The following is a 965,759-nucleotide window of genomic DNA, read 5'->3' as shown; positions in this document are numbered from 1 at the left end:
TCGAGGCTTGAAAAATATGGTCAGGGTGGAGGGCTTCCCCAAGCCCCCAGAGGTGGATCGGGCCCACAGGACGCTCCAACAGAGACCCAAGTCAGGAGAACCACCACAAACAATGATAGTGAGGCTCCACAGATTCCATGATAAAGAACAGTCCGAGGTGGGCAAAGAGCACGCGGTTGTACTTGTGGGAAGGCATACCATTCGCTTGTATGAGGACATTTGAGCAGACCTGGCCGAGCAGAATTTAATGGGGCCAAATCAGCAATTTAAAAGCACGGTGCGGTTCGGCATGCTGTGCCCCGCCAGACTATGGGTCACATATCTGAGTTCGTAAAGAAGCGGCAGAAATCACCGATCAAGTCTTACTAAGTCATCATTGGGTGGGGGGGGGGGGGGGGGGGGAGGGAAAGAGACTCCAACTGTGTGTGCAGGACCCAAAAAGACATATGCAGCCCTAGAACAGGAGCCAAATCAAGAATGGTGAGAGGTAGCTACTTTCATGGAGCAGAAATGGGGGGGGGGGGGGGGGCGGGCGTTCAACCACTCAATGGAGAAGGAGTTCTCCCACAGACGCCTATTCCCGCATAGACTTCGTACTGGGGAAATGGGAGGAGTTAAATACTGTGATCGTAACTCTGGCCACACTCTGTGCTAATTGGACGACAAAGGGTACTCTGCCGGTTGTGTCCTGTGTTTGTCTTCTCAGGAGGTTGGTGCGGTTTTTTGCTGTGGCGCATTAAATACTGTCAATCGATGAGTTGAGCGCCATATCCCGTTCGTACGAGGGCATCTTTCAGCGTCTGAAGATGTCTGTTACGCTCCTCCTCGTCTGATCTGAGAAGATCCTGTATATACGGAGGGCTTGTCCATAGGAGATGGCTTCTTTAATGTTTCTGGGGTGGAAGTTGGAGAAGTGGAGCATCGCGAGGTTATCTGTGGGCTGCGGTAAAGCGAAGTGCTGAGGTGACCGTCCTTGATGGAGATGAGTATGTCCAAGAATGCAACCGATTCTGGAGAGTAGTCCATGGTGAGTCTGATGGTGGGATGGAACCTATTGACGTTATTGTGTAGTCATTTCAGTGATTCTTCACCCTGGGTCCAAAGGGAAAAAATGCCATCGATGTATCTGGTGTTTAACGTTGATTCAAGGTCCTGTGCGGTGGACTTGTTCAAACTTTTTAAAAATATATATTTTATTAAACTTTTCAAACACAATTTTTCCACCTTACAAATCAACAAAAAAGATAACACAATAACTAATAGATAACATTATTTAAATAAAATAGTTAACTAACAAAGTAACAAAAAATAGTGCGCCCCTCCCCCCCCTCCTCTGGGCTGCTGCTGCTGATGATCTAGTTTCCCTTAACGTTGCGTGAGATAGTCAAGGAATGGTTGCCACCGCCTGGAAAACCCCTGAACCGATCCTCTCAACGCAAACTTCATCCGTTCCAGTTTTATGAACCCTGCCATATCGTTTATCCAGGCCTCCACGCCGGGGGGTTTCGCTTCCTTCCACATGAGTAAGATCCTTCGCCGGGCTACCAGGGACGCAAAGGCCAGAATATCGGCCTCTTTTGCCTCCTGCACTCCCGGCTCATCCGCTACCCCCAAATATAGCTAACCCCCAACCTGGCTTGACCCGGACCGTCACCACCTTTGAAATCACTCTTGCCACTCCCCTCCAGCACTCATCCAGTGCCGGACACAACCAAAACATGTGTGTGGTTCGCCGGGCTTCCCAAGCACCTCCTGCACCTGCCCTCCACCCCGAAGAACCTGCTCAGCCTCGCTCCCGTCATGTGTGCTCTGTGTAGAACCTTGAATTGTATCAGGCTAAGCCTGGCACACGAGGAAGAGGAATTTACCCTACTTAGGGCATCAGCCCACAGACCCTCCTCAATCTCCTCCCCCAGCTCTTCTTCCCATTTTCCCTTCAGCTCCTCTACCAGCGCCTCCCCCTCGTCTCTCATCTCCTGATATATTTCGGACACTTTGCCCTCCCCAACCCATACCCCCGAAATCACTCTATCCTGGATCCCCTGTGTCGGGAGCAGCGGAAATTCCCTCACCTGTTGCCTCGTAAACGCCCTCACTTGCACGTATCTAAAGATATTCCCCGGGGGCAACTCATACTTTTCCTCCAGTGCTCCCAGGCTCGCAAACGTCCCGTCAATAAACAAATCTCTCAATCTTAATTCCTGCCCGATGCCAGCTCTGGAACCCTCCGTCCATCCTTCCTGGGACAAACCTATGGTTGTTCCTGATCGGGGACCACACCGAGGCACCTGTCACACCCCTGTCGCCTCCATTGCCCCCAGATCCTTAAGATTGCCGCCACCACTGGGTTTGTGGTATACCTTTTCAGGGAGAGCGGTAGCGGCGCCGTCACCAGCGCCTTTAGGCTCGTTCCTTTACAGGATGCCATCTCCAGCCTCTTCCACGCCGCCCCCTCTCCCTCCCTCATCCACTTGCGAACCATCGCCACATTGGCAGCCCAGTAATAATCGTCCAGATTCGGCAACGCCAGTCCCCCTCTGTCCCTGCTGCGCTGCAGGAACCCCATCCTTACCCTCGGGGTCTTCCCTGAGCACACAAAACTAATAACACTCCTATCTATTTTCTTAAAAAAGGCCTTAGTGATCAAAATGGGGAGACATTGAAACACAAAAAGAAACCTTGGGAGGACCATCATCTTGACCGCCTGCACTCTGCCCGCCAGTGAGAGCGGTAGCATATCCCACCTCTTGAAATCCTCCTCCATCTGCTCCACCAGCCACTTCAGATTGAGTTTGTGTAAAGTTCCCCAGCTCCTGGCCACCTGAATCCCCAAATATCGGAAGCTCCTTTCCGCTCTCCTTAACGGCAGGCCGTCTATCCCTCTTCCATGATCCCCGGGGTGTACTACGAAAAGCTCACTCTTCCCCATATTAAGCCTATATCCCGAAAAATCTCCAAACTCCCTCAATATCTGCATAACCTCTGTCATCCCCTCCACAGGATCCGCCACATACAGCAGTAGGTCATCTGTGTAGAGTGACACTCGGTGTTCCTCTCCCCCTCTAATCACCCCCCCTCCATTTCCTAGAGTCTCTCAACGCTATGGCCAGTGGTTCAATTGCCAGCGTGAACAGTAATGGGGACAGAGGGCACCCCTGCCTCGTTCCCCTATGTAACCGAAAATACTCCGATCTCTGCCGATTTGGGACTACACTTGCCACTGGGGCCCCATGGAGGAGTTTAACCCAGCTGACAAACACCTCCCCGAACCCAAACCTCCTCAGCACCTCCCATAAATACGCCCACTCTACCCTATCAAATGCCTTCTCTGCATCCATCGCTGCCACGATCTCTGCCTCCCACCCACTGGGGGCATCATTATCACCCCCAACAGCCATCGCACGTTAACATTCAGGTGTCTCCCCTTTACAAACCCTGTCTGGTCTTCATGCACCACCCCCGGGACACAATCCTCGATCCTCATCGCCAGCACTTTTGCCAGCAACTTGGCGTCTACATTCAGGAGCGAGATAGGCCTATATGACCCGCATTGCAGCGGATCTTTATCTCGCTTCAGGATTAATGATATCATCGCCTCCGACATTGTCGGGGGTAGAGTCCCCCCTTCTCTGGCCTCGTTAAAGGTTCTTGCCAACAGCGGGGCCAACAGGTCCACATACTTCCGATAAAATTCCACCGGCAACCCATCTGGTCCCGGGGCCTTCCCTGCCTGCATGTTCCCCAGCCCTTTAGTCACCTCGTCCACCCTGATTAGCACCCCCAGACCTGCCACCTCCTGCTCCTCCACCTTCGGGAACCTTAGTTGGTCCAAAAACTGTTGCATCCCCTCTTTTCCCTCCGGGGGTTGGGACCTATATAGCCTCTCATAAAAGGTCTTAAACACCTCATTTACCTTCCCTGCACTCTGCACCGTATTTCCTGTTTCATCCCTAACTCCCCCTATTTCCCTTGCCGCTATCCTCTTACGAAGCTGGTGGGCCAGCAGCCGACTCGCCTTTTCCCCATATTCGTATCTCATCCCGTGCCTTCCTCCACTGTGCCTCTGCCTTCCCTGTGGTCAGCAGGTCAAACTCCGTCTGAAGTCTTTGCCTCTCCCTATATAGTCCTTCGTCCGGGGCCTCCGCTTATCTTTTATCCACACTCAAAATCTCCCCCAGTAATCTCTTCCTTTCTTTGCCCTCTTTTTTCTCCTTGTAAGCCCTAATGGAGATCAACTCTCCCCTAACCACCGCCTTCAACGCTTCCCATACTACCCCCACCTGGACCTCACCATCATCATTGGCCTCCAGGTACCTTTCAATACATCCCCGCACCCTTTCACAGACTCCCTCATCCGCCAATAGTCCCATATTCAGTCGCCAGAGTGGGCGCTGTTCCCTCTCCTCTCCTAGTTCCAGATCCACCCAGTGCGGGACATGGTCTGAAACAGCTATGGCCGAGTACTCAGTTCCTTCCACCCTCTAAATCAGTGCCCTACTCAAAACAAAGAAATCTATCCGGGAGTATACCTTATGAACATAGGAGAAAAAGGAAAACTCTTTGGCCAACGGCCTAGCAAATCTCCACGGATCCACTCCCCCCATTTTCTCCATAAACCCCTGAGCACCTTGGCAGCTGCCGGCCTTCTTCCAGCCCTGGATCTAGACAGGTCTAACCTTGGATCCAGCACAGTATTGAAATCCCCCCCCGCCCCCCCCCATTACCAGGCTTCCTACCTCCAGGTCCGGGATACATTCCAGCATCCGCTTCATCCCAGTTCGGGGCATATACATTCACCAGCACAACCTCCATTCCCTGAAATCAACCACTCACCATCACATATCTGCCACCGTTGTCCACTACTATATTCCTAGCCTCGAACGACACCCGTTTCCCCACCAATATAGCCACCCCTCTATTTTCTGCGTCCAACCCCGAGTGGAACACCTGTCCCACCCATCCTTTCCTTAACCTAACTCTCCACCTTCAGATGCGTCTCCTGAAGCATGACCATGTCTGCCTTCAGTACTTTTAAGTGCGCAAACACTCGGGCCCGCTTAATCGGCCCATTTAGGCCTCTCACATTCCACGTGATCAGCCGGATTGGGGGCTGCCCGCCCCCCCCCCCCCCCCCCGACTAGCCATCACCTACTCTAGGCCAGTCCCACGTCCAGGACCCGCGCACCCACCAGTCCCCCAGGCGGCACATACCTGTTCCAACCACCTCTTCCCTTGCCAGCTCCCTCTCGATCCCAGCAGCAGCAACCCAGTTATTCCCCCCCCCCACCTCCGCTAGATCCCCATCTAGCATGGTTACTCCCCCCATAATGCTTCCGAAAGTCAGCTGACTCCAACTGACCCCCCCCCCCCCCCCGGTGTGGAACGCTCATCCTCCTGGCGCCTATCTTCCCACCATAATCTACCTAGCGTGGGAAAAAACCTGCGCTTTCCTAGATCAGCCCCGCCCCCTATGGCACAGCTCCCCCTACAGCCCCGTTCCCATTCCCCATCCCCCACCTATGTCCCTTTTTCCACCGGCGCCCACATTTCTCAGTGTCCCCCCGTCAAAGAAAAAAGGGATTCTTCTCTTCCCTTTCCCCTCCCCATCTATCGTCCTGATACGGTGAACCTCCCATTCCCCAATTTACATTTCTGTACATCAACATCGTCATCTCCCCCACAGCATCAGTCCCTCAGTTCTGGTCCAATTTCTCTTTTTGGATGAAGGTCCATGCCTCTTCCGACGTTTCAAAATAGTAGTGTCTATCTTGGTACGTGACCCACAATCGCGCCGGCTGCAGCATCCCAATATTTACTTGCTTCTTGCGAAGCGCCACCTTGGCCCGATTAAATCTCGCTCTCCTTCTCGCCACCTCCGCGCTCCAGTCCTGATACACTTGTATCACCGCATTCTCCCACCTGCTACTCCGTACCTTCTTGACCCAGCTCAAAACAGCCTCTCTATCGGTGAAATCTCACCACTATCACCCTTGGTGGTTCTCCAGCCTTTGGCCACCTTGCAAGGACCCGGTGAGTCCCTTCCACCTCCAGGGGGCCCGAGGGGGCCTCAGCTCCCATTAGCGAATGGAGCATCGTGCTCACATAAGCCCCAACGTCAGCTCCCTCCACTCCCTCGGGGAGACCCAGAATCTGGAGGTTCTTTCTCCTCGATCTGTTCTCCAGGACTTTGAGTCTTTCGATACACCTCTTGTGTAGCGCCTCGTGCGTAGCGCCTCGTGCGTCTCCATTTTTACCGCTAGGCACAGAATCTCATCCTCGTTCTCAGCTGCCTTCTCCTTCACCCCACGGAGCTCTATCGCCTGGGCCTTTTGCGCTTCTTTTAGCCCTTCGATTGCCAACATCGGCGCCAGCACCTCCTCCACACACCGTCTAAGGAATTCCTGCTGATCCGGCCCCCATGTCGTCTGGTCTCCATCCTTCGCCATCTTGCTTCTTCCTTCTCTGCCGCTGCTCCAGAGGAACCTCCGCAATCTGGCCACTACCACCGATCTTTTCCATACACACTAGCGCGGGGGGGGGGGGGGGGGGGGGGGGGGGCTCCTTACTTCGTCACCCCACACTGGGTTTGGTCCGAAAAAATTTCCGTTTGGGCTCCCAAAAAGAGCCCAAAAGTCCGTTAGAGTGGGAGCTGCCGAAACGTGCGGCTTAGCAGTGCATCGCTGCAACCGGAAGTTGCGGTCTTGTTCAAACTTGTGCATGAAGGTGTTGGCATATTGAGATACAAATTTGGTCCCCATGGCAGTTCCGTGTGTCTGGATGAAGAACTTGTTGTCGAAGGTGAAGACATTGTGATCCAGAATGAAGCAGATGAGTTGCAGAATTGCGTCTGGAGATTGGCAGTTGTCGGTGTTGAGTACTGAGGCAGTTGCAGCAATGCTGTCGTCATGGGGGATGCTGGTGTAGAGTGCCGAGACGTCCATTGTGACAAGGAATGTTCCTGGTTCAACTGGTCCATGGGTGCCGAGTTTCTGTAAAAGGTCTGTCGTATCGCAACAGAAGCTGGGTGTTCCTTGTACGATGGGTTTCAAGATGCCCTCAATGTAGCGAGAGGATCTGCTCAGACGAGGAGCGTAACAGACATTTAGATGGTGAAAGATGCCCTCGTAGGAACGGGATATGGCGCTCGACTCATCGATCGACAGTTCCAACGCGCCACAGCAAAAAAAACGCACCACCTCCTCAGAAGACAAACGGGACACAACTGACAGAGTACCCTTCGTCATCCAGTACTTCCCCGGAACGAAGAAACTACAATATCTTTTTTGCAGCCTTCAACACGTCATCGATGAAGACAAACATCTTGCCAAGGTCATCCCCACCCCCCCACTACTTGCCTTCAAACAACCGCGCAACCTCAAACTATTGTTTGCAGCAAACTACACAGCCTTCAGAAAAGCGACCACGACACCACACAACCCTGCCATGGCAATCTCTGCAAGACGTGCCAGATCATCGACATGGGTACCACCATTACATGTGAGAACACCACCCACCAGGTACGTGGTACATACCTCGTGCGACTCGGCCAACGTCGTCTGCCTCATACGCTGCAGGAAAGGATGTCCCGAAGCGTGGTACATTGGCGAGCCCATGCAGACGCTGCGACAACTGATGAACGGACATCGTGCAACAATCACCAGGCAGGAATGTTCCTTTCCAGTCGGGGAACAGCTCAGCAGTCAAGGGCATTCAGCCTCTGATCTTCGGATGGGCGTTCTCCAAGGCAGTCTTCAGGATGTGTGACAACGCAGAATCACCGACAAGAGATGTATAGCCAAGTTGCGCACACAAGTAGGGCCTCAACCGTGACCTTGGATTCATGGCGCATTACATTCACCGCCCCCCCCCCCCGCCCCCCCCCCCCCCCCCCCACCACCATCTGGCCTGGGCTTCCGAAATCCTACCAACTGTCCTGGCTTGAGACAATTCACACCTCTTTAACCTGTGATTATCCCTCTCTCCAGTTGCTCCGTCTGGACCTGTAGACTTAATTACCTGCAAAGACTCGCATTCAAAGTATCGTATTACATCTTTGACTTTGTCTATATAAATGTTTCTGGAACCCACCTCTTCATTCACCTAAGGAGCAGTGCTCCGAAACCTAGTGATTCGAAACAAACCTGTTGGACTTTAACCTGGTGTTGTAAGACTTCTTACAGTTTACAGGTAAGCATGTAGCAAGGGAGAAAAACACACCAAACCTTTGTGGCTCACAGCAGTGCTGCAAATGGATTCAGCCCTGTTCACCACCGTTGCCAGGTTTCAAGAGCAGGGAAACCCAATTCAAATTTAAAACAAAAAGATTAAAATGGAGGCCCACAGCCTCCCAAAATGTTTGACCAATGAACTCACCTCAGAACAGATCGGTCACCTGCTGGATCTGTTAAAACTGGAAGTGAATGGTTCGAGATGGATTTGAACTTCTTACACAATATAAGCACACCCATTTTGGGGTTATAAATGCACAATTAACTAAAAGTCGGTGTTTGAAAAGCAAAGAAAATGGAAGAGGATGCAGTTCCTGTTGAAGAGCTCGTACCAGACCATAAATGCTTCAAATTTTATTTCAACTTTTTCAAATATATTTCTGACTCAATATATTTAAAGACGGCAAATTTAGTAATATGCTCAAGCATTCTGAAGTAGTCAAAGTACAAAATATTTAAGTTCATGTATCTGCATAATTTGTTCATGGAATCTCTTAAACAACCAGCAACAGGAAATTTAAAACATTTTTTTTTTAAAAAACAAAGCACAATTAACTTCTAGGCAACAAGTAGCTGTAATTTTCAATTTTCAAAAATAGAACTGATAAAAATACACAAATGAAGTCAGTAATATTTATTACATTATAAACTGTATAAACTTCCTTAGCCATATGTACAAGAAATCCTCACTTCTCCAAAATTAAATTTTCTAGAGATTTTGGATAAGGCACCTGTAAACATAAAACAAATTGTTAAAGAGTATTATAAAAATGGAGAAGGAAAAGTCAGGAGTTTAATGCAATACTCTTCACTTGACTGGAAGAGAGCACCTCCAACAGAAGAAGCTCGACACCAAAGCAGCGACTTGATTGATACCCCTTCCACAAACATTCACTCCCGCCACCACTGACATAAGTGGTAGCCGTGTGTACCCACACCTCAGTGACTGCAGCGATGCAAGTAGGCAGCTCACCGCCCCCTAAGTAACTAGGGATGGGCAATAAATGAAGGCCTAGCCAGCAAATCCCAAAGCTCTAAATTGTTTTTATTTTTTAAACTGGGACTGTGGCAGACTGCAGAACCTACATAGGCCAGCAGGCAGATGTCATATTTAAAACAATGCAAACAAAGAATGGGGAAAGGAAGCACACCATAAATGTAAGATTTTAAATGGAGCATTGGTGTGCAGATACACTGGACGTTAAAATTTGGTAGCACAATTGGATATGGCCATTTGGATAGTTACTGAAAAAGATAAAAGCGAATACTTTGCATTCAGAAATCAACTTAAAATAGATTTAAATTTTTCATTCTCCATTATTTTTAGTTTTAATCACCTAATTGCTGCAGCCACCTTTCAAGTTTGTTTTAGTATCGCTGTTATAACGATTCCCATACCTGTCGTTAGCATACCAAGGGAAACTTACATGTCCTTATTTCTCATGGTTAATGCCACAGGAGTTCCACTAGTTACTATTAACTAGCCCAGATTTGGTGTTTGCAGCGTCAGCTGATCTCACTGGCAGTATATTGGTGGTGTTGCTGTACCATTTCATGTCTCAATAAAAGCAAGTGATTTTAGTACGAGATGCAAGGTCTTTTGGGGTTGTGCCTTTTCACTATTTGATGAAATCAGCAGTAATATAGTGTAGTCCTGTACTCTTTTCAGTGTACATATTGTAAAAATGTTCAAATGTACAGCCCACTGGCATAAACAGGGTCCAGAGGCGGTAGTACTTGCCTGTGCAGGCTCATTTTTACAGATTGTATGTCCCCAAGACATGAAAGGAAAATAAACAGTTTACACTTTTTTTTAAAGTTATTTAAAAATTGACTTTGAACGAAAAGATGGTTCCTAGATATCACATGATACACTAGATTAGCCACAGTTTCTGGAAATTTCTAACTGCAGTTCCAAAGATTTCCACCCACACCTTTATAAAAACACATTAGAATCCACAAACCCCGCCTAGACGCAGTGACCACTTTTGTCAGGGGTGGCGGAAGTGTTTGTGGAAGGGGTATCAATCAAGTGGGCTGCTTTGGTGTCGAGCTTCTTGTGTTGTTGGAGGTGCACTCTCCAAGGCAAGTGGAGTGTATTGCATTACAATCCTGACCATCTTGCTCCCACGGGGAAGACTGGATTTCAGCCAGAAGCCCAGAAACTAGTTGTTAAGCTGCAGTAAACTAATTAATGAGCAACATCACCTGACCAAACCTTACATTTCCAGCATCATAAAACAGTCTGTTGATTTAATTCCAACCTGCAAACTTCAAACAGCAAGACTCCAGGCTGACAAAGCAGCTTGCTACAAAGTCTGAACCTCTTTGAAGCCTATTTATTTGGCTGCCACTGTTCACTACCTGTCTCGCAGACAAGTCTCTGAATAGTAACCTCATCTCACTGCGCCACCATTATTGTTAAAGGAATTCTGCACCTGCGTGAATTGGAACTTCCTCGGAAGGGAACCGTCCATGGATTTAGACTTCGGCAATCACGTGAACTGACATCCATTTTTATGGTTCTTTTTCCAGTTAAGTTATTCATAGTTGTAAAACCCATCTTTCCTATTCTCTTACTATACAAGTGTGCGTATTTATGTGAAGTTGTGATCATCACCCATCGCTCCGTGAGCCGTCTCTCTTGCCCCTGGTTTGAATATGCAAATAAACTAAACTGCCAATTTAATCTAAAGGGGGTGTGCTGCAAGTCACTTTGAACAAAACGTTTTTGGAGTGCCACAATCTATTTTTAAAAACACTTCTGCTTAGGAATAGACAGAGAGAGAATAAAGGAGTTCAGTTTTGCCTCCTTCTCCTGTCTGTAACAATAAAGACGATCAACATTATTAAGTAGTCTGAATTGTACATTTTATAAAAATGAGGATGTTAAACGGCTACGCACATTAAATATATGAAATAATTTAATCATTCTCCTTGACTGGATGGTGGTATCATTGCATCTGCTATTTCAAATGTATCAATTATTTCCTATAAAATAAAAAGTTTGTATTAGTACAACACTTCCAAAATCATATTTCAACTAAATACAGGCACCTAAATTAATCATGAAAATGACAAGTTTATACAAATAGTTTATACAAAATTTCTGATTTCCAGGTCTAACGTGGTCTACTATAATGGCTAACATTCACTTAACATGCTTAAGAATCCTGCCCTCATTCCACTACCACTTTCCCAACACGAGTAACTTTTTTTCTGCTGCTCCCAAGCAGCATACCAGAACAAAAGAGGTCTGGCGTGGTATTTTACAGATTCACAGTCGCATCAGTTAATGGAAGCAGTAATAGAATCAGAATAAGTGGATATGTTATCTGAAAACTTATGGCATTCATGTCATCCTACACTGGCGTATGCACCGCTTCAAAAAAACTGAGTAAAAACCATTACATTACAACAGGATAATTTAGAATAAAAGCTCCCTGAATATGATTTGGTTAAAAGATTTTCTCGCTTTTCAGTGACTGGACCTACCTTCCATTCCTGGTGACTCAAAGAAATAACTGTCTGCTGCCTTTGTTGTTGCGGCCTTTCATTATCCACACCTTCATTTACTGGCTCTTAAAAATAAGATCAAAATTAAAAATCCTTTGATAATACAGGGATACCCAAGATTTCTTTGGGGATTGTTATTGCATTCACAAACACCAAATGATAGAGATGAATAATAACTATGCCTGTAACTTAAGTTTGAATCTGTTCATGCTGACTGGTTTAAAGACTACACAATGTGAACCTTAGGTACTTATGCAGCAGACTCAGTTTACAGAAATAATCCATGAGATCGCAATGGTGTGGCACAGTGGTTAGTACTGCTGCTTCACAACGCCAGGGACCCAGGTTCAATTCCGACTTTAGTTGACTGTCTATGTTGAGTTTGCACTTTCTCCCCATGCCTGTGTGGGTTTGTTTCCTCCAGGTGCTCTGGTTTCATTCCGCAGTCCAAAGATGTGCAGGTTAGGTGGGGTTACGGGACTAGGGTGGGGTAACTGTCCGTGAAACTTAAAAAATAATAATTTAGAGTTCTTTTTTTCCAATTAAGGGGCAATTTAGCATGGCCAATTCACCTATATCTTTTTGGGTTGTGGTGGTGAGACCCACGCAGACACTGGGAGAATGTGCAAACTCCACACGGACAGTGACCTGAGGCCGGGATTGAACCCGGTCCTCGGCGTCGTGAGACAGCAGTGATAACCACTGCTCCACCGTGCCGCCCCTCGCGGGTCGGTGAAACTTGATGGGCCAAATGGTTTTCTTCTGCACTGTAGGAATTCTATGGTTCCAAGGCTGCAGGCCCACATAAATAGCTTGTATAGTTCACCAAGTAACATCGCAATAGTCCTAGAGGGCCATAGGCTGCTTTCCCCTTTGAGGGGGAAGAGCTGACGGGTGGTGATTTAACCAGAGGATCACCACATCTAAGGCGAGGGGCAAGGTTGAGAAGGTGGGCCTTCATGAATAAACTCCACCAGTATGGGAACTGAACCCATGCTCTTGGCCTAGCTCTGCATCACAAACCAGTTGTCCAGTTGAGCTAAATTTTACATTCTCATCCTCCCATGGACACGCCGCTCCATATTTCTAACTCCCTCCACAAATCTCTCCAGATACTGCATTCCACCAATTCTGATCTCTTGTGCATTCCAATTTTAATTGCAGCCAGGCCTTTAGCTGCCAACTCTGGAATTTCCTTCATCACCCTCTTTGTCTCTGAGACAGTCCTTTAAATCTGCCTCTTTGTTCAAGCTTTTGGTCACATGGCTCCTTATGTGGTGCAGTGTCAAATTTTGTATACTTCACCCGATACCGGTGTCTATGTATTTAGATTGTGGACCTTGTGTTGCCCTATTATGTATTTTCAGTGTTATTTTCTTTTATTTTCATGTACTAAATGATCTGTTTGAGCTGCTCGCAGAAAAAATACTTTTCACTGTACCTCGGTACACGTGACAATAAACAAATCCAATCCAACCCAAATGTCTTGGGATGTTTTCCTTTGTTAAAAAGGATATTATAAATGCAAGTTGTTGAAGCCATTGTCTTGCCAGGATATGATTCTAGAAAGTGTGAGAATTCGTCAGCACCTTGCTTCGTGGGCCTAGGTAGATATCAGTAGGCTATTTTGCAAGAGCATATCAGAGCTAAACCGGAAAATAAGGACATCAGGATTACTGACCATTAGGAGAAAGAATATTCATTAATTAACCTCTCTACTACGCAGGGACAATGGGGGCCAAATGGAGGACCCCATTGATGGCTTCCAGAGATCACCTAACTTAGTATAGACAGAAACAAACCAGGTGCCTCCATGGCTATAAAGCTTCATGATACACTTGGTGGTACCTTTACTCAACAAATTATAAAGGAATCTATAATTCTAGTCCTGTTCAAGTAGAAGATCGTACACATGGAGCAGAATAAATAGGTTCGGCAGAATGTGTTATCCGCAAGCTGAACCACTGAACACCGATCGCAACGGTTGGCTCCATAGAAGATATATAATGAAGACTGCAACTATACTCTAAAATATACACAACATATAAACCTAATCATTAAAAAATATATATCCAATAAATTGGTCCACTGTGTTTGCAAATAGGACGACTTGGACATTTATTGATATTCCAGCTCATTCTTATTACAAATTACATTTCATGTTAGAAGCTGTCTCAAGACTCCTGATAAGCATTAAAGAATATTTTTTATTCTTTCACAGGGTGCAGAAGTCACTTGCGAGGCCTGCATTTATTGCCCATCCCCAATTGCCAAAGGTGGTGGTGGGGCAGTAGTGGTGCAGTGATTAACACTGCTGCCTCACGGCGCTGAGGAACCAGGTTCGATCCTGGGTCACTGTCCGTGTGGAGTTTGCACGTTCTCCCCGTGTCTCCGTGGGTCTGACCCCCATAACCCAAAAGATGTACAGGATAGGAGGATTGGCCACGCTAAATTGCCCCTTAATTGAAAAAAAGATGTAGTCAGTGACCCCTTTGCCATGAAATGGTTATCACGGTCCAAATTGTAAGAGAAGGTGATGGTGAGCTGCCTCTTTGAACCACTGCAGTCCATGTAGGAACATCTACAGTGCTCTTAGGGAGGGATTCCAGGATTTTGCCCCAGTGACAGTGAAGGAACTGCGATACAGTTCCAAGTCAGGATAGTGTGTGGGCTGGAGAAAAACATAGGTGGTGGTGTTTCCATGCACCTGCTGCCCTTGTCCTTCTAGCTGTTAGATATAGGAGGTTTGGAAGGTGCTGTCAAAGGAGCCTTGGTGAGTTGCTACAGTGCATCTTGTAGATTGTACACACTAGGCTGTTCAAGTAAGTTAATGAATGATATTGAAACCAGAGTAATTGTTTTCAAATACAAGGGAAAGGGCTTGCATTTAAATAGTGCATTTCATAACTCCAGGGTACCCAAAACAGTCCTAGCTGACCATTTGTGCACAGCTGGGTTACAAAATCAGAAAACGGATACATGACCAAATAATATGTTTCAGTGACATCAGTCAATGGATAAATATTGGCCAGAACATCAAGAGAATGCACATGCTCCTCTTCAAATAATGTCATGGGATTTAATTACCTTTGCAATAAAAGTCAGAAGTCCTTATATGTATGAAATATGCATTCTCAGCAATTATTATGGTGTATGCTGAGACCAGCTATAAAATAAATTTGACAAATTGCTAGAGTAACTTACCTATGATTGGTAATTTGTCTTGGTCAAGTCCAATGGCTGCAAAACCATCCTGAAAAGACAGTATACCATAATTTCAAATAGTAGCTAATAATTTAAGAGTTGGGACTGGATTGGATTCCAAACTAAGAGGAAATATGACTCCTTGATAGGGAGAGTTTCACACCACAGAGTGCAACACCAGTGGGTCAACATACCAGGTTTAAATGTAGACAAAATGGCTTGAATCCACAAGACATTTACAATCCCAATGATCCCTCCCATACTCACTAAACATTTATCCAAGGTGGAAGAAAGCTTTTCAGTAACCACATCCAAAAGCAAGTACAAAGCAGTGTCACAGCCAGAGACAATACTGCTCTGAGCAAAAGCTGCAATATAAATGCAGCATTCTGTGCAGTTGGGAAGCCTCTTTTTTTCACAAACATGAATCCTTAGGAAGTACAGCACAGGAAATAATTATTTTAAAAATATTTTCCTGAGATAATTTCCCAATCTGCACGGCATAGCTGGTCTCAGCTGGGCCTGCAGCCATGACACTAAAATCAATTTCAACTGGGTTAGAGGAGGGACAGTAATCAGAAGCGAAACCAATGAACTTGCCTAGGTATGGTTATCAAATGAAGATTGCTCCAAACTCAACCATGACACTGCTACAACAGACTAGCCTAAATTCTCAAACAAAGCATTACAAGGATAACCATGAGACTACAAGGTTACAGACATGTTGCAAGGTAGATTCTTCCCTCCTACACACAAGGATTTGACATATTTGTGGAAAAGGCATTTTTGTGCAAGCAGTTGTCCTTCAAGTCAATTATGTATATAACACTTACCCTCACAATGAAGGAGACATGGAATATGTTCTCCACAGTCCGCGCATAAGAATGTGGATCAATTACGAAGTCAAAAAAATTGATCGGTGTAGCAGCTGTAGAAGATAATATGTTTAAGAAATTAATGTCTTCCAGAGAGTGACATTATCTCAAAATCCAAATCCTTTGAGCAAATGCCTAATTTCAGTGGAAATCAGCTTAAAAACCTACAAAGTGTCACGAAAGCCATTGAACATGACATATACTACCTGACAACAATGCTTGCAAGTGTTGTTGACCACAAACTGTTAGTGAAGTAGAGGTGAATAAATTATACATGATTAAAGTTAAAAGTTTTGTTTGATTATGCGGAGATATTTGAACTGTGATACAAGAATATGTTGAAATACAGCAGTGGTGTTCATGTGCTTGCTACAAGTCAGGTATGTTGTTCTTTTTGAAAGTGGGTCAGAGACCAGACTGCTCAAAGTAGATGAGAGAAATGTGAAGAATGATGGGATAAAGATATGTGCAGCAACTGAGGAAGGTGTGATAAAAGATATCTGCAGCAAATAGTTCCCACCATAAAATACTGAATGCAAAAGGTTACTTTATGAGCAAAGTAACCTCTAACCAATTCAGCTTTTCATTGTTGCATTATTAAATCATGGGTACTCTATTGATGATGGAGGCAGGAGGGTAAATGCAGCTATGTGCAAGATCAAGGGAATCAGACTGCTGACAGCAAGCTGAGATTGGGAGTCGCTCTTTTAAGTAAATCAAAATAATCATACAGGAAGAGCAAGGTTATGCAACAAAGAATAGTACAATTAAAATAAATGACTGTTAAGGAGTGGCTAAAAAAGTGAATGGAAAAACAAATGACAGAAAGAATGGCAACACTTTTAGAGAGTTCTTTATGCATAGTGATATTGTGAACACTGAAATTCTGAGTAATAGTAAAGACCTTTCAGTAAAGCTTCAATTACATTTATTACTACAGTTGACAGAAAAATACAGTTCTAATTTGCATCACTCAATAACTTTAAACTCTGCCTTGAACAGCAATGACAAAGATTGCTTTAGAGGTATATCTACAGTTTTAAAGAGTAGCATCACGGATTCAGCAGTTAGCATGCTGTGTACACCATACTCACGGTCAGATTTGAAGTACTCCTGCAATAGTCCCAAGATCCTCTCGACTTCTTTTTCAGTGGCTTCTTGGTGAGATTCATCCATTTTCTTCAACTTTTTTTTGTAAATAAAATAATGATTCAAAAATCAAATCATTTCTTAAATTTAAAAAAAATCTCAATAATTACATTTGCCCAAAACCAAACATCCCCAAGCTCCACAGCTCAAATTTTCTACTACCATTTTAAATTCCAGTTATTTATTTTTTCTTTTTACACTCTGTACTCCTGTTTTCATTGGCAGACATGGCAGTTCTCAGCATTGTGCTCATTGGCAGAGGACACGGAGTGAATTTACCAACTTTATCAAACTTTGGACAGCTCCAAAATCAACCTGCCCCAACTCATTTTACATGAGTCAAAGAACACGCTCTGATGTCATCACTCTGGCCTGGATTTAAACCCGGTCTTAGAAATTCTCTAAGTCAATCAATAGTTAATTCATACAACAAAATCTAATGCTTTATGTAGAAGTCGTCAAAAATATTGTCTCCCAAGAATGAAAGAACTTGCATTTATGCAAGACCAAACCAGTAGTTTAATTCTGTCCAGATTAGTGACAAGAAAGTTTCCTTACTTCTCAAATAAGAAAAAGAGCTGGCTGGCAAAGCACATTAACCTGAAGATGTCCTAAATCCCTTCCCAGACAATAATTTTTTTTGACGCGTAATGACTTGTTAACCATAAGAACTGTAATAAATGCAAGGAAATATGATATCCAGTTTGCATACAAGATCCTAGAAACAACAATAAATTAATGAATGGATAATCTATTCAAAGGATGTCAATTGAGGGTTATATGTTGATTAGGTCACTGGGAAAAATTACCTGCTCTTCTTCAAATGGTGCCTCAATACTTTAACATAACATTGAGGGAACAGACAAGACCACTTTTTAACATTTCATCTGAAACGTGGCACCTCATGCAACAACCCCATATTAATGTACTAAGAGCGAGTCTGGAATATGTGAAGTCTTTGGAATAGGGCTTGAAAGCACAGCCTTCAAGTCTGAGGGCACTGGTGATGGCTCCGCATCCGTTCTTGCCGGCCAAATACTCTACGAGTCCAGTGGTGGTTGCCTCGTTAAGAGTTTGGAATCAGTTTAGGTAACATTTTAAGCTGGAGGGTATGTCGCTGGGGTGCCAATTGTGGAAATCATAAATTTATTCCAGCGAGGTTGTATTCGACATACAGGGTGAAGGAATGAGAGGGGATAGAGAGGTTTAGGGACCATTTTGTGAAGGGTAGATTTGCAGAGTTAGAGAGCTGGTGGAGAAATTTCAGCTCCTGAGAGGGAGTGGATTCCGGTACTTGCAGGTGAAGAATTTCATGAGGAAGGAGCTGGGCTCGTTTCCACGATTACCGCCCCCTGTGTTGCTAGAAAAGAGTGTCTGAGGATGAGATAGGGGAGGGCAAGATCTCCGATACTGGAGGGTGAGAGGATAAAGAGGAAGTGGAAGGAGAAATTGGGTGGTGCATTTGAGAGGGGGGGGGGGGGGGGGGGGGGGGCAGATTTGGAGTGAGGCCTTGCGTAGGATAAACTCGACCACCTCATGTGCGAGATGGAGTTTAATTCAATTTAAAGTGGTGCACAGAGCACATATGACAAAAACACATATGAATGGGTTCTTTCCAGAGGTGGAGGACAGACGCGAGAGGTATTTAAGGGGACCGGCGAACCACACAAACATGTTCTGGTCCTGTACAAAATTGGCGGGATTTTGGGAAGAGCACAACCACTGAGCCAGACTGATGTATTTTAAAGTCGAACTCCAATTGCACTGAGGTGATAGTTGTGGGCTTTCTTTTTCAGTGTTTTTATTTATAACAGAGTGCCTCATTATCCAGTGCTGGCTGCTAACATATGTTGACCCTACAGGTGATCATCACTCAAGAATATCAGTCACAATCCGGAAGCCTCACAATACGGTCTTGCCAGCATCACGTACATTCCGAGTACAAATCAAAGCACTGACTGTAGAAGTCTGAATATAATCCATTGCAACAATTAAAAATAGGTTGCTTTCTGTAAATTAATACTCCAACATACTGCCACAGCACCCAATGTTGCAAATATATTCGTCAAATGAACACGAATAGGCTGCTTGTGAGACTCTGTGGAGTTTGCACGTTCTCCCCATCTCCGGATTCCTCCCACAGTCCAAAGAGGTGCAGGTTAGGTGGATTGGGTATGTCAAAATTTCCCCTTAGTGCCAAAAGATGTCACGGTTAGGCAGGTTGCAGGACTAGGGCTAGGGCTAGGTCGGGTGCTTTTTCAAAGGGTTGGTGCAGACTTGACGGACCAACTAGCCTCCTTCTGCACTGTAAGGATTCTATGGTTCTATGACATTGGTGTAAAGTGGGCCAGACCAGGAGGGCATACTTCCCTAAAGGAAATCACAGAAATGTAAGTGAACAGAAGGAACCTTCAGTCCACCCTGTCTGCACCAACTCGCCAAATAAGCAGTTCCATATTGGTGAACCAATTTGGATTTTAGAAGTGAAAAATCCAGCAGTTTTCAGAGTCAATGTTTCCCCGTCCCCTCTGCTGCTCCCAGCCCACAACTTACGAAATTTAATGAAATTCAATTTATGAAGCTATATAAACTCAACACCTTTCAGTTGCTCATCTAACAGTTTAATCACTGCACTACCATAATCTAGATGGTTTCTACATAAGACTTGCGGTTCCAGAATCACAGTATAGAAAATGATGGGAGATTTTGAAGTGTGAACTCAATGGATCAATGTTGGTCCCCGGTCCAAAACATTACCATGTTATCACACATTACCATGTTATCAGGCCACAGAGAACTTCAGTGAATAATTTTGATTGCTCTACAACAGGCAGTCAAACACGGGGGTGCGACCTGTGAGTGGGTCGCGGGCGGGTGTCGGGAGGGTCGTCCGTCGCGGCGCTCCCGATTGCGCAAATCTGCGCGCAACAGCCGCAGCAACCGGCTGTTAATAACGACGGCTGCAAGGGGCCTTCAAAATGGCCATGAACATGTAAACAAATGCGGCCGCACTGCGCATGCGTGCCCAATCATCGGCGCGCATGCGCAGTGCGGCCACTTTTTTTTTTTAAAAACGGCCGCAGCTTTTTGTTTTACAAGTTCGGGGTGGTTTTATTCATTTATTTTATTTTTATTTTTTACAATTTCAGGTCGGGGGTTTATTTGATAAAATTTTAGAGGAAAAAATGCAGAACTTTGGACAGATGGCGACTCCATACTTTCCGACACCGGAAGGCTTTACCTTCATCCAACAGGTTTCATTGGAGGAGCGCATACGAGGGTCAAAGGGACCCAAAACCATTTCCTCCATTTTTGTCAGCAGCAAACAAGGTCAGAGAAAATGGTGGGTCGCGCAGGTCAGCCCGCGAGGGTTGCGAATGTCGACCGGGGTGGGTCCTGAAGGTTGGTAAAAATGGGTCCCCGGAAAAAAGTTTGAAGAACACTGCTCTACACAACATTCTTTGCATTTGTGGTCAGCACAGAATCCAAGATTTTCAGGTGTAAAAAACAGCCCAGGCTTGAAGTCATGAAATGCAAATCTTCTGCAAGTTGGCAGAAAATGAACAAACCTGTGTAGGCATTATTCTATGTTCTTCCTTCGTCGGGACCCTCTTCTGCCTCTCAGTTCTCTGTCGTGGAACTGGAGGTTCACTTTTGAAAGACCCCAGCCTACACCAGAAGATAGATATGGTCAAGTCATGGTCAAGTATTTTTTTTAAAAGGCAGACTTGTACGTAAATAGCACCTTTCACAACCTCAATTTGCTAAAGCAGCACAGCCAATGAAGCACTTCTGAAATATAGTCAGGCTTGTATTGTATTTGGACTGCAGCCAAGTTAAAAATTACTACAGGTAACAGGAGGGAAATGTGCTCAACTTACATAAAATGAAAGGCCGGAGCTCTTTTAAAATATTTTTCCGTTTCATTTCCCAGTTTGGTCCAAGCATCTTTAGGAAGCCACCCTGCAGCTTCGTCATCATCATCGCTCCCTTCAGTTTCCAGTCGATTCAAGCCCATGAATGTTAACTGCACAGAAATAATTTATACCCAACGTTATTATAATTGCCATTTGATTTTGGTGTCTAAGTGAAAAAATATAAACTAATTTATTTTGGTATTAAATTGTAAAATAACTTGTGGTATTGTGATTCATGTACTAATTCTAACAAACATTTGATGGAAAAATGCTAGATTCTGGATTGTGTTCTCCAGCTGTGTATTTCTCCTCCATAGTCTAGAGATGGAAAGCATATTAAATCAGGTGATAACATTACTCTTCAATTTAACACAAGATGTTGCGATAATCTTAAATATGATCTAGCATAAAACCAGCAAAGGCTCCTTCTAGGCTGTGAATATCTAGGATATGAATGCTATTGCCTATAATTTAAATCTTTGTGAAACAATATGTTAAGTCAACACTTGTGTTTAAGAAAACAATACTGGAAATTAGAAACTAATATTTCTATAACACATTCAATCAATCCAACAATTGCTCTCAAAAGCCAAAACCATCAAGATAATTATCAAATTGTGTTAAAGATGTTGGGTGGGTACAGTAATCACAGCTACAATCAGGACTGGCTCTAATCATGGTAATTACACAAGTTGCTAAGCAGTTGTACGAAATGAAATAAAGCAGAATGAAACAATTCCACCTTGGACGTTCAGGAAGAATTTGGAAACGCTTCAAATTTATTTTTCCAGTACTTTTGTGTGCAATGAAAACTTACCAGTTCTTCTGCAAAGACAGATGGGTCAAAAACCATCATATCTGTGTGTAACTGATTAGCTTTCTCTTGACCCAGATTTGTTGCAAGCACTAAAAACTGTGCATCCAGGGCTGCTTCACGTGTCTGTCGGACTGAAAGGTGCATAATAAGGCATAATTAGTAGTTTTTAGTGTTCAAACTCATGAAGTCCCTGTGCCATATAATTCAGCTCCTGAACAGTCACCATAAATCTATGGGGTTGCAAAACAAATACAAAATGTCCAACCACGAAGGATATTAAGGGGGGGGAAAAAAGTGTACATTGCAACAGGAGTTTTAGCCAAGTTAAAGATCACACATTCATCAGTTACAGTCTATATTTTTAATTATTGTCCAAACAGAATATTAGCTAGTGTGAGGGTGCACAGTGGTTAGCACTGCTGTCTCAGTACCACAAACCTCAATTCCGGCCTTGGGTGACTGTCTGTGGGGAGTTTGCACTTTCTGCCCGTGTCTGTGAGAGTTTCCTCCGGGTGCTCCGGTTTCCTCCCACAGTCCAATTAAGTGCAGATAAGGCGGATTGGCCATGTAAAATTATTAATAATAATAATAATAATAATAATAATAATAATAATAATCGCTTCTTGTCACATGTAGGCTTCAATGAAGTTTCATAGAATGTACAGTGCAGAAGGAGGCCATTCGGCCCATCGAGTCTGCACCGGCTCTTGGAAAGAGCACCCTACCCAACCCCACACCTCCACCCTATTCCCGTAACCCAGTAACCCCACCCAACACTAAAGGCAATTTTTGGACACCAAGGGCAATTTAGCATGGCCAATCCACCTAACCTGCACATCTTTGGACTGTGGGAGGAAACCGGAGCACCCAGAGGAAACCCACACACGCACAGGGAGGATGTGCAGACTCCGCACAGACAGTGACCCAAGCCGGGAATCGAACCTGGGACCCTGGAGCTGTGAGGCAATTGTGCTAACCACTCTGCTACCATGCTGCCCTACTGTGAAAAGCCCCTAGTCGCCACATTCCAGTGTCTGTTAGTGGAGGCCAGTACGGGAATTGCCCCCTAGTGTCCAGGGATATGCAGGTTAGATGGGGTTATTGGGTTGCAGGGATAGGGTGGGGATGTGGGCCTAGGTAGGGTGTTCTTTCAGAGGGTCGATACAGACTTGATGGACCGAATGGCCTCCTTCTGCACTGTACAGATTCTATGATTCCATATTAGTAAGTTTATTTGGTTTGGCACACATCAAAAATGTATTTCTCGTCATTATTTTGGATTTCATTGTACTGACAGCTTTTCTTTGTAATATTGAATATTAATAAAGTGTACTCACCATTCAAAAACAGTTTGTTAGCTTCTTCAAGTGCTTCTGTTAATTTGTTACTGTTGGGTCTAATCATATCCTCTCGATTCTCTGAAACATTGAGGTGGGAAAATGTAAATCCGAGAACAACATTAAAAAAGAATGCTGCATGTGAATCCATGGACAAATCTATGGGGATAGAGAGATGAGGCCATGGCAGGATACAAATGTGCAAATAGGAATTTCAGATGTAATTTAAGAGATTGGGAACCCTCCAGGTTTGGACTTATCCAAAAGGTATCCAATTCATGACCCCTAGATACACAGAGATGCAAGCAACAAATTGACAACATAAAGCAACGAGAAAAGAACCACAGGTTTAGGTGGATTAGAATGCTAAATTGCCCCTTAGGGCGAGGTTCCAGAGTGGGGGATTGGGTCGAGGTAGGGTGATCTTTCAAAGGGTCGGTGCAGACTCGATGGGCCGGATGGCCTCTTCTGTACTGTAGGGATTTTATGATGTTTCTGTTAATAGTGCCACAATGAAAACCTAATTTAGCTGTGGTAGAGTTCTGATCATGCACCCCTGGATAAGAGGCATAACAGGGGACAAAAAGGCATGAAGTCAACCAGGAATCTTCGTTCATGCACAAACTAATGTTTTAGGGGGGAAAAACGAATGAACATCTTGCAGTGGGTAGAAGCTTGCGGAACTGCAGCTCTACATTGAATATCTTAAAGGCAGTAATCACAGGATTACTCCCAATGACATACATTGTGGTCCACATAAAAACAGATTAAATCTATTCCTGTAACACTGGACCAAGTTCTTAAGCTGGGAAACTGTTCAGACACCAGGCTTCACACAAGTCAGATTGGTGTCCACATCCCAGTTACAAGGCAGTGGGAAAATTTGAACTAGTACGGTAGGGAAATTTTACAGGCTCTCAGGATCACATTTGTCCATTTTTCACTGAAAGTTATAAGCCAGCTGCCCTGTCCATTATTAATCTTCCTGCTAGAGCATCATGATATGGGTAAGCCAGCTTCACTGCCACAGGAGCAGATAACCCACAACAAAAAACAGAAACTGGGCAGTCACAGCGTCTGTGAAGACAGAATGGGGCTAACGTTTTCAGTCTGGATGACACTTTGTCAAAGCTTTATCCAGACACGCTGAGATTGTCCAGTAGTAGCTGTTTTTTGGTTCGGATTTCGAGCATCCACACAGTCATTTGCTTTCAGACAATTGCCTAAACCGTGATGCAGATGTGGGCGACTGAAGAGCCAGGAAATTGGCCTGAGATACTGGAGCTTCCATAGATAAGATATATTTCTGATTTTTTAAAAACGTGTTAAAGTAAGATGGGAAACAGGTGGGGAGGTGGCGTTGAAACTAGGAAGAGATCAGCCATGATCTGATTGCATGGTGGAGCAAGCTCGAGGGGAATTGCCGACTTCTGCTTCTAATTCCAATGTTCCCATTCTCGCTGAGCGCAGTGGTCATGGATTTATGTTCCTATTGATCTTTTTACATTGGTCGGTTTGTTTTTTGCTTCGTGGTTAAGTTCGCGTTTGTTTGATCACCGGGGAGTGGTGGGGGTCGACCCAAGGGTCTCCTTGTGAGAATGGGGGGAGCGGAGGGCAAGGAGTCAGTTTAGCCGCTCCAGAGTCGAATGGCCGGCCGGGCTCTCGCTCACTCACGCTGGACACTGTTGATGAGTTCCCGGTACTGGTGCCTCAGCATCCTCCGGCGGTTCGGGTCGTCGTCCCGCTCCCCGTACGGGATGCCGCCGTCGGCCAGCTCGTCCTCCTCGGTCATGGTGCAGTCCGAGACGGCCGAGTTCCGCCTGCCACGCTGCGACTCTCCCCCGCCGCCCGCCGTCCCGTTCGAGGTGCCGGGCAGCGAGCGCTGTGCCCCGCGCACTCGGCTTCTACCCTCGGCCATTTTCCCCTGGCGGAGGCGGCGCCCGCTGATGGCGTCACCCTCGTATAACGTCACCAGCTCCCGTCAACCCCCGGAACGACGGGGGACGCGCTGACGTCACCAAGTTGCGCCGGAAGATAACGTCTAAACTTCTAGCCCCAAAGAAATAAAGAAGGGCTGGAAATACTCCGACCGGGCGATGGACAACACTTCATCAGAGCTGGGGGTGGATGGAAACGGAATGACTTTCATGGAGGAGGGTGGGAAAAAAAGAGTGGGAAAAGAACACAAAGGGCAAAGAATGGGAGATATTAAAATGACAACATGGTTGGTAGGCGCAGAGCCACAGGGGGGAGTTATGGGACAGGTTAAGGTGGATCCAGAGGAGCTGGAAATGGTGTGATAATGAACAATTAGGGAAGTAATGTTTAGGCTGACGCAATGCGAAAAAAAGGAAACAATATGGGGGGATTGGGAATTACAGGTGGTAATCCAGTGTTGAGTTCAGAAGGCTATAAAGTGCCTAATCAAGAGATGAGTTGCTACTTCTTCAGCTTCGGTTGAACTTCAATGGATTTTTCCTGAGGTGGAGCATTTCAATTATGAAGAGAGGCTGGCTAAGACTGGAATTGTTTTCCTTAGAGCAGAGTATGGCGATACGCCTGTAAGCAATGTCATAGATAGCTGGTGGTGCAACCTCCAACCAGCAGGTGGTGGTACGGACACACTGCGATCTGACGGTGGTCATGTGACAAGGCACTCCAATATAAGTGGGGCACACCCGCTTATCGGAAGTAGGTTTTAAGACATACAAGTGGACAGTCATGCCTAAGGTAGTTTCAGAGGAGTACAAAGAAACTCCATGATAACTTGCTCTGTATAAGATCACTATCTTACCACGTGATTCAATAAAGGTCCTGGTTTGGACAAGTCTCAAGTCATTTGGTAGATTCCTTGCTAGACTTTGAACACCGAACGCAACATGGTACCAAGAGTGCTGAAGATTTGAAGATAATGACGGCAGCGGAGATCCTCGAGGACGCCAAGGATGAATGGGAAGACATTGATGCTGAATAGAATCATAGAATTTACAATGCAGAAGGAGGCCATTTGAGTCTGCACCGGCCCTTGGAAAGAGCACCCTACTTAAGTCCATGCCTCCACCCTATTCCCGTAACCCCACCTAACCTTTTTTGGACACTAAGGGCAATTTATCATGGCCAATCCACCTAACCCCATCTTTGGAAAGTGCGAGGAAACCGGAGCACCTGGAGGAAACCCACGCAGACGCGGGAGAACGTGCAGACTCCACACGCATTGACCCAAGCCGAGAATTGAACCTGGGGCCCTGGAGCTGTGAAGCAACTGTGCTAACCACTGTGCTACCATGCTACGATGATAGCAACTCTGATGTGAAAGAGATTGACAACTCCGAGACTGAAACAGCTGAGGAGCTGATGACAATCTCGCTATGCAGCTCAACAGATCACTCATACATTCTTGAACTCTTAACAAGGTGATCCAACGCCTGGATCATCACGACCAGAGAGCATCGTAATCTCTAGTGAAAAAGAGCAATTGAGCGATGCTCCAGTGAGCCAAGAAGGAGTGGCACCTATTGCTGCAGTTCTAACCACCCAGGCACCAGAAAGCACGGCGTTCGAACATTCCGTTGAAGCCGCAGAACTGAGTGTGGTCACAACCCAGTGATGAAGAGTCTTCGCCTCAGGATCCATCTGAAACTCCACAGACCTCTGAGCACAGGGTGAAGACCAGCACCCAACCAGAGGCTACCAAGCCTAAACACAAACAGTCAATCCATGGTCAGAATAAGAATAAGAAAGAGAAGATTGGGAGACTCATCCCACTGACAAAAGTAAGCAAGGAGAAGATGAGGTCATGACTGACCAACCAGAAACAAAGGGAAACAGCAAACAGAGGAAAAGGAAGAAGCTGCTGATGCAAGCGTGGCAATCACAGATGCATGCCTTCCAAAGGCACAGAGTAAAGAGGAGACAAAATAAGAGGCAGGCACATAAACCAGTTTTTGAACAGGCTGGCACAAGCCCAAATGATCACAGAGATGATCCCGTGAGGGAGGCACAATGACTGGTGCGAAAGAGACAGACACTGGCCAGGCATATCATGTTTAGGGACACCCTAGTTAAACCTATTCACACTTAGACAGAGCACAAATTTATAAAGTTGCAAACAAATGTTAATGTTTTCTGAGGAAGTGGGTTGTGGTGATATGCCTGCAAGCAATATCATAGATGGCTGGTTTGTAACCTCCAACCAGCAGGTGGCAGAACAGACAAAATATGTGGTCTCAAGACTGGTCATGTGACAAGGCACTCCAATGTAAGTGGGGGCACATCTGCTCATCGGCAGATGGTTATAAGACGTACAAGTGGACAGTAGTGCCGAGGGTACTTCCAGAGGAGTACAAATAAACTCCATGATAGCTCAAGTATTTTGGTACATTCCTTGCTAGACATCGAACACAAAACAGAGAAGGCTGTGTGGAGGGGGTGGTACCCGATTGAGGTGTACCAAATTTTTGAGGGTCCTAAATAGGAAGAACCTTTTCTGTTTAGTAGGAGGCATAGATTTAAGGTAAGAGGCAGGTATTTCGAGGGAATTTGAGGAAAACACTTTTCACCCAGAGGGTGAAGGGAATCTGGCACTCACTGCCTGAAACCCTCAAAACGGGTTGGATTCTCTGCCCAGCGACGGCAGCAATGTGGATTGCTATTGGGCATCCGGCCGAAATCGAGGTTCGCATCGGGTTCTGAACTAATCGCCATCACTGACCCTCTGCTGCCACTGTGATTGGGGTTCACGTCCAGGCGTGAGGGGGAGGATGCTAATGCATGCAAATTGGTCTACATCCACTTAGCGGGCCCGGCACCAGATTCTCCTGACCCTGACGATCCTCCAGGCCGGAAATCACTTGGGTGCAGATCACGACTGGTGTCCACCAATGTGTACCTGGCATGGTGGTCCCCGCTGTCAGCCAAGGTGGTAGCTTCCTAAAAGAGTTGCTCTCAAAGTCCATTCTAGGGCCACCCACCCCGACGATGCAATAACTGCCCATCCCTCCCCAACAGACTCCCTCCCTGCAGAGATTCCCTAAAGTGGGGGACCGTCTAACTAGAGGGACCCCCTTAATAGGGAGACCCCCCAGGACTCCCTTAATAGGGAAACCCCCTCCCAGGGACCCCTTTAATAGAGAGACTCACCCCCCCCCCCCCCCCCCCCAGGACCTTCTAACTAAAGGAACCCTACCCCCCACAGAGATCTCCTAACTAGAAGAACAGCTCTACAGACCTTCCAGAAAAAAGACTCCTCTCTGGAAGCTAGAGAGTAGTCGAGGCTGGGGCAGTGACAGAAATTACAGTTGTAACACTTACCTGAAAGCATCACGTGCCCATTCCTGGAAAGAGAACAGCTGTGACCTGTGTTTAAACCCCTCAGATTCTTCATTCAAGCCATTCATTCATTTCTAGCAGTGTGCTGTTATTGACAGCTTCCAATAAACAGCTGCAACCTTGATTTATTCATCCCCCTTCATGGTGATTGACGCTAATTGCTGAAACCCCGGCCGGCTACACTATTCAGCATGGTGATTGACGCTAAGTGCTGAAACCCCGGCCGGCTACACTATTCAGCATGGTGATTGACGCTAAGTGCTGAAACCCCGGCCGGCTACACTATTCAGCATGGTGATTGACGCTAAGTGCTGAAACCCCGGCCGGCTACACTATTCAGCATGGTGATTGACGCTAAGTGCTGAAACCCCGGCCGGCTACACTATTCAGCATGGTGATTGACGCTAAGTGCTGAAACCCCATCCGGCTACACTATTCAGCATGGTGGTTGACGCTAAGTGCTGAAACCCCGGCCGGCTACACTATTCAGCATGGTGATTGACGCTAAGTGCTGAAACCCCGGCCGGCTACACTATTCAGCATGGTGATTGACGCTAAGTGCTGAAACCCCGTCCGGCTACACTATTCGGCATGGTGATTGACGCTAAGTGCTGAAACCCCGGCCGGCTACACTATTCAACGTTAATGGTCCATTTAACGAGGCCTCACGTGCTCATCGCATTTGTAAATGAAGGCTCGCCAGCTAATTCGGTTGGATCACACTCGCCAACCCCCTGCTCACAAGGTTGAGCAGCACTTGCTCAGCCAGCTCGCAACAATGGCGCCAGGAAACCAGTCCCAAGATTCGGAGATGCAGACCTGGGGAGGCCAGGAGGGATGCCCAGAGGTCCAGAAGGGTCAGCCATAGGGCAGCCAGTGCTCCTGGGAAGAGGTGGCGGCGGCTGTGAGCGCTACCACCTTGTGACCAGGAAGACTGGCCTCCAGTGCAGGAAATTAATGCAGGAAATTAGTCAATGACCTACACTGGGCAGCACGAGTGAAAATGCCTCCCCTGCTCCCCAACAGCTTTTTGCCCCCACAGGAGCATCCACCCCACAACTCTCCATGCAATCCCCCAACTCCCCATTCAACCTACCCCCCTCCCCACTCCCCTCCCCCCCAGCCCTTCCTTCACACACCCCTCCCTCCCACTACTGTGAACCACGTGTGTGGCTAACAATGCCCCCTCTGTGTCTCCCCAGGAAAAGCTCTCCCACAATCGCCAGGAGAGGGCCCAGACTGACATTGTTGTGCCGGACATCAGAATTCTAGACCACCTACAAGGAGCGGGCCCTGGAGGCTGAGGACAGGGCGGTCAACAATGCCAGGGCTGTTGGACGCTGAAGAGGTGAGGAACCACTGGGTTCCACCTGGGCGACCTATCAAACGTGAGCAGTGATTGCCTTACAGACTGACCCATCCCTCCCACTGACCACTTGTCCATTCTCCTGCAGCCCGGATGCGAACCCCAATCATATCCTCCAGCCAACACGACAACCCATCCCGGGTGACCCCTTCTCCAGGAGAGCTCCGAGGATGCCACGATCAATGTGTCACAGCTGCCATCCCCACCCTCCGCCAGCATAGATACATGCACCTTGGTGGGAAATGTTAGTGGACAGGCTTCTGCTGCACAATCTGGTGAGCACCACAATGCTGCTGATGTACATCAGATGGAGCAGGAACCTCCAGGCGAGACAGCAGTCAGAGGTCTGCTGGATTCCAGGACCCAGCTGGGTACCAGCCTGATGCTGAGCCTGTGGAAGAGGTCATCCCGGAGCTGATGGAGACATTAGGGTGCGGCTGGGACATTCAGAGGGAGATGTCAGCATCATACCAGCAGATCCATAGCCACTTGGAGGAGCTCCAGAGGCTACAGGCGTGGAGCTGATGCCAGCAATGCATGGCACCGAGGCCAACACTGCCAGGGTAGTGACCACAGTGGAGAGCCTGGTGCACGACACGGCACTATTAGTGAAGGTGTACAAGGTGTTGCGCAGTCAGTGACGACCATGGCCGAGGGTCTCGGCAGAATTTCCGACTCGCTGGGAGATGTGACCCAGTACCAGGCTGATCTTGATGAGGTTCTGCGGGACATGTCTTGCTCTCAGATGGACATGGCCGAGGCCCTGCGGAGCTTGCCCAGTCGCAGGTGGGCATCATCGAGGCGCTGTAGTGCATGGCCCAATCACCGAGGAGCATCGATGGTGCAGACCATGGGGAGAAACCAGGGCTGGCAGAGCCAGATGATGCAGGGGCAGGCGGAGCTCGAACCAGCTGCCCCACCGTCCCAAGGTGAACCCTGCCACCTATGGGCACCGAGCGGGAGAACACGCTGAGTGCCAATCCGGACCCATCCCATGTAGTGGGGATGGTGGCCACCAGCTCCCGCTGAGTTCTACCCCTCTGATGAGGCTTCGTCTCACAGCCAGCACACCGGAGAGAGTGGCAAGGCTGTGCATGTGCGCCTACAAGTAAGCTGGGGTCCTCCGGCCTCAGAGCCCCCACAGGACGCCCACCCACATCGAAGGCCGTGGGACGAGGGAACAGCTGGCTGCCTCCACCTCAGATGTGCATCCTGGGGACACACCTAGATGTAGCAGGAGAGCTAGGCGGGCCAAGCACATCGAGGATCACTAATGGCACCGGGGGAGGAGGTGGGTAGTGGGAGAGGGGGGTGAGCGAGGGAGCAGAACCATCGGGAGGGTGGGGAATTGTAAAACACAATAAACACCTTTGTGCACAACCAGTATGAGGCCTCACTTTCTTCCACAATGCAACCTCCGAACCTTGGCCCATCTCTCCTGGCATTCCCCCCCCCCCCCCCCCCCCCCCAGCACTCACCCACCCTCTGGCCCTGGACATGTCCCCGGAACTGTGTCCCATCCCCTGGGTGTTCAGATGTTGGCTGTTGTGTGTGTGTTGTTGGTTACCGCAGTGTTCACGTACAGTGTCCAGGCATCAAGGTCTGATTGGGATGCGAGGCAATGAGTCCCACATCCCGCCCACCCACGGGAATCCACTTGGGTTGTGGGAACTGCTCACGAAACCACGATTGCCAATTCCCTGTTAATAACCTTTATTATTGTCACAAGTAGGCTGAGATTAACTGTGAAAATCCCCTAATCGCCACACTCAGGCACCTTTTCGGGTACACTGAGGGGGAATTCAGAATGTCCAATTCACTGGTGCACAATCAATTGCACAAAGACTAAAGTTGTGTACAACTGTGGCTTTATTACAGTCAGATGCGTGGCCTCCTGCTGCAGCTGGCGAAATGGCAGGGCACTGGAGGTCATGCGTATTTATACAGTACTCCATGGGCGGAGCCAGCTGGCAGGAGCTACCGGCAAACCTGTAGTGCAGGTCCTACCTTGCAGCTCCTATTACAGTGGATCACCACATTCACCTAACAAGCACGCCTTTTCGGGACTTGTGGGAGGAAACTGGAGCATGCGGAAACCTATGCAGACACAGGGAGAACGTGCAGACACCGCGCAGACAGTGACCCAAGCAGAACTCGAACCTGGGACCCGGGAGCTGTGACGCAACAGTGCTAACCACTGAGCTATCGTGCTACCCATATTATAAATAGCCTTCAGCCGCGCGGTCAGAGGCTTCAGCAGTCGGTGGAAATTATGGGTGGTCGGTGGGGCAGACGGTCAGGGACAGGAGTTGACCCCAGAACCGGTACATACGATCCAGGGATTGGCATGGTGATACCGTGGTGGTTGCCCCCCTCACCATTGCCCCCCCCCCCAGAGCCTCCTCCCCCCCAATCCTCCATGGAGGAGGGGTCCCACCCCCAGCTGAGGGTGCCCCACCCCGTCAATGAGCACTGTGGTGGCAAGTCCAGCACCCCAGGGCTCTTTGCCTGTGAGCAAAGATGGCTACTCACTTCCTCGGCTCCCTGGAGTACTAATCAGCACCAACGTGACCACTTGCTGGGGTGGATGATAAATGACAGGGGGCCGTTGGATCATGGGGTCGCTCCCGCTAATTATATGGAAATGGGGCTTAAGTGGTGATAATTGGTTTCTTGCCAAGCTACAGTGAGATCCCGATTTTGCCTATGGGAGCGGCCGGTTGCATCGCAAATTATATGGCGCCTGGCGCAGTTCTCGTTTTTGCCTCTCCCACTATTCATTGGCCTAATTATGCTTGTAAGAGAGTGCAACGAGGCCGGAGAATCGCGCCCAGAATTTTAGGTGTATGACTTGCTTTCAGCCCTCATGCTTTCTCTCTGTTTCTCTCCACAGATGCTGACAGACCGGCTAAATATTTCAGCATTTTCTGTTTATTTCAAGCATGCGTACTATTTTTCTTTTTTTGCATCGTGAGGGGGGCAATTGATTGAGGGGTTCTGCCAGAGATCGCAGCTGTTTATTCTGTACTTTAAAGAGCTTGTCACCGTTAAGGGGGGATGGGAACTTGGAGAAGGGGAGTTCTGTTGGGGGTAGTGCTGCACTGTGGGGGAGGGGGGTGGGAGTGTTTCGGGGATTGTTTATTGTTTTATTGTGCTGTTAATGTAGAAAATTTGAAAAATGTGAATAAAAATCATAAAGGGACACTATTTCCCAATGTCATCCAATGGAAACCAAATAAAAGCAATCCCCATGATGGGGACAAAAAATAAAAAGCCTCAGAGAATAAAGAAAACTTGGGAACTGATATTATTCGTGCAATCCACTACACCCTCCAGTCCTGTGGTGTCCAGCAGCCAAGTAAAAACTGATGGGTACTATTGAACACTATGTGCTCCTTATCCAGAGCCACGCAAGTGCAGAAAAGGTAGTGGAAGAATGAGACAAGCTCTCTGCACATGCTGATTGACCACTGGAGTGTTTTCAGCAATTTTAGTTTTTGATTCGGAACTCCAACATATGCTTTTTTTTATTGTACTTTGAAGACATGCTGGGTCCAAGAGTAATTTAGCTTTAGGCATGCAACCCATTCTGATATATCTCACACTTTAATGTAAATTGGGTGCAAAATTGTCAGATCGCATCAGCACCACAGAAGCCTGTCTTACTGGCTGCTCCTTGTGCAGCCCAGCATTGCAACAGCAGAATGGAGCATGTAAGTACACCCTGCCAGGATGCAGAGTGGCAGGGATCTTGGATTCAGCACTATTCTGATGCACACAACATAGCAGGCTGATGCAATGCCAGGATTCTAAATTTAGGCAATGCTACATTCCCTGTAACAAATTCACACATCACTCTTTGAAAAACATGAAGCACAGAGAGGCAGGATGGGCCCTCACTTAAGCTTACTTAAAAGGCCAAGTTTCAGCAGAGGGGTTTTTGATTTTGCCAATGGTGGTGGAAGCACTGTAGTGAGATCCTGAAGCAATCAGGTAAGATAGTATGGCCCAGCTCTGGACGCAGATGCTGCAATGCTTCTTATTCTGGAACATGTCCAAGAGATGGCATGAAGGACTGATGCACTATCAATTATGATGAGACGAGAGTAGAATGTAATCGAGGCTTTATTACACAGAGATGTGGGGCCTCCTACAGCAGCTGACAAAATGGCTGCTGTTCGGAGAGCACACACATTTATACTCCACCTACTGGGCGGAGCAAGCAGACAGGGATCTACCCCCGTACCTTTAGTACAGGGGCCTTACCGTAATACCCATATATACAATATAATACAACAGTGGTGACTAGCACAAGGACACAGCAGGGATCACTGCTGGGAGAAAGCAGGAGTGCTCTTTATCCAAGGACTGCTCACTATGGTTTTTCTGGGAGAAATACTACATCGAGTGAATCAGGAGCAATGCTTGTTGAAGCGGCTGTAATTTGCCAAGGAGGCAGTCGCAAATCTGTACAACCTCTTTCAGCTGATCTGAAGCTTCACAGCAGGTGGAGAACAGCCCGCCCAGTAGCTGTGAAGGTCCCAGTCAACCTCAACCTTTATGCCTCTGGATCTTCAGCAGAAGACATCCCCACGGTAGGCTATTGCAGAAAATACGGAGGCTGGGGATTGAGGGTGATTTAGAGATGTGGATCAGAAATTGGCTAGCTGAAAGAAGACAGAGGGTGGTGGTTGATGGGAAATGTTCAGAATGGAGTTCTGTCACAAGTGGAGTACCACAAGGATCTGTTCTGGGGCCGTTGCTGTTTGTCATTTTTATCAATGACCTAGAGGAAGGCGCAGAAGGGTGGGTGAGTAAATTTGCAGACGATACTAAAGTCGGTGGTGTTTACGATAGTGTGGAAGGAAGTAGCAGGTTACAGAGGGATATAGATAAGCTGCAGTGCTGGGCTGAGAGGTGGCAAATGGAGTTTAATGTAGAGAAGTGTGAGGTGATTCACTTTGGAAGGAAAAACAGGAATGTGGAATATTTGGCTAATGGAAAAGTTCTTGAAAGTGTGGATGAGCAGAGGGATCTAGGTGTCCATGTACATAGATCCCTGAAAGTTGCCACCCAGGTTGATAGGGTGGTGAAGAAGGCCTATGGAGTGTTGGCCTTTATTGGTAGAGGGATTGAGTTCCGGAGTCAGGAGGTCATGTTGCAGCTGTACAGAACTCTGGTACGGCCGCATTTGGAGTATTGCGTACAGTTCTGGTCACCACATTATAGGAAGGACGTGGAGGCTTTGGAACGGGTGCAGAGGAGATTTACCAGGATGTTGCCTGGTATGGAGGGAAAATCTTATGAGGAAAGGCTGATGGACTTGAGGTTGTTTTTGTTAGAGAGAAGAAGGTTAAGAGGAGACTTAATAGAGGCATACAAAATGATCAGAGGGATAGATAGGGTGGACAGTGAGAGCCTTCTCCCGCGGATGGAAATGGCTAGCACGAGGGGACATAGCCTTAAACTGAGGGGTAATAGATATAGGACAGAGGTCAGGGGTAGGTTCTTTACGCAAAGAGTAGTGAGGCCGTGGAATGCCCTACCTGCTACAGTAGTGAACTCGCCAACATTGAGGGCATTTAAAAGTTTATTGGATAAACATATGGATGATAATGGTATAGTGTAGGTTAGATGGCTTTTGTTTCGGTGCAACATCGTGGGCCGAAGGGCCTGTACTGCGCTGTATTGTTCTATGTTCTATGTTCTATTGCAGTTTGAAGTACATTAAAGTATTCCGGGATCTGACAGATGTATATACTCCAAGTGAGGGAACCTTTTCTCCCTCAAGAGGCAAGAATAGGATGAGAGGGTGAGTCCTTTGCTAGAATAGCAGAATTTCTGATGGTTGTAGGGCACCATCAAATGCATCCACTCGACTGTGGAGAGATGCAGTAACCATAAGGGGTATCACTCTTTAATCATCTACTTGGTATGCGACCACATCAAGAAGTTCATCTCAGTGAAAGCCCAATAATTTGGCAGCAACCATGATTCCCTCATCCTGTACTCATCTGCCCTACTCACTACCTTCAGGCCTCAAGAGCAGAACTAGAGTTTGCCTTTTTAAAAATTAATTTACAAGCTGTGGACTTCACTGGCTAGCCCAGCATTTATTGTCCATCCCTAGTTGCCCTTGCAGGTGGTGGTGAATTGCCTCCTTGAACCGCTCAGGGACAATGGTGATCCCCGCAACGCGTGGCTTATGAAATCACTTTGCAATCCCACCACATGAGCATAGCAGACCTACAATGAGGGACATGGCTATATAGTAGGTACATTGATTTTAATATTCCAAAATTCCCTAGATTCTGGAACGGTCGCATCAGTTTGGAAAATAGTGAATGTCACCAAGCTATTCAAGAAAGGAGGGGGCCAGAAAGCAGGAAACTACAGGGCAGTTAGCTTCATGTCCTGGGGCTGGTTTAGCACACTGGGCTAAATAACAGGCTTTTAAAGCAGACCAAGGCAGGCCAGCAGCACGGTTCAATTCCCGTACCAGCCTCCCTGAACAGACGCTGGAATGTGGCGACTAGGGGCTTTTCACAGTAACTTCATTTGAAGCCTACTTGTGACAAGCGATTTTCATTTTCATGTCTGTCATGGGGAAATAGTTATTGGAATGCGTTATTGAGGAGGCTGTAGCAGTGCACTTAGAAAATCTCAATGCAAATATCTCAGGGCAAAAATGGTTTTGTGAAAGTGGAATCATGTTTGACTTATTTCTACGATGAAGTAACGTGCAGTGTAGACAAAGGGGAACTTGTGGATGAGCAGTACTTAGATTTCCACAAGCAAAATAAGAGCTCACAGTGTTGGGGATAACATATTTGCATGGATAGAGGATTAATTAACTAACAGGAAACAGAATGGTGATAAATGGGCCGTTTTTGGGTTGGCACGATGAGTCAAGTGCAGTGCTACCGGGATCAGTGCTGGGCTTTAACTATTTACAATTTATATTAATGAAGGGGTTGAATGTATGGTTGCTAAATTTGTTGATGACACAAGGTAGGAGGGAAATAAGTAGTGAAGAGGACATAATGGGTGTGATTTACCCGCTGTTCAGACCAGCGGGTAATTCCGGTCCCATGTTGGCGCAAAGATTTCCCGGTGACGAAGGATGCACTCAATGGGAAATCCCGTTGACAATGATGGAACCGGTATATCCCGCTGGTGGGCCTCCGCTGTCGCGGTGGTCGGTAAATCCCGCCCAAAGAGTCTGCAAAGGGACATAGATAGGTTAAGTGAGTGGGCAAAAATCTGGCCGAAAGAGTGTAATGTGGGAAAATGTGAACTTGTCCACTTTGAAGAACAGAAAAGGAGTATATTACTGAAATGGAGAGAGATTGCAGAACTGAGGTATAGAGATATCTGTGTGTTCTGGTACATGAATCAGGAAATGTTAGTTTGTAGGTACAGCAAGTGATTAGGAAGGCAAATGTAACGTTGCCACTTATTGCAAGGGGAACAAAATATATAAGTGTGGATGTTTTGCTACAGCTGTACAGTGTGTTGGTGAGACCACATATGGAGGACTGTGTGTAGTTTTCGCTCCTTATTTAAGAAAGAATATAAATGCATTACAAGCAGTTCAGAAAAGGTTCACTCGATTCATACCTGGGATGGGAGGGTTTTTTATGAGGAAAGTTTGGACAGACTGGGACTTTAACCATTGGAGTTTCAAACATTGAGGAGCAATCTTCTTGAAGCATACAAGGCCCTGGGGTTGATACTGAAAGCATGTTTTCCCTCAATGAGTGATGAAAATGAGGGACCACAATAGAATTTAAAAATAAATTGTCTTCCATTTAAGGCCGAGATGAGGAGAAATTTCTTTCTCTCAAAGGATCGTGAATCTTTGGAACTCTCTTCCCCAGAGAGCAGTGGGGGTACAGTCAATGGATATTTTTACGGCAGAGATCACTAGATTCTTGACTAAAAAGGGAGTCAAAGATTATTAGGGGTAGATGGAATGTGAAGTTGAAGTTACAGTCAGGTCAGCCATGATCTTATTGAATGGCGGAGCAGGCTTGAGGGGCTGAATGACCTATTCCTGCTCCCAATGAGTATGTTTGTATATAGATGTTCGTATGTTGAAAGTCAGGGAGCCATGCATAATTCATGGAGCAGGCAATCATCTTGTGCTGCAGTACTTACACAGTGTAGACCATTCAGGGGGATCTTTGCAGTATTCATCAGAGAGGGACTATCAGCTTGTGTTGGGCTGCAACCTTCGCTGGTCATTATGAGGGTACAGCCATTACCTCCTGCAATTTGACAATTACCTAAGGAGGAGAAGGAGGAGTACTCGAGGAAGATGAGGTAGGGAGGAGGCAACATGCCCCCCTTGTAGCAGGGCACAGTGAGAGAGCACAGATTGTGAGGCTCAGTTTTAATTGACCTACCATTCTCCACTGTCACATGCCTTTCAGATTCCACATCACAAAGTTGTGTACTGTACACAGTACCCCAGATGTGGTTCCACCAGTGCCTTGTACAACTGAACTATAACATCCTTACTTTTGTATTCAATTTCCCACACAATAAACAATTCCATTCTATTAGATTTCATAATTACTTGCTGTACTATATAGCCTTTTGACATCCAGATCCCTCTGAATCTCAGAACTCTGCAATTTCTCACTGTTTAGATAATATGCTTCTTTTTTATCCTTGCTGTCAAAATGGACAATTTCACATCCTTCCACGTAATTCTCCATTTGCCAGGTCTTTGCCCACTCACTTAACCTATCTATGTCCCTTTGTATCCCCCTTATGTCCTTTTTACAACTTACTTTCCTACTTATCTTTGTGAAATCAGCAAATTTAACAATTATACCTTGTGTCCCTCCATCCAAGTCAATTATATAAATTGTAAAATGTTGAGGCCCCAGCACTGATCCCTATGGCACATCATTCGTTACACCCTGCCAACGATAAAAAAATAATAATTCATGCCAACACTGTTCCCTGTTAGCTAGCCAATCTTCATTCCATGCCAATATGTTACCCCCCCTACACCATGAGCTTTTATGTTTTGCAATCGCCTTTGATGTGGCACCTGATCAAATGCCTTTTGGAAATCAAAGTGCAGTATATGCACCAGTTCCCTTTTATCCACAGTACATGTGACATCTTCAAATAACTCCAATAAATCGGTGCAATGTGATTTCCCTTTCACAAAACCACGTTGACTGTGCCCGATAGCTTTGAATTTTTCGAAGTACCCTGCTGCAACACCTTTAACAAAAAGTCTAAAATTTTCTCTGACAGACATTAAGCTAACTATAGGGGGGGGGGGGGGGGTCATCTTAACTATGAGGTTATCAATTAATCTTATCTCATTGCATAATACCAAATCTAGTATAGCCTGCTCTCCAGTTGGCTCCAGCCTGTTCTTAGAAACTATCCCGAAAACATTCTATGAACTCCTCAACTATGCTACCTTTGCCCATCTGATTTTTCCAGTCTATACATACAGGGTGTGATTTAACTAAATGGGAACAAAGTCCCATAGCAACCGGGTTTAGCTGCGTGTTTCCTGACACTCGCAGTGCCGAGAAACACAAAACTATAAAATGCGACTCGCATTTGATAAGGGGCCTCAACAGGGAACGCGAGGCCGAGACCGGACATAGCCCCGTTTTGTACACTGAAGAGTTCAGGTCATCCCTCTTCAATGTGATAATACCATCATTAATTAACAGAGCCACCCCTCCAACTTTTCCTAACTTCCTGTCCTACCCCTCAATATTCAAGTCATGGTGGCTCATCGCGCCGAAGACTAGGGTTCGATCCCGGCCCCGGGTCACTGTCCGTGTGGAATTTGCACATTCTCCCCATGTTTGCATGGGTCTCACCCCCACAACCCAAAAGAGAATGGGCATGATGCACGATCAATCACTACTGAAGTGAGATTGTAGTCCAATTGAAGGCTTTAATGAACAAGTAGTTACCCCAGCAGCTCCAGTACAGAATGACTGCTGTGAGTGAAACACAGACTCTTATGCTCTGCCTGCTGGGCGGAACCAGCAGGCAGGTTCCACCACTCATACGACAGTATAAGGTACATCCCACCTAGGTACCGCGATACCCCTAATATAGCCTACCACATTCACCCCTTGTTTAAAAAAGAGTCCGTTGGGGGGGGGGTGGCCTTGTTTTACAGTGGTAGAGGTTATAGCGGTACCCTTCGGTGCCTTTACATGCAATACACATATTTACAGATAATTTTACAATGAAACTATCAGCTGGTCGGGGGTCCTGGTCGTCCTCTGCGATCGTCGCAGTCCCGGCGGTGATGCTGGCGTCGGCTCGGGCATCCATGGCTCTGGGAGCGTGTCGTCTTCAGCTTCATCGCATCCGGATGGGGCCAGTGGGAGGACGGATATTCCTGGGAAGGGGGCTGCGGTGGTGTGCGCCGGTGAAAAAATGGTTGGGGTTGGTGGGGGGGGGGGTTGAGGGTGGGGATCCAGAGGGGGCCAGATCCCGGAGGGAGACCGTGTCTTGTCGGCCGTCGGGGTGCACCACATAGGCGTACTGGGGGTTAGCATGGAGGAGATGTACCCTCTCAACCAGTGGGTCCGACTTGTGGGCCCGTACATGTTTGCGGAGTTGGACGGGTCCGGGGGCTGCCAGCCAGGTTGGGAGCGAGGTCCCCGAGGAGGACTTCCTAGGGAAGGCAAGGAGACGTTCATGAACAAGTAGTTACCCCAGCAGCTCCGGTACAGAATGACTGGTCGTAGTGCACAGTAGTGATCGGATGGAGTGAAATGCATCGGGGAGGACCACCTGCCATCGGGACACTGAGAGATTCTTGGACCGTAGGGCCAGTAGGACGGTCTGGAAGACCGTCCCCGTTCTCCCTCTCTACCTGCCCGTTTCCCCGGGGGTTGTAACTGGTCGTCCTGCTGGAGGCAATGCCCTTGCTGAGCAGGAATTGACGCAGCTCGTCACTCATGAAGGAGGACCCCCTATCGCTATGGATGTAGGCGGGGAAACCGAACAGGGTAAAGATGCTGTGGAGGGCTTTAATGACAGTGGTAGCTGTCATGGCGGAACAGGGGATGGCGAAAGGGAACCGGGAGTACTCATCAATCACATTTAAGAAATACGTGTTGCGGTCGGTGGAGGGAAGGGGCCCTTTGAAATCTACGCTGAGGCGTTCAAAGGGGCGGGAAGCCTTCACCAGGTACGCTTTCTCTGGCCTGTAGAAGTGCGGCTTGCACTCCGCGCAGATTTGGCACTTTCTGGTTATGGCCCTGACCTCCTCGATGGAGTAGAGCAGATTGTGGGTTTTAACAAAGTGGAAGAACCGGGTGACCCCCGGGTGGCAGAGGTTGTCGTGGAGGGTCCGGTGTCGTTCTACTTGTACACTGGCACAAGTGCCACGGGACAGGGCATCAGGAGGCTCGTTGAGCTTCCCGGGACGATACAAGATCTCGTAATTATAGGTGGAGAGCTCGATCCTCCACCGTAAGATCTTATCATTCTTAATTTTGCCCCGCTGTGCATTGTCAAACATGAAGGCTACTAACCATTGGTCAGTGAGGAGAGTGAATCTTCTGCTGGCCAGGTAATGCCTCCAATGCCGCACAGCTTCGACAATGAGAAGGAGGCCCAAGCCAATGGAGGAATGGTGGATTTCTGAGGTGTGGAGGGTGCGTGAAAAGAATACCACGGGTCTGCCCGCCTGATTGAGGGTGGCAGCCAGAGCTACTTTTGATGTGTCGTTCTCGACCTGGAAGGGGAGGGACTCATCGATTGCGTGCATCGCCGCTCTGGCGATGTCTGCTTTGATGCGACTGAAAGCCTGGCGGGCTCTGCCGATAGGGGAAAAACTGTGGACTGTTAGTGGGAGAGCCTTGTCCGCATAATTGGGGACCCACTGGGCGTAATAAGAAAAGAAGCCCAGGCAACGTTTCAGGGCCTTGGGGCAGTGGGGGAGGGGAAACTCCATGAGGGGGCGCATGCGTTCGGGATCTGGGCCTATGACTCTATCATGCACTACGCAGCCGAGGATGGCTAGGCGATCAGTGCTAAACACGCATTTGTCCTTGTTATAGGTTAAGTTAAGGATTTTTGCGGTATGGGGGAATTTGCAGAGGTTGGTGTCGTGGTCCTGTTGGTCGTGGCCGCAGATGGTGACATTGTCGAGGTAGGGAACGTGGCCCGCAGACCCTACTGATCAACCATTCGGTCCATCTCCCGTTGGAAGACCGAGACCCCATTTGTGACACCAAAGGGAACCCTTAGAAAGTGGTAGAGCCGCCCATCTGCTTTGAATGCAGTGTACTTGCGGTCGTCCGGGTGAATGGGGAGCTGGTGGTAGGCTGATTTAAGGTCTACTGTGGAGAAAACCTTGTATTGCGCTATCTGGTTGACCATTTCAGATATGCGGGGAGAGGGTACGCGTCAAGCTGCGTATACTTGTTGATGGTCTGACTGTAGTCTATGACCGTCCTATGTTTCTCCCCGGTCTTTACAACTGACAATATTGAATTCTTTACCCGTCAGTCTGGCCTCAATAAAACTCGAGATGGATTTGTAGTTATAGTATTATTTATTTTTAATCAACTTGCAAGGCTGACTCGCTCCACAGAGATTCAGAACACACAAGGGGTCTCCTGGAGCTCCAGAACTGAGTGCTATCGGAGACAAAGAAATTCAAATGGCATCAAGTTTCACATACAAGATGGGACTTCCGGTGACGGCGGGCGGGAGGCGGCCGCACAATGGAGGGCTCCCGTTCGGGAATGGCATTTTCGGGGCTTTAAGCCCGGTCCCAGGGTCACGGAGGCGGCAAAAGCAGGGAGAAGGCACAGAGGCGGCAGAGTGAAGGCACAGTGAAGAAAAATGTCGATGGTGAGCAAAAGAACGTCCGTAAGGAAAACAGCTGAAGGTCCGTCAGGGAGTGGAAAGGTCACCGCGGGGTCACCAAGTAAAATGGAGGCTGGAGCACCAGAGGAGGCTGCATTGCTTACGGCTGAAGAAATAACTAAGGTGATGGCTGCGGAATTCGAAAGGCAGTTTACAAAATACATGGAGACAATGAGGAAGGAGATGAGAGAGGTTTTGAGTGTGCTGGTGGAGGAGGCGATTTCCCCGGTGACGAAGGCGGTTACGAGCGCAGTGGCAGAGGTGCGAGAGCAAGGGGAAGCGCTGAAGGAAGTGGAGGAGACGGTATTGCAGCACGGTGATCAACTTGCCTCGATGGGGAAGGAGATGCGGAAGGTGATGGACATTAACAAGGATCTGCGAGGAAAAATGGAAGACCTGGAAAACAGATGCAGGCGACAGAATTTGAGGATTGTGGGGCTGCCCGAAGGAGTTGAAGGACCGAGGCCGACTGAGCATTTTGCCGCGATGCTGGCGAAACTATTGGGGGAGGGGGAGGATCCCTCCCGATATGAACTGGATCGGGCTCATCGGTGATGGAGGCCTGTACCAAAGGCGAGTGAGCCGCCAAGGGTAGTGACTCTGTGCTTCCGTAGGTACAGTGTGAAGGAGAAGGTCCTGAGCTGGGCCAAGCAGAAGCGGGTGGTGCAGTGGGCTGGAGCTGGTATACGTGTATACCAGGACTTTACGGTGGAGCTGGCGAGGAGGCGGGCTGCCTTCAACCGGGTGAAGATGACACTGTACATTAGCAAGGTGCAGTGCGGCACTGTATATCCAGCGAAGCTGAGGGTGACTTACAAGCTCAGTGACTTTTATTTTGGAACGGCGGAAGCAGCGGAGGAGTTCGCGAAGGCAGAAGGACTGTGGCAGAACTGACAAATTGAGAAATGGCCATGTGCCGATGTAACCTCATGACTGTATTTTCTTCTTTTTTGTTTCACTGCGTGTGGGTGTATGGGCTAAAGGAGCCAATGTTGTATATATTTGGACAAGGGAAGTGATGGGACTTTCACTCGAAATGAGGGCTCTTTGGGGTGTAGGTGGATATGCGGGGTTTGTGTGCTAAAAGAGGATTTCTGGGCTTTCCTAGGGTCGGGGAAGGGGGAAAGGGACCCGGGCGGGGGCCTCCACGCTGGCCGGTTTAAGCCGGCCAGTGAACGGGAGTGAGGTCGGGGGAGGGGCTGCGGCCATCGGAGCCTGGCAGAACAAGGTCCAAGTGGTCTAGCCGGGGTGGAAAGTTGGGGGGAAGGAACCGAGGTTGGGAGGAGGAGTTTTACAAGAGGCAGTGGACGGGAGGAGCTGGAGACATCATGGAGGCATCATGTACGGTACTCTTTCAGAGGCTGGATGGCGTTGAGTGTAGGGGGGGAGGGGGAGGGGGAGTGGACTCTATAGGTCAATGGTGACCATGGGCAGTCCCGGACTCCTTTCTCTTTTTCGCCATTGTTTTTTTTGTTACCACCGTGGGAGGGTTTGTTTTATTGGATGCATATATTGACAGGCCGCTGTTTGGGGTGGTTGTACGATGGGATCGTTGGTATTGTTAAGGGGATTGATTTTGTATTCGTTACCGTTTACTGTTTGTGGGTGGGGTGTAAATTATGGAGGAAAATGTGAAAATGGAGAATAAAAACATTTTTAAAAAAAAGTTTCTGGGCTCACCCTCGAGTGGAGAACTTGCATTTTCTGTTCCTCCGTGGGGGTAGTCGGGGCCATCCTGATGGACCCGTTGAAACATGCCAGCCAGTGTTTGAAAGTTGCTGCTGCATTTGCCGTGTGGGGTTGATTTGTAGACACTCTGGCTTGATGTGGAGAGCAGCCATTCTTCAATTTTGTTCATTAAATTGACGCCGATCAATCACTACTGAAGTGAGATTGTAGTCCAATTGCAGGCTTTAATGAACAAGTAGTTACCCCAACAGCTCCGGTACAGAATGACTGCTGTGAGTGAAACACAGACTCTTATGCTATGCCTGCTGGGCGGAACCAGCAAGCAGGTTCCACCACTCGTATTACAGTATAAGGTACATCCCACCTAGGTACCGCGATACCCCTAATATAGCATACCACAGGGCGTTTACGCCGAAATCCGGTCCGACGCCGCTCCCGTCATTCTCCAGGGACCGGAGAATCGCTCAGGAGCCTCTTGCGAGTGAACGGTTAGGGGGCCATTGAGAGAGGCTCCAGTGGCGATTCTCCGAGGAAAACAGGCCAAGCTCCAGAAGGCGTGGTTCTAATCACCTATCAGCCATCGGGCATGGCCGGTGGCTGCAGCGGACTCAGTCCGTGGCTGTCAAGGTGGGGGGAGGCGGGGGGATCCTTCACCGGGGGGGGGGGGGGCGCCGTACAGATGGCCAGGCAAGCGATCGGGCGGCGCCGATCCGCGGGCGCACACGAATGCAGGGGACCTACTGTGTTCGCCATGGTCCACGGTGTGGGTCCGCCATGTCGCACGGGGCCGCCACCACAGGCCGTCGCCATGCGCACGCGTAGACTCCCGACCGGAATTGCAGGGCCCCGTATCCACAGCCAGAGCTGCGAGAAGCACTCTGGGGTCCTGCTGGGCCCCTGCAGGTAGCAGAATCAATCTGGACTTTCTCAAGTAAAGTCCAGAGTGAAATGCCCGCGTTTCGACACTGGCGTGGGGACATAGCCCCATTTTTGGAGAATCGAGCCCCATGTCTCTGTAATGGCTTTCAGACCGTACTTATTGATTTCTATTGCACTTTGTGCACTCAGATATCGAGGTCGGGATTCTCCGACCCCCCCCCCCCCCTCCCCCCCCGCCGGGTCGGAGTATCCCTGGGGGGGGCAGTGTGAATCCTGCCCCGCCACTCCGACGCCGGCTGCTGTATTCTCCGGCGCCAGTTTTCGGGCGGGTGCGGGGATCACGCCGCACCGGTCGGGGGCCTTGGCAGTGGCACCCCCGGCAATTCTCCGGGCCCCGATGGGTCGAGCGGCCATCGGTTACTGGCCAGTCCCGCCGACGTGAATTGGACATGGTCCTACATAGCGAGACCTGGCTGGTAGGCCGGCTGGTGCAGTCCTCGTGGGGGCGCGGCGGGATCCGGCCCTGGGAGGACCCCCACAGTGGCCTGGCCTGCGGTCAGGGCCCACCGATCTACAGGCAGGCCTGTGCCGTGGGGGCACTCATTCATTCTGCTCCGGCCTCTGTAGGGCTCCGCCATGGCCAGCGTGGAGAAGACACCTCCCCTGCGCATGCGCGGGACCACGCCACCGGTTCTGCGCATGCGCGGGACCACGCCACCGGTTCTGCGTGTGCGCGGGACCACGCCACCGGTTCTGCGCGTGCGCGGGACCACGCCATCGGTTCTGTGCGTGCGCGGGAACATGCCGGCCCTTCGGCGCCAGTTGGCACGATGCCAACCCCTCCGGGATTCCGCAACTTCTGGTCGGCCCGATGCTGGAGTGGTTCGCGCTGCTTTTTTCTCCGGCATCCGGCCATTGCAGGGATTCGGGAGAATCCCGCTTAGAGCCTTTACTTTTGTCCTTCTATTCTTCTTCCATAGTGGGGACATTGGAAAATGATGTTTGGCGCCATTTCAAGACCTTTCCTTGGTTGCTGCCTTGCTATAATTTTGGTTTTACAACCCACAAATTGAACAGCTTCATCGCTGTTCTGGGGAAATTTTCCTTGCGTCTCTCGCCTTATAGTACTCCTGCTCTTTGGCCTGTCTGGTCACTTGTACAGCTTTGCTGAAACTTAAATCTTCCCAAGATTATAAGAAGCCAGAGGAATGCTCATCGAAAATACCAACAATTATTCTATCTCTGATCAGGTCATCTTTCATTTAAGTTTAAAGTACTAGTCTCGTAATGCGGTAGGCGGTACAATTCGTTGACAAACGAGTTAATCCCGTCATCCTAGTTTTGACTGCACCGATTCAGGTTTTAAAAAAATTATTTAGAGAACATATCGGCCAGACCAGGATGAGCATTGGTGAACTAGATGGGGTTTTATGACAATCAATTCATGGTCATCATTAGGCTTTTAATTGCGGATTTTTGTTGAATTCAAATTCCACCATTTGGTGCGGTCAGATTCGATCCAGAGCATTACCCTGGGTCTCTGGAGTACTGGTCCAATGACAATGCCACTACACTACTACTTCCCATATGTTTTTTCACCTGAAATATGAGTCAAAGGTTCTAATGACATTCTCATAAGAGGCTGTCTGGCCAGCACATCATCTGCTGTGCTCCCAGCACCACATAACAAAATGTTAACTTGAGCTTTGTTCTCTTATTTGCAAGACCTGAGGCGCTGTGGTACCAGGCAAAATGTCTTTGTCAATTTTGTCATTGCTCAGCATGTCTGAGGCCTTCCAGATTATGAAAAGTTTATGTTAGGGGTAAAGTCGTAGCTATTTCTCACCTGCTTCAAGGTTGTCTTTTCCTGTGCTGATCCTCTTGCCAGTCGCTGGGCTGCCCTCCTTTGTGCATCTCCTTTGTGGTTACTGGGTTGGCCTTGAAGTCTTTCATCTGTTGCTCTGTTCAACTGGGTTCCTTTTCGCGTTTCTCCTGCCATTCTCCACTGTTCCTCTGTGGGCGTATTCACTGCTGCCAACATTTGTTATTGTAGGTTTATCTCGGGATTCAGGGGCTTCTTACTTCGGAAGAGATCTTGCTGGAGGCATTGGTCTTTTGTTCAAAAACATTTGTTTACATGCTAACTACAAAGGTCAAATAAGGCCAAGACATAGCTGCAGAGATGCTTCACGCTCATCTTCTCTCACTGAATGTCATCACCGTGCTACCTTCTCAAGGGCATTTAGCGATGGGCAATAAATGTTGGCTCTGCCAGCGACACCGAGTTCCACGAACGTGGACAAATGAGAAAAAATGGAACGGTCACGTTTGAAGAATCAAATTATCCTTCTCTTCTTCTTAAACCTACACAGAAATTACAACATGAGTAAAAAGACATCTGCCCAACTAATCCATGCTGGCATTTACACAACAAGTGAACAGGTAGTTCTAATCACCCACCCTGTTTCCCATATCCCATCATCCCCTTTTTCTTCATCCACCTGACCAATTTAATCTTGAATGTTGACATATGTCTGCCTCAGTCATAAACCTGGAAATCAATTCCACAGACTCACAACATTTTGTGTGAAAAGGTCTCCCTGACTCTCTATGTTCATACACCACACTTCATCTCGTATGTATGTCCCTCACCCTTGTCCCCCTTAGTTTTGGAAGCAGCCTGCTGCTATCTACCTTTGTCTCATCCTTTCATGATTTAAAACACTTTTATCTGATGGCTAATAATCTGCGTTGATCTAATGAGAAACCTGGTCAGACAACAGCGGTGGAGAAATGTTTCAGGTGCATGGGCCTTCCGTTGCTCCGACTCATAATTACTGAACACGGAAAATCTTTCATGTGTCGTACCATCTGACTTCTTTTTATAAATCAGTCAGCCAATCATGATCAAAAGACCAATCATATAGCATCAGGTCACATACTGGGAACCCATGGAATGACAATGAGAATTATGTGCATTATTATAAAAGTGCTAACTTACATGGGTAAGATAAGATTCATTAATACTATACATATACAATTTGCACATGATAATGGCCAGAATCAAACAAAATTCCAAAGTGCTGGCAAAAATCCCAGAACATAATGAAAGAAAAGCAGATAGTTATTAATTCAGCCGCTGTAAATCAGTGGTCCTGCTTGACAGCTCATCTTCATGATCACTTTGAACAATGCCAAGGAGCCATGTTGGTTTATATTAAAAACAATGAATTTTGGATAAGTAGGAGGGGGGCTGGTTTAGCTCAGCTGGCTGGACAGCTGGTTCACGCAGGTTCAATTCCCATACTAGCTGAGGTTATTCATGAAGGCTCCGACTTCTCAACCTTGCTCCTCACCTGAGGTGTGGTGATCCTCAGGTTAAATAACTACCAGACAGTTCTCCCCCTCAAAGGGGAACGCAGCCTATGGTCACCTGGGACCAAGGCTACCGTACTTTGATAGCGCGGTAGCACAGCTCCAGGGTCCCAGGTTCGAGTCCCGGCTTGGGTCATTGTCTGTGCGGAGTGTGCAGGTTCTCCCATGACTGCGTGGGTTTCCTCTGATTTCCTCCCACAGTCTAAAGATGTGCAGGCTAGGTGGATTGGCCATGCTAAATTGCCCATTGTGTCCAAAAGAAAGGTTAGATGGGGTTACTGGGTTATAGGGATAGGATGGAGGTGTGGGCTTAAGTAGGATATTCTTTCCAAGGGCCAGTGCTGACTCGATGGGCCAAGTGGCCTTCTTCTGCACTGCAAATTCTATGACTATGACTCTATGTAAGACAGTAACATATGTTTTCTTTTCTGTTCCCTGTATCTTGCAGGTGGATTTATGCGTTTTTTCACATCTGCTCATTGGCTGCTGAAAACCTCCTCTCGGCCTTTTGTCACTTCTAAACAATGGCGCCCTGGCCAGCCTCCCACTGTGCACCCTCAATAAACTTGAGCTCATACCCTAACTCACACCAAGCCCGGTTCACTCATTCCCTACTATGTATGTTGGCCCACTTTGGACTGTGGTGTACATATGACAAGGCCATAACCTTAACATTTCCACCCTGGTTTTCAAATCTCTCTGTGGGCTGTGATCCTCATTGTATAAAATTCTGGTCGCCACACTACCAGAAGGATGTGGATGCTTTGGAGAGGGTACAGAAGCGGTTTACTAGGATGTTGCTTGGTATGGAGTGTATTAGCTATGAGGAGAGAGCTAAATTTGGTCTGTTCTCACTGGAACGACGGAGGTTGAGAGGTGACCTGATAGAGGTTTACAAGATTATGAGTGGCATGGACAGAGTGGATAGTCAGATGCTTTTTTCTAGTGTAGGAGAGTCAAATACTAGGGGATGTAGGTTTAATATGCATGGGGAAAAGTTTAGAACAGATGTGCGAGGCAAGGGTTTTTTACACAGAGGGTGGTAAATATATGGAACGCGCTGTCGGGGGAGCTGGTGGGAGCAGGTACGATAAGGGGCATCTAAACAAATATATGAATAGGGTGGCAATGGAAGGATATGGACTCCGTAAGTGCATACGGTTTTAGTTTAGGCAGGTACCGTGGTCGGCGCAGGCTTGGAGGACCGAAGGGCCCGTTCCTGTGCTGTATTGTTCTTTGCTCTTTGTTCTATCTTCTCTATCTCTGGGAGGAAAATGAATGTTCAATCCTTAGTTTTAGTTTACGTACAATTGAAGTATGTCAACCCATCATGGTTTTAAGCTGAATTCTGGAACGCAGGTTCATCACATGACTTGGTCAGAGCATCACACTCAAACTTTTTTAAAAATATATTTTTATTCTCCTTTTTTCAAATTTTCTCCCAAATCTGCATCCACCAACAATAAACAATAAGCAGTAACAAATACAATGTCAATCCCCATATCAAAAACAACACTCTCATCCTCCCACCAGACCCCAAACAACTGCCCACATGTTAACAGAAACAAATAACAAAAAGGAATCAGAATCACCCATAGTCACCATTAACACATACGCCCCCCCACACCCCCGCAACCCTACCTCCCTAATGTTTGATGCTATCCAATTCTTGAAAGAGCATAATGAATAACGCCCATGAATTGTAGAACCCCTCCATCTTTCCCCTCAGTTCAAACTTAATCTTCTCAAGAGTTAAGAATTCCAGCAGGTTCCCCCCGCTATGCCAGGGCACAGGGTGTAGAGGTTGATTTCCATCCCAATAGGATCCGCCTTCGGGCGATCAACGAGGCAAAGGCTACAACATCTGCCTCCACACCCTTTTCCAACCCCGGCTGGTCCCACACCTGGAATATGGCCTCCCGAGGACCCGGGTCCAGTTTCACGTGCACCACTTTAGAAATTACCCTAAAAACCTCCTTCCAGTAATCCTCCAGCTTTGGTCAGGACCAAAACATATGAACGTGATTTGCTGGGCACCCCCACAATGTTCACACACATCTTCTACCCCCTCAAAGAGCTCATCCTCGCCCTTATGAGGTGCGCTCTCATACCATCTTCAGCTGTATCAGCCCCAACCTCTCGCACGAGGTGAAGGTGTTCACTCTCCAGAGCACCTCATACCAGAACCTCCTCCATACCCTCTCCCAACTCTTCCTCCCATTTTGCCTTCCTCCTTCCAGCGGTCTTCTCCTCTTCCAAAATAGCCCCGTAAACCACTGACACTACCCCCTTCTCCAGTCTCCCTGTTGTCAGCACCTCTTCCAACAATGTGGAGGCCGGCTCCACCGGGAAGCTCTGTATCTCCTTCCTGGCAAAATCTCGAACCTGCATGTATCTTCACATTTCCCCCTGCTCCAGCCCATACACTCAAACTTTTTAACAATAAATTTAAAGTACCCAGTTCATTTTTTTCCCCATTAAGGGGCAATTTGGTGTGGCCAATCCACCTACCCTGCATGTCTTTGGGTTATGGGGATGAGACCCACGCAGACATGGGGAGAATGTGCAAACTTCACAAAGACAGTGACCTAGGATCGAACCTGGGTCCTCGGTGCTGTGAGGCAGCAGTGCGAACCACTACGCCCCCATGCCGCCCTGCATCACACTCAAACTTGACAAGGGACAAAGAACATATGGCCTGAAGGCGGTGATGTAAGATGTCAAGGTCGAACAATTACTGGTACAGAACCATCCATTTCTCTCACAATTAAAATTATCAGCTCTGTTCTCTAAATTCAAAGTCCTATTGTGGAAAGAAAAACAAATATTAAAACATTCAACATTGTGCATTAAATTGGTGCAGTTTGACTTGTGATGTTTAAGGGAAGTCACTTATTTCTTACTGTGTAACCATCTTTGATTTTGTAAGTTTAGAATTAAGTTCTGTAATTAGCTTTTGTAACTCTGTAGTTCTTTAAAATTATAATATCCGTTAGTTTAATGCACTGTGTAATGTTTAGCAGACCAATCACTTTCAAACATTGATATCTATTTTATATAGACGTCATGTAACTTTGTAAGTTTACAAAACTATTCTGTAAGTTTAATTGACTTGTACCAACACAGATAAAACATATTATAGCAAAGCAACTGTCTCAGCAAAAGCACATTGATAAGCATTGTTTTAATGATCAATTAGACATCCAATGAACCCATGTTCTTCGACATCACATGCTGTCTTATCTCAAGTAAAAGCAGAGAAGAAAACTATTCTCACTTATTTTCTAGGCATAATATTACATACACTATATTAGTACTTTGTAAAATTCTTTATTAGTTTGAAGGTTATAAGCAACTTTACCATTCCATTCTTTGTTTTAAATAATCTCATTCCAAATAATCACAGAAGAAGTAACAGCAACGCTCAAATAACCTGTCCAAAACATAGTCATTGATAGGTGTCTAATTTTATACCAATTAAACTCGGTTTTGAGACGATGAGCTCAAGCTATCAATTATGGGGGCATGACAGCATATTGCCCCCATCCTGAACAAATGGCTAATTAAACCATTCTTTTATCTGAGCTCGAAGTAACAGAAACAAACTTTAAATGAGAAGGATGGTCCCGCAAGTAATTGACACCTCAGAGGGCCAGTCAAGGGACAATGGGAAATGGTGTGAATAGGTAACCATCACCCTCGAGAAACTAATTTGAAACTGACCATGCCATGCCCATCTAGACAAATCACAGATTGATCACTCACTTCTTAAACTGATAAAGAATTGGCCTCACCTCATTTAGGCCAATTAGAATGCTACAACATCATTGATCATGCTGTGGGTTGTGGCTTGGAACGAGTTAATAAGCGGAAGCTTTCTCTGAGAAAGCTGTGCAGCAAGTGACTGCTGTCCAGAGGGAAGCAAAGTTACAGAGAGAGAGAGAGAGAGAGAGAGAGAGAGAGAGAGAGAACAGAGAACAGAGAACAGAGATCGAGTGTCAACCTGCACCCAACACGGAACCAGAAAACAAGAGCCATCATATTCCAGTCAAGTCCTGCCCTGTCTTTACTCGGCACAACTTATTGAAGTAGAACTTATTAAAGATTTCCTGAGTTACTTCACCAAATTGCCTTCTGTGCCTAAATGTTTAAAGTCTCGAATCATTGAATCCCTACAGTACAGAAAGTGACCATTCAGCCCATCATGTCTGTACCGACCCTTTGAAAGACCACCCTACTTAGGCCCAATTCCCCACCCTGGAGCCTCACCCTAAGGGTCAATTTAGCTTGTCCAATCCACTGAACCTGCACATCTTTGGATTTTGGGAGGAAACCGGAGCACCCGGAGGAAACTCACACAGACATGGGGAGAAAGTGTAAACTCCACACAAATAAGGACCCGAGGTGGGAATGAACCCAGGTCCCTGAGGTAGTGCTAACCACTGTGCCACCGTGTCGCCATGAATAAGATTAGAATTTAAGTTCAAATAATAACTCGAACATACACTCTGTAATGTTTTGGTTTGCCTGGGAAACCCCTCAAGTGCTGTTACGCCTGGTCTACGGTTCTGGAAACCAGTGCTAAATGCCACCACAGCGGGGTCTCCGAGGCGAGGCCGTTCTATCTCATGCGTTGGGTAACTCTGGCGTAGATATATTCAAGTGAGACTAACTACTCACTAGAATCTGAAAATCTGGATCCCACCCATGGAGGGCGAGATCCAGACAACGCCTCACAAGATCTCGAGAGGCGTAACTAGCGTGGTAAATTTCACGAGAGGCCTCTTGCGAGATTTAGTGGCATCGGTGATTCTGCTTATTAAATCATTCCAAGCCGGGCACGACGTGGCTGGTAGATCATGCCCTCTATCTCAACGTCTCCCTTTCCTCTTTTAAGACACTCCTTACATCCTCCCATGAAGATTTCCGAGATGTTTTATTATGTCAACAGTGCTATATAAATTCAACCTTCTGTTATTGGAACAATAAAAATGCGACAAAATGTTTGCATTGGTTTTCTGGATTTTAAATTTCTCCTGCTCTACTTGCCAAAAGCAGAGGTGGAACCTGAGCGATGTTTAGCCTGCATTAAAGATGGTCATTTGTAATATCCACAGTGGCTTCTCTTAATGTACTGCTGTAAACCTGTCTGATATTTGGCAGAAATGCTGGAGAAACAGTGGAAATTGCTAAAAGTGAAACCAACAGAATGGAAATCTGGTGAATTCCATAATGGGGAGTTGATCCACTCCCCTACTGCCCAGAAAATAAAGACTAAGATCGAACTGATCAATTGCTGTTGTGGGCTCCTCTGGTGGGACCTTCCTGGCCTAGAACACCAAATATTCACACTGATATCTTTTTATTTCCAGTTGTATATCCACCTCTTTGCATGGACCTTTAGCGCAGCTGAAGATTTCCTCTGTGGAGAATTGACACTTCACCTCTACTTCCCTACTCTGGGAGATGCTTTGGCTGCTATTCATGGGAGCAGGAATGACCACGCATTTCCCATCCAGCCTGATGAAGGAATGCAAATAGTCAGACCTTCTCCTGAGCCTGCAAACTTTGGCAGGATCAGCGGCACAGATCAAGAGTGTACACCTCTTTGTACTTTTACCAATATGTGTCAATGCATGTATTTTCGGATATATATACACGTTCAGGTAAATAGTTATTTGGTTTCCCTGGAACTGGCTTCACTCAATTCTTTTTTAAGACACTTGTTTAAATAGAGTTTTAAAATAAAATTGTCGCACTACAATTCAACATACCATAAATTCCTTTCCAGTTTCCCTTTCACGAACACAATCATACTTTGTGCAGTGTTGAATGTTTACAAAAGAAAGTCATCTGTGTGTTGAAAATAAAATCCAGGATTAGAGTCTGTTCATTTTATCCAGATGACACATGATGCCAGCCAAGGCTAGCCTCACTTTAATCTACATTATAATAATATTGTCCAGTGAGGTTTCTGTGCACAAGATTCTTGTCCACCCACAGCTTGAATTAGCTGCAACAGCTCGATATTAAACAGTGATCAAAGACTTAAAGAGAGGAGAAATATACCAAGGCTCAGCTGCTTACAAAAGAGGATGTGAAAATAGAGGTAAGTAGTTCCATAAAGATGTGAAAATATACTGTTGTTTTTAGACATAAAGGGTTTGTATCAAAGCCGAACTGGTTTGTAGGTGACTCCGTCAGTTTTGATTGCGATGGCATTCAATAGAGAGCTGACTTTGGCTCAGTACAAATGTACTGTTTTCTAAGCAGTCTCAAGTTTAATAGCTTCCTTTATTATTAGTCGTGTATGTCATGAAAGTGCAGTTTAAGTTGCACTTTAATCCAGTTTTGTTCGTTCATGGTGTTCAATTCTTTAAAGAATGCCACAGCTACTTTTTGTACACATTAATGAAAATTGTAGTTAATAATATTTGATTGGAACATTTACTTGGAGTAATTAGGGTTTTACTTATTTGAAATATATTTCATTCATTCTTTGATCCATCAGCTTGAAAATACAATGGCTGCATTTTTGTATTTTGCTCTGAACTTCTATTAGATGAGAATTGAGGTCAAAAAGGGCAAATATTTTAAATTGTAGAATTTTGAATTGCCAGTGCATTATTCAAGTTTTACTTCAAGGTTTAATGATTAAAATGCTAGAACGTTTCAGGTGTTCATCATTTTATTGAAGTAATCAGTTACACAACAAAGTCATCTTTTCTGAAAGTGATTTTTAAAACGACCAGACCATCAGTTTATTTTGCCCCTCAGTTTTGTTTAAGGCTCTTAACTTCATAAAAAGTTGCTTCTAACAACCTAAGAATGTGAAAGTGCTGCTGCCTGCTTACTTACAGGTATACATATTATTCATTCATTTTCAAAAGTTTTAATTTACTGCTACATTTTCTTCCTTCATTCGTTTATCTGGTACATTTCTTGTTGGAGGCAGTGTTCTTGTATTTTGATCATGATAGACTGCAGTCTTGTCAAAATGTCAGTTCTCATTAAAATAAAATTATCATACGGAGGTGTCAGGTGTGCATGGGGGGAAGGGGGCTGGTGTCGTGACCTTCGCTTCTCTGACTGCCAGGCGACGGACTCTTTTCAATTGGAGGTCAGCAGCTCCACCAGGGGAGGGACATGGGTGGGGACCCTATATGAGTTCCTCAGGTTGGAGAAAATTAAGTTTCCCTCAGGGGTTCAGATGAGGCATTTGTGGTATGGTGGAGGCTGTTTCTGTCCAGGTTAGAGGACTTGTTTATCAAAGGGGAGGAGGAGGGTGGAGAGGGGGCGGGGGGGGGGGGGGGGGGGGGGGGGGCGGTGAGGGATTAAAAAGGGGAAAATTGAACAAACTGTATGTACTATGTTTTGATGGTACTACGTGATATTTTGTTCAGGATGCTTAGAATAAAATATATTGAAAAAAAATAATCATATTGGTAAGTCAAGACATTAACAGGTTGGTTTAACTGATAGTGAACTTATCTTTTGACGTTAATGATTGAACCGAGGAATCTGCAAGATGTACGCAAAAGTAATCACAACGGGAATGGCGAAGATGCGAGTGAGTCATACATGTATCCTTGGGAGAGGGATAAATATCATTTAACAATCTCCATTTCTGTATTCTATTTATATAATGTGTAAATTCCAGTTGCACGTCAGTGTATCTTTTCAGTCAAGTTCCCTTTCAGTGTTAAATTTTTGCAGAGTCAACATGAAATTAATGATTGTTAGGTTCAGTTAGTAGCATTCTACTAGTGTGCTTTCTTTGTGACATTGACGCAATAGAAAGTTGAGCAGTCATTGGCATTGTTACAGCTGGACCGAACAGCACTGAAATACATTTTTAGTTCAGTAAGAAGTCTTACAACACCAGGTTAAAGTCCAACAGGTTTGTTTCGATGTCACTAGCTTTCGGAGCGCTGCTCCTTCCTCAGGTGAATGAAGAGGTATGTTCCAGAAACATATATATAGACAGATTCAAAGGTGCAAGACAATGCTTGGAATGCGAGCATTAGCAGGTGATTAAATCTTTACAGATCTTTGACAAAAACATAGCCAAGTTTGATTTTTCCTCCTGCAGTAAGTTAATCCAAAGTATGAGAGATAACAACTGTTGCTGAAAAATAGACACGCCGAAGGACAGAATCACAAGAATACCAAATTTCAAAGGCAAAAACAGATTTATTCTGCATGAGAAAAGGGTGCTGATTGGTCTAGGTGTTGCCGTGTAGAATACAGTAGGTAACAATTAGTTCTCAAGAAGAGTCACACCGAATCAAAAATATGGGCAAGATTCTCTGGCTTCCCCGCGGCGTGTCTCTCGGCGACAGGTGGGGGTCTGCCATTGGCTGGTGGCGGGGCCTTCCGGTCCTGCCATTGTCAATGAGATTTCCCATTGAATCCACCCCATGCAGCTGGGAAACCCACAGCAGGGGTGCGGGGGGTGGGGGTGGGGGGGTGGGGGTGCTGGGGGCTGGTTGGGGTGCGCCATTGGGGGGACTGGAAGACAGTCTGGATAAATCCTGAGTTTATCCAGGATTTTCTGTTTTTGTTTCAGATTTCTAGTCTCCGAAGTGCCTTGCTTTTATATGTTACCCCTCAAGCTTTTGTTTAAATTCAAACCAGGCAAGTCCAGTCTGATTGGTGGTGGTGTTACCGTAGGGAATGCAACAGTGAACAGTTGTCCCCCAATTTTTTGTTTAGTTGGGAAAAGTGCAATGTCTGCACAAGTTCTCTTTCTTTGCGTATGAACCTATTGTGGTATTATCAGGTACTGCAGTACCCGAGAGGCTGAAGACCATTGGTTAAACCTAGGAGTTTACCATTGGCTGTTTTGTAAGTAGCTCCGCCCTGACAGGCGGGGTATAAGAACCGGTGCCATCCCAGCAGCCCTCATTCTGTACCGAAGCTGCTGGGGAACTGTTCTAGTCTATTAAAGCCTTCAGTTATGTTACAACCTCGTTTTAATAGTTATTGATCGTGCATCAATTTAATAGACTATAACTTAAGCTGAAAGGATGGATCTCCGAATCAAGCCGGGGTGTCTACAACTCAGCCCACACGCAGAGAGCGCGGCGGCAATTTTCAAGCACTGGCTGGCATGTTTTAAAGGCTACCTTGAGACGGCCGGAGGCACACCTTCGGGGGAGCAGAAACTGCATCTCCTGCACTCAAGGGTAAGCCCTGAGATCTACACCCTCATCGAGGAGGCGGAAGATTTTGATGCAGCAATCGAACTTTTAAAAGGACATTATATCCGCCCTGTAAATCAGGTCTACGCACGTCACCTGCTTGCAACAAGACGGCAAAGCCCCGGGGTATCGTTGAAGGAGTTCTCCCACGAGCTACTGGTGCTGGGCAGAAACTGTGGCTGCCCACAAGTTTTGGGGTGCGAGCACACGGAACTCCTAATCCGGGCTGCCTTCGGAGCAGGTATGAGCTCCTCAGAGATCCACCAGCGGCTCTTAGAAAAAGACACCCTGGGACTTAGAGAGGCACGGGCCCTGGCAGGGTCCATGGACGTTGCCTCCAGAAACACGCAATCCTATGTGCCCGACCCCGCGGCGGCCCCCTGGGCAGCGTGGCATCCCGCAGCGGCAGCCCCGCAGACTTTCCCCGTGTCCCCGCAGGCCTGTGCTGTAAGACGGCCCGTTAACTCCGTCGGGCCCCACTGTTTCTTCTGCGGGCAGGCGAAGCACCCCCGCCAGCGCTGCCCGGCCCGCACCTCCACCTGCAAAGGGTGCGGCAAGAAGGGCCATTTTGTGGGGGTCTGCAAGGCATGAGCGGTGGCCGCGGTCTCCAGCGGCGACTCCGGGGTGCCGCAGCAATCTTCTCTTCGGGCCCCAGGCGGCCAGCATTCACCGCCACTCCCCTATCCTAGGGCCACGTGCGGCCCACAGACGTGGCCATCTTGTTCCTCGGACACCACGCTGGATGGATGGGCGCCGCCATTTTGTCCACCCCCAACCACCATGTGCGACCTATGGTGCGACTTGGATGGGGCCCCAGGACCCCAGCACGGCCGACTACACGCTGCCCGATCAAAACCCGCAACTACTTCATCTAGCCTCGGTGACTCTGGACCAAAATCGACCTCAGACACTCTCAACGGCAATGACGACGGTCTTCTTCAACGGCCACGAGACGTCCTGCCTGATCGACTCTGGGAGCATGGAGAGCTTTATACATCCCGACAAGGTAAGGCGCTGTTCACTTGTTACCCACCCTGTAAACCAAAGAATCTCCCTGCCCTCCGGGTCACACTCAGTGGAGATAAAGGGGTTCTGCCTAGCAAACCTCACGGTCCATGGCAGGAAATTCAACAATTTCCGCCTTTATGTCCTGCCGCACCTCTGCGCGGCTGCACTCCTGGGGTTGGATTTTCAATGTAACTTGCAAAGCCTGACCGTCAAATTTGGCAGCCCTATACCGCCCCTTACTGTCTGCGGCCTCGCGACCCTTAAGGTCCACCCACCTTCCCTGTTTGCAAACCTCGCCCCGGATTGCAAACCCGTCGCCACCAGCAGCAGACGGTACAGTGTCCAGGACTGGACCTTCATTAGGTCAGAGGTCCAAAGGCTACTGAGGGAAGGGGTCATTGAAGCTAGCAACAGTCCCTGGAGAGCTCACGTAGTGGTGGTAAAGACCGGGGAGAAACATAGGATGGTCATTGACTACAGTCAGACCATCAACAGGTTTACGCAGCTGGACGCGTACCCTCTCCCCCGCATATCCGACCTGGTAAACAGGATCGCCACGGTGGACCTCAAGTCCGCCTACCATCAACTACCCCTCCGTACTAGTGACCGCAAATACACTGCCTTCGAAGCAGATGGGCGGCTCTACCATTTTTTAAGGGTTCCCTTTGGTGTCCCTAACGGGGTCTCGATCTTCCAACGCGAGATGGACCAAATGGTTGACCGGTACGGCTTGCGCACAACGTTTCCGTATCTTGATAACGTCACCATTTGCGGCCATGACTAGCAGGTCCATGACACTAACCTCCGAAAATTTCTTCAGACCGCTAAAATCCTTAACTTAACGTATAATAAGGATAAATGCGTATTTAGCACCGACCGTCTAGCCATTCTCGGCTACGTAGTGCGAAATGGAGTTATAGGCCCCGACCCTGAACGCATGCGCCCCCTCATGGAGTTCCCCCTCCCTCACTGCCCCAAGGCCCTGAAGGGCTGCCTCGGCTTTTTCAGTTATTACGCCCAGTGGGTCCCCAACTACGCAGACAAAGCCCGACCCCTAATCCAGTCCACAACCTTTCTCCTGTCGATGGAGGCCCGCCAGGCCTTCAGCCGCATCAAAGCAGACATTGCAAAGGCCACGATACGCGCTATCGACGAGTCCCTCCACTTCAAGATCGAGAGCGATGCGTCCGACGTAGCTCTGGCCGCCACCCTGAACCAAGCGGGCAGACCCGTGGCCTTCTTCTCCCGTACCCTCCATGCTTCCGAAGTTCGCCATTCCTTGGTCGAAAAATAGGCACAAGCCATAGTAGAAGCTGTGCGACATTGGAGGCATTACCTGGCCGGCAGGAGATTCACTCTCCTCACTGACCAACGGTCGGTGGCGTTCATGTTTGATAATGCACAGCGGGGCAAGATAAAAAACGACAAGATCTTGCGGTGGAGGATAGAACTCTCCACCTACAACTACGAGATCTTGTATCGCCCCAGGAAGCTAAACGAGCCTCCTGATGCCCTGTCCCGCGGCACATGTGCCACCGCACAAGTGGACTGCCTCCGAGCCCTCCACGAGGACCTCTGCCACCCGGGGGTCACTCGCTTTTTCCATTTCATTAAGACCCGCAACCTGTCCTACTCCATCGAGGAGGTCAGGACAGCCACCAGGGACTGCCAAATCTGCGCGGAGTGCAAACCGCACTTCTACCGGCCAGAGAGGGCGCACCTGATAAAGGCTTCCCGTCCCTTTGAACGCCTCAGCATGGACTTCAAAGGCCCCCCCCCCCTCCACCGACCGCAACACGTATTTCCTGAACGTGATTGACGAGTACCCCCAGTTACCATTCGCCATCCCCTGCCCCGACATGACCGCAACCACCGTCATCAAGGCCCTCCATGTATCTTTACACAGTTCGGTTTCCCCGCGTACATACACAGTGATAAGGGGTCCTCCTTTATGAGCGATGAACTGCGTCAATTCCTGCTCAAGCAGGACGATCAGTTACAACCCCCGGTGAAATGGGCAGGTAGAGAGGGAGACCGTCCTACTGGCCTACGGTCCAGGGTTCTCCCAGTCTCCCGCTGGCAAGACGTTCTCCCGGAGGCCCTCCACGCCATCCGGTCGTTGCTCTGTACAACTACCAACCAGACACCTCGCGAACGTCTCCTTGTTTTCCTCAGGAAGTCCTCCTCCGGGACCTTGCTCCCGACTTGGCTAGCAACATCCGGACCCATCCTGCTCCGAAAACACGTGCGGGCGCACAAGTCGGACCCGTTGGTCGAGAGGGTCCACCTGCTGCACGCTAACCCCCAGCACGCCTACGTGGCATTCCCTGACGGCCGGCAAGATACGGTCTCCCTACAGGACCTGGCGCCCGCCGGAATCCCTCGCGCACCCGAACCACCACCCCCCCCCCCTTCCACAGCACCTCACAGGAGGGTCAGTCCTCTCACCGCTCCTGCCTAGGCCCTCCCACCCACCGACGCCCCCTACAGGCGCCCCCCTCTCTTGTCAACCTTTTGCCCCACCAGCGCCGTCTAGCGGTGCCGAAGCTGCCATGGAGGCCGAAGCCACGCTCCCGGAGTCGCAGAGGCCCGGACCCCCACCGGAATCACCACCGAGGCTCAGAAGATCCAGGAGGACGACCAGGCCACCCGACCGACTGATTGCCTCAGTATAACTGATCTGTAACTGTAAATAAACACTGAATGTATATATCTTCCACGATTGTAAATATTCTCTACAACCCTGTAAGGAGGTATCACGGTACCTCCATATCTGATCATACCATGTTAAATGCAATTGTAACCATTGGGCCACCACCCCCGCCGGACTCTTTTTTTAACAGAGGGTGAATGTGGTATTATCAGGTATTGCAGTACCCGAGAGGCTGAAGACCATTGGTTAAACCTAGGAGTTTACCATTGGCTGTTTTGTATGTAGCTCCACCCTGACAGGCGGGGTATAAGAACCGGTGCCGTCCCAGCAGCCCTCATTCTGTACCGAAGCTGCTGGGGAACTGTTCTAGTCTATTAAATTCTTCAGTTATTTTACAACCTCGTTTTAATAGTTCTTGATCGTGCATCACCTATGTAGCTTCTAGCAAATGGAAGTGAGCCCAACTAATAATCTTAAATTGGTTGTCAGTGTTTAACACACTTGTGATTGCTCAGTAAGTCTTCGATCCATCAACCTCTGGGTTATGGGCCCAGCACGCTTCCTCTGCACCACGCTGCTCCCTATTGCTCAGTAAGTCTTGTCTAAGTGAGGAATCATATCTAATGTAGGACACCAATGGTGTTATTTTCCGGCTCTTCCCGCTGGTCTTGTTGAAGTTGACCCCCAAGTGAGTTTTCCAGCAGTTGGTTTGGGGAGACATGCAAATTGCCATTGATTTATGGCAGGACAGGAAGATCTCACCGGCAGACAGTGGCAAGTCTGCTCTGCGGGGGCGGGGGGAATTCTGACTTACGTTCTGAGTTTTGCAAGCACGAGCTGGTTGAATCTGGTCTATATTGGATTGGATGCACTGGACAAGCTTCCCCCGCTTCCTCCCCTGCTGGCTTTCCAATCAGCTCCAGTTGCCTTGTCCTGCATGAGACGGGGATGTGTGTCAGTGAGCGTTGTGCCATCTATTTGGCTGCCATGTTAAAACTTTTGACAGTGTGTTCAGGCTGTGAAATAGGTGTGAGACTTGCAGCTAAGTTAACTGTGTATAAGGATGTAGTGAAGAATATATATTTTAGGTACGGATCCTGATTGATAAAGGTTAGTGCTTGGTGGGTGACAGTGCATCGGATATTGTCTCAGGCTTGTGGTGCGGGAAGTATCATATTGCATTTTAAGATGCATTCATTGACCGCTCCCATTTGTGTGAGGCCTCCAGTGCATTGTCTTCAAGCCTTGCAGCTTGCTCTCTCCCACGTTGTGGTGGTCTTAAACTTTTTGCCTGGTCAGAATATTTTTGCAGGACTGCAAGTATCTGCTCTAACCACAATGCACCTTCTTTGTAAGAGGTGCTGGTCAGCTTTAAACAGTGCAGGCCAGATTTAAGTGGTACTATCCACTCACCACATTAACCCTTGCTGATGCATCCAGCCAATTAATAGAGTGGTTAATGCTGGCAGGAAGATTAAATAATTGACATGAGGAAGCGGCACAAAGTTGGCGAGCTGCCTGCATTGCAATCAACAGGTTTGGATGAATTGCCCGTTTTCAGGGACTATTGAATTTAGCCTGTATTATTCCTGTTGAAGCAAGGGAACCAAATGATATCCCACATGTGACCCGCATATATCTATAGAAATTTAAAAACACCCTTTCGGATTAAATTTTGTACCTTTTGCTCTCAGTCCAACATTTTATTTGCTTTCTTTACTCTCAGGAACCCTGGGCTGATGGTTTTAGCAGCTGTCCAACAATATTCAACAGGAATATATTTTGCTCTGATACTCCTATGTGATCATATCGAGTAATATTCCTTTTCCTCTGCCAAATCCCTTCACTGTATATTTACCTACGTTTAGGTTGTATCTCTACTTTTCAGGCCAAGAAGTAAGCATTACAATTCCTTCAGACTTTACACACACTGATTGCCATAATTTACCACTGCTCCAATGTTGGCACCATCCACAAATAAAAACATTTGAACTAACTTCAATTTGATTTGTGAAAGCCATTTGTAACAATTCTAAATAGCAGCGCTGTTGCACACCACTAACCTCCAACCAGATATCTTTCCATTTAATCATTGGCTTTCTTTCAGTAGGCATTCTTCTTATCCAATTCAATATATTTCTGTCCCGTGGCTTTAACCTTGTACAATAGCTTTATTAACCTGTCTGGTAAAGTAATTTGCATTACAATTATTACGGGTAATAGTATCAAGTATCTTTTAAAATCCTGCCAAATAAAATTCACTGTCACTCTTACATCACAAGATCAACATCCTCATCAGAGAAAATCCAGTAGATTTATCAAAATTACCTTCCATTCCGAAAGCCACCCTGGTTATCTTGCATTAATCTACATCTCTCAAATATGATCCAGTAGGCTATCTGTTATGTAACCGGCAATTTTACCGCGACCAACATGTGGTTTGTAGGTTTATAGTTGGAAGGCACTTATTTTCCAATACTGTGGAACTGCCCTGCAAATTATGCAAATATTATTCATTCCAATTCTTTTTAAATCCCGGGGTAAAGATTAAAAGTGTCAGGTACCTCAGCCACCTTCAGTATCTACAATCTTCTTAATAATAATAATAATAATAATAATCTTTATTATTGTTGCAAGTGATGTGTTGGGTACTCTGCTACACAAACGAACCAACACGGTTGCGAATGGTACAACTCAGTTTTATTCCTAACATTTATTTACAGTGGTAAACTGGTTGCTGAGGTTCGATCATAACCCTAGAATCTGTGGACCTATTCCTAATACTATCTTGTAGTGGCACTCAGCACATGGTGGATGTCTGAGTGGCTTGCTATGAGCTCTGTGCCCTGAGCTGTCTCCTGCTGGAATGCTCAGGAAGTGTTGTGTTCCCTGTTTTGTACTGTGTATGCTCTTGCCTGTGATTGGCTGTGGTGTTGTGTGTGTGTTGATTGGTCCGTTGATCTGTCCATCAGTATGAATGTATGTTTGTGCTATGATGTTTACCTGAATATCATGACAACAAGTAGGCTTACATTAACACTGCAATGAAGTTACTGCGAAAATCCTCTAGTCGCCACACTCCGGCACCTGTTCAGGCACAAAGAGGGAGAATTCAGAATGTATAATTCACCTAAAAAGCATGTCTTTTGTGACTTGTGGAAGGAAATCGGAGGACCCAGAAGAAACCCACGCAGACACAGGGGAGAACGTGCAGACTCCGCACAGCCAGTGACCCAAGTGGGAATCGAACCTGGGGACTGGAGCTGTGAAGCAACAATGCTAACCACTGTACTCCATGCCCCCCAAATGTGTGTGCTTTCATAATTATAAAGCTATCACATATAAAGCACCTGAAGCCTCCTACTCCTGGCATTTTACATCTTACTTCATTTGTAAATGATTTGCAAAAATATCCTGAATACTTGTTATACCACTTTTTACTGGGGTTAATTTCTAGAAGGGTAGAATTGAAAAGCAGAGAAGTTATAGAGTCGAACCATGGAAGCCTTAAATTGCAGAAGGAGGCCATTCGGCCCATCTAGTCTGCATCGACCCTCTGAAAGAGCACCCTATCTAGGCCCCACTCCCTCGCAACCCCGTAACCCCACCTAACCTTTGGACAATATGGGGCAATTTATCATGGCCAATCCAGCTAACCTGCACATCTTTGTACTGTGGGAGGAAACTGGAGCACCCGGGGGAAACCCACGCAGACACGGGGAGAACGTGGAGACTCAACACAGACAACCACCTGAGGTGGAAATTGACCCCGGGACCCTGGCACTGTGCCACCGTGCTGCCCTATGTTAAACTAGTATACAGCCTTGGTTAGACCACACTTAATATCAAAATGATTTCAACACAGAAGTAGGCTTTTAGGTGATTATCTAAATTCTTTTTGGGAACCACCTTTGAATTTACTCCCACCGTTCTATTTAAAAAATATATTTTTTATTCTCCTTTTTCACATTTTCTTCAAAATTTACACCCACCAACAATGAAATGAATGAAAATCGCTTATTGTCACAAGTAGGCTTCAAATGAAGTTACTGTGAAAAGACCCTAGTCGCCACATTCCGGCGCCTGTTCGGGGAGGCTGGTACGGGAACAGTAAATGGTAACGAATACAATGTCAATCTCCTTATTAACAACAACAATCCCATCCTCCCACCAACCCCCAAACAACAGCCCGCATGACAACATAAACATCAAATAAAAACCTCAAAAGGAATCAGAAATCGCCCATAGCCACCATTAATATATATAGTCCACCCATCCAGCACCCCCCCCCCCCCGCTAATATTCAAGGCCATCCAATCCCCGAAAGTGTATAATGAATGACACCCATGAATTGTAGAACACCCCCACCCACCTCCCAGACTCCTCCCCTCCACTTCCTCTCGAAAACACCTCACCCAGTATCAGTCCCCTCCCCCAGCTTTTCACCCTTCCTCGGCTCATCGAAACCTGTTCTACCAGGCTCTGATGGCCGCAGCCCCTCCCCTCTCCACACTCCTGGTCACTGGCCAGCCTAAACCAGCCAGTGTGGAGGCCCCTGCCCAGGCCACGCCCCCCTCCAATCACCTTCTCCCTGCCCGGTCCCAGGGAAACAAAGAAATCCCCTTCAACACACAACCCCAGTATAAACACACAAACCCCAAAGAACCATCAATACAAAGGAAAATCCCAACTCTTCCCTTGTCCAAATAGACAACGAAGACTCATTTAGCACATATACCAAGATGCAGTGAAAAAATAAAGATACATACACTCCTACAAACCCCCTACCCTCAGTACAAGACCAATCCTCAGTCCCATTACTCAATTCTGCCCCAGTCCTTCTGCCTTCACAAACCCCACCGCCGCTTCCACCGTCCCAAAATAAAAGTCTTTGGATTTGTTGGTCACCCTCAACTTAGCTGGGTACACTATGCCACACCGCACCCTGCTGTTATACAGTGCCTTCATCACTCGGCTGAAGGCCGCTCGTCTCCTCGCCAACTCCACAATAAAGTCCTGGTATATACATATACCAGCTCCAGCCCATTGCACCTCCCGCTTCTGCTTTGCCCAACACAGGACCTTCTCCTTCATGCGGTACTTACGGAAACTAATAGTCACTGTTTTTGGCGGCTCTCTCGCCTTTGGTATAGGCCTCCACGTCCTATGAGCCCGATCCAGTTCGTACCAAGAGGGATCTTCCCCTTCCCCCAACAGCTCCGCCAACATCTTGGCAAAATACCCGTCGGCCTCGGGCCCTCCACCCCTTCGGGCAGACCCATGATCCTCAAATTTTGCCACCTAGATCTGTTTTCCAAGTCCTGCATTTTGGCTCGCAGATCCTTGTTGGCCTCCACCACTCTCTGCAGCTCTTTACCCATCGAGGTGACTTGATCACTGTGTTGCGTCAATGCCCCTTCCACTTCCTTCACTGTCTCCCTCACCTCAGCCGATGCTCTCGATACCGCCGCCCTCACCGGGACAATCGCCTCCTCCACCAGCACCTTCAATACCGGCAACATGTCCTTCCTTATCACCTCCATGTGTGTTGTGAACTGTTTTTCAAGTTCCATGACCATCACTTCGGTCATCCTTTCTGCCGTGAACAGTGCAGCCTCACCCGGCGACCCAGCCTCCGCCTTCCTTCCAGTTCCTGAGCTGACCCTTCCACTCGACGGCGAACTCTCATTAGCCCCCTTCTTCTTGGCCATTTTCCTTTGGGTTTTGGACATCTTTCTTCCTTTTGTCTTCCTGCATTCATTTAACCAAAAATTGCCCCTGGGACCGGGCATTAAATTCTAAAAAATCAAGGCTTGAGCAAGAGCCCTCCAATGTGCGACCTCCTCCTACATGCTGCCACCATACCTGCTGTATTTTCTTTGACTTTATGGAAGTCCTTATTGCATTCATTCCTTAAGCCCTTGGCTATTTTTTCCATTTCCTCAATGGCTTTCTAGACATTGCCAGCCAGCAACACCAGGGAGAACACAGAGAAACATTATGGAGTTCACTTGATTCCTATGCAGTTAACAATAAATAACGAGATTCAATAAGTGGGGAAAAAGTCACAAGGGATTGATTATATGGCGTACCGGCACAGGGCCCAGGTTTGATTCTGACCTCGGGCGATTGTCTGTGTGGAGTTTGCACATTCTTCCTGTGTCTGCGTGGGTTTCCTCCGGGTGCTCCGGTGTCCTCCCACAGTCCAAAGATGTGCAGGTTAGGTGGATTGGTCATGCTAAATTGCCCCTCAATGTCCAAAGGTTGGGTTGTGTTACATGGATAGGGCAGGGGAGTGGGCCTAGGCAGGGTGGTCTTTTGAAGAGTTGGTGCAGTCCCGATGGGCTGAATGGCCTTCTTCTGCACTGTAGGGATTCTATGATTCTATAGGTGGTCTGTAGCATTTAATGAGTTTTGCACGTTACTGCACACCATCCACCAGTGCAGACATACAACCTGTGGGGACTGCAGTAGAGATAGCACGGATGTAGGTTGTGACTCACTTATTGTCATGGCATCTTCTTTGTTGGAAACCATATTATACATGGTCAGTTAAAGGCCACTGATTGTCCTGAGCTGCATTGATGAGAAGGCAAGTGTGATGGGTGGATGTATGTCTGAAGGATGAGGCTTCCTGGTTGTGGGGAGGGGGGGGGGGGACTCGGAGATTTGAATAAGGTCCATGATCGGCCAATTTCAATGTGGCAAACGTAGTTCTCAAGTGAAGCTTGCCTGGATGAGATGATTGTGGGCTGGGCTTCTCAAGTAGGCAGATCTGTGGCCGAAGCATTAATGGTATTAAGGATGCTGCTCCTCCTCAAAGGATATCAGGTATTCTCCATCTTCCTCTGCTGCCACTTACAGTCCTCTCTCTAGTGCCATGTTATGAAGGGCTCAGTACTCCACTATTAGCAGGCTCAAGGGGCCGAATGTCCTACTTCTTCTCCTGTTTCGTAGCTTGTATGTTATCCTTGCCGGGAAATAATTAAGGGTGTCTCCAGATCAGTCAATGCAATGGACTCTCATTTTGAGCAAGCCACTGAACACACCATGGCAGCTCCCTGGATATTTACCACCCACTCACATTATCCTTTTGTGGTTGGTACATACCAACTGCACATTGAAGGAGTTCCGATTGACAAAAACACCTGGCTATTCTGACGGTGCCTTCATTGCCACTTGGGGGCATTCGACAATCGCCTAGCACTGTGGAAATCTTGTGAGGAAAATCAAACCAGCCAACCCATCGCAATTGACTGGCCTCATCCATCACAAATTTAATGTACTTGGAAGCCTTGGCAAGCAAGGCATTGGCGACTGAGCTGAGTTGCAAGTTGCAGATTGCAAAATGTCACCAACTGAGCCTTGGAAGAAACTGGACAAGAAGAAATTGAGGGCTGTGGTTACCTTGACACCAATGGGCAAAGGGTAGCCGCCTGGTCCTCATGGGTAAAAGTCTTCTTCCAAGAAGCTGCAAAGGCCTGTGGCCGGCTGCCATGAGAGCCAAAGCCAACTGCTGAAATTGCTGCTCCTGGTGCTATGGTGGCTGGCTGGAGGATGATTCACCTCCTGCTCAGAAATCCAACCAGCTAGACATCATGTCACAGGAAGGTTTCACAGGCAGTAAAGTGAGATAACGTTCAGGGGCATCCAAGGCACGAGATAAGTTTCACAAATTTCCTGTCCCCAACAAAATCAGTGAATTTATGGGAAAGCACAAACCTTTCACTGTGGCTGACCACAGGATTTTCAATTTAACCCTTCACACTGTGCTCGCACCCTGCCCTGGGAAAGGAGAATGGGATCACATTTGCTCCTGAACTCATTTCACTTGACTGGGAGGATTCTGTCCTTAATATCACTGAACTCTATGCTGCAATATAGACTACATTGGTGGAAGATGCCAAAGAGCCACTCAAAGACAACTTGAAATGACAGGACATAGTGTACTTCAACACGATATGAGTTAAATAGGATATTTGGCCACTGTGCTAAAATTAACATGTAGCTCATTTAGTTTATCTTTATACAGGGCAGCACGGTGGTGCAGTGGCAGCACTGCAGTCTCACGGCGCCGAGGTCCCAGGTTTGATCCCGGCTCTGGGTCACTGTCCGTGTGGAGTTTGCACATTCTCCCCGTGTTTGCATGGGTTTCGCCCCCACAACCCAAAGATGTGCAGGGTAGGTGGATTGAACATGCTAAAGTGCCCCTTAATTGAAAAAAAATGAATCTTAAGTTTATTTAAGAAAATTTTAAAAAATCTTTACACAGAAAAAATCATTTTCTGAATGTGAAATACAGTCTGTTTACTGTGTTACCTATTTCAGTGATACATATATACATATCAGCTGACTTTCTGCTGTTCTAATCTGTCAGCATCAAATTGCCATAGAAAGCTGACATGCTGTAGCTCTGAAGCTTCAGGGTCAGATTCTTTACACATCAATTGGACCAGCTAGAGTGTTCTCAAGCATGAGCATGAGCCAATGCACATTAATAGCACACTTTCATGTGATACTACTGTATGCTAGGTCACAAAACTGGGATTTTGTAAAGTAAAGCACAGGTTTTGAACAGCAAGAGTGGAATCCTAAGAATATGTAATATTTATTGAAGAACCTTGATATATCTGGTAAGTCAAAAACTGGTGCATTTTCATTCAGAGGTGTTTTGCCGTGGTACGATATTCAACATAACCTAATATTTAGGGTGATAATCATTGTGGTTCTAACGATACAGAAGCAATATAGTTCAATACTATCAGCCTGGGATTGCAAAACAACTCTACTGACTTTACAGCTATCACAATTTTAGAGTGAAATAATTATTAATATTATTTTTGCACAGTTATCAATGATAAATAATGACTATATACGATTATATCTCTTTTGTCTTTTTACTGTCAATGACAGGTAAGCATATAGAAGAACATTGAATGAGTCATCTATTACTTTAGAGAATATTGTAACTTTTGGGATTTTTACTCCAGATAGCTTTCTTTAGCTTGATATGTCTTACCATTTCTTCTTGTAGATGACCCCCTCATGTTTTCTAGATCGCTGTAGTTTTGTATGTACCTTTTCCTGCCTAATATCTTGGTAATGTAACTATACGTAAAAGTATTCTGCACTCCACTTGGAGTGCTGTGCACAGTGGTTTCCACATTACAAAACAATACAGTGGTGCTGGAGAAGGGGCAACCAGGTTTTACAAGGGTGATATCAGAATTGAGGTTATAGCTCTGAGGAAGGACTAGCAGGCTGGAGCTGCTTCCTCGATGAAAGAGAAGGTTGAGGGGTGACCCAGTGGACATTATGAAGTAGTTTGACAGGGTAGACATCAAGAAGGTATTTTTATTGTGGGGAGCCCAAAACTACAGATTATTAAATATAAGATTGTCACCACTAAACTCAATAAAGAATTCAGAAGGAACCTTTGTCACCAGAGAGTAGTTAGAAATGGAACCCAATACCACAAGGTGTATTTGAGGTGAATAGCATAGATGCAGTGCAGCTCCGTGAAAGCTAGATAAATACATAAAGGAGAAAAGATTAGCAGGACAGATGTATAGGATAGGATTAGATGGAGCATAAACACTTTCATGGACCAATTGAGCTAAATGATTGTTTCTGAGATTCTATGTAGTGAGCTCAGGGATCAAACAGAAAACACTTGTTCTTGTACTTCAACTTACTGGTAACATCACACCCTCATATGACCTTTGAAAAACAGTATAAAATACTTTACACTAGACATTGGCTCAGACTATAAAACTGATTTTACCTCATGACTTGAAACAAGTGGGCCGGGGGTGGGGGTGGGGTGTTGATGAGAAGAAAGTTCCTGTGACGTTACCAGGGTGAGGCGATTTTTAACTCCCAGGCCTAACTATTGCTGTTCACTCAATTATGTTGGGCAGCCTGCCCAGTAGATGCACATAGTTTATCTGCTCTATAAACATTATCTGTTTATAGAGCAGATAAACACGTGGCTAAACAGCTGGTGTAGGAGGGAGGGTTTCCATTATCTGGACCACTGGGAGCTCTTCCGGGGCAGATGTGACCTGTATAAGAAGGACGGGTTGCATCTAAACCGGAGAGGCATAAATATCCTGGCCGCGAGGTTTGCTAGCGTCACACGGGAGGGTTTAAACTAGTATGGCAGGGGGGTGGGCACGGGAGCAATAGGTCAGAAGGTGAGAGCATTGAGGGAGAACTAGGGAATAGGGACAGTGTGGCTCTGAGGCAGAGCAGACGGGGAGAAGTTGCTGAACACAGCGGGTCTGGTGGCCTGAAGTGCATATGTTTTAATGCAAGGAGCATTACGGGTAAGGCAGATGAACTTAGAGCTTGGATTAGTACTTGGAACTATGATGTTGTGGCCATTACAGAGACCTGGTTGAGGGAAGGGCAGGATTGGCAGCTAAACGTTCCAGGATTTAGATGTTTCAGGCGGGATAGAGGGGGATGTAAAAGGGGAGGTGGAGTTGCGCTACTTGTTCGGGAGAATATCACAGCTGTACTGCGAGAGGACACCTCAGAGGGCAGTGAGGCTATATGGGTAGAGATCAGGAATAAGAAGGGTGCAGTCACAATGTTGGGGGTATACTACAGGCCTCCCAACAGCCAGCGGGAGATAGAGGAGCAGATAGGTAGACAGATTTTGGAAAAGAGTAAAAACAACAGGGTTGTGGTGATGGGAGACTTCAACTTCCCCAATATTGACTGGGACTCACTTAGTGCCAGGGGCTTAGACGGGGCGGAGTTTGTAAGGAGCATCCAGGAGGGCTTCTTAAAACAATATGTAGACAGTCCAACTAGGGAAGGGGCGGTACCGGACCTGGTATTGGGGAATGAGCCCGGCCAGGTGGTAGATGTTTCAGTAGGGGAGCATTTCGGTAACAGTGACCACAATTCAGTAAGTTTTAAAGTACTGGTGGACAAGGATAAGAGTGGTCCGAGGATGAATGTGCTAAATTGGGGGAAAGCTAATTATAACAATATTAGGCGGGAACTGAAGAGCATAGATTGGGGGCGGATGTTTGAGGGCAAATCAACATCTGACATGTGGGAGGCTTTCAAGTGGCAGTTGAAAGGAATACAGGACCGGCATGTTCCTGTGAAGAAGAAAGATAAATACGGCAATTTTCGGGAACCTTGGATGACGAGTGATATTGTAGGCCTTGTCAAAAAGAAAAAGGAGGCATTTATCAGGGCTAAAAGGCTGGGAACAGACGAAGCCTGCGTGGAATATAAGGAAAGTAGGAAGGAACTTAAGCAAGGAGTCAGGAGGGCTAGAAGGGGTCACGAAAAGTCATTGGCAAATAGGGTTAAGGAAAATCCCAAGGCTTTTTACACGTACATAAAAAGCAAGAGGGTAGCCAGGGAAAGGGTTGGCCCACTGAAGGATAGGCAATGGAATCTATGTGTGGAGCCAGAGGAAATGGGCGAGGTACTAAATGAATACTTTGCATCAGTATTCACCAAAGAGAAGGAATTGGTAGATGTTGAGTCTGGAGAAGGGGGTGTAGATAGCCTGGGTCACATTGTGATCCAAAAAGACGAGGTGTTGGGTGTCTTAAAAAATATTAAGGTAGATAAGTCCCCAGGGCCTGATGGGATCTACCCCAGAATACTGAAGGAGGCTGGAGAGGAAATTGCTGAGGCCTTGACAGAAATCTTTGGATCCTCGCTGTCTTCAGGGGATGTCCCGGAGGACTGGAGAATAGCCAATGTTGTTCCTCTGTTTAAGAAGGGTAGCAAGGATAATCCCGGGAACTACAGGCCGGTGAGCCTTACTTCAGTGGTAGGGAAATTACTGGAGAGAATTCTTCGAGACAGGATCTACTCCCATTTGGAAGCAAATGGACGTATTAGTGAGAGGCAGCACGGTTTTGTGAAGGGGAGGTCGTGTCTCACTAACTTGATAGAGTTTTTCGAGGAGGTCACTAAGATGATTGATGCAGGTAGGGCAGTAGATGTTGTCTATATGGACTTCAGTAAGGCCTTTGACAAGGTCCCTCATGGTAGACTAGTACAAAAGGTGAAGTCACACGGGATCAGGGGTGAGCTGGCAAGGTGGATACAGAACTGGCTAGGCCATAGAAGGCAGAGAGCAGCAATGGAGGGATGCTTTTCTAATTGGAGGGCTGTGACCAGTGGTGTTCCACAGGGATCAGTGCTGGGACCTTTGCTCTTTGTAGTATATATAAATGATTTGGAGGAAAATGTAACTGGTCTGATTAGTAAGTTTGCAGACGACACAAAGGTTGGTGGAATTGCGGATAGCGATGAGGACTGTCGGAGGATACAGCAGGATTTAGATTGTCTGGAAACTTGGGCGGAGAGATGGCAGATGGAGTTTAATCCGGACAAATGTGAGGTAATGCATTTTGGAAGGTCTAATGCAGGTAGGGAATATACAGTGAATGGTAGAACCCTCAAGAGTATTGAAAGTCAAAGAGATCTAGGAGTACAGGTCCACAGGTCATTGAAAGGGGCAACACAGGTGGAGAAGGTAGTCAAGAAGGCGTATGGCATGCTTGCTTTTATTGGCCGGGGCATTGAGTATAAGAATTGGCAAGTCATGTTGCAGCTGTATAGAACCTTAGTTAGGCCACACTTGGAGTATAGTGTTCAATTCTGGTCGCCACACTACCAGAAGGATGTGGAGGCTTTAGAGAGGGTGCAGAAGAGATTTACCAGAATGTTGCCTGGTATGGAGGGCATTAGCTATGAGGAGCGATTGAATAAACTCGGTTTGTTCTCACTGGAACGAAGGAGGTTGAGGGGAGACCTGATAGAGGTATATAAAATTATGAGGGGCATAGACAGAGTGGATAGTCAGAGGATTTTCCCCAGGGTAGAGGGGTCAATTACTAGGGGGCATAGGTTTAAGGTGAGAGGGGCAAGGTTTAGAGTAGATGTACGAGGCAAGTTTTTTTACGCAGAGGGTAGTGGGTGCCTGGAACTCGCTACCGGAGGAGGTAGTGGAAGCAGGGACGATAGGGACATTTAAGGGGCATCTTGACAAATATATGAATAGGATGGGAATAGAAGGATACGGACCCAGGAAGTGTAGAAGATTGTAGTTTAGTCGGGCAGCATGGTCGGCACGGGCTTGGAGGGCCAAAGGGCCTGTTCCTGTGCTGTACATTTCTTTGTTCTTTGTTCTTTGTATAGTTTAGGTGAGCTCCCGAGGTCTATTTAAAGTGTGAAAGCAACTCTTTTTTCTTCTTCTTTTTCTTACTTTTTCTAAGTTACAAAGCTCAGAGTGTGGTCACGGGCAAACCCCTAATCCAGCTCCTTTCCTGCTCCAAAAAACAATTCAAATTCAAATTGAATCCAATTCATGGTCCCCACAAGAGGGAGATACCAGATCTGAGCCAACAGGCTACTACACCTGACCTTAGCCAAAAGGACGAGAAGCGATGTGAAAGCAGCTCTTAAAGGAAGGTTGTATGCCCAGGTTTGAATTTAATTGCAGCTGTGTTGGACCGAATTGTAGCATCAGAAATGTATTGGAGGACTACCTCCAATTTTTCTGCTACCTCCCTGGAGACCCCGTGAAGAATGGGGAATGCCCCAGAGCACATTGGAGCATTTCCTGGGCCACACACATGTGCATGAATTGACAAAGCCGACTGACTGACTGAGTGCAAACAGCATCACCCACCAACTGATTTCCGTGCAGGGAGAGGTTCATCAGTCTCGGCAACATCTGACAATTCTACTTTTGCATCCCCCCACCCCCTCTCACATACTCCCACATCAATCTCAACAATGACCTCCTCCCACCATACCCTACTGCCATACTAGTTTAAACCCTCCCGTGTGACACTAGCAAACCTCGCGGCCAGGATATTTATGCCTCTCCGGTTTAGATGCAACCCGTCCTTCTTATACAGGTCACAGCTGCCCCGGAAGAGCTCCCAGTGGTCCAGATAATGGAAACCCTCCCTCCTACTGTATATCGGCACTGTGTCACCTCCCATTCCAACAAATTCACTTTTGGTCTTTTGCTCTCGTCACACCAACGACATTAGAACATAGAACATAGAATATACAGTGCAGAAGGAGGCCATTCGGCCCATCAAGACATTCTCTTTTCACCGCCTAATGCTTGAACAACTAGCTACTCTTCCCAACATTCCTTCTTTACTTCTTATAGCACACATTTGGCTTGACATTAATCACAGTGGGCTGGATTCTCCCACCACCGGTAGCGGAGGTCCAGATGCGGTGGAGAATCCAGCGTCGGGGAAAAAACAGGATCGGCGCGCGGATCCAATCTGTTTCCGATGCTTCGGACACCACGAGCATCTGGATCGAGGTTCGCGACCCGCACCGGTGGGAGGATGCAAATGGATCATTAAGACAAAGGTCAAGAATTGGTGCTGGTCCTGCCGAGCGTGTACCTGATGTGATGGACCTCACGGTGTGCCATAAGGGTAACTTTTTAAAAGAGTTGCCCCCAAAGTCCATCAGAGGGCCATGCTGCCCCCCACAATGCAAGATCTGCCTACTCCACCCAAACAGACCCCCCCAGAGCCCCCCTAATTAAAGAGACCCCAACCAGTGATCCCCTAAATGGAGACTCCTAAATAAAGAGACCCCCAGAGACCCCTAAATAAATATAATCCCACATGGACCCCGAAATAAAGAGACCCCCAGAGACCCCCTAAATAAATATAACCCCACAGAGATCCCCAAATTAAAGAGACCCTCCAGGGACCCCCTAAATGAAGAGATGCCCAACAGAGACCCCCAGATTAAAGAGACCCCCCCCCCCGAGACCCCACAGCAGAGAGAGACCCCTGTCAGGAAGCCATCCAGAATAGAGACCTCTGTCAGGAAGCACCCAGAAGAAGGCCCCTGCCTGGAAGCTACCGAGCAGTCCAGACAGAGACAGTGAAAACAAACACTACATTAAAACCCACCTGGTCAATACCTGCTGGCTCAGGCAGAGGAAACAGCATCTGACAATTCCTGGAAAGAGAAAACCAGTCAGTTGGGTTTAAACCCCCTCAGATCTTTGATCTGCAAGCTATTCCTTAATTTCTCTTTGATATTAGTTTTACTAGGCTGTGATTGACAGCTTTCACACTGTCATGTGAGAGTACCTTTAAGAAATGGGTGTTTTTTATAGAATAGCTGTAGTGGGTGTACCTTTAAAAAAAATTAGGGGAGCACACGGTCTTACCTTACAGGTGTGATGCACTAGAGATCCACAGTACTTTTAAATTAAAACAATATTTATTTATGAAACCAGTTTATTACTGCAGTGATGTCAGAGTGTGGGTGGAGCTGGGCTGTCTGTCAGCGTTTACTTTCGCTTTGGGCTTGCAGCTACAGGGTATGTTTAGTTTCATTTTAATTTTGGAGACGCTGCAGTCACCATAAGATGTGTATGAACCTCTGCAACCTTATGAATGTCCATTTGGTGATTTCAATGTGTAACTGTTCTCAGTAGTGACGTTAAACCTGATGTCTTTCTGTACAAAGGGTTATTTTTGTCTTATGGATGTTGCAAGGAAAGATTAAGAGTTACTTATAGCATAGTGTATTCTTTAGGGGACTTATTGATGTTGCTAGTTGTTAAGATGTTTACTGTGGCTGGTTTCATAAATAAATATTGTTTTAATTTAAAAGTACTGTGGATCTCTAGTGCATCACACCTGTAAGGTAAGACCGTGTGCTCCCCTAATCTATTAAATCTATTAAAAGTTATGGGTCAGGTGAACTCCATGATACACTTTGGGGTTCTCTAAACCCTGGCCCATAATAACACACACCCAGCTGTCAGTAATGTTCCATTCATCTCCCTTCATGGTTGAATAACTTTTAAGTAGTCAGCTGTGAAATGAATACAAACATTAAGCTTTGATTGACAGCTCCTGGGACACTTCAACTAGGGTTTTTTTAAATTTAAGTACCCAATTCACTGTTGTAATGTGGGAAATGCAAGATGAGCTGAGCACGCTCCCACAAAGAGCAACATGATTTTAAAAAAAATTTAGAGTACCAGTTATTTTCTTTCCAATTAAGGGCAATTTAGCGAGGCCAATCCACCTACCCTGTACATCTTGGAGTTGTGGGGGTGAGACCAATGCAGACACAGGGAGAATGTGCAAACTCCACACGGACAGTGGCCAGGGCCAGGATTGAACCCGAGTCCTTGGCGCCATGAGGCAGCAGTGCTATCCACTGTATCACCATGCTGCCCATACTTCAAATAGAGTTAAGTGATTTCTGTTACTTTCACCGCTGACTACTTCAAAGTCACCCAACCGTGAAGGGGGATGAATGGAAAGCAGGACATACCTGGGCAATTTTCCACACTGACGGGTAGATGCCAGTATTATAGCTGTACTGGAACAGCTTGGCTAGGGATGCAACAAATTCTGGAGCACACGTTTTCAGGAGTACTGCCGGAATATTGGCAGGGCCCATAGGCTTTGCAGTATTCAGTGCCTTCAGCCGTTTCTTGTTATTGGGTGAATCAAATTACCTGAAGGCAAGCATTGTGATGTCAGGGACCTCTGGAGGAGACCAAGATGGATCATCCACTCGGCGCTTCTGGCTGAAGATCGTTGCGAATGCATCAGCCTTATCTCTGGCACTGATGTGCTGGACTCCTGCATCATTGAAGATGGGGATATTTGAGAAGCCTCATCATCCAGTGAGTTGTTTAATTGTCCACCACCATTCACGGCTGGATGTGGTAGAACTGCAGAGATTAGGGGCACGGTTGAGCCATCATGTTGCGCCCGGTGCAGAGACAGGTACGATGCATGAATCCGCGAGAAGCCCATATTGGGCTTTGCAGCAACCGGCGAGCCGATCGTGAGTCACCCAACTCGCGGAGCCTGGGGCAATCTGGATCTCGCCCTCGCTGGTGTCATCCAGATAATGATATTTAAATGAGCTATTAGGCTCAAATAAATATGCTGCGCCACATTCACCCAGTTCCCGGGAGTCACCGGCCACACTGGCAAGGCCTCAACCGGGTGCTAGGCTGGCAGTGCCAGGATGCCTGGGTGTCAGGTTGGTACTGCCAAGGGTCAGGGCCTGAGGGGGGGTCATGCCCATGAAAAGGGGGCGAGGAGGGTATGCAGGATGGGGGTGGGCTAAGTGGGTATGGCGGGACCTCATAAAGGAGGGAAGAAGGAGGTGCGCAGAAAGTGGAGTGTCATCACTTGGGGGTGTAATGGCCATGTCTGTGAGGGGTGGCATTGCCCATGGGTGGCGGTTTTGGGGCCCCTTCAAGCTCACTTAGAGATCAAGGCACTCTTTCAAAATGGCACCCTGATCTCTGAGGAACTGGTCCCCCGGCGATTCAGGTCCCCACTGCAGAAAACATTTCAAAGTGTGGGCTAGACCAGGGGGGAAGCTATTCAAGGTCCCCCAAAAAATGATTAAATGTGGATGAATTCAAGTTGGGATATCACTCAAAAGGCCAGCGGGAAACGCCCCACCAAAATGATACTTAGGGCACGATTCTCCAGAAAGATTTCAAAGTGTTGTAGCGAACGGGAACTGCCGTGAGCTTCCCAGACCTCGGCTCAGTGAAGCTGGCAACACTATTCAACGTTAATTAGTCCACTCAACGAGGCCCCCTGGGCTTCTCGTCGCAAATGAAGGCTCGCCAGCTGATTCAGCGGCATCGCACGTGCCAGCCCCCCGCCATCAAGGTCGAGCAGCATTTAAGTAGCATTTGCTCAGTCAAACCCAGCCAGCTCACAACAATGGCGCCTAGGAGACCGGCCCCAAGATTCAGGGATGCAGTCTGGGGAGGCTCCTGGACATAGTGGAGGCCAGGAGGGATCAGCCATAGGGCAGCAAGTGCTGCCTAGGACAAGGTGCTGTGAGTGCCGGGAATGTGACCAGGAGGACTGGCCTCCAGTGCTGGAAAAAGGTCAACGATCTACACTGGGCAGCATGAGTGAGTAGACACCAACACCCCTTGCACCTTTCCACAGCTCATGCGAGCATCCTTCCTCCAACTCTCCATGCGACCCCCAACACTCCCTTCACCCCCTCTCCCTTCAACCCTCCCTTCACTCCCCTTCCCTTCAAACCCCCCAACCCTTCCTTCACACACCTCCCCCCACGCCACTGTGAACCACACGTGTGGTTAATTATGCCCTCTCTGTGTCTCCTCAGGAAAAGCTCCCCCACAAATGTCAGGAGAGGGCCCAGACTGGCGGTGGTGTGACGGACATAAGAATCCTCACTACCTTTGAGGAGCGAGCCCTGGAGGTGACTGGGGTGACTGAAGACAGAGCGGTCACCAACGCGGAGGCTGGCGGACGCTGCAGAGGTGAGGAACCACCCGGCTCCACCCAGAGGACCTGTCAAAAGTGAGTTGTTGTTGCCTTACAGACTGACCCAGTCCTCCCACTGACCACATGATCATTCTCCTGCAGGTTGCCTCTGGAACTGGTTCACACGATCCATGGGTTGGCATGTTGGTGCCATGCACGGTTGTCCCACCCAGCGCCTCTCCCCATCCTCTCATTGCAGACCACCCATGAGGCGTGTCCCCCATCACCCGTCGATGGTCCACAACCCCCGCCTAACACTGGGGTAGCAAACCCAGCGCCCCGGGCTCTTTGCCTGTGAGCCAAGATGGTTACTCACCTCCCCAGCTCCCCACAGAAGACCTTCCGCCAGGTTCACGTTTTTCAAAAAGGATAATAATCGGTGCCAGTGTGACCACTTGCTGGGGAGGCCGATGAATCATGGGAGGTCACTGGATATGGGGTCGTGCTCATTCGTTGTATGGAAATAGGGCTTAAGTGGTGATAATTGGTTTCTCGCAAAGCTATGGCGAGTTCCCAATTTCGGCGACAGGAGCAATGCCGGTTGCATCGCACATTGTTTGGCGCTTGGGGCGCTTCTCATTTTTGGCTTCTACCGCTATTCACTGGCCTCGTTTCACTTGAGCGAGAGATGGAGAATCGCGCCCTGAGAAATGTTTTGGATAGGGCGGAATGTGGCGCAGTGGATAGCACTGGGACTGCGGCGCTGAGGACCCGGGTTCGAATCCCGGCCCTGGGTCACTGTCCGTGTGGAGTTTGCACATTCTCCCCATCTCTACGTGGGTTTCACCCCCACAACCCAAAGATGTGCAGGTTAGGTGGATTGGCCACGCTAAATTGCCCCTTAATTGGAAAAAAAAATAATTGGGTACTCTAAATTTAAAAAAAAAAATGTTTTGGCTGAATAGAGCCCTAGGTCTGTGATGGGCAATAAATGCTGGCATTGCCAGTGATGCCCACATCCCCTAAAATTAATTTTTAAGAATGTTAATACTCACTGTGATGGTAGCAAGTAAGGTAGATTCTCCTGGCAAGCTACCTGTAGGCAATTCCTAACATGTCGCAGGACCCAGGAATCACCGGCCATGTGTATTTCAATGCCCCAACGTAAACAATAGCAGCCGCTGAGACCGCTCTGTGGTGATATGCATATGCATGGCAATGCATATAATTGGATGTACGGCCTCCAACCAGCAGATGGCGACAGTGGTCCACCAGGTGATTCCACTGATCAGCAGTTGGCAGTAAGTCGGACTGGAGGACAGTCGCATTTGAAGTAGTTGCAGGAGAGTTTACTGAATTCACTATTCGTTACCATTTGTATTATCGTTCATGAGTTATCTTTCCACGTGTTCATTTTGTTAATAAACTATCTTACTAGTCAAAGAACTAGATGTTCTGTGTGCATCTTTACCACAGCCACAACACAGAATGTAACACACTCAACATGCACTCGGTGTAGTCAAGGTAGGAAACGTTACAAAAATGCATTATGGATTGTTGCTTAGGTGAGTAAATAAAGGGAGGCAATTATTATGGTTGCCACTAATTTAATCACCATCTTAGCATTTTGGCCTGTACTCCTGTTTTCATTGCAGCTTTGATTCTGCATTGTCAGCATGTCATTCGTACAAAGGCTAGTTGAATGGGTTCAATGTTATTTAATGCAGGATTAAGGGAGTGGTGAAGGATGTAACAAGGACTATTAATTCAAAGGAGCTCTGTGTACTTAGGGCAGGGAATGAGCAGGTCAACAGAACAGCTGAGCAGTTAACTCATTCCTCACACCTCTTACTGCAAAGCATAGAAGTGGCTGTCCTTCTCCTGCTGCTTCTGAACATTATCCTTGGTTCTTTCTCCTTGTTCAGTGTCTGAACAACGTTATAGTTATAACAACGTTATAGTTGTCTCTGCAATGCCTCTTTGGATGGTGAGGTCATGCGGCATGCAACACATGATTCCAATGCAGAATACTCAATGTGGGACATATTGCAGTGTTGCTGAAAAAGTGGTTTAATTGCGTAGATTGCCATCGGAAAAATGTATTGTGACAGCTGTCTTTGTAAAACTTGATCTTGTTTCTCGGATTAGTGGCAACATGAAGATTAATGGTATAACTCTTTCTATAAATGAACGTTTCTGACTGATGTTCAGGTGCATGGATGGCCACATGTGGGTAATCATATCTCTTTGGACATGAGGGAAGGCAGACACTGCTGGGAATCACTTGCTATTCCCTTTTTGTCTGTTGATGGAATACTTCCCACTTAACTAGTTGAGTGCAGCTCCAACAACACTCAAGAAACTCAACACCATCCAGGAGAAAGCAGCCCGCTTGATTGACACCCCATTCACAACCATTCACTCCTTCCACCACCGATGCACAGTAGCAGCAGTGTGTACCATCTACAAGATGCACTGTAGGAACTCACCAAGGCTCCTCAGCCAGCACCTTCCAAAGCATAACCTCTACCATCCCGAAGGAGAAGGGCATCAGATAGCTGGGCCAGAACTTTATGCTCCGCATCCTGGTGGGTTCTGAGGTGATGGGGGAGTGAAAAAAAGCATGGGCAGGATTCCCTCCAGAATCCTGCCTGCTGCAACCCAGGCACAATTTTCAGATGGCACGGGCAGGGCCTCAGGCAGGAAGCCTGCCCATGGCTTGGCCACTTAAGGATCTTTTCCTGCTCAGGCCCAATTTTTAGGCTAGCGGGCGCTGAATGATTGAAGGTGGGAAACTGAAGAAGTTTTCTCCCACGATCTCGGGCGGGGAGGCCGGTGGGGGTGGGGGAGGGGGAGGGGTGGGGGAGGGCGGAGGGGGAGGGGTGGGGGAGGGGGGTAGGGGGAGGGGTGGGGGAGGGGGGTAGGGGGAGGGGTGGGGGAGGGGGGTAGGGGGAGGGGTGGGGGAGGGGGGAGGGGGAGGGGGAGGGGTGGGGTAGGGGGAGGGGTGGGGGAGGGGGGTAGGGGGAGGGGTGGGGGAGGGGTGGGGGTGGGGGAGGGGGGTGGGGGGAGGGGTGGGGGTGGGGGAGGGGGAGGGGTGGGGGTGGGGGAGGGGGAGGGAAGGGGAAGGGGAGGGGGGAGGGGGAGGGGGGGAGGGGGAGGGGGGGGAGGGGGGAGGGGGAGGGGGGGAGGGGGAGGGGGAGGGGGGGGAGGGGGAGGGGGAGGGGGGGTGGGGAGGTAGGGGGGGGTGGGGGGGTGGGGGGGGGGTGGGGGGGGTGGGGAGGTGGGGGGGTGGGGGGGGGGTGGGGGGGGTGGGGGGGGGGTGGGGGGGGTGGGGAGGTGGGGGGGTGGGGGGGGGGGTGGGGGGGGTGGGGGGGGGGGTGGGGGGGGGTGGGGGAGGGGGGTGGGTGGGGGGGGTGGGGGAGGGGGGTGGGGGGGGGTGGGGAGGGGGGGGTGGGGGGGGGGTGGGGGGGGTGGGGGAGGGGGGTGGGGGGGGGTGGGGGAGGGGGAGGGGGTGGGGGCCCCCTCAATCGCAAGGCCATTCCAGACTGGGGCCATCTGCCCCTTAGGAACTGGGAAGCTCAGTCCCTCTTTTAGCATCTGCCACCCACCCACCCCACCCCTGGCCTACCCCCCCTCCCCCAACACTGGGATCACCCCCTCCCAACCTCCCAGAGCCTCCAGGTCACACCCTCCCCTGTGCTCCCCAACCACCACGCTCTCCAGGAATTCTGGTATTACCTGATAGGCAGCAATAGGACTTGGTCTTCCAGCCTCTGCAATGCTGTGTCTGGAGGAGCCGACAGCTGACTGACCGACAGCTCTCCTAGGTGGGACATCTGTCCACGAGAAAATGGGAGTTCCACCTGCTGCCAATCAAAGCGGAATTGAGCATGAAATGGCAGCGGACGTGTTGGAGTTTTGATTTTGATTTATTTATTGTCATGTGTACCAAGATTCAGTGAAAGATGATGTTCTATTTACAGTCCTGGCCGATCGCTCCATACCTGAATACATGCAACATACTATAATAATTATAACGGTTAAAAAAGATGAAGCAAGAGAATCTGTAGGGGAGAGCTCGCAGAGAATTGCCACGCTCCAGCGCCACCTCGGCCACCGGAGCGAGAGGTGAGCAGAGTAGCAGTCAGGAGATACGATGATGGCCAGGCAAACACCGTTTTTGTGTCTTGGGGAATCAGGGTGCAACGACAAGCAGAAACAGTCACCGGGGACGGGGCTGGACATCATTGGGGACGGGGCTCAACACCATTGGGGGTGGGGCTTGGCATCACTGGGGCTGAGGCTCACACCATTGGGGCGGGCCACCATGTCACTATGGGATAGGACGTGATGTGGGGCCCCTGCAAAGAGGGCGAATGCGGGGCCCCCAAAAGGATATGTGCACCTCTGCTAATGCCCCATTGTGCCATTACCTGCTTTATGCCACTGATGGTGCTAGACTATTAAATTAAATCACTTATTTTGAACATATTCCACTCAGTGAGTAGAATGTCTATAATGTAATGAAACAGGAATGTGTCGATTTCTTTGACTCTTTCATCCTCTTACCACCATCCACCATGTGTGGTTTGACAGCAGAGATTTACCTAATGACACACTGTTTGGTAATATACCATGTTAAGATATTGGTTCTGTGATGACTGTTGAAGAGCTCGTGATGTTTGCTTAATTCCCAGGTGGCAAATAGATTTATGATTCCAGTACAAACCTCCAACAAAAACCCAGTACAGCCATGTTTACCATATAGGAATCAAACACGCAGTTAACGGTCTCATTGTGCTTACTGTGAGATTTCATGGGCAGAAATAACCATAAACTCGAAACAATTTACTATTTAATTGTTGCCTGGATTTTGTAGATGTCTTTGGGTTCTGCGTAAATACCTATAGGATAATGTTGGATACTTATAGAGCAAAAATTATATGAGAACAGATTGCTACCAAAAGATGATTCAAAATCATAGAATCCATGGCATCTTCACAGTGCAGAAGGAGATTAATAGCCCTATCGTGTCTGCAACGATCGTCCGAAAGAATACTCTGCCTCGGCCCATCCCCCACTCCATCCCCGTAACCCTCCACATTGATCATGGCCAATCCACCCAACCTGCACATCTTTGGAGCGTGGGAGGAAACTGGCATACCCGGAGGAAACCCACCAGACATGGGGAGAACCTGCAAACTTCACAGTCACCCAAAGCCAGAATCGAAACCGGGTCCCTGATGCTGTGGTCATCTGTTATAATCAGGTCAATATGAATATATTGTCCACTGTAACTGCCAGGTGTTAGTCATATGGAATGAAGGAATTAAAATTAACTTTAGTAATAATTTTGTTGGGGATTTCGATTACTCTCCTCAAGTCTCTTGAGTGCAGGGGTTTCATATATTTGCCAAGTTTCCCCCAATTTCCTCATTGAAAGCCCATAAGGACCTTTAAACAGTCTGTTTTTGTCCTGTATTTAGATCTTTTGATCACTACTTCACTGAGTATTGATACTTGACATGAATTTTGAATGACTTGAATGTTACACATAATTAGCAAGCAGTCTTTCACACCATCTCAAGTAATAGCCTTTATAATAGGCAATATATAGGCAATAGAATCAGCTGATCTCCAATATTAGACGAAAGAACTTTGAGGAATAACTTGATAAACAAAGACCTTTAGCCTTGACAAAAAATGCCTTAGAAGGAATTTTAGAGAGGTATATGGGTAGAATATAAAAAGTAAATTCAGAATAATACTTTCCAGAGCAGTCAAAAATGATGGCAACAATCTAATTAGACGGGCGGCATGGCGGCACAGTGGTTAGCACTGCTGCCTATGGCGCTGAGGACCCAGGTTCGATCCCGGCCCCAGGTCACTCTCTGTGTGGAGTTTGCACATTCTCCCCGTGTCTGCGTGGGTTTCACCCCCACAACCCAAAGATGTGCAGGTTAGGTGGATTGGCCACGCTAAATTGCCCCTTAATTGGAAAAAAATAATTGGGTACTCTAAATTTTATAAAAAACAATGTGATTAGACATTCTTCGCCTCTGAGTCTGAATGGATTCACATGAGTCACACACAAAAAATGGTCAGTTGAACAAAACACCTGGGAGCTAGTTACAAACGTCAGAATTGACTAGAGCATGGCTTACAGCTACCTATTTATACCCAAACTAGCATAATTTTAATTGCACTATTATAAATTTACTGTGTCGTATGAATGAGGGGCAGCACGGTAGCACATTGGTTAGCACAATTGCTTCAAAGCTCCAGGGTCCCAGGTTCGATTCCCGGCTTGGGTCACTGTCTGTGTGGAGTCTGCACGTTCTCTCCGAGTCTGCGTGGGTTTCCTCCGGGTGCTCTGGTTTCCTCCCACAGTCCAAATATGTGCAGGTTAGGTGGAGTGGCCATGCTAAATTTCCCATAGTGTCCAAAAGATTGAGTGGGGTTACTGGGTTACGGGAATAGGATGGTGGTAGGGGTTGGGTAGGGTGCTCTTTCCAAGAGCCGGTGCAGACTCGATGGGCCGAATGGCCTTCTTCTGCACTGTAAATTCTATGATATTACAGATTTGTAGTTTTCTGGATTCTCTTGAAGGTCTTTCTCCCCATTCCCCACTTTTAACTAAAAAGTAGCTGTTAGTATTAAATGGCTATAGTAATATTCCTATTACGGCTTCTGTGTTCCATTCTTTAGACAATAAGAATGCTTCAGCAGTGGCAGAATATGTGGGCCTTAAATCATTGTTCATCATCAAGAAATCACAGCCATCCCCATGGATACCATCTTAATTAGCATTATAATATATTCTTTAATAACCCAAGAAACTGATTAAATCAAACATCTCTAGCTAAAATGGCCTGGCCTGACTAAATCTATGTTATCACTAGTTGGCTTAATTTTACATTTCAAAGAGAAAGAAAAGTTGATTAAAATTACAGGAATGACTCGACAGGAAAAATATTTGTCCACTGACGAGATCTAAAATGAACAAATGACAGAATGCTCACAGAGATATTCTTCAATCCAAGACTACGGGGCTCAAGGGTGATGTCAGTTTCTTTTATTACAGTGTTCATTTGCTATTCATTTTTTCATTGTCTGTTTTCTTGGCTCTTTCTTTATTTCTCTGACATTGGCATTCTAACCAGCAATGGAAAAGATAGAATGACCCCCTGTCACCCCCACCTTCTATTAGCTAGTCATGGAACAGCAATGTTGGCAGCTATGGAAACTCCATGTAGGTTTTATGTTTTGACGTAAGTGTAATGCACCACCACTAATAAGGTGAATTTTCACCTCAGCTTATTTTCGAGCATGTTAGATATCTTTTTTAGACAGCCAAGTTTATATTGGAATCCACCCAGCGTTTACAGCCGTTACAGGCTCTGCAGTGTAAATCTTTCCAAAATGGCCAATCTAAACACACAAAAGCAATGAAAGAATCACTTCAAAATATTACCCAAAAAAGGTTTCCTCACTCCTAATTACATCTCCTATGTGGGCATTTCTTTCTCCTCGAGATACTTTCCCCTTCAGATCTGATTCTTCCAAAGACACAAGGCCATCTCTCACCCAAGCATTCTTGCAACACCTTCCTTGACTAAGCTTTATCATACAAGAAAGTCTTGGACAGCTATTCGGCATGGGTTCTTTTGACAGATTGCCACTATCTTGCTGGTGCTAACTCTGCTAACTTTGCTGGTGCTGGTGCCTTTGATTGCCATACACATAGTTCCTCTCATCCTGTTCGAGCTGCTGCATTCAGAATCGAGTTGGGTTAGATAGGGAGTTGGTCAATTCAAGGTTGTGTTCAGAGGAACATTAATGTAAATCTTAATTCATGCAATGACCTCAGTAAGAATAAAGATATGGTTTTATATTTTGTTTCCATACAGAATGAAATGCCAATTTAGAAATAGTGGTTAAACCACATAAGTAAATATGTGGGGCTGGTTTAGCACAGTGGGCTAAACAGCTGGCTTGTAATGCAGAACAAGGCAGCAGCGCAGGTTCAATTCCTGTACTGGCCTCCCCGAACAGGCGCTGGAATGTGGCGACTAGGGGTTTTTCATTATTATTATTAAATCAGAATTGATTTTAGCTGTATGCTGGCAGATTTATTGTTTGATCACATTGACACTTCAAGACAAAAGCCATTGTTCAGGAACAGCACAGATAGAGAGTAAAAAGAGTGAAATAACTTTGGAGAAGGATGAAACTTTAGACAATGGAACAGCATATTGAATAAGATATGATCCTATGACTTCCGGGTGCGGCGATGACCAGCTAAGTCGCACGTTTCGGCAGCTCCCGGCGGAACGGACTTTTGGGCTCTCAATTAGAGCCCCAACGGCAATTTTAACGGCTAAAAGCACTGTGCGGTAAACCAGAAGGGAATCCCCCCTGGATACGGATGGAAAAAGGAGAGGAAAGTGGCCGGATTGCGGTGGATCCTTTAGAGCAGCGGCAAGGAAGGCAAGCAAAAACCAAGATGGCGTCGGAAGGTGGCAGTTTAATATGGGGCCCTAAACAACACGAGTTTTTGAAACGCTGCGTGGAAGAGCTTAAAAAGGAGATGAAGAAGGAGCTGTTGGCCCCGATATTACAGGCGATTGAAGGGCTAAAAGATGAGCAAAAGACCCAGAAGCGGGAGCTTCGGGTCGTAAAGGCAAATGCTGCCGAGAACGAGGACGATATATAGGGCCTGGTGGTGAAGACGGAGATGCACGAGGCACACCATAAACGATGTGTGGAAAGGCTGAAGGTGCTGGAGAATAATGCGAGGAGGAAGAATTTAAGGATTCTTGGTCTTCCTGAAGGTGCAGAAGGGGCGGACGTCGGGGCATATGTGAGCACGATGCTGCACTCGTTGATGGGATCGGAGGCCCCGACGGGTCCGCTGGAGGTGGAGGGAGCCTATCGAGTTATGGCGCGAAGACCGAGGGCTGGAGAAATTCCTCGAGCCATAGTGGTGAGATTCCTCCATTTTAAGGACAGAGAGATGGTCTTAAGATGGGCAAAGAAAACTCGGAGCAGTAGATGGGAGAACGCGGTGATCCGCGTATATCAAGGCTGGAGTGCGGAGGTGGCGAGAAGGAGGGCGAGCTTTAATCGGGCCAAAGCGGTGCTTCATAAAAAGAAGATCAAATTTGGAATGCTGCAGCCGGCAAGACTGTGGGTCACATATCAAGGGAAGCACCACTACTTTGAAACGGCGGATGAGGCGTGGACATTTATTGTTGAAGAGAAATTGGAATGAGTGGGTTATTAAAAAAGAACGTTCGACACAAAGTGGTGGGGCAAATATGGGGGGCGAAGAGGCGGGGAAAAAGGGGGGAGAGAGGATTTTTATGTTGTTAATCCTGCGACCCGGTAACTTTTCTCTCTTCCACAGGTTGTGGGGGAGGGAGGAAGGGAGGTGGAGGAGTTGGGGGCGTTGGCCATTGGGGGCGGGGCCAAAAGGGAAGCACGGGCTTTGTTCCCGCGCTATGATAATTATGGCGGGAATAGGGAAGCAGGAAGGAGGGGGCGTCGCACGGTGCGAGCCGAGGTCACGGGGGGAAGCCGAGGTCGGCCAGAGTATGCTGACTGCTGGGAGCAACATGGGGGGTGTAACTACGCTAGTGGGGGATCTAGCGGGGGGGGGTTGGGAGGGGGGGATTTACTGGGTTGCTGCTGCTGGGGAGAAGGGGGAGCTGGTATGGGGTGGGGTGGGTGGGGCGGGGGGGCACCGCCTGGGAGGGACACAGCTGCGTGGGAACTGGGTGAGGAGCTGGGTAAAAGGGGATGGCTAATCGACAAGGCGGGGGTAAAGAGCCCCCCAACCCGGCTGATCACGTGGAATGTGACAGGGCCGAACGGGCCGATAAAGAGGGCACGGGTACTCGCACACCTAAAGAAACTTAAGGCAGATGTGGTTATGTTACAGGAGACGCATTTGAAACTGATAGACCAGGTTAGACTACGCAAAGGATGGGTGGGGCAGGTGTTTCATTCGGGGCTGGATGCGAAAAACAGGGGGTTGGCTATATTAGTGGGGAAGCGGGTAATGTTTGAGGCAAAGACCATAGTGGCGGATAGTGGGGGCAGATACGTGATGGTGAGTGGCAAAATACAGGGGGAGGCGGTGGTCTTAGTGAACGTATATGCCCCGAACTGGGATGATGCCAACTTTATGAGGCGCATGTTAGGACGTATCCCGGACCTAGAGGTGGGGATGTTGGTAATGGGTGGAGATTTTAACACGGTGCTGGAACCAGGGCTGGACAGATCGAGGTCCAGGACTGGAAGGAGGCCGGCAGCAGCCAAGGTACTTAAAGACTTTATGGAGCAGATGGGAGGAGTAGACCCATGGAGATTTAGTAGACTTAGGAGTAAGGAGTTTTCGTTTTTCTCCTATGTCCACAAAGTTTATTCGCGAATAGACTTTTTTGTTTTGGGAAGGGCGCTGATCCCGAAGGTAAGGGGGACGGAGTATACGGCCATAGCTATTTCGGATCACGCTCCACATTGGGTGGACTTGGAGATAGGGGAGGAAAAAGAACGGCGTCCACCCTGGAGAATGGACATGGGACTAATGTCGGATGAGGGGGGGTGTCTAAGGGTGAGGGGGTGTATTGAAAAGTACTTGGAACTCAATGATAATGGGGAGGTCCAGGTGGGAGTGGTCTGGGAGGCGCTGAAGGCAGTGGTTAGAGGGGAGCTGATATCAATCAGGGCACATAAAAGAAAGCAGGAGAGTAGGGAACGGGAGCGGTTGCTGCAAGAACTTCTGAGGGTGGACAGGCAATATGCGGAGGCACCGGAGGAGGGACTGTACAGGGAAAGGCAAAGGCTACACGTAGAATTTGATTTGCTGACTACGGGTACTGCAGAGGCACAGTGGAGGAAGGCACAGGGTGTACAATACGAATATGGGGAGAAGGCGAGTAGGTTGCTGGCCCACCAATTGAGGAAAAGGGGAGCAGCGAGGGAAATAGGGGGAGTAGGGGGAGTGAGGGATGAGGAGGGAGAGATGGAGCGGGGAGCGGAGAGAGTGAATGGAGTGTTCAAGGCATTCTATGAAAGATTATATGAAGCTAAGCCCCCGGATGGGAAGGAGAGAATGGTGTGTTTTCTGGACCAGCTGGAATTTCCTAAGGTGGAGGAGCAGGAGAGGGTGGGACTGGGAGCACAGATTGAAATGGAGGAAGTAGTGAAAGGAATTAGGAGCATGCAGGCGGGGAAGGCTCCGGGACCAGATGGATTCCCAGTTGAGTTTTACAGGAAATACGTGGACTTGCTCGCCCCGCTACTGATGAGAACCTTTAATGAGGCGAGGGAAAGGGGACAGCTGCCCCCGACTATGTCAGAGGCAACGATATCGCTTCTCCTAAAGAAAGAAAAAGACCCGCTGCAATGCGGGTCCTATAGGCCTATTTCCCTCCTGAATGTAGACGCTAAGATTCTGGCCAAGGTAATGGCAATGAGGATAGAGGATTGTGTCCCGGGGGTGGTCCATGAGGACCAAACTGGGTTTGTGAAGGGGAGACAGCTGAATACGAATATACGGAGGCTGCTAGGGTTAATGATGATGCCCCCACCAGAGGGGGAAGCGGAGATAGTGGTGGCGATGGATGCCGAGAAAGCATTTGATAGAGTGGAGTGGGATTATTTGTGGGAGGTGTTGAGGAGATTTGGCTTTGGAGATGAGTATATTAGATGGGTACAGCTGCTGTATAGGGCCCCGATGGCGAGCGTGGTCATGAATGGACGGGGTCTGCATATTTTCGGCTCCATAGAGGGACGAGGCAGGGATGTCCTCTGTCCCCATTATTGTTTGCACTGGCGATTGAGCCCCTGGCAATAACACTGAGGGGTTCCAGGAAGTGGAGGGGAGTACTCAGGGGAGGAGAAGAACACCGGGTATCTCTGTATGCGGACGATTTGTTGTTGTATGTGGCGGACCCGGCGGAGGGGATGCCAGAGATAATGCGGATACTTGGGGAGTTTGGAGAATTTTCAGGATATAAACTGAATATGGGGAAAAGTGAGTTATTTGTGGTGCATCCAGGGGGGTAGAGCAGAGAAATAGAGGACCTACCGCTGAGGAAGGTAACAAGGGACTTTCGCTACTTGGGGATCCAGATAGCCAAGAATTTGGGTACATTACATAGGTTAAATTTAACGCGGTTGGTGGAACAGATGGAGGAGGACTTCAAGAGATGGGACATGGTATCCCTGTCACTGGCAGGGAGGGTGCAGGCGGTTAAAATGGTGGTCTTCCCGAGATTCCTTTTTGTGTTTCAGTGCCTCCCGGTGGTGATCACGAAGGCTTTTTTCAAAAGGATTGAGAAGAATATCATGAGTTTTGTGTGGGCCGGGAAGACCCCGAGAGTGAGGAGGGGATTTTTGCAGTGTAGTAGGGATAGGGGGGGGGCTGGCACTACCGAGCCTAAGTGAGTACTACTGGGCCGCCAATATCTCAATGGTATGCAAGTGGATGGGAGAAGAGGAGGGAGCGGCGTGGAAGAGATTGGAGAGGGCGTCCTGTAGGGGGACTAGCCTACAAGCTATGGTGACGGCGCCGTTGCCGTTCTCACCGAAGAAATACACCACAAGCCCGGTGGTGGTGGCTACTCTGAAAATCTGGGGGCAGTGGAGACGGCATAGGGGTAAGACGGGAGCCTCGGTGTGGTCCCCGATAAGAAATAACCATAGGTTTGCTCCGGGGAGTATGGATGGGGGATTTGGAACATGGCAAAGAGCAGGAGTAACACAATTGAGAGATCTGTTTGTAGATGGGACGTTTGCAAGTCTGGGAGCGCTGACCGAAAAATACGGGTTGCCCCAAGGGAATGCATTCCGATATATGCAACTGAGGGCTTTTGCGAGGCAACAGGTGAGGGAATTCCCGCAGCTCCCGACGCAGGAGGTGCAGGACAGAGTGATCTCAAAGACATGGGTGGGGGACGGTAAGGTATCAGACATATATAGGGAAATGAGGGACGAGGGGGAGATCATGGTAGATGAGCTGAAAGGGAAATGGGAAGAGGAGCTGGGGGAGGAGATTGAGGAGGGGCTGTGGGCTGATGCCCTAAGAAGGGTAAACGCATCGTCCTCGTGTGCCAGGCTAAGCCTGATACAATTTAAGGTGTTACACAGGGCGCATATGACTGGAGCACGGCTCAGTAAATTTTTTGGAGTAGAGGATAGGTGTGCGAGATGCTCGAGAAGCCCAGCGAATCACACCCACATGTTCTGGTCATGTCCGGCACTACAGAGGTTTTGGGTGGGGGTGACAAAGGTGCTTTCGAAGGTGGTGGGGGTCCAGGTCGAACCAAGCTGGGGGTTGGCTATATTCGGGGTTGCAGAAGAGCCGGGAGTGCAGGAGGCGAAAGAGGCTGATGTTTTGGCCTTTGCGTCCCTAGTAGCCCGGCGCAGGATACTGTTGATGTGGAAGGAAGCCAAGCCCCCGGGTGTGGAGACTTGGATTAATGACATGGCAGGGTTTATAAAGTTGGAACGGATTAAGTTCGTCCTAAGGGGATCGGCTCAAGGGTTCACCAGGCGGTGGCAACCGTTCGTCGAATACCTCACAGAAAGATAGAGGGAATGGAAAAGAAGAAGACAGTAGCAGCAACCTGGGGGGGGGGGGGGGGGGGGGGGGGGGGGGAGGGGGGGAGGAACCAGAAGGACTCTCAGGGATGTTAGTGTATATGTAAAATATGTATAGGCTGTTGTTATAGGTAATTGTATATTGGACTGCTAAATTTTATTTTTGGAGAGTATTTATTTGGGACAAGGCAGTTGCCACTTAGTTTTGTTTTTTTAATTTCGATGTTGTTTATATATTATTTATTTATTGCTTAAAACTGGCCATTGTTATTTATATTGTTATATTACTGTGTAAAGGATACACAATGTACTGTTATGGTTGGCCAAAAATTTTGAATAAAATATATTTTTTAAAAAAAAGATACGTTCCTATGGCTGGGTATGCCCAACAATCTGTTTGATTACTTAAGGGAATTAAAATATCCACAAAGTCAAATTCAGCAAGTATTGGACAACGAAAGATTGATTTTAACATAGCGTAAAGATTTTTTTTAACTTCAGTCAATTAAGAAGTTTAGCAACCTTCAAGAAGAGGCGTGGGGAACGGCCTGGGCAGACAATTCACCATGACACCCAGCAACTCTTTAACATAAAGGAGGCATTTGATCTCAAATATTGAACTTCAATTTCATCTGCTGGTCTCACATTTTGAACTTTAAAAAAAAGGCAGTTTCATCTGTTATAAAGAAAGACTAATTGAGGTGGCTGCCACAGGTCACCTGATGTTTGGGACTGAAAGTTGGCCAAGCTTCTGGAAGCTTCTAAAAGATGAATTACAATGAACATGCTTAGACCACATCTTTGTGGACAGCAAGGTCTTTGACCATCTATCTCCAGGACTACAGGATAGTAAAGGAGATCTCAGAAAAAAATCCACAATGGTTTCACTTTTTACCCTGGGTCTCTGGATTACTAGTTCAGTGACAATACCACTACACCACTGCCTCCCCTATGTCCCATGCATACATTGATCTGGGGATTTAAAATAGTTACACTTGAAGTTAGAAGTGCTTTTATTTCTTCTAACTCTTCCAGAGTAACTATCAGCATAACAATGGCAGAACCATCCAAAGTTAATGATTTAAATTGTTTTGATGGATGGTTCCCAGCGTAAGACAATTGCCAGATAAAGTCTTACTGGGAAGCTCTGAGAGGGAATCCTCTGCGCATCTTTGGGGTACCCACCGAAACCCAATGCTAGGAAGATAGGAGGTTATGGGCCATTAATTATCTTAATACCTCCACCAGTCAAAAATGCAGAGGAAAACAACAAAAGTCAGAACTTCAATATAGAATGTTGACATTTCTGAAGTTAAGATCAGTTCAGCTTGTGTTAAATTAAGCGGATATGCGCTTTTAATATGTTTTTAAAAAGTCAATAGGAAGGAAAATTAAGCAGGATGTAAGGCATCATTGCTGATTCAATATTTCAGCACAAGAACCAATGTTGCACTTCCATCCATCTCCTCTACCTTATTGTTTCGCATGTGCATGCAGCGATCATGATGAACAAAAACAAAGGGTGGCACAGTGGTTAGCACTGCTGCCTCATGGCACCGAAGACCTGGGCTTGATTCCCGCCCCGGATCACTGTCAGTGTGGAGTTTGCACGTTCTCCCCGTGTCTGCGTGGTTCTCACCCCCACAACCCAAAGATGTGCACGGTAGGTGGTTTGGCCACGCTAAATTGCCCCTTAATTGGAATTTTTTTTAAAAAAGATCATAATCAACATATTTTAATCATTGCTGTCCAACATGAACAAAATACCTTTGCAACTCTTTCACGATAAGTAGCATTCAACATCTTTGGCACAAGATATGAATTATTCAAAGTATGGAGGCTCAGTACTTCGAGATTTGAAATTTTCAGGGCAAATACAAAAATGCAAAATTCTATATATTTTCTTACTTTTTGATTTTATTGTTTCTGTTCTCTCTCTTAATTTAATCCTTTTCACCACTCTGTATTTCTCATTCTGTGCCTGATTTGACATTGAGTTCCTTCCCTCTAATTAGCCCTTTATTTTCTATTTCTTCAATTGGATTGATTATGCAAATATCTTGTTGGGTGTTCTGTTCACTGAGGTCCCAGATTCCCTGTTTCACTGGCTGCACTAATGGCCAATGCCATTAGATGTCCTGCAATAGTAAATTATGGCCCAACAATAATTAAACACAAATCAGAATTGACAATCAAATTATATTGGACTAGAAGGGATTTAGCTACCTCTCATTACAAAACTTTATTTCCATCTTATGAAAAAGATTTTATTCTTGTTTACTTTCGACTTCATGTCAACATTGGTGTCAGCGAGTTATATGAAAATGAATACACAGGGAATAAAGTGAGCACCCCGCTTCAACTGTAACCATTTGTTTAATTGTCCAATAGTTGGGCAGTAAAAACAACTCACATTTATATAATGCCTGTAATAGAGGAAAATGTGACTCCAGACCTAACGGGCTGGATTCTCCAATCGGTGAGCCAAAATCGCGTTTCGGTGATCGGCCAGAGAATGCGTTTTTATGCTTGAATCGGGCGGGGGGGATTGCCAGGGGATCTGCCATTTTTCCGATGCTCTGCCCCCTCAAAAACAGCATACTCGAGGAGTACACCGCACACCGTCGGGACGGCCGCAGGACGTCACCTGAGACTCTCCCCCGATGGGCCGAGTCCCCGATGACGTGGGGCACGTGTCCTCAAAACTTTCGGGGACCTCGCATGGCGGCTGCAGACTGTGCCGTCACAGTTGGGGGAGGGAGCCGTTCCGCTGATAGTTGGGGGCTTCAGGGGGTGCTGGGGGGACTGGTGGGGGGTGGTCCGGGTTTGGCGCGGACCTAGTGCCATGCAGTACAGCACGACCGCCGCTGTGCGCATGCGCGGCCACGGACCCAGCCATTCTGCGGTCGTATCCGGGGGCTTTATGCGGCACAGCTGCTAGCCCTCCACAGGGCTGAGGATCGGTGTGGGGGCGCCGCTGACTTTTTGGTCGAAAGACTAGATGGATCCTGCGGACATAGTCGCAGAATCGGAGAACCCAGCCTAATGTGTTTGACACTTAACTTCCCCCTCAAGGGCAATTAGGTATGGGCAACAAATGCTGGCACAGCCAACGAATCCCACGTCCCATGAACGATTAATAAAAAAACTTTTGATGTTCGATTCTCCAGCTGATGCTCCATATCTAACCGGATGGGCGTTAGATAGCAGGGTGTGTCTCGGTGCTGCGAATGATGAAAAAGTAGAATATTGCTTAAGGATTGCTAAAAAATAAATCTGAGGTTTAAAGAGAGAAACATGCAACATTTTGTAAAAAGTGTAAACTAGTACCCTCCTCCAGTATCTTTAATTCCGGGTTTGTGAAATTAATGATTCCTCTGCTTGTAATGCAATTGAGTGATCTGCATATTCACAAATAATGGCCGGAATTCTCTGGCCGTTCAGGCTGGTGAGATTCTCTGGTCCCACTGGAGGTGCACCCCATGCCGTGGGTTTCCCGGAGGTGTGGGGTGGCTTCAATGGGAATTCCCATTGACGGTGGTGGGAACACAGAATCCCGTCGCCATTGAACGGCGCACCGCCACCCGCCCCTGAGAAACATGCGGCTGGGAGGCCAAAGAATCTCGTCCAATGAATCTCGTTTGTCAGAGGAAGTTCTCATCAAGTTGGGAGGGTACACTTAATAGCCTCACTTGTGGTAGTCAAATCGCGTTTCACGTTAACATAAAAGTGTGACATGATTGACCCTGCACCCCCTCCGCCCCACCAAGTGACGTAAGTCAACATCAGGAACATCACTAAAATCACTTATTTATGTTTCAAAGTTCTGCTTAACCCAGAAAAGGAACTGCCTTAACAAACTGAGAACTGTTGAGAACCTTTACCTTTAACCCTTGTAGGGTTAAAGGTAAAGTTGGGGAGGTATAATGACGACAGCTCCTTTAGTACTCCAATAGAATTGCACCTCAGAGGCCATACAAGGCTGCTGAGAACCTTTACCGTTAACCCTTGTGTTAAAGGTTAAGTTGGGAAGGTATAATGACGAGAGCTCCTTTTGTATTCCAATAGAATGGCACCTCAGAGGCCATACAAGCATCCTGTTATGATGTAATTAAAATGCTAATATTATTCTGTTTTAGAATTCGAACACATCACCATTTTGCATTGTCGCTTTCTCCTAATAATAGCATTCCATCTGTAGAATCCTTTTTATTTCATAAGTAATCTCTTTCAAACTGTCTTTGTTCACCTTCTCCCCTGCCACTTGGTGTAGACTTAAAAAAATGTTCACAGTCTTCATGTGCTGTTTGCTGTTTTGTTCCTTTCCTTCGTAGTCCCAATGTTTGGTTAGCACTTCCAAATTGTACAACACCCACTCATTTACATACAGTTGTCATATGAGTTGTTCGTGTTTTTTTTTCAGTTTCCTTTCTTCCCCCTTTCCCGTTTCCTCTGTGGCACTGAAGTTGAATCACAATGGGAAATGAGAGCAGTTCACTGGGTGATCAGGTGGGTCCGTGTTGACATTTATTCTGAACACAGGACATATGTCTGGAAGTACAATGTGTAGTAATCAGTAAGTTATGTGAAAAGACTGAGCGCTCATTGTTAATGCATTCTAAGCGTGTAAATATGTTTAGCAATCAACAATCAGAGACAGCCTCAAATGTTTCACTTAATATTCAGTCAGTTGTCGCATGTGATTTTTCCGATTCCTAATATTTTTTCACGGGCCTTCTAACTTTAGTCTGACGAGCTCTTCAATTATAAAACCCTACTCACAGTGACAATTCTACTAAGGCCTAGGGCTCCAGCACTACTTTCAGGAGTTGACCATAGTAAAATGCTTTATATGCATGGAAATAAATTGTATGGGTAAAGTGCAAACGTTCTGTCTTGGCAAATTTTACTGAGCCTTCACCCCAGCGAAAATAATTTATGCTTTTATTCGGAGACACAATTGGCAGGTAAATAGAGTTTAAGACAATTTAAGGGGCACAGTGTCTTTACATAGAAATGTACATAGCAAATAGAAGTATACATAGCAAATGATCATCAAGTTCAATACCTGATCCTGCCTTCCCCCCAAATCCCTTGAACCCTTTAACCCCAAGAGCTATATCTAACTCCTTCTTGAAATTAAAAAATACATTTAGAGTATCAAATTCTTTTTTTCCCAATGAAGGGGCAAATAAGTGCGACCAATCCGCCTACCTGTACATCTTTTTGGGTTGTGGGGAGAGACCCACGTAGACACAGGGAGAATGTGCAAACTGCACACGGACAGTGACCCGGGGCAGGGATCGAACCCAGGTCCTCAGAGCCATGAGTGGCCTCAACTGCTTTTTGTGATAGTGAGTTCCACAGATTCACCATTCTCTGGGTGAAGAAATTTCTCCTCACCTCAGGCCTAAAAGTTTATTCGTTGTCCTCAAACTATGACTCCTAGTTCTGGACTCCACCACCATCGGGAACATTCTTTCTGAATCTACTCTGTCTAATGCTGTTGGAATTTTATAAGTTTCTATGAGATCTCCCGCCCCCCCCCCCCCCCATTCTTTTAAACTCCAATGAACAAAATCCTAACCGACTTCGTCTCTCCCCAAACAACAGTCCCGCCATTCCAGGAATCAGCCTGGTAAACCTTTGCTGCATCATGTACCCAGGACATCATAGAATTTACAGTGCAGAAGGAGGCCATTCGGCCCATCGAGTCTGTACCGGCTCTTGGAAAGAGCACCCTACCCAAGGTCAACACCTCCACCCTATCCCCATAACCCAGTTACCCCACCTAACACTAAGGGCAATTTTGGACACAAAGGGCAATTTAGCATGGCCAATCCACCTAACCTGCACAGCTTTGGACTGTGGGAGGAAACCGGAGCACCCGGAGGAAACCCACGCACACACGGGGAGGATGTGCAGACTCCGCACAGACAGTGACCCAAGCCGGAATTGAACCTGGGACCTCGGAGCTGTGAAGCAATTGTGCTAACCACTATGCTACTGTGCTGGTAGGACACATAGGACAACATAAGTTATATTGTGGTTATTAGTTTATGGCACAATACTTTTACTACTGTTTTGTAATGCTTGCATCCGGAATGCTAACATAGAATTGGCCACAATTATGAATTGTTAAAGGATTCTAATCTTATTCCATTTTGCAGTTTTGATGGTAGTTATCGGTTTAAAGTCAGAGAAATTGCATGATGGATCTAATTTGAGAACATAGGATGTTTTATTATAATGAATATTACAATGTGTTTTCTGTTAAAATAAGAGGCGGAGGGGTAATTTTCCAAATGGACATTAATGCTGTGCAATTCACCTCCTCATGGTACATAATGGTGATCTTCCCAGGTATGCAAATTTCCCCACTGCTGGTAGGTACCCCATTGGAAAATTACCTCATCCCGCCCATCAGGATGTGGTGAAGCTGACTGGTTTAATCAATTCTAGGCCCTTATTCAAGGAGCTAATCATCAAAGGCATTATCAGACAAACTGGCCCTCTACATTTTAAATTAATTTGAAATAAGGCAGATGTTAGATGGGTCCATTCGCTCCACACATTGGATGAATTATTGGTATTCATGCATTTGCTGATTGTTAATGATTTTAAATTAACCATCATGAAACTTAGAAGTAAACTGAAAGGGATATTGGTCACTTCTTTTGACTTTATTTTTTTTCTCAGTTATTTCCTACTATCACTATCCCCTTTGCTGCACCAACACCATCAATGGATAGAATGATAAAAGGGTTACAGCACAGAAGGAGACCATTTGGCCCTCTGCATCTGTGCTGGCCCTCTGAAGGAGCAACACACCCATTGCCACTCTGCTTTTTCCCATAGCCCTGCAAGTAGTTCCCTTTCGGAAAATGATCCAATTTCTTCTTGAATTCCACAATTCATCCTGTCTCCACCACACTCTCAGGTAGTGCATTCCAGATCCTCACCACTCACTGCGGAAAAGGTTCTCATGTCTCCATTGCTTTTTTTGGCAATTAAATCTGTGCCCTTCTGGTTCTTGATTCTTTCACCAACAGGAACAGTTTCTCCCCATCTACTCTGTACCGACCTCTCATGGTTTTGAATACCCCAATCAAATCTTCTTTCAACTTTCTTTTACAAGAAGAACTTCTCCAATTTTCCAATGTAATTGAAGTCTTTCATCTTTGGAACCAACCGCATAAATATTATCAGTACCCACTCTAATGCCTTTACATATAGTGTGTGGCACCCAAAATTGGATACAGTATTCCAGCTCAGGCTGAACAAATGTGTTCTATGGGTTTAGTATCATTTCCTAGTTTTTGTACCATATGCCCTGTTGATAAATCCCAGGATGCTGTATGCTTTATTAACGGCGCTCTCAATCTGTCCTGCTACCTTCAAAGATTTCTGCAAATATTCACACATCTCTACTCCTGCACCCCTTTAGAATTGTACGCTTTATTTTATATTGTCTCCCTACATTCTTCCAGCCAAAATGAAACGCCTTACAATTCTCGACATTAAATTTAATCTGCCACTTTTTCACCCGTTTCGTCAAAATGTTCATGTCCTGCCGAAGTTCCACACCATCCTCCTTATTACGGTAGCACAGTGGTTAGCACTGTCACTTCACAGCACCAGGGATCCGGGTTCGATTCCCGGCTTGGTTCACTGCCTGTGCGGGGTCTGCACGTTCTCTCTGTGTCTGCGTGGGTTTCCTCCGGGTGCTCTGGTTTCCTATCACAAGTCCCGAAAGACTTGCTTGTTGGGTGAATTGGACATTCTGAATTCTCCCTCAGTGTACCCGAACAGGTGCCAGAGTATGGCGACGAGGGGATTTTCACAGTGGCTTCATTGCAGTGTTAATGTTAGCCTACTTGTGATACTAATAAAGATTATTATTATTAATACCTGCAAGTTTTGTATCATCCACAAATGTTTTAATTATTCCCCATATACCAAAATACCATCTGCCCTCCGCACCAGAGACCTCATCAGGGAGCCCACCATATCAGAGACCCCTTCCATAACAGAGAACCCCCCACCAGAGAAGCCCCCCACAGCAGAGAACATCCCAATAAAGAGAACCACCCCCTTGACAGTGCCCCCCATGATAACAACCCCCACCCCCCCTCATAACAGACCCCCGCTATCAGTCACCCCTGCTGGAAGCTAAAGAGCAGTCCAGGCAGAAACAGTGGAACAGTCAATGCTTTTTTACTCACCTCTGCTTTACACCTGCTGCTTCAGACAGATGTCTAGAAAGAGCAGATGCGACTTCATAGAAAGACATCTAGCTATGATTGACAGGTCAGCACCACACCAAAAGCAGTTAAATGCTATCTGCTGAGAAAAAGAGGAAGTGAAAGCAGTTAACTCGTTTCCTAAAAATATTTTATTCCAAACATGATTGTGACATACACATACAACCAAAAATAAACATGATTCAAACAGTTTGTCAATTTTCTCTTTTTTCTCCCCTAAGCTCGTTCCAACACCCCCTTCCCCCAAGCCCCAACCCTCCCCCACCCACTGGTGAGAATTAGCGCCTCAAATAAGGACAGAAAGAGCCTCCATATTTACCCTCTTCTGACCCACTGAGAGTGAACTTGATCTTCTCCAATTTTAAACATTTGTACAAATCCTCCAGCCACGCCAAGACCCTTGGCGGCAATGACGACCTCCAACACAGTAAAATTCACTGCTGGGCATTCAGAGAGGTGAAGGCCACAACATCGGCCCCCCTCCCCTCCAGCAGCTCCAGCAAATCTGAAACAAAAATCGCCACCAAGGGGCACTGCGACGTACTCACCCCCATTATTTCTGACAGAGTTTTGAAAAACGCTGCACAGAAACCCCCAACTTTGTGCACCCCCAAAACAGATGAGCGTGGTTCACCTGTCCCCTCCCACATCCCTCGCATACATCCTCCACTTCCAGGAAAAAACATCTCATATGGGCCCGAGTCATGTGAGCCCTATGCACCACCTTGAACTTTATAAGGCTCATCCGAGCGCAGGACGAGGTCAAATTTATCCGGTGTATAATTTCACTCCAGGCCCCGCACTCAACTCAATCCGCAGTTCCTCCTCCCATTTCCACCTATACCCTCAACTGGTTCATTCTCTATCTCCACAAACCATCCGTAAATGTCCCCAACCCCCCCCCCCCCCCTCCCCCCACGCCCCCTCCCACCCCATCCCAGCTGATCCTGAGTTAACAACTTAACTAACAGTGTATGCTTTGGCAGCTGAGGGAACAAGGGCAGCTTTTTACGTGCAAAGTCCCACACCTGAAAGTATCGGAATTGGCTCCCCCTTGGCAACTTGAACTTCTGCTGCAATTCCTGTAGTCTCGCGAACCTGCCCTCTATAAACAGGTCCCAAACCCACTGTATCCCTTCCCTATATCAACTCTTATACATTGCATCCAACCCTCCTGGAATAAACCTGTGGTTCCCACATATTGGGGCCAACTTACTTCCCTATGCCAAAGTGCTGCCTCAACTGATTACATATTCTGAGAGATGAAATAACGATGGGACTGCACGTGTGCCTAGCTTGGGAGAACGGGAGCAGGGCCATCACCAGGATGCTCAAGCTCATCCTCACACATGAGGCCTCCTCTACTTGCACCCCATTCTGACACTTCCCCCTCCCCCCACCGCCCCAGCATCTCACCTTCTCCATGTTTGCCATGTGAAGTGGTGCGATGACAAGAATCTTTCCCTCAATGTCAACAAAAACAAAGGGGAGTGTCATCGACTTCAGGAAGCGTAGTGGAGAACATGCCCCTGTCCACATCCATGGGAACGAAATAGAAAGAGTCGAGAGCTTCAAGTTTTTAGGTGTATAGATCACCAACAACGTGTCCTGGTCCCCCCATGCCGACACTATAGTTAAGAAAGCCCACCAACGACTCTACTTTCTCAGAACACTAAGGAAATTTGGCATGTCAGCTACGACTCTCACCAACTTCTACAGATGCACCATAGAAAGCATTCTTTCTGGTTGTATCACAGCTTGCTCTGCCCAAGACTGCAGGAAACTACAAAAGATCGTGAATGTAGTTGAATCCATCACGCAAACCAGCCTCCCATCCATTGACTCTATCTATAATTCCCGCTTCCTCGGAAAGGCAGCCAGCATAATTAAGGACCCCACGCACCCCGGACATACTCTCTTCCACCTTCTTCCGTCAGGAAAAAGATACCAAAGTTTGAGGTCACGTACCAACCGACTCAAGAACAGTTTCTTCCCTGCTGCCATCAGACATTTGAATGGACCTACCTTGTATTAAGTTGATCTTTTCTCTACACCTTGCTATAACTGTAACATTATATTCTGCAGTCTCTCCTTCCTTCCCTATGTACGGTATGCATTGTTTGTACAGCATGCAGGAAACAATACTTTTCACTGTATACTAATACATGTGACAATAATAAATCATATCAAATCAAATCAATAATAGTACAACAGGTTTGGGATCGCCAACTCCCCCACCCGCCTTCCTCTCTGCAAAAGGTGCTCAGAGTCCTGGGTATCTTGCCTGCCCAAACAAATTCTGAATTTAATTTAGCCACCCTCCAGAAAAACGCCTCAGGAAGCTATATTGGAAGGGACTGAAAACAAATACAAACCTCGGCCAAATGTTCATCTTCATGGCCTATACCCTCCCTGCCAGAGACAGTGGCAGGGCACCCCACCTCATCAAATCCCCTTTGACCCCCCTCTACCAGACCGGCCAGGTTCCATTTGTGAATTATGGCCCAGTCATAAGCCATTTGAATACCCAGATACCGAAATCTTACCCTGGCCAGCTTGAATGGCAGGGCTCCCAAATTCACACTCCTCCCCTGGCCATTCACCGGAAACACGTCACTTTTTGCCACATTCAATTTATATTCAGAAAATGCACCAAACTTCCCCAGTCGATTATTTTCCTCATGCACTCCAGCGGGTTAGAAATGTATAACGATAAATCATCCACACACAGCGACACCTATGCTCCTTCCACTCTCTCGAAGCCTGCAGCGTAATAGCCAATGCAAACAGCAATGGGGACAGCGGGCATCCTTGTCTTGTTCCCTTATGCAACCAAAAATAACCCAAATTCATCGCGTTCATCCCCACACCTGCCGTGGGGGATGCATACAGTGACTACACCCATGAAATAAACATTGGTCCAAACCCAAATCTCCTCAGGATCTCAAACAGGTATCTCCATTCTACCCTGTCAAAAGCCTTCTCCGCATCCATTGAGATGCTAACCTCCGGCGCTCTACCACGTTACCACATTCAAAAACCTCCTGATGTTACTTGACAACTGCAGCCCCTTTACAAACCCTGTCTGATCCTCTGAGGCCACATCCGGCACACACCCTTCCAACCACCTCACCAATACATTTACATCTGTAATCAGCAGGAGATGGGCCTGTAAGACCCACACTCTATTGGGTCCTTATCCTTCTTAGGGATCAAAGAAATAGAAGATTGCGCAAGTGTGGCCAATAATTTCCTCCGCGCCAACGACTTATTGTACATATCCAGTAGATGGGGCACCTTCTCTGCCAAAAACTTTATAAAATTCTACCGGCCCCGGTGCCTTCCCCGATTGCATCAACCCTACACACACCATTATCTCCTGCAACCCCAATGGCGCCTTCATCCCTGTCTCTTCCCATTCTCCACCTCCAGAAACACCAACCCACCAAAAAATGCCCCATATCCACATCCTCCCCCAGGGCTCAGATATATACAGCCCCCGATAGAAGGCCTTAAATTCATCATTGATTCTTTCCGGCATCATCACCAACTCTCTTTCCGTCTCCTTCATCTGTGCAATCTCCCATGCCGCCGCCTGCCGTCTTAACTAAATGGGCTTTCAGCCAACTAGCCATTTCCCCATACTCATACTGAACCTCCCTTGAGCGGCAAAGCTGACCCACCATCTTACCTGTCATCAATAGTTCAAACTGCCCCTGCAGTTTTTTCCTTGCCAACAGCTCCCTAGTCGAGGCTACTGAGTTCCGCCGATCCACATCTACAATAGCATCCACCAACCTCTGCCTCTCCTCCCTCTCAACTTTATCCATGTTGGCCTCAGAAGACATAGCCTCCCCCCGGACCACTGCCTTCAATGCCTCCCCATTCTGATTAAGCTCCACAGAGTTTTTTTTATCACCAATGCTACCTTCTCGCAGAATTTCTCATCTGGCAGGAGTGCTGAATCAAGTTTCCACCCTGGTCTCTGTGCCCGCCCCACTTTGAACCTCACACCCACATAATCTGGTGCATTATTCCTCCCCCACGACCTCCGACAGCACCGACTTCCCCACCACAAAAAAATAAATGTTGGAGTATACCCAATGTACATGGGAGAAGAAGGAATACTCACTCCCTCCCTTCCGCGTGCATAAGCCTCCATGGGTCCTCCCCCTCCATCTGATCCATAAATACCCCCAGCTTTTGCCATCCCAGACCTGACCATTGATTTGAGGCTGAACCTATCTAGCCGAGGGTCCAAAACACAATTAAAATTGCCCCGCAATATCAACTAATGTGAATCAGGATGGACACTAACAGCTTCTTCACAAAGTTCCAATTGGGTGAAGTACATTAACTAAAACCCCTCGACTTAGAGTCAAACCCTAGTGGACTGTCTGCCCCACACATCCCTTGTTTAATTGCATCTGGTCTTTTACCCGCAGATGTGTCTCCTGAAGGAACACCACATCTGCCCTTAAACGTTTTAGGTGCGTGAACATTGGAGATCGTTTAACCGGATCTTTCAGACCTCGCACGTTCCTCATTACTATCCTCACAGGGGGCTTCTGACCTCCCGTCTTTGCTAAGGTCTGCCAATCCCAACTAGCACAGATCCCACCCAACCATCCGGCTCCCCGCTAACCTGGGGCCTCCCAAAATTCATTCTCTCCTAAACCCAACCAGAAAGTCATCTGCGTCACCAGACCCTCTGCCCTACCCCCTAAACCCCTCCCCCATTCTCCCAACCGCCAACCCATCCATCCCCTCACCCCCTCACCTTCTAACACCCCCTTTGGCTACCCGCCACAGCCCAGTCCCAACACTGCTTCCGTTTACTAGCATGCCCGGCCAGCATAACGACTCCCACCTGGAGATCAACACAACGGACCCCTCCCAAACCGCCCAAACTATCCCTCCCCCACTCTGCTTCGACTGCCATATCCTTTCAAAATGTTTCCTCCCCCGCTTCCAGAGCCACCTCTCCCCCTCGCTCCAGCAGGAGTACACAACCCAAAACTTCGTACCATGTGCTCATCGGCCGAGAGTAATGCAAACCAACAAAAAGACACCCGAACTCTTACAAATTTTGCTCATGCATGTTCCTTAATAACAAAAAAAGGGTCAGGAAAGTTCCCACCAAAAAGAGATCCAAAACTGACGCAAAACCCGGAACCATCCTCCCATCAACCCACCCAATACAAAACCAACATGTGCGAAAGAGAAAAGAAAACATATCAATTATGAAACTAGTATAAACATAAAAAGCCACGAAACAGAATAAATTCTCAACTCTAGCCCTCCCAATCTATGCTCCATGCCCTCGAAAGTCACTCAAAGTTTGGCCGGGTACAACACCCTAAACCAGACCTTGCTGAGAAATACCATTCTTGGCCTTATTAAACACTGCCCTCCGTTTGACTGGGTCTGTCCCAATGTCTTGGTAAATCCGGATCTGATTCCCCTCCCAGCTGCACTCTCGAGTTGCCTTCGCCCACCTCAGAATCTTCTCCTTTGCCTGGAACTTGTGCATGCGTACAAACACCGTCCACGGCGGCTCCCCAACCCTCGGCCTCTGTCGTAGTGACCGATGGGCATGATCCAGCTCTGGGGTCTTCGTGAAGATCCCACGTCAATCTGCTGCTCGACCATCTTGGAAATGTGGCCCGTGGCACTTGCTCCCTCCACACCTTCCGGCAGACCTACAATTCACAAATTCTACCGCCTGGACTGATTCTCCTGGTCATCCACCTTCCCCCTCAGCACCTTGCAGATTTCCCCCCAGCATCGCCATATCTGCCTCCAATGACATGATCCAGTCATAATGGCCTGACACCGCCTTTTCCATCTCTTGGATCATTGCACCTTGCGACTCCAGGTGTTCCTCCACCTGATCCAATGTCCTGCGAAGGGGGGCTACTGCACCCTCAATAACTTTGGACCAGTCCTCCTGCATCTCCTTTCTCTGTTGCCGAAACCCCCCCTTGATAAAGTTCATCAACTGCTCCACAATCTGCCATTTTTCCCCCTCTGCCATCTTTTTCATTGGTGCGGCACCACACCCATCCTCCAACTCTTGAGCTAGGTTTTTCTCAACATTTACTGGGTGTGATAACCCACCGACATTCCACACTGGAGGAGAAACCTCCACTCACCACTCACTTTATACGTTTTGCACAAAAAACACCCATTAACTGGATAGAAAGGGCCGAAACCAGATCCTCCAAGTAGGAGCCACCTTGTGTGCGACTGATTACCTCATGGCTACCACCGGAAGTCACACTTAACAGACTATTTGAGATGAATTTAAGCGTGAAGAGAGACAAAAATAAACAACCCAGACATATGGCTGTCTGGAAGCTGTCAATTACAGGCTACCAAAAGCTATTTATCTTTGAAATGAATGGGGAAGCCTTGCAGATCAAAGGATCTGTGGAGTTTAAAGCCTTCTGATATGCTTTTGGCATTCTATTAATTTACAGCTGGTGCTTTCTAGGCATCTGTCTGAGGCAGTAGGTGGAAGGCACAGATGAGTGAAAAAGCCATGATTTGTTTCACTGTTTCTGCCTGGACTGTTCATTAGCCTCTTGGCAGGAGTGACTGATGGGGGATTCTCTGCTATGTGGGGGGAGGGGATACTCTGCTATGGTGGGGGGGGTTTCTCTACTATGGGGGTTCCCTGTTATGGGGGTTCTCTGATATGGCGGGGTCTCTGCTATGGGGGGTTTCTGATATGGGAAGGGTGTTCTCTGATATGGGGGATATCTGGTGGGGAGGGTCACGAATTGGGGTCTCTGATGGGGGTCGTTGGTATGGATCGCTGATGAGGGCTTCTGGTGGAGGTCTCTGGTGATGACACCTACCTAAAATACATATCCCCTTGGCCCACCGCGAGGGCAACCATGCCAGGGCCATGCTGGCAAATGCTAGCACCGATCCATACCTGTGTGAATCCCGATGCAGAGGGATGGAAAGTCACGGAGGAGTGGGAATCTGGTGTCCAGCCCATGAATAGGATGCAAATGGGTAATTATGACCCCTTTGCATTCTCCCGCTGGCGCGGGGCATGAACCTTGATGCCACTGCCATCTGCAGACCGGAACATTGCAGGTTTCCACCCCCCCCCCCCCCACGCCCCTCCCACCCCCACCCCACCCCACCCCCACTCCACTGGATTCTCTGCCGGATCAGCGACCCCTCTATCAGCGGGCAGGGGGGGGGGGGGGTAGAAACCCACCGTGATTTCACCTGAACATCTCCATGTTGTCTTTCCTGTACATTTGCCTAAATGCCTCATTTGCTCCTGAATGACCATTTCAAAAGCTTCCCCAAAACTGAGCTTAAACTGACTTGCATTTGCCAAGCTTATCTTTACACCCATTTTTGAACAAGGGTGTGTAACATTTGCAATCCTCCAGTCTTCTGGCACCACTCTGTGACTTGTGCATTAGTCACTGAAAGCTAACACCCTGGTGCAACAAAACGTTAGGAAGACAAATGGTATGTTAGCCTTTATTGCAAGAGGATTTGAGTACAGGAGTAAGGAAGTCTTGCTGCATTAGTTGGAGTATTGCGTGCAGTTTTCGTCTCCTTACCTAAGGAAAGATATACTGGCCAGGGACGGGGTGCAATGAAGGTTCACCAGACTGATCCCTAGGATGGCGGAAATGTGCAGGAAGAGAGCACCGAGGAAAAAGATCAGCCATGACCCAATTAAATGCTGGAGCAGGCTCACAGGGCCAAATGGCCTACTCCTGCACCTATGTTCCGATGTTCCGATAACTGAATCTAAAAAAGATTGGAAAATTATGGCCAGTGACTCCACAATTTGCCACTTCCCTCAGTAGCCATCTCATCCAGTCAAGGTGCCTTATCAAATTTAAGCATAGACAGCCTATCCCATCTCTCTTCTTCATCAATTTTAAACCCTTCAGGTGTCTGAACTACCGTCTCTTTCACCATGGCCTGGGCAGCATCTTCTGCCTTGGTAAAACAATATTCAAAGTACTCATTTAGTACCTCAGCCATGCCCCCTGCCTCCATCGCATGGCCCCTTTTTGATCCATGATTTGCCCCACCTCCCTTACCACTCTTTTATATGCCTATAGAAGAATGTTGAACTCTCTTTTATGTTAGTTACCAGGGTTTTCTCATACTCTCTCTTCTTTTATTTGTTTTCCCAATTCTCCTCTGAACAGTCTATATTCGGCCTGGTTCTCAATTGTATTGTCCAACCTGATGCCTGCTATAAGCATACTTGTTCTGCTTCAGTGGAATGGCTATTTCTTCCATTGTCAAGGGAGCTCTGGATTTGTTTGCCCTACCTTTCACCTTTATGGAAATATATCTTGGTTGTTCTCAAAGTCTGTCTTCTTTAAAGGCAGCCAGCCCATTGCCCGGTGAGAGTTTTGCGGGCTAATCTTTCATTCTTATTTATTTGGATCAGAGCCATTCTCATCCCATTGAACTTAGCTTTCCCCCAGTTAATTAATCTCATTCTTGATTGGTCCTTGTCCTTTTCTATAGCCAATCTAAACCAATGAACACTGCTCCCCTACTTACACATGACCCATTGGCCCACCACATTCCCAAGGACCAGGTCCAGCAGTGCCTCCTTTCTCATTAACCTGGAAACATACAGCTGTAGAAAACTCTCCTGAACACACTTGAGGAATTGTTTCCCCTCTCTGCCCATTATACTACTATCCCAGTTTATAGTCAGATCATTGGGGAATATACCGTTATAACTACGATATAACTCTTGTACTTCTTTTTAATTTCCTTTCAAATTTGTTCCTCTGGATATTTCCTACTCGTTGCTGGTTTATAGACTACACTAAGCTACACAACTGCACCTTTTTTATTCCTTTGCTTTAACCAGATAGATTCTGCCCTTGACTCCTCTGTGACATTCTCTCGCTCTCTCTATAGTGCTGCAATATTCTCCTTCATCAGAACTGCCATCCCGCTTCCACTCCTAACTTTCCTGAACATCTTGTAATATTGTATCCAGGAATATTTAACACCCAGTACCATGCACTGTGCATTCACATACATGCTCTGTAACCCTAACTTATTACTTTCCCTCTTATGCTCAACCCACCTATTACCTTACTATTTCCTACTCTAGCTCCTCTCTCTCCCAATATTCAGTACATCTTGAATCCCTCTCTAGTTTTACCTCCTGGTTCCTGATTTGTTATGTTGTAGGTTATGTTGTTATGTTGTAGCTTTCTTGTGGTGCACATGACAAAGGAAGGTTCAGACGTGGAGATAACTTCAACACGTTTATTAAACTATTTACACTTCTATTACTCGGGTTCGACACTACTGCTAATCTTACTATAGCTACCCAGACTGACTAACCAGTTTCTGCAATCCACGTGGTGGGTGTAACATTGAATCAACCCTGTGTCGCTACTCACTGACTGTCTCCACTGGAAAGAGGCAGATCATGTGTGTGGTGTCCTTTATATATGGGTTGGTGTAATGCCTGTGGTCGTGTCACCTCCTTGTGTATCGTGAATGTCTATTGGTCGTGTCCTATCTATTGTTTGAGTGTGTGTGTGTGATGTCTCTTGTGCTCCCTCTAGTGTCTAGCTAGCCTACATGTATTTACATTGATGCACATCACCACAGTTCCCACACTCACTCTCGCCAATAGCATTAGCATTGACGCAGCAAGGAAATTGGTCCTGGTTCTGTTTAAGTGCAACATATCAGCCATGTACAAATTCCATGTTCCCTAGAACAGCTCCCAATGTCCCAAGAACCTAAAGCCTGCACGATCTCTCCAGCCATGTGTTCATCTACTCTATCCTCCCATTTGTGTACTCACCTGCTGGCGGCATCGAAAGTAATCCAGAGGTGACCACTTTTGAGGCCCTGATTGTTCATTTCCTACATAGCTCCGTAAATTCTGACCGTCGGACCAAAACCCTTTTTTAAAATGTGATTGGTACTGGTGCGGAGCATGGGCACTGGCTGTTCATCCCTGCTGTGCCCCCCTTCACCCTCGCCCCCCCCACCACACAACCACGCGCTCCCCCCGCTCCTCCTCTCTCTCTCTCTCTCCCCCCCTCCCCCAAACTGTTGCTGTTCAGAGACATCCTTGATTCTGGCACGACTGAGGCAACAAACCATCATGGATTCACATCTGAGGCCGCAGAAAAGTCTCTCTGTTCCCTAAACTATCAAATGTCCAATCACTGCTGCACTTTTAGACTTCTTTGTGCCCCCTCCCCTCCCGACCTTGTACAACTAAAACAACATCAGTGCCATGGACCTGGCTCTGGCTGCCTTTCTCAGATGAACCATCCCTCTCATCAATATTCGGAACTGAATACTGACTGGACAGGGAGATGTATTCAGGGACTCCTGCATCACCAAATTTCATGTTCCTTCTTGGTGCTGCAGATGATAGGGACATGGGCATCTGTCAGGGTAGCTTTAAGTTATTTGGTGGGTGTCTTGTGAAAACAGACTGAGATGAGCTGCTCACCATTTTCCCTAAACCCAAATCTGCCGATCCTCCTCACTTCTACACAGCACCTTCAAACTGAAACTGTGATGCAGCCTGGGCCCACCCACTGCACAACGCAGAATACTAATGTACAAATGCACTTTGCACAGGGCTGCACACATTTCTCCCTTTTTCTGATGAATCATGTTTTTCAGATCTTTGTTCGCTTGGGAAATGTGAAGAGCGGGAAAAACATTTTGTCACTTGTTTCAATGACGCCAGGGGCAAGTACTGTGTCATGTACATCAATGAGGTTTATCTGATCAGATTGTATTTAGAAACAATAAAAAAACTTGTCAGTCACCTCGTCATATCTTTTCAATTTGTTTGTGCGTCTACTGATTAAAAATTATGATTCCAACGCTTGAAATTCCGTCGTTAATAAATTAAATTTGTGTGGTACCGATGCTACATTACATTTGGCTGGTCAAGCTTGTTCATCCATTTACATTTTGATTCAATTTTTTAGCCAAAGGCTACTGATGCAGACACATTCACCCCATTACCAGCAAATCAGGAGATCATACAGGTATTGTAATATGGCATGTTGCTGTAACCTCCTGCGTTTGACTGGAACTTTGCATGGCTTGCTGTTTCTCACCTGCAATTCTATTTTGCAACAGTTTCTATTATCGAGAGTTCTCGTATTTCAGGAGCTTATTAAGTGCATGGAACCGAGCATAAAGCAACTGTGAAGGAACAGTTGTTGGATGGAGCTGAGTGTAATATTTTTCTGATCCACTCACTCAGATTCACACTGATGCAAAATGGCAAACGTCAGCTTATAGCAAAGAGACATCAGTAACACTGGCAAAAAACAAGCAAATACTGCACATGACTCCTGCGGAGGTTGCGTGCAGATGCAATGCATGGGCCAAATGCACAACTGCACTTTAAAATGGCTTTCCGTTGCAACTTGTGAGCTGCCAATGTTGCGTATCGGATTCACATGTCGCTTTCATTACAAGTGTGGAGATGTTAGGATACCAATGCTAGGAGTGTCTGGGACAGGTAGTTGGAAGTGTGGGTCATGTGATGATACTTCCAGGAATACGGCTTGGACTAAGCTGTACAGATCAAAGATTCCTGATTTGATCTGTACTCTTGTGCTGAGTTGGCTGATTTCAGCCAGTGGATAAGGTATACAGTTATTGGCCTCCATGCTCTCTGCTTTGAAGCAGAAGAAGTTCAGTCAGGGGCCTAGAAGTTAGGCCAAACCTTTTTGGGCATGGACGGGGTGGCATTGCGGCCCCTGTACCTCCCCTCCCCTGTGCCTGAATGCTGAGCCCGGGCACTATCCAGACACTGGGCCTCAGCTCTCTCGTCAGTATTGCTGGAAAAACATGAAGAATCATCTGGTGAAGAGGAATCCATGCTTCGGCTGCTGTTGGAATTGCAATGGTTCTCATGCAATTGCTGAGGATTGGTGCCAATAGATCAAGTGTCGAGGCTTGTACCATGCTTTGTACTGGTTGTGGCATCTGGGAGATGGTGTCAGGAAAGGAAGCAGAGGCATCGTTCGGTTGGGGGCCTGGGACCCGGGATGATCTGAAGGTGGGGATTAAATGTGGGGTCAGTCAGAGAAGGAGTGCTTTTATTGAGGTTGCTTACCTTCTTTATTGAAGTCAATCCCTAGGGCTAGTTTCCCAAAGTGCAACCTTCAATGCCTCAAGACAAACCAGTCAAGGACAGACGTCAAGCAGGTGTTAGGCTACTTATTTGTACTTGAGAAAGAACTAATGTCTGCTTCAGGCATGGACAAAGGATGCTTCCTGTTTAAGCTGACCCAATATGCGGCTGAATTTTATTATCCCCCACTGCCATATTTGAAAGTGGGAGAGCTCATAAAATAAAACAGGTGGCCTGCCTGCCATGTTCCTGCCCACACCCGACCTGTCAGGTTGAGAAGCCGTCAGGTAGCTTGCCTGTCCTTGGGCATATTGAGGCTCTTAAGCAGCCAGTTAGTGACCACTTAAGAGCCTCATTCCACCTCCACTGCTATATAATGCAGGCTACTGTCATATAGGAAGGGAATTACCTCCTTTGGAGGTTCTCTTGTTCCCATCAGAGCACCACCACTCCACCCCCCCCCCCTCTCTCTCACGCCCACCCACCCCAGCCAGGCCTCGAAAACACGGCCACCAACCCCTGCCCCTTCCTCACTGGGATCTGACAAGCAGACCTGTACACAATGCCTGAAGTCTGGCACCCATAACACTTCTTCTCCGGGGACTCACCAGCAGTGGCCACTATTCAATTCTGGGACTACAGATAGGGTGGCAGTTCTCTAGAGTGGAACTTCCTCCCAGATAGAGTGGGCGGGCTGACCTTGAACTTTTCAGTCAGGGGCAAGGGGAATAGCCCCTCTGTGAATTTTAGTCCATGAAGTTATTGCCGTTCCAATTGGAAATATGCCAGGGCGGCACGGTGGCGCAGTGGTTAGCACTGCTGCCTTATGGCATCGAGGACCCAGGTTCGATGCCGGCTCTGGGTGACTCTCCGTGTGGAGTTTGCACATTCTCCCCATGTCTACTTGGGTCTCATCCCCCATAACCCCAAAAGATGTGCTGGGTAGGTGGATTGGCCATGCTAAATCCCAAAGATGTGCAGGTTAGGTGGATTGGCCATGATAAATTGCCTGTTAGGGTTGAGTTGCAAGAGTAGGGTGGAGACTTGGGATTAGGTAGGGTGGCCTTTCAAAGGGTCGGTGCAGACTCGATGGGCCGAATGGCCTCCTTCTATACTGTAGGGGTTCTAAAAAATAAAAATTGCCCCTTCATTGGAAAAGGAAATATGCCAACTAATTGGGTCCTTACTGTCGTCTGAATAATGCCTGAAAAATGGTCACTGTGCAGACCAATTTCTGGGCTAATGTTCTTGATTTTTAACATTGTTCATAACTCTGTGTGGACATTCATGGAGACAAGATCAGGCCAGCTGAGAGCTACTCGCCAGTGTTAAAGCTTGTTGCTAATTACTGCCGAGACTCACACAGGAAAAATGATCACTCAGACATGGTATTAAAAGGCGGTTAGCATTTAGTAAGGCATGCTCAGTCAGTATCCGTAATTACCTTCAGCGCAAGATGGAATGAACATCTGGAAAGCATAATGAAAAGAGTTCGGAATCAAACTGTCATGAACAACTGAATAAAGACTAATGGCACATGAGGTTTATGTGTTGACAGCTAAAATGGAATTCACTGGGCTTATGTCCAAATTTTAAAAAAGGCTGACAACCTGTGTATGAACTTTATCTGCGTAGAGCATCCAAATAATTATAGCTTCATGCTTGTGAGCTGAACAGAGCAATTCAAGGCACAAAACTGGATTCGCCACTAGAAGGCACCCCAATACAGAATGTTTCCTTTATATGAGCTCTTCCTGAACCATAATACTTGTTAAATCTGCACTTTGTGCATTGTCATTGGCAGTAATGGATTCTAATTGGCTTGCTGATGTTTTAATGATGAGAGCTAATCCGCAAAGTGTGAATTGGCTTGAAATAAGGATTTGTGGGAAAATGCAGTTCTATCCAGGTTTGGGACATTTTGTATTTCGGTGAGTTTGTATCCTCAAATAAAATGTTCATGCAGAGGCTCAGAAGGATAAGGGTGTAATGGAGAAGTGGGGTGGGTAGGTGCCTACATCAGATACTGGGAAGATTATCTGCCAAGAGTACTTAATTGATGAGGTTAGGCTATTCCACTTGGCATGCCCACCACATCAATAACTTAATTTAGAATTAAATAGTTTGCAGATCATACACAGCTCACGCCCAAATTTCCAACATGAGCTGCTGGTAAATAAGGTGAAAAATGATCCCTTTACTGACAGTTGTCAGGAGCTGAGGTAAGTATCTGTAAAGTTAATCTTTATGTGCAGCAAACACGTAAGCAAATGTCATTAGATTTTCTCCATTTAGTATTTTGAGTGAAATCATAAATGTATTTAAGCAGGAGGCCAGTGCAAAATATCGTCTCCACAGGATAAGGAATTGGGTGTTGTCAGGACACGATAATCAGAAGGCAGCTATCTGAAGTTCCTGTGAAATGCCGAGACACAAAGAGGTCAATTATCAGGGGGCATAGGTTTAAGGTGACTGGTAGAGGGATTAGAGGGAACATGAGGAAAACATTTTTCACCCAGATGGGCGCCAGGAATTCAAATTGGGGGTTGAGGCTGAAATGCTCAACTCATATAAAAGGCATCTGGATCTGCACCTGACGTGCTGTGACCTGCAAGATTAGGGACCGGGTGCTGGAACGTTTGATTAAAATGAGCGGCAATAATCTTTTATTTACTCTTTTTTTGGCCGGTACAGACACGATGGGCTGAATGGCCTCCTTCTATGCCGTAACTTTTGTGTGGTCCCATGATTCTATAGGAGCATTTTAGTACATTAAAGGTGTTATGCAAATACAGATTGTTGTTGTGGAGTTAGGAATTCTTCCAATGAAAAATTGGAAAACGACAATCTCTTCCATAATATTAATGAACCTTATGTGAATGTGCCACTTTGACGCATAGGATTCTTGAGGTTGCAATTAGGTGAGTAAGTTTTTAATTACAGAGATAACCAGGCAATCTATTTTTTTAAATTTAGAGTATCCAATTCTTTTGTTTTCCAGTTAAGGGGCAATTTAGCGTGGCCAATCCAACTACCCGGCACATCTTTTTGGGTTGTAGGGGGTGAGACCTATGCCGACACGGGGAGAATATGCAAACTCCACACAGACAGTGACCTGGGGCCGGGATCAAATCCAGGACAACAGCGGCATGAGGCAGCAGTGCTAACCACTGTGCCGCCGTCCCGTCCTGAAAACCAGGCAATCTCAAGTCTTTGTTTTGTTCAAAAAGGAATTTCACCCCCGGGAGTTAGGGAATCAGGAGTACTGACCCAAAGCATTGTGCATGTTGCTGATGTTCTTGTGGCAGAAATTCTGCTGGGAGTGCAGCTTTCATCTATTAACAGCCATGTTAAACTGGGTTGAGGTATTTTGAAAATGTCACTTTAGAAAATTGTGCGCACGAAGGACAAATTTATTTTCATCATAAATTATCCATTTATTCAAGAACACTGAAGAATAATCTCTTCAAATCGTTGAAAATAGGCAGTGTGGAAATCAGCATCTGATCCCTACTTTTAAAAAATAAATTTAGAGTACCCAATTAATTTTTTCCAATTAAGAGGCAATTTAGCGTGGCCAATTCACCTACCTTGCACATCTTTGGATTGTGGGTTCGAAGCCCATGCAAACACGGGGAGAATGTGCAAACTCCACACGGACAGTGACCCAGAGCCGCGATCGAACCTCGACGCCGTGAGGCAGCAATGTTAACCACTGTGCCACCGTGCTGCCCCTTCTGATCCATACTTGGCTTCCCCACAATTATGATGTGGACACGAGGGTCTTTAAAAATAGGAAATGCTGGAAACACACAGCGGGTCAGGCTATATCTGTGGAGGGAGAAACATGAGGTTACTATTTCAGGCCGTAGGCGTTTCAGCAGAACTGGTCTTTAAGCAAACAATGTGGAATATAAACTAGATTTTAAAAAATAATTTTATTTATAGAAAGAATGTTTCCTCGCTTCTGTGGGATTACCACTTGTGCTGCCCTGTCGCTGTCAGGCCGTAACTTAATCTAGGAGATAATGAAGGAAAGCCCTGTCTTCCAAAGCCCAATGGACGTCGGTCTGCAATCGACTATTGCAGATTTGAAAGTCACAGATTTGCTGCATTTTATGTCACCTTGATGGTCACTTTGAAGTTTACATTTAAAGTGTTGCAGGGATGGTGGAAATGTTCAATTTTGGATTTTGTTGAGAGGTATGCCTAATCGTGAACCATTGTTAGTTGGCCATTTTATCTGGTTCATTGATGCTTGCCAACAATTGGTCAAATGATGAAAGTTATGTCCTTATTTTTGGAAATTTGTTGAAAAGCAGGGTACGGACTCTGTACATAAAGGTTATAATGTTCTTCACTATAAAATAAACATTTAGCGCATGTACCTTTGAAAGAGAAAATTGATAGATGTGTCAAATTCATTAAGGGGGGGGGAGAAATTAATAAAAGAGAAAGCAAAACAAATGATAACTGATCCTTAAGGCAGGATTGTTTTTTTGCTTATCCGAAGACACTGCTGTATGTGCTGGCAGAGTTGCTCAGTCTGTAATTTGATCCCTGACGCTGAAGAGATGACCTTTGGCCTGCTTCCCAGCATTCACCTGCCACGGATTGTTCTAAATCTGGTGCTTCAGGAAGTTCTATTAAAGCACATGGAAAGTAGGTGACAAACCACGAGAGTCTGTTTTAGAAGAAGAAAAGGTGAGTGAACTCAAACCGAGCATTAAAAATATGGGGCACGTGCGGGTGGGGTTGGTCAGACTCTGAAGCATTCTCTGAGATCAGAAAGTGTCAGTATTTACTGAAGACAGAGTGGAAGCTTTCTGTGTGTGTTCAATCTGACTGAACAACGTGACATGTTGTAACAACCACCACTCAGGAATGTGTGTGTGCCTAACCAAGGAGTGGTGCCTGTGATTAACCTGAACTTTACCAAGCAGGAACAAATGACGGCAACATGTTATAAAATGCTTTCTGTCTACATTCTATGTGTAGAATCCTGACAGAGTTCTTCGTGTATAATCAGTGATCAGCTATTGTTCAAAAGTAACATCGTTCCCATGTGGGCCGTGTCATTATGTAAGCAGTCTTGGAATTTGTAAAGTGCTGGGACATTGTGTTGCTAAGGGCTGACGCCGTTTGTTACTGTGGACAGCAAGCATTTGTTTGTTCAACTAACCTTATGTCTTCACAGTAGAAAAGATTTTTGTTCGGAATGAATTGTCACTATTTACAGTTGAGGAAAAAAAAAACAGGCTGAGGCAGAGGGGTTATATTTCATATCTGTGGAACCACACCCTACTGAGGTTAATATCACTTGAAGCCTGGTAATAGTTTTTCATGAAATCTATGCCTTTTATTTTTAAAATTCATTTATGGGATGTGGGCGTCGCTGATTAGGTAAGTATTTATTGCACAGCCCTAGATGCCCTTCAGAACGTGGGGGTGAGCAGGTGCAAGTACACCCATAGTGCTATGAAATGAAAATCGCTTATTGTCACAAGTAGGCTTCAATGAAGTTACTGTGAAAAGCCCCTAGTCGCCACATTCCGGCGCCTGTTCGGGGAGGCTGGTATGGAAATTGAACCGTGCTGCTGGCCTGCTTGGTCTGCTTTAAAAGTCAGCGTTTTAGCCCAGTGTGCTAAACCAGCCCCTATTAGGGAGGGAGTTCCAGGACAGTGAAAGACCGGCAATATATTTCCAAGTTGGGGTGGTGAATGACTTGGAGGGAACCCCCAGGTGATAGTGTTCCCAGGTATTTGTTGCTCTTGTACTTCTAGATGGTAGTGGTCGTGGGTTTAGAAGGTGCTGAGGGTTACTGCAGTGCATGTTGTCGGTGGTTGAGGGATTGAACATTTCTGGGAGAGGAAGGAATCAAGCGGGCTGCTTTGTCCTGGATAGTGTTGAGCTTCTTGAGTTTAGTTGGAGCTGCACTCATCCAGTCAAGTGGAGAGTATTCCATTACACTCCTGACTTGTGCATTGTAGATGATGGACAGGCTAACATTAGGTTAGTCAAACAAACAAATGTTTGCTGCCCACATAACAAACGGCATCAGGAGGTGAGTTACTCATTAGTTTAGTCAAACAAACAAATGTTTGCTGTCCACAGTTACGGCATCAGGTGGTGAGTTACTCATTGCAGAATTCCTAGCCTTTTATCTGCTCTGGTAGCCACAGTATGAATGTTCACTTTTTGATCAATGGTAACCCCCAGGATGTTGGTGGTTCAGCGATGGTAATGCCATTGAATGTCAAGGGCGATGGCTAGATCCTCTCTTTTGGGAGATGGTCATCGCATGGTCCTTGTTTGGCACAAATGTTACTTGCCACTTGTCTACCCAAGCCTGGGTATTGTCCAGGTCTTGCTGCATTTAGACATGGACTGCTTTATTATTTGAGGAGTCGCAAATGGTGCTGAACATTGTGCAGTAATCTGCGAACATCCCCACTTCTGCCCTTATGACGGAAGGGAGATCATTGATAAAGCAGCTGAAGATGGTTGGGCCTTGGACACTGAGGAAATCTTGCAGTGATGTTCCCGAGCTGAGATGATTGGCCTTAAACCACCACAACCATCTTCCTTCGTGCCCGGTATGACTGCAACCAGTGAAGAGTTTTCTCCCTGATTCCCATTGACTCCAGTTTTGCTCGGGCTCCTTGATGCCATACTCGGTCAAATGCTGCATTGATGTCAAGAGCAGTCACTATCACCTCACCCCTGGCATTCAGCTCTTTTGGCCATGTTTGAACTAAGGCTGTAATGAGGTCAGGAGCTGGGTGACCTGGGCAGAATCCAAACTGAGTGTCCATGAGCAGGTTATTGCTGAGTAAGTGCTACTTGACAGCACTGTTGATGACTCCTTCCATCACTTTGCTGATGATGGAGAGTATACTGATAGGGCAGCAATTGGTTGGGTTGGATTTGTTCTTTTTCTTCTGTACAGGACATAGCTGGGCAATTTTCCACATTGCCGGGTAGATACCAGTGTTGTAGCTGTACTGGAACAGCTTGGCTAGGGATGCGGCAAACTCTGGAGCACTATTGCCGGAATATTGTCAGGGCCCATAGCCTTTGCTGTATCTAGTGCCTTCAACCATTTCTTGATATCACGTATTGTTGAAGACTGACATCTGTGATACTGGGTATCTCTGGAGGAGACAGAGATGGATCATTCACTCGGCATATCTGGCTGAAGATTGTTGTGAATGCCTCAGCCTTGTCTTTTGCACAGTAGTGTTGGGTTCCTCCATCATTGATGATGGGGATATTTGTGGAGCCAACTCCTCCAGTGAGTTGTTTAATTGTCCACCACCATTCATGGCTGGATGTGGCAGGACAACAGAGCTTATATCTGATGCGTTTATCTTGCAATCGCTTAGCTCTGTCTATTACTTGCAGCTTATGCTGTTTGGCACACAAGTAGTCCTTTGTTGTAGTTTCATCAGGTTGACACCTCATTTTTAGGTATGCTGGTGTTGTTCTTGGTATACCGGCCTTCACTCTTCATTGAATCAAGGTTGATCCCCTGGCTTGGTGGTAATGGTAGAGTTTGGGATGTGCTGGGCCATGAGGTTGCAGATTTTGGTTGAGTGCAATTCTGCTGCTGCTGATGGCCCACAGCCACTCACGGATGCCCAGTCCTGGGTTGCTAGCTCTGTTTGACTTCCAACCCATTTAGCAGGGAGGTTGTGCCACACAACACTATTGAGGGTATCCCACAATGTGGTGATGGGAATCCCACAATGTGGTGATGGGACCTTTTTTGGTCATTTCCAGCGATAATGTCATGGACAGATGCATCGGCAGCAGGCAGATTGGTGAGGATGAGGTCAAGTATATTTTTCCCTCTTGTTGGCTCCCTCACCAACTGCTGCAGTCCCAGTCTAGCAGCTATGTCCATTAGGACCCGACCAGCTTGGTCTGTGGTGGTACTACCGAGCCACTCTTGGTGTTGGACATTGAAGTCCCCCACCCAGAGTATTATGCGTCCTTCCCACCCTCAGTACTTCCTCCAAGAGGTGTTCAGCAAGAAGAAGTACTGATTCATCAGCTGATGGTGGACGGTACGTGGTAATCATAGATAATCATAGAATTTACTGCGCAGAAGGAGGCCATTCAACCCATGGAGTCTGCACCGGTCCTTGGAAAGAGCACCCTACTTAAGCCCACGCCTCCACCCTATCCCCGTAACCCAGTAACCCCACCTAAACTTTTTTTTTAATAAACAATTTTATTGAGGTATTTTTGGCATATAAAACAGCAACATTCTACCGCAGTGTACAAAAAGCAAATAAACCATAATGCAAGCATCGTCTCCCCTCTCGCAAGAACCTGCCTAAGCAACCCCCTACTCTACGCTACCCTAACCCCCCCTCCCCCCCCTGCTGACGATTAATTCTCCGCGAAGAAGTCAACGAATGGCTGCCACCTCCGGGCGAACCCTGACAGCGATCGTCTCAAGGCAAATTTAATTTTCTCCAGCCCGAGAAAGCTCGCCAGGTCCGAAAGCCATACTTCAACCTTCGGGGGCTTTGAGTCCCTCCATGCCAGCAGTATTCGGTGCCGGGCTACCAGGGATGCAAAGGCCAAGATGTTGGCCTCTTTCTCCTCCTGGACTCCCGGGTCCTCCGAAACCTCAAAATTGCCACCTCAGGACTCATTGCTACCCTAGTTTTCAATACCCAGGATATGACGTCTGCGAATCCCTGCCAGTACTCCCTTAGTTTAGGACACGCCCAGAACATGTGTATATGGCTCGCTGGTCCTCCGGCACATCTAGCACATTGTCCTCCAACCCAAAGAATTTGCTCATCCGGGCCACCGTCATGTGGGCCCAATGTACGACCTTGAACTGGATCAGACTGAGCCTGCACATGTTGCGGTCGTGTTTACTCTACTCAAAGTGTCTGCCCATATGCAGTCCTCTATCCCCCCCCCCCCGTCCCAAGCTCCTCCTCCCACTAAAACTTCAGTTCTTCGGTCTGTGCCTCCTCTGCTCCCAATTCTTTATAAATGTCGGAGACTCTCCCCTCACCCACCTCTCCTCTGGAAACTACCCTGGATCCCCTTTGGTGGGAGGCGTGAGAAGGATGGTACCAAACTGTGTACGAAATCCCGGACCTGCAAGTACCTGAAATCATTCCCTCTCGCCAGCCCGAACTTCTCCTCCAACACCCTCATGCTCGGGAAGCTCCCTTCCAGGAACAGATCGCCCATCCTCGCAATCCCCACCCTCCGCCACAATTGGAACCCACCGTCCATATTCCCCAGGGCAAATCGGTGGTTACCGCAGATTGGGGACTAAACCGATGCTCTTACCTCCCCTATATGCCTCCTCCACTGGCCCCGGATCCGTAGAGCCGCCACCACTATAGGGCTGGTGGAGTATCGTGCCGGCGGAAGCGGCAGAGGCACCGTAACCAAGGCTGCCAAACTGGTGCCCCTGCACGAAGCAGCCTCCATCCACTCCCACACCGCCCCTGTACCCACCATCCATTTCCTTACCATGGCTATGTTAGCTGCCCAGTAGTAGTTGCTAAAGTTCGGCTACACCAGCCCCCCATCCCCTCGGTTCCTCTCGAGATCGCCTTCCTCACCCGTGGGAACTTTCCTGCCCAACCAAATCCCAGGATAATTTTATCTAGACTCTTAAAGAAGGATCGTGGAATGAAAATGTGGAGACACTGAAATATGAAGAAGAATCTCGGGAGAATCGACATCTTCACCGTCTGCACTCTCCCCGCCAATGACAGCGGGAGCACATCCCATCTCCGGAACGCGTCCCTCACTTGCTCCACCAACCGGGACAGGGTTAGCTTATGCAACTTAACCCAGTCTCACGCTACTTGTATCCCTAAATATCTGAAGCTTTCTCCTACCAGCCTGAACGGCAGCCCCCTCAGCCTACTCTCCTGACCTCTCGCCTGCACTACCCACATCTCGCTCTTTGCTATGTTCAATTTATATCCTGAGAACCGACCAAATTCCCTCAGGGTTTCCATGATTACGTCCATCTCCGCCATTGGGTCTGACACGTATAACAGCAGGTCATCCGCGTATAACGAGACTTTATGTTCCACTCCCCCCCCCCCCCCCCCCCCGGACCAGCCCTTTCCAGTCCCTTGAAGCTCTCAGGGCAATTGCCAGCGGCTCTATAGCCAGCACAAACTGCAGTGGGGAGAGGGGACCCCCATCCCTGTCTAGTCCGGCAGTACAGTCTGAAGTAGTCAGATGTCGTCCTTTTCATCCTCACACTAGCCTCTGGGGCCTGATCTAGCAGCCTAACCCAGCCAATGAATCCCAACCCGAACCCAAAACGTCCCAGTACCTCCCATATATAGTCCCACTCAACCCGGTCGAAAGCCTTTTCGGCATCCATTGCTACCACTACCCCTGCCTCCCTACTCTCCGGGGCATCATAATCACATTGACCAGCCTCCTTAGATTGGCCACCAGTTGCCTGCCCTTTACAAACCCGGTTTGGTCCTCCGCAATCACGTCTGGTACACAGTCCTCAATGCTAGATGCCAAGATCTTGGCCAGTAACTTAGCGTCTGCGTTAATCAAAGAGATCAGCCTATAGGACCCACATGCCTCCGGGTCTTTATCCCATTTCAGTATAAGCGAGATAGTGGCCTGCGACATTGTCGGGGGTAAGATCCCTCTGTCTCTTGCCTCGTTGAACACCCTGACCAGCATCGGCCCCACTATCTCGGAGAACTTTTTATAAAACTCCACCGGGTCCGGCCCCGGACTACCCAACTATCCAACTACATGACCTTCAGGCCCCCCAGTACCTCTTCGGTCCTGATCGGGGCCCCCAGCCCGTCTACCAACCCCCTACCTACTCTTGGGAAGGTCAGTCCGTCCAAAAAGCGCCTCATCCCCTCCGCTCATGTGGGGGGTTCCGAGGAGTACAGCTTGCTATAGAAGTCCCTAAACACCTTGTTCAGACCTACCGGGTCCCCCACCAGGTTTCCCTCCCCGTCGACTACCTTTCCTGTTTCCCTAGCCACTTCTCTCTTTCTTAGTTGGTGTGCAAGCATTCTGCTGGCCCATTGAAGAACCCGCTCCGTATCCAGGAACCTGTGGAACTGGACCACCATCACTCGTGAGGGACCTCCTCGCCGCGGCTGCTCTATGTGCCCTGTCCACCACCGGCGGGTGAGGGAACACCTCGTTCCCCAGCAGCTTCTGGAACATATCTGCCACATACGCGGCAGCATCCAGCCCCTCGGCCCCCTCCGGGAGGCCAACGAGTCTTAAATTCTGCCGGTGAGACCTGTTCTCCAGGTCCTCCAGCTTTTATAGGACCATTTTTTGTTGGTCTCTCAACCTTCGAATCTCCATGTCCGCCACCATTTGAAAGTCCGCCTGCTCCTCCACCGTCTTCTCCAGCTCTTGGACCTTCTCAGCCTGGGCATCCAGCCTTTTCTCCATTCGGTCAAACGATTTCTGGAGCGGTTCCAAATGATCACTTTTCAGTGCTAGAAAGTTCTCCTGCATAACCTGCAACAGGTGCTCCATTGTCGGCTGAGCTGGTGGTGCCCGGGTCTGGACATCGGCCATATTGGTTTCCCTCACAGCCTCCCCATTGCCCTTGCTTGTCCACTTCTTCAGCTGTTTGTGATCCTTCCTACTTCTTAGTTCCATACACCTCTGTATGGATTGAGTGCCTGAGTGCTATTAGTTTCCAATCCAGCGCTTAAAAGCGTAAAAAAGTCAGGGGAAAAGGGTCCAAAAGTCCGACCGGAGCGGGAGCCACCAAGTGTGTGACTTACTCCCTCATAGACGCCACCGGAAGTGTCCCCACCTAACCTTTTTGGACACTAACGGCAATTTATCATGGCCAATCCACCTAACCTGCACATCTTTGGACTGTGGGAGGAAACCAGAGCACCCGGAGGAAACCCACGCACACACGGGGAGAACTTGCAGACTCTGCACAGACAGTGACCCAAGCCGGGAATCGAACCTGGGACCCTGGAGCAACTGTGCTAACCACTATGCTACCGTGCTGCCCAGAGCAGAAGGTTTCCTTGCCTATGTTTAATCTGAAGACATGAGTCTTCATGGGGTCCAGAGTCGATGTTGAGGGCTCCCAGGGAAACTCCCTCCTGACTGTATACCACTGTGCAGCCACCTCTGCGCCGCCACCTCTGCTGGGTCTGTCCTGCCGGTGAGACAGGACATACCCAGGAATGGTAGCTGGGACATTCTCTGTAAGGTATGATTCTGTGAGTATGACTATGTCAGGCTGTTGCTTGAGTAGTCTGTGAGACAGCTCTCCCAACTTTGGCACAAGCCCCCAGATGCTAGTAAGGAGGACTTTGCAGGGTCGGCAGGGCTGGGTTTGTTGTTTTTGTTTCTGGAGCTGGGTCGAGGTTAGGTGAGTCCATCCGGTTTCATTCCTCTTTTGTATTTTTGTAGCGGTTTGATACAACTGAGTGGCTCGCTAGGCCATGTCAGAGGGCATTTAAGAGTCAACCACATTTCTGTGGATCTGGAGTCACATGTAGGCCAGATCAGGTGAGGATGGCAGATTTCCTTCCCTAAAGGACATTAGTCAACTTTACGACACTCAACAATGCTTTCATGGCCATCATTAGGTTTTTAATTCCAGATTTTTATAAATTGAGTTTAATATCCACCACCTGCCATGGCGAGATTCGAACATCACCCTGGGTCTCTGGATACTAGTCCAGCGACAATTTCAGACCTTTACATTAAAATACATTTGGGACTTAAATGCAGTGAAATTGTTGGATACACTTTTGAAAACATGACCCAGTTTCAATCATCACTTTGTTGAATGTAGCTATATTGAGACCTTTAAAGCAGGGTAGAAATTGGTATGTGATGCACCAGCTCTTTCGGCCTAATATGGTGTTGAGGATGTTAATTTGGCAGCGAAATGGTCTGCATCCAAACTCCACTGCCATTGGTCACACTGCCAAGCTTGTTGGGATGCCCAACACATTTGTAGATTAGTTTACTAATTAAAGGACCTGTTATAGGACCTCTTTTTACAAATTCATTACCTAGTAGGTGGGTCAGATGCAAGGCCACCCTCACCTAGGCTTTTGTAGTGGTCTCTCCCTGTGGCTGCCAAGTAAAGAAAAGTATTATAATATATATCTTGAGCTTCTTACAGAACCATATGGAGCAGGAATACTTCCCAAATTCCGCAGGAGTTGTGATAGGCACCTCCCCATCCATCCATCCCCTCAAGTGGATTGTTCCAAATTCCCCTTCTGGACCTTTCACGGTATGATAACTGGTGAGGCATGCGGTCCATCACCCATCAGGAAAACCGCTTGGTGAGGTGTGACTGACAAGCTTGTCCCAATTGTTGCAAGAAGGCTTAAGAACCCTAGGGCACCATCCAATGGCCACGCTGAGCCAGAAACGCAGCTCACCGCAGCACAGAGTGGCTGATAAAAGCTGAGAGACCCTGCTTCCGGGACCTACAGAACTCGCAACACCTCGCGAGGTCCAAGGCGATCTCACGAGACGAGGCGATGTAAATCCTGCCCACAATGGGATCATGTTTTGGCAAATCTGCATATTAAAGTGAGGCAGTTAGTCTCTGTGCAGTTTCCTGAGGTACCTCAGGCTTTGAGATTCATCCCCTTCGCCTCGGAGATCTTGGGCGAGCACAGTTCAGTACTGGTCCCCACAAACAGAGGCCAGACCTTTGGACAGGGTGGTGCCTTGGCACTGCTGGTGCCACCAGGGCATCTTGGCAGTGCACGCCCGGCACCTTGGCAGTGCCATCTGGGTGCCAGCCTTGTACTGCCAAGGTGCTCTGATGGCACTGCCAGCTGGCATGGGCACTACCAGGCTGCCAGATTGGCTCTGCCAAGGTGCCACACTTGCATTTTTTGTGTGCGTGCCATTGAGCTGAGGGTGCCCTGCGTGGGTGTTCAGGGGGATCCGTGGGGGGGGGCTCCAATGACCCTCCCAGAGTGTGTTTAGGCTGGAGGTGATCAGAGGTTGCTTCGGGGGTCTCAGAGATCGGGGTCACAATCTCTTGCTACACTGGGGAGTTCCAGCGAGCGGAGTTCCACAGTGGACAAAACGGGGCTATGTAGGTTGAATAGCCAGGTACTTCTCGGCGCTGCGAGCGCCAGGAAACATGTGGCTAAACAAGTTTGCTTTGGGACGTTGTTCCCATTTGGCTGAATCGAGCCCCATTTCTATTGATTCTCGGGCCTTTTACTTTGGCACAGGCTGCCTCCTTAGAACAAAACCTGGGTCAACCGCCATTTCTGCGATGGGCACTTTACTGATCAATTCATGACTTCTGTGAGGATGTTCTGTTAAAAATTACCATCAGGATCTCTTTGATTAATGAATTAATTAGACCTAAAAAACAAGCAAGATTGTTAAAAGTTAACAGTCAGAAACAATCCAGCACTATGCTGTTGATATTGGAGAAAAAGCACCAGACAACTGCAGCCAAAATCCAATGACTCTTGATGTATTAATATTACAAAAGCCCAGCATTAATGCCAGGGGCAGCACAGTAGCACAGTGATTAGCACTGTTGCATCCCGGCTTGGGTCACTGTCTGTGTGGAGTCTGCACGTTCTTCCCATGTCTGCGTGGGTTTCCTCCGGGTGCTCCGGCTTCCTCCCACAGTCCAAAGATGTGCGGGTTAGGTGGATTGGTCACACTAAATTGCCCCGTAGTGTCCAAAGGTTAGGTGGGGTTGCTGGGTTCCGGGATAGGGTGGAGGCGTGGGCTCTTTCAGGGGCCGGTGTTGCCTCGATGGGCTGAATGGCCACCTTTTGCACCGTATATGCTATGACAAATCCTGAAATCTCAATGTGCACGATCTTGCAGGTAAAGGACTGCTGATAGAACATGTTTATTTTTAAAGCCAGGATACCTTTTATCGGTTTTGAACATTTTGATATGTGTAGTGAAGAGAATGATGCACCTGGACAGAAAAAAGAAGCAGCAGCAAAACAGACAGGGAGTTTTCAATAAGCAGAGTACAGAATGAATTCTTCTAAAGCAAAGTGGGACAGGAAAGGGTTGTATAAAGACAACAATTACATCTGAATTCCCCACGGAAGCATGTTTGTAATTCATGGATTTTCTTTGTAACATTAACATAAACATATTTTGAAGGATGCCATGCATACTTTATGTAGTTTACACAATGCGACACACCTAGATCCCTGTAATTAATGTTTATTAACTTGGTACAACTCATGGCTGCTCTGTCTCCTCCAGTCCTTGCAATTCAGAACCAAAGTAAGACCTTATGCCTAAATAACAATTAAAAAGTCTTACCAAAACAAAATTTGACAAACAAACTTCACAAAAATAACTCACACATAATTTCTTCAACATAGTTCCTCATCTGCTGTGAAGCGTGGCCAAAATGGAGAAACTCATGAGACAGGGTAAAGTGCCAGTCCAGCCACTGCTCTTTCTTAATGTCTCACATGGCAACCATCAACACTCCTCCTTCTTTGATTCATGCTACAACATCAGTAGCTTGTATTTATATATCAGCTTCGATATTATAAAATTCCCCAAGACGGTTCACAGAAGTGTTTGATGCCAAGCCCCAGAAGAAGGTTTTAGAACAGAGACCCAAAATCTCGGGCCCAGGTACTCCTCCTAGCTGATGGGGCGATGAGATGATGCTAATTATCTTTGACCTCACAGGCTATTCTACATGTTTGCTATTCTTTCTTTTTTTTCTCTCTGTTATCTGTTTTAAATTTACATTTTGTTTGTTTTGGACTGACTCTTCTGTTCCTACTCTTTTGATTACATTCAAGTACCTTTCTGGGTTTTCCTTATTGATTGCATTCAATATTTTATTAAGTTCAGACAAAGTAACCTACATCTAATTCTGCAGCTACAAATGCTACCTCACTCACAGTGCACTGTCATGGCCGACGCAGTATATATAATATATAATAATCTTTATTGTCACAAGTAGGCTTACATTAACACTGCAATGAAGTTACTGTGAAAAGCCCCTAGTCGTCACATTTTGGCGCCAGTTCAGGTACACAGAGGGAGAATTCAGAATGTCCAATTCACCCAACAGCACGTCTTTCGGGTCTTCCGGAGGAAACCGGAGCACCTGGAGGAAACCATACAGAATGTGTGTAAGCTGCCCAATCTTCATGTGTCATGGTGCTCTGAGTTTTTGGATTAATCTGAAGCATACGTTGCATTGATGTACATTTCTTTGTTTAGTTACTGGAGTGGGAAGGCAGGCGATAGCACCCTGAGCTGGGTGACTGCCATTTTGCATTTTGGGCGCCAAGGTCACCTGCCCTAAACTGTTGGGGCCCTCCTTAAATCAGGCATTGATAATTTTGTCCAGGTGTGCTTTGCCACACTTACTTCAAGCTGAAGTATGATCAGAGTCAGAGTACTACTCACCAGGCCAAACCAGTTCTGACATGAACCAGGGGCAAAAGAGAAACATAGATTATCATAGAATTTAATCAGCAGGGTAAGTTCTTTATTTTCCTTTTGTTTCTTTGTGGGCTTGGAGGAGCGGAAGTGTTCCTCTGGGCTCCACAAGGAAATTCTGGACCTTCCTGACCCAGGCACCCCCGATCCCTCGGCCAAAGTTCAGAGCAGTGCCTTGTGCCAGGGCTATTCTCCTGGGTCTCTGGGTGAGGTTTCTTGTGCACCCATTGTCAACTAACTTCAGTTTCCTTCTGTTTGATATGAGATAGTTTTACAACGTGAAAAATTCATGTTTTAAAATTTAATTAATTTTGTATTAAATTACTTATATTGAACTTTCCTCTTTTCTAGTTAACACAAGATCCCAATTTGTATATTTTAGATCAGTATATTTCCAGTAACCCTGTGCAGGAGGTTCCATGAGTCATCATCTTGCAAAGCGCTTGCGAAGCCTTTCTAATTTATTTATGAGCACGTCATAATGTCAAAATGTAACATTGCATCACCAACACATGGCAACGCAAGGCTAAAAAAGGCTCTTATTTGTGTTAAATCAATTGAAGAGACAGATTATCCAAACTAGCAAATATCTGCACACAAAACATAATAGAAAAACTGTGCTGAAAATCTGCAACAAAAACCTTTAATATGAGAAACACGGGTCAAGGAAAATCTGTGAAAGCATTGTGTAGTATATGTATATACTACACTGTATATGTATATACATGAAGGGTGAATGTGTAGTCAGTACAGTCAGAAGATCACTAGAGGCAACACTAACAAGGAGTATAAATACAAGCCCAATCTGTTTTCCCGCTCTCTTCGGGTGTGTTGTGGCTAGAGAACAGAATTGCTCAGATTGCAAAGTATTATATTTATAGTTAATCTAATTCTATCTTGCTTAATTTGACTACTAGTAAAAGTATTGAAGAATCAAACTCACAAGTTAATTAATTAGTTACTCAATAAATTATTTGTTATCACTGGACGACCTTGAGTATTCAAAGAACAAAGAACAAAGAAAAGTACAGCACAGGAACAGGTCCTTCGGTCCTCCAAGCCCGTGCCGACCATGCTGCCCGACTAAACTACAATCTTCTACACTTCCTGGGTCCGTATCCCTCTATTCCCATCCTGATCATGTATTTGTCAAGATGCCCCTTAAATGTCACTATCGTCCCTGCTTCCACCACCTCCTCCGGCAGCGAGTTCCAGGCACCAACTACCCTCTGTGTAAATAACTTGCCTTGAACATCTACTGTAAACCTTGCCCCTCGCACCTTAAACCTATGCCCCCTAGTAATTGACCCCTCTACCCTGGGGAAAAGCCTCTGACTATCCACTCTGTCTATGCCCCACATAATTTTGTAGACCTCTATCAGGTCGCCCCTCAACCTCCGTCGTTCCAGTGAGAACAAACCGAGTTTATTCAACCGCTCCTCATAGCTAATGCACTCCATACAAGGCAACATTCTGGTAAATCTCTTCTGCACCCTCTCAAAAGCCTCCACATCCTTCTGGTTTTGTGGCAACCAGAGTTGAACACCATACTCCAAGTGTGGCCTAAATAAGGTTCTATACAGCTGCAACATGATTTGCCAATTCTTATACTCAATGCCCGACCAATAAAGGCAAGCATGCCGTATGCCTTCTTGACTACCTTCTCCACCTGTGTTGTCCCTTTCAGCGGCCTGTGGACCTGTACACCTAGATCTCTCTGACTTTCAATACTCTTGAGGGTTCTACCATTCACTGTATATTCCCTACCTGTATTAGACCTTCCAAAATGCATTGCCTCACATTTGTCCGGATTAAACTCCATCTGCCATCTCTCCGTCCAAGTCTCCAAACAACCTAAATCCTGCTGTATTCTCTGACAGTCCTCATCGCTAACCGCAATTCCACCAACCTTTGTGTCGTTTGCAAACTTACTAATCAGACCAGTTACATTTTCCTCCAAATCATTTATATATACTGTGAACAGCAAAGGTCCCAGCACTGATCCCTGCGGAACACCACTAGTCACAGCCCTCCAATTAGAAAAGCACCCTTCCATTGCTACTCTCTGCCTTCTATGACCTAGCCAGTTCTGTATCCACCTTGCCAGCTCACCCCTGATCCCGTGTGACTTCACCTTTTGTACCAGTCTACCATGAGGGACCTTGTCAAAGGCCTTACTGAAGTCCATATAGACAACATCCACTGCCCTACCTGCATCAATCATCTTTGTGACCTCTTTGAAAAACTCTATCAAGTTAGTGAGACACGACTTCCCCTTCACAAAACCATGCTGCCTCCAACTAATACGCCCATTTGCTTCCAAATGGGAGTAGATCCTGTCTTGAAGAATTCTCTCCAGTAACTTCCCTACCACTGACGTAAGGCTCCCCGGCCTGTAGTTCCCTGGATTATCCTTGCTACCCTTCTCAAACAAAGGAACAACATTGGCTATTCTCCAGTCCTCTGGGACATCACATGAAGACAGTGAGGATTCAAAGATTTCTGAGAAGACATCAGCAATTTCCTCTCTAGCCTCCTTCAATATTCTGGGGTAGATCACATCAGGCCCTGGGGACTTATCTACCTTAACATTTTTCAAGACGCCCAACACCTCGTCTTTTTGGATCTCAATGTGACCCAGGCTATCTACACACCCTTCTCCAGACTCAACATCCACCAATTCCTTCTCTTTGGTGAATACCGATGCAAAGTATTCATTCAGTACCTCACCCGTTTCCTCTGGCTCCACACATAGATTCCCTTGCCTATCCCTCAGTGGGCCTACCCTTTCCCTGGCTACTCTCTTGCTTTTTATGTATGTGTAAAAAGCCTTGGGAGTTTCCTTAAGCCTATTTGCCAATGACTTTTCGTGACCCCTTCTAGCCCTCCTGACTCCTTGCTTAAGTTCCTTCCTACTTTCCTTATATTCCACACAGGATTCATCTATTCCCAGCCTTCTAGCCCTGACAAATGCCTCCTTTTTCTTTTTGACGAGGCCTACAATATCTCTCGTTATCCAAGGTTCCTGAAACTTGCTGTATTTATTCTTCTTCCTCACAGAAACATGCCGGTCCTGAATTCCTTTCAACTGACACTTGATAGCCTCCCACATGTCAGATGTTGATTTACCCTCAAACATCCGCCCCCAATCTAGGTTCTTCAGTTCCCGCCTAATATTGTTATAATTAGCCTTCCCCCAATTTAGCACATTCACCCTAGGACCACTCTTATCCTTGTCCACCAGCACTTTAAAACTTACTGAATTGTGGTCACTGTTCCCGAAATGCTCCCCTACTGAAACTTCTACCACCTGGCCGTGCTCATTCCCCAATACCAGGTCCAGTACAGCCCCTTCCCGAGTTGGACTGTCTACATATTGTTTTAAGAAGCCCTCCTGGATGCTCCTTACAAACTCTGCCCCGTCTAAGCCCCTGGCACTAAGTGAGTCCCAGTCAATACTGGGGAAGTTGAAGTCTCCCATCACAACAACCCTGTTGTTTTTACTCTTTTCCAAAATCTGTCTACCTATCTGCTCCTCTATCTCCCGCTGGCTGTTGGGAGGCCTGTAGTAAACCCCCAACATTGTGACTGCACCCTTCTTATTCCTGATCTCTACCCATATAGCCTCACTACCCTCTGAGGTGTCCTCCCGTAGCACAGCTGTGATATTCTCCCAAACCAGTAGAGCAACTCCGCCACCCATTTTACATCCCCTTCTATCCCGCCTGAAACATCTAAATCCTGGAAAGTTTAGCTGCCAATCCTGTCCTTCCCTCAACCAGGTCTCTATAATGGCAACAACATCATAGTTCCAAGTACTAATCCAAGCTCTAAGTTCATCTGCCTTACCCGTAATACTTCTTGCATTAAAACATATGCACTTCAGGCCACCAGACCCGCTGTGTTCAGCAACTTCTCCCTGTCTGCTCTGCCTCAGAGCCATACTGGCCCTATTCCCTAGTTCTCCCTCAATGCTTTCACCTTCTGACCTATTGCTCCCGTGCCCACCCCCCGCCATACTAGTTTAAACCCTCCTGTGTGACACTAGCAAACCTCGCGGCCAGGATATTTATGCCTCTCCAGTTTAGATGCAACCCGTCCGTATACAGGTCACACCTGCCCCGGAAGAGCTCCCAGTGGTCCAGATAACGGAAACCCTCCTTTCTACACCAGCTGTTTAGCCACGTGTTTAACTGCTCTATCTTCCTATATCTAGCCTCACTGGCACGTGGCACAGGGAGTAATCCCGAGATTACAACCCTAGATTTCCTGTCTTTTAACTTTCTGCCTAGCTCCCTGAATTCCTGCTGCAGGACCTCATGCCCCTTCCTGTCTATGTCGTTAGTACCAATATGTACAATGACCTCTGCCTGTTTGCCCTACCCTTCAGGATGGCCGCTACCCGTTCGGAGACATCCTGGACCCTGGCACCAGGGAGGCAACATACCATCCTGGAGTCTCTTTCACATCTACAGAAGCGCCTATCTGTGCCCCTGACTATAGAGTCCCCTATGACTATTGCTCTTCTGCGCTTTGACCCTCCCTTCTGAACATCAGAGCTAGCCGTGGTGCCACTGCTCTGGCTGCTGCTGTTTTCCCCTGATTGACTATCCCTCCCGACAGTATCCAAAGGGGTATACCTGTCCGAGAGGGGGACAACCACAGAGAATTCCTGCACTGACTGCCTGCCCTTTCTGGTTGTCACCCATTTCTCTGCCTGTACCTTGGGTGTGACCACATTTATATAACTGCTATCTATGACACTTTCCGCCACCTGCTTGCTCCAAAGTGCATCCAACTGCTGGTCCAACCGAACCATGCGGTCTGTGAGGCGCTCCAGTTGGATGCACTTTCTGCAGATGAAGCCATCCAGGACGCTGGAAGCCTCCTGGACCTGCCACATCTCACAGTCAGAGCACTGCACCCCTCTAATTGACATTGTGTCAATTAATTAGTAAATTAAATTTAAAAGTTTAAAAAAAAGTTACTGTTAACTATATGTTTCCTAGCACTAGATTTCTACTATAAATGTGAAAGCTAAATACAGTACTCTCCGATCTCCGGCTTAGATACCCCTCTAAATTATAATTAAGTAATAGGTAATTATGTTTAATTAGTTTAACAATGCTTAATTTTTTAATTTAGTGTAGATTCCCAACCAGCCAATCAGGTCACAGCTTTTCTGTGATGTCACTTCAGATGATATTCATCATCATCAAAGTTAAGTACATCTCGGCATAAATAAATGAGTAACAAATAATACTCCAAGTAATATAACACATTGGTCTGGATTTTTTGGATGGGGAAGTTTCCCACCCATCCCACTGATACTGGCTGCCCCATTTCCTTGGATGTCTAATTGGCTGGAGATGGGATTTCTGTCCCTCAGTTGGCCAATCTGATGGCTGGTTGTTCCGTAGTCCCAGCAGTGCGAGGAGCACAGTGGCTAGCTCTGGGACTACAAATGGTCCCACAATTCTCGTCCTGGGGTGGAATTCTCCCATCTGGGACCAAGTCGCAAGACGGGGTCAGGAACGGGGAGCATTTTCCATTCTGGATGCTGGTGGGAAACTACGCCATGTCCACTGGCCCCCACCTCATTAACTATGCTTCCAGCGGCTTAGCCCTGTATTCTGTATCGGGTATGCATGATGGCATATTGGGGTGTCGTATTGAAAAGGTGCCCAACATCACTGACCACAGTTGAAGAAAGAAGGTGGATCACCAAGAACACTGTGAGACTGCAGAAGATGGACCTCCTTGATGACACTGAATTTAGAAGGTCCATCTGCAGATGTTTCACTCACACTGCTGTAGTGTTCTCGGGTCCAGGGTTTCTGGCAGTCTCCATCCCGAACTCGAGAGGCAGCCCCAGATATTGTTCAGGTGAATCCCAAAATCTGCATGCCACGTTGTTCTAGACTGGCATGTTTTCCTGCTAGTGTTGTGGAGAATCGTCAGTGGGGGGACCTCATCGGCATCCCATGATCGGCCATTCATCTGCGTGCCATTAGCGGAATGCATCTCAGTTCCACGGTCGCACCAGCGGGTTTTCCAATCTGCCACAGGGTTCACCAGCGGAAAACCCCAGGAAAACCAGTTTTGGACTGCTATTGACTCCTGCCAGTGCGGGAATGTAAAATTCTGCCCAACGTTTTGGGTCCTTTTGTCAAAATAATAACTGTGTGCTGCAACGTTCTTGAAGTCCACCAGTGTTTTCATTTGCTACAGATTATGCTTTGTATTGTTTGGATAGGGCCAACTAGGCGCAAGAAACTAATACTGGGGGTATGTGGGAGGATCTGATTTCTAAATTCGTGGGGTGGGCCAACTCACTGGTTGCTGTTTAATGGTAGGGTTAGTTGTCTCCATGGAGTCTTGTGAGCAAGAGTGTGAGCAAGAGGCATTCGAAGGAGTCGTTGGGGCTCTGTTGGTATTGAATCAGATTGGAGACCATCTGCTGAACACTCTGTTCCTCAGTGTGATCACTGGGGCATCCCCAATGTCCCATCATCAGTGTTTTACCGTAGGAATTCCATTCCCTGACACTTCTGCCTAAGCACCCGCATCTCCTCCACCTTTTCCTCAATACCAACATTGTGGCCAATTGTTCTACTATCTTTCTTGGCTCAGTATTCATTTTACTGATGTCTCTTTTGAATCTTTTTGGGATGCTTTTCCATGTTAAAGACACAGGTGCAGGAATCTGAAACAAAAACAGACAATCTCAGCAGATCTGGCAGCATCTGTCAAAGCTTTGACAAAGAGTCATCCAGACTCGAAATGTTAGCTCTGCACAGATGTTGCCTGACCTGCTGAGGTTGTCCAGCATTTTATCTTTTTATTGCACTGTATAATGCAAGTTGTTGCTCCTGTTGAAGTGTTGGGTACTCTGAGACACAGACGAACCAACACGGTTGCGATTGGTACAACTCAGTTTTATTTCTTTTAACTATTTATATAACAAACTCTAGTACTCAGCACATGGTGACTGTCTGAGTGTCTGGCATGGAGGTCCTTGCCCTGAGCCGTCTCCTGCTGGACTGCCCAGAAAGTGTTGTGTTCCTTGTTTAGTACTGTGTATGCTCTTGTCTGTGATTGGCTGTCGTGTTGTGTGTGCTAATTGGTCCGTTGATCTGTCCATCATTATGTATGTGTGTATGTGCTGTGATGTTCACTTGAATATCATGACATCCCCCCTTTTTACCCGATTATGTGCCTACGTGGTTATAAATAGAGATGTGCACTGAGTGCAGCTAAATGTGTGTGTGTGTAATATTTACAGCATGTACATGGGGCTTAACTATATACAAGGGGCGATGTCGGGTGTGACATAATAAGGAGGTTGTACCATAACAAAGAACGTGGAAATGTGGAACGATAAAACGAATTCCTGTAACAATAAGAACATAAACATATTAAAACAGTGGTTGCATGAGTTCCACGTGTAAACAGTCTCATAAGTCCAGTCTAGTAGGTGTGCGACGAATTTGGGTTGACCGCCTCAAGGGTGGGTCTGGAACCACCGGCTGAGGTGCGGGCCTGGCCACGGGCGCCAACTGAAGGGGCATGGTAGCAGGCAGCTCCACAAAGTCACTATCAGGAACCACAGGAGGACACGGTGTCAGTGTAAGGTCTCGTTGCGAGCGTGGAAGTAGGCGAAGAGCCCAGCGATTGTGCCTACGCACGGATCCATCAGTAATGCGAACCAGGAACGAGCGGGGAGCCACACGTCGGAGAACTTTGGCAGGTGCTGACCAGCCACCTTCTGGTAGGTGGATGCGGACTTCGTCTCCAGGGGCCAGGGCGGGAAGATCAGTTGCCCGTGTGTCATATGACCTCTTCTGGCGACCGCGCTGCAGTTGCATCCTGTGCAGTAACGGAGCATGATCTATTGTGGGTGCCAGGATGGAAGATTTGTGGGTAGGTTTTAATTCACTTCTGGTACCATGAAGTGTTGGGTACTCTGAGACACAGACAGACCAACATGGTTGTGATTGGTACAACGCAGTTTTATTTCTTTTAACTATTTATATAACAAACTCTGGTACTCAGCACATGGTGACTGTCTGGCATGGAGGTCCTTGCCCTGAGCCGTCTCCTGCTGGACTGCCCAGGAAGTGTCATGTTCCTTGTTTTATACTGTGTATGCTCTTGTCTGTGATTGGCTGTCGTGTTGTGTGTGCTAATTGGTCCGTTGATCTGTCCATCATTATGTATGTGTGTATGTGCTGTGATGTTCACTTGAATATCATGTCACCTGTCACTTCACTATTTGGACTCTACTGACTGGGCTGGAGAGATTTTCCAATTTTCAGTGAAGATACATGAATAGGTCTGTAGCTTGTGGACTGACTTTGAAATTAGTAGAGCAATCTTACTCATGGAATCATTGAGTTAAGGGAATGGAAAGATCCCCAGAACAAAGTTTCCCCTAGTGGACTGCACTTTATTTGCACTAAAGACACACTGGCTGTGTGGATTGTCCATGTTAGTAAATTAGTGGTATGTATCTCAATCCACTGACAGTTTAATGCCCATTTATAGAGATTAACTGAAGTGATTGTTTGTTATAAGGAAAGGAATGTACAAATTCGTTTTCACTCCAGTAACATCATTATAGCTGTGAAAGGTTCATTCGAATGGCTGTTCCGCTGCTAGCTTCCAAAGTGGTGCAATGGTGTTTTTAATACTGAGAGTATGATTTTTAAGTTTAGGAAAATGTGTAATTTTGTTCTAGTGATATAACTGCATATTGGCTTTCTTCCTGTTCAACTGTAGGATACTGCAAAGCCGCATAAAAAGAGGAAGGGCCCTCTAAGTGGATCTCGTTCAAGTAAATATGGTAAAAATGATCAGAATGTGAATGAGGAGCTGCCAGGTTTGAAGAGTACAGGAGCTGCCAGTAACCAGGCCCATACATCCCACAAACATTCTGCTCCCAGCCTTCAAGGAGCTGCTGCTGCACCGGCTACACAGAGTATCAGGTAGGAAATGGAAGTGAGGAAATCTTTTTAATAGGACAATGCATGAACTGATACTTTTTCAGAGCACACGGTGAATGGTGCACACCCTTTGCACTGCTGATTCAATGGACAAAAGTGCTGTTTGTTCATTTTGTTTTTGTTGCCTATTTTCATCCTGTTGCTGAGTGATCAGGTTTCTCGTCAACAATTTTGTCTAATGTAAGCTATTAAAATTTATCCCGTTTTTTTCCCCACAAATGCTGGGACTCATTGTCAGTGCTTATGATATATCAGTGGCTTTTGGCTGAACCAATAGCAGCTAATGAACTGGGCTATAGGGTACCTGGACACTGCAACTGCTTTTGCACCAAGCCTTCAGATATGTGGTAGAAATGGGACCTTGTGCCGTTTTAAGGATGGGAATCTTATGATCGTGTTTAGGGGACCAACGACTGCTTCCCAACGACTCCTGAAAAGCCTCTGACCTATAATTATATGGAGCCACTTCTGGGGGTCTGTGACAGCAGCTAAAAGAAGCTTTTCGTGCCTCAAGTATGCAAATGAGGAGTTTGACGCCTGTTTTAGGTTCCTTCACATAACCTTCCTGTCCAGCCAGAAGGACTGTTACCTTCAGTTCCACAGTCACCATCACTGCCTCCCTTCCCCTTCATTGCCCACTGCAACACCTCTCCTGGGCCCTATCTTTGAGGCGATGGGCCCAATACCTAAACTTTAACCATTCTTTCAGAGTGTGTGCTTTGAAAAGTGTTGATGAATTTCCAACCCATAGTGTAAATGAAACCCTGTCTACACCGAGCAGTTACATTTTGAGTGTTTCCATAATGAATGCAGCAACGCCAACATTATGTTAATTGCAAGTCCATTGACTCTTTGACACCCAGTTTGACATTGCACAGAACACATGCAGGAAAATGCCAAATGTAAAAGGGTGCTCCCTTCACTGAACCTCACACTGCCTCACTCTGGAGTCGGGTTGTTTGGTTGCTCCAGATTTTCATTCCAGTTGTAGTATCAATTTGAAAGCTAATAATTTCTGCCTCGGTGATTTGTGAGACAGGGATTTCAAAAGGTTAAATCGTTCAGCTGGAAGGGCATTTTAAATGAGCAAGACAGTGGATAAAATTGTTACATTGCTTGCTGTCTGAGATTGTCATTTCCCTCTTGATCAGACTCGCTTTGGTCTTCAAATGTTAGGGTTACTGTTGAGACATGGGGATAATTTTCAACTTCACTGCCAGGTAAGAATGGATCATTCACCTGTTACAGAACACAATTGCAATCAATGGCTGGGCTATTCAATTCGTCAGGTGACTGTCCAGATGTTGAAGTTATAAATTACCCCGACAGTCTCTCAAAAACCCTCACATAAATAATAGGAAGATAGCAGCAAGTTTCTTCAACATGTTATTAAATTATGAATAATGTGATCTGTTACACCTCAGCTACCTGAACCCTACCCAATATTCTCCTTTGAACAGCCAAGAACAATGGCAGTCATAATGTGATTGAATTCAATGTAGAGTTTGGAAAGAAGAAACACAAAACAGTTACTGGGAAGGTTGATTTTAATGAAACGAGAGAGAGATTATCCACAATAATCTGTTAATGGGAGGTGGTCCAAAATAAATTGAAGCAATTTATACCCTTTGAGAAATAAGAGCTCTATTTACAAAAAAAAGAACAGCATCTGGACAAGGCTGCTATGAGATTCATGCAACCACGACAACAAAGGTTCAAAGTTCAACTGGGGGGGTGGAGTTTGAAGGGAGGCCAGGGGGCTGACAAAGACAAGAGGGCAATGCATGAGGAGGGCTGTGCAAGAAGTGGGGGAAGGGTGAGGGCTCATGATGGCAGGCAGAAGGGCAAGGAGGTGGATGAAGAAGACAAACAATGGAAGACCGAGGGGAGGGAAGCCGTACACCGACAAGGCTGCACGAAAAGCTCACAAACAAGGAGGTCAAAGGGATACCACATCATTTACTGGAAGGGGATACACAAAGACTCCAGGCCCACGGTGGGGCATGGGCGCCTGGCAGGTAATGGGCTTGGGGGGAGGGTGGTTGAATTGAGGAACAGACTTCTCCTTCATGCTGCTAGTCTTTTGCCTCTGAATTACTGATATCCTGCACAGCCTGGAGAAGACAGGTGGGCTGGAGAGAGTGACTGGACAGGTATTTAAATATACCAGTAGGACCTTCAAACCCGCCAGCTGATAGCAGGCTGATGGGTCACCTGCCGACCCACCAGGAGATTCGGAGGGGAACTCGCCTGTGCATAATTAATGAGATTCCAAGTGCAGAATCTGGCGCAGGATCCTGCTGCTCTGGCCAGCGGGAAAGGCACCGTCGGAGCCCTCATCATGGCACATATTCTCCAAAAGGGAGAATTCCGCCACATGCCCAGGACCAGATAGTTTTCACCCTATGGTTTTAAAGAAGCCAGGTGAGAACATTATAGATGCCCGAACTATAATCGATCACAGGTTCTCTCGATTTGGGAACTGTTCTTATAGATTGGAAAATGATTCTGCTATTTAAGAAAGGTGAGTAAGTGAAACCTGGGAATATTAAACCAGTTAGTTAATCTTAAACCATATCTGTTGTGAAATTACTAGAGTTGGTAATGAAGGATAAAGTGACTGAACACCCTTAAAGATTTTACCTGATCAGTGTGATCCAGCACGAATTCCGATTCATTTTCTTTTGAAGACAGTAATGGACATGGGAATGTCTATGGCTGTCCACCTGCTAAGCTTACCCCAGTAACACAGTAGGAGAGTAGACCCTGAAACTGGCTGCCTGTCCGCCCTATGGAAATAAATGAAGAAGGGTCAGTTGAGTGTCATGATATCCATATTAACATATCATGGTGCAATCACACGCACACACTGATGGACAGGTAGACGGACTAATCAACACACACGCAACATCACAGCTAATCACCAGTGAGAGCACACGCACTATAAAACAGGGAACACCACAGTTCCTGCTCATTCCACCAGGAGATAGCTCAGAGCACAGAGCTCACAGCGTGTCACTCAGACATACACCATGTGCTGAGTGTCTCTCTAAGATAGTGCCAGGGCTGGGTCCACAGGTTCACTGGTGAAGTACGAACCACAGCCAGAAGTTAACAGTAGTTATTGTACAGAATAATAAAACAGAGTTGTACCATCGACAACCGTGTTGGTTCATTTGTATATCGGAACATCCAACACGACATGATACCAGGTTTGGAAACTCGGCAGCAACTGTGAGACCTACCTGCACCTCTTCAGAGATCCGCCAACCTGCGCCATGGACACCATCAGCCCGCCGCAGCCGCTCCAAATCGCTGGAAATCTCGGCGTCAACTGGAAGCTGTTTAAACAGCGCTTCCAGCTCCTCCTAGAAGCCACAGACAGGGAGAATGCATCGGACACCAGGAAGATCGCCCGCCTCCTCTCCATGGCGGGGCAACACGCCATCCACATCTACAACTCCCTGGAATTCGCGGAAGGCGAGGACAAGACGAAGTACAAGACGGTCCTTCTAAAATTTGAGCAACACTTCAGCGGCGAAGTGAGTGAGAACTTCGAGAGGTACCTCTTCCAGCAGCACCTGCAGGGTAAGGATGAGCTTTTTCAATCTTTTTTGACACACCTCTGTATCCTCGCGCAGTCCTGCGGCTATGAGGCCACCTCCGATTCCATGATTCGGGACCAGATCGTTTTTGGGGTCACCTCGGACACCCTACGCCAGCAGCTCCTCAAAATAAAGAGCCTCACCCTAGCCACCGCCATCGAAACCTGCGTCCTCCATGAAAACGCGACCAGCCGGTACTCCCAATTCCAAGCGGCAGAATCGGCACGGCAGGGGTCCTACGAGGCCGAGCGGGTCCAGTCGATCGAGTTCCTCCTGGCCTGGACGAGGGCGGCCATTTTGCGCGCTTTCCGATGCCTCCCACGCTTGTATGTGCCAAAAGAGGGGGCATCGACGCAGAGCGACGTGACGCGCAGGCGCACTCTACGCAGGACCGAACCGCGCATGCGCATCGAACGCCATGACGTCACGACGTGCAGCAACTGTGGATCCGCACACTTAAAGCAGCAATGTCCAGCCAAAACTCGACAATGCTTCCGCTGTGGCAAGATGGGCCACTACGCTGCCTGCTGACGAGCAGCTCAACCTGTCAATGCTCCGCAATTCCGCCAGCCTCGCAGGGACTTGCGGGCCATTCAGCCTCCATACACCGAGTCATACCCTGACGACGTACAGACCGGTGATACCGACGACCGGGAACCCTTCCGTGTTGCGGTAATCGACAGAAATCGGATGTCCCCAAATAGGACCCACCAGCCGATGCCAGTGCACAGCGTTAATCCGGGCGATGAATCGTGTGCCACCCTAACGGTCAACCTGAATTCATCGCCCACCTACTAGACTGGACTTATGAGCATGTTTGCACATTGGACTCACTGAATTGTTGTGCAACAATGTTAACGTGTTTCTTTTTTTGTCGTTCCAGGAGTTCTCTTTCGATATTTGATGATTGCACTTGTTTTGTTTGTGGTACAACCTCGTTGCTCTGTTGCACTGACACCTTCCTATGTATATAGTTTAGCCTCATGTACATGTTGTAAATATTGCACACACATACTCAGCCGCACTCAGTACACTCAAATATTTATTACCATGTAGGCACATATTCTTGTGAAAAGGGGGGATGTCATGATATCCATATTAACATATCATAGTGCAATCACACACACACACTGATGGACAGGTCGACGGACCAATCAACACACACACGCAACATCACAGCCAATCACCAGTGAGAGCACACGCACTATAAAACAGGGAACACCACAGTTCCCGCTCATTCCACCAGGAGATAGCTCAGAGCACAGAGCTCACAGCGTGCCACTCAGACATACACCATGTGCTGAGTGCCTCACCAAGATAGGGATAGGGCTGGGTCCACAGTTTAACTGGTGAAGTACGAACCACAGCCAGAAGTTAACAGTAGTTATTGTACAGAATAATAAAACAGAGTTGTACCATCTACAACCGTGTTGGTTCGTTTGTATAGCTGAACACCCAATACGACATTGAGCTTGCTAAAAAGCCAGTTGCCCTCGATAATAACCTGTCTGCGTCATAACACGTTTGGAGTGGGTTGACGGGCGAGAGGAGGCAGAATGTTTTTGTAAAAATGTTTTTTAAATAGCGGGAAGGAAGGTGGGGTCGTATTTTTGGGGGCTGCCTTTTTGCACATCTGAGAGCAGCCCCCCCACCCCTAAGGTAGTACTTCCCTTTCTTCCTTCCTGCCTGCTCTCTAAATCCCATTAAACCCCCCTCTCTGTCCAATACCCCAGACGTGCCTCACTCTGGGATCCATTGGGCCTTTGTCACCTGACTGGCAGTTCCCACTACTGAGCTCTTGGTCCCGTTGAGAGTGCTGGAGCTGCTGGCCATCTAATTGGCCAGCAGCTTCTTAGGGTGGGACATCCCATCCAGTGGGGGGCAGAAGTCCTACTCTCCACATATTTAGCCTGCCTGTCCCCATGCCCACATGTCTGTCCTTGGCCTGCTGCAATGTTCCAGTGAAGCTCAACGCAAACTGGAGGAACAACATTTCATCTTCCGGTTAGGCAATCTACAGCCTTCCGGTCTCAACATTGAATTCAACAACTTCAGATGATTAGCTCCACCCCACCTCGACCCATTTGTTTTCATCCCATTTTAACTGTCTTTTACCATTTCTTTCTTTCTTAATATATATTACCCCCCCACCCCCCACATCTTATCCACCTTTCCTTACCCTTTCTCCACTTTGCTTCCCTCTTCCTCTCGCCCCACATCTACATCTGTCAGAGTTTACCCTCTGGTGTCAGTTTCTCTGCTGTTTGGCCTTTCATACCTTTTGTTCTCTCTGGGGACTGCCATTAGCACTCTTTCCCCTTGGTTTCTGTGGCCATTAGCACCCGGTTCCCCTGGGTTTCTGTGGCTATGACCCATCTTTCATTCCCACTCCACAGTATAAATATTTCCCGCTTTCTCTGACTGTTAGCTTTGACAAAGGGTCATCGGACTCGAAACGTTAGCTCTTTCCTCTCCCTACAGATGCTGCCAGACCTGCTGAGATTTTCCAGCATTTTCTCTTTCGTTTCAGATTCCAGCATCCGCAGTAATTTGCTTTTATGAGGCATGTTATGGTTGCAGGGCAGGCTGGCATGGAGCGAGTAACGTTGAGTCGGCTTTCCTTCCTGCGGATGTTGAGAAGGGGGAATGGGGCTATGGTAGGGGGTAATCATTGCCCGACCACCCATAAAAAGCAGCCCTTTGTTTCCAATGGGGCATAGATTGCATTGTCTTTATTTGTAATGATTGCATTGATCAGGGGAAAGGCTGCTGATTTGTACATTTACACACACATTACAATTGTTACTTATTCAAAGAATTGTTTCTTTGTCAATTTTATCTTACTGATAGTCTTGATAGTGAAAACATCCCAGCAGACCTTCAGGTAAAACAAAGTGATAGCATCCAGACCGCAGTTGGACCAGCTGTTCCTGGGTACGTAACGAGTTGTCTGGGTGTGTGGTTTAACAAAATAATTAATGCATGAGTCTTCTGTGGAATTTACTTTGTTTTTCAATTGATAAATGAAGTGAATGAGTGGAGCATCTAAAACCGCGATTGATCGACGTTGTCAGAATGTCACTTCAGTTGCATTACAGCACACTGTTTCACTCTGTGCATGAGCGTTCTGGAGCGCAGTATTGTGTGCATGTTACAAATATAAAATATAAAGATTGAAGATAATTTCCCCCAAAAGACTTCAAAAATAACTTAATTTTGGAAGTGAAAATTTGGAGTTTCACTGAAGTTGAGTGGTGTTGATGGCATTTGTTGGGACTGCAGACGCATGTTCGCTTTCAAACTTTTGTTCGATATATCAGGGATGGTGCGGTGTGAGTGAACAGCGATAGTAACCAAGATCATGTACTGTGTACTGGAATAGAGGGTAGGCTGATGAATTACAGTACAGTGCATATCCATGGTTATTACTGCTGCAAGATAGGGAGTGGTATCTGTCGTATTTGTGAGTGACGGATAGCTCTTTACACAGTCCCCTTTGTTCCCATTTGCATGCAGGAACCCCTGGGGTCAGTAACATTGTCATGTTTGACATTTGCATGACATCACTTTGTTTTCAGCTAACTCTATGTTCTGTATATAGTCCGGTTTATGTCGGCATTTAACGTATGCAGACTGTGTGTGTGACAGATTGTAATTGAACATCAACAATGCAGCTTTTATTAATTCAGTTACTTGGAGTAGAGAGACACGAGAGAGGGCACAGAGAGGATTTACAAGGGTAGTGTCAGGAATGAAGAATTTTAGCTCTGAAGGCAGATTGGATAGGTTGGGGTGGTTTTCTTTGGAAGAGAGGAGGCGGAGGGGAGAATAAATTGAGGGGACTGGACAGAGTGGATAAGAGGGTCTTAGTTTCATTCGCAGAGACGTCAATTACGAGGGGGTGCCGATTTAAAATAATTGGTCGAAGGATTAGATGGGAGTTGAAGAGTAAGGGGAAATGAAGAGCATTTTCTTCTCTTAGAGAATGTTGGGGCTTAGATCTCACTGCCTGAATGGCTAGTAAAGGCAACAACCCTCATCAAGTACTTGAATATGCACCTGAAGTGCTGTGATCTACAAGGCGATGGGCCAAGAGCTGAGAAGTAGGATTAGGATGGACTATTCTTTTTCAGTTGAACACAATGGATTGAAAGGCCTCCTTCTAGGCCAAACAGCCTATGGACGAATGTGCATGTGTTCTAGTCTATCATCAACATCTCTTCAGATTTCTTATTTTGCAAGTGACTTAATGGACCAGGCAATGTGTGATTCAACCAACTGAGCTGGAACAATCTGAATAAATTTGAAGTCAAACTGAATTGTGCAAGGTTCACACTTTGGTGCCATTTGCAGCACTATTCTCACTTCATATAAAAGAAGCAAAAAAGTTGAGAGGGAGTAGCTGAAAGTTATGACCCTTCCATTTCTATTAGCTTAGTGTTTTAAAGGCCACCTTTATTTTTAATTGCTTTTCACTTTGCTCATGGAGCCATAGTGGGGCCAATTTCCGAACTCATTGCGATGCTATGGTCGCCTGTGGACTTGCCTGATTGCAGCAGCAGGAGGCCAGAAACATTTTCAAGCTCAGGCCTCACCTCCATCATTTTGACAAGTTTCCATGCGGCTCCCTGGCTCCTAGAAATCATGTGGAAAAATCTACCGCTCCTGTTTCCAGAGTTGCCTCCAGAAGCCATTTTAAGGACCATTAGTTAAGCTGCTCCACATCCACTGCAAATGGATGACTGCACTGCCCATTGGTAACTGAAGCTTGTGCGATAGGGGTCCTGCAACTGGCATTGGACCCTGATTTAATTAGCTGCACATTTCGAGGCCTGAGCATGAATTGAGTGATGAAAGCCTCGGGCATCCAGCTGGTTGGGGTGATGGGGGTGGGGTGGATGAGGTGGGGAGGGGTGGGGCCACTGGTGTGAGATGTGGGGTGGGGGGTGAAGGAGATACTCTTTTACAATCAACTTCTGCCTAATGACCCATTTTCAACAGGCAGATGCAATAATGCACCCAATAGGGTAACACGCACTAAAATTAGAATTTTCTGTTTCAGGAATCAATTTTTTTGTTGTTTAAAAAGTGAGTTTTTTGTTGGGTAGTTTAAACAGCTGGAGCTTAGTACAGACCATTGCATTTAAGTGCAGGAACACGTTGAGGCAGGCATTTGAAGCCCATGTGGATTAATTTGTATTTGGCACATCAGGGGCGAGATTCTCAGACCCCCCGCCGGGTCGGAGAATTGGCGGGGACTGCCGTGAATCCCGCCCCCGCCGGTTGCCGAATTCTCCGGCACCGGAGATTCGGCGGGGGCGGGAATCGCGGCGCACCAGTTGGCGGCCCCCCCCCCCCCCGCGATTCTCCGGCCCGGATGGGCCAAAGTCCCGCTGCTAGGATGCCTGTCCTGCTGGCGTGGATTAAACCACCTCTCTTACTGGCGGGACACGGCGGCGCGGGCAGGCTCTGGGGTCCTTGGGGGGGGGGCGCGGGCCGATCTGGCCCCGGGGGGTGCCCCCCCCGGTGACCTGGCACGCGATCGGGGCCCACCGATCCGTGGGCGGGCCTGTGCCGTGGGGGCACTCGTTTCCTTCTGCCTTCGCCATGGTCTCTACCATGGCGGAGGCGGAAGAGACCCCCTCCACTGCGCATGCGCGGGGATGCCGTGAGCGGCCGCTGACGCTCCCGCGCATGCGCCGCCCGGAGATGTCATTTCCGCGCCAGCTGGCGGGGCACCAAAGGCCTTTCCCGCCAGCTGGCGGGGCGGAAATCAGTCCGGCGCGGGCCTAGCCCCTCAAGGTTAGCGCTCGGCCCCCCAAGATGCAGAGGATTCCGCACCTTTGGGGCGGTGCGATGCCCGACTGATTTGCGCCGTTTTTGGCGCCGGTCGGCGGACATCGCGCCGATACCGGAGAATTTCGCCCCTGAAGTCAAATGATGTCAGCAAATACCTGGGGCCTACAACCTAATCACACACTTAAAACCAAGGTACTTGTGACACATGCTGGCTAATTTGTTCTTCACAGCAGTAGCTTCTCGTACTTGCTCTTGCCAGGGGAACGGTTTAGGTTTTAATTAAATTTGAAAGCATCTTTAGTAAATATTAACTTATGCCAAAAGAGTAAATTCAAATACTGTCAAATTGCTACACAGTAACATACTGTACTGTGGTCATCAAGGCATTCCAGCTTCTTCTTTCAAGTAACGGTGGAAGCAAGTTTCTTTGGAGAGTGTGCTGTGCTGCTGTGATAGGCCAGTGGCAAATAAACGGTGCCAGCCAGCTGTTCAGAGAAATAGTTGCACCAGAAATTCCTGGGTCAGTTCATTTGCACATACATTGTCATCAGTAGTGTAAACCCTGGATAAAATGGGCATGATTAGTTGGAATGCATGGAAGAGGGAGTTTAACTGCAAACGTGAGCATCGGACTTGGTGAACAAGGTGAGGAAGAAATAGTGCTGGCCGCGCCCAACTCAAACTGCGCAGTTTTTGTTAACCATTCTTTTCAAGAGTTGTATCTTCTGCGAGTGTACTTGTATCAAACAGCAGCCAGACAAGACAATTGTGGATGATAACAGACCCGTTACTCCTTCCGGTCTCCAAGTCCTGCTGGAGAAAACTGAAGTTTGGAGGTGCAAACTCTTTTAAACAATGGAATTGAACATTCTTCAGCAGTTCAGGAAGGCAGCTCACCACCACCTTCTCAGGTTTCTCCTCTGGGTACAATTTACCGGTTGCGTCCCACCGTAATCGGAGCGGGATACGGCTGGTAGATCCCGGGAGAGGCCTCCCCCGGGATTGTTGACGGCAATTGCAGGAGGTGTCACGATCTGGATCCCAACCACAATGGGCGGCACCAGTCTTGCATGGTTAAGAACCCACTTAGCCGTGCTGACGCCGGATCGAATGGCCACCCGGCATCTACCGGCCTCGCCGAGGAGACTCCAGCCGAGCGCTGATTAGTACCTGGTCCTCACATCCGGGGATCAGGAGTACCGGCACTTGGTAGGAGGAGGGGGCAGGGGTTCTCCCAGGCCATCGGAGGCGCCAAGGTGGTTGGCCTCTGAGCAGGGTGGCACCCTGGCACTATCAACCTAGCACCCTGGCAGGGTCACTGTCGGGGTGCCAGGCTGGAATGCCAAGGTGCCCGGCTGGCATTTTACCTGCCAGTTTTGGCATGCCAGTGCTAAAGGAGAACCAGGCATCGTGCCTCAATGACTACTGTCCGGTGGCCCTGACTTCAGTCGTAATGAAGTGCTTCGAGAGGTTGATCATGAAGCGCATCACCTCCATACTCCCAGAACACCTTGATCTGCTGCAATTCACATGCCGTCGCAACCGGTCCACAGCAGGCGCCATTTCCCTGGCCCTACACTGATCCATCGAGCATCTCAACAACAAAGACCCCAACATCAGACTCCTATTTATTGACTACAGTTCCGCCTTCAATACCATAATTCCAGCCAAGCTCAAATCAAAGCACCAAAACCTAGGACTTGGCTCCTCACTCTGCAACTGGATCCTCGATTTTCTGATCAACAGACCACAGTCAGTAAGAATGAACAACAACACCTCCTCCACAATAGTCCTCAATGCCGGTGCCCCGCAAGGCTGCGTACTTAGCCCCCTATTCTATTCCCTGTACACACACGACTGCGTGGCAAAATTTGGTTCCAACTCCATCTACAAGTTTGCTGACGATACGACCATAGTGGGCCGGATCTTGAATAACGACGAGTCAGAATACAGGAGGGAGATAGAGAACCTAGTGGAGTGGTGCAGCGACAACAATCTCTCCCTCAATGCCAGCAAAACTAAAGAGCTGATCATTGACTTCAGGAAGCACTGTACACACCCCTGTCAGCATCAATGGGGCCGAGGTGGAGATGGTTAGCAGTTTCAAATTCCTAGGGGTGCACATCTCCAAAAATCTGTCCTGGTCCACCCACATCGATGCTACCACCAAGAAAGCACAACAGCGCCTAAACTTCCTCAGGAAACTAAGGAAATTCGGCATGTCCACATTGACTCTTACCAACTTTTACAGATGCAGCATAGAAAGCATCCTATCAGGCTGCATCACAGCCTGGTATGGCAACTGCTCGGCCCAGGACCGCAAGAAACTTCAGAGAGTCGTGAACACCGCCCAGTCCATCACACAAACCTGCCTCCCATCCATTGACTCCATTTACACCTCCCGCTGCCTGGGGAAAGCAGGCAGCATAATCAAAGACCCCTCTCACCCGGCTTACTCACTCTTCCAACTTCTTCCATCGGGCAGGAGATACAGAAGTCTGAGAGCACACATGAACAGACTCAAAAACAGCTTCTTCCCCGCTGTTACCAGACTCCTAAATGACCCTCTTATGGACTGACCTCATTAACACTACACCCTGTATGCTTCATCCGATGCCGGTGCTTATGTAGTTAGATTGTACACCTTGTGTTGCCCTATTATGTATTTTCTTTTATTCCCTTTTCTTCCCATGTACTTAATGATCTGTTGAGCTGCTCGCAGAAAAATACTTTTCACTGTACCTCGGTACACGTGACAATAAACAAATCCAATCCTGTGCCGGGGATCAGGCCCGGGAGTGCCCTGCCCATCGGGTGGGGTGTGGGGGGCCCCTGACAACCACCTTATAGGTGAGTTGGGGCATTGTGGGGGTTCAGAGTTACATAGGGAGGGTTGGGAGATCAGAGCATCATTTAAAAATGGCGCCCTGATCTCTTCCTGCACTGAGGAGTTCCACTCGCACTGTTAGGTAGCGCCGGGAAAGATCCCGCTAAGCCTGCCCAGAACAGACTCTGATTTTCTTTGGTTAGATCGCACCCTCAATATCTAACTCTGGTTTACATCTTGTTCTCCTCCCACTGTTCCTCTATACCCTGCTACTCCACTACGTACAGAGTTCGTCAAAGTACGTAATCATTCGGGTTCTGGTTAGGTGCGCTCAGTGTGCATGTGGAGTTCGCCCTGTGCTGTGCTTCGATTCAGAGTCCTCCCCCCTCCATCTATACCTACTTCCTCCTCCCATTTTTCCCTTATCTCGTCCAGCGGTGAGCTCCTCTAACAGTTGCCTGCACAGGTCCCCACAGTTCCATCTCCCTAGGTCGCCCGCATTCAACAGTTCCTCAACTAGCGACTGTCCTGGTATCTGGGGATATATTGTCAAAGAACAAGGAACAAAGAAAAATTACAGCAGAGGAACAGGCCCTTCGGCCCTCCAAGCCTGCGCCGATCCAGATCCTCTATCTAAAACTGTTGCCTATTTTCTAAGGATCTGTATCCCTCTGCTCCCTGCCCATTCATGTATCTTTCTAGATACATCTTAAATGACGCTATCGTGCCCGCCTCTACCACGTCCGTCGGCAATGCGTTCCAGGCACCCACCACCCTCTGCGTAAAGAGCTTTCCACGCATATCTCCCTTGAACTTTTCCCCTCTCACCTTGAACTCGTGACCCATAGTAATTGAGTCCCCCACTCTGGGAAAAAGCTTCTTGCTATCCACCCTGTCTATACCTCTCATGATTTTGTAAACCTCAATGAGGTCCCCCCTCAACCTCCATCTTTCTAATGAAAATAATCCTAATCTACTCAGCCTCTCTTCATAGCTAGCGCCCTCCATACCAGGCAACATCCTGGTGAACCTCCTCTGCACCTTCTCCAAAGCATCCACATCCTTTTGGTAATGTGCGACCAGAACTGTATGCAGTATTCCAAATGTGGCCGATCCAAAGTCTTATACAACTGTAACATGACCTGCCAACTCTTGTACTCAATACCCCTTCCGATGAAGGAAAGCATGCTGTATGCCTTCTTGCCCACTCTATCGACCTGCGCAGCCACCTTCAGGGTACCCAGATCTCTCTGCACATCAATTTTCCCCAGGGCTTTTTCATTTACCATATAGTTCGCACTTGAATTGGATTTTCCAAAATGCATCACCTCGCATTTGGCCGGATTGAACTCAATCTGCCATTTCTCCGCCCAACTCTCCAATCTATCTATATTCTGCTGTATTCTCTGACAGTCCCCTTCACTATCTGCTACTCCACCAATCTTAGTGTCATCTGCAAACTTGCTAATCAGACCACCTATACCTTCCTCCAGATCATTTATGTATATCACAAACAACAGTGGGCCCAGCATGGATCCCTGTGGAACACCACTGTTCACAGTTCTCCATTTTGAGAAACTCCCTTCCACTATTACCCTCTGTCTCCTGTTGCCCAGCTAGTTCTTTTCCATCTCGCTAGTACACCCTGGATCCCATGAGACTTCACTTTCTCCATCAGCCTACCATGGGGAACCTTATCAAATGCCTTACTGAAGTCCATGTATATGACATCTACAGCCCTTCCCTCATCAATCAACTTTGTCACTTCCTCAAAGAATTCTATTAAGTTGGCAAGACATGAACTTCCCTGCACAAAACCATGTTGCCTATCACTGATAAGCCCATTTTCTTCCAAATGGGAATAGATCCTATCCCTCAGTATCTTCTCCAGCAGCTTCCCTACCCCTGTCATCAGGCTCACTGGTCTATAATTACCTGGATTATTCCTGCTACCCTTCTTAATAAGGGGACAAAATTAGCAATTCTCCAGTCCTCCGCTACCTTACCCGTGTTCAAGGATGCTGCAAAGATATCTGTTAAGGCCCCAGCTATTTCCTCTCTCACTTCCCTCAGTAACCTGGGATAGATCCCATCCGGACCTGGGGACTTGTCCACCTTAATGCCTTTTAGAATACCCAACATATCCTCCCTCCTTATGCCGACTTGACCTAGAGTAATCAAACACCTATCCCTCACCTCAACATCCGTCATGTCCCTCTCCTTGGTGAATACCGATGCAAAGTACTCGTTAAGAATTCCACCCATTTTCTCTGTCTCCACGCATAACTTTCCTCCTTTGTCCTTGAGTGGGCCAACCCTTTCTCTAGTTACCCTCTTGCTCCTTATATATGAATAAAAGGCTTTGGGATTTTCCTCAACCCTATTTGCTAAAGATATTTCATGACCCCTTTTAGCCCTCTTGATTCCTCATTTCAGATTGGTCCTACATTCCCGATATTCTTCCAAACCTTTGTCTGTCTTCAGTCGCCTAGACCTTATGTATGTTTCCTTTTTCCTCTTAGCTAGTCTCACAATTTCGCCTGCCATCCATGGTTCCCTAATCTTGCCATTTCTATCCCTCATTTTCACAGGGACATGTCTATCCTGCATTCTAATCAACCTCTCTTTAAAAGCCTCCCACATATCAAATGTGGATTTACCTTCAAACAGCTGCTCCCAATCCACATTTCCCAGCTCCTGCTGAATTTTGAATCCCCCAATTTAGCACTCTTCCTTTAGGACTACTCTCGTCTTTGTCCATGAGTATTCTAAAATTTACAGAATTGTGATCACGATTCCCAAAGTAATCCCCGACTGAAACTTCAACCACCTGGCCGGGCTCATTCCCCAACACCAGGTCCAGTATGGCCCCTTCCCGAGTTGGACTATTTACATACTGCTCTAGAAAACCCTCCTGGATGCTCCTTACAAATTCTGCTCCATTTAGACCTCTGACACTAAGTGTATCCCAGTCAATGTTGGAAAAATTAAAATCTCCTATCACCACCACCCTGTTGCTCCTACATCTTTCCATAATCTGTTTACATATTTGTACCTCTATCTCACGCTCGCTGTTGGGAGGTCTGTAGTACAGCCCCAACATTGTTACCGCACCCTTCCTATTTCTGAGCTCTGCTCATGCCGCCTCATTGCTCGAGTCCTCCATAGTGCCCTCCTTCAGCACAGCTGTGATATCCTCTCTGACCAGTAATGCAACTCCTCCATCCCTTTTACCTCCCTCTCTATCCCACCTGAAGCATCGATATCCTGGGATATTTAGTTGCCAATCATGCCCTTCCCTCAATCAAGTCTCAGTAATAGCAATAACATCATACTTCCAGGTACTAATCCAAGCTCTAAGTTCATCTGCCTTACCTATTACACTTCTTGCATTAAAGCAAATGCACCTCAGACCACCAGTCCCTTTGCATTCATCATCTGCTCCCTGCCTACTCTTCCCCTTAGTCACGCTGACTTCATGATCTAGTTCCTTATAGGCTTTAGTTACTACCTCCTTACTGTCCACTAACCTCCTCATTTGGTTCCCACCCCCCTGCCACATTAGTTTAAACCCTCCCCAACAGTGTTAGCAAAAGCACCCCCAAGGACATTGGTTCCAGTCCAGCCCAGGTGTAGACCGTCCAATTTGTAGTAGTCCCACCTCCCCCAGAACCGGTCCCAATGTCCCAAAAATCTGAACCCCTCCCTCCTGCACCATCTCTCAAGCCACGCATTCATCCTGCCTATTTTTTCATTTCTACTCTGACTACCACGTGGCACTGGAGCAATGCTGAGATTACGACCTCTGAGGTCCGACTTTTTAACTTGGCTCCTAACTCCCTAATTCTGCTTGTAGGACCTCATTCTGTTTTTTATCTATATCATTGGTGCCTATATGCACCACGACAACTGGCTTTTCACCCTCCCCCTTCAGAATGTTCTACAGCTGATCTGAGACATCCTTGACCCGTGCACTTGGGAGGCAACATACCATTCGGGTGTGTCGTTTTCAACCACAGAACCGCCTATCTACTCCCCTTACAATTGAATCCCCTATGACTATCGCCCTTCCACTCTTTTTCCCGCCCTTCTGTACAGCAGAGCCAGCCACGGTGCCATGAACCTGGCTACTACTGCCTTCCCCAGGTGAGCCATCGCCCCCAACAGTATCTAAAACGGTATACCTGTTTTGGAGGGAGATGACCGCAGGCGACACCTGCACTGCCTTCCTGCTTTTTCTCTGCCTTTTGGTCACCCATTCCCTTTCTCCCTCAGCAATTCTAATCTGTGGTGTGACCAATTTGCTAAACGTGCTATCCACGGCCTCCTCAGCATCGCTGAGTCCATCCATAGCTCCACAGACGTCATGCGGTCTGACAAGAGCTGCAACTGGACACACTTCCCGCACGTGAAGGAGCCAGGGACATCAGCCACATCCCTGAGCTCCTACATTGCGCAAGAGGAGCATAACACGGGTCTGAGATCCCCTGCCATTTTTGTCACTTGACAACAGCTCATCCACAAACCACCTTCTGGATGCAGTGACTGCAATGCACTGATGCAAATTTTCCATGCAACAGCCAATCAGCGGCTCCGCTCTGCTGCCCTCTGTTGGATGCTTGCCTTCACTTGAACACGGAGAGTGTCTTGCTCAGGTACACCTTCTGGATACGGCGACTGCAAAGCACTGATGCAAATTTCCCCTGCAACAGCCAATCAGCGGCTCCGCTCTGTTGCCCTCTGCTGGATGCTTGCCTTCACTTGAACATGGAGGGTGTCTTGCTCGGGTACACCTTCTGGATACAGTGACCGCAATGCACTGATGCAAACTTTCCCCGCAACAGCCAATCAGCAGCTCCGCTCTGCTGCCCTCTGCTGGATGTCGTTTCCTTTTGGAGGAAAGTTTTGGCCTGTATGTGTCTTAGTTTGTTTCTTTTTGATAGCTGGAACCTCCGTAATTTCTTCCAAGGTCGCTATTCTGTCTGTGTGCATGTCCCTAACCATCAATTTCCCCTCATCATGTCTCCACCTTTTGAAGGTGGCATCTATTATTACGGGAGTAAACCTGTGGTTAGTGCAGACATGGGGCCATAGGGGACACCTCATCTGATACCACGTTCGGAGCGTGGCTACCATCACTGGGCTTCCTGAGTACTTGGTCGGGGGAGGAATTGGGGTGTGGTTGTGACAAGGACTTGGAGGGATGTTCCTATGCAGGAGTTTTAAACCACCTTCACCCACCCCCTCACTCTTTCTTTTGTGGCTGCCCACTGGTAAAACTCTAGGTTTGGGAAGGCCAGGCCTCCGTGTTTTTCCTCCTTTGTAGGTCCTTTTTTTATCCTCAGGTTCTCTCCCCCCCGCTCGCACCCACTCCCCGCGCAAACACACAAACGCCATGATTAGTTTGTCTACCGCTTTAAAGAATGCCTTGGGGATGTAGATCGAGGGGGGCCTGAACAGCAAGAGGAGCCTGGATAGTACATTCACTTTGATCCTGTGCACTGTCCCTGGCTGGGCTCAATATCACATTCAGCAGGCGCCTTATATTCAATGTTAGCTGCTTGTCCTTGACAAAGCCTAACTGGTCCTCCTCGATTACCTCTGGCACGCAACTCTCCAGCTGCTTAGCCAGGGTTTTTGCCAGGATTATTGGGTCCACATTGAGTAGCGAGATGGGCCTGTAGGACCAGCACTCAGTCGGGTCTTTGTTCTTTTTGGGTATCAGCGATGTTGGTTCGTCTGTACCTCAGAGCACCCAACACCACAACCGCCGGTGCGGTGAAATAGTATTCCCTGCCCTGGAACGTCACCCAGAGCTTGGTGGGGAACAGCATTCCAAACCGGACATTGTTTTTATAGAGGGCCACCTTGTCTTTGTCAAATTCTGCCTGCCACTTGGCCAGGTCTGCTCCAATGTCTTGGTACACCCGGATTGAGTGACCCTCAGCATTGCTGAACCCTGTGTGTTTTGCCCAGTTTAAGATCTTTTCCCAGTCTTGGTACCGGTGCAGCTTCGCAATGATGGCCCACGGCTGTTCCCCGGCCTTGGGCTTTGGCTGGAGTCATTTGTGGGCTCTGTCCACTTCTGGAGGCTTGGGGAAGCTTCCCTTCCAACCAGTTTGCCAGTGTCTGGGCTATGTACTCTGTACGGTTCCTGCCCCACAATGCTAAGGTTCTGGCGGCGTGACCAATTTTCTTGGTCCTCGCTTGCAGGGTGACCAGCGTCTCCGCTACCGGCACTTTCACCGTTGCTGGCATCTCCATTTTGATGGCTTTCTTGAGCTCTTGGAGTTCCTGCAATAGGGAATCCCTCCATTTGTTCATCAGGGGGAAGTCCTGAGTACGATCCGGCGATCCTTCCTGCTCAGGTGTGGCCGGGACCTCGTCACCCCGCATGTTTACCATTGCCTCGGTCTTCCTCTCACAGCTCTTACTGCCTTTGTTGTCTCTTCAGCCCCTAGGGTTGATGCTGCTTGCATGACTTGATGGTGTTGGAGAAGGGTGATGGTGTTTACTCTCAAATGTAGCAGGCTATTTTGGGTTGAATGTGCTTAAATCCGAGTTTCAAGGGGGAGAGCCACATTTTGTGTACCCTGTCAGCACATCCCTGTCACTGGAAGTCCTGACTGCAATCTTAATCAAAGGCCTCACAAGGAACCCATTGGCCCTTCCCTGCTAATCCAACCCAATGGGATCCAATGGTGATGGTAAAGTCAGTGCATCAGATTGCAGTACAGAGAAAAAAATGCAAGTTAGGGGTCAACTGTATATTTCCAAGGAAGCCACTGCACTGCCATTTCAGTCTGCTGAATCTTGGCAGTGTGGTAGGAGTCGCTGTCCATTCCCATGAGTCCCAGAGGAATGCCCACACTTTGCAGTCCCGGCGCACTTGATCATAAGATCCTCTAACTCCCCTCACACCCATTTACTTGAATGCCCTTTAGGTCACTTATCAATCGCCCTTGCCCCTTGACAGGCTGCCATTACACAGCGGGCTCAGGTGGCACATCCATGCAGGTGAGCCCTGGGAATTTCATTCTCCCGGGATCTATGCTGAGGAGTTCCAGCACACTTGTGACTACCTTGGCTTTATCAAACAAGCGCTGCCTTCAGTTAAAATTGTCCCTTTGTCAAAATTGCCTCAACTGCGTTACTTTCATCGAGTAATTGAATTATATCCTGAAATGTTCCAATAAATCTGTATTTCACTCACCCATGAGTTGGATTTATTGTCCATAATCTCACTATATGGCCTTTAACTGCTTTCTTTATAATGGACTCTTGAGATATTTATCAAAAGAAATGCCAAGCTTCCAGGCAAATAATTCCCTGGCTCATGCCTCTACTTTTAAAAAAAAGATTGCAATCATAATTCTATTTTCTAAGCTTCAAGCCTTTTTTCAGAGTTAGGACTAAGGCTGTCTGAAGGTTTTATGCTACACACATGTATCAACACAGCAACTTATTCTTATATAGCATCTTTAACATACTGAAGATCCCATGGTGCAATTCAGAGCAGCATTAAAGAACAAAGTGTGACACAAAGCCACATAAGGAGTCATTCGGTCAGAAGACCAAAAGCTTTTTCATTGAGGTAAGTTTTAAGGAACATGTTTAAAGAGGAATGAGAGGTGGAGGGAGGGAATTCCAAAACTTAGGGTAGAGGCTACTGAAGGCCAGTTCACGACTAATTGGGAATGCACAAGAGGCCTGAATTCGAGGAGGGTTGTGGACTGGAGGAGGTTATAGAGATGGGGAAGGCCGTAGACAGGTTTGAAAACAAGATGGAGAATTTTTAAGTCAAGTCTTTGCTTGACCTGAAACCAATGTAGGGTTAGCCGAGCACAGGGGTGATAGGGGAATGGCACTTGCTGCAAGTTAAGACACAACCAGCTGAGCTTTGGATGGCCTCGCATTTATATAGGGTAGAATATCAGAGACCAGCCAGCAGTGTTTTGGAACAGTTGAGTCTAGAGGTGACAAATGCGTGAACGAGGGTTTCAGAACAGATGAGCTGAGACAGGAGTGAAGCCAATCGATGTTATGCAGGCGGAATTAGCCGTCTTAGTGAGAGCACAAATATGAGGTTTGAAACTCGTCTCTGAGTGAAGTGTGACACCAAAGCTGTAAAGAAACTGGTGAATGAATGTTGCCAGGGAGAGGGACAGAGTCAGTAGGGGGGAGGCAGAGTTTGGAATGAGGACCGAAAACAACGGCTTCAGTCTTGCCAGTGTTTAATTAAAGGAAATTTCTGCTCATTCAGTATTGGAAGTTAAGAGAAGCAGTCTGATAAATTAGCAACAGTGGAGGAGTTGAGAGACGGGGTGGAGAGGTAGAGATGGGTGTCGTCAGCATAAGTGTTTATACTAACCTTTGAACCATGTCACCAAGAGCCAGCATAGAGATGAGAAATAGGAGGGAGCCAAGGATAGAACTTGGGGGCCACCAGAGGCAAAGGTGTGGGAGCAGGAAGAGAAGCCATTGTGATTGACACACTGGCTATCATTAGATAGACAAGAATGGAACAAGGTGAGAGCAGTCCCACCCAGCAGGATAACAGAGGATGCTTTGGTTGAGGATGTTGTGATCAATTGTGTCAAAGACTGCAGACAGGTCAAGAAGGACGAGGAGAGAAAATTTACATTTGTCACTGTCACAAAGGGTGCCATTTGTGATTTTGAAAGGAATTGTTTTGGTACTGTGGCAGGGTCAGAAACCTGGTTGGAGCGATGCAAATATGGAGTTCAGGGAGAGATGGCAACAATATGGAGTTTTGAGAGGAAAGGGAGGCTGAAGATGGGATGATAATTTGCACGGACAGTGGGACCAAAGTTTGTTTGTAATGAGAAAAGTGATGATGGCAGATTTAAAGGAGACTGAACAGACCAAACAATTATCTCCAAATAAGGTCATAAGCATTGAGTCAGACAAAGGAGTAGTGACATTGGAGGGGAACACTTTGTCGACCGTGGATGCAGAGAGATTGAGGAGGGATCATGTCCCACAGTCAGAGTCACGGAAAACCAATCACATTTTTTGTTTAGGGCTATTTCCATGCCAAGGATGAGTGAAAAGCCAGATTGAGAGATTCAAATCATGAATAACAGGATCAACGAGGAGATTTGCTCATCCTCTCATCCATGTCTTTGTCATCTCCAGGTTCAATTATCCCAGTACTTTCCTGGCTCGCCTCCTGTCCTTCACCCTCTGTTAACTTCAATGCATCCAAAATTCAGCTCCCTGTCCTCACTTGGCTCTATTCACTCATCTCCCTTTTTCCTCCATGGCATTCTTTGAGCTGTGATTTCCCAACACTTCAAAATTCTCAGCCTTGTGTTAATTCTCTTCATGAACTTGCCTATCCGTTTCTCTTTATGTTGCAACCCCACTCCCTCTTTCCAAATCTGTTGCCTTCTGGCTGGTCTCTTGTCCATTTCTTACTTTCACCCCATCACTGCGGGTCATGCTTTTAGCTGTCAGGCCCATATTTGTAAAGTTTCACCCAGGAAAGCCCTCTATCTTTCCACCTCCATCACTCACTTTAAGACTGTCCATAAAACCCAAACCACCATTCAAAATTCTCCTTTGACTTACTGCCCATTTGTCCACAATAGAGGTGCAAGTTGTCCCCTCAAAACTGTCATTCAAAGGCTGCATTTATATTGCTGTCATTAGTTTGAGAGTAGTGGCTATCAAATTGATTCTAGCTCATTCAGTGTCTTCTTTAAACTGTCTGGCTCAGAAATGAGCTCTCGGGAGTCAACTCCACAGCTACCTTTTCAAAAATTCATTTTTACGGGATGTAGGCTGATGTGTTGGGTGTTCTGGATCACAAACAGGTCACCAACACTGGAAGTGGTGCAACTCTATTTTATTATAAGGTTAACTATATTAACATACTTGAATTGTGGGTAAATGCAATACCAGCTTTAACTGTTGACTCTTGCCTAGTCCTAACCAGGTGATGCACTCAGCACATGGTGAATGCCTGTGTTGCAGGCTGTGAGCTCTGTGCTCCGAGCTGGCTGCTACTAGAATGAGCGGGAACTCTCCTGTCCCCTGTCTTTAAAGTGCATGTGCTCTCACTGGTGATTGGCTGCAGTGTTGTGTATGCTGATTGGTCCCACTGCATGTCCATCAGTGTGTGTGTGTCTGCACCATGATATACTGGTGTATATTATGACAGTAGGCCTCGCTGGCTAGGCCAGCATTTGTTGTCCATCCCCAATTGCCTTTGAGAAGCTGGTGGGGAGCTGCTTTCTTGAACTGCTACAGACTATGTGGTGTAGGTACATCCACAGTGTTGAAGGGGAAGGGATTCCAGAATTTTAACCCAGCGACAGTGAAGGAACGGCGATATATTTCCAAGTCAGGATGGCGAGTGACTCGGAGGGGAACTTCCAGTAGTGGTTTTCCCATCTATCTGTCGTCCTTGTGCTTCTAGATGGTGGTGGTCGTGGGTTTGGAAGCTGTTGCTGAGGAAGCCTTAGTGAGTTCATGCAGTGTATCTTGTAGGTGGCACACACTGCCGCTACTGTGCATCAGTGGTGGAGGGAGTGAATGTTGGTGGAAGGGATGCCAATCTAGTGGGCTGCTTTGTCCTGATGGTGTTAAAATTCTTGAGTGTTAAATGTTAAATATTTTGAAAGATGTGCGGGACGATTCCCAATTTCCAAACATTTAGAAAGTGTCCAACATAGCCAAGCCACCCTCCTGAGCACTTTTCAAACCCAACTTGTCACCGCGGACACGAATCACCGGAAAGATTTCTAAGTGTCGTAGTGAACGGGAACTGCCGCGAGTTTCTTTGCGGTCGGCCCAATGATTCCGGCAACGCTATTCAACATTAATTGATCCACTTAACGAGGCCCCACGGACTTCATGCCACAAAGAAGGCTCACCAGCCGATTCTCTGGGACCGCGCTCGCCCTCCCCCTCTAACAAGGTAGAGCAGCACTTAAACAGCACTTGCACAATCAACCCCACTCAGCTCGCGGTCATGGAACCAAGATGATCGGCCCCAATGTTTGGAGACACGGACTTGGGGAGGCTACTAGATGAGGTGGAGGCCAGGAGGGATGTCCTGTTCCCCGAAGGTCCCGGAGTATGAGTCACAGGGAAGCCAGTGCCGCCTGGGAAAAAGTGGCAGCAGCCGTCAACCCGGGCAATGTGACCAGGAGGACTGGCCTCCAACGATGTATGAGGAACGGGCCCTGGAGGTTACAGGGGTGGCCGAGGACAGAGTGGTCACCATTGTGGAGCTTGGCGCATGCTGCAGAGGTGAGGATCCTCCGGGCCCCGCCCGGATGGACTGTCACACGTGAGTGTTATTGCTATACAGACTGACCCATCCCTCCCACTGACCACGTGTTCAGTCCCCCTCAGGTCCTCCAGTCGAAGGCGCCAGCTCATCCGGGGTGGTCCCCTTCCTTGCCTCCCAAGAGATCACCTTGGATGAGAGCTCCTAGGATGCCAAAGTCGATGCATCACAGCTGTCATCCCCACACTCTACCAGTGCAGATACACACACCTCGGTGGGCAACGTTAGTGGACAGACTTCTGGGGAACAATCTGGTGAGCACCACACAGTCCGTGATGCACATCAGGTGACGGCAGTAATGCCCAGGGGAGACAGCAATCGAAGGGCAGCTGGATCCTAGAGACCTTGCTGAGTCCCAGCCAGAAGCTCAGTCTCTGGAAGAGATTTACCCAGAGCTGATGGAGATGTTAGGGAATGGCTGGGACATCCAGAGGGAGATGTCAGCGATACTCCAGCAGGCCCATAGCCAATTAGAGGAGTCCCAGAGGCTACGGGCGGGGAAATGTCGTCAGCAATGTGTGGCACCAAGTTGAACACTGCTAGTGTGGTGACCCCTGGGGAGGCAGTGGCATAGTGGCATTGACACTGGACTAGTAAACCAGAGACCCAGAGTAATGCTCTGGGGATCCAGGTTCAAATCCTGCCACTGCAGATGGCGGAATTTGAATGCAATAAAAATCTAATTGAAAGTCTAATGATGGCCATGAAATCATTGTCGAGTGTTGTAAAAACCCATCTGGTTCACTAATGTCCTTTAGGGAAGGAAATTCGGCCATCCTTACTTTGTCTGGCCTATATGTGACTCCAGACCCACAGAAATGTTGTTGACTCTTACCTGCCCCCTCAAGGTCAATTAGGGATGGACAATAAATGCTGGCACAGCCAGAGACGCCCACGTACCACAAATGAAAAAAACACCGTCCCGCAGGCCCCCCCCCCCCCATACCGGCCCACCCCCAACTGGGTCTGCACCCCTGATTGCCCCCCCTACCCCCACGAGCACAGGGGCAGCAAATCCAGTGCCCCTGAGCTCACCACCTGTGAGTGAAAATGCCTGCTGACGTCCTCAGCTCCCCGCAGCAGCCCATCCGCCAGGTTCACGTTTTTCACAAGGAGTACTAATCGGCTCCAGCGTGACCACTTGCTGGGGAGCCCGCTAAATCACGGGAGGCCGTCAGATGTCTCTCGTTCATTGTATGGAAATAGGACTTGCAGCGGGATCCCAGTTTTGCCTATGGGAATGGGCCGGTTGGCGCCTGGCGCGGTTCTTGTTTTCATCCTCTCCGGTATTCACTGGCCGTGTTTTGCTTGAGCGAGAGCACAACAAGATCGGAGAATCGCACCACATATGTTCTCAAATCCATATATGAGGCGACTTAACATCATTCCATTCTGGACTCCAGAGTTATAATACCAGTTTCATTATTGCGTAGCAGCTTCAAAGCGATGATGTGACTGCATCTTAAAGCTGTTCAGTGTTGCTCTTTCAATTGTTCAATATATTCTAGAAAACCTTAATTTCGTTAAATTTAATTGCACCTTCTCATTTCCACCCTGTAGGGCGATATTCTCCCAAAAGGAAACGCCCAGAATGTGCGTATTTAGCCGCGTGTTTCTCGGTGTTCGCAGTGCTGAGCAAACGCATGGCTATTCTACGACTCCTGCTAATACTATTGCTATTCAAAGCAACTCGCGTTGAATAAGGGGCCTGAATGGGGCACGCGCGGCCGAGGCCACACCGTTTTGTACAGTGGGGGGCTCCGTTTGCCAGAACACCCCATTAAAAATGTTGCCCCGATCCCCGAGGCCGCCGAAACGATCCCTGACCTCCCCACAGCCCAAACGCACTATGGGAGGGTCCCTGATCCACCCCCACTCACACCAGGAAACCCCGGCCTGTTGCGCATGCAACAAATGCCAGCACCAACCCAGACAGTGCCCATGCCAGCTTGGGCACCTTGGCATTTCCAGGCTAGCACCCAGGCTGACACTGCCAGGATGCTAAGCTGGCATTGCCAGGGTACTCAGGTGGCACCAGCAGTGCCAGGGCATCACCCTGCTCAAAGGGCATGCAACTGGGGCCTCAGATCCCCTTGGGAGACCCCCCCCCCTGAATCCCCCCCCCCCGAATCCCCCCCCGACCCCCATGAGTGTTCTTCTGCTCCCCCGACCCCCACGAGTGCTCTTCTGTCTGGTCCCCATTTGTGGGGCCCCGTGCTGAATGGCGCTCACCTGAGGTCTCTGAGGTAAAGGGGTTGAATCCCAAAGCCTCATGTACCTCGGGAATCTGCACATTCAAGTGGGGCTTACTGCCTTGCTCTCATTTGCAGATGTGCCAAATAATGCTTCCGCCCATTGTGGGAGGGAATCACATCGCAATCTCACGAGATTGCGTTGCATTTTGCGAGGCGTGGCAAGACGGGTAGATCCCAGGAACAGGGACTCCGACTTTCACCGGCCAAACTGCGCCATGATGTGCTGCATTTATAATAAGTTTTACAATCTTTATTGTCACAAGTCGGCTTACATTAGCACTGCAGTGAAATTACTATGAAAATCCCCTAGTCGCCAAACTCTGGCGCCGGTTCGAGTAAGTACACTGAGGGAGAATTCAGAATGTCCAATTCACCTAACAAGCACGTCTTTAGGGACTTGAGGGAGGAAACCGGAGCGCCCGGAGGAAACCCACGCAGAGAGGGAGAGAATGAGCAAACTCCGCACAGACAGTGATCCAAGACGGAAATTGAACCCGGGACCCTGGCGCTGTGAAGCAACAGTGCTAACCACTGCACTACCGTGCCGTCATTTTCTGGCGCAGCGTGGTCATTGGAACGCGCCCGAAGTATTGTAAAGTCCTGACTATGTGAAAGTAACATATTAAAATACCTTCTTTCCCTTCCCTTTTTCTTGTTTCCTAATACCTATTTAAATACAATATAATCATATACAGTGATCTTAAATAGGTTGTGCTCTACATATTATTTGGATTCGTAGTCTTTAGGTTGATTTAATTTTGTTAATTTGTTAGTTGTTTTCATATACAAACTAAGTTAGATCAATTCAGTACATTGTAACTGCTGCGTTGATAAAATCATGCAGTGTGCTAATGTGGTGCTTAGTGTTTGGAATCTAATTTTGCAACCAAGGCTTTGAATTTCCCAAAGCAGCAACACTCACATCTGTTGAATGGAAGACAGCATTCATCACTGCCCCACAAAAACTAACATCATCAGTGTCTACTGATCACTGAATATTGATTGATGAACACAATCACAAGCAGCATTTCAGTTCTTTAGTGTAACGACACAAGTAACCTCCACTTTAGAGTACCCCTGAGGCTGGACTTATTAGTTTCTTAGCTTTGTGGAGCATATGCACTGGACTATCTGACTGACCTATTTAGTATGAGCAGCCTTAAAATAGTTTCCTCGAACCACTTGGGAATTGAAAGGTAACGCCATCCTTCAAAGCAATGTACACCACATAAGACCAGAATCTTTGACACTTAAGTGTTGTTTTATTGGGTGCGGTAAGTTTAATAAGGATGCACACTGAGTCCACACTGAGTAAAATGAAGAAACAGAGTTTTATTTACAACATGATATGTACATTAACTGGTAGATTCCAGTTAATGCTCTGGTCAGTGTCTCACTGGCCAACTTTTTATACATCGTTTAATAGGGATCCCTGCCCCTAGTGGGGGAGCCCGTACTTCACAAGGACAGTGGGGATGATAATCATTCGCACCTCATGCAGGCCGTTACAGTAAGAATAAAATAAAAGTTTGTATTTATAGCGTCGTTCTCACATTTTATTGGAGCCGTCACAAAATGTCACTTACCCTCAGATCTTTTGGAAATGCAGTCACAGTTGTGTGGGCAAACACGACAGCTCATTTGCACACAATGCGGACTCGCAAACAGCAATGTGGCAAATAATTGATGAAACTGCTTTTAGTGGCTGCAGCCAATGGGACAATGTTGGCTGGAAACTTCAAACAGTGCCATGGGTTCACTAATAAATAACAACTTAACTGTTGAACTGAAGGATGGCACCTCTGACAGTGCAACACTCCCTCAGAGCCACATTGTATTGCTAGTTTAGATTACAGGCGAGAATTCTGGAATGCTGCAGTCTTTTTAGAATATAATTGACTAATTCTGAAGCTGGGAGGACATGTGGTCATACTAACTTGTTATGATTGCAGCAGAAGGTGATTATGTTTTGTGTCTGTCTCTTAAATTCAAGGTAAAATGGGATTATGAAGTCATGTGATCCATTCCAAATTCTGCTTGACAACAAGCCTTGATATTTCAGTGTTCATGGGGACAGAGGGGGTGCCTTGGTTAAGAGAGAAAGGTGTGAACACCTAAAAACAAAGGCAAACATAGCTAACTCTGTCTTTGAACAGAAAAGAGAGAGTAAGTTCCCACCACAGGACCAAGAGGTTGCAACTGGTGTGGTCAGCAGAGAGTGAGTTCTCTGTGAACTGCCAGCTAGAGTTAGAGAGGGAGGACGATCTCTGGTTGAAGATTCGCATCCCGTGACAATCTAAATACTCTGGAAGATTTAGCTTGGCGAGGCCGGGAGGGGCAATTGCTGGAATAAACCTTACTGCTGGTAGCCAGTTCGGAAGTTCCCTGAAAACTGAGGAAAGCGTCTTTTGATGATTACTCGATCAACAGAAAGACTCAGTGAAATGGAAGACATGAACCCATTGAATACTGAGACTGGTTGTGGGCAGTTTCAAAAACCGACTGTAATCCTGTGAAGAGCATGTTGTAATGTATATGAATATGGCATAGGGTCGTCAGTGATGGTGGAACATTTTTAAGGGTTATATTTTCTGCAGTTTTAGGTTTCGTTGCTTACTAGGTAATGTTTTGTTGCTTTTAGTTTGTTTGTTACAGTAAAAGTTTTTTGGGAATCATAACAGGATGTTTATGTTTGGCGAGTGATTGTCATGAAAATCAAATTTTCTGAACATAGCATTGAAAACACTTTAGTAAAGAAGAGTGAGGTCTCCACTTGAGTTTTGAACATGAGAGAACAAAGAATTAAATGCTCACACAAAAACAAAATACTGTAGATGCTGGAATAGATTCATGGAATCATAGAACATAGAGTGCAGAAGGAATTTGACATGAAACCAGAAAATGATGGAAATACTCAGCAGGTAAGATTTTATCTGCAGAGTTACTGAGCTGGATTTTCTCGCAAGGGTTGGGAACTCAAACTTGGGACCTTTCTCAGGTCCAACTCCCCTTGTGGCTTCTGTGGATAATCTGACTGAATTTTGGCAGGGGGTGATCAATTAGTCATCATAGCGATCATGGCCAATCCACCTAACCCGCAGATCTTTGGACTGTGGGAGGCAACCAGAGCACCCGGAGGGAGCCCACGCAGACACGTGTAGAACGTACAAACTCCACACAGAGAGTCGGCTGGAATCAAACCTGAATCCCTGGCGCTGTGAGGCAGCTGTGCCAACCACTGTGCCAAATTGCCCTATGCCGTTTAAAGTGTTGAATCAAAAGATGAGGGGCGTCATTCTCCGACCCCCCGCCGGGTCGGAGAATGGCCGTTGGCCGCCGTGAATCCCGCCCCCGCCCCCGCCGAAGTCTCCGAAGGGAGAAAAGTCGGCGGGGCGTTAATGGCGCCGCTGCCGCGGAGAATGTCACGGGTCTGCGCAAGGCAGCCGATTTTCGGCCTGCCGATATTCTCCCTTCCGGATGGGCCGAAGTCCCGTCGACGTGATGACCGTTCACGTCGACGTCAATCAAACCTCCTTTTCATCGGCGTGACCCGGTGCTCCAGGCTCACGCCGACCAGCGAGGAGGTGAGTGACGGCCTGGGGGGTTGGCTCTGGGCAGGAAATGGCGTGGCCGCAGACTGATTGCGTGAGGAGAGGTGTGTCTCGGCTTGTGTGTGTGTGTGTGCGGTGGGGGGGGGGGGGGGGGGGGGGGGGGAGGGGGGGGGTGGTTAGAGTAGGCTGGGCTCCGGGGGAGTGCCGGGAGGGGGTCCGTGCCGGGGTGGAGGTTGGGGGGGGTGTCCGTGCCGGGGTGGAGGTTGGGGGGGGGGTCCGTGCCGGGGTGGAGGTTGGGGGGGGGGGTCCGTGCCGGGGTGGAGGTTGGGGGGGGGGTCCGTGCCGGGGTGGAGGTTGGGGGGGGGGGTCCGTGCCGGGGTGGAGGTTGGGGGGGGGGTCCGTGCCGGGGTGGAGGTTGGGGGGGGGTCCGTGCCGGGGTGGAGGTTGGGGGGGGGGGTCCGTGCCGGGGTGGAGGTTGGGGGTTGGGGGGGTGTCCGTGCCGGGGTGGAGGTTGGGGGGGGGGTCCGTGCCGGGGTGGAGGTTGGGGGTTGGGGTCCGTGCCGGGGTGGGTGATGGGAGGGCAAATGAGTTGGTCCACCTGGCCAGGTGCCAGCCTCCAACAGTTGGACCCATGCGGTCCATGCCACCTGGCTGGGGGGAGGAGGGGATATGGGCAATGATGACATGTCGTCGTTCCCCTCCCCACCACCAGGCCGTCATGTTTTCAGACCATCCAGCGATGTTGGCCGCCGTGGTGGCAGCCGCTCATGTCTATGTTGCCCTGGATGAGGAGGAGGAGGAGGAGGAGGAGCGTGCCAGAGAGGCAGCGCATGCTGCCGCAGAGGGGCAGGCGGCAGCCGCCCAGGCTGGAGGGACACCTGACCGACAGGACGAGGAGGGGGAGGAGGACGTTGTGGCCCCACGGCAACGGAGGCACCCGAGGGCGCCCCGTGTGTACCGGCCCCGGCAGTCATACCAGGACCTCACGGACCGGGAATGCAGGAGGAGACTCCGGATGAGCCGGGAAACCGTGGCACACATCTGCCACCTGCTGGCACACCTGTCACCGCGTGGCACTGGCGGGGGACACCCTCTCCCCGTGTCCGTCAAGGTTACGGTGGCCCTGAACTTTTATGCAACGGGGTCATTCCAGGCACCGAGTGGGGACCTGTCCGGCATATCGCAGACATCGGTGCATCGGTGCATCCGGGCAGTGACAGATGCCCTTTATGCCATGGCGCACCGCTACATCCGCTTCCCCGTGGACCGGGCCAGCCAAGATGCCCGGGCCGTGGGCTTCTCTGCCGTTGCCGGGTTCCCCATGGTCCAGGGCGCGATCGATGGGATGCACGTCGCCGTGCGGCCACCTGCAGAGAACAGGGCCGTGTTCACTAATAGGAAGGGGACCTATTCAATGAACGTACAGGTGGTCTGCGACCACCGCATGATGATCCTGCACGTCTGCGCCCGTCACCCAGGCAGTGTACACGACTCATTCGTGTTGTCGCGGTCATCCATCCCCGGCATGTACGAGGGACGCCATCCCCGGCTGAGGGGCTGGTTGCTGGGCGACAGGGGCTACCCATTGCGATCGTGGCTGATGACGCCTATACGGAGGCCACGCAATGAGGCGGAGAACCGCTACAATGATGCCCATGTAGCGACAAGGGGAGTGATCGAGAGGTGCTTTGGCGTGCTGAAGATGCGTTTCAGGTGCCTGGACCTCTCTGGGGGCGCCCTCCAGTATCGGTCAGATAGGGTCGGCCGCATCATTGTGGTGTGCTGCGTCCTGCACAACATAGCCCAGCAGAGGGGCGATGTGCCGCAGGCAGAGGAGGGCGGAGTGGAGGAGCAGCAGGAAGAGGCCCAGTCCTCCCCAGATGAGGGGGATGGGGGCAATGGTCAGGGCAGACGGGGTAGACACAGGCGGGTGGCTGTCCACCGTTACCGGCTGGCCCAGCGGGCACGGGACAGACTGATAGACGCCCGCTTCACTGACTAGATGGGCGTGGGAATCGGGTAGTATGGCCACAGACCGCACACCATGACAACAGCCGACCACCCACACCCCCCACCCATCCACCCACCCAGCACCCTCACCCCCCTCCCCAACCCCACACACCCCACCCGCATGCACACCACCCCCCCACCCCCAATTGCCGATCCACCGGCGGCACAACGGGCCGGGCTCACCCAGTTGCGGGTGGACGCGTGTCTATCGCAGGCCATGGAGAATGATGACAACCCGCCTCCGATGAGCTCCTGGCTCTACATCGTTGGACTATGTCTGACCCATGGCCACAGTACCACCATCCACCCGGACCATCCCTGCATGCGGCTGTGACACTGCAGCGCACGGTCCCGTCCTCTGCCCGGGGGATGTTGATGGCGGCCCAGGGGGAAGGGGGCAGACTCACCTGGGGCTGAGGTAAGACCACCCCTCACACACACACTTGCGCTCAACGTACATGACACCCCCGCACACTTTGGACAGAGCACAAAGGCAGCTTCGGTAGGTGTAACATTGACTTTAATAACCAAAGGAGTTCATGCACGTGCCCTAGCCCCTAAAACTCATCTGTGCCCTGCACCCGTGCCAACTTACTCAGTGTCTAATTGTTTGGCCTTACGGGCCCTTTGACTACGTCTACGTGGTTCCCCAGACGGTACAGCAGAACTGGAGGTGGACTCCTGTGATTCCTGCCCTCTGACACTGGATCCCTTTGGCGGCCGTTTCCTGGGGCGTCCTGGCCTAGATGGGCCAGGCTGCGGCCCGGGCGACTGGGATGGCGAGCTGCCAGCCTGTCCTGCCCGTTGCCCACCCGATGCACCTGGGACGGAAGGGGGGGAGTCCGAGGTGTCGCGGTGTACCGGGACCTCCCCTACAGAGGGAGCCGGGATGGACCACACCACCTCCTCCTCCCTCGGGGTGCCCGATGGCCCCCAGGCCTCTACATGGGTGGGGGATGCGAACGGACTGGCCATCCGACGCGCCCCCGACATCTGGCGCGGCCAGTCCTGGAGGCCCGTGCTGGTATCGACAGGGGTCTGCAGGTTTGCAGCCATGGAGCCCAGGGGGTTGTCGAACCCTGTCTGCGACAGTGCGACGCCAGCTCGCACATGGCCACTGGCGCCGATGCCCTCAGCGATGGCCTGCTGAGACTGGGCCATGGCCTGCAGAGACTGGGCCATGGCCTGCAGAGACTGGGCTATGGCCTGCTGAGACTGGGCCATGGCCTGCTGAGACTGGGCCATGGCCTGCTGAGACTGGGCTATGGCGTTGAGCGCCTCTGCCATCTGGCGCTGGCACTGGCTCATGGCCTCCTGTGAGAGGGCAGCCATTTCCTGGGCCACAGACGCCGCCTGCACGGAAGGCCCCAGGCCTCGCAAACCGTTCCCCATGTCTGACACCGTCGCACCCATTGCCTCCACCGCAGACGCCACCCGTGCGGTGTCAGCCTGGGTGGCACGCATGACCGGGACCACTCCCAGCTCCTGGACGCGGGTGGACTCCTCCACCTGCGACCGCAGCCGCCGCAAGCCACCCGTCACCCTCTTCGCTCGTCTCCGTGTCGGTGGTTGCATCGGATCTATGTGTGGGTGTGGTAACTGCAGGAACCCGGGATCCATCTGGGCGGCAGATGTTCGCTTGGCCTGGGCTGCCCTCCGACCGCCCGGTCCCTCTGCTGCTCCTACCTCCACCTGCTGTACCGGGACGGCTGTGTTGTGCGAACCAGTGAGTGTACCAGACGCCTCATCACTAAAGTGCCCAACCGTGGTGAGTGTTTCTGCGATGGTGGAGGGTGTTGGTGACAGCAGTGGCGTTGTGTCGTGCTCTTCGTCCCACTCTGAGTCCATGGCACTTTGGGGTGGGGGTTCGTCTCCACCCATCCACTCTGAGTCACTGTCCGGTATTTCGTCTTCCCGGGTAGGGGTGTCCTGGGTAGTGCTGTCCCGGGTAGTGCTGTCCCGGGTAGTGCTGTCCCGGGTAGTGCTGTCCCGGGTAGTGGTGTCCCGGGTAGTGGTGTCCCGGGTAGGGGTGTCCTGGGTAGTGGTGTCCCGGGTAGGGGTGTCCTGGGTAGTGGTGTCCCGGGTAGGGGTGTCCTGGATAGTGGTGTCCTGGGTAGTGGTGTCCTGGCTCGGATGTGACGGGGGCCTGTGGCTGCCCCCCTCATCGCTGGGTGGTCGCTCCCGCACGTGACGGGGGTGTCGTCTCCCTGTTGCTCCAGGTCTCTCCGTCTCCCGTGGTGTGCGAGGGGCATCCTGCGGGCGTCGCATGCTGGAGGGTTCGGGTCTCTCCGTCTCCCGCGGTCTCCGAGGGGCATCCTGCGGGCGTCGCATGCTGGAGGGTGCGGGTCTCTCCGTCTCCTGTGGTCTCCGAGGGGCATCCTGCGGGCGGTCTGCATCTGCGGGGATGGGTGCCTGGACGTTTGGTCCTGCGATACACAATGAAGCATGCATGGTTAGACATCAGGCAGTGATCAGGTGATACGGGGGAGGGGGATATGGGGACGGGCTGTTGGTGGCTCACTTGCTCGTGGGGCCCCAACCTCTGCATCAGCAACCTCCCGGTCCTCAGGTCCGCCAGCCAGTTCCAGGGCCCTTTCCTCGTGTACGGTCAGTGGCCTCTCATCAGCGGGCCCTCCTCCAGTCCTCACATGCTCCCTATTGTTGTGTGCGCGCTTCTCCTGGGGGGGGGGGGGGGGGGTGGTGGCAGGGGTAAAAGGCAACAGTGTTAGGCAGGTATATGAATGCACGCCATCGGTTGCGCGTGCATTGCAGAGGTTAAGGTTAGGGCTGGATTCACTTGGGGATATGGGGGAGGGGGGGATATGGGGGATATGGGGGAGGGGGGGGATATGGGGGAGGGGGGATATGGGGGAGGGGGATATGGGGGAGGGGGGATATGGGGGATATGGGGGAGGGGGGAATTTGGGGGATATGGGGGATATGGGGGAGGGGGGGATATGGGGGAGGGGGGATATGGGGAGGGGGGATATGGGGGAGGGGGGATATGGGGGATATGGGGGAGGGGGGATATGGGGGATATGGGGATATGGGAGAGGGGGGATATGGGGGATATGGGGGAGGGGGGATATGGGGGAGGGGGGATATGGGGGAGGAGGGATATGGGGGATATGGGGGAGGGGGGATATGGGGGATATGGGGGATATGGGGGATATGGGGCAGGGGGGATATGGGGGAGGGGGGATATGGGGGATATGGGGGAGGGGGGAATATGGGGGATATGGGGGAGGGGGGGATATGGGGGAGGGGGGATATGGGGGAGGGGGGATATGGGGGAGGGGGGATATGGGGGAGGGGGGTTATGGGGGAGGGGGGATTTGGGGGAGGGGGGATATGGGGGAGGGGGGAATATGGGGGATATGGGGGAGGGGGGGATATGGGGGAGGGGGGATATGGGGGAGGGGGGATATGGGGGAGGGGGGATATGGGGGAGGGGGGATATGGGGGAGGGGGGGATTTGGGGGAGGGGGGATATGGGGGATATGGGGGAGGCTCACCCTGCCTGCTCTGACGAGGTCGTTCACCTTCTTGTGGCACTGGGTGCCTGTCCATGGTGTTAGGGCCACAGCGGTGACGGCCTCTGCCACCTCCCTCCACAGACGCCGGCTGTGGCGTGGGGCAACTCTGCGGCCGTGCCCGGGATACAGGGCGTCCCTCCTCTGCTCCACCGCGTCCAGGAGCGCCTCCACATCGCGTGACTCGAACCTCGGGGCTGAGCGACGGCCAGCCATCAAGTCGGGTGTTGCGGTCGGCTGTTCCGGTCGGGTGGGGGGGAGCTGCGCGGCCTTATGAGCCGTCACGCCGTGCAGCGCGTATGACGCTGCACGGCGTGAACCACTGCGCAAGCGCGGATCCCGTTACGTCGCTGCTAGCCCATTTCGGGCCGCAGACTATCGGCCCATTTTTATGACGTGACGCAAGTGGGATTTGCGCCGTTTTTTGCGCCGATCGGCGGACTTTCCGCCGATAATGGAGAATTTCGCCCGAGGTTCTGCTCCTTGAGCTTATGTTGAATTTAATTGGAGAAATGTTGATGGTCGAGACTGGATGTGGGGCAAAGAATGAAAATTACAGGTGACCAGAAACTCGGATCACACTTTTAGGTCAAATAAAGCTGTTTGTAAAACAATCATCCAATCTGCATTTGCCACTTCACTGTATAGGGGACTTCACAGTGAAAACCGAATACAGCATGCAATATTGAAAGAAGTAAAAGAAAGTCATGGTTTTACCGGGAAGGAAAGTCTGGGGTTTTGGACTGTGGGAAGAGAGGAGGTAAAGGACAGGTGTGTTTGCACAGCAATGTGCCTTGGCAAGGGGAGGGTTACTAGGGCAATGAAAGACAGGAACAGGATGTTATCGAGTCCTACAGCGGGATGCTCCATGCCCTGCCACTAAGGTCGGAAAACCCGATTGGGGTGAGAATCCCACGTTGGACCAAAAATGGGATTGGCGCCGGACGGCAGACCCATCCCCAGTCTCTAGCTCCACCCTGCCAGCCGTAGTGGGCTTCCTGCCCTGCGGCAGCAGGAACGTACAAACAGTTGATATGCATTCATTTGAATATGATTAATGGGCTGGGAGCCCAAATCTCCCCGCCCCCACTGTTATGCTCCATCCCTCCCAGCCAGGAGACATGCGGGCGTGATTTGGTGTAAGCATTTACAAACGGGGTCATGGCGGAGGAGCAAGGAAGTGAGTGCCTTTTTCAATGTATTCAGGCTTGCTGGAGGTGTATACCTGGAACTCTGGGACTAGTGGGGACTGACTTGATGGTAAGGGTGTGGATTCGGGATTGGGGTGCCGTTGCTGAATAGGCTCCTGACTTTTTAAACTGTTGTATCCTTGAAGTATCATTGAAATTCTACCCTGCCAATCTGGAAACCGTCGTGTATCAATTGTCTAATCAAGGAGATGGCATGGCCTTACTCAATTGCTTGACTACCAGATGTTGGATATCCTCATTACACTCCTTAGATGCACAACTCCACAGCAGAGGAAGCAGGGGATTAACAGAGCTAACCTCACAAAAGGGACACATGCACCAGTAGCCACTGGAAGTCTCCCTGGCACACAGCCCTCTCAGAGTAACGGCCTCACTCACTCCTGAGGATCAAGTTGGCGTTGCCAAGGTACCTGGGTTGCAGTCCCAAGGTGTCAGGCTGGCAGTGCCTAGGTTCCCAGGTGCCAGAGTGAGTGCCAGCATACTACCCTGCCCTGTCCTTGACCACCAGGGGTTGCCAATGGCCAAACACATATTTGTGTGGACCAGTACTAAACCTCACTCTAGCAAGGTCTCCCAAGTGCAGCCGGTGGATCCCAGGCCCTGCGCGAATCTGGTGAATGCATAGTTAAGTGAGCCTAATGGCTTGGAGGCCATTTGGAGGCCATTGTAGCCTCGGGTGTGGTTCATGCCGCTGAACTCAGTTCTGGAGGAATATACCATCAATGAGGGGAAGTATCTGATGTCCGTGGTGGGGGGGTCTTTAATTTCACGTTGAGTTAAAGGGCGCCCCGATCTCTGTGAAGCTGGATTCGCTGGCGTGTTTAGACCCTGCCCCCTCACAATGATGGTGCAAAACACGCTCCCATTCGAAAAAATGGCAAAGTGTGATGAGATCACTTCGGGGAAACCTGCCTGTTTCTCTGGGGTTTTCTTTTTTTAATTTAAATATTTCTTTATTCTCCTCCTTTTTCGCATTTTTCCCCCCAATTTATACCCACCATCAATAAATAATAATCAGTAACAAATATGTCAATCCACATATCAATAACAACGATCCCATCCTCCCACCAAACCCAAAACATTCACCCACATGTTCACATAAACAACTGACCAAAAAGGAATCAGGAATCCCCCATAGCCCCCATTAACACCCATTGCCCCCCTCCCCCCCCCCAGCCCTCCCACCCACCCCCCCAACTAATGTTCGATGTTATCCAGTTCTTGAAAGTGCATAATGAATAATGCCCATGAATTATAGAACCCCTCTGTCCTTCCCCTCAGTTCAAACTTAACCTTCTCAAGAGTCAAGAATTTCAACAGGTCCCCCCGCCACACCAGGGCACAGGGTGGAGAGGCTGCTCTCCAACCCATCAGGATCCGCCTTTGGACGATCAACGAGGCGAAGTCTGCAACATCTGCCGCAGCACCCGTTTCCAACCCTGGCTGGTCCGACACCCCGAATATGGCCTCCCGGGGGCCCGGGTCCAGTTTCACATGCACCACTTTAGAAATTATCCTAAATACCTCCTTCCAGTAATCCCTCTAGCTTGGGACAGGATCAAAACATATGAATGCGGTTAGCTGCCCCCCCCCCCGCAACATTCACACACATCTTCTACTCCTTCGAAGAATCGGCTCATCCTCGCCCTCGTAAGGTGCGCTCTGTATACCACCTTCAGCTGTATCAGCCCCAACCTCGCGCACGAGGTGGAGGCATTCACCCTCCGGAGCACCTCACACCAGAAGGTGCTTTCTCTGCTTTCACTGCTTTCTCTTATACTGGAAGAAGAGAGAGAGAGAGATAGAGTGGCAGCGAGCATGTGGCATAAAATATCATTTTGAGATTATCTTAATGTTGAGCCAATGTTTGTGTGATACTTGGTGAGAATTTTCTGCTTGGAATAAGACTTTCATTGTCTGCAACTGATTGCTGTGAAGGAGGGTGACTAACCTTTGATGTTGATTATGGTATAAAGAGGAGTTGTTAGCGGGTCACTGTCTTACTGCATGCAGTGCTTGGCTTCAGCACGTTAATTCTGCTGCATGTGGACTGAACAAAATGCTGCCTGTTTGTGTGTCAGTATTAATATTGGTATTTTAATGTGTACTTTTCAAACTTTTCCGCTATCAACAGCCCCAAAGCAGGAGAAAATGGTGTCCAGTCTCTTGAAAGTAACACCGGAAACAATCTGGATTATATGTCTCAAGGAATCCTGGTAGAACAAAAAGGTGCATCACCAGAATGCAAAGAAAAAGCAAATCTTCAAATCCTGACTGATCCAAAGGCCCCTTTAATAACCGACAAGAAAAACAGCTTGTGGTCTTTACTGGATGACGCCGTGTTTGAAGGAAATGCCTTGGAAGTTAATAGCGTGTTCAATAAGACAGAAACCTCTGGGGCAGCAGGCACTGGTCACTCCATGGAAGTCAGCTCCTCACCAGTACAGGCAAACACTGCAGCAAGTGTAGCCGAGGAAGGGTTCTCCAGTCTATTGCATCGCAGTGAGCAGCTGGACAAAACAGATGAGCAGGGCTCATATCCCTCACCTCAGGGCCCAGTTGAGAGAGCTCAGTTACCTGCCCCGGAGACTAAGTGCAGCCTCGCGTTGTCAGAACCAGGACGTAAGGAATCGATCAGAGAGGAAAATCCTGCAGCAAGCACAGATGGCCAAAGCCATCTGTTCGTGGTAGAAATCCAAGACCCAATGTATCTGACACCAGTGAGTTTCGACAAACGTGCTGAGTGTGCGGGAACTGCCGGCCACAATGCTGTCAGTCATCCTCAGCTCAAAGTTGAAAATGAGCAGCTCATCGAAGCGGTGGTTAGTGACCAAAGAGAAAAGTGTATTTTACCGAAAGTCAGTCTAAACGGAACAGAGGGTTCTACTTCAGTGTGTGACTGTGCACTCAATGTGTTTGAAGGAGCTGCTTCAGATGGGAATGAGCTGAGTTTGAGTTACCATATTGACCACCACCAAACAATCAACAGCAAAGAAAATCAGTGCGGTTTTCTGACAGGCACAGAAAACCAAAGAAGCTCTGAAAACATGGAGTTACTGTCCACCTGTGATTCAGATCTCCATCCTGCTGAGCTGAATGCGGTGCCCTTGGCAGCCACTGATGAGCAACAGAAAACGTGTGCAAAAGAGCAGGAAGATATCTCCACAGATAGTGTCTGCAACCTTGTAAATAAGACGGAGAGTATTCCAGAAACTGTCACCCAGTCCTCAATCCAGCAGAGCTCCAGTCCCGGGAGAGCAGAAGAAAAACTGATGGGCCTCAGCTGTGACTGTGAAAAGGGTCAAATTTACAATCAGGAAGCAACAACTAATGCTTGTGAAGGAGATTTGGGCTGTCATCAATTGCACATGCAAAATATTGTATTTCCAATCAATCCTCAAAAGATGGATGGATTGGAGCCAAAAGAGACAGGATTTGTTTTCAGTGACGAACAGCAGATAAGTACCAGTGACTCAAAAGAAAAGGTTTGTGAAGACAATGTGTGGAATCTTCAAGAAAGCACTAACTTAGCGCCGAATTATCAGAATACTTATTCAGATAATGTACCAAATGAGCCACAGGGTTGCTGCAATGATAGTAAGCAGCAAACACGGGGCAGTGAGAAGCGAGCAAATGCTTCAGAAGAAACGTTATCCACTGTGCAGATTGGTGCAGAAATCTGGCCTCTTCCAGAACCTTCTGAACTGCCACTTGGTCCGGGCTTGGACTTGGGGCAGGTGAAAGAAATGTTACTCTGTTTCCAAAGTGACCAGCAAGTCTGCGAGGCTGAGAAACAAGACGGCAGACCTGAGAAAGTTGACCATGACCTTCAAACTGGTCAGGAAAGTAGGCTGTTGGCAGAGAGAGTGGGACTGGCATTGAGTTCCCAGGATCCCGAATCAATGGATGTGAAAGGAGAACTGAATTTAAATTCTGCTAGCGAACAGCACGAAGACAGCAATGAGATAGGAGCCGGGGTTTGTGAGGAGGGGGAACCTGAGGAAGGGCAGTCTTGTTTGCGGGAGGACATGGGCACAGGAAACATGGTGTTGCGAGACAAGTTTGAGTTGACCCCAAGTTCCGAGCATCCTCACACAATGAGTGTCAATGAGATATTGGTTCTCAGTCCTGAGCAACATCAGGAAAGTAACAGCGAAGTGAAAGGAAACATTTGCGAAGGAAATGTGTATAGTCTGCACACATTGCACCCGGAATTACCACTGAACTCACAGGTTCCTAATACAGTTATACCAGGAGAGACATTGCTTCCTGTCACTAATAAACAGCAGGCGCATAACAGCAAAAATAAAGAGAAAACCCCTGAAGAAAATCAGTGTGACTTGCAGACTAGGTTAGAAAATTCCACATTCCCAGGAAGCAGGGAGTTGGTGCTTAATCGTCAAAACTGTGAATCAAGAGAAGCAACAGAAGAGAAACTATCAGATTTCAGCTATTTCACTGGGCAATCCTCGGCATGTACTGCAGAAATGCTCTGTCAAGAAGATCTGAGCAATAATCAGATGATAAAAAACATTATAACCCCAGCAGCCATGCAGCTGCCAGATGGCTCAAACTGTCTTGGTGCAGCTGAAGTGAAAGAATCATTTATGTCCGTAAGTAGTGAACAGGCATGCAGCAGTGAAAAGCAAGGGAAAGTGCCTGAAGACAGTATGTGCAGCCCTCCAACTATGATGGGATGCACTTTGCTCTCTGAAACGGTGGACTTGCCACTCGCTCCTCAGAATGTCGAATCGACCGGCACAGCAAATGGACAGGAACGTTTGAACCAAGGCAGTGAACACCAAGCCGCACAGGGAGAAATCGAAGACAAAGCCATTAGAGAAGTGTGCAGCTTTCCGACTGATCGGCAAGATACAATTTCAGCAAGTGTGGACTCATTACTGGTCCCTCAGCGCACTGCTGGCACTGAAATGAAAGAGGCATTGCTGGCCTTCAGTGACGAACAATCCCGAACATTCATCAGTGAAGAACAGCAAAAGGGTAATGAGGGGGACGTAGGCAGTCTTCAGCAAGGTCTTGACGATACTGTACTGTCAACAAGCACAGCATTAGCACTGAACCCTCAGTACGTGACAACCAGAGAACCAATATCCAAGGATTTTGCTCACGAGCATGGGCAATTGTGCGATAGTGGGTACAAGGAGGGCCTCTATGAAAAGGATTCAGACGGCCCTCATATGCGTGCAAGAAATATGAGAATTCCAGAGACCTCTAGATTACCACTTAACGTGCAGAATCCTGACACAGAGGAACACGGAGAGTTATTATTCATGGGATTTAGCAATGAACAACAGCAAGCAGGCAGTGAGCGAGCCAAAGGAAAAGACATTGAAGAAAAGGTCCAGAACCTTCAGATAGACACTCTGAAGGTTATTGCCACAAGCACAGATTTGCCACCCAGCTCAGTGATTCCTAGTATTGATCGACAAGCAGAAGAATTATTTGGCCACCGAGAGAGGCAAACCGGTGACAGAGAACAGCAAGAAACGGTGTCGGAAGACAATATTTACAACTTCACAATTGACACAGAAACTGGTCTGCTCCAATTATCTCCTGCGACTCAGAATATCGGTCCAATAGCTACAGGAAATGACCAGCTGCCATTGGGTTGTGATAGCGAACAGGCAGCGGCAGTTTGGGAACTGGCAGAGGTTCTCTCCAAAGAAAAAGTGAACAGCTTTCAGGATGATCAAGAAGAGCCGGTCTCAGAAAGAGTGCAATTATTACCAGTCTCTCAGTTTACAGCTGGCATCGGAATGGAAGATGCTTCGCTGACCGTCAGTGGTGAACAACAACAAACATCTATCTGCGAAGAACAGCAAAAGAATTATGAGGCGGGGGTGTGTAGTCTCCAGGAAGGCCTTGAAGATGCTGTACAGTCAACAAGCACAGATCCAGCACTGAATCCTCAGGATTCCACAACAAAAGAAAATACACCAGAGGATTTTGGTGAGCAGCTGCAAATATGTGACACTGAATTCGAGCACGGATTCCTTGAGCTGAATTTAGAAATGCCTTCGATAGCTGTGGAAAACATTTTGCCTCCAGAAGCAGTCAAGTTGTCAATCGGCGTAGAGAGTCCTGAGGTGGAGAAACAAAACGATGTGATGCTGGCGTTCAGCAGACAGCAGGAGCACTGCGAGATAAAAGAACAAGTGTTTGAAGCAGATGAGCAAAACCTTTGGACTGGAAACGTTTCAACACCAGATGTACTGAAACCGGCAGAGAGCTGTCAGAATTCTGATGCCACAAAGCTGCAGGGGGCAATAATAGGATTCAGCAGTGAACATCAGCAAGTAGATGACAAGGAGCAACAAGGAGCGACTGGAGAAAATTTGCACTGCTTTCTTACCGCAGTGGAAAGTATGGAAAATATTTTGACTCCTGAAACCCCTCAGGATCCCTGTACAAGTGGAATAAATGAGAAACCTTTGGGCTTTATTGATGGAAAACAGCAACAAATACCGACAGGAGGAGTAGAAGACAACTACTTTGAAGAAAATGCAGGTTGTCTTCAGCGAGATGAAGAAAATATTTCACATCCCACAACCCCAGAATATACTGCACAGTATCCTGATCCTGAGGCACTGAGGCAGACAAATGGGAATGCAACAAACGTAGATATTTCTGCTGAATGTATGAGCAACCTTCAGGTAGGTATGAAAACCATCCTTCCAGAATCCATCACATTGACGCAGAATCCTTCCATTCCTCAGCTGCTTGAAGATAATGATATGCCACTGGCTTTTAGTGAGGAACAACATATCTACACAAGTCCAAAGGAAGAAAAAATCTCTGATGCGTACAGTCTTAAGACAGTTGTTGAAAATGTAACCACACTGAATAACTGCATGGAATTACCAGCTGGCTTGGAGAATCACCACATTGAAGGGGCAAAGGAAAACCCGCTATGGTTCAGCTTTGAAAATGCTGATGGACTGAAACAGGATATTTGTGTTGAATGTGTGCACAGCTTTCAACTGGATATGGCAAATGTCCTCCCAGAAGAACTGATTCCCACTGCAGTGGCCCATAGTCAGTCAGAAGTACGAGAAGCATTATCCCGTTTTATTCACGAAAAACAACAAATAGATATCAATGAGGCAAAAGAAAATGTTTGCGAAGAAAACATTAGCAACATTTCAACACCAGATGTACTGAAACCGGCAGAGAGCTGTCAAAATTCTGATGCCACAAAGCTGCAGGGGGCAATAATAGGATTCGGCAGTGAACATCAGCAAGTAGATGACAAGACGCAACAAGGAGCGACTGGAGAAAATTTGTGCTTGACCCCTGAAACCCTTCAGGATCCCTGTACAAGTGGGATGAACGAAAAACCTTTGGGCTTTATTGATGGACAACAGCAACAAATACCGGCAGGAGGAGGAGAAGACAACTACTTTGAAGAAAATGCAGGTTGTCTTCAAATGATCGCAGAAGCTATTGGGCCGACACCTGGCTCGCAGAGTCCTGACGCATCAAACAAAACTTCATTGGCAGTTGTTAGTGAACATCCACAAACAGGTATCAATATAATGAAAGACAACAACGTTTCTAAAGGGAACGTGTGGAGCCTTCAGACAGGATCAGAGCCAGTCCTTGCAGGAACCATGGAATTGACAGCTAGCCTTCAGAATTGTGATGAAAACAAAGGAAAAGAGACACCACAAAGTTTTTGTGGGGATCTAAAACAAGAAATCATAGGCAACAATGAACCAAAAGCGAACCTCCCTGAAGGAAATCTACAGGTAGCAATAGCTAGTACAGAAGACACTAAGCTGTTAGTAGGAAAGGAATTGACAGCTTGCGCAGGGTACCTTGATGCCACCGTTCTGTCAGAGAAAGTAATGGGTTTCGGTGGTGATCAACAAATGGAGAGGGTGGGCAGTCTCCAAGATGACAGTGCAAATAATTTGTTTCCAGAAACCACAAAATTGATACCTGGTACCTGTATTCCGATTGCCGATGCGAAGGATGCGGAGAAGATATCGATTTTGAGTAATAACCAGCAGCAAATGTGCGGCAGTCTAGTTAAAGAGGAAGAGGAAGCTCTATCTTTCTTGCAGAATGCTGTGGAAAGTATCATTGACCCTGACAGTATGAAATTGGCACTGACGCCTCAGGATTCTGTCACCTCAGAACTGATGGCTTTCAGTAATGAGCAACAGCAGATATGTAGCAGTGGGATGAAAACAGAAGATTTTACGGAAAATCACTTATGTACAGATTCTACCATATTAACATTTAGCCCTTCGGAAAATGATACCATGGAATTTAGGGAGGAGCTTTCTGATGTTAGTTGGAACATTGAACACCAAAATTGGAACACTGAAGCACAAGACGATATCTCAGAAAAGGATATGTTTAAATCAACGACAGAAGCAGAAATCAGTAGGCCCTTGCAACCCGACTGGCAGATTCCTGAACTGGAGAATGGAAAAGATTGTTTATTGGCTTTTAGTTCTGATGGTGACAAGAGTCAAAGCTGCAATGGAGAACCAGAAGAAAAAGTCTTTGAGGACAATGTGAACAGCCTTATGATAGGTGCAGAAGGTATAATCCCAGAAGCCACTATACTGACACCCATGTCTAAGGACGCTGAAGGGGTAGAGCTGAAAGAGTCTTTGGACTTTGAGAATGAACAGCAGCAAACCTGTAACACTGAAAACAAAGAGGTGAACAACATCCGGACTGACAGTGAGAATATTTCAGCCCAGGAGCCTATGGATCCATTATCCAGCTCCCAGAAATGTGATACTGAGAAAGAGGAAGATAAATTATTGAATTTCAGCCTTGACACTGAACAACAGACATGCAGCAGGGAAACAAAAATAAGCATCTTCAAAGAAAAAGCATGCATTGATAAGATGGGTGTAGAAAACTCTGTTCTTCCAGAATGTGTGAAATTGTTATCTAGTTCTGATATTGCTACTGAACTGCAGGAGACGACAAACAGTACTCTCCGCAAACATCAGCAAATATCCTTTAACGAAACAAAAGAAAACTCCTCTGCTGAAAATGTGCATAGCCTTGAAAATTTAATTGTAGAATACAATGAGCTATCTTGTAGTCCCTTGCATTCTGATGCAATAATAAAGGAGGATATATTAAAGCAGAGATATGACAGTGAGAAACAACAGACCCCGGACCAGAATGGAAAAGAAAGTGTTGATGTGAATAGTGTTGTGAACATGGAAAAAGGCATGACTTTTGGAATTGATCCCGAGACAAAGTTACCTCTTTGCACTCTGTCTGTTTCTGAAGCTGTGGAAATAAATCAGATATTGGCTACAACCTCCGAGAGTGAGCAACAGCAGACATATGACAATCTACTTTCACATCGTACCTGCGGGGAGAAATTAGGCCAGGAGATGGATTTCGCTTTAGGAAATGGCAAATTCCCAGAGGAAATGGAGAAAGACGTCTTCTCAGCAGGAGGCGTGGACTATAAAAACCACGCTGCATCTCAGGAAACGCAGCTAGGCAAATCCATGACCACTGAGAGCAAGGAACACAGCAGTACATCTGACCATCTGTTCTTGCTTCACATTGGAGATGCAACAGAAAGCTGCTTAAGAACTGGTGCCAAAGAACAGGAAAACGTTATGGGTGTTCTATCAACAGGGAATTGCGCTGGAATATATCAAAATTCCATAACAAAACAGTCCTTTGTGTCTGATATTGAATATGGACATGAGTCCTTGGTTGCAATTGAACCAACGATGCAGATCAAACCAGGATGCAGTTCCCCCATCACATTAACAGATGTAATGGACGAGGAAGCTCTGCCTGCTACATCTGAAAACACTGAAGTCAGAATAGCTGAAAGAGAACTTAACAAAGGATTAAAGACTGAAAGGTACTTCCTTGTATACTTTCACATAAATATATTTCTATTGTTATTAAATAGTTGTAGCAAGAGCACAGCCATTTAGTTTTCTAACTCTTTTTCCTGCTCTCTCTTGACTATAGTCCTTCTCCTGAATCTGCCTTATCTTCACCTTCTGCACATGGAGAAGATGCTATGGGTGTAATTTCCACAGTATCAACAGCTGTACTGGATAAAGCCAGCATGACCGCAAGGTAGAAAAAGACAGTAACTGTTGGAAAGGCTGGAATTGCACCTAAATTACTGAAACTCATTATATAGTTAGAGCCATTAGTGTTTGCAGCGCAGAAAGAGGTCCTTCTGGCCTATTGCGTCTCTACCTGCTCTTGGCTGGAGCATTCCAATCCTCATCCCACTGCCTTGCTCCCTCCCTGTATCGTTCTTTCTTTCAAATGTATTAGTTTTTCTCATAAATGATGCTTTATGACAGCTTCAACTATAATCTATGGCAAAATGTCCCATATTCAAACAAGTATAAAGCAATTTCCCTTAACCCCTCTCCTCACTCAATTAGTGACAATTGGTGATTCCTCTTCATTGAATCACTGCCACTTTTAATGAATGAAATGAAAATCGCTTATTGTCACAAGTAGGCATCAAATGAAGTTACTGTGAAAAGCCCCTAGTCGCCACATTCTGGCGCCTGTTCGGGGAGGCTGGTACGGGAATTGAACCGTGCTGCTGGCCTGCCTTGGTCTGCTTTCAAAGCCAGCGATTTAGCCCTGTGCTAAACCAGCCAATTTTAACTAGAGGAAGTCGAAGTATCTGATTAATTTTTATCAAAATCTTCATTAATTTTATTGCATACAGGAAATATAGACTGTGCAATTGTTTTTGTTTTCTTTTTTAAAATAAATTTAGAGTACCCAATTATTTTTTTCCCAACTAAAGACAATTTAGCATGGCCAATCCACCTGACCTGCACATCTTTGGGTTGTGGGGATGAAACCCACGCAGACACAAGGGGAATGTGCGAACTCCACTCGGACAGTGACCCGGGCCGGGATTCAAACCCGGGTCCTCAGCACCATAGGCAGCAGTGCTAACCACTGTGCTATGTGCCGCGCTAAAGAGTGTCCAACTGTTAACTATGCGCACACATTCAGTGGATAAAGGGGCAACCTCGTAAGAGTTAAAGAGGTTTCTTACCTACCGGGCGGCACAGTGGTTAGCACTGGTGCCTCACAGCTCCAAGGTCCCGGGTTCAATTCCGGCCTCGGGTGACTGTCTGTGTGGAGTTTGCACTTTCTCCCGTGTCTGCGTGGGTTTCCTCCGGGTGCTCTGTTTCCTCTCAGTCCAAAGATGTGCAGGTTAGGTGGCTTGGCAGTGCTAAATTGCCCCTTCGTGTCCAAAAGGTTGGGTAGGTTATAGGGGTAGGGTGAAGGCGTGGGTTTAAATAGGGTGCCTTTTACCAAGGGCCGGTTCACACTCGATAGGCCGAATGTCCTCCTTCTGCACTGTTGATTCTATGATTCTACTGTATTGAAAATGATAATCTTTCATCATTTTATATATAACTGTCATTTGTCAATCATTTAAAATCAAAACCTTCAAGCAATTTTATTAAAATATCAACATTTTTATTTTCTTTCGAGGGATGTGAGATTGGCGCTGATGGTTTTTGCACATACAAACACCTCAATTACTTGTTTCTGCATTCATTCAAAATTTGGTATTTTATCATATGTAGCAAGTTCTCTTTGGTGTTTTTATCTTGTTAAAAACTTTTTGCATCAGTCACTTTTATTTATTGGCTTGTGCTATTGATTGTGGACTTATAGATGGGCCGTGAACCAATTTCTACCCCATTATTTCTTTATTCTGCCCTCCTTTTTTCTTTGAGTAATTCACATGATTTCCAAAGTATTTCTTCCTCTACATCTTATGGTGCAACTGTCGTGTTTTCTGAACCTATAACTGGTGTCATGACGATGTGTGTCTTGTGGATCTCGTGACCAGGGCCTGACCAGGTGATTATTTAGGGCAGGCAGAGTAAGTGACTCCTACCTCGCTGCCCAGTATCAAAATGCCTCCCAAAGGTCAGTCTGCCTGAGCATCTCAAAAAAAGTTGCATGATTTTCTGGCCTGGGATGGGGCAGCCCATCCACTCTGACTATTTAAATTATCCATGATTTGAGACGGGGTCCACTTGTTGGTTACAGGTAGGCAGGGGTCCGATATCTGTCCTTGTTCTATTGGCAAAGTAGAGACATATTTGTGCTGTGAAATCCTTAGCTTAATTGGAAAGCAAAATGCCAAATGTAAAGGTTTACAATAAATATTTTATTTGATCCTGGTTAGCATGGAAACAGGCCCTTCAGCCCAACTTGTCCATGCTGCCCAGTTTCTATCACTAAGCTAGTCCGAATTGCCAGCATTTGGCCCATATCCCTCTATACCCATCCTTCCCATTTAACTGTCTAAATGCTTTTTAAAAGACAAATTTGCACCCGCCTATACCACTGCCTCTGGCAGCTCGTTCCAGACAATCACCACCCTCTGTGTGAAAAAATTGCCCTTCTGGGCAATTTCTCCCCTCTCACCTTAAACCTATGCCCTCTAGTTTTAGACTCCCCTACCTTTGGGAAAAGATGTTGATTATCTACCTTATCTATGCTCCTCATTATTTAATAGACCTCTGTAAGAGCACCCCTAAGCCTCCTATGCTCCAGGGAAAAAAGTCCCAATCTATCCAGCCTCTCCTTGAAACTCAAACCATCAAGTCCCTGTAGCATCCTAGTAAATCTTTTCTGCCCTCTTTCTCATTCAATAATATCCTTTCTATAATAGGGTGGCCAGAACTGAACACAGTATTCAAAGTGTGGCCTTACTAATGTCTTGTACAACTTCAGCAAGACGTCCCAACTCCTGTATTCAATATTCTGATCAATGAAACCAAGCATGCCAAATGCTCCAGAAAGTCCAGTGAGAATTGTATTTTAATTCTGAATTTCAAAAAGAACCTTGTTTATTGTTCAAAATAGCTTGAAAGCAAATGTCTTTGTCAGAATATGGGTGATAGTTTAAAGTCTCCAGCAGTGGTGAGCTTAAAGTTAACTTAAAAGTTTGCTTAGCAGAGAATGGGGAAATTGGATTAATGGTAATACCTCGAATTGGATTGAATAGTGAGTTAAGATTACAATATTCTCACAGATGTTGACTGGAAATGTTCATTGTACAGATCAGCCTGTGCAGTTATGCATGATGTAACCTCAGACAGATGTGGTCTGACAGCATTTTCGAGGTGAGCTCATTATTCTGTTGTGCTAACAGCCACAGATGAAAGGGATGTATCCCTCACTCACTTGAAGAGGCAGTTCACACATGAATTTGACTCTGGGTTCAGAGTCTTCATAAGAGAAAACGTAATCCTTTTCTGTTCTGAGAAAACTTCATAGATCTTCTGAGAATAAATTGGCTTTGAAAAAACTGACAGCATGTCTGCTTTATGAATACAGCAAAATGTACTTCCCACCTTGCATTTTTAATGTTACTGTGAACGTAAGTGCCAGAATCTGTGGTGGTTTCGATCTTTCTGCAGTAATGAAACGTCCCAGCTTCACTTTGTTCACTTCTATTGTAAACCTGGAATTTAATTAAGTCTTTCAATGTCAGTGTATTTTTCTAGCACAGCACATCTGCAGTGTTCTTTAATCTAATGAGAGAGATGGAAGAGAACAAGTGCAAAGAAAAATTCCTCAAAATCAAGCTGTTCTTGGAATAAACAAATCAGTTGACATCTTGAGAGGGGTTCAATAAAAACTTGTCCTCCGGCTTTCTCACCCCCTCTCTTCTAGCAGGGTGTCCGCTTGGCACCCAGCCAATAAAACACAGCTGAAAACAGACCTCAGTACCATGAAGACTAAACCTGCACCTCATCATCACTGAAGCACGATGCATTGCTAATCCAACATCTTTGTTTATTACACGACTGTGCTTTGTTCATTTTAATCAGTCAATTTTTTTTTAATCTTAGGGTATTAAGATTGAAAAACGAAAACCATTTACCAATTGTCATCATCACATCACGGAATTAAATCAAGTAGATTGGGCACATTTAGACCACAGCAAAATAGTTGCACTAAGAGGGTGAAAGGTGTAAACATGTTGAACAGCAAATGCTGTGGCTGTAATTTGAGAGCCTTACATCATACAGTAAAATGCAAGCTTTTCATTTGAATATTCAGCTGTGAATCGCAAACTGAAATGGGTGGGCTGACTCTTTAGTGCTAGATGGAGTTGTATCCAACTGACCACCCCCCACCCAGCAGTCTCGGATGTCTGAAGTGCACTTGTTGGTTGTCAGTCAGATGCTGACCTTTCATGACAATGCAACAGGGAGGAGCCTCTGAAGGAAGGCTACAGTTTTATAACCAGTGGTCTTTTGTGTGAGTCACTCTTCAATGCACTTCATTCAAGAAGTGTGGCTTCTGATGTGGACTCCACAAACTGTTAACTGGCTGGCTATAAGTGTTCCGCTCTGTCGTTTATAGCAGTATTCGCAGATTGTCACAGTATTAACTGTTGAAAATCATTACAGTTTGTGGGCAACACACTGTGGGACCCACTGCATCCTAACTATTGTGAAAACACTTTTTTTTACCTTCAAGTACAACATATCTGGCTTACTTGTGTCTAGGTAAGTAGATTGAAATTTTTTTCCATGTCTATGTTTGATGTTTAAACTGGTAAATCAGAATTGCAGCATGACAGTATGTATAATAAGGATTTGTGTACTTCAGGCCATTTCAGTAAGTTAGTCTCAGAGGTGCAATGTGGCAGATAAGTCCTGCTGTTTCAGTTAAACATGAAATAGTAACTGCAGGCAGAATTAGGTCTTGCATACATTTCGTGGAAACTCAAAGATTGGTGACTTCAAGTTACCTGGGTCATTAAACCTGCAATGAAGATATACAGAACGGATAACTCCTTAGAGACACAGCACAATGTGCTTTTCTTTTACTCTGTGAGGAGTTCAGCCTTTATTGCAGATAATAACATGTGCATTAGACTTGTAAATTCTATAGCCCTTACGTCAACCTGAAAGTTGGAGACATATCTGATTGTACACGAGGGAAAAGCAGAGTACTTGTGCAAACATTCCTAAAGGGAGGCAGACTCAGTGTTGGTGGCACAGTGGGATGTTTGGAAAAGAACAACAGAACCTGCAAAGATTCATTTTGTTTAGATTTTGTGTTTTCTGAATGAACAGGAAACGACCACAGAGTTTAATTGAAAGATCAGTGTGAATTTTGGACGTCTAACCCCCTCTTGCCTGAACAGCAAAAGTGGCAGTCATTACATGACTGAAAGATTTTAGGAGTGAGGCTCCTTGTTACCTATATATAGAAGGAATCGAGCAAATGAATGAACGTTGCTTTAGTATATTTCCGTTGCAGTGTGATTCCTTGGTAATAATAATAATCACCTTATTGTCACAAGTAGGCTTCAATGAAGTTACTGTGAAAATGTTGTTTACTGGAAAATAGAATTTAAGGATAATGGTTTATCAATATTTATATATTACATAACAAAGAGAGTGTTTAATGCTGAAAATATTAACCGTATGAGTAAAGCATTTATATCGCATCTTGAGACATCTGAAAATGCTTCGGTCAGTGAAGCAGTTTTGAGGTGTAGTCTCCCTTGTTGTTTAGGGAAATGAAGGATTCAATTTGCATCCAACACAGTTCTACATTCAGCAATCAGGAAAATGACCAGATAATCTGTTTCAGTGATGTTGGTTAAAAGTATACTGTATACCCACTTAAACTAAAAACATTGGTCAGTTGAGTTGGACAAGATATTTTTTTCTTCCAAACCACTGTCTGCAGAGAGCATTTTGAGCTTGTTGAGGTAATTTTATTTTCATTGTTGGTTAACACAGTTTTCCTGCCATTGATGCCACATAGTGAACATAAACAGCCTGACCGCTTTCTGTCTGACACCACCATAGGCACAAGGGCTAATGTTATGAATGTACACTCCCAGCAAGTTGTCCATCTGCAGGGTGTGTAAAATAGAAATTGCAGGCCGATGTGCCATCATTTTCTATTCTTGATTGTGTACTGGTATTGGAATAGCTGATGGCCCCCATGGCCTGATAAATACATTGTATTTCTTCATGGATCAGTAAGTTTGGGTCAGTATAGTGTCATTGCACAAGCCTGGTGTGAAGGTTTAATGTCCATCTTCGGGGTGGCACAGGAGTACAGTGGTCAGTACTGCTGTCTCACAGCGCCAGGGACTCCCAGGTTCAATTCATGCCTTGGGTGACTGTGTGGAGTTTACACGTTCTCCCCCTGTCTGCGTGGGTTTCCTCCGGGTGCTCCAGTTTCATCCCACAGTCCAAATATGTGCAGGTTCGGTGGACTGGCCATGCTAAAATTGCCCCATATTGCCCAAAGATGTGCAGGTTAGGCGGTGAAGTGGGCTTAGGTAGGGTGCTTTTTTAGAGGCCTGGTGCACTCGAAGGGCCTAATAGCCTCCTTCTGCACTGTAGGAATTCTATGTTGTACTCTATGTTCTATTCTAGGACAGCCTCAAATGGCTCGTAAAGGATATCCTTCGATTTGAAGATGACGTCTACTCAAGGTTGTGAGTTTCTGCCTTGGTACATGTGTTTTTATGTGACTAAATAGACAGATTCTCAACCTAGAGGCACATGGGGGAGGAGGCCCCGTGAGGTAGTAGGATCCAGAATGCAGGATCTGCTTCCTGTATTTTCCTTCTCTGCTGCTGCTCATCATTAAGACGTGAATCAAAGTGTGATGCAACTTGATGGACAAGTTGTCACCATTTTGAATAATTGGTAGCAAGCTCCTCCCAGTCAATACTTTCTGTGCTGTTGTGCTTCAAGGAGAGTTTCAGAGTCTTTGAAGCATTTTCTTTGTCCTTCCCTGGAAAGCTGGCCATTTGAGTTGAGAAAACTGCACTTGGCAGGGGAAAAGCTTTTTGGTTATCTGGACAAAGTGTCCAGTCCATCTGAAATGATTTTGCAGGAGTTTTGCCTGAATGCTTGTGGAGCTGGCTTCAAGGAAGGGCACTATCATTTGTTCGACAGTGCTCCCATTGAACCTGGAGGATGTGGCAGAGGCATTGTTGATGGAATTTCTCCAGCAGTCTTATGTGTTGCTGATGCACACTCCAGGCTTCACTGCAGTACAAGAGTGTGGTGACGCCAGCTGCTTTGTATGGCCAGACCTTTGCTGACTTGCAGAGATCTTTGTTGTCAAACGCTCGTTGCTGTAGCTTGTAAAAGTCTTTAGTTTGGTGCAGCTGATCTGGTGTTGAATCTCCTCGTCAATAGTGGCCTTTTGAGAGAGGTGTCTGCCAAGGTATGGGAAACACACCAACATATTCTGGAATCTCACCTTCAACAAACACATGAGGTAGAACATGGCTGACTATTGTTGGTTGATATATGGGTTTTGTTTTCTCAACATTGAAGGACTGAGTTTCTTGTCTGCAGAATTGAAGAGCTCAGAAGTAGCTTCCAAATCTAGTGCAGAGAGGGCAATGACACTGCCGTCATCTGCAAACTGTAGGTCATGTATACATGTGGTGGCCGGCTTGGCTTTGGCACAGAGAGGACTGAGGTTACAGAGGGTGGTATTTAATCCAAAACCAGAGGGCAGTTTATCTTTAATGAGGTGAATGCTCTGTGGGCTATCACACAGTCTTGCTCGACCCTGGTTTGGATTTTGAAGGCGTCTGTTTCAGATTTCCCACTCAAGATTGTTGCAGTTATATCATCATGAAGCAGTTGCAGTACAATTGATGAGGTTTATTGGACAAACAGATTTTTGGAGCACAATTCACAGAGCCTCGTAATTTACTGAGTCAAATGCTTTGGTCATGCCGATGAATGCTGTTGTTCTCAACATTTTTCCTGAATTTGTCTGGCAACAAAGACCATTTGCCAGAGGGTCGTCTGGAAGATTTAAAGTCACATGGTATCTCTGGGAAGATTTCCTCAGCTTCAGGAAGTAGGCAATTCAGGACAATGTGTGTCAGGATTTTCCCTCCAACGGACAAGAGAGAAATGCCACGATAATTTCCACAGCGTGGTTAATCACTTGAAGATAGTTTCAGTTGTCACATTCCTGAAGTAGGTGGGTAGGTTCTTTTTCCACACAAAACTGTGGGGTGAGTGCACAGATCAAAGGCCCATAAGCTTTGAAGACCTCAGCTGGAATACCATCAGGGATGCAAGCTTTGGTGATTTTCTTGCATTTCATTGCTTGTTGCAGTTCTCCTGTTGATGGTGATTCACCCATGGATTCTACCACTGGGTACTGGGGGATAACCTGGAGAGTATCAGCTGCTGCTGTAATTCACGGTTGAAGAGTTGTTGAAATTGCTCATTCCAATGTTGATGCATGACAAACAGCATCCTGTGAGCTGAAGGGATTGTGTCTATTTGACCTTGGTCTATAGATAGTCCTGGTAGCTTCAAAAAGACCTTGCATGTCATAATGATCAACATATTGTTGGATCTCTCAGACGTCTCACCACACGTCCATTATCTTCCAGATTGATCTTAGGATGTCAGCTATGAGCTGTTGGAATGCTGCCACCTTGAGTTGCACTGTGAATTGTTCTACGAGGCAATGAGGTCGCTCGTTTTTGCTCTAGAAAGTCACATACTTCAGTATCGTTTTTGTGAACCAGCCCTAGTAACGGCGATGCTCGAACCCATTGGTCAGGGTACAAGGAGTCGAGTATAGCTGGCCAGGAGAAAGGTGGCAGCCTAGTTTTAGGGCGCCTATTCTCATCCCTCCCATTTGGGATGAGCAGAGGGCATCCTGAAGAGGACTGCTCAGTCACAGAAGCTGCTGTCCAAAGACACCTCTGTCACCACTCAGCTGTCCAACAACCTTCATGTATCTGTCACCTGTTTTCATTGCCATAGGACTTGGCAAATAGACCCTGGTAGAAGCCTGTGTCTGATTTTGTTTCACCTTGGAGATTTGGGGCGCCATCATTGTTCACATGATCTTGACTGTTTGGTGGTCAGACTTTGGTGCCATGTCGAATCATGATGACCGGAGCAACTTTGCCGCTGCAGCTTTCATCTAACTTCGCAACCAGTGAGATGCACAGTCTTCTTTCCCCTGTTCTGCTGGTGAGAACTTTTTGGATGGTACTTTGCATGACACCATTCCCTGACCTTGCCGCCATGGGTGGCCCTATCACCAGCAAGGAGCTTCTGACAACACCGCTCAAGGTGTCATTGAAGCACACAAAGCTCAATGGCAGTCATTTTCCAATTAATTACAGATCCATAGTTATAGAATAATATCGATGCCAAAGAAGCTCTAAATAAAGTTGGCTGCAGCTTCAGCGTTAGCTGGCTGTTTAGATCATTACAGCGCATGGTTGAAACATTCCAAAAACAGGAATTTCTGGATTGAATAAGACTTGCTGTTTCTCGTTGTGACAGTGTTAGCTATCTTGCTGTGCATGTTGGATGACAAACATTATTTGTTACCGCTTCAGAACCAATTCCACGGCCCCCCCCCCCCCCTTTCTTGCCTTCCTGATGGCTCTAATGAAACTTCTGAGTGAAAATAATGGGGGTTGCTGAGATTCTAAAGACTAATTTGGCTGATACTCTCGAGGTTAATAATGTGTTTTGTGTGACAAAAATGCCCCAGGAGATCGGCTTAGGAGCTGGGTTGAAAAAATTGAATGGCTTATTTTTCCCGACAATGAACTGACTCGCACTCCACACTTATAACAGACTCTCATTGACAGAGGAATCTGAACGGCTTGTGGCCTGGAATCTTTGTTCTTTCACTCAGAGAACAGCATGGCTTTCAAGTTAATTGTCCAGAAGTATTTTTGCCCTTGAAGTGGGTGAAATGAGTTTCAATTCCTTCTTCACCAAGATCAGACAGGAATTACATGTACAGGGCATTCACCTACAAATCTTTGAGATGTATTCAGCACATTTACTTCATTACTTAGTGTCCTGTTCTAACTTAGTTTACTGTTCTAGTTTGTAATAGAGGCATTGAGTCATTACAGCACAGATGGCGATCATTTGACCCAACCATCTATGCCGGCTCTCTATCGAACAACCCAGTCAAATAAGCAGAATAACTGGAATGCTTGTGATGATCTTCAGTTCCTTTACTACTGGTGCAGCTGAGTATAATTTTTTTAAATAAATTTCCAATTAAGGGGCTATTTAGTGTGGCCAATCCACCTAACCTGCACACCTTTGGGTTGTGGGGGTGAAACCCATGCAGACAGGGGGAGAATGTGCAAACTCCACATGGACAGTGACCCAGGGCCGGGATCGAACCCAGGTCCTCTCGCTGTGAGGCAGCAGTGCTAACCACTGCATCACTCTGCCGCCAGATGAGAGTATAATTGATGAGCCACTCCTGATTGTACACCGTGCATAGATCTCTCTTTATCAGTCAACGAAGGGCAAGCTCCGATGAGATTGTAGAAGGGACCTTTCACTAACCTACCTAGCTCAGGGGTACAGAGAAGTTTGATTCGCCAATCTGCATTTGAGGAAGGTGATGGGTGATGTGACGAAGTTGGTTACTAATGGAAGTTTTTGAGTGCAGAAAAGAAAAGATTCATTTTTGATCTTGTGATGAACGGTTACTGCCTTATCATCATGTAAGGTGATGTCCCCTTTAAGACGAGGCTTGGAACCCTGGGGACTCCGCCTCTGGCTCCGCCCATCTGCGAGCCATACATAAAGGCCTGCCTCATGGTCTGTATAGCAGTCAGCTCTCATCCAAATCTGTAGCATAGTTATTAGCCTAATAAAGCCTTCTTTACAGTTTAATCTCTAAGCATCATTATTGAGGGTACCTCAATTTATTAGGCTAAACTAGATTCAGGATGGACGCAGACCTAAAACCAGAGAAGCTCAATCCGGGAGCACGAACGCCGGAGGCAAAGGAAATTTTTAAATACTGGCTGCGGTGCTTCGAGGCCTACCTGGACTCCGCAGAGACTCCCACCCTGGGGCCACGCAAGCTGCGTCTACTCCACGCCCGGGTGAGTCACAGAATCTCCGCCACGCTCGAAAAGGCGACGACTTATGAGGAAGCGATTGAGTTGCTCCGCAAGCGGTTTGTCAAACCCGTCAATGAGGTGCATGCCCGGCATCTGCGCTCTACCTGCCGGCAGCGCTCGGGGGAATCGCTCGATGAGTTTGTTGAGAAACTCACCGCACTGGCCAGGGACTGTGACCATCAGGATGTGACAGGGGAAGTCCATATGAACCTGCACATCAGAGATTCTTTCGTGTCCGGCATCCGCTCGACCTACATCCGGCAGCGACTGCTCGAAAATGGGGCAAAAGACCTCCAGGAGACGCTAACGCTCGCCTCCTCGCTGGAGGTGGCCCGACGTAACTTGGGTACGTACCCCACGGACTCTGCCAGCCCCCCCAGACTTCCTCAGAATCGCCCGTATTACAGGCCTGCGCCACGCGGCGACCCGCTCACCATGGGGGCACACCTTGCTACTTCTGTGGGCAGGGCCAGCACCCACGCCCACGCTGCCCAGCCCGCTCCGCGATCTGCAGCGACTGCGGGAAGAAAGGGCACTTTGCGAGGGTCTGCCTGGCCAGACCCAGGGGCCAGCAAAACAAAGAACAGCCGGCCCGAAAATTAGGCTCTCAGGCCCGCAGGCCTCGCAATGCTGCTGCGCACCGACCTGACACGTCTTCTGACGCGTCATCAGCCTCGTGCGAATCATGGGAGCGGCCATCTGGTCGGCGGCCATCTTCTCGACCCGACACGTGCGACCAACGGCAGCGGCCATTTTACGACTCCGACTACCCGCGACTGGGTGCGATCACCCTCGATCAAACTCGGCCAAAACACCTGCAGAACTCCATGATGCAGGTCCAGGTCAACGGGCATGACACTGCATGCCTCTTCGACTCCGGGAGCACGGAGAGCTTTATCCACCCTGAAACGGTAAGGCGCTGCTCCCTACGCACCCAGCCCACATCCCAAACCATAGCCCTCGCATCTGGGTCCCACTCGGTACAAATCACGGGGTACTGTATTGCGGATCTCTCGATCCAGGGTGCCAAATACACCCGTTTCAAATTTTATATCTTCCCTCACCTCTGTGCCCCCCTGTTGCTCGGACTGGATTTCCAGTGCAGCCACCGAAGCCTGACACTGAAGTTCGGCGGACCCTTGCCCCCCCTCACGGTGTGCTGCCTTGCGACACTGAAAGTCGCACCCCCCTCGCTATTCGCTAACCTCACTCCCGACTGTAAGCCCGTCGCCACCAGGAGCCGGCGCTACAGTGCCCAAGATATGGCTTTTATCAAGTCAGAGGTCCAGCGTTTACTGGGAGAGGGGGTCATCGAGGCTAGCAACAGCCCTTGGAGAGCGCAAGTGGTGGTAGTCCGGTCCGGGGAGAAGAAACGGATGGTCGTGGATTATAGCCAGACCATAAACCGATTCACGCAGCATCGCGGAAATGGTAAATCGGATCGCCCAATACCGAGTCTTTTCCACGGTCGACCTCAAATCTGCCTACCACCAGCTCCCCATCCGACCAAAAGACCGCCCCTATACTGCCTTCGAAGCAGCTGGCCGGCTCTTCCACTTCCTCAGGGTCCCCTTTGGTGTCACAAATGGGGTCTCCGTCTTTCAAAGGGCGATGGACCAAATGGTGGACCAGTATGGTTTGCGGGCTACATACCCGTACTTGGACAATGTCACCATCTGCGGCCATGATCAGCAGGACCATGACGCTAACCTCAAAAAGTTCCTCCAGACCGCCCGAGCCCTTAACCTGACCTATAACGAGGGCAAATGCGTTTTCCACACCACCCGGCTGGCCATCCTCGGCTATATCGTGGAAGACGGGGTCCTAGGTCCCGACCCCGACCGCATGCACCCCCTTAAGGAAGTCCCTCTCCCCCGCAGCCTCAAGGCCCTCAAACGGTGCTTGGGGCTTTTCTCCTATTACGCCCAGTGGGTCCCCAAGTATGCGGACAAAGCCCGCCCACTCCTAAAGACCACCACTTTTCCCCTCTCGGCTGAGGCTCAATTGGCCTTCAACCGCATCAAGGCCGACATCATCAAGGCCGCCATGCACGCGGTGGATGAAACCATCCCTTTCCAGGTAGAGAGCGATGCATCAGACATCGCCCTGGCTGCTACCCTCAATCAAGGAGGCAGACCAGTAGCGTTCTTCTCCCGAACCCTCACCGCCTCCGAGATTCGACACTCTGCAGTCGAAAAGGAGGCACAAGCCATTGTGGAGGCTTTGCGGTGCTGGAGACACTACCTCGCCGGTCGGAGGTTTACCCTCGTCACCGACCAACGGTCGGTCGCCTATATGTTCGATAACACGCAACGGGGCAAAATAAAAAACGATAAAATTTTGAGGTGGAGGATCGAACTCTCCACCTACTCGTACGATATCAAGTATCGTCCAGGGGAGCTCAACGAGCCCCCAGATGCCCTGTCCCGCGGCACATGCGCCAACGCGCAGGAGGACCGCCTGCAAGCCATCCACAATGACCTCTGCCACCCGGGGGTTACCCGGCTCGTCCATTTCATCAAGTCCCGCAACCTACCTTACTCAACCAAGGAGGTCAAGGCCATGGTCAGTGCCTGCCAGGTCTGTGCGGAGTGCAAACCGCACTTCTATCGGCCAGACAAGGTTCGGCTCGTGAAGGCCTCGGGCCCCTTTGAGCGACTGAGCGTGGACTTCAAGGGGCCCCTCCTGTCCACCAATCATTATGCCTATTTCCTCACCGTCATCGATGAGTTCTCCCGTTTCCCATTCGCCATTCCCTGCACCGACATGACCTCAGCCACGGTGATTAAGGCACTGCACAGCATCTTCACCCTGTTTGGTTTCCCCGCTTATATCCACAGCGACCGGGGTACATCGTTCATGAGCGATGAACTGCGTCAGTATCTGCTCAGCAAAGGCATCGCCTCGAGCAGAACGACCAGCTATAACCCACAGGGAAACGGGCAGGTGGAGAGGGAGAACGCGACCGTGTGGAAGGCTGTCCTTCTGGCCCTGCGGTCGAGAAATCTCCCAACCACCCGCTGGCAGGAGGTCCTACCTGATGCCCTACACTCCATTAGGTCACTCCTCTGCACGGCCACAAATGAGACCCCTCATGACCGATTGTTTCTCTTCCCCAGGAAGTCTACCTCCGGGGTCTCGCTTCCACCTTGGCTGATGGCTCCGGGACCTGTTCTTCTCCGGAGGCACGCGAGGAGCCATAAAACGACCCCCTAGTTGAAAAGGTCCGACTGCTCCACGCCAACCCCAGTTACGCCTACGTGGAGTACTCCGACGGCAGGCAAGATACGGTTTCCCTCCGGGATCTGGCGCCCGCTGGATCCTCCACCACAGACGCCCCTTCCCGCGCCGCTCCCCTGCAGGACCCGTCGCCCCCTACAACACACCCCCTTCCGGCCCTACCACCCGTTGGTGAGCTCCTACCGTGCGCCCCCCCTTTACACACCCCGCCGGCGCCGGCTCTGCTACCCCCGGCCCTGCCTAGTTCCTCTGCCCCGACCCGGACCGAAGCTCCGACCGCTGTTCCCGGATGTGCCCTCAACCGGGACGTCCGTGCCCGCCGCACCACCGCCCGAATTGAGGAGATCGAGGAGGACGATCCGGCCGCCGAGACGGATGGACCTATGATGGCACTTCACCCCCGCCGGACTCCTTTTTAAACAGGGGGTGAATGTGATGAACGGTTACTGCCTTATCATCATGTAAGGTGATGTCCCCTTTAAGACCAGGCTTGGAACCCTGGGGACTCCGCCTCTGGCTCCGCCCATCTGGGAGCCATACGTAAAGGCCTGCCTCATGGTCTGTATAGCAGTCAGCTCTCGTCCATATCTGTAGCACAGTTATTAGCCTAATAAAGCCTTCTTTACAGTTTAATCTCTAAGCATCATTATTGAGGGTACCTCAGATCTATTTCATTCCAGCTCTCAGAAATGATTCAAAGTGCCTCAAAATAATGAATTGCCTTTGACGTGGTGTGACGTGTTATGCAAACAAGCGCAGTACCCATTGAGCAACAGCACAATCCCAAATCAGGAATGAGATGAATGGCCAATTGGCTTGTTTGTGACAGTATTGTTTGAGGTGTGTTGCCTAGGACTTCTCGTGGGATCTTCAGCATCTACCCAAACCACTTGATTATGCAAATGGAATCTCAGTTTAATATCTCAACATAAAGATGTCGACTCCGACTATGCAGTACTTCCTCGGAGTGTTAGCCTGTATTCAAAGACACAACCTAAAACTTCGAAGTAAAGAGGTGAAGGGAAAAGGTGAAAGAAAGAATTTGATTGATACCACAATCCCAGTGATTCCTGAAGCATTTTCTAGTCTCTGAATTGCTCTTGTACATAGAACATAGAACATACAGTGCAGAAGGAGGCAATTCGGCCCATCGAGTATGCACCGACCCACTTAAGCCCTCACTTCCACCCTATCCATGTAACCCAATAGCCCCTCCTAACCTTTTTTGTCACTAAGGGCAATTTAGCATGGCCAATCCACCTAACCTGCACGTCTTTGGACTGTGGGTGGAAACCGGAGCACCCGCAGGAAACCCGTGCAGACACAGGGAGAACGTGCAGACTCCGCACAGACAGTGACCCAGTGGGGAATCGAACCTGGGACCCTGGCGCTGTAAAGCCACAGTGCTATTGTGCTGTCCAAATTCAGGGAAACCCAACAGCTAATTTACACAAGCAGCAATGGCTAAAGTGACCACATAATCTGATTTAGTGGCATTGTTAAGGGACAAATATTGGCCAAAACACTGAAAGAAATCCCTTGCCCGTCAGGGAACGGTGCCTGGCAGAGCAAGCAGTGCCTTTGGTTAACAGCCCATCTAAAGGACAATGGAAAATTTAAAACTGCATCTGAGGCTGGCACAATGTTAGTGGGGTGGTTTTTTGCCCACGCATTGCGCCAGTGTGAGACCTAGGCATTATTAACATGCCAACTGCAAACTCCAAAAAGTATTGCACTTAAAGAGCATTTTAACACCACCACCAGACATCTCAAAGCACTTTACAGCCAATGAAGTGCTTTTGAATAGTCACTGTTGTAATTTCAGCACCAACTAGTCATCCTGCTGCAAGAACAGCAGAGTCGGAGTCAACGTCTTTATGTTGCGATATTAAACTGAGATTCTATTTGCATAATGAGTTATGCGAGGGCAGGAAATCGGCCCAGCGCCCATAGCCTACAAGGCTACGGACCAAGGGCTGCAAAATGGGATTAGAATAGGCAAGGAGAAGGATTCTCTGGTCGCCGACACCAAAATCGTGTTCAGTGATCGGCTGGAGAATCACCATTTGCACCAAAATCGGGGGCAGTGTCGCTTCTGCGATGCTCCGCCCCCTCAAAAACGCATGCCCTATGGACAGCTTCAGGACATCACCTGAGGCCCTTCCCCGATGGCGAGGGTCACTGATGCTATTTTTGTTCATGGACCCGGCGTGGCGGCTGCGGACTGAGTCCAGTGCTGCCACAGTCGGGTGGGAGCCATTCTGCTGGCGGGGGGGGGGGGGGGGCTTTGGTGGGGGCTGGGGGCACTGGTGGGGGGGTGGGGGGTGGTTACAGGGGGGACGTTTTTGGCAGGCCGGGTCTGCATGCGGCTGGCGCCATGTTGCAGGCCGCTGCCGTGCGCATGCGCGGCCATTGACTCGGCCATTCTCCAGCTGTATCCGCAGGTAAAGCCGGGGGCTTTACACTGCGCTGCTGCTAGCCCCCCACCAGACAGAGGATTGGTGCCGTTTTCTCTGGTGTAAAATGCCACTGTTGTCACGCCAGCGCATGATGGCCGCCGGGAACACGATGGGCCAAAGAGCCTCCTTTCCGCGCTGTAAAGCGCCATGGACAGAATTTTGAGCCTGCGTAGCCGTCAGCGAGAACGACAACGTGGGCAGAAAGTACGGCAAGAATCGTGAAACATAATTCTCGGCAGCAAGATCGAACTTTCTGATTTTTCAAGCCCCTCGCTGGTGGCGTAACGAGAATCGTGCCACGGAAGGGCTGGGAACCTCATTTAAATACATTATAATATCATTAGTGAGCCTTCCCATCAAGACTCCCCCCTTGCCCTTCATAAATATTCACAAATCGCCAGCTTGATGTCACCACCATATAAAAGCGGGAACATGGCGACCTCACCTCTGAAGGGGATATTGGAGGTGAGCACTCAGGTCGCTATTGCCATCCAGGGTGCCAGTTGCAGAAGGGGCAGAGGAGAGGACACAATGGTCCCAGATATGTTCCACTGAGGGGGTGAGGGGGTTGGGGTGGGGGAGGGGGGGGGGCGGTGTGGTGCGTTCAGTATCGGCATCTTAGGGGATGGGGTTGCTCGCAGGCCTTTGAGGCCTTCATGGCTGGAAGCCTCTCGGTTTAAAAGGGACTGACGGCTGGTGCGCAGGCGGCGCTTTCAGTGTCCTCCTTGTGGTGGTATCACCGCTGAGGGATTGACCTTCCAGAGTGGCAGCTGGAAAGAGGGTGGGGAGGAGGTGAATCCATATGGTCAGTACTGGGGGTGACTGTGAGGCTCTTGGGTGGGGTCCCATGAGAGGCCAGGCTGCATGGGCAGAGTGGGGGACTCTGAGGATGGATGTTTTCCAGCCTTGTGAGGCCTGAAGACCCTCACAGAGGGAGGAGGACAACTTCAGTGAGAATGAACCCCCGCACTGAGGCAGCAGTGTAAAGACAGAGGGCGTGATGTGCCTGGAAATTTAAGGCCACTGGTTATGGAGGGATTAGTGTCTGGATGGATGGTTGTTCAAGATGGAAGGCTCGTATAATCATTAGCCTTTGAAATGGCTCATTTCGGGGATGCACGGGTGACATGTGCGGCATCTCCCAGTCAGCCGCGCACAAGTGCAGAAGGGGGGGTCACAGGTACGCTATTTGTGAGGACTCACATATACATGAACTTGGACCAGGACCACACAAGCCAGGAGGCCAGAGCCATGGGGTTCGTCTGCATAATAGGCATGCCCCAGGTGCAGGGTGTCATCAACTGTCCCCACATGGCTCTGCATTCCCCATGGTGGCATGGGGTACATTTTTGAACTGCAAAGGATTACCACTCCCCCAGTGTCCAACTCGCCTGTGACCACATGCAGGTGTGTGCCTGTTTCCTGGGTAGCGCCCATGATAGATACATCTTGGGGTCCCGGCTGTTTTTAAGGGAAGGCTAGAGGGATGGCTCCTCAGGGACAAAGGGTACCCACTCAGGAGGTAGCTGATGATACCAGTGCAGAGACCACAAACATCTGCTGAGGCTCGGTACCATGATGCTCATGCGTCAAAGCATGCTCTGGTTGAGCAGGTGCTTGGACTACTCAAGATGCCGTTCCAGTGCCTGGACTCGTTGGGGGGATCCCTCCAATACAGCCCCCAGTAAGTGTCCCGCATGACTGTGGTCTGCCACGCTCTGCACAACCTGGCACTGCAGCGGGGAGAACAGCTGGAGCGGGAGGAGATGGAGGAGCACCACATCTCCTCGGATGAGGAGGATGTCATGGAGAGTGGTGACGAACAACCTGCAGAGGAGGTGGAGGAAGGACCTTGGATGATTGCCTGAGCAAGCATGGGGTGCAGGGCTAGGAATCCCTCATTGACTCTCGGTTTGGTGACGATCAGGACTAGAATGTGAAGACATCTCCCAACATGGGGTCTTGCTTCTTCTTGTGGGGCCTGCGGGAGGTAATCAACATGGTCGCTCTATTCATGGGCAGGGCGCTAAAGAGACTGACCGGACACTGCTGGAGTGAGGACAGAACAATGCTCATTTTTAAAATATATATATTTTTATTCTCCTTTTTCACATTTTCTCCCACATTTACACCCATCAACAATGAACAATAATCAGCAACAGATATTTCAATCACCATAACAGTAACAACGCTCCCATCCTCCCACCAACCCCCGCATGTTTACATAAACAAATGACAAAAAGGAATCAGGGATTACCCATAGTCACCCTTAATACACACAGCCCCCCTCCCCCCCCAACCCTCCCACCCATTCCCCCCCCCCCCCCCCAACTAATGTTCGATGTTATCCAGTTCTTGAAAGTGCATAATAAATAGTGCCCATGACTTGAAGAACCCCTCCGAGCTTTCCCTCAGTTCGAACTTAACCTTCGCAAGGGTCAAGTATTCCAACAGGTCCCCCCGCCACGCCAGGGCACAGGGTGGAGAGGCTGCTCTCCATCCCAGCAGGATCCGCCTTCGGGTGATCAACGAGACAAAGGCTATGATATCCAACTCCGCACCCATTTCCAACCCTGGCTGGTCCGATACCCCGAATATGGCCTCCCGGGGACCCGGGTCCAGTTTCACACGGATCACCTTGGAAATTACCCTAATCACCTCCTTCCAGTACTCCCCTAGCTTTGGACCGGATCAAAACATATGAACGTGATTAGCGGGGCCCCCCTGCAACGCTCACACACATCCTCTACTCCTTCAAAAAATCGGCTCATCCTCGCCATCGTGAGGTGCGCTCTATATACCACCTTCAGCTGTATCAGCCCCAACCTCGCACATGAGGTGGAGGCATTCACTCTCCGGAGCACCTCCACCAGACCCCCTCCTCTGTAACCTCTCCCAGCTCTTCCTCCCACTTTGCTTTGATCCCTTCCAGTGGTGCCTTATCCTCTTCCAAAATAGCTCCGTTCACCGCTGACACTGCCCCTTCTCCAGTCCCCTTGTCGTCAGCACCTCCTCCAGCAATGTGGAGGCCGGTTCCTCTGGGAAGCTCTGTATTCCCTTCCTGGCAAAATCCCAAACCTGCATGTACCTAAACAGTTCTCCCTGCTCCAGCCCATACTTCGCTTCCAGCTCCTTCAATCCAGCAAACCGACCACGAAGAAACAAATCTTTTAGCGTCTTAATCCCCCTCTCTTCCCATTTCCGAAAACTTCCATCCCACCTCCCTGGCTCAAATCTGTGGTTCCCCGAATCGGCATTTCCCTTGACCCTAAACCCAATCCGAAGTGTTGGCAAAACTGCCTCCAGATTTTCAATGAAGCTATTATTACTGGACTCCCTGAGTACTTTCCCAGAGCTATCGGGAGCGGCGCTGTTGCTAGTGCTTTCAGCCTCGACCCCCTGCACAAACTCTCCTCCGTTCTGACCCACTGGGAATCAACCCCTCTGACCCAGCTCCACACCTTCTCCACATTCGCCGCCCAGTAGTAGTACAACAGGTTCAGGAGACCCAAGCCCCCCGCCTGCCTTCCCCTCTGTAACAGCACCTTTCTCACTCTGGCCACCTTCCCTCCCCATATGAACGAGGTAATCCTTCCCTCAATCTCCGTGAAAAAAGACTTTGGCAGGAAAATCGGTAGGCATTGAAAAATAAACAGATATCGCGGCAACACATTCATTTTAACCGCCTGTACCCGACCCGCCAGTGACAGAGGAAGGCCATCCCACCTTGCCAGATTGGCTTTCGCTCTCCCCACCAAACTAGTGATGTTGTACCTGCGAAGCCTCCCCCACTCCCGGGCAACCTGCACCCCTAGACACCTAAAGTGAGTCCCTGCCCTATGGAATGGCAGCCCCCCCACCCCTGCGAACAATGCTCATTTTAACCTCCTTGAAACGTCTGTCACCTTCCCGACAGAGAGTTGAATGTAAGCTGCCACTGAACAGGGTGATCTGGGGAACCATCGAGGCAAAATAACACATCTCACCTGCTTTTCAGCTGCTACTGCCACCTCGATGGCTAGAGATCCTGCTAAGCTTTGTCACCTCTTGATGCAGTGGACAGATTCTTACACATGTTCAGCCAATGGCATCCTCATAACTAGAGAATGCTACACACATGAGAGGCTTGAGAGTTGGTGTGCCTTCCATGGATAGGGGGATTGGGGTGTGTTGGGGCTGGGGGACCTGGAGGTGTATCGATCACAGCGGGCGTCAGATGGGCAGCTCACCCCAGGGTCTCTTGGGTGGAAGGTCCCAGGCTACGCTCCTGCCGATCCTCTTCCCTTCAGGTGCCTGGGGGAGCCCTGGTCATCTCCATGGGAGTGAAATCCAGAAGCTCCATTACCCTCTGGGGCTGACACTTGTGGATTCCCACTGCCGCCTGAACCAGCCAGTTGAAGCCCTGTACCATGGAGCTCATACCCTCAGCCATGGAGGTCATGAGCAGAAGCATGGAGCAGACATTCCCCACCATGGAGTGCAGGTCCAGTGCCAAGGTCTCCACTGCGGATGCTGTCCTCACAGCGTTGGCCTCGTTGCGTTAGATTGATGGCACCATTTCCCCGGTCAGACAGATGGGTCTCCTCCAGTCGGTCTTGGCAGTCTGAGAAGGGATCCTGTCACCCCTTCCTAAGGTTCGTGACTCTGCTTTTGCACCTCCAGCAGCCCTGGGATGACCGGACCCAGGAGCATGTCATTGGCCTGGGGCTTGGCAGAGCTCTGGCTCCGGGCATCCCTCTGAGTGCCGGGTCCCTAGGACATTCCTGCCTTTGTCTGCTGTGGCTCATCAGATGTGAGGTGTTCACCAGGAGCCTGTCTATTACTTAAACCCACTGAGAATCACTGCTGGGTGCGAGTGACAGGTGTGATGCCTCTTCAGTGCTTTTCTCCGAGATATCTGCTTCGCTACTGTTCGGCTCCGTGGTGTCCAGAAGCCATGAGGCTGGTCTGCTGACAATAACAATAATAATAATCTTTATTAGTGTCACAAGTAGGCTTACATTATCACAGCAATGAAGTTACTGTGAAAATCCCCTAGTCGCCACACTCCGGCGCCTGTTCGGGTACACTGAGGGAGAATTCAGATTGTCCAATTCACCTAACATCTTTCGGGACTTGTGGGAAGAAACCGGAGCACCCGGAGGAAACTCACGCAGATACGGGGAGAACGTGCAGACTCCCCACAGACAGTGACCCAAGCCCGGAATCGAACCCGGGTCCCTGGTGCTGTGAAGCAACTTGACCTGTAATGGAAGGGCAAAGGCGTTTAAAAAGAGTGCAGAGATTAGGTTTTCCCATGGGGAGCGTATCAGAAGCAAGCTGTCATGAGTGCGGCTTATTCATGCGGAGAAAATTTTTTTGTGCACGAAGCTGAATAAATGGCGGGTTTTCCCGCTGTCGGCACCGATGCGATTCTTCCCGGTTTGCTCACCGGAGCTGACTCATTGGAAAAATATGGTAAGATACCACCTTATGACTATAAACTGAAGGACCAGAGTAGATTACATAATAAGCAGGTGTCATGAGGGGAACTTGATATAACTCAGTGAGCTGAATGCTACCACGGAGCCAACTCTGATATTTTAGGTGGGTAAGATCTCCGGTATTCGTCGGAGTTCACCCAGACCCCAGCATTCACAGGGCTTGAGAGAAACCGGGTTCCCCAGTCTGTTTAGCCCTGCAGCTGGATCACTTTACATTGAATGTTTCCTCAAATTGGAAGGTCTACAAAATACTGGATGGATTAAAGAGTATGTGACAGAAATGGTGAAATATGCTATGGTCAAGGCTTTAATATATAGAGAGTTTGAAAACAATGCAAATGCAAAATTAAAAGAAATATTAGAAATGATCAAAATTTGAAGAAGAATGAGGTTAATATTTTGGACGAGATCCAACCAGCAGAAGCATCGATCTGTGTTTGTCTTTTAGATGCTCTTCACTCTGCTGTTACATTACCAGCTCTTTTGTGCTTGAATTATAAGATGTGCATTTGTTCATTGTGGAAATTGATTTGAAAATAATTGTGAAAATAACCATTTCTTGTGAGCTGAAGTTTTGGTGATACGGTAATGTTGTTTTCAAAGCTAAGTTACAGGAGTGTTGATTCTGACACATCTCTGTCTTTGTGTGTTTACCAGTGTTTCCTTGGCCTCTGAGAAGAAAGGTTCAGTTCCACCTCTGCTAATTAAACGCGTTGCTCCTGTTCCTCCACAACACTCAGAGCATGTTAAGCCACTGGATGCTGTTGAAGTTCTCCAGAATCATCTTGAGCAGACTCCATTAAGGTATCATTGTACAATATGTAGAATTTTTTAACTTGAAGCTGAGAAAATTGTTGAGTCACTCTGACTCTTGAATGTCTAGTCCTTAATTCCCTTTGTTTGAGGAGCTGACATGTTTGAGGGGCTGACAAGCTACCATAGAATTGGGCTTAGCTGCCTTATTTATCCTATATTTGTTTTAATTCTCCTTTCTTCGATCACACTCATGCACAAATCCCAACTCTCCATACTTTTGAGAGAATTCATCCTTGCCTTGAGATCTAGGCTTTTGATAACATGCATAGGAAACAAAGAGCTAACACTATACATGCCTCGCGTAAAACCTTATTCCTTCTTAAGATCTAACTCCAATCATTGAAAATGATAGAACATCCACTCAAATTTTGTTTGAAAATAAATATATTGTGCACATGTAATAACGAAAAGTCCTGCTCCTGATTTCAGTATGTGTTAAGGGGTGCTCAGGGAGACATGAGGAGGAGGGCTGACCCTGAATACACAAGGGAATTTATCTCCTGATGATGCTGCAGCCCCGTCCTCTTATGGAAGGAGCTGGCACTGACAATTGCTGCCACAGCCTCCCAGTCACTTTTCTGGATTCATGTCTGCCTGATCCTGGCAGAGGGTATCCCTTCTCTGCCCGACCCCATCAAGAAATGTGCTGCGGGCTCCCTCCGTAAAACATTGTGCAGTCTGTGGTATTATCATAAATGTATGAACTGCAAGGGTTAAAGAAATGTATAACTCAACCACTAAAGGGAGCTAGATGTACAAGCATACAAGACATTGATGCTAAGTTTTATGGGTGAGAGGTTGAGGAGAAGGCGAGAGCAGACTGAAGGAAAGATAGTGTGAGTGAGAGCAGATCATAGTTAATGTTATAGTGTAGAGATTAGTAGAAGGTGAGTGTAGATTATATGTTTATTATCAAATGTATTATCTAGGAGTAAGTATCAAATTCAAATTAGTAGTGTTTATAAATTGATAGCTTTGTTCAAGTTAAAGCCATTTTGTGGCCTTTGTGAACACTACGCCAACTATCCTGAATTTAGCAATAAAAAGAAGTCTTTCTTGCGGTCATTCCCCAATTATACTTGGAACAAGTGGCGGGGAGGCGTTTAAAAGGAGAGTCTCACTGATTGCAGAGATTAGGGCCGGGATTCTCCGAGCCTCCGCACCGAAATCATGCTCGGCGGAGGATGATTGGGGGCGGAGAATGGGGCGTCAGACCTGCGATCAAGTCCAACGTCTTCCTATGATTCTTCGTAGACTGGAGAATTGCCGTCAGTCCCGCGAGCACGGTCGACGCACCGCCGGTCGGCGTCCATTGAAAGAGGCCTGTTGACGCCGGCGTGAAATGCTCCGGTGTTTCCGCTCGCATCAACACTTAGCCGCCGTTTAGTAGAATCCCGGTCTAGGGTTTCCCAAGGCGAGCATATCAGAATCAAGCTGCCATGAGTGCGTTTGATTCACGTGGAGAAAAATCATTTTTATTCACGAAGCTGAATATATGGTGAGTTTTCCAGCCGTCGAGGACGATGGGATTTTCTCCGGTTTTCTCACCGGAGCTGACACTGAAAAAATATGGCAAATATGACTCTATAAACTGAGGTACCAGAGTAGATTAAATAATAAGCAGGTGTCATGAGGGAACCTGATCTAACTCAGTGAGCCGAATGTTACCACTGAACCAAGTCTGATATTTTGGGTGGGTGAGATCTCCGGTATTCATTGGATCATGTTATACTTCACCCAGGCCTCAGCATTCCCAGGGCTTGAAGCATACCGGGTTCCCGAGTCTGTGTAAATTTGCTGCTTGAGAACTTGGCATTGAATGTTTCTTCAAGTTGGAAGGTCTACAAAATACTGGATGGGTTAAAGTGTATGTGACAGAAATGGTGAAATGTGCTGTGGTCAAGACTCTAATGTATAGAGAGTTGAAAAAAAATCCCACAAATAATGCAAATGCAAAATTAAAAGATATGTTAGAAATTAACAGATTTAAAGAAGAATGAGGTTAATAGGCTGGATTCTTCGTAAACCGGCGGGGTGGGCAACTCCAGTGTGAAGGAGTGGCGTGAACCACTCCGGCGTCGGGCCGCCCCGAAGGTGCGGAAGGGGCTTGGCGTCACGCCAACTGGTGCCAAAGGGCCTCCGCCAGCCGGCGCGAGTTGGTGCATGCGATGGAGCATCATCCCAGTGCATACGCAGGGGGAGTTCATCTCCGCGCCAGCCATGGCGGATCGTTACACCGGCCGGCGCGGAAGAATAGAGTGCCCCCATGGCACAGGCCCGCCCGCGGATCGGTGGGCCCCGATCGCGGGCCAGGCCACCGCGGGTGCGCCCCCCGGGGCCAGGCCACCGCGGGTGCGCACCCCGGGGCCAGATCCTCCTGTGCCCCCCCCCGAGGACCCCGGAGGCCGTCCGCAGATCCAGGTCCCACCAGTATGTACCAGCTCTAATTTACGCCGGCGGGACCGGCCTAAAACGGGCGGCCGCTCGGCTCATCGCGGGCCGGGGAATTCGGGCGGCCCCAGGGCCCATAGCGTCGCGCCGGTCCTCGCCATTCTCCGAGGTGGGCGGCGCGATTCACGTCAGCGGGATTTTTGGGGGCTGGAGAATTCGGCAGCCGTCGGGGGCGGGATTCACACCTACTCCCGGCGATTCTCCGACCCGGCGGGGGGGGTTGAAGAATCCTGCCCAATATTTTGGAAGAGATCCATCCAGCAGAAACATTGTTTGTCTTTTCGATGCCCTTCACCCTGCTATTATATTGACAGCTCTTTTGAGCCTTATTCATAAGACGTAGATTTGTTCATTATGGAAGGTGATTTGAAAATAATTGAAAATAACCATTTCTCTTGAGTTAAAGTTTTGGTGATACAGTAATGTTGTTTTCAAAGCTAAGCTGTAGGGGTGTTCATTCTGACACATCTCTGTCTTTGTGTGTTTACCAGTGTTTCCTTGGGGTCTGAGAAGAAAGGTTCAGTTCCACCTCTGCTAATTAAATGCATTGCTCCTGATCCTCCACAACACTCAGAGCATGTTAAGCCACTGGATGATGTTGAGGTTCTCCAGAATCATCATGAGCAGACTCCATTGAGGTATCAATGTACAATATGTAGAATTTTTAAACTTGAAGCTGAGTAAATTGTTGAGTCAACTCTGACTTTTGAATGTCTAGTCCCTAATTCCCTTTGTTTGAGGGGCTGACAAGTGACCATAGAATTGGGCATAGTGCCTTAATTATCCTTTATTTCTTTCAAAGTTCTTTCTTAGGTCATGCTCATGTGCAAGTCCCAACTCTCCATACTTTTGAGAGAATTCACCATTGCCTTGAGATCTAGGCTATTGATAACATGCATAGGAAACAAAGAGCTAACACTATGCATGTCTCGTGTAAAACCTGATTCATTCTTAAGATCTAACTCCAATCATTGAAAATGATAGAACATCACCTCAAATTTTGTTTTGAATTAAAAATATTATGCAAATGTAGTAATGAAAAGAGGCAGAAGAGTCGCATGATCTGATCGAGTTGCCTATTTACAGCAGGCAAATAACATGACAATCCCAGGTGTAGAACAAAACTAGTTCTTTCTAAATAATTTTGGAATCATATACAGAGCTTTTTATTCCTTGATTTTCTTAGCTCACTGGAAGAGATGATGTTTATTGGAATTTCAAGCTAATTTTTACTTTCCAGAGCGCAAATCAGGTTATTTTTCAAACTTTGATTTGATTAGAAAATCGCATTTGATGTACTGGAAAAGAGAGACCAGCACGCAAGATGTTCAACATCTTCATTCAAATTGACTAAAGGATTTGAGCATCATGTAGGAGTTGAATCAATCACAATGTTTGAGTTGATTTTCCACAGCATCATTGAATGAAATTGCCAGACATGTGCAGGGTAGGAATATGGAGAAAAATCGCAATGGGTGTGGATCGTTTCCAATTTTCATTGATTGGAATCTGAGTCCTGTTCCTGACTTCAATATGTGTTAAGTGGGGCTGAGGGAGACATGAGGAGGAGGACCTACCATGAACGCACAACGAAGGCCATTCATCTCCTTTGACTGCAGCCCCTTCCACTTATGGAGTGAGCTGGCGCTGACAATTATGGCCACAGCCTGCCAGGCGGGCTCGGTCACTTTTCTGGATTTACGTCTGCCTGATCCTGGGAAGAGGGTTTCCCACCTCTGCTCGACCCCCATCGAGACGTTAGCTGTGGGCTCCCTCTGTAAAACATGGTGCAGTCTTTCTTGCACCCATCCCCGCGCATGGACTTTGAACAGGTGCTGGGGAGACATTTAAAAGGAGCGCCCCACTGATTGCAGAGATTAGGTTTTCCTGGGGCGAGTGTATCAAAGGCAAGCCGCCATGAGTGCGGTTGATTCATGTGGAGAAAAAAAATTTGTTCACGAAGCTGAATATATGGTGAGTTTTCCAGCCGTCGGCAACGGTGGGATTCTGCCCGGTTTTCTCACCGGAACTGACACTTTGAAAAAATATGGTAAGATTCCCCCCATTACTCTATAAACTGAGTAGATTACATAATAAGCAGGTGTCATGAGGGAACTTGATATAACTCAATGAGGTGAATGCTACCACTGAGTCAAGTCTGATATTTTGTGTGGGTGAGATCTCCGGTATTCATTGGATCATGTTGTACTTCACCCAGGCCTCAGCATTCCCCGGGGCTTGAAAGAAACCGGATTCCCCAGTCTGTTTAGCTTTGCGGCTTGAGCACTTTACGTTGAATGTTTCCTCAAGTTAGAAGGTCTACAAAATACTGGATGGATTAAAGAGTGTGTGACAGAAATGGTGAAATGTGTTATGGTCAAGACTCCCATTTCCTATATCACAAATAATGCAAAGGCAAAATTAAAAGAAATGCTGTAATTTTTCAGAATTTGAAGAAGAATGAGGTTAACATTTTTGACGAGATTCATCCAGCAGACACATTGATCTGTGTTTGTCTTTTAGATGCTGTTCAACCTATTATATTGACAGCTCTTTTCTGCTTTATTTATAAGATGTGCATTTGTTCATTGTGTAAGCTGATTTGAAAATAATTGTGAAAATAACCATTACTTGTGAGCTGAAGTTTTGGTGATACGGTCATGTTGTTTTCAAAGCTAAGTTACAGGAGTGTTGGTCCTGACACATCTCTGTCTCTGTGTGTTTACCAGTGTTTCCTTGGCCTCTGAGAAGACAGGTTCTGTCCCACCTCTGCTACTTAACCCTGTTGTTCCTGTTCCTCCACAACACTCAGTGCATGTTAAGCCACTGGATGCTGTTGAAGTTCTCCAGAATCATCCTGAACAGACTCCATTAAGGTATCAATGTACAATATATAGAAAGTTTAAACTTGAAGGGGACTAAACTGTTAAGTCACTCTGGCTCTTGAAAGTCTCGTCCCTAATTCCCTTTGTTTGAGGGGCTGAAACGCGAGCATCGAATTGGGCTTAGCTGCTTTACTTATCCTTTATTTGTTTTTAATTCCTCTTTCTTAGATCACACTAATGCGTAAGTCCCAACTCTCCATACTTTTGAGAGAATTCATCCTTGCCTTGAGATCTAGGCTTTTGACAACATGCACAGGAAACAAAGAGCAAACCCTGTACATCCCTCGTGTAAAACCTTATTCCTTCTTCACATCTAACTCCAATCATTGAAAATGATATAACATCACCTCAAATTTTGTTTTGAAATAAATATATTATCCACATGTAATAATGAAAAGAGGCACAAAAATAATATGATCAGATCTAGCTGCCTAATTACAGCAGACAAAATAACAAGGCAATCAAAGCTCTAGAACAAAATTAGTTCTTTTTAAATAACTTTGGAATAATATACAATGCTTTTATTTCTTGATTTTCATAACTCACTGAAAGATATGGAGTTGGATTCTCCGCACCCCGACGCCAAAACCACGGCCGTGCTGGGGCGGAGAATCCATTTCCCTTCACGGAATCGGGACCGGCGCTGATTCCCTGATTCTCCGGGCCCCAAAAAGCGGAGTACTCTCCGGGTACGCCACGCTGCATATCACCTACCTGTGCCAATTGCTGGATGCCCGCCCCTCCATTCGTCTCCCCCCCCGACCGGCCGAAGTCCTGACGGCGTGAATTTTACATGGTCCTGCCGGTCGGGATAGTAGCGTGGTGGCTGCGGACTCAGTCCACGGCTGCCCTGGTCGAAGGCGGGCCGATCCGAGGGCAGGGGGTGTCTTATACGTGGCCGAGCAGTTTTTGGGCGGGCGGTCAGGGTCGGGTGCACGGCCAATCGGGCGCACTATGTTCAGGGTCCAGCTCAGCGGTCTGAATCCACCATGTAGCACGGCGTGGCCACTGGAGGCCACCTCCATGCGCATGCGCGACCTCCGACCCGGAAATGCGGGGACCCGTATCTGCAGCAAAAGCTGCTTGTTTTACACTGGTTCACTGCTAGCCCCGTGCAGGACTTGGAATATGTGGCCCTTTCACGCCAGTTTTTCTGGCGTAAATGTCCACAGTTTTTACGACAGCATGGGGACATAGTCCCGAAAACAGAGATTCCAGCCCATGTTGTTTATTGGAATTTCGATCCAAGTTTTCACTGTCACAGATTTCAAATCAGTCTATTTTCCAAACTTTGATTGATTAGAAATTCTCATTTGATGTACTGGAAAAGAATGACCAGTACCCCAAGATGTTCAACATCTCCATTCAAATTGACTACAGGAATTGAGCATCATGTATGAGTTGAACCAATCACAAGGTTTGAGTTGCTTTTTCACAGCATTAATGATCGGAATTGCCAGACATGTGCAGGGTAGGAAAATGGAGGAAAACGGTATTGGGTGTGGATCGTTTCCAATTTTCATTGAAAGGAATCTGAGTCCTGCTCCTGATTTCAGCATGTGTTCAGGGGGGGCTGAGGGATACATGAAGAGGAGGACTTACCATGAATGCACAAGGAAGACCATTCATCTCCTGATGACACTGCAGCCCCATTCTCTTATGGAGTGAGTTGGCGCTGATAATTTCAGCCACAGCCTCCCAGGCGGGCTTGGTCACTCTTCCGGATTCAGGTCTGCATGATCCTGGGAGAGGGTTTCCTGTCTCTGTCCAACCCCATCCACACGTTTGTCGAGGGCTCCCCCTGTAAAACATGGTACAGTCTTTCTTGCAGTCATCCCCCCAGCTGGAGTTGTAACCAGTGCTGGGGAGGCGTTTAAAAGGCAAGCCACCATGAGAGCGGTTGATTCACATGGGGAATAAAATTTATGTTCACAAAGCTGTATAGACGGCGAGTTTTCCCATCGGCACCAATGGGATTCGTCCCGGTTTTCTCACCGGAACAGACACTTTGAAAAAATATGGTAAGGTTCCACCCTCTGACTCTATAAACTATTCACCTGAGGAAGGAGCAGCGCTCCGAAAGCTAGTGACATCGAAACAAACCTGTTGGACTCTAACCTGGTGTTGTAAGACTTCTTACTGTTCTATAAACTGAGGCACCAGAATAGATTACATAATAAGCAGGTGTCATGAGGAGAACTTGATCTAACTCAGCGAGCTGAATGTTACCACTGAGCCAAGTCTGATATTTTGGGTGGGTGAGATCTCCGGTATTCATTGGATCATGTTGTACTTCACCCAGACCTCAGCATTCCCAGGGCTTGAAAGAAACCGGATTCCCCAGCCTGTTTAGCTTTGCGGCTTGAGCACTTTACGTTGAATGTTTCCTCAAGTTAGAAGGTCTACAAAATACTGGATGGATTAAAGAGTATGTGACAGAAATGGTGAAATGTGTTATGGTCAAGACTCCCATTTCCTATATCACAAATAATGCAAAGGCAAAATTAAAAGAAATGCTGTAATTTGTCAGAATTTGAAGAAGAATGAGGTTAACATTTTTGACGAGATTCATCCAACAGACACATTGATCTGTGTTTGTCTTTTAGATGCTGTTCAACCTATTATATTGACAGCTCTTTTCTGCTTTATTTATAAGATGTGCATTTGTTCATTGTGTAAGCTGATTTGAAAATAATTGTGAAAATAACCATTACTTGTGAGCTGAAGTTTTGGTGATACAGTAATGTTGTTTTCAAAGCTAAGTTACAGGAGTGTTGGTCCTGACACATCTCTGTCTTTGTGTGTTTACCAGTGTTTCCTTGGCCTCTGAGAAGACAGGTTCAGTTCCACCTCTGCTACTTAACCCCGTTGTTCCTGTTCCTCCACAACACTCAGAGCATGTTAAGCCACTGGATGCTGTTGAGGTTCTCCAGAATCATCCTGAGCAGACTCCATTAAGGTATCAATGTACAATATGTAGAATTTTTAAACTTGAAGCTGACTAAACTGTTAAGTCACTCTGGCTCTTGAAAGTCTCGTCCCTAATTCCCTTTGTTTAAGGGACTGATAAGTGACCATAGAATTGGGCATAGTGCCTTATTTATCCTTTATTTGTTTCAATTCTTTTTTCTTTGATAATGTTCATGTGCAAGTCCCAACTCTCCATACTTTTGAGAGAATTCATCCTTTTCTTGAGATCGAGGCTTTTGATAACATGCCACGCGTAAAACATTCTTAAGATCTAACACCAATCATTAAAAATGATAGAACATCGCCTCAAATTTTGTTTTGAATTAAAATATTATGCACATGTAGTAACGAAAAGAGGCACAAGAGTAACATGATGGGATCTAATTGCCTATTTACAGCAGACAAAATAACAGGACAATCACAGCTCTAGAACAAAACTAGTTCTTTTTAAATAATTTTGTAATCATATATAGTGCTTTTATTCCTTGCTTTTAGTAACTCACTGGAAGAGATGTTGTTCATTGGAATTTCAAGCCAATTTTTCACTTTCACAGATTTCAAATCAGGTTATTTTTCAAACTTTGATTGATTAGTAAATCTCATTTGCTGTACTGGAAAAGAATGACCAGTATACCAAAATGTTCAACATCTCCATTCAAATTGACTAAAGGAATTGAGCATTATGTACGAGTTGAACCAGTCACAAGGTTTGAGTTGATTTTCCCAGCATCAATGAACAGAATTGTCAGACGTGTGCAGAGTAGGAAAATGGCAATGGGTGAGGATCGTTTCCAATTTTCATTGAATGGAATCTGAGTCTTGCTCCTGATTTCATTTTGTGTTCAGGGGGGGCTGAGGGATACATGAGGAGGACTTGCCTTGACTGCTCAATTAAGGCCATTCATCTCCTTATGATACTGCACCTCCGTCCGCTTATGGAGTGAGTTGGCGCTGACAATTGCTGCTCCAGCCTCCCAGGCGGGCTTGGTCACTTTTCTGGAATTGTCTGCTTGATCCTGAAAACAGGGTTTCCCGCCTCTGCCCAACCCCATTGAGAAGTTTGCTGAGGGCTCCCTCTGCTTAACGTGGTGCAGTCTTTCTTACAGTCATCCCTCAACTGAACTTGCAACAAGTGCTGAGGAGGCATTTAAAAGGATCGCCCGACTGTTTGCAGAGATTAGGTTTTCCCGGGGCGAGCGTATCAGGAGCAAGCTGCTATGAGTGCATTTGATTCACGTGTAGGAAAGAAATTTTGTTCAAGAAGCTGAATATATGGCGAGATTGTATGCCGCCGACACCGATGGGATTCTCCCCAGTTTTCTCACCGGAACTGACACATTTAAAAAATATGGTAAATAAGACTCTATAAACTGAGGGACCAGAGTAGATTGCATAATAAGCAGGTCTCATGAGGGGAACTTGATCTAACTCAGTGAGATGAATACTATCACAGAGCCAAATCTGATATTTTGGGTTGGTGGGATTTCCCGTATTCGTCGGACCATGTTGTACTTCACCCAGACCCCAGCAATCCCAGGGGTTGAAAGTTAGCTTTGCAACTTGAGCACTTTACATTGAATGTTTCCTCAAGTTGGAAGATCTACAAAATACTGGATGCATTAAAGTGTATGTGACAGAAATGGTGAAATGTGCTGTGGTCAAGAATCATATATATAGAGAATTGAAAAAAATCCCACAAATAATGCAAAAGCAAAATTTAAAGAAATGTTCGAAATTATCAGAATTTGAAGCAGAATAAGGTTAATATTTTGGGCGCGACCCATCCAGTGTTTGTGTTTTGGATGCTCTTCAGCCTGCTGTTACATTGCCAACAATTTTGGGCCTTATGTATAAGAGGTGCATTTGTTCATTGTGGAAGTTGATTTGAAAATAATTTTGAAAATAAGCATTTCTTGTGAGCTGAGGTTTTGGTGATACAGTCATTTTATTTTCAAATCTAAGGTATAAGAGTGTTGACCCTGACACGTCTCTGTCTTTATGTGTTTACCAGTGTTTCCTTAGCGTCAGAGCAGAAAGGTTCAGTTCCACCACTGCTACTTAAACCCATTGCTACTGATCCTCCACCACACTCAGAGTATGTTAAGCCACTGAATGATGTTGAAGATCTTCAGAATTATCTTGAGCAGACTCCATTAAGGTATCAATGTACAATCTGTAAACAATTTAAACCCGAAGCTGAGAAAACTGTTAGGTCACTCCGACTTTAGAATTTAGAATTTACAATGCAGAAGGAGGCCATTCGGCTCATCGAGTCTGCACCAGCCCCTGGAAAGAGCACCCCGCCCAAGCCTACTCTATTCCCGTAACGCAACCTAATCTTTTGGACACTAATAGGCAATTTAGCCTGGCCTATCCACCTAACCTGCACATCTTTGGACTGTGGGAGGAAACCGGAGCACCCAGAGGAAACCCACACAGACATGGGGAGAACGTGCAGACTCCGCACAGACAAGTGACCCAAGCCGGGAATCAAACCTGTGACCCTGGAGCTGTGAAGCAACAGTGCTAACCAGTGTGCTACCGTGCCACCCTTCTTAAGATCTAACTCCAATCATTGAAAATGATAGAACATCATATCAAATTTTGTTTTGAATGAAAAATATTATACGCATGTAGTAACAAAAAGATGCAGACGGGTAACATGATCTGATCTAGTTGCCTAATTAAAGCAGACAAAATAACAAGACAATCATAGCTCCAGAACAAAACTAGTTCTTTTTAAATAACTTTGGAATAATATACAGGGCTTTTATTTCTTGATTTTCTTAACTCGCTGGAAGAGATGTTGTTTATTGGAATTTCAAGCCAATTTTCACTTTCCAAATCTCAAATTAGGATATTTTTCAAACTTTGGTTGATTAGAAAATTTCATTTGATGTAGTGGAAAAGAATGACCAGTACCCCAAGATGTTCAATATCTCCATTCAGATTAACGAAAGGATTTGAGCATCATGTATGAGTTGAACCAATCTTGAAAGGTTTGAGTTGTTTTTCCACAGCATCAATGAACGGAATTGCCAGATGGGTGTAGGTTTAGGAAAATGAAGGAAAATGGCATCGGGTGTGGATAATTCTATGCTTTAATTAAATGGAACCTGAGTCCTGCTCACACGGTAAAATACAAGTAGAAAATAGTTGTGATGGCTTGTCATGTTTCCCTTATTGGGATTTGGTTCACATGCCACTTACCACCTGCTGGATCATAACATTGTCAGTTTCAGGGAAGGCACTTCATCTGCCGAGAACCTCGCTTTCCTTTCAGCTGCTTCCCCGTTGCTGGCTCCCACCAGTGCATGGCAGCACCTTGTGCATTTCCACTTTCCACCTCTACTGAGGGACAAGGGCAGAGGCCACATCACCACTAACCGCTTCAGCAACAACAAGAGCAACATCAGCAGTAGCCTTCTCTTCAACATCTCAAAAATACAGATGAGATGGTCAAGGAATAAGGTGTGGCCCCTTCAAACACAGTCTGCAGGTAGAGGATCAGCTCTCTTGACATTTCTGACCAGGAGACTTAGGCTCTCATGGCAAGTTGCTGCTATCACCTGCAACCACTACGAACAAGAACCCCGGGCGAGATTCTCCAACCCCCCGCCGGGTCGGAGAATCGCCGGGGGCTGGCGTGAATCCCGCCCCCGCCGGTTGCCGAATTCTCCAGCACCGGATATTCGGGGGGGGGGGCGGGAATCACGCCGCGCCGGTTGGCGGGTTCCCCCCGGCGATTCTTCGGCCCGGATGGGCCAAAGTCCCGCTGCTAGAATGCCTGTCCCGCCGGCGTGGATTAAAACACCTCTCTTACCGGCGGGACAATGTGGCGCGGGTGGGCTCCGGGGTCCTGGGGGGGGGTGCGGGGCGATCTGGCCCCGGGGGTTGCCCCCACGGTGGCCTGGCCCGCGATCGGGGCCCACCGATCCGCGGGCAGGACTGTGCCGTGGGGGCACTCTTTTCCTTCCGCCTTCGCCACGGTCTCCACCATGGCGGTGGCGGAAGAGACCCCCTCCGCTGCGCATGCGCGGGGATGCCGTGAGCGGCCGCTGACGCTCCCGCGCATGCGCCGCCCGGCAATGTCATTTCCGTGCCAGATGGCAGGGCACCAAAGGCCTTTCCCGCCAGCTGGCGGGGCGGAAATCAGTCCGGCGCGGGCCTAGCCCCTCAAGGTTAGGGCTGGGCCACTCAAGATGCGGAGACTTCCGCACCTTTGGGGCGGCGTGGTGCCGGACTGATTTGCGCCGTTTTTGGCGCCGGTCGGCGGACATCGCGCCAATTGCGGAGAATTTCGCCCCCCTTTCTAGTGGAGCAGGAGCATATTGATGGTCATCAGGGTAAATGTCACTGGAGGACCTCTACACCTCCCATGCCTCTGCCTCTTGCCAAACTGTGCGAGGAGTGAAAGGAGTGAAAGTAGAGAGGTGCGTATGTACTGAGTAGCTTCTGTGAGAGGGGGGAGGACACCTTTTGTTGAAAGTAATTGTAAGGCATGGGATGAGGGTAAGTGTGGGTGTTGGCTGTTCAGGTGGGAATTTTTATTTATTCAAGGGATGTGGGCTTTGCTGGCTAGGCCAGCGTGTATTGGTCATTCCTAATTGCCTTTGCGAGGGTGGTGGTGGCAAGCTGCCTACTTGAACCGTTACAGTCTACAATGTGAGGAGATGCTTGGAGAGATAGGAATGAATGGATCTCTCAGGTGAGGCATGTTGTGGAGGAGAATGCTGGGAAAGTAGGAGAATGCTACACCAGTTTGACACCAGTAAGTATGAGCTCATTCCCCTGCCATGTCCTCCTGAGGTTTCGGATCTCCTTGGTGCACTGTCTCAATGTTGGAGGGAGCACATTCCTACTGGGATTTTCTCGGTCACTTTCATCCACGCCTGCTTGTTGGCAATCTTGTCCTCTTCATCCCACCCATGGTGAGAATACCTCACAGCAGCCCCTCAGATTCCACAACAGGACCGCTGGGAAAAGTGAGAGACTTGGAGAATTGTCTTCCCAGATATCCTCTTAATTCCTATGCAGCCTCAAAAATCCCAAGTGCAGGCAGGTCAGGGTAACCCATGCTGTGGTCCCTTTAATTTTAAATCCATCCTTTCACAGAATAGTTGCACAATCTCACTAATTGGCTGGGAAACCCAGAGGCGGGATGATCACAAGGTGCACAAATCAGTTAGCTGGGGAGTTAGCCAAGTTCCCAATCCAAAAATGATCCTGCTGTCTTGGCAGGTATTAAGTGCACAGGATTTGATACACACAGGTTTCAGTGACTAAGGGTTTTTATTAAAACTGCCTTTTATTGTAACTGGAATTAACAGGGTCAGAGCCAAACTAAAATGAGACACACATACCTGATATTCGCTGCAGAAGCTTTAAAAAGAAAGTCCAGAGTGTCAGATGATTGCCGGATGGACACTGAGTGTTCTCAGAGTGAACCGGGGTCAAAAGAGCAGAGGACATATGCCGTGAAATAAGGCTGTGAAAATTGCCCATGTAGGGAGGAGCAAAACCGTGGAGGAATCTTAAAATTAGGATCTTAAAATCGATATGGTGGGAGATGGGGTACCAGTGGGTGGTCTGCAAGATGAAGTGCTCGAAGTGTGGATTTAATATGTGAAAGGTACACTCCTGTGTCAGGAGAGGGCCTTGGACCAATGGCCCATCTGACTCAGCGGCAGAATGGTTCTGCCTAGCCATGTCTGATACATGGGCAGCATGGTAGCACAGTGGCTAGCACAGTTGCTTCACAGCTCCGGGGTCCCAGGTTCGATTCCCGGCTGGGCCACTGTCTATGCGGAGTCTGCAGGTTCTCCCCGTGTCTGCATGGCTTTCCTCCGGGTGCACCGGTTTCCTCCCACAGTCCAAAGATGTGCAGGTTAGGTGGATTGGCCATGCTAAATTGCCCTCAGTGTCCAAAAAAAAAAGATTGAGTGGAGTTACTGGGTTACGGGGATAGGGTAGAGGTGTGGGCTTAGATAGGGTGCTCTTTCCAAGGGCTGGTGCAGATTCAATGGGCCGAATAGCCTCCTGCTGCACTGTAGATTCTATGATTCTATAGGAACGATGAGATCTCAGAGTCTCCCGTGTTCCTTCATTCTTTATTCAGCTCATCTGAATGCCAACATTTCTGGCAACTCAAATCCCTATGCTGTTTAGTTGGGAATATGGATCGCCTTGCAGTTTGAGCAATTGCCGTTACATTTTTCTTCAGGTTGGCAAGTATCCATAATGCTGGATGGATTACAGGGTGCGGGATGGAAGTGCTTCAATATGTTGTGGTCAAAATACAGGGAGATGAAAAACAAACAAATAACATAAACACAAAATTTAAAGGAATATTAGAAATTGCAACAGGTCAATCAGAATTTGAAGGGCAATAAGTTTAATTTCTTTAGATCCCGTGCAATCGGCTGTACAGGGCCAACTTTTTTCTGACTTATTTATAAGACGTGCATTTGTTCATTGCAGAAGTTGATTTGAAAATAATTGTTGAAGTCAACATTTATTTTGAGCTGAAGTTTTGATGATACAGTAAATTTGTTTTCAAAGTTGAGCTACAGAAGTGTTGAGTCTGTAGTCATCTGTACATACATCTGCACATACACCAGGGACTGCAGACAGATGTAACAGCCACAGCATCACTAGAGGGCATCAGAGACGGGTGTAAAAGGTCCAGCCAAAGGTAGGATCCGCCTCTTTCAGAAACACAGGGCTAGTGAGCAGCAGCACACAGCGACAGCTCAGCATAGGCAGCTTACCTTAGCTTCACTGGTCATACCTCTTGACTGTATTATATCTAGTTAAGTTCCGGAAACAGAACGAACCCACTGAATAACATATTTGAGTTAACTGGAAGTCTACAATCTTTATTCAGACTTAGAGAATAACACAGACTCTGACACATCTCTGTCTCTATGTTTCCCAGTGTTTCCTTGGAATCTGAGCAGAAAGGTTCAGTCCCACCTCTTCTACTTAAACCCGTTGCTCCTGATCCTCCACAACACTCAAAGCATGTTAAGCCACTGGATGATGCAGATATTCTTCAGAATCATCTTGAGCAGACTCCATTAAGGTATCAATGTACAATATGTAAATGAAAATGTAATGAAGCTGAGAAAATTGTTGAGTCACTCTGACTCTTGAATGTCTAGTCCCTAATCCCCTTTGTTTGAGGGGCTGACATGTTTGAGGGGATCACCTGTTGGCAAATCTGCAGATTAGAGTGAGGCACTAAGCCTTACTCTAATGTGCAGATTCCCGAGGTACCTGAGGGTTTGGGATTCAATCCCTTTACCTCGGGGAACTCAGACGATCACTGTTTGTTACTGGTCCTCACCTGGATTCTCCGGCCATGCTCGCCCGGCGACTGGAAATTCCTACCCGAGCTTTACATGGCCCACATCCCACCGGTGGCGATCTTGCAGTGTGTGTGGCCAAAGAATCCAGCCCTTACTTTCATTTTATAACATTCAAATCAGTATTACAAACTGCATGAACCAAATGTATACTCAACATCCTTTTACAGAATTTTGTTTGAAAAGTTTGAGTGTGTGTGTGTGGTGTACACCACGCCATTGGAAGATGTTGAAATTGTCCAGAATCACTTTGAGCAGATTCCATTAAGGTATCAATCTACAAGAGTTAGAATATTTAAACTTGGAAGAAATCTGTCAGGACATAGTGGAAGATAAGAACATTTATTAAAGAAAAGATAAACAAGCACAAGAGAAACATGACATAATGCAGTTATGTATTTACAGCAGACAAAATAATAAACAACACATTTGATATAAATAATTTGTTTTACATTACTTTTAAATAACATGCATTTTCCTCGATTTTAAGACTACAATGAAGTCTAGTTAACTAGGTTGTTTCTTGGAATTTCAAATCAATGCTTTGATCTTTGGTCAAATTTCAAATCAGATTATTTTCAAACTGATACCTTTGATCTGAACAGTAAAGCTCCTTTAATATCCCAGAAAAGCAATATGATCACTCCTGAATTTTCATTTTACTTACACCAAACTTATTTTAATACTCCCATTTGGTCAACGTTCACCCCCTGGACATGGAAATAGACACAGGGGGCGGGATTCTGTGATCCTGAGGCTAAGTGTTGACGCCGTCGGAAAAGCCAGGAAGGCCTTGAAAAATCCGAGGTGCTAGGGTGAACATTTATGTAGACGCGGAGGTCCTACTACCCAAGGCACTTCAGGGCAAGGCCAGTCCCCTACGCACTACTCACTAAAGTAGAGGCTGAATTGAAGCGACTGGAGAACCTTGGCATTATATGCCCGCACAGTTCGCAGAGTGGACTGTGCCAGTGGTCCCAGTATTGAAATCTGACAATTTGGGCTGCCTTTGCGGTGACTATATGATCATAGAGTCATAGAACCCTGCAGTGCATCGACCATTGAGTCTGCACCAACATCCCAAAAGAACACCCTACTGAGGCTCACTCGCCCGCCCTATCCCTGCATTCTCAGAACCTAACTTACACATCTTTTTTACACTATGGGGCAATTTAGCGTGGCCAATCCACCTTCAGAAATTTGGACTGTGGGAGGAAACCGGAGCACCCGGAGGAAACCCACGTAGACACGGGAAGAATGTATAAACTCCACACGAACAGGCCACGGTGCCGCCCATAAGATGCCTGTCAACAGTGTTTTCCGCCTTGATTGGTAACCCAAGCATTGACGACCAATACGCGAAACTGGCTGGGGGCAGCATATTTACAAAATTAGGTATGAGCCAAGGATACCTCCAGCTAAAGCTCAATGCGACATCTCGAAAAGACATCACCATTAAGAGGTCATCTATAAAGAGTTAAATGAATACCCCCACCCCTTCAGAGTATCATGAGCTACTTTCCAGAGGATGATGGAAATCTTCATTCAAGGATTGTCCAGAGTGGTGGTTTATCTGGACGACATATTAATCTCAGAAATCACTGAGAAGAAACGTCTGGAAAATGTGGAGGTAGTCTTACAATGATTCTCTGAAGTAGGTGTCCACCTTAAAAGAGAGAAATGTGTTTTTCAAGCAAGCGAGTTAACATACAATGACAGCCTACACTTGTAGAAGTCAAGGTAAAAGCCATAAATGGAGTCCCGACACCAAGAAACACAATGGAGCTAAAGTCGTTCTTGGGCCTCATCAATTATTACGGAGAAATGAAACATAATTTAGTCACCTTACTGGCATCCCTGCACACACTGTTAAAAAAAGGATCAGAAATGATTGGGGTAAAACACCACAAGACAAAACCTTCGTGAGGGTGAAGAAAAAACTGCTTTCATCAAACATATTGGCACTTTATGACCCCCTCAAGATCACTCACTGTAATATGCAATGCCTCTCCTTATGGAGTAGGAATGGTACTGTTGGGGCAATGACACTGAGTGGCCAATCGCGTTTGCATCCAGGACCCTGGCAAATGCACAAATGGTCAAGGATGGATTAGCCGTGATATTTGCAATAAAGAATTTTTACCAATGCATCTACGGACGACATTTTGTTACCATAATGGACCATAAACCACTATTGGACCTCTTTAAGGAGGACAAAGGGAGGACAAAGGCGATTCCTCCTATCGCCTCAGCCCAGGTCCAATGCTGGGCACTATTATTGGTGGCATACGAGCACACCTTTGAGCATCACCCAAGGACGCAAAGAGCAAATGCAGATGCCCTGAGTCGCTCACCGCTGCTCATGAGCTCCCCCTTCCCTACCACCCCCCTCCCACTGCCCCGCCAAGGGTGGAGAAAGTCATTATGACTCTGAACTTTATGGATACCCTGACTGTATCCACCAAACATATCCTGACATGTACCCAAAGGGACTCCACGCAGTCAAAGCTAAGCCACGCTGTGCTAAGTGGCAGAGTACAAGGGCATCCCACAGTTGACTTAAAGAGGACTTAAAATCCTTCCTCGCAAAACACCAGGAATTAAGTGTGGAAGGCGGTCCTGTGGGGACCCTGAGTGATTGTCCCATGTCCAGATCAGCATCTGATATTACAGGAGCTACACAGTGGCTACCCAGAAGTTTCAGAATGCTCGCAAGGAGCCACGTCTTGACTGGACCCAACGTAAACGTTCAGAATATGGTAAGACAGTGCCCGTCCTGCCAAGAGAAACAAAAGATCCTGCCATGGAAGTGGCCAGGGAGACACTGGTATGGTTACATGCAGACTTCACCGGATTAGCCATGGGTTCTGTGTTTCTAATCTTAATTGATGCCCATTCCAAGTGGATGAACATGCATCGGGATGGCCTCCACTACTTCCAGCGCCACTGTAGAGCGACTTCAACAGCCATGTAGGATCCACGGTATACCGGAGCTTCTCATAATGGATGATGGGACCCTGTTCAGCGGTGGGGAATTCCAGGTGTTTATGAAGATTAATGAAGTGAAGCACATCCCCGTACGGCACCATTTCACCCATCCTCAAACAGCCTAGTTGAACGGGCAGTCCAAACATTCAAGAGTGGCTTTAAAAAATAAACCACAAGCTCACTTGAGACAAAACTAGCACAGTTCCTCTTTATTTATAGGATCCAGTCACATGCAATGGCAGGAATGGTGGCAGCAGAACTATTAATGCGTCGGCTACTACGATCCCAGACCAGACCTCAACATTTGTTAGGATGCCGTCCAGAATGCACAATATGTTTTAATTTGTAAAGCTGTGAGGAAAGGATACTTTGCTCCAGGCGTGACTCAATGCACAAATCAGGATACGGTATATTAAAACAAACTTTATTACTCACAGCATTAAAGTAGCTTTAACAGCACAGAAATACAGCTTACAATTACCAGTTAAATAATGCTTAACAATAAAATGAAACACTTGAACTCTGAACTATTGCCTTCTTTATCTCCGATCAATCAAAACCCATCACAGGTCAAAATCCACTTTTAAATGCAGTCAGCAAACACAGGAGTACTTGCCAGCCTCTGAATAAAGAATTCCTTTCAAAGATTGCTTGGAGAGTGGGAGATCCTTCTGTCAGGAAATAGCCTGCAGAGTCTTGTCTGTGTCAGAATACTACTCAACCTGATAGCCTTGTGCAGAAGCTGCTGTTCTGTTCACAGCCAAATCTAAACTGACTAAACTCAAAACCTGACTACTTCAGCCCTGTCTCCTCCCAATAATTACATCATCTCTATCCCACTAAGTGGTTATGACCAACTTACTAAGGCTAACCACAACCCCTCAATTCTAAACTCCAGGAAATCTTCTTTCTATAAGCAAAATTCCATTTGCCCTATTTAGGTAAACACTATACATGGTTAGAATGAATGATGATCTTACTTTGACAACATCTTAATTACCATCTGCAGCCACAGTGTCCGCCTTTCTTTGAAACCAGAATTTAAAAAAAAAGATTACTGCACCAGATACATATAATGCAAATTTATACCAATTTCTTACATTCATCACATGGTGTCTCTGGACTAGACTCAGCTTACTGTTCCCCAACTTAAGCAGCAAAGTACATTCAAAGTAAGAGGCCAGAAGAAAAACCATAACAGCAGGAGCTCAGATGGTGCATTTAGGCCGGGAGACATTGTTCACATCTATAACTTCAGAGACGGCCCCATTTGGATTCTGGCTGTCGTAGTAGAGAAAACGGGGCCTGTATAATATTAGGTCAAACCAGAGAGGTGAGCTTAAGGAAGTGGGTAGACCACCTCAGAAGCAGGGAACCCTAAGGAAACTACTCCTGGAGAAACAGTACCCTCAAAGTCCTTCATTCCAGCTTACAGACATAGGATGCAACCCATCCTTGACCCGAGAGCCAGTCAGCAAGACGGCGAAGACTCAGGCTTCGAAATGGAAATAGAGGTGACAGAATCCTGGGCGGAAGTCACCGTCGAGGAAAGGCTCCCAGCAGTGGCACTTCAACCTGGATTATTACAAAGATGATGTCCAGCTAGTTGTATCAGAAAGCAGGTAGGCAGCCTATCACAGTGAAGTTTTTGTACACAGCAAAGCACTTAACATCTTTCACTTTCCAATTTTGGGATAGCAAAATAAATGATTAGAATTGAATTAAGATACAAGCTTAAAAAATGAAAAACGAAACAAAAGTGTATTTCCTTAACTATTATGGCAAATGTTGACATTCCTCAATCATAAAATTAGCATTTCAGAATCATTAAAAGTGTTTATAAGGTTCATACTCTGTTCAAAACTCAGTTACGCCTCATTCAACAAGTTGTACCCTTTGAAAGGGTTTTTGTTACAATGAGAATAACAGTGTACAAGAAGGCTCTTGTCAATTCCGTTGATCTTCACCGTTGCAGCCTAGGGGGTGGGGTCCCTGTGCACCCTGTGGGGAATCGCCAAATCACTGTTGGATTTCCATGTTATTCTGTGCATGTGTGGACTCCAGAAGTTACTGTCAGTTTCTTGAATAATTCCGGGGACCCTCACAGTTTTGATGTTATCACTATCATGAAATCTGGGTCATTGTGTGAAAACAGAAACAATACACTTGTTCCACAAGGTAAACCATAGCGGAAAATAAGAGAACTACAAACATTGGCCAATGGGATAAGGTTTGATTAGAGATTTTGGAAACAGATGAATGTTTGTTGGGTTGATTAGGTAGATACTTTCTCAGTTCAGATCATTTTTAATTCCGCTGAACTCATCACTCTCGAGGGAGTGCAACGAAGGTTTACCAGACTGATTCCAGGGATGGCGGGACTGTCATATGAGGAGAGATTGACTAGGTTGGGATTGTTCTCGCTGGAGTTTAGAAGAATGAGGGGGGATCTCACAGAGACTTATAAAATTCTAACAGGACTAGACAGGGTAGATGCAGGGAAGATGTTACCAAAGCTGGGTGTGTCCAGAACCAGGGGTCACAGCCTGAGGATTCAGGGTAAACCATTTCGGATAGAGATAAGGAGACATTTCTTCACACAAAGATTGGTGAGGCTGTGGAATTCATTACCACAGGAAGTAGTTGATGCTAAAACTTTGAATATATTCAAGAGGCGGTTTGATATAGCACTTGGGGAGAATGGGATCAAAGGCTATGGGGAGAAAGCAGGATTAGGCTATTGAGTTGGATGATCAGCCATGATTGTGATGAATGGCGGAGCAGGCTCGAAGGGCCAAAAGGCCTCCTCCTGCTCCTGTCTTCTATGTATCTATTTATCACATTGCCTGTACACTGATCAAGAAGAGTTGGTTAGGGATTGGTTTCCAAATCACCAGGACTGCTGACTATCCATATATAATAAAAGCAAAATACGGCAGATGCTGGAAATCTGAACAGTAAATGTTGATGATGCAGCTAATTAACAGATCGTACACATAACCAAGGGTTACTTCTTCCAAATATGCCCACATTTTGGGACTATATTGGCACCTTTGATGCCCAGTAACATTAGCACCTTCTCATAACATACTATTTCATTACTGATGGGTCAGGGCAACAGTATCCAATTGGAAACTTGCAACTATAGAATGCTTCTCTCCCGCTTTAACTTCCATTATTGGTGTAGGCCTCCTGATGAATGACTGCTTGTTTTTTCTGTCTATGAGTTAGATGTTCACAACCTATGAAACGTTGGACATGGTGTATGCACATTTTGCCTCGCAGCAGTAGTGAGCGCACTGCTCAATTGTTACCAACACCGCTCTGTTAATGGGGACGTGCATATAGAACTGCAATTGGCATTGATATCCTTATAATGTTGAATTATGGGTGACAACCACTGTGTGTGTTGGCAGCTGTTGGCATTGTGCACAATAAAAGCAGCTGAAGCCACCAGACATGTGAGGGACTGGGTAAGCCATAACTGCAACTGCTACGTCCACCATTTCTCATTCCCAACAAGCCAGACTATGAGGGTATGCAAGACAGAACTCCCTGTTTAGCACAGGAACACCCAAAAAAGGCCACTTGATGTAGGGAGAGTAGGACTGAGACTGACCTCTCTTCTCTTGCCAAGGGACAGGCTGCTTCACAGGCATTCCTACACGCCTGACATTTTTGGTATTCACTGTGACTAGACCCAGGAGTCTTGTTCGTACAGACTTACAATTCTTTTGACATTCAGTTTCATGAAGAAATACAATCTATTGGGCACTACTAACACATATGCACAGAGATTCTGGTTGTTTAAATCGATGACAGGCTTTCAGGTCACATGTTAAATATTTTTAATAGACCGAAAGTTCCTAATAGGGGAAAAAAGTCTCACATCTGTAAATGTGTCCATGCAATTAAGGAAGTTTGTTGTTGAAATGTTTATGTACATTTGTGCTGGTGAATGGTTGGTAGATGAGTCAAAGATTCCATCTGTGCTTTATTATGTAGCTTTTAAAAAAAATAAACTGGCGAGTATTTTCCACCTCGTGCATGGTCACAGAATCTGTACCCTCCAGTTTTTTTTGTTTGTTACATAATTCAAAAGGTTAAAATACGCTCAGAGAAATGAAACTTATGATTGGCATAATTTCAGTGTTTTCCATTTATTTGCATGCTCCAATTTAGTTCATAAGTCGCAAGTGCCAGGAAACATTGTTCGTAAAATATGTTTCCATTTTTCTACTGCACTGAAACTCATTAATAAATGCTTCAGTAATGATGTGGGAATACGGAATTTCTGTATGTCTCAGACTCTTTCTGGAGCTGTGGATCGCACCAGTGGTTAACGTGTCCCACCCCTGGTTCAAATATAGCTGCAATTAATTTAAATGTTCACCCTCTTGTGAAAACCTTAACTTTACGGATTACTCATGCGAGGATCCTAATAACCAACTTTTGGGGCTTGAAATTAACATTCCAGCCCATGTATCAGCATTTCACCCTTGTTTTTATTGAACGAACATGATATGACCCTAATTGGAATGTCCCAAATAGCTTCCTGTCTCCACAGCTGTCCTTCTAAGGACTCTATACAAGATGGTGGTGGTCAGATTGCTCCTGTAAACAGGAAGATAAGTCATCTGATGCCATTTTCAGGCCATGACTGCCTGCTGAAGGGAATAGGAATTGGCTACTTCTGTTTACTTACAGGCCAGAACTGTTTTACTTCTCCAGAAGGAGTAGCTGTGTTATTCAAGTATCAATTCCTTTTGATTGTATTCCAAATTCTTTACTTCAGCTCACTGTAAGAGAGTTATATTTGAACAGGATCTTCAATGACTCATCAACCTCTAGGTGCTTGTGCCACGTTAGCTTGATGCAAATGAGCCCCAAGGCCCAATATTGGAGCAGCCTTGTGTTGTACCACTTCGGTGCAGGCTCCAAACGACATTCCAGAATTTCTACCCCTTATTATGGCAACGGGGCAATGGTTTAAACATTGCTGATTGAGCATTAAAACTTTATTGCAAAAAAGTTACTTGATAGAAATGCAATAATTTCTACTTTGATAAAACTGATACCACATTAAAACACATCGCATTCTGCCTCCTGAGTTTAATGAGGTTATTTCGCACATTGTATGATCTGTACTCATTGTAATGTCCTCAAGCAGTGCTGTTTAACATTCAAGAGACCACAACTCTTCCATGTATATGGACTGCAGCCTATTTATTTTTCATCACTCGCATCACCTTTCTAAAGTCCCCATATGCGCGGCTCTCTAAATGAGAGGTTAGGCACATAATCACCAATTCACAAACCCTTCTAAATGTCACTGAAAACCATTTCAGATTGTTTGGAAGCATGTGTTTGTGTATTTGAGCAATGTGGGCAGAATTGTAATCTGATTTTCCCTCAGTGGGTAAGGAGAGGGGAACAGAGGATGCCAACCAATGATGAAGACCTGGCAGTGTGGCTAACTTTCCCCTCCTTAACAAAACAAGGCCGAGGCTAGTTGTGGTATCACACTGCCAGACCAGTTGAGAGCGTATATATTCTCATTTGCTAATTTGGCAACGTGAGTGTGATGGTCTTTTTGAAAACATTAGTTGAACAGAAGAAAATGTACCTCAGTACAGAACAAAGTATTGAGACTTGGACCATACTTATATTGCATTTCTAAATGGTTCACCACCTGGTGCATAAGTTGAGTTTTTCAATTACATAAGAAGTAATATGGAGAATAATGCTGGATAACGTAGTGAAGCAGTTTGTATCATTGTTAGTTCTGTAAAATCACAAGATATTTCTGTTTTTCTTTCTGTAAAAGTGTACCATCACCTTGTGAAAAACAGGATTTACACCCTCTTTTTGTCGTTACTCCTCATATTGTTCCAGTTGAGGCCACATACTCATCCTCTGAGCAAATTACGAAAAGGTACTGATCTCATAACTATCGTCTTTCATCTACTTTATTACCTGTGTAATCAAAAAGATGTATCAATGATTTAGTGAAAAAAAGAAATACTTCCATTTTTATCTTACCTTTTATGACCTCAGCACATTTCAAAGTACATCTGTAGTGTAGTCACTTGTCTTTTGCAGTTAGAGATATGCAGAGATGACTCTCATCAAATTCTGTGTGAACAGGGTTGAATTACTTTTTTAAAATATCTGCAGCTATAAGCTTACTTTCAGTTTCTTGTTTTCTGTAACCACACCCACAGGCTTGACTAACACATACATACAGAGGAACAGTCAACAGACTCATGCACTCAGACCCAGAACAATTGAATACAGCAGTTATTGTTGTAATGTAAGAAATACAGCATTACACTTGCGCACTGGTAACCTGTTTTTAGAATTTGAGGGTAATATTGTTCAGGACTATGGAGGTAATTCCCCTGTACCTCTTCACAAGGTTCCGTGGCATCTTGTACGTTCACCTGAGAAGGCAGACGTTAGCCTTGGTTCGTCATCTCAGTCAAGTGATATCATCCCCAACAGTGCAGTACTCCCTCAGTGCCAGCCTAGAGTGGGACTTAAACCCACAAGCTTCTGACTCAGAAACAAGGGGGTGAATTCTCCGCTGGCGGAATTCTCCGTTCCGCTGGCAGTGCACCCCTGTCTGCAGGTTTCTCGGTAGTGTGGGGGTGGCCACAATGGGAAATCCGAATGGGTGGCGGCGGGAATGGAGGATCCCGCTTCTGGCGCCGGTGCGCCGGTGACGGTGCAACACCGAGGAACACGCAGCTGGGGAAGTTGAGAATTTACCTTCAGATTGCTACCTACTAAGCCATAGCTGACACCTTGTGAATTTACTCGAGCATTGAGCATTGGATTGGGACAATCCAAACTGCGATTATATCCCCAGGGCCGGATCCTCTGTGGTAGTGAGCAGGAACTGCTGGGAGCTTTCCGGCGTTCGACCCAGTGAGGCCGGCAATGCGATTATATCCCCAGGGCGGGATCCTCTGTGGTAGCGAGCAGGAACTGCTGGGAGCTTTCCGGCATTCGACCCAGTGAGGTCGGCAATGCGATTCAACGTTAATTGGTCACTTAACAAGGCCCGATGGGCTTTTCGCTGCAAATCAAGGTTGGGGGGAAGGGTGGGGGGGGGGGGGGGGGGGCAGAACCATCGAGAGGGTGGGGAATTGTAACACACAAAAACACACTTATGCACAACCAATATGATGCTTCTGTCACTTTTGTTTGCAATGCGGGCCGACCTCTGAACCCTTGGCCCATCTCTCCAGGCATTCCCACCCCCTCCCTCTGGCCGTGGACATGGCGCTGGACCTATGACCCATGCCCTGCATTCGGATGTTGGCTGTTGCATGTGTGGTGTTGCCTCCCGCAGTGTTCAAGCACGGTCTCCAGGCATCAAGGTATGTTTGGGATGCTAGGCAATGACTCCCACATGCCCGCCCACCCACGGGAATCCACTTGGGTTGTGTAAACTGCTCACGTAACCACAAGCCAATTCCCGAATAGCAATAAATAGCCTTCAACCGCCTGGCCAGAGACCTCGGCAGTCGATGGGGGTTATGGACGGTTGGTGGGGCAGACAGGCAAGGACAAGGGGTATCGTGGAATGGGTACACACAATCCAGGCTTTGGCATGGTGGTGCCACATGCAGTTGCCCCCTGGTTGCCCCCCCAGCACCTTCCCCCCCCTCCCATGGTGGCCCACCCCTGTGGAGGGTCCCCCAATCCCAGACGAGGGTCTCCCAACCCCGCCGAGCACTGGGTACTCACCTACTAGGGTCCCCGCAGCAATCCTTCCGTCAGGTTCACGTTTTTCAAAAGGAGTACTAATTGGCACCAGCATGACCACTTGCTGGGGACTCCAATGAATGACAGGGGTCCATTGGATCTGGGGTGGCTCCCGTTAATTGGGCTTAAGTGGTGATAATTGGATTCTCGTCTATGGGGGTGGGCCGGTTGTATTGCAAACTGTTTGGCGCCTGGTGCGATTCCCGTTTTCGGTATCTGCTGCTATTCACCCGTCTCGTTTCGCTCGAGCGAGAGTGCAACGAGGCTGGAGAATCGCGCCCCCAATCTTCAGTTTAGATACCAACACCAGTTTGTAGCCTCCAGTTTTGGACTTTTGTTTTCACCAGCCCCAATCTGGACCTTTTCATTGTTGTTCTTCTCAATTGTCTCTATAGTTTCCTTTGCAGTTTAACCCACTTTAATGCCTTGAAAGGACTGCCTTCCATGTAAAACTTTTCACCTTTTTTTTCATCTTCTGACAGACACATGCAATGCATTATCTGTTATGCTCATGAATCCACTGACCATCGAAATTGCAATGAAGCGACTGAAGTCCAGCTGGAGCACCACTGGCCTTCTGCTTGAGTTACTCAAACTCCCCTCCCCTGACAGAATTGCTGCCTAAAAGCTTTAACAAAATGTCTTGAGAGTGGGACTTTATATCCCACTGTAAAAGCATTCTGTCAAATGACCTCGTTGTGCTCTGATGTTGCCCCATTGAGTTCTATACTTCACCACTTCCTGCCAGCTGTTCTGAGTAAGAAGTCTTACAACACCAGGTTAAAGTCCAACAGGTTTGTTTTGATGTCACTAGCTTTCGGAGCGCTGCTCCTTCCTCAGGTGAATGAAGAGGTATGGTATGCTGTTCTGAAGGCAACTATGTGAAAAAGCTCAACAGCTGGAATGGATTTCTGAGCGTACTTCGTCTCAAACAAGAAGTCCACAACCCCAATTGAGCTTTGTATTTTCTCAGGCTGTGTGCTTTGGTCCCAACAGGTCATGTAACTCTCAGTGTCTACTGTTGTCTCTCACAGCCTCGAGGTCTACTTTTCCCTTTGACCCCTGTGGAAATACTTGTAGTTTCCCTGCATTCTACAACTCAGATTGAGCATTGATTCGAGCTTTTATTTGAGCTATTTCACACAATGCGCAAAATTTAATGGCCTCCCTGGAGGCGAGTTCCGATAACTCACCATCCAATAATTTGTGTGTGGATGTGTGTGTGTGGGGAGGGCGGGGGGGGGGGGGGGTTGATTGGGAGGGAAGGTGTGGGATGGGGTTTTTGCTGCCTTCTATTCTCCCTCAGATTAAGTCCAGCTGTCCCACAAATTGTGAATGACATCTATTCAGGGTTATGAGTTTTTGCCATTGGTCTCAATATGGCTGAACAGGCTGATTCTTGATCCGCAGATCTTTGGACACAAGGGCCAGGACCATGAGGTAATGGGATCTGCAGTGCAGGATGTGCTTCCTTTTCTTACCTTCACTACTGCCACTCTGCCTCATCATTAAGACATTGTGATTCAAATCGTGATGCAGCTTAATGGACAGGTTGTCACCATTTTGAATGATTGGTCGCAAGCTACTCCCAGTCATTAATTTCAATGTTGTCGTGCTTCAAGGAGATGTCTTTGAAATGTTTTCTTTGTCCTCCCCGGAACGGTGATGTTTTGAGAGCTGGGCAAACAGGACCTGGTGGGGGAGATGTTTTTGGCCACCCAGACAGTGTCCAGTCCATTGAAGTTGATTCTGCAGGAGTTTTGCCTGAATGATGGTGGAGCTGGCTTCAGGAAGGACACTAGCCTTTCGTGTGATAGTCCTCCCTTTGAGTCTGGAGGCATTGCTGATGGAATTTCTCCAGCACTGTGTTTTGCTCGTACACAGTCGAGGTGTCATTGCAGGTGACGATAAATGCTTTGTGCATTCGGACTTCTGTTGACTTGCTGAGGTCTTTGTTGTGAATCACTAGTTGTTTCAAGAAGGCTGAGTTTGTGCAGCTGATCCGGTGCTCAATCTCCTTGTCGATCGTGGCCTCTTGAGAGAGGTGGTTACCTAAAGCGTGCAGAGGAGATTTACCAGGATGTTGCCTGGTATGGAGGGAAGATCTTATGAGGAAAGGCTGAAGGACTTAAGGCTGTTTTCGTTAGAGAGAAGGTTAAGAGGTGACTTAATTGATGCATACAAGATGATCAGAGGATTAGATAGGGTGGACAGTGAGAGCCTTTTTCCTCAGATGGTGATGGCTAGCACGAGGGGACATAGCTTTAAATTGAGGGGAGATAGATATAGGACAGTTGTCAGAGGTAGGTTCTTTACTCAGAGAGTAGTAGGGGCGTGGAATGCCCTGCCTGCAACAGTAGTGAACTCGCCAACATTAAGGGCATTTAAATGATCATTGGATAAACATATGGATGATAAGGGAATAGTGTAGATAGGCTTTAGATTGGTTTCACAGGTCGGCGCAACATCGAGGGCCGAAGGGCCTGTACTGCGCTGTAATGTTCTATGTTCTATATGGGAAGTGCTTAACATTTTCCACCAACGGCAGGCAGGGGACCTTCAATACGGGCAGCCCAGCAAGCTTACCCTGTCAAGTTTGCTTGCGGCCTTTTTGGGGGGAAGGTTCTTCCTTCAATGGCACTCAGTACTTGATTGAGGGGCTGACAGGGAAGTGGCTGCCCACAAAAATCCACCCCCTGCCCTTTCCACCGATCATTCGCCACCCCATCACCTCACCGATAATCCTTCCTTGTGACTCTCATCCTGCCCTCGCTTACCTTTTTTCCAGGATCTAATGATAATTCATGGTGAAAGTCCACGTGTATTACTGGCAGCACCTAACCATCTCTCCTTGTTGTTCAATGGCATTACCATGGCTGAATCCACTTTGGCAAAATCCTGGGAGGGTTAGAATTGATCAGAAACTGAACTGGACCAGCCGTATAAATACTACTCCAATAACACTTAAGAAGTCGACTCCATCCAGGACAACGCAGCCTGCTTGATTGGCATCCAATACACCAACATAAACATTCACTCACTTCATCACCATCGTGGCAGCAGTGTGTACCATCTACAAGATACATTGCATCAACTCACCGTGGCTCCTCTGACAGCACATTCCAAACCCATAACTGTTACCACTTAGAAGGACAAGGGAACACCACCACACAGCTTCCTGACTTGGAACGATATTGCCATTCCTTCTCTGTCACTTGGTCAAACTGAAACTCCCTTCCCAGCAACACTGTGGTTATGTCTACAGCATACGGACTTGCGGTGGTTCAACAAGGCAGCTCACCTCCAACTTCCCAAGGGCATTTAAGGATGGGCAACGAGTGCTAACTTTGTCAGGGATGCCCACAAGCCATGAAAGAATAAAATAAAGCAGCCACCACTCCCAGTGGCACTGCCAGTAATGGAGAGTTGCTGGCATGTAATCGCCTGGCAGCTGTTGGGGGTGGGACATGTAGGAATTGAATGTTCCTCGTGGACCCGGCGGCAGGGATCCTGCTGCCAATTAAGGATATAATTCCCTCAGGGCTTCCAGAGATCGGATTGCTAAGTGTGTCGCCAATTTTGGTTGTGGATGACACTCCCCTTAACTGACGCCCTACATTGATCCAATGGGCAATGGAGGCAATTTGGTCTTACCCTCTGGCTAGAGAGCTAGTGAGAGCCTTGTGTCACCTCTTTTCAGGATGCCTGTCGCATTAAGTGCCACTCAGATACTTAACGGGGCAGCAGTGGGCCTTCCCCGCGATCTAAGATCCTGCTGACCAATCAGGAGCCAGCAGCACTTCATTGATTGACGTGCCAGGGAGCAGTCGGTGGCTGGTGCCAGTAGTGACTGCTGCCCACCAGAGGCTTAAGATCGAGGAGGGACCTGGGCACAGATGAGTAAAGGCAGGAGGGGACATGGGCATTGTCGTTGTGGAGGGAGAGGAGGTGCACACGTGGCAAGGTAATAGGGATGGCTCTCATTGGGCTCCTCCCTTAGCAATGCTGGGTCCGTCTATCAGGCACTGAGTAACTTTGAATGAGTGACCCACTCCACCCCACCCAGAGAATGCTGGCAGCCCTGAGAGGATTTCCTGTTCGGGCTCCCCACATGACGTGTTGCCCCACTTGTTGCTGGGTGAATATCGTGGTGTGAGGCCCTTATGTAGACAATAATTGCCACTTAAGACCCTCAGTTGGTGGTGGGATGGGAAGGCTGTCTACAAGCCTGCCTGCCAGGGATTTAATCAGGGCAGTGACGGAGTCCCCACCTACCCATCCACCTGATTAAATGACCGCTGCCACCAACACGCCTATGGGGAGGATATTAAATACAGCTGGATAGTGACAGAGTAACAATGAAGCACAAATTCAAGCTCGAACTTTAATCAGACATTTTATGATGTTCTAGATTGCTCAGTTAACAATGTTCTTTTGAAGGATTGTCCCACAAATAGAAATGAGATAAATGATCAGCCAATCTGTTTTAGTGATGCTTGTTGAAGAATGCCAGACACACCCTTTTGACCTTCTTCATTTGACAGTGTTAGCGGATCTTCTACATCCACCTGAAAAGCCAGTCAGCGTTCTCTCAGTTTAACATCATATCTGAAAGAGTTTACGGCTAACAGTGTTGAACTGAGAATATGGAAAACTCTGCTGAAAACTTCTGTTGAAGCAGAATCCATTTTTCTTATAAAAGGGAATTAGATAGTTGTCTCTGAAAAGAATTTGGGAGCAAGGGAGATTAAATGTGGCCCGCGTGGAGAAGTATTGATGCAGTTTGGATGGATTGAATTATCTGTTTCTGCGCTGAAACAATTTATGATTTTATCTCTCGTACACAAGGTTAAAAAAAAATGTATTTTCAAAATTTAAAAAAAGAAATATATTTATGACTATAACACACAAGAGAAATTCAATATTTGATTACCATGCAAGCATTGAAATTTATAGCATAGATAGAGGCCATGAGGTTCATTATATCTGTTCTGTCTCTTTGCTGCAGCAATCCTAAACTAATGACATTGCCTGCATTTTCCAGGTTGAAAGGGCACCATTATACTTTTAAGTAATTGTAACAAGTGCCTATAGAGTATAATGAGCAGACAGCAGACCCCAGATTTGCTATAAGCTGTTCATTGTACTCAGCCACATGTAGCTCCTTGGAGATCATTTAATATTAATATTTAATATGAGAGACTGAATAAGAGCAATAACTCTTCTGATGCTTAGACAAGTCCATATGCTTTGAAAAGTTGCATATTAAATCATTTATGTCAATACCTCCCATTATTATCCTCAGTTTAGTTTGGAAACACATATGGATGTGTTGTGTTCGTGGTATTACCTTAGGGAGGATCTCTGATGGGAGGATCTCTGATAGGGAGATCTCTGATGGGGGAGTCGCTGGTATGTGGTCTCTGTATGGGGGTCTCTGATATGGGAGTCCCTGATGAGGGTTCCTGGAGGTCTGATGGGGATTCTCTTTTGGGGAACTCTGATGGGGGAGTCTGATGGGGTCTCTGATTTGGAGGTCTTTGTTGGGGCGTCTGATGGGGCCAGAGAGGCAGGATTTGCAGGGGAGGGGAGCCTGCCATCAGACCTCGGTATCAGGCCATCCACTCAAAATGGCGGCCTGATACTGGGATTCTGAAGGAATCAAACACTTCCCCACCATGCATAAATTTGCATGTCAAGGGAAAGGGAATGGCTCCTGGGTGCCACTCCTAGTGCCATCGCAGACCAGGAGCAAGTCTATCCCGGCAGGAGAAATTAGACTCCCGGATGGAGAATCCAGCCCAAGATGACAAATGAAATAAAAATTTGCAAATGGGAAAGAAACAAACTAATAATTGGCAACAAAGGGTTAAGTGCTAAAGGCCTAAAGGAAGAAATTTTAATTGCAACGCCTAATGTAATGTAACAACTGTTCTAAAATCCTTTCATTCTTTATAGTTCCAGCTGTGCTATCATATCTGCCTGTGTCTGCTGTGAGATTCGAATGTGGTGACTATATTGTTCACAGGAATCCCGAGAAGGCTTAAACATACAGATTTATTCTGTCAAAGAAAAACAAGGCTGCAACGCGGCGTGCTGCTCATCAGTCCCAGCTGGGACCATCCACAGTTCCAGTTCCAATCCTGACCGGATTTTAACTGCCCGGTTCAACGAGCCCCAGCTGTTAGGCCTCCGCCCCTCAGCAGGGGAGCTCATAGTCCACGGGTCCCATGAGGAGATCAATTGGGTCGTTCCCGTGGGCCTCGTGAGGGTCGTTACAGTGGCAGAAATGTTTGAGACTGCTGAGCACATGGAAAACACTGATACATGGGCCGGAATTCTCCGGCTGTTGGGATTCTCTGTTCCCGCCGGCAGCACAATCCTGCCCACGGGTTCTCCGAGGGCGTGGGGTGGTTTCAATAGGAAATCCCGATGACTAGCGGCCGGAGTAGAGTATCCTGTCACCAGTAAATGGCGTGCCGTTGAGAAACACGCATCTGAGGGACAGGAAAATCCAACCCTATATATTTACCACTGTTACCTATTGGAGCACGCCTATTCTAACATAATGATTGAACACCAGCCAGTATTTATACCGCTATAATGATTAAAGCTGCAATGATGAACATTCCAAATTGTTATTCATACTTTTGAACTTTTCTGTTTGCTGCTACACCGTGTTGGCCAAGGGGTTTCAATGAAGGTCAAACGCTCACTCATTGAACCTAATTAGCTATTTCCATAATGTACCACTTCGAGTGTTTGCTCATCATTGGAGTTCTGTCCGGAGGTTTATGACCTAAGTCATGATGACGAACAACCACAACTATCATATGACATTATCTCTCATTTTTAATCATGACTTGTTATCAGATCATTGTTCAGTTTCTTTTTAGAATTCAATTAAATACAAGGACAACGGGCAGCACGATGGTGCAGTGGTTAGCACAGCTGCCTCACGGCGTCGAGGTCCCAGGTTCAATCCCGGCTCTGGGTCACACTCCGTGTGGAATTTGCACATTCTTCCCGTGTTTGCGTGGGTCATACCCTCACAACCCAAAGATGTGCAGGGAAGGTGGATTGGCCATGCTAAATTGCCCCTTAATTGGTTAAAAATGAATTGGGTACTCTAAATTTAAAAAAAATACTTTCAGAAAAAAAAAAAGGACAAGGACAAAGCAGCCCACTTGGATTGCTACCCCGTCCACAAACATTCCCCCCCCCCCTCCACCACCAGCAAACATTCACTCCCTCAACCACACACAAATAGTGGCAGAAGTGTGTACCATTTATAAGATGCACTGAAGGAACTCATCAAGGCTCCTTACGTAACTTATTCCAAACCCATGACCACTATCAACTAGAAGTACAAGAGCAGTAGATACCTAGGGACCCCACCACCTGGAGGTTCCCCTCTAAGTAATTCACCATCCTGTTTGGAAATATATCACTGTTCCTTCACTGTCTTTGGGCAATATCCTAGAACTCCCTCCCTACCAGCACTATGGGTGTACCTCAGGGACTGCAACGATTCAAGAAGGCAGCTCACCACCACCTTCTGAAGGTCAACTAGGAGTGGGAAATAAATGCTTACCTAACCATCGATGCCCACACCCTGTAAATGAATAAATAAAAACTTAATTGTGCGCTATCAAGTCATTTACTTTGTTGTAATGTTTTGCGCAGTCAGAAACAGAGAGGAGGATTCCCCAATGCCAGCTGCTGGTAGCGTAGTTCCTGGTGTGGCAGAGAATTACCCAGCGGGCAAAAATCGGGATTGGTGCTCAGGTCCCCTACCAGCGGTGCAGCGAGTTACATGCCCCACACCGGCAGGAGGATGAAAATGGGTCATTAGGATCCATTTACATTGGATTAACGGGCTGGAAGCCCAATTCTTCACACTTCCTTGATGCTCTGGCCTTCTCGACTGGGATTCACGAGAGTATGAATTGGTGCAAATACTTGTAAGCGTGGCCCTGATGAGGTGGACCCCATGGTGGGTCAAGGGGCTAAGCATATAATGTAGGTGCCCCCAAAATCCAAAAATCTATCAGAGGACTCCCTCACCCCGCAATACAAATCCTGCCCACCCACCTCTTAGCCCCCTTTCGGAACCCCCATATCAGAGATTCCCATATTAGAGACCCTCATATTAGAGGCCCCCATATCAGAGATCCCGCACTTATCAGAGACCCCCCCTTATCAGAGACCCCCCCCCCCCCCCCATCAGCTACCTCTACATGGAAGCTAAAGAGTAGTCCAGGCAAAAACAGTGAAAAATCACTGCTTTTTGACTTACCGGTCCCTTACACCTGCTGCCTCAGACAGAAGTGTAGAAAACAGCAACTGTTGCTTCAGAGAAAGTCAAAACACATCACAAGGCTTTAAACCCTCTCAGATCCTTTGATCTGGAAAGCTTCTATTTCACTTTCAAAGAGAAATAGCTTTTAGTAGGCTGTTAATGACAGGGAAATAATTTCTTGACAGCCAGGTGGCTGGATTGTTTACTGTCATTTCCCTTTTCTCTTGAATGCATCTCAAGTACCATGCTGTGAAGCTAATCACAATGTTTATGAATATCTAACTATGATGGACAGGTCCTAACCACATCAAAAGCAGTTGTGCTTTCTGCTGAGAAAAACAGGAAGTGAAATCACCTATCACCTAGCTGTTTATGGGGGTCTCTAATGGGGGCGTCTGAAATGGCGTGGGTGTCTGATATGGGGGTTTCTCTGATGGGGTCTGGTGGGGGTCGGCATTGGGGGGGGGGGGGTCGGGTCACCCTCATGCATGTATACTGTGGGGGGAGGGGTGCAAAGGCGACCCAGCAATTCTGTGCTGCATCACCAAAGGATTTTCTTATCTGTCAGGTTCCGCTGTGCAGTTGGGACCCTCCCTGCTTATGTAATGGACTGCAGTCCAGCAAAATGGCAGTGTCAATCTGGTGGTGCAGGAGCTTCCCTGACCTACATCTGGAGACGATCTCACCCCGGAAGTAAATCAAATAGTCTCCAGATCAGTCATTTACATCTGTTGTTTTTTTTTACCTTCTCAATGTGTTGTTTAAATCTGAACAGCCTTTTGGTTCCTCAGTCACCGCTTGCAATTAACTCCACCATCAAATTCTTTGTTTCAATTTTCTTAGTTAGCTGCTTGTGTGTCTCAGATACGTTTATTGTTCTGGGTGTGGTCTACTGGGGCTGCTGATTATCCGCAGCTTCTTCCTGTACACACATTTCTTTACACATAGATATGACATGACAAAACAGCAGCGTGGACTTTCAGTTGCTGAGCAGAAATCCCTCAGTCATTTTTCTGGCAGTGAAAACGTATTCTTTTCCAAATTATTCCACTTAATGCTGATCAGCGAGAGCATGAAGGAAACAGGAGTCGGGTAAGTAAAGGGTTCAACCATTTCAAAAGGCACAGAAAAGATAGGTCTGGAAGAAAACAATATCTTTGAGAGAATGGCAGTGTATAACTGGGAAAACAAGTAGAAGTGTTAACTTTATTTATTTATTTTTTTAAATTTGGACTACCCAACTCATTATTTCCAATTAAGGGGCAATTTAGCGTGGCCAATCCACCTAGCCTGCACATCTTTGGGTTGTGGGGGCGAAACCCATGCAAAAACAGGGAGAATGTGCAAACTCCACACGGACAGTGACCCAAAACCGGGATCGAACCTGGGACCTCGGTGCTGTGAGGCAGCTGTGCTAACCACTGCACTACCATGCTGCCCTAAATTTATTTTTTAATTAAACATTGTGTCTCGCTTTTGATTTTATTGCACAACGATAGTCTTACAGTTCAAAGCTGTTCACCACAGTACCCACAATTTATGCATTTGAACTAATTTGAAATGAAATGAAATGAAATGAAAATCGTTTATTGTCACAAGTAGGCTTCAAATGAAGTTACTGTGAAAAGCCCCTAGTCGCCACATTCCGGCACCTGTTCGGGGAGGCTGGTACGGGAATTGAACTGTGCTGCTGGCCTGCCTTAGTCTGCTTTAAAAGCCAGCGATTTAGCCCAGTGTGCTAAACCAGCCCCTTCAGAAGACTTTTTTTCCGAAGACTTCATCCTCGTAGCAGTTGAAATAGACAGATTTTTAATCAGTAAGGGAATCAAGGGCTATGGGGATTAGGCGGAAAAATGGAGTTGAGGTTTATCACATCAGTTGTGATCTCATTAAATGGCGGAGCAGACTTGATGGGCCAAATAGTCCATTTCTGCTCCTATGTCTTATGATAAGTGTTAATACAGTCAAAATGCAAGCTCCAAACACCCATGGACCATCCAGTGTACTACTATGGTACACTGGACAGGAACATGGCAGGAGGCAAATGGGTTAGGCTAAAACCAGGATACTCTGTGTCAAGTCCTGTGTTTATTAATGCCCATGGGGCCATGTTGGGGAATCACCAACTCTATCTCAAATATCGTTCCCAAGATCCGAGGGTCAAGACTAGACAGAAGAGACTTTCAGGCTAGGCAGTCCTTTGGAACCAGCCTGGGACCAATGGACAGTTGTATGAAAGCTGGTGTACCAATTCCTCAGTCAGTGGAAGATGGATCTAACTGACAGTCCAGGCTTTTTGGCCTGTCCCCACCCCTCCCAAAGTAACTGAAGACTCGAGGGCGATTGAAACTTTCACTGTGTTAGAGCTGCTGAGGATGCCACTTGTGCTGATCTGGGCTACCCCTCCCATGCCTGCTGCTGTTGTGGGCAACCAAAATACATGCACATTGACACAGGAATATTTAAAAATAGGTGACGCGATTCTCCGACCATCCGCACCGGAATCGTGCCCAGCATGGGGGCGGAGAATAGCCGTTCATGCCGGAAATCCAGCGAGTTGGCGCTTCCGCGAACCCACCAGTCACGCGTGCGCGATCAGTCCGGTGCCAGTCGAGTGCCCGCCGGCGTGGTTCACATATAGTCCCACCCGGCTGGACCTCGCCGTTCTGGCTGCGGGGCCATCCTGTTTGGGGGCGGGGAGATCCGACCCCGGGGGAGACCTCCATGGTGGCCAGGCCGGCGATCGGGGGCTACCGATCGGCGGGCGTGCTCATTCCAGGGGGCCTATGTTCCTCTGCGTCGGGCCCCTGGGGCCCCGCCATGTTGCACGGGGGCCGGCGCGGAGACGGCAACCACACGCATGCACGGACCCGTGCCGGCCGCCGCGCGCATGCCGCGCCGGCCCGCTTTTCGGCACCGGAGCAGCGTGCAGCTCTCCAGCGCCATGTTAGCCCCCTGCTAGCGGTGGATTGCTGGGCCAGGAGACCCGTGGACGCCGGCGTACACCATGCCGGTGCTTACGCCGGCGTCAACACTTGATCGGGATTTTGGAGAATCCCAGCCCAGATCTAGTAGGGATGTTATACCTAAGGTGTCAAGTGCTCTATTCCATAACATTTTAGGTACGACACCAGCCATGACTGCAGTAATGTGCAGTAGTTTGCATCTGAATGGTATATCATATCACTTTGCTGCAAACGTTTTAATAAAATTCTAATTTCTTGTGGCTCAATAAAGTATCAGTGGGTGGGATCTGATCAATGGATTTGTCATTTTTCTTCTTTGTTTACAACAGCCATGTTTCCTTGAACTCGGGATAAACTTCCTCCATATTTTAATGCACCACAGTTCTTGACATTAAAACCAAATTCTGGCATTTTGATACAAAAGCTCTGCAAAAACTAATCTGTACAAGCTTATCCCATCTGAGATTTGTGCTGTGGAATAGAATCATGCTTTGATGATATTATTGCAGTAATAGTGAGTCAGGCTAGTTTAATGTAATAAAATGGATTTAAAAATATATTAATCTCTGTTGCTAGCATTTAAAGGGGTTTCAAGATTGGGCCGACACTAGGTTGATCTGTACCTGCAGTTGCCTGAGGTGAACAAAGTCAGCATTTCCTTTCCAGTGTGAAATGTTACTGTGTCTGGCTAACTGTCTGGTTACTTCCTCCAGTTGGAAGTCAGGCGACAGCTGAAGAAGTTGAGGTCATTCATTTTGAGTATTTGGTTACTGCAATAAGTTGAACCTTAGCGCTGGAACACTTTATTCTGAAAGTGACATTCTTACTACCATTATGCACCAATTTTTCTTTCTGGTTTTTGTTTTTCAATTGAAACACCAATTTTTGAGATAATTATAACACAATAATAGACTTTGAATTGCTGCTCTTACAACAGAGACTCAACCAGTAGGTTTTTTTTTTCTACTTTCATTCAGTTTGCCTATTGGAGTTTCCCCAGCTGAATTGATTGGAATAAGCAGGAATGATTTGTAAAAATCTTTGTGGCATCACATTAAAAGACGCTCATTAAAAAAATTACTTCTGTGTTACCAGTACTGCTGTGCCTTGTGATTTCAAAGATACGGACAGCTCTGCTCTGCTTGTGGACTTTCCTTCTCCTCCAAAGGGTGATGCACCTCTCCAGGATGAACAGTCTGCTTTAAGGTACTGCACATTTATATATATATATATAAGGGTACAATCCTATTATTTCTGAAAAAATAACTAATTTGTCTGTATTTAGTGGCTTAGCCTAACATGTGCTATATTTTTCAAAGCTCTCAGCTGGGTGGCTACTTGTCGTAAAACAAATTAGTGTCAGGTGAATAATTATTTCCTGTCAGTTAGATGACAGATTAGTTTCCATTTACTACCACCCAAAAGGCTGTGATTTTTGAATAATTCATTCAAGGGATACTGACTAGGCCGGCATTTATTGCTCAACTCTAATTGTTCTTGAGAAGGTGGTGGTGAGCTTCCTTCTTGAACTGCTGCAGTCCACGTTGTGTGGGAACACCCACTGTGCTGCTCGGGAGGGACTTCCAGGATTTAGACCCAGTGAGAGTGAAGGAACGGCGATGTATTTCCATGTCAGGATAGTGAATGACTTGGAGGGGAACTTATGGGTGGTGGTGTTCCCATGTAACTATTGTCCTGATGGTAGTGGTCATACCTTTGGAAGATGCTGTTGAAGGAGCCTTGGTGAGTTCCTGTAGATCTTGTAGATGGTACACACTGCCTCTACTGTGTTATCAGTGGCGGAGGGAGTGAATGTTTGTGGATGGGGTGCCAATCAAGTGGGCTGCTTTGTCCTGGATGGTGTTGAGCTTTCTGAGGGGAGTCAGAAGGTGAGTTACCCTCCTCAGGATTCCTAACCTTTGAACTGCTCTTGTAACAATGGTATTTTATGGCGAGTCCAGTTCAGCTTCTGGTCAATGCCCTGGAATGTTGAAAGTGGGGAGTTCAAGAATGGTAATTCCATTGAATGCTATGGCATGGTGGTTAGATCCTCTATTGTTGGAGATTTAATCATTGCCTGGCACTTGCGTGGCGCAAATTTTCACTGCAAAGCAAGTTTGAACCCTTCTAGCCCAATTGAGACATAGACATGCCGATATCTTCAGCTTCCAGCTGCAATTTGAAAGGGGCACTGTTACGAATTAAGTGTTGAGTCCAGACCAAATTGAAAACACCATGGACGAGATTATCTGGCCTCCCCACCGTGTGTTTCTCAGCAGCAGGAGGCAGCCTACCGTTCGCTGCATCCCATTGAATCCACCCCACACCACCTGGAAACCCGCGGTGGGGGTGCACTGTCGGTGGGACCGGAGATCCTGCAGGTATGAACAAGCTGGAAGATCTCGCCCATGCATGTCATCAGAATTTGGCCACTTTGGATGAACTGATGGACAATCTACTTTGGCTCACATTGATTTTATATTGGTTTGTCAATTCAAGGTCATTTTCCTTTTCTTAGTAATTGAGCCAGTATAATTGGTCATTGGAGAACTCAAGAAAAAAGGTTTTTCCTGAACATGTATACTTAAAATCATTTTGCTTGTAATTTAGTGTGTATATGATGATCTTTGGCAGTGAAAAATAGTATTTGATTCCCAAAACACTTGGAAAATGTGTCTGCATTTTCCCTTTAATTTAGTTAATTCTTCCCGTGTCTGCGTGGGTCTCACCCCCACAACCCAAAAAGATGGGCAGGGTAGGTCAATTGACCATGTTAAATTGCCCTTAATTGGAAAAAAAGAATTGGGTACGCTAAAAAAAAATTTTTTTAAATTAGCTAAAGTGGACTGGAGGGCTTCTGACACCGACATTAATTCCAAAGAAATCCAAACTTTTGGTTCTAATCTAAATGCCTGGATGTTGGTAAAGATCACATCAAGCCTACGAGGGTAGCTATGATAATCGCCTTTCAGCATGAGGAACACAAATACAAGAGAGATGAGTCATGCCTGAGCTGTGCAGGGTTTACCCTGTTCTGTATTTTTAGGACGGAGGGATTGATAATACAAATAAGGTTATCAGTCCAGATGCCGTTGACTACAGATGCCATCAAACCAAGGGAACGCCTTGTTTCTAAATGTCGTTATTCGGTGCTCTGTTCTAAAATTAACTTTATTGGAACAGCTGCCGTAAGGTTTATTGGGAACTTTCATTATAACTTAAATAACTGCTTCCAGTCTGTCTGAAGCTATAGCTCTTCTCAAACTCCTTCAACCAGATAAAGGGTACACTGCATCCTGATAGGTTACCAAAAGAATCACCCTCTTTGCATTCCAATTGTTTTTTGGCTACCATTTACCTAAAAAGGCAAATGCTGTGTGCAATCTAGCAACATAGTGTACTGCAGGCACCTCAGAATAAGTCAAAAGAAGCCAGAAATGTCATGTATTTTTCAGTGAGCTTTCCAAGCCAATACAGTGCTGTGCACCACTAGCAGCAAAAACAAAAAATGCATTCTAACATGAAACACAAAGAAAGCCTTCATTCACAGAGTAAGAACTGGATCATATTTGGATGGAGGGATGTGCGGCTCGAGGAACATAGACTCAGGAGGGCAAACAGCCCTTTGAGTCTGTTCCGCCATTCAGTCAGATCATAGCTGATCTGGCTGTGGTCTCAATTCCACTTTGCCGCCTCCCCCCATAACCCTTGACCCCTTTGTCTGTAAAAAGTCGATCTAACTCTGCTGTGAATAAATTCAATGACCCAGCCTCCGCTGCTCTCTGGGGAAGCGAATCCCACAGACCAATGATCCTCTGAGGGAACAGATTTCTCCTCATCTCTGTCTTAGATGGTAGACCTCTTATTCTTAAGCTGTGTCCCTTAGGTCCAATCCCTCTTGCAAGGGGAACCATCCTCCCAGTATCTACCCTATCAAATCCCCTCAGGAACTTGTATGTTTCAAGAAGATTGACCAGGATTCTCTTGAGCCCGCGCCGGGTTGGAGATGCCGGAAATTCCCGCCGCGCCGCTCTGACTGACGGCGGGACACAATTCTCCGGCGACTGGAGAATCGGTGCCAGTTGCGCGTGCGTGAGGTTGACACGGCGCCAGTCGAGGGTCGTTGAAAGCCGATTCTCCGCGATTCACCATCCGAGTTCCCGCCGAGTTCCGCCGGCATGGTTCCAACCTGGTTCCACCCGGCGGGAGTGCGGACCCACGGCCGCGCTGGCCGTCCTGGTGGGGGGGGGGATCAGACTCCGGGGTCCCCTCCACAATGGCCAGGCCCGCGATCAGGGGCTACCGATCGGCGGGCAGACGCGATCTGGGAGGGGGGGCGCTGTGTCGCTACGCCATGTTGCGCAGCACCGGTGCAGAAACTGCCACCACGTGCATGCGCCAGCGTGCAGCCTTCCGGCGCCGTGCTGGCCCCCTGTGGGCCACTGAATCACTGGGCCAAGGGGCCCATTGACGCCGGCGTGAAACACTCCAGTGTTTACGCTGGCGTCAACACTTAGCTGGGATTTGGGAGAATCCTGGCCATCATCTCTCATTCTTCTAAACCTCTCATGGGTTGGGCCTAACCCCCAACCCCCAACCCGTTCAACCTTTCTTCATAAAATAAGCCCCTCATCCCAGAAATGAGTTGAGTAAACTGCCTCTGAACTGTTCCTAAGGCAATTATGAGCACAATCTAACAGATTGTTTGTGCTGGGTTTTGCTTCTGGCTCTGTCGGCTATCTAACCACACTTAGTCACATTTTTGGGCCCTGGAGAGTTTTTCACGGTCAAGCCCCCACTTAAAATTATTTTCATAACTGGTAGTTAAACTTACTGGCCAGACTGGCTCCTCAGAGATCGGGCCACCATTTTGAAATAGTGCCCTGATCTCTAAGAGGGTGTGTACTCCCCACCCATGGGCAATGTCTCCCCCACACCTGGGCATTACTGCACACGCCCCCAAGTGATGACACCTTGTTATGGGGTGGCTAAAGGCCCCCCTTTCAGGCCTTCCAATGACCCCTTCCAAGCCCCCTACCCTTCAACCCCCAAGCTTCCAGAGGCCCCTTCATACCTGTCCTGGATCCCTCCACCCCCAGCCTTCAAACCCCCCTCCATCCTCCCTTCATGTGCATGGCGCCCCAGGCACCATGGGACCTGGGCACCCTGGCACTGCCATTCTGGCACCCTGGTTGGCAGTGCCAAAGTTCCAGCCTGGCAGTGCCAAAGTGCCCACATTCCAGGGGAGAACCAGGTGGCTACCCTGCTCTGTCCCTGACGATCCAGGGACCTTCAGTGACCCGGGAGACCCCCCCCCGCAGGTGCCATTCCACCTGGTCCATGTTTGAGTGGACCAGTACTGAATGGCACTCGGTTGGGGACTCGCTGGGGAGCCCATTAGATGTCGGGAGGCCGGTGGATCCCGGGTGACCATGCTTAAGTGGGTTTTAAACCTACTTAGGTGCATGAAACTTGGTCATGCAAATTGTGGGCAGGATTCTGATCACGATGCCTCACGAGATCTGGGTAGATCTCACAAGGCATACTGGCTGCCGGGAAGCCCACAGGAGGCTTCTCCTGGCACCTCCGACTATATTGCGCTCCTGTTCGGGCGCAATGCGGCTGGTAGATCGCGCTCTCTCTATTTTTTCAAATATGGAGACCAAACTGTACATAGTATTTTAGATGTGACCTCACCAGTGCCCTGTACAGCTGCAGTAAAATGCCCCTTTTATATTCCATTCCTTTTGCAATAAATGGAACGTTTCATTTGCCTTTCTATTCACTTACTGTAAATAACAATCCCTCTAACTGATGGCATGAAAATAAATTAAAGTCACCATAATCCCAGATGACCATAGACTGCTTTCCCCTTTGAGGGGAGCGCTGACTGGTGGTGGTGAGGATCACCACACCTCAGGCGAGTGGCAAGGTTGAGAAGGCGGGGCCTTCATGAATAACCTCAGCCGGTACGGGGATTGAATCCACACTGTTGGCCTCGCTTTGCATCACAAACCAGCTGCCCAGCCAACTGAGCTAACCTGGTTTGTGATGTGGAGCGACATTATCAGCGCAGGTTCAATTCCTGCGCCGGCTGAGGTTATTCATGAAGGCTCCGCCTTCTAACTTCTCAAACTTGCTCCTCGCCTGAGGTGTGGTGACCCTCAGGTTAAATCACCACCGGTCAGCTCTCAAAAGGGGAGAGCACCCTATGGGACTGTGGCGACATTTACATTATGTTTATTTTAGAAAGGCACCCTCTTCATATTGGATCACTGCGGGGAAATGTCAGTAATCTTAAAAGCATCTTTTAAGATTTTAACTGTTTTTGTGTGATAGTACTGTTGCAAATTGTTACTAGCAGTTTTTCTAGGAAGTTGAAGCATGCTTTGAGATGTGTTATTGACAGTTCTTTCTTATTGTCCAGTAGTCCTGTGCCTTGTGACTGTGGAGGGCAAGTCGACCCTTTTCTTCCACCTGCAAATTTTTCCTCACCCCTGCAATCAAATGGTACAGAGGAGCCATCATTTGATACAGCACATCTCCTAAAAGAGCTATAGTATGTGGTGAAAAATTCTTATTAACAGCTTTATTATTCCGAGTGAGGATTACCATGTGCTACGGTGCTTTAGACAGCGAAAGAGTAACCTGCTAGAATAGGAATCATTTGCAGATATATGACACATAATTCTATGACATAGCGAAATCTTTTTATTTTTACGTTTCGAGAATTTTAAAAAACCTGACCAGAACACGATCATGTTCAGACATGTATTCACAATTTACTGCACAGGGAGCAACAAGACGTAAATCCTCGAACGATTCAGCGATACTGTTCTTTTCAGCCTTCAACAGTAAAAGCTTTCATTGCGTGTATCTGTGACGAAAGCAGATGGAGGCAAATGTTATCATGGGTCCGAAGATTTTGATGGAGTCACAGAGTGCAATTTGTTGTGTTCTCTTTTCTTTCTGCGAGAGCTAACAGTCCGATCAAATGGAACATCTTCCTTTGTCTATCTGGTACCAGGTCCCCTCAGGCAACGCAGTCAGAGCAGTGCTTTTGGGGAACCTAAAGATTCACCTCAGCTGCAGCTTAAAGTACAACCTATGCAAGCCGGTTATTCTTTAAGCTCTCCACTCCCACAGTCCAATAAGTGGCCCTGAAAATTGAACCCTTGATGATGAAACTCATTTCACTGATGACCCTCAGCAGATCAAAGATACATGGATTCCATCTATCTAGCTGGAGAAAAATGACAGCACAATAGCTTCTATCAGCTTCTCAGTGTACCAGTGGGACAGTTTAATAAGTCTCTTCAGCCGGTAACATATATTAGACAATTGACACACCACACAGAATTTTCCATCTATTATAGATTTTGTAACTTAAAACAATTCAGATCATTGGAAGAACATTGTTTTGCTTTTGTTTATTGATGGCAGTATGAGCTAGTTCAAATCAATGAGTATTGGATCTGCGTGTGTGTCTGTACCATGGTAGATGCGGTTCCACTCATGTTTACCCATTTTTTCCCAGCAATTCTGTGTATGGTGATGATGCAGAGTCAATTCCTCCTTCCCCACCTCTGTGCAATGATACAGACATTGCTGATGTGGAACATGTTTCAATAAGGTATTGCAAACTTATACAAAGTTTTATTCTGCGGCATTTAGCCTTTTACGAAATTGATTTTTAAATTAATTTATAGCTGCCTTTTTTGGTACATTGTTATTATATCATTGTTTACCATGTTTTGGTACGTGTTTTATTCGGTCAGAAGTACGAGCAGTACTGGCTCGTGACGCCTCTGACCTCATCGACCTATTTTAAGCAATGATGCACATTCTGTTGAGGTAATTCTCAGGTGAATTTGATAAAAGTATTGCAATGACTTATTTTAATTGTGTGGAATCCTCAACTTTGTTCTTGATTTCGCTATGTGAGGATCCCCTCATAGTTGAGTTGGGGCTTGGGAGGGTTCAGGGGTCGCATCGAGGGGTGGAAAGATGGGGACACCATTTAAAAATGGTGTCCCGATCTCTCCCTTCACTGAGTAGTTCCAGAAAGCGGAGCTCCTCAGTGCAGAAAACAGGACCAAGTGCCATCTCGTCCGCGCATTCCCCGCTGAGGCCCTCTATCTGCCCTCTCAATAGAGTGGTGTTTCTCAGCGCTTCGAGCACCAGGAAACTCCCGGCTAATCGCGCTATGGTACTCTGTTCCCATTCAGGTTTAAAAAAATTAATTGAATTAATTTACAGGAAGTGAGTGTCTCTGGTAAGGCCAGCTTTATTGCCCATCCTTAGTTTCCCTTCAGAAGGTGGTGGTGAGTTGCCTTCATGAACCGTTGCAGTCCTTGAGTTGTAGGTACACCCAGTGTGCTGTGAGGGAGGGATTTCCAGAATGTTGCCCCAACGACAGTGAAGGAACGGCGATGTATTTCCACGTCACGGTGGTGAGTGACTTGGAGGGGAACCTCCAGGTGGTGGGATTCCCAGGTATCTGCTGCTCTTGTCCTTCTAGGTGGTAGTGGTCGTGGGTTTGGAAGGCGCTGTTTAAGGAACCCTGGTGAGCTACTGCAGTACATCTTGTAGATGGTACACACAGCTGCCCCTGTTCGTCGGTGGTGGAGGGTTTGAATGTTTGTGGAAGAGGGAGCAATCAAGGAGGCTCCTTTGTCCTCGATAGTGTCAAGCTTCTTGAGTGTTGTTGGAGCTGCACTCATCCAGGCAAGGGGAGAGTATTCCATTACAGTCCTGACTTGTGCCTTGTAGATTGTGGACAGACTTGGGGGGGTTCAGAAGGCGAGTTACTTGCCGTAGGATTCCTAGCCTTTAACCTGCACTGGTAGCCCCTGTATTAATATGGCTAGTCCAGTTCAGTTTCTGATCAATGGTAACCCCCCAGGATGTTGATAGTGGGTGATTCAGCGATGGTAATCAGGTAAATTGCGCCCAATGTCTTTGGGTCTATAATGCAGAACTGTCAGGACCACTCACTGTCCCTTAGAAAATGGTCTGACATTGCTCAATGCTGCAAGGTTAATATATTAACACACCTGGTGTATAGTAAACACTGGGGGTAAATTTTCCAACCCTGCCTGCCGCGGGAATAGTTGCAGGCAGGACGGAAGCTTTGACTGACCATTAGAGGGTCTGTTGATCCCGGGCAGGGATTTCTGGCCTTGGGGTGAGCAGAACGGGAAAATCCCGGCCTGGGAATGTATCAAAGACCAGTATGTCAGGTGCTGGCAGCCAGTGAAGGGCTGCTATCTGCTGAAAAGATTTTTGTCCAGCTATGCGACAATATGAACCTTTGAAGCATGAACGGTTGAAGGTGTGCTTAGAGGTGGCAAAGTAAATGTGGTCCTTTAGCAAGAGACTGAATTTAAAGTGTTTCAATTGAGTCCTACAGCAACTGTTCCTCAGGCAGTCCAGCCATGCTATGGGATGACACCATAACTCCATCATTTTTAGGGTGTTGTGCAGACTTGATGCCAACTATAGTCCCAGGTGCAAATATTCCCAGTGCAGGGAATATTGACACCTGGGGCTATACTGAGAAGCCCACAGGCTTCTGCTTCTGATAATGGGAGGCCCAAGCAGAATGAGCAGCCCCATGTTTCTCACAAAGCTTTTGACAAATAAATCTGATGTGATTCATTATTACTATACGGTCATCAACCATGAATGCATACACTCTGGTAAAACCATAGCAACCAAGCGAAATCAGTCTTCAGCAATCCAGTTCTGATGGTGGATGGAAGGTAGAGAAACTTTACACACACTTTACTCCAGTTAATGAACCATTTGTTAAATTCAACTATTGTTAATCTGAAGCACAGGTGAATGGCTTTGCACTAACATACCTTTCAGCAACTCTGTCACCATGGAAACAAAGTGCTTTTAAAAAAAATGTTTTTGTTAGGGGTTTTCTTACAAAACAAAGATGAAAGTGAACATACACAGAAACTATATACATCGGTTACAATTCATATTTCTCTGGAAGTGCCTAGTTTTGATTTGGCCTGATCCCAACTCCCCTCTTTTCTTCCCAATCCCTCTCCCCTTCTTGCTATCTGTCTTCTTTGTTCGTTGGATCTTCTGACCCGGTCCTGCGAGGGTAGTGTGGTGCGACGTATGCTGTTACATGTTATGTATGGTTGGGTTCTATGCCTCATTATTTCTTCCATCCATCCTTCCTCCCGCCCAGCCTAATGCTCTTACCATCCTTATCCCCGCCCCCCCTCCTACCCCGCCTTGTTACTGTCCCCCCCTCCTTACTCCCCGACCCCCATTTACTCCCCTGGTTGTCCCACTATTTGTATTGTGTATCCCCCCCCGTTGCCAGGCACTCTCCCCTGCAGGAGACGCTCCATGGCCCCCCTCTCGCTCGTACCTCCTGGTGCTAGCTTTCCCGCTAGTGTGATGAGCCCCCTCTTGGGGTTGGCTATGTGTCTACCGTTCGCTCACTGTCAGGTGTCCCCTCCTGCCATCCTCTGTACCCTTTCCTACGTTCCGCTGCCCTCACCCCTTCTTTCCTCCGCTTTAGTTACAGTATTCAAAGTGAGGCAGTGCAGTCCTGCACAAAGTGTCTCTCATGTTGATTAAAGTCCCTTCTGGCGATCTTCTCACCGCTGTCTTTGCTGCTGCTTTCCCAGCCTGTTTTCCAGGAGTCCGGAGGGGTCAAGGAGAAAATCTCCCTGCCCTGGAATGTGACTCAGAGTTTAGCCGGGTACAGCATCCCAAATGTTACTTGGCTTGTGTATCACCCTGTTGAACTCTGCCCGGTGCTTGACCAGGTCTGCCTCAATGACTTGGTAAATCGTGATCTGCTGCCCTTCCTAATTGCAGGTCCTTGTCTGCCTGGCCCAGCCTAGGATTCTTTCCCGGCCCTGGTATCTTGGTGATAATCGCCGTCGGCTGCTCTCCGGCCTTGGGTCTCGGCTGGAGCGGCCAGTGGACTCTGTCTATTTCTGGCGGGTTGGGGAAGCTGTCCCTTCCCACCAGGTTTCCCAGCATCTGGGCCACATAGTCCGTGGAGTCTCTACCTTCGATCCTTTCGGCCAGGCCCACTATTCTGAAGCTTTGGTGCTGTAACTGGTTCTCTTGATCCTCCATTTTCCCCACACAGACTTCACTGCGTCACGACCATCCCCACTATTTCCATCTCCAGGGCGCGATCCTTTACTCTGGTCTGTTGAGGCTCTTTCTAGTTCCTTGATTGTGTTCCTCTGGGCCTCCGGTCACCTCTCTACCTTGTCCAGGGCCACCTGCATGGTTGCCAGAGCCTCGGCGACTACCACCTTAACCTCAGCTTGGATATCGGTCTTTATCTCTTCCCTATACTCTTAGTTCCCTGGAGAGGAACTCCCTCCATCCGTCCTCTGATGAGGGGGAACTCAGTGTGTGGTTTGTCTCGTTCTGTTGTGGCCGGCGCTTCGTCGCCTCTTGCGTCTGCCTTGTCGGCCGTTTGTTTCTCCTGGTTTCTTCCATTTCTTGCCTCCCGAAGGCCTCTGGAATTACTGTTGTTTGACATCCTCTCTTGTATTATTGTTGGATAGGATGAGGGGATACTTTTTTTCCTGTTTTAGCAGGCTATTTTGGGTAAAAGAGCCTATTTTTGGGTTCGTAGGAGGAGCCTGATGTGCGACGACTCAGCACATCCCCATCACCGGAAGTTGGAACAAAGCACTTCTTGGGCTGGATACCACCTGTAACTTTTTTTACAAAGAACAAAGAACAAAGAAAATTACAGCACAGGAACAGGCCCTTCGGCCCTCCTAGCCTGCGCCGATTCAGATCCTTTATCTAAACCTCCGTTTTTCCAATGAAACAATCCTAATCTACTCAACCTTTCTCCATAGCTAGCACCCTCCATACTAGGCAACACCCTGGTGAACCTCCTCTGCTCCCTCTCTAAAGCATCCACATCCTTCTGGTAATGTGGCAACCAGAACTGCACGCAGTATTCCAAATGTGGCCTAACCAAAGTCCTGTACAACTATAACATGATCTGCCGACTCTTGTACTCAATACACTGTCCGATGAAGGCAAGCATGCTGTATGCCTTCTTGACCACTCTATCGACCTGCGTTGCCACCTTCAGGGTACAATGGACCTGAACTCCCAGATCTCACTGTACATCAATTTTCCCCAGGACTCTTCAATTGACCGTATAGTCCGCTCTTGAATTAGATCTTCCAAAATGCATCACCTCGCATTTGCCTGGATTGAACTCCATCTGCCATTTCTCTGCCCAATTCTCCAATCTGTCTATATTTTGCTGTATTCTCTGACAGTCCCCCTCGCTATCTGCAACTCCACCAATCTTAGTATCATCTGCAAACTTGCAAATCAAACCACCTATACCTTCGTCCAGATCATTTATGTATATCACAAACAACAGTGGTCCGAGCACGGATCCCTGTGGAACACCACTAGTTACCTTTCTCCATTTTGAGACACTCCCTTCCACCACTACTCTCTGTCTCCTGTTGCCCAGCCAGTTCTTTATCCATCTAGCTAGTACACCCTGAACCCCATACGACTTCACTTTTTCCATCAACCTGCCATGGGAAACTTTATCAAACGCCTTACTGAAGTCCATGTATATGACATCTATAGCCCATCCCTCATCAATTAACTTTGTCACTTCCTCAAAGAATTCTATTAGGTTTGTAAGACATGACCTTCCCTGCACAAATCTGTAATCTTTTCTGCAACGATGAAGTGTTGACAGAATATTATCACAATGGAGTAACGTTAATATAAGAAGGGATTTCACCAATGTTGGAAACTTTGACTATCAGCAAAATCTGGAAAGTTATCTTGCCAGCAATCCTTTCAGTGATGAATATTTGACGTTTTCCCCATGAGTGGCTGGCTGTAAGATGATGGGAAGCAAGTTTCCACTTGGTGGAGGCAGGAAGGAAAGGTGAGTGGTGACTACATAGTCAGGGGTTGAGGTAGATCCATTTGCAGATGTGAAATTGTATGTTACTACTTAGGTGCCTGGTCTCAAAATACTACAGAGTGAATACAATAGGTTCTGAGGGCAGGCAGCCAGCTGTTTTTGTGTGGGAGCCAATGACGTAGAGATGAATAGGTTCAAGGGTCTGCAAAAGGATTGGAATTGGTTACATTGTAGGTTAAGGGCAGAATCTCCAGCATAGTTCTCTGGATAACTCCCGAGTGCAATGTACCAGGCCAGCAAGTGCAAGATTAGGATCGTCAACAAGTGGTTGATGGATGGTGTGGGTGGAGGAACATCAGATTTATGGGCGCTACAACCCCTTTTGACGCCAGACAAGATTGGGTTGGTCGATTGGGTTGGTCTTTACACAAATCAGACAGGCACCATGGCTTTGCAGAGGGAGTAAAGAGATCGCTGGCAAAAGATTGAAACTAGTTTGGGTGTTTGTAAGTCATATGAATGTGAGGAAAAGACCAGCCGAACACATGGTGAAGGTGGGGAATAGTTGTCCCAAGCAAGAGTATTGTATAAATACATGTACCACAGTAAATAAAACAAGTGAATTAGGAGCACAAATTCAGCATAAATAATTCAACATAGCAGCTATTACCAAGATCTGCTTACAAGTTGATCATGGCTGGAAGCTACACATTCTAACTTATGCGATCTTTAGAAAAGACTATACAATTGTGCAGCAATTTGATTTTAAAAACTCCACAATTACAGCAGTCAGGGGATCCAAGCAGTGGATACACAACAGGTAGAATTAAGGAACAGTAAAGATTCATGGAGATATATGGAATTTTTGATGTAGTGGGGTGCTGGAACAGGTTAAAACTGTGGTTGCTGGCTTAGTGGTGCATGATATTTAATGTGATTAAAAGCTTGTAAGTGTATATGACAGCTCCAGTTCTATCCTTCACTGCCCTCCTATCGTGAGTTTTAACTTAGCAACAGAGAATGGTTGGCGAAAGGCGAAGGCTGGAAACTTTGGATCGCTTTTGGACTCGGGCAGTTGTTGTGGAAACCGGCAGGAAGTAGGATTTATATTCATGGAATCTAAACCATGTGACTGGTGGAAGAATGGGATTGTTGAGTAGACATGGCTAATCACAGTCCAATCAAAGAAAAGACATGGTCCCGCTGTTGTTCCTTCCTGCAAGAAGTAAGACTTTCTGAGATGGACTCCAGTCACCTGGATAGTGATGAAAGTTTGGATTTTCTAATAGAATTCTTGAATGAAATCTACAAAGCGTTAAATGCGTATGAACAATGAGCACCTGTTTAATGCGTATGAGGTATCGTCACTATATCATAGAATTGAACAAATTGGATAAAGGGTCAGCCAAGTTCACTTTGGGGATCTCATAGCTGCTAGTGTTTAATGGATTGTGCTAAGGTATCTCATCTGTTCAGACAATTAGTTCTTTGAGAAAGAAACTCCATTGGGTCAGATCCCTGCTGCCTTAAACAAAATATGGTTGAGAAATGACCTTCCCCTTCAGTCTTCATGGAAAAATGGAGCTATTCTGCAGGGACAAAGCATAGAAGACTTGATGGTTACCAGATTTCCAAATAGGCCACATACCGGACACAAGTAACAATACAACTGAATGTTTAAAGATAGACCGAATGGCGATGAAAGCATGTACAGCAAATCCATTTGTACCAGCAGAAGTTGAAATTGGAACAGTAATAATGGGTGAATGAATCTCAGGAATGCCCGAGTTAAAGTTATTAGGTGTGGCTGTCAGAGCTGGTGGGCATTAATAGTTCTGAGGTGGGACATCTGCCCCATTAAAAACAGAAAGTTCCACCTCAGAGAGCTGCTGGCCAATCAGAGGCCAGCAGCTCTGCAGTACTGTGGTGCTACTGGGCGTGGTGGGAATTATCAGCATTGCAGTGAAGCCAGTACTGGATCCACAATGCCAGGCGAGTCTGGGGTTAAGCTAGCAGGCCCCTATGGATGGGGGTGCAGGGTCAGGGAGGAAGGACAGTTTGAAAGGGGGGGCTTTGGGGATGGTTACACTCTGGGGGAAGTGACTTTTGATGGCAAGATACAAATACCTTGGGAAGGGCCTCTGATGGCCCAGGGAACGCGCACTGCCTCCCTCTGCCATTTAAATCCTGACAGTGATTGGATGAGGCCCTTAAGTGGGCATTAATTGTCCGCTTAAGGACTCTTTTTGGTCTACGGGTAGGCAGGCTGCTTTCTCATTCACCCTGCCGCTGGTACAAAATGCAGTGGGGCAGGGGTGGCAGGTAGTTACTGGGCATGGCACCCACTGGATTCAACATACTTCCCTGCTTTCAAACCCACTGGAAAGGAAGCACTAAATCTGGCCATGAGTATCATTTTGCAGTGAATTTACCGGAGTGAAGAGGCAAGGTCTTTGAAATGCTACATGAAGAAGGTAGTTCTGAGGAAAAGAATGAAGATATGGATGGATTGGAATAGTTTACACTGGCGATGAATGTAAAAGTTGCAGATTCATTTAATTGTGCTGTATTAGATAGTGCATGTACTTCAACGCTCTATGGGATAAATTGGTTGAAGTGTTCCTTCGAATCCCTGATTGACGCAAGAAATGTACCATTTGCTTTAGGTTTGACAATGACAACATTTTGAGGTCACTTGAGCGTGATAGTTCCACATAAAACAGCTAGAGCAAGTGATTTTATAAGTATTGATGTAATATCTGGCCTAAGTTATTTTTAGAAATCATTGGCTCTGCAGATTACCCAGTCAGAATATTATTTTATTCCCTTAACTAAACCTGATGTTTCACATCAGAGTGTCCGAACAATATTAATGGCATCAGCCGATAAAGATAAGAGTTCTGAAGCCACCTGAAGCGGTGGGAGATGCAGAAGGTAAAACTGTGGAAACTACGCAAAAGCATCTATGGTCTAAATGATGCTTCCAGGATATAGAATTCCTTGGTGAAAATAGGTAGTGTTCAACTAAAAACAGACCCACCCTCAGTGTTTTGTTGGTTCTATAAAGGAACATTTTCAAGAACCCTCATGATGCATGTTGATAAGTTCTTATGTGGTGGTAACTGTGGAATTTGAGAAAATTATTTATGATTAAGGTTGGAGACAAATTTCAGGTTGGGGGGTTTGTGGGGATTAAAAATAAATTGATTTAGAAATTAAGCAAAGTGGGGCTAGAATAAATTTAAATCAACAATCCTATCTAAAAAGTGTTTTTCCCATCCCAGTTAATTTGACTAGCTCATTACAGAAAGATTATGTTAAATTTAAAGAAGAAACATAGATTGTTGCCAAGCCTGTTTGGACAGTTGAGCTGGCTGTGCAGTCAAACCAGGCCAGATGTTTTGTTGCAGTTAAATACTCCAGTGAAACACCCCCAAATAGAAGACATTCTGAGAATGAATAAAACATTGCAAAAATAATATCTGGAAAAATATGTACTTGAGTTTCTATCCTCAGCTTTGTCCCTTAAATAATACTTCCTGAAGTTCTTCATTTACTTCCCTATAATTTGTATCAATTACACTGATGGGACATTTGTATGTTACTTTCCTGATTATTGCAGAATCATCTGACCTATGATGCTGATCTGTATAGTTATTAATGGACTGTAGCCAGGGAGCTAGATAAATTCATATTAATTGTGTGTGTTAAATGAAATCACAATCCTGTCAAGTGTAGTCCCTTTACACACTTTCCCTTACTGAGATGCAGGGAGGCGCCACAGAGATTGTATTGAGTCCCGTGGCTCTAGCAGCCTACTGCAGAATACTTATTACAAATTACGATCACTCCAGCTCCTATCATACATATTGGGTGCATCCATGCTAACTCAATTTGCCCACCATACATTCTGGATGATTGATATGAATGAAGTTATTTCCAATATCTTTGTTTGCTCAACCGGTTAAATGTAATGAGATTCCTGTAAATATAATAGAAATTGACCATTTCACATTTGAAACCAAACTTAGTTGTTTCAATAAATCCTGCTGCATTTCGAAGGGATTAAATATACCAAGTAATTGCACCTTAACAAGGTGCAAACCACTTACCTAACATGTTTCCTACAGCGCAAGCTGTTACTTGACTCCTTTCGAAGACATTTAAGTATAATAAAGTAATTGTGCTTGAATGATGTGGGAAGTCCTCATTGAGGACGTGTTTCTGCCTGAACACACTGTTAAGCTGCGACTCTGTAATTGAAAGTAATGGGAATGGAAAATGGTTTGCGCTCTTTGTTCAATCTTAAATGTGGGCGGTTTCTGTAATGGGGTCTGTACTTCCTTTTTCACTAAAGAATAACCAACGGTTTAGGCATTAGACCGATTGCGAAGAACCACACGATTTTAGTCTGCCAGGGTCATTTGCTTGTTACTGGTAAGGTCCGGACAACAGCCAGGGCCTCAGAGGTAGTTTGTTGGTCTGAGGAAATACAAAGACCAGCTTACTGGATGAGACTGTAAGTATAGTCCTAACGCGGAATACACGGAGGGAGAGGTTTGAGACCTCTTACTGAACTTACTGTGGAGCAGGAGGAGCACGCCTGTCCCTCTTGGCTCCACAATATGATGATAGAATAAAAACTGTCCTGATATTTTTGTAGGCAGCCTCCATGCACGAGAGAATACTGAGCGTAGAATGCACGATCAGATATAATCATCCTGTTTTAATTCACAAAAGCTTTGAATTATACAAAAGTAATAACGAAGGATTGGTGCAAAACTATCATTCAAATTTCCAAATTGTATACTGATATTTTAGCTGCTAGTCGCTGATGTTTTGTTAAGTGGAAACATTTCTATAAATTAAACCTATGACATAATCGGTTGATTGTTACGGAATATGTTCTGGGACATGTCACTGATGATGTTTCTTATTTTCCAGTGTTTCTGTGCCTTCTGATTGTGAAGAGCCAGTCCCGGCTCTTCCTCCAGCTCTTCCACTTCCGATTCTTCAATCTGATGACACAGATAAGCCAACTACTGATATAACAGATCGACAAAAAGAACTTGCAAGGTATTTTTTTAAAAACTGGCATTTTCATAGATATTCAACGGCCGCTGAACATCTCAATAGTGTTTTGCAGACAAAAGTGTTTTTGAAGAGTTCAGTCACTGTTCCAATGTAACATGGTGCAGTTGTGTTTTATTTTAACAAGGCCATGGGGTAAATCATAGCCTTTATTGCCTGTGTGTTATGCATCACCTGAACACAGAGAGTTTAAAGGGAGGATTGTGCATCTGTCATGGAGCTCGCCTGATTACAGATGTGTGATACTCGTCACCTGATTTTCTTTGTACATGTGCACTGCTGGCGCAATGGAGGATCCCGCTGACGGAGAATTCAGCCCAAAATGTTTAGTAGAATTCAAGCACTTTCCCTGGTAACAGTGGGTCTATGGAATGCGTGATGGTCAGGCAACTGGTTGAAGAGGTTTCTTGACAATTAATCGGGCAGACAGAAATTAAGCAGAATTTTTGATGGAATGAATTCTAGATTAATCTACGAGGCATCCGCGGCAATAAGAATTCCAAACTGAAAAGTTTCCTCTTTACAACCGTTTAATAATAATATTCTTTATTAGTGTCACAAGTCGGCTTACCTTAATACTGCAATGAAGTTACTGTGAAAACCCCCTAGTCGCCACACTCAGGCACCTGTCCGGGTACACAGAGGGAGAATTCAGAATGTCCAATTCACCTAACAAGCACGCCTTTTCGGGACTTGTGGGAGAAAACCGGAGCACCCGGAGGAAACCCATGCAGACACAAGGAGAAAGTGCAGACACCACACAGACAGCGGGAATCGAACCCAGGACCCTGTCGCTGTGAAGAAACAGCCATAACCACTGTGCTACTGTGCTCACACCCGACACTGCTCACACTCAACACTGCTCACTCCTCTCCTCCTGCACCCCTGCTCCCCTTCTTCCCCGACACTGCGCACACCCCCCCAGCACCATTCAATCCTCTCCCCCACACCCCGACACTGCTCACCCCAACACCGATCACGTCTCCCCTGCACTATTCACTCCTCTCCCCCACACCCCAACTCTGCCCTGTTGCTTGCATTCTCAACAATGCTCAGCCTTCTCCTGACACTGCTCAACCATCCCCCCCTCCCCCGATAATGCTTCCAGATGGACCCTGTCTTTGTTTTTCGGTTTGCCCCCTTAAATCTACACTCCCAACCCGACTCAGAATCTCTCCCAGCACATCACAACTCCCTCACCTCCCCACTGCACTTCCCAACGGTGCTTAGCCTCCTCAATCAGATTGTTACCCCGTCTCCCTGCACTGCTCACTCCCCCCCTCCCCCAACCATACCACTGAAAATGCTCACCCTGTCCTGCACCTTTGACAATGCTCAGCCTCTTCCTTCACGCTGCTAATTCCCTAACCTAGCCCAGTCTCCCAGCTCCGCCCTGACCTTGGTCAGACCAAGGAGCCAGGGATTCCGGATGGTGAGCCAATGGGTGACTTAATGCTGGCTAGGAACAGCTCTAGGGCCCGATCTACCGAATTGCAATAGAGTCCCTTGTCGAGCGTGTTTAACCAAGTGTTTCCTGACGCTCGCAGCACTGAGAAAGACCACACTATCTAACGGGACTTTGTTATATTCCGGGGCCTCAGCAGGGAATGCCCATCTAAGGCCGCACTTAGTCTTGTTCCTGTACTGAGGAACTCCGCTCGCTGGAACACCATTTTTAAATGGCGTCCTGATCTCTCGATCCCACCCCCCACTCCGGTGCGACCCCCCCCCCCCCCCCCCCCCCCGCCCCCCCCAAGCCCAAACTCACAGGGGCAGGGCACCCCTGGGCCCCATCACAAGCACTAGCTCTCATTCTAATATGTAAATTTGTCAAATACTGATCCCGCCTACAATGGCTGGGATTCAGGTCACGACATCTCGCGAGATCTCATTAGATCTTGCGAGACGTGGTGAGCTAGGTAGATCCAGGAAGAGGAGCACAGTGCAGCCGGTAGATCGCACCCCTGAAGATATCTGTGTAAAAAGCAGTGCAAACATTGGCCAAACAGCCCATGTTTATGTATTTAGGGGTGCCACAGAATCAATTCTGGCGTACTAAGCTTTCTGCGTTCAGGTGTAAACTGGCTCCTTGGAACTTCCAATATAACTGCGACCCTCATCTCAGCATGTACTGCTGCTGAGATTGGATGAAATGGGCCAGTATTTTGATTCTGCTCTCCTTGTGTCTAGTGAGGCAGCAACTAAGCGACATCAGTTTCGATTGAAAACGACACACCAGCTCTGTTGTTCTCATCTGCTCATTGAGTCTCCTCTCACTGACCCCACAATTCATAGAATTTACAGCGCAGAAGGAGGCCATTCGGCCCATCGAGTCTACACCGGCCCCTAAAAGAGCACCCTACCTAAGCCCACACCTCCACCCTATCCCCGTAACCCAGCAACCTCAACTAACGTTTGGACACCACGGGGCAATTTAGTGTGACCAATCCACCTAACCTGCACATCTTTGGACTGTGGTAGGAAACCAGAGCACCCGGAGGGGATCCACGTGGACATGGGGAGAACATGCAGACTCTGCACAGTCAGTGATCCAAGCCGACAATCGAACCCAGGCCCCTGGCGCTGTAAAGCAACCATTGGGCTACCGTGCCACCCTCAAACAATGGTGGGTCTTCGTTCAAGGGTACCGATGGATATGATCCCAACACAGATCGCATCCCATGAGTTTCAGACCCATATTCTTTACAAGTAGTCACTTTTCACCCGAATACCTCATATGCAATCTCAGAAAACATTTTTCATGTGTTGCGTCATTTAAAAATCTAATGTTCAATAGAAAGTTACTTATTGGCTGTATTTAAGAAAGGCACTAATTTTAAGGATTATTTTTTAAGTTCCAGTGTCCTTTTTACCAGTTTCTGCCATTCAAAAAATCTATTTAGATTAGAATAAATTGAGAATATAAGCAAACTGCTTCAAGAGGCGTAACACAGGTGGGGCTATCCCACTGTGCATTGGGTAAGTAAGGCAGTGAAAAAAGCAATTTCTTCACTTTTGCATTATGCAAATACTTTGATGTGAAAATATGCGCCGAAATCTTCTGAAATTGTAGTTATTTGTACTTACGGAGGTGATTTTGGCTGTTCGTCCATAAATTACTATGTTGCTGCGTAGTTCAACAGCTATTGCCGATAAAACCTGCCATGTCATTTTATTTTATTTTATGGAACAAAGTCGCTTTGAGATACCTTGTCATGTTTTGCATTTTTCAATGTTTCTTTATCAAGTGATTCTGAGGAGCCAATCGTTCTCCCTCTTCCATCTGTGCCACCTCCTCTTTTACTTGAAGGGAGTAGCGAACCTAAGGTTGATACGACAGAGCTCCAGGGACGGGAGAGGTATGTGGAGTAAAAATCTGAAACCTGTTTTCTGTGATACTTTGTTTTCTATTTGAGAACGAATCAATTAACGGAAGATGAGAAAGGGTTTGCAATTGTCTGACTTTTGAGCTTGTTGTCACTGAGAGGTGTGTTTTGAGTTTGATGGTGAGTTGAGGAGACTCTTTCTTGAGTTAGAAGCACACCCTGGTGGACAAAGTCTGTCATCACAAGAAATTGCCCAGATCGGAGGACAGTGGCATTTCTTGTCTGGTTCTGGCTGTTTCAGCTCCTTGTGTTTGAGGAATGAGGACTGAAAAACTTGGGCTGGGTTCTCCGATTTTGAGGCTATGTCCCCACGCCGGCTGGGGGCTAGCATCAAGGCAACGTAGAGCACCCGGCTTTAGTTGCCGATACGGCCTGGAGAATTGCCGGGTCCGTGGCCGCGCGTGCGTCCGGGACCCTCCCCCATAGTTCCCCCAGCCCCTGGCAAAGTCTCCCCTGCCCGCGGATCGTCCCTCCCCTGACTGTGGCATATCTTTGGAGGGGGCGGAACATCGCGAAAGCGGCGCCACCCTGGATTCCGGCCGACCGTTGAACGCAATTTCGGCGGCGGCGACCGGAGAATCTCACCCCTTGAATTTCTTTGCTTTCTTTAGCATTTAAGCCATTGTTGTCATTGAAAGAAAATTTCTGTTTAATGGACTCCGACACTTGGCAAATGTGCTGGACACAACTTTTCTCAATCTTTTTGACGTCTTTGGCAATTTGCCTGTCTAAGCCTGACAGTGCTTGTTTGTAAGGATCATCATATACCTGGTGGTACAGTGGCCAGAGGTTTCCTGGTCATGACAGCACCCGGAAAATGTTCTGCCCATGAAACAGACACAGCTGATCCCCAGTTACATAATTCAGCTGGAAATTAGGACTTTGAGGGAACTAAAGTGTGCAAAATGTTGTTTTCTGATTTCTGGCACCACAAACATTGCTGTTTGTCACAGCTTTTCTCAGGGAGACTTGCACCTCTGCCCCTACATTTTGGGCACCCAACGAGCTCCTTCCCCCACCCCACCCCTAGTTCCCTAACATAATTAAAGTGATTCTGGAGAAGGTATGGCATTTCTCATGGGTATGGTTTCTGTGGATTAGGAAGGGATGATAGCAGTTCTTGGAGGTGAGAAGGTTAAATCAGTCTGGAAGTAGACACACCCATTAAATAATCCTTTCCAAAAGCAGCACAGGTTCTTTGAGGGGATCTCAGAGGAGCTCTGTATTTGATCAGTGTGATTGACCAAGGCTACTGATGCACAATTATGTAACCTTCTTCGAGAAGATCTTCATACCTGGTCCACTGCCTGTCACTATCAAAGTTATCACTAACCCCAAAATACTTTAGCGCTAATACTTTCAAAATGCCAAAGTGCCAACCACCCAGGTGTCAGATATGGGGGGAGGTAAACAAAATCTCCATTTCTAGTTCAGATTTCTCCAAAGCTACACACTTGCAAAATGATTTTTTTCAGGATCACAGTGGTTGCTCAGAAGTAATTACTCAGAAGAACCTGGTGGGCGATTCAGCAGGATGTTGCCTGGGATGGAACATTTAAGCTATGAAGAGAGGTTGGAAAGGCTTGGGTTGTTCTGCTGGAGCAGGGAAGACTGAAGGGCGACCTGATCGAGGTGTACAGGATTATGAGGGGCATGGACAGGGTGAATAGGGAGCAGCTGTTCCCTTAGTTGAAGGGTCAGTTATGAGGGGACACAAATTCAAGATGAGGGGCAAGAGGTTCAGGGGGGATTTGAGGAAAAGCTTTTTTACCCAGAGGGTGGTGACGGTCTGAAATGCACTCGCTGGGAGGGTGGTAGAGGTGGGTTGCCTCACATCCTTTAAAAAGTACCTGGATAAGCACTTTACACATTCAGGATTATGGGCCAAGTGCTGGCAAATGGGATTAGGTAGGCAGGTCAGGTGTTTTTCATGGATCGGTGCAGACCCGATAGGCAAAGGGCCTCTTCTGCCCTTTGTGATTCTATGATTCTGAGATCATCTCTCATTTGCCCAAATTCACAGGATTCTTCAAGCTGTGTTACTGCAGTCACAGACTCTTTTTTCACCTTGAACCCTAGTGTTGAATATATAGCATTCATAAGTTCTGTTCATTTGGGATTCAAAGCTTTCCTTCAGGGCTTTTCAGATATCCACTGTTTTTATTTCTGTTCTTCAGAGAGATTTAGGGTGCAACACAATTTGTAGCAGTCTCTCCCCAGCAGTGTTGAAAGTGATGTTACTCGTAATGGCTCCAGCTTGTTGATTAAATATGTTGCAAAAGAAATCTCATACTTTGGCAAGTGGAAAAACTGTCAGTCCTACCACATATTGCATTTAATTTCGATAGAATCAGGGAGAGGAAAATTAACAGCCATTTTAACTTAGCCAATTTGTTTGCTTTCCTTTAAAATGGCTGTCAGTGGCTTTTAGCAGCTCTGAACATTTCTGTGTTCTTCTTTCAGTCGAGCTTCTCTCCAGCTCTTTAGTACATGACTGCATTTCAATCCCAAACATGCACCATTCAGTATGGCACAGAGCAATACGGATTAGACAAGTCCCACATTTGGGGCGTGATTTTACAGCCACGATAAGCCCAAAAAGCAGCTCGCCGCAGCGCAGCGTATCGATAGAAGCTGGGAGACCCCACTCCCGGGATCTACCCGGCTCACCATGCCTCGAGAGATCTAACGTGATCTCATGCGATATTGCGATGCAAATCCTGCCTGTTATGGGCAGGATCACTTTTTAGAAAATCTACATATTAAAGCGAGACAGCTTGTACTGAGGCGTGGGATCTATCTCCTTCACCCCAGAGACCTCGGGTGAGTGCTGTTCAGTACTGGTCTCCACAGATAGGGACCAGACGGGACGGCACTCATGGGGGTCTCCCAGGGGATCTCCCAACTTTGGGCAGGGTGGTACCCTGGCACTGTTCGTGCCACCCAGGCACATTGGTACTATCAGCCTGGCACTGCCAAGTTGCTTAGTTGGCACTGCCATGGTGCAAATCTGGCATTTTTAACACGGTGGTGATCCAGCCAGGGGTGTTGTTTGCTGGTGTTGGGGGGGGGGGGCTGGTGGACCCTCCCATAAGATGTTGGGGCTGGGGGGGGTGCGGGGTCACTTTGGGGGCTCCAGAGATCAGGACGCCGTTTAGAAATGGTGTCTCGATCACTCGCTATACTGAGGGGTTCCGGCGAGCGGAGTTCCTCGGTGCACAAAACGGGACTATGTGTGGCCTTGGCTGCGTATTCCCCATTGAGATCCCCTATCTAACGTGGGTGCCAGTTTATAGCATTGTGTTTCTCAGCACTTTGGGACTTTTGTTCCCATTTAGTTAAATACCGCCCTTGATGTCTTTAGCACTATTATAGGTATTACGGTACCTGATAGGCTAAAGCACCATTGGTGGTAACTGTATGCTCTCTATTGGTTAGAACGTATGATAGCTCCGCCCTGCTAGGTGGGGTATAAGAACCCGTGCCGCCCCAGCAGCCTTCATTCTGTACCTGAGCTGCTGGGGGAAACATCTAGCTTATTAAAGCCTTCAGTTAGACTACAACTCGCTTTAGTGGTCATTGATCGTGCATCAATTTAATAAGCTAGTTTTTTAAGAAGAAAGGATGGAGCTCCGAATCAAGCCGGAGTGTCTGCAACTTAGCCCCCACGCGGCGAACTCAGCGGCGATCTTTAAGCACTGGCTGGCGTGCTTTAAAGGGTATCTCGGGCGGGCCGAAAACGCACCCACGGGAGAGCAGAAACTGCACGTCCTGCACTCAAGGGAGATTTACACCCTCATCGAGGAAGCGGAAGACTTCGATGCAGCAATAGAGCTGCTAAAAGTACACTATATTCGCCCGTTAAACCAGGTCTACGCCCGGCATCTGCTTGCAACAAGGCGACAAACCCCTGGGGAAATCGCTGGAGGAATTCTACCGTGCACTCCTGGTGCTGGGAAGAAGCTGCAGCTGCCTGCAAGTTTCGGTGAGCGAACACACGGAACTCTTAGTCCGGGACGCTTTCGTGGCAGGTATGCTATCTTCACAAATCCGCCAGGGTCTGTTAGAAAAGGACACCCTGGGTCTCAGGGAGGCACAGGCCCTTGCAGGCTCCCTGGACGTGGCCTCCAGGAACGCCCGCGCTTACGTTCCAGACCGCGCGGCAGCCCCCTGGGCAGCGTGGAAATCCCTCCGCTGCCGACCCCGAGACTTCCCCCATTCCCCCACAGGTCTGCGCTGCAAGGTGGCCTGGTAACCCCGGGGGGCCCTGCTGCTACTTTTGCGGGCAGGCCAAGCACCCCCGCCAGCGCTGCCCGGCCCGTGCATCCACCTGCAAGGGATGCGGCAAAAAGGGCCATTTTGTGGGGGTATGTCAGGCTACCGTGGTCTCTGGCGGCGAATCCGGACCGCAACCACAAACGTCTCCACAGGCCACGTGCGGCCAGCGGTCGCTGCCATCTTCATATTCCAGGGCCACGTGCGGACCCCGGGTGCCACCATCTTGTTCCACGGACGCCACATTGGAGGGATGGGTGCCGCCATTTTGTGCACCCCCAACCATGTGCGACCAATGGGAGCCGCCATCTTGGATGAACCCCCAGGACCCCAGCTCGACTGACCACGCACTGCCCGAAGAGAACTCTCAACTGCTGAGATTAGCCTCAGTGACTCTGGATCAGTCTCGGCCTCGAACACTCTCAACTGCTACGACGACCGTATTCATCAACGGGCCCGAGACGTCCTGCCTAATCGACTCTGGGAGCACGGAGAGCTTCATAAACCCTGACATGGTAAGGCGCTGTTCTCTCCTCATCCACCCCATTAATCAAAAAATCTCTCTGGCTTCCGGTTCACACTCAGTGGAGATAAAGGGGTTTTATGTAGCAAACCTCACAGTCCAGGTTAGGGTGTTCAAACATTTCCGTCTCTATGTCCTTCCCCACCTCTGCGCGGCTACACTCCTGGGTTCAGACTTCCAGTGTAACCTTCAAAGTCTGACCTTCAGAATCGGCAGCCCTATACCCCCCCTTACTGTCTGTGGCCTCGCGACCCTTAAGGTCGACCCGCCTTCCCTGTTTGCGAACCTTACCCCGGATTGCAAACCCGTCGCCACCAGGAGCAGACGTTACAGTGCCCAGGACCGGATCTTTATTAGGTCAGAGGTCCAAAGGCTACTGAGGGCAGGGGTCATTGAAGCCAGTAAAAGCCCCTGGAAAGCTCAAGTAGTGGTGGTAAAGACCAGGGAGAAGCATAGGATGGTCATCGACTACAGTCAGACCATCAACAGGTTTACGCAGCTGGACGCGTACCCTCTCCCCCACATTGTCTAATGACTCACCGGGGAGTTGCTGCCTCGTGGGCAGGTGGTGCCTGGTGTAGAGTTTGTTGATTGGCTGGATATAATGTCCTTTTAGAAGCTCCATAGCTTCAGGGTAAGTGGGAGCATCCCGGATAAGGGAAAAAATCTCGGAGCTCACCCGTGACTACAGGATCTGGAGCTCCTGTGCAACCGAGGGTTGTTCAGTCGCTGAGCCGAGGTAGCTTTCGAAGTAAGCTAGCCAGTGGTTGAAGGCCGATGTGGCGTTGACTGCTTGCAGGTGCAGCTGTAGGCGATCTGGCTTGATGCGTAGTTCCATCGCTGTAATATCTCTGCTTAATAAATTGATGCACAATCAATTACGACAAGACGAGAGTGGAGAGTAATCAAGGCTTTATTAAGCAGAGATGTGTTGCCTCCTGCAGCTGCAACAGAATGGGAGCAACTCGGTGTGCACACACATTTATACTCCACCTACTGGGTGGAGCCAGCAGGCAGGGATCTATCCCCGTACCTGTAGTACAGGAGCCTTACCGTATTACCTCTGATAACAACTATTATACAATCAGTGATGACTACCACACTTGGTACCCAAAATAGTTGACTGTATCAAAAGACAATACAATGAGGACACCAATTACTTGGCACCCAGAATACATTCACTCCCCCCTTCCCCGACCTATATCAGTAGAAAGGCACACCAGACCTGCCCACTGGAAAAGGTCACTCCATCATGGAGCATGGTGGAGGAGAGAAAGAAAAATATTCCACCCCATCCACAGTTCAGCCCAGAACAGGTCCGGCACATTTTATATCAAACCAAATACAGAACAACCACGGAAGGAGAACACAAAGCAGGCAGGAAGACAATAAAGACACCAGCCGTATACCAGGGACAGAAACCACAGGAAACAAACAAAGGAACAGCACTATGAGCTGCCAAGGCAGCACAAGCCCCTCCCGTAGCAAACCTATGTCAGTGGAAGGGCACCCAATGGGTATACGGGAAAGTATGTGTGTGAACATTAGTGTGTGCCCTTAGTGTTGGGTGGGGTTACTGGGTTATGGGGTTATGGGGATAGGGTGGCGGTGTTGACCTTGGGTAGGGTGCTCTTTCCAAGAGCCGGTGCAGACTCGATGGGCCGAATGGCCTCCTTCTGCACTGTAAATTCTATGATAATCTATGATAATCGATGATATCCGATCTTGTAAACAGGATCGCGCATTATAAGGTATTCTCCATGGTGGCTCTCAAATCCGCCTACCATCAACTACCCCTCTGTACTAGTGACCGCAAATACACTGCCTTCGAAGCAGATGGGCGGCTCTATCATTTTTTAAGGGTTCCCTTTGGTGTCACTAACGGGGTCTCGGTCTTCCAACGCGAGATGGACCGAATGGTTGACTGGTACGGCTTGCGCGCAACGTTTCCGTATCTTGATAACGTCACCATTTGCGGCCATGACCAGCAGGACCACGACACCAACCTCCGAAAATTCTTCCAGACCCGAAAAATCCTTAACCTTACATACAACAAGGATAAATGCGTGTTTAGCACCGACTGCCTAGCCATCCTCGGCTACGTAGTGCGAAATGGAGTTTTAGGCCCTGACCCTGTACGCATGCGCCCCCTTATAGAGTTCCCCCTCCTTCACTGCTCCAAGGCCCTGAAGCGCTGCCTAGGGTTTTTTAGCTACTATGCCCAGTGGGTCCCCAACTATGTGGACAAGGCCCATCCCCTGATCAAATCCACAGCTTTTCCCCTGTCGATAGAAGCCCGCCAGGCCTTCAGCCGCATCAAAGCAGACATTGCAAAGGCCATCTGCACGCCATCGACGAGTCCCTCCCCTTCCAGGTCGAGAGCGATGCGTCCGACGTAGCTCTGGTGGCCACCCTCAACCAAGCGGGCAGACCCATGGCCTTCTTCTCTCGTACCCTCCATGCTTCCAAAGTCCGCCATTCCTCAGTCGAAAAGGAGGCCCAGGCCATAGTAGAAGCTGTGCGACATTGGAAGCATTACCTGGCCGGCAGGAGATTCACTCTCTTCACAGACCAATGGTCGGTGCTTTCATGTTTGATAATGCACAGCGGGGCAAGATAAAAAACGACAAGATCTTGCGGTGGAGGATCGAACTCTCCACCTACAACTACGAGATCTTGTATCGTCCCGGGAAGCTAAACGAGCCTCCTGACGCCCTGTCCCGCGGCACATGTGCCACTGCACAAGTGGACCGCCTCCGAGCCCTCCACGAGGACCTCTGCCACCCGGGGGGGTCACTCGCTTTTTCCATTTTGTCAAGACCCGCAACCTGCCCTACTCCATCGAGGAGGTCAGGACAGCCACCAGGGACTGCCAAATCTGCACGGAGTGCAAATCGCACTTCTACCAACCAGAGAAAGCGCACCTGATAAAGGCTTCCCGTCCCTTTGAACACCTCAGCATGGACTTCAAAGGCCCCCTCCCTTCCACCGACCGCAACACGTACTTCCTGAACGTGATTGACGTGTACTCCCGGTTCATTTGCCATCCCCTGCCCCGACATGACCGCAACCACGAACCACCGTCATCAAGGCCCTCCATAGCATCTTTGCATTGTTCGGGTTCCCCACTTACATACACAGTGATAGGGTGTCCTCCTTTATGAGCGCCGAGCTGCGTCAATTCCTGCTCAGCAAGGCACCGCCTCGAGCAGGACGACCAGTTACAACCCCAGGGGTAACGGACAGGTAGAGAGGGAGAACGGAACGGTCTGGAAGACCGTCCTACTGGCCCTACGGTCCAGGAACCTCTCAGTCTCCCGCTCGCAAGACGTCCTCCACTCCATCCAGTCACTGCTTTGTATAACCACCAATCAGACACCACACGAACGTCTCCTTGTCTTCCCTAGGAAGTCCTCCTCTGGGACCTCGCTCCCGACCTGGCTGGCTGCACCCGGACCCATCCTGCTCCGCAAACATGTGCGGGCACACAAGTCTGACCCGTTGGTCGAGAGGGTCCATCTGCTCCATGCTAATCCCCAGTACGCCTACGTGGCGTACCTCAACGGCCGACAAGATACGGTCTCCCTACGGGACCTGACGCCCGCCGGAACCCCACGCACATCCCAGCCACCAGTCCCACCCTTCCCTCCACCGCAGCACCTTACAGGAGGATCGGTCCTTCCGCCAGCCCCGTCTAGGCCCCCCCCCCCCCACCCCCGATGCCCCCCACAGGCGCTCCCTTCCCAGGTCAACCGTTTTCCCCACCAACGCCGTCTTGGGGTGCCGAAGCTGCCATGGAGATCGAAGCCACGCTCCCGGAGTCACAGACGTCCGAGCCGCCACCAGAGTAACCACCGAAGCTCCGACGATCACAGAGGACGACCAGGGCCCGCGATCGACTGATTGCTTCATTTTAATTGTAAACTATAAATATAAACCATCAAATGTACATGGCTATCAGAATTGTAAATAGATACTAAACACTGTACGGAGGTATAACGGTACCTCCATAACTAATTATACCATGTTGCCATGTTTTGTAGTTTCAGGCCACCACCCCCGCCGGACTCTTTTTTAACAGAGGGTGAATGTGGTATTATAGGTATTACGGTACCTGATAGGCTAAAGCATCATTGGTGGAAACTGTATGCTTTCTATTGGTTACAATGTATGATAGCTCCGCCCTGCTAGGTGGGGTATAAGAACCCGTGCCGCCCAGCAGCCTTCATTCTGTACCTGAGCTGCTGGGGAAAACATCTAGCTTATTAAAGACTTCAGTTGGACTACAACCTCGCTTTTGTGGTTACTGATTGTGCATCAAGCACCCCACCCAACTAATTGCATTCAGGATGCTAAAACTAGTCAGTCTTAGTGTTCCTGAGTAATGCTAAGATTATTGCCCCCGAGTATAGTCTTGTGACTCAGTGCAGGAGGTGTGTGTGCCAGGACAACTTTGCTGGAATGATTTGTACAATCAATAACTTTGTCAATGATCATTGTTCAAGTTTACTTTTTAAAAATGGTCACCTGGACAAGATACTGAATGACTGCCTGTGGAACTGGCTCTGTCTGTTGAATTATAGTTTGCTGAGTCACTTCCTTCAGAAGTAGTGAAGTAAGAAAGAAAAAGAAAATCTGAGGGAATGCTGTAAGTTGAGTTCCATTAATCAATTAAGTGAAAAATTACTGTCTTGTTAACATTTTAATTTAACCCAAGATAAGTTTTCCACATATACATACATTATATATATGTGTGCGCAATAGGTCAAATATACATTATTTATATATTATGCATTATATATGTATGTACAGTCTCAATCTGGTTAATTCTATTTATGTGAAAATCGGAGAGGAATGAGAACAACCATATTGCTTTATCATATACAAACACCAGTCAGCTTTGAAGAAACTAAGGGAAGGAGTTTCCAATTGACTTTTGGCTGGCAGCCAAAGTGTGTGGCTGAAAAATCCCAGCCTAAGAGTTTGCCTGACGACCCAACTTGCTCTCTCCCCCAGGCCTGCTGAGGTCGGGGACTGAGGCAGGTGGGCCTGAAATTACAAGTGCCAACCGGCATGTCACTTTCCCGACAATGGCCAATTTTACTGAGGCTGCCATGGTTAGTAGCCCCCATGAGGGTGAGCAGCCAGTTAGGCTCATTAAGAGCCTTGTTAACCAGAATTAAAGGAGGCTGATAGGGATTTTCCAGTCAACTTTCAGTTTCCCAATGCGAGTGGAGATAGTTCAACTGCCGGAGACATGTACACGGCAGCAAGGTGGGATGGATTGGGTTTGCGGTGGGGACAGCGTCCAAGGAAGGCCTTCAGGCCCTGTCTGCCTAGTTGTGGGTATAACCTAAAACTGCCCTTTGTAGGGAATTCCTCTATCCCCTTCTTTCTTACTTCATATGCATGCTCCCATGCGCGCACGCACACACACCACCAGAAGAGCACCTGCGACCCAGATTAGTAATTGTAGTAGCTATGTTGTCTGTGAAGATCAGTGTAATCAGTGCCAAACTGAACAATTACACAAAGCACTGGGTAACAGTATGGCTTTATTTTAACTATGCCCAGAATACAGTTTCACAGATTTTAAAATTCAGTGTTTTGGCTGTAACAGATCAAGTAGGCTTCCCCATAAGTGTGTAAAACAGCTTGCAAAATAGAAGAATAAGATGTGAATAAAAGTGCAGATCAAACTGGCCTTTTAGGTGAATAAAATGACGAAAGCTGCAGCCCAGAAATCTAGCTGAAGTCGTGAAAGGGTTAAAAATGCATTAAAGCGAGACCTCCTTTGTACAGTCTGGCAGACCCCTGAGGTGAGGCAGCAGAAGCAAAACAGTCTGTCTGCAGAATAACCTCCACATACCTACTTTTCTTGGTTTGGGAATATCACGTTGGCAATACGTGATTTATCTACTTCTCTTATGCACGTGCTTTCTTTGCAAACATTTTTATTCCTGTTAAATCCACTAACTGTGTATTAAGTCTGAAGTGATTTTAAAGGAGCCAATATATGAAAAATGTTATCCAGATCTGAATGTGGAATGAATCCAAATTAACTTTTTGCCTTGCCCCTCGGCTCCATTGATTTAAAAAAAAATTTGGGCATGTCAGACAGCTGGAGAATGCTTGGTTCACAAGCCTGATCAATAAATACATATTTTCAGTGCAAAATCAGCAGGATTACCAATGAAATGTTAAAAGAGGCAATAATAATTACCATACTCACTGACTTCATGGTAAATCCGGCCTATATTGTTGCTTCTCGTTTTCACCAAATATGCGGGGCTTCATCTTTGATGTACACAGTGTGCAGAAAAGAAAATCAACAACAAAGGGTTTTATTTCCATGAATTTGTTTCAAAGAACCACGCTTTTTTTTCAAATTCATCTTGATCAGCCTCCACAACCTCCACAACATTGTCAAATATTAATAATTGAAACATATCAGTTTGAGGGAACCGCTTTCTTTACTTGAAATTGCTTTATGGTCTCGCTATTCTAATGACAGTCTGCTTAATCAATGAATGGGTGTGATCACAAATGTGGCTTAAAATTTTTATACCCGTGGCAATATTTTGTTGTGTGGAGGAATATCAGCTCGATATAATTAAGCACTTCTGCAACCGCATTTGGTTTTATTTCCTACACGCAGTATATGTCTGGTGCCCATGGAAACCAACATTATTTTTTAACCCTGACTGGATTATGCTGACTGTAGGTTACAAAAACGTTGTTGCTTGCTGTCTCTCCAGCTCTGCACAAGAACAAAGACTACATCACACTATAGGGGACAAGTACACTGAGAAGCAGGTAGTTACGAGTTAATTGGACAACAATTCAGTTCCTCGAGGGGCCAATCTTCTGGTTCGCTGATTTACGTGCTGGGACTGGAGCAGAGCAAACTGTAGTTGCGTCGACTTGAACTCGCCAGATTTCCCATGGGTAGCCTCCTCCGTTGTGTATTATGCATTCGGCCTGAATCAGACGCTTTCTTTCAGCGCTGAGCAGAAATGATCACTTCACAGGTTTTTCCCAGTTCTTTTTGGTGCAAACTCTGGTAGGACTGAGCAATGAAAACAAAACACCAGGGATGCTGGAAATCTGAAACAAAGATGCTGAGAAATCTCAGCAGGTACAGCAGCAGCCGTGGGAAGGTAAACAAAGAACAAAGAACAAAGAACAAAGAACAAAGAAATGTACAGCACAGGAACAGGCCCTTCGGCCCTCCAAGCCCGTGCCGACCATACTGCCCGACTAAACTACAATCTTCTACACTTCCTGGGTCCGTATCCTTCTATTCCCATCCTATTCATATATTTGTCAAGATGCCCCTTAAATGTCCCTATCGTCCCTGCCTCCACTACCTCCTCCGGTAGTGAGTTCCAGGCACCCACTACCCTCTGCGTAAAAAACTTGCCTCGTACATCTACTCTAAACTTTGCCCCTCTCACCTTAAACCTATGCCCCCTAGTAATTGACCCCTCTACCCTGGGGAAAAGCCTCTGACTATCCACTCTGTCTATGCCCCTCATAATTTTGTATACCTCTATCAGGTCGCCCCTCAACCTCCTTCGTTCCAGTGAGAACAAACCGAGTTTATTCAATCGCTCCTCATAGCTTATGCCCTCCATACCAGGCAACATTCTGGTAAATCTCTTCTGCACCCTCTCTAAAGCCTCCACATCCTTCTGGTAGTGTGGCGACCAGAATTGAACACTATACTCCAAGTGTGGCCTAACTAAGGTTCTATACAGCTGCAACATGACTTGCCAATTCTTATACTCAATGCCCCGGCCAATGAAGGCAAGCATGCCGTATGCCTTCTTGACTACCTTCTCCACCTGTGTAGCCCCTTTCAGTGATCTGTGGACCTGTACTCCTAGATCTCTTTGACTTTCAATACTCTTGAGGGTTCTACCATTCACTGTATATTCCCTACCTGCATTAGCCCTTCCAAAATGCATTACCTCACATTTGTCCAGGTTAAACTCCATCTGCCATCTCTCCGCCCAAGTCTCCAGACAATCTAAATCCTGCTGTATCCTCAGACAGTCCTCATCGCTATCCGCAATTCCACCAACCTTTGTGTCGTCTGCAAACTTACTAATCAGACCAGTTACATTTTCCTCCAAATCATTTATATATACTACAAAGAGCAAAGGTCCCAGCACTGATCCCTGTGGAACACCACTGGTCACAGCCCTCCAATTAGAAAAGCATCCCTCCATTGCTACCCTCTGCCTTCTATGGCCTAGCCAGTTCTGTATCCACCTTGCCAGTTCACCCCTGATCCCGTGTGACTTCACCTTTTGTACTAGTCTACCATGAGGGACCTTGTCAAAGGCCTTACTGAAGTCCATATAGACAACATCTACTGCCCTACCTGCATCAATCATCTTAGTGACCTCCTCGAAAAACTCGATCAAGTTAGTGAGACACGACCTCCCCTTCACAAAACCGTGCTGCCTCTCACTAATACGTCCATTTGCTTCCAAATGGGAGTAGATCCTGTCTCGAAGAATTCTCTCCAGTAATTTCCCTACCACTGAAGTAAGGCTCACCGGCCTGTAGTTCCCGGGATTATCCCTGCCACCCTTCTTAAACAGAGGAACAACATTGGCTATTCTCCAGTCCTCCGGGACATCCCCTGAAGACAGCGAGGATCCAAAGATTTCTGTCAAGGCCTCAGCAATTTCCTCTCCAGCCTCCTTCAGTATTCTGGGGTAGATCCCATCCGGCCCTGGGGACTTATCTACCTTAATATTTTTTAAGACACCCAACACCTCGTCTTTTTGGATCACAATGTGACCCAGGCTATCTACACCCCCTTCTCCAGACTCAACATCTACCAATTCCTTCTCTTTGGTGAATACTGATGCAAAGTATTCATTTAGTACCTCGCCCATTTCCTCTGGCTCCACACATAGATTCCCTTGCCTATCCTTCAGTGGGCCAACCCTTTCCCTGGCTACCCTCTTGCTTTTTATGTAAGTGTAAAAAGCCTTGGGATTTTCCTTAACCCTATTTGCCAATGACTTTTCATGACCCCTTCTAGCCCTCCTGACTCCCTGCTTAAGTTCCTTCCTACTTTCCTTATATGCCACACAGGCTTCGTCTGTTCCCAGCCTTTTAGCCCTGACAAATGCCTCCTTTTTCTTTTTGACGAGGCCTACAATATCATTCGTCATCCAAGGTTCCCGAAAATTGCCGTATTTGTCTTTCTTCCTCACAGGAACATGCCTGTCCGGTCAACGTTTCGAGACTTTAGAGCATCCATTTAGGGCTGATTTAAAGTTGTGGAGCATATCCATTTTCTGGTGCTGGTATTGGAGGTAATCATGCAAGAGGTGCAGCAAAGAAGTTACCTCGTTTGTGATCCCCAGGCACACTCCCAACAGGGGTTCTATTCCCTCAGTTTGAGGTGACAGATGGGCGGAAAATGTTGTGTCTGACAAGCCAAAGAACACGTGATGAGCGAGTTTAGCAGCCAGAGGAAACCTGCCAAAGGTAAAGCTATCCAGCATTCCCCTATCCTAATTGCTAGGACAAACTACATATTCCATGTAAAGCTTCCTCTCACCCTGCTTAAACCATGACTGGAGCTGAATGCTCAGCTCTTCCTGATCTTCAAATACTTCAGTAAAGCGCACATTCAATTGTAAGTTCTGTCACCTTCTGTTTTGAACGTCACTTACCTGCAAAAGACTTGACCACTCACACACAAGCTGGGATGCTGGTTGGACAGATTTCACTCTTTATCTGCTCTTTGAAATTGCAGCATTTCCCTATTCCACGTGAAGAATGAGGTGGAACATAACGGGAGTACACAAACCTGAATGTGAGGCGAGATCCCGGATTTAGACCCTTTTGAGGTTTGAACAAGCCAGGCTCCCCCATTTTAAGACCCTGAAAACATAACTTCTTTTACTCCTATTCATAATTATCTGCATGTTGGAAGAACAATCCAGGATAGCCCTGGGTTCTGAGAAGCCACGTTTCATTCCGCCTTTTTCAAATACAAGAGGCACAAAGGATTGTTTGAAGATTACAGCTACTTGGGGAACTGCATTGGCTTACGTGATTCTAAGTTGCCGATCACTAACAACCTGGATATTCACGAATCCCCTACTAGGATTCATAAGACAAACACAGTTGTATGCAGGAGTTTGACTGGCCACTATGCATCTTTCAATACTACCCTGGACTTTGGGGAATCCTTCAAAGTGGACAAAATTGTAAGGTTTCTGACATTACAACAGTGAGCAGAATCTTTTGTCTTCCCCCGCCCACCACAATGATTTTTTTTGTGATGGGGCATTTAATTAGGAGAATTAAATCCATAAGACCATAAGACATAGGAGCAGAATTAGGCCACTCGGCCCATCGAGTCTGCTCCGCCATTCAATCATGGCTGATATTTTCTCATCCCCATTCTCCTGCCTTCTCCCCATAACCCCTGATCCCCTTATTAATCAAGAACCTATCTATCTCTATCTTAAAGACACTCAGTGAATTAGCCTCCACAGCCTTCTGCGGCAAAGATTTCCACAGATTCATCACCCTCTGGCTGAAGAAATTCCTCCTCATCTGTTTTAAAGGGTCGTCCCTTTAGTCGGAGATGGTGTCCTCTGGTTCTAGTTTTTCCTACAAGTGGAAACATCCTCTGCACATCCACTCTATCCAGGCCTCGCAGTATCTTGTAAGTTTCAATAAGATCATCTCTCTGTTTAGCACAGGGCTAATTCGCTGGCTTTGAAAGTAGACCAAGGCAGGCCAGCAGCACGGTTCAATTCCCGTACCAGCTTCCCCGAAGAGGCGCCGGAATGTGGCGACTAGGGGCTTTTCACAGTAACTTCATTTGAAGCCTACTTGTGACAATAAGCGATTTTCATTTAATTTCATTTCATCCTTCTAAACTCCACCGAGTACAGACCCAGAGTCCTCAACCGTTCCTCGTACAACAAGTTCTTCATTCCAGGGATCATTCTTGTGAACCTCCTCTGGACCCTTTCCAAGGCCAGCACATCCTTCCTTAGAAAAGGGGCCCAAAACTGCTCACAATAGTCCAAATGCGGTCTGACCAGAGCCTTATACAGCCTCAGAAGTACATCCCTGGTCTTGTATTCTAGCCCTCTTGGCATAAATGCTACCATTGCATTTGCCATCTTAACTGCAGACTGAACCTGCACATTAACCTTAAGAGAATTGTGAACAAGGACTCCCAAATCAACTTTGTGTTTCTGCCTTCTGAAGCAGTTCCCCATTTAGAAAATAGTCTATGCCTCAATTCCTCCTTCCAAGTGCATAACCTCACACTTTTCCACATTTGTATTTCATCTACCACTTCATTGCCCACTCTCCTAGCTTGTCCAAGTCCTTCTGCAGCCTCCTTGCTTCCTCAATACTATCTGTCCCTCGATAGATCTTTGTATCATCTGCAAACTTGGCAACAGTGCCTTCAGTACCTTCTTCCAGATCATTAATGTATATTGTAAAAAGTTGTGGGCCCAGTACAGCCCCCTGAGGCACACCACTAATCACCGGCTGACATCCTAAAAAAGACCCCTTTATCCCCACTCTCTGCCTTCTGCCACTTAGCCAATCCTCTATCCATGCCAGGATCTTACCCTTAACACAATGGGCTTTTAACTTATTTAATAGTCTCCTATGTGGCACCTTGTCAAAGGTCTTCTGGAAATCTAAATAAATCACGTCCACTGGTTCTCCTTTGTCTAACTTCCTTGTTACCTCCTCAAAGAACTCTTAACAGATTTGTCAGACACGACCTCCCTTTGACAAAGCCGTGCTGACTCAGTCATATTTTACCATGCACTTCCAAGTGCTTCGCGATCTTATTTTAATAACAGACTCTGAAATCTTACCAATGACCAAAGTCAGGCTAACTGGCCTATAATTTCCCGTCTTCTGCCTCCCTCCCTTCTTAAACAGTGGTGTTATATTAGCCACCTTCCAGTCCTCTGGGACCCTTCCTGCCTCCAGTGATTCCTGAAAGATCATCACTAATGCCTCCACAAGTACCTCAGTTATCTCTTTTTGGACCCTGGGGTGTAGTCCATCAGGTCCATGTGACTTATCCACCTTCAGACCTTTCAGTTTCCCCAGAACCTTCTCCTTTGTAATGGTCACTGCACTCACCTCTGTCCCCTGGTTCTCCTGGAGCTCTGGCATCCCACTGGTGTCTTCCACCATGAAGACTAATGCAAAGTAACTATTCAGTTCATCTGCCATTTCTTTGTTTCCTATTATTACTTCTCCAGCCACATTTTCTAGTGGTCCAATGTCTATTTTTGCTTCTCTCTTACCTTTAATATATTGAAAAAATTATCTTCCTACCTTCCTTTATACTACTAGCTAGTTTGCACTCATACTTCATCTCCCCCCTTATTGCATTTTTAGTTGTCCTCTGCTTGCTTTTAAAGGCTTCCCAATCCTCTGGATTCCCACTAATTATTGCCACTTTGTATGCTTTTTCCTTAGCCTTTATGTTGTCCTTGACATCCCTCGTCAGCCATGGATGCTTTGTCCTCCCCTTAGCATGTTTCCTCCTCCTTGGGATGAATTTCTGTTGTGCCTCCCTAATAAACACAAAAACCCCTGCCGTTGCTGTTCCACTGTCTTCCCTGCTCGGCTCCTTCTCCAATCAACTCGAGCCAGCTCCTCCCTCATGTCTTTGTAGTTACCCTTATTTAATTGTAATAACGTAACATCTGATTGTAGCTTCTCCCTCTCAAACTGCAGGGTAAATTCGATCATATTGTGGTCACTGCTCCCTAAGGGTTCCTTCACCTTAAGTTCCCTAATCAAGTCTGCCTCATTACACATCACCAAATCCAGAATTGCCTGTTCCCTAGTAGGCTCTGTCACAAGCTGCTCCAAAAAACCATCTCTTAGACATTCTACAAATTCCATTTCTTGGGATCCACTACCAACCTGATTTTCCCAGTCCACCTGCATATTGAAGTCCCCCATGATTATTGTAATATTGCCTTTTTTACATGCCTTTTCTATCTCCTGATTTATTTTCTGCCCCACATCCTGACTACTGTTAGGGGCCTGTACATAATACCCATCAGGGTCTTTTTACCTTTGCGATTCCTCAACTCTACACCCACAGAGATTCTATGCCTTCTGATCCTATATCGCTCCTTGCTATTGACTTAACTTCATTCCTTACTAACAATGCAACCCCTTTGCCCATCTGCCTGTCCTTTCGAAAGGGCATATATCCTTGGATATTTAGATCCCAGCCCTGATTCCCTTGCAGCCACGTCTGTGATGCCCACAACATCCTACCGGCCAATTTCAGTGTGCGTAACAAGCTCATTTACCTTGTTCCGTATACTGCGCACGTTTAGGTACAACACCCTCAATCCTGCCTTGGCCACCTCCCTTTTCACACTCTCCTCAGTCACTGTACCCTGTACTGTGGCCCTTTTGATTTTTGACTGTGGCTTCTCTGCCTTACACTTTCCCCCTTACTGCTTTTCGTTTCTGACCCCATTTTACTTCCCTCCGACTTCCCCCATCGGTTCCAATCCCCCTGCCACATTAGTTTAAACCCTTCCCAACAGCTCTAGCAAACATCCCCCTCGGACATCGGTTCCAGTCCTGCCCAGGTGTAGGCTGTCCGGTTTGTACTGGTCCCACCCCCCCCAGAACCAGTTCCAATGCCCCAAGAATTTGAATCATTTTCTCTTGCATCATCTCTCGAGCCACGCATTCATCCTATCTATCCTGACATTCCTACTCTGACTAGCTCGTGGCACTGGTAGCAATCCTGAGATTACTACCTTTTGAGGTCCTACGTTTTAGTTTAACTCCTAACTCCCCGAATTCAGCTTGTAGGACCTCATCCCTTTTTTTTTTTACCTATATCATTGGTGCCTATGTGCACCACGACAGCCGGATGTTCACCCCCCCCCCCCCCCTAGAATGTCCTGCAGCTGCTCCGAGACATCCTTGACCCTTGCACCAGGGAGGCAACATACCATCCTGGAGTCTCGATTGCATCCGCAGAACCGCCTGTCTATTCTCCTTATGATTGAGTCCCCTATCACGATAGCCCTGCCATTCTTCCTCCTGCCCTGCTGCGCAGCAGAGCCAGCCATGAACCTGGCTGCTGCTGCCTTCCCCTGGTGAGCCATCTCCCTCAACAGTATCGAAAGCGGTATATCTGTTTTGCAGGGAGATGACCGCAGAGGACACCTGCACTGCTGTCCTACTCTTGCTCTGTCTTTTGGTCACCCATTTTCTACCTCCCTCAGTAACTTTCACTTGCGGTGTGACCAACTCGCTAAATGTGCTATCCACGACATTAAAAGCACCTCCTCCCCACCCAGCTTAATTTTAGATCAAAGTAGCTTTCGGTGACTGACACTTAACTGCCAACCAGTTATGTGAGTGGGTGGGGCAGCCCCTTGTTAACCTTCACTGCACAATTCTAGATTAATTTAAATTCCTGAAATTTAAAAAGGAACAGTCTTATCGATTCAATTCCCACCTAGCTTCAAATCACTTTTCGCTTTGCCTCACCAACTGTGTCCTCTCTGGCTCATTGGGAGAACTCCCACCTTGAACTTATATCCACGGTGGTTATATCTGTGGCAGGAACACCTGTGGATGGCCATCCCACATCACCACTAAGAGAAGCCCTTAGTTATGCGATTAATACCCACTTAGAGTCCAGCCCATACAAAGAGCTTGACAACCAAGCACTGGCACGTTTACTATGGGCCCCCTGGGAGACCCCCTCGCTCAGAGCCATTCAGTGCCTGATTGAGGGACCCGACAGCAAGAAGTGAGGGCCCACTGAGAGCCCCACCCTTACTGGCAACCCCTCCGTGACCCCAAACTTGCAACCCACTTCTGACCATCAATCATCTGTGCCTGGTTCCTTCCTCAATCCAAGGCCTTGGGTGGATGTAGTATCTGCAGCAGCCATTGACCGCACCCCCCCCCCCCCCCCCCCCCCAGGCCTATTGTACCCAGTGATTATATTTCAAAGGTATTATTAACTGCAAATCACTGTTTCAGATCATTAAAAGATGCTACTTTCTTGTTTTTTCTTTCCTTGCTGCTTGCTTTTTTAGGGAACAATTATGAAGTGGTTTACCAGCTGCAGTGACTTGATTGATGCATTATTGTACTATGAGGAGGTGTTGTAATGTCCCCAAAGCACCTTTTATAATGGGCCTGAGGCACAAATGGGTCAGGGCTGTAGTGACTTTGTTTGCCGTGAGCAACGCAGCCCTTGTGGTGAAACGTGGCTGCATGTCAGCTCAAAGCAGGTGAAAAACCTAATCGCTGCTTTCCTGGTGAAACAAATAAAGGCCGCAAACGATGTTTTTCAGAGATATTCCCCCACAAAGTACGCTTGGATCTATAAACACTGCTAGCTGGCCAAAGGCACTCTGTCCCTGGCTCAGACAAACCAATCTCATCCACGTTTTCTTCCAAATAACACCCTCCGTAATTCCCGTATCCAGAATTTGCACCGCAGCGATGCTGAATATTCCTCGCAGATATATGTTCCATCCCGCCCACATAATTCCCGCGGGAGGTGGGAGAGGAAAATGTACACCACAAACTTCCTGCTCCCAGCTGACACCTTTCACACACCAGCTATGCGGAACGGAGTGTCCATCTGATAGCAATCAGTGTTGGCGTACCTTCACTACGTAGCTCCTAACCTGGAATTTCCTGATATTTCAGCAAAAATAATTAGTGATTATATTCATCCCTGTGAGGATTAGTGTGCATCATTTAAAGCTAAACATAAAGTATTTTATATTCCATAAAATATTCCATTAGCTACTTTTATTTTTCTTTCCTTCATAGCTGACCACTAACCTTTGTGTCGGGAGCTGATATTGACATGAATAGAGTTATTCCGTAATGGCAGGATTGCACACCGGGGCATCGGGAGTGCGCTTCTTAAACAGGAAGTGATTAGGCTCCCTGAATGTTGAACTCATGTGCGACCACCACTTCCGATCATGCACATGGGTGCACGCTTCCCAGGGAGTCTGAATGACAGCTACATCCTGGGACATTCGGAGAACCCCAGCATCTTCAAGGACCACCACAGAATGACGGGTTTTCTCTTGAGGGATAAGGGGTACCGCTGAGGTCCTCGCTGATGGCGCCAGTGTGGAGGCCAGATACCGAAGCGGAGACCCGTTATAACGAGGGCCATGTTGCTACACATGCTGTCACTAAGCGGTGCATCGGACTGCTCGAGATGCGGTTCCGATGCCTGGACTGCTCTGTTGGTGCACTGCAGTAAAAACCCCCAGAGGGTCTCCCGCTTGTGATGGTCTGCTGTGCCCTCTATAACCTGTCACAGCAGCGGGGGATGTCATGCTAGAGGAGGAGGAGGGACTAAGAGGGGCTGGTGGATGAGCCTGGGGAGGGCCCGCAGGAGGAGCCAGGGTTGGAGGACAGGCGGCGGTAAAGGTCAGGCCCGGAGGACCAGGGAGGCCCTCACCCTCGCCTGCATCTTATCAGATGCAGTTTTATCCGTCACCCCCCCTCTCCCGTCAATTGCCCTCCTTCCCCTCCATTCCCCGATTCTCCCACACCTCCCACGCCAACTCCCATGTTCCACCCCCCCTCCTCCACCTCCCAAAGGGTCTGTGTTAACATCACTCCAGGATAAACTCTGGTGCTCCTCAGTTTAGATCTCTGTGTCACCTAGCTCTGCTGGTCCCAGCAGCTCACATTGTCTGCACAATGGTGTTGACGCCCTCAGCGATGCTCCTTCGCAACTGGGCCATGCTCTGCAGTGCCTCGGCAATGTCCACCTCCATCTGGGACATGTCTCTCATCGACTGTGACATGATGTCGAGGCCCTCAGCAATGGTCGTCACAGACTGCGCCATGTCTTGGACACCACCCCTCAAGACGCTGACCTTGTGCTGCAGACTTTCCATTACGGTCACCACCCTGGCAGTTTCGGCCTTGGTGCCACGCATTGTCGGCATCATCTCCTGCTCCAGAGCCTTTGGAACGCCACCAATTAGTTATTCAATCGCTCAAGTATCAAAGACATCCCCTCATAAATCTTGTGGCCGTATTGTAGCATCTGCATCATCTCTGGGATATCCTTGTCTAGAGGTTTGGTATCTGACCTCTGGACTCCCATGGATGTTCCTGCCTCCCACCTGATGTGCATCAACAATTGTGTGATGTTTACTAGATTGTGCCCCAGAAGCCTGACCGCTAGTGTCTCTGCGCTGTTGAAAGGTGGGGGTGATAGCTACGATGCCTTGATGGTGCTCTCCTCGGAGCTCTCCTCTGAGGTGGTCTCTTGGGTGGTGGGGGGACTCCGGATGGCTCAGCCCCATCAGATGGAGACCTTACGAGACAATGGACATGTCTCAGTGAGAGGGAAGGATCATTTTGTCTGACTCGAACAACTCACTTGAGACAGAGCATCTGGGTGAAGGGGCAGTGGATCCTCACCTTTGTGGGGCAGGGCAACCACTGTGTTGGTGACTGCTTTCTCCTCAGTCAACCCTGCGATCTCCAGGGCCCATTCCTCATAGAGGGTGAGGACTCGGATCTCTGGTACTCCACCCATGTCTTCGTCCTTTCCCATCTTTTTTGGGTTATCTTCTCCTGCGGCGACAAAGAGAGGGCATTGTGAGCCGCACGCTTGACGGATCAAGAGGGTCTATAGCAGGTGATATATGTGGGCACTGCACAGCTATACATGAAGGGGTTGTGCTGGTGGCTGCCAGGACGTGCTGAGGAACAAGCACGAAGATCAGATGTGGGGAGGGTGACGCGGCGTCAGCCAGTGATTTGTGGGGTGGCAGGCGGAACAGATGCCAGGAGAGTGGCTGGAACTTACCTTGCAGCTCTGTGGAGATCATTGGTCTTCTTCCGACATTGGTCATGCTGCCCGCACTGACAGCCACGGACCTGCCTCCCAGGTGACATTGGTGGCCCTGCTGCTGGGCTTCCGATCGGGAAAGCGGGATGTCCCGTCCTGCCACCACTTCCAAAAGCCTGGCCAGGTTGACATCCCGAAAGCGAGGAGCTGGTCTGGGCACTGCCATGCTTGTGTGTTGACGGGGAGTGAGTTGTGAGGGAGCATTTAAAAGCAGCTCCCCTTGTTAGTGGCGAGCTGCTGAGACGCAAGTCTGGCAAATCAGATGGCGAAACAGCAGTAATGGCGAGAAGCTTGCGGGGACTCATTTCCGCACTGCTATTAAATACGGGTTGTGATCTCGTCAACGCAGCCGTCGAGAAAAACACCCCGCAAACGCACCCAAAATAACACTTGGAAACGTTTCCATTACATCGCTCCCTTCATGTTTGTGTGGCCTAAAGATAGTTTGATAAAACTGCTGCTTGTGAGGCTCACATGCAAAACTAAATGTATAATGTAGCCTACTGGAGCGCCATTCGCTGCTGTGGCAATGTAAAATATTTACCATTTTATCATTACTTGTAAGCCATCAGAGGAGTTTTGCTGTTTTAGTTTTTTTAATAATGGCAAGTAAAATTTGGTTTGTAGCTGATGTGTTAGGCAGGTTGGTTCGATGTGGACTGCACTCGATGCAGGGAAGCTAGAAACAGACGTCTAACACAGGAGAAGATCCAACACTGTTTTATTCAACTAGATGAACTGCTGTACATATTCAGCTGTGGGTCGACACTACACTGATCTGACTAGTGACCTTGTAGTAGCCTGACCAGACTTACTAGCTACCGCATGGTGTTTGTGCTTGCTAGCTCGTGGACTCTGACTGTCTCAGTAGCTGGGTCCCGAAAGAGCGGGGAACCTAGTGCCCTCTGACTTTATAGTGATAGTGTCCTGTCTGGTGATTGGCTGTGCTGTGTTGTATGCTTACTGGTCATCCTATGTGTCAATCACTGCTTGTCTGCATCTCATTATATACATGAGTGGATATTATGACAGTAGCATTTTGAGTTTCTTGATGTGTATTAAAAAGCAATTTCTTCTCCAAAGCAAGAATCTAAATTCATAGAATCGCTACAGTGCAGCCCTCACTGCCTTACTTAGTGTGAAGCCATTGTAGTAGAATTGCTGAGCAGTTTCTTTCTCTCCCCACTGGGGAAGGAAACATTTGCCAACTGCATTTTCAAACAAATGGCCCTTTAAAACTCAACAATGATCTGGGATTCTTCATGCAGGACCTTGTTAATCATGTTTCCTTGGCAACAGTAGTCAATGAGTTAAATACAGCAGATGAAATACCTCCAATTCTCTCAGTATGAATGCTGGCTCCTGTTGAAGGGCTGTCTACTTCCCTTGTTGGAATATTCCATTGTGAAAAGGGATGCACGGCTGTGGGAAATATTTCTCCACTTTTCTATGCTTGTGAGAACAAATATTGAATATAAAATTCATAGTTCCAGGAAAAAAGAATGAAATGTTGCAGTGGCCCTGAATTGAGTCAGTTTAATATACAAATGGGTAGTCAATGAACAATGTACCTGACCTGCTTTCTGCAGCTCTTCAGGGACCTGGCTGTGTGCTTATAGGGAGGAGTCATCTTATTCTGTGTTGTGTCATCTTCTCAATTGTTTTTTTTTATGTGCGGGTTTGTTGCAGTGTCAGCTTTTGTCAATGACTGAGCAGGATCATTATTGTGTACCCCACGATAGTCAGGAAAGCCTCTAGTAATATTGGTGCCAGGAGCTGGCAGCAGTTCAGAAATCAGAAGCAGCCACTACAGTATTACTGTCACTAATGCAAGCAGCTGTTCCCATCTGCAGTGCAGCATCGCAGCCCGACAGTCAGACCTCTCCGGGCTTTTCGCTGGTGGAGCTAACAAGGAGGCTGGCCCTGCTTGGAGCTTCTGCACAGGGGCAAGCCAAGGATGGGAGGCTCCCAGTCTGTGCAGCAGAGGCAGGCGAGCAGCCTGAATCGGGAACCTTCAGAGGCTATGTGAGTGCTGCATCGTTTTTTTGTTTTGTTCTTAACACCATCACTCCCCACCTCATTGCCAAGGCCAGCAGCATCATCAGCCATCCCAGTGTAGCTAGTACGAGCAGCCACCCAGGGGCCCTGGCTTTGCACCATAGCCTGTGCGATATCCCTAAATGACAGTGCTATCCCTGAAGGACAATGTTTTGTATCTTCAATGGCATTATTGTAATATCTGAACTGGAACTAAAATAAAAATAAGATTGCCGCAACCTTTGAACGATATTGATTATTTGTCTGTAAGGAATGCTCAATGATCTGAGTGTGACTTAATGGTGCTTTGGTGTTAAATGTAAAATGACTAGGGTAGTATTTCTGAGTGATCTGTCCTTTTCCTTTGTGGAGCTGCACAATGATACCATAGGTTTCTCTTGTTGGTTTTAAACGATGAAAAGGGGAGACTGCCCTTTTGGTGCTTTTTGAACAGTAGTATTTAGAATCAGGTACACAGCTATATAGATCAAAAGGCCTTGAAAAACATCTTTAAAATTTTCTTTTCTCAGTACATTCACATGTTTGTAAGTTTCAATCTATACAAAGTTGACTGAAAATCAACGAGCTGCCTGTTTAAGACCCTGATGCTGCTGCACTGACAGCAGAAACACAGCTAGAAGCGGCTGCTAGTTCTGTGGGTGACCTGAAATCTGAAATAAATATGGAAACATCATTGTCTTCTTCTGAGCTTTATGTTGAGCAGGTGATGACTGACCTCCAATCCTGGTGAGTATGACTACATGAACGACTATTTGTGTGGTGTTTTTGCCTTTTTGAAGCCAAATGCCTTCTTTATTGCAGCAGTAAGTGAAGAAACTAGTTCACAGAACCAGCCCTTGAGGCTGGGTGTAACTAATGTGAGAATACACTACCTAGCAGAGCTGTCTGAGGCACAATATGCTGATTCCAGCCCATGAACACTCTTACAATTACTGACTCTAACCCTTATCAGCACTATTTTTCTTCTCTATTGTCCTACCCTGGACATTTGTATTATCTCATTTAATAGAGTACACAACTGATTGCCAGCCTACAGAACTAGGACTTGCATATCGATCCTGTCCCTTTGACCATATGTTCTATTGGCAGATTTGCTCGAACACATACAAAACCAGTTTTTAAAAAAAGCATTTAGAGAGATCACAAGTGATTAACTCAAAGCAGGATCATATCGCTTTTGAAATAAATGCCATTCTCTGGAAGGATAAAGACCATTCCCTGAATTATTCAGGGTTCTTTGTACTGCATAGAGCTACAATAAACCACTTCCAAACACTCTGACTTCCGTGACCTATGATGTAATGGCTGCATTTATGTGGACATGGACCAATGATATTCCCTGTTCAATTTAATCAAGTACACATGACTTTTGCACTTTCTAATGTGGCGAGCTAATGGGAACTATGGGGAGTATTTGAATATTTCATTGCCTGATGTAAGGATTCAATGTGAAGATTGTAGCGGTGAATTGATTTATATTCAGAAGAGAACTGGTCATATGTAATGGGTTGTTTCTCAGAAGATGCATTGTGCCTTTGTACCTTGAAAATACTTTGCGTGTTTCCAATATGCTCAGTGATATCGGAATACTTCGGCTGTTGGGATTCTCTTTTCCCGCAGCCCCATCCGTGGGAATCCCAGTGGCCTGGGGTGGCTTCGATGGGAAATCCCATTGACAAGTGGCGGGAAGAGATAATCCCACCGCCAGTGAATGGCACGCCACTGAGAAACACGCGGCTGGGGGACCAGAGAATCCAGCCCATCTTGTGTAATGGAAAACTACTGTTTAACAAAAAATACTAAATTGTTTGAAAGCAAGATATAAATGGGAAAAAAATCTGTCAGCCAATCATTTTAGCATCATGGTTGAAATACAAGTCAAGCATGACTTCAAACACAAAGATCTGATAACTTTTAGCTTTATTATCCACGTCGCCATAGAAAAGCTGATTTGATTTTACATTTGGGATAATAATATTCCTTATCCCCAACTTCTCACCTGTGTCTAATTTTAGTTTTCAAACCAGAGTGTGGCTTTGTACATCGCTCTTTATACTATATCCCACTCTGAAATTGTAGGTTATTTGCTCCAGGCCCTTGACATTGAAATATAATTAGAATAAAACATAGTTTAGAAGTTGGCTCAACAAATTATTGAAATCAAGGAGTAGTTACAAGGAACGTAGCAAAAGGATTTGTTAATGACTTAGATATAAAAAAACAATGTCAGTTTGTCAAATGTGATGATTGCACCAATGTACGGAGTGCAGTTTGTTAATAGGTTTCAAACCCGTTGGTGAAACAGAAACTAAGGCACAGAACGTTTCTTCATTGAGAGGGTTTATTGGCTTGTGCAGTCTCACAGCTGTCCGCCGACTCAACCCAGTGTCCAAGCTGTACTATTTATATGTGCTCAGTTAATACCCATCACCTTCATCAACTCCAATGCGCCAGTGCAGTCTTCGGACACCTGAGGAACAGAATGTTTGAAGTCCAAGACCTCAAACCAAGCACCAATCTCATGGTCTACAGAGCAGCCATGGTCCCCGCCCTCCTGTATGTATCTCAAACATAGACATCTCAAACATAGACAATGTACAGCAGGCACCTCAAATCCCTGGAGAGATATCACCAACATTCCCTCACAAAATCCTGCAAATCCAGTGGCAGAATAGGCATAGCAACCTGAGCGTCCTCTCAGGCTAATATCCCCAGTATTGAGGCACTGGTCACGCTCAACCAGCTGCGATGGGCGGACCACATTGCCCGCATGCTTGACACAAGACTCCTGAAACAAGTGCTGTACTCTGAGCTCCGTAATGACAAACAATCACTGGGAGGGCAGAGGAAACGCTACATGGACACTCTGAAAACCTCTCTAAGTAAATGCAACATCTCCATTGACATGCGGGAATTGCTTACGTTAGTTCGCACAAACTGGAGAAAAAGCATCCACGAGAGTACCAATCACCTCGAGAGTCATAGCGTGGAGCACGCGGAGGCCAAGCGTAAACAGCGCAGAATGCAGAGCGTCCCAGCAATCCACCTCATCAAACACCACCTACCAAACCTGTGGCAAAGTCTGCGGATCCAGGATTGGTTGCAGAACCCACTTCCCCGGCTTGGAAGCAAGTCATCCTCGATGCTGAGGGTCTACCCCCAAGAACCAATTTCTTTTAACCGTAACAATGTAATTTGACAAGATATTAACACAGGCGAGCTGTAAATACCGGTTTGTACAGGGATTCAGATCAGTCAGGAATGAAGCAGATTAGTAACAAATGAAACTTACAATTGATAAATGCACATTGTTCAAAATCTGCAATGAATCTCAGGATTAAAAATAAAATTTCATTTATCCAGTTCCTATCTTAGCCGTTGAGCAGCCGCTGTGCATTTCAGCCATCTTTGTATTGCAGTTAGAATGGAACGGGAATGGAATGTAAGGGAATGTGGGTTTTTTGGACTTTCAGAAGGCTTTCGACATAGTCCCACATAAGAGATTAGTGTGTAAATTAAAAGCGCATGGGATTGGGGAAGTATATTGAGATAGATAGAAAACTGGTTGGCAGACAGGAAACGAAGAGTTGGAATAACTGGACCTTTTTCCGAATCGCAGGCGCTGATTAGTGGGGTACTGCAGGGATTGGTGCTGGGACCCCAGCTATTCACAATGTATATTAATGATTTAGATGAGGGAACTAAATATAATAGGCAGGATTCTCTGTACCTGAGGCTTTCCAATGGCGTCACGTTTCTCAACGGCGTCAACACGGCCCCAGGATCAGCAATTCTGGCCCCTATAGGGGGCCAGCAGAGCGCTGGAGCGGTTCACGGCGCTCCAGCTGCTGATCCGGCCGTGGAATGGGCGCCGGGGGATGCGCACATGCGTAGTGGGTCCGGTGCGAACCCGCGCATGCGCAGTCCCACCGGCGCGATTCCACGCATGTGCGGTGTCTCCCTTGTAACATGGCACAGGAGTACAGGGGCCGGCGCGGAATAAAGGAGGCTGGGACACAGAGGCTGGCCCGCTGATCGGTGGGGCCCGGTCGCGGGCCAGGCCACATGAAAAAAAAAGAAAATCGCTTATTGTCACAAGTAGGCTTCAAATGAAGTTACTGCGAAAAGCCCTTAGTTGCCACATTCCCGCGCCTGTTCGTGGAGGCTTGTATGGGAATCGAACCGTGCTGCTGGCCTGCCTTGGTCTGCTTTAAAAGCCAGCGATTTAGCCCAGTGTGCTAAACCAGCCCCATCGGATCCCCCCCTCCGCCCCCCCCCCCCCCCACGCCCCCACATACCACCACCCAACCCTTCAACTCCGAGGTCCCACCGGCTCAGAGCAGGTTAGAACGGCGCCGGCGGTACTCGTTTTTGTTTTTTTAACGGCCGCTCGGCCCATCCGAGCCGGAGAATTGCGAGGGGGGGGGGCGCATAGTGCGGCCCGCGACCAGCACCGCACCGACCACGCCAGCCCCAATGATGCCGATTCTCCGTTCGTGTCATGGCGGCGTGGCGCAATTCGCACGGCCCCCCCCCCCCCGGCGATTCTCCGACCCGGCACGGGGTCGGAGAATCCTGCCTTATATCTCCAAATTTGCAGATGGCACAAAGCTGGGTGGGAGGGTGAGCTGTGAGCAGGATGCAGAGATCCTTCAGAGTGTGATTTGGACAAGTTGAGTGAGTCAGCAAATGAATTGGAGATGCAGGATCATTTGGATAAATGTCAGGTTATCCACTTTGGAAGCAAAAACAGGAAGGTTGATTATTATCAGAATGGCCATACATTAGGAGAGGGGAATGTGCAATGACACCTGGGTGTCCTTGTACACCAGTCACGATGGTAAACTTGCAGGTGCAGCAGGCGGTAAAGAAGGAAAATGGTATGTTGCCCTTCTTACTGGAGGATTCAAGTACATGAGCAGGGAAGTCTTGCCGGGCGCGAATCAGCTTGCCGTCTAACCGGCCCGCTGCCGATTGCGAGTCCTGGATCACCCCAAAATTTGGTGAACAGATATTCAATCCTAATTTGCATTAATTTCCATCACATTAGCGAGATTGAAGTTGAATGTGGAATTTCCGACCTCCCGGGAATTAGCCTGCTCCCCAGCAAGAAATCACATGGGCATTGTTTAGTATTCCTTTCTGAAAAAATGAAGCTGGCGCAATGGCTGCTGAGGGGAACTAAGGAGGTGAGCAGCCATTTCCATTTTCAAGGGCACCAGAGCTGCTGCCCCAGGGCTTGGGGGAGAGCGGGGGGGGGGGGGTGGTTTTCGTCTTTGAGGCCATCTTTAAATATTGTGGTGACCCATAACAGGGGCAACTACAGCTGCTGCCTGTCTGTCCTACCAGACACTTCCAGGACAAAGGCCTGATCTAGGTTCTATGTTACAGATCACTTTAACTCCCTTTGACTGTGAACAGCCTGTAGCTTCACAGCTGGTGAGGAATTGGCTGTGTTAGTTGTGAGAGCACTTAACAGCTGCAGATTGTGTTTACAGCTTGCTCCTGCTGGAGGGTGCAGATGCGTGGAAGCTACTGTTCCTGTTTCTTTCCTTTTCTACAGCTGGAAAGAAGGACATTTTTTTCTAAGATACCTGGGTCCCAAAACATCGGGCTCAGGGGGATGTATGAGTCCAGAAGGCAATCCGGTTTGAAGCAAGAAGATGCTGCGGGATCTGGTGGTGTTCCAAATGGGCCACCTGCTAACGCCGTTGAAGAAATGCTTTGGCAGATTGCTGATGCTTTTGTTGCTGGTGTGAGTGCTGCATGTAACTGGCCCGTCATTGTGGGTGAAACTTGCTGGATGTCCAGGATGTTGAACTGCACCTTGAGCACCAGTGGACTATGTGGATGGCAGGATTTGGTTCCGGTGAGATTGGGGTATGTGGGTGGGCCTGCACAGCTGCGGTTTCTGGATGGAGAATGGCACTGATAAGTGGAACGAGTAACACATTGATGGACAGATCATTTCTACGACAAAGTTCTGGACATGATATCACATTCTCAGGCTTATCCTCCAATTTTGTTGTGGAACCTCCGAGGGGTAATACTGTCTGTTTGTCTTTTGGGGGGAAAATGAGCTGATATAGTTTTGTATTGGTACCAATATGGAACGGTGAAGTTTCCTTATTGATAATGTGATATGTGGAATGTTACACAGTTCATTTTTAAATCTTTGTTACTGTTGACCGTTTAATAAAGAAAATATTCTCAAGTGGCTTCTCGTGGGTGAACACTTTGCCTGAACTCTAGAGCGTCAGCACCATAGAGGCAGCAGCCAACAATCAAACACTCGAGAGCTGGGCTTCAGCACTGGGATTTCCTCATGACCATAGCACAAGTGTGTGGATCACAGGAGGACCCATCAACACGGTCTCCCTAATGTTTCTGGCAGGGGTCTGGGGTCTAGGGGCTCCTGCTGTAGCTGGGGGGTGAGAGTACAGAGCAAGGTTTTCCAGCACAACTGGCTTGCCGGATGGCACTCTAAGAGAAAGTGGGACACATAAGGGGGATTTGAGAGTCCTGGGGTGGAAGCCCTGACTGATTGTCAGTCTCTCTCTCCTTCTCCAAATGTTTGCATATATAACAATATGGCTGGTGTTGCCAATCCCGCAGAGGCTGCTCTCACAGTACTGATGGCAGACAAGACGGCCAGGCGTCGGAGAAGGCAGCAGCATCGATGCAGACTAGAGGCGGCACCCCATGTGCAGGGAGCCGCCGCACACCCCGAAGACCTGGCCACCCATCAGGCTGAGGAGGAACTCCAGAGCGGGCGCCAGCGACAACCCAAGGTGTACAGGCGTCGTTAGTATTTTGAGGCGATGACGGGTAGCATGTGCCGTAGGAGACTCCATCTCAACAAAGAGACAGTGCAGCACCTGTGTGACGTCCTTGTGGACCTGGCATCCACTGAAGAGGAGGTCACCCTCTCCCAGCAGCTGTGACTTAGGGGGCAGATCTATCGGCATTGTTGTGCTCGATTTGGGACACAGCAAGGCCAGTGAATCTTACGAGAGGCCTCTCGCAAGACTTACATTATGCCTTGCGAGAGCTAACAAGAACATATTTACATATTCAAGCGAGCAGTTTAAAACTGGGGCTCCGATCTCTTGGTTCAAATGAGGCCTTGGCGGGCGTTCCTCGCCAAGGCCCGGAACAGAAGCAGAGTCCCATTTGAAAGCAGGGTTTTTCTCGGTGCTGCAAGCTAAGTACACCCAAAACGGGACTCGGGTTTCTTTTCCATCAAATCGCACCTCGGATCATTCCAGGGCACGACCGAGGGCGTGTGGCATTGCACAAGCTACAGCCCACAAGTGCATCCGTGAGGTCACATATGCCCTGGAAGCTGTCTATCTTAACTCTGAACTGGACCAAGCCCACCAAGATGCCCGGGCTGCAGGATTCTCCAACATCACTAGGCTGCCCCAGGTCCAGGGGTAATTGAAGGCACGCAAGTCGCATTGCACACACCGGGGCAACAGGGAGTGCCCTACATTAACTGGAAGGGCTGCCACTCCCTGAATGTTCAACTCGTGGGCGACCACTGCCTCTGGATCATGCATGTGTGTGCACGCTTCCCAGGGAGCTTGCATGACAGCTACACCCTGGAGATCCCCTTTGAGGACCACCCCAGGATGACGGGTTGGCTCCTGGAGGATAAGGGTGTTCCCAACTGTGATCCTGGCTGATGACGCTTGTGCAGAGGCTGGAGACCAAGGCGGAAACCCAATATAACGAGGCCCATGTTTCCACCCATTAAGCGGTGCATCTAACTGCTCAAAATGCAGTTCCAATTCCTGGGCTACTCTGGTGGGTGCACTGCAGTACACCCCCTAGATGGTCTGCTGTGCCCACGACTCCCTGGCACAGCAGCGGGGCAACATGGAGGGACATGTGATACCACCACTCAAGACCCAGACGTCGTGCTCCAGGCCTTCCACTGCGGTCACCCCCCTAGCAGTGTTCGCCTCTGCCACTCTTTGGTAGTATGCATTAGGGGTCATGTGGGACTGTGAAGCCATGATGTCATTGGCTGACAGATCCCGGGTCCTGGTTGGACGTTGACCTCTAGCTCCGCCCTGAAGGCGGAGTATAAGTACCTGGAGTCCTCCCCCGCAGGCAGTCTACTACTGAACTGCGGGGGAAACAGTCACGCTTAATAAAGCCTCATCGACTTCACTCTATTCGTCTCTCGGAGTCTTTGTGCGCTACAATTTATTAAGCGTGACTAAAGGACTATGGAGCTCAGGATCATCCCGGAATGCCTGAGGATCAGCCCCCACGCAGTGAACGCGGCAGCAGCTTTCAAGCACTGGCAGACTTGTTTTGAGGCCTACCTCAGAACGGCCACCGGCCGGGTTATAGAAGACCAAAAACTACAGGTCCTGCACTCGAGGTTAAGCACGGAGATATTCTCTCTCATCGAAGACGCAGAGGATTTCCAGATGGCGTTCGCAGCACTAAAAAGTCTCTATGTCCGCCCAGTAAACCAGATCTACGCTCGCTATCAACTCGCAATGAGACGGCAAAGTCCCGGAGAATCGATAGATGAATTCTGCGCCGCGCTACTAATTTTGGGACGAGCCTGCAGCTGCCCGTCAGTGAACGCAAATGAACACACGGACATGTTAATGCGCGATGCTTTTGTGGCAGGTATGAACTCCTCCCAAATCCGCCAAAGACTTCTAGAAAAAGAGTCGCTAGGACTCTCAGAGGCACGGGCCCTAGCAGCCTCCCTAGACGTGGCCGCGCGAAATACCCGCGCCTACGGCTCCGACCGCGCGGCAGCCCATTGGGCTCCGTACGTACCCGTCGCGACAAACCAACCCCCCCCCCCCCCCCCCGGACACCCCACAGGCTTGCGCGGTCCAAACGCCAAGTCGCACCGGGGGCGCCCGCTGCTATTTCTGCGGCCAGGCGAAACACCCCCGGCAGCGCTGCCCGGCCCGCGCAACGGTCTGCAAGAGCTGCGGGAAAAAGGGCCATTTCGCGGCTGTGTGCCGGTCCCGCGAGATCGCCGCTGTCCCGGGAGAACAGGGAGCCCTGCACGCCGTTTACGCTCCCCAACCCCCCCAGCGCCCCATGTACGACCCGCAGGCGCAGCCACTCTGGGTCCCGACCACCGCGGTCCCGGGAGAACAGGGATCCCTGCACGCCGATTACGCTCCCCAACCCCCTCCCCCGCGCCCCATGTATGACCCGCCGGCGCTACCACTTTGGGTCCCGACCACCGCTGTCCCCAGAGATGAGGGAGCCCTGCGCGTTCCTAACGCTCCCCAACCCCCCCCAGCACCCCATGTGCGACCCGCAGACGCCGCCATTTTGGCACCCGGCCACCATGAGGGGAGGAAGGGCGCCGCCATCTTGGACCACCCCAGACCTGTACGACGCATGGGGGTGGCCATTTTGTCCACCCCCGCCGCCATCTTGTGACCCCCCAGCCATGTACGATGCATAGGGGCAGCCATTTTGTTCTCCCCGACGCCACCTTGGACGGCAACAACGGACCCCAGTATCGATGGCTCCATGGGGTTCGAAGAAGACACTCAACTACTACAACCACGTCTCGCTTCAATGACGCTGGACCAAGCTCGGCCCCGGACACGCCAGACGACGACGACAACGGTGCTGATAAACGGGCACGAGACACCATGCCTAGTCGACTCCGGGAGCACGGAGAGCTTTATCCACCCCGACACGGTAAGACGCTGTTCTTTGACCACCCATCCCAGCGCACAAAAGATTTCCCTAGCTGCAGGATCCCACTCCGTACAGATCAAAGGCTTCTGCATAGTTACCCTAACGGTACAGGGGAGGGAGTTCAAAAACTACAGGCTCTACGTCCTTCCCCAACTCTGCGCCCCCACATTACTGGGATTAGACTTCCAGTGCAATCTACAGAGCCTAACCTTCAAATTCGGCGGCCCAATACCCCCACTCACTATCTGCGGCCTCGCAACCCTCAAGGTGCAACCCCCGTCCTTGTTTGCAAACCTCACCCCGGATTGCAAACCCGTCGCCACTAGGAGCAGACGGTACAGCGCCCAGGACCGGACCTTCATTCGGTCCGAAGTCCAGCGGCTACTAAAGGAAGGCATAATCCAGGCCAGCAATAGTCCCTGGAGAGCACAGGTGGTAGTAGTGAAGACAGGGGAGAAACAAAGGATGGTCATAGACTATAGCCAGACCATCAACAGGTACACACAACTAGACGCGTACCCTCTCCCCCGCATATCCGACATGGTCAATCGGATTGCCCAATATAAAGTCTTCTCCACCGTGGACCTCAAGTCCGCCTACCATCAGCTCCCCATCCGCCCAAGTGACCGCAAGTACACAGCCTTCGAGGCAGACGGGCGATTATACCATTTCCTAAGGGTCCCATTTGGCGTCACAAACGGGGTCTCGGTCTTCCAACGAGAGATGGACCGAATGGTTGATCAACACGGGTTGCGGGCCACATTCCCGTATCTCGACAATGTAACCATCTGCGGCCACGATCAGCAGGACCACGACGCCAACCTCCAAAAATTCCTCCAGACCGCTAAAGCCTAGAACCTCACGTACAACGAGGACAAGTGCGTTTTCAGCACAAACCGGCTGGCCATCCTGGGCTACGTAGTGCGCAATGGGATAATAGGCCCCGACCCCGAACGTATGCGCGCCCTCATGGAATTTCCCCTCCCGCACTGCTCAAAAGCCCTGAAACGCTGCCTGGGGTTCTTTTCATACTACGCCCAGTGGGTCCCCCAGTACGCAGACAAGGCCCGCCCCCTAATACAGACCACGACCTTCCCTCTGTCGACAGAGGCTTGCCAGGCCTTCAGCCGCATCAAAGCGGATATCGCAAAGGCCACGATGCGCGCCATCGACGAGTCCCTCCCCTCCCAGGTCGAGAGCGACGCCTCCGACGTAGCTCTAGCGGCCACCCTTAACCAAGCGGGCAGACCCGTGGCCTTTTTCTCCCGAACCCTCCACGCTTCAGAAATCCGCCACTCCTCAGTGGAAAAGGAAGCCCAAGCCACAGTGGAAGCTGTGCGACATTAGAGGCATTACCTGGCCGGCAGGAGATTCACTCTCCTCACGGACCAACGGTCGGTAGCCTTCATGTTCGATAATGCACAGCGGGGCAAAATCAACAACGACAAGATCTTAAGGTGGAGGATCGAGCTCTCCACCTTCAACTACGAGATCTTGTATCGTCCCGGAAAGCTGAACAAGCCGTCCGATGCCCTATCCCGCGGCACATGTGCCAACGCACAAATTAACCGCCTCCAAACCCTCCACGAGGACCTCTGCCACCCGGGGGTCACTCGGTTTTACCACTTTATCAAGTCCCGCAACCTCCCATACTCCTTAGAGGAGGTCCGTACAGTCACAAGGAACTGCCACATCTGCGCAGAGTGCAAACCGCATTTTCAGGCCGGATGGTGCGCACCTGATTAAGGCTTCCCGCCCCTTTGAACGCCTTAGTCTGGATTTCAAAGGACCCCTCCCCTCCACCGACCGCAACATATACTTCCTTAATGTGGTGGACGAGTACTCCCGCTTCCCATTCGCCATCCCCTGTTCTGACATGACCGCGGCCACAGTCATTAAAGCCCTGAACACCATATTCACACTGTTCGGTTGCCCCGCATACGTCCACAGCGACAGTGGGTCCTCCTTCATGAGTGACGAGCTGCGCCAGTTCCTGCTCAGCAACGGGATAGCCTCGAGCAGGACGACCAGCTACAACCCCCGGGGGAACGGGCAAGTAGAGAGGGAGAACGGCACGGTCTGGAAGACCGTCCTACTGGCCCTACGGTCCAGGGACCTCCCAGTTTCACGGTGGCAGGAGGTCCTTCCGGACGCCCTCCACTCCATCCGGTCACTACTGTGTACTAGCACTAACCAAACGCCTCATGAGCGCCTCCTTGCCTTCCCCAGGAAGTCCTCCTCTGGAACGTCGCTGTCGACCTGGCTGGCGGCCCCAGGACCCATCTTGCTCCGAAAGCGGGCGCACAAGTCGGACCCGTTGGTCGAAAGGGTTCACCTCCTTCACGCGAACCCGCAGTACGCTTACGTGGAGTACCCCGACGGCCGACAGGATATGGTCTCTCTGCGAGATCTGGCGCCCGCCGGCAACACACACACCCCCCCGACACCAATCACCCAACCCTCCCCCCTTCCTGCCACCGCCGCACCCCGCGACCGTCCCCTTCCCAGGAGGATCAGTCCTCCTCCCAGGCCCAACCAGGAATGAAGCCCAAGCTGAAACCGTAAGGCTCCCGGAGACGACAACACCGGAACAAGCACCACCACCACCACCGGGGCCGAGGCGATCGACACGGACGACCAGACCGCCCGACCGACTCGTGGCGTCGATCTAACAGTACAATATGTGGACTTTTAACAAGAACATTTTGTCTTTTCCTGACGATTACTGTAAATAGTTTGAAAAAAAAAAAACCTTTGTACATACTGTAATAACATGCAAAAGTTTTCATCCCAGGACCAGCCTTGTAAACCCTTACCACCATGCGAAGCATCACCCCGCCGGGTTCATTTTTAACAAGGGGTGAATGTGGTAGTATGCATTAGGGGTTATGTGGGACTGTGAAGCCATGATGTCATTGGCTGACAGATCCCGGGTCCTGGTTGGACGTTGACCTCTAGCTCCGCCCTGAAGGCGGAGTATAAGTACCTGGAGTCCTCCCCCGCAGGCAGTCTACTACTGAACTGCGGGGGAAACAGTCACGCTTAATAAAGCCTCATCGACTTCACTCTATTCGTCTCTCGGAGTCTTTGTGCGCTACAATTTATTAAGCGTGACTAAAGGACTATGGAGCTCACGTTTTGTGTTAAACTGCGCACTATGCTTTCATGAAGCAGTTTGATATAGCACTTGGGGCGAAGGGGATCAAAGGATTTGGGGCAGGGGGCAGGTTCAGGCTATTCCGGTGGATGGTCAGGCATGATCATATGAATGGCGGAACAGGATTGAAGGGCCGAATGTTTCTATGTAAAATAGCTCATTTGTATACAGCAAGGCCCCGTAATCGGTGAGACCGATGTTGGGTGTTGTTAATTGCTGAATGAATATGATGCAGGACATTGAGAGACTTCCCTGTGTTTGTTTGAATAGTCCCATTGTATCTACACATACACCTAAGAGCAGATGAGTCCATCCATTTAACACCTGATCCGGAGAGGGTACCTCTCAGTGTCCTGTGGTTCCGTGGTATTGTATTGAAGTCTCAGCCTAGATCATGGCTCGATTCTCTGGAGTGGGCTTGAACCTATGACCTTCTTTGGATGTGAATTTAACTCCAAGCTTGGAATGAGTGAGCAGCAAGTAGAACACTCATTGGAGACCAACCTAGCTGGCAGGAAGATAGTTTTCCGAGTGCAGGGGTGGGGCAGAAAAGATGGAGCGGTGTCAGTTGAAGTAAGGAGCGTCCGGGGGAGCAAGAGCTCACATCCTGTGGATCCCAACATTGATCTCTTGTTCTTTCTGGTTTGACAAAATAATGATTGCGTGAAGTGTTTGGAGCCTTTTCCTTTACACCCTCAAGTTGGAGTGTGCACAGTGTCCAACTTGTGACTTAAAATAGTAGCATGGACATCATAGGAACTGAATACACATAGGATTAAAGTTCCTGCCCAATGGATAACCTCAGTAAATATCGCAGGAAAGAGTGATAAAAGGTGCACCGTGACTTTAACTCCATTACCACCTTATTCTGGCTGAGTAGGTCAAGTTAAAATCAGCCCTACTCACTCAAAGGCAAAATTACTATCAGTGAGTCAGAGCTAAGATCACATTGAATGGAATTAGATTTTTGGGACAAATAGTAAAAAGGAGTTTGGGATTGTAATAAACTCCGTCTTTTAATGCATTGGAAGCAAAACAATGTGAAAAACATATTTAGTTATTTTAATTTTTTTTTAAAGAGTGCTCAATTCTTTCCTCCATTTAAGGCAATCGAGCTTGGCCAATCCACACACCCCGCACATCCTCCTGGGCCGTGCGGGTGAGATAGAGGAAGAACTCCACACACACACACAGTGGGCCGGGACCGAACCCGGGTCCTCGGCACCACGATACCATAGCAGTGGTATCGCGGTGCCGAACAATATGTTTATTATTGGGATGTCTGGTCAAAATACTAGCAGATAGGGTTCCTTAGCTGTGCTAAGGGTTTTCAGACCTTATTTAGAGGTCTTAGCTCTGCATACTCCTGGTGACCTCATCGTAAAAGATATATATTGGAGAAGGTGCAGAAAAGACCAGTGAAGCTGATTCGTGCTGTGAATGAGATGCACTATGAAGAAAGTGCAGAGAAACCCAAGCTGCAGTCTGGAAAGATGTGATTCACGAAGGTTTAATTGAAGTATATAAAATATTAATGGTATTGATACAGTTGAACTCCTTAAACTACCATATAGTAGCCTTTATAAAACCACAGGCGGAATTTTCCCAAAACATGGCAAAGTGTCAGGTTCTGACGGAAAATGAGCGTATTTCTCCCCAGAAACAGAGGCAGGTTTCCACTCCAGACATTCTGACGCTTTGTCAAAATAACGCAGAGGGGCAGGTTTTGCACCGTCACTGTGGCGGGGCGGGACCTGATAGAGCCGGCAAGCGCCTGGCACTACAGAGATCGGGGTGCCTCCCCCCACCACCACCGTCACTGGTAATGGGGCCTCCCCACCAACATTGCCAGCATCGGGGCTTCAGTGCCCACCAGCCTTGCCGGAAACACATTTGGCAAATCTTTGTTGAGAAAGGGAATCCTGTTCAACATTCTTGTCATAAGTGTCATGTATGCCTGCCCATGTCAGTATTAGTAGTTTATATTTAAACAAATCAGGAAATAAATTAGACAAGTCCCTTCATGATCCACTAGCTGGGGTGCTTTAGACAAATAAATATTTTGGGGTGTCCGATGAAGTTTGATGCTCTAATAGAATCGATAAGCTATTAATGAGCTTCAGAAGGTTTATTTCCTTGATCGTTCACTCAACAATACTCGTGCTTTGAAAACCTCTCTTAACCATCCTGTTCATGTGAAAAATTTGTGCACATGTCCAAATATTTACAGAAATAGAAAATGTGGGCCACGCCTTTTCGGGCTTGGATGGGAACATTGCCCCCAGGTGGTGAGGAACATGGCCAGGTAGTGCCACGGGGGCGAGGCCTGCAGGGAACCCCATTATGCGGGAGGCGCCCACTGTGTGGGGATGCCAGCGATTGTATATATTAAAATTTCAGTCATGGTAACACAATTTCGAAAACTGTGTGAGGATGATGTAAGAATTCTACCAAAATGGGGAAGAATCATGAATGGATACGATTCAATTCGTAGCAACCTCAGGGTATCATAGAGGCATGACCCCATAGAACAAAATGCCGTTGTTGTCATGGCTACAATTGTGGGGGCAATTCAGTTGCTTGTTCAGGTCTCTGGTCTTGAGCACATTCTTGGCTGTGTGGTTTCCAAGGAAATGTTTTGTTACTGAGTATTGGATTTTGTGCTGTGTGCGGATTGAAGGAACCAGCTGCTTTTACTCCAAAAACGGAGTTTGTTTTGGGATGCTCATGTACAGAATCGAATAGTTCAGCATTACTTTATAGACCGTTAAAGAGCAGACTGTATTCTAACAATTCTTCGCAACATTATCATCTAAAATAATAAAAGTGGGTGATAGATTTGGCAAATGGCCATTGAAGCGTTTGCTGCCATCTGCTGCTATTGTGCAAATTGGAACCTTTATGTTGATTCAAACGAAATATTGGTTTATTGAAAAAAATGAGTTAATATGTGATTTTAGCACATCGCTCTGATTAGAATGAAAACTGGAATGTTTATGAACCACATTGTTGGAGAAACATGTATCTGTCTATATACTTACGTAGTATAGGCGAATGACTTTAATTTGCATTACTGCATGGGGTATTCTCTCACAGTGCCTTTGGGTTAGGTAATGTATTTTAATCGTCGGTTGGTAGAGAACTCAATAGTAGACAGTAACCAGGGCCATGAGCACCATTCCAGCATGTTGTATTTGTGTTCGTTTTTCTCCTCTCCGCCTCCTGCTGTGATGGTCCTGATGCTGTTGTTGGCGACCTATCCATGGGTTTCTGTTAAGCTCTGATACCCCTAGCAAGCAGCCTTTATTCACAGAGTGAGCCTTAATGTGTGCTTAGAATCATAGAATCTCTACAGTGCTGACGGAGGCCATTCGGCCCATCGAGTCTGCACGAACCCTCTGAAAAAGCACCCTACCTAAGCCCAGTCCTCTGCCCTAACCCCGTAACCCATATAACCTGTACATCCCTGGAAACTAAGAGGAAATTTTATAATGGTCAATCCACCTATCATGCACATCTTTGGACTGTGGGAGAAACCGGAGCACCCGGAGGAAACCCACGCAGACAAGGGAGAAAGTGCAAACTCCACACAGACAGTCACCCAAGGTCCGGATTGAACCTGGGTCCATGGTGCTGTGAGGCAGCAGTGCTAACCATAGTGGTAACCAATGCTCATGTGACAGTATCATGGCTGTTATCATAGGGATAGGTTAATTAACTATGGGGGATGTCACAAACTAGGCTGATCCTGTTCTTGACTTGCAACCACGCACACACACACCTTCAGTAGAGTTCAATGGATAGTGATTGAAAACAGGAATCCTGCATGAATTTGCCTTTCTCTAACCTGGGAATTCTGATGCATATTGTAGCACCCCTCTTGCTACTCCAACTGTGATCAACTGAATTACTGAGACTAGAGAGATTGGATCAAGGGGTTTCCTGGTTTTTAAGGCTAACTGTGCCATTGAATCACTATGAAAACATTAGTGCAGGCTTTATTTGCGGATATATTCCTGAACTTTAAAGTTATTTCGAATCATTTTCTAATTTTCAGTCAAAACTTAACTGATCTGCTAACCTCTGATTTCCAGAAATCATATTGAAACCTATCCAGGAAAATGTATTTAAGGATAATGGGCAAAAAAACAAACCAAAGAGATTAAGTGGATGGATTTCTGTTGATTTCTTTATAATGTTGCATTTCATGCATCCCCAACTTTCATAAGGATAATGGGGCAGGATTCTGCGAAAACCGGCGGGGCGGGTAACTCCAGCGGGAAGGAGTGGCGTGAACCACTCCGGCATCGGGCCGCCCCGAAGGTGCGGAATCCTCTGCACCTTCAGGGACTAGGTTGGCGGCGGAGTGGATTGCGCCACGCCGGCCGGCGCGGAAGGGGCTTGGCGCCACGCTAACCGGCGCCGAAGGGCCTCCGTCGGCCGGTGCGAGTTGGCGCATGCACGGGAGCGCCAGCGTGTGCTGGTGTCATCCCAGGGCATGCGCGGGGGGGTTCATCTCCGCGTCAGCCATCGCGCTGGCCGACAGCAGCCCACGCGGAGGAATAGAGTGCCCCCACGGCACAGGCCCGCCGGTGGGTCGGTGGGCCCCGATCGCAGGCCAGGCCACCGTGGGGGCACCTCCCGGGGCCAGATCCCCCCGCGCCCCCCCCCCCCCCCCCCCGAGGACCCCGGAGGCCGCCCGCGGAGCCAGGTCCCACCGGTAAGTACCTGTTGTAATTTACGCTGGCCTAAAACAGGCGCCCACTTGGTCCATCGCGAGCCGGAGAATCGCCGGGGGGCTGCTGCCAACAGCATCCAACCAGCGCGGCGGGATTCCCGCCCCTGCCAAATCCCCAGCGCCGGAGAATTCGGCAGCTGGCGGGGGCAGGATTGACGCTCCCCCCCCCCCCCCCCCGGCGATTCTCCGACCCGGCGGGGAGTCGGAGAATCCTGCCCAATATGTTTGAAAGTTAGGATAGTTAAAACTAAAATTGAAGGACTTTGTGATAATCATTAGCAGTTTCATTGAAGGGACACCTCAAACTGTAAGAAGGAGGCTGCAGAACTAAGGCCCTCAGTATTTTCCTCCATGCGTTAAATTTAATTAATCTTCATATACTATTAGAAACACTCATCCTGAACTTTAAGGGCATTTTCAAAATCCAAGTTGGGATTTGGAGTGGGACCTGGGCCTGTAGGTTCAGGTAAACCTCTGATGGATTGGGTATGGGTATTCTCTGCATTTGATGCTGCGATTTGGGGCAGTGTCCCGGCATACCTGAGCCTTCATATTGTGTGCCCAGTGTATTGAGGGAGAGAGAAAGTTGCAAAGAACAAGCCTGTAGGACAGATTTATCAGTTCCTTTTGTACAAGTAGGTTTTAGCTACAATCAGTTTCTTGATTATTTCTGAAGCAGTAAGCTCTCCAACATACTCTCGTTTTATTTTGCTTTTTAAAAATAAATTGCTGTGTGAGAATCTTCATTGGTGCCGAGCCAGAGGATGATCTGTTTCATTGTGATGCTTGCTTTCCGTGTCCCAGGCTTTGTCCATATTATGATGCCTTACTCATCTGATTTAAAGTAATTTAATGCAAATAGATAGTTACAAATACTAGGGTCATGAGTGTCTAATCATCTCGTTTCGCTTTGTGTTTCTTTAACGCTGCAGATTAGAGGTAGCTGGGGAACAGACGTGTCCTGTAATTTACTATCCCCTGCGGTGATGTGAATGGAAACAGTGGAATTTTCCTATTCATTCTGTCCACTGGGAAAGTGGGGGTTGGGCAAAATAATGTTTGTTCCCAGGCTACCCCTGACCTAATGCTTACCATGCCTTAAACAAGAGATCACTCTGAAGACTATGTTTATAGACTTCTAGTCTAATAGACTTCTAGTGACTGTTATTTGTTGTGGATTTGCAAAATTGTAGATATATTATTATTCAGCCATTGGGATAATTGAGCTGTTTTCATCAACATCGACACAGAAACCAGTGCACAGATATTGCTCTCCGGTTTCCCTAACTATGGAAATGCCAATCGTAAAGAGCCTGCAGAGTCCCTGAGAAGACGAAAATGCTGAATTCTAGCGATAAAACAACATGGGTAACAAAAGCATTTTCCACACTCGCCATCATATAAACATTCTTTATTCCTGTTCAGCAATTTTGAGCTATTTTAAAATGAGACTGGATTATTGCTCTGGCCCATGGCTAGTGCTGCAATCATGCATTAAGATAAATTCTGTGATAAAGCCAAAACATATTTTTATTTTACAAAGCTGTTTTTGTACTTAAGGAGATGCATGAGCATGCACCCACCCATTCTCTATTCAACCGGCTGATCTATAGCTAGTTGCAAATTGTCATTAATTAATAACTTATGTTTGGACATTTTATTACAACAATTATTGACTCATTGGAATTGATTGTTTATACAGAATAAGGACCTAGGTTTAGCTAGTGATCTTTTACATCGGGAGATCTAAGCTCAGGTTAAAGGGTTGAAACCTATCTACATTGTCCTGAGGATTATGGTTTAACTTGGCCTGAGAAGCCCTCAATCCAATCAAACGAGTATTGTTTAAAGTGACCCTAATGTTGCACACATCAGGGGTCATCTCTATTCCAAAAGCTTTAACATGATGAATGAGGAGCGAGTGCAAAGGCCCTTAATTTATGTATCAGGAGACAGGGAGGATGAGGGAGAGGAGAGGTTAACAATCTTTTATGGATGGTACAGTCGCATAGAAGCCAGGATCAGGAGTTAGAAAGAGTTTTGCGTTCCATCAGATTTTACCTTCCTCGGTTCTCAAAAATAAATGATCTCTCATAGCAATTGGTCCAACACCGTCCACTGATTGTCCAACAGTGTTGTGGCACTATGGTGACTTCAGTACAAGTTGATTGGTAATGTTTGATTGTACCCAGAGGAGGAAATTGATTTAACATAAATACTGAATATTCACTATGCCGCTCCTTTGTTAATGCTCTGTGACAGCATCATCACTGAGCAGAACCCAGTATTTGATGCCGTTGAAAAGAAAGTGTCCTCTTTAATATGTATATACTTCAAAACTCACTGAAGACCATTTTCATACTTTTATTTGATTCACTTTTTTGATGAGGCAGTGTCACTTTGCATCTCACAGGATTGATTTGACATACTTTAATGGTTTCCCAGCACATTTTTATTCCATCTCATAAGCTTCTGTGTAAAGCCTGCTGACCATTTTTATTCCTTTGTCTCCTTCACGTGAACCTTGTAATTTGGAGGTTTTGGAGCTGTTGAAAGTGACAGGAATCTTGGACCACAACTTCAAAATGTGTGATCTTTTTTACCTTAATGAGAATTGGAAATGCTGGGATATTGGTGTGACATGCTGATTTTTTTTTTAATGCTGAGATGATCTTTTGCATCTGTGAAGGTGGGAGCTGTGGTTGATACTTTTAAGTCTTTGTAATCCCCAGATCATGCTGTTAATTTACTATTAACGCGCAGCAGTTAAAACAGCAGATAGAGACAGCATTGGAAGTGAGGCTCGAGTAGCTGATAGTATTGCTGCAGTAAAAAGGTCAGCATTGAGCATGTCAGAACAGGCAGCTTGTCAAAATTGTAAATTACATGCAAATAAATTCCATCCAATTTAACATGTCTCAAAATTTTGCTTTCTACCGATATGGAAATCCATCAACTTCATCACTTCAGTTTTATGTAAAAGTGCATTTTTAATTTAAAAAATGGAATTAAAGATGTCCTCTTGAATTTTGACGCAGACTCATCTTTCCAAATTTAAAAATAAATGAACACATCATCTCCAAACCCAGCCAGTCTCGCATCTCTTTGTACTGTGTTTGGATAAGGACAATCAAGAGGGAGGGAGGCTAAGGAGCTTGCAGGATTTGCCCCTAGGCTATTTACTGCCTAGTAAATGGGTCAGCCCACAGGTTGATCAGCTCAGTTACATCCAGTCTGCTGTATCTCCTCAGATCTAAAGATGGAAGAATTGGCAGAGATCCAGCAGTAGCTTTAGTAATCTATCTTTTTAAAATTATGCTTGTCACCGTCAGGAGTAGATTTAAATTGCGAATGATCCTACCATCAAATCGCTAAAATAGAGCTCAATAAAGAAAGGCTGACCAACACATTTTGAATTGCCTTTATTCTTCTTGCTGATTGTGGTCATGCTGTTTGGTTTCAGGAGAAATCATACGTTTTGTAATTTTTTTTTCTTCTTCTGAGGGGACATTGTGCATGAACAGGGTTCATATTTTAGGTGAAATATTAAAGCACACCCTAAACGTCCTGGTCGGTCCTCTCAGGGAAGTGTGAAGGATCCTGTGGTATTATCATAACTGCAAGGTTCTAGAGTAGTCACTAGCGGGAGCAACAACTATGTAAGGCAGTGTTGCTAAGCCTTGTGGGAAGAGTGAGTGAAGGAGTTAGCGAGAGAGAGTCAGATGTACAAATAGTGTGAGTACAGATCATAGTTTATATCAGTATTCAGATTAGCTGTAGATGAGTGTAGTTGAATGTTATTAATCAACTGTATATTCTTTAGGAGTATGTGACAAATCCAAATTAGTAGTGTTAATAAATTTAAGTTCAAGCCATTTTGTGGTCTTTGTGAACACTACGCCAACCATCCTGAAATAAGCAACACAGATCCCATGGCATTAATCGAAGAACAAGGCCATTTCCCAGTGCCCTGGCCAAAATTGGCTACTGTGTTTATTCCAATAATGGGGACTACACAACATAAAGTACTTCATGTCATGTGTGTTATAATGATATAAAGGCACCAATCTCGCTGAAGGGATTGAGTAAACACATGCGCTGGATTCTCCCAAAATGGGGCTATGTAAAAACGTTGGCGTTTCACTCCGAAGATTCCTGAAGAAATTTTGAACCGATTCAATGACCTGCAGGGGGCTAGCAGGGACCCGGAGTGATTCACGCAGCTTTAGCTGCGGATACGGGGCCCAGCACGTCCGGTTTCGAGTCCGCGCATGCTCACGACGGCAGCCTCCAGCGGCCGCGGCGAGCGCCATGGCGGACTCGGACCGCGGAGGCAACTAAAAGATGTAGGTCCCCCAGATTGGCCGCGCTCCCGAAGATCCGACCGGCCCGATCTGTTCCCCGGCCGCCAATAAGGCACCCCCCCCCCCCCCAGCCCGCCCGATTCCCCCCCGCCCCCCGCCAGGGCGGCCGCGAACTGAGTCTGCAGCCGCACGCGAAGTTCCCAAATGGCTATAGGTGGTTAGAACCACAGTGTTGGGAACTCGGCCGGCGCGGAGGATCGCTGGGCGGGCCTCTGGCAATGGCGCCCCAGCCATGCAGAGTACTCCGCGAACATTCCGATTCTCGGGTCCAGAGAATTGCCAGACCGACAGCGGGCCCGATATTTGCGCGAAAGTTTATTCTCCGTCCCCGCGCCAAACGTGGTTTTGGCACGGGGCTGTGGAGAATCCAGCCCATTGTATGTTCATTTATTAAACACAGACACATGGGAACATTGTATAAATGGATAGAAAGCTCGAGGACATCAGTGCTGCAGTACTATGTGGGCGCAAACCATTGGCTACGCTGCACCAGAAAAGCAGCTCGCCGCGAGGCTGGTGAAAGCTGGGAGACCCTGCTCCCGGGATTTACCCGGCTCACACCTTGCGAGATTCAACGCAATCTCGCGAGATGTTGCAAGGGGAATCCTGCTCACAATGGCGGGATCACCTTTTAACAAATCTGCTTATTAGAGTGAGGCACGTAGCCTTGCTCTAATGTGCAGATTCCCGAGGTACCGGAGGCTTTGGAATTCAATCCCTTCACTTCGGACGAGTGCTGCTTGGTACCGGTCCCTACAAACTGGGAGCAGATGGAATGGCACTCGTGGGGATCTCTAAGGGGATCGGAGGCCGCCTGCTGCATGCCCTTTGGGCAGTGTGGTGCCCTGGCACTGCTGGTGCCACCTGGATACCCTGGCAGTGCCACCTGAGTGCCAGCCTGACACTGGCAGGAGCACTGCCAGGTTGGCACTGCCAAGGTGCCAAGCTGGTATTTCGCGCACACAATCGGGTCGGGGTTGCATGGTGTGGGATCTTTGGGGGGGGGGGCGGGCTGGGTGACCCTCCCATCTTGCGTTCGGGCTGAGGGGAGGGGGGGGGGGGAGGTCAGGGATTCTTTTCGGATTTTTAGGAAATTGAGAAGCTATTTAAAAATGGCGTCCCGATCTCTCCGGCGAGCGGAGTTCTGTAGCCACCTGGGTTGGCCACTTCCCGACTTAAAATGGAGGTCCGCAAAGAATGCAGGGAAATTCAGCCAACACAAGCAAAACTAGCAAGTGCAGAAATCCTGTGTATTAGAACTTGCAAAAGCCCAGACAGCACTGAAACTCAGCCATCTGAATACTAATGAGCGATCCCCGGGAACAATCGAAACATTTAAGGTGAATAAGGCCAAGCCAGACTCCTCGGCACCAGCAGGCGCCAAGACAAAGGAAGGCCAACGGACACTTAGGGAACAGCTCCAGTATTGGAGAAATCGATCCAAGTGTTCGGAACGTAGTCCAATCACTTGGAACCAGATACGGGGTCCGCCCCGAACAGTGCAAAGCCCCTGGGGACTATAAAGTAGAGCCCCCAAGTTCAAATCGGTCTTCTTGGCAGGGTCACTCACCAACTCGAATCAATCCTTGAGAGTGAACTGTCTAAGCTGCCGCATCAACCAAGTAAGTCTCCAGTCAACGCACGCTACGAGATAGGCGCTCCTAGCTACCAGTCCATACCAGCTTTTGAATACTGCACTCAGATCGAACAAAAGGCTATTTGTTCGCCTGACCTGGTGGGCCAGTTCCGAAGCTAAGTATAGGCCTTTTAGTGATAGAGAATAGTCTAGAAAGTAGAGTTTATGCATGAGTAGTGATTTACTATGAATAATAAATGTGTTTTGATTTGAATCTTACTAATTGGTGTGTTGAGTTATTGATCAGTACTTGAACTTGAACCTCATGGCGGTAGCATAAAGATACCTGGTGACTCTAGAGCAAAGGGGTTATAGAAACAGAGCAAATTCAGTAAAGACCCAATGGGCAACATTTAAGAGCCAACCAAAAGTTAGCAACAGTTCCCATTGTAAAAAACGAGGCTATGTGCAGCCTCAGATGCGCGATACCCATTTAGGCCCCTTATTCAAAGCGAGTCGCATTGAATAACCATGTGTTTCTCAGCACTGCGAATGCTGGGAAACATGCAGCTCAACCCGCTCGCTCGTGGACGTGGATGAGAAGATCGTACCCTGTATGCCTGTGTTCTGCTCCAGGTGAAGTGAAACGGAGGCTGAGTCACGTGTCACATTTCCCTTAAAGTAATGGCACGTGCTATCCCTTAAAGCATAGTACAACAGCCCCCTTTTTAAAGATACTTTTCCCCCCTCCAACAAGTATAACTATTTACAATATATGTTCATGTTTAGTTACCCTTACATAAGTGGTGAATCTATGAGACTCTAAAGCATAGAGACAATCTACTGGTATGCCCAGGTCTTGTGATGGTAACCTTATCTGCCAGTTCCATTGATTGCTCACAGTGTTCTGTGGGATTGTCATTCTTGGATGTCTTCGGTTACACCTCACCATTGCGTCTTTGTGTGTCATGACTTCATAGGCCCCTGGTTCCAAACTAATCCTTGTCACCTTGGCTAGTTGCGAACTTGTCCCAATTTCAAACTTGGCAATTCTGTACCACTTTTTATTGTGCACATTGGTCATCTTCTCTTGCAGTTTTAAATATTGCGCTCAGGTTTCTGAGGGAGTAGAGTGGGTTCGAGTGGATACATTTGTACATACTAGTCTGCCAAACATAGGTTCCACCAATGATAGAATAGTTGCACTTAAAGGTGTCACTCTCGGGTATAACATTTCAATGTGTAGAACTTGCTTGCTCTGCCTAAATTTGATAGTTACGGATTTCACCCTGTGAACCATTTGTTCAGTTAGGCTGTTAAATCTAGGATAATGAGAACTAATATGATCAATGTTCTACGTACGGTGGATAGCACTGTTGCTTCACAGCGCCAGGGTCCCGGGTTCGATTCCCGGCTTGGGCCACTGTCTGTGCAGAGTCTGCACGTTCTCCCTGTGTCTGCGTGGGTTTCCTCCGGATGCTCCGGTTTCCTCCCACGGTCCAAAGATGTGCAGGTTAGGTGGATAGGCCAGGCTAAATTGCCTCTTAGCATCCAAAAGATTAGGTTGCGTTATGGGAATAGAGGGGCTTGGGTAGGGTGCTCTTTCCAGGTGCTGGTGCAGACTCGATGAGCCGAATGGCCTCCTTCTGCATTGTAAATTTCCTCCCACAAGTCCCAAAAGATGTGCTGTTAGGTGAATTCTGAATTCTCCCTCTGTGTACCCAAACAGGCGCCGGAATGTGGCGACTAGGGGCCTTTCACAGTAACTTCATCGCAGTGTTAATGTGAGCCTACTTGTGACAAAGATTATTATTATACTTTTTACACATACCCTGAAATGGATTAGCAATATACTATGGATGTTACCTGTAATGATCTCTCTAGGCATGATGCAGCGGTTGTGCTTGCCATATTGCACAATTGTTGAAAAATGGGTGCTTGGTAAAGTAGTCAATGATGACGATGAAGAGATTGTCTTGGACATGAATGTTGGACCAAGGATGGGCAGGAACTTCATGTGGAATCAGTGATTCTTTGTGCTGACTTACCATATGCTCTTGACATGCCTCACACTTCTTGATGATGACTTCAGTGCCGAAAGATTGTCTCCCTTGCAAATCTTCTCGTCTGATCTATGCCCTTGTGAGTGTGAGAAGTTGTTGAAGAATATCAGGTCACAAATATTCTGGTATGATGACTTGCCTGCCTTGAAAAATGACTCCCCGGAACATACCTAGCTCATCTGGTAAAGCCAGAAGTTGCAGTATGAGAGGGTTTTGAAACCGTAGTGTGGTGACTGCACAGAAAGGCTTTGAAGGCGCAGTGCCAAGATAGGGCTCAAATAAAGAGCCGTTCAGCAGTCAAATCCCTTAAATTGAGTGGGGCAGCATATCGCAAAGACCAGCACCAGGTTAGCTAAGTTGGGGAAGGCAAGTGACTGGAGTCATAGCGAGCGAGGGAAAGTCAAACAAACAATATCGCACCAGAGAAGGTTGTGATTGAAACGGGCAGAGCTTCAGAAAAACATGTGAAAGCAGCAACAGTGACACTCATCCCAGGTACTGCAGGAGAAGAAAGGTCAAAGGAATTTTGTCAAAATGTCCACAAAATTCCCCACTTTGAAATTGGATGATTCTGAACTAATAAGCAAATTAAAACATTTTAAGCAACAGGCAGGATCGGATGCCTCCTGTCAACACAAGGGTAGGTGGTTGCCCGCCTCTCCTCCACCACATCCAACAGTCCCCTCCGAGAATCCTGGCGCAGGTCTGCAAAAGACAATCCTCCTGGTTTGACAGAGTGAGTGCAGAGGATTTGTTTAAATGCAGCGCTCCCTTGATTTCAGTGCTCAGCTGGCCCTCTGAATGTCTACTAAGTGTCTGATCCAGAAAAGCAAACCATAACAATTTGCCTAGGTGAAGGTCTACACAGGCAGACCATGTCAGGATCAACAGAAGGAGAGCTAACGAATTCCCAAAAGATATGGACACCTGTTTCACAGCGTCAATCTCATGGAAAACACAGATGCTGTCACAGTCATTGTGGTTTGACCAAAACGCCAATTGTCATCTCATGCCATGGAGTGTTGTATGTTATCATGATATAATCACTCCTAAAGGACTGTGGAAACATGGGGCTAGATTCTCCGACCCCCCGCCGGGTCAGAGAATCGCTGGGGGGCGGCGTAAATCCTGCCCCCGCCGAATTCTCCGAAGGGTGAAAAGTAGGCGGGGTGTCAATTGCGCCGCCCGCCTCGGAGAATGGCAGGGACGGGCGCGAGACATGGACTCCGGGGCTGCCCATATTCTGCTGGCCGGATGGGCCGAAGGTCACGTCGGCGTAAATCAAAACACCTTTTTAACGACATCAACCAGTGCTGATGGTTGATGGGCCCCTTTCATCAGCTGGGCCCCCTCCAATCTCTCATGCTCCCTATTGTTGTGTGCGCCCTTCTCCTGTGGGGGGCGGGTGGGTGGCAGAGGTAAAAGGCAACAGTGTTAGACAGGTATATGAATGCACGCCATCAGTTGCGCGTATAGCGCAGAGGTTAGGGTTAGGGTTGGTTTCACCTGGGGGTGTGCCGCACATCGGGCAGGGAGTGGGAGGGGGGACTCACCCTCGCTGCCCTGATGAGGTCGTTCACCGTCTTGTGGCACTGGCTGCCTGACCGTGGTGTCAGAGCCACAGCGCTGACGGCCTCTGCCACCTCCCTCCACAGACGCCAGCTGAGGCGTGGGGCGACCCTGTGGCCGTGTCTGGGGTACAGGGACTCCCTCTTCTCCTCCACTGCGTCCAGGAGCGCCTCGATCCTGGAACCTCGGGGCTGCGCAGCGGGCGGCTATCTTGTCTGGTCTTCCGGGGTGGGGGGGGGTGCGTCTTTTGAGTTGTAACGCCATGCGGCGTCAATGAATGGCCATCGTGAATGGCCTCACGCCACTGCTAGACCATTCGGGGCTGGAGAATTTGCGTAGTTTGGGGGGGGGCCCGACGCCGGAGTGATCCGTGCCGTTTTTGGCGCCGGGTCCCGGACATCGTGCCAGGTTTCGGAGAATCCCGCCCATGTTGTGGGTTCACTTATCAAGAACAGGCACATGTGAATGTATATACATGGATAGAAAGCTGGAGGATATCAGAACTGCACAGCTGTGTCTGTGTTCCGCTCCAGGCTAAAGTGAAACTGAGGCTGGATCACATGACACACTTCAATTAAAATGATGCTGCTATCCCTTAAAGGCATATTACAACATTTCACTGGCTGTGGCGCATTTTGGGATGTCCTGAGGTGTGAAAGGTGGTACATAAAGTTATTTCTTTCCCTCCCTTCTTCTTTCTGTTGTACTTTTTCTCCCAGGCTGGAATGTTCTTTGATTCCCTCTTGATTCAGGAGAGTGGTTCTAATCCACCAAATAAGTCAGGCGACCTTGGTGGCCATACTTTCCAGCCCTTTTTCCAGTTTTTAAAAATACAAGATTGACCGGAAGTTCCCAAAATGCGATACATGGAACAAAGGGACCAAGAACATTTTTTATTGCCACTAGTAACTGCAAAATTGGGTATTGCCACACAATGGACGGGATTTTCCAGCTGTTCCCGACAGCGGGATCTTCCGGTCCTGCCAACGGCAACCAAACCCGTGGCAATGGAGGGTACAAACAGCAGGAAACCCCATTGATAGCAGCGGGACTGGAAGATCTCGCCTCCGGCCAATGGCGGGCCAACTCCTCCACGGGAAAGGGGAAGGGGGGGGTGGAAAATCCTGCAACCATGTGTGAGTGACCCTTTTTGTGCCTGACCTCATTACAATAGGCCCAGGAAGCTGTGGCAACCAGTTGCTGCCCCAGAGACATTTGATGGCCTTGAGTGAGTTTGAGGCTTGAGTGTGGGAAGAGTTTGTGGGGGAAACGGCAGTGATATGGACACTGTCACTTTATTTACATTATTACATTGCTGCTGACGATGGGTTGGGGGTATTGCCATCAAGCAGAGCTGTAACATAAAAGGGCCATTAGTGTCCATGGCCCCCGGTTTCCTCACTGAACCTGCTTTTTCTTTAAAACGTGAAAATGGAAATGTTATTTTAGTTTTATGCTTGAAAAAGATATTTGTATTAAGGCTCCTTGTCAGACATTGTTACTCTAGAGTTACTTCAATTAAAATGTAGAGGGGCAGCCATCAGATCCTGAGGAAGGTCAATTGCATTTTAAATGACTGCGCAGAGACAGCTCGGACCTGAATCGGTCCCTGTGTGTGCACAGAAAACGTGAATGAAGGTCACCTGACCTGCCTGGAGTCCATCTTGTCAGCGTAGGTTGTCCATAATCCCATGTTGCCCCCCTCCATTTCAACTGAAATGACAATATCTGACAGATTTGCCAGCCTCGTGGAGACGCAAGTAAAGATATTTGGAGGCTCTTCATGACTGGAATGTTGATGGGGAATCTTGATTTGTGTGATCAATGGGAACGCCGACACTGTGGTCACATGACAGCTTATGGCAAGAGGTACCCTGCTTACTGAGATCATGGCAGGGCAGTGTGCCAGGCACACCACAGAGCATAGAAATCCCAAGAATGAACTGTGCCCAAATATTCACCACAGGCATACAAGTAGAACATTACTTTTACCTGCAGATTATTCACTCCAGGAATTCATTGGCAGAAACTTTCAACCTTCACGGTCTTCACTGATCTTATAATTAAAAATGTCCATCATCTTCTTAGGTTCCCAGGCATATTACATGGATAGGCCTGTCTAGCTGGTTGACAGAGGAGAGTTGTAGATAGATTTCATGGTGAACCGCACCGGACACCATTGGGGAAACAAAGAAAACGAGGAGCGATAATGCATCACTGGCATAATCATGACTTTAGCCTCACTGAATTCAGAGTTTTGTGCAGAGTGAAAGCTGGACTGAAGGGATAGGGACTTCCGGGAATTGAGCTGGGAGCAGATGATGAATATCAGGAACTTGAACAGGAAAGGCAGGTTAGAGGTGGGATGGTTGTTGCAGAAGATAGGTGGGATATTTGAAGAGAGGGTAATGACCAGTTTTTAAAGGGAGAGGACTGTGCCTGAAGGGAGGGAGCCCTGAGCAATGTTAGCAAGCATGGAGGCTAGGCATTGTGGTTGCTTAATCAATAATTGAGTGAGGATGTGGATCAAGGGAACAAAAGGTAGGTGGGTCATCGGATGGGAAAAATAAGAGCAACAGTTCAGAGTGGCAGGAGTCGCAGGATTGGAGGTAGGGTGAGTTGGTAGAAGATCAGAAGGAAGAGAAGATAGTCGCAGAAACAGATGTGGTTCCCAGACTTAAAAATGGAGAAATGCATGCAAACTTTGCACTTGGTGTTGGAGGTGAATGGGGAGGGACTGGGTAAAGGGATTTAAGAAGCTGGTTTATCATGTGGACAAAAAGATTTCAAATGTTCTTGCCTTCCAGAATAATGGTGATAAATGGAATGAAGAATTAATCTGCACACCCTTCCTGAAATCCTAACACATAACATTCAGCTTTAAAATTGCCTCATGCAAAAGACCTATCCATACCACCTAATACAGAAGCAGATAATTTGGCCGTGCAAGTCTGTGCTGGGGGTTATGCTCCATATAAGCCTCCTCCTGCCGTACTTCATTCCACCCTGCCAACATATCTTATTATTTGTTTCTTCCTCAAGTACTTAGAATCCTAGAATCACTATAGTGCAGAAATGGCCATTCCGCCAGTCAAGTCTGCACCGACCCTCTGAAAGAGCACCTACCTAGGCCCAATCCCCATAATCCAGTAACCTCACCAAACCTTTGGACGCTAACGGACAATTTATCATGGCCTATCTTTGGACTTTGGGAGGAAACCTGGAGGAAACCCACACAGACAGTCACCCAAAGTTGGAATCGAACCCGAGTCCGTGGCCTTGTGAGGCAGCAGTGCTAACCACTGTGTCACCGTGCCACCACTAATCTATCTTTCCCTTAAATATGCTATTCATCTCAGCCAGTCCATGCAACAGCAAGTTCAACATTCTTACCACTCACTGAGTAAAGAAGTTTCTTCTGAATTCCTCACTGGGTTTATTCGCGATTATCCTCCAAGGCCCCTGGCTCTGGACTCCTCCATAAATGGAAGCAATTTCTCTACGTCTATCTTATTCTACAGACTTCGATCAGGTAGCCTCCCAGTCTTCTCTTTTTAAGAGAAAGGTGCCCAGCCTGTTCTGTCTTTGAGGAAAATAGGAACAGGAGTATGCCATTCAGCCCCTTGAGCCTGTCCCACCATTTAAAAGATCATGGCTGACCTGTGACCTAACTCCATATACCTGCCTTTGGCCCATATCCCTTAATAACTTTGCTTAACAAAAATCCAGTTATCTCAGATTTCAAATTAACAACTGATCTATCCTCAACTGTTGTTTGTGAGTGAAATTTCCAAATCTCTGATAGACAGCAATTCAGATGAGACGCTGAGAAGCAGTGAACCGATGCTTTAATAAGCTAAATATGTGCCGACCTGTAGCTCCTCCCGCACTGCAGGGCTGACCCAGGTCAACAGGCTTTATACCTCCACAGCTAGGCGGAGCCACAGGCGGAGCCAACAGCAGCACCAATAATAACATTCCAACAGTACAACAGCAACAACCAATAACAACAGCAATAACAATAGGTATATACAACAGTGGAGATAACAATACTAATAGAACAGTAGAACATGTATACAACAGCCTTACGTAGCCATACGTGGCTCACCACAATCTCTACCACCCTTTGTGTGAAGAGGTGCTTCCTAAAATCTCTCCTGAATGGTCTGGCCCTAATTGTTAGACTACTCCCCCCTAGTTATAGAATCTTCAACCAGTGGAAATAGTTTATATTTATCTACCCTGTCTTTTCCTGTTAATATCTTGAAGATTTCAATCAGATCACCCTTTAACCTCCTAAATTCTAGCAAAAACAGACCTAATTTGTGTAATCTCTCCCCATAACTCTACCCCTGTAATCCAGGTATAAGTTTTGTAAACCTACATTGCACTCCCTCCAAGGCCAAAATATCCTTCCTAAGGTGTGGGCCCAGAAGTGCTCACAGTACTCCAAGTGGGGTCTAACCAGGGCTTTGTATAGATACAGCATACCTTCTGTATCTTTATATTCCAATTCTCTAGATAAAAAGGCTATCATTCCATTAGCTCTTTTGATTATTTCCTGAACTTGTTTGTGGCAATTTAAAGATTATGCACCTGTCCCCAATTGGGCGCCTCCGCTATCAAACGGGTCTCGGCAAGGAACGCCCCACCGAGGCCGTACTTACCTCAGCTCATCAGTTCATGAACAAATCAGGATGCCATTTTTAAATAACCCTCCCCGCCGCAGTGTCCGGATCCCCCCAAAGCCCCGACATACCAGTTAGGGGGATCTCGAGCCCTACATCATCAGGGCAGGGCACCCAGAGCCCGATCCCTGGTTGTGCCAACCTGGCACCTAGGCACCTTGGCATTGTCAGCCTGGCACCCAGGAAGTGCTAGTGCCCAGCTGGCAGTGCCACCCAGGCACTCTGGAAGTGCCAAGGTGCCCAGCTGGCACCCTGCTTCCCTTCCCCTCCCCCCACATCTACATCTGTCACCGTTTACCTCTGATGTTAGTTTCTCTGCTGTTTGGCCTTTCTGTGGCTATTAGCACTCTGTTCCCTTGGTTTCTGTGGCTATGACTCATCTTTCATTCTCTCGTCCCACAGAATAAATATTTCCCACTTTCTAAGTCTTTTAACTTTGACAAAGTCTCATCTCGACTTGAAATGTTAGCTCTTTTCTCTCCTTACAGATGCTGCCAGGCCTGCTGAGATTTTCCAGCATTGCCTCTTTGGTACCAGGATAACAACCTGCCCAGAGCCCAACCACCCAGGGGCCTCCGATAGCCTGAGAGACCCTGCCCAGGAAGCATTAGGCCTGGTGCACATTTGTGTGGACCAGTGCTAAATGGTGCCATGCGGAAGTCTCCCAGGCGTGAGTGTTCGATCCTGGTCCTTGGGAGAATCTGATGCAGCCATACTTATTTAAATATGCAAATTTGGATCCTGCCCAGTGAAGGAGAGATCCAGATTGTGGCATAGAATCATAGAATCATAGAAGTTTACAGCATGGAAACAGGCCCTTCGGCCCAACCAGTCCATGCCGCCCAGTTTTTACCATTAAGCTAGTCCCAGTTGCTCGCACTTGGCCCATCTTGCGAGATCTCCTTAGATCTTGTGAGGCATCCCAAATCCTCTCGCGAGATTTAATGGTCTCGACACGCATGAAGTCAGGCGTGAAGAAGCCCTTTGATTGGGCCCCTAGTATTTTTTTTACTTTTTCCACTACCTGTGTAGCCCAGAACTGTGTACATTACTCCAAGTGTGGTTTAATCAAGGTCTCTGCAAGTTCAACATAACTTCAATGCTTTTGGACTCTATTCCTCTAATAATGAACCCCAATGCCCTGTTTACATATTTTAGGCCTTTGATAACCTGTACTGCTTACTTTTTAAACTTTTCCAATTAAGGAGCAATTTAACGTGGCCAATCGACCTACCTTGGGAAAATGGTCTCACCCACACGGACAGTGACCTGGGGCCTTGGATTAAACCCGAGTCCTCCTCGCCATGAGGCAGCAGTGCTAACCACTGTGCTACCGTGCCACACCCTGCACTGCTTACTTTTAGTGATAGCTGAATCTGTAGCCCTATATCCCTTTGTACCTCCCCCATTTAGACTTATTTTCCAAGGGATTCCTCCTTCTAAAATGCATATCCTCACACTTATCTACATTGTAATTAATTTGACACCTTTACATTCCTACTCTGCAAACTTATTAACGTCCTCTTGTATTTTGTCACAGTCTTCCCCAGTATTAAGCGTAACGCACAATTTATTACCATCTGTAAACTTTGTGTCTGTACTTCCAACTCAGCAAGTCCAAATCCTTTTTTAAGAGGTGTAAAATCATGGTTCAGCACCAATTCCTGTGGAACACCATTTCTCCCACTCAAGTATTTACCTTTCATCCCCAATCTCACTGTTTTGTAGCCACTTTGCCATCCATTGTGCTACTTGTCCCCTGATACCACACTCTCTGACCTTAATCATGAGTCCACTACGCCGTACCTTATTGAAGGCCTTTTGTAAGTCTATGTATATTAATGGCGCATTACATTAGATGACAGGCGCTTCAAAGTTAGAGCAGCAAAATTTCCATTAGTTCTCCAGTGCAATGTGGTAAAAACTTTGCCCTTATTCTGTTTCTGTTCAGTGAATGGTAATTGATAATTCAGCATAATTTGCTTGTGCACAATTATTCCAAGCATAGGTCAAATGATAATGCAAGTCTAAGATTGCAGTGAAACCTTTTTCAGCTGTGGCAGGGGTCGATATAATTACATTGCTTCCACTTTGTCAACATGTAAAAAGAAAATTGAAAATCTACAGGGGAAAACTGAACATTATACAAGAATGTCTGATCACAAATGTGGAAGCACAAACTCTCTGGCCACTCAGATTTGGTTTGACTTGAGTATTTAAATATTGGGCCACTAAGCCATGCACAGAAGATTAGGAAAGTAGAATTTTTACCTCCACAATTGGCCAAATTGTAATAGAGACCATGCCTGCATTGTAGAGAGCTGCTATTGTATTTGAGTATTTAAGAAATGTTGTAGATCAAAAGTCTCATTGTTGAGAGGAAGGAAACTGTTTGCTTTAATTAGATGACTGCTTTGTTATCCAGATTGTGGTGTTCTTTGTGATGCTATTTTCAGGATGGATGTCATAGTGTTCACAAAGACCACAGACGCTAAGTTCATTAATGAAGCTAACATTTATTTACGCTACTTAAATTAAGCTTGACCAGGGCAGCACAGTGGCACAGTGGGTTAGCCCTACTGCCTCACTGCGCTGAGGTCCCAGGTTCGATCCCGGCTCTGGGTCGCTGTCCGTGTGGAGTTTGCACGTTCTCCCCATGTTTGCGTGGGTTTCGCCCCCACAAGCCAAAAGATGTGCAGGCTAGGTGGATTGGCCACGATAAATTGTCCCTTAATTGGAAAAAATTAATTGGGTACTCTAATTTTTAAAAATTATTAAACTTGACCACTTACTCCTGTAGTAAAAAATAATTACAGTAATCTACGCTCAACTAACACTAGTCTCTACACTCTAACTCTAACTGTACTCTATCCTCTCTAGATCTCTCCTATGCACTCTACTCAAGCCTTCACTCTATCTCCAGATGTCTGAGAGTCAGCTTTATATAGTACTGCATCTAGCTCCATCTAGTGGTTAATTGTAACATGGCATTAACTCTTTGTATACTGAACATTTCCATAATGTCACACAGATTACCAGTTTACCATATTTCTTGCTGCAACATTTTCAACTGTGTGCAACTATTACAGTTTTGACCCAGTACTGAAACCAGCCCCACATATTTGATGTTAGCATGACGCAACCTTATGCAGCATACCAATTGGTATAACATTGGTGGTCGTGATGTGATAGTGAGCTTAACTGACCAGAGTGGTCTTGCAGAGTAGAGTAGTATGCCACAAGTTTTTTTAAGAAAGCCGGCAGCTCATTGTACAATCAGCGATGTGACGTGGGACTCTGTGCTCTCCAGTCTGTTCCCAGGGACACATACCAAGACAAATATCAATTGCAGCTGGAGGATCGTCAACTCAGTCAAAGACGCTCTTTTCCCCTGTATTCTGCTTGAAACTTGTTGGTCTTCCAGTGCAAAGAATTGTCCAGGACCGAGTGTTGTAGACTGGCACATTCCAAGGTCCAAGACCGCGTGCTGAGGGGTGCAGTAAAGATTGGGCAGCCGCTGCAAAGGCAATGAGGGGAAAGGCCTCCGTCTACAGCTTTTCAATCATTGTACACTGACGGGATGGAAGCTGTGTAGCACCACTTTGGTCTGTATCCAGGACAGTGTAAATAGTAGTATAATAATTGTATTGGGGCACCTCAGAGTGTAACATGTTCTATGCAGAATAGTCGAATGTGATTGCATTTTCCGTAATGACCATTTTGAAATGTTTTGGAATGTTCTTTTAGACATTTTATGCAAAAAGAATATTTTGGGAAGGGAAAAATTTGACCATACGAAGGAGTGTCTTGTCAGCTCTTTTCCCAGTACTACAAATTTCCACATAGTGAAATGCTGACATCACTACTTTCCAGTGAATGAAATTAGCGAACGGATGTTTTGCCCTCCCCGAATTGGCAGTGATGCACCCATGCAGTGGATGGAATTTCAATTCCTGGGTCAGAACTCTGATGTAGTGATTATTTCTAGGTCGCAAACCCCGTTGAAATGCTCACGTGCCACTATTGTGATATGCAAAGCACTTGATTAGCCAAGTGTCACGTTTGCCATCCAATTAGCAATGGTGTATGTGGGAAGGGGATGGGACCAAGCCAGAAGAGAGCCTGGTTTAATGGACGAGTCATCACTGAGGCAGCTGTTTCTTCATCCACAAAATGAAGCAGAAACTGGGCAGTGGGCAGGGAGGGTCCCTGTGCTACAACTAGGCAGTAGGTCCATAAGCATCCCCAAAGGGAAAAAATACCTCAGGTGTGGGTCTAGTCAGTTTTAACAGTAACTAAAACTTGTATTTCTGTAACACCTTTAATGTAGAGAAATCGCCCAAACAGAAACATGAGGATAGATAAATATGAAGCCAAAGGAGAGACAAGGAACGATGGCCATAAGAAGGGTCCGCACTTTAAATGTTAGCCTGTTCATTATTTTTACAGATGCTAATAGAGTTGTTGTTTGTTTTCATTTTTCTCTGTACTGAATCTCTCTCCAGTGCACCTTGAAAATTTGCTATTGTTAACAATTCTGCATCATTTCTGCTGCCAACACGGTGAGGACCATCTCACAGTCTTTTCTCCTCATTGGTACCTTATGACTCTCTCCCGATGTTGGGAATTTCTCCTCGTAATGTCACTCCCTCCTCTTCCATGCCGTGGTTCAGACGACACGTCGAACCCCACCCATAAATAGACTAAAACCCAAATCTCCCTTCTGAACAAGCTGACAATGAGCTCATTAATGACTTTTAAGTGGCTCTTTAAGACGTCCAGGTGCGTTGTGTCTTCCGCTTCCCACTGGCATCTTGCATCTGGAAACAGACATGCCAACCCAGTGGGAGGGTGGCCCAAACCTTCCATCTCAAATATCCATAACTCCGCCCTGTCTATTCACAAAAATATTGTAGTACTTGGTGCAACAATGACCCAAGTTTGGTCATTCAGGCTTTGTTTTCAGATGCATTAACTTTACTCAATGAACATCACTGAATTTGGGCGAGTCTTTCTGTTTGAATAAATAGTACACATGCACAGAATCATCTCACTGTTGCATCAGTTGGTGATCATTAATGTTTTAAAGTTGGTGTTTTTTGCTGTAGAAACATGTGTTGCTATTTGTCTGAACAGCGTGGCAACAATAGAAATGCATATTTATTTCTTGTGAATCGTGGAACGCCATTTCTCAAACCTGTAGTGTTTTCCCACATCCACAGGATTCCTGCATTTTCGAGGAAAATTAATAGAATTCCTCAAGGAAGGAGGAGTGGGTAATAAGCCAAAACCACATGATTTTGGGCTCCTCCTGTTGTTTCCCTTGATCCCAAATGGCTTTCCAAAATCAAAAATGACACTGCACGCACTGAACACAAACTAAGTGATAGCAGATTTTCGATGCAGTTAAAAGGTTGCTGTGAAAGGTGATTAAACAACAGCTAATGAACAGACTAATGTAAACACAACTGCTTCCATTTCAGCATCAAATGGAAGAAAATCATAGACTTATAGGGGTGCACATTATACTGGAAACATCATGGGCGTCATTCTCCGACCCCCCGCCGGGTCAGAGAATCGCCGGGGGCTGCCGTGAATCCCGCCCCTGCCGGTTGCTGAAGTCTCCGGCACCGGAGATTTGGCGGGGGCGGGAATCGCGCCGCGCCGGTTGGCGGGCCCCCCCCCCGCTCGATTCTCCGGCCCGCATGGGCCGAAGTCCCACCGATAAATTGCCTGTCCCGCCGACGTAAATTAAAGCACCTATTTACCGGCGGGACAAGGCGGCGCGGGCGGGCTCCGGGGTCCTGGGGGGGGGCGCGGGGCGATCTGACCCCGGGGGGTGCCCCCACGGTGGCCTGGCCCGCGATCGGGGCCCACTGATCCGCGGGCGGGCCTGTGCCGTGGGGGCACTCTTTCCCTTCCGCCTCCGCCACGGTCTCCACCATGGCGGAGGCGGAAGAGACTCCCTCCACTGCGCATGCGCGGGAAACTGTCAGCGGCCGCTGACGCTCCCGCGCATGCGCCGCCCGGGGATGTCATTTCCGCGCCAGCTGGCGGGGCAACAAAGGCCGTTTCCGCCAGCTGGCGGGGCGGAAATTCCTCCGGCGCCGGCCTAGCCCCTCAATGTTGGGGCTCGGCCCCCAAAGATGCGGAGCATTCCGCACCTTTGGGGCGGCGTGATGCGCGTCTGATTGGCGCCGTTTTGGGCGCCAGTCGGCGGACATCACGCCGTTTCGGGAGAATTTCGCCCCAGACCACTAATTGTGGGATCAGAGAACCTCTAATTTGATCTTCACCCTAACCCCTCCACACGATCATCCCCCACTCCACTACCCCACCAAACCATGCAGTGACAAAGAAGAACATATAATTCTCTCACAATTAACTAAACTGTGACAAGCTTCAAAAACCATAGCCACCACGTTAAGGAGTTTAAATTTTTGGAGAGCTGCCAATATGACTGAGTATTGAAGAAGTGATGAGGCTCCAACATCTCAAAATACATACATTTATCCCTGGAAGGAAGAAAACTGGAGATGGATGTTTTCCCAGATTTATGCGAGGACTTTTTACAATGGAGGAGCAAAGATTTAGAATAGGCTTGCTCCCTGGAGATAAGAAAGGATTATTCCTGGCCTGGCTTTCTACTGAGCCTGTTGTGGATACAGGGGCAACATTTCAAACGTATAGAAGTGTATAGGAAATTCTTAATTTGTTAGGGAAGGGCTAGTGTATGGAGTTAAGGTGCTGTTCAATCATGATCTAACTCAGTGCTGTCTAATAGGATTTTGATGTTCGCCACACTTGCAGCAACCAGGTCACCATGTTCATCACATGATACAAAATATATGCAACATTAATAAAACAAATGCACATTCTTTTAAAAATAAGTTTGAGGTTTTATGTCATCAGCATTCAAGACCATGTGCACTTAATGTCAGAGCCAGAAGAACAGATTCAAATTCAGTTATTCTGCAAATCAGGCCTGCTGTATACATTCTCAAAGGGTGGTGACAATCTGTTAACTAAAGTGTTGTTTCTGACAGCGTCTTCCAGTTTACTTTTTGAACATTCTTCAATAATAGCCTGTCTCTGTTCATCAGAATTGGTTGTTAGGAGACTAACAGAAGGAAAAGAATTGACAAATCTCTTCTGCTTTCTGACTCTTACCTTGCTTATACTCCGACACCTGCAATTTCTAAGCACCTCGTCTGGACATTTAATAGACTTCTGGCTCATGCCCAATGTCCTTCGCACTCTCCGTCTCTACCAATAATGCCTTATTTCTCTCAATTGTTTGTTTGAACAGATTAATATCAAGGTTGAACACGTCATATGTTGCTGCAATGCCACAGCTTGCCACAGTTGCACTTTTCAATCCTCACTGGAGCCATGAATCACTGTCCGTCATTCTTACACCTCAACTGTTTTTGTAGAAACTGCCAACTACTAACGAAACAAAACCCAGTTCATCAGTTAGCATTTACTGTAGCACTAGGCTTTCCAAGAAAATTATGAGAGCAATCATTTTGAAGGCTGCTCCTGCTGACACAAGAGTGGCCGCACAGATGTAAACATATTGTCATTTTGAATACCTAGAGGGAACAGAGAAGGCAGACTATTTTTCTTGCTACATTAAGCAGGTGATCCTTCAGCTGCCAGGTCGTCGGAAACCGGACAACTGACTAGTTTTTGATAAGCATAGTTGCAATCTTGACCGATATGTGACTCCCGTCCAACAGCAACATTGTCGATCCTTCCTTGCTCATTTAACGATCAATGACAAATGGTGTTTGGTTGAATGATGTGCATACTCATACCCAAAGCTGTAACTTTAACACAACTCAGTATTGTGTGGCTCTAACAATGAACAGAGTGATTTGCCACATGTGCCGAGTGGTCAGCCTATCAAAGAACATTGATCGAATTGAATTCCAGGATAGAGGGGCTGAATGGCCTAAACCTGTTCCTATCCAATTTTGTATTTTACTGTGAAACCCTGGTGTTCTAAAATCTTGAGGAAAACTGGTAGTCACTGATGAAAATTTGTATGCCCTGTGTCTGGGGGAATACTTGATTGACATTCTGGTGCCCCTACCTTGCCAATCACCTTCAGTTATTATTTAACAGCTGCCACAAATAATGACTTATTGCCAACAACTAAAGCATTTACATCACTTTCTCCATCACAATTTCCAGCTGTTTTGATCAAACATAACATAATCTGCCCCAAAGAAAAGCTTATTGAGAATGAATAGTTAATTTATCATATCGTCCTTACCCTGGAAACAGAACCACTGAGACACTCACTAACACAGAGGCTTAGTATAACAGAATGAAGGGGGTTGTGCTGGTGCAGTGATAGAGGGATCTCTTTGCATGCGTACGTGGTTCTGATCATAGAATACCTCCACACTCGTGGTAGGCTCCAGGCAGTGGTGCTGCGAAAACGAGAACAGGTTTTGACACCTGATTGACATTCAGTGAAAATAACAGAAGAGATCCCGGTCATTCAAATAGATGGTGCCGTCAGATACAACACTGAGGTCCTTCTGCACCAGCCTATGCACTGTCAGCAGTGAGTTTACTCTGTGAATGAAGAACGATTGATGGAATTGAGTGTAAAGGCAGCTACTTTATGCCATACAAGGAGCTTGTGAAAGAACGTCAGCTCATGGGAGCATAAAGGATACCCTGCCTTCAGTGACTTATATTCACTCAACTGAACAGGAATTCTTCATTGTTTCCTTCTGCTTTGAACCTGACTGTGGCACATCTTGTAGGTAGAATTGGGAAAGAAATGGCTTTTAGCCCGTGGCATATTCTTTCTCCAGTACAATGGGTTCGATGGACATGGTCTGCTGTGTGTGGTGGAGGAGATTATAGTCTCCAGTTCATGCAGAAAATAACTGGCGCGAGGCAAGTTCTTTTGGTGTTGTTGGTAGCATAAGAGGATCAGAATTAATGGGGTTGGAAACTCGGTAGAATTGAATTGACTTTTCACAGAATGTGTTCATTTTGTTTTAGGAGCTCAGACTCGGAGGGAGCGTTCGAGACACCTGAGGAGACGACACCTGTCAAAGTCCCTCCGCAGATCTCCCCGGCTGCTGCTGAGAAGGAAAGCCAGGAACAGCCGCCTTCTGAACAGTCAGGTACAGAAAGTTAAAAATGATTAATGAGGGCCGGCTGAAGGTCGAATTGATAAAGTGGAGACACAAAAGCAAAGAGCAGTCAGTGCATGCGGAAAGTGGAAATTTTAAAGTGTTGTGCTCCCTACTGCTACTGTGACTTGCTGTATAATTACTGTGCCAAACCATTCTCAGATGAAAAACATATTTGAAGATATATTGAACCAAATGAAAATATACGATGACATCAGAGTCTTCTAAAGAGTTTGAAAGAAATAAACAATACAGTAATTTATTTTTTATAATTACTAAGTTTCCTCCCAAAATACAAACCAAACAATTCCTTGCTCATAAATGCTTGTTGCTATGCTAATCTAAACCTTACAATGGTGTTTCATGGAGGGGACCACCAGCTGGAGTGCCAGCGAGAGCCCTGCATCGCCTCTTTTAGGGATGGCCGGCCAAATTAAGTGCCCCTCAAGCACTTGACAGGCCAGTGGCCTTCCCTGGAGGTCCTGCCCACTGAGAGCTGCTAGTCAATCAGAGGCCTGCGGCTCTTTTAAATGGCAGGGCCATGGAGTAGTGGGTGCCTCCTGCCGGTACTGCATATATCCACTCACACAAGACCTAGGATTATCGATAGACCCAGGGCACAGGTGAGTGATGATAGGAGAGTTCTTGGGATGGGGGTTGTGGAGGAGTGAGTTTCGCACAGAGGGTGGTGGTGGCCTGGAATGCCAAGCGAGGTGGTAGTTGTCAATGATAGTTGTCATGGCTGCCATTACTGAGAGGAGCTTTCAATTCCAAATTTGTCAATTGAATTTAAGTTCCACCAGCTTCCAAGGCAGGATTTGAACCCATGTCCCCTAGAGCATGAGTCTGGACCGCTAGATTGCTAGCCCAGTGACATTAATATGGCACCACCTTACCTTTTCTGGCCTTCTTCAGCTCCAGCAAAGATTCAACTAAATGGAATGTGCAAGGTGCAGGCTTCGACTAATTTGAACCTACCAAGTAGTAAATGGGGTCTTATTTATGTCATGTGATGTGCTTGCATATTAAAAGAGGCTGATCACCTGAAGCAGGCAGGCTGTTTGGACACCTGGGGCGGGATTCTCCAATCCCGCGGCAGAGTGTTCACGCCGTCGTTAAACGGCGTCGCGTTTTACGACGGCGTGAATGGGCCGCTCCCAGGACTAATTCTGGCCCCTACAGGGGGCCAGCACGGCGCTGGACGTGGATCGCGCCTCTCCAGCTGCCGATCCTGGCACGAACTGTGCGCTGCGGGATCCGCGCATGTGCAGTTGCACCAGCGCCAACAAGGACATGCGCAGTGGCACCGGCGCCAACGCGCGCATGCGCAGTGGCCTCCTTCAACGCGCCGGCCCCGATGCAACATGGCGCAGGATGACAGGGGCCAGCGTGTAGGAAAGGACGCCCCCAGCCACAGAGGCCGGCCCGCCGATCGGTAGGTCCCAATCATGGGCCAGGCCACACCGGAGGCCTCCCTGGTGTCGGACCCCCCCCCCCGCCCCCCCAGGCCGCCACCCAACCCTTCCACGCCGAGGTCCAGCCAGCCCAGAGCAGGTTAGAACGGCACCGGCGGGACTCGGCTCTTTTCTTACGGCCGCTCGGCCCATCTGGGCCGGAGAATTGGTGGGCCAGCCGCTTAGAGCCAACCACGCCGGCGCGAAAGGCGCTCTGCGGAGAATCGCGTGCCAGCGTCGGGGTGGCGTGGCACGTTCGCGGAGATTCTCTGGCCCGGCCCAGGGCTGGGAGAATCCCGCCCCAGGTGTAAGGCCCCTTTCGTATGGAAGGCTGTTTGGACCTTCATCATCAGCTACCGACCCCATTTTGAAACTGTCACCATCCTGTTGACACCAGGCAAACCAAGTGAAAATCATCCCCAGTAAGCACTGAAAACCCTGTTTCAATAGGTTAAGATGGTAGCTGCATGTTTACATCCTGGAAAGTGAATTCAGTGTTGCAGCTCAAGATGCTGAATCAGGCCTTGTTGCCACACTCCTGTCCTGAAATGAACAGCTCTAATAACTGCACACAGTGTTTTCACAGTTTGCAATGATAGCTTTGCTCTGCAGCTGAGATTTTGTGAGACTTTGAATTTTTAAAAATTGACTGCACTTACATATTTGGTTGTGTGGCAGGCAGTGAGTGATGCAATAATATCATTGCGCGGTTTTTGAGCAGATTACTGTCAATCTTTAAATCAGTACTCATTTTTAAAGGTCGCCTGAACACACATTTCTCATTTTGGTTTCTTTAAGTGGCTATCTGCAGTGCAATGTGAATCCTTACATAGGTACTAAAAATAAATCACTGAGGCTGCATTCGTCCTAATTGGACATATGCAGTAGCGAGCTCCAAAATGGACCTCGGTTTGTTTAAGAAAAAAAATAACTGTTTGTGTACTTGCCAGACATATTAAAATGATATGGAACCGCTTCCAGTTACTAACTTTTGCCAAGCTTATGAATTTATTGCAAGGAGCACAAATGTTCACCGTGACGAAGTGAAGTGTCATTTTGTGTTGGATAGATTTATGGCATTGAACTATTTCAAGTGGGAAGGGGGTTTATGGATAAATTCTGCTGTACAAACCCATTGTAGCTCCTTAAAACTAGAATCAAGATAGGAAGATCTTTCTTGAGCAGTTTCTCCTTTAACCATCCATCCAGTTAATATTTTATTATTGGGGAGGCTAAGGGCATAGTATTTCGTTCAGAAAATCTCAACGGCACATTTCTGCTTGAAATGTGCTATTTCTTCTGGAGTTTGGCAATGTCCTGAAAAGCTTATATATTTTTTTCCAACTACAACCATAGAATCATAGAATCCCTGCCCATCGAGTCTGCACTGATTCTCTGAAAGAGCACTCTAACATGGTCCACATCCCCGCCCACCCACCCTCATCCCCATAACCTAACCTCCACATTCCTGCAACTGAGGGGCAATTTTGCACAACCAATCAACCTAACCTGCACATCCTTGGACTGTGGGAGAAAACTAGAGCATCCAGGGGAAGCCCTCACAGACAGAGGAGAACGTGCACCAAGCCAGCAGTGCTAACTACTGTAATACAACAATATTACCTCATTACATAAATGACTGGATAGCAAATTATCAATGGAAACAAGAGACTTCATTGACCTGTGAACCAGCTTGTTTCAAATTCATAGATTACCATAGTCTAAATTTGGAGTCCTTTTGATATGTTGAAAAAAAAGCATTGAATTTAAACCAGACAATCCTACAGAAAAAAGTCCCGTTGTGGCTGGGCTTAGAAACTGGAATCTGTGAATGGGAATCTGTTATTTTTTCGGGCCTCATCAGGGAAGACCCCACCGAGGCCGCATATACCTTCATTTCCTGCACTGCTGAGCAGAGCTCCAAATGGCACCCCAATCTCTCGATCCCCCAACATGACTCCCCAACCGAGTTGGGGGATCCTTGAGCCACCCACACCCCACCTCATAAGGGCAGGGCACCACCAGACCCGGCACCTGCTGGGCACGCTGGCAGTGCCAGGCTCACACCTGGGTGGCGGTGCCAAGGTTTCTGGCCAAGGTGCCCAGGTGGCATCAGCAGTGTATGGGTGGCACCCTGCCAGAGGTCAACCACCCAGGGGCTTTTGATCACTTGGGAGACCAGACCCCCCCCCCTCCCTCCCCAGTGGGACCTGTAAGGAAGGGAGTCGGCTTTTGCACTCTATTTATAGTTTCATGTACAATGTTTATTTTGTTGTTGTTACAATCCCAAAAATTCCTCAATAAAATGTTTTTTTTTTAAAAAGAAAGTAGGGTAATTAATTCCTACCAAGGTGGTCCGAGGCTTCTCTTTGTCAGAGTTGCTACTGGTTATCCTGACTGGAAAAGTTCAAAAAGTAGTTCCCTGAAAAATTATTTTTCGGGAAACAGAGTTTTGCTTGTTTTTGTTTGGACTGTCTGCCAAACGCAATACAGATGCAGGCTTTCAAAAGATCTCCATTGTACACCAAACATTGAACATTAGTTTATAATTCATTTATTAGAGTTTTCCATGGTTGGTGACCAATAGTGTTGGGCTCCAAAACACCTTTTAAATGTTTACCAGATGTGGAATAACTATGTAAAACTTTGCATCCACGAAGAATGAAAATGAAAATCGCTTATTGTCACAAGTAGGCTTCAAATGAAGTTACTGTGAAAAGCCCCTAGTCGCCACATTCCGGCGCCTGTTCGGGAGGCTGGTACGGGAATTGAACCGTGCTGCTGGTCTGCCTTGGTCTGCTTTCAAAGCCAACGATTTAGCCCTGTGACTGTTTACGTTTGGACATTGTACTATTCGATCAAATGGAATCCAACCATTAGATTCTGTTCAGCAATTAGATTCTAAATAGTAGGAAATGGGCACGATACAATGGCCGTGACGTGCCCAACTCAGCCAGAAAATCTCGCGAGATTTACCTGGTTCACCACGTTTCGCGGGATCTAACGGGATCTTGTGAGACATCGCGATTGGGATCCCATGCACAATGTCCCGCCCACAGTATGCAGTCAGACACACTGAAATATGTCTCCGCCAGAGCTAACCAGCACCCAGGATCAAACCTCATCACCGAGGAGACCCCAGCAGGTCCCGCTTATCACAAACGGGGACCAGCCTCCACGATAGAAGCAACGCAAGACTCCGACGCGCTGTCCTTGCAGGACAGCAGGAACAAGACCATGAGGGTCTAGCAACCTCCTCTGACCAACTAGCGGCAGACGATGCAAGTCTGCCATGCTCAAGTAAACAGCAAGAAGACTATGACAGTCTACCACACTCCAGTGCCCAACAGGACGACCATGATGGTCTATCATGCTACAGTGAAGAACAAAGCGACAATGACAGTCCAAGCCCAAATGAAGGACAACAGCAAGACAATGACAGTCCACCCACATTGCTTGCGCCACCAGATGAAGACTCTGACAATTTATCCAACCCAAGTGAACAACAAGCAGCTACTGAGGTTCTACCCACGGTATGTGAGATGAGTGACGGCAGCATCCCACTTCCCATGCAAGATGTGCAAAGTGACAGACCTCAGCTAGTGTGTACAGAGGCACTCGACGATCACTGTGAGACCACTGGTGATTCCGGTGACACCACGATACTTCCACCCCCATTCGCCGAACCTCTCCACAAGTCAATGCATTCCTGCATGTTCCGACTCCAGACGTGCAGCTTCAAGAAATCTCAGCTGACTCCAGTGAACCTGCTAAGACTCCGAACGGGGAGCATCAACAAACCAACACTGACTCAGTTAAAACAGACCAGACTCCAGATGGGGAGCAACCAAACGCCAACACGGATTCACGTAAGCCGGACTTTACTCCAGACAGGGAGTGCTGCAACCTCAGTGATGGCACACTCAGGGTGACAGCAGATGCCACAACGGAGATGGATCACTTAACAATTACACTGGGTCAGTAATAACAAGCAGCGGCTACATTCCAAGAGGAATACACCAATATTCACCCCAGCTATATCCACACACTTTTTCCACACCAGCAGTGCAGCCAATGACAGACAAACCCATTCAGGCATTCAGGCATGCAGCAGCCAGCAGTCTATGCAGCATATTCTCAAACAGGCCAGCACTACGGATTGCCCACTAATGGAATCAAGACCGAAGGAGGACTACCGCAAGCGCAATCTGCACTACAGACTGGATTTCTTAGTTACAGCCCAGGATTTGCTACACCCCAGCCTGGCCAGACGGCATATTCCTATCAGATGCAAGGTTCTAGTTTCACACCATCACCAGGTATTTATGCGAGCAGCAATTCTGTTTCCAATTAGACAAGCTTCAACGGTTCTCAGCAGGATCACCCTTCCTGCACAGCACGTGGCCAGAACCAGTATGTACAGTCTTATCCAACTTCAACAAATGGCACAACCATGACCTAGAATGATACTGTTGATGGTATCTCTTCAACGTCAACACCTTATCAGCTACAAGATGCCATCCGACAGCACCATCACAAACATCGAAAAAAATGACTCCAAATCAGACAGCGAAGTGATTTGACCACTACGTGGTTCCTGTGGCACAGGGATGTTGATGGCGTTCATAACCAAGAGAGACATTTGACCATGATGATCGATGGTTTATGGACTCACACAAATGATTTGGACTTATTGTTTAATCACTGTTCCCATGACTATATACCTTACCTTATCTACCAGTTCTTTGTTCAATTTTCTCAAAGTACGCAGAAAATATGTAACATATAAAAAGGGGGGGGGAAGTTGTGGTGATGTGCTTCAATGTAAATACGTGTAGGCTAGTTGGACACTAGAGGGAGCACAAGAGACATCACACACACACACACACTCAACCAATAGATCAAGTAGACAGGACACGACCAATAGACATTCACGATACACAAGGAGGTGACACGACCACAGGGGGGGCATTACACTAAACCATATATAAAGGACACCACACACATGATCTGCCTCTTTCCAGTGGAGACAATCAGTGAGTAGAGACACAGGGTTGATTCAATATTACACCCACCACGTGGATTGCAGCAGCTGGTTAGTCAGTCTGGGTAGCTATAGGAGGATTAGCAGTAGTGTCGAACCCGAGTAATAGAAGTGTAAATAGTTTAACAAACGTGTTGAAGTTATCTCCACGTCTGAACCTTCCTTTGTCAAGTGCATCACAAGGAAGCCGCTTATGTTACACCTACAACATAACAAATCAGTTCCCATCTCCGTCATTTACTTTCCCTGTCTCCCTGGCTGCCTCCCTCATTCTAAGATGCTGTGCAAGTATTCTGCTGGCCTTCTCTCCATGCTCATCGATCGCCCCCCTCGTCTTTCTCAGCTGCTCCACTGCCCTCCCTATGGTTAACAAGCCCAACTCCGCCTGTAGCCTCCGCAGTTCCCTTAAAAGCCCTGCCTCTGGGGTCTCCGCATACCTCCTATCGATCTGTAGTATCTCCTTTACCAGTTGGTCCGTCTCTGCCCTGTCCACCTTCTCCCTATGGGCCCGTATTGAGATCAGCTCCCCTCTAACCACCGCCTTCAGTGCTTCCCAGACCATCGCTGCTGAAATTTGTCCCATGTCATTGACTTGCAGGTAGTTCTGATACATTTCCTCAGCCGCTCGCACACCCCTTCGTCAGCCAAAAGTCCCACATCTAACCTCCATTGCGGGCGCTGGTTACTGTCTTTACTAACCTGCAGGTCAACCCATTGCGGAGCATGGTCTGAGATTGTGATTGCCGAGTATCCCTGCCAGTAAGGCCAGTTGATGCTCAAAATAAAGAACTCAATCTGGGAGTACATTTTATGCACGTGTGAGTAGAAGGAGAACTCCTTCACCCTCGACTGCCCAAATCTCCATGGATCCATCCCCCCATCTGCTCCATGAACCCTTTTAGTTCCTTTGCCATTGCTGGCACCCTGCCCATTTTCGAGCTTGACCGGTCCAAGCCAGGGTCAATAACTGTGTTGACGTCCCCTCCCATGACCAACCTGTGCGAGTCCAGGTCCGGTATCGTCCCCAGCATCCTCTTTATAAACTCCACATCATCCCAATTTGGTGCATATACATTTACTAATACCACCTGCACCCCCTCCAGTTTCCCATAGACCATAATGTACTGACCTCCCGCATCCGAGACTATTCTACCCGCCTCAAACACCACCCGCTTATTGATCAAGATCGCGACCCCTCTAGTCTTTGAGTCTAGTCCCGAGTGAAAGACCTGACTGACCCAGCCTTTCCTCAATCTAATCTGGTCAGTTACTCTAAGGTGGTCTCCTGCAACATTACCACATCCGCCTTAAGATGCACGAACACACGTGCCCTCTTGACCGGCCCATTTAACCCTCGAACATTGCAGGTGATCAGCCTAGTTGGGGGTTTAGCACACTGGGCTAAATCGCTGGCTTTTATAGCAGACCATGCAGGCCAGCAGCATGGTTCAATTCCCGTACCAGCCTCTCCGAACAGGCGCCGGAATGTGGCGACTAGGGGCTTTTCACAGTAACTTCATTGAAGCCTACTTGTGACAATAAGCGATTTTCATTCATTTCATTTCATTCAACAGTGCAAATGAAAACCTTAACTCACTCAGCTCTACCGCTGGTCCCAAATCAATGCAAAAGGCATTACAAACAGCTTCCACAAAACAAAAAATGAGAAACTTTTTTTTTTAAAAGAACAGAAAAAAAAACCAAGAACGTTCCAGCAAAGTTCAAAATTTTTCAGTCCACCACCAGTCCTTTCCTTTCGCGAAGTCCAGCGCGTCCTCAGGCGACTCGAAATAAAAGTGCTGTTCCTCATGCGTGACCCAGAGATGGGCCGGATACAACAGTCCGAACTTCACCTTTTTCTCAAACCAGAGAAACTGGGTTTTTCAACCAGACCTAGTCTGGTTGAAGCCTGCTCCTCTTCTCCTCGCCACCTCCACACTCGGGTCTTGGTAAACCCGCAGACACTGTTATCCCACTTGCAGCTCCGTGTCTGCTTGGCCCACTGTGGAATGCGCTCCTTGTCCAAGTACCTGTGGAATCTCACCACCATTGCCCTCGGGGGGTCTCCCATTTGAGGTCTCGCGAGTGCTCTGTGAGCCCTGTCCACCTCCCAGGGTTGGGAGAATGCCCCATCCCCCAGCAGCTTCTCAAACATATCTACGATGTATGCCCCAGGGTCCGCTCCTTCGGACCCCTCCGGGAGCCCAACGAATATCAGGTTCTGCCGGCTGACCTATTCTCTAGGTCCTCCACCTTCTCCAAGAGCTTCTTCTGCTGGTCTCTCAGCATCCCCACCTCCAACTCCACTGCAGTTTGATGTTCCTCCTGCTCAGCCAGCGTCTTCTCCACCTTCTGGATCGCCCGATCTTGGGCGTCCAATCTAAGCTCCAGCCGCTCAATCGACTCTTTTATCAGGTCCAAGCAGTCCCGTTTCTGCTTAGCAAAGCCTTCCTGAATAACGTGCATCAGCTGCTCCGTTAACCGCTGGGTTGACAAACCAGAGGTCCGGTCCTCTGCCATGCTGTCTCCCGCTACAGCTTCAGCCCAATCCTTCTCTGTCTTTCTGTTTCTGCCTTTACGAGCACTTCTAGTCCTCCTCTCCATGCACCGATGTGGGAATTCAGTACACAATTGCCTCTGTCATCAGTTTTACAATTCAAGTCCGGTAGAAAATCGGGGGAAAAGGTCCAAAAGTCCGACCCGAGCGGGAGCCACCAAATGTGCGACTTACTCCTTCATAGCCGCCACCGGAAGTTAATTACCCTACTTTCTAATGAAGGTGTTTGATTTCAGTGAGGGAATATCTGACTCATAATACTATATGGCTAATGGGAACTTGGTCTGATTTTTTAAAACTAAAATTCAGCATTAATATATAAAATTGCTTTCTAATCTATATGTGAAGATAGTATCAAAAGTAGAACTGTTGCAAACAAGACTTGCAATTAAATCTAATTTCAGACATAATTGAAATTAACAGTTCCTTTTTAACAGTGAAGCAAATCGAGGAAATGCAGAGAAAAAAACAAGCTTGAATTTGTAGGATACTGTTGATGTCGCTGTCACATCGTAAAATACTTCACAAACCAATGAATTACCATTGAAGTGTAACTGCTGTTTGCTAGGCGAAGAAAGCAGCCAATTTGCAGCAAGGCCCCGCAAACAGCAATGAAACAATTAGAATTGCTGAAGTGCGAAAGGAGGCCATTCGGCCCATTGAGTCCGGACCAATCCTCTGAAAGACCATTCGACCGAGGCTCACTCCTCCGCCCTATCCCTGTAACCCCGAGCCCAACTGCATATCTCTTGACACTAAGGGCAATTTTATCATGGCCAGTCCATCTAACCTGCACATCTTTGTGACACTAAGGGGTAATTTAGCATGGCTAATCCACCTAACCTGCACATCTTTGGAGCATCCGGAGGAAACCCACACAGACACGGGGAGAAAGTGCAAACTCTACACAGAGCCGGAATTGAACCCAGGTCCCTGTTGCCGTGAGGTAACAGTGCAAACCAATGTGCCATCGTGCTGCCCCTAACCACTGTACCCTTCATTTCTGGGGACATTTGTTGAGGGGCAAATGCTGGACGGTCTACGAAAAATCTCCCCTGCACTTTTTTGAATTGTACCATGTGACCTTTCGAGCAGGCAGACGTCTCAAATGAAAGAAGGCTGCTCTGAAATTATAGTGCTCCCTCAGTACTGCCGTATTGGTCTCAATGTGCTCAAGTCATGCAGTGGGGCTTTAAACCAGACAGATCAATTCCTTTTTGTTTTTGTTCAGTGCTACTCTTTACTAACGGGGCTGAAGTTGGGCAAAGTGTGACCGGATCACACTGCCAGAACTGGCATGAAAAGGCAATGTTGCACAGCACAAAACTGAACGAATCATTTACTCTGGCTCTCGATGTGTATTTAATTTATTTAGAAAGAGCAGCCAGGAGAAGAAACATGCAGGCAGTCCTTGCACAATTACTGAGTGCATGCCCCGAGAACATTCACTACAAGAATACTGGGCGGGACTCTGTGATCCTGAGGCTAAGTGTTGACGCCGTCAGAAATGCCGTCGCGTTTCTCAACGGTGTCAACACGGCCTCAGGATCAGCAATTCTGGCCCCTACAGAGGGCCAGCACGGCACCAGACCCGGTTCACACTGCTCCAGCTGCTGATACCGGCGTCAACTGGGTGCCGCGGTGTCCACGCAGTGGCAGCGGCGCCAACGCGCGCATGCGCAGTGGCTCCTTTCAACGCGCCGGCCCCGACGCAACATGGCGCAGAGCAACAGGGGCCGGCGTGGATGAAAGGAAGCCCCCAGCCAGAGAGGCTGGCCTGCCGATCGGTGGGCCCCGATCGCAGGCCAGGCCACATCGGAGGCCCGCCCGGGTTCCACGCCCAGTTCTCGCCGACTGAGAGCAGGTGTGGATGGCGCCAGCGGGACTCGGATCTTTTACGATGGCCGCTTGGCCCATCCCGGGCCAAGAATCGGCAGGGGTAGAGCGGCCCCCGACCAGCGCTGCGTCGGGGCGGCGTGGCGCGATTCGCGCCGGTCTCGGGGATCCTGCGGCCTGGCCCCGGTCTCAGAGAATCCTGTCCACTGTTTGCTGAGGGGATTGTATCATGGAAGATTTGAAATGCTATTATCAATGAATGCACCAAATGTCCCAACGCTCCATGTACTGACCCAGTTAGACCTGTGCATCACTTACTCTGGCAACTGGGACTCCAAAACGCACGTTATCTCTCCAATTATCTACTTGTTTTAAAACTGTATGTACATTATAGTGCTTCCAGTAGTATTTCTCACTAGGGAATTTGAACATCACTACCTGTCACACAAGGTAGGAAATAAGAAGAGAAATGGCAGCTCTGCACAGATAATAGTAACAGCCTTCCCTGAATTTAAAACACTTGAGTATGCTGAGCAGTGCATATTTGATGAGGAAAGAAAAATTGGGAGCTGCTAATTAGTTCGCTGAGGGCAGCTACCAGTATTATCTAGGTTAACAGCTGTTATGGCTGAGAGTATGTTAGAAGATCTGGAGATTCAGCTTTACAACTCTCTTTATTCCCAGTAGAGTCGAACTTGGTTCTTGAAATGGTTAATTCAACCACATGAACAAGCTACAAACTTATTACTGTTATTAAGATAACAGCCATGGTTATGATCATTGAATTTGTTACTTTTTTACGAGACACGAACGTGTGTCAAAATGTTAATTAATTGCCGATCAACTGAATTCACGAGATAAAAGCTTTCAGGAGTTAGCCTCTTGAAAACGATAGTTACAACAAGGAGGCATTTCTTAATTGGATATTATGTTGAGAATACTGCAGTGAAATGGTTGAGTTTCCTCCATTGCCTTTGCTATCTGGGATGGCACTGTACGGGCGTTCTATTTATATCTGCAGTAGAAACTATCATGGATATTGTAAATGAAGTAGTTGTATAAATCTGCTGTTACAGCAGATCTTGCTGGAAGGCAACCATTTATGGAGGGCATCTGGTACTCCAGCTGGTGTGCAAAGGTCTAATTGTTCTTTTGTGAAAGGGTCTGTCAAGATAACTATCGTTTTATCCTGCGCATTAAGAAATTATTGTGCATTCTTTTTTTGTCACATTTTACTTTAAGCTGTGGAACTCAGCGCAGAGATGATTAATGGTGAATGACGCAGTTTGGTGGAATTAATGGTTGCTTTGCCAATTCAAGTGGGTTGTGGGTGGTTTTCATAATATTTTGTGAGATGATGTCAAATAGCCAAATAAATTATTTTATTGGTGTGGTAAACAGTGAGGATGATGCCATTGGTTGTGAAAGTGCACGGATAGATAAGCAATTGGTGCATAAGAGGTGGCAGGGTATATTGAGAGAGTAGTTAGCAAAGCATATGGGATCTTGAGCTTAATAAATGGAGGCATTGAGTACAATAGCATGGAAGCTACGCTGCACCTTTATAAAGCTCGGATTAGAATGTAACTATTTCGTCCAGTCCTGCTCACCATATTTTAGGAAGGATATGACGGTTGTTGAGAGGGGACAGAGGAGACCTATCCGGGGATGAGGAATTTTAGCTACAAGATTAAGTTGGAGAAACATGAGCCGGGGCAGGGGGTTCCGGTGTAATGGAGTGGCGGGAACCACTCCGGCGTCGGGCCGCCCCAAAGGTGCGGAAGTCTCCGCACCTTTAGGGACCAAGCCATCACATTGAGGGGCTAGGCCTGCGCCGTAGTGGCGGGAAAGGCCTTTGGCGCCACGCCAGCCGGGGCCGAAAGGTCTTCGCCGGGCGACGCATGCGCGGGAGCGTCAGCTTCTGCTGATGTCATCCCCGCGCATGCGCAGGGGAGGGGGTCTCTTCCGCCACAGCCATAGTGAAGACCATGGCGAAGGCAGAAGAAAAAGAGTGCCCCCACGGCACAGGCCCGCCCGTGGATCAGTGAGCCCCGATCGTGGGCTAGGCCACCGTGGGGGCACCCCCCCGGGGCCAGATCACCCCGCGCCCCCCCCCCCCCCCCCAGGACCCCGGAGCCTACCCGCACCGCCTTGTCCCGCCGTTCAAAAGGTGGTTTAATCCACGCTGGCAGGACAGCATTCCAGCAGCGGGACTTCGGCCCATCGCGGGCCGGAGAATCGGCGGGGGTGGGCCCGCTGACCGGCGCGGCGCGATTCCCGCCCCCGCCGACCGGCGCGGCGCGATTCCCGCCCCCGCCGAATCTCTGGTGGCGGAGACTTCGGGACACGGCGAGGGGCGGGATTCACGCCAGCTCCCGGCGATTCTCCGACCCGGCGTGGGGTCGGAGAATCCCGCCGCTGGTGTTGTTCCCCCTGGAGCGAGATTGAGGAGAAATTTGATAGAGTTGTACGAGGATGATAGGTTTGGAAAAGGTTGATCAAGAAATGCTGTTTCGATTACTTCATAGTACGAGGAGCAGAGGAAACTGATTCAGGGTTTTGGATGAGATGCAAGGGTGATGTGAGGAAGGACTATTTTGGCATTGAGTAGTAATGACCAGGTACTCCCTGTCTATGACGGCCATAGAAGCAGAGCCGATAAATGATGTCAAAAAGAAATTGGATGCGCAGTTGAGGGAAATACATTTTCAGCGCTGTGGGGATACGGTGGGGAAATGGGATTCTCTTCAGAGAGCCAGCATAAAGTCAACGGGCCAAATGTCCTCCTCCTGTGCATTGTGATTCTGTATGACTCTATTTCCCTTTGAATTATTGATTCCCAATCCAATGGTGACAGTATTTGTATTTAAATACTGGAGTAGCTGCTGTAAACATGTAGTGTCCCCGTTGATCTGAAGTGTCTTTGCTGAATTTTGGTTAAGATCTTCTGATTTCTGGATGGTTGAAGACCGGGTGTATCCTGGAAGATGTACTATGGGACCTCATGGACGTCCCAGCACAAGGACTCTGTGGGAATTGACTGGGAAGTTTGAACTTCTGATGGGCAATTCCCCAGCTTCCTGAGACTCTCTGTAAAGTCTCCGGCTGTGAGTTAGAGTTGGAGATTTTGAACAGTTGCCTGACTAGTTACCCAGGAAATGTTAGGCACAAAAGAAAACCTAGACTGACACCTGGGTAACCATACAACTGCCCTCCTAATTATTTACACCCTGACTCGCCATTTAATTCCCTGACTCTCCCTCCGACCTAACCCTGACCTGAAGAGCCCCCACCACCCAACTCTCACACCTGACCTGACTGAGCCCACTACATGACTTTAATGAGCCCCTGGCCTGACCACCCCTCCCAGCCTGGTCTAACTACTCCCGGCCCACTCACAAACCTAACCTTTCCAGCTGCCACCTAACTCTCTTATCCACTTACCTCATTACCTATCCTACCCCCTTACACACTTAACTTCTCTCCGTAGCTTTTCAAAGAGCTTTGGGATATTACCAGAAGCTAATAAAAGGGGGGGGGGGCAGCGGGGTGTATAAGTACCTTAAATGGGAGGCAGAGTTTCTGCATGGATCTTCTCCCCTGCTCCCGTTGAGGTTTCCTGCGCTGTCTTGAGTTCTGCAGGAACTCAGTGTATATTTTTGTCTGATCAGGGTTGGAGATAGGGGTTCTGATCATGAATGGAAGATTTGGACCACTGGTTTTACTCTGTCAACATCAGCACATGCTGAGTGTACGATCAAGTGAGGAGAGGACAGGGCGGCACGGTGGCACAGTGGTTAGCCGCACAGATAATAGGAGGTTATAATTCCACAGCTGGTTTCATCTCAGCATGTCCATTCAAAGGAGGGCACCCCACCTTGGGTCATTTAATTAAGAGACTTGGGATAATTCTGAGCCTGTGCTGAAATTACAAGTCATCCGATTCTCAGTCGCCACCTGAACAGATTGCAGTTTTCGTTCCTTAAAACTTAGTCCGTGATTTTCAGTCAGTGAATACATAGCTTTTTTTTATGAAATGTGGCTTTGTAACAAGTACCTGTTACATTTTTTGAATTCCTCTACCCTTAAGAATGTGCAGATAGGACTCTTAAGTTTACCTGAATTGAACTGAGCTTGCTCAGGTAATTTACATCTCTGGATATGAATAACATATTGCATTTAGTTAATGCACTTAATGTAGAAAAGCAACATTTCAGAGTTGTCAGGAAGAGGCTACTGAGCCAAATAGGAGAAATTAGGAAGGATAACAAAGATCTTAATCAAAGAGATCGGTTCTAAGGAGGATCTTAAAGTAGAGGAGGGAGGAGAGTTACAGGGGTTTAGAGAGAAATCTCCAGGAATAGGACTTAGGCAGTTGAAGGGATCATCACCATTGGTGATAGGATGGGGTGATTTTATGGGATGTGAGCACTGTTGGCTGGCATCCATTTATCGCTCATCCCCAACTGCCCTCCTTTTCAGAGGGCATTTGAGTGTGGATCTGGAGTCACATGAAGGCCAGACTAGGTAAGGACAGCAGATTTCCTTCCCTAAAGGACATTAGTGAATGACAATTGACAACGGTTTCATGGTCAAACTTGAGACTTTTAAAATTCTGGATTTCTATTGAATTCAAATTTTACCATCTGCCGTGTGGGATTTGAAGCCAAGTCCCCAGATCTTGCTCCAGGATTCTGGATTATTCATCAGTGACAATACCACAATGCCACTGCCTCCCCAACAGATGTATATATATTTTTAGAATTTACAGTGCAGAAGGAGGCCATTCGGCCCATCGAGTCTGCACCGGCTCTTGGAAAGAGCTCCCTACCCAATGTCAACACCTCCACCCTATCCCCATAACCCAGTAACCTCACCCAACACTAGGGGCAATTTTGGACACTAAGGGCAAATTTATCATGGCCAATCCACCTAACCTGCACATCTTTGAACTGTGGGAGGAAACCGGAGCACCCAGAGGAAACCCACGCAGACACGGGGAGGATGTGCAGACTCCACACAGACAGTGACCCAAGCCGGAATCGAACCTGGGACCCCGGAGCTGTGAAGCAATTGTGCTATCCACAATGCTACCGTGCTGCCCTAAATGCCCTATATGAGGATAGATTGAGAAGAACAAGAGCTTAGGATGCAGGTGGGAGATGATTTAAAAATGGAAATAAACATTTAAAATTGAGATCGTGAGGAACCAAAACTAACGGAGATCAGTGAGGAAAAGGGTCACCGACAGGCAGGACACGGGCTATGTAATAGTCACCAAAGTTTGGATAAGTTGGAATTCTTGGAGTTGGAGGATGGGGGATGGGAGGAAGAATGTGAGATGTCAAGAAACACATTGATGGTATCTGCGAAGGTATCCCAACTTGGAAAACCATTTCATGGAAATGTATAGTTTTGTTTTGGTGTGAGGAAACAAGTGAAACCCCAGTAAGAATAAACAATCATTATGTAACAATTATTAAAGACTATTTATCAAAGTAAAGAAAGGAAGCTTGTCTGCTTCTGCCTGCTAGATGTTAACTGACCCCTTTTGCATCCAGCCAATTATACCTTCATTGTACTTTGACAGGCTTGGTGGCTGGAAACTGGCTTGTCTCCTTCTGCCTGGTAGATGTTATCTGACCCCTTTTGCGTCCCGCCAAATATACCTTTGTTTTACTTTGATTATGCCGTCTGTCTGCCCGTAACAATTTCCTTGACTCAAGCCATTACTTGACTCAAGCCATTACCATATATATATCTTCTTGACCTTCCCAATTGCCGATAAGCTGTTTCTCCTCATAAGCTATTTGCATCTGATTCTTGTCTAAACAGCCTTCTAAACTCGTTACTGGGAGAGATGCATCTCATTGGGGCTTTTTGAATACTGACTACTGCTGTTTCAAGGCAGATTTCTACTGGTTGCTGGACATCTCTCATATTATTAATGGGGGGGGGGGATTTACTGACCAATCTGCCATGTGTTTTTCGGAGATGGAGACGGCTCACCAGCAGGAATTACTGACCCCACCGTTATCAACGGGATTTCCCTGGGACTGCACCCCTCGTCGCTGGAAATCCTATGCGCTGGCGTAGGACTGGAATATCCTGCTGGCGGGAACAGTACCCTATGCTTTTAAAAATTTAATTTACTGCTGTTGATAGATTCATGACAGAGAATAATACAAGTACTAGATATGTGGCTGATTCTTCCTGTCCTCAGTCCCAGCAGCAACCTAAATGAAAATCAGTAAAAGTCCAGGAAAAATGAAAGCAAATGATTTTTAATTCAGGGATTCTGCTGATCTCCCACTGAAAAATTGACCAAATTTCCGTAAATTTAGGGCTAAGCAGTCTGACAGTGCAGAAGTAATGGAGGGATTATGATTCGTGGTGGCCAGGTATACCTGGCTTGCCATCAGCATACATCTGGATGCTGTCTGAAGATGGGACCCTCGCAGATTTTGGTTTCATACTTGATACTCTTCTCCGGTTCTGCTTCACTCATTTCTCCCAGAAGTAGATGCTGATCCATGTTATCAGGAAGTTATTCTTACGATCTATATAAATTCATCTGATAGCATGACTTTTGGGGGCTGTGACATTGTCCTTGTTGCGTGAACTTGTCACTAATCATGCACATCCTGCCGTGTGCACCTCTCTAATCCTCCAAAAGGTGAACTGATTACCACTTGAATGAGAAAAGGCTAGATTCAGATACTGAGCTACTTCATGCCATTCCACATAAGTGCGCAAACAAGAACATTTATTGTAAACATCAACTTTCCTCAAGTTAATTCGTCATCACCTCTTTAAGATATGCCAATCATACCTTGCCATCAGGCTAAGTATAACTTTTCTGACCAATTCTGGCTCTGTTGGGGGTGAGGGGAATGGTGGTGAGGCAGTGGTGATTCAAGTTTGCCCTTGTTGGGCTCCAATGACGAGACCCTAATTACAGAACAAATTTGGATCGTCTACAAAGGTCTAACTTCTCATTGTCTGAAACATAAATGGTACTCGAAGCACATTTTTTATTGTTTCTTTTGGTTCTAGTATCTATAAAAGGTGTTTTGAATTTAATCCCCCAGGAGTTTATTTTAATTGAAAATTGGGAGTTGGAAGTATCAATTCGAATTCCAACTCCAGGAGTTTTCTCCCGAACACCTCCGATGTGGGTTAACTATAGGAGATCGTGACTGGGTTGACCTGCAGGTCAGTAAACAGTGCCCATAATGGAGGTTAGATGTGGGACTTTTGGCTGACGAAGGGGTGTGCGAGCGGCTGAGGAAATATATTCAGAACTACCTGCAGGTCAAAACACGGGGAAAATTTCAGCAGCAATGGTCTGCGAAGCACTGAAGACGGTGGTAGGGGGGAGCTGATCTCTATATGGGTCCATAGGGAGAAGGTGGACAGGGCAGAGACGGACCGACTGGTAAAGGAGATACTACAGATCGATAGGAGGTATGCGGAGACCCCAGAGGCAGGGCTTTTAAGGGAACGGCGGAGGCTACAGGCAGAGTTTGGCTTGTTAACCACAGGGAGGGCGGTGGAGCAGCTGAGAAAGGTGAGGGGGGCGATCTATGAGCATGGAGAGAAGGCCAGCAGAATGCATGCACTGCAGCTTAGAAAGAGGGAGGCAGCCAGGGAGATAGGGAAAGTAAATGACGGAGATGGGAACCTGGTTGGAGATTCAGCAGGGGTGAATAAGGCATTTAGGGATTTCTACAGTAGGCTGTCCAGGTCGGAACCCCCTACGGGGCCGGAGGGGATGAGGCACTTCTTGGGGGGGGGCTGAATTTCCCAAAGGTGGACATGGAACTGGTAGAAGGGCTGGGGGCCCCGATCGGGTTGTAAGAGATAGTGGAGGGTCTGAAGGCCATGCAGGTGGGTAAAGCCCCGGGGCCGGACGGGTACCCAGTGGAGTTTTATAAAACGTTCTCTGGGATATTGGGGCCGGTGTTGATGAGGATATTCAATAGGGCAAGGGAAAGAGGGGTGCGGCCCCCAACGATGTCACAGGCCACGATTTTGCTGATTCTGAAGTGGGACAAGACCCCGGAGCTGTGTGGGTCCTACAGGCCGATATCTCTGTTGAATGTGGACGCCAAATTGCTGGCGAAAACTTTGTCTTCCAGGATTGAGGATTGTGTTCCGGACGTTATTGGGGAGGACCAGACGAGGTTTGTTAAGGGTAGGCAGTTGGTGGCCAATGTAAGAAGGTTGTTAAACGTGATCATGATGCCCCCGGAAGGCAGGGAGGTGGAGGTAGTGATCGCAATGGATGAAGATAGGGGGCGTCATTCTCCGACCCCCCAGAGGGTCGGAGAATGGCCGTTGGCCGCCGTGAATCCCGCCCCCGCCGGTTGCCGAAGTCTCCGAAGGGAGAAAAGTCGGCGGGGCGTTAATGTCGCCGCTGCCGCGGAGAATGTCATGGGTCTGCGCAAGGCAGCCGATTTTCGGCCTGCCGATATTCTCCCTTCCGGATGGGCCGAAGTCCCGTCGACGTGATGACCTTTCACGTCGACGTAAATTAAACCTCCTTTTCATCGGCGTGACCCTGTGCTCCAGGTTCACGCCGACCAGCGTGGAGGTGAGTGACGGCCTGGGGGGTTGGCTCTGGGCAGGCGATGGAGTGGCCGCAGTCGGAATGCGTGAGGAGAGGTGTGTCTCGGGTTGTGTGTGTGTGTGTGCGGCGGGGGGGGGGGGGGGGGGTGGTTAGAGTAGGCTGGGCTCCGGGGGAGTGCCGGGAGGGGGTCCGTGCCGGGGAGGGGGAATGGGGGGGGGTCCGTGCCGGGGAGGGTGATGGGGGGGGTCCGTGCCGGGGAGGGGGATGGGGGGGTCCGTGCCGGGGTGGAGGTTGGGAGGTGTCCGTGCTGGGGTGGGGGATGGGGGTGTCAGTGCCGGGGTGGAGGTTGGGGGGGGGTCCGTGCCGGGAAGGGGGATGGGGGGGGTCCGTGCCGGGGTGGAGGTTGGGGGGGGGGTCCGTGCCGGGGTGGAGGTTGGGGGGGGGGTCCGTGCCGGGGAGGGGGATGGGGGTGTCCGTGCCAGGGTGGAGGGTGGGGGGGGGGGTCCTTGCTGGGGAGGGGGATGGGAGGGCAAGTGAGTTGGTCCACCTGGCCAGGTGCCAGCCTCCAACAGTTGGACCCATGCGGTCCATGCCACCTGGCTGGGGGAGGAGGGGATATGGGCAATGATGACATGTCGTCGTTCCCCTCCCCCCACCAGGCCGTCATGTTTTCAGATCATCCAGCGATGTTGGCCGCCGTGGCGGCAGCCGCTCATGTCTATGTTGCCCTGGATGAGGAGGAGGAGGAGCGTGCCAGAGAGGCGGCGCAGGCTGCTGCAGAGGGGCAGGCGGCAGCCGCCCAGGCTGGAGGGACACCCGACCGACAGGACGAGGAGGGGGAGGAGGACGTCGCGGCCCCACGGCAACGGAGGCACCCGAGGGCGCCCCGTGTGTACCGGCCCAGGCAGTCATACCAGGACCTCACGAACCGGGAATACAGGAGGAGACTCCGGATGAGCCGGGAAACCGTGGCACACATCTGCCACCTGCTGGCACACCTGTCACTGGCACTGGCGGGGGACACCCTCTCCCCGTGTCCGTCAAGGTTACGGTGGCCCTGAACTTTTATGCAACGGGGTCATTCCAGGCACCGAGTGGGGACCTGTCCGGCATATCGCAGACATCGGTGCACCGGTGCATCCGGGCAGTGACAGATGCCCTATATGCCATGGCGCACCGCTACATCTGCTTCCCCGTGGACCAGGCCAGCCAAGATGCCCGGGCCGTGGGCTTCTCTGCCGTGGCCGGGTTCCCCATGGTCCAGGGCGCGATCGATGGGATGCACGTCGCCGTGCGGCCACCTGCAGATAACAGGGCCGTGTTCACTAATAGGAAGGGGACCTATTCGATGAACGTACAGGTGGTCTGCGACCACCGCATGATGATCCTGCACGTCTGCGCCCGTCACCCAGGCAGTGTACACGACTCATTCGTGTTGTCGCGGTCATCCATCCCCGGCATGTACGAGGGACGCCATCCCCGGCTGAGGGGCTGGTTGCTGGGCGACAGGGGCTACCCATTGCGATCGTGGCTGATGACGCCTATACGGAGGCCACGCAATGAGGTGGAGAACCGCTACAATGATGCCCATGTAGCGACAAGGGGAGTGATAGAGAGGTGCTTTGGCGTGCTGAAGATGCGTTTCAGGTGCCTGGACCTCTCTGGGGGCGCCCTCCAGTATCGGTCAGATAGGGTCGGCCGCATCATTGTGGTGTGCTGCGTCCTGCACAACATAGCTCAACAGAGGGGCGATGTGCCGCAGGCAGAGGAGGGCGGAGTGGAGGAGCAGCAGGAAGAGGCGCAGTCCTCCCCAGATGAGGGGGATGGGGGTAATGGTCAGGGCAGACGGGGTAGACACAGGCGGGTGGCTGTCCACCGTTACCGGCTGGCCCACCGGGCACGGGACAGACTGATAGACGCCCGCTTCACTGACTAGATGGGCGTGGGAATCGGGTAGTACAGCCACAGACCGCACACCATGGCAACACCCGACCACCCTCACCCCCCCCACCCATCCACCCATCCAGCACCCTCACCCCCCTCCCCAACCCCACCCACCCCACCCGCATGCACACCAATGGAGGATGATGACAACCCACCCTGTGGTGAGCTCCTGGCTCTACATCGTTGGACTATGTCTGACCCATGGCCACAGTACCACCATCCACCCGGACCATCCCTGCATGCGGCTGTGACACTGCAGCGCACGGTCCCGTCCTCTGCCCGGGGATGTTGATGGCGGCCCAGGGGGAAGGGGGCAGACTCACTTGGGGCTGAAGTAAGACCACCCCTCACACACACACTTGCGCTCAACGTACATGACACCCCCGCACACTTTGGACAGAGCACAAAGGCAGCTTCTGTAGGTGTAACATTGACTTTAATAACCAAAGGAGTTCATGCACGTGCCCTAGCTCCTAAAACTCATCTGTGCCCTGCAACCGTGCCAACTTACTCAGTGTCTAATTGTTTGGCCTTACGGGCCCTTTGACTACGTCTACGTGGTTCCCCAGACGGTACAGCAGAACTGGAGGTGGACTCCTGTGATTCCTGCACTCTGACACTGGATCCCTTTGGCGGCCGTTTCCTGGGGCGTCCTGGCCTAGATGGGCCAGGCTGCGGCCCGGGCGACTGGGATGGCGAGCTGCCAGCCTGTCCTGCCCGTTGCCCACCCGATGCACCTGGGACGGAAGGGGGGGGAGTCCGAGGAGTCGCGGTGTACCGGGACCTCCCCTACAGAGGGAGCCGGGACGGACCACACCACCTCCTCCTCCCTCTGGGTGCCCGATGGCCCCCAGGCCTCTACATGGGTGGGGGATGCGAACGGACTGGCCATCCGACGCCCCCCCGACATCTGGCGCTGCCAGTCCTGGAGGCCCGTGCTTAATCGACAGGGGTCTGTAGGTTTGCAGCCATGGAGCACAGGGGGTTGGCAAACCCTGTCTGTGACAGTGCGACGCCGGCTCGCACATGGCCACTGGCGCCGATGCCCTCAGCGATGGCCTGCAAAGACTGGGCCATGGCCTGCTGAGACTGGGCCATGGCCTGCAAAGACTGGGCCATGGCCTGCTGAGACTGGGCCATGGCCTGCAGAGACTGGGCCATGGCCTGCTGAGACTGGGCTATGGCGTTGAGCACCTCTGCCATCTGGCGCTGGCACTGGCTCATGGCCTCCTGTGAGAGGGCAGCCATTTCCTGGGCCACAGACGCCGCCTGCACGGAAAGCCCCAGGCCTCGCAAACCGTTCCCCATGTCTGACACCGTCGCACCCATTGCCTCCACCGCGGACGCCACCCGTGCGGTGTCGGCCTGGGTGGCATGCATGACCGGCACCACTCCCAGCTCCTGGACGTGGGTGGACTCCTCCACCTGCGACCGCAGCCGCCGCAAGCCGCCCGTCATCCACTTCGCTTGTCTCCGGGTCGGTGGTTGCATCGGATTTTTATGTGGTTGTGGTAACTCCAGGAACCCGGGATCCATCTGGGCGGCAGATGTTCGCTTGGGCTGGGCTGCCCTCCGACCGCCCGGCCCCTCTGCTGTTCCTACCTCCACCTGCTGTACCGGGACGGCTGTGTTGTGCGCACCAGTGAGTGTACCAGACGCCTCATCACTAAAGTGCCCAACCGAGGCGAGTGTTTCTGCGATGGTGGAGGGTGTTGGTGACAGCAGTGGCGTTGTGTCGTGCTCTTCGTCCCACTCTGAGTCCATGGCACTTTGGGGTGGGGGTTCGTCTCCACCCATCCACTCTGAGTCACTGTCCGGTATTTCGTCTTCCTGGGTACTGCTGTCCCGGGTACTGCTGTCCCGGGTAGTGGTGTCCCGGGTAGTGGTGTCCTGGGTAGTGGTGTCCAGGGTAGTGGTGTCCTGGGTAGTGGTGTCCTGGCTCGGATGTGACAGGGGCATGTGGCTGCCCCCCTCATCGCTGGGTGGTCGCTCCCGCACGTGACGGGGGTGTCGTCTCCCTGTTGCTCCAGGTCTCTCCGTCTCCCGTGGTGTGCGAGGGGCATCCTGCGGGCGTCGCATGCTGGAGGGTGCGGGTCTCTCCGTCTCCCGTGGTCTCCGAGGGGCATCCTGCGGGCGTCGCATGCCGGAGGGTCCGGGTCTCTCCGTCTCCCGTGGCCTCCGAGGGGCATCCTGCGGGCGTCGCATGCCGGAGGGTCCGGGTCTCTCCGTCTCCCGTGGCCTCCGAGGGGCATCCTGCGGGCGGTCTGCATCTGCGGGGATTGGTGCCTGGACGTTTGGTCCTGCGATACACAATGAAGCATGCATGGTTAGACATCAGGCAGTGATCAGGTGATACGGGGGAGGGGGATATAGGGGAGGGGGGATATGGGGACGGGCTGTCGGTGGCTCACTTGCTACTACGCCCCCGACCTCTGCATCAGCAACCTCCCGGTCCTCAGGTCCACCAGCCAGTTCCAGGGCCCTTTCCTGATGTTCGGTCAGTGGCCTCTCATCAGCGGGGCCTCCTCCAGTCCTCACATGCTCCCTATTATTGTGCGCGCGCTTCTCCTGTGGGGGGGGGGGTGGCAGGGGTAAAAGGCAACAGTGTTAGGCAGGTATATGAATGCACGCCATCGGTTGCGCGTGCATTGCAGAGGTTAAGGTTAGGGCTGGATTCACTTGGGGATATGGGGGAGGGGGGGATATGGGGGAGGGGGGATATGGGGGAGGGGGGATATGGGGAAGGGGGATATGGGGGAGGGGGGATATGGGGAGGGGGGGATATGGGGAGGGGGGATATGGGGGAGGGGGGATATGGGGGAGGGGGGATATGGGGGAGGGGGGATATGGGGAGGGGGGATATGGGGGAGGAGGGGATATGGGGGAGGCTCACCCTGCCTGCTCTGACGAGGTCGTTCACCTTCTTGTGGCACTGGGTGCCTGTCCGTGGTGTCAGGGCCACAGCGGTGACAGCCTCTGCCACTTCCCTCCACAGACGCCGGCTGTGGCGTGGGGCAACTCTGCGGCCGTGCCCGGGATACAGGGCGTCCCTCCTCTGCTTCACCGCGTCCAGGAGCGCCTCCACATCGCGTGACTCGAACCTCAGGGCTGAGCGGCGGCCAGCCATCCAGTCGGGTGTTGCGGTCGGGTGTTCCGGTCGGGTGGGGGGGAGCAGCGCGGCCTTATGAGCCGTCACGCCGTGCGGCGCGTATGACGCTGCACGGCGTGAACTACTGCGCAAGCGCGGATCCCGTTACGTCGCTGCTAGCCCATTTCGGGCCGGAGACTATCGACCCATTTTTCCAACGTGACGCAAGTCGGATTTGCGCCGTTTTTTGCGCCGATCGGCGGACTTTCCGCCGATAACGGAGAATTTCGCCCAAGGCTTCTTTTTAAAAAAAATTATTTTTATTCAAATTTTTGTCAAAAACAAACTTTTTGCAGAACCATACGCAACAATTAACAGAACAAAATAAATGTTAACCGTATATACAAAGAAAAGAACAATACAACGTAACGATTCCCCCCGCCCTCCCCCGGGATGCTGCTGCTGCTGTCCTTTACTGCTCTCCTAGAAAGTCGAGGAACGGCTGCCACCTCCGAGAGAATCCCACCATGGACCCTCTCAAGGCAAACTTTATTTTCTCGAGACTGAGAAACCCAGCCATGTCACTAACCCAGGTCTCTACACTCGGAGACTTCGAGTCCCTCCACATTAAAAGGCTCCATCTCCGGGCTACCAGGGAGGCAAAGGCCAATACGTCAGCCTCTTTCGCTCCTGAACTCCCGGATCGTCTGACACACCAAAGATCGCTATCTCTGGACTCGGCACCACCCGCGTGTCTAAGATCTTGAACATTGCCTTAGCAAAACCCGCCAGAATCCCTTCAGAGCCGGGCATGCCCAGAACATATGGACATGATCTGCAGGGCTTCCCGCACACCTCGCACATTTATCCTCAACCCCAAAGAGCTTACTCATTCTGGTTGCTGTCATGTGCGCCCGGTGGACCACCTTAAACTGGATTAAGCTAAGCCTGGCACATGACGAGGAGGAATTGACCCTATTTAGGGCGTCCGCCCACAGGCCCGTATCCAGCTTCCCACCTAGCTCCTCCTCCCATTTGCCCTTAAGCTCCTCTACTGGGGCTTCCTCCACCTCCTGAAGTTCCCGGTAGATGTCCGAAACCTTCCCCTCCCCTACCCAGGTGCCAGAGACCACGCTATCCTGTATCTTGCGTGGGCGTAGCAGTGGGAATCATACCACCTGTTTTTTCAGAAAGGCGTGTACCTGAAAGTATCTGAAAGCGTTTCCAGGGGGCAAACTGAATTTCTCCTCCAGCGTTTTCAGGCTGGGAAAGGTCCCGTCTATGAATAGGTCCCCCATCCTTTTAATGCCTGCCCGATGCCAGCTTTGAAACCCTCCGTCTATCTTGCCCAGGACAAATCTGTGATTATTTACGCATCAGGGTCCAGACTGAGGCTCCCTCCACCTCCCTGTGCCTTCCCCACTGTCCCCAGATCTTTAATGCCGCCACCACCACCAGACTAGAGGAGTAGCGGGCTGGCGAGAACGGCAGAGGTGCCGTTACAAGTGCCCCTAGGCTGGTACCTTTACATGAGGTCGCCTCTAACCGCTCCCACGTCGACCCCTCCCCCAATACCCATTTCCTAATCATGGCTATATTAGCCACCCAATAGCAGCGCACCCCCCCCCCCCCCCCTCCCCCCTCCCCCGACTGCGCTCCAGGTACAGTCTCTTTACTTGCGGGGACTTATTTGCCCATACGAATCCCGAGATGATCTTGTTCACCCGCTTAAAGAAGGACTTAGGGATGAAGATGCACAGGAAGACGAACAAAAATCTGGGGAGGACCGACATCTTAACGGCCTGCACCCTCCTGCTAGAGACAGCGGGAGCATGTCCCACCTTTTGAAGTCCCCCTCCATCTGCTCTACCAGCCGAGATAGATTAAGCTTGTGGAGAGCATCCCACTTTCGAGCCACCTGTATCCCTAGGTACCCAAAACTCTTCTCGACCATCTTCAGCGGAAGCTCTCCCAGTCCCTTTTCCTGACCCTTAGCTTGGATCACAAACTTTTTCTTTTCATTTAGCTTGTACCCGAGAAATTGCCAAAGTCCTTCAGCATCTGTATGACCTCCCCCATCCCCTCTAGTGGGTCCGAAATTTCCAGGAGCAGATCATCCGCATAAAGCGAGACCCGATGCTCCTCCCCCCCTTCCCTGAACCAACCCCTGCCAGTTCTTTGAAGTCCGCAGCGCTATAGCCAGTGGCTCTATTGCAAGGGCGAATAATAACGGAGAGAGGGGGCACCCCTGCCTTGTCCCCCGTTGGAGCCTGAAGTATTCCGACCTCACCCTGTTCGTGCACACACTTGCCACTGGGGCCTGGTAGAGAAGCTGGACCCAACCTATAAACCCTTCACCGAACCCGAACCTTCTTAGCGCCTCCCACAGATACTCCCATTCCACCCGGTCAAAGGCTTTCTCCGCGTCCATCGCCGCACCACTTCTGCCTCCCCTCCCTCTGAGGGCATCATGATGATGTTTAGGAGCCTCCGTACATTGGAGTTCAATTGCCTGCCCTTGACGAAGCCTGTCTGATCCTCCCCTATCACCCCAGGGACACAGTCCTCAATCCTAGCAGCTAAGATCTTGGCCAGCAGTTTGGCGTCTACGTTCAGGGGCGATATTGGTCTATAAGATCCACACTGTAGCGGATCTTTCTCTCGCTTAAGGATGAGTGAAATCGAAACCTGACATTGTTGGTGGGAGGGTCCCTCTCTCTTTGGCCTCATTAAAGGTCCTTAGCAGGAGTGGGCACAGCAGTTCCGAAAATTTATTGTCGAATTCTACAGGGTAGCCATCCGGCATCGGGGCCTTGCCCGACTGCATGTTCCCTAAACCTGTTAATATCTCCTCCAGCTCTAAGCCCGCAGTCCCTCCCACCCGATCCTCTTCCACCTTTAGGAACCTTGGTTGGTCCATGAATTGCTTCATTCACCCCCCCCCCCCGGTCCATGAATTTCTTCAACCCCCCCCCCACAGCGGGGGCTCTGACTCATACAATTTACCATAAAACGCCCTAAAGACTTTGTTCACCCCCTCTGGGTCTATGACCGTGTTGCCCTCCTTATCATGTACTTCCCCAATTTCCCTGGCCGCCCCCCTCTTGCGAAGTTGGTGTGCCAGCATTCTACTCGCTTTCTCCCCGTATTCGTAGACAGCCCCTTTGGCCTTCCTCAGCTATGCTACCGCCTTCCCAGTGGTCAGCAGGTTGAATTCCGCCTGCAACCTCCGGCGCTCTTTCAGTAGCCCTCTCGGGGGTCTCGGTGTAGCATCTGTCTACTCTGAGTATCTACCCGACTAGCCTTTCTCCCACCGCTCTTTCCTTCTTCTCTCTATGAGACCTGATAGAGATCAACTCCCCTCTGATAACTGCCTTCAGGGCCTCCTCCGTATCGTTAGTTTCCAGGTAATTCTTGATGTTCCTACTTAACGGCCCACAAACCTCGTCGTCTGGCAGCAGCCCCACATCTAGCCTCCATAGTGGAGGCTGACGTCTCTCCTCCTCAAGACGCAAATCCACCCAGTGTGGAGCATGATCGGAGACTGCAATGGCCGAGTATACCATCCCCCTCCACCCTAGGGATGAACGCCCTGCTCATCACAACAAAATCTATACGGGAGTAGACTTTGTGGACATGGGAAAAGAAAGAGAACTCTTTCACCCTCAGTCGGGCGTATCTCCACGCGTTTACGCCCCCCCACCTGTTCCATGAATCCCCTCAGTTCTTTAGCCGCCGCTGTTCGCTTTCCCGACCTGGGGTTTGACCGGTCCAGTACAGGGTCTATAACTGTGTTAAAGTCACCCCCCATAATCAGATTGTGTGAGTCTAAGTCTGGAATTTTATCCAGCGTGCGTCTCATAAATTCCACGTCGTCCCAGTTCGGGGCGTAAACGTTCACTAGCACCTGAGTCCCCTGCAGCTTCCCGCTAACCATTATGTATCAGCCCCCCTTGTCAGCCACAATATGCCCTGCCTCAAAAGCCACCCGGTTGCTGACCAGGATTGCTACTCCTCTGGTATTTGAATTCAGCCCCGAATGGAACACCTGGCCCACCCACACTTTTCTCAATCTTGTTTGGTCCGCACGTTTTAGTTGCGTCTCCTGTAGCATGGCTACGTCTGCCTTTAACCCCTTTAGGTGCGAGAACACGCAAGCCCTCTTGACCGGCCCATTCAGGCCCCGCACATTCCACGTGATCAGCCTGGATGGGGGGGCTGACCCCCACCCCCTCCCCTGCCGACTAGCCATCTCCCTTTTTCGGCCAGCCACGAGCCCGCGTCCCCCGCTTATTCAAATCCTCCCATTGGAGGCCACCCCCTCCGACTCTCCCTCTGTTCTCCCATGTTGCCACCTTTTCTGTCAGCCAAGCAGCATCCCATCTCCCTCCCGCCCAGCGCAGAAAAGGCTTTTGATCGGGTAGAATGGGACTATCTGTGGGAGGTACTGGGACGGTTTGGATTTGGGCGGGGCTTTATTGACTGGGTCAGGTTGCTGTATCAGGCTCCTGTGGCAAGCGTATGGACGAATAGGACAACATCAAACTATTTTAGACTGCACCGGGGGACAAGACAGGGATGCCCCCTCTCCCCACTGTTGTTCGCGCTAGCTATAGAGCCGATGGCAATTCCTCTGAATTGCGGGGCGGGGGGGGGGGGGGGGGCGGGGTGGTGGGAGCAGAGAGTCTCGCTCTATGCAGACGACCTGCTTCTGTATGTATCTGACCCAATAGAGAGGATGGAAGAAATCATGATGATACTAGAAGAATTTGGCCGGTTTTCGGGGTAGAAGCTAAATATGGGGAAAAGTGAGATGTTTGCGGTCCAGGCAAGGGGACAGGAGAGGCGATTGGGGGAGCTGTCGTTTAGATTAATAGGGGGAAGCTTTAGGTGCCTAGGCATTCAAGTGGCGCAGGAATGGGACCGGCTGCATAAATTGAATCTGGCCCGGCTGGTGGACCAAATGACGGCTGGTGGGACGTTGTCACTGGCTGGGAGGGTGCAGACGGTGAAGATGACGGTCCTCCCGAGGTTCCTGTTTGTATTTCAGAGTCTCCCCATCTTTATTCTACGGTCCTTTTTTAAACAGGTCAACAAAGTGATCACTGGCTTTGTTTGGGCGGGCAAGATCCCGTGGGTAAGGAAGGTAATGCTTGAGCGGAGTCGGGGAGATGGTGGGCTGGCGCTGCCAAATTTTAGTAACTATTACTGGGCGGCGAATATAGCCATGATCAGGAAGTGGGTGGTGGGGGAGGGGTCGGCATGGGAGCATACGGAGGCGGCTTCATGCAAGGGCACCAGTCTGGGGGCATTGGTAACTGCGCCTCTGCCGTTCACGCCGGCACGGTACTCCACCAGCCCCGTGGTGGTGGCAGCCCTGAGAGTCTGGGGGCAATGGAGGAGACATGTGGGAGCAGAGGGAGCATCGGTCTGGTCCCCAATCTGTAATAATCACCGGTTTGCCCTGGGAAGTATGGATGGGGGGTTCCAGATATGGCGGAGAGCAGGGATTGAGAAGCTGGGGGACATGTTTACAGACGGGAGCTTTCCGAGTATGAGGACACTGGAGGAGAAGTTTGGGTTGGCGAGGGGAAACAAATTCAGGTACCTGCAGGTGCGGGACTTCCTACGTAAACAGGTGTCAACCTTCCCGCTCCTACCGCTAAGGGGGATTCAGGACAGGGTAGTTTCCAGAGGGTGGGTAGGAGAAGGGAGCGTCTCGGACATTTACAAGGAACTTATGGGGTCAGAGGAGACGCAGACCGAGGAGCTGAAGCGTAAATGGGAGGAGGAGCTGGGAGGAGAGATACAGGATGGTCTATGGGCGGACGCAACGCGTCCGCAACATATGCCATGCTCAGCCTGATACAATTCAAGGTCGTTCATCAGGCTCACGTGACAGTGGCCAGGATGAGCAGATTCTTTGGGGTGTAAGGCAGATGTGCAAAATGTGCGGGAGGACCAGTGAACCCTGTCCACATGTTCTGGACATGTCCGAAGCTTAGGTGATTTTGGCATGGGTTTGCAGATGTCATGTCCATGGTGTTAAAAACAAGGGTGGTGCAGAGGTGGCAATATTCAGGGTGTCGGAAGTCCCGGGAATCCAGGAGGAGAAAGAGGCAGACGTTCTAGCCTTTGCTCGCCCTGGCAGCCCGGAGACGGATACTATTAGCATGGAGGGACACAAAGCCCCCGAAGTCGGAGACCTGACTATCGGACATGGCTAGCTTTCTCTGCTTGGAAGTTCGCCTTGAGAGGGTCACTGTTAGGGTTCGTCCAGAGGTGGCAACCGTTCGTCGACTTCTTCGCGGAAAATTAATCGTCGGCAGAAGGGCGGGGGGGGGGGGGGGGGGGTTAGTTTAGCTTAGAGTAGACGGTTAATAAAGGTGTTACCTGTAAGGGAGGGAGGTGGCTTTTGCAGTATGTTTATAGTTTCATAGGCCCCAATAGGTGGAATCCCGGCCTATATCTTTGTTTATTTTGTTGTTGTTACAATACCAAAAATACTTCAATAAAATGTTGATTTAAAAAAAACTATAGGAGATTGTATTGCAAAACCAAAAATGTTTTTGAGTCAATTTGTATTCAAAAGATATAGGCCAGGATTCCACCCCGACGCCGCTGCACCATTCTCCGGCGCCATTTTCAGGGCCCCCCCCCCCCCCCCCCCCCCCCGGCGATTCTCCGGGCCCCGATGGACCGCGTGGCCGACGAGTTTGGCTGAATCCCGCCGGTGTGGATTACTCACCTCCCAATTGGCGGGACCTGGAAGGTAAGTGTGCGGGGGCCGTCCTGGATGGGGGAGCGGGAGGGGATCCGACCCCAGGAGGGGGGGCACGGTGGCCTGGCCCGTGATTGGGGCCTATCGATCGGCAGGCGAGCTGGTTCCGTGGGGGCCTACTTTACTCCGCGCTGGGACCCTGTAGGGCTCCGCCATATTGCCTGGGGACCGGTGCAGAGAAGGGTAACCCAGTGCATGCGTGGAAATACGCCGGCCATTCCGCGCAGAATACACCAGCCGTTCCGCGCATGTGCGGACTCGCGTGGGCTGTTTCCTGCCGGCTGGAGCTGCCGGGACGACTCCAGCGGCAAACTAGCCCCCTAGAAATGTGAGAATTCCTCACTTTTGGGGGCTGTTGACGGCAGAGTGGTTGGCGCCGGTTTTCACGCCGGCGTGGGGACATAGCCCCATTTTTAGAGAATCCCGCCCATAAACCGGGATTCTCCAATCCTGCAGCCAAGTTCTGGCGCCGGCGCGGAAAGTGGTGTGAGCCACTCCGGCGTCAATGGGCCTCACCAGGCAGCTATCCACCCCTTCCCAGGGGGCTAGTACGGCGCTGGAGTGGTCTCTGCAGCTCCGGCGCCCGAAAGCCGGTGCGAGTTTGCGCATGTGCGTGCGTTCCCGTCTCCACGCCGGTCCCCAGCGCGGAGGAACATAGGCCCCCACGGAACCAGCCCGCCCACCGATCGGCAGGCCCCAATCGCGGGCCAGGCCACTGTGGAGGCCCCACCCCCGGGGTCAGATCCCCCCCACCCCCCCACCAGGACGGCCCCCGCAGGCTGAACTCCCAGGTCCCGCCAGGTGGGACTGTACATAATCCATGCCGGTGGGACTCGGCCAAAATCGGCGCCGGAGAATCGGCGAGCCATTGTCGGGGCAGCGTGGCGTGATTCTCGCCCCCCCCCCCCCCCGGGGATTTTCCAAACCGCCGCAGGGTCGGAGAATCCCGGCAATAGTTCCAGTATCTAACAGTAAGATTTTTGATATTTTACGATTACTTCAATTCAACCAAGTAATAAAAGTCATAATTCAACAGGGGCTGCTTCGATGCTCTCATTGAATTCATGTATAAAGGTGGCAACACAATTAAAACTGAACATCTGTCCGTATCCAAACTATTTTCCACAAAGATGTTTGCGGAAAGTTTAAAAAGGGTGGCTAAATAAAGTCAGTATTAAAGCTGCCTGTGTTTTTATATCAATATTACAACCTCAAAAATCCTCAGGGAAAGAAATAGTGTGAGATAGAGGGCAGCACGATTGCATTGTGGATAGCACAATTGCTTCACAGCTCCAGGGTCCCAGGTTCTATTCCAGCTTGGGTCACTGTCTGTGCGGAGTCTGCACATCCTCCCCGTGTGTGCGTGGGTTTCCACCGGGTGCTCCGGTTTCCTCCCACAGTCCAAAGATGTGCAGGTTAGGTGGATTGGCCATGATAAATTGCCCTTAGTGTCCAAAATTGCCCTTAGTGTTGGGTGGGGTTACTGGGTTATGGGGATAGGGTGGAGGTGTTGATCTTGGGTAGGGTGCTCTTTCCAAGAGGCGGTGCAGACTCGATGGGCCGAATGGCCTCCTTCTGCACTGTAAATTCTATGAATCTATGAATAAAGAAGCCATCATCAGACATTCACTTCCCAGACTCTATCTCCTGCTTTTTGAAGTTCCACGGGGGCCTGTGGTGATATCTCCTCGTGGCTGATATACATTGAGTCCCATTTTCATCACATTGGGAAGTTGCCCGATTCGGTTAACCTCATTTGGTTTACTTTGAGCTTAAGAACCAGAAGGAGAACACGATTTTAGACAATGAGGTCATGGCGGGATGTGGTTAGAATGTCGAGGCCAGGGGTATTGTGGAGGTTTGGGGAAAGATTGGGGGCATGATGGTGGAGATGGGTGGGAGTCAGACGATCATGGAGTCTGTAATAATGTTTGCTCTCTGCGCCAGGAGGAAACATTCCCATTGAGCAGGTCAGGCGGTCTGTAACCACACTTTGCCTATGTATCCTGCTGATGTTACCTCCTTATACCTGCTCAGTTCCCCAACATATAATGCCTATCATCTCTCCTTGGGTAGTGGGTAGCACTGTTGCTTCACAGCTCCAGGGTCGCAGGTTTGATTCCCAGCTTGGGTCACTGCCTGTGTGGAGTCTGCGTGGGTTTCCTCCGGGTGCTCCGTTTCCTCCCACAAGTCCCGAAAGACATGCTGTTAGGTAATTTGGACATTTTGAATTCTCTCTGTGTACCCAAAACAGGCGCCGGAATGCGGCGACTAGGGGCTTTTCACAGTAACTTCATTGCAGTGTTAATGAAGCCTACTTGTGACAATAATGATTATTATTATTATTTCACGTTTAGTCATGGGAACTAGAGGACTCAGTTTGAGATATTCTAAGTACTGAATGATCTTGATAGAAATAGAATCAGGGTCATTATGAATTTCTCCTCCAAGTTGGGATCATCTTGCCCATTTATAATTGTAAATGAGTGCGTGTATCACATAAATCCGATAATATCAAGGGATAGAAGAGAAAGGACAGACCAGCTCTTTCTCCATTCATGGTGAGGTGTCACATGCAGTTTGAGATAACATTTCCTGCGAGTTGTAATTCATAACCTAGACTTACTTGGTATGAATTGCAGTTTAATTCTGAATAAGTTCTTCAGTAACTTGCTTCTTGCAATCATCATTCCATCATTGAAATAATCGGCTTGTCTCACGTTGCCGAGGACCCGGGTTCGATCCCGGGTCACAGTCCGTGTGGAGTTTGCACATTCTTCCCGAGGCTGCGGGGCCTGACCTCCACAACCCAAAGATGTGCAGGGTAGGTGGATTGGCCACGCTAAAATTGCCCCTTAACTGGGAAAAAAATATTTGGGTACTCTAAATTAATAAAATTTAAAAAAGGAAATATTTGGCTTGTTTTTGGATCAGAGAATAGAAACCTTAATTTAGATCAAAACTTATGCCTCAGCATATTATCACACTGTAGCAAGTGTGACTGGCCTAGTTGGCTGCATTTCAAATTCCATGAAAAGAAATGTCCTGGATGATTTCAGCAAGCTGCCATTGGTATGACTTGAGATTTTACACTTTGGGGAAAGGAAGAATACACTTTTTTAAAAAAAGGTATCTGCTATTTCTAACAATATTTAATTTCTCTTTGGTGGCAACATTGTTAAGTTCAGTGGAATGCATTTCCACACCTAACTAATAATATTAATAATAATTTTTATTCGTGTCACAAGTAGGCTTGTGCAATTAAGTTACTGTGAAAATCCCCTAGTTGCCACACTCTGGCACCTGTTCGGGTACACTGAGGAAGAATTCAGAATGTCCAATTCACCTAACAAGCACGTCTTTCAGGACTAGTGGGAGGAAACCGGAGCACCCGGAGGAAACCCACGCAGACACGGGGAGAGCAAACAGACTCCGCACAGACAGTGACCCAAGCCGGGAATCGAACCTGGATCCCTGGCACTATATTGACCTTGGGGTTAGGTATTAGTTGGATTTGCTGCATCATTCAGTGTGGAGTCCGCCTGCCTTATTGCTGGAGTGGGGCTGTGCAAAATGTCAATTGCAGCCATGGGATCCTGCTGAACAGGACCAGCCTGCAGGGCAAAATATAATCTTGGGTGGAAGGAATTAATCAATCACCCCATGATGGACTCCTTAAGAGAAAAATGAGTAACGGATGCCAGTAAAATGGACATTGCCAGTGTCTGGTGTTCTTATGGAGCTAATGGCACAAAATTGGGCTCATGTCACTGGTAATTCTGGCTAACTTTGAATAGGTCCCCTCTGCCCTACACTCGGGTTTACCCATGTTCCCCCAACCGACTCCTGGTAGGCGATCCTGAAAGCAATAGACATTGATAGGCAACCAGCCCGATTAACAAAACCAAAGTGGCACAATTAAAGCAGAAAATCTTGCTCTGTCCATCCAGCTATTCAGATGGGTTGGACAACACAATCATGCAATAACATCAAAGGTTAATGCGATAATTGAATTCCATCCCATGGTGTCTTTTGTATCCTTCACTGACTATTTATTAAACTCAATATTGGCAATATCCTCTCTGATTTGGGTCATGCTGATTACACCTTGGATTCAATGCGATCTTTAGATATACATTAACTCCATTTCAACACTTTGACATAAGTTTTCCATTTGTAACACTATTTAAATAAATTGGTTATAGTTGGCATGGGGGATATTAAACTTAGGGCTTTAAATCCAATTATTACTTTTGTCCAAATGTAAGCAGAATACTGCTGTGCATTTGATATGATTGATCTGGATTGCTTGCTGTTAAGCAATTTGTTTCTGTATCCAGTCATTGGTTGCTCTCTTTGCCATCAGCTCTTGATTCTTGCTTTTCACACCATTCTTGGAACTATCAATATTGCTACAGTTTCTGCAGCCAAGATTATTTTATATCTTTCTTTATCTCATTATGTTGTTAGCCTTTTGAGTATTTGGTAGCAGAAAGCTTTGTGTGCAGTTATAAGACCATAAAGCGTAGGAGCAGAAGGTAGATCATTGGGCCCATCGGGTCTGCTCCACCATTCAATGAGATCACGACTGATCAGAAATTATAATCCTCAACTCCACTTTCCCGCCTTATCCCCATAAATTTGGATTAAAAATCTGTCTATCTCAGCCTTGAACACACTTAACGACCCAACCTCACAACTCTATGATAAAGAATTCCACAGATTCACTACCCTCTGAGAGAAGAAATTCCTCCTCATCTGTCTTACTCTGAGATTGTGCCCTCTGGTCCTCGACTCTCCCACAAGGGGAAACATCCTCTCAGCATCTCCCCTGTCAGGCCCCCCGAGAATCCTATCTGTTTTATTTATCCAGATTTCTTAGTTTCAGCAGAACCATAGAGATGGCAAATTTGCATCAGGGTCTCACTTTCAGCTTCAGAGATAATGTTGTTCCCATTGTCGAATCATTTGAGGTTTCCAGAAGCCGTTATTTTTGTGACAAGTTTCATGATGAATCTTACATTTTGTGATTGTGTGATTGCAGTTTGAGTTTTGAAGTATATTGTGGTTGTGACTTAGTTTTCCAATTAGAATTTCAGCAACATGTCAGGAGAAAGATACTTAACACCAGCATTTATCACCTAAGCTTTATCAATGAATAGTCAAAGATAAAAGTTAGTCTGGATCTTTCATATACAGACAAAGATTTTATCTGAGTCCAAGAATTCCATTGTGCCAAAACAAACTGGAACAAGACAAGGAACCTCTTTGGATGGTAAATAAACAGCAATATGAAATAATCCTGGCCCAACTACATAATGGAATACAACTTAAATTGAAGGAGGGTGAATTATTCAGTGGTATGTGGGAACATAACAGAGAGTTAGACATTGGAACATGGAATGTTCTAAGCCTAGAAATAGGAACATTGTAATTACTGGAACAAGTTGGAACAACATTGCAAGAATGCTGTTTGAATCACTGAAGATATTTGGATGGTGCAAAATGAATCCATACACAAAATGGGACCAGGCCACAAAGGTCACATAAGGAAGCAATGTACATGCTTGTTGAAAAGGCTGCTTGTAAAGAATCAAAACCTTTAACTCACTGCATGTAATGGATAATAGTTTCAAACTGGTGAGAACTGAAAAGTATCAAAATGATCAATGGTTTGATATTCATGTGGGTGAACACACTAAGGGAGGGGGTGCCGGTAGTAATGGGCTGAATTTGTGATGACTCAGGAGATCTTTAAGAATGGCGGGTGGGTCCTGATTCTGCGATTCCTGATTCCAACCCCGAGGTTTTATGATTTTCAAGGGTGCCTTTCAAGGGTGTTGGCTGGTTCGGCCCACGAGTCAACACCCTGCACTCGCGACCTGGCGGATGGCATTACGGGAGATAGGCATGTCATAACCATCCAAAAGTTTCATGGAGCAAGGGCAGATTTTCAAAACGTTGTGGTTCACAGCGCCTCAGTGGTCTCATCAGCCATAGTTTGGATGAATGAAAGGCAGTTTGCAAAGGACTTCCTCATGCCAGGGTAGGCAGCCTACCCACTCCCTATGCCCCAGATCTCGCTTCCCCCATGCCAAGTAATGTCCTTTGTTCACCTCCCGATATCACCTCATGCCTCCTATGAGATATGGCACTTCCATGCCCATTTAGCCACTAAATGCAGCATGAAAGCTTTGACTGTTATACTGACAACAGGACTTTTAAAGAAAAGCTGAAAAAAGTAATTAATTGATAACTTCCCACTTCTTTAAAAAATCTTCTTTTACTACAGCCCAGTAAAAGTCTCAATCATCCAGATAATTGAAACATCAATAGCAGAAACTGCAAGCACCTGGAACCTCTTTGTCTTGGGTAAATAATCATTGTGAAGTTCACACCATAAATCAGAGAGCCAGAGGTGTCAATCAGGCAATGATTTTTCTTGAGGCCAAGCATTTCAATAGATTATTGGATTTCTGGAGTCTCAGCCAAGCCTTGTTGTGTATTCCTGACTGAGAACTCAGAGATCAATTAATATGGCAAGCTGTGCACTCACCCTCCACCCCCCCCCCCCCCCCCCCCCGCCCCCCGACACCACCACCACCCACCTCCAGAGAATATCTTTGGCCCTTCATGCTCCCCTATGCCTCCACCCCCCATTCATGGCCCCTCATGTAAGTTGACCAATCTGGGGATTTTCTCAATTTCTCCTACCCGCCACAAGGATGACAATCCAGTCCATTGTTTCACCTAATTTTCCCCTGCTTGCCTATTAATTCTACCCTGACCTGTCACCACCAGAGTACAGAACAACTTGAATGAATTTTGGCTGAGTTGGTGTTTAGTGGGTGGAAGATCGGAGGTCAGCAAAGGTGAAAGTAGGGCAGCACGGTGTCACAATGGGTTAGCCCTGCCTCATGCCGCTGAGGTCCCAGGTTCGATCCCGGCTCTGGGTCACTGTCCGTGTGGAGTTTGCACATTCTCCCCGTGTTTGCGTGGGTTTCGCCCCCACAACCCAAAGGTGTGCAGGCTAGGTGGATTGGCCATACTAAATTGCCCCTTAATTGGAAAGAAAAATGAATTGGGTACTCTAAATTTAAAAAAAAAGCAATGGTGAAAGTAAGCAGGCTTATTGACTGAGAAAATGTGGACTCTGCAGGATTGAACAGAACTGCTGCAATAAGTAAAATTCAGCATGAGATGGTTGCTCAGATGGGTGGGGTTTTGGGGGGGGGGGCGTTGTGTGGGGTGGAGAGTGGATTTTGTGCTAGATGACAAAATGACACCTTCAGTTGTAATAATGTTTAGCTGGAGGGAAGTGCAGACTTATTGAAGAGAGCATGTTGTACATCACAGAGTCAGAGAGGGGATTGTTCTTAGAGTGAATTTGTGAGATAGACTCAGGCGGAACTGAATGTTGCAGTTGAGCTCGTTTCTGCAAATGGCTATTGCATTTATATTTGGTGATTTTTTTTTTTAAGGTGAGAAAATCATCTTGCATCAAAGCCAGAATGGGGCAGCATGGTGGCATAGTGGTTAGCACTGCGGCCTCACAACGCCAGGGATACGGGTTTAATTCCAGCCTTGGGTGACTGTGTGGAATTCACACTTTCTCCCCGTGTCTGCGTGGGTTTCCTCCCGGTGTTCCGGTTTCCTCCCATAATCCAACGATGTGCAGGTTAGGTGGGGCTATCAGGATACGGTGATAGGGCGGGGAGTGGGCCTAGCTTAGGGTGCTCTTTCAGAAGGTTGGTGCAGACTCATTGGGCCGAATGTCCTCCTTCTACATTGTAGAAATTCTATGCTTCCTTTTTTAAAAACTATAGTTTCATTGTAAACCTCTACATGTTTCCATGACCTTTGGATTACTTAAAGTTGGGATAGAACTAATCTGCATTTAAAGAATAAGGCGAATGCAAATTTTCTTTCTCCACTAATAATGTATAGTAATCACTTTATTTCTATTTCAGAGTTTTTTCCTGATGATAATCAGATCACTGTTGCCCCTGAAAACGAACTGCAAGAAACTGATTCCTTCAGACCCCTCACTGAGTCAGCGTCAATTGTCTTTGATGAAGATAAACCAATAGCCAGCAGTGGAGCTTATAAAATTGATTTTGATAATCTTGATGTTTTAGACTCTTTCCAATCTCACTCTGCTTTGGATCCAAGCTCACCTGTGAAGTCGGAAGGCTCCAAACTTTGTGGACAAGCCGGTGAGAACTCTCTGCACACGGCAAGCAGTAGCAGCCCGGCACCACCTCAATCTCCTCCACTCGTGCGAAAGTCTGATGGACCTACAGATGTTGGTCGCACAGAGGAGGCGGCGAAACCTTTGCAGGCAGAGGCTTTTAGCATAGCCTCGGATAATACTCACAGTCTCAAGAAAAAGAAACCTAGACCACTGTCTTTAAAAAGGAAGAATAAGTCAGAGAAACCAGCAGAGACAACCCCAGCAGATAAGCCAACAGAGACCCCAACTGTGACAGAAACTCAAGCAAGGCTTACAGTCCCCGAGACTAATAACGAAGTGACTATATCGCAATCGTCCTACGACAGTTTACAAGGTGCAATAGGTCAACAGGACTCTCCCATTCCTCATCAGGCTTCCTGCAGCTTTGATCTAGATAACCTGACTGAGCGTAATCCATTTGCTGCTGGAGATAAACAACAAACCTTACCAGTAGCACAGAGCGAATGCGAGACTCACACAGCTGTGTTGAAAGAGTCCGATAAAGCAGTACCCGAGTCTGCAACGCGTTCGGACACTCCAGCCGTGGGTCAGGCTGTAAGGCTGGAATTTGATTATTCCGAGGATAAAGACAGTTTTGAAGCTGAACAAGATAGAAAGCCTGTTCCGAAGAAATTTGGCAAAAGATCTGGTGGAAAGATGCCTCTCAGAAAGCCAAAGATAGGAATCAAGAAAGTTCCAACAGTTAAAAAGGTAGACAATGCTCTCGCTGCACCATCTCATTCGACTGTGGATCCTGATGATATCCCTATTCCAAAGACCACATATTCATTTGACCCTTCCAAATGGGATGATCCTAACTTCGACCCGTTTAACACGAACATACAAGTTCCAAATTCTCCCACGTCGACTCACGCTTCATTCAGTTTTGACACGGACAACTGTGATAACTCTGTGGACCCATTTAAATCTTCCACAAAAATCTCAGGATCCCCATCCCATTCCCCAGCTTCATTTGAGGTGAATGATGACACTGGTACTAGTGAGGGGGATGCTAATAATAAATCATCAAAGAAGAAGAGGCTACCTTTAAAAACGTAAGTACTAAATTTGTTAATTTTAGATTAATGTGCAAGAATGGACTGAGTCTTAGTGATCGCTATTGTGCTTTGCAGCTTTCCAATGACATGAATTGTTTGATTGTAGGCTGTCGTATTCACAAAAACAAAGCTTTCAGTCTTTTAGAAAATACCAGCTTATTTGTTATGGCTGATGTTGTTCGTAGGAAGTACTTTGTATTAAAAAAATCTGAAGATGGGTTGTTGGTAAATAACAATATAAGAAATAAGAGCAAGAGTAGACCAAGTGGCCTTGTGATCCTACCCCACCATTCAGTATGATTATGGCTAAATTCCGACTTCAGTTCCAATTTTGCATCAATTTTGTTTCCCTGAGAGACTAAAAATTTATCTCCACCATACATATGTACAACGATGGAGCATCCACAACATTCTGGTGCAGAGAAATTCAAAGATTTAATCCCTTTGAATGAAATACTAAGACTGATTTTTAAAAATAGTGCAAAACATAGAAAATAGGGGTGTGAGTCGGCCATTTGAGCCTGCTCCACCATTCAATATGATCATTGGTTGATTCTCTATCTCAATTCTATACAGCCGTGCTCTCCCCATACTCCTTGACAATTTAAAAGTTAGAAATCTATTAGAATTTCCCTTTTAAAAAGAGTAGGGCCCATCAGGGGCCAATGGGGAAATCTGTGTGTGTGTGGGGGGGGGGGGGGGGGGGGCGGAGTCAGAGGACATTGGTAGTGTTATAACCTGCCTGCATACCATTGGCTGGGGACTAACGACAATCCCACAATCCTGTGGGAGTATGAGCTTCCCCAATGAGGGGGTGGGGGGGGGGGGGTGGGGGGGTGGGGGGGGAGGCGGGGGGAAACCATTAGTAAACTCCAAGTATAAATAAAGCTGGCCAGTTTAGGAACCAGCAGGAAGGAGTGTGCAGCAAGGGAAGTTGCTGCTGCTGTTATATATATAGATATATATATATGTTATTGTAAATAAATGTTATTACTTTGTATCCTTAAAACTCGTGCTGGAATCTTCGTGGCCCTCACAAAACTGGTGACGAGGGTTAAAGTGAACAGCTGTCTACACTGCTGAAGCCACCTCCCTGGATTTTTGTTGGATACAGGTTGGAAGTTGTTTTCTATTATACCATGCCTCTGTACGGACGTTTGGATGTTTTTGATGCTGCGCTGGAAAGCTGGAACCAGTACGCACAACGGATGCGTTACTATTTCCGGGCAAACAATATCACCGAAAACGAGTGCCAGGTGGTCATATTGCTCACCGCCTGTGGCCCGCATACGTTTGGGGTGATTAGGAGCCTTACGTACCCAGCTGCACCGGACACCAAAACGTTTGATGAACTTGTGAATATAGTGGGGCAACATTTTAACCCAACCCCGTCCACGATAGTCCAGCGTTACCGGTTTAATACCGCTGAGAGGACCCCTGGAGAATCCCTTGCCAATTTTCTATCCAGGCTACACAGGATTGCGGAGTACTGTGACTATGTTGAGACCTTGTGAGAAATGTTACGCGACCGTTTGGTTTGCGGTATTAACAATGCGGCCACCCAGAGAAAGTTGTTAGCTGAGCCAACATTGACTTTTCAACAGGCCATTCAAATAGTATTGTCCCGAGAGAGCGCAGACCGAGGAGTGCAGGAGCTACAGGGAATGGAAGTGCATGCCTTGGAGCGCAACTCCTTCTGTCCAAAAACGCCCCCCGCACTCCTGCGGTACCTTGGGCGAGGCGACGTCCGGACCGACGCCAGTGGCCGTTGGACATTCCTCCCCGAAGGGAGCCTTCTCCAGAACCAATGGATGAGGAGCCATGTCCGTGTCAGACTTGTAGGCGCCGACCCCGTCGCGGACGCCGGTCCTGGGGGCGCCAGAGGTGCCGTCGTTCTGACCGAAACTGGGACCAGCCCAGGGGCCGTACCTTCCATGTGGATGAACCTGCGGCGACTACTCCTGAGGACGTGGAGACAGAGGACGACTGCCTGCAGCTGCATTGTGTGGCAGCTCCCCGTGTGGCCCCCATTAAGGTGACAGTACGGGTCAATGGTCACCCGCTTGAGATGGAGTTGGACACTGGCGCAGCGGTCTCTGTGATCCCCCAGAGGACATTCGACCGCATCAAGCAGGGTATACAGACCCTTACATTAACCGACTCACAGGCCAGGTTGGCCACCTACATGGGGGAACCAATGGACATTGCAGGAACTACAATGACCCCTGTTGTTTATGGACGCCAGGAGGGGCGTTTCCCACTTATCGTGGTGCGCGGCCATGGGCCCAGCCTGTTGGGTCGGGACTGGTTGCGCCATTTGCGGTTGCAATGGCAGCACATCCTCCAAACAGTTTCTGAAGGGTTGACTGAGGTGCTCGGACGATACCCAGATGTATTCCAGCCTGGTTTGGGGAAAATAAAAGGGGCCGTAGCCCGTATCCAAGTCGAACCAGGAGCCACGCCGCGCTATTTCCGGCGCGCCCGGTGCCTTACGCCTTGCTCGAGAAGGTAGAAGGGGAGCTCACTCGTTTGGAGAGTTTGGGTATTATCAGGCCCGTCCGTTTTGCTGACTGGGCAGCACCAATTGTACCTGTAATGAAGCCAGATGCCACAGTTCGCTTGTGTGGCGACTATAAACTTACAATGAATAAGGCTTCCCGACTCGACCGATATCCAATGCCTCGCATAGAGGATCTCTACGCGAAGCTTGCAGGCGGACACTTGTTCACAAAATTAGATATGAGTCACTCCTACCTACAGTTGGAGCTGGACCTTGCCTCCTGACCATATGTAACAATTAATACACACCGGGGCCTGTATGAATATACACGGTTGCCCTTTGGAGTATCCTCTGCCTGCACTATTTTTCAACGTGTTATGGAGGGCATTTTGAGAGGTTTACCACGTGTTGCTGTCTACTTAGATGATGTTTTGATTACAGGGACGTCGGAGCAGGAACATTTGGAAAATCTGGAGGCTGTCCTTAGACGCTTTTCGGAGGTTGGAGTCCGTTTAAGTCGCAGAAAGTGCGTATTTCAGGCAAAGGAAGTAGTCTACCTAGGTTATCGGTGGACCGTGAAGGTTTGCACCCCGTCGCAGAGAAGGTGCGTGCAATTCAACAGGCCCCCGCCCCGACTGACAGTTCGCATCTTCGTTCTTTTCTCGGTCTCGTAAACTATTACGGGAAGTTCCTCCCAATCTGACAACTATGCTGGCCCCATTGCACCTTCTGCTAAAGAAAAATCACACCTGGGTTTGGGGTCAGCCGCAAGAAACCGCTTTCCGGCGGGTAAAGCAACAATTGTCGTTGTCTGGGTTACTAACCCACTATGATCCTGGAAAGCCTTTGCTCGTCACATGTGATGCATCCCCGTATGGTATTGGGGCCGTCCTGTCCCACAAGATGGAGAACAGTGCCGAGCGACCGATAGCTTTCGCCTCCCGCATATTGACTGCAGCGGAGAAAAAGTACGCGCAGATCGAGAAGGAGGGCCTGGCAGTGGTTTTTGCGGCGAAACGCTTCCACCAGTACGTGTATGGCTGCCATTTCACTATCGTGACTGATCATAAGCCTCTGCTGGGACTTTTAAGAGAGGATAAGCCAATACCGCCCATTGCTTCCGCACGGATCCAGCGCTGGGCTTTGTTGCTTGCTGCATACGAGTATTCTCTGGAGCACAAACCAGGAACGCAGATAGCAAATGCCGACGCACTGAGCCGATTGCCTTTATCGACCGGCTCCATGTCGACCCCCACGACCGGTGAGGTGGTTGCAACCCTAAATTTTATGGACACCTTGCCTGTCACGGAATCGTAGATCCGTGAGTGGACCCAGACGGAGCCAGTTCTGTCAAAGGTTCAGCACATAGTCCTGTATGGTGGGCAGCATAGACAGCTCCCAGGCGAGTTGCGGGCATTTTCCTCCAAGCTGTCAGAATTCAGCGTGGAAGATGGCATCCTCTTGTGGGGGACGCGTGTGATTGTCCCGGAAAGGCCAGGAGCTGATACTAAGAGACTTGCACAATGGGCATCCAGGTGTGACCAAAATGAAAATGTTGGCCCGGAGTTATGTCTGGTGGCCAGGCCTCGACACCGACATTGAGAAGGTGGCCCAAAACTGCTCCATTTGCCAGGAGCATCAGAAGCTTCCGCCGGCCGTGCCCCTACGTCACTGGGAATGGCCACTTGGGCACGCTTGCATGCAGATTTCGCAGGCCCTTTTCAAGGATCCATGTTCCTTCTATTAATCGACGCCCAGTCTAAATGGCTAGAGGTGGATAAGATGCAGGGGACAACGTCCTGCGCAACAAGTGAAAAGATGCATTTGTCTTTTAGTATGCATGGCCTCCCCGAGGTGCTGGTCACGGATAACGGCACTCCATTCACGAGTAAGGAGTTTGCGAGGTTCATGAAGATGAACGGCATACGCCATGTCCGCACTGCCCCTTACCACCCGGCTTCAAATGGGTTGGCAGAGCGCGCAGTGCAAACATTTAAAAGAGGCCTAAAGAAGCAGTCTTCCGGATCAATGGACACGAGACTGGCTCGCTTTTGTTTACGTATAGGACCACCCCCCATGCAGTGACTGGGGTAGCTCCCGTAGAACTCCTAATGGGCCAGAGACTTCGCACCCGCCTTAGTATGGTTTTCCCGGACATTGGCGCAAAAGTACGCCGCACACAAGAACGGCAGGGACAGGGATTTTCTCACCATCGGCCGATTCGGCAGTTTGCGCCGGTGACCCAGTATTCGTTCGGAATTTTGCTGGTGGTGCCCAGTGGGTTCCTGGTGTAATCTTTCGCCAAACGGGCCCTATATCTTACCAGGTGCAAGCCCAGGGCCGTCTCCAGCGCAAACATGTAGACCATGTTCGGTCCAGAAGACGATCCCCTCCAAAGATTCCCCGCCCCCGGAGCTCATTTCTACAGCCGCAGAGACCAGAGACAAGGGAAGGTAGTCCTCACAATCTTCCACTGGTGCCTCACTCAAAGCCTGCGCAGGTCATTACAGAACCAAATGGAGATAGAGACGCTGACATGACGGAGGCAGCAGACTCTGACTCCGAGATGGGGACACAGGACGCATCAGAGGGGGAATCCTCGGGTCCACGGGCCGTGGATGCACAACCGTTACGCCGTTCATCACGGAAGCGCCTGTCTCCGTCTCGTTACACGCCGCCTGATCCAGCGCCGCGTGCAAATGGTGACCGGCCTGCGGCAAAACGAGTCCGACGCCCTCCTTCGCCAAGGTCTTTGGTGGATTCCTTGGACTTTGAGGGGGGAGGGATGTGATAACCTGCCTGCTTACCATTGGCTGGGGACTAATGACAATCCCACAATCCTGTGGGAGTATGAGCTTCCCCAATGAGGGGGGCGGAGAAACCATTAGTAAACTCCAAGTATAAATAAAGCTGGCCAGTTTGGAACCAGCAGGAAGGAGTGTGCAGCAAGGGAAGTTGCTGCTGCTGTTATATATATATATATGTTATTGTAAATTAATGTTATTACTTTGTATCCTTAAAACTCGTGCTGGATTCTTCGTGGCCCTCACAAAAGGTATGAACAAATACTTCATAGGTTATAGAATCATTAAATCGTGGAATTTACAGTGCAGAAGGAGGCCATTCAGCCCATCGAGTCTCCCAAGAGGATGAGGAGGTAGATATAGAACTCGGAGAGAGAGACTGAGGTTGCTGAGAAAATTGTCACAGGGAGTGACAAGGTATTGGAGGTGTTGGCAGGCTTAAAGGTAGACAAATCTCAAGGTCTGGATGAATTGTGTCCCAGGATGCTGTGGGCGGATGGTGATGGTCTGGAATACACTGTCAGAGAGGGTGATAGAGGTGGGTTACCCCACATCCTTTGAAATGTACCTGGATGAGCTCTTGGCACATCAGAATTCAAGGCTATGGGCCAAGTGCTGGCAAATGGGATTTGGTAGGAAGGTCAGGTGTTTTTCATGTGTCGGTACAGACTCGATGGGCCAAAGGGCCTCTTCTCTATATTCTGTGACTCTGTGATTAAATACATTCAGTGATTTGGCCTTCACATCCTTCTGTGGTTGAGAATTCCACAGATTCACAATCCTTTGAGTGAAGAAATTTCTCCTCATTTCAGTCCTAGATGGCCTATCCTACATCCTAAGACTGTGATCGCTTTTTCTAGACACCCCAACCAGAGGAAACAACATCCCTGCATTCAGTCTGACCAACCCTGTCAGAATTTTACGTGTTTCAATTAGATCCCCTCTCATTCCTCTGAATTCCAGTGAAGCCAGGCCCAGTCGACTCAAATCTCCCCTTGTACAACAATCCTGCCATCCCAGGAATTAGTCTGGTGAACGTTTGTTGCACTCCCTCTTTCTTGGATAAGACCAAACCTGCACACAATAAACCAACTGTGGTATGACCGAGGCCCTGTATGACATCCTTACTCCTGTTTTCAATGAAGGCCGACAATGAAGTGAAGATATACATATTCATGCTTTACTTCTGCTCAGTACTTGTGCTCTTCCTGCCAGCTCTGAAAATATTTCTAGCAGAGTCCTGGGAGCAGATTCCCTTCCCAATGTGTGGTAAGGGTGGTTAAATAATAAGAAAATAGATGCTGCTTTCTGTAAATTTGAGGGATACTTACTTTGCGCAGTCAGTGTTTGTCGACCAATATCCTTTGCTGTGACCTGGACAATATTCCAGCATTGACTGATAAGTGGCAAGTAACATTTGTGCCATACAAATGCTTGGCAATGACCATCTCCAACAAGAGGGAATCTAAATCTCCCCTTGACATTCAACGATGCTGCCATCATTGAATCCACCATCATCAGCATTCCTAGTGTTTACCATTCATCAGAATGCTAATTGGAACAGACTCATACTGTGGCTACAAGAGAATGTCAGAAGCTGGGAATGTTGTGATGCATAACTCACCTCCTGATTTCCCAAAGACTGTGCCTTAGAGACAAGGCACGTCAGGGTGTAATGGAATATTCCCCACTTTCCTGATTGAAAGTGGCTCCAACAACACTTGAGAAGCACAACTCCATCCAGTTTAAAGCGCGCCACTTGATTGGCACCTAATCCAATATCTTAAACAGAAACTCACTCCACTGCCAACACATCAGGACAGCAGTCTAGACATCTACAAGATGCACTGCACCAACTCACCAAGGCTTCTTCAACAGCATCTTCCAAACTCACAACCTCTACCACCCAGAAGGACAATGGCTGAAAGAGCTGGAAAATACCGCCACCTGCATGCTCGCCTCCAAGTCACATACAATTTTGACTTGGAAATGTATTAGCATTCCTTCATTTTTACCACATCAAAATCCTGGATCTCCCTCAACAGCATTGTAGATTCAAGAAGGTTGCTCACTACCACTTTCCAAGTGCAATGCGGTTTGATAATAAATGCTGGCATTGCCAATGATGTTCACGTCCCATGAACAAATAACAGGTTGACAATCAACCTACATAGTCTTTTACATCAAGGCAATAACCATTCATCTTCCTTTTTGATTTTGAGCTACCAGACCATTTCAACGTCAGTTATGATAATGTGAATATTTTCTTCCCTTAGAATATTTGTAGTAATACCTCTGAAAGGATTGGTATGTTGACCATCAACCTGTTTGGCCTGCGTCATGTACAGTTTTCCCATGCCGAATGAGTTCTGGAGTGGGGCCTGAACCCACCGCTTCTGGCTCAGAGGCAATGGCACTATTTACTGAGCCTCAAGATCTCCCAAAGTTTTGTATAAACCTGTGTTAATATGAACAAATAAAGCTAGTTGATCTCTGACAGGCAGTAGTTGCGAGTACTACAATTCATGTCAACATCGCTAAGTTAGATTAGAGAGGGGGCTATTAATTTTGGCTCCTATTTCTGGGTACAGTCCATGTCTTGAGTGAGAGATATTTTGGCACAAAAGAGGAAATTTAACTTCCTTATTGAAACTGTACCCGGTTTCTAAAGTCTTAGAAAAGAGAACATTTACCTGGACTATTTTTAATTCTACGCAAGAATCTAGGAGTAAAGTGTTGAAGCTTTGAACCATCCTAGAAATTGGTTTCAAAGTATGATGGAAAGCAAGTGAATTCTGAATAGGACCAGGTGGTCTCTTGTATCGCTCATGGGATGGGGAGGTGGGGTGTGGTGGAGATGTTTTTTTAAGCATATCTTTAAGTAACTGCTTCTCTGCTTATGCCCTAATCTTTCTCTTGTCGACTTGGCTATCCCTTTCCCTCTCCCATTTTCACCAAGAAATTTCCAATTTTACTTCAAAATATTCTAAACTATTTTGAATAACTGCAAACCTTAGCATGGTCTCTGTTCCTCTCAGTACACCACCTATTACTGTATCCAAATGTCTGATGCACTGTGCTGCTATGTCAGAATGGGCATTGAACAGCCAGGGGGGTAATGGCCGGTAAAGTTTTGGTGCAGGTTTTACAAGTCTAGAATATCTGACAACTATAACGATATTCTAATTCTTCAATTTTAAAAAAAACATATCTGTAAAAGGCCACACTTGCTTAAAGCTCCTGTAAGCGGAATTGGTGAAACTAGTTCTGATTCTTGGCTTCATTATTGATCTCCTATCCTGTGTGTTTCTGCTCGTTCAGCGATATAGAACATTTGGCTTGTTTAAATTAGATTATGGAATAACCTGGAATTATTAAAATTAAGGTCTAAAGTAAATTAAACTTTTGACATTAATCATCTTTAATTTAGGCTAGCACAATAGAAAGCAGACTGGGAAGGAGAATGTTATCATTTAATAAATAACTTAATAAACACGGATTTGGATTATTTTGTGACAATCCATGGTTTGAGAAAATTACTTTTCAACCAATTGCTGAGTGTTAAGGTCCTTGGGAAAGTATTTATGAGTGGCAGATTGTGATGAGCTTTAATTTTAATACAGTAAGAATATAAGAAGGAGAAAGACTGTCTTCAGAACAGTTTATAGAATCAATTATCTCAATTACAATATCATAGCAGATTAAGACTGCTTTCCTTATCAAGTTGTGGTCATTACGTTCTCTTCAATTACAGAATGTAAACTGTGATCTCGAAGTAATATGTAAATTGTAGTTAGAACTAACTGAGGTGATTTTTTATAGAACAATTTGTCTGTTCTGAGAGCATCAGAGAAAGATCCGGAAAGAAAGAAATGTTTAAGTGTGAGGGATTCTGAGAGATTTGAACAATTTAAATGTTGCCTTCCTGCCAATCTCCCACTCAATTTCTGCAGTTTTCCAGGCCCGGTAAAGAAAGTTTAGAATCACAGAATCCCTACAGTGCAGATGGTGGCCATTCAGCCCATTGGGTCTGCATCGACCCTCCAAAAGAGCACCCCACCGAGGACCACTTCCCCCTCCTATCCCTGCAACCCTATAACCCCACCCAACCTTTGGGATAATTTAGCATGGCCAATCCACCTGACCTGCACATCTTTGGACTGTGGGAACAAACCAGAGCACCCGGAGGAAACCCACGCAGACAAGGGTAGAATGTGCAAACTCCACACAGACAGTCACCCAAAGCCGGAATTGAACCCAGGTCCCTGTGAGGCAGCAGTGCTAACCACTGTCACCGTGCCACCCACTCCCCTGGGATTCCACCATCTCTTAAACACAACGCCTCTTCTTTGTGGCTTTCCTGACACTTCCTAAGGCAATTGATTTAATAGTATTGATATAAAAGTTCATTCACAAAGATTTCTAGCAACAGTAGCAAAAATTATGGTCCACTTTATTGGGAACACATAACTAACAGGAATAAGCTAAGGGTTTTCCTTTTGCGTATAATCCTCCGTGGCATACTACCATTTTGATTAATTTGAATGAGAGTTCATATATCCTCATTTTTATTCATGGCACAGCTGATTTGTGCAATAGACCAGACCATTTACTAATTCTTTGTTAACAATTCTTGTCACAGATTGGTCAGTTAGGATCCTGAACAAGAACCCAACTATTTACAATTAGTAAAGCCGTGAGGAAATGTTACTGCATTAGGAGTGATAACACTGACCCATAGGTATCTTTTATGTCAAAACAAACTTTAATGTAACCACAAAATTAACCACAAAGAAAAAGCTTTACGGTTAGCAGTTACAACAGTTATTAAGTAAAAGAGAAAACCTCAACATACTTCCTAAACCTGCCACTATATTCCAATTAAGAAAACTGATATATTTCAAATACCACTCATGGATTAAACTTAACAACCAAGTTTCGACTTGCTTTTTTCTGTGCAGAATCTTTGGAGAGAGAATCTTTCAGGACCAAACTGAATCAGATGAGAGTTCCAGCACCAACTGACTTTTCAGACAGACCTGGCTTCTTCAATTAACTACATCATCTGTACCCATAGCATAAGGAATTACTTTGTCTCTTCTTACAAGATGGCCCTTGACTTGTTTAGCCAGGACCAAACACAATGGGCGGGATTCTCCGTTGACGCCGTCGTAAATGCCGGAGTGTTTTATGACGGCATCATGTGGCCCCTAGGATCAGCGATCCTGCGCCGCACAGGGGGCCAGCTTCACGCAGCTCCAGCTGCCGATACGGGCGTCAGCTGAAGCTTGTCAGACCTGCGCATGTCCAGCACGGACCCGGTGATTCTCCCACACATTTTTCATGTGTTCTGCAGATGATTCATGCGGCGCCGGTGCGAGCCCCTCACCGGTAGCGGAATCGGTGCAGAAGTGGCGCCGATTTTTCCATCGTGAAACACCACGGATCCTCCGTCGCTGTCAGCTTTTAGATGCAGGAATGGAGAATCCAGCCCCATAACTTTTACTTTTCTTTACAAAACGGGGAGGGACAGAGTCACAGGATCGCAAATTAGTTTTAACAAAATAAGAAAAAAACATTTATTAAACATTGGAAAAATTGTATCATAATACAATACTCATTTACTCCCCCTTTAGCTTAACAATACACACAGGTTTTAGGATTAACATGGATTAAAACTACGGTCCACTGGTCACAACGCACAAAGCCCCTTTGAAGCACACAAAATGACTGTGGTAAGACTCTCTGAACCCAAGGGAATGTCTGTCGATTTCTCCTCAAAATCCCCCCAGATGATTCTTATAATAAATGGTATAAACCATGAGCCACCTTGTCTCACTGATCTCCGGCTTCCACACAAATGATTTCAAATTCCCCCTTCAAAAGTCACACTTTCAAATCTTCTTTTAAATTATGCTTTCCTCCTGTTGCTTCCATCAAGGTTTTGCCTCTACCTCAGATTTTGTTTGTCTTAAAGGCTTTTACACAAACTCCAAGGTCCAGCCACCGATTTCCACCAATTATTTCAAATAATGTCTCCCAAACTGTAGTAATTTCTCACAAACATTCGCACTACTGCAGATATATTTGACCTCTTACGATCCAATGCCTTTTCAACTCCCCGTGACATAACTGAAAAGTAATTTGTTCGAGTTCCCAGAGTTGTCTGTTCCAATAACTCCAGATTTATTGGAAACTTCCCTTCATTTCTCTAGGACGCTATTCAATGGAAAAGAAACCAAGCCCCATTTTGGGCGTGTTTCCTGGTGTTTGCAGTGCCGAGAATGACCCTGCTATGAAATAGGACTGAACTTCTTTTTCAGGCCTTGACGAGGATATCCCCGCCGAGGCTGCACTTCACCCCATTTCCTGCATTAATGTGCTCAGCTCGCCAGTGCAGGAAGAGATAAATGGTTCCCCGATCTCCTGACCCCCAATCACGGCCTCCGGCAGCCCCCCCCCCCCCAACTTGTTGGGGAGTCCTTGAGCCCACTGCACCGCACCTCATAAGGGCAAGGCACCCCTGGGCCCGATCCCTGGCATGGGCAAGGTGCCACCCAGGCACCTTGACACTGCCAGCCTGGCACCCTGGCAGTGTACCTGCCAGCCTGTCAATGCCACCTGGGCAGCTGGCACTGCCAGGATGCCTGGGTGGTACTGCCAGGATGCCAGTGCCATACTGCCAGTGCCAGGATGCACGGGTGGCATCGTGCATGCCAGAGTACCACCCTGCCCAGAGCCCTGCCATTCGGGGACCAGTGATCACATGAGAGATCCCCCAAGATCTCTGCAAGAAACTGCAGTGTGGTAAACTCAGCCCAGCGCATCCACCCCCACATTGATTCTGTATACACCTCCCGCTGCCTCAGGAAGGCAGACAGCATTATTAGAGACCCCTCCCACCCAGGCATTGCCTTCTTCCAGACCCTTCCATCAGGCAGAATGTACAGAAGTCTGAAGACCCGCACATCCAGACATAGGAGCAGCTTCTTCCCCACAGCTACAAGACTCCTCAACGACTCCCCCTCCGACTGATCTGTTCCCTGTAAGAACACTATTCACGACGCCCAATGCTGCTCTTGCTCATGTATTTGCTTTGTTTGGCTCCTTGTTCCACACTGTAACCAATCACTGTTTGTCGATGCACCATTTAGCAATGTACTCTGTCGACTATTCTCTTTCTCTACTGTGTACGTTCACTCGGTCGCAGAAAAATATTTTTCACTGTACTTCGTTACATGTGACAATAAATCAAATCAATCAATCAATCAAAGTGCCATCACTGGTCCATGTTTGTGGGAACCAGTGCTAAATGGCACCATATAGAGGTCTCTGAGGCGAGATCTCCAATTCTGCACCTTGGGTATCTCCGGCGGTAACCAAACCTAACCGCTCACTTGAATATGCAAATCTGGATCACGCCCAGTGAGGGTGACATCCAGATCATGATGCCCTGTGGGATCTTGGTGGATCTCGCGAAGCACAACAAGTGTCGTAAATCTCACTAGAGGCCTGTCTCGCCGCTCCCAAGTGAGGTGTGACAAGGCCGTTAGATCATGCCCCTAGTTTCCTTAACTAGCTGGACTTTAGATTTCCAGCATGTGTTCTCTTAATTATTACGCCATAGTAAGATGAGAGAGATGTTCCCTCTTCAGCCTTTTAAAACAAACTGCTTTGAGCAGAGCTATGAAAGCTGTCTTCTCACTCACCACTTGTCTCCAACTGCAATCAAATTAGCTAAACTAAAACTTAAAAGCTTCTCTACCTTGCAAGACCCCAGTTGCTAAGCAACCACTATTGGTTTATTTACTCTTCAAGCAGCGAAGAGCTCTCTCTAAGCACAACAGAATCACAGTTGGAATGGAAACTAACCAGTACATGCACAAACACCTTTGTCCAGAATGAATCTAACGATATGCCTTATCCTTCCAGGCACAGAAACATAAATTAAGTACTCTTAAAACTATACTTTATTACTAATGTTTACCAATACAAGTATAAATCCCTTAAAGCTACCTTGTTTTCCTAACAATGAGCATACGTTTGTGTGGGTGTGTATGTGTGGAAATGTGGGGCGGGATTCTCCCCTACCCGGCAGGGCGGGCCGTACCGGTGCCGAGGAGTGGCGTGAACCACTCCTGCGTCGGGCCACCCCGAAGGTGCGAAACCCTATGCACCTTCAGGGGCTAGGCCAGTGCCGGCGGGGTTAGCGCCATGCCAACAGGTGCCAAAGGGCCTCCACCAGCTGGGGCGCAAGTTGGTGCATGCGCGGGAGCACCAGCGTGTGCTGGCATCATCCCAGTGCATGCGCAGGGGGGTTCTTCTCCGCGCCGGCCATGGCGGAGGTTGACAGCAGCCGGCGCGGAGGGAAAGAATGTCCCCACGACACAGGCCCGCCCGCAGATCGGTGGGCCACAATTGCGGGCCAGGCCACTGTGTGCCCCCCCCCCCCCCACCCCCAGGGCCAGATCCCCCCGAGGTCTCTGCAAACCGCCCGTAGAGCCAGGTCCCGCCAGTAAGGACCTGGTTTGATTTACACCGGCGGGACTGGCCGAAAACGGGCGGCCGCTCGGCCCATCGTGGGCCGGAGAATCGCCGGGAGGGGGTTGCTGCCAGCGGCCGCCGACCGGCGCGGCGTGATTCCCGCCCCCGGCGCCGGAGAATTCGGCAGCCGGCGGGGGGGTCGGAGAATCCCGCCCGTGGCATAAATTTGTATAAAATGGCAAGTTTGAATTTTACTTCAGGTGCAGAATTTGTGAATCTGGGTCGATCTGCTCATTTTGTTGGATGCTGATTTCAGGACACTGTATAGTTAGAATTTGATTTGTGCTTCTAAACTGCTCCTTTATATGAATAGATTCATTCATTGTGCAAAATATTTGAGGTTTGCTTTTATACTACTCGGTGGTACAGTCAATGGGAATACAAATAATGCCCAGGGGTTTAAATTGCCTGAGACTTGTGCTTTGATGTCAATGTGGTTTGTTGTTCCTCTCGGTTCCTACCTTGACGATCCCTTCCTAAATGAAAACATGCCTCTTTTATTTAACATATTTTATTCCTGTTCAGCAAAATGTAAAGAGAGATTTCTAATAAAAGGAAGTTGAGTGAAGAGTGTAACTTCATGAACTTTTTAAAATTGTCATTACGTCGTTTTTGAGTTGGAAATATTGACCGCCATTTACCTTGAAGCACCTCCAATGAAGTTCCAAGTCGGAGAATGTTTTGGTCACTTCACTGCAGAGTGTTGATATCAGATTAATAGCAAGAAGTGTGAGCCTGAGATTTTTATTGAAATTTTACAGCAGAACTAAAAGATATTGAAGAATATTGTTGACTCTTATAGACATCTGTAGACCTGCTACTTTATTTCTGCTAACACTTTTTAACATATCAGACTATTCTCGAGGAAGTCTAGAGGCAGACAGATGTTTTATACTGTCTGTTATATGACGATATCGAGCCCAACTTGACAGACCTAAATGGAGAGAATTGCGCACAACCAGTTACTGTTCTGAAAATTTTCATGAATTGGAGGGCTTCACAAATGATCTATTCTTTCGATGTTTCTAATTAACCTGTATTATCAAAGGTCAACTGACAGACACCAGTCAGTATGGATGTATAAAAGCACAGGATCATCGTCTAGTTAGTAACATTTATTCCCCCTTTAAGTAATAATGATGATGATGTTAGTTTATTGGTAACCTAAGCTACCATTATCGTATTGGCCTGGCAGTGTGAAGATTCCAAATTAATGATCCAGCACATAGCATTGGGTTTTACATTGCTGCGATATTCATTACAATTGCTGCTGTTATTTCATCAATAATATATTGCCCTATCCTTCCATTGTTGTGCCATGTTTACACTTTGTATTACCCAACCTGTGATAGTATTCATTAAGTATAAATTTTGCAGAACTACTTTTGTTTCACATTCTATACCTCAGTAGATTTTTCACATTTCGGCTGGGATTTTCCAGTCCCCACTGTGGCCGGCGGCCGCGCCGTGCAACATGGTGCCGGCCACACGCAGACCCAGCCTGCCAAATAATGACCCCCTGTAAGCCCCCTCGCCACCCCGGACCACCCCCACCAGTCCCACAAGCCCTCACCAAAGATCCCCTGGCCAACGGCACGTTCACCCCCTCCAGGATGTGACGCCGCTGGACACAGTCCGCAGCCGCCACGCGGGGTCCATGAAAAAAATACCATAGGTGCTCCGGGCCGTCAAGAATCCAGCCCGTCGGGGGCAGAGCATCATGGGAGGGCCTCAGGTGACGTCCTGAGGCTGTCCCAACGGCGTATGTGTGCCGTTTTTGAGGGCACGGAACATCGCACAAGAGGCACCATCCCCGATTTCAGCACAAACAGAGATTCTCAGATCCACCGGCGAAAGCGATTTTGGTGTCAGCAATTGGAGAATCCCGCCCCACAGGCGGGAAGGGCTGGAAATTCCCAAACATTAGCTGTTGGTACATATTACGAATGACATCCTAAAAAAATAAGAAACCTTCAACATTTTAATTACCAATAAATGTTTTAAAAACTAAGCATACACCTTTATGATTTCCAAAACAATATAAATACAAAAGTTATGCAAAACAGGATCTCATTTGAAGTAAGCCTGGTACTCTTTATTTTGAATGATATTTTACTTTAATAAAAAGCATTAAAAGGAAATAAAAGTTATTGATTTTTAAAATGACCTATCAATTAATTACCGACCAAAAGCCACTGCCACCCTTGAAGTTCTTGGACTCATGTTGCCTTACAGGACAACTTTGCCTAGGGGGCCATTATTCCATGAATGTTAACAGGCTTGTGTTTCACGGTAGGCCTCACAATTAGATTTTTCTGAACTCATCATGGACAGACATCTTCCAGACATTATTCTACAGCAGCAAAAAGTAGAAGTCCTGGCTGACTCCCCCTTTCCATCTCTCCCTAACCCAGGGAAGTCAAAGTCAACTGCAATGCCCCTACTACTACTAATAATAATAATCGCTTATTGTCACAAGTAAGCTTCAATGAAGTTACTGTGAAAAGCCCCTAGTCGCCTGTTCGGGGCGGCAGGTATGGGAATTGACCCGCGCTGCTGGCTTTGTTCTGCATTACAAGCCAGTTGTTTAGCCCACTCTGGTTGCCAACTGTGATCAGTTGTATTCCTGGAGGTTTCATCACATGACATTTTCCTACGCTCCAGCCATTAATAAGCCAACACATCCATCGTTGCAGTGCATTGCCTTCCTATGCCAATTGGAAAGCAAAAAGACACATTACCCAATTGAATAATGCTTTACTGTTAGCTGTACAGTTTTTCCCCCCCATTTTCAATATTTTTAATTAGAATTTCTTTTTAAAATGCCCTTAGTATTTCTCTGCAGGGTGGCGCACTGCAGTGTCCTGGCGACTGATCTTCAGTTCCTGTAGATTCCAGGCCAGTCCTGGAGGATTGTCAACCCTCGCTCCTACTATCAACTTAGATGTAGGAAGGCTGGAAACATGATGTGGTTTGGCATTGGGTGACATGCCCAATATCTCTCCACTACCAGGACATCTTACTAGCCATTTGGTCCTTGAGGGTTCCTAATTTCAGTCTTTCGCCATTAGTAGTGATGTCTTAAGATGCCTGGGCCCTAAACTCCACAATTCCTTCCCTAACCTGCTCTCCTCTCCATGGTACATTCCTCCTTACACTGCTTTTTAGGCCAAACCTTTAGCTCATTCAGTTTCAGATTTTGTTGATGAGACTCCTGTGAAGTGCTTTGGAATGTTTTACAATGTAAAAGCTCTATGAAGATACACAATACATATTTCTGTTGAGGGCATCTGTAATCCCAGGAAATTTATTAATCCGTTATGCTGTACAATATTTGAGCAATTCAATAATACTCTTTGAAGAAGAGATGACAAATTTGATTTCCACAGGCTCTCGATAGCCTGTCACTTTAAGATTGGGTGCAATTTGCCGGCCTCCTCACACCTGACTAGGTGACACAACGAGACTGTTGAATCCCATGCGAGTACTCGCGCAACATTTGCAATGCTTGAGACATCTTGCAAGATTCATCCGAACCTCTCGAGACTTCTCAATCTGGATCTGGATCTCGCCCTCACTGGGCAAGATCCACATATACATATTTAAAATGAACCATTAAGCTCATTTAAATATGTCTGCGCTGGATTCTGCCGGCTCCCAGGACTTGACGGCTGTGCCTGGGTGACTTTGCCAGGGCGCCATTTGGCACTGGTCCACACAAACGTGGACCAGACGTAAAAAGCACATGGGGGGTTTCCCAGACCATGAGGGACCACTGGGTGGTCAGGGACAGGGCAAGGCTGCTCCTGCTTGCTCTTGGCCACCTTGGGTGTCAGGCTGGCATCCTGACACTGCCACCCAGATTGCCAGGGGGCCTGGGTGGCAGTGTCAGGATGCCAGGGTGGCACTGCCAAAGATCTGAGCCTGAGGGGGGCAATGTAATCCATTGTGTTCACTAAACTGTCAACCTGGTTCCAATATAGATTCAGAATTCAATGGAAGATATTCTAATTGTTGTGCGAAAATATCATTCTCACAGGAGACATATTAAACCACAATATTTGTGTTGAGAATAATGCTAGAAGGAATAAACTGCATGAAGAATGTAAATCTGGCATGGTTTCCAATTCATAGTGAAGATATGTTCTGACATTGACAATGATTGTAACAGTATGGTGCTAATATAAATTCTCCTGTCTGCAAAGTGATTTCTCTTATTTAGCCCTCCTGTGAACACTGAAGCAATTACCAGACTGTCACAAAGACATCACAATAGGCTCAGCCTCTAATCAGTGACTTTTAATGTCCTTTTGACTTGCATTTGAATTGCTGTATTACCAACCAGAATGAAGGTTTTATTAAAGTCTTCAATTGTATTTCTGGGTTCATTGAATATCTATAAAGAATCCCAAATTCACTTTCATGGTTTACGATCGTTGAAGCTCTCAATAAAATCTTAGTTTTATTGCACGATGCTGGCCACTGACTTAGTCTAAATAACTTAATCAGCATTGACAATTTTTGTTTCATTGCTGCCCAGTTGCACTGAAACAGTAAGGGCACAACCAAAATCAAACAGCAGATAGTCATGACAGTAAATAAAAGCAAATTACTGCGGATGCTGGAATCTGAAACGAAAGAGAAAATGCTGGAAAATCTCAGCAAGTCTGGCAGCATCTGTAGGGAGAGAAAAGAGCTAACGTTTCTAGTCCGATGACTCTTTGTCAAAGCTGTAACCCTCTCTGCCAACTACTTCTAGCTTTTACTCCTGTGATACAAATCCGAAGCTGACCATTTTCCAGTGATGAGGAATCCTCGGCTGCTGTTGGGTGATGTTTTTGGAGGCAGTTGCTGTGGGTTTTGCACCTTAGTGTGCTGTAGGTTCTGCAGTCATCGCTGGCTGCTCCACAGAGCTGATGCCTTTTGATTCTAATACTGCAGAGAGCATCTTTCAAGTGGGCTTCTCGCCTGATTTTGTACATACGTGTGGTGGAGATGCCTTTCGGGGAGTATGTTCACCAATCACATTTTAAGGAGGGTCCACCAAAAATACCGATTGGGCCACACACGGATTCCTTGTTGCTTTATATCCCCCACCCACCTCCAGTCCAATTAGTGAAAAATATTTAAAGATTCCTCTGTAAACATGTGACTGTTGTTGATTCCTTCACCAACAGCAAACGTTTGAGCTTGTGTACTCATCTTTAACACTGCAAACGATCGAACAGAACTTTGCAGTGGAACCGTTCAAAGTGCCAGCATCAAAAGGTAATCACGGGCGCCTTGAGGATTGAAGGAAATTTGTGTGCAATATCATTCCTCAGAATGCCTGGTCTCATTCATTCACAAATACAGTCCAGATACATGTCTATCATTAGGGTAATTTGTCCAACTTCCCAACAAACCTTTCCTATGCTTGTCCGCATTCTCCTTGTCAGTTCTTTCTGGTCTTTTCTATGTATCTAGCTTTGTAACAGGACTGGAGATTGAGTGAAGCTCTTACGTTCTCTGTAGGCACAGACTCCCTGGGCATGGCATATTTGCAGCTGCCCCATGTATGCCCTGCCCTTGCGGCTGCTATTTCAAAGCTGTTGATGCATTTGTCTGTTTTTATCTATTACCTAATACTTTCATTGTCTTTTAAACAAAATTAGCATATGGTAGTAATTTTTATTTCCCCCACCCCACCCCACCCCCTCCCCACCCTGTGCTATGCCTTGGCTAGAAATGGTCTTTCAAGTTACCTAATGGCACCTGCCAAAAAAAGTTCTAAGTGTACTTGCATTGTGTGGACCAGGCAAGATGCTATTTGGATCCAATGGTCATTGTGATTTCTATTTATGCTGTGATTCTGTCCAGCAGTTCCCACTAATTTCTTAATCTTCAAAGCAGCAATAACAATACTGCTGCAGGTTTATTAAAGAAAATAAAAATGTGGCTGACTTTGCTGACAATTTCACTTGATTTCAAGCAGAACTCCTTGACAGACTCAATACACAGAATAGCTTATGATTTTATGGTAGCTGGACTCCTTGCTAAACGTCTGGGATAGATTGAGATATGCTCGTCAGTAGCTGCGAACTTTGATCTGCAAAGCAGAGAACAATTTCCTTCAGCAATCCTAGCTTCTTTATTATGTTCTGAAATGGCCAATTATGAAAAGGAGCAGTTTATAATGAAATAAATATTCACCGTGTTTCAGTAGTGGTGGGGCTTGAAGCTGCTAAGTGGCACTTTGCATTAATTGTCAGTCCAGAATTCTGCTCATCGGGGCTTAAGCATTTTTTTTGGGCTGCTCTTTGTGAAGTAATAGCTGGTGCAGTTGAAGATTTAAAATGCATTGCTTCTATCTGCAGAAATACTTTTAGGGTGAAGAGATCCCCGAAGCGCACCTCAGTATCTGAAGCATCCTCACAGGTCAGTAAACATGGATTCAAATTCATTTCAGAACCTCCTAAACTGCAGCATTACATTGACGTTGTGGTCAAAATGGAAGGGGACAGGAGGGGCAGCTGAGGGGAGTTGGAGTAGGACTGTACGAAAGGTTAACTCAAGTATAATAAAACAGTCTGTGTACTCACATGTTTGCCTTTTATTTGATACTTTTGTTACATCGTGTTTGTTGGCCTTGATATCCTAGTTTGGAAGCCAAACATTCAAAAGCTTCCTATAAGCATTTTTCAAAAGGAGCACAAGTATTTGGGAAATTAATGGTTGCGTTTATAATTTCTAATGCTTTGGTTGTACCACAAGTTCCTGCCTCCTAGATATTCTGTTGGCTGGTATTACTGCTTGAGAGTTTGATTTTGGCATTAATGTTTTTGGTGCTTACATTTTAGGAATCCACCCCACTTACTACCCCTGAGACCCCAAAGGTAATTGGCACAGTGGAACATGCCACTGATGAGGAAAAGCTGGCATCCTCAGTGACAAATCAGAAATGGTCCTACTCTGGAATACAAAGCGAATTGGACGAAGATAACCCTGATTATCCTCAGCCTTCGGATCTTTCCGCATTTGTGAATGAGAATTCTGAATTTGTAAACGAGAACTATTCTTCAGCAGGTAAGTTTTAAAAGCATTGGCATTCTTTTGATGTGACTGCTGTACAAATTTATAATTTAAATTGGCAAAAAAAATACATGACCAGATATAATCACGCTGTTATGTTATTTCTCATTGGATACATTATATAAAAGGAGAATTGCACAGCACTCCCCATTCTGTGATTTAATTGTATAACTTCTGCTCTATCACAAATCTATGCTTGTGGGCTACTGTGGAATGTGTATTAATTATTTCCTCTTTGCATTTTTGAAATCATGATAGGTTACTGCTCTGTTGAATGTAATTGAAGGTAAACAACGTGTGCCAGCTTTTCATTTTTGAAAGCTAATAGAAATGAAGATTTTAGCCCTCATCAACATTCTTCCACAAGCACAGTACACTTTAATTCTGATCCAGGTCAGCAGATCACTAATGATGGCCACGAAAATGGGACAGGACCCAGTTGCACATAGTTTCCATCTGTTTGCGCTATTATGCAAGATTTCAGTGGAAGGAGATGTGGGTGAATCTTCGGTCCATTAGTGTTGGGGAAGCTTCAGAGCCCCTAGGTTCATCAAGAATTGGATCTCTGGCATCATCTCCAGCTGTGGATGCCAGCTGAGCATCTAGAGGCAGCAGATTGCTGGTTTTTGCCACGCCATTTTGGATCAGCCGAGACGCTAATTGTGACCGTGAGGTAGCTCCTGAGCGGAGGAGGGGTGATTCTTGTGGAACACACGAATGAGAGAAGGTGGTCAAGCTTGGGTTTGCATAGCCTTCGCCTCGCCAATTGCTTGCAGGTGGGTCCAGTTGGGGTGGAGGTCAGCTTCTCCGCCCTGTGCCTCAGTGTGGCTGGGGGACTTCATGGATTTCCTATACCTTGAAAAAGTTATGTTCACCTTGAGAGGTGCGATCGAGGGTTTCACTCTGAATTTCAAGGAGTTGGTCACCGTCAGCTTCTGAAGGGAGAGGCGGAGTAGAGTCGGGTGGGGGGGGGGGGGGATTGTTTGTTTTCTGTACAACTTATTTTGGGGGTGGGGTGTGTTTCTTTTAATGCACAAAGTGTTAAAATAATAAAAATATTTAAAAGCTTGGGTTGCTACAGCCCATTGTATTTCTGTAGAACCAGCTTCTCTTTGTTCCACATGAAGTGTGTTTAAGAAGAATTGCCCTTACGGTTATGTTGGTAGCAAGAGAACAACCCCCAAAACTGGCCAATTTTGTGGCAGGGTCATAAGAACTGGAATTACAGCCCTGCTTGAATCACTTCAACCAATAGGCACATAATTGCAGCATAATTTGTGAAATAAAGGGTTAACAAATGATAAGCTACTCTGCGAGGCACATGATGATGTGACACTGACACCAGCCAGTCATGTGTTAGACTCTCTCAGGTTGAAGGGCTGGAGGAGGTTACCGAGATAGGGAGGGGTGAGATCATGGAAGGACTTGAAACAATTGAGGCATTGCATAACCAGGAGTCAATGTGGGTCAGTGGGTGTGTTTTTTTTTTTCATTTTTCTGTATCCTTGTAGCACCGTTAATATGACGCGAGGCAGGTTGTGGTAATGTCAATTGAAGGCTTTATTAAACAGAACTTTATCCCCAGCAGCGTGGTTACAGAATGCAACTGCTGAGGGAAATGGAGGGAAAAACTGGGTTCTTATACCGGCATTTCTGGGTGGAGTCCAGTAGGTGGCAGATCCTATCAGGACCTGGCATCCCTCCACCAATACCCTGTCGATACGTGGTGTACCGTATTACCCCTAATACATACCACCACAATCCTCCCCCTGGAGGAGATAGGAGGAGATAGTTTCTCTCTATTGTAACACATTCTTCAGCCATAAACACCTCAATTCGCTCACTCTTTAATCTTTTATAATAAAGGGAATACAAACCTAGGCCGCGTATCGCGTCCTCAAAATTTAACTCTTTGAGCCCATTATAATTCTGATGAATTTGCGCATCCTTCAAGGAATATAACCTTCCTGAAGTTTGGTGCTCAGAATGGAACGTTGTATTCTTAATGGAGTCCACCAGTGCTTTATACAGCTGTAACGCAGCTTGCACACTTTGTTTTCCAGCCATCTTAAAAAAGCAACATTGCAATTCCCTTTTGGCTTCTTTTTTGAACCTGTCCATTTATTTTTATTGATTTCTGTACAGGACCTCTAAATTTCTCTGTGCATCTACAGTTCCTAGCTGCTTGCCGTTTATTCCTGACAGGAGCATAGGATTTATGAGCAGGAGTAGGACATTCAGCCCTTCGAAACAGCTCTGCCATTCAATAAGATCACGATTGATCCCGTTGTTTCAACTCGAACTTACCAATTGCCCACCCCGCAAATATTTTCAATGACGCAGCCTCTACTGCTTTCTGGGGAAGAGAATCCGACAGACTAATGACCCTTTGAGAGGGAGAAGTTCTCCTCATCTCGATCTTAAATGGTAGACCTCTTATTCTTAAACATTGTTCCCTGGTTCTAGTCTCTTCCACAAGTGGAAACATCCTGCCAGTGTCTACTCTATCAAGGGCATGGTGGCACAGTGGTTAGCACTGTTGCCTCACAGCTCCAGGGACCCGGGTTCAATTCTGGCCTTGGGTCACTGTCTATGTGGAGTTTGCACTACCCCCCATTCCGGCGTGGATTTCCACCGGGTGCTCCGGTTTCCTCCAAAGATGAGCAGTTTAGGTGGATTGTCCATGCTAAATTTTCCCTTAGTGTCCAAAAGATTGGATGGGGTGGCTGGATTATGGGGCTAGGTTGGAGGCATGAGCTTAAGTAGGCTGCTCTTTCCAAGGGCCAGTGCAGACTCGATGGACCGAATGGCCCCCTTCTGCATTGCAAATTCTATGATTCTATGAAATCCCCTCAGGAGAATTGCCGGGTCCGTGGCCATGCATGCGTACGGCGGAGGCCTGCAGCAGCCGTCGGGAACACGGTCCCTCGGGGGCGGCGCATCGTTGGGAGGGCCTCCTAGAGTTCGCCGTTTTGGATGGGGTGGAGCATCGCAAAAACGGCAGCGGCCCCGATTTCGGCACCAACGTTGATTCTCCGGCCAACCGTCGAACCCGAATTCAGCGTCGGAGACCGGAGAATCCCGCTCCCTATGTTTCAGTAACATAACCTCTCATTCTTCACACACTAATGGATATAGATCCAACCTGCTCAAGCTTTTTTATTAGATAAATCCCTCAGCCCAGGAATGAGTCGAGTGAATCTTCAATCAACTGCTTCTAATGCAATTATAGGCGCGATTCAAAGGACTTGAGTTAAAGTCCGCGGACTGACACATTTTGCAGTGCCTTTCTCGGCGCCTGTATCTCTGAGAAAAGTCCAGCTGTTCAACAACATTTTACCATTTTTTGGACTTGGAGAGGAACTTTAAAATGAGAAAAGCACCCACACCCACATTGACTCCTGGTTAAGAAATGCCTCAATTTTAGAATTTTCTTCCTTGTTTCAAATTCCTCCATGATCTCACCACTCCCTATCTCGGTAACCTCCTCCAGCCCTACAACCCCAGAGAGTCTAACACATGACTGGCTGGTGTCAGTGCTGCATCATGGGTGCAATTCTCCCATCGGGAGTCTAAGTGCACTACAGTTTTCACTCCGGCGTCGGAGCCCGCTCCCAGCCCCCTATTCTCCTGCCCCCGGGGGGCTAGGAGCGGCGTCGCGTCATTTATGCGCGCCGGGCATTGCCGCCGCGTAAATGATGCGGCCGGCGCCGTGTAACTGGCATCACCCGCAAATGCGCGGTTGCCGTCCTCCCCGAGGCCGCCCCGCAAGAAGATGTCGGATGGATCTTGCAGGGCGGTGGAGGAAAGGAGGTCCTCCTTCAGAGAGGCTGGCCCGCCGATCGGTGGGCACCGATCGTGGACCAGACCCCATTTGAGACCCCCGCCAGTGCAGGAACCCCCTCTCCCCCCCGCCCCCCAGGCCGCCCCCAGCGTTCCTGGGCTGTTCCCGCCGGCAGTGACCAGGTGTGGACGGCGCCAGTGGGAACCCGTCGTATTCGGCAGGCCGCTCGGCCCATCTGGACCGGAGAATCGCCGCTTGCCCGTTACAAACGGCGAGCGGCGATTCTCCCAGCGGCCAGCCGTGATTCTCGCTGCACCGGTTTGGTGGGAGTGGGAGAATTTCGTGCGAGAGCCGGGCCGGCGAGGTGGGACACGCGCGGCGCCCCGGCGATTCTCCCACCCGGCGTGGGAGGGGAGAATTCCGCCCCATGTACCTCATAGATTAGCATATCCTTTGTTAACCCTTTATTTCACAAATTGTGCTGCAATTATATGCATATTCAAGCAAGGGCCACAATTCCAGTTCTTACGACCTGCCACAAAATTGTCAAGGTCGCACTTTAAGTCGTTTCCTGCACTGATGAGCTCAGCTCGCCAGTGCAGGAAGAATACTCTCACGGATCGTGCACCATTTTTAAAGGCAGCCCCAATATATCGACCCCCCTCAGTGCCCCAACCTCAGCCTCAGGATCCCCCCCCCCCAACTTCACCCAACGTACTTCGTCCGGCGTCCTCGAGGCCCACTGGGCCCATCCCCCGGCACGGGAAACCTGGCACCTGGGTCTTTTGGCACTGCCAACCTGGCGCTCCAGCAGTGTCCCTGCCAGCCTAGCAGTGCCATCCAGTCACCCTGGAAATGCCAGGATGGCACTGCCAGGGTGTCCAGATGGCACTGCCAGAGTGCCAGGCTGGCAGTGCCAAGCCACCCAGGTCACAAGCGGAGTGCAAGGGTACCATCCTGCCCTGTCCCTGACCAGAAGGGGTGTCCAATGTCCTGGAAGACCCAATCCTCCCCCAGGTGCCTAATGTCTCATTTAAATATGCTGATCGGGATCTCACCCAGCAAGAACGAGATCCAGATTGTGACAGGAATCTTGCAAGATGTTTCGTGCGTGCAAATCTCACAAGAGGCCTCTTGTGAGCTTCAACGGTCTCGTCCCGACACCTAGGCTAGTGCCACGAGGCCATTGAATTGCATCCTGTATCTTTTTTCAAATGAGGAGACCAAAACTGTACACAGTACTCCTGATGTGAGCTGGAATTTTCTGGCCATTCCTTGGTGGCGGGATTCTCTGGTTCCACTGACAGCCCAATCCCACCCAGGGGTTTCCTGGTGGCGTGAGGTAACTTCAATGGGAAAACATTCTGACCGCGGCGGGAGCAGCAAATCCCCGCACCTGCGAAGGGCCGGCCGCCTCCCACTGCCAAGAAACACGTGGTTGGGAGGCTGGAGAATCCCTCCCAGAATGTCTACTGTGATCGAAGGAAATGAAGGCACAACACTACCGGCCTATCTTCTGCATGTTTCTCGGTGGCGTGCCGTTCACTGGTGGCAGGATTCTCTAGTGCCGTTGGCAGCACACTTCGGCATGTGGGTTTCCCAGAGGCATGGAGTGGTTTGAATGACAATTCCCATTGGCAGTCGCGGAAGCGGAGAATCCCACCACCAGCAAATGGTGCGCCGCCACCTGCCACGAAGAAACACATGGCTGGAAAGCTGGAAAATCCCAGCCATGGTCACAGCTATGCCTTGGACAGCTGCAGTAAAACATCCCTATCTTCATATTCCATTTCCCTTGCAATAAATGACAACATTCCATTTGCCTTCTGCATCACGTGCATACTATACTAACGTTTTGTGATTCTTCTGTACCACCATGTTCTGCAATCCCTCTCCACTTAGATCCTGCCAAAGTGGACAAGTACATATTTTCCCACATTATATTATATATGCCTAATTTTTGTCCATTTAACCTGCCTATAGCCTTTTTCAGACACTGTATCTTCTCTTGACAACTTACTTTACATCTTACACCTTGGTGTTATCAGCGAATTTAGCTTGTATACATTCAGTCCCCTCATCCAAATCATTGATGTAGATTGTAAATAGTTAAGATCCATTTCTGAGGTCTAAAGTGGACCACCTCACACCTTTGCATATTGAACTCCATCTTGTCTACTCACTTAATCTAGCAATGCCGCTTTGCAATTTTCTGCTCCCATCTGCAGCGCCAGCTAACTGAATGTTGTTGCCAAATGGCTCTCTATTCCTTCACCCTAGCCGTTTATAAATTCATTGAAAACCTGCAACCTCAGTACAGATACCAAGAAATACAACTAGTCACATGCTGCCAATTTGAGCACAAACCCATTATACTTATACTTTGGGTTGGATTTTCATCAAGGAGAGGGGTTTCATGAGTTGGGATATTTCCCAACTCTGTGGTCCTGCCTCCATCCTGGAGGAGCCCAGCTGCTCTATCTTCCTGTCGAGGAGGTGGGCATGGGCTGGAGATGGGCTTGCTGCCTTCAGAGGCTGGCCCGAAGTAGTAGTGGGTGGTGAGGCTGTCAGGCTAGAAGGCTCGCCTCCATTTCGGGACATTGGTCAAGTTGTTTTCTTGATTAGGCCCTCTATCCTTCAGACACACTCACTCTCATGCCCCTTCATGCCCTCTCATATCTCCCTTGCCCACTCACCAATTATACACTAGATGTGCAACCAGTGAGCCATATATTAACACTGACAAGTCTTTGGCAGGGATTTTACAGCCCTGCCCACTGCTGTGATCGTCCAGCTCATCAAACATCAATATCCTTTTGGCTTGCCACCGAATCATCTGTAGTGGGTCCGGCAATGATAGGGCCAAAAAATCCAGACATTGAAATGCTAATGGAAAAGAAAACAGCCAATCAAAAGTACCTTTGAAAAACATTGCCCCTGTAACCTTCTCAGAAACTGTCAGTCAAAGACAGGCAAAGGAAATCTTTAATCCTGTGCAAATAAACACACAGGCATTAAAAAAAAATCCAAAGAAAGATCAAATAATTACTAGGTGATAAAGATGTCAGTTAGACAAAGCAAATGGAACTGTGTAAACAAACCCCTGCCAGACTGAGTCCATTAGTCATTCTTGGTGCTCAGCCAAGCATTTGCAATGAGGCCATTGGGCAACGGTGTCAACATAAGCAGGCTGAACAGATGGCTAGACTTCTGTTTTGGCCAGATGGCCTCATTATGAATGAATAGGTCTAATTAGGGACAAGAACAGTAATCTGTATGGAGGCAGAGGGCTTGGGCATAATTCTTCATGAATACTTTGTATCTGTTTTCACAAAGAGAAGGATGATAGAGGCATTGAAATCTAGGAGGAGGTGTGTCAAGTACTGGATTAAGTTAAAATAGCTAGAGAGGTCATTTAAGCAGTTCAAAGCCTTTGCAAGTGGACAAATTCCCAGATCTGGCTGAAATATAATCTAGGCTGTTCAGAAAAGCAAGAGGGAAAATTAGCTACAGACACTGTGCCAAAAGGCAGGAGGACTAGTTAATGCTCTCTTATTGTTTAAAAAGGGAGAGAGGGATAGGCTGAGTTATAACAGAACAATCAACCTAATCTCAGAGGTGGAAAAATCATGGGGAAAAATTCTGAGAGATGGATTAAATGTTCATACAGAAAGACAAGGATTAATCAAAGACAGCCAGCCTGAATCTGTTAAGGGAAGTTCGCGTCTGACTAATATAGGCGGGATTCTCCGAACCCCGCCGGGTCGAAGAATCGCCGGGGGTTGGCGTGAATCCCGCCCCCGCCGGCCGCCGAATTCTCCGGCACCGGAGATTCAGCGGGGGCGGGAATCGTGCCGCGCCGGTCGGCGGGCCCCCCCGGCAATTCTCCGGCCCGCGATGGGCCGAAGTCCCGCTGCTGCTACGCTGGCGTGAATTGAACCAGGTCCCTTACCGGCGGCACCTGGCAGCGTGAGTGGGCTCTGGGGTCCTGGGGGGGGCGCGGGGTGATCTGGCCCCGGGGGGTGCCCCCACGGTGGCCTGGCCCGCGATTGGGGCCCACCGATCCGCGGGCGGGCCTGTGCCGTGGGAGCACTGTTTTACTACGCGTCGGCCGTGTAGGTTTTTGCGATGGCCGACGCGTAGGTGACCCCCACTACGCATGCGCGGGGATGACGTCAGCAGCCGCTGACGCTCCCGCGCATGCGCGGACTCCCGCCGGCCGGCGGAGTCCCTTCGGCCCTGGCTGGCGTGGCGCCAAAGGCCTTCCACGCCAGCTAGCAGGGCGCCAACCACTCCGGGGCGGGCCTAGCCCCTAAAGGTGCAGCTTGGCCCCTAAAGGTGTGGAGGAATCCGCACCTTTGGGGCGGCCCGACACCGGAGTGGTTCACGCCCTGCTGGGTGGGGAGAATCCCGCCCTAGATAACACTTCTTGAAGCACTAACAAGGAGGATTGATGAAGGTATGCATTTGGTGTAGTTATATTAATTTTAACAGTGTTTTTAATAAGGTCCCACATTGCAAACTTGTCACAAAGGTGAAGTCCCATGGGATCCAAGGTAAAATGATAAATTGGATCCAGAATTGAGTCCGAAAGCAAAGGACAATAGTCAATGGGAGATTTTGTGACTGGAAGGCTGTGATTCTCCACAGGGCTTAGTGCTTGGTCTCTTGCCTTTTGTGGTACATATCCATGACTTGGACTTGAATGTTTGGGGAATGATGAAGAACGCAAAGAAAGCTGTAGACTGCAGGAAGATATCAATGGACAAGTCAGGTGGACCGGTAAATGGTGTTCAATCCGGAGGAGGGTGAGGTCATGCATTTAGGGGTGGCCATGAAAGCAAGGAATACACAAAAATGGTAGGTTGCAGAGAAGTGTAGGAAAGAGAGTGACCTTGGAGTGCATGTCTACCGATCCCTGAAGGTGGTTAAGCAGGTAGGTAGGGTGATCAAGAAGGCATTTGGGATATTGGCCTTTATTAGCTGCAGCATAGAAGCTAAAATTAAAGTTATATTGGACCAGATAAAATATTTGTTCGGTCATAGCTGGAGTATTACCTGTAGTTCTGGACACAGCACTATCGGTAAGATATGGGGCGGGATTTTCCGTTGCCCAACCCCGATATCGTAATCGGGCGGAGAATCTCTTCCTACGTCAAATTGGGGACGGCGGCGGTTTAATGTCAGTTTTCGATTCTCCGGTCCCTCTGAAATGCCATCATCGCGTCACGCTCCGCACGCCTTTTGAACGGCAATGCCGCATCACCTGAAGGCACTCCCTCAATGCTCCTCCCCCGATGGGCTGAGTTCCGTGCAGTTGACGTGTGTTCTGAGTGATCGGGAACCCGGCGTGGCGGGTGATGACTGAGTCCAATGCTGCCACAGTCGGCCGGATACCGTGCTGCTGGCCAGGGGGGCTTCAACGTGGGCTGGGGGAACTCGTGGGGGGTGGCCAGGGGTTGTCCTGTGCGGCTGTATTTGGCATGCCGGGTCCGTGCACGGCCGGTACCATGTTGTACGGCGCGACTGCTCTAGGTCCTCGTGTGCATATGTGTGGCCACGAACCCGGCCATTCTCCAGCCAGGAGTTTTACCCACCGCCGCTGCTAGCCTCTCACTGGTCCCGGAATCCATGAGAGTTCAGCGCCAATTTTGGCGTCGTAAAACGGCACAGTTCCCATGCCGGCGTCAGCACTTAGCCGCAGAAATGGAGAATCCAGCCCATGATTGCGATGGAGATGGTACTGTGGAGATTTATAAGGATGTTGCCTGTACTGGGGAATTTTAGTTATGAGGAAAGACTGGAGAGGCTAGAGATATTTTCACTGGAACAAGGGAAGCTGAGGGGAGACCTATTTGAAGCATAAAAAACTGAGGGGCCTGGATAGAGAGTTTAGGAAGGCTCTGTTCCCTATAATTCACGAGTCCATAAGCAATGGGCTTAGATTTAAGAAAGGAGGTAGGCAAATTCAAGGGGAATTACTTTTCTCCCAGCGGGTGGTGGGGAGTTGGTACTCACTGTCTGAAAGGGCGGTAGAGGTAGAAAGCCTCATACCATTAATAAATTATTTGGAGACGCACTAGAAGTGTCGAAGCTGACAAGGCTCTGAACCAAGAGCTGGAGAGTGGTATTAGGCCGGATGGTTATTTGTCAGCTGGCGTGGGCATGGTGAGCTGATTGGTGCGCGTTTGTGTGGTCAATTTCTATGATTTCTATCCTCATACATCAAATCTTAACAGTGATTTTGAAGACAGTTGAAGCACTCTCGACATACACTAGAAAACAAGATTTTAACAATGATTTGTCACTGAAGCATTGTATGCAGAGTTAGAAGTAAAAAGATGAATAAAATAATGGTCTGGTTATGCATGGAGGAAAGTAAATACAATCTTAACAACTTAATAGGTAGTTGAAATGAGGCAGAAAATTTTAACTAGCTTGAAATTGAGAGCAATAAACTTGACAAGTGCAAACAAATCATAGATGTAAAAGATTAGCATAACTTTGTTGCTCAACTTGATTCCAAGTCAGTACAATTTCCAGATTATGGGTGCGCATAATCAATCTGCCTCGTCACACCTCTAATGAGATCTCGCAAGGCAGCGTGATTTGTATTTTCCAATGAGTAATTAGGCTTATTTGAATATGTCTGCATTGGAGTTACCCAAGGTGCAGGGTCTAACGATCTAACCTCAGAGACCCCGATCGGGCGCCGTTTAGCACTGGTTTCCACAAACTGGGGGGAGGTGGGGAGGGAGGGAGGGAGGGAGGGAGGGTGTGGGAGGGGGGAGGGAGGGAGGGTGTGGGAGGGGGGAGGGAGGGAGGGTGTGGGAGGGGGGAGGGAGGGTGAGGGAGGGGGGAGGGAGGGAGGGGGGGGTTTAATAGCGGGGTTGGTTTTGGCGCTACAAGCGCCCGGAAACACCCGCTTTACATGCCCAAAACGAGACTCTGTTTCTTTTCCATTAAATCACGGCCAATATGTTTGCTCAGAGCAAAACATTGTTGGAAGTCAAAAATACAATAACAAAATGTTAGTAAGGATCCTGACTATCTACAAGTTGGGCCAGATATGATTAACTCTGGTCTCAAATTAGGAAACAAATGAGTCCTTAGTGATTAAGGGCGACACGGTGGCACAGTGGTTAACACTGCTGCCTCACAGCGCCAGGGACCAAGTTTGATCTGACCTCGGGTGACTGTCTGTGTGGAGTTTGCACATTCTCCCCATGTCAGCGTGGGTTTCTTCCGGGTGCTCGGTTTCCTCCCACAGTCCAAAGATGCGTAGGTTAGGTGAATTGGCCATACTAATATTGCCCAAAGGTTAGGTGGGGTTATGGGGATAGGGACGGAGGTTTGAGCCTAGGTGGAGTGCTCTATTGAAGCAAAGGTCAGTGGCTACTCAATGGGCTGAATGGCCATCTTCTGCATTGTAGGGATTCTATGATCATCTGAAAAGAGTCTGAGAATTTACATTAAAAATCTTACCAAAACTATTTCAACAATCCCTACTTATTAATTATAGTATAACTGGATTGATTATGTAAAAGTTTTTTAGGGCTGAAAATAATCAGTCATATTTAGTGGCAGCCATGGCCCAGCTGATAGCACTCTTTGTCTGGGTTATAAGGTTCCAGGTTCAAATCCCAATTGAGTACACAAATCCAAGTTGACTTTCCCGCGCAGTACTGAGTGAACACTGGCTGCACTTTCAGAAACGCAACCTTTCACTAAACCAAGGCCTCATCTGCCACCCTCAGGTGGATGAAAAAGATCCCATAACATTATTGCAAAGAATAGTAGGGGAGTTATCCCTGTTGACCTGGCTAAGATTTATCTCCCAATCAATGTTACAAAAACAGACTATCTAGTCATTATCACATCGGCGTATGTGAATGTTTGCTCTCTGTATATTAGCTGCCATGTTTCCTACGTTACTGCAGTAACTACACTTCAAAATGCATTTTACTGCCTGTAAAGCACATTGAGATGTCAAGTGTTTGGGAAAAGTACTGCATAAATGCAGGATTTTCCTTTTCAACCCTCCTTTAATTGAACCATGTCTGTACTTAGGCATGGACACTTTGTAAAGACCGTAATTTACAATATTTCTTATAACTAATTTAATTCTCAACTTGCCTTTCATGGCCATGTTTTATTTCCCTTATTCAGCTTACTGCCATCTATTTGCTTTCAATGTGATCTTGGGCAATATGACAAGTAGACACATGCGGTATTCTTGCAGTTTGCCAAAATACTACTGTGACTATGTGGATGTTTACGGGGGGGGAAAGTATGCTGTAGCCACAATGATTTAGAATATAGTGCTTTCCATTAACTCAGCAATGTGCCAATCTCACATTGAACCCATTATTCAGAATCTACTTAAGCAGCCTGCGCCATTCTATTTTCTAAATTTGCTTTTTTAATGCCTTATTTTACAGTGCTGGGATATGAACACTCTTTAGAAATTGAGTACATGGAAAAAATTGGTTCATCATCACCTGTAAGTATCAACTTCATGTTAAATCCTAATGTCAAACAGTTGTATAGTTGAATCTATTCAAATTTTATTGCATTTGGTTCAGGAAAAGTGCTGCCATTTCACTGATTGAGCTATTTACAAAGTGCATACTAAGATCATATTGTACGTCCGGGTCCGGCGATGACCAGCTGAGTCGCACGTTTCGGCAGCTCCCGGTGTAACGGACTTTTGGGCTCTTAATAAGAGCCCCAACGGCAATTTTAACGGCTAAAAGTACTGTGCGGTGAACCAGAAGGGAATCCCCCCTGGATACGGATGGAAAAAGGAGAGGAAGGTGGCCGGATTGCGGTGGATCCTTTAGAGCAGCGGCAAGGAAGGCAAGCAAAAACCAAGATGGCGTCGGAAGGTGGCAGTTTAATATGGGGCCCTGAACAACACGAGTTTTTGAAACGCTGCGTGGAAGAACTCAAAAAGGAAATGAAGAAGGAGCTGTTGGCCCCGATATTACAGGCGATCGAAGGGCTAAAGGAGGAGCAAAAGACCCAGGAGCGGGAGCTTCGGGTCGTGAAGGCAAAGGCTGCCGAGAATGAGGACGACATACAGGGCCTGGTGGTGAAGACGGAGATGCACGAGGCACACCATAAACAATGTGTGGAAAGGCTGGAGGCGCTGGAGAACAACGCGAGGAGGAACAACCTAAGGATTCTTGGCCTTCCTGAAGGTGCGGAGGGAGCGGACGTCGGTGCATATGTGAGCACGATGCTGCACTCGTTAATGGGAGCGGAGGCCCCGGCGGGTCCGCTGGAGGTGGAGGGAGCATACCGAGTGATGGCGCGAGGACCGAGAGCAGGAGAAATTCCTAGAGCCTTAGTGGTGAGATTCCTCCGTTTTAAGGACAGAGAGATGGTCCTTAGATGGGCAAAGAAAACTCGGAGCAGTAAGTGGGAGAACGCGGTGATCCACGTATACCAAGACTGGAGTGCGGAGGTGGCGAGAAGGAGGGCGAGCTTTAATCGGGCCAAGGCGGTGCTTCACAAAAAGAAGATAAAATTCGGAATGCTGCAACCGGCAAGACTGTGGGTCACATATCAAGGGAGGCACCACTACTTTGAGACGGCGGATGAGGCGTGGACTTTTATCGTGAAAGTAAAATTGGAATGAGCGGGTTATTAAAAAAAAGAACGTTTGAAACAAAGTGGTGGGGCGAGTATGGGGGGCGAAGAAGGGGGGAAAGAGGAGTTTTATGTTATTAATCCTGCGATGTGGTAACTTTTCTCTCTTCCACAGGAGGTGGTGGGGGGAGGAAAGGAGGTAGAAGAGATGGGGCGTTGGCCATTGGGGGCGGGGCCAAGGGGGAAGCGCGGGCTCGGTTCCCGCGCTATGATAATCATGGCGGGAATAGGGAAGCAGGAAGGAGGGGGCATCGCACGGTGCGAGCCGAAGTCACGGGGGGAAGCCGAGGTCGGCCAGAGTTTGCTGACTTCTGGGAGCAACATGGGGGGTGTAACTACCCTAGTGGGGGATCTAGCGGGGGGGGTGGGAGGGGGGAATTATTGGGCTGCTGCTGCTGGGGAGAGGGGGGAGCTGGTATGGGGTGGGATGGGCGGGGGGGCACCACCTGGGGGGGGACACAGCTGCGTGGGAACCGGGTGAGGAGCTGGAAAAAGGGGATGGCTAATCGACAAGGGGGGGGGTAAAAAGCCCCCCAACCCGGCTGATCACGTGGAACGTGAGAGGGCTGAACGGGCCGATAAAGAGGGCACGGGCACTCGCACACCTTAAGAAACTTAAGGCAGACGTGGTTATGTTACAGGAAACGCACGTGAAACTGATAGACCAGGTGAGACTACGCAAAGGTTAGGTGGGGCAGGTGTTCCATTCGGGGTTAGATGCGAAAAACAGGGGGGTGGCTATATTAGTGGGGAAGCGGGTAATGTTTGAGGCAAAGACTATAGTGGCGGATAGCGGGGGCAGATACGTGATGGTGAGTGGCAAACTACAGGGGGAGACGGTGGTTTTGGTAAACGTATATGCCCCGAACTGGGATGATGCCAATTTTTTGAGGCGTATGCTAGGACGCATCCCGGACCGAGAGGTGGGAAAGTTGGTAATGGGGGGAGATTTCAATACGGTGTTGGAACCAGGGCTGGACAGGTCGAGGTCCAGGACTGGAAGGAGGCCGTCAGCAGCCTGGGTGCTTAAAGATTTTATGGAGCAGATGGGAGGAGTAGACCCGTGGAGATTTAGCAGACCTAGGAGTAAGGAGTTTTCGTTTTTCTCCTATGTCCACAAAGTCTATTCGCGAATAGACTTTTTTGTTTTGGGAAGGGCGTTGATCCCGAAGGTGAGGGGAACAGAGTATACGGCTATCGCCATTTCGGATCACGCTCCACAATGGGTGGACTTAGAGATAGGGGAGGAAACAGAAGGGCGCCCACCCTGGAGAATGGACATGGGACTAATGGCAGATGAGGGGGTGTGTCTAAGGGTGAGGGGGTGCATTGAAAAGTACTTGGAACTCGATGACAATGGGGAGGTCCAGGTGGGAGTGGTCTGGGAGGCGTTGAAGGCAGTGGTTAGAGGGGAGCTGATATCAATAAGGGCACATAAAGGAAAGCAGGAGAGTAGGGAACGGGAGCGGTTGCTGCAAGAACTTCTGAGGGTGGACAGGCAATATGCGGAGGCACCGGAGGAGGGACTGTACAGGGAAAGGCAAAGGCTACATGTAGAATTTGACTTGCTGACAACGGGTACTGCAGAGGCACAGTGGAAGAAGGCACAGGGTGTACAGTACGAATATGGGGAGAAGGCGAGCAGGTTGCTGGCCCACCAATTGAGGAAAAGGGGAGCAGCGAGGGAAATAGGGGGAGTGACAGATGAGGAAGGAGAGATGGAGCGGGGAGCGGAGAGAGTGAATGGAGTGTTCAAGGCATTTTATAAAAAATTATACGAAGCTCAACCCCCGGATGGGAGGGAGAGAATGATGGGCTTTCTGGACCGGCTGGAATTTCCCAAGGTGGAGAAGCAGGAAAGGGTGGGACTGGGAGCACAGATTGAAATAGAGGAAGTAGTGAAAGGAATTAGGAGCATGCAGGCGGGGAAGGCTCCAGGACCGGATGGATTCCCAGTTGAATTTTACAGGAAATATGTGGACTTGCTCGCCCCGCTACTGATGAGGACCTTTAATGAGGCAAAGGAAAGGGGACAGCTGCCCCCGACTATGTCTGAGGCAACGATATCGCTTCTCCTAAAGAAGGAAAAGGACCCGCTGCAATGCGGGTCCTATAGACCTATTTACCTCCTAAATGTAGACGCTAAGATTCTGGCCAAGGTAATGGCAATGAGGATAGAGGATTGTGTCCCGAGGGTGGTCCATGAGGACCAAACTGGGTTTGTGAAGGGGAGACAGCTGAATACGAATATACGGAGGCTGCTAGGGGTAATGATGATGCCCCCACCAGAGGGGGAAGCGGAGATAGTGGTGGCGATGGTTGCCGAGAAAGCATTTGATAGAGTGGAGTGGCATTATTTGTGGGAGGTGCTGAGGAGATTTGGTTTTGGAGATGAGTATGTTGGATGGGTGCAGCTGTTGTATAGGGCCCCAGTGGCGAGTGTGGTCACGAATGGACGGGGATCTGCATACTTTCGGCTCCATAGAGGGACAAGGCAGGGATGCCCTCTGTCCCCATTACTGTTTGCACTGGCGATTGAGCCCCTGGCAATAGCATTGAGGGGTTCCAAGAAGTGGAGGGGAGTACTTAGAGGAGGAGAAGAACACCGGGTATCTCTGTATGCGGATGATTTGTTGTTATATGTCGCGGACCCGGCGGAGGGGATGCCAGAGATAATGCGGACACTTCGGGAGTTTGGAGAATTCTCAGGATATAAACTGAACATGGGGAAAAGTGAGTTGTTTGTGGTGCATCCAGGGGAGCAGAGCAGAGAAATAGAGGACTTTCCGCTGAGGAAGGTAACAAGGGACTTTCGTTACTTGGGGATCCAGATAGCCAAGAATTGGGGTACATTGCATCGGTTAAATTTAACGCGATTGGTGGAACAAATGGAGGAGGACTTCAAGAGATGGGACATGGTATCCCTGTCACTGGCAGGGAGGGTGCAGGCAGTTAAAATGGTAGTCCTCCCGAGATTCCTCTTTGTGTTTCAGTGCCTCCCGGTGGTGATCACGAAGGCTTTTTTCAAAAGGATCGAAAAGAGTATCATGAGTTTTGTGTGGGCCGGGAAGACCCCGAGAGTGAGGAAGGGATTCTTACAGCGTAGTAGGGATAGGGGGGGGCTGGCACTACCGAGCCTAAGTGAGTACTACTGGGCCGCCAATATCTCAATGGTGAGTAAGTGGATGGGGGAAGAGGAGGGAGCGGCGTGGAAGAGATTGGAGAGGGCGTCCTGTAGGGGGACTAGCCTACAAGCTATGGTGACGGCCCCATTGCCGTTCTCACCGAAGAAATACACCACAAGCCCGGTGGTGGTGGCGACTTTGAAAATTTGGGGACAGTGGAGACGGCATAGGGGAAAGACGGGAGCCTTGGTGGGGTCCCCGATAAGAAACAACCATAGGTTTGCCCCGGGGAGAATGGATGGGGGATTTGGAATATGGCAAAGAGCAGGAGTAACGCAACTGTAAGATCTGTTTGTGGATGGGAAGTTCGCAAGTCTGGGAGCGCTGACCGAGAAATATGGGTTGCCCCAAGGGAATGCATTCCGGTATATGCAACTGAGGGCTTTTGCGAGGCAGCAGTTGAGGGAATTCCCGCAGCTCCCGACGCATGAGGTGCAGGACAGAGTAATCTCAAAGACATGGGTGGGGGACGGTAAGGTGTCAGATATATATAGGGAAATGAGGGACGAGGGGGAGATTATGGTAGATGAGCTGAAAGGGAAATGGGAAGAAGAGCTGGGGAGGAGATTGAGGAGGGGCTGTGGGCGGATGCCCTAAGTAGGGTAAACTCATCGTCCTCGTGTGCCAGGCTAAGCCTGATTCAATTTAAGGTGTTACACAGGGCGCATATGACTGGAGCACGGCTCAGTAAATTTTTTGGGGTAGAGGATGGGTGTGCGAGATGCTCGAGAAGCCCAGCGAATCACACCCACATGTTCTGGTCATGTCCGGCACTACAGGGGTTCTGGGTGGGGGTGACAAAGGTGCTTTCGAAAGTAGTGGGGGTCCAGGTCGAACCAAGCTGGGGGTTGGCTATATTTGGGGTTGCACAAGAGCCGGGAGTGCAGGAGGCGAGAGAGGCCGATGTTTTGGCCTTTGCGTCCCTAGTAGCCCGGCGCAGGATACTGTTGATGTGGAAGGAAGCCAAGCCCCCGGGGGTGGAGACCTGGATAAATGACATGGCAGGGTTTATAAAGCTGGAACGGATTAAGTTCGTCCTAAGGGGATCGGCTCAAGGGTTCACCAGGCGGTGGCAACTGTTCATCGAATACCTCACAGAAATATAGAGGGAATGGAAAAGAAGAAGGCAGCAGCAGCAGCCCAGGGGGGGAGGGGGGGGGGGAGGAACCAGAAGGAGTCTCAGGGTTATTAATATATATGTATAATATGTATAGGTCGTTGCTATAAATAATTGTATATTGGATTGTTAAACCATATTTTTGGAGCGTGTTTATCTGAGACAAGGCAGTTGCCATTTAGTTTTAGTTTTCGTTATATATTATTTATTCTTTGTTTATAAAACAGGTCATTGTTATTTATACTGTTAGATTATTGTGTAAAGGATACACAATGTACTGTGATGGTTGACCAAAAATTTTCAATAAAATATTCTTAAAAAAAAAAATCATATTGTACTTGAGACACTCTCTGCCTGCACCCATTATTTAAGAAGGAGTGAGTGTGCTTGGAGCATTCTTCCATTTATCTGCTGTAACTTTGGCATTACCACTTCCGGGGAAATTATTATACCCAGTTCTGAAAGTAGTGTTATTCTGCTTTTCTTTTCTTCTAGCACCATGACACAAATGCAAAAAAACAATCCATGTACTTGAAGATTGATTCTCTGAAAGACAGTCCAATAAAATGTCCTCCCATCAGGCTCTCCGATTCAACTACTCCTTGTTCAGGGTATGTATTCAGAGTCTTTGAATAACCTGATGTGCTTTGAGAGGAGAGAGAAAAGTAACACTGAGATTGATTCACTTTCTAAATACATGGATCTTCACAATTGCTTACTCATATTTTACTTTTGACGAAAGTCCGAAGTGACCTTTTTAAAAAAAGGATTAGATTTTTAAAATCCTGGTGACTCTTTTTGTTGAAGATATCATTCAAGTAAGATGGTGAGAGAGATTCGAACAAATGGTGTTAATTTTCAACTGCCCATTGCCCCATTCACACTCAAGAATTCTGTGGTAGTCAGATGGTTTAAAAAAAATGTGTTCATGCGATGTGGACAGCAAGGCTGGCATTTGATGCCATCCCCAATTTTCCCCTTGAACTAAGCGTTTTGCCACTTCAGAGGGCACATGCCCTAGGCCCATCAGAGGGCTGGCCCCATCCCCTCACCCTCCTGCTAGTCCAGATGTATCTGCTCCTCAGTATGGTGGGACTGCTTCGCCTTCCAGCATTTTCTAGTGCTCCCAATGCTGCTGCCGGCACAGTGTTGGTGGGGAGGAAATTCCAGGATTTTGTCTCTGAGACAGCTAAGGATCAGCGATACAGTTCCAAGTCCGGATGGTGCATGGGCATGGAGGGGAAATTGCAGCTGTTGATGTTTTCATGCTGCTATTAGAACATAGAACACAGAATAGTACAGCCCAGTACAGGCCCTTCGGCCCACGATGTTGTGCCGACCACTTATCTTAATCTAAGATCACTTAACCTACACCCCTTCAATTTACTGCTCTCCATGTGCCTGTCCAAGAGTCGCTTAAATGTCCCTAATGACTCTGACTCCACCACCCCAGCTGGCAGTGCATTCCATGCACCCACCACTCTCTGGTAAAGAACCGACCTCTGACATCTCCCTGTACCTTCCTCCAATAACCTTAAAATTATGTCCCCTCATGACAGCCATTTCCGCCCTGGGTAAAAGTCTCTGGCGATCCACTTTATCCATGCCTCTCATCACCAAGTCATTTCTCTTCCTTCTTCGCTCCAGTGAGAAAAACCCTAGCTCACTCAACATTTCTTCATAAGACATGCCCTCCAGTCCAGGCAGCATCCTGGTATGTCTCCTCTGCATCCTCTCCAAAGCATCCACATCCTTCCTATAATGAGGCAATCAGAACTGGATACAATATTGCAAGTGTGGTCTAACCACGGTTTTATAAAGCTGCAGCAGAACATCATGGCTCTTAAACTCAATCCCCCTCTTAATGAAAGCCAACTCAACATACGTCTTCTTAACAACCCTATCAGCCTGGGTGGCAACTTGAGGGACATATGTACGTGGACTCCAAGATCCTTCTGTTCCTCCACACTCCCAAGAATCCTGCCTTTAACCCTGTATTCAGCATTTAAATTTGATTTTCCAAAATGAATCACTTCACATTTATCTAGCTTGAACTCCATCTGCCACTTCTCAGCCCAACTCTGCATCCTGTCAATGTCCTGTTGTAACCTGCAACAACCCTCAACTCTATCTACAACTGCACCAACCTTCGTGTCATCGGTAAATTTACTAACCCACTCTTCCACATCCTCATCCAAGTCATTTATAAAAACCACAAAGAGCAGAGGTCCCAGAACAGATCCCTGCGGGACACCACTGGTCACCGACCTCCAGGCGAAATACTTTCCATCCACTACGACTCACTGTCTTCTTTCGGCCAGCCAACCAGACAGCCAAATTTCCTGTATCCCATGCCCCCTGACTTTCTGAATGAGCCTACCATGGGGGACCTTATCAAATGCCTTACGGAAATCAATATACACCACATTCACTGTCTGACCTTCATCAATGTGTCTCGTCACATCCTCAAAGAATTCAGTGAGGCTTGTGAGGCATGACCTGCCCCTCACAAAGCCATGCTGACAATCTTTAATCAAACTATGTTTTTCTAAATAATCGTAAATCTCTCAGAATCCTTTCCAGTATTTTGCTCACCACAGACGTAAGACTGACGGGTCTGTAATTCCCAGGGATTTCCCTATTCCCTTTCTTGAACAGGGGGACAACATTCGCCTCCCTCCAATCTTCCAGTACTACTTCAGTGGAGAGTGAGGATGCAAAGATCATTGCCAACGGCGCATCAATCTCCTGTCCTCGCTTCCCGTAGTAACCTTGGGTATATCCCGTCAGGCCCAGGGGACTTAACTATCCTGATGCTTTTCAATTTCCAGCACATCCTCCTTCTTAATAGCAACCTGTTCGAGTCTATTAACCTGGTTCACACTGTTCTCATGGGCAACAAGGTCCCTCTCTTTAGTGAATACTGAAGCAAAATATCCATTTAGGGCCTCGCCTACGTCCTCAAACTCTCGGCACAATCCCTCCACTATCCCTGATCAGCCCTTCTCTCACTCTGATCATCCTCTTATTTCTCACACAAGTGTAGTATGCCTTGGGGTTTTCCCTAATCCTTCCCACCAGGGCTTTTTCATGCCCCTTCTAGCTCTCCTAAGTCCATTTTTGAGTTCCTTCCTAGATCCCTTGTAACCGTGCCAAATACTTGCTTCTTCAACCTTACGTAAGCTTCCTTCCTCTTGACTAGAAGCTCCACTTCTCTTATCATCCAAGGCTCCTTCACCTTGCCATTCCTTCCTTGTCTCAGTGGGACAAAACTATCCAGCACTCGCGGCAAGTGCTCCTTAAACAACCCCCACGTGATTGTTGTGCATTTCCCTGAGAACATCTGTTCCCAATTTATGCTCCTCAGCTCCTGTCTAATAGCAGTATAAATTCCCCTCCCCCAATTAAATACCTTCCCATACTGTCTGTTCCTATCCCTCTCAAGGAGTTGTGGTCACTGTCACTGAAATGCTCTCCCACCGAGACATCTAACACTGGCCTGGTTTGTTGCCAAGCACCAAATTCAATTTGACCTCCCCCCGAGTCAGCCTATCTACATATTGAGTCAGGAATCCTTCCTGGGAACACCTGACAAAATCTGCTCCATCTAAACCATTTGCACTAAGGAGATTCCAGTCAATATTAGGGAAGTTGAAGTCACCGATGACAACAACTCTGTTACTTCTGCACCTTTCTAAGATCTGCCACCAAATCTGTTCCTCCAACTCTCTGCTCCTATTGGGGGGTCTATAGAAAACTCCCAATAAAGTATTGTCCTTCTAGGTGGTAAATGCTGTGGATTTGTGAGGTGGTGTTAAAGAATTCTTGGTAAACTGCTGCAATGCATCTTGATTATACACACTGCTGCCACTGCTCCAGTGGTGGAGGGAATGAATGTTTAAGGTGGTGGATGGCCTGCCAGTCAAACAGACTGCATTATCCTGGATGCTGTCAAGCTTTTTAAATGTTGCTGGAGCTGCACTTAACCAGACAAGACTGTAAGACCACAAATAGAGTATTTAATCACATTCCTGGCTCAGAACGATAGAACCCCTGCCGTGCAGAAGCCATTGCCCATCGAGTCTTAATCAGCCCTCTGAAAGAGCACCCTACCCTACCTGCCCTATCCCTGTAATCCTACCTAACCTACATATCCATGGACACTAAGGGGCAATTTAGCATGACCAATCCACCTAACCTGCACATCTTTGGTCTGTGGGATGAAACGGGAGCACCCGGAGGAAACCCATGCAGACATGGGGAGAACGTGCAAACTCCACACAGTCATTCAAGGCCGGAATCAAATCCGTGTCCCTGGCGCTGTGATGCAGCAGTGCTAGCCACTCTGCCACCATGTCGCTCTTGTGTCTTGTAGATGGGTCAGGAGGTGAGCCACTTGCCATAGAAAACCTACCACTCTTGTCGACATTGTACTTTTGTGGCCATTTAATTTTCTGGTAACCCCAGGATGTTGATCGTGGACGATTCAGCAACCGTAATATCATTGAGTATCAAGTGGAGATTGTTAGATTCTTGTTGGAGATGGTCATTGCATGACATTTGTATGCTGGGGATGTTACTTACCAACCGTGAGCCCAAGCTTGAATATTATCCAGTTCTTGCCGCATGCAGCCACGAGACTGCTTTATGAGCAGAGGAGTTACAAATGAAAGTGAATGGTTTCATCATCAGTGAACATTCCACTTCGTACCTTATAATGGAGGGATGGTTATTAATGAGGCAGCTTAAGATGGTTGGGCCTAGGACACCACCATAAGGAACTCTTGCAGTGATGTCCTGGAGCTGAGATAATCGGCCTCCAATAACCACAACCATCTTTCTTTGTGTTAGGTATTACTCCAACCACTGGAAAGATTTCCCACACTGGAAAGATTTCTCACCCTGCCCCTGCCCAACTCCCGTTGACTTCAACTTTACTAGAACTCCTTGATGCCACCCTTAGTCAATTGCTCCTTGATGTCAAGGACAATGACTCGAAGCTCAGCTCTGGAATTCAACTCTTGTCCATGTTTGGACCAAAGATGTAATGGCATCTGGAGCCAAGAGATCCTGATGGAAGCCAGACTGAACATTGATGAGCCAGTTATTGATAATTGAGTGCCGCTGAATAGCACTGTCGGCAACACCTCACATCACGTTTCTGCTGATTGAGAGTAGACTGATGTGGTATTAATTAACTGGATTAGCTTTGTCCTGCTTTTTGCTTGCAGGACACAGCTGGACAGCTTTTCACTTTGTTGGGTAGATGGAAGTTATATGGCTCGAGGGATGGCTAGTTCTGAGCACTACTCTTCAGCACTGCATTCAATGGCCAAAATTTTCTGTCCGTTCCTGTTGGCGGGATCTTCCAGTCCTGTTGGCGGCAAAACCCTGTCACAGCTTTCCCGGCGCGTGGGGTCTATACAAGGGGAAACCCCTTGACATTGGTGGAATCAGAAGATCGTGCTATCAGCCAATGGTGGGCCACCTTCACAGCCATTGGGGGGCTGGAATATCCCACCCATTATTGTTGGGGGCAATAGTCTCTTCTGTGTACATTTCTTGCTATCACATGGAGTACACTGAATTGACTAAAGACAGACTTCTGAGGTGCCAAGGACCTCAGGAGGAAGTCAAATACATCACCCACTCAACAATCCTGGCTGAAGATGGTTGCAAATGCTTCAGCATTGTCTTTTGCACTTTCACACTGGGCTGCCCCAGCATCGAGGACTCCAAGAGCCTATTGGCTGTGAAGTCGCTTCACCCTAACTATGGAATGCTGCTTCTGGTGTTCAGCATACACAGTCCTGGAATTTCCCCAGGTCAGTACCTCAGTAAATTACTATGATGCATATTGATTGTCCAGTGCAGATACTGATCCAATTAAAATCTGTGATTTAAAATGTATTCTGTTGCATAATTAATGATGTTTCTACGAATGAATACAAATTATTTTTCAGATCAAGTTTGGATGATGCAGATGATGGTGTGTTTTCCACTGCAAATAAACTTTCTGTCACACGGTCTTTGGTTCCCAGCCAAGAGGCACATTTACAGTCACCCGACAAATTGAAAGACACAGATTCCCTGACCTCATCTCCAACAAAGTCAGACCTGGTGAGTAATCCTCTCAGTGCACCAAGCCATGGATGACTTAATCTTGCTCCTGCTTCTAAATTGAGTCATGTTTTGGTATCCCTGATACGGGACATATCAAAATTCAATATAACCATTGAATAAAGTTCAACATTTTGTGACTAATTGGATAGTGAGTTGACAAGCAGGACATGGGCCTGCAATTCACAATGGTTAATAAGCAAGGCGTTAACGTATCTCATTTTTGACTTTGATTTTGAGGGTCCAGCTTAATGCTGAGAAACAAAAACTTCACTCAAAAACTTTTGAAAAAATTGTCCCTCATCTTCTCTTCTTCATCCTTGTTGAGTTTTGGTTACCACTGAGAGGGTGTGTTTGAAATATTTGTTCAGCATAAAGTACAAGACTTAAAAGGAGACAGTGACTGACATTGATGCTTTGAGATTTAGTGGAGCTTGGAGAATGATTGTGAACTTATGTCAATTCGGATCCAGAAATATATTATTTTAAATAAATTTAGAGTACCCAATCATTTTTCCAATTAAGGGCCGATTTAGCGTGGCCAATCCACCTACTCTGCACATCTTTGGGTTGTGGGGGCGAAACCCACGCAAACACGTGGAGAATGTGTAAACTCCACACGGACAGTGTCCCAGGGCTGGGATCGAAGCTGGGACCTTGGCTCCTTGAGCCAGCAGTGCTAACCACTACGCCGCCGTGCTGCCCCATCCAGAGATTAAACTTTAACCATCCGCGAATTATGTACCCCTGACAGCCGAAAAATTAACCATTCAATCCAACTGTCTATGCTGATATTTATGTTCTGCATAAACCTCCTCTCACTTACTTCACGTACACATCGCAATAACCACATCTATTCTCTTTGCTTCAATTGCATCATGTTAAAGCAAGTTTCACATTCCAGCTACTTCAATTAAAAGAGGTTCATAAACTGTGTGAAGTAAGTTTCCGTATTGTTGAGATATTGTATAAACTAGTTTCAATTAGCCAAAGTACAGGATAAAATACATTTACAGCCCTAGGAATGGCATCAAAGCAATGGCATGTTATTGGTAAATTGCTTTACAATAGTCTTTAATCTGGTTGACCTGTCGTAATATCCTTCACATCTCAAATATAAAGGTTTAGCAGATGGAAAGAACCAAGCAGATGGATTACAGACCCCAAGATTTATTGCTGTTCATCTTACTTGTACTATTATTATTAACTTATTTAATATGTTATAATACTGATATTTGAAGGTCTCGGGGATGATTCAGCGACCCTGTAGTGCCGGTGCAAATCCAGGCACAACGGGTGAATCGTGCACAAGCCCCAAATCAGGCGCGAAACCTCACGCGGGTCACCCAACTTACTCCGCCCGGTGTGATCTGGATCTCGCTTACGATTCATTTAAATACTCGGACACCGGATTCACCCGGCGCCCAGGACTCTCCGGCTATCTCTGGGACACATCGCCAGGGCTCCGTTTAGTACTGGGCCAGACAAATGTGTACAAGGCATAACTGCAGCTGGAGGGGTCTGCCAGGTCATTGGAGACCCCCGGTTGGTTGGGGACAAGGCAGAGTGACACCCTAGTACTCCCCCTGGCACCTGGAAGCCTTGGCACAGCCAGCCTGGCACCCTGGCAGTGCGACAATGGCATTGTGAGGATGCAGTTGGATAACGGGATGTTTCTCGGCACTTCAGCCTCCGAGAAACACCCCACTAAATGTGCCGTTCAGCGGACTTTTACTCGAGTCTGCTGAATTGCACCCCTCATTTCAGTATGCTTGCTGACATAAAAAGCAATAAGCATGCTGGATATAATGGCCTGAAGTTTTGTAGTAACAATGGCAGAACTGTCAGTGTTATAACCTGCCTACTTACGATTGGCTGGGGACTAATGACTATCCCACAATTCTATGGGAGTATGAACTTCCCCAATGAGGGGGGCGGAGAAACTCCTAGTATAAATAAGCTGGCCAGTTCAGGAACCAGCAGGAAGGAGAAGGTAGCAAGGGAAGTTACTGCTACTGTTATGTATATATTGTTATAGTAAATAAACGTTATTATTTTGTATCCTTAAAACTCGTGCTGGATTCTTCGTGGCCCTTACAAAACTGGCGACGAAGGTAAAAGTGAATAGCTGTCTACACTGCTGAAGCCACCTCCCTGGATTTTTGTTGGATACAGGTTGGAAGTTGTTTTCTATTATACCATGCCTCTGTACGGACGTTTGGATGTTTTTGATGCTGCGCTGGAAAGCTGGAACCAGTACACACAACGGATGCGTTACTATTTCCGGGCAAACAATATCACTGAAAACGAGCGCCAGGTGGTCATATTGCTCACCGCCTGCGGGCCGCATACGTTTGGGGTGATTAGGAGCCTTACGTACCCAGCTGCGCCGGACACCAAAACGTTTGACGAACTTGTGAATATAGTGGGGCAACACTTTAACCCAACCCCGTCCACGATAGTCCAGCGTTACCGGTTTAATACCGCTGAGAGGACCCCTGGAGAATCCCTTGCCGATTTTTTATCCAGGCTACGCGGGATTGCGGAATACTGTGATTATGGTGAGACCTTGTCAGAAATGTTATGCGACCATTTGGTTTGCGGTATTAACAATGCAGCAACCCAGAGAAAGTTGTTAGCGGAGCCAACATTGACTTTTCAACAGGCAATACAAATAGTCTTGTCCCGAAAGAGCGCAGAGCGAGGAGTACAGGAGCTACAGGGAATGGAAGTGCATGCCTTGGGGCGCAACCCTTTCCGCCCAAAAATGTCCCCCCCGCCCTCCTGCGGTACCTTGGGCGAGGCAACGACCGGACCGACGCCAGTGGCCATCAGACATTCCTCCCCGAAGGGAGCCTTCTCCAGAGCCAATGGATGAGGAGCCATGTCCGTGTCAGACTTGTAGGCGCCGACCCCGTCGCGGACGGCGGTCCTGGGGACGCCAGAGGCGCCGTCGTTCCGACCGAAACTGGGACCAGCCCAGGGGCCATAACTGGGACCAGCCCAGAGGCCGTACCTTCCATGTGGATGAACCTGCGGCGACCACTCCTGAGGACGTGGAGACGGAGGACGACTGCCTGCAGCTGCATTGTGTGGCAGCTCCCCGTGTGGCCCCCATTAAGGTGACAGTACGGGTCAATGGCCACCCGCTGGAGATGGAGTTGGATACTGGCGCAGCGGTCTCCGTGATCGCCCAGAGGACATTCGACCGCATCAAGCAGGGTATACAGACCCTTACATTAACTGACTCACAGGCCAGGTTGGCCACCTACACTGGGGAACCACTGGACATTGCAGGAACTACAATGACCCCTGTTGTCTATGGACGCCAGGAGGGGCATTTCCCACTTATCGTAGTGCGTGGCCATGGGCCCAGCCTGTTGGGTCGGGACTGGTTGCGCCATTTGCGGTTGCAATGGCAGCACATCCTCCAAACAGTTTCTGGAGGGTTGACTGAGGTGCTAGGACGATACCCAGAGGTATTCCAGCCTGGTTTGGGGAAAATAAAAGGGGCCGTAGCCCGTATCCAAGTTGAACCAGGAGCCACGCCGCGCTATTTCTGGGCGCGCCCAGTTCCTTACGCTTTGCTCGAGAAGGTAGAAGGGGAGCTCACTCGTTTGGAGAGTTTGGGTATTATCAGGCCCGTCCGTTTTGCTGACTGGGCAGCACCAATTGTACCAGTAATGAAGCCAGATGCCACAGTTCGCTTGTGTGGCGACTATAAACTTACAGTGAATACAGTTTCCCGACTCGACCGATACCCAATGCCTCGCATAGAGGATCTCTACGCGAAACTTGCAGGTGGACTCTCATTCACAAAATTAGATATGAGTCACGCCTACCTGCAGTTGGAGCTGGACCCTGCCTCCCGACCATATGTAACAATTAACACACACGGGGGCCTGTATGAATATACACAGTTGCCCTTTGGAGTATCCTCTGCCTGCGCAATTTTTCAACGTGTTATGGACGGCATTTTGAGAGGTTTACCACGTGTGGCTGTCTACCTAGATGACGTGTTGATTACAGGGACGTCGGAGCAAGAGCATTTAGAAAATCTGGAGGCTGTCCTTAGACGCCTTTCGGAGGCTGGAGTCCGTTTACATCACACAAAGTGCGTATTTCAGGCAAAATAAGTAGTCTACCTAGGTTATCGGGTGGACCGCGAGGGTCTGCACCCCGTCGCAGAGAAGGTGCGTGCAATTCAACATGCCCCCACCCCGACTGACACTTCGCATCTTCGTTCTTTTCTCGGTCTCGTAAACTATTACGGGAAGTTCCTCCCCAATCTGGCAACTACGCTGGCCCCCTTGCACCTGTTCCATTTGAAAAATGACACCTGGGTTTGGGGTCAGCCGCAAGAAACCGCTTTCCGGCGGGTAAAGCAACAATTGTTGTTGTCTGGGTTACTAACCCACTATGATCCGGGAAAGCCTTTGCTCGTCACATGTGATGCATCCCCGTATGGTATTGGGGCTGTCCTGTCCCACAAGATGGAGAACGGGGCCGAGCGACCGATAGCTTTCGCCTCCCGCATATTGACTGCAGCGGAGAAAAAGTACGCGCAGATCGAGAAGGAGGGCCTGGCAGTGGTTTTTGCGGTGAAACGCTTCCACCAGTATGTGTACGGCCGCCATTTCACTATCGTGACTGATCATAAGCCCCTGCTGGGACTCTTCAGAGAGGATAAGCCAATACCGCCCATTGCTTCTGCACGGATCCAGCGCTGGGCTTTGTTGCTTGCTGCATATGAGTAGTCTCTGGAGCACAAACCAGGTACACAGATAGCAAATGCCGACGCACTGAGCCGATTGCCTTTATCGACCGGCCCCATGTCGACCCCCCACGACCAGTGAGGTGGTTGCAACCCTAAATTTTATGGACACCTTGCCTGTCACGGCATCACAGATCCGTGAGTGGACCCAGACGGAGCCAGTCTTGTCAAAGGTTCGGCACATAGTCCTGTATGGTGGGCAGCATAGACAGCTCCCAGGCGAGTTGCGGGCATTTTCCTCCAAGCTGTCAGAGTTCAGCGTGGAAGACGGCACCCTCTTGTGGGGGACGCGTGTGATTGTCCCGGAAAAAGGCCAGGTGCTGATATTATCAGACTTGCACAATGGGCATCCGGGCGTGACTAAGATGAAAATGTTGGCCCGGAGTTATGTCTGGTGGCCAGGCCTCGACACCGACATTGAGAAGGTGGCCCAAAACTGCTCCATTTGCCAGGAGCATCAGAAGCTTCCGCCGGCCGCACCCCTACATCACTGGGAATGGCCAGGGCGGCCTTGGGCACGCTTACATGCAGATTTCGCAGGCCCTTTTCAGGGATCCATGTTCCTTCTACTAATTGACGCCCAGTCCAAATGGCTGGAGGTGCTTAAGATGCAGGGGACAACGTCCTGCGCAACAATTGAAAAGATGCGTTTATCATTTAGTACGCATGGCCTCCCCGAGGTGCTGGTCACGGATAATGGCACTCCATTCACGAGTGAGGAGTTTGCTAGGTTTACAAAGATGAACGGCATCCGCCATATCCACACTGCCCCTTACCACCCGGCTTCAAATGGGTTGGCAGAGCGTGCAGTGCAGACATTCAAAAGAGGCCTAAAGAAGCAGTCTTCCGGATCAATGGACACGAGACTGGCTCGCTTTCTGTTTACATACAGGACCACCCCCCATGCAGTGACTGGGGTAGCTCCCGCAGAACTCCTAATGGGCCGAAGACTTCGCACCCGCCTTAGTATGGTCTTCCCGGACATTGGCGCAAAAGTACGCCGCACACAAGAACGGCAGGGACAGGGATTGTCTCGGCATCGTCCGATTCGGCAGTTTGCGCCCGGTGACCCAGTATTCGTGCAGAATTTTGCTGGTGGTGCCCAATGGTGTAATCTTTCGCCAAACGGGCCCTATATCTTACCAAGTGCAAGCCCAGGGTCGTCTCCAGCGAAAACATGTAGACCACGTCCGGTCCAGAAGATCATCCCCTCAAAAGATTCCCCGCCCCCGGAGCTCATTTCAACAGCCGCAAAGACCAGAGACAAGGGAAGGTAGTCCTCAAAATCTTCCACTGGTGCCTCACTCGAAGCCTGCGCAAGTCGTTACGGGACCGAATGGAGATAGAGACGCTGACATGACGGAGGCAGCAGACTCTGACTCCGAGATGGAGACACAGGATACATCAGAGGGGGCATCCTCGGGTCCACAGGCCGTGGATGTACAACCGCGCCGTTCATCACGGAAGCGCCGGTCTCCGTCTCGTTACACGCCGCCTGATCCAGCGCCGCGTGCAAATGGCGTCCGGCCTGCGGCCAAACGAGTTTGACGCCTTCCTTCGCCAGGGTCTTCGGTGGATTCCTTGGACTTTGGGGGGGAGGGATGTTATAACCTGCCTACTTACGATTGGCTGGGGACTAATGACTATCCCACCATCCTATGGGAGTATGAACTTCCCCAATGAGGGGGGCGGAGAAACTCCTAGTATAAATAAGCTGGCCAGTTCAGGAACCAGCAGGAAGGAGAAGGTAGCAAGGGAAGTTACTGCTACTGTTATGTATACATTATTATAGTAAATAAACGTTCTTATTTTGTAGCCTTAAAACTCGTGCTGGATTCTTCGTGGCCCTTACAAAAGTCAGCATGAACAGTTACTCCATTATGATAAAAAATATGTTTTTTTCAAATTGCATGTGTTGATATTTTAGGTTCTATCTAAATCCAAACATAATCATGGGCGGGATTCTCCGCTGACGGGATGCTCCATTTTGCCGGCAGCCCCGGGGTTTTCCTGACGACGTGAGGCTGCCCCATTGACGGGCCGGCGTAATGGAGCATCCCGCCGGCGGGGTGAGGCAGAAATGTGGAGCGGGGCGCATGTATTTTACTATCTGAAAATTTTAATTAAATATGACGGGTAAAGTGCTTTTAACTTCCTGATTTTCTTTCTGTGCGAGCACTTCAAAGTGATTGGCTGTCTGCTGGCATTTTTGCTGCTGCACTCTTGGAGATCCCCTTGACTTTGCACCAAAGGGGAAATACACTTCCCAGAGTTCTCTAGATTTTCGAGGGCAGCTATCTTTGGGAGCAGTGCAGAGTGCCATTGCGTTGCCCCTGACTACAAAATCTAACACATCCTGCACTCCAATATGAATTCTGACAATAATGACCGAAGTACCATTTCTGCTATACCGTACAATAAGGAGGAATGGTTGGGAATTGTGCCAGTGATGTCGGGGAATCCGTTCCTTATTTTTTAAATTCAAATAAATGAATAAATGGTTTTCCATGAGCCCGGGTAAATTCAAAACAGATATAAAGTAACATCATGATTTATTTTCCAAGGGAAAAACTATTCCTCACAGCTGTTAGTACAATACAAATAATTCAGGGTAAAGCAGCCGTAAAATATTAAATGCTGTTTTCTTTAAGATTAAAAACATGGTGCTGGCACAAAAATGCTCAAATCACATGATTCTTTGGTATAAATTATGCAGAAAATTAAGATGCAATTTGTGCAAATAGGTATAGTGAGCCACTTTCATTGTAACATGTTACTAACACTTAATTTGTCCCTCATGTTACAGCGGTGATAAATCCATGGTGATAAATCCGTGGGGTTTGTTGTTGACTGTTGCAAAAGCAGACTTCTTGTGAATGTAAAAATAATCTTGTGCAATTGATTCATTAAATGTGCTACAAATTCCTAATCTGTGATTTTCTTTAAAATGTCTGTTTTACTTAGTATCACACTATTTTGGGGAATCAAATACATTTTTTCTCAACTCGATTCCTGTAGAGCAGGCCTAGCAGTTCCAACAAATTATTTTTCCCAAGTGAAAATGATTCTGTCTCACTCTCTTGTTAAAATCACAGATACCTGTCAGACGTTGTTTGGAGAATGAGCTTTTGGAAAAGCAGAGCTGGACTTTTCTGTTCATTCACGCTGGGGAAGGGGGGAAATCTTCCAGTCCCATCGGCGGTGCACCCTCGTGGTTTTCCGGTGGTGAGCGGCGCATTCAATGGGAAGCCCCATTGAAAACGGCAGGACCAGAAGATCCCACCACTGGCCAATGGCAGGCTGCCTCAGCTGCCGCGAAATATGTGGCAGGTTGCACTGAAAACCCCATCCCTGATATCTTTAAGCCTTGTGAGCTTTACAGTCATCTTGCCTCGAAGGATCACCAGTAATATATTTTCTGACTGTACTTCAGGGTGTGTTACAAAGTGGTCCCTGGTATGGCAACCAGTGCAATGTGCAAAAGAGCTATGCTGCACTCGTGTGGGAAATGGTATGTCATTGTTCATTGTAAGTTGCCCTCAACCCAGTTATATTAAATTTATTGGATTAGAGCTTTCTGGAGTGCAATATCTCATGGGATACCCATTTCGCTGGATTTCTTACTACCCTTGCGAACTCAAGAGTATTTTATGGGGTCTTGCTGGAAGTGCAAACTGATCATGGTGTGGCATCGGCAAAAGGGGTATCTGGGACCTCAGTGAATGGTGGGACCAACGAGACCCAAGGTTTGAGATTGAAACTGCGGGAAGGAGGGTGAATTATAGTGGGTAAGTGAGAGTCAAATCAGGTACATAAAGAGATATGATGGGGCTAAAAGAAAAACTGGATTAAAAAGGAAAGAAAAGAGACAAAGCAAAATGACGGAAAAATATTAACATGTAACATTTTAAAAATCTAAAAACAATTTACCACCTGAAGGAAAGATACATCACAGTTAAGTTATTGAATATCTGGACCAGAGAAGTTCATTTGGCACTACCTGAATAATTATCACCTCATTAAACAGGTTCTGGAACTGTTAATACCAGGGTTGACTTTCTCTAGAGAGTTTAATGAATCACTGATTAATGTATAAATCCAGCAAGTTCTTAAAAATAAGAGGGAGAGCGAAGGAGAAATACCATTTTTGTGAAACAAATGGTGGAGTGACATAAATTAACCAGCAGGTTCTGAAGATTCGCAACTCACATTGTATTTCTTAATCCCCTGAATTTGCTGGCTGATTTGCACATTAATAATGGCAGGCTCATTCACATCATTGTATTTCCAGCATGGCTTGCCCCATTAATCTTGACAGTGGAAGCATCAGTTACATATTTTACTTCTTATGGTGGGTAAATTTACATTTAAAGCTGAAAAATGGGCTGTAAATTTAAAAAGCAATATTGGATTAATGATTCTATTGAAATTTCCTCAAAACATTACCTGTAGCTGAATCAAACCAGTGAAAAGATAATTTGGAGTAACGAGTAGACGGTTCATGAATGGACACTTACATTTTTGCAGCTTAGTTGTCTGTTTTTCACTGGGCTTGTTTTTCTGTTTCTCTGCATTGGTAACTGCTAATAAGTACGGTGACTTTTAGAAAAGCTCTCTTAGTCATGGGATTTAAGAAAATATCACATATTAACTTAACCACAATTCACCAATGTCAAAATTTGTTTACTAGATTGGGTTACCAAACTACCTTAATCCTGAAACATTGCACCTTCCCTACCCTTCTGCGCAGGCAACTCCTGAGGAACCAGTTGCCTCTGCAGATGTCTTGTTAAGTAGGATTATAGGACACATTGATGATGAGCTTGACTATCTGCAGCCTGACACAGCTGAAAAGGACCCTTCGGCATTTGCGTACAAGTTACAGGTTTGTACCGAAAGCAATTTCCTGCTCCATGGCCACTATTTGCGTTCGCTTTCATTTGCATGTCTATTTCTGTGTGTTCTCCAACATTTGATCACAGTCAAAGTCTTATGCATATTTTTTTCCAATCCTCCTTTTCTACGGATTATTCCCTGCCAATTCAATGCCAGGAAGAGCTAGTGTATGCAGCCATGAGGATAGAAGCACTGAAAGTAGCCAAACAGCTCTCCAACTCTCCCAGAAACTCCTCAGATAATGAGGTATCCCATACTGCCTGGAGTGTTGTGTTTGTAGTGCACTGACTAGTATGTATACTAATTTGGTTAAAAGCTTTATATTGTTTAAAGCATGTCAAAATTATTTTTCTTTTAAATCACTTAAGATTAGAAGTTCTGAATTTCACCTTGTTGACTGCATGTTTGAAATAATTCTTACCTTTTGTTCCCCTGACGGATTGTAGTCTATTTTTTCTTGCGCTTCATGCCACAGGGTTGGCAATGTGGCTTTGCATGCACAATTATAATAACAACAAGCCTCGGGGGTGAAATGAAAACCTTCATTACTTTATTTACTTTGCTCAATTCCCTAACTCCCTCCTAAACTTTGGGAAGTGGCAGAATAAACAATTCGCAAAAATAATGGCTTGCAGAATTTGGTAATAACATCAGAGGATGTTGAAAATATTCAGCAGGCAAGGCAGCATCTGTGGACAGGAAACAAGTTAACATTGGATCCCTGACCTTTCGTTTCAAACTGGAAAGAGTTTAGGAATGCAACAGGTTTTAAGCAAGTGTGGAGAGGCAGGTAAAGGTGGGAGGTGGAGAAAGGACAAAAAGGAAAGGTTTGTGATAGCTTGGGAGGCAGGAGAGCCCAGTTGACAAAACAGACAAATGTTCAAGGCCAAACAGGATGGTAATGGCACACGTCGAGAGGAGATCTACATAGAAACATTATCAACAGCTGCTGTCCAAAACAGTGTTTTTGAAACTTTTGTTCCCGAGACCCACTTCTGCCAACTGGCCAACCTCCGGGACCCACGCTGGCCAACCTTCGCGACACACGCCATGTTCGTTTACCTTTTAATGCGGAAGGGGAACCTGCTTTGTCCTCACAATCTCTCTTTAATCTTGTTCAAAGGTGCAGAGGGCAATATGAATTTTAACCAGTTCCTCTGCACCATCTTCATCTTGATGAAAGCGGAAAATCCAACCTCGCACATGTAGATTGTTCTGAAGTGCAATAGCAACAAAATGTGTGTTTTACTCAGCACTGGATACTCCTGGGAGATGCTATTCCAGAATGCTGACAGCCTAATGAGCTTTTGTCGTGTTTTTAATGTGGTATTGCAGGTAAGCTGCAGACGCGTAGTATTTAATTTGGAGTCAGCTCTAAGTTAATAACTGACTCTGGGTCTCAACCTCAAACGGAATTTTTCACACAACTGCTCTTTCAAATTCTGAAACTTCTCCCCTGCATATAACACACAGGGTCTTTGCCTCTTATTTGCATTGTTACAGTTGACAAAACCATACCTCAAGAAGTCACCTTTATACTTCTTTGTACTGAGTTAATTTTATTTTTTCGGGGCTGTTTACTAGATAGAGGCCCTGGAGCTCTAACACTACCGCTGCTCTGTCCTGCCCTAGACTCTCCCGAGCAACTCTCTCCAGCAGATTCTGTTGTGAGAGCCTGTCCAATAGGTAATCTGCCTGTTTGAATCTCTGCCCGTCTCATACTTTTAGGATCTTCACAGTTCACTTGCATTCCTTGCCAGCAGCTGCAAATCGAAGCAACTCTGCTCCTTGCTTTTGTGCCAAAAACAAGCACCTGGACACCTCTTCATGTCAATTCTATGTGCAGGGTGCATGACCTGCTCTCTGCTGCCTCTTCTGGCCGGAAGACTCCAGATAGCCTAACGTATCTCCATTTAAAAGGTGGCAGCGGCCACAGTTCTCGATGTAAAAGTCAGCAGCAGCTCTTGGGTGCTTCCTCCACAATCGGGACCACTGAGGGAATGGCAGGGCCTATCGCTCTGCGACCATCCTGACACCCGCCCGTGACCTGCCCACGGGTCACAAGTCAGACTTTGAAAAACCATGGTCTAGTAGCTGTGGAGTACCTCAAGTAGAGAGGAGATGATATTTCTTGAGTTAACATTGATCTTCATCAGAAAACTGTAGGAGGCCAAAGACAGAACGGTTAGAGTTGGACTGGGATGGAGAATTAAAATGAAAGCTCAGGGTCATGCATACAAACTAAACAGGAGTTAGTTTGATTTTGCAAAATAGCAATAAGAGGTATCATAGACAATACTGCAATATACAGGACATCATCTGTAATCTTGTCAAACCGAGAGCATCTTGTATCTTAATGGGCTCAGAACAGTGGATGAGCTGGGAACAATGCTCCCTGAGATATATTCCTGGCATCCTTTGAAGTTCAAAATTGGAATGCAAAGATCATCAAGGTATCTCTCATCATACAGCTACAACTCACTGGAAACTTGGATGATCCCTATCTCATTCAATGGGCGGTGTTTTGAGCCCGCATTAGCCATCAGCGAGAACGGCGACATGGGCGCAATATCTCGTGAGAGTCGGGAAATGCAATTCTTGCTGGCAAAATCACGTTTCCCGATTTTCCACGCTCTTCACCAATGGCGTAATGACGTTCCCCAGGAAGGGGGGACTTTTACAACAGCTGCATAAAAGCGAGAACCTGGTGACCTCGCCTCCAAAGGGGATATCGGAGGTCAGCGTTCAGGTTGCCATCACCCGCCAGGGTGCAAAATGGAGAGGGAGCACTGGTGAGGATGCAGGGGTGACCCAGGCAAGAGGAATTAGGGTCTTGGGAGTGGGGGGGGGGGGGAATGAGTGCGGAGTATGCACGTTCTCCCCATGTCTGCGTGGGCTTCCTTCAGGTGCTCCGGTTTCCTCCCACAGTCCAAAGGTGTGCAGGTAAGGTGAATTGGTCATGCTAAATTGCCCTTAGTGTTCAAAAAGGTTGGGTGGGGTTACTGTGTTATTGGGAGGGTGGAGTTGGGCTTGGCTAGGGTGCTCTTTCCAAGGGCCGGTGCAGACTCGATGGGTTGTATTGCCTCCTCCTGCACTGTAAATTCTATGATTTTATGAGTTGTGTCTCAGCATTTTAACGATGGGGGTTTCTCACAGGACTGAGTGGCCCTTCACTGCTGTGGTACTGCAGGACTGGCGGCCGGTATGTATGGTCCCCCTTGCTGAGCTTGTGGCCATTTCCATGCTGAGGGATTACCCTTCTAGAGTGGCAGCTGGAGGTGGGTGGGATTGGGTGAATTCACAGGATCAGCACAGGGGATGACTGTGAGGCCCCTGGGTAGGATCAGGTGAAATGTCAGGATGCATGGGCAGTGTGGGGTAGTCTGACAAGGGATGTTTAGTAGCTACATGAGGGCAGAATACCCTCACACGGGGAAGGACGAGTGCAGTTAGAATGAACTCCCAACCCTCAGCCTGCAATGTATAACCTCAGAGCATGAGGTGTCTGGAAGGGAAATGGAGGCCAGGCTATCAGGGAGTAAAGTCTGGGTGGTAGGCTGTTCAAGGTGAGGAGGCTTGTTTAATTCAGAGCCTGGGGGAATGGGGGTGCCCTCCAAGAATGAAGGTGACTGCAAACGAACTGAATCATGTGTTCCTTGCCTGCCACAGGGGGAAGTTGCCTAATCAACTCCCTGACCCTTCCTTGATGAATCAGTTGTGCTAATTTGGTCAGTCTTGCCATGCTTGAGTGTGCCACTGATTGGTGCCCAGTGATGATGTTTTAAGTCTCATCTGTGAATTGCTTTTTGTTTAAGGCAGTTTTTGTTTAAGGCACTGTCCCTTTAATTTGTCCCTCAGTTTATTTGATTCAGTTTACTTAGTTATTTATGTTGATCAAAATAGTTGGGAACCGAACCCCCAAGCATTGAACACCCACTTCTCTATAGAAAGATGACACATATGTTGCCCCTAATTCAAGGCGGGAGGGCAGCAGAGTTCATCAGTCACCCCGCTCAGGAAATAATGGGTATCAGCGTCTCATTCCCCTGTGAGTTTGGAACGCAGGTTGATTGAACGTCCCCAATCCACACCCTAGGGGCGAAGGGGAGGTGGGCTCTCAAGGGTGGAGGTGCTTCTGCGAGGGGGGATTGTGGGTGATTTGCCATGTGTGACAGAGGAGAGAGTGAGGCTCCTTGGAAAGGCGCTTGCATAGGGGCTGGTGCATGGATGAGAGATCTCTGTGGAGGTGTGAGGGGTGTGTTAGGTGATGGTGTGAGAGATGTTACACTTACCTGGCTCCAGAAGGAAGGTCATTCATTTCCTTATGACAGCAACCTTGTCCTCTTTTGGAGTGAGCTGGCGCTGCCAATGGTGGCCACAGCCTCCCAGGTGGGGGTTGGTCACTTTGCTCCCAGGATGCCCGATGGATAGAAGGTCTCCTGATTTTGTTGGACCCCATCCAGAAGTTTGCTGAAGGCTCTCTCGGTGAAGCATGTTGCAGTCTTTATGGCAGTAACCACCTCCCCCGCTCCCCCCCCCCCCCCCCCCCCCCCTCCAAACCCCCCGGGCCCAAATTGGAACAAGTGCTGGTGGGGGCACTTAAATGGTGAGCCCCACTGATTACAGCCATTAAGTGGTGGAGGGGTGAACGAATCAGAGGCAGGCCATCACCAGTGTGCTGTGAAACCCTGATAAAAAGTTTTTGTGAAAGATGCTGAATATAGGGCGACAGTTCCCGCCGAGGACACCAGGAGGGTTCCCTCCGGTTTTCTCACCGGCAGCAACACTTTGGAAAAACTATTGCAAAATTCCACCCAACATACTAATAATTATGTAGGCAGCTAACAGAGAATATTTCTAAAAGCGCCTATTTAATCACCCAAAACTGCCCACTGCCTAACTAAAAGCAACATTTAATACTCAAGTTATGAGGAGTCACTGGAAGCTCCAGGTAGTGAAGTCAGTAGATTAACAAAGTTATAATGAAAATATTGGTGTTTTATTAATAAATCCCTAAACTCCTGCCTTAGTTTATCTGGGGGTCCTGGTGTGAATCAAAATATAAAGCAACATGCCAGTTTCCAGAATGAGGCAATTTGCTTTTGATCTGAAATGTGGGGCGAAATTCTCCCGAAACGGCGCGATGTCCGCCGACTGGCGCCCAAAACGGCGCCAATCAAACGGGCATCGCGCCGCCCCAAAGGTGCGGAATGCTCCGCATCTTTGGATGCCGAGCCCCAACATTGAGGGGCTAGGCCGACGCCGGAGGAATTTCCGCCCCGCCAGCTGGCGGAAACGGCCTTTGTTGCCCCGCCAGCTGGCGCGGAAATGACATGTCGGGGCGGCGCATGCGCGGGAGTGTCAGCAGCCGCTGAAAGTTTCCCGCGCATGCGCAGTGGAGGGAGTCTCTTCCGCCTCCGCCATGGTGGAGACCGTGGCGGAGGCGGAAGGGAAAGAGTGCCCCCACGGCACAGGCCCGCCCACGGATCGGTGGGCCCCGATCGCAGGCCAGGCCACCGTGGGGGCACCCCCCGGGGTCAGATCGCCCCGCGCCCCCCCCCAGGACCCCGGAGCCCGCCCACGCCGCCTTGTCCCGCCGGTAAATAGGTGCTTTAATTTACGCCGGCGGGACAGGCAATTTATCGGCGGGACTGCCGGAGAATCGAGCGGGGGGGCCCGCCAACCGGCTCGGCACGATTCCCGCCCCCGCCGAATCTCCGGTGCCGGAGACTTCGGCAACCGGCGGGGGCGGGATTCACGGCAGCCCCCGGCGATTCTCCGACCCGGCGGGGGGTGTCAGAGAATGACTCCCCCGATATAACGTCCTACTCACCGCACATTTGTAAGGGACAATGGACAGAAAATTAGTCCACTTTGGGCGTGAGGCCGTTTGATCCTTGACCAGAACACATCTGTTACCTTGGAAGTAGGCAGCATGCAAACTTGTGTCCTTGCCTCACCTATCTGATAGTGCTGTTGATCCAAGTGGAGTACATGGTGTTGGCTGCCTAAGAGCTCAGCAGGGAGTCGAGCAGTTTTGCAGAGAGCAATGTACTTCCCTTAAAGCTGGTTGAGCACAAGGGAGATGCAGCCAGCTACCTGTACTGACACTGGCTACATGGAATGGTAGCACACATGGAGCGCTCAGGAAAAGTGAGGACTCCAAGGGTCAGAGATGCAGTGATGGAGACATTAGTTATGGAATCTGAAAAGGAAGAGATTTCCGTGAAGGGCCAGGAAGCCCTGAGGAATCTGAAAAAGGAAAGGGGAGCCAGTGGCCAGGGAGGTCAATTCTAAGAGCCTGGTGACACGAGATTGAACGGCTTCACATGGGTGACCAAGTTCAGTGGATGTGGCTTCACATGACATATCCTACCCTCTGCTTCACCAACCTCTCACACTGCTCAATTGCCCATAATTGTTTGGAGCAGAGTAGACTGGTGGGGGATAAGAATGCCTAGAAACTGGTGAGGGACAAGGATGCATACGCCTCCTGAGCTTCACTGAGATTCTCTGTATCGTGTAGCAGGCTGCAGCATAGTCTTTGGTATTCAGTCTCACTAAGAACATTAAGGATGACAGAATTTTACTGCCTTATCTCCCATCTCAATTCCCAGCTCACCCTATCCTGGCATACGGCATGATGAGCAAGTTGCTGATGGTGTAACCATGGACCTCTTGCTTTCCAATCAACCTCTCTCCCTTCATATCAACTTTCTCCTTTCTGATTTCCTGCTTTTGGAAACCCAAGAGACCCAGACATCGTGCACCATGAGAGCAACAGGACAGCACTGATTAATGATTTTACCTGATCTAACTATCACAGGCACAAGCTCAGATGTGAGCACTACACCTAAGAGGCTGGTGTAGAGTTGGGATTAGCATTTGTTGAGTCACTGGCCATGAGTGAGTTACAGCCAGGTGATGGAAAAAGTTTACCATGTCACTGCAGGGTGAGGTTGCAGATGGGTCCTGGGGGGGTTCGGTAAGGATCTCAATGAGGTGGGGTGCAGGATAATGCTGATGATGCATACCAAGACACAGAATGCACTGGCTAGGCTGCCAGATAGCCTCCTGCCACTGTCAAGGAGCATGGACGATTTTTACCCCAACTTAGTAGAAGGTATTACACTGAACCTGCCCTCTCTGCACCTTCTGCTCCATCTCCATGTCATGTTGCAGACCCAGAGGTACTGTGACCATAGCCCACATTGAAGACTTACTGCGGGCAGGTCAGAAAACATCCTGCTATCCTTGTGAGGATGCAACAATGCTCCTTGCCAAATCCAGGAACTGGCCACAATTCCTCCAATTAGTGCAGTAACTTCCAGAGATGTTGCAAGAGCAGAATGTATCCTAAATTACCTATTTGTGCACAGTGGCACAATGGTTAGCACAGTGGTCACAGCTCCAGGACCCAGGTTCGATTCCGACCTTGGGTGACTGACCAAAAAAGGTTAGGAGGGGTTATTGGGTTATGGGGATAGGGTGGAAGTGAGGGCTTAAGTGAGTCGGTGCAGACTCAATGGGCCGAATAGCCTCCACTGCACTGTATGTTCTATGTTATCGATGTCTATGTCTAGTCCAAAGATTAGGTGGACTTGCCATGCTAAATTGCCCCTGAGTGCCAAAGGTTAGGTGGGGGATAGGGTGAGGGAGTGGGCCTGGGTAGGGTGCTCTTTCAGAGGGTCCGTGCAGGCTCAATGGGCTGAATAGCCTCCTTCTGCACCGTAGGGTTTCTGTGATTCTACCCTGCAGGTTGCCTGCGTGACCCTTTGAAAAATTCTCTTGATGGGTGCCTCTTGCAGCTGAACACAGGGGGCGGGATTCTCCACGAACCGGCGGGGTGGGCCACTCCTGCGCCGAGGAGTGGCGTGAACCATTCTGGCGTCGGGCCGCCCCAAAGGTACGGAATCCTCCGCATCTTCAGAGGCGAGGCTGGCGCCGGAGTGGTCTGCGCCATGCCAACCGGCGCGGAAGGGGCTTGGCGCCATGCCAACCGGCGCCGAAGGGCCTCCGCCAGCCAGCGCGTGTTGGCGCATACGCGGGAACTCCAGCGTGTGCTGGCATCATCGCTGTGCATGTGCAGGGGGGTTCATCTCCGCGCCAGCTATCATGGACTGTTACAGCGGCTGGCGCAGAGGAATAGAGTGCCCCCACGGCACAGGCCCGCCCGCGGACCGGAGGGCCCCGAACGCCGACCAGATCACCATGGGGGCACCCCCCAGGGCCAGACCCCCCTGCGCCCCCCCCCCCCCCCCCCCCCCGAGGACACCGGAGGTTGCTCTCAGAACCAGGTCCCGCCGGTAAGTATCCGTTGTAATTTACGCTGGCGGGACCGGCCGAAAACGGGCCACTCGGCCCATTGTGAGCCGGAGAATCGCCGGGGAGGCCGCTGCTAACGGCCGCCGACCGGTGCGGCACGATTCCTGCCTCCGCCAAATCCCCGGTGCCGGAGAATTCGGCAGCCGGCGGGGGCGGGATTCACGCCGCCCCCCTGGCGATTCTCCGACCCGGCGGGGGGCCTGAGGATCCCTCCCAGGTTGTTTGGATAGTGACAAGTGAATATGTTAAATGCATTTACATGGCTCAAGTTTGTAAATGGTCCATCTAATAAGCTGGTGCGTCTGTTTGCTGTCGTGACAAGATGTGGGGAACAGGGGACACCCATGTGAACACCCTTCACCGCATCGGGTACCACTTGGGTCGCACTGAATGCAGCTGGAGATGAAAAGCATCACACTTGAGTGGCTCCAGCTTCTGTTGTGCCGCCTCCAACTAGGCTATGGATCAAATTTGAGTCTATCGGCTCAAGCAGGTGACAAAAATCGTTCATGGACTCAAAAGATTGGTGTATTAATGTTCCCAACATTTAAGAAGAAATATATTTGATGCCTTTTTCTGTGATGCAACATAATTACTGCAGAATGTTCCAATATTCTGGAGTACTCTTAACACCTTTTCCTCAGGGCAAGGCATTGTAACGTTACGAGAAGCTACTTGATGAAATGGAGCAGTGCTTATTATCTTGTGGTTAAGAAGTCCATTTGTCACACCAAACTCTGGCAATTTGTCACGAATGAACAATGGAAACATAGGGATGGATTTACCAACTGGTGACGCCGGCGGGATATTCCGGTCCCACACCGACGCACGGGTTTCCCGGGAAATCCGTTGACAATGGCGAGGATGGTAAATCTCGCTGGTGGGCCACCTCCGCTGCTGAAAAACACGTGGCTGGTTGGTCAGTAAGTCCTGTCTAGGATTGTCAAGCATGGTAAATTTATAACTGAATTTGCGCTGCCATGTTTCATAGGAACATACGAGCATGTGACGTTAGAGCAGAAATAAGCCATTTGGCCCCTCAAGCCTGCTCCGCTATTCAATAAGATCATAGCTCGTGTGTTTATGTTGAGTTCCACATTCCCATCTACCCCTGATAACATTGGATTCCCCTGCTTAGCAAGAATCTATCTACCTCTGCCTCAAGAATAATCAGTGGGCGAGATTCTTCGGCCGAGCCGGCTACAAGGTCACCACGAACGAGACGGGGCCGTGTAAAGGTGCTTTGACCTCGGGCGGGAATTTCTGGTTGCCGGGCCGGTGCGGCCACAAAATCCCGCCCAGTGTCCCCAATTCCTTTTTTGAAATAAATTTAGAGTACCCAATTTTTTTCGTAATTAAGGGGCAATCTGGCGTGGCCAATCCACCTATGCTGCACATCTTTGGGTTGTGGAGTTGAGTCCCACGCAGACACGGGGAGAATGTGCAAACTCCACACGGACAGTGACCCGGGTCCTTGCCACTGTAAGGCAGCAGTGCTAACCACTGAGCCACCGTGCCCTTAGTGTCACCAATTCTACCACCTTCTGAGGTGAAGAGTTCCAAAGTCACACAACTCATTGGGAGAGAAAAATTCTCTTCATCTCTGTCCTATAAGGGCCACCCCTAATTTTAAAACAGTGCCCCTAGTTCTGGACTCACATAGAAGAGGAAACATCCTTTCTATGTCCACCTTGTCAATATCATTCAGGATCTTATATATTTCAATGAAGTCACCCCTCACTCTTCTAAAGCCTAGCTTTTCCAAACTATGCTCAGATGAAAACCCGCTCATTCCATATATCTATCAAGTAAACCTCCACTGAACAGCCTCCAACGCATTTACATTCTTCCTTAAATAAGGAGACCAAAACTGCACACAGAACAGAATTGAGATGCGGTCTCACCAATGCCTTGTGTAACTGAATTATAACATCCATATTTTTGTGTTGCCTTTTTATTCCTCTGGAGAAAGTTACTATGTAGTATGCAGGTGCAGCAGGTAATAAGGAAGGTAAATGGAATTTTGGCTTTCATTGCTAATGGAATCGAGTATGAAAGTAGGGAGGTGTTGTTGCTACCCTAGAGGGCATTGGTGAGTCCGCACCTGGGGTACTGCACACAATTTTGATCTCCTTACTTGAGGCAGTTCAGAGAAGGCTCACTAGATTGATTCCAGGGATGAAGGACTTGTTTTATGAAGAATGATTGAGCAAATTAGGCCTATACTCACTGGAGTTTAGAAGAATGAGAAGATATCTAATTGAGGTTTAGAAAATACTAAAGGGGATTGACAGCTTAGACATAGAGCAGATGTTTCCCCTCATTGGGCATTGTAGAATGAGAGGCATAGTTTTAGGCTAAGGGGTGGCAGATTTAAAACAGAAATACAGAAATGAGGAGGAATTACTTCACTTAAAGGGTTGTGAATCTATGGAACTCTCTAACCCAGAGTGCAGTGGATGCTGGAACACTAAATACATTTAAGGAAGAGATAGATAGGTTTTTAATTAGAGGAGGGACGAAGGGTTATGGGGAGTGGACAGGGAGGTGGAGATGAGATCAGCCATGATCGTATTGAATGGCACAGCAGGCTTGAGGGGTCGAATGGCCTACTCCTGCTCCTCCTAGTTCTTATGTTCAAGTCCTCTTGTAATAAAGGATAGCATTGCATTAGCCTTCTTGATTACTTGCTGTACCTTCATAGTTTTTTGTGACTCATGCATGAGAACACCTAGATCTCTCTGCTGAAGACAGAATCACAATAATTGTTCATTTCACCTTTAACATCTACCATTAATAGAAATTTACCTGTCATTAAAAAATGTCTGTTGCTTTCAGGAACACTTAAATACGTCAAGTGAAAAAGACTTGAAACCTGAAATTGCTTTTCTTGCCATTTGGTGTCATATTTGAATATTTTTCATAATTTTAGGTTTTCAAAGATTAAAATTTTATAACAATTGAAGCCGCGATGCTGCATTAATTAATTGCGTTATGGTTAGTCTCAGAGGTTTATATTATGGAGTTGGAACCAAGTAATTGCAGGACCTGGTATGGGATGTTTAATTAACAATGGGTTGGATTCTCCGACCGTGCCCACTGCAAGATTGCCACGGACGGGCAATGTAAAGGACCGTTGACCTCGGGCGGGAATTTTCGGTCGGCGGGCGGGCGCACTTGAAGAATCCCACCCATAGAACCAGATCATTAAATCTGTGATCGACATATGCCAATATCGTGTATAAGAAATCTAATGATCAATTGTTCCTTTTCATGCCAAATTAAGAACTCACTATTGGAGGTAATTGGGCCTCTTGTGTTGTCAGTTTTAGTGTCACTTATCCTTTTTTAAATGATATGGTAACGGGTTAAAATTCAAAATTCTCTAGATGAATTTACGTTTGCGGTAGTCATAGCATTTTGTTTTAAAAAATCACCTCATCGTGCAGCAGAAATTGATGCTTTCCTTCTCCGACTGGCTAACACATGATTTAGGATAAAATGTAGATGAATGGCTGAGTTACGGTTATTATCCGGGTTTGTTGAAGGTTTAAGTTATCATGTCACCTTCTTCAGTTTCTTTCACTTGTCTGCATGCTCACAGATCAGAGGGAGGAGTACAGCCCGAAGACAACGGGCCAATTTTGGTTCATACTTACAAGTAAGAGTTAGATTAGGACCTTTCCCCAATATTAATAATCTGTTTTATACATTGTACAATAATATCACCATCAATACTTACAGCATTTGGAAGTAACAATATCTGTTTTGTTATACAAACTGAATGTAGTAAAATTGTTTGAATTTTAATAATGGCTACTTCATCTGGAAGTCCAGAACAGATTAAAGCTAAATATTTCTCAAGAAGCACTTTAGGTCCAAAGTATTAACTAGCTGAACTTTTTCTCGAACAAAGTAGCTTGTAGCAGTTCTACTAAGATGCAGACATTATTTTTAGTTGTGATGCCATTGTCATTTGGCTCAATTTGCAACTAGAACTGTCAATATGGCGTCTTCTGATAGTTTGAATTAACTTGCTGAACATGTCCAAAATTGGATACCTTTGAGAGTTTGGCCTGGATGTTAATCATTGCGTAAACAATCGAAAAAGCTAAAATTCGGAAATCCCACCCCTGAATATGGCACGTTCCATTTTTATGGGGCCGGCAATGGTCCCTGGCTGGGATTTGTGCTCGCGTGTTTCACGGAGACAGTTGCCTATTCATGTCTTACGTTTAGTGACCCAGGTGTCTAAACCCAATTTGTGCAGATTAGACCTGATAGAAGCAGGTCTGAACTTTGTGGAATCCTTTGGAGAGGAGGGTTCCTCTTCGGATATAATCCCAGGATATCCTTAGGGCAGGCCAGGTGCCCTTTGTGGGAGGTCAAGTGCCCTTTGGGAATGCTAATGTACCCCTTGAGATTGTTAAAGTAGACATCAATGTGTGTTATAAAGTGCATAAACTCAATGATTATCAAGTTCATTGGAACGTCAAAATGAACCGTCTGAATTAACTGTCAAGAGTCTCAAAATTAATTGTCAAGCTGTTAAGACATTTAAAACACCCATCCTTTAAATACTTGAAAAACATGTTTTAAAAAAAAATGCTTGCCATTTTACTCTTTTGATATACGTCTCAGGACTACCATTACTAGATTAGTGCTGCATAACTGATTTCACAAGCTTTCATTATCACATTTGGGTAACTTCCATTTTACAGTTTAATGAACAGCTCCAAGTAGTTATCGACTCTTTGAAGTGGGACTATGAATTCCGATGTCTGTTTTTATAAGGCAGTAAGCACCTGAAATGAATTATACGGATGTAGCTGAAGGAATGTAAATGCAGCAAATGGGTTTTAATGAAGGAGAGTTTAGAAAAAATAAAGTCTGCGGGGGGGGGGGGAGGGGGGGGGGGGGGGGATCCAAGCCTTTAATTTTAATTTTCAAAGGACAGTGCCTAATGCAGAAATAAAGCTCTACTTGGAAAAATAAATCACAGACCACTTTTATTGGTACAAAGGATTCATTGGGTGTTATACTTTGTGTATTTTAAATAATTACACACCTTAACATTTATAGATTCTTAAAAATTGGCAGGCCCTACAACTCAAAAATACATCATTCACTGTCATAGTACTCAAGATGGTAATAATGGAAGACATTCTTTTTATTATTTAGTTTGACTTGTTTTATTTCTTTTTATTCTTACCGTAAAAGTCAAAACCAAAGAAATGTAAAGGTACTTGACTTCAGAATGACACCTTTAACTTGTTCTTGCATTGAATTTCCAAACTATTTTAATTAATTATAGGAAGAGTACTTGATGAAATTGTGACTGAGTTCATATTCCTCTTTCTTTTTCTGTTGTGGAGTGATACGTATTTGAGTCTATTAATTTCTTCCTCCTCACCCTTCATGCCGACTTCTCATGTTGTTACAATAATGTTCCATCCAGGAAACAAAAACAACTTTGCATTACATAAGCATTTCTAATCATGGCATCACTTTTGTATCCCTACTTGTAATCCTTGTCAGAAAACAGGGGCACAATTTTCTAACCGTGTTGCTTCACACCAATCCCAATATTCCTGGTGAATAGTGGGAGAGTCCAAAACGGGATTCGCGCTGGGCGCCAAACCGTTCGCGATTCTCCCGACCCATGGCATCCAACGTGATCTGGATCATGTCCTCGCTGGGCCTGATCCAGAACAGCATATTTAAATGAGTCTTTAAACTGAACCTAGCACCCTGTCATTGCCAACCTGGCAGTGGAGTGGTGCCATGTTGGCACTGCCCATGTGCCAGGTTGTCACTGCCCAGGCACCAGGGGAAGTTCCAAGGTTCCAGGCAGCTTGCCAAGGCGTGGGGTCTGAAGGAGCCATGGCCATGAATGGAGAGGGGGATGTTGAAGGGAGCGCACAAAGTGGGGTCCTGAAGGGGAGAGGCTTGAAGGGGTGTATCAAGTTGGGGACGTGAAGGGGGCGGGGGGGGGTATGAAGAGTGGGGGGTATGAAGGATTGGTGTGAAGGGGGTGATGGGGAGGCTATGAAGGGTGGGGATGAAGGGGGCTAAAAGAGGGTGGTCTCATAGATGGGGGCCATCAGTGACCCAATGTGGAGTATACTCATTTGGGAGGTGCAGAGGGCGATACCCTGATGTCAATGAGAACGGATGGGGGTGGGGTTGAGTCCCCCTCATGCCTGGATGGAGTTGGGGAGGGGTCACGCGGACATTTAGCGATCGGGGAGGTTGCCCTCCGAGGGTGAGGGTTGGAGGTGTTGCCCATGTCTGCGGGGGGCGGGGGGGGGGGAGGAGGGTCGTGATGGGTGGGGGATGTGGCTTTACTTTAGACCTGGAACCCTTGAAAAAGGGCACCCCGATCTCTGAGGAGCTTGTCTCGTCGGTGTCCTTAGTTCCCCCACTCCCGAAAAAAGTGTGGGGTTTTCAGTGAGAATGTCCGAGCTCCAAAAAATGACAATGGGTGGGATTTACCATGCAACCCGCCGTGAGTTTTCTGACGGAGGAGGCGGCCCGCAAGCGGGATTTTGTGGTCCCGCCATTGTCAATGGGATTTCCCGTTGACTGCACCCCTCGTCACAGGGAGACCCATGCGCCATCGGGACTGGAATATCCCGCTGCCGTGAACAGCCGGTAAATCCCACCCTACGTGTGGGTGCATTGTGATCTGGATCGTGCCCTTATTCTTGGCGGAAATCAACCTGCAATTCCCGCCCAAAATGACACAGTCCTTTTTAGGGATAATTTCACCATCGATTTAGTACACAATATGTAGCAGAGATGGATAGAGAATCCATTTTCTTCCACAATTTTTACCATTTTCCATTTCATTTCTAATTCAGTTATTGCATGTAGCTACTGTTTCTTGGCTTTCTAAACCAATGTTGAAGTAAAATATAAAGCACTGTTTTAAAATGAAACTGTTTTCTTTTGTTGTTCTGTGTCTGACTTTGTAAAACTAGAAATTGTCTTTTGGTATTGTCTCGTGCCTGTACTAACTTGGATTTATTATTTATCTTGTTTGCAATCCTTTTATTTCTTCAAAATTGTGAATGACATGCTTGGCTTCAAAAACATATCAGCTTTGTTTTATTTCACAGATCTTCAGTTCAGAAAAAATAACTTAAAGACCAATGGCATGTTTACATGCTATCCAAAATTGCACTTACACTAAGTTACAAAGAGTCATTTATGGCACAATGTGTGGCCATTCGGGCCAACAAGTATAGGCTGGTTCGCTGTAGACCAATCCAGACAGTCTCATTCCCTTGCTCTATCCAGCTGGTTTATTTCCTTCAACGGTGGCACGGCGACACTGCTGCTTCACAGCGCCAGGAACCCAGGTTTGATTCCGGCCTTGGGTACATGTCTGCGTTGAGTTTGCACATTCTCTCCGTGTCTACATGGGTTTCCTCTGGGTGCTCCGGTTTCCTCCCACAGTCCAAAGATGTGCAGGTTAGGTGGATTGGCCACACTAAATTGCCCCTTGGTGTCCAAAGATTAGGTGGGGTCACAGGGATAAGGTGGGGGAGTGAGCCTAGGTAGGGTGCTCTTTCAGAGGGTCAGTGCAGACTCAATTGGCCAAATGGCTTCCTTCTGCAGGGATTTAATGATTCTTACTGTCCACTTATTTTTTAAATCATTGGTCGCCTCTGCTTCCGCCACTCATGGCACGAGTACCAGGTCATTACCATTCCATGCATAAAAAGATTTTTCCTCACAAACTCCTCTCCCGCACCCCACCAACCCCACTGTATCACTTGCTCAAAATCTTAAATCTGTGCCCCTTCGCCCTGGTACTATCAGATAATGGGACCAGTTTTACTTAGCCTATCTTATCCAAATCTGTCATATCCTTATACTCCTCTATCAAATCCTCTCGATCTCCTTTTCTCCAAGAAAGCAACACCAGCTTCTTCAACCTATCAGTTGTAGCTAAAATCTCCCATCCCTCTAACCATGCTGGTAAGTCTCCTCTGCACCCTCTCCAGCATTCACCGAACCGGATGCAATAAGAACATAAGAACTAGGAGCAGGAGTAGGCCACCTGGCCCCTCGAGCCTGCTCCACCATTCAATGAGATCATGGCTGATCTTTTGTGGACTCAGCTCCACTTTCCAGCCCGAACACCATAACCCTTAATCCCTTTATTCTTCAAAAACTATCTATCTTTATCTTAAAAACATTTAATGAAGGAGCCTCTACTGCTTCACTGGGCAAGGAATTCCATAGATTCACAACCCTTTGGGTGAAGAAGTTCCTCCTAAACTCAGTCCTAAATCTACTTCCCCTTATTTTGAGGCTATGCCCCCTAGTTCTGCTTTCACCCGCCAGTGGAAACAACCTGCCCGCATCTATACCCTTCATAATCTTATATGTTTCTATAAGATCCCCCCTCATCCTTCTAAATTCCAACGAGTACAGTCCCAGTCTACTCAACCTCTCCTCGTAATCCAACCCCTTCAGCTCTGGGATTTAGCAGTGCCCTAACTAGAGCTCTATACAGCATTCGTATAACTTCATAAATGTTACATAAATGTAATTTATAACAGCAAAACATTTATGTTTCTGTGCAGTTCTCAAGATTCGCAGCCAAAGTAGAAAGCAGAAATTCCCATCTTCCCAGCCGTTGTATAAGAGAGGTTTAGCAATATATGTTTGGTACTGAAAGAGTCTAACACTTTGCAGCTGACTCTCAGTTAATGAGTAACGTGATTACTAAGCTAAATTCCATCACAATTGCAAAATGGTTATGTGCCACACTGCTTTCAGTCACTCCTGCTCAATAGAATAAACAACATCCTGTCAATACTTATCAGTAACTATTGCTCTACCGCTGTCAATTCAGCAGCAATCATTTGACATCTCAACATCTGCCTAAACTGTTGCATTTTAGAGGAATGAAAAGTGAACTATTCTATATTTAGAGTTGGGAAATAGGATCCAAGGTTATTTTGGATTAAATTGAAATTTACCCTCTTCCGACTACTTAACTTTTGACAGGCCATTATGCATTGCCCATCATGCTTTATACCACTAATGTCATGCAAAAGAGTATAGCAACAAAATCAGATTGGCACTTTGACCCAAGGTTAACTTAAACCTGGTGATTAACTTAAGTTTAACAGTGTGTTCTGGAAATTTGACCTTGCCAGACAGTCTTGTTTCTCCATAGTTTCTAAGCCAGAGGTGCTAGATGCTTGTCAAGTAAATTGATTTTAGCTTTTGTGTTTGCATTTTTCCAGCACAGAGACAGTACACCATCAATGGACACACCCATCACAAAGAGTGCACTGTATTCTAGAACTGGTGACAGTGAAATTGATGACACTCAGGTAGATGGACATCACTACAACCAAAGAGACTTGGATTCTGATCTCAGAACAGCTAGGGAGGAGGTAGCTCATTCACCTTGAGGCAATCTGCTGTGAGAGTGTGTGTGTGTCTCTCTGTGTCTCTCTCTCTATATATATATATGCCAGATTGGTTTAGTTTTAAATAACTTTTTAACGAATTAACAAAAGAAAATCTGAATCATTTCCAAACAGTTTTGTCTTGGCTTTGCTTGAAGTATTATTATTTCTTTGTTTGTTTCTTGTCCCTCTTTACCTTGTTTCAATGCAGTTCTGCTAAAATCTCAACTTTCATTTTAACCTAAGCATGGGTTCTGAACCTTCTCTCATGCGGCTCCTCACTGGTGGATGCTTCCTCTCATTGTTTCAGATTGTTACTCAGGAAAGAGAAGCAGCAGACTGGAAGAGGAAATATGATGAAAGTAGACAAGAGGTTGGAGAAATGAGGTAGGTTGACATATGTCTGTGAATCCGATGCTCTGGAAAGTTGACTATAGAAAGGAATGTGTAGGGAATTAAATCGAGCATCTTCTGTAGACAAAGACGGTTAGGCATGTTAACCAGGTTATAATATACTTGAGGGCTTCAAATTATTGTATAAATTTCAGGTACACAGCTAGAGCAAGTTACTGATTGTTTTTTATTAACTGCCATCGTAGCCACCAGATTTCACCTGTGTGTCTATGCTGATGGCAGGACGAGGTATTGTAACTTTACTGAACTAGGATTATAATACAATCTGTTACCAACAGTTAAGTTTTACTGAGAGTAGAACACTATCTTTGGAAGTAATGGGCGTCATTCTCCGACCCCCCCGCTGGGTCGGAGAATCGCTCGGGGCTGGCGTGAATCCCGCCCCTGCCGGTTGCCGAAGTCTCCGGCACCGGAGATTCGGCGGGGGTGGGAATCGCACCGCCCCAGTTGGCGGGCCCCCCCCGCTTGATTCTCCGGCCCGGATGGGCCGAAGTCCCGCCGATAAATTGCCTGTCCAGCCGGCGTGGATTAAACCACCTTTTGAACGGCGGGACAAGGCGGCGTGGGCGGGCTCCGGGGTCCTGGGGGGGGGGGGCGCAGGGCAATCTGGCCCCGGGGGGTGCCCCCACAGTGGCCTGGCCCGCGATCGGGGCCCACCGATCCGCGGGCGGGCCTGTGCCGTGGGGGCACTCTTTCCCTTCCGCCTCCGCCACGGTCTCCACCATGGTGGAGGCGGAAGAGACTCCCTCCACTGCGCATGCGTGGGAAACTGTCAGCGGCCGCTGACGCTCCCGCGCATGCGCCGCCCGGGGATGTCATTTCCGTGCCAGCTGGCGGGGCAACAAAGGCCGTTTCCGCCAGCTGGTGGGGCGGAAATTCCTCCGGTGCCGGCCTAGCCCCTCAATGTTGGGGCTCGGCCCCCAAAGATGCGGAGCATTCCGCACCTTTGGGGCGGCGTGATGCCCGTCTGATTAGCGCCGTTTTGGGCGCCAGTCGGCGGACATCGCGCCGTTTCGGGAGAATTTCGCCCCCGGTCCCTGTATTAAAACAGGGACACAAAATGTCCCTGTCCCTCTATGTCAACATAGTTGAGCTGATACTGTTATGTGCATGAGTAACGTGACCTAGTAGACCCTTATAATCATGTGAAGCTTAAAGAGTTTTTAGGTTTTGTTGCACTGTCATGCCATTCCTGTTACCTTTCAGGAAGATTGACTGGAAAAGCTGGTAAAAGCAAAACCATTATTTACTTCAGTTTACCAATGTTTTGGTCAATTACCGTCCCGATTTCTAATAGTTCAGGTTATTAGTTGAGGGGGACGGATGGCGGGGGCGGGGCGGTTTGGTGGGGGTGGACAGGATTTGCAATGTGGGGGGAGACTACCCTCTGATGGACTTTGGGGGAAAGTTCCTAAAAGTGTTACCCCCTTGGTCCACCGCGATGTCCCCTGTGACAGGGTCACACACCTGGAAATACCTACACCAATTTTCGCCCACGTGAAATGGGGCAATTTGACCAATTTGCATCCTCCTGCTGATGCAGGCTGTGAACCTCGACGCTATGGGGGACCAGAGCTTCGGATATGGTGCCGATGCTGTTTTTTTTGGCTGCATCGGGTCTGCTACTAGCGGCGGAGAATCCAGCCCCTGAAGTGAAGATACATTTCAAAACTTTTTTAAAAATTCATTTATGGGATGTGAGCATCGCTGGCTAGATCAACATTTATTGCCCATCCCTAGTTGCCCTTGAGAAGGTGGTGGTGAGCTGCCTTCTTGAACTGCTGCCGTCCCTGAGGTATAGATGCACCCACAGTGCTTTTAGGGAGGGAATTCCAGGATTGTGAACCAGTGACAGTGAAGGAACGACTATATATTTCCAAGTCAGGATGGTGAGTGACTTGGAGGGGAATCAGGTATCTGCTGCTCTTGTCCTTCTAGATGATAGTGGTTGTGGATTTGGAAGGTGCTGCTTCAAGAACCTTGGAGAATCCCTGCAGTGCAACTTGTAGATGGGACACATTGCTGCTAATGTGCGTTGGGGGTGGAGGGATTGAATCTTTGTGGAAGGGGTAGCAATCAAATGGGATGTTTTGTCCTGGATGGTGTTACCTGAGATCAAAAGCATTGTGCATCCCTCTGCCTTGGGGAAAAAAAATCAATCTCATGGTATTGAACTCCATGAGGCCATCTTTTAGCATGTTAATGTGGCACATTATGGAACTCATCAGAACCTTCCTGTTGCCAATCCTGAATAAACTGATCTTTTGTAAGGGCCCCGAAGAATCCAGCACGAGTTTTAAGGATACAAAATAATAAAGTTTATTTACTATAACAATATATACATAGCAGTAACTTCCCTTGCTACCTTCTCCTTCCTCCTGGTTCCTGGACTGGCCAGCTTATTTATAGTAGGAGTTTCTCCGCCCCCCTCATTGGGGAAGTTCATACTCCCATAGGATTGTGGGATAATCATTAGTCCCCAGCCAATCGTCAGTAGGCAGGTTATAACATGATCATTCACTATTTTCAGCCTGGAGTTATGACCAACTCTTGTGTGGTTAAGAACATTAAGTTAGATCTTTTTTCTGGCAATTTTTTTAAGAGTACTTTCGCTTCCAAATCTAAAGCATAATTTTCCAGTGACTATTTTTGTGCATATTGACAAATCTGTGACTGGCAAATTAGTGGGAAACTGGGATAATTTTAAAATATAGGGCAAGATCTTTCAGTCCTACCAATGGTGCACCCCTGCTCTGGGGTTCCCAGCGATGTGGGGCGGAGTCAATGGGAAATCCCATTGACAGCGGTGCGACCAGAAGATCCCGCCACTTAAAAGCACACTGCTGGGAGGCCAGAGAATCTTGCCCACTATCTTTTCCTAAACTGCCTTCAGTCAATATTTTCTTTCTAAGTGCCTTAACTGAACTCTTGATCCCTAATTATCTTCGAAATGATGTATCCCAGTGGCAATACTGCCAAGCACAATGTGGGAACAGTAGGTGGTGTAGGCTTCCTTTGTACACCATCTGCAAAGGTTCGATCTGTGCTATAATTGTAGTGGACTCTTGCTATTGGCTAGTGACAATTGTGTTTAAAATAGTTAAATTGACATAAAACATACCATAGTACACATTCCTTAGATTAATGTGAGGAATGCACTCTCAACATAGACGCACTTAAAATGGGAGCTTTAAAAAGATTGTTTTTGGTGTTGGCAGTAAGTTTCTAAAATGTAGCTGGGTGTGGACCCTCTGTGCAGTTTTCAACTACGGTTCATTTTTTCTGCATTTTGTGGTATGTATTTATTTTATCTTTGGCACTTCTTTGCACTTTCAATTGAAGAGGTTTAGTTTGTTTTCACGTCCGCATTTTCAGAGAGTTAAAACACCTCTAAAGCACCCTTCAGTGTGAGGATGTGAATTCCTCTTCCACTGGAAGCTTGAAGAGGAGGAAGAGCAGCAGAAAAATGAACAGAGGCAGGGCAATTTACCCAAGGTGGTCTACATGGGACCGCCATTTCCCAACTATGCAGCCTGGTATAGGTTGCAACAGAAAAAATGGATATGATAAGGATTTGATTTGTGGTGGCACGTAAGAGTTCTTCTCTGTTCTGATTATTATCCATGAACCATTAACTCCATATATTTGTCATGAAATTACTTTTCAGGCAGCATATGTATCGTTCAAACTTGTCAAATAGCCAAATAATGGAGTTTATTAAAATTTTGAATCTGCTCATTCCTAAACATCAAATAATTGCCACGGGATCTCAATTTCCCCTTAATCCTTTGTAAAATTCCATTAAGAACAATTTTGTTGCTCAATATTTAATAGTATCAAGGCAAAGATTCTTTCAGAATGATCTTACCACATTGCTTGATTTGGAAACTTTTAATATGGTGCTAAAACATATTAAAAGGTGTATATGTACGTCAATCATTGTAAAATTGGCATGTCAGTGCACACACCCATCTCACTGTAGCTTTTCTTGTCTACAGGCGGATTGTTGCAGAGTATGAGAAGACCATTGCTCAAATGATAGGTAAAACTTGTTTCTTATGCTCTTGGACATGTGAACAGATTAAATCAGTATCTAAAATGAGAAATTGTAACCTTGCATCTGGGTACATTTCCAGAAGGATGTAAGAAAGCTTTCAACTTTTGTAGTTCCTACTGTGAAATGTTAATCTCCAAGCATGAAAACTCGCTTCCTTTGCATTAATCTACTTTGTATTCTATTCCGATCCAGGGCATGTTCAAATACACACATATATGTATATATATATAGCATCATTCCTGTGACATAGCCAATATTTTGCAAAGAGTTTGTAACAGATGTACAGGTGGAAGTTATTGGGTAACTATGTTGTTAAAGCCTTCTCATAGAGATGATAAAGCTATTGTCATAATTTTCTGAACTAGATCATGATCTGATGAGGTTTTTATAATTTGGCTCCAACTTAATGTGAGTTGAAGATCTTTTTTTTAAATTGATCTTGGCTGTCAGTGCTAACCACTATTGATGTTCTTCGTCATTTATTGGTAATGTTTACACTGAAGTATTAGTGAAAAGAGTATCATTGCTCCAAATTTATCCAGAGGTCAGTTGCATTTAGTTACAAGGACTAGAATATTCTCCTTTCTGTGCCATGGATGCCAGATTTGAGGTCTCGCTCTTCAACTTGCTCATTTTGTTTTAGTGGTTCTAATACGGCATTCCTCACAGCGGGTTGGTAGAAGCTTTCTTTTGCCAGTCTCTATCATCCTTTTTTGTTCATTTCTTTGTTTCTCTTCCTTTCTTTCTCACCCCTGTTACTTTTTTCTCCCCTAATTATTTTCTCTCTCATTTTTCTTTTTCCTTTATTATTCCATCATTCTTCATTCCATCTCCTCTCTCTGACTTTCTCTCTTGCTGTCTCTCTCCTTTGTGACCTGTTGTGCCATCCTGTGTCTCAATTTGTAATTCTCTTCCTACTCATGCTTCTGTTTCTCACACTTTTATTGCCCCCTTCTCTTTCATCTGCTTTTCTCTCAGCACTTCTCTCTCCTTTTTCCACTCTTTGAACTCTCAACTCTTTTTTGTCATCAATTTTCTCTTTTCCATTTGAGATGAGAGTTCAGTGTGGAAGAGGATGAGGCATCTGTGACATGATGTGCTGGGGAGCGAAAGGCAGCTACTGCCTAAAGGTTTCAGATTGCAAGGATGGAGAGGCATCTTAGCCAGGGCTACAGACACACATTGTAGAATCTCAGTAAAGACACATTGAAAGGCTGACATGGAGCGCCTGGAGGACTAAAAGGTAACTAGAAGCAAATATACTTTTGCTGCTTAGAACAGTTTAAAAGAACAATTAGGCAGTGATATAGGAGGGCTCAGAGTATCAAAAAGAGGAAGCATTGAAACTTTTAGCATATTGTAGGTATAGGAATGAGAAACCCTTCAATGAGCAACTAGCTTTTTGTAGAATCGTGGAATCCCTACAGTGCAGAATTAGGCCATTCGGCCCATCGAGTCTGCACCGACCTTCCGAAAGAGCACTCCATATCGGTCCCCTCCCCCGCCCTATCCCCGTATCCGTGATTGAGTTTCTACGTTTAGGAGACAGGAGAAAGAGGGACCAGCAAAAGGAGGAGAAAGTTGTATTAACTGTGCCTTTTGTGGATTGGCATAGCTCCCAAAAGCTGCTGTCAGAGAGCATAAATTTTCCCAAGCTATTCGCAGTATAAAATTCGAATAAACGATAAGTTGGCAAACATGCTGTTTAATCATCACAATTTTCTTGACATTGTGACTTGCATTCAGTACAATCTACTGAATTCTTCAAATGACAAATTGAAACTTACATAATTTCTTGAGGTTTTCAACCTTCCTCCACTGCGATGTAATGCTACTAGTTTCTTATTTGCTTTTTCCAAACTTTGCTTTGGTTTCTCTACCTCTCCTCCCACTTTTGCAATTGTTGCTTTGTCAAAATTTTAAGTTAAAGAAAGATCGGGCTTGTCAGAGAGTGATTGTTGTGATCCTTTCTAACGGGTTTTGAGTGTTGCTTTATTCTGCTTGGCTAACTAGTTGCCTTTTTCCATTATGCTATCACTTTGCTTCTGGTCATTTGCTCACAATGCGAATAAGGCAAACCTGGTAAGTAACGCTTTTCGACACTTTCATCACCCACTCCATGCAGATTTGAGGGGCTTCATTTTCCTTCTGCAACCGTTGTTTCCTTTTGTGAGAATGTACTGAACACGTGGGCCATGTTTCCCTCAGTGATGAATGCCTGTTTAAGACATAATTGCAGCCAGTGCTGCTGGAAAAGCAGCTGCATGTTTCTCATTCAATTGACCGCTCTCCCAAGTGCAAATTGTTAGGTTCATTATAATTCATTGTATCAAAACATCTGCTCTTGTGTTTTAGCGAATCACTGTGTCACTGTTCATCTTTTTAACATCTTTTTTTTAGTATTTTATGAATCTTAAATAAAATGTACTTGACAAAAGGAGGCCATTCAGTCCATTGTGTCTGTGCTGTTTTGAAAGAATAGACATCCCAAATCCCACTTCCTGTTTTCCATCCATTACTCTGTAGGTCATACAAGGAAATGTCCAGCTCCCTATTAAAATTATGTATGCAAGCAGCTTTCACCACATTTTCACATAGACTGTTCCACATCCTGAAAACTCCATGAGCGAAAAGATGCTTCTCGCCTTCCTTCTGACTTTTCCCCCAATAATTTTGTATCTGCGAGCTGCAGTTATTGACTCATTTGCTCGAGGGAATCATTTTCTCTGTCTCCTTTATCAAATCCTCGTATTGTCTGGAAAATCTCTGTTAGATCACCTCTTAACCTTTCCAGTTCCAAAGGGAAACATCCAAACTTTTCCAACCTCCCTTCATAACTGAAGTTCTTCATCGCTGGAAACAATGTGGTAAATTTCCTGTGTACTGTTTCTAAGGCATTTGCACCTTGATTGAAGTGTGGTGCCCAGAACTTTCCACATTACTCCAGCTGAGGTAATACCAGCCATTATGTTTTGCTGTTATGTTCTATTCCTCTTTGTATAAACTCAAATAACCCACTGCCACCTCCAAGGAATTGTAAATTTGACTCCAAGGTCTCTCTGCTCACCTGTACTTTTCAAAATCATGCTGCTAATAGAATACTGTTTCCAAATCCCATATTATAGCACAGTTAATATTCGTATGGAGGTCTATTTATGTGAAGCAACAAATAAGCCAACAATTGGTATTGTCCAAAGTCATTTCTGAGGCGTGTACTTTACATTTACATGTAACGTTTGGCTAAAATTAGCAAATGGAAAAAGATACTATCGACTCTGGAACAGTTTCTATGGAGTGGAGGGTAGCTAATGTAACCCCACTATTCAAAAAGGGAGGTAGAGTTAAAACAGAGAATTATAGATCAGTCAGCCTGACGTTGGTAGTGGGGAAATGCTAGCATTTAGAACACAGTGGGAGAGTCGGAACATAGTCCACAGGGATTAAGAAAGGGAAATCATGCTTGATAAATCTAATGGGATTCTTTGAGGATGCAACTAGTGGAGTTGATGAAGGGGAGCCAGTGGATGTGGTTTATTTTGTCTTTCAGGAGACATTCGACAAGGTCACACATAAGAGCATAGCATGTAAAATTGGGTTTGGGATTAGTGTACAGAGATGGATAGAAAACTGGTTGACAGACATGAAACAAAAGGTAGGACTAAATGGGTCTTTTTCCAAGTGACAGGCAGTGGCTAGTGGAGTACCACAGGGATCAGTGCTAGAACCCCAGCTATTTACAATATATATTAATGATTTAGACATGGGCACTAAGTGTAGTATTTCCAAACTTGCAGATGATACAAAACTGGGTGGGAGGGTGAGCAGTGAGAAGAATGCAGAGATGCTTCAGTGTGTCTTTGATAAGTTGAGTGATTGGTCAAATGCATGGCAGATGTAATATAATGTGAGGTTATCCACTTTTGTAGCAAAAATAGGAAGGCAGATTATTATCTGAATGGCTTTAGATTGAGAGAGGGAAACGTGTAACAAGACCTGGGTGTCTTGTACACCAGTCACTGAAAGCAAGCACGCAGGTGGAATGAAATGAAAATCGCTTATTGTCACAAGTAGGCTTCAAATGAAGTTACTGTGAAAAGCCCCTAGTCGCCACATTCCGGCGCCTGTTCAGTGAGGCTGGTACAGGAATTGAACCCGCGCTGCAGGCCTTCTTCTGCTTTACAAGCCAGCTGTCTAGCCCACTGTGCTAAACCAGCAGGCGTTGAAGAAGGCAAATGGTATGTTGGCCTCCATAACAAGAGGATTTGAGTACAGGAGCAAGGATGTCTTGCTGCAGTTATACAGGGCCTTGGTGAGACCACACCTGGAGTATTGTGTGTAGTTTTGGTCTCCTTATCAGAGGAAGGATGTTATTGGTATGGAGGGAATGCACCAAAGCTTTACCAAACTGATTCCTGGGATGTCAGGGCTGACTTATGAGGAGAGATTGAGTCAGTTAGGATTATATTTACTGGAGTTTAGAAGAATGAAGGGGAATCTCACAGAAGCCTATAAAATTCTAACAGGACTGCACAGGGTAGATGCAGGAAGGATGTTCCTGATGGTGGGGGAGTCCAGAACCAGGAGTCATATTCTTAGGATATGGGTAGAGCATTGATAACTGAGATGAGGAGAAATATCTTCACCCAGAGAGTGGCGAGCCTGTGGAATTCTCTACCACAAAGTAGTTGAGACTAAAGCATTGTATGTTTTCAAGAAGGAGTTAGATATGGCACTTGGGCTGAAGGTATCAAAGGATATGGGAGGAAAGCGGAAACAGGTTACTGAGTTGAATGATCGGCCATGATCACAATGAATGGCTCAAAGGGTTGAATGGCCTACTTCTGCTCCTAATGTCTATGTTTCTATATCTTAAATTCTTTACTCCATATGATTCTTCTCAAATAAATCTTTTGAAAAATAACACCGGGCTTGATAAAGTTATTGGCATGTGCCTTGCAAACTTAAAACATGAAAAATGTCAGTAAGGAAGCAAATGGTATTGGGAGGTGAAGTAACTTGCCAATGGAATGATTAACTTGGATTGTTATTTAGTTAAGTGAGAAACAGATACCCTTCCCGCAAATTTACTGGTGCTGAAATTGTGTATTGGTGCATGAATGCGTAATTGTGCCAATGAATTTTCATATTAATTTGGTTGAATAATTTTCTGGAGTTTTTTTGTTTTGCTTTGGTGATGTACCATACTGAGGCACAATTCTGTTCTACCTCTATTACTGCAAATGTCTGTTGCATTTCACAATGCCACTTACCACCATCTGTCCCTTAACACCATTAACCAACTCTGTGACCATAGTGACCTTGCAAAAAGCAGGTTGAATTTTTTCGTACTTTATTTTTTTTACTTTCCTGGTTTATTCCGTCAATGGATTTCTCACACCAAGATGGTGAACAGTTAAGTTTCTCCTCAATAACTGGTTATGAGTAGGTTTGTGAGACTAGCGCTGATTTTTCCCTCCACTTGTGGCAAATGCCTGACTCCGTGATGCTTCCCTGTTGCAGCATAGTTGAGGCCATAAATCAGGCTGTGAGGAGCCTGCAGACTATCATTGGTACAGTACATTGGAGCCAGTATTTAACCATTCCATTCCTTTAATTCTGCATATAATACTTCATACTATTTTACTGTAAACCTAACGTTCCCTAAATAAAGAATTCTGGCAAATTTATAGATGAATTTTTGAAGCCAAAATTCCATCAGATTTCCCTCAACAAAGCTGAAGGCCCTGAAACTGAATGTTGCCACCAAATTCTACAGAGAGCAACTTACAAAATACACAACAGTTTCACTTCCAAACCTAATTTTCTTTGTAATATGTAGCCCCCTGTGTTAAATATTTCGAGGCCGGAATTCTCTGGCAGTTGCGATTCACTTTTTTCCACCGGCAATGCAACCCTGTCCATAGGTTTTCCGGGACGTGGGGTAGCTTCAATGGGAAATCCCATCGACAAGTGGCGGAAAGACAGAATGCCGCAACCAGCGGATGACGAGAAACACACGGCTGAGGGGCCGGAGAATCCAGCCCCTAATTGCTTACTGTAGAGCAATGGGTTCATGATTATGTTAATGAGACCATGGTGCTATTAATGATGTAACTGTGACATTAGTAGTCAAATGACCGAGCTGCTCCAAGAGAGCTCGGTGAAGCACAGTCTGTGTCCCAACGGGTGCTTACCCTGAGGTCTTTGTAAATAGTTTGTATATAAAGGTTTAAAGTTAAACCGTTCTAACTATCACAAGTCTGTCCAAAGGGAAGCACAGCTTTATCAAGGTTAGGTAAGCCAGGACAGCGTGGTATTTGTGAAAAGGCACTAAAGTGGTTACAACACCGAAAGCCTGCAAAGCTTTGTAGCAGAAACATTGGTAAATCCATACTAAAGCATTTACCATTCCAAAACGAAGAAGAGTGACACACAATCTGTCCAGATACCTGGAGGTGAATGAGAACAACTTTGCGTCATTTCTTTGTCATTTTTTCCCTTTCGTCTTGTACCTCTATTCAGTGACCACCTTGGCAGGCCATTTTAATTTGATAGGGCTTAGGGCAGCACGGTGACACAATGGTTTGCACTGCTGCCTCACGGTACTGAGGACCCGGGTTCGATCCCGGCCTCGGGTCACTGTCCATGTGGAGTTTGCACATTCTCCCCGTGTTTGCGCGGGTCTCACCCCCACAACCCAAAGATGTGAAAGGTCGGCAGATTGGCCACGCTAAATTGTCCCTTAATTAGTAAAAAAATAATTGGGTCCTCTAAATTTATTTAAAAAAAGAAAACAAATTAATTTGATAGGACTTGCGTATCAATCTGCTTTGTGGATTTAAATGCTGCAAAATCCAGAACATTTGATTTACCTCAGACATAAATTCTGCAGCACTAAACAACCCAAAGCCCAAGACATTAAACAAAATCTGGAATTCTCTGCCTACATCCATTGTCATGATTGGAGAGGAATTAGAACTATGCTCGTACAGTTTTCTTTATGCAGGATGTAACTTTTTACTTCCTGTGCAACATTGTTTGGAGCAATTAATAGGGTATGACAAATATAACCTCTGTCGAATACACGATGGTGACTGAAACCAAACATGATAGTTGAAATTAATGTCAAGGGGGGCGGTGAACTTGTCACATTGTTGGCCATTGTTTGTGTAGATTTACTGTCCAGATTGCAAGCTACGAATAGTGAAGGTTTATTCATTGACTGAGCCTTCTCTTTTTTTGTTTGAAATGGAGGAAACAAGTTTGCCTATCTATTCAAGGCACTACTTCCTTTCTTAAGGTCTATTTTTAAAAGATATCCTTTTCTTGTCAAAAATGTTCTTGGAAGCCCCTGGTATTTTTTCCTTTGCTGTTTCCTTAATTTGGTTCTTCAGTTGACTGCTGATAACCAGTTCGGGTCAAGGCACTATCCTCATCCAAATTTTTCTCCTTTTGTTCTTTCTCTCTTTTCTCTCCTTTTACCAGTACTGATATTTTCCTGCTCTTCCATTTCCATAGTTAACTTGCTTCTAATTATATACCTACATTTTTATTCCTACTTCGCTACTTTTAATTCTACCTCTCCTGGAGACATCGGGCTTCATTTTACTTTGTTGATTCATTGAGAATGGGGCGGGGAGGTTGTGCCCGGTAGTGTGCAGGAAACCTGGAAGAGAGTGCGACTCATCAGGCAGTGACATTTTCAGCCAGCCCCTTAATTATTGTTCTTATTCTGGGTTACGTGCCTAATTATGGCAAAGGAGATGAGATGACAACTCGCAGGAGCTGATTTTAACTTCACTATTTGAACGGACATTTGTAAGTTGATCGATTTTGGAGCTGGGAGCAGAACATAAGGGAGTGATAGAATGGAGTGCACAAGTTGAAAGGTTGCGCCTCACGTTTGTGATGCCCCCTGGGGAGGGTGGGGGGGCTGATGTTTGGGGGCTATTGGGGCCCACAGGAAGATCAAGTTCCCTCTTGATGGGAGAAAGTCAGTGAAATCAAGAACACATGGCTGGAGATAATGGCAGAGGCAGTCAGGATCCTCAATGTCGAAAGTGGTTTAATTAACTCAGCAAGAAAAGTTAGAAAAATGGCACATTCGACAACTTCTTGATGCGTGTATCACTCCAACCACTCACTCTGCTTTCTCAAGCCTCCTCCAGCGCAGCATTCCTCACACCAATATTCCCCCTTGCCCCCCACCTCTATTGACCCCGCACAACTCTGTCTCCTGCCAGTCACACATCTCAGCACCCAACTCCTCCCCTCACCAGTTTGTATCCGTATTCTAAGTTCCCTGATGTTTCTTTTCAGCGATTGGTCATGCCGGTTTTCACCTGTGACTCGCACATCACAGGTGAGCAGGTGGGGTTGCTGGAGTCAGGCCCAGCAGTGGAGAGTCCATGTCAGAGGCTGCTAGAAGTTCCAAGCCCTTCAACAGAACATAGATCTTGAAACCTTGGACACCTTCAATAATGAGGTTACACCTTGAGCAACATCAAAGAATGTACCAGCCAGGGTTCCAGCCACTCCATGCACACTTGCAGTGCAATTGGAAAAGTCCATCTCAAGCATGGGTGACACATGTTGCTGGTCTTTGTGATGATGGCTTCTTCCATTGAAAGACTAACCACCTGCAAGGAACATCAGAGGCAGCAATCAAATATGTGCACAAAGGCCCTCATCAATGGTTAGCAAATTCCGAACGGCATCTTAAATAAGATTCATGAAACCCTGCTTTTCCCATTCATCACTGCATTGATCTGCAACAAAATGCTCCGCAGCTTATTGCTAATGGGATGTGAGCTGGATGGTGGTGAATGGGAACATAGAAACGAAGACTTAGCTCAGAATGTTTCCACTTTTACCCAATGAGTCCTCAAGCCTCTGTCAATATCCCCCAAGCTGTCTTGTGGCTTGTTGGCAGACTCTGCCCCTGAACAGGTGCTGATGGCGCAGTCTTTGGTGGGGTCCACAAGGGCTGCAAATCCCAAAGAATTTAGTCAAGAATATCTCAGGAGTCAGAGGAGGGATCTGGGCAGCCTGCCCCTGACTCTGCTGAAAGCATAGGTGTTGCACCACATGGAAGTGCTAGGGAGAGTGACAGTGGTGTTGCAAGGGGAAGAGATGTGACTTCTGTATGTGGCTGCCAGATGTGTGGGCTTGTAAAGCCTATGTAAACTTTGCAATAATGAGTGCATTCTGTGCAGAAGTGTGCATCACTTTCCTCCTCCTCCTCAGAATTGTCTAAAGAAGATCAGCTTTGAACCTTGTTCCTCCTGCAGAAATTAACCTCACTACTGTGCATTGTTGTGAGATGTATGATGTTAATGGTGGCTGCATGGCTCTCATCAAAGCTGTGTTGTCCTCGTATGGCCAATTGGCAAGGGGAATCATGAGTCAGACATAGAGTGACTGCCCCACGTCATCAAGCAGCCAGCCTCTTAGTTTGTTTTTGTCAACATTTTACAATTTATATAAATGAGTTGGATGAAGGGAGTGAAGGTATGGTTGCCTAGTTTGCTGATGATACAAAGATAGGTAGGAAAGTAAATTGTGAAGAGGACATAAGGAGACAACAAGGGGACATAAATAGGTTAAGCGAGTGGGCAGAGATCTGGGAAATGGAGAATAATGTGGGAAAATGTGAAATTTTCCAATTTGGCAGGAAGAATAAAAAAAAGCATATTATCTAAATAGTGAGAGATTGCAGAGCTCTGAGATATCAAGGGATCCAAGTGTTCTAGTGCATGAATCATAAAAGGCTCGCTTAGGCAAGCTAATAGAATGTTATAATTTATTGCGAGGGGAATTAAATGTAAATGTCGGGAAGTTATGCATCAGTTGTACTGGCCTGCTCAACACGGGAACTCATATTCAATCAAGCCCAGGGGAAGGTGAATCAGCGATTCTCCCATGGTCCTCGTGAGGGAATAACACTCTCATTTACATTTGGGGCCCAGAGCGCCACATATATGTATTCCTTGGCTCCTTGCACCATTGGGATTACCGCATCTTGGCAGAGCCATGCTTCCATGTCTTCTGCTTCTCTCTTGCAATCAAAATGCCGTCTCCTTCTGTAATAGGCCTCTGTCACCTCCCTGTCTCAGTGATGGATGGCAATATGTGTAATTTTGCTTATTTCACCTGCTCCAGCCTGGAAAGATTTGCATGTGTAGAAATTGAGGGTGACAGTCTCCTTGGCAACCACTTGGCAGTGCTGCCCTTGTCCTGCTGCACAGCTCTAGTTTCTGTTGAACGAGGTGGCACTGTTCAGTGACCACCTCCTGAGTGAATCGTAGATGCCTCAAACGTTGCTACTGGCTGTTAGCAGAGGCATTCCTAGAAGGCCCTGGGAGGTTATGAGGCCTTCTGTTGAGAGTCTTTCTTCCTCCCTCTCTTTCTTCCTCCCTCTCCCTCTGCACACAACATTCCCTCTCTAATGCCTGTACTCCTTATTCCTGCTATACTGCAGCCTAAGTGAGTCTGAAACTATATGCCCCAGAACGCTAACATCTGTTGATGGGCAGAAAACCCCATGACCTCCCAGTCAAGGTGCAGCAACACTCCTTTCAAAATCCAACAAATACAAAAATTACTCCAAGAAGACAAAATAGCGCTTCCACCAACTAGGCAACAGCACTCATCAGTCAAAAATACCTGATCTTCAAATTGAGTGGTCCCCTGAATAACAGTAGTAGGGCACTTCTGCAGTTGAAAGCATGTTCAGCTGGGAGTGATTATGAAAGGCAGTTCACTGGACCCGTATGGTCCTAAATGGCAGAACATACGTCAAATCAGCCTGAAAGGCTGTTTGGTATCTTGAGCTGTTCATTCTGCATGTTTCTGGTGCAATCATAGCATGCCTGCATTCACGATTCAACACATGCCTGTGTTGCCATGTGAGCTGGAAGCAGTGCTCCTGCCATTTTCAGTTGCTCTGGGTTTCGTAGCTCCGATTCTAGCAGATCCAAATTTTGCAGCCATTTTGTCCTAACCCAAAATAAACACATGAACAATTTAAAAATATTCACTGGAGAAAAATCAAGAATGGGAATCCAGACCGTTGAACGTTGAAACAAAAATGTCTGATTTGTTACCTTATTTTTTTGTTATTATATTGTCCCTATTTCTCCTTGTCATCCCTGTTTTATTTTCAGGCCTTGTGGTCAGGATCCCGCAAGAACAAAATTCAAAAGTCCAGATATTAAAAATGATGGGCACGATTTAACGGGGGAAAAACAGTCCTGTTTTGGGCACGTACAATGGGGTGTTTCTCGGCACATGCAATGACGAGAACGACCCCGCTATCTAACGGGACTCTGCCGGGTTTTTTTGCCTCTGCACTCTCGTAGATCTGGGTGCCACATTTAAATGCAGCACCAATCTTTTTTTTCAATCTAGAGTACCCAATTATTTTTTTCCAATTAAGGGGCAATTTAGAGTGGCCAATTCACCTAGCCTGCACATCATTTGGTTTGTGGGGGTGAGACCCACGCAAATACGGTCGGAATGTGCAAACTCCACATGGACAGTGACCCGGGCTAAGATCAAACCCAGGTTCTCAGCACTGTAAGGCAGCAGTGCTAACCACTGCGCCACTGTGCTGTCACTCCACGCCAATCTTTCAACCCCCCCTCGGCATCCCCACAACTCTTAGAGGGTCCATGAGCCCCCTCACCCCAGCTCTTACGGGAAGGGCACCCCTGGGACCCCTGGCAAGGGCAACCTGGCACCCAGGCAACCTGGCACCCTGGAAGTGCCACTGCTAGCCTGGCAGTGCCAAGGTACCAGGCCGGCAGTGCCAAGGTGACCGCGTACTAGTGGGATTGCCAGGGTACCACGCTGCCCAGAGTCCGACAGCCTGGGGGGCCCCCCAAGGTGCCGATTTGCCTGGTCCACATTTGTGCAGATCAGTGCTGAAAGGTCTCCCACGTGAGGCCATGAGTTCCCGGGCTGTGGGAGAATCCGGCGTAGACATAGTTAAATGAACCATTAACATGTTCATCTGGATCTCACCCAGCGAGGCTGCGATCCAGATCACGACTTTGTACGCGATCATGTTGGATCTCACAAGGTGTTATAAGTGTCGCGAATCTCGTGAAAGGCAAATGGCCTCATTGCGTCACCAAGTTAGGCGCGACAAGGGCATTAAATCGCGCCATTTGTGTTGCTGCCTTCGAACCGTTTTACTTTGAATGTACAATGCAACATGCTAATGATGGGAATCTAAAAGGGCATGAATTTAGTTGGACTACCCAGTAAGAATATTGATTATACACCAGAGGAGTAACACACAACAGCATATATTTTGAGTTGTGTTATTTAAAAATTTTTTTTTAGAGTACCCAGTTATTATTTTTTTCCAATTAAGGGGCAATTTAGCCTGGTCAATCCACCTAACCTGCACATCTTTGGGTTGTGGGGGTGAAACCCACGCAGGCACGGGGAGAATGTGCAAACTCCACATGGACAGTGACCCGGGGCCGGTATTGGAACCCGGGTCCTCACCGTCGTAGTCCCAGTGCTAACCACTGCGCCACGTGTCATCCTGAGTTGTGTAATTTTACACGGGTCTGAGAACATAATTTGTGAAATCATGTACAAATCACTAATACTGAAGTGAAGTTCCATTTCATTCTTACTTTTCTTAATAAATTTGGGAAGCAGACACAAAAATATTATCCAAAGTTTGAAGATTTGATTTAGGGGTTGAAATACTTGCTATTGGCCAGCCACCAGGTGGCTTCATGCTGTGTTAAGAGACTTCAAGCTGCATGTTGCGATTGTGTCTTTCGTCGGTAGGTTAGATGGAATATGGACAATTTGCAGCTCCGTGTATCTCTGATAAGAATGGTTATTTCAAAATTTTGACCTTGGTGATTGCTGAAAGTGCAAAGATTTGGATGAATTTAGTGCTCTTGGGAAATTCACTGGTTTCCCATAATCAAATAGAGCATTCCGGAAACACAACGGGGGCGATTCTCCGATATGGAGGCCAAGTGTTCGCGCCATTGTGAACGCGACGGCGCAAACAGGGCTCAGGCATGACCTATTCTCCAGCACGGCACTGGAGCGGTCCAACCTGCGCATGCGCAGTTGGGGCAGCCCAATCCTGCGCATGCGCAGTTGGGCCGCACCATCCTGCGCATGCGTGGGGAACGTCTTACCCACGCCAGCCCCTCACCAACATGGGGCCGGCGTTCTGGGGCCACGCGCGGAAAGAAGTAGGCCCGGGGGGAGAGAGGCCGGCCCGCCGATCGGTGGGCCCCGATCGCGGGCCATACCCCATCGGAGGCCACCCCAGTGAAGGAGCCCCCCTCCCTCCCCCACAGGCCCCCCCCCCAGCGTTCCTGCAGAGTTCCCGCCAGCAGCGACCAGTGGTGGACGGCACCGGCGGGAACCTGTCATATCGTAGTGGCTGCTCGGCCCATCCAGCCGGAGAATTGCCGCTCGCCGGTTCTCCGAGCGGCCCGGTGCGAATCGCGCGCCGCTGGTTTCCGGGGAGTGGGAGAATTGCGTGTGGGGGTCGGGGAGGCGTGGCGTGATTCGCGCGGCGCCCCGGCGATTCTCCCACCCGGCGTCAGGGGGGAGAATAGCACCCAACAGCTGTGAAATCCAAAGCAGAATACTGCAGATGTTGTTAATCTGAAATATGAGGGTAAAATCTGAAATAAAAACAAAAAGGTGCTGGAGCAACTCGGCAGGTCAGGCAGCATCTGTGTGAGGGAAACAGGGATGTTCGGAAATCTAAGGCGATGTTCTCTGGCCCTCCCCCATGGCGTGTTTCCTGGCAGCCCACCCGTCGGCCAGCGACGGGATCCTCTGGTCCCGCTGCTGTCAATGGGATTTCCCACTGAATCCAACCCACGGCACCGGTAAACCCGTGACGGGTGTGCCGTCAGCGGGACCAAAAGATACTGTCGGTGTGAACAGCCGTTATTTAAAATGTGCAACTTTGTGGCAAGATGCTTAAATTAAACTGCAAGTTATATTGCAATGAGTGGGAAAGAAGTGGTGGAGGATGTGTCTGTCATCCAATGCGGTCAGAGTACTGTTTCTCCCTTTGCATTTGCCAATGTGGCTTTACTCAGTGGGCTAGACAGCTGGTTTGTGATGTAGAACAAGGCCAGCAGTCGGGGTTCAATTCCCGTACTAGTTTACCCGAACAGGCGCCGGAATGTGGCGACGAGGGGATTTTCACACTAGCTTCATACGTGTGACAATAAAAGGTTATTATTACTATTATTATTACTGCAAGGTTAACTGAAATGATGTTTTAGAGCCAGAAAAGCCATTAGAAGCTTTTTGTACAAATGGAAGGATTTGCTTTTAAATATATTATGATTTCCTCCAATGGGTCAACAGATTAAGGCATTGAGTTGTTGAACCATACAGGCAAGGATAGCCCTGCATTTGATCCCATCTGTGTTGAATCTCAGCTGGGGATCCAACAGTTGGCTTGGTGCCTCTGGATTAAGGCGGAAAAGTCACTAAAGATGCCCAGTACTCATTTATTTTCACCAACCATTTTTACACCAGCAAAAAATAACAGCAGCATTCTGCTTTAAATCTTCTGACAATCAGATACCACAGGAGTGATTAAGTGAGGGCTATAAATTACCATTTATACACTGGGGAGCAGGAGTCATCCGAATGGGTCATTTGGCTCTTAGCTGCTGTAATAAAAGGATAATTCCTGTTTCCAAAATTCCAGTTCAGCACATTTGCATTAACTCTATACTTCCTCTTCCATGCAGAAAGGGAAGACCTCCAGGCACGGACATTGTTCAAGAGTTTTCTTCAGCAAATTCAGTCACACTTTTTTGTTTTGGCAGCAATGATTACTACGAAAGTGTTACAATGTTGCTGCTGTTCTCTTGTTGCGAGCCATTGGCCCAGCCACATCTTTCTTTGCAGAAGATGGCCTCCGTCATGCAGTCTGGCCTGCTCCTCACTTGCCTATTCCTACTCCGAAGTCCTAGTCCGATCTTCCTATATGCCCCAATGTTCCCATGTCAAGCTCATCACTGGGCTGTATGACTTTGGTTTGTACTGGTTTCAAGAGGAGAGGCTTCTGTCTGCGGCTTGATGAACAGGCTTTTCAAATTCTGTCACTCGGCAGACGTAGGAGTTTGTTTTTGGAACACTGAAGTTAGAATAAGATGCATTTAGGATTCCCACTTTACTGTCAGTCTTCTGGCTATTTTTGACTATTATCTACGGAAATATAGCTTGCCATCAGTGACCAAGAGACAATTGTATGTGCAATTGAAAACTGCATGTTGCCTTGTCAATTAGAAATGATGGATGCCAAATTTGGATCAGTCATGCTGCTGGAACTAACTCGACAAAATCCCTATGCTATTTTCCTGGTGCGCACTGATCTTTCACCCACATGTGGGGCGAAATTCTCCTACCCGCCCCGCCACATTTCTGCGCCGACCGGCCGGCGGGAGTCTCCGTAACACCGGCCGGTCAATAGGGTTTCCCATTGTGGGGCAGCCCCACGCCGTCGGGAAACCCCCGGGCGCCGGCAAAACGGAGACTCCCGCCGGCGGAGAATGACGCCCGTGATGTGGCCTGACCACTGATGTAACTATCAATTTCAAAATGTGGACCATGCTTGTCCGTTCAAAGAATTTACATGTCACTTGTCAAAGAACAGTGGGCCGGGATTCTCCGACCCCATGCCAGGTCGGAGAATCTGCGAGGGGACGCGACAATCGCGCCCCGACGCCGGCTTCCCTATTCTCCCCGCCGATTCTCGGGCGCCCGCTGGATTTCCGCCTCTCCGGGTCAGGGGCCGTTGAACGCGCCCCGACCCCCCCCCCCCCACCCCCACCCCCCCAAACCCGGCGATTCTTCGAGCCCCAATGGGCCGAGTGGCTGCCGAGTTCGGCCGAGTCCCGCCCGTGTGGGTTACTCGGGTCCTACAGGGTGGGACCTGGTAGGTATGTCTGCGGGAGCCGTCCTGGAGGGGGGGGGGGGCGGTGGGATCCGACCCCGGGGGGCCCCCACGGTAGCCTGACCCGCGATCGGGGCCTACCGATCGGCGGGCGGGCTGGTTCCATGGGGCCTATGTTCCTCCGCGCCGGGCCCCTGTAGGGCTCCGCCATATTGCCCGGGGGCCGGCGCGGAGAAGGGAATCCCCGCGCAGGCGCGGAATCACGCCAGCCGTTCCGCGCCGGCTGGTGTTGCGGGGACCACTCGCCACCGACCTAGCCCCCAGGAAGGGGAGCATTCCCCATTATCGGGGACCGTTGACGCCGGAGTGTTTGGCGGCGCTTTTCACGCTGGCGTGAGGACACAGCCCCATTATTGGAGAGTCACACCCTGAAGGACCCAGCACAAGTACTACTTAATGGGCCCTGCAACAAAATTATTGATCAAGTCATTTTAATCAACTTCTCTGGTTGCATGGTCTATGAAAGCACTTTGGAGGATTTTTGGAGGGATTGTGGTGAGTCTGTTGACTTAGCAAGGAATGTTGTGGCACCTTTACAAGTAGTGAAGAGGACTGACTGACGTGTCCACACTCAGGCTGCACTTGGAGCTGCAGTTGCAGTGCCTTTGGCTCTGCTGAATGACGGGCATGAAGCAGAGGCTGCAGAGAGAGAGTAAACTCTGCCTGATGCCCTCTGCCAATTTGGAGCCTGACTCTTCCATGACTCTTGAGAGTGACAGAAATCTTACTATCAGGACAGTAAACCTATTCAGCATCTCCATGTGCATCCTCATCAGTAGTCTCCTGTTTGCTGCTCCACTAAGCTCTTCATCTGCAGCGGAGGAGAGGTGGCACATACAGCTCTTCACCCGGTGTGGCTGCAGTCAATTCTTGCCCAGTGACTCACCATGTGGTGGTTCCAAATTTGTACCACCATCTAAGGTACATGCAATGTCAGTATCTCATCTAGTGACAATGAGTGTTGTGGGCCTCGTCATTGGTATCGTGCTGTCGCTTCCTCTCTTCCTCTGGTTGGGCAGGTGGCAATTCCCCGGTGTCTGAAAGCAGAATGTCAGAAGGGTACATGGGAAGGGGAGTGGGGTGGAAAGTAAGAGGTCCATGGTTACACAAACAGCAGCTTGTTCAAGTCGGATGAGAGTGAGCTGAGAATTGACAAGACACATAAGGCAGGAAATGACATCATCTTTAATGTCAGCAAAACCTGAAGTCGTGGGGCTGGATTCTCATTCGGCGATCGGCCGGCGAATCAAAGTTCCCGACCAAATCGGGGGGCGGCGCCGCTTTCACAATGCTCCGCCCCCTCCAAAGTGCACCGCGCTACGTATTGAGAGCCTCAGGTCATTGCCTGAGGCCCGCCCCCCCCCCGATGCTCTGTCTCCGACCAGCCGGATTCCTGACGACGCGGGACACATGAGGTCTCATCCGTCGGGAAGTCGGCGTGGTGGCTGCAGACTCAGTCCAGTGCCGCCACAGTTGGGGCAGGTGGGAACTTCGTCACGGGCTGGGGGCATTGTGAGGGGGTGGTCCGGGGCGTGCCAGCCGGCCGAAGGGGGGGACTATTTCATGGGCTGGGTCTGCGACCGGCCACCGCCATGTTGCATGTCGCGGCCACAGACCCGGCAATTCTTTGGGCCGCATCGGCAGCTGGAGCCGGATGCACTGCACTGCCTTCCTGCCCCAGCAAAACGGGGAATCAGTGGCCCTTTTACGCCAGTTGTTCTGGCCTAAAATGTCACCTTTCCCACGCCGGCGTGGGGACATAGCCCCAGAATCGGAGAATCCAGCCCATGGCCTCTAATTCAGCCAACCCCATAATGCTGAGGGCCAAATTCTCTTTTGTGTTTCGGAGATGCAGGAGTCCTTGTCCCCTGTCAGTTTCACTGATCTCTTCAGTTGTATGCCACCTTGTCCTGCAAGAAAGAGGAGAGAATGTTAGTGATTGTGTAGCAGTGTGTTTTGGTGATTTGCCTGCCAAAACTGAATAGCTGGAGATGTATGAAAGCATCAAGAAATGGCTGTGAAGCTGGCAGCATTAATAGATGTGAGATAGTGGAGTATTTGCATGTTATGAAAAATGAAATGAAAATCACTTATTGTCACAAGTAGGCTTCAAATGAAGTCACTGTGAAAAGCCCCTAGTCGCCACATTCCGGCGCCTGTTCGGGGAGGCTGGTACGGGAATTGAACTGTGCTGCTGGCCTGCCTTGGTCTGCTTTCAAAGCCAGTGATTTAGCCTTGTGCTAAACCAGCCCCTTAGATGTTAGATGGAAATACTGAGTGTCAGGGGCTGTTGATGGCTGAGTGATGGTGATGATGGTGCAGTCTGAGAGGTTGGTATTGCAGAGGACAGGAAGCAGCCGGTAGCATAGTGGTAATGTCACTGAACTAGTAGTCCAGAGGTCTGGGCTAGTGCGCCGGGGGGCAGGAGTTCAAACCCCACCATGGCGGCTGATGAAATTGAAATTCAATTAATAAATCTGGAATGTAACACCAGTCTCAGTAATGGTGAGCATGAAACTATCATCGATCATTGTACAAACGCATCTGCTTCACTAATATCCTTTTGGGAGGAAATTGCCATCCTTACTTGATTTGGTCTACATTTCCTCCCAAAAGGACATTAGTGAAGCACATGGCGCCAGTGCTACATGTGACCAGACCCACGGCATATCTTGACTGGCCTGTGAAATGGCCTCACAAGCCACTGAGTTCAAGGAATGGGCAACAAATGCTGGCCTTGCCAAATGCAGTGATGCCCACATCTCATGAAAGAATACAGAGTAGGAGATGTTGTGAAGACCTTGGTCATCTGAGTAAGATTATTGAAAAATACTTTTTGTGCCACTGTTGCCAGTTTCGCATGAGCAAACGTTCGGAATTAACCTCCCTGTCTACCTTCTCCCAATCCCTTACGAGGCCGATCGTGGAGGGCTCCGAACATCCACCTCCACCTGCACTCTTACCACCTGTGAAACCAGGGCATCTCTCCTCCTGTCCAATGGTAGCTGAGGGCCTCCTGCAACCCCTGCCCACCTCTGTCTTTACAGCCCTGCTTGTGGAATTATGGTGTCTGTCCTCCTGTCCATCTTTACCACCAGGACCCCCAGGACTGTCTCTGAGACCCTGGAACTCTCTCTCTAACCTTTTTCTTGGTTAAAATTGTAGCAGTGGCCCTCTGAAATGCAGTAGAGCTTCCCTTTAAGAGGGCCAGACTGCCTTTAAGAACAAAAGCCTAGCTGCACACCAAGCTATTAGCACATGATGCTTGCTTCCCTGCTGAGCACTGAGGCAGTTCAGTAAATAAGGTGATGGCACCAAATTTGCATGCTGTCCACCTCTCCCTTCACAGGAACATGGGCTGGGATTCTCCGAGCCTGCGTCAGGTAAAAAATTCCTGCCACGCCGCTCCGACACCGGGACGTGATTCTCCAGTGACCGGAGTATCGGCGGCAGTCGTGCGCATGCAGTCGACCCGGCGCCGGTCGGGGGCTGTTGAAAGAGGCACCCGCAGCGATTCTCCGCGATCGACCGGTCAAGTTCCCACCGAGTTCCGCCAAGTCCCGTTGGCGTGGTTCACATATGCTACCACCCGGTGGGAACTCGTACCCGCGGCCGCGTGGCCATCCTGGTGGGGGAGATCAGACTCCGGGGGGGGCCTCCACGACGGCCAGACCCACGATTGGGGGCTACCGATTGGCGGGCGCACGCGATCTGGAGGGGCCTACCTTCTTCCACGCGGGCCCGCTGTGTCGCTACATCATGTTGCGCGACATCAACGCAGAAACGGCATCAACGCGCATGCGCCGGCGCGCAAATGGCCACCACGCGCATGCACGGACCCGCAGTGCACTCTGGTGCCGTGCTGGCCCCCTGTGGGCCACTGAAGCGCTGGGCCAAGAGGCCCATTGACGCCGGCGTGAAACACTCCGGTGTTTACGCCGACGTCTACACTTGTTTCTCCGAAATCCCGGCCAGGAAGTTTTCAAATTATGACTCTGCATGCAAGATATGGCTAAGACCAGTTTTTAGCCAGATATTTTTTAATAAGAGCTGTTGACTTGGTCTCCTTCATGCTGAAGATGATATATGATTTGTCTCCTTACTGTGTAATTCCCTGTCCATTTGCGTTCTGTCGTTTAGTTGACATTACATTTTCAGCATTTGTCTTTTTCCTTGTGCTTTAATGCTGTTTCATCCCTTTGTTCAACCTCCTTGTGATTGTATCATTACCAGATTAAAGATTATAATTTTGCGTTGCCTGGCATTCAATTAAAAAACTGAGTATCTGAAGAATATTTTTGGAAATGATGCTGAGAAGAACAGTTATATTCATTTGTAGTTTTGTCTATAATGTCTAGCGTTCCAGTTTGAACCACTGGAATTGTAAAATTAATGTCTTTTGGAACAAGGGGCAAATAAAATTCTGCACATTTGTCACTCACTGTTTATGTTACTAAAAATTTATGGAGATGGACTTTAGAATTAGCATAACTTCTAACCTGGATTTTCTTATCTACAGAGGATGATCACAAAGAGAAGTCCATGTCCCATCACACAGTACAACAGCTAATAATGGAAAAGGAACAGGCTTTGTCTGATCTGAACTCTGTAGAGAAATCCCTAGCAGATCTCTTCAGGAGATACGAGAAGATGAAGGAGGTGTTGGAAGGGTTCCGAAAGGTAGGTTCATTGAAGGATGGATTTTTCCCATCCAGTCCCAGGAAAGAAACATGTATTTCCAGTTAAGCATCAAGGTGGCAATTGTTGCTGCAACAGGATATTTCAAAAAAGAATGAAGGGTTCTTCAAACAGCAGAACCCTACAACCTACAAACAAAACATTTTAAGATGGAACTTTTTATTTATCGTCTCTTCCCACTGCACTGTTCCAGGTACATACAATATTGGTGGTATTTATCTTCAGGCCAATGTCTGTGATGTGGATTGATGCTGCAATGGCAGCATATGATGCTATCCACAATCACATTGTTGACTATTGCAAGTGGAAGAAATACAGTACAGCAGACTGAGTACATTGTATCTTAAAATAAAAATTCAAGATTAGATTGTCATGCTGATGGTTCCACTTTACCTAGAATTGCAGGTAATATAGAAGGCTGTTTGTATACATTACAGAAACCTGGAGAAAAACGTCTTAGTTTGTAGAAGTCAGAGGAAATCACTTCAAACACAATTGCGGAATTCTCCGTTAGCTGACACCAAAATCGTGAAAAACGATTAAACGGAGAATAGGTTCCGACGCCAAAATTGTGGCGGGCGTCGATTTGACGCCAAATCGCAATTCTCTGTCACCTCGACAGCTGCGTCAATGCGATCCAGAACGGACATACAGTAAACACACTTTGCATATCATTAGCGGGTCGGACCCGGTATTCTCCAGGGCCTCCGTGATTCTCCGCCTCCAATGGGCCGAGTTCCCGATAGCGGGGTTCACTTGTGCTTTTAAAAATCGTGAAACCATCATCGTGGCTGCTGAGGGAGAGAGAGGTTACAGAAAGTGTCCAACATCGCCATAGACAATTGTGCTGCTGGCCGGGGGGCTTCTGCCAGGGCAGGGAGGGGGAAGTAGCAGCTGGTGGCCAGGAGATGGACTGTGGGGTCAGGGTGGACGGGCAAGGAACACCATTGCCTCAGCCGGAAAGGCAGCCATTCAGCTGTGCACACCGCTGACAGCCCACTGCGAACTTCGGGCCATGGGTTGTATAGGTTTCCACCAGGCCAACCCTCTAGGTGGTGCCCTCTGGCTCTAGCCGACCCATCAGCTGTATGGGCGCGTGCCAGCATAACCAGTGCCATCCTGTTGACTGGGATGAGTGGGGGGACTGCAATTTGTATGTGTCGCTGCAGCTTGTCAGCCTCCCAAGTGTCAATCACGGACCCAGCGAATCCGGCATTGTTTTCCACGTGGCGCCTGTGCTAGCCCCTCGACAGCCGCCGAGTCAGTCCAGGTTCGGCGGCAGTTTTGCTGTCGTGAAAGTCCACGAATTCTGCGTCGGTGTCAACACTTGGGGTGGGATTCTCCGACCCCCCCGCTGGGCCAGAAAGTCGCCGGGGGGGCGGCATGAATCCCGCCCCGCCGCCCCGACGTCGGCTCCAGGATTCTCTGGCACCGGTTTTACGGCGGGTGCAGGAATCGCATAGCGCCAGTCGGGGGCCGTTGGTAGAGGCCCCACCCCTCCTCGGTGATTATCCGCTCCGCGATGGGCCAAGTGGCCGCCAGTATTCGGCCAGTCCCGCCGACTTAAATCAAACAAGGTCCTTACCGGCGGGACCTGGCTCTGCGGGCGGCCTCTGGAGTCCTCTGGGGGGCCGGGGGGGGGGGGGGGGGGGGCCGGGGGGATCTAGACCTGGGGGGGGGCCCAGGGTGGCCTGGCCCGTGATCGGGGCCCACCGATCCGCGGGCGGGCCTGTGTTGTGGGGGCTCTCTTTCCCTCCAAGCCAGCCGCTGTAAACGTCCGCCATGGCCGTGCAGAGAAGAACGCCCCTGCGCATGCGCTGGGATCACGCCAGCACACGCTGCGCCTGCGCCAACTCGTCTGGTGCTGGTTGGCGTGGCGCCAAAACCTTCAGCGGCGGTTGTCGTGGCGCCAACCCCGCTGGCGCCGGCCTAGCCCCTGAAGGTGCGAAGGATTCCGCGCCTTTCGGGCGGACTGGCATTGGAGTGGTTCACGCCACTCCTCTGCGTCGGTACGGCCCGCCCTGCCGGTTAGGGGAGAATCCCGGCCATTGGTCTCAGAAACGGAGAACCCCGCCCAACATATTTCATCCAAATATCTGGGCCGGGATTCTCCCCTACCCGGCGGGGCGAGGGGTCCAGGCGGAATGGAGTGGCGGGAACCACTCCGGCGTCAGGCCGCCCCAAAGGTGCGGATTTCTCCGAACCTTTAGTGGCCATGCCCTCACCTTAAGGAGCTAGGCCCACGCCGGAATGGTTGGAGCGCCACCGGCCGGCGGGAAAGGCCTTTGGTGCCACGCCAGCCGGGGCCGAAGGGACTGCGCATGCGCGGGAGCATCAGCGGCTGCTGACGTCGTCCCCGCGCATGCGCGGGGGGTGTCACTTCCGCATCGGCCATCGCGGAGGCTATGGCCGAGGCGGAAGGAAAAGAGTGCCCCCATGGCACAGACCCGCCCGCGGATCAGTGGGAACTGATTGCGGGCCAGGCCACCGTGGAGGTGGCCACCGTGGAGGTACCCCCGGGGCCAGATCGCCCCGCGCCCCCCCAGGACCCCTGAGCCCGCCCGCGCCACCAGTCCCGCCGGTAAGGTAGGTGGTTTGATTCACGCCGGCAAGACTGGCATGACAGCAGCGGGACTTCGGCCCATCGCGGGCCGGAGAATCGCCGGGGGGGCGGGGGGCCGCCGACTGGTGGCGATTCCTGCCCCCGCCGAATTTTCGGTGCCGGAGAATTCGGCGGCCGGCGGGGGCGGGATTCATGCCGCCCCCTGGCAATTCTCCGACCCGGCGGGGGGTCGGAGAATCCCGCCCATGATATTAGTAGCCTGGATTTGCAGGCTATCAATGCTTATCATATTGTGGCTATCAATGCTTATCATATTGAGGCACTTTGCAGCTTATGAAGTACTCTGATCGTGTTGTCACTGTTATAATGCTGAAAACAGGGCAGCTGATTCGCAAGATTCTGCAAACAGCAATGTGATGTGACTATATAACCTGTTATTTTAGTGATGTTCGTCGAGGAGGGATAAATATTGGCCAGGCCACTCTGGATAACCCCCCTGTTCTTCAAAATCGTGCATTAGAACCTTTTTACCCCCACCTGGGAGAGGAGACTTTGCCTTGATTCAACACCTCAACAATGAGATGGCACCTCCAATACTGCAGCATCCCCTTAGCACCGCAGTGGAGTGCCAGTCTAATTTCTGGAGTGGATGTTAATAGGATCCAAGCCAGTAGGTGAAGCCAAAACCAAGACACAGTGCTTTTCTTTGCTGAGAGAATCTGTTAGTTACCTGCCCGTCGCCCTCTCTCTCTTTCCACTGCTGGCAGTGAGGGTGTACTAGGCAGTGACGTGGGGGTGCCTCCAGGCTCTTGGCCCCAGGTTAAGCTAGAGGCCTTCCGATGGAAATAATTGAAGCCTGGACCTGCCAATGAAAATTAAGAGCAAAATAAGAAATAAAAAGGAAAAGAAGAAATCTGCTCCTCTGCAGTGAAGTCTTGATAGTAAAAACAGAGATACTGTAAGGCGACTCTCTTTCTCTCTCCCTCGCTCTTGCTCTCTCTTTAGAACAAACAATCTCATAGCAATTTCCAATGTTTGCACATGCATATATGAAATCAGAAATTGTTATTGGCTCCCAGAAGATTCAGTACAACACTATTCTGCTGAGAGACTCCGCATTCAAATACATGGCGGGCCTGCAGTTGTAATACTTATCCACTAGTTAACCACTAAATGCAATAGACTATGTTGGGGCTTGTCCATTCAAGTGCAAGTGAGTTTTTTTAATGATGAGCAAATTGCAACAAAACACCCTTTCTGGCACTGAAACTTTACTTTTAGAAGAGCAAACTCCACCAGAGTTTACAAAATTGAAGTTATAAAAAAGTCTGTTTATCATGGGCCGGGATTCTCCCCTACCCGGCGGGATGGAGTGACGGGAACCACTCCGGGGTCGGGCAGCCCCAAAGATGCGGATTTCTCCGCACCTTTAGGGGCCAAGCCCTCACCGTGAGGGGCTAGGCCCGCGCCGGAGTGGTTTCAGCTCCACTGGCTGGCATGGAAGGCCTTTCGTGCCACGCCAGCCGGGGCCGAAAGGACTTCGCTGGCCGGTGGAAGTCCGCGCATGCGCGGGAGCGTCAGCGGCTGCTGACGCATCCCCGCGCATGTGCAGGGGGTGGGGGGTCTCTTCTTCATCGGCCATGGTGAAGGTGATGGCCGAGGCGGAGGGAAAAGAATGCCCCCACGGCACAGGCTCGCCCGCGGATCGGTGGGCCCCGATCGCAGGCCAGGCCACTCTGGGGGCACCCCCTGGGGCCAGATCGCCCCCAATCCCCCAGGACCCTGGAGCCCAACCCACGCGGCCAGTCCTACCGGGAAGGTAGGTGGTTTGATTCATGCCGGTAGGACTGGCATGACAGCAGCGGGATTTCAGCCCATCCCTGGCCGGAGAATCACCGGTGGGGGGGGGGGGCCGCCGACCGGCGCGGCGCGATTCCCGCCTCCGCCGAATATCCGGTGCCAGAGATTTCAGTGGCCGGCGGGGGTGGGATTCAATCCTGCCCAACTATCTCTCTCTTAACCCGGTTTTCTTTCCCTCTCTTTATTTTGTTTTCTGTAGATGATTTGACTTTGAATTAAATATTCCAGTACTTCCTGGTTTCACCAGCACAGGACTGATTTTATCTACAAAAAGCCAGATGGCTGGCTTTTGAATGAGTTAAAATCTCATCCAGTGCATCTCTGTAAGGATTATTTAATCTGATTGGCTGGAAGGACATGCTGTAGCTTTCCCTGTTCCTACAGGTCCCAGATTCCCTCTGAAGGATGCCACGCTATTTTGTCTGTCCAATAACCATAAGTTACATTGTAAAAGTCAGCAGAAATTCTTTGGGCAAGTGTTGGAGTAATGAATGACAAGTGCCATTTGGATTTGGATTTATTGTCACGTTACCGAGGTGAAAAATATTGTTCTGCGTACCGTCCAGACAGATCGTTCCATACATAGGACATACGATAAATATACAATGTAAATACATAGACAGAGACATTGGGTGAAGCATATGGAGTGTAGTACTACTCAGTAGAGAAGATGCATGGAGAGAACAGTTCAGTCCATAAGAGGGTAATTCAGGAATCTGGTAACAGTGGGGAAGAAGTTGTTTTTGAATCTGTTAGTGCGTGTTCTCAGAGTTTTGTATCTCCTGCCTGATGGAAGAGGTCGGAAGAGTGAATAACCAGGGTGGGAGGTTCTTTGATTATGCTACCCGCTTTCCCAAGACAGGGGGAGGTGTAGACCAAGTCAATGGATGGGAGGCAGGTGATGAATTGGGCTGCGTTCACGACTCTCTGTAGTTTCTTAGGGTCTTGGGCTGAGCAGTTACCATACCTGGCTGTGAATCAGCCAGATAGGATGGTGTGTTTGTAAAAATTGGTAAGAGTCAATCTGGACATGTCTAATTTCCTTGTTTTTCTGAGGAAGTATAGATGCTGTTGTGCTTTCTTTGTCATAGCATTGACATGGGTGGACCAGGAAAGATTGTTGGTGATGTACACACCTAGTAATTTGAAGCTGTCAACCATCTCTACCTTGGCACCATTGATGCAGACAGGGGTGTGTACGATACTTCACTTCCTGAAGTCAATGACCAGAACCTTAGTTTTGCTGTAGGATTGTTTCACTGCTGTAGGAAAAATCCAGGCCATTATGAATGCCTAAGTTTGTATTTGCTTGAAATCTTTACTTTGGCGGTTGCAAACCATCAGATCTGATACCAAAGTTGAGATGTTTTGCTTTCCTGCAGGCGAATTACATTGCTTGCGATTTCTGACCAAAGGATATATTTCCTCTGAACGACCATGTCACTCAGCAACATCCAAAATATGGATTCTGGAGTGGTTCTGAAAGGAGTTAATTTTCAAGGTCTGCCTAAAAGTCTACTTTTAGGAAATGTATTTTCTTGTATCTATTCTGATCTTCAAGGCAGTTACCTTCTTTTTGGCAGAATGAGGAAGTGTTGAAGAAATGTGCCCAAGAGTATCTTGCCCGAGTAAAGAAAGAAGAACAACGGTACCACGCTCTCAAAATCCATGCAGAGGAGAAGCTTGACAAGTAAATGCTCACCTTCTGAAATAAAATCACAAAAGTGCTGGAAATACGCAGGTTAGGCAGTGTCTGTGGAGATAGAAACAGGGTTACTGGGCTGAAAGCAGATCAAGGAGTGGGAGGGAAATAAACACGTCAATTATCTTGACATCCCCCCCTCCACCCCTACCCCCACCGCAGTGGTCACTGAAGAGTCAGAGCTGCGGCCAAGGCTGCCCCTGAGAAATGGCAGCTGGTGCCATTTTTTATTTGTCACCTTTGAAGAATTCTTCAGAGGCCATCTCCACCTTGAGGCGGCCTCTCATTCTCGGTATGTCACTGAAAACAAGTGTGATGGGTATTTTGTATAAAAAAATGCAAATATAAATGTCGCCACAGCCCCAGAGGCCGCTGGTGATGATTTAACCTGAGGGTCACCACACCTTAGGTGAGGGGCAAGGTTGACAAGGCGGGGCCTTCATGAGTAACTTCAGCCGGTACGGGAATTGAACCCATGCTGTTGGCCTCGCTCCACATCACAAACCAGCCGTCCCGCTAACTGACCCCCTATTTTGTAAAATGAGACTAATTGTGGGGCTACAATTGGATCTCTTGTATTCAGACCACTTAGTGCATAGATACCACAGTGCACAGAAATAGTGACGTGCAACTCGTAGCCTCGTCGCCCACTGCAAACTACAATGTTTATAATTTCACAAATTGCAATAAATTCTTATCCCTGCTGCATAAGCTTTAAATTAATAATGGGAATCAACTTGCATTAAAAGCTGGAGAAGATGAGCACATGCTTTTGCTTTTATACTCCCATTTAACCCTTTATTTTCCTGAGTTATCTCTACAAGTGTAGAGATAACTCAGGAAATACTTACGTATTGTCTGTATAGAAATGACTTGGAGTTGGCATTTGATGAACACATATTGTTTTCTTTAACACATTGACATTGACACATACATTCAATGAAAAAACATTTGAATTTCAGGGCTAATTCCGAGATTGCTCAAGTTCGAGGCAAGTCCAAATCCGAGCAGGTAGCCTTTCAGGCCAGTTTACGGAAAGAACAGATGAAAGTCGAGTCACTGGAGACAACCTTAGAACAGAAGGTAATTCAATATGTATTAGGAGTGACATATTCTGACATATAGGCAGCCCCATTTGCATTGCCACATTACATTTCTATTCTTGGTTTACTCTGTAATCTATAGGTAATGTTATAGGGTGGAAAGGGATCTGAGAAGTGTTCAATGTTACTTAAAAATGAATATAGTGAGCTGATATGTATAGTTACCCTGACTAACAGCCCATCAATCTATAGTCAGTTTTCAGCTCCACTTGTTCCTGCATTCCTGGCATGGAATCATAGATCCCTACAGTGCAGAAGGAGGCCATTTGGCCCGTCGGATCTGCTCCGACCCTCCGAAAGAGCACCCGACCTAGGCCCACTTCCCCACCCTATCCCTGCAGCCCCATGCATTGATCATGGCCAACCCACCAAACCTGCACATCTTTGGACTGTGGGAGGAAACTGGAACCCCCAGGAGGAAACTCACGCAGACACGGGGGAGAACGTGCAAACTCCACACACGCATACCCACGGCCAGAACTGAACCTGGGTCTCTGGCGCTGTGAGGTAGCAGCGTTAACCACGCAATGGTGTGCGTTCACAAAGTTGCGTGTGAAAGGAAATGTCAGCATTGGTCCTTTTTTTCAAAAACTGCATTTTCAGAGCTCCTCAGTTTCACTTTGGGAAGCTGAGTACACGGGGCAGGGATCCAATTACTGATCTAATGACATAGGTGTAATTGTTCTTGTAGCATGCAGCTCAAAAGGACGTTATTTTATAAAATCTGTGACGTTAACTTTAATCATCAAACTTAGAGAGTAAGTAGGGTTGAAGTGCATCTTATTTTATTGCAATGTTCCGGTTAAAGCAAAATTGAAAAATCCTCTCCTCCATTATGCCCTAATCGTCTACACTTGTGCAAACTTATGATTGGAAGGAAATAACATTGTAACTGAAAAAGCAAGTAAGCCCAACCTAAACAAAACCCAATTATAGAACCTCATCTAAGTGAACCTAAGTGAATCTCGGGTGCCCCCCCCCCCCCCCCCCCCCCCCCGACCCTCCCCGGCTTGTTTTGTGGCAGTGGAGGACCACCATTGTCGGCGGTGGGATCTCCTGGTCCAGTCCCACTGCTGCCAATGGGGTTTCCCATTGTTCGCGCCCTCCACCACCGGGGAACCCCGCAGCAGGGAGATCTGCAGGACCAGAAGATCACGCTCGTGACAATGGCTGGAAAATCTCACCCTCGTGTGGGTCTAGAGCCTACTGCAGTACTGTCTGGGGTGAAAGTCTCTACTAAAATATGGCTAATATAGAACAGTCAGAAATCCTAGAGGAACTGGCTTAATAGGGAGATGTTTTCAAGGAGTCTCCAACTATTTTAATGGAAAACAATTAAACTAAATTAAATAAACTGAAGGACAAAGCAAAAGGGGCAACCCCTTAAAGGGATACTGGCTTAAACAAAAACAAATTGCAAATGAAATTTAAAACATCAAACATCACCGGACACAGAAGGCCTCGATGGTACCCGAGAAAAAGCATGCTCCCTCTCCAGAGACACCCAGCCGCGAATTTGGCCGCAGTAAAGGGGCAGACAGTCTTGCTGGGCCATCGCCTCAGTTGTGCGCTGCCTGGGCCTGTTTATGGCAAGTTGGCCAGGCTCAGCAGCAGGTTCACAAGGAGGCCCTCCTCCCTTCCTGCCCCTCTCCACACCGGGTGCCCGTAGATCAGGAGTCTCCATTTTGTTTTGTTTCTTTAAATTAATCATTCACCTGACTTATTCATGGAACCCTGTGAATCTCTACTTCAAGCAGAAACCATGGAACAGATATAACACATTCCAAGAGCTGTGGGACCCCTATTTTTGGGTGCTCTGGGGACGCTGGACGCAATTCTCCCATTGGGAGTCTAAGTGCCGACGCCGGAGTGAAAACGGGAGTGTTTCACTCCGGCGTCAGAGCCCGCTCCCAGCCCCCTATTCTCCCGCCCCCGTGAAAGCGGCGCCGCGTAAATGACGTCACCTGCGCATGCGTGGCTGCTGTCCTCCCCGAGGCCGCCCCGCAAGAAGATGTCGGACGGATCTTGCGGGGCGGCGGAGGAAAGGAGGTCCTCCTTCAGAGAGGCCAGCCCGCCAATCGGTGGGCACCGATCGCAGGCCAGACCCCATTTGAGGCCCCCCCCAGTGCAGGAACCCCCCTACCACCCCCACAGGCCGCCCCCCCCAGCGTTCCTGCGTTGTTCCCACCGGCAGCGACCAGGTGTGGACAGCGCCCGCGGGAACCCGTCGTATTGGGCAGGCCGCTCGGCGCATCTGGGCCGGAGAATCGCCACTCGCCAGTTGCAAATGGGGAGCGGCGATTCTCCCAGCGGCCAGCCGTGATGCTCGCCGCGCCGGTTTGGGAGGGGTGGGAGAATCGCGTGCGGGCGTCGGGGTGGTGTGGCGGGACACGCGCGGCACCCCGGCGATTCTCCCACCCGGCGTGGGGTGGGGGGGGGGTTGGGGGAGAATTCCGTCCGCTATTTTTGGATGCTCTGGGAAATAGGGCACTCAAGTGCAAAGATATTTTGGGGTGAAATTCTCCCGAAACGGCGCGATGTCCGCCGACTGGCGCCCGAAACGGTGCCAATCAGACGGGCATCTCGCCGCCCCAAAGGTGCGGAATGCTCCGCATCTTTGGGGGCCGAGCCCCAACATTGAGGGGCTAGGCCGACCCCGGAGGAATTTCCGCCCCGCCAGCTGGCGGAAACGGCCTTTGTTGCCCCGCCAGCTGGCGCGGAAATGACATCTCCGGGCGGCGCATGCGCGGGAGCGTCAGCGGCCGCTGACAGTTTCCTGCGCATGCGCAGTGGAGGGAGTCTCTTCCGCCTCCGCCATGGTGGAGACCGTGGCGGAGGCGGAAGGGAAAGAGTGCCCCACGGCACAGGCCCGCCCGCGGATCGGTGGGACCCGATCGCGGGCCAGGCCACCGTGGGGGCACCCCCTGGGGCCAGATCTCCCCGCGCCCCCCCCCCAGGACCCCCGGAGCCCGCCCACGCCGCCTTGTCCCGCCGTTCAAAAGGTGGTTTAATCCACGCCGGCGGGACAGGCAATTTATTGGCGGGACTTCGGCCCATCCGGGCCGGAGAATCCAGCGGGGGGGCCTGCCAACCGGCGCGGCCCGATTCCCGCCCCCGCCGAATATCCGGTGCCAGAGACTTCGGCAACCGGCGGGGGCGGGATTCACGGCGGCCAACGGCCATTCACCGACCCGCTCGGGGGTCGGAGAATGACGCCCCTGATCTTTTTTTTCTCTCTCTCTGTAATGAAAACGACATAGATTTTCTAAGAATAGCTGTGAAGAGGGTAGATTATTTTTTATTGTGCTTGCATGTGCCTTCATCTGTGTGGTAATTTAAAAGTAGCAGAACCTGCTACTTAAGCACCAAAAAGTGTGTATTCATTATGTTTCTCATTTCTTTTCAGAATAAGGAAGTAGAAGAACTGACAAAAATCTGTGATGAACTGATTGCCAAAATGGGGAAGAGTTAATGTTGCCTTTTTTTTTTAAGTAGGGGAAAGAAATTCTGAGTGCAATAAAGCCAGTGGTGCAGTAATATTGGCTGACCTATGTGGGCATTGGGGATTTCACCACATTTTCAATGCACTACTTTGCTTTCCACTGAGGACTGTTTAATGTGCGTAGCATTCAAATGGCCCTTGGACATTTTTCTTTACTGTCTGCTATATTGTAGTATGGCACACAACAAGTGACATGAGTTCCTGTATCAGGGAGATTGGTTCTTTAATAATTAGATGAGCTGCTTTAGATATTGAGATTGATTTTCTTTTGTGTTTCTTTGTTCTTTTTATGGGTCCCCATGTATTGTGTCTTCAAAGTTTCAATTTACTGTACATTACATTACTGGAAAAGAAGTCTTGCCAATTTTCAGTGAAGCCTTAAGAGTCTAGACTTGATCTGCATTATGGATTTGTAAAAAATGCATGTGTGTCAATGAAGTTCTCTATTGTAAATAAAATTTAGTTGAAAATCACAATTGTTGTGCTTTTTTAAATCGGTGGTTGAGATCACTACAACTTTTCAGATACAAAGCTTTTTTTTGTGTTTGAGTAGGGGTCCTCAGAAACTGATAGATGTTCATGCTGACATTGGTCCTATTTTCTTTTCCACCTACACCCATCTCATAGGTAGTTCATCCTTTGGCAAAACACAATTGCAACAGCACATGACTTGCACAAGGATATAGGTATTGAACACAGTCTGGCTCATGGAAAACTATTTCATGTGCAGTCAATTAAGAAGTGTTAGAAAGCCAAATCAGAGGCAGTGTGTGTTTACTCAAAAGTATGCATAAAATAAAGAGAAAATGAACACAGAGTACTCAATGGCAGAGGCATTGGGAAGTGGTAAAGGTTGGGAATGAGGGTGGTTGTAGTTAAAAAATAATACTTTTACCATCCAACTTGGAGACTGCCAAAATGGGTGAGTTTTTAATCTGAAGAGATTTTTTTATCTGAAGAATTAGTAAAACCGGCAGCCTCTGGTGGCAACCCTACAGTTATCATTGAATTTGATCTCACTCTGTACTAAGTTCACTGACTTAAATTAATTAACCTATCCTATCTGAACCTGTATGTAAGGCCCTAACTGGGACTTGAACCCAGCACCTTTCAGGTCTTATCCAATCTGTCTAACCACAGAGCCACCCTACATATGACTGGGTGAGCTTTTAACTACTCAAAATCCATTCACTGGAACAGAGTTCAATTTAGGGACATTGGGCGGGATTCTCCGGCCGTGTTCGCCCAGCGACCAGAGAATCCCGCCCGATGTCAATGGATTTTTCCATTATCGGCATCTCGCCTTTGGCATTCTTGCGGCGGGCGGGGCAAAAGAATCCAGTCCATTGTCTCAGAAATGTGTTGTGGACCTAGATAACACAGGGATCAGGCATTGCATTGTCTTGTATTTATGGCTGTGGATTGTGGTGCAGGAGTAACCTGTATTAATAAATGTTCACGTTTGACTGTGGAGAGAGTGACAATGTTAATATTATATGTCAGTATATGATGGAGAAATAAGACAGCAGCTTGACCTTTACCTTTAGCAAGTTTATTCTTCATTCAACTTGGCAGAGATACAAACTCCATATAATTACTGCACAGCAACTGTTCCAGTTGTGTCCATTTATACTCTTTTGGAAGTTGAGCCAATTACCATTACCTACCTTTAATAAAGCGCTTAACAATGTAATTATCACACAGCATGCACTTGCTGATACACTGACAGACAATTCTAGATAACATAGAGTTGTTGCTTCATAACCAATAATTGCTTATGCCCTGGAAAATATGGTACATAAAGGAAGCAATGTGTTTTTTGCAGCTGCTTCTGTAAACTAAGCTCAACTGATATGTCTGAAAGCGTGCTTTTTCCAAAACCTTGGAGGGCATTTTTCATCACATTGTCGTTTACTGTGCTTCCTAGCCATCAACCTTCAGATCAGCTACCTTGGACCTCCAATGAGGAATGAGAAGCAGTGACTGCAACACCAGCAGCAGCAGCAGACTTCGCCTCAGCCACCTGCCATTTCCCAGGACAAAGGAGATAAGCATAGAGCTCCAGCTCGGAGGAGATGATACCCTCCAATACAGACTGCACAGGCAGAGGATAAGCTGACTGAGCACTAGTGACTTTCCTGTCAGGCGCCAACTGACAATTGTTGAATCTCACAATTTGTTGCCCAAAGGTGCACCTCACAGGTGATCGCTGCATGTTTGCCAGGGCTGGCACTTGGCTGCACTTTGCGATGAATGAGGCCAGTCCAAATGAGCAGGTGCTCTCAGTGACTACTCAGACTGGATTTCCACAGGTCCAGGGTAGATTGCACTCTTGTCACAATCAAGACTCCCCAGATCATCCAGCAACAATGTTCCCTGAAGGCCGCACTGTTGTGTCTGTCGTGCACAAATCAGCCCTTCAGGTTATTGAGCATGCACAGTGCTAAAATAAAAACTTAAAGAGGCTGCGCACTCAGTACATTTACTGTACAAACCCCAAAAATTAAAGAGCATTAAAATTAAAAATATGGGTAGAATATAGATAGACAATATTGAGTTTGGAATAAGGTAAAGGATTACACTGATACTGTTGTTTCACTAAAAACAAGTAGAATAAATATTTTGATTTCTGACAATTGCAGATGTAGGGAAATCAGTAACCTGGGAATTGTGGGTGGAATCTGCTACACTCACTGGTGGTGAACTTGGAGGAGGAAAGAGCATGTACTTGGGCAGGAAGGTGGCATTACCAAACCCTGCTGCTTTTCTGTCTCTGCCGAAATTGAGTCGACAAAAATGTCAACTGGCAATGTGTTCCCACCTGATCCAATTGGAGGGAGATCTTTTTTTCAATAAATTTAGAGTACCCCCAATTAATTTTTTCCAATTAAGGGGCAATTTACTGTGGCCAATTCCACTAGCCTGCACATCTTTGGGTTGTGGGGGCAAAACCCACGCAAACACGGGGAGAACGTGAAAACTCCACACGGACAGTGACCCAGAGCCGGGATCGAACCTGGGACCTCGGCGCCGCGAGGCAGCAATGCTAACCACTGCGCCACCGTGCTGCCTGGGGAAATCTTCTTCTGAAAGGCCGCAATTGCCAGTGAACACCTGACAGGAAAGTCACCAGTGCTCAGTCAACTTATCCTCTGCCTGTCCAGTCTGTATTGGAAGGTATCATCTCCTCCGAGCTGGAGCTCTGTGGGAAGACCCTTCTTGTCCTGCCACCACTGAGGCCCCTAAGAGGCCAACTAATGATTACTGATGGGTCTCATTGCACTGCCACTGTTATTAATCCAGCTGCAAACTGGCCTTTCACAATGTGGCGTTCATGGCAGGTAAATCTGTGCAAGCTGCTTGTCGCCTTGGTGGGGGTGAGTCCCTAAATCAAATCTCTCAATCAAATGCTTGATCGAGGGGCTGGACATCATTAAGGGGATAGCCCGCTGAGAGTCACCCCTCTGCCCTTGCTTCTGACCCCTGCCTCTTTCTCCCTATGACCCCCTCGCCCATATTACATTGTGAAAGTCATCCAAGTCCCAGAGGACCATAGGCTGTTTTACCACCCCCCCCTCCTTTTGAGAGAGAGCTGACTGATGGTGATTTAATCTCAGGGTCACTACTCCTCAGGGGAGGGGCAAGTTTGAGAAGGTGGGGCCTTCATGAATAACCTCATATTACATACATAGCCTGAGTCACTCCAGGATCCTGGGACTCTGAGGGTGTCCTTCCGGCAGCAGCCAAGGTCTCCTCGGTGGCACTGCTGAGGCCTCTGATTGGCTAGCAGCTCTCGTTAGGCAGGACATGCGCCAGTGGAGTCTTGACTCCAGGGGAATGCTTGCCGGTGGCCTCACCACTGCCTGGTTGCCATCACTCATGTCAGGCCTTCCCAAAAAGAGCATGGGTCTCTTGGCGACTCTGCAGTTGACAAGTGAGACCCCAACACCACAACAAGATGGTGCTCAATATCTCTTCAATAGCGAAAGAGTAACTGAGGAGATATATAACTAAACAGCCATTTTATAAAGTTATGTTACAATTATCAGTAATTATTATTGATAATAAGTAGACTAGAACGAGACGACAATTTAACCATGAAACTCTTTTAAGATGAAGATGAGGAGAGCATTTTTCTCTCAAAGGGCCATTAACCTTTGGAATTTGTTTCATCAGACAGCAGAAGAGGCTTTGTGTTTGAACACATTTAAGGTTGAGTTAGATAGCATCTTTATTGACTAGAGAGTCAAGGTTGAAGGGGGCAGACAGGAAAGTGGAATTGAGGCCACACTCAGATCAGCCATGTTCTTATCAAATGGACGAGCAAGCTTGAGGGGCCGAATGGCCTACCCCTGCTCCTAATTCATATGCTGGTAAGTATGTTCATATAATTGTCTTTTAACTTTCTTTCGCTCACTTCCGGGTGCGGCTATGCAGAGCTAGGTCGCATATTCGGTAGCTCCCACTTGGAACGGACTTTTGGGCTCTTTTGCAGGGCCCCCACGGCATTTGTTTGACATTTCCCGGTGTGGCAAGAGGACTGCAACACTCCCCTGACGGTGTCCCCCAGGAGTGTTGTGTCTTTTGGCTGCCAGGACCGGCAGAAGCAGTGGAAGTTTTGGCTGCAAACAGGATAAACAGGGCTCCTTCCAGCATGCAAGCGGGGGAAGGGCAAACTTAAAGCTGCAAACTTACCTGAGGACCTTTATCAAAAGTGAATTCTAACAGCAGAGGGCACAACTGTGAAAAGATCTCACCAGGCCCACTGAAGAAGCAGGGACGAGGCTTCCGGTGGCGGCCATGGAGGAGTAGGTTATGCATTCGGCAGCTCCCGTCTGGAACGGACACTTAGACCTTTTTCAGGAGTTTCCACGGACATTTTGGTGCAGATTGGTGAAGCAAACACTGCCAAAAGTATTCTCTCTCGAGACTTTTGGGCTCTTTTCAGAGCCCCCAAGGGCACCTTTTTGACGTTTCCCGGTGTGGGAAGGAGTTAATAATAGTTCCCCGTCAGTATATGGCTTTAACTAGGAGCGGGGTGAGAAAAAAGGTGGTGGTGGACCAGAAGAAGGGAGGGAAGAAGGACAAAATGGCGGCGGGCGGAGACCAGGCAGCGTGGAGGCAGTGGGCGGAGGAGCAACAGGAGGGTATCCAGCGCTCCCTCAGAGAGATTAAAAAGGACCTGCTAGAGCCGATGAAGGTTTCTATTGATAAGCTGCTGGAGACACAGACAGCCCAGGGGGTGGTGATCCGAGAGGCTCAACAAAAGATCTCTGACAATGAGGACGAGATCTCAGCCCTGGAGGTAAAGGTGGAGGCGCACGAGGCGCTCCACAAGAAATGGCAGGAGCGGTTCGAGGAGATGGAGAATCGGTCGAGGCGGAAGAATCTGCGGATTCTGGGCCTCCCGGAGGGGCTGGAGGGGCCTGACGTGGGGGCCTATGTGGTCACCATGTTAAACTCGCTGATGGGAGCGGGGTCCTTCCAGGGGCCCCTGGAGCTGGAAGGGGCCCATAGAGTGTTGGCGAGGAGGCCCAAGGCTAACGAGCCTCCGCGGGCGGTGCTGGTGCGGTTCCATCGGTTCGTCGATCGGGAGTGTGTGCTCAGGTGGGCCAAGAAGGAGAGGAGCAGCAGGTGGGAGAACGCGGAGGTTCGGATATATCAGGACTGGAGTGCGGAGGTGGCGCAGAGGAGGGCCGGGTACAATCGAGCGAAGGCGGTGCTGCACAGGAAGGGGGTGAAGTTTGGCATGTTGCAGCCGGCACAATTGTGGGTTACCTACAAGGACCGGCACCATTATTTTGAGTCTCCGGAGGAGGTGTGGGCCTTTGTTCAGGCCGAGAAGCTGGACACAGACTGAGGGTCGGGATGGGCGATTGGGGACTGCGGTGGATATGTTATGCCTATTTTTGGTTCGGGGAGGGGGCCTTTGCATTGTTTTGGGTTTCTTTTTCTCTGTGTTTTTCTCTTTCGGGTTGGGGATGGTGGATGGGGCGGGTTGGGCACTGTTTTGGTTGGTGGCGTGGCCTGGTAGGTGGAGAGCGCGGGATTTTTTTCCCGCGCCGAAGACTGGGGGTGGCGGGACCGGGGCGGGGAAGCGAGGATTGTTTCCCGCGCTTAGAACGGAGGGGGAGAGCCTGTGAATGGGGAGCGGGAGAGGAGGGTGTGCCACACAATGGGAGGAGTCGAAGGGGAGGCGGGAGTGGCCGGGGTCAGCAGGAGTCAGCTGACTTGCGGAAGTGCAATGGGGGGAGTAAACCAGCTAGGATGGGTCCTAGCCGGGGAGGTAGGTGGGGGTTGGGGGGGTGGGTGGGGGGGAATCGAGTTGCTGCTGCTAAGATCAAGGAGGAGCTGGAGCGAGTGGGGTGGGTCAAGACGGGGGTATGCCGCTGTGGGGAACGGGCCGGGTGTGGGGTGCGGCCGCATGGCTGGCCGAGGAGGGGTCATGGCTAGTCGGTGGGGGAGGGGGGTGGGTAGCCCCCTAATCCGGCTGATAACCTGGAATGTAAGGGGACTGAATGGGCCGGTTAAGCGGGCCTGCCTGTTCGCGCACCTGAAGGGGCTCAAGGCGGATGTGGTTATGCTCCAGGAGACACACCTGAAGGTGGCAGACCAGGTAAGACTGAGGAAAGGGTGGGTAGGTCAGGTGTTTCACTCGGGGCTAGATGCCAAAAATCGAGGGGTGGCGATCTTGGTGGGAAAGAAGGTGTTATTCGAGGCGTCGAGCATTGTGGTAGATAATGGCGGTAGGTACATAATGGTAAGTGGTAAGTTGCAGGGAGAGAGGGTGGTACTGGTCAATGTGTATGCTCCGAACTGGGACGATGCGGGTTTTATGCGGCGTATGTTGGATCGGATCCCAGACTTGGAAGTGGGGGGCCTGATAATGGGGGGAGACTTTAACACGGTGTTGGATCCTGTACTGGATCGCTCCAGGTCTAGGACGGGTAGGAAGCCGGCGGCGGCTAGAGTGTTGAGGGGATTTATGGACCAAATGGGAGGGGTGGACCCTTGGAGATTTGCAAGGCCGGGGGCTAGGGAATTTTCATTCTTCTCATATGTCCATAAGGCTTATTCTCGAATCGACTTTTTCATTTTGAGTAGGGCACTGATAGCGAGAGTAGAGGATACCGAGTATTCGGCAATAGCCATTTCGGACCACGCCCCGCATTGGGTGGTCTTGGAGATGGGGGAGGAGAGGGACCAGCGCCCGCTGTGGCGCTTGGAGGTGGGGCTGTTGGCGGACGAGGAGGTGAGCGAGCGGGTCCGAGGAAGTATAGAGAGGTACTTGGAGACCAACGTCAACGGGTAGGTCCGAGTGGGGATGGTATGGGAGCCACTGAAGGCGGTGGTGAGGGGAGAGCTGATCTCCATCAGGGCCCACAAGGAGCGGAGGGAGTGGGGGGAGAGGGAGAGGCTGGTGGGGGAGATGGTGAGGGTAGACAGGAGGTATGCGGAAGAACCTGAGGAAGGATTGTTGAGGAAGAGGCGCAGCCTCCAGGCCTAATTCGACCTGGTGACCACCAGGAAGGCGGAGGTGCAGTGGAGGAAGGCCCAGGGGGCGCTCTACGAGTATGGGGAAAAGGCAAGCCGGATGCTGGTGCATCAGCTTCGGAAGCGGGACGCAGCTAGGGAGATCGGGAGAGTTAAGGACAGGGGAGGGAGCGTGGTGCGGAGTGGGGTTGGCATCAATGGGGTCTTCAGGGACTTCTACGAGGAATTGTACTGATCCGAGCCCCCACGGGAGGAGGTAGGGATGAGCTGTTTCCTGGACCAATTGAGGTTTCCAAAGGTGGAAGAGGGACTGGTGGCGGGACTGGGGGCCCCGATTGGGCTGGAGGAGCTGATCAAAGGGATAGGAAGCATGCAGGCGGGGAAGGCACCGGGGCCGGACGGTTTCCCGGTCGAGTTCTATAAAAAATATATGGACCCGCTGTTAGTTAGGACCTTTAATGAGGCAAGGGAGGGGGGGGCTTTACCCCCGACGATGTCTCGGGCACTGATCTCCTTGATCCTGAAGCGGGACAAGGATCCCCTGCAATGTGGGTCTTACAGACCGATTTCCTTGCTAAATGTAGATGCCAAGGTGCTGGCGAAGGTCTTAGCCACGAGGATTGAGGATTGTGTGTCGCAGATCATCCATGAAGACCAGACAGGGTTTGTGAAGGGGAGACAGTTGAACGCGAATGTGCGGAGGCTTTTGAACGTTATCATGATGCCGGCGAGGGAGGGGGAGGCGGAGATAGTGGTGGCGATGGACGCTGAGAAAGCCTTCGATAGGGTAGAGTGGGGGTACCTGTGGGAGGTGCTGAAGAGGTTCGGGTTTGGGGAGGAGTTTGTCAGGTTGGTTAGGCTGTTGTATGAGGTCCCGATGGCGAGTGTGGCCACAAATAGGAGGAGGTCCGAGTACTTTCGGTTGCACCGAGGGACGAGACAGGGGTGTCCCCTGTTCCCCCTGCTCTTCGCACTGGCGATTGAGCCCCTGGCTATGGCACTGAGTGAGTCGAGGAACTGGAGGGGGTTGGTGCGGGGTGGGGAGGAGCATAGGGTGTCGCTTTATGTGGATGACCTGCTGCTGTATGTGGCGGACCCGGTGGGAGGAATGCCAGAGGTAATGAGGATGCTTAGGGAATTCGGGGACTTTTCGGGGTACAAGCTCAATATGGGGAAGAGCGAGCTGTTCGTTGTTCAGCTAGGGGACCAGGAGAGGGGGATTGGCGAGCTCCCAATAAAAAGGGCGGAGAGGAGTTTCAGATATTTGGGGATCCAGGTGGCCAGGAGCTGGGGGGCCCTGCATAGACTTAACTTTACAAGGCTGGTGGAGCAAATGGAGGAGGAGTTCAAGAGGTGGGACGCGTTGCCGCTGTCCCTGGCGGGTAGGGTGCAGTCAATCAAAATGACAGTGCTCCCAAGGTTTTTGTTCCTGTTCCAGTGCCTCCCCGTGTTTATCCCGAAGGCTTTTTTCAGACGGGTTAACAGGAGTATAATGGGGTTTGTGTGGGCGCGAGGGACTCCGAGGGTGAGAAGGGTGTTCCTGGAGCGGAGTAGAGATAGGGGGGGGCTGGCGCTGCCCAACCTCTGTGGGTACTACTGGGCCGCCAATGCGACAATGGTGCGCAAGTGGGTGATGGAGGGGGAGGGGGCTGCATGGAAGAGGCTGGAGACGGCGTCCTGTGTGGGTACGAGTCTGGGGGCGCTGGCAACAGCACCGCTGCCACTCCCTCCAAGGAGGTATACCACGAGCCCGGTGGTGGTGGCGGACCTCAAATTTTGGGGCAGTGGAGGCGGCATAGGGGGGAAGTTAGGGCCTCGGCGTGGACCCCATTACGGGGGAACCACCGGTTCGCCCCAGGAAGAACAGGTGGAGGGTTTCGGGGTGGCACAGGGCAGGCATACGAAAGTTGGGGGACCTGTTTGTGGACGGGAAGTTCGCGAGCTTGGGTGAGCTGGAGGAGAAGTACGGGCTCCCCCCCGGGGAACACCTTCAGGTACTTACAGGTAAGGGCGTTTGCCAGACGGCAGGTGGTGGAATTCCCGCGGCTACTGCCACACACAGTACAGGACAGGGTGCTCTCGGGGGGGTGGGTGGGAGTGGGGAAGATCTCGGAAACTTACCAGGTGATGCAGGAGGAGGAGGAGGACTCGGTGGTGGAGTTGAAAGGTGAGTGGGTGGAGGAGTTGGGAGAGGGGACGTGGGCAGATGCCCTAGGGAGGGTGAACTCTTCCTCTTCATGCGCGAGGTTAAGCCTCATACAGTTTAAGGTGCTGCACAGGGCACACATGCCCGGGACAAGGATGAGCAGGTTCTTTGGGGGTGAGGACAGGTGTGTTAGGTGCTCAGGGAGCCCAGCAAATCACACCCATATGTTCTGGGCATGCCCAGCGCTGGAGGAATTTTGGAAGGGCGTAGTGAGGACGGTGTCGAGGGTGGTAGGATCCAGGGTCAAACCGGGCTGGGGGCTCACAATATTTGGGGTGGCAGAGGAGCCGGGAGTGCAGGAGGCGAAAGAGGCCGGAATTCTGGCCTTTGCATCCCTGGTAGCCCGGCGAAGGATTCTCCTTCAGTGGAAAGATACGAGGCCCCGAAGCGTAGAATCCTGGATCAGCGATATGGCAGGGTTCATTAAATTGGAGAGGGTGAAATTCGCCTTGAGAGGGTCGGTACAAGGGTTCTTTAGGCGGTGGCAACCGTTCTTAGACTTTCTGGCAGAACGCTAGACATTGGTCAATGGCAGCAGCAGCTCGGGGGGTGGGGGGGGGGGGTGGGGTTTACTTTATTTGTGTTTATGTTATTTACACTGGAAGGGTCTGAGGGGGTGTATACACCTGTTGTCTTAAGTCGGGGTGTTAATGTTAATTAATTATTCAGGTACGGGGGGAGGGGTTTGGGGGGGTTGCTTTTTTAGATTGTGTTTTGTACTTAACCCTGTTGGGTTCTTTTTTCTTTCTCATTTTGTTATTGATATTTTATGAAAACCTTTAATAAAATTTTTTTTTTTTTTAAACTTTCTTTCGCTGAAACGTGTATGTTTTGTAGGCACAGTGAATTCTTCTGTGGTGAAATAATTTGATAAGGAAGTAGAAGTCTGATTGGATGACTGGCATATGAACAGCTCTTAGAAAAAGTTATTGATTTAACAAAAGAAACAATGTTGACCGAATGAGTTTGAAGGCTATTGTGTCCCTAATAAATTAGAAAACTGATTGGTGAAATTGCTCAAAGGGAAACAATCCTTAACGTGCTTTAAGGGTATAATAAAGGTGGGCTTCTCTCCATTGTTTAAACAAAGAAATTGATTTACTATTGGCACATTGTATTGAAGAGAAACTGCCATAATATACACCAGTATATTATGGTGCAGACACACGCGCACACACACTGATGGACATGCAGTGGGACCAATCAGCATACACAACACCGCAGCCAATCACCAGTGAGAGCTCACGTACTATAAAGACAGGGGACAGGAGAGTTCCCGCTCATTCTAGTAGCAGCCAGCTCGGAGCACAGAGCTCACAGCCTGCAACACAGACATTCACCATGTGCTGAGTGCATCACCTGGTTAGGACTAGGCAAGGGTCAACAGTTAAAGCTGGTATTGCATTTACCCACAGTTCAGTGTTAACCTTATAATAAAACAGAGTTGCACCACTTCAAGTGTTGGTGACCTGTTTGTGATCCAGAACACCCAACACATCATGATGCCAGGAGTGAACTGGTTCAGTCCAGATAGCCATTCCTCAGCGTACAGTGACAACCAGCAACGATACCCAGGCAAGGTGTTCAAGATCCGGGTTCCGCAGCAGCTCCAGTGCCACGGCGATCTTCGTGAAAACTGGCGGGCATTCCGGCAAAAGTTTGAAATCTTCCTGCTGGCAGCCGAACTAGAAGACCTGGCCGATCCTGAAAAAACAGAGCTTCTCCTCACCATCGCCAGTGCCAGAGCAGAAGAAATCTTTTTAAAATTCAAGTTCTCCAAGGGGCAAAACAGGAGCGACTTCCAGGCAGTCCTGGACAAATTCTGCAAATACTGTGAGGAAAACACACTCCAACCAGCAAGAAAAGGTAAAAGAAGCAACAGTACTCACCTCAAAGCTGAAATCCCAGAGCAGAGAACGATTTTGGTCGGCGGCCATCTTTCTAAAGGGACTGCACTTGAGCAGTTGCGCGACGCCACGCATGCGCAATCACGAAAACGGCCATCAGTAAAGGAACCGTGATCTGCGCATGTGCAAACGCCTCCTACGTGCTACGTCACGCGCGTCATGACATCAGAGGCCCCGGACCACGCCCATTTAAAGGGGAAACGTCCCAAATCAAAGAAAAAATCTTTTAAAGCTGCAAAACAACCTTCCTTCACCTGGAATGACAGCACAATGCCTCAAATTGAACCAGGAAATGAAATAAACCTCCAAAGAACCCTGCAACAAGCAGTTTCCTACACCCAAAACGAGTCCGATTCTGACTTCCCGCAGACCAGTGACACCGAGGACCCGAGGGAGCCTTTTTGAGTCGCTGTTATAACAAAGAACAGGCTGTCCCCAAATCAAAACCACCAGTTGGTGCACAGCATTAATCCAGACGCGAGTGGTGTGCCACCCTGACTGTCAATCGATCCTAGATACGATTCCGCCTGGACACTGGTGCTTCCGCTAATCTCCTAGCGTGGTCAGCCTTTCAGACCCTTGGGGTTAAAGAAACCATTCTTCCGTCGACCTGCTAACTAGTGGACTACTATGGCAACGTCATTCCTGCTACCGGTTCATGCCAACTCGAAGTGACGCACAACTCACAAAAAGCCATCCTTCCCTTCGAGATCGTGGGCTCCTCGAAGTACTCTCTGCTAGACGCACAGGCGTGCAAACTCCTAAACCTCGTTCAACGAGTACACTATCTCTCTCCAGAGGAAACGTCTGCCTTCCAGGATGCGGACTTCAGGGCGCAACTCAATGCCATCATCGACCAGCACTGAAACGTTTTTGAAGGCATGGGCATGCTTCCATACACTTACAAAATCCTGCTCACACCTGTGGTTCATGCCCCTCGCAGAGTCCCAGCACCCCTCAAGGACCGCCTCAAGCAGCAGCTGCAGGACCTCCAGGACCAAGGAGTGCTCTCCAGAGTGACGGAACCAACCGACTGGGTCAGTTCCATGGTGTGCGTAAAGAAGCCTTCCGGCGAGCTCCAGATCTGCATTGACCCAAAGGATCTGAATCGCAACATAATGAGGGAGCATTACCCTATCCCCAAGCGCGAGGAGATCACATGCGAGATGGCTCGGGCCAACATCTTCACTAAATTTGACGCCTCGAAAGGATTCTGGCAAATTCAACTGGACAGGTCCAACAGAAAGCTGTGTACCTTTAATACCCCGTTTGGCAGATACTGCTACAACAGAATGCTGTTTGGGATTATATCGGCATCAGAAGTATTCCACCGGATCATGGATCAAATGATGGAGGTCATTGAGGGTGTGCGCGTCTATGTTGACGACATCATCATCTGGTCCATATGCAGGAGCATATCAGTCGCCTCCAGCGCGTTTTCAAATGAATACGGGACCAAGGCCTTCGCCTCAACAGAGCCAAATGTTCCTTCGGTCAAACGGAACTCAAGTTCCTAGGTGACCACATCTCCCGGTTGGGTGTGCGGCCGGATGCGGACAAGGTGACAGCCATCACGGCCATGCAGAAGCCAGCGGATAAGAAGGCGGTCCTCCGATTTTTGGGCATGGTCAACTTCCTGGGAAGTTCATCCCCACCCTCGCCTCCCATACCACAGCTCTCCGGAACCTGGTCAGGAAGACGACAGACTTCCAATGGCTTCCCGCCCACGAGCGTGAATCGGAGGAGCTTAAGACCAAGCTTACCACAGCCCCGGTATTGGCATTTTTTGATCCCACGAAGGAAACAAAAATTTCAACGGATGCCAGCCAATCCGGCATTGGGGCAGTGCTACTGCAATGCGATGAGGCCTCATCATGGGCCCCCCTTGCATATGTGTCACATGCCATGACCCCCACGGACAGCGCTACGCGCAGATCGAAAAGGAGTGCCTGGGCCTGTTGACTGGGGTCGACAAATTTCATGATTACGTGTACGGCCTCCCCCAATTCACTGTCGAGACCGACCATCGCCCGCTGGTCAACATTATACAAAAAGACCTGAATGTCCCCTCGCCTCCAGCGCATTCTGCTTAAACTCCGGCGGTACGATTTCCAGCTCCTATACACCCCGGGCAAGGACCTGATCATAGCCGGCGCTCTGTCCAGGGCAGTCAACACCCCGTGTGACCCAGAGGGGTTTGTCTGCCAGGTTGACGCCCATGTGGCCTTCACGGCCTCCAATCTGCCGGACACGGATGAACGCCTTATCCACATTCGCTGCGAGACTACGGCTGACCCCCTACTACAGCATGTCATGCGCCACATGACGGACGGGTGGCTCAAGGGCCAATGCCCGCAGTTCTACAATGTCAGAGACGATCTGGCAGTAGTCGATGGTGTCCTCCTGAAGCTGGACCGCATCGTGATCCCGCACAGCATGCGCCAGCTCGTTTTTGAACAGCTACATGAGGGCCATTTTGGCGTGGAGGAGTGCCGACGGAGGGCCCGAGAGGCTGTGTACTGTCCACAGGCAACACTCAGAGAGAAGGACAGGGTCAGATCAGAAGCATCGCACCCACCTAAGCATGGCTTAGAGCAGACTGGCTAGTTAGACTGAGTTACAATAGCAAGATTAGCAGGAGAGTTGAACTCAAGTAGGAGAATTGTTAACTGTTCAATAAATGTGTTAAACCTATCTCCAAGTCTGAACCTTCCTTTGTCAGAGCATACATCAAGGAAGCAGCTTATGCCACATGAAGAAGCATAACACAACAGGCACCTTTCCACTGATGTGCGGCTACAGTGGGGAGGGTTGGGGGGAAGAGGTGACTGTATGCTGGCTTTGCAGCTGGTGGTTTGTTTAAAGGAACTGTTCTGGGTTGAATTGTGGCCCCTTCTTGGGAGGGGAGTGGGTGCTCTCACTCTCTCACACACCATGCCCTGCACCGTTGTGTCTTTTCCGGTGGGTCTGTGCTGCTCATTTGGGTATCTTTCCGTCAATGTGGAGCTACCATTGGGGCTGGTGCAGGGGGGTGGGTGGGGGATGTCTGGTGGGTTTTTTTTCTTGGTGTCTTGCTTTTAGCATATTACTGATTTTCGTGCCTGTTTTTAGCATGTTGCTGATTCTTTTGTATTCTTGAGTTGTTAATAAACATTTTAGGATGGGAAGCGGATGCTATACAGCTCTGTCCCTGCAGAGTGTCATTACACAAGTTGTGTAAGATTCCAGAGAGCTGTAATTATGCACTGGTGAAGTCTCCCACATATATTCTTACCTCAAAGCAGAATTAATGGATGGCTCCTCGGAGAAGCGTGCAACTCTTTGAAAGCCTGACTGATGATGAGGTACCCAGACACTGACATTCAGTAAAGGTATAAGTGAGAAGTTACTCCTCATCTCCCCTCGAATTCTTTCACCAATTGTCTTAAATCTGGGTCTCAAAAACTGAACTTGGAAGTGCCCAGTGGGATTTGAACTCAGATTTTCTGAATTATTAGTCGCAGTTTCTGGGATACCAGCCCAGTTACAGAAAAACTGTACTCTTTTGTACTGTACTCTTTTAAATCTGAAGTAAATAGTTGACTATCAGGGCAAAGGATAAGGTGGTTAAACAGGTACCTGCCTCCTTGGCTTTGGAAATAGGGGCACTCGTTACCAACAACTGGGAAGTCAGAATTCTGCATACAAATTTAATGGTAGTCTTCAAACGGGAATTGGATGAGTGTTTCAAGGAGCAAAAGTTTCAGTGATATCGGTAAAGATTGGAGGAGTGAGACTAACTGCTTTGCTCTTTGAAAGCATTTTAACTTGCATGTCAAACGGTCCAATTTTGTGCACTGTTTTCATTTCATCTGTGCTAAACCTTTAGAAATTACTTGCTTGGGATGTATTGTGTACAATTTAGCAAGGCTGTCATGACTTTAGAGAGGGTGCAGAAGGAGGCTTACTATGATGATACCAGGGTGGAGGAACATCATAAGATTCACTTGAGCAATGAAAGGGATGGAAAACTCTTGTTACAAGGGTTGAGATATTAAAACAATTTGTACTGTGCAGAAAAGGCAAAGAGAGGTTTTGATATTGATGTTTTGAACTGAGTAAAAAGGAAAAACTTTAATTACAGCTGAAGTGTGAATGAGGAGAGACCATTAATTTAAAATGATCACCTTAAGAGTGAAGAGAGATTATAGGGAAATATTTGTACGCAGAATGCTTTGCTGAGGGAGTGGAAGGGACAGAGCACAGTGGATTATTTTTTAAAAGCTAGACAGGATAAATATTTGCAGCAGACCTGAGGCACATCCTCTGGGCATTGTCCCTGGTGCACATATCCTGGTGTTTGCACATGGTGCCCATACCCTGATGTTTGTACCTAGTGCCCATATCCTGGTGTTTGTACCTGGTGCCCATACCCTGGTGTTTGTACCTGGTGCCCATTCCCTGGTGTTTGATCCCGGTGCCCATATCCTGGTGTTTGTACCTGGTGCCCATACCTTGGTGTTTGTACCTGGTGCCCACACCCTGGGGTTTGTACCTGGTGCCCATACACTGGTGTTTGCACCTGGTGCCCATACCCTGGTGTTTGTACCTGGTGCCCACACCCTGGTGTTTGTATCTAGTGCCCATTCCCTGGTGTTTGTACCTGGTGCCCATATCCTGGGGTTTGTACCTGGTGCCCACAGCATGGGGTTTGTACCTGGTGCCCATATCCTGGGGTTTGTACCTGGTGCCCACACCCTGGGGTTTGTACCTGGTGCCCATACCCTGGTGTTTATACCTGGTGCCCATATCCTGGGGTTTGTACCTGGTGCAACTGTCCTGCGGTTTTTACATGGTGCCCATACCCTGCGGTTTGTACCTAGTGCCCAGATCCTGGTGTTTGATCCTAGTGCCCATACCCTGGTGTTTGTACCTGGTGCCCATACCCTGGTGTTTGTACCTGGTGCCCATACCTTGTGTTTGTACCTAGTGCACATACCCTGGTGTTTGTACCTGGTGCCATTATCCTGGTGTTTGTACCTAGTGCCCATACCCTGGTGTTTGTACCTAGTGCACATATCCTGGTGTTTGTACCTGGTGCCCATACCCTAGGGTTTGTACTGGTGCCCATACCCTAGGGTTTGTACCTGATGCACCTGTCCTGGTGTTTGTACCTGGTGCCCATACTCTGGTGTTTGTACCTAGTGCCCATACCCTGGTGTTTGTACCTGGTGCCCATACCCTGGTGTTTGTACCTAGTGCCCATACCCTGGTGTTTGTACCTGGTGCCCATACCCTGGGGTTTGTACCTGGTGCACCGGTCCTGGGGTTTTTACATGGTGCTCATACCCTGGTGTTTGGGCCTGGTGCCCAGATCCTGGGGTTTGCACCTGGTGCCCATACCCTGGTGCCCATACCCTGGTGTTTGTACCTAGTGCACATACCCTGGGGTTTGTACCTGGTGCCCATATCCTGGTGTTTGTACCTGGTGCCCATATCCTGGTGTTTGTACCTGGTGCCCATACCCTGGTGTTTGTACCTAGTGCACATACCCTGGGGTTTGTACCTGGTGCCCATATCCTGGTGTTTGTACCAGGTGCCCATATCCTGGTGTTTGTACCTGGTGCCCATACCCTGGTGTTTGTACCTAGTGCACATACCCTGGGGTTTGTTCATGGTGCCCATATCCTGGTGTTTGTACCTGGTGCCCATATCCTGGGGTTTGTACCTGGTGCACCTGACCTGGGGTTTTTACATGGTGCCCATATCCTGGTGTTTGTACCTGGTGCCCATACCCTGGGGTTTGTACCTGGTGTCCATACCCTGGTGTTTGTATCTAGTGCCCATTCCCTGGTGTTTGTTCCCGGTGCCCATATCCTGGTGTTTGTACCTGGTGCCCATACCCTGGTGTTTGTACCTGATGCCCACACCCTGGGGTTTGTACCTGGTGCCCATACCCTGGTGTTTGCACCTGGTGCCCATACCCTGGTGTTTGTACCTGGTGCCCATACCCTGGTGTTTGTATCTAGTGCCCATTCCCTGGTATTTGTACCTGGTGCCCATATCCTGAGGTTTGTACCTGGTGCCCACACCCTGGGGTTTGTACCTGGTGCCAATACCCTGGTGTTTATACCTGGTGCCCATATCCTGGGGTTTGTACCTGGTGCAACTGTCCTGGGGTTTTTACATGGTTCCCATACCCTGCGGTTTGTACCTAGTGCCCAGATCCTGGTGTTTGATCCTAGTGCCCATACCCTGGTGTTTGTACCTGGTGCACATACCCTGGTGTTTGTACCTGGTGCCCATATCCTGGTGTTTGTACCTAGTGCCCATACCCTGGTGTTTGTACCTAGTGCCCATACCCTGGTGTTTGTACCTAGTGCACATATCCTGGTGTTTGTACCTGATGCCCATACCCTAGGGTTTGTACCTGGTGCCCATACCCTAGGGTTTGTACCTGGTGCACATGTCCTGGTGTTTGTACCTGGTGCCCATACTCTGGTGTTTGTACCTAGTGCCCATACCCTGGTGTTTGTACCTGGTGCCCATACCCTGGTGTTTGTATCTAGTGCCCATACCCTGGTGTTTGTACCTAGTGCACATATCCTGGTGTTTGTACCTGGTGCCCATACCCTGGGGGTTTGTACCTGGTGCACCGGTCCTGGGGTTTTTACATGGTGCTCATACCCTGGTGTTTGGGCCTGGTGCCCAGATCCTGGGGTTTGCACCTAGTGCCCATACCCTGGTGCCCATACCCTGGTGTTTGTACCTAGTGCACATACCCTGGTGTTTGTACCTGGTGCCCATATCCTGGTGTTTGTACCTGGTGCCCATATCCTGGTGTTTGTATCTGGTGCCCATATCCTGGTGTTTGTACCTGGTGCCCATACCCTGGTGTTTGTACCTAGTGCACATACCCTGGGGTTTGTACCTGGTGCCCATATCCTGGTGTTTGTACCTGGTGCCCATATCCTGGTGTTTGTACCTGGTGCCCATACCCTGGTGTTTGTACCTAGTGCACATACCCTGGGGTTTGTACATGGTGCCCATATCCTGGTGTTTGTACCTGGTGCCCATATCCTGGGGTTTGTACCTGGTGCACCTGACCTGGGGTTTTTACATGGTGCCCATATCCTGGGGTTTGTACCTGGTGCCCATACCCTGGGGTTTTTACATGGTGCCCATATCCTGGAGTTTGTACCTGGTGCCCATACCCTGGGGTTTGTACCTGGTGCCTATACCCTTGGGTTTGTACCTGGTGCCCATACCCTGGGGTTTGTACCTAGTGCCCATATCCTGGGGTTTGTACCTGGTGCCCATACTCTGGGGTTTGTACCTGGTGCCTGTACCATGGGGTTTGTACCTGGTGCCCATACCCTGGGGTCTGTACCTGGTGCCCATACCCTAGTGTTTGTACCTAGCGCACATACCCTGGGGTTTGTACTTGTTGCCCATATCCTGGTGTTTGTACCTGGTGCCCATACCCTGGTGTTTGTACCTGGTGCCCATACCCTGGTGTTTGTACCTAGCGCACATACCCTGGTGTTTGTACCTAGCGCACATACCCTGGGGTTTGTACCTGGTGCCCATATCCTGGTGTTTGAACCTGGTGCCCATACCCTGGGGTTTGTACCTGGTGCACATACCTTGGGTTTGTGTCTGGTGCACATTCCTTGGGGTTTGTATCTGGTGCACGCACCCTCTGAGCTGCCTCGAGGTCTGTCGGTATCCTTCAGTTACCATGGTGACCGCGTCTCTTGTCTCCATGGGAACCAGAAAGCACGAGCCGACGGGAGGAGGGTCCGGTTTCAGATTGGCTCAGCAAACGGAACCGAGTTGACGTGCTCCGCTGCTGGTGATGGTCCTGGCCTTACATTTACCAGCAGTCAGAGGGTGAAGGGAGCTTTATCCCGCGGCAGCGCCGGCAGCATGGGCTCAAGGCTGGGAGACTCCAATGAAACATGTACCGAACTCGAGCGCTACTTTTCGGATCCCCAGTTGAGTTATCACCCTCTGCTGCCACCTAGATTTCGCAATAATGGGATCCAGCGCTCAGCGTAAGTCAAGTAAATCTCTTAGAGCAATCTAGTGAGAGTTGGTTCTGTTCCAGCAGCTGTCTCAAGCTTTCAGTCAGGGGGACGGGTAGAAGGCCAAATTATGTTCAAATTCATCGACGTGCACTGTATATTTTATGGCCAATAGTTTGCAGCAACAGCATTGGGTTACTTTCCGTCAGAATATTGTCATGGAATCATAGAATTTACAGTGCAGAAGGAGGCCATTCGGCCCATCGAGTCTGCACCTTGGAAAGAGAACCCAGTTAAACCCACAACTCCACCCTATCGCCGTAAACCAGTAACCCCACCTAACTTTTTTTTGGACACGAAGGGCTATTTAACATAGCCAATCTACCTAACCTGCGCATCTTTGGACTGTGGGAGGAAACCCGAATCCTGGAGGAAACCCACGCCGACATGGAGAGAACTCCGTGTTCAGCCTCCGCACAGACAGTGACCCAGCGGGGAATCAAAACTGGGACTCTGGAGCTGTGAAGGAGCAGTGCTAGCCACTGTGCTACCGTGCCGCTATTTCTACACATGAACATTCTGCCCTTTTATAATTTTAAATTTGTAAACTCTGGAAGTGTTAAACTGTGTAGTTGGAGATGGCATTATTCCAAAGTGATAAAAGTTACATGGCAATCAATTAAGAACTTCAAAGTGCGTCAGTCAAGATTTTTATTCATGCCACTGGCAGTTTTATGCTGTTTTGTTTCCTGCACAGACATCAGTTGCACACTTGCTCACAAATAGGTGTGAATAGACCATAAGAGGTAGGAGCAGAAGTTGGCCATTCAGCCCATCCAGGCTGCTCTGTCATTCAAAGAGATCATGACTGATCTAATATAATCCTCAACTCAATTCTCCTGCCTTATCCCCCCCCTACCCTCCCATAACCCTTGATTTCCTTATCGATTAAAAATGTGCCCAGCCCCTACAGTTCTCTGCAGTTAGGAAGTCCCCAGATTCACTAAAAGCAAATCACTGCGGATGCTGGAATCTGAACCCAAAGAGAAAATCTCAGCAGGTCTGGCAGCATCTGTAGGGAAAGAAAAGAGCTAACGTTTTGAGTCCAGATGAACCTTTGTCAAAGATTCTAACTTCGGCCTAACTACCGACGCCAGCCCCCGGATCGCCTTGCCCCGTCCCCGGAGCTCCTGACCCGGCTCCCAACGGCAAGACCCGGCCCAACGCGACCCCCAGCGACCCGCCCAGCGACCCGATCCGGAGAGGCCCGCCCAACAACCCGACCTACCTGGTGATGGAAGAAAGAAAAATCCACGTGGGGGCCCGACCGGGTCTACTTCAAGATCCGACCCCAGGAGCGGCCAGGGAGGGAACAGACCACGGGACCCAGCCCAACCTGCCTCAGGAAGCCCCTGCCCACGACCCAGGACCCCCGAAATGGTGGAGACCCCGCGCGAGGACCCAAACGCGCTGCAAGGTATTCCCGCACCCGCAGAACGCCAGGACCCATCCGGATCGCAAACATGCCCCCCTAGCAACCCCTCTACCTCAACCAGTGCCTGGGACCCTGCCAGACGTGACCCCCAGATACGTAAACAGCGCCCTGGTCCCCGCCAGTGCCCTGGACCCCGCCAGATGCAACCACCTACCTTCCACAGGATCTGACATCTGACATCGGATCCCAGGATCATCCAGCAGCAGCCGCTGACCGAGGAAGCAAGGGAAATGCAGCGGTCTGCAGGTTGGACTGAAGTAACGCGGTTTCAAGACCCCTCTCCCCAGCATACTCCTGGCAAACGTCCAAGCGATCGAAAACAAGCTGGATGAACTTAACGCTAGACTTACCTCTCAGAGGGAAGTAAGAGACTGCTGTGTGCTCTGTTTTACAGAGACATGGCTCACCCCCGCCTCACCAGACTGTGCCATACAACCTGAAGGCTTCTCAATTCACCGGGCGGACCGCACGGCATCATCTGGCAAAGCGAAGGGTGGAGGGGTGTGCATCCTCATCAACTCCTCCTGCTGCTTGGATGTAGCGACCCTGGCGACCTACTGCTCCCCAGACCTGGAATACCTGACCGTGAAGTGCCGCCCATACTATCTTCCACGTGAGTTCACTCAGCCATTATCACAGCGGTCTACATCCCACCCCAGGCAGAAGTGAGGAAGGCGCTGGACGAACTATACACAGTTATAAACAACTACGAAACAGAACACCCGGAGGCCTTGTTCATCGTGGCCGGAGACTTCAATAAGGCCAACCTCAAGAGTGGACTGCCAAAATTCCACCAGCACCTGTCCCACCAGGGGCGACAACACTCTTGACCACTGCTACTCAAAAATCAAGGGCGCCTACCGTTCCATCCCCCGACCGAACTTTGGGAAATCAGACCATAAGACGGTGCTCCTTCTCCCGGCATATAAACAGAAACTCAAGCGGGTGAATCCAGCTAAGAAGGTTGTGCAGTGCTGGTCCAAGGAGACAGAAGAGCTCTTATGTGACTGCTTAGAGACAGTGGATCCATATTTAAGAACTCAGCGACCAACTTAAATGAGTATGCCCCCACCGTCACAGACTTCATCAGCAAATGTGTGGACGACTGCGTGCCAAAGAAAGCAGTACGTACGTTCCCCAACCGGAAACCATGGCTCAAATCGCGAGATTGACTCCCTACTGAAGGACAGATCTGAGGCGTTCAAGACAGACGATCCTGACCTATACAAGAAATCCAGGTACAATCTCCGCAAAGCCATCCGAGATGCCAAGAGAGAATATCAAACCAAGCTAGAGTCACAGACAGACTCTCGGCAGTTGTGGCAAGGACTAAACAACATAACGGGCTACAAAGCGAAGTCGAACAGTATCTCTGGCAGCAGCGCACCCCTCCCCGATGAACTCAATGCATTCTAGACTCGGTTCGAGGTAACCAACAATCCGCTGTCGAGTGCCCCAGTAGCCCATAATTCACCCATACCCACCATCACAGCTTCCGAAGTCAGATTGGCCTTCCTGAAAGTAAACCCTCGGAAAGCGATGGGCCCGGACGGGATCCCTGGTCGTGCACTCAGAACCTGCGCGGACCAGCTGGCAGAGGTATTCGCGGACATCTTTAACCTGTCCCTACTCCACTCCGAGGTCCCCACCTGCTTCAAGAAGACCACCATCATACGGGTACCAAAGAAGAACCAGGCAATGTACCTCAATGACTACCGTCCAGTGGCCCTGACTTCAGTCGTAATGAAGTGCTTCGAGAGGCTGATCATGAAGCGCATCACCTCCATACTCCCAGAAAGCCTTGATCCACTGCAATTCGCATACCGCTGCGACCGGTCCACATCAGACACCATTTCCCTGGCCCCACTCTCATCCCTAGAACATCTCGAAAACAAGGACTCCTACATCAGACTCCTATTTATTGACTACAGCTCCGCCTTCAACACCATAATCCCAGCCAAGCTCATATCAAAGCTCCAAAACCTAGGACTTGGCTCCCCATTCTGCAACTGGATCCTCGATTTTCTGACCAACAGACCACAATCAGTAAGAATGAACACTAACATCTCCTCCACAATAGACCTCAACACCGGGGCCCCGCAAGGCTGCGTACTTCGCCCCCTACTCTACTCCCTGTACACACACGACTGCATGGCAAAACTTGGTTCCAACTCCATCTACAGGTTTGCTGATGACACGACCATAGTGGGTCGGATCTCGAATAACGACGAGTCAGAATACAGGAGGGAGATAGAGAACCTAGTGGAGTGGTGTAGCGACAACAATCTCTCCCTCAATGCAAAACTAAAGAGCTGGTCATTGACTTCAGGAAGCAAAGTACTGTACACACCCCTGTCAGCATCAACGGGGCCGAGATGGAGATGGTTAGCAGTTTCAAATTCCTAGGGGTGCACATCTCCAAAAATCTGTCCTGGTACACCCACGTCGACGCTACCACCAAGAAAGCACAACAGCGCCTATACTGCCTCAGGAAACTAAGGAAATTCGGCATGTCCACATTAACCCTTACCAACTTTTACAGATGCACCATAGAAAGCATCCTATCGGACTGCATCACAGCCTGGTATGGCAACTGCTCGGCCCAGGACCGCAAAAAACTTCAGAGAGTCGTGAACATCGCCCAGTCCATCACACGTACCTGCCTCCCATCCATTGACTCCATCTACACCTCCCGCTGCCTGGGGAAAGCGGGCAGCAAAATCAAAGATCCCTCCCACCTGGCTTACTCACTCTTCCAACTTCTTCCATTGGGCAGGAGATACAGAAGTCTGAGAACACGCACGAACAGACTCAAAACCAGCTTCTTCCCCACTGTCACCATACTCCTAAATGACCCTCTTATGGACTGACCTCATTCACACTACACCCTGTATGCTTCATCCGATGCCAGTGCTTATGTAGTTACATTGTATGTGGTGTGTTGCCCTATTATGTATTTTCTTTTATTTCCTTTTCATGTATTTAATGATCTGTTGAGCTGCTCGCAGAAAAATACTTTTCACTGTACCTCGGTACACGTGACAATAAACAAATCCAGATTCACTGCCCTCTGAGAGAAGAAATTCTAATTAATGTGCTCTTTGTTTAGATAAATATAATGTGGAATTGGAGAATATTATTTTGCTCAATTTAAAAAGTTGAACCCCAACTTTCATCACATATGATACAATTGCTGTGAAAATATTGAGCAACCCATTGTGATCCTGAGCAATTTACAATTAATGAATTAAATTTAAGTAACTGACTTCCAGCATATAAAATCCCATTTAAACCAAGACCAGTCATCGTTCCTCTTTGAGATGTAATCCGAAACACTTCAACGATTAATAAATTAAGGCAGTACAGTATGGTCATAGCTTTGTGAAAACTATTTACCTTCCAGGCCCTCCGGCAGACCTACGATCTGGAGCGGTTCTCCAGATTACTGACTTTGGGCTTTAGGATCTTTCGCTCCCCCGTCAACAATGCCATCTCTGTCTCCAATGGGACAATCTGATCACTGAGCATCTCCTCCACCCTCTTAATCGTCGTCCCTTGTACCTCCACCCATTGGTCCAATCTGTCCAGGGTCGTATGGATAGGTGCCATGGCCGCCTTGATTGCCTTCCTCAAATCATCAGCAACCACTTTTCGCTGTTTCTTGAATTCCCCCGACAAGAATTTCACCAACTTCTCGTTTGTCCACTGAGGGGCAATGGCCACCTCCACCATTTTCTCCCTTTCTGAGGCTAGAGGGACTTCCGAATCGGATATAGATCCCTTGCCTGATTTATTTCTAGTATTACATCCCCTAGACATCACTCGACAGAGGGGATCTAATTCTGTCACTCTGCACCAATTTCTTCTTAAAAAAACACTCGATAAACGGGTCAAAAGGGCCCCAAAGAAATCCCAGGCAGGAGCCACCTCGTGTGCAGCTGCTCACCTCATAGCTGTCACCGAGGCACCTTAAGTACTTCAATGATCAACTGTGTTCAACTAATTAGACATTGCAGTTGTGTTTTTGAATTTTCTGGTATGATGAAATAATGAAAATACAAGGAGTTTTGGAAATACTATTAAATTTTAAATGCTGTATCTGATCTCGCCAAGTAACTATGTACTATAATTTTAAAATAATAATTTGATCTGTATGGTTTTCTGCATTTCTTGTATAATTTCTGCTGTAAATTTCAATTGGTGTATGCAATGGAGAATCTTTTATTCCATGGAGGAAAAGAGGACCTTATCCATTCAGTGACATTGACACAACTCCTCCAAAGCTTTTATCCCCTCTGGTGTATTTGTTTATTCTGTACTTTTTTTTAAAAAGAAGCACACAGCTTCAATTTAGTCAAGTTGTTTAAAATTATCTTAACACTTTTCGAAATAATCAACTGAATTAATGTAATAATATTTGTGAAAGCTGAAATGCTGTTTGCAATTCTAGAAAAGCTGTGTTGATATTCAACTACAGCCGAATAATATCGCAATAAATATTGTTGTAAAGGGAGTTGTAAAGCTGTTATCCAGTACACTGTTGGGACACAACTTGTGGCCTGAACAGAAAACTTTGAAAGGAAAGCCGTATGTCTCCCAGGTCTTTTGACAGTGAAACAGTAGGAAGGACCCCACATCATTCTACAAAGCTGCAATTCAAGTTTCTGTGAGCACATAGCCATGAGGGACTGGAAAACAAATAGATGTTACGATTCTTTACACCCGCATACAATGGAAGAGTTGTGATGCATCATTGAGAAAATCAAGAATGTCTGTTCCTTTACAAGAATTGAGGCCTGATATCATGCAACTTTAATTTATCCAGGACTGTTCCTTGGCTATGTTCTTTGCATTCTTTTATTCCACCTGCCAGATCAGATACATTGTGAAATGTTGTAATGAAAATTCCAAAAACAGAGCACTGTTTCATCTTTTTGTAATTAAGTTTTAGGAAAGCTTTTGAAGTAAAGTTTAATTTATCATCTTCAGAGTTTATGACATTACCTGCCTTTTAAATCTTGCACAGGCCATGGAAAGCTTTTCCATGCAACTCCAACATGTTCTTGTATATAATTTTATCAGCTGCCAAATATGCGAAATGTCCTCAAGGATTAGAAAAATTATTAGGCTTAAAATGCCAGACCTTGCCTCCAGAAGCAAGAATTGTGCAGGCATGGAGGAAAAAGAACCCCGAGATTCTTCCTATGAAGGAAATTAATCCTGACATGGAGCCATAACTGTCCAGAGAATCAAGTAATGATCATGATCATTCACAAAAAAACCAATTGCTGATGGAGCAACCGCTGGAAAATTTACTGATAAGTACTAATCTGAAGGAAGGCACCAATTGCCTCTGTCACCTGAAGGTTGTTTACAAGGAAATGGTACACATCATTGATCTATAGTAAAAATGCTCAATTTTGCCGAGCGGATAACCAAAAGGAAGCTGGAAAACATTAACAAATAGCTCTCGATTGTGCACTCATTTTGGAGGCTACTCATGAGCTTAACATCTGTTGGAGCTATTATTAAATAAATTTAAGCAGGGCACTTGAGTAAATTCAAGGTAATCTGGCAGTCAACAGCTTTGTGTGAGGGAAATCCTGTTTAACCAACTTACTGGAGTTCTTTGAAGAAGTAACATGTGCTATGGATAAAGGGGAACGTGTGGAGGTATTGTACTTAGATTCCAGCAAGCATTTGATCAGGTGCCGTATCAAAGATTATTGTAGAAAATAAAAGCTTGTAGTGTAGGGGTTAGCATATTGACATGGATAGCTAACAGAAAATAGAGTGGACATAAATGGGGCATTTTCTGGTTGATAAGTGGTGTGCCCCAGGGATCAGTTGCAGGGCCTCAACTATTTACAGTTTATATAAATGACTTGGATGAAAGGACTGAAGTATGGTTGCTAATTTGCGGGTGGCACAAAATTACGCAGGAACGTAAATTGTGTAGAGGACAGAAGGAGGCTACAAAGGGATGTAGATAGGTTAAGCGAGTGGGCAAAGATCTGACAAATGGAGTATAATGAGAGAAAATATGAAATTATCCATTTTGGCAGGAAGAATAAAAAATAAGCATATTATCTAAGATAGTTAGATAGCACCCCCTGTGCTAATCTTGTGTATTTCAATTACATCACCTATTTTTCTCAACTCTGGACAAAATGGACCCAATTTACTCGGCCTCTTATCATAAGACAACTCTCTCATCCCAGGTAACAATCTAGTGAACTTTCCCTGCATTTACCTCCAATACAAGTATTCATTCATAAATCTGGAGACCTGAAATAATCACTTTCCTAAAAATGTGGCATACAAAATTCCAGGTATGGTCTCACCAAAGCCCTGTGAAACTGATTCTTGTACTCCTACCCCTGCTTTTTGTTTGCTTACATGTTTATAAGTGCCTTAGTTTTACATTTTCCAACTTTAATTTATGGGATCCGATACCTCGAACACCAAGTTTTGTTCCTGTTTGGTAGCAAAGAGAATCTTCCAGCTGTTGATTCAAGATTTGCAAAATCAATTCATTATACGTTTGTGGCCACCACAAAATCCTGTTTGTGATCAGATTGAATTCCAGAAAACTTACTGAAGACGAGAAATTGAAAAACGTGAAGACCTTTGATTGGTTTTGTTTTTCTGTAAAATGTTTGTTGACATACCAACAATTTATTTGTACTGAAGCCCATTATGGATGATTAATTATCTGGATTTTGTATATTTTATATTTAGATAATATAAAATGAAGGGAGTCCAGGAGCAGAGGAACCCATGTGAAAATGTGCAAAAGTAATTAAAGGTGTCAGGACAGATTGAGAGAGCAGTAAATAAAGCATACATTAAGAGGGGCATGGAATACAAGAGCAAGAAGCTTTTGTTGAACTTGTACAAGACACAAGTTCTGTCTTGGTTGGAGTATTGCAACCAGTTCTGGGCATTTCACTTTAAGAAGAATGTGGAGGTATTAAAGAGAGTGCAGAGAAGATTCACAAGAATGGTCCCTGGGATGAGCAACATCAGTTATGAAGTCAGATTGGAGAAGAAACAGCTGAGAAGAGATCTGATAGATATATTCAAAATCATGAGGGGTCTGGACAGAGTAGATAGGGAGAAATTGTTCTCAATCGTGAAAGGGTTGAGAATGAGAGGACACAGATTAAAAGTAATTGGAGAAACAGATTTTGTATGCAACAAGAGCTGTTAAGGTATGAAATACGCTGCCTGAGAGTTAGCTGGTGGCAGGTTCAAACAAAGCAGTCAGAAAGGAATTAGACTGTTATCTGAAGTGGAAACTTCTGCAGGGCTATGGAGAGAAGGCAGGGGAATGGCACTCAGTGAAATGCTCATTCTGAGAGTCGGTGCAGACAAAATGGGCTGAATGACGTCTGCGCTGTTACAATTCTGATTAGATTGAGCCTTGATAATTCACTAAGTAAATAGGCTTCAATATACATTGTTTATCATCTTAAAAATTACATGTCATTATTTTTGTTATTACAGAGCATTATTGAAAGTCCCTTTTATAGCACTATCAGATTACATGCCGAAGAATCCATACCAAATTTTGAATAAGGTATGTAATTTAAAGGTTACAGAAAAGTTTCAGCGAACAGTTACATTTAAGTTATTTAATTTAATTGGATAAAAGTTTTAGAGCTCGGGCGGCAAGCTGGCGTATTGGTTAGCACTGCTGCCTCACAATGCTGAGGACACGGGTTTGATCCCAGCCCCGGGCCACTGTCTGTGTGGAGTTTGGGAATCGTCCCCGTGTCTGCGTGGGCCTCACCCCCACAACCCAAAGATGTGCAGGTAGGCCTCACTAAATTGCCCCTTAATTGGAAAAAGAAATTGGGTATTCTAAATTTATTTTGAAAGAAAGTTTCAGAGCTCATGCTCCAAACTGAACAAATTACATACAGTTAATTCCAGTAGATGTCAAACTATTATACACATATTTCTGAAATGCGTAAATCTTTAATGTAGTTTATTATTTAGGCATTTTCCTAAAACCAGCGGTTTAGACAATTTCCTTGGGCACACTCCCATGAATTAATACTTATAACCTAATTAATCGAATGAATTGGAATTGTGAAGAGTTTAGGGCGGAGAAAGGACACAGAGAGGGTAGTGTGTGGGTGGTTTTGAAAGGGAGTAGAGCATTACTTGGAGGGAGTCACTTACAGTGTCAGCTTTAAGGATGGGCTTTTAAGGAGAGGGGTGATAATGGTGGTTTTCAAAAGAAATGGGACAATGGGACAGCACGGTAGCACAGTGGTTATCACTGTTGCATCACAGCGCCAGGGTCCCAGGTTCGATGCCCGGCTTGAGTCACTGTCTCTGCGGAGTCTGCACGTTCTCCTCGTGTCTGCGTGGGTTTCCCCCGGGTGCTCCGGTTTTTTCCCACAGTCCAAAAATGTGCAGGTTTGGTGGATTGGCCATGCTAAATTGTCTTAATGTCCAAAATGGTTAGGTGGGGTTGCGAGGATATGGTGGAGATGTGGACTTGGCAGCAAGACAGAAGGAAAATAATGGAGGAATGAGTGGTTTGTGGAGGGGTGTGTATGGGTTTGGTTCCAAATTCCTTAAAGTACAGAAATGAGTCATGACTTGGCAATAGAAAAGGGAGGAAACAGGAGAGAAATGGTCTGAGAGGGGCCAAAAAAATGAAATGGAAAAATGGATTTGGGTCAAGTGTGGCAGCTGAAGTGCTCATTCAAACGGACAGGGGAAATTCAGCTTACATAGGCACAGCAGAAATTTAGGAAAGAAATTTCCTGGTAATAAATATAGGTCAGGGAGGAGATAATGGGGGTGATTCTCCAATATGGAGCCCAAGTGTTCGCGCCGTCGTGAATGCCATTGCGTTTCATGACGGCGCGAACCGGGCCCGCGTATGACCGGTTCTGGCCCCCCACAGGGGGCTAGCACGGCGCTGGAGCGGTTCACGCCGCTCCAGCCTCCTTTCGCGGCGCCAAATGGGTGCCGAGCCAACTTGCGCATGGGCGGGGGACTTCTTCAGCGCGCCGGCTCCGACTCAACATGGCGTCGGTGTTCAGGGGCCGGCCACGCCAGAAAGCAGGCCCGGGGGTGTGGTGGGGGGGGAGAGGCCGGCCCGCCGATTGGTGGGCCCCCATCGCAGGCCAGACCCCATCAGAGGCCCCCCTCTGGTGAAGGAGCCCCCCCCACACTCCCCCACAGGCCGCCCCCGATCATTCGCGCAAAGTTCCCGCCGGCAGCGACCAGGGGTGAATGGCGCCGACGGGACTCTGTCGTATCGGCGCGGCTGCTCGGCCCATCCGGGCCGGAGAATCAGCGGCCCCGCCGATTCCAGCAGCCCGTGGCCGGCGGGGCGCCAAACCTGCCGGCTCAAATGGCGCTGATTCTCCGCACCTCGGAGAATCGCGCGCCAGTGTTGGGGCGTCGTGGGGCGGTTGCGCCGATTCTCGGGGCTCGGAGAATCGCCCCAATATAAGAGTGCCCAAATTACAAGATGAAGGTCTTTTGATGGGATAGAACTAATTTATTATCGTGGAGTCAGCACAGAGCATTCACAAATTTGTCCAGGTTTAGAGGGAGTTGTGGACCCGGAGTGAATTCTGGAGTTACAGGGGTTAGAGCAATAATAGGTGCACTGCACGTTATCCAGTGGAGCACTGTACTGCTCATCAGAAGATAAAAGAAGAGTAGGGTTTCAAAAATGAAGCAGCCAGGGTTGTTGGTCTACTGGATGTTCAGAATGTTGAACTTGATGTTGCCAGTGTACACCAGCAGAGGAACAAGGAGCAGTGGATGTGTGCAGTTAAGTTCAGGGATCGAAGGCTGGATGAAGGTTAAATGCATATTAGTGCTGACAAGGAACCTAGCCAAAGGAACAGCTGAACAGATGCGAGAAGCACACAGAACTAGGTACACAAAACTAGGGGATGGTACAGTCCACAACTGCAGCCACTTGAAGAAACTAGACCATATTAACGCAGATGAAACAAGCAGAAGCCATTCAACAGAATTTAAGTATAATCCGGATCAATATGGGAACAAGTTAAAATGGATCAAAGTGAAAGTACAAAATTCCAAAGGAGGAAGGAAAGACTTGGGGAGTGATCAAACCTAATGGGAACTATGTCTCATAGAGAGCGCTCGCAGTGCTGAGAAACGCAATGCTATCTAATGTGACTCTGGTTAGATATGGGGCCTCAGTGGGGTTCGTGCGGCCAAGGCCACACTTATTCCTGTTTCCTGCACTGAGGAGCCCCGCTCGCCGAAACTCCTCAGTGCATGGAGAGATCGCGATGTGATTTTTAAATGGCATCCCGATCTCCTAACCCCCAGATGCGACCCCCGAATCCCCCCTAACTCGCCTATAATGGGGTCCTCCGCCTCTCCCCCCCCCCCCCACCCCCCTCCCACACCCCATCTCGCGTGTACAGGGTGCCCCCGCCGATCAAAAAAATGAGCAAACAAATGCCAACCTGACAGTGCCCATTCCAGCTGGCAGTGCCACCTAGGGATCTTGACAGTGCTAGGCTGGCACCCAAGTAGCGGTGCCAGGCTGGCAGTACCAAGCTGCCAGATTGGCATCAGCAGTGCACAAGGTAGTGAATTTGGCACAGAAGGCAAGTACCTCGAGGCCTCCGATCCCCTGAGAGACCCCGTGAGTGCCATTCCATCTGGTTCCTGTTTGAGGGGACTAGTACTGAACGGCACTCACCCGTGGTCTCCAAGGCAAAGGGGATAGATTCTAATGCCTTGGTTACCTCAGGGAACTGCATATTAGAGTGAGACTAGCTGTCTCGCCCTAATTTGCAGATTTGCCAAAAAGTGATCCCGTCCATAATGGGCAGGCTTCGGATCGTGATGTCTCGCGAGATTGCATTAGATCTTGCGAGGCATGGCGAGCTGGGAAGATCCCAGGAGTGGGGCCTCCTGTCAATTACCTGCCATGTTATGCCACGGACGCTGCATTTCAGGTGCAGCATGGCCGTTGCTTTTCCCGACCATCGGACATCTCAAAGCACTTTAAAGCTAATTAAGTTATTTTTGTAAAATCGTGGACCTTCACTGATGCAGAAATCACTGCAAGCAATTTGGAGACAGTAAACTCCCACAAACAGAACTGTGATAATGACCAGGTAATCACCCCTTTTCATGTTAATTGTGGGATGAATATTGGCCAGGACACTAGGGTTAGCTACCCTACTCATCTTCAAGATAACACCATTGAGTCTTGTACACCTCATCTGAAATGCAGCACCTCCTATAATGCATCATTTCCTCAGTATAGCACTGGAGTATCAGCCTTGATTATTATGCTCAAATCCAGAGCTAGAGTACTACCAACTGAGTCACAGTTAATATTCAAACAAAAAAACTGAATGTGGTTATAGCTAGGGATAGGATTAGGGACAGTCCAGTAGAGAACATAGTTTTAGGGGAAAGCAATGATGAAGAATGAGATCCCAATTTAAAATCCATATATTCGGAGAACAAAGAGTCTACAGAGGAATATATACAGGTTAAGCGAGTGGGCAAATTCATTTTTTCCAATTAAGGGGCAATTTAGCATGGCCAATTCACCTACCCTGCACATCTTTGGGTTGTGGGGATGAAACCCACGCAAACACGGGGAGAATGAGCAAAATCCAGACGGATAGTGACCCAGAGCCAGGATCGAACCTGGGATCTCGTCACCGTGAGGCAGCAGGGCTAACCCACTGCACCACCATGCTGCCCAAGTGGGCAAAAACTTGACAGTTGGAACACAATGTAGGAAAATGTGAAATGATGCATTTTAGTAGGAAGAATAAAGAACAGAGGGATTTGGGGATCCTCGAGCATAAATCACAGAAAGCGAGCATGCAAGTTCAGCAGGTAATTGGGAAGACAAATTGAATGTTGGCCTTTATTTCAAAGGGAATGGAATATAAAAATAGAGAAGTCTTCCTAAAACTATACATGACACCAGTTAGACCACACCTGGAATACTGTGAACAGTTTGGTCCCCTTATCAAAGGAAAGGTACGCTGACGTTGGAAGCAGACCAGAGAAGGTTCACTAGGTTGATCCCCAGGTATAGATGGATTTTCTTATGAGGGGTGATTGAATAGGTTGGGCCTGTACTCATTGGATTTTAAAAGAATGAGAGGCAACCTTATTGAGACATACAGGTGTTGTGTATTAATGATATTTCTACTCTTTCCTCACTAGCAGCCTTTCAGTTGAACTTGGGGGACTTTAAGAGGCCAATCACGTGATGCCGTTATTCTCCAAAACCTTTACTAATTGCAGAAAGATGTTCATTTTCATAAGTTCAAACAAGAAGAAGATGAATCGATTGCATAGTTTGTAGCTAACCTGAAACAACAGGCTGAACACTGCAAACTTGGGGAAGTGCTAAATGATACCATCAGAGATAGATTAGTCTGTGGTTTAAGGAGCAAAGCGATGTAAAAGTAGTTATTAACCAAAAGCAACTTTACCTTAAAGAAAGCTTTAGAAGTCGTTGTATCCATGGAATTAGCAGCCGAAGAAGCTCAATAGTTGAGTTCTAGTACAAGCTACAGGGATGGTGCAGGCGGGAGGGATTCAGATTTCTGGATAACTGGGGCTCTTTCTGGGGAAGGTGGGACCTCTACAGACAGGATGGTCTACATCTGAACCTGCGGGGCACAAATATCCTGGGGGGAGATTTGTTAGTGCTCTTTGGGGGGGTTTAAACAAATGCAGCAGGGGCATGGGAACCTGGATTGTAGTTTTAGGGTAAGGGAGAATGAGAGTATAGAGGTCAGGAGCTCAGATTTGACGTCGCAGGAGGGGGCCAGTGTTCAGGTAGGTGGTTTGAAGTGTGTCTACTTCAATGCCAGGAGTATACGAAATAAGGTAGGGGAACTGGCAGCATGGGTTGGTACCTGGGACTTCGATGTTGTGGCCATTTCGGAGACGTGGATAGAGCAGGGACAGGAATGGATGTTGCAGGTTCCGGGGTTTAGGTGTTTTAGTAAGCTCAGAGAAGGAGGCAAAAGAGGGGGAGGTGTGGCGCTGCTAGTCAAGAGCAGTATTACGATGGCGGAGAGGATGCTAGATGGGGACTCATCTTCCGAGGTAGTATGGGCTGAGGTTAGAAACAGGAAAGGAGAGGTCACCCTGTTGGGAGTTTTCTATAGGCCTCCAAATAGTTCTAGGGATGTAGAGGAAAGGATGGCGAGGATGATCCTGGATAAGAGCGAAAGTAATAGGGTAGTTATTATGGGAGACTTTAACTTTCCAAATATTGACTGGAAAAGATATAGTTCAAGTACATTAGATGGGTCGTTTTTTGTTCAGTGTGTGCAGGAGGGTTTCCTGACACAGTTTGTTGACAGGCCAACAAGAGGCGAGGCCACATTGGATTTGGTTTTGGCTAATGAACCAGGCCAGGTGTTGGATTTGGAGGTAGGTGAGCACTTTGGGGACAGTGACCACAATTCGGTGACGTTTACGTTAAGGATGGAAAGGGATAAGTATACACCGCAGGGCAAGAGTTATAGCTGGGGCAAGGGAAATTATGATGCCATTAGACGTGACTTGGGGGGATAAGGTGGAGAAGTAGGCTGCAAGTTTTGGACACACTGGATAAGTGGAGCTTGTTCAAGGATCAGCTACTGCGTGTTCTTGATAAGTATGTACCGGTCAGGCAGGGAGGAAGGTGCCGAGCGAGGGAACCGTGGTTTACCAAAGAAGTGGAATCTCTTGTTAAGAGGAAGAAGGAGGCCTATGTGAAGATGAGGTGTGAAGTTTCAATTGGGGCGATGGATAGTTACAAGGTAGCGAGGAAGGATCTAAAGAGAGAGCTAAGACGAGCAAGGAGGGGACATGAGAAGTATTTGGCAGGAAGGATCAAGGAAAACCCAAAAGCTTTCTATAGGTATGTCAGGAATAAGCGAATGACTAGGGTCAGAGTAGGACCAGTCAAGGACAGGGATGGGAAGTTGTGTGTAGAGTCTGAAGAGATAGGCGAGATACTAAATGAATATTTTTCGTCAGTATTCACTCAGGAAAAAGATAATGTTGTGGAGGAGAATGCTGAGCTCCAGGTAAATAGATTAGATGGCATTGAGGTACGTAGGGAAGAGGTGTTGGCATTTCTGGACAGGCTGAAAATAGATAAGTCCCCGGGACCTGATGGGATTTATCCTAGGATTCTCTGGGAGGCCAGGGAAGAGATTGCTGGACCATTGGCTTTGATTTTTATGTCATCATTGGATACAGGAATAGTGCCAGAGGACTGGAGGATAGCAAATGTGGTCCCTTTGTTCAAAAAGGGGAGCAGAGACAACCCCGGCAACTATAGACCGGTGAGCCTCACGTCTGTAGTGGGTAAAGTCTTGGAGGGGATTATAAGAGACAAGATTTATAATCATCTAGATAGGAATAATATGATCAGGGATAGTCAGCATGGCTTTGTGAAGGTAAGGTCATGCCTCACAAACCTTATCGAGTTCTTTGAGAAGGTGACTGAACAGGTAGACGAGGGTAGAGCAGTTGATGTGGTGTATATGGATTTCAGCAAAGCGTTTGATAAGGTTCCCCACAGTAGGCTATTGCAGAAAATACGGAGGCTGGGGATTGAGGGTGATTTAGAGATGTGGATCAGAAATTGGCTAGCTGAAAGAAGACAGAGGGTGGTGGTTGATGGGAAATGTTCAGAATGGAGTTCTGTCACAAGTGGAGTACCACAAGGATCTGTTCTGGGGCCGTTGCTGTTTGTCATTTTTATCAATGACCTAGAGGAAGGCGCAGAAGGGTGGGTGAGTAAATTTGCAGACGATACTAAAGTCGGTGGTGTTGTCGATAGTGTGGAAGGAAGTAGCAGGTTACAGAGGGATATAGATAAGCTGCAGTGCTGGGCTGAGAGGTGGCAAATGGAGTTTAATGTAGAGAAGTGTGAGGTGATTCACTTTGGAAGGAAAAACAGGAATGTGGAATATTTGGCTAATGGAAAAGTTCTTGAAAGTGTGGATGAGCAGAGGGATCTAGGTGTCCATGTACATAGATCCCTGAAAGTTGCCACCCAGGTTGATAGGGTGGTGAAGAAGGCCTATGGAGTGTTGGCCTTTATTGGTAGAGGGATTGAGTTCCGGAGTCAGGAGGTCATGTTGCAGCTGTACAGAACTCTGGTACGGCCGCATTTGGAGTATTGCGTACAGTTCTGGTCACCGCATTATAGGAAGGACGTGGAGGCTTTGGAACGGGTGCAGAGGAGATTTACCAGGATGTTGCCTGGTATGGAGGGAAAATCTTATGAGGAAAGGCTGATGGACTTGAGGTTGTTTTCGTTAGAGAGAAGAAGGTTAAGAGGAGACTTAATAGAGGCATACAAAATGAGCAGAGGTTAGATAGGGTGGACAGTGAGAGCCTTCTCCCGCGGATGGAAATGGCTAGCACGAGGGGACATAGCCTTAAACTGAGGGGTAATAGATATAGGACAGAGGTCAGGGGTAGGTTCTTTACGCAAAGAGTAGTGAGGCCGTGGAATGCCCTACCTGCTACAGTAGTGAACTCACCAACATTGAGGGCATTTAAAAGTTTATTGGATAAACATATGGATGATAATGGTATAGTGTAGGTTAGATGGCTTTTGTTTCGGTGCAACATCGTGGGCCGAAGGGCCTGTACTGCGCTGTATTGTTCTATGTTCTATGTTCTATGTAAGCATTTAACAAGATGTCGGCAGAAACTTGAACACAAACATAGACTCGCACTTGCTGTAAGTATAAAAAAATTGGGCACTTAGCAGCAGATTGTTGGTGCAAAGACATTGGGCGGGATTCTCCGTCCCGCCGGACCCGTTTTCTGGTGTGGCTTGTCCCCACAGGCATGAGTGCGCTAGGCACGCCCATGCCATCAGGAAATCCGCGGGCTTGAGTGCACTGCTGAGGAAATGGAAGATCCTGCCGGCAGAGAATCCAGCCCATTGTGTGCAGAAATTGTGGCAGGGCCACATTGCATGGGCTTGTTGGAAAAAGATACAAGTTTCAGGCAAAAGTTACAAAAATTAAAGCTGAATAAATCAAATGGAAAACTGAATAAAGGAAAAAGTGTCCACATGATTTTAAAAAAGGACGGGAGAAGAAACTCTATTCACAGTCTGACGACAAACTGTCATTAAATATACTAGCTATTGCTGGTGCAACAAACCAATATTGGATGATTCAATTACTGAACTGTCAACCAGTGAAGATGAACCATCTCATTGGTACCAGAGACTGTTTATCAAGAAAAGTTCCGACATATTGCTCTGCAACCCTCGAAGATAGTATACTGGAGAATGGTTCTGTTGAGGGGGCAAATTGATGTAACAGTACAATTAAATGGACAGATGGCAGATTTGGTCCTTCCACATAGACAAAGAAAATTATCCGGCATTTATGGGAAGAACTTGGATGGAAAAGATCAGATTAAATTAGGCCGAGGTAAATCTCACGACCGATTCTGAATCAGGTCTACCCAAACGCTTGAAGGAACATGGCATTGTCTTCAACGGTGAGCTTGGTGGGTATCTCAGGAAAGCTGAAGATCAAGGGAGAAAATCAGGCAAGATGTTGAAAGACTAGGTCAGTGCTGTATGCAAACAGATCTAAGCTGGAGGCAGAATTAGCACCGCTGGTCAGAATGGGTGTCCTTGGATCCATTAACGTGAGTGATTGGGCCACAACCATCATACCCATGATGAAAAGACGGATCTGTACACCGTTGTGGTGATTTTAAAGTCACTATTAATCTTGTACTGTGTGCAGAACAGTACACACTGTCCTTGACTGATGACTTATTTGCTGGGTTGGCTGGAGGCCAACATGTCAGTAAAATTGACCTCAGTCAAACATACCTTCAAATGAACGTGGATCCAGACTCACAACAGTTTCTGACGATTGTGACACACAAAATGTTACTTCGATATAAAATTTTGGAATCACTTCCGCACCAGTGTTGTTCCAACGAGCTATGGACCAAATGTTCAGTGGATTAGGCAGAGCCCAGTGTTACTTAGATTACACCTTGGTTACTGGAAAGAATGAGGGAGAATATCTCCTCAATCTAGATGTCCCACTTCAGAGATTAGAAGATTATCGGTTGAGAGTCCGAAAAGATAACTATCAATTTCTCCAGTCTTCAACTGAATATCTGGATCATGTCATCGATGCCAAGGAGCTGCAGAAGTCGCCTTCGAAAGCCAAAGCCATGGCCGAGGCACCCACACCTCAAAATGTCAACCAACTTCGATCTTTCTTAGGTTTACTAAATTATTATGGAAGGTTTGTCCTTAATCTGGATACCATTCTAAAACCCTTACACAATTTACTGTGTCAAAATATAAAGAGGACGTAGGTGGATCAATGTGAGAGAGCATTCATGCAAGCGAAAGAGACGCCACTCCAGTCAGAAGTCCTGACACATTTTGATCCAAATTTACCCCTACAGCTGGCATGTGATGCATTACTTTATGGGGTTGGGGCAGTGGTGTCCCACATAATGCCCACCGATGAAGCGAAACTGATAGGTTTTGCGTTCAGGACCTTAAATAAGGTCAAAAACAATTACACGCAGATAGAGAAGGAAGCCCTGGGAATGATTTTGCAAAAGACTGTTCTACCAATTCCTTTTCGGGAAGGAATTCACTTTATTGCTAGACCAATGACCACTAACAATGATTCTTGGATGTCATATCTGAATTCCATCGATGGTAGCGAGCAAGATGTAGAGGTGGGCATTGCTTTTGTAAGCACACACATACACAATCTGCTTTTTCAGCCAATCCTTCAAAAAAATGGCAGCACAGTGGTTGGCACTGCTGCCTCATAGCACCAGGGACCCAGCTTTGATTCCTACCACTGGTGACTGTCTGTGTGGACTTTGCACATTCTCCCTGTATCTGCATGGATTTTCCCCCGGGTGCACCAGTTTCCCCCAAAGATGTGCAGGTTAGGTGGATTTGCCATGCTAAATTGCCCCTTAATGTCCAAAGGTTAGGCTGGATTACTGGGATAGGGCAAGGGATTGGGCCTAGGTGGGGTGGTCTTTTAAAGGGTCGGTGCTGACTTGGTGGGCCGAATGACCGCCTCCTGCACTGTAGGGATCAAGGGTTCTATGATTCATGGGAATGCAGATGGACTCTCCCAACTACCCTGAACATTGTCTCCTCTGGGGAATGAGCGTATATTTCCACCATCATTAGGAAAATGTGTCTTAAATTAATTAAATGAAGTCCACTGTGGTATTGTAAGGATGAAGGAGATGGCCAGGAGCTATTTTTGGTGGCCGGGCCTAGATGCCGAAATTGAGGAGAATGTATGAATGTGTTCATCTTGCGCAGAAGTGCAGAACCTGCCGTCATTAGCCTGACTGCACCTGTGTGAATGGCCAAAAGATGTCTGGCAATGGGTGCATGTTGATTATGCCGGACTGTTTGAAGGGTGAATGTACCTCATTCTAGTTGATGCTCACTCAAAATATGAAGGTAAGACGTAGATCAACATTTGGTGACTAGAAACAATCTGCCAGAGGCAGACCCAACAGCGAGTCTAAATCAAGCTATGCCAAGTGACGACCTGGACCTTCCCGAAAACCTGACACTAATCGAACTAACTGGGGAAAGCAGTACCTCAGTTGAGAATCATACACCAAGTCTGTCGACTCCGATTAAGATGACCCTAGACGATGTCCAAACTAAGTCAAAGACACCAGAGTAATAATAATTTTTATTATTGTCACAAGTAGACTTACATTAACACTGCAATGAAGTTACTATGAAAATCCCCTAGTTGCCACACTATGATGCCTGTTCGGGTGCACAGAGGGAGAATTCAGAATGTCTAATTCACCTAACAAGCAAGTCTTTCAGAACTTGTGGGAGGAAACAGGAGCACCTGGAGGAAGTCCACGCAGACACGGGCAGAATGTGCAGACTCGACAGTGATCCAAGCCAGGAATTGAACCCTGGTCCCTGGCGCTGTGAAGCAATAGTGCCAACAACTGTGCTACCGTGCCGCCTTTGCAACAAGCACAAAAAGGCTGAAGTTCTCCTCAAACCACAGAAAAAGAATGATGGCTTCCGACTTGTCTGACGTTTGACTGTCGTTGATTGATCTTTAATGTTATACTGTTTAATGTACCACGGACCTTTGATTTAAAGGAGTGGAAAATGTATATTTATGGTATTTCTCGTGTTTCCTCACTAGCAGCCTGACAGTGGAACAGGTCCATTTTAAGAGACCGATGATGAAAATGAAAATCACTTATTGTCACGAGTAGGCTTCAATGAAGTCACTGTGAAAAGCCCCTAGTCACCACATTCCGGTGCCTGTTTGGGGAGGCTGGTACGGGAATTGAACCGTGCTGCTGGCCTGCCTTGGTCTACTTTAAGATGATGATGTCACTGGTCTTTTGGGTGGCAAACGGGCAGCGTGACATTGCAACATAGTGTTAATATCTTCTAGTAAAGCTCTTTGTTTGAACATCTCTTCCTGCAGGCTCCATCTTGAATCCACCATAATAGGATCCTTAGGAGGCTTGCTGAGAGGTTATTTTGCTTTGTGGGAGAGACTAGGACCAGAGAGCATAATCTCAGAGTAAGGGGTTGCCCAGAGATGAGGAGGAATTGCATCCCTCAGAGGGTAGTGAATCTGTGGAATTCTTCACCACAAGAATGCTGTGGAGCAGTGATGGGCATCCTAGGCTAGTGAGGGGGCCACATGAGTGGCCCGCCCTCATCTCAGTGGGCCGCAAGATTGAAATTGGCCATTTGCAGTAACCATGACCCCATGAATAAGATTGAATGCATATGTCATAACCAGTTGCAGAAGATGCTTAAATAATCATTCATATATTAATAGAACCTGTCATCAACTTCAAATTCCGAAACAAACAAAATATTTCTGCTTACCTTATCTACATTAATGCGGCTTCTGGTTGGATTTGTCCTGTGTTTTTATGGCTTCTTTCGGATTTGAAAACTGTCGAGCACGTTTGGCAGAACCTATCGGAAAGTTAGTCATGTGAGAGGAATGTGTTTCATAATGTTCTTAATATTTTTTTTGGAATTGCTATCACCTCATTGCAAATTAAGCATAATGGTCTCCCTTTCTGATCAGTAACAAAATTATTCAGCTCCCAACTCATTCTGTGCTCATCACTGAATTTTCTCTTTTTTGGCTACTTCTTCTTCCTCTGCACTTTTGATTTTGCACTTGATTCTCTTTTTTCACCAAGCCACTTCAACACAAAGTGATCCATTAGGCAAGGGAAAAGATATAACCACCAAAAAAGTAATATCAAAAAGGAACACAACCTCCAACACGTGCTCTGTACGCAGAATTCACTGGGAATGCTGTTTGAACTGTGTCGACTCTAGCAGCGTGATCCCGCCATGAGCGAGCAGTGCAATCCCACCATTGGGTATCAGCACAATCCCACCTTGAGCTAGCAGCGCAATCCCGCCATTGGGTCGCAGCGCAATGCCTGGGCATGGGCAATAGTCAACATGTCGAACTCAGAACCATGATGGACTGCATGCAGCCCAGGGCCGCAGGTTGCCCACCATTGCTTAAGTATGTTCAAGGCTGAGATGGACAGATTTTTAATCAGTAAGAGACTCGAGGGTTATGGGGATAAGGCGGGAAAGTGGAGTTGAGGGTTATCATATCAGATCCGTCATGATCTTGTTGATAGGTGGAGCGGATGCCATAAGCTGAACGGCTTACTTATGTCCCTATTTCTTATGGTATTATGGTCTAAATGACATATGGTATATTTACATCAATCCCTTTTTTCTAAACCTTGGGAACCTTGTTTAATAGATGCTGGCAACCTTCTTGTAATAGGTTACTGGCCATTCCTAAGATATAAGCTGTCCAGGAAGTGCCAGCAGTTTGTTCAATCATGAGGAGCTTCACAGTCCACCTGTACTCACTGGAAATCTACAGAAGTGGCTTTCCAGGAATGGTCACTTGATTGTCATGAGTAACAAGAACCCAGGATCTTTCTCTTTTCTTTCCAATACCAAATATATTATTCCAATTGCAATCACAGCTGAGGTCAGTCATTTCAACATTGACCAAGAAACAAGAAATATTCCTGGTCCATATGGCTCTGTGCCACTCAAGGTATTGCTTTTATCCTTGATGCACTATGGGATCCAGTTCCTTTCGCACGTGCTGAGTGTCATGATATTCAAACACACACATCATGATAGACACACCAACAGACAAATCAGAACACACAACACCACAACCAATGACAGAAAGATATAAAAGCACAGACACGACCCCCGGTGGTCAGTATTAGCTGCAGAGGAGGACCAGGACAGATCTACTACACGACACACTCAGGGAGACAGCACGTGCAGAGTATCCAGAACGAACTGTATTATAAGAGTTAAAATAAAATAGAGTTGTACCACATACAACTGTGTTGGCTCATCTGTGCACCAGAGCACCCAACACCACATGGTACAGGAGTGGATCGATACCTGCCGGCATACCTCAGTGTACACAGACAACCAGCAGTGCCCAGGCAAAATGATAGAGCTCCCGGTTCCGCAGCCGCTCCAGTGCCACGGCGACCTCCGCGAAAACTGGCGGCGATTCCGGCAAGTGTTCGAATTGTTCCTGGTGGCAGCTGAACTCCAAGACCTGGATGATAGCGAAAAAATTGAATTTCTCCTCACCATCGCCGGTGCAAGGGCAAGAGAAATATTCACAAGGTTCAGGTTCTTCAGGAGGCAGCAAAGGTACGATTACCAGGCAGTCCTGGACAAATTCTCCAAGTACTGTGAAGAAAACGCAATCCAATCGGCAAGTAAAGGTAAGAAAAGCTGCAGTACTCACCTCGTGGCTGGGATCCCGGAGCCCGAATTCCCAGAGGCCGAAATCCCGGGCCTGAGAGAGGGCTGGGTCGAGGTCGGCGGCCATCTTGCTAAAGGTATCACGCTAGCACAGTTGCGCGAGCAGTGCGCAGAACCGGAAGTTTCGTTTGCGCATGCGCGAGATGCTGCGCATGCGCAGTCAAGAAAACGGCCATCGGTAAAGGAACAGCGATCTGAGCATGCGCAGTCGCTTCCTACGTGCTACATACCGAGCGTCAGGATGTCAGAGGCCCCAGACTGCACCAATTTAAAGGGGAAACGTCCCAAATCCAATTTAAAAGGGAAACGTCCCAAATCAAAAAAACAAAAATCTGTTAAAGCTGTAAAACAACCTTCCCTCACCTGGAATGACAGCACATTGCCGCAAATTGACCCAGGAGATGAATTTGACCTCCGAAGAACCCTCCGACAAGCAGTTACCTACGCACAAGCCGATGATTCCGACCTCAAATACTTCGATGATGATCTTTACAGTGTTTCCGGACCTCGCGAGCCCAATGATAGCTCCGTGGTCCTATACGACTATGACTCGGACGAACCTTTTGTGTTGCACATTGGCGGCCCCCACATTGAATCCGACGCAGATGCGGATTCATTTTTCGGATTTGAGGATCTTCAATCCAGCAGATATGACGTTCCAACTTATCAGTACCGGATGATGCTGCAGCCTGACATTAACAGACAGGGAGCGCTGCAAGCACACGGAGAGCGCCCTGCTGCCACACAGAGCGTGGTCCACGTCCCGCTCAACGTTCCCGACTCTATGAAAGAAGACATGCAAGACTCCAGAGCGCAGTCCTCGCATGAACCAGAAGTGACTCCAGCGTCACAAGCCTCCACAGCAAGCTCGTGGACAGACTCCACAATTGCAGAAACGCAAGACTCCAGAGCGCAGTCCTTGCACGAACAAGAAGTGACTCCAGTGTCACAAGCCTCCACAGAGAGCTCGTGGACAGCCTCCACGATAGAAGCAACGCAAGACTCCAATGTGCAGTCCTTGCAGGAACAAGACCATAAGGGTCTAGCAACCTCTCCTGACCAACCAGCGGCAGATGATGCAAGTCTGCCATGCTCACGTGAACAGCAAGAAGGCTATAACAGCCTACCATGCTCCACTACACAGCAGCATGACCATGACGGTCTCTCATGCTACAATGAAGGGCACAGCGCTGAAGACTGTTCAAGCCCAACTGAAGACAAGCCAAAGGAATCGCCTCGTCCAAGCCCGAAGAAAAAAGGTTTATGCGCTGACCTTCAGGATCATTATAGCCGAACAGAGATTAATAATGCTGCACGGCCACAGAAGGATGCTGAGGATTTGCTAAAGAAATTAATTGAATGTTTAACTTGCAAGGAGCAGACTGAGAATTGCCAGTGTTTTAGTACGGATCGAGAAAATGGACAAGACATTGATCCTCAGGTAATGGAAATAACACAACCTGAATCATATCTACAGCAGGGACAAATGTCTCCCTTCAACACAACGCCGCATATTCCCAACTTCGGAGACCAGCAGTTAGTCAGTAATGACTCTTCAAACCTTGAGGGGAACATTAATTGCATTGAACCTATACACACTCCACTGATAAATGAGCAGAACATTGGAGCAAGAATCCTGAGGACACCGACATCGAGTAGCCAGATAACAAATTTAAAACCCACAGCAGTTTCACGTGAACCAAGTGTGCTTTCCACTAATGGTGAAGATGCAGATAAGGTCGACCCGATTATCCATTGTACCACACTAACCCCAGTGATTAAGCAGTTATGTATGGGGAGTATAATGTGGGCAATTGAGAACAGTAAAAGAGAGACTGTGACCATGCCAGTCCCAGCAAAATCAGACCCAGAGACCATGAAGGCATGTACATTAGACAAAGATACATATGAGGTACCTGAGAAGAAAAGTGAAACGGAATGTTCTTTGGAAAATAGTACAATGTCGATAGAAACATTGGATCCTATATTAGAGACCATACATATGGGAGAATTTGGGGGTAAGAAACAAGGTTCTGCAATGTCTGGGGGAAGATTTAAAATTCCAAAGAAGAAAAGCCCAAATGAAGGACAACGGCAAGACAATGACAGTCCACCGACATGGTGTGCACCACCAGATGAAAACTCTGACAATTTACCCAACCCTAGTGAACAGCAAGCTGCTAATGAGGATCTATCCACGGGATGTGAGACGAGTGACGACAGCATCCCACTTCCCATGCAAAAGGTGCAAGGTGACAGACCTCGCCTAGTGCGTACCGAGGCACTCGACGATCACGGTGGGACCACTGACGACTGCGGTGGCGGCTCACCGCTTCCACCCTCGATGGCTCGAGCCTCTCCACTGGTTGGTGCATTCCTGCATGCTCCGACTCCAGAAGTGCAGCTTCAGGGAATCTCGGCTGCCTCCAGTGAACCTGTTGGGACTCCGGACGGGGGGCATCGACGGAAGGCAGACCGGACTCCAGATGGGGAGCAGCCAAGCGCCGACTCTGATTTGCGCACGCCAGACCTTGCTCCGGACGGGCGGTGTCGCGGCCTCGGTGATGGCACGCTCAGGGTGACGGCGGATGCCACGGCGACAGGGAATGGATCGCGTGGCAGTCCCACTGGGTCGGCAGTGGCAACCAGCACCGGCGGTCCAAGATGGACACACCAATTCGCGCCATCGCCAGACGTTGATGCGAGCAACAATTCTCTCTCCAAGGCGACATGCTTCGACGTTTCTCTGCGGAGTCGCCCTTCTGGCACAGCAGGTGGCCGGAACCAGCGTGCACGGTCTCGGCCAACTTCCACATCTGGCACCGTCATCGCCTTGCATGATATTAGTGATGGTGCTACTTCGATGGCAACGACCCATCGGCTACAAGATGCCGTCCACCACAAACATAAAAAGAAAACAGACTCCACCTTGTTCCTGGCATGCAGGGCGGATGGATTGGTGCGTAGGCGCAATCAGCGAGCTTTGCGCCGCCTTCCACGCTCGCAACTGAACCGTACGCACACGCCGGATCCTCCACTGGTTCCCAAGGATGACTTCGTGGAGATGCCACGGATCATGCCCCTTCCATCGCCACCAGAACCAAACCACAGCCAAGGCAACAATAACAAAGATGTTGAATGTTATATTTGCACGAATGAAAAACCAAGCACTGCACGAAGTACAACAAATGGTAAAGTAGAGACTTCGGCAACAGCATCACCTCCAACAGTCCAAGGTGAACCAGTGTGACCACAAATCTCCACAGCTGAACCGGCTTGAGGACCAGCCCATTCTTGAGGCGGTCACCCATTAGACGGGACTTATAACGCTGTTCATACGTTCAAAAAGTCAAACACTTCTGTATTATAACCTGTTGTTGTTTATTGTTCCAGATATCGTCTGACCGGACCACTGTTCAAGTTTTTTTTCTCTCGCATCCATGTTTTGTTATGGTACAACCTTGTTAGTGTGACGCACCCGACATCGCCCCATGTAAATAGTTACGTCATATACACATGCTGTACACAACACACACACACACTCTTAGATGCACTCACGACACAATTATATTTATAACCACGTAGGCACATATCTTTGTAAAAAGGGGGGATGTCATGATATTCAAACACACACATCATGATAGACACACCAACAGACAAATCAGAACACACAACACCACAACCAATGACAGAAAGATATAAAAGCACAGACACGACCCCCGGTGGTCAGTATTAACTGCAGAGGAGGGCCAGGACAGATCTACTACACGACACACTCAGGGAGACAGCACGTGCAGAGTATCCAGAACGAACTGTATTATAAGAGTTAAAATAAAATAGAGTTGTACCACATACAACTGTGTTGGCTCATCTGTGCACCAGAGCACCCAACACCACACTGAGAACTTACTTATTGTTCAGCAAAACATGAGAATTGTTGGCACAAAATATAAATCGACAAAACAAAAACCCAAGTTTTGTTATCTTTCCTAACCAAGTGGAATTTGTTAGTTCTTATTATGTATTGATGCCAGGATGATTATTTTGCAATTTTGTATTCAGATAACATCCTGCTGAATATTTTCTCCTTGCTATCCAGATTTCGCTACCTGAAAAAGTACGAACACAAGCTGGCATCACTAATCGTTTTCAGATAACAAAGCATTTGGGCTCTGATTTGTTGGGTAGAGCACAGGCTTCAAGAGCAATTCAAGTCTGCTTCAATGAGACATTGCAAAAAATATTGACAGGTGAGATAGCGCTGGAATGGGAGACTTCTGTTTACTTTTAACTGAGAGATAGGGGTATTGAGCTTGAGTACTCAATGCAGGTTCAGAACATGGTTGCACGCCTATGGCTTGTTCTGCCCAACATGAATTGATCAAATAGCTAAGCAATGCAGGTTCAGAACATGGCACCACACCTATGACTGGTTCTGAACAACATGAATTGATCAAATGGTTAAGCGAGTTGCTACAGTCAAATCTGAGTGATTATTCCACATATACGGTAAAGGAGTTTTTTAGCAAAGGCGAAACACAACCTGCATGTTGACAGCAATATCATGTATATATGCTCATTCAACATTATGAGCCTATTCACTAATGTATTACTCGGGGCAGCACAGTAGCACAGTGGTTAGCACTGTTGCTTCACAGCACCAGGGTCCCAGGTTCGATTCCTGCTTGGGTCACTGTCTGTGCGGGATCAGCACGTTCTCCCCGTGTCTGTGTGGGTTTCCTCCGGGTGCCCCGGTTTCCTCCCACAAGTCCCGAAAGACGTGCTGTTAGGTGGATTGGACATTCTGAGTTCTCCCTCTATGAACCTGAACATGCAGCGGGATGTGGCGACTCAGGGATTTTTACAGTAACTTCATTGCAGTGTTAATGACAATAATAACGATCATCGATTTATCAGGGAAGCGACAGAGCTTTTCTCTGTCTCACTATATCATGGCAATCTAGATTTGGCACCATTTTCTGAATCTATTATTTGAACTTATGAAAGTAGCAATTTGCATGGTTGAATTCATCTTCAATGGCATGTATGCCCAAATAAATGGTGTTGCCACAAGTTCCTCTCTGGGGCCAACATTCCTTAACATTTTCATTGGCTTTCATGAGAAACATGTTTTCAATGCAATGGCCCCCTTCCCTTTGGATATTTCCGATATGTGGATGACACATTTGCTATATATGAATCTACAGCAGTACGTAAGAATTTCCTTACATACCTTAATGCGCTCCATCCCACGCTCAAATTCACCCTCATATTGGAGCTGTGTGACAAACTCCCTCGACATGCTAGTTGAGAAATCCACCAATGAATTCTCTACCACAATCTGCCACAAGCCCATCCTCACTGATCACGTTGGGATTCCTACAGCTCCACGCGCTACAAGATTGGCCTGATCGGCAATCCTATAAAAATAGGGCCTGAGATGTTTTCTCATTGTGCAGATTTGATACAGAAATAGGGCACATCAAAGATACCGTTTGAAATAATGGCTACCCCTATCAGATCGCTGTATATCGTATATACTCATGAATGGGCCGAAGGTCACCACTTTTGGACTTGAAAAGTGCCCAGTCTACCTCAAAATACCCTGTAAGTAACAAATGAGCATCAGGTTGCAGTTTCACACTGCTATTATGCAGTTGCAACATGAGTGGTGTTTTCCAGTACCTCTGCCTACCTGGTAATGTGGTATATTAATTTTAGTGTGTTGCCATGCCAGCCACATGGGCTGTACTTCTCAATGACTGGAAGATAATATCTAACAGCACGTCCCTTTCACAGTTCATAATAGTCTGAGTGCAAACCGTAATCAACCCATGCTTGCAAAATTCTGATTATAATGGATTGACCTGATCCTGCGATTGGACAGTGTTTGCTCAACAATTGTGATGTGCTAACAATTACACCAACAAACAGTTGGTCTCACAGTGTAGCTCACTTACACTTGCTAGAAGCTATATAGATTCCAATGCAGGAACAGTGCTCTGCAGGCAAAACGAATACATCCAGACATTGCACCATTTTTGATTAAACAAAAGCATGATGGACAATAGTCCATGTGTGTTCACCATTTGACCAATCAGGGCCAATTTTCCAACCAATCACCACCCCTTTTTCATGCAGTATAACTTGTTCTCTTTGAAATTAGGTATTATTTGTCCTGATGAATGTAAGTATGAAAGCTTTGACAGCATCTCTCTTTTCAGCAATAATCTGAGAGATCATAATGTGTATTAGCAATGATTTTTTTTCTGAATATTGATAAACCTTTTGATCATAGATAAAAACATAGAAATAAGCCATTTGGTCATTGTGCCTGTGTTGGTTCTTTAAAGAGCTTTCCAATTAGTCTTACTCGCCTGTTCTTTATTTTTTAAATTCATTTTGTATGTGATGTGAGCTTCGCTGGCTCAGCCAGCACTTGTTGCCCATCCATAATTACTCCTGAGAAGGTGGTGGTGAGCTGCCTTCTTGAACTGCTGCAGTGTAGGTACATCCACAGCACTGTTAGGGAGGGAGTTCCAGGATTTTGACCCAGCGACATTGAAGGAACCGCGATATATTTCCAAGTCAGGATGGTGAGTGACATGGAGGAGAACCTCCAGGTGTTGGTATTTCCAGGTATCTGCTAACTTATCCTTCTAGATGGTAGTGGTCGGGGTTTGGAAGGTGTTGCCTAAGGAGCCTTGGTGTGTTCCTGCATCTGGTAGATGGTACACACTGCTGCCACTGTGCATCAGTGCTGGATAGAGTGAATGTTTGTGGAAGGGGTACCAATCAAACAGGCTGTTTTGTCCTGGCTGGTGTTGAGCCTCTTGAGTGTTGTTGGAGCTGCTCTTATCCAGGCAAGTAGGGAGTATTCCATCAATCTCCTGATTTGTGCCTTGTAGGTGATGGACAGGCTTTGGGCAGTCAGGAGGTGAGTTACTTGCCTCCAGATTCCTAGCCTTTGACCTGCTCTTGTAACCTCAGTATTTATATGGCTAGTTCAGTTCAGTTTGTGGTCAATGACGACCCTCAGAATGTTGATAGTAGGGAATTCAGCGATGGTAAGGCCATTGAATGTCAAAGGGCAATCGTTTGATTCTCTCTTAAAGAAGATGGTAATTGCCTGGCATTTATGTGGCGCAAATGTTACTTGTCACTTGTCAGCCCAAGCCTGGATATTGTCCAGGTCTTGCTGCATTTGCAAGTGTCTGAGGAGTTGCAAATGGTGCTGAACATTGTGCAGTCATCATTGAACATCCCCACATCTGACCTTATGTTGGAAGGAAGGTCATTGATGAACCAGCTGAAGATGGTTGGGTCCAGGACCCTACCCTGAGGAACTCCTGCAGTGATGTCCTGGGATTGAGATGACTGACCTCCAAAAACCACAACCTTCTTCCTTTGTGCTAGGTATGACTTCAACCAGTGGAGATTTTTTCTCCTATTCCCACTGACTCCAGTTTTGCTAGGGCTCTTTGACGCCACACTTGATCAAATGGTGCCTTGATACCAAGGGCAGTCACTCTTACCTCACTGCTGGAGTTCAGCTCCTATGTCCATATTTGAGCCAAGTCTATAATGGGGTCAGGAACTGAGTGACCCTGATAGAACCCAAGCCGAGTGTCAGGGAGCAGGTTATTGCTAAGTAAGTGCTGCTTGATAGCAATGTGGATGATCCCTACCATCACTTTACTGATGATTGAGAGTAGACTGATAGGATGTAATCGTGCTGCTTTTTGTGTACAGGACATAAGCTGGGCAATTTTACTCATTTTTGGGGAGATGCCAGTGTTGTAGCTGTACTGGAACAGCTTGGCTAGGGGCACCGCATATTCTGGAGCACAAGTTTTCAGTACTATTGCCGGAATATTGTCAGGGCCCATAGCGTTTGCAGTTTCTTGATATCACATGGGGTGAATCGAATTGGCTGAAGGCTGGCTTCTGTGATTCTGAGGACTTCTGGAGGAGACACAGTTGGATAACCCACTCGGCACTTCTGGCTGAAGATTATTACAATTTCTTCAGCCTTGCCTTTTACATTGATTGCTGGGCTCCTCCATCATTGAGGATGGGGATATTTGAGGAGCCTCCCCTTCCTCCAATGAGTTGTTTAATTGTCCACCACCATTCACGGCTGGATGTGGCAGGGCTGCAGAGCTTAGATATAATTTGTTGGTTGTGGAATCGCTTAGCTCTGTCTTATCACTTGCTGCTTATGTTGTTTAGCATGCAAGTAGTTCTGTGTTGTAGCTTCACCAGGTTGACACCTCAATTTTTGATATGCCTGATGATGCTCCTGGCATGCCCTCCTGCACTCTTCATTGAACCAGGGTTGATCCCTGACTTGGTGGATATTGGTAGAGTGGGGGACATGCCTGGCCATGAGGGTTCAGATGGTGGGTGAGTACAATTCTGCTGCTGCCCACAGCGCCTCATGGAAACTCACTCTTAAGTTGTTAGGTAGGTTCTGAATCTATCCCATGTGGGTATTCTCAATGTGAAGATGGGATACTGTGACAATCAGGTTTCTTTAAAGGCAATTGGGACATGGAAATTACTTTCAAAGTGAAGTGATGTGCTTAATGAGTTGAATCTCCTAATGCACTGACATACCTGAAGTACATTTATGAAAAATTGGAAATTTAAGACGACAATAAAATAGAATTGAATGTTCACATAGCCATGAATCTTTGTGAAAAATATGTCATCCCACTTTTTATAAAATGCTCCAGTCTGTCTGAAAATTGTAATAGAAATGATTATTTTGCATCTTCAGCTGATGTTCCTGCTGCCATTTGGAAAATTGAAGAAAATGATCTCTGTTCTTCTCCAACTCAAGTTTCCAGCTGTATGCCCTATCTTCCAAAGTGCTCTTCTATTTCTAAAACTGGAAGTCCAATAAAGCCAGTCTACTATAAAAGGAGGTAAGAATATTGTACTGGAGCTACGTTTTGAAAAAAATAAATAAATAATGGCCTACAAATTAGGACACAACCATTTCTAGACATGCTCCCCTGTGTCTGAATGGCTTAGCATTCTTCAGATTTTGGGTGTTGGGCCTCATTTCAATGGAACAAACGAAGTATGAAAAACTCACTGACGGGGAGGTCTCCACATTTGGGTCACTCTTGCAGCTGCTAACTTTGAATAATTTTGCCCTCTGTCTTCAGCCTTTTCCAGACCACCAACTCACGGCCCTGCAATAGTGACTAAACTTCAATAATTGTTCATTGGCTGTGAAGTGCTTTGTGAAGTTGTGGAAGATGGGCAAGGCATTCTCTCGTATATTTAAACAGTTCAGTTTCTTCTCACTAATTTCCTCTGAGTATCTTATGCAAGTGGCCAATATTCCTTGATAGCTACAACATATATGATATATAGTGGAAGTGGGAATATATGGAGATTGGAAGTGGGAATATTCATAGTGACTCAACCAATAAATATTGTTATGGGCCAGGGCTTAGAAATTCCAGAGTGTATTATGGAGTTCACCTGACCTACAAACCTTATGTTGAATTTGGCTAGGATGAGCACAAAAGACTTCACTGCAGGTGTGATTCATCAGACTTCTTACAAACTTTAATCAAAATAAGGTTTATTCTAAGAATGTAGTTAACATATATATATATATATATACATATATATAAACACAGCAAGAATTTTTTATCAATTACAAAGACACCACACAGCTACAGTAATCTGTGTGCAACACTTAATGAATTCTCCCTTAGCTGTTCCAATTCAATAACAAAATATAATTCAACCAAAACCCCTTTTCAAGGGCGTGGATTAGCACACTGCATTCTCACTTGGATGGGACTGGTCCTTTCCTTGAAATTCTCATCCAGGTCCAACCAGCAGATTCAAACTCCTTCCGGAAAGCAACTTTATATGTAAAGTTACCAAGGCAGTTAGCCATACCCAATGTGCTCTTTACTGGAACAGCTTTTAAAATGAAAACAGAGAAAACTAGAGAAAAACACGTCTTTCGCCTTCTGCAGTCCAAAGCAGTCAAACTGAAACTGAAACCCCCTCTCACCTCACAGCCACAGCCCAATGTGCTACAAGTCAAATCATAAGAGACCAAACCTTTCTTCAAGGGGCACTCACATAACAATATTGCTAGATTATTTGACTGTGGGGGAACAAAGTAGTTCAACCCCATCCTGTTCCACCCAATGTCCATATATTCCCACTTCCAATGTCCATATATTCTCACTTCCAATGTCCATATTTTTCCACTTCCAGTATATATCATATCTGTCATTGTAATCAAAGACTTTAGCTGATCTTTACTCTTGCTAATGCAGAAACACTATCTTTAGGTGGATCAGGCTCAGTCTCGCAGAACATGATCAGGGACGAAATTCTCCAGAAACGGCGCGATGTCCGCCGACTGGCGCCCAAAACAGGGCAAATCAGTCGGGCATCGCGCCGCCCCAAAGGTGCGGAATGCTCGGCATCTTTGGGGGCCGAGCCCCAACCTTAAGTGGCTAGGTCGGCGCCGGACGAATTTCCGCCCCGCCAGCTGGCGCGGAAATGACATCTCCAGGCGGCGCATGCGCGGGAGCGTTAGCGGCCGCTGACGGCATTCCCGTGCATGCGCATTGGAGGGAGTCTCTTCTGCCTCCGCCATGGTGGAGACCGTGGCGGAGGCGGAAGGGAAAGAGTGCCCCCAGGGCACAGGCCCGCCCGCGGATCAGTGGGCCCCGATCGCGGGCCAGGCCACCGTGGGGGCACCCCCCGGGGCCAGATCGCCCCGCATCCCCCCCAGGACCCCGGAGCCCGCCCGCGCCGCCTTGTCCCGCCGGTAAGGTAGGTGGTTTAATCTACGCCAGCGGGACAGGCATTTTAGCGGCGGGACTTCGGCCCATCCGGGCCGGAGAATAGCGCGGGGGGGCCCGCCAACCGGCGCGGCGCGATTCCCGCCCCCACCGAATATCCGGTGCCGGAGACTTCGGCAACCGGCGGGGGCGGGATTCACGGCAGCCCCCGGCGATTCTCCGACCCCGCGGGGGGTCGGAGAATCTCGCCCATGGTGTTCACCCTCCGTAGCGCCTCAGTCCATACCTCCTCCTCCAGTATTGGCTCCAATTCCTCCAACCATTTAGTCGTTACCCCTTTCAACGAACTCAACACTTCCTCTGCGATCTGCTCATCCATACCGAACGTACAGACCTCCTCTTACCCCAACAATGGTTTTCAATAAGGATGATGGCGGCACCACCAGGAACTCCGGAGGCATCCTCCCAACAAACCAAGTATCTGGAGATACCTAAACATGTCGATTTTTTCCATCAATTCCTCCAGGCTGGCGAACCGCCCTTCCAGGAATAAATCACTCACTCTCTCCACCCCTTTCTCTTTCCATGCATCAAAAGTAGCATCCAGCCTTTCTGGCTCAAACAGGTGTGTAGCACAAATGGGAGCCAGTCTTGAGACTGCCCCGAACTTACAATGCTGGCAGAGTTGCCTCCATACTTTTAACATGGATAGCACCACTGAGCTCGCAGAGTACTTTGCTGGTATCAACAAAGGTGGCGCAGTTCCCAATTCCCCCAAGCATGTCCCTCTACATGACCCAGAGCATGGCTTGACTGACTAGGGGCTGTTTAGCACAGGGCTAAATCGCTGGCTTTGAAAGCAGACCAAGGCAGGTCAGCCGCACGGCTCAATTCCCGTACCGGCCTCCCCGAACAGGTGCCGCAATGTGGCGACTAGGGGCTTTTCACAGTAACTTCATTTGAAGCCTACTTGTGACAATAAGCGATTTTCATTCATTTTCATTTCATTCAAACTGGTGCCAGCCCCGGCCCCGGTTTGGGCATCGAAGTGAATTCTCCGCCCGATCGCCGATTACGATATCTGTGACAGGCAACAGAGAATCCAGTTTGAATTGCTATGGCAACATGGTAGCCTTAGCTGCAAAGTGGTCATCAAATCATAGAATGGCACAGAAGGGGTCAATTCAGCCCATTGTGCGTGTGCCAGTTCTCCGCAAGAGCAACTCACTTGATCCCACTCCCCTACTCTGTCCTTGTCGACTTGCAAATTCCTTTCTCCTCAGATATTGTAAGGGTAGCACAGTGATTAGCACTATTGCTTCACAGCGCCAGGGTTTCGGGTTCGATTCCCGGCTTGGGTCACTGTCTGTGTGGAGTCTACACGTTCTCCCCGTGTCTGCGGGGTTTCCTCCGGGTGTTCCGGTTTCCTCCCACAAGTCCCGAAAGACGTGCTGTTAGGTCATTTGGACATCTGTGTACCCGAACAGGCGCCGGAATGTGGCGACTAGGGGCTTTTCACAGTAACTTCATTGCAGTGTTAATGTAAGCCTACTTGTGACCAAAAAGATCATAATGACCCAATTCTCTTTTGAAAGTCACAATTGAATCTGTCTCCATAAAACTCACAGGCAGTGCAATTTAGACCCCAGCAACTTGCTGCATCAAAAAGCTTTTCCTCATGTCACCATTGTTGCTTTTAGCAATCACCTTAAACCCATGTCCTCTGGTGCTTAGAATTGCTTTAAACCTATAGGATTGGCCTAGAGCCTCCAGGAACTGAAGATCATTCTCCAGGGAACTGCTATGTGCAACCGGGAGAAAAATCATCACGGCGTTAAAAAAGACTGGGTTTTCTTTTGTCTTTTTTTTTACATTTCTCTTTACCAAATATAAAAATATTGATATGAGAATAAAAGGCTGTTTGGCTGACAGTCAAATATTATCCAGTTGGGCCTTTTTACTTTCCAGGTGGCACAAAGGTAAAGTCTCCATAGTCCCAGTTGACCATAGGCTGCTTACCCCTGATGCACTATCAATTACCACAAAGACGAGAGTAGTGGAATAATCAAGGCTTTATTGAGCAAAGATGTTGTGCCTCCTGTAGCTGCTACGAGAATGGCTCCACCACCGGTGAACACACACATTTGTACGCCGCCTACTGGGCGCAGCCAGCAGGCAGGGATTTACCCATGTACCTCTAGTATATGTGTCTTACCGTAGTACATATAATACAGCTAGTGGTGACTACCACAACCCCTTTGAGGGGAGAGCTGACTGGTGGTGATTTAATCTGAGGATCAGCACACCTCCGATGAGGGACAAGGTTGAGAAGATGGGGCCTTCATGAATAACCTCAGCGGTTTGGGAATTGAACCCGCGCTGCTGGCCTTGTGAGATAAACCTGCCCCCATCCAATTGGCAGAGAAGGCAATGTGCCACAAGGGTGGATGTGTTGGCCGAGCATGGTAGCACAGTGGTTAGCCCTATAGCTTCACAGTGCCAGGCTCCCAGGTTCAATTCATGGTTTGGGTCACTGTCTGTGCGGAGTCTGCATGGGTTTCCTCTGGGTGCTCCCGTTTCCTCCCACATGTCCCGAAAGATGTGCTGTTAGGTCATTTGGATATTCTGAATTTTCCCTCCGTGTACCTGAACAGGTGCTGGAATGTGGCGATTAGGGGCTTTTTAGTAACTTCATTGCAGTGTTAATATTCGCCTACTTGTGACAATAAGGATTATTTTTTTAAAAATTAATAGTAAGAGCATGGAGAGCAAGCCATGGTGATGACACCTGCGGGCATACATTTAAATGAGTTGACAACCCTACTGGTTCTCAGCACTTCAACAAATGGGTACAGTTTCTCCCTAACTATTCTGTCAAATCTTCCCTCAATCTTCTGTTCTGCAAAGAGAACAGCTGAAGTTCCTCATCTCTGGAACCATTCTTGTGACTCTTTTATGCACTCTCTCTAATGCCTTCACACCCTTCCTAAAGTGTACATAGTACATGGACTTTACAGTACAGAAGGAGGCCATTCGGCCCATTGAGAACCACAACGGCCCTTGGAAAGAGCACCCTACTTAAGCCCACACATCCACCCCATCCCCGTAACCCAGTAACCCCACCCAACCTTTTTTTTTGGACACTTAAGGGCAATTTGGCATGGCCAATCCACCTAACCTGCACATTTTTGGACTGTGGGAGGAAACCGGAGCACCCGAAGAAAACCAACGCAGACACGGGGAGAATATGCTGACTCCGTACAGACAGTGACCCAAGCCGGGAATCAAACCTGGGTCATGGAGCTGTGAAGCAACAGGGCTAACCACTATGCTACCGTGTCGCCCTGTGGTACCCATAATTGGACACTATACCTCAGTTTAGGTCAAATTCATGTTTTATACACGCTTATGAAAAAAAATGAAATGAAAAATGCTGATCATAACTTTTGCTTTTGTATTCTATGCCTATATTCATAAAGGCCAGGATCTCTTATGCTTTATTAACCACTCTCCTCAAACTGTTCTGGCACCTTCAATGACCTTTTCCACACATACTTCAGGTCCCTCTGCTCCTTCATTTCTTTTGGAATTGTATCCTTTGTTTTATAATCCCTTTCCTCATTTTCCTCCCAAAATGAATTGCTTCACATCTCTCCACACTAAATTTCATCTGCTTCACCACCAGCCTGTCTATATCCGCTTGATGTTTATCACTAGCCTTCTCATTGTTGACAATTATGAGGCGGCTACAAAGAATCTGCAAAGATATAGATAGGTTAAATGGGTGGGCAAAAATTTGGAGTTTAGAAGAATAAGAAGTAACCTTATTGAAATATTTAAGATATTGAGGGGACATGTCAGGGTAGATGCTGAGAGGATGTTTCACCTCATGAAAATATAGAACTAGAGGACATAGTTCCAAAATAAAAGGGCTGGATTCTCCGTCCCGCCGTGCCAGGTTTCTGGTTCAACACGCCGGCGGGATGCTCATTTTCGCCGGCTCGTCAATGCGGTTTCCCATTGTGAGGCAGCCCCACGCTGTCGGGAAATCCCCGGGCTGCCGGCAAAACAGAGCATCACGACGGCAGAGAATCCAGCCCAAGGTCTTCCATTTAAGACAGAGGTGAGGAGAAACGATCTCTCAAAGAGTCATTAGTGTTTAGAAGTCTCTTCCTCGCTGAGCAGTGGAGGCTGGGCCATTGAATATATTCAAGGCTGAGTTATACATATTTCTAATTGACAAATGTTTGATTGACATGTCAAGAGTTATGCAGGGAAGGTAGGTAAGTACAGTTGAGTCTACAATCAGATTAGCCATGATTTTATTGAATGGTGGAGAAGTGCTGAGGGGCCAAATGGCTTATCCTGATCCTGTTTCTTACATTTTTATGTTCTAAGTTTTGTGTAATCTGCAAATTTGAGATTGTGCCGTGAACACATGGGCCTTGGGACATTAATATATGTCAAGAAAAGCAAGGGTCTTAACTCTGACCCACTGCAGTTATGGCTATCATTACTATATTCTAAATTTATATAAAGCATCCTTCATAGAAGAACAACCATTCACCACAATTTTCTTTTTTCTGTCAGTCACTCAATTTCATTTGATGCTGCAACTGTCCTTTTTATTCCACAAGTTCAAAAATTGCTCATGTTATGTGGCGCTGTTATGTGGCGCTTTATTAAATTCCTTTTGGATGTCCACATGCACCACATTAGCTGCATTACCCTCGTCCATCCACAGGGTTACCTCATCAAAGAACTCAATCAAACTAATTAAACGTGATTGTCCCTCAACAAATCCATGCCGGCTTTCCTTAATTAATCCAGATTTGCCCGAGTTAATTTGGGAACTTTGCTACCTCTGTGCCAAATTATTGTTTCTAAAAGCACAATCGAGATTTAGCTGAAAGATCTGTAGCTTTGGGTTCATCCTTCGACTCTTTCTTGAACAAGGGTGTAACATTTGCGATTCTCCGATCCTCTGGCACCACCCCCTGTATCTGAGGAGAATTGCACAATTATGGCCAGTGCCTTTGCAATTTTGACACTCACTTCTCTTGGTATGCATGGATGCATTTATCCATCTCATCCTGTCCTGGTGACAGCCTATCTAATACCTCTTATTTAACAATAATAAGCCCATTGAGTGTTCCAACCACATCTTTCATTATGACATTTATTTTAAGAATATACAAAAACTTCACAAATATTACTTGAGATGATTCTTATTCCCAGTTATTTTCTCTACCAGCCACACTGGAGAGTTTACGACTGCCAGAGATATTGGACAAGCTAATGTTTTCTTAAAGTAAGCTTCCTTGAGGGAAAATGTTCTGAAGCATGTTTGTGTTGCTGTTATCCCATCTTTGCCTCATGTCCGAAGTGCTTGAGATTGGTTTTCTGGGATATTTTCCAGTAACAACAATCTTCATTATTGTCACAAGTAGGCTTACATTGACACTGCAATGAAGTTACTGTGAAAAGCCCCTAGTCGCCACACGAAGGGAGAATTCAGATTGTCCAATTCACCTAACAGCACGCCTTTTGGGACTTGTGAGAGGAAACTGGACCACCCGAAGGAAACCCACGCAGACACAGGGAGAACGTGCAGACTCCGTACAGACTGTGACCCAAGCGAGAATCGAACCCGGGACACTGGCACTGTGAAGCAACAGTGCTATCCACTGTGCTACCGTGCCAATATAGCTGTGATACACATGCTCTGGAATTCTCTGTTTGGGAGACTATGGGCAGGATTCTCCATTGCCCGACGCCCATATCGTAATCGGCGATTGGGCAGAGAATCCCTGTTTATAACCAAATCGGGGGCGGTGCCTGTTTTGGCATGCTCCACCCCCTCCAAAACAGCGTAATCGTGGAGTACGCCGCACGCTGTTGGGACCACCTCGGGACGTTACCTAAAGGACGTCCCCCGATGCTCCGCTCCCCATGGGCCGAGTTCCCAACTGCGCTGGAACTCATTCAGATTCCGAATTGTACGGCGTGGGGGGGATGTCGTGATGCTGCCCGGGGCGGCTTCAGCGAGAGCTGGGGGGGACTGGTGGGGGGTGGTCAGGAGTTGTCGAGGGGTTATCCAGGGGGGCAGTATCGAGCAGGCTGGGTGTGTGCGCGACCGACACCATGTTGTACAACGCAACCGCTGCAGGTCGTCTCTGTGCACATGCACGGCCACGGACCCGGCAATTCTCCAGGCGTTTAAATCAGGAAGGCCATGCAATTTACATGGTGTGGCTGCCAACCCCTCATTGGTCGGAGCATCAGTTCAGGGTGGCGCGAACTTTTTTGTCTTAAAACCAGACACTTCCTCCGGACATAGCCTCAAAATCGGAGAATCCAGCCCTGTGCTCTCCCGCCGGAGGTGAATCTCCTCAGTTTTGCATTCCCAATGAGAGCGTAAATCCAGAGGTGATTCAGTATCCATTGCCATTTATGCATAGCGGGGATTGCGATTCCATTGCAAATCCAGCTATCATTGTGAGTGGGGAGCCTGATTGAAAGTTCCAGCAGCTGGCCCCCTTATCCTCCCGTCACCCCCTCCCCCGCAATGCAATTCACAGTATGAGGGTGACCCTACACCCCTACCAAAGACCCCATTACAGAGGGGCCCATTGAGAGACCCCCACCAGAGACCCGCCCACCATCCCTATGGACGGCACGGTGGCCACAGTGCTTAGCACTGCTACCTCACAGCGCCTGGGACCTGGGTTCAATTCTAGCCTTGGGTGACTGTATGTGTGGAGTTTGCATGTCCACCTTGTGTCTTCATGGGCTTCCTCTGTGTGCTCCGGTTTCCTCCCACAGTCCAAAGATGGCAGGTTAGGTGGATACGCCATGCTAAATTGCCCCTTAGTGTCCAAAAGGTTACTGGGTCACAGGGATAGGTTGGGGGCATGGGCCTAGGTAGGATGCTCTTTCAGAGGGTCAGTGCAGACTCAATGGGATGAATGGTTTCCTTCTGTATTGTACGGCTTCAATAAGAGACACCGGCACCAGAGACCCCCCCCCCCCACATAATGTAGATGCCCACCAGAGTTCCCCCCGCATAAGAGAGACACCTGAGTACCCCCCCCCCCCCCCCCCCCCCCCCGTCCCCCGTCCCTCTGCCTGGAAGCTCCCATTACAGAGACTCCAGCCTGGACGCTAAGAGAGCCCAGCAGTCCAGACAGAGACAGCGTAAACAATCACTGCTTTGAAACTCACCTGTGCAATACATCTGCTGGCTCAGGCAGAGAAAGCACCACCTATAAATGCCCAGAAAGAGAAAACCACATCAACTGGATTCAATGTTCCTCAGATCTTTGATCTGCAATGTTTTCATTCATATCAATGTGAAATTGATTTTACTAGGTTGTGATTGACAGTTTGCACACATAGCCAGCTGTCTGGATTGTTTACTCTCGTTTCCTTTCACATTCGAGTGGATTTCAAGTAGTCAACTATGAAACTAACCACATGTTGTGTATATAAACATCTAGCTATGATTAACAGCTCTTGGATCGCATCAAAGATAGTTCAGTGCTTTCTGCTGGATTCTCTGCCGCATCGGAAACTCCACTACCGGCGATGGACGGCAGAGAATCCAGCCCACTGTCCATAACATTTATCTTAATATGATGACTACAGTATCTAGTATATTTTAATGGCACATTTTTACAGTAATTCCTTCTCTTGATAACTCCTGTTTCTTGCTTATCTATAGGGTGCCTGAAGCAATTAAACCCAAGGAATTCTCATGTTGTTATTCAAGGAGGCTGAGAGATAGCATACCCACAGGTTGATTTTATTCAATTACCATGCAGTTATATCTATCATTAGCATATATTAAGTTTACATTTAAAACGTTAGAATGGAAATGGTTAACTTACTTGTGGTTTTTATCATAGTGGTTAGTAGACTAATCCTGACAATTTTAAGAGTAATTGATGTGGAAATTCAGAGTGTTAGTTTCCCAATCAGGAATAACAAGGTATATTGAGAAAAGTTATTGAAAAAATAGATGGGTGGTTTATGCTTGATTATTACCCGTCCAATTTTTGGGCCAAGTTTTGTACTGGTGCCACAAACACCAGCTGGTCTGAATTTAATTGTATCAAAAGTACAGTAAAAAGTCTTACAACACCAGGTTAAAGTCCAACAGGTTTGTTTCAAATCACTAGCTTTCAGAGCTAGTGATTTGAAACAAACCTGTTGGACTTTACCCTAGTGTTGTAAGACTTCTTACTGTGCTCACCCCAGTCCAACATCTCCCCATCGTATCAAAAGTATGTTGATTTGGTTTAGATATGGAGAAAGTTATGGTGCCACTTTATTCGATTTTTCTATTTGTAATTTGTGACTGACATCTTCAAGAATGTCAGTGATTATTATAGCATAGCTTTCTAACATAATTTAGGACATCAATTCTTCGCCTCTTCTTTGTGGTGAGTTCTTTTTTCATATGGATGATGACCTTATTTTTTCAGATGTGATCCTGGAGAGCATGAATACTTTGTGGGAGTTACACAGTCATTTTCTACCCAAATCAGAAGTGTTGTATGAACTATTAATTACATCAGATCAGTCAGAGTATTTCAGGAACAAGCTCAAAGAAGCACCAGATACCTGTCCAACAGGTGAGAACACAAATAAATATAGTTTAATTTTCTTTACCGCAATGTTATTTCTGGTATAAGCAAAAGTAACAAACAACTGCAAATGTTGCAAACCTGCCTGAAAAAGTAGAATTTTACATTCCCCAGCTGGCAGGTTTATCAGTGGTGGGGGGTGAGTGGGGGTTGAGGTCATAAAATTCTTTGGATGGTTTTCTCACTGGGCTTTGGCCCACCCCACCTCTGCACTGTTATATGGTGGGATAGGGGAGGCCTAAGGTGTTCCCCCACCCAGCCCTTGACCCAATTTATGACCTTAAGTGGCCAACGAAAGAATACTTAAGGGTTGTTTCCCACTCAGTCTCGATTTTCAAGCTGGTGAGAAGAGCCCAGGAGCAGAGGAAAGCTTGAAAAGTGATCCTGGCTTCACAGTGCCAGGGTCCCAGGTTCGATTCCCCTCTGGGTAACTGTCTGTGCGGAGTCTGCACGTTCTCCTCGTGTTTGCGTGGGTTTCCTCTGAGAGCTCCGGTTTCCTCCCACAGTCCGAAGACGTGCAAGTTAGGTGGATTGGACATGCTATATTGCCCCTTAGTGTCCAAAGAGGTTGGGTGGGGTTGCTGGGTTACGGGTATGGGGCGGAGTTGTGGGCTTAAGTGGGGTGCTCTTTCCAAGGGCCGGTGCAAGCTCGATGGGCCAGATGGCCTCCTTCTGCACTGTAAATTCTATGTTTAGAGTAAATGAGAACAATGCAGCCTTTCATAAGACAGGTCAGAAAGAAAGATTTGCACACACATCGTGCTTTTCACAACCGTAACATAGTCAAACCCATTTTACAGCCAATGAAGTGCTTTTGGAATGTAGCCACTGTTGCAGTGTAAGATGACAGGCAACAAATCAATTATTGTTCGATCGAAAATATTCCCAGTTCTTTGTTTACAGAGCCTGCTTTATTCTTGCCTATTGGAAGATTTGTAATACATTTAATATTAATATTTTTCATTAAATTTAGGAAATTTTATTTTGCTTGCTGGTAATGTTTCATGTAATGTAGTAATTTATTTCTAGGTAGCCTATATTATTGTGGGCCTGAGGGTGAATGTTGTGAATCCCAACTTCAAAAGTTAAAAAGCTGCAACTTGTGCAACGTGCATGATAGGGAGAACCACTGGGTCCCACTGAACACTAGAAATCTGAAGAGAATAATCAGTTTGAAGCTTGATGTGAAAGACCCATTTGTTACTCAAGAAGGTAATTATAAGTGTTATCAACCCTTGGGACATTGTGTTTAATTTATTTTGGGCTTTGTAGTGTATGAGGAGAGATTGGGCCGACTCCGCCTGTATTCACTGGAGTTTTGAAGAAAGAGAGGGGATCTCAGTGAAATGTACAGCATTCCGACAGGGCTGGACAGACTGGATGCAGGGATGATGGCTGGTGATCAGAGTTTCAAGATATGGGGTAGGCCATTTAGGACAGAGATGAGGAGGAATTTCTTCATTCCAGAGGGTGGTGAACATGTGAAATTCTCCACCATAGAAAGCTGTGGAGACCACGTCACTGAATTATTAAATAAATAAATAGATAGACTGCTGGATTCTAAAGGTGTCAAATGCTATGGGGAGAGAGTAGGAGTATGCCATTGAGATAGAGAATCAGCCATGATTGAATGGTGGAGCATACTCGATGGGCCGAATGGCCTAATTCTGCTCCTCTGTCTTTTGGCCTTACGATCACATTGAACAACAGAGCAGGATTAATGGGTCGAACATCTGCTCCCATTTTCTATGCTTTTATGAACGTCTAATCGATAGTTAGAAATAAATGCAGTAAAATTCTGACGCTCTCTTTGAATTTATACTCTCAATGGTAAATTGTGCACTCCTCCTCTGTCTGATGGGGTGATACTTGATCAATTTGATCTGTCCTACTTTTCGTGGACAAGACATGCAACGGAAATCTTCCACTTTGTTGGGTAGATGCCAGTGCTGAAGCCATACTGGAATAGCTTGGCTAGAAGTGCAGTTAGTTCTGGAGCCCAAGTCTTCAGCACTTTTGCCACGATTTTGTTTGGGCTGTTGAATAAAGTTAGCTGAGAACAGGCTTCTGTGACAGTCAGGAAGAGGTTGAGTTGGATCATCCACTCAGCACATTTTGGCTGAAAGTGGTTTCAAATGCTTCAGTGTTGACTTCTGCACTCAGGTGCTGGGCTCCATCATCATTCAGGCTGGGAACATTACTGCTCTGGTTAATTGTTTAGTTGTGCACTAGCATCCACAACTGGATGTGGTAGGACACCAGAGATCATAGATCATAGAATTTATAGTGCAGAAGACCATTCGGCACATCGAGTCTGCACCGGCTCTTGTAAAGAGCACTCTACTTAAGCCCGCGCCTCCATCCTATCCCTGTTACCCAGTAACCCCACCTAACTTTTTTGGACACTAATGGAAATTTATCATGGCCAATCCACCTAACCTGCACATCTTTGGGGTTACAACCCCCGGGGAAATGGGCAGGTAGAGAGGGAAGACCGTTCCACTGGCCCTATGATCCAGGAATCTCCTAGTCTCCCGCTGGCAAGAAGTCCTCCCGGAGGCCCTCCACACCATCCGGTCTCTGCTCTGTACAACTACCAACCAGACACCTCATGAACGTCTCCTTGTCTTCCCCAGGAAGTCCACCTCCGGGACCTCGCTCCCAACCTGGCTAGCAACACCTGGACCCATCCTGCTTCGGAAGCACGTGCGGGCGCACAAGTCGGACCCGTTGGTCGAGAGGGTCCACCTGCTGCATGCTAACCCCCAGTATGCCTACGTGGTGTTCCCTGACAGCCGGCAAGATATAGTCTCCCTTCGGGACCTGGCGCCCGCCGGAACCCCACGCGCACCCGAACCATTACCCCCACCCCCCCTCCCCCTCCACAGCACCTCACAGGATGGTCTGTCCTCCCGCTGCTCCTGCCTAGGCCCTCCCACCCACCGATGCCCCCTACAGGCGCCCTCCTCTCATGTCAACCGTTTGCCCCACCAGCGTCGTCTAGGGATGACAAAGCTGCCATGGAGGCCGAAGCCACGCTCCCGGAGTCGCAGACGCCCGGACACCCACCAGAATCACCACCGAAGCCCGGACGATCCAGGAGGCCGACCAGGCCACCCGACCGACTGATTGCTTCAATGTAACTGTAGCTGTAAATTAGCACACTGTCTATATCTTCCACGCTTGTAAATATTCTCGACAACCCTGTAAGGAGGTATCACGGTACCTCCATATCTGATCATACCATGTTAGATGCAATTGTAACCACTGGCCACCACCCCCACCGGACTCTTTTTTAAACAGGGGGTGAATGTGGTATTATCAGGTATTGCAGTACCCGAGAGGCTGTAGACCATTGGGTAAACCTAGGAGTTTACCATTGGCTGTTTGGTATGTAGCTCCGCCCTGACAGGCGGGGTATAAGAACCGGTGCTGTCCCAGCAGCCCTCATTCTGTACCGAAGCTGCTGGGGAACAGTTCTAGTCTATTAACGCCTTCAGTTATGTTACTACCTCGTCTTTAATTGTAATTGATCATGCATCACTGCTGTCAGTCGATTCTGCAGTCATGTCAGGCAACATGATGTAAGGTATCCTCAGTGTGAAGATGTACCTTTGGGCAGGATTTTCTCACCAGCCCACTGCGTGTTTCTTGGCGGCGGAGGTGGCCCACCAGCGGGATCTACCATTGTCACAGGAATTCCCGTTGACAGTTCCCCTCATCGCCGGGAAACCCGTGCGCCGGCTTGGGACCGGAATTTCCTGCCAGCGTATTAACAGCCGGTAAATCCCACACATCTTGAAAGCACCTGTGCAGTGGTCACACTTACTAATACCATTATGAATAGACATATTTGTGACAGATAGATTGGTGAAGCCGAGGTGATGTAGGTTACTCACCTCATGCTAGATCTTTCACCGAATGCGCAAGAGCTGTGACAGCACGGTAGCACAGTGGGTAGCACTGTTGCTTCACAGCTCCAAGGTCCCAGGTTCAATTCCCAGCTTGGGTCACTGTGGAGCCTGCACGTCCTCCCCGTGTCCTCCAGGCGCTCCGGTTTCCTCCCACAAGTCCCGAAAGATGTGCTGTTAGGTAATTTGGACATTCTGAATTCTCCCTCTGTGTACCCGAGCAGGTGCAGGAATGTGGCAACTAGGGGCTTTTCACAGTAACTTAATTGCAGTGTTAATGTAAGCCTACTTGTGACAATAAAGATGACTTTACTTTACATGTCTGACAGTTATGTTCTTTCAGACTCAGCTAACTTGGCACACAGTGGGGAGACTGCAAGCCACAGTTGGCAATGAAGTCTCCCACCTACAGTACATTCTGTGCACATCCTACCTTCATTGCTTCTTACAAAAATGCAATGTGGGAGAATACGGATTAACCAGTTGAGGGAGAGTAGTAGGTGTTAATAGCAGGAGGTATCTTTGGCTATGTTGGACTTGATGCAATGAGACTCATGGGGCCTGAAGTCAATGTTTAAGACTCCCAGGCCACTCCCTCCAGATTGCATACCACTGTACCACCGCCATTATTGTTTCTATCTCTAGATTTTTCTTAATTCTTTCGCAGGATGTGAGCATAGCTGGCTAGGCTTCCATTTGTTGCCCATCTCCAATTGCCCTTCAGAAGTTGGTGTTGTGCCACTATCTTGAACTGCTGTGGTCCATGTCACGTAGGTTCCAGGATTTTGACTGCGACAGTGAAGGAATGGCAATATAGTTCCCAGTAAGGCTGGTGTGTGGCCTAGAGAGGAACTTGCAGGTGATGGTGTTCCCATGAGCAGCGCTCTGAAAGCTAGTGACATCGAAACAAACCTGTTGGACTTTAACCTGGTGTTGTAAAACTTCTTACTGTGCTCACCCCAGTCCAACGCCGGCATCTCCACATTCTATGGGATGGTAAGAGTTGCGGGTTTGAAACATGCTGTTAAAGGAGCCTTTGTGACTTGGTGCATTGCAACTTGCACATGGTACACAATAGCAGTGGCGGGGGGAGTGAATCTTGAAGTGGTGGATGAGATGCCAATCAAGCAGGAGGATGCTTTGTCCTGGATAGTGTTGAACTTCTTGAGTGTTGTTGCTGCAATCAATGGAGGCTATTCGATTACAAATGGAGGCTATCCAATCAAATGGAGGCTATTCCATTACACTCCTGAATGATGCCTTGTAGATGTTGGGAAGGCTTTGGGAGGTGAGTTACTCTCTGCAGAATTCCCAGTCTCTGCTCGGCCCTTACAGCCACAGTATTTATATGGCTGGTCCAGTTTTTTACCTGGTCAATGATAATCACCAGGATGTTAATCATGGGGGGATTCAGTGATCGTTATGCCATTGCCTGTTAATGGAAGGTGGTCACTGCTTTTGTGTGGCATGAATATTATTTGCCACTTATCATCCCAGTTATCCAGATCTTGTTGCATTTGAATATGGACTGCTTCAGTATCTGAGGAGTTACAAATGGTGCTGGACATTGTGCAATCATTTACAAACCTCCCCACTTCTAACCTTTTGATGGAGGAAAGGCCATTGATGAAGCAGCTGCTGACGAGTGTTGGTTGTAGGACACTGCCCTGAAGAACTCCTGCAGCAACGTCCTGGAACTGGGATGATTGACCACCACCAGCTCTGTTGTGCTATGTATGCCCCCTGAATCCCACTGACTTCAGTTTTGCCAGGGGTCCTTGATGCCACACTTGGCCAAATGGTGCCTTGATGTCAAGTGTAGTCACCCTCATCTCATCTATTGAGTTCTTCGTGGCCAGGAATGCAGTTAGTACTGGAGCACAAGTCTTCAGTACTATTACTAGAATGTTGTCAGGATCTATAGCTTTTTTTTCATTCTTCCATGGGATGTGGGCATCACTGGCAAAGCCAGCATTTGTTCCCCATGCCTAATTGCCCTTAAGCTGGGTGGTTTGCTTGGCCATTTCAGAAGGAAGAGTCAATCACATTGTTGTGGGTTTGGAGTCACATGTAGACCAGGTAAGGATGGCAGATTTCCTTCCCTAAAGGACATTCGTGAACCAGCTGGATATTTACAACAATCAATGATATTTTCATGGTCACCATTACTGAGACTAGCTTTTCTATTCCAGATTATTAATTGAATTTAAGTTCCACCAGCTGCTGTGGTGGGATTTGAACCCGTGTCACAAGAACATTAACCTGGGCTCCGAGATTACTAGTCCAGTGACATTACCACTAAACCTCTATCTCCACTTCCCCACGCCCCCTCCCATCCCGCACTGTCCAGTGCCTCCAGCTGTTTCTTGACATCAAGGGGAGTGAATCGGATTGCCTGAAGATGGGCCTTTGTGATGCTGGGGACCTCTAGAGGAGACTGAGATGGATCATCCACTCGGCATTTCTGGCTGAAGATTGTTGCAAATGCATTCTCTGCAGTCTTGTCTTTTGATTTGATGTGCTGGGTTCCTCCATCATTGAGGATGGGGATATTTGAGGAGCCTCCTCCTCCAATGAGTTGTTTAATTGTCCACCACCATTCACGGCTGGATATGGCAGGACTGCAGAGCTTAGATCTGGACTTTGACTCCACAAGGACTGTACGACTCTCAGTCCTACCAATAACATCATGGGCAAAACAACATTCCATACTCATTTATAATAGAGGTTTTGGGAACCCAGCCTACATGACAAAATAATACAACAAACTGAGGGGTTTCCGTTGAAGGTAGGATGTACAATGACTTATTCTTGGTTGAACTAATCTACTTGAAACCATAAGATAGAGTACAAAATCAATTATTATTCTTGGCAAGCCTGATAGGCAAGCTTGAGCAGAAAAGTACATTCCAAGCATGTAACTGAAATACTGTATAATATAATGAATCTTTTTTCTGTTTTGGTACTTTATATTTTGTCCGGATAGGTTTTGCAACTGCACTGGGAAATCTGTATTATGATGAACCATATGTGGAACCAGAATATATTCTGAGTGTCTTTGCTGCTGCTTCAGTTCTGAAATTCATGACCTTGTTTCACAAGTATGTATAATTGTATTACAGGTAGAATTTTGAGAACAGGCTATAGTTCTTGTCGTGACAAATGCAATGCTTGCCTAAAATTGTGGTGCATTTGTGGTTGTAGCTAAAAGTCATTCTGACTTCTGAAAATAAATCCAAGCCTAGTTGAACATCCACTTATCTGATATAGAATCCTACTAGACTTGGGCAGAATTCTCCCATCCTGCCCCCGGAATGTTTGGTGACGGGCGGGAGAGGAGAATCTAATGGGAGCCAAAAAAATTGGAAATTGGTAATATCACGATGCAATTCTCCCAGTGGTGAGTCAATCTTCCCACTGGCTGGTGGTGTGAATCCTATTTACATTAATTTGCATTTCCAGAGTGCTCATTAAATCAGCTGCCTGCCGGTGTCCCGTCAGGCCTTCCAATCTTGCGTCATGTTAGTGCGAAATTACGTTGGTCTGAAAGCTGCGCTGGAATTCTCTGGCCGTTGGGATTCTCTGTGCCTGCCGGAAGTGCATCCCGCCCAATGATTTCCCGGGACATGGGGTGGATTCAATGGAAAGTCCCATTGACAAGCGGCGGGAGTAGAGAATCCCACCACGAGCAAACGGTGCACTGCCGGGAAATGCGCGGCTGAAGGATTGACGAATCCAGTCCCCGGTTGATAAAGAGTGGCGTGGTGTGCACAAGGTGGTCCTCAGTTCACCAGAGACTTCATGATGAGTGACCAAAACATTTCTGTCATAGTGCTGCACCGCTACTTATGTACTATTGACCACTCTGTGGGGGCAGACTGGTTCCTGCCTCCATCTCCATGCTGAGATGGTCTTCATGGACAGCACCGTGCTGCATGGACCCTCTTGTGTCACTGGGTCAGATCAGTATAGTGGTTGGGGAGTACAAGGGTCTCCTTCCTCCCAGTGCCACACACCAGTTTCTATCAGGACAGCACTGTGCTGCGGGACTCATGTAGCCACCACAACAAAGGTCCAACGTTTGACTGGGGTGGAGTGTGAGGTGAGGCCAAAGGAGGTGTGGCCTGATGAAGACAAGAGGGGCAATGTGGAACGAGGGCTGTGCAAGGAGAGTGGGGAAAGGGCGAGGGCTCAGGTTGGCAGGCAGAGGGGCAAGGAGGTGGATGAATGGAAGGAAGAGGGAAGACCTAGAGGAGGAATCTGGACCCCGATGAGGCTGCATTAAAAGATCACAAACAAGGGAGTTAAAAAAGATACTGGAAGGGGATGCACAGAGACCAGATGCATTGGGTAGAGGTCCAAGTGCGGCATGGGCACCTCGCTGGTCATTGGCTCGGGGGGGGGGGGGGGGCAGTTGAATCGAGGAACATACTTCTTCTTGAGGCTGATAGCCTTTTTCCTCAGGGTTGTTGACATCCTGCATGGTCTGGTGAAGAAAGGTGGACTGGCAAAATTGATATGAGTGTGGCAGTTGAATCACCTTTCAGCCTGCAACTCGCTTGTGGATAATTAATGAGGTTCCAGAGTTTGGCGCAGGATCCTGTTGTTTTGGCTAACCGGAAAGGTACCACCAAAGCTGCCCATCACCTCACATTTCAAACTGAGAATACCACTCTTCATTACAATATTGGCCATTTTGAAAAGGGGACTAAACTTTTAAACTGGTGGTGCGACCTGTGGCGTACTGGAGCTAGGTGAACTGCATACTCCTCCCATCCAGGTAGTAACAGTGAGGAAATTTGCAATAACAGATTTATTCTTGCAATAACTTCAAAAATTGGCTCCACCAGTTAACTTATAAGAAACACCAATTTATTCCAATATAAACAAATATTTAAAATGGACTTCCCATGCTTGGCTTAAGGGTCCAATGGCTGGGACAAGTCCCAACATGTCCAAATTAATTTCCAATGCCCATCCCTGATTGGACTAGTGGGTGACATGACCCTTCCTTCAGAGTCGTCCCTCACATGGGCTAGCACGGCAGCATAATGGTTAGCACTGTGGCTTCACAGCTCCAGGGACCCAGGTTCGATTCCCCGCTGGGTCACTGTCTGTGCAGAGTCTGCATGTTCTCCCCGTGTCTGCGTGGGTTTCCTCCGGATGCTCCGGTTTCCTCCCACAGTCCAAAGGCATGCAGGTTAGGTGGAATGGCCATGCTAAATTGTCCTTAGTGTCCAAAATGGTTAGGAGGGGTTATTTGGTTTGGGGGATAGGGTGGAGGACTTAAGTGGGTTGATGCAGACTCAATGGGCTGAATGGCCTCCTTGTGCACTGAATGTCCTATATTCCAAACGACCTGGACTAGATTGGGCAGAGGTTTTTTTTCCTCAACTTCTCCTCTCGGTGCCTCAGTCTTTTAGTCTTCCAGAACTCCTCAGGAGTGTTTGACCAAAGTTTCCCTGAGAATTCCTTTCCACTGCCTACTGCACTGTACTTTCCTAAAGTCTCCTACTTTAATCTATTTTTCAGGGGTGGTTACCTGGTTGGATTATTGACCAGGCCTTTTGTTCCTTTAAATATTTACTTTATTTCAAAATACCCTATTCAGCATCAAGTTCTCTGTCCAAACTTTGGATTGAAAGTCCCGTCTTCAATATAGTTTACTTGGTATTAGCTTCTCGAACCTTTGCATGCTCCTTCAGCTTCCAAAAGCCGACTTCACTTATCAACATAGCTCCACCCTCATTTAGAGTGACTTTCCTACAGTATCACTAGTCCAAAACAGCATAAATGTATGCAAAAGATTTTGCATTCCCCAATACGCAATCACTGCATTTTATCTTTTTTTTTCAAAATTAAAAAAAAAGATTTCTCCTGACTGAGAACAATACACTGCTTTCTGTGAGCGGGATGTTCTACGCAATCCGTCGCCGCGTGTTACAGGATGGCAGAGGAGGCCTATCATTGGCCAGTGGTGGGATCTTCTGGTCCCGCCATTGTCAATGGGTTTCTGTTGAATGCACCCCTTACCGCTGAGAAACCTGCAGCAGGTGTGCTCCATGAGCGGGATTGGAGGTTCCGGCTGGTGTGAATGCTTGGAAAATTCAGGACTATATTTTCTTTTAATGGCATCGGAGTCTGATTCAGTAAAAAGAGAAAATCTGCAATTACATTTTCCAACATATACTGTGCTCAATGTCTATAGATAATGGCTTAATAGCGGCTAACTTTAATTTTCATTAACTTTAATATGATGATGTTAGCTCTCATGTTATTTTTTATTTATTTATTTATTTATTTAGTTTTTCCAATTAAAGGGCAACTTAGCATGGCCAATCCACCTATTCTGCACATCTTTGGGTTGTGGGGGTGAGACCCACGCAGACACGGGGAGAATGTGCAAACTCCACACGGACAGTGACCTGGGGCCAGGATCTAAGCCGGATCCTTGGTGCCATGAGGCAGCAGTGCTAACCACTGCGCCACCGTGCTGCCCTTGTTTTGTTTTTTACATTGCTGGAATTTTATTGTTCCTTCCCTCAGCCCCAATTGTGCACATCAGTTTCTACTTGTTTACGCCACATTTTACATCCCTGGATATTTTTAAGACATTCTCAAGAAATGATGACTTACATTGTATAGGCAATATCGACATGGAAACCAGCATAAATTTTAGCTTAAATAAGATTGAGAAAATTCAGTCCTGTGGCCCATTTTGACCGACACAAGGCTGAATATTAAAACCTAATATTTTGGCTTGAATCATTCTGACATTGCATGGCAATAGTTCTTAATCACAAAGGCTTTTTTTGCAACACTATTTGAAGGGGAAAAAATGTTCATTGATGCAATGATGATGGACTTTGGAACTCTTTGTCTGGAGGCAGGGTCATTGAATTTTTTTAAGGCAGCGGTAGATAGATTGTTAAGCTGCGTTTCACTTGCACTTCCTTCAACTTGTTCGACTGTATTCACTGCTCCCAATGCGGTCTCCTATACATTAGGGAAGACTAAACATAGACTGGGTGACTGCTTTGTGGGACACCTTTGCTCAATCTGCAAGCATGACTCCAACCTTTCACTTGCTTACCATTTTAACTCAGCACCTTGTTCTCAGCCCACATGTCTGCCCCTGGCCTGCTGCAATGCTCCAGTGAAGCTCAACACAAACTGGAGGAGCGGCATCTCAACTTCCGATTAGGCACATTACAGTCCTCAGGACTCAACACTGAGTTCAGCACCTCTAGACTGTGACCTTTCTCCTCCTACTTAAACCCTTTTAAAAAAGTATCTCATGCATTTATTGTCTCAATGCAAAAACTCCCTCTCTCCCCCACATCCCGCACCGTCCCCCGTCCCTCCCCCCATAGTTGCATATGCCAAATAAAATTCTTGCCATTGTAAATGTTTGCAAACTTTCTCCTCCTCCTGTCTATACTTGTATAATTATCGTCCACATCCTCATAATCTTACTAAAGCTCGGCTACATTCTGGATATAAGTAACATCTCTGTGTGAACATGTCAAAAAGAAATGGCACAGAGAGTTCTGTTTCCATTATGTTGTTGGGCATATGCAGCTGCAACTGATAAGTTGTAATACAAAGATATTTATAATTTCTTTAAACGCTATGATGTAAAAGGATCCGTTATCTTGCTAGTAGTGGTAATTTAATTTGAACAATATGTTTTTATTGTAGGTGTGTATCTGTTATGCTGGATAACATAAATGTTACCACAGTATGTTTTTTCCATAGAGCTGCATCAAAGGTAAGTAACTATAATGGTCTCCTATTATACTGCAGAATTATATTGTGCTGGCAGTTTTGGATATCTCATTACTGCACCTCACCAGTTGCCAGTATATGGGGAAAATCACAGGTACAGTAACACAAATTCCTGATGTGTCCCGGTGGTAGATGAGAACTTGGAAAATCTACCCATGAATGTTTTCTTTAGATTGTGCTTCTTGCACAGTCTACTGATGTGTAAAATTGTGTCCCTAAAATTCACGATGTGTTATAACATGTAAGCACTGTGATTTATACTGTGTTCTCAAGGAGTTCAACTTTGTAAGTATAATGAAGCCAAGATACTGAGTGGAAAAATCAGACACATCCAAATGAAGAGCAATCCAATCAATCAAGTTCAAATTCACAAAAACTGTGTGGACAACTGCTGAACAAATATATATTACCACGTGTCCAGATTGCTCAGATATGCTTTAATCATATATAATTTGATGCGCAACAAAGCAAAAATGTATCTTATTTAATTTGGAGCTTGAACAACTTCAGACAAACAAAAGGGCTTCATTTTGAAGTTTGGTAGCTAAAGATGAATTTCACTGCAAAACTGCATGACATAAAATACAGACATTTTCTACATTTGATGCAGGAAAAAAAACTTTCTGCAGTCATTCAGGTTAGCACAGCATGGTCACAAACTGTTGTTAAGTAATGGGTTAAGAGACATTGCAATTAGTTGTCTCATTTATGTTAAATATCCATTAATTGACACTGATATGTAAACGGGCTTCAGGTAGCCTCTGCCAGGTGATGTATAGTTAGAGTTTTGTGCTAAGGCTGTTGGAATGAAATAAATGTGTGTTTGTGAAAAAGGAACAGAACTTTAGACTCTTCATATCACAGCAACTAAAATGTCTAACAATTGGTAGCAGAGGATGGTTGCTGTGTAAATGTGAAGGGTTGAAAGATATAACTTTTCCAGATCAAACCAAGGAGTGAGTGAGAAAAGAAAAAAAAAGATACATGGCTGAACCGAGGATAAAGATGGCTGGATATGACTATCCTCCCTTATTTTCTGAAAGGGAATCGTACGACCAATGGAGAAGTGCAGTAGTTATGTGGACTAAGGTAACTGCTTTGGGAAAGAGAAAACAAGGTATGGCATTGGCTCTTTCTCTACCATATGGCAGTAAAATCCGAAACAAAGTGCTTTCTGAGCTGGAATTGGAAGAGTTAGACTCAGAAGAAGGTCTGGAGACTTTATTACATTATATGGATAAAATTTAAAAGAAAGACGACTTGTTAAGTGCGTATGAAGCATGGTCGGATTTTGATAATTTCCAGAAAATGGAGGATATCTCCATGGAAGACTAAGTAATGGAATTTGGCAGACTATATAAAAGGCTGCAGAAACGCAACCTGGAATTTCCACAGTCTGTGTTGGCCTTTAAATTACTTGACTATGCTAGAGCGAGCAACATGGATAGGCTCCTGGTTTTGACAGGAGTTAAGTTTACTGATAAGGATACCTTATTCGAACAGATGACAAAAGCAGCACGGTAGCATTGTGGATAGCACAATTGCTTCACAGCTCCAGGGTCCCAGGTTCGATTCCGGCTTGGGTCACTGTCTGTGTGGAGTCTGCACATTCTCCCCATGTGTGCGTGGGTTTCCTCCGGGTGCTCCGGTTTCCTCCCACAGTCCAAAAATGTGCAGGTTAGGTGGATTGGCCATGATAAATTGCCCTTAGTGTCCAAAATTGCCCTTAGTGTTGGGTGGGGTTACTGGGTTATGGGGATCGGGTGGAGGTGTTGACCTTGGGTAGGGTGCTCTTTCCAAGAGCCGGTGCAGTCTCGATGGGCCGAATGGCCTCCTTCTGCACTGTAAATTCTATGTTAATCTATGTTAAAAAAGTTTCTGGGGAAACATTCGATTCCAATGGCTCTGATGACCCAAATAGGTCAGACTGCAATAAGGCAGAATATGGAAGATACACTACTAACAGGATGGCGAAATCGTATGGCTACGAACAGGGCTCAAGACTATAGAAGGAGACCGAGACAAGGAAATTATGAATACAGAAACCCAGTTAGAACCTACAATAGGAAGATAAATCCCAGAAATGCACGGGGCATGATAAATCGATGTTTTCCATGTGACTCTCAATACCATTTGCTTTCAACTGTCCAACTCGTTATGATAGAGTGTTTGAAGCGACACATGACACGGAAGAGTCAGAAGAGGAAAAAGATAGTGCTATTGACAAGCAGTTTTACACCGGTAATGAGGGTGTTGGTTGCGGAATCCTTCAACTGTGCTGTATTGGACAGTGGCTGCACATCTACTGTGTGGGGAATTGACTGGTTAAAATGTTACCTGGACTAGTGGGCTGGAGCTGGTATACGTATATACCAGGACTTTACGGTGGAGCTGGCGAGGAGACGGGCTTCCTTCAACCGGGTGAAGAGGGCACTGTACATTAGCAAGGTGCAGTGCGGCATTGTATATCCAGCGAGGCTGAGGGTGACTTACAAGCTCAGGGACTTTTATTTTGGAACGGCAAAAGCAGCGGAGGAGTTTGCGAAGGCAGAAGGACCGTGGCAGAACTGAGAAATTGAGAAATGGCCCTGTGCCGATGTAACCTCATGACTGTATTTTCTTCTTTTTTGTTTCACTGCGTGTGGGTGTACGGGCTAAAGGAGCCAATGTTGTATATATTTGGACAAGGGAAGTGATGGGACTTTCACTCGAAATGAGGGCTCTTTGGGGGTGTAGGTGGATACGCGGGGTTTGTGTGCTAAAAGGGGATTTCTGGGCTTTCCTAGGGCCGGGCAAGGGGAAAAGGGACACGGGCAGGGGCCTCCACGCTGGCAGGTTTAAGCCGGCCAGTGAACGGGAGTGAGGTGGGGGGGGACGGGCTGCGGCCATCGGAGCCTGGCAGAACTGGGTCCGAGTGGTCTATCCGGGGTGGAAAGTTGGGGGGAAGGAACCGAGCTTAGGAGGAGGAGTTTTACAAGAGGCAGTGGACGGGAGGAGTTGGAGACTGGGGGGAGGCGGAGGGGGGTACAACTCTTGGGTATCATGTACGGTATTCTTTCAGAGGTTGGAGGGCGTTGAGTGTAGGGGGGGGGGCGGAGGGAGTGGACTCTATAGGTCAATGGTGACCATGGGCGGTCCCGGACTCCTTTTTCTTTTTCTCCTTTGTTTTTTTTGTTGCCACCGTGGGAGGGTTTGTTTTATTGGATGCATATATTGACAGGTGGGCCGTTGTTTGGGGTGGTGGGAGGATGGGATCGTTGGTATTGTTAAGGGGATTGATTTTGTATTTGTCACCATTTACTGTTTGTGGGTGGGGTATAAATTTTGAAGGAAAATGTGAAAATGGAGAATAAAAACATTAAAAAAAATGTTTTTAAATGTTACCTGGACTCTTTGAATGCTGAAAATCGTAACAAGGTTAAGGAATTTGAAAGTTCCACAAGTTTCAGGTTTGGGGATGATAATACTCTGAAGTCGTTGAAAAGAATGGTGATCCTTGCAATATTGCCGGAGTGAATCATTTCATTAGCACGGATGTTGTATCAAGTACCAGCCTCCCCGAACAGGCACCGGAATGTGGCGACTAGGGGCTTTTCACAGTAACTTCATTTGAAGCCTACTTGTGACAATAAGCGATTTTCAGTTTTTCATTTCATTTCAAGTGAGATACCTTTGCTTCTGAGCAGACCGTCGATGAAGAAAGCACACATGAAACTGGATATGGAACAGGATAAGGCAACAGTTTTTGGAAAGAAGGTGGCCTTACAATTTACACAGTCGGGACACAATTGTATTCCATTACTGACAAATAATATTTCAAGTAGAGGGGTTAAGGATGTGATAATGGCAGTTGAAAATGGGACTTCAGCTGATAAAAAGCTTGTGGTATCAAAACTGCATAGGCAATTTGCACATCTGTCTCCTCGGAAGCTGAAAAATTTATTAAAGGGTGCAGGGGTAAGGGATGACGACTATACTAAACTGATAGAACAGGTTAGTGACCACTGTGACATTTGTAGGAAGTACAGAAGGACACCAGCACGACCGATAGTAACCCTACCTTTGGCCGGGGATTTTAACAATATTGTTGCCATGGACCTTAAGATCTGGGATAAAGCAAATAATATATTTATTTTGCATTTTGTAGATTTAGCAACCAGATTTAGTCAATCAACAATTGTACGAAGTAAAGAATAGAGAGTAATTCTGGATCAAATCGTGGAAAAATGGATAGGGGCAGGAATGAGTCCACCGGCAAAATTCCTTACGGACAATGGGGGAGAATTTGCTAATGATGAGTTTAGGGATATGTGTGAAAACATGAATATCAGAGTTATGAATATGGCTGCAGAAAGCCCATTTGGTAATGGTGTCTGTGAAAGAAATCATGCTGTCATTGATGACATGCTTTGGATAATTTTGCCAGATGGACCAAATTGCAGGCTAAATTCAGCTTTAGCATGGGCAGTACATGCAAAGAATTCATTGATGGTTGGGGGCTATAGTCCTTATCAATTAGTGTTTGGTAGAAATCCTAAAATTCCTTCCATTTTGGATGACCAGCCTCCAGCTTGGGAGGGGACTACAATTAGCTCTGGTTTTCCTGAACATTTAAATGCATTACAGAGCAGTAGAAAAGCTTTTTTGGAAGCAGAAGTCTCTGAAAGAATTCGCAGAGCTTTCGACATAATGTACGGCCATCAGATGCCGTTTTTCAGCAAGGAGGCATGGTATACTATAAGAGAGACAATTATAATGAATGGAAAGGCCCAGGGAAGATCAAAGGCAAAACAATTATTTTGCAACATGGTAATCAAACTGTTAGGGTACATTCATCAAGGATAATGGGTACAGATTACAAATTTTCAAATTTAGACCGAGTAGACAGACATGACGAGGAACTAGAGTCATCTGGTATGCATGTGTTACAGAACTATGAGGACCAATTAACTGATATAGACAGGGTTTCTGTGGAGGAACACAACTCTTCTGATGTATTAGAACAGGCCATTTTTCCAAAAGGGCAACTGCCAAAAGTTGGTACAAAAGTGACATACTTGCCTGAAGGGTCTAGTCAATGGAAGGATGCAACTGTTGTTAGTAGAGCAGGGAAAGCCACTGGAAAGTATAAACATTGGTTGAATGTACAGCATTCAGGGGAAGGAGTCAAGACAATGGATTGGGAAAACAAAGTTTAAAAATGGAGGGCACAGAAACGCAGTGCCAGTTCTGATAGTACATCGGATAGTGAACAGGTCCGCAGGAAAAGGTCGAGAACTATTGAAAGGACATCCCACAGCAGAAGGGAAAGATCAAGCAGTAGCAGTACAGAACGAGATACCAGGCGGGAGAGGGGACGTAGTTTATCAAGATCTCGGAACATGAGTAAGACTACGAATACTAATAGGAGTAGAAGCCCACACGCATGTGAGATTTTGGTGGCTTCAAATAAATTAGATGAAAAAGTTATCAAAGAAGCTAAACAGCAAGAATTGCATAGTTGGAGTGAATTTGGGGTATACACGGAAGTACCGGATAGGGGACAAAGAGCTCTATCCCACAGATGGATTTGCATGGAAAAGGTTCTTCCGGATGGAACTTATAAGGCAAAGGCCAGGTTTGTGGCAAGGGGATTTGAAGAAAACTTAGAAGATCAGGATTTAAGGGTAGATTCACCTACAGCAGGAAAGGTTATTTTAAAGATCTTCTTGGCTCGATTAGCCACAAAGGCATGGGAATGCAAATCTATAGAATAAAAGCTGCCTTTTTGCAGGGGCATCAGCTCCAGAGAGACATTTTTCTCCGTCCTCCTAAAGAAGCAGCTAACACAGAAGGGGTACTCTGGAAGTTGAACAAATGTGTATATGGATTAAATGATGCATCTAGAGTCTGGTATTTTTCGGTAAGATCAGTTTTGTTAAAGTTAGGCTGTTGCCAGTTGAAAGCAGATCCTGCAATGTTTTACTGGCACTATAAAGGAAATCTTTCTGGCATTTTTATGATGCATGTCGATGATTTTTTGTGGAGTGGGACTAGTGATTTTGAAGCTATTGTAATCTCTGGTTTGAGGAAAGAATTCAGGGTTGGAAGTCAGGCTTCCGGTGCATTTAAATATATTGGACTGGAAATTGGACAGACTAAGTTATGGGCAACTTTACGTCAGCAATCTTATTTGGAAAGCATCAGCCCAATAGCAATTAGTCGTGGCCGAGTTTCACAAAAAGATGCAATGGTTTCAAAGATGGAAAAAGAGCAACTGCGAAGTTTAATTGGGCAACTGACCTGGTTAGGTAGACAGACTAGACCGGACGTGAGTTTTGATGTCTTAGAGTTGAGTACAAAAATGAATGATCCCAAAGTGGAAGACATAATAAGAGCAAATAAAGCGTTGGCCAAACTAAAAATGCAGGAGTGTGTTTTGAAGTTCCCGGTTTTAGGTGACCTTAGGCACTTGAAACTCATAGTTTATAGTGATGTGTCCTACACAAATTTATGTGATGGGGTTTCAAGCGCAGGAGGTTTTATAATTTTCCTTTTGGGGAACATTGGTAAATGTTGCCTGCTTGTGTGGGAAACAAAGAAAATAAGGAGAGTGGGAAAAAGCACTTTGGCTGCTGAGACGTTAAGCCTTGTAGAGGCGGTGGATATGGCCTTTTATATGAGTATGATATTGACAGAAATTTTGGGATTAGGGGATTTGGGTAATATACCTATTGACTGTCACATTGACAATAAATCCCTGTGGGAAAATGTGCACTCTACAAAAAGTGTCAATGAAAAGAGGTTACGGATAGACATCGCAAGTTTGAAGCAGATGTTGGATAGAGGGGAAATAACAAAAATTAAATGGGTCGACAGGAGCTATCAACTGTCAGACTGTTTTACGAAACGAGGCGCGAGTTCACAAAAACGTTTGGATATTGTTAATGAAGGGCGCTTGTTTCTGTGACTGTTTTTTTTCTTTGATAAAATCAGTGTTATCAATCACATAACACAATTATCCACGCACCTCCATATAGAGGAGGTTGCGGCGGCTACACACCTTCTGAGGAATGACTATATATCATCCCCTATTGCCAGAAATGTCCAGAGGCAGAGAGTTCTCAATTCAATAGGATTGCTGAGATCCCCATGGTCCGGGGAGCCAATGAGTGCCCACATGTGACCACCACTTATTGAAGGCTGCTTTGGGGGGACGCCCTTCACCATCGGACTTCAGAGCTCTGTTGCCAAGTGCCTTACCTTCCTGAACTGAGGATCCATCAAGAGGTCCATCATCCACACTCAATCCTTTCAAATTCTTCCCAATGAAAAACACTTCTAATTAGCATAACCTCTCTTTTTCTAAACCAAAGACAATGAAACCATGGCAACCAACAACACTTACAAATATCAAACTATTCATGCTCATGCTTATCCACTGTGATTATCCTGTAAGTGTTTTTGCCTTCTCTGGCGCTTCCAAGAAGTCCAACCTAAAAGGCATGTGAGGCAGATGGTTGTTGAGAATCTAAGGGCAGTTTGGATGTCCTCCTCGGGTGACCACTGCCTGGAGAGGGGCAGTAGTTATTGATCCTTGATTCCTTTTCAACCGAGTAGCCCAGAGCAACCGTAGCAGCAGCCTGAGATTTGACTAGCGCCTCGCTGTTCCATGAAATATGCCAGTAATGCAATGTAAGTAATTTGGGCTATGGAGCCACAGTGATTGACAATGGAATCAGTTTGAGTTTCTAATGCAGCATTTTCACATTCCATGGAAGCTGCTGTAACTGCCGGTGGAAGATGTGACACAAGTCATCAAATGCTGCATGATGTTAGACTCCACACGTCACTGGACAGAGTTAGCCTGCCTCTCCACACTAGAGCCAGGCTTTGCATCAAACCATTAAACAAGCTGGAGGCACAGTACCCCCATATCCTTCGTCATGGTCCATAAGCTTTAACACAGGCTATTGCATCAAACAGTTTTTTAAAAAACCCATCAGTCTTCTTCTTCCAAGAGCCTCCACAGCAGAACTAATATGCAATCTCGACACATGTGTCCCATTGTTCTAATGTCTAAGTTATATCGGGTGCCTGTCTCTGAGGTGCTTCAAGTTTTTAAAAACTCTATGTGCTACGTGCAATACAAATGTAGATATGTTTACATGGAACTAATCGCATTTGAATTTCTGTTTTTTACATATGACTGTGTATGGCCCTCAGAGCTCTAGATGGGGCTGTTGTTTACTGGGCTTTTTTGGGTGAACTGTCAATTTGCTGTTTCTGATGCAGTATAACCAAGAGAAGCTGGTACAGGCTTGTGAGAGATGGATGGAGTTAAATCTCATTGTGCATCTCAGATATGACGCCAGTTTACGACATCTGCAAGAGGAGGTGCTGCAAAAGGTTTTATTGTCGCCGAGGTAAGTAACCCATGTGACAGTGCAAGATTTGTTCAGGGGCCTGTCAAGTAAGAACCGAGCTTTAATAAATTACTCCTGAATTAGCTTTGTTATAAAATCATTGTTATACTACTGTCTGTATAATTACAAGATATAATTACCATTGTGAATAATTCTCTGTTGAAACCTGGGTACTGTGAATAGTAGATGTAAGAGGGGGGATTCTCCAAGCCCGCGCCGGCTCGGAGAATACGTGTTTACGCCGGAATGGCCCGTGCGAACCTCCAACCTCCCGAAAACCGCGCGATCGTGGCGTGTGCCACACGACCCAGAGAATCGCGAGAGATGGCCTGACGAGCGATTCTCCAGGCCCCCAACGATACCGTGCCCCGGATGGGCCGGAGTCCCGATGGCGAGACCTGAGGTCACGCCAGCGTGGTTCTAATGTGGTATGAACAATCGTCAGCCAGTCATGGAGGAGGGAGGGGCTGGCGAAACAGGCACTGCCGTGGCTGAGGGACGAGGAGGGGGGTGGGGTGGGGGAGAGGCCCTCCAGGGTCGGGGAGGGCTCGTGGGGCTGGGGGAGACAGCACGGCGGGCGGCCATCTTCCCAGCGTCAGCTGGAATGTACGTCTGTTTGTGAGAGAGCACCCAAAGACCAAGAACCATTTCACAACTGTACCAAAGCACCAGAATCGTTTTTAAAGTAGTTGGAAATGAAGATTAAACAATTCATTGCACTTCTCCTACCCAATACTCTGAAAAAGCCGCACTCATTTAAAAATAGTTGGTATCTATTGCAAAGTAACAACAGTCTGAACTACAAGCCAAACAGCACGTGGTGTAGCAACTATTAAACCAGCTGTCGTATATGGTTTTCTCAATAGCATCTTAAGTATGACTTTAACACAGATTCTAAGCAGATCTAAGGGTCTACAGTGTGCATGCACTGTAGAACAAGGTACACTGTTCTGAAGCAAATATTCACTGTTGTCAGTGATTTTATTAACCCATTCACAAATTTTGTCAATCAAGAGGTTTGGAACTCTCCTTAATAAGTACTCTTATCATTCTGGCAGCTTGTAGTGTGTCTACAGAGTGTGTAGTATATTAAGACCAACAATGCTTTGAGAATTCATGATTCCATGTACCAATTTTATTTATATAGAAATTCTTAAAAAAACATGAAGTAGCACCATTACTTAAGTTTTACCCTTATTATGTAGAACTTTAGATGTTAGAACAATAAAATTCTTGATACACTTTCAATTCTTGTCTCAGCAAATATAATATTAATATTTGACCATGGGGTTAAAGCTTTATCACAAAATAAAATATATTTTGTTATTACTAAAGTACATTTACGATCAAGTAACTTCACCCACATATACATAAACAAGTGGTAAACAAATGTATTACAATAGAGACACTGAAAACTGTGTGAGGGGGGGTCGCGTTATTTTAATGCGTCGTGGCGCCACGTCAATGACGCGATTCGCGTATCGGCTGCCGATCTCAGGCCGCTCCCCCGTGCTTCTTGTGGCACCTGTGCTGGCCCCTTGTGGGCCGCAGAATCGGTGCGCTATGGGGCTTGTTGACGCCGTCGTAAAACACTCCGGGATTTACGACGGCATCAACACTTAGCCCCATTATCAGAGAATCCCGCCCAAGGTTTTTTGGGCTTAACCTTGGATGTTCCATTCAGGTTTGGGTATTATAGGCTATTCCTGTAAATGAACCTCAAGTGCCCTATCAATTGGAGTCTGTCTTGACCTGCTCAATATTAATTGTGAATCCAGGGATCAAATTGTAAACTCTTGCCACTGCATGCCAGGTTGCTGGAGTATAATCACATACCGCACATAATTCCCCTTGAATACAACTGCTGTCAATACCTAGCATTGTTTCTGGCCACGTGGGTATGAGAAATGCACCCTTATTGGCTCTCTTGTGATAATCAGGCTCCTTCCCCCGGCCCTCCCAAACGTTTAAGGACCAGCATTCCTATGGTCAGCATTCAAGGGCTGTGGTAACTGTGATTCCAGTGGAATCACAGTGATTGCAACTGTCATAATATACACCAGTACATCATGGTGCAGGCACACACATTAATGGACACACAGCAAGACCAATCAACACACACAACACCGCAGCCAATCACCAGTTAGAGCACACTCACTAGAAAGACAGAGGGCATCAGAGGTCCCGCTCATTCGGGATGCAGCCTCTCTGAAGGACAGTGCTTACAGCACAGATCTTCACCATGTGCTGAGTGCATAGACTGGTTAGGACAGGCATAGGTCTTTAGTTTAATCTAACATCGTGTTAACCCACAGTGAAAGTATGTTCAACAGCTTCTAGTTTAATAAAATAGTGTTGTACTATTTTAAGTGTTGGTGGCCTGTATGTGTTCCACGGATCCAGAGCACCCAACACATCATGGTACCAGTAGATGTTAGAATTTCTTAGACTTACCTGCAAGTGATCTTGACGAATGTGATATAAAATAGTTACTTTAGAGATACTAGTTAATGTAATGTAGAAATAAGCCACTTTGATTCTGGCAGATAGAGACAAAGGGATTTGAGACCGCATGGAAAAAGCAGGAAGAGGTGTGTCTATGAGAGTGATGCTGCATTGATAGGGGCCAGAGAAAGGGATTGGAAGTGAGCCAATCAGAATAGATCAAACAGGTCAGGAGGGATATAGGCTGACCTATGGGCGTCGAGTATGTGAAACTTGATACCATTTGAATTGATTTGCAGAGATCCCTTTGTCTCTTTGTTCATTCGCTTTCTGGAGTGTAGGAGACTGGATGTCTCTTATGTTTCTGTGAGATGAATTAAGCTTACAAGCTAAATAAAATAACTTCTTTTTACGTGCGAATCCATCTCGACTTTTATTGAGGCCAGACTGACGGAGAAAGAAATTTGGGAATCAACATTTGGTGCCGAAAACCGCGATTTCTCAGGGCGATCCTGATCCAACTGCGAAATCAGAATTAGACTGATTATGAACAGGAGGATGGGGAACAAAGGGCCCTCAATGTAGAACTGGAAAACGACCGCGCATTGATTGTTCCCCTCTTCTTATCGTCTGATTAGTCTGGTCACTCGCGGTTGGCACAGAAAGTCTGCCTCGACGAAATCACAGGTCAGTCTGGGGATTAGCATTTTAATTGATGGGATTTCATAGAGTTAATTCGGCTGGGGTAGGCTATGTTGTTGATGGGGACATTTAAAATATAAATGGTTCAACTTCATTTGTGAGTTAATTCGGCTGGGGTAGGCTGTATTGTTGATGTAACATTTAAAATATAAATGGTTCAACTTTATTTGTGAGTTAATTCGGTTGGGTTACGTTATGAGAGGTAGATGTAACATTTGAAATTGAAAATGGTTCACCTCTATATGTCTGTGTGTTAAAAATATAGTTGATTAAGCTAAAACTTTCTCTTTTGACTGTAGTGGCGAAAAAACGCAGTTCCGAGGACTAGTTGAGATTATGGGAAATTCCTTAAATAGCACAAATGATCCAGGCATGCCACTGCAAATATTATGTGATAAGTATCCGGACAAAGCGAAGGATTTTAGAAAATTGTCAGCACAGTTAAGAACTAAAATGGGAGATGAATGGCCACTAGGGGGAACCAAAGACCTAGAAATGGTTAAGAAAATCCAGGGACAAATATGGAGAAAAAATCAAGGTATGAAAACTAAAGAATTAATTGGATTATGGAGGCAATATTGTCAAGAGGAAAAAGATAAGATTATGTTGTCCAGCTGGCAGGATAATGCCCTTAAAATGGGGATTCCAATTAGTGAACAGGGTAACCTAAAAACATTACAGATCTTGAAAAAGGAATGTGCATTTAAAAAAAGAGCAAATAGAGACAGGAAGGACCCGGGTCACACAAGAGACGAGCTACGTAGTTCAATGGCTGGCCTTGAATTGACAGAAGAAGAAAAATTCAATAATTTGGAAAAGTCAGTAAAAGTTCCGTCTGCACCCATAGTATGGTCTGCGCTCATTCCAGAACCACCAGAGTACAATAATATATACCCAGCCATTGCTCCCCAGATTTCAAATATGCCAGAAACTCAAGCCCTTTTGGGTGATAGTGTGGGTCCTGATTTACCAACTTCACAACCGAAAGAGCAAAAGGAACTCTGTCCCACAAGCCCAGTTAGCTCTAGGACAAGATCTCGGACAGCGAGAGAGGGGCTTGACGCTCACCAGAAACAATTAAGCATATCACCTAAGTCTCCCCAAACTAAGGAGAAATCACAAGATTTGGGAACAAAGAAAGCTGAAACAACTTTGTTTGAAGAGAAAGAACTCCCCCTAGTGACAGGGAGAGATGTTGAAGTCTTGGAACAACCAGGGGAAATAGCTAGAGTGCCCCCTGGTGACATTCGGAGACAGTTACCGATTAGGAAGATGCGAAACCCCGACCCAGGGACTGCGGGAGCGAACCCCACGATAGACGTTTACTTCCCATGGACACCCAGTGAGATGATGGCTATTATGGCTACAATCCCAGATAGAAAAAAATCTCCTGCTGCCTTCGTGGATTCCTTGAGAACTACCATCTCAATTTATCAAGCTGATTCAAGGGACCTCTGGGCCCTAGTCCAGCAGATTTTAACCCCAGCAGAGTACCGCAATTATCTTAACCACCTGAATTATGCTAGTCATGCCGCACTCCAGCAGGCCTATGCGTTAGACGATGATAGAAGGACACAGATCTTGAATGCGTTGAATAGCACATTTCAAAGGCCCATAAGTCTTTCTGTTATCTTAGACCTAAAACCTAAGAAGACTGAAGAGCCAGAGGAATTTCTGGAGCGTTTTAATGAAATCTACCGGGGGCAGTCAGGTGATTTGCTGTATCAAAATGGTCAGAATTCCCCTCAATACTGTGCTATGTTAATGCATTGCCTACCACCTTCTGTGGTTACTGCTGTGAAATGTAATAACATGAATTGGACAGAGAATGACCCTTCCCAGATGGCAAGGGCAGTCAGATTTTACTGGAAGGAGGGTGTAGGCCAAGGAGGAGGCTCAGTTACAAAGGTTAAGACTGAGTATGTAATGAAAAAGGATGATCTGCGACCCCAACAAGCGGCAGAAATGGTAGTTTACCAGCAGGAGCCCCAATATAGTGACTTTGGGTGGGTGGATCAGCGAAGAGGAGGATACCAAACCCACCCAAAGGGACTCTCACCCCATTTTTATGGCCCACCGAACGAATCAACAGCTCTACAACCGCAGCCCCCTCTGAGGGGCCATTGGTCTACTGGAAGAAGAGGACGGGGCAGAAATAGAGGGAGCAATGCATGTTTTAATTGCGGCCGTGTAGATCACTGGCAACAGGAATGCCCCTTTAAAAGACAGGCAGTAGAAGGAGATTATTCGACCCAAAGGAGAGGGTACCCACCAAGGGGAGGACAGATGAGATACACTGACTTCTCCCAGGAAAACCCTTTCCCAACACAGGATTGACTAGCTAATTTAGCCATAAGGACTCTCCAATCGGACAGGGAACCTATTATCTCTCTGCAGATAGGAGATCAACATCACTCATTTGTAATCGACACAGGGGCAGCTATGTCTTCTGTGCAATCAACACTTAAATTACCAATATCCGACCACACGCAGCAATTGTCAGGGTTCCAAGGACAGGTGTGTGAGTATCCTATTTCTGAACCTGTGACAGTCACTTACGAGAATAAGTCTGCAGAGCATCAGTTTGTAGTGACTACTGGATTGGAGTGTAACTTGTTGGCCCGAGATTTACTGTGTATCTTCCAGCTACAGCTAGAATGCAGAGATGAGGGGGTAACGGTTACATCATGGAGGATGAGACAACAGTGCTATATTTCTATCACCCCCCAGTGGTGGACGTTAGACGTTGAACAGTCACTGCATCACGTTACCCTGGCCTATGACAGAACTGGACGAAACAGGGAGTTGGAGGACAAATACCGGCCATTACTTGAGACCGAATGGCCAGTCAAGGTTTCAGCCACAGTCACGGGAAAAGAAGGTACAGCCGATTTTGTTACAATATCACCACATTTATGGCCACAGTCAGCTTCGGTAAGCCCTCATATTACACGTCAGGCCCATGACCAGTACCATGCCAGGGATATGGGGCGAATGGTCAGGAGGGCAGTGGATCATTCAGATCCAACAGACTACGCACTTCAAGTCATGCCGGATGGCACTACCATAAAATATTTTGAGGTCCCTGAAACGATTAACACTCGACTGCAGCATCACAGGGGACATGATGTGTTGGAATATGTCAATCCACAGGTCTGGGCGGAATACCCATCACAAGTGGGAAAGACAAATGTTACACCTATCAAGGTAATGATTAAGGATCATGTAAAGCTACCTTCCATTCGGCAATACCCCCTGAAATCTCAAGCTGCTCCATCAATAGATAAATTAATTCAAGAACTGTTGAAACAGGGTATTTTGGTCCCTTGCCAATCAGAATGTAATACCCCAATACTTGCTGTGCCTAAACCAGCCAAACCAGACCAGTACCGATTAGTACAGGATTTACGTTCAATTAATGCCATCGCACAGCCGTTACATGCTCTCGTCCCTAACCCTGCCCACATACTGGCTCAAATTCCAGCTCAAGCCCGGGTCTTCGCCGTAATTGACCTTCAGCACGCCTTCTTTGCCCTCCCACTTGCGACTGAAAGTCAATATTTGTTTGCCTTCACTTACAATGGACAGCAGTATACCTGGACCCGACTGCCACAGGGGTTCGTCAATTCACCTACACTCTTCTCCAGATGTCTGCAGACCCAACTCCAGGCCTTGACATTGGAGCATGGTTCCACTCTGGTGCAGTATGTAGATGACATATTGGTGGCAAGTCCTGACGAGCCCAGTAATAGGGATGATGTGATCCAATTATTGAACCACCTATCCTCGTTGGGTTATGTTGTTTCACAAGCAAAGGTCTTGGTGGCTCAGAGAAAAGTTAAGTTCTTAGGAGTTTTACTTACAGCCACAGAAAGAAGTCTCGAACCCAGTAGGATTGAACCAATATGCCAATTCCCCGCCCCTACAATAGCCAAGGAGGTTCGTCATTGGCTGGGTATGGTGAATTATCGTCGGCAGTGGATACCAAACATCGCTGTCTATACAAAGCTGCTGACACCTTACACGAGTAAAGAGGGAAACTTTATTCTCACCACCGAGGCACTCGAGGCCTTCCGTTGCCTGAAGCAGGCCTTGCTACAAGCACCGGCCCTTGGTAGGCCCCTATACGACCGACCATTCCAGATATACTGTACTGTTCTGGAGGGATGTTCAACAGCGGTACTCACCCAGCAACATGGGGACAAGCACCGGCCCGTAGCATATTACTCTTCCAAACTCGACCCAGTGGCGTTGGGCCACCCTGTTTGCACCCAGATCTTGGCAGCGATATACAATAGTTTGCAGGCTGCTGCCAACATCACTCTCCAACAGGATATTACGGTGTATAGCTCCCACTCGGTAATCGCACTATTGGGGCAACTGCAGACTCAGCATCTTACCGCAGCTCGTCAGAATAGGTATGAGATATACCTTTTGAACAATCCACGTCTGACATTTAAATATTGTACCACTATCAATCCAGCCTGTTTTCTTAGCGGTCCCCCTGTCCATGAGGACGCGCCTGGTCACGACTGTTTAGCCTTGATTCAGGAAACTACAACAATAAGGGACGATCTGAGTGATATTCCGTTAGAACAACCTGACATGATTATGTATGTTGATGGCAGTGCATTAGTAAGCCCCACTGGCCGGAGACTGTCGGATTATGCAATCATAGATCAGGATGGTCTGATTTTAGAAGCGGCAGCTTTCCAGACCCCTTACTCAGCACAACAAGCCAAACTTTTTGCCCTCACCCGTGCATGTATACTTGGGGGAAATCGCCGGGTAAATATCTACACTGACTCCCGATATGCTTTCGGGGTAGTTCATGACTTCGGACAACTCTGGAAGAATAGGGGATTCCTTACTTCGGCAGGCACAGAAATATCCAACCGGGGTTTAGTTAATGACCTACTGCAGGCCCTCCTTATGCCAGCGCAGATTTCCATTATTAAATGCGCTGCCCACACGAATGGTACAACCCCAGTTGACGTTGGTAATGAACGAGCAGATCGTGCAGCGCGAACAGCCGCACAAATTCAGCAAGTGATGGTGCCTAAAATGTTAAGTCAGACTAAACGATCTACTATAAATATGTCTGCTTCTGACAAGTCAATGCCAACCATCCAAGACGTCATAAGGTTACAGGAGGACGCTCCTGAGAGTGATAAACAAATGTGGAAACGGTTAGGTTGTACATATGATTCTGTTTCCTCTTTATGGACCACGCCTGCACATCAGACTTGTATGTCTGATGTGCTGGCTTTATGGGTCATTGAATGTGTACACTTTGCAACTCATTGTGGGGCTCGAGGGACTAGTGATTTGTTGCTGGACACTTGGTGGCACCCTAAAATGCAGGGGTTGGCCCAAAGTATCAGTAATCGGTGTTTGATTTGTCAGCAATATAACACCGGAAAAGGTATCCCTTGTGGGAAGGGGCAAACCCCGTTGCCCAGTGGTCCCTTTGAGACGCTCCAAATGGATTACATTGAGTTGGAAAGGTGTCAATGTTACAAATATGTTTTGGTCATTGTGGATGTGTTCAGCAGATGGGTCGAGGCGTATCCGACTATCGATAATAAAGCTGCTACTGTGGTTAAAGTCTTGATGAGGGAAATCATTCCCCGGTACGGTATACCAGCTCATTTAAGTTCTGATAATGGCCATCATTTTATTGGACAAATTAACAAGGAGTTTTGCTCCCAGTTGGGCATACGCCAGCAGTTACACTGTGCTTACAGACCGCAGGCGGCCGGGTTGGTTGAGAGACACAATCAGACCCTCAAAACTAAATTGGCTAAATTAAGAGCAGACACGGGACTGACATGGCTTAAGTTGCTCCCCGTTGCCCTCTTCCAGCTGCGGGTTACACCTGCGGGACCGGCCCGGCTCTCTCCCGCCGAGATTCTTTATGGCAGGCCTCTTAGAACTCCTTGGAGCCTGCAGGTTCCCAGACGGGTTCAGTTTCATCAGATGACTGAAGAAATGACCACCTATGTTCTAGCCCTTACGCAAGTGCTCAAGGAACTCCATGGCCAAGTCCGCGCGGCTCACCAGCCATTGCCCCCAGTACCTAGCTCACTTTCAGTCCAGCCCGGTAGTTATGTCATAGTCAAAAATTGGACTAGGAAGGGGTCGGAGCCGCGATGGGACGGGCCCTTCCAAGTTCTCCTTACCACCCCCACAGCAGTTAAAGTGGAGGGGCGAAGTGCTTCGGTCCACCTACATCACTGTAAATTGAGTCCATCTCCACTACTGTAAAAGGTCGGATACTAACCTGCCTCCCTTCTCCAGTGCTATTTTACAGGTGTGGAGCATGATGGAGTGGCTACACATCGTCTGTCTGATATTTGGCCTCACTTCGCTTGGCGTGTTATTGGCGATGGACATGGAAAAGGGGAATATTATGTATCTGTGTAGCCCCAACCAATCTACAAGGATACATCACCTATGCAAAGGTGATGTTCTTCGCTGCCCCCATATACGAGGACATGGTATCGATTCATGGAAGGTCATCAAAGTTAAGGAGAATGCAGGAGTCATGAAGCAGTTGCACCGGTCCCGGCGATGGGAAGGGAACATTATATGGACATTGCCTTGTTTTTGGAATACATGTAAATTTGATTTTGGATGTGTTAAGAGTGGTACAATAAAGGTAAAATCAGGCTGTCAGAAGAGTGTAGGAAGAGGCTATGAGAAAGAGAAAGGGACTAGAGAGAGGACGGGGCGTATGAGAAGGGAAGTACAGCTAGAACGTAGGATACCGGGAGATACACTTAAGTTAATTAAAGGCCAAACTGAGGAAAACCCGGGTAGTATGAATCTCTTCTACCAGATTTACCACCGTCTGTATGGCCAGGGACGGGTTGTCTGCTACCCAAACCCCGCAGCGGTGTCTAGGTTATTTTCTGTTTCACCGCTTTGGGGCACTCCCCAAACGGTGGTTCATTGTCAGCATTCCGAATCACTGCCCGATCAGGTCACTCTTCCTTACGATCCGGGTTCAGCACCACCGGCTATTTGCATTCCCCTTCCTCGGGATAATTCCCATTCACAGTACGATAGGCTGCGACGGTGGAGGGCGTACATACCTAGCCACTTCACTCCCAATAGGGATTCCCGGTCGTACGAGAATTGCTTCAGCAGTGAAGGATATGGCTGTTTGCTGGTAGAGGTGGACACAAATATAACATGTCTGTTTCCCACCTGTACGGACAGGAGGTGCCATATCACCCAGGCGTCTGGCCAATGCGTTTGTTACAACACCACTTGCGTTCCATTGAACGCCGGCCTCCAGCTCCTCTGTGGCTGGGCGAATGTCTCTCATATCACTGTTGGGACTAGGGCTTTCCGCATTGCTGGGCGGCCCGAATGGGCATTTCAAAGTTGGATAAACTGGGCTACTGGGAGGTCCTTACGCAACCGATATGCTGATTGTGATGCTAGCCTCCACACGGAACAAGGATACTACTTTTTATTTAATGGTACAGCGACCAACGTTTTGTCACCCCCATTTCCCCGCCGAATTGCTATAGGGACTCTAGTCCCTACCACAGTCCCCTGCCCTTCGGCGTGGAACCTGCATAATCAGTTAGCACGCCGTGCTGTCTCTGCTGAATTTTGCGAGAACTGGAAAAAACCTCAGGTTCTTGCACCCAACCGGGGCCACTCAGCCGGGTGGGGCATTCTGAGCATATTGACACTGGGAGGTGTGGGGGGTTCCTTGGCTGTCAGTGATCGGAATTATTTTATTTGCGGCCTTACCATCTTGGGAAATGAAACCTTGGGAGCCCTCGGGGTAATAACTAAGGAGTTGTCTCAGCTACGGTTGTTTGCAATGCAGAACCGGTATGCTCTTGACTATCTTCTGGCCCGTGAGGGTGGGGTATGCGCCATAGTACAGGGCAAGTGTATCATGGGAGTTCAGGACTTGACCGCTAACATCACTAAATTTATGGATCGCATACGGGATCACTTGGACGGGATGCAGGATCCTGGCTCTTGGGGTAACTGGGGATTTGGATGATGGAAGGACTGGTTGATAAATATGGCCATGTATCTAGTGGTAGCTATCGGCTGCATCTTTGTGGGCCTGGCCATCCTTAAATGTGTGATGGGTAGAATGCGGGGTGCAATGGATCAGATCACCGCCCCAATCACCGAAAAAAAAAATTTTACTGTTAAAATCCATGAGGGTGAGGCAGATGAAGGGGGGCTAAGACAGGAATTGGAAATGCAGCGACGGATCTTTTTAGATGAGGAACCGTAGCTATGGATTGGATAGTTCGGTTATCATGGAATGATAAAAGGAGGGAATGACGAATGTGATATAAAATAGTTACTTTAGAGATACTAGTTAATGTAATGTAGAAATAAGCCACTTTGATTCTGGCAGATAGAGACAAAGGGATTTGAGACCGCATGGAAAAAGCAGGAAGAGGTGTGTCTATGAGAGTGATGCTGCATTGATAGGGGCCAGAGAAAGGGATTGGAAGTGAGCCAATCAGAATAGATCAAACAGGTCAGGAGGGATATAGGCTGACCTATGGGCGTCGAGTATGTGAAACCTGATACCATTTGAATTGATTTGCAGAGATCCCTTTGTCTCTTTGTTCATTCGCTTTCTGGAGTGTAGGAGACTGGATGTCTCTTATGTTTCTGTGAGATGAATTAAGCTTGCAAGCTAAATAAAATAACTTCTTTTTACGTGCAAATCCATCTCGACTTTTATTGAGGCCAGACTGACGGAGAAAGAAATTTGGGAATCAACAATCTGCCTTCCACCAGCATACAGCAATCCTGCAAAATGGACAGCGTCCGCCCGCCTCCGCCGCTCCGCATCACCGGTAACCTAGGGGCCAACTGGAAGATATTCAAACAACGCTTCCAGCTCTACCTTGAAGCCACAGACCGGGAAGCTGCCTCAGACACCAGGAAGATCGCTCTCTTTCTATCCACGGCCGGGGAACATGCCATCCACATTTTCAATTCTCTCACCTTTGCTGATGGTGAAGATAAATCAAAATTCAAGATGGTCCTCCTTAAATTTGACAGTCACTGTGACATCGAGGTGAATGAAAGTTTCGAGCACTATGTATTTCAACAGCGTTCGCAGGGTAAGGATGTACCTTTCCAGTCCTTTCTCACCCACCTCTGCATCCTTGCGCAGTCCTGTAATTACGAGCCCACCTCCAACTCCATGATACGCGACCAGATTGTTTTCGGTGTTCAGTCAGACCCCCTACACCAGCAGCTCCTCAAGATAAAGCAGCTCACCCTAGCGATTGCCATCGAGACCTGCGTGCTACATGAACACGCCACAAGTCGGTATTCCCACATTCAAGCGGCTGAAACGGAGCAGCAAGGTCCCCACGAGGCAGAACGAGTCCAAGCAATCGAGCAACTCCAGGGCCTCAGCCTGGATGAGGGCGGCCATTTTGCATGCTTTTCGCGGACTCCCGCGCTTGTGTGCACCGAACGAAGGGACGGCGACGTCGACGAACGTACTGCGCAGGCGCGCACCACGTACGACCGCACCGCGCATGCGCGGTGGCGCAGTGAACATACTGACGCTACAACGTGCGGCAACTGTGGCTCCGCCCACTTAAAGCGGCAATGTCCTGCCAAATACCTGCGATGTGGCAAACGTGGCCACTATGCTGCTTTATGCAGATCAGATCAGCCTGCCAACTCTCGTCGCTCCAGCCAGCCCCGCAGGAATGTCCGGGCCATTCAACCCATGGTCACCGAGCCCGATTCGGACCTGCTACCCGATATTGACACCGAGGACCCGAAGGCGCCTTTTTGAGTCGGTATCATTACAAAAAACATGGTGTCCCCGAAACAAAGAATCCAGCCTCTATCGGTATACAGCATCGATCGAACGATGAGTGGGTGCCACTCTTACGGTCAACCGGTCCCAAATACGATTCCGCCTGGACACCGGTGCCTCCGCCAATCTCATTGCGTGGTCTGACCTCCAAAGCCTTTGTGTCAAACCAGCCATCCTGCCATCAGCCTGCCAGCTATTAGATTATAATGGCAATGCCATTGCTAACAGTGGCTCATGCCAACTTGAAATGACGCACAGGTCACGCAAAGCCATCCTTCCCTTTGAAATCGTGGGCTCCTTGAAAACCTCCCTGCTTGGCACGCAGGCATGCAAGCTGCTGAACCTAGTTCAGAGAGTTCACTCTCTCTCTCCTGCTGACATCTGCCTTTCAGGACACTGACTTCAGGGCGCAGCTCGACACCATTATGAACCAGTACCACGACGTCTTCGAGGGCATTGGCACGCTCCCGTACACCTACAAGATTTTATTAAAACCGGATGACACGCCTATGGTGCACGCACCTCGCAGGGTCCCAGCACCCCTTAAGGACCGCCTCAAGCAGCAGCTGCAGGACCTCCAGAACCAAGGAGTGATTTCCAAAGTCACGGAATCGACCGACTGGGTCAGTTCCATGGTATGTGTAAAAAAGCCTTCCGGCGAATTGAGAATTTGCATTGATCCCAAGGATCTAAATCGCAATATTATGAGAGAGCACTATCCAATTCCCAAGTGCGAAGAGCTCACATGTGAGAGGGCTCGCGCCAAGCTCTTTACCAAACTCGACGCCTCAAAAGGATTCTGGCAAATCCAGCTCGACAAATCCAGCAGGAATCTCTGCACATTTAACACCCCCTTTGGAAGATATTGTTACAACAGGATGCCGTTTGGGATCATCTCTGCATCAGAAGTGTTCCATAGGATTATGGAACAAATGATGGAAGGTATTGAGGGTGTTCGCGTCTATGTCGATGACATAATCATTTGGTCCACCACCCCGCAGGAGCATGTTAGTCGCCTCCAGCGTGTATTCAGATGTATACATGAGCATGGCCTCTGCCTCAACAGGGCCAAATGCTCTTTTGGTCAGACAGAACTTAAGACCCTCGGGGACCACATCTCCCAATTGGGTATGCAGCCGGATGCGGACAAGGTAGCTGCCATCACAGCTATGAAAATACCAGAGGACAAGAAGGTGGTCCTCCGATTTCTGGGCATGGTCAATTTTTAAGGGAAATTCATCCCTAACCTCGCCTCTCATACCACGGCTCTCAGGAACCTGGTCAGGAAGACAACAGACTTCCAATGGCTCCCTGCCCACGAGCGCGAATGGAGGGAACTCAAGGCAAAACTGACCACGGCTCCGGTCTTTGTCTTCTTTGATCCAGCAAAGGAGACCAAAATTTCGACCGATGCCAGTCAATCCGGCATTGGGGCAGTGCTCCCTCAACATGATGAGGCCTCATCATGGGCCCCCGTTGCATATGCGTCATGTGCGATGACCCCCACGGAGCAGTGTTACGCGCAGATAGAACAGGACCTGGGCTTTCTGACCGGTGTTGTTAAGTTTCACGATTATGTCTATGGACTTCCTCAATTCACCATCGAGACTGACCATCGCCCGCTGGTCAATATAATACAGAAAGACTTGAACGACATGACGCCTCGCCTCCAGCGTATTCTTCTCAAGCTCCGGCGATACGACTTCCAGCTGGTATACACCCCAGTCAAGGACCACATCATTGCTGATGCTCTCTCCAGGGCAGTCAACACTCCATGTGACCCAACGGGATTTGTCTGCCAGGTTGACACCCATGTGGCATTCGCGGCCTCCAATCTACCTGCCTCGGATGAACGCGTCGTCCAAACTCGCCGCGAGACGGCGGCTGACCCCTTGCTACAGCGTATCATGCGCCACCTAATGGACGGGTGGCTCAAGGGCCAATGCCCTCAATTCTATAATGTCAGAGATGATCTGGCGGTAGTAGACGGGGTTCTTCTAAAACTGGACCGCATTGTCATCCCGCATAGCATGCGCCAGCTTGTCCTGGAACAACTACACGGGGGCCACTTTGGCGTGGAAAAGTACCGCCGACGGGACCGAGAGGCAGTGTACTGGCCCGGCATTAATGAGGACATAGCCAACACAGTGCTCAACTGCCCCACTTGTCAGCGCTTCCAGCCGGCCCAACCACGTGAGACCCTGCAGCCCCATGAGTTGGTCACGTCACCAAGGACCAAGGTGGGCATCGACCTGTTCCACGTGCTGGGTAGAGACTATGTCCTGATCGTGGACTACTTTTTGAATTACCCGGAGGTGATACGGTTGCACGACCTCACCTCGTCTGCAGTCATTCGTGCATGTAAATAAACCTTTGCTCGACACGGCATCCCGCTCACGGTTATGTCGGACAATGGCCCCTGCTTCGCCAGCCAAGAATGGTCCAACTTTGCCAGGCGGTACAGTTTTGCCCATGTGACGTCCAGTCCCCTGTACCCCCAATCCAATGGCACAGCAGAGAAGGGAGTACATATCGTCAAATGGCTCCTATGCAAGGCTGCCGATGCTGAGTCTGATTTCTACCTTTCCTTGCTGGCCTATTGCTCCGCCCCACTGTCCACTGGCCTGTCGGCAGCCCAATTACTCATGAGTCGCACCCTGAGGACGACGGTGCCGTCCATCCATGTCCCAGACCTCGGCCACGTTCCGGTCCTTCGTCGGATGCAGCTGTCTCGTGCACAGCACAAAGCGGCTCATGACTCCCGTGCAGCTGATCACCCTGCTCTGGCTCCAGATGACAATGTCCGCGTCCATCTTCCGGATGGTGGCTGGTCTGCAACCGCTGTTTTCCTTCGGCAAGTGGCCCCCCGCTCGTTCCTGGTTTGTCTACCAGATGGCTCTATTTTGCGCCGCAATCAACGCACCTTTCATCTCGTTCCACGCTCGCCATGTGCTCCTCCAGTGTCGCCTCGCCCTCCTGCTGACCCTGCCATGGATTATGCAGAGCTCCCTGTCACTCTGCCCCCCCCTGACTTTGACGCAGTCCAGCCCGCTCCTGAACCGGCGGCTCTCGGCCCACCCTTGAGGCGGTCAACCAGAACACGTCGCCCACCTCAGAGACTAGGGGCGTCATTCTCCGACCCCCCGCCAGGTCGGAGAATGGCCGTTGGCCGCCGTGAATCCCGCCCCCGCCGAAGTCTCCGGTACCGGAGATTGGGCGGGGGCGGGAATCGGGCCGCGCCGGTTGGCGGGACCCCCCACTCAATTCTCCGGCCCGGATGGGCCGAAGTCCCGCCCAGAAATTGCCTGTCCCACCGGCGTAAATCAAAGCTGTTATTTACCGGCGGGACCAAGCGGCATGGGCGGAATCCGGGGTCCTGGGGGGGGGCGCGGGGCGATGTGACCCCGGGGGGTGCTTTGTTTGGTCGTTTCCCTGGTTTATATATAGTGTTGATCTCGTTACTCTTGTTGCATACTGCTTCTCTGCACCAGGCACCTTCCCATGTAAATAGCTTAGTTCTCATGTACGTAGTCCTGTAAATATGTCTTTGCACCCCACACGTAGTTAGGGACATTCTCACCACACATTTTCTATTGCCACACACATACATTTTCTTATAAAAGGGGGGATGTCATAATATACACCAGTATATCATGGTGCAGACACACACACTGATGGACACACAACAAGACCAATCAACACACACAACACCGCAGCCAATCACCAGTTAGAGCACACTCACTATAATGACATCAGAGTTCCCGCTCATTCGGGATGCAGCCTCGCAGAAGGACAGAGCTTACAGCGTACAGCACAGATCTTCACCATGTGCTGAGTGCATAGACTGGTTAGGACAGGCATAGGTCTTTAGTTTAATCTAACATTGTGTTAACCCACAGTTATGTTCAACAGTTTCTAACTTAATAAAATAGTGTTGTACTATTTTAAGTGTTGGTGGCCTGTATGTGTTCCACGGATCCAGAGCAACAATATTGCATCCTTAAAAAATGTCAAGGCCTGTATATTTCAGTTTGTAAATTTCAGCTGGTGATGGTGACCAGTTTAAAGGCCTGGGGCTGGAATCGCGTTCGGCGATGGGGCGGAGAATCCAGTTTCCTGGGGCATGAAATCAGGACCGGCGGCAGTTCAGTGATTCTCCACCCCCAAAAAGCGGCGTACTCGAGGAGTATGCCGCGCTGATTATCCACCAATGGAGGCCATTGCCTGAGGCCCGCTCCGCTATTCTCCGGCCCCGCCCAGCCGAATTTCCGACGGAGTGGACCATTCATGGTCCTGCCGTTCGGGAAACTCACGAGGCGGCTGCGGACTCGATCCGCGGCCGCTACAGTTGAGGGCAGGCTGATCGGAGGGCGGGGGGGGGGACCTCATTCGGACGGGGGGATTTTTGAGCAGACGGACCGGGTCGGGCGCGCGGCTGATTGGGGGCACTATTTCCGCGGTCCAGGTCCGTGGTCTGAGTCTGCCATGGAGCACGGCGCGGCCGCTGGAATGCGCCACCTTGCACATACGCCGCCTCTGACCTGGAAGTGCTGGGGGCCGTATCGGTAGCTGGAGCTGTGAGCTCCACGACAGCTGCCTGCTAGCCTCCTGCATAGTCCCTGAAACGGAGAATCATGCCCCTGGTCTTTTCTGCCTGTTACAGGCTGAAAGCTGCATGGAGTAGCCTTTCCACCTGACAACATAACCCTTCGTAAATTCAACCCATCTTCCCGGGTCAGGTCCAACTCTCCTTATAGTTCTCCCAGCAATATTACTACTTTTCAGAGGGTACTCTTCCCTGCAGCAAAATGCAATGCCCGGCTGCTGCAAAGGGGCTCACATTGCAGCACACCAAATGGGTGGGACAGGTGACCCAAGGACGATAAAACTGTTCAAGGTTCTTTCTGATTCATGTCCACTGACCCATACTGTGTAATGCATGTGTTTCTGCATGCATATCAGGATTGAGCTCCATTGTGAAGTTCTCCATGGTCAAATAGCTTGCCAGGAAATAAATGCCAGTTAGATTCACACACATAGAGTGAACTCAATAATGGCTTCTGATGATTGCGGAACTGCACCCCAGCATGAAACATTGTCATTAAAGTATGGGAGAAAAATGTATTGGTTTTGCTATATAATCCATATCCTACATATCAATAATTGTAGACATATAGGTATTGGCAGTTTGCAAGGTACTTGTTCTTTGTACATTGAGGATTTTTTTCCAGTAAATATTTAGTCAATATTGTTCACTGGAAAATGGATATAAAAGGAAAAAGCTTAAACGTTGAATCACATTTAAAGATAGAATTATGATTATGATCATATTTCAAGGCTGGAAGGAGTCATTAACAGCGTGATCTGGAAGAAATTAAGCCTATGCTTGGTTGGCAATCTGGTTTATAATTACTGCTGACAGATGTGTTATAAATGTAAAGGGAATGCGTTCAATAATTGTATGAAATTATTTCCGTATGATTGATTAGAAATAGAATACAATTTCAAATTGGTATTTGTTTCTGAAATAGGTCCTGGATTCACTTGAGTCACTTCTTAATCTTCAGCAGCTGAGATAGATATATACTTTATATCTTCCTTGGCTTTTCTATTTATTGCAGCATGTCAGAGCTACCCCTGGGAAACACCATTTTATGTAGAATTCCACATACATGCCGACATGGAAAACTAATAACACCTGACCAACCGTTTCCAAAAGGCTGGCAATCCATAAACAATTTAGAATATTGGCTTTAGATAGTGAACATGCAGAAGGGCCTGTGCTTGTTATAACAAGCATGGGGGGGTGGTTCAACATTCCATCATTTGTCTTGCAGATCACGATAACAATTGCAGGGCTTTCTCTTCACATTTTTATGGAGAGGTTATGGGTTATTTTGATACCATCTGGTGCTAAGCTGCATTGTTAAATTGTTTCTGCAGTTGTCTGTGTGACAAGAGAGGCACTTTTATCCCCTCAACCTTTCAGTCACACTGCCACTCCTCCAGCTCATTCCGGCCGTCTTGTTTCCCTTCTTCATCTCTCCCCTCAAATGACGCTGGCCCCTTTTCACTTACCCCAATTCCACACTAGGAACGGATTTTCTCCTTCCTTCAGATCATGCGAGGATACCTCTTCCCTAAGTACATGCTTGTCCCCTTCTCTTCCTGCACTGCCCTTCACGGCTCCTAAACGACCTTGAGAAATGTTGCCCACAAATCACAATGTTTCACCCCTGCTGCAACTGCATCAACAGGTCTGAACCAAGGGCAGCATTTATTTTTGTTTATGGTTAAGCAGACACGCCAAATCACTGAACGTAAAATGCACACATGTATGGCATGTATGCATTTCCTCCTTCGTTCAGTGACACCACTAAGTTTAATTTAATGACGTTTTTTTTTACAAGTAAATGGGAGCAACAGGAGGTCTTGTAGTGCAGTGGTAGCGTACCTTCCTCTGCACCAGAAGCTCTGGGTGCATGGCCCACTTCGGGACTTGATCGCCAAGGAAGGTAGGTTCATAATGTGGCAAATCGGGTTGATTATCAACCTGCAAGTCCTTCCAATGTGCCTGGCAGACAGTAAGAGTCTGGTCAGCCAGCACTATAGCCAGAACTATGTGGTAACTGCAGCAGAGCAGGCACCCCGCGTCGGTTCTTGCATACGGGATGTATTCTACGGCATAATTCTTCCCAATTCAAGGGACTGCTAGAGAGAGAGAGAAATGGAGCCAACAGGCTGATAATCTCCATTTGTGCGTCATTGAAGATGTGATTGAGTAATGGTCTGATCTAAGGTTAAAGCAGCAACAGGGGATGCCTGAGTAATGTAATTGTGTTTATTTTTGAGGATGATGTTGCAATTCATCATGATGACAGTTCCCCTTTACGCTGATCTTACATTTTGACATTTACATTGTGATGTTGTGCGATTGCAGATTGTTTACTTTTACTGAATATCACGTACTGCAAACCATCCTCTGCTGGATATTCCTTCAGGTGAATGTCGAGGCACGGCTATTGCCTCCGTACAGCACAGTCATAGCCTATTTCATCAGGTGACGACCTTACTATGCTTGTCATTACTCATTGTAATTTAGTTCAAATGAATAAGCTGCAAAGTGAATACTTGAGTTCAATTTACCCAGTCACACAAAGGAGATGTTCAGCATTCCCACACTCACCTCCCACCTAACACTGTGAAGTTCATATTTTGCCAGTGAAATAGGATATATGTAATTATCATATGGTAATATATTTTCCAGTCTGCCCATTCGGCCCTTCTGTAATTTCCTGGATAGTTAAATAAATGTTACTGCCCCTTTCTGAAAGCTTAGATCTTTCGCAAATTTTAGCATGTGGTTCTGAATCCATGTAACTCCTATGAATAGTAAAAGCACCTGGAGTGTCTCCCCCAAATTTAACATCATTCCCTGCGCTAGCATCCACTGCTGCTGCTCTATCAGCTGGTTTCTTCTCCTAGTGCAGGTGCTATCTGCCATATCCATGTGTGTAGCACAATTTGATGTGGAACTTGCTTCCTGGATTCTGGGAGGCTAGCTATATGAGGCTTTAAATTTGAAAATGCCTGAAACTGTCGTACACCAGTGAACAGGGAAGCCCCAGAACCATTCTAAATTTGTCCTTGGGACTCGATGAAATATGTCAGGCAAACAACAGATGCCCATTAGATAGCCCAATGCAGTGAGTTTGACTGAGCCCCTTGAGCTTTGGCTGACCTAGATCCTAAACAGAGCCACAAGGAGGCCCAGAGAGGGAGAGGGGGCACACACCACCTGCAAATGTTCGTCTTTATCAATGACGTGTTGAAGGCTGCGAAGAAGATGTCGTAGTTTCTCCGCTCCGGGGAACTACTAGACGACGAAGACGAACATCTTGCCCAGGTCATACCCCCACTACCTGCCTTCAAACAACCGCACAACCTCAAACAGACCATTGTTTGCAGCAAACTACCCAGCCTTCAGAACAGCGACCATGACACCACACAACCCTGCCATGGCAATCTCTGCAAGACGTGCCAGATCATCGACATGGGTACCACCATTACACGTGAGAACAACACCCACCAGATACATGGTACATACTCGTGTGACTCGGCCAACATTGTCTACCTCATACGTTGCAGGAAAGGATGTCCCGAAGCATGGTACATTGGCGAGACCATGCAGACACTGCAATAACGGATGAAAGGACATCGCGCGACAATCTCCAGGTAGGAATGTTCCCTTCCATTTGGGGAACACTTCAGTAGTCAAGGGCATTCAGAATCTGATCTTCGGGTAAGTCTTCTCCAAGGGGGCCTTCAGGACACGCGACAATGCAGAATCACCGTGCAACAAGTTATAGCCAAGTTCCGCACATATGAGTACGGCCTCAACCGGGACCTTGGATTCATGTCGCATTACATTCAACCCCCACCATCTGGCCTGGGCTAGCGAAATCTTACCAATTGTCCTGGCTTGAGACAATTCACACCTCTTTAACCTGTGATTATCAACTCGCTCCATTTGCTCCGCGTGGACCTGTAAAGACTTGATAACCACTTCTGGTTGCGGCTATGCGGAGCTAAGCCGCACATTCGGCGGCTCCTGCTAAAACGGACTTTTGGGCTCTCTTGAGGAGCCCCAAAGGCAATTTGTTTGACAACTTCCAGTGTGGGAAGATGAGCAAGGTCCCCCCTCCATAGTATATGGATTGGACCAGGAGTGGAGCGGTCAAAAAAGCGTTTTTGGAGCAGTGAAAAGTGCGAGGGAGAAAAAACAAGATGGCGGCGGGCGTAGATCAAGCGGCATGGGTGCAGGAGCAGCAGGAGTTTCTCAGGCGCTGCTTTGAGGAGCTGAAGAAAGAGGTGCTGGCGCCAATGCTGACAGCGTTCGAGGGGTTAGTGGACACCCAGAAGGACCAAGGGGCGGCGATCCAGGAGGTGCAGGAAAAAAACACGGAGAACTAGGATGAGATCTTGGGCCTGGCGGTGAAGGTGGAGGCGCACGAGGCGTTACACAAGAGGTGGGCGGAAAGATTCAAGGACCTGGAGAACAGGTCGAGGAGGAAGAATCTTCGGATTCTGGGTCTCCCTGAAGGAGTGGAGGGGGCCGATGCTGGAGCATATGTGAGCACAATGCTCAATTCGCTGATGGGAGCGGGGCCTCTCCGAGTCCCCTGGAGCTAGATGGGGCTCATCGGGTCCTGGCGAGGAGACCCAAGGCCAACGGGCCGCCAAGGGCACTAGTGGTGAGGTTTCACCGTCTCGTGGATAGAGAGTGTGTTTTGAGATGGGCCAAAAAAGAGCGGAGCAGCAGGTGGGAGAATACGGAGATCCGAATCTATCAGGACTGGAGTGTCGAGGTGGCAAAGAAGAGAGCTGGTTTTAATCGGGCCAAGGCGGTGCTCCATCGGAAGGGGGTGAGGTTCGGAATGCTGCAGCCAGCGCGATTGTGGGTCACATTTCAGGATCGACACCACTACTTTGAAACGCCTGAGGAGGCTTGGACCTTTATACAAACTGAAAAGTTGGACTCAAACTGAGGGTCTGTGGTTGTGGGGGGGATGTCGGTTGTATACAGGGTTTTAACTATGTGCCACAGGTTGGGTGATGGATGGGGATGGGGGAAGAGATCTGATGGGGAGACTGTGAGAGAATGTGGGCGTCGGTGCTGGAGGGAGGTGAGGTGGTGGGAAGCCCCCCAATCCGGCTGATAACTTGGAATGTGAGGGGCCTGAATGGGCCGGTTAAGAGGGCCCGAGTGTTCGTGCACTTAAATGGACTGAAGGCAGACGTGGTCATGCTTCAGGAGACACATTTGAAGGTGGTAGACCAGGTCAGGTTACGAAAGGGATGGGTAGGACAGGTATTCCACTCGGGGCTGGATGCAATGAACAGAGGGGTGGCAATACTGGTGGGGAAGCGGGTGTTATTTGAGGCCAAGAATATTGTAGTGGACAATGGAGGTCGATACTTGATCGTGAGCGGTAGGCTGCAGGGGGTGTGGGTGGTACTGGTAAACGTATACGCCCCAAACTGGGATGATGCTGGATTTATGAAGCGCATGTTGGGGCGGATTCCGGATCTGGAGGCAGGAAGCTTGATAATGGGGGGGGGGGATTTCAACACGGTGTTGGACCCAGCATTAGATCGCTCCAGATCTAGGACGGGGAAGAGGCCGGCTGCGGCCAAGGTGCTGAGGGGGTTTATGGACCAGATGGGGGGAGTAGATCCGTGGAGATTTGCTAGGCCCCTGGCCAGGGAATTTTCTTTTTTTTCTCACGTACACAAAGCCTACTCCTGGATAGATTTTTTTGTTTTGAGTAGGGCGCTGATCCCGAAAATGGAGGGAACGGAGTACTCGGCCATAGCCATCTCAGACCACGCCCCGCACTGGGTGGAGCTGGAGTTAGGAGAGGAGAGGGACCAACGCCCGCTGTGGCGTCTGGATGTGGGATTACTGGCGGATGAGGAGGTGTGCGGGAGGGTGCGGGGGTGCATTGAAAGGTATTTGGAGGCCAACGACAATGGGGAGCTGCAGGTGGGGGTAGTATGGGAGGTGCTGAAGGCGGTGGTCAGGGGAGAGTTAATCTCGATCAGGGCTCACAGGGAGAAGAGAGAGGGCAGGGAAAGGGAGAGGTTAGTGGGAGAGATCCTAAGGGTAGACAGGAGATATGCAGAGGCCCCCGAGGAGGGACTACTTAGGGAGCGGCGAAGTCTCCAGACGGAATTCGACCTGTTGACCACAGGGAAGGCAGAGGCACAGTGAAGGAAAGCACAGGGGGCGACGTACGAGTATGGGGAGAAGGGAGCCGAATGCTGGCACATCAGCTCCGTAAGAGGATGGCAGCAAGGGAAGATTGGTGGAGTCAAGGATAGCAGGGGAACTACGGTGCGGAGTGCGGTGAAAGTAAATGAGGCATTTAAGGACTTTTATGAGGAGCTGTACAGATCTCAGCCCCCAGCGGGGGAAGAGGGGATGCGACGATTTCTAGATCAACTGAGGTTCCCGAGGGTGGAGGAGCAGGAGGTGGCTGGTTTGGGGGCGCCAATTGGGTGGAGGAGCTGGTTAAAGGACTGGGGAGCATGCAGGCGGGGAAGGCCCCGGGACCGGATGGGTTCCCGGTTGAGTTCTACAGGAAGTATGTAGACCTGTTAGCCCCATTGCTAGTGAGGACTTTCAATGAGGCACTCTGCCCCCGACAATGTCCGGGGCGCTGATTTCTCTGATCCTGAAGCGGGTCAAGGACCCACTGCAATGTGGGTCGTATAGACCGATCTCACTCCTCAATGTGGATGCTAAGCTGCTGGCAAAAGTGCTGGCTACGAGAATTGAGGACTGTGTCCCGGGTCATGAAGACCAGACGGGATTTGTAATGGGCAGGCAGCTAAACACCTATGTGCGGAGGCTCCTAAACGTGATTATGATGCCATCGGTGGAGGGAGAGGCGGAGATAGTGGCAGCTGTGGACGTGGAGAAGGCCTTTGACCGGGTGGAGTGGGAGTATCTCTGGGAAGTGTTGTGGAGGTTTGGGTTTGGGGAGGGGTTTATTAGTTGGGTTAAGCTCCTATATAGAGCCCCGGTGGCGAGTGTGGCTACGAATCGGCGGAGGTCGGAGTATTTTCGGCTGTATCGAGGGACGAGGCAGGGGTGCCCCTTGTCCCCCCTGTTGTTTGCATTAGCAATTGAGCCTTTGGCCATGGCATTAAGGGATTCCAGGAACTGGAGGGGGGTGGTCCGAGGGGGAGAGGAGCATCGAGTGTCGCTGTATGCGGACGACCTGTTGCTGTATGTGGCAGATCCAGTGGAGGGGATGGTGGAGGTCATGCGGATCCTAAGGGAGTTTGGGGACTTCTCGGACGATAAGCTCAATGTAGGGAAAAGTGAGCTCTTTGTGGTGCATCCAGGGGACCAGGGAAGAGGGATAGACGACCTACCGTTGAGGAGGGCGGAAAGGCGCTTTCGGTACTTGGGGATCCAGGTGGCTAGGAGCTGGGGGGCGCTGCACAAACTTAATTTGACGCGGCTGGTGGAGCAGATGGAGGAGGACTTCAAAAGATGGGATGTGTTGCCACTTTCGCTAGCGGGCAGGGTACAGTCGATGAAAATGATGGTCCTCCCGAGGTTTCTTTTCGTGTTCCAGTGCCTTCCTATTATGATTACCAAGGCCTTTTTTAAGCAGGTAGGTAGGAGCATCATAGGTTTTGTGTGGGCAAACAAGACCCCGAGGGTAAGGAGGGGGTTTCTGGAGCGTAGTAGGGACAGAGGAGGGCTGGCGTTGCCGAATCTGGGTGGCTATTATTGGGCAGCCAACGTAGCGATGATCCGTAAGTGGGTAATAGAGGGAGAGGGGGCAGCATGGAAGAGGTTGGAGATGGCGTCCTGCAAAGGAACGAGCCTGAGGGCGCTGGTGACAGCACCGCTGCCGCTCTCGCCGACAAGGTACACCACAAGTCCGGTGGTGGCGGCAACGCTAAACATCTGGGGGCAGTGGAGACGACATAGGGGTGAGATGGGAGCCTCGGTGCGGTCCCCGATCCGGGAGAACCATCGGTTCGTCACAGGGAGGATGGATGGGGGGTTTCGGAGCTGGCATCGGGCAGGGATCAGAAGGATGGGGGACCTGTTTTTGACGGGACGTTTGCGAGCCTAGGGGCGCTGGAGGAGAAGTTCAGGTTACCCCCGGGAAATGCGTTCAAGTATATGCAAGTGAGGGCTTTTGTGAGACGGCAGGTGAGGGAATTCCCGTCGCTCCCGGCACAGCGGATTCAGGATAGGGTGATTTCGGGTGTATGGGTCGGAGAAGGCAAGGTTTCAGCGATATATCAGGAGGTGAAAGAAGAGGGGGAGGCTTTGGTAGAGGAGCTGAAGGGCAAGTGGGAGGAGGAGTTGGGGGAGGAGATTGAAGAGGGTCTGTGGGCGGATGCCCTGAGTAGGGTTAATTCTTCCTCTTGCGCCAGGCTCAGCCTAATACAATTCAAGGTTGTTCACAGAGCGCATATGACAGGGGCGAGGCTGAGTAGGTTCTTTGGGGTGGAGGACAGATGTGGGAGGTGCTCGGGAAGCCCGGCGAATCACATCCACATGTTTTGGTCGTGCCCGGTACTGGATGGGTTCTGGAGGGGTTTCGCGAGGACTATGTCCAAGGTGGTGAAAGTCCAGGTCAAACCAAGTAGGGGGCTGGCATTATTTGGGGTGGCGGACGAGCCGGGAGTGCAGGAGGCGAAAGAGGCCGGTATTCTGGCCTTTGCGTCCCTGGTAGCCCGGCGGAGGATCTTGCTATTATGGAAGGAAGCCCCCCAGTGTGGAAGCCTGGATAAATGACATGGCAGGGTTCATTAAGCTGGAGAGGATAAAGTTTGCCTCGAGAGGGTCCGCGCAGGGGTTCTTCAGGCGGTGGCAACAGTTCCTAGACTATCTCGCGGAGCGCTAGAAGGAGGTCGGTTAGCAGCAGCAGCAACCCAGGGAGGGAGGAGGCGGGTGGGGGAGGGGAGGGGAGGGGAGGGAGGTGTTTCCTTCGGGGGGGGGGATATTTGGGCGGGTGGGGGAGTTTTTTTCCCCAGGGGTATTTGTAAAAAGCATACGAGAGGGTTAATATGTGGGGGAGAAACCCATTGTATAAGTTCTGTATTAATGTTTGATTGATATGTTTATGTTTCGCTTTGTTCTTTTCTATTTTTCTTTTCTGTTACGGGGGGGGGGGTTTAATTGGTTGAACATTTTCTGTTGGAAAAACTTTGAATAAACATATTTTTTAAAAAAAGACTTGATAACCTGCAAAGACTCTCATTCAAAGTATCATCTTGCATCTTTGACTTTGTCTATATATATGTTTCTGGAACCCACCTCTTCATTCACCTGAGGAAGGAGCTGTGCTTCGAAAGCTCGTGATTCGAAACAAACCTGTTGGACTTTAACCTGGTGTTGTAAGACTTCTTACTGTGCTCACCCCAGTCCAACACCGGCATCTCCACATCGATAGATGCTGTCAGCCCTGCTGAGATTTTTCAGCATTTTCCACTTTTGTTTAAAATTCCAGCATCCGTGGTAATTTGCTAATATCAAAGTTAGGTTTAGTTGTATAATCTCCCATGAAGAATGTAACGAGTGTTCATTATTTTACAATTGCGTGTTGTAATTTTGCACATTTTGCTAGCTGTTGCTATACACAAAAACTGGAATATCTTTGTCCTTCGATACAGAAATGAAGGTGGGTTATCTATAATTGCGAAAATGTACTTTAAAAAGTCACGTCTCCCCTCCCCCCCCCATGAGGCTTACTAAGGGAATGGGATAACATTTTCCATAAAGTACTGTTTTGAAGCTTAACAACATTACAATTTTGACATTCTTTGATGATGCAATATTCTTGTTAACATCATATTCCCATGTAATTGTTAAATAATAAATAGAAAGTTATTTTACACTTCAGAATAGCAAAGTAGCAATGACACACAACTTCATCATATCCTTTTTTTAAATAGTCAAAGGCCAAGAATTTTATCTGCAGGAGCTCTTAAGGAAGTTCTCAGTTCCTGTGAAACATATAATTCTGATGTAGAAATTCTATGGTATTTCCTGATAACCCTAAACAGATTAAGGGCTGAGCTGATGGTACGAGCTTTTCAATTATCTTAATGAATGCACATTATGTCAGATGTTCTGAGCGGAAGATCCGAGAGATTTGAAGGGTAGTTTTACCTTGTTTCTCGTGATCCGACTATTTAATTCCCTCTAGCACTATTGCCAGATTTCAGCAAGGGTATTGCTGGCATTAATGTGTTGTGCCACTCTCACAGAGTCCATTCACCAATTGTCATTGTATTAACAATCTGTCATCCATATAGAAGACCATTTCCTTTAGTTTGTTCATATGCATCACCAGAGTCTCCATGGTTGCACCTGTGAAATCCTTCTGGCCCTGCTGGAATTCACGTTCCCAATTGACATAGTTCTGCATAATCAGCCATTCCTTTGGATTACTGTTCCACTCAAAGCTATCAACTACAACAGTTGTAGAATTAAGATCCCTAACCAGTGGGCTCCAATCTACCTTTGCTCCATCCTCGGAAGAATACTTTTCCTCCAACAGTATGATTTTTTTTTTTCTATTTCTTGCATCAAAGGATGGCAGGCTGACACAGTGGTTAGCACCGCTGCCTCACCGCACCAGGGACCTGGGTTCAATTCTCGCCTAGGGTAACTGTCTGTGTGGAGTTTGCACATTCTCCCCAGGTCTGTGTGGAATTCCTCTGGGTGCTCTGGTTTCCTCCCACAGTTCAAAGATATGCAAGTTAGGTTGATTGGCCATGCTAAATTCCCTCTAGTGTCCAAAGATGTGCAGGTTAGGTGTAATGACTTGCAACTTGCTTCCTAAGAGGATGGCGGAAGCAAAGATGAAGTATGATTTCAGAACGAAATTGGATGGTCCCTTGGAGGAAATAAACTTTCAGGGCTACAGAGACGAGTAGGTGGATTTCCTCTGGGTGCTCTGGTTTCCTCTCACAAATTCCGAAAGACGTGCTGTTAGGTAATTTGGACATTCTGAATTCTCCTGTGTAACCGAACAGGTGCCAGAATGTGGCGACTGGGGGCTTTTTACAGTAACTTCATTGCAGTGTTTTATGTAAGCCTACTTGTGACAATAATGATTATTATTATTATGATACTACCATTCCTTCATTCAAAATCCTGCCTCCCTAACAACATTGTATGGGTGATGATATGACAAGGACTAAAATGGTCCAGGAAGGTCGTTCACCATCACCCTCTCAAGGATAATTGAGGATGGGCAATGAATGCTGGCCTTCCCAGCGATGGTCACATCCCAAACATGGATCAGGAAACAATGATCTCTTCCCCACGCACACCCACCTCCTCCCATATTAATTGCTTGTGAGTTTTTGAAGATTGGCATATAATAAAGACTTCGAAACATAACATTTGCTATTAAACCTTTTGTTGTTTTTCCTCAGTTCATTTTTGGATTGGGGTAATCTGCATAACTACTGAATTATCACTTTCTCCTTGTGTTGTTCCACTGTTTATCTGTAACTTGCTAAGGCTAGAAACCAGAAGAAACTAGCAATAGAATTTTTGTTTTGATCTTGCAATATTCTTCTGGTTAAGCCAATATTAAACCATGAAATAAAGCGCCCTTGGGCCATGAATAGAAAATCTAGCCATGTTGTTTTAAGTGACTCTTTTACTCCACAGTTTACAAAAGATGATCGTCTACCTTGAAAAAGAGATTCGACAGAAGTACTTTGGACTATTTCAAGCTGTCCGACTTCACGGAATAACTGAAAGTAAGCAAGTTCTTGAAATTGCTATGTTTTAAATGTCAAACTGTGCTGTTATGTTCTCTACTGTGGAATGTCATACACTTCAAACCAAAACCAGACTATGGAAATACTGACAGCAACACCCAGCAAGAGTATTTCAGTATTTCGATTATTCAAACATGCTGATCTTATTATTCTACATCATAGTTCCATACACCACTGTGAATTGGCTTGTTCCACTGTTCTCTTTGACAACCGTTTTAGTGGTTTTATTATGTTTTGGAGAATAACTGCAAAGTAACTTGTGGAACCAAAAGAGAAAATGCTGGAAAGACTCAGCAGGTCTGACAGCATATGTAGGGAGAGAAAGGAGCTCACGTTTCAAGTCCAGATGACCCTTTGTCAAAGTAACTTGTGGATCTACCCATATGTGGAGCAGGCTCGAAGGGCCGAATGGTCTCCTCCTGCTCCTATCTTCTATGTTTTCATCACCCAGCATGCCACTGGAAGCTTGTCCTTTAGGATTAAACTGAATCCTTATGGTATTAACTCAACTGATCTTGAATAGAAAGATAATGTTTATTCAGGAATGCTACATAATAGTAATACACAGAATGATATATAAAGCACTATTTTTACAATGCTCATTGTAAGTGATGCTGTTTAGAATAAGACAAAAAAGCACTTCCACTTACAGTTACTTATTAGTGCACCCTCACCTTCAGCACAGGCGCTGGGCCACTTTCTTTCTTCCTTAATTCGAGTCTTCATCCCTCACTTCACCTTTCCTTTGGGAAGAGATTTTCCAGCTCCCTCTATGGCGGGTTTTCCAGCGGTAATGGTTGCTTGCCATTGGCTTCCAGTGGGATCTTCAAGCCCTGCCTAAATTAGTGGTGGGGGACCTGCTGCATGGGGGTTACCTTTGGCTGGATCGGAAGATCTCGCCAAGAGAAGGAGCAGAACATTCCACCCTTGCTCTTCATTTATGTTCCTTTCATTTTTCTGTCTTTGTGCCTCCTACACTTGTGCTTCATTGATTGTAAAGTGCTTATGGAGGTGCCCTGGAGTTGTGACATCCTAGTTCTTTCTTTTTGTTCATTTTTCTTCTGTTTCCACTTACTTGTGACCATGTCACCTGCAGCTAGAAAGGGCAACCAGTTTGCCTCGGGTGTCTTGCCACTTACCCTGTACACCTGTTTCTAGTCTTTTGTAAGGGTCATTCCTGCTGATTCCCTTATTTTGCCTTTCTTTATTTTTGCCATTATCATTTTTGGTCCATGGATGCTAAATGGACATGTATCTTTAAGCCAGGCAGCAGAGAGAAATAGGAATTCAAGAAATTGCAACAAGGTCTTTGATGCTGCTAGCTTTGTACAGCAAGACCCAGACTTCCCGACACCCGAGGGTAGGGGTGGGACTCGGTTCCATTGATTGATTGGTGGCCAATTAATTTGCCAAAAGGCCTTATTCTTCCCGGTAACAGGTGGTGATTGGATTCAGCCTTAGTGTAATGATTTTCAGAGACCCAAGGAAAGCAGAGTTTGAACCCTGGACACCCAAACAAAGGGAGCTCTCTCTCGCTCATGTTTTCAACAGAAATGTTGTAAGCTGTTGTATTTCTGAAACTGCAGAGGCCTGAATGAACCTATAGTGAAAACCATTACAGATGGGAAAGTAGTCCTGAAATCCTGGTTTGAAGGACTGTGTGCTACAGCCAACCACCTGAAACAAAGACTCTGTTTGTTTACTTCTATTTATTACTATTCACTCCTCTCTTCCTGTGTGTGTGTAAGGTGGGGAGGAAGCAAGTTCAAGTGGGGGATTAGGAATTAGATAATAGTTAACCAGTTGTGTTTGCTGCATATTTCCTGATAGTTCTTGTTATAAATACAAGGTAATTGTGTTTAAATTTACAAACCTGGTGACTGTAATTATTGGCAGCCAAGGGCCAAAGACTTTGGGTATTTTTCTAAGAACTATTAGTTAATTCAATTGGTTGCAGTGGCGGCATGGTGGTGCAGTGGGTTAGCTCTGCTGCCTCACGGAACTAAGGTCCCGGGTTCGATCTAGGGCCCGGGTCACTGTCCGTGTGGAGTTTGCACATTCTCCCCGTGTCTCCGTGGGTCTCACCCTCACAACCCAAAGATGTGTAGGGTAGGTGGATTGGCCTCACTATATTGCTCCTTAATTGGAAAAAAAAAGAATTGGGTACTCTAAATTTATATATTTTTTAATGCAATTGTGTTGCAACTCCGGGCCAAATGGGACTGGAATTAACTGTGCACTAGCCCAGGGGACCGTAAAATCCTGTTTACTTTACTGGTACCCTTTAAATCCTATGCAAAGTCTCTTTTTTATGTTAAAAAAATTGTTAAATTAAAATGATTTTGCTGAAGACTCGAGGTCTGAATCAGGATCAAGGGGCATTGAGTAGATGTGTGCAGGAACAAGGAGGCAGCAGATGAAAATAGCAGGGTCTGGGGGCGCCTTGGATTGGAGTAGGAAGGTTCAAGCTGAGCGAACAGAATTGAACAATGGAGCAGAGCAGCACACCGTGGGTAGCACAGTGGGTAGCACTGTTGCTTCACAGCTCTAAGGTCCCAGGTTCGATTCCCTGCTTGGGACACTGTTTGTGTGCGTCTGCACGTTTTCCCTGTGTCTGCGTGGGTTTCTTCCGGGTGCTCTGGTTTCCTCCCACAAGTCCCAAAAGACGTGCTGTTAGGTAATTTGGACATTCTGATTTCTTCTCAGTGTACCCAATCAGGCGATGGAATGTGGCGACAGAATGTGGCGACTAGGGGCTTTTTACAGTAACTTCATTGCAGTGTTAATGTATGCCTACTTGTGACAATAAAGATTATTATATTATTATGTGAACATAATTGTGGGCTATAGATGCACACATCGATACTGTTTGTTACCCTGCTAAGTGTACTAATCGAAAAATGTACCAATGACAATCGGTGCTCAGATTTCATTTTATTCAACATTTTTGGCCAACCATAACAGTACATTGTGTATCTTTTACACAGTAATATAACAATATAAATAACAATGGCCAGTTTTTTAAACAAGAAATAAATAATATATAAACAACATCAAAATTAAAAAAACAAAACTAAATGGCAACTGCCTTGTCCCAAATAAATACCCTCCAAAAAATACAATTCAGCCGTCCAGTATACAATTACCTATAACAACAACCTATACATATTATACTTATACACTAACATCCCTGAGAGTCCTTCTGGTTCCTCCCCCCTGCCCCCCCCCCCCCCCCCCCCCCGGGTTGCTGCTGCTGTCATCTTTTCCATTCCCTCTATCTTTCTGTGAGGTATTCGACGAACGGTTGCCATCGCCTGGTGAACCCTTGAGCCGATCCCCTTAGGACGAACTTAATCCGTTCCAGCTTTATAAACCCTGCCATGTCATTTATCCAGGTCTCCACACCCGGGGGCTTGGCTTCCTTCCACATCAACAGTATCCTGCGCCGGGCTACTAGGGACGCAAAGGCCAAAACATCAGCCTCTTTTGCCTCCTGCACTCCCGGCTCTTCTGCAACCCCGAATATAGCCAACCCCCAGCTTGGTTCGACCTGGACCCCCACCACCTTCGAAAGCACCTTTGTCACCCCCACCCAAAACCCCTGTAGTGCCGGACATGACCAGAACATGTGGGTGTGATTCGCTGGGCTTCTCGAGCATCTCGCACACCTATCCTCTACTCCAAAAAATGTACTGAGCCGTGCTCCAGTCAGATGCGCCCTGTGTAACACCTTAAATTGTATCAGGCTTAGCCTGGCACACGAGGACGATGAGTTTACCCTACTTAGGGCATCAGCCCACAGCCCCTCCTCAATCTCCTCCCCCAGCTCTTCTTCCCATTTCCCTTTCAGCTCATCTACCATAATCTCCCCCTCGTCCCTCATTTCCCTATATATGTCTGATACCTTACCATCCCCCACCCATGTCTTTGAGATCACACTGTCCTGCACCTCCTGCGTCGGGAGCTGCGGGAATTCCCTCACCTGTTGCCTCGCAAAAGCCCTCAGTTGCATATACCGGAATGCATTCCCCTGGGGCAACCCATATTTTTCAGTCAGCGCTCCCAGACTTGCAAACGTCCCATCTACAAACAGATCTCTCAATTGTGTTACTCCTGCTCTTTGCCATGTTCCAAATCCCCCATCCATTCTCCCCGGAGCAAACCTATGGTTATTTCTTATCGGGGACCACACCGAGGCTCCCGTCTTTCCCCTATGCCGTCTCCACTGCCCCCAAACTTTCAGAGTAGCCACCACCACCGGGCTTGTGGTGTATTTCTTCGGTGAGAATGGCAACGGCGCCATCACCATAGCTTGTAGGCTAGTCCCCCTGCAGGACGCCCTCTCCAATCTCTTCCACGCCGCTCCCTCCTCTTCTCCCATCCACTTACATACCATTGAGATATTGGCGGCCCAGTAGTACTCACTTAGGCTCGGTAGTGCCAGCCCCCCCCCTATCCCTACTATGCTGCAAAAATCCCTTCCTCACTCTCGGGGTCTTCCCGGCCCACACAAAACTCATGATACTCTTCTCAATCTTTTTGAAAAAAGCCTTCGTGATCACCACCGGGAGGCACTGAAACACAAAGAGGAATCTCGGGAGGACCACCATTTTAACCGCCTGCACCCTCCCTGCCAGTGACAGGGATACCATGTCCCATCTCTTGAAGTCCTCCTCCATCTGTTCCACCAACCGCGTTAAATTTAACCTATGCAATGTACCCCAATTCTTGGCTATCTGGATCCCCAAGTAGCGAAAGTCCCTTGTTACCTTCCTCAGCGGTAAGTCCTCTATTTCTCTGCTCTGCTCCCCTGGATGCACCACAAATAACTCACTTTTCCCCATGTTCAGTTTATATCCTGAAAATTCTCCAAACTCCCCGAGTATCCGCATTATCTCTGGCATCCCCTCCGCCGGGTCCACCACATACAACAACAAATCGTCCGCATACAGAGATACCCGGTGTTCTTCTCCTCCCCTCAGTACTCCCCTCCACTTCCTGGAACCCCTCAATGCTATTGCCAGGGGCTCTATCGCCAGTGCAAACAATAATGGGGACAGAGGACATCCCTGCCTCGTCCCTCTATGGAGCCGAAAATACGCAGACCCCCGTCCATTCGTGACCACGCTCGCCATCGGGGCCCTATACAGCAGCTGTATCCATCTAATATACTCATCTCCAAAGCCAAATCTCCTCAACACCTCCCACAAATAATCCCACTCCACTCTATCAAATGCTTTCTCGGCATCCATTGCCACCACTATCTCCGCTTCCCCCTCTGGTGGGGGCATCATCATTACCCCTAGCAGCCTCCGTATATTCGTATTCAGCTGTCTCCCCTTCACAAACCCAGTTTGGTCCTCATGGACCACCCCCGGGACACAATCCTCTATCCTCATTGCCATTACCTTGGCCAGAATCTTAGCGTCTACGTTCAGGAGGGAAATAGGCCTATAGGACCCGCATTGCAGCGGGTCTTTTTCCTTCTTTAGGAGAAGCGATATCGTTGCCTCTGACATAGTCGGGGGCAGCTGTCCCCTTTCCCTCGCCTCATTAAAAGTTCTCATCAGTAGCGGGGCGAGCAAGTCCACATATTTCCTGTAAAATTCAACTGGGAATCCATCCGGTCCCGGGGCCTTCCCCGCCTGCATGCTCCTAATTCCTTTCACTACTTCCTCCATTTCGATCTGTGCTCCCAGTCCCACCCTCTCCTGCTCCTCCACCTTAGGAAATTCCAGCTGGTCCAGAAAACACATCATTCTCTCCTTCCCATCCGGGGCTGAGCTTCATATAGTCTTTCATAGAATGCCTTGAACACTCTATTCACTCTCTCCGCTCCCCGCTCCATCTCTCCCTCCTCATCCCTCACTCCGCCTATTTCCCTCGCTGCTCCCCTTTTCCTCAATTGGTGGGCCAGCAACCTGCTCGCCTTCTCCCCATATTCGTACTGTACACCCTGTGCCTTCCTCCACTGTGCCTCTGCAATACCCGTTGTCAGCAAATCAAATTCTACGTGTAGCCTTTGCCTTTCCCTGTACAGTCCCTCCTCCGGTGCCTCCGCATATTGCCTGCCCACCCTCAGAAGTTCTTGCAGCAACCGCTCCCGTTCCCTACTCTCCTGCTTTCCTTTATGTGCCCTGATTGATATCAGCTCCCCTCTAACCACTGCCTTCAGCGCCTCCCAGACCACTCCCACCTGGACCTCCCCATTATCATTGAGTTCCAAGTACTTTTCAATACACCCCCTCACCCTTAGACACACACCCTCATCCGCCATTAGTCCCATGTCCATTCTCCAGGGTGGACGCCGTTCTTTTTCCTCCCCTATCTCCAAGTCCACCCAGTGTGGAGCGTGATCCGAAATAGCTATCGCCGTATACACCGTCCCCCTCACCTTCGGGATCAACACCCTTCCCAAAACAAAAAAGTCTATTCGCGAATAAACTTGTGGACATAGGAGAAAAACGAAAACTCCTTGCTCCTAGGTCTGCTAAATCTCCAAGGGTCAACTCCTTCCATCTGCTCCATAAAGCCTTTAAGCACCTTGGCTGCTGCCGGCCTCCTTCCAGTCCTGGACCTCGACCTGTCCAGCCCTGGTTCCAGCACCGTGTTAAAATCTCCACCCATTACCAACTTCCCCACCTCTAGGTCCGGGATACGTCCTAACATGCGCCTCATAAAGTTGGCATCATCCCAGTTCGGGGCATATACGTTCACCAAGACCACCGCCTCCCCCTGTAATTTGCCACTCACCATCACGTATCTGCCCCCACTATCCGCCACTATGGTCTTTGCCTCAAACATTACCCGCTTCCCCACTAGTATAGCCACCCCCCTGTTTTTCGCATCTAGCCCCGAATGAAACACCTGCCCCACCCATCCTTTGTGTAGTCTAACCTGGTCTATCAGTTTCAAATGCGTCTCCTGTAACATAACCACATCTGCCTTAAGTTTCTTAAGGTGTGCGAGTACCCGTGCCCTCTTTATCGGCCCGTTCAGCCCTCTCACATTCCACGTGATCAGCCGGGTTGGGGGGCTCTTTACACCCCCCCCTTGTCGATTAGCCATCCCCTTTTATCCAGCTCCTCACCCGGTTCCCACGCAGCTGTGTCCCCCCCAGGCGGTGCCCTCCATACCCGCCCACCCCACCCCATACCAGCTCCCCCTTCTCCCCAGCAACCCAGTAAATCCCCCCTCCCAGCCCCCCCCTCCGCTAGATCCCCCACTAGCGTAGTTACACCCCCCATGTTGCTCCCAGAAGTCAGCAAACTCTGGCCGACCTCGGCTTCCCCCCGTGACCTCCTCGGCTCGCACCGTGCGAGGCCCCCTCCTTCCTGCTTCCCTATTCCCGCCATAATTATCATAGCGCGGGAACAAAGCCCGCGCTTCCCTTTTGGCCCCGCCCCCAATGGCCTACGCCCCCAGCATCTCCACCTCCCTTCCTCCCTCCCCCACAACCTGTGGAAGAGAGAAAAGTTACCGGGTCGCAGGATTAACAACATAAAAATCATCTCTCCCCCCTTTTTCCCCCCTCTTCGCCCCCCACATTCGCCCCACCACTTTGTCTCAAACGTTCTTTTTTAATAACCCGCTTATTCCAATTTCTCTTCAACAATAAATGTCCACGCCTCATCCGCCGTTTCAAAGTAGTGGTGCTTCCCTTAATATGTGACCCACAGTCTTGCCGGCTGCAGCATTCCAAATTTAATCTTCTTTTTATGAAGCACCGCCTTGGCCTGATTAAAGCTCGCCCTCCTTCTCGCCACCTCCGCACTCCAGTCTTGATATACGCGGATCACCGCGTTCTCCCACCTACTGCTCCGAGTTTTCTTTGCCCATCTGAGGACCATCTCTCTGTCCTTAAAACAGAGGAATCTCAGCACTATGGCTCTGGGAATTTCTCCTGCTCTCGGTCCTCGCACCATCACTCGGTATGCTCCCTCCACCTCCAACGGACCCGTCGGGGCCTCCGCTCCCATTAACGAGTGCAGCATCGTGCTCACATATGCCCCGACGTCCGTGTGGTGTTGGGTGTTCTGACACACAGATGAGCCAACACAGTTGCATATGGTACAACGCTTCTTTATGTGTGTTTGAATATCATGACATCCCCCCTTTTTACAAAGATATGTGCCTACGTGGTAATAAATATGATCGTGTCGTGAGTGCATCTAAGAGTGTGTGTGTGTGCCGTGTGCAGCATGTGCATATGACGGAACTATGTACATGGGGCGATGTCGGGTGCGTCACATGAATCAAGTTGTACCATAACATAACATAAATGCGAACGAGAGAAGAAGAAAAAAAAACTTGAACAGTTGTCCAGTCAGACGACATCTGGAACGATAAACAACAACAGGTTATCATGTAAAATTGTGCAACTTGTTAAACATATGAACTGTATTATAAGTCCAGTCTAATGGGCTTGCGACGAATTCGGGTTGACCGTCAGGGTGGCACACCACTCATCGGCTGGATTGATGGCATTGACCTTGTTGACATCAATGACGGAAACTCGGAAGGCATCCTGGTCATCTGCATCACTTAACTGGAAGTCTTGATGCGTGGGCTGGACGGTCCTGACTCGTCTGCGAGGTTGTCGAGGATGCGCCGGATCCATGGGTTGAGCCGCACGACAGTGGGCTGCGTAGTGGCCCATCGTGCCACATCTGTGGCACTGTCGGTTTTTTGCAGGACATTGCCCTTTTAAGTGTAGACCTCCACAATTGCCGCACGTCATGACGTCACGGCGTTCGTTGCGCCACTGCGCATGCGCAGTGCGATCTTGCGGTGGGCGCGCCTGCGCAGTGCGTCCCTCGTTGTGGCCGTTATTTTTGGCGCGCACCTGCGCGGGAGACCGCGAAAAGCGCGGGAAGCGGCCGCTGTCATCCGGGCCGTGGGTCGGGAAGTAATCGACGGCCTGGATGCGTTCGACGTCGTGGGCGGCCTGGCTTGCCGATTCGACGGCTGGGGACCCCCTCCGTGCCAACTCGGACGCCTGAAATCGGGCAAAACGGCAGGTAGCATTTTCATGGAGGACACAGGCTTCCACAGCAGACACTAAGGTGAGGCTTTTCATTTTAAGAAGCTGCTGGCGTAGGCCACTAGAGGCAACGCCAAAAACAATCTGGTCCCTGATCATGGACTCTGTAGTGGTGCCGTAACCGCAGGACTGCGCTAGAATCCGGAGGTGCGTCAAAAAGGGTTGAAAAAGCTCCTCCTTACCTTGCAGGCGTTGCTGAAAGATGTATCTTTCAAAACTTTCATTTACTTCAACTTGAAAGTGCTGGTCCAGTTTGAGGATGACCGTGTCATATTTGGCTTGGTTTTCGCCTTCTTCGAACACCAGTGAGTTAAAGACATCGGTTGCGTGCGGACCTGCGTAGAAGAGGAGCATTGCAATCTTCGAGTCATCCGAGACATTCTGTTTTTCGGTGGCACGGATGTACAGGTCAAATCGCTGCCTGTAGAGCTTCCAGTTGGTACCTAGGTTCCCCGTGACTTGCATCGGCTGCGGTTTGCCGGTGTGGTCCATGTCCAGAATGGCAGGTTAGTAGGCAGGTATCGATCCACTCCTGTACCATGTGGTGTTGGGTGTTCTGACACACAGATGAGCCAACACAGTTGCATATGGTACAACGCTTCTTTATTTAAACTTACTATTTACAGTTTGGTCTTTGCACTCTGCACGTGGGGGGTTCCCTGCTTGTGGTGTTTTAACAGCTCTTTCTTGTTCCCTTCTCCCCAGACCTACTGACCACCAGGTGTCGTGCTCGTGCTTTTTATGTGGTTGGTGTTCTTGTCTGTGATTGGTTGTGGTGTTGTGTACTCTGATTTGCCTGTTAGTGTGTCCATCATGATGTGTGTGTTTGAATATCATGACAGTCCGTCCCTTCTGCACCTTCAGGAAGACCAAGAATCCTTAAATTCTTCCTCCTCGCATTATTCTCCAGCACCTCCAGCCTTTCCACACATCGTTTATGGTGTGCCTCGTGCATCTCCGTCTTCACCACCAGGCCCTGTATATCGTCCTCGTTCTCGGCAGCCTTTGCCTTCATGACCCGAAGCTCCCGCTCCTGGGTCTTTTGCTCATCTTTTAGCCCTTCAATCGCCTGTAATATCGGGGCCAACAGATCCTTCTTCATCTCCTTTTTAAGCTCTTCCACGCAGCGTTTCAAAAACTCGTGTTGTTCAGGGCCCCATATTAAACTGCCACCTTCCGACGCCATCTTGGTTTTTGCTTGCCTTCCTTGCCGCTGCTCTAGAGGATCCACCGCAATCCGGCCACTTTCCTCTCCTTTTTCCATCCGTATCCAGGGGGGATTCCCTTCTGGTTTACCGCACAGTACTTTTAGCCGTTAAAATTGCCGTTGGGGCTCTTATTAAGAGCCCAAAAGTCCGCTCCACCGGGAGCTGCCGAAACGTGCAACTTAGCTGGTCATCGCCGCACCCGGAAGTCGGTGCTCAGATTTAATGACCAACAACTTGCCCAGTCACATGGAATCTTTACTCAAACCAATGTTTCTAAAAACAATATACAGACCCACGTGAAGTACTTTATATTGCTCTTTAAAATAGTTTATAATCCACTGCAAGGTGCAGTTGTTGTAAATAGTTTATTTTTTCATAACACGGCAACATAGATGAAGTGAGACATTTTGACCAAAATATGAAATTGTTTCTATTTATGGAAAATGGTACAATTTTTGGTAACTTTAAAAACACTGCAACATTACACATCACTTAGGATATATCCACGATGAAAGACAATGTTCTACTTGTGTACTTTTAATAGTTACTCTGTTAAAACAAGTTTCACTTGCTACTCCTTCGAACGCTGTATTTTGTGTTCACCCTTTGCCGTGTGGCTTGTCTGTGGGTGGGATTGCAATACCACTTGGAGTCCAGTATGTCTTTTCCCAGTCATGTTAGTTGTGGGTCTCTAGGTAACGCTCTCATTTCTGGCTCACAGGGTTTTGGCTCTGAGCTCTGAGCTCCACCCTTAGGCAGCACCTTCTAAACCCACGACCGCTATCATCTAGAAGGCCTTAGCACGAAAATCAAGGTGGACACTCCAGTCCATCACTGAGAGAGTACCTTTTACTTTCAGATGTGATGTGAAACCAAGGCCCCATATGCCTGCTTAAGTGGATGTAAAATATCCGATTGCACTATTTTGAGAACGAGTGGGGTTAGCCCTGGTGGCCTGGCCAATATCTCTCCCCCAATCAGTGTCTGAAAAAAACAGATTACCTGGTCACCATTACACTTCTGTTTGTAGAAGTTTGCTATGTGCAAGTTGGGCGCCGTATTGGGTTCCTACATTGCAACACTGACTGCGCTGCAAAAAGTACTACATTGGCTGTAAAGGGCTTTGCGGCATTTGGTGGTTGTGGAAAGTGCTATAAAGATGCAAAACCTTTTTCTGACGACGCATCAGATTTATTTGATGTGAATGTATTTTGACATATCTGTGGTTGTTTACTCATTGCTTCTTTTTGTTCTATTATTTTCGGTGCATTTCAGATGACGCTTCAAAATTATACATTTACTGTAGTCAAAAACTTTGAATCAGCATCAACCTGGTTTTTATAAATTCTGAAGTAGCCTCTTGATATTCAATGGTAGTACCATCGCTGAATCCCCACTATCAACATCCTGTTACCTTTGACAAGGAGGAGAGTAATGAAATATTCCCCACTTGTCTGGATGAGTGCTGCTCCAACAACACTCAAGAAGCTCAAAACCACCCAGGACAAAACAGCCTGCTTGATTGCTCCCCCTTCCACAAACAAATATTTCCTCCACCACAACCACTGTGAACAGTGCAGGAACTCACTAAGGTTCCTTAGATAGCACCTTCTAAACCCACGACTGCTACCATCTAGAAGGACAAGAACAGCAGATACCTGGAAACACCACCATCTGGAGGTTCCCCTCCAAGCCACTCACCATCCTGACTTGGAAATATATGTCCGTCCCTTCATTTCACAGTCACTGAGTCAAAATCTTGGAATTCCATCACTAACTGAGTCCGCAGCCGCCACGCGAACATCCCAACTGGCAATAGCAGGTTAGTTCCACGTCGTTGGGAACTCAGCTGGTCGGGAGCGGAGGATCGTTGGGCTGGCCTCTGGCAATGGGCCCCCAGCCACGCAGAGTATTCTGCAATCACGATGATTCTCGGGTCCCGGAGAATCGCCAGACACCTGGTGCGGGGCCTGATTTTGGCGTGAAATTGGATTTCGGCACAGGGCTGTGGAGAATCCAGCCCTTAGCCACTTTTTGTGGCCCTTGGGAGATTCTCACCAGTTTAGTCTGCACTAATTTTCTTTAGCACTGGGGAGCTGAACTCAGAGATCGGGCCGCCATTTTGAAAGGGTGCCCCTATTTCTAAGTGAGCTTGTCCCCCCACACCTCCCACACATGGACAATGTCACCCCCCCCCCCCACACACACACACATGATCACTACCCCATGCCCCCCCAAGCCCCCTTACAGCACCCCCTCCCTTCTAGGACCCCCACCCATCACCCCCAACCAGAGGCCCCTACTTACCTGCTCTGCACTCCCCCACCCTTCAACCCCCCCACCCTCATTTCATGGGCATGGCCCCGTCGGCCCCTGACCTTCGCAGTGCCACCCTGGCACTCTGGCACCCTTGCACTGCCACCCTAGCATTCAGGCAGTGCTCCTGCCAGTTTGGCAGTGTCACCTGAGTACCTTGACAATGCCAGGGTGGCAGTGCCAAGGTGCTAGCTGGGCAATACCAAGGTGCCCATGTTCCACGGGGAGGGCCAGGAAGCCACCCTGCACTTAACTTGAGCACCCAGGTGTCTCCGATGGCCTGGGAGACCCCCTTGGGTGCCATTCTGCCTGATCCACGTTTGTGTAGACCAGCATTGATCGACGCCCATCTGCAGCCTCCCTGGGGAGGCCGGAGCATCGAGGGAGGCAAGTAGACCCCAGTCAGGTAAGTCGTAAGTAGATTTATGACCTACTTCCATGAGCATCATTTGGCCCTGTTCATTTTGGGCTGAGTTCCGATTCCGACATCTCGTAGGACTTCGGTGAATCTCACGAAGCGCGGAGCCTGTCGAGATGTCCGCTGGAGGCCTCTCCCAGGATTCTCCGGCCACGTTGTGCCCCAGCTTGAGCAGCAAGAGAATTGCGCCCCATGTCTCCTTTCGGAGTCTCCCAACTTTGGGATGGAGTGTTGCATTTTTGGGCCCACAAATGCCAAGGCTTGGCTGGATGGGGAGTTGGGAGTCTCCAAACAGAAACGTGCCCATAGTTGCTTGACAGATGTGAAACTTTGCTACGTCTGAGGATTCATGGTCCCCTGAAAGGTGAGCTGCCATGTCTGCGTGGGTTTCCTCTGGGTGATCCGGTTTCCTCCCACAGTCCAAAGATGTGCAGGTTAGGTGGATTGGCCATGCCAAATTGCCCTTGGTATCCAAATGGTTAGGTGGAATTACTGGGTTACGAGGATAGGGTGGAGGCATGGACTCAAGTAGGGTGCTCTTTCCAAGGGGCGGTGCAGACTCGATGGGCCGAATATAGACAATGTAAATTTAAGAGGCTGCACCATCATAACTCCGCTGACAAAATTAGCTTTTGCAGCTATTATCCGATAACAGAAAGACTACATGCCCCAAGAGGCTGCTCACATTCGAAGAATGACGCGATCATGACACAACAGTGTAACTACTCATTCAGAGATTGATTTGCTATGTTGAGATGATAATAATAAGGTACTAAGGTGGACCTAGCACAGGGGACACTATTGAAAGAGGCTCATATGAACTAGTCATCATTATCCTCCTCGAACCTGATGCCTATAAGCATCTCCTGAGCATGCCTGCCTTTCCTGGCCAATGCTAGGCCTCTTTCTCTGGAGCTTCAGCTTGTTTGTCCTCATCGATCTCAGCCCTCTCGACATCCTCTGCATCGGAAAAGATGTGCAGGTACTCCGCCTCGCGTTCTTGCAAGACAACCCCCTTTGGAGAGCCAGGTTGTGTTGAGTACAGCAAATCGCGACAATATGGGAGTTCCTCTGGAAAGAGTAATAGAGAGCAAGCCTTCCCTTTCCAGACATCAAAAATGCATCTTCAAGATTCCAAGAGGCCTCACTATTAATGAGCACGTGGCGGCATGAGCAGCATTGTACCTCTCCTCTGAGGCACTTTGTGGGGTCACAATGGGCAACATCAGCGACGTCTTTTGCATGTCACTGAGGAGTTAACCCTGGATGTGCTGAGGGCCCTCGAAGATCCATGACATCTGTGAATGACTCAAGATGTACGATTCATGAGACCTTCCAGGGTATCTTGCACAGATCTGCATAATCTGCTTCTTGTAGTTACAGATCCGCTGGCCATTGGGAGAGTGGAACCCTTACCTGCTGATGCATTGTAGCTGCTGCTAGGGAGCTCTTAAAGCTATATGAGTGCAGTCGATGACACCTTGTACCTTTTGGGAACTTGGAGATCGCTGCAAATCCAACTACTCTGACAGCCAGGTTGGTGTCGTCTTGCTATAAATAGGGTGTCCATAATGTCCATAACCTGTTGGACGCATTTGTGAGCAGATGCTTGAAAAATCCTGCAGAGATCCCCAGTGGAGCCCTGGAACGATCCACTCACAAAAATGTTCTGTGTGGTGGTCACTTTTAAAGCCACCACTAATAGGTAGCATCCCAGTCTCTGTGGCATCAACTCCTGGAGAATATGACAGGGGTGAGTCACCGCATCTCTAGGCATGTGAAGGCATCTATGGCACTATCTCGTGTTCATCTGCAGATATGAGAGGCCATTTCTGTACAACCTTCATCCTGCAAAATGCCTCTGCACAATGGCTCTGCAGCTTCAGATTCTGGGCCTTGAGATAGTCCCTCTGGCATGTTCACCAGGCTGAGGCTGTTCACTTCACCCAGCCAGCCATAATGGGCCCGTCTTCTTCTCCTCCTCAGATGCCTGATTGCCAGGATTAAGGAAACATTGCCTGCTCCATCCATGAGGCACTCTTGCTGAAGGTGCATCATGTGCAGGTTTTTCTCTCTCCAATCACTCTTCTATCTCCTCCCCTAATCCTTGATCCCATCGTGACACTAGTTGATATCCCTGTCCTCTCCCAAATCATTTGATATTGATTCCCTGATGCCTCATGAGGACCTGTACCTTCCCAATCTTGAGGTCCAATGTACTGTGATTTACTGAGCCCCCCCCCAACCCCAACCCCCATGAGACCTTTGAGAGCCTCAACCACCCACATTACGTGTTTCCCATCTGCAGACTGCAGATTCCTCACCTGAGTGTGGCTAATCAATCTATGGCACAGCATCAAGTCACCAACCCCCAGGACCAAAGTGTGCAAGGGACTGGCTATTCCCTGAGCATCATGCTAGCATTACTGACACAGGACTAACAGGCCCTCGACATGCCAAGCACAGCCCTCAAAATTGTGATGCAGATCCACAGAACATGTGGGTGGCATGGTAGCATAGTGGGCGGCAAGATGGCAAAGTGGTCAGCAGTACTGCCTCACAGCACAGGGATCCGGGTTCAATTCCAATCTTGGGTGACTGTCTGTGTAGAGTTTGCACGTTCTCCCTATGTCTGCATGGGTTTCCTCTGGGTGCTTCAGTTTCCTTCCACAGTCCAAAGATGTGCCCTCTGGCCCAGGCTAATTGCCCACCACCTCAATCATGTGTCTCTGTGTACCCAATGTCCCAGGCTTAATTTTCAACCACTCCACCTTCCACTGCTTCAAGGTCACGAGTGAAGTGGTGCTCCCCAGGCGCATGTCATTCATGAATCATGCTAGTCTTAATTAGCCACCGCTGTGGCCTTTTGATCTGGAGTGGGGCATTATTTTGGCCAGTTGGGTTTTGAATGAGTCTTCATGGTATTGAAATGTGGTTCTCGACATAGCCGTGCGGGCTGCCTGACCCATCGTGAAAGTCAAGAGAAGAAAATGGTTAATTATTTTTATGCCAGTGGGAAAATTATGTCTGCATTTTCCTGTCCCGCCACCTAAAATCCCACCCTAATTCAGAGAAAGAAGGCCATTTTGCAACACAAATTCACCAGTTTCAACACCTTCATCTTACTTTATTTCATTGGTTGAGCTGATTTTTCTTCAGCACCTGTTTTGTCCCCCTGAATAAAAGATTGACATAAATCAATACCTGATAAATATCAGTCTGAATATCAGAATATTCCATTTGTTTTTTCCTGTTTCTTTCAACTGTGAATTAATCCTATTCTTCCCACTTCATCTGTGTCGGTTGACAGTGGTGGGTGCTATTCAATGATTAACCAATATAAGCTGCCCTTGGAGTCATGAAAAAAGATTTCATCTTGTTTTTCTTTTGATTTCACACTTCTCAAGCTGAAATTAAGAGCTATGGTAAGATTCTGTACCATCTGAAGCGTCTCTACTCTTGTCAAATGTAACAGGAACCCAGCATTGTAATCATAATCATCTGGCTATCTGAATTATCAGCATTCCAACATTCAGATTATTTTTTGTTTGTAATTGCAATTGAGTTATTGTTGTATTTTTAATACCAATCCTACCTTTAAATGGTTTTATGCTGACTCCTTTACTGTTTTCTGCTTGTATAATTACGGTATCTGAAAATCGGCACCCTCGGGGCCAAGGCTGTGTCAGATTTCAGACCTTGCCAGATATTGGGTCAGCCAGGGTGGGCCATGGGGCAGATTGGGTCGGTGCCGAGCCGAAATGTCCATGTTAGTCATTTTTTAAAATGTTACTCCATTAAAATTGATACATGGCACATTCCAAAATTGTGCCGTTTTTGAAAAATTCCAGCTTTGGAATAGCCAGATGTAAGACCCTCACCTGCAATTATTTATTTCCTGGTAATCTATTGTTGAGAAAGCAAAGATTTACAGTTGGTTAGTGCTCTACACTGAAGTGCCCTTTGACCTGCACTGTCGTATCTGAATCTTTAAACTTCTGCAGTGTGCTACGAAGAATGACAAAACACTGACAGTGTTGAATGAAACAGCAAATCCTGGATCATGTCGTGTACTCATCAGAAAGACTATGTTGCTGTCAAATTGCTTACACTTGGAATCCTTTCCAGTCACAGTTTCATACTTAGGGTTGTTTCAGATCATAATACTTCAAAATTGCAGAGTTACGAATGTTTCATGCCCTACTGTTTAATCATTTCAAAGTGTTTGTCCTATTCATTCACGGGTTGTGGGTGTCGCAGTCCATCCTGAATTGCCCTTGAACTGAATGGCTTGTGAGGCCATTTGAGAGGGCAGTTATGAGGTCAGCCATATTGCTGTGAATCTGGAGTTACATGCAGGCCAGACCAGGTAAGGATGGCAGATTTCCTTCCCGAAAGGACATTAGTGAACCAGGTGGGTTTTTAAAACAATCAACGATGGTCATCATTTGATTTTTAACTGCAGATTTTTATTGAATTCAAATTTCAACATCTGGCGTGTTGGAGTTCGAACCCGGGTCTCCAGATCATTATCCTGGATCTCTGGATTACTAGCCCAGTGACAATATCACTATATCATTGCCTCCCCTCGCTCCCTCCCCTGCTAATCAGACCACCCACATTTTACTCCAGTATACCACAAAACAACAGAGGTCCCAGCACTGATACCTGGGGAACACCACTAGCTACATTAGCCCACCATTAGCTACCACTAGCCCACGAGAGTGGGCAGCACAGTAGCACAAGTGGGTAGCACTGTGGCTTCGCAGCGCCAGAGTCCCCGCTGGGTCATTGTCTGTGCGGAGTCTGCACGTTCTCCCCGTGTCTGCGTGGGTTTCCTCCAGGTGCTCTAGTTTCCTCCCACAGTCCAAAGATGTGCAGGTTAGGTGGATTGGCCATGATAAATTACCCTTAGTGATCAAAAAGGTTAGGAAGGGTTATTGGGCTATGAGGATAGGGTGGAAGTGAGGGCTTAAGTGGGCCGAATGGCCTCCTTCTGCACTGTATGTTCTATGTCTATGTCTGCAGATCTCCATTCAGAAAAACACCCTTCCACCACTACCCTGTCTTCTATAACCAAGCCAGTTCTGTATCCATCTAGGCAGCCCACCCCAAATCCCATGTGATTTTAGTTTTTCTACCAGTCTGTGATGTGGGACCATGTCAAATGCCTTACTAATGTCCATGGCCAGGATTCTCCAATCCCGCGGCCAAATTCTGACGCCGGCATGAAAAGCGGAGCCAACCACTCCAGTGTCAACGGTCCCTGATATTGAGGAATGCTCCCCTTCCTAGGGGCTAGGTCAGCGGTGGAGTGGTTCCCGCAGCTCCCACCGGCGCGGAACAGCCAGCGGCAGTTCGCGCTGTGCACTACAGCCAGCATGATTCCGCGCTTGCGTGGAACGGCTAGTGTGATTCTGTGAATGCGAGTGGGTTCCCTTCTCCGTACCGGCCCCCGGGGAATATGGTGGAGCCCTACAGGGGCCCAGCGTGGAGGAACATAGGCCCCCACGGAACCAGCCTGCCTGCCGATCGGTAGGCCCCGATCGCGGGCCAGGCCACCGTGGGGGGTATCGGATTCCCCCGCCCGCTCCCCCCCTTCCAGGACGGCCCCTGCAGACACACCTTCCAGGTCCCGCCGTGTGGGACCTGAGTAACCCAAACTTGGCGGCCACTCGGTGAATCGCCGGGGGGGGGGGGGGGCGCTTTCAACTACCTCCGAAACTGACGCGGCGCCGATCCGACGGGAGCCCGAGAATCGGCTCCGAAGAATAGGTAAGCCGGCGTCGAGGCGGGGGGGCGTGATTCTCACGGCCCCCCGGGGATTCTCCGACCCGGCGCGGGGTTGGAGAATCCCGGCTCATATAAGTTACATCCATAGCCTTCCCTCATCAATTTGTTACCTCTTCAAAAAACCCATTCAAGCTGGTGAGACATGACCTTCCCCATAAAAAACCATATTGCGTGACACTAACTAGTCCATTTTCCTCCAAATGTGCAAATATTCTGTCCCTCAGTATCTTTTCCAAAGGCTTCCCCACCACTGATATCAGACTCACCGCCCTATAATTTGCTGGATTATCCCTGCTGCCTTCCTTAAACAAGGGAATAACATTGGCTATTCTCCAGTCCTCTAGAACCTCACCTGTGGTTAAAGAAGACATGAAGATAGCTGTTAAGGCCCCAGCTATTTCTCCTCTTGCCTCCTGCAGTAACTTGGGATTATCCCATTCGGCTCCTGGGACTGGTCTACCTTAATAGAATTTACGATACTCAACACTTCCTCCTTCGATACATTGACGTTCTCAAGAGCGTTCACGCATCTATCCCTGACCTCAACATCTGGCATGTCGTTCTCCCTGGTGAATACTGATACAAAGTACTCATTAAAGATTTCACCCACTTCCTATTCCACACATAACTTCCCTCCATTGTACTTGAGTGGGCCTACTCTTTCTCTTGCTCTAATATATGCATAAAAAGCCTTGGGATTCTCCTTGACCACGTTTGCTAATGACATTTCATGGCCCCTTTTAGCCCTCCTAATTCCACATTTAAGTTCCTTCCTACTTTCACTGGACTACTTTCAAGGCCTTTGTCAGTTTTTAGATGCCTAGACCTTCCTTTTGACTAAGCTTACAATTTCCCTTGTCATCCATGGTTCCCGAATCCTGCCATTTCTATTCTTCATTTTTGCGGGGACATGCCTGCCCTGGCCTTTAAAAGTCTCCCACATGTCAGACGTGGATTTGCCCTCAAATAGCCGCTCCCAGTCCACATTCCCCAGTTGCTATCTAATTTGAATGTAATTGGTCTTCGCCCAATTAAGCAACCTCACCCGCCGGCCACTCTTGTCCTTATTCATGACTACCCAAAATCTTATGGGCACGATCTTCCCAAAAGGGAACAAAGTCCCTGAGCGAGCGTGTTTAGCCACGTGTTTGCTGACATTCTTGCTGAGAAACACATGGCTATTCAACACGACTCGCGTTGAATAAGGGGCCTAAACAAGGAACACGTGGCTGAGGCCGCAGATAGCCTCGTTTTTTTACAACTGTGCTGTTTGTAGTATATATAAATAATCTGGAAGAAAATGTGGGGTGGGCCTGGTGAATTCCTCCCTGTATTTTGTGTCCGGATGCACAGAGCCATTGAATATGCAGGCAGGCAGTCTCCTTTCCAAGCTTCTGATAATGTTGATGTAAAACTGGCAGCAAGGAATTTGTGAGAGCAATGACTCGACCTGTGAGTTTTCCTCTCCTCTGCGTTAATGTTCACGGGCTCCATTTACCATAATCCCATGATGGGAAAATGGAGATTGAGAATTCAGAATGTGAAGGATTGTGGATATGATACCTTGACCTTGCACTTCCTTGCACATTGCATTGGTAATATAGTGTGACTCATCTAGCTGCCTCAATCTAATCATTTGCAATTATATCATATTTTTAGAATCTAAATGCCAAATTAGTGTAAGCTTTTGTTCATTGATGAAGAAATGTTGAGCAATTTTCAACCTTGTTATTTGTAAAATGCAGACCACAATAGCTTGTTCATTAAAAAAGCATGAACCATAAAACTCATGTTGAAATGACTGTGGAGTAGGAAAAGTGATTGAGCTCTGACTCATCGGCCAAAAGAATGAGACATTTCTCGCATATGATTAGCATTTCATTTTTGATACAGAGAATGATATTTAAATCTTGCCTGTCTGCATTTAATGCTATTGTTTTTTTATTAAATATCGCCCATCTTTGGCAAGATGATTACCAGTGCTTATAGATCCGGTAAGTGTTCTCAACGTTCTGTGTTCATTCTTCTGTTTTGAACGTGGGGCATAATCTCATTTGCCTTGACTTTCAGAAAGTTAAGTTAAACATGAAGTGCTCCAACACAAGTTAAGCCCCCAAAAATACTTGCATGTGAGTTGAATTGGCTATAAAAGATTTTTTAAAAAAGCAAGTTGCAAGTTAGCAGAATTATGTTGTCCTGTGAAAACATATTGATTTGATCAACGATGGGGTAATTACTGTTTCTGAGTTTCTGATTTATGTAAAAATAACCTGAGTTCAGAAACCCCTATGAAGTTGTCAAATTCTCAGTGATAGCAAGCTAGACAGGGCAGCACAGTTTGATGAAGCAGCCAAGCAAGCACAGAACAACTTAGATAGGTTATGCATGTGAGCAGAATTGTAACAGATGAAACACATTTCAGAAAAGTGCAAAATCCTGCACATTTGAATAAAAATGTGGAGCCAACTTAATGAATGGTGTCGAAGGGACAGGTAATAAAAATCTAATAACGGCAGTAGACTTAATTCTGACCACTGTGGAACATCAATTAACAAGATGAACAAATTGCTAGGTTTATATTGGTATTTCCCTCTGAAACTGGGCAGGTCAAACCTTCTGCATTCAGTTTTAACTTTAATTTTGGATTTCAAATTTAAACTTAAAATGTTAACTTTTGCAATAGTACATAAGGGCAATGCATAAGCCTCATCCAATTTCCTTTTCTATTGAAGTCAGATGATTGCGTTATGAGAATGTTAGAGAAATTGGGACGCTCAGTCTTAAAAGTAAGCAAATGAGACTGAACCTCAGAGGCATACAACATACCAGACTGAAAAGAAAGGTTAATCTAATTCATTATTACAAGTTAAGCCTGGCTGGCAGTGCCAAAGAACGTGGGTGCCAGGGGGAGTGCCAGGGTACCACCCTGCCCTGTCCCCGACCACCCAGAGGTCTCTAATGGCAAGGGAGACCCCGAGGTTCAGTCATACCTGGTCCATGCTTGTGGAAACTGCGTTGCAGTTTAATGTAAGCCTACTTGTGACAATAAAGATTATTGTTATTAAACGGTGCCTGGTTGAGGACTCGCAGGCGCAGCCATTGACCACCGGGCACCGGGTGAAAGTGGCATTCAGGTATACAAATGAGCCAATGGCTCATTTAAATAGGCTGATCTAGATCACACCGTGCACCGGTTTGGGGTTCTTGTGGGATTCATTATTACAAGTTAAGCCTGGCCGGCAGTGCCAAAGAACGTGGGTACCACCCTGCCCTGTCCCCGACCACCCAGGGGTCTCTAATGGCCTGCGAGACCTCAAGGTTCAGTCATGCCTGGTCCATGCTTGTGGAAACTCCATTGCAGTTTTAATGTAAGCCTACTTGTGACAATAAAGATTATTGTTAATCACCAGACGGTGCCTGGTCGTGGACTCGCAGGGCAGCTGTTGACCACCTTTATTTGGAAAGATCATAGATCATAGAATTTACAGTGCAGAAGGAGGCCATTCGGCCCATCGAGTCTGCACCGGCTCTTGGAAAGAGCACCCTACCCAAGGTCAACACCGCCACCCTATCCCCATAACCCCATAACCCAGTAACCCCACCCAACACTAAGGGCAATTTTGGACACTAAGGGCAATTTATCATGGCCAATCCACCTAACCCGCACATCTTTGGACTGTGGGAGGAAACCGGAGCACCCGGAGGAAACCCACGCACACACGGGGAGGATGTGCAGACTCCGCACAGACAGTGACCCAAGCCGGAATCAAACCTGGGACCCTGGAGCTGTGAGGCAATTGTGCTATCCACAAGGCTACCGTGCTGCCCTGATCATCTGGTGCTCCAGATGAATTGTGAGAACCTGCATGGTAAGGCAGCCATGTTGGTCTCCCTATTTAAATCTTTAAGTGCTGTCTGCTCGCTTCCAGTGACGGCCATGGAGTGAGTGTTGCACATTTGGTGGCTCCACCTCGAGGTGGAATTGCTTGGCCCATTTTCACCCAATTTAAGGGGTGTTTGCTAACGTGAGGTGCATGAGCACTGAGAAATAGTCATCCTCCATCGGTGGGGCTGGTTTATGACATACCAGACGAGGAGTGTAACAAGTAAGAGAAGCAGCCTGGCCGACTGGTTATTTGAGGTGTAACAGAGGAACAGGTGGCGGACGGCTGCCCATCCAGAGGTCTACTGAGCAACTGGTGGACTTTTTGAATGCTAAGTACCAGCAGCAGAGGCAGGAGGTTTCGGATACCTGGCGAAGGTGGTGGAGCAGCTTAGGGCAACTATCGAGGATCAGGGTCTGGTGCTCCAGACGGTGGGGGAGGCAGAGAAGATCTGGTGCTCGTAGCGGTGAGCCAGAAGAGGTGGAGGGAGAAGGTGGAGGACCTGGAGAATCATCCCAGGAGGGGGAATCTCCGGATAGTGGGGCTGCGTGAAGAGATTAAGGGACCGCAGACCATAGAGTATGTGGCGAATATGTTCAAGAAGTTGGTGGGGTAGGGGGGTCTTTATTCATGAGGGCGATGGGAGTGGGGGGGGCGGCGCTGACATGAGTGGAGTTGGTGTGGCGCAGTTGGTTAATGGGAGATGGCAGTGGATATCTTGGGGCAGGTGAGCAAGGCGTAGACCTGGGGGAGCTGGTTAAAGGAGAGCTATGGCTGATCGGCGAGGGGAGGGTGAAGCGCCCCCCGACCCTGTTGGTTATGTGGAAATTTGGAGTTTGAATGGCCCGGTTAAAAGGTCTCGCGTTTTTGTGCATTTAATGGATTTGAAGGCGGATGTTGCACTTCTTCAGGAGACGCAACTGAAGCTGGGGGACCAGACGAGGCTGAGGAAAGGTTGGGTGGGGCAGTTGTTCTACTCGGAGTTGGATACAAAGACGAGGGGAGTGGCGGTGCTGATCAATAAGAGGTTGGCTTTTGAGGTGGGAAGTATTTTAAATGACCCTGGAGTAGGTTTGTGATGGTGAGTGGGAAGCTGGAAGAGATGCCGGTGGTGCTCGTGAATGTATATTCCCCGGGGGCAGCATGGTGGTGCTGCGGGTTAGCACTGCGGCCTCACGGCGCCGAGGTCCAAGGTTCGATCCCGGCTCTGGGTCACTGTCTGTGTGAAGTTTGCACATTCTCCCTGTGTTTGCGGGGGTCTCGCCCCCACAACCCAAAAGATGTGCAAGCTAGGTAGATTGGCCACACTAACTTGCCTCGTAATTGGAAAAAAATGAATTGGGTACTCTAAATTTATTTTTTAAAAGTGAATGTACATGCCCCAAATTGGGACAATGTGGATTTTCTGAGGTTTGCTTTGGCAAAGGTTTCGGACCTGGACACCCACCAGCTGAATATGAGGGGAGATTTTAATATAGTGCTGGATCCTAGGTTGGACCAGTCATGCCCTAGGCCCCTGAAGGTTTCAGCTATGGCAAAGGAGCTGTTGGGGTTTATGGAACAAATGGTAGTGAGGGGGAGGCATAGCAGCTTGAGAGGCCACGGGTGAAGGAGTTTTCATATTTCTCGCATGTGCAGGTGGTGTACCCCGGATTGATTTCTTTATCTTCGATAAGGCACTGTTGGCATTGGTGGTTGGATCGGAGTATCCGGCGATTGTGGCCTCTGACTACATGTTGCTTTGTATGGACTTGCCTGTGTCGAAGGGTGAGCCTCAGCGGCCACAGTGCAGGTTGGATGTGGGATTGTTGGTGGATAAGGGTTTCTTTTGAAAGCGTAAAGGTGGCCATCCAGAATTATGTGGAGCATAATAAGACGGGGGAGGTTTCTGCCTCCACGTTGTGGGATACGTTGAAGGCGGTGGTAAGGGGAGGAATTTATATTGATTTGGGCGCACAGAGAGAAGATGGAATGGACTGAGAGATTGAGATTGGTGGAGGACATTCTGAGGGTGGATTGGAGATATTCGGTGGCACCTGAGGAGGCGTTGCCAAAGGAGAGACAGGGGCTCCAGAAGGAGTTTGGGTTAATGTTCACGGAAATGGCTGTGTGGCAATTGCTTAGAGCAAGGGGCAGTATTGAGTATGGGGAGAAAGCCAGCAGGATGCTTGTGCACCAGTTGAGGAGGCAGGCGATGGTGAGGGAAATTGGGAGGGTGAGATGCGATAGGGGCTGGTGGTATCGTGGCCTAAGGGAGTGAGGCTTTTTACTGGAGATTGTATAATTCTGGTGAGGGATGAAGCAGTTTTTAGACGGTTTGAGTTTCCGAGGGTTGAGGAGGCAGAAGTGCAGGGGCAGGAGACCCCGATCAGGCTGAAAGAGATGATGGATTGCCTGGGGTTGATGCAAGCGGGCAAGGCCCTGGGTCGGATGGGTTCCCAGTCAAGTTCTATAAGAAGTTTCGGTTGGAACTGGGGCCCCTGCTAGTGGAGATGTATAATGAGTCAATGGTAGAGGGAAACTTTGCCCCACGCTGTCTGAGGCTTCAATATCGCTCATTTTAAAGAAGTACAAGCCCAATCTCGCTACTGAATGTAGATGTTACCGAAGGTGCTGGCGACTTGGATAGAGGATTGTGTGCCGGGGGTGGCGGGTGAGGGCCAGATGGAGTTTGTGAAAGGGCAACAGTTTTCAGCGAATGAAAATGAAAATGCACGGAGGTTGCTTAATGTTATAATGATGCCCTCAGAGGGCCGAAAAGAGAAGATGGTTGTGGCGATGACGCAGAGAAGGTGTTCGACTGGGTCAATTGGGCATATTTGTTTGAGGTGTTGGGTGGTTCGGATTTGGGCAGGGGTATGTGGATTGGGTTCAATTGCTGTATAAGGCACCTTAGGTGAGTGTTCGGCCGAACAAGGTTAGTTGGGATTATTTTGGGTTGCAGGGCTGTCCGCTCTCTTTGCCCTGGTGACTGAGCCACTGGCAATGGTGTTGAGAGGTTTGAGGAAGTGGAGAGGTATTGAGCGGGTGGGATTTTCATGGACAATGTGTGAATAAATAGTCCTCTTTATTTAACACATATAAAGCATGCTGCTGGTTATTCAAATTGTTCACACACTTGGGGGTTAAGAAACACACACTTCTTCTTCCTTATCAAAACACATTGATTACATACCCCCGCTCAAATCGTGAATTGAAATTGGCTCAAAATTGGGATTATTGCCGGATGGCAGACTTGCCGCATGTCTCCAGTCCCGCCCCGCCAGCCCAAACAGTCTTCCCATTCAGAGCAGGCACAAAGCCTATAATAATGCAAAACCCTTTGTTGTAATATCATTTGCAGGCTTGACCCCAATGCTAAGCCCTCCTGCTATGCTCCTGGTGCAGATCTTAACAAGCACAGTTTTGGTGCGATGGACCTCGAGGGCAGTTGCGGTGGTAAATCCATTGTCCATGTGCTCCTCTGCCACTGTGTCGCAGAGGAAATGTCCTCCAAGGGTTCTGGGAGTTGGGTGAGCTCATGCTGGGGGTAAAGGGATGGACTGCCCTGGCAAACCTGAAGATCACTCATGGTGATTCCAAACACGTCTCTGATCAAAATTTTCATCCTGTCTGTGTACTGTGAAAACTTTGAAATGGCCTGCTCACTTTGAACGGCTTTGCTTGACAGCTGATGAGTAAATCAAACAGTTCATTGCAGATAGCAAATCAGGAAACCTCAAGTTCATTTTCTCCACATCTGCTCACTCAGTCCCATGTTTCTAACACTATAGTTTTTTTCAAGTCTGAGTCTTCCTAGAATGCTCACAACTGTTGAAAAGCTTTGAAATCCCCTGAGAGCCTTTGAATGCTTTGTTTTCCTTCAATTGCATGGTCTAGTATCTTTTAAGTGGCCTTTGATTGACAGCTTAATGTTTTTTACATAGCAAGCTGGAGCTTTATTGTTTATCTTTCCCTTCACCATTGAGTGCATCTGAAGAACCCCTCATTGATCCTAATCTCAATGCTTATAAACACCCAAACACAACACTGTGATAGGAAAAGGGGAACTGGAAGCAGAACTGGTTAGCATTTTGAAGTTGCCTGCAGCTGTCAATCAGAACAAGAATGTTTATAAACATCACAATTACGATCAATGGGGAGGGGGGTACTTCAGGTACATTCAAGCGTGAAGGAAAAGATAAATAAACAAACCGTCAGGCCAGGGTGTCAGTGCCAAGGTGCTGAGGGCTGTACACCTTTAATAATGCCAACAGGGAAGGGGGAGGAGCCTGAAGGAGTGGGGCTGAGGAGTGTGGCTGCTGGAGGAGTCAGGTCACCCTCATCTCTGCGTGATGTAGAGAGTGGAGGATTTCCCTCTTTTCTTAAGGGTAGAGGTACTCCTCTTGTCAGCTGGTGTGGAGGATGGGGGGGGGGGTGGTTTGGGCTGTCTCTGGACACTGGGATCAGGACGCCTTTTAAAAAGGGCGAGCCAAAATCGGTAAGTGCAGACTGGCTGGTGTGCTACTCGATATGAATACATTAACATAATATAGGTAAGGGAATCCCAACCACGTGAACTCCTAGTGCCAGCGGAAACCATTGCAATTTTCCCGCTGGCGGGAGCACTTCGTTTTGAAATGGGTTTCAGTTCTCCCGCATCCCTGTCCATAACAATGTTCTATGTCAGAAAAAACTTGACATGATCCTTGTGAAACAAGGAAGAGGTCGGAAGGAAAGGAATGAAAACATAAACAAATAAATGATGATACAGCAGCAGAACATCAATTGTGACTGACAGCTAAGTTTTCAAATACAAAGTAAAGAGTTGAGGAAAGTTTTTTTTCTATCCTAACTTTTTCTGATAAGAATAGTAACAGCTGGATAACAGCATGGGAAATAATGTTATTTTACATAAATTCTGATGTGTTATAATATAAGAAATTGAGAGAGAATGATATACATAAATATACACACTTACTGGTTGGTGTGTGTTGATCAGAAAATTTTTATATTTTAGCTCATGGTACATCAGAAGTACATGATTTCTGTTAGGTATGATTATGAACGGTTAATGAGATAACAGATGCAATCACTTTGAGTATACACTTTTGGTTCTGAAAGCTGATTTTACAAACAAAACTTCAGGCATTTGTATTTTGTAAAATTAAGTGGGGAAAGAAAGAGGAGCCAGTTTGAAATAGTCGGAGATCAAATGGTGTGGCCAAAGTTATTTGTTATCAAAAAGCACAGCTGCCCTTGAATACAAATGTTCTTCTGGCAAAAAAGCACAATATTAAAGTGAGAGGCTATTTCTGTGGTTGCACATTTTTGACAAAGTTTTGGCTAGCAATGTAAAAATGATATCAGAACTGAATCCTCTGGAGTTGGTCATTTTGTCAACTGTTTTCAGAATAAAAGTTGAAACGATTGTCCTTGAATTGTAATGTTCAGTACCTGCCCAGCTCAGGTGTTTTATTTACTGTAAAATAATAAATTACAGTGTCCATATTATTGTAGCAGTAATTTGTTTCCCACAATTGTCAAGTTAATTCTGAAATTGCTAAACTTCTAGTTGTCTATGGTTTTATAGGTGCCTTTTGTGGCACCTTGAGATAAAGGCCATCATTCCATTAGCCTTTTTGATTCCATTTTTCACCTGTGCCCCTTTGTGAATGAGCAAGCTCTGTTCTTCAGACCTCTTGTTGATTATGTCAGGGATACCTCTCCGGACACTTAGCAGGCCGGCATGCATGGACATCTGTTACACCAGAAAGCCCTAGCATCAATTAGCATATTTAAGAAAGCACAATGCTCAGTACATTGCAACAATAAATCAGTGAATAGTTCCTTGATTGCAGCATGCTAGCCTGCAGCAAGAACAAAGGAAAAGAGCTGAGGCCACAAAAGAACATAAATGGAAATGCAAACCTCTTTCCACAACAGTTGAACAAAGATCAGTCGAGTCTTGTTCAACTTCCAACACAAGTTGTCCTTTGTATTTGTTGTTCTAAATATGCCGACATCATCGCAGAATGATTTTGCTGACTCATTATTCCTAACCAAAGTATTAAATTAGACAACATCCCCGGTAGTGATGGTTGCATCTTGGAGAGCAAAGATAATTCAACTGTACAGAATCAGGGGCGTCATTCTCCGACCCCCCCGCCGGGTCGGAGAATGGCCGTTGGCCGCCGTGAATCCCGCCCCCGCCCCTGCCGAAGTCTCCGCTCCCGGAGATTGGGCGGGGGCGGGAATCCGGCCGCGCCGGTTGGCGGGACCCCCCGCTGGATTCTCCGGCCCGGATGGGCCGAAGTCCCGCCCAGGAATTGCCTGTCCCGCCGACGTAAATCAAACCTGGTATTTACCGGCGGGACCAGGCGGAGTGGGCGGGCTCCGGGGTCCTGGGGGGGGGGGCGCGGGACGATCTGACCCCGGGGGGTGCCCCCACGGTGGCCTGGCCCGCGATCGGGGCCCACCGATCCGCGGTCGGGCCTGTGCCGTGGGGGCACTCTTTCCCTTCCGCCTCCGCCACGGTCTCCACCATGGCGGAGGCGGAAGTGACTCTCCCCACTGCGCATGCGCGGGAAACTGACAGCGGCCGCTGACGCTCCCGCGCATGCGCTGGGAAACTGACAGCGGCCGCTGACGCTCCCGCGCATGCGCCGCATTTCCGCACCAGCTGGCGGGGCAACAAACGCCATTTCCGCCAGCTGGCGGGGCGGAAATCCCTCCGGCGTCGGCCTAGCCCCTCAATGTTGGGGCTAGGCCGCCAAAGATGCGGAGACTTACGCACCTTTTTGCCGGCGCGATGCCCGTCTGATTTGCGCCGGCTTTGGCGCCAGTCGGCGGGCATCCCGCCGTTGGGGGAGAATTTCGCCCCAGATACGCAGGTGCCTGGGGCCAAGTTAAACTAATTATACCCGTAGAATGATTCACAGCATGATTACTTTGTAAATATTGTTTAAGTGTTCTTACTTAGAGTGAAGTGATGCTTTATTAAGTTTGGCTTCTTGCTTTAGCTTTTTCAAGGGCTGCTCTCATGGATGTTTCAATGTTGAAGCACTGTTCTCTTTCATTTTAAGTCAGCCATCGTGCCATGGCAATATTATGGGTGAGACTATATTTGTCATAGCAATGTAGTAAATCTCCCAAAAGGAATGCTTGCGTTCGACATTTGACTTGCCTCAGCAGATAAAGTACATTTTCAAAAGTTTAAATATTCTCTTCACAAGAATGACATTCAATGTTTTTATTTAAAAATATTTTTATTTAAGTTTTGCATTCTTACACTATGCATAAAGATAGATGCAACAGTTACAGTTTACTTGTTGTTCCTTTTCAACACCCCCCCCCCCCCCCAAACCCTATACGTTGTTGGCTTCGAACAGGTCTTGGAACAGGTTGGTGAATGGCCCCCCACTTTGTGGAAGCCACCTTTAGACCCTCGGATGGTGTTCTTGATCTCCTCCAGATGGAGAAATTCCAATAGATCTGCCAGCCAGCCTGCAGCTGTGGATGGTGCTGCTGATTACTAGCTGAGCAGGATTCTCCGGCGTGCCATTAGGGAAGCAAAAGCAAGGGCACAGCCCTCTTCCCCATATGTAGGTCTGGCTAGTCCGATACCCCAAAGACTGCCACGCTCGGGCACGCCTCCACCTTCACCCCCACAACCTTGAACATTGCCTCGAAGAAAGCAGTCCAGAACCCGACATGTCTGGGGAATACCCAGACCATGCGGACGTGGTTGGCCGGGCCTCCCTGGAATCATTCACATTTTTCCTCCAACTCCGGGAAGAACCTGCTCATTCGGGTTCTTGTCAGGTGTGCTCTGTGCAGTGCACCACTTTTTACTTTTAGCTGCATGAGGCTTAGCCTTGCGCAGGAGGCGGTGGCCCTGTTCAGTGCTTCGCTCCAGAGTCCCCACCTACTTCCGCCCATTTCCCCTTGTTTTGTCCACATTGAGCGAGTCCTTTCTAACAGTCGTCCGTATATGTCCCCGCAGATCCTCTTTCCCAGACTGTCCATGTCAAGTAACTCCTCCAACATTGTGTCTCCTGGGGCCCTTAGCTACTTTGTCGTCTCATTACGGAGAACATTTTTGACTTGCAGATGTCAGAGTTCCTGTCCGTTTGGTAGTTCCAGTCTCTCCGTCAGCTCTTCTAGGGTCGCTAGTCTGTCCCCCGTGTAAAAGTCCCTAACCATCAGTATCCCCCTGACCTGTCAACGCTTCTTAAAGGTGGCGTCTAGCATGGCTGGTGGAAACCTGTGGTTCCCACAGACCATGGTGGACACTTCGGCCAGATCAAAGTGCTGCCTCATTTGGTTCTCAGTCGAATGTCGAATGCAAGCATTCCTTTCTCAGTGTTGCTACTACCACTGGGCTGGTTGAGTGTTTTGCTGGCGGGGATGGGAGTGCTGTTGCGGTGAGGGCCCGGAGGGTCATTCCAGTATAGGAGCACTCCTCCATCCTCACCCATTCCATGTTTGGTTCCTTCGCCCATCCCCTTACTCTCTCGGCCGTGGCTGCCCAGTGGTATTGTTGGAAGTTCGGAAGGTTGGCTACACACGGGTACGAGGCAGGGATGCCTGCTGTTGCCGTTGCGATTTGCGCTGGCCATAGAGCCATTGGCGATGGCTCTTAGGGGGTTGGCGGAGTGATGGGGGATTACGAGGGGACAGAGGGAGTATCGGGCGCCGCTTTATGCCAATGACCTCTTGCTGTATGTTTCAGATTCGTTGGAGAATATGGGAAGGATTGTGGGTCTGCTGGGGAGGTTTGGAGGGTTCTCAGGGTTCAAACTGAATGTAGGGAAAAGCAAGGTTTTCCCGGCGAATGAGCTGGGACAGCGAGCTAATTTAGGGAGATGCCGTTTCCGGTAGCGAGGGATAGGTTTAGGTATTTGGGGATTCAGGTAGCGAAGGAATGATGGGGCTCCATAAGTGGAACTTAACGAAGCTGGTGGAGGAGGCCAGGGAGGATCCTAAGAGGTGGGATACCCTTAACGTTGGCCGGGATGGTCCAGGTGGTGAAAATGAATATTCTGCCGAGGTTCTGGTTTATTTTTCAGGCTCTCCCGATCTTCATACCAAAGGCCTTATTTCGGAAATTGGACACGATCATTTTGGACTTTGTATGGACAGGGAACGTGCCGAGGGTTGGGAGGACCCTGCTACAGAGGCAGAAGGGGTGGGGGGGGGGGGTTGGCATTGCCAAACATGCTTCATTATTATTGGGTGGAGAATGTGGACAAGGTGCGGCAGTGGTGGGAAGGAGAAGGGGTAGAGTGGGTTATCTTGTAGAGTGGAATCTTGTAAGGGATCTAGTTTGAGGGCTATAGTGACGGCAGCTTTGCCAGTGGCTCTGAGTAGGTATTCAGGGAGCCCGGTGGTGCAGTCCACAGTGAAGATATGGAATCAGTTGAGGAGGCATTTCTCCCCTAATCACAACTTTCAGTGCCTCCCAGAACGTAGAAGGTGAGACCTCCCCGATCCGGTTGTTCGTAGCATACTCAAAAATGGCCTGTGATGTTTTCGGTCAGAAGATCTGTCAGCCAAGAGGGTCATAACCAACCTCCATATGGGTTTTAGGCACAGTCTGTAATCTATGTAATCTGGAGCGTGGTCAGAGATTACGATCGTGGAGTATTCCGCTCTGGCTATTTCTGGAAGCCCCAATTTCTCCCCTACAAAGACGTCGATCCTTGTGGACTGGTGAGAAGAACGAGAATTACTTCTCACCTGGGTGCAGGAACCACAATTGGTCCAATACCCCGATCTGCTCCATGTTCCAAGTTCCCTCGCCATGCCTGCTGTTTTCCCCTTTCTGGGGTTTGATCTGTCTGTCAGTGGGTCCTATGCACAGTTAAAATCCCCTCCCCCATGATCAATTGGTGCCTATCTATGTCAGGGATTTCTGGCATAGTGTTCTTTATAAATTCCGTGTCGTCCCAGTTGGGCGCATAGACATTAACCAGGACTATTGGTGCCCCATCTAAGACACCACTGACCATGACGTACTGTCCCCTTTGGTCTGTAACCGTCTTTGTCACCGTGAACACCATCCTCTTGCTTATCAGGATTGCTACCCCCAGCTCTAGTCCCATAGCAGGAATGGTGGGCCTGTCCCACCCAGCCCTTCTTTACCCACAGTCAGTCCTTCTCCCTCAGGTGCATCACTTGGAACAAAGAACAAAGAACAAAGAACAAAGAAAAGTACAGCACAGGAACAGGCCCTTCAGCCCTCCAGGCCCGTGCCGACCATGCTGCCCAACGAAACTACAATCGTCTACACTTCCTGGGTCCGTATCCCTCTATTCCCATCCTATTCATGTATTTGTCAAGATGCCCCTTAAATGTCACTATCATCCCTGCTTCCACCACCTCCTCCGGCAGCGGGTTCCAGGCACCCATTACGCTTGTGTAAAAAACTTGCCTCGTACATCTACTCTAAACCTTGCCCCTCGCACCTTAATCCTATGCCCCCTAGTAATTGACCCCTCTACCCCGGGGAAAAGCCTCTGACTATCCACTCTGTCTATGCCCCTCATAATTTTGTAGACCTCTATCAGGTCGCCCCTCAACCTCCGTCGTTCCAGTGAGAACAAACCGAGTTTATTCAACCGCTCCTCATAGCTAATGCCCTCCATACCAGGCAGCATCCTGGTAAATCTAAAGACTATGTCGGCTTTCATACTTTTCAGGTGGGCGAAGACTCTGGATCTTTTCACTGGGCCGTTAAATCCCCTAACGTTCCAGGTGATAATCCTGGTGGAGGGTTTATGATTCCCCCCCAACCCCCACACACACACTTCCTGCCGGATCAACCATACTTGCCCGCTGGATGCGCACCTGCACTCTGGGGTTTCCCTTTGTTGGGGGTCCATCGAAAATGCCCGCGGTCACCATTCTCACCATGAGGCTGTGCCCCTGCGCTCCGGGATTTCCCTTTGTCCAGGGGCCACCCAACATGGCCACCAACTGTGTGTACACCATGTGGGTGAGCCCCTGCATTCCAGAGTTTCCCTTTGTTCAGGGACCCTCCAAAGTAGTTGCTTACGTTGCCATCATGTTCCATCTTCCCGACCTGACCTGCTGAAGCCAGTCTAGAACCCTTCCCTTCCTTATCGTTATATTTCCCCCCGTGGTCCTGATTCCCCCTCTATCCCCTTCTCTGCCTTCCCCCCCTTCCTATTTGCCCTCCTACTTCTGTCCCCCATCCCTGTGTTCGCCCCCCCCCCCCCACGTGCCAGGCGCTCCCTCACCGCGGCTCCCCTCTCATGCTTCTTAGCACAAGCTTTCCCCGCTTGTGTGGTGGTCCCCCATTCCGGGGTTGCTCTGACCCCCTCCTACGCCGGTACGTTGCTGTCCTCTCTGTCACCTCCTCAGCCTCCCCTGCGCTTTGCTGCCCTTGCCTCTGCCTTCCTATGAGCACGTTCTCTTACTCATAGCGAGGCAGTGCAGTCCCGGGTCCATCACTGATCTCCCTGCGTCTTCCTCACCGCTGCCTTGTTTGCCTTTTGTCCAGTCCATTCGTATGAACAACTCGTCAGCCTCTGCCGGGGTGGTAAAATCATCTTCCTTATTCTGGTATGTCACCCAGAGCCTGGCTGGGAATAATATCCCAAATTTAACATTCTTTTTGTACAGGGCCGACTTCGTGTGGTTGAATTCGGCCCTGTGCTTTGCCAGGTCTGCCCCAATGTCCTGGTATACCCTTACCCTGTGTACCTCCCAACTGCTTGCTTTTGTCTGCTGAGTCCAGTGCAGGATTCTCTCCTGGTCCTGGTAACTGTGCAGTTTGGCTATTAACGCCTTCGCCTGCTCCCCGGCCTTGTGCTTTGGTCGGAGAGACCTGTGGCCCTGTTGATCTCCGGCTGCTTGGGGGAGCTGTTCCTTCCAACCACGTTGCCCAGCATCTGGACCACATAGCCAGTTGGGTCACTGCCCTCAATCCTCTCTGACAGGTCCACTATTTGAATATTCCGCAGCCTGGATCGGTTCTTTTGGTCCTCGACCTTCCCTTTCAGGCTCCTTTGGGTCTCCATTGTTGTTTTGTTCCTGGGCTGTGAGTGTCGCTTGCTCTATCAGCATTTATTGCCCATCCCTAATTGCCCTTGAGGGGCAGTTAAGAGTCAACCACATTGCTGTGGATCTGGAGTTACATGTAGGCCAGACTAGGTAAGTACAGCAGATTTCCTTCCCTAAAGGGCATTTGTGAACCAGATTGGTTTTTACGACAATCCACAATGGTTTCATGGTCATTACAACAATCCAGAATGGTTTCATGGTCCTCACTAAACTTTGAATTCCAGATTTCTATTGAATTTAAATTTCACCAGCTGCCGTGGCAGGATTTGAACCTGGGACCCCAGAGCAGTATTCTGGGTTGCTGAATGACTAATCCAGTGACAATACCACCATGCCACCGCCTCGAGCTGCTGCTACCTCGTATACTTTTCTTCTTCTTTGTCTTTGTAGGTGAGGAGATGAATGAGTCTGATTTTCTGAGCTAAATTTGGCCAAAATTGCCTATTTTGCTGTGTCCTGGAGGAGAGCCACCTGATGTGCGACTACTCAGCACATCCCCGTCACCGGAAATCCGACATTCATTGTTGAGCATATGGTGTTCTGATACTTTTTTTACAGGTACCTGAAGTTTTACATTGAAGCTGGTAGCTATGTCCTCAGCCGAAAAATGCTGTTACTTCTGCAAACAACAGGATTGAACATCCACTTTCATGCCTCATGATTTGGCTCTTTATACATTTTTAATAAAGTGAAAATCATCTTGAAGTTATATTGTAGGCAACTTCCAACTTGTAATATTAAGGTGCTGGATCTATCTCTTCATGGAAAATTTTTGGTTGGCATATCCCCACCATTTATAGCATCAACAGAAAAAATGCGATGTAGGAAATACTGAATAGATGAAGAATGATCACCTGTGCAAGATAGCAGAGGAATTAAGCACTCATTAACAATAAGCAGATGAGAAGAAAACTGCAGAAAAAGATAAGAAAAGAAGGCTGTAACTTGCTCGGAGTGATAATTAGCATTGGATTGCACTCTATACCCACTTATCTTCACCAAATATCTTCCGTTGCCTGTCTCACCTGACCCTCCTTAATCGGGTCGGGTGAGATCCAGCCAGCACAGTGCCGAAAGCCGATAGAATCAGAGTGAAGGAGGACACGCCCCATTTTTGACACCACTGGGCACCATAAAACAGGTGAGTTTAAAGGTCCCATTGAAAATAGCAGGCCAGGGAGAAGGTAAGTATCTAAGGCAAGTGGATAGGACTTTTGGGGGTGGGGGGTCAGACATCTGGGGCGAAATTCTCCGGTATCGGCGCGATGTCCGCCGACTGGCGACCAAAACGGCGCAAATCAGTCGGGCATCGTGCCGCCCCAAAGGTGCGGAATGCTCCGCATCTTGGGGGGCCGAGCCCCAACCTTAAGGGGCTAGGCCTGCGCCGGACGAATTTCCGCTGGGCCAGCTGGCGGAAAAGGCCTTTGGTGCCCCGCCAGCTGGCGCGGAAATGACATCTCCGGGCGGTGCATGCACGGGAGCGTTAGCGGCCGCTGATGGCATTCCCGCGCATGCGCAGTGGAGGGAGTCTCTTCCGCCTCCGCCATGGTGGAGACCGTGGCGAAGGCGGAAGGGAAAGAGTGCCCCCACGGCACAGGCCCACCCGCGGATCGGTGGGCCCCAATCACGGGCCAGGCCACCTTGGGGGCACCCCCCCGGGGCCAGATCGCCCACGCCCCCCCCACAGGATCCCGGAGTCCGCCCGCGCTGCTTTGTCCCGCTGGTAAGGTAGGTGGTTTAATCTACGCCGGCGGGACAGGCATTTTAGCGGCGGGACTTCGGCCCATCCGGGCCGGAGAATCGCGGGGAGGGCCCGCCAACCGGCGCGGCATGATTCCCGCCCCCGCCGGTTGCCGAATTCTCCGGCACCAGATATTCGGCGGGGGGTCGGAGAATCTCGCCCCAGGGTTGTGGAGGGGTTGGAATCGGGTGGGGAGGGTCGTTCATCAGAGGGATAGGGCATCAGGTGGGGCATGAACCCGGGTCGCTGGATTACTAGTTCACTGACATTACCACCACATGTATAATTACAAATTTTTTTCCCCTCAAGATCTCCTGATTTTGGTTTACCATACTTAGTAACTTAGATTCGAGGATGTGTGACAGTGTTATTATTCCAATTTTGATTTTCTTTAATCCCCATGGGAAAGCATCTGATCTCCGTTTGCCATTCCCACTTAGAATCCTGGTTGAGAACTCGCCATGCACCATCAGCTCGTCCAGTAAATAATTTTCTTCAAAATGACGTTGAAAAAATAATCAAAAATTTGAACAATGATTGAAATTTTAGTGTATCAAAGGAAAAAAAGATAATGTGGTTCTGGCAATAGAAAGCATACATACTCTTCAGTATTTTAGACAAATACGTCCTGTTTATAAACGCATGCATCTGCTTCCTCGTTGACTCCTTTGGTTCCTTTTAATGCTTGCAGCAATTATTTTTTCAACTTAATTTTAATTCTGTTTTAGCTTCTAGACTTTTTGGGGGATTTTAGATATTTTCTAAAAGTGTTATCATTTAGTTCAAAGCTGACAGCTCGTTCACCGTCTAATTGCCTCACTGTCCGACAACTAAGAACATGCTGCAGGATTAGGATGGAGATCAGTGAAGCACCTCCTTTCAGGGTGTTCCACTTTCACCTTGGGAATATAATGTTTTGTGAACAAGTATACACAGTATATTTCTCTATGTGTATAAATTCAACTGAAAAAATATTGTTGTGCTATCTTTTAGTTGAGGTATCTTTTAGTGGCAAGAATTTGGTGTAGCTCATGCAGCCAGTGCAGCCAGAAAATCTGGTAGCTAGCAGGGGTTTGCACAAGATAGCTAAGTATCTGTAATGCCTCTTGAAGGAATCCCCGTTCACATGTGCACGAAAAGCTTGTCCAAGTGAAGTGATTTGCAAAAGAAGCAAATGTGATGTTAAAAAAAACTTATTCACACAGCAAGTGGTTTGGGTCTGGAATGCACTGCCTGGGCGTATGGTGGAGGCAGGTTCAAATGAGGCATTCAAGATGATTACTTGAATAGAAACAATGGGAACGGGGAAAAGGCAGGGAAATGGCACTAAGTCATGATGCTGGTTTGGAGAGTCGGTGCAGACACAATGGGCCAAATGGCCTCCTTCTGCGCCGGAACAATTCTGTGAAAATCTTCAGCAACAGGATATGCTTCTACAACAAGCCTGTCCCTTGCAGTGCTGCTACCCTATCCTGCACAATCAGAAACAAGGGGCAGAATTCTTTGGTCACCTGGATTCACTTTTCCCACTGGCAGCCACCCACTCACGGGTTTCCGGCAGCGTGCGGTGATTTCAATGGAGAAATCCCATTGACGAGGCGGAAAGATAAAATATTGCTACCAGTGAATGCTGCTCTGCTGAGAAACACGCAGCTCAGGGATCGGAGAATGAATATGTTCCAATACAGTGAGACCAATTTATTCTCCTCGTGTGTGTCATGCGTGATAGATAGGGCGTTCTCCTAAAGTGAGGCTGACGAAACATACACATTAACTAATTCCTAACTTTTGCATTGCCTCGGAAGGGACAATCACCACACTATTGCTTCATGTGACTGCTTCCCTGTGGAATGAGTAAGGTTGCTGGTGCCTGCAGCACAAGCGGCAGATTCCTAGATTTATACCTTTTCTGATGCGGCCCCGGTTAAGAAATAGCCTATTGATTGCTCTTCATTAGCTCTCAGGTTCTCACTTTCGCTGCATCGTTTTCAGCTTGCACTCTCAACAACTTAATGGGCAAGAGTTTTTTTGAGCTAAAAGGAGCAGGGGCAAGTCTACCTGATGCCAGTTGCCATTGGATTTCCTGTTAAAGCAAAAACTTTGGCTCCTTTGAGAATCAACTGTGCAACTCTGCATCGTAATGGAGTGGAGGAGATCAGATTATGCTGGACGGGGTCACCTCATGCCATGCCCTGTTTGCCCACAAATGTTTGCCTAAAAAGTTGTTGGCCGTATGAGTTGATAATGATCAGTTTTTGAAACGGGGCATCTGGGATCTTGACGAACAATGGGGAAAACCCCAATGAGATGAACTGATTAAGAAATAAACTGAGTAGTAAGCTGAATTGGAATGAGTGAATTCAATGGCAAATCAGTTACAGAAAGCGAAATAAAGCGAAGTTACAAAAGATTGGATTAAGAAAAAAAAGACATACTTGCCTTGCTAATTATGAGCCTTTGCTTATTGTGCCTCGTTTTAAGGGCAATTAATTTACAAATGCACCAACCTCATGAAAATCACCAGGGAGTAACGCACAAGGAGCCATTTTCATGCAGCCAATTGCAGAGTGGAGCAAATTGGCCACAAAATTATGGTGATTCATAATTCACAGGCCATCTCTTTTTCACAAGAAGCTGCTACCTGTTTTGTTCATTAATAACGATGAGCATTATTCAGACGCCTTATTTTTCATTAAAATCTGGGCCCTTTGTTTCAGGTTATCTCTATTTGCATTTCAGTGTAATATAAGAGAAAACACAATAGTAAGTCTCACACTAGTCAGAGTGCAAATATGATAATTGCATATTTCCTGTCTGATCTTTTGCCTGGTAAACTATTAATATAGCCACAAAATATCCTTAATTGACCTATTAACATGTATTGCAACACACAAAATTACCTGGAAATTTCATTCCGGAAATGATTCATACTCAGGACTGTTCAAACTTAGCATTAAGTACATATTTGATTATTGATGATGTTCTAAAGACTGACTTCTTTTTCATCCTTTTATTAGCTCGACAGATTGAGGAGCTGCAGCAGATTGATTTGTTACCACGAGACTGGCAATTGTATGTTGTCACCCGCAACTACTACGCTGTGAGTCTTGGTCCTCAAACTGAAACTCTAATTACAGTCAGAAAACTTGAAAAGATCTAGACGACTGATCCATTTGTAATTATTAGAGGTGGCAAGTTCATTTCAGAAATCAATCATTGAGCGTTATCTACTTTGGATTGGCGAAAGACATATTGGAATATTGTCTGAGGTTTCAAAGAGCAAAAGGATTTAGGTGTTCATGTACACAAATGACTAAAAACTAATGCAAAGGTACAAAAAGTATTCTAAAAGATTAATGAAATGTCAGTTTTTGTCGCTAGCCGATTGGAGTTCAAAAGTGTGGAACTAACAATGTGGTTGTGTTAGTATACCGGACCAGACCCCAACATTTGTTAGGACACCAAACAATTTTTTTAAATTTGTAAGACTGTGAGGAAAGGATATTTCACCCCAGGAGGGATGATCCTGACCAATAGGTATCTTTTATATTAAACTTTAATTGGAATACAGAATTAACCACATTAACATCAAAGAAAATAGCTTTGCCATTATCAGTTAAACAGTTCTTAAATATAAGGCAAAACTTAAACTTACTATCTGTACCTGCTACTGACTCCAATTAAGCAACCCAATACAGATCAAATCCCACAAACAAACAGGTTACTTGCTTAGCTGTATAGAGACTTTTGGAGAGAGCGACTCTTTCAAGAACGGAACCAGTACACTTCTGCTCAACCTAGCAACAATTGACAAAACTGCTGTTCAACTTGAAATCCTTCTATCTTGTCAGACTCAAATCCTATTGCAAACTGCAAAACTACAGACAGACCTGGCCCCTCTCATTAATAACATTATCTCTATCCCACTAAGATGTCACATGACCTGCTTAGTAGGACTAAATACAATCCCTCATAAATTGTCTACTCTGCAGGAAATCTCCAGCAATCATAACAATATCCCATTAGCCCTTTCTCTGTAACCAAGTAAGAATTCATCATGACCTCAGCATTTACAACTCCTTAATTACAGCTTTAGCAGATACACAGTCAGGATACCTTAACCTATATTCTTTAATAATATTACTATAAATATATACCTTGACCCAGGCTTTTAGTAACATTACTGCCACAAATATGAAAAATAATATATAACAATTTCTACATTCATCACAGCTCACCCTTAAATGCCCCCTGAAATGGCTTAGCAAATTCAAGGGCAATTAGGGATGGGCACTAAATGCTGGCCCAGAAGTGATGTCCACATCCCCTGAACAAATAAAACAAACTAATGCTGCAGTTATACAAAGTCTTGGTCAGACTCCATTTGAGTATTATGTTCAGTTTAAGTGTCTGAACCTCAGGATAGATAAATTGGCAATGGAAAAGATACAATGCAGATTCACCATTAAAGAGTTACATTTCAGACAGAGGTTGCATAAACTTGGATTCTATTGAGTTGAAAAGTTGAGGGCTGTTCAAAGAGAGGTATTTAAATTAGTAGAAGAGTTCAGTAGGATAGTTGCAGAGAAGCTATTTCCTCCAGTGAGGGAATCCAGAATAAGGGGATTGAAATTGCGAACATAAATTCTCTTGCAAAAGGTCAGGTGAAATAATCTATGGAGTAGCTGTAACATAGCAAAGCTATAGGGCAGGATTCTCCATTCCTGAGACTAAGTGTTGATGCCAGGGCAGGATTCATGGACATCCACGGCAGCAAAACTGATGCCGCACCTGGACCAATTCAGCGACTGTCAAGGGGCTAGCACTGCCGCCATGTGGAACATAATCGATTCCAAAAACGATGCGGGATTCGCCGGATTTGCGATTGTCACTCAGGAGGCTGACAAGGCGCAGCCGCATATATACACCTCACTCCCCACACACACCATCCCAGCCAACAAAACGGCAGCAAGGAGAGCAACCCCGAGATTTACCGATGCCGAGCTCAAGACCTCCTGGACGCCGTGGAGATGCAGTCGCAGAGCCAAGGACTACATGAGGGGTTGTCGATGAGCATCCAGCACCTGCAGGCGCATGTGGAGGAGTCCAACTGCATGCAGGAGTAGGAGGTGGTGCCGACCATGCCAACACCTCATGGGCAGCATCCACGGTGCAGACATCTGGAGCGAGGGTTTGACCAAGAACAAGGCATTACTAACGGGGGTAGTGGACACTGAATACTCAGTGATCACGGTCTCGGATCATGCCCCGCACTGGGTGGACTTAGAGGTGAGCAAGGTGTGTGGCCAGCACCTGCATTGGAGATTGGATGTCGGACTGTTAGCGGATGAGGAGGTGTGCGGGCGGGTGAGGAAATGCATCCAGAACTATCTGGAAGTTAATGACACAGGGGCAGTCTCAGCAGCAATGGCCTGGGAGGCGCTGAAGGCAGTGGTCAGAGGGGAGCTGATTTCGATACGGACCCACAGGGAGAAGGTAGATAGAGCAGAGACGGATTGACTGATAAAGGAAATACTTCAGGTCGACAGGAGATATGCGGAGAGCCCAGAGGCAGGGCCTTTAAGGGAATGACGGACGCTACAGGCGGAGCTTGGCTTGCTAACTACAGGGAAGGTGGTGGAGCAGCTGAGGAAGGCGAGGGGGGGGCGATATATGAGTATGGAGAGAAGGCCAGCAGAATGCTTGCGCAGCAGCTCAGAAAGAGGGAGGCAGCCTGGGAGATTAGGAAAGTGAAGGACAGAGACGGGAAATTGGTCGGAGATTCAGCAAGGATTAACAGGACATTCAAGGAGTTTTATAGCCGGCTGTATGAGTCGGAACCCCCAGCTGGGCCGGATGGGATGAGGCAATTCTTAGGGGGGCTGAGGTTTCCGAAGGTGGAGGGAGGGCTGGTAGAAGTGCTGGGGGCCCCGATTGGGATTGAAGAAATAGCAGAGGGGCTGAAGGCCATGCAGTCGGGTAAAGCCCTGGGGCCGGATGGGTACCCATTGGAGATTTATAAAAAGTTCTCTGGGATACTGGGGTTGCTGTTGATGAGGCCATTTAATGAGGCAAGGGAGAGAGGGGTGCTTCCCCCGACGATGTCACAGGCCACGATCTCATTGATCCTGAAGCGGGAGAAGGACCAGGAGCTATGCTGGTCCTACAGACCGATCTCCTTACTAAATGTTGGCCAAATTCATGTCCTCGAGGATCGAAGACTGCGTTCCGGACATGATTAGGGAGGACCAGACGGGATTTGTTAAGGGCAGGCAGTTGGCGGCCAACGTTAGAAGACTGTTGAATGTGATCATGATGCCCCCAGAGGGTAGGGACGTAAATGTTCGCGATCCAGGCAAGGGGGCAGGAGAGGTGACAGGGGGAGCTGCCGTTTAGAGTGGTAGGGGGAAGCTTTCGTTATCTAGGCACCCAGGTGACTTGGGAATGGGAACGGCTACATCAACTACATTTGACCCGACTGGTGGACCAAATGAAGGAAGCCTTCCGAAGGTGGGACATGCTCCAGCTATCACTGGCTGGGGGGGTACAGACAGTGAAAATGACGGTCCTCCCGAGATTCCTGTTTGTTTTTCAGTGTCTCCACATCTTTATTCCTCGGGCCTTTTTTAAACAGGTAAACAAGGTGATCCTTGGCTTCGTCTGGGCGGGCAAGACCCCGCGAGTAAAAATGGGGATGCTGGAGCGTAGCCGGGAGGGAAGGTGGGTTGGCCCTGACGAACTTTAGCAATTACCGTTGGGCGGAAAATATAGCCATGATTAGGAAGTGGGTGTTGGGGGGGGTGGTGTGTCGGTGTGGGAGAGAGTAAAGGCGGCATCATGTAAGGGCACTAGTTTGGGAGCATTGGTCATTCCCGCCGGCACGGTACTCCACTAGCCCCGTGGTGGTGGCAGCCCTGGGAGTCTGGGGCAATGGAGGAAACATGTGGGAGCAAAAGGAGCATCGGTTTTGTCTCCAATCTGCAGTAATCACCAGTTTGCCCCGGGGAAGCTGGATGGAGGGTTCCGGAGATGGCAGAGAGCAGGGATCGAGAGAATGGGCAATCTTTTCATAGAGTGGAGCTTTCCCAGCCTGAGGGAGTTGGAGGAGAAATTTGAATTGACGGGAGGGAACGAGCTTAGGTACCTGCAGGCAGGTCTCAACCTTCCCGCTCCTACCACCAAGGGGGATACAGAACAGGGTAGTTTCCAGAATATGGGTGGGAGAGGGGAGGGGTTCGGACATCTATAAAGAACTCATGGGGCAGAGGAAACACAGACCGAGGAGCTGAAATACAAATGGGAAGAGGAGTTAGGAGGAGAGATAGAGGATGGTCTCTGGGCGGATGTGTTGAGTAGAGTCCACATCATGCGCCAAACTCAGCCTGATACAATTTAAGGTCGTTCACCGGGCACACATGACAGTGGCCTGGATGAGCAGGTTCTTTGGGATAGAAGACAGGTGTGCAACGTGTGCGAGAGGACCAGCGAACCATGTTCATATGTTCTGGGCATGCCCGAAACTTAGGGGATTCTGGCAGGGGTTTGCGGGTGTCATGTCCAAGGTGTTAAAAACAAGGGTGGCACCGAGTCCAGAGGTGACGATTTTCAGGGTGTCGGAGGATCCGGGAGTCCAGGAGGAGAAAGAGGCAGATGTTCTGGCCTTTGCCTACCTGGTAGCCCAGAGACAGATACTATTAGCTTGGAGGGACTCAAAGCCCCCGAACTCAGAGACCTGGCTCACTGATATGGCTAGCTTTCTCTGTCTGGAGAAAATCAAGTTTGCCCTGAGAGAGTCAATGTCAGGGTTCGCCCGGAGGTGGCAGCCGTTCGTCGATTTCTTTAGAGAAAATTAACTGTCAGCAGAGAGGGGGTGGGTTTAGCTTAGATTAGTGTGTAAGAAAGGTGGGACCTGTAAGGGAGGAAGACGGCCTTTGCACTATGTTTATATTTGTATGTACACTGTTTCTTCTGTTATTGTTACAAAATCACAAATACCTCAATAAAATGTTTTATTTTAAAAAAGGAGGTAGACCAAAGGTGGGTAACTAGGCCGGTTAGCTTAATTTCTGTAGTGGGGAAAATGCTTTAATCTGTCATTAAGGAAGAAATAGCGAGACATCTGGATAGAAATTGTCTCATTGGGCAGACGCAGCATGTGCTCATGAAAGGCAGGTCATGTTTAACTAATTTATTGAAATTCTTTGAGGACGTTATGAGCTCGGTGGACAACGAGGAACCGGTGGTTGTGGTATATCTGGTGCATTCGACAAGGTGCCGCAAAAAAGGCTGCTGCATAAGATAAAGGCGCATGGCTTTACGGGTAATTCATTATCATGGATAGAGGATTGGTTAACTGACAGAAAACAAAGAGTGGGGATAAATGGGTGTTTTTCTGGTTGGCGATCAGTGGCTAGTGGTGTGCCTCAGGGATCAGTGTTGGGTCACAGTTGTTTACAATTTACATAGATGATTTGGAGTTGGGGACCAATTGAAATGTGTCAAAGTTAGCAGATGACACTAAGATGAGTGGTAGAGCCAAGTATGCAGAGCTTACTGAAAGTCTGCAGAGGGATATTGATAGTTTAAGTGAGTGGGCAAGGGTTTAGCAGATGGAGTTCAATGTTGATAAATGTGAGGTCATCCATTTTGGTAAGAATAACAGCAAAATGGACTATTATTTAAATGGTAAAAAATTGCAGCATGCTGCTGTGCAGAGCGACCTGGGTGTCCTTGTGCAGGAATCACAAAAAGTTAGTTTGCAGGTGCAGCAGGTAATTAAAAAGGCAAATGGAATTTTGTCCTTCATTGCTAGAGGGGTGGAGTTTGAAAGCAGGGAGGTTATGTTGCAGCTGTATAGGGTGCTGGTGAGGCCACACCTGGAGTACTTTGTACAGTTTTAGTCTCCTAACTTGAGAAAGGATGTACTGGCACTGGAGGGGACGCAGAGGAGATTCACGGTTGATTCCGGAGTTGAGAGGAGTAACTGATGAGGAGAGACTAAGTAGACTGGGATTATACTCATTGGAATTTAGAAGAATGAAGGGGGATCTTACAGAAACATATAAAATTATGAAGAGAATAGATAGGATAGTTGCAGGGAGGTTGTTTCCACTGGCGGGTGAAACTAGAACTAGGGGGCATAGCCTCAAAATAAGAGGGAGCATTTAGGACTGAGTTGAGGAGGAACTTCTTACCCAAATGGTCATGAATCTGTGGAATTCCCTGCCCAGTGAAGCAGTTGAGGCTACTTCGTTAAATGTTTTTAAGGCAAATTTAGATAGATTTTTAAACAGTAAAGGAATAAAAGGTTACGGTGAGCGGACAGGTAAGTAAGTTGAGTCCACAAAAAGATCAGCCATGATCTTATTCAATGGCGGAGCAGGCTCGAGGGGCCAGATGGCCTACTCATGCTCCTAGTTCTTATGTTCTTATTTATGTTCTTTCAGTTTGTGTAGAACGGCCTATCATCTACAGGTGCTCGCAGGGCGACATGCATCCTGTCGATCACCACCTGGACCCAGGGCATCCCGTCGATGGTGGCGAATCCCATTGCCCTTGCGTGTACCGGCAGCGCCTGTCAGAAGGGCATCCTGGTGGGCTCGGTCCACATTGAAATGGATGTATTGTGCCAACTGGGCATATAGGGCCTCCTTGACAGCACGGATGCACCTGTGCACCGACCTTTGTGAGATCTCAGACAGGTCCCCACTCGGCACCTGAAAGGACAATGTGACATAAAAGTCCCCTTGACAGCCACCAGGAGTAGATGTCCTTCCCCATTCCCCCACGGTGCGAGGTGCACCATGATCTGGCAGATATGTTGCACTGTCCCCCTTCTCAGCGGGAGTCTTCAACGGCATGCCCGGTCTGGCAGGTCCTTGAATGACAGGCGCTGCCGGTACACGCGAGGCCTCATGCAGCACCTCCCTTGCACCTCCTCCTCCTTGGCCTGTTGGGCGGCCAGCTCTCCATCCTGGGTGGCTGCCTCCTGTTCTCCCCCCCCCCCCCCCCCACCCCGCTGCTGCATGCTCCGCTGCTGCAACTTCCTCCTCCTCAAGCAACTCCAGCTCGTTCAGCTGCACTGCATCCCCCAGGGCTACGGCAAGTAGGAGGAAGGCCACGATTGCTGGCTGTATTCCAATATCTAAGTTGAACAAGGTGTGTGAAATGCTGCTTCACCTGCAAAGAGTGTTTGTGGTCTTAGACAGTGATGAGGCAGAAGGTAAAGGGGCAGGAGTTGCACCTTCTGGGATTGCATGAGATGATGCCATGGGAAGGGGTATGACTGGTTGTCAATGATGGAGGAGGGGATGAGTGTGCCACAGAGGTAATGGTCCCTTAGGAATGCTGACTGGGAGGGGGAGGGTTAGGGGCAAGGGGAAAATGTGCTTTGTGGTAGCATCATGCTGGAGTTGGTGTAACTGACGGAGGATAATCCTTTAAGTGCAAAGGCTGGTGGGATGAAAAGTGAGGACAACTATTGGCAACATAGTGAACGGTTGTTTTATAGACAGGAGAGAGGTATGTTGTGGATGCCCCAGAAATTGTACCAGGACCACTGCTTTTCTTGATCTTTATTCATGACCTAGACATGGGTGTACAGGGCACAATTTCTCATCACAGTAGTATCAAGCAGCACTTACTCAGGAAAAACCTGCTCATGGATGCTCAGTTTGGGCCCTGCCAGGGTCACTCCGCTCCTGATCTCATTACAGTCTTGGTTCAAACATGGGCAAATGAGCTGAATGCCAGAGATGAAGTGAGAGTGACTGCCCTTGACATCAAGGCAGCATTTAACCGAGTATGGCATCAAGGAGTCCTATCTAAACTGGAGTCAATGAGAATTGGGAGGAAAACTCTCCACTGGTTGAAGTCATGCCTGGCACAAAGGAAGATGGTTGTGGTGGTTGGAGGTCAATCATCTCAGCTCCAGGACATCACTGCAGGAGTTCCTCAGGGTAGTTTCCTCGGCCCAACCATCTTCAGCTGCTTCATCAATGACCTCCCTTCCATCATAAGGTCAGAAGTGCGGATGTTTGCAGATGACTACACAATGTTCAGCACCATTCGCGACTCCTCAGATAATGAAGCAGTCCATGTCCAAATGCAGCAAGACCTGGACAATATCCAGGCTTGGGCTGACAAGTGGCAAGTTACATTCACGCCACACAAGTGCCAGGCAATGACCATCTGCTACAAGAGAGGATCTGACCATCGTCCCTTGACATTCAATGGCATTACCATTGCTGAATCCCCCACTATCACATCCAGTGGGTTACCACTGATCAGAAATTGAGCAGGACTAGCCATATTAATACTGTGACTACCAGAGCCGGTCAAAGGCTAGGAATCCTATGGCGTGTAACTGACCTCCTGGCCCCCAACGCCTGTCCACCATCTACAAAGCACAAGTCAGGTGTTTGATGGAAAACTCTCCACTTTCCTGAATGAGTACAGCTCCAACAACACTCAAAAAGCTCGACACCATCCAGGACAAAACAGCCCGCTTGATTGCTACCCCTTCCACAAACATTTAATCCCTCAGGCAGCACGGTGGTGCAGTAGGTTAGCCCTGCTGCCTCACGGCGCCGAGGTCCCAGGTTCGATCCCGGCTCTGGGTCACTGTCTGTGTGGAGTTTGCACATTCTCCTCGTATTTGCGTGGGTTTCGCCCCCACAACCCAGGCTAGGTGGATTGAACATGTTAAATTGCCCCTTAATTGGAAAAAAAATAATTGGATACTTTAAATTTTAAAAATTGTTTTTAAAAAAAACAAACATTTAATCCCTCCACCGACGAACAGTGGCAGCCGTGTGTACCATCTACAAGATGCACTGCTAGAACTCGCCAAAGTTCCTTAGGCAGCACCTTCAAAGCCCACGAGCACTACCATCTGGAGGGCAGCAGATACCCGGGAACCCCACCACCTGAAGGTTCCCCTCCAAGTCACTCACCACCACGACTTGGATATATATCACCATTCCTTCACTGTCACTGGGTCAAAATCCTGGAGCTCCCTCACTAAGAGCAGGTTGGGTGCACCTACACCTCAGATACTGCAATGGTTCAAGAAGGCAACTCGCCATCACCACCTTCTGAAGGGTAACTAGGGATGGGCAATAAATGTTGGCCTAACCAGCGATGCCCGCATCCCATAAATGCATTTTACAAATTCAACATTTGCAGCTGAGACATAACCTGGAAGCATTGTGAACTGATATGAGAATAATGATAGACTTAAAGAGTCCGCAAGCAGGCTGTCAGAATGGGTGGGCAGACAGCAGACAAAGTTTCATATGGAAAAGTGTGAAATGATACATTTTGTAGAAAGAACAGAGAAAGGCAATATAAAATAAAGTGGGTATAGGATCAGGGGGACATGATGGTACATGGGCAGAAATGATTGAGAGTGGCAGGGTAGTTGAGGAAGCGTTTATAACAGCTTAAGGAATCCCGCACTTTATAAATAGTAGCATAGAGTACAAAAGCAAGGAAACTATGATGATTTTTTGTAAAAACTCTGGCTTGGCCTGGAGTATTGTGTTGATTTCTAGGCACTGCACTGTAGTCAAGAAGTGAAGGCTTTCAAGAAGGCACGAGAAACCTTAACAAAAATGGTTCCAGGGATGAGGGATTTCAATTCCATGGAGAGATCAGAGAAACTGGGATTAATCCGACTGGAACAGAGAAGGTTGAGATGGGATATAATGGAGCTATTAAAAATCATGAGGGATCTTGTTGAACGCAAGTAGAGAGGAGGGTGGAAGAGTTGAGAACTAGTGGACTCCAGTACAAGGTGATTGGCAAAAAACCATTGGCAACATGAGAAAAAGCTTTCTTGTGGAGCAAATGGTTACAATCTGAAAATCACTGACAGAAAGTGTGGTGGAGGCAGTTTCACTCGGGGCTTTGTTACGAACGGGACGGAAACAAATAACTTTTAAAAAGAGGTATGAATTACCAGTGACATTTAAAAAGAGTTACACAACACAATTCCACATTTAGATTTTTACTGTAACAAACAAAATAAAATCAACATTGATTTAACATTATTTTGTAAACAACAAATACACTAAAGTACAGAAAATGTATTCCCTATTACCTTCGTAACTCAACCGGAAAACCCACTTATGTTATAGCACACCCTCAGCAGCTTTTGTCTGCTCCAAGAGGGTGAATTTTTCATTGCCCTTCGCTGCATCTGCAGAGCATATGTGAGGGAACCTCCTGCAGCAAGGCAGGAGGGTGAATCCTTGATCTTCAATTCTGTACAACAAGCTTTGTTCCTATCCATACCAGTACCCCACTTGGTGATTAACCAAAAAGCAGTCATTTCCTACTGCTTGGCATAGCAGCACCTGCTTATGGTCTGACTGCCTCTGAGAGTCTAAATCTGCATGTAGCCAGGCCAGCTGTTTCTCCTTTTGTATAGAGGTGCGCAAGTTGGTACTTGACTTCCAATAGGGTTTGAACTGTGCCTCTATACCAGTGGCAACCAGATCACGTGGGCCTGTCACTAGGCAGAATTCAGTCCAACTCACACCATCCCACATTCTAGTATGGAGAGTTGACGGCCCGACAGGCTTGTATTGTAACCATTTTATGATTCTATGATGCTCTAAAGATATGAAAGACCATATTGTAAAGACTGAATGTTTTCATTCATGTTGCAGCTACAACATGGTGGCGATGTGCCATGTCTGAAATACTTTCCCTCTGAAGCTGTCAGGTTTGGTTTCATCATTTCAGAGGTATAAAGAATAGTTTCAACAGACAAGGTTATCTAAGATTATGTATTTTCTGAAAACTAATATTTTTTGTCCTGTAATTTAGTTTCTTGAATTTTACAATACAAATACCACCTTGGGCTCAGATAACATAAAACGCTTACGCCTTGTTCCTATAGTTTCCTAAGGGTTTTCATATTATCCACTTCTTCTTTCGTGTGGCTTGAGGAGCAGAAGCTCTAGTCATAGTTTTAATGTCGTCCCGAACGTTTTCGGCGTTACAATCAAAGTCTGATTACCACACCACTCCTAGTTTTTTATCCAGATTCTTTTTTCATCATGTCTTGCCTGACCTTCCAACTCAGGACGGGTGAGATCCAGGCAGTGCAGCATGCCCCTGTCACCTGGCATCAAAGGCCAACTCTGTCAGATATAGGGAGGTCACACCTCTTTTTTACAACACTAGCTGCGGTAAACCAGGCAAGTTAAAGGACTGCCAAGGTCTTTTACAGGCCAGGGAGAAGAATGTAGGTAAAATTTGATGGTGGTGGAAAGGGTTGGGTGGGGGATCAGCGGGATGGTGTCGTTGGAGGTGGGGTGGGGCCAGTGTTGGGTTGAGCCTTGGGTCGGTCTGGTTGGGCCTCAGGTAAGTGTATAAGTTAAGTGGGCAGGAATTAGGGGCCATGGGGTGTCAGGGAGTGTAGAATTGGGGGGGGGGGGGAGTCGGACCCCTGACGTGTCAGGCCTCGGGCCAGGTTGGGAAATGGCATTGAGTCAGGTCAGGCTTCAGGAGTAGAGGTGTTCGGTTGTGTGAGGCTTTGGGAGGAGAATTGTTGGGTTGGGTTGAGTCTCAGGTGGGGGTTGGGTTTCAGGGGATGGATTGAATTGGGTCTTGGGGGGATTGAGGAGGCAACGGTTTTGGGTTGAGCCTTGTGGGGGGAGGGGGCTGGGTATGGGGGTGAGTGCTGACCTGATGGTCTCGGGGCTGGTGGTGGTGGAGAGTCCCTGGGGGTGGGGGAATCCCTTGGTTAGGGAGTTTATGTCAGGGGAGATCTCAGCAGGTCGGTGGGTAGGGGAGTCCTGTGTGGGGAAATAGTTGAGGGGGGGGGGGGATGGGGGTGGGGGATTGGTGTGGGTCTGTACCATTGTTATCCAGAAGTTCAAAGAGTTTTAGATTATTCTACCGTATCCTGGGTAACATGTTGGAACCATCTGAAATTGGCACTTTTAATCAGATTTTTGGACGGTTCCCAATGCAAGGCCATTGCCCAGGGGAGGTTTGCACTTCTGGGCAATTGCTGTGCAAACTTTACAACCAATTTCCAAAGACAGGAGGAGTCCTGAGTGGATCATAAAAGCTTGTGTGGACTGGTTGGGCCAAATGGCCTGTTTGTGTGCTGTTATTGGGCAGCACGGTAGCATTGTGGACAGCACAATTGCTTCACAGCTCCAGGGTCCCAGGTTCAATTCCCCGCTGGGTCACTGTCTGTGCGGAGTCTGCACACCCTCCCCGTGTGTGTGTGGGTTTCCTCCGGGTGCTCCGGTTTCCTCCCACAGTCCAAAGATGTGCAGGTTAGGTGGATTGGCCATGATAAATTGCCCTTAGTGTCCAAAATTGCCCTTAGTGTTGGGTGGGGTTACTGGGTTATGGGGATAGGGTGGAGGTGTTGACCTTGGGTAGGGTGCTCTTTTCAAGAGCTGGTGCAGACCCGATGGGCCAAATGGCCTCCTTCTGCACTGTAAATTCTATGATAATCTATCCTATGTCATTATGAATTACAAATTGAGTCGGTGGGATTATCATCAGATTAAGCATAAAAAAAAGATAAAATTTAATTTGTAGAGTTATGTGACAAATTGGGGGATCTTGTAGGTCTCTAATGATGGTAAAGGTTGCTGCTGATACGAGTTATTTCTTTGGGGGTTGTTGGGTTCTGTTGAATGGAGAGTGGGGTGACATCTAACAGGTAATCACTGAACTGGAGTTGATCGCAGAGTTCCAGCGATAATCCTCGTTGCTGAGTGAAGTTGTGTGCCAATATCTTGGGTGTGATGACTGAGGTCCATGCGAGTGTACAGTACTCAGCTGTCAAAAAGAGAAGAGCTGTGACAGACGTGTGAAGGACAGTGGTTTGTGCACCCTAGCTTGTGCTGGGGAGCTTGTGGATGGTGTTCAGTCATGTCTTGGTTTTTTAGGCAGTCTTTCAGAGGTGGCAATGATAAGTTAGTGAGTAGTCAAGGGTCACTCCAAGACAAGTGGGAGTTGGGTTATTCTGCACTTCTTCTCCACAAAAGGTGACCTTTGGGGTGAAGGATGAAGAGCCAATGGATTGGGCTGCAGTCGCCACTTGTAGAAATATTCAGTCATTTTTGACAGGTCAGAGCTCAGCGCAGCTTTCATATATGGAAAAATTTTGGGTAAGTTGAAAAGGCAGTATCATTAGTGTAAATAAAAAAATTATGATGTGGTGGGCATATCGCTTATGTAGATATTAAAAACTGCTCTGTGGGAGAATGTTGTGTGTTCTTGGAGTGTTGATCTTGTCTCATAGGTAGATCTTCATCCTTCTGTTTCTCAGAAATGTCTACAGCAGCCAGAGTAGTTTGATATGAAGCAGCAGCTGGGACAGTTTGAGTATCAGTCCATGTTTCCACACAGTGTTGTAGGTTGAGGAAAGATCCATGAAAGTGGTTCCAGTCTTGAGGTTATGATGAAAACCACCCTCAAGGACTTGTTCACAGAAACTGTGTTGGGGCCAAAAGCCAGTCTGCTCTTGGAGAAGGGGCAAGTTGGTGATTGAGCTAATTCTTACAAAAATGAGCTGCTTCAAGATCTTATCGGTTGTACAGAGCAGTGAAATGGGCCTGCAGCTCCCAGGGTCATCTGCTGGCTTTTCTTGTTTTGGCAGTCTAATACCATTACCTCATGCTAGATTTGGGGAATGTGACCATTTTCCATAAGAGTTGAGAAGTGTGCCAGTTGCCATTGTTTTCCACTGCACCAATATGGTATACGAGGTTTGGTGGAATACCATCTTTTGTGAGGGCCACAAAGAGCCCAGCACAAGTGTGTAGAGTCAAACAGAAAGTAACCTTTATTTGCAACAACATTTACACAGCACCGCACAGCACAGCACCTGGTTCTCTCTCTCTCTCCACCTGGTACCACACTGGCCAGCTCTATTTATACAGCTGAAAGGTTAACGATTGCCCACTTCCTCATTGGGGATCTCATATTCCCAAAACTAAATCATGGAGTAACCAATTGTTCCCAGCCAATAGGATCTGGACAGGCTATAACACCATCTTTCCTGGGAGCTTTTGCCCTTTTTTGTGGTTGCTGGGCCAGCATCTAGTTTTATGAGGCTAAAGTTGTTTGACCATGTGGAACACTCTGAACAACTCACCGTTGCTCCTCTGAATTTTTCCTTGACCTTCTATTTTTGTTGTTTATCGAGGGATCCCTTTGAGTTGCTTCAGGAGTTTGGCCGGAACAGCGTTTGCACTGACTTGTGGGTTAGAGGCCTCTGCTGCATTTGATGCACCAAGTTTCCTCGGGAGGTTCCAGACCCAATGACTTGACTGCGTAAGTCCATGGATTCCACACGGTCCAGCCAGCTTTGCTGTCCACGGTTGTCCAAAGATTCAAGCATTGCTGTGGCTGCTGCTAGATCGGCAGTTTGTCGGCATTATGGAAAGAGGGCTTCGCACTCAGGGTTCCAAGAGAGATAAGCAGCGCTCCAAAACCTCAAGGGATGTTCTTATTTGCTGCAGCGATAGGCAGGGTCAAAATAAAAATGATATTATTTGAAACTTTCAGACAGCTATCTCGCAATTGTCCCCATTCACCTATCATTATTAACATCATTATTGTGGAAAATTATTAAAGTTGATGATGTGTGCTATTTGCAGTTTGGATTTTCTATTTCAAGTCTATAGATTATAATAGCAGATTTATATTGCAGCTTTGCTTTCATATTGATACCAAGCATAAATTAGAATGCTGACATTTTGTACATATCAAGCACATAACATTAGTACTGAGTCAACCTGGGAGACACATTTTGTTATTGTTATAGAATGGCTGTGGTATTACTGTAACCTGTGTATAATGGGTGAAAGGAGTGCGAATGTTACTGTGCTATTAATCCAGAGACCTAGATGACGTTGGTTTAAATCCCACAAGAGAGGATTTTATATTCAGTTAGAATCATAGAATCCCTACAGATTCGGCCCATCGATCCTCTGAAGGAATGACCCACTCCCCAACCCCAATCCCATCTCACCCTTTAACCTAACCCACACATCTCTGGACACTATGGTCAATCACCCTAATCTGCACACCTTTGGACTGTGGGAGGAAACCGGAGCACCCAAAGAAAACCCACCCAGACACGGAGAGAATAAATCTGGAATGAAAGGCTAATGGTGATGATGCAACAATTAAGTTGTTGAAAAAAGTGGTTCATTAATATCCATTAAGAAAGAAACACCTTGCCATCTTTGTCCAGTCTGGCCTAGAGGTGAGTCCAGCCCTTAGCAATATAGTTAACTCTTAACTACTCTCTGAAATGGCCTAACAAGCTATTGCATTCAGGGCAATTAGGAATGAAGAATAAATGTTTACCAGCAATGTCCACAGTCTGTGATGTATATTAAAATAGTTACATTCCACTGTACCAGAGCTTAGATCATATTAGCTCTTTCCAATCATTTAGACTTTTACTTACCTGTGGCAACCTTGACTCAGTTGGTAGCATTCTCACTGTTGACTCAGAAGGTTGCGTGTTCAACTCCCTCTCCAGGACTTGTGCACAAAAATCCAGTCTGCCACTCCTTGCAGTCCTGAGGGAGTGCTAAACTGTTGGAAGTGCCATCTATCAGATGCGGCATTAAATTGAGGCCCCATCTGCTCTCAAAATCAATTCAAAGGCACTATATCAAGGAATAGTTGGAGAGTTATTCCTTGTGTCCTGGCCAATATTTATGCCTCAATCAGCATTATAAAAACTGACTCTTTTGTTATTACCACATTGCTGTTTAAGGGAGCTTGCTGTGGGAAAATTCACTGTCAGGTTTCATACATTACAACAGTAAAGTACTCTATTGTTTATAAAATGCTGTGGGACATCCTTTGGTAATAATAGGTGCTATATAGATGCAGGTCTTTCTTTCTCAGCCAGAGGGGATAATAAGTGCCCCACACGTGCATTGAGATTTACTTCTCATTTAATAACGACGTGAACAAGTAGAGTTGCCAATCTGCCTTCTAGTATAACTTAAAGACCAACTGCATCTTTTGTTGTAGCAGAACCAAGCAACTTATTTATTGGCAATCTGACCCAGTAACTGCTCAGGGGCAGACAATTGTTATAACAACACCATGTGATGAGCATTTCAAAACCATTGTTTGGTCGTTTTCATTGAATGTTTCATCAATGGCACTACTTTTCTGGGACTATTAGATGGAAAATAACAGGTAGATGGAAACAATTGCAAAAAACTGTCTGAACAATTCAGCCGATATCGTAAACTGGAAAAGTGAGGCTTGAGTGCTTTATTGTTATCTGAATCCAAGATAATATTTTTATTGTAATCACTCATATTTTTATATGATACATAGCAATATTATTTATAATACAAAAATCAAGTCTGACATTCAATTGACCTGTGGGCAGATCTAGCTAGCAATTAAATGCTACCCTCAAGATCACAAACTTTTAAGATTAACAGAAGTGAAGGAATCCAATTGGCCTATGTTAATACATCCATCGCAATTTCAAAAATTACATGCGGGCACCTCATCAGAACATCTGACTGCATTTTGAATAAACCTAAAAGTTCTCATCTCCACTAACCTTCCTGGTAAACCATTTCAAATGTTGACCATAATGTAACCAGTTTCTTTCTGACACCAGTACTAAATTGTCCTTTTCACTTAACTCCTTTTTTGCCTTATTCCCCCTGTTTATTATCATTAATCAGAATGAACTTGATCAGTTTACATTTGACGATTCGATACAAGAAACAATCTGATTTTCACTTAAATCAATGGAAACAAAAATCACGTGGTTTACATTATGGCAGCCAACCCACAATGCCGCATTTATGCCCAAAACGTACAGCAAGTTGAAAGTCTCCTCAGTTGTGATTCAGAATTCAAGTCGTTACCGGATGGACTGCAGCAGTTCAAGATGGCTGCGAACAACCACCTTCTCAAGGGCAATTAGCAATGGGAAGCAAACATTGGCCTTGTCAGTGATGCTCACATCCCATAAAGAATGAAGAAAATGTAGTTTAGCAGCAGAAGGCCTCAAGCATCAGTTGCCAGGGCACTCTACTGAGACCTTTCCTGACCTCACTGCTCCCATTCCTTTGGTCAATTTCTTACCGACATTCAAGTTTCACTTGGATTTATGTTGCTTTCGGTTCATATCACAGCCGTTAATGGGAACTTCATTGAAAACTTTCTGCTTATCTCAATATACCATTTCGTATTCAGCTCTTGAATCATATCCTCACCAGAAGAATAAACTTGTGATATAAGAGTTAATCTTGAGTTAAGTACTCAAGACTGCTATGCATTTCAAATGCTACTATGACAACCTGACTAATTTCTATCATTGAAGTCATAGGGCTGAATTTTACCAGGCTTTTGGGGTCAAGCTGGGAGGTGGAATGTATGTCGAAATGGCATGGGATGGTATGAGGTGTGTGTCCAACACTTTTTTTGCTGCCGTGCCATTTTGCCAGCAGCAGGAAAGGTGGCATACCAGGCCAGATGAGCCACTTAAGTGATCAGTTATGGGCATCTTCCCACCTCCACTGGCGTTTTGCCTACAGAACAGTGGCCACCCATTGAGATTTGGTGGCCCCCAGCAGGCTCCAGGTAGTGGTGCTCGCCTCCATTTTGGGCACTTTTTAGCCCATGGAGGGACACCCAGGTGGCAATGGCTGCCTACATAGTAACATCCCTCCCGTTTGCAAGGCCTGCCTTCGGCATTCTGCTTACCTCACTTTGAGGATGCATAGACATCAGTGCACCATTATCCTCGAGGTGCAGCACCAGCAAACCCAGCAGTGGTGTTGCTGAGGCTGCTCAGGTTGCTGACCCTCTGTTTGGGCCAGCAGCTCTTGTGAAGCAGGGTCACTTCCACTTTCAGTGCTGGCAAAGGAACTTCCGCTGCCTCTGCAGAATTCCAGCCATTCACTGTGAAATTCGATAGGACTCTAAAATGGGCATCAGTATCAGAGGCCTAATCAACCTATGCCCATTGCCTGCGATGGTGACTGCATGCAAACTTGGTGTTACCTGCTGGTTTGCATGATAACTGTGGGTAGCCAGTACCAAATTCACTGCAAAGTGGCTGGGTTCCTCAGAGGGGACCCAAGTTTGCTCAATGGCCTCCACCTCTTAAAGGGAGGTACATTCTGCCTGGAGCTGGTTTGGGAATTGATTGCACAAGAGCGTGTAAGCAAGAAGATCCATGAATTATGGCACAATAGGGAAGAGAGAACGTTGCAATGTTCATTTATGCTTTGCTGGATATCTTGTTGGAGGAGGTAGGCAGGGAGACAGGGGTCTTCTATCCACAGCGGGCCAGCTGGCCTTCCAGCGAAGCTAAGCGAAGGCAGTGAGATTAGATAGCTGTGTTACTCAATGCCAGACTTAGCCCCAAGGACCTGAATGCAGTAACAGCAGATCAATGACCTCAGTAGTCAAGATGAATGAATGAATTTTCAAATTTCACAAAGCACCACACCCCCAGCACTCAGCTCCATCAGTCACAACTTATTTCACATTCATAGCTTCCCTTAACTCTTACACACTTAGCATTGCCAGAAGTCTCACAGCCGCATCACACAGCTTGTATAAACTGCCAGCCTTCAATCAGGACATATCACCAAAACATATTGCACCACTCTCACTGCCGCATTTCCCTATCTCTTGCAGGTCAAGGTGGCATGGTGGCACAGTGATTAGCACTGCTGCCTCACAGCGCCAGACACCCGGGTTACGTTCTGGCCTTGGGTGACTATCTCTGTGCACTTTCTCCCCGTTTCTGCATGGGTTTCCTCCGGGTGCTCCAGTTTCCTCCCACAGTCCAAAGATGTGCAGGTTAGGTGGATTGGCCATGCTAAAGTTGCCCCTTAGTTTCCAAAGGTGAGCCGGTTAGGTGGGGTTAAGGGGATAAGGCGGGGGAGTGGACCTAAGTAAGGTGTTCTTTTAGAGGGTCATTGCAGTTTTGATGGGCCAAATGGCCTCCTTCAGCACTGTAGGAATTCTATGTTTCGAAGATGGCAGCACCTAACCAGAAGAGGATGGACACAGCTGCACATCCTGAACCCCACAAATGGACCATGCTTACCATCATTAGAGCAATCTGAAACCATACATAATGACAATATACTCATAATTAATCTTCCTTCTCACATCCCTTTTCCCCCACATCCCACCATCTCTTCTGATTTAGAAACTGCAGATGGTATAAGCATCCACCTCTTGCTGTTTGCATCTGCCCTCATCACAACCTCACCCTTGTGCCATTCTCCTTTCAGATACCCAGGAGCTGCTGGACAGTGGTGAAAGAGCAGGGGGATGAGAAAGAAACACTGACACTTGCTCTCAGATTCGCAGTCACCAACTCAGATACAGGCCTTGCTCGAACTTGAGAGAATAGCTCGTGACAGGGTCTGCATGTGTTGAGAAACTGGAGGAAGAGGTTGCACGCAGGTTTTGTTGATAAGAAGTCAGAGGAATTAAATAACGGAGTTTCCAGCAGAAGGCTGATGGATGTGCATACTGGTTTATTGGCAAGCCAGCCAAAAGGCTTGTGTCAGTGTCAAGGAGGATGAAGGAGTCTGGCGCATCTTGGCACAGGCCAGAGCTTGGAGTCCAACTTTGAAGAGAAATAAACACTCCACCTGCTTGTTTCTGGCCAGGGAAAATGAAACATATTTAGCTTTTCATGCATTGAAAAAACCCCAGTGAACTCCCTAAATGCAAAGTGGAGGATCTTGCAAATATTGCCTGCTATAGCCTGGAAAGGAGCCAGATGCTTAAAAGCTCCTTCCCCGGTCACCTTCACAGCCACAGGCAATACCGTTTTTGCCATTTTCTGAAGCTCCAGTTGAGGCTGTAGCAGGTGGAAGTATCTGATGGACTGTTCCTTGCTGAATTTGAGGTAGGAAAATTGCTTCCTGAATACTCTGGGGAGACGTGGATCCTGAGAGAGCCCTTCTCCCCACACCTTCTTCCCTCTTCCAGCAGTCTGTCCTGCTTTGTGTCATTGTCAGTGTCATGCTCTAGTCCAATGGTGATGCTAATTACTACACCCCTGTCCAGGAGCAAGTGATTTGTGCAGAATTCTTGAATTTAGGACCATGCCCTTCACCACTCCCCTGTTCACTTCAGTGACTTTAAATCACTCTGGAAACTTCTGCAACACAGTAAAATCCAATAGAAATCAATCAACAATTAACCTGAAAGTAGTTGAGAGTCCCTTTAATAACAATGGTGGTTGGGTTAGAGGAAGGGGTGTGGGGGAAGCATGGGGAGAGGGGGGAGGAGGGGGGAGGTGGGGTTGGCCCTTCCTGCTACTGAATGTGTGTTTCATTGCGCTTCTTTAATTGATTTTGTTTAAGGAACTGGAGTATTGAGCTCCAGAACCGCAGCGCTGGTATCAAATCATCATTACACGTTGCTTGGCATCACCATTTGCTTATTCCGAATACTTCAGGTGGCCACAACTGTACATGTACTGATGCCCTCACCAGAATGGCACCTGACATAGCTACCACCAAATGTGCGCGCACACACCATGGATGCCATTTCGGAGGCAAAACTGCATCCATATCTTAAAAAAAAAACAGGGACTACAGAACCAAATTTCATAGCCATTGTTTCTCAAGGAGAAACATGTTGCTGACATACCATTACTCAATTCAATATATGCTGTATTTTATTATATATTGCAACTATGCATGAAATCGGAGCTTTTTATTTAGCTTTCTTGCTTTGACAGCATACATACCTAATTGAAACAAAAAGCAATGTGCACTAAAAATAGCTGAGAAACAGAAGCTGAATAGATTCTTCCATATCATCAAACTATAACCAGAAGGCATTGATTCAAGGTCAGAAACGGGAAAGTGGAATAAATGTGTAGATGAAACTACTTTGTACAGAGTAAATGTGTGGAATTTACCATCCAGGGACAAATACGATTTAGAAGAGTCCAAGAGAATTTTCCTCAGCTCTGGCCAGGATTGCAAAACAGGACATGGAACAAGACATAATGGGCTGCAATATACACCTCCACGCAAAAGATAATATCAGAACCATATTCAAATAGTTGTGCTACCTGCTAATATAATCCATTTGTTGAAGAAGCAACCAGAGTGTGGGCTGGCCTGGAAATAGACTGAATCTGACTCACACAGACCGCTGAGGAAATCCATTTTATTTAACCTGTTATGAATTCCTTTGTGATATTCTGAGACAAATGACAGGAAGCATCCCGCAGCCGAAAATAATCCAATAAATCACATGCTGTGAGCAGGAAAGTATATTTCCAGAGGATTCTATAAATAGGGATGGTGAGTCATCAGGATCAATCTATGATCAAGCCTCAGATACCCAAGGAATACAGTAATTCACTGATCTGTACAAAAGTTAACATTCCCCTGAATATGCTTTCTGAACTGGAAGATAGAAACAACACAAAAAAACTACCTACGTGTCTTCTGAAGAGGTAAGTGCAGTACAGATGATTTTTCTACCAGTCCGTTCCATCCGTATGAGATGCTGTCAGTCAGGGTCCCAGTTATTCCAAAATTTCAAGGAATAGCCTGGGACCTGGACTGCCCTATGCCCCCTCGATGACTTAGAAACCACAGTCTTACAAATCCTTCATCGATCATCATAGATCAACAAGCTGCCCAGAACGTACCTCTTCGACAAAACTTTTCGTCAGTCAAGATCACAAGTATTAGAAGGGGTAGACCATTCATCCGCTCAGAATGGTACTTTATCATTTGATATGATCATGGCTGATCTGATTGTGGCCTCGACTCCACTCACCTTTCTGTCCCTTATAACCCTTGTTGATCAAATAAAACTCTGTCCAACTCGGTCTTGAATATATTCAATGACTCAGCTTCTCTTGCTCTCTGGAGAAGCGAATTCCATTGACTGACAACCCTTTGAGAGAAAAAAAACATTCTCCTCCTCTCAGTCTTAAATGGGTGATCCCTCATTTTTAAAACTGTGCCCGAGTTCTCGATTTCCCCACATGGAGAAACATCCTCTCATCATCCACCATTCAGTTTTGTTTATGTGGCTCGGTGTCATACTTTGTCTGATGATGCTCCAGTAAAGCATCTTTGGATGGATCAGTACATTAGAGATGCCATGAAAATACAAGTTGTTATTGCAATTTCTTTTAAAAAATATATATTTTATTAAAGTTTTCAAACACAATTTTTCCCCTTACAAATCAACAAAACGGTAACGTGATAACTGATACATAACATTGTTTAAATAATATAGTAACACGATATAACACCAAATAACACAAAGTAATGCTCTCCCCACCCCCTCTCCCCATCTAGAACACAAACAATTTACCCCACCCCCCTTCCCCGCCTCGCTCCCCCCTCCCCCCCCACCCTGGGCTGCTGCTGCTGGCTATCTATCTTCCCCCTAACGTTCCGCTAGATAGTCGAGGAATGGTTGCCACCGCCTGGTGAACCCTTGAGCCGATCCTCTCAGCGCAAACTTCATCCGCTCCAGTTTTATGAACCCCGCCATATCATTTATCCAGACCTCCACGCCGGGGGGTTTCGCTTCCTTCCACATGAGTAAAATCCTACGCCGGGCTACTAGGGGCGCAAAGGCCACAATATCGGCCTCTTTCGCCTCCTGCACTCCCGGCTCATCCGCTACCCCAAATATAGCTAACCCCCAGCTTGGCTTGACCCGGACCTTCACCACCTTCGAGATCACTCCCGCCACTCCCCTCCAATACCCCTCCAGTGCCGGACACGACCAAAACATATGTGTGTGGTTCGCCGGGCTTCCCCCGCACCTCCCGCATTTGTCCTCCACTCCAAAGAACCTGCTCAACCTCGCTCCCGTTATGTGTGCTCTATGTAGCACCTTAAATTGGACCAGGCTAAGCCTGGCACACGAGGAGGAGGAATTTACCCTACTTAGGGCATCAGCCCACAAACCCTCCTCAATCTCCTCCCCGAGCTCTTCTTCCCATTTTCCCTTCAGTTCTTCTACCAGCTCCTCCCCTTCTTCTCTCATCTCCCGGTATATCTCGGACACTTTACCCTCCCCGACCCACCCCCCCGAAAGCACCCTGTCCTGGATCCCTTGTGTCGGGAGCAGCTGAAATTCCCTCACCAGTTGTCTCGTGAACGCTCTCACCTGCATATACCTAAAGATATTTCCCGGGGCAGCTCATACTTTTCCTCTAGCGCTCCCAAACTCGCAAACGTCCCATCTATAAATAAGTCTCCCACTCTCCTGATTCCTGCACGGTGCCAGCTCTGGAACCCTCCGTCCAGCCTCCCTGGGGCAAACCTATGGTTGTTCCTGATCGGGGACCACACCGAGGCTCCCAGCACACCCCTCTGTCACCTCCATTGCCCCCAGATACTTAATGTTGCCGCCACCACTGGGTTCGTGGTAAACTTTTTCGGGGAGAGCGGTAGTGGCGCCGTCACCAGCGCTTTTAAGCTCGTTCCTTTGCAGGACCCCATCTCCAGCCTTTTCCACGCCGCCCCTTCTCCCTCGATCATCCATTTACGGATCATCGCCACGTTGGAGGCCCAGTAGTAATCGCCCAAATTCGGCAACGCCAGTCCCCCTCTGTCTCTGCTACGTTGTAGGAACCTCCTCCTTACCCTCGGGGCCTTCCCTGCCCACACGAAGCTCATGATGCTTCTATCTATTTTTTTGAAAAAGGCCTTAGTGATCAATATAGGGAGACATTGGAACACAAATAGGAACCTCGGGAGGACCATCATCTTAATCGCCTGCACTCTGCCCGCCAGTGACAGCGGCTGCATGTCCCACCTTTTGAAATCCTCTTCCATTTGTTCCACCATCCGAGTCAGATTGAGTCTGTGTAAGGTTCCCCAGCTCCTGGCTATCTGAATCCCCAGGTATCGGAAGTTTCTTTCCACTCTCCTTAGCAGCAGGCCATCTTTAGTCGGGCAGTATGGTCGGCACGGGCTTGGAGGGCCGAAGGGCCTGTTCCTGTGCTGTACATTTCTTTGTTCTTTGTTCTTTGTTCTATCCCTCTACTCTGGTCCCCAGGGTGTATCACGAAAAGCTCACTTTTTCCCATGTTAAGCCTATATCCCGAGAAATCTCCAAACTCCCTCAATATCTGCATGACCTCTGTCTGGATGACCCCCCCCACTGGATCCGCCACGTACAGCAGTAGGTCATCCGCGTAGAGTGACACTCGGTGTTCCTCTCCCCCTCTAACCACCCCTCTCCATTTCCTGGAGTCTCTCAGCGCTATGGCCAGTGGTTCAATTGCCAGCACGAACAGTAATGGGGACAGCGGGCATCCCTGTCTTGCTCCCCTGTGTAGTCGAAAATACTCCGAACTTTGCCGATTTGTGACTACACTTGCCATTGGGGCCCCATAGAGGAGTTTAACCCAGCTGACAAACCCCTCCCCGAACCTCCTCAGCACCTCCCATAGATATTCCCACTCTACCCTATCAAATGCCTTCTCTGCATCCATTGCCGCCACTATCTCTGCCTTTCCCTCTGCTGGGGTCATCATTATCACCCCCAATAGCCGTCGCACGTTGACATTCAATTGTCTCCCCTTTACGAACCCTGTCTGGTCTTCGTGCACCACCCCCGGGACACAATCCTCTATCCTCATTGCCAGCACCTTTTCCAGCAACTTGGCGTCCACATTTAGGAGTGAGATAGGCCTATAGGACCTGCATTGCAGCGGGTCTTTATCTCGCTTCAAGATTAGTGATATCGTCGCCTCCGACATTGTCGGGGGTAGGGTCCCCCCTTCTCTGGCCTTGTTAAAGGTTCTTACCAGCAGCGGGGCCCACAAGTCCACATATTTTCTATAAAATTCCACCGGGAACCCATCTGGTCCTGGGGCCTTCCCTGCCTGCATGTTCCCCAGCTCTTTGGTCACCTCGTCCACCCCAATTGGCGCCCCCAGGCCATCCACCTCCTGCTCCTCCACCTTCGGGAACCTTAGTTGGTCCAGAAACGGCTGCATCCCCTCTTTTCCCTCCGGGGGTTGGGACCTATATAACCTCTCATAAAAGGTCTTAAACACCTCATTTATCTTCCCTGCTCTCCGCACCGTGGCTCCCGTTTCATCCCTAACTCCCCCCATCTCCCTCGCCGTTGTCCTCTTTCGAAGCTGGTGGGCCAACAGGCGACTCGCCTTTTCCCCATATTCATATCTCATCCCCTGTGCCTTCCTCCACTGTGCCTCTGCCCTCCCTGTGGTCAGCAGGTCAAACTCCGTCTGGAGTCGTCGCCTCTCCCTGTATAGTCCTTCATCGGAGGCCTCCGCATATTTTTTATCTACCCTCAGAATCTCCCCCAGTAATTTTTACCTTTCTTTGGCCTCTGTTTTCCCCTTGTGAGCCCTGATGGAGATCAACTCTCCCCTGACCACCGCCTTCAGTGCTTCCCATACTACCTCCCCATCATCGTTGGCCTCCAGGTACCTTTCGATACATCCCCGCACTCTTCCGCAGACTCCCTCATCCGCCAATAATCCCACATCCAGTCGCCAGAGTGGACGCTGCTCCCTCTCCTCTCCTAGTTCCAGATCCACCCAGTGTGGGGCATGGTCTGAAACAGCTATGGCTGTGTACTCAGTTCCTTCCACCCTCGAAATCAGTGACCTTCCCAAAACAAAGAAATCTATCCGGGAGTACACCTTATGGACATGGGAGAAAAAGGAGAACTCTTTGGCCAGCGGCCTCGCAAATCGCCACGGAGCCACTCCCCCCATTTGGTCCATAAACCCCCTAAGCACCTTGGCCGCTGCCGGTCTTCTTCCGGTCCTAGATCTAGATCTATCTAACCCTGGGTCCAGCACGGTGTTGAAGTCCCCCTCCATTACCAGGTTTCCGACCTCCAGGTCCGGGATATGTCCCAGCATCCGCTTCATAAATCCCGTATCATCCCAATTCGGGGCATATACATTAACCAACATGACCACCATTCCCTGCAGTCTGCCACTCACCATCACATATCTGCCACCGCTGTCCGCTACAATGTTCCTAGCCTCGAACGACACCCGTTTCCCCACCAATATGGCCACCCCTCTATTCTTTGCATCCAGCCCTGAGTGGAACACCTGTCCCACCCATCCTTTCCTTAACCTAACCTGTTCCGCCACCTTCAGGTGCGTCTCTTGGAGCATGGCCACGTCTGCCTTCAGTCCTTTTAAGTGTGCGAACACTCGGGCTCTCTTAATCGGCCCGTTTAGGCCTCTCACGTTCCACGTGATCAGCCGGACTGGGGGGCTGCCCGCCCCCCTCCCCTGTCGACTAGCCATCACCCTCTCTGGGCCAGTCCCACGTCCCGGTTCCGCGCACCCACTCGTCCCCCAGGCGGCGCATTCCTGCCCCGACCACCTTTTCTTTTATCAGTTCCCTTTCGATCTCCGCAGCAGCAACCCAGTTCTCTCCCCCCCCCCCCCCCCCCCCCCCCAGGCTAGACCCCCATCTAGCATGGTTACTCCCCCCATATTGCTTCCGAAAGTCAGCTGACTTCAACTGACCCCGGCTTCTCCCGCTCTCTCCTTGAGCCCCCCGCCGTGTGAGGAACTCCCATCCACCTTGCACCTATCTTCCCGCCATCATCTTTCTGACGCGGGAAAGAGAAAAAGAAACCCCGCGCTCTCTAGAACCGTACCGCCCCTCATGGCGCAGCTCCCCCTACCGCCCCACTCCCATGCTTCCGCCGTTTCGAAATAGTAATGCCTCTCCTGGTGCGTGACCCACAGTCGCGCCGGCTGCAACATCCCGAACTTCACTTTCTTCTTGTGCAGCACCTCCTTGGCTCGATTGAAGCTCGCCATCCTTCTCGCCACCTCCGCACTCCAATCCTGATACACTCGTATCACCGCATTCTCCCATCTACTACTTTGTACCTTCTTGGCCCATCTCAGAACCACCTCTCTGTCATTGAAGCGGTGAAATCGCACGATCATCGCCCTAGGTGGTTCTCCAGCCTTTGATCTCCTCGCAGGGACCCGATGTGCCCCTTCCACTTCCAAGGGGCCCGAGGGGGCCTCAGCTCCCATTAGCGAGCGTAGCATCGTGCTCGCGTAAGCCCCGCCGTCAGCTCCTTCCACTCCCTCGGGGAGACCCAGGATCCGGAGGTTCTTTCTCCGTGATCTGTTTTCCAGGACTTCAATCCTTTCAGTGCACTTCTTATGGAGCGCCTCGTGCGTCTGCATTTTGACCGCTAGGCCCAGGATCTCGTCCTCGTTGTCAGTTACCTTCTGCTCCACCACACGGAGCTCGATCTCCTGGGCCTTTTTTGTCTCTTTAAGCCCCTCAATTGCTTGTAGCATCGGGGCCAGCACCTCCTTTTTTAGCAGCTCCACACACCGTCTTAAGAATTCATCCTGGTCCGGTCCCCATGTCGCCTGGGATCCCTCCGCCGCCATCTTGCTCCTTTCTTCCTTCTGCAACTGCCCTCGAGGATTCTTCGAGATCTGGCCGTCGATATTTTTCTTTTCCATTGGGGGGGACTCCCTGTTGCCTCACCCCACACCGGGTTTCGTCCCGAAAAAATTCCCTGTTGGGGCTCTTAAAAGAGCCCGAAGGTCCGTTCGAGCTGGAGCCGCCGAAACGTGCAGCTTAGCTGGTCATCACCGCAACCGGAAGTCGTTATTGCAATTTCTTAATGGCGAGAGACTAGGAAGCTGTGGAGGAGCAAAGTGATTTCGATATCCAGGCCCACTGTGCTACTGTGCTGCCCACTGGAGTTAACTGTAGCATATTTATAGTTAAGCATTGTTATTACACCCACCAGATTCCAATCACCATTACTTACTTCAAACAGGCTTGTAACAAACATCTTGGTCTACTCATTTGCATTTCTCTGAGTCTGAACTACAGCACTTCTCTGCCTCCATCTGCTCCTCCATTGGTGACAGAATCTTCAGCCATCAGGGCTTTTCCTTCTGGAATTCTCATCTTTAATACTTCCACCTTCCAATACTCTTGATTATGAATGATGGTTTTCTGATGCAGGAAGCTAGTGGGGTGACAGAGCGACAGGACTTGTTGGTCTCCTTTTCACGACCCCTGAAATCATGGCAACCATTTTCCTGCTATTGATCATTGAGTTAAAATCTGGCTTAATCATGAGAGCAATCATTTTCTTTCAAAAGGATGATGAGCAGACATCAGCCTGAACCACATTTTGGTTGCTTCTGGAAAATAGCCATAATGTGAAGAAGGAGTGGATAAAGTAACCTAGCAACTCATCAGCCTTGATGTTGATACTTGATCCATTTGAGAGCGATTATTGCATCTTTGATGTTAATGCAATATGGGATGCTGTACTGGTGCCCCATCTGCTAAATTAGTTGATATATCAAACAAATTGACCACTCAAAGTAAAAATTCTTCGTTCAGTAATATTGATATTAATATTGTCCATCATCTACAAGGCACAAGTCAGTAGTGTGTTGGAATACTCCCCGCTTGCCTGGATGAGTGCAGCTCCAACAACACTCAAGAACTATCCAGTGGAGTTTGCACATTCTCCCTGTGTCTGCGTGGGTCTCACCCCCATAAACCAAAAATGTGCAGGGTAGGTGGATTGGCCACGCTAAATTGCCCCTTAATTAGAAAAAAGTAATTTGGTATTCTAAATTTTTTAAAAAAGAACGATCCAGGGCAAAGCAACCCGCTTGCTAGGCACCCCTTCCACAAATATGCTCTCCATCCACCACTGATGAACAGTGGCAGCCGTGTGTACCATCTCCAAGATGCACTGCAGGAACTCACCAAGATACTTTAGACAGTATCTTCCAAACCCAGAACTGCTGCAATCTACAAGGGCAAAGGCGGCAGATACCTGGAAACACCACCAACTGGAGGTTCTCCTCCAAGTCACCCACCATCCTGACTTGGAAATATATTGTTGTTCCTTAACTGTTGCTGAGGCAAATTCCTAGCACTCCTTCCCTCACAGCGCCGTAGGTGTATCTACTCCACAGGACTGCAGCAGTGCAAGAAGGCAGCTCACCATCATCTTTTCAAGGGCAATTTGGGATGGCCTAGCCTGTGAAGTCCACATCCCGTATATCACTATAAATTTATTGACTGGAAATCAAACATTAAAACACATTTAGCACATTTGCAAACATTGTTAGAAACAGGCTGTTATTTGCAACTTCAGTTTCTGGTTCTCAAATTGAATGTAAGAATGTATGTTAAAATCTGGCTTTATCATGTGAGCATCAATGCTTGACAACAGCAATGACAAGGAATATCTGTAATTTTGTATACTGAAGTTGTCTATTCTTCATGTTTTTTTGCTGCTACTTGAAATAACTCAGATGGTTAAATATTCGGTATCAATTTGTTTTGGATCTTATCTGTACGCAGGAGCCATGGTACCATTCAGAAATGATTTCACACTGTGGATTTTATTTTGAACTTAAAGCTGTTCAAGAAAAAAAAGCCTCCAGTTATGGTTTTTTCATGCAGGTAAGGTAACAATCACATTTGTTTGGCCCACAAATCACTGGATTATGCTGTGTCCATTATGGCAAGTTTTTCTTTGAAAACATTGTTGTTATTAACATAGAATTTACAGTGCAGAAGGAGGCCATTCGGCCCATCGAGACTGCACCGGCTCTTGGAAAGAGCACCCTACCCAAGGTCAACACCTCCACCCTATCCCTATAACCCAGTAACCCCACCCAACACTAAGGGCAATTTCGGACACTAAGGGCAATTTATCATGGCCAATCCACCTAACCTGCACATCTTTGGACTGTGGGAGGAAACCGGAGCATCCGGAGGAAACCCACGCACACACGGGGAGGATGTGCAGACTCCGCACAGACAGTAACCCAAGCCGGAATCGAACCTGGGACCCTGGAGCTGTGAAGCAATTGTGCTTATCTTCAAATTAAATTCTAGATGGAAACTGCTCGAAAGGATGACTCTGTTCTGAGGCACCACCTGCTTGTAGTGAAACAAACTTAAGGGAACCATGGGCTGGATTCGCCAAAAATGGGGCTATGTCCCCACGCCGGCATAAAAACGCTAGTGTTTCACTCCAGAATTTCCTGAAAAAAAGAGTAATTCACTTTGTGGCGCACAAAGACTCCGTGAGACAAATAGAGTGAAGTCGATGAGGCTTTATTAAGCGTGTCTGTTCCCCAGCAGCCCGATAGTAAACTGGCCTGCGGGGGAAGGCACCGGCTTCTTATACTTCGCCTTCAGGGCGGAGTATGAGGTCAACGGCCAACCAGGACCCGGGATCTGTCAGCCAATGACATTAGGGCTTCCAGTCCCACATGACCCCCAATACATACTACCACACACTTACTTTCAGGGGTCTGGCAGGGACTCGGAGTGATTCTCGCAGCTTTAGCTGCGGATACGGATCCTGCACTTCCGGTTCCGAGTCCACGCATGTGCACGGCGGCAGCCTCCAACGGCTGTGCCGAATGCGATGGCAGACTCAGCTGGCGGACCTGGACCAACAAACAAGGTCCCACTGATCTGCCCCATGCCACTCTATCTGACCCGCCCGATTGCCGCCTCGGCCGCCCATAAGGCCCCCCACCCCCCCATGCTTGATATCTCCCCCCCCTCCCCCCCCCAACCAGGGCTGCCAGGACAAGAGTATCGGTGGGAGGGTCTCTGGCAATGGCCCAGCCGGATAATTCGCGTGCGAGCGGCGCCGGGCCCAATTCGAGCGTAAACGTCCATCCTCCGCCCCCGTGCCAGAAGCGATTCCGGCACGGGGCTGTGGAGAATCCAGCCCCATGTTTCCACTGCAATTTATAATACCAGATTACTTCTATCACAATTGCATTTTAGAATGATTGTCCAGCATTTGGAGAGGTGCAGCAGGCGTACATGATAAATTTATTAGATTAATATCTTTATCCAACCCAACTTCACAATATGGCCATGTTTCACAGCCACTTAAACTGAAGTTTAGCTCTGTGTCTGCTCATCAGTGCATTGAAAAGAAATTAGCATTTTTCACAAGGACTGGGGTACACCCTATGTGGACCCATGATAGTCATTCCAAGTTGGGCATTGGTCTACGGTGCAACCTGCTTAATTATATTGCAACATTTTTTTCCCAGATTAGAAATATGACTATTCGTGCTACTGAAGGGAAAGGTCCAGTCAGTACATCATTTTAGATATTTACTGTGTAGTTTTATTGGCCGTTAATAAGCAGAGAGCTGTGAATAATGTAAATATGCAATGTGGACTCTGCACTGCAAAAAATTAGCCACTGTTAGACAAGACTAGACAGCAGGAGAAATTTTACCCTCTGACCTTAGTGGATAAGTGAAATACTTCCAGCAAAAGTAATTGATCCTGTGGCAATTCGCTCATTTCAAGAGATGGAGATATCTGTTTATAGTTTCAATTCAAGCTTATGAGGAGGAGTGTTCATGAAACATTATACATAAGCTGCTGGGGCCATAGAGCTGTCATGTCATTGGAAAACAAATTTCCAAGGCCAATAAGGTGGGTTGTGAGGCTGGATAAATGTTCTGGAGTTTTGCTTGACTGCATTTGGACGAAGGAGGAACTTTTTGCAGAACCACGTCTGGTGCCTCTCTGAAGAAATCAGGTGTGCAGCACTGAAAGGCTTGTTTCCATGTTTCCTGAGGTTAAGAAAATGACTTGGTACTTTGGGTAGAGTATGTGACATAAATTTTCATTAGTTTTTTCCCTTATCCTAGCGTTATTCCTTTCTTTTTAGATTTAAAGTGCCCAATTATTTTTTTCCCAATTAAGGGGCAATTTAGTATAGCCAATCCACCTACCCTGCACATCTTTGGGTTATGGGGGTGAGAGCCATGCAGACACGGGGAGAACATGCAAACTCCATATGGACAGTAACCCAGGCTGGGATTGAACCCGGGTCCTCGGTGCCTTGAGGCAGCAGTGCTAACCACTGTGCCACCGTGCCACCCATCCTAGTGTCATTTGCAAGTGAATATCATCATTCGACTTAGGCAAAAGAAAAACTTGTAGGTAAAAATTGCAAAAAGCAAGGTTAGTTTTTAAACGAGTATGATTATTGAAAAAGGGGTAGAATTATTAATGCCTTTAATAAAACTTTGAAGAAGAATCTGTGGCATCAGGGCAGTCAGCCTAGGTCAAGAGAAACATCTTGCTCTGGAATTTCCTGGAGTAGATTTATGCAAAGCGAGAGAGGAAATTAAAACAATCACGATCACAGGAGAAATGGTACAAGTGTTAGGTGGATGTACCTTTACGAAATGGTTGTTTATCAAATAGCTGCAGTGATGTCAGTGTGTGGGTGGAGCTGGGTTGTCTGTCTTTCACTTTCGTTTTGTGCTGGCAGCTGCTGCAGTGTGTTTTTAGTTTCGTTTTTCAGAGTTGGAGAGCTACATTCCAAGCAAGCAGCTGTTTAATGATCTCTCACTCTACTAGCTAAAGAATATCTTCAGCTCATTGATGATTTCAAAGTAATATCTGTTTCTGTAGAGCATTTAACCTGCTGTCTTTATTTAAAAAGGGTTTAACTTATAGATGTTGTTTGGAAATTTATTAATGGTTAACTATAGAGTATTGTATCTGTGGGGTTACGTTTGTTGGTAGTTGATAACTGTTTACTGTGTGTTTATAAAATGTTAACTGGATTCATAGACTAAACATTGTTTCTGTTTTAAACATACTTTAGCTCTCTGTTGCATCACATCTGTAAAGTGGGCCCTTGTGCTCCCCATAATCAAAATCTATTAAAAGTTGTGGGTCAGATGAACTCCATGACATACTTTGGTGTTCTCTAAACCCTGGCCCATAATATATGGAAAACCATTGGAACAAAAGGCTGACAAGTCCCCTGGACCTGATGGCCTATATCTGAGAGTCTTAAAGGAAATGGCTGCAGGGATAGTGGATGCATGGATTATAATCTTCCAAAATTCTCTTGATTCTCAAAATGTTCCAGTGGAATGGAAAACTAAATGTAACACTACTATCCAAGAAAAGAGGGAGACAGAATTCAGCAAAGTGTAGGCTAGTTGGTTTGACATCTGTCATTGGGAAAATACTAGAATCCATTTGTAATATCCCACACAAGACCTATGGGGTGGGAATGCTTGTCTACCCTGTGCGCCCTGTGGAGTACGGGCTCCCCTGCTGGGGTGGTAAAGGGGGAGGGGGGTAGCCCAATTACCAAACGTATATAAGGGCGGCCTAAGGCACTGACAGAGAGGATTCTGGTAGGGGTCCACTGGGAAATGTACATATCACATTTGTAAATCAAACTTTGTTCTTATTTTCTCTCGGTGTGGACTTCCATGTCATTATTAAACTGGCGACAAGGAATAAACTGGTTTGCTTTTGATGCTGCGACCTGCTCGACTGAGCCACCTCCCCAATTTTCTGGACCCAGGTTTGGATTTCCTGGATTCTCCATGCCTCTGTTAAGGCGGTTAGATATATTTTACGCCGGCGTTGAAGACTGGAACCAATATGCTAAACGAGTATGTTATTTTAATATCATGGAGGATGGGCGCCTAATGGTCACACTGTTGACTGCCTGTGGATCGTATACGTTTGGGATGATCCAGAGTCTCATATAATAATCATAATAATCGCTTATTGTCACAAGTAGGCTTCAATGAAGTTACTGTGAAAAGCCCCTAGTTGCCACATTCTGGCGCCTGTTTGGGGAGGCCGGTACGGGAATTGAACCTGCGCTGCTGGCCTTGTTCTGCATTACAAGCCAGCTGTTTAGCCCACAAAGCTAAACCAGCCCCGAGGAGACAACATTAACATAGACGAGTACATTCGACCAGCTTGCTGCACCCATGAAACTTTAACCCAACTCTGTCGATAATCATTCAAAGATATCAGTTTAATGCAGCGGAGAGGACCACTGGTGAGTCCGTCACCGAGTTTGTGTCTCATCTACAGAAGATAAGCAAATTTTGTGAGTATGGAACTGTTTTGTCCAATATGCTCCACGGTCACTTGGTCTGTGATATTAATAACGTGGAAATTCAGAAAATAATTTCTGGGGGAAGACTCCCTAACTTTTCAGCAGACTCTGCGGATCTCTCGGTCCCAGAAGAGGCCAAAGAAAGCACGGAACGCAGCGCCCAAGAGATATAACGGATAGAGGTGAATGTTTTGGGGCATTACCCCTCATGTGGTATCTCCGCAGCCTGGACCGAATGCCGTGGTGAGTCTGGCTTCTGGGTGAAAGGCCAGCCGCTGAGATGCGCGCTGTCCTAGAACTTGCCTGAAGATGGTTCCAGCCGTGCGCTACATGGGGACGTCGGTCTGGGCATACCCACCAGCAGCAGGGTGGCCTGCCCTCCAGGCACCTTGGTCGAGGTAGGAGGCAGCCCCGGGACCGGTCCTTGCATCTGGATGACCCAGAAGAGGCCAAGGATGAGGCTAAGATGTAGCTGAGCTGTTTGGCAGAGTTCCGTGTGGCCCCTATTTGCGTTCCCTTACAAGTAAATGGTCATATGCTCAAAATGGAGCTGCATACGGGTGCAGCCGATTCTGTAGTGGTGCAGAGCACTTTCGATCTTATCAAACATCGGGTGCATGTCTCTGGCTGACATGGCGGCTCACTTGGCCTCTTGGTTTCGACAGGGAAATAATTGCAAATAATGGGGTCCACACTCACCGGTGGTTTATGGGCGCCAATCAGTGCACCTTCCCCTCATTGTTGTGTAAAGAGATGAGCCTATGAGGCCATGATTGGTTAAACAGTTGGATTGGCAGCATTTCCTCCAAATGGGGTCTGACAGGTTGTGTACGGTACTAAGCAAATTCCCGGACGTTTTCCAGCCGTATTTGGATACCGTTAAAAGGTCCGTGGCCAAAATCCAGGTGGACCCAAAGGCTCAGCCCTAATACTTTCGTGCCCGCCCAGTTTCCTAAGCTATAGTGGAGAAGATTGAAACCAAACATAGGCGTTTGGAACGTTTGGGCATCATTCGGCCTATACACTTCGCTGATTATCGATAGTCCGCATGATGAAGCCGGATAAGACAGCCCATCTCTACAGAAACTATCAGCGGGATTCTCCTTTCTGGGGACTAAGTCCCCACGCCGGTGGGAGAACCGGCGGGAACCACTCCGGCATCAACAGCCCCCAAAAATGTGGAATTCTCCGCACTTCTGGGAGCTAGGGGGACGGCGAGGGGTTGGCGCCGCTCCAGCCAGCGCCAAAGGGACTGCGCGAGTTTGCGCATGCGCCGAAGGGCCGGCGTGATCACACGCATGCGCGGAACTGCCGGCGTGGTTCCACGCATGTGCAGGCGGGACGGAGTATTTTGGCGCATGCGTGGGGGGTTCTCTTCTCCGCGCTGGCCATGGCGGAGCCCTACAGGAGCCGGTGCGGAAGGATGGAGTGCCCCCACGGCATAGGCCCGCCCCCAGATCGGTGGGCCCAGATCGCAGGCCAGGCCACCGTGGGGGGCCCCTCTGGGGTTGGATCCCCCCGCGCACCCCGAGGACCGCCCCAGCCGACTGACCTGCCAGGTCCAGACGCTGTGCTTTGCGGTTTACTTCGACAACGTGTTGTTCATAGAGGTCACGGAGCAAGAAAATTTGCAGAACCTTGAGGCGGTGTTGAAATGGTTTTCCGAATATGGGGTCCGGCTGCACCACGTGAAGTGCGTGTTTCACGCAAAAGAGGAGATAGAACTAGAATATCAGCTGGACCAGGATGGTCTATACCTGATCCCTGAGAAGATGCAATCAAAATTGCCCCTGCTCCGCGAGACGCCACAGTATTTCGCTCTTTCCTTGGATTAGTGAATTATTATGGGCACTTCATTCCGAATTTGGCTACTATCCTTGCCCCCTTCCACTTGCATTTGAAAAAGAGCCAGCCATGGTCTTGGGGCACAGCCCAAGATACAGCGTTTAGCAAGGTGAAGCAGCTGTTGTCTTCTTCTTGGGTGTTGACTCATTTTGACTCCTTGAAACTGTTGTATGTCACATCCGATGCTTCATCATCTGACATTGGAGCAGTTTTGGCCCATCGGTTGGTTGACAGACGTGACTGTCTCCTGGATGCTGGCTGTGACAGAGAGACAATATGTCCAGATCAAAAAAGAAGGTCTGGCGGTCGTATTTGGTGTAAAACAGTTCCATCAATACCTCTACGGTTGTCATTTTTTTATTGTCACCGATCACAAGCCTTTGCTTGGCTTCTTCTGTGAAGACAAGACGATCCCGCCAATAGCAGCTGCAAGGATTTGTTACTGGCCACTTTCAAATACTCTTTTGAACACCGCCCAGGGACCCAGATTGCGTTTTCAGATGTGTTGAGCTGTCTTCCCCTGCAGCTTGAATACGCAAGCACTCCTACGGCAGATAAAGTGATTGCTGTCCCAAACTCATGGACTCCTTGCCCGTCATTGCCTCGTGTGTTCGTGACTGGACATACACCAACCCTATACTTGCCAAGGTGCGTCACCTGCTGCTGTACGGTGGGCAGCATCGGCAGCTACCAGCAGCACTGAAGGCTTTCTCCTCAAATTTGTCCAAGGTGACCGTGGGGGGGAGGGGGGGCATCATCCTATGGGGCGCCAGGGTTGTTGTCCCAGCAAAAGGCCAGGCTGCCATGCTGAAGGACCTTCACATCGTTTCTTGTTGGGTGTTCTGGTTCACAAACAAGCCAACAATGCTGGAAGTGGTGTAACGCTATTTTATTAACTGTTCAACTATGCTAACATACTGTAAACGTGGGTACAAGCAATACCAGCTTAACTGTGGACCCTTTCCTATCACTAGCTATGGTAAGGCACTCAGCACTTGGTGAATGACTGTGATGCAGGCTGTGAGCTCTGTGCTCTGAGCTGGCTTCTGCTAGAATGAGCGAGAACTCTCCTGTCCCCTGTCTTTATAGTGCTTGTGCTCTCACTGGTGATTGGCTGCGGTGTTATGTACGCTGGTTCATCCTATTGCATGTCCATCAGTGTGTGTATGTGATTGCACCATAATGTACTGATGTATATTGTGACATCCCCCTTTTTTTACAAAGAACATGTGCCTATGTGAGAATAAATAATGTGTAATGAGTGTATCTGACCATGTGTGTGCAGTATTTACATAACTATGTACATGAGGCTAGTCTATATACACGGGAAGGTGCCTGGTGCAGAGAAAAGAAAAACAAGGTGTTACACCAACAACAAAACTAATAACGAATGCTATAAACAAACTAGTGAAATGCTGAAACAGGATGAAAGAACAAAGCATTGAGTCCAACATTGTAAGGCTCACAAATCAAGTCTCTGAGGTGGGCGAAGAATTCGGGTTGACCGCCTCAAGGTGGGTCAGGAGCCACCGGCTGAGGATCGGGCCGGGCCACGGCCAAGTGAGGAGGATGCAGAGTATCCGGAAGCTCTACAATGTCCAGGTCGGGGACAACAGGAGGGCGTGGCACCGGTGGAGGATCGTGTAGCCACCGGTGGAACCAGACGAAGGGCCTGCCGATTGCGGCGGCGAATGGAGCCATCAGGCAGACGAACCAGGAATGAGTGGGGAGCCACCAGCCGAAGAACCACAGCAGTCGCAGACCAGCCACCCTCCGGAAGATGGATTTGGACGTTATCACCTGGCGCCAGAGCAGGAAGATCAGTCGCTCGAACGTCATGCGCCGCTTTGTGCTGCGCGTGAGACTGTTGCATCCACTGAAGGACAGGAGCATGGTCGAGGTCTGGGACGTGAATGGAAGGTACAGTGGTCCTGGGGGTGCGACCCATCAGCAGCTGGGCTGGTGACAGGCCTGTGGACAGTGGAGCCGAGCGATAGGCCAGCAAGGCGAGGCAGAAGTCGGATCCTGCATCAGCAGCCTTGCAGAGGAGCCTCTTTATGATGTGGACGCCCTTTTCTGCTTTGCCATTTGACTGGGGGTGCAGGGGACTGGACGTCACGTGTACAAAGTTGTACCTGCTGGTGAAGTTAGACAATTCCTGGCTCGCGAAGCAGGGGCCATTGTCCAACATCACAGTGAGTGGGATGCCGTGACGAGCAAAGGTCTCTTTGCAGGCACGGATAACAGCCGATGACGTGATGTCGTGCAGGCGTACAACCTCGGGATAGCTGGAAAAATAATCAACTATGAGAACATAGTCCATGCCGAGCGCATGGAACAGGTCCACGCCTACCTTAGACCAAGGGGACGTGACCAACTCATGGAGCTGAAGGGTCTCCCATGGTTGGGCCGGCTGGAACCGCTGACAGGTGGGGCAATTGAGCACAGTGTTGGCAATGTCCTCATTTATGCCAGGCCAGTAGACAGCTTCAGGAGGTCGCCATCAGCGACTGCCAGATCGTCTCAAATATTATAGAACTGCAGGCATTGTCCCTTGAGCCATCCGTCAGTCATGTGGCACATCACACGTTGTAGCAGGGGGTCAGCCGCAGTCTCACAGCGAATGTGGGTTAGGCGTTGTGACCGGCAGATTGGCGGCGGTGAAGGCCACATGGGCGTTGACTTGGCAAACGAACCCCTCTGGGTCGGACAGAGTGGTGACTGCCCTGGACAGAGCGTCGGCTATGATCAGGCCCTTACCCGGTGTGTACACGAGCTCAAAATCGTATCTCCGGAGCTTGAGCAGAATGCATTGTAGGCGAGGGGTCATGTCATTGAGGTCTTTTTGGATGATGCCGACCAGCGGGCGATGGTCGGTCTCCACAGTGAACTGGGGAAGGCCAGACACGTAGTCTTGGAACTTGTCGACACCAGTCAACAGGCCTATGCACTCCTTCTCGATTTGCGCATAGCGCTGCTCTGTGGGGGTCATAGCCCATGACGCATAGGCAACAGGGGTCCATGACGAGGCGTCATCTCGTTGCAGGAGCACCGCCCCTATGCCAGATTGGCTTGCGTCCGTTGATATTTTCGTCTCCCTTGCAGGATCGAAAAACGGCAATACCGGGGCGGTGGTCAGCCTGACCTTGAGCTCCTCCCATTCACGCTGGTGGGCGGGAAGCCACTGGAAGTCCGTCATCTTCCTAACTAGGTTGCGGAGAGCCGTGGTGTGGGAAGCGAGGTTAGGGATGAACTTTCCTAGGGAGTTGATCATTCCTAAGAACCGGAGCACCGCCTTCTTATCCGCCGGCTTCTGCATGGCCGTGATGGCTGCCACCTTGTCCGCATCCGACCGCACACCCAACCGGGAGATGTAGTCTCCTAAAAACTTGAGTTCGGTCTGGCCAAAAGAACATTTGGCTCTGTTGAGGCGCAGGCCTTGGTCCCATATTCGCTTAAAAACGTGTTGGAGGCGACTGATATGCTCCTGCGGGGTGGTGGACCAGTTGATGATGTCGTCCACATAGAAGCGCACACCCTCAATGCCCTCCATCATCTGCTCCATGATGCGGTGGAACACTTCAGATGCTGATATGATTCCAAATGGCATTCTATTGTAGCAGTACCTGCCAAATGGGGTGTTGAAAGTACACAGCTTTCTGCTGGACTTGTCCAATTGAATCTGCCAGAAGCCCTTTGATGCATCCAGCTTGGTGAATATGTTGGCTAGAGCCATCTCGCACGTGATCTCCTCACGCTTGGGGATAGGGTAATGCTCCCGCATGATGTTACGATTTAAATCCTTCGGGTTGATACAGATCCGGAGCTGAAATGAAAATGAAATGAAAATCGCTTATTGTCACAAGTACGCTTCAATGAAGTTACTGTGAAAAGCCCCTAGTCGCCACATTCCGGCGCCTGTCGGCTCGCCGGAAGGCTTCTTGACGCACACCATGGAACTGACCCAGTTGGTTGGTTCCGTCACACTGGAAAGCACTCCTTGGTCCTGGAGGTCCTGCAGATGCTGCTTGAGGCGGTGCTTGAGGGGTGCTGGGACACTGCGCGGTGCATGAACCGCAGGCGTGGCATCCTGTTTGAGCAGGATTTTGTATGTGTAGGGAAGTGTGCCCATGCCTTCGAAGACATCTCGGTGTTGAGTGATGATGGCACTTATTTGCTCCCTGAAGTCCGCATCTTGGAAGTCAGACGTGTCCTCTGGAGAGAGGGAATGTACGTGCTGCACGAGGTTGAGCTTGCACGACTGTGCGCCTAGCAGGGAGTCCTTTGAGGAGCCCACGATCTCGAAGGGTAGGGTGATTTTTCGCAAGTTGTGCGTCACCTCAAGTTGGCATGACCCGTGGCGGGGATGACGTTATAGTTGATTATACCATTATAGTTGACCAGTTGGCAATTGGATGGAAGAATTGTTGGTTTGACCCCCAGGGTTTGAAATGCTGACCATGCGAGGAGATTGGCGGAAGTACTAGTGTCCAGATGGAATCTGATCTGGGATCGGTTGACTGTCAGGGTGGCACACCACTCGTCGTCCGGATCAATGCTGTGCACCAACAGCGGCTGGTGCTTTCGATTCGGGGACAGCCTGTTCTTGGTTATGACAGCGACTCAAAAAGGCTCCCTGTCCTCGGTGTCACTGGTCTGCATGAAGTCAGGATCGGACTCGGTGAAGGTGGGTTGGATTGCCCGAACATTCCTGCGAGGCTGGTTAAATCGTTGTGAGTTGGCAGGCTGGACTGCTCGACAGCAGGTAGCATAGTGGCCAAAACTGCCAGAGCGTAGGCACTGTCGCGATTTTGCAGGGCATTGCCACTTTAAGTGGGCCAAGCCACAGTTGCCGCACGTCATGATGTCAGTGCGTTCATTGCGCCACCCGCGCATGCGCGGTACGGTCTTGCATGGTGCGGGCCTGCGCATCATGTTCCTCCACGTCACCGTCCCCTCGTTTAGCGCGTACAAGCGCGGGAGGCCTCGGAAAGCGCACAAAATGGCTGCCCTCCTCCAGACTGCGGCCCGGGAGGTGTTCGATCGTTTGGACCCGTTCCGCCTCATGGGGCCCTTGCCACGCCGTTTCAGCTGCCTGTGTGTAGGAGTAGTGGCATTCTCATGAAGGACGCAGGTCTCGATGGCAGTCGCTAGGGTTAGTTGCTTAACTTTAAGGAGCTGCTGACGCAGGGTGTCCGATATGACCCCAAAACCAATCTGGTTGTGTATCATGGAGTGATTGCACGAGGATGTGGAGGTGTGTTAAATAGGATTGGAAAGGCTCGTCCTTACCCTGCAAGCGCTGCTGGAACAGGTACCTTTCGAAGCTTTCGTTGACTTCAACACTGAAGTTTGTGTCAAATTTGAGGAGCACCGTCTTGTACTTGGTCTTGTCCTCGTCGTCCGCGAATGTCAGGGAGTTAAAGATGTGGATGGCATGTTGCCCAGCCGTGGAGAGAAGAAGGGCTATCTTCCTGGTGTCCGATGCATTCCCCCTGTCCGTGGCCTCGAGGAAGAGCTGGAAGCGCTGTTTAAATATCTTCCAATTTACCCCGAGATTACCAGCGATGCGGAGCGGTGGCAGTGGGATGATATTCTCCATGCTGTAGGATGCCGGAATGCTGAGAAGTTGCAGGTAGGTCTCACAAGTGCTAGATTGCGGCCACTCCTTGTACCATGTCGTGTTGGGTGTTCTGGTTCACAAACAAACCAACAATGCTGGAAGTGGTGTAATGCTATTTTATTAACTGTTCAACTATGCTAACATACTGTAAACGTGGGTATAAGCAACACCAGCTTAACTGTGGACCCTTTCCTATCATTAGCTAAAGTAAGGCACTCAGCACATGGTGAATGTCTGTGATGCAGGCTGTGAGCTCTGTGCTCTGAGCTGGCTGCTGCTAGAATGAGCTGGAACTCTCCTGTCCCCTGTCTTTATAATGCTTGTGCTCTCACTGGTGATTGGCTGCGGTGTTATGTATGCTGGTTGGTCCTACTGCATGTCCATCAGTGTGTGTATGTGATTGCACCATAATGTACTGGTGTATATTAGGAAACATCGGACATCTCAGAGTCTCCAAATGAAGTTGTTGGCACCAAGCTACGTTTGGTGGTCGGAGTTGAACACCGAGATTGAGACGTTGGCCCAGCAGTGCTCCATCTGTCAAGAGCACCAGAAGCTCCCCGCGGCGGCACCCCTGCACCCTTGGGAGTGGCCAGGTGCCATTGGGCCCACGTGCATGCCGATTTTGTTGATCCCTTCTTGGGTTCGATGTTTCTCGCCCTGGTGCACACCCACTCAGAGTGACTGGAGGTCCACAAGGTGGCGACGGTCACCTTCCGGATGACCATCAAGTGGTTGCGCATTTCTTTTTCTGCCCACGGAATTCCGGAGGTTCTTAGTGACTAATAACGGTGCCTCTTTCCCGAGCTAATAGTTTTCGCTTTTGTAAAGAGCAGCAGGATTCACCATCCAATATTGAATGGTTTGGCAAAGTGGGCCATGCAGACGATAAAACGGGGGGGGGGGGGGGGGGGGGGGTGGTCAAGAAATAGACGTCCGGCTCAATGGCCACATGACTGGTAAGATTTTTATTCTCCTACACGACCATGCCACCAAGATTCGCAAGGGCATTGCCCAGTTCGACGTCGGCCTCTTTGCTGCTTCGCACCTGACGACGCGGTGTTCATTCGTAACTTCAACACTGGTGCTCACTGGTCGTCCGTCCAACAGGACCAGTCTCTTATCAAGTTCGTGTCCGGGGACGACTCATGAGGTGACACCTGGATGACATTCGCTCATGGCTGGTCCATCGCGAAGTGCCTCGGAAGAAGCCTGCCCTGGATCCTTCGGCTCCATTGCTGAATCAGCTTGCTGTGACACCTCCAGTCTCTCTCGTCGCCGAACATGCCCAATGTTGTGTTGTCTAACTCCGAGCCGGCACGGAGGAATAGAGTGCCCCCACGGCACAGGCCCACCCGCGGATCGGTGGGTTCCGATCGCGGACCATGCCACCATGGGGGCACCCCCCGGGGCCAGATCCCCCCCCCCCCCCGCTCCGCCGGGGGCCCTGAAGGCCGCCGGCGGAGCCAGGTCCCGCTGGTAAGTACCTGTCGTAACATACGCCGGCGGGACCCGCCGAAAACGGGCGGCCACTCGGCCCATCGCGCGCCGCGATTCCCGCCCCGGCCAAATCCATGGCGCCGGAGAATTCGGCAGCCGGCGGAGGCGGGGTTCATGCCGCCCCCCCCAGTGATTTGATCGGAGAATCCCGCCCCACAAGCTTATACATAAATCTAGTGCTGCCATCTAGTGGTTGTCTTAAACTATGATGTAGTTGTTAACTCTTTATATACCAGCATATATACATATCACTACACCTCCGGAAGGCAAGGCTTCAACATTAATGCCAACACCTTGGCCAGTAACTTGGCATCTACATTGAAGAAGATTCCTTATCCTTCGTCAGGGGCAGTGAGATGGACGCCTGCTCCAGTGTCTCTGGGAGGACACCCCATGCTGAAGAGTCCCTAAATATGCTCAGCAACAACAGGCTCAACTGATCCATAAACATCTTGTAAAATTCCACCGGGAACCCTTCCGGCCCCGGTGCCTTCCCTGCCGACATGTGCTTCAACGCTGCCTGAATCTCCTCCAGGCCCAATGGTATCTCCAGCTCCTCCCACAATTCCTCCCCCACCTTGGCAAACTCCAAACCCCCGGGAACTCTGCCATCCCTCATTCGGCCTCCAGTGGCTGTGACCTATACAGCCTGTCATGAAGGCCCTAAACACTCCATTCACCTTCTCCAGGGCAGAAACCATCCTACCCTCCAAATCCTGAACCTGAATAATCTCCCTGGCCATGTCCTGCCACCTTAAGTGGTGAGCCAAGAGGCAGCCGGCCTTCTCCCATACTCATACATTACCCCTTTCGCCTTCCGCTCTGTTGCACCGCTCTGTCCATGGTCAGCAAGTCAAACTGCATTTGCAGTTTTTTCCTGCATGCCAAAAGTTCTGGGTTGGGGTCCCACGCATACCTACGATCCACCCCTTGAATCTCATCCACCGGTTTCTGTCGCTCCTTCCTCGCCTCCCCGTCCATATGTGCCTTAAATGCGATGGTCTCTCCCCTGATCACCACCTTGAATGCCTCCCACAAAATCGAGGAGGAAACCTCCCCATTATCATTGTGTTCCACATACACCCATATAGCCCTCAAAACCCTGACACAGAACTCAAAGTCCGTTAGCAGCCCTATGTCTAACCGCCTCTCCCTACCGACCGACCTCCAACACCAGCTCCACCCAATGTGGGGCATGATCGGAAATGACCACCGCCGAGTCCTCAGCCTTCTTCATCTCTGCAAGGAGCCTCTGACTCAGAATAAAATAATCAATCCTCAAATATATCTTCTGTACCAAAGAAAAAAATGAGACCTCCTTCTCTCCAGGGTGCGTAATCCGCCACGGATCTGCCCCACCCATCTCCTCTATAAATGCAGACAAAACCTTCGCCATCCCAGCCGGAACCAATGATTTCGGCCTGGAGTGATCCATCTTCGGGTACAACACACAGTTCATATCACCCCTCCCAAAAGCAATTGGTGGGTGTCCAAAACCGACACTGTAGCCAGCAACTGTTTCATAAACATTACATTGTCCAGATTTGGGGTATATACATTCACTGGAACCACCAGCTTCCCCTCTAACGCCCCTACAACCATCACGTATCGTCTGTCCACCCTGATCAGCTATAACCCTCTCGGCCCGGAACAAAACTGTCTTATTATTTAGGATCGCCATCCCCTGGGCCCTACTATTAAAGTCCAAGTGGAATTCCTGACTCACCCAGGCTTTCCAAAGCTTAGTCTGGTCCCATATCCATCAGCGCTCAGACTCTTTAAAGGAGCAAAAACTCTTGCTCCCAGTTCCTAGGCCTTTCCAGGTCCTTCCCCGCGGGCCTCTCATGCTCTAGGTGACTAACCTTGTTGGGGTCTCTCGACAAGGCCTCCTCCAGGTCCTTCAGCATCTCCCCTTGTTCCTTCACAGCTTTGGCAATCTTGTCCAGCTGCTCCCAATCAGGCCCAATGCCTCCTTGATGGTGGCTTTAAATGACTCTTTAATATCTTTTCCTTGACACTCAAATTGGCCATCCATCTGCCTGCCAAACCTCTCTAACCCCAGCCAGTGTTTCAAACATGGTGGATGCGGCTGCCTCCACCATCTTTTCTCCCCCAGATTCCTTTATCTGACTACCAGCAAGGGTTTCTTTCCTTTCTCGACAAGGCTTTTGACATTCCTCAGTTGCCTTTCTGTTCTCCACACCAATCTACTGGGCTAGAACCCAAAATCTCCCGAAGAAACCAGGCATAGAGGATCAAAACACCTGGACCCTGACAGGAGCCACATTTTGTGCGGCTTGCTGTCACATGCCGTCACTGGAAGTCCAGAGACTGATTTTTATGCATTTTAATACACATTCATTGCATGCTCTGCTGTGAATTAGTATTCTTTTCTATGCTGTGAAAAAGACTGACTGAAGTTGTATAAATATATATATTTGGCTTTCATTATTGATGAATTTGATAAATTAATGTCTGTCCATGGAGGCTATGACCTGGCTGTTGTGTTATGCTGCTTCGGATAACACAGACTGCTACTTAACAAAAGGATGCTCCAGACTCTGAAATGAGTTCAATGTGTTTATTGAACTATTAACACATTTCTCAAATGAGTTTGACTCTCTGCTAATCTAACTGTAGTAACACAGTCTAACTGTACCAGCTTGCTCTAAGCCATGTGCTGGGTGTTATGCTGCTGATCAACCCTGTCTAACTCTCTAGATGTCTGTCTGTGGAAAGAGGCAGAGTGTGAGTGCCACATCCCTTTTCTAGTGTTTATGTCATGCCCCCTTGCGATAATGCCACCTCTGAGTGTCCTGACTGCCCATTGGTTGTGTCCTATTCTGAGTGTTCATTGGTTGCATGTTTGCACATCATGATATCTCCCCCTTTTTTGTTTAGATGTATATACTTGTGAATGTGTCTGTCTAATGTGACTGACTGCGGAATACAGAACAGAACAAATAAAACAAATGCTCGATTCCTTCGCACAATGGAGCCATCAGCCATACGTATGTTCTAAGCGCGGCCTGTCGAACAACGACAACTGGAGCAGACCACCCACCATCCGGTATCTTGATCCTGACCGTGTCTGCCGGGGATAGTACGTCCAGATCGGTGGCATGTGCGTCATAGCCCTGCTCTGGCTGTCGTGAAGCTGCTGCACCTTCTGCAGCACCGGGAGGTGATCAAGGTTGGGCAGGTGTATGGATGGAAGCGTCCGCAGATCCCTGGTCATCAGCAGTTGAGCTGGCGACATGTCAGTGGACAAGGGAGTCGCCCGGTACGCAAGTAGTGCAAGGTGTATGTTGGAAGCGGAGTCTGAGGCCTTGTGGATGATCTGCTTAACGCTGTGCATCCCTTTTTCGACTTTGCCATTGGACTGCGGATAGTGCGGACTGGAGGTGACATGCCTGAAATTGTAGCTCTTGGCAAACGGGACCATTCTCGACTGTGGAAGCACGGGCCATTGTCGCTCATGACGGTGTTCGGGATGCCATGCCGTGAGAATGTCTCTTTACACGCTTTGATGACGGTCCGTGAGGTGAGGTCTGGCAGCTTCAGCACCTCAGGATAGTTAAAAAAGTAATCGATGATTAAGATATAGTCGCGATCATTCGCGTGGAATAGGTAAATGCCAACCTTGGGCCACTGAGAGTTCTCTAGGTCATGTGGTTGGAGCGTCTCCTTGCTTTGCGATGGTTGGAACCTCTGACAGGTTTCGCAGTTCAGGACCATGTCTGTGATGTCCTGGTTGATGCCGGGCCAGTAGACAGCTTGCCGGGCCCTGCGTCTGCACGTTTCTACGCCCAGGTGTCCCTCATGAATCTGCCGCAGCACCATGCTCTGGGGACGTAGTGGGATGACTATCCTGTCCAGCTTGAGCAGGATGCCGTCGATCAGCGTCAAGTCGTCCTTGACTTTGTAGAATTGAGGGCATTGCGCTTTCTGCCAGCCATTGCTGAGGTTGTGGATGACTCACTGCAACAGGGGGTCTTTGGCCGTCTCTTCTCGGATGAGAACGATCTTCTCATCTGTTGCCGGGAGAGTGCTTGCACACAGTTGTACCTGCAATTCAATGTGCTGGATGATCTCCAGTGGTTCACTGGGTGAGTTGACGGAGCGGGACAGTGCACGGCGATGATGAGCTCCTTGCCAGGTGAGTACACAAAATTGAAATCATACCTCCGGAGTTTGAGCAGAATTCTCTGCAAACGTGGCGTCATGGCGTTCAGGTCGTTTTGGATGATGTGGACCAGACTCAACAGTAAATGTTGGCAAGCCGTAGACATAATCATGAAATTTGAGGGTGCCGGTGAGAAGACCTAAACACTCCTTCTCAATCTGCGCATATCTGGTCTCAGTGGGTGTCATTACCCATGCCACATATGCTACCATTACCCAGGATGACGTGTCGTCTCTTTGAAGCAACACCGCCCCAATGCCATCCTGACCAGCATCTTGGTCTCTCGGTCTGGGTCAAAGAATGCAAGGATGGGTGCAGTGGTGAGCTTGGCTTTCGGTGCTCCGCCTTCCACTTTCTTTACCCCGATGGTTTTATTTTTGTCTGTGTCTGGGCGCACACCGTGTTGCGAAATCTGATCACCCAGGAACTTCAGCGTGGATGTCCCAAAACAGCAGCTGGACCTGTTTAGCTTGAGGCCATGTTCATGTATGCGTCCGAATACTTTCTTGAGTCGCGGCACATGTTTCTCTGGGGTTGTGGGCCAGATTATGATATCGTCAAAGTAGACACAAACCCCTTCCATTCCCTCCATCATCTGTTCCATGATGCGATGGAAAATCTTTGATGCCAAGCTGATGCCAAATGGCATTCAGTTGTAGCAGAATCTGCCAAAAGGCGTGTTGAAGGTGCAGAGCCTTCTGCTGGATTCTTCAAGTTGAATTTGCCAAAATCCTTTGGATGCGTCCAATTTTGTGAAGACGCGCGCGTGTGCCATCTCACTCGTGATTTCTTCCCTCTTCGGGATGGGGTAATGTTCCCGCATAATGTTTTTGTTTAGATCCTTGGCGTCAATGCAAATGCGTAGGTCCCCCGAAGGATTCTTTACGCACACCATCGAACTGAACCAGTCGGTTGGTTCAGTGACCTTGGAGATGATGCCTTTTTGTTGTAGACTCGTGAGCTCTGCCTTCAGGCGCTCTCTCAGTGGAGCAGGGACACGTCGTGGTGCATGGACCACTGGCTTGGCACCAGGCCGCAGTAGAATCTTGTACTCGTACGGCAGCATGCCCAAATACATCTGGGTACTGGGTTAGGATGTCGTCGATGCTGGCCTGAAGATCCGAATGGGACGGCGTCGTGGTGTAGACCCTTTGAATGAGGTTCATTTGCTTGCAGGCGTGCGCACCTAGCAGGGACGCCCTGTCTGGTTTAACAATCTCGAAGCGTAAGCTTGCTTGTGTGTGTCGGCTGGACACCTGCAGATGGCAGGACCCCAGTGCCTTGATTGCGTTTCCATTGTAGTCCAGGAGTTTGCAGGCAGCTGGAAGGATTGTGGGGAGGCTTCTTGATTCTCTTGAAGTCCACCTGCAAAATCAGGTTGGAGGAGGCTCCTGTGTCCAATTTGAACTGGATGGGGCAGTATTTGACCGTCATCACTGCATGCCATTCGTTCTCAGAATCCACGGCCAGGATTGATTGGACTTGCGATGTGTCCGGTGTGGCGTATTCGCATTTTGTAATAATGCCCACTCGGAAAGTCATTCATCAGGTATTCATTATCTGGATCCGTCGCACTGCCTGGATCAGAGTTATGCATTCGGTGTTGCACACTTCGGATGCGCCGCTGTCAGAATTGGGAGCGCTGGCTCCTGACTGGTGGTGCAGATCTGCACAGGGCTGCATAGTGGTTTGGTTTCCCACAGTTTAAACAGCGTTTGCCACTTGTGTTAGAACATAGAACATAGAACATTACAGCGCAGTAATCGGCCCTCGATGTTGCGCCGACCTGTGAAACCACTCTAAAGCCCATCTACACTATTCCCTTATCGTCCATATGTCTATCCAATGACCATTTGAATGCCCTTAATGTTGGCGAGTCCACTACTGTTGCAGGCAGGGCATTCCATGCCCTTACTACTCTCTGAGTAAAGAACCTACCTCTGACATCTGTCCTATATCTATCTCCCCTCAATTTAAAGCTATGTCCCCTCGTGCTAGACATCACCATCCGAGGAAAAAGGCTCTCAGTGTCCACCCTATCCAATCCCCTGATCACCTTGTATGCCTCAATTAAGTCACCTCTTAACCTTCTTCTCTCTAATAAAAACAGCCTCAAGTCCCTCAGCCTTTCCTCATAAGATCTTCCCTCCATACCAGGCAACATTCTGGTAAATTACCTCTGCACCCTTTCCAATGCTTCCACATCCTTCCTATACTGCGGCGACCAGAATTGCACGCAATACTCCAAATGCAGCCGCACCAGAGTTTTGTACAGCTGCAACATGACCTCATGGCTCCGAAACTCAATCCCTCTACCAATAAAAGCTAACACACCGTACGCCTTCTTAACAACCCTCTCAACTTGTGTTGTGTTGGGTGCTCTGCTACACAGGCGAAACAACACGGTTGCGGATGGTACAACTCAGTTTTACTACTAACAGTATTTACAATGGTAAACTGGTTACTGTGGTTCGAGCATAACCCTTGAATCTGTGGACCTATCCCTAACACTATCTTGGAGTTGCACTCAGCACATGGTGGTTTTCTGAGTGTCTTGTTGTGAGCTCTGTGCTCTGAGCTGTCTCCTGCTGGAATGGACGGGAAGTGTCGTGTTCCCCGTTTTATAGTGTGTATGCTCTTGCCTGTGATTGGCTGTGGTGTTGTGTGTGTATTGATTGGTCCATTGATCTGTCCATCAGTATGTGTGTATGTTTACATCATGATGTTTACCTGAATATCATGACAACTTGCAGGGCAGTTTTTTTTTAAATGGGCGGTGCCGCAGTTTGCACACGTCATGACGTCGGCGTCATGATGCTCAGTGCGTCATTGTGCATGCGTGGTGCGGTTCTCGGATGTCTGCACCGTGCAGTGCAGTTTTCGGCAGCTTTGTGTTCCCAATCGCATTGCGCATGCGTCGGGCCCCGGGAAGAGCGCGCGAAATGGCCGCTTTCGTCAATGTGGAGGCGCTGCATCCGGGAGATGGCCTGAACACTCTCCACCTCTTGGGAGGCTTGTTTTTCATTTTCTGCCGTTTTGTACTGTGAGTAGCGATTTTTAGAGTGCTCATGCACAGTACACGTTTCAATCGCGACTGGCAGGGTCATGTGCTTGATTTCCAACAATTGCTCTCGCAGAGCATCAGCGTGGACTCCAAAAAAGATTTGGCCTCTGATCATGGAGTCAGTGATATCATCGAAATTGCAGGATTGCGCTAGCAGTCTAAGGTTAGTTAGCTAGGAGTTGAAGGATTCATCTTTACCTTGCATCCTCTGCTTGAAGATGTAGTGCTCGAAAATTTTGTTGGTGTCCACCTCGCAGTGGCCGTCGATTTTGTCCAGGATAGTTTGGTACTTCGTTTTGTCCTGCCCTTCGGAAAAGTGAAATGAATTGAAGATCTCTTTCGCATGGTCACCCGCAGTGGTGAGTAGAAGATCTATCTTCCGAGCATCGGTCGCGCCATTGAGGTTGGATGCTTCCACGTATAGTTGAAATTTCTGCTTGAATGATCGCCAGTTGGCACTAAGATTGCTGGTGGTCCTGAGCTGATGAGGAGCCTGAATCTTGTCCATTGTGCCTGAATTCAGTAGCTGGTTGTCACGGATCTTGCTGAGTTGAACTAAATAGATTGAACAGTTACTCCAGGTATCATGTTGCGTTATGCTGCTTCGGATAACACAGGCTGCTACTTGATGCTGTCTTAACTAAAGCATGCTCCAGACTCTAAAATAAGTTCAACGTGTTTATTGAACTATCAACACAGTTCTCAAATGAGTTTGACCCTCTGCTAATCTAACTGCAGTAACTCAGTCTAACTGAACGAGCTTGCTCTAAGCCACGTGCTGGGGTGTGATACTGCTGATCAACCCTGTCTAACTCTCTAGATGTCTGTCTGTGGAAAGAGGCAGGGTGTGAGTGCCTCATCCCTTTTATAGTGTTTATGTCATGCCCCCTTGTGGTGATGCCACCTCTGAGAGTCCTGACTGCCCATTGGTTGTGTCCTAGTCTAAGTGTTCATTGGTTGCATGTTTGCATATCCAACCGCCTCGTCCCACCACCAAGTCGGGCACGATGAGGCTGTTGAATCACGCCTTATTCTCAGAAACTCAACTTTAACAGAGGTATTCATGATAATTAGATTGCACAAAAAAATCTTGTCAAATTGAATTTGTAAGAAAGCCTAATTCTGCTTTTTCACATCAAAGTTAGTCAAACTTTAGTTTTAAATTGGTGTGCCAGTACCCAGTCTGAACTTATAACAAAGATAGAGCCATCAAAATCTGTTCTACCTGTGGAGATGCTAACAACTGCCATCTACTAAGGTCAACAATTGATTTTGACCAGAGATATGGGAACTCATTTTTAACCCAATGCTGACTCATCAATGAGCAACACCAGAGGACCTAAATTCCTCTTACCTTTGGAAAGTTTTCATGTTACATTCCTGGACTCCCAGGGCAGTCAGCTGTCAGCATCCATACTGACTCTTAAGCCTGCCTCAAGTTCAAACCACCTTGAAATCTGGTTCTCTGGAAGATTCCTGCCATTGTAGAGCGGATTATGTCTCTGTGTACAAACCTCATCTTGTGGATCCATCTCCTGCTTTCATCTAGCTGAACCCCTTTGAACTTTAACTGATTCGGGAAGGAACCCTCATTGGAATTGAGGTCCATGTTAATTAATATCCATTTCTATGCTTTTTCGTTTTGCGATTCCTTGTCGTAAATCTTTTCTTTCCTATCTCCTTGTGTGCTTGTGTATGTGTTTTTTTAATATAAATTTGGGGTACCTAATTCTTTTTTTTTCTAATTAAGGGGCAATTTCGCATGGCCAATCCACCTACGCTGCACATCTTTGGGTGGTGGGGGTGAGACCCAGGCAAACACAGGTAGAATGTGCAAACTCCACACGGACAGTGACCCGATGCCGGGATCAAACCCGGGTCCTCGGCGCCATGAGGCAGCAGTGCTAACCACTGTGCCGCCCGCGTATGCTTGTGTATGTGTACGTAATTGTGACAACCATCCCCCAGGTTTGAATATATGAACAAACAATACTTTGGATTTAACCTTAAAGAGAATTTGCTGTGAGGCAGTTTAAAATTGACTTCACAAACAGGGTTTAGGGAATAACACCACAATCTACTTAAAAAAATTAAAACACCCCCGCTTACGAACAGATGGTGAGAAATATAAAGAAGTTCAGTTTGCCTCCCTATCCTGCCTGGAACAGAAGTGTGAAGTGATTTATTTTGGTAGAGGAAATGTACAATAAAGAGCACAGTTCTAAAGGAGTTACAGGGTAGATGGATCTGTGTGTATACATGCACAAATGATTAAAGGGCATCCAGCCACAAGAGAAAGTGTCTGATTAGACAAACTGGCTTCTTGTATTTGTAAATAGAGGGAAAGAGTACAAAAGCAAGGAAGATATAGTGAACCTTTATAATTGGTGTGAACTGAAATATTGGGCGGGATGCTCCGGTCTCCGACTCCGACATCGCGTTCGGCAATCGGCTGGAGAATCCCTGTTTGCACCAAAATCGGGGGCGGCGCCCCTCGAAAACGTGAGTACGCCGCACGCCATTGGGACAGCCTCAGGACGTCAACTGAGGCCCTCACCTGATGCTCTGCCCCCAATGGGCTGAGTTCCCGACGGCTTGGAACACTTATCCTATTTATTTTCGCGAACCCGGCGTGGCGGCTGCAGACTGAGTCCAGCGTCGCCACAGTTGGGTGGGAGCCATTCCGGTGGTGGGGGGGTGGGGGGGGGGGGGGGGGTTGGCGGGGGCTGATGGCACTGGTGGGGGGTGTTCCGGGGGTGGCGAGCCTGGTCAAAGGGGGGCAGTTTTTGGCAGCCCGGGTCCGCGCACGACCCCCGCCACATTGCACGGCGCGGCCGCTGCAGGCCGCCGCCATTCACATGCGCGGCCATGGACCTGGAAATTCTCTGACCGTATCCGCAGGTAAAGCCGAGGGGTTTACATTGCGTGCCTGCTAGCCCCCCATCAGACGCAGGATCGGTGCAGCTTTTGCGCCATTTTTCTGGGTGTAAAACGCCACTGTTCCCACGCCGGCGTCAGCACTTCGTCTTCAAATCGGAGAATCCAGCCCATTGTGTCCAATTCTGGCCACCACACTTTAGAAGGGTGTGAAGCCAGTAGGGTGTAGAAAGACATACAAGGATGGTTCTGCCGATGAGGGTCTAGAGAAGCTCCGTAGGGAAGAGAAGGTTGAGGGGAGATTTGTTAGAGGTATTAAAATCATGATTGGTCAGGACAGAGTAGATAGAGAGAAGCAGAGGGTCGAGAGCCAGAAGGCACCAATTTAGGGGCAATGACGAAAGAATCAAAGATGACATAAGGGAAAAATCTTTTTGTGCAGTAAGTGGTCGCAGGAGCTGGAATGCATTTCCTGAGCATGTGGTGCAGGCAGATTTCAATCGTGGCTTTCAAAACAGAACTGGAGATAATTATCTGCAGAGAAAAAGATTGCAGGGTGGTGGGATAAAGCACGGGGTGCAGGACTAGCTGAGTTCCTCATTCCAGAAAACTGGCAGGCCAAATCGCCTCCTTCTGTGCTGTAACCATTCTATGATTCTGATTCTTAATGCTTCTCAAGCAGTTAACAGATGAAATGTGTCGCAAGGTTTGATAATTCTCAGGCTTTTGGAAAATGCCCAGGATGTCCTTGTAACCACTGTGACATCAGCAGGTTTGGGTGTTGGCAGCCTTCACTCAAAATATGCAAAACAGGCAGCTTAGCACGACAATTGACACTGAAAGACAGAACTTCCTGTCAACTTGGAGAATTTGTTTTGAGATCTTGAAAGCTTGTAAAAAGTGGGCACACAAAAATCACAAGGTATGAGAACAGGCCACTGCTTCACTGTGCGGTATATCCTCAACTTTCTTTTTGTAAATATAGCGTACCCAATTCATTTTTCCAATTAAGGGGGAATTTGGCGTGGCCAATCCACCTATCCTGCACATCTTCGGGTTGTGGGAGCGAAACCCACACAAACATGGGGAGAATGTGCAAACTCCACATGGACAGTGACCCAGAGCCGGGATCGAACCTGGGACCTCGACACCGTGATGCAGCAGTGCTACCCACTGCGCCACCATGCTGCCCGCAGTACCTCCTCAACTTGACCATAACCACTTGCTATGTGTGTATCTGTGCAAGTGGTTGTTTCAAGTCAGAGTGATGAAGGTGATTGATGTTTAGCTTATCAGTGCTTTTCAAGTGTACTTTAGGGACTACTGAGTTCACTTTGCTCTCTGTCGAAAGCAGGTGGTAGTCTGAATATGTAAGCATTTGCATAATATACCTTACTGAGCAGATTTGCCAATGTTTATGAATAAATTGATTTAACGTATCTTCTAAATCAAATAAATGATTCCATACCAGAACCTTTATGCACTGTTCAAATCACAATCACAATCCAAATATCTTCTGGATTCTCCAAATTACTCAACTGTTCTTCTCTCACATATATTGAATTGTATGGTCCACTATTTATTCAAGACTACACACCTGATTATGTACCAACTTTGCCTTGAAGCAGGGTGCCTGAACCGTCCACCCCCGCAGGGTGCCTGATCCCCTACAACCCAAACAACCCAAACTAAGGACTTAGCTTGGGATTCATTGCTTGTCTTGTGGGGCCTGCTTGCAGTGCCAGCAGCATCCACTACTGAGTTGTGGCACTGCTGGGACTGTGAGACCCATAGTGAAAAGTACTAGTACAAATGCAGATCCATCAGAATTACATGGATTGATTACTGTTAGATGGCACAAGAGCATCTGTACCCCAACAGCTCATCAGATGGCAGGCAGCCACCCAGCAGTGCTACTCTTTTGGCTAATCGAGATTTGGCATGGTGCACATCGGCAAGAAACACAGAGACATTCACAAGAGGCTTACACAAGTGTTAAATACATTTCCCATATGTGCAAAAAAACTTCATAAAATGAATTGACTTCTAAGGGTGAATTTTACAGAGGGTGGGGAGGGGGTATTGCTGCATCCTCTTAAAAGTTGGCCGCAAACCAAATAACTTTTAAAAAAGCAGTCCCACAGATACAACACACCACTGGCAGCCTTAATAAGCAGTCGGCCAGTGGGAGGGAGTCCTGCCCTCAAGGGTTGCCAGCTGATCAAGTTAACCAGCAGCTCAAGCAGTCCCAGGAGTGCCACAACTCAGTAGTGGGTGCCGCTGGAACTGCAAGTAGGCCCCAGGATGAAGAGCAATGAATCCTGAACTAAGATACGTTTAGACGTTTGGATTGGAAGGGATCAGACACCCTGGGGGTGTGTGGAGAGGGAGAAGGGATCAAGTACCTTAGGGGGGGGGAGAAGTGGCCATGCATCCTTTGGTTGTCGGGGAGGGGGGGATGGGCGTGGTGAGGCAGGTGGGAGTACAGGCTTTGGAGGCCAGGCAGGGAAACACAAAGGGTGGAAAGGTATTATCATGTGTGGGTAGCCGCAATTCACACAGGATAGCTCCTCTCAAAGGATGCTCCACTGTTCTTTATTACTATTTCACCTCAGATGGTAAAAAAGTTGATTCCACACTCTGGCCCACCTGCCTACAACAATCGCATTATTCCATGGGCAGCATCATATTTGATCAATTGGCTTATTCAATTGTCCATTAATTATTTTTTTCAAAATGGCAGGCAGGCTGCTCATTTAGGCACCTGTCTGCTTACCATATTAAGGCTATCAGGTTGGGATTGAGGGGGCTCCGTAGGTTTAATATTACTAGTTTGGTGGGGAGGGTGAAAGCGAATTTGGCAAGGTGGAATGGTCTTCCTCTGTTGCTGACAGGTCGGGTACAGGCAATTAAGATGAATGGGTTGGAAGCGGGTGCGGAGACAGATGTCTTAGCCTTCGCCTCACTGATCACCCGAAGGCAGGTCCTGTTGGGGTGGAGGTCAGCTTCTCCGCCCTATGCATTGGCGTGACGGGGAGATCTGCTGGCGTTTTTGTCTCGAGAAAGTGAAGTTCGAATTGAGGGGAAGGATGGAAGGGTTCTACAACTCATGGTCTTTGTTTATCATGCATTTTCAAGAATGCATGGTAGCATTCAGGGTAGCACAATTGCTTCACAGTGCCAGGGTCCCAGGTTCGATTCCGGCTTGGGTCACTGTCTGTGCGGAGTCTGCACATCCTCCCTGTGTGTGCGTGGGTATCCTCCGGGTGCTCCGGTTTCCTCCCACAGTCCAAAAATGTGCAGGTTAGGTGGATTGGCCATGATAAATTGCCCTCAGTGTCCAAAATTGCCCTTAGTGTTGGGTGGGATTACTGGGTTATGGGGATAGGGTGGAGGTGTTGACCTTGGGTAGGGTGCTCTTTCCAAGAGCCGGTGCAGTCCCGATGGGCCCAATGGCCTCCTTCTGCACTGTATATTCTATGAAATTCTATGAATTGGATAACATCGACCATTGGAGGGGTGGAGTTGGGGGGGAGGGGTTTGAGTTATTGATGATTATACATGGGTTGATGGTGGATCCCTCATTCTTTTTCATTTGTGTTTTTTATTTAAAATGTTGGGGGCCCTTTAGGGGTGGGTGGGATAAGGAAATTGTTGGCCGGGGATTGCCATTGTATTTGTTCTTGTTGATTATTTGTAGGTGGGTGTAAATTTGATGAAAATGTGAAAAAGGAGAATATATATTTTTTTAAAAAGGCCATCAGGTTGAGAGTGAATCGGAAGATATGTGGGGTAGCCCTATGTAAATTTTATATGGCCCACTGCTGAAAACATGCCTGTTGGGGCAAAGTTCTAAAATCCAGCCCATATTAACTGTGCAAGAAAGAAATGCAGATCAGCAAAGTAACTGACATGTGGGGCGGGATTCTCCCCTACCCAGCGGAGCGGAGGTCCCGGCGCCGAAGAGTGGCGTGAACCACTCCGGCACCTTCAGGGGCTAGGCCGGCCCCGGTGTGGTTTGTGCCGCGCCGGCCGGCGGGGAAGGGGCTTAGCGCCATGCCAACTGGCGCCGAAGGGCCTCTGCCGGCCACCGCGAGTTGGCGCATGCGTGGGAGCACCAGCATCTGCTGACGTCATCCCAGCACATGCGCAGGGGGGTTCATCTCCGCGTCGGCCATGGCGGAGCAATAGCAGCCGACGCAGAGGAATAGAGTGCCCCCACGGCACAGGCCCGCCCGAGGATCGGTGGGCCCCGATCGCGGGCAAGGCCACTGTGGGGGCACCCTCCGGGGCCAGATCGCCCCGCGCCCCCCAGGACCCCGGAGCCCCCCCCCACGCCGCCTAGTCCCGCCGGGAAGAGAGGTGGTTTGATGCTCGCCGGCGGGACAGGCATTCCAGCAGCAGGACTTCGGCCCATCGCGGGCCTGAGAATCGCCGGGGGGGGCCCGCCGACTGGCGCGGCGCGATTCCCGCCCCCACTGAATATCCGGTGCCGGAGAATTCGGCAACCGGCGGGGGCGGGATTCACGCCAGCCCCCGGCGATTCTCTGACCCGGCGGGGGATCGGAGAATCCCGCCCCTGAATTCTCCCTCAGTTTACCAGAACAGGTGCTGGATTGTGGCGACTAGGGGATTCTCATAGCAGTGTTAATGTGAACCTATTTGTGACACCAAGAAAGATTATTTTTATTATTAATTGTACACTCTCCTGAGTGCAGAAATGTTGGACTGCGCCTGCCTGGAAGTATGAAAGATATTTGGCCTTCCTTACTGAACGTTCATTTTGGCACAGTGCTTGCAGTTCAAAGAAGAATTCAGTCTGGAAAGTCAAGTAGGCAGTTGATTTTTGCAAAAACAAGACAATATAGTGGGAGGGAAAATATTAGTGGCCAGCGTTTCATGTAATTGTAGTACCCATGTTAAATCACCATGCAAAAGGATCTAAGCAAATATATTTATAATTGGGACCTTTAATAGAATTACGTTGTATTGATTTTTGGGTATGGCCGATATTTACATTCATTATACAAATTTGTGAATACCACGCAGATTCCTTTGTTTCACTGTGTTCTGGTTTCATTTCATTCAATATTTTCATGTCAGTTAGAAATTCACAAAATACACATATATACACAATCTGTTATTCATCTTTTAATGAAGGATAGAAAAATACTGGGCTGGATTCTCCTGTCGCTGACAGCAAAATCGCATTCGGCGAACTGCTGGAGAATCCACGTTTATGACAGAATCGGGGGCGGCGCCGCTTTCGCGATGCTCCGCCTGCGCCACGTACCGACAGCCTCAGGACATTGCCCGAGGCCCGCCCCCTGATGCTCTGCCCCAACCCGCCGAGTTCCCGACGGCATGGTTCCCTCATGGTCTCGCCCGACGGGAACCCGTCGTGGTGGCTGCGGACTCAGTCCAGTGCCGCCACAATTGGGGGAGGACCGATCCGCGAGCAGGGAGGGACATTATTCGGGGCTGGCGGCACAGTGAGGGGGGGGGGGGGGGGTAGTCCAGAGCGTGTTAGCCAGCCGAATGGGGGACTGTTTCCCTGACCGGGTTCGCCAGCGGTTTCCGGCATGAAGCACGCCGCGGCCGCTGTGGGCCGCTGCCGTGCGCATGCGCAGCCACAAACCTGGTAATTCTCCTGGGTGTAGCAGCAGCTGGAGCCGGGTGCTCTACGCTGTCGTCCTGCTAGCCCCCAGCAAAAAGGGAATTGGTGGCCGACTTGCGGCAGTTTTCCTGGCATAAAACGCCACTGTGCCCAAGCCGGCGTGGGGACATAGCCCCAGAATCGGAGAATCCAGCCCACTGTTTTTTACAGCAATATTGTGTCGATGTTAGTCCCCCACACGATGGGCAAGGGAGTGTCAGTGGATTAAAAGTTTTGCATCGTATAATATGACCTCAATCCGTCACATATTCTTCTGCTACCATTGTTTTGGAGTTGGGTTGCATGGCATGGGGAAGCCCTGCTTTTGTGGCAAGATATCTCATTCTAATATCTCAACCAACTGAGAACCTGATTTAAATTTAATGCCATCTGGCCTGTTTTCCTGAGGCTTGAGAAGTCTGAAGATGGGGGAAGATAGGCTAAGCAGGGAAATACTTTTGTAGTAATGCATGTGACTTTGGAGAAGCAGGAGTGTCCAAAGATGTGCGGGTTATGTGGACTGGCCATGGTAAATTGCCCCTTAGTGTCCAAAGAGGTGGAGGCTAGGTGGATTGGCCATGATGTTACATAGGAGTTACATAGATAGGGTGGGCTAGTGGGCCTAGGTAGAGTGGTCTTTCAGAGTGTCGGTGCAGACATGATAGGCTGAATGACATCCTTCTGCACTGTAGGGATTCTATGGATTTTATGTATTCTATGGAGTGCTGTCTCTGGCCTCTCAAGCAAAACATTCAACTGAGTGTGACATTTCTTCACGGCTGCAATCAGCTGATCTTTAACTTTCAACCTCCAATACAGTTCCCTCTCCCAGTTGGAGTGCTCTGAGTTCCCCTTTTGCTCATAATACTTTCTTCTAATTACTGATTCCCACCTACCCTTCTACCCCCACAATCTCTCCTTTCCTCCCAATTATTGTGCTTCAAGAGCCCTGCCCATATCCTGATCTTTTCTAATTGCTGAGTGCTAACCCTCAATTTGACTTAAAGACAAAAGTTGAATCCAAACTGAGGCTTTATCGCCATCAGATGTGTGGCCTCCCACAGCAGCTGGCGAAATGGCTGCGAGCTGGAGGACACGCATATTTATACCCTGCCTCCTGGGCGAAGCCCGCAGGCAGGGGCCACAGGCGAACCTGTAGGGCAGGTTCTACCGTACAACCTCTAATATAAGTACAACAGTGGTTTACCACACCCTCACAGTTCCTATCCAACCAGTCTGCCAATTTTGCTGGCTGCTGGGCAGAAAATAGATGATGATAAAAGTCTGCCATTGAATTTGCCAGGACCACCGCATTCCCAGATTTTTCCCCATACCACAGTCTCTGCTAACTCGCTCCCTCACTCTTAGAGCTAGAAAAGGTGTTCAAACAATCCACGAGTCTTGAAATTATTCCTCCTTGTTTCACTTGCATTAAATAAATAAATTCATTCATTCCAGAGAATAAATCCTGCAGACTCAAGTATACCTTTTGGAATTACTGAACACAATGCTTTCAGCCTACGACGTGAACGTAAAGTGAAGTATGATATCCAAGTGCAGGCGATGGTAAAGGAAGAATGGCAAGTTTTTAGTACTGGTTACATATGCCAGAAATTTGGTGTTACCAAAAAATCCAGCCTCAGTAAGGTACGTTATTAATTCCATGTCTTAAATGATGATTTTTCACAGGGTTTTTTAAATCCTACTAATAATTGTCATAATATAACCTAATCATTATGAATTAACCAAGTGACATTTCATTTTGTGGTACAATGGGTGCAATCATTTCCAAGGTGGGGGGAGTGGGGGGCAGTGGTATTTTCACTAGATTGGCAATGCAGAGATCCAGGGTGATATTCAAAGGGATCCTGTTTCAAATCCCACCATGGCAGATGGTGAAATTTGTATTCAATTAATTAAAAGTCTAATGATGGCCATGAAACCATGGTCGCTATGTCGTTAAAAACCCATCTGTTTCGCTTCTGCCCTTTCGGGAAGGAAATCTGCTGTTACTTACCTGGTCTGGCCTACATGTGACTCCAGATCCATTTGAATGTGGATGGCTCTTAAATACCCTTTGAAGTGGCCTAGCAAGCCACACAGTTGAAGGGTAATCAGGGATGGACAATGAATGCTGATCCAGCCAGCAATGCCCACATCCCATCAATGATTTTTTTTAAATCTACCACTGTGGGCATGGGGGAAGTGATGGTGAAACCAAGGCCAGGGTTTTACAGCCCCTCCCGCCAGGCGGGATATTATAGTCCCGCCGAACCGGATGGAGATTTAAATGGCTCACTACATCTGTTGAGAGTGGGGGAGAGGGGAGGAGACCCGCCATGGAGGGGCCGTAAGATTCTGGCCCATGTATAGCAGTAATCATTTTTTAAAAACATTTACTGAGCATGGAATATTTCTCTCTGCATGGTTTGCGGAAATTCATATACTATTTTTATGGTGCTCTTCGGCCATTCACACCTGCAGCATGAACCATTGTAGCAGACATACAGCTGATAAATTTTTAACCAGTGACAAGGAGAATCTGTTTATCACTGGATCTACCTGCTGATCTCAATTGCCTAATTAATGCTCTGCTGTAGCATTAGCATGTTTTGTTGGTGACATCTTGATATTTGTTGTGCTGGACAATGTCTACAACATCATGATCTATACTGTGTCAGGGCAGCCAGTGCATACATGCAGTGTTAGGCCCTCTTTGCAAAACAAAGGCCACCATATAAAAACAGCTTTTGGCATTCTCTTAAAAATAACTTATTCTTTATAGTTTTTTTGTAGCAAAGAAAATTAATGCTCCTTATGTTTTCCTCAGGTGCTGTTGGTGGCTGGGCTAACAATGCCTGTTTATGTGACCTTTGCTCTTCTTTTTCCTGTATCCTAAAGAGTAACAGAAAGCAAACTATCTCGCTGTATTAATTAATGAGTGAACGGAACACCATTATTGAAGAAACAATTACTTTGGTTTGAAATTTCAACTCAGAGAGGATATCAATTTCACCTTACCTTTGTGAGTTTTCTGTTAGTAAACGTGTGCCTGAAAAACGTAGTGAACTTCCTGTTTCATTTTGCCAAAACTCAAAGCTTGCATGGTAAAGCTTTTTAATTGCAGAAGACAATGACCTGAGGTGCCAGCTAGAGGACACGAGAAACCTGAAACAAAAAGAGAAAATACTAGAAAGCATGCCAGGTGGCACCTGTGGAGAGAACAGAGTAATTATTATTTCAGGCGTGGATGATTTATCAGAAAGATGCATAAAATCTTCAAACGCTAGAAATATTGATGATAAGCAGAGAATGCTGAAATTGGTTTACCTGTTATATATTACCACCATCATCTGTTTTTATTTCACGCTTATTAACATGTTGAGGTAATTTTCACACTAAAGTATTGGAGAGATTGTGATTTGATGCCCAAGAATAGTAGTCACAACAAACAATGAGATTCTCTTTTCTCCAGCTCTGATGGTAGGGAACTACCACAAGTGAGTTGAGAAGGGATCATAGCCTGTGTAATGTGTACTGGCAGTAGGATTAAGAATCGTTAAAAGCTACCTCCAATTTGGTAGTCTACGTGTGCATCCTATGTCCCCATTAAAGAGGTATCTGAAAACGGGGCCTTGCATTCAGCAGTTCAGGATTTTAGTCCAGGGTTTTGTCAAAAATAAAAAGTGGAACATACTCACTTCCCCCTTGGTTAAACAGATAAGTCCAAATAAGTAGGATCACGTGTGGAGCTCACACATATTCATATTATTTTGTTGATTGGTATGATAAATTAACCAGCTGTTCATTAAATGGCTCATATTTCAGTCCCACCAATGGTGCATGGGTTTCCCGCGATGAGGGGTGCAGTCAATGGTGATGCGACCATCAATTCACTCGAGACAAGAGTAAAAGTAAACCGTTGCTTTAATCAACTTAGAGTGCCTGCCTGCGACTGATACAATACGTGCGCCGCCGACAGGTCGGCGGCTCTTTATACCCCCCTCAAGGGGAGGAGCCATGGGCGGAGCCCAAACATGTCCCAACATGTTCCACTATGGATGATGCCATACACTGGCCCATAGGTGGAGCCCACAAGGGCAACAGCATAGCACAGATGCAAATACAAAGGCAAAGCATGGAACTGATACAATGGTGGATTATTGGTATAATACATTCACCACATTCACCCCCTGTTAAAAGAATGAAGTCCGGCGGGGGTGACGGGTTCATAGGTTCAGCCGGTCCGGCGCACGGATTGTGCACTGTGAATGCCGAAGCTCTGGCGTCGGTGCTGGCCCGGGTGTCGAGCTCATCCGTGCTGGCATCGGTAGTGGGGGCGCTGGTGCGGGTACAGACGTGGAGTCTGGGAACGTCTCTTGTGGAGCTTCATTCCTGTGGGCCGGTGAAGGGGGAATGGCGGGCGGAAGCCATAAAGGGGCGGGGGCGCTGATCATGGTAGGTTGGGTGGGATATAGTGGAGGGGGGGGGGCAGTGGTGGTGGTAGTGGTGGTGGTGGTGGAACCGGCAGGCGCCAGGTCCCGGAGGGAGACCGTATCTTGTCGGCCATCGGGGTGTTCGATATAAGCTTACTGCGGGTTTGAGTGTAGGAGCTGGACCCTCTCTACCAGAGGATCGGCCTTATGGCTCCTGACGTGTTTTCTGAGTAGGACTGGCCCCGGTGCCTTCAACCAGGACGGAAGCGAGGCCCCTGAGGTGGATCTCCTAGGGAAAACCAATAGGCGGTCATGAGGGGTCTCGTTTGTGGCCGTGCAAAGTAGGGACCTAATGGAGTGGAGCGCATCGGGGAGGACCTCCTGCCAGTGAGAAACTGGGAGATTCCTGGACCGCAGGGTCAGTAGGACGGTCTTCCAGACCGTCGCGTTCTCCCTCTCCACCTGCCCGTTTCCCCTGGGGTTATAACTGGTAGTCCTGCTCGAGGCAATGCCCTTACTGAGCAGGTACTGTCGCAGTTTGTCGCTCATGAACGACGAGCCCCGATCACTGTGGACATAATTGGGGAAACCAAACAGGGTGAAGACACTATGTAGGGCTTTAATAACGGTGGACGTGGTCATATCGGGGCAGGGAATTGCAAAGGAGAAGCGGGAGAATGCATCAATAATATTGAGAAAATATGTATTGCGGTTACTGGAGGGGAAGGGCCCTTTGAAATCGATACTGAGGCGCTCAAAGGTCTGGGATGCCTTTACCAGGTGGGCCTTAGCTGGTCGATAGAAGTGCGGTTTACACTCCGCACAGATCTGGCAGTCCCTGGTCATGGCTCTAGCCGCCTCGGTGGAGTAGGGCAGGTTGTGGACCTTGATATAGTGGATAAGACGGTTGACCCCCGGGTGGCAGAGGTCATCGTGAATAGCCCGTAGTCGGTCATCTTGCGTGCTGGTGCATGTGCCGTGGGACAGGGCATCTGGGGGCTTGTTGAGCTTCCCAGCACGATATACTATATCGTAGTTATAGGTGGAGAGTTCGATCCTCCACCTCAAGATCTTATTGTTCTTGATTTTGCCCCGCTGCTTAGAGTCGAACATGAAGGCTACCGAGCGTTGGTCAGTGACGAGGGTAAACCTCCTACCAGCGAGGTAGCGCTTTCAGTGCCGTATGGCTTCCACGGTGGCTTGGGCTTCTTTTTCGACCGAGGAGTGTCGAATATCAGAGGTGGTGAGGGTGTGCAAAAAAAAACACTCCCGGTCTGCCTGCTTGATTGAGGGTAGCGGCGAGAGCAATCTCTGATGCGTCATTCTCCACCTGGAAGGGGATGGATTCGTCCACCGCGCACATCGCGGCTTTGGCGTTGTCCGCCTTGATGCAGCTGAAGGCCTGGCGGGCCTCAGTTGCCAGTGGAAAGATGGTGGCCTTGATTAGTGGGCGGGTTTTGTCCGCATAGTTGGGGACCCACTGGGCATAATACGAAAAGAACCCGAGGCACCTCTTCAGGGCCTTGGGGCAGTGAGGGAGAGGTAGTTGCAGGAGGGGCTGCATATGGTCAGGGTCGGGCCCTAGGACCCCGTTCTCCACGATGTAGCCGAGGATGGCTAGTCTGGTCATGCGGAAAACGCATTTCTCCTTGTAGATGAGATTGAGGGTTTGGGCGGTTTGGAGAAATCGGTGGAGGTTGGCGTTGTGATTCTGCTGATCATGGCCGCAGATGGTGACATTGTCCAAGTGCGGAAATGTGGCCCGCAGCCCACTACTGGTCCACCATTCGGTCCATTGTTCTTTGGAAGACCGAAACCCCGTTCGTGATGCCAAAGGGGACCTGGAGGAAGTGGAAAAGGTGGCCGTCTGCCTCAAAAGCAGTGTAGTGGCGGTCCTCCGGGCGGATTGGGAGCTGGTGGTATGCAGACTTCAAATCCACCGTGGAGAACACCCGGTAGTGTGCGATCTGATTGACCATGTCTGCTATCCGGGGAAGTGGGTACGCATCGAGTTGCGTGTACCGGTTTATGGTTTGGCTGTAATTTACAACCATCCGGTTCTTTTTCCCGGTCGTGACGACCACCACCTGAGCTCTCCAGGGGCTATTGCTGGCCTTGATGACTCCCTCCCGCAAGAGCCGCTGGACCTCGGACCTAATAAAAGTCCTGTCCTGTATGCTGTACCGCCTCTGGTGGCAACTGGTTTGCAGTCGGCGGTGAGGTTCGCGAAGAGTGAGGGAGGGTCGACTTTTAGGGTCGCGAGGCTGCGTATGGTGAGTGGGGGTAGGGGTCCCCCCGAACTTCAGGGTTAGGCTCCTGAGGTTGCATTGGAAATCGAGTCCCAATAGGAGAGGAGCGCAGAGGTCTGGGAGCACATATAATTTAAAGTTTGCATACTCGGCGCCCTGTATTGCTAGGGTTGCGGTAGTGCACCCTTGGATTTGCACCGAGTGCGACCAAGAGATGAGGGGGATGGTTTGGTGCGCCGGGAAAATTGGAAGCGAGCAGGGTCTTACCATGTCCAGGTGAATGAAGCTCTCTGTGCTCCCGGAGTCGAAGAGGCAAGGCGTTTCGTGCCTATTAACCTGGACAGTCATCATGGAGCTCCGGAGGTGCTTGGGTCGCAACTGGTCCAGGGCGACCGCGCTGAGTTGCGGGTAGCCGGCGTGGTCGGAGGTGCTGGGGCGGCTCCGCGATGACTGCCCATGTTGATCGTACGCGTAGAGCGGCGTAGCAGATGGCGGCCAAGATGGCGGCCTCCATGGATTGCATGTGGCTGGCCGCGTGGGGGAGGATGGCCAAGGTGGCGGCCCTCGTGAGTCGCACGTGCTGTGAGGACTGGCAGATGGCTGCTCCAACTGATAGCACGAGGCTGATGAGGGGGGCGGAGTCGGCAGACACGCTGCGGGCTCTGCAGGCCTGTGAGTCTGAGGATTGGGCCTGTGAGTTAGAGTTCTTAGACGTGGCTAGGCAGACTTTGGCGAAATGTCCTTTTCTCCTCCAGCTGCTGCAGTTCACGTTGTGGGCCGGGCAGTGCTGCCGGGGGTGTTGGGACTGGCCGCAGAAATAGCCGGGTAGCCCCCCAATGATGGGCGGGTGGCCGCGCGGCACAGGCCTGGGGTAGTCTGTGGTCGGGGGTCCACGAGGGGGGTCACGTGGTCAGCCAGGAATGCGGTAAGGCTTTGGAACGCTACTTCCAGAGAGGAGGCTAACTTTACCGTCTCATCCAGGTCCAGGGCCCCCTTTTCGAGTAGGCGCTGTCTCACGTAATTAGACCGGACTCCTGCCACGTAGGCGTCTCGGATGGCGAGTTCCATATGCTGAGTGGCCGTAACGGCCTGGTAATTGCAGTTGTGTGCGAGGGCTTTGAGGTCGCGTAGGTAGTCATCTACCGACTCTCCGGGATGCTGGCGGCGAGTGGTGAGGATGTGTCGCGCGTAGACCTCGTTCACGGGCCATACATAGAGGCATTCAAGCATCGCGAGGGCATCTGCGTAGGAGGAGGCCTCATCGAGTTGAACAGAGATCCGATGGCTCACCCGTGCGTGGAGGAGGCTCAGCTTCTGTTCATCAGTGATGGAAGGCATGGAGGCGGCTGCGAGATAAGCCTTGAAGCATCAAAGCCAGTGCGAAAAAATTTATTTCGCCTCTGCGGCCTGCGGATCGAGTTCCAGTCGGTCAGGTTTGAGGGCCGATTCCACAGTTGCGTTTAAGTTGATTAAATTGATGCAACCATCAATTCACTCAAGACAAGAGTAAAAGTAAACAGTGGCTTTAATCAACTTAGAACTGTGCCTGCCTGCGACTGATACATTACTGTGCACCGCCTACAGGTCGACTGCTCTTTATACCCATCCCTCAAGGGGAGGAGCCATGGGCGGAGCCCATACGTGTCCCAACATGTTCCCCTATGGATGATGCCATACAATGGCCCATAGCTGGAGCCCACAAGTACAACAACATAGCACAGATGCAAATACAAAGGCAAAGCATGGTACTGATACAATGGTGGATTATTGGTATAATACATTCACCACAAACGGGAAATCCATTCACAACTGTGGGATCAGAAATTCCCACTGGCGGGCTGCTCCCTCTGTCAGAAAACACATGGCGGGTTGGTCATTAAATCCCGCCCACCTGTTGAGTGGCAGTAAATTAAACAAAAGAGTCATCCCTGGTAAATATTTGGTAACTTCTGAGATGAAAACCTAAACTTTCCTGCACTTATTTTGTAAAATAAGGTCATAAAATAATGTTAAAATGCTAAGAGTGCCTTTCAACCCGCTAAGAAGCAAGTGACTGAAAAATATGGAGAAGCCAAAATTTTCTTGCACGCATCAGGAACCTGAAGTCAGGACCAATTCTGAGTCCCAAGTCGTGTGTTGCAGTCACTGGTCTAATTTAACGGCAGCCAGTCACGAGGCCATCTCCTCCTTCGCTGGTGTATTCCGGAGGTGGGAGCTCAGGACAACATGTCACGCTGCAAGGGATATTGGCAGCCCGCACCGTGTGACCAGAGTGAGTGCGATTGAGGCCCAAGCAGTAGGGCTGCCAGGGAAGCATTGGAGCCGCCATCAACATCAAGGGAGCAGCTGAAACACTGCAAAGTCTGACAATCGAGACTTGCGTCTCCATGATTTCCACATTCTCTCGTGAAGTTGTGGAATTTGGAAGAAAGCAACCGTACCATTTTCTCGCAGACATGTTACTGTTGCCACATGTGCTCCTGCCGTTGGGAAGGGGGAGGCAGGAAAACATCTGATAACCAGCCTGACACTTTAATTTCTAAAATTCCATGCCTCATCACCTCAAAAGCTGCCTCCATGGGGCTGGGAAAATTCCTACACTACGGACGCTATGCCTTTGGGTGCAAATCAGATTATACAGTCAAATATAATCTGAATCTAATTTTTCTCAATTGGTTTGCCATTTGAATAACAAGTACAGATGATCAGAAACCCAAGAAACCATTGTGTTAAATTGAAGCCCACGTTTCAGTTCTACTAAACACTTCAAAGCGGGAATTGTTTTTAGAAACATTTTCCTTAACCAGGCTGAAGAATTTGACAGCTATTTTTCATATGAATAAAGAAGAAAATAATGCATCCTTTTAGACTTTTGTGTAATAATAGTAACTAGAAATAGTCTCAATGCAGGCTATTCTGGTATTCAAAAAGAACTTTGGGTTCTTAATAAGTGAACTGATCCAGCTTTACAATGAAACCTCTATCTTGGTTTATAAGTTTGAGAACACAATGGCTCTTGCTGATGAAAGATGTGGGGGTGGTCTAAAGGTCTTCAAGTTGGACTGTGAAACAAAAGCTGACAGAAGCTTATTTTTTTTAAACCAGCTGTCTTTCAGGATTTTCGCTACAAATTGCCCAAATTGGTAAAGAAAGAAAATGGATTTGTACAGATTATTTTCCTGAAATACTCAACAAATGTAAAAGCAACAGTCTATAAGATAAACTTTTTGCAGGTTGTATTTACACCTCCTTTCGCTGGTAAACTAGATCAATGTCAAAGCACATTGATGTCTGTCTCTGTGAGTTCCGTTGACATGGCACGTCTAGCTTCCTTCTTTTGAGTGTACTAGCTTCATGTACAAGGGCTTTTCCCCTCCACCATGCTTTTATGAAGATGAAAAGTAGTTTTGCCCTTTTCAAAATGCATCTTTCTAAATCTTCGCAAAGGAGTATTTTATGGTTTTTCAAACTTTTCAAACACTGTCTTCAGTTAATACCCTCCATGAGTTCCTAGTTGTAATGTTCTAAATGACAGGGTCCAGCTACAAATAATCATCAACTTTATATGGCTTCTTAGGGCAGAATGGTGGTACAGTGGTTAGCTGAGGTCCCAGTTTCGATCCCGGCTCTGTGTCACTGTCCGTGTGGAGTTTGCACATTCTCCTCGTGTTTGCATGCGTTTCGCCCCCACAACCCAAAGATATGCAAGGTAGGTGGATTGGTCACACTAAATTGCCCTTTAATTGGAAAAAATGAATTGGGCACACTAAATTTATTTTTAAAAACACTTTCTATGGCTTCTTGGCATTCACAGCGTTCATGAGCATTCCATTTTTCTTCCCAACATACAAAACTTGGGACGATAAATTCTGATTACGCTTAAGGCAAGATGGTTATGGGGACAAGGCAGGAGAATGGGGATGAGAAACATATTAGCCATAATCGAATAGCGGAGCAGACCTGATTGGCCGAATGGTCTAATTCCGCTCCTATAGCTAATGGCCTGATGGTTTCAGTTGACCAACGTTATTCATACATCAGGGTAAACATCAAGGGCAGGATCCTCTGTTTCCCAACTTCAATTTCGTAATCGGTGATCGGGTGGAGAATCCCTTTTTATGATGGAATCGGGGGCGCCAGCATGCTCCGATCCCTCCAAAAGGGCATCATCGAGGAGCGCGCTACACACTGTTGGGACGGCCTCAGGACGCCACCTGAAGGCCTTCCCGGATGCTCCGCCCCCAATGGGTCAAGATCTCGACCGCGCGGTTGACTCATGGTCTCAGCGGTCGGGAACCCGGCGTGGCAGCTGCGGACCGTGCCAGCGCCACCACAGTCGGGTGGGAGCCGTGCTGCTGGCCGGCGGGTCTTCGGCGGGGACTGGGAGGGCTAGTGGGGGTTGGCCAGGGGGTGGCGAGGGAGTGTCCAGGGGGCACTGTCAGGCAGGTCGGGCCCGCACATGGCTGGGGCCATGTTGTAAGGCGCGATTGCTGCAGGTCTTCGCCTTGCGCATGTGCGGCCACGGACCTGGCAATTCATCGTCCGTTTTTGTCGTGCAGGCCGGGTGTTTTACGTGGCGCAGCTGCTAGCCCCTCACCGGTCGGAGGAATGATGCTGGGGTGCCGCCGATTTTTTTGATGTAATACATCATGATGTAAGACATAGCCTGAAAATTGGAGAATCCAGCCCCAAGAATCTGAAATACATCAACAAAAAAATTTAAATATAGGATGGGGTTTTCCGGTCCTGCATGCCGAGGAATGGAAATTTCTGTCCAGGTAAATGGAGATTTGGCTTGTCCTTCATATTTACCGCCCCACCCATGACGATTCCCATGATGGGTAGGACCAGGAGATTTAATAATAATAATCTTCATTAGTGTCACAGGAAGGCTTACATTAACACTGCAATGAAATTACTGTGAAATTCCCCTAGTCACCACACTCCGGTGCCTGTTCGGGTACACTGAGGGAGAATTCAGAATGTCCAATTCACCTAACAAGCAAGTCTTTCGGGACTTGTGGGAGGAAACCGGAGCACCCGAAGAAAACCCACGCAGATGCGGGGACAACCACCTAGACAGTGGCCCAAGCTGGGAATCGAACCTGGGTCTCTGTCGCTGTGAAGCAACAGTGCTAACCACTGCGCTGCTGTGCCACCCTAAAGTAAAGTCGCCATAGTCCCAGATGACCATTGGCTGCTTTTCCCTTTGAGTCGAAGAATTGACTGGAGACGTTTTAACCTGATGATCAGCACACGTAGCGAGGGGCAAGATTGAGAAGGCCAATGGATAACCTCATGGATAACCTCATGGATAACCCCAGCCGGTACGGGAATTGACCCGGTGCTGTTGGCCTCATTCTGCATCACAAACCAGCTGTCCAGCCCACTGAGCCTCTGGGAGCCAGAGGAGCAGGAGCTTCACAGAGAGAGACAGAACACATCTCCGAGCTGGTAGAAGAAAAGCTGTACAATGGAGAAAGGGGCAAGCAAGCCACTGCCAGAAATTGAAAGAACAGCTAGAAAACTGGAGAAACGAAGAGGCGTTTCCAAAAGTCTGGAGTTAAAGGAATAAAGAGGAATTGTAACCAGAACAGAGTGCTGTTCAGTGGAGGCAGAGCTGAGGTGTTGGCTGGTGAGAAGCCAGAAAGATATCTGGAGTGGTTCTAAGGTTTGTGATATCTTACTACAGTTTGTGAGATGTTAGGTGAAACAATTGTGGAGCAATCGGTGGCCAGATTTTGGAGTTTCAAGGCAATTTGGAGCATTCAAGACAAAGGGAACCCTGAAAGGAGAGTTGGAAAATCTGGAGGTGGCAGTTCCTTGTGAAAACAGTGGAGAGGAAGCTTTGTTTGAAAGAGTAGTTGAAAAACCTGGAGATTCTTGCTGAAATCAACTGATGGAAAGCATTGTTTGAAAGAGGATTTTAAAGCATATGTTTTTCAAAATGATGCTTGGAAACCTCATGTGGCAATCATCTGGGGGTAATTTGATGAGAAATCCATGGAGGACTGATTGCGTGGCACCTGCCATTTGGTTTCAAATTGGGGTGCCATCCTTGAAATCTGTGTACATCTATGAAGATAAGGGGGAGTGAAGGAGTATTGTATTATAATAAAACTTTTTATGTTTGATTTTTTTCTGTTAAAAGCTAATTGGCATTCCTTTAATCGGTCCCTCCACGTTTTCTAAAGGTTACGATCTTTTGCCAGGGTTCCATTCTGGAATATTCCCATCCTGTTATAACATAACTGAGATCATAACAATGCAACTTTTAGAGAAGCATAGCATCACTGAGAGCAATTTCTGGATTTATGCATTTAATGGGGCATGTGTGGACTTCAGAAGTAGCTGTCTGTTTCAGAGAAGTAATAATGGAGACCACTGACAGCTTTAGAGTCATTACTACTGCATGTGAACTGCATTACAGACCACCTCTCCTGGGAAAACATTGCAGATGACCGGCCCATGTGCAGAAATGCAGTGAAATTTGGTTCAGGAGGGTTTCAAGAATCATCTACACCAAACTTGTGTTATGGGCCAGGGTTTAGAGAACCCCAAAGTGTATCATGGAGTTCACCTGACCCACAACTTTTAATAGATTGTGGTATGGGGAGCACATGGCCCACTCTAGAGGTGTGGTATAGCAGAAATGGAAATTCTACAAACTCAAGTTAACCTTTTTAAAACAAACAGTTTTCAAATGCTGGAATGGGTATTGAGGGCGCTGGTTTTATTACTGCTTGAGGTTTCCCTATCACTTGACATGTGTGACATGATTGACACAATTTAACTACATCTTTATGTAGTCCAGGCCAATAAAAATGTTTCTGGATTTTAGCTTGAGTTTTCCTTATTCCCAAATGATCTCCCATTGATACCTCATGTGCAACTCGCAACACCTCCTTTCTATACCCTACCGGCAGTACTACTTGATGAACTTCTGCCCACTTTTCATCCGCCTGCATATGTAAAAGTCTCCATTTTCTCATCAAGACATTACTTTTACTGTAACAACTTTCTGATACATCCGTTTTATTTCTATATCTTTTTTTGTAACTCCGCCAATTTGCCTGAACTAAAAATATCCGCCTCATCCTCCACCTGTTCTTGTTCTTTTTCAACCATCTGATCAAAAATCGTTTCTGATAATTGCACTTCAACTTCATCTTCACTCTTTGATTTCTCCTCTTGTCTTAACCTGTGACTTTGCGACCTTGTTACGACACAATCTGGAAAAATCCCGGGATATTTGTCCTTCAACACTTCAGTTGTCTGATTTTCCACTGATAAACCATTACCCAAGGTAAACTGTATTCCTGGACAAGATAGTTTCTCTATTACTCCTACTACCACTTCACCACTCTTCACTGGACTTTCCAACCTTACCTTATATAATGGAACACTACTCCTCTCACCCTGAATTCCACATATTACCACCTTTTCTGGCAACATTCTTCCCAAACTATATAACTCCTCATCTCTTACCATTAAAGATTGACTAGCACCCGTATCTCTTAAAATTGTGATTTCTTTACTTACTCCTGATACACATGAGTAAACTTTACCCACACAAGTAAATTCTTGAAAGAGATCTGGCACCTTCTTATCAATCACCTCTTGATCAGGCTGTACAATCTTTTGCACCTCCTTCGCTTCACTTGGGCTTTCCTTTACCACTTTAACAAACCCCACTGTCTTATCCTGTTTTCCCACATCAGCCTTCCCAGTGCTTTTCTTCAACCACCAACACTGTGACTTTACATGGCCTAGTTTATTACAGTGCAAACATTTGAAACTTTTCATTTTGTTTCCACCCTCCTGGATTTCATTTTTAATCTGAGGTACACTCGCCTTATTATATCCCATCAGATCACCTTTACTTTTACCACTTGAGTATTTCTCATGTCCCCAGTTTCTATCCCTCACAGGCTGAAACTGATGTTGGAAACCAATATGAACTAATTCATAATCATCTAATTCATACGTTTGGTCTATTTTCAAAGCCCTTATCCACCTATCAAAATTACTCTGTTGATCCTTTCAAACGCCATGTATGTTTGACCAAATTCTTTCCTTAAATTTCTAAACCTTTGTCTGTAGGCTTCAGGCACTAGTTCATATGCACCTAAGATGGATTTTTTCACCTCCTCATACGTCCCAGATACCTCCTCCGGTAGTGATGCAAACACTTCACTAGCCCTACCTGCCAGCTTTGTTTGAATCAGTAATACCCACATGTCCTGTGGTCATTTCATTTGTTTAGCTACCTTCTCAAATGAAATGAAAAAGGCTTCTACCTCCTTCTCGTCAAACCTTGGCAATGCTTGGACATATTTAAATAGATCCCCACCACGCCTTTGACTATGACGCTCTTTCTCACTATCATAAGACCATAAGACCATAAGACATAGGAGAGGAAGTAAGGCCATTCAGCCCATCGAGTCCACTCCACCATTCAATCATGTCAGATTTCAACTCCATTTACCCGCTCTCTCTCCATAGCCCTTAATTCCTTGAGAAATCAAGAATTTATCAACTTCTGTCTTAAAGACACTCAACGTCCCGGCCCCCACCGGCCTCTGTGGCAATGAATTCCACAGACCCACCACTCTCTGGCTGAAGAAATTTCTCCTCACCTGTGTTCTAAAGTGACTCCCTTTTATTCTAAGGCTGTGCCCCCGGGTCCTAGTCTCCCCTGCTAATGGAAACAACTTCCCTACGTCCACCCTATCTAAGCCAATCATTATTTTGTAAGTTTCTGTTAGATCTCCCCTCAACCTCCTAAATTCCAATGAATATAATCCCAGGATCCTCAGACGTTCATCATATGTTAGGCCTACCATTCCTGGGATCATCCGTGTGAATCTCCGATGGACCCGCTCCAGTGCCAGTATGTCCTTCCTGTGGGGCCCAAAATTGCTCACAGTATTCTAAATGGGGCCTAACTAATGCTTTATAAAGCTTCAGAAGTACATCCCTGCTTTTATATTCCAAGCCTCTTGAGATAAATGGCAACATTGCATTTGCTTTCCTAATTACGGACTCAACCTGCAAGTTTACCTTTAGAGAATCCTGGACTAGGACTCCCAAGTCCCTTTGCAGTTCAGCATTATGAATTTTGTCACCGTTTAGAAAATAGTCCATGCCTCTATTCTTTTTTCCAAAGTGCAAGACCTCGCACTTGCCCACGTTGAATTTCATCAGCCATTTCTTGGACCACTCTCCTAAACTGTCTAAATCTTTCTGCAGCCTCCCCACCTCCTCCATACTACCTGCCCCTCCACCTATCTTTGTATCATCGGCAAACTTAGCCAGAATGCCCCCAGTCCCGTCATCTAGATCGTTAATATATAAAGAGAACAGCTGTGGCCCCAACACTGAACCCTGCGGGACACCACTCGTCACCGGTTGCCATTCCGAAAAAGAACCTTTTATCCCAACTCTCTGCCTTCTGCCTGACAGCCAATCATCAATCCATGTTAGTACCTTGCCTCGAATACTATGGGCCCTTATTTTACTCAGCAGTCTCCCGTGAGGCACCTTATCAAAGGCCTTTTGGAAGTCAAGATAGATAACATCCATTGGCTCTCCTTGGTCTAACCTATTTGTTATCTCTTCAAAGAACTCTAACAGGTTTGTCAGGCACTACCTCCCCTTACTAAATCCATGCTGACTTGTCCTAATCCGACCCTGCACTTCCAAGAATTTAGAAATCTCATCCTTAACAATGAATTCTAGAATCTTGCCAACAACCGAGGTTAGGCTAATTGGCCTATAATTTTCCATCTTTTTCCTTGTTCCCTTCTTGAACAGGGGGGTTACAACAGCGATTTTCCAATCCTCTGGGACTTTCCCTGACTCCAGTGACTTTTGAAAGATCATAACTAACACCTCCACTATTTCTTCAGCTATCTCCTTTAGAACTCTAGGATATAGCTCATCTGGGCCCGGAGATTTATCAATTTTTAGGCTTCTTAGTTTCTCTAGCACTTTCTCCTTTGTGATGGCTACCATATTCAACTCTGCCCCCTGACTCTCTTGAATTGTTGGGATATTACTCATGTCTTCTACTGTGAAGACTGACACAAAGTATTTATTTAGTTCCTCAGCTATTTCCTTGTCTCCCATCACTAGATTACCAGCGTCATTTTGGAGCGGCCCAATGTCTACTTTTGCCTTCCGTTTGTTTTGAATGTATTTAAAGAAACTTTTACTATCATTCCTAATGTTACTGGCTAGCCTACCTTCATATTTGATCCTCCGTTTCCTTATTTCTCTCTTTGTTATCCTCTGTTTGTTTTTGTAGCCTTCCCAATCTTCTGACTTCCCACTACTCTTTGCCACATTGTAGGCTTTCTCTTTTGCTTTGATGCATTCCCTAACTTCCTTTGTCAGCCATGGCTACCTAATCCTCCCTCTGATAACCTTTCTTTTCTTTGGGATGAACCTCTGTACTGTGTCCTCAATTACCCCCAGAAACTCCTGTTATTGCTGTTCTACTGTCTTTCCCACTAGGCTCTGCTCCCAGTCAATTTTCATCAGTTCCTGCCTCTTGCCCCTGTAGTTACCTTTATCCTCATCACTATCATCCAACTGTACGTTTCACTTTACGTCTGCCAATTTTAACTGACTGTCATGTTTCATGGCCATTTTCTGAAGTTCAAACTCTCTCTCTTTATCTTTTTCCCTGTTCTGTATCTCCATTTCTTTTTCTTTTTGTTCTACTTGGTCTATTCTTTCTTTGTTTCTTTCTTCTCTCTCCTTCTCTTTTTCTCTCATTGCCTATTCAAGCTGTTTTAATTCTTTTTCATGTTCAAGTTGCTTAATCTGCAACTGGATCTTTGCCATTTTTAATGAGTCAGACTGTATCTCAGGCAACTTTAAATGCTAAGCCACTGCCATAATTACCTCATCTTTTCGCATTTTGTCAGGTAATGTTAACTGCAATGTTTTTGCCAAATCTAACAGTCTGATTTTAGTCTCTGTCCGTTAGGTACTGCGAATGACCGTCTCCACCCCCAAAAGCATCTGAGCCTCTGAAAGAGCCATAGTCCACAACACACTCCCCACTTAAACTAAAATACCACACCTGAAAAGCAACCACAATATGCTCACCCCTCACTGTCTTTAAGTTCAATAAGCCAATCCAATAGATAGACTTTTATCCCCCTCAAACCCACAATTGTTATGGGCCAGGGTTTAGAGAACCTCAAAGTGTATTGTGGAGTTCACCTGACCCACAACTTTTAATAGATTGTGGTATGGGGAGCACACGGCCACTCTAGAGGTGTGGTACAGCAGAAATGGAAAAGTATTTTTAAAAACAAAACAATGTTTATTTTATGAACAAAAGTTAACCTTTTTAAAACAAACAAATATCTTAGCAACCATTAATTCAAAGATAACCCCCAAAGAATACAACACTAAGTAATCCTTTAAGCTGTCCTTTTAACATCCAAAAGACTTAACAACCTTTAAACAGAAGCACACCAGGGTTTACATTCAATACTGAAAACATTTAAATTTCTGAATTTACCAAATGATCAAAAGATAGTCCTTCATGGCAGAGAGATCAACAGTACAGCTGCTTTGGCTGACTTCAGCTGCAACACACTGAAAAACGAAACCAAAAAGACAGAGACACACCCAAGCTTTTCTCAAAGTGAAACTAAAAAGCAGAACCAGAGCTCAGCTCCACCCACACTCTGACATCATTGCAGTAACATGAGCAGCTATCCATTTCTTAAAGCGACATTCTCATGACACTTGTAACAGCTGACATGACCAAAGGAAGGTCAGATGTGGTGCAGTTGCAGACGTTCCCCAAGCTGAGACATTGGTTGTATACCCAATGGCTGCGGCTTTATTTATGTTTAAGAATAAACCTGCTTTGCCTTCTAGCCTGCCCCTCCTGGAATTATTGCATTGGTGATGAGGATCAAACACTGGATTCTGAGCAGCCATTAAACTTCAGAAGACTACTCTGGTAAGAAAACAAACAAACTCGGAAATGCCTTTCTTTGGAAGACTTGAGACGTATAATGTAAATGTGGAGGACTGGGGCCAGAATGCCGAGCATATGTGCTTTCTTGTCGTGTTAACGGCATTGAAGAGGATGAGACATGGAAGGTAACACTCCGAGCAGCATGCAAAGCCTCAACATTTAGCATTTTCAAAAGGTTAACCAATCCAACAGCCCCAAAATTAAAACATTCGATGAGCTTATGGATCTGGTGAGAAACAATTATGACTCCAAGCTGTCCATAATCCCCCAATGCTACCATTTTAATACAACTGGGAGAACCCTAAGGGGACCCGTTTTTTGCTAGATTGTGGAAGTTGACAGACTACAGTGAATTTGACTGTCACTGACCGAGATACAATACGATACAATTGAATGTGGGATCAACAATTATTGGCAGAGCCAAGCTCAGACATCAAGAGGGCTATAGAAATAGTTTTGTCCCTGGAAAATGCCGAGAAAGCGACTCAAGAACTTCAAGGCCTCAGTTTGGGGGGATGGGTCCTTGCATAGAGAAGTCAGCATTTCCAGTGAAGGCAGCCACATCCCTCACCTACCACCAACCCAACATTCCATAAGGACATCCTGGAGTTTTAAAACATGGCCAGATAACCCCAGAAGAATGCCTCCCCAAAAGATCACAACTGTCAGCCGCAGGGCTGCTATGGGTGCTGTCAAAGGGCATGAGCTAGAGAAGATTGGCAGAATCAGCTGTAGGCATGCCGTCCAGGCCGGAAGCCAAAGCCACTTCAGGCCCATGCTTTGCAAGTATTCCAAATCTCAGAGGATGAAACGATGTAGTTAAACTGTATCATCACTACCAAGTGCAGCACGGTAGCACAGTGGTTAGCACTGTTGCTTCACAGCATCAGGGTCCCAGGTTCGATTCGCGGCTTGGGTTACTGTCGGCACGTTCTCACCATGTCTGCGTGGGTGCTCCGGTTTCCTCCCACAAGTCCTGAAAGACGTGCTTGATAGGTGAATTGGGCGTTTTGAATTCTCCCTCTGTGTACCCGAACCGTGCTGGAGTGTGGCGACTAGGGGATTTTCACAATAACTTCATTGCAGTGTTAATGTAAACCTACTTGTGACACTAATAAAGATTATTATTATAAAGGTAAGACTGCTTGTCAATGGTCATTCCTTAGAGATGAAGATGGATACAGGTGTTGCCGTCTCTTTCATTGGGGAACAAACATTTTATTGTCTCCGAATGGCTACTTTGCCCTTAAACCTAAGGGACACCAGGCCAGACTAGCCATGTACATGGGAGAACCTTTGAAGATTTTGAGGATCACCATGACCCGGTAACTTATGGACAGCAGTCAGCCGACTCCCTCTCATAGTTATATGAGGTTCATGGGTAGGGATTGGCTCCAGAATATCTGACTGGATTGACTGGAAAATGTTAAATTAGGAGTCGGCTGATTGTACGAGGTCATTAGCAAATACCCGAAAGTATTCCAAGAGGGCATCGGTTAAAAAAGAAGGAGCAAGGATCAAGACTTCTGTGGATCCCGATCCCTTACCATACGTTTAGGGCAGGCCAGTGCCAGACTCATTGCTTGTGAAGATAGAGACTGAAATCGAGTGGTTGAAAAGCCTGAAGGAGAATTTGTGCAGTTTGTGGAGTGGGCTACACCATTTGTGGCTGTTTCCAAGCCCGACAAATCAGTCCGCCTTTGTGGAGATTACAAACTTATAGTCAATAAAGCCTCACAATTGGATCGGTGCCATGTATAGGGGCCTTGTATGGCATAATGGCAGGTGGCCAAACCGTCATCCAAACTAAATATGAGTCATGCCTATCTCGCTCAAACTAGATGAAACATCCAGAAAATACATTACACAATTAACACCCATAAGGGTCTGTATGAATGTACACGCCCTTCAGATTCTCGTCGGCATGTTGCATCTTTCAGCGTGTCATGGAAAATATGCAATGATCTTTGGGACTGCCTACCTTCCCTTGCCCTGATTTAAGCCCGAATACAGTCAATTAATGGTCACTTAAAAGGCACTTCCTGTCTGGCCACAATGGTGAGGCTGGCAGGAAGAGATCAGGGACATAGGCTTGGGGGTAACGGATGAGGGGGGGGGGTGGAAATCGGCATGTTGGTTTACTCGGGCCTCCCTTATGGACCCCTTCCTAACCTCGTAGCCTTTCTATATGATTGCGTCATCTCACCCTTCCACCAAGGCCTCCCCTGCAGTTCCTCCCCCGAGGCCCCATAACTACCAGCTCCCAGTGGCGCTGCTGGAAATACAGAGCTCTCGGCCAATCAGATTGGTCGACAGCTCTCCAAAAGAGGACTCCATCCTGAGTGATGGGCAGAAATCTTGCCCCTAGCCAATTAATGCTCTACTGAGTGTTAAATGGCTACAGGGTTACATTCCTGCTGACTTTTTGAGCCACCCAAAATGTCCTGGCCATGGATATGTATTTAATTTGGACTGTTTTATTCATCTGATCTGAAATGCAAGTTAGATATAGGCATTTCATTTCTACATTGATGAAATCAAAATATATTTCTAGTCAGACCTCAACAGTAGTAAAATTACAGTTTTCGTTGTTAAAATTTTGTTTCTTTATTCAGTTTTCAAAATGCGAATTATTTATCAGCCACATGCTCATGGAAAAATACTAATGATTAACACTGAGGATAATTTAGTAATAAGATGAAACATTGTTCAGTCCATTTATATGCATCATTGCTTTTTAAGGACCATATGATTTTCAGCTGGTTAGTCTTAATAGAAATTCTGAAGTGATGTTTGCCCACTGCCCCCCACGATGAACTAGATTTCAATCACATCCCCGATTTTGGCATTTCCTAGTTGCCAAGCACTGCCACCGGAAACCCTCTTCTCCAAATTCATGCTTTACTTTCCTCAGCAATCCATTCCTCCCTCCATCTTTTTCTTCTGTTCCCCCTCCTAAAACACTTTCCCATTCCCTTCCTCACCCCTTCCCCTCTTCTTCTGCTATCTTCTTGCACCATCCTTTTACCTTCTCCTTCCCCAGCTCCCTTTTCCCTCTGTATCTCTACTCCACTCCCATTTCGCCTCTTTATCACGTCTCCTCTTATCTTCCCTTTCCTAATTACTGCCTCCTCTCACATTCCCCACATTGATTCCATTATTGCCCACATCTCTAACTTCACCCGAAAAGTTCATATTAGTTCATATGATTCAACTAATTCTTGCAAAATGGTCAATTGTATGAAGAGAAAAACATGCACAACAGTGGCAGAGATTAAATATATTGCGGGGAGTGGAGGGGGTGGTAGTGGGGGGTGGGGGTGGGGAGCGGGGTGAGGGCGGTAGTCAAAGGATAGGATGAAAAAACAGATAAATTAACAAACAGGTCCAGCAAAGGAAGAAAAGTGACAGGTGCAGAAAGCCAAAATGAAGTGTACTGTGTATAATGTACATTTTGAAAAAAATAGCAGTACAAAGGCAGGTCTTGGACCAGTTGTTCCGCAGCGCACCCCCCACCACTGCACCACGGCATCTTGTCTAGCAGTGGAGGTCGCTCGTCAGCTCGTCATTGGCCGTCAGACGGGATCTTCCAGTCCTGCCAATGTTTACGGCATTTTGCCTTGCTCGCACCATCCGCTGCCGGAAAACCCACCGGGACGGTCACCATCGGCGGAACCGGAAGAGTTTGCTGGCCGGAAGGGCTGGATAATGCAGCCCAACTTCTCAGAAGTTAAGTTTTAGTATATTTCTAATACTAAATAATTAAGTGTAAAGTGTGTGTATATTTTACATTTTGCTGGATAATTCAAAGCTGATTGCAAACCATTGGCATTTATTACCATTTAAATAGTAGAATTAATAACCAATTGAGCTTAGTATTTTGATTGATTTTATTACATTGCCACATAATTTTTGGCAAACTCAGTGTCAGTTTTATTCCAACTTTTGTATAAATTAAAATGTTTTTAGGAACTACTCATCTACTCAAACTTTTAAAGTATTTGTGTACACCACAGCTGTGACGCATTGCTGTTACACAAACCTGAAAGACATGTCACTACTGCAAACTAAATAACTGTAGGAACTGTTTTATTGTTGCTCTTGGCTTGAAATCAATGCCGCCAAATTCCAATATATTTAACTCATCAACCATTGCTGGCTGTATGGCCCTTTGGCAACACAAATGCCATTTTAAGCCAAATTATTGCACCTTTACAATTCATTTCTCGGTTGTCAGAGGACTATAATTCATAAATGTTGTTGAAGTGTTCTGTTCAGGAATACACATACATTAATATTTCCAATGCATCCTTTAAATTGGAATTAGGCAGATTCTATCTGAAACTTGTGGAGACTTGCAGGTTTAGGAGATGTCAATTTACTGTTTGATCTCTTGAATTATATCAGACAGTTGGTTCAATTAATTGGATGGGTGCTGCATCTTTCAATAGGAATCTTAGAATCCCTACAATCCTGAAGAAGGCCATTTGGCCCATCGAGTCTGCATCGATCCTCCGAAAGAGCACCCCCACCCTACCCTCACAACCCTGTAACTCCACCTAATCTACAGACCTTAGGACACTAAGGAGCAATTTATCATGGCCAATCCACCTAAACTGCACATCTTTGGACAGTGGGAGGAAACTGGAGCACCCGGAGGAAACCCACGCGCTCACGGGGAGAATGTGAAAACTCCACACAGTCACTCAAGGCCGGAATTGAACCCAGGTCCCTGAAGATATGATGTCAAAGAAGGGTTTTAAAAGCTTGAGTCTTGCAGGGGGAAATAAAGACTGAGGGAGGTAAGGAGCTTTATACGTGCTATGTACTGCTAATGAATGAGTTAGTGTAACAGATTGCATAATGAATGTAGATTTCAACAGAGTGAGGACTAAGGCAGGATGAAGAGCATGACGGAGACCGCATTTTACAGCTGATGAGCAACAAAAAAGGAATGTTCAGAGGAGCATTGGTCATAGTCATATCAACAAAATAAAGAAAGACAAGAAATGATATAAGGAGAGACAGGTTAGAGAGTAGAGGTCCGTCTATCAGATGACAGTTTCTTTTTACTTATATCCTGAGTATAAGGGTGATATAATGCACAGTACGAATAATAGTAGAATTTACTGTGCAGAAGGAGGCCATTCGGCCCATCGAGTCTGCACAGACCCTTGGAAAGAGTACCCTACTTAAGCCCACGCCTCCACCCTATCAGGGGCTGGTTTAGCACATTGGGCTAAATAGCTGGCTTGTAATGCAGAACAAGGCAGCAGCGTCGGTTCAATTCCCGTACCAGTCTCCCTGAACAGGCGCCGGAATGTGGCGACTAGGGGCTTTTCACAGTAACTTCATTTGAAGCCTACTTGTGACAATAAGCGATTTTCATTTCATTTTCATCACTGCAACCCAGTAGCCATACCTAACCTTTTGGACACTAAGGGGTAATTTAGCATGGCCAACCCACCTAACCTGCACATCTTTGAACTTTCGAAGAAAACTGGAGCACCCGGAGGAATGATTGATATTTTAAAATATCAATGCAATAACCAGTAGTAATGCTATGGTTTGTCCACCATAATCTCAAACCAGAAACACTGGCTAAAATGTCCTGGCCGTTCCCACCAATGGCAGTCATGGAGGGTGCAAATAACTGGAAACCCCATTGACAGCGGCGGTACCAGAAGATCCCGCTGCCAGCCAATGGCAAGCTGCCTCTGCTGCTGCAAAACATGTTGCATGAGGAAAGGAAAATCCCACCCCCTCGTGTTGTTTCCCTAATTACTAAAATGTACAGAAAGTCTTTGTTATGGAAATTAATGGGGGGGGTGAATATTTTAAAAGAGAAATGTCTACAACAATGAAAGGATTGCAGAGCCATTAGTAAACTCTAAAGTATAATGAATAAATAGCAGAGACCTGAATATGGGATATTGTAAATTATGGTTCAAGGATAAAGAAAATCAGACTGGCAGTGAAATGGGCTGGCAATTTGATAATGTTTGTTTTGAGCTGTACGTCAACACAAAATTCTATCCCTACCTGTTTTAGCGTTACCAGTCTGTGCAATAAAACTGAAGGCTTTGCTGCAGAAGAAGAGATCGAATGTTTTTCTCCCAGCAACTGCTGTTTACTCTTTTAGATTTTTGCTGTTGTACTCATTGAAAAATTCCCCTCGATCAAAAATCTTAAAAGTAGGTTTCCATATCCAAAGTTTTACAATGGGTTTGGTGGTACTTTGGCTCTTAGGAATATTTTTCAGGAATATACTTCGCAAGAATGATCCCTGAAATGAAGAGCTTGCCATATGAAGAGCAGTTCAGGATTCTGGGTCTGTACTCATTGGAGTTTAGAAGGATGAGGGGGGGATCTTATTGAAACTTACAGGATACTGAGAGGCCTAGATAGCGTAGACGTGGAGACGTAGTAGGAAAAACTAGAACCCGAGGGCACAGCCTCAGACTGAAGGGACGATCCTTTAAAACTGAGATGAGGAGGAATTTCTTCAGCCAGAGCGTGCTAAATCTGTGAAATTGTTTGCCACAGAAGGCTGTGGAAGCCAATTCACTGAGTGTCTTTCAGACAGAGATAGATGGGTTCTTAATTAATAAGGGGATCAGGGGTTATGGGGAGAAGGTAGTAGAATGGAGATGAGAAACATATCAGCTATGATTGAATGGCAGAGCAGACTCAATAGGCTGAATGGCCTAATTCTGCTCCTATCTCATGGTCTTATGACCACCCTTGGTTACGTCCAGTAGAGGTGGTGGCACAGTGGTATATAGTCAGGAGGGAGATGCCCTGGGAGTCCGGACTCCATGAAGTCTCATGGCATCAGGCTAAACATGGGCAAGAAAACCTTCTTCTGATTACCATGTACCATACCACCCCTCCCCAACCATGTCATCTCCCCCCGCCCCCCTCCCCATGACCCCATCTTCAACCGATGAACCAGTACTCCTCCATGTTGAACACCACTTGGAGGAAGGACTGAGGGTGGTGAGGCCGCAGAATGTACTCTCTAGGGGACTTCAATGCCCGTCGCCTAAGTGGTTTAGTAACACCAAGGTGGCCAAGTCCTAAAGCACATAGCTACTGGACTGGTTCTGTGGAAGGTGGTGAGGGAACCGACAGGAGGCAAAAAAATACTTGACCTCACCCTCACCAACTTGCCTACCATAGATGTATCTGTCCATGACAGTATTGGTAGGCGGACACCCATATAGTCCTTGTGGGGATAATAATAATCTTTATTAGTGTCACAAGTATCCTCACATTAACACTGCAATGAAGTTACAGTGAAAATCCACTAGTCGCCACACTACGGCGCCTGTTCAGGTACACTGAGGGAGAATTCAGAATGTCCAATTCACCTAACAAGCACATCTTTCAGAACTTGTGGGAGGAAACCAGATTACCTGGAGGAAACCTACGCAGACACGGGGAGAACGTGCAGACTTCCTGCAGACAGTGACCCAAACAGGAATTGAACCTGGGACCATGGCGCTGTGAAGCAACAGTGCTAACCACTGTGCTACCGTGCCGATGGAGTCCTGTCTTCACGTTGAGGATACCCTCCATCATGTTCTGTGGCACTTTCACCATGCTAAATAGGATAGAGTTTGAACAGATAGCAACTCAAAAATGGGCAACCACGAGGTACTGTAGGCTACCAACAGCAGCACAACCACAATCTGTAACCTCATGGCCTTGCCTATACCACAGTCTATTATTACCACCAAGCCAGGAATCAACCTTGGTTCAATGAAGAGGGCATGCCAGGAGCAGCATCAGGCATACCTAAAAATAAGGGGTCAACCTGATGAAGCTACATACAGGATTACTTCAATGCCAAACTGCATAAGCAGCAATGAAAGACAGGGCTAAGTGATCCCACAACCAACAGGCCAGATCTAAGCTCTGCACTCCTCCCACTTCCAGTTGTGAATGTCAATGGACAATGGTCGAGGAGGCTCCACAAATATCCCCACCCTCAATGATGGGGAAGCACACCACATCACTGCAGAAGATAAGGCTGAAGCATTTACAACAATCTTTATTCAAGGAGTTACAGCTGGATAATCCATCTAGGCCTCCGGAGGTCCCCAGCATCACAGATACCAGTTCTAAGCCAATTCAATTCACTCTGTGAGATATCAAGGAATGACTGAAGGCATTGGATACTGTGAATGCTATGGGCTCTGACAATATTCCGTCAACAGTACTGAAGCCTTGTTTTCTGGAAGTGATTGCACCCCTAGCCAAACTGTTGCAGTATAGCTACAACACTGGCATATACCTGGTAATGTGGAAAATTGTCCAGGTAAACAGGACAACTCCAACCCAACTAATTATCGCCCCATCAGTCTACGCTCGATCATCTGTAAAGTATGAAATTTGTCATCAACAGTGCTGTCAAGCGACACTTGCTCACTGATGCTTAGTTTGGGTTCCATCAGGGTCACTCAGCCCCTAACGTTCAAATGTGGACAAAAAAGCTGAATTCCAGAGGGGAGGTCAGCCCTTAAGGTAACATTTAACAAAATGGGATATTAAGGAATTTTAGCAGAACTGTATCAATCGGAATTAGGGGGAACATTCTCACCTTGTCAGAGTCATACCTAGAACTAAGGAAGCCGATTGTTGTTGTTGGAATTCAATCATCACTGTTCCAGGACATCACTGCAGGAGTTCTTCAGGGTAGTGTCCTAGGCTCAACCATCTTCAGCTGCTTCATCAATAGCCTCCCTTCCATCATAAGATTGGAAGTTAGCTGATGCTTGCACAATGTTTATCACGACTTCTCAGATATTGAAGCAGTCCATGTCCAAATGCAATAAGACCTGGGTAATATCTGTACTTGGGCTGACAAGTGACAACATTTGCGCTACACATATGCCAAGTAATGACCAACTCCAACAAGAGAGAATCTAAACATCATCCCTTGATATTCAATTGCATTACCATCACTGAATCTCCCACTATCAACATCCTTAGAAACTGAACTGGACTAACCATACAAATACTGTGGCTACAAGAGCAGGTCAGAGGCTATGAATCCTGTGGTGAGTAACTCACCGCCTGACTCCCCAAAGCCTGTCCATCATCTACAAGGCACAAGTCAGGAGTCTGGACAATACTCAAGATGCTCAACACCACCCAGCCTGCTTGATTGCCACGCATTCCACCGCCAACGAACAGTGGCAGCAGTGTGTACCATCTATAAGGTTCACTGCAGAAACCCACAAGGCTCCCTATGCAGCACATTCTAAACTCACGATCACTATGATCTAGAAAAACAAGGGCAGAAGACACATGGGTACACAATCATCTGGAAGTTACCCCCCAAGGACTCACCATCCTGACTTGGAAATATATCGCCGTTCCTTCAATCACACAAGTGGTACATGTGAGGCTTGAGCCAGGTCCTCTGGAGGCCATTTTCAGTGTAATGGATCGGCCGGGGTTGGAAGCGTGTGTGGAGGCAGATATTTTAGCCTTCGCCTCGCTGATCGCCCGACAGCGGATCCTATTGGGGTGGAGGTCGGTTTCCTGGCGTGGCGGGGGACCTGTTGGAGTTTTTAACACTCAAGAAGGTGAAGTTTGAGTTGAGGGGAAGGATGGAAAGGTTCTATCATTCATGGGCTTTGTTTTTATGCACTTTCAAGAATTGGCTGACATCGAACATTAGGGGGTGTGTGGTTGGGGTGGGGAGGGTGGACTGTGTATGTTGTTGGTGACTATCTGGGTGGATGGTGAATTCCTAATTTATTTTCTTTGATGTTTGTATTAAAAATGTTGAGGGTTGTTTGGGAGTTGGTGGGAGGAAGGAATTGTTGGCCAGGAAATTGACATTGTATGTTTTACCATTGATTCTTTGTTGGTGGGTGTAAATTTGGATGAAAATGTGAAAAAGGAGAATAAAAATATTTTTTTTAAAAACAGCAGTTTGCAGCGAATTTGGGAAGTGCTGTTGATGAAGCATCGATGAGTTGTGAGTGCTGTTGGAGCTTTATTCATCCAGGTAGGTGAAAAGCATTCCATCACACTTCCAACTTCTTTCTCGTAAATGGTGGAAAGATTCTGACCTACTCTTGTATCCACAATATTTATGTTGTGTGTCTGGTTACCCCAAGCATGTTGATGGTGGGGAATCCAATTATGGTATTGCCCTCAAATGGCAACAGGAGTTGATTAGGCTCTCTCTATCGTCATTGCCTGAAACTTGCTATGGTGAAAATGTTTAGCTTGGTCAGCAGCCATATTTAGTAGCTTTAGCAGCTTGGCACCTTATCTTTTGGTATGTCTGGTGCTGTTTCTGGCATGTGTGCACTGTCGATTGAATCAGAGTCAGTCACCAGCTTTGATTGTTGGTGTGTTATTCACCCTGGGGAAACACAGACTGCAACAGGATGCAGATAAACTGTAAAGCATACACCAAACATAGGCGTTGGTTCAATACGATTTATTGAACTTCTGTAACAATGCACACAGCTTGCTGTGGGTTGACACTCTACTACTCTAAGTATACTAACTCTAACTAACTAGACCAGGCTACCTCTGATCCATGTGTAGAAGGTGCTGACTGATATATACACCCTGACTGTCACTACAGTTGTCACCAGTGGAAAGAGGCGGAGTGCTGATGCCTCGTGTGTTTTATAGTTGGAAGCCCCCCTCTGGTGTTCTGTCTGGTGATTGGTTGTGTTCTGTCCTGTATGTTGATTGGTTCACCTGGGTGTCTGTCACTGTCGTTTTTACCTCATGATGTGCATGGGTGCATATTATGACAATGGTATTGGTAGAATGAGCGATATGCTGAGCCTTGAGATTATAGATTGTGGTAGAGTACAATTCAACCTCTGCTGTTGGCTTGCAGTGCTTCATGGATGGCTAGTTCTGCACTGAATTTTCTATTATTCAATTTACACATGAAAATTCTAACCAGTGAGCTCCTACTATCTCTGGTTGTTGTTCACCTTGTCCTACAATAGAGCAGTGTGTTTGTGAGTGTTGTGCAAACTATTTGGCTGATGTAGCTTTCATGGTTGAATAGTTCACAGTGTGTATAAGCTGTGAGATATGGGTGTGTGCTTTCCAACAGTGCTGTGATGATAGTTCAGTGTGGCATTTGAATGTGAGGTATGAATCCTGATGATAGAGATCGTTGGCTGATGAGAGATTAGGGTGTGGTGAATTGAGGAATGTCTGAGGCGAATGGTGTGATTGATAGGATATAGCATTTGAAGATCTGTTACGATCGGTTTGTCTTGGGATTCATTTGTTTTTTCTTACTCTAGAAGAAATCTTACTGGAGTCAATGGTCTTTGTTTAAAAACATTTATTTACATGCTAAGTATTTACAAAGGTTAAATAAGACCAACATATAGCGAGAACTGCCTGCTGAGATGCTACTCAGACATTTTCAGTTTGACATCACTGTGACGTAGCTTCTTTTGCACATGTTTAATATTCTCTTATTAGAGTTAGTCCTTTACACTATAGAAGATGGATTCATGAAGTTGATGCGTTGCCTGGGTGGCAGTCAATGTGTACGAGCAATCCTCAGGTCTGGATTTGAGGACTATCAAACTTTGTGGTATTCTTTTTAAAAAAATATTTTTTATTCTCCTTTTTCACATTTTCTCCAAAATTTACACCCAACAATAAACAATAATCAGTAACAAATGTAATGTCAATCCCCATATCAATAACAACTATCCCACCCTCCCACCAAACCCCAGGCATCGGCCCGCATGTTAACATAAACAAATGACACAAAGGAATCAGGAATCACCCATAGTCACCATTAACACATACAGTCCCCCTCCTCCTAACCCTCCCAACCCCCCCTAATGGTCGATGTGATCCAATTCTCAAAAGTGCATAATGAATAATGCCCATGAATTGAAGAACCCCTCCATCCTTCTCCTCAGTTCAAATTTGACCTTTTCAAGCGTTAAGAATTCCAGCAGGTCCCCCCGCCACACCAGGGCACAGGGTGGAGAGGTTGATCTCCATCCTAATAGGATCCGCCTCCGGGCGATCAATGAGGCGAAGGCTGCAACATCTGCCACCACGCTAGTTTCCAACCCCGGTTAGTCCGACACCCAGAATATGGCCTCCCGAGGGCCCAGGTCCAGTTTCACGTGCACCACTTTAGAGAATACTCTAAACACCTCCTTCCAGTAATCCTCCAGCTTTGGACAGGACCAAAACATATGAACGTGGTTTGCAGGACCCCCCCCATCAACGTTCACGCACATCTTCTACCCCCTCAAAGAGCGGCTCCTCCTCGCCCTTGGAAGGTGCGCTCTACATATCACCTTCAGCTGTATCAGCCCCTACCTCGCACATGAGGTGGAGGCCTTCACCCTTCGGAGCACCTCACACCAGAACCCCTCCTCCATACCCTCTCCCAACTCTTCCTCCCACTTTGCCTTGATCCCTTCTAGCAGTGTCTTCTCCTCCTCCAAAATAGCCCCGTAAACCGCCGATACGACCCTTCTCCAGTCCCCCTGTCGTCTGCAACTCCTCCAGCAGTGTGGAAGCTGACTCTACTGGGAAGCTCTGTATCTCCTTTCTGGCAAAGTCTCGAACCTGCAAATCTGCTTGTATCTAAATATTTCCCCACTGCTCCAGCCCTCCTTTGCTACCAGCTCCTTTAATCCCGCAAAACGAACCCCAAGAAATAAATCTTTTAGTGTCCTAATTCCTTTCTCTTCCCATCTCCGAAAATTTCCATCCCACTTCCCTGGCTCAAAGCTATGATTCCCCCGAATCGGCATTTCCCTTGACCTTGCCCCCAACCCGAAGTTCTGTCGAAACTGCCTCCAAATTCTCAACGAAGTTATTACTACCGGACTCCCTGAGTATCTCCCCGGGGCCGTCGGGAGCGGTGCTGTCGCTAGCGCCTTCAATCCCGACCCCCTACCCAAACTCACTTCCATTCTGAACCAATGGGAGTCAACCCCTCTGACCCAGCTCCGTACCTTCTCAACATTCGCCGCCCAGTAATTATATATCAGGTTTGGAAGACCCTAACCCCCTGCCTGCCTTCCTCTCTGTAGTAGTGTGATATTCTTTTTTAAGAAGAATTAAACCATTTAAGGTAAACAAGTTAATGTCACATTAAAATAACAAACAGGAATGACATATGAATGCATTGAAAATGTATCTGCTCCTAATGCCAGCAATCATTTCTTAGAGTAAGCAGTCCCATTTTTCGGACTCTTATCCACATCTGCAAATCAGGGTTTAGTTATGTCATTGAATCTAAAAGTGATTTTAATCTCTATGCGTCAGGGACAAATGAGAGGTTATAAAGTAAATCATATGGAAAGTGGGGCAGAATAATTAAATTGCAAAGAGAACATAAAGGCTATTTGGAATTTGTTGCAGATCACCAAGTCAGAACAAGGTGGGTGTCCTGTACTTTGGGGAAAGGGCTTGTATAAAAACATGAAGGTTATATTAATGGAGAATTGCAACTTATCTAATATAAATTGCAATGCTCAAAGAGTCTGAGTGAGCAAATTTATGCATGATTGTTTCTTAACTCAATTCATAAGGAAACTCCAAGAAGCAGCTCTCAGTTTGATTTGATATTAGTAAGTATGATATCATTCAGAGAATGATGGTTTTTGCACAATGTGGGTGATGGTGACCACAACATGATTAAGTTTAATATGAACTGAAATTCATCATTATTGAATGGTGCAGTTTTAAGATGCATTCACTTTATAACTATGTAGTATTTGCTTCTCTCTGACACTGCAGTTATTGTATGCAACTTGAATATGCAGTCAGGGTCTGATAATGGAAAACAATGGTAGCGCAATTTGCTGCGTAAGGCAAACTTCAAGGTATGCGGAATAAATTACATATTGAATTGAGAAAATTGTTTATTAACAAGACAGAAGAAGACAAAACAATACCTTCAAAATCATTTTGAACAATTTCCAGGGCAAATATATCCCTGAGACGAGCAGGTGGAGGGCAAATAGGCAAGGCCTAAAATAAAGCCATTTGAAGTAAAATTCCTCTTCTTCTTCAGGATTCTATCTCTTGTCAAAAGTCGGATGTAATGTTGCACCAGTCATTCTCTACTGTAAGCAACAACATTTTTGTGACTAGGGGAGGCAGAGGCAAAGTGGTATTGTTGCTGGACTAGTAATCCAGATACCCAGGGCAATGCTCTGAGGTCTCAGGCAGAAAGTGAAATTTGAATGTAATAAAAATTCTGGAATTCAAAGTCAAACGAGGACCATGAAACCATTGCCGATTGCCGAACCCATCTAGTTCACGAATGTCCTTCAGGGAAGAAAATCTGCCATCATAACCTGGTCTGGACTACATGTGACTCCAGACCCACACAGTAATGTGGTTGACTCTTAACCACCACCCCCCCCCTCACTGGAAAGGTCAGTTATAGGGCAATTAAGGATGGGCAACAAATGATGGACCCAGAATGAATTAAAAATAAAGGTTTAATTGCAAACAATGCAATTGGCCCCAATCTTTTTTGAGGTGACTGGCCACAAGTCCTGTTTGTCAGGCAGCTGTCCTGGATTGTCATGCATCTTGCGTTCTGAGCAATAGAATTCCTGCAGTGCAGAAGGTGGTCATTCAGCCTATTGAGTTTGCACTGACCCTCTGAAAGAACACCCTACCTCGGCCCACCCCGCAACCCCACTTACCCTGTACAACCTGGGCACTGAGGGGCAATTTTAACATGGCCAATCCGCCTAACCTGCACATCTTTGGACTGTGGGAGGAAACCCACACAGACAGAGGGAGAGCATGCAAACTCCACACACAGTCACCCAAAGCCGGAATTGAACCCGGGTCCCTGGCGCTGTGAGGCAGCAGTGCTACCCACTGTGCCACCTTGTCATTCTCTTGCTAGGATAATCCGCCTCTTCCATTGTGCTGGACTTTGGGCACCGAGTGAGGGATGACATATCCAATCTAAACCAGATATAACTTTGTTCAGCTCATCACCCAAAGCAAGGTACCATGGCATGTCTGTTGTTGTGCATCATTCACTGCTTGGAGGCTGATGCACGTTCAATTACACAAAGACGAGAGTAGGATGTAATCGAGGCTTTATTACACTGAGATGTGTGGCCTCCTACAGCAGCTGACGAAATGGCTGCTGTACTGGGAGCACACATATTTTTACTCTGCCTACTGGGCAGAGCTAGCAGGCAGGGATCTACCCCGTACCTGTAGTCCAGGGGCCTTACCGTAAAGCACCTATATCAACATCCTATATATACAATATATACATCAGTGGTGACTACCACATTCACCCTGTTAAAAAAATGATTCCGGCGGGGGTGGTGGAGAACTATATACAGAAAGTTGTGTTTTAAAAGTACAGATAATATTACAAATTCCGGCGGTCCGGTGCCTTGATCTGTTGTTGAGAGCGCCGAGGTGCCGGTGGCGACTCCGGCGGCGGCTTGGTCTTCGGTGACTCCGGGAGCGTGTCGAAATCCTCTTCATCCCCGGGTGTGAGCAAGGGGAGGACGGATTGTCCCGGAGCGGGGGCTGCGGTGGGGTACACCCGGGGGGGGATCAGCTGGTGCCAGGTCCCTGAGGGAGACTGTGTCTTGGTGACTGTCGGGGTACGCTACGTAGGTGTACTGCGGGTTAGCGTGAAGTAGCTGTACCCTCTCAACCAACGGGTCCACCTTGTGGAGTCAAACGTGCCTACGGAGCAGAACGGGTCCTGGAGCTACCAGCCATGTCGGGAGCGAAACCCGGAGGTGGACTGCCTAGGGAAGGCAAAGAGACGTTCATGGGGGGTTTCATTAGTCGCGGTGCACAGGAGCGACCGAATGGAGTGAAGTGCGTCGGGGAGGACCTCCTGCCAGCGGGAGGCCGGGAGATTTCTGGACCGTAGGGCCAGCTGGACGGCCCTCCAGACCATCCCATTCTCCCTCTCCACCTGCCCGTTTCCCCTGGGGTTGTAGCTGGTCGTCCTGCTCGAGGCAATGCCCCTGTTGAATGAGGATCCCTGGTTGCTGTGGATATAGGCGGGGAAGCCGAACAGAGCGGAAATGGTGTTCAGGGCTTTGATGACGGTTGGCAGACATCATGTCGGGGCATGGGATGGCGAAGGGGAATCTGGAATATTCATCAACCACACTGAGAAAGTACTGCGGTCGGTGGAGGGGAGGGCCCCTTTGAAGTCCATGCTGAGGCATTCAAAGGGGCGGGAGGCCTTCATCAGGCGCGCACGGTCTGGCCGGTACAAGTGCGGTTTACACTCCGCGCAGACCTGGCAGTCTCTGGTGATCGCCCTGACTTCCTCGATGGAGTAGGGCAGGTTGCGGGCCTTGATGAAATGGTAAAGATGTGTGACCCCTGGGTGACAGAGGTTGTCGTTCAGGGTCCGGAGTGGGTCCACTTGTGTGCTGGCACATGTAGCTCGGGATAGGGCATCAGGGGGCTCGTTGAGCTTACCGGGGCGATACAAAATCTCGTAATTGTAGGTGGAGAGCTCGATCCTCCACCTCACGATTTTATCAATTTTGACCTTGCCCCGCTGTGTGTTATTAAACATGAAAGCAACCGACCGTTGGTCAGTGAGGAGAGTGAGTCTCCTGCCGGCCAGGTAATGCCTCCAATGCTGCACAGCTTCAACGATGGCTTGGGCCTCTTTTTTGACAGAGGAGTGACGAATTTTGGAGGCATGGAGGGTGCGGGAAAAGAATGCCACGGGCATGCCTGCCTGGTTGAGGGTGGTGGCCAGAGCGACATCTGATGCATCACTCTCAACTTGGAAGGGTAGCGTCTCGTCGACTGCGTGTATCCCGGCCTTGGCGATGTCGGCCTTGATACGGTTAAAGGCCTGGTGAGCCTTGGCCGTCAGAGGAAAAACAGTGGATTCAATGAGTGGGCGGGCCTTGTCCGCATCGTTTGGGACCCACTGGAAGTAATACGAAAAGAACCCCAGGCAATGTTTGAGGGCCTTGGGGCAGTGGGGGAGGGGGAGTTCCATGAGGGGGCGCATGCGATCGGGGTCGGGCCCCAGAACTCCGTTCTGGACCACATAGCCGAGGATGGCTAAACGGTTCATGCTGAACACGCACTTCTCCTTGTTATACGTGAGGTTGAGGAGAGTGGCGGTGTGGAGAAATTTGGTAAGGTTGGCGTCATGGTCCTGCTGTTCGTGGCCGCAGATGGTGACATTGTCCAGGTACGGGAAAGTGGCCCGCAGCCCGTACCGGTCAACCATTCGGTCCATCTCCCGTTGGAAGACCGAAACCCCGTTGATGACGCCGAAGGGAACCCTAAGAAAGTGGTAAAGGCGGCCGTCTGCCTCGAACGCAGTGTATGGGCGGTCTGCCTTGCGGATGGAGAGCTGGTGGTCTGACTGTAGTCAACGACCATCCTGTTTTTCTCCCCAGTTTTGACCACTACCACTTGGGCTCTCCAGGGGCTGTTGCTGGCCTCGATGATGCCTTCCCGAAGCAGCCGCTGGACTTCAGACCTGATGAAGGTCCTGTCCTGGGCGCTGTACCATCTGCTCCTGGTGGCGACGGGTTTGCAATCCGGGGTTAGATTTGCAAAAAGGTAAGGTGGGTCGACCTTAAGGATCGCAAGGCCGCACACAGTAAGGGGTGGTAGTGGCCCGCCGAATTTCAGGGTTAGGCTCTGGAGGTTGCCTGGAGGTCCAGGCCGAGTAGCAAGGCAGCGCAGAGGTTGGGGAGGACGTAGAGGCGGAAGCCGCTGAACTCCACGCCCTGAACAGTGAGAATGGCGATGCAGTACCCCCGGATCACCACGGAGTGGGACCCGGAGGCCAGGGAGATTCTCTGGTTAGCGGGGTGTACCGCGAGGGAGCAGAGCCTTACCGTATCGGGGTGAATGAAGCACTCTGTGCTCCCGGAGTCCAGCAGGCAGGCGATCTCGTGCCCGTTGACCTTCACTTTAGTTGAAGCAGTCGTGAGGTTGTGTGGTCGCGACTGGTCAATTGTGACCGAGGCGAGACGCGGCTGGTCGTTGGCGGTTGCAGGCGATGAGCGGCCGGATGAGGTGCCCGACGGGCATGGGTCCTGAGTCGGGTAAGATGGCGGCGCCCACGGGCCGCACGTGTCGTGGGGAAAGCAAGATGGCGGTGCCTGTTGGTCCTGGGAGGAACAAGATGGCGGCACCCACGGGCCGCACATGTTGCAAGTCGAGCAAGATGCCGGCGTCCACTGGCCGCATGTGGTCCTAGGAGGGGAAGATGGCGGCGCCCACTGGCTGCACGTGGGGGGTGCCGGGGCAATAGCGGCGATTGAGTGGGCCTGACACACTGTAGCGAAATGTCTCTTCTTGCCACAGGCCTTGCAGAGGGTGCTCCGTGCCGGGCAGCGTTGTCCGGGGTGTTTTGACTGCCCACAGAAGTAGCATTTGGGCCCCCCAGGGTTGGTTGGCTGCCGCGCAGCACAGTCGTGGGATTGGCTGAGGGCGGTCACTGATGGGGTCCACGATAGGGCGGCCGTCTGCGGAGTCCACGATGCACAGGGGGGGTGGGCTGCGCGGTCGCGGGCATAGGCCTGAATGTTGCGTGATGCGACCTTAAGTGTGAGCGCTAGTTTTTTGGTCGCCGCAAGGTCAAGCGTGGCGCCCTCTAAGAGGCGCTGGCGGATGTAGTCAGGCCCTATGCCCGTAACAAATGCGTCTCTCATTAGCAAATGCGAGTGTTCCGTGGCCGAAACGGCCTGACAGTCACAGTTTCTAACTAGGGGGAGCAGGGCGCGCCAGAAATCTTCCACCGACTTACCGGGAAGTTGACGCCACATGGAGAGGAGGTGCCTGGTGTAGAGTGTGTTAATCCGCTGAGCGTAGTTTTCCTTCAGTAGCGCCATGGCCTCTGCGTAGGTCGGCGTGTCCTGGACAAGTGGAAAGACATTGGAGCTCAGCCGCGTGTAAAGGATCTGGAGCTTCTGTGCTTCTGGAATTTCGTCTGGCGCAGACCCGATGTACGCTTTAAAACAGGCTAGCCAATGTTCAATGTCCTTTTTGGCATTGTCTGCTTGCGGATGCAGCTGCAGGCGATCCGGCTTGATTCGGAGGTCCAGCTTCTGAAAAACTCAGTGTAATAAATTGATGCACGATCAATTACACAAGGACGAGAGTAGGATGTAATCGAGGCTTTATTACACTGAGATGTGTGGCCTCCTACAGCAGCTGATGAAATGGCTGCTGTACTGGGAGCACACATATTCATATTCCGCCTACTGGGTGGAGCCAGCAGGCAGGGATCTACCCCCATACCTGTAGTACAGGGGCCTTGCCGTAAAGCGCCTATATCAACATCCTATATATACAATATATACATCAGTGGTGACTACCACAGAGGCATAAGTGAGAACTGCGGACATTGTGGACACCAATGCCTCACTCACATTTGAAAAGGGAGTGTGTGGCTGGCAATAACTCAGGTGTGCTCCTAGTGGTGTTACAGAAATCCTCCATATACCTAAGGCTAATGGGAGAAAAGTGAAAGGGTTCAATGGGTAGAATATGGGATCCTTCAACATGTTAAAATGACAGTCGTGGGAACAGTGAGGAATAGAAACATGGAAACAAAATAGCCACTAGAGCAAAAAAATATTCCAAGAGGAGCAAGAAAGCGCTAAGATATCCTTAAGATTGCAAACAGAGGAAAAACTGCAGACAGATTAAAAACAAAGCATTGAATCTCCTGTGAATGTGTCCAGCGAAGAATTGACAAGGAAACATCGAACAGTAAGTCAACTTATATTTTATGGTTATCTGCCCATTTTGCATAATTTCTGTTTCATTTTTACTCACTCACATAACTCTTTGTTGTCAATTGCTGTGATGAAGATAATAACAATCCTTATTAGTGTCACAAATAGGTTTACATTAATATTGCAATGAAATTACAGTTAAAATCCCCAGTCGCCACACTACGGCCCTACGGCCCCTGTTCGGGTACACTGAGGGAGAATTCAGAATGTCCAATTCATTTAACAAACACGTCTTTCGAGAATTGTGGGAGGAAACCGGAGCACCCGGAGGAAACCCACGCAGACATGGGGAGAACGTGCAGACTCCGCACACTGACCCAAGCAGGGATTCGAATCCAGGTCCCTGGTACTGTGAAGCAACAGCGCTAGCCACCGTGCTACTGTGCCGCCCATTGTATAATGTCTTTAATACAAAGACATTTTAAAAAAATTCTAACTACTTTCATCGCATGCCATGGACAAATACTCACTGGTGTGCTTTATAAAAGTTATTTTTGGTTGCCTTTTTCCATTCACTATGATGTTGTCATGCTTCTCCTATCAGACTACATTGGATTTCCCATTGGGAATTCCTCTGTATCTTTGCTTTTTGAAAATAATGGGGAGATAGCAGGCTGGAGAGGCAGCATCAAAGGCACATATCATCCCCTGTCCCCCACCAGTCACTCAACGTGAGAATTTTCAGGCAATGGTGCAGATTGGAACAGTGTCAAGGACCAGAGCCTGCAGGGGTTTTGCTTTACAATGAATGGCATGACTCAGTTGTGTTCCATGCTGAATTCTAACCTATAGCCCACCTTCGCCTCAGGTACAGTACCAGAAGCTAACAAGCAGGGAAAGAAGTATTAGCCTGTTCCCCATTGAAGAGGTCAATGTATACATAGAACATACAGTGCAGGAGGCCATTCAGTCCATCAAGTCTGCATGACCCACTTAAGCCCTCACTTCCACCCTGTCCTCCTAACCCAATAACTCCTACTAACTCTTTTGGGAAATTTACCGTGGCCAATCCACCTAACCTGCACATCTTTGGACTGTGAGAGGAAACCGGAGCACCTGGAGGAAACCCAAGCAGACACTGGAAGAATGTGCAGACTCTGCACAGACAGTGACCCAGCAGGGAATCGAACCTGGGACCCCGGTGCTGTTAAACCACAGTGCTAACCACTATGCTACCGTGCTGCCAGTACAGATATATACAAGATGCTAAACTCTATCTAGAAAAGATAAATACATGGGACTACTTCAAAATAAACCATAACTGTGACAGGTTCAAAATAATAAAAGGAGTATTTAGAAATGTCAAGAAGAATTTCTTCATTGCAAATAGTTTCAACACTTTGGATAGATTTCCAAGAGAATCTTACAAGGATGCAAGATATAAAGGGATGGTGTGATAGAATCACTGCAGATGTTTCTTTCTGGATGGAGGAGCAGACTTTAGGAAATGGACTTACTCAGCTTTACATATCATGTGAACATTCTCCTTTGGCTAATAAACAAAAGTAGTTTCACATGCCAATTTAAAAAAAAAATTTCTCCAAATTATCCATTTGGCACATCCTACTTTAGTTTCAAAATTACCTTCCACTTTCTCAAACTATAAGCATTTTCATAATCATTCTGAAATATAACATTGATGGGAAATCTTTTCTTTTCGTACTAAATGTCTAGCAATTTTTCATGATTGAAAATCCCTAATGCCCAATTCCCTAATATACTCCACGGGTGCATGAGGTTCCATGCCAGAGCATGTAAAGTTGGCTCTCAAATGTTAGCACCAAGTACAATCTGATTTGTAGCACGGAGTCAGGTACTTATAATCTGTATATGTCAACTGTCTGGATTTCATGTGTTCCCAGCACTTTCCTACCTGCTCACTTGGCGAAAGTCAACATCGCTAACTCTTTCAGCACTGTACACCCCAAATTTGATTTCCATGGGATTTTAGCATCCAATGCACGTAGTAAAATTGAACTTTTGTGACAGGAGGATAGAAGAGGTGTTGGGCGAGTGCTCACACAAACTGAGGTGAGGGTGTAGAGGGTGTAGAACAAAGAACAAAGAAACGTACAGCACAGGAACAGGCCCTTCAGCCCTCCAAGCCCGTGCCGACCATGCTGCCCGACTAAACTACAATCTTCGACACTTCCTGGGTCCGTATCCCTCTATTCCCATCCTATTCATGTATTTGTCAAGATGCCCCTTAAATGTCACTATCGTCCCTGCTTCTACCACCTCCTCCGATAGCGAGTTCCAGGCACCCACTACCCTCTGTGTAAAAAACTTGCCTTGTACATCTACTCTAAACCTTGCCCCTCTCACCTAAAACCTATGCCCCCCAGTAATTGACCCCTCTACCCTGGGGAAAAGCCTCTGACTATCCACTCTGTCTATGCCCCTCATAATTTTGTAGACCTCTATCAGGTCGCCCCTCAACCTCCGTCGTTCCAGTGAGAACAAACCGAGTTTATTCAACTGCTCCTCATAGCTAATGCCCTCCATACCAGGCAACATTCTGGTAAATCTCTTCTGCACCCTCTCTATAGCCTCCTGGTCGTGTGGCGACCAGAATTGAACACTATAGTCCAAGTGTGGCCTAACTAAGGTTCTATACACCTGCAACATGACTTGCCAATTCTTATACTCAATGCCCCGGCCAATGAAGGCAAGCATGCCGTATGCCTTCTTGACTACCTTCTCCACCAGTGTTGCCCCTTTCAGTGACCTGTGGACCTGTACTCCTAGATCTCTCTGACTTTCAATACTCTTGAGGGTTCTACCATTCACTGTATATTCCCTACCTGCATTAGACCTTCCAAAATGCATTACCTCACATTTGTCCGGATTAAACTCCATCTGCCATCTCTCCGCCCAAGTCTCCAAACAATCTAAATCCTGCTGTATCCTCTGACAGTCCTCATCGCTATCTGCAATTCCACCAACCTTTATGTCGTCTGCAAACTTACTAATCGGACCAGTTACATTTTCCTCCAAATCATTTATATATACTACAAACAGCAAAGGTCCCAGCACTGATCCCTGTGGAACACCACTGGTCACAGCCCTCCAATTAGAAAAGCATCCTTCCATTGCTACTCTCTGCCTTCTATGACCTAGCCAGTTCTGTATCCACCTTGCCAGCTCACCCCTGATCCCGTGTGACTTCACCTTTTGTACTAGTCTACCATGAGGGGCCTTGTCAAAGGCCTTACTGAAGTCAATATAGACAACATCCACTGCCCTACCTGCATCAATCATCTTTGTGACCTCCTCGAAAAACTCTTATCAAGTTAGTGAGACACGACCTCCCCTTCACAAAACCATGCTGCCTCTCACTAATACGTCCATTTTCTTCCAAATGGGAGTAGATCCTGTCTCGAAGAATTCTCTCCAGTAATTTCCCTACCACTGAAGTAAGGCTCACCGGCCTATAGTTCCCTGGATTATCCTTGCTACCCTTCTTAAACAGAGGAACAACATTGGCTATTCTCCAGTCCTCCGGGACATCACCTGAAGACAGTGAGGATCCAAAGATTTCTGTCAAGGCCTCAGCAATTTCCTCTCCAGCCTCCTTCAGTATTCTGGGGTAGATCCCATCAGGTCCTGGGGACTTATCTACCTTAATATTTTTTTAAGACGCCCAAAACCTCGTCTTTTTGGATCTCAATGTGACCCAGGCTATCTACACACCCTTCTCCAGACTCAACATCTACCAATTCCTTCTCTTTGGTGAATACTGATGCAAAGTATTCATTTAGTACCTCACCCATTTCCTCTGGCTCCACACATAGATTCCCTTGCCTATCCTTCAGTGGGCCAACCCTTTCCCTGGCTACCCTCTTGCTTTTTATGTACGTGTAAAAAGCCTTGGGATTTTCCTTAACCCTATTTGCCAATAACTTTTCGTGACCCGTTCTAGCCCTCCTGACTCCTTGCTTAAGTTCCTTCCTACTTTCCTTATATTCCACACAGGCTTCATCTGTTCCCAGCCTTTTAGCCCTGACAAATGCCTCCTTTTTCTTTTTGACGAGGCCTACAATATCTCTCGTTATCCAAGGTTCCCGAAAATTGCCGTATTTATCCTTCTTCCTCACAGGAACATGCTGGTCCTGAATTCCTTTCAAGAGAATGCTGGCATGCAATTGTGGAAGATGGGTGGTGGGGGTGTGGTTGCAGGAGAAAAGTGGCACCTTGAATCAAATGGTAATGGGAGGAATACTGATATGAAGAAAGGGTTGGAGGAAAGCTGAGAAGTGTGACAGTGTGAACTGGGTAGGAGAGATAAAGAACACAAGTATGAAACTGATTGAAACAGGAAACTTTGTTCACTATTCCAAAGCACTCCTGGTTGCTCTCCTGCATCCTACCCACTATAAACTCGAGATCATCCAAAGCTCTGCTGCCCATGTTTTAACTTGCACCTAGTCCTGTTTACCGATTTGCTGGCCTACATTTGGCTGGTGGTCAAGCAATGTCTTGGTTTTAACACTTTCATTCTTGTTTTCAAATCTCTATATGGCCTCACCCCTCCCTATCTCTGTAATCTCTGCTTGCCCCACATCCATAGCTGAGGAAACCGGAGTACCCAGAGGAAACCTCCGCAGAGACAGGGAGACTGTTCAAACTCTAACAACACCAGGTTAAAGTCCAACAGGTTTGTTTCGATGTCACTAGCTTTCGGAGCGCTGCTCCTTCCTCAGGTGAATGAAGAGGTCTGTTCCAGAAACACATATATAGACAAATTCAAAGATGCCAAACAATGCTTGTAATGCGAGCATTAGCAGGTGATTAAATCTTTACAGATCCAGAGATGGGGTAACCCCAGGTTAAAGAGGTGTGAATTGTACCAAGCCAGGACAGTTGGTAGGATTTTGCAGGCCAGATGGTGGGGGATGAATGTAATGCGACATGAATCCCAGGTCCCGGTTGAGGCCGCACTCATGAGTGCGGAACTTGGCTATAAGTTTCTGCTCGGCGATTCTGCGTTGTCGCGCGTCCTGAAGGCCGCCTTGGAGAACGCTTACCCGGAGATCAGAGGCTGAATGCCCTTGACTGCTGAAGTGTTCCCCGACTGGAAGGGAACATTCCTGCCTGGTGATTGTTGCGCGATGTCCGTTCGTTCGTTGTCGCAGCGTCTGCATGGTCTCGCCAATGCACCACGCTTCGGGACATCCTTTCCTGCAGCGTATGAGGTAGACAACGTTGGCCGAGTCGCACGAGTATGTACCGCGTACCTGGTGGGTGGTGTTCTCACGTGTAATAGTGGTATCCATGTCGATGATCTGGCACGTCTTGCAGAGATTGCCATGGCAGGGTTGTGTGGTGTCGTGGTTGCTGTTCTGAAGACTGGGTAGTTTGCTGCAAACAATGGTTCGTTTGAGGTTGCGCGGTTGTTTGAAGGCAAGTAGTGGGGGTGTGGGGATGACCTTGGCGAGATGTTCATCGTCATCAATGACGTGTTGAAGGCTGTGAAGAAGATGACGTAGTTTCTCCGCTCCGGGGAAGTACTGGACGACGAAGGGTATTCTGTCGGTTGTGTCCCATGTTTGTCTTCTGAGGAGGTCGGTCCGGTTTTTCGCTGTGGCGCGTTGGAACTGTTAATCGATGAGTCGAGTGCCATATCCCGTTCGTACGAGGGCATCTTTCAACGTCTGTAGATGTCTGTTACGCTCCTCCTCGTCTGAGCAGATCCTGTGTATACGGAGAGCTTGTCCATAGGGGATGGCTTCTTTAATGTGTTTAGGGTGGAAGCTGGAGAAGTGGAGCATCGTGAGGTTATCCGTGGGTTTGCGGTAAAGCGAAGTGCTGAGGTGACCGTCCTTGATGGAGACGAGTGTGTCCAAGAATGCAACTGATTTTGGAGAGTAGTCCATGGTGAGTCTGATGGTTGGATGGAACTTATTAATGTCATCGTGTAGTCGTTTCAGTGATTCTTCGCCGTGGGTCCAAAGGAAAAAAATGTCATCGATGTATCTGGTGTATAACATCGGTTGAAGGTCCTGTGCGGTGAGTAGGTCCTGTTCAAACTTGTGCATGAAGATGTTGGCGTATTGGGGTGCGAATTTGGTCCCCATGGCTGTTCCGTGCGTCTGGATGAAGAACTTGTTGTCGAAGGTGAAGACGTTGTGATCCAGAATGAAGCGGATGAGTTGCAGAATTGCGTCTGGAGATTGGCAGTTGTCGGTGTTGTGTACTGAGGCTGTTGCAGCAATGCCGTCGTCATGGGGGATGCTGGTGTAGAGTGCCGAGATGTCCATTGTGACGAGGAATGTTCCTGGTTCAACTGGTCCATGGGTGCTGAGTTTCTGTAGGAAGTCCGACGTGTCGCGACAGAAGCTGGGTGTACCTTGTACGATGGGTTTCAAGATGCCCTCGATGTAGCCAGAGAGGTTCTCACACAGGGTCCCATTGCCTGAAACGATAGGGCGGCCTGGTGTGTTGGCCTTATGTATTTTCGGGAGGCAGTAGAGATCTCCAATGCGGGGAGTACGTGGGATGAGAGCACGTAGGGTGCTCTGAAGATCTGGATCCAAGGTCTTGATCAGTCTGTTAAGTTGGCGGATGTGTTCCTTGGTCGGATCTGCGGGTAACTGTCTGTAGTGTTCTTGGTTGTTCAGTTGTCGGTATACTTCTTTGCAGTAGTCCGTTCTGTTCAGTACGACAGTGGCCCCCCCTTTGTCTGCTGGTTTGATGACGATGCTGTGGTTGGTCTTGAGAGCGCGGATGGCATTGCGTTGTGCTTGGGTGACGTCACGTTCGGGGCTGTCTTGTGAATGCGACTGATGAATCTGGCATTGACGCGACTCCTGACGGCTTGAGCATACATGTCGAGTCTAAGGCAGCGGCCTTCCGGAGGGGTCCAATTCGACTCTTTCCTCTTCGGTTGCCGCACCGCAGATCTCTCGGTCTGCTGTTCCGGTTCATTGGTAGTCTGCTTGGGTTCGCTGTTGGCCTCTTGGGGTCTGTGGAAGAATTCCCGGAGCCTCATTCGCCTGATGAATTCCTCCGTGTCTGCCACGAGACTGATGGGGTCCATTTTGGTGGTGGTGCATTGTTTGCAGCAAACTACCCAGTCTTCAGAACAGCAACCACGACACCACACAACCCTGCCATGGCAATCTCTGCAAGACGTGCCAGATCATCGACATGGATACCACTATTACACGTGAGAACACCACCCACCAGGTACGCGGTACATACTCGTGCGACTCGGCCAACGTTGTCTACCTCATACGCTGCAGGAAAGGATGTCCCGAAGCGTGGTACATTGGCGAGACCATGCAGACGCTGCGACAACGAATGAATGGACATCGCGCAACAATCACCAGGCAGGAATGTTCCCTTCCAGTCGGGGAACACTTCAGCAGTCAAGGGCATTCAGCCTCTGATCTCCGGGTAAGCGTTCTCCAAGGCGGCCTTCAGGACGCGCGACAACGCAGAATCGCCGAGCAGAAACTTATAGCCAAGTTCCGCACTCATGAGTGCGGCCTCAACCGGGACCTGGGATTCATGTCGCATTACATTCATCCCCCACCATCTGGCCTGCAAAATCCTACCAACTGTCCTGGCTTGGTACAATTCACACCTCTTTAACCTGGGGTTACCCCATCTCTGGATCTGTAAAGATTTAATCACCTGCTAATGCTCGCATTCCAAGCATTGTTTGGCATCTTTGAATTTGTCAATATATGTGTTTCTGGAACAGACCTCTTCATTCACCTGAGGAAGGAGCAGTGCTCCGAAAGCTAGTGACATCGAAACAAACCTGTTGGACTTTAACCTGGTGTTGTAAGACTTCGTACTGTGCTCACCCCAGTCCAACGCCGGCATCTCCACATCATGTTCAAACTCTAGTCACCCAAGGTTGGAATTTAACCTGGGTCCCTGGCGATGTGAGGCAGCAGTGCTAACCACTGTGCCGTCCATCGGCCTGTGTGATTTGATACCAAAACTCTCAGGGGGGTATTGCTTTGGACCAATCCATTAGTATGTTCAACTCCATCGCTGCCTCTGAGCCAGTTTCAAACCCAATCCCAGTTCTTGATGGCCAGAATGGACGCCCTCAACACGGCCAAACAGATTGAGTGTCAACCTGCAAATCCTTGCAATTATCCTTGCAATAGCAGAGGGAGGAGGGAGAGATTCCCGGTCAATTAATGTAATGGAAAGAACATTTAAGCGCACGTTGCCATAGAGACATGGAAAGTGCCTGTTACCATAGCGACGTGGGCTCCTTGGGTGAACTGGAACGCAGACCCACACACACATTCAACTCCCGCCAACAATGGGATTTCCAATTTATTCCCCCTACATTACAATAATTTAAAGTACTTCTTTGGTTGTGAAGCGTTCTGCTGAGGTGGTCTTTCTCCCAAGTACTCTCGCGTGGGCAGGAGAACTACAATACCCAGAGGCTTTTGCGAGGGGCACTAACGTCAGATCCGGGCGGGGTGACCTCTCGTGCTGTTTGACCCGGAAATGGAGCGTGAGGAGCATTGGCCGTGGGCCGTTTGGCTGGCGGTTTGGTAATTGGAACTCGCTTGCTCGCTCGCTGGGGGAGCGTCGCTAAACTGGGGTCGCTCTCTTCATTCCTTCCCCACGGGTGAGTGGTGTGTCATCGCGGCCGGGCCTGCGGCTCCCGGCCTCGGGTTGGCTTGTGGGCAGCACCGGGCGGCTTCAGTGGGTGGGTTGATAGTTGCTGCTGGTGCTCCCGGTCTGAGGAGTGAATCTGGTGCTGGGACCAGAGCCGCAGCTTTCGGCCTTTCACACCCTGACAGGCGGCTGTCCCATCCCATTTGCTCCAAGTCCGGCCGCTAGACCGTCCAAAGGACTGTTGTGCTGGAGAGCTGCCGCGCTCTCCGTCTCCACCTCACCAAAAGCACAGGCGGCATCAGCAAATAATCCCCACAAAATAGACATTCAATCCAAGGACAGTGCTGGGGAAATGGTGCGATTATTTCTGGGATATTTCTCTCGCTGGATTTACTCTGCTCAGGAAAGTGCAGGCAGGTGGTTGGTTGGTCACCGTGTTTCTTTTCTTTTTGTCCTTCAGCTGTGCGTTTTTTTCCGCCTCATGATTTATTGATTATTAGTGACATTTTAAATATTGCCGCAAATGGATATTAGAACCTGAACTACCTTGGATCCAATATCGAATTAAACATTGCCTAACCTGCAGAGTTTTCTCTTCCTCTCCTCCACCTCGCACTTTGTGTTTTTATTTCAGATTTTCATCGTCTGCAGCTGCTTTTCAGCAACTTTATGATTGTCTAAGCATTCTAAATGAAGGCCTTTAATAGAGTTACTTGTATTAAAATGTGTACCAATTCCGATTAAGGGGATTTAATTTTAGGGGGATGGTTGATAATATACGAAACAAAACAAAAAGCCCACAAGAAGTTAGGCAGCGTCTGTGGAGAGAACAGAAGAATTAACGTTTGTGTTGCAAAATCTTTATCAGACTCAGCCCTTCAGAGATGCTGCTTGACGTGATAACTTGGAGACTTGTATACAAAGGAATATAAGAACAAGAGTGGACTATTTAGCCTTTTGAGCCTGTTTTGCTCATCTGTTATCTGACTTAACTGCATATACCTGCCATTGCCCTATGTCTTACCTTAACAAATCTGTTAGTCTCTGATTTATAATTTAACAATTAAACTCTGCAGCTCATGGAAGAAGAGATCCAAACTTCTGCCACTCTTTGTGTAGAAAGGTTTCCTAACTTCACTCCTAAAAGATCTGTCTCTAATTTTTAAACTGTTCCCTAGACTTCTTGGATCTACACACCCTATTTGTTCCCCTTTACCCCCCCCCTCAAAATTTGATCAGATCATCCCTTAGCCTTCTAAATGCCAGAGCGTGGAACCCTAATTTGGGTACTCAATCCTTGTAATGTAACTAGTAATTCTAGTATTTTTTTTTTAAAATACTAGAATTACTAGTTCTGATATGTATTCTCCATGACAACACATTGACCAATCAGAGTTGACTTGTCAACTAATCACCCATTTGTTTCATGAGGAATGAATATATTTTTGTTCTCTTTACTCTTGTGAATTTATCTAGATGAGAGCAAGGTGAAAAGCTTCAATAGTATGTTTCTTTTTCAGCAATACTCAAGTTCTGTATGTCCAAGTAAATATTCTATTAAATTTGTGCTGCACTTCCTCCAAGGCCAATATGTCCTTCCTAAGATTTGGTGCTCAGAACTGAAAACAAGTTTTATATAACTGCAACATGTCTCCCAAACCCTTATATCCCAGTCCTGTAGGTATAAGGCTTGTATCCATGAAAGTTTTTGGTTTTCTTTGTATCTGTCATTTTACAATCTAATATATAAAAAACAATTCGCTTTGGACTGCCACTGTTTTTTTTGTGCAATAGAGAAGTTTATTTTGGGTCCAAAGTAAATGATCTCACGCATGCCTACATTAAAATCCATTTGTTACAGTTTTGCCCATTCACCTAATCTATTAATATCTCTGTAATTTTATATTTCTAACTCTGCTACTCGCAATGCTATCAGTGTGTGATCAGCACACTTTGATATGTCTATCTCTATCCTGTCAAGAGTCATTAATAAATATGGTGAATAGTTGTGGCCTCCAACACAGATCCCTGTGGGAAATCACTAGTCTCATCCTGCCAATTACTGTACTTGCCTATTATCCCAACCCTGTCACTTGCCACACTTTGATAGATTTTAGTGAATGGGCAAAACCATGGCAGATTGAATTCATTATGTGCAAATATGAGATCATCTACTTTACATCAAAGAAAGATCATGATTAGAGGGGCTTTATGTGCCCAAATGCACAAATCAATATGCACAAGTACAAAATTAATCAAAAAGGTTAATGGATTGTTGAACATTGTCAAGGGTTTTGGAATTCCGAAGTGAAGATGCCGTATTTCTGTTGCATGGAACTTTTGCCAGACTCCATCGGAGATACACTTCCTCCAGCCAAGAGGTAGTGGTGAGGGGGTGCAAAGGTAATGCACGGATGCATAAAACTTTATAAACCCCGCAAGAGGTACAGTTTCACCAGAATGGTGTTAAAAGGTTAAATTCTGAGGATAAGTTGCATCAGCTTGACTTGTGTTCCTTTGATCATAGGCTGAGATGTGGTCTAATTTGAAGGGTTTCAAACAATAAAGGAATTCAGTTGGGCAGACACAGGTGAATTATTTTCTGTCCAGGTGCAACCCAGAATGAGGGGACATAAAATTGGAGATCGATCATTTTGTGGATTGAGACAGCATTTTATTTTGCACATGAAGGCTGGTGGGAAGTTTGCAACATTCATTCCTGAAAAAGGCTGTGATGTAGGGCCAATTGGAAATTTTCATGAATGAGTGTCGAGAGATTTTTAATTTCAAGGGAATTGAAGGATAGTCAAGAGTCACCTCATGAGAGTTGATCTGTGAATTAACCATGATCTAATGAATGGTGGAACCAGTTTGAGTATTGAATATCTACAGTTTTCTTTCATTGGTAACACCTCGTTAGCTTGCAAGTTACAAAGTGCTCAGTTAGGGTGTGCAACACAGGCTAGGCTGATGGCTTTGTAGTTTACTAATTTGTTTTATTTTCTTGAGCCTGTAATTGAAAGTGGTATGCAGCTGTTAGACACATATCCAGCTGGGCATGTTTGTGATAAGTCTCATATATTACTCCATTGGGCACTCTGGCAATTTCATTTTGCTGGAGATATGTTTGTTACGTTAGGATCTTGTAGACGTTTGATTGGCTACTGTAGTTCTTGATGTGTTAAAACCCAATAGTCTTTAGCTCAATTGTTGAGAAACTATCATTAAAATCTTCAGGTTGAACTCCATATTTCTGTAAAATATTATAGTTTCTTGTAATTGTAAGTGATGGAGGTATTCATAATCAGTTTAAATTCCTTGCTGGATGGAGCAGTTATTCTGTAGGTGAGAAGCTACATGTTAAAATAAGTGAATGTGATAACTAGAGGAACAAAAGATAGTGATGCTTACGTGATGTGATAATGATGTGATCTGCTTATTTACAGTAAGTAAACATGGGGTGCTTGAAACGTGCTATTCTTTTTGCAGGTATGGCTTACCAATGTAAATAATTCCAGTTGTAAGGTCATGAGTAGTAGGTGTATTTGTGTAGCAGCTGCAGTGCTTGCTTCTGCAGTTTTCTGTTCCATTCATGCCAATGATTTCATCTGCCTTCTCTCAGACTGCTCTTTTGAGGAGAAACCTGCAGGTGTGAAAATGGAACTCTGCATGGTGTGGTTTACAGCAGTATGACTATCAAGTGTGATGCACTTGCGAGTTTATGTACTTATAAGGGTAGTTTATATTTGAATGTAACTTTTTTCCGCCTTTATATTTTCTGCAAAATCTACTCCATTAAACTTCATTGCATATACACGTTCGACATTTTGTAATGACACACTTTTGGCATATTGAATTCTGTGGACGTTGCACCTCTGCAATGATTAATTTTCAAATTGGAGGGCAAATAATGCAGAAATCTAGTTTACAGTATTGGTCAAACTGTAGATATGTTTGCTGACTTGTTTGTTCCTTGTACTGATATTTACCATAGTTAGCAAACAATTTGTTGGAGAAATTTCCTGTTTTTTGTATTTGATGCGTCTATCTTCATTTGCACCTAGGGTATATCTAATCAGTTAAACATCTATTGTCAATGGTTTGTTTTGACACAGGCCAGACCAGATTTCTATTTGAGCATGGTTTGTATATTTTTAATTGAGTCTATTAACAGTGTTCTTATATATGCCTTTAGATGTAACAAAACATTTTATTGCATTTTTATTCTAGCTTTACAGGGTGGCTGTGGTTAGAGAAACACGTACGCACTTGCTGAGCTCTTTCATTTTGAGTCTTTTGTTGGGCCATTGACCCTCAGTGAACATTCTGGCTGGCAAAATAAAATCAAAACTAGCTTGGACTTGTTTGAACTACTTCCTAGTGTTCAACAACTTTTGCAGTCTTGGAATATGTAACTAACACATTCAGTGAATTGTTATAGGCAGGTAATATTTTCCAGAAAAAATTAGTGCTTTTCAATAATTTGGTGGCATGCCATCTACAGCAGTGTTTTCGGGTTCTTGTGTGAATTGTGCTTATTTTCTATTAAACATCACTAATGCACATTGCCTATTGCAAATGTGTTTGCGTAGGTGTGTCTAAGTTTTTATTGTTCTTTTTTAAAAAAAAAGTGTCTTTGTCAGAAAAATTCAACCTTGAATATATTTGAAGACCGTGGGGAGGATTTTCCGGTCTCCCAGCCACGTGTTTCTTGGTGGCATGCCATTCGCTGTTGGCGGGATTCTCTCTTTCCGCCCTTTCGTCCATTGAAGCCACCCCATGCTGCTGAGAAATCCGTGGGCAGGGGTGTGCTACCAAAGGGAATCCCAACAACTGGAGAATTTCTGCCCTTGGCTCTACTGATCTCGGGTAGATCACGATCTTGGTAAAAGTAAGCTGCTAAGGAGCTGACAAGACACCATGTTTGATTGTTTTGAAGTTATGCTTTAGTAAAGCTTACTGTCCCTTTTGAAATTTTTGGTATGATGTTTTGATGAGTTTAATTGAATACAGCATTTAAAACAATCCAAATGCAATTTTAAAAATAAATATTGGCAGGGGAATCAGAATTTTGTATGTAATGCCGCGTTGTCTGGGTTTAATACATTTTTTTACTTCTGAATTTTCACAAACTAGTTCTCTTGTGATGTTCTTCAGTAAGTTAAGGATCTACCTGGTTGAAACAAAGACAAATGAGAAGAGTTTGTGAATTCAGTGCTCGTTTCAGTGGGAGGGTGCATCTGGATCTCTACAATTGATTGATTGGAGGGATTGTACATAGTAGAGCATACACACACAAATTAGCAGTTAATATAAATCCAGATAAAATATTGGGAATTTAATTGTGCCTTGGTCCAAGAGATTTGGTTAACTTGTAAAACCGAGAAATTGCTGTATTATGGGCAGCACGGTAGCATTGTGGATAGCACAATTGCTTCACAGCTCCAGGGTCCCAGGTTCGATTCCGGCTTGGATCACTGTCTGTGCGGACTCTGCACATCCTCCCCGTGTGTGCGTGGGTTTCCTCCCACAGTCCAAAGATGTGCAGGTTAGGTGGATTGGCCATGATAAATTGCCCTTGGTGTCCAAAATTACCCTTAGTGTTGGGTGGGGTTATTGGGTTATGGGGATAGGGTGTAGGTGTTGACCTTGGGTAGGGTGCTCTTTCCAAGAGCCGGTGCAGACTCGATGGGCCGAATGGCCTCCTTCTGCACTGTAAATTCTATGATCTATGATAAAGAGAATAAAGAATGCTATTTCAAGTAGAGTCCATAAGCCATGGGAACAGAATTAGGCCACTCGGTCCATCTAGTCTGCTCCGCCATTCAATCATGGCTGATATTTTTCTCATCCCCATAACCCCTGATTCCCCTTATTAATCAAGAATCTATCTATCTCTGTCTTAAAGACACTCGGTGATTTGGCCACCACAGCCTTCTGCGGCAAAGGGTTCCACAGATTCACCACCCTCTGGCTGAAGAAATTCCTCCTCATTTTGGTTTTACAGGATCGTCCCTTTAGTCTGAGATGTTGTCCTCTGGTTCTAGTTTTTCCAACAAGAGGAAACATCCTCTCCACGTCCACTCTATCCAAGCCTTGCAGTATCCTGTAAGTTTCAATAAGACTCCACCCTCATCCTTCTAAACTCTCCCGTTCCTCGTATGACAAGCTGTTCATTTCAGAGGTCATTCTTGTGAACCTCCTCTGGACCTTTCCAAGGCCAGCACATCCTTCCTTCGATACGGAGCCCAAAACTTCTCACAATACTCCAAATGGGGTCTGACCATACGGCCTTGGAAGTACATCCCTGATCTTGTATTCTAGCCCTCTCAACATGAATGCTGACATTGCATTTGCCTTCCTAACTGCCGACTGAACCTGCACGTTAACCTTCAGAGAATCGTGAACTCCCAAGTCCCTTTGTGCTTCTGATTTCCTCTGCATTTCCCCATTTAGAGAATAGTCTGTGCCTAAATTCCTCCTTCCAAAGTGCATAACCTCACACTTTCCCTCATTGTATTTCATCTGCCACTTCATTACCCACTCTTCTAGCCTGTCCAAATCCTTCTGCAGACCCCTTGCTTCTTCAATATTACCTGTCCATCTACAGATCTTTGTATCATCTGAAAATTTAGCAACAGTGTCTTCAGTTCCTCCTTCCAGATCATTTACGTATATTGTGAAAAGTTGTGGTCCCAGCACAGACCCCTGAGGCACACCACTAGTCACCGGCTGCCATCCTGAAAAAGACCACTTTATCCCCACTCTCTGCCTTCTGCCACTCAGCCAATCCTCTATCCATGCCAGGATCTTCCCCTTAACACCATGGGCCTTTAACTTATTTAACAGTCTCCTATGCGGCACCTTGTCAAAGGCCTTCTGGAAATCTAAATAAATCATGTCCACTGGTTCTCCTTTGTCTAACTTCCTTGTTGCCTCCTCAAAGAACTCTAACAGATTTGTCAGACATGACCTCTCTTTGACAAAGCCATGTTGACTCGGTCCTATTTTATCATGCACTTCCAAGTACTCCGCGATCTCAATAATGGACTCTAAAATCTTACCAATGACCGAAGTCATGCAAACGGGCCTATAATTTCCTGTCTTTGCAGTGGTGTTATATTAGCCACTTTCCAGTCCTTTGGGACCTTTCCTGCCTCCAATGATTCCTGAAAGATCACCACCAATGCCTCCACAATCTTCTCCGCTATCTCTTTTAGAACCTTGGGATGTAGTCCATCCGGTCCAGGTGACTATCCACCTTCAGACCTTTCAGTTTTCCCAAACCTTTCTCCTTAGTGATGGCCACTGCACTCACCTCTGCCCCCAGATACTTCTGGAACTCTGGCATCCCACTGGTGTCTTCCACCGTGAAGACTGATGCTATGTAACTATTCAGTTCGTCTGCCATTTCTTTGTTTCCTATTATTACTTCTCCAGCCACGTTTTCCCTGATCCAATGTCTGTTTTTGCCTCTCTTACCTTTTATATATTGAAAAAACTCTTCCTACCTTCTTTTATATTACTCGCTAGCTTGCACTCACATTTCACCTTCTCTCCCCTTATTCCCAATCTTCTGGCTTCCCACTAATTCTCGCCACTTTGTATGCTTTTTCTTTTTCTTTTATGCTGTCCTTGACTTCCCTCGTCAACCATGGATGCCTTGTTCTGCCCAGAGCATGATTCCTCCTCCTTGGGATGAATTTCTGCTGTGCCTTCCGAGTAACACCTAAAAACCCCTGTCTTTGCTGATCCATTGTCTTCCCTGCTAGGCTCCTTTTCCAATCAACTCTGGTCTGATCGTCCCTCATGTCTTTGTAGTTACCCTTATTTAATTGTAATATTGTTACATCTGACTCCAGCTTCTCCCCCTCAAACTGGAGGGTAAATTCTATCATTGTGGTCACTGCTCCCGAAGGGTTCCTTCACCGTAAGATCCCGAATCAAGGCTGCCTCATTACACAATACCAAATCCAGAATTGCCTGTTCCCTAGTGGGCTCTACCACAAGCTGCTTCAAAAAAACAACTCTTAAACATTCTACAAATTCCTTTTCTTGGGATCTACTACCAATCTGATTTTCCTAGTCCACCTACATATTGAAGTCCCCCAAGATTATTGTGATATTGCCTTTTTTACATGCTTTCTCTATCTCCTGATTTATTTCCTGTCCCACATCCTGACTACTGCTAGGGGAACTGTACATAACTCCCATCGGTGTCTTTTTACATTTGCGATTCCTCAGCTCGACCCACAGAGTCCTTTCCTCCGAACATGTAATACATTACAAATGAATTGTGTTTAAAAAGGCACAATAAGGAATGGAAGGAAATAACCCCACAATGGAACATGCAGGAAAAGGGAAAGGCCTCTTTAACCATCTACTGTTCTATGCTTCACTCCGGTTCAAAAGGTGTTGACTCCTTACAGAATTGTTGTGCCACATGTTGTTACCCTCTATTTTTCTTGCTCCTTTTAAAATGTTTCTCCATCGAATCCCTACAGCGCAGAAGGAGGATATCCAGCCCATTGAGTCTGCACCGAACTACCTATTTACACTCTCCCCGCCCTTTCCCTGTAACCTCATAACCTAACCTGCACATCCTTGGGCACAAAGGGGCAATTTAGCATGGCCAATCCACATAGCCTGTACATCTTTGGACTGTGGGAGGACACCGGAGGAAACCAATGCAGACACGGGGAGAAGGTATAAATTTAACACAATTTAGCCTTGTGAATTTCCCACTTCTTTCACACTTCCATTCATGTCATGCTGCCAGCATTCTAGGTCCTGAGCTCTAGAATTTGCTCCTTAAAATCTCCACCTTTTACGCCCCCACCCCATCTTTTAAAAGCCTACCCCTTCAGTCAAACTTTTGCCCGCCCATTGACTCGGTACTTATTGTTGCCTGTATAGCTCCTGCAAAATGTGTTGAGATTTTTAAAAAATTCATTCTTGGGATGTGGTCATCGCAGGCTGGGTCAGCATTTGTTGCCCATCCCTAATTACCCTTACAGTGAGTGGTTTACTAGGCCAGTTCAGTGGGGGCAGTTAAGAATCAACCGCATTCATGTGTGGGTCTGGAGTTATGTGGGGTTAGTACGGCAGATTTGCTTCGTGAGCCAGATGGGTTTTTATGACAATCGGCAATGATTTCATGGTCATCAGTAGATGTTTAATTCCAGATTTTTATTGAATTCAAATTTCACTATCTGCCATGGTGGGATTCGAACCTGGGATCCCAAATCACTACCCTGGATTGCTAGTCCAGTGTCTACACCACCGTCTCCCCCACATTAAAGGTGCTTTTATAAATGGGAGTCGTTGTTACAGACTGAAAGTTAAGTTTGAGAGAGTTCTGGAATAGACTATGTGCCCCAAAAGTAAATGTTTGCTGTGCCTACAAGGTCCCTAGTCAAAAGATGTTATAAAACCTGAAGAAAATTAATATGTGACACGTAGACAAGTAAAGCATACTCTGACTAAATGAATAACTATTTGATTCCTGGCTTTAACTGGAAAATGACAAAACAACACCAGAACAAAACACTGAACGTATATTTTTGAGTGGAGGTGTTGCAGAAAATAAAACTGGAGACCTAATGCAGAATATACAAATGACTATAAAATCACTTTTATGACAGTGCCATACTATCCCAAATCAGTTTCAGCTTCCTTTATATCGGATTGCTTATTTTAATAATCTTTATTGTCACAAGTAGGCTTACATTAACACTGCAATGAACTTACTGTGAAAAGCCCCTAGTCGCCACATTCCAGCGCCTGTTCGGGTAGAGGGAGAATTCAGAATGTCCAAATTACCGAAGAGCACGTCCTTTGGCACTTGTGGGAGGAAACTGGGTTACCCAGAGGAAACCCACAGACACGGGGAGAACGTGCAGACTCCGCACAGACAGTGACCCAAGCCCGGAATCGAACCAGGGACCCTGGAGCTGTGAAGTAACAGTGCTATTTTGATAGATTGCAGAGGATTTGACCCATAACTGCTGCAGTATTTAGCCAATAACCATGCAACAAGTTCCACTTACAGTGGGAGTAGAATGCTTTAGCTGCTGGTATTAGGAAAATAAAGATTTTAAGGGATTTATATTTGTATTGGTTAACATTACAAATAACGTATAGTTCTAATAAGGTTTAATTTAACATTTCTGTGCATGGAAGAGTAAAACCTGTAGTTGAGTTCAAACTGGACAATGGTGTTTGTATGTTTGGAGGTTGGTTTAGTTCCAACTCGGCCCTCGAAGCACAATAGAATCTATGCTGTGAATAGTATCTGCTCTGCCTTTTGACTCGGATCTGGTGTGTCTCCCTTGTGGGGAACGTGAATTGGATTCAATTGGAGTTGGTTTTTGGGGCGGGCAGGGGGCTGGATTGGGGTTTCGCCTCTGTCCACACTCTGGGCTCTGGCTTTGTAACTCAGAAAAAGTAATAGTAAATAAACCAGCAGTGGTTACTTGTGAGATGCCAGAAATCTAAAGTCCAACCAGTTAAGGAAACTAGAGAAATTGGTAAGTTTCCAAGCAGTTGGAGTTAACTGGGAGCCAGAACAAATTACTATTCAGCGAAGTCAGAGTTGAAGAGGCATTGGATCGTGAGAGGCCAGAAAGATATTGACAAATTAGTAGTGCTAATGTTTGTGAGTAATGACTACAGTTTGGGAAACATTATTTGAAATCATTCTAGAAATCAGTGACTGGACCTCAGGAGTTTGTGTAAAAGCCTTTAAGATATCTGAAGGCAAGGTGTAAAACCTGAAAGCGAAACTTTGCTGGAAGAAGCCGAGGGAAAGCATAACCTTTGCCTCAATTATTTTGGGGCAATGTTGCAATACCCTTGTTGAAACTGTAAACCAAATTCACCAAACTACCCTCCAATGAAGAAATCCTTTTCCATTATTCATAAAATTAAAGAAGCTACAGAAATGTTAAATTACTTGCATTCCTTGCTGTACTGCTTTCAAGTCTAAGGTGATCTCAACACTAGCTGCTGGTAATTGTCCTCTTATCATTTTCAGCTCCTGCCAACTCATCTTTTATTGCCTCATTAGAATCCTCTTTTTGCCTTGTACCATTACCCCTTTTCTCATTCAATCATTACTGCCTTTCAATTTATCACAGACCTTTCCTTTTGTCCTTCCTTTCCCTCCCTCTGTACTTGCTCAAAACCTGCTACACTTTAAACTCTTTCTTTCAATGGTTCTGATGAAAATACATCAACCTTGAATGTTACTGTTTTTCTCTCTGCAGATGAAACTCATTAAAATAATTAAATAATTTTCTATTTTGTGATTAACACCCACCTCCATGGGGGAGTTCCATATTACCATACAGATGTGGCACAAAGTTCACTATTTTATTTTACGAGTGACTACTCAGGCATAATTAAATTTGGTCAACCCCAACCAATCTAATCTCTGACTATTCCGCATTGAAACATTGCAATATGATCTGATATTATAATTAACTGCAGAAATATTTTTTGGATCCACATTCTCCTACTGTGTATTGGCAGAACACAGTTAGTTAGATATCTCATAATGCATAGAATGTTGGTTTTAAAGGAAACTTTTATTGAAGGTATTGCTACCATTTGTCAATTTAGAACTTCAATATACTCTGTTGTATATTAGAGCCCTAAACACTTAACTGCTCGTTCAATGCTACCATTTTATTTGAGGAATGTGGGCAATGCTGCCAAACTGCATTTATTGCCCATCTTCAGTTGCCTTGAGGAAGGCGTGGACCTTCTTGAACTGCTGTAATCCTTGTGATGGTGTTTTCACAGGATAACAGGAACATGAAGTTTAGATTTGAATTACCTCATAAAACAATTGTGGCAATATATCAAGTACCTTGTTTATGAACTTGAATTATTGTACTTCAATTTCTCTGTCCATTTGCAAGTGCATTTTGGCATCTGTTCTGGCCGCACAGCCTTTCTTGCCTTTTCCTCTTAGTTGTTTACAGATTCATTTCACACTCTCTTCCTTTCACTTGCCTATGCCTGACCATCTCTCTTTTCCCCCTACCCCCCAACCTCCTTGAACACAGTGCCTCCTTTGATCCTTTTACCTGGTACTATTCTTCTCTCCTGCATTCTTGAATTAACCTTCTTCCCCTCTTGGCATTCTTCATGTTCCTACTGATTCCTGTAAAGCAATAAGTCAAATGGTCTCATCAGTTAATAGCCATTATTATGCCCTAGTCATTCTATATGGGTGTATCAACTTCTCTAATTTTCCCATCCCGCTCATTACTTCCAACACCACTCTCTCTGACTGTGCCAGTAGTGTAAGAGAATCATTTTCCATGTAGCTCTCCAGAATATTTGCTTCTGTGTGGTAAAGGTCCTTGACACCTTTGAACTCCCAGAGAATGAAACTGTTGACTCTGCTTGCTTTTTACTTCCCTTTGTCCCACCATTGATGGCAGTCATGCGCTCAAACTCCCTAAATTTCAGCAATTGTCTTGTTTCTTGGGTATTTTGAAAATAAAAGTCTTCGCATAAACCTGATCATACCATTGTCAAATTAATGAATTGTGATGTAGTTCTGGGTAGTAGAGCTTGATAACAGGAATTCATTTGATTTGTTGCTGTTCTTTGATATTATTCCCAGGCTTTAAAGCACACAAATTACCTGGGGCAATGATGTGAGCAAATCGTATCATGGGATTGATTTAAGGGCATTTAGAAAGCATGAAGAAGATAAATGAATACTGAATTGTATGCTAATTCTCTTCAATCACTTGCTAGAATACCATAACAAATTCAGAAAAGTGAATAAACTGCTTTTCCTCTTTCAGATTGCCTCTACATTCTTGACCAATTAGTAAAACCAAATACTTTGTGCAATGATGCAGCATTATCAATTAGGAACAAAGGTGGTATTGAGATTTCTTAAGTGGAATTTACAGCATTGAAAAACAGCCATTTCACTCAACTTGTCTATGCTGCTATTTATGGTGCACATGAGCCTCCTCCACTGGATCCTAACAGCATATCCATCCATTCATTTTTCCTTCCATGTGCTTAACTAGTTTCCTCTTATCTACATCTGTACAAATGAACATAAAAACATTTATCCACATTGTCTCAATGTATCTGAGAATGATTTGTTTATGACCTATTGCCTTTAATGCCCATTGGCATTCTAGAGCATAGGAGGAAGTAGCTAAAATACTGAAGATTGAGATCAATGGTCAAAATTAAATTATATCTGGGTTTATTGGCACAGTTGCTGGCTTCCATGAGTAACAATGGAGAATGATTAATAATGATTGTGAATATACAAGCTATTTCTTTCTAAAATATGAACAGAAGTTGCCACAACGGACTGAATGACCCCTTTGGTGCTGTATGATTATTTCATTCTATAAGTAAAACAACATATTGTAGATGATTGTTCTCTTCTCCTCTCTTCTCCCCCCCCCCCCCCCCCCCCCACCCCACCTCTCGCGCTGATGTGCAATGTGAGGGCATCACAAATCCCAGAAGGAATAGTCACCCTGACCGTATACTTTAATTACCCTCAAAAAATCTAAATCTATCTATTTTCCTCAACTCTTGAGAATTCACTCAGGACGTCCCATATGTTTTAACAATATGAGCCAAGTCCAGCAAAGGACTTGTAGTTTACTTTTGGGAGCCCTTCTAGTTTAGATTAGAATTTTTGGGGTCCAACTGTTTCTTCTGCTTTTTTGGAGAGAAAAACAAACTTTGCAAACTAGTTTGCTATGATCTAGGCACACTACTGCTAAACTCCGCTTTGCTGAGCAAAATATTGATTTCACCCTGCGACTAGTTCTGCAGCTCTCAGGCCCTCGGTGCAGCTAAATGCCTATTGGTTTCTTCTTATCCAATTCTTTACTTTTCATTTCATTCCAACTTCCTAACAATGCTGTGCAAGGCTGAAAGATTTGATATTTATCAGACCTTTATTTACAAAAACAAATAATGGCAACAACTTGAATTTATGCACCACCTGTCCCTATCTCAGGCCATCCTAAAGCATTTTGCAGCTCATTAAGTACTTTTGAAGTGTATTCACTGTAGGAAATTTGGCAACCAGTTTGCACACAGCAAGCTTCCAGTCATGTGATGATGAACAATGAATCTGTTTTTCAAATAGTACCATGAAATTGTTTACATCCAGTGAGTGGGCGGATGGGACCTTGGTTTAATGTTTCACCTGAAAGATCACAAACACAATACTGCATTGGCGTATAGACCTATATTTTTGTGCTCCTACTTCTGGAGTGGGACTTGAATCCACAATCAGATTTGTATGTCCCCACTGAGAGGGAGCTGGCTCTAGAATTTGGAAGTAAAAGAAACTAGAATATGAACTTCATGCTATTATATTATCATGCAAATGTGCTCCAATGCGAGATATAAATGTTTCACCAAAAAAAAATCACGAAGCCCACGAATATATTGTTTTCTGTTGGATATGATTTTGAGTACCTTAGGAAGGTTCTGAAGATATTATTATAAACATATTGTAGATGCTAGGAAAAATGCATGCCTGGTGAATGCTTTTTCAAAATTCATTTATTGGGATGTGGGCGTTGCTGGTTAAGCCAGCATATATTGCCCATCCCTAGTTGCCCTTCAGAAGGTGGTGGTGAGTTGCCTTCTTGAACCGCTCCAGTCCTTAAGGTGTAGGTACACCCACTATGCTATTAGTGAGGGATTCCAGACTGTTGCCCCAGCGACGAAGGGAGTTCTAGGCTGTTGCCTCAGCAACAGAGAAGGAGCGGCGATATATTTCCAAGTCAGGGTAGTGAGTGACTTGGAGGGAAACCTCCAGATGGTGGGATTCCCAGGTTTCTGCTGCTCTTGTTCTTCTATATGGTAGTGGTTGTGGGTTTGGAAGGTGTTATCTAAGGAACCTTGGTGAGGTACTACAGTGCATCTTGTAGATGGTACACACTGTTAGGCAGTGGTGGAGGGTTTAAATGTTTGTGAAAGGGGGAGTAATCAAGCGGGCTGCTTTGTCCTGGATAGTGTCTGCTTCTTGAGTGTTGTTGTAGAGTATTCTGTTACACTCCTAACTTGTGCCTTGTAGATGGTGGACACTCTTTTTGTGGAGAGAGAGGGGGGGGGGGGGGAGGAAAGGAAAGAGAGAGAGAGAGAGAGCGAGAGAGAGACAGGAGGTGAGTTACTTGCTGTAGAATTCCCAGCCTTTGACCTGTACTGTAAACAGCTTTTCAGGATTTAGTGGTTTTAGTGGATATTAGTATTTTAATATTGAGGTGTTCTTGGCTGCCCGAAGATCTGTTTGGTATGCTTTGTTTATTGTTATCTACATTCTTGCATGTTAAATTTAAATCCTTAAGTTACTACCAAGTTGTTTTAACATGAATTGAAATTTTCATTTTACCCTTGCAGACTAAAATTATTGAAATTTCTAAACATTTGTCTGGAAGCTATATTTTCTGCTGACTGCAGTATGCAGGTTATTTCCATTCACTACGCCAAAAACAGAACATCACTATCTCCACTCAAGTAATTGATGCAGACTTGTTTTTGGAGGGCCTATAACACTCTCTTTTTTCTTGCTATATTTGTGATGATATTTAACAAACAAATATTTTGATAAAGTGTGTTGTATAAACAGACTAAGAAAACACCTTCAAGATTCATTTAAATTATTTTCAGAATAAATCAACTGAACTCCAAGTGTCAAAACAAAGTTATTTTGGGAAGAGGAAAAAAGATCTTCCTTACCTTGTTGGTCACATTCCAAATCAGTTATTCCCACTGGGGGAAGTTTGTGCACCTTGTGGTTTAATTGCACATGCAGTATTGTTACTCCAGGTTTCCTTCATTCCTGACTGCTGCTTCCAGTGCTATATATAGTCCAGTCATGCTGACTTTCTTGACTATTTAAATACAATAGGTTTTCTGTGTGGAAAATGGGTGAATATTCAAACAATACATCTTGGAAATAGTTTAAACTTTGGGACAGTAGTGTAAAATTAGTGTTATTGGGTTGCCTGCTGGACATGCATCCTACCTTCCATTGGCTTCAATGTAAAGGAATTTTGGACATGATGTATCATGGGCAGCCTTTACAATAGCTGTGGCACAAAGCATGTGAAAATTTAAAAGAACTTGGGGTTAATTTTAATACAATATGAAGTGTAACTCAATAATTACCCAAATATAAATCAGTGAGTCCTCATACGTTACAGTACACTAGATGATTTAAGCAAGCAGAAAATTTATTTTCCTTAGATGCAGTGCAATCAGCTTGCCAAATCCAAATAATGGCACTAGAGTTACTGCACGCAGCTGCCTTTTATAAAACTTTCAGCTTCCTCTGTAATACATGTCTATCTGTGCATCTTTCTGTTCTACTTCTGTTGAGTAGGATAACAGTAAGCTTTTGATCTGTAGTACAAAGCAAAATCAAGCATTCATGTGGTGCCTCTTGAAGTGCCGTGGGAGTTTTTTTTAAAAGTTGAAATTTAAAAAAAAAAAGGCAAGCTGAGCCAACAAAGGAGGCATTTGCAGTAATGGTGGGGAAAATAGCTTGGCCAAAGAGAGGTTTTGAGGCCACCTATACTGAACTTCCTGTTTAAACTCTACGTGTCTCACTGAGGATTCTTCAATCTGATAGTTTGAAGAGACACTGTTCATAGGATCATAGAACCTACAGTGCAGAAGGAGGCCACTCGGCCCATCAAGTCCGCACCGGCCCCTGGAAAGGGCACCCCACCCAAGCCCACACCTCTACCTTATTCCCGTAACTCCACTTGGCCTATTTTGGACACTAAGAGCAATTTAGCATAGTCAATTCACCTAACCTGCACATCTTTAGACTGTGGGAGGAAACCCACGCAGACACAGGGAGAACACAGACAGTGAACCAAGCTGGGAATTGAACCTGGGACCCTGGAGCTGTGAAACAACTGTGCTAACCACTGTGCTACCGTGCCGTCCTGTTGCTTGCCCTGCTAATTTAGGTCCCACATCCCCTGTAGATAGAGCCATGCTGAAATAGTTATCGACTTACCTCGCAGGTAAGGATCCTCTAGCTTCAAGTAAATGGAATATTGCGCACAATTCTGGTCGCCGCACTACCGGAAGGATATGGAGGCTTTGGAGTGGGTGCATAGGAGGTTTACCAGGCAGCTGACTGCTCTGGAGGGTGTTAGCTATGTGGAGAGGCTGAATAGACTTGAACTGTTTTGATTAGAACGATGGAGATTGAGGAGTGACCTGATAAATGTCTAAAAGATTGAGGATGGCTAGAATGGATGGGCAGGGACTCTTTCCTAGGGTGGAGGGGTCAATCACCAGTGGGCATAGGTTTAAGGTCAATGGGGCAAAGTTTAGAGGAGATGTGTGAGGCAGGTTTTTATACAGGCGATGCTTGGAACGCCTTGCCAGGGGAGGTTGTGGAAGCAGAAACATTAATGGCGTTCAAAAGGTATTTCGACAAATACAAGGATAGAATGGGCATAGAGCGATACAGCACAAGGAAGTGCTGAGGGTTTGGCCAAGGGTGGTATCGTGGCTCGTACAGGCTTGGAGGGCGAAAGGGCCTGTTCCTGTGCTGTATTGTTCTTTGTTCTTAATCATAATGATAGAATTTCACATTCAGTTTGAGGGTGGGAAATGAGTCGGGAACTTGTGTCCTTAACTTAGGTAATGGCAATTGCAAGGATATGGAGACTGAGTTGGCTGAAGTGGAATGAGGAAATAGGTTAAAAGATAATATGGTAAAGGAGGAGTGGCAGATGTTTAATGAGATATTTCAGAACTCTCAACAAAGATACATTCCATTGTGAACGAAAGACATTACGAGAAGGAGGACTTGTGGTGACGGGGATGTGCAGAGCAGTCACACATAAGCTCTCTGGGAAACAATAAAATAGGCCCTTTTGGACGAATTTAGCCTGAGAATTTTGACTTATTCTACACTTAAAACAGAAAAGGAAGCTAAGAAGAACAATATGCCAGCAAGTGGAAACTCAAGAGGCAGGAGGGAAGCCAGAAGTGGTGGAAAAGGGCAGGAGCACCGAGCAAGTCAGTAGACCCACGGGATGAGGTCCCCGGCCACCCCTGAGAGAGGGAGACCGTTGACCCGAACACGCCTCCCCCCAGCGTTGGAAGACATTCCTTTTTTAAAAATAAATGTTTTATTAAAGCTTTTCCAACCAACGTTTTTACATAACCAGAATAGAAGTACAAATAATAATAAAAATAAACAAGAATTATTAAACAAAACAAGGTGGGTGTTGTCTTCATATAAAACTTACATTATATCAACAGTCGTCTTCCCCCCCCCCCCCCCCAAAGGATGCTGCTGCTGCTGACAATTACTGCTTCCCTAGAAAGTCAAGGAAAGGTTGCCACCACCAGGAGAACCCCATCAAGGACCCTCTCAAGGCAAACTTTATTCGCTCCAGGCTGACGAACCCCGTCATATCCGCTAACCCAGGTCTCCACACTCGGGGGTTTCGAGTCCCTCCACATTAACAAGATCCGTCTCCGGGTTACCAGGGAGGCAAAGGCCAGTACCTTGGCCTCTTTCGCTTCCTGCACTCCTCGATCCTCCGACACCCCAAATATCCCTACTGTTTCACCCAAAATCCTAGACATCACCCTCGCAAATCCCTGCCAGAATTCTTTAAGCGCCGGGCATGCCCAAAACATATGGGCATGGTTTGCTGGACAACCTACACATCTCGGGTGCCTATCCTCCACCCCAAAAAACGTACTCATTTTTGCCGCTGTTATATGTGCCTGATGCACCACCTTAAACTGAATTAAGCTGAGCCTGGCACATGATGAGGAGGAGTTCACCCTGCCCAGGGCGTCGGCCCACAAGCCCTCATCCAGCTCCTCACCCAGCTCCTTCTCCCACTTGCCCTTCAACTCCTCCACTGAGGCTTCCTCCACCTCCTGCAGCTCCTGATATATGTCCGATACCTTCCCCTCCCCTACCCAGATGCCAGACACCACCCTGTTCTGGATCCTACGCGGGGGCAGCAGTAGAAATGTCCCCACCTGTTTTCTAAGAGAGTCCCGAACCTGGAGGTTTTCTCCGGGGGCAGGCCGTCCTTCTCCTCCAGCGCCTGCATGCTAGGGAAAGTCCCGTCTATAAACAGGACCCCCATCCTCCTCATACATGCCCTATACCAGCCCTGGAACCCCCCCCCCAGCCATCCTACCTGGAGAAAATCTATGGTTATTCCGTTCACTCGCTTAAAAAAGGACTTGGGAATGAAAATGGGGAGGCACTGAAAGACTAAGAGGAACCTGGGGAGAACCGTCATCTTCACAGTCTGCACCCGTCCCACCAGGGAAAGCGGGAGCATATCCTACCTTTTAAACTCTCCCTCCATCTGCTCCATGAGCCGGGTTAGGTTGAGCCTGTGCAGGGCATCCCAGTTCCTGGTCACTTGTATTCCCAAGTACCAAAAGCTCCTCTCCACTACCTTGAGCGGGAGCTCCCTCAGTCTCTTCTCCTGGCCCCTAGTGTGGACCACGAACAGCTCACTCTTCCCCACGTTCAATTTATACCCCGAGAAGCTCCCAAAGTCCCTCAGGATCCACATGACCTCCCCCATCCCCTCTAGCGGGTCTGAAATGTACCATAACAGGTAATCCGTGTAGAGGGTGACCCGGTGTGTCGTGTGTCCCCCGATCCCAGTGCACCAGCCCCCTCCAATCCCCCGAAGTCCTGAGCGCAATGGCCAACGGCTCAATTGCCAGGGCAAACAGCAACGGGGACAGCGGACACCCCTGCCTTGTCCCCCGGTGCAGCCTGAAATACACTGACCTTAGCCGGTTTGTGGACACACTCGCTACAGGGGCCTGATACAGCAGCTTGACCCACCCTATGAATCCCTCCCCAAATCCAAACCTGCCTGACGCCTCCCACAAATACTCCCACTCCACCCTGTCAAAGGCCTTCTCCACGTCCATTGCAGCCACCGCTTCCGCATCCCCTCCCCTCCGAGGGCATCATGATAATATTCAGGAGCCTCCTCACATTCGTATTCAGCTGCCTGCCTTTAACAAAACCTGTCTGGTCCTCCCCAATCACTCCTGGGACACAGTCCTCTATTCTGGTGGTCAGAATTTTTGGCAACAGTTTGGCGTCTACATTCAGGAGTGATATCGGGCTGTAGGACCCACACTGAAGCGGATCCTGCTCCTTCAAGATAAGCAAAATCAATGCTTGCGACATTGTCAGAGGGAGGGTTCCTCTCTCCTTTGCCTCATTGAAGGTTCTTAGCAGGAGCGGGCTCAGTAGCTCCGAGAACTTCTTATAAAATTCTACAGCGAAGCCGTCCGGACCCGGGGCCTTGTCCGACTGCACTTGCCAGCCCCCTGACTATCTCCTCCAACTCACTTGGGGCCCCCAAACCCTCCACCCTCTCCACTTCCACCCTCGGGAACGTCAACTGCTCCATAAACTGCCTCATCCCTTCCCCCTCCCCAGGGGGTTCCGACTCTTATAACTTCACGTAGAACTCCCTGAAGACTTCATTGAGCTTCTCTGGGCTCAGCACCATGTTGCCCTCCTTATCTCGCACTCCCCAAATCTCTCTAGCCGCCTCCCTCTTGGGCAGCTGGTTCACCAGCATCCTACTCGCCTTCTCCCCATACTCGTAGACTGCCTCTTTCACTTTCCTTAACTGCGCCTCCACCTTCCCCGTGGTCAGCAAGTCGAACTCCGCCTGAAGTCTTCTCCGGCTTTCGTTCAGCAGACCCCCCCTCCTGTTTACCCGGAGTATCTCTCCCACCAGCCTCTCCCTCTCTGCCCTCTCCTCCTCTCTGTGGGACCTGATGGAGATTAACTCTCCCCTAATGACCGCCTTCAAAGCTTCCCACGCGACTGCCATTGTTACCTCCCCTGTGTCATTCGCTCCCACATAGTTCTCAATGCGCCTCCCTATCCGCCCACACCCGCCCTCATCCGCCAGCAGCCCCACATTCAGTCTCCAGAGAGGCCGCTGAACCCGCTCCGCCCCCAGCCGCAGGTCCACCCAGTGCGGGGCATGGTCCGAGACTGCAATGGCCGAGTATTCAATCCCCTCCACCCTCTGGATCAGCGCCCTACTCAACACAGAAGTCTATCCGCGAATAGACTTTATGAACGTGGGAGAAAAAGGAGAACTACTTCGCCCTTGGCCACGCAAACCTCCACGGCCCCCCCCCCCCCCCCCCACCCAGGCCCATCAACTTTCACAGGGCAATGGCCGCCGCCGGCCTCTTTCCCGACCTGGACTTGGAACGGTCCAAAATCGGGTCCAAGTATTAAAGTCCCCTCCCATAATCAGGTTACTTGACTCCAAGTCTGGGATCCTACCCAACACGCGCCTCATGAAGTCTACATCATCCCAGTGTGGGGCATACACATTCACTAGCACCACCCGGGCCCCCTGCAGCTTGCCACTCACCATTATGTACCTGACCCCCTTGTCCGCCACGATACTCCCCGCCTCAAATGCCACTCGTTTACTAACCTAAACTGCCACCCCCCTGGTCTTTGAGTCTAACTCCGAGTGAAACACCTGTCCCATCCATCCTTTCCATCGCCTCGTCTGGTCTCTTTAACTGCGAGCTTTAACTGCGTCTCTTGAAACATGGCCACGTCTGCCTTCAACCCCTTCAAATGCGAGAACACGTGGGACCACGTGATCAGCCTGGTCGGGGGGCTAGCCAACCCCGCCCCCATCCTGCTGACTAACCATCTCCCGTTTTCGGCCAACCACGTGCTCCCGATTCCAGCCCTCCCCTCGGCAGCCCCCCAGCCCGACTCTCCATCCATTCTCCTCACCTGGCCCCCCTTCAGTCAGCACAGCAGCACCCTCCCGCCCCGCCCCGCCAAGCATCTGCTTAGCTCTGATTTCCCGCCCACTATACTTCCGTGAGTCAGCTCACCCATGCTGACCCCGGCCGCTCCCGCCCCTATATGCCGACTCTAAACATTTTGCCTCCTTCGGGCCACCCAACACCCCCTCCCCCACAAGGTAGAGGGGCAAGCGCCACCGGGACTTTTCCATGCGCCAGACAACCCGTCCTGGGCGTTTCCCGCCCCCTGAAACCAAACCCCTGAAAAACAAAACAAACAACAAAACCACCAACCAAACTGGAGCAGACAAGCAAATAATCTTATGCTTTACCCGCCATCTTACCCCCGGTCCACCCCCACCCGCACATTTCACCCCCAGACAACTGTCCCTTAGTTTAGGTCCAGCTTCTCGTGTCTGATGAACGACCACGCCTCATCTGGCGTATCAAAGTAATGGTGCCTGTACTGGTATGTTACCCAGAGTCTCGCCGGATGAAGGAACCCAAACTTCACCCCTTTGCTGTGGAGGACCGCCTTAGCCCGGTTGAACACTGCGCGCCGCCTCGCCAACTCAGCTCCCAAGTCCTGGTAGATGCGGATCTCGCCGTTCTCCCACTTACTGCTCCGCTCTTTCTTTGCCCACCACAGGACTCACTCCCAGTCTGTCAAACGATGAAACCGTATCACCATCCCCCTTGGTGGCTCGTTCACCCTCGGCTTTCTGGCGAGGACCCTGTGTGCCCCATCCAGCTCCAAGGGCCGGGGGAAGGCCCCCGCGCCCATCAACGTCCCCAACATCGTGGTCACGTGCGTGTTCCCATCCGCCCCCTCCGCTCATTCGGGAAGGCCCAGGATCTGCAGATTATGGCTCCGAGACCTGTACTCAAGGTCATCTAGCCTCTCTTGCCATCTCTTATGTAGAGCCTCGTGCGCCTCCACCTTCACTGCCAGGCCCGGGATCTCTTTCTCGTTCTCCGCCACCTTCCTCCTCACCTCCTTGATCTCCTTCTCCTGCGCCTTCTGGGCCACCACAATCTTCTCCATGGAGGCCAATATCTCCGTTTTAAGCTCCATAAAGTAGCTTTTTAAGAATTCTTGTTATTCTTTGGCCCACTGGGCCCACACCTCCTGATCTTTTCCAGCTGCCATTTTGACTTCCCGGACCTTCTCTACCTTTTTCCCCGCGTTTGCGCGTCTGCCGGTCCCACTCCTCGTTCTCTCCATGCAGCACCGGGGGGAACCTCTCCCGCATCCGTCCCCACACCGGTCTCAGTCTCCAAATGCCTCCGCCGTCCTGTTCAGCGGCCCGGAATACCAACCTCGGCGGGAACTGCCGTGAACGCGTGACTTGGCAGGTCATGGCCGCCGCCGGAAGTCGTTAGAAGACCTTCCTGACCAAGGAATTGACCGCGATGAAGGAGAAAATGAAAATCCAGGTGACGGGCAAGGTGGCGGTGGAGGCGCTGGTCACCATGCAGACGGCGCTCAACAGAATGGAGAAGAAGCTGGAGGCTCGGGAAGATGATCCAGGAGCTCAAAGGTGTCAGCTGACAAGAGCAACAGGATTGTAGAAAGAAAGGTGATGGACATGAATAGTCTTTGTGTGGGACAGTACTTTCTTGCTTTGAACAAGAGCACCATCTCAAAGGAAGGAAGGGGCGAAGGCAGCGGGGAGTGCAGGAAAGGGTGAAGGGACAGAGGGGATCTGTCAAAAGGAGGGGGAAAGATCAGCCCTGAGAGTGGGAGGCACCATACTAACGGGGAAAGCTAGCGCCAGGGCGTATGAAAGCAAGGGGGTCATGCCGCATATCCCAGAGGGGAGGGAGTGTCTGGCCAGGGTGATGGGGGAGGCATAGGGTGGGGCGAGGGTGGGGACAGAGGGGAACCATGGGGGAGCATAATTATATGGATTAAGGTCAGGTTTGGGTTGATGGAACAAGATGGCACCGTAAGCAACCACTCTGGAGGGTCCCTGAACAAAGGGAAACCCCGGAGTGCAGGGGCTTAACCACATGACGTACACCGAGTTAGTGACCATGTTGGGTGCTCTCAAGATGAATGGAACGCCCGGAGTGCAGGAACCTGGCCTCATGGTGAGATTGGCGATTAGGGGGCCATTTTGGATGGTCCCCTAACAAAGATAAGCATGGTTGATCCTGCAGGAAGGTCGGGGGGGGGGGGGACAGAAACCCCCCACCATGACTATCACCTAGAACGTTAGGGCACAAACAGTCTTCATCATTTGAGAAGTTTAAAAGTCAACATAGTCTTCCTGCAAGAGATGCACCTGAGGGAGAAGGATCGACTGTGGATAAGGAAGGGCTGGGTGAGACAAACCTACCATTCCTGTTATGGGACGAGAGCTGGTGATCAAGACGGTTAAGGACCAAGTGGGACGGTACGTCATGGTCACCAGTGCCCAAGAGGAGGCAGCGGTAGTCCTGGAAAACGTGTATACGCCCAACTGGGTTGACACGGATTTTATAAAGAAGATCATGCCGGAAATCCTCGATTATAGATGTGCATCGACTGATCAGGCAAGGGTGGGGGGGGGGGGGGGGGGGTGCGTTACAGGTCCAATTGACTAGGAATGTTTATGGAACAGATGGGGACAGTGGACCCATGGCGGTTCCTGCACCCAGGTGATGAGGTCGACACCCGTATCGACGACTTTATAGTGGGGTAAGGGTTGGTTCCAGAAATAGACAGGGCGGAATACTCTGCAATTGTAATCTCTGACCACTCTCCACATTACATGTATGTGAGGTTGGCGATGGGCCCCCCATGGAGCTTGTACACTCTCCTCTTGGCCGACCAAGTCTTCGCCAGAAAACATCACAAACCATAGGCGAGTATATTGCGAACAATCGGAATGGGAGAGTCTCATTTTCCACGTTTTGTAAGGCATTGAAGGCAGTGATTAGGGGAGAGATTTTAGCCTACAAGGCTTGCAGAGACAGGGTAGAGAGGGCAGCTAGGCAGCAACTGACCTCTATCTCGGAGGTCGACAGAAGATACTCTGAGGCCCTAATGGTAGAGCATCTGGTGGAGAGGAAAAAGCTACAAATGGACTTTAACCTGCTATCCACCAGCACCAACTCTGCCAGATACAGGGGACCTTTTATGAACCCTGAGAGAAAATCGGCTGCCTTCTGGCTCAGCAGCTGAGAAAGCAGGCAGTCAGGAGGGAAATAGCCCAAGTAAAGGACGGTAGATGTCAACTGGTAGGCGAACAAAAAAAAGATAATCAAAGAATTTCAGGTCTTCCAGCAGGGACTGTACACCTCCGAGCCCCCTGATGGGGATTCAGGGATGAAACCGTTCCTCGATAGACTCGACATGCCAGGCGGGGGGGAACTGGAAGCACCAGTAGAACTGGGGAAGGTCATAAAGAGTATCAACTTCCATGTAGGCGGGAAAGGCGTCGGTGTCCATGTACATAGATCCCTGAAAGTTGCCACCCAGGTTGAGAGGGTTGTTAAGAAGGCGTACGGTGTGTTAGCTTTTATTGGTAGAGGGATTGAGTTTCGGAGCCATGAGGTCATGTTGCAGCTGTACAAAACTCTGGTGCGGCCGCATTTGGAGTATTGCGTGCAATTCTGGTCGCCGCATTATACGAAGGATGTGGAAGCATTGGAACGGGTGCAGAGGAGATTTACCAGAATGTTGCCTGGTATGGAGGGAAGATCTTATGAGGAAAGGCTGAGGGACTTGAGGCTGTTTTTGTTAGAGAGAAGAAGGTTAAGAGGTGACTTAATTGAGGCATACAAGATGATCAGGATTGGATAGGGTGGGCAGTGAGAGCCCTTTTCCTCGGATGGTGATGTCTAGCACGAGGGGACATAGCTTTAAATTGAGGGGAGATAGATATAGGACAGATGTCAGAGGTAGGTTCTTTACTCAGAGTAGTAAGGGCGTGGAATGCCCTGCCTGCAACAGTAGTGGACTCGCCAACACGAAGGGCATTCAAATGGTCATTGGATAGACATATGGACGATAAGGGACTAGTGTAGATGGGCTTTAGAGTGGTTTCACAGGTTGGTGCAACATCGAGGGCCGAAGGGCCTGTACTGAGCTGTGTTCTATGGGACCTGACTGGTTCCCGGCGGACTTCTACAAAGCATTTGCACCGGTTCTCGTCCTGCACTTATGGGAGATGTTCGCAGACAGCGAGGGGCAACTTGCCTCCAATGCTATCACAGGCTACCATATCGCTGATACCAAAAAAAAGCAAAGACGCAACGGAATGTGAATCATACAGACCCATTTCGCTGCTCAGTGTGAAAATACTCGCAAAAGTTCTGGCCAAGAGACTGGAGAACTGCGTACCAGTGGTGGTTGTATCGGACCAGATGGGCTTTAAGGATTGACAGCTAATTGCGAACATCAGACGGCTGCTGAATATGATACTGACCCCCTCTGGGGATAGAACATCAGAGGTAATTGTCTCCCTGGACACAGAAAAGGTCTTCGACAGAGTCGAATGGAAGTACCTCATTGAGGTACTGGAGTGGTTTGGGCTAGGGACAGGGTTCACTTCAGGGGTGAAACTTCTGTACAACACCCCAAGGCGAGCGTATGGACCAATACCACCAGCTCTGAACACTTTCAGTTGCAGAGAGGCACATGCAGGATGCCCGCTGTCCCCGCTCCTGTTTGCCTTGGCAATTGAACCTTTGGTGATCGCCCTGCGAGACACGCGAGAGGTTTGAAGGGTGTACGAAGAGGAGACAAAAAGTACAGTCTCATTCTATGCGGATGGTCTGCTCCTCTACATGTGGGATCCGCAAAACGACATGAAAGAAATCATGAAGCTCCTGGACCAGTTCGGGACCTAATCGGGCTACAAACATGGTGGCACAGTGGCTAGCAACTGCTGCCTCACAGCGCCAGGGACCCAGGTTTGATATCGACCTCGGGTGACTGTGTGGAGTTTGCATTTTCTCCCCGTGTCTGCGTGGCTTTCTTCCGGGTGCTCAGGTTTCCTCCCACATTCCAAAGCAGGTTAGGTGTATTGGCTGTGCTAAATTGGCACCAGGTCGGGTTATAGGGATAATCTTTATTGTCACAAGTAGGCTTACATTAACACTGCAATGAAGTTACTGTGAAAAGCTCCTAGTCGCCACATTTCGGTGCCTGGGTACACCGAAGGAGAATTCAGAATGTCCAAATTACCTAAGCGCACGTCTCTTTTGGGACTTGTGGGAGGAAGCCGGAGCACCCGGAGGAAACCCACGCAGACACTGGGAGAACGTACGGACTCCGCACAGGCAGTAACCTAAGCCAGGAATCGAACCTGGGACTCTGGTGCCGTGAAACAGCAGTGCTAACCACTGTGCCACCGTGCTTTGGGCCTAGGTAGGGTGCTGTTGCAGAGAGCAGGTGCAGACTCGATAGGCCAAATGGCCTCTTTCTGCACTAATAGAGTTCTATAGGGTGAACCTGGGCAAAAGTGAGGTTATGCTGGTGAACCTGAACGGGGATGGGGCAGAGATAGCTAGTCTTCCGTTTAAAATAGCCCAAAACAAATTCCATTACCTGGGGATCCAAATGGCCCACGATTGTCTTGGATCCACAACTGGAATCTGACCAGTCTGGTGGAGGAATTTAAAAAGGACCTACAGAAATGGGATGCACTCATGCTTTCCTTGGCTGGTCGGGTGCAGACGATCAAGATGAACGTACTGCCAAGGTTGTTCTTCCTGTTTAGATCCATGCTGATCTTCATCCCTCAAGGCCTTTTTCCAAAAAATAGACAATGATTGTGGTGTTTGTGTGTGGTGGCAGGGGGAAAAATCCAAGAATCCCTCGGGCAACATTACAGAGGAGATGAAGCATGGGAGGCATGGCCCTTCCGAACTTGCAATAATACCATTGGGCAGCCACGGCCGAGAGTGTGAGGGGATGAGTAAGGGAACTGAACATGGAATGGGTGAGGTTGGAGGAGTCCTCCGATCCCTTGCCACGATAGCGCTCCCATCCCCACCAGCAAAACACACATCCAGCCCAGTGGCAGTAGCAACACTTAAGACCCTGGAACCAGATGAGACAACACTTTGGTTTAACCGAGGTGTCTATCATGGCCCCTATCTGCGGCAGCCACAGAGGTGTCCATCATGGCCCTATCTGCGGCAGCCACAAGTTTCCACCAGCTATACTAGATGCCCACCTTTTAAGAGGTGGAGACAGGACGGGAGGCTGCTAACGGTCAGGAATTTACACGGAGGACAGACTTGCGACCTTGGAAGAGCTGATGGAGAGGCTGGAACTACCGAACGGACAGGAACTCCGACAATTACAAGTCAAAAACTTTCTCTGCGAGGAGATGACAAAGTACCCTAGAGCCCTGAGACAAAGTACTCCAGAGCCCTGCGTTGTTGGAGGTGGTACTGGACGTGGACAGTATGGAAAAAGGGAACTGCGGATGACTTTTAGAAAGAACGCACTCCACTAGACGGAGCGGCAGAAATGGGAGGAAGAATTAGGGGTGGAAGTAGGCTGCGGACTCTGAAGCGAAGCACTGAACAGGGCTAACTTCACCTCTTCCTGCGCAAGCCTCATGCAGCTTAAAGTGGTGCACAGAGCCCACCTTACAAGAACCCAATTGAGCTGGTTCTTCCCGGAGGTGGAGGTTCATTGTGAATGGTGCCAGGGAGGCCTGGCTAACCACACCCACATGTCCTGGGCATGCCCCAGACCTGTTGGGTTCTGGACAGCCTTCTTCGAGGCCATGTCCAAGGTAGTGGGGGTGAGGGTGGAGCTGTGCCTGAGTGGCAGTCTTTGGGGTATCGGACCAGCCAGAACTTAATATAGGAAAAAGGGCCGACGCCCTTGCATTTGTTTCCCTAATCGCCCGCAGGAAAATCCTGCTTGGCAGCACCACCCACAGCTGCTGACTGGCTGGCAGACCTATTGGAATTTCTCCAACAGCCGAAGATCAAATGCACCATCTAAGGGGCGAACAAAAGTTTCCACAAAGCATGGGGGCCATTCATCAGCCTGTTCCAAGACCTGTTTGAAGCCAACAGCGAATAGAATGGGGTCGGGGGGGTGAGGCAGGGGAACGCAAAGGAACCACCAGGGCTACAGAAAGCAAACGGGAACAGGGGGAAACGGCAGTAGGGAACCCAGGGAGAGATTGACGCACAGACCAGAGAACCCCTCACAAAACCAGAAGAACAAAACAAATGGTGAAGGGAAGGGCCGAAGATAAGACCCAGAGGCAGTGGAAAAGGGGCAGGGGAGCGGCTGGGGGGAATAAAAGGATAGTGGAGAGGGGGTTCCGAAGAGGAACAGCGTGTAAATTGTAAATAATAACCGTTTCATCCTTCTCTTGTACAGTGTAAAAAATGAAAACTTTCAAATAAAAATATATTTTTTTAAAAGACAGAAGGATGTGCTATCCTTGGCTGACTGAGGAAGTTGTGAATTGTATCAAATTGAAACAAAAGAAGATTGGGAACATTTTAGAAACCAGCAAAGAATGATTAAGAAAATAATGAAGGAAAAATAAGTGTGATTTAAAAAAAACTGGCAGGAATTATAAAAACAGAGTAACAGCTTCTACAAATATGTAAAAAGGAAGAGCATAGTTGAAATAAGTGTTGGTCCAGAGGGTAAGACTGAGGAACTAATAATGGGGAAACAAGGGAATAACAGACTTTGAACAAATATTTTGTTCCTGTCTTCATTGTAGAATACATAGAAAGCATCCTCGGAATAGTAGAAATTAAAGAGGCAAAAAGGACAGAGGAATTTAAAGCAAGCACGATACTAGAGGAAAAAGTACCAAGAAAACTAATGGGACTAAAGACTCAGTACCCTGGACGAGAAGACTTGCAGCATAGGGACTTAAAAAGAGGTGATAGAACATTACAGCGCAGTACAGGCCCTTTGGCCCTCGATGTTGCGCCGACCTGTCATCCGTCTTTGCGTAATTATATGCTTTTTTAAGTTTGGTATCTTAACTTTTTTAGTTGAATATGGATGGTGGGTCTTCCCCTTGAAATATTTCTTTCTCTTTAAATGTATCTATTTGTATTCTGAAATATCCCCTTGAATATCTGCCATTGCATCTCTTTTGATCTATCCTTGCATCAGGCAAGAAACACACCAAGTGGACTTTTTGGTGCAGAGAAAAATGCCAATCCACCCCCCTCAAATTTGTCTCAAACCTGTTCATTAGATTGAGTCATGGAATAAAAGGGTTGTCGTGAGATGCATAACTTGGATGAATATTAGTACCTTTTTGTAATTGAACCACATATCTTGAGACTTTTTCGTAATTTGCCTTTGCTTCAAAAGGTGGACTGAGTAATCAAATGAAAGAGTTTGGTTTGAGTTGAAAGCTACTTTTTTTACAAAGTGAAACCGAGCACAAGATATGTGATGGGAGCCACTTGGTTCAATCAGTACATCGTCTTTCTTTATAAAAAGCATTTAAAGTAATGAAACATTTCAAGTGCTTCATACGACCAGTATAAAACAAATCTGACACTGAGTCACATAAGATACTGGGTCAGATGACCAAAATCTAGGTCAAAGGGGTGGGTTTGAAGGAGTGTCTTAAAGACTTGTTTTTCAAATATTTTTGCATACTTTGGGACCCATGCCACCCGAACCTCGTGACCCACTATTTTCATTTGCCTTTAATGTGACCGGTGAACCTACCTGGTCCTCGTGACCTCTTGCTTTGTTATTCAATGTTACATTTCTGATAATGACTTCAGCTGATGATTTAGGATCTCACTGCATCCGTTGAAAAAGATCAACTCGAACTCGCCACACCTTGAGTTTTGAGGGTTTTAAACTTTCATTTGCCAGTGTTTCCCTGCATTTAACCCACATGAACTTTTGAATCCTGATTTGCAGTGGCACAATTAATAAACCCACACCTCAAGTGATCATCTTTATGCAGCTTTTATTTGCTGTTTTCAGCAGCTTCTTCATGGGTTGTTCACCAGAGGCCCTGGAGTTCACACATGCAATGCTGGTTGCTTCAAAATGGAGGAATCTCTCTCGTACCCAGAACATGTGATGTCAGTGTCTGGGGCGTGTGACTGGCTCTCTGTTGTCGCTCCAGGCCGGAAGACTCGAGCGATTTAAATAAAGAAATCTGCTCCTGGGTCAGCGGACTGCCTCGCAGGACTCTGGGCCTGAGGACTGCTGAGGGGGCACACATGCACTGATCAGCCTGCATTCTGAAAGCTGGTCACGACCGGCATACTTAAATCTGGTCACACCATTGGGCACTACGTCCCGCGATTGGAACGCCGTGATGCATGGCCCTGCAATCTGGAACGCCGCGATGCATGGTGCTGCAACCCACCCGCAGGTCGCGACTCTGGGTTTGAAAATGACAGTCTTAAATCAAGGTAGAGAGATAGAATGTATTGAGGGAATTCAAGAGCTTTGGGCTGAGGTAGCTGAAGACATGGCCACCGGTGAAGCAATTAAAATTGGGGTGCTCAAGAGGTCAGAATTAGATGAGGTCAGATAGTTGAGGGTTTTGGCTGGAGGAGATTATAGAGATGGGGAGAGATTTGAAAACTGGATGAGAATTTTAAAATCAGACTTTGCTTGACTGGGAGATAATGTAGGTCAGCAAGCGCACGGTTGACGGGTGAGTGAGACTCAGTGAGAGTTGAGACATGGGCAGCAGAGTTTTGGATAACCTCAACGGTGGATAGAATGTGGGAGTACATTGGAATAGTCAAGTTTAGAAGTAAAAGATTAATGAATGAGTACACCATGTATTTAAGTTTTGTTTCAAAATAATTAAGAACACCATGCTATTCGGCTTTGGTGTCGTGACTTTAATCAATAGAACCCCTTTGCATTTTGTCCCACACTCCTCTCTTTACCCCCCCCCCCCCCTCCTCAAGAAGATGCCCAAGTGGAGCAGCCTAAGAAGGTAATGATCCCTGCCGAGTTGAAATGACATAGTTGCAGCAGCAATTGAGTCTAGCTGGCCACCAGAATATTATCTTTATTGTCCACGGGATACTTGTTTTAAATTCTTAATTTGAAATCTAATGTTTGCTTAGCAGCCTTGCCATCCTGTAATTTGAACCCCATTAAACAGGCTTTAACTTTTAAGCATATTTAAATATAACTCTTATCTAGAGCCTGTGTGTTGATTAAAAGTTCGGAACCTCTCCGTTTGACAGCATCTCAAAATAGTTTAGAGTGTTACATTTCATGTATCATGACCAAAAATACAACAATACCTCAATACAGCAGCGGATTATCAGAAATATTATCATCTCAAATGTCAAGAGGACTGCAGACAGCCATAATATATGGTGGACTACATCATTCAAAGAATCTTTAACAAAGCCCTAAGAGATGAGGACAAATGGCTTGGATTTTCCTTTCTCAGGAGTAGTGAGCGCTGACAAGTTTGCCACTATTGAGGAATGCAAAGGTGCTTTAACTTGTGATCTCATTTACACTGAAATCTGGAAGTTGCGATGTGCCCCAAAAGTGCCCATGCCAATTGTTAGGCCGTTCCTATTCTTAAAGCAGCAGGGACCATTTGTTTGGCAACTTTGCCTTTTTCCCTTCAATGCATGGATTTTCTGTTCAAAATGTTACTGCTGATCATTACAGATGTAAATCAAGGAGTCAGTCCTCCATGCCTGTGTTGTCTTCCAGAAAATATGAAGATGGTTTGTAATTGTGAATAAAAATGTTTTTCATAATTTCCCCCTGCAACACCTGCACCCCTACATTTTCCCTTTACCCCCCTCCACCACTGCTTGTTCCAATGGTCGTCCCTGCTGGAAGAAGTGGAAGTTTTCACTGCAGTTGGAAAATTAAATGAAAATCGCTTATTGTCACAAGTAGGCTTAAAATGAAGTTACTGTGAAAAGCCCCTGGTCGCCACATTCCGGCACCTGTTCGGGAGGCTGGTACGGGAATTGAACCGCGCTGCTGGCCTGCTCTGGTCTGCTTCCAAAGCCAGCAATTTAGTCCTGTGCTAAACTGGCCATTCAGGTTTGTATGGATTTTTGGGAAGTCATTGGTAAGTGTTGATGTTTTGCTGCTGAGGGGAGAATCGGGGCCATGGCTGTGGAAGCACTGACTGTAATGAATCAGTTCCAGTTAGAAACACATGGCCCAACCATATTCTTGTACCTTGAAGCTATGCTTTTCCACCATACCCCATGCGTGATGACCCAATTAAAATTTGAAAGGGATTTGGAATTGCACTTGGTCAGCTTGCACTGAATATTTACAAATTGCAAGAGTAAATTATAGGCCTCCAGTAGCCACCTTGCACCTATGTGGAAGATGTTACAGTATCTTGGTTCAGTTTAAATTGTAACTTTTTTCAGAATTGTGTCCCATATGAAAGTCATTTAACAGTCCTTGTTTGTTAAGTAAAGCTTTTAAAACTGCTACTTAAGCTTAAGTCAAGGTAGAACCTGGCAATGGATAAGATATTGGCTGGAGCAATGGTTACTTTAAGTGCATGTGGAAGAGGGTGGTGGGGGAAGTGCTTAATAGGAAAGATGGAAACTTTTAATTTTTTAAATATGCGTTAATGGCTTCAGAAACATAATGACAACTGGTCTCTGGTTATTGTGACTGGCGGCCAGGGAAATGACAAATGAGCTGGATATGTAAGTGAATGGAATAGTGTAGGTGATAACTCATGATGTGGAATGTGAAGCTTGTGTGGGAAATGAGCAATGATGCTCCCCCACTCAACCCTCCATTGAGATCCTTTTGCCTCTTCAAGACCAATAGAGTAATGCTTCCCCCTGACCATTCCATTTAAACCGGTACTCTTTCAGTCCTCCCACACCCTCTGTTGGGGAATGAATACTCTCAAGAAGTTCTCCATGTATTGTTCTAGTGTAGTTCCTCAAACATTAATCAAAAAATTATATGAGAAAGTGTATAGAATTTACAGTCCAGAGGGAGGTCATTCGGCTCATCGAGTCTGCACCTTGGAGAGAGCACCCTACCTAAGCCCACATTCCACCCTATCCCCATAACCAGTAACCCCACCGAACCTTTTTTGGGCATTAAGGGCAATTTAGCATAGCCAATCCACCTAACCTGCACATCTTTGGACTGTGGGCGGAAACCGGAGCACCCGGAGGAAAACTGCGCAGACACTGGGAGAACGTGTAAACTCCACACAGACTGACCCAAGCCAGGAATCGAACCTGGGACCTGAGAGCTGTGAAGCAACTGTGTTAACCACTGTGCCCCCAAATGGAAATGTATTTTGATTAAAAGGTATTGTATTGGTCCTTGGAATTTGTTTGTCAAGCGATGTATATGCTACAGCAGATCTCTTGTCATGCTTGACCCATTTCCAGTCACCTATTTGTCCCTAATAACCTTCAAACAAAATAAGCAGTTTTTTCTCCCTGGTTATTGGTCCCAATGCATCTGTCATCAAGTAACTGTTCAAAGCAGCATTTCTTCATCTCTCTATCTCTAAGCTCCGCTCTCCTCCTGAAACAAAGGATATCCCTTGCTGGACTTGATCCTGATTGCTATCTTGGCTGATTGCCCACTCCCATTTATACAGAAGAACAGAGCTATGCCATTCATAAGCAACTAACCTTCCCTTAAAGTACAAATAGGTCATCATGGGATAATGGCTGGCCAATCAAGGTTGTCCTGAATGATCATAATCTTGCGTGGATTATCCTGGCTGAAGCGGAGTTACGTCTGAATGGGACAAGGTACTCAGGCTATGGGCGTATTCCTCTTGGCTGCTGCTAGCAGTCTTTTTAATCCCTAAATTGCTACATCTTGGGTTGTGGGGGAGAATGTGCAAACTCCACACGGACAGTGACTCCGATCCGGGATCAAACCTGGGACCTCGGCGCCATGAGGCTGCAGGGCTAATCCACTGTGTCACCGTGTTGCCCCAGATAGAGCTTGTAATAGCGATGGAGTTCTTCAGTTAGACAGTTCAACGTATCACCTGTGTCCTCATTCACACACAACCATACAACTTTACAAAACCTTTTGTTCAAAAACAGCACTGGGATATGAGCACCCACATAACATACCTGAGACCTTGAGTGAAGTTGTCAATATGTGGCCAACCAGCTTGATCTTGTGTGCATGCCCAGGAACATGCAGTAGTTCCAGGGAGGAAGGAACGGATGGGTTTTTATTATTTTTGTTGATCCATGCTGACTAGAAGGCGGCCTGAATGTTGCCATCACTGTTCACAGCACCTGCTATCACCAATATTGCTCGTCGTCTTCATAGCCTAATCTCACCCACACTATCCTTGCTTCTTGAACATGTTTTTTTCTGGCTCTAGCTGCTGCTTATTAGCCCAGTTCCCATTGGCCAATACCATTACTTGCCCATTTTATTTACAGATTGAGTCAGTCTGGTAGGTATCTGTGGAACCCACTTTGAGAACCACTGGTATAGAGTACAAACGTTAGCACAAACTAGTTGGTCTGGGTTGTATATTTTACTTTATTTGATAAGGCATACCATTGTTTCAGTCTCCTTATCATTTCTCCAGGCATGCAATTGCATTTTAAAAGCTTATTTGCATGCTGCACAAGAAGTCTTCGCATTCATTCAGTAAGCTTTGAATACGAACAGAGTAATTTATTATTTCCTTTTGATGTGTATGGAGCAATGCCACATTTATATTTTTAAAAATGTCAGCAGTGATGATTACTGGAAACTATTCTAGTTGGCTCAAAATTAGTCACAGAATTCCCGTAAAGTTGAAATAAATAAGATCCCAGTTAACCCTTGGAGACTTTGGAAGGTTTTTGCATAAAATCTCAGCTTGCAATTTGATTTTGTCAGGGAGTATAAGTAACTAAAATTGATCACGAACATACTTTTTAATGGTAAACACAGGTAATTTGAGAAGGGAATTTGATGTTTGTAGATTGCTCTGCTAGAAAATTGTGTGTTTTTTATAATGACATTTCCATTAATACTTTTGTAAACTAGTTTTAGCTGAATACTATTGTAAACCTGATCGACACATTTCATGTTGCAGCTTTGCTCAAAACAATTGTGAATCCAGCAACCAGAGTAGCTTTTCCTTCAATAGCGTGATTAGTCTGAATTTAATGAGACTGAACTGCATGTGCAGGATACAATCCGAGTAGAAACCTTGCACTTGGGAAATGATTGTTTTAAGTACTTTTATATGTAATACGTTACCATCCGTATAACTTAAGTTGGTGTCAATTTATATCACCTGCAAAACCAGGAATGTGATTTGATAACTTTGATTATGTGGATGCATTTTTGTACTAGTACATTGCATACTACTCTCCTCTCCTCCCCCCCCCCCCCTATCAAAATGCAAAATAGGCTAAGTGATACTGACCAGAAGAGGAATTTGCAGATGAGAAATTAGTATTTCTTTCTTTGAATGCATGCAAAAACAAAATCATTCCCATTCTTAGTTGCGACATGGCGACTGGAATAAAATGTTTACAGGTTGGCCTTGTATATAGTGAGATGGGTTTTTGAGTTTGAATCTCAACATAATTGTTCACAATGTACGGTGGTAACTTCGAGTAAGCAATCTGTGTTACTAAGCAGTGTGAAACAAGACTTGGTCCAGAAAGTTTTACTTGGTGAGCAAGATTAAAATCCAGTGTTGATGTATGAACTTTCTGGGATCCTGTACTGTAACCGTGGTTACTTCAAAACACTAACCATGATCAGAATTAAGCAGGTTTTCCCTATTGATTGGTGGAAGGATGGCACAATTCAAATATTTTTTGGATTCTACGGAGTTGTCATTTACTTGAAATATTTCAACCTGCTACTGCATATACTACATATAACTCAACCTAATTTTGTAACATTTGGCATGGTAGATGATTTGATGATTCGGGCAGCATGGTTGAATAGTGGTTAGCACAGTTGCTTCACAGCTTAAGGGTCCCAGGTTCGATTCCCTGCTTGGGTCACTGTCTGTGTGGAGTCTGCACATTCTCCCGTGTGTGCGTGGGTTTCCTCCGGGTGCTCTGGTTTCCTCCCACAGTCCAAAGGTGATGCATGATCCGTGACCACTAAAGCGAGGTTGTAGTCCAACTGAAGGCTTTAATAAGCTGGATGTTTCCCCCAGCAGCTCAGGTACAGAATGCAGGCTGCTGGGGCAGCATGGGATCTTATACCCCGCCTAGCAGGGTAGATCTACCATACATTATAACCAATAGAAAGCATACATTTTCCACCAATGGTGCTCCAGCCTACCAGGTACTGTAATACCTATAATACCACAAAAGGTGTGCAGGTTAGGTGGATTGGGCTATTCTAAATTGCCCTTGGTGTCCAAAAAACGTTAGGTGGGGTTATTGGGTTACAGGGATAGGGTTGAGGTGTAGGGCTTAAGTAGGGTGCTTTTTCCAAGGGCTGGTGCAGACTCGTTGGGCTGAATGGCCTCCTGCACTGTAAACTCTATGATTCTAAGTGCTGAATTACAGTTTTGTAAAGCTTTTAACTGTAAAAGTTGCAATCTGAAGCCATTAAAATGATCTGTACAATATGAATTGTACACATTCAATTTAATATTTTGCCTGAATTTATATACGACTGTGGTAATATCAGTACTGTGGACCAAGAGTTTCCTTTGCCTTGCATAAACGCATAACCATGATGGTTTGTTTCTTCAGGCTGGTAAAATAGAAAAATAGAAATGTTCATCTGTTTGAGCACCGATGTGCCATGGTTTTAATTACCACTCTATTTAAATTTCCAAAGTTATGCTATTTGATATGAGGAATTGCTGAATCAAAGCCCAAATGGTTCTGTGAACATTTAGGGAGGGGCAATGGAGAGAAGGAGTAATGGGAGAGTGTTAACTTCAGGCTGGCTCCCTGTGAACCACCCAACCGTTAATTGTGTGAAGTATTAGTTTACCTGATCTCCACATCGAGGGTTCAGATTTCCCGAAAGATGAAGTGCAAAGATTACATGGGGGTGCTGTGTGCATTCGCATGCCAGCAGTGGTATGTTCCTGTCTGCAAATATTCTGTCACCTCAGAAGTTGGCAACTGGGGGGCAAATAAATCTTCCAGTATGCATTTTATGCTGGGGTTGTGAATGCATTCGCCTTCTTGAGAATAAATCTTAAACAAATACGCTACATGAGTCAATAATATGGTTTTATGCCATGTCAATCCTTTTATTATAAATGTACTTTCGTCGTAAGTCCAATTACTTTAACAAATGCATTGCACAGTGTGAAGTCCATTGCACTAACTTCTGAGAAATTCGACACTGCACTCCACAACTGAGTCATTTATATTTGAGGTCATAACATTTTACTAAAGGGAAAAACAAAGTGGTACTATACATTTTGAATTCCACTACAAATTATGTCAGTTTGTAAGGCATTAGTTGAGACAAGTTTATTTCTCTTGCAGGGTGATGTGGAGCATCAGAAATGCCTTATGTAGATCGACAGAATCGCATTTGTGGATTCCTAGACATTGAAGAAAATGAAAACAGTGGAAAATTTCTGCGTCGATACTTTATACTGGACACTCGGGTAGACAGTTTGCTATGGTACATGGATAATCCACAGGTCAGTGTTTTGCATTGTTAACAACTGTGTCCTACTATTACCATATTGTGCAACTTCTAGCAGTTCAATATTGGAAGTATTGCACTGGATATTAAAATTCAGAGAAAAATGTAATGTAAATGGCAGGTATGGAATTATTCTGGTTTCAGTATTAATGATGTGTGAGTATGCATTTAAAAACCCATTACTGATTCGTGAACCTGAAGATAGCAATTGTTCAGTATCAGAAACTAAGTTATATACATAAACTCAGCTCAGTCATTCAACACAGACTATATCAAAGTATGTTTTTCAATAATGGTAAAGATCACATTTACTCATACACAATTCATGTTTTGATGAGGCCACTTTAAAGTTGTACGCCAACGAGGGAGCAGTTGAAAGTATACATTTGCATGTAAGGCAGTCACTTTGAGCCCTAAAAGATATTGAGTTTAGTACTGGATTAATTCTTGCATAAACCCATCTTAGTTTCATATCTCAGAGATAGAAAAGGCATGTAAAAAAGGCAGTATTACAATGATCATGGGGGACTTCAATATGCAGGTGGACTGAGAAAATCAGGTTGGTCGTGGATCCCAAGTAAAGGAATTTGTGAAACGCCTAAGAGATGTTTTTTTGGAGCAGCTTGTGACCGCCTACCAGGGAACAGGCAATTCTGGATTTGGTGATGTGTAATGAGGCAGACCTGATCGGGGAACTCAAGGTGAAGGAACCCTGAGGGAGCAGTGACCACAATATGATAGAATTTACCCTGTAGTTTGAGAGGAGAAGCTGGACTCGGATGTAACTGTATTACAGTTAAATAAGGGTAACTACAAAGATATGAGGGAGGAGCTGGCCAGAGTTGATTGGAAAGGGAGCCTAGCAGGGAAGACAGCAATGGCAGGGTTTTTTTGGGGGTTATTTGGGAGGCACAACAGAAATTCATCCAAGGAGGAGGAAACATGCTAAGGGGAGGACAAAGCATCCATGGCTGACGAGAAGTCAAAGACAGCATAAAAGAAAAAGCATACAAATTGATGAGGATTAGTGGGAAGCCAGAGGACTGGGAAGCCTTTAAAAGTGAGCGGGGTGGGTGGGGGGAGGGAGGAGAAATAAAATATGAGTGCAAGCAAGCTAGCTAGTAATAAAGAAGAGAGGAAGAGTTTTTTTTCAATATATAAAAGTTAAGAGAGAGGCAAAAATAGACGTGGATCACTGGAGAAGTAATAATAGGCAACAAATGGCAGAGGAACTGAATCGTTATTTTGCACCAGTCTTCAAGGTGGAAGACACCAGTGAGATGCCAGAGCTCCAGGAGAATTAGGGGACACGGGTGAGTGCAGTGTCCATCACTAAGGAGAAGGTTCTGGGGAAACTGAAAGGTCTGAAGGTGGATAATTCACCTGGACCGGATGATCTACATCCCAGGGTTCTAAAAGAGAGAGCTGAGGAGATTTGGAGGCATTGGTGGTGATCTATCAGGAATCACTGGAGGCAGGGAGCATCCCAGAGGACTGGAATGTGGCTAATGTAACACCGCTGTTTAAGAAGGGAGAGAGGCAGTAGACGGGAAATTATAGGCTGGGTAGCCTGACTTCGGTCATTGGTAAGATTTGTCCATTAATAAAAATGAGATTGTGGAGTACTTTGGAAGTGCATGATAAAATAGAACTGAGTCAGCATGACTTCGTCAAAGGGAGGTAGTGTCTGACAAATCTGTGAGAGTTCTTTTTTTAAAAAATAATTTTTATTAAAAGTTTTCATAAAATATCAATAACAAAATGAGAATGAAAAAAGAACCCAACAGGGTTAAATACAAAACACAATCTAAAAAATCAACACCCCCGGACATAAAAAATAAATTAACATTAACACCCCGACTTAACACAACAGGTGTATACAGACCCTCCAGTGTAAATAACATAAACAAAAATAACCCCCCCCCCCCCCCCCCCGAGCTGCTGCTGCCATTGACCCCAATGTCTATCGTTCTGCCAGAAAGTCTAAGAACGGTTGCCACCGCCTGAAGAACCCTTGTACCGACCCTCTCAAGGCGAATTTCACCCCCTCCAATTTAATGAACCCTGCCATATCGCTGATCCAGGATTCCACGCTTGGGTCCCTCTCATCTTTCCACTGAAGGAGAATCCTTCGCTGGGCTACCAGGGTGCAAAGGCCAGAATTCCGGCCTCTTGCCTCCTGCACTCCCGGATCCTCTGCCACCCCAAATATTGCGGGCCCGCAGCCCGGTCTGACCCTGGATCCTACCATCCTCGACACCGTCCTCGATACACCCTTCCAAAATTCCTCCAGCGCTGGGCATGCCCAGAACATATGGGTGTGATTTGCTGGGCTCCCTGAGCACCTAACACACCTGTCCTCACCCCCAAAGAACCTGCTCATCCTTGTCCCGGTCATGTGTGCCCTGTGCAGCACCTTAAACTGTATGAGGCTGAGCCTCGCGCACGAAGAGGAAGAGTTCACCCTCCCTAGGGCATCTGCCCACGTCCCCTCTTCGATCTCCTCTCCCAACTCCTCCTCCCACTTACCTTTCAACTCCACCACCGAGGCCTCCTCCTCCTCCTGCATCACCTGGTACATTTCCGAGAGCTTCCCAACTCCCACCCACCCCCCCGAGAGCACCCTGTCCTGTACTGTGCGTGGCAGTAGCCGCGGGAATTCCACCACCTGCCGTCTGGCAAATGCCCTTACCTGTAAGTACCTGAAGGTGTTCCCCAGGGGGAGCCCGTACTTCTCCTCCAGCTCACCCAAGCTCGCGATCTTCCAGTCCACAAACAGGTCCCCCAACTTTTGTATCCCTGCCCTGTGCCACCCCGAAAACCCTCCACCTGTTCTTCCTGGGGCAAACCGGTGGTTCCCCCGTAATGGGGTCCACGCCGAGGCCCCAACTTCCCCCCCCTATGCCGCCTCCACTGCTCCCAAATTTTGAGGGCCGCCACCACCGGGCTCGTAGTGTACCTCCCTTGAGGCAGCGGCGGCGTTGCCAGCGCCCCCAGACTCGTGCCCACCCAGGACACCATCTCCAGCCTCCTCCATGCAGCCCCCTCCATCACCCACTTGGGCACCATCATCGCATTGGCGGCCCAGTAGTACTCGGAGGTTGGGCAGCGCCAGCCCCCCACTATCTCTATTCCGCTCCAGGAACACCCTTCTCATCCTCGGAGTCGCTCGCGCCCACACAAACCCCATTATACTCCTGTTAACCTGCCTGAAAAAAGCCTTCGGGATAAACACGGGGAGGCACTGCAACAGGAACAAAAACCTTGGGAGCACTGTCATTTTGATTGACTGCACCCTACCCGCCAGGGACAGCGGCAACGCGTCCCACCTCTTGAACTCCTCCATTTGCTCCACCAGCCTTGTAAAGTTAAGCCTATGCAGGGCCCCCCAGCTCCTGGCCACCTGGATCCCCAAATATCTGAAGCTCCTCTCTGCCCTTTTTAGTGGGAGCTCGCCAATCCCTCTCTCCTGGTCCCCGAGCTGAACTACGAACATCTCGCTCTTCCCCATATTGAGCTTGTACCCCGAAAAGTCCCTGAATTCCCTAAGGATCCTCATTACCTCTGGCATTCCTCCCACCGGGTCCGCCACATACAGTAGCAGGTCGTCCGCATAAAGCGACACCCTATGCTCCTCCCCACCCCGCACCAACCCCCTCCAGTTCCTTGACTCTCTCAGTGCCATAGCCAGGAGTTCAATCACGAGTGCTAAGAGCAGGGGGGACAGGGGACACCCCGTCTCATCCCTCGGTGCAACCGAAAGTACTCGGACCTCCTCCTATTTGTGGCCACACTCTCCATCGGGGCCTCATACAACAGCCTAACCCACCTGACAAACCCCTCCCCAAACCCGAACCTCTTCAGCACTTCCCACAGGTACCCCCACTCTACCCTATCGAAGGCTTTCTCAGCGTCCATCGTCACCACTCCCTCGCCGGCATCATGATAACGTTCAAAAGCCTCCGCACATTCGTGTTCAACTGTCTCTCCTTCACAAACCCAGTCTGGTCTTCATGGATGATCTGCGGCCCTCAATCCTCGTGGCTAAGACCTTCCCCAGCACCTTGGCATCTACATTTAGCAAGGAAATCGGTCTGTAAGACCCACATTGCAGGGGATCCTTGTCTCGCTTCAGGATCAAGGAGATCAGTGCCCGGGACATCGTCGGGGGTAAAGCCCCCCCCCTCCGGTGCCTCATTAAAGGTCCAAACTAACAGCGGGCCCAACAGGCCCATATATTTTTTATAGAACTCGACCGGGAAATCGTCCGGCCCCGGTGCCTTCCCCGCCTGCATGCTTCCTATCCCTTTGATCAGCTCCTTCAGCCCAATCGGGGCCCCCAGTCCCGCCACCAGTCCCTCTTCCACCTTTGGAAACCTCAATTGGTCCAGGAAACGGCCCATCCCTCCCTCCTCCCGTGGGGGCTCGGATGGGTACAATTCCTCGTAGAAGTCCCTGAAGACTCCATTGATGCCAACCCCACTCGGCACCACGCTCCCTCCCCTGTCCTTAACTCTCCCGATGGTATGGTCTCCATTCATACTAGCTTTCATATTAGAAAATACTGATTCACTTTAGTAATTTGATTACTAGTACATCATACATAAGTAGCTGATTGGAGGAAATCTTGGTAGAAAAGGGTTTAATAGCTGGATGCAGCAGATCTCTTTTTAAAACCAAGTAAACGTATTATCTGAAAAGGCTAGTACTGCTGTCATTTTTACTGTTGCATCTTCATTTGCTTAATTTTTAGAATCTGCCGTCAGGAGCATCACACGTTGGGGCTCTTAAACTTACATACATTTCTAAGGTAATTACTGGATTTGTTTGTCTCGTAGATAGAAAAATCAAAATGGTAGCATTTTGCAATGCAGAAAAAAATAAGAAATCAGGGAACCTGACATGTAACTTAAGACTTGTATATTAATGAGCTGCTTCTGCACAGATATATCTATGGTTAGGTACAAACCCCCAGGTTTTGAATCTACTTTGAGATATAACCCAGCTTTAAAATAAGAAATTGCTGAAGAAACCTTTTTCTTTTTAAGACCGTATTGACCAGGATTTAGGAACAATGAAAGCGGTCTAACCTGCCTCTCTGCAAAGAACCACCTCCTGAGATCTGACCTTGTGCAGCTTAAATTTCTAATTGCTGTCCCTCCCCACCCTATTCAATTAGAACAGATTGTCAGCTGGCACACCATGTATTTATTCCCTTCATGGCCGTATAAACCTCAACCAGGTTAGTTCTCAATATATGCTTCTCTAAAATACAGAATCCCAACTCTTAGCCTATCTTGATAACTAAGATGCTTTCTACTAGTAATTTAGTCTAGAGGCCATCCTTTGCACTCTTTGAAACAGTGCCACATAAGATATCAGGAGACCAAGCTAAGCACAGGATTGGAAGTGAGGCCTGACCAAGATCCTGCACATGGACAAAATATTGACCTATGCATCTAGCTCCTGTTTTATGGCATTCCTCGTATCCCTTTTAAAAATATGTACACTTCAACTAAAATTAGAAGAAAACTTAGAACTTCCTATTGGATATCGAAATGATATATTCAAGTCAATAATTGAAAGCAGGGTTATATGCTAAACGTTTAGTTCTGCAAGTCACTACATCGGTTGATTATTTAACTTAATTGCATCTATTAATCCACCATAAAATGTTAACTTTTTATATATTTTACACAGCATTGACTCATTTTTCTATTCTTATTTGAGCTCCAATTTAGATGTTTCCCTTTTGGCCTTTCTTATCTGACTTCTGTGCCATTTTATGACTTGCCATTCTGTGAATGCCAATGTTGCCTGTTAAACAAGTGTTTTTTAGTGAATTTCCATTCTGCTTTACTTTATCGTTGTTCTGTTGTGGCAGCCAAATTACACTCAAAGTGCCACAAACAACACATGAATGACAGCAGAATATGTTTTTGTTCTGGTTGAAACAGGAACTTTGGCCAAGACTCTAGAAGCCCCCTCTTCTCGTCAAAGTTTGGATATTTTATGGCTGCGTAAGCAAGCTTATGAGACTGGGATTGAAAGTTGGTGCCTTTGCCAATGTCGTACTCATTTGGTTCTGCACCAAAGTGTCAGCATATGCTAAAGTCTCGGTGGGCCTTGAAACGACAATTTTCTGACGCAGAGACGGGCTTACAACCAAGGAAATTGGAGAAAGATATTTATGTACTTTACCTAATACTGTTTTCATGGTCCTAAATTTTCCTTGTAATTTCTAATAATCAATACCCATCAGTGATTTGTGTTCAACTACTGTAAGTCATATCTGAATCCAATGCAGCAGGAAAGAAGTACATGATATTGTAAAGTAGTTTTCTGAGTTTAAACAGGTTAATTTTGTCATCGTTTTATGTTGCTCTAGATACGTATTCTGGGGACACTTTGTTTCCACATTTGTTCCCTGCATTTGATTTTTATCTGTCAATGCCTCTTTAAAATTAAATTTATGGAAAGTAGAACATGTAACATTTTTCTTGTATGTTGACTTACTACTTGTGATTTGCTAGGTCAGCGATGCAACAAAGCAACGACCAAAAGCAGAATACTGTTTTGGTAAGAATCTTCCAAAACTGATTTCTATTCTGTTTAAATGACTATTTATTGGTGCCACTAATGATTTCATTGTGCTCCAGATATGTGTATTACTGTTCTGTGTAACACTTGTCATGAGAATGTCACTTTAAGAAATGTTTGGCTGCTCATATTACTGCAGTGATGTTAGAGAGTGGGTGGAGCTGGGCTGTCTGACAGCTTTTTTACTTCCGTTTTAGGCTGTTTGCTGCAGGGTGTGTTTTAGTTTTGTTTTCAGAGCTGGATAGCTGCAGTCACAGCCAGAAGGTGTATTCGAATCTCTCTCTGTAACCTAAAGACTGTAAATCGGTCCTGGTGATTTAAAACTAATAACAGTAATGACTGTTACTGATGTGCTTCTGGTAAAAGGTATTTTAAGTCTGATGGATGTTAAAAGGAAAGCTTAAAGGATTCCTTATTGTTGTATTCTTTGGGGGTTGTATTTGAATTAATGGTTGCTAAGATGTTCACTATGTTTTAAAAAGGTTAACTTGAGGTCATAGAATAAACATTGTTTTGCTTTAAAAAATATTTTCCATTTCTGCTCTAGCACACCTGTAGAGTGGGCCGTGTGCTCCCCGTACCACAATCTAGTAAACTTTGTGGGTCAGTTGAACTCCATGAAACACTTTGGGGTTCTCTAAACCCTGGCCCATAACAAATTGGAGGCTCGTCCAGGATAAAAGTCTTAACTATTGGATTGGCTTTGTGAACTTATAGACAGTGAGGGGTGAGCATATTGTGGTTGCTTTTCAGGTGGGTATTTTAGTTTAAGTAGGGAGTGTGTTGTGGACATTGGATCTTTCAGAGGCTCTGAAGTTTTTGGGGGTGGAGACGGTCTCACGCAGTACCTTATGGACAGAGACTAAAAGCAGACTGTTAGATTTGGCAAAAACATTGCAGTTAACATTACCCGACAAAATGCAAAAAGTTGAGGGAATTATGGCGGCGGCTAAGCATTTAAAGTTGCCTGAGATGCAGTTTGACTCATTGGAAATGGCAAAAATTCAGTTACAAATTAAACAAATTGAACATGAGCAAGAATTAAAGCAGGTTGAATACGAAAAAGAGGAAAAAGAAAGAGAGAGTGAGGAAAAGGAGAGAAGAAAGGTAAACAAAGAATAGCCCGAGCAGAACTAAAAAGAAAGAGAAAGGGAGATACAGATCAGGGAAAAAGATAAAGAGAGAGAGTTTGAACTTCAGAAAATGGCCATGAAACATGACAGTCAGTTAAAATTGGCAGACGTAAAGGAAAACGTAGAGTTGGTGAATAGTGATGAGGATAGTGAGAAAGAGCGTCATAGTCGAAGGCTTGGTGGGAATCTATTTAGTTATGAAACTCTCAGAGAAATTATACTTTTGGAGGAGTTTAAAAATTCAATTCCTGATGTAGTGAGAACTCATGTGGAAGAGCAGAGGGTTAAAACTGCGAGATTAGCAGCAGAAATGGCAGATGGTTATGAATTAGTTCATAAATCAAAGCTTGGTTTCTGACATCAGTTTCAGCCTGTGAGGGATAGAAACTGGGGACATGAGAAATACTCAAGTGGTAAAGGTAAAGGTGATCTGATGGGAGACAATAAAGAGAGTGTACCTCAGATTAAAAAAGAAATCCAGGAGGGTGGAAGAGAAATGAAAAGTTTCACATGTTTTCACTGTAATAAACTAGGCCATGTAAAGTCACAGTGTTGGTGGTTGAATAAAAGCGCTGGGAAGGCTGATGTGGTAAAATAGGATAATACAGTGGGGTTTGTTAAAGTGGTAAAGGAAAGCCCAAGTGAAGCGAAGGAGGTGCAAAAGATTGTACAGCCTGATCAAGAGTTGATTGATAAGAAGGTGCCAGATCTCTTTCAAGAATTTACTTGTGTGGGTAAAGTTTACTCGTGTGGATCAGGAGGAGCAGGTGACAAAGTCACAATTTTAAGAGATACGGGAGCTAGTCAATCTTTAATGGTAAGAGATGAGGAGTTATGTCGTTTGGGAAGAATGTTGCCAGAAAAGGTGGTAATATGTGGAATTCAGGGTGAGAGGAGTAGCGTTCCATTATATAAGGTAAGGTTGGAAAGTCCAGTGAAGACTGGTGAAGTGGTAGTAGGAGTAATAGAGAAATGATCTTGTCCAGGAATACAGTTTATGTTGGGTAATGCTGGATCGCAGGCGGGAGTGATGCCTTCTGTGGTTGATAAGCCAGTGGAAAATCAGACAACTGACTTGTTGAAGGATGAATATCCTGGGATTTTTCCGGATTGTGTAGTAACAAGGTCACAAAGTCACAGGTTAAGACAAGAGGAGAAGTCAAAGCGTGAAGATGACGTTGAAGTGCAATTATCAGAAACTATTAAAAAAATATATATATATATATTTTATTCAAGATTTTTGGCCAATCATAACAGTACGTAGTGTTTCTTTTACACAACAATAAAGCAATATAAATAACAGTGGCCAGTTTTAAACAAATAAATAAATAATATATAAACAAAAACAAAACTGAATGGCAACTGCCTTGTCCAAAATAAATACTCTCCAAAAATACAATCCAACAATCCAATATACAATTACCTATAACAAATACCTATACATATTATACATATACAATAACATCTCTGAGAGTCCGTCTGATTCCTCCTCCCCCCTGGGTTGCTGCTGTTGTCTACTTCTTTTCCATTCCCTCTATCTTTCTGTGAGGTAATCGACGAATGGTTGCCACCGCCTGGTGAACCCCTGAGCCGAACCCCTTAACACGAACTTAATCCGTTCTAACTTTATAAACCCTGCCATGTTGTTTATCCAGGTCTCCACACCCGGGGGTTTGGCTTCCTTCCACATTAACAATATCCTGCGCCGGGCTACTAGGGACGCAAAGGCCAACACGTCAGCCTCTCTCGCCTCCTGCACTCCCGGCTCTTCTGCAACCCCAAATATAGCCAACCCCCAGCTTGGTTCGACCCGGACCCCCACCACCTTCGAAAGCACCTTTGCCACCCCCACCCAGCACCCCTGTAGTGCCGGGCATGACCAGAACATGTGGGTGTGGTTCGCTGGGCCTCTCGAGCATCTCGCACACCTCTCCTCTACCCCAAAAAATTTACTAAGCCATGCTCCAGTCATATGCGCCCTGTGTAACACCTTAAATTGTATCAGGCTTAGCCTGGCACACGAGGACGATGAGTTTACCCTACGTAGGCCATCAGCCCACAGCCCCTCCTCAATCTCCTCCCCCAGTTCTTCCCATTTCCCTTTCAGCTCATCTACCATGATCTCCCCCTCGTCCCTCATTTCCCTGTATATGTCCGACACCTTACCCTCCCCCACCCATGTCTCTGAGATAACTCTATCCTGCACCTCCTGCGTCGGGGGCTGCGGGAATTCCCTCACCTGTTGCCTCGCAAAAGCCCTCAATTGCATGTACCGAAATGCATTCCCTTGGGGCAACCCATATTTTTCCGTCAGCGCTCCCAGACTCGCAAACGTTCCATCTACAAACAGATCTCTCAGTTGTACTACCCCAGCTCTTTGCCATGCTCCAAATCCCCCATCCATTCTCCCCGGAACGAACCTATGATTGTTTCTTATCGGGGACCGCACTGAAGCTCCTGTCCTTCCCCTATGCCGTCTCCACTGCCCCCAAATTTTCAATGTAGCCACCACCACCGGGCTTGTGGTGTATTTCTTTGGTGAGAACGGCAGCGGTGCTGTCACCATTGCTTGTAGGCTAGTCCCCCTGCAGGACGCCCTCTCCAATCTCTTCCATGCCGCTCCCTCCCCTTCTCTCATCCACTTACACACCATTGAAACATTGGCGGCCCAGTAGTACTCACTTGGGCTCGGTAGTGCCAGCCCCCCCCGTCCCTACTACGCTGCAAGAATCCCCTCCTCACTCTCGGGGTCTTCCCAGCCCACACAAAACCCATAATACTCTTCTCGATTCTTTTGAAAAAAGCCTTCGTGATCACCACCGGGAGGCACTGAAACACAAAAAGGAATTTCGGGAGGACCACCATTTTAACCGCCTGCACCCTACCTGCCAATGACAGGGACACCATTTCCCATCTCTTAAAGTCCTCCTCCATCTGTTCCACCAACCACGTTAAATTAAGCCTGTGTAATGTACCCCAATTCTTGGCTATCTGGATCCCCAAGTACCAGAAGTCCCTTGTTACCTTCCTCAACGGTAAATCTTCTATCTCTCTTCTCTGCTCCCCTGGATGCACCACAAACAACTCACTTTTCCCCATGTTCAGTTTATACCCTGAAAACTCCCCAAACTCCCCAAGTATCCGCATTATCTCTGGCATCCCCTCCGTCGGGTCCGCCACATATAGCAACAAATCATCCGCATACAGAGATACCCGGTGTTCTTCTCCCCCCCCCCCCCCCCTGAGTACTCCCCTCCACTTCCTGGAACCCCTCAATGCTATGGCCAGGGGTTCAATCGCCAGTGCAAACAATAACGGGGACAGAGGACATCCCTGCCTCGTCCCTCTATGGAGCCGAAAATAGTCAGACCCCCATCCATTCGTGACCACCCTCCCCATCGGGGCCCTATACAGCCACTGTACCCACCTGATATACTCATCCCCAAAACCAAATCTCCTCCGCACCTCCCACAAATAATCCCACTCCACTCTATCAAATGCTTTCTCGGCATCCATCGCCACCACTATCTCCGCTTCCCCCTCTGGTGGGGGCATCATCATTACCCCTAGCAGCCTCCGTATATTTGTATTCAGCTGTCTCCCCTTCACAAACCCAGTTTGATCCTCATGAACCACCCCCGGGACGCAATCCTCTATCCTCATTGCCATTACCTTGGCCAGAATCTTAGCGTCCACATTCAGGAGGGAAATGGGCCTGTAGGACCCGCATTGCAGCGGGTCTTTTTCCTTCTTTAGGAGGAGCGATATCGTTGCCTCTGACATAGTCGGGGGCAGCTGCCCCCTTTCCCTCGCCTCATTAAAGGTTCTCATCAGTAGCGGGGCCAGCAAGTCCAAATATTTCCTATAGAATTCAACTGGGAATCCATCTGGTCCCGGGGCCTTCCCCGCCTGCATGCTCCTAATCCCTTTCACTACTTCCTCCGTCTCAATCTGTGCTCCCAGTCCCACCCTCTCCTGCTCCTCCACCTTAGGAAATTCCAGCTGATCCAGAAAGCACATCATTCTCTCCTTCCCATCCGGGGGCTGAGCTTCATATAATCTTTCGTAAAATGCCTTGAACACTCCATTCACTCTCTCCGCTCCCCGCTCCATCTCTCCCTCCTCATCTCTCACCCCCCCCTTTCTCCCTCGCTGCTCCCCTTTTCCTCAGTTGGTGGGCCAGCAACCTGCTCGCCTTCTCCCCGTATTCGTACTGTACACCCTGTGCCTTCCTCCATTGTGCTTCTGCATTACCCGTAGTCAACAAGTCAAATTCTACAGTCCCTCCTCCGGTGCCTCCGCATATTGTCTGTCCACCCTCAGAAGTTCTTTCAACAACCCTCCCTTTCCCTACCCTCCTGCTTTCCTTTATGTGCCCTAATAGATATCAGCTCCCCTCTAACCACTGCCTTCAGCGCGTCCCAGACCACTCCCACCTGTACCTCCCCATTATCATTGAGTTCCAAGTACCTTTCAATACACCCCCTCACCCTTAAACACACCCCCTCATCTGCCAATAATCCCATGTCCATTCCCCAGGGTGGAAGCTGTTGTTTTTCTTCCCCTATCTCCAAGTCTACCCAATGTGGCGCATGATCCGAAATGGCTATAGCCGTGTACTCCGTCCCCGTCACCTTTGGAATCAGTGCCCTTCCCAAAACAAAAAAATCTATTCGTGAATAAACTTTGTGGACACAGGAGAAAAACGAAAACTCCTTACTCCTAGGTCTACTAAATCTCCAGGGGTCTACTCCTCCCATCTGCTCCATAAAGTCCTTAGCACCCTAGCTGCAGCCGGCCTCCTTCCGGTCCTGGACCACTATCTGTCCAGCCCTGGGTCCAGCACCGTATTAAAATCTCCACCCATTACCAACTTCCCCACTTCTAGGTCCGGGATTCGTCCTAACATACGCCTCAAAGTTGGCATCATCCCAGTTCGGGGCATACACGTTCACTAATACCACCGCCTCCCCTTGCAATTCGCCACTCACCATCACGTATCTGCCCCCACTATCCGCCACTATAGTCTTTGCCTCAAACTTTACCCGCTTCCCCACTAGTATGGTCACCCCCCTGTTTTTTTGCATCTAGCCCCGAATGAAACACCTGCCCCACCCATCCTTTGCGTAGTCTGACCTGGTCTATCAGCTTCAGATGCGTCTCCTGAAGCATAACCACATCTGCCTTAAGTTTCTTTAGGTGTGCGAGTACCTGTGCCCTCTTAATCGGCCCGTTCAGCCCTCTCACATTCCACGTGATCAACCGGGTTGGGGGGCTCTTAACCCCCTCCCTTGACGACTAGCCATCTCCTTTTTCAATCCAGCTCCTCACCCGGTTCCCACGTAGCCGTATCTCCCCCAAGCGGCGCCCCCCCCCCGCCCTGACCACCCCCCCCCCCCCATACCAGCTCCCCCTTCTCCCCAGCAGCAGCAACCCAATTAACCCCCCCCCTCCTCCGCTAGATCCCAAACTAGCGTAATTGCACCCCCCATGTTGCTCCCAGAAGTCAGCAAACTCTGGCCGACCTCGGCTTCCCCCCGTGACCTCGGCTCACACTGTGCGAGGCCCCCTCCTTCCTTCTTCCCTGTTCCCGCCATGATTACCATAGCGTGGGAACAAAGCCCGCTCTTCCCTTTTGGCCACGCCCCCAATGGCCGGCGCCCTCAGCTCCTCATCCTCCCTCTCTCCTCCCCCCCCACGACATGGGGATGAGAGAAAAGTTACAGGGTCGCAGGATTAACAACTTGGGAAGTCATCTCTTCCCTCTTTTTTCCCCACCTTCATCCCACATATTCACCCCCCCACTTTGTCCCAAACGTTCTTTTTCTGGCCCGCTCACTCCAGTTTCTCCTCGACAATAAATGTCCACGCCTCATCTGCCGTTTCGAAGTAGTGGTGTTTCCCTTGATGTGTAACCCACAGTCTTGCCGGTTGCAGCATTCCAAATTTAATCTTCCGTTTGTGCCGCACCGCCTTGGCCTGAGTAAAGCTTGCCCTCCTTCTCGCCACCTCCGCACTCCAATCTTGATATACACGGATCACCGCGTTCTCCCACCTACTGCTCCGAGTTTTCTTTGCCCATCTGAGGACCATCTCTCTGTCCTTATATCGGAGAAATCACACCACTATGGCTCGAGGAATTTCTCCAGCCCTCGGTCTTCGCGCCATAACTTGATAGGCTCCCTCCACCTCCAGCGGACCCGTCGGGGCCTCCGATCCCATTAACGAGTGCAGCATCGTGCCCACATATATGCCCCGACGTCCGCCCCTTCTACACCTTCGTGAAGACCAAGAATCCTTAAATTCTTCCTCCTCGCATTATTCTCCAGCACCTCCAGCCTTTCCCCACACCTTTTGTGTTGTGCCTCGTGCATCTCCGTTTTCACCACCAGGCCCTGTATGTCGTCCTCATTCTCAGCAGCCTTTGCCTTCACGACCCGAAGCTCCTGTTCCTGGGTCTTTTGCTCCTCCTTTAGCCCCTCAATCGCTTGTAATATCGGGGCCAACAGCTCCTTCTTCATCTCCTTTTTAAGCTCTTCCACGCAGCGTTTCAAAAACTCGTGTTGTTCAGGGCCCCATATTAAACTGCATCCTTCCGACGCCATCTTGCTTTGTGCCTGCCTTCCTGGCCGCTGCTCTAGAGGATCCACCGCAATCCGGCCACTTTCCTCTCTTTTTTCCATACGTGTCCAGGGGGGATTCCCTTCTGGATTACTGCACAGTGTTTTTTGCCGTTAAAATTGCCGTTGGGGCTTCTATCAAGAGCCCAAAAGTCCGTTCCACCGGGAGCTGCCGAAACGTGCGCCTTAGCTGGTCATCGCCACACCCGGAAGTCATCAGAAACTATTTTTGATCAATGGTTGAAAAAGAACAAGAACAGGTGGAGGATGAGGCGGGTAGTTTTAGTTCAGGAAAATTGGCGGGGTTACAACAGAAAGATGTAGAAATAAAGTGGAAGAGGAATTGGAGTGTATACCAGAGTGTTATTACCGTAAAAGTGATGTCTTGATGAGAAAATGGAGACCTTTACATATGCAGGCGGATGAAAAGTGGGCAGAGGTTCATCAAGTAGTATTGCCGGTAGGGTATAGAAAGGAGGTGTTGCGAGTTGCACATGAGGTACCAGTGGGAGGTCATTTGGGAATAAGGAAAACTCGAACTAAAATCAAGAAATATTTTTATTGACCTGGACTAATAAAGATGTAGTTAAATTTTGTCAATCATGTCACACATGTCAAGTGATAGGGAAACCTCGAGCAGTGATAAAACCAGCGCCCTTAATACCCATTCCAGCATTTGAGGAACCTTTTACAAGGGTCCTAATTGATTTTGTAGGACCGCTTCCTAAAACGAAAAGTTGGAATCAATATCTTTTGACGATAATGGATGTATCTACTAGATTTCCAGAGGACATTTCCACACGTAATATTACAGCTAAAAAGATTGTGGAGGAGTTACTTAAATTCTTTACTAGATATGGACTACCCACAGAAATACAATCGGATCAAGGATCAAATTTTACCTTGGTTATTCAAAGAAGTTATGGATAGCTTAGGAATAAAACAATTTAAATCAACCAACATCCAGAATCGCAGGGAGCATTAGAAAGGTGGCATCAGACATTAAAGACAATGTTGAGGGCTTATTGTCACGATTATCCAGAGGATTGGGATAAAGGAATTCCATTCGTACTGTTTGCAATTAGGGATGCACCTAATGAGTCAACCAAATTCAGTCCTTTTGAACTAATTTTTTGTCATGAGGTAAGTGGACCACATAAATTGATTAAGGAAAAATTGGTGAGTGAGAAACCAGAACTTACATTATTGGATTACGTGTCAAATTTTAGGGAACGATTAAATAGAGCAGGTGAATTGGCTAGACAACATTTAAAAGTTGCACAAAATGGGATGAAACGGGTAGCGGACAAGATATCCAAAGTTTACAGTTTTGCCTGTGGAGATAAAGTTTTAGTATTCTTACCAGTGGTCGGTGAACCTTTAAAAGCTAGGTTTTGTGGACCGTATCAGATTGAAAGGAAATTAAGTGAGGTGAATTATGTGGTAAAAAACACCAGATAGAAGGAAGATTCACCGAGTGTGTCATGGGAATATGCTTAAAGGGTACTTTGAAAGGGAAGGAGAGAAAAAGGAGGAGGTTTTAATGATTCTAACTCAGTGACAAATCAAATCCAGATGACTGTGAATACCTCAAATTAAATTGGAAAATGAGGATGTTCTTAAAAATTGGGATATATTGTTGAGTTACCTTCTGGAGGAAAAACAAACTGACCTGAAAGAGTTATTGATATCACATGGGCAAGTTTGTAGAGATAAATTGGGAAGTACTAAAATGGATATACGTGATGTAGATGTGGGAAATGCTGTTTCAATCAAACAACATCCAGACAGACTTAAACCCTTTAAAATTGGCACAGGTTAACAAAGAGATTGAGAGTATGCTTAAAAATAGCATAATTAAAGTGGGTTGCAGCCAATGGAGCTCACCCACAGTGATGGTACCAAAACCAGATGGTACTGAAGGGTTGTTTGTGGACTATAGAAAGGTTAATGCAGTTACAAGAATGGACTCTTATCCTATCCCCCGTTTGGAGGATTGCATTGAGAAAGTGGGACAATCAGCTTTTATTTCCAAACTGGTTTTCATTAAAGGTTACTGGCAGGTACCTTTATCCGAAAGGGCGAAGGAGATTTCGGCTTTTGTGACTCCAGATGGTATATACGAATTCAAAGTTATGCCATTTGGCATGAAAAACGCACTAGCCACATTTCAACGGTTAACTAACAAACTTGTTTCAGGATTACCCAATTGTGCGGTATGCATCGACGATCTGGTAATTTTCAGCCAGACATGGAAAGAATATTTGAAACATCTGATGATGGAGTTATTCGATCGACTTCAGGAGGCGAGTTTGGTGATAAACCTAGCCAAAAGTGAATTTGGAAAAGCCCAAGTCACTTTCCTTGGCCATACAATCGGACAGGGTCGAATGGTCACACGGGATGTGAAACCAACAGTTATTGAGGAGTTTCCGATACCCTCGACGAAAGGAAATAATGCGAGTTCTTGGCATGAGTGGATTTGATCGAACATTTGTGCAAAGGTTTTGGAGCGTGGTTGCTCCACTGATGGTCTTGCTGAAGAAACGTTGAAAATTTCAGTGGACAGCAGACTTTCAACGGGCATTTGACTGCCTGAAAGCTCTGATAACCAATGCTCCTTGTTGGAGAATTACAAGGGACTCTGATCAGATACAACTAAAGTATCTGATTTTAAAGAGACCTGCCGAGGCATAGAGAAATGGATGGATCGTGCAGAGACCTTCTTGTTCAAAGAGACTGTCAATCGAGAAGGATTCCTGTTGGAGGAAAAAGGAAAAAAAATGGACTATATTATTATACCTGTTTGCGTGTGTTTTTTTTAAAACCACAAAGTATATTTACTGTGTGCATTTCTTAAAGGATAGCGAAAAGGTGAAAAATGAAACCATCTTGAAGTTGATGGTTTATTTTTTTTTTCTTGTGGGCAGTTGTCATGAGAATGTCACATTTACGAAATGTTTGGCTGCTCATATTACTGCAGTGATGTCAGAGTGTGGGTGGAGCTGGGCTGTCTGTCAGCTTTTTACTTTCGTTTTAGGCTGTTTGCTGCAGGGTGTGTTTTAGTTTTGTTTTCAGAGCTGGATAGCTGCAGTCTCAGCCAGAAGGTGTATTAGAATCTCTCTCTAACCTAAAGACTGTAAATTGATGCTGGTGATTTAAAACTAATAACAGTAATGACTTTAACCTGATGCGCTTCTGGTAAAAGTGTTTTAAGTCTTATGGATGTTAAAAGGAAAGCTTAAAGGATTCCTTCATGTATTATTCTTTGGGGGTTGTATTTGACTTAATGGTTGCTAAGATGTTCACTATGTTTTAAAAAGGTTAACTTGAGTTCATAGAATAAACATTGTTTTGCTTTAAAAAAAATACTTTTCTATTTCTGCTCTACCACACCTGTAGAGTGGGCCATGTGCTCCCCATACCACAATCTAGTAAAAGTTGTGGGTCAGATGAACTCCATGATACACTTTGGAGTTCTCTAAACCCTGGCCCATAACACACTCCTAAAGCATTGAAAGGAAACAAGTACAAATTTGAACAGCTTATCACAGCATCAAGACATCCCAAGGAACATAAGTTGAATTACCTCCTCGGCATAAACAATGTAAAAGAAAACTTTAATTTTCATAACCTAAGCACCTTACAGCCAACAATAATAATCGTTATTGTCACAAGTAGGCTTACATTAACACTGCAATGAAGTTACTATGAAAAGCCCCTAGTCGCCACATTCCGGCACCTGTTCAGGGACACCGAGGGAGAAATCAGAATGTCCAAATTACCTCACAGCACGTCTTTTGGGACTTGTGGGAGGAAACTGGAGCACCCGGAGGAAACTCACGCAGGCACAGAGAGAACATGCAGACTCCGCACAGACAGTGGGAATCGAACCTGGGACCCTGGAGCTGTGAAGCAATAGTGCTTACCACTCTGCTACCGTGTTGTCCGTAAAGTATTTTGCTCGTGACGTCACTGTAGTAATGTAGGAACAGATGCAGCCAGCTTGAATACTGCAAAATCTGAGAAACAGCCATGTGACTGATCAGATTTAGTTTTTTTCAGTGATGTTGACTGAAAGATAATTACTGGATAGGACTCTAGAAGAAATCCCCATTTTATTGTTTGATCATAGTGCATGGACCTTTTATACCCAGTGTAGGGATTTCACGTTTCATCTGAAACACTGATCCTCTGACAACACAGTACGCTGGCTGTACTGTACAGAATTATCGGACTGGATTTTGAACTCCGCGACGGTGCAGAACTTGAACTCTCAAATCTGACAGAAGCAACAGAACTATGACTGAGCCATGACTAATATTAGTATAAACCCAAGTCCTCCTGGCCTCTTGCCTTTTAGTTATACAAAAAACCCACTTCAAAATTATCTTTTCTCATTCTTTTAACTATCATACAACTTCAGAGGCTTTTTTTTTTAGAAAAGCCCTGATCTTGCAGACTTTGATCATAGCTTAATCCCCAGCCATTAAGGATCAGCCTTATGACTCTTCTCTGCACTGCCTTTAGCACTTGCATCTCTCCTTTTATTTCAAGCCAAATAAAGATGTATTCTGACGATAACAGTATCCAAGTTGATCCAAGTTTTTCCAATTTGTATTTCACTGGTTTGGTTAATTAATTCAGTGTTTCATTGCACTTTTGATTTGTGCTCGCATTTGTTAGGCATCGCCTATTGATACTTTAGAAAAATGCTTCCAGCATTGAGTGTTTCTTCCTGTCCATTTGAAAACAGGCAATCTTTTTAACTTGTGTGGAAGTTATTATGGTCCATGGTAGGATAGTAGAAGCTTCAGTCTGAAACTAAATTATTCATTGTAAAATAGGCGTTTAAGTCCTTATTTTGAAGGGAACTGTTCACTGGGATTGGCACACAATCAGAAACACAAGGACAATTATTTGTTGATTTGTGCTTTGATTCTTATTTTAATCGTACATCATGGGGTGAATTCTCCACTGGTGGGATTCTCCGTTCCGCTGGCAATGCACTCCCGTCCGTGGGTTTCCCAGTGGCGTGGGGTAGCCACAATGGGAAATCCCATTGGCTAGTGGCAAGAACGGAGAATCCCTCTGCCGGCGGCAACGTGACCCCGTGGAACACGTGGCTGGGGAGCTGGAGAATTCGTCCCGTGTGTTTTGAGACCGTTTGGGGAGAAATATTTAAGCAGTAATTGGCATTCCATTCCAATGATGATAGGAGGAAGGTGAGATGAAGCTACACGTGTAACTCCCTGATAAATCTTATGTAATCAAACTAATGGGGAAGGAGGGAGCAGGAGATGATGATTATTCACATATTTGGCTATTAAATTGGACTTTAAAAAAATTGTCTTTGGTGACCTCTAATATCACTTGGGGATCCTTCACATAATGCCATGTAAATGTACAAAGCTGTAAATTTAAGGTTTTTATGGAAGTACACAAAGTTCATGTAGCAGTCCGGGAAAGTCCTATAACCGCACAAATTTTGACTTGCTTATTTTCACAAATATCCCAGATTTGTGTGTGTATGGGAAACCGGAGGTGACAGTACACTGAAAACAAAGATAACAGTTATGGTAGCCATACTGACAAACTAAGAAAAAGCTTAGGAGGGGTAGAAGGGTGCGATTTACCATGAGACTCTGAGACCGCTATTATATTTTATGGATTTTTGCACTATATAATTGTCGTGGTTCAGTGCCCAAGACCACTTCAGAAAAAGCTTTTGGTTGCCCAAGAATCCAGGGTTCCAACAAAGGGCGTTTTTCACCTTATTTTGGCTTCTTTGTTTATCATGTTCTTGACTTCACTAGAAAATGGCTTAGGCTAAACTGGCAAATGTAGGCAGAAATAAAAACGCAATCTCCTGGAGTAAGTAGAACAGTATATCTTGGTCACTGTTGTTCTAAACCACAATGTACATTCATTTTGAAGTCCCCCACCCCCTCCGGTTCCTGGAAGCTTTCCAGTCTGGCCTGATTTTGAAGGTTTCATATCGGCTTCTTGTTCTGACATGCTACCATTATAGGACGGGATTTTCTGCCCAAACCGCAGCATGTATTACGGAGGATGCCTGTCATTGTCCGGCGGCGGCATATTCTGATCCCACTTTGTCAATGGGGTTTCCAGTTGAATGCACCCCTCACCGCTAGGAAACCCTCAGCAGGAGTTTGCTGTCAGCGGTACCAGAAGATCCTGCCAGCGTAAACGACCAGAAAGTTCCGGTCATGCTTTCCAAAAAATGTCTCGGACTAGATGAATAACGCCTTCAAAAGAGCCGCCAATAAAACATATTCAAATATTATGATCGCTGTGGAGACTGATAACTTTTCAAAAGAGTTTGAATTCCAAGTGATGGACTGAAAGTGAGTGGCACATTAGCGCAGTGGTTAGCACTGTTTCTGCACAATGCCGAGGTCCCAGGTTCGATTCCCGGCTTGGGTCACTGTCTGTGCGGAATCTGCGTGTTCTCCCCATGTCTGCGTGGGTTTCCTCCGGGTGCTCCGGTTTCCTCCCAAAAGACATGCTGTTAGGCAATTTGGACATTCTGAATTCTACCTCAGTGAATCAGAACAGGTGCTGGAGTATGGTGACTAGAGGCTTTTCATAGTAACTTCATTGCACTATTAATGTAAGCCTACTTGTGACAATAAGATTATTATTAAATTAAAGGAACCACTTGGTCGGGTTCAATTTTCAAGACTTTTACTGGAACAAACTAATATGTTTGTTTTTGAGTTCAGTGGCAAACCTCTATTTTGTTTGATAGCCAAAATAAAACTAATTCCAGAACTATTTTATTAAAATAAATTAGGGCATGTTTTTCTGATATCAAGCTATGACAGAAAAAAAAACATCCCTAATCAGATCAAATAAATGTTTTTTTCCCCCACAACCCTTTCAGTCATATGTTTTGTTTCAGAATATTAACAGTAACACAACTTGTGGAGTTCAGTCAGCTTATATGCATTTCCCTTTAGAAATTGGAATCTAATTTTTCAAATGATTCGAGCGTTGATTTGCCAAGCATTCATTCAATTTTTTAAATAATCTACTCCCATTATTCTTGGTTTTTTTTCACCCTGTCCTATTAGTTGTTTTTATTCATTAACGGGATGTGTGCGTCGCTGATTAGGCCAGCATTTATTGCCCACCCCTAGGTGCCCTTCAGAAGGTGGTGGGGAGTTGCCGCCTTGAACCGCTGCAATCCTTGTGCGGTTAAGGAGGGAATTCCAGGATGTTGCGACAGTGAAGGAGCGGCGATATATTTCCAAGTCAGGGTGGTGAGTGACTTAGAGGAAAACCTCCAGGTGGTGGTGTTCCCAGGTATCTGTTGCCCTTGTTCTTCTAGATGATAGTGGTCATGAGTTTGGAAGGTGCTATCTAAGGAAATTTGGTGAGTTACTGCAGTGCACCTTGTAGATCGTAAACATGGCTGCCACTGTTTGTTAGTCGTGGAGGGTTTGAATGTTTGTGGAAGAGGGGGGGAGGGGGGCAATCAAGTGGACTGCTTTGTCCTGGATGGTGTCAAGCTTCTTGAGCTTATTGGAGCTGCACTCATCCAGGCAAGTGGAGTATTCCATTACACTCCTGACTTGTGCCTTGTAAATGGTCGGCAGGGTTCGTGGGTCAGGAGGGGAGTTACCCTCCCTAGGATTTCTAGTCTTTGACCTGTCCTGGTAACCACAGTATTAATGTGGCTGTCCAGTTCAGTTTCTGATCAATGGCAACCTCCAGGATGTTGATTCATTTTGGCGCAACTTGACCACGATTGTAATGATGAGGATGTGATGTAAGGATGTTATTGCAGTATGTTTACAGGAAAAAAATGTACTTTTTAAAATTAAACATCAAATTCTTCTAGCTCTGGAAATTATAATGAATATTGAAACTCCTAAGAGTTATAAATATAGCTGTAAGCTACCAGTAAATCGAATATGTAATTAGCAAAATTACAATAGTGAAACGTTACAAGGTTGTGTTACAGTCTTGTGGAAACTCATAGCGGTTTGTACAGTAGGAAACTGCAGTCGACTTTCTCTGAAATCGAATTTGCCCATTGGAAATTGTTGTTAACCTTCGCCATAAAATAGAAAAACATGAAGTTTGTTCAGTATTTCAGAATTTTGGAACTTGCAGCCACTGACTAAAACAAAGGAAGAGCTTTTCTTATCCGTCACTTCTTTCAAGCAGCTGGCACTTTGAAGAAAGATGGTGTTTTTCCCCCTGAAACAGAACCAAAATTACAAGGAAGATTGGAGAAATTGTGTACTGCAATTAACTCCCAGTTTAAAATCTGCAAAAAGATGAAACTCACTGAGAAATTAGTTACAAATATCGGCGATTGCATTTTTTTTTTTTTTTGTTAATTTTTTCAAAAAAAAAATCTAAAAAACATTTTGGGATGAGATTTATACCCAAGGTAATGTGGAATCTTGTGTGCATTCTGGTGTGTTATGAGGATTTGAACTCTGCTTGAATAGAATATCTGATATGAGTGGGCAGCACGGTAGCATTGTGGATAGCACAATTGCTTCACAGCTCCAGGATCCCAGGTTCGATTCCGACTTGGGTCACTGTCTGTGCGGAGTCTGCACATCCTCCCCGTGTCTGCGTGGGTTTCCTCTGGGTGCTCCGGTTTCCTCCCACAGTCCAAAGATGTGCGGGTTAGGTGGATTGGCCATACTAAATTGCCCATAGTGTCCAAAAGTGCCCTTAGTGTTGGGTGGGGTTACTGGGTTATGGGGATAGGGTGGAGGTGTGGACCTTGGGTAGGGTGCTCTTTACAAGAGCCGGTGCAGACTCGATGGGCCGAATGGCCTCCTTCTGCACTGTAAATTCTATGATCTATGAGTAAACTAATTCATGAATTATCGGTGTTAAGTAAATGATTTGTAATTTGCTAAATTAAGTTTTGGAAGTATTCTGAAAGTAAAAGGGTTTCAGATTTTCTACCTAATCTTATTTTTGGCCAAGTCATTGCAAACCTGGTCCCATGTCACCAGTGGTGGTGATGCTCTGCAACTGATGGCTGTAATGTGCAAGAGCAGACCGTGGTAAATCATGAAAATGTTTATTTTGCCTCACAACCATACTGATGATTGAAGCTCAGGCATGTTTGGAGGATCACGAAAACCAGCATGTACTGCGCTGCTCAGAGATGCAATATGTTAGTGTAGCAGTATGATCTTTACATGAGAGATTTGTAAACGGTGGGGACTTAGGTGGTGGAGGATGAAACTCATTGGGATGTAGCGAAACTAATTATGGAGGACAGAATGTAGATTAGCAAATGGGATGGATCATGAGTAGGGGAGGGGTTTGACTAGCTGTCATGAGATTTATGGCTGTATTGAACAGTGATGATTCAGAGATATAACAGAAACCCTATAAATTGTGAAAGTGTCATGTTTTGCCAGCAGTTATATTAGACAATTCAATCTGTAATAATGACTAACTGCTGGTTGGGACTCTTCAGTTGTTAAAAGGGTCAGAATTTTTTATTTTCTCTTAGTGGGATTGTTGAAATAAACTGCTTTCCAATGTGGATGCTAAGTGCAATGAACTCTAGGATTAACTACATTTCCCAGTAATTAAGTAAAGGTTTAGAATCTTTGTTCTTTGCATCAAGAAATCCCCCAACATCGAACTGGATGGCAAGTTGACACTCTCAAATTATTTTACAGCATTGTCTAGTAATTTAATAGGAAAAGCATTACTTGCTCTTGCATAATTGCCGGGACAGCGACAGTCTCTCGGCAGTCCGGCATTCTTCTAGTCTACCATTGCCAACCACTCAATTTACAGAGTTGTCAGAAAAGTTACAGTTTATGATGTCAAGTGACTTGATTTCAATATTTTGTAGGGTTATATGTGGAAAAATGCAGCAAGGTCAAATCTTGCCAGAGAATCGCTGAACATTTCTAATGACGGTTTGTGACTACATACGTATTGCCTGTGTTTACATGGTACTTTTATATGGAAAGTCTTAGACTCCATAATTCCATATGAATCATTCTAGTTGTATTTTTAAGGTTAACACTGGTGTCAAAAAATAACAGTTTTAAGCAGGTGGATTTCATGTGTATTATGATTTTATTTTTACTGAGGATGATAAAATAAGTGCACATATTTTAATGGCAGATGGTGCACTATGGTTCCTTTATGTTATAAACAATACAGAGAGAAGCCTGACAGAAACACAAATTTAACATAAATCCCCAGATGGTAATCAGGAATGGGAATTCTGTTTGAAGCTTTGGTTTATTTCCCTCTCACTACCTGTTTCCAAGAGGTATGAGGCCACATTTTCTTGCCATATCCTCGTTGAAATCGGTTAGTTCAGCAAAGACCAGAGATGAAGCATCCATGGGTTATACTTGCATTTTATTCCTCAACACATCTTAATGTTGCATTATCTCAGTCATTGAGCTTTCTGCACCATTCAGTGCTCAAGTTTAGAGGTAAAGGCATGGATAAGAGTTCCAGCAACGAGTGAAGTGCGGCAGCGGCCGAGTCGCATAATGTTATTATGGTGTTAGTGATGGTGCAGATATGTGGTTTTAAATTTATCTTTGGAGTCCAAGAGCACACAAGTTCTGATTCGTCTGATTCAGCGTTGAATGGCTGCCAAGGAGAGCAATGGAGTCAGAAGCTAGGGCATGAAGCTTGTAATATGATATCCTGTGAGATCATCTAAAATGTTTGTTCAGAATTTACCCAGATCTCTTACTTGTGTAATGTGGGTATTTGCAGTGATTGATCAGAAAGTAATTTAAATCTCTGAATTATGCCTAACCTGGTCCCATGTCTATGGAAAGCAGGTATTTTCTTGAGCAACATTTTTTGAGCATATGCTTGAAGACCGGTTGATAGTCGTAACAGACAATCTCCTGGACAAAACGAAAAACTTCTTTAAAAATGCTTTTGGTCAGTGACTTATGTGTTTTATTAATGGGTCTAAAATCATGATTCTGACTTGTCTTAACAGTCATTAATGCAGGAATGAGGAAGTACTTTCTGCAAGCCAATGATCAGCAGGACTTGGTTGAGTGGGTGAATATACTGAACAAAGCTACCAAGATCACAGTAAGTACACCTCGTTCAGGTGTCACTATAATGCAGCCATTAAGTGAGGAACAAATATAAACTGGTGTTGGCATATTCTATTTTAGCTTCAGTTCCTTTCTTTCATTGGTACATTAGAATTTAAAGTAATTTCCAATCATGTGTTAAGAATATATTTTATAAAAATGTATTTTTCCTTGCTATCATTTGCAAGTGTTTTTTTTAGTAACAGCAAAATAATTACTGCATTGATAATTTGGCATGATGTGACAGCACGGTGGCATGCAATTTAAGTACTAACAAGATGATTCATTTGTTTAAACATGTCCTTTGCAGCTTCAGCAATATTCACGTGAAGTTAAGGTAATATATAGTTTAAAAAGACAAATTTGCGATAGAAGGAAAGTAATTACTTTTGGTTGTGCGAGGTATAAATATAATTGTTGACTGGCATGCAATGTACTATTTTGGACATACCATAAAACCACTTTTGAAGAAGGTTTCACCACTGATCTATAAATTTAGGTCATTGGAAGCCTGAAGAATGCCAGCATTTGTTATGTGCCTGCCAAAATCTAGGAATGGAAATCTTCTCACTGAGTTCTATTCTGAGGTTAGGGCACATTGTTCAGACTAGTAGCAAAAATCTTACTTTGTGTCTGACGATGTCAACTTGATACATGTACGGGATGATTAAATGAGAAAATGCTAATCAAACCAAAAATTCACAAAACTCTATGAAAATAATTGTATTTTGATGAATTTGTTTTGTAAGTCTTGACTAAAATGGAAGTCTTGATCAAGGCATTTAAAATCAAGTAATACCTAGGAAAAGTAATTTTAGTTCAAAAGAAATCCAGCTGTACCTTGGGGGGGGGGCACTAGGGTTAGGGGGGAAAACTATCAGCAGAAATTTGTCCGTTATTAAAATGCAAACTATGCTAATTTTATTCCTGAGCTGAAAGACCATCAGTCAGGCCTTGTCCCCAGCTAGATCATTCAGATGATGTGAATTATGTTGCTTCTCAGAAGTGTAAATTGTACAAATTTCAAGTTTTTGCAAGCAAACCTGAATAGTCAGATGCACAAAGCTTTTGACTTTCCAGTTCAATTCCGTGTTTATCGTTTGGAGATATCTATCTTTGGAATTTCACATGGGTTGGGCAAGTTAGAACATTTATTGTTTCACTGCTTGGTTGAACCCTGCCAAGTGTGTTGGGGTGAAAGTGACACTTCTCATATTTCAGCATCATACTGCACAGTTCATGCTTTGGCTGATATCTTATGTAACATTGAATATTTGCTGTCAATTAACTAGTGACATAAGATTTTGAGTTTTGCTTTGTTTTGCTATTTTTAAAAAAATCTCTCAATTCAAGTTAAACTAATTTAAATGGATTAAGTGATTATAACTTAAAAGCTTTGTAGGCATCGAGTAAAATTATCCTGGTCAGTTTTATAAAGAAGGCTTGACAATTTGTTTGTTCTAGGGATTGTATTTTAGAGGTGGCAACCTTTGCACTAAAATGTATTCGTTTTCTGCATTTTTTCTCTGAACTTTTGAATGACAGAAGAGCTTGGTTGCTAAATGTATGGCAGTTTTGCCAATGTTACATTTGCTAATGTTTGAAATAACGGGTGAGTTAGAAATTCAAAATAATTCATCATAAAAGTGATTTGAATTTTTGTCACGTGTGGGTAAAAATAGAGGCTTCTTGTCACAGCAAAAAAAAAAGCAACATCCCACACACTTGAATTTCAGAATTCGTTGAATATAATACATTCTCTTATGATGTCTTTGAAGTTGTTGACTTGCATTGTCTCATTCCCCATTTGCCCCAGATTAGGAACAGATCTCTTGTATACATCATAGATATCAGCTTCCCAGCATTCGTCATCTGAATGACGTGCTGAGAAGGGTTTCCAAGAATTTTAGCTAATGATCTTGATTTTGTTTTTGAGATGAAATGCTCGAAAATTCAACTCTTAGAGGGGAGAGTTGACTTTCTATTTTACTCTATTTTACTAGTTTCAACTGTGAATATTATTGCTGTAGATTCCCAAGTTATGTAGATTTATGATTTCTAAAATGTTTGCTTTGTGAACATATGCAATGCTTCTAAAACCTCTGACCCAATCTCTCCTATCCAAAACCGTTGGGAATTCACCAGGGTGGCACAGTGAGCAATTCACAAATGAATTTGTGTAGGTAGGCATCATTAAAATACAGAGCATCATATTTTTCAGATTGCAGAAAATCGCAATGCCACTCTTAACAAATGATACACTTTTGACATTGAAGGCTTCTGTTATATTTTTTATTGTGAAATAGTTGCTGGTGTTGGAATCTGGTGGGAATGCTTGAGTTTCTCTTAAAATGAAAATTACACAGCCATTAAATTACTAACTTGCTTCTTGAATTATACTGCCACTTTTGCATTGAAATTCACCCAAAACGTGGTACAAATGGCCAAATGCTGAAAACCTAATAACTAAAACGAAAAAGACTGGAGCATGTAGAGCAATAGAGGTCAACCACTTGTTATAGGGTTAAGACTTTTTATCATGACTGGAAAATATTATTGATGAACAGCGTTTCAAAAAGAACAGACTAGAGTGGGAGGCAGGGAGGAAAAGGGTAGATAAAGCACATTGGGCTGGGGGGGATAGAATTACCTGCACAGTATTAAATCCGTCTTCCATTCTCTGCTTACCCAAAGCCCTGCTACCCTATTTTATCAAATGCCAGTTTCTGCTAACATTCCACCCCAAAATTGCTGGTGCACAATCGATTCCTGATTCCTCATTTGCTCAAATGTAGGCAGCAGATCTCTTTCAGACGTTATAACTAGTAATGTCCTTGCTTTGTTTAACTAGGAAGAGAAGCAGTAAACATTGAAATAATGCAAGTTTGAAATTACTGTTCCCTTACATGTTATAATTTTCATTCACATATTTAATTCATTTCATGGGTTCATCCCACAATATCCCCAAAGTATGTTTTGTTGACTGTGGCTTTTCATGCAGTCCTCCTTTCATCCCACCATTGGCAAATGGTGATGATCCAGACAACCTGTGTTCAGATAACACTATGGCACTTGGGAATTTTAATTCATTTTTTAAAAAGCTTCAAAAATCTCTAAAAATGACCATGAATTTGTTCGTGTTGTTAAAAATCCAATTGGTTCACTAATGTCCTTCAGCAATGGAATTCTGAAGCTTCTTGTTTCTCATGTGTGACCCCTGACCTATAGTAATGTGGTTGATTCTTAACGGTACTCTGAAGTGGCCTAGAATCAAGTTTTTATTTGAGCTTTTGGTTTATGTTTCTGCTGTGAAAGGAATTTTGTTTTTGAGGTGCAAGCATGGTGCAGAGCACCCGTGTTGACCCCTTATTACTTTGGCATTGGGATTGGTAATGAAATATTGCAAATTGATCTTTTATAAATATGATCTAATTAATAAATTCAGCATTGAAAAACATTCTGAAATATGTTTGTGCTATTTACCTCTGTTAACAAATTATTTATTACCTGCACAACATTCAGTGACCAGTAAGAGATCACATCATTATCTGGATTAATTGCTGTGTGAAAAAGTTTCATTTTAAAGATAAAAAAGGTTAGTGCAACTGGCCTTGAATAATCTCGCTGTTAATTTCTTCAGTACTGGGTAAAAAAAAAAAATTGTGAATAATTGTTTTTTAAAAAAATGTGACTCATGCAATATACATCTTACTAGTTGTATTGCTATCATAGTTATTTCTTTTAAAACAGGTACCTAAACCATCGGATGTTCAACTGAATTCAGATAACCAAAATTGTCTTATGGAGGGGCAATGTGCAAGGAAGCCAGGGCCATACAAGACGGAAATTATTGGTGGTGTTCCAATTATTACACAGACTAATCAGGTGAAAAACAAAATGATATTTGAACATATCTGGCAAACGATAGTGGTAATGAAGCAAAATATATTCATACACCATACCTGTCAATCTTGCAGCTGACTAAAAGTTCAGAATCCATTAATTAAAGGTATGGAAACTAATATATGTTAGAATTAAAAAAACAATTTCAATATCCTTTTGACTACAATAATGGATGCTGAATCCTTGGCTATAAATGGAATTAATTTCAGCTGTTTTAATTCCGTTCTGGTGTGTGTGTAGGTCCCATCACAAAACAAATCTGTTATAGCTTCAATTAAGATGACCAGTATTCCAACAGGTTAATGAGATGGTGATGTGGGAAATGCAAATGTAACATTGATTAAACTGAGGATGAGGGTGACCATCTAACTGCAGTTGAGCGCCAGTACAGCATGAGTCTTGTCCTGCATCGAGCTTCTGCTCAGTATTTCTTGTTTTCAACCACTGCACCTCCGACCGTCGCTGTCCTCTTTGAACCCATGATACCATATCCAACAGGCTCTTCATGTTGAAGTATTCATAAGTAATTGATCATCACACTTCAACCTCCAGGCACCTGCAAATACATTTGACAGTGGGGCTTCACTTTCTGCAACCTATTCCCAAAACTTGGGCATTGAAGCAAATGTCAGTGCTCCTGCAGAGAAACTGCTAATTTATCTGGGATTGCACCTGTGGCTCCTGTGGATTGTATAACTTGCAGCAACTATCACTTCTGAAGTCTAGGATGACGAAATTGAATTCTGTTACCTAGATTTAGCAGTCAGCGGCAAAGCAATGCTGTTTGCTGCTAACCTCAAAGAAGGTTACTGCATCTTTGGTGGGCAACCTCTGTGGCATGGATTTTCCCTACTAAAATATAACATATTCTTAAAGAACTGGACAGCGTGGGTGTTGGGAGAATGTTTCCCTGACTGGTGAGTCTAGAATCAAGTCACAATTTTGGAATAAGGAGTCAGCCAATTAGGACAAGGATGATAAATTTTTCACTGAATGTGATGTGGATGCTTAGCCATCCGAGTATATTTAAGAGAGTGATTGACACATTTTTAGCTACTAAGAGATTGTGTGGGAAGATGGCATTCAGGTGGAAGATCAGCCTGATGTTATTGAATGCTACAGCAGTTTCAAAGGGCTGAATGGCCTTGCTCTTACCCCTATTCTCTGGTTAGAACATTTATTTCTGTCACATCAGCAAAAGAGCCAGAATATCTCCATGTGTTATTTATGTGTAATGACCCCTCTTGAAACGTAATCATCAGACAGCTTACAGATGTTCTAAAACTCTTCTTTAACTCAAGTGATTCTAGTAAGATGACATTCATGCCCAGTCTCAATTGTGTTGAACATTGCAGCCCTAGTGGTGATCTGTTTTGAAACACTAGCAAGTAAAAACTGATTTGGAACCATTTTAAAACACAATTGAGAAATAATGGGTGCAATTTTTCAGTAGAAATATCAGTGATGCTAACAACTCCCCATTATGCATGTGAGGGGAGGGCGGTGGATGTTGTTTACATGGACGTCAGTAAAGCCTTTGACAAGGTGCCTCATGGCAGACTGGTACAAAAGGTGAAGTCACATGGGATCAGAGGTGAGGTGACAAGAAATATAGAATTGGCTCGGTCACAGAAGGCAGAGGGTAGCAGTAGAAGGGTGTTTTTCTGAATGGAAGGTTATGACTAGCGATGTTCCACAGTAAATGGCAAAACTCTTAGGAATATAGAAAGCCAGATCTGTGTGTACAGGTCCACAGATCTTTGAAAGTGGCAACACAAATGGACAAGGTAGTCCAGAAAGCATATGGAAAACTTGCCTTCATTGGGCGGGGCATAGAGTATAAAAACAGGCAAGTCTTACTACAGTTGTAAAGAACCTTGGTAAGGCCTCACTTGGAATATTGCGCACAATTCTGGGCGCCACACTATCAGAAGGATATGGAGGCTTTGGAGAGGGTGCAGAGGAAGTTTACCAGGATGTTGCCTGGTCTGGAGGGTGTTAGCTATGTGAAGAGACTGAATAGACTCGGACTATTTTATGTTCTATTATGGACAATAAGGGAATAGTGTAGATGGGCTTTAGAGTGGTTTCACAGGTCGGCGCAACATCGAGGGCCGAAGGGCCTGTACTGCGCTGTAATGTTTTATGTTCTATTATGTTCTATTTTCATTAGAACGACGGAGGTTGAGGGGTGACCTGATAGACGTCTACAAGATTATAAGAGGCATGGATAGAGTGGATGGACAGGCACTCATTCTTGGGCTGGAGGGATCAGTCACTAGCTGGGCATAGGCTTAAGATCCAGGGGCAAACTTCCGGTTGCGGCTATGCCTAGGTAGGTCGCACGTTCGGCAGCTCCCGCCGGGAACGGACTTTTGGGCTCTTCAGAGAGGCCCCAACGGCAATTGTTTGACGGCTTCCAGTGTGGTAAGGTGACAGCACGGTCTCCCCAACATTGTATGGATTGGACCAGGAGTGGAGCGGTTAAAAAAAGTGATCCTGGTGCAGCGAAAAGTGCGAGGAAGGAAAAGCAAGATGGCGGCGTGTGGAGACCAAGCAGCGTAGGCGCAGTGGTCGCAGGAGCAACAGGAGTTTCTTAAATGCTGCTTTGAGGAGCTGAGGACAGAAATGCTGGCGCCAATGAAGGCGGCGATTGAAAAGCTTGTGGAGACCCAGAAGGCCCAAGGGGCGGCGATCCGGGAGGTGTAGCAAAAAGCCTCGGAGAACGAGGACGAGATCTTGGGCCTGGCAGTGAAGGTGGAGGCGCATGAGGCGCTGCACAAGAGGTGGGCGGAAAAATTTGAGGACCTGGAGAATAGGTCGAGGAGCAAGAATCTTCGGATTCTGTGTCTCCCTGAAGGAGTGGAGGGGCCCGATGCCGGGGCATGTATGAGCACGTGCTCAATTCGCTGATGGGCGCGGGAGCTTTCCCAAGGCCCCTGGAGCTGGATGGGGCTCATCAGGTCCTGGCAAGGGGACCCCAAGCCAATGAGCTGCCAAGGGCTGTAGTGGCGAGGTTCCACCGCTTTATGGACAGAGAGTGTGTCCTGAGATGGGCCAAAAAAGAGCGGAGCAGCAGGCGGGAGAACATGGAGATCCGAATTTACCAGGACTGGAGTGCGGAGGTGGCTAAGTAGCGGGCTGGTTTCAACCGGGCTAAGGCGGTGCTCCATCGGAAGGGGGTGATGTTCGGGATGCTGCAGCCAGCCCGATTGTGGGTCACGTTCCAAGATCGGCACCAGTATTTTGAAACGCCCGATGAGGCATGGAACTTTATTCAGGCTGAAAAGTTGGACTCATTGAGGGTTTGTCGTGGGGGGATGTTTACTGTGTTTATTGCATGTGGGGAATGTTCTTTTTGTTTGAGTGCTGGGTGTGGATGGGTGAATGGATTTGATGTGGGGGCTGTGGGGGAGTGTGGTGTTGGAGGGGCAGGGCTCCACGGAGGAAGGGGGAGGGTGGAGGCCTGGGGATGGGGAGTTGGGGTAAGGCCGCAGAAAGGAGCTGCGCCAGAGGGGGCGGGGTCGGCTCAGGAAAGCGCGGGCTTTTTCCCGCATTAGGGAAGGATGGGGGCGGGCGAAGGGCGATGCCAGAGAGGAGCACACACTGATTGCCAAGGGGTGGGGGGATTCTCACACTGGGGGATCGATGGAATGGCGGGAGAGGCCGGGATCAGCAGGAGTCAGCTGACTTACGGGAGTGTCATGGGGGGAGCAAAATGGCTAGATGTGGATCTAGCGGAGGGGGTGGGGGGGGAACTGGGTTGCTGCTGCATTGGCCAAAGGGGAGCTGTAAGTAGGAGAGGTAGTCGGGGAGGGGGCCGCCTCCTGGGGGACTGGAGGGTGTGGGAGGCACGGGCACGTGGCTGGCCTAGAAAAGGAGATGGCTAGTCGGCCGGTGGGGGGAGTAGCCCCCCGATCTGGCTGATAACTTGGAATGTGAGGGGCCTGAACGGGCCGGTTTTCAAGGGACTGAAGGCAGACGTGGTTATGCTCCAGGAGACACATCTGAAGGTGGCAGATCAGGTTAGGCTGAGAAAGGGATGGGTAGGGCAGGTCTTTCATTCAGGGCTGGATGCGAAGAACAGAGGGGTTGCAATACTGGTGGTGAAGCGGGTGCCGTTCGAGGCACTGAATATTGTAGTGGATAATGGAGGTCGATATGTGATGGTGAGTGGTAGGTTGCCGGGGTGCGGGTGGTACTGGTGAACGTTTATGCCCCGATATGGGATGATGCCGGATTTATGAAACGCATGCTGGGTCGGATTCCGGATCTGGAGGTAGGAAGCTTGATAATGAGGGGGGACGTCAACATGGTGCTGGACCCAGCACTGGACCGTTCTCGGTCCAGGACAGGTAAGAGGCCGGCTGCGGCCAAGGTGCTCGGGGTTTATGGACCAGATGGGGGGAGTGGATCCATGGAGGTTTGCCAGGCCGCTGGCCAGGGAATTTCCCTTTTCCCACATCCACAGAGCCTACTCCCGGATAGATTTTTAAATTTTGAGTAGGGCGCTGATCCCGAAAGTGGACGGAACGGAATATTCGGCCATAGCCATCTCGGACCACGCCCTGCATTGGGTGGAGCTGGAGTTAGGAGAGGAGAGGGACCAGCACCCGCGTGGTGCCTTGATGTGGGACTGTTGGCGGATGAGGGGGTGTGCGGGCGGGTGCGGGGGTGTATTGAAAGATATTTGGAGGACAACGGGGAGGTGCAGGTGGGGGTAGTCGGGGAGGCGTTGAAGGTGGTAGTCAGGGGAGAGCTAATCTCCAATAGGGCCCACAGGGAGAAGAGAGAGGGGAGGGAGAGGTTGGTGGGGGAGATTTTACGGGTGGACAGGAGGTACACCGAGGCCCCCCGAGGAGGGGCTACTTGGTGAGCGACGGAACCTCCAGACGGAATTCGACCTGTTGACCACGGGGATAGCAGAGGCATAGTGGAGGAAAGCGCAGGGGGCGACGTACGAGTATGGGGAGAAGGCGAGTCGGATGCTGGCACATGAGCTTCGTAAGAGGGAGGCAGCGAGGGAGATTGGTGGAGTTAAGGATAGAGGGGGGAATATGGTGCGGAGTGTGGTGAGAATAAACGAGGTATTTAGGGACTCCTATGGGGATCTGTACAGGTCTGAGCCCCCAGCAGGGGAGGAGGGGATGCGACGATTCCTAGATCAGCTGACGTTCCCGAGGGTGGAGGAGGAGGTGGTGGCTGGTTTGGGGGTGCCGATTGGGCTGGAGGAGCTGGTTAAAGGATTGGGGAGCATGCAGGCGGGGAAGGCCCCGGGGCCGGATGGGTTCCCGGTTGAATTCTGCAGGAAATACATGGACCTGTTGGGCTCGTTGCTACTTTTAATAAGGCGAGGGAGGAGGGGGGGGGACCTTGCCCCCGACAATGTCCAGGGCGCTGATTTCTTTGCTCTTGAAGCAGGACAAGGATCCATTGCAATGTGGGTCATATAGACCGATCTCGCTCCTCAATGTTGACGCTAAGTTGCTGGCGAAGGTGCTGGCTACGAGAATTGAGGACTGTGTCCCGAGGGTTATTCATGAAGACCAGACGGGATTTGTGAAGGGTAGGCAACTAAATACAAATGTGTGGAGACTCCTGAATGTGATTATGATGCCCTTGGTGGAGAGGGAAGCGGAGGTAGTAGCAGCTATGGACGCGGAGAAGGCCTTTGAACGGGTGGAGTGGGAGTATCTTTGGGAAGTGTTGCGGAGGTTTGGGTTCGGGGAGGGGTTCATCAGTTGGGTCAGGCTGCTCTATAGAGCCCCAGTGGCGAGTGTGGCTACGAACGGGCGGAGGTCGGAGTACTTTCGGCTGTACTGGGGGACGAGGTAGGGGTGCCCCCTGTCCCCCTTGTTGTTTGCACTGGCAATTGAGCCGCTGGCCATGGCACTGAGGGAGTCCAGGAAATGGAGGGGACTGGTCCGGGGGGTGGGGGAGAGGAACACCGGGTGTCGTTGTATGCCGACGACCTGTTGTTGTATGTGCCGGACCCAGTGGGGATGGCGGAGGTCATGCGGATCCTTAGGGAGTTTGGGGACTTTTCGGGATATAAACCCAACGTAGGGAAGAGTGAGCTCTTTGTGGTGCATTCAGGGGACCAGGGAAGGGGGATAGACGAGCTACCGCTGAAGAGGGTGGAAAGGAGCTTTCGGTACCTAGGGATCCAAGTAGCTACGAGTTGGGGGTCCCTGCACAAGCTCAATTTGACGCAGTCGGAGGAGCAGATGGAGGAGGATTTTAAAAGATGGGATATGCTGCCACTCTCACTAGCGGGTAGGGTACAGTCGGTCAAAATGACGGTCCTCCCGAGGTTTCTCTTTGTGTTCCAGTGCCTTCCCATTATGATCCCCAAGGCCTTTTTCAAATAGGTAAGCAGGCGCATCATGGGATTTGTGTGGGCGAATAAGACCCCGAGGGTGAAGAGTGTTTCTGGAGCGCAGCAGGGACAGGGTGGTGCTGGCACTGCCGGATTTGTGTGGCTATTATTGGGCAGCCAATGTGGCGATGATCCGTAAGTGGGTAATGGAGGGAGAGGGGATGGCGTGGAAGAGGCTGCAGATGGCGTCCTGTGTGGGCACGAGCCTGAGGGCGCTGGTGACGGCACCGCTGCCGCTCTCGCCGACAAGGTATACCACGAGTCCGGTGGTGGCGGCGACGCTGAAGATCTGGGGGCAGTGGATGCGACATGGGCGAGGTGGGAACCTCGGTTTGGTCCCCGATTTGGGAGAACCATCGGTTCGTCCCGGGAAGGATGGATGGGGGGTTTCGGAGCTGGCATCGGGCAGGGATTTGAAGAATGGGGGACCTGTTCATCGATGGGATGTTTGTGAGCCTAGGGGTGCTGGAGGAGAAGTTTGGGTCACCCCCGGGAAATGCTTTCAGGTATATGCAAGTGAGGGCGTTTGTGAGGCGGCAGGTGAGGGAATTCCGGCTGCTTCCGGCACGTGGGATTCAGGATACGGTGATTTCGGGTGTGTGGGTTGGAGAAGGCAAGGTTTCGGCGATTTACCAGGAGCTGAAGGAAGAGGAGGAGGCCTCGGTGGAGGATTGAAAGGACAAGTGGGAGGAGTAGCTTGGGGAGGAGATAGATGAGGGTCTGTGGGCTGATGCCCTGAGTAGGGTTAATTCTTCCTCCTCTTGCGCCAGGCTCAGCCTAATATAGTTCAAATTTACTCACAGAGCGCATATGACGGGGGCGAGGTTGAGTAGGTTCTTTGGGGTGGAGGACAGATGTGGGAGGTGCTCAGGGAGCCCGGCAAACTACATCCATATGTTCTGGTCGTGCCTGGCGCTGGATGGGTTTTGGAGGGGTTTTGCGAGGACTATGTCCAAGCTGGTGAACGCCCGGGTCAAGCCGAGCTGGGGATTAGCATTATTTGGGGTATCGGACGAGCCGGGAGTGCAGGAGGCGAAAGAGGCCGGTATTCTGGCCTTAGTGTCCCTGGTAGCCCGGCGGTGGATTTTGCTTCGATGGAAAGATGCGAAGCCCCATAGTGTGGAACCTTGGATCAATGACATGGCAGGGTTCATCAAGCTGGAGAGGATAAAGTTTGCCTTGCGAGGGACTGAGCAAGGGCTCTCCAGGTCCTAGACTATCTCGTGGAGCGGTAGGAGGAGGTCAGCAGCAGCAGCAGCCCGGGAGGGGGGTTTGGGGGGGGGGGGGGGGGGGGGGTGGCGGCAGGGAGGAGGGGTTTTGTTTGGGTGAAGGTGTTTTTTTTCCCTATTTGGGCTTTTTAATGTTATATTGGGGGTTATTGTATATGGGGGAAATCCAATGTATAATTGTTGTGTTCTTGTTTCTTTCTTTTTTGTTGGTTTGGGGGGGGGGTGGGGGGGTTGTTGAAAATTTGTTGACAAAATTTGAATAAATATATATTTTTAGAAAAAAGATCCAGGGGCAATGCTTTGAGGAGATGTGTGAGGCAGGTTTTTTACACGAAGGGTGGTGAGTGGCTGGAACGTGCTGCCAGGGGAGGTTATGGAAGCAGATAGATTAACGGCTTTCAAAAGGCATCTCGACAAATCATGGATAGAATGGGTATTAAGGGATACGGCACCAGGAAGTGCTGAGGGTTTTGGCCATCGGTGGTATAATGACCTGTACAGGCTTGGAGGTCCGAATGGCCTGTTCCTGTGCTGTATTGTTCTTTGAAATTGCACAGCAACTACCAACAACTGCAAATTTATAGTCCAATATGGAAGTTGTTCTCCCACATGGTTCTACCAAAAGCCTCCCAAAAACTTGAGTCATTTGGCTCCTCATTCAAGCAGTATGCCACCTCAATGATGAGAACTAAAATTGCCAGACAAAGATGGGTTTGCAAATTCCATTGTGAATATCTTTTTAACGATGTGGTAAATTTTAATTCCTATCAAACAACCTAATTTTAAAATTATTTTTGGAGATTTAAGAAACGTAGAAAAAGTGCTTTCTTCTTTTCATTCCTCCTCACCTAATCTTTTCCCCCCTATTTCACTTCCTCTAATGAATTTGACGTTTAATTAAATGCTCCAACATTTCCTGATTCAAATTCTGCACTGCTCATTTATCATTCTTCAGCCTGATTGGTTAAGGAGATAAACAGATTTTTCCTTGTTCGTGGAGTTCCCAGAAGGGTGCTGTACATTTTGGATTGTTGGTATGACTACCAAAAATTCCACAGAAAGTCAATGGGCAGGGACAATTCAAATGATTGACTCATGCTGTTCGTTAGCTATTGACCGCAAAATCTAACCAGTTTTAAAAGTGAAAACCAAGAACTTTGTGGCCTATCGTTTAATTGCTAATTTTTTACACAATTAAAAACTGGGTTAATTTCCCTCCCCATCACACACTTATTTTTAAAATGTTGTTTATTTTTCCTTGGATGGTTTGGAGGGAGATGGAGAAGCATGAATGCAGGATACATTTTTCTTTGTGAATTGGTTGGTTAAGATTTTCCCTCTTTCTGCTTTTCAGCATATTCGCTGCCTGCCTGGTCTGATATTTGAAAATTCAGTTTCTAACCCTTCCCCATGGCAACTGAAAATGTCTCCTGCAGCTAAATGCTGTGGGAGTGTTAGGACCATTTGAGCATGATGGTGCTGCCTCGTATGATTTCTGAATTCATCTTAATATATTTGCAAACTGAAGAATCTGTATTTTAGTTATAGAATTTAAGTAACTATTTGGTACTTTATGTATATTATGGATTTAAATGACCAATGCCTGTCTGAATTTGACTTGTGTGTTATTTTTGACTTACTGTAGGTGTTAAAATGGGAATTACTTTTGAGGGTGGATCTGTTTTTGCTTTTGGATTATGCTTACTGCATCATTCAAAAAGTTTTCAGATGTAGTCTTGCCTCAAACCTTTCCATATTCGTAAACATATGGAAGTAATTCCTATGACCACAGTTTTAATCATAGTGCAGAAGGAGACTATTCGGACCATTGAGTTTATACCGACCCTCCGAAAGAGCACTCGACCCTGCTTTATCCACTCCCCTGTCCACCCTGCTTTATCCCCATAGCCTAACCTGCACATCCCTGGACATTAAGAGGAAATCTGGCATGGCCAATCCACCTAACCTGTACATCTTTGGACTGTGGGAGGAAAAGGAGCACCCAGAGGAAACCTATACAGACACAGGGAGAACTTGCAAACTCCATGCAGATAGTCACCCAAGGGCGGAAATGAACCCGGGTCCCAGGCGCTGTGAGACAGCCGTGTTCTCCTCTGCCACCGTGCTGTCTTGTCAGTGTTTTTGATATGAATCTGTTGATTAATTCTGAATTTTTTTCAAATCTAAATTTTTGCATTCCAATTCATGTTGCTCCCAACAATTAAAATATTTCTGTCTATGGTGCTAATTTACAGAAATAAACATGCTCCTTGAAATGTTGAAACACCTGTGTAATTATGTTAATGACTCTGGTCAGACCAGTCTTGGAGTCTAGACTCTCAATTTATTCAAGCCAATCTGGAAGGTTGCTTTCAAATGCTTACCAAATATTCTGAACTGTTAAATCTTATCAAATGTTTTGTGCAAGTATGACTGGTCAGCTGTCTAGAAAATGTCTTGTATTTAAAGTCTTGACAACGTTGGGATAGATTTTAGTTCTGATTTATTTTGCCTTTAATGATTTTGTATCATTATTCAACAGGAGGGGATGGAATGTCTTGAAGGAATTGAAAGAAGTAATTTGAAGCGTTCCCAAAGTCAGTTAGCATATTTTATTGGTAAACCTACACCTGATCAAGCAGTCATTAAAAGTGGGTACTGTGTTAAACAAGGAGCAGTGGTGAGTAACCTACCTCCTGGGAAAGTGCATTACAATATTATTTGGAGTTTATATAGTTTTATTGAAATATTTACTGATCAAGCACAATTCATTTTTTCAATTCCTTTACCCTCTTGCAAGTCTTCTATTACTGTTTTGATAAATATTCTTCATTTGAAAAATATACATGTACTAACCTAGCCTTTTTTGTTGTTGATAGTTATAAAGCTGAGACATGTCAGTTCTTGTGAGTAGAACACTTAGACCCATACGGAGCATCCTGTCTTCCCACTAAAATCTCTTTGATTAGGATTAACATGGCTCAAATATTCCGTGCATCAATAGGATGTGCCATGTGAACCTTGGGGTTCCACAAATTAACAATCCTATAGTCTCTCTAAATGAAATTCTAAATGACTTACTCTGATTTATATTTACTCCTATCTGTCTTAGCCTTCCAATTATATAGGACTTCTGCAACAGAGGAACAACGTTTTAATTGGTACTGTTCAGCAGGTTTGGCAGCATCCGTGGAGAGCGAAACGAGTTAACATTGAGTCAGAAATAACTTTTTCAGAAAAGAAGTTCCGAAGCTGTTCTGAAGAAGGGTCATATTCAACTTGAAACGTTAATTTTGTTCCCACAGATGTTGCCAAATCTGCTGAGTATTTCCAGAACTTACTGTTTTTTATTTCTGATTTGCAGTATTTTGTTTGCTTTTCTAACATTTTAATTGTATTGTAGGTGCTAGATTTAAGCTAAATGAAGATATAAGGACAATGTGTCTTACCCACTTTGTCACCTTACTAAGTTTGCACACAAAAAGATTTGTTGCATATAGGATATGAGGTTGTGCCTTACATTAATAGGAGAAATTGCTTTTAAACATGGTATGTGAAATTAGTCAGAATACAAGAACTAAAAAGGAAATATTTTTACAGTTTTGCATTAGGCAATGCCTTCAGACCTGATGTGTAGGGGGGGGGGGGGGGGTGTGGAGGAGAGAGAGAGAGAGAAATTGTTTAGATCGTTTCAAATTTCCCTCTCCTGAATTCTTCTTTTCGAATTTGGGGAAAACAAAAGTAGCCAGCAACAATTTGCATTTAATTTGGTGGCATTAATATTGAAATATATTGCCAGATGCACCACAAAGATATATTCAAGGAAACAGTGGACTGGGGAAGATTTTAGGAGGGATAGCCAATGGTTTAGTTGAGGGGTGGGTTTCAAGGGAAGTAAGAAAGGGTAATGGAAGAGTTTAGGGAAGGGAGTTCCAGACCATGGACCTTAGGAGATGAAGGTCCAATCCCTCCTGTGGAATGCAGAGATGCAGAGGCTGGTGCCAGGAGCAGAAAGGTCAGGAAGCTTGTAGAGCCAAAGGAGGTTACCTGGATGGGTCGGAAAGGTATTGAACAAATTCAAAGAAAAAGAGAATTTTAAATTTGATGCATTACTGGATCAGAAGCCAAAGTAGACCACATCAGTCAAGGGATAATGGGTGAACGGGACTTGGTCCAGGCAGCAGAGTTTTTGGTCAGCTGAAGTTTGTGCAGTGTGAGGATAGAAGAATGGTTGGTAGAGTATTGAGTAGTCAATGGCATGAGAATTTTAGCAACCAACAGAAGCAGAAACAGATGAGGCTGCTGTTAACAATGGAGGAATTGGGTAGTTCTTGAAATGGAAAGGAATTGTTGATGAGTTTCGTGGCAGGAGCTAGAGATGAAGAGTTTTAGTTTTACTATTTAATTGAATGAAATTGTGGTTTATCCAATATCAGATGAGCAATCATAGATAACCGAGACCATGGAGGAGTCGAGAAAGATGATGCTGCGGTGAATCTTGATTGTTGACGAGTGGGACCCGATCAAAGTCTGTATGTGATATTGCCTATGGTTCAGCATCTAGATAAGGAAGAGGAGATTCTGAAGGACAAGTTGATTGGATAGGCATAAGTGGAACCAAGTGAGGGTAGTGTGACGGGGCCAACGACAGGAGAGGCTTTGCAGATGAATGGTGTGGTCAAACATATAAAGCACTTCAGAGGGACAAAGCTCCTTGGTCACAGATTACGACCCTTTTGGTGTTGTGAGAAACTTTATTGGAGAGGTTCAGAAAGGTGGTTGTGGAAAAAATGCAACTCCACCTGCATGTGGGAACATACATAAGAATTAAGAGCAGGCGTAGGCTATTTGGCCCCTCAAGGCTGCTCTGCCAGTGAATATAATCATGACTGATTTGGTTGTGGCCTCCACACCACAATCCTGGCCACCCCAATACTTTTTGATTTCCTTGTTAGCCAAAAATCTATCTACCTATGCTTAAAAAATAGTCAATGACCCTGCCTCTACCATGTTGAGTAAGAGAGTTTAAAGGACTTGTGACTGACCCTCCGAGAAAAAATTCTCGTCACCTCTATCTTAAATGTGAAATTCATTATTTGTCCACTGTCCCCTAAGTTCTGGTTTCTACAATGAGGGTAAACATCCTTTCAATATCCCCTCAGGATTTTATATTTTTCAATAAGATTATCTCTCTGAACTCCAATGGATGCAGGCCCAACCTTTCCTCATTAGATAACCCCCTCATTCCAGTAATTATTATTAGTTTTTATCCCATTCTTAAAGTTACAAAACCAATGCACAGAGTGGACAGGGCAAACCCTTAGTCCAAAAACCAATTCAAATTGAAGCCAATTCATGGTCTTCACAAAAGAGACGTGCGTACCAGATCCAAGCTGACGAGAAAAGGCATTGCACCTCATCTTGAGCTTGCTATTAGCCAAAAGACCAAGAAGCATCTCATCCCAGTACTTAGTACTTAGTTGAGCGTACCACTTCTGAACGGCTTCTAATGCAGCTATGTTCTTTGTTAAATAAGGTGGTCAAAACTGTACACTGTACTCCAGATGTGGTCTCATCATTGCCCTGTACAACTGTGGCAAAACGTCCCTACTTTTATATTCCATTCTCCTTGCAAAGAATGACAAAATTCCCTTTGCCTCCTTAATCTCTTGCTATAACTACTTTTTGTAATTCACATACCAGGACATGATCCATCATGACAACATCTACAAAGCTATGTAGAGGAGCAGGTAGTATTGAGGAAGCAGGCGGGGGCTGCAGAAGAACTTGAACAGGCTAGGGGGGGTGGGGGGGCAAAGAAGAACAGGCTAGGAGGGGGGGGGGGGCGCAAAGAAGTGGCAGATGGAATACAATGTGGAAAAGTGAGAGATTATGCACTTTGGTAGGAAGAATGGACACATAGACTATTTTCTAAATATGAAAAGACTTGGGAAATCAGAAGCACATAAAACATGACAGTGCAGAAGGAGGCCATTCGACCCATTAAGTCTGCACCGGCCCACTTAAGCCCTCACTTCTATCCCTGTAACCCAATAACCCCTCCTAACCTTTTTGATCACTAAGGGCAATTTATCATGGCCAATCCACCTAACCTGTGTTAAGTAATGGGTTAAGAGATATTGAAATTAGTTGTCTAATTTATGTTAAGTATCCATTAATTGACACACATGTACAGGGGCTTCAGGTGGCCTCTGTCAGGTGATGTATAGTGAGTTTTGTGCAAAGGTTGTTGGAAGGAAATAAATGTGTTTGTGAAAAAGGAACAGCAGTTTCAACTCTTCATATCACAGCAACTAAAACGTCTAACAATTGGTAGCAGAGGATGGTTGCTGTGTAAATGTGAAGGGTTGAAAGATACAACTTTCCACATCAAACCAAGGAGTGAATGAGGAAAAAAAAAAGGGATATATGGCTGAACCGAGGATAAAGATGGCTGGATATGACTATCCTCCCTTATTTTCTGAAAGGTAATCGTACGACCAATGGAGAAGTGCAGTAGCTATGTGGACTAAGGTAACTGCTTTGTGAAAGAGAAAACAAGGTATGGCATTGGCTCTTTCTGAGCTGGAATTGGAAGAGTTAGACTCCGAAGAAGATCTGGAGACTTTAATACATTATATGGACAAGATTTATAAGAAAGATGACTTGTTAAGTGCGTATGAAGCATGGTCGGATGTTGATAAGTTCCGGAAAATGGAGGATATCTCCATGGAAGACTATATAATGGAATTTAGCAGACTATATAAAAGACTGCAGAAACACAACCTGGAATTTCCACAGTCTGTGTTGGCCTTTAAATTACTTGACTGTGCTAGAGTGAGCAACATGGATAGGCTCCTGGTTTTGACAGGGGTTCAGTTTACTGATAAGGATATCTTATTCGAACAGATGACAAAAGCTTTACAAAAGTTTCTGGGGAAACATTCGATTCCGATGGCTCTGATGACCCAAATAGGTCAGCCTGCAATAAGGCAGAATATGGAAGATACACTACTAACATGATGGCGAAATCGTATGGCTACGAACAGGGCTCAAGACTATAGAAGGAGACCGAGACAAGAAAATTATGAAGACAGAAACCCAGTTAGAACCTACAATAGGAAGATGAACCCCAGAAATGCACGGGGCATGATAAATCGATGTTTTCGATTTGACTTTCAATACCATTATGCTTTCAACTGTCCAACTTGTTATAGTGTTTGAAGCGACACATGACATGGAAGAGTCAGAAGAGGAAAAAGATAGTGACCAGAAAGAAGGCATTGTCCTATTGACGAGCAGTTTTCATAGATTATGCTTCCGGTGCATTTAAATATATTGGACTGGAAATTGGACAGACTAAGTTAGGGGCAACGTTACGTCAGCAATCTTATCTGGAAAGCCCAAGAGCAATTGGTCGTGGCCGAAGTTCTCAAAGAGACGCAAATACTTTCAAAGATAGAAAAAGTGCAACTGCGAAGTTTAATTGGCAACTGAACTGGTTAGGTAGACAGACTAGACCGGATGTGAGTTTTGATGTCTTAGAGTTGAGTACAAAAATGAATGATCCCAAAGTGGAAGACCTAATAAGAGCAAATAAAGCGATGGCCAAACTAAAAATGCAGGAGTGTGTTTTGAAGTTCCCGGTTTTAGGTGACCTTATGCACTTGAAACTCATAGTTTATAGTGATGCGTCCTACGCAAATTTATGTGATGGGGTTTCAAGCACAGGAGGTTTTATAATTTTCCTTTTGGGAACAATGGTAAATGTTGCCCGCTTGTGTGGGAAACAAAGAAAATAAGGAAGGAGTGTGGTAAAAAGCACTTTGGCTGCTGAGACGTTAAGCCTTGTGGAGGCGGTGGATATGGCCTTTTATATGAGTATGATAATGACAGAAATTTTGGGATTAGGGGATTTGGGTAATATAGCTATTGACTGTCACATTGACAATAAATCCCTGTGGGAAAATGTGCACTCTACAAAAAGTGTCAATGAAACGAGGTTACGGATAGACATCACCAAGTTTGAAGCAGATGTTGGACAGAGGGGAAATAACAAAAATTAAATGGGTTGACAGGAGCTATCAACTGTCAGACTGTTTTACGAAAAGAGGGACGAGTTCACAAACATTTGGATGTTGTTAATGAAGGGCGCTTGTTTCTGACTTTTTTCTCGTCCAAACAAAAAAAAGGGGGGGGGAATCGTGTGTGTTTTTGAGTTTCTTGGAATTTTGTTATCACCTAATTATTTTTTTTCTTCAAGGAAGGGGAGACTGTTAAGTAATGGGTTCAGAGACATTGCAATTAGTTGTCTCATTTATGTTAAGTATCCAATAATTGACACTGATATGTAAAGGGGCTTCAGGTAGCCTCTTGTCAGGTGATGAATAGTGAGAGTTTTGTGCAAAGGCTGTTGGAAGGAAATAAGTGTGTGTTTGTGAAAAAGGAACAGAACTTTAGACTCCTCATATCACAGCAACTAAAACGTCTAACAACCTGCACGTCTTTGGACTGTGGGAGGAAACCGGAGCACCGGAGAAACCCCCCCACACACGCGGAGAACGTGCAGACTCTGCACAGACAGTGACCCAACAGGGAATCGAATCTGGGAACCTGGCACTGTGAAGTCACAGTGCTATCCACTTGTGCTACCGTGCCACCCCAGTCACCAAAGGGACTTAGGAAGTCTAGTTCCAGATTCTCTTAGGTTAATGTGCAGGTTCAGTCAGTAGTTAGGAAGGCAAATGCAATGTTAGCATTCATGCTGAGCGGGCTAGAATACAAGAGCAGGGATGTACTGCTGAGGCTGTATAAGGATCTGGTCAGACCTCATTTGGAGTATTGTGAGCAGGTTTGGACCCCATATCGAAGAAAGGATGTCCTGGCCTTTGAAGGAGTACAGAGTACAAGAATGATCCCTGGAATGAAGAGCTTGTCATATGAGGATCGGTTGAGGACTCTGGGTCTGTAAGTCGGAGTTTAGGATGATGGGGATCTTATTGAAACTTATAGTATACTGAGAGGCGTGGAGAGGATGTTTCCACTAGTAGGAAAAATTAGAACTGAGGACACAGCCTCACTGAAGGGATGATCCTTTAACATAGAGATGAGGAGGAATTTCTTCAGCTAGAGTGTGGTAAATCTGTGGAACTCTGAGCCGCAGAAGTCTGTGGAGGCCAAATCAGTGTTTTTAAGACGGAGATAAATAAGTTCTTGATTAATAATTGGATCAGGGGTTATGGGGAGAAGGCAGGAGAATGGAGATGTGAAACATATGAGCCATGATTGAATGGCGGAGCAGACTCAATGAGCCTAATGGTCTTAATTCTGCCCCTATGTCTTATGGTCTTATAATCTCTCCATTTAGATCTGTTCTTCCTGTTAAAGTGGACATTTTCCGACATTATACTCCATCTACCAAATGTTTGCCCACTTGCTTAACCTATTATATTCCCCTTATGACCTCTTCAAAACTTTCTTACTTGTCTACCTTTGTGTCACCAGCAAATAACAAGTATACATTTGTTGCCTTCGTCCAAAACATTGATATCGGTTTTTAAAATTTGGGCCTCAGCACTGATCTCTATGACATTCCACTCCGTATATCTTGACAACATGGAAAATGATCCAATTGTCCCTACTCTCTGCTTCGTGTTAGCTAACCAATCCTCTATCCAGGCTAATATGTTATTCTCTACACCATGAAAACTTGTACTAACCTTTTAATATGGCACCTCATCAAATACCTTCTGGAAATTAAGTACACCATATCCACAGGCTCCCCCTTTACCTACATTGCTAGTTACTTCCTCAAAGTGCTCTAATAAATTAGATGTTCCTATCACAAAAACCATATTGACTCTGATTGAGTTGAGATTTTCAATGCCGAGCTATAACCCCCTCAATAATGTATTCCAGAATCTTCCCTATAGAAGGTGTCACAACACACTAACTTTCCTGTTTTCTATCTCTTTCCTTTCTTGAATAAACATTTACTATTTTCCAATCTGGTTGGACTTTCCAGAATCTAAGAAATTTTGGGAAATTAAAACAAGACCCTAGGAGGAAGTCCATCAGTATCTTGGGACTTGTCTGCTTTTAGTTCCAATAATTTTCTCAGTACCCTTTCCCAGGTGATTATAATTGTTTTAAATTCCTCAATCGTTTTCACCCTGAATTCTTTCATTTCTTTTTTTCTTCTTAAAAATAAATTTAGAGTACCCAATTCATTTTTCCAATTAAGGGACCATTTAGCGTGACCAATCTGCCTACCCTGCACATCATTTGGTTGTGGGTGTGAAACCCATGCAAACATGGGAAGAATGTGCAAACTCCACACTGACAGTGACTCAGGGACCTTGGTGCAGTGATGCAGCAGTGCTAACCACTGCACCAGAGTGCTGCCCTATTTTTGTCATTTCTATCCTTAATGCAGACCAATGTAAAATATTTGTTCAATTCATCCACCACATCCTATCTTCCAATATTAATTTCCCCTGACACTCTGAAGGACCAACGCTCGCTTACTTTTTTCCTTTTTAAATACCTGTAGGAGCTCTTAATATGTTTTTATTTCTAACTAGCTTTCTTTCGTACTCTTAATCTCTCCCTCTTTATGCTTTTTGTCATTCTTTGTTGATTCTATGTTATGTCCAATCTTCTAACTTAACCACTAATATTTTCAGAATGGTACACTTTTGCTTTCAATTTATTATTATTTTTAACTTCCTCGTGTAGCCACAGCTGGTGCATCCTTCTGGAGTCTTTCTCACAGGACTGTATCTTTGCTGAGTGTTATGAGGTATCTCCTTAAGTGCCTGCCACTGCACCTCAGCTGACCTATTCCTTAATCTAATTATTCATGAATTATTCATCTAGTCATTCATGAAGGCCTGTTTTCTCAACTTTGCCCATTGCCTGAGGTGTGGTGATCCTCGGTTAAACCACCACCAGTCAGCTCAGCCTCAAAAGCCTAAGATCTTCTGGGACAATGGAAACTTTACCTTACCTAACCTAATTTCCCAGTTCACTTTCGGTATCACTGACTTTATACCCTTATTTGTCCTCTTAAGTTTAAAACACTCATCTTAAACCCACTCTTCTCTCCCTCAAACTGAATGTGAAATTCAGTGATGTTCTAATCACTGCTACTTGGGACTCCATTCTTACAAGGTCATTAATTAATCCTATCTCATTGCATGTTTCCAGATCTAGAATCTCTTGCTGTTTGGTTGGCTCGAGCACATGCTGCTCTTAAGAAACTGTCCCCAAAAACACCGAATTCACCTTTCAGGCTACCTTTGCCAATCTGATTCATCCAATCCATATGTAGTTTATAGAATCATAGAATTTACAGTGCAGAAGGAGGCCACTCACCCCGTCAAGTCTGCACCAGCTCTTGGAAAGAGCACCCCACATATGCCCACACCTCCACCCTATCCCTGTAATCCTACCTAACCCAAGGCCAATTTAGCATGGCCAATCCACCTCACCACATCTTTGGACTGTGGGACGAAACCCACGCAGACAGGGGGAGAACGTGCAGACTCCGCCGAGACAGTGACCCAAGCCGGGAATAGAGCCTGGATCCCTGAGCTGTGAAGCAATTTCGCAAACCGCTCTGCTACCGTGCCTCCCTCAAATTTTCCATATCTTTGTCGCAAGCCTCCATGATTTTTTTTTCCTGAATAGTCTTACACTGTGGTTACTGTTAGGGGGCCTATAAGCTATCTCTACCATTACTATTTCTTATCTCTACCTAAAATGATTTTGCATCTTGATCTTTAGCACCACGGTCATAGAGCATAGAACATTACAGCGCAGTACAGGCCCTTCGGCCCTCGATCTTGCGCTGACCTGTGAAACCACTCTAAAGTCCATCTACCTAAGCCCTTATCATCTATATGTCTATCCAATGACCATTTGAATGCCCATAGTGTTGGAGAGTCCACTACTGTTGCAGGCAGGGCATTCCATGCCCGTGCTACTTTGAGTAAAGAACCTACCTCTGACATCTGTCCTATATCTATCTCCCCTCAATTTAAAGCTATGTCCCCTCGTGCTAAACATCACCATCCGAGGAAAAAGGCTCTTACTGTCCACCTTATCCAATCCTCTGATCATCTTGTATGCCTCAATTAAGTCACCTCTTAACCTTCTTCTCTCTAACAAAAACAGCCTCAAGTCCCTCAGCCTTGACTCATATGATCTTCCCTCCATACCAGGCAACATTCTGGTAAATCTCCTCTGCACCCTTTCCAATGCTTCCACATCCTTCATATAATGCGGCGACCAGAATTGCATGCAATACTCCAAATGCGGCCGCACTAGAGTTTTGTACAGCTGCAACATGACCTCATGGCTCCGAAACTCAATCCCTCTACCAATAAAAGCTAACACATCGTACTATTGTGCCAATGCCATCCAGAGGTACCTCTCAACCTTTTCATGTACCCTTGAATATGCAAGTCCCAGCCATTGCCATCTTGCAGCCATATCTCTGTAATGACACAGTCCATTATGTTAACAGGACGTCAGATATTAACTGGATCCATGCCAGTTAGTGAAGTTAAATCTAAGACACAGAAGTTTTTTTTTACTGGAAAGATTTTATTGACTTGGTTCACAGTCAACACTATTCCAATTTCCCAGTGTCCCAGCTATTACCATATATATATATTTTTTGAAGATAAATTAACAATTAAAGGTGACAAATTAACAAAAGATCAAATCATACACCCATTTATAGGTGTGCAAATACCCAAACCATGTTTAAGAATATAATTGTCATTTTAACCCTGGATCATATTAAGAACCCATTGAACCTTGCAACCCATTAAGATACGCAAATAAATTATTATATGCTGCTATAGATTTAAATAAAGCAAACCTATCATCCGCATATCAAAAATTAATATACAGGGCTCTGTTCTTTGCAGACGGAAAGAATATATTCACATAATGCACCTGTTTCAGTTAAACAAAATAAGTGACAGACCTTCACTGGTTCGTTCCTCAGGACAATGCCTTTACCAATCCAAGCCAATCTGCCTGGTTTAAATTTTCAAACAATGCTTGGCAGTCAACTGTCAGGTCACCATTAATAGGTGCATTCTCCATGGCAATGCCTCTTATCACATCAGAGTCCCTTGCCAACCAATCAGCACTTCTCATACAGTACAAAGTTGTTGTTTCCCCTAACATTAAGATTCTTGCGATTGCCCTGATGAGTACCAGACAAAAAGCATTGACAGAACAGCAATACTCCGGTTCCGTACCACGAAATGATTTATTTGAAATCTTTATTTTTTTCAGGATGTTTAAATTTAACTTCATACAACAAGCTTTTACAGACAAAGACAGGAAAAATGTATGCACGATTACTGGTTTTAGCCCCTTTATTTCAATGCTTCACTCCCTTGTATCCTTCAACTTTTCCATTTTTATTTCCAGACAACTCAAACTCTGAATTGTACTGACAAAATAATTGGTATTCGGCTGTTATAACTGAAACTTATCTAAATGACTGCATTTTGCTATAACTTAATTGCTTTATTTATAATTACAGTTTTTAATCTTTACAGATGAAAAACTGGAAAAGAAGACATTTCATACTAGATGAAAATTCCATTAGTTATTACAAATCTGATCTGGTATGTCACTATTAACCTTGACTATTTTATGTGATTATTGTCTCTAGTTAGTGCTGTTCACAGAATTACAAAATTAATTTGAATGGAATCACCGATGTGGCTTTATTGATCAATTCTCTGTAACCAAGCTGCATAAAATCTTGCATCAGGAAACATGCTGGCTGATGCAGGTTTTGCTTGCTTTGCCCACCTTCACGTTTCATGAAGATTACTTCTAAAATAATATAGTTATAATTCTAAGTGCTTTCTCACAGTATGTCAAGGAAAATGTGTCCAGCATTTGTTAGTATCTATGTTCTTCGTAAAAGAGAACCTATGTAAATAACTAGGGATAATTAAAAGTGATCTAATACACATTGGCACCAGGAGTCCAATTTTACATTGTTTTATTTCCCTAATAAGACTCTCCTGAACTCCTTGGTTCCCTGTTAAAAATATTATTGATTGTCATCTTCAAAGCCACTGTTAACCAGTATTTAAATAAGCAATCCATAGCTGGCTTTAAAACTGGTTGTTTTGATGACTGTTTGAATATATTAAGGTATGTATGTATGTAACTACAACACAATTGTGCCCATAGTTGATCTACAGCTTCTGAACATGGTACAATCCAGAATTTGCTAGCTTATATTTGCAGTAACAACCATAAGTACTTAAATAAGAAAATAATCAGGAAGCTTACTGTGGCTCACCTTCAGCCTATTCTCCTATTGAAGAAAAAAGATTGTTATTGGCATGTTACCCACAGTATTTTATATAGGTTAGGTGGACCTAAGAAGGGAGTTCTTTCAATTTCTTGACCAATACTTTATCCCTCATTTAACATTAAAAAACATGTTATCTGATGGCCTGAGTCATTACTTTTTCTGATAGCTTGCTGTGTGCAATTTGGCTGCCCCATTTTCTATGTCACAAAGCACTTCTAAAAAGCACTTTGGGACACGGGTTGTGAAATGTAATGTATAAATGCAAGACTTTCTTTCTAATATTGGTAATCTTTGTAGAAACAAGACACACATCGTATAGCTTTTTAAAAAAACAACTTAATAGCAAAAGTGGAATATTTCTGCCATTTGAGGAAGTTGATTTAAATTTATGGTAACTCCTTTCTCCAATCTGTAGCATTGAGCTTGATTGTTTAATTTCAATATGAAATAATGCCTTAAAGCTATTAGTGCTCCCAAGGTTACGATTTTGGCACAGAACTGGGGCATGTTTAGCTGGGGAGGGGGGAGCTGGTCCTCTCTTCTTTATACATGAAACATTAAACTGCTGCTCCAGATTATCTCAACCAGTTCAAACCTGTTGAATTTATGATTAAATTGACCAGATTTAGTCAGAAAAAATGAGGCCAGACTTGTTTTGTATGGTAAAATCATAAATTTATGCAATTTTTGAAGTATATTTTTATTGAAGTTTTGACAAACCGTCAAAATTTGTACAGTACAGCATAAATGCTTCTGTGTATATGAATACAGAAAAAGACAGGAGAACACAAACCCAGTTAGTTCAGTTTAATCATGAAACTTGGTGCTTCAGTTTATACGAGGAATAAGTTAGAGAAGGGTCAAAGCCATGAAAACATGGTAAAATGGTGCACACGTTCACATGTAGCGAATGCTATATTGTCTTTGGCTGTATGAGCATATGATTTTCACACCCCATGTGGCGGTGCGCCAATGCATACCTCCCCCCAACTCAAGAAATGGCTGAAGGCACTGGATACTGCAAAGGCTATGGGCCCTCACAATATCCCTGCAATAGTACTGAAGACTTGTGCTCCAGAACTTTCCACACCCCAAGCTAAGCTGTTCCAGTACAGCTTCAACACTGGCATCCACTCGGCAATGCGGAAAATTGCCCAGGTATATTCGGAGAGGCGGTGGCGTAGTGGTATTGTCACTGGACTAGTAATCCAGTCACCCAGGATATAATCTGGGGACCCGGGTTCGAATTCCACCACGGCAGGTGGTGAAATTTAAACTCCATAAAATATCTGGAATTATAAGTCTAATGATGACCGTGAAACTATTATCGATTGTTGTAAAACCCCATCTGATTCACTAATGTCCTTTAGGGAATGGAATCTGCCATCCTTACCTGGTCTGGCCTACATATGACTCCAGACCCACAGCAATGTGGTTGACTCTTAAATGCCCTCTGACATGGCCTAGCAAGCCACTCAGTTGTATTCAACTGCTACAAAATCACAAAAAAGAAATGAAACCGTATGGACTACCCGGCATCGAACCGGACACCGGAAACAACAACGGCACACCCAGCCCTGTTGACCCTGCAAAGCCCTTCTTACTAACATCTGGTGGCTTGTGCCAAAGTTGGGAGAGCTGTCTCCAAGACTAATTAAGCAACAGTCTGACATAGTCATACTCACCGAATCATGCTTTACAGACAATATCCAAGACAGCACTATCACCATTCCTGGGTATGTCCTGTCTCACCGGCAGGACAGACCAAGCAATACTGGCGGCACAGAGGTATATAGACGGGAGGGAGTTTCCCTGGGAGTTCTCAACATCGACTCTGCCCCCCATGAAGTCTCCTGGCTTCAGATTAAGCATGGGCAAGGAAACCTGCTCCACGTACCGGCCACCATCAGCTGATTAATGCTAATGTTGAAGATCACTTGGAGGAAGCACTGAAGGTGGCATCGGCGCAAAATATGCTCCAGGTGGGGGACTTCAATATATCACCAGTTGACCGAATATGGCATCTAGGAGCCTTAGCTAAACAAGAGTGGCTTGGCAGTACCACCACAGACTGAGCTGGCTGAGTCCTAAAGGACGTAACTGCTCGACTGGAACTGCAGCAGGTGGGTGAGGGAGCCAACAAGAAGGAAAAATAAATTTTACCTTGCCCTCACAATATTCCTGCTGCAGATGCATCTGTCCTTGTTCGGTAGAACAAGTGACCACCGCTCAGTCCGTGTGGAGACAAAGTCCCATGTTCACATTGAGGCTACCCTCCATCGTGTTGTGTGACACTACCACCATGCTAAATGTGACCGACTTCGACCACATCGAGCAACTCCAGACTGGGCGCTGTGGGCCATCATCAGCAACAGAATTGTATTCAACCACAATCTGGAACCTCATGGCCCGGCATATCCCCCACTCTACCATTTTCACCCAGCCAGGGGATCGAACCTGGTTCAATAAAGAGTGCAGGAGAGTATGCCAGGAGCAACATCCGGCATCCCGAAAAATGAGGTGTCAACCCGGTGAAGCTACAACACAGGACTACTTTTGTGCCAAACAGCATAAGCAGCAAGTAATAGACAGAGCTAAGCAATTCCACAACAGATGCATCAGATCCAAGCTCTGCCACATCCAGCCGTGAATGGTGGTGGACTATTAAACAATTCACTGGAGGAGGAGGCTCCACAAATATCTCCATCCTTAAATGATGGAGGAGCCCAGCACATATGTGCAAAAATGAAGACTTGTGCTCCAGAACTTGCCGCACCCCTAGCCAAGCTGTTCCAGTACAGTTACAACACTAGTATCTACCTTGCAATGTGGAAAATTGCCCAGGTGTGTCCTGTATTTATTAATTAAGTAATAGTCTTTATTGTCACAAGTTGGCTCATATTAACACTGCAATGAAGTTACTGTGAAAAGCCTCTAGTCGTCACATTCCGTTACCTGTTCGGGTACACGGAGAATTCAGAATGTCCAATCCACCTAACAGCACGTCTTTCGGGACTTGTGGGAGGAAATCGGAGCACCCGGAGGAAACCCACGCAGACACTGGGAGAACATGCAGACTCCGCACAGACAGTGACTCAAGCCGGGAATCGAACCTGGGACCCTAGTGCCATGAAGCAACAGTGCTAACCAAGAAGCAGGACAAATCCAACCCAGCCAATTACTGCCATATCAGTCGACTCCATCTTCAGCAAAGTGATGGAAGGAGCCATCAACAGTGTTATCAAGAGGCACTTAATCAGTAACAACCTGCTCATGAGCGCTCAGTTTAGGTTCCACCAGGGTCACTCAGCACCTGACCTCATTACAACCTTGCTTCAAACCTGGACAAAAGCGCTGAATACCAGATGTGAGGTGAGAGTGACTGCCCTTGACATCGAGGCAGCATTTGACCGAATATGGCATCAAGGAGCCTTAGCTAAACTGGGGTCAATGGGAACTGGCGGGGGGGGGGGGGGGGAAATCTCCACTAGTTGGAGTCATACCTGGCACAAAGGAAGATGGTTGTGGTGGTTGGAGGTCATCTCGGCTTCAGGACAATCACTGCAGGTGTTCCTCGGGGTAGTGTCCTAGTCCCAACATCTTCAGCTCCTTCATCAATGACCTCCCTTCCATCATAAGGTCAGACGTGGGGATTTTTGAAGATAACTGCACAAAGTTCAGCACCATTCGCGACTCCTCAGATAAAGAAGCAATCCATTCCCAAATGCAGCAAGACCGGACGATACCCAGGCTTGGACTGACAAGTGGCAAGTAACATTCCTGCCACACAAATGCCAGGCAATGGCCATCTCCTGCAAGAGAAGATCTAATCACCGCCCCATGACATTTAATGACATTACAATAAGACATAGGAGCAGAACTAGGCCATTCGGCCCATCGTCTGCTCCGCCATTCAATCATGGCTGATATTTTTCTCATCCCCATTCTCCTGCCTTTTCCCAATAACCCCTGATCCCCACATTAATCAAGAACCTATCTATCTCTATCTAAAAACACCGTAATTTAGCCTCCACAGTCTTCTGTGGCAAAGAGTTCCACAAATTCACCACCGTCTGGTTGAAGAAATTCCTCCTCATCTCTGTTTTAAAGGATCGTCCCTTTAGTCTGAAATTGTGCCCTCTGGTCCTAGTTTTTCCTACTAGTGGAAACATCCTCTCCACATCCACTCTATCCAAGGCCTCGCAGTATCCTGCAAGTTTCAATAAGACCCCCCCCCCCCCCCTTCATCCTCCTAAACTCCAACGAGTACAGACCCAGAGTCCTCAACCGTTCCTCATACGACATGCTCTTCATTCCAGGAATCATTCTTGTGAACCTCCTCTGGACCCTTTCCAAGGCCACCATATCCTTCCTTGGGTACGGGGCCCAAAACTGCTCACGACTCCAAATGGGGTCTGACCAGAGCCTTAAACAGCCTCAGACCTACATGCCTGTTCTTGTATTCTCGCCCTCTCGACACGAATGCTAACATTGCATTTTCCTTCCTAACTACCAACTGAACCTCCACGTTAACCTTAAGAGAATCGTGAACAAGGACTCCCAAGTCCCTTTGTGCTTCTGATTTCCTCTGCATTTTCCTATTTAGAAAATAGTTTATGCCTCCATTCCTCCTTTCAAAGTGCATAACCTCACACTTATCCACATTGTATTCCATCTGCCACTTCTTTGAACACTCCAAACCTGTCCGAGTCCATCGGCAGCTCCCCTGCTTCGTCAATACTGCCTGTCCCTCTGCATATCTGCAAACTTGGCAAATTCCTTCTTCCAAATCGTTAAATGTATATTGTGAAAAGTTGTGGTCCACACCACTAGTCACCGGCTGCCATCCTGAAAAAGATCCCTTTATCCACTCTGCCTTCTGGCAGTCAGCCAATCCTGTATCCATGCCAGCATCTTACCCTTAACATCATGGGCTCTTAACTTTTTTAACAGTCTCCTTTGCGGCACTTTGTCAAAGGCCTTCTGGAAATCTAAATAAATCACGTGCACATTGTCTAACACCCTTGTTACCTCCTCTAAGAACTCATAATAGATTTGTCAGACATAACCAATCCTTGATGAAGCCATGCTGAATCAGTCCTATTTTATCATGCACTCCCAAGTACAGCGGTGTTACATTAGCCACTTTTCAGTCCTCTGGGACCATCCCTGCCTCCAGTGATTCCTGAAAGATCACCATCAATGCCTCCACTATCTCTTTTAGAACCCTGGGGTGTAGTCCATCCGGTGCAGGTGATTTATCCACCTTCAGACCTTCGTTTCCCCAGAACCTTCTTAGTGATGGCCACTACACTCACCTGTACAACCTGATTCTCCTGGAGCCTGATGTCTTCCACTGTGAAGACTGATGCAAAGTAACTATTCCGTTCCTCTGCCACTTCTTAATTTCCTATTATTACTTCTCCAGCCCTTTCAGTGACTCAATGTCTATTTTTGCCTCTCTCGCGTTACATATATTGAAAAAAAACTCTTTATATCCTTTTTTATATTACTAGCTAGCTTACACTCGTATTTCATCTTCTCCACCCTTATTGCTTTTTTAGTTGTCCTCTGCTCACTTTTAAAGGCTTCCCAATCCTCTGACTTCCCACTAATCCTCGCCACTTTCTATGCTTTTTCTTTTGCTTTTATGCTGTCCTTGACAACCACGGATGCCTTATTCTCCCCTTAGCATGTTTCCTCCTCCTTGGGATGTATTTCTGTTGTGCCTCCCGAATAACCCCAAAAACTCTTGCCATTGCTGTTCGAAGGTCCTCCCTGCTAGGCTCCCTTGCGAATCAACTCTGGCCCAGGTCCTCCCTCATGCCTTTGTAGTTACCCTTATTTAATTGTAATAACGTTGCATCCGATTCCAGCTTCTCCCCCTCAAATTGCAGGGTGATCACTGCTCCTTAAGGGTTCCTTCACCAAGTCTGCCTCATTACACATCACGGAAAAAAAAAACATCTCTTGGACATTCCACAAATTCCTTTCCTTGGGATCCACGACCAACCTGATTTTCCCAGTCCATTTGCATATTGAAGTCCCCCCATGATTATTGTAATATAGCCTTTTTTATATGCCTTTTCTATCTCCTGATTTATTTTCTATCCCACACCCTGACTACTGCTCGGGGGCCTGTACATAACTCCCATCAGGGTCTTTTTAATCTTTGCAATTCCTCAACTCTAGCCACAGAGATTCTATGCCTTCTGATCCTATATCGCTCCTTGCTATTGATTTAACTTCATTCCTTACGAACAACGCCATCCCACCCCCTTTGCCCCTCTGCCTGTCCTTTTCGATAGGGCACATATCCTTGGATATTAAGATCCCAGTCCCCGTTCCTGTCCACACAGGGAGCAAGAATCTCAAACCTGTTGGACAAGTTCAAGGACAGGCTCCTGCAACCCTATCTCCTCCTGTATCCCTCTACCTGCCTCACTCACAGCCACATCCTCCTGTCCCAGACCACTGGCCGAATTCAAGGTATTTAATTTTAGGGGTGTGACTGCCTCTTGGAACAGTGTCCAGGTATCTCTCCCCCTCTCTGATGTGTCGCAGCATCCGAAGTTCAGAATCCAGCTCATCAACTCTAAGCCGGATTTCCTCGAGGAGCCAACACTTACTACAGACATGCTCACTGGAAACCACAAAGGGGTCCACCATCTCTCACATCATGCATGAACAATACACCACCTGACCCTCCATCTCTATTTTATTTACTTGTTTTTAATTTGTTTATTCATTTTTTTATTTAAACTTTTTTATATACCTCCCTATTACCTAAGTCTCAACACAATTTCTAACCAATAATTTAAATGGATATTCAAATTTAGCGCAGCCCCCTATTATATTAGCCAATCAAATCACATCCCTCCTGTAATGCAACTTAGTTTTATGTTAATCCGAACTCGCTGTCAGTTTCAGAGAATCAAGAGTAGCACTTGCCTTCCCCCACACAGCACTCTGCTTCTCCTGGTCAGAGCTCCTTAAATGAGGTAGGCCTTTATATCACTTACCTTCCCAGGATGCCGTCTGGATCTCTTCCTGCAGACAGATTGACAGTTATAAAGCAAGAAGAAAGAAAACAAAACAAAACGGGGAGAAGCACTGCACCAAATTACTACACTGCTCCAAATGACCAAGTTTCAATCCCCACTCTCTCACTCAGGCTGTCTCCAACTTCACGTGCACAAAGCTTAGTGATAGTGCGCTTACTGCCTCCCTCTTCTTTACAGCTCAGTTAAGCTGAGATGACTCACACTAGTTAGGCTTCAAACAGAAGATTGCAATTTACACCTTTTGCCTCTAATCAGGCTTCAGGTGATTGACAGATAATTGCCATTCAGCAATTTGGGTGGGGGCAGCTCCTTTTTGCCAGCTAACTAGGTCACTGAATTTATAACTGAAAAACAGGAAAATTAAATTTACCACTTACCTCTTTAATTACCCACACTGCTCCAAATGACCAACTTTCAGTCCCCACTCTAGCTCTCTCACTTACCATTGCTGAATGCCCCATGGGTTACCATTGATCAGAAACTGAACTGGACTAGCTACAAATGGCTACCAGGGCAGGTCAAAGGCTAGGAATCCTACGGTAACTCACCTGACCCCCCAAAGCCTGTCGACCATCTACAGGGCACAAGTCAGGAATGTAATGGAATACTCCCCGCTTGCCTGGATGAGTGCAGCTCCAACAACACTCCAGAAGCTCGGCACCATCCAGGACAAACACCCCGCTTGATTGCTCTCCCTTCTACAAATATTCAACCCCTCTACCACCGACAAACAGTGGCAGCTGTGTGTACCATCTACAAGATGCACTGCAGTAACTCACCAAAGTTCCTTGGACAGCATCTTCCAAACCCACAACCATCTAGAAGGACAAGGGCAGCTGATACCTGCGAACACCACCACCTGGAGGTTCCCCTCCTAGTTGCTCACCACCCTGACATGGAAATATATTGCTGCTCCTTCACTGTTGCTGGGGTGACATCCTGGAACTCCGTCCCTAATAGCACAGTGGGTGTACCTACATCTCAAGGAGTGCAGCAGTTCAAGAAGCCAACTCACCACCACCTTCTGAAGAACAACTAGGGTTGGGCAATAAATGCTGGCCTAACCAGCAACACCCAACACCCGATAAGTGATTTTTAAAAAAATTATACCAGTGACAGATTATAACATTTTCTCTGCTATGAGACTTGCCTGTACCTCTGAAGGAGTCAGTTAACGATTCTTTAACCCCAAAAGAAAGAAAAAGAAATAGAAAGAAAAACATAGATATGAATTCTACGGGAATATTTATATATAACCACAAGACTCAATTTCCCCCCTCCCTCAAATATACTAATGTTTATTATTGTCACAAGTAGGCTTACATTAATACTGCAATGAAGTTGCTGTCACAATCACCTAGTTGCCACACTCTGAATTCTCCCTCCGTGTACCCGAATAGGCGTCGGAGTGTGGCGACTAGGATATTTTCATTAACTTCATTGTAGTGTTAATGTAAGCCTACTTGTGACACTTAATAAAGATTATTATTATTACTACCTCCCTAGGGGCAAGAGCTCCCAAAAGGGGACATCTCGTGGGAGGGTGACCTCCTCCACCACCCAGCATACCCACCACCCAACATACCCTCTACCCAACTGAGGTGTAAACAGTTATTACTGCCCTAAGCTCACTTGAGTGACCACTGTCACTACCTGCATAGCCAACTAAATATAGAGGACGAACCCAAGAAAGACTAGATATCCAAGGATTAACTGACCATTCCCTGGCTTGCCCCAGTACCTACTCCCGGCGCCAACCACAGAAAAAGAAAGGAACCCAGTCTTCTCCAGCATACGTATGCATGTACCTTCATAGGAGATAAGCAGGTACTCCAGAATCCCAAAACAAGAAAAGCACAAATGAAAAACACTATTCTAATAGTTCTAACAGGGGTCTCCCCACCTACAATAGAGGGTCATATCAACCACCTCTATACCAAACCATCTCCCCGCTACCCTACTGTGGCGCGAATCATATCCTCCGTCCTTTCTCGATGAACAGCACAAACAAGATGACATGAAACCAGTGGTTGGAGCCCTCGACCGACTCTCGGCCTCGAAGATCGGATACAATGTGTTCCACTGAACCCGAAACGGCCAGCCTTCCACTCGAGATTGTGAAAACAGCCAGTTCACATATTCGGCTGGAAATTGATCCCCAGCTTCACCCGGGAGACACAAATACTCAATCTCCCTGAATCAACCAGGATGTTTGACACCATGCAGCAGGATTTCTAAGGACTGAAGGTGAGCCCCACTGAGAAAACGGCCCTACCTCTAGAATTCTCTTCTCCACTTCAACCATTCTCTTTTTGGATATCTCGCAGTTCATCAACACCAATAACCTGTTCTAGGGAGCCGAGACTGTTGAACACAATTTCACTTGATGGCAGTCATCATCTCGATGCCAACGTCATTGCCGAAGCGTAGTCCCGCTCACCAGCGAAAGCACAAGCTGGGCCCCACCCCGGCTGCCTCGGATCACCTGAATCAAACAAGGCGTTTCGTGACTTAACTCTGCTCCCCATCACCAAAGTTTAGCTAGAATCTTCCAGGAACATCGCACAGATCAAATCCTGGGTTGTGCAGTATGATTAAAAAGAGTAGCGCCAGAGCTCTCAAAAGCGCAGCCACTCCTGCGTTTACATGCAATATTTTTAAAGAAGCCAACTAATAAATTAAAAATTCGGTTGTGATTAAAATCTCTAAACATTAACATTTTGTTTGGACAAATCTCTTTACCTTGGAGGAGTGTTGAAATTAAATGAGTTTAGTAGCAGCTTGCAGGGATTCGCCAGAGTAGAACATAGAACAGTACAGGCCCTGCAGCCCACGATGTTGTGCCGACCATTTATCCTAATCCAAGATCAACCTAACCTGCATCCCTTCAATTTACTGCTGTCCATGTGCCTGTCTTAGAGTCGCTTAAATGTCCCTAATGACTCTGACTCCACCGCCTCTGCTGGCAGTGTATTCCACACACCCACCACTCTGTGTAAAGAACCGGCCTCTGACATGTCCCCTATACCATCCTCTAATCACCTTAAAATTATGTCCCCTCGTGATAGCCATTTCCACCCTGGGGAAAAGTCTCTGGCTATCAACTCTATCCATGCCTCTCATCACCTTGTACACCTCTATCAAGTCGTCTCTCTGCCTTCTTTGTTCCAGTGAGAAAGGCTCCAGCTCCCTCAACCTTTCTTCATAAGACATGCCCTCCAGTCCTGGCAGCATCCTGGTAAATATCCTCTGTACCCTCTCCAAAGCATCCACATCATTCCTATAATGAGGCGACCAGAACTGGACACAATATTCCAAGTGTGGTCTAACTAGAGTTTTGTAAATATGCAGCAAAACCTCGTGGCTCTTAAACTCAATCCCCCTGTTAATGAAAACCAACATACCATACGCGTTCTTAATAACCCGATCAACCTGGGTGGCAACTTTGAGGGATCTATGTACATGGATCCCACGATCCCTCTGTTCCTCCACACTTCCAAGAATCCTGCCTTTAACCCTGTATTCAGCATTCAAATGTAACCTTCCAAAATGAATCACTTCACGTTGATCAAGGTTGAACTCCATCTGCTACTTCTCAGCCCAGCTCTGCATCCTGTCAATGTCCTGCTGTAACGCGCAACAAGCCTCAACACTATCTACAACCCTCCCCAAACTTTGTGTCATCGGCAAACTTACTAACCCACCCTTCCACTTCCTCATTCAAGTCATTTATAAAAACCACAAAGAGCAGAGGTCCCAGAACAGATCCCTGCGGGACACCACTGGTCACTGACCTCCAGGTGGAATACTTTCCATCCACTATCACTCGCTGTCTTCTTTCAGCCAGCCAATTCTGTATCCAGACAGCCAGATTTCCCTGTATCCCATGCCCCCTAACTTTCTGCATGAGCCTACCATAGGGACCCTTATCAATTGCCTTACTGAAATCCATTCACTGCCCGACCTTCATCAATGTGTCTCGTCACATCCTCAAAGAATTTAATGAGGCTTGTGAGGCATGACCTGCCCCTTACAAAGCCATGCTGACTATCTTTAATCAAACTATGTTTTTCTAAATAATCATAAATCCTATCTCTCAGAATCCTTTCCAGTATTTTGCTCACCACAGACGTAAGACTGACTGGTCTGTAATTCCCAGGGAGTTTCCTATTCCCTTTCTTGAACAGGGGAACAACCTTCGCCTCCCTCCAATCATCCGGTACTACCCCAGTGGAAAGTGAGGACAGAAAGATCATTGGCAACGGCGCAGCAATCTCCTCCCTCACTTCCCGTAGTAACCTTGGGTATATCCCGCCAGGCCCAGGGGACCTATCTATCCTGGTGCTTTTCAAAATTTCCAGCACATCCTCCTTCTTAATAGCAACCTGTTTGAGTCTATTAACCTGGTTCACACTGTTCTCATGAGCAACGAGGTCTAGTGAATACTGAAGCAAAGTATTCATTTAGGGCCTCCCCCATCTCCTCATACTCTAGGCACAAGTTCCCTCCACTATCCCTGATCGGCCCTACTCTCACTCTGATCATCCTCTTAGTTATCACATAAGTGTAGAACGCTTTGGGGTTTTCCCTAATCCTTCCCGCCAGGGATTTTTCATGCCCCCTTCGAGCTCTCCTCAGTCCATTTTTGAGTTCGCTCCTGACTACCTTGTAACCATCTTGAGCGAGTCAGCTCCTTGCTTCCTCAACCTTACGTAAGCTTCCTTCTTCCTCTTGACTAGTAGGTCCACTTCTCTTGTCATCCAAGGCTCCTTCACCGTACCATTTCTTCCTCGTCTCAGTGGGATAAAACTATTCAGCACTTGCAGCAAGTGCTCCTTAAACAATCCCCACATTACTGTTGTGCATTTCCCCAAGAACAATTGTTCCCACTTTATGCTCCTCCGCTCCTTTCTAATAGCAGTATAATTTTCCCTCCCCCAATTAAATACCTTCCCATACTGTGTGTTCCTATCCCTCTCCATGACTATGGTAGAGGTCAAGGAGTTGTGGTCACTGTCACCAAAATGCTCTCCCACCGAGACATCTGACACCTGGCCTGGTTCGTGCCGAGCACCAAGGCCAATATGCCCCCCCCCCCCCCCAAGTCGGCCTATCTACATATTGAGTCAGGAATCCTTCCTGGACACACCTGACAAAATCTGCTCCATCCGAACCATTTGCACTAAGGAGGTTCCAGTCAATATTAGGGAAGTTGAGGTCACCCATGACAAGAACTCTGTTACTTCTGCACTTTTCCAAGGTCTGCCACCCAATCTGTTCCTCTATCTCTCTGCTGCTATTGGGGGGACTATAGAGAACTCCCAATAAAGTGACTGCTCCTTTCTTGTTTCTGACTTCCACCCATACTGACTCAGTAGACAGACCCTCCTCAATTACCTCCTTTTCTGCAGCTGTGGTGCATTCCCTAATTAACAGTGCCACTCCCCCTCCTCTTTTACCTCCTTCCCTATTCTTCTGAAAACATCTAAACCCCAGAACATCTTAACAACCATTCCTGCCCCTGTGAAATCCATGTCTCCATAATGGCCACAACATCGTAGTTCCAAGTACTGATCCATGCTCATAAGTTCATCTCCCTTATTCCTGACACGCCTTGTATTAAAACAGACACACTTTAACCCATTCCACTGAGTGCAACTTCAACCCATTCCACTGAGTGCAACTTTGCCCTATCAACTGTCTATCCTTCCTCACAGACTTGCTGCATACTATTTCTGCCTGTTCATCAGCACGGTAGCATGGTGATTCGCACAATTGCTTCACAGCTCCAGGGTCCCAGGTTCGATTCCCGGCTTGGTTCACTGTCTGTGCAGAGTCTGCACGTTCTCCCCCTGTGTGCGTGGTTTCCTCCGGGTGTTCCGGTTTCCTCCCACAGTCCAAAGATGTGCAGGTTGGGTGGATTGGCCATGCTAAATTGCCCTTAGCGTTGGGTGGGGTTACTGGGTTATGGGGATAGGGTGGAGATGTGGGCTTGGGTAGGGTGCTCTTTCACAGAGCCGGTGCAGACTCGATGGGCCGAGTGGCCTTCTTCCGCACTGTAAATTCTATGAAATGAAACAGCTACGCTATCCTCTGATCCATAGCTCTGGTTCCCATCCCCCTGCCAAACTAGTTTAAACCCTTCCAAAGAGCTCAGCAAACCTCCCACCCAGGATATTGGTGCCCCTCCAGTTTAGGTGCAATCCGCCCTTCGTGTACAGGTCCCAGCTTCCCCAGAAGATATCCCAATGATCCACATATTTGAAGCCTTCCCTCCTGCACCAGCCCTGTAGCCACGTGTTCAGCTGGACTCGCTCTCTGGTCCTTTCCTCACTTGCACTTGGCACCGGTAGCAATCATGAGATCACTGCTCTACTTGTCCTGCTCTTTAGCTTCCAATCTAACTCCCTAAAATCACTTTTTAGTTCCTCATCCCTTTTCTTAGCTATGTCGTTGGTGCTTATGTGCACCACCACTTCTGGTTGCTCCCCCTCTCCCTTAAGAATCCTGTAGTCTCGATCCGAGAAATACCTGGCACCCGGGAGGCAATATACCTTCCGGGAATCTCACTCGCGACCACAGATTCTCCTATCTATTCCCCTCACCATTGAGTCTCCTATCACTATTGCTTTTCTACTCTTTCCCCCCCCCCCTTTTACTGATGTACTGTTGCTTATCTTGATGATGTTGACAGTGTTCCTCAAGATGCCACCAGAGCTCTGCAGAAACATTAAGATAAAACTGTTTGAGCTACTAATTTTTGCACTTTAAAACAAAATAAATGTTGATCAGGATGTGCCTCTTTTCTTGCCCTGTAAATCTGCTTTTTCTGGAATGGATTGCTGCTCAGATACTTCATCACCTATTTCCTTTGCAGAATTACTTGGATTAATAGTTTTCTGACTTTTACACGGATATCAACATATTTAATTTTGTATTTACTTGATATATAAATTGAACAATTTGCCTTGCAAGTTTGCACAGCCCCTTTACTTGACTGCTGTAGTTTGCAAAATGCACTGAATCAAAATTACTAATCTAACCACTTCCTGGCACCTGAAAGCTGTGAAATACACCTGTTTCTTGATTGCTGATTGCAAATCTATTAATTTATACTATAAATTGGAATTTTTTAGAAAAAATGCAGAAGCCCTTACTCAGTAATTATTACATCTGTAAGTGATGGCCAGTCCCAAAGATTATTGTGAACTTTTTGAAAGAATATTGGTCAGCGGGGTGGTTTACATTCATAATGAAACCATTTTTCTTCTCTTGCAGGATAAGGAGCCACTTCGTAGTATACCACTTAAAGAAGTTATTAAAGTTCAGGAGTGTAAACAAAGGTTAGAATTATCCTTTTACTTTAGATCGAAGTCACCCGTGTTTGATGAAGCAGTTGTATTTATTACAGTGTGATCGATCATTCATACATTGAGCTATATCTTTTTAAATTTAAAGTTGTGCGTACTCTTGACGGATTCTACTCTGTTGACTGTTGGCAGATCACGTGAAATAACCACAGCCAACAGGGTGGTTAATGCAGAAAATTGTGAAGGACGGGTACTTCTTAGGGAAAATGTTGTGGATTGGAAGATTTTGTTAGTAAAGAGTTGAGACCAAATCAAATGGGAATAACGGCATAGCCTTTAGGGAGTGCTAGAGAATTGAGATTTCTGTTTAATATTTAAGTTCAAGTTAAAATCTAACTTCACTTTGGTCATAAGAATAGAAAAGCAGAATATTTTTAAAAGGTGTGAAGTATCTGAAGTGATCTCCTTGAAAGCTACAACATTCTGAGGGGGTGAGATTGTTTCTGTCAGTTGGGGAGTCACAGCGGTATGGTCTCAGTAAAGGGCCAATCATTCCCGACTGAGATGAGTATCAATTACTCAAAAAGTTGTGAATCTTCGGAATTCTACCCCAGAGGATTGTGGATGCGCCGTCTTGAATATATTTAAGGTTGGGACAGAGACATTTTTGGTGTCTCGGAATTGAGGGATATGGGGAGTGAGCGAGGAAAATGGAGTTGAAGCCCAAGGTCAGCCATGATAGTAATTTCTGTTGTTTTTATGTCATGGAACAACAAACAAAGAGAATGGTGATTGTTGTAATCACAAAACAAAGCATTGTCCAGTTTGCGTATGAATGGCAGAATAATGAGCAGCTTTGCAAGCAAAAAACATGAATCTTGATTCAGACTGACACTTGGCAAAAAAAACTGAATCGAAATGTGGAAAAGAATTCACGGTCGGAAATTGTTGAACTCCATGTTGAGCTCCGGAGAGGGTGTAAGGTGCCTAATCAGAAGTTGAGATACAGTTCCCTGAGCTTACATTGAGCTTGACTGGAACACTGCAGCTGGCTGAGATCAGGAACGTGAGTGTGAGGTCAAGGGGTGGTGAATTAAAACGGCAAGCAACCGGAATCTTGGGTTCATGCTTGTGGACTGCTTCACCCAAGAGGAGTACATTGGTCCTTGTACAGTAAGGAGAGAGGAGATAAAGGCAGGTATTACACCTCCTGTTATTGCATGGGAAGTAGGCAAGGTGTTGTGATTGAGTGGGTGGTGAGGTAGAGGTAGAGCTTCCCACCTCATAGAACCCCCCCCCCCCCACAACCTAAACAGCTCACTTCTACCTCCTTCCCAAAGTCAGTTTATATATTTGGACTGGAGATCAATAAGGTGCAAAATACATTTTTAACTATGGTTTATTTGAAAAAAAAAGAACAAACTTTTGTTGAGATGAAAGTACAAAATATATTGTCCTCAGTGACACTTTGACTTATTAAGTGTCAACATAATGCTACCCGAACCTTAAACTAACAAATATATCTCAAACTTCAAGAACTTTCAAAACTTTAAAACAAAACTTACAACTTTTTAAAGTTAAAATTAAGTTTAACCGGGGTGGCATGATAGCACAGTGGTTAGCACAGTTGCTTCATAGCGTCAGGGTCCCAGGTTCGATTCCCGGCTTGGGTCACTGTCTGTACGGAGTCTGCACGTTCTCTTCGTGTCTGCGTGGGTTTCCTCCGAGTGCTCCGGTTTCCTCCCACAAGCCCCGAAAGACATGCTGTTTGGTCATTGGACATTCTAAGTTCTCCCTGGGTTTACCTGAACAGGCGCCGTAGTGTTGCAACTAGGGGATTTTCATATAGTAAGTCTACTACAGATAGTAAAAGTTTCTACAAATATATAAAACAAAATAGGGTGGCTAAGGTAAATATGGTCCTTTGGAGGATGAGAGGGGAGATTTAATAATGGGAGATGAGGAAATGGCTGAGGAACTGAACAGGTTTTTTGGGTCGGTCTTCACAGTGGAAGACACAAATAACATGCCAGTGACTGATGGAAATGAGGCTATGACAGGTGAGGACCTTGAGAGGATTGATATCACCAAGGAGGTAGTGATGGGCAAGCTAATGGGGCTAAAGGTAGACAAGTCTCCTGGCCCTGATGGAATGCATCCCAGAGTGCTAAAAGAGATGGCTAGGAAAATTGCAAATGCACTAGTGATAATTTAACAAAATTCACTAGATTCTGGCGTGGTCCCGGCGGATTGGAAATTAGCAAACGTGACACCACTGTTTAAAAAAAGGAGTTCGGCAGAAAGCGGGTAATTATAGGCCAGTGAGCTTAACTTCGGTAGTTGGGAAGATGCTGGAATCTATCATCAAGGAAGAAATAGCGAGGCATCTGGATGGAAATTGTCCCATTGGCAGATGCAGCATGGGTTCATAAAGGGCAGGTCGTGCCTAACTAATTTAGTGGAATTTTTTAAGGACATTACCAGTGCGGTAAATAACGGGGAGCCAATGGATGTGGTATATCTGGATTTCCAGAAAGCTTTTGACAAGGTGCCACACAAAAGATTGCTGCATAAGATAAGGATGCATGGCATTAAGGGTAAAGTAGTAGCATGGATAGAGGATTGATTAATTAATAGAAAGCAAAGAGTGGGGATTAATGGGTGTTTCTCTGGTTGGCAATCAGTAGCTAGTGGTGTCCCTCAGGGATCAGTGTTTGACCCACAATTGTTCACAATTCCCATAGATGATTTGGAGTTGGGGACCAAGGGCAATGTGTCCAAGTTTGCAGACGACACTAAGATGTGTGGTAAAGCAAAAAGTGCAGAGGATACCGGAAGTCTGACGACGGATTTGGATAGGTTAAGTGAATGGGCTAGGGTCTGACAGATGGAATACAATGTTGACAAATGTGAGGTTATCCATTTTGGTAGGAATAATAGCAAAAGGGATTATTATTTAAATGATAAAATATTGAAACATGCCACTGTGCAGAGAGACCTGAGTCGCAAAAAGTTGGTTTACAGGTGCAACAGGTGATTAAGAAGGCAAATGGAGGAGTGCAGGAGGCGAAAGAGGCCGATATTCTGGTCTTTGCATCCCTGGTAGCCCGGCGAAGGATTCTTCTTCAGTGGAAGGATGCGAGGCCCCCAAGCATGGAATCCTGGCTCAACGATATGGCAGGGTTTATTAAATTGGAGAGGGTGAAATTTGCCCTAAGGGGATCGGTGCAAGGGTTCTTCAGGCGGTGGCAACCATTCCTAGACTTCCTGGCAGAGCATTAGAAGATGGTCAGCAGCAGTAACCCATGGGGGGGGGTTGTTCGTTTTTCTTCAGTGGGCGTGTATATTTGCTTTTGTGTTGATGATGGCTGTTAATTTATTATTTATGTACGGGGGGGGGGGAGGGGGGTTTGTTCTTTTCTTTCTGTATTTTGTTGTTGATATTTTGTGAAAATTTTAATTAAAATTTTTTTTTTAAAGAAGGCAAATGGAGTTTTGTCCTTCATTGCTAGAGGGATGGAGTTTAAGACTAGGGAGGTTATGCTGCAATTGTATAAGGTGTTAGTGAGGCCACACCTGGAGTATTGTGTTCAGTTTTGGGTCTCCTTACCTGAGAAAGGACGTACTGGTGCTGGAGGGTGTGCAGAGGAGATTCACTAGGTTAATCCCAGAGCTGAAGGGGTTGGATTACGAGGAGAGGTTGAGTAGACTGGGACTGTACTCGTTGGAATTTAGAAATTATGAAGGACGAGATAGGATAGATGCGGGCAGGTTGTTTCCACTGGCGGGTGAAAGCAGAACTAGGGGGCATAGCCTCAAAATAAGGGGAAGAAGATTTAGGACTGATCTTGGGAGGAACTTCTTCACCCAAAGGATTGTGAATCTTTGGAATTCCTTGCCCAGTGAAGCAGTTGAGGCTCCTTCATTAAATGTTTTTAAGATAAAGATATAGTTTTTTAAAGAATAAAGGGATTAAGGGTTATGGTGTTAGGGCCGGAAAGTGGAGCTGAGTCCACAAAAGATCAGCCTTGATCTCCTTGAATGGCGGAGCAGGCTCGAGGGGCCAGATGGCCTACTCCTGCTCCTAGTTCTTATGTACTTATGTCTACTTGTGACAATAATAAAGAGTATTATTATTATTATTGTCATTAAACAGTACTGTCCTGGTATGTACATTTCAGCCTGTCCTTACCCCACTGAGCAGATTTCTTCCGACCTTGATTTCATTTTTTCTCTTTGTCCAGTTTCTTCCCGCTTACACCATGACTTTTCTGATGTCCTACATCTGTTTCTCTTTCCACAGATGCTGCTGGACCCGCTGAGTGTTACCAACACTGGGTTTTATTTTGCATTCCTCTGGTGTTTGCTCCATTTTCTGATCTGCTGAATGACAGAATTGTATGTTAAGGTTAAACAAATGAGAGAAAAATGAAGTCACCGGTCAGCACGGTGGCGCAGTGGTTCGCATTGCTGCCTCATTGTGCCGAGGTCCCAGGTTCGATCCCAGCTCTGGATCACTGTCCGTGTGGAGTTTGCACATTCTCCCCGTGTTTGCGTGGGTTTCACCCCCACAACCCAAAGATGTGCTGGGTAGGTGAATTGGCCACGCTAAATTGCCCCTTAATTGGATAAAATGAATTGGGTACTCTTCAATTTTGTTTTTTTAAATGAAGTCACTGAACATCTGTTATAACTTGAGCAGATTTTAATTATAGTCCGTTAATTTAAGTTGTGTTTTGTTTCAAAATACACTGCAGAGCAGTAGTGTGTTTTCGGTTTGTACAAAGTTCTTAATTATGACTGCTGTTCCAGCAAGGGAAGCTGGGTACTTTCCCTCGGGGGGGGGGGGGGGGGAGGAACAATGAATAATCTGATGCATCAGCTGACGTTGGTAAATGTCTGAGAGTAGGCCAATTTGACTATTTTCTCATCTAAAGAAAGATATGCATAGAAAAATGAAACCTGATTACTTAAAACAATATTTTTCTGTTGCAGAGAAATCCTGATGCGTGATAACTTGTTTGAAATAGTTACTCATTTTAGAACATTTTATGTGCAGGTAAGTGTATTAGTCACATTGAGCAAAAGTTAAAGCGTCTGTTTTAATGGAACAATTAGCTTAAACCTGTAAGTTTAAATTAAAATATATTTTGGGGAAAAATCATATCACCATAGATCATAAGACATGGGAGCACAATTAGGCCATTTGACCCATCGAGGCTGCTCCGCCATTCAATCATGGCTGACATGTTTCTCATCCCCATTCTCCTGCCTTTTCCTGATAACCTGATTCCCTCATTAATCAAGAACCTATCTGTCTCTATCTTAATGACACTCCGTGACTTAGCCTCCACAGCCTTCTGCGGCAATGAGTCCCACAGATTCACCATCCTCTGGCTGAAGAAATTCCTCCTCATCTCAGTTTTGAAGGATCGTCCCTTCAGTCTGAGGCTGTACCCTCGAGTTTTAGTTTCCCCTATTAGTGGAAACATCCTCTGCACATTCAATCTATCTGTGATATTGTAATCTAAAACTGTGCAATACTTGATTTTATTGCTTAAAGAGGGATAATAATTAATTGCAACTTTTGGATACTGTATGTTTTTAAGTTTTGACTGCTGTTCTATATTTGCCAAGTGCAGTGTTGAAGCTCCCTTTCAAGATTGTATTTTGAGATCACACAATATAGTACTGACTATAATACCCATTTTGGTATTATACTGACCTATTTTACTTTTTCTATCACCAATTACCCACAATTTTCTGCATTCAGGATTCTTTTTCCACCACTTCACTGTGACACGTTTTCAGTCTGTTAATCCAGAAATCTAACAGATTAACAGTTATCCCAGTCATCAGGGGGGTGGGGGGAGATAGTCAGGGGGTCAATGAGAGTGATTTGAGAGTCAACTGTGCAGTTATTCAGTTGTTAGGCTAGGTTTAAATCTGTCCAACATTTTCACGGGTAACTATCTTGATAAATACATTGCAACTGTCCAAAATCTCCGATTTTTAACTACAAGTTTAAAAAGTCGGATACATTTGCATAGGATCCTGGGGAGCAAGGGAGTTGCCCATTTAAAGTTGAAACATGCCGGGCAATTCTCACGTTGGTCAGCACATTTTGTCTCTGACAATCTGCAGATTGGAGGATTTAGACCTGCATGCCTTGGGCTTGTGACTTTCCCATTGACTTTGCTTCAGCCTCTCCAAAGGCACAGTTTTGTGAGTCAAAGCATGGAATGATGCAATTTGCAGCTTTATTTCATAGTAAGTTAATATACAGAGCAGTAGTTATGATTAGTTTCATTTGATGCAATCAGCAAAGCTTATCTTTGTAAAAGCCACATCTTCTGGCACAAACGGATGGTCTTATTTGAAACAAGGTAGTTTCTTAACCTCCTTTGCACTCCAACATTCTTGCATTCTTTGTAATCTGACTACCTTGGTATTCTGTTTCAAAACTTTCCTGCCATGTGTGTTTTATCTCTCCCCATTTAGCGTCAGATAAGGGCTGAGAATTGTTTCAGTGTAGTGAGTACAAAAAAGGGTTTTTTCGATTGTTCTGGCAGCCTGGATTAATTGCTTTTGCAGTCTAAGGAAACATCTCATGAGCATCTTGTCTACTTAATGTCTTGAAACTCTTTTGTAAAACAGTGCTGGTTGAAAATATTATTTTTCAAAATCCTTTCTGAAAATATGGTCACATTATCCTAAAATGTGGCTATCTAAATAGCTTATCTGGTGCTGTTTGCAAAATGCATCACAGGCTCTCTGGCCTACAGCTGAAGACTAAGTAGAACTGAAAAATGCTTATATAAAAGTAACTGCCTTCTGTGTTGCTAGATAATTATCCCTGAATACATGAATTATATAGTCTCTAATTTGGAAGTAAACACTAGCTATTGAATTGTTTACAATGGTAAGACGGTGAATGCTGCAGAGTACTGCTCTGTTCACTATGTATAAATGTATCTTTTGCTTTAAGTCTGTTGTGAACTTTAATTGTGTTTCAGACTGACAGTCCTGAAGATATGCACAACTGGATCAAGGCAATATCTGGGGCAATAGTAGCACAGCGGGGCCCTGGAAGATCAGCAGCTTCTGTATGTCTATGTGTTAATATCTTGCACAAATGCTCACAATCGCTAGCAGTAACACGTTTGCTTTATTTCTGAAGTGAATGACTTAATTTATTTGAAGATGGTTTTCCTTTCACTCTGCCTCTCCCCACCACAAACAGCAGAGTTGTGACATGACCAGGCACTTTTTTGTTTCTGCCATATATATCTTTTTTGTTTTGTTTTGCAGTAATTTATAATGTCTGGAAAGCTGGTATCAATTATATAAGTTACAATAAATCCTCAGCAAATTCTTTTTATGTAGTTTCTGATTCACTGAACCTATTATCCTTCATTCGATCATACAACAGCAAATAAAAATCCCCAGTTACATGGTTAGTCAGGCATTTTAAAATATATTTAAAAATAAGATGTTTCGAGAATGTGGTTGCTATTAAAATGAGAAATGCAAGAGTTAAAGTAGTGGCTGGAAAAAGTTTGATATATATCAGATTTTAGATTTTGCTCGGGACACTTAGTAATATGTTAAATAACAGTTTCTGTTCACATTGAAACCTCAAATCTATATCATAACATTGATTGAGTGTGATTCTTCCAGCATGCATTTTATATTCTAAATGAGCAGTTGTCAATTTGACACCATTTTAACATTGAATGTTCCAGCTGTCTTGCCAGAAAAGCTTCAATGGTTGAAGTTGCTTTTGCAAGTTTGTTTTCCGTAAACAAACTATGCTGTATATGGATTACAGTATTTCTTCCCTTTATTTCTTTACTCAAGGTAGCTTTCTTGGTTTTACTTTCCTCTACAGATTACACAGTCATGTGTCTCTGTTTATATGGTTCCAGATTATAACATTAAAAAAGTGCAGAACATTTCAAATGCAATAAATTTAAGTTGGCGAATTCACGAGGTGGAACTAGGAAATACGTTGATTTGATTGGCTATTAAAGACGTATCTTAATATATAATTATATGACTGTGTTTTCTATTATTTCTCTGCTCTCTATGTGAGTGTAGGATACTCTAATCTGAGCTTTGCACTGTGTTCTTCCAGATGCGGCAAGCCAGAAGGCTGTCGAATCCTTGTATACAGAGGTATACATCAAGAACTGGTGAATGCGGCACGTATGTGAGCTCTCATGTAAAACAAGCTTTTTCAGGAGGATTAGAATCTAGCAATTGCTGAATGTGCTGGGAGCAATTTTTTCCTATGGTTGGCATAAAATAGTGAACATTAAACTATTGATTCAGTTGCTGACTCATGATCAGAAATTTAAACTAATACTTTTATCCCTTGCTGGACAAAGTGTATAATTTTAACTTGCTCCTTACTGCTACAAATTAATTGAAATACCACTTCTTGATTTGAAATCCATGTAATTTCTTTCTACCATCAATTCCTTCCTAACGTGTGCCACAAGTAGAACCAGGAATATGCCATCAAATTTAAAGAGAAAGTTTAATATTGTGTTTCTGAGGCCAAGCAAAGTTGCAGAGTCAGGTTGGCCTTCTGATTACCTTAATTTCAGTCTACTAATAGGGCTCTCAGTAGAGCTCAGTGCAATGGAAGACGAGGAAGGGGGAAAAACACTAGAGAAATATTTCCTGAACTTTGCTTCTTTTTGCCTTAACATCTTCATGACTTAGTAAGGCTAACATGTATGTTGCAGTAATCAAGGGGAAGGGAAATTAAATGACTTAAGATTGTGGGGCGGGGGGGGAAAAGAAATTCTATAATTTGCAATTTTAGAAATTCTGGGTGTTAAAACATACTCAGACTTGATACTATATATGAAAGTTCGTTCACAATGATCATAGAAACAGAAGCAAAAATTATGGTCCATTTTAATTGGGGCCACAACCACCAAGAATTAAGCTAGGGATTTTCCTTTATCTATAATCCTCCGTGGTGTGTTGCCATTTTGATTAATTTGCATGAGAGTTCATATTTCCTCATTTTTATTTATGGCACAGCTGATCTTTGATCTCTCTGCAATAGCACAGACCATTTATTAATGCTTTGTTAACAATTCTTGACTACAAGTACAATTTGTATTTGTGTGTTTGCATGTTAAATGTATTCTTGAATGTATGAATTTGAGGCATGGGACCATAGTGGTAGAACTGCATTACATAAGCATACTTTTGTGTGGGTGTGTGTTTGTGTGGAAATGTTAGACATTTTTATATAAGACAGCATGTTTAAATTTTACTTCAGGTGCAAAGTTTTTGGATTTGGGTAGATCTCATTTTGTTAGATGCTGATTTCAGGAGAATGTATAGTTGGAATTTAATTTGTGCTTTTAAACCGAGCAGATTCATTTAATGTGCAACATATTTGAGGTCTGCTTTTGTTTCTGTTTCTCACAGTTCTCTGACATCCTTGCATCATACTCACTTCAAGACAGTGATGCATCCCACACTAACAGTTAATCTTCAACAGATACAAAAAACTTGCTATGTATACATTATGACTCGCACTTTCAAGACATTTCATAACCTGTTGGTTTCACTGTATGTTTGCATCTTTTGGTCAGATAGTGGTGCTTTGTGAGTCGTGCAACCAATTTTACAGAAATAGTATGCAGCTGTATTTTAATATGGCAAATGGAATGTTGACATTTGTTGGCATTTATTGCAAGGAGAATAAAATGTCAAAGTAGGGAAGTTTTACTGGAACTCTGCGGAGATTTGGTGAGATCACGCATGGAGTACTGTGCACAGTTTTGGCCTCATTATTTGAAAAATGGTACAATTGCAGTGGAAGCAGCTCAGATGAGTTTCACTCGACTCATTCCTGGAATGAAGGACGTACCTTATGAAAAAAGGTTGAACTGGTTAATCCTATATCCATTGGAGTTCAGACAGATGAGAAGTGATCTTGCTGAAACATACAAGATCCTGAGGAGACTCTATAGAATGGATATGGGGAAGATGGTTCCTTATGTGGAGGAGACTAGAGCTGGGGGCATAGTTTAAAAATGAGATCTCCCTTATAAGACAGAGGTGAGGAGAAATATTTTCTCTGTGCATGTTCAGTTCTCTTCCCCACAAAACAATGGAGGCTGTGTTATTGAATTAATTCAAGCTGAATTAGATAGATTTTTGAATAACAAGGGAGCTGATGAGAGTTGTGGTGGTGGAGGATCGGAAAATGGGTCCGAGACCACAATCAAACTGCCATGATATGGAATGGTGGAAGAGTTGAATGGCCGACTCGTGGTCCTCAGTTGCTATGTAAGAATACATTCTCAATATAGCTTATCTTAAAATAAACAGATTCAAAGCCCTTGTAATGCGGCATGGTAGCACCGAGGTTAGCACTGCTGTCTCACAACGACAGCCACCTAGGTTCGATTCTGCCCTTGGGTGACTTGTGTGGATTTTGCACTTTGCACTTTCTCCCCATGTCTGTCTGGATTTCCTCCAGGTGCTCCAGTTTCCTCCCACCGCCCCAAAGATGTGTAGGCTAGGTTACGGAGATGGGATAGGGGAGGGTGTGAGTTGGGCCTAGGTAGAGTGTTCTTTTGGAGGATCAGCGCAAACTCAATGGGCTGAATGGCCCCGGCTATAAAATGCTTTTCATACTGATATCAGGATTAGTTTTCTTTTAAAATACTTGATATAATTGTCTGAGATTTCATAAGCTTTGTTAGTGATGTATTAAATTAAATCCAAATATGGTAATTCAGTACTGTCTTGTTTTGTACTGTATATTTTCTGCATGTTCACTCAAACGTGTTACCAAATCTCTTAATTAGTAGCCAAATGGTATTTTTTAAAGCATGCAATCGAACAAGACTTACCTGCCAAACAATCTATGCTGCTTCAGAGTTTTCTTTCCAAGATCTAATTTATCTGGTTAACCTATTGGGGGAATTGATGCTGCACTATTCACAATTTCCGGGTGGCCTTTAAGCACATGAATTTGAAACTACATTTTCTTTTGATTATTTAGTTGTAAAGCCGTGCGCTTTTTTGTACATTTGAATAGGCTTTACGGGTTATGGTAATCGGCGATTCTTTCTGAAAGTTCTTGTAAAAATGCCATGCAAAATTGAGAGAAATGTTTAGTTCGCATATTTGCATATACAGAGATTTTCCTCTCTCTTTAGTGCTATTGCCACTATCCATGAGTGTCTTGAAGTATAAATCTAAGTGTGCTTCTTGTGAGACAAAATAACGTAGTATTTCATGTTTATAGCTTGTTGCAAGTGCTTACATTAATGGATTACCAAATAATGAAGAGTTTCATCTGTGCCTGTCAACCTGGTTTGAAAACACTCTTAAAGAGACAATTTAGTTGAATTCCTACAAAATACACACATAATTGATATATAAAACATAAAAGAAGTGAGGCTGAGGGCTCAAATCTTTCTTTATGCTTTTTATAAAATATTCAGAATGGCATTTACATTCAGGAGAACTGTTTTATTACTATATGTAACTAATGATGAAATGTTGTTCTTTGAAGGAGGCTAATTTTAAAAATAAAATAGTCGTGAATAGAGTTCATCAATAGTTCTTCCGCAAGAGTAAATTTCAAAATTGACCTTCATTTAAAATCTATTTGTTAATTTTATCTGCAGTGTCCTTCTAAAATGTACCTCAGACTTCAGTCAATTTATTACTTGTTATCAACAAATTAGGTTGAGATGTTCACATTGAATTTCACTTCTCTATTATATCCAATTAATTTCATACTTCATATATTGCATCTAAATAGTTTACTTCCAACATTGCCGCATGCTACGTGTGACAAAAAAATAAGCATTTTTGTCTATGATGTCGTGTTTATCAGATTAATTCTTGATTGTTGTAGTAAATTCAGTTAAAATTGAATGCTATTAGTTGATATATCAAGCTAGCCTGTCTTGGGCCCTGCATCAGACCACTACTTGTGGCAAGCCTCCAGAGAATGCTTTTACTTGCTCAGATATTTAGGTGATCTGTAGTGTTCCCAGGAGTCATTCAAAGTACTCTCTTTACTTTATTGACTTTTATCATTTGCTTTCACGGCAACCTCTTCGCCTTAGGCTAAATTACACTTTATTAAGGTGGAATTACACTTTGTTCAACTGTGCCTTAAGATTTAATTGCTAAACAAATTGCTACGATCTCTGTAGAAACCAAGACATTTAAACAAGATCTGAATTCCCAGTGACTAACTTAAAGGGATTGCATGACAAGATTTCAAATTAAGACTATTACTGTAGGGTGGCATGTGGCACAGTGGTTAGCATTGCAGCCTCTGGTGCTGAGGACCTGGGTTCGCATTCCGGCCCTGGATAACTGTCCGTGTGGAGTTTGCACATTCTCCTCGTGTCTGCATGGGTTTCACCCCCACAACCCAAAGATGTGCAGGTTAGGTGGATTGGCCACACTAAATTACCCCTTAATTGGAAAAAAAATAATTGGATACTCTAAATTTAAATAAAAGACGTTTACTGTAACAAACCAATTAAAAACAACAGAACTGAACACTACTGAGTAGACAACTAACACAATAAAGATGTCTCTGAGTGAAAACCCCACACCACAGTCATACCTCACTGACCGTTATCTGCAGAATAGCAGTTTTTACAGGAACCAGTCCAACATCACTTCCAATGGGTTCGCCTCTTCCCATTTTGCCAAGTTGAAACATTGAGTGACTTCTCTGAATCTCAGGAGAATTCCCAAACTGAAGGCCAGCAGCAAGGCCTATTCTGCCGATTCCTTCCACCCCTCACCCCAGCCACACTAGGATGAATCTTCTGGATTTCTTAGATTGTCACTGGATGGATCTCTTTGACCTGAGATCATAGATCGTCTTTCCTCCTGCATTTCTGCTTGGTAGCTTGCAGAGAACGCAGCCATGCCTCTTTCTGTGAGACCCATCTCTCTCTGACAAGCCTGACTCGTTGCTCTTGACTTTCTTTTCTGGTGTGAAAACACTGCATCTTATTCAGCATCTCTTGACTTGGACCTCACTGTCCCACAGTATCAATGTCAGCCAGACTTGTTCTCCGGCAGAATAGGGAACAGATAGCCTTAACTCTTCTTTGCTTCATGTCATCTTGAATTAAAAAGACAGTCCCAAAATATAAAGTTTTAAGACCTCACATTCATAACATACTTTAAACTGTGAAAGAATCTGAACGGAGCTGAAACAAAATGGATTTTATTTTAACAAAGAACAAAGAAATGTACAGCACAGGAACAGGCCCTTCGGCCCTCCAAGCCCGTGCCGACCATGCTGCCCGACTAAACTACAATCTTCTACACTTCCTGGGTCCGTATCCCTCTATTCCCATCCTATTCATGTATTTGTCAAGATGCCCCTTAAATGTCACTATCGTCCCTGCTTCCACCACCTCCTCCGGTAGCGAGTTCCAGGCACCCACTACCCTCTGCGTAAAAAAACTTGCCTCGTACATCTACTCTAAACCTTGCCCCTCTCACCTTAAACCTATGCCCCCTAGTAATTGACCCCTCTACCCTGGGGAAAAGCCTCTGACTATCCACTCTGTCTATGCCCCTCATAATTTTGTATACCTCTATCAGGTCTCCCCTCAACATCCTTCGTTCCAGTGAGAACAAACCGAGTTTATTCAACCGCTCCTCATAGCTAATGCCCTCCATACCAGGCAACATTCTGGTAAATCTCCCCTGCACCCTCTCTAAAGCCTCCACATCCCTCTGGTAGTGTGGCGACCAGAATTGAACACTATACTCCAAGTGTGGCCTAACTAAGGTTCTATACAGCTGCAACACGACTTGCCAATTCTTATACTCAATGCCCCGGCCAATGAAGGCAAGCATGCCGTATGCCTTCTTGACTACCTTCTCCACCTGTGTTGCCCCTTTCAGTGACCTGTGGACCTGTACTCCTAGATCTCTTTGACTTTCAATACTCTTGAGGGTTCTACCATTCACCGTATATTCCCTACCTGCATTAGACCTTCCAAAATGCATTACCTCACATTTGTCCGGATTAAACTCCATCTGCCATCTCTCCGCCCAAGTCTCCAAACGATCTAAATCCTGCTGTATCCTCCGACAGTCCTCATCGCTATCCGCAATTCCACCAACCTTTGTGTCGTCTGCAAACTTACTAATCAGACCAGTTACATTTTCCCCCAAGTTCAAAAGTCTCCTTGAGTTAATTGTAAATAACAAATTATTGCAACTGTTCCACTGGAATATAATGTATATGATGGGCCATAACATGTTGCCCAAATATCAACAGCAGTGTCTTCATGATTTATGCACAAATGCTACAGTAATTTTGGGTGAATGCAGATGCACAGTTCAATACAAAGAGTAAAAGTTGCTCTCTCAGATGTCCTGCTTAACTCGGCAATTAACTTTGCTCAAACAACATCCTGCTGCTTGACTCTCCATTAAACCCATTGAATGGTGTGAAGTAGCTGTGCTTGCATGGTAAATGTGAACTAAACTCCCCACGGAAAAGTCTAGCCCATTTCAGTCTCAGTAACATTAACTAGGGTTAATTACTGCCAGTCAAATTCTGGAACTGCAAATTAACTGTTAGAAATATAATATTTCATTCCTTCAGCTTTTAATTAATGTTGGAGATTCCAACAATATAATTCTTTTTAACTTTCCCATTCTCTGAATTCAATCTTTCTCTCTTTTCAGTACCTGATTTAGCAGTGAATTCACCCACTCTTCCTTCTCAATCAATTTCACATCCAAGTGCTTATTTTTCTATTTAAGGTTGCTAGCAAAGTACTTTTAAAGAAATAAATCAAGCAAACTTTTTAAAAGTGTTTTTATTGGATTTTCACATTTTATATTACACAACTCCTATGTTATATGTTACACTTCATAACCGCACCGACCAGAGAAGAAAAAACAATGAAAACAATATAAATGAGCAAGAAATAAAAGGAGGTAAAAATGTTAGTACAGATATTAACATACAATTGCTTTCCCTCCTGTTGAAAGCAGCTGGAAATCAAACAAACTTGCACACAACCTAATTGGCTAATAAGTTGCTTGCTCTGTTCAATCGGGTCCCAGACACTCAATTTAATTTCCCCCCTCTTGCATTGGCAGCAACTTATCACTCCATAAAATGTTAAAACCTGAACATACATGGGTGAGGCTAATAATAAAGTTTATTATTAATAACCGCGGAATGGACCCTTGTCGTTTCACTCCCATAGCCTATTACGGCCTATTGTTCTTGTGTGGCAGTTCATGTTCAAGAACAATTCTGGATTACTGTCTTTATTTGAAGGCAAACCTGTTTCAAACTTCAAATTAACCCGTTTGAACCAGGCACTGGGAAATACATTCCAGTTTAAAAAAAAAAAAAAAAAATCTGTGACCAAACAAATTCCAGGTACCATTTTAACTCCCAAAAGAACTGCCAGTTCAAGATACCAGGTTTGTATTGAATTGAGTGACATTGCTCTTTGATACCTGACAAACGATTGATGGTTACAAAATATCGACTGAACAAAATAAAACCACTATTGTAAAAAAAAGTTACAATATTTTCTTTTCTTTGAAGCATTACTTTGTGCATACTATGACGGAAAAGAGCCAATACCGTGATATAGACTAGACAAAATGTTCTAATTTATACTAGAAACTTGGGGAAATCTCTGAACCAGTTTGACAGGTCAGGTGAAAGTGTGAACTGCATGGCACGTCACTAATTTTGCAAAATTAGCATCCTGGTTCCACATCAGTTTTTGGGTCCTGGCTTTCTTTACGATCTTTATCAATAACATTTATTTTGGCATTGCCGTGGCGGATACAGGTTATTGTACCATTTAGCTCATTGTATCACCTGTGTTCTAGGCACTGGCCCTCTTTGGCAGCCTAAAATGCTTTGCTTTTCCTTTTGACAGCATATATGCTTATTAACATCTTTGCTGATGCTCTGCTTTGTGGTTTTTTTCTGCTTTTGTTTTACAGAGAGTAAAATCTGACTCTGAAATACTGACATGCCACTAATGACCTTGTGTGTCTGACCAACAATCCTCTTTACAGGAGCCTTCTGACACTTCCTCAGCAGAATCCAGTACTGTCTCACCTTCGTCAAAAACACCAGCCACCGATAATCCCCTCATTGCCTCCGCCGGCAGCACTGCAGACCACAATCCCCAACATAACCAGGAGAAGCGAGGACTTCACAAATCTTCTACCATGGCTCAGCCAGGGCAACACAAGATCCCGATGGTCTCTGCCCGAAAACCAGCTGCCAAAATGATAGACGACGATTCAGTCTCTCCAGGTAAAAATGGCATGCAGGAGAGTTATCCTGCACCTCTGGATCTGGATGATGTCAGTCTACCTGTCAGTGACATCTAAAGGCAGAATTTGAAGGCAAAAGCCTTGTCATCCAAATCAATAACTGACTTCTGATGTGAATAGATAAGACAGGAAAAGGATTATCCTATTCTCACATTCAAAACTTTGCTTTGAGATTCACCTCATTAGTGTACGTAGTGAAGTGTGCCTGCTAACATCCCTGTAGCAAACTTCTTGCTGCTGCATCTATGGAGAAATCTGGATCGATTTGGTGTTCGATTATCTGCCTACTTTATAAAAAAAAAACTTTGTTTGTGCCTAAAGAACAGAGTGGTGTACTGTCCTGGTCCCAAAGATTGCACCTTGTCACTAAATGTACAGGTTAGTCTTTTATATATTCAGAACAATGATGGTTTCCATTGTGAAAATCTTGAAACCTTGTTTTGCTTAGCCTTGACAGCTCCAGGTTGTACTGTGTATGATCCTTAACTTGAGGCCTATGTGTTTTAATGCATCAACATCCCATATTGCTTAAAGTGCCTGTCCTTCAAATCTGGAACCAAGTTTGTTTTCATATGTATCAATATTTGATCTATACTGTACAACATTACGTTTTGTTTTCTTGAGCTCTTAAATTGAATTATAGATTTGAGGAATTAGTAAATAATTTTTTGGGGGTATAAAGTTTTAATTGTTAGAATATTATGGATCTTTTAATGGTTTCCTGTGCAATAAATATATATTTCACTAATTGTGAACTGCAGAAATTACTGGAGGCTTTTGATACTGCCACTGGGTGTCATCAGAAGTGCTGCATTAAATCTGAAGATTTAAAAAATATATGTATAGTTATACGTACGTACACAGGATGCAGATGTATTTTTCAGTTGTGTCCACCAAATGTATTTCACCTTAAAATCTTTGTATGAGACATTCCCTGCCTCCCAGAGAACATTCAATTTCATTGGTGAAAACTTCCAATGAAATGTCAATAGCTTTAAAATCTTGATTGGACTCTAAGTCTGAGCATCAATGAGGAGAGCGCCATAAAGATTATTTTAATTTGAGGTGAAAATATGGGGGTAGCTTGCAGAATTGAATTATACTGCATCTGTTAAATCCTATTTTATTAGTATGTATAGAAATCTAAAGTTTCACCCATAGTATTTCTGCAGTTTTTATCTTATAGGATATACTTAACATAATTTCCATCAAAATATTTGGTTTAAAATATTTATTTCACAAATACTGTATACATATTCATACTTTGTAAAAGTTGGCATTAATTCTCATTTATTTTTGATGGAAACGTAGCTTTGTTTTTGTACTGGTAGCTTTTTTTCTACACTTGCATCTGTTTCTTACTAGTTTGCTTATTTGTGCCTAATATTGATGAGTAAAATGTTCAGGAATTAATTGCACCCCAATGTCCTTTACATAGCACAACTGTGTTTCCTTTGCATGATCTTCCAATGTCTTCTTGTGCACCTGTGTAAAATAGTGTGTTCAATTTAGGATTATGATTGTTGAGGCTTGGGTGCTAAAATGTGATTATTTTTTATTTGCCTTCCTCTACCACGTCCCGTGAGAATCGGGGGCAACTCCTGGGTGCCAAGGCTTGAGCTAAGAAACATTGTTATTCCTGAATCCAGCCTGGAAATTATTGGGAAGGTGGCAACCCTGGTGGGAAGGCTGACTAATTGTAATGTTTTGGAGGGAAAAAAATGAATACAATTTGTGGAGGGCACTTTTTAAGTTACAAATTCTTGAAGATAAGGCATTGATGGATTTATTCTACAATGTTCCCTTAAAATCAATCAAGTGACTTTCTAGTGTATTTTGATTTTTTTTTAAATAATAATGGCAACTTGAATAATTTTAATACCATAATTGGCTGCATTTAGCTACTATAGTTTTTAAACAAAGTACAAAATAGAATTAAATTGTTTAAAAGGTTTGTGTAGAGCCATTAATAATGGAGGACCTCTGTAGATTGTTAGGCGTTGCCTAATTCAAACAGCTGGCTAAATTGTTTTGATAACTGTAATGCTATGACACTTGGGGAGGGGGGGGGAATACTGACATGCATAGTTTCAAATGCAGCAACTTTATTTCGTTTTTTTGCCTAATTATATCTCTGATATTTTTTATTCATACATGCCTTCGTTTTGCTGGTTGCTTGTCTGAAAATTTGTTTTTGCAACAAAAAAAACATTTATTTCAAAGCTTTGGCTTAATTATCAGACTGTCATTTTTTCTCGAACAAATGTTTTCTGTAAATGATTTTTCGCCTTTCTGTTTCTGAATAAATAGCTCAACTGCTAATAGTTTTGTTAATAAGAGTCATTGAAACTTGTAGCACAATTTGAATTTCACTGTTTTTTTTTTAAACTGAGAATGAAAATGCTCCTAATATTACCTTTTGAAAACACTAAAGTCTCGTTCTCCTCTATCTTTTCACTGTGACACTGCAATCAAGTAGCTTTTAAGCCCCAATTTTTCACCAAAAAGGAACAAAGCTCAATAGAAAGAATAGATATGCGATTTCTTACCTGATTATTTTTCTTTCCACATAAAGATGTTTATTGTGTATGAGTAGCTAGAACTATTTGAAAAACTTGTGGGAGAAATTACCTGTAGAACCTGTAAAATCTTGATATATTTAGTTTAATATTTTATTTTTGTAATTGTAAATTTGCTAAGCTTATTGGCACTGGTACTGCTTCTGAAATCGCATGTGCTACTGCTGTGTACTTGAAAATATTCTTTGCAAATATATGAATTGGGTGAGAGTCTTGTTTTGCATTTACACTATTGTGGGGGACTATATTCAACTACTGGTGAACTGAAAATACCTAATCTGTTGAGTTGGAAAAATGTATTAGTCTGCTAACAGAAGCTATTATTTATCTTTGCTGAACTTTTTATATAATTCTATGAAAATGTTTAAATTATTTTTGAAGGTTATGTAAGGACTGTCCTGAATGATGTTTGTTCATCGAAGACAATAAAAAACTATGTGATGATTTTTATATCTTTGTTGCCTTTCTAAACCAGATATTGGAAATCCCTCAACAGTTGATCACTATTTATTTATATCTGAAACCCACATGTGATTTGTCAGAATTTTACACATTTCTAGCAGTGATTTAGGGCTCCAAAGTTTCATTCACCTTGCCACTTATTTTAAGTTTTCAGATAACCATATTCTTCCCCCAGTATTTGTTTCATCTCGGAACATTGCAAATTTAACCATTGTTTACCATTATTGGGTACATATGTAGAGAAACTGAGCATGGTCAAGTGTGTGAAATCCAGGCAGCCCATTTTCAGAGCGCTCGGTTACTTGTTTCCTATGGTGCAAGGCAAGCCAGTGACCAGACTTTACAATTAAATGAATGGTTTGGGGTGCATTCCCCAAGAAAGAAACCCAATAACAGATTAAATAGGACACCAAATAGGACAAGTTAGTATGTGGCAAATGCATATCATTGCCTGCAGCCAATACATTTCTTAATCAGATTGTAGCCTTGATTCACTGTAGCCTAGATGTATAAAATCTTTGGCTGGTGTCTGACCAGATGGTGTTGGGACTCCCCTGCAGGACCCTTCCCCTTCCTAAATTGTACCACTTGGGTTTGCTCCTGTTGTTATCCAGAGAATGATGTTCCCCACATCAGGGTCCCATCCAACCATTTGTGCAGGCTCGGCAACTTCATTAATCTATTAGTTTAGGTCAGAATGAACTGGTGCAATGAAGCATGTGGCGTGATTTCATGTGAAACTGGAATGAAGACCAGTGTATGTGTTGTACTAAGAATGTGTTTTTCTTATTACGTTAGTATGTGGCAAATGCATATCATTCAAAAAAACATGCAAACTGCATGCATGCCATTAGGTGGAGCACTTGAGAAATATTCAACGAATCACAGCAAATCTGCATCATAGTGTGAGTTTCAAGCTTGTCATTTGGAGATAAAGTGCAGGCAAATCAATAATGGAAGCTGAAAATTTCTGAATGAGTGATATTTACTGTCAACTTGACATACGGTCTATTACAATAGACCACAGCTGGCCTGTGCTGCACGACAGTTTCACCCACTATATGAATGGCTGAGTATCATAACACTGTGCACAAATCATCTGCTCTATGTCGAGATGGATTTTAATCAGTATGCAGACGTTTATCTTTGATAAATTAAGCAAAAGTGAACTCTGCTATGCTCAATAGATCAAGATGAATAGAACCAGGAGCTTAAAATGAGCTTGAAAAACAATAACTCTGGTGTTAATTAAGTTAACAATTAAAACATTTACAAAGGCTATTGTTGCAAAAGTGTTAAATTGCAGTTAGGAAACTGAATCTGTAAAACTGTAATAATGCCTGGATAACTTCTCGTATTTAATCTAAACTTTTGGCTGAAAAGCAGAATCCAAAATGTACCAAATAGTTCAAATTTTTAGAAAATATTTTATTGAGGCATTTATAATTTAACAATTTTAAACATTAAATTTCAACAAAAACACAATAATATACCCAAGAAACCCTCCTGTGCACAAAGCCGAGCCAATATGGCTTACACAAACTGCCACCTTCCCCAACTGCCTCTCCTCTTTCACCTCCCCCTCCTGCTGACAGCTTAATTTTTCTCAAAGTTGGATGAACGACTGCCACCCCTGAGCAAACCCTTGCAATGAACCCATCAAGGTTCATTTTTTAATTTTTTAGAGTCTGAGAAATCCCGCCATGTCGCTAACCCACACCCCCGACTTAAGGGGCTCAGAGTCCCTCCACCCTAGTAAGATCCATCTCCAGGCCACCAGGGAGGCAAAGGCCAGGGCGTCGGCCTCTCTCACCCCTTGGGCTCCTTCTGACACACCGAAGATCGCCAACTCTGGACTCGGAACCACCCTCACTTGTAAGACCTCTGACATGACGTCAGAAAACCCCTGCCAGAAACCCCTCGGCCTCGGACACGCCCAAAACATATGGACATGGTTAGCAGGTACCCCGCACAATGCCCACACCTATTCTCCACCTCCTCAAAGAACCTGTCCATCCGGGCCACAGTCATGTGCCCTGTGGACCACCATAAACTGTATCAGGCTGAGCCTGGCACGACGAGGATGCATTAACTCTCCTCGGGGCCTCCTCCCATAGCCCAGCCTCCAACTCTCCACCCAACCCTTCTTCCCACTTTCGCTTCACCGCCCCTATCGGGGCCCCCTCCCACTCCATCAGCTCTTTACAGATCTCTTGCGACCTTCCCCTCTCCCATTCTTGACACCACCTTATCCTGTAGCCCCTAGGCGACAGGTATGGGAAGGTTGAAACCTGCCTCCGCACAAAATCCCTCACCTGCAGGTACCGGAACCCATTCTGCCCTGGCAACTCAAACAACTCCTCCAGGCTCAGAGATCCCCAACACGCACCCACCCCCGAAACACCCATCCAGCCCCCTAGAGCGAGTCGGTGATTATCACATATCGGCGATGCCTCCTCCAATCCCATATGCTGCCTCCACTGTCTCCACACCCTCACGGCTGCCACTACTACCGGGCTTGTGGAGTACTGAGCCGGCGTGAACGGCAGAGGTGCCATCAACAATGTCCCCAAACCTGTGTGCTTACATGAGGCCACCTCCACCCGTTCCCATACCGTCTCCTCCCCCACTAACCATTTCCTGACCATCGCAGTACTCACTGCCCACTAATAGTTGATGAAATTCAGGAGGACCACGACCCCGCTCAAGCAGCACCTTGTTCACCTGCGGGATTTTACCCACCCAAGCAAATGCCGAGATCTCTGCATTCAACTTTTTGAAGAACTCCTTGGGAATAAAATTTGGGAAACTCTGGAAAACAAGCAATAACCTCCGGAGGGCCTTCATTTTAACTGTCTGTACCTGCCCCGCCAACGACAACGGGTGTTCTACTAGCTGCCCCAAATTCAGTTTATGTAGCTGCTCCCATTCCTGCGCCACCTAGACTAGATACCCAAATATTGTAGGCTCCCTCCCTCGCCTGGATCGCAAAGACCTCCGTCGTATCCATATTCAATTTGTATCCCGAAAACCGGCCGAATTCCTTTAATGTCCCCATAATCCCTCCAATTCCCTCCAACGGGTCCAATATGTAAAGCAGCAGATAGTTTGCGTAGAGCGAGACCCTGTATTCCACCCCCCCCCACCCCCTACTATCTCCTGCCAGACCCTCTACACTCTCAGTGCCAACGGCTCTGTAGCCAAGGCAAACAACAATGGGGAAAGTGGACATCCCTGTCGTCCTCTGGTGTAACCTGAAGTAGTCCGATCTCACCCGATTCATCCATACACTCCACCAGTGTCTGGTATAGCAACCGGACCCAATCCACCAATCTCTGCCCAAACCCAAACTGCCCCAGGAGCTCCCATAAGTATTCCCATTCGACCTGATCAAAGGCCCATTTAAGGCCCTTACCAACAGCGGTCCCAACACCCTGAGAACTTCTTATAGAATTCCACCGGGTACCCGTCCGGCCCGGGGCCTTGCCCGAATTCATTGCCTCCAACCCCCTCTACTACTTCTACAAGCCCAATTGGGGCCCCTAAACCCTCCACCAACTCCTCATCCACTTTCGGGAACTCCAACCCTCCCAGAAATCTCTTCATCCCCTCCTCCATGGCTGGGGGCTCCGACTTGGACAATTTAGTGTAAAACTCCCTAAACACCCTATTCATCCCCAAGACCGTGTTCCCTCCCGTGTCCTTCACTTTCCCAATTTCTCTCTCTGCCTTCTGCTTCCTCAACTGGTGCACTAACATCTTGCTCGCCTTCTCCCCATACTCATACACCACTCCTTTCACCCTTCGCAACTGCCCTATCTATCGCCTTACCCGTGGTTACCAACCCAAATTCCATTTGCAGTCTCTGGCGTTCTGGGCAGCCCTTCCTCTTGCATATCTGCAGTCCACTTGCAGAATTTCCTCCACTAGCCTTTCTATCTCTACCTGCTCCACCTTTTCCCTATGCGCCCGAATCAAAATGAACTCCCCCTGACCACTGCTTTCAATGCCTCCCAGACCATACTGCTGAAACTTCCCCGTGTCATTAATGTCAACATATCCCCAGATGGCCTTCCTCACCCGCTCACACACCTCTTCCTCCGCTAACAGTCCCACATCCAACCTCCATTGCGGGTGCAGGTCCACACCCACCATTGCTCACCACCCAGTGCGGGGCATGGTCCGACACCACTATTGCTGAATATGTGACATCCAGCACCCCTGCCAACAACGTCTTATCCACCACAAAAAAAGTCTATTTGTGAGTACACCTTGTGCACATGGGAGTAAATCGAAAATTCTTTCGCCCTCGCCCTCCCAAATCTCCACGGTTCCTCCCCCCGCGCGCAATGTACTCTTATGAATGAAACACTTGCCCATCCCATCCCTTCCTCAGCCTAATCTGGTCCTCCACCTTCAGGTGCATCCCTTGTAGCATGGCAACATCCGCCTTTAATCGCTTTAAGTGTGTGAACACACGGGCCCTCTTGATTGGCCTATTCAATCCATGTGACGAGCCTGGTCGGGGGGCACCCTGCCCTCGGGCGCCCACCACCATCGATCCTCCCCATACATTTTAAAAGTCCCACGCTTGTCACAGTACCTCCCCATCCCCCCACTGACCTTCCACTCACTCTTTCCCCCCCCCCCCCGCGCTTCCGTGAACTAGCCCGCCCAGCTAGCCTGATGGCCCCCTCCCACGGCGCTTAGCATCCTATCCCCTGCTGATTCCCCTCCCTGCCGCTCAAACAATTAGTGCAAACAAACCAAAAACAACCCCTACCCAAACAAGGAGACCAACCCCCCCCATCCCTTACCAAAGAACAAAAAACAAACCTGAAGTCAAAAAAGAAAGAAATGGCCCCAAACATAAGTTAACAGCAACATCATAATAACAATAACATCTCCACAAAAAGTTCTAAGGCCACATTCTCCTGCCAGTCCATTGTCTCCGACGAATTCTACCACCACCTCCGCCTACAATTCCCGGCCTTCATAGGTCACCCACAAATGTGCCGGGTTCAATAGTCTGAGCTTTGCCCCCTTCTTGTCGAGGGCTGCCTTGGTCATGTTGAAACTCGCCCTCCTTTTGGCCAACTCTACACCCAAGTCCTGTTATACTCTAATTTCACTGCCCTACTAGGTGCAGCGCCTCGTCTGCCTGGCCCACCTCATAATCTGCTCCTTATCCAGGATATGGTGTAGCCGCACCACCATCGCCCTTGGCGGCTCTCTCCCCTGGGGCTTTCTCATTAGCGCCCTGTGCGCTTGTTCCACCTCCAATGGCCATGCAAACGCGCCCTCTCCGAGCAACGTCTCCAGAATCCTCCCCATGTACTCACCAGCATCAACTCCTTCACAACCCTCCAGCAGGCCAACAATCCTTATATTCTGCCTGCCTGACCGGCTCTCTTGGTTCTTGACCGCCTCCTGGAGCCGCTCCTGCTGATCGCGCATGAGCCCCGTTTCCGCTGCCATCGAGGCAAACTGCTCCTCGTGTTCCCCCACAACCATCTCAATCTTCTGGTTCGCCTGACCCTGGCTGCCAGCCTCATCGCAACACGGTCCTTAATCGAATCCACCGCCCCAGCCTGGTCCTCCAGACTCCCCTTCCGTTGTTGGATGAACTTTTCGTTCAAGAAGCTCACCAGTTGCTCGGTCGATCACTGAGCCGACAGGGTTGCTCCCTGCTCCTCCGCCATCTCTACGTGCGTCGCAGGCGCCGCACCAACTTCTACAGTCTGGTTCCCTCTTTTTCAACCGCTTCTGGCCCTCAGCTCCATACACCGGAGGGTAAATCTTTTCCTCTCACTCTCCTTCACCTATATTCCGCCTCACATCCACTTGTTAGCTGGGGGAAAGTTCCAAAAAAAACACAAGAGGGTGCCACCAAATGTGTGACCACTCCATGGTCGCCACAGGACGTTCGTTCTAATAGTTTTATAAGGGAGTATGATCTTCGACCATAGAAAATAAATCTCCACCTTTTGACTTATATCTGTAGTAAAGGTAATGGATTGTCAGATATGCATGAAGCTTAATTTCAGATAAGCTAGTACCCATGACCCTTCACAATTTCTGATTTTGCGATCTCGGCAACATTAAGGTTGTATCGAAGGCACATTTGTACACTTGCCAGTAACAGCAGGGGTGAAGGTCAGTGTTGAATTTTGCAACAAGAATCCCTCTTAATTTTAAAGGGAGTGCTGACAGTAAAGGCTTTGCCTGTGACACATGGGGTTGGAGAGAACCAATCCAGTGGGCCATCATCTCTTAAAAGCTGCAGCTCGCTGTAAAATGCAAGCCATGAGGGCAAAAAGGTGTAGTTGTCAGTCATAATGGCATGGCAGAGACATGAGCAATAATTCTCCCTTTGAAGCTGAAGATTTGTAGATTTTTGGTGCAGGAGGTGAGTCAGAGAAGGATTGCTCCATTTAGAACTGAAGGCCACTCTGGTATAAACACAGGTTTCAGCTACATGGAAGTAAATCTTGAGTCAATGCCATAACCAGATCCTCAACTAGATGGAAATGAAAAGGTTTGAAGATATTGGGTGTAATGCAAAGTTGAGTGTACTTTTCGCTTGTGCCTTCATTATTTGTAGGTTCATCAACTGGCATTCATGTTCTGTTTGAAGAACTGTGCACAACCATTGTCCTTTTGCATACCGGTTTTCTTTTTGCCCAAGTTCAATTTCTGCTAGTTTTGTATGTTGGCATGTATTATTTTCACTTCCTTTGCAGGTGGTACCAGTGGTGTATGATCTGTTGGGAGAGACTGTCCAATAGGCCTATTGACTCTTATTGTATATGTCCCATTTATGTTGTGTTCCCGTCTATAGTTTCAGAAACTTGCACCAAGCTAGTCCTGCATTTAAGGTATTTTTTGATAAGCAAGGTAAATAGTGATTACAGTGCCAAGAGATTGAAGATGCATGGTAAAAACACACCAAGCCATAAGTTGAAATCGTACTTGCATATTTATTCTTGCAGCATTTGGTGTCAGAAGAAAGCAGCAGTGACATCTTGTGGTTAGCTGAGGAACATCTTAACTTTGACTTGGTTATCCCTTAATTTTTATTTCAATTATGTTTACATCGCAACTCTTACAATCATAGAACCCCTACAGTGCAGAAGGAGGCCATTCGGCCTATCAAGTCTGTACTTCGAATCAACAAAGGTTTAGATTGGAATAGTAATCATTGAATATTTTATAATTTGGACAAGATATTAAAAGGTTATATGGAAAACATTACTAAAATCAAAAATGTACCTAGAAATGGATATAATTATTAAGGGACATTTTGGGATTTATCATTTAAGTATCTGTTGATGGTGAAAGCTGACGTCCTATATAAACCTATTAAAAAATAGTGAAATCCTATGAGAAAAGTATAGTACTGTAGTGTTAGAAGCTGTGGGATGTTTATCAGTTGTACAATACTTTATGCAACAGATAAGATTTTGCCAAATTTCTGGTAGTGATGTTGAGCACTGGTAGACATAGAATTCCTACAGTGCAGAAGGGAGGCCATTCGGCCCATTGAATCTGCACCGATCCTCTGAAACAACACCATAACTAGGCTCACTCCCCTGCCCTATCCCCGTAACCCCACCTAACCTGCACAACTTTGGACTGGGAGGAAACCGAAGTACCTGGAGGAAACCTATGCCGACACATGGAGAATTATTATGTGCAATCGCCACAGTCACCCAAGGCTGGAGTTGAGCCTGGGTCCCTGGCACTGTAAGACAGCAGTGCTAACCACTGTGCCATAGTTGTTGGGTAGCCAGCCCTGTGTCAGAGAAGTACTGCCATTTAAACAGATATTTTAAACCAATATTAGGGCCTGAACAAAACTATTAATGAAATATGCCTAAAAACGTAATTCTATAATGTTACTTGCTGCTAACTAGACAGAATTATTGTTTGATAATTTATGCCTTTAACTTTTCTATAGCTTAAGTCTTCTATAGCTTGCAATATAGAGGAACTATTATTGGCCTTTTAAATACAGTGAGGAACTTTTATTGCTGTACTGCCAACAGGAAATTCAAATGTGGCCATTTCGTTGTGATCTATAAGATTGCACAGACTGAAAACTTGTTCTTAATAGTTGTATTGGATGCCGCTAAAATATAGTTTTATTCACGATGGAGCTATAGCTGCACTTTTGTTTCAATGGATAATCAAGCCACGTCAATCAATTTCAGGTGGTTGAACAGACTGCTTAAGCTCTGCTGTTCAGAATTGTCAGCAATACCAAGTTGACCAAAAACATTGTGATTGGACGCAGAATCAACCCCTGCCTATTAATGTGTCAGCGTTGTTCAAATGGTGCCACTTTCTCTTATGATTCAAGCTTCATAAGATTTAAACACAATGTAGGCTACCACTTCAGTGTCGTGCTGAGGAGTTAGCCCATTGACAGTTGCTGGTTTACCCATAAGATGCTAAATTAATATCATGTCTGCCTCTTCAGCTGCACATGAAAGATTTTGCTGCCTTGCCTCATGTTCTTTCATGCGACAGTACTGCAAGCTGGTTTACAGGACTTTTGCATGTGAAAATAAGCATTCGCATTTGTCTAAATAACTGCCTTGACTACCAAAGCCATCCATTGCCTATGAAGCACTTTGACATGTCCTGAGGATGTGCTGAGACACTACACAAATGTACATTCCTACTTCGCAAAACACTTCAATTAAAGAAATGCATATTTATTAAGGTATGTTAATGGAACTGTTAGTGATATTAATGCTGGTTAAAAATTGGCTGTCTTTCTGGTACTGTAATTCAGCAGGCTTGCACCAGAAAGGCAGGAAATTATGATGGGACTCAGCTATGTCGGATTCTAGTGAAGCATTTAAACTTCTCTTATTGTCAGAGGTTGGAGACTTCACCTGCCGTAAACAAGGTTGTTACTTAAATAGATAGGGACTTCCAATGTTCAGCCTACTCTGGTGAGACCAGGAACATATGAACAGGAGTAGTTCATTCAGGTCTTTGAGATTGTTCCACCATTCAATGATATCGTGACCTGCCCACATTTTCTCCAATTCTCTTTTGGCTAACAAAAATTAATCAATCTCAGTTTTACAATTAATAACTGACCGAGCATAAGTTGCCATTAAAAGTAGAGATTTCCGAACTCCTACCACCATATCTGTGAAGATTTTTTCCTCATTCTATTCCTGAGGTCTGGCTCTAATTTTCAGACTGGATCCTGGTCCTAAACTCATCAATTGGCAGGAATAGCTTCGCCATCTATCCTATCTATTAATAAATTGAGAACTTTGATCAAATCACCTCTTAACTGTCTAAATTCCCATTTTCAAATATCATTCTAGAAAAACTGCTGCACTCCCTCCAAAGCCAATGGGCGGGATTGTCTGACCCTCCGCGCCGGAATCGCGCCTGGAGTGGGGACGGAGAATAGCCATTCATGCCGAAAATCTGGCGCGAGGGCGTTTCCGCGATTCTCTGCGGATCTGCCAGTCACGTGCGGTCGACGCGGCGCATGCGGAACGGCCTCTCTCATGAGGAGCTATGTAAAATGCTTTCTGGCAGTTCATAAAAATAACATTCATAGACATTCCCTGTCCACTTCTTTAGTTACCTCTTCAAACAATTCAGACATAACCTATCCTTTACAATTCCATGATAACAGCACATTGCGGATACTGGAGATCTGAAATAAGAACAGCAAGTGCTGAAAAGCTCAGCAGGTCTGGCAGCATCTGTGAGGTTGCCAACTCACCAGGATTAGCCTGGAGTCTCGAGGAATTGAAGACCAGCCCCCCAGGCACGACTGTTTGCAAACCTAAAGAAAAATCGTTTTTTTAAAATATATTTCTCTTTACTAGGTATAAAAATATTGTAATTAAGGATAAAAAGGCTGCTTAGCTTCCAGTCCAGCATCGTCCAAATGAGTAATGTTTTTTTATTTCCAGTTGGCACAGGAAGATACAGTGTGTCACAAGGATGGATGTGTTGACCGATAAATGGCTGGAGAGGAGTCATGATGAAACCTTCAGGAATACATTTAATCATAGTTGGCAACCTTAAGCGTCTGTGGAGACTGGAAAAAAAGTTAACGTTTTGAGTACAATATGATTTCTTCGGAAGGAAATTTTAAATCCATGCTGGTCCTCTGATTAGCTGGAACATTTCAATGTGATAGTAACCCGATCTTGGATTCTACCAATTTCCAACAACATAGAATCATAGAATCCCTGCAGTGCAGAAGGAGGACATTGGGCCCATCGAGTCTGTACCAACCCTCCGAAAGAGCACCGTACCGAGGCACAATCCTCCGCCTTATTCCCATAACCCTATAACCCCACCTAATCCCACTTGTAGCACAATGGGTAGCACTGTTGCTTCACAGCTCCAGAGTCTCGGGTTCGATTCCCAGCTTGGGTCACTGTCTGTGTGGAGGCTGCACATTCCTCCTGTGTCTGCGTGGGTTTCCTCCAGGTGTTCCGGTTTCCTCCCACAAGTCGCGAAAGACCTGCCATTAAGTAATTCGGACATTCTGAATTCTCCCTCTGTGTACACAAACGGGTGTCGGAATGTGACGACTAGGGGAGTTTCACAGTAACTTCATTGCAGTGTTTAAAGTAAGCCTACTTGTGACAAAGTTTATTATTAGTACTATTATTTTTTTTAAAAAAAACATTTTATTAGGGTACTTATAGTTTTTATTATAATAATAATAACAATAACACCAACATCAACATGGTACATGAAACATTTCCATCCCCATCCCGTGCTTCGCACCCCCAATAATGAAACAATAGCCTAACCCCACCCCAGCTTCTAGATTTCTGTCTCTACTGACATTTTAATATTCTCCGAGAAAGTCGACGAACGGCTGCCACTCCGGACGAACCCCAACATTGACCCTCTCAGGGCAAACTTTATTTTCTCAAGACTGAGAAACCCAGCCATGTCACTAACCCAGATCTCTAATTTTGGGGGCATCGAGACCCTCCACATTAACAGAATCTGTCTCCGGACTACCAGGGAGGCAAAGGCCAAAACGTCAGCCTCTCTCGTCCCCTGGACTCCCAGCTCTTCCGACATTCCAAAGATCGCCACCTCTGGACTCTGTGTCATCCGTGTTTTAAGTATCGTAGACATAGCCTTAGCAAAACCCTGCCAAAACCCTCTAAGCTTTGGGCATGCCCAAAACATGTGGACATGATTTACTGGACCTCCCGCGCACCACGCATACCTGTCCTCTATGCCAAAGAACTTGCTCATCCGGGCAATTCAAATTTCTCCTCCAAAGCCTTCAAGCTAGGGAAGATCCTATCTATGAATAGATCTCCCATCTTCACAATTCCTGCTCTCTGCTATCCCCGGAACCCACCATCCAGTCTACTCGCAACAAACCGATAGTTGTTGTATATCGGGGCCCCAACCGATGCTCCCATCGCTCTCCTGTATTTCTTCCACTGCCCCCAGATTCTCCGAGCCGCTTCTACCACTGGGGACTGGGGAGAACGGAAGAGGAGCCATTATCAGTGCCCTCAAACTTGTGTTCTTACACGATGCCGCCTCTACCCGTTCCCACGCCCCCACTACCCACTTCCTAATCATGGCTATATTAGCCGCCCAGTAATAGTTACAAAGGTTCGGCAGCGCTAACCCACCTTCCTCCCCCCACCCCCGAGTACGCTCCAAGAATACTTTCTTCACTCGCAGGGTTTTACCCGCCCACACACAGCCCAAAATCGCCTTATTCACCCGTTTAAAAAAGGCCCTCGGGATAAAGATAGGAGGCACTGAAAGAAAAATTATTAACATTAATAGATCATTATTATTAATCTTTGGTCTGTGAGAGAAAACCTGAGCACCCAGAGGAAACCCACATAGACGAGGAGAATGTGCAAACTCCACAAAGCCAGCCACCCGAGGCTGGAATCGAACCCGGGTCCCTGGCGATGTGAAGCAGCAGTGTTAACTATTCTGCCACCGTACCGCCCCATATTAGGGTAACTAGTCTATAATTCCCTGGTTTCCCTGTGTCACCTTTCAGACCACCAAATATTGGAGGAGTTCGAACTCAAACCTGGATTACTTGCCATCAGATTGTATAAATTAGGGACATCTACTTGACCCATGACCTTTAGCAGGGTCAACACTGGAGACTTCAGGTAGGTATCTGATCCAAGATGTTAAGTTTTTTTTAAACAGTAGCTGAAGATAATTGCAAGTTATACAATTTGCATAAGCTAACTGCTTCAGTATGAATTCAGTGCAAGGATTATACAAACAAGACGTAAAATTGTATCTCTTTGTATTGAACAAGCTTTCAACAAATGGGAGATTTGGTTTGGGGGAAACAGCAAAACATTAAATGTGTCAGACAGGGTGTAGTCAATTGGCAAGGTCGTCATTTAATGGAATGCATTATCCAAATCGTGAATAATTTTATTCTAGAGAGAATTTACCTTTTGTTTTATGTTATCAGAGCTTTCAGACAAGGCTCTTTTACTAAACCAGATGGAGAGAGTGTGCAGTGAAAGGGTCAATTTGGTACCAAACATTTCCTGTTCTATAGTTCCTATAAAATTGGGCTTTTATAATATAAGTTTAATAGCTTTATCTCTATCTTACAATCATAGGGGCTTTTCACAGTAACTTCATTGCAGTGTTCATGTAAGTCTACTTGTGACAATAAAAATATTATTATTAAAAAGATTATCATAACTTTAAAATAAATTTGTAAGTAAGCAGGAAAAAGTTGAGATCCCAAATAGATTACCCATGATCTTATCAAATGGTGGAGCATGCTTGAGGGGCCAAAGTCTACTCTTGCTCCTAATTCATATGTCACCTTGCATCTCCTCCCCTTCTCAATGCATCACTTCATTATCCAGATTTGTGGCCCATTTGGAAAGCTGCCATGTGCCTTAAACTGTGGATCTCATACCAGCAATTATAGATCTCACCTGGGCAGTGCTTCATTTACAATAGTGAGCTAAGTTTCTGTTCTGCTGCACAGGGAAAGTCTCGGCAAGTCTGGGTCCAAACCTAGAAAAAGCTTCTTTTACATTGGTTGCATTTTCAGATCTGAATTTCTGCACAGATTTTCTTGTTTGCTTTAAATTTATTTGAAATGCTGAGGTAAATCTTATATAAATGGTAAAATCATGTCAGTGTGGCACTGCTGTATATTTGGTTATAAGAACATAAGAACTAGGAGCAGGAGTAGGCCATCTGGCCCCTCGAGCCTGCTCCACCATTCAATGAGATCATGGCTGATCTTTTGTGGACTCAGCTCCTCTTTCCGGCCCGAACACTATAACCCTTAATCCCTTTATTCTTTAAAAAACTATATCTTTATCTTAAAAACATTTAATGAAGGAGCCTCTACTGCTTCACGGGGCAAGGAATTCCATAGATTCACAACCCTTTGGGTGAAGAAGTTCCTCCAAAACTCAGTCCTAAATCTACTTCCCCTTATTTTGAAGCTATGCCCCCTAGTTCTGCTTTCACCCGCCAGTGGAAACAACCTGCCCGCATCTATCCTATCTATTCCCTTCATAATCTTATATGTTTCTATAAAATCCCCCCTCATCCTTCTAAATTCCAATGAGTACAGTCCCAGTCTACTCAACCTCTCCTCGTAATCCAACCCCTTCAGCTCTGGGATTAACCTAGTGAATCTCCTCTGCACACCCTCCAGCACCAGTTCGTCCTTTCTCAAGTAAGGAGACCAAAACTGAACACACTACTCCTGGTGTGGCCTCACTAACACCTTATACAATTGCAGCATAACCTCCCTAGTCTTAAACTCCATCCCTCTAGCAATGAAGGAGAAAACTCCATTTGCCTTCGTAATCACCTGTTGCACCTGTAAACCAACTTTTTGCGACTCATGCACCAGCACACCCAGGTCTCTCTGCACAGCAGCATGTTTTAATATTTTATCATTTAAATAATAATCCCTTTTGCTGTTATTCCTACCAAAATGGATAACCTACTTTGTCAACATTGTATTCCACCTGCCACGCCCTAGCCCATTCACTTAGCCTATCCAAATCCCTCTGCAGACTTCCAGTATCCTCTGCACTTTTTGCTTTACCACTTATCTTAGTGTCGTCTGCAAACTTGGACACATTGCCCTTGGTCCCCAATTCCAAATCATCTATGTAAGTTGTGAACAGTTGTGGGCCCAACACTGATCCCTGAGGGACACCACTAGCTACTGATTGCCAACCAGAGAAACACCCATTAATCCCCACTCTTTGCTTTCTATGAATTAACCAATCCTCTATCCATGCTACTAGTTTACCCTTAATGCCATGCATCTTTATCTTATGCAGCAACCTTTTGTGTGGCACCTTGTCAAAGGCTTTCTGGAAATCCAGATATACCACATCCATTGGCTCCCCGTTATCTACCGCACTGTTAATGTCCTCAAACAATTCCACTAAATTAGTTAGGCATGACCTGCCCTTTATGAACCCATGCTGCGTCTGCCCAATGGGACAATTTCCATCCAGATGCCTCGCTATTTCTTCCTTGATGATAGATTCCAGCATCTTCCCTACTACCGAAGTTAAGCTCACTGGCCTATAATTACCCGCTTTCTGCCTACCTCCTTTTTTAAACAGTGGTGTCACGTTAGCTAATTTCCAATCCGCCGGGACCACCCAGGAGTCGAGTGAATTTTGGCAAATTATCACTAGTGCATTTGCAATTTTCCTAGCCATCTCTTTTAGCACTCTGGGATGCATTCCATCAGGGCCAGGAGACTTGTCTACCTTTAGCCCCATTAGCTTGCCCATCACTACCTCCTTGGTGATATCAATCCTCTCAAGGTCCTCACCTGTCATAGCCTCATTTCCATCAGTCACTGGCATGTTATTTGTGTCTTCCACTGTGAAGACCGACCCAAAAAACCTGTTCAGTTCCTCAGACATTTCCTCATCTCGCATTATTAAATCTCCCTTCTCATCCTCTAAAGGACCAATATTTACCTTAGCCACTCTTTTTTTTATATATTTGTAGAAACTTTTACTATCTGTTTTTATATTCTGAGCAAGTTTACTCTCATAATCTATCTTACTCTTCTTTATAGCTTTTTTAGTAGCTTTCTGTTGCCCCCTAAAGATTTCCCAGTCCTCTAATCTCCCACTGATCTTTGCTGCTTTGTATGCTTTTTTCGTCAATTTGATACTCTCCCTTATTTCCTTAGATATCCATGGTCGATTTTCCCTCTCTTTACCGTCCTTCCTTTTTGTTGGTATAAACCTTTGCTGAGGACTGTGAAATATCGCTTGGAAGATTCTCCACTGTTCCTCAACTGTTTCACCATAAAGTCTTTGCTCCCAGTCTACCTTAGCTAGTTCTTCTCTCATCCCATTGTAATCTCCTTTGTTTAAGCACAAAACACTAGTGCTTGATTTTACCTATTCGCCCTCCATCTGTATTTTAAATTCCACCATATTGTGATCGCTCCTTCCGAGAGGATCCCTAACTATGAGATCCTGAATCAATCCTGTCTCATTACACAGGACCAGATCTAGGACCGCTTGTTCCCTCGTAGGTTCCATTACATACTGTTCTACGAAACTATCGTGGATACATTCTATAAACTCCTCCTCAAGGCTGCCTTGACCGACCTGGTTAAACCAATCGACATGTAGATTAAAATCCCCCATGATAACTGCTATACCATTTCTACATGCATCAGTTATTTCTTTGTTTATTGCCTGCCGCACCATAATACTATTTGGTGGCCTATAGACTACTCCTATCGGTGACATTTTTGCCTTACTATTCCTGATTTCCACCCAAATGGATTCAACCTTATCCTCCATAGCACCGATGTCATCCCTTACTGTTGCCCGGATGTCATCCTTAAATAACAGAGCTACACCATCTCCCTTACCATCCACTCTGTCCTTTCGAATAGTTTGATACACTCGGATATTTAACTCCCAGTCGTGACCATCCTTTAACCATGTTTCAGTAATGGCCACTAAATCATAGTCATTCGCGATGATTTGTGCCATCAACTCATTTACCTTATTCCGAACACTACGAGCATTCAGGTAAAGTACACTTATGTTGGCTTTTTTACCTCTGTTCTGAATCTTAACACATTGATCAGTAACCTCTCCTAAGTTATATTTCCTCTTAACCTTTCTCCTAATTTTCCTTGTCGTTGAACCCATATCTTCATGTAACAACCTGCCGCGTCGCTTACCATTAATGTTTTCACTTCCCGTTTTATTCCTTTTAGTATTCCTGGTCCTATTCACTGAGCTCCCCTCAGTCACTGTACCTTGTACTGTCGCCCTTTTTGATTTTTGACTATGGCTTCTCTGCCTTACACTTTCTCCCTTACTGCCTATTGTTTCTGTCCCTGTTTTACTACCTTCCAACTTCCTGCATCGGTTCCCATCCCCCTGCCACATTAGTTTAAACTCTCCCCAACAGCTCTAGGACATCGGTTCCAGTTCTGCCCAGGTGCAGACCGTCCGGTTTGTACTGGTCCCACCTCCCCCAGAACCGGTTCCAATGTCCCAGGAATTTGAATCCTTCCCTCTTGCACCATCTCTCGAGCCACGCATTCATCCTCTCTATCCTGACATTCCTACTCTGACTAGATCGTGGCACTGGTAGCAATCCTAAGATTATTACCTTTTGAGGTCCTACTTTTTAGTTGAACTCCCTAAATTCAGCTTGTAGGACCTCCTCCCGTTTTTTACCTATATCGTTGGTGCCTCTGTGCACCACATCAGCTGGCTGTTCACCCTCCCCCCCCCCCCCCCCCTCCAGTATGTCCTACAGCCGTTCTGAGACATCCTTGACCCTTGCACCAGGGAGGCAACATACCATCCTGGAGTCTCGATTGCGTCCGCAGAACCGCCTGCCTATTCCCCTTGCAATTGAGTCCCCTATCACTGTAGTCCTGCCATTCTTCTTCCTGCCCAGCTGCGCAGCAGAGCCAGCCACGGTGCCATGAACCTGGCTGCTGCTGCCTTCCCCTGGTGCGCCATCTCTCTCAACAGTATCCAAAGCGGTATATCTGTTTTGCAGGGAGATGACCGCAGAGGACACCTGCACTGCCTTCCTACTCTTGCTCTGTCTTTTGGTCACCCATTTTCTATCTCCCTCAGTACCTTTCACCTGTGGTGTGACCAACTCGCTAAACGTGCTATCCACTACGTCCTCAGCATCGCGGATGCTCCAAAGTGAGTCCATCCGCAGCTCCAGAGCCATCAAGCGGTCTAACCAGAGCTGCAACTGGACACACTTCTTGCATGTGAAGAAGCCAGGGACAGTGGACGTGTCCCTGATCTCCCACATCGCACACGAGGAGCATGACACGGGCCTGAGATCGCCTGCCATGTCTTAAAAGTTCGGTTAACTTCAACAATTACAATTTCTCCCCCCCCCCAATTAAATAAATAAACAACGAAGAAAAAAATTAATAAATATACCAATGGAAAGAAACAGAAAAACAAAAACACTACTTACCAGGGATAAAAAGTACTTCCTCCCCACCCAGCTTCGAATTCCTACCTAAATTCAAATTCCCAAACTCACTCTTGGTTCTGTCTCACGCTGGCTGTGTCTTCTCTGGCTCACTGGGAGAACTCACTGGGAGTGAGTTTACAAGTTGCTCTTTTTAAACTGTCCTGAATTGACTCCCCTCCCCCCAGGGGCTGGTTTAGCTCACTGGGCTAAATCGCTGGCTTTTAAAGCAGACCAAGGCAGGCCAGCAGCACGGTTCAATTCCCGTACCAGCCGCCCCGAACAGGCGCCGGAATGTGGCGACTAGGGGCTTTTCACAGTAACTTCATTGAAGCCTACTCGTGACAATAAGCGATTTTAATTTTTTTAATTTCATTCATTTCATCTGCTTTTAAATAAAGGTAGATTTAAGTGACTGACACTCAACTGCCAACCAGTTCTGTGAGTGGGTGGGGCAGCCCTTGTTAACCTACACTGCACAATTCTAGCTTAATTTAAATTAATTTAAACTCCTGAAATTTAAAAGGACCTGCCTTACTGATTTGATTCAATTCCCACCTAGATTCAAATTCCCAAACTCACTCTTGGTTCTGTCTCAGTCTGGCTGTGTCTTCTCTGGCTCACTGGGAGAACTCACTTATGGTACTCACACGGTTGAACTCTAAGGTTGGGAACATTGGTTCCCAACGAAACCCATCTTGGTTTTTTTTTATAAAGTACCCAATTCATATTTTTTTTCCAATTAAGGGGCAAGTTAGCACTGCCAATCACCTACCCTACACATCATTGGGTTGTGGGGGTGAAACTCACACAAACACGGGGAGAATGTGCAAACTCCACACGGACCGTGACCCAGAGCCGAGACCGAACCTGGGACCTCAGTGCCGTGGTGCTAACCACTGCACCAATGTGCTACCCCTGAAACTCCTCTTTCTGCGCATGCACAGGTCAGGAGCAGGTTGCACATTTGCAGTTTGGCATCTTTATGTTCTTCAGGTGTTGGACAGGCTCTGGGCGTCTGTGCATAGAGCACAAAGGTGTGAAAACCCAAGTCAGGTGACTAGGTATGGAAGACAACAACCAACATGATTCCAAGACCGTGGGAGAGAGAGGCCTCAAAAGGAAGGCCCAGGTGAGGGACAAAAAAGCCACAGAAAAATGTCACCCTTAAATTCAGTTTAAAAAGAAGCAGGGAAACGGGATCCAAATTATTGGAAATGGCTGCAGGGCGCAGAAATGGCTCGGGAGAAGCTCTGAAAATCGAAACGAGATTAATAGATGCTTTGAAGATCAATGAAGGCAGCCAAAGGTTGGCAACTCTGCTGGGGGCCTTTGGGGGGAAAGGTACCCCATTGGAGCAGTAGTGTTATGCTCCGGGGTTGTTGAAAAATCCACATGGTCTGTTTCAGTTGTATCTGTCATTTATTGTGTACTGTGGTATATCTGACCACAGTTTGCCTGTTAATACATATGTGTATAGTAACTCTGATGTTACAATGTAAGATGGATATTGGAAATTGTTTTATCTTTCTGGTTTTGTATAGTAAAGTTTTTATTTTTGTTTGTGGCTTCCTTTTCTCAGAAAGTGTCTTGAATCACAAACTTTGTCTAATTAAACAAAACATTATTCGTCCCTAACTGGATCTCACCATCAACGTAGGGATTTGGTCAAGGATCATAACTATTTCATATGAAAAGCTAGTGCTACAGAATGATCTGTTAGACCCTTCATTTTTCATGTTACATAGTGCCACTTTGTTTGCAATATCGTTTCCATTTACTTGTATAACTTCCTATGCTGGGGAACATATTAACAGTACCTCTTCATTGAACCCTCCCAGGGACTAACCATTTAGTTTAGCCACTAGTCGTACCCCTATTTCAACCAAATTTTCATTTTTAGTGGATTTTGCTGCTTTTTTGTTAACCATCTTACTATTACAATATTGCAATGACATGGCATTCCTGTGGTTATGGTTTTTTCAATTCTTGCCACTATGAAGCCTGAAGTATTTTTGGTTTTGGTCGTTCTTCTGTCCTTCCCAGTGATTTCCTTCATCTCTTGTTAGAGTTTGCAGAGATGTTTTTTTATTTCATTAGTCACATATTTAGTCTGTGCTTGCTTGTCCTTAGTACTGAGCATGCAGAAAAAGCACACACTACATCTTTAAAATATAACATGTGCCCCTCGCGTGGACCAGCAAAGCCCATGTGTAGACGTTATCAAGGCATTTTAGGCCACTCCCATGGATGCAATTGGAACAACGGCGGTGTATTCCTTACTGGTGACATGACTTTCACAGCCCTGCTTCTTCCTCTATCTGGCCATTCATTCCTGGCCATCAAAAATAGCTTCCTTCATTCAAGCTATATCTGAGTGTAATTTTCCCATGCTCTTTGTCACAAATTTTGTACCTTGTACTGTCGATTCGAGTTTCCTGGAAATATACAGCTTTAATTCAGGATGTGTTCTTGCTGTCCTCCCCTTAATAACATTTCCAGTAACTTTCCCATCACTCGATCATTTCTGGAATATCATTGGACTTTGAGCGCAGTCACTGGAACATGTTCTATCTATGCACAATAAAATACATTTTCACTACTGTGTTATCTGACCAGGCAAAGGCAAATGTGACAATGCATCAGCACAGGCATGGCTCTCTGACTGATGGTATTTGATCTTGTAGGAAGGTGCAGATAATATTAAAGATTATAGTTGGAGTCTACTTGCTGCTAACTAAGGAGTACCTTTATGTGGCCCAAAAATAACTGTTAAGGGCCTGTAATCTGTCAACGTGGTGATGACCAAGCAGGTCATAAAATCCCTACAGTGCAGGAGGTGCTATTTGGCCCATCGAGTCTGTGCCAACCCTCCGAAAGAGCACTCGTGTAGGTCCCATCCCTGCCCTATCCTTGTAATCTCAACTAGCCTTTGGAAACTAGGGGGCAATTTAGCATAGCCAATCCATCCTAACCTGCACATCTTTGGACTGTGGGAGAAAACTGGAGCACCGTGCAGACACTGGGAAACGTGCAAACTCCACACAGTTTTTTTTTTCTTGCACCAAGCACCATCACCTCTGCGGTTAAAAGGTACAAACACTCCTGACTTCTTCCGGTGCTTATTTAGCTGACTGATATGATTTTTGCATTCTGGTGTCCATTGCCAAGTTTGTTTCACGCAAGTATGTAATGGTTTGAGTAGGGTTGCTAGAATTGGGATGAATTTCCCATCGTAGTTAATTAACCAGGGAATTAACTGTTACATTTGTTGGTGGTGGAGATTCCATTATGGCTTCCATTTCCTTTGCTGTCTTATATAAACCCTTACTATCAATCATATGGTCTAAATATTGGACTGATGTTTGAAAGAAGTCACACTTATTTTTTCTCATATGAATACCATACATCTGAAGGTGTTTCAATGTGGCTTCTAAGTTATTGTTCATTGGTACCGATAATTTGTTAATCATCACAGTAAAACTACTCCCTGTAAACCCACTAAGGATATGGTCCATGGACCGTTGAAATAAAGTGGGTGCTGATATTCCAAAAGGTAACCTCTTATAGCGGAAAAGGACTTTTATGTGTGACATTGGTGAGCAGGTGTTAACATTCAGCTGCAACATTCATTTGCAGGTAAGCCTATGATGGGTCGATATTACTGATCTGCCCTAGGCCGGCAAACAAATCCTCAATCTATGGAAGCGGGTATTGATCTGCCTTTAGAACTTGATTGATGATTGTTTTAAATGCTCCATAGATGCAAATTGTTTCATCTCGCTTCATTACAGGCACAATAGGGTTTGCCCAAACACTAATAGTGAAGGGTTCTAAGATTCCTGTATCCACAAGTCTTGTACAGTGACGTAGAGTGTAGGGTATTGATCTAGCCTTGAGACACTTTGGCTGGCTATTTTTCTTGACCTTTAATGGCACTTCTACTCCGTTCATGGACCATGGGATCCGTTTATGGACCATGGACCCCAATGTGTCCTCGAATGCACTGTTTTATTTTTCCAGGATGCCTGTAAATCTGTCTTTGAATCAACTCAGCTGTTTGCAACACTCCAGTTTAATTTTATCTTTTCCGACAAATGTGATCTGGGAAAGTTCCTCGGACCACATGGATGGCAGCTCCACAGTTTTGCCCACTTAACTCTACTTTGACTGTGATGCACTATTCTAGGCACTATTTCCTCAGTGTAGGTCCTCAGGATGTGATCTGGCTTTAATGGTCGGTAATTTAGACACATTTTGAATCTGCTTTCCATTTAGATATTTAACCTTCATTTTTTTCAGCCAAAATGGATAACCTCGCACTTATCCACATTAAACTCCATCTTTTGGCCCAATCTCCTAGCCTATCCATATCCTTCTGTAAAATCCCTATCTCCTCGCACTGCCTGCTTTCCCACCTATTTTAGTATAATCTGCAAATGTTGCTGTGTTACGCTCTGTCCCTGCTTGCAGATCATTCATATAGATTATACCATCATTCATATAGATTGTGAACAGTTAAGGCTGGAGGATTTACCCCTGCAGCACCCTACTTGTTACCGTCTGCCAGCCAGCGAAGGACACATTTTTACTTTAATCCAACACGCACAGAATTTGTGACAAAGCCATTTTTGTACTGTGGAAAACTGGAGGAATTCAAATATGTAGTTTCAGGAGAGATCCGTGTGGCTCTGGAATATTAGAAAATGTTCAAGCACTCCTACCAAGAAAGGGAGGTTGGAGATGGAGAGATGCTTCCCAAGGAGAGTGGGGTGGAAGGCAGTTTGTTTTTAGGAGAGGGCTGATGATGGAAGATTTAAAGGACAGAGGAGCAATGTACGGAGATTTAAAGGACAGAGGAGCGATGTACGGAGAGAACCATTCACAATATCGGCCAACAGGGGCCAATAGTTGGCCGGCAGCCAACAGTTAACCTGAAAGAAGCAATGTAGGCATGAGGGAAAACCTTTTCATGCAGCGAAGGTTTGGATCCGGAACGCAGTGGCTGAGAATCTTTGATATTACAACAAAAATATCAGAGTTATTGCTGACAAACATTTGTTCAATCCTGGAGTGGACAAGTTGTGTGTGGGATACTATATGGCAAGAGGTATGAATGGGTTTGAAGCTGCAGGATTCTACATGAATCAGGATAGAAAATACACCAGTATCACATCCTTGATCGAAGATTTGGAATGGGAATCACTACAGCGAAGGAGGGAAAGAAATAAACTGACCATGTTCTGTAAAATATGGAGTTGACTGGTGGGAATGGACAGAAGCAAGTATCTAGTGCCATCCAGCAAAGCCCTCCACCCAATCTTGCACCCTGCGCACAATAAATGACATCTGCTATTCTCTTGCCCAGCTAGATATTGTTCCAACTCATTCTGCAATTTCTGAGCTGCTCGATTGTTATAATTGGGTACAATTGATGGCCATGCCTTCAGTTGCTTAGACCCCAACACTGAAATTCCCTTCCTAAACCTCTGCTTCATTTTTCTCCTTTAGGACTACTTCTTTGACCAAGCTGTTGTCCATCTGACCTAATATCTCCTTATGTGGCTCAATGTCATACTTAGTTTTATAATGCTCCTGTGAAGTGCCTTGGGGTGTTTTATTATGTTAAGTAAGATGGTGTAAGCTCCAAATGTGACTATTTTGAATTACATTTCTGAATTCAAGTGATTTATTATAAAATAGGAAAGGTAGTGGTTCCTACACTGAGTCCTGGGTCACCCCAATCAATACAGTTTGTCTGAACATAACTCCTCCCTCAATTTGTATTCTATACTTCAGGCGTGAGTAAACTTGCTGCCATGTTTCTATAACTATCTATATTGAAGTGCAAGAACACTTGATTAACTGAGAAACAATTTGGGCCACCCTGAGGTTGGAAAGGGTGTAAAAATGTTCTTTTACATGTGGCCAAGGAAGGAAGCTAGTACAAACCCGACCAATTACTGCTCCTTCAGTCCCCACCCTATCATCAGCAAAATGATGGAAATTATCATCAACAGTGCCATCAAGAGGCACTTATTCACCAATAACTGCTTACTGATTCTCAGTTTGGGTTCTGCCAGGGCCACTTAGCAACGGACCTCATTATATCCTTGGTCCAAGCACGAACGGAAGAGTTGAACTGCAGTTGCCAGGTGAGAATGATTGCCCTTGACATTGAGGCAGCATTTGATAGAATGTGATATCAGGAAGCCCTAGAAATTGAAATCAGAAAGATGTTTGTGGTTGTTGAAGGCCAATCATCACAGCCCCAGGATATCACACTACAGCACAGTGTCCGAGGCACCATCATTCGCTACTTCACCAACATAAGGTCAGAAGTGAGAATAGGGTGAGGGCGCAGGAGGTAGGTCCTCCTGAACAAGGTAGGCTTGGAGGGGATAAAAACGGAAGAAAGGGGTTTGAAGAGGGTTAGCTCGCTCGGCTGGGGGCAGCTGATGGGATGTAGACTTCAGTGACAAAAGTAGCCCGCGAGGCCTTTGCACGTTTTGCTGGATCAGATACCAGATGCAGTGTAGCAAGGGTTAACATTTCCGAAGCTAGCTGGTACAAATAATACGGGCTGGCACTGCCATTTCCACCTGGGTCTGCAGCAGCTTTGAAATATGAGCATTCCGAAGAGGAAAGACAATTGGTATTGTCAACTTGTTAAACAGGATGAGAAAGGAATCATTCACAGCGAACAGGCTGCCACAGATGTTGCAACGTGCGAGCAGCACATGGCGCAACCTCCAATGCAAATATTCTGCTCATCTTTCGAAAGGATGTAATTTTTTTCCTAAAATATAAAATCCTGGAATTCGCCAGAATATGCTGCTTTCTCTCCTATATAGATGCTCGTGTTTAAAAAAAAGTTTTTGATTTTGTGCTGAGTCTTATGCAGCGAATGGGGGGAGAGATTTAGAGTAGCCGAGTAAATGAACAGACAGTTCTTGGATTTATCATATGTAATTAATGAATTTCCATATATAAAAACGCTACTGAATGCTGTATTTAGTACAGGGCTCCCTCCAACCACATCCATTCCCCTCGCCCATTCTCACAGCTCCAATTCCCACCCAAACTCATGGAAGTTGAGCCAGCACTGCTGTATTATAGATCGGGAAGACTTCAGGCCAAGATTAATAGGCTATTTTGGCGAGGAATTGCCAAAGGCAAACGAGAAGGAAAGGTACAACTTGATCCACCAACATACTGTTTTTCAAAAACAAACAATTTCCATTCAGCACCACCGATGAATGATCACACTAGCCTAACACCCGCGTGACTGGTGGGATTGCAGCCCTTTAATTTTGAAGGGCGGATTAAGGAAGCTGAGATCCTGCCCACGAAGAGAGTGCAGCCCAGTTACCGTCACAGTGAATATTTGAAGGCTACGGGACGACATGCTGAATAAACTGGAAGCCCTCCTAAACTGGACTAGATTTTGGCATCGGTCTCATTGAGTTACCAGGCAGCAACAAGAGGAATATGGGGGGAGGACTTGGAAACAAGTGACGGGCTCGCATCTGAGGGATATAACTAATGTTGGACGCATTCCACCAACTCGGAATGCTATTTCCTCTATGTATTTCGCTCAAATGTAAAATCAGTTTTTAAAAAAATTAACGAAGCAATCTATTATCATGCGATTGGAAAATGTTCTGAATCAGTCAGAGAGTTGGTCCTAGTTTAGATGTGCCGCTGCAACCTGCAGACGTTTAGACATAACCTGAAATGTCACTGTGGAGGGGGTCACAGCACTGTTGAGTCGTTATAACAGGAAAATGTCGTGCAATAAACCTTACTACGTGTGCCAGGCGAATTTGAAGTGCAATGCTGTTTAGTGAAAGGCTTTTCTTTGTGCTGGTCTGCAGCTTCGCGCAGTCAGATTGCATCCTGACACCCTGACAGAGCTGCAGTCTGAGGATTGGGCCGCTGAGAGAGGGGCAGAGCTTGTCACCAGCAGCAGACCAATGAATGCTGACGGCGGTCGTGTCTGACAGTTCGATCCCTTCGGGCTTTTATAAAGAAGCCACTTTCACTGTTACAAAATTGAAGCCTCCGGATAAAGTGGACGCTGTCGGCGGCTGGAAATAACTTCCTTTTCAAAACTTCAGACTAACTTTCCCCATGGGTTATTGAGCTGATCCGGGAAGTTGGTTAAAGGAGGAGCAGTGTTTGAGGGACCTTCTCTGGCGGGGGTTCACTCCGGTGTGAAGATGCTGCTGTTGCCCGCGGTGCTGTGGGGCTGCAGCTGGCTGCTGCTGCTGGACGCCAGGATAACCAGGCGCTCCGCCAGCTGCCCCCACACGTGCGATGTGTCCGGATGCCCCGAGCTGCCCTCTGACTGCCGGGCAGGGCTGGTGCCCGATCCCTGCGGCTGCTGCCGCCTGTGCGGCGCCGCCGAGGGCGAGTCTTGCGGCGGCCGCGGGGATGAGGCCAGGTGCGGGCAAGGGCTGCAGTGCTCCGTGCCGCCGGCGCGGATCCCGGCCAAGCGGCGGATCAAGGGCGTGTGCGTGTGCGCCAGCAGCGAGCCGGTGTGCGGCAGCGACGGCAGCACCTACCACAACTTGTGCCAGCTGAAGGAGGTGAGCCGGCAGGCACAGACACACAAGCAACCCCCCATCATCTTCATCCAGCGAGGAGCCTGCGGACTGGGTAAGAGAACAACTCCGAGAGGTGTCCAATTGTGCTCATTTAATACTTAATCAGCAAATCTGAAAATATGGACAGTCCATAATAGGGGCTGCAGGTAAGTAAATGGTATGAGTGCATATCCATATGTTATTGGCGAGTTAACTATAATCTCAAGTATTTTATTTTATAATTGTTCGCTTCAGCATCATTGCTGCCTTTAGCATTCTTATTCAAAAGAAAAAGTCCACACTTTCTCGAGTGGGCCATAATCTCTGTATAATATTGACCCAGTATATTGACCCTTTATATTAGTAATATAAATATAGTTTTAAGGGATTTATATTTGTGTTGGTAAACATTAGAAATAAAGTATAGGACGAGATCCTCCGGCCGTTCACGCCAGCAGGACATCTCTGTCCTGCCCATGGCACAGCTCCGCAGTGGGTTTCTTGGCAACGTGGGATGGAATCAAACGGAAATTCCATTGACAGCGATGGGACCAGAGGATCCTGCCACTCACCAATGGCGGGCCAGAGAATCTCGCCCGGAGTTTTAAGTGTGTTTTAATGCTGGTCATGGGTGTTCCTATATGTGGGAGTTAAGTTCCAACTGTGTTTCTATTGTGCTCAGAGAGGGCTAGCATGAAGAATAAATAGACCAGCAGAGGTATTGGGCGTTGCTTAGCAACTAGGACATTGTAAGCTGGAGAATCTTTTAAGTTTTAGTTTTAACTGGAAGCCAGAGCAGTGGTAGACAAGACAGTGGGAAATGAACAGCTCTCTCTCTGAGAAATGCTAGGAGAAGCTGGACAGGACAAGGGTGTTGCAAAGGTGTAAGCTTCATCAGGAACAACATACAATTGAGATAACCAGGGAATTGGAACAGAAAGAAAATTTATGACACTTGAAGTTAAGAGAACAGAGACCAAGGTATTGTTCAGAAGAATTCAATGAAGTGTAAACAATTGCAGTAACCAGATTTAAAGTGGGACAGCAGCCTTTAAAGGTAAATCAAATGTTGATGCCATTTTAATACAGTCTGGGAATCGAGAGTTAAAGCAATTGTGAACAGTTTTCACAGAAGTCAAGACAAAGAAATTCTAAAGGGGTTGGTGTAAAATCCAGAACTGGATTTGTGAACAGTTTTCACAGAAGTCAAGACAAAGAAATTCTAAAGGGGTTGGTGTAAAATCCAGAACTGGATTTGCTGTTAAAGGTGGAGTGGAGGCTTTGTTTAAAAGTGTAATTTGGAAAACCTGGTCTGGTGTTCGTAATGCAAGTTGCTAAGGGAAAGCATTATTATGAGAAGAATATAAAGTGTGTTTTGGGGAGTGGAGTGGAGTGGGGCGGGGGATGATCATACCTGGGAGGTGGCCCAAAAGATGCAGTGGGAGACCCCCCGCCAAAGTTCCCAGACAAGGACTGCACATAAGCTGACTGGGAAGTTGAAACCTCCAGTGGGCAATTACCCTGCACCTAGAACCATTCAATACTCGGATCAGAGACTTCAAATGGTCCCGATTTTCTCAAAGGAAAAATTAGACGGTTTGAGACCACTTCTAACTCCTGAGAAACTATGGTATTAGCCCTACTCCAAAACCCCGACTGCCCTCCCAGGCTACCCTCTTGACCCCAACACCCATAACACCCTCAAAACTCCCCTTCCCACCCCCTAACTACCCCATCCTCCATATCTCTGACTGCACTCCTGGTGTAGGGAGTGCAGGTTTGCGGCCCTAAACTGAAGAGTCCTAGGAGAAGGAACAATGCACATTTCTCACCAGGTCCGAGTCAGAAGATTAGGTGAGAAATGTGGAACTCCCGACTAAGGTCAGTAAAAAGGATCCGACTGGCAATCGACTGACTGGCAATCCGACTGACTGGCAATCCAACTGGAAATCCGACTGACAATCCGACTGCGGTTGCCAATCCTCCAGATGTCTGGCCATTATGTTTGGACATGTGTACTGTACTGTGATCAGTTTCATGTGTGTATATCTATGAAAACGATTATACTTGAGCATCAAATCCCATTGCCCTTGAAGAATGAGGCTGTTCCAACTGTAGGTTACTCTTGATATCTTAGTCTATTTCATTTATTTTTACTAAAATTGAATTAGCCAATAATTTGTATGTTTGCGTGCGTTTGCTTGCGTGTGTTTCAGGATTACCTTGTTGCAGCTGAAGCTATGTCCTGAAACCTAAATAATTCACAGTCAGGTGCATAAATATATTTTATGGAAATGGGCCTATTAGCAAATGCAATGTTGTCATTCATCTCAAGAGGCTTGGAATATAAAAGCAGGGATGTACTTCTGAAGCTTTATAAAGCATTAGTTAGGCCCCATTTAGAATACTGTGAGCAATTTTGGGCCCCACACCTCAGGAAGGACATACTGGCACTGGAGCGGGTCCAGCGGAGATTCACACGGATGATCCCAGGAATGGTAGGCCTAACATACGATGAACGTCTGAGGATCCTGGGATTATATTCATTGGAGTTTAGGAGGTTGAGGGGAGATCTAATAGAAACATACAAGATAATGAATGGCTTAGATAGGGTGGATGTAGGGAAGTTGTTTCCATTAACAGGGGAGACTAGGACCCGGGGGCACAGCCTTAGAATAAAAGGGAGTCACTTTAGAAACGAGATGAGGAGAAATTTCTTCAGCCAGAGAGTGGTGGGTCTGTGGAATTCATTGCCACAGAGGGCGGTGGAGGCCGGGACGTTGAGTGTCTTTAAGACAGAAGTTGATAAATTCTTGATTTCTCGAGGAATTAAGGGCTATGGAGAGAGAGCGGGTAAATGGAGTTGAAATCAGCCATGATTGAATGGTGGAGTGGACTCGATGGGCCGAATGGCCTTACTTCCACTCCTATGTCTTATGGTCTATTCTTTTGTCAAATCCCAGCACTATATAGTACCCAATAATTTTTTCCAATTAAGGGGCAATTTAGCGTGGCCAATCCACCTAATCTGCACATCCTTGGGTTGTAGGGGTGAAACCCACGCAGACACGGAAAGAATGTGCAAACTCCACACAGACAGTGACCCGGGGCCGGGATTGAACTCGGGTCCTCAGCACTGTAGGTCGCAGTGGTAACCACTGTGCCACCGTTCCACCCCTCACTTTCTAACCTATTATTGAATGTGAACCTGAGCGTGTGAATGTTGGAGCATTTTTATTATTTTTCTTACACCAAACCAATACCAAACCAATACAATGAGTAGAACCCTCTTTACCTTTTGAAAAAAACTGAAGGAAACCTGCTGATTTTGCCAAAGCACATATAACATTATATATGTGCTTACAGGGCTAGAGATTGTGGGAGTGAGCCCAAGTGTGCCCATGCAGAGGTTAGACCTTTTATTAGGGAATGGCTTATCCGGTAGGAAATGACTTATCACGTTGGAAGGTATCATTCCCAAAGAGTCGAGGGCAGTCCACAGAGACTGAGGGAAACAAACCAAATTCTGCACAGATGCAGAGAGCCGACAGAATCCCCAAAATCTGCCAGGAGGCAATGGAGCCAGTAAAGGTTAAGGAGGCTACAGGACAGCCAATAAAGTTTAAAGGGGCCAGGATAGAACTCTCCGAGTTTATAGGGGCCAGGATAGGACTCTCAGAATTTAAATAATAATATAATAATCACTTATTGTCACAAGTATGTGACAGTGAAGTTACTGTGAAAAGCCCCTAGTTGCCACATTCGAGGAGGTCGGTACGGGAATTGAACCTGCACTGGCATTGTTCTGCATTACAAGCCAGCTGTTTAGGGACCAGGATAGAACTCTCAGAATTAAAAGGGGCCAGTAAAGAAATCTCAGAATTTGAAGGGGCCAGGATCGATTCACAAGAAAGCAAAAGTGCTGGAACAGAGGCCGCAGAGGTTGAAGGAAATGCAGCAGATGTACGGTTAGCAGAGAACTCCTTCCAAGATTTAAATAGGGACCAGGAAACTTTCCAAGCAGACCAACAGAAAATGGGGGAGATGCCTCACCTAGTTGAAGTGCCACAGGAGAGTGCAACAGAAGCTGGACTGTTCCCTGTTGGCAGTAGTGCCCCAGAGGATATGGGGCAGATTGGGGGAAACACATTTCACAGGTGAAGGAAAAAGAGAAGGTAATACATCCTCAAACTCTCTGGAAATCTTAACAAAATCCAAATGAAATATGACTGCAATTAGTCATTTGAAAATCAAATGGTCGAGTGCCAAATTAACATCTAACTAAATGCAGCATTTCACTTCAGAGCTCACTAAAGTCATAACACAGGAGGAAAACCCAGGCCCTCAAAACCCAGGAGGAAAACCCAGACCCACACAAGGCTCAAGAACAACCTATCACCGACTGACACCTTAGAAAGATTTGTCAATGTACCAGAAAGAGTACTATTAATCCCATGGGTTGTGAAAACAGCCATTAAGGGAGTAAGAAATACTCTTCAGTAACCTGTGAAATTCGATACCCTCAAACTTTTGCACTTGAACATCCACTAAACCCAAATCCCACAATCAACACTAAAATATACCCAGAGTGCTAACACCAGATGTTAGTGAAAACCCAAACCCTCTAGATGATAGCTGACAGGAATTTAGACAGAAAAAGGTCAGAAGACACGAGGGACAAGATTCTCCGACCCCCGCCGGGTCGGAGAATCGGCGGGGGCTGGCGTGATTACCGCCCCCGCCGGTTGCCGAATTCTCTGGCACCGGAGATTCGGTGGGGGTGGGAATCGCGGCGCGCCGGTTGGCGGGCCCCCCCGGCGATTCTCTGGCCCGGATGGGCCGAAGTCCCGCTGCTAGAATGCCTGTCCCGCCGGCGTGGATTAAACCACCTCTCTTACCGGCAGGACACGGCGGTGCGGGCGGGCTCCGGGGTCCTGGCGCGGGGCGATCTGGCCCCGGGGGGTGCCCCCATGGTGGCCTGGCCCGTGATCGGGGCCCACCGATCCGCGGGCGGGCCTGTGCCATGGGGGCACTCTTTTCCTTCCGCCTTCGCCATGGTCCCCACTATGGCGGAGGTGGAAGAGACCCTCTCCACTGCGCATGCGCGGGGATGCCGTGAACGGCCGCTGACGCTCCCACGCATGCGCCGCCCGGCAATGTCATTTCCGCGCCTGCTGGCGGGGCCCCAAAGGCCTTTCCCGCCAGCTGGCGGGGCAGAAATCAGTCCAGCACGGGCCTAGCCCCTCAAAGTTATTGCTTGGCCGCTCAAGATGCGGAGGATTCCGCACCTTTGGGGCGGCGCGATGCTGGACTGATTTGCGCCGTTTTTGGCGCCGGTTGGCGGATATCGCGCCGATTACGGAGAATTTCGCCCCTCGAGGTTTCCCAAACGCCTTTCTTAAACTGGACCCCAACACCAATAAGAGTTTAAATTATAATTGTTCCTCATCCAGAGCAGGTATGAGAAGTTCGAACTTACACTGCTACAAATATGCTCTGTTTTAGATAAATGCGAGTTTGAGGATGAATGTGTTTATTCTTTTTTCAGAGCACCATTGTAATGAAATGCGAGCATTACAGCCTTTTATTTTGCATTGTGGGAGATGAGACAAAGCCAGATTTTACTTTTAAAATTACTTTATGAATTTACTAGCTACAAATCACTGAATGGATTTTAAAAAATAGACTGAAACCACAACTTACAAGGTAGCTGAAAATGTTCAATATTGTATCTGATGAATTCTAAAGCCAACAAATTTAGAAAGCTCCAGCAGATAGAGAGTGTGAATGGGATAATCTCCTAACCTATTCACAATGTTCCAACAGGGGCTACACCTTAGATATAATCACCTCAAACAATGAAGTGTGGCTGACAAAGTAATCCATCCCAATGATAGTCTAATCAAGTTGAATTCATCCACCTGGAATACACCAGTGGTGACCATATTTGGATCATTAGTCTGTTGGAGGGAGAGGATGATGTAAAAACCCAAATAACTCTCTTTTTGTGTTTAAGATGGATGAATTTTACTGTCACAACATCTGCAGGGGTACATTCACCAGACATACAGTTGCATTATTTGTGAAATCGCTGCCAGCCACAGGTAGCTGTCTGCGTCGTGTAAAGGGCCATCCATAATATTGAGCAATGTAAAGATATTGAACCAAGAAGCATCTATATAAAAAAAAATTCACTGTTGTTAAGGATTGCAGCTTTCAGAGCATGCTTAACTCCAAAGCACCAGTTTAACATCCTGGCATCATGATTGCAATTTGCTTGCTGCCCTGCTTGCTGCCTCACTGGCTATCCTCCTCCTGACCACAGCTGTTAATTTATTTGGTATCAGTCAAATGTGTAACCTTCATTCGTAATTGCACCAGTCCTCTTTGTTAGGTTTGAATTCTCCTATCAATATGCCTTAAGTACCATCTCTTTCCAATTATATATCCTGTTGATTCAGTGTTTACCCAAATATGATGGACTCACGGAGCAATCTTTCAAATCGCTCAACTTCCTCAGAATCAACTTGAGGTTCCAAAAATGTGTCCCAATGTCCTTAATTTCTCAAATGAAGTGTAAAAGAGAATTCCATCCCATCTTCATTGATGTCTTTCTGTTGAGTGTTGCACTGAGCAAGATAACATGTTCTCAACTGCAGACAGCCATTATTGAACAACCTTATTTTCAATTATAATTGTAAAAAGAAAGGTAACTTTATTGAAAGGAGAATACTTGATACGTATCAGAAGAAAAATAGATTTTTCTAAAGTGCAAACAATAACCTCAAATTGGTCTGTTCCACGACAGCTGCCCAAAATGGTACATGTGTTATCACCCCCTTGGTAGATACATTACCAAGTTGCTGAGTAACATTATGGGTGGGTACTATGGTCAGTCACTCCATTCCTGGCCCTTCCTCCCATCTTCAGTGGTGACTATTCCACCACAACTGCAACAGAGAGCCCTAAAGCAGCGTCCCTTGAAACCACAATAATAGGAAAAAAAAACAAGATAATTGATAAGAATCAGCATGGTTTGCTAAAGGGAAATTATGATTGACAATTTAATGGAGTTTTTGTGATTGAGTACCACGCGATACAGATAAAGGGGACACTGTAGACGTACTGTACTTGGATTTCCAGAAGGCATTTGACAAGGTGCCACATGAAAGGTTATTGAGGAAAATGCAAGCTTATGGTAGATGGTAACATATTAGTCTGGATAGAAGATTGGCTGCCTGGCAGGAAACAGAATATGCATAAATGTTTTTTTTTTCTGATTGGCAGGATGTGCTGAGTGGAGTCTCGGAGGGGGTCTGTGCTGGGGCCTCAACCGTTTACAAATTACATCATTGATTTAGATGAGGGGAGTAAAGGCATGGTAGCTATATTTACAGATGACACAAATAATGTACCTTGTGTGGAGTGCATAAGGCGGTTACAGACAGATATAGATAGGTTGAATGAATGAGCAAAAGTCTGGCAGACGGGTAATTAAGAAGGCCAATGGAATGATATCCATTATTACGAGTGGAATTGAACATTAAAGTACGGATGTTATGCTTCAGTTATACAATGCATTGGTGAAACCAAATCTCAAATACTGTGCAGTTTTGATCTCCTTATTTAAGGAAGGATGTAAATCCATTGGAGGCAGTGTAGAGGGCGTTTACTAGATTGATACCTGGAATGGCTGTCCTACGAGGAAAGGTTAGACAGGCTGAGCTTGATTACACTGGAATGTAGAAGATTGAGGGGTAACTTGATTAAAGTAGATAAGATTCTAAATGATCTTGACAAGATGGACTGGAAAGAATGTTTCCTCTTGTGGGTGAGTCTAGAACTAGAGGGCACTGTTTTAAAATAAAGAGTTGCCCTTTTAGGACAGAGATAAGGAGAATTCTTTTCTGTCAAGAGGGTTGTGATACTTTGGAACACCCTGGGCGAAATTCTCCGTTATCGGCGGAAACTCCGCCGATCGGCGCAAAAAACGGCGCAAATCCCACTTGCGTCACGTCATAAAAATGGGCCGATAGTCTGCGGCCCGAAATGGGCTAGCAGCGACGTAACGGGATCCGCGCTTGCGCAGTGGTTCACGCCGTGCAGCGTCATACGCGCTGCACGGCGTGACGGTTCATAAGGCCGCGCAGCTCCCCCCCCACCCGACCGGAACACCCGACCGCAACACCCGACTTGATGGCTGGCCGTCGCTCAGCCCCGAGGTTCGAGTCACGCGATGTGGAGGCGCTCCTGGACGCGGTGGAGCAGAGGAGGGACGCCCTGCATGCCGGGCACGGCCGCAGAGTTGCCCCACGCCACAGCCGGCGTCTGTGGAGGGAGGTGGCAGAGGCCGTCACCGCTGTGGCCCTAACACCACGGACAGGCACCCAGTGCCACAAGAAGGTGAACGACCTCGCCAGAGCAGGCAGGGTGAGCCTCCCCATATCCCCCATATCCCCCCTCCCCATATCCCCCATAACCCCCCTCCCCCATATCCCCCATATCCCCCCTCCCCCATATCCCCCCTCCCCATATCCCCCCTCCCCCATATCCCCCATATCCCCCCTCCCCCATATCCCCCCTCCCCCAGATCCCCCTCCCCTATATCCACCCTCCCCATATCCCCCATATTCCCCCCTCCCCCATATCCCCCCTCCCCATATCCCCCATAACCCCCCTCCCCCATATACCCCCCTCCCCCATATCCCCCCTCCCCATATACCCCTCCCCCATATCCCCCCTCCCCCATATCCCCCATATCCCCCCTCCCCCATATCCCCCCTCCCCATATCCCCCTCCCCCATATCCCCCTCCCCCATATCCCCCCTCCCCATATCCCCCATATCCCCCTCCCCATATCCCCCCTCCCCCATATCCCCCCTCCCCATATCACCCCCTCCCCATATCCCCCCTCCCCCATATCCCCCATATCCCCCCTCCCCCTTATCCCCCCTCCCCATATCCCCCCTCCCCCATATCCCCCCTCCCCATATCCCCCCTCCCCCATATCCCCCTCCCCCATATCCCCCCTTCCCCCATATCCTCCCTCCCCCATATCCCCCCTCCCCCATATACCCCATCACCCATATCCCCCTCACCCATATCCCCCATATCCCCCCTCCCCCATATCCCCCCTCCCCCATATCCCCCCTCCCCATATCCCCCCTCCCCCATATCCCCCATATCCCCCCTCCCCCATATCCCCCATATCCCCCCTCCCCCATATCCCCCCTCCCCATATCCCCCATATCCCCATATCCCCCATATCCCCCTCCCCATATCCCCCATATCCCCCTCCCCCATATCCCCCATATCCCCCTCCCCCATATCCCCCTCCCCCATATCCCCCATATCCCCCCTCCCCCATATTCCCCCCTCCCCCATATCCCCCATATCCCCCCTCCCCCATATCCCCCCTCCCCCATATCCCCCCTCCCCCATATCCCCCCTCCCCCATATCCCCCTCCCCCATATCCCCCATATCCCCCCTCCCCATACCCCCTCCCCCATATCCCCCCTCCCCATATCCCCCCTCCCCATATCCCCCATATCCCCCCTCCCCCATATCCCCCCTCCCCCATATCCCCCCTCCCCCATATCCCCCCTCCCCCATATACCCCATATCCCCCCTCCCCCATATCCCCCCTCCCCCATATCCCCCATATCCCCCCCTCCCCCATATCCCCCCTCCCCCATATCCCCCCTCCCCCATATCCCCCCTCCCCCATATCCCCCTCCCCCATATCCCCCATATCCCCCCTCCCCCATATCCCCCCTCCCCATATCCCCCCTCCCCCATATCCCCCCTCCCCCATATCCCCCCTCCCCATATCCCCCCTCCCCCATATCCCCCCTCCCCCATATCCCCCCTCCCCCATATCACCCCCTCCCCCATATCCCCCCTCCCCCATATCCCCCCTCCCCATATCCCCCCTCCCCATATCCCCCCTCCCCATATCCCCCCTCCCCCATATCCCCCATATCCCTCTCCCCCATATCCCCCCTCCCCCATATCCCCCCTCCCCCATATCCCCCATATCCCCAAGTGAATCCAGCCCTAACCTTAACCTCTGCAATGCACGCGCAACCGATGGCGTGCATTCATATACCTGCCTAACACTTTTGCCTTTTACCCCTGCCACCACACCCCCCCCCCCACCACAGGAGAAGCACGCACACAACAATAGGGAGCATGTGAGGACTGGAGGAGGGCCCGCTGATGAGAGGCCACTGACCGGACACGAGGAAAGGGCCCTGGAACTGGCTGGCGGACCTGAGGACCGGGAGGTTGCTGATGCAGAGGTCGGGGCCCCACGAGCAAGTGAGCCACCAACAGCCCGTCCCCATATCCCCCCTCCCCTATATCCCCCTCCCCCGTATCACCTGATCACTGCCTGATGTCTAACCATGCATGCTTCATTGTGTATCGCAGGACCAAACGTCCAGGCACCCATCCCCGCAGATGCAGACCGCCCGCAGGATGCCCCTCGGAGACCACGGGAGACGGAGAGACCCGCACCCTCCAGCATGCGACGCCCGCAGGATGCCCCTCGGAGACCACGGGAGACGGAGAGACCCGCACCCTCCAGCATGCGACGCCCGCAGGATGCCCCTCGGAGACCATGGGAGACGGAGAGACCCGCACCCTCCAGCATGCGACGCCCGCAGGATGCCCCTCGGAGACCACGGGAGACGGAGAGACCCGCACCCTCCAGCATGCGACGCCCGCAGGATGCCCCTCGGAGACCACGGGAGACGGAGAGACCCGCACCCTCCAGCATGCGACGCCCGCAGGATGCCCCTCGGAGACCACGGGAGACGGAGAGACCCGCACCCTCCAGCATGCGACGCCCGCAGGATGCCCCTCGCACACCACGGGAGACGGAGAGACCTGGAGCAACAGGGAGACGACACCCCCGTCACGTGCGGGAGCGACCACCCACCGATGAGGGGGGCAGCCACAGGCCCCCGTCACATCCGAGCCAGGACACCCCTACCCGGGACACCACTACCCAGGACACCCCTACCCGGGACAGCACTACCCGGGACAGCACTACCCGGGACAGCACTACCCAGGACACCCCTACCCGGGAAGACGAAATACCGGACAGTGACTCAGAGTGGATGGGTGGAGACGAACCCCCACCCCAAAGTGCCATGGACTCAGAGTGGGACGAAGAGCACGACACAACGCCACTGCTGTCACCAACACCCTCCACCATCGCAGAAACACTCACCACGGTTGGGCACTTTAGTGATGAGGCGTCTGGTACACTCACTGGTGCGCACAACACAGCCGTCCCGGTACAGCAGGTGGAGGTAGGAGCAGCAGAGGGACCGGGCGGTCGGAGGGCAGCCCAGCCCAAGCGAACATCTGCCGCCTAGATGGATCCCGGGTTCCTGCAGTTACCACACCCACACATAGATCCGATGCAACCACCGACACGGAGACGAGCGAATCGGGTGACGGGTGGCTTGCGGCGGCTGCGGTCGCAGGTGGAGGAGTCCACCCGCGTCCAGGAGCTGGGAGTGGTCCCGGTCATGCGTGCCACCCAGGCTGACACCGCACGGGTGGCGTCCGCGGTGGAGGCAATGGGTGCGACGGTGTCAGACATGGGGAACGGTTTGCGAGGCCTGGGGCCTTCCGTGCAGGCGGCGTCTGTGGCCCAGGAAATGGCTGCCCTCTCACAGGAGGCCATGAGCCAGCGCCAGATGGCAGAGGCGCTCAACGCCATAGCCCAGTCTCAGCAGGCCATGGCCCAGTCTCAGCAGGCCATGGCCCAGTCTCAGCAGGCCATAGCCCAGTCTCTGCAGGCCATGGCCCAGTCTCTGCAGGCCATGGCCCAGTCTCAGCAGGCCATCGCTGAGGGCATCGGCGCCAGTGGCCATGTGCGAGCTGGCGTCGCACTGTCGCAGACAGGGTTCGACAACCCCCTGGGCTCCATGGCTGCAAACCTGCAGACCCCTGTCGATACCAGCACGGGCCTCCAGGACTGGCAGCGCCAGATGTCGGGGGCGCTTCGGTTGGCCAGTCCGTTCGCATCCCCCACCCATGTAGAGGCCTGGGGGCCATCGGGCACCCCGAGGGAGGAGGAGGTGGTGTGGTCCGTCCCGGCTCCCTCTGTAGGGGAGGTCCCGGTACACCGCGACACCTCGGACTCCCCCCCTTCCGTCCCAGGTGCATCGGGTGGGCAACGGGCAGGACAGGCTGGCAGCTCGCCATCCCTGTCGCCCGGGCCGCAGCCTGGCCCATCTAGGCCAGGACGCCCCAGGAAACGGCCGCCAAAGGGATCCAGTGTCAGAGGGCAGGAATCACAGGAGTCCACCTGCAGTTCTGCTGTACCGTCTGGGGAACCACGTAGATGTAGTCAAAGGGCCCGTAAGGCCAAACAATTAGACACTGAGTAAGTTGGCACGGGTGCAGGGCACAGATGAGTTTTAGGGGCTAGGGCACGTGCATGAACTCCTTTGGTTATTAAAGTCAATGTTACACCTACCGAAGCTGCCTTTGTGCTCTGTCCAAAGTGTGCGGGCGTGTCATGTACGTTGAGCGCAAGTGTGTGTGTGACGGGTGGTCTTACGTCAGCCCCAGGTGAGTCTGCCCCCTTCCCCCTGGGCCGCCATCAACATCCCCCGGGCAGAGGACGGGACCGTGCGCTGCAGTGTCACAGCCACATGCAGGGATGGTCCGGGTGGATGGTGGTACTGTGGCCATGGGTCAGACATAGTCCAACGATGTAGAGCCAGGAGCTCATCGGAGGCGGGTTGTCAACATCCTCCATGGCCTGCGATAGACACGCGTCCACCCGCAACTGGGTGAGCCCGGCCCGTTGTGCCACCAGTGGATCGGCAATTGGGGGTGGGGGGGTGGTGTGCATGCGGGTGGGATGTGTGGGGTTGGGGAGGGGGGTGAGGGTGCTGGGTGGGTGGAAGGGTGGGGGGTGTGGGTGGTCGGCTGTTGTCATGGTGTGCGGTCTGTGGCCATACTACCCGATTCCCACGCCCATCTAGTCAGTGAAGCGGGCGTCTATCAGTCTGTCCCGTGCCCGCTGGGCCAGACGGTAACGGTGGACAGCCACCCGCCTGTGTCTACCCCGTCTGCCCTGACCATTGCCCCCCATCCCACTCATCTGGGGAGGACTGGGGCTCTTCCTGCTGCTCCTCCACTCCGCCCTCCTCTGCCTGCGGCACATCGCCCCTCTGCTGGGCTATGTTGTGCAGGACGCAGCACACCACAATGCTGCGACCGACCCTATCTGACCGATACTGGAGGGCGCCCCCAGAGAGGTCCAGGCACCTGAAACGCATCTTCAGCACGCCAAAGCACCTCTCGATCACTCCCCTTGTCGCTACATGGGCATCATTGTAGCGGTTCTCCGCCTCATTTCATGGCCTCCGTATAGGCGTCATCAGCCACGATCGCAATGGGTAGCCCCTGTCGCCCAGCAACCAGCCCCTCAGCCGGGGATGGCGTCCCTCGTACATGCCGGGGATGGATGACCGCGACAACACGAATGAGTCGTGTACACTGCCTGGGTGACGGGCGCAGACGTGCAGGATCATCATGCGGTGGTCGCAGACCACCTGTACGTTCATTGAATAGGTCCCCTTCCTATTAGTGAACACGGCCCTGTTCTCTGCAGGTGGCCGCACGGCGACGTGCATCCCATCGATCGCGCCCTGGACCATGGGGAACCCGGCAACGGCAGAGAAGCCCACGGCCCGGGCATCTTGGCTGGCCCGGTCCACGGGGAAGCGGATGTAGCGGTGCGCCATGGCATAAAGGGCATCTGTCACTGCCCGGGTGCACCGATGCACCGATGTCTGCGATATGCCGGACAGGTCCCCACTCGGTGCCTGGAATGACCCCGTTGCATAAAAGTTCAGGGCCACCGTAACCTTGACGGACACGGGGAGCGGGTGTCCCCCGCCAGTGCCACGCGGTGACAGGTGTGCCAGCAGGTGGCAGATGTGTGCCACGGTTTCCCGGCTCATCCGGAGTCTCCTCCTGCATTCCCGGTCCGTGAGGTCCTGGTATGACTGCCGGGGCCGGTACACACGGGGCGCCCTCGGGTGCCTCCGTTGCCGTGGGGCCGCGACGTCCTCCTCCCCCTCCTCATCCTGTCGGTCAGGTTTCCCTCCAGCCTGGGCGGCTGCCGCCTGCCCCTCTGTGGCAGCCTGCGCCGCCTCTCTGGCACGCTCCTCCTCCTCCACCTCCTCATCCAGGGCAACATAGACATGAGCGGCTGCCACCACGGCGGCCAACATCGCTGGATGGTCTGAAAACATGACGGCCTGGTGGGGGGGGGGAGGAACGACGACATGTCATCATTGCCCATATCCCCACCTCCCCCCAGCCAGGTGGCATGGACCGCATGGGTCCAACTGTTGGAGGCTGGCACCTGGCCAGGTGGACCAACTCATTTGCCCTCCCATCACCCACCCCGGCACGGACCCCCTCCCCAACCCCCAACCTCCACCACAGCACGGACCCCCAACCCCCAACCTCCACCCCAGCACGGACCCCCCCCCCAACCCCCAACCAACACCCCGGCACGGACCCCCTCCCCAACCTCCACCCCAGCACGGACCCCCCCCCCAACCTCCACCCCGGCACGGACCCCCTCCCCAACCTCCACCCCAGCACGGACCCCCCCCCAACCTCCACCCCGGCACGGACCCCCTCCCCAACCCCCAACCTCCACCCCAGCACAGACCCCCCCCCAACCACCAACCTCCACCCCGGCACGAACCCCCCCCAACCTCCACCCCGGCACGGACCCCCTCCCCAACCTCCACCCCAGCACGGACCCCCCCAACCCCCAACCTCCACCCCAGCATGGACCCCCCCAACCCCCAACCTCCACACCAGCACGGACCCCCAACCCCCAACCTCCACCCCTCACGGACCCCCAACCCCCAACCTCCACCCTGGCACGGACCCCCCCAACCCCCAACCTCCACCCCGGCACGGACCCCCTCCCCAACCTCCACCCCAGCACGGACACCCCCCAACCTCCACCCCGGCACGGACCCCCTCCCCAACCTCCACCCCAGCACGGACCCCCACCAACCTCCACCCCGGCACGGACCCCCTCCCCAACCCCCAACCTCCACCCCGGCACGGACCCCCCCCCAAACCCCAACCTCCACCCCAGCACGGACTCCCAACCCCCGACCTCCACCCCAGCACGGACCCCCCCAACCCCTAACCTCCACCCCGGCACGGACCCCCTCCCCAACCTCCACCCCAGCACGGACCCCCCCCCCAACCTCCACCCCGGCACGGACCCCCTCCCCAACCTCCACCCCAGCACGGTCCCCCCCCCAACCTCCACCCCGGCACGGACCCCCTCCCCAACCCCCAACCTCCACCCCGGCACGGACCCCCCCCCAACCTCCACCCCGGCACGGACCCCCTCCCCAACCTCCACCCCAGCACGGACCCCCCCCCAAACCCAAACCTCCACCCCAGCACGGACCCCCTCCCCAACCCCCAACCCCCACCCCGACACGGACCCCCCCCCAACCCCCAACCTCCACCCCAGCACGGACCCCCAACCCCCAACCTCCACCCCAGCACGGACCCCCAACCTCCACCCCGGCACGGACCCCCCCCCAACCTCCACCCCGGCACGGACCCCCTCCCCAACCTCCACCCCAGCACGGACCCCCCCCCCCAACCTCCACCCCGACACGGACCCCCTCCCCAACCCCCAACCTCCACCCCAGCACGGACCCCCCCCCTTCAACCCCCAACCTCCACCCCGACACGGACCCCCTCCCCAACCTCCACCCCAGCACGGACCCCCCCCCTAACCCCCAACCTCCACCCCAGCACGGACCCCCCCTCCCAACCTCCACCCCGGCACGGACCCCCCCCCCCAACCTCCACCTCAGCACGGACCCCCCCCCCCCAACCTCCACCCCGGCACGGACCCCCTCCCCAACCCCCAACCTCCACCCTGGCACGGACCCCCTCCCGGCACTCCCCCGGAGCCCAGCCTACTCTAACCACCCCCCCCCCCCCCCCCCCCCCCGCCGCACACACACACAAGCCGAGACACACCTCTCCTCACGCAATCAGTCTGCGGCCACGCCATTTCCTGCCCAGAGCCAACCCCCCAGGCCGTCACTCACCTCCTCGCTGGTCGGCGTGAGCCTGGAGCACCGGGTCACGCCGATGAAAAGGAGGTTTGATTCACGTCGACGTGAACGGTCATCACGTCGACGGGACTTCGGCCCATCCGGAAGGGAGAATATCGGCAGGCCGAAAATCGGCTGCCTTGTGCAGACCCGTGACATTCTCCGCGGCAGCGGCGCCATTAACGCCCCGCCGACTTTTCTCCCTTCGGAGACTTCGGCGGGGGCGGGGGCGGGATTCACGGCGGCCAACGGCCATTCTCCGACCCGGCGGGGCGTCGGAGAATGACGCCCCACGTCTCAGAAGGCGGTGGAGGCAGGGTCATTGAATATTTTTAAGGCAGAGGTAAATAGATTCTTGTTAGGCAAGGGGTATCAAAAGTAGATGGGAATGTGGAATTCGCAAGACAAACAGATCAACCATGATCTTATTAATGGCAGAGCAGATTTAAGGTGTCGAATGGCCTACTTCTCCCATTTCCTGGGCGGGATTCTCCAAGCCACCGCACCGAAATCGCTCTCGGCGCGGGGGCGGAGAATGGGACGTCAGACCCGCGATCGGGTCCAATGCATTCCCGCAATTCTCTGCGGACCGGAGAATCGCGGGACTGCATTGGACCCGATTGACGTGGAACCAGTCGGGGCCATTGAAAGAGGCCCCCCTGGCGATTCTCAGCCGACAGCTGGCCGAGTTCCCGGCGACGTGGTTCTAACATGGTTCCACCCGGCGGGCACTTGGGGTGGCAGCTGCGGACTCAGTCCACGGCCGCCCTGGTGGGGGGGGCGGGGGATTTCCGGGTGGACGGCCAGGCTCACGATCAGCGGCCACCGATCTGCGGGTGCGCGCAATCTAGGGGGGGCCTATATTGTGGGGCTGGTCCGCTGTGTGGATCCGCCATGTTGCGCGGGGCTGCCACCACAGCCGGCCGCTGCGCGCATGCACGGACCCGTGGCCGGACGTGCAGGGCCCCGTATCGGCAGCCGGAGCTGGGCCAAGGGGCCCGTTGACGCCAGAGTGAAACGCTCCGGTGTTTACGCCGGTGTCAACATTTAGCCGCCGTTTCAGAGAAACCCGCCCAATGTATGTATATCCTGTTCACAAAATATACAAGGCAAAGTAAAGTGCTCACTACATTCATCTGTAAATATATTGTATGTAACCGGCAACAAACCATAATTTAGTAAAGTATGTAACAATAATTTGATTGAATAAAAGCCTTTCTTTAATATTTTTGGAAAACTCTGGGTTTGTTTTGTAGTCTTCTTTGTTACAATTTGAAGGAATGCATTTTCAAAGGCATTCAAATCTGCCGAGTTGTTGAGAGAACTTTCCACAGGCTTTCTTTACAGATACCTGATAAGCACCTAAGGGTAGCACAGTAGTTATTACTGTTCCTTCACAGCTCCAGGGTCATAGGTTTGATTCCCGGCTTGGGCCACTGTCTGTGTCTGCACATCCTCCCCGTGTGTGCGTGGGTTTCCTCCAGGTGTTCTGGTTTCCTCCCACAGTCCAAAGGTGTGCAGGTTAGGTGCATTGGCCATGCTAACTTGCCCTTAGTGTCCAAAAAGGTTGGGTGGGGTCACTGGGATAGGGTGGAGATGTGGGCTTGGGTGGGGTGCTCTTTCCAAGGGCTGGTGCAGACTCTGGGCCGAATGGCCTCCTTCTGCACTGTAAATTCTATGATTCTATGCAAAAACATAGTGCAGCAAAACACCAACCATTTGACAAGTCAATAGTATCCTGGAAATCTAGGGGAAGATCTTCTCTGTGCACAATGTTTAGTAATGTTGTAAGCCTGATCTGTATAGATGCTTAACGATTTTATTGCATCTCACACACCTGGGCAATCATTCTCCCAGTATATAAATTAATTGAATCACATGGATTGAGTATGATGCACCATTGACATTTCTGATGCATTGGACAATACCAGAAATAATTAATGTTCAAAACTACAATCTAGGACGTCTAAACTTGGTGGATCTGCCAAATACTAAATTTTATGCAGACTGATTCAGCAGTATTCTCATTTATAATGACTGCTGTTGGACATGAGTCAATGGAAAATGGTGGGGTGGAAACAATCCAATTATATTAAGAAAATACTTTGTTCTTTGCAATGACTGGATGGAGGCTTTGCTGTTTGAAAACATGTTTTGGAGACTGGTAATTGCCTGTGTTTTCACAGAACTGTCTTCTGTTGTTGTTCAGCCAAACCTCGCCCTTTTTTGTAAAGCCCAGTACTGGGGGACATTCTGGCACTTTATCAGTTGAAAGCTATTATTTAATCTGAATGGCTGCATTGTTGTTAAAGATGATGAGAAGCCTTCTTTACAAAACCACCCATGTTTTTTTTTAAAACACGATACTTCAAGTAATTTTACATCATTTTGAAGATAATATCAGTATTTAGGCATGGTGAACTTCTGTAATCAGCCCACAGATCATGGGGGTAGTACAAGTTGAAGCAATGTTACTGTGAACTAAACAGCACAAACCTGGAATAAATAAAAATATTCTTTCTCAGTAGCAGCAAATGCTGGGATGTTTGACACAAGTGAGGGCCGCAATGGAGAGAGAGAGAGGTGAACTGGGGTGGGGAGTTGAGCCACGGGGTGGGAGACATGATGGTTGGAAGAAGACCTGGGTTGAGGGAGAGAGGATCTGGATGTCATTGATACCTGAAGTACAGGCCCCGGCAGACACATTATATACGTGTTCGAAGTATTTAAAATTTTATAACCGTTTTAAAAACTGTCAACTGTTTTAAAATATTTGAAGTCACAATAAAATCTCACCTCCCGTTGAGCTGAAGACTGACCTGGAGGGGTGTGTGATGTCACTAGGGAGCATTGCTTCATTGGCAATGTGCTAACTTTGGAAGAGCTTGCTCTTTTTTCCGACACTAGTCCCTGTTGCAGCAAGAAGAGGAAATCCTCACCACAGCCAATGAACCAGATGAATCTGTACATAAGCTTCACCGATGATGGGAAAATCTGGACGATTAAATGACAAAGTATGCATAGTGGATTCAGGAATAAATTTCATGCAGATGTTTTTTTCCTATTAAGACCAAAGCTGATAATACTGTGGAGATTTTTTTTGTTTTTAGAAATTTCTTAGAAGCAGATTAACAGAACCATACAATTTCCAAGAAGTATTAATTTCTGTTATCTCAACACTCTGGATCAACCTCTCTGATACCTTCATGTGGGATGGTCAAAATCTATGTCCTCACCACATAGTACATAGTGATCAGTCGGATGTACGCTTCATGATTGCTCATGCTCATTACAAAGAAGAACAAAGAAAAGTACAGCACAGGAGCAGGTCCTTCAGCCCTCCAAGCCTGTGCTGATTGTGATGCCCTAGCTAAAAACAAAACCGTCTGCCCTTACTCAGTCCGTGTCGCTCTATTTCCTCCCTAATCATGTACCCATCCAGTTGCCTCTTAAATGTTGCTAATGTGCCTGATTCCACCACATCCTCTGGCACCCTCTATGTGGAAACATTTACCCCACACATCTCCCTTAAACTTTCCCCTTCTCACCTTGAACCTGTGCCCCCTTGTAATTGACACTTCCATCCTTGGAAAAAACCTCTGAGTATCTACCCTGTCTTTGCACCTCATAATTTTATAGACCTCTATCAGGTCTCCCCTCAGCCTCCGTCTTTCCAGTGAAAACAGTCCTATTTTATTCAACCTCTCCTCATAGCCAACACTCCCGAGACCAGGCAACATCCTGGTGAACCTTCTCTGCACTCTCTCCAAAGCCTCCATGTCCTTCTGATAATGTGGTGACCAGAACTGCTCGCCGTACTCCCAAGTACAGCCTAACCAGGGTTTTATACAGCTGCAACATGATTTCCCAACTCCTGTACTCAATGCCGCGGCTGATGAAGGCAAACATGCCATATGCCTTATTAATCACCATGGCCACCTGTGTTGCCACTTTTGGGGAACTGTGGACCTGCACGCCCAGATCCTTCTGCATGTTAATCTTCCTAAGTCTTCTGCCAATTACAGTATAATTCATCACCTCACATTTGTCTGGATTAAACTCCACCTGCCATTTCTCTGCCCAATCTATCTATATCCTGTTGTATCCTCTGACAATCCTTGGTACTATCAGCAAGTCCGCCAATCTTCGCGCCATCCACAAACTTACTAATTGGACCACCCACATTTTCCTCCAGATCATTTATATATACCACAAATAACAGAGGTCCCAGCACTGATCCTTGCGGAATACCACTAGCTACAGATCTCCATTCTGAAATACCTTACTAAAATCCATTCTGAAAAACACCCTTCCACCGCTACTCTCTGTCTTCTATAACCAAGCCTGTTCTGTATCCATCGAGCCAGCCCACCCCAAATCCCATGTGATTTTAGTTTTTGTACTAGTCTGCCACGTGGGACCTTGTCAAATACCTTACTAAAGTCCATATAAACTACATCCACAGCCCTTCCCTCATCAATTTTCTTTGTCACCTCTTCAAAAAAACTCAATCAAGTTGGTGAGACATGACCTTCCACATACAAAACCATGCTGCCTGTCACTAACTAGTCCATTTTCCTCCAAATGTGCATATATCCTGTTCCTCAGTACCTTTTCCAAAAGCTTCCCCACCACTGATTTGCTGGATTATCCCTGCTTCCTTACTTAAAGAAGGGAATAACATTAGCTATTCTCCAGTCCCCTGCAATCTTGCCTGTGGTCAAAGAGGATGTGAAGATATCTGTTAAGACCCCAGTTATTTCTCCCCCTGTCTCCCGCAGTAAAATGGGATGGATTCCATCCGGCCCGGGGACTTGTCTACCTTAATCCAATTTGGGATACACTTACTCCTTTGATATATTGACATTCACAAGAACATTCATACACAGGAGGGAGATAGAGAATCTAGTGGAGTGGTGTAGCGACAACAATCTCTCCCTCAATGCCAGCAAAACTAAAGAGATGGTCATTGACTTCAGGAAGCAAAGTACTGTACACACCCCTGTCAGCATCAACGGATCTGAGGTGGAGATGGTTAGCAGTTTCAAATTCCTAGGGGTGCACATCTCCAGAAATCTGTCCTGGTCCACCCACGTCGACGCTACCACCAAGGAAGCACAACAGCGCCTATACTTCCTCAGGAAACTAAGGAAATTCAGCATGTCCACATTAATCCTTACCAACTTTTACAGATGCACCATAGAAAGCATCCTATCGGGCTGCATCACAGCCTGGTATGGCAACTGCTCGGCCCAGGACCACAAGAAACTTCAGAGAGTCGTGAACACCACCAGTCCATCACACGTACCTGCCTCCCATCCATTGACCCCATCTACACCTCCCACTGCCTGGGGAAAGTGGGCAGTATAATCAAAGATCCCTCCCACCCGGCTTACTCACTCTTCCAACTTCTTCCATCGGGCAGGAGATACAGAAGTCTGAGAACACGCACGAACAGACTCAAAAACAGCTTCTTCCCCACTGTCACCAGACTCCTAAATGACCCTCTTATGGACTGACCTCATTAACACTATACCCTGTATGCTTCATCCGATGCCAGTGCTTATGTAGTTACATTGTATATGTTGTGTTGCCCTATTATGTATTTTCTTTTATTCCCTTTTCTTCTCATGTACTTGAGTTGCTCGCAGAAAAATACTTTTCACTGTACCTCGGTACACGTGACAATAAACAAAACCAATCCAATCCACCTATCCCTGACCTCAACATCCGTCATGTCCTTCTCCTTGGTGAATACAAATACAATGTACTCATTAAGGATTTCACCCAGTTCCTGTGGTTCCACACATAACTTCCCTCCATTGTCCTTGAGTGGGCCTACCCTTTCTCTTGCTACCCTCTTGCTGCTAATATATGCATTAAAAGCCTGGGGATTCTCCTTGACCATGTTTGCTAAAGACATTTCATAGCCCCTTTTAGCCCTCCTAATTCCACGTTTAAGTTCCTCCCTATTTTCACTGTACTCCTCAAGGGCTTTGGCAGTTTTTAGATGCCTAGACCTCTCAAGCCTGCTCCATCATGGCCTCAACTCATGGCTGATCTCACCATGGCCTCAACTCCACCGTCTGCCCATTTTCCATAACTCTTCAACCCATTATCAATTAAGAATCTATCTAACACCTTCTTAAATTTACTCACTGTCGCAGCATCCACCGTACTCTGGGGTAGAGAGTTCCACAGATTCATAAGTAGTTTCTCCTTATCTCTGTTTTAAATTTGCTACCCCTTATCCTGAGACTATGACCTCTTAGTCTAGAATGCCCCACAAGAGGAAGCATCTGCTCCACGTCTACTTTATCCATTCCTTTTAACATCTTATATACCTCAATTTGATCCCCCTCATTTTTCCAAATTCCAGGGAGTATAGGCCTAAACTGCCCAATCTCTCTTCATAAGATAAACCCCTCCTCTCTGGGATCAATCTACTGAACCTCCACTGAGCTGCCTCTAATGCCACTACATCGTTCCTTAAATAAGGGAACCAGAATGATGCACAATACTCCAGGTGTGATCTCACCAATGCCTTATACAGCTGGGACACACTCCCTTACCTTTATACCATGTTCCTTTAGCCATTATTCCATACTGGCCGTGTTGCCCTAGAATGGGTGGAACCAAGCCTTAAAACTCACTTAGACATGCTGCCACTGGATCCATTCGGCATCTCCCGGCCTCCCCATGGAGACCCCAGCAGGGTGATATTGAGTGCTGGTCCACACAAACATGGACCAGGCAAAACAGCACCCAGGGGGATTTCCCAAGCCATTGGAGGCTTCTGTGTGGGCAGAGACAGGGCAGGATGGCCCTCTGGCCTTCCCCCTGGAATATGACACCTTGCTACTGCCGCCCAGGTGGCACTACCAAGGTGACCGGGGCGATGCCAGGGTGGTAGTGTCTGTGTTCTAAATGACACTTAGAAACGTATCTCTGAACTCGCACCCCAAACCAACACCCCACCTATCCTTTGGTCACATGGCATGGTACGGACTTAGAATCATAAAGTATAGAAAGAGACCATTCTGTCTACTGTGCCTGTGCTTGTTCTTTAAAAGCGATATCTAAATAATTCCAATCCCCTGCTTCCTTCCCCATAGCCTACACGTTTTTGCCCCTTCAAGTATTTACACAACTGTTTTTTGCAAGTTATTATTGAGTATGTTTTCACCAGTCTTTTCTGATACTGCCATTCCACATCATCATCATTTACAGCATAAAAATTCTCATCTTCCTTCTATTTTTTTGCCAATTAATTAAGGGGCTGTTTAGCACACTGGGCTAAATCGCAGGCTTTGAAAGCAGACCAAGGCAGGCCAGCAGCACGGTTCAATTCCTGTAACAGCCTCCCCGAACAGGCTCCGGAATGTTGCGACTAGGGGCTTTTCACAGTAACTTCATTGAAGCCTATTGTGACAATAAGCGATTTTCATTTCATTTCATTATCTTAAATCTGTGTCCCCTGGTTATCAGCTCATCTGCCAGTGGGGAATGCTCAATGTTAAATATCTCCAGTAAACCTCCTCTTAACCTTTTACCCTCTAAGGAGAACAACCCTAGCTTTTAGCATTTCACCACATAACCAACATCCTTCATCCCATGTTCCTTTAGCCATTATTCCATACTGGCCGTGTTGCCCTAGAATGGGTGGAACCAAGCCTTAAAACTCACTTAGACATGCTGCCACTGGATCCATTCGGCATCTCCCGGCCTCCCCATGGAGACCCCAGCAGGTCTCCAGTCAGTTCCAGTCAGTTCTGTCTGCACCGTCCCCAAGGCCTTGGCATCCTTTGTTTGTCTGATGCGCATGTTGTCAAAATACTCCAGCTGAGGCCTAACCATTGTTTCATTACGGGTTAGCGTAGCTTCTTTGTTTGATTTCAAAATTCTCATCCTTTTTTCAAATCCCTCTATAGCCTTGTTTCTCCCTATCTCTGTAATCTCCTCCAACTCCACCATCCTCCCAGGTATTGGCACTGCTCTAATTCTGACCTCGAACACTTGTGATTTTAATTGTTTCACCATTAGTGGTTGCGCCCTCCATTGCGTCGGCCCTAAGCTCTGGAAGCCCGCTCTCCACCTCTCTGCCTTTCTTATCTCACTTTCCTCCTTTTAAAAATTCCATAAAATTAATCTCTTTGTCAAACTTTTGGTTACCTGATCTAATGTCTCCTTGTGTGACCAGGGGCGGGATTCCCCGACCCCCGTTGGGTTGGAGAATCGCCGGGGGCTGGAGTGAATCCCACCCCTGCCGGTTGCCGAATTCTCCGGCACCGGATATTCGGTGGGGGCGGGAATCGCGCCGCGCCGGTTGGCGGCCCCCCCCGGCGATTCTCCGCCCGCGATGGGCCGAAGTCCCGCTGCTGGAATGCCTGTCCCGCCGGCAAGAGTCAAACCACCTCTCTTACCAGCGGGACAAGGCGGCGCGGGCAGGCTCCGGGGTCCTAGGGGGGGCGCGGGGCGATCTGGCCCCGGGGGTGCCCCCACGGTGGCCTGGCCCGTGATCGGGGCCCACCAATCTGCGGGCGGGCCTGTGCCGTGGGGGCACTCTTTTCCTTCTGCCTTCGCCATGATCTCCACTATGGCGGAGGCGCGGGGATGCCGTGAGCGGCCGCTGACGCTCCCGCGCATGCGCAGCACGGCAAAGTAATTTCTGCGCCAGCTGGCGGGGCACCAAAGGCCTTTCCCGTCAGCTGGCGGGGCGGAAATCAGTTCGGCGTGGGCCTAGCCACTCCGCAATTCTCCCATCGGGAGACTAAGTTCGGACGCCGGAGTGAAAACCGGAGTGTGTCACTCCAGCGACGGAGGCCGTTCCCAGCCCCCTATTCTCCCACCCCCGGGGGGCTCGACCGGTGCCGCGTAAATGACGTCACCCGCGCATGCGCGGGTTGGTCGGCGCCAACCCGCGCATGCGCAGTTTCAGTCCTCCCCGCAGCCGCCCCGCAAGAAGATGGCGGATCGATCTTGCGGGGCAGCGGAGGAAAGGAGGTCCTCCTCCAGAGAGGCCGGCCCGCCGATCGGTGGGCACCGATTGCGGGCCAGACCCCTTTTGAGCCCACCCCCCAGTGCAGGAACCCCCCTCAACCCCCCCAGCGTTCCCGCGCTGTTCCCGCTGGCAGCGACCATGTGTGGATGGCGCCGGCGGGAACCTGTCGTGTTGGGCAGGTCGCTCGGCCCATCCGGGCCGGAGAATCGCTGCTCACCCATTACCAACGGCAAGCGCCGATTCTCCAAGCGGCCAGCCGTGATTCGCGCCGCGCCAGTTTGGGGGGGGGGGGTGGAAGAATCGCGTGCGGGTGTCGGGAAAGTGTGGCGGGACTCACGCGGTGCCCAGGAGATTCTCCCACCCGGCGTGGAGGGGGCGAATTCCGCCCAAGGTGAGGGCTCGGCCACTCAAGACGCGGAGAATTCCGCACCTTTGGGGCGGCGCGATGCCGGACTGATTCGCGCCGTTTTTGGCGCCGATTGCGGAGAATCCCGCCCCAGATGTCATATCTTTTTGTTCCACCGTTGAACATTTTATAATGGTTAAGACATTTTATAAATATAAGTTGCTGTTACTTTTGTACTCTGTGGCCCTGATATTAACTCCCTCATGGTGGAAAAGTGCAGTGGCAATGAAGAAATGTGCAATATGTCCCCAATCTGCTGCATATTACTTAACCAGAATGGGTTTCATGGCATGTGGCAGTGCTGTTGCCAAGAAGCGGTACACTTCATCGGCATATTAACATCAGGCTGCCATAGTGCAATGGGAAGGCTAATTTATTTCAATAGTTACCACCCGATTGTCTCATTTATTTTTTTTAATGTTTACCTACAGGTCAGAATGATCCAAACAGCCTGCGACATAAATATAATTTTATTGCGGATGTGGTGGATAAGATTGCTCCTGCTGTGGTTCACATTGAACTTTTTCGTCGGTATGTAATCTTTTTATTGATTTGCTTCATGCAGTTGCTCTAAAAGTCAGATTGTCAATAACATTCCCGCAGATAGGTGATGACGAGTAAAAGATTTGCTGTAATTTATTGAGGAAAAAGTTTCTAAACCTAAGGGCCGGGATTCTCCGAAATCCCGGCCAAGTGTTGATGCCGGTGTCAAAGCCGGCGCGAGTGACTTGGGCATCAACGGGCCTCCAGGCTCAGGCATTCACCCCTTCCTAGGGGGCTAGTAGGGCGCAGGAGTGGTGTCCGCTGCTCTGGCGCTTGAAAGCCGGCGCACCACGGCCAGCGCGGGTCCGCGCATGCGCGCCATGGCCGGCGCGGGTGTGTGCATCGGCCTGCACGTGTCCACACATGCGTGTGGGTTGCCGGATCTGCCCCAGCCCCCGGGCAATATGGTGGAGCTGTACAGGGGCCCGGTGCGGAGAAACATCGCCCCCCCCCAGAATTAGCCCACCCGCCGATTGGCATGCTTAGATCGCAGGCCTGGCCACCGTGGAGGCCCCTACGGAGACTGATCCCCCCGCTACCCCTACCTGGACGGCCCCCACACCCAGAACTCTGAGGTCCCGCCGGGTAGGACTATACATAACCCACGCCGGAGGGATTAGGCAGGCACTCGGCCCGTTGAGACGCGGAGAATTGCCGGGGTGGCATCTTTCAACGGCCCCCACCGGCCCGGAGGCGACCCCGTGGGCGCAATTGCCGCCGAATCTCCGGTCGCCGGAGAATCGACAACGCGGCGTTGTGCGATCCTCACGCCCCCCCCGGCGATTCTCCGACCTGGCACCTGTGACAGTGCAGCAAAAGTTTGAGGGTCTTTTCCCAAACTATGTATGACTATACTCACATACTATCTGTACATTAATTAAACTCAATACTAAAATATTTCCAATGAGGGCGATGAGAATTTATTGCCTCCAGTTCTGAAAAATGTTAGTTTTCTCCTCAGTAATAGTCCATCACAAAATCTCGTTTCAAATGTCAGCTTGGGTTTGGGGTTCGATATGCACATTTAATCAAAAAGGCAATTGTAACAAAGAAATGATTTGTATACGTAAGGTACTTCAATTAATTCATATAAGTACGGCATGGTAGCACAGTGGTTAGCACTGTTGCTTCACAGCGCCAGGGACCTGGGTTCGATTCCTGGTTTGGGTCACTGTCTGTGCGGAGTCTGCACATTCTCCCCGTGTCTGCGTGGGTTTCCTCCGGGTGCTCCGGTTTCCTCCCACAAGTCCCGAAAGACATGCTTGTTAGATGATTTGGACATTCTGAATTCTCCCTCTGTGTACCTGAAAAGGCCCTGGAATGTGGCTTTTCACAGTAACTTCATTGCAGTGTTAATGTAAGCCTACTTGTGACATTAATAAAGATTATTATTAGTAGCAGTAGTAAATCTCTGAGGGTGGAATGCAGCACATATATATAGAAGAACATTGTAATACAGTCTTTATAGCTCACTATCAGGTTGAAAGCCTCAATACCAGGGCAGATTTTTTATCATGTTTTGCATACCATTTCATTACTTCTGGTTTCTTAAATGAATAGATTTGAAACATTGGTTTCTTACAGGTTCATCCTTGGCATTCTGCAAGAATACTAAAAATAAGGTGTAATTTTTCCAGGAAACAAATTAATTTTTTGTTTCCCAATTAAGGGGCAATTTATCGTGGCCAATCCACCTACCCTGCACATCTTCGGGTTGTGGGGGTGAGACCCATGCAGACACGGGGAGAATGTGAAAACCCCACGTGGACAGTGACCAGAAAGTGGGGCGAACCCGTGTCCTCAGCACCGTGAGGCAGTAGTGCTAACCACTCCATCACCGTGCTGCTTTCAGGAAACAATTTAGAGCATATCATCTATTGGCAATTTCCAGACAAAAATGTGAAAGATTTATATGCATGTCATCAACTTTTAACTCTGTATTATAAACCTGTCCCCATACAATAAAGATATTCCTTCCTTAACATGCAGCCATTTGTCGATCTCCATCATGGGGAAGAATCTGAAAATTAAATGAGACAGACAGTACACAAGTAAAAGCAAACTTTGCAAAGATGTTTTCCATCTTTATTTCTGAAATCTAAAGAACCCATTGAGCCAACAGTGAGCATTCTTCGCGGGCAATTCCGGCGCATCCCCACCCTCCCCTACCGTCACCCACATCCCTCCATGTCCCACTACATCCAGACAGCCACCATTCTCAATGATGGGCCACCTAGGCTAGAGGGTGGGCCACATGAGTGGCCCGCCTTCATCTTAGTGAGCCACAAGATTGAATTTGGGCTTGTTCACTAACCATGACCTGATGAATAAAATTAAATACATTTAACATACACGGAATATGCCATGGAGAGTTATAGAAAATGCTTAATCATATAAAAATTGATAGAATTTCAAATGGTCAAAACATAAGAAATGTTTACACTTTGGAAGAGCAAACAGCTCTCGAAGTCAGAGTTGTGTGCTATCAGCATGCTCTTCGTTTCATCTGCCCTTGCTTTATATGCGTAACACTTCAGTCATACTGGTAGGAAAAAAATTATGTGGACAGAAATCAGTGGAATGTGGCAGCCCTGCACATGGACAACAGTCAATAATATCTTGTGGGCCACACTCAGGACCCAGATGGACCATAAGTGGCCCCCGGGCCACGGTTTCCCTCCACTGACTACTCCTAACTGTGGAAAATATCTAATCAGCTAACAACCACTGGCATATACTATTTACAGGCCTCTGATATCAGGAATATGCCTCTCCTGGGGTAAATGCCTTGAGTGTTATATAAATTGAGTTGTTGTTGCTATCCCTTCCCACTAATCTAGGTAAATAGAGGCAGCAAATCCATAGAACTCAAAATATTATGGGGTAAATTTATGTTGATTTAGTGTGCTTTAAGTTGTAGGACTGACTGCAGTGAATAATTTAATTTCTGTAAATCACATTCGTATGCAAATAAATGGATACAAATCTGTATGCAAATAAATGGATAAAAATCTGAATCGGATACAAAAGTTATGTAAATAAATGATTTAAATAATTAATTGTGTTTGGCAAACCAGGAGTAACTTGTGTAAAAACAAAATATCGAAAGCAAATTGGGTAATTTCTGAACTAAAGCACTTAAATGCGTTTCACAGTTATATTATTATTAATGTCGCAAGTCAGCTTACATTAACACTGCAATAAAGTTACTGTGAAAATCTCGTAGTCACCACACTACGGAGCCTGTTTGAGTACACTGAGAATTGAGAATGTCCAATTCACCTAACAAGCATGTCTATCAGGACTTGACCCAAGCGGAAATTGCACCCAGAAACCTGGCGTTGTGAAACAACAGTGCTAACCACTGTGCTACCATGCTGCCCCATACTGGAACAAACAGTAACAAATTTAATGCCACTTTGGTCAAGTTTTGTCGTAGTTTACTGAAGATACATATTTATTCAGTCCAGATACAAAAGGTACACAAACAGTTACCCCAATATGGTTCTTTAAGTCATTTGTTAATTTGTTTATTTTAGGGCAACTTATTCCAACCGTGAACTGTCTGTTGCAAGTGGCTCAGGTTTCATTGTCTCTGAAGATGGATTGATAGTAACTAATGCACATGTGGTGACAAACAAGCATAGAGTGAATGTGGAGCTGAAGAGTGGAGCCACATACAATGCCAAAATAAAGGATATTGATGAAAAAGCAGATCTTGCATTAATTGAAATAGACCCTCCGGTAAGTTTTCTATTCTGTTAACACATAGTCTAATAATAAATGTTATTTAATATCTCTGACTGATTTTTTTTTTAAACTAAGAACAGAAACTACTGATTCTCTCAGCAAATCCTGCAATCTCCTAAAAGCTTCAATCTTGCACAGTTTCAGAGCCAGATTTCTAAATGATCAGTTTTATTGTCCAATTACAGTAGAATTTCCGTGTAACTTCACAGAAAGGTTTCTGTTTCTAAAACATGTATGATTGGCCTGCCAATAATGATGCACTAAGAATTACATAGCATGTTGACACGCTAATACAATTTACATGCTGCTTAGGATGTGCGTTGCTGCTTGGTTTGCACAATAGATGCATTAGATGTTTCTGTTCTAGATGCATTCAGGAAATTGTACCAAAAATGCACTTGACAAGGTTAGGGTCAATGTTCCCCTTAAAACTCATTTGCATAATCACAAATATATGGAGTTGAATCTTCCGCGGAGTGTCAATCACCGTTGAAATGCTATTCCGCTATTCCACTTCTGTTTTCCTACCTTACACTGGAGCTCCACATTTTCATTGGCACTGGCAACGTTATGCACATTGCAAAAACCTTGCAAAACCATCCACGACTAGCATTAAATGGTTGTATGTTTAAACTTTCACTACAGCCTTTCCTATGGTCATTGTGCACATCTCTTGAATAAGATTTAAATTTCTTTTCTTCTTTAGTTTTATGTTCAATTCAAATGGTTACCAGTCCTTCCATGTCCTTCACAATTCCTCTGATTACTTCTACTTAATCAAACAGCAGCCAAAGGAATTTTTAAGTTTGTTGCTGGCAAGGTGAGAGTTGAAGCAATATCCACTGCATGATCGCCAGATTCAGAGCACTTTATAATATCTAATTTCACTTGAAGTGTAACTTGTTTTTGTTCCCTTTTCTCAGAGAAAGTACTTCATCATCGACTTTTTTTAAGATTGTCAATGAATTTTATGGGTAACATTAACAAATAATACTGCAACAATTCAAGACAAGTTGTTGACAGGCGATATCTGTTGTTTTGCACAGTTCAAAAAATGTCATGGCGCCCATTCCACCCGCCTATACTGCACAAGGCAGTGAGTGATTAACCGGTGGTTTTAAAGGAGCCCTGGAGACCACTACTGGACAGTGCAACTTGGTCTCAACACAGCTTCCAATCTGTCTTAAGCTTATAACCACCTCCCAAGGTTACCTGCTCCCTTCCTCACCCGAGACACAGCTCTCGCAGGTTCAACAGCCAATTTCCAGGCGTATGGCAACATTAGCATGAAACAGCAGCGACGCAATGTGAATGCATTGGAGATCAATGTTAATGCAAAGCAACGTTGTGCAGAACAAGTTAGGACTTGTTGTATTATGTGCTATTCTGGGCATTTTTTTTAGGAGGGACAAGAAGGCTTTGTAGAGGGAGCAGAAAAGATTTGAGAATGGTTCCAAGGATGTGGGCTTCAGTTTCCGATAGACTTGAGAAGCTAAGGCTCATCTCTTTAAAGAAGAGAAGGTTGAGAGGAGATTTGATAGAAGTGTTCAAAATCATGAGGTATCCAGAGTGTATAGAGAAAAATTATCTCAATGGTGGAAATGTCGAGAACCAGATTCAAACTGAGTGTTGCAAAAACCAACTGCGCCATAAAGTTGGCCGGCAACTTCCTTGGAGAGGCAATCAACGAGGGATTGCCACTCCATAGTGACTTATCTGTGCTTGAATTCCAAAGTACCTGAACCTCCTGACTCAGTGAGTGAAGAATCAAAACAAGTTAGTGTCTTCAGCGGCGAAGTGGAAAAGGAGCGGAGTGAAGGAGGATGCGCCCGCTCTTTAGGGCACAAGCTGGATATGTGTTGGGGGTTAAAGTTGGGGCATGGAGGTTGGGTCGGGACATGGGGGAGTTGGGGTCAGGACATGGGGGAGTTGGGGTCAGGACATGGAGGATTTGGAGTCGGGACATGGGGGAGTTGGGGTCGGGACATGTCCTTGGGGGTGCCTTTGCTAAAGTTGATGGGGAGGGTTTAAACTAATGTGGCAGGGGGATGGGAACTAAATGATGAGGAGGTTAGTGGACAGTAAGGAGGTAGTAACTAAAGCCTGTAAGGAACTATATCATGAAGTCAGCGTCACTAAGGGGAAGAGTAGGCAGGAAGCAGATGATGAACGCAAAGGGACTGGTGGTCTGAGATGCGTTTGTTGTAATGCTGCATTTGTTTTAATGCAAGAAGTGTAGTAGGTAAGGCAGATGAACTTAGGGCTTGGATTAGTACCTGGGAGCATGATGTTATTGCTATTACTGAGACTTGGTTGAGGGAAGGGTATGATTGGCAACTAAATATCCCAGGATATCGATGCTTCAGGCGGGATAGAGAGGGAGGTAAATGGGGTGGAGGAGTTACATTACTGGTCAGAGAGGATATCACAGCTGCGCTGAAGGAGGGCACTATGGAGGACTTGAGCAGTGAGGCAATATGAGCAGAGCTCAGAAATAGGAAGGGTGCGGTAACAATGTTGGGGCTGTACTACAGACCTCCCAACAGCGAGCGTGAGATAGAGGTACAAATATGTAAGCAGATTATGGAAAGATGTAGGAGCAACAGGGTGGTGGTGATAGGAGATTTTAATTTTCCCAACATTGACTGGGATACACTTCGTGTCAGAGGTCTAGATGGAGCAGAATTTGTAAGGAGCATCCAGGAGGGTTTTCTAGAGCAGTATGTAAATAGTCCAACTCGGGAAGGGGCCATACTGGACCTGGTACTGGGGAATGAGCCCGGCCAGGTGGTTGAAGTTTCAGTCGGGGATTACTTTGGGAATAGTGATCACAATTCCATAAGTTTTAGAATACTCATGGACAAAGACGAGAGTGGTCCTAAAGGAAGAGTGCTAAATTGGGGGAAGGCCAACTATACTAAAATTCAGCAGGAGCCGGGAAATGTTGATTGGGAGCAGCTGTTTGAAGGCAAATCCACATTTGATATGTGGAAGGCTTTTAAAGAGAGGTTGATTAGAATGCAGGACAGGTCTGTCCCTGTGAAAGTGAGGGATAGAAATGGCAAGATTAGGGAACCATGGATGACAGGTGAAATTGTGAGACTAGCTAAGAGGAAAAAGGAAGCATTAATAAGATCTAGGCGACTCAAGACAGACGAAGCTTTGGAAGAATATCGGGAATGTAGGACCAATCTGAAATGAGGAATCAAGTGGGCTAAAAGGGGTCATGAAATATCTTTAGCAAACAGGGTTAAGGAAAATCCCAAAGCCTTTTATTCATATATAAGGAGCAAGAAGGTAACTAGAGAAAGGGTTGGCCCACTCAAGGACAAAGGAGGAAAGTTATGCATGGAGTCAGAGAAAATGGGTGAGATTCTTAACGAGTACTTTGCATCGGTATTCACCGAGGAGAGGGACATGACAGATGTTGAAGTTAGGGATAGATGTTTGATTACTCTAGGTCAAGTTGGCATAAGGAGGGAGGATGTGTTTGGTATTCTAAAAGGCATTAAGGTAGACAAGTCCCCAGGTCCGGATGGGATCTATCCCAGGTTACTGAGGGAAGTGAGAGAGGAAATGGGGTCTTAACAGATATCTTTGCAGCATCCTTGATCACGGGTGAGGTACCAGAGGTCTGGAGAATTGCTAATGTTGTCCCCTTGTTTAAGAAGGGTAGCAGGGATAATCCAGGTAATTATAGACCGGTGAGCCTGATGTCAGTGTTAGGGAAGCTGCTGGAGAAGATACTGAGGGATGGGATCTATTCCCATTTGGAAGAAAATGGGCTTATCAGTGATAGGCAACATGGTTTTGTGCAGGGAAGGTCATGTCTTACCAACTTAATAGAATTCTTTGAGGAAGTGACAAAGTTGATTGATGAGGGAAGGGCTGTCGAAGTCATATACATGGACTTCAGTAAGGCGTTTCATAAGGTTCCCCATGGTTGGCTGATGGAGAAAGTGAAGTCTCATGGGGTCCAGGGTGTACTAGCTAGATGGATAAAGAACTGGCTGGGCAACAGGAGACAGAGAGTAGTAGTGGAAGGAAGTTTCTCAAAATGGAGAACTGTGACCAGTGGTGTTCCACAGGGATCCATGCTGGGACCACTGTTGTTGTGATATACATAAATGATCTGGAGGAAGGTATAAGTGGTCTGATTAGCAAGTTTGCAGATGACACTAAGATTGGTGGAGTAGCAGTTAGTGAAGGGGACGGTCAGAGAATACAGCAGAATATAGATAGATAGATTGGAGAGTTGAGCGATGGAGTTCAATCCGGGCAAATGCGAGGTGATGCATTTTGGAAGATCCAATTCAAGAGCGAAATATACGGTAAATGAAAAAGCCCTGGGGAAAATTGATGTACAGAGAGATCTGGGTACCCTGAAGATGGCTGCGCAGGTCGATAGAGTGGGCAAGAAGGCATACAGCATGCTTTCCTTCATCGGAAGGGGTATTGAGTACAAGAGTTGGCAGGTCATATTACAGTTGTATAAGACTTTGGTTCTGCCACATTTGGGATACTGCGTACAGTTCCGGTCGTCACATTACCAAAAGGATGTGGATGCTTTGGAGAAGATGCAGAGGAGATTCACCAGGATGTTGCCTGGTATGGAGGGCGCTAGCTATGAAGAGAGGTTGAGTAGATTAGGATTATTTTCATTGGAAAGCCTGAGGTTGAGGGGGGACCTCATTGAGGTCTACAAAACCACGAGAGGTATAGACAGGGTGGATAGCAACAAACTTTTTCCCAGAGTGGGGGTCTCAATTACTAGGGGTCACGAGTTCAAGGTGAGAGAGGAAAGGTTTAAGGGAGATATGCGTGGAAAGTTCTTTACGCAGAGGGTGGTGGGTGCCTGGAACGCATCGCCGGCGGAGGCGGTGGAGGCGGGCACGATAGCGTCATTTAAGATGTATCTAGACAGATACATGAATGGGCAGGGAGCAGAGGGATACAGATCCTTAGAAAATAGGCGACAGTTTTAGATAGAGGATCTGGATCGGCGCAGGCTTGGAGGGCCGAAGGGCCTGTTCCTGTGCTAAAATTTTCTTTGTTCTTGTTCTTTGTTCTTTGACATGGGGAAGTTAGGGTCGGGACATGAGGGAGCTGGGGTCGGGACATGGGGGAGTTGGGGTCGGGACATGGGGGAGTTGGGGTCAGGACATGGGGGAGTTGGGGTTCTGACATGTCGGGGGCAGTGGGGAATCCTGTGTAGGTGGCGGTTGAGGACTACCATGGGGGGGTTGGGATGCTTGTTTGGGTGGGGGCAATAGGGGTGCCCTGGGGTTTGGGGATGTGGGGTGTGTCCTGTGCAGGATTTGGTCTGGGAGTTTTAAATAGTTATTCTTAGAAGTGCTTTTAAAAAAATTCCTAACTCTTTCAAACTAAAAACTGGCAGTACCACCTGACTAGCAATTTAAATCACTTCGTGGGATGGTTCCCAGCCCAGGGGAAGTTAACCCTTCTGGGCAATTGCCGGTTAAACCCTTAACATGGGAATTTCTGGAATGATTCCCTAGCACTGCTTTATGGTATCCCCCAAATCCAACACTGGGGAGCCTGGAAGTTATGGACCGCAGTAAAATGTATTAATGCAATGAGTATTTAGGATCTGGAATGTACTGCTTGAGCATGTGATGAAGTCAAATTTAATTCTGAATTTCAAAAGGGATTTAGATGAGCACTCTGTAGAGAGATAATTTCCCAGATTATGGTGAAAGGGTGGATTAGTGGGAGAACAGCTCTTGCTAAGGTCTGGCATGAACCGAATGGGCCAAATAGCTTCCTTTTGTGCTACAACTATTCGTTGACTCTCTACTGAAATAAACTTGTGTACATTTATGAACTGACTTGTCAAAACACATTTCGATAAATAGATCCAAACATTTAATTTACAGAATATGATTAGAAGTTATGTTCAATGTTGGAAATAGGATTCTGAAGCTAAGATATCCAGATGCCAAAAGGAACAAGGACATATAATTAGGACTGTGGTTGTGTAATTGAGGTATTCTTTTCACACTGCCATTGTGCTATGATCAAAGTTATGTTTAAGGATTTGCTTTCTATAATATAACTTCTGGCTGTTGTGCAGGCAAAAATAAGCCATTTCCACAATAACATATGATAGGTAATCATGCTGGCAAAACATTAAACTTGAACGCTGAATTTGTATTTATATAGTTCTTACTGCATTACTAAAACACTACAAAGCACTTCACACATAATTAGTTTGATTGAAGTGCAGTTAAAGTTCTCAGACATTTGTTGACAATATGCTTCCATCAAGGCAAAACAGCTAATGGCTGATTTAAGTTTTTTTTAGTGTGAGTTATGGGAGAAATTTTGACCAGGCCAACTCCCTACTCTGACTTTAATAGTACTGTAGGACCTTTAACACCACTTGAAAGACAGGTGGTATCTAAATTTGACATCTTGCCCAAAGAATGGCAACCCAGACAAGGAAGTACTTTCTCCATATTGCTTTGAAGTGTTGACTTAAATTAAGCACACAACTTCTCAAAGAGCTTGACTCAAGAATACAAAACCAACACTGATCCATTTTTGAGAAATAATATAAAATTGGTATTTCAAAACTTGCATGTATAGAGAAGATGGTGAGAAACTGTACCCACTCTGAAAGGATCAAGAACGAGTGGGTACAGATTTTAATGATTTGCAAAAGAGGCAAATGTGATGTCAAAAAAGACTTTTCACACAGCAAGTGGTTGCGCTGTCTGGAAGTGTGGTGGAGGCAGGTTCAATCGAGACATTCTAGAGGGCATTAGATGATTATTTGAAATAGAAACATATTCAGGGGAACAGGGAAAAGGGGAATGGCGCTAAATCATGATGCTTGTTTGGAGAGCCAGTATAGACACTATGGACCAAATGGCCTCCTTCTGTGCCCTAACAATTCTGTACTTTTGTAAATTTGTAACTTGATCTTAGATGATCAGGGGCTGGATTCTCTGCCCCACCGCACCACATTTCTCTTTCACCCCGCCGGCGGGATGCTCCATTACGCCGGTCAGTCAATGGGGTTTCCCATTGTGAGGCAGCCCCACGCCGTCAGGAAACCCCCGGACGTCCGGCAAAACGGAGCATCCCGCCGGCGGAGAATCCAGTCCCAGGTTTCTATTGCTATCATACAAACATTCCCTTTAAAATACTCTGATATCTAAACTGCAACTTAACACCCATTGTTTATACTTTATTCCTGTTCAGTCTTCTTTTATAATTGCATCTTTTAGCATAGTACACCAGGGGTATTATATATCCACTAAAGTTGGACCTCTGGCTTGGGTAGTTGGAAGAACTCATCAACACTCCACACAGATTAATGGGTTCTTGCAAGTCCTGAATGGTTGATTAGATGGAGCATTCCAAACATGTTAAGATGTGTTTGTTAGGTAATTTGTTCGGAATTTTTAAATGATTTTTAAAAAAAAATATCAGTAACATTTATTGCGTAACAGAAATAATTAAAAAGAATCTCCCGTTGACTGACATTTTATCAACTGAGTTATCAGGGCAGCACCGGTCGTAAGCACGTTTAATATCAGATTTGCCACATAAAGAAACACTATTGTTAATGATTAATTCATAGAATTTACAGTGCAGAAGGAGGCCATTCGGCCCATCGAGTCTGCACCGGCTCTTGGAAAGAGCACCCTACTTAAGCCCGCGCTTCCATCCACCCTATCCCCGTAACCCAGTAACCCCACCTAACGTTTTGGATACTAAGGGCAATTAATCATGGCCAATCCACCTGGCCTGCACATCTTTGGACTGTGGGAGGAAACCGGAGCACCGGAAGGAAACTCACGCAGACATGGGGAGAACGTGCAGACTCCGCACAGACAGTGACCCAAGCCGGGAATCACACCTGGGACCCTGGAGCTGTGAAGCAACTGTGCTAACCACGGTGCTCCTATGCTGCCCCCATTAATAAGCATTATTTCCTTTTCAAAATGTGATGCCTATAAATTTGTGTACATGGCTTGTTGGATTGAATGTGCAAATTTCAAAATATTTACTATGTAGGAGTCAAAATTGGAGTTGTACAATTAGTCTTTGCGCTACTTGACTTTATATTTCTAGGGTTGAGGGTAAACTTCACTTCTGGCTACTGCTGTGCTTGAGTAGTTTGTCTATGAAATACAAATAATTGGATAGATTTCCTATTAATGTACTGGATGGATTGCTTTAACCTCTAGGTTTTGGCAACCTTGATTTAAAAGCAGCTGGGACCATGGTGAAATTGATTTTCACCATGATTGAGCGGCACAAATGAGCATTAGGACTTGATCCAACATTCAGTCAACAACCAGTGTATAATAGTATTTAACATCTGCGCAAATACATTTTGGAGCTAGCCAAGAAACCTCCTGTTCCACTATTTCTACTTGTTATTCAATGCAATCTATGTTGGGAACAGCCCACCGCCTTAGCTCGAGTGTGTTTTACTTGTGAAACCTAACTGATGTTCTTTCATTAGAGACTCCATTATGGCTGATTTGACTGAAGTGAGTGCATGTTCCGTGGTTACTTCTGCTTAATGATGTGGATCTCTATCTCTTTACTCTTCTCTATCTGTTATTTAGCTCTAATTCAAATTATGTTTGCAGTGTCACCATGACACCCTCTTATTTCTTTTGTTAAACAATTGTGGAATTTTAAGTGGAGGCAAGTGGGTTGGTTTAATGGCTAGGAAGCTCCACTCCCTTGTTGGAACACTGCGCTGGCTGGATTGTCGGCATCCTTGATGTTGACCCAGTTCTCTCTTCCATCAGCCTCCTGATGGTATTAGTGCATGGCCTGATCAAGGGTTTGGAATACACAGTACTCACTTGAGTTTGGCCATCTGGATGAAAGTGCAGTTGCTCCTCACTTTTCTCTTTTTGATTTGATTTGATTTATTGTCACATGTACCGAAGTAGAGTGAAAAGTATTTTTCTGCGGCCGAGGGAACGTACACAGTACGTACATAGTAGACAAAAGAATAATCAACAGAGAACATCAACAAATAGTGATTGGTTACAGTGTGAAACAAGGGGCCAAACAAAGCAAACAAAGCAAATACCTGAGCAAGAGCAGCATAGGGCGCCGTGAATAGTGTTCTTACAGGGAACTGGTCAGTCTGAGGGGGAGTCGTTGAGGAGTCTTGTAGCTGTGGGGAAGAAGCTATTCCTATGTCTGGATGTGTGAGTCTTCAGACTTCTGTACCTTCTGCCTGATTTGAAGGGTCTGGACGAAGGCAATGCCTGGATGGGAGGGGTCTCTGATAATGCTGTCTGCCTTCCTGAGGCAGCGGGAGGTGTATACAGAATCAATGTGGGGGTGGCAAGCTTGTGTGATGCTTGTCGATTCACCTCACTCTCAGCACAGCTCTACTTCTACTCCTGCCCTGCGAGCTCCAGGGCTTTCTCCTCAAAAGGAGTCAGGATCCTCATCTTAGACATCCCATCGCCCGTCTTCTCTTGCTCACAGCAATTGTGGGCAAGCTGGTCCTGCAGGGATCCAAATGGTGATGATGTGAGCTGGTCGCCTGGGAGGTCAGATGTTGATGGTATATCTGGCATATGAGGTTAGGTGCTGGGGCCCTGCGAGATGGCAGCATGTGGGATCGAGGTGACATCCCGAGGAGTGTCGCTAAGCTGGAGTGCGGAGAGAAGTCCGGGAGCACTTACCCTGGCAGAACGGAGTAGGTCATTCATCATCTTGTGACATTGCAATCCCGCCCTCTGGTGCAAACAGCTGGCACTGACCGGAGCTACGACTGTTTCCCAGGTGGGATTCATCACCTTGCTGGAGGGCCTTATGCCAGCTTGAGGGCATATTTTACCTGTTTCTTCTCCATGGCACCCAGACTATGGGCGAGGGCGTCCTCCATGAATCAAGGAGCACTTTTCCCACTGCCATCCTCCTGGCTTGAATGAGAGCAAGTGTATGGAGCTGTTTAAATGCAGCATAGAGCCAATTTAATGCTTCATTGAAATGCTCAGATGACCCCTGGGGTGGGTGAATCTGATGCTTTGCACCTCAGGCACGACGTTATTTATATGACAAATTTTCCAAGTGCCTAAAAATTGTGGTCCAGGTGATGGGAATCCAGGGATGACGGGATCACTGATTTTCACGCTGAAAATGACACGTCATTTTTTTGAAAAATGTCACCTATTATTTTTTTAAAATCATTTTTCACTTTTTGTCTCCAAGTTAGCTAGTCACCTAAGGACAAAAGATTTAATGAGTTATTGCTGAATTAATTAGCAGTTAAGGTAATGTTTGGGAATTTTGCTGAGAAATAAGAATTTGAAGGAATTTTCAAAAACAAATCACGCAATTCAAATAATATAACCGATACAGAAATCCTGAATATTTGACCTGTTTGATATTTTTTGTATAATGTAATCACTTAAAGGCTGCACTGAGGTCACAATCTGAGATAATTTAGCCTTTATAAATATTATTGCAATTAAAAAGGTAGAAATTTCCTCTGTTCTCACTAATAAAAGAGAAAAGTAACAACAAAAGCAAAATATCCCAATGCAAGAAATAAAAATACAACAGGCTGGATTCTCTGCTGCCAATAGCGAGTTCCCAATGTGGCGGAGAATCCAGTGTCGGGCAGAAAACAGGCGACGATCCGTTTCTGATACTCCGGTCCCCCGCTGGCATCGAAGTTCATGTTTGCATCCTATTAACGGGCAGAGCACCACCTTCATCAGGTCCGCGTGATTCTCCAGTCCTCTGAGCCCGGAATTACATGGGCAAGAATTGGTGCAGATCTTGACAAACGCGGCCTGAGCGGTGTGGACCTCGCGGGACTCTTCAAGGGAGTTGCCTCCCAAAGTCCATCAGGGGGCCACCCTCCCTACCCGCGCCCACCACAATGTAAGACCTGCCCACCCCACCAGACTACTCCCACCAGAGACCCCCAACAAAGACCCCCTAATTAGACAAACCCCCACCAGAGACCCCCCCATAGGAGGTGCCCCTGATTGGAAGGCCCCCATAATAGAGATTCCAGCCTGGAAGCTAGAGAGCAGTCCAGATGGATGTAGTGAAAGAATTCACTGCTTTAAAATTCACCTGGGCAATATACCTGTTGGCTCAGGCAGAGGAAGCAGCAGCTGTCAATTCCTGGAAATAGAAATCCAGTCAGCCTGGTTTAAACCCCCCTCAGATCTCTCATCTGCAAGCCTGCAGAGGAAGCAGGGTAGCATAGTGATTAGCACTGTGGCTTCACAGCGCCAGGGTCCCAGGTTCAATTCCCTGCTGGGTCACTGTCTGTGTGGAGTGTGCACGTTCTCCCCGTGCCTGCGTGGGTTTCCTCCGGGTGCTCCGGTTTCCTCCCACAGTCCAAAGACGTGCAGATTAGGTCGATTGGCCATGATAACTTCCCCTTAGTGTTCAAAAAGGTTAGGAGGGGTTATTGGGTTAGTGAGATAAGGTGGAAGTGAGGGCTTAAGTGGGTCGGTGCAGACTCGATAGGCCGAATGGCCTCCTTCTGCACGGTATGTTCTATGTTCTTTCATTCATCTCTCTGTGAAATTGCCTTCACTAGGCTGTGGTTCCACATACACTCAGATGTCTGAATTGTTTTATTCATCTGCCTTCATGCTTGAGTGGCTTTGAAATAGTCAGCTCTGAAACTAACAGGAAGCACTTAACTGTCTTTGCTATGTTCCAGGAGCTGTCAATCAAAGTAAATGTTTATAAACATTGTGGTTAGTTTCACAGCTGACTACTTCAAAGCCACTCAAGCCTGAAGGTGCTCAGTTTTAATGCAAATCAGGTGCCATTCAGCTCCGGCGGGAGAACATCATTTCCCAATGGAGAATCCTACCCTACATGTTGTAAAACACTCAGCAGGTCAGGCAGCATCTGTGGAAAAAGAACAAAAGTTAATGGGTGGGATTCTGCATTGCGAGTCCACCCCACTAACCCTGCTAGCGAGAAAGGAGAATTTTAGTGCACCGCTTGCTGATGGCGGGATTCTCTACTTCCGCAGCTTACCAATGGGGTGTCCCATTGAAGCTGGGAAAGCCGCAAGTGAGGATGCGCTTATAGCAGGACCAGAGAATCCTGCTGCCAGCAAACAGCCTGGGAATCCTGCCCATCCTGCCCAATGTTTTAAGTTGATGACTTTTTGCCAGAACTGACGAGTAAGATATTAACATGAACAGCACATATTTTCATAATGAGCTTTTTCTCTCAGACCGGGTGTCATTAATTTGCATTAGATTTATTTGCAACTGTGTAATATAAGGCAGGTTTGATCATGTACGTCTTTAAAAAGATTGTTCTGCATTGAATCACCAAACGCAGTATTGCACCTCTCTTATGTCAGACTCTGATCATGTTTAAGGACAGGCCCAGACAAATTGCATCCATTGAGTGGCTAAGTAATGACAATATTGTCATGACAGTGTTTTTGTGCATGCCTGAGGAATTTAGGAGAACGGGGTGTGAATTCAAAAGCTGCTATCTCCGCTCCATGTGTAATGGAATACATCTTTGCATTTGACTTTCACTGAATATGCACACGGCCTATTGGTGGACAAATTATATACTAGTTAGAGCTACAGATTTGTCTGTTAAATTAGTTAAATTGGCATTTTGGAATCAATTGAGCTTTCCATTATTGCAATCGGCAGACTAATATTTCACAGCACAAAATGTGATCACTATTTAAATGCTCCACAAAATTTACTGTAACACTCTCACTTCTATTGGCTCAAAGGAATGGATGTTTCGCCTGGGTTGGTTAAATCAACACATGGGCGAATTTATTGCCCTCGCCAAGGTGGATTTGGAAGCAGGGGCGATATTTATTCAGGTGCGAGGGTGGGGACACTTGTGCTTTCCTGCCTCTGCCACAATTAAGTCTGCGACGGGAAGGCTTGTGGTCAGCCTTCGCATCCTGCTGCCAATTGAGGCTATCAAGCGGGAAATTAGTGCCCAAATAAGGGTCTCTTCCCAGCACTGCTGCTCTTCAACCAATTGTGGGAGAGGCAATCTCCATGCGGGAGGCTTGAAAGTGAAACCTTGTCAAGGTTGTTTGCCGGCTTCCAGGGGCATCCTTCATTGTCAGGAGCTTAGTGCCCAATAGGAAGGCACTAGCCCATTGAAAGCCATCCCCCTGCCCTTGCTGCCGACACTCATTCTGCCCTCACACCTGTAGCCTGGGTCTCTTGGAATACCTGGGCCTCTCCTCTGGATGCATTGCTGGCAGCAGTTACATCTTCGCCAGAGACACTGCCCACAATGCACAGCTGCCAGCAGCTCTCAGGCAACTGGATTTCTGCCCCCGGAGCCCTGAATCTTGGGGAAGGTCTACCGCTGTCCACATAAGTGCATGAGAGGCACCTTTTCCAAAGGAGATAATGCAAATCTCTCGCCAGCTGTTCAGCCAGTGGGTGAGACCTCGGTCGCCTACATCCATGATCACTGACTATACTGATTCAAGATAAATTAAATACAGAATTACCTTTATTACTGACATGATGGAGCTTGTATCACCACCAGAATTCACACAGCTTTGATATACAAGACCCCTGCGAGTATCAATTTTGATAATTATGCACTCTATTTAGCTACTATTGTGCAAGGAAATTATTTAGACTTTCTTGTAGCTTACAGAGCTGTACTTGGTTAAACCCTCAAACACTATTTTTAAAAAAAATTTAGAGTACCTAATTCATTTTTTCCAATTATGGGACAATTTAGCGTGGCCAATCCACCTACCCTGCACAGCTTGCATTGTGGGGACGAAACCCACGCAAACACAGGGAGAATGTGCAAACTCCACACGGACAGTGACCCAGAGCCAGGATCGAATCTGGGACCTCGGCGCCATGAGGCAGCAGAGCTAACCACTGCGCCACCGTGCTGCCCACCCTCAAACTCTATTAGGAAGAGTTTTGCTGCATTCGCACTGCTTCGTGTAGCAGTCTGATAAGAAACTAACAATTTATTTTCTGTTCTAATTCTATCATTGGCGATTTATTTAATTAGATGAAATAAACATATGAATTTAATTGAAATAATTATAGTTAAATTGCTCTTCCCTCTCTACAGTTTCAACACCTAAAGCAATTTTTCAGGTTTCATCCATAAAATGAAGAATTCAGGACATAGTACTGAAAATATGGGGGGGGCATTTTCTGCCAGCGTAAAATCTCACGAGACCGTGGGAACGAGAATCTCAGCGGCAAGATCTCGTTCTCTGATTTTCCTGACCCCTCGCAGTGGGAATGACGAAGTTCCCACCTCCATATGTTCGCCCTTCGTAGAGAATTCCCCTTTCCGACGTGAAGTCAGGTTGGGGGGATGGGTTTTGCCCCAGTGATTGTGGGTGGACATTTCCCAGTCCGTGTGGTGGGGGTGGGGTGAGGGTATTGTTTTAATGCAGATCGATCTCTGCTGAGCGGGCATTGCCAGCTTTATCAGGATCCACTCGCCAGCATGACGGTGAAAACCACACCCCTAGATCTTCTGTGCACGGAGTGCCAGAGAATCTGGAGAGAAAACTCAACTGTGCAGCTGGAGAGCTACATATCGGTTTTCTTGCCTCAGCCAGACTCAGTGAAAAATCCACCCATGTTGGCTGGTGATAAAAATGTCTTCTCAATGTTTTACAACTTCGCAGCTGCCAAATGTACGCACTTTGGCTTATGGTTCAAATGGCCAACTGGAGAATAGGTTAATGCCACTGTGTCCAAGATGGAGTCTCCATTTTGTTTCATTAGTGGATCTGCAGAAACACATGTAAATGCTGCTAATTGGGTGGCCGAGTGCTTACTAATTAAAATTTACAGTGACATTTCAGTTATCTGGATTCCAATTATCTACTGCTCTGAACATCTGCCAGATTTTTCACAATGGAAAATGTTGACTAAGCTGATGCTTCATTACACAGCCAGATAATGCAAAATTCTGACCTAAATTAACAGAGGAAAGATTACATTTCAATTTACAGTGTTTTCATTGTGTTCATTTTTCAACCTAGGCTATTGGTGTACCCTATGTGAAATATTAAAGCTGCTTTAATGCCAACTCTTAGTGCCCAAGTGCCATGCAGCTGGATGCAGGCTAATTAAAAATGTGCTGGGATTTGCATAAATTGGCTGCGAGTAACAATTATCTTTTGTGGATCTTTAGGGGTTCACAGAATTAGTGGATCCCATTAGTTTTATAAGCCGTCAGTTAGCTGCATTTTGAAAACTGAATCGTGTAGCTCTTGAACCATATAAAAGCTAGGATATTTTTGATTATCCACTGACTAAATCTGCTACGTTATAACAAGTGCTGCAATTTTGACTCCAAAACAAATTGAAATAATATACTATTTCAATAATAAACATTTTACCAAGGAATAATAAAGGATCAGGTCATTAAAGAGTCTTCCATTGGCATATTTATTTAATTAGCGTTTTCCCCCAATTCTTTTTGAACTCCGTTTAACCTTTTCACCTGAACAGCATCAATTGCTGGCTAATGGATGGCTCCACAGGTGCCAGTCACTCTCCGGAATATCGCTTCAATAGCCATATTTCCACACATGTCCACATTGTGAGTGGTAGCAAGCTATTTGATCATGGGATATGATACTTCAATTAGTGCCCAAGTCAGTTGAAGTATGAAGCTAGACACTAATACTTTTCTTGATAGTACATTTGTTCACAGAATGCAGCATTACACATGTCTGCTTCTTGCCTACTAACCAAGTGTCCTAGCAGTCTCTCTTTGTATGTGCTCTAAGTACTTAAAATATGCCCTTCACCTGTGTGTCTTAGCAATATTATTAACATACCATTAACATGATACAGTCAAAGCTGTTCTGTCCACAAGTGAAATCTGCACAAGTGTACTTTGAGCATTAGTCACTCAACAGTAACCATGATCAGAAGTTTTAGTCCATTTTCCCATCCCAACAATGGAGCTAGAGGCAATGACTGCAATCCCACTGACATCCTAGTTGAAATTTGTTAACTCAACAGACTAGGGATTGAACCTGAAATCTGTCTGGCCTCTGACTGACTTAAACAGCTGAGCCTCTTTCAATGTATGTGTCTATGTTGTACCAATATCCTGACCTCTAGATCTGCCTATTCTAGTCATTTTATATCCACTGCCTGAGCATAATCGAGATTAGTTATTCTGCAACATTCTTCACATTTTTAGAAAATTGTTTAATTCCAATGCACTTCTTTTAAGTAATTATGTATGAAAGATGATGGTTATCCAATTATGATTTTTTCTTTGCATCAGAGATTTAATTGAAGTTAATTTATGCATTTAGTTGATGCTTAACTATAGCCTATGTCAGTGGCAGTTAAGTTTAATGGTCATTGTTTTGTTAGTATACAGAGCAAGTTGGAGCATGCTCAAAGTGAACCATTTCAACAATTGTCTAATCATTCTGCATTGTTTTGCAGTTCTTTTTCCACAGCTATTATTCCTCATTCCCATTACTAACACAGCCATTCTGAATCATAAAATCAAGAAACCTGCCCATTTGTTTCATTCACTTACGGCAGTTCATAGGAAAGTACCAGCCACCCCGAACAGGCGCCGGAATGTGGCGACTAGGGGCTTTCACAGTAACTCCTACTTGTGACAATAAGCGATTTTCAATTTAATTTCATTTCATTTTCATTTCATTTCATTTTCATTCATTTCAAGTGCAGACACCAGGGAATGATTTTGGTTCTTCAGTTGCTAACTTTAGCAGTAAAATAATATGTACATGTCGAGAAGCTGTTTGAGTTGGCATTTTAATCAAATCTTTGCCTCATGAATTTGGATTTACAACAAAGCATAGCGAGAGAAAAGATTTGGTTCTTATTGCTGAGTTACATGATTGAAAACCTCATGAAGCACAAAATCGGCAAGTAAACCAATAGGTGCCAGCTGTACTTTTTCCAGAGTCTCACCCCAGGCTACAGATTTTTGAATGCTTTCATCAATGGTAAGCTTTATGTTTGAGAGAAAAATGCTTTGTTTCAGCTTGTCAGCTCGGTTGATGTTTGTGCCTGTGTAATCCTGGATGTCAGTGACTGGGAGTTGTTAATCCATTTTCTGAAAGTTTGAGGCCAGCTTCCCACTTGATGGATGCATCAGTCATTGCATCCTTTGGTACAATGGAAATCCTGATCAACACCTGATTTGAACTGAACAGGGATAGTCCTGAATTCAACTTTTATTGTTTTAAGGCTGTGTATTTAATAAGGGAGATGTAGGATTTACTTTTTGCACTCAATGAGCTGACTTTTGCCAGATTGCAGCAACAATCCTGCCTTGGCTGTTTGCAAGATCCAGGTCACATTTTACCTGTGTCAATTTGTTGCCATGGTGGCATAAGTCCCTTTAAAGGACGGCCACATGCTCCTGGAGCTGCCGGCCATTGGGAGGGTGGCAACTCAACAGTCTTAGCAACGCCACCGGAAGTGGTGGCCACTGCTGGGATTGCACCTTGAAGAAGAGGATTCCAAGCAGGGAGGTGGGGTCTCGGTATCATTCAGGGGACTAAATGAAAACAACCCAAACTCAAACACTATTTGCAGCTGTCCAAGACAAGATTATCCTCTCCACCAAGATAAAAATCTAACTACAATGTCCAGTTTCTGTACAGTGGATTTTTAGTTAATGAGAACTGATTAAGATCTACTCTATAGAATTGGGAAAAGTATTTTCTCTTAGAGATGAGGAGACATTTTCAATCCCTGAGGGTCGCTAGAGTGTGGAATTCTCTTTCCCAGAGAGCAGTGGAGGCTGGGCCAATGCGTTTGTTCAGGTTGTGTTAGATTTTTGATAATGGATCAAGGGTTATGCGGACGTGGTGGGAAGAGAGGCAATTGTAATTGACACCACAACCAGATCAGCCATGGTCTTAATGAAAGGCAGAGCAGATTCAAAGGGCCGAGTGGCCTACTCCTGCTCCTAATTCCTACATTTCTATAACTTGATCTTCTTTTCCCTGGTCCTTGTACAAATTGTTGAGAACCACTGTATTTCACACCATACAACAGAAGTAATCTTAAGTTGACAGAGAAATTTGATCTCCCAACCAAACATATTTATGGTGCTTGACTGAATTGCTGTCCATACGTGCCAATCAGTGATGAGGAGCTTCAGAACAGGAAAAGGAGAGTTGCATTTGAACCACGCTTGTACACCACCTCGCAGAACATTCACGATGGCATTGAAGGGCTAAATGCTGATTGAACCCCTACATCCTTTCTGATTGCTGCCTTATCTCCAATCTGTGTTTCCAAAGTGCGTGATGCTCCTGCCCTTTTTCCTCTGCTTGTCATCTCTCATTGCTGGGAAAGGGGGTCTGGAAAATTCCACCGTAATGTTAATATTTTAACCATGTACTTTTCACATTCTCTCTGTAAGTGAGTTAGAATTATGTTTCACTGTTCGAATTATTTGTAGACCTGTCCAAAACCAGGTGAGCAAGTATGTAAAAAGGTTTCAAATTGGATATTTCATGTGGACTTCCTGCTGCAACCCTACTTCCTTCACCACTCTGGAAAGACTCAGAGCTGAGAGGGCAGAGAGATTAATCTGCATATCAGTTTTTGCCTTTCCCCCCACTTGAATGCTGACTACTAATAGCCGAATGACGTTCGGTTGAGCGATTCACCTCTTACCTTTTCCTGCTCTCAATACTGGGAGCCCTGAACCTCAACCCGACACACTGGACAAAGTCAGGAACTTGCAACTGAGACAGGAACAAGAATCAAACCTGTCCGGAATTTGAGGAGTTGAAAAAGGTTTCAAAGAAAATAACACGTAAAATTACCTTGGAAAAGTTCCATCATTTTTTAAATTAGTCATAATTAGTCGCATTTTTCTCACTTGATAGCCTTCAGCGTTTAAATTGCAATGTAACCAAACATCCACCCTAACCATTTTGCTGTCTGTTGCTAGGACAAACTGCCAGTGTTGCTGCTAGGTCGCTCCACAGACCTGAGACCGGGCGAGTTTGTGGTTGCCATTGGAAGTCCATTTTCCCTACAAAACACAGTGACCACAGGAATAGTGAGCACAACTCAGCGAGGAGGGAAGGAGCTGGGACTACGAAACTCCGATATTGATTACATTCAGACAGATGCAATTATCAACGTAGGTTTGACACAGAGGCACTAGTTGTGAGTTAAGGTGTTGTTTTTTTACATAAACATTGCCATCGTCCATATTTTAATCTGAAAATTCTGATCTTTTCATAGTATGGAAACTCAGGGGGTCCACTGGTGAATTTGGTAAGAAGGCTTTTTTCTTTTTTCTGTGACAATAGCCTAATCATGAAGTTTCAATTATGTGCCTCTTTGGGTGCGGTTTTCCCACTGAGTTCTTCCTGGCGCCGATCGCATTGCACCGGGAACGACGTGGGAGAGGTCCAAAACGGGCTTTGCGCCAGGCTCAAAACTGCCCATGAGTCGCGCAACCCACGCCACCGGCACGGCACGATCTGCATCATGCCCTCACTGGGTGTGATGCAGATAATATTTAAATGATCCATTAGGCTGATCTAAATATGCGCACCTGGTTTGAGGCCTGCTCTCGGGAGTCACCGGAAAGGCCTCACCTGGACACCAATTAGTACCGGTGTGATGGCCACTCCGGGTGACTCTGAGGCCATTGTAGATCCCCAGGTGGTCTGTGATAGGACAGGGAACTGTCCCTGGAATCTGGGCTCATTGGCAGTGCCAACCTGGCATATTGGCACTGTCAGAGCTGGGCACGGGTGCCTGGTTGGCAGTGCCAGAGTGCTGGATGTTGGGTTGACACTGAGGCGGGCCAAGCCCATGAAAGGGGGAGTGAAAAGGGGTTATGGAGGGGCATCATGAAGGTTGGGTGGGGGGAGGGGGGTGGAGTCCTGATAGGGTGGTTGTCATGAAGGTTGGCGGGAGTCCTGAAAAGTGGGGGGGGGGGGCAATCGTACAGGGCCATCAGGGACCCCATAGCAGGGTATGTTCACTTGGTGGGATGGGGGTATGATGCCCACTAGGATGGATGGGTGTGGGGCAGGGTCACTCTCATGCCTAGGTGGTGGCAGGCACTCATGTTACCTTTCATTGATGCCGGGGAGCTTGCCCCTCGGAGGTCGAGGGTGTTGGCCATGTCTGCGGGGGGTGGCATTGTCAGTGGGTGGGGGGGGGGGGGGGACCATCCAGCTCCCTTAGTGATCTGGGTACCTTTTCAAACTGGCGCTCTGAGCTCTGAGGAGCCGTTCTGGCTGACGAGTTTAGTTTCCCACTGCAGAAGAAATTTCGAAGTGTGGGCTTGACCGGTGAGAAACTCCCCATAAAGATGACCAAGTGCGGGTGAAAACAGTTCCGGATCTCGCCCAAAAAACTGGCGGGAAACATCCTGCTAAACTCACCCAAAGTGACACTTAAGTCATTTTTGGGTGAATTGAGCCCTTTAACTCTAGTTTTACATTAATTTTATTCACAAGTAGCTTTGCTTAATAAGTACTGAGATTCCACATCAATGGCAGCGCCCCCTCTGCACAGCTACAGTTTGAGATTGAAGGGTCGGAGCTGTAAGGTCTTCTGAATGTTGTATGTGGATACTTGGTGCTGTGCTTTCTGGGTGCTCTCACTTTCAATGAATCTAACACCGAAGGAACGATCTGGCATACTACACCACATTTCTCACTTTGGATGAACTTTGTACAGATTTCTGTCAAATGCAACTTCCATTTAATCACCAAGAATTCTCTATTCTGACAAAATGACCAGGTAATTGCATTTTTGTTTTGTTTAGGACGGTGAGGTTGTTGGTGTCAACACTCTGAAGGTGACTGCTGGGATATCATTTGCAATTCCATCTGACAAAATTCGACAGTTTCTAGTTGAATCTCATGACCGACAAGCGAAAGGTATGCAGAGTATAGATTTCTCATTTTCTTTGTTTTAATAAATTGTATCAGGCCCCGCAGTGTAATTTTAAAATTGGAATTTAAGGTCGTTCTAGCCTTTAGTTGATCACGCCCTGGTACATTATGCTATGAAGTGGCGGACAAGTTCAGATTCACCATTAGGAGGATTCTCCTGAAAGGAAATTGGAAACAAGCCTCAGCATGGATTGGATTTGTTTATTGTCACGTGTACCAAGGTACAGTGAAAAGTATTTTTCTGCGAGCAGCTCAACATATCATTAAGTACATGGGAAGAAAAGAAAATACATAATAGGGCAACACAAGGTATACAATGTAACTACATAATCACCGGCATCGGATGAAGCATACAGGGTGTAGTGTTAATGAGGTCAGTCCATAAAAGGGTCATTTAGGAGTCTGGTAACAGCGGGGAAGAAGCTGTTTTTGAGTCTGTTTGTGCGTGTTCTCAGACTTCTGTATCTCCTGCCCGATGGAAGAAGTTGGAAGAGTGAGTAAGCCGGGTGGGAGGGATCTTTGATTATGCTGCCTGCTTTCCCCAGGCAGCGGGAGGTGTAAATGGAGTCAATGGATGGGAGGCAGGTTTGTGTGATGGACTGGGCGATGTTCACGACTCTCTGAAGTTTCTTGCGGTCCTGGACCGAGCAGTTGTCATACCAGGCTGTGATGCAGCCAGATAGGATGCTTTCTATGGATCATCTGTAAAAGTTGGTAAGGATTAATGTGGACATGCCGAATTTCCTTAGTTTCCTGAGGAAGTATAGGCGCTGTTGTGGTTTCTTGGTGGTAGCATCGACATGGGTGGACCAGGACAGATTTTTGGAGATGTGCACCCCTAGGCATTTGAAACTGCTAATCATCTCCATCTCGGCCCCGTTGATGCTGACAGAGGTGTATTCAGTATTTTGCTTCATGAAGTCAATGACCATCTCTTTAGTTTTGCTGGCATTGAGGGAGAGATTGTTGTCGCTGCACCACTCCACTAGGTTCTCTATCTCCCTCCTGTATTCTGACCTCATCGTTATTTGAGATCCGGCCCACTATGGTCGTATCGTCAGCAAACTTGTAGATGGAGTTGGAACCAAGTTTTGCCACGCAGTCGTGTGCGTACAGGGAATAGAATAGGGGGCTAAGTACACAGCCTTGTGGGGTGCCGGTGTTGAGGACTATTGTGGAGGAGGTGTTGTTGTTCATTCTTACTGATTGTGGTCTGTTGGTCAGAAAATCGAGGATCCAGTTGCAGAATGGGGAGCCAAGTTCTAGGTTTTGGAGCTTTGATATGAGCTTGGCTGGGATTATGGTGTTGAAGACAGAGCTGTAGTGAATAAATAGGAGTCTGATGTAGGAATCCTTGTTGTCGAGATGCTCTAGGGATGAGTGTAGGGCCAGGGAAATGCCGTCGGCTGTGGACCGGTTGCAGCGGTATGCGAATTGCAGTGGATAAAGGTGTTCTGGGAGTATGGAGGTGACGCGCTTCATGATCAGCCTCTCGAAGCACTTCATTACGACTGAAGTCAGGGCCACCGGACGGTAGTCATTGAGGCACGTTGCCTGGTTCTTCTTTAGCACCGGTATAATGGTGGTCTTCTTGAGGGAACCTCGGAGTGGAGTAGGGACAGGTTAACGAGGTCCGTGAATACCTCTGCCAGCTGGTCCGCGCAGGCTCTGAGTGCACAACCAGTGATCCCATCCGGGCCTGTCGCCTTCCGAGGGTTCACTTTCAGGAAGGCCAATCTGACTTCAGAAGCTGTGATGGTGGGTATGGGTGAGTTTTGGGCTACTGGGGCACTCGACAGTGGATTGTTGGTTACCTGCTCGAACCGAGCATAGAATGCATTGAGTTCATCGGGGAGGGGTGCGCTGCTGCCAGAGATACGGTTCGGCTTCGCTTTGTAGCCCGTTATGTTGTTTAGTCCTGGACTTCCGGGTGCGGCTATGCAGAGCCATGTCGCATATTCGGCAGCTCCCGCTTGGAACGGACTTTTGGGCTCTTTTACAGGGCCCCCACGGCATTTGTTTGACATTTCCCGGTGTGGGAAGAAGGCTGCAGCATTCCCCTGACACTGTCCCCCAGGAGTGTTGTGTCTTTTGGCTACCAGACCCGGCAGAAACAGTGAAAGATTTGGCTTGAGCTGCAGCAGTAGACGAGGGCCTCTTCCAGCATGCAGACGGGGGAAGGGCAAGCTTAAAGCTGCAATCTGGCTTGACTCTATCAAAGGTGAATTCTAGCAGCAGAGGGAACAACTGTGAAAAGATCTACCAGGGCCATTGAAGAAGCAGGGACGAGGCTTCTGGTGGCGGCCATGGAGGAGTAGGTCACGCATTCGGCAGCTCCCGTCTGGAGCCGACTCTCAGACCTTTTTCAGGAGTTTCCATAGACTTTTTGGGGCAGACTGGTGAAGCAAACACTGCCAACTTCTATGGAACGGACCTGAAACGGACCAGAAGTGTAACGGCCAAAGGAGCGGCACTGGAGCAACGGGAGAAGCGAGGGAAAGAAAACAAAATGGCGGCGGCCAGGGACAAAGGGGAGCTGCAGGAGTTCATCAAGCGCTGCTTCGAGGAGCAGCGCGAGGAGATGCGCAAAGAGATGTTGGCGCCTATGCTTTCGGCAATTGAAGGACTCGGGATCATGCAGAAGGCCCACGAAGCTAAGATCCAGGAGGTACAGAAAAGAGTCAGTCAGAAGGAGGACGAGCTCGTGGGCCTGGCGGTGAGAGTGGAGCAGAACGAGGCACTACACAAGAGGTGGGCGGGAAGACTCGAAGACCTGGAGAACAGGTCGAGGAGAAAGAATCTGCGAATCCTGGGTCTCCCTGAGGGAGTGGAGGGGGCTGATGCCGGGGCATACGCGAGCACGATGCTCGAGGCGATGATGGGCACGAAGGCCCCTTCGAGGCCGCTGGAGTTGGATGGGGCACATCGGGTGCTGGCGAAGAAGCCCCAGGCAATTGAGCCGGCAAGGGCGATGGTGGTGAGGTTCCACCGGTTCACGGACAGAGAGTGGGTCCTGAGATGGGCCAAGAAGGAGCGGAGCAGTAAGTGGGACAATGCAGAGATCCGAATATTCCCGGACTGGAGCACGGAGGTTGCAAAGTGGAGACCGGGTTTCAACCGGGCTAAAGCGGCGTTGTACCGGAAAGAAGTGAAATTCGGAATGCTGCAGCCAGCGCGACTGTGGGTCACATACAAGGGCCAACACTATTACTTCTAAACGCCTGAAGAGGCGTGGACCTTTGTACAAGCCGAAAAGTTGGACTCTAACTGAGGGTTTGTGAGGGTGGGGGGGATGTTTTGGGGTTTGATGTGTGATGGTTGTTGTATATAGGGGGTCAATCACGCGCAGGAAATGTTACATGGACTGGGGGAGAGAGACAGGAGCTGCGCCAGAGGGGGCGGAGTGGGCTTTGGAAGGCGCGGGGTTTTTACCCGCGCGCGGGAAGAAAGGCGGGAAGGGGAACGAAGGGATGCATATGGATTGGGAGACTCCCACGCGGGGAGGTCAATGGGACGGCGGGGGAAGCCGGGGTCAGCAGGCGTCAGCTGACTTACGGGAGAGGAAGGGGGGGGGGGGGAAAGGGTTGCTGCTGCACTGGCCGAAAGGGAATGGGACACAGAAGAGGTGGTGGGGACGGGGGTCCCCCCTCTGGGGGACTGGAGGGTGAGGGAGGCGTGGACAGGGGACTGGCCCAGAAAAGGAGATGGCTAGTCGGCGGGGCGTGGGGGGGGTGAGGACCCCTCCAATCCGGCTGATAACGTGGAATGTGACGGGCCTGAATGGGCCGGTGAAGAGGGCTCGAGTGTTCGCGCATTTAAAGGGACTGAAGGCGGACGTGGCCATGCTCCAAGAGACACATCTGAAGGTGGCGGACCAGGTCAGGTTAAGAAAGGGATGGGTAGGACAGGTATTCCACTCGGGACTGGACGCGAAGAATAGAGGGATGGCAATATTGGTGGGAAAGCGGGTGTCATTTGAGGCCAAAACTATTGTAGCGGACAATGGAGGGCGATATGTAATGGTGAGTGGTAGGCTGCAAGGGACGTGGGTGGTGTTGGTAAACGTATACGCCCCGAACTGGGATGATGCAGGATTCATGAAGCGCATGTTGGGGCGCATTCCGGACCTGGAGATAGGAGGCCTGATAATGGGAGGGGACTTCAATAGAGTGTTGGATCCAGCACTGGACCGCTCCAAATCAAGGACTGGAAAGAGGCCGGTGGCGGCCAAGGTACTTAGGAGGTTCATGGATCAGATGGGGGGAGTGGACCAATGGCGGTTTGCAAGGCCGCAGGCCAGGGAATTTCCTTTCTTCTCCCATGTACACAAAGCCTTCTCCCAGATAAATTTCTTTGTTCTGGGTAGGGCGCTCATCCCGAGGGTGGAGGGGACGGAGTATTCGGCTATAGCCGTTTTGGACCATGCCCCGCAATGGGTGGAACTGGAGCTGGGAGAGGAGAGGGATCAACGCCCGTTGTGGCGGCTGGATGTGGGACTGCTGGCGGATGAGGTGGTGTGTGGGAAGGTGAGGGGGTGTATCGAAAGGTACTTGGAGGCCAACGACAATGGGGAGGTGCGGGTAGGGGTGGTATGGGAGGCGTTGAAGGCGGTGATCAGGGGAGAGCTAATTTCCATTAGGGCTCATAGGTAGAAGACAGAGAGTATGGAAAGGGAGAGGTTAGGGAGATTTTGAGAGTGGACAGGAGATACGCAGAGGCCCCGGAGGAAAGATTACTTGGGGAAAGACGACGGCTCCAGACGGAGTTTGACCTGTTGACCACAGGGAAGGCGGAGGCACAGTGGAGGAAAGCGCAGGGGGCGACCTACGAGTATGGGGAAAAGGCTAGTCGGGTGCTGGCACACCAGCTCCGTAAGAGAATGGCAGCGAGGGAAATAGGGGGAGTCAAAGATGGAAGGAGAGCCACGGTTCGGAGTGCAACGAAAATAATCGAGGTATTCAAGGCCTTTTATGAAGAGCTGTACAGATCCCAACCCCCAGCGGGGGAAGAGGGGATGAGACGATTCCTAGATCAGCTGAGATTCCCGAGGGTGGAGGAGCAAGAGGTGGCTGGTTTGGGGGCACCAATTGGGTTGGAGGAGCTGAGCAAGGGTTTGGGGAGCATGCAGGCGGGGAAGGCCCCGGGACCGGACGGATTCCCGGTGGAGTTCTACAGGAAGTACGCAGACCTGTTGGCCCCGCTACTGGTGAGGACCTTTAATGAGGCAAGAGAGGAGGGGACCCTGCCCCCGACAATGTCGGAAGCGACAATTTCTTTGATCCTAAAGCGGGACAAGGACCCACTGCAATGTGGATCGTACACGCCGATCTCGCTCCTCAATGTGGATGCAAAGTTGCTGGCAAAAGTGCTGGCCACGAGGATCGAGGACTGTGTCCCGGGGGTAATCCACGAGGACCAGACGGGATTTGTAAAGGGCAGGCAACTAAACACCAATGTGCGGCGGCTCTTAAATGTGATAATGATGCCATCGGAGGAGGGAGAGGCGGAGATAGTGGCAGCTATGGACGCGGAGAAGGCCTTTGACCGAGTAGAGTGGGAGTACCTCTGGGAGGGGCTGCGTAGGTTTGGGTTCGGGGTAGGGTTTATCAATTGGGTTAAGCTCCTTTACAGAGCCCCGATGGCGAGTGTAGTGACGAACCGGTGGAGGTCGGAGTACTTTCGACTGTACTGAGGGATGAGGCAGGGGTGCCCCCTGTCCCCCCTTTTGTTCGCATTGGCGATCGAACCATTGGCCATGTCATTGAGGGAGTCTAATAAATGGAGGGGGGTGGTCAGAGGGGAGAAGAGCATCGGGTGTCGCTATATGCGGATGACCTGTTGCTGTACGTGGCGGATCCAATGGAGGGGATGGTGGAAGTCATGCAGACTCTAAGGGAGTTTGGGGAGTTTTCGGGCTATAAGCTCAATGTAGGGAAGAGTGAGCTCTTTGTATTACAGGCGGGGGACCAAGGAAGAGGGATAGGGGACCTACCGCTGAGGAGGGCGGAGGGGAGCTTTCGATATCTGGGGATCCAGATAGCCAGGAGTTGGGGGACCCTACATAAACTGAATCTGACGAGGTTGGTGGAGCAAATGGAGGAGGATTTCAAAAGATGGGACATGTTACCGCTCTCGCTGGCGGGTAGAGTACAGTCGGTCAAAATGGTGGTCCTTCTGAGGTTTCTGTGTGTGTTTCAGTGCCTTCCCATCGTGATCACTAAGGCCTTTTTTAAGAGAGTAGGCAGGAGTATTATGGGGTTTGTGTGGGCGAATAAGACCCCGAGAGTAAGGAGAGGGTTCCTGGAACGCAGTAGGGACCGAGGAGGGTTGGCGCTACCAAACCTGGGGAGCTACTACTGGGCAGCAAATGTGGCGATGATCTGCAAGTGGGTTATGGAGGGAGAGGGGGCGGCATGGAAGAGAATGGAGATGGCGTCCTGTAAAGGAACGAGCCTGGGGGCGTTGGTGACGGCACCGCTGCCGCTCTTGCCGACAAAGTATACCACGAGCCCGGTGGTGGCGGTAACGCTAAGGATCTGGGGCCAGTGGAGACGGCACCGGGGTGCAATGGGAGCATCGGTGTGGTCCCCGATCAGGGGTAACCACCGGTTTGTCCCGGGGAAGATGGACGGGGGGTTCCAGAGCTGGCATCGGGCGGGGATTGGAAGAATGGGGGACCTGTTCATCGACGGGACGTTTGCGAGCCTAGGGGCACTGGAGGAGAAGTTTGAGTTACCCCCGGGAAATGCCTTTAGATATATGCAGGTGAGGGCTTCTGTGAGGCGACAGGTGAGGGAATTCCCGTTGCTCCCGGCACGAGAAGTTCAAGATAGGGTGATCTCGGGTGTGTGGGTCGGGGAGGGCAAGGTGTCGGAAATACACCAGGAGTTGAAAGAAGAGGGGGAAGCGCTGGTAGAAGAGTTGAAGGGTAAATGGGAGGAGGAGCTGGGGGAGGAGATCGAGGAAGGTCTGTGGGCTGATGCCCTAGGTAGGGTTAATTCCTCCTCCTCGTGTGCCAGGCTCAGCCTGATACAATTTAAGGTGGTCCACAGAGCGCACTTGACGGGGGCGAGGTTGAGTAGGTTCTTTGGGGTAGAGGACAGATGTGGAAGGTGCTCAGGAAGCCCGGCGAACCATGTCCATATGTTTTGGTCATGCCCGGCACTGGAGGTGTTCTGGAGTGGAGTGGCGGGAGCAATATCTCAGGTGGTGAAAATCCGGGTCAAGCCAAGCTGGGGGCTAGCAATATTTGGAGTAGTGGACGAAACGGGAGTGCAGGAGGCGAAAGAGGCCGGCATTCTGGCCTTTGCGTCCCTAGTAGCCCGGCGAAGGATCTTGCTAATGTGGAAGGAGGCGAAGCCCCCCAGCCTGGAGGCCTGGATAAATGATATGGCTGGGTTCATAAAGTTGGCGAGGATTAAGTTCGCCTTGAGAGGGTCTGCGCAGGGGTTCTACAGGCGGTGGCAACCGTTCCTAGACTATCTCGCGGAGCGTTAGAGGAAGGGTGGTCAGCAGCAGCAGCAACCTTGGGGAGGGGGGGTGGAGGGGACGTCCTGGGAGGGGGGGGGGAAAGGGGGGACTGCCTGGCAGGGTGGATGAGCAAGAGATAACATGAAGGGTTGGGGAAACTGGCATGTACAGGTGAGGGCCAGTGTACAAAGCTGTGTAAATATATCATTTTGCCATGTATATATCTTGTTCTGCGCGATTTCTCGTTTTTTTTTGTTACGAGGGGGGGGTGGTTATTGTTTGTAAGGGAGAAAAATTGTGTTAAAAAACTTTAATAAATATATTTTTATAAAAAATGTTGTTTAGTCCTTGCCACATTCGCCGAGAGTCTGCTCAGGACAGCCCTATCTGTCTGTGACTCTAGCTTGGTTTGATATTCTCTCTTGGCATCTCAGGTGGCTTTGCGGAGGTCGCACCAGGATTTCTTATATAGGTCAGGGTCTTCTGACTTGAAAACGCCTCAGATCTATCCTTCAGTAGGGAGTCAATCTCGTGATTGAGCCATGGGTTCCAGTTGGGGAACGTACGTACTGCTTTCTTTGGCACGCAGTCGTCCACACATTTGCTGATGAAGTCTGTGACGGTGGTGGCATACTCATTTAAGTTGGTTGCTGAGTTCTTAAATATGGACCAGTCCACTGTCTCTAAGCAGTCACGTAAGAGCTCTTCTGTTTCCTCGGACCAGCACTGCACGACCTTCTTACCTGGATTCTCCCGCTTGAGTTTCTGCTTGTCAGGGGATGGAACGGTAGGCGCCGTCAATATTTAAGGAATTGAATGCCAAAAATGATTTAGGATAACTTCACATTTGGCAGATTGGGGTGGAACTGACCAAACGCACCCTGCACAATTTTACTGCTGTTGTGGCCTAGCACCGCCAGGAAAGACTATCAACCCCAAGGTTTGCAGAGAAAACAGCAGATTTTGTTTTCATGTTGGGTTGCAATCCACCTTTCCTGCCAATGTTATTGCAAAGTATCCCATGCTGTTTATTGGAGAGCACCAATGCTCTGAAAGAAAGAGGGGTATGATTGCTGTATAGGCAATAATATTCCACTTGCAGATACAGTCCTTCCAAACTGGCACAAAGGTATATTTAGACAATGATGCCAAAAGGAAATGGGGCTGGAGACTGTGTCAACTCAATTTGTGGCCTTGCCTCAGGGCGTCGAGGACCCCGGTTCGATCCCGGCCCCGGATCACTGTCCGTGTAGAGTTTGCACATTCTCCCCATGTCTGTGTGGGTCTCACCCCCACAACCCAGAAATGTGCATGGATTGGCCATGCTAAATTGCCCCTAAATTGGAACAATTGAAAAAACAACTCAATTTGTGGCCTAAGCTGTAATGGTGAGTGAATAAACATCAGGGCAGGCATTCCTGGGGCTATGAATGGAGTTTTTTCATTGTTGGGTTCAAAGCTGACTGTAAATGTTTTGTTTTCCTAAAAAGTAGCTTTTAGACGTTATTTTTGATGCATTAAAATGATGAATCAGGTTGATATAAAAATGGAAGTTCTTAAGAGTTGGAGTCTCATTTGTCCTTTGGGGCAAAGATGACCGTTTTCATTATCTGGGGTTTTTGGTACCGGTTCCAACGGATACATAGGTGATTACTAAAGTCATCAGAAGGTCCTGCAGATAGGACAGGATGTTGCAATTAATTGAGCTTTGGCTGAGTTTCTGGCTCTGAATTTCCTCTCCCTCTCCTTGTGTTTTCCTCTGCTTCTGAAATGCATGTATTTGAAGGAGGCTGTGCCACATTTTATTTGATTGTGCCATCATGGAACTCTGACGTTGATATCAAACTCCTAAATGAAGCCTTCAATGCTCTTGTGCTTCCTTTGACCACCATGAGAACCCACCTCAGCTCAAGCTCTCCATAGTGATTTGCCTCAATCAGCTACAAGACCAGCACAAGTCAGTTATGACTGCCTCAATATGGTGTGGATGCTTGGCATGCCAGCTCGGGTGTGCACCTCAGTGTCTGATATTTTGTCCTGTCATCTAATCCTCAGAAGGTTAAAAAGGCAGCTCAAGTGAAGGTGATTGAGCTTCTTGGCATGATACTGGTACACAGTCCAAATTTCTCCTGTGTAGAGCAGAGTGGGTCGGACCATTACTCTATCACTTTCAATTTGGTGGGCAGACTTACTCCTCCTCGTTCCCAGACTGATGTTCGAAGTCTGCCAAAGACTGCACTTGCTTTGACAATTCTTGCACAGTGAGACAGCAGTGCTAACCACTGCGCCACCGTGCTGCCCTCAAGATGAGTTAACTTATCTACAGTTCACAGATTCTCCAATGGCCCTAGTCTTAGGCTCGAGATAGGGCTGTCCTGAGCAGGTAGTACTGTAGAATCCCTGTAGTGCAGAAGGAGGCCATTCAGCCTAACGAGTCTGCACCGACCCTCTGAAAGAGCACACAACCCAGGCCCACTCCCCTGCCTTATCACGTAACCCAGTAACCCCACCAGACCTTTTGGAAATAAGGGGAAATTTAGCATGGCTAATCCACCTAACATGCACATCTTTGGCCTGCGGGAGGAAACGGGAATACCCGGAGGAAACCCACGCAGACACGAGAAGAACGTGCAAACTCCATGCAGACAGTCACCCAAGGACGGAATTGAATCCAGGTCCCTGGTACTGTGAGGCAGCAGTGCTAACCATTGTGCCACCATGCCATTTTATTTACTTTGGTCTTCCTTGTGCTGATCATAAGACTGAAGTTGTTACATGCACTGGATGATAAATCCATGCTACATTCTGTGCCTAACTCTGAACTGGGAGCTGGTGCACATGCATTGGCAAACAGGAAGTCATAGGAATGCAGAACTTGAGAGTAGGACTTGACCATTTGGCCCATCTAGTCTGTTCTGCTGTTCGTTAAGATCCTGGCTGTTCTTACTCAACTTTCCTGTGTGAGCACCCCCCTCGCCCCCATAATCTTCCTTGATCATGAGGTCTAACACAGCCTTGAATAAATTAATTGGCCCAGGCTCCACTGGTTTCTGGGAAAGAGTATTCAACAGAACAACAACCCTCTGAGAGAAATAAATTCTCCTCACCTCAGTCTTGAAAGGAAGATCTCTTATTCTTAAACTGTGTCCCCTAGTCTCCCCCACAAGAGGAAACATCCTTCTGGGTTCCACCCTATCAAGTCCCCGCAGGATTTTTTATGTTTCAATAAGATCACTTCCCATTCTTCGAAACTTCAATGGGTAAAGACACAACTTGTTCAACCATTCTTCATAAGATAACTCCTTGATCCCAGGAATGAGTCAAGTGAATCTTCTTTGAACTGCTTCTAACACAATTATAAGCTGTTTCAAAATGGGAGACCAAAACTGCACAAATGTGGTAAAGCTGCCATAAAACATCCCTACTTTTACCTTCCATTCTCCTTGCAATAAAAGCTAACATTCCATTTGAATTCCTAATCACTCACTACATACTAATTTTGTTGTGATTTGTGTACTAGCTGTCATAATATCCACTCATGTATATAATGAGATGCAGACAGGCAGTGATTGACACACAGGATGACCAGTAAGCACACAACACAGTGCAGCCAATCACCAGACAGGACACTACCACTATAAAGCCAGAGGGCACTAGGTTTCCCGCTCTCTCGGGACCCAGCCACTGAAACAGTCAGAGTCCACGAGCTAGCAAGTGCAAACACCATGCGGTAGCTAGTAAGTCTGGTCAGGCTACTACACGGTCTCCAGTCAGTTCAGTATAGTGTCGACAGACAGCTGAATATGTATTTCAGTTCCATTGTTGAATAAAACAGTGTTGGATCTTTTCCAGTGTTAGAGGTCTGTTTCTAGGTTCCCTGCATAGAGTGCAGTCCACATTGAACCTACACATCATGGTACCAGAGTGATACTGATCTTGACGGACCTACCTCGAGTGAATCAGCATTGACCAGCAAGCAGCCATCCGGTGAAATGGAAAACATCCAGCCTCCTCCACATCTCCGGCAACCTCGGCGCCAATTGGAAAATCTTCAAGCAAAAGTTCCTCTTGTACATCGAGGCCTCCAACCTCGTAGCAGCATCGGATGCCAGCAAGATCACGCTATTTCTCTCCACCGCGGGGGAACCATGCCATCCACATCTACAACTCCCTTACGTTCGCTGACGGCGAAGACAAAACAAAATTCAAAGCAGTCCTGCTGAAGTTTGACAGCCACTGCGACATTGAGGTGAATGAGAGCTTTGAATGGTACTTTTTCCAGCAGAGGCTTCAGGGTAAGGATGAACCTTTTCAGTCCTTCGTGACCCATCTCTGAATCCTAGCGCAGTCATGTAACTATGACTCGACGGCTGGTTCCATGCTCCGGGATCAGATCGTTTTCGGGGTCCACTCCGACTCCCTTCGGCAGCAGCTCCTGAAAGTTAAACAGTTGACCCACTCTGTTGCTATCGAGACGTGCGTTGTCCATGAGCATGCTAAGAATCGTTACTCCCACATCAGGGCGTCAGAAACTGCAAAGCTGGCCTCCCACGAGGCAGAACGGGTGCAGGCCATTGCACAAATGCAGGGCCTGAGCATCGAGGAGAGTGGCCGTTTTGTGCGCTTTTCCCGGGTCCCTGCGCATGCTCACCACGACCGAGTGGACAACGAGCCCGACAACCCGACTGTGCAGGTGCGTACGTCGACCGACCGCACTGCGCATGCGCGATGGCGCACGGAACGCGCTGACGTTGACGTCATGATGTGTCTGAATTGTGGCTCCACCCATTTAAAGCGGCAATGTCCGGCAAAAGGACGCCGGTGTCTACAGTGTGGCAAGCTTCGCCACTACGCAGCCATTTGCAGATCTGCTCCACCGCTCAGCAGCCAGCGATCCCAGCTGCGGCGCAGAAGTGTCCGCTCAATACAACAAGGCATGCCAGATTCCGATCCTGACAGCCCAACAGACCCGGCTGTTGAGTGCCTTAAGTCCCCATACCGGGTGGGCATCATAACTACACATGCGCTGCCTTCCATCACAACGGCGAAATGCTTCTCGATCCTCAGTGTGGATCCCGACGACGAGTGGTGTGCTGTCCTCACAGTTAACAAGGCTCGCATCCGATTTAAACTGGACACCGGCGCATCAGCGAACCTCATCTCAAACTCCGACCTCGACATCATCCGCGCCAGACCAAGCATTCTTCCATCGGCCTGCCGACGGCTCCTTGACTACAATGGCAATGCCATAGCTGCCAGTGGCTCCTGTCAACTAGGGGTATCCAACAAGGTGATCAAGGCAACACTGCGGTTTGAAATCATCGGGCCTGACAGAGCGTCCCTGCTCGGTGCTCAAGCCTGCAAACTCCTGAACCTGGTTCAGCGAGTCCACACCATGCCATCATCACCGGCGACGGCCTCGCATGATAGAAACTTGTGAGCCGACATAGATGACATTATCACGCAGAACCACAGCGTATTCGATGCAATGGGCACGCTCCCATACCGATATAAAATGCTGCTCAAGCCGAACGCCATCCCTGTACATACTGCTACAACTGGATGCCTTTTGGGATCATATCTGCCTCCGAAGTATTTCACCGCATCATGGAGCAGATGATGGAGGGCATCGAGGGGGTGCGAGTATACATTGACAACGTAATTATCTGGTCCACAACGCCCCAGGAACACATCGCTCGCCTCAAGAAGGTATTCCAGAGAATTCATGAACATGGTCTCCAGCTCAACAGGGCCAAGTGCTCATTTGGTCAATCGGATATTAAGTTCCTGGCAGCAGGGTGTACGACCAGATGCCGACAAGACCTCGGCGATCATCGCCATGAAGACCCCGGAGGACAAGAAGGCGGTCCTCCGCTTCCTCAGGATTGTCAACTTCCTCGGGAAATTCATTCCCAATATGGCAACCCGCGCCATGGCCCTCCGCCATCTCGTCAAGAAGTCGATGGAAATCCAGTGGCTGCCCATGCATGAAGAGGAATGGCGTGAGCTGAAAGCAAAGCTCACCACAGCCCCGGTTCTAGCGTTCTTCGACCCAACCAAGGAAACCAAGATATCGACTGATGCAAGCCAGGACGGCATTGGGACGGTGCTCCTTCAGCGAGATGACTCGCATATGCCTCCAGGACCATGACACCCACGGAGCAACTGTACGCTCAGATTGAGAAGGAGTGTCTGGGCCTCCTGACAGGGATAGTCAAGTTTCACGACTACGTTTAAGGCCTGCCAAAATTCACGGTAGAAACGGACCACAGGCCTCTAGTGCATATAATCCAGAAGGATTTAAATGACATGACACCTCGGTTTCAGTGAATTCTTCTGAAGCTACGCCGCTACGACTTCGAACTTGTCTACACACCAGGCAAAGAGCTGATCGTTGCAGATGCCCTAGCCAGGTCCATCACCACACCGTGTGAACAAAGTGACTTCATCTGCCACATAGAAGCACTCGTGCAGTTGTGTGCCACCAACCTTCTGGCCTCTGACGAACGGGTGGTCCAAATCCGTGAGGAGACGGCCAAGGATCGTCTGCTGCAGTGCGTGATGCAGCACTTTCCCAATGGCTGGCAGAAGGGACAATGTCCCCAGTTCTATAACGTAAAAGACGACCTGACGGTGGTGGAGGGAATCCTTCTGAAACTCGACAGGATCATATTTCCTCAGAGCGTGCGGGCTATGGTGCTGGGCCAACTCCATGAGAATCACCTTGGGGTCGAGAAATGCTGACGCAGAGCTCGGGAGGCGGTCTATTGGCCTGGCATCAGCCAGGACATTGCTGACACAGTTCTCAACTGCCCTACCTGTCAGAAGTTTAAACCAGCTCAACCCAAGGAAATGCTGCAACAGCACGAGATCATGACCTCTCCGTGGTCCAAAGTAGATGTAGACCTTTTCCACGCAAAGGGGCGTGACTACGTACTCCTGGTCGACTACTTCTCCAGTTACCCAGAAGTGGTGAAACTGTCCGACCTCACGTCGAAGGCGGTAATCAAAGCCTGCAAAGAAACGTTCGCCAGGCATGGGATTCCGCTCAGGGTAATGAGCGACAACGGTCCTTGCTTTTACAGCCAGGAATGGTCTAATTTTGCACAATCTTACAACTTCCGTCACGTTACCTCCAGTCCCCACTACCCGCAGTCAAACGGGAAGGCCGAGAAAGGGGTCCATATTGTAACGCGGTTGCTGTGCAAAGCTGCAGACTCCGGCTCCGACTTCAACCTGGCGATGCTGGCATACAGGGCAACCCCACTGTCCACTGGGTTGTCTCCAGCGCAGATGCTCATGAATCGCACTCTGAGGACCACAGTTCCAGCCATCCATGTTCCAGACCTTGACCACCTCACGGTCTTACAGAAAATGCAGCAGTCACGGGCCCTACAGAAGGCCACATACGATGCTCATGCCACGGATCTACCCGAGTTGGCCCCAACTGATCATGTTCGTGTCCAGTTGCCTGAGGGTGACTGGTCAGCCACAGCTGTTGTAATCAAACAAGTGGCCCCAAGATCGTTCCTTGTCCGCATGGCTGATGGCTCCCTGCTACGGCACAACAGACGGGCACTGCAAAGAGTTCCACGCCCGCTACCTGACCAAAGTGCCCCGCCGCCTACGATGCTTCCTCCGGACGTAGCCTGCCACGAGGCCACCGATCTACCAGCAATCCTGCTGGCCCATGCGACCACCGCGATGGCAGCGATCCCGCCTATCCACATGCATGTGGCTCCTGATCCACCTCTGCGGCAATCGACAAGAATTCGTCGCCCACCACAAAGACTGAATCTGTAGACTGAACTTTTGTACATTTTGTGATTTCATCGATTTAACCTCTGTAAATATTGTTTTGTTTGCCATGTATCTGCACCATCGACACTTTCCTATGTATATACGTTCATTTAGACACCTTTTATATATATATATATATATATATATTATATATATATATATACGCACGCACACCTTAGTATTTACTTATCTAAAAAGAAAAGGGGGGAGCTGTCATAATATCCACTCATGTATATAATAAGATGCACTCAGGCATTGATTGACACACAGGATGACCAGTAAGCACACAACACAGTGCAGCCAATCACCAGACAGGACACTACCACTATAAAGTCAGAGGGCACTAGGTTTCCCGCGCTCTCGGGACCCAGCCACTGAGACAGTCAGAGTCCACGAGTAAGCAAGTGCAAACACCATGCGGTAGCTAGTAAGTCTGGTCAGGCTACTACAAGGTCTCCAGTCAGTTCAGTATAGTGTCGACCCACAGCTGAATATGTATATCAGTTCCATTGTTGAATAAAACAGTGTTAGATCTTCTCCGGTGTTAGACGTCTGTTTCTAGCTTCCCTGCATCGAGTGCAGTCCACATCGAACCTACCTGCCTAACACATCACCAGCCACCCAGATCCTTCTGTACCACTGCCATCTCTCTCCATTTAAATAAAGTACTGCTTTTCTAGTCTTTCTGCCAAAGTGGACAAGCTCATATTTTTCTACGTTATACTCCTGCTGCCAGATTGTTTCGAAATCACTTAATCTATCTATACCTCCTTGTAGACTCTTCACCTTCTCTTGTCAGTTTACTTTCCTACCAATCTTGATGCTTTTGACAAATTTAGTTACCAAACATTCAGTCCCTTCATCCAGGTAATTGATATAGATTGTAAATGGATGAAGCCCCAGCATTGGTCCCTGTGGTGTTTCACTAGTTACAGCTTGCCAACCCCCAAAAACTCAATTTATTCCTACTCTCTGCTTCCTGTCCGCTAACCAATACTTTATCCCCGCTAATGTGTGACCCCCCCCCCCCCCCCCACACACCTTGTGCTTTAATCTTATGTAGTAACCTTTGATGTGGCACCTCATTAATGTCTTTTGAAAATCCAACCACACCACACTGAAGTATGACCATGGAGACCTTGAGTTGTTTCAGACTGAGACAGTTGTAATACTTTGTTTGTGAATTGGCAGTTTTGAAGATTAGACAGTGCAGCAGACTTCAGGAAGGTATTACAGTGAAGTGGTGGCAGCAATCATGTGAAGACATAAGGGATAGTCATAATGTAACAGTGGAGAGTGAATAATAACAACACACCAGAACAGGAGACAGCAGTATGTAGGCAGTAATAGCACAACAGTGTAGCTGGAGTTGTAGCAGTGTAATTAGCACAAGATGATAAGGTGTAGGCAGCACGGTGACACAGTGGCTATCACTGTTGCTTCAGTGCCAGGGACCAGGGTTCAATTCTGGCCTTGGGTGACTGTCTATGTGGAGTTTGCACGTTCTCCCTGTGCCTGCATGTTTTTCCTTTGGGTGCTCCGGTTTTCTCCCATTGTCCAAAGATGTGCAGTTAGATGGATTGGCCGTAATAAAATTGCCCTTTAGTGTCCAGGGGTGCGCATGTCAGGTGTGGTTACAGAGATAGGCCGGGGGAGTGGGCCTAGGTAGAGTACTCTTTCACAGGGTCGGTGTAGAATCGATGGGCTGAATGGCCTCCTGCACTGTAGAGGTTCTATTCTATGATTCTATGAACAGTGTAAATGGGAACTTTTCAAAATCCCATTTACAAGCATGGATTAACACATGGATTCAAGGGACTCTAACCAAATATGGGGCAATTGCCAGGGTCCCCGAACAAATAAGGGTCTCACAGTAAAACGGAGAAATACACAAATAATGTAGAGAAACTGCATACATCCACATGATCAAAATAATTTAGTGTTTAAAATACTGTCAGAAGACAGTGAGTAAGAGACTTCAGATTCATGTTTTAATGGATCATGGGGAACTGTAGAGAGGGGCTTGGTGGAGCCACTGCTATAAGTGTTGCAAAGCACTATTACTTGGGTTAAGTGGTTAGATTACATCTAGAATTATATTAACAGTACATCAGAACATTAAATATGTACTGAGACTATTTGTCATTTGCAAGGCATTAAATTGCATTTTATTTGGTCTGATTGTTAATTGAAAACTGGTTGTATCTGAGATATCAGATTTCGAGTTACAGCTTATGTTTTATGTCAGAGTACAACAATCAATATTCAAGCACAACAAGACTTATATTTGATAGAATACTAGAAGCTGAACGTGAGCCTACTTTTAATGTAATTACTCTGCCCACTGCCAATTTTAAAAATTATCTTCAAATGAATCTGGCTTTTAATGGCTCAGATTTCTAACTATTCCGCAGACAGTTTGAGAGAATGGGCCAAGACTTAACTACATTGTCGATGAAGGTTCTGGCCATCTGTAATGATTGCTTCCCTACATCAGGAAGCCACATTGTCCCCTATTCCATAGCTGTAATCGTGGCATTGCAAAGCTATGGTTTAATATATGTCTATCGAAAACATGTTGCTATCAGCACCAAGTTTACCCTGTAGGGAAACTCCAAGATTCTTTCATGAAGGGGTGTGTTCATAAAGCAGGCCTTAAACAGAACAAACATCATCTTTTAAGATTAACCTCAAAGATTGCCAAGTTTGGGATGGAACAATTTGGGGAACGGCTTCTTTCGCAATTACACACTAAATATTGTCAGGATTCCTTCGGTTGCTATGTGTAAATATTTTGTGAGAATTTCCTCTGCATTGAGTCACTAGCGAAAATGTAAGCACGTTTAACAGAGCACATTTATTTTCTGGCACTAATATTCTGATGGGTGCATTGAAAGTCCAAGCAGTCAAAAATGTGTTCATGAAAAGCTAATTCAATTTACCAGATAAATGTTCTTTTCCATACAAGTTCCATTTGGTTTTTTTTGCAGGAGAAGCGCCAATAAAAAAGAGGTACCTGGGAGTTCGAATGATTACACTTACTCCTGCGTAAGTAAACCATAAACATATGCATGAAGGGCAGCACGGTAGCACACGTGGCTAGCACTGTGGCTATACAGCGCCAGGGTCCCAGGTTCAATTCCCTGCTGGGTCACTGTCTGTTTGGAGTCTGCACGTTCTCCCCGTGTCTGCGTGGATTTCCTCCGGGTGCTCCGGTTTCCTCCCACAGTCCAAAGACATGCAAGTTAGGTGGATTGGCCATGCTAAATTGCCCTTAGTGTCCCAAAAAAGTATAGGAGGGGTTATTGGGGTAAGGGGACAGGGTGGAAGTGAGGGCTTAAGTGGGTCGGTGCAGACTCGATGGGCCGAAGGGCCTCCTTCTGCACTGTATGTTCTATGTCTATGTTATATATCTGTATAGAGTAAAGCCGTGGCAATGTGCTAGTTTTTGAAGAATGCTGAGTTTCCCGATATGAATCCTAAAATGTTTTGTATATCTGCTGCTTCATTGCCAACACGGCACAATACAATCGTCTTCTGGAATATGCAGCTACAAGTCACTTGATATCTTAAATGGTTGATGTAATATGAATACTCACCATTGATAGGCTATTTCCAGTTGGCAATGTGGTAAACTGATCACTATTTGGTTAAACAGGCAGCTCCTGTCATACTGACAGCCTTCCACCTCCCTGCAGCAACTGATATGGACATCTGCCAGTTTGGTTGTGTGCTGAGTTTTGTTGCTTAACCCCTCACCCTGCTGTATAAACAATCATCATACGGTTTGCATGAAACTACAGCAATTAACTGCAGACTGTTAGGATGTGACTGATGCTTGCGGTTCAACGCACATTAATTTCAAAATAGGTTTTGTGGGGGTACAAATGGAGAGATGAACTTGTGTCTTGCAGTTGTTAAGTTGTCTTACCAATCTAATTGATACTGGTGGCTGATGGGAAACTAAGTTCAAGAAATTTGGCGCAGAATTTGATTTGGATTTGTACAAGTGTTGCTGAGTCTTTGTTCTTTTCCAGCCTTGCAAAGGAACTGAAAATGAAGCATAAAGATTTCCCCGATGTCAATGCCGGAGCCTATATCATTGAGGTCCTTCCACGAACACCAGCTTCCAAGTAAGTGAACAAAATCCACTCCAGTTTCCTCCCACAGTCCAAAGATGTATAGGTCAGGTGGATTGGCCATTCTAAATTGCCCTCAGTGTCTGAAAAAGGTTAGGTGGCATTACTGGGTTAAAGGGATAGGGGAGGTATGAGTTTAGGTGGGGGTGCTCTTTCCAAGGACCGGTGCAGACCCGATGGGCCGAATGGCCTCCTTCTGCACTGTAAATTCTATGATTCTATGAAATAGTTTCCGAATGTTTTACATATGTTTTACAGTGTTTTACAGGGGCTGTTTAGCACAGGGCTAAATAGCTGGCTTTGAAAGCAGACCAAGGCAGGCCAGCAGCACGGTTCAATTCCTGTAACAGCCTCCCCGAACAGGCGCCGAAATGTGGCGACTAGGGGCTTTTCACAGTAACTTCATTGAAGCCTACTTGTGACAATAAGCGATTTTCATTTCATTTTCATATGGTGCTTCTAAGACCTTATTTTAGTCTTTCTGGAATGTTATTGGCCAGTTTTCCGTCCCAACTGGCTAGCTACCTTTGGAGATCGGGTTTAAATTTGGAAGCACATCTCCACCAAGTTAAGTTGCTGCTAATCTTCAGTTCGTTCCTTGCCAGCTACCCTTCTGGTTTGACATTATTTGTAAATTTGCCGTCACCTTCCCAATTCTAGTCATTAATTTGAATTAGATATAGGTTCAAACTAGGCAAAGAATCAGAAATTCCTTTTCAATACTATCAACGTGAAACTGATGCCATGCCAGAAAGTTCTCACTAGTGCAATGGGTGATCAACGTTTAGAATAAATTTCACAGTAGATGAGTGAAGTTTAAAACAAAAACGCTGCTAATAATTTAAGAAATCGTTGAAGACCATGTTGGGGAGAGCTGTAGAGACCCTTAGGATGAATGAGCTAAGATAGGCCGATTGGCCTTCCTCACCTATATTTGTCTTATCCAACTTCTCCTTCTAATGGCGGTAGAAACATTGTGCAGCGTAAGCAGATATAAAAACGTGTATAGAAGACGGTAAAATATTACTGAGTCTGTACGTATGCAAAATGCATCCAGAATAATGAGCCATTCTCTGCTTTTGTTTCTTCCAAGTGGAGGCCTGAAGGACCATGATGTGATTATTAGTATTAATAATCAGTTGGTAACTTCATCCAGTGACGTCAGCGAAGCCATTAAAAAGGATCCAAGCCTGTCCATAGTGGTCCACCGAAGCAATGAAGATGTAATAATAAATGTTATGACGGAAGAAATTGAACCTTAAAGTGAGCTGGATCTCCTTGCCTATGTGAACAAAACAACAAAGAAATTGATGCTCCATGGTTGAATGCAGTCCATAGATAATAGCTTAGAAACCGGTTGATATTTTTTATTGCACAGCACCATTGGGAGATATCTGCAGCTTGGATACATTTCTGTGTAGAATTACAAGCTGAGATGATCTTCAGTTGATTGCAAATGAAAATCGTTTTCTTCCATGCATTTCCTTAATTCATTTTTTTTCAAATTAATTTTATTGTAATCTACATTCCTTAAAATATCAGTGTGAACAGTTCATTCTGTGAGAATTTCAACTTTGTAGGATTAGGGGTTATCATTATTGATATTGGCACCAAATCTCTTAAAATGCGGTTGCTTACCTTCCACCATGTCAGAAAATATAAGATCCATGACATTGCTGGCAGATTTTAAATGTTGGCACAATTTTTTTTTTTGCCTCAAGATATCAGAGTGCATTGGCCAGACTGTCCACCATATGAGTAAGTGGACTATGAAGTAATTGTGAAAATGTTCTTGTCCACTTTCCCCAACCCCCAGTCCGTGTTTTCTCCAGACCAGACTTTTCATATGTTAAGGAAGCCAAGTTACTCCAGAGCTTCATCAAAGCCGGCGTTTGTATTTTTCATGATAGAGGCTCGAGGATGAACTTTCCTCTGATTTTCTCTCCCATTTTGAATGAGCATTTTTCCTTTTCCTCCATGGGTGTCAGCAGGGCATACTTCACACTTAATACAGTATTGTTCTGCAGGGATTATCTTGAGAGAATGGGGAGGCAGGGAGATTGTCCATCCAATGGGCCTGATTTAGCCACTTACTGATTTCCATGTCGCACTTCCTACTCCTGCTGGGAGATCCCCTGAGCCTAGATGGCATGTGTTACACTGCTAATTCCTAGTTAAAGAAAATTTTAGGTGAAGTTTGATGCACAGATTAGGAGAAAGAGCAGTACCAGGGCTAAGGCCAAGAGTAACTGGGAATAATTAGCTGAAGTTGGGCTTTATATGACCAAGGTTTAATACCATTAAATATTTTAAAGGAAAACATTTTTATACCAGGGTATAATTTTTCTCTGTCCTAAAGTAGCATCTCAAAAATGCATGCACCACAGAAACAATAGATACTATTCCTTTTCCACATTTTGTCCAGAACTGCACTGAAACTGAATGTCTTTGCTGATGTTTCAGGTAGCTGAATGTGGTGTTATCTGAATATTCAGAAATGTGAATTAACTTTAAATGAATTTCAGCAAGTTCAACTCAAAACCTTTTCTCTCTACTGGGACAAGATTGGGGAACTACTTTCCCATTAAAAACCAGTGCTACTGCCTCCTGATCTGCTGTTTCCATGACGTCTGGTTTAAGGGTCTTTCTCGCATTGCCAAGAAAGATCTTTATTGTTGATTCTTTGAATAAATATTTTTTCTGCTTCCATGCTTATTGCAGACTGCTGTTTATAATTTACACTTGGTGCTGGAGTCAGTGTTCAGTACTCTTGGGGGGAAAAAAAGAAGAAGCTTCGCATTCAATAAAGCAGCTTCCTCCCATTCCTGTGCTCCATTATTCATTGTGTTTACATTGCCTGTTTCTGTTTGCAGGGTTTGGCATTATGCTAATTATTAATGTCCCTCGGGGAAGGAAATCTGCCACCCTTAACAGCTCTGGCCTCCATGTGACTCCAAACCCACAGCAAGATGGTTGACTCTTAACTGCCTTCTGAAATGGCCTTGGGCATTTAATGATGGGCAACAAATTCTGGCCTTGTCACGGATGCCCACATCTCATGAAAAGATAAAGAAATAAGTGTTGCCGCGCTATCCCCATTGCCCTTCGAGATCCACTGGCCGACAGTGGTATTCTTCTAGTGACGCCGCGGTAGTATACACCCATTCACAGGAGATAGCACCTTTAAATAGATGTGAAGACCATTAATCCTTCACCCCCTCTCATGAGGCTTTCATTTGGTCTTTTACTTTAAGGCTTCTGAAGCCTTTATGAGCAATGCTGGGAGAGAAAGATCAAACAAATGTTTTATTTTGGGAGCAGATTAAATGCCAGTAACTGAGTGTTCCAGGCCTCGCGTTTTGGTGTTATGCTCCTTTTGGGTGGATTCAAAATCAACTTAATAATAATAATCGCTTATTGTCGCAAGTAGGCTTCAATGAAGTTACATTCCGGCGCCTGTTCAGGGGAGGCCGGTTCGGGAAGTAATCTTAACATTTTCAATGCTCTGTGCCACTTACATTGTGCTCCTTTACATTAACCAAATAAACAAAGTCAAAAATTGTGGGATAAATTAAAAATGCAGTTCCTTAAAGTGATACTGCATTAAAGTAAACAGAATCTCAAGCCAGTTGTTTTGTGTTTGAGCAGTTGAGCTGAATTGCGGTGAAATTGATACAGATTAATCAAAGGTTGCAAATTTCGAAGAACGCTTTCTCATTAGGATATATAAACATTATGCCGATGCATTAAGCCAAAGATTTTCAGTTAAATTCAGTTAAAATTTCTGCATGGAAGCTTATGACTTACCTTTCCAACTCGAATCCTGCCGTCAACATTTTAACCGAAGTTATGAGCTTTGCTGGCAAGGTCAGCATTTATTGCCCATTCCTAATTGTCTTTGAGAAGGTGGTGGTGAACTGCTTTCAACCACTGTAGTTTATTTGGCATAGGTCCACCCACAGTGCTGTTAGGGAGTGAGTTCCAGATATTGTCCCAGAGATGATGAAGGAATGATGATATATTTCCAAGTCAGGATGTTGTATGAATTGGAGGGAGTTTGCTGCTGGAGGGGTTCCCATGCATCTGCTCCATGCTATTTGGGCGCCTATGATATCAATAGGACCCTGATGGTATTTCAGTGACCTAATGTGAACCTGTCTGTATCGGCAGGAAGAATAAAAATGCAGGATACTATTTAAATGGAAGGAAGATTGCAGAACGGAGGTGCAGAAGGAAATGGGTGTCCTCGTACATGAATCCCAGGAAGTTAGTTTGCAAGTAGAGCAAGCAATAAAGAAAGAAAATGGAACATTGGGGTTTATCGTAAAGGGAATTGAATGTAAACATAGGGATGTTTTTTTGGAGTTGTACAAGGACCTTGATAAGACTTGTCGAATTTCTCCCCAAAATGGCAAAGTATCAGGTTCTGACTGAAAACTGGTGTGTTTTGCTCCAAGGACCTGATCTAAGCAAATGAGAACAGAGTCCCATAACAAGTCCGTTTAGCTCTGTGTTTCCATGAGCTCAGAGCGCTGAGAACAACCCTGCTATCTAATGCCCACCTGGTTAGATATGGGGCCTCAGTGGAGAAGAGCGCCCACGGCCACAGTCAGCCCCGTTTTCTCCTTAGCTCCTGACCCGACCCCCGAACCCTCCCAAGCCCCAACTCACTATAAGGGCATCTTAAGGCCTCCTGCACAGCCCCAGACCCACACAGTGTAACTCATCTCTGTACAAAAAATGCCAGCTTGGCACCTTAGCACTGCCAGCTTGGAAATGCCCCTGCCAGCTAGCATGCCACCTGGGTACTGTAATGATATGTATAGTACCAGTGTAATAAAGGGTTAACATCTGAAACTATATGTAAATCAAACACTAGATGGCGTTACTAATTCACTGTATATAAGACAGCATCAGCCAGTCATTAAAAAAATGCAACATTAACAAAGCATTCAGGAGAAATACTACAATCTTCATGCAACACCACTGGAACCACTGAATCCAGGTTATCAAGTGAGGATTCATGCTGGAGGATGGCCTGTTATAGCTAAGGTAATTCGTCAAGCAGCACCACGTTCATGCATCATTCACACGACTGAAGGTTCGAAGAAATTGAAGAGCACTTTTAAAAATTCGATTTTCCAGTACGATTTTTCCTGATCATCAAATTAATGAAAGATTATTTCATACTACATTAACATCTTCCAAGATACCAGAAGACTTCCAGAAGACATTCAAAACTTCTGATACTCCACCTACTGGGTTGAGAAGATCATCCAGAATAAGAAGGAAACCGGACATACTTAACTTGTGAAGAATCACAAATGAACTGTCTGATTATTTTTCTTTACTCACATGTTAAACTAATATACATATCATGTATTCTGGAACAATGTTATACATTTTTTTCTTTTAATCATATAGAAAAGAAATATCTTTAAAAAAAGGGATGTATTGATATGTATAGTAAAGGGTTAACATCTGAAACTATGTGAAAATCAAACACTAGATGGCGTTACTAATTCACTGTATATAAGACAGCATCTCTGGGAATTCTGAGAGAAGCTGAAGAGAACATGATGAGAGCAGAGTGAGAATTGAATTTAGAGATATAGCACAAGGTCAAGGATAGTGTAGTTTAATAGTTAGATAGAATATTGATTGCTGTACTACAGATTCAGTATCATTAGTTTAGTATCTGCAACTCAGTAGAGTGTGCAAACTTCATTTAATTTAGTAAAATAAATTTGTTTTGATTCAAACTTCAACACTACATATCTGGCTACCTTGGAGGAAAAGGCAAGGAATATAACAGGTACCTTGGCAGTACCAAGTTGGCACCCGGGTGGCAGATCTCATGAGGCTTAGCGAGCCTGGTAGATCCCTGGAGCGGAGTTCCCCCCATCATTTACCGGCCACGTTGAGCAGTGGCACACTGCTTTTTGGGTGCAGCATGGCCGGTAGATCTCTCCCAAGATCTTCTGATTCTATGTCAAAAAAAGCAAGGGCATGTTTTGTGTCATCACTTTGGCAGTGAGGTCTTGATAAAGCCTGGAAGTCCTGCTAGAGATCAAGGTGCCATTTAAAAAGTGTGTTCCAATCGCAAAATGCAGTTACCCCATCCCAGACATCCGTGCCTCCGGCAGAGAAGGGGAACACCTTCAGCCCTCAAATACAGAGGACCAACCTCCAACCAACCCCCCCCCCCCCCACCCCCACACTCCCTCCACCACGCAATGGTCGAGTTACCTCCTTCCCCTCCTCTCCCCCCATTTCACCTCAACACCATGCAGGCATCAGGGTGACCTGACCTTGTCTCCCCATCCTCACCTGCATTGGTGAAACCCTCATTTTCAATGGCCCCCCCACCCCACCATCGCCATGCAGACACAAACCTCCACTCCACCATTACCCTCACCCCCAAATAATGGAAACTTCCCACTGTGGTTCCCTTCAGACCTGCCCCCTGCACTGCTCCCTGGCAGTGCCAACCTGACAGTGCCCATTTGGAAGTGCACATTTGGAAGTGCCAGGGTGGCAGGGCATTGCCCCACCATGTCCCTTACCACTCGGGCTATACTCACCTCCATGCCCTGACTTGCGGCCATATAGGGATATGCGCCTGTGGCGAATGGGTCCTGGAAATCGCGGCCCACATCTGGAGTACAGTGTACAGTTTTGGTCTCCTTATTTGAAAACATGTATAATTACATTAAAAACAATTCGGAGAAGGTTTGCTTGATTCTTTCCTTATCTTATGAGGAAAGTTTGAACATTGAGACACAAAAGATCCTGAGGGGAATTGAGAAGATTAACATCAAGAAGATATTTATTCTTGTGGGAGTGTCTAGAGGACACAGCTTAAAATAAGAGATCAGGATAATTTCTTTCTCTCAGAGGGTCATTAGTCTGTGCAATTCTCTTCCCTAGAAAACACTGGAGATTGGGTCATTCAATTTATTCAAGGCTAATTAGATTTTTGAAGGATAGGGGAGTCAAGGGTTATGGCAGGCAAATGAGAAAATGGAGTTGAGATCACAATGAGAACAGCCATGATCTTCTCGTATGGTGCAGCAGACTCAAAAGACCAAATTACCCACTCCTGCTCCCGTGTCCCTAATGAATAGGCAATCTACGGTAGTAAAAT

At 47.2% G+C, this 965,759-nt stretch overlaps 5 protein-coding genes and 3 long non-coding RNA genes across 23 annotated transcripts; 5 read left to right on the top strand and 3 right to left on the bottom strand.

Annotated features, from left to right (window-relative positions):
- Nucleotides 1-8,569: 8,569 nt before the first annotated feature.
- On the bottom strand, nucleotides 8,570-24,993 carry nsmce4a (NSE4 homolog A, SMC5-SMC6 complex component). 2 transcript variants are annotated; one of them, XM_072479315.1, is made up of 11 exons: nucleotides 24,718-24,993; nucleotides 23,044-23,124; nucleotides 21,707-21,837; nucleotides 20,854-20,999; nucleotides 20,542-20,641; nucleotides 16,918-17,008; nucleotides 15,782-15,876; nucleotides 14,949-14,997; nucleotides 11,724-11,809; nucleotides 11,134-11,219; nucleotides 8,570-8,959 (listed from the first exon to the last, which is right to left on the bottom strand). In XM_072479315.1, the coding sequence occupies exons 1-10, from the start codon at nucleotides 24,959-24,961 to the stop codon at nucleotides 11,157-11,159; spliced, it is 1,086 nt and encodes a 361-aa protein (XP_072335416.1). In that variant the 5' UTR covers nucleotides 24,962-24,993; the 3' UTR covers nucleotides 8,570-8,959; nucleotides 11,134-11,156. The 2 variants fall into 2 exon arrangements, with proteins under 2 accessions (XP_072335416.1, XP_072335415.1); XM_072479314.1 differs by having other exon boundaries at nucleotides 8,570-11,219; nucleotides 24,718-24,992.
- A 72,771-nt stretch (nucleotides 24,994-97,764) lies between these two features.
- On the top strand, nucleotides 97,765-482,252 carry LOC140393173 (uncharacterized). Of its 2 annotated transcripts, XM_072479311.1 has the most exons (34): nucleotides 97,765-97,812; nucleotides 138,955-139,160; nucleotides 145,634-145,717; nucleotides 177,424-185,169; nucleotides 185,283-185,393; nucleotides 208,085-208,231; nucleotides 211,186-211,332; nucleotides 213,424-213,570; nucleotides 216,392-216,538; nucleotides 218,561-218,707; nucleotides 223,487-223,633; nucleotides 232,732-232,839; nucleotides 247,041-247,151; nucleotides 252,373-252,504; nucleotides 253,483-253,578; nucleotides 263,803-263,934; nucleotides 267,198-267,308; nucleotides 332,996-333,120; nucleotides 372,376-373,693; nucleotides 393,901-393,961; nucleotides 394,384-394,609; nucleotides 406,841-406,902; nucleotides 412,851-412,966; nucleotides 418,319-418,475; nucleotides 428,000-428,134; nucleotides 428,302-428,391; nucleotides 440,075-440,131; nucleotides 445,737-445,889; nucleotides 446,215-446,291; nucleotides 450,317-450,360; nucleotides 470,868-471,028; nucleotides 477,053-477,159; nucleotides 478,134-478,254; nucleotides 481,681-482,252. In XM_072479311.1, the coding sequence occupies exons 1-34, from the start codon at nucleotides 97,780-97,782 to the stop codon at nucleotides 481,744-481,746; spliced, it is 12,828 nt and encodes a 4,275-aa protein (XP_072335412.1). In that variant the 5' UTR covers nucleotides 97,765-97,779; the 3' UTR covers nucleotides 481,747-482,252. The 2 variants fall into 2 exon arrangements, with proteins under 2 accessions (XP_072335412.1, XP_072335414.1); XM_072479313.1 differs by lacking the exons at nucleotides 97,765-97,812; nucleotides 145,634-145,717 and adding an exon at nucleotides 118,308-118,422.
- On the top strand, nucleotides 292,090-298,333 carry LOC140393175 (uncharacterized). Its single transcript, XR_011935513.1, has 2 exons — nucleotides 292,090-292,840; nucleotides 297,678-298,333. It is a non-coding gene; the product is annotated as an uncharacterized lncRNA (long non-coding RNA).
- Nucleotides 388,341-393,076, bottom strand: LOC140393176 (uncharacterized). Its single transcript, XR_011935514.1, has 2 exons — nucleotides 392,950-393,076; nucleotides 388,341-388,478 (listed from the first exon to the last, which is right to left on the bottom strand). It is a non-coding gene; the product is annotated as an uncharacterized lncRNA (long non-coding RNA).
- Nucleotides 458,424-501,113, bottom strand: LOC140393174 (uncharacterized). The gene is made up of 4 exons (XR_011935512.1): nucleotides 501,009-501,113; nucleotides 477,172-477,222; nucleotides 474,340-474,471; nucleotides 458,424-459,014 (listed from the first exon to the last, which is right to left on the bottom strand). It is a non-coding gene; the product is annotated as an uncharacterized lncRNA (long non-coding RNA).
- Nucleotides 501,114-501,189: 76 nt separating this feature from the next.
- btbd16 (BTB (POZ) domain containing 16) lies at nucleotides 501,190-694,857 on the top strand. 6 transcript variants are annotated; one of them, XM_072479306.1, is made up of 17 exons: nucleotides 501,190-501,419; nucleotides 510,394-510,466; nucleotides 528,867-529,017; nucleotides 533,550-533,697; nucleotides 543,281-543,354; nucleotides 544,044-544,193; nucleotides 545,235-545,417; nucleotides 551,103-551,217; nucleotides 555,818-555,887; nucleotides 564,179-564,309; nucleotides 584,235-584,354; nucleotides 593,517-593,608; nucleotides 633,119-633,201; nucleotides 643,775-643,852; nucleotides 662,477-662,578; nucleotides 693,256-693,444; nucleotides 694,699-694,857. In XM_072479306.1, the coding sequence occupies exons 1-17, from the start codon at nucleotides 501,292-501,294 to the stop codon at nucleotides 694,729-694,731; spliced, it is 1,920 nt and encodes a 639-aa protein (XP_072335407.1). In that variant the 5' UTR covers nucleotides 501,190-501,291; the 3' UTR covers nucleotides 694,732-694,857. The 6 variants fall into 6 exon arrangements, with proteins under 6 accessions (XP_072335407.1, XP_072335406.1, XP_072335410.1 ...); XM_072479305.1 differs by having other exon boundaries at nucleotides 694,628-694,857; XM_072479309.1 differs by lacking the exon at nucleotides 584,235-584,354 and having other exon boundaries at nucleotides 694,628-694,857.
- A 43,881-nt stretch (nucleotides 694,858-738,738) lies between these two features.
- Nucleotides 738,739-862,335, top strand: LOC140393171 (pleckstrin homology domain-containing family A member 1-like). 9 transcript variants are annotated; one of them, XM_072479300.1, is made up of 14 exons: nucleotides 738,739-738,869; nucleotides 777,092-777,252; nucleotides 782,011-782,067; nucleotides 783,791-783,836; nucleotides 802,604-802,701; nucleotides 803,017-803,043; nucleotides 806,457-806,591; nucleotides 816,760-816,897; nucleotides 827,801-827,869; nucleotides 842,919-842,983; nucleotides 847,946-848,009; nucleotides 849,967-850,056; nucleotides 851,088-851,128; nucleotides 859,043-862,335. In XM_072479300.1, exons 2-14 carry the CDS (start codon nucleotides 777,112-777,114, stop codon nucleotides 859,260-859,262), a joined length of 1,191 nt encoding a protein of 396 aa, XP_072335401.1. In that variant the 5' UTR covers nucleotides 738,739-738,869; nucleotides 777,092-777,111; the 3' UTR covers nucleotides 859,263-862,335. The 9 variants fall into 9 exon arrangements, with proteins under 9 accessions (XP_072335401.1, XP_072335399.1, XP_072335396.1 ...); XM_072479298.1 differs by having other exon boundaries at nucleotides 851,088-851,158; XM_072479295.1 differs by having other exon boundaries at nucleotides 851,088-851,174.
- Nucleotides 862,336-887,842: 25,507 nt separating this feature from the next.
- htra1b (HtrA serine peptidase 1b) lies at nucleotides 887,843-961,319 on the top strand. The gene is made up of 9 exons (XM_072479294.1): nucleotides 887,843-888,510; nucleotides 914,422-914,521; nucleotides 918,073-918,277; nucleotides 937,232-937,426; nucleotides 937,531-937,563; nucleotides 939,074-939,188; nucleotides 957,464-957,521; nucleotides 958,511-958,606; nucleotides 959,706-961,319. Exons 1-9 carry the CDS (start codon nucleotides 888,072-888,074, stop codon nucleotides 959,872-959,874), a joined length of 1,410 nt encoding a protein of 469 aa, XP_072335395.1. The 5' UTR covers nucleotides 887,843-888,071; the 3' UTR covers nucleotides 959,875-961,319.
- Nucleotides 961,320-965,759: the final 4,440 nt, after the last annotated feature.

This window comes from Scyliorhinus torazame, chromosome 16 (genome assembly GCF_047496885.1).
Source record: "Scyliorhinus torazame isolate Kashiwa2021f chromosome 16, sScyTor2.1, whole genome shotgun sequence".
Classification (NCBI taxonomy): Eukaryota; Metazoa; Chordata; class Chondrichthyes; order Carcharhiniformes; family Scyliorhinidae; genus Scyliorhinus; species Scyliorhinus torazame.
The sequence above is the reverse complement of the archived record's forward strand: the minus strand, read 5'-3'. Positions and strand labels throughout refer to the sequence as shown.

Excerpts from the sequence above, each read along its gene's own strand:
- nsmce4a (XM_072479315.1), bottom strand. The coding sequence starts at position 24,961 with ATGGCCGAGGGTAGAAGCCGAGTGCGCGGGGCACAGCGCTCGCTGCCC. Across the intron at positions 15,877-16,917 it reads GGAGTACTTCAAATCTGACC|CTGCTACACCGATCAATTTT; the intron begins GTGAGTATGGTG and ends TATCTTCTACAG. Across the intron at positions 11,220-11,723 it reads TGAGTCACCAGGAATGGAAG|GAAATAATTGATACATTTGA; the intron begins GTAGGTCCAGTC and ends TTTATTTTATAG.
- LOC140393173 (XM_072479311.1), top strand. The coding sequence starts at position 97,780 with ATGGGAAATGAGAGCAGTTCACTGGGTGATCAG. Across the intron at positions 185,170-185,282 it reads AAAGGATTAAAGACTGAAAG|TCCTTCTCCTGAATCTGCCT; the intron begins GTACTTCCTTGT and ends TCTTGACTATAG. Across the intron at positions 232,840-247,040 it reads TCTGAGCAAATTACGAAAAG|TACTGCTGTGCCTTGTGATT; the intron begins GTACTGATCTCA and ends CTGTGTTACCAG.
- btbd16 (XM_072479305.1), top strand. The coding sequence starts at position 501,292 with ATGGGCTCAAGGCTGGGAGACTCCAATGAAACATGTACCGAACTCGAG. Across the intron at positions 555,888-564,178 it reads TCCATAGAGCTGCATCAAAG|TATAACCAAGAGAAGCTGGT; the intron begins GTAAGTAACTAT and ends TTTCTGATGCAG. Across the intron at positions 584,355-593,516 it reads GTCATAGCCTATTTCATCAG|TTTACAAAAGATGATCGTCT; the intron begins GTGACGACCTTA and ends TTTACTCCACAG.
- LOC140393171 (XM_072479295.1), top strand. The coding sequence starts at position 777,112 with ATGCCTTATGTAGATCGACAGAATCGCATTTGTGGATTCCTAGACATT. Across the intron at positions 783,837-802,603 it reads AAAAGCAGAATACTGTTTTG|TCATTAATGCAGGAATGAGG; the intron begins GTAAGAATCTTC and ends TTGTCTTAACAG. Across the intron at positions 842,984-847,945 it reads GTTCAGGAGTGTAAACAAAG|AGAAATCCTGATGCGTGATA; the intron begins GTTAGAATTATC and ends TTTCTGTTGCAG.
- htra1b (XM_072479294.1), top strand. The coding sequence starts at position 888,072 with ATGCTGCTGTTGCCCGCGGTGCTGTGGGGCTGCAGCTGGCTGCTGCTG. Across the intron at positions 937,564-939,073 it reads GGGGTCCACTGGTGAATTTG|GACGGTGAGGTTGTTGGTGT; the intron begins GTAAGAAGGCTT and ends TGTTTTGTTTAG. Across the intron at positions 958,607-959,705 it reads CCACGAACACCAGCTTCCAA|TGGAGGCCTGAAGGACCATG; the intron begins GTAAGTGAACAA and ends GTTTCTTCCAAG.